This window comes from Triturus cristatus, chromosome 5_1 (genome assembly GCF_964204655.1).
Source record: "Triturus cristatus chromosome 5_1, aTriCri1.1, whole genome shotgun sequence".
Lineage (NCBI taxonomy): Eukaryota > Metazoa > Chordata > Amphibia > Caudata > Salamandridae > Triturus > Triturus cristatus.
This window is the reverse complement of record NC_140587.1, coordinates 394,884,921-395,882,591: the sequence shown is the minus strand read 5'-3', so window position 1 is coordinate 395,882,591 and position 997,671 is coordinate 394,884,921. Positions and strand designations below refer to the sequence as shown.

The following is a 997,671-nucleotide window of genomic DNA, read 5'->3' as shown; positions in this document are numbered from 1 at the left end:
ATGAGGAAGCTGGAAACTTTTGGCACATTCTTTTTAAAAGCACAGCATGTTGGCGACTGGTTAATCGAATAGATCTATGTAGCGCTTTAGATCTCAAAGCGCTATGGTGGGTGCAGCAGTTACAACTCATGAAATATGGGGTGCAATTCACAAGGAGGGGGCATGTTTGAGTGCACATTGGCTGCAATCGAACTCTTAAAATGATGGGCTGTGTGTATCCATTATCAGCACTCAGTCTTCGCTAAGTGATCTTGTTTGTTTTGTTGTTGTGTTAATGCTTTGCTGCGCCCATTTGACTTACAACGTGCTTTCTCTTTCCACAAACTCGATGTTTGTGTTCCTTTATTTTGAGATGCTTTTAGTATTACTGTCACACACACAACCACACACACAACCAAAACCACACACACAACCACAACCACATGTACAACCACACCCACAACCACACACACACACACACACACACACAACCACAACCACACACACTACCACACATACAACCACACACAACCACACACACACACACAACCAAACACAAACACACACACACAACCACACCCACAACCACACACACACAACCACACAACAACCACACAACCACACACACAACCACAGACACACACGTACAATCACACAACCACAACCACACCCACACCCACATACACACAACCACACACACACAACACCAACCACACACACAACCACAACCACACACACAACCACACACACAACCACACACAACCACACACACAAACAGACACACACAACCACACACACACAACCACAACCACACCCAACCACACCCACAACCACACACACAACCACAACCACACACACACAACCACACACACACAACCACACACACAACCACATCCAACCACCCCCACAAACACACACACACACACACAACCAAACACATACACACAAAAACACACACACAACCACAACCACACACACAAACACACACACAATCACAACCACACACACAACCACAACCACACACACAACACACATAACCACACACACAGCCGCAACCACACGCACAGACACACACACACAACCACACACACAACCCCACATACAACCACACACACACAACCACATGCACAACCACACACACAACCACACACACACAACCACAACCACACACACACAACCACAACCACACACATACACAACCACAACCACACACACGCAACCACACACACAACCACACATACAACCACACACACACAACCACACACACACAACCACACACACACACACAAACACACACAACCACACCCACACACACACACAACCACACACACAAACACACAAACATACACAACCACACACACACACACACAACCACACACACAACCACACACACACACAACCACACCCACAACCATACCCACAACGACACACACACACAACCACAACCACACCCAACCACACCCGCAACCACACACACACACAACCACAACCACACACACACCCACACACACAACCACACACCCACAACCACACCCAACCATACCCACAACCACAACCACACACACACACACAACCACACACCCACAACCACACCCACACCCAACTATACCCACAACCACACACACACAACTACACACACAGCCGCACACACAACCACACACACACAACCACACACAACCACACACAACCACACACAACCACACACAACCACACAAACACAACCACACACACACAGCCACACACACACAACCACACACACACAGCCACCCACATACAACCACCCACCCACACCCACAACCACACCCACAACCACACCCACAACCACACCCACACCCACAAACACACACAACCACACACACACACAACCACACACCCACACACACACCCACAACCACACACACACAACCACACATAATCACACCCACACACACACAACCACAACCACACACACACAACCACACACACAACTACACACACACAATCACACACACAACCACACACACACAACCACACACACAACCACACACACACAACCACACACACAATCGCCCACACAACCACCCACACACAACCACCCACCCACACCCACAACCACAACCACACCCACAACCACACCCACCACCACACCCACAACCACCCACACAACCACCCACCCATACCCACAACCACACCCACAGCCACACCCACCACCACAACCGCACACACACAACCACACAACCACACACACATACACACACACACAACCACATACACACACACAACCACACACACACACACGCAATCACACAGAACCACACACACAACCACACCAAGCATTGGCATAACCAATAGGTCTCATCTTTGGGACCTTGTAAGTGTTTAGCCACGCAACAGTTGATGTGGTTGCACCAAGGATATTGTGCTGCATAACTAAATACTTAGAAGGTCTCAAAATCGAGACGTATTGGCTATGCCAATGTTTGTTTATATATGGGAACGATTACAGTTGTTTTCCTTGATGGCGGTGCATTTGTTTGAGCAACCTTATTCAAAACATTTGTTAAAAGTGGAGCCCATAGATCTTCATTATCTAGGAATAAATCTATAGGGACTCCGTCTGGACCTGGAGCCTTTGCTCGTTCATATTGATTTAAAGAATATTTTGTTTCAGCAAGTGTAAAGCTAACAGGAGGCTCATCAATCTCCAAAGCATGGGGAAAGGATTGAGGAATTGTCATGTCGTCCACTCCAAAAAGAGCTTCAGAGTGAATCACCCATGCCTCCTGGTCGACATTGGTATCTATAGTCATAGCCTGCTCATCCTTTAAGAACGGGGCATTAATCAAGGACCAGAAAGCTTGTGAACTTTTTAGTATAGCAGTCTTCTGCAAATTTTCCCACCATTCTTCTTTTAAAAACTTCAACCTAGTGGTCCTTGTATTTTTGTAGGCTTAACGCAAGCCTTTTACCAATGATTTGTCTCGCGGTTTGGCCTTCAAAGCTACATGCAGGCTTTTTAGTGTTTCGTCACAATTGTTCTCAAACCAGCTATATTTTTTAAGTCGGCCATTCTGGATAACACGGGTTAAATTATTTTTAACATCAGTTAAAATTGATTCAAAATCCAAAAGCATGCATTCGTGTAAATCTAAGTCTAAACAACGTATTATTTCCCCATATCGTTTGGACTCTAAATTTGCCAAAAATCTCCCAGTGTCTACTTTTTCCCACTTTAAAACAATACCTTTCTCTCTTTTAATCACAGGGTTTATAGGGAGTTTATAGAGACACTCAATTTCCTTAGTGGTTTGCATACAAAAGGTTAATGCAGCATGATCACTAAATGAATAAAACACAGTCTTAAAGTAAGAGAAAAGGCCTATCATTACATCAGAAACCAAGACATAATCAAGGGTAGAGGAAGAAAAATGGTTAAAAAAAGTACATTCTAACTGACAGGTTAAGTCATCAAAGACATTTAGAAAAACAAGATTATTTATCGTTACTAATCTGTTTAGGGTGTTACCATACTCCGTGTGTGTTGCAGCAGGTTCACTGACACAGGGTCCAAAGCTCTAGAAACCCCTCTAAACACCAAATATTGCAATATTTTACTACTAAACAGGCAGTCAAAAATGCAGTTGTCTTGCAGGCACTAGGGGCATCATTTGAAGGCTGCAGCAGGTGCCGTGGCACCAGACCCAAAAATTGTCAGAATATTGCTATTGCATCAATTAATTCTATTATTTCCGTCTTTCATTTCATTTGTCAAAAGGTTCCTATTATTTGCCCGCACTGTACCACTAGTAACAGTACAATATATTGCTTTTTTTGTACATACAAGTCATAACACTTCCCTTTAACAGACTTTCTGTAACTGATATTGTGCAACTACTCAGCAAGCTACAACAAGAATAGATTATTATTAATCACATAGGCGAAACCTAATGCATTTACCAATGCTTGTTTCAAAAAGCAGCCAATGTTTCTTGAAGAAAACGGTTCAGCTTAAAAAAAAAATACTGCTTTTGAAAACTTCAGGAGGAGCAGACGGTGGTCCCCTAGAATAGTGCCATTCCCCCTTAGGCAGAAACACAATTGAAAAGGGGTTTTCGGGGAGCAGTGACTCTTCAGTGGGTTTCGATCACAACTGCAATCGTAAAACATCGACCCATTCCTTTCCATGAGAAGTGGACACCCCTTTAAAGTGCCCTCTTATTTGCTATTTAGAAAAGATCACAAAAGTCCACATATGAGTAGAAAGAATTTTGCAACTTGTAAAATGACTTTTGTACATAAAGAAAAGCACTTTTGCAGTTGCAAACTGTGTGGGTTCATGATTGCAAAAAGGCTTTGTAGACCAGACCCTAGATTCTTAAATTCAACAAATTAAATTATAACTTGAGGCCCAATTTTTTGCCTCTCACTACCAAAATCTTTAAAGTAACACAGTGTGATATCAACAGATTTAGTGCCGTAACAAGAGGGGGAGGTGGGGGGGTGGTTCGCCCCGGGCAGCATGAGTATTTGGTGCAACGGCATCCTCCCCTGTTCCTTGCGGGGGTGGAAAATGCCCTCCCCCGCTTTAAATTGCAGCTGTCGCAGGGGCGGCAAACGCAGGGACCACAATGGGCGGCCATGGGGCTAGCTTCACCGCTGAACAGATTTAAAATAGAGATAGCTGAGATTCATTTAACTGCTAATGTGAAAAGATTTTCACTGAAAAAGAAGTATGCACTGACCGCCCAAAGAAAAGAACACTAAAATGGCCGCTGGCCAAAGAAGAAGCGGTTGCTTCAGTAGGTAACAAACTATTAGAGCCATGTTTGCCAAATGCAAATATCGACAGTCCTTTCCACAAGTGGGGTTCTACACTACAAATAGGTAGCTCAATCCTGAAAGAACCTTCTTGTGTTGATAACGAGAGGCACACATTACGAAGGGCTAAACGGTAGGTGGAAGGCGTGATTACATGTTTTTTTACCACAACCAGCGCTGTAAATAGGCCTGTACTGTTAGGTACTGAGAATTGGCACCTCTTTAAGTTGAGAAGGAAAGTACCTGCGCTTCTCAGCAGAGGTGGAATACTTTCAATCGGAGAATACCCCCACTTCTCAGAAGCAAATAGCAATGCTAAATTTATAAAAGAATATAAGTACAGGGGCCCAAACTTTTTTTTAAAGACTGCTGGTGCCGCTGTTAAATGTCAGGGTAGCCAAATATCAAAGTTACCTAGGGCCATATTTATCATGTAGTTGCGTTGCACTTGTACCACATAACGGGATGCATGTGAGACGCAACTACTAAGTACAATTTATCAAGCCACGTAAGGCCACCTTGCATGACCCTGAGTGGTTTGATGAATCCAGAGTAACGCAACACAGCGCAAATCTCTGTGTTGCGTTACTCTGCCCCAGGGAGGCATTCCATGGGTGGTACGTGGGTATTCTCACACATCACCCATGGATTTTGTCGCCTTCGCAGATTTACTATTAGTGGTAGGTAGACCTGGGAATGTGCCAAAACTGCTACGCCACCCGAGGTGAGGCATAACAAGGAGAAATATCTTTATTTCTCCTTGTTTGTTCCTCTTTTTATGAGTGTTGCATTCTGCAGCACACTTAGAAAGAGGAAAATGCCTCAGGCAATTGTTTATGTGCTGGAAGGTGCCCCTTCCTGCCCAATAACAATCCTTCTTACATTGTAGGCACCCTTGCACCATGTCCAAGGGTGCCCGCATTGGCGCTAGGTAGTACATTGTGCTCCAGCACTGGGAAAAGGCAGGAACACACTGTATATTGTAAAATATGGCACATTCCTGCCTTTCCCTGTCATGCAGCGCAGCAAGGTGGCTTGCTGCAATGCGAGACATTTTGATAAATAGGCCCTCTAGTTTTTATGCTGAATGACCTTTTGATTAATAGGCCCCCTAGTTTTTATCTTTTCTTATGCCTCTTTCATTCACCAATATTCACTAGCTGCCCCTATATTGCACCATCGTAGGTTCTTTTTCAATTCTGCTTTCACTCTTTGGCATTGTTCTTTCATCTTTCTCTTCCTCTTTCTTTCCACAGTTACTACATTTCTCTCTCTCTTATTCTGGGTCAAAATCTGTTGATTAAAAATAAGTCCCAGCCCCAAAAAAGAGAGCTGGTGGTTCCCACCTGCAACCACCAGCGCAAATGAAGCACTGGCAAGTAAGGACTCTGGTTACAGTGCAGCTTCACTTCTAATTCTCCAGTTCAAGCACTGACCACAGCCCTATCTACATTTACAACCAGTATATGGCAGAGAAAAGTTAACTTATGTTTCTAAACATCCAGTTCTGTGTGTCTGGTAAGCTAGACATTGGAGCAATATCCTGAATTTTATCCAAACATTGTTTTCTATCCACAGGTGACAGCTGACTACTTTTAAAAATATAAATATATATTAGAGCTTTAGAACATACAAAGTAGAAGGTACAGTTTCCAAGTTATAAATATGCATTCTGCATTAGCATACATTCCAGCATAGCGAGCACACTTGGCCACGTGGTCCAGATGTAGAGAGAGCTGCAGATATAGGCTCATTGTAACTTGTCCACGATATACTAGTGGCGTTAACTGTGACACTTTCCTTACTCCTCCTGTTAGGGGTGACGATCTGCAGCTGCGACAGTCTCGCGTCTCTCCATTGGCCTGGAGAGCCAGGTGGGGGCTAAAAGGGCTCCCAATGACTGATAACGACTTGAAATTGTTCTGCAGTGCCAGGATTAGGAAATCAGGATGCGCATTCTCCCAACTGAATATCGGAATCTGCTTCTTACTTACACCATGATCTCACAACGGTTACAGATACTTTAAGGGCAGCAGATTAATCAAAACATTTCTTGGTTCTTTATTTAAAATAATCGAGTGAGATTGTTGTTTTTTTATGTGCTTCTCCAGATTCTCAAAAATGACAAACATTCTCCATCCGAGTAGATATCTAACGGTAACCACTGATACTAAACAACTTCCGACGTATAGTGACAATTTACTAAAACCTCTGCTAATAGGTAACGCTGCATAAATTCTAGGCATTTCCGATTTTTAAAAGAAAATTTGATTGATGAATTTTGTAAACCGGCATACATATTTTTCCCATTTTATGTAAAAGGTCTGTACAGCTCAATTTTGCGTGCTAAGGTTTGTAGCTGTAGACAGGATGCCCCCAATCATCAGGTTTCTGAAACTAAGGCATTGCCTCAAAACCTCATATGGAGCAAAACTTCTCAATTACTAGTTCTAAAGAAAAACATTTTGAAAACAAAGAACACTCGAAAGTGTTTTTTCGCTAAATATATTGAAGAAAGGACAGTGTGAAAGGTAGGGGTTACAAATTAAGGACATTGATTATAGGATTAAATGTCTGAAATACAGTGTTAAAAATGTAGCATTTAAAGTTTAGGGTTAATGGGGTGGGGGTGGCTTCGGCACAACCTAAAATGGCCACCTAGAGGGGAAGCTCCTATTCACCGTGGACGGATAAATGACATTTCGGCATTCCTGACACTGATTTTTCCGGAGGTTTGTGACTGTGGGAGCAAGTGGAAGAGCAGGGATGCTGCTGTGCTGTTTTTGGGAAAGGTGCAGCGCGTTTCCTTTTGTATTTTACTGATGCAGAGTCCTCCTCAAAAGCGGCAGCCATTTTATATCCGGTTTCAAGTTGACTAAATTTAACTGCATACAATGCGCTTTGGCGAGCGCCTGAAGTTAAATTGTTCTCAGCAGATTTTAATATTCATGTGACACTGGAAGCTTTGATGTGATTGACTTTCTGGAACCTCAGTGGAGTTTTCCTTTGTTTTTTTAAGGGATATTTTACGCTGCAGTGTTCTATGGAGGGCTTTATACAGTATTTCCTTACTTGTCCATTATAACACTGCTTTAAGGACATAAATGTTTGTATTGTAATTATATTTTGATGCCTGAGTGATTTTGATTTTGCCTGCTTGTGAGCATTTGGAGTTACATTCTATTGAAACTTCCTCATAGTGCGACCATATTACTTCTGTGAGGAATACTGGTATACTGTAGTTTTCTTTTCTATGGGAAAATTATGGAAGCCTCAGTTTGTTTAACTCCTAAGGCTCAATCCTCTTCTGGATTAAGTGCTGAATCTGATGTCTCCGGTTCAAAGGTATTATCAATTGACTCTTTGTATTCTTCTTGTGAAATGGCTAACTTTACGGTGCCTCGTACTTTATCTCTGAAATCCTCCCAACATAAAGATCAATCTCGTACCTCAGTTTCTAAACGGCTAAAACAAGATCCTCCTTCACCCGAGAAGTCTATGTCTCCTATTTCTCTAGAACTATTGCTGGAGGAGAGTTGTGCTCTACGTCCTTTCGTGTAAGACACTAACAACAGGATATGCTTGGATGAAAAATGGTCAGCGATGGAGGAATGTGTATCTTTGGTAGAACATCAGATTGTAGACTTTCGTGAGGAAACCAATAAAATCAACTATCTAGAAAGGGAGGTTTTTCGACTTAAACAACACACAGAAGATTTGGAAAACAGGACCAGGTGAAACAATTTCTGCATATATGTCCTTCTGGAGGTATTGGAAGGAAATTATCCTGTCTCCTTTTTCATCTCCTTCCTTCTGAAATTGTTAGATATGCCTTCCTCTACTGCACTGAGCATTCAGAGGGCGCACAGGCTAGGTCGTTGTCCTGCATTGCCATTGTCTCCAGTCAAACCTTGGGGTGTGTTATGGTTTCATGTGTCGTCACTAGCCGTTTTTTCTCCTATTGTTATTTATTGAGGTATGTCCTTACGGTCATCCTTTCTGGATGTGTCTTTTCTTTCTGCTGCTCATCTTTTCTTGTAACACTCCTTTTCAGCCTCTCCTGGTTTTCAGTATTTTTTTTTATCTTTCACTTTTTTCTTTTATTTCCTCCTTTACTATCTTTTTCCTATTTTCTTTTCTTTCTCCTTCATGGTTTTCTTTTTATCTCTCGATATTGAGGGTGTTAGTCTTTAGTAGTTTTAGCGCTCTCAGTTTTTTTACCCCGGATTCACTTCATATAATTCCGAGTAATATCATGGAATATTAAGGGTCTCTCCCGGTTAAACAACAGAATAATATTGCATTTTGGTAAATCTAATCCTGACCTCGTTCTCATTCCAGAAACCCATCTTACCCAATCTGAAGCACTGAAATTTAAACAAGACTGGGTTGGGCATGTGTTTGTTTCTCCCTCTGTAACTAAAAAGAATGGGGTTGTGGTATTGTGTATTAAGTCTCTTAACCTTACTGTGGTTTTGCAAAAAACAGATGATGCTGTTAGCTGGGTTATTATTAATGTTCTTGTAGATTCTAACTATATTAAATGTTTATGCTCCTTCAAATCCTGAACATACTTTTTGGCCTTTCATTGCAAGAAAATGTGCTCGATATTATGATGCATACTTTATCTTAGGAGAGGATTGTAACCAAATCTTAGATCCTTTTTTGAATAGACAGTCGTCAGTTCAATTTGTGTCACATGAAATGTATAAGCAATTTCTTTCTGCCATTTCTAAAAGTGCATTAGTAGATTCATGGAGATTGCCTAACTGTACAGTTAAAGATTATACCTTTTATTGTGCCACTCTTGATACACTTTTATGACTAGACCACATTTTTCTCTCTAATTCCCTCTCAGACTGTCTTGTGCAATCCTACATTACTCCAGTTTTACTTTCTGATCATGCCATGGTTGTCACTGACTTGGAATCGGTTCCCCCTAAGTCTCAGCCACATAGATGGAGATTAAATAATTTTTTACTCCAAGATGCTCAATTTTCTAGTTCCTTTATTTCTTTTGCTTCAGAATTTTTCTCCTTTAATGAGAATTCAGAAATTTCACCTGCTCTATTGTAGGACATGTTTAAAGCGTCTGCGAGAGACTTTATTTTAAATTATGTATCTAAGAAAAAGAAAAATAGAATGCTAGAGCATAATGCATTACTCTCTTCAATCAAAACTTTGGAACAGCACTACTTTTCTTCAAAATTGTCTTTAGATTTGCATAATTTGTTACAGGCTAAATTGCGATTCAATACTATCTCTACTGAAATCGCCAATCATATACTCCTGAGGGAAAACACTCATTATTACATTGGGAAAAATAAAGTGGGTAAATTGTTAGCAAATTATTTAAAGACTAAAAAAAGAGAGACATGTTATTGATTCTATATCCCCTTCCTGAGGGCAGTCTGTTACTAATCATTAAGCTATTTTAGAGGAGTTTGTTAAATTTTATAAGTCCTTTTATATTCCAGAAGTATCAATCAATCAATCAATCATGGTTTGTTAGGCGGAGCTATTCACCCGGAAGGGTCTCAAGGCGCTGGGGGGCGCAGCTCCTAGGCACTCCCAGAGTGTGTCAGTGGTCTACGTTGGCTTTTGGAGGTGCCGGTCGCTCATGTTGATTCGTTAAAGAGCCAGGTCTTGAGGTCCTTGAGGAACTTGGAGAGAGTAGCTATCTGGGGGAGGCAGAGTGGGAGGGTGTTCCATGCCTTTGCAGCAAGGAAGGAGAAGAAGCGACCTCATGCTCTGGTCTTCTTGATGCGCAGTACCGTGGCGAGGGAGAGCTGGGCTGAGCAGAGGGATCTATGGGGTGCGTGGAACGAGAGGCGGTGGTTCATGTAGGCAGGGTCAGTGTTGTGGAGGGCTTTGTGGGCATGGGTGAGAAGTTTGAAGGTAATTCTCTGCTCGACGGGGAGCCAATGTAGAGTCTGCAGGTGTTGGGTGATGTGGCAATGGCGCGGTTGGTTGAGGGCTAGTCTGGATGTGGCGTTCTGGATGTTCTGGAGTTTGTGGGAGAGGTTCTTCTTGATCCTAGCATAAAGTGTGTTACCGTAGTCCAGTCTGCTGCTGATGAGGGCGTGGGTGATGGTTTTTCTGTGTTTGAGGGGGATCCAGTTGAAAGTTTTTCATAGGAGATGGAGGGCGTGAAAACAGGAAGAGGTGACAGTGTTGATCTGGCGGTCCATTTTGAGTTCAGAGTCCAGAATGATTCAGAGGTTGTGTACGTGGTCGCGGGTGGGGGTGGGTTCCCAAGGACTGGGGGCCACCAGGTATTGTTCAAAGCATCGGAATGTGGGCCTATGATGAGTACTTCGGTTTTGTCTGTGTTCAGTTTTAGGCAGATGTTCCTCATCCACCCGGAAATGCTTCCATTCCTTCTTGAAAGTTGTTTTTTGCGATGTTGGGTTTGTTGGATACTGAGAGGATGAGTTGCGTGTCGGCTGCGTATGATAAGATGTTGAGTCCGTGTGATCTGACGATGGAGGCGAGTGGGGCCATGTAGACCTTGAACAGAGTAGGGCTGATGGAGGATCCTTGGGGGACTCCGCAGGTGGTTAGCCTGGGCTCTGAGATGAAGGTTAGAAGATACAGGAGAACAGTATTAACCTTACATGAAGATACTACAGGGAGGTAGTCTGACCCGCTGTGTACTGCCGGAGAGGAATGAGCAGGTCCAGTCGAGGGCTTTGTTCCGGATTCCTGGATTGTGGAGTCTGTGGGCTAGGGTGCGGTGTGAGACTGTGTCGAAGGCCACTGAGAAGTCCCGGAGGATGAGGGCCACAGTCTCTCCTCTGTCTAGGAGGGAGCAGATGTCGTCTGATGCGGCGATGAGGGCGGTTTCAGTGCTGTGGTTCTTCTTGAAGCCTGATTAGGAGGAGTTGAGGATGTTGTTCTCGTCGATGAAGGAAGCGAGTTGGCTGTTGACAGCTTTTTCAATGACTTTTGCCAGATAGGGAAGTAGGGAGATCAATCCGTAGTTCTTGAGGTCGGTGGGGTTCGCTGATGGCTTCTTTAGAAGAGGGTTGATCTCTGCATGTTTCCAGTCGTCGGGGAAGGAGGCGGTCTCGAAGGATCGGTTAATGATTCTTTGTAGCTCAGGGCGATGATGTCTGTGGCTCTGTGGTAGATGTGGTGGGGGCAGCGGTCTGTGGGGGCTCCAGAGTGGGTGGTCCTCATAGTTGTTAGAGTGTCTTCGATGCTGAGTGCGGTCCAGCATCAGCTCTGTAGTGCCAGGAGTGGTGGGATTGAGCCCCTTGTGGAGGTTGTTGTTGTTGAAGTTGTCGTAGATGGTCTTGATTTTGTGATAAATAAAGGTGCTGAGTTTGTCGCAGAGGACCTGGGAGGGTGGGATGTTGGTGGTCGATGATGCTGGAGAGTTCTTTGCTGTTGTGTGCATGGGTGGAGATTCTGTCTTGGAGTGCTTTCTTCCTTGAGTGACTGATGAGTTTGTAATGGGCAGTGGTGGCTGTTTTGTAGTTGTTGAAGTTCTCTGGGGTTTTGGAGTTCCTCCATAGTTTTTCGAGAAGTCTGCAGGTTCGTCTGAATTCCCGGAGCTCAGTGAAGAACCAGCTGGCCTTCTTGGCGTGAGAATTGGAGGATTTTTTGAGGGGGTGGTGGTGTTGCCGCAGTCTGTGATCCATTTAGGTAGGGTGCGTGCGGCGGTGGTGGGGTCGATGTCGGAGTAGTGGGCGTGGAGCTGCTGAGGGTGGTAGTGAACTGATCGTCGGAGATCTTGTTCCAGTTCCTGCATTGGAGATGGGGTGGGCGTAAGCTGGGGATGTTCGCTTTGTAGGTGAAGTGGACTCAGCAGTGGTCTGTCCATGGGAGTTCGGAAGTGTGGCTGAAGGAGAAGGAGTTTCCTGCTGTGAAGATAGGGTCGAGGGTGTGTCCTGCTGAGTGCATTGGTCCAGGTACGATCTGATTGAGTCCGATGACGTGGAGATTTTCCAGGAGGGAGATGGAGTTGGAGTCTTGGCGGTTGTCGAGGTGGAAGATGAGGTCTCCCAGCAAAATGTAGTCAGTGGAGGAGATGGCATGTGGGGTGATTATGTAGGTGATGGTGTCGGAGAAGGGTGCGTGGGGTCTGGAAGGTGGTAGATGAGGGTGCCATGTAGGGTGGTGGTCGAGTTGACTTGTAACTTGAAGTGGAGGTGTTCCATAAGGTCCGTGGGCTTGTTGGTATAGGTGCTCTGGTGGAGGTTGGCCTTGTGGGCAATGGCGATGCCGCCTCCGGGTCGTTTGAGCGGTCCTTCCAGGTAATTTTGTATCCTTCTGGATGGCGATCGCGATGTCAGGGCCTGATGTTGTGCTTATCAATATTTCGGTGAGAAAAGCAACGTCAGGGGAGCTGATGTCGAGGAGGTCCCAGATGCCCATGGCATGTCTGTGGAGGCAGTGGATGTTGAGGAGGATGCAGTGAAGGGTTTGGGCTGCAGTGGGGGTGTAGCTGGTCGGCAGAGGTGGGTCCTGGGTGTTGGCGATATTGAAGAAGAGGCGGCAGGTTCGGCATGTGAAAGTAGTGCTTGCCTCTTCCACAATTGTAGAATATTAAAGACTTCTCATATTACATTCTCCGACCTGGATTTTGACTTGTTGGAGAGTGATTTTACTTCTGATGAATTGTCTGGAGCATTACAGTCATTACAATTAGGGAAAACAGCAGGTCCTGATGGGTTTCAAAGTGGAATTTTATCTACATTTTCCTCATCTTCTTCTTCCCTATTTATATCGGTTATTTAAACATTTTATTGATTTCTCTACTACTTCGGGTTCTCTTCAGGAAGCAATTATTTTTCTTCTACCTATAGATGGTAAAGATCCCCATCACTGTAAAAATTATAGACCAAACTCCTTATTAAATGTGGATTATAATATTTTTGGTAAACTTTTAGCTTTTCAATTGGAGTCGTTTCTCCCTCATTTTATTGTGAAAGATGAATGGCTTTATTAAAGGGAGACTTATATTGGATAATGCACGTTTGCTTCTTAATGTTCTTAGTAAATCCTCTACTTTTAAAGCTTTTCTTGCAGCCATAATCATTGACGCTGAGAAAGCGTTTGATAGAATAAGCTGGGAGTTTATGCTTCAATCATTACAATGGCATGGATTTGGTCCTAACTTTATAGCTCTTATTTCTCTTATGTGCGTCAGTGCTGGTCGATGGTACAGTTTCTTCTTATTCTTCTGTTCTTAGAGGAGTTAGACAAGGGTGTCCACTTTCTTCTCTATTATTTGTCTTTGCGCTTGAACCTTTTCTTTCCCATATTCGTAACAATTCTTCTATTTCTGGTTTTCCTTACAGAGATAATCATTTAAAATGTGCTGCTTATGTGGATGATATTCTTCTATTTATTTCCTCTCCTGATAGTTCCTTGCCCCCGCTTCTGCAGGAAATCTCGTCATTTTCACAGGTGTCCGGATATAAAATACAGAAAAAACAGAAATCCTGCCACTCAATAAATATACTTTTAGTCAATCCTATAATCTATCAGGGTATAAGTGGTCAAATTCTGCCAAGATTAGGTATTTGGGGGTTTGGTTTATCCATTCTATTCAGGATACCACCAAAATTAACTTTGCAGAATTAAACACTAAAATAGAGAGTATTCTATCTTCTTGGAATCCTTTATTTTTATCTACGTGGGTTAGCTTAGACTCTATAAAAATGATGATCTCACCTCTTTTGCTAGAGCTTCTTTCTATGTTACCAGTCCATATTCCAAAGTATTTCTTTAAGAAATGTAACTGTCTTCTTATTAGGTTTTTATGGCATAATAAAAAGCCAAGAGCAGCTTTATTGACTTTACAGGGTAAACAACCATTACCACGCGGCTGCTGCACTGCATACCATTACATCGCACGTGTTACAACGCATGCGATGTAACAGCGCGTAGCCGTTACTATGCATGTTATTACATCGCATGCGCTTTTACAATGCATGCGATGTAATGCGATCCACCTCGTTGTGAGGAAACTGAGGCTCTTCCATTTCCTCACGACGTCATCGTGCACCGCCCCTCAGCCGACGTGAAGTGAAGCAGTAACCAGGGAGAAGAACCATGAGGAGAGCGAGGTAAGGGAGATTGGGGTGGGGGTAGTGTTTTAGGGTTTGGGGTAGTGTTGTGGTGTTTGTGTAGTATAGGGTAGTGTTTTAGGGTTTAGGGTAGTGTGGGGGGGGTCATGCAGGGTAGTTTGTGAGTGTAGGGACTGGATTGGGGTCAGAGGAGGGTCTTGCTGGAGGTAGTGTTTTAGGGTTTAGGGTAGTGTTGTGGTGTGTGTGTAGTGCAGGGTAGTGTTTTAGGGTTTAGGGTAGTATTGGGGGGTTGTGCAGGGTAGTGTTTGTGTGTAGGGTCTGGACTGGGGGTCGGAGTAGGGTCATGCTGGAGGTAGTGTTTTAGGGTTTAGGGTAGTGCTGTGGTATGTGTGTAGTGAAGGGTAGTGTTTTAGGGTTTAGGGTAGTGTAGGGGGGTCGTGCAGGGTAGTGTTTGTGTGTAGGGACTGGACAGGGGGTAGGAGGAGGGTCGTGCTGAAGGTAGTGTTTTAGGGTAGTGCTGTGGTGTGTGTGTAGTGCAGGGTAGTGTTTTAGGGTAGTGTCGGGGGGTTGCGCAGGGTAGTGTTTAAGTGTAGGGAGTGAACTGGGGGTCGGGGAGGGTTGTGGTGGTAGTGCTTTAGGGTTTAGGGTAATGCTGTGGTGTGTGTGTAGTGCAGGGTAGTGTTTTAGGGTTGAGGGTAGTGTCAGAGGGTTGTGCAGGGTAGTGTTTAAGTGTAGAGAACAGACTGGGGGTTAGGGGAGGGTCGCGCTGGAGGAAGTGTTTTAGGGTTTAGGGTAGTGCCGTGGTGTGTGTGTAGTGCAGGGTAGTGTTGGGTTTAGGATAGTGCCAGGGGGTCGTGCTGGGTAGTCTTAATGTAGGGAGAGTACTGGGGTCAGGGAGGGTTGTGCAGGGGTACTAAATTAGGGTTTAGGGCAGGGCAGGGTAGTGTCACTTCCATACTTTTACCATGAGTATAGCTTTACCACGCATACCTTTGCGTTGTAATGGTATGCGTGGTAAAAGCATATGCGTGGTAAAAGTATGCGACGCAATGGCATGTCATTGTAATTGCAACGCATATATATACACGCGTTGTAATGGCACACATGGTATTAGTACGTGTTGTAATCAGTCATATTCCTTTACAGAGATCTAAATTAACGGGAGATGTGAAGTTTCTGAATTTCTATAAATATCATAAAGCTTTTGCCCCCGCCAAGCAGCGCTCTGGACTTCTAAGGGGTCTTCATCTTTCTCTCCATTGTGGCTAGAACTAGATAAAGCCTTTATATTTGCTTTTACTTTCAAAGAGGTGCTATCTTTTTCTTCTATAAAATTGCTTCTTCACTCTTCTGTTTTACAAAAAAAACGATTTAATTGATCAAATCTACGTTCTCCCTATTACTTTGACTTCCTCTCTATTTCTTAAGATGCCATTATAGTATATTATTATTATTTTTATTATTTGGAGTTTTATATCGTGCACGGTTACCCTTGAGCATCCCAGCGCTATCCATAGATCAACCACCGCCAACACATGACACACTAAACTGGGAAAAGATGAGTTTTTAATAGTTTGCGAAAGCGCAGAGTACTGATCTCTGCCCGCAACCCGAGTGGAAGCGAGTTCCAAGCGGAGGCCGTATTCACTGAAAACCTTCTCCCTCCAGTACGGGCTCGCCTTACTCTAGGAGACTGGAGGAGGAATTTATGATCCGAACGGAGAGCCCTTACTGCTTTATAGGGTTGGATCATATTCCTTAGGATCGCTGGACCCTTCCCCTGCAGACTCTTCTGTGCCATGCAGAGTGCTTTAAAGGTTACTCTTTCCCGCACCGGAAGCCAGTGAAGCGCCTTCAGTGCCGGTTTGGCGGACTGCCTTCTGGGGACATTGGTCAGCAGTCTAGCCGCTGCGTTTTGCACCTGCTGCAGCTTCTTGAATGTAGATTCCGGCGCGCCCAAAAAGAGTGCATTGCTGTAATCCAGCCTCGAAATAATGAGCCCCTGAATAAGCAGCTTACGGGAGGTTTCAGGGAGGAGTGACAGAATCCTGCGGGCTGACCGGAGCATACCAAAACATACACCTGCGATCTTTTTGGCGTGTGTTCTAAACGTCAAGTCCTGCTCCAGCCACACCCCTAGGCTCTTAATCTCCTTCTTCGGGCTGGGAGGAGCTCCCATGCAGTCAGGCCAGCTACTGGGGGACAGGGAGAAGGAGGATTGACCTAAGATCATAAGCTCGGTCTTTGAGCCATTCAGTTTAAGGGATGAATTAGCCATCCACTTAAACACTTCCTCCAGACAGGAGTGAAGCACCCCTGGTTGCTTCTCTAACTGGGAGAGCCCCACTACCATCTGCGTATCATCCGCGTAGCTAATGATGTTGAAGCCGAACGGAGACACCACATCCTCCAGGGGGGCCATATATACATTAAATAAGGTCGGGCTCAACGACGAGCCCTGAGGGACCCCACACTGGAGGGCAAAGGGGGGGGGGACTTCTCGTTTCCTTCCCACACTTCAAATGACCGTCCTCCTAGGAAGGAGGCAAGCCATCTCAGAGCCATCCCAGTGACACCCAGCCCTTCCAGCCGCTGGTGTAGTACCTGGTGATTTACGGTGTCAAAAGCCGCACTCAGGTCCAGGAGGATCACTGCCACTGACCCTCCTGAATCCAGAATGCACCTGGCTTCCTCCACCACGGCCAGAAGGGCGGTATCTGTGCCCTGTCCAGGACGGAATCCCGTCTGGGAATCCCGTAACCGGCCATTGGCCTCCAAGAAATTCGATAATCGATAGTTGACCAGTCTTTCAGCTACCTTGCTCACGCCAGGGAGCAGCGAAATCGGCCTAAAATTGGCCAGGTCAGAGGGGTCAAGGCTCGGCTTCTTCAGGAGGGCCTTAACGACCGCTCCTTTCCATCCAGGTGGCACCACTCCCTGCGATAAAGACAGGTTGATCAGCTCGGTTACTGGGGCCACAATGGTCGGCGCCACCTGTTTTAAATATCGCATCGGGACAGGGTCCTTGGGGGAGCCACTCTTCAATTTCCCAAGCACACTCAATACTTCCTCCGCAGTCACAGGGCCAAAAAGGTCCAACTCCACTGCTCCTACCCTATGCTGAGCCGTTGGCTCTGCCACTGCGGTTGGATGGGGGAGTGAGCGTAGGATGGTCTCAATTTTGGAATTGAAGTAAGTAGCCAACTCCAGACATTTCCATTGGGCATTGTCGTGAAGAACCGGTGGGTCGGGGGTTTTTAGCAACTCTTTCATCACTTTGAAGGACTCTCTCGAGGAACAAGTGGCTTTACAGATTCTTTCATCAAAGTATTTGATCTTAGCCTCCCTTATCGCGTTCTTGTACAATCTCATGGCTAAGCGATACTTGTTCCTACTTGTTATCCCCCAATCCTTCCTCCACCCCCGTTCTAGCTTTTAACAGCTCTTTCTCAGTGCCCTTAGCTCAGGAGAGTACCATGGGGCCGAGCCCGCTCTCTTATCCCTGATGAGCATCTTTTTCTTTGGAAGAATGACGTCTAAGGAGCTACTCAACCAGCTCTCCAAGCTAGCGTCCGCATCCACCGGGTCAGAACCCCCTTGGGGGCATGTTGACTCCAAATGGGCCGCCCATTTATCCATAGGGAGCCTCGACCAAGCTCTGTCCGTCCTGAATGTCCTGGGTGTGGGAAGATCCCAACCCGCAGGAGCCCAGCTGACTAAAACCAAAAAGTGGTCTGTCCACGGTAGGGCAAGGGGAGGTAAGGTAAGGTATAACTTTTTGATTAAACTTAACAACGTCCACTTTTTGGTGCACTTGGAAGGATAGGCGTCTTATGTGGGTATCTTAACTTTCTCATAATAACTCTCCTATCTCTTTTCCTCAATTTTGTCTTGATTATCATTGTCCCAAGTCTTTTTATCCTCATTTTTTATCATTAACTTCTTAACCGCGGCGCAAATTCTGCCGCGGTGCGGGAGTTCTAATGAGTGGGCGGGGCCGCGTCGGCCCTCGGACATGCGCAGCACTAGCGAGATAGTGCTCACGACGGCTGTTGGCCGACGGTAGCAGCGAACGGGTTAATGAATGTTATTCTGGATGTTTACTTTTCTTTACAGTAGTCCACTTATTCAGTTTCTTTTGCATCTGGATTTACTGATTTCCTGAAAACTGGTCCTAAAGCTTCATTTATCTATACAACTCTTTTTCTTCTGGATCCCTCCAGAACCAAATCCAAGTTGGAGTTCTTATGGGAACAGGACCTTGATATTGTTTGGTAAGTAACTTTTTGGAATAAGATTTGGGCACGTATCTATAAAATTTCTAGGTCAGCAAGTATCACTCAATCCCTATTTTTTATTTATCATAGACTATATTTTACCCCCCTGCAATATTCCAGTTTTTCCTCAGATGCCTCTGATAGATGCTGGTATTGTGATTTTCCGAAGGCTGATCTTATGCATCTTCTGCTTAGGTGTCCTAATACACTTTTTGGCATAACGTTTGGTCCCAGATCAGAAAGATATTGAATTTATATTTTTACTAGGTTCTTTAACTAACTATCTTATACCATCTTTCCCTAAACATAAGTTATTAGATATTTTATTGGCGATTGCTTTTCAGCAAGTCACCTTCAATTGGAAATCATCATCTAAGTTATCTTATAAGATGTGGTGGGATTTGATATGCTTGCATCATAAATTAGATACTATGTACACTATTCAATTGTCTTCTCATAATGCTGAACTGTTATGGTTACCTCTTACTGCATTTCTTAATCAGGCTGATAATGTTATGTTTAACATTGTTTCAGTATTTTCTGAGAATTTCTATCCCCCTTAAATATTCCCTCTCTGCTTTGCTATTGTATTTGCATGGAAGATGACATTCTTAGTTCTACTGTATGATATTTGTTTCACTCATTGAATTAGGATGTAGATGAGAACGTTCTTTCTCATATTGTTATATTTAGGATACTGATTATTTCCCTTTTATCCTTATGTTATTTCTCCCTTCTTCTCCTTTTCTTCCCCTCCGTGTAAAATTATAAAGACTTTAGCATTTTTCTCATGTTCTTAGTAGCATTTGTAAAATGCTGATTACTTACCACAGTTCTTGTGTTGTATTATGGTATTTATTGGTTCTCAATAAAATCTTTCAAACATAAAAAAAGTTTAGGGTTAATGGGTTCGAAGAATAGGCGTTAGGGGTCACAAAGTTAAAAGGTTGGGGTTAAGGGTACAGGGTATGGGTTAGACATCTGGTTTAAAGGTAAAGATATACGTGTTTGGGTATAGGCAGTGGTGTAACAATAGCCCCCGCTGTGCGGGGGCGCTTTGAGCTCTAGGATGCCCCCTTCAGCACTGTGCACGGGCAGCAAGCCTCTGGACTGAGAGATACTGACTGGATCCAGAGCATGGGGACCGCTCAAGTTTCATTATGCCACTGGGTATATATTTAAAGTTTTAGGTTAAGGGTATAGAGTGAAGTTTATAAGGTCAAGGTTATTGGTTGGGGGTTAAGGGTTAGGTTAAGGGTTTGTTGTATAGGGTATAGGGTTTAGAGTTTGAAGGTTAGGGTTAAGAGTCTGCGGTACAGTGCTAAGATTTAAGGGTTGGGAATATAGAGTTAAGGCTTAAGGGTTTTGGGTATAGAGGATTAAGACGTTAGGGCTAAGCTATAGGGTTAATGTTTTGGGGTATAACATTCTGGTGTAATGGAATATGGTTAAAGAGTATAGGATTAAGAGTTTCCCACACATAGTTAAGAGTTTGTGGTTAGGTTTAGGGCATAGAGTTTATAGGTTAATGTGTTATGGGTTGAGGTTTTAAATGCCAGGGGTTTATTTTTTAGGAGTTACAGTTAACGGTTTAGTCACATAGCAGCAAGTAAAGTTGCTGTGCTGCGTTGCTTGAAAGGGAGAGAGCAGAACAGCTCCATATCTACTAAGCTGTGGCTTGGTTCTGCTCTCTCCAAGTGCTGGTGCACTTTAGGCAGCGATGCACCAACATAAAACACCATTGCGCCACACTGCAAGGGTGTAGGCATTATCTGAAGCATAGGTCTTGTAGTGGAAGATGCCGCTTCAAATGCAAATCGTATGCTTTAAAGCTTTCCCACTTTGTATGTTTACTGCACAATTTAGCACACATGCACAGTGGGCAAAAAGGAGGAGTTGTAGATAGAGATTTGCATTAAAACCCATGGGTGGTTGCATGGGAATGCCCATGCACCACCATGGAATGCCCCCTTGGTGCAAAGTAACACACGGCAAAGCATTGGATAACTTAGCGTTTCTTTGATTTACTATCCAATGCAAATCATGATTTTTGTTTGATAGTGGATCCCACCTGAACACTTTGCATCACGTATGCATTACAAAAATAATGCAAACCCGATGCAAAAGGTTTGTAAATCTGGACCATAATTTACAAGTGAACAGCATAGGCTTAACAGTTTGAGATATGACACCCCTGACCAGCAATGTCAGATCGCATGGACTCAACATAATCTTCTACACTGACTACACCCAGCTCATCCTTTCACTGTCAGAAGAACGCTCAACCACCAGAGCAACCTTCCACAGATGTACAACGAATGCCATAGACTGGATAAAGGACAACTGTCTCAGGTTCAACACGGACAGGACGGAAGTACTCATCTTTGGGAACAACACCTCGCCATGGAACAACGCATGGTGGCCTGATGTGCTCGGCCTATTCCCCGCCCTGACAGACCACGCCCACAACCTCAGCATCATCTTAGGCAGCAAACTATCTATGAAAAAAAGGTATATACAGCCTCATCTGCCTGCTTCCATACCTTATGCATGCTTCGCAAGATCTTCAGGTGGCTCCAGTCAACACCAGAAGGATCATTGTGTAAGCTCTCGTCACCATCAGGCTGGACTACAGGAACACACTCTACGTAGGAATCCCAGCGACCCTTCTGAGGAGAGCTACAGACAAAACATAACGCAGCAGCAAGACGAATCCTCATCCTCCCCAGATGGACCCACATCACAGGGTACCTCAAGAAGCTACACTGGCTTCCGATCCAGAAGAGATGCCAGTTCAAGATGTTGACCCATGCATACAAAGCATTCTATCACAAAGGAGCAGCATACATCAACAAATGCATGACCTTCCACCAACCAGCTGGACACCTACATTCCGCTTCTCTCTTCCTCGCAGACATCTTCCGAATTCGCTAAAGCGACAGTGGAGGATGCTTCTTCTCACACCTGTTGGCCAAAGTTTGGAACGACCTTCTACTGCACCTCCTGACCGCCTCATAGTTCCAAAAATTCATGAAAGGACTCAAAACCTGGCAGTTTGAATAAACAGATCACCATGTAGCAGTTAGTAAATCCAGCACCTTGAGACCCCCACAGGTGTTTAGACGTGCTTTACAAATCCTGATTGATTGATTGATATAAGGTTATGGGTTAGTGGTATAGATATCAGGGGTTGAGGGAAAAGAGTTAACTCCAAAGATTGCATTATAGTCACGGTTGGAAATGTGTTTAAGGACTGTGGATAAGTGGTAGTTATTTGTAGCCTATATGCACCAGAAACAAATTAAAATCTTAAAATGTTAATTTTTATAGTAACACTGCACATCATTTAATTCAAGGGAATTAGAAGCGTTAAAAGGACCTGAAGCTATTTTATTTGTCAATAAAAAATTGAATTCACAAGGTATAACCGTAACTTATAGTGAACACTTGATAAATTTGATAGAGTAAGTGTTATCTGACCACTACTCTCTGTTAAATGGACATTCCCTCCTATAAATTTATTTAAAAGCAGCGGGTTTCCACATGGTTCCATTGTTTGAGAATATCTAAATGAATTACTTTGAATCAGATGAAAGTATTTCAATACATTTTGGATTTGATTACATGTACAGTTGATAACGTTGCCTGGGTCTCTTGAAACCTGTGACCTGCCTCGTTAAAGGTATAAATGACGAATGATTCTTTTTTACATTTGCAATTGGTATTGGAGGAACATCATTGATGTATCAAGATTACAATACACTAGTGAATCCATGTAACATACTGCATACTGATAAAACAAAATATCTGTTAGTGTTTGGTGTCCAATATATATTGAGGTACTAGTCAAGGCTCAGCTTTTAGACTATTTATCTATTTCCTCTTTTGATAGATACAGTTACACTGGTTGTAAGGTCCTACCAGGGTTGCAAAAATTGTAATCACTCAAAGACTCAATACAATTTTGTTTATATAACTTTAGTTGTTGCAGCCCTTATTATGTCCAGACATTCACAGCAGTAATAAAGTCATCGTTCCTCTATACACCATGGTCTGCAGTAGACCATTAACACAACAGACTGTTAAGGAACTGGGCATTCTAAAGTGCATGAGTGCACTCATTACAGCTTATGTTATTCTTTTAATCATATCCAAGAGCCTGGGTGTAAGTCTACTATATCCAACTAAAAGTCCCTTTCCCCTGTAAGTAACAGTGAAGACTATTGAAGAATATTCAACCTAAGTCAATCATTTTAGTGAGCAGTTTCTTCTAGTGAGCAATAGACAGCCAGGCTGATTTTGACCTTATTGTAATTTTTGCTGGCTAACCCTTGTTTAATATTATGATCACCACTTCCTCCTGACTAGGGTATGGATATGCCTACTGCATACTGCAAATGCTCCTATGCCGCTGCGGTTAACATGTAAAATAATCTATTTTTCCGTGCATGCAGTCTTGTTCTATGTATTGGGTAAAGTACCATCTGTTGGATATTTTAAGGATAGTCAAAGTCACTGAGTAGTTCTGTGAGGATATGAAGGAATGAAGCCAGAGGCTGAGCTTCTTTATAAGGTCATGGAACTCTGAGGTGACTTGCAGTATCCTTTTATCTTACGGCAGAGAATATTGTATAATACATGGCCATACCATAACCTTTATCCCAAAATTTGAAAATCCTTTGGTCCTTTGCTCCTTCATACGGTGAAGTATAGTTGCTAATAAGTAAAATGCAAAATTACAAATATCAATATACAGCTTGTAATTTATTCCAGAAACATTATATGCAGTTTATTAAGGTCATTTTCAAAAATAGCAGAGAGCTTCCTGTTTTTGAGTAATGAATTATAGGTGTGAAAACAATAAACATTCTGCCATCAATGGCCCTTTTCTGCTAATGACTGCTCATTTCAGGAAATCATTTAGGACAGCTGAAAAGCTAGGTCTCGTTTTCACTGTCCAAGCAGCAGTTCTAAATTTGCACCATGACCAACCTTTCACACTGTCGGCTGGTTTTGGCAGTAGGCCTTATGGCTTCAGAACCCAATTGTAATACGTTATTGAACTTGACCAGCTTCTTAGTGATGTCACAACTAATCTGTAATAAGTAAATCAGTGACAGGTTTTATAGTGAATTTGCATGCACCAGTGTATGTTGTATTGCTCTTGGTGAGTCGTGAATGCTTTAGAGAAGACTATTGCACACAAGTCACCCATTCTAATGTGTAGTTTTTTCTGTCTTATCATACAGCAGTTTTCACTGAAGTGGTGATGGGTAGGCTAGGTAGAGTTGGGTTAAGGTGTATCTGTCAGCTGGTATTTTATCAAAAAAGAAGAGTCAAATTGCCATTTACTAGAGGAGCTTACTGGTGCTTTTGGCTTCTGTATTTCAAGTTTAGAATACACTCTGATGCTTTCACCAAACTGTGTAGATAGTGGTCATTCGTGGATTCCTATGGTGACATACACTTTGCATGTTTAAGTCAAAGAGGAAAAAATGCGTCCTGGCCTGTTTCCTAAGATTCTCTGTTTTTCAAGCCATGGCTAGCACTAGTTTTTTTCCCTGTGCCCCCCTCTATCCTCTTCCCACTTTCTGTTTCTCGCACGGTCGCTATACCATCATAGGCAGCATTAGTTTCACTTCAGGGCGTTCAAAGAATAGGAGAAAGGAGCACCCCTGCATACCCTTAATGGAGTTCAGATGGAGAACTAACAATAAAGATGCCTTTCTTACTGAGTCTTGAAGCTTTGAGAGTGTGTTTAAATATCAACTGCCTTTTGATAGGCAACTTCAGGGCATATGTACAATGAAATGTCGGGGTGCGGAGCTGCGCCAAATTTGGGAGCACCGCACTCCAACATTTTCAAAACGCAGGGATGCCCTGTATTTACAAGAATAGGCACATCCTTGTGTTTTTGCTAGTGCTATCGCTAAAATGAGCTGCCTAGCGCCATTTCAGGCACCCTTGCACCGTTGTACAAGGGTGCCTGCTTATTTGCAGGAAGGTCTCCCTTCCTGTACATAAACAGTCAATAATGGTGATTTGTTACTTCTATGTGTGCTGCAAAATGAACCACACATAGAAGTAGCAAGCCATCATTATTTAATGATTATATGCAGGAAGAGACACCTTCCTGCACATAAACAATCATTCATGGCGTTTTGCTCTTTCTATGTGTGCTGCAGAATGTAGCACAGACAGAAAAAGCAAAAAAGAAGAGAAATAAAAGTATTTCTCCTCGCTTCGCCATTCTAAAAACTGCTCTTGCATGGCATTAGTTTTTGGCGTTGCCTCAGATTTACACATCCTTGGAAATCTGGGGTAGCATCAAAAAGCAATGGGTGTTGCGGTGGAACGCCCACAGTAACACCCATTGTATGCCCCTTTCAAGAAGATATCTGCGTGAAAGGGTGCCATGGGCTTAATTACAGGCCCAATAGCGCCGCTTGTGCATCACTTTATTTGACTCACCGGCAGTGCAACGGGCTTCCCCATATTTAGAAGGCCATGTAAAGTCAACCTGCATGACTTTTCCTGACCTTGTAAATATGTTTCCCTTTTATGCATAACTCTGATTGAAAGGGGCGTTCCATGGGTGTTGTTGTGGGTGTTCCCACGCAACATCCATAGAACTTGACGTATTCCCAGATTTTGTAAACTTGGGAATGCGTCAGAATCCTATGCCTACCCAGGGGAGGCGCAATGAGGAGAAATACTTTTATTTCTCGTATTTTTTCTAGTTTTTTCCCTATTTCTATGCGTGCTGTATTCTGCAGCAAGCATAGAAAGCGGGAAATGCCTTTAATGATTATTTTGTGCAGGAAGGTGCCCCTTCCTGCACAAAAACAATCATCCCCTCAGCTCAAACACCCTTGCAAAATGACTCAAGGGTGTCTGTGCTGGAACACGGCTGCTGTTTATGCATGGGCGCAGGGGCGGAAGGACAGAAATGCACAGTAGCTTGTAGATACGGCACATTCCTGCTCTTTTATTTTGACGCACGGCAGCGCAGCAGGAAGGCTTGCTGCACTGCCGCCCGTCAAAATATTGTAAATGAGGCCCCATATTTACAAAGCCACTTTGTAAATATGGAGCAGGGCATTACGCTACGTGAATTTTGTTTAAAGTGACGTTCCTGTGGCGCAATGCCCTTGTTAATATGCACCTCCGTTTGACAAAGTCCTGCTACTTCTATCAGCATGGAGAGCTATATTTACTATTCCTTTATCTGTCAGCATGTTTGGGGTATTTTGTAATTTTAGCTAGGGACGTCTATTGCTGGGGTTTAGATGAAGGGAAAAATCCACGGTATGACAGTGGAATTCTACCACATATATAAATAAAGACACACTTGTTTTACATAGTAAAATGCAACTATCTAAAAATATCTATCAGCATGGAAGGTACATTAGAGACACTTGAGTCAGATGATGTCTCTAGCCAGCACCCCCACTTTGATATTTGCTCCAGCACCACTGGACACTGTACAGTTGTTCAGGGTTTACCTGGCTTCCATGCTACGCGAAGTAGTAGCTAAGAGGATGCAGCATCCTGAACAGCCTCCTCCACCTCCTTTTCCACCTCTTTGCCCTTTCATTCCCCTTCTCCTATTCCTCCTTCCCCCTCCTCCTTTGCCTCCTTGGTCACCTATGCCTATTGCTGTTAAACATGCCCTGACTTAGAATACTGTTTATGGGCCTTCCCAGGAGGCTCAGGGTCATTCAGATCATCTGAAGCAGACACTGACCAGAAGTCAAATATTGGAAGGGGAACCGACTGTCTTTGTGGACCTTTGAGATAGACAGACTATTGTGCCAGTTTCTTTTGAGGACGATGAACAGTGCCTCTATTATTATCTCGAATCCTTTACACTCATTAATTATAGTTATATTTGAGTGAGAATGGAATGTGTGAAAAGAAGGGCTCCTAAACATAATTTTGAAGCAACATTTATTGGAGAGTTTGGCTCTGAATTCTAGGCTTAGCTAAAATGGACTCTTTGATCCTGAAACTGATGGGCCAATCATCCATTGCAGCTGAAGCTTTCTCTGGCAGACCTGTTAATAAGAAGGCTGAAGGTGCCCTCTTAAATAGCCATGCATTGGGGTCCAACCACTGGAGCCTTTGTAGAATTTCCCCGAAGCAGCGGTCCTGATTCATTCAGGCCGCGGTCTAATCCTGAACCCCGGTTGGAGATAGTTGAGATGGACCACAAACCTTTTCACAAGGTATTTTCAGCTCTGGTTTCTTGCCCGCTGTTGTACTAGTTTTCACTCTCCCCTAGACATTGTTCCACCTTCAGTTATTCAAACTCTGGTACTGTCTAAGGAAGAGGGGGCTTGTTCAATAACTGTGTGTTGGGCATTGATGGACTGTGCCTTGCATGTTTTTCTCTTTGTGAAGGTTCTTGAATCTTTTTTCAGAAAAGGCTTTGTGCCTCATGGTCATAAGCTTTCTCTCCAGCATTGAGCTGGCTGATCACTTTGCTTCCTTCTGAGGCCGTTGGGCTAGCTGGAGCATCCTTTCTGACAGTATTGGGTGGTTGCTCTACCAAGACTGGGGTAGTCTCCTTACCTTAATTGAAATGATTGGCAGAGTAAGGGAGTTACACACTTTAGATAAACCCTGCTCACCCCCTTTTCAGAAAAATAAAGTATCTTTATTTAAACTAAACAAGACCAAAACGACAATAATCCACCATACAGGTATCAAGCTGTACTTTTAAAACAGGTACTTCAAAAATAGAACTTGTAGAATCAAAATAGCTCCACATGCGGCTATTGCGACGTTGTGACAGGCATAAATCCAAAGTACGGTGAGGACCGCGAGGTGTGCGGAGTCGAGCATGGAGTTACACGGACCCCCAGACAACAGTACCTTGCAAACCAAGTCTGTAGATAATGCACAACTCATGGAGGTAAGGTGTCGGTACCGAGGTGAAGCCAGTTGCCTTCTGCCATGGGGGAGGCACGGCATTGAGTCCAGGACAGGGGAAGTTAGGTGGCGTCAGCGGTGAGGTGTTGGTTCCGGTGAAGCGATGTGGCATCGAAGAGTTCGTGAAGTCATCCTCATCGGTCATAGGCTCCCCAATAACAGGATGCAGGCGCTGGCGATGATGGTATACGTGCGAGCACTTGTGTAAGGAAGGCCGATAACTGCAGGCGTCGAAGGGCGTTGGAGATGGAGTGCAGGTGGGGGATGCGTCCTGCACTTCACAAGCGGTGCCCCCAGTGTCAGTGCAGGTTGCGGTGTCACTGGCGGCGTCTGAGTTGTTTTTCTTGCTTTCTAAAAGTGGCATTTTTAAACACAATTTAAAAACTATCCCCCTAAAAAGATGCATTCAGAGAGCCTAAATTCCATTTCTCTATCTTGTCCCAATGTAAAGTTATACATGTAAGATGTTACATAGCAACTCCCATGTCAGCCGATAGCCTTTCAATAGTGAAAAAAGAAATTGGCAGTATTTCACAATCAGGACATGTAAAACACACTAGCACATGTCCTTCCTTTCACATAGACTGCACCCTGCCCATCGGGGTACCTTGGGCCTACCTGAGGGTTTTTTTTACATGTAAAAAAAGGGAATGTGGGGGCCTGTCAAATGGGTCCACTTGCCAGGTCAACATGGCAGTTTACAGCTGGGTGTGCAGACACTGCAGTGGCAGGTTTGAGATACATTTACAGGGCTACTCACGTGGGTGGCACAATCTGTGCTGCAGGCCCACTATTAGTATTTGATTTACAAAACAGGCCCTAGGCACATACAGGGCACTGTAGTAGGGACTTACCAGTAAATCAAATATGTCAATCAGAGATAACCAATCACATTTACAATTTACACAGGGAGCATTGCACTTTGACACTGATAAGCAGTGACAAAGTGCCCAAACCACCTAAGCCAGAAAAAACTAAATCCATCTCATATTTAAAAAATGCAGGTGGTAGAGGCAAAACGTCAGGGGCACCCACTCCAAGGATGCCAGGTCTAACTGATTTGATGGACATTTACAATGACATTTCAAGGTTATACATTGAAGACGTTTTATCAATTGTGCAGTGGGTACTCATTCTCTGGTGTTTTTGGTGCTGTGGTGCTGGGTGCAGTTTCTGTTCGACTTTCCGAATAGAGTAAATACATTTCGACCCAGACTTACTAACAGCTGGAAAGTCTTGCAAAACAACACAAATCAATACATTGGTATTTACTTTTTAAGTACTTTGCATTGGAAAGGTGCCTTTTGTGTTTAGTGTTGCTTGCAGCTAGAGGGCATTACTGGGATGTTACAGTTGAAACACCCATTAGTTTCGATGGAAAGCACAATGTTATATGTTATAACATTTTTAGAGCGCATGGCTGCCTTAGCAGTGGGGCATCTCAGCGATAGTCTCGACAGTGAAGCAACTGTAAGGAGAGACCAAGGGGAAAAAGGAAAGGCCCAACAGAGTTCTTAGATGGAAAACACCTATGTCTTCAGAGGTTTCCTAAAGGAACAGAGGCTCTGAATGTGCCTCAAGGGAAGAGGAAGGGCATTCCAAAGGGCATGGGCTTCAGCTCAGAAAGAGCAGCCACCCGCCCTTATTCTTCTAAGACGTGGTACACAAGCCAAGTTAAGATCAGCAGAGCGCAAGGATCGTGAGCGGAGGCACGGCATCAGCAAATTAGATAAAATGGGGACCCCTGGAAAAGAAAGACCTAATGGGCTGAGCACAGAGCCTTGAACTGAATAGGTTTGTACACCATGAGCCAGTGTAATTTGCGAATAGCGTCCGCAGCGAAGCAGTACTCGGGAAGCGAAAAAAACTTGCAGCTGCATTTTGAGCCATCTGTAGTCTTCTAATCAGAGGCTTGCTTACTCCTAGGTAATGGATGTTACTATAGTCCAGCCAGGAAAGGATAACTTCCTGAATGATGACTTGATGAATGTGGGGATCAAAAAAGCCCAGAATGGATATGATCCCACAACATTCGTCTATGCTTCAAAGGTTAGGGCACTATCCACCCAAACACCTAGATTCTTGTCCACTGGCTCGGGACAAGGGGGAGTCCCAAGGGAAGAGAACCAGTAGCAGTCGCCCCAGGCATGGACTTCCTTGCCTACGAGGAGAATTTCCGACTTGTTCGCATTTAGCTGCAAACAGTTAGCAGCTTTCTAATCTGGAACCGTCATCATACCTTTTTAGAAATTGACCAGATCCAATGAAGGCGCGCCGGAAAAAGAGAACACAAGCTAGATGTCAGCAGCATATGACACCAACGCAAACCCCAGAGCTTTCACAACTGGAGCCAAAGGCTGGATGTAGATGTTTAACAAAGTAGGGCTCAGGTAGGAGCTTTGGGGGACACCGTGGTGTAGAGTGTGCCAGTTAGAGCTAAAAGGCGGGGATGCAACCTGGAAAGAACGATCAGGAAGGAAGAAGGTGAACCAAGTTAGAGCAGAACCACCTATTCCGATCTCTTGCAGACACTGGAGCAAGATGTTGTGACATAGAGTATCGAAAGCAGCACTTCGATCAATCACAGTCAGGTTAAAGAGATGAGCGTGTCTGCACTGCGAGTGCCATAAAATAGCCAGGGACTCTAATAGGCTCCTCTAGGGTCTGCTCCTGATTGGACCAAAAAGCCATCAATCAGAGCGAGGCAATGCCAACAAGGAAAGGGACGGAAAGGTATTTAAGATCGATAGACCAGGCTTTGCATACAAAATTAACACCTCCTTTAAGCAAGTGCTAACAAAGAGAAATGTATTAATTTCTCAAGAAAAGCAGATGCATTGCATGTGAATTTCCCATAACATCTGTTGTATGGATTCTTCTGTGTTTGCTTAGACATAGGGATTTGTACGCGTTACAGATCTCGTTAGCAGTAGCTGAAATTAATATTGAACAATAGGACTAAGCTCAAACCAAGATGGAGGCTACGTTTTGCATTGGGTCAGCTTTATGCCATTGCCAAACACATTTCTCTAAAGCCCTAAGATGCATCTGGCAGGCCTGCCAGCAAGGGTTAAAAAAGCCCTTGTCTCTGCCCAGCTTCGAAAGAGTGGCCATGGCCAGAAGGGAGGCTTAGTCAGGATGCAATGGTAGCTGCTTTTAATCATGCAATGGTGGCTGCATTCAGTCAAGGCAACGGCGACTGCCCTGAGTCAGTGAGAACCACCTGGGGCAATGAGAGTACACCAGCAGCTCCAAGCGGGTGTCAGTGGGATTTGTGGATCAGAAGAAAGAGCAATTAAGTACTCAAGAGCAGAATGAAAGGTATGGGAGCAAATAAATGCCCTAAACGTAAATTCTAAAAAGTATGAAACCATTTAAATGAACATTTGCAAAAAAACAGAAGAAGTGGAAATAAACAGTGGTTCGTTTCCATTGATTGGAAACCAATCAAATGGGAAAATAACCCTAAAAACAGCAAATTAATACCTGTAAGGGAGAAAAGGGAGAATAAAACCACGTGCTACTTATCTAAGTGAAGAGTATCATTTAAAAGAGGAAGATCATTTGTGCAAGGACTATTTATATATTGTTAATATACTATTCTACATTGATTTTGTTTTATGATGTAATGTTCTTTAAAGAGCTGCGTGGAGTGGCATTAAATGATAAATGCATAATGGTAGCCTTTGGTCTTGTAATGAAATTTGCTTCAACCATACTGCACCTGTTGTAGTGACTATGGATGCGAGTTCTTGGGGTTGGAAGGCATCTCTAGGGGAAAATGAGCTGCTCTCTGGCAGAGAGTCCAATCCTCCAAATGTAAAATGCTAATGACAATACTGTTGACTTTACAAGCATTTTCTCACCGCCTGATGTGAGAGGGCTTTAGTGGTGGAAGAGACAGTCAAATTGCCAAGAGCAATGTTGACAGATAGGGAGGAACATCTGTAACTCAGATAGTATATAGGATATGTTCTTGGTTGCAACACAATATTTTGAACCTGAAAGCTTCCACTGTTTGGACACAAGCAGATGGATCTCAGGTGTAGGGCAGCAGATTCTCTGTTAGTCCAGTGGTCAAGCAGCATTCTACATGCATTTCCCTTGATTCCCCTCCTCCTGAAGGTGCTTCTGAAAATTTGGGAGGAGAGGAAACAGTAATTCTCATGACGCTGTTTTGGCCTTTAAGCCCCTGGTACACATTATTAAAGAAGATGTCAATCAAGCAAACCTTTCATCTGTTAATTCATCCCTCGCATCTCAGGTTTCCATTAGCTGATGCAAAAACAGTTAACAAATCTACATCTGTTGCTCTTGAAAGGATATAACATTAGAAAGACAAGCCTCCAGAAAGCCATCAACCTCATTCGCCTATGCTAACTATAGGACAAACTTGCGGTGTGGACAAGTAGTTTGATGGCATCATCGTGTGATCCACTTCAGATTATGGAATTTTTGAGTGATGGGGGTTTAAAAGGGTTTGCTCCATCTACTACTGCAGCCCAAAAGGCAGCAATGAGAGGCTTCAGAAAGTCTTACAGCGATATACTGCGAATTTTACATTTAGCTTCCTGACTCATGAAGAGTTTCAGAATAAGAAAACCGGTCTTTCTAAATCCTATTGCAACAAGGGATTTGCCAATAGTATTATATGGTGTACACAAATGACCCTTTGAGCCTCTTGATGTGGAGGCTTCTTAGTATCAGTGCAGGTAGCATTTTTGTCACCACTCACATCAGCTAAAATGCTAGGTGAATTAGGAGGGAAAGTCATTTCACATTCACATCTTTTTGCTTTTTCCAGATAGGGTAGGGATGAATCCTGACCCAAACTTTAGGCCTAGTATTCATAGCAACTTAAATTTGGCTAAAAAAAAAAGTTTTACCTGTTTTTTATGATAAATCTTCCAATTATATTCCATACACTTTGATACTAAAGTACCCTTGTTGGTTTATTCAGAGAAAACAAAGATATTTCTTATCACAAATGCTCTATGTGTCTCTTATGGGGCAGCCAAAATGGCTAAAAAGGTCTCTCAGCTACCTTACATCGCTGGGTTCGCCAGGCAGTTTTAGAGGCATACATCTCAGCAGGTCAAGATATACCAAAACATAATCAGGGGGCTCATACAGGGCTGTTTCTCCTTCCTGGGCAGATGCCACAGGTATATCTTTACAAGAGGTTTGCAGAGGAGCAACCTGGTCCATCAAGAACGTTTGTTTCTCATTATAGCTAAGTGTGCTGGATGAGAATAAAAACCACAATGAAGTAATTGTGATGAACATATTTTTGTTTACTGTATAAAATAAATGTTGCTTTTGATGCATAGCTAAATGGTATTGTCGATGACGATCTTAAGGCTTATATGGATCCTCAATATGTTAGGACTGGGACGAGGCGCACGGATGACCAGGTAATGTTTCTATTACTTACCAGTAATCTTAGGTACCATGAGTCCTTGAGCTCCTTCAAAATGATTGTATAGAGGCACCACCAATACAATGTATGCTTTTGTACAGATAGGTCGACCGGAAGAGGGTGGGAGGAGAGGTGTATAGTGCATGCCCAATAGTGATGAAAAAAAGACTATAGCTTGTCTATTAAGAAAAAGTCATGATTGTGGGAAGAGGCTGTCAAAGGAATAGGGCCAACTCAGTATGTTAGGACTGGGATGAAGAGCTCTAGGACTCAGGGTTATTAGGTGTACCTGTAAGTAATAGACACATTAGTTAGTCGAGACAACACAGCTCAGATTCACAAAGCTGAAAAACATTATTCTGGAGGAAGCAAAATAATAATATAGAAGAAACAATGTATTTGTTCACATTGTTTAAGCCTTAAACTTTATTAATTTGGACAAACAACCTTAGGTTAGAGAGCGTAACTTGAACTATAATACTACAGTAGCACGTTGTCCAAGATTGCCTTAAAAGCATGCACTTAAGAGTAAGAACCAATAAATGAATACATTTTGACATAATTAATCAGATTATTAATTTCATCACATCGGGGGACCAGATTTGCTGAGGTCACGCAAGGCAGCGCAAGCCCTTAAATGGGATTTACTAAGCCATGGAAAGCCACCTTGAATGGCGCTGCATGACTTAGAAAATCTAGAGTAACGCTAAGCAGCACATTTCAGCTCTATGTGTTACCTTGCAACTGGGATGCATTCCTTGGGAGGACTGTGGATGTTCCTACACACCCACCCATGGATTTAGCGCATTCCCAGATTCACAATGAGATGTAAACCTGGGAATGTGTCACAAGTGAATGCCTCCCTCACCCAGGCATAATATCTTTATTTCCCAGTGTTACTTATTTTTTCTTTGTGTGATGCACTGTGCATCACACAAAGAAAAAGGAAATGCCTTTAAGGATTGTTTTTGTGCAGGAAGTTGTCCATTCCTGCATTAAAAAAATCCTACTCATAACGTAGGCCCCCTTGCGATAGTGCAAAAGTGCCTGCTTTGGCGCTATGCAACACACAGTGCGCAAGCACAAGGAGGCAGCAGAAATGCGCCATATCTTTGTAAATATGTCACATTCCTGCGCTCTCTTTTTCAAGCAGCGCAGCAAGCTGCCTTGCTGCGCTGCGTTGTGTGAAATGTTAGTAAATCTGCCCCAGATGTATGCAACCAAGATAAAAAAATAAAGTAGAACCCCAAGGTCATGAGGGTTAACTATATGATTAGCAATACATGCAGAAATGCAAAGGCAAGTATTAAAAAGTGATTGGTAATATATTAGTAAATATTCCTTGTATATTACAGGGAAGGTAAAATTCCAGGTAGGATAATACAGTGAGATGCTGAGACATGGAAGCGCATCCTAGAGTAATTCAACAGCAGCATTTCAGGGGCAGTGAAATAGCAAACAATGACGTCAGATGTACCCGCAAGACACGTGTTGCAGAGCTGCTCACTCGTTGTACTGCCTTTTTTCCAAACTACAATTGCCGCCGAAAATTTCTTTCACATCTTTTTGCTGCAGTGAAATAGAAAGGACACATGGGGGAGAAACGCATCATTGTGGCCTTGGGACCAGTGAACGTGTCTCGAACAGACACCAGTCTCTGCCAGGTTTTCTCTGGCTACCAAAAGTGAGCAAAATTCTTTCAGGATTCCAGATTTTCCATATGTACAAGCGTAACAAAGGGACAGGTGTGGCGTAGCGGACAGAGCAGCTGACTCCAGAGCGCGGGCCCGAGGTTCAATCCCTGGCGGTGGCAGCTCAGCTCAGCATCATGTGACTCTGTGCAATGGCTCACTTAATCTCCCCAACGGCCCCTAGCACCTTGAAACCCTTGAGGGGTGATGTGTTCACGCTTTACAAATACTAATTATTATTATTAACATTTACATATCTTCGGAAAAGCAACCTAATGCTAAAGATGCAAATTAATATAAAATCAGAACATGAGTGTAATTTGATCAGCAAGGGCAAAAAAAATATATATATATCGCTGGGGTTATTCTGAATATTGACCAGTAAGAAGTTGTTCTTGACAAGAGGATGGTCTTCGCCTTGAGTGAGAAGATTACTCTTTCTAACCAGATTATCTAAAAAAAAAAGTACAAGAATAAAAGATCAGATATAGCAATATTCCACATGGCAAAACAATGCAATTACACAAAGAATCATCACAAAAAACTGGCAATCAGCTGATTGTAGGAATGCTGGACGTGTTTAACTAGCAGCTGTGCCCACCCAGTGGACTGATGTTTGGGAGCCTCGCTGCAGACAGCAAAAGAGCAAAACATCCTTTGCGTTTGGTGATCACCCCTTGGAATGTGATTCCCCTCTCTCTCTTTGAGCCCTTCACAATCAGAGCACTTTTCGAAAACCTTTAAATCTAGACTGTTATGTAACTTAAGTTCATGACTGGGTGAGTTTCTAAACATTTTTGGACTTCAAAGAAGATTACAGCAGAGCTCCAGAGAATCTGTGACAGTCGCAGCTTCCTAGGAATTTCCGAGGAGTAGTTCCCGAATTCGATTGTGTATATCAAGTTTCTCACATTCAACAGCATTTTTGCATGCATACATTTAAAAGTTGCACATTTTGACAAGAATAAACACCGCACAATAGTGCAATTACACTTTAAACATTTTTTTCTTCTCCTATGGGAATATTTGATGCAGTGGAGAAATCCTTTCCACCTTACCCCCAATAATTGTGGGACTGTTTCCTACCTATTCTCACCGTGGCACTTCAGTAAACCCCCAACCATATCCACGGTGGAAATGTGCCTCACAGGTTTGTGAGTCTTCACTTACTTTCCACAGCATACCTGCTTTGGGAAGCCCACTCTTCAACACTGAGAGCAGAGGCTGCTGTAATATTAAGTGTTAGTAAATCCCTTTTTAAGTGTAAATTCGGGTTTTGTGTACACAAAACTGGGATTTACATTCGCCAAGCTAGTTATTTGCTCACATAAGATAAACATGGTGTTCAAATGACTTTGTGAATCAGTATTAGGGGAGATTATATATTAATCTGGACAGGCTACTTCAATTGCGAACAATGTAAAATCTTGAACGGGGAATACTGCAGTCATGGGGATGTTGAGGGTACCCCTTACGCCCATTTCCCTCATAACGTTTATGGTGACTCAATTAATACCTAATGTGTAAATACAATTTAGAAATCCTGGAGCCGCTGGGGAACAGGGTGAAATGGCGGAGCAAACTTTTGTAGGAGCTCGCTCTTCATCTAATATTGATCATATCCTGATCTCAAGAAATGGTAAGAGCATAGTTGAGAACACTAGGATACATGTAAGTACATTCAGTTATCACCATCCGCTAGTCCTGGAGCTGAAGTTAATCCCGACACACCTAGAAGAACTGTGCATGGTGCCCAATATTAGAACTCAAGGAGAAAATGGCACTACCATAAAATGGTCAGGTGCAAATCCCCTAGTCTTTATGCAAAACTTGGTAAAAAAAAGTCAAGGTGATATTGTTGACTGCATGATGGAATCTTCCACTGATCTCCAGGCCACCACGGCTTTTTGTAACATAGCGGGTACCATATCTGAAGACCTAAAACTAAAAAACTAAAAAAAATCTTATTTCCAGCCAAGATGGTTTGATAAAAAGTGTATTAAACTGAACCAGGAATTGAAAAAAGCCCTAAAAAATACTTCTAGGGACAGGGAACTGGTAAGCACCTTGAGAAAGGCATATAAACAGAGCCTAAATACTAGAAAAGCAGAAATCAGGGAATCCGCATGGGATAAACTGGTACAGGCGGCAGGAACACGAAAAAACACACTAGTCTGGAAGACTTTATATCATCCTTTTTTTTTTAAACGAGCTAGCCACCAAGATCGAGACTATCGTACCTCTTAAAGATTGGCTATCGCACTTCGAATAATATTGAATCCAAACAAAGAAGATCTGATAATTCCAGGGAATAGTTATACTATCACCGTGGCTCCCTCAAATGTGATACCTGTAACAATAAATGAAATTAGAGCGGCCTTAGATAAAAGTGCAAATGGTACGGCACCTGGCGGGGATGGGGTTCCCTTAGATATTTTTAAATGTGATATGGACTGTTGGATACCAATTTTATTCAGGGTTTGTAATGCTACGGCATGGGGGGTACTGCGCACCAGCTGGACGGAAAGTGTGATAGTCCCGATTTGTAAGAAGGGCAATAGAGGAGACGGAAAATGCTACGGCCCTATATCCCTACTGGATTCAACTTATGGGAAGAATCCTTTTAGAAAGGTTAGAAAGCTGGGTAAGTGATAATAATACCCTTACTGAGTCCCAATTTGGCTTCAGAAGGGGTATAGAGACTATCGAGCAGTGCGTTAACCTTGAACTCTTGATAGGAAAATACACTGTCGCAAAGGAGGGCAAACTACATCTTTAATTTGTAGACTTGACAAGTGCCTTTGACCTGGTTAACCACGGAAAACTATGGTTGTCTTTAAGGGAGATGGGTGCCCCAGAGGATATTGTAGTATATCTTTCTCAAATGTATGCCTTATTAACTTAAAGTGTTCGCTATGGGCCCAACGGCGAATGTACCCCCCGCTTTAGAGTTACACGAGGCATACGCCAAGGGTGTGTTTTTGCACCTCTTTTATTTCCCCTTTATATAAATAATGTTGATATTACTTTGCAAAAACTGCAAGCTGACGCTCCAAAAATTGGCAATCGTTCTACACCAGTCCTCTTGTACGCGGACATCGCTGTCCTGTTATCAAGGACACCAAATGGGTTACAGTGTCTAATTGAGAACTTTGCACTTTATATGAATGGGAAAAATCTAATACTGAATCTCAGTAAAACATTTACAATGACCTGTGGCAGGGGCAAAACTAAACTTGAAAACCATCACATGGTTCTTTCAAACATGGTAGAAAGAACAACCTCCTTCTCATATTTAGATCTCCTATTCACTAATGACGGTAGTTGGGATACCCACATAGACCGTTGCAAATTGAAATTTTGAAGCTATTTTTAGATTTTCTCAGACAATCGGGAATAAACCTGTTAGAGAAATTGTAACTTTATACAGGAGTAAATGCCTTACGTGCACTTGTTATGGTGCTGCATTGTGGGGAGAGCAAATCATAACCTATTGGAAATTGGAGCAAACAAGTTATTGAGGAGGCTTTTAGCAGTCCCTAACTCCACCCCTAAGGAATTGTCTGTCCCTTACATTAGTGATTACATTAGCATGGCTGCCCTCATGCTTTGGCACGGGATCTGGACCAAAGAGGAAACGAGATTCACTAAGATGATAATGGATTGTTTAGCCCTAGATCATTATAAAACAAAATTCCCTGGCTCCAATACATTTGCAATCTTTTAGTAGAGTCTAAGGTGGCCGTTGATTTTAGAGACCCCACAAATATTCAGAATTATAGTAGAAGGGACCTAAAAAAGAGACTTATTAAACCGAGAGACACACTGAGAGAAAGGGTGTCCTGCAGCAAACAGAAGATAAGATCATATTTTGAAGGGCCAGTATCATTGAGTACCCAACCATATTTATTGAGTACAAGAAATATACAACATAGATTTTACTTAACAAAATTGCGTTTGGATACCCTCCACCACTTGTTTGCATTTCCTAAGAAGGGCAAGTGGCATCGCTCTCTTCCACTTTGCCCTTGTGATGGAAAATCGCCACAGTCTACATTACATTTCATGCTTTTTTGTTCTTTTTACAGCGATATTAGGAAATATGTGTTTCGTTTATTGTTTATGACAACAAACTATTTTTATACAAACAGACTTTTAACTATATTTGCAGCTTAGCAAATGTCTCGATTTGTAATGCTGTAATTGTTTTTATACAAATAGCGATTAAACAAAGAATAGATATTTCCTATTTGGAGGCCCTAACATATGAGGAAACTGGATCATGAGATCTTAAATAATGTAAGTATTCATTGTGCGGCTATTGCCCCTTGTAGATTCCCAGTGTAAATGTTTAACCAACTTAGTTGAATATGTACTACATCTTAGCTCGCTTTTAATTCTCTTCTGATTATGCACTTTATGTAATAGAACATACTGGATTGACTGATCATATGGTACCCTCGGTAGTGCAATGTAAACCGTTCTTTTTAATCTTGTTCAAGCCTATATTTATTTTATATATTGAAGTTAATTATTTTTTTAAACTGACCGGTTTTGTATTTTTCTGTTATATCGCAATGCACTTTATGTACTAGAATGCATTAGATTCCTTGTGTACATGATATTTTTATTGGCATAATGTATATATATATTTTTTAAAATGTTTTTATGGTTGTATTGTACAAACCAAATAAAGCTTGTTTGATTTGACTGGACTTGAGTTTGTGAATCAGGCTGTAAGTCTGTGCCTTCCAGCATAACTTCTTCCACCTAACACCAAGAAGACCTCTTTTAGGTTAGTTTGTGCTGTTATTCAAACAGTACCAGTTGCTTGAGATGCTTTGCATTGCTATATGAAGGGATGCTAGGTACATTAGATTTGGGACTCGCTAATAGTTTGATATGTCCCCTTATTTTGGCCTTCAGGGTGCTTTGCAGACCAACTAGCTCATTTTACAATATTTCTGGATTATTGGTGTATTCTTCCATGCAATATTTAAGATGCCCTATATTATGCGCTTTTCTTGCCGAGTAGAAAGGATGATGGATACCGTTTGCTGATTTGTATGTGAATGATGTGTTACTGATATGCCAGGCAGAATGGAAGTCACATTATTCTGACAGTTGCATTGTGAACAAGTATTGAATGCACAGATGTAATAAAAAGAGGACAAATTGCTTATTTTGTCATTGGGCCCCATTACAAGTCAACTGATAAGGAAAAGAGTGGTAATTCCAGGCCTGGTATTAACATTACAATGACCGCACTATGTAAAGGGTGCACTGTCCTTACTTGTGTCGCAATGCAACTTTAACTAGGTGTGCCGGGCACAAACAGAGACAGTGCATCCATTGCGGATAGTGGACTGCCCCAGGGCAGCCAAGAACTTTTGGCTGCTCTTGGGACAGAGCATTAGTGAAAGGCAGAGCAGCGATTTGAAGCAGCCACTCCATCTTTCCCAGGGAAGGCATGTGAAACAAAGGGGGGCAAAGACCCCCCTGCTGGAGGGTGCAGTGAATGACTGCACTTGCCTGCAGAGCGATGTCTGGGTGTTCATGGGACCTCTTTACCCCCTATCAGAGGGCGCTGTTAGCACAGTTTTTGTGGCGACCAGTCAATGAGCCTTCTGACATTCTCTTTGTCCCTATACCACATCTATAATACAGCACTGGGGTGCAGAGGCAAAGTGTTTCCAACATTTGCATGGGGCCATGTCCCAAGCAAATGTGGCAATACCCTTTTCAGATCACTCTGACACTATATGTACTCCAGCACACCCTGTATTATAGAGCATCTGAAGACCCTTCTGTAATATTAAAATCTCCCAGAGTTACAGAAACCAGGTGCACACGCCCGTTGCTGCACATGCGGTGTATTTCATCTTATTTTCCGTCTATTAGTAGTATGAGTCCTGGAATGGGAAATACCATGCACGACCAGGAATTACCCAGCCATTTACTGCATGTTTTTTCATAAGTTCTGGGCCCTTTTACGCTCATAAATTTCAACTGCTCTGAGAAGGTGGAATTTGTGAGAGGAAAAGCAAGTAGCCATGCTTGGTGTGACAAGACCACCTGGAAACACCATTCCCTGTAACACTAGTAATTATGATAGCAACACAGAAAACCATGCAGTAATATCACTCTGTGCTACCTGTAAAGAGCACCATAATGTGCAAGGGTTCATAGGAAGAAAAGTGAAAAAAGATCACCTGATAGCCGAGTCGTCTATGTCTTCAACTTGACCACTTCTCCCTTGTAAGGTTCCCTCTTGACAGCGACGGGCTGGCAGACCTGCAGAAGACCATGGCATTATCAGTCTTGTATTGTAGACACATTGTGCACATTTACAATATGATTGTCCCTTTTCCCGCCAGTACAGTGTATTAGCCTCTTCTTCATAACCACTTTCTGATATCTTTACGTACCATAAGGAACATGCAGTGGCGGCTGGCATGGATCGGGGGTGGAGAGGTGTAGATAAATTAAAATAAACATACCTCATCACTCCTTCTCTCCTCTGTCGTCTCTCTGTGTCTCTTCCCGATGAGTCCGGCCGGAATGATATCAGAAAGCACACAGGCTCCCCTAAGCCAATCACAATGATGCTGTCAGCAGCGTAATGATTATTCTGAGCACTGTGGTTCGGCGCTCAGATGGGGACCTGAGACTGCGCATGTTCTCCAACCAGGCTGTAATACAGCCAGATGGAGAACATGCTAAGTGTGCATGACTGTTAGGCCGCCCCAAGATGGCCGGCCAAGCCATCATGCACACTTACAGAGTGCTCACCACTCCTTCCCCTGCTCTGTGAGAAGAGCAACCCAGCCCCACGCGCAAAACTGCCTCAGCAGGGAAAAATAAAATGATATTAACATTCTGCTATTATCATTTTATTTTTCCTTTTTTACACTGCTGAAAAGAAGTGGGGTGACGCTCCTCCGCCTTAGCGAAGGAGCCGCCACTGGGACCATGATACCAGCACCTACAGCTTTGAAGTGTGTGAGCCCTGGAATACACATCTGTTCCTACTCCTGCTGTCAGCATCATTAGCCTATCCTTGGTTTGCAAAACAATAAAAGAATATACCCAATTCGTAAACAATTTCAAAGGAAAATATACTTAGTACTAGGTCACATTTTCTACTTTTCAGGAATTTTCAGACAGTTCTGAGTACCAGCAGAACGCTGTGAATGGCGCAGCTTCCCACGGTTTTCACACATGGATAAATATTTACTACTAAGCAAACGGCTACATTCTCATTTTTTCCTTGATAAGGACTATATTATTTGCGTGGGGGCTGTTGCGGGCTTCCCCTTCTGAAAACAAATTTCCTCCTGCTCTTGACAGTCAGGATTTTGATATACGTGTAAAAGGTACACCTGTGGGCAGATGTACAAACATGTAACGAAGTTGCCCCTTTGTGATGCGTCAATGGGAGAAAGCAGAACAATCCCAGATCCACTGTTCTGCTCACTCCCTGCGCTGGCACAATTGGCATCGTTTTGGCTGCCATGCGGCAATGCAGACACCCTTGCGCCATAGTGTAATGGTGTCTTTGTTGTGTTGTGCTCCTTCCTGTACAAAAACTATACTTTCGGCATTTACCTCTTTGTGTGTGTGCTGTATAATGCAGCACACATGCAAAGAGGGCTGAACAGAAGGACTGAAAACATTTGTCCATATGGGCACAAATCCCTGTCTATAATTATATAACAGAGGTGTGCTTCAAAACCCATGGGTGGTCACATGGGAACACCCATTCACCACCATGGAACACTCCCTTGCCGCAAAGTGACTCATGGCAGCACATTCAGCTGTGTTGCATTACTTTGGCCTACAATCCAATGCAAACCTTGATTTGCACTGTATTGTAAATCCCACCGGTAGATTTTGTATTGGGTTTGCATTAAAAAATAATGCAAACCGATGGAAAGGCTTGGCAAATCTGGTGTTATTAACTCAATTATGGGGGCAAAATCACAAAATCTCTGTATTCTCTGTTATGAATTAGATTGTGCCCTATTAAATGCTGCTATCTGCAGGAAATGCCGTTTGATTCTCGCCTATGCATGCCATGAACTTGCCAGCAAACAGTCACACACACGATTGGTCCCATGCTTTATTGAACAGACATGCATATAGAAACAGTGATGGAGCCAATTATACACTATGATCTAATATGATTAGAATACACCTTCTAAGACATATTAGGGTGGAACCTCCCTTATGCACTAGGCTGGGACATTCCTATAACCCTATGCACTAGAGCCAGAGAACTCCTGGCTGGAGGGCAGCCATCAGGACGCTTTAACAGGGGGTTTTGATGTTTAGCTAATTTCACTATTCATTGATATGCACTCAATAAATATATATATATATATATATATATATATATATATATATATATATATATATATATATATATATATATATATATTCACATTCAAAGATGGCAGCCATGAATAATTAGGAGGAACTGCTTGCTTGCGCATGCAGTCCTTCCTTGCTGAAACTGTGCAGGAGGAGCCCCGTGTGGCTTTAAAGACACTGAAATGGCAGAGAGACTTTTTTTCACACAGAAAAGCATTTGAGACAGTCAGGAGTGACGAAACGCGTCATGCGAAGTGAAATAAAGGCTTCCCAGACCCACGAGTGCTCCGTGAGTGTTCCTTAAGTGGGACAATTTGTTTGTTTATTTAAAGCGTGCATACTAACCTGCATGAAGGAAGCACCCGTCATGAAAAGAGTTTGTCAGCAAAGGTAGCATTTGTTAGGGAATATATATATATGTGTATATATATATATATATATATATATATATATACACGCTCAATCCCAGTCACATCAAGAACTCGGGGAAGCACTCACGGGACACTTTAGCAGTTCTCAGGCCGTTTATTGCATAGCGAGCATGGAAAACATGACGCGTTTCGGCTATGCCTTAGTCTGATGTTTTACAAATTTCGCGCCAAAGAAGCAGCACATTTCAATGCAACGTTACGTGGATCACATGACATCATTATTCATAGACATCATAGAAGGACAAACACATTAAAAGAATCACAGTTGGTAATTCATCGCCATTTTGGAATGTCAAAACAATTAGACAATAATACTAATTTCGCCGTGTATCGGCTTTCAAAATCAAATCCAAATTAGAAGTAAAGTTAAAAACTTCATAAATATAGCCCTATATGGGCATGTGGTGTCCCTCACAAACAACTAAGATAAAGCCGTATATCGGCAAACCAATGTCACATGATAGATATCAAGGCAACGTAAGGGTCAAACGAATCACTTGGCATGTTAGATAACAGTGAGTCTGTTACGATAATATCCTGTCACTTGTCTGACATCCGACATTCAAGTAAAGTTTAAGAAAATCACGCCATATATTGGCTAAGACCCCAACATTGTTGTTGACATTGAAAGGTATGATGATCCACACTTACAATAACATCATTTAAAAAGATTTTTTCACACAATGTCCAAAAGCTACCGTGCGTAGCCAACACCATAAATTCAATCACAGAATACCTTATATTTACACTATGCTATGGATTACATTCTTCAATTCCCTATCTAGCCTATAATGTCTGGGTTATTGCTACTTTTTAATCCCCAAGGTGAACTGACAGTTCCTCCCCCACATTCATCCCCAAAGGGTTCTTAGTTCCCAAATCGATAATATATCGTGATTCAAGCCTGCGAAGTCGTTTAATCCTGTCCCCTCCTCTGACATTTATTGGGACCTGGTCTAAGACATAATAGCGTAACAATTCCCTATTACTGTTATGCTTCTCAGCAAAATGCCTAGCCACGGGGTAGGTGACATCGTTTTTGGCTATCGCTCGCATATGTTCTAAAATGCGAATCTTGGCACAATGAATCGTACTGCCCACGTAGCGTAACCCACATGGGCATTCCAGGCAATAAACCACATAGTTGGTATTGCAGGTAAGGAACTTTTTGATGGGCCGGGGGCTCTTTAGACCAGTGATCATATAGGTCAATGTTCTCCTGCTGCCAACGCACGCTTTACATTTAGCACAAGGGAAGAAACCTCTAAGATCCCTTAGGGTTCCCGTCGCCTTGGGTCTAGTAGATAGGTGACTTTGTACCAAACTGTCTCTTAATGATCTGGCTTTTCTGAGGGTTACTAAGGGGGCAGAAGGGATATCAGGACCAATGATGTTGTCCGTTTTCAGGATATGCCAATTTTTTCTCATGATCATCTTTACTTGATTGGCATCATTAGAGTAAGTTGTTACCATCCTAAATTTATTAGTACCTGACTCGTCCATCTTGTTTCTCTTTCTGCCCTCTTTTTTCTGCTGGATTACGCTACGCTACGTGGGCAGCACGATTCATTGTGCCAAGATTCGCATTTTAGAACATATGCGAGCGATAGCCAAAAACGATGTCACCTACCCCGTGGCTAGGCATTTTGCTGAGAAGCATAATAGTAATAGGGAATTGTTACGCTATTATGTCTTAGACCAGGTCCCAATAAATGTCAGAGGAGGGGACAGGATTAAACGACTTCGCAGGCTTGAATCACGATATATTATCGATTTGGGAACTAAGAACCCTTTGGGGATGAATGTGGGGGAGGAACTGTCAGTTCACCTTGGGGATTAAAAAGTAGCAATAACCCAGACATTATAGGCTAGATAGGGAATTGAAGAATGTAATCCATAGCATAGTGTAAATATAAGGTATTCTGTGATTGAATTTATGGTGTTGGCTACGCACGGTAGCTTTTGGACATTGTGTGAAAAAATCTTTTTAAATGATGTTATTGTAAGTGTGGATCATCATACCTTTCAATGTCAACAACAATGTTGGGGTCTTAGCCAATATATGGCGTGATTTTCTTAAACTTTACTTGAATGTCGGATGTCAGACAAGTGACAGGATATTATCGTAACAGACTCACTGTTATCTAACATGCCAAGTGATTCGTTTGACCCTTACGTTGCCTTGATATCTATCATGTGACATTGGTTTGCCGATATACGGCTTTATCTTAGTTGTTTGTGAGGGACACCACATGCCCATATAGGGCTATATTTATGAAGTTTTTAACTTTACTTCTAATTTGGATTTGATTTTGAAAGCCGATACACGGCGAAATTAGTATTATTGTCTAATTGTTTTGACATTCCAAAATGGCGATGAATTACCAACTGTGATTCTTTTAATGTGTTTGTCCTTCTATGATGTCTATGAATAATGATGTCATGTGATCCACGTAACGTTGCATTGAAATGTGCTGCTTCTTTGGCGCGAAATTTGTAAAACATCAGACTAAGGCATAGCCGAAACGCGTCATGTTTTCCATGCTCGCTATGCAATAAACGGCCTGAGAACTGCTAAAGTGTCCCGTGAGTGCTTCCCCGAGTTCTTGATGTGACTGGGATTGAGCGTGTATTTATTAACGCGAACGCACCTTCGCGTTTCGAAGCACCCGTCTTTTGAGTGCGCTGGTTCGGAGGTGCAGTGGGAGCGATGATATATATATATATATATATATATATATATATATATATATATATATATATATATATATATATATACACATATATATATTCACTTAAAAAACCATAGGTTTCACACAGGTTATAGTTAGGTGGACATTTCACTCGTAAAAAACCAATGAAATTCCCCCGTTATAGTTAGTTCAGATAACTATAACTCGCGCGCCTGCAATCCACTCCTCTTGACGTCACATATTACATCACTCATGTCATGGTCAGTGGCATCACTCATGACATCACTGATGACATCATCCTTGTGATAGAGTGGCCGTGTTAATTGTGCAAGTTATGCATATATTTTTACAATGCTGTGCCGCAAGTCCCTTGCCCTGAAAAAACATCGTCTTTAATCTCACTTAATTATAGGTTGGGGGCTCTTTGGTTCCATCTGAAAGCCCAAATATAGGGAGACTTACATTAAGTGATTATGGTTTTATCCAAATTGTGATTATAAAAATCTGGTGACCTCAGAGGTGGTTGAAGATGAACAATCTAAAGTAAGGGTGAATTTAATGTGTGGTTGAAGATAAACTATCCAAAAAATTGTAACCTATGTTTTAATTATTTGTGCGATATAATTGTTGGTCTGGGAATCTTTCCTTGTTATCCTTCACAAATCCTATCAAAGACAATACAAATAGATTTTTCTTTTAATTCATTTTTGCGTTTTTAAATTTCTTCAATTCTTGGTGTCCCTATGAAAGGGACCTTATTTTCATAAATGCTAAGGTTTGCCTAGATATTCACAAATCCTAATTACAATTACCACAATCATTTCGATCCTGATCATAGACGTAAGGAAGTGTTTACATATGTAGGTCATATATCTAGTTATTTTTTTGTGCAGTTTTATATTGCGCAAGCATAGTTCAAGGGAGTTAGAGCACTTTACACGAGATCCAAATTATGTTAGACATGTTTTTAACACTTTGGAACTAGGGTGATAAAATTCTACTCTTAAGCAATCAACTCCAGAGAATGTATTGGAGAGTGAGCCCTCTGCATTTGTGTAATAAACAAATAAAATCAGTTCCTCCAATATTTATAGGGTAACTTCAGAAGCTACAATCAAGAAGGTAGGTAGCCATTAAAAAAAATTGTAAACAAGAAAAATAGAATGGATCACATAATAATTGGAATATGCTAAACAGTGTTACATTCAACAATAATTTAAGATTGCTGGGCCAGTAGTCATCTCTAAATTTGGCAGGCAGAGTACCATCGAGATGGTGGAGGTAGAGTGTGCTCGGCCAGCCCAAAAGACACTACTTAGGCTGCCAAATGCTAAATCAGGCCCAAGGTCCTATTAGAGCACCAAGAGGCTTCTACTGATAAAATCCAGCTGTATGGAGCTTTCTGGTAGATTCAGGAGTGGGGAAATAACAGAGACTATGAGGAATGGGGAATAACAGGCAGGAATCTGTGTTTTCACACAAATTCTTGCATGTTTCCCAGGTTTATTGCACAGAGATTTCACTGTGTGTAAAACAAAAACTTGCTATTCTAATGGGTCTGGTATAAGTTGTTCTACAATCCAAGTTAGGGGCAAAAATCTGACCTATTAATAAAAATGGATTTAAAGATGACAAAGGAAATATTAGTCTGTTTCAATTATTTGCACCCTAGCAAAAAACTATTCAACATTAATTGTGGTAAGGATCAAATTTAGAGGCCTATGGGTGACTTATATGTATTAAAAAAGAAGGTTTGGGCCTGGCAAGAGGTTTAACTTGCTAGTTTGACAAGGCAGTTAAAAGCTGCACTCACAGTCTCTTCATGCCGAGACATGTTAGATGCACTGGGCACATGTAGAGCACTTTCCTATAGACCTATAGGTAAATTAAAAATGCCAATTGTGGATAAGCCAATGTTACCATGTTTAAGTACAGAGCACATGCACTTTAGCAGTGGCTAGCAGTGGTAAAGTGCCCAGACTCCTAAGGTCAGCAAAAATTAAGTCAGCAAAACAAGAGGTCAGAAGGCAAACAAGTCACAGGATGCCAAGTCTAACACCCATATTTGTAGCTCCTTTATCCGATTTTGATTATTTGTGTCTCTTTTTCCACATTGAATTGTTCATGGTTTTTCAAAATTGTTTTATAAATTTTATTTTGTTATTTTAATATTGTTTGGTATTGCTTGATCTTAACATACATTTTACTCAGAAATTGCCTGCAGCTTGTATGCTAGTACCAGGGGCTGAGCAAAAATGTTCTTGGAACTGTGTTGTAGCCTAATCAGATTCCAGTTATTAAATTGGTAGAGATACCATCTTCTCTATTAAATAGCCCAAATTCTGACAGCAGACACACGCAACTATAGGGAATTTCATTGCGACACAATCAGGGATCAACCTGTTGAAAAGGAAAGCTGAAAAAAACATGTGTCCACTGAAGATGCCATCTTGGAACAAATGTTGGAATTGGCAAGGGATACTGAACATTCAGCAAGGTGTATGAAAGAAATGTCAAAGCCTTATGATAGTATTCAATGGAATACAGAGGATTTCAGCGACATTAGCATTAGAGGGAGACCAAATGTAGCAAGTGAGTGTTATCGTTGGCACTAATTTGAATGTAGGAAATACCAAGACATGACCTGCTGTGATGCTAATATGTAATAGAACAAACGAGGACACTATGCACATGTGGGTGTGTCAAAAAGAATGGTTAACAGCATAAATGTGTTGAAGACTGTGGTAGTTAAGGGGAAGGAAATAAAAGAGTCTGTACTACAGCTGCATCATAAAAACAAGAGTGTGCTATATTGAAAGGTATTGGTGAGAACTTTGGCTCTAGATGTGACAACTCATATACACTGATTGGCAAAGATGATGTCAATAGGTTTCATGGAGGTGGGTTGCATGAGTTTAAAATAAGCTCATGGACATAGTGAAGGAAGTCCATACAAGTAAGAGGGACATGTCAAACTGAATTCAAGTACAGGGACAGGAGGATAACAGTGGTCAAATGTGGCAAAAGAAGATGGGGAAAGCGACGTGAGCTGTGGATAATGTTAGACCCACATCACCTTGATCCGATAGGATCTATGGTGACAGATCCAAAATAAGGATTGGGGGATTAAAAAGAAATCTTTTCTGAGGGTTTTCATAATTAGTTATGGAAACTGAAAAGTTTAATCTATAAAATAAGTTACTTTGAAGGTGGTTGCGAATTCAAATGTGAAGAGGGGTGAAATATTCTCCTTTCATTTTGATCTACAAAAGGAATTTCTAAAGTTGTAAAGTGTGAACATCATTGAAGAAATCAAACATTCTGAATGGCTGGGACCTTTGTTATTTTATCAGGAAAACCCTACGGCCCATTGTGCAAGTGTGTGAATGTGTTGATATAGACAAACCTCACTCATTGCCCAATAGAACAGAAATGCTCTACACATGCTTTTACACATACCTCAGGCTCCGTGATCATATTTACACTCCAGAGGGTGTGTTTGCTTCAGTGTGCCCTTCAGATTAGCTCATCCTTTGTTGCTTTCCATTGGCTATGCATGTTTTCTTCTGTAACTGATACGGGACGGCGTATTTTCAAGATGATACAGCCATCTAATTAGAGGCAGTGGAGGAGAATGGCTGTAACTTGTACCATGCGCTAGAGGTGTTAAAAGAAACGTGGTTGGCACTCAGGAATGAAGAGATTTGTGTGGAGGAAGTTTATTATTTCAGGCATTATAAGAGGGGACGTTTGGAGCCTAAAAAATGTCCATTGTGGGCAGTGGTGGCAAGACATAGTAAAAGTAGCAAAGAACAATAGAGATCTTTTCTGAACCTGGCTCAGTAGTACTCTGAATTTGTCTCACATTTTGCTGAGAACAAAAAACAGCAATGTGAAGGATGGAAGGCTTGAATAATCTCAGCCTCTGTCAATCATCCTGAGTCGCATCCAGATGCACAATCAGCGTACTGCTGAAGAAAACAGACCGCCTGGTGTGGAGCACAGAGTAAGAGAGGCCTTTGTGCAAGTGACGAAAGAGTGATTGCTGTGTCAATCCCCACTAAAGCACTTGATACCAGAGATTGCAGTAGGGTGGTTAAAGGTGCAAGTGCATGTGACCCGGGGGTAGTCCTTTTGCAGCGACATGCATTCAGAAAGAGATAGATGTTCTCATTTGGTGAAATTGAGTAAAGCAGATATAAGTTATTCTGTCATTCAAAAAGTGGGGTTGGCCTGTTGATAGGCAGAACATCAATTCAGAACGTATTCAAGTGACACAGAATTTCTAATGTACCTTGCAAAAATACAAGTGTACATTGAGCAAACATTATAGCGGATTTTCCCTTACAGAACCTGGTCAGGAGAAAATGAGGGTACAGATGAGTGGGAAAATGTGTAGTTTTGCTGTGTGCATGCAGTCATGGAAGTTTTTTTTTGTGAAGGATCAATGGAATAAGGCATGCGGCTACAGTAATGGGCAAAGTAGGGATGACCATTTATGTAGGGTAGCTGAGAAAGATAAGTATTGACGAAAAATGTATATCATATTTGAACAGTACAGAGACATTGACAATTGAAGATAGTGTAGTAAGGAAGTGAGATTTGTAGTTGTGCTGGTGGAGTTGAGTGGAAGAATTTTATAGTTGACTATGAAACACAATCCTAGTTGGAATACACCCATGGCAATCCTACACTCAGCAAAAGGCATGAGAGAATACAAGCACATCACAGAAGACTTCTGTCATGAACACAGCCCGGTGATGTGCTGATCACCCAGCAATCGAGCTCTCGATCGACACCACGAGCCCCGTTCAAACTACAGTCCCCATGATGCCCGAGGACGCATGCTCCACGTGATGGACGTTACGCTCGGAGGAGCGGATATAGACCGAGACGCCTAGGGGGGCGTTGCCGAAGATTCCCGGATGTTTTCCTGATATCGGCTTACAGCATACTTGTAGTTCCCGATTCGGCTGTTCCTTTGTCCGTCAGACTCCCGCCTTGCCCATGGATTTCTGGGCCACCAACCACCGAGTGCGTGCTCCTCTGCTCTCAAACCCCAGAGCATGGAGTAGCAGCGCGAGCTCCAACCTTCTTCGCCCTCAGATTTCTGGGCACCCAACCACCGAGTGCGCGCTCCTCTGCTCTCATACCCCAGAGCATGGAGTAGCAGCGCGAGCACCAACCTTCTACGCCCACGGATTTCCGGGCTCCAGCACTCTTCATTCGCGCTCCTCTGCCCCAAACTTTCAGGGCATAGAGTGGCAGCGCAGGAACCCTCCGTCTTCTGCCATAAAGAGTTCCGGGCTCGGAACCCCCGCGTCGGAGCTCCTCTGCCCTAGGAGTCACGAGCTCTGAGCGGTAGAACCCCCGCCTGGGGTCTACCACCCACTAGTCTCCCATCTCGGCCGAGCCACTCCCGCAGCGCTACTTCACCGTGAGTATAACGGGATTGTTTGCGCTATTCTGACTAGAGAGAAGCAAGGGTTTTGTTGTATTTACACCTCGAGGCAGACAGAGGCACCGGAGCATTAAGCTCAAGCGGAATTGAGCTGCACTTTGCTCCAAGAAACACGCTCCTGTCGCTTTCATGTGTACCTCTAACAATCGCACCTTACGCCGAAGACCACCCACCAGTGTCGAGTAACTGGAGAGTGCAAACAGGCGACATCGTCAAAAGAGGGCACGGATCGAGGGAGGTGGTAGCAGGTAAAGAGATAGTAAGCACAGATTGGGTTCCAAGCGGGGAGGTGGTGGAAGTGTCTGGCGTCTCATGGTATGCTTGTCTCTTTACAGGTCTCTCTCCCTGCTGTCCCTACCCTTCCTTCCCTCGCTCACCTGTCTCCTTAGTCCGAGTGTATTATACCTATTCCGGACTGGGGGCAGATGGGAGGTGGACCCCTATAGAGCATCAGCGCCATCCCGAAGAGAGGAACCCGAGGCAAGCACGACAGAATCTTCGGCCCACGAATTATTTCTCCTCCTGATCGCGCTGAAGTAGGGACATGGCCACGTTAGAAGACGTAGTAGCAGCCTTAGCACAAGTGCAGTTGGAGCTAGCTGCTTCACGGTCTGAAACTGCAGCGTTACACGCTCGAATAGATAGACTCCAGAGAAACCCCTTCGATGCAGGGAGCGCTTTTCCTACACAGACACCTCAGGTAGTGGTAGAGATGCCTGCTCATGTCCCTTTGGTCACCCCTGAAAGGTTTCACGGAGACATACACAAGGTTCAGGTCTTCATGACACAAATCCTACTGCACTTCCATTGCAAGCCCAAACTCTTCCTAACCAACCAATCAAGGGTGGCATTTCTCATTTCCTACCTCGCTGGAGAAGCCGCGCAATGGGCAGTCCCTTTTGTCAGAAGGGACGACGCCCTGCTTTACGATTGGGACACCTTTCGCGTTGAGTTTGAGAAAACCTTTGATCGACGGGCCGACACCTTCTCTGCAGACCGCGACCTACTTGATCTCAGACAAAGCAGTTCCGACTTCATCGGATACCTAAACAGCTTCCGTCGATTAGTGGCGGAAACAGATTGGCCCGAATCAAAGCAGTCCGCCATCTTCTACAGAGGGCTAACGGAAGAGCTGAAGGACATCATTGCCCAAATCGATCCTCAACCTCGTACTTGTGCAGCCATGATAGAATTAGCCTCCCGGTTGGAATGCCGGCTCAAAGAAAGAAAAGGGGACCACAAAAGGAAAGAGAAACTTCCCTCGACCTACGAACACCCCCGTGCTCCGGAACATGCTCTATCCAGGGCCGAACCTATGGAAATCGGAACGGTGAGAGCATCCTTGACATTGAGTGAACGAGATCACCGCAGAAAACAGGGCCTCTGTCTATACTGTGGCCAAAAGGGGCACTTTCTCCGAGAGTGCTCCGTTCGACCCAAGAACGGTAGACTTCGCGCAGGACAAGCTGCAACAGTGACTGGCGACGGAGCGGCGGGAAACTCAAGCGCTTGAAGGACCATTAAGGGAAGCCTTCAGCTATCACTCCATCCCTTCTATGGAGTCAGAAGCTTCCAAGGAACCAAACCATTTTTTTATCACATTGAATGCAGTGATAAACCAGCACACCCAGACTATACGGGCTATGATCGACTCCGGGGCTACCGGATGTTTTCTGGACAAAACGGAAGCTGAACGACTAGGAGTCCAGCTGCTAACCAAGAAGACGCCAGAACTTGTCTACGCCATAGCCGGTAAAGAGCTTGAGTCCGGACCCATACGTTACGTTACACCATCCCTCTGGGTTACCATAGGGGGGAACCATAGCGAATGGCTTACCTTTAATGTTATCCAAGCTTCTCGGTGTAAACTGATCCTGGGGTTACCATGGTTGAGAAGGCATGAACCTACCATAGAGTGGTCGACAAACTCGATTTCCTTTTGTTCCACCTTTTGTCAACTCCACTGCAAACACCCTGATTCCGCTCCGGTCCAGGTAACCACGTCCCCACAGCACGTGGCCACAGCCGCCGAGAAAGACGTGATGCTCCCGGAATGGTACGCCCAGTATAAAGAAGTGTTCGATAAAAAGAAGGCAGAGGAACTGCCTCCACATCGGGATTATGACTGTCGCATAGACTTAGTACCTGGTGCCATCGTCCCGTGTGGTAGAATTTACGCCCTCACGGGTCCGGAAACCTGCCATCTCCGAGAGTACTTGGACACCTACCTCGCATTGGGATTTATTCGCCCATCACGGTCACCAGCAGCGTCCCCACTCTTTTTCATACCGAAGGCCAACGGCGAGTTACGCTGCTGCAATGACTACCGCGCCCTCAATTCCATGACAATCAAAAATCAGTATCCATTGCCCTTGATCCCGGTTTTGTTGGAACAGGTGCGGGAAGCACAACTGTACACCAAACTAGACCTCCGAGGGGCATACCATTTGATGAGAATGAGAGAGGGCGATGAATGGAAGACCGCCTTCAAAACGCGGTTTGGCCTGTTTGAATATTTAGTGATGCCCTTTGGGCTATGTAACGCCCCTGCCGCATTTTAGTTTTTCCTCAATGAGGTACTGAGAGAATTCTTGGATAAATTCGTCGTGGTGTACATCGACGACATTTTGATCTTCTCATCCAACCAGGAGGAACATGTCGTCCACGTGGGGCTGGTATTACAGGCTCTGATAAAACATCGGTTATTTTGTAAACTCACTAAATGCGAGTTCCATGTGGCCACCATAGAATTCCTCGGGGTTCTATTGACCCCTGCGGGGCAGGTCATGACGGACCGGAAGGTAAAAGCAGTGGCCAACTGGCCCCTACCACGAACAGTCAAGGATGTGCAAAGCTTTCTTGGCTTCTCGAACTTTTACCGGCTATTCATCAACCACTTCTCCCAGTTGGTAACCCCTCTCACCAGGTTGACGCGTAAAGGAGTCCCTTTTACCTGGTCTCCGGCGGCGCAGACAGCTTTTGAGCGGCTCAAAACCGCCTTCACTTCCGCTCCCATTTTACCGCATGCCAAACCCGACCTTCCTTTCATCGTTGAGGCAGATGCCTCTGACGTGGCAGTGGGAGCCGTTCTATCGCAACGTCATCCAGACACCGGACGGCTCCATCCAGTAGCCTACATGTCTAGGAAATTAAACCATGCAGAGCAGAACTATACCATCTCAGAAAAAGAGTTACTTGCCATCAGGGAGGCATTCCTGGAGTGGCGACACTGGTTGATGGGCGCTCAATTTCAGGTGACGGTGTTCACAGACCACCGCAACCTCCAGTTCCTGCGATCAGCCCGACATCTCTCCCCTCATCAAAAGAGATGGATGCTATTCTTTGCAGAATATCACTTCCTCGTCACGTACCAACCCGGAACACAGAACAAGAAGGCCGACGCCTTGTCACGACAGGAAACAACCTGCCTTCCCTCGGTGGAACCAGATCAACCCATCTTGTCCCCAGACCATGTGGTGGGAAGAGTAGAAACGGAGTCATTCGTGCTCGGGGTGAAAAGAGGAATAAAGACGTTCGCCTGGACCTCCTGGCTGAGGAGCCACAAGGAATGGCGTATGCAGCAGGGTCTACCCATGTGTGGCTCGAGAGTACTGGTCCCTACTCTCCGCCTCCGTAAACTCGTCTTCGCCTGGTGTCACGAACTACCCTGTGCGGGGCATATGGGAGGAACCAAAACCTTGGAAAAAGTCCTGAGACAGTTCTGGTGGCCTTCGGTCCGGCCGGATATCTTGCAGTGGGTGAAATGTTGTTCCATATGCGCCCAAATGAAGACCGATCATCGCAAACGGCAAGGCCTCCTGCTTCCACTACCAACACCTATGAATCCATGGGAAAGAATTTCGGTCGATTTCATCGTGGGACTCCCTAAGGACCAAAACTGCACGGCTATAGTAGTAGTGGTGGATTACCTCACGAAAATGGGGCACTTCATAGCATGCAAACAGGTGCCTACGGCTGGAACATTGGCGAGACTCTTATTATTAAACATAGTGCGTCTCCATGGCCTTCCTCTCGGGATCGTGTCCGACAGAGGCTCCCAGTTTACCGCTCGTTTTTGGAAGGTTTGGTGTGCGGAGCTGGGCATCCAATCGTCACTGTCCACGAGCTTCCATCCTCAAACCGACGGACAGACGGAGCGTCTCAACCAGACATTAAAGCAATATCTAAGATGCTATGTGGACGACGCTTCTGAAACATGGGTGGACTGGTTATGGGTGGCAGAGATAGCATATAATAGCACCGTTCACTCCTCCACTCAACAAACACCCTTTTTTCCCTCCTCTGGGTATCACCCCCGTTTCACACCATTCGTACTTCCTCACACACGCGTAGGCCTTCCAGACTTGCAGAGCAGGCTCACTACGATATGCTCGGCCCTCGCGAAAGCCCGCGCGAACCTTCGTCTAGCGAAAACGCGTTACAAGGCTCAAGCCGACAAACACAGCAGGCCCAATCCCGTGTACCACAAAGGGGATAGAGTGTGGTTGTCCACTAAGAACATCAAATTTAGGAGACCTAGTGTGTTCAATCCCAAGTATATTGGACCCTACCCAGTGGTTCGACACGTGAACCCCGTGGCGGTGCAGTTGCGCCTCCCACCGCATCTGCGCATCCACCCGGTGTTCCACGTCTCGTTACTCAAGCCCTCGCTCTGCCCGGTTCGGAAAGTCCCTCCTCCTGTATGGGTGCAGCATGAATGGAAATACGTAGTGAGGCGAGTGCTCGATTCCAAGCTGGTGAGGGGGAAGGTTTGGTTCCTGATGGCCTGGAAGGGGTATGGGCCTGAAGAAAATTCTTGGGAGCCGGCTGCGGCGGTTCACGCGGCTCATCTCGTGGCCGCCTTTCACCGCCGCTGTCCTGCTAAACCCGGGGCTGCTCTCAGCGCCAGTGGTGGTGTGAGGGGGGATGTACTGTCATGAATACAGCCCGGTGATGCGCTGATCACCCATCAATCGACACCATGAGCCCCGTTCAAACTACAGTCCACATGATGCCCGAGGACGCACGCCTCACGTGATGGACGTTACGCTCGGAGGAGCAGATATAGACCGAGACGCCTAGGGGGGCGTTGCCAAAGATTCCCGGATGTTTTCCTGATATCAGCTTACAGCATACTTGTAGTTCCCGATTCGGCTGTTCCTTCGTCCGTCAGACTCCCGCCTTGCCCACGGATTTCTGGGCCACCAACCACTGAGTGAGCGCTCCTCTGCTCTCAAACCCCAGAGCATGGAGTAGCAGCGCGAGCACCAACCTTCTTCGCCCTCGGATTTCCGGGCACCCAACCACCGAGTGCGCGCTCCTCTGCTCTCATACCCCAGAGCATGGAGTAGCAGCGCAAGCACCAACCTTCTACGCCCACGGATTTCCGGGCTCCAGCGCTCTTCATTCGCGCTCCTCTGCCCCAAACTTTCAGGGCATAGAGTGGCAGCGCAGGAACCCTCCGTCTTCTGCCATAAAGAGTTCCGGGCTCGGAACCCCCGCATCGGCGCCAAGACGCCTCGGCATTCGTTCGCGCTTTATAAGTGATGATCCTATCCTATCCTATCCTATCGGAGCTCCTCGGCCCTAGGAGTCACGAGCTCTGAGCAGTAGAACCCCCGCCTGGGGTCTACCACTACTAGTCTCCCATCTCGGCCGAGCCACTCCCGCAGCGCTACTTCACCGTGAGTATAACGGGATTGTTTGCGCTATTCTGACTAGAGAGAAGCAAGGGTTTTGTTGTATTTACACCTCGAGGCAGAGGCACCGGAGCATTAAGCTCAAGCGGAATTGAGCTGCACTTTGCTCCAAGAAACACGCTCCTGTCGCTTTCACGTGTACCTCTAACAATCGCACCTTACGCCCAAGACCACCCACCAGTGTCGAGTAACTGGAGAGTGGAAACAGGCGACATCGTCAAAAGAGGGCACGGATAGAGGGAGGTGGTAGCAGGTAAAGCGATAGTAAGCACAGATTGGGTTCCAAGCGGGGAGGTGGTGGAAGTGTCTGGCGTCTCATGGTATGCTTGTCTCTTTACAGGTCTCTCTCCCTGCTGTCCCTACCCTTCCTCCCCTTGCTCACCTGTCTCCTTAGTCCAAGTGTATTATACCTATTCCGGACTGGGGGCAGATGGGAGGTGTACCCCTATAGAGCATCAGCGCCATCCCGAGGAGAGGAACCCGAGGCAAGCACGACAACTTCAGAGAGCTACTGTGGCTCCCAAAAGAAGAGAGAATTCCATTCACCTCTCACAGTTAAGTGCTTACACTCTTCCAAGAGAGTATCTGGAAGTTTAAAATATTTCCAGGGTGCAAAGAACTTCTAAGTCTGGAATATAAAAGACGTATGACCCAGTCCGCTATTGCACAAACTTTCTCCGTAGCAGCCCCATATTGGGAACCTCCCTTCTTGAACAGATGAGATGGCAAGAAGATTTGATTTTTTACTCAAACACAACTGAAAATCTAAATATTTAAAAATAACTTTTTTAGCAAATAATATTTTTAGTTTTACGATATAATTACATGCATAGATGGCCATCATTCACCATATAAGATATTAAAGTTTCAGCTTTAGGTTCAATCCATAGTGGCCATCATTAAAACAAAACCAGACCAAAACTGGACCCCTGCAACAACACCTAAACAAGTGAGAATCGATGTCTCTCTTCCTTGTACAGTATTTGAGGCTTGTACTTAATATTAGTACAACTGTGATTTTTGGCATGAGTTAGTGATCTATCAACATGTCCCCCATTCATAAATACCCCTTCTAGCATCTTGGAATGAAAATAAGTGAAGCGTTCTAAGTCTGGATAGACAGCGTATGACTGAAAGGCTGATTGAAATAGATTGTAAAAGGGAAAAGACATTGTTTTTAATTCAGTGTATTTTTTCTTCAAGTGTCCAAGTTAGCCTTTCAGTTAACAATGGTCTCCATAGCTGCTGATGCATTGGACTAAATATGGTGGATTCCTGCATTTTCAAATAAAGGCAATGTCAGTTACAGCAACTCCCATGCAGTCCATATTTGATTCTGTTTGTCTTTTGAGCATCAGGGAATCCTGGCATCAGTATGCTTTGACATTTGGTAGGGGATAGCCAAGGATGGTTTTCATTGCAGGTAAAATCTTTGCCTCCTAAGCCTTAATCGACGGGCAATTCAATTGAATTCAATTCAAATCCCACCATATATGTTGAAAGTCATCCTAGAATTGACAACCCCTTTAACACAGAGGGTCATTCCCTGGTGTAAAGACGGTGGAGTTTTGACAGGTCCATGCATCAGTGAACCATGACCTTGTAGCGGGCTCCTTTCGTTGTATATTAGCGGTGCTCCTCGGTATATCTTACCAAAGCAGTCACAAAAAGGTCTCTGAAATATCTGTCCCCAGAGCCTGGGAGCAATGTTTCTTCTAGGACCAGTGAGTAAAAGTGGCCTGGTTCAATTAAAATATCATATATATTGGATAGAGTGTCCTTTGAAGTAGCTGTCCATGTTAGGAATTTCTTGAAGGGTGTGTAATCTCTGGTAGTGGTCACTGCCTTCACTATGGGGTCCATTTCCAACTGCCTCAAATGAGCATAATGAAATCTTTCCACCTCATTGATTTTAAACTCTGAATTATACCTTTCAAAAATTAGATTTGTTCATTCTTGAACATATTCCTATCCATACTACAGCCTCCATCGAGCCACCCATCAAATGAGCCCAGTCTGTAAAGATGTCTGGATTCATATAAATCAGAATGTATGGATAGAGCCTCCTTCTTCTCTAATAAAATCAATGTGGCCCAAAACTGTCTAAAAACGCTCTTTCAAGTTGTAAAAACAATGTCTGACACAGCAAACTCAGTCCCAGTCGTCCCTCTTTCTCAATCCCAGTGTGACAAACGAGCCACTTTTTTCTCGAAAAACTATGCAGACATTCAAGCTGCTTTCTTCCCTACTTCAGACTATAACTCGGCAGACACTCTTCTTAATCCATCCCCATATTAAAGCATAATGTTCAACATGGTTACTCAGATAAGACATGTTCATTGAGCTAATTTCAGCTCCTGGAACCCCGATTTTCAAATCCCTCCTCCCTTCCATAATGTCAGGTCCACCTCTTGACCCTTGCCCGCCTTTGGTGTTTGGCAAATTTGAACCATTCTCGATGGATTTACTCTAGCAGCTTCTAAATGCCTCACTTTCAGAAAGTATCGTCCCAAGAGCATCGAAACATGCAATGGTCATGCCATTATTCAAAAAACTATTATTAGAAGCAGCCAAGTGGGTGTATATGGGTCATAAGTGTAGATCAAAAAGCATTAATAAAACTTTAATTGAATGTGTTTATTTTACAATGGTGGTATTCAATATTCTTCATCCCACCAAATTAGTATTCTTACTTCTTCATATCATATTTTTCAAAAATAGAAGCAATTGTTTCTCATCCCATCCCAATGCATTTTGGGCTGGTACAACCCTTCGTCAGGGGATAACCAATAAGACTCTCCGCTCTGAAGGGACACATCAGAGCGCTTTGGTGGGATGAAGAATATCGAATAACACCATTGAAAAATAAACACATGCAAATGAACATTGATGATTTTTGATCTACATTTATGAACCATTTACAACCCCTTGCTATAGGGACATAGGCAGTGCTAAAGGGGACGAACCCCAATTGGGGAACGCTGCTTCTAATAATTGACTTTTCACACTCAAGGATCAGAGAGTGAAACCCTTTGTGCACGCTACAAATAGACTATGATTCAATTTGAGAGTGGAATACTGGGAGTGTGTGATCCTCCACACATGTGATTTCTCAAAAAACCTAATCTAGACCCCTTCACCTGGTCTAAATATACACTGATATCCTTCTTGTCTACCCTGTTTAAAGCCCTTGAAAAGCATATGAACAAAAAATTCATGATGTATACAGAACATAATGGTCTGATGCACCCCACACAATCGGGCTATAGAGCCGGCCATAGTACAGAGTCAGCTCTATTAGCAGTAACTGTAGATCTAAGGCAACAACAAGACAACGGTGGAATCGCTGCACTGATTCTGTTGGATCTGAGTACACCGTTCAATACGGTGAACCACAACACTCTACTACTCCATAGGTTAGGGGTCGTAGAGGTGCAGGACACAGCTCTGCCCTGGCTGAGCTCCTTTCTCCGGGATCATGTCTTCCAAGTCCACACCTATCAGCATTGCTCTAAGCTTCACCCTCTACCGCCTAGGGTCCCCCAGGGCTCCACTCTTAGTCCAACCCTCTTTCACTTATACGTAAAACCACTTGCGGACATTGTAGAAAAGTGCGGTCTCGGCCTCCTCTCTTACACTGACGATACTCAGATCGTTGTCTCCTTGTTATCTCAGTAGAATAACAGCGCAGAGGCACTGAGTAACTGGCTCATACAAGTTTACTCCTGGATGAACAGTAACTCCTTGAAGTTAAAAGGAGGAAAGACTGTGGTCTTATTGTTGGGCAGCCTTCCTTATCTGTGGGGTCCATATCTGTGGCCAGAGGCAATGGGTACTCTACCCACCCCTGTTCCAGTAGTCAGGAATTTAGGTGTCTGGCTGGATGAGAACCTATCCATGAGTCATCAGATCACCAAAGTGGCTGCTACCTGCTTCAGGATCTAGAGATGGCTCCAAAAGGTTATGGGATGTCTCCCATCCTCGGCTCAGTGAACAATCATCCATGCCCTGGTCTTCTTGAGGCTTGAATAAAGAAACATTTTTTATCTAGGGCGGCTTTAGATCATGCAAAATAAAGTGTCAAGACTCCTTCTGCACCCTCCCATGTTCCATGCCACTGTCAGCTTGCTCCACGAACTGCACTGGCTCCCAATTGAATGTTGAGTTCAATTCAAGGGACTGTGATATGTGCACAGATGTCTTTCAAACTCTGGCCCCTTCCTACCTCAGCTCCTTAGTGCTGCCATGCACACCTAGCCGGTCTCTGCGTTCAAGTAATTTAGAGCTCACTGTAGTCTCTAGAGCTTTTCTTTTTAGGCCCAAAGTTGTGGAACTCTCTTCTCCTTGACTTGAGAGCCTGCCGCTCACTTTCAGTCCTCCACAGGAAGCTTAAAACCTGGCTGTTTTAAACTTTGACATTGTGAGTCACCCCTGTTGTGTTTCTGGGTACCTTTGCTGTGGTTGGGCAGCCATGCACTGAACAAATTTGAATACTAATAATAATACTAGTGGAAAGTGGTCAGATTGTTGTATTTTGTTGCTGGTTGCATTTCATAAGCATTGCTTGTTGGGGGGTTGAGAAAATGCAGTAGGAGTGCGTCTTACCTTAGGTTTTCAAGGTAAAATTCCCTAAGGTGTCCCAGTTATGGCCGGCTCTTTATACAACCATATTTTATCTGTTTCATGGCGGGACAAAGATACTAGCATCTTTAGCTAAGTTGCTTCACAATAAATGTAAAGGTTCAGTGGACCAACGAATCCCTTTTATTTGGGCTTCTTAAGAATCCTGTATGCTAGTTATGGTCACATGCCCTGTCAAATGAAGTGAAAGATTTTTTGAGCTCCTCAAAAGAAATATTTTGACTGCATTTGGAAAAGTATGGAAAAAATACAGGAGCATTGACAAAACATTAATTATAATAATGCCAATTCATCCCAGCTGTCAGCTGTATGGGGGAGGGACCATTTTCTGAGGTCACAATAGAATTCTGTCATAAACTGCGAGTAGTTAGCTCCATAAAGAACACGTTGTTTGTGTGGAACCTTTACGCAAAGGAAATGGCGGGGACAGGCTTCCATTTAGATCTTTTTGGGGTTTATGTTTGTGGTACCCAGATAGGGCCATTGAGATAAACTGTGGCCACAGGTATACACTGTGCATAAAAATAGAGAGAAACCACCAATCAAACAGGCTGAAGGCCTTTTCCGAATCTAAGAAAAGTTTGATTGTCTGGATTGATTCCCTCTGCAACTTTTCGAACAAATGGCCTACTCTTCTCACACTGTGGTGGATTATTGACCCATAAAAAAGCTTGACTGGTCAGGGCAGGTAAAAGTTTCCACTCTCATCGCAAGGATCTTTGTGAATAATTTTGACCGAATGCTCATGCGACTATCTGCAGCTCCGCAGTAGCGGCTCCTAGTGGGAGTGCTGCGGGCAGTGAGGCGGGGCGGACGAGGGGCAGGGGGGGGGCAGTAAACCAGGGAATACGGCTGAACGGAGGTAAGTACATAAATAAATAAACAAAACAAATTACATTGCGCACGCTGCATCGCCATTTCCCTCCAATTACAGTTGACCACTTAGCAGGAAATACGCAAATGTAATTTAATACGCACAATTAACAGCTTCTACATCTGTCACCGGTACCAATTGGCGTGCCTCTTTACCCCTAATGTATCCCTTGATCAGACCCATCAGGGTGGGTTTACTGTTCGCCCAAAAGGTTCCAGCAGAGGGCACAGTGTTACAATTAAGATTAAAGAAGATTTTGAGTTCCTCTTCTATGATATCAGTGTAGTCTTGGTCTACAAGGTTCCGTGTTTATGAGCCACATAGACCATAGAGTGCCCTGAAGGGGTCCTATTTTTAAGAGGAGGGGTGTATTATCGGAGATGCCTCAAGGTAGGATCTGTCCATGCTCCAGTAGGAGGACATCAGTGGCTGGGAGCCAAATCTGATCGATTCTGGATCACATAATGTATGCTGCCGACACATGGATGTACATCCGTTTTGGGGCGTTTCATGACCTCCATGCGTCGCATAGGCCCATACAGCTGGCCCACAATGTGAGCTGGGAGGAGCGCGCACATCGGTCCAGCCGAGAGAGTTCAGAAATATCCAGTCTGGGACCGCATTAAAGTCACCCCCTATTGGTGGTGTCCCTGGGAGAGGGGTCACCACGAGACCTTGAAGTGCTTGCAATGTCAAGTGCAGCTTCTGTTGGGGGACATAAGCCAATATGAAGTTGTAGTGCCTAGCCTGCAGACAGCCCTCAATCCCTATTTATCTCTCTTGTCAGTAGACGTTTGAGGATGATACCACCACTGGAAGAACTTGTGCAGTAGGATTGCGACCCCTTATGAGCCTCTGGATAGCCATGCATGGAAGACTAGGTCATAATCAAACTGGCCAAGGAAAGAACAGTGTGAGCCTACACAGTGGGTTTCTTGGAGCATGACCACCTCTGGGTAAAAGCATTATATTTAGCGCAATACAGTTGATCTCTTAATACTGTCAAGGAGACAGTTTACGTTTCAGGAAAGGATCTTAACAATTCGGGCTGTGCTGCAAATTGTTGGACCAGTCCCTTCCCCTAAAAGAAGCTTCATGGTCCTCAAGGGGACAGGCTCAGTGGAGTCGTAATATACCTGGTGTTTAGGTTAGTGGTAGATGCCTGGAAAAAATAAGTCAGAGCAACAAAAAAAAAACAGAACAAGAACCTATCCCCCCAATTGCGCCCCAACCCATACTTCCCAACCCTGAAGCATCTGTCGACCCACGTTTAAACATAAAGAAACTTGTAGGGGGTCTTAGAACACCTCTGAGACTCCTGGTTGCCCAATTCAAGGACAGCACTTTCGGCGAATCTCCATATAAAAACATAAGACACCCTCTACATCCCCTCTCCTGCTCTGAGCAGACCATAAGCAATTATAGCTAGTAGGGTATCTCACTGTGTTGTAGCAAACCATCCTCATTTCCCCATTTCTGTTGCTTCGTTGCCCTTTCCCAGGCTTGTTCTGGAGTGTCAAAGAAATAAGTGGACATATTAAATATTACTTTCAGGCGAGCCAGGAAGAGGAGCACATATTCGTTTTTGAGAGCCTGGAGCTTCTATTTAATGTCCTCGAAGGAGGTCTGCATTGTTGGACCGGCTGGGTATAGTCCAGGAAGATCATGATCCAGGCATTGTAGAAGTGCACGTCTTGGTGATCTCTAAACTCCTGGAGGATGACATCTCCACCTCGGTTACTGAGGATGTGCACAGTCATGGGACGGGGTGGCCCCTGGGAGGCATCTTAGCCTGGGACTGATGCGCCCTTGCCACCATGAAACAGCGAGACAGCCTATCCGATCTGGCCCAAAACTGGAGCCATTCCTCCAAAAATAAATCCACAGTAGGGAGCTCAGCCCCTTCTGGAAACCTAATGAGGCACAAGTTGTTTCTCTGGAACCTGTTTTCAGTGTCCTCTGTTCATTCTGCCAAAGCAGCCATCGCAGAGAGCAGTTTGGAGACCTGGCATTAAAGGGTTGTTACCTCATCTTCATCCCTGAAGACCCTGGTGGAAGCCTTCGCCACCCTGTCTGACTTTGTGATGGTCATGGCAATGGAAGGATGCATCTACCCAGAACTCATCCACTTTGGTCCCCACTGCTTCCCTGGAGTCTTAAATTGCTTTGAGGATGACGGACAGGTCTGTGTGTTGTGGCGTGTTACCCGAGTGGAGAGGTGCCTCTGTAAACCCTTGGGTATCTTCAGTAGGTTTAGTGTATTGGCCCATTTTGGTTTGGGGCGGCTTTGGCTGTGGGGGGCTGGTCTCACCCCATTTCCAGTTACAAAGCAATGGCTGCCCCGGAAAGGTATAGTCACACCCTACTGGCCCGCTTGTCTCCATGTCAGCATGATCATTCAGTGTTGGTTGATGCGCGCTGATCTTTGTAGAATCTTAGTTGTGGTTCAAGGCCTGATGTAGGCTCGGTGGGGGATTCCAGGCTTTGATAGTTTCTCACTTTCATGCAAGCAGCACAGAGCAAATTAGTGGGTGTTCTGTTATCTTTTAAAGCACAGGATGTCTCTCGGAGGGGAGAAAGTACCCATGGAGAAACGGGGTGATGTTGGGAGTCACCCCAGCCTCGGCAGTTCAGCGGTAGTAATGCTTGGGTCCTACAGGTTCTCTCTGTGTCAGATGTTGCTCTGTATAGCCTCTGGGGAGCAGGAGATCGGTGGCCACCATCTGTATGTCTGCCCCTGGCCACACCACTAAGCGGAGGTGCGCAAGCTGCGGGGCCCACTGTAGTCCACTAGGTTCCAGTTATGGTTTCAGAGGGCTTCACCCGCCCCGCCCAGGCCATGCCGGTCCCAGGGTCTGTGTCAGTTAGCTGCTGTCAGTGGTTGCCTATCATCCGGGGCCACAAAATGCAGCATAAGTGTGGGTGAAAGCGGTCACTAGGGGTCAGTTTCTCGGTTCTGTCCAGGAGGCCAAGCAGTCTGGGTCGCTTTGCACCACCTCAGCAGCACCGCTACCGTGTGTGCCTCAGTCTAAGTGGGGCCCACTACATAGGTCACAAATCCCCGTGGGTCAAGTAATCATGCAGCATCAAAGGGGGGTAAGGGCCACCACTACTGCCCCAAGAATAGGCCACGGTCAGGGATGCTCAGGTGTAGGGGGGTGCAGGGAGGCCTCAGGCAGCCAGGCTGTGTCATTCTACCTGCGGGCTGAAGGGAGCAGATCGCATCGCAAGGTTGGTGCCTTAACATGCACCTTGGTCCTCACATGTCGCAACGTGGGGGAGCTGCTGTTTTAGCAGGCCACCTGGGGCCCTGTCAGTGCGGAGTTTGGCATCTCAGAGCTGCGGCAACTGGCAGGTCGACCCCTGAAGGCAGGCCCCGGAACTGGTGAGGCTGGCTGACAGCATTGTCAACAGGCGCTACAATACAAGCCTCAACTCACTGAGTGTAGCAGTCCAGAGGCCGCTCTCCATGTGTGCCTCCGTCTGTGTAGAGCCAGAGGATCGATGGGCCGCAGTTTTCAGTAGCCACTATGCCACGCTTTCGATTCTCAGTGCGAGGGCAGTCGCCACCTTGCATTAGGCACTCCGCTGGAGTTGCTGCACTTTAGCGTCTCCGTGTCCCCGCCTCGGCCACAACCAGGGTCCACCGAGCCCCGAGGGTGTGCCAACAATGAGGAGAGATCGGGGGAGTTGTTAGATTGTGCTGTCGGGGAGGATGTTGGCTGAAACTTACTAGGCTACGGGAGCTGGTCTAAAGCTCTACCACCATCTTGGCTGCCCAGAACAATTTTGATCCTTCTTAAATATCCACTTCCTACCTGCTGAGCCTTTATCTTCTTTCTCTCCTCTTTCTTACATTCATGCCCCTACCAATCCTTTCCATTGAATGATGAAACCTTTTCTATAGGAAGGAAAAATACATTCTGAACGTTCGATCGAACAGGCATTTTTCTGTCATTCTACTCTGCTCCTCTTAATGCCCCTCTGACCTTTCCTTCTCTCGCCAGCTCTGCCTCACTGTTATGTATTATATTTACTTTTGTATTATATTGTGTGCTTTATAGATGTATACCTTACTTGTGTAATGTGTAGTGTCCTCGCTCTTTCCAGCGCATGCTCCTCTGGTTCCAGCATCTTTTCACTGGGCCCTCTGGGGCAGTTGCTGGCTTGAGGAGTCCTGGGCAGGACATGTGGTGTGAAGCTGCATTTTGGTGTTTCAACTGAACAAACTTTTCCTTGGAAAATTGAAGACTCGGACTGTACACTCCCTCACCCTTTTTCTTGCTCTCATAAAATCTCCAACCTTTGAAGCAGTGAAACACAGAACAGTTTAATTTTCCCTCTAAGCTCTTGTTTCAACAACTGTCTTTAAACAGCTGTGCTTGTCTATATGTTCCATGTAAATAAGGTTTCAAATGTTGGATCATAAAGCACTGTAACACCTTGTTTACAAAGAAGCGCTACATAAATACGTAAACAATAAGAGTAAATGTTCAGTGTCAAATGTGAAGGATGAAACCTAGAGTCAGTTGTGTGGGAATGATGAGGGATACCAGTTAGAAGCTATGAAGGTGATTGTTGAGTAGGATATACGCAGAGGTCAAGACTGTGGGTGTGTATCATTGGCGTACTTATACAAAATGCAAATCTGTAATTTACGTATTAATCTAAAGCAGCAGTGAACAACAGCTGCTCGCATTCTGTTATTCCCTTGTGTAATGGACGCATTTGCATTACATTTTTACCACTAAGGGTGCCTCTTCAAGGGTGAAATGGCATAATTTTGGGAGTTTGGCATACAAGCGTAACATAAAAATCACAAAAGTATGAAGATTTCTCCGGCATAACTGAATTTTCTCCTAGGCCTAGACAAGACCTCTACCAAAGTATTTGGAGGATTAATAAATGGATTGAAATTACTGTTCACTGATGTTTGGATTTTGGGCATAATGAACAAGTAGATGGAAGAAAGGGGGTTGCCTATGGCTTTTGTAGAACAGGCTTCTCCAGCGAGTAGCTTGTGACCTACTGGGAGCTCTCTAGCTACATGTTGGTAGCTCTCCTGTGAGCCTTCTAGATTAGAATTGTTTGCTTGGTTGAATTAATATACTTATACCAAAATTGAAAAGTGTGCTTTCGAGATGAAAATGTGTGTATTTTGTAGGGCTCACAAGTGGATGTTTGGTGGAAAAAGGATGAATATTGAATTCCAAGCTTCTAATCGTTGACTTGGGTTACAATAAACATTGTTATTTCAGTTCCAAGATACCCTTCAGGATGAATGTGTACATCACAAATACATGTCATGTTATATTTAAAGCTGATCTTTGAGTGATAAATCATTCTGTGTTGTGGAGACTTATTACAACTTAGCGCACTACAGCTATGGCTGTTTTGTACCAATGATGAGGTATTCCAAACCGATAAAGCCATTCTTACAGTCCTGCTGTCATCCCTGCCTGATGCATTGGGGTGATGACTGCTGATGATCTTGCATGCGTGCCCAATAATGTGATCTTGTATGATGTGGTCACTAGAACAACACTGATAACATTAGTAGCTCACAATGACTTTCACTGAACATAAGTAGCTCTTATTACAGAAAGGTAGGAGATGCCTGCTGTAGAATGTATGTATGGCATAGAAAGTTTACTATAAAGTGGAATATTTACTTTAGTTTAGGTATTTGCTGCCCAAGTCATCTCCCTACGAGGATGTACTCCTCTTGGGGAGTAAAATGCTCACGTACTTTATCTGGTCATCTTTGTTATTGCCACCACATTGCATAAATGAGGCAGGGCAGTCTAATGAACATTTCAAGGTGTAAGGAATATTTGTGTGTGTGTGTTTGGGGGTGAGATTTGAAATGTGACGGGAAGATACTACTTTTGTATAAACTGGCATACTGTAAACATTTTCCATTTGTCTGACGTCTTTAAAGTCCGAAATAATGATGTAGTGTCAGGAAGGTATTCCTCAGTCACTGTTGTAACAACCAACAAAATCACACCCAGGCACAAATAAATATTATCGGACAATTTGAGGCACAAAAAAAGTGTCATCAAGCAATAACATGAAAGACAAACTGCTGTATATTCTAATCTCTGAAATAATATATTGTAAATAACTGACCTCATCTCTCTGATTCATTCTTTTGTAGACATAGTCAGCGAATGGCGGGCGCCCAATGTATTTTCCGTGTCCTGCATCAACGTTGAAGACTCCTCTCTCATACACCACTCTGCCTCTTGAGATAGTGACCAGAGGCACACCATGGCAAACCATTCCTTCAAACACATTAAAGTTAACAGCTTGGTGGTGAGTTTTGGCAGAAATAGTCCTGCGGAGAAAAAAGAACATGTCTCCTCAGCGGCTAAATCAACAAATTATGCTTCTTATTTAATTGAAGATCATTACCCTCCAGAGGTTGAAGGGACATTGACAGTAAGGATGTCCCCATCCTTGCAATGGTACCAGATGAGTCACTTTAGTGGTGCTCTCATTACTCAGATTGTCCCTCTTTCAAGGGAGGTCTTGGTGATGGTGAGTAGGGGTGAGACATAGTCTCCATGGAGTGTTTTAATGAAGGATGAATGTAAGGCATCATCTTCATAGGTGGTGGTTGGAAGGGAGTGTAAACCAGGACTTTAAAAGACAGGGCTTTGGAGGATGAGCACTGTGGGATGCAGCGGTGAGGAGTGGTGAGAGTCAGAGAAGAAGCGGGTTTGTTGTTGCCGAGGTACTGTCGGCTCTTTTGTATGTTTTCACTAAACAGTTAGTTGACAGCATTACACTTGTCTGTGAAGTGTGATATAGAAGGGCCAGGCAGGGTGTTGATGCACTGCATGAACATTTTGAAGGTTGATAACATAATATAACTATAACGTAACCAGAACATAACACAACACACCATAAGAAAACATAACATGATTTATGAAGAGGCATACAATCGCCGCAACCAAATACCCTTTCCTTACACCGCACTGTATGTTCTCCTAGCGCAGTGATGTCCTTCGGGATCAATGTTGTGCTTTCCAAATACAAATACAAGGCTGTGAAAGGTTACATAAGTACATGCTTGGGCATATCAATAAATGAGTGTTTGTATGAGAATGTGTTTTCATGTCTGATGATGTGTCTGGACAACTAAAGCAGTGTCTGGACATCTGAATCTCCATCTAAAAATAGGAGGCTGAAGATACTTTTTACATTTACATCTCCGTCAAGTTGGTCCCGTTGTCAAATCATTAGGCTTCATCTTAGACCAAAATTTATGAACGCCTTCCCGCATTTACAGACTTACTAAATCAAACTCCTTCAAACGTCTCATAACAAAACTGAAAACCTCCATCCCTTCATCAAACTTGAAAACTGTCATACAAGGTCATCCTCCCTGCTGCATCAGGCCTGGTACAACAAGCATGACAATCTAAGCATATCATTGCCAATATGATTGATCCTACCTGGCCATTCATCTCAACAAATTCTGCATCCTGGGAAGAATGAGAAACACTAAGAGCAAATCACGCCTACTCCTTGAAATCCCACTTGCGGAAAAAAGAAAAAACACCCCAAAAAGCCTTGTCCTGTCAAGTTCTCAGACTCTGGAACCACTTACCTGAAGATCGATGACTCAACATCAACCTGCTCGGTTTCCACAAGCACCTGTAAACTCACCTTTCTAGAGTCAGACTTAAAGTCTAACCCTTCACTCATACCTGATGCTAAACAAGTTCACTCTCTCTGTTATATTGTAAATTTTGATTTCATGTGAAGCGCTCTGTTGCCCTTGTGTGAAGGTCCATTATATACAAACAGATTTGAGAAAATAAATTGCAACAAATCACAAAATAAAAAAATGTGACTTTAACTTGGCATGTCAGAGTTCACCTAAGCCCAGGATGGGTTTACCAGGCTTTTAAACTGCAACAAGACTGTTCCTATGCATTTGATGATATACCTAGGTTTATGATGATTGTGTCTGAGCATAACAATGTGTGCCAAGGCATACCTGACAGTGTTTGGGCATTTAGTACTGTGACTGTGCATTATGAGGTGTATATATGAAGGTGTAGTGGAACATTTGAAACTTCACCTGTCATATGATGACTGTGTAGCCGGCCTTTGATCTAGAAAAGTCACGGCCGCACCCTGTGGTAGCACACTAGTTAACATATGTTAAATCAAATATCCTTTAATACCTTTTCTTAATTTTATTAACCTTAAACATACTATGCTTTAATTACTAGAGTAAGTCAAACCGGATATGAAGTGCTACTAAACATCTGCTAGGATATCAATGTGCTGAGAGCCATGCTGCTTGGGTGGAATCAGTAGAGCAACCAGGTCTTGAGTCTCTTCTGAACTCCTGAAGAGAAGGTGAGGTGCAGAGGTGGAGGGAGAGGCTATTCCAGGACTTTACGGGGAGGGAGGAGAATGAGCATCCTCCACGGTTGCTTTGGTGGAGGTGAGGGGGGAGGTGAGCAGAGGCAGTGGAGCGCAGGTGTCGGGGTGGTGGAAGCTCAGGCTGTTTTAGATATATGCTGGTCCTTGAATGCGCAAGACTATGTAGGCATCGGCAAGCATCATGAATTGGCATCTTTTGTGGATGGTATGCCAATGGCGTTTCTGATGTGGGTCCATTTGGGGAAGTCGAGGATGCGTCTGGCTGGCTGAGTTCTTTATGGTCTGCAGTCTTTTCAGGAGGTATGTGGTAACTCCAACATAGAGTGTGTTGCCTTAGTCCAAGTGGTTGGTGACGAGGGCTTGAGTGACGGTGCACCTGGTGACTGGGAGCCATTTGAAAGGAGCATGCAAAAAGTGAGGAAGTAGGCAGTGGAGACTGCGTTGATCTGGGTTTTCATGGTGAGTTTGCTGTCCAGGATGATGCAGGGGTTCCAGGTATGGTCTGTAGGAGTGGGTGAGGCACCTAGTTTAGCGACCACCAGGAATCGTTCCACTGGGAGGTGCTGTTCCCGAAGATCAGTAGTTTTGTTTTGTCTATGTTGAGTTTGAGGCAGTTGTTTTGTATCCACTCAGCAATGCTGGTCGTGCACAAGCAGAAGTTGGCCCTTGTGGTGGATGCGATAGGGAGCGAATGAGCTGGGTGTCGTCTGCATAGGGGATGATGTTCAGCCCAAGGGTTCTGACAGTGTTGGCTTGGGGCATCATGTAGGTGTTGAACAGAGTAGGGCTGAGGGATGAACCTTGAGGGACATTGCAGATGATGTTCTTGTGTCCTGAGGTGAAGGGTGGAAGGAGGATTCTCTGTGTTCTTCCAATGAGGAAAGATGCGATACATTTGATGGCGTCCTTTTGGATTCTGATCTGATGAAGCGTCTCTATCAGGGTGTGATGGGACATGGTGTTGAAGGCTGCTGAGAGGTCAAGACGGCTATTTCTCTATTGTCTAGAAGGGTTCTAATGTCGTCAGTGACTAAGATCAGGGTGGTTTCAGTTCTGTGGTTCATGTTGAATCCGGATTGGGAAGCGTCCAGAAGATTGTTGTTCTCCAGGCATTCCGTGAGTTGGCTGTTGAAGGCCTTTTCAATGACTTTGGTGGGAAAGGGGAGCAGGGAAATGGGCTGGCATTTCTTGAGCTCTTTGGGGTCTGCGGGCAGTTTCTTGAGGACGGATTTAACTTCATCATATTTCCATTCTTCTGGGAAGGTGGTCGATGTGATATATGTCAGGCATATATTCGATTCTTCCATGAGTCTTTGACTCATTGATATCGTGGACATATGAAATGGCCCACGCGTTGATTAACCTCATATTTCTACCACCGCACTATTAAATGCAAGTTATGGGATTATCTTTGCGGTTTTTGGTGAGGACTTTGGAATTTATGGTCCTTACCATTATAAGATGGCCGCCATTATTACTAGCTTTTTGGCCGCGTATTTTTACATCGCCACCCGAATATTATATCAATAGCATAGGATTGTTTCAAAGGTGCTACACTTTTTTCTATTTCTTGTGTTTTTGCTGTTCTTGGTTCATATTTTGTAACTATTTATTATTTTGATGGACTACTGGACGCTGTATGTGTTTCTTCACGATCATCTTTAAAATGTCATTCATAGCCAGTTTGGTGGATTTGGCTCTTTATTAATTCAACAAGGCCGCTATAATGTTGGGCCATATGTGTGGACCCTTTCATTTTGATTATGAAATTTATATAAATATCACCTATTATTGATTTTCTTTGCCATTACAAGATGGCTGCTAATGTTGATACAATATGTGGGCCGCATGGAATGACGTTGCAGCAGCCTAATGGGCATGATTGCATCTAATTGATGAATTGCGTGTGGTTATATGACAAGGTGCCGAATCCCACACACGATTGCTGTTGAAAGCCCGAGGAGGGTAACGAGACGATTGAAGGTAAGTAGCATTTGTAGGGGGTTTATAGGACGGGTTGACCCCAGACGCGGTGTGGCATTGTTTCTCACATGGATTCCAAGAGGATAGGTTCCACTGTATTGTATGAATAGCGCATCGTAAACTTTGTCCTTGTTTTTCCTTTTATTTATTTAATAATATTTGAGATTTAATTAACATATTTGAGCCTCTCGTTGGCTGGCCCTTTTACTATAGAGGATTACAACTTTTGGGGCTGAAACTTCATACGGGATAGCTATACCATCTACAATCCTGATTCTCATTGTTGCTTGCAGTGTTATATGTTAAACGCGTAGCACCCCTTGACTTAACTGCTTTCGAACCTCATAACCTACCCAATATTTGAATTTCCTTTCCATAGCCTCATTTTAAATAAATACTACATGATAAGAGCCCTGTATACTTAGTCCTTGTTTTTTCCTTTTGCTTATTTCATAATACTTGAGATGTATTAACATGCTTGAGCCTCTTGTTGGCTGGTTACACATTTTCACGAGGCTCCTTTTCTTTAGATGATTTCAATTGTTTAGGTTTAAACTTCATACAGGGTGGCTGTACCATTGGCAATGCCGATTCCAATTGCTATTTGTGGTGTTATATGTTAACATGAAGTACCCATTGCCATAACCCCTTTTGGTCCTCATAAACAACCTAATATTTTAATCTCCCTTCCATAACTCTATTTACTATGAATATTTGTTCCTATTATATTGGCATAATTTCATTGATCTCAATTTTTCCCGACTGATTATGTGTTCTTGATTGTGAAGTTATAGTATGCGTTGCCTCTTGACTTTTTAGTGCTATTCGGTCAGATTGACATTATCATTTAATATTCAGCAATAAAACGCATGACACTTAGGTAATGGGTAAAGTGAATGTTTCAGCCTTGAATATGTTTGTATAATACAATATATTATATGATATATACCTTTTATACTATATCATTTTTATTTGATGATATCAATTTTTAGGTATCAATGACAGGCAAATAACCCCGTTCCCGTACTTATTGATTTATTTTGTGAGTTTTATACAGCTCGAACTCGACCCGAAGGTATCGGGTATCAGAGCGCTTTACATGTTACAGATGGACACATTCATTTTTGTTAGGCAAGTGGAGAATAAGTGATTTGCCCAGAATCACAGGATGTTGAGCGTCCCTGCCGAGACTGAAACCCAGTTCCCCAGTTTCGAGATCGAACGCTCTAGCTGGAAGGCTACGGACTAAGCCATTGCGAAATATTTCTGGAACTTACTTGACCTGTTCCAAGAAGGAAGTACATTTATGTATCTATTTATATATCGAGCAATTGGAACAAACTTAGAGTTATTTATGTTGAGGAAAATTAATATTCTGTAAACACGATATATATGATGTATGTTTGGATTCCCTATTGTTTTTTTTTTAATTCTGTGTTTTTGAAATTTTTCCACATTGTGGATGGGGGAATTTAGAGTAAGTTGGATGAAGTCTGAGATACACGTTATGTAAATGATGTTCATGGTAAACACGTTATATTTATCTTAATTTACGCTTTCATTAAAACCATTAATAGGTGTAACAATGCATTTTATAACATTATCTTTTTAGTAACACTGTACCAGGTATTTAGAGTCATGTTTGGGAACTTAGTTTTAGTTATAGAGTGGGATTGCCACTTAGTGCTTTGTTGTTTTGTTATAATTGTCATGCGTTTTACATGCATAGGGTATGCAGGGTTTTCCTTCTGATACGGTGTTATTATTCAAGCTATACTGCTGGGTGTTATTTGTGACTTGTTCTTTTTTGTCATTTGTTTGTTGTTATATTAGTGTCATTTTATATGTGCCAGTTATATATTTGTACTTTGGTGTTTGTTGAGATCTGTTTTGTTTGTTTTGTTCTTTTTATGTTTTTTTATTCTTTATATGTTTTTTTAATGTTGTTTACAGCCCTGATGAAGTTCAAAACTGACATTTTGAATGAAACACATTGGCTGGATGGTTTATGTACACTCATGGATTTCTTGTGAAGAAGTATATATAAAAAAAAGAAGAAAAAAAGAAATACAACAGAATATTTATAAATACTGTCTGAACAATTATTTGGAGGAGAACACTTTCCCAGTGCACCATTCCATTCTGAACACGATGTGATAGATGTGTTGAAGATGGTTGTGAGCTTGTTGCTGATAGTCCTGCTTCTGAGGTTGCGTGGGTGCTCCTGAATGGATGTTGTGCATGACGGCTATGGTGCTCTGTGTGGTGAGCTGGTCCCAGGCAGTATTCCGGTGGTCGGAGTTTGCGTTTATGGGGGCGAGGATGCTGAGGATGTCTGAGGCGGAGGGTTAGGGTTTGAAGTGTTTGTAGATGGCGGAGATCTTGTCATGGAAGAAGTCCGCCAGGATGTTGCAGAGTTCTTGGGAGGGGGTGATAATTGTTCTGGTTGCTGAGGGGTTGGAGAACTCCTCGAAAATGTTGAAAAGTTCTTTGCTGTAGTTGGAGCTGGCTTCGATGCAGTTGGTTAGGGCGTTCTTTTTATCACCTTCAGGAGTCAGTGGTAGTGGCTGAGCAATGTCTTGAAGGTGGTGTGGTCTGTGGGTTTCTTGCTGGTGCTCTATTTCCTTTCTAGTTGCTTGCAATTTTGTTTTGTGGCTCTCATTTTTGAAGTGTACCAACTGGCATGTTTGGCAGATCTTTTGAGTTTGGTGGGTTTGATGGGGCGACTCTGTTGGCACTGACAGTGATACACTTGGTGAAGTTATTGACAGCCGGTCCTAGGATCGTTGTGGTGTAAGGGTTGGAGGTGTTGAAGGCGTTGTCCCATTGGCTTTCGGATACTTTGTTCCAGCTGTGGTGTGAGGTGCTGGTGGTTTGGTGGCGGTGCTGGGGGCTGCTTTGATGGATAAGTGGACGACTGAGTGGTCCGTCCAGGTGAGCTCGGTGACATGGCTGTATGGTTAGCGGTCATGTACTAGCACTTGGTATAATGCCACGGCCAAATGTCATGTGATGGCATGTCCTGTAATGTTGCCATTGAGAAGTGGTCAAAGGGCCTTTCACTTCACTTCTGCAACAGCAGGTATTTTAGTGAATTGATGTCACGATACGAGATGAGTATTTTAAATTGTTTAGATTGGTTCTTACCTTGTAGCTACTGGATCCCAAATAACAATGTCAGCATCTGATCCTTTAGCTATTCTCCCCTTCCTGGGGTACATGTTAAAGATCTTTGCTGCAGTAGTGCTTGTAACAGCAACAAATCTGTTTTCATCCATTATGCCACTGTGCTGAAAATCATAACAAAATGAAAGACCATGTTACTTAAAAAATATACAGCAGACTTTTAAAAACTCCAAAAAATTAATTCGTAAATTACACCACTTCTGCTAACTCTTTTGTGAAATGGATCACATCTCTTTCACTATACCACATGTGTAACAATATGAAATCTTACAGGATGAAAAAATATATCAGCAATACATCAAATGTTTATGCTATAGGTAAAAAAGTAATGTGTTCATAAACGTAGGTTATTGAATATGCTAATAGGGACCTCGACATGGGGAATTTAGCACCTTCTGACTTCTGATAGAGGCAAAACACATCTTCAGTAAAACCCCATCAACACATATTTTTAACGGGGATGAGCACTTAAAACAGAATTTTTCTTTCCCTCCAATTACAGTTGACCACTTAGCAGGAAATACGCAAATGTAATTTAAAAGACAGCAAAAAAAAAGAAAACATGAAACGTATAGTGATGCAGAGGACCAGTAAGTAACCTGGGTGTATTGACTTTGCATGGGGCATCTCTGCATCCTTAATGATTTAAAAGCCCGGTGTCTGCAACTTGGTGGCCCATTACCTCCTCGTAAGACCTCCCCATCACAATCATTACCATTTGAGCAATAGCTCCTCCCCAGAACTTCCAAGCAAAAACTCCTTAGCCCATCCCTATCCTCCAGGCCACTCCCACATCCTGTGGCATATAACCCATGACCAATGTAAGCACATCCTGTTCTTTTTTTCTGCGAACTACTCCTTGCAAGACTCTAACTGATTACAGGTGAGTGTGTGGTGATCTGCTATAGCGACCGTTGTGTGTGTATTATGGGTCAAGTCCCTGCTATAGCGGGACTGTGCTGTCAATTTTATGACTCACCTCCTCTTGCCCTCGTAGTTCTTTTATAGACCTGGTGTTTCAATGGGTCCCCTCTTCTGGGTATGATCCCCCACTGTAGCGGGGACCACCTGGGGTGTAGGGGATTTGTTGAGCGTGTTGCTGTGCTTTCAAGGCACCCCTGGGGCATGGCAGGATGACCCCTCCTCTTGCTGATGGCGCCTGCAAAGCACGGCGCTGGCTTGTTGCCTACGGCTCCATAACTGCGATCAGGTGCGAGGCCGGTCTGCGGGAGGCGGTGGTAATCGTAGGGAGTACGTAATTAGGCATTTTGCCGTCTACCGCTGACCTAGGCAAAGGGCGGGCATTAGATTGGAATGTGTCACTGTGGCCCAGTGGGTAAAGTCTCTGACTCTTATGCAAAAGGTTCTGTGTTCAGATCCTGGTGTTTCAATGGTTGTGGTACGGAGGCACTTATCCAGGAAAACTACGGGCTATTAGGTTTGGCATACCAGGGCGTGTTAATTACTGGTTTCAGGGGTTAGATCCCTCGGAAGTTTACCTGCATAGAGGTTGCATCTGGTGCTCTGCCTTGGGCCCTTAGAGCCTGGGCCAAGTTAGGTCATTGGTTTTATATGATTTAGGAGACGATGATTGGTTGTCTTCTGGATTGGCCTCCAGGCCTGGTGGTATTGGCTGGTTTCGCTGGGGGCTGCCTGGGATTGGCCCTTACTGGGTCATATTTTGATTGGTAGTTATAGGTATATATAAGACAGTGTGTGCTCTTCTGGCCATTGTTCATCATGGATGGGAGGCCGTCAGGAGAAGCAGGTGGTGGTTGCTGGGCCTTCCACAGCGCCTTCCTTGTCAGATCTGCAGAATATTATTGAAGCCGCGGTGGGAGCGGCCTTTTTAGCTCAGGAATCCAAGGGACCTAAGAGGCAGAAATTAGATGCCCCGGCTGTCCCTGATCCTGATGAGGAGTCGAATGAGGAGGTGAAGGGTCGTTTTGTCCAAGGGGCTGACCTCCACAGTATTCTGCAGCATGTGTGGGACAATTTGGGGTTCCCAGATCCCTCGAAGGGTGATGAGTCGGAGGAGTTTTTTGCCAATTATCATCATCGGGAGCCTGAGTGCCTTCCCATTCATAAATCTGTGAGGAATGTATTGGAAGGGGTATGGGAAGATATTGACAAGCATACTTTTCCCAGGTTTCTGGCTAAATGATATCCTTTGCAGGGGTTCTCGGAGGAGTTTCCGCCTGTGGTGAAGGTGGATTCCCTACTGGTGGGACTTGCATCCCAGAACCTGGTAGTTTCCAAGGATTTGGTTCCCTCTGATCCTGGGGACAAGAGGGTTGAAGGGGCTTTGAAGAGGTCCTTTGCAGCCTCTAACCTTGCTGTTCGTTCTACAGCTTACACTAGCTACCTGGTTCAGTCTCTCCTGAAGGACTGTCATGGTATTTCAGAGCAGCTCTTACAGGATGAGGACCCTTTTGAGTCTTTGACAATGTTGGAGCAGCAATTGCGCTTTCTGGCCGATTTGTCCTTCGATTCCCTTAGTGCTGCGGTGGCTGGGGCCTCGGTGGCGGCTAGGAGACAGTTATGGCTTAAACCTTCGAAAGCGGAAACGACGCAGAAGGCTGCCCTCATGAAGATTCCTTTCACAGGCTCTAAACTCTTTGGGGATCCATTGGAGACCTTGATGAAAAAGACGGCGGAGGACAAAAAGTTGTTAGCTCCAGTCCACTCTTCACAGAAAGGGAGGTTTTCTGGTTATAAGGGGGCTTTTGGGTAGGCGCTTCAATCTAAAATGGCCACCCAGCCCTTTCGTGGAAGGGGACGTGGCCAGGGTGTCCCTTCCTTCCACAAGTCCCGGGGTCAGCAAGGTGCCTCCACTTCTTCAGGACCTTACAAATCATAACTATGTGAGGGGTTCGGAAGAGACGCCGGTTGGGGGTCACCTCAAGTCTTTTTTCCGGTCTGGGAAAAGTTCGCTCTGGATCAATGGGTCCTGCGGATTGTCAAGCTGGGTTATCAGATCGAAGTTGGAGTTCCAAAGGAGGATTTGTTCCAGGCTACCTCTGTTCCCGGATCTCAGGTCAAGTGTCGGGCTCTGTTGGAGGGGGTTCAGGACCTGGCTTCCAAAGGGGCTGTGGTAAGGGTGCCTGTGAGTCAATAGGGTCGGGGATTTACTCGATCCTGTTTCTGATCCAAAAAACAAATGGGAACTCCTGTCCTGTTCTGGATATGAAGGCAGTGAATTTGTACATTCCTCATCGGTCCTTCAAAATGGTGTTGCTACAGACGATTCTGCCCTTCCTGTCCATGGGGGATTTCCTGGTTTCTTTGGATCTCAGGGACGCCTACTTCATGTGCCGGTTCACATGGCTTCCCAGAGGTTTCTACAGTTCTGTGTGGGTGTCGATCATTACCAGTTCTAGGTATTGCCATTTGGGCTGTCTGTCTCACCTAGGGAATTAACTAAGGTGCTGGCACCCTTGGTGGGGTTGTTGCATGCTTAGGGGATCCAGGTGTTTCCTTACTTGGATGACTGGTTGATCTCTTCCTCTTCTTTCCTTAAGGATCAAGCACATACCCAGTAGGTTTGCCGGCTCCTTCAGCAGTTCGGGTGGATTCTGAACTTGGAGAAGTCCCATCTGTGCCCCACTCTGGAAATGCTGCTCATTGAGGGGGTCTGCAACACCAAGGTGGGGAAAGTTTTCCCGTCAGAACCTCGCAGAATGACTCTGGTGTGAGAGCTGAGGAAGGTGTTGGTAGCCCAGTCTTCCACGGCTCGACAGTGGTTATGGGTTCAGAGGTTAATGTCTGCTACCATATTGATTGTTCCTTGAGCCCATTTGCACTTGTACCCCCTGGTGAATCATGTTCGGGGGCATTGGAGTCTGGGTCTCAGAATTACGAACAGTTGATTGAGGGTGTGTGGAAATTGCCAGCGAATTGTCCTGGTGGATGGAGGATCGTACCCTCTTGCAAGGCTCTCCCTTTGTGTCCCAGGAGAGGTTGGTGCTGACGACAGATGCCAGCAAGCTGGGTTGGGGGGCAGTGTTGGCCCAGGAATCTGTTTAAGGGATCTGGTCAGTTCAGGAGGCAGAGATGTCTTCAAATTGGAGGGAGTTGACTGAGACTTGGCTGAACCAAGACTCTCAGCCAGACCTGGCACAAGCTATCATCCCAGGGTACCAGATAGCACGCGCAGACCGACCTAAGGGCAGAGGTGGCGGCCTCGCAATTATATACAAAGAAGGCTTCATCTGTCGTCACTTATCGGAAGATATTGAGGACTGCGAAAACCTCTCTTTTGCCATCGAATTCTCTCCCAACGCCTGCTTCACCGGCATTCTCATCTACCGCCCTCCCGGCCCTATAGGACAATTTAATACTTCCTTGCTCTCTGTGACCTCTCAGTCGGCTGTCTCCCCGTCCAACTTCTCCCTACTTGGAGATTTTAATATTCATTTTGACAACGCACTAGACCCGCCGGCACAAGAGACTAAGTCAAGCCTGGCTGCATATCAACTCGAGCAACGAGTACCATCTGCCACACATGAAAAAGGACATCTGCTGGATCCTATTTTCAGCAACTGTGACCAACTTGAAGTGGGAAACATAACCAGACTCCCCTGGTCAGACCACTTCTTAATAGCCTTCAAATGGACCACAAGCAAACCACCCTCCTCTTCATTTACTATTAGGAAAACCCGTAACTGGTCCAAACTCCCCACTGACAACTGGTTACAAGCTCTAGGTACCATGAAACCCTCCCTTTCCCAAGACCCAATTGCTAATAACAAGAAATACGAAGAATGGATAACCACCTCGCTGGACCAGGTCCTCCCAGAATACGCACCCAAATCTAAGAGACATAGTAAAACAGCTCCCTGGTACACAGAAGAGCTCAGGAACCTCAAACGTCTCTGCAAAAAACAGGAGAGAAAGTGGCGCACCTCATACAACCCTGAAGTAAAAGCCACATACAGGGAAATGATCAGGAACTATAAACTGGCTATTAAATCGTCGCAAGCTGCCTTCTACAACCTTAAAATAACTACGGCAAAATCTAAATCCAAAGAAATCTACCGCATAGTTAACTCCCTGATCAAACCCCCGCCCCCAGTCACAGATAACAATAACTCTCCAACCAAATGCAATGATCTGGCGGAATTCTTCTTCCAAAAAATTAATAAAATCTACCTTTCCTTTCCCAATCCCCCCTCCGACTCCCCTGGCCAGAACCTGCACCTGACTTCTAATCCATTCAAGTGCCTAGACTCTTTCCCCTTGATTACTTTGGAAACCGCACAGACATTGGCACAAAAAATAAAATCTGGCTCCCCGTGCGACCCCGCCCCCCCAGGCCCACTGAATCTTGCCAATATTGCTATTCTCCCCACGCTCCTGGAGCTCATGAACTCCTCCATAATCAGTGGGATAGTCCCTCCAACATGGAAGCATGCTATGGTGCGGGCCCTGCTGAAAAAACCTTCTTTAGACCCAGCTAATCCCAGCAACTATCGTCCGATCTCGTTACTCCCCTGGGCATCGAAAATTCTGGAGAAACATGTCAATACCACCCTGACAATGTTTTTTGAAGAAAACCATCTCCTCGACTCCTCCCAAACAGGCTTCCGTACCAAACATGGAACTGAGACGGCGTTACTGGCTGTGACTGAGGAGGCAAGACGGCTCCTGGATCGGGGAGGATCAGTGGCAGTGATCCTCCTCGATCTAAGTGCCGCATTTGACACGGTGCATCACAAAATCCTGCTAACTCGTCTTGCCAACCTAGGAGTGACCGGAGATGCCCTGACATGGTTCAATTCTTTTCTGTCCAACAGAACCTTTCAGGTCTTCGATGGCACATCACGCTCATCCACTCGTCCCTTGGGATGTGGAGTCCCCCAGGGCTCCTCCTTAAGCCCTACGCTCTTCAACGCTTACATGAGGCCACTGGCTGAGGTGGTCCGTCCGCATGGTGTAAAGATCATTTCCTATGCGGACGACACCCAGCTGGTGGTCTCCCTGGCAGAGAAGAGCGGCCTCCAGGCACCACCAGACCTAGCGGCCTGTCTGGAGGACGTAAAGAAGTGGATGATGAGCTCCTGTCTAAAGTTGAATGATGACAAAACTGAGCTGATGATCCTGGGCACAGCCTCCCCCGTCTCCATAGAGCCGAGCTGGCCGTCAAGCATGGGAGTGGCTCCACCCTCTAGAGATAACATCAAAAGCTTAGGGGTCTGGCTCGACAAGTCTCTGAGCTTTAACACACAGGCCACTAAGATCTCAGCCACCTGTTTTGGCCTCCTCAGAGTGATCAAGAAAGTCCTTCCCCTCCTCTGCTTCGAGGCCAAACAGATAATTATACAAGGCCTTATCCAATCCCGCTTGGATTTTAATAACGCCTTATACCTAGGAGCCCCGGATTACACCCTACAGAAGCTCCAACGCACCCAAAACTGTGCTGCCAGAGCACTGTTGGGCATCCCCCGGAGGACCTCAGTGAGAACCAGCTTGAGGACCTTGCACTGGCTACCTATCAGGGACAGAGTAAGATTCAAATCGCTCTGCATTGCCCACCAGACTTTCTGGGAAACGGGCCCAGACATCAACCGACCCCTGATTTCTCCCTATAGGCCGAATAAATCCCTCCGCTCTTCTACAGCATTCCTGGCTGAGATCCCCAGAACTCGCAGAGTTAGAGCAGGAGGACGCTCCTTCTCGTATAACGTCTCCAAACTCTGGAACTCACTCCCTTTGCAGCTAAGAAACAACCCCAACCTGACCACTTTCCGTAAACAACTAAAAACCCTGCTGTTTAATGCTTAGCTAGTAACCTCAGGAGGGTCCCATCTGTTCCAGCGCCTGGACGCCTCAGGGCAGCTGTAGCGCTTTATAAATCTAATTTTCATTTCATTTCATTTCATTTCATTTCATTTCAGTTGAAGGCGGTGCGGTTGTTCTTGACTCATTTTCTTCCTTGGGTCCTGCAGCGGGATGTGCTGGTGTGGTTTGACAACACGGTGGTGTGTTATGTCAACTGCCAGGGGAGTGCGAAAGTGGCTTCCCTCAACTTGTTAGCACCACAGATTTGCCAGTGGGCAGACTTGAACTTGTCTCTGAGAGCATTGCATCTTCCGGGGGTTTTGAACTCGGAGGCGAATCGACTGTGCAGGTTGTTTCCCTCCCTGTCTGACATGCGCCTGACGCAGGAGGTGTTTGGGGGCCTGATGGAGAGGTTTGGGGTCCCATTGGGGGACCTGTTTGCTGCCCCGGGGAATGCCTTGAGGGAGAGGTTTTGCTCTCTGGTTCAGTTGTTCTCGGTTTGGAGAGTGGATGCGCTCTCCTTTCGGTGGGAGCGGGGACTGATGTATGCCTTTTCCCTGAATGCCTTGATTCCAAGGGTCCTACTGAAAGTCAAGTTGGATCACACCTCAGTTGTGCAGGTGGCTCCTGCTTGGTCCCGGAGGCCTTGGTTCCCTTTGTTGTTGAAGTTGGCGGTGGGTCCTTGCTGGTGGTTTCCAGTGGTTCCTTGTCCCCTGTCATTTCCCCCTCTGTCCCGGGATTGTCTCGTTCGCTTACAGGCAGCGGGTTGGCTGTTAAAAAGGATGAACCTGGTGGCTTTGGGGAGTTATCCTACTGTGGCTCAGTTTATCCAGCTGTGAGCCTGTGGTTCCGTTGATGTACTGGGTATTGCGGAGTTGTTTCCTCCATTAACCCATGGTTAAGTCCTTTGCACCTGCTTGGGATCTTCCATTGGTGTTGAGGGGTTTGCAGTCTGCTCCCTTTGAGCCTTTGGGTGAGGTTTGTCTGCATTTTTTTACGATCAAGGTGGTTTTTCTTGTTGCTATTACCTCGACCCGGAGGGTTGAGGAGTTGGGATCCTTGCTTTGTTCTGAACCCTTTTTGCCTTTTTTTCCGGATTGTGTTGTTCTCCAGCCTGATCCTTCCTTGTTTCCAAAGTCCCTTCCTCTTTTCAATGCTCGGAGGATCTGGTTTAACCCATGTTCTGTCTTGATCCGCTTTCGGAGCATGAGGTGCGGCTGCACTGTTTGGACATTGGGTAGGCTTTTTAGGTCTACTTGGTGCATACTAAGCCTTTTCGTATGGTGAATTCACTTTGTGTGACCTTTGGCCTGGCTAGTCAGGGTCTGAACCCTTCTGCTGCTACTCTCAGGTGATGGCTGAGGTGGGCTGTGTGGGGCGGCATATGATGCTTGTGGCGTGCTGGCGCCTGGGGTATGGCTGCTTCCTGAGATTGTTTTCAGGGGGCGTCTATGGCTGAGATCTGCAGGGCAGCTTCTTGGAGTGCTCCTCACACCTTTATGTCCCATTATCGTTTGGTAGTGGGTGGGACAGGGTTGGCTGGATTTGGGGACACAGTGTTGCATTCTGTTCAGGTGGTGTGACTTTCTGCTTGTAATAATGAAGTCTAATTCCTGCTCTCTGCTGAAGCCGATTCTTGCTTTGGTATCTGCTCATAAGGTAATTACTTTGACAGGGAGGTTTGACGAGGAGGTAATGACCGGTTACTTACCCGTAATATTCATTACTCCGAGTCATACACCTCCCCGTCACAGTCTCGGTTCCCTTCCCTCGCTCCCTGTTCGGCTTCTTGTGCTTGGGGGTACAGGATGGGCTTCCTTTGGTGAAGGGTTATATGCCACAGGATGTGGGAGTGGCTGGAAGGTAGGGATGGGCTAATGGAGTTTCTGCTTGGAAGTTCTGGGTAGGAGCTATTGCTCATATGGTAATGACTGTGACGGGGAGGTCTACGACTCGGAGTAATGAATATTACCGGTAAGTTAATGGTCATTCACCCATCATTCAAATGTGAAGCCTTGACACGTGCTAACGAATCCATTTGCCTTACTATGTACTAAAATATTGTGGTTCTGTGCCTCTCTCTGTCCTTGTTGTAACAACAGAAACCCAGCACGCAAGTATGGGATCATAAGGAACACACTTGCCCTCAATACAAGAGCAGCAGTAGTAAAGGGAGGTAAAATCCATTTCCACCTGCGTCAGATTTACCCTGCCACTTGTCATGTATGCCACTCTGATGATTTTATCCTGGTTGTGAAAAGTATGCGAACGACAACTAGTAACAGTGGAGGTTCTCTTATTGACAATGAACTGCATGCTGTGGCTCTCTGCTGCACCCTGGTGTCATACTGGAGAACTTCATCTGCTGTCTACAAGAACTGAGACTTCCGTTCGACACGTTATTCAGTGAGGGGAGCTGTTAAAGGGAGAATGTATTTCCCTTAGAGAAACAAGGTCATAATCTAATATCCTCTCAACTGTGCGATATCCTAACTAATAATCCACACTCATTTATGTCTGGAAGAAATACCTGACACAATCTGAGACTTACAGCCTCATTACAAGTGACTCGTAAAAATGAAGGACAAATTAAGCCACCCTGGGGAAATACCGCCACTGCTCTGATTGTGGAGAGGGTTTGTGCCCACTCACAAATTCTGCCATATGCAATGAGGGATAACATGCATTTAATGAGCCTCGTAGATGGGAGCACCTGCACGTTATTCCCTTTTGCGCGCATTTAGCCCGTGCAAGTCCCTCCAGGTACAAGAACAACATACATGCCAACATTTCAGAAGAGCAAAGTGGGAGATCTCTTTACAAAAATCGGGAGAATGGGGCCTTGAATCGGGTTATTGTCATGGGCTTTGGAAGTGCGAAGCTGCAGGATCGGACATTTGAAAGGCAAATGCACGTTTTTTTCTTACCTTTCAGAAGCATAGAGTGCAATGGTAGGCAGAGAGAGGGTGATGCAAGTCATCTGCACTGGCCTGGCAGGTAGCTGGCAGTGCATATGCCAACCTCCTGCATTTCCCCCCCTCGTCCCCCCCTGGCAGCCTGGGCTGAAACCGCTTCCTGGGCACACACACAGCCGCCCCGAGTACTTCACAGGTCTTTAAAAGACCATCTGCTTGTTAGTGGGGCTTTGTTGGTTTTTCACCCCTTCTAGAGCCCCTGCATCGTCACTCTGACTATTGCTGGAAGAATTAGCACGTTACACAATACCAAGCCCTGTCAGCTGAAACCCCCGAGGAATCGGGTTTTTGCTTGCAGGAATCGGGAGGCGGGAGACTAGCCTTCAAATCGGTAGTCTCCCGCCTGAATCGGGAGGGTTGGCATGTCTGGAACAAGTACATGAACACATGTAAAATAAGTGTAATAGAGCAGGATTCAGGATCAGAAATTCTACGCGATAACTGCTTCTTATTTTAATTTTACTGTGTGACCACGAATGACGTCGTTCTAAAACGACACTGTACGTTGTAGCATTTTGGAGCCTCTCATCAAAGATTCCTAAATTAACCTGTATGACCATTCTAAGTAGTTCTTCCCATATAGTCTTGTTTTCTCTCTGTCTATACTTAGGAGAGCAGTTTTACTAATATTTCAAGCCATGTTGCGCAGCCAGGGTTGGAGTGGGATGAAAAATTGGCCCGGGCACCCAAATTAAGTGGCCCTCAACTGCAGTTCCCAACCATTCATGTCGAAAAAGGTGATTTATTATTTTGCTTTTCTAGTCAGATTTTTTTTTTTAAATTGCAAAGTTAATTAAAACTTTTGTGTTTTTTTTTCCTCTCATTTCATTGCACAGTATTTGAATGAAACTCCTAACTTCAATTCGAGAAAACTGGCAGCAGGCACCTGAGACTGGTCTGTCTGGTCATTGTGACCTGCTGTGGGGACAAATGCCTCCTCTGCACACCGACGACTTGTTAAATGCACTGCTCAAAAGACACACTGCTCTCAAAGGCTCACTGACACCTCCGGGGCCCCCGGTGGAAGGAGGTGCACCACATGATGCGCGTCCCCCTGAGGCCCTATTGTCATTCTGCAAATAACAATGAATGGGCCTAATGTGTGGCTCTCAGACTCCCCACCACCTGAAGCTGCGGCTCTATGGGGAACATCAGTCCAGGTGTATGGAGTTGCTTGATCCACAGACAAAAAGAATCCACTCACAAGCTGGCCTCTGCCACAGGCCCTGTCTCGCCCTGCCAATCCGGCCCTGAGCGCAGAACACCGAGGTTCCTTTGCTGCATTGCATCAAAGGGAGAGTGCAGGACAGGGCCAGACCTACCAAGATAAGGCACTGCTGCTCTCTTCCCAAGCAGGGGCGCATAATTTAGCTGCCTTGTACCACGCACACCCTTTGCGCCTCCCTGTAAGGTTGTATGTTAGTCTAGCATGTGTTATTTATCCATCCAGTACAAAACTCTATGTTAGACTAATTTTAAAGGCTTTTCCCGCAATACAGAACACATGAAAACGGTTGGATAAAATAGAACTTTTCTACTACTTTGCGTCTGCCTCAAGGAGATATATTTTGATGCACAGCCCTGTCTACAAATGTTAATAGATAGTGCCTTGCTTAAAACAAGCATTTGCAATGCAATAGGTCCAGGGCACAAGTCCTAAAAAAAGAAGTGACGAAAGGAAGTGACGTCACGAAAGGTGGCTTGCACCATCAGACTCATTATCTCCCCTCGCTCACCCCTTAGATGCGATTGCATCAGAGAAGCCAGCGCGTGAGCAGCATTCTGAATGAGCTCCGATCTCGCGCCAGAGAGGACAAAGAGTGAATGTGTGGCTCCATTTGCTCCAGTTATCGAGCTCCTGGTAAAATAAGTGGGGGGACGCCGTCCACTCGCGTGGTACCCCGACTCGAGCCCTGAATAGGTCTTAAATTTGCGAGAGTTAGAGCGATTGGTATTGTAAATGTCAATGTCTTTATCTATGTGTTTTGGTTTAGGGTGGAGTGGATGTATGTTATTTGGAATGAAATTATGTGTTTTGAATTGGAATTGTTAGTTTTCGGATTGTGTGGTGTGTAGTTTATTTGTGTAGTGGAATTATTATGTGATATGGTGATTAGATAGGGGTAAGAGCTGCACAGACCAGATAGGAAGGACGATAGAGAGGGATGGGTAGTTTGTGCATGAAGTGGTGATTGAAGTCTAGAAAGAGGAGCAGGAAGAGTAAGTGAAAAAGAGAGAAAGAAGGGGAGAGCAGGCTATAGATGCATAAAGAAAGTACGCAGAAGTGACCCTAAGAAGCGGAGGACAGCGTGGGTTTCAGGGATGGAAATGTTCAAAAGGCACGTGAAGGAAATTGAGCTTGAAGACCTGAAGTGAACTAATAGGAGAGTGGAAGAAAGAGTGCGTGAAAGAACGAAAGAGGTGTGTGAGAGAGAAAGGGATGAGAAGAAGGGGCACCCAGAGGGTGGAGGGGGCGCAAGGTGGTACAGGAATGTACCATGTGTGAGTAGGCAGTATAGAGAGGAGATAGGAAGTGTGAGGGAGGGTTGAGAGGGGGTAGTGGAATTGCGATATGAGAGTGGGTAGTGGCAGTGTGATGAGAGGGGAAGTGGGTGTTGAGTGATGCTGAGGAGATGTTGTGATGGTGCTGAGTGATGTTGAGGTGGTGCAAAGTGATGCTGAGATGATGCTGCGCTGGTGCTGAGTGATGTTGAGGTGGTGCAAAGTGATGCTGAGATGATGCTGCGCTGGTGCTGAGTGATGTTGAGGTGGTGCAAAGTGATGCTGAGATGATGCTGCGCTGGTGCTGAGTGTTGTTGAGGTGGTGCAAAGTGATGCTGAGATGATGCTGCGCTGGTGCTGAGTGATGTTGAGGTGGTGGTCATTTACCAGTTCAAAATTGCTGAGGATCATAACCTAGAAATTTAAAAACATCTTTCATTTACATATTGCAACTTGCCTAAGTGCATAAAGAATGTAATCGAGTGACTAGTAATGTTGGTGGACAACAATGAGAATATGACTACGAAGTGTGTTCTACATGCCATGTGAACTGCGCATAAACTTGCATCCAATCAGAACTTAGAAAAAAACACTTCAGCTTCGTCTCATAGCGTCACGTTATAGCACCACATTACATTATGGCTTTTAAAATCTTTGTCTGCTATTTGAAATGTTAGAATTAAAAAACCACGGCCTCTTTACATGTATGTTGTAATGAACCTTGAAGATACATTCTAAGTGCATCCTCATATCCCACCGACCTAAACATCAAACAGGACGAATCTAACTGATAACAGATATTTGGACTTCTGTTTGTTTCAAATACTTCCTGGTTTTTCCGGCCTCACCCCAGAAACAAGTAGAATTGTGAAACAGGAAGTAAACCGTCCATCTTTGCAAACACATTTAATATCAGGGCACATGAAGCTGCATATTGAGCAAGATCTCCTTCCTTGATAAGGCAGCCCTGAAGAGCAGGCAGTGTTAAATGAAAACACAAGGTTGCAGTTCAGAATGGAAAATATGCAGGTAAGTGGTAGGACTTAGCAATAACACAGTCTGTTTGTAGGACTGACATTGACTTATTATCTTAAGATCCTGAAAGGTATAAACAGGGTTTGCGCTTTTACTTATTGCAGCTCTTCCAATGTGTCGATGCTTTTATAGTTTCATTAAGAATATTTCATTGATTAAGTGGCGCAGATCAGTGGTTTGGTCACTTTAAAACAGAGCTGGAAATATGCAAGGCATCCTTTGTGTAACATTTACATAATCACTGTGCAAATTAATGCTTCCTCCTTGTGCCCAAAGCATCTAATCCAAACTTCTCTGCAGTATGTACCACCTGAGTAGGTTTTACAGGACAGCTCACCTCAGACTCAGGTGGACATTGTGCAGGACTGTGCGCTTGTGACGAGTACGCCTTTGGTTTAGTATCACGGGCGGCTCCTCCACTAGGGCAGAGGAGCTTCACCACACTGCTTTCTTGCAGTGCGAGAAAGCCAAAACATAAAATGGTAATAACTGTAACTACCAGTGAGTGACAGTGGCTGAATTACTATTCTGAAGGTGCCACAAGAAGAATGAGTAAAGTTTGTGGCGACTTACCAAAGCTATTTTAAGGCTCATTTAGAAAGGAGAGTGGGTGGTTGGTAAGATGTTTTAAGAAGCAGGGCACTTCTATTCGCAGTTGCAAAGCTTCGAACGCTCTAAAATAGTGGTGCACTTTTCCCAGCATTAATGTTTGGGGAAAATGTGCTTTTTAAGTACAGAGAAAGTGTTGATGATCGAGCTACACCTAGTAGTGCTGAAGGGCCGTTTGATACAGTTTCCTAAAAATTGACTACCATGAGAGAAGAGCAGCGAGAAACTTCAAACACATACCCTCGCTGTTCTTTAATTTGCAAACAGGAAACTGCTGGAGTCCTTGATCTCGGCCGCTGGAGCAGATGCTGTGGGGGCAATAAACCAGGCCGGACCAGCCTCCAGTTCACATACAGAGCCGTCCCTTCGCCATGGAGAAGCAAACAACAGCGGGCAGCATCCATGGTAAACTGAAGTGCGCCCTTGCATAAACAAACATGTTAAACATGCGTCACATGGAAAGGTAAATCTCTGCTCCCGCCTGCAAACGTGGGCGCCATGGTGAAACAAAGCATGGCGCCTGTCTTCATTAAACGTATGCGTGACAGCCTGTGAAGCGGACGGTATGGTGATAAAAAAACATAAAAGCGGGCGCCGTGCTAAATATGAAACATGGTGCCCAAATACATACAAGTTACGCGAGTGGCAGCTGGTAAAGTGGCCACTGTGGCCCGTGATGAAAAAACTAAACAGTGCAAGTAATAGTAACAAAATATTAAGTAAACAAGTAGTCCCCAAAGAACACATAACACTTACGAGTGTAAGGGAACTGTAATTGGCCGGTGCTCCTCTAGTAAAACCGGAAATGATGTGTCCGAGAGCTAGCCAATAATGAGCCAGGAAATAAAGGTGATGCAGGATTGAACCAATTGCAAGAAGCAGGTTGGATTACACTCCGTACAGTGATTACAGCAGGTCTTGCAGACAACGCATGCGCACTGATGCACGACCTAAAAAACAAGGGTGGTTGCATGGGAATGCCAATGTAACACCGATGGGATGCACCCGTGATGCAGAATAGCACATAGTTTAGGCAACTATCCTATGCAAAACAAGTTTTGCACAGAAAAGTAAATACCAAGTCAAAATTTTGAGTGGGTATCTTGCTATTTTCCCATTTAGAACACAGAGATTCAATCAAAAACTCTCAGATTTTGGTGCATTGGCTGCAGACAGCAGAGCCCAGAAATGCATGGCAGTAATTGGCTCTTAGTGTTTTTGAGATCTACTGTCAGGAGCACATGCATTATCTCTAGATTTCTCGAGTGAATGGATGTGTAGATGAGGAAAACATGCACAGGCCCCTTCTTCTTTGACCCAGCACACAGAAGAGGCGCATGAGACAGCCCTGCAGAGTTATGCTGGTATAGCAGTTCATCCATATAGACCCATGAAAACAAGAGCTGCATACACACAATTCCGGACAATGGCATCAACAGTTTTGTGATATAACATTTGTAATGTTAGACTTGTATAATGAAAAAAGAAGTAAACGTTTTCTCACCACTCCTTTTTCCCATACCACAGACATCCTGTCCTCCACGCCATTTAACCCGCTGGGTATCTTGGTAAAATCATCTTTCCCCAAAGCCTTCTGGCAGGTACTAAAGGTGCAGTTGTCAGTTGCTGCCAGGTTGAGATCATCGCTGGAAAAGAAACACCATTATGTATTTACTTATACAGCAGAGACGAGCTCCAGTTTTTAAGAGCTTAAGGGCATTCATTTTTTAAAGTCTCTGTTTCCGAGCTGTGCTGTAATAATCATAGGTGGGACAGACACAGACAGGACAGATACAGGCTATGCCCAGCCCTGCAGAGCTCTTTGAGCCATCGAACATGTTACTCACTCTGACACTTCCTATCCTTCATTCTATGTCATCCGTGGGATTTTCAACTGAATGCATTACACGTCTTCTGCATCAACAGGAGCACTGCTCTACCACATAATTACCTGTGCCCCTGTCCTACTAGGTGACATCCCAACGAGTTGTGAGGAGACACGAACTTACCACGTCACTAACTGGGGAGAGGATGTGGTCTCACGGCTAGACTGCCGACTTTGGAGCTGGGAAACCAAGGTTCGAGCCTCGGGGTTGACTCCACATCTTATGATTCTGGACAAATCACTTAGGGCCAGATGTACGACGGCCAAAATAGCGACTCGCAAATTGCAAGTCTTTTGCCACTTGCAATTTGCGAGGCGCTATTTAGGATGTACCACACTGTTAGCGATTCCCAATGGGGTCGCAAATAGAGAGGCTCATGAATATTAATGAGCCTCTCACAATTTGCGACCCCATTGAGAATGGCTGGCCCTCCCAGGTATGGTGGCCTGCTGGGCTCAGCAGACCTCTATGTTTGGGACTGCTTTTAAATAGAGCAGTTTTTTTTCAAAATGCAGACCGTTTTCCTGTAAGGAAAACTGGATGCATTAAAAAAAAAAAAAATGAAACGTTTAATTTTTTAAGGGCAAGCAGTCCCTGGGACCACTGTCTGCCCTTAAAACATATTTTCCCCCGCGCTCCTAGCTAATAGCGAGTCGCAAAACCTATTTTGCGAGTCGCAAAATAGGGTTTTACATACCCCATGCTGTTTTTGCATGTGCAAAGGGTTTGCAGACCAATTTGCACATGCAAAAACCGTCGTACATCTGGCCCTTAATCTCCCCTCACCTACCAAAAAAAAAAAATAAGGAATCTGTCCTTGTACAACGTAACAGGTGCTCATGTAAAGCGCTATATAAATCTGCAAAAAAAAAAAAAACTAGACATGTTACTTTACTCTCCGGTGCCTATGCTGCATACCACACACAGAAGCTGTTGACATGATGAACCTAGATTGCAATAGCCCTACCGGCCTCCCAGAGTTACTGAGCTGACTCGCATTATTTCAGTCCAGCCTTGCAACCCTTCCAGGGGCCGTGACAAGTGATTGAACAGACATTTTCCCTGGGAGTCTCACAGGGATTTTAGATTGTAATTTGATCTCTGCTACAGACAGCATAGCTCCTTTAAAACACCTGCAGACATATGGCTCCCTCTCCCTCTTCTAAACCAGCCTCTCAGACGTGTAACTGCTCCTCAAGGCTTCATGGCCCCAAATCTGTGCCTGGAATGTGACAGACCTAAAGGACAGCATAGCATTCGGTAGACTTTGTGTGAAACTTGCATTGTATCATCTTTCACTCTTTGCAATATCTCACTATTCTGTAAAAGAATGTTAAGGCAGAATGCTTTTGTTTTGTGCACAAGAACTTAAAAGTATTCTAAAGAAAATAATGATTATGTTTTTCAGGATGCGACCTATATGTACTGGAAAATGCCTCTTCTCTCTTTCCCTCTCTCTCTCTGCTGTGTCCTTGCATGGCATGTGATTTTAAAATATGAAATTCTGACTAAAGAGTGTAACATTAAACCAAGACTGGCAAGCTGGCATTTCTTAATGCAGTGTATATGAGAACAGACATTAGACTAGTCGAACAAATGTGCACGATTTCAAAGCCTAATTTGGCAAAAGCCTGATGAAGTTAGATAATCCGCTCACAAAAGCTTGCAAATAAATTACTTTGTTAGCCTATTTAAGGTATCAATTCTTTCCTTTAAAAAAATAATAATATATATATATATACACATACTTCACTTAACGGGAATAGCACCAGTATAGCTATAGTTAGGTCAGTGCTTCTGTACAAAAGGATTTTTCTTTTACATTTTCTTATTACCTTTGGTGCCATTTGATGAATCTGCATGAACCATTCCAACAAAAAAACATAAAGAACATCCACTTTGGGTCTTCCATGGTATGCTGCACGCAGATCAATCAAGTAGGGCCGAGAAAAAGGTCGTGCTGAAAAGTGAAAATGCCATTTTTATTCCAATAGGAGTCTTTACTCTTCCATACAGAAAAAAATAATTGAACGGAATTATATTAAATTTGGTAAGAAGGATTGGGCTATTCTAGCTTTGGTCTAAATCTGTCCAGCAGTTTTTTGAGAAACACGCATTTAAAAAAGGGCTCAGGTTGGCAAGAAGAGGTTACATTGTAGAGATATCTAGAACAGTAATTTGCAGAGCCTTAGCAGATTTGCAAATCCATGGAAGATTTGGGACTCCATTTCAAATTATAAAGGAACTAGGGAGCTCTTTCTCTCTTGATGCATTGCAGATTAGTGAATCCAGCTCCAGATTCCCAAACAAATCTGCCAGGTTCTCATTGGCTGGCTGTCATAGAAACAATTCTGTTGCGGCCACCATTACCCAACTCAGTGCAAAGGACAAGGGCATAAGCAGGCAAGGTGAACCTACCATGCCTTCCAGACTGATTTGGAGTTAAAATAAAAAACAAATACATATTTTTTAATCACAGAATTGTGGATCCCATTGGGTTTGCAGATCCCATGCCTCCTATGGAACACGCAGACATTCAGGCAGCTTAGAATTCACAAATTCAGCACAGGATTCACTAATCCTGGAACAAAATTAAACAAGCATTGGCATAGCCAATAGGTCTCGCTTTTGGGACCTTATAAGTATTTAGTTATGCAGCACAATATCCTTGGTGCAACAACATCAACTGTTGCATGTCTAAACACGTATAAGGTCCCAAAGGCGAGACCTATTGGCTATGCCAATGCTTGTTGACAGTGCAAAGAAAAGGTAAATTGCTGCTTTACTTTCTCCTAGTCGATCAAGGCCCATGACTTTCTACTCCCAATAACGCAAACAAACCCAGTCCTAGGTGGTCTGTGCCTCTGTCTTATCAAAGTAAGCTATATGGAATTAGAAGCAGACAGCTGATCTACTTAAATAAAATGTGAAAATGGTTGACTCCAGTCTGACATTACGTGTCTGCCCTGAGTGCTAGTGAGTGGACTCAAGCAGTTGTCTCCCTCCCACACAGAAGACAGATGTCAATGCTGTGTCCATGCCGCTCTGCTGCCATTACTGGTACTGTTCGTGTGCTGCCTGGAGCCTGTCACAGCAGAGACGGCTGTGAGGGGAACTGTTCCAACCTATTTCCTTCAAAAGTGCAAAGAACACGTTTTCATGGGACACAGGGTGACTGCAAAGCACCCTCTTCTGGGCTGCATATTCGGAAAAACAAAAAATACCATTACAATAATGTGTCCTTCATCATCTGGTTCGTGATCATGTGGGCATAGGGCACGAATGCATTAAAATAACCCGCAGTTGACCTGTGGTTGGCCAGCTGGCTTCAACTTCTAAGTTGCATTTGTGATTTAATTTTTTGCAGGCAGGCAGCAGGGTCCGAGTGATCCCCTCTGAAATGTAATGTGTGGGTGCCCCCACTCTACTGTGGGGAGTACGCCTGACTCCCTTACACCCATGAATGTTAGGCACCGGTGCTTGCGAACATAATACCCTGTGCCCTGCAGCCCTACGCCCGGTAGTAGAATTCTGGGCACAGTGCAAAACTGTACTTACGTTTGGGCAACATGCCCGTGCGATGGGACGAGGGATGGCAGTCAGCAGGCAGGGGATGGGGGAGGCGATGGAGAGTGGTACAGCCTCACTAACGGGAAGCGAGATGCAAAATCTAAACCAAAGTTTCTATCACTGAGTGTGAGCCTCACTTCAAGGTTCCACTTGGCGAAATCAATTCACAAAGATGGTGTTTCTGAAATTGTGCGCAATCATGACATCTGTAAGTGCTCTGCGTCAGGAAGGAAAGCTACTTACTGATTCCAGGGAGACAGGGGAGTGGAAGAATGAAAAAAACATGGAGGAGCCAAGGTATTGAAAACAGAGTGGGTGAATACCGTATAAGAGAATGAAGAGAGACGGAGTGTGGGGTGACAGAGGGAAGAAGAATGAACAGAGGCAGAGGAGGACAATGCGCCGAAAATGAACATTTTGTAGTACAGGATTGGCACATCATGTCTCGCATCGAGGCAGACCTCGTGATGTAAGGACTGGAATGGGTTTAAAAAAAAAAGTAGTCAAAATTCATTCCTTAAGGAGACTTCTATCAGACTGACTAAGTACTTTAAAAATAGCGATCACAAGAACACGAAATAAAAAAAATTGAACTACTTAGACAAGCAAATACTAACACGTCCAGTTTCTAAGTACTGCCGTAGCGTTTCATGCAGTGGGACAACTCATCAGAGCAAGAAAATTCAACAAAGTTAACGGGAGTGGTGCTGATATTTAAAACAATGCGGATATAAGGCAATGCGGTGCATGCGTGTATGCGTGCACGCGCAGTGTGCTCTTTTTCAAAGCACATACTCGTGCTTGTGGCGCACCGCTGCGCACTCCCGCAAGGCGTATGCCGCCACAAGCACGAGTATGTGCTTTGAAAAAGAGCTGCACGACGGCTAAAGATCTTCTAAGTAGCACATGCGCGCTGCGTAGGCGAGACCTAAAAATGAAGTATTTAGAGCACTAATGCTGAGATTGGCTGACGGCCACAAGTGGGGATTGGCTGCTTTGCGGCAAACCCCCTGCTGAGCATGGCCAAATGCCATGTGCTCAGGGTACTTACTGCCAGAGGATGGTTGAGCTCAAAGCTTGCAGCTAACCCACTCTGGGCATGGCCAAAGGCCATGGGCTGCGGGTGTTGACCAACCGGAGAGAGATGCATGCATAGGCTAGCCACAGGCCAGGATTTATGGCCAATACCCTGCTATGTGTGATCAAAGGCCATGCGCAAAGGGGGTTACCCACCAGTCGAGTGTTGGGCGAAAGGCTCTGGGCTTTGGCAATGCATGTTAGCCACTTATGGAGAGTTGGGCGCAGGACCTGGCTTAATGGCAGCACCTGTGACTGACCCTACTGCACAGGGGGGAAGGCCTGGAGATTAGGCCCAGTGGGAAATCCCACTGCACATGGTGATGCATAGTGGGGTTGGCCACCCATCAAGAGTTGGAAGTAGGGCCTGGACGAAGAACAGGACCCTAGTCCAACTGCCACACCACATGACCAAAAGCCATGCTGTCAGAACACCCTGTTAGGCCTGGCATCTTTTGGTATTATTTCCCCTGTCTTTTTGCTTCTGAGCTGTTTTTGACTGTGTGCTGAACTTCATTTTTGCTGGTTTTAGGACTCTGGGCAGTTTACTACCGCTCACCAGTGCTAAAGTGCATGTGCTCTGTAACTAAAAAAATAATGGCATTCGGTTTCTCCATAACAGGGGTATTTGATTTACTAGTAAGCCCCTAGTACAGTGCACTACGTGTGCATAGGGCCTGTAACTGAAATGCTTCTACTGAGCAGCAGCACGATTTGTGCCACCCACCTGAGTATCCCTTCAAACCTGTCTCAGGCCTGCCACCGCAGCACCTGTTAGGTCTTAGCAACAATTAGTTTCTTAGGCTCTTGACCAGCACCACCGGCACCACCCGCACCTAGAGGCGTGGCACCCTTAGTAGCATCTCGGGCAGGAGCCGGTCTTGTCTTTCCTTCCAGTTGGGGGTAGAAGACGCCGGATGCAAAGGTAGTCATTGACGTCATCAAAGTGCGCAGTTGATCCCTCCCGACAAGGATAAAAGCGGCGGGAGAGATGGGGTAGCCCTCTTTGTCCTCTCCAACGGATTCCGAGATGGCGGACCAGCAACAAGTTAGCAGCTAGTCAAAGCGGCGTCTCCAGTTCGTCCACATGGTACAGCAGTCCTCAAGTGGCTTCCCGAAGTGATATCAGTGGAGACAGATGCAGTTAGTAGGCTAGTTCGCGGCATCGGGGAAGAGGGAGAGGGCCTCACAGCGTAGTCAGCACCCATTGGGTGTATTTACGCGGGTATCCCCTGTTTAAATAGGCTAAAAGTGTTTTCGATTCAGCATAAGTGAGTAAGAACTGTTTACACAGACTTTTGGGAATGTTTGGTGGGAACGCAGTGTTCATGGCCGTAGGCAGCTGTGGATTACATAGGGTATAATTTTCGTTGAGTTGGTCGCCGCAGGGATTATCACGTTACTTTAGGGCATTAGGGAAGTAAGTATCCCCGGTGCCCTGGGGACCGGTGGCGCGCGCGCGCACAAGTGAAGGCTTTTTGATTGTGCATGGGGAGGTTTGTTATGCCCGACATTGCAGGGTTTGAGTTCATACAGGGTAATGGCTGTTAAGCCAGGGCACTCGGTTCGTAAGTAGACTGGGTGCCCCAGAATGTGGAAGCGTGTTTTGTGGGGTCGCAAGTTTTTATAATATTGCATGGGGGTGCTAGAATTGTAAGGGTTGTTGGGATGGTGTCAAGGGGGTGGTAAGCAACCCGGATACTCATGTCGCTGATGTTTGCAACTTTGGGATTGCCAGAGGTTGTCAACGAACTAAGGGTCAGTAGGTGGCCCGGGAAAACAAAGAGTAGATTCCCCATGTCTGGTGATTTATTTCCTGGTTCTTGGTTTGTGTTCAGGCCTAGGCGCAGCGAGCAACAGATGCTGCCTTTAACTCACCCAGAGGGATATAGATGATGGCGGGTTTGAACACGCATGCGGCTTCATGTCAACGGACAAGGGGGGGAGTTTGGAGTAAGTGAATACGGTTGCGAGCCTGCGATAGACTTCATACCCGATGAACAGGCCGTGATTTATAATTTACGGGTTCCCGCAGAAAGCTAAGACAGGGGAGTGGGAGCATGGTTTTTGCGCTCTACTGCGCACCATCAACATACCCCTTCAAGCGCAATTGGGGGAGGCTGCCGAAGTAAGCACGAAAAGAGAGGGGCATGGTGGAGGGGTCTACCATGAGCGTAGCCAAGGATATGTTTGAGGAATGTGTCCTTGGATATTTCATAGATTACATGAGAGTAATTTAGTGTTCATTACGAGGGAGTGGGGTTTAGCTTTTCTCGTTATCCTGCAACATTCTCGTAGAGTAGAATTTATTTAAAGTTTTCTGCCCTGTTATTATTAATCGGATTAATGCTGGTTTTCTCTCTTCCGGTCTATGTTTGTGGGAGGCTTGTTGAGGGAAGCTGGGTGATGGAGGGAGGTCCAGACCCCCCTCGAGCAATTTGACGCTCACAGCATAGGTGCTTATGCTGGCTGCACCAACTCGGAACACGAATAGGATCTGGTATAAATTGCCCACATAGCTGACGGTGGAATTGAGGACTCGGTTTCAAGTCCCGGCGTTGGCTCAACACCAGTTGGTTAGTATGTGACATACAGACGGGCGGTAGTTATGCCTTATTTTTCTGAATATGTGGTGTCAATAATTTTGGGCCTGGTCAGTTCCTTTTACTTACAGATGTTTGGAAAAATCCCACAGATGAAAGTAAGAGGGCAGGTTGTAATTTAACAGTTTTGCTGATAAATTATGATCATTTCGGCACCACTTAGTGGACGGGTAGAACTGTTGCTGGGTTTGTCATTCTGTTTTCACTGTTTTAGTCGGACTCTGTGCCAAAGAAAAGGTGCATCACAGGCTTCGAAGTGGGAGCAACCACGATCGGCAGAATTCACGAGACGTTTTCCTTCATGGGCAGTGTTTTATTTCTCTGTGGCATTTCCAGGGTAAATGTAACCCGTCCCCCATCCAGAGGCGTAGCTAGAGCTTGTGGCGCCCGGGGCTATCCCTCAGATTGCCGCCCCTGGGGAGGGTGTTTGCTGGGGAAAAAGGACAGCGAGCACTTGAAAGAGGTCCGAGAGACATGTAGTATCGCTGCTAATAGTTACCTCGATCATGCAAGATACATGCACATACATGACACGGTCCAAGGCTACACAGTTGAATACACTGGTGACTGGCAGTGACTGGCAGTACAAAAGAGAACACACAGACTTCATGATCTATCTGGGGACTCAGAAAAACTGCATGTGACATCCATCAGAGAGCTGCGTGAAAAATTACCTGGTAATCCCCTCAGCACAATTCAAACATGCACATACATGACACTGTTCAGGGATCCATCATCTACAGCTGACATTAAATGACCATTCATCATGGTCCCCCCATTAAAGCAGTGCACTTTGTGTTCTGCATGGTACATGTTCTTTGCAGCAGGAACATTAACCCTCTGTGCTACCTTTCCAGGAGTCAACCCTTCCACTAGACAAAACTCCGATCTCTCTCTAGGAAGAACATTAATCACCGAAGTTATTATGACATTTTTATTGTTTCTGAAAAACTGGAGGCCAGGAAGGAGGCTGCAAGTTTTTTTTAAACCATAATATACTTGCAAACATTACGCACCCACCCGAAATAGGTACCCAGTGCGGTCACACCGTTCGCATAGCCCTAACCTGCTCAAGGTTCATGTGACCTCAGTGACAGAGTCACAGCGACTAGATCACTGTTGCTCTAGGGTGTGCTGCTTCGTAGGCCTGCCCGCAAGACTGGAAATGAACTTCAGTATGGATTGTGGTGGATAGGCCTTCAAGGTTAACCCACAATTGACACCACTAGGGTACACCTGCTTGTGCTAAGACATCAAGCCTTCTAAGGTCTAGTGGGGCCTTCTAAGGTCTAACATGAGAATGTGCTCCCTCAGTAGAGTGGTCTGGTGGACTGGTCATGAAGGCTGAACATGGTTCCCCAGTTCCAAATTCGACAGCTCTGGCCATAGTGCCACATCCTCTCCCCCACTGAACACCATACTTCCCCACTGAGAGAAACTCGCACTGCCTTCAGCTATAACCTAATTGTGCCCGCTATAAACACTTGGATGTGGCTCAATTCAAATTATGCACTTGATAAGAGTAATATTCTGCCTAAAAAAAAAAGTAAAAGCAACCACTCATAAGGGATGCAAGATTAAGTAAAGCATGTGAAATGTGAGCAGAAACAACATGGTTACCTTAACAATCTCTCACTCACTATTCAGAAATCAGCGAGTAGTTTTACCTGAAAAGTTAAGGACATGACTAGAGGGCCCTGAAGGGAACCGTTTCAATGTCCATTGCTTATATCCTTACAAAGTAAGCAGTATGGTTTAACCCCTTGTGTGCGCACGACGGCTCCCGGCCGTCGTGCATTACGGTGAGCGTGTGCGCACGACGGCCGGGAGCCGTCGTAATCCCGCCCACCGTTTATTTCTCCCGCATAGCGCGGGAAATAAACTTGCACGCAAGGGGTTAAAAAGACCATATCTATAAACACAGAGCCATGGTACACATTTTGTTTTCCAATCCACCCATCAACCAGGTATTGCAGTACATCCATGAATGGTACACTTTCCCACCTGGGAACAACAATGCTGTTCAAAGAAAGACGAGAAAACAAAAGTAGCACTTCTCTGGCAAACTCTGTAAAGTGATGCAGATGTAAATAAAACCAATCTGGCCAGCTTGCAACCACTCTGTCTTGCTTTATTTAGTTATGTATTTATTTTTCATATTTCAAACCTTCTATTTCTCTCCATCCCGCTGCACTTTGGAATAAAAAAATGTCAGAAAAAGGGTATTTCTCGCAAAAGTGTTTTTCTTTTTTGGATCCATTTCACAGTGAAGCAACTAAATGAAAGAAGGAAAGAGAGGTTGTGAACCGTTTCTTCAAGTCACGGTTTTCAGTAAGTGAGGAGCAAGACAGAAAGAGAGGGAATAATAGGAAGGGAGGGGTGGACAGCTGCCAGCACAAACAAGCATTGGCATAGCCAATAGGTCTCGCTTTTGTGACCATATAAGTAATGCAGCACAATATCCTTGGTGCAACAATATCAACTGTTGCATGGCTAAACACTTATTAGGTCCCAAAGGCGAGACCTTTTGGCTATGCCAATGCTTGTTGTATATAATATTTAATTCAATCTGCATAGGCTTCCAAATGCATTTGATATACTACGAGCTTCTACATTTATTCTTCAAACACCAATGCCATCAACCAATGCCTATCACCTTATAGCCATTCACAAACTCCATAATAGGTTATTTATAATTATCTTCAAGTTAAATGAAAGATTAATTAATAATCAAGTGAACCTAAATCCAAACTTAACTTACAAAAATTAGCCACATTTTCACATATCTTTCATTTTTTAAATTAAACCAATAATATTTAGGGAAACATGCAAATTATTGCTTAGTCGGAAGTGGGTAACACACTGCTGATACTAAGCTAAATATATACGATAGATGTATTCAACGTGTGATGCCTTTGGTCGGGACAGGGATACAATTATATGCATCTTTAGCACACTGAAGCCCATGCCACTATGTCAGCCAATAAAATACATATTTGGATATTTAGTAGGATGCAAAGTAGCCAGAAGGCCCTTGCAATTTTCAAACATGAATATTAAAACAACATTTTTAAAGTGGAGTTCCCTCAAATGTTACAAATAAACTTGTTAAAAATCGACTGACAAAAAAAGAGTCATACATTTACACAGCTAGGCTTATTCCTATTCGCATCTGTAAATGTACGACCTTTAGTAGTATACAAACATTCTGAGTAGGAATCCTGGAAAGCTACACTTCTCTCAGCTTTCCTGGTGTGATCATTGGAATGTGATATATGCTATTTCCCCAGTGTGGAGAAATCAGAAAGGTATAATTTTGCATTCTGGAAAAGCAGTTCTCTGGGCCAAGTACACATCCTCCAGCCCAAGAGAAACTTCTTCCCCTGCCCCTCCACAAACTCTGGAGATACACTATTCCTTTTCCCGTCCACTAAGTACATTTCCGACATTTCCAGAGTGGGACCGGATTGAGTGCATTTTGTGAGAGCCAACCAACTAATGAGAATGTGGGCTTTGGCAAACGCTCAAGGAAAAACACGTCTTGATTATCCACTCCCCGCCCCTGGAATTGGATTACCACACCATAAGGATAGACAGATATGCTGTATAATTACACAGTAGTAAAATCATTAACGCCTGCCACATATCGTTTTGTGGAGCAGTTTTAAGCTACACATTTCAGTCTCGATTTAGCTTTCAACAGCACTAAAATCTAGATGTACCTTTATTGACAACTGGAAAAGTAGCGTGTGTTGTTCCATGTTATAGCACCATACCCAAGTTTTTTCTGTGGTAGGAACGTTTCGCCAAACCACATATATACTGCAGATGCAGGTTACAGACTCTGCGTCTCTCTTATCACCAAGTGCCGAAACGGGCAGGAAGATTCAATCAATGACATGATTTACATAGCTGCCAAGGTTTCAGATTGCTGTGAGTGACGTTTTCAGAATTTCAGTGAAATGAGTGACATTTCAACAACTATGAGTGACACTTTCGTGCAAGTAAAATCAAGCAATGAAGACATGAGTAACAAATAGCAGAAATTGCATCCATTTGAGCAACAAGAAACTCTAAGAAGCACTTAAAACCGCTGAAAAGCACCAGAAATGGAAGGGCACTGCCTGAGGACAGACTGCTGATATAAGGTAAAGAGGGCAGGCTGGCACTGCAGCTGGTCTGAATATGATCTAATTAATCTGATCATTCATGACGGTGCATCAGACCATCCTTCCTTTAAGCCAGCCTGCGGCAACTGGACCTCCTGGCTCCTACCCTGGCACTGGCAATCAATAGTAATGGCATGAAAATGCATTACAGCACTTTGAACTCCAGGCCCTCTCTGACAATCGAGTCTCCACTCCAAGACGATGTTAAAGGCCCCAACTACACTGAAATCATGAAAATGCCACACAGCAATCTGAAACCTTGGTAGCTATGAACACGGTCTGATCTCATCATCAGTTGCTGTCTAATTAGAGTCAGTCAAAGTCAGCAGACTTACTCGAGCCGCCCAGCGCTGCATAAGGCACCAGACATTAAGCATCAGAGAGAGTCAGTGCCGACGAGGTTAAGACAGAGTGATCCACACCGTCACTAAGTTACATTATAGGTCACAGCCAGGCGACCTCAGGCTGGCTGTATTTCAAAAACTCCAAAGTTGCTTCCTGTTTTACAGGCTCACGGCTGCAGGGCTCAGTCAGTCAGCCAGCGAGACACAGAGCCCCGGCATTAACTTCACCAGATCACACAAGCTGCAGGCACAGTGCCGCCAGCAGCCACTCGCTCACCAGCCATCAGCCATGATAATGATAAAAACTGTTTAAATGAAGCGCACACGAAGTACGTGTCCTGCTGGGCCTGCGCATATTTTTAAAAGAAAAATAGTCACACATTCTCTTACCTACTACTCCATTAGTAAAACTTTCTGTCACAGCCTGATGTGATAAGCAGCTGCAGGGGTCAGGAAAGGTGATTAGGAATAAACAAACTTCTTTTCTCCTGCGCTGCATAGAAAACGAATTATCAACGCAGCAGACTGACTGCCCCAGGCCACAATTGGGTCCTCACGAAAGTGCGTAGTGGTGAAGTGCGTGACGCGTCACCACTACGTTCTCATCGCGAGGGCCGGGCAAAATTGTATCCCAGGGCCGTCATTGGTAGCGCTGGCGCGCGCTCTCCAAGGTTGACGGCCCTGGAGCAGGCTGGGATGGGACCAACAACGTATACACGGGCAGATTAACATCATGGTGGCAATGATTGCAGCAGCAGCCGGCGCTGAAGCACTGGCGCACTCAGCACTACAACCAAGTAGGTGAGGTGCGCGCAGCGCGCTGCTTTTACTTTTAAACTGGGCCCCGGTGGACTTTATAATTTATTTAGTGACACTGTGTCCCTAAATAAATTATAAAGTCCGCCGCAGCCGCAACGGGCCACCAGTGCCGAGCGGCCGCCCTAAATATAGTGCCGCCTGGGGCGGTCCGCCCCCACCGCCCCCCCTAGCTACGCACCTGCCCCCATCCATTTTACCCTTGGATGGCCGGGATATCCGGTTGCACATGCGACTGGATAGGGAACTGTGCAATAACTCAATGACAGAAGAGACTATGTTCCTATCACACATACTTATGCTTCAGGGTCGGTCCATCGCTCTTCATCAGTCCGAGAATACAGTGAGCTGGTGTATCCTCTGTCGTCGCCCTGGGGGAAGCGGAGAGGCAGGGGATTCCACCTGCTGCATTAAGTGACACAGCATTGATCAGAGGCTCAGGTAACATATTTGCGATCCAAACAGCTGAATTTGTGAGTTAGAATTATAACCTAAAACAATTACAGCGGTTGTTGCCGAACATACCCCTTGTTTGAATACATCTTAACATGCACACTTCCATTACACTGCTGTGGGACTTCAAATTCAACACAAATACTGCAAGTTGTAAATGTACTATTGGAGGTCGAGCCAAATTTCAGTGAGCGTGTGTGTAGGCCCACCGTGGCTGGTTTTCAGTTGGGTGGTCTGTATCCTCCTTAATTATCGGGACAATCTGGCCTTACTTTGGCCTACGGGGTGCAGCCCATTGCATTAAGGGAATGGAATAGGTAAAACGCGTAGGGTGGGTCGAAGCACCCGCCACCGGTTTCTTGACCCTCGAGGTGGGGCTTTGATCCAGGCCTTATATTTTCCAACATTGGTCGGGCGAAGTTAGCTCATGGAGGCCACCGTCAAAGTAGGTTGATCTGCTGGGGATGCCACCACATGCTGATTATATTTACATTTTCACTAATTGACCTGGGTCTGAACAACTTGTCGCCCACTCTGGCCTGCACTATATTTACAAGAAAGGCACACAGTGGGCCGGAAGTTTATCATCGCCTTTGTTTTTGTTTAAGCAATAGGGAGAGTGTATGACTTACTGGCGGGGTGGCCCTCTGGGAAGTTGGTGGACCAGGGTAGAGTCTGGCAGAGGCACAATAATCCTGTGGTTCTGGGCAGATCCCGTAATCTCCCTGTGCCTAGGGATGAGTGTTTCCGTCGGTGATGCAACTGGTGCTCACGTGAGCCCCCCTGATACTTTCAGGTCGGGTTCACGCTCTGTAACACTGCAAAATAATTGTGTTGGGGGGTGGACGGGTCCCAGCATGTCCTTCTTTGAGAGCCATGTGTTTCACCTATATGAACATAAGGCTTTAGCTAATTTTCTCTTTAGGGAGGACAGCAGCATCACAGGGTGTAGATTCAGGTAGGACTCATTACAAACTTCCATGCTTGAAGATGCCACTAAGCTCCTAACAAGACTTTGTTGCTTCCGTTCATGGCCTAAATTCATGTCCAGCTACATAGTGTACTCTGTGAGAATGATCTTGGTGGTGGATATGTACTGACCTCAAACATATTCCTAGAGATGGCTGGCAAAGTTCAAGTCCAAAATGCAGAGAAACGGTGATAATTCTAAAGTTGTTTGTCATTTTTAAGCGCTGTATGACAATTACAGAAGCAGCAATATTATCATCAATAAAACAGCTTAAGCACGGGAAGCAGCCTTATGTGGGACACTCGCATAATCCAGATTTGTGTCCGGCGTGAGAAACTAACACAGTTGGTCTCCTTGACTCACAGGCAGACAGTGATATCAGGGTCAACGATCTCAGTTGCGAACCTTTGCAGCATTGTAAAGTATTTGCAAATCTGTGGGATTATGTTCTTACTTAATCTGTGTACCATGAAAGTCACATATTGGAGTCCAGGGGTCCAAAAATGTTTTCTCCTAAGGCAAAAGGTGTGATTTAAATTCAATTTCATGTTGTGCAATTATGGAAAGTGTATCTGACACATTAAGCTGTGTTCCATTCACAGAGGAGGATGCTAGAGGGCGCACAGTGAGATGGCTGCGTTGTAGCGCAGCTCCACCAGACGGAGCCAACAAAGTTTAATAATCCTGCTGTTCCCGCTTCAAAAATTGAATAAAAACTATGTGCCAGGCTGCTGACCGATCCCAGCAGTTGCGGGACTGACAACGTTGCTGGCGACTGCCCGGGACCGAGTGAAAATCGAGTTTTACGGCACGAACCCATGATCCCAAGATGGAGGTGCTGATCGCTTAGGCCCGGCATAGAAAGTACGCGTGACAGCGACGTCCTCTTGCCGGAGCCGGTGGAGTCCTCCTGAGGCTGGCACCTGAGAGGAGCTGCTAGTCAGTGGCACAGGCGAGCGCTGCCCGCTTCTGTGCGACTCTAGTGTGGGATTCAGTAATTGTGACACAGCGGGCCCACGGTTGCATTGAAAAGCGGTGGAGCAGAGCGCGGGCTGAAGAGCTCTGTGGCCGGCGTGGACCTGAAACACAAAATCACCACGTGAGTGCACTTTTCCCATTGCTTCTACCGGAAGGGCATCACGAGCATTGCAGGTCCGGGACGGACGCACACAAGCAGCAGGATTGTGATGGCCAAGACCCACTACTCTCCCATAACTGGCGATGGGATTGCGGCGACCGGTGGCGGCTTACTGAACACCGTGCAAGTGACCACCCTGACATACCGCTGAACGGCACCGCAAGGAGTGAACACATTGCTGGTGCGACCTAAGACTCCGGGCACGATAGCCTGCAGCTTATGGTGACACTGCCTATATGACACTACAGATCGCAAACAATCCTGGTCCAGTGACTGCCATCTAGTGTGGCGTGCGCAACTGGCTAACTGAGGTAGGCCTCGTCTGCGGTCTGATGCGAGACAGGGAAGCGCCAAGGCTCACAGCTGGGAATCGCGTTGGGGCGTTGCGTTGAGGGTCTGCATTGACTCCAGGAATACCCACCACTGCCAATATTTGCCTGCTGTGCCCCCCCTGCTGCGCTGCTTTGTGTCTTGGGCCTATCTGCGGGGCCTGGGAGCACTGATACCAGGCGGTCTCAAACGTGGAGGGCCCACGCAGTTGGGCATGAATTCCTGACTAAAGCAGGCCCAGTGGCTGCCTGTACTGGTTCTGCCACTCGCGTTCTTGCTGGTTGGGGTAGCGCTCTGTTGCGGGGACCGTGGAACAGGGACAAATGCACAACACTTTCCTGATATCGGACCGCCATAACACCTATCCCCTCAAAACGTGATAACAGGTGTAAAGATGGGGAAATCTGAGCGGAACCAACCCCGTTTGACATTTGAGCCCCGCAAATCTAGCAAATTGCGGCAACAAGCCACCTTGGACTCAGAGACTGATGCCCCTTCGAACAGCCTCTCTGCCATTGAAAAGACACTTTAAGCGGTACAGAATAGTTTGCAATCTATTGATGGCAAGATAGACAGCCTAAACCTCAGAATGGACCATATGTCCACTAAATTGGACAAGCACGCACTATGCTTGGGTGAAGCAGAAATTCGTATATCTGAGGCCGAGGATTGACTACAGCAAGCCTCTGCAAAAACTCTCGCCATGGAGAAGGTTTTAGCCGTCATACGGGGCAAGAATGAAGATTTAGAGGCCAGATCGGGGAGTAATAATGTGCGCATTGCGGGCCTGCCAGAATCCATCAACACGGCCGCCTTGAAACCTACATCGAAGCCATGCTGCAGACGATCTTTGGTGCGGAGAGATTCTCACGGAAGCTGATCGTGGAAATAGTGCATCGATCGCTGGCTGCACGACCGCCGCCGGGCGCTCCACCATGCCCCATCATCGCGCGGTTGTTGAACTATAAAGACCGGGAGACGGTTTTGCGCTTGGCATGGGACAAAGGCAACATCACGCATGAAGGAAACTCACTGGCCTTCAACCTGGATTTTATGTTGGCAGTGCAGGCAGCACGGAAGGAATATCAACCGACCAAAAAACTTCTCATGGCAGAAAAAATCCCATATGCGATGCTGTATCCAGCACGTCTCCGAATAGACATCGATGGAAATCAAAGATTTTTACTACCCCAAAAGTGGCGCTGGACTTTGCAAGGACCCTCAAACGGAAGAATCGGGAGGTTGCTAAAACACCACATGATGATGACACTCCTCAGCAAGGCTTGGAATGACAACCGATTAATCCACGTTTGGGTCGTAAACCCTGGTCTTACACTTTGTCTCTTGTCCCCCTGTCTACTGCAACTGAACACCGACGCTTCGGACAGTCCGCAGGTGACGGCTGCTTTTGGACCTGACGATTTGGACTCTGGCGACGCAGATAAGAATTTGATACTATCTATGAGAACTGTCATAAATGTCTGTTGATTAATATAAGTGATGACTGAGCTGGAATGATGGTCATAAACTTCTACGTCCACCTCCTGTCCACTCTGGGAGAGTGGCCGTGCCCCAGTGCTCCCTGATGTGTGTTCCCCTCAATTATTGTATATGTTCTTGTTTTAAGGGATGGATTTGGCAAATAGGGACTGCTAAAGTGGGTGGGCGTGGATACAAACTCACTTCTTCTTACTCGTCATACGCTAGAGGGGTCCTTATCCTGGTTAAAAAAGGTACACCATTCACACCTATTAAAACCTATATGGATGACGAGGGACGTTGTGCTATGGTGCATGTCAAGTTGGGCATGTCACTGATTACCATTGTTAATGTGTAAGGCCCTGTAGTGGATGAACCACAAGTTTTTCATCGCATGCTCAATGTGTTGCGCACCTGGCCGAGATGTGGCCATTTTGTGGGGGGGCGATCTTAACACACATTTGGACCCCAATAAAGGTAAATCCAGTCCCCATGTATCTCGCACACTAAAGGTGGCCCAATGTATCAGGAATGCCATGCCGGAACTTGGGTTAGTGGATGCCTGGCAAATTCGTAACGCTGAGATGCTTGGGGGTACCTATGCCACGCCTGTGCACAAAAGTTGGTTCCGCTTGGACTATTGGATTCTGAGCGAGGGGGCCAATGAACGGGTTACCGAAGTTGGGCCTCTTCCTCGCAAACTATCAGATCATAAGAACCCAGTGCGGCTAGTCCTCACTATTCCTACCAATCCACGCCGTCCATTCACCTGGCAGTTTTGCGCTGAGGCCCTTTTAGACCCTATCTATGTAGACACTATTCAGAAAGCGATAGTGCAGTACTTTTAATTGAATGTAGGCACGATCAACAGTGTGTCCCCTTTGTGGGAAGCTTTTAAAGCGAGTGTGAGAGGGGTCTGCATTAGCACCACAGCAGGCCTCTTGCGCGATATCAGAGGTCAACTATATAAAATAAAGACTGCATTAGGAGAGCTGGGAAAAGAGTCCACGTCCCAACCATGCACCTCCACACTGGCTCGCATACATGAGCAACTCCTGGATAATGACTCACTAGCACAAAGAGAGACAAATTATATATCATGCAGACAAGTCGCCAGGGCATTCGGTGAGAGGGGCAGACCCGGCAGACAATTGGCTATCAAGCTTAAGTTTCGGGCCGAACACCATCACGTCACCAAAATAGTAGATGCTCAGGGGGAAGAACACTTCGTGCCTCAGGATATAGTAAACCAATTGAGGGACTGCTACGCATCTTTGTATACCTCTCGTGGGAGCCTGAATGCCGATGCCCTGGATGACTATGTCTCTGTTATTGCCTGTGCATAACTGGGAGATGGTCACTGCGAATATCTCAGCCAACCTATTGACAAGACCGATGTGAGGGCTGCAATTCTCTCCCTTCTGAACAAAAAAACCCCGGGACGGACAGCCTTACGGCTGAATTTTTTAAAGCTTATGTTGATCTGTTGACGCGGAGGTGCATGAGACCGGCAGATTGCTGCCTTCCCTTCAGAAGGCCCTGATCATAACGTTACTCAAAAAAGACAAACCTCCTTCCCATTGTGATTCGTATCGCCCTCTCTCGTTGATTAATTTAGATGCGAAAAAACTCACTAAAAGGTACCAAACTCAAACCATTAATGCCACGCCTGGTACTACCGGATCAGTCTGGATTTATACCTGAAAGATACATGTCCTATAACTTAAGAACCATTTTTGCTATGTTTCATGTGCTGAACCCTGATCTCCCCACAGCTGCAGTCATGCTTGACACGGCTAAAGCATTCGACTCAATTGAATGGACATACATGTTTCACATCTTAAATCGTATGGGATTTCCGCACGTCTTTTAGTGTTGGGTGCGACTGCAATTTTTGGACCCATCGGGGATGGTGCACATTGGAGGACTCACTTCCAAGCCTTTTCGGATCGAGGGAGGCACCCGTCAGGGTTGTCCTATATCGCCACTATTATTTGCCATTATGCTCGAACCCCTGGCATGCGTGATCCGACAGCGTCACAGAGAATCAGTGTTGAACTTTAGGCATCACCCAGTTGGCATATCTCTTTATGCCGATGATATGGTACTTTTTATTCGTGAACCACAACAATACCTTGCCCCTATTTTGCGAGAATACATTAGCTTCTGCCTGTTTTCCAGCATCACCATCAATTGGGACAAATCGGTAATAATACCTTTAACAACGATAACTGCTCCCCGACTATGGAATATCCATTGATATGGTCTACAGAGCCGGTTAAGTACTTGGGCGTGTGGGTGCATCGTGACCCTGAAGTGGTCATAAGGGAGAATTACGGAAAAGCTTGCGTAGCTTTGGAGCAACAAGTAGACAGGTGGTCAACATTGCCACTGTCCCTAGCGGACCGAATTGCTCTCACAAAGATGGTCATCCTGCCGCGGTTTTTATATCTGTTCTGTAATATTCCTATAAAGCTAACCACCCAATTTTTTAAGACTGTGCGAACCCTACTACTCAGATTGATTTGGGGGGGAAAGCAAGCTCGAGTGGGCTGGAACAAGCTTACATTGGATTATGATGGGGTGGGTTCAACGCCCCAGATCAGTACATCGACCACCTGTGCACTCAGGCGCCATATGCGTATCACTGGTACCATCCACATGCCTTCACACCCCACGTTGCAGTGGAAGACGGCGATGCACACCCAATCCCACTAGACGGAATGCTCATGCATACGCACAGAGGCATGCCAAAGTCTGAAATCAATACCCTAGATGCTACTATTGGTGCCTGGCAGGCAATCGGGAGACTCACAGACAAGCTTCCCCTATATGCTCCGGCCCTACCACTGGTGTATCACGTGGCACTCACAGTGACGCAAGAACGGGGCTCGATGCGTTTGCTTATAGAGGCCGCCATAGACCATATGCAGGACCTTTATCATGACGGACATTTTATTACATCTGAAAATCTGCAACACATTCCTAACCAATCCCCGCTATTTCAGTTCACGGTGCATCTCTTGAAGCTAGAGGTTAAACACATTATATGACATTCCCTGCTGAACCGTCCTCACTAAATTCCTTACAGCTCCTCCTAGTACCAGCCACACGGCGCCAGATGGTCACTAAGTTGTACAGAGCAGTGAGAGAGGAGAAAGTGAGGGACACTGACAGAAGCCTGAGTCGCTGGAATGAAAGACTCGACCCCCCTCAGACTCAATTGGAATGGGAACAGATCTGCACACTCACTGGCAAACTCACTCCCAATGGCAATCTGAGAATCATACATTTTAAGTATATTCACCAGGTATACCACACACCTCTCAAATTATATACATTTAGCCTTAGAGACACGAGCAATTGTAGGCGATGTGGTCTTCTGGCATCTTGCATGACATTTCCGCCAGTAGTTCAGTTTTGGGTGGAAGTGACGAACTGTATTCAGAACATCTCAGGCGTTCCATTGGGGTGCACACCTTTGATCTGCTTATTAAGCTATGTACCTTAACTGAAAGGGACGCTAGGTAAATTTGTGAAAATTGCCCTCTTACTAGCAAAACGAAGCATAGCACTCACCTGGGAGGGTACTCTGGTCCACCTGTTAACCACTGGGTTAGAGATATGGTATGTTGCAAAGAAAATCTTGACCTCTACGCAGAAGAACTCCCCTCGTCTTCTAAACCCAAGGATATATGGGAACCCTTACATCAATACCTCCTGGCACAGACTCAGGGTGAATCGAACCTTGATACTGAGGGATGTTGATCTGTGAATGTACTTTTTTGCGACAAATGTTTGTCAATGTGCAAAATGGTCTATATGTGCAGGAATAATGTTTACAAGGTCAATCACGATGGTTATGATGTTTTTGTTCTGTTTTGTTTTTGCAGTTTAACTGAATCTGCCCTGCGTGGCAGTAATGATAATTGTCTCCTTTGAAACTCAATAAAAAATTTTTTTTAAAGTTGTGTTCCATTCACAATAGAATATAAGCGCCTCCAGTAGATGGGAGCACATAAGTGGAATTAGTTATTGGTGATTAAGGTTCTACATCCCTTGGAGGGGAAGTGCAGGCAAATCTCTGGGATCGCTACGACCTGAGGCGATATTCCTCGTCTTCACCAGCGGGGTTGTTGCTATTCTGTTGGATCTCAGATAAACTGGGCCTGCCACTTGTCCTTTAGTGCTCTCTAAATGGGCAAACTGTTTAATCGGCAAGGTACTCTGCGGTAATCGGCGCGTGAAGTGAAATGCATATTTGGTGAAGAAATACACATGGCGCGAGTCCTGATGTATAATTCGCAACCTCTAGTTAACCTCGTTTGTGACTCTCCGACACGCACCTCCCCCTTTTTTTGGTGTGCTCAGACTTACACTACCACCACAGGATGCGGCACCACAAGATGGGAATACCACCCTTCCATGACTGTGGGTGGGTCGCGGGCTATAGGGGGGCATATGGTTCAGTGTGGCAAACAAGTAAAATGGAATATCACTGTGATCTGCACGGCAATCGGGATGGGCACTGATCATCTTTTTCTTTTTTTCTATTGATGTCGATGGTGGGGAGGTGCACCGTGATAGGATGGCAGCAGCATGACTGCAAGAAGATGGATCAAAAAAACGGCGAGTGGTACGGCGTGCTGCGGCACCAAGCACGGTGAGTTCACCCGGAAGAACATCGAGGTGCCAGCGTTCATGGGTGAACAGCTCCCAGGGCACACACTGTGTTTTCGGTTTGTATGGGTAAGGCAACCTAAATTTACGTTTAGCAGGAAGGGATTTATCAGGCCTCCATGCACATGGATACATTTATCGTTAGTAGATGCCTGTTATTTCATAGACTATCAGGGCCCGAATTGTGGTCGGTATCGGGTACGTTGAGGTGGGTGTCTGTCACTACCAACCGTTATAACCAGCCGTTATAACCAGCGCAGGGATTGTACCTGAGGCCATGGCCATGTCGGCCTGTGATGGCCAGGCCCCCATCCGCAAATGGCGGAGGGGCCTCCAGTTTGCCATTTTTATGGCTTTACCTGCATAGCATATCGCGTGGAACTCCTCGCTGAGCTCCTATCAGTCCTCTAATAGTGGCTTCTATGGGCAGGGCGCTAGTCAAATAATTTTGTGGATCTCATGTAGAGCATGGTTTATGCCAACAATAGTCAGGTGCCACCCAGCGAGGGGCATGACCACAGGGGTTGGATCCTCATTCCACACGGTCAGGCATAATCTGATCCGGATAACCAATATGGAGTTATATTTGCCGGATGGAGTGCATCTGTCTAACAAAGGGCTCAAACTGTTTATCCAAACCATTCTAGGGCCCATTGCAGTGGGGTCGGGTGGTAAAACTTAAGGTCGGGGGGAGGGCGAGAGCGCCAGTGACCTCCCCGCCCTGTGACGGTGTCCCGGTCAAGAAAAATCGTGTGGACTCCTTTTTGGCTTGGACTGTCTGACCCTGGAGCAGGGCGAGCATTCAATGGGGGCTCCAGGCTGGCGAGAGGGGGGACTGACCTGCTGGTGGTCCTGGACTCTCCTGCCCTACCCGAGATGCCTGTGTGCGTTGTAAGAAACTTTGGAGGGGGTATCTGGTGTGCAGAAACCCCGGTGGGGCCAAGGCTTTTAGCAGTGCCCTGATGGTAGTGCCTCTGGGATGGAGGACTGGTAGTTACTACGGATAAAAACAGTACAAGTTGGGGCCTGCTGGCACAACCAGCACAGAGGGATTCATTACCAAAGTGTGTTTCTTGATATCCTGATGGCCTAGTCCATGTTTAGACTATAAATACAATTTTTTGCTTAAATGTATTCTTTGCAAAACGTACCTCTATTGGCTACCATGTTGTTTGATTTTACTTATGCCTGAAAAATGGTCAAGTGTTTTCAGTCAACGAACAATTAAAGATTACGTTACTTTATGATTTATGGTGGAATAAAGGACTACACCGAGACGACCAACTATTTGCCGGATGATTTTCTGTGGGGCAAAGGGTGAGGAGGGTAAGGACGTTATTTTGCTGGTGCAACTCGCACGCTGTATGCAAACTATGACTGGCACCACCCGCACCTACGGGCGTGGTGCCCTTAGTTGCATCTCGGCCGGGAGCCGGTCTTGTCTTTCCTTCCAGTTGGGGATAGGAGACGCTGGAAGCGAAGGTATTCCTTGACGTCATCAAAGTGCGCAGGTGATCCCCTCCCGACAAGGGTAAAAGCGGCGGGGGAGATGGGGAAGCCCTCTTTGTCCTCTCCAACGGATTCCGAGATGGCGGACCAGCAGCAAGTTACCCACCCACCCACCCATCCCTAAGGCTAAAGAACAGGTTTGGCAGTGACCCCGGCAAGAAAAATGGTGTGGACTCTTTTTTGGCATGGACTGTCTGATCCTGGAACAGGGCGAGAACTCAATGGGGCTCCGGGCTGGCGGGAGGGGGGACTGACCTGCTGGTGGTGGTCCTGGACTCTCCTGCCCTACCCGATATGCCTATGTGTGTTGTAAGAAACTTTGGAGGAGGTATCTGGTGTGCAGAAACCCCGGTGGGGCCAAGGCTTTTAGCAGTGCCCTGATGGTAGTGCCTCTGGGATGGAGGACTGGTAGTTACTACGGATAAAAACAGTACAAGTTGGGGCCTGCTGGCACAACAAGCACAGGGGGATTCATTACCAAAGTGCATTTCTTGACATCCTGACGGCTAAGGCCATGTCTGGAATATAAATACAATCTTTTGCTTAAATGTATTCTTTGCAAAACCTACCTCTATTGGCTACCATGTGTGTTGTTTGGTTTTACTTATGCCTGAAAAATGGTCAAGTGTTTTCAGTCAACAAACAGTTAAAGATTATATTACTTTATGATTTATGGTGGAATAAAGGACTACGCTGTGACGACCAACCATTTGCCGGATGTTTTGCTGTGGTGCAAAGGGTGAGGAGGGTAAGGACGTTATTTTGCTGGGGCAACTCACACGCTGTTTACACACTATAAACCTTTCACATACACACTGTAAAGGGTTAGTGCAGTTGTGTATAACACACAAGTAGGCCTGATGTTTATGTAACATGCACAGGATGCTTCAAGTCACTGTGGGTTTTTGGGGCCTGCAGAGAGATTGGCACTGGAAATGGCCAGAGTCCAGACCCTGTGACACATGGCAAAAAGACATGTGCATCAGAGATTGCCCAACGATGGAGGGTTGTGGGGAGAGCCTGCCCCGAGGTCAGTCCTTGCAACCAACCCACGATGCAATGCATAAGACCGTGCACTGTGGATGTTAGCCAATCACAGTTTGAGACCAGCACCTGAGGTCAAACCTTAGCTTTGTACGGCAGGAGCCTGTGTACAGCTAGGGATGGCCGCCAGTGGAGGGTTGGACACAGAACTCTTGTATGTTGTATATAATAAAAACAAAATCACTGAAAAAACAATGGTTGAAGTACATTTCTGGTTAGAGTTCAATATAATACCTCAATGTATATTTAAAAAACTGAGATATTCACCTAAACAAATTCACAGTTAAAGACCACTTATACTTACAAATTGAAACCGAGAAACGACTAAAATGTACATGTCATGATTATGGTCACCCTCCACAACTCACACAACACCCTTTTTTTGGGGTGAACTTTACATATATTATATATTCACTGAAAAAACTACAGTTAAAGTGACGTAATAGTTAGGTGTTGGAATGAGACACAAGCTAATGCTTAGAAAACCCTAAAACTAAGGAAACATGCCAGTTACAGCTTAATGACCTACCTATAACTTGCACCCCCATCAAGCTCTGCATGTGGAGTCACAGTGGCACTGGCCGTGCTTGAAGCCACATTAATGCTCCCGACAGCAAGTCCATGATGGCTCAAATGCTCTTGAGCACTGCCAGTTTGGCCATCGGTTGCACAGAAAGCATGGTATTGGTTCTCGTGGATATCACCAGTACATAGCGGAGCAATTGCATGCCCTGCATTTCAGAGCTTTTTTGAATGTTCCTCATCACTACATTTACTCAGTGAGAGGTCTCTGTGCAGTGGTGCTGGCTTCAATGGGAGTTTAGAAGAATACTGCTATTTTCATCATGATTTATTTTCACTTGTAGTAGCAGAGGGGTTGAACCCCTGACATCCACCACACCAAAGAGGCCCATAATAAGGCCTATGTTATCTTGCAAATATTTGGCTAGAAGCTTTTTGTCCATGAATGCTTGCCTTCTTTTATCTACCTGAATCTAAATTTCAGAACCTCACTCTTAATATAAACATCTCCTGGAGGTTTCCTCCGTCTGCTTTTCTTGAACTTCTCTGGACAACTTCCAACTTTAGCTGAAAATAAGCTCAAATTTGAGATGTATTTTGTCCTCTTTTCTTTACAGATCTCAGCATTAAACCTAACACATCCTTGGATGCCTTGCCACAGACTTGTGTTCTTCTGTTTTTGCCTGGAAGTGGGTTATGCTCTCTTGGAAATATCAGTTAACATCGTCTTCAGAGGGCATTAACCTGCTGTTAGATGCCCACCACACAACTATGAACAAGCATTGAGCGTATGTAATAAGGAGAAAAATCAATTAAACTATTCACTGGAGGTAGAATGTAAGTAATATATCTGTTATCAGCATCCTTAACTCCCCATCAGCTACCAGCAGATAAAGAAACCCCACCTACTTCGTGTCCCTGCATCATATCTAGACCCTGATTTTGAGTGGTCAATCCCCTGTTTGAGCATGGGGTCAGAATGCAATTTTCTGAAAAGTTTACCACACCAAGGGCCTCATGTAGGTAGCCAAATACCGGTCGGTAACGGCCGATTTTCGGTAAATATGCCGTTACCGACCGGTATTCAGACAAGTGAGATGTAGGAGTCCAAAAACCACTTTTCGGTAAATATGAGGCGGTAAATACCGATTCATAGTTACCGAATTCTAAAATACCGATTCATATTTACCGAATGCATAATTAATGAATCGGTAAATATGAAGTGGTAAATATGAAGTGGTAAAAATTTAAAATGACATGTAGGAGCAGTCGGTAATTAAGAAATCCAGGAAAATCGGTAAATAAGAGTCGGTAATTAACACGGATTGAAAGCAGGTGGTAACCATCAACAATGCACATAAGCAATCCCAAAATGCAACAGCGTGGACAACATGGCCGCCATGTACGTCATTGCAAGGCGCCTACGTCTACAGGCAGCAGGACTGAGGGTGTGGCGACGGGAGGAACAAATCTACAGACAGCGCATCACACTATTACAGCTGACTGATGCAGAGATACATGAGAGGTACAGGCTACACCCCGAAACCATCATGGACCTGATAAGGGACCTGCACCCACTCCTGGACCAGCCAACAAGAAGGGCGCACGCCATACCACCACATGTGCAGGTGCTCTGCAGCCTACATCTACTGGCATCCGGCAGTTATCAGGTGGTGATAGCTGCGGTGGGTGGTGTATCCCAGAGTTGCCTGTCCCGTTTCTTCAGGAAGTTCCTGGATGCCATGATGCAGAGAATGCACCACTACATAAGCTTCCCAAACACACAGGCTGCACTGCAGAAAACAAAAACAGACTTTTATCACATGGCACAGTTCCCCCATGTCATCGGCTGTATTGATGGTACACACATCCCAATCTGTCCACCAGCTGACACAGAGCACATCTACAGGAACAGGAAGTCCACCCACTCCATCAATGTGCAGGTGATCTGTGATGCAGGGAACATCATCACAGATATTGTTGCAAAGTTTCCTGGGAGCACCCACGACTCTTACATCTTCCAGAATAGTGGGATCTACACACGACTGAGTGCCGGAGAATTCGGAGAGGGATACCTGCTGGGTAAGTAACAGTGACGCCCCTTGAAACCTGCAAATCAGAGTGTATAGAGGCATGTAACTGATGGTTCCCTTTTACTCATCCAGGCGACAGTGCATATGCATGCCGTTCATTCATCCTCACTCCCTACCTACACCCAGCAACCCAGAGTGAGAGACGATACAACGTGGCCCACTAAACAACACGCAATGTGGTGGAGCGCACGTTTGGACTACTGAAGAGCAGGTTCCGCTGCCTCCACAAGAGCGGAGGCGCACGCCAGTACAAACCCATCACCTGCTGCAAGATTATTGCCACTTGTGCAATGCTGCACAACCTTGCCACGAAAAAAGGTACAGATGTGGAACTAACATATTTTGAGGACAACGAGGATGAGTCAGGCCAGCCAGAGGGCAGCGCAGCTAGAGTGCCAACTGCAATCGATGGGAGAGAGAGACGGGCAGAGATCACATGCAACTATTTCTGAGTAAGTGAGGGGACACAGCGAGTTGTGAGAAGTCATGACGTAGTTTAATGTGGCACCACGCCATGAACACATGAACAGGCCAATCTGGCAATATACCATCTATACAAGGAGTATGTCCAGGGTTACGTCACCCAATGGGAAGTGGCTAAGCAGGGCCACATCAATGTTTGCGCATACGCGCTGCAGTGGTGGATTGCACGGCCTGTGCATCCCCACTAGAGCCAACCCCAAGCCGCCTGCTGCTCCTGCGTGCTTCGGGGACGGGGGGTGTGATGCTGCTGCTGGTGTCGATGCTCTCCGCAGCATCCCCTGCAGCAGTTGTCGACGCCTGACTAGTCAATAGCACCCCTAGTGCACTTGTCACCTGCACCATCCCCCGAGACAGGTCGCTGCAGCACTGTGTTAGGCCCTCCTGCATCGTCACAGAGCGCCGGCAAAGTAGGGAAGTCGCAGTTGCCAGACGGTTGAGTGCCCTGCTGGTAGTGTCCCTTCTCTGGTGTTCCCGGCGCCGTGCTTCGATGTCAGCATCTAATTTGCTGCACAACTGCTGGATTGACTGGGACATGGCCCGAATGCCCGCAGCCATGCCGCCAATGTTTGTGTCCATGTTGACTAAGCTTGTCTTCATCACCCGCATGTGCCTCTGGACTGACATAACTGCCTTTGATTGCAGGCGCTGTTGCTTCAACATTTGGCCCTCGAGCCCCAAGAAGACACCATGGCCGTCAGTGGGTGCTGGTGGACTCTGGACACGCGACCTGCGGCGCCCTCTTGCTCCCGTCTGTGCTGCCTGTGAGGTGTGGGGCACAGTGGGATGGCTCCCTTCCTGGTGCCCGGTGCGGTCTTCTGGGCCCATGCTGTCGTCTGACGAGGTGTCGAAGGCTCGTAGCCTGGCTGCTGGACGCCTCCTCATTCTCACACCTGCAAGCGGAGATGTGGCCGGTGATTCGAACATGAGTGGCGATGCTGGCTGTGGTTGTGGTGATGCTGGCTCTCGGTGAGGTGATGCTGGCTCTGTGTGCGGCGAGGCTGGCTGTGTTGGTGGTTCGGCTGCCAGTGGGCCTGCTCCCTGGTCTGAACTCGTGCTGGCTAGAGGTGATTTTTGTGGCCGGTGTGCCGTCTCCCCTGCAGCATGCCCTGTACTGCATGATGTCACATCTGTGGACAGAAAAACAACATTGGCTCAGTGTCCCCGAAGGGCTGCATTGCAAGCGTCACAATAAATCATTTCACATTCCAATCTGTCCTCTGTCTCCTTGTGCCTCGAGTGCGTGACATGCCTTGTTGCCCTGTGACATTTACGTCATGGTTAGTGTTGCCCTGACTACATCTCCCGGAATGCATTGCCTGTCTGCACTGACACGTGTGGACTGCAGTGTGATTCTCGTTTCACAATGGGGGATGTGGGATAGGGGTAGGGGAGGCTACATTGCTGTGCTTTCGTCTTACCTTGGTGTGTTGCGGCTCTGGCAGAGCTGTCGGCGTCCCCAAGACCCACGACGCTCTCTTGCTCGATTGTGGCCGCCACCAGCTCCTCCAGTTCGGTGAGGGCAGGTGCCCTGTTGGTTCCACCTCCGGTCTGGCTGGCCTCCTTCTGGATGTCGCCCATCTTCCTCTTGGTCACAATCCTCAGGTCATACCAGCGCTTTTTGAGGACCTCAATGTCCCTGTGGGTCACTCCCACAGCATTGACCTGCGCCTGGATGGCCAGCCATATGTTGCGCTTTTCGGCCTCAGGCACTTGCAGGGATTGCCTCCCAAACAGCTTCTGGTGCTGCTTCACCACCTCCTCCACCAGCACCTGGAGTTCCTTGGGGCTGAATTTGAGCTTCCTCCTCCTTTCCCCTCCGTCTTTCTGTGTTCTCTGGCTGGACATGCTGTTCGTTTCCCGCTCGCACATGCAACTGCTCCCTGCCTCTCCTCTGCACTCCAAGCCTCTCCAGGGTCGGCTAATTATGTACACCTGCCTGGGTGTGGCCACGTCGGCTAATTGTGTACACCTGCCTGGGTGTGGGCAGTTCCTGGTTGGGTGGGCTGTCGTTGCACAGGATTAGCTGTTTCGTCAAGTCATGTGATGTTATTTACCGAATCCGTACATACCGATTCGGTATTTTCCGAATCGGTAGATACCACCTCGGTATTTTCCGAATCGGTAGATACCACCTCGGTATTTTCCGATTCGGTAATTATCACCTCGGTATTTACCGAATCGGTGAATTCCGATTCGTATTTACCGAATGTTACCGAATCGGTAACTGTTACCGAATTTTTACCTACATATAACTTACCGATTCTAATTTACCGATTCGGTACGGCTCGGTATTTAAGAACCGGTAAAATTTATTTACCTACATGAGGCCCCAAATATTTACCAAGTGTGAGAAAGTGAGCACCGTTTGTTAAATTAAAATCCAAGCGGCCGGAATTTAATAGGGGAAAAGATACAGTGTTTACCATGATGTGGATTTTGGTATATTAAGAACCACAATCTGACGTCATTCCCCAAAAACTCAGAATAGATGCAATTTATTTTACCAGATAACCTCTGAACTCTGAGGAGTCAGATTTAATCAGATGCAAGTAAAGGTGCCTTCCTACTAAGTGTGATAAAGTGAGCACCCTTTGTTTAATTTTGGCAAGTCAAATCGGCCGGAATTTAACAGGGAAAATGATACAGTGTCTACCATGATGTGGATTTTGGTGTATTGGGAACCAAAATCTGCATGTCATTCACCAAAATCTCAGAATAGGGGCAATTTATCGTAATTGATAAATTCAGATTTTGTCAGGTGCAATAAAAGGTGCCTTCCTACCGGGGCACTTATAACCAGGGCCATTGAAAGAAACGTAGGTAAGAAACAGTACATTAGTTAACGCCAAAGTTCTAAGTTTTCTGATTGGTTCTGCAGATCTTCACCTTCCATAGAAGGATTGAATTTCATTCAGTCCCTCTTGCCTCAAAGTTCAAAAAGGAAATCTTGGTGACTACACTCTAATTCTCGGGTGGCAATTCCAGAATGGTTCTTTTTACCAGCATTTGCCATGGTAATAGTCATAGTAGGTGGGGTGCAGATGCTGAAGAAGATTCAGGGCTACGTTTGTATGAGCCAACGTCATTCCTACGTCCACTGGGGTAAGAAGATGGTCCATTAGGCTCTTGGGTCTCCTTTATGAGCACTTTTGCTCCACAGGAGCATCACTTTTTTGACGTTCTGGTGGCGCAATGCGTGCAGCATATTTACAAGGCCACGTAAACCCACTTTACGCGGCTTTTCAGTGCTTTGTAAATATGTGCCCCTTTCACACAGAACACTGCATGAAAGGCACATTCCATGGGTGTTTCTGTGGGTGTTACCATACAACACCCATGGAACCTGAAGCATTCCTGGATTTATGAGGCATCGTAAACCTGGGAATGCGTCAAGATCTAACGCAACCCTGGGGGAGGCATTAGGGAGGCGCAATGAGGAGAAATGCTTTCATTTCTCCTCGTTTTTTCCTTAATGCAGCACACATAGAAAGAGGAAAACACCTTCTGTGATTGTTTTTGTGCAGGAAGGTGTCCCTTCCTGCACAAAATCAATCAGCCCCGCAACGCAGGCACCCTTGCACCATGGCGCAAGGGTGCCTGCGTTGGCGCATTGCAGCCCATTGTGCGCCGGCGCAGGGGAAAGGGATAGGAATGCGCCGTATCTCGTAGATACAGCGCATTCCTGCCCTTTTGTTTTGACGTAGGACAGCGCAGCAAGATTCTTTGCCGCGCTGTCCTGCGCCAAAACCTCATGACGGATGAGAACAAAGTGTTGTCGGTATGCCAGGTATGATTTTCACCTGTCACTCTCACCTCTTCTCTCTTTTGGGGTTCCCTTTGATCTAAGCAATTATTTCCCATTTTCTTCCCATCCTTTGAATCACCTTTTTTTTTAACAAAAAGTAATATTGTTGAGTAAAAACATTTCACACTTGCCCATTTGAAGCTTCTGTGAAAGCAACAGTACTGAACCAAATATCCGCTCAAGAATAACAGGTGCAAAACAAGAGGGAGGCTACTACTGAGTTTAGTTTCACAACAGTTTTGTAACATTTGCAAGAAACCAGTTTAAAGGGGATACCTTGCACAAGCAGGAGTTTGCACGGGGATCGAAAGAGTGAGCTTCACATTAATGTCTGCTTCCCCGTATTCTCCTATGAGAAGATTCAGCAAGGCAAACCTGCACACATAAACGCCTGGAAAAAGTCAAAACAGGCTGAATTTGATGTGTTAAATAACAGCTTCTCATGCTGTGTGTCATTAATTAGTTGAAAACTCGGACAGGGTATTTACTGCACCCAAGGGCAAATGGCATTCACAAAGTGAAGTAAATACCACCTCCTATTTTGTTTTCAACTCAAAATCTGAGCGTTAAGAGTATTATTCTAGAAAAAGGCTGGAAATGCACAGTCCCGCATGGGTTCAGATTTCTTGCATTTTAGGAGATTCACAAAGGTTTTGCAGGTGTCACCGGGAAAGATGCCAGAGTTGCAGGTTTCCGGATAAAGTCCTGGAAATGTTTAATACATTCCATGTTTGCATGCAGGAACATCTACATCTGTATTTTTGCAAGGAAAAAACGAGCATGTGCAAAAGTACCTTCTTTGTTCACTTTTTTTCTACCTTGTAAAATTTTTGTTCCTGTGGAGAAGCCCCTTCACCGTCACCCTCCCTATTTATGGAGGGTGGTCCCTCCTCAGCGCCGTCCTGGAAAGGGGTTTACACGTGCCCTTGACAGTACTAAATCTACTTCTCCAAAGCAGGAGGAGGCCAAATATGAGTTTTGGGATTGCGCACAAACCTTAAAGTTTAAGGGTCGTCACAAGCGTACAGCAGACTTCTGACCTGTAACGCCGACTCCCTATCCCCCTCCTCAGCTTGTAGATCTCCCCGCACGACAATCTTTGCGCGTGATTCAATCCTTTTACAATTGCAAAATCAACATTTGAGCATCACAAAAGTTTTTTCGCTTGCAACAAAGCCTATTTGTTTTAGGAACAGGCCCACTGCAGCGTCTGCATTCAGTGAAGGCTTTGAAGTGTGTGATGTGATGCAGGACAAACACAACATTGGCTCGCGCCCTTCTTACTTGGCCAGCATTTTCATCAGAAAGTCGGGAGTTGAGGGGTCGGGCCGGAGAGGCGGTCCCATCACATGGTGTGCAGCGTGGGCCCAGTCCTTGTTCCAGTAGTGAGTGCCGTCGGTGGCCAGGCCAGCCGCCAGCGGTTCCCCGAACACCACCTTTCCTACAATAGGAATAGCAAATGTCACTTGTTTGATTTCATGCATTACTGAATCAGACATTCATTAAGAAGGTCAGCTGCCCCTTTAGACAATATATTATGCAGCAAATAAACATATGGCTAGTTGAAATGCTCCATAGTTGGAAATGCTCTGTAGCTTTTGTGATTTGTTAACTCAAGCTTCCAAAGTCAAAATGGATTCCCACAACAATGAGCCGATGGATGCACATTCTGCAGTGACTTACTCATGCATTCCTGGTTTACTCCTGGAATTCAGTTGTAAGACAGACACACGAGGAAAGAAAGTCACACCTACTGATAGCCAAATATCTGTAAATCAGGGCCTTGGGGTTTTGTATTAGCAACAAAATGGCTCCGGCTTTCATAAGGAATGCAGGCCCAACTCTGACAGCAATGTGCACTCTGACACTCCAGCCCTGTTTTTCAATGGAGTATGCAAAAAGTGCATAAGTAATTTGAAATTACACACAGTGATTGCGTCATTGGTAATGAATGCTCTGCAAACACAAACAATGGCTTGGCTGTAAATGAAGCAATGGCGGAAATGGAACACGTTTACTCTGGGATCCTATTAATTGGGGACAGCAGAAAGAACATTGATTCAAGAGGGTGGAGCCATGTGGAGTGCAGTCAAGACGAACCGGAGCCAATGAGAGACAGCCAATGCATTCTTTCTGACATACTCCGCCCCAAACAGCATTGGCAAAAGGGAAATGTAGAAGTAAAGCTGTTCTGGTCTTTTAACTGGTCACCAAAGGATTGCATTTTAAGATAGCTGGGGGGAGGGGTCAGGCAGTGCTTAAGGTTGGCTGAAATAGAAGGGGGTCTCTAAACAGTCTGTGGCCTGGGAGAGAAACTAAGCATTGCTGTTAAGAGGCGTGACCTCTGCGACAAATGGCATATCTTTGTACATGTAGCCACAAATGTGTGCTTCTGACTCCCCCTCGCCGTCCCCCTACTTCTGGCCCTCACACCCCACCTGGTCTTTCTGCTCTTCTTCATCATCCTCCACCTGGTCTCCTCTACCCTCTTGGTGTTTATTCGCCTCCACTTCATCATTAGTCTCCTAGTGCTCCTCCTTCTGTTCATTTTCCTCCTATTCCTGGCCCTTCCCCTCTTAGTCCTCCTCTTCTTGTTCTTAATTTTCCTCCTGTCTCTTTTCATACTCCTGGCCTTCATCTGGGCCTCAGCCTTGTTCCTCCGAATTCTGATCCATGTCCTCTTCGACCTGATCGTTCTGGTCCTGGTTTCCCTGGACATGGTCACCCCTCTTCTCTCAAATGTTCTCTTCCAGGTCCAGGTCTGTCTCCTCATTCTCTTGGTTTGCACCTTTGCTGTCCTCCTCCTTCTAGAAATGCTCCTGGTGTGCCTTCTTCTGGTCCTATTCTCCAGCCTCTGGTTTGGATTTTTCTGGTCCTGAACTGGTCCTCTTGACCCGGTTCTTAACTTTCAGTTCTGGTCCTTCTGGTCTTCTTGGTCCCGAGCCTCCTGTTCATCATGACCCTGGTCCTTCTGGTCTTTGTCTTCAATCAGGTCCTGGTTCGGGTTCTTCTGGTTCTAATTCTGGTTTCTCTTATCTGGGCTCCCCTAGCCCTCCTACTCCTAGATTATTTAGATGCCTTGATCCTTGATCTCCTGATCCAGCAGTTCTTGGTTTTCCTGGCACCCTTGACACTTCCTTGGCTTCTTCTCGATCAATCTGGAACCCTGGTCCTGTCTCTCCTATTCCCGGTCCTCTTCCTGCTCTTCTTGCCCCTCATGGTTCTTATAATTCTAATTGTCCTAATGCACCTTTACCTTGTGCTTGTCCCCATGGTCTTTGTCACCTTTGTACTAATCGTACCTGTCCGATTTCTTCTGGCCTTAGTCAAATTGGTGCTGGTCATCCTGGTCTTTCTTGTTCTGGTTCCCTGGTGCGGATCCTCCTGGTCTTGACTCTTCAGGCCCCGATCTTGCGATCCTTGTCCTTCTGGTCCACCTGATGCTGGGTCTATTGACCCTGGTCCTCCAGGCCCGGGTTCTCCTGACCCTGGGCCTCCTAATTGCCTTGGTCTAGGTCCTGCTTGTGCTTCTGGTCCTAGTAATTCATGGGTAAACTCCAAGACGGTCACTCAGGTTTTTAGCTTATTTTTTTAATTGTTTCCACATTTTAAAGCTGGGGAGGAGAAGCCATAAAATGCAGAAAAAGAGAGTGCAGCAGGAACTCTTCTCAACACCTCTTTTTTCTGTGGTGGGTGCTGAACCCTTGCAGGACACACCCACTGAATACACTGGCTAGGGCATCTGCTGGAGGGATTTGCTTATTAAGTATGTTTCAATTTATGGCTGTAGCGAGCTAGATATGGTGGTTAAGGCACTTGCAGGTGAGATATCTGTGCACTCCCTGGTGACAGATTCGAAGTATCATCATACCATAGATTCATACGTTATTTGGGATAGCTCAGTGAGTTCATACTTTTATTGCAAATATCACTGTGTTACCTGCAGGTTACAAGGTACATTCGCTGTATTATAGCTCTCTGATTTATGAACCTCCATCAAAAAGTTGCTCGGGGCTTCCAAGGTATACCTTTATACCTTGCAGTTTTTTTTCTCAATTTGTAGTAATTATTAACATTTATACAATATTAATTATGTGGTTACTTGTATAATTACAAATACACGCTTCCAATCCTTGGCACATGTCTGAGAATTGCATGAAGATGGTAGGTTCCAGCTGTGATCCTTTGACATATATCTGCTCCCAATCTTCTCAGACAAAGGGAGATGCTGGTTGTCCTTTAAGGGCACCACGCCCAGATATAAAAGAAAATTGGAAACCTCATCTTGGTGCCCAACAGGTGTCATGTGTCCCGCTGTTCACAAAGTGCATCAGGTGAATAACATATTATCTGGGGTCCAGCCAAGATCTTGCATTCAGTCAATCATTACTGTCACATGTGAGATTCGGCTGCAGTAGTGTAGCCAGTGTGTTATGAGCCCTTGCGCAAGGAAGGAAATTGTTAGACCTGGCATCTGTTGTCGTGGTCTCCCCTGATCTTTTTGGCTACCAACCTTATATTTTGACCTTGTTTTGTTGGCTTAGGACTTTGAGGGTGCGTTTGACACTGCTGTGCAGTTTCAAAGTGCTGTGCTCACTGCATACATACTGGCGATTGGTGTATATATGATTGGCTTATTTGAGATAGCTATAAGTCCCTTGTTACGGGGTAAGACCTATACCCGGGGCATGTATCTCGAATGCACCTCCATGGCCTGCTGCACTAGTTGTGCCAACTGCAGAGGTAGCTTATCGATTGTGCCACTGGTTTGCCCTGGTCAGGCCTTTGTGCATGGGTTACTTTTACTTGACTTGGAATTAAAGAAGCTATGCGCCAAGGCTCTGCTTGTCTCTTGTTATATCAGAGTTGTCCCTGGTGACAGGGTGCAATGTTGGGAAGAGTTAGAGCATGTGTGTTGGACTCGGCCCTTCTGGCAAGTTCACCCCTAGAACTTTTGCCTTTATCCTAGCCTTTTCCTATGGTGTATTAGTGGATTTAGGCCTCTAGGCGCTTTAACAATGTGTCCCAGTGTAAAGTGCGTGCGCTCCGGGTTACATTGAGTGAGACTGACCTGCCCTCCCATAGGAATGCATGGGGGAATGTATGTGTCCCTGGTAGTTCCTGATGCGTGGGGAGTGCAGGTGCGAGTTTGGTATGTGCGGACTCGTGTGATGAAATGCTGCGCGATGATGTGTGCGGCGTCAATGTACCTAGTGTGGAAGTGCCACTTCTAGAAGTTGGCATTTCTGTGTGCAGTGTGAGATGAGTGCCTTGTCTGGCGATTGGCTGGCCGAGGTCATGTGACGGGCTAGGGAATCCCCAGAGTCAGGAGGAGTCACCCAGTGGTGACTGGGGAGATCAGCAGCCAGATGGGTGGGAGGAGTACACCTGGGACCTGAATAGGGCTGGGCTTTCCCCACACCATGCTGGCTCCGCCCTCTGTGGTGCGACTGATGACCCTGGCCTGTCCTGTGAATAGGGAGAGGGGCTGAGCAAAACAAAGTGCTCAAGAACCAGTTGCATCTGGTTCGCCCCTCCCCTGCACCTTGAGACAAAGGTAACATGTGTATAAAAAGGGGCTGTGTCCCCTTACAAAATGTTCTGCTTTGGATCCTAACAGGAGGGGGCTTGCTGCTGGTGGTGCCCAGGAGGGACCGCCATGGGGGCTGCCTCCTTGCTGGACGGTCCTGTGTGCTGGCCCCTGGGCCCTACCTTGCCCCCTGGACGCCTTCAGGACCTTTTGGACCTTTTTTGCTGGTCATTTTACTCTGCCAAGGCTTGATACAGCCTTCTAGCGCCTGGGAGCGCTGAAATTGGGCTCCTGAAGGAGCACTGGAGCTCTGCAGCATGCTGCTGCCTATTGCCTGAGGGAAACCCCACTGGAGGGATTCCCCGGTGATGCTGCCGGGAGCGGGTGCCCACCCCGCATTATAGTGCGCGCCTAGCGGGAGCCTACTCCGCTTGATGCTCATAGTTTACGCGGGTGCCTACTCCGCTTTTTTAAAAATTATTATTATTCCAATACGGGTGCCCACCCCGCGACTTTGCCGTATTTGTGGTGCGCGGGTGCCCACCCCGCGACTTCAGCCTTGATGGCGGCGGGTGCCCGCCCCGCTGGGTACTTTTGATTGCGAGGGAGCCTACCCCTCATTGAGCCCCAAGAAGAAATCACCGCGGCGGCCCGAGTCGCGGACCGGGCGGAAGTCAGGCAACGATGTGCCTGGCGGCGGGCGGTACTTCCGGTTTTGAGAGGGAAGTCCCGCGTACGCCGCCACTGCTGGAGAAAGCCGCCCAAAGGAAATGCGAGGGCGCCTGCCGGTATGGGGCTCCCATTGCTGAGGGAGAGCCCCGCGGGCGCCAACCAATGGAGATGAAAGGCGGAGGGGGCTCGAGGCACATTGCCGGTGCCTGCCCCCACCGCGTGCGGGAGAGAAATGCTGCCGCCGCTGACACAGGAGCCCTCCCTCGGCCCCCCCCCCAGCCGGTGAGTTCTACAAATGGAGTCCGGGTGGGGAGAGGCAGGTTCTGAGCGGTCCCGCCAGGGAGCGGGCCGTGGGTCACAGTTGTGTCGAGCCCCATGTGGCTCCAACGGAGGGCACCCTTGTTAAGGAGCCAGTGCGCCCCCATCAGGCGGGAGCATGGTTGTTTTCAGGAGCCCCGTGTGGCTCCGTGGGGGCATTATTATTCTAGAGCCCAGAGAGGCTCCAACGACGGGGGCATAATTGTTATAGAGCCCTGAGGCTCCAACGAAAGGGGGATTATTGTTCAAGAGCCCTGAGGCTCCAACGAAGGGGGCATTATTGTTTCAGAGCCAGGAAAAGCTCCAACGCTTGGGGACATGTGTATGTTTTCAGAGCCCAGGGGGCTCCAGCGTGTTGGCATGATTAGTTCGAGCGCCAGTGCGCTCCCCAGTACTGGGGGACATGGCGTGTGTCGAGCCTAGGTGGCTCCAACGTTTTGGATATTGTTTCAGGGGCCATTGAGAGCCCATGCCTCCTATTTGCCTTCCCCAGCTGCGCAGCACTTAGTGCCAGCTGCAGCGTTTAGGCCCTGTTCTTGTCCCCAGCTGCCCAGCAAGTAGTGGCCAGCTGCTACGTTTAGGTTCTGGCGCAACCTGGACCCTAATGTAATTTAGGTGTTATTGTGATTTATGTGCTAACGTGATTGGGTGTTAGGAAATGTACTGTGTATAGCATGTTTTGCGCACCCTGTGTTTTATACCTCTAGATATGATTTCTGCATAGGAGGTTGTTTTACCTGTTTAGGTTGATGTTAGGGAGATAATACTTCCCTGTGTGATGTACGCCCCTAGTGTAATTATACTTAGGTGGTAGGGTCTAATGCGTTAGACTTGTGAGAGATTGCATAATGTATTTATGCCCCTGTGATGTATATAGGATAGGTTTTATACCCGATTCTATTGTGATGATGCTGAGGTCATTATTGTGCCAGTAGTTACTGGTTGTGCTCTACAGTGATAATTTGTGTTACAGTTGGTATATGTTCTACATTTACAATTGGTGATTTGTGCTAATTCTGACAGTGGTCCATGTGGCCCTGTCTTGTGTAAATAGTCCCCTGTAAAATTCTGCCCAGTGCCAGTTGGCACAGTGTAAATTATGTGATTATCATCTAATGTGTTTATTATAATACAAAGGCTATTTCTTATATATAACCTTGTGTGGAGTTTCTTTTATGGTGGGCCTAGGGTGTTGTTGCTGTGTGCGCGCGCAAACGCTTTACACATTGCCTCCGGGATAAGCCTGACTGCTCGTGCCAAGCTACCAAGGGGGTGAGCAGGGGTTATCTTTGGCGTGTAACTCCCCAGCCCTGACTTAGAGTGGTGGTTTCTGCCTGGCTTTGGCACAAGCCCTAGCCAACCAGAAATCTCATTGCTAACAGTGTGCATGTGTGCGTTACATGCAAGAGTCGTGAATGGCATCGAGTGATGTGTTCTGTACGACAGGGCCTGCTTCTTGCATAGGATTAGCACGGGAAGGTGTAGGGAATGGTTATCGAGCTGTATTTCCCAAGGGCAGAATAGTAACAGTATAGTATTTGGTATTGATAAGTTTAAAATGGAGAATCCTCTCCGGTAGGGGGAGTGGGTTTGACATTACATTGGTGGAAATGTCACTTTTAGGAAATTCAATGCTTGTGGCTCTATGTGCCGGTCGGCCTGTCTCCTAATTCATAACTGGGTGCTAGGGGGACAGCCATATCTGTGCATTCCTGATCTTAGGCCAGAAACTAGGGGTTCAAGGGAAACTGTGGACCTCTGCCTCTGAGGGGCATTTCAGGGAGGGTTACATGGGGGTGGAATTGGCACCAGCATTCTAAGGGGCAGGGTCTTGGCCCCACTAAATATAGTGATCTAACCTATCCAGGGTAGGATGGCAGACAGTAAATAATTTAGAGGGCCTTCATGGGTATAAGGACTCTGCTCTCAGCAGCCAGAGACACTTTTGGATTTGGAACCATACTATGCTGGTTCAACACTGGATCATCAACATGAGGAATAATTTGGGCAGGAGTGACTGCAACTGGACTATCTGCAGACCTGCGGAGGCATGGAGTTTGTCATGCTCCAGGAAGGAAACTATCACTTGGTGGAACTTGCCTGGATGTTGCTGGCCTGCAGCTTAGTGCAATCTGTCGTGGCCTGGGTACTGAAGTACTCTCCAAGGGGCGGGGAGCTGGCCTCCTGTCCACAAGATCCCAGGGGCACAAATTATCTCACTGTCTCCAAGAGGTATAAAGGACCACACTGGGTGCAGCGAGACAGGTGGAAGTGATCGTGGTTGGGACAAGGACCGTCCTGGCGTACACCATCCACACGCTGTGCAGAGGAGTGTGTGTATAAATATCAGCAGCCACCTGAAGTGCAGGATGGTAAGGAGTTCGAGGAGTGCAGACTCTGAGGGACCCATGCTTGTAATAGGGCGACCTGTGCTAGCTTGCGCTCCAGAGCATATGGTGTCCGAGGGGTGTTGGGGGATCCTGAGCTGGGAGCTGAGACTGTCTTCGGCCTCCAGATCGGGAGGACGTAAGTGCCTGACATCATGGCCTCTGTCTGAGGTCGATGGCTCGCCCTCTCCCTGGATCCACGCCACAATGTGCTTTGTTGTCGAGAACACCATGATGAGGCCCGAGGGGTTTCGTGCGCTTTGTGGGCATCTCTAGATGACTGTCAGGGGCTACGGCAGGTCACACTTACGCTTGAGGGGAAAAACATTTCTCCAGACTTGGAAGTGTGCCAGCTTTTTGGGTCAGAACATTTGGTCTACAGGGGGATTGCGATCCCGCACTCGTGCAGGTGCCACCAGGCGCCTGGAGGTCTAATCAGGACAGATGAAACTAAGTAACTGTTTCTTTCCGTGTTAGATGGTTACATCTGTTTATTCCATGGGGGGCCAGCCGGGGCAGCGTGTATCCTTGGCTGTTGAAAGACTGAGGTTCTAGGTCACGAGGCATAGTCAAAGACATGTGACAGTTTGACCTTTCTTCTAATGGGAAAGTCTGATAAAGTGTAAATACAATGGGGCATATTTACAAGCCCACTGTTCCACAAGTACATCACTTTTCCCATGTTAAAAATGACACAAAAGTGGCGCAAGGGGCTTGTAAATAAGCCCCAATGTGTGTTTCATTTTGATTTCATTAGAGAAGATTGGCAATTGCGTATAACTTCAGAGTGCATATACAATATGTATCTCGTTATGATTTCAGTGTGTGTGTGTTATACAAAGACAAGTGTTTTATACCTATGTTGTGGAGTCTTTTTGTGGCATACGCAGTGTGTTGCAAGGATGGTATGGTGCCATTATTTTACATTCGAGCTCTGAGGATAAGCCTGATTGCTCAGTGCTAAGCTACCAGAGGGTGAGCACATGTTATTGTACAAGTGTATTGGACTCATCCTATTTGGAACTGTGGATTCTGACTGGCTTCGATGAGACCCAGCCAGTCTGAAACCACTGGGTCTGACAGAAATGTTCCTTTCTTTCATGCCCCATCTCAGCCGGCCATTTGCATTACTAAATACAGTTATAATCAGGGTTCAGTGGGCCCCTCCGGCCTCTGGGCCCTAGTGCCACTGCACCCCTGTGCGGCTGGATACCCCGATATTTTAGAACTTTACCTACGTTTTAACTAGGTCAGTTGTCCTTAAATAGTAAATATGTAATGAATGCACTGTAAGACAAATAGAGAGCCCCAGTAGGATAAACTCAAGACAAAGTTGAAGTGCAAGTGAAAGACATTGCAGACATAAATGAAGCTACTGATAGAGCGTTTATAGCACTCAAAATTGTATGGGTGCACTATACTTATGGTTTAAACGCACTCACATGTATTTTTATCCTTTGCAGTGTCTTATGATTATTAAGATGCATTTATTCGAGTTGTATTAGTTTCGCAATGCAGTGTGCATATTTAAGTAGGCTTTGGATGTATTATAGAAATGTATAATTCCTGTATGTATAATGTGCAGGATGAAATTATATTTGTGTAATGAAATTTGTATTTAGTTTAAGTTGACTAAATTGTAGGCCCAAGTTGTAGGTTGTTTTGAGTTTCGTTTCTCCTTGGTTGCTCAAGAATTATAATTAAATGAATCCTTTTTGTGCTCAAAGACAGTATGTTCTCATCCTACTACAGGTGTCAGAATTCAACCTTGTTAGTCTTAGAATTAAGAAGATACTCGGAATGTCTTTGAAGGAGTCTGGAAGGCGAGAAGGGAGGACGCCTTTCGTGTCTGGCCTATCTAGGAACCAAGGCCACTGGAAAAGAAGAAATTTAATCAAAGGCTTCTGTGGAAACCTACTGAAGGATGGTGCCAATGAATATGACGTATTGTGGGCTGAACATTGTCTTTTGTAGAATTTGCAGGGACAGATTTGAGAGACTTCTGCTTATTTTTCGGAGGAGAAGGAGCATCTTAGAGCGAGCTCCATAGCTTTAAGCTACCAGACCCATTTGACGTGAGTACTTCTTAGAAAGTCAACACGTGCTGACACCTTTGGGATAAGATATTGGGGAAACAGGTAGGACTTTCATGTACAGTAGAGTAGAGAAAGATATTTTTTGTTTTTTCTCAAATAAAAGAGAATTGGACTCAGCTTCTATCCTTTGTTGCATTTTGATTTTGGAGTTCATCATATTATGCCTTTTATGCCGAATGAATTATATACATAGACTCGGCTCTGTATTGATTTTTATGTACCTATATACTCTGATATTGAGGTGTGTTTATATTCAATTATTTTTGGCCTTATAATAAATCCACAAAACTGGAATTTGGAGTCTGTGGTCTCAAAGCATGTCTAATTGAAAGTAAAATCTTGAATTCTTTTACACCCCACCACACTTTTTAGCAGGCAATAAAATACCATCTGCCTTGAACTTAGTAGGGAAGGTAAGGAGCAAAATTAGCGTCACCAATACCAAGGGTGAGAGCAGAGGGGTCAGTGTGCATACAGTCCTGGGTAAGAAAAGAGAATGTTTTGTAGACATGTACACTTCTAGGATGGGGAAAGTTGAGGTTTATTGTGCAATAGGCCTATCGTCCTTTTCTGAGAAGTGTGCTGTATCAAACTCACACTTCTGTGCCCAGTCACTTAACTCAGGACATTTGTTGCCTAACTGATGAGTCCTACTCAAAAACCATTCTTATAACTAGACTTTTCTTCTCTCTTTCCATCAATTTAATTTCTGTTTGCAGCATCCTTAAAAACACAGGCAAAGCATTAGTATGTCAACCCAAAACATATTACAATTATAGATCTATAATTATAATTCACTCAATACATATTGGAAACACACAACAGCCAATGTAAAGAGTATTGTACACCTTGAACTCAACAGTTTACATAGTGGGAATGAAAAGTTGTCAGAAAATCTACTGAATATTTAAAAAAACACATATAAAATTATAAAAAGAAAAAAGAAAACAATGGATGGATGAATATGAAAATAAGTCATAACCCGCCTGAAAAACCACTAAAACTATAATTCGAAAATATTATATAAACTACCTATCACGGTTGAAACTTTAATCTGTTTCATACCAGGAAGCAATTACAATTAAAAGCTTTCGTTTATCCCAGGATGTTAGTATATACATTGCAATACTGTATTGGACCTTCAGGATCTCAATATATTTACATAATCTTAAATGGACCTCCAATCCACACCCTTAAAATTCAACTAAAAATTGTTTGCCCCATTATGTTTGTATGTTTGTAAAATAAGACGGGCACTTCACCCTCCAAAAACATAGGAGAACAATGAAAATGTGTGAGTTGGGTCTTGCACTGTCTTGCTTTAACCTCTTCTATGCCCATGACGAGATAGTCTCGTCATGGAGCACGGTTGCGCTGTGCCCATGACGAGACTATCTCGTCATAGACCCCGCCCGGCACAGGAGGGGGAAAGGGCGGGGCACTGAAGGGGTTAAAACTATTTAGGGGAACCTATTCAAATGGAAGATTGTTTACACAATTCTACAACTGAAAGATATTAGCTGACACAAATAGTATTTACGCCTAGGTAAAAACTTACTTTGCAGGTATCCGAGACCAAGCAAATGATATACTTTAGACAGGATTTACATTGCTTTTTTGCACAAACCCAGCACAAAGTGTTGAGATTGTATTTACTTTACAATGTAAATCAGGATTTGCTTTGTAAAGTTGGCCAAAGCAATGTAGCACTATGTATTAGGGCCCCCTTCCAGTACAAAACCTATGCTTGATAGAATGAAAGCACCCTTACACTACAGTGCAGGTGTATGTGCATTGGCGCATGGTAGCCAACACAGAGAGACATTAAAAAAGCAAAATAAATTATTATATATGGTGCTGTGCTGCACTGCCCTGACACAGTGCAGCAACTTTGACTGCTTCACTGCTTTTTGTGCAAAGTTAGTAAATCTGCCCCCCAGTAGATACAGTAGGGTCTGTACACACTTTACTCAGGCCCACACTACCTAAAACATTCTTAACATGGGCAGCCCCAGGAGGCAGCCCCAGGGGGCCCTATTGGCTCGATCACAACTCAGGAGGTCAGCCATAGATTCTGGGACCTCTTTTGCTTCTCTATTTGTCGGGGATCCACATCAGAGGGTCTTAGAGCAGAGGCAGCAACTGGGTGTCGGTACTGTAGAACCTCTAACTGGGAACCAGGTACCCCTTTAAGGCTTTGACGCTTAGGGTAGCATTCAGAACAGCTCAAGCCTTACTCATGTGAGGTGCTGTGCACTAGCGTAACGAAAATTGAGGGGGCCTCCCTGCAAGGAACGTGAAGGGGACCCCTCCGAGCTCAATCAAGAGCTCTCTGGCAAGAGTGCGGTGCTGAGGAGGCCCCCTGGAGCTTGGGGCCCCCCGCACCGTGGGGGCTGCGGGGGCCTGTGTTTCGCCCCTGATGCTGTGTGACTCAGTACTCAGCCTAGCAACAAATAACACTTATTAAATTACTTTCCAATCCGCACTTTTTTTTTTCTATAAAAAGAAATATAATTTTACTACAGACACTACTAAAACTACACACACATTTTCAAATACATACCAAAGTTGCATAATTAAATACCTATAGTGACACTCTCACATGGACATCACCACCAACAGGTGGGCATAACCAAAGAAAGGCGCCACAGGTCAGGTAATGCCTTAAATGTACTCTGAACCCCCCCACCTCTCCCAATCACAGGAGGCACGTCTAGCAGTCTGCACACCAGCAAACCCTGATCTCTAGAAACACAGTAACATCTCTACATGCCTGACACAAGATGGTGAGGGCAGTTAATAAAAGTCAATCCTACTGAGTTTTGTAGGGTTTCACTACATTAATTAAAGACACAATTCTGTAGAAAAGGCACAGTTCAATCCTTATAAAAATATATCAGAATCATACCATATTTCTATGCCACTTGTAAATGTATGTGTCTTGTAAAGCGCACTGCTGCCCTGAGGCGTCGTGGCGCTGTAGACCGCTGGGGAACCCGTCCTGGCTATCCCTGTGAGATGGTCCCTCCTGGGTATCTCCAAGGTGAAACCAGGCATCCCCAGCGAATGTGGGGGGCCGTTGTGGAGATGAGGCAAGCTAATGCCCAGAGTTGCCGAGTGTGTTCCTGGTTAGAGTAGGTACCGAGGCGAGAATTATCGAGTCCGTTTTAACCCCTTCAGTGCCCATGACGAGATAGTCTCGTCATGGAGCGTGGTTGCGCTGTGCCCATGACAAGACTATCTCGTCATGAACCCCGCCCGCTAATGAAACGCCCCGCACAGGGCGTGGAAAGGGCGGGGCACTGAAGAGGTTAATGATATATGTTAAAAGATATATCAACAAAGTGTATGTCAATAAAGATTTCAGTGATCACAGCTACACAGTGTAGGAGCTTCTCTTCTATCCTAATTTTAGCTACACAACAATCCCTGTACATAGGAAACAAAGATCTATGCACCCATGAACCATTAAAACTAAAAATCCCAGGTCCACAGATGTTTGAAAATGATTTTCACTTCAATCTTCCAAATTCCATTAGGGGCTCAGTGTAGGGATGTGGAGGGCCAACATCTGCTTCTAGGGTCCCCCAGCACAAAGCAACCTATTTTACGGTGCCCCTTCCCTTCTTAGGTACCAACCACTAATATTATTTTTTTTTCAGTGCCTTGCAAGGACTTAAGGGTTGTGACTTTGCGGTTCACACTGCATGTCCTTTGATGTGGCCTTCGGCCTCATCCTGCCTTCTTTTCTTTTTTTTTTTTTTTTTAAATGCTCTTTGGTGCTGCTTCTTTCTTTTTTGTAATCTCGGTGCCCCTGCCGCAAGCACCTCGGGAGCCACATGGGAGTCCCCACACCCATACTGATCCTAACCAATCACAGTGCCCACAGCCCTAGAATGTGGGCACTGGAGACGCCTTTCTCCTTTCTTTTCTCCCACCCACTTCTGAGTGGGCTGAGACTGTGGTGCAGAGTGCACCACATAGACACAGACACAAGGAGTGTGGGGGGCCGGAGGGTGGGGACTTCAATGCTCCCGTGGCTCTTGCCTTGCCGGGGAGCTTCTGTGAAGGGAGCCTGGTGGCACTTCACACCCCAGGGTGCAGGCTCTTCGGATCCAAGAGGTCGGATTCGAGAAAAACACACTCTTGAGTTAAATTTTGCCAATGACACTAGCATGCCCCAGAAGTGAATCTCGGTCCATGAGGGTGTGCTCCTTGGTTCCTTTGCTCACGGGCCCTGGCCCTCCAAGAAAAATTATTTCTTTGGAATTGCTGAAAGCAGTATTTATTTTCCTTGGCCGCTCGGCAATGTTGTACATGCACAGCTGATTCATACACTGCCAACCCCGGTCATCAGGAGGGTTTATTTCAGGTCTCCTGCCCCTAACCTTTTCTACATTTTTCGGAAGTGGATTTTCTTGACCTTCTCTCCTGTCCCCTTAGCCATTTACTTGGTTTGTGGTTTACCACAGCAGCACCTCTGTGGCACACAAGGCAGGCCACTTCGCCTGACCGAACTCCCCAGGTCCCACTTGCAGTGAACCTCAGTAACAGATAGTCACCTCCATCTAGAACTAGTGCGCAGATGTTCCAGAGAATTCTCGCCTCCAGTGTTCCTAGCAAGTCCACTGGCTACTCTCCCAAGAGGGGGTGATGAAGTCAGTACCATTGGTCCTGGAGACACAGAGCCACAGGGTCTAAGTCAGCACAAGATAAACTAATCACGAGGGTAAGATAATCCCTGATTACAGAATTGTCTTAAATTTGCAAGTACAGGGGGCATCTCAAATCACCATATCACTGGCAAATAAGTCTATAAATGCTAGAGCTGGTTCTCCCTTTCTTCTGACTCTTAAGGTAATGAGTTGCCTCATCTATTGTAACATTTTAAAGTGGAATACAATTGGTCTCAGCTACTAGGGGATTTACAACATCCTCAATGTTGAATGAGGATGAGGAGTTCGCCTCATACAAGGTAGACAAATGAGTGTATCATACATCAGTGAAAATATGGAATTGCAATGTATCATATTTCCTCATTTCTCTAGCAGTTAAAGCCAAGTAGGATTTCCAGTGTTTGTTATTTATTGCTTCTTGCATCTGCTCCCAAATGAGGGTCCCAACGCCACTTGTTTTAAACTTCGGAACATTTGTGTAATCAGATCTACCTGAACCTGGCATCTATTGGTTATCTGTCGCAGAGCTTTTACGCATCACCAGTAGCCCAGTTTTAGTGCTTCACATTCTTGTTCAAACCCCCCCCATGATGCTTCTCCCCATTTTCCATCAGGGGGTACACAGCTACCCCCTCTGTCTTCCATAAGTGACATCACTGTTTTTATTATATGGGATAATCTACATTAATTGTGGTTTAGTACCACTTTTAACCATGTATATTCCTGATAAATGGCTACATCTTGTGAAATATAAGGGGTGCAGTGGAACCTAAGCTATTAATCACACTGTGTGGTAAAAGAGGTGCTGATGGCTTCTTTCAGTGTATGCATCCACATTAAAGTGTATCCCTCTTAAACATTTACTCTGAAAATTATAATGTAGTCTACTCTTAAAATATTCTATCTTATAAATGTAGGAGTTGCAAGAGTGTCTTATGGAAACCTCTAACTTACTGGCTGTTGTCCACAATATAGCATTATGTTCAATTGATAAGTTTTGATTTACTAGCTTTATTTACAATAACTGGTGTGGGGAGCCCCAATAGGTTACACACTTTGACTATCTTTGAAGATAGTCGGAATTTTAAACTAGAATTAAAATCCATGATGATCATCACCACATTCTCTTCGGGCTGGCTCACATCTTCTAGAAGTTCCAATTGTCTTGGAATTCTTCTTCGGAATGGCATATTACATATACTAATAATGAGTATGATCACTTGGCCAATCCTAACAGTCAGTTTCATAATTTGGATCTCTGTTATCTCTGTTATGATAGCCAATGAAATACAATTTAAAAAACTTCCTAGTTTTAACCCATCTGTCTAGCTTGCAGAAACCCTCAGATGTGTATTTGATTCAGCAGCTACAGGAAAAACTTTGTAGTCCTGTAAAGATGGTACAGTCTCCATCCAGCTTTCCTGATGTGCTATATTAGATCGACCAATCTGACTAGTTTGAGAACTCCCCCTTTTTGACATGATTTGTACGTTCCAAGACATTATGTTCTCCGCATCTTCAACGGGTAGACTATTTTAACCCCAATCCCTTCAACCACGGGGAAGGGGCAACTATTGGTTTGCTTAACTATTAGTCTACCTGATCCAATGGATGATCCAGTGGTGCTGAGGAACCATTTGCCTATCCAATCAACCCTATCAAAGTAGAGCTACTCACACCCATCCTCTGATCAAATACGCATGGAAGAGTTGGACTACCATACCCAAAACATCTCCTTCTCTCCTAGTGGGACACCTCACAGTTCTTCCCAACATATTAAAGCAGAACTGCTACCCTACCACATTTTACCAATTCTCTCAAATTTAGGAATTGTGTGTGGCGGAGGGGGTTCAGTAAATAGATATTATACTTATATGTGTTTTATGCTTTTTAATATTGTAATTCGCGCTGCTATCTCTGGCGCTTTGTGCATTCTGTGCTTTTTGGTGGCCTATTATTGGAGGGGATAGCCAGGTCATACCTGCACTTTAAAAGATGACAACTCACCTGTACTTTGCGGGATTTAGGTAGACTCTGGGGGACTGCTTAGGACGCGATCGCGGCGTTCCGGCCGCCATCTTAGGTGAGGCTAATTGGATCAGGCTGCCTCCGGGTGCCATCTTTGGTGGGTCTAGAGGTGTGTCCTCGCAGGACTCCCGCGCGGATTACCGCCACAGCATATAAGGGATGTGTGTACCAGCACGCAGCGTTGGCGCGCAGCGAGCGCGACGGAGGTGCGCCAGAGGTAAGCCCATTTGCGCCCATTCGCGCACAGGTCGTGCAGGGTGCCGGGGACTCTGTTTCATTGCCCGGTGCTCGGTTAACATATACTAGGGATATGCTGTTACAGCTCAATCCAGGTGCGGGTATGCACCAACAGCCTCATGCCATTGAGCGGGGTGCGCAGCCCTTGATGTGCGGTCTGTTGAACGTGAGATCACTGAGTAAACACCATATGGAAATTGCATTACTCATAGAGTCTGGTAAGTTAGACGTCCTGTTTATGACAGAAACGTGGACCAGAGCGGACTGTATGGTGGAGCTAGGGTTAGCCTGTCCTCCTGGCTATAAGATCAGACACAATCCGCGGGAGGGAGCTAGAGGAGGTGGTGTGGGCCTTATATATAGGGAATCGCTCGACGTCTCAATGCTTGACACTAAGAGTATTTTGGGCGTTGAGACTTTGGCCTTTTCCATGAAAGGGCACGGAGGTACTCTTTATTCTGGACTGCTATGTTATCGGCCCCCTGCCAGTACTTTGTCAGCAGTATCCGAGCTAATTGATACTATCTTCGAGCTTTCTAACACCCATGCTAGGACTCTGATTCTGGGAGATTTTAATCTCTGTTCTGATGGCCCTACAAGGTCTGCCCTCTCGGATCTGGTTCAGGCTTGTAGTGATATTCATCTGCAGCAGCTGGTACACTCACAGACCCACACTAAGGGCCATATTCTCGATTTGATCTTTGCTGACACCAGACAGGTGGTAGTTCGAGATATCCTCCCTCAGTGTTGGACGGACCATGCTCTGGTCCTTTTTTCCGTTGCACTCCCTTTGGTAACAATCGGGAGCGGAAGTATCGGCACTAGGACTAAGATGGGTAGGCAGTGGTCAAGGCTGCTCAAACAACCTTGCCTGCCATCCTTGTTGGGTGGTGAAATCCCTCTAGGAGATAGTGTGGATGCAAGCTATGAGTGCCTCAGCCGGAAAATCGTTAAATCCCTTGAGGTGATGGCCCCTCTGCGCAAAATCAGGGATAGATCTAAGACCGCTGTAGACGTGCGGAGCGGGCCTGGAGAAAACACTACCTAGACTCTGAGAAACCCTCTTTAAACAGGCCTTATTGATTTATAAAACACAGATTAAAGGTGCTAAAGCACGATTCCTAGAGGAGTCGCTCTTAAATGCATCAAATAAAACGCAGGCCTTGTTTAAGATTGTTGGGGATCTCTCTCGACCTGCTTCTGCTGCTAATGATATCCCTGCCTCCCAAGCTCTGTGTACCTCTCTGGCGCAGGCCTTTGAGGATAAGATTGCTTTGATCCTAAGCAAGCTCGCTTCAACGACTACATCTGTAATTCAGCCTGCACAGGGTCCTGCATTAGTGGCTGCCAAGGAGAGAAAAGGGGTAGTTGGTAGACGGGCACAGTTGGATAGTTTTCCCCTTCCATCCCTTGAGGAGTTTTGCCTGTTGGCTAATAGTGTATCCTCTGGTTCCCCGTTGGATCCATTGCCACATAAGTACTGGAAAGTATTCCAGGCGGAGCTTTTTCCTCCGTTGTATGCCATCTGTTGCCAGTCTCTTTCTTTGGCACGTGTCCCGGAGTGTTGGAAATTAGCAGTGGTCTCACCTTTATTAAAGAAGGAAACTTTGGACCCTACCTGTCCAGTGAATTATAGACCTATATCGCTGCTTCCTTTTCCCATTAAGATTCTGGAGAAACTGGTTACCAAACATCTGTCCAGTTTTATGGAGACCAATTTCTGCCTGGACACGTCTCAATTCGGCTTCAGACCAGCACACGGCACGGAGTCTGCCCTGGTGACCGTTTTGGACGACCTTCGTTCGCGTGCCGACACTGGGCGAGCAGCCTTTTTAGTGCTGCTCGACATGTCGGCCGCCTTCGACACGGTCAACCACGACATCCTGGTCAGAAGACTTGAGGATGTAGGGGTGAAGGGCTTGGCTCGTGACTGGCTGATCTCCTACCTGGATGATAGGCACCAGGTAGTGGCCTTGCCACCTTTCCAGTCGGAGATTAAAGCGGTTAAGCAGGGTGTCCCGCAAGGGTCTGCCATTAGCCCCATTTTATTCAATCTCTATCTTCGCCCTCTGGTGAGTCTGATTAAATCATTCGGCATCTCGGTTATTAACTATGCCGATGATACACAGCTCATCTTTTCCATCGAGGGCAAGGATGCGGTGCCTCTGGAAATCTTTCATCAGTGTATGGCGTCAACTGCAGAATGGTTGAGGCAGAACTCTCTGCAGTTCAATGGCTCCAAAACAGAGGTATTACATTGCTCGCTGGATCGTGTCCCTCGGGCACTGCCCCTTGATTTTTGGCCCACCTCTTTTCAGGACGTCCCCTTGGCAGCGGTTTCTGCCAGAAACCTGGGCGTAATGCTTGGGCCTAATCTTCAACTGGACCTCTTCGTAAATAAAACTGTGGCCACTTGTATGATGCTGCTCCGTATGCTGTGGAAGATTCTTCCGCTGCTGCCGGCTCATGTTCGGCCAGAAGTAGTGCGTGGCACCATACTGAGCAGATTGGATTACTGCAAAGCACTACTGCTGGGAGCTCCAATTAATCTGGTGGCTAAGCTGCAACGTGTGCAGAACATGGCGGCCAAGTTGGCTCTGTCCCGGCGCCGATCCGATTCTTCTTCTATGGCGCTAGTCGATCTTCATTGGCTACCTGTCCGGCAACGAGTTATCTTTAAAGCACTTTGTTTAGTGTTTAAAGGACTTCATGGGCAAGGACCTGTTCCGCTGCAGGAATTGTTCCAGTGGTATGTTCCCAGTCGCTCCCTTCGGTCTTTGTCAGCACATCTTGTGGCAATTCCAAAGGTAATAAGGGCTCGGATGGGCGGGCGGGCTTTTGGATTTGTGGCAGCTAAACACTGGAATACTCTTCCCCTGTCGCTGAGAAGCTCCAGGGACTTCCTTTCTTTTAGGAAGGAATTAAAAACATTTCTCTTTCCTAGGTTTGGCTAACTCTTCTTGACTGTTTGTGTGGTGTTGGTATAATTGTCTGAAGCGCCAGGATACCCTTCGGGTGACAGTTTGCGCTATACAAGTACGCCATACATACATACATACATACATACTTATGAGGGTTTAAAACTCTGAACAGCAACCAAGGGGGAGTTTCTGAGTTAAATTCAGATTGCAGTTCATTTCCAAAACCAGGGGTTCCAACTGCATTACTATAGTTCTCTTTATCCACAAGATCATCTCAGATCACTGAACAACAGCCCTTCCCTACTCTAATTTAACGGCTCACTTTATTTTGGACACGAGGGGCTGGCCCGCTTGAGCAGCCTGGAATGATGCATCAGCGGGAGTTCGCCAGGCGCTGGGAGTGGAGATGCGGAGCTTCTCTAGATCGTCGGGGACGAGCGAAGATGTGTTCGGTTGCCCTGGGGCAATTAGACTGATGATGAGGGGGAGTGGCCGCCATTTTGCTGGGGTATCCTCTTACATATTCAGTGGCCGTGCAGCTGAGGAACCATACAGCGAAGCACTGAGCACACCGCCCCTTGGCGGTGGCACCAGCAGCTGAGACTCCCTGAGACCACCAGCCTTCTGTGAGCCGGTGAGTTTGCGGCGCTGCGTAGCGCCTCGTGAGGGCGGCTGTCCCTTAAAAGACCATCCATCTGTGCAGCTTTGGGGTGGGAGTGCATGGGAGAGGTGGATAAAAGACACGCCGCCATCCCTTGGCCCCTGACCGCAGAGACTGCTATACTTGGAGCGGCCCGACATCGTTGACGAGAACAGGAGGTGAGCGAGGCACTGGGGCTCACCTTAATTAGCCAGTCAAGACATAGCAGGGGTTCCCCTCATAAGCAGCTCTTCGTCCTGGGGCGTAGTGAGGCCGTGATATTATTGGCAGGGCCAGGCCAGGCCTTTGCCTGACTTTAACATGGCACCCAGGAAGAGCTTACAGCGCCACTGTAGGAGACTGCAACCTGCAAGGGTCTGACGAGGGGAAGGTTTTTCTGCATAATTCCTCTTCAACCTATCCCCCATCAAAAGGGTTTGATTGAAAGAACGAGGGAGGACTCCGCAATCTCAGGTCTGCCTACCCCAACTGCCTGACCTTGAGAGGGCCTGAAGAAGCGGCAGGAATACCCTAGGGGCCCCTGAGAATACAAAGGATAAAGAAAAAATGAGACTGGCCGAATGGAACACCAGGGGCAGAATCTCTTGTCTGACCCCAAGATGGCCACCACAGTGGTCCTTTACCACGATAAGTTACAACTCTCACATTGGTGAGATGACCCACAGGCTTACTCCGAATGGAACACCAGGGGCACCATTTGTTTGCTGTCTGTTGCACTGTACCCACCATTCACGACGTTTGGTCCCGAGATGCTGCCTGTACCTGCCTGACTCTAAAATGGTGGCCACAATTTCCCCATTCGTATCTCGCCCGCACTCACCTCGAGATGGAGGACGAGGCGGACGGCGCCTCCCAGTAACACCGGGACTAATTCCTTCTATGGAACTGTTTGTACTTACCGCGGAACCACAGTACCCTTGGCTGCTGCCTGGTGGATCTGTCCTATGCAGCTATAGTGGAGTCAGGCTCTGGGTCACCCCCTCGGCCGTCACCTACCCAGCCAGACATCGGAGATTGTTTGTCACGGTTTTTCACGGTTTTATCTGTCTCTCCCCTCGACTGCTTTGACTACTTTTTTCCCCCTGGAGTACTTTCTTCCTTCAGATCTACCTGACTCTGTCTGCTTTCCTCTCCCCTGTTTACCTTTCTCCCACTACCTTCCATTCCCCATATGACGTGTGTCTTGGAAATGCTACATGCAAATTATCTTATATTATTGTGTAAGCTCACGTTTTTATGTCCTAAGCATATACTGGTAACTGCAACCGTAACTGTAACTGATGTATCTATGTAACAATGTTCTGAAACAATGTCCTATCTCATGTAAAGTGCTCTGATACCTCGGGGTCTAGCCAGCACTATATAAAACTTTTCAAATAAATAAATACATAAATATTACAAAATGATGTCTTGGATTCATTTACTTTGGAATCCAATGGCAGAAACACCTATAAATATACAGTGCAATTGCTGTATTGGACATGCAGTTTACTGCCACATGCATGTGCCTCCTAAAATGCTGACTGTGTGGGAAGGTATTTTATCAACCTCAGCTGTAAAAATCACAGGCGGATCTTGGACTATATTGAGCTTATTAGGACCTCTTATATATCGCTCTTGACTGGAAATTAGCAACTTAGGTAGTACTTGTGATCTAGTTGTCCCAGCCACAAGACACCCATTATGCACTAAGGTTATGTGTCTCATAGCTACATCTGCATGCCTTGTTCTCAACCCCTAAAAAACACACAGTAGAAATAGTCTGCACTGGATCTATTTTAGGATTACATTTTACCAACACAGAATGGATGGGAGCCTGAAGCTGGAGAGAGGAGAAATGGAGAGAAATGAACTGGGAAGGGATGAAGAAGTGGGGGACAGGGCTATTCTTGTTGATTTTCTGCAGGCAAGAGCCTTGCTCCATCATGCATCTACCATCTGAATATGTTCACCCACATCTAAGGGTAATACTAATGACAGGAACAATAAAGGTGGTATTGATCAGTGTTCATTCTGCACTCATTCCAATATTCTCTATCACCAAAAATAAAATATACAGGAAAGGGCCCCATTTGCCACATTAAACTGGCTTAATTCATATGGGGAGGCCAGAAGGCATTACCCTAGGTGACATCTACAGCACTCCAATGCTATAAAATGCAGTCACCAGCCAGGGACCAGGCAATAGTGACAAAGGGTTTGAGAAGGACTACTCCTTTGAGATTACCACACAAGAAGGGCAATTCAGGGTCCCTCAATCTTAGGGCATAACTAGTGGTTTCCTAACAAGCAGTAGATCTACAGTTTGTGGGTTCCTTGAACCTAGGGTGCCCTCAAACCGAGCCAAAAATGGAAAGATACAGGGAGCTGACACACAAATAGTGAGGATGACCATTTGCACAGATGGTCTTGGCGTTTTGTCCTTAGAATAGCAATGCCACTATTATATTTGTGATTTCAAATGTGCAGATTAAAGCAACTTCCATTCCATACACAGTGTTTCTGTCCTGTCCACAGTGATTTAGTGCTATCAGTTTAATAGCATTGTAACGTGAAAAGTTGTGATGCCCTAGGCACACGTGCTATAAATGATGACACAGACATGGTGTGTATTGTTACAGAACTGGCCCAGAACACATGCTCCTAAGCACTTTTATTGTCAGGCACACGTCACTTGTGATGCCTGTGTTGGATAGGTGTGGGATGGGAATAAAAACCAGCCCTCTGGGAGTGGCTGATAAAAACACTAGTATGTGTCCAGTTGGACACTACATTACTCCCAAATTTTAATTAGTTTTTTGTATATGAGGGAGATTGCTTTCTTGGCCATAGGGTCCAGTGTCAATCTGTCTTCCAGTGGGGAAGCCTCGGGGAGGGGGTCTCTCCTTGGTATTGCTGCTTTGAACGCATGACTGATCTGCAGATATCTGAATATTTCAGAAAGTGCAAGCTCGTATTCTTTTTGCAGGTCGGCAAAAGTGATTACCCCCCTAGTACTCCACATGTCCCCTACCCATGATATTCCTATGAGGTCCCACTTATCAAACCCCAAGCATGTTCCCAGATGTCCCAATCGATCGGGTTCCCAGAGTGGGGTCGCGCGTGTGATTTTATTGTGCCAGTCCAGTTTTTTATTGACTTTGTGCCAGGTTTCAACCGTGCGTGCCGTCGGTCCGGTGAACCCTAGTCTTTTGGGATTCGTGTATAATGCTCTGTTATGTCCGCCCCTCCCCATGAGCCACCAGTCAGTGAGAAAACTCTGGTCCCGACTTTCTCCATGGGCCCAGCGGTTGATCGCAACCAGCTGTGACGTTTGATAGTACGACCGGAGGTCAGGCAGTGCAATTTCCTCATCATACCACCCGCCGATAGCTTTTGAAGTTCTATGCGTGTAGCCTCCCATCCCACAGCAGGGTGCGCACGGCACTATCAATATTAGAGAAATAGGTGTCAGGGATCTTAATGGGGGTATTTTGTAGTACATAGATGAGACAGGGCAATGGCAACATTTTAAAAAGAGCAGCACGTCCCAGAAGAGTAAGGGGAAGGGAGCACCAGTGTGTAATATTGGCGCAAAAGCGCATCAAGGGCTCTTGTAGATTTGCTTCGTGAAAGCTGGATGGATCTATCGTTATATAAATGCCCAGGTAGCAAAAACCCTCCATTGCTATCAGGATTCGATAATCCCTTGGTATGCATGGCCGTGGGCCACGGAGTAGATATATTTGTGATTTGGACCAGTTAATCGTATAGCCCGAGTGATCACCGAATATGCGAAAGATATGGAGAATACAGTGGAGGGTACGTGTGGTAGAAGCCATATATAACAGTATATCGTCCGCATATAATGAAATTCTGTCCTTGTGACTGTCAGTCTATTTAAGCCCCTGAATCAGAGGGTCTCCCGGCACCCAAACTGCCAGAGGCTCCAGTATTAAAGCGAATAATAAAGGCTGTTATATTTCATATCGGTACCCTCATATAGGTCCAGGGAACATCGTTCACTTTCCCTACATCATCTCCCCTTCATTTCATATGAACAAGCCTTATAAGGACATAACTCCTAATAAGGACAGAATGCCTTATAGGGACATATCGCCTTATAAGGACAGACGCCTTTTATGGACTAAACCTTTCACCTACTTCCATGCAGAGGGAGGATTTTTCCCAATCGATATTGCTAAGACGTCATCCTTAGCTCCTATGAATACTGTAATGTAATGTAAAAAGAACTTATAAAGCGTGGCTAACACCAGACCAATACTTTATGAGAACACTACCCAGGAGGTATACTTCACCTCTCCTACCTACGCACAAGGTTTAATCCCCAACATCATCTTCATACTGAACAATGGCTAACACACGCACAAGGACTTTATAAATACAGCACCTCTTGCTATCACTAGGCAGGAGGGAACCAAGACTTCAAGGCCGATACACTGACCAGAGACGCTGAGACTCCTGCATACAGTGGCTCCAGCTGACTTTGGTCTGAACATCCCTTGCGGGGTGTCCAACTCGAGACCAGGACGAGGTCCCACACTCTCAATATTCAGGTAATGGGGTTCGACTAAATCCTAGCTGGATTCTTGGCTCTTAGGCTTATTTGCTCTTTCATACCTACTCACATGCTAGGTACACTTAGGTACATCTAGACAGGCATCTTAGAAGTATGCGCTTTATTTTATAAATGCATTTTATATTCATGTATATGTTCATGACTATTGCAAAATGGTAGAACTGTACTATTCCTTTTTATTCACTGTACTGCTGATCCTATATCTCTGCTACTGTGTAACAGTTGTAGCAGAGCATATATTTTACACTAGAAGAACAACGGTACAATAAAATCTTATTGTAAACATGCTTGACTTTCTTCCGTGTATCTCTCTGAGACAAAATGAGCAAGCAAGAGTGACTGGGTGAAAAGTAGTATATTGTTTCCATGAGTCTGAGGAATCAGGGTTTGTTGTGTTCTGAGGTTGCCAAAAACTAATCTCTCTGATGAAAAGAGATTCTAGTGGCAGTGTGAGCTAGCTAATGCAAATTAGGCTAACATATGCGGTGGGGGTGCAAAGAGTCAGTCTACCACCCGACCCACAGTGTATGTTGTCCAAAAGGGCAGGTCCTGCAGGGGCACTATAGGAACTACACTACAAGGCAACAGGGGGCACCCCTGCCGGGTTCTCCTACCAAAGTAAAACTTTCTAGAAGTTTGTGGTTCTCCACCACTTGCGCGGTTGAGCTAGCATTCAAGAGCTTGATCCAATTTATAAAATTTGGCCCAAATCCCATTCTTACTAGGATTGCAAACATATAATTCCATTTAATGGTATTGAAGGCCATTTTGGCATCAAGAGACAGTGGGCCACATCCTCTTCGATCGTATACAGTCAGCCCAACACTCCATGCAGGCGCTGTAAATTAAGGGCAGTGTTTCGACCAGGCATAAAGCCTGATTGATCCGGATGAGTCAGCCCGGTAAGTAGCGGGATAAGTCTATTGGCGAGTAGTTTTGCGAGTATCTTAGCTTCTGCTGCGAGTAGAGAAATAGGTCTGTATGACTTACAGTCAGTAGGCGGTTTGCCTTGTTTATGTATAACCACTATAGAGGCTCATCGGATCTCTTCAGGCATTGTCCCTTTCTCATAGCTCTAGAGATACATTTGGCGAAGATGGGGAAATATCTTAGAAGTCGTAGATTTAAAAAATTTGTTGGGGAGCCCATTAGGTCCCATAGCCTTGCCTGATCGGATGTCAAGAATGGCCAATCGGATTTCTCCTTCAGTGGGAGCTCCCTCAAGAGAATCCCTGCCTTCCGAAGACAAGGAGGGGAACATTTATGGTCGAGAGAAGCTCACGGGCCTCAGAAGATGAAACTATCGCGGTTGACGTGTAGACCGATTCGAAGTAAGTGGGGAATGTTTCTGCAATTTGTTGGGGATTAGTGATCTCATCCCCCTTAGGCCCCTGCAATTAGTGTACCCATCTCGATAGTTGCTCTCGTTTTTCTAACCAGGCAAGTAGCTTACCTTTTCTCTCCCCATGCCCATAGATCTTATGACAGAATGACTTTTGTTTCGCTTTCGCCACCTCAGTAAGTAGTTGTTTATAATCTAGTGTTTATAATCTAATGCAGTTTCACCCTGTAGGATATCTATTTCAAGTTCGTCTATACGTTTTGTTAATTCCCGCTTATGACCTACCATCAAGGCTCTCCCCTTAATAACTGCCCTGAAGGCGCCCCATAGGATCTGGGCCGAGGCAACCGAGCCGACGTTTTCTTTAAAATACAATTTGGTATCCTTAATCAATGCCTTCATGACATGCAGTATCTTGAGTGCCTATGGATTTATTGTCAAGGTCATACATCTAGGCTGTGGACCTACCGCCATCCTAGTGAAAATAGGGGAATGATATGAAATGCCTCGAGCCAGACAGCGCACCTCGCTGAATTCGGAAAGGTCCTGAATATGTGTGAGCATGTCATCTATACGTGACTGACCATTGTGGGTCCCGGAATAAAAGGTGACTTGTTGGGTTGTGGGGTTAAAATTCCGCCAGATGTCCACCAGGCCCAAAGCTGACAAAAATTCCGCTAATTTGGAGCCGGAGGCAGGGTTTCTGCAAGGGGCAAGCGGTCTAATAGACCATCTACTGTGAGGTTAAAATCTCCGATCACTAGCATGCCGAGTGGGAGGTCAAGAATGCATTTGCCAAGATCCCGCAGAGTAGATTTCTGCAGCGTGGGGGGGACATAGACCGACAGTACATTGAGTGTTTTCCCTTCCCAGGAACCGGATACACCCGCAAACCTGCCCTGTTCGTCAACCCAGGTTTTCTTCACCATATATGGGCAGTTTTTACAGAGAAGCACCCCCATCCAACGGAAACCTGAAGTAGACCCTGCATGCACAATCAACTGGTAGCCCCATCTATTAAGGGCCTTGAGTGTTACCAATCAGATGGGTCTCCTGCAAGAGGGCCAGATCTGGAGCCTATCTCTTTAAGTGCTGGAGGTCTATTCCTCACTTTAGTTTGTCCCCCAGTCCATTTACGTTCCACGACAGGAACTTAAGTTCCGAGTTCGATCCCATTAATGGATGCACAAGTACAGACCCTACGCATCAATAACGGAGTACCCATCTCTCCAAAATCATAATAGTGATGTAACGTGAAAGTTTGCATGTTGTGCGTTCGACAGAGGAACAATAACCAAGAAGTACATGAAAGAAGACAGGAGAAACAACCCCCAAACCACATTCTGTGACTGGCGAACATCAGTGTACAAGGTTCAAATTTCTGTTGCATCTCCTTCCAAATACTGCATTGCTGTGTGAAATTAAAACAATCAACTAACCTACAACCCCTCCCACCCACAACTCCCTCCACCCCCCTCCCTGGCGCCCTGCAAAACGGAATTTGATTACCCATTTCCCCAACAGTGCAGAGTGCCCGTTGCAATCCCACCCCTGCAAGAAAGGAGCCATAGACTCAGCCCATCCACCACATCCCTGTTGAAGAGAGAAAGTTATAAGTCACAGGAACCATGTTTGTACAGTGACGTATACTCATCATAGTTTCAGGAGTTGATGCCACTGAGTCATAGTACAGGTTCAACCCAACCGACCCGGAGGCCGGGCCACATTAGGTATCAACATCTCGTAAGGCCAAATCCAGACTCACAGTCAAGCCAGTCCCACCAACTGCAATGCAGCTCCGTGTAGATCTCAAACTACTGCTACCGAAGCAGAACTGGACACCGGTGACCTGAGTGTAATCAGGGTGCCTCTCAACCCAGAAGTTCCCCCTTCCAAAGTCAGGCTGAAATTAGAACAGTGCTGACTGCTCTCAACGTTCTTTTTGCTCCAGGCGTCCCTCCTCTTCTACACGCTGCCGGCCTTCGAGCCACTCCATCAATTCTGTGGGGTCTGTAAAGAACCAACTTTTGCCCTCTGCCTCGACTCGTAACTTCGCGGGGAACAGTAGGGCGTATTTGATTTCTCTCTCCCGGAGGGCCCTTTTAACTTCCAGAAAGGAACGTCTTTGTTTCTGGACTTTATTAGTGAAGTCGGGGAAGAAAGTTAACAAACTGTTCTCAAATTTGAGAGGAGGGGCACACCGGGCCGTCTGGAGGATGTGATCTCAGTCTCGAATGTTGAACACTCTCACTAGGATAGGTCTCGGGGCGCCCCTGGCTTTGGCCTACCCCCTGGGATGCGGTGAGCTCTCTCAATGAGGTGGAGCTGGAGAGGTATTTAGGCTGCAGATGTTTAATCACAAGATCTTCAATGAATTGGTCCACTGCCGGCCCCTCGGCCCTCTCCGGAACCCCTAGGATACGAAAGTTGTTGCGTTGCGATCGTCCTTCGGAATCATCAAGTTGGGTCACCAAGGATTCCGTCTTTTGTTGTAGCACAGAGACTTGAGAGATATCGGTGGCAACTGAGTCGATACGATTTCCAAGTGACGAGCGAATGCCGTTGATAGCTGCCAATACGTCTAGGAGCGTGGGAGGGTTCGGTTCAGACCCCTTCTGCTGGGCATCATGTTCTGGGCCTAAAGTAGGCAGTCCCCCTTGATGTGGCTTTTGTAGGGCAAATTTATTGATTTTTTGCTGGTGCGCAGTGCCGCCGCCCCTGCTTGTCGCCATTTTAGAAGTTCGGCCATGGAGGTCTCGGTCGGGGGTAATCGCTTCCGCCTACCGCAGTGACTACCGCGTGGCCTGTCGGTTTCCCCTTCCGTCCAGGACCCACAGCCCCTCACTAGACCAACTAACGTGGGATAGAGGAGTCGGGATGTATCTCCACTATGGCTTGTGCAATAAGTCTCTGAAAGGGCGTTGCAACGTGCCAATCAATGGCCCCAGCACTTGCTACCAGTCTTCAGACACACAGCCCCCAGCTCCTCTATGCTGGTTTATTAACATTTAGGCCTGGTGAATGCAGTTGGTGTGTGACCAAGGCCTAACAACAATCCTGCACTCCGCCACGTTCTCAGCACAGCACAGATCAGGGCTATTAGTAATCATGGCGCCATACTCCTGCGCCCTCGCTCCTCCAGGCCGCCTCAGGATCAGCAGCCTTCCGCACTTACCCGGCCCCCAGAAGCAGCCATGGGGCGATGTCACAATCCGTGCAATCTGGCAATGTTTTAGCCCCAGGTGCAGTAGTTATCAGTCAAGATCCATAGGTGAAGGGCCGAGCTCACCCCTGGGCGCTCCCACGGATCACAGTACAGGCCTCTTAAGGCACCACTGGTGCCGCCCTCAGCAATGCAATCGGCCACCACCCGGGGTCAACAGGATAGAGCAGGCACTTGACTCTGCAAGCGGATCCCCTCACTACAAAGGGACATACGCCCACACGGGAACTCAGTACTTCCAAAGGCCACCAGTTCGGGCCCACCTCCTCTATTCCGGGCGTCAGATTACATGAGCCTGCCGCCAACTTGCACCGCTAGGCCGCCGACATGCTGCTCACTTTCTTCACTGCAGATTTTACCTGGGATGGGGGGTACGCCTTCTTGCCACCTCCGGGCACTCACGCACAGGGATGTGGCTACCCAGACCGGATAAAGATCAGGATAATTGAGGGATGATAGTAGATGGTGCCAGAGCCGTGCTAGCAAGCGGCCATCTTCTCCGGCTACTGGCCTCCGTCTCATTGGTTTCTTGATGTTTCATGGGTGTAAGGCTCCACCCTGGTAATGAGATGCTCCTTTGGTGGTTCAGGTGATGCACTTGGCAAAGATGTTGTGGTTGCAATTAGACGACCGGGCCGAAAGGTGGCATAGACTTGCAGGGAGCGCGGGTGACTGTTGGGACTCTACTTCTGGCATGTGTGGTCGTTAGCAGGGATGCCATCTCTCACCAAGCAGCCAATGCCTGGGAATGGATGGTTGCACTGGGAAGCATGAGGCAGAGGTGCGGTTCACGCTGGCCAGCGACTTACACTTGGTTCTCCATCTGAGCTGTCACAAGGGACATCACTCCACCTTGGTGGCTGACTTGTGTCTGTAGGTGCACTCTTCGGTAGTGGCACGAGTCCTCAGTCTGTTCACCCTGTGATCTTTTGCTCTCGCACATCTGTGGTCGACAGGTCTTTCAATGTGACAGGTCTGGTCACACACTCTACTCTCCTATATAACTCTTGCTTGCAATGCGGCGTCCTGCCATGCATTGCATTTGTTCTGCTCTTCAGTTTGTGCGAGGTGGAGTCAGGCCACATGTCAATAGTTCTAGTCACTTGGACATCCTGCCAGCCCCATCCTGTCTATAGGACTTTGGCATCTCCTCCCATCTTGGATCACTCACAGGTCCTGTCCTGTCTGTAGGCTGAGCATCTTTTCACAGGTGTGTAATCCAGGATTTGAACAGCAGTGTAGGTAGGTTTGCTTTGATGAATCTGGTCTGCAGCCTCTTCCATACCTTTCTTCTCCTAGACAAGGTATTTGGGTGCAACTCAGGACCGCCATGGGAGACGACGGTCTCCTCTCATTTGTGGTGGTGACAGCTTACCACTAAGGGGAGCGCAACTCTCCACGCGCCTGTAATGGGCCAATGTGCGACACAATTTTAAGGTAGTGTGGGGGAGGACACTCCCTGGACAGTCTCTGGCCCACTGCAGGGCAGTGCTACTGCAGTTGTGGTGTAGATTCTCTCTTTGCAGTGGGGGCAAGTGGCCACTCTCTGCCAGTTTCTGGTATCCTTCTCTGAGGGCTTAACTCTCTAGGCCTTGTGCCAGTCTGTCAGTCCATTCTCCAGTGAGCGCAGTTGTACTGAGTAGGCAGTCTTTCTTCTAGGGGGTACGCAGCACTCTCAGCGCCGTGGTGGGCTGATATGCTGGACGCGGTCACTGTTGTTGGTGGTTCCTAGCAGCAGGGGTTTGGACAGGAGACCACTAGGGGGCGTGCAGCAGTTGGTGCGTTGCTGGCTAATTAGCAGGGCCTTGCAGCTATTAGAGGTTCAACTTAGGGATCGGTATGGAGCTGTCTCCCCCTTCTCTGCCGGTGGAGCGGGGCCCTTGCAGGGTTTACAGTCTCCTCTGAAGAGGGAGGCTAACAGTCGCTGTTCCTTCCTGGGGCAACATCAGGCTGCCACCTGGGGTGTGCGGTGCACTCATCTCCCACTTTTTACACTTTACTCTCTGTGAGGCTTCTCACTCGCATCCTCATTGAACTTGATCTGTCCTTCTATATACTTTCTTTGATTATCTTTGCTTGTGGCTCCCTTGGGCAAACATCACCCATGGCATTGCAGAACTCTTTCTGCGGGCCTCCTTGCCCCCTTTTCGGCAGCTCAAGGTGCTGCTGCTCTGAGTGTGACCACTAGGTGTCCCTGCAGCCACAACTTCTTGCAGGCCTCAGCGGCCTCTCATTAAATGCTCTGAAGAAGGGAGGCAACGCTGGGCAGAGAACGTCTGTGCAGAGCTTCCCTGAGTGCTGGTGTGCGGGGCGGCTTGTCTTATGCGTAAGTGTTTTATTGCCCCGTTGAGGCCCTTTCTCTGCAAACCATTTGTAAAACCACTTAGACCAGTTGCGGTGCATCAAGTGACCACTAGGTAGCGCTTCAGCTACTTCTCATACACCTGCAGACGGGCCATGGCTCTCGACTGGCTGCTGCGGGAGATTTCTTCTCTGTACCGCACGGTGTATAGCAGGCAGGTGAGGCAGAGGGTGCTGGAGACCAAGGTTTTGTTGGTGGCAGTCACTCTGTGAGGAGGCATGCATGCGGGCCTCGCTGGGGGTCATATGCATTCACTTGCCTTGTAATGAGTCCATTTCTCTCACCTTTTGCGACAGATAGTAGCCCTCTCGGGCAGGAGTTGCAAGCCGTAGGCCGCGTCAGACCTGGAGAGATCACAGCACATTTTTCATCGCATCCTGCCAATAGCGCTGCCTCTCACAGCTTTCATTTCTTGCGCTGCCAATCTGCAGGCGGACGGCAAGGTGTTGGAGACCGTCAGTCTCCGTCCTCTCCTCCTTCTGGGCAAGTCCAAGGTTCACCCCCTTCTTGGGGCAACGTGCCCACTTCCACGTGCAGGCTGCAGCGGTAGTGCTGACCCCCATCGCCTCCTCAATCAGGAAGTTGAACTTCTAGGTGGCATGGCATGGGGTCAGAACCCTCGTCCTCATAGTAAAGTCGTAGGGCTCAAGGCTCCCATGCCAATAAATAATGACACAGACACAGTGTGTATCGTTACAGTTATTGTCAGACCCACGTCACTCGTGACGTCTGTGTTGGATGGGTGTGGGGTGGGAGTAGAAGCCAGCCTTCTGGGAGTGGCTGGTAAAAACACTAGTATGCGTCCGGCCGGACACTACAAAGTGGAATTTATTCATGATATAGAGTTTCCAGTGCTACACTAATGATACTTTGTCACGACTTTCAATGTGGAATTCCTCGAACCTGTGCGTGCTTTAGATATGAAACCAAAATGTAAACTGTGTTTATTTATGGGTGTGAACCCAGTGTAACATTTTTGAGAAAATCTATTTCTCAGCAGTCCTACTTAACCTTTCATTTCAAATTTTTGTTCGTTTTGTGGATAGACTTGTCCATTGCTGATTAATATTATGTTGCTTCACTACACTTCCACTATATATTTCATGTGGTTTCCCTGATGTAAGTTCTGTATCTGAGCAACAACAATTTGATGACAACAGTGCCACCGTGCGGTCAGCTAGGATTTCACATTGTTATAGAGTCTCACAAACAAGTTTAACTTTGTTCTTGGATCAATTTTTAAAATAAATAACACATTATGCTGTATTCGAATCTCTAAAACACACATCATCAGGGTAACATTTCATTTTAGTAACATATTAGTAATTATATTGACTTTAGTCATTTAAAAATAAATATTAAATGCAGAGTTTTGCTTCGCCAGTTGGCAAATTCGTAGCATGCATGATAAAATAGCACATCTCCTAACTGAAGTCACTTTTCATTGTACGGACAGTTTCAACCATCGTGTGATATGATACCGGTGACTCGCACGCATAGGAGGGCCCCAGGGGAGGTCAGAGCCACAGACTAGTCTTCCCCCAGGGGATTTGCGCTAAAGCAAGGCACAGGACACGGGATAGGTGGAAATAGGGGGCAGGGGAGAATGTAGTAGTTAGGACAGAGGTCTTCAAACTTTTGGATGCCGAGACCCCCCTGTCAACATTTTGAGGCGTAAGGACCCCCTCTTGACAAAAATGTCTAAACCTGTTGACTAAATTGCGTGGGATGAAAATGTAAATAAGGTTATGTGATGCCGCGTATTTTGGGATAGCATTGCTTCATTATTTTGATATTTGTTACACACAGTAACGCTGAGGAAAGATTTCAGCCAATCAGTACCCATTTATAACCAAAATACAGCAATTATCATCAGAAAGATTTCAAGTCAACCTTTGTGAAGGGCCTTCCACTCTGCAGCAATACGTGCTGCCACATTAGAAGCTCACCTGGCCCTGACCGGAAGAAGCAGGGGTCCCTTAAAACCCTGGCGGTTTTGTGTAGAGTTAAGCCTTTTACCCATGCAGCTTTCCTCTCACCCCCTCCCTTCCATCCCTCTCTCCTCTCCTAACCACGGATCCCTCTCTCACTTTGCAGGTCATTTTCTTTCACCCCTTTTTACAACTTCTGAACTCTCCCCATTCAACCTCTCACTTCACCTTTAATCACCTCTTGCCATTCTGTCCTTTCACTGCCCTCATCTCTAACAGTCTCTCACATTTATCTCATGGCCTCTCTGGCCCTGTCACCTCCCGTGCCCCTCAGCACTTCTCATTCACCTCGTCTCTTCACTCAAATTTTTGTCTATTTGTATCTTACACCTCTCCAGTCCCCCCATTCCTCTTTCACATCTCCCCTTTGTTCTAACAGAAGCCCTCACCTTTGGATCACACTCACTTCTTGCGTGTCCACACTTCTCTTCGGCAATTCACATTTCTCCTCATCCCTGACCTCTTCAATGAAATTCTCTCACTCCCTTGCTGTCCTCTCTCATTTTGGGTGCGGATGCAAGTTCAGAATGGGATGAATGAATATATGATTACTGATGGGCTTGTTTGAGTGAGTTGCATATTGAGTAGTGAGGGGGACAGGTGAGTGAAGTGTCACATGAGTGCAGGATGAGTAGTGTACTCGTGTGACTGCAGGTTGAGGTATAGTGTGAGCAGGACAAGTGCATTTTGAGTGCAGAGTGATCACTGTGTGCAAGGTGAGCGGGTGAATGGTGCAAGTGCATGGTGATCAGTGTGAGTGCATTGTGATCACTGTGAGTGCAAGGTGAGCGGGACAATAGGCGAGAATGAGGAATGAGTTGTCTGAATGCAGGGTGTATTCCCAGACACTTGAAGTAACTCAGCATGTTATTGAGCATAGTTGGGAGTTTCCTTTAATAATAAGAATTGATTTCTAGCCAAATTAACCCTTTTTGCAACATTAATCAATGGTCTAATAATGTATTCTTTGTAGTGTGCATGCTGTTCTAGGATGAAAGTTAATAGCTCACTATTCTCTATTAGGACTTTAAGTTATAAATTGCAAGTAACAAAAGGATGTCTCTTTTGAAAGCAGTAACCTGCTGATCTCTTCACATCATACGCACTCTGTAATCTACTTGGTACACGTTCTTTGCAGCAGGCATATTAACCCTCTGCACTAACTTCACCTAAAAGTCAAAACCTCAACTATACAACATTCTGATCTCTCTCCAGGAAGATAATTAATCACACGAGTTATCTTGACATTTATGTGAGGCCTGGTAATTGCCGGGAAAGAAACGCTGCAGCAGGTGCTTCAAAAGCACAATAAACTTTCACTCACGGCGCCCCCAGGAAGCCAACTTTGTATTCCTTTCCATGAAATGCATTCTCACACTAGGGCAGTGAATGTAAAATCCAAATGTAAGGAATAGGCACAGTGGGGACCCAGGGGGTACTGGAACCAGCAAAAAAACCTAAGCCTCTGTAAGCAGTTTACAAAGGCATGTTAACATGCAAATGGTCTTTAAAGACCTGTGAAAAAACACGGGGGTGCCGGAGATAGGAATCCAGACACTGCCCAGCTGAGCCCCCAGCAGCTCAAGTTTCACTGCAGCAGCCCGGGCGACACAGGACGGGGGAAGTGTGGGGGGGGGGGGGGCTGAAGCCCTTGGGCCTGGGCAGAAGTGTGACTGGGAAGGCGCGACCCCCTTTGCATCACTCCACGGCCCCCCTGGGGGTCGCGCCCCACAGTTTGAAGACCCCTGAGTTAGGAGTATAAAGGAATCAGGAGAGGCGGGTTTAGCCTCTTACTGACTCCTAAGCACTGCTGGGGTGGGAATAGAATTTGTGAGGCTTTGAGCACTGATAGTTACGTGGAGGCATGGCTGATCACACTGAGAAGGTGAGGGCCGCCATGTGCACGCTAAATGCAGTAGGGTGGGCGGACCTGCTCGGGCCTGGTGTCCTGGACTAGGCTCGGGTAGGGCTGAGCTGCCCGACACGCTCCTTCTCGGGCGTTTTGGCAGCCACTTTCACAGCAAGTTCGCCCCTGCGGGGGACAGCAAATGCCAAGCAGGTGGGGGCAGGGAAAGGGACGAGCGTGGCCCATGGCTGGACTCCAGTGAGGCGGGGCAGCCTCCACTTCATACTCGCCCGCGAGGAAGCAGCGGGTGGGGAGGCCGTTAATGAGGCAGGGCCCAGCAGGAGCTCCCACGCATGTATGGAGCAGCCAGTCAGCAATGAGGAATGGGGGCATACAGTGAGTGATGGACCCCTGGATTTGACAGCAAGGCAGGACCTGCGAGACTAGGGCTTGATAGGCCCAGCCCTTAAAAAATAAAACAAGCATTGGCATAGCCAATAGGTCTCGCCTTTGGGAGGTGTTAATAGTTTTGGTGAATATGAGTGCTTTATAAGTAATATTTTGCAAAGTGTCCTCTAAAAGAAAATTTTGTACCATTTGTAACAGTTTACAGTTGTAGTGTAGTTGAAGGCCTATAAAAGGTTTGTTTGGGCAAGGCCCTAAATCTCTACATACTAGATACATAAGAGGCTGTTTCTGGAATGGCAATATGTCAAATTACAGTGCGCTGTACCTCAGGGGATTGTTTTTGTGCAGGGAGGTGCCCCTTCCTGTGCAAAAACAATCTTGCTAAACAACGCATGCACCCTTGCACCATTGTGCAAGAGTGCCTGCTTTGGAACTAGGCAGCACATTGTGGGCCAACACTAGGAAAAAGCAGGAATGCACTGTGGTGGGATAATTCCTGCCCTTTCCCTGTAGCGCAGTGCAGCAAGGAGACTTTCTACGCTGCACTGCATTACGTTTTGATAAATATGGCCCCTAGTGTTTACAATTTTGACAGCACGTTGTGTCATTGGCTTGTCCTTGGATGTTGTTAACAGAATTCAGGTCTTCCCAGTGCAACAAACCTCCAACTGGTGCCGCACACTAGATATTATACATCCTTGTACCAATCCCAAGATCTCCCTTGTTTTCTTAACCTGTCCAAGCCAGGGACTGAATCACTTTTTCTAACATGCATAGCCCTGTCTGTGAGGTAATACAATGAAACCATGAGACCAAGCCATCAGTGGCAACATTGCACTGGGAATGGCAAGGGACCTATTTGTCCATAGCTTGTTCTGGAGTGGCACTTCCATAAGGTGAGGTAAAACAGCACTCCTAGCACCTAGCATGGCACCAACTAACTTTAAAAAGGCTTTGCAATCCAGTGTAAGGAGAATACTTCTGCTGTAAACACTGTATTATGCCAGAAGCACTGAAAAGCCTCACATAGTTCTTATCTCTACTGCTAGTAGGTCTGAGATACTGTAATAATGACTTCAAAGAGGCCAATGACTTCCCCTTTCTCTCAGGTCATAACTCACACCTCCCCCAAGATACTCTTAGGTAACACAGCAGTGTGTTTGGTCCTCTCTACACCTCCACACCCTTCATCCGCTCTGAGAGGGGAAATGAACAATAAAGAACATTGGCAAATGTTTAAAAACTCTGAGGGCAAGAAGGGAAGATCTTTTTTATTGAATTACCTAAATACAAACATAGAATCATTATTAAATATTTGTGTAGACCGAATGTAAACGATGAGCAATCATCATGGTATTGCCCTAATAGTGAGCACATTAGAAGGCATTTTATGCAATCTACAAGTGAAGGGTTTCAATAAATATGCAGAGTATTTATCACAATGCTGCTGCTGGTGTTTTTCCAGCTGGTGATGGAGTCTCTGGGTAAGTCGTCTGTAGGACCATGTTCTGCAGTTGGTTCAACAGGGCGTTCTCATGTTGTCAGGGTAGAACTTCTAAATATGTCCTGGGTCATGATATGGACCCAGCTTCTGTAGGTCCCCTCAGCATTTGCAACACATTCAACCACAGCGAATGGCAACCAGCACTCTAGTGCAACTCCTGGCAATATCCTAACAGATGGCCAGGTACGCATGTGTCACCTTCTGGATATCGGGCCACTCATAAAGCTGATGATATTTCTCCCTGATCACTTCATCTTCCTCCAGTTTGGAGTTTGGGGCACTGAAACCAAATTCAGCAGCAGGATGGAGGTGAATTGCGATTCTCCTGAAGGATGGCTCAGGAATGGCTGTTTCTTAACTGCCACTATGTAACTTCCTGTTTGTCACAGCTAACCTTCAACCTCGCCTACAACGATAACTGTAGTGGGAAGGTGAAAGCAACAACATGCCTAGAGTCAAAGATTTCACTGTAATGGTGCCACACATCACTCACAAGTACGATGCCTCACTTGGGGAGATCCTACACACTAAATCATGTTGAATCGAGGGCCTGAAGAAATATGATAACATCTTCCTCACCCTGATAAAATGCAATTGTTTCCCCTTGCCAGCCCGGACCCTCATATACATCAGCTGCATCATTTACAATACCATCATAACAAGCACCCAGCTTATTGTGCCCCATCTCTAGTGTTTCTCGGTGGACCCACACCCAGGACACTGTCAAACCGCAGACCAAAATGAGTTAAAAAAAGAAAAAACAAGGTGGCAGTCCTTTTCCATCTATGCACCCAGGATCTGGAACAGCAGCCCCTTATCCCTCAGGCTCACCCCAACGCTGCTCCAATTTAGGAAAGAGTTGAAGAAGCACCTCTTTAAAGAACTTTAAATACCAATACATTAACTGTCCACAAACCAGCTACCTCTTCTATCACACATTGGCTATATGCATGTCTCTGACCATATACAACTCTACATTATATGTTGGCTAGGTTTGTGCTATAGAAATACCACATCCATTTTTTAAGGTACCTGTGAGTTGCCATGTGTGACGTGTGACTTATTTCGTAGCTTGGCTGCAGTAGATTTGAGCTCGTTTGGTCTATAGTACTATTGGAGTAGATGCGAGTGCCATTTTGGTTCACCCACATCTACTTGGGATCTAACCACATCTACTTGGGTATATCGCAAGTAAATTACCCTTTAGTATGTGTGTTTATGTGATCTCATGTTTATCTCTGTGGCCCTCCATATTTTTCTGTTAACTTCTTACAGTTTGCAGTAAACATTGCTAATTTTCCAGTCATCCTTCTTTCTGCTCCCATATTTACTCCAAAAAGGTAGATCTTGCTCTGCGCAATTTTATGCACTCACGGTGGTGAATGTGTAATAACAACAAATTCTTCCTAACATGCATTATTATAAACAGAAATATATCTGCGCCTATCCTGCTGTACCTACATGTTTCTCCACTTCTAAGTCTAAGTGCAGAATGTCTACAAGCCCTTTATAGATAGATAGATAGATAGATAGATAGATAGATAGATAGATAGATAGATAGATAGATAGATAGATAGATAGATAGATAGATAGATATTAAGACCAGTCATTTACTATCTGCAAATACATTGGGCCTGATTACGATGTTGGACGGGCCGCAACCGACCGATCGTTGGTTGCAGTCTGCCCGACATCTACCATTGTGGACTGCCCACCGTATTACGATGAAGCGGGTGGAGGAATCGGGTGGAGGGACCATCCGCTGCACTTACAATGGGTTCCGAGAGCCCGTCGGAGCATCAGAAACTCGTATAATTCCATAATGATGGCGGAGCCAGCCTCGGCTACGCCGTCAAGATTATGATGTCACTTTCTGACAGCCTTTCCATATTGGCCTTTCCAACATGGAAAGGCCGTCATAAAGTGACCTTTGGGGCCCCTAGCAGGGCCCTCTTATGTCCGGCCCTCTGTTATGGGGCCTTGGTGGCACCTATGGTGCTCCCCTAAACATCCTTGCACTGTGTGCCAAGCACCGCATGGTGCTTGCCACACGGTGCAGGGATGTTTAAAAACATCAATTTTTAAATGGCAGCTTGTGTTGTGGGCCTTTTCCACCCGCCACACAAGCTGCAATTGAAAAATTGATGTTTCTACCCACCATAAAGTGGTGGCATCAAAATTCTGTAGTCAGAATCTCCAAACTATGGTCGGGCGGTTCCCAATCCACAACGGTGTCGGGCATTGTAACGAGGGTCAATCTGCACAGATCTGCATAGAACTAATTTTACAATGAAATAGGGAATCAAGGAAAAGTACACACAGGTAACGAGACGTGAGGAAGTCAATAGAAAAGAAACCAGGGGATTAATGCACCTTAACTCAATTCCCACAAGCCCCAAAATACTGCCCAGACACCCCAGGGTAGTAAAGCGCTTTATAAAATTAATTTTCATTTCTGTTTCATTTCATTTTTATTCATAATGGGCCAAGGCATCCTTTAAAAGATTCTTGGCTTCTCGTTTAGGTAGCGTAGCAGAAATTTAGATGTAAATTTATCAGAGGGTGTGGCATGCTACATCAATAAAATACACATATCAGCATTTACTAAAGCAGAACAACACTGATTCCACCAGAAAACGAGGCAAAACATTATAACCCTGCCATTTGATGCTGAGCCCAATTCCAATTTGAGAGGAATTCCTGATTTATGTGGTAACAGGCGTTACCTGCCAGATTGGGAATTCTGAGTGACGCAGTAAATTTGCATTTGGAATTATCTCAGGTGTTTCTGAGGACACATTTGTCCGGTCAAACCTGGCAAAATAGGTCATTAGTAAAGCCCAGAATTTGTGAATAACCTGTGAAAATGTGTTTGAAAACACATTTAGGGCCTTAGTAGAAAATGTGCCCTGGGGGCAGAATGGGCATTTGTGTCGATGTCTTGCACATCGGGGCAACTATGCTATTGTAGAAGTGGCTGTATATACTTGTGTGGTCTCTTCTATAATACGAATAGTGCATGTGTGGTCACAGTGGGCATTTTCTCTTTTTCAAGGGGCATAGGGCGTAACGTTTTCTGTGCCAGCTCTGAGCCAGCCATCCACAGAATATGTAGGACAGATGGAAGAGTCCCAGAGGCTCATGGAGGTTATTCCACTCTTAAAATCCTTCCTTTAGGATTATTCCAATTTATCAGAGCATACCAATAAACCTGTTCACTTGAACGTTTGTTGTTACCTTCTCTCCGAGCATTAGCAAGTATTGTTGCCGAAGACTTGCTCATCACATGGACCACAAAGAGTGGGCAGCTCACGGAGTTGGCAATTGTGATGGATCTTTGAGTAGCTTCTGCCTCCACCTCTTCAGGGCGACATAGCTCGTGTCCTTCAGGGCCTGTGATGCCCAAAGCCAGTATTCTTTTGGCACCCTGTAAAACCCACAAGAAGTGAAGTTTGAATTAAGGTTTAATTACCAATGGATAGAGCAGATTTCTAAGAATGCAGCTACCACCATGACACAGTAGATGTGCACCAGACTGTGTGAACATTTAGAAGAGCAGTGGCACAGAATGCCAATAGATATTCATAATCGAAGGCACTCTTCAGAAAATCCAAACAACTTCCGGATTACCTATTAATTAATGACCATTTATAAAGTGCATATTGATAATCAAGTTTCATCAAAATACAGATTATCTCCGTATCAATGCTGCTAAATGTGAAGCGTCTTGTCACTGACAAATCAAAGGGATTGACCATCCGATAACACCAGACTTTTTTATAGGTCCAGACGGTGGGCAAATATGTGCCTTACGGGGATCCTTGCTTGAGAAACCCCTCTTTCTACCTCTTTGGGGTCATCCTTAAGTTAATCAATGCCCATCTCTATAAAGATTAACACAGGAGTCTAACAGGTATGGCGAGAGTGTGGGGGGAACTACTGTAGGTAAATGACCATAACTGAAAGCACCACCTATTCAATTAATTGGCAGTGCCTTCAGTGCCAATCACCAATATGAAAATGGATGCCGGATGATTATTTTTCGGTGTACATAGCTGAAGCCGGTGCATGAAAGTTTTAGAGGTGTCCTCTATGTCTTTATACCAATACTTTACACCATCGGTTTTGGGTCCATTTGGATACTTGCATACAGAGTAGGAGACACACAGTTGATGACTTGTGTTTGTGTGACTACTGTTCAGGAGGGTGAATGGTAATATGGAGGTGCAATAACGGAAAGGTAACTCTACCTTGCTATAAATTGGGGAACAATCTGCATTTGCTGTCAGTTATTGCCGGACACGGCAGGGAAGGCGAAACGTTCAGTATCCACAAATGGGGGTGGAAGGGACTTTCACTTGCAGCCACAGCCAGATTAATGTACACCTCTTCCTGATTCATAAAAGTCATCTACATTTACTAAGCATCAGAGTATAGATACTCAGATCTCTGTGCCTGTCTAGTGAATGCTTAGATGAATGAACCATGGGAAAATGTATAGAACCTACTTCAATCCATCCAGTTGAATTTATATAGCGCAACTCATCACTCATTGGGGTAGCCAGGTGCTTTGCTGCAGGTATCAGTTGAAGAGCCAGGTCTTGAGTCCCTTCCCGAAGTGGTTCAGCAAGGGTGATGTTCAGAGGTGGAGAGGAGGGTGTTCCAGGCTTTGGTGGCAAGGTGAGAGAACGAGCGTCCTCTAGTGCGGTGGATACGTGGTGTCTGAGTGAGGGCGAGGTGTGAAGAGCAAAAGTTTCTGGTTGGTTGTAGGAAGGTCAGGCGTGGTTCATGCAGTGTGTTCCTTGGTTGTGGAGGGCTTTGTAGGAGTGGGTCAGGAGCTTGAGCTGGCATCTCTCTGAAGGAGGAGCCAGGAGCCAGTGGAGCTTTCAGGTGCTGGGTGATGTGTGCCCTCTCGCGCAGGTGGAGGATCAGTCTGGCTGCTGTGTTCAGGATTGTCTGGAATCTTTGCATGAGTTTGGAGTTGGTGCTAGCATAGAGTGGGTTACCGTAGTAGAGCCGGCTGGTGATGAGGGCCTGAGTCATAGTCTTCCTGGTGCTGAAGGGGAGCCATCTTAAGATTTTGCAGAGCATACCAATCTTGTGGAAGCAGGCTAAGGCGAAGGCATTGACCTGACATTTCAAGGAGAGTTTGCTGTTCAGTATAATGCTGAAGTTACTTACAAATGACAATGTGGTACCCAACGTGGAGCGTGCTCTGAGTATTATTAAAAATCCTTCATGAATAACTTACAGACAAAAATCCATGCTTGGCAAGAAATGCTGTGCCATCCGGTGCCAGTTTTACTTTTTTTGTCTGCTCCAAGTGCTTTCGAAGCTCTATTTTTGCTGACCCGGGCTAGAAGCCCACCAATGGGGTGGGTGGATATGACACCTATACCTATTTCCCTGGAAGGAGTGTCTTCTGATCCTCTCCAAATACATTTTTTTGACACCCCCAAAACTGAGAGGTATTTTTACAAGGGATAGCGCCACCAGAACGTCACTTTTAGTGATGTTCTGGTGGTGCAATGCCCTTCTCCATATTTACAAAATGGCATTACTTTGAGTGAAAGGGTTGTGCAATGGGTGTTGCTGTGGATGATCCACTGCAACACCCATTGCTTTTTGACGCTGCCCTAGATTTACAAGGATGTTGAAATCTGAGGCAGCACCAAAAACTATTAAATAGTATACGTTAGAATGGTGAAACGAGGAGAAATACTTTGATTTCTCGTTTTTACTTTTTCTATGTGCATTCTGCTGCACACATAGAAAGAGCAAAATGCCAATAATGACTGTTTATGTGCAGGAAGGTGTTTCTATCTGCACATAAACAATCATTAAATAATGCTGATTTGCTACTTCTATGTGTGCTGCATTCACCATTGTTTATGTGCAGGAAGGGACACCTTTCTGCTTTTATACAATCATTCCCTGCAGCCAACGCAGGCACCTTTGCACCATGGTGTAAGGGTGACTGCGTTGGTGCTAGGCAGCTAATTTCAGCGCCAGTGCTAGAGAAGACAGAGGGGTGCACCGTATTCTTGTCAATACGGCCCATCCCTGTGTTTTGGAAATGTCTGAGTGCAGTGCTGTCAAATTTGGTGCAGCTCCATGCTCCAACATTTCCTTGTAAATATGCCCCTGAGTTCTCCCACTTCTCTCCATATGGATGAAGTATACTGTGTGTTTGGGTTTACTCGCAGTGCGCATGGAAACCAAGCTGTACATGGGCTTTTGTGTGAGGCTCAAGATAGTAAATACCTGTACAAGTTGAAGCTATTCTGGCTTTTCTGGTTTCCCTGACTTTGGAGCAGCCCCTGAGGCTTTGCTTAAAAATCTTGAGGATTTAGTGTAGTGCACTGTCTGAACTAAAGACAAAATAGTGAACTAATTGGCTCGGAAGATATGCTTTCAAAGTTTAATATTTGTGGAGCGCAAAGCTTAGTTCTCCTTCATTGTGTTCTGCAAATAATTGTATGAAATGACCCACTCAACGCTGACCAGTGCAGAAGTCAACCACCCAAAGGCCATGGGGAACTTGAGGTTCACCTGGCCGAAGACAGACTGATGGTATCTACTTTGCAGAAAGAATGTGGACCTATAGGGGGTATTCCATGACTCCTGTGCCTGTGTTACTAAAAGGGCACATTTGCCCTGTTTGCGCCTCAGTACATTTTTAAACAGGTGCTCGGGCTGGAAACAGGGAAAGTGCAGCCTATTGTGATTAATTCACTACCCTCAAGGCAACCATGAACTCGCATTGCCCTGGAGGTAGCTCACTGAAGTGAAATACATAGCGGCTGCTTCAAGGCTTCTCTGTGTTTCACAGCACAGATGGCAACCTGCCTGCACTTTCAAGAGGGATATTAGATTCCCTTGCAGACAGGTGCAGTGAGTGACTGCACCCGCCTTCAGAAGGGATGTCCGGGAGTCCATGGGACCCCCATTTATCCTTTGATAGGAACGACCGCAGGTGGTGCACTGACAGTGCACCGCCTTTTTTGTGGGCCTGTTTGCCTCTGCACCTGAGTCCGTAATAGGGTACAGGCACAGAGGCAAAGTGATTCCCTCAGTTGCATGGGGCAAATGAGAGAACACCCTCCAACTATAACACTGGAGCTAAATGTGCACCCGCAATATCAGTTTTACAGAAGGCACTGCACAAGCGTATGTGCCCCCTTCTTTAAAACCATTGTGTCCAAGGAACACACAAAGTGGACGCACCTGCCCGCCGTGCCCCCAGGGCACTGCCTGTAATAGACCCCTTTTGTTGTGAATCTGGATCAACATAATTTTCAGGTTGAAGCAGCACAGAGAGGATAAATGTAGATTGTCTCTTCACAGATATCATGTTCAGGAAGGGCAAAACCATGTGGAAAACAAGTTGCTGGTGAGTTTGACCTAGGGTTACCACATCTCTCCCAGTTATTACGAACATTGTTTCTGGTACTTGCATGATAGCCAAATGCATTCTGGAACTTGTATTCTTGTTTTGCTTCCACTTGACTAATTATACCAACACACCTGAAATCAGTTATTTGTAGGTGTAATGTTCAGAAATGAAGACAGTGGTCAACCTACATTGTCCATCCCACCACACGATGATCATAAATACCTTTATGTCGGTTATCAATATGGCTGAGAATTGAATGACAGATCGTACTTTGCAAAGTTCTTGTACCAGGCCAATTCTTGGTCCCCTTGACAAAGTGACTCATCATCTCTTGCCCACATATTCTTTCAATATCTTCTTCTCAGAATGGTCATGATGGCTCACATCCTGGTGATCCGGATGAAGCTCTCGAGCGGCATGAGAAAAACAAATGTGGAGTTTCGTACCAAACAGATTTATAGCAGGAGGCTCTCCTGTGGTAGTGTGAGTCGTGTAATAATAGTCTTTTAGGGTCTAGCATAGACCATCCAAGATGGGTGCTTGGTGATCTTTGTAATCTGAATGTCTTTTGTTCGAGGGGGCCATAAATTCTCCAAAGAAGTTTGCCTGAGATTCTAAAAGGCGTGATCAAAATAGCATAATCCTGCAATATGATGTTGAGCCCAATTCCAAGTTGAGAGGAATTGGCATAATGGCAATTTGTGTCGATGTCTTTCACCCAAGCCACTTTGTTACTGTAGAAATGGGGTGATAAAACACTCCACACATTTTGTTATAACCTCTTTCAGTACAGAGAGACCCATTTACAAATTTAACAGTTGTGAGCATGCCAACTGTGGAGTGCAATTATTTAGAGGAGGAACGTCTTCTTCTACTCAAGTGTTTGGAGGAGTCGTAACTTCAAAGACACCAGGGAACTCACCCACCATAACTTCAATTAAGGAGGAGAACTTGCTGATCACAGTAAGGAGGTTCTAATAACAAGGAGCCCAAAATGTAATGACAACCTCTTACCTTATCAATCAATCAGAACAATCAGAACATTTATAGAGCGCGCTGCTCACCCGTGAGGGTCTCAAGGCGCTGAAAGGGGGGGGGGGGGGGGCTGCTGCTGCTCGAAAAGCCAGGTCTTGAGGTGTTTCCTGAAGGTGAGATGGTCCTGGGTCATTCATAGGTGTGCGGGGTGGGAGTTCCATGTTTTGGCTGCCAGGTAGGAGAACGATCTTCCCCCGGCGGTGGTTCTGCGAATCCGTGGGACGGTGGCGAGGGCGAGGCTGGCGGAGCGGAGCTGGCGGGTGGGAGTGTAGAACGAGAGGCGGTTGTTGAGGTATTCGGGGCCCATGTCGTGGAGCGCTTTGTGCGCGTGGGTGAGGAGCCTGAATGTGATCCTCTTGTTGACGGGGAGCCAGTGCAGGTTTCTCAGGTGGGTGGATATGTGGCTGTGGCGAGGGATGTCGAGGATGAGTTGTGCGGAGGCGTTCTGTATGCGTTTTAGTCGTTTCTGAAGTTTGGTGGTGGTTCCTGCGTATAGGGCGTTTCCAGTCGGCTGGTGACGAGGGCCTGGGTGACCGTCTTTCTGGTTTCGGTGGGGATCCATCTGAAGATCTTTCGGAGCATGCGCAGGGTGTTGAAGCATGATGACGAGACGGCGTTGACTTGCTTGGTCATCGTGAGGGAGGAGTCCAGGATGAATCCCAGGTTGCATGCGTGGTCCGAGGGTGTTGGCGCGGAGCCCAGTGCTGAGGGCCACCAGGAGTCGTCCCAGGCGGATGGGGATTGTCCGAGGATGAGGACCTCTGTCTTTCCTGAGTTCAGCTTCAGGCGGCTGAGCTTCAAACATTCTGCGACGTCTTTCATTCCTTCCTGTAGGTTGGTTTTGGCGGTGGCTGGGTCTTTGGTGCGGGAGAGTATCAGCTGGGTGTCGTCGGCGTAGGAGATGATGTTGATGTTGTGTTTGCGTGCGATGGCGGCGAGGGGGCTCATGTAGATATTGAAAAGGGTTGGGCAGAGCGAGGAGCCTTGGGGTACGCCGCAGATGATCTCGGTGGCTTCTGAGCGAAATGGAGGGAGGCGGACTCTCTGGGTACTGTCGGAGAGGAACAAGGTGATCCAGTCCAGGGCCTTTCCTTGGATCCTAGTGTTGAAGAGGCGGGTTATTAGGGTGCGATGGCATACGGTATCGAAGGCTGCTGAGAGGTCCAGGAGGATGAGGGCGGTTGTTTCTCCGGTGTCCATCAGGGTCCTGATATCGTCGGTGGCTGCGATGAGGGCAGTCTCGGTGCTGTGGTTGGCTCGAAAACCGGACTGGGATGGGTCGAGCGAGTTGTTTGCCTCGAGGAAAGCAGTCAGCTGTTTATTGACGGTTTTCTCGATGACTTTGGCCGGGAAGGGAAGAAGAGAGATGGGGCGGAAGTTCTTGAGGTCTTTGGGGTCCGCTGTGGGTTTCTTCAGGAGGGCGTTGATTTCTGCGTGCTTCCAGCTCTCGGGGAAGGCAGCTGACGCGAACGAGATGTTTATGACGTTCCGGAGATGGGGTGCAATGATGGTGTTGGCTTTGTTGAAGATATGATTGGGGCATGGGTCCGAGGGGGAGCCGGAGTGGATGGAGTTCATGACGTTGGTGGTGTCTTCAGTGCTGATGGGGGTCCAGGCGCTGAAGGTGGTGGTGGGGGTCGCTGGTTCGGGGACTGGAGGCGGAGTCTGGGGTCCGAAGCTGTCGTGTATATCTGCGATCTTTCGGTGGAGGAATGTGACGAGGGAGTTGCAGAGTTCTTGTGATGGTGTGATGTCGTTGTTGCTGGCGCTGGGATTGGAGAGCTCTTTGATGATGGTGAAGAATTCCTTGCTGTTGTGGGTCTAGTCGCTCTTTGAATGATGTCCTTTTGGTGGTGCGGATCAGCTGGTGGTGTTCGCGGGTTCTGACATTGCTAATGGCTCAGTGGTGAGGTTTTTCCCAAGCTTCTCACTTATGTGGGAGGTGTCAAAAATGAATGTATGACATTACAACGCATACATTTACGATGCATGCCTTTACAACGCAGATTTTACATTGCAACATCCTTTACAATGCATTCATTTATATCAATCAATCAATCAATCAATCATACCACTTGTATAGCGCGCTACTCACCCGGAAGGGTCTCAAGGCGCTTGGGGGAAGGGGTCCGCTACTGCTCGAACAGCCAGGTCTTGAGTTGTCTCCTGAAGGCGAGGTGGTCCTGGGTCAGCCGAAGGTGGATGGGGAGGGAGTTCCATGTCTTGGCCGCCAGGTAGGAGAAGGATCTGCCTCCGGCGGTGGCTCTTCGGATGCGTGGTACGGCGGCGAGGGCGAGGCTAGTAGACCGTAGCTGGGGGGTGGGCATGTAGAAGGTCAGGCGGTCGTTGAGGTACTTGGGGCCCAGGTCGTGGAGAGACTTGTGTGCGTGGGTGAGGAGCCTGAACGTGATCCTCTTGATGACGGGGAGCCAGTACAGGTCCCTCAGGTGGCCGGAGATGTGGCTGCGTCGGGGGATGTCCAGGATGAGTCGGGCGGAGGCGTTCTGGATGCGTTGGAGTCTTTTCTGTAGCTTGGCTGTGGTTCCGGCGTAGAGGGTGTTTCCGTAGTCCAGTCGGCTGGTGACGAGGGCCTGGGTGACCGTCTTCCTGGTTTCGGTCGGGATCCATCGGAAGATCTTGCGAAGCATGCGAAGGGTGTGAAAGCATGATGAGGAGACGGCGTTGACTTGTCTGGTCATCGAGAGGGAGGAGTCCAGGATGAAGCCCAGGTTGCGTGCATGGTCTGTTGGCTTGGGGGCGGTGCCCAGGGCTGGGGGCCACCAGGAGTCGTCCCAGGCGGAGGGTGATGGTCCCAGTATGAGGACTTCCGTCTTGTCTGAGTTCAGTTTCAGGCGGCTGTTCTTCATCCACTCGGCGACGTCTTTCATCCCTTCGTGTAGGCTGGTTTTGGCGGTGTCGGGGTCTCTGGTGAGGGAGAGGATCAGCTGGGTGTCGTCGGCGTAGGAGATGATGTTGAGGTTGTGTTGGCGTGCGATGGCAGCAAGAGGTCTCATGTAGACGTTGAAGAGGGTGGGGCTGAGTGATGATCCTTGCGGGACGCCGCAGATGACTTCGGTGGCCTCGGATCGAAACGGGGGGAGGCGGACTCTCTGTGTTCTTCCAGCGAGGAACGAGATGATCCACTCCAGTGCCTTCTCCTGGATGCCGGTGTTGCTGAGGCGTTGGACTAGGGTGCGGTGGCAGACAGTGTCGAACGCTGCGGAGAGGTCCAGGAGGATGAGTGCCGCTGTTTCACCGTTGTCGAGCAGGGCTCGGATGTCGTCGGTGGCTGCGATGAGGGCAGTCTCGGTGCTGTGGTTGGCTCTGAAACCGGACTGCGAGGGGTCAAGGGATCAGTTCGTCTCGGGGAAGGCGGCAAGCTGTCTGTTGGCGATCTTCTCGATGACTTTGGCAGGAAAAGGGAGGAGCGAGATGGGGCGGAAGTTTTTGAGGTCAGTGGGGTCCGCTGTAGGTTTCTTCAGTAGGGCGCTGAGCTCAGCATGCTTCCAGCTCTCCAGGAAGGTGGCAGTGTTGAAGGAGGTGTTGATGACGTCCCGGAGTTGGGGTGCGATGGTGGAGTCGGCCTTGTTGAAGACGTGGTGGGGGCAGGGGTCGGTTGGAGACCTGGAGTGGATGGTGTTCATCGTGCGGGCTGTGTCTTCGGTGGTCACCGTGGTCCAGGTGTGGAGGGTGGCGGTGGGGTGCGTTGGTTCGACGGTTGGGTGCGTGGATGGTGTGCCGAAACTGTTGTGGATGTCGGCAATCTTGCGGTGGAAGAACGAGGCGAGGCAGTCGCAGAGATCTTGTGAAGGGGTGATGTCATTGTTGCCGGTGCTGGGATTGGAGAACTCCTTGACGATGCTGAACAGTTCCTTGCTGTCGTGGGCGTTGTTGTCCAGTCGCTCCTTCAGTGATTTCTTCTTGGTGGTGCGGATGAGCTGGTGGTGCTTGCGGGTGGCGTGTTTGAGGGCGGTCATGTTGTCAGTGGTCTGGTCGAGGAGCCAGGCTTTCTCGAGGGTGCGGCAGGTCTTCTTGGAGTCCTTGAGTTTGTCGGTGAACCAGGGGGCCTTCTTGCTTCTGGGTCTGCTGGGAGGGTTCTTCAGTGGTGCGAGGTCGTCGGCACAGGCGGTCAGCCACTGCGTGAAGTTGCAGGCTGCTTCGTTGGGGTCCGTTGTGCTGGCAGGTGGGTTCTGGCTGAGGGAGGTGGTGAGCTGGTCGGCGGTGATCTTGCTCCAGCTCCTGTGAGGAACCTGTTGCGGGTGGTGGTGGGTTGTGGTTTTTATGAAGCTGAAGTGGACGCAGCTGTGGTCGGTCCAGTGGAGTCCGGTGGAGTGGCTGAAGGTGATGTGCTTGCTGGATGAGAAGACGGGATCAAGCGTGTGGCCGGCGTAGTGGGTGGGGGTGTTGACCAGTTGCTTGAGTCCGAGGTTGGCGAGGTTGTCCAGCAGGGTGACGGTGTTGCGGTCCTTGTTGTTCTCCAGGTGGAAGTTGAGGTCCCCTAGGAGGATGTAGTTGGCGGAGGGGAGGGCGTGTGGGCTGATGAAGTCTGTGATGTCTTCGCTGAATTGTGTGCGTGGTCCCGGGGGTCTGTAGATGAGGGTGCCTCTGAGGGTCGTCTTTGGGTCGGTGTGAATCTGGAAGTTGAGGTGCTCGGCGGCGGCGAAGGTGTCGTTGGAGTCGGTCGTGATGCGGATGGTGTTCTTGTGGACGATGGCGATGCCTCCTCCGGTCTGGTTGATGCGGTCCCTCCTGATGATCTTGTACCCGTCCGGGATGGCGATGGCGATGTCGGGGGCTGAGGAGGCGTTCATCCATGTTTCCGTGAGGAAGGCGATGTCTGGTGATGTTGTGTCGAGGAGGTTCCAGAGTTCCACGGCGTGTCTGTGGACGGAGCGAGTGTTGAGCAGGATACACTTGAGGTCGCTGCTGGAGCTTGGCTTGGCGGGCGCGGTGCAGGTTCGGAGGCAGGTGAACTTGCAGGTTCTGCAGGTGAAGGGTCCGTCAATGCGTTTCGGGGCGGCCCGGCAGCAGGTGGGGTTCCGGCCGGCATTGAGTGCGTTGAGGGCAGCGGCATCGTAGGTCTGTCGGGTCGTCTTGCATCGGTGGTGGCCAGGGGTCCTGGCACTGGGCGCGGTCCAGGCATGGACGGGCGCAGACGGGCTTGCCTTTGGCGCGCCTTCGGCCCACAATCGGCGCGCCCGCTGCGTGTGACCGCTGCGCGTCCGCGCGGTCGCCATTTAAGGCTAAGTGGGAGGGAGGAGCAGCTGGAAGGCGGGAGCGGGGAGGACACAGAACAAAAGGGGGCGTGGCCGCGTGAACGGCAGCGGGAAGCGGGGAGCGGGGCGGGCAAGGCACAGGGGGAAAACAACCACGTTGATACAATAAGGCAGTCAGAATACAACAATACAGCAAATTATAACAAAAATACGGCGGAACTGCAGGGGCAAGGGACAGCGAGGCAGGCAGCTAGGGCGGCAAGGCAGACGGCACAATGAGGCTGCGAGCAGCAGCGAGGGGCGAGGGGCACACACACAGCTGGTGGCCGTGCGGCGCGGGGGTGTCCTGAGAACAGGTCACACTCACCTGCGCTGCGCGGTCGCCATTTAAGGACAAGTGGGAGGGAGGAGCAGCTGGGAGGCGGGAGCGGGGAGGACACAGAACAAAAGGGGGCGTGGCCGCGTGAACGGCGGCGGGAAGCGGGGAGCGGGGCGGGCAAGACACAGGGGGAAAACAAACACCTTGATACAATAAGGCAGTCAGAATACAACAATACAGCAAATTATAACAAAAATACGGCGGAACTGCAGGGGCAAGGGACAGCGAGGCAGGCAGCTAGGGCGGCAAGGCAGACGGCACAACGAGGCTGCGAGCAGCAGCGAGGGCCGAGGGGCACACACACAGCTGGTGGCCGTGCGGCGCGGGGGTGTCCTGAGAACAGGTCACACTCACCTGCGCCGCGCGGTCGCCATTTAAGGTCAAGTGGGAGGGAGGAGCAGCTGGGAGGTGGGAGCGGGGAGGACACAGAACAAAAGGGGGCGTGGCCGCGTGAACGGCGGCAGGAAGCGGGGAGCGGGGCGGGCAAGGCACAGGGGGAAAACAACCACGTTGATACAATAAGGCAGTCAGAATACAACAATACAGCAAATTATAACAAAAATATGCCACTACATCGCATTTTCAGAAACTACCTCTACAACACATTCCATTACATCGCATTATACCTTTACAATGCATACCATTGCAATGAATATCATTACATCGCATTTAAGGTAAGTATTGGATAGTATAGGGGTAATAATCACTATTCTAACTCCAGTGAGTGCAGCAGTAGGGTAAGTGTTGGATAGTGTAGGGGTAAAAATTACTATTCTAACTCCAGTGATTGCAACAGTAGGGTAAGTGTTGGATAGTGTAGGGGTTAAAATTACTATTCTAACTCCAGTGAGTGCAACAGTAGGGTAGGTGTTGGATACTGTAAGGGCACGATGCGTTGTAATGGTATGCATTGTAATGACTTGCGATGTAATGCCTGCGTTGTAGTGACAACATGCGTTGTAATGACATGCGTTGTAGTGACATGCAATGTAATGGCTGTGTTGTAATGACATGCGATGTAAAGGATGTTGCGATGTAATGACTGCTTTGTAAAGGTAGTGCGATGTAATGAGTTGTAAAGGTTTTTTCCCATAAAAAATATATGCTCCACAAGATTGTTTTTGAAATGAAATAGAACTTTCTGTCTCGGAAATCACTCAGTAGCTACAAAACCTCTGTGATCCTTATATGCTAATTCAAATATTTGTTTTGTCAGTACATGAGAAACATATAGGCAAGTACCTCGGATGTCACAAATTGTTTTATGACATGCAGGTATACATTAGATACAAAGAAAAGACTAGAAGCTGCAAAGCCTATTTGTGGGTCACACCCTTTCCAGATCTCTCCATCTTTTAGAGACAACTAAACCCAATAAAGTTTGAAGAGTGGGGTCTTTGTGTGATGCATTAATGATGTTGTTGTATGGTCTAGCACTAGTGAATAAGCCTGTTTTCAGATTCATTTGATGTATTTCTCACTCATTGAAGGCTTGGTGTGTCAGTTCACCAATATGTAGCAAACATAAAGTCATTGTCACTTTGATTCTTCCAAGCCTTACGATTGTTTTAAATTGATATTGCAGCAAACTTCAGATGCACACACCAGCAACCAAGCCATCTTTTTCAGCTTGCGTGGTGTGTTTGCATACTTCAAGATCAGGATCACGCAGTGCCAGTATGGCACCTAACCCAACAGGGCTGGCATCCCACTTGATTTTAGTGTGTAAAGAGGGATTAAAGTATTCCGTGTCATGAACCTCTGCAATGGGAAACTTAATAGCTTCAAACGCAGTTTGGCATCACTGAAACCATCCATAAGGCTGACCTTACTGGATGAAATCATTTGGAGAAGCACTGATCGAAGCAAAGTTCTGGCCAATTCCGTGAGCTCCCTGAGCAGTGAGATATTATTTGGAGATGGTGCTGATATGAGGACTTTCATCTTGTTAAGATCCTTTTTCTTTCTCGATTTTCCCTGTTCAGGCAACTGAGCTCTAGCCGGCAAACTGAACCTCACAGTGACTTCTCTGGTCCTTCACCTTGACATGGATGGTTGTTTGGTTTGTTCGACCTAAGGACTTGGGGTCATTTTGGTGAGTAGAGTGACTGTTCTGGTTCACTCTCACCATGGTACTTAGACATATTTTGAAAATGGCCCCACTTGTCACATCCACGGTACTTGCCCTTAGCAGCTTGGCATGTGCCAACATGTGGAAGTCTGCGGTCACAACATAGACATATTTTATAGGATAAATAATGAGGACACACACCACGCATAAACATCTGCTTTCAACATATTGTTATAAATCACAAAATACTAAACTTCAGCTTTCATTTTGAAGCATCAGAGGGATGATAAATGCAGACTGTCTCATCAGTAGTAGGACTGGGCGAAATTTTAATTATGTCGGAGCAATGGCAGTAATTAAGAGTCATTTGCGGCAAAAGTCTTACCACATGAGCATAAACGAACTAAGAGAACAAGCAGGTGCTGGCTTCTGGTGTACGTGTCCTGTAGCATTTAGTGCAATTTTCTTAGCGCAAGATGCATCCTCTGGCCCATTTTGGATGTGACGGTTCATTTTGAACCATGAAAGCAGCACTAAATGCTGGATTATGCTTCTCATGTAATTACGCATAAATACAAGTAATTTTGTGGTAATGATGAATAATTGAGCTAGAGAGAATTATGCCAGTTACAGCCACCGCTAGGAAACGTTCCTCTTGTACATCTGGGATCTTCCACGTCTCATGCTGTTGTGCCTTTCTCCATCCCTCAGCTTCCTGTTTGTGCATAAGGAGTGATGAAGCGGGGTTTTCTCGAAATGAAACCTGCTTGGGTTTAACTCCTCATTGTGTGAATTATTAACCGAATGGCGTGAAAACTATCAGTGCTAAACTAAAAAGGGAAAGATGAAAACTTCGCAAGCGCGTGCTGGGAGTGTTCGAGTAGGCCGCAAATGCCCATGATTAATGCAGATAATAGCAGTCAAAAGTCGAGAGTTTATTTTTCACTAACTGTTTAAAAATAATGAGCAGTGCTCAAGAAAAAGCAAGCAAAAGCATTCAAAGAGCATTTAATAGTGGAGTTGTATGAAATGATAAATAACACTTTTATTTGTTTTTCCTAGAAGTGTATTTTACTGCTCTGCAGAAAAGGCCTGAGAGTTTTTTTTGTTTTTAATTAACATGGCATATTAGAGATGTAGAAGGGAGAAAAACTGTGATCTGTCCTTCACAAGTTCCTGCTGATGGTCAAGGTTGCGCAGAGGAAACAAAATAAATGAATGGAACTTCCTTGCTGAGCGAAGCATGAGGACATTTGTACTACAAGTTGATACATAAGTGAGATGGAGAAACGTACAAACCAAGGAAGCTTGATATTAGAATTTCCTCCGTTGGAAGCTGATTACAATGTGCAAAGTCAAAACAATGAGACATTTGAAATGTTAGGCACTTCGAGAGTGATGTGACTGAACACCCATTGTTTTGGACCAATGAAATTGAATAATTCCATGTGAGATGATACAGTGAGGGTTGGACCTTTAGTGAATTTAGGGTATAACTATTACTAGTTAGAGGGTGGAGGCTAGGCACGTGTTTTCCTTAATTTCCTAGAGGAGAGAACTGTGTTGCTGTTTCCTAATTCTATGGGCTGGCTGTTGCTCTGTTGATCCTGACTCTTTGACTTTGCTCCTCAACTTTTCATGAAGTGCCGAGCTTACTCTCATGGCCAGAGGGTAGCTTTTCAGATTTCTAGAAACCTTGTGATATTGGTTAGTATGACATTCTGAATTTGCATAAATCTATGTTGCAAACGTCTTTATCTTTTGTCTCTCCGCCTATCCACTCTCTCATTATGCTGACATTTGAGATGTACAATTGATGTTTATTTTGCTAATGTTTCTCTTGTGTGATGACCTATGATTCGAGCTGTATTGTACTTGATGAGCAATCACATTTATTTAGATAAAACATTATTAGCTCTCAAAAGAGTTTGTCATTATTAGTGTAATTGATTTAGTTATATGAAATGATTATTCTATGATGATACTCTTAGCATTCTGATATTATTTGCCAATCCCTAGCTAACTAAATAAAGATTCATCGCTAAGAAAGAGGATAAATAGAATGAACAAATTGGTAAGATGGGCTTAAACTCACCCAGCGTGAAAAGCGTAGTTAGATATCAAATTTGGTCCAGATGATAGTAATTTGTCAGTCCCTAAACGCCAGATCAGGAGCACACAGGAAGTGTTGCATGTTTTCATTTGAAGTGTCATGTAGCTATGATAACCCTAAGATTCTTTGATCAGCCTGGTAGAAATGCACTTTGACCAAAATGAACGGGTCAAAACCCGAGGCTAATATCCATAGTTTTAATTACAGGGAAAGGTTCATTCGGAGGACAAAGAAACACCTAAACTCACAATATTTCTGTTAAAAAGCGTCTCCTCTGCTGTGAGGTTTCAGGATGCTTGTTTCCGTTTCAGGGAAGACCTGGCTTGGCAGTTCAGGCTGGACTGTTCCCATGAGGCACAGGGTCAAAACTGATTTGCATATAACTGGGTCTGAACTGAGGTGGCGAAGTGAGCTAAAGAATGATGATGGATTCAACCCAGATCTGTGACTGGGTGTGAGTGTCTGAAAAGTTTCAGTGCTCCGTCCATCATCTCCTTGTGTTTGCTTTTTTCGCCCTAAGTTGGCAGGGTATAGCCAGACGCGGGTCCCTTGCTCACTTTGGCACTGGATTCAAGCTAGCCTGGCTGATGAAGGGTGTTACCCAGAAACTGGTCCCAGGATGCTTGTTTCTGGTTCAGGGAAGACCTGGCTTGGCAGTTCGAGCTGGACTGTTCCCATGAGGCATGGGTCAAGACTGACTTGCAAATAGCTGGGTCTGAACTGAGGTGGCGAAGTGAGCTAAAGAATGATGATGGATTCAACCCAGATCTGTGACTGGGGGTGAGTGTCTAAAATGTTTCTGCGCTCTGTTCATCATCTCCTTGTGTTTGCTTTGTTCGCCCTAAGTTGGCAGGGTATGCCCAGACGTGAGTCCGTTGCTCACTTTGTCACTGGATTCAAGCTAGCCTGGCTGATGAAGGGTGTTACCCAGAAACCGGTCCCAGGATGCTTCTTTCCGGTTCAGGAAAGACCTGGCTTGGCAGTTCGGGCTGAACTGTTCCAATGAGGCACAGGGTCAAGACTGATTTGCATATAGCTGGATCTGAATTGAGGTGGCGAAGTGAGCTAAAGAATGATGATGGATTCAACCCAGATCTGTGACTGGGGGTGAGTGTCTGAAAAGTTTCAGCGCTCCGTCTATCATCTCCTTGTGTTTGCTAGGTTTTTATTCACTTCATATATGTGGAGTTGATAACTCTACGGGATATCTGTCACTCAGTGCCATCTCCTACTCTTGTCTTAGGCAACAGGAATGAGACAATTGAGTTTAACTGTGATTTCCAGTCACAACCTCTACCATACCTCTGAAATCAAATCTCCATTCTCAGCATGCACCATGCCTATTGCTCCAACTTCTTTACAACGCGTGAAGGTGTGCAGCATCTCTATGTCGTTGATCATGTATGTGCCCTTATAGGCCATGAACACCTTGAAGGAGTTGACACCTTCCTTCTGGGTAAGAACGCCCATTTCTTCTTTGACCTGTAAAAAAGAATTGTGGAGTGGTGATTTTATTATCAGATAACACTTATTAAGAAAATAAACACTTTTTAAAAATGTTATCTAGCCCCCTGAGTTATTTCTCTAGGCAAATACAACTCCCTTCAGTTCTCCATGCCACAGTGTCCATAAATGAGACCGGTTTTGTTGTAGATGGGGCAAGAAGAAACTCCAAATCAAAGGACCCTTGCCAACAACCAGTGGAGTGACTCCTACGAGCCAAGGGCAACAATCTAAACAGTTTCAACCATTCATGCAATTGTTTTGTGGGTGTTACACACAGGTTACAACGCTGCACAGCATCTTCAAAGCTCTAGCAAGCACTGGCAGAGGCAACAGGAATGGACAATTCACACTCAGTTCTTTAGAGCCACAAGCAGCAGTGGATCGGTTGGTTTTATGCCATCTACAGAATGTCAGGAAGGTGTATTCAATACCTGAGTTAAGCAGGGATAGAACTCCAGAGGGTGGAGCCCTTTTCTCTACGGAGGGATCTCTCTCCCACCAGTTTGTACTTTGTCAGATGGGCGACTAGTTGTTTCAGGCAAGCTGTGGAATGCGTTTGACTACATATTAATTGCTTATTACTTTAAAGAATCTTTTTGTGTGGTTATGTATATTGTGTGGTGTGTATGATTGGTACACAATATGCGTGCACTGAACAATAAGTAACTAAATAGCAACACTTTTATAGCGCTGCCTTACAGCCAGGCCGTCCCTAAATGCTGACCTTAGTGTTACCTGATCTTAGTGTTGCTGCAATATAATACAAAGTTAAATTGAATGGTCCTACAGCAATGAACCCACATTTGGCCAGTGAATTGGCCCGTGCAGATACGCAATGCTCGATTCAGAAGCTAACAATCTGTGTAGACATTTTGGAAGATGCTGGCACACAGAATCTGAAAAAGTTGGATATTTTCTTACAATTCTAAATCTTGGTCCCTCATTTTTATTTTCGAGATTTTGATTTCTCACTTTTTAATTTCGAAATGTCAACATAGATTCATAGAACTATTGAAAAAGTAAGGACTGTTTCCTCCTGTGTGGGTGACTAAACCCAAAATGCTATGCAAACTGTTTCTTCATTCCTCATCGTTACACTTTCACTTTATATTTTATATTTTTTTGTTAAGAATAATCCACTTACATTTCTTTAATTAAAATCAAGCAGAATCACACCAAAGTAATTGGAGGTAAATACAGATTAAAATGTGCTTATTACATATTATTATGCTGCTTTGGAGAGCTCTAAAGCTAAGAAGCAAACGTTTCAAAATGTTTGTCAAATTAATTGACAATATTAATGGTTTTGAACATATATTTTAAATACAAATCACAATACAATACAAGCACAGTGTGAATTGGAATGCATTCGTTTACATGATTATACAGCAGTTTAAAGTACACATAATAAATGAAGCTGCTCATGTATATCCCTTTTTAGGTCTTGCCTGACCCAGCGCATGCGCTGGTCTGGGGAGACTTTTAGTAAGGGCTTCAAAAAATGCTACCATGGCCGGCCTACAGCTTGCGTGCATGTGCGTGGGCGCGCGCTTACGAGCAGAGGCGCCATATGGCTTTCCTCGTCATGCTCATTAAGCGCAGCGCTCACAGCGCACGATCACTTTCACGTTCGCGGCCGCGCAGCCGCGTCTCCTTTGCTCCATCCTTGATAATATGGCCCTTAGGGGCATATTATCAAGCACGGCGTTAAAATTATCGCCGCTTAGCGGCAGAAACCTGCTGCTACAGCGGCGATAATGGGCTTGATAATATGCCGCAGAGAATTCCAATAGAAGCCCATGTTCACACCGGAACATGGGCTTCTATGGGAATTCACAAGGGCATATTATGAAGCCCATTATCGCCGCTTTAGCTGCAGTTTTCTGCCGCTAAAGCGGCGATAATTTTAACACAGTTTCTTGATAATATGCCACCAACATATCTGTGAAACCCTCTTCTTTTACAGTTTTGGCATCGTCTGTCATTTAGCAGGATAATACCATATATTTGGTCACATTAGTACCAAAATACAAATATCTGGGAGGAGCAGAGAGCAAATCTCCGGGATGTTGAGCATTCTCCTATCATAAAGGAAGTGTGTTGGTGGGGTCTGTGGCGTCTAACGCATCATTTAACTCTATATCTGTGGGCACCTACACAATAATGTATGGGATGAGTTTGTTACGTTGCCGTTTTTTAATTTGATATAAAACTCGAATCACTGACATCAGACTGTCTGCAAGCGCTTCCCATTTGTTGAGGTTAAAGGATACCAGTTTATCAGAGGATAAAAGAATTTGCCCAAGGTCACACAATTTTCTCAAATAATGATGCTGAGATTGGATTTTAGGTCCGTTGTCAGAAATTAGGCACGCGTCTATACCTTCTATGTGTGCATGTTTGCAAGCTTCCCAGCAGTGAAATACAGTTGGAGTGCCAAGGGTCAGGCACATCTGTCTGCCATTAGTGGTATATGTGGTATGGGGTACATGTGTGCCCTTGGAACGCATATACCATTGCTAGGGTTTTTGTAGCGTGCCCATTCAAAACTTGGCCCCATGAAGCATGCCTTCTCGTGAACAACAACCCTTGCTAGGATTGTGCTCAGCGGGGAAATGTCTCTCTGTGCCTCTCGGACACCTAACAAAAGAGTTCCCGTGGTCAGCCAGCATCGGTCCATGCCCGGGCATGTCAGGGGTCCGGGGTCCTTGCACTCGTTTGGTTTGTCCTGAATAAGCAGGGGCATTGTGAATGCGCTTTGGGAGGTTGGGTCCATCACTGAGAAGTCAGTCTCCTCTTTAGTTTTAGTGAGTTCTGCAAATGTATGTGTGTGGTATGTACATCGCGCATTATGAGCCAATGCTAATGCTAGAAAAGAGCAGCCCTGCAATCCGGCCCACAATCCCACCCTGGAGATGTTAAATATTTTCACACTAATGCACACGCACTAGTGCCATCTGTGTTCATCAGATTGACCCACGCTGTCTTTTGAGGCTGTGCATGATATGTTCTCCAGGGTAGTGCAATACTGTGCTTCATACATGTATGGACTCAGCTGAAAACCAGCTAGGGCTTAGAATGCTACCTTGGGTGGGGATATGACAGACTGAATTAGCCTGAGAACCTTCATCTACTGACACTACAATTGCTATTTAACCACCCTTCGAGCATCTTTGCCCCTCACTGCACCACACTAGCACCAACAATGCAATTAGCGTCTGTGGTTGTTCACAGTTTTTTTCTTTCTGAAGACTGCTTAGATTTTAAGTTGACCCATGTCTGATGATGCGCTTCTTCCAATTCTGTTATTTATAACCAACCTTGTCTGTTGAGTTTTCATCTTATAAGATTGGCCCTCCTGGTCCCAGCATGCTATGTGTTGTTGGAGTGTGTAGGCATGTGAGTGGGGATAATGTGTGGCATGGCTAAACACTTATAAGGTCCCAAAGGCGAGACCTCTTGGCTATGCTTGTTAATTGTGTAACTTTTAGCAGGATTGAGGCATTCTTCAGGAGATGTTTATATATTTTTGGGCAGGTGCAAATATAATCTTACCAAGCTAAATCTAAAAAAAGAGACTCAGGAGCATATATCTAAAACAGAATGGCAGAGCGTGGTGTTATGCAACAATTGGTAACGCCACACTCCAACATTCTGGAAACACAGGGATGCACTGGATTAACAATGATACGGTGCCCCCCTACATTTCCCCTAGCACTAAATTAAGCTGCCTAGCACCAACATAGGCACCCATGCATCATAGTGCAAGGGTGCCTGCATTGCAAGGAATGATTGTTCATGTACAAGAAGGTGTTTCTTCCTGCACATCAACAATCACTAATGGTGATTTGCTCATGCAGAAACAGCAAAAACGAAAATAAATTAATAATTTCTCCTCGTTGTGCCAGGTTAAGAGTAAGACGAGGTTTTACCTGGTCTTAATTTTGGCGCTGGCCCATATTTATGCAAGGGGGGCAGCATCAAAAAGCAATGGGTGTTGCAGTGCAACACCCACTGCAACACCCATTTCCCGCCACTTTTACGCTAAGTGCTGCGTAAGAGGGGCATATTTACAAGGCAGCGTAAAGCCACGTTAAGTGGCTGAACAACACCTTGTAAATAAGGCGAAGGGATTATCGCCACCAAAACGTCACAAAAAGTGAAGTTCTGGTGGCAATAAGCGCTTGGAAATATGCCCTAAAATGTCATCGGACAAATGGTTCGCTGCCAATCTATAACACCGGCTAAATCTTCACTAGATCTTTTATTCAGTGCCGTTTTGCAAACTTACGGTTTCCACTGGCACTTCAATATTAAATCCATTCTCTGTGTTACAACAATGTTTTAACATGCATGAAATGCCAGAATAAAAAGAAATGTATTAGTTGTCCTGTTATTCCTACCTTGTCACTCCACCATGTAGCCGCCACATGAAGTGCATAGTCACAACAGACTTTCGGATCTGCCCAGCCTCTCCAGGTATTATAGGCCTCAATCAGGGACTGTCCTTTGTTAGGAATAGCAAAGTCCATTATCATTGTGGTGCCTCCGGCCAGAGCAGCCTGAAAGAACAAGAGTTGTGCGTTGGTAACTAGAAAGCACATGGATGATGATGCATTCTATGTTTATTTTATTACAATATGAATTAGTCAAAATGGCGCTTGTAATAAATTGATTCGTGAAAAAATGTCAGCACCGCATTTTTTTTTTCTGATGTGCAACTAGGGTAAAGTGTGGATTTGCAAGACATTCACAGGGTATACTTCTTTCTGTCAGAAAATAACATGAACATATCAAAAATTGCTCTGGCTATGATGGTAACCTGATTCCCCTCTTTAGTTCACATATCACCAAAGATCTTAAGGCCCTTTCCTTCTCCAGGTCGTTTCAAAACTGGTATGTAAACAAAATAGGATTATTCATATGCAGACCAGCTCTATAGATATTGGTTCACATAATAACCTTGTACGGGTTTATTAACGTTTTAGACTAAAAAAACACTGAAATTCACCAGTTATAGTTATCTCAAGTAAATATAAATGTTCCCTGAAATAACTATAATTTGTGCCCCTACAATGTACAGTGTGTTATCAATGATGTCTTTCAAATGTTGCAGTGATGTTTTCAGTGACATAATAGATTATGTCATGAGTGATGTAATATGTGGGGTAAGTAGCAGTGCATGGCAAGGGTGTGACTTTGGGTCATGAGTTATAATTAGTTGAGATACTTATAGCCAGCGGCTGCTCCTCCTCTAAGGCGAGGAGTTCAAAAAGAAATATAAAATGATAATAACTCAAAGTTATTATCATTTTATTTTTCCTACTGCAGTGGCCCAGTTTCATGCGGGCAGGGCAGGGCTGGCCAAAGTGGAGGGACGAGTGGTGGAACTCTCTAAGTGTGCATGAAGGTTTGGCGGCCGTTTTGTTCACCATCATGCTGTAATGCAAAGCCTGGTGGCGAACATGCACAGGCTTCCAGTTCCTGTCTGAGCGTCTAACCATGGCACTCAGACCTATCACAATGGTGCTGTCATGGTGATAGCAACGTAGTGATTGGCTTAGGGGAGTCTGGGTGCTTCCAACTGCTGGGACTCGAGACAGTAAGATTATGAGAACAGAGGAGTGGCGGTGGACTGCTGTAGCCAGGTAAGTCCTTTTTAAAAAAGGTCATTCCCCCACCCCCACCAGCCTCAATTGGTAGCAGCCGCTACTGATTATAACTGGTATAGTTTAGTGGGTTTTTTTTGTCAATGAAATTTTAACCTAGCTATAACATTTATTTTAACCCTTGTTTTTTCAGTGAATTACTAAGCCTTTTTTTTAAATGTAAAGTAAGATATAATTACAATGCCTAGCTATAATGTAACATTATCCTTTGTTTTTTCAGTGAATTTCTAGGGTTTTTTAATGTAATGTAATATTTTATTATTATATGTAAAGCCACCCCATGCCTCACACAGCCGTGTCCAACCACCCCCCCATGGACAGCCAACACACGTGTAGCACAGCTAAAAGCTGTGCACACCTTGGTGTTGGCGTGGGCCAGGCCTTGTGCCCAGCCCCACCGCACAAGGCTTGTGCACAATGGGGGTTGGGCGCCGCGCCTGGAGCCCAAATTCCCATGTCCACACATGGTTGAATGTAGAATGTAAGGGGTAGCATTTAAAGTAAAGCAGAGGTACTGACTTTGTCAAAGGGTCAGAACACCAAAATATAAAAAGTGGGCCTATTGGCTTTATAATGGGGTCAGAATATCAACATATATAAAGCATATGTATTGTTCTTGACAGAAAATGACCAATAATTATAATGAAATGTATACTTCATTAATTCTCACAGTTCAGTGTTCAAAAATAGTGACTGCATTAATAAAAAGTTGTGATAAAGTTGTATTTAAAAAAGAAAATCTACATGTCCAAGTCTATTTTTGAACAGTTTTCAGGCTTCAAACTGATGCCATGGAACAAACTAATCCTCAAAGAGCAGTTAATAAATGAGCAGCTCCTGCCGCTCATTTATTATAAATTTTTCTGTCCTGGTGTCCACCCTTTTAAAGAAAAATATTATTGGGGAGAGTGCATGTGGCCCTCCTCCTCGAGCATTTACAGGTCCCAGGGACCCTATCCCCCAGGGTCGTATTGCTTTACTAAGGAGAGGGGGCATGTGTCCCCCCTCCTCAAGCCTCTACAGGCCCTGGGGACCCAGTCCCTGGGAAATTGCTATTTTGTCTTAGGGGTGGTGGCAGCTTGCCCTCCCTGAGCCTCTATTGGCCCGGGGAACCTCATCTCCCTTGGCTGTGTTCTGTTCTATAGGGAGGGTGGGTGGCCCCTTCCCCGAGTCTCTATGGGCCACAAGGACCCCATCCCCGGGACCTTGTTCTATTTTTTGTTTTTTGTTTTTATCCCGGCATCGACCTCCCTCCCTGAGCCTCTATGGGCCCCAGAGATCCCATCTCTCTGGGCCGTATCATTTTTTTTATCAGGGGCAGGTTGTTCTCCAGACCCCCAAGCCTCTATGGGCTCAAGGGCCTATTGTGGGTGACCCAGTGCCCACCCTGGGCACCCACAACAAACAACATTGGGGGCTGCAGGTGGATCTTCTTACCGCATGCACACATCCTGGGTGTAGTGGGAGCTGGCATTGCTCCCGTCTGATGAAATCAGGCATTTTTCATTGCTCCCACTAGAAAGGAGCACTCCGAGTTTCCCTACCCGAAAGAGCACATGCAGGGAAATAAATGTCTACTCCACCCCCCTCCCAGTAGGGGCATTTTTGCAGGTGCTGCAAGATAGGAGCAGACAAGTTTACCCTGCCAAGCTCCCTGCGACTCCACATCGGAGCCTACCCCTTCGGATAGGGTACAAGGGGCCTTAAGAGGATTTGGGAAGGGAGACACATGCCCCCTCCCCTGTAATATTTATGCCAGGCCTTGGATATGGGGTTCTAGGGCCATGATCTGCTTGGAGAAGGGGCAGCGTGCCCCCCTCCATATTTAATATTGTGGCAATATCAAAGGGATGGGGTCCCCAGGGCCGTGATCAGCACAGGGGATGGCTATGCGCCCTCCCCCCATTTGAATATTATACCAAGCCCTAGGGGATGGTGTGCCAGGGGCCATAATCGACTTTTGAGGGTGTCGTGGTCCTCCCTCGTCTTTGACTATTCTGCAGGGCTCATGAGAATGGGGTCCCTTGGGCTGTAATCAGCTGGGAGTAGGGAGCCCCATGAATGCTCTCCTCCCTGCATAATAGAATACATTGACCCCACAAGTCGTGGTCCACACCGGGGTCATATTTATTTATGTTTAAATGGCAGCCGCCACTTTATTTTTGGGTTCTCCTGAGATACAGCAGACAAGAGAATAAATTTTGAATCCTGTAATGGCTGCCACAGCATTTCATTCATGTTGTGGTCAGCCAATCAGTGTTCGGGAGTGAGATGGCCCATGGGACAAAAAGCCCCCTTGCCAATCAGAATGCTTTATTGTTTTTGAAGTTTAGATCGAGGAACTCTCGCCAGAGTCCCTCAAACCTAACCGTCCAGATGTACAAATATATTTGTACTTTAATTTCTCCTAAACTATGGAGTGACACCGAAATACAAAAAGCATGTTTTCTGGACCAAGATTCAGCCTTCTGCCAAATTTGGTGTAATTTCACTCAGCAGTTTTTGCGGTATCGTGTTCCAAAAAAGTCCATGGGAAATGCTTCGAGATTTTATGTTTTGAGTCCCCCATTTTACTCAGCCCCCACCTGACGGATCATCCTAAAATATTCAGGGAAGGTGCTAACTAAAAAAACAGCACTTTTTTGGAAAGTTTTGTGAAAATTCATCAAATGGTGCCAACGTTATTACAAAAAAAAGGCATTTCCTAAGGAAACGTAGACCTAACTAGAGCTAGTTCGCCACTGAGTATTATCTATCTATCTATCTATCTATCTATCTATCTATCTATCTATCTATCTATCTATCTATCTATCTATCTATCTATCTATCTATCTATCTATCTATCTATCTATCTATCTATCTATCTATCTATCTATCTATCTATCTATCTGTCTGCCTATCTATCTATCTAGCTATCTAGCTAGCTATCTAGCTATATATATGTATATACTCACTGAAAAAAGCAAAGGTTACAGAGACGTTCTAGCTGAGCTAACTATAATGCCCCCACAATGCACTGCTTATGACCTCACATATTACATCACTCATAATATGGTCAGTAACATCACTGATGAGATCTCAAATGATATCACTCATGACATCACTGCTGACATCATCCAGTGAATGTAAGGGTTTTGTAAACTTTTCTGAGACTTAAAGATACATACTAAGCTACTGCATAAGTTAAATTACTATTCTTTCTGTTCTAGTAATGAGTGATACTATTTCTAACATGTCAAATGATGTACAATCCCATTTTAAATGGGTGTGCTATTTATCAGCATACTGCCTCTACACTGACACATTTCCCCTGCTGATGTACGTGTATGGTAGTGCTTTGCAACAGTCTAAGCTGTTCATTGAGACTTCAAACCACATTGATGGCTGACAATAGTTCTGTGCTATGATATCTATATCTGTATATATATACATATATATTATCTACTGGCAGTCGCCAGTAGGTAGTTATAGTTAGGACCTATTTTCCATAGGAAATCCGCAGCATTCTATTTGGAATAACGTTGGCGTCGATTGATGAATCTTTGCGAAAGTTTCCAAACTTTTGGCCAGCTCTGGTCCGCTCCTATCCTGAAAATTTCACAGTGATTCGTAAAGCGGGGGCCAAGAAAAAAGGGGGGTCCCAAAACACATTTTCCCCATGCATTTTCCCATAGGATCTGTTGACGCAGCTACAGCCCGAAGTGCTGAACGGAATTATACCAAATTTGGCAAAGAGGAAGTCCTCAGTTCAGTCTCGTGCCTTTTGCTTAAATGGTGTAAATCCGTTCAGTAGTTCCTGAGAAAATCAAAAGTAAAATCACATATATATCTGGGCGGAGCCTAACCACACATCTCATTGTGAGATCTGATTGGCTGTCAGCACTTCATCCAAGAAGTGTTGGCAGCCATCTTGGGACCAATATACATGATAGCACCTCATTAAAAAGCATTGCAGTTAATAGAAGGTTTTAAGACTTTAGTTACATTATAAATCATTTGTTGATGGTACCATACTCATTTTAGGAATTGTGGTGTGTTCTAAGGTGATTTTACCATGTGAAAAAGCCTTCTGCTTTGATATCATGAATCATGTTTGAGAGAAAACTATTTTCTCATGCTTTTCCCACAGAGGTTTGGAAGGTGATCTATAAGCTAAACTGAGAGCATATTTTCAGTAAATTCACATTATCTTTCTCAGTCATGTGAGAATGAAGTCTGACATTCTCAGTAAAACATGTACATCCACCAAGGACAGAGACTGTCAGTTGATTCCTTTGTGTTCTACTGGAGCTTCCCAGAGTGTTCTAAAGAACAACTAGAGCGCTAACAGTCCTACTTATGACAAACGTATGGCACACCTGAAGCCATCTTGGTTGGAATAAAGTGGTAACTCTTAAAACATTTAATTTAAAAAGGAACAAAATGAGGGGGTTTATTTTGCCATAGAAAGTATGATTAGTGCTGCAGAAAGAAAAATTAGGGCACATTTTGAGTGACTTCTCAAATCCTCTTCTATTTCATTAAAAGATTCTGACATGCAGACTGAAACATGCACTTTCAATACCAGCAGCAGACTTCACTGGTGAGCAGTAGCTTTACTACAGTGATCTAATAGGCAACTAGATTGCTAACATTCAGAATTTATGGCAAATGTGTGACACATCTGAATGCCTTCTTGATGGAATCAAAGTAAAAAACTGAAAGTATTTCCTACTGAGGAGACTGTAGTAAATGAGGAAATTAGGAAACATCATAACAAATAAGTCTCCCAAAATGGCCACCAGAGACAAAAGAGCCCAAATGTAGCCCAAATATCACCCAGATGTAGCCCAAGTATAGCTCAATGACAGAATGTCCCAGAGTGTTCAAACGAACAACTAGAGCACTAACAGTCTTACTTGTGACAAAAGTATGGCACACCTGAAGCCATCTTGATTGGAATAAAGTGGTAACACTTAAAACATTTAATTTACAAAGGAACAAAATCAGGGGGTTCATTTTGCCATAGAAATTATGATTAGTGCTGCAGAAAGAAAAATTAGGGCACATTTTGACTTCTCAAATCCTCTTCTATTTCATAAAAAAATTCTGACATGCAGACTGAAACATGCACTTTGAATACCAGCAGCAGACTTCCCTGGTGAGCAGTAGCTTTACTACAGTGATCTAATGAGCAACTAGAGTGCTGACATTCAGAATTTATGGCAAATGTGTGACACATCTGAATGCCTTCTTGATGGAACCAAAGTAAAACACTGAAAGTATTTCCTACTGAGGAGACTGCAGTAAATGAGGAGATTAGGAAACTTCATAACAAATAAATCTCCCAAGATGGCCACCAGAGACAAAAGAGCCCAAATGCAGCACAAATATCACCCGGATGTAGCCCACATGTAGCCCAATGACAGAAGTGTGCAAAACACTTATTTGTTGTGTATTTGCAGTTTTATATAGTGCAGACTTGTCGGGTATTGGAGTGCTTTACATGAGCATTGTCACACAAGATCAAATTCATTTTGGTTGTAGACATGGGGAGATTAAGTGATTTGACCAGAATCACAGAATGTTGAGCTGAAGCAGAAACTCCAACCTGGTTCCCCAGTTGCAAAGTCTGCAGCTCTGGAAGTAAAACCACATCCTCTCCCCTAGGTGCAACATTTAATAAAGTGGTCAACTGGATAAAAAAACAAAGATTACAAATAATTTAAAAGTTCTTTGTCGCTATTTGAAAACTCAGAAAATATGTCCTCATTTTAGTTTTTTAGAGCACTAATCATAATTTTGATGCAGATAAGACCCTCTCATATATGTAATTTCTACTGGAAATACTCTAGGTATTACAGTTTTGAATACATCAAGATGACGTCAGGCATTCCACACTTTTGTAATAAATATAGAATGTTAGTAATCTAGTTGTTCATTGGGATACTGTTGAGAGGCAGAGGCCTGGGGCACGGACTCTGAAAATTGAAGGCAGGTAGGAGAGTGCAGAGGCAACAATTTGACCACACTGGGTAGGCAGGAAGGGCAGTGGCAGCACAACAGACTATGGAGGGCAGTGGAAAGGGGGGCAGGGGCAACAAACCAACAATACAGGACTGGCAATAGAGGCTGTGGCAATATAATAGACCATTGTGGGCAGAAGGAAGAGGCAGTGGTAGTACAACCATACATGCCAACAGACCTGTTTCAGCCAGGAAACGTCCAATGTTTTTAAGCTCAAATGGGCTTTATTTGATCTGTCTCCTGTCTACAATCTCCTCTTTTTCAATGTAACTCAAAGGGGAAAATCAATACCCCAGTTTTTTTTCAAAATCTCCCTCTTACCAAGTTCAAAATGTTCGCAAGTATGGTACATTGGATCATGGTAGGCAGGAGGAATTGGGGTAGGGACATGGACTCGGATAACAGAGGACAGGTGGGACATGGAGAGGTGCATCAAACTGCCCCTACAGGGCAGGCATCAGGGTTTGCAGCAGCACAATACCCCACACAGCGCATGCGGGACGGGAGTGCAGCACAACAATCCATAGAAAGCAATAGGGAGGGGACAGGACCATGCACATGGACAGCAGCGAACAGAGGGGAAAGAGGCAATGGTAGCTAGCTGACCATAATGGACAGACAGGAGAGAAAGCTGCAGCATAACAGACCATAAAGGGCAGGAGGGACGGATCAGGGGCATTACAATGGAACAGACAAGCCAGGAGGGAGGGAATAGGGGTCTGCACATGGAAACAGAGGGCTGGGGGCAAGGGGGCAGGGCAGGAGCAGCAAGATGACCATGGAGGTCAGGCAGGATGGGCACTAGAAACAAGACACACCATGGAGAGCAACAATGAGACTATAATGGCATACACACAGACCACGGAGGGAAGGTGGGAGGGGGTCAGGGGCAGCTAGCTGACCACACAGGGAAGGTAGGAGGGGCCATGGCAGCAGAGAAGACCATGCATGGCAAGCGGGAGGGTTAGTGGCAGCACAATGGCTATGATGGGCAAGAAGGAGGGTGCAGGGGCATGCACAAAGTACCATGGAGGATAGAAGGGAGGGTCAGGATCTGGGCACAGACAAGAGAGTTCATGGGAAGGGGCCTCACAACAGACCGCGCGGGGCAGGCAGGAGGAGCAGTTGCAGCACAACAGACCAGGGAGGGAAGATGGGTGTGGCAGTAAAATGGACCATGGAGGACAGGAGGAAGGGGATAGGGGCATGGCATGTGGACAGGCAGGGTGGAGGTGGCAGGGACAGGTTACAGTCATCTGACAATGCTAGGCAGGTGGGAGGGGAGTGGCAGCTCAACAGAACACTCAGAGGCGATTGGAGTGGCAGGTCCATGGAACATGGTGGGCAAAAAGGATGGAGCAGGGGCATGCACAAAGACATCGGAGGGCAGGGGGAAGGAGAATAGGGGCAGCAAGCTAAGCACAGAGGCTAAGCAGGAGGTCAATGATGGGCCATAGAATTGGGCAATGGAGGGCAGGAGGAGTGGACTGGTACATCATGCTAAATGGAGGGCAGTGGCAGCACATCAGACCATGCATGGCAGGAGGGAGGAGGCTAGTCCATGGATTCAGACAACAGAGGATAGGGAGGAGGTGGATGGGGCAGCAAGCTAACTGTTCAGAGAAGGTGGGTATTAGGAACTTTATTGTTTTTAAAATGTGTGTCTGTGCGAACTACTTAAAATATGAACAAGTATGCAGCATAATCTCACTTTTATTCAGAGGACGTTTGTGACTGTGACTCCGGGCTCACTTGGCAGAAACACCCCCTGACCCTCCACCCTCATCGCAAAATGTAATGCCCGTGAAAAGGGTAGGTGGACGCAGTGTTATATAGAACATAGTCCTGAGAGCACGATTGAAAATGAAAACTAGATATAGTATATGGTATGAACTATGCACCAAAAAGTGTGATATAAGATGAACCGGGGCGTGAAATATAATATGCAATACGTTGTGCGCAATGACAGATTTATTGGAGAGCGCGAGATAGCACAGGCACTAGCGCGTGCTATGCAATATGCGCCTTGGAGTGTAATATGCACAGGGCAGTGTTGTGTAACCTAACTAGTCTCTAAAGTTGTAATATAAAATATGTGCTAGGGAGTGTAACATTGCATATGCACTGTGACAAAGCTATGGATCCCAGATTGTAATATGTATGGCATAGCGCTGTGCGTTATAACATAGGCATTGAGGAAGGCACGTTAGATGGGGCAATATAACCCGTGCGAAGGCAAGTGTGGCATGACATATTCACGGGGTGGTGTTACAGTGCACATGGGCTAGAGAGTGTCATAGCATACGCACTAGCTGGTGGAATACAACACAGAGGTGTGAGGCACTCGGCGGGCACTGGTGGGTGTAACACAGCATTGGTCTCAGCCAGGAGCACGCTGTGACTCTCAAGTGAGGTTCGTCTCCTTGCCAGAGAGTAAAATAAAAAGTATTACACATCCGGCGGTGGATGTGTGTTTAATTAACCGTGAGGGGGATTTCTTGCATAGTTTGGTCGAATTTTTGTCGAATCCCCTTTGAATGGCTTGGTGTGCGTGTATATTAAATGTGCCCGTCAATAGCTACCCATGTTTGTATAAATAAACAACAAGGGTGTCTACTTGGAGAGTACCCACCGGCGGGGGCGCCGGGATTAGGCACGGTAGGGCGTCAGACACGTCAGAGCTTCACTAGCGGTGTAAATACATTCCATGTGGATTGATTCTATGAATAGTCGCCTTTTAATGAATATCACGCAAATCGTCATGGTGATAGGTACATACGGTTTGTCCAGCATGCCCTAGGTGTTTCTATAAATATATATTTTTTAAAAATAATAAAAAACAAAGGCCAGGCCCCGGGGGATGGGGCCATAAGTGGCCTGAGGAGGGGGGGAACGCAGCCCCCTCCTAAAGAATACAAAAAAAAAAAAGGCCATGACCCGGAGGTTGGGGTCCCTGGGGCCGATTAAGGCCTTGGGAGGGCCAAATTTATTTTTTTCAACAAAAAAAATTAGGGTGCAGGCCCTGGGGGATGGGGTCCCCAGGGCCAGTAAATTAGAAAAAGAAGGGGGGCCACACAGCCCTCCTTCTTAAAAAAATAAAATAAATAAAAGATCGGCATTGCGCCGGAGGCCACGCCCCCTCCTTGCAGCACTCTGCAAATGCGCCCCCTGGCCAGTTGTAAGTTGGGGAATTAATTCCCCTTCAATACTGAGGGTCCCCGAGGGTCAACTAGCCCAACAGGTATCTCCAGTAAGCGCCAGGGAGCTACGTTGCAGACAGGTGTTCTGAGGCCACGCCCCTTTTTACACCTCTATGCAACGCAGCTCTGTGGCGCTTACTGGAGGTACCTAGTGGGCTAGTTGGACCCTAGGGACCCTCAGGATTCAAGGGGACTTAATCTCTCAACTTAGAACGGCCACAGGGCGTGTTTACACAGTGGGGAAGGGAGGGGGCGGGGCCTGAGTTAACATGTGCAAAAAGCCCTGTGGCACGTTTTAAGTTGGGGAAATAATTCCCCTTCAATCCTGAGGGCCCCTGGGGGCTAACTAGCCCACCAGGTGCTTCCAGTAAGCGCCACTGCGCTGCGTTGCAGAGAGGTGGTCTAGGCAGTGCCACTTTTTACATCTCTCTGCAACGCAGCTCTGTGGCGCTTACTGGAGGTACCTAGTGGTCTAGTTGGACCCTAGGGACCCTCAGGATTCAAGGGGACTTAATCTCCCAACTTAAAACGGCCACAGGGCGTGTTTACACAGTGGGGAAGGGAGGGAACGGGGCCTGAGGTGACGTGTGCAAACACGCCCTGTGGTGCATTTTAAGAGGTAGTTTTAATCCCCTGCCCTATTATATACTAGGGGCTTACAGAGGAGGTCATGCTGATCACAGGGGGACCCCAACGCATAGTGTTCCCTAGTGTATGTAGGTGTTTTCACTGTATTCTGAGTGTCTTTTAACATAGCACTGGCTCTGGGACTCGTTAGTCAGACTCAGTTACCACCAGTATCCGTCTGAAAAAGTTGAGGGTACAGGATGATTTTGCAACAAGGCTTCATTCTGCTCTTCTGTTTGTTCTTTCTGCACGTTATCCTTCTTCCTGCACTTTTCTGCGTCTTTGAGGACTTCTGTTGCTTCTTTCTGCATTTCTTTTTTTTTTATGTGCGTTTTTTCTTCTTTCTTCACATGTCCTATCTCTGTAGGCATATTTAGAAATTAACCTTTGAAATTCACTGAAATCATAGGTTTCAGCCACGTTATAGTTAGGAATTAGCATTTAAAAAACCTTAGAAATTCACTGAAAAAAACATAGGTTTCAGGGGCGTTATAGTTAGCTGGACTTTTCACTCGTACAAAACCATTGAAATTCCCCCGTTATAGTTAGTTCAGCTAACTATAACTCGCGCGCCCGCAATGCACTGCTGATGACGTCACATATTACATCACTCATGACATGGTCAGTGACATCACTCATGACATCACTGATCAATGGTTTTGTACGAGTGAAAAGTCCAGCTAACTATAACGCCCCTGAAACCTACGGTATTTTCAGTGAATTTCTAAGGTTTTTTAAATGCTAATTCCTAACTATAACGTGCCTGAAACCTATGGTTTTTTCAGTGAATATATATATATATATATATATATATATATATATATATATATATATATATATATATATATATATATATATATATATATATATATATATATATATATATATATGTCCAAATTCCAAAAACAAAATAAAATAAAGTACGCTCTCAGGAAAGCAGGCAAAGAAACCACGTATAGAGGTCTAAGTATTTAATTTACACAACGCATTTCGGCAGAAAGCCTTGATCACGTGTAAAGTGAACACTCCACAACGGACATTAAATAAAGTTTTCACATAGACCAGTTTGTCAACAAAGTGAACGAAGGACTATAAAGCAAATGTTAACACCATTCACGGTCGCCATCTTGGAATGGTCAAATGTAAAGTATATTATGACAAAGCAGTGTTGAATATTATCACATACTGTGTAGAAAACTATATTCTTAGATTCAAGTGAGTAAAACTTTAAGTAAGTTGATGTACATCACTAAGTTATGTCAATACATTTCTTAAATTGTAGGAATTAATCGTGAACTATACACATGATAGAAAAGTTAGTTACTCGTTCAGGGTGGTACAGATTCAAAATTGAACATCCGCCACAGTATGATATGCAAATTGATGCTGATTAAAGCAACTGCTCCAATACATATTGAATTAAATTTGATAAGTCCAACATTAAAAAACGTTGTAATAAACGTTCCATTAACAGCGCTGCTCCATTGCGCCCCAACTCGTAAGGTGCACCAATACAGGGCAGTAAATAATAAAGAATGAGAAAGAGGAAATCAAAACACGCCCAAAATATCACAAAATCATTGCCTAAATGCAAAAGGCGATAACGTGTGAAATCGTCTGCTACAAAGTGCGCGCCCTCTTTGATAGCATGCTTCAATAATCATTTGCATGTTATAAAGTTATACCAGACATAGTATCCGCTGATAATTAAACTAATGTAACTAATTTTTGGACCCTGAACTCAATTGAGTGGCACTTTAGTTTGTGATCTGTGAAAGCACATTGGATGAGTAAGGAGTATTTTATACTGACATTCGTCTATGGATGCAATAGGGCATTTGCCCTGCCTGTATTACATTAGTTTAATTATCAGCGGATACTCTTGCACTATGTCTGGAATAACTTTGATAGCATGCTTCAATAATCATTTGCATGTTATAAAGAGGGCGCGCACTTTGTAGCAGACGATTTCACACGTTATCGTTATCCACTAGCCCAGACAGGACAACGTGTATCCTGCTACCAGGTTCTTAAACGCAGTTTATACCTCACAGACGCACCCATCTCGTGCCTTTACACCCAATAACCTGTGGACGCAGGAAGAGGTTGATTTTCCTTTTTTCCGCTCGTGTCATTTTCAAACCCGTGTCGTATACCGGGTTGGAATTATCACCGGTACCGTGATCTGCCATGTTATTGCCATTTATACAGCCCTGAAGAGTCACAATTGTACCACGTTGTGACGAAACACGTGTCGGCTGGTTTTGTTTCATTTGGTATTGATCTGTATTGATATTAAAATCCCCATCTAAGATACTTCTGATGTCGATGTTCATAATTTCAGCAACAAGAAAGTTCCAATTTTGGTTTTAACATGAAAACCACTATCTATATACGTGTGCACAGGACTTTGTTCCCTGTCCAAGTAGTGTCAGCAATATTTTATACGCAGTAGGAGTTAGTTTTGTTTGGAACAAGGTAACTTGTATATGGTTCTGGTAAGTGATCCGCAGCACTGCCGAAGGCAGTGCACCCAGGACATGTAGCAGACGTGCAAGGTATAGGTGGGCGTGAATGGAGTCGACCATGTGTTCAGGCTGCCCTGCTATGCGTCAGTGGCTCTGCTTGTAGCTGCACTGGCTTGCCGTGTGCCAGTCTTGTGGATGAAATGGCACAGCTTGGTGGAATGTGCCGGGTCTGTGTGCAATGGATGCAGGGCAGGGTTGTGGTGGGAGTACGTGTGAAAGCCATTTCACGCACGCTAACTACGACAAAGGACTTTTGAGTGTGGGATGTCCACTCGTTCTCAAATTGGGCAGTGCGTAGTGTGGGAGATGGATGCAAATATTATCGGATCTTTCAGGGGGGCTGGCCACTTGCAAGTTCCTTCTCAGAGCAGCAGATGTCTTAGCACAAGATAGCTCAGACAAAGAACCTTTCATCCTTACAGTAACTTCTCCAGCTGCATTCATACAGGATGTGTACAAAGGCCGGTCGTGGGTGTTTTGGGATGTCTGCGACCCTGGTCATCATGAATGAGATGGCCAGCACGTGGCACATGGGCGGGTTCACTGTGTGTTACGTTGCCAAACAGCTGCTCCTCCCTCCCACAAGCCCCCACACTTTTGTGCACTGCGCTGTTGTATCCCGTGCACTCCTACGGCACACCTTTGTAATGGCTATTTACGCATGTCCTGTGGCATTCCAACCACACCGTGACACTGCCGTTTGGAGGTGGTGCATTCCACTTTGCTACATCGACTGCTGCGGCCCTTATGGCGGCCACACCAGAACACAGAGACACACTAACCGCACTTCTTGCACACAGACATGTGTGAGACACCCCATTCCCTTTGCCGCTTGTGCATGCAGGAAGATGCCTGCGTGCTACATCTCCAGGCTCACTGCCAACGCTGAGGTGACATGGTAATGTCCGCTGAAGACAGCACACTGATCTTGCAGGGCCCGTGCCTATCATGCTAACACAATGACCACACGGACATACTTGCTCAGATGCAGGTTCGGGGGGCATTGGCGGTCCTGGGGTTGTTGCGATGAGTGTTATGGCCCTCATGGGTATCCGTGTATCATGCTCATTGACTCTATTGCACCTCTGGGTGTTCAGGTGTGGCTCTTGGCTGTGCTCCCTTTCATGCTGCAGGTAGTGGTGCTGCTTAACACCAGCAGAAAGCAGGTGTAAAATCTCTGGTGCTAACGCGGCTTATCGCCGGAATTTGTTTCACATCGCAGTTTTTGCCTTTCGTTGTGAAAGTTGTGATGTGGGTTTTTCGTGTACAGAAAAATAAATGAACTGGGCAGTGTATCCCGTCAAGATCCAGCACCTGACCCACTATTCCCAATCAATATAAATACAATGAGATTTCTTCATTGATTTTGTGTGTACACTGTAAATGCACCCACTACCACAGTGCAATTCAATACAGGATTTTAGTATTTAGAATAAATCGCAAAGGTGCACCTCGTGTGTTTTTGCACGGGAACGTCTACTCTGCATCTCACTATCAGCAGTTTAATGCAACTACAGTTGAGATAAATCTAACACACTATTCAGAAGCTGGTGCAAACTGCAGACATCACCAGTATTCCCGCGATAACTGCCCCAAAATATAACACCATGGTGGACACCACCAAATAACAGTAATAAGAACGAGAAAGAGTCACACAGCACTTAAGTAACAACCTAAAACTTTATTGAATTTTTTTTTCTTCAAACTTTATTTTTTCGTAAACGTATATATAAAGGATAAAGTAAATTTAACAAAATGAACACAAAACAACAAGGCGGAAGACTCCTGTCGGGAACATGAATGTCGATGACACAGCCTGGCAAATAAAGCACAAAATAAGGACGTGTGTAATGCGCATATCAAAGGAGCGAGACACAGAGAAGGTAAAAAAAGCCAGAGAGAAAAAGAGAGGGAAGGAAAGAAAGGGAGGGAGAAGGGAGCTAGAGAAAGAGAAGGAAAGGAAGGAAGAGAGTGAAAGTGAAGAGAGGGAAGTGAGAGAGAGAGAGAGAGAGAGAGATACTGCGGCCCCTGCGCATCCATGACCAAATAATTACCTGCTGCCACCGGAGTGTCTGCCAGTGGGCACTCCACATGCCTGTCAAAGCTCCGAGGCCCGGCAGATCTCACAGATGTCACTGAGTCCTAAGTCATGAATGGCGGAGACCACATCAGCTTCTCCGCGGCCCGGCAGATTCCACACATGTCGCTGAGTCCTGAGTCATCAATGGCGGAGACCACATCAGCTTTGGGTGTCGCTAACCCTGTGCAACGCAAGTCAGCACCACGTGGTGGTAGGCCACTGACAGCCATACAACTTAGGGTGCGACTAACCCTGTGTAACTCAAGTCCGCGCCACGTGGTGGTAGGCCCCTGACGGCCACATCAGCTTCGGGTGGCACTAAGCCTGTGCAAGTCAAGTCCGCGCCACGTGGTAGTAGGCCCCCGATGGTCATACAACTCAGGGTGCGACTAACCCTCTGCACAACGTTTCATGGACTCTTTATGATTGAGACCCCGTGGAGCGTCCGCCATCCACTCACCACCGGCAATAAAGGATGTGATGTTGTCGATGCCTTATATTTGCGTGGTCACATGGCCTGTGACGCATGTGCCGGATGGGTGTGGTATCTGTGTGCAAACCTGCCCTCAGGGAGTGGCCGTGACATGTTGACAACTAGAGCATTGACCTGCACACCAACAGCGAGTATACCTGCGTCAGGTAGCTATGTGGTGGTGTGAAAACGTGTTTTCTCAATGGATTTTCCATAGGAAACTTTAGACAAGGCTACAGGTCAAACTGCTGAATGGAATTACGCCAAGTTTGGTAGGGAGAAAGGTCATGGTCCAGAAAGCGCGCTTTCTTGCATCGAGTGAAAATATAAAAGAAAGGTCCCGGGGGCAGTTTAATATACCGGAGCTCTGTCTGTGCGAGATAACCCTTTCACGCTCCCTCTTCCCAACATTACCACTTTGCAGCTATAGCGTTAGAAGCCAGTCTGTTGGCTCGCAGCTCTCTACCTTTGCGAGCTAGTAAGCTGCTGTGCCTGTACCTCTGCGAGCTACTAAGCTGCTGTTCCTTTGGGAGCGGACAGCTCGTAGTACTGCGTCTGTGAGTCGACCGGACGGGTCGAAGTTGTCCCTCTGCAAGCCTGGGTGCGAACTGTTCATAAGTCACACTACATAAGCATTGAAAAGCCATTTTGTGATTCAGTCCATCAGCTGGCATCTGTCCAAGGCATTTCTGAAAACATACCAGAGTTCTTTCTGTGAGAGATACCCCTTTCACGCTGCCTCTCCCCACATCAGCAGGTAACACACCCTCTTCTCACATTACCAACATACCCCCAACAACCTTCTTGGGCCCAGAATTATCCCTGTGTGGTTGGACAAACAAGAATCTTAGTCATGTATAGAGTTGCATATAAAATATTTTATTTAAACAAAACAACAACAAATAAAACTGAAGGGAGTCTGGTGCTGTGGTCGCTGCCACAAAGTTGGGGTTACTGTCATTCAGGACTCAGGACACAGTTCCACATGTGGGATCGGCTTGTGTTGAACAGGGTTAGTGGCACCACGTGTCGCCGGCCTTGCATATGGAAATATGCCTAACTGATCAAAGGGAGCATGCTGCTGTGGTCGCTGCCACGAACTTGGGGTCACTGCCATTCAGGATTCAGGACACAGTTCCACATGTGGGATCGGCTTACGTTAAACAGGGTTAGTGGCACCACGTGTCGCACCTTGTTTTGTACAGGGTTAGTGGCACCACGTGTCGCCGGCCTTCCATATGCAAATATGTGTCACTAATCGAAGGGAGTCTGGTGCTGTGGTCGCTGCCATGAAGTTGGGGTCACTGCCATTCAGGACTCAGGACACAGTTCCACATGTGGGATCGGTTTGTGTTGAACAGGGTTAGTGGCACCACGTGTCGCACCTTGTGTTGTAAAGGGTTAGTGGCACCACGTGTCGCCGGCCTTGCATATGGAAATATGCCTAACTGATCAAAGGGAGTCTAGTGGTGTGGTCGCTGCCACGGACTTGGGGTCACTGCCATTCAGGACTCAGGACACAGTTCCCCATGTGGGATCGGCTTGTGTTGCACAGGGTTAGTGGCACCACGTATCGCCGGCCTTACATGTGGAAATATGTCTAACTGATCAAAGGGAGTATGCTGCTGTGGTCGCTGCCACAGACTTGGGGTCACTGCCATTCAGGACTCAGGGCACAGTTCCACATGTGGGATCAGCTTGTGTTGAACATGGTTAGTGGCACCACTTGTCGCACCTTGTGTTGTACAGGGTTAGTGGCACCACGTGTCGCCGGCCTTGCACATGGAAATATGCCTAACTGATCAAAGGGAATCTGGTGCTGTGGTCACTGCCACGGACTTGGGGTCACTGCCATTCAGAACTCAGGACACAGATCCACATGTGGGATCATTCGGCTTGTGTTGAACAGGGTAAGTGGCACCATGTGTCGCTGGCTTGTGTTGAACAGGGTTAGTGGCACCATGTGTTGCGGCTTGCGTTGAATTCTGCCTCAATAAGTCCACGTGGTGATGACTTGTGGTGCAATGAGTTAGTGGCAACTGAATCACTCAGCGTGTGCGCACCCTGCGAAGACGTGTGGTCCGGGCGGGCCTCACTGGTAGCAATGTCTTTACATGCTTTGAAAGAATCTTCCTAGCAGTCAAAATATCCAAGTAATTCAATTTCAGTCCTCCAAGGTTTGAAGAGTTGCAGAAGAGCTAAATAGAAAAACTCTCTCTTATCTGGAGTATCACAACTTAATTTCCTGTGATTAATCAAACCTCCTTTGGCATTCTTTAAGAGACATCCATCAGATCCAATTACAGCATATTTCCCTTCATTTATTTTTTCTGTAACATTTTTTCTAAAACTATAATGTTGCAGTATTTCATATAGACACATGTTTTCCAGGTATGGGCTTCTAGTTGGATAGTATGCGAGGAACAGTAATTGAGTTATCTGCAACATATTGCATGTCCATATTTGCATTCCACATCTTCAAAATTACTGGATTGTAATCATTAATGTACTTCGATTCTTCTGTTCTTTTCATATTATAAGTATTTTTGGGTGATTTTCGAGTGATAGTATGCTTCACTGCTGACATAAAACTGTTCACTTTTCCTTGCGATGACTTATAGTGCACTGAGTTATTAGTACCTTTGGTGCTCAGCGTGTACGTACCCTGCGATGATGCATGGTCCGGCAGGGCCGCACTCGGATCAATGTCTTTTGTCTATTGAATTCTGCCTCAATAAGGCCACGTGGAGATGACTTATGGTGCACTGAGTTAGTAGTACCTTTGGCGCTCAGCGTGTATGTACCCAGCGATGATGCGTGGTACGGGAGGGCCGCACTCGGAGCAATGTCTTTTGTCTATTGGATTCTGCCTCAATAAGGCCACATGGTGATGACTTATGGTGCACTGAGTTAGTAGTACCTTTGGTGCTCAGCATGTACGTACCGTGCGATGATGCGTGGTCCAGGGGGGCCGCACTCGGAGCAATGTCTTTTGTCTATTGAATTCTGCCTCAGTAAGGCCACGTGTCGATGACTTGTGGTGCACTGAGTTAGTGGTACCTTTGGCGCTCAGCGTGTGCACACCCTGGCATGATGCGTGTTCTGAGAGGGCCGCACTGGGAGGAATGTATCTTGCGTACTGTACTGCGTCATCTGCAATCGCTACTCCATCTGAATTGTGATGCCTGCTGTCCACAGTGTAGATCGAAGGCAGTAGTCTGTACAGACATAAGTCTGCGGTGCCATGCCGCTGGGTCCGAAGGGGGCCTGTGTCAAGGAGACCCGCGGTCATGGCGGCAGCCTCGTGGCAGGGTGAGGCTCGCTGCTCTGGCACAGTCATTGGTCTTCACAGTTCACAAGTTTTCGGAAAGTTTGCGGTCTTGTTCTGCGCTGCCTCGGTGGTAGAGGGGGGGTCCTGGGGATGGTGGTGGGTGTTGTGGCGTTCTTTGGTGTCGGAGCTGCTTGATCAGTAGGTCTATGACATGTGTTGGTCTTCAGATGTGGCTCTGGGCTGGGCTCCCTTTTATACTGTATGTAGTTGTTTAATATTTAAAAAACAAGAAGACATTAAATAATAAATAAAAAATACAAAAACAATTTTTAGGATATTAAAGTTACAAAATATAATTTAGATTAAAGTTAGAAATTAGTATTTAAAAAAAAAAAAAATTACGGAAAAAACGATTGCCACATTTCCCAACATTGAGCTTTTATAAGGGACTATGCCATTTTTGGAGGGTACGCTGTCCTGTTCTGCACTGCCTTGGTGGTAATAGGGAGAGGTGTTGTACGTGGGGGGGGGGGGGGTTCCTGAGGGTTGTGGCAATGGGTGTTGTGTCCTTCTTGGGTGTCGGAAAAAACTATAGGTTAAATGAACGTTAGCATTAAAAAAACATTGAAATTCACTGAAAAAAATAGGTTTCAGGCACGTTATAGATAGACATTAGCATTTAAAAACCTTTGAAATTCACTGAAAAAACCATAGGTTTCAGGCACGTTATAGTTAGAAATTAGCATTTAAAAAACCTTTGAAATTCACTGAAAAAACCATAGGTTTCAGGGTTATAGTTACTTGGACATTTGACTCATACAAAACCAGAGAAATTCGCCCGTTATAGTTAGTTGAGCTAACTATAACTTGTGTGCCTGCAATGCACTGGTGATGACGTCACATATTACATCACTCATGACATGGTCAGTAACATCACTCATGACATCACTGATGACATCTCAAATGACATCACCAAAGATATGAGTTTTCTTATTTTGGAACAGATAGAGAAACATCCTAGGGGTGGCAATAGGGTGCTCAATTTGAGACAGAGGGAGTCTAGATACAGCATAGATTTCCAAACCAAGAATCCAGGAGGATTAAATCAGGAAGAAGAGTTATCGATACATTTAAAAGAATAGTTCCTCATACTCTTGTCACTTAGAATGTACCTGTGTAGATGTTCTGTCTTTGCCTCCACATCATGCTTTGCGTTTTTTCTCTTTCATTTGAGAGAGAGAAAATCTATCCACTATCCATGCGGCCCTCCCGCAGCACCGGGGACCATCACCCCCCGGGGCTTCTTTTTTTAAATATATATTAAACTGTGTGGGGGGGGCTCGAGCCCTCCCACACGCCCGGGGACCGCCACCTCCCAGGGCACTAATCATGTAAATTTGGGGGTCCTTTATGGATCCCCAAGCCCCAGGGACCACCATCTCCCCGGGGCTTCAATCACATTGAGAGGGGGGCCGTGCGACCCCCTCCTGGAGCCGTCGATGGTCCTGGGGACCGCTACTCCCCAGGACCAGCTCCTGCAGTGTCCCGGGGTGCCCACCCCCGGGACACTGCTGTTTGCTATGGCAGGGTGGGAGCTCCCTCCCTGTCATAGCAAACTTGCTTTGGATTTTGGAAGCGAGAGCAGGGAAACCTGCTCTCTCTTCCAAAATCCAAAGCACATTGCTTTTCCACATGGGGAGCTACATGTCAACAGCTCCCCGTGTAGAAAAGCAATGCTGGCTCCCGCAGGAGGTGGGGAGCCGGTGGGACCATGGGGGCATTGGGGCTCCCCCCACAGTCCCCAACTGTGAGGCTATTCCCCGGGGCCCAAAATGGCCGGGGAGGGGGTGGTAGTGCCCTCTCCTTCGTTTAAAAAAAACCCAAAGATATATATATATAGTGTGAACATGATGGGTGCGCACCACTCAGCGCAGCCCCTAGTGTGAACGCGAGGGGTTCACGGTGCTCTGTGCGGGCCCGTTGTTTGAACGCGATGGGTGCGTGGCACCAAGTCGCGCTGGGTGCGCGGCTCCAAGCAAAATTAATTACGATTTTTTTTATATAAACCTAGGTTATATGTTGGGTTATTGGGTGGCTCGAAAAAGAGCCCTTGTGTTTATTATGAGTTTCTTGCAGCTACATGTAAGTGCGGATGCAGAGCTTTAGGTTGTTGAGAAACACTCTGCTTCATTCATTAGTGAAGTGTACTCCGTCACTCCTGTAGATGCCCTCCATATGGAAACGTTTTTTGTTGTTATATATGGAGCCCATTCTATGGTCTCTGAGGTAAGCAGAAACAGCTTTATTGACGTTTTTTCTAGCTTTCTCAATCTGAGGACAAAATTGATTGGACCAGTTACATTTCTGTCTTTGGCATATGTTAGAGTATACAAAGGCAGTTTGGGGGAAAAGCAACATCAACTCTGCAAAGGTGTCCTTCATTAGCATTTCCAGACCTACCCCAGTCAACGTGCCTAGCTCATTGCCACCACAGTGCACAATCATGAGGTCAGGGGGTTGGAGATGTAAAAAGGATTTAACCAAAGGCATCAATTGGTGCTACTTTAATCCTCTGTCCAATCCATTTAATGTCTACATTTTGCAAAGATAGGTCTTTGTAAATACCTCTGCTTTCAGCATATCTTTTGCACCAGAATATATAGCTGTGCCCAACAATACACACTGAAAGCACCTTGAAGGGATCTCTGTAGGTAATGAAAATATGTCTGTAGCTGAAGTAGGCAGTTGGTAGAATGAGAGATATCTAAAATGGTTGAGAAGATGCTGTTTTTAAGAAAGTAGAGATTTGATTGGCTGTTTAAGAAGATTATACATTCAAATATAGGGTGCATTTTACTTTCTTTAAAAAGCATGTTTCTTATTGGTTAGTAAAAAATGTTTGAAAGGTACAGCAGAAAGGATAAGGAAATGTTTTGCAAAACCAACCACATTTGCTGTTCTGTTTTGCAACATTCTGTGTGAACTTTTGACCTGACAGTTAAATTGAATGTTGCATGAGCTGTTGCTATGGAAACTGGACTTAAGCAGAAGGGGTGAAGAAGTCAGTTGAAAAGTGTTATTATGTATAACTTATGGAAATGTGTTTTTCAATTTGAAAATCTCTGGGAAGCAATGTGATTTGTTGCTTATGTATATTTGTATGGCAAAATAGAGGGAAATCTTGCCATTACTGGTTTTACCTTGGAGAGTGTGGTGATCTATATTCTCTGTGTGTAAAAGAAAATCCTGTCTAAGTGTGTGAGATCTTTTATTCAACAGATTTATTTAAAAATTGAGTTATATATTTTTGAGGATTATTTAAAATAGATTTGACATTATTCTAAAACTGTGTTGTTTGAAATATATTATTAAATGTAGAGATGTATATTGGGATTATTTTTATTGTACTTGAAGTTTGTTTAAAAAACAGTTTGTTCAGTAATATATATATATATATATATATATATTTAAGTCTGTTCAAAAGTATAGCTGAATGATGCTTCTTATTTTTTGATAGTTGGTTGAACATGCACTAAAAATGTGTATTTTCAAAGATGTTCATATAAGGTGTAGTTTATTAGGCATCATTTTTTCTTATTTTTACATAGCTAAAGTTTAATGATACTGCATAATTATAGTTAGTTTGGTAAGATATAGCACATCTGTGCTGTTTGAAATATGATCATATAAGGTGTTAATAATTAAGTTTCTGTTCTTAGTTTGTACAGAACGTAAAGTTAAATAATGCCATATGTTTTAAAAATAGAATGGTGAAATAAGGTGTTGTTAATTATGCTTCTTTTTGTAGTTTGAGCTAAGGTATAGTTGAATGATGCCACATAATTTTAGATATAATGCTGAAGATGTATAATAAAAGTGTGGTTTTAGAAATGCTCATAAAGGGTGTTATTAGTCTTCTTCATTAAGTCTGTTGAGAGGTATAGTTTGATGATGTCGCAGATTTCTAGATTTAATGGTGAAGATGTAGCTCAAAAGTAAACCACCACATTTTACTCTTTCCGGTATGTTGTAGTTATCTATTTAACTAGATAGTATGTAATGACTCATGTATGTGTTCAGATGGTATTTATATAGTTGTATGTATATTTACTGAATTATTGCGAGGTGCTTGACTGATTACAGGAGTGCAAAGGTAATGAATATATGATTTTATAAGTACATGAGAAAGGATTTACTGATTCTATATTTTGCAATCACCCAGATAGTATGCAAGCACTACCCCTGCATTCATGCAATGACTCATGCACTAACTTATGCAGTGGTAAAATCTCCAAAGCACTACAGATGCAGTCCAGCAATCCCCTGTCTCTCCCTGTGGACTCTTTTAATCACTCTGCCTTGTCCTTATGTAATCACTGTGCCAAAACCCAAGCACTTATAAATTCACCCTGCTGTCAACTTGCAGCACTCTAAGTATCCAGTCACTATCCATGTACTTGTACAAAGACTCAGGCATTAAGACATGCAGTGCTATAATCAAATGTGCACAATCTATGCAGTCCCCTAACCACCTCCACACTACTGATTCACTCCTCCAATTACCCAGGTAGTACCCACGCAGTCCAGCAATCACTCTGTCACTCTCGTCCACTCCTCCAATCATCCAGCCAGTACCATGTCCTTATTTAATCACTGCGCCAAAACCCAAGCACTTATAAATTCACCATGCTGTCAATTTGCAGCACTCTAAGGGGCCCATTAGGATCTCGGGCGGATCGCCAACGCCCGAGATCCGTCCCCACCCGCCACCCATTTCCCCCCGCCATATTACTATAGTGGGGGGACCGCGGCGGACGGAAAGACCGCCCGCCGCTTTTCCGCCCGGTCAACAAGTCGACCGAGCGGAAAAGAGTTTAATATGGTGGCGGTGTCTGTGAGACACAGCCAGCCATATTACTATGGGCGCAGAAACATGCCTTTCCGTGGTGGCATTGCTGCCACGGAAAGGCATGCAGGAATTGCTTGTGGGGGCCCGTTGTGGGCCCCCAGGGCGGTGCCTGTCACGTTGTGCATTGGAATGTGCGACATGCAATTTTAGCATTGCGGCGGGCGGTGCTTTCAGCACCGCCCACCGCAATGTTAAATATGCGGGCTGCGCCCGCCACTGTGGCAGGTGCATCCTAATTGCCCCCACGGGCCCCCGCCCTTATGGCGGGCGGTCCCTCTTCACGTCGGGATGGCAGGCGGACAAAGTCCGCTCGCCATCCTAATGTGCCCCTAAGTATCCAGTCACTATCCATGTACTTGTGCAATGACTCAGGCATTAAGACATGCAGTGTTACAATCAAATATGCACTATCCATGCAGTCCCCTAACCACCTACACAGTACTGATTCACTCCTCCAATTACCCAGGTAGTACCCATGCAGTCCAGCAATCACTCTGTCACTCTCGTCCACTCCTCCAATCATCCAGCCAGTACCATGTCCTTATCTAATCTCTGCCCCAAAACCCAAGCACTTATAAATTCACCATGCTGTGAACTTGCAGCACTCTAAGTGTCCTGTCACTATCCATGTACTTGTACAATGACTCAGGCATTAAGACATGCGGTGCTACAATCGAATGTGCACTATCCATGCAGTCCCCTAACCAACTCCACACTACTGATTCACTCCTCCAATTACCCAGGTAGTACCCATGCAGTCCAGCAATCACACTGTCACTCCCCGTGCACTCCTCCAATCACCCAGCCAGTACCATGTACTAATCTAATCACTTCGCCAAAATACAAACACTTATAATTCACCTTGCATTCTCCTTGCAATACTCTAAACATCCAGTCTCTACCCATGTAGTTATGCAATGACCCAGTCACAAACACATGCACTGCTGCAATCCTTTGAGTGCTACCTATACAGTTTAGTAATCTCCCTGTTATTACTTATGCACTCCTCCAATCACCCAGCCAGTCCCATGTCCGTGTCCATAAGGATGCAATCACTCTGCCACAACCCAAGCACTTATACATTCACCATGCACTCTCATTACAGTACTCTAATCATCCAGTCAGTAGCCATGTACTCATTGAATGACCCAGGCAGTAACCATCCACTACTACAATCAGTTGTATTAACAAGAATTCGACTACCTTGAACAAGGCAAGGAACATGTAACAAGACGCGGACGTTGCTTATCAGATGTTTGAATGGCACTTATCAAGGTAGTCGAATTTGCGTGTTGGAACTTGAAATAGACTCTTCAAAAATATTTTTTAAACAGATTCGTGAAGAATATTTTGGTTAATGTGACCTAATGTTCATGACTACTCGAGAGGATATTGATTGGTCATATAATAGTTTGGTCTTTGGATAGCCTTGACAAAGTCTAAGGGGAGACAAAACACGTGTTGGCAGGCAGTTCTGTTTTAGATGTACCACCAAAAAGAAAAAGAAAAAGGAATACATTTGTGAAGACAAGCCAGAAATGTGGAGTCTGCTTTTTGAGTAGTATTGTATACCAACATATGGGAGATCATAGGCGTGGTAAAAAATAAGCCATTTTGGATTGTGCTATATTTTGATTGTGACTGCTCTAATAAAATGTAAGGGAGGGCTACATATTTCTTTCAATTACTATAAACAATCAGTTGTGTACTACTCATGCACTCATCTAATCACTTACACACTACACTTTTCCAATTACCCTGCTATTATCCATGAACTCATTCAAATCACGTTGTCACTTCTCAAACATTCATAAAATAACCATGAACTATACTTGCATTTCTCCGATCACCCACATAGTGTCCATAATCTCATGCAATCACTCAGGTAATTTTTCTTTTTTGAACCAGTAGATATGGTTCCGTAAGAACCGTTTTTTTTTTCGGAACAATTTAAAAATTATTTTTATATTTTTTACCTTTTTTACGTTTTGTGTGTTTTTTATTTTAAAAACAGAGAAAAATTAGGATCAGGAAATGATCTCTTCAACAAAATCAAAAACGCGTTATAAAAACAAACAAACATTTGTGCGCTTTAAGAGCAGCAGAGATGACATCAATGTGTGCAGATGGAACATGGATTCGGCTGAGGGACTCAATGGGACACTTTGATGTACTCATGAGTAGGAGTAGTGGGCCGTGCACAGCAATGCTTAAGATCTGCACTGTATTAGGGGTTCCGAACAACTGGATAGAGTTATCATTCCACAAACTATTGCACAACTATGTCCCTTCCATGTGTGATATATAATGCTATTGACATGAAGCGTTATGACAAAGGAACTCATATGCAAGTAAGCCGAATTTCTGTAACTGTGTTTGACAAATCAATAAAACAGATTTTAAAACAAAAAAAATCAAAAAAAAAAATCAATGTGTGCAGATGGAATCTGTGCAGAAGTTGATGGTGTACTGGGGTCTTCTTCAGCAGCAGCACTCAACTGTCTCTTTCGTTTCTCTCTTGCAAGGTGTACAGGGTGGATGGTCTCCATGTGCTTTTTCATGCTACTTGTACCACAAGAGTACTTTTTGCTGGAGCCTCTGGACAGCACTCTCTCACAGATAATGCAGTTACTTTTGTTGCATTAACCTTTTTTTCTCCCTCCGGTATAGTAAACAAGCATTGGCATAGCCAATAGGTCTCACCTTTGGGACCTTTAAGTGTTTAGCCATGCAACAGTTGATGTTGTTGCACCAACGATATTGTGCTGGATAACTAAACACTTATAAGGTCCCAAAGGTGAGACCTATTGGCTATACCAATGCTTGTTTTGAGTGGGGCTCCACTTCTTTGCAGGGTGGACGGGGTCCACCCTGTGAAAAGAGTGGGTGGACACCATCCACCCGCGTGTACCCCCGACTCGAGCCTTGGGAAGATGTAGTGATATTCTCAGTAGAACCGGGGGTGTAGGAAGAGTGTTGGTTGGGGTGTATCGGCCAGAGCGTAAGAAGACATTAGAATGTGGTGTGAACTTGTGAGGAAAGAGTGAGGGTATGGAGTGGGGTGGCACTGTGGACACGAGCTGGAGTGAGCCGAGTCAGAGTCACGGAGCATAGGGGCAGCTGAGTAAAAGGGTTGGGAGAAGCAGTGTGGAGGAACAAGGGACCCTGGGGAGGGGGCGCCGAGTGTGGGGATACTGTGTAAGAGTGTGGAAAAGTATTAGGAGGAGGAGGGGGGTCTAAGGAGGAATGAGTATTGGCGAGGGATCAGGAGTGTGTATGTGAGAAGGGGAGAGCATGTTGTGAGATTATCAAAAGCTTGTGTAACTCAAAAATATCAAGGGTGCAGGGCTTTAAGTGGGTCGGGTCTCACCAGTGCTGAGCACCGTAAGGTTTTTAAATGGGGTCTCGAAACGGGTCTCTATCTGTTCTGTGCCCTGGCACAGGTGGTTCGTTTTTTTCCGGACTGCACAGGCAGCAGGCACAACGATGTGCACATGCTCACACTGCTCACTTCGCACTAGTGGAGAAGTTACGGCATGACGTCATGCCAGGTGAGCGTTTTAGGGGAAGGGGAATCCTTTAAAGAAAGTCAATTTCTCTCTGGATTTCCCTTCTCTTTTCGAAACTCAAGAGCAGGAACATTGTTGTGGTGTTACCAGGGCTTTATGTGGAAGCTTTTTCAATATTATATACGAGCCATAGTTGCTGCTTATTTATCTTATGCAACTAACAACCATTGACAAAGCCAATAGTTGTGAATAGTTGTAGGTATGATGTTACTTGTTGTATCATATACAAGGATGCAATGACAGAAACAGCAAAATACAAGTCGGGCGGCACACTATGCTAAACACAGATTTTTAGCTTATGCGTTTTTAAGCCACGCCCTTAACTACATTGGCCACGCCTCTTTGAGAGACTCCCCATTTTTGTCATCGCACTTAAAGCCCTGCAAGGGTGTCTGTATACAAATTAGCACCGAGGCACACTTTCCACTTTCACATTCATCCCTCACTCTGACCCAATCCCCCTCCTACCCTAAACCCCGTCCCCTGGCCTACACTTTCAAAACCCCACCCCCACTTTTGCACTCTCAGCCTCACGCTTTCCACACTTTGTCCTCACATCTAGCACACCGAATTTTTCTTTCTCTCACAAACATGCACACACACGCACCCACACTCACCGAGCCTCACTATTGACCCTCTGAATTCACTTTCCACACGCTTAGCCTGACTTTCCACCCCTCTGTCTCTGAGTCAGTGTGCCCGAACTCTGGGCAGGAACTGATGACACCGGCTGCCCCGGGGGTTCCTGGGATCCCAGAGGCAGAAGGAATGTGAGGAAGACCCCAGAGACGGCCCTCCTCCTCACCGGTTGGTGAACTCTCCAGGGGCCAGTTTGGTTCACACATGTGTCATGGTTCCATCTTTTCTTCCAACCACAAGCCACTAAAAATTAAAATTTCTCATATCGCTGCTTCAAACCCACGCTGTACATGGAAGGTCGGATCTAATTACATCTGGACAATAAATACATCCACTGCAGGAATCTATGTTTGAACATAAAATTAAATGTTCGCTTCCCAGCAGGGCCGCTTATGCGTTTATGCTTCTAAGGTTGATATAATGGTTAGCGTTGAGTCCGATAACAATACATGTTTGTTATCTGTCAGTGCAATAATGCAATATGACCCCCATGTTGTATATAGGGCTATATAAGACACGCACCCATACAGGACCTGTATCACAGGGCCCAGATCTCAGTCGACCTGTCGCCGGTAGCTCTGCCCACATTAGTTGATGCTCAGTAGTATCAAAGAGGCGGAGAGAAAGAGGCACGAAGCATTACAAAGTGAAGGAGGAATGAGGTAAACAAAACATAAAACAAGCGTGCGCGCAAAAAAATAAAAACACGTTTGACGAGAGGAGGAGACAGCAGGGGTGTGTCATAGTTCCATCTTTTCTTCCAACTACAAGCCACAAAAAATAGAAATTTATCATATCGCTGCTTCAAACCCACGCTGCACGTGGAAGGTCAGATCTAATTACATCTGGACAATAAATACATCCAATGCAGGGATCTATGTTTGAACGTAAAATTACATTTTCTTTTCCCAGCAGGGCCGCTTATGCGTTTATGCTTCCCAGGTCGATATAATGGTTAGCGCTGAGTCCGATAACAATACATGTTTGTTATCTGTCAGTAATGCAATAATGCAATATGACCCCCCCCCCATGTTGTATATAGGGCTATATAAGACACGTACCCATACAGGACCTGTATCACAGGGCCCAGATCTCAGTCGACCTGTCGCCGGTAGCTCTGCCCACATGAATTGGCGCTCAGTAGTATCGGAGAGGCGAAGAGAAAGAGGCACGAAGCATTGCAAAGTGAAGGAGGGATGAGGGAAAACAAAACAAAAAACAAGCATGCATGCAAAAAAAAAACACAAGTCTGACGAGAGGAGGAGGCAGCAGGGGGAGGGGAGAGAGGAGGGGGCCTTGCCTGTTTCCCTTGCGGGAGCGAGCAGGAACCATATGTTAATTACAAACATATGGTTTGAAAGCTCGCTCCCGCTAGGGAATCGCCAAACGTGCACACGTTGCCATTCAAAGCCATGCAACGCGTGCACGTTTTTGGGACACAAACTCAATCGATTTCACAAGGTCTTTTTTCCTCTGCAGTGCATGCGCCCTGCGTAGGCGAGACCTAAAAAGGACCAAACAATGCTTTCCTTTCTTTTCTTCTTCTGCTGCACCATCTCTGCTTCCTCCTCTACTGCAAGTGGATCAACTTCAGCAAAACTAGAAGCCATAGTTGTATTCAAAATAAATAAACACACAAAAAAAGGTAGATCAATTTAAAGAGAAGCAAGAAACAGGTCTTCTCTGTATCAAGGACAAAAATAAAGGGATATATCAGAAGGATGGATCCTCCCTCTTTCACAATGAAATTGATTTCAACCAATCAGATTCCTTTTTCTTTTGCTGACATGAAGTTGCATAGGGTGCGGGCACCCGTCACGCACCAGCGAAAATCATATATATCATTATACACTATAAATAAAAATTTCTATAAACTTTTAATAAGTATATTGGCAAAACTGTTCAGTCTAATATAATATTCAAACTATATATAGTCATTTTTTCAACTTTAAAAATACGCCGAAGTCACGGCAAAGTTGCGACTTCGGTGCGATCTCGGCGTGATCATGGCGCGATCCCAGAAATACGTGCGGGCAAATGTCGAGCACATTAAGCGGCTACACCGCGGATTTCCTAACTTTACTTTCGTCTAAATTATATTGAAAATAATACTTTAAAATTACTTTTATTAATAAATTTAGACAAACACTAAAAGGAAAACTTTTATTTATAATTAAATTACATCGAAGTTGCGACCCAGACATCGTGTAGGGTGCGCAACTTCTATATATTAATAATTTTTTAAAAATGAATACAGTATTCCTAACTAATAATTATTCACAATTTTCTTTAGAAAAAATATATATGTATATATATATAGAAAATAAAAAAAATAGCATTGAGATACATTACACTTACAAATTTTCATTTAAGAAACCTTTGAAATTCACTGAAAAAACCCTAGGTTTCAGGTACGTTATAGTTAGAAATTAGTATTTAAAAAACCTTTGAAATTCACTGAACAAACCATAGGTTTCAGGGGTATTATAGTTAGTTCGACATTTCACTCTTACAAAACCATAGAAATTCCGGCATTATAGTTAGTTCACCTAACTATAACTCACGCCCCTGCAATGCACTGCTGATGATATCACATATTACATCATTCATGACATGGTCAGTGACATCACTGATGACATCTCAAATGACATCACTGATGACATCATACACGTGAAAATGTGATGCACCTCATCACACCCTAATATAACCCTTGATACACCCACTCTAAAATACAGACTATCATTTTCAAAACCATAAACACACCAATACCACTTAGTTCATACCCACTCACTAATTCCTACGTCTAAACACACACCCACTCATTCACCTATACAGTCACTTATACATGCAGTCAGCCATCCATACAGCATTATCATATGCACTCACATATCTATACAGACACTCACACACCGCCACTCATTCATGGAGTTACTCACACACCTAGTCAGTCATGCAAAGAATCAATCACAGTCCCACTTACTCACCTGTACAGTAATACACACACCACCTCATTTATTCAAAATATACTAACACATACTTACACTCATACAATAACTAATACAAGCACACACTCATCCATACAGTCACTCTCACATATAGTCATTTATATACTCCAACACTCACATATACTGCCTTTCACATATGCAGTTACTCACACATGTACCACAGAGACATCCATTCACTCACCAACACACCGATACACACACTCATCCACCCAGCCAGCCCTTCACAGATGCACTGTTGAACCCATATACCCAGTGAATCACCCACTCACACATCTATGCACAGAGTCACACTCGCCCACACAGACACTCAGGCACCCATACAGATACTCAGACAACCAATTAATAACCCATATAGACCCTCATTTAGATACTCACCAACCCATGCAACCGCTTACACACCAACTGACAAACTAAACTGTGTGAATGTCTGTATCAGTCACTAAACACATTTAATCACTCACTTATACTGTCAGTCATGCACCTACTAAATCATCCATTCAGACACTTAAACACCCACTAATTCTTCAATACACCTTGGTATATATATATATATATATATATATATATATATATATATATATATATATATATATATATATATATATATATATATATATATATATATATATATATATATATATATATATACATACATATATATATATATATATATATATGCGCGCTCACTCCTAGTTACTTTCAAGAACTCGGAAAAGCACTCAGCGGGACACTCCTGCAGTTATTCAATCCTTTATTGCATAGCGAGCATGGAAAACATGACGCGTTTCGGCTATGCCTTAGTCAGATGGAGCAAGGATATATATATATATATATATATATATATATATATATGTATATATGTATATATGTATATATGTATATATATATATATATATATATATATTTAAACGTTACAGAAACACACAGTCACTGGATGATGTCATCAGTGATGTCATCAGTGATATCACTGACCATGTCATGAATGATGTCATATGTTATGTCATCAGCAGTGCATTGCGGGGGCTCGAGTTATAGTTAGGTGAACTAACTATAACGCTGGAACTTCTATGGTTTTGTACGAGTGAATTGTCCAACTAACTATGGTTTTGTAAGTGAATATATATATATATATATATATATATATATATATATATATATATATATATATATATATATATATACAGCTTTCCAAACGACCAAGTTTCCAAAGTCTGTGGCCCGTAGACAGGTGGCGAGTCAAACCGGGCAGGTCTCCCGGTGTAATTATCACACGCTGCAAACTTCTTCAAAGAAGGACTCGCACTCAGGGAAAACCAAGATTTATTCACCACGGTAACGCGTTTCGACAGACAAGCTGTCTTGCTCACACCTGTGTGAGCAAGACAGCTTGTCTGTCGAAACGCGTTACCGTGGTGAATAAATCTGGGTTTTCCCTGAGTGCGAGTCCTTCTTTGAAGAAGTTTGCAGCGTGTGATATATATATATACATACACTATTTAGATAAGATGCTGCAGGCAGGATAAGAAAAGATCTTTATAGTTTTTTTTTTGGTGCTATCTCAACTCCTTGACTCCTTGCAGGTTCTGTGCATCCATTTTTGATCATTCGTGTACCTGTTCTTTAAGAACAGAAGGTTTCAGATATTTCTCTCGGTTTGTTGATAGGTCTTGAAAATATTCTAGTTGGGCAAAATATATGGTAAAACATGATCATATCCTTCACTGCACCATACTATATTCCACCTTTAGCTAAGATGGAAAAAAATCATTTTAAGTCTCTTCTAAAGTCAGGCCTGGCTGTCTGTTGTTGAAGACCTATTGTCTCCAAACCATTAAAGTGAATGCTTACATTGAACTTTGGAACAGTCTGTTGCTTATCATTGGTTGGCTCTCTTGTCAATATCATTTGCTTGCATATTATTCCATGGCTTTGGCTTCTTCTTGTAATTGTCCTTCCCAAGGATTAATGATTCTAACCTTCTATTGCTACTCATGTTTCTCTCATGTGTTTAAAAAGATCTCTTTATCGGAATTGAAAGAAGAACCATTGATGCAATAATTGTGTTTTGAGAGCAGGGAGGGTGATGTAGACAATGAATGAGCTTTGTGAGTGAGAGCACAAACTTTTTGGGTCAAATGAGGTGCAACCTCTCAATTACCATCACTCACAGGATCAGGACCTGCTTCCACGACAATTTCTACTCTCTCAGGCAATTAATCTTTATGTTGACGCAATGGCAGTGCAAGGGCTACGTAAATCCGGGTCTAGGTGATTTCACACCAAAACAAAGTAATGTCCATGATCATTGCAACATTCACAAAATATAACATTAAAATATAAAACTTGCATCCAATTTCTCTTCACCCAAATTGGTGGTCCTGAAGGACCTTGTGTGTTTGGGGATCAGATAGAAGAAGTACTGCAATGAGAGGACTTGAGTGTCTCCTTCTATCACTGTCACTACTCGTGGGACATTAGAGACAATGGTTGAAGGTGATATTCTCCCACTCCTAGTTACCTTTTCACCTGAGCAGAGTGTAGCTCGAAAGATGTTAGATACTAGAGGCGCAGTGAAAATAAAGTCATTTGTACATCTGATAGGTGTTAGAGACAATTCACTGTGGTCCCCCATCTGTGCAGATGCGCTGCCTGGGCTGTAAACGAATTGAAAGGTCTTAGGTGAAAGGCACCATCCTCTGATAATAATAGTGTAAACATCTGACACATAGTAAGCAACCTATATGAGAAAACAAAAGTTCATACTAAACTTTTCCTTCAAAAAAATAATCAAGCTCTGAGTAAACATCTGCAAGCGCTTGGAGCAGGACATGGGAGGGGGTGTGAAGATGAGGAGAAGATGTTGCCTGATGGGTATAGCATTACATGTACCCCCTGTGCCTTAACAGGATCTGGTCGGCGGTTGGAGTATAAGGTTAAAATGGGAAGAAGTTTAGCCCCTTTCCAAAGCGATTTTACCGGCTGACACAAACGGGTGCGATGAGCACTGAGCCACGTATAATTGTGCTGATTGGAATTCCACTCCTCACAACTTGTAATCAGGGTCTGAGACTTTGCTGCTTTAATAGCGATAAGCAACTTTGAGTTGGAGCAACCCTCTGCAGTCTGTATTATCTTGGCTGCATTCCTCTCTCTTACAAAACCATGTTGTTCTGTAACAGGAAGATATGCCTAGGCTGCTGCCAGATATTTTGCTGACAAAAAATTCCAGGACCAAGTTTGAAATAATAATTCATGTTCGCTTTTAATCTCCTTTCAAGCAAGGTGGTGCAAATACAACAGACAATGAGTTCAAGCCAAGCCTCTTGGAATCCCTCAAACTGGTAAAGAAAAGGGCACTCATTTATCAACCAACACCCTCCTCTTCTTTTGAGCACAATAAGACAACCACACAACCCTTACACTCCACTGCACCACACATATTACCCCTTGCAGCAAACATGTCTAAGACAAACACTCAAAACTCTACTTTATCCCCTATTACACACAAAATACACTCTACTCACAAACACACCACCAACCCCTTTACCTTATAACTTACACTCACAAACAATACTATACTAACAAATCCATCTTGTAAAATAAATACATCAGCAGCTCCTTTCACTACTCTGAAACACACAAAGACACAATGGCAGGGTATATGCCGCTGCACCACTACCGGTATTCTCCTAACAATAATAATAGGATTTTTCCTATACAGTCTCTCACAAATTGCCCACGTCTAAAGGCCAGCCACCGTTATTGGTCTTGAATTTAACACATATACACAAAGGTAAGAGAGACACATGTAAAGAGACAGGTTCACAACAATCCCTGGAAACAGTCCATAACACACGAACGAATGATGATGACAGGAACAGGTAGGGCTTGAGGTAGTAAGTCCTTTATTCGTAGTTTATATACAACACAGCAAATGCGTTTCACCCTTCCGGGCTTCTTCGGGGCAAATAAATGATCCGACAACTCTAAAACGCCAGGGTGGTCAAAGGAAACTATTGCAGAGTCCTAGCAACAAGGCTTCAATTAGACATGTACTGTAATTCACGCCAGCAATCACAAATGAACAGGTTGTCACTAATAAAAGTAGTAGTTAGCGAGAGGTGGCCTCGCAAAACCTAGCGCAATTAGTGTCACGCTATACTGCCGGGCAGTATGCGGCTGGGAGACGTTCTTCCCCGTGTAATTTTCAAAACCATTTATTTTCCCTGAAGATGCCCGCAAGGGTGAAACGCGTTGGCTGTGTTGCCTCTCTTACCTTTGTGTATATCTTTTCACTACTCCTCAAAAGCAGAATATATCATGCACACCAGCACAACAAAATCTCTCAAGAGCAACACCTCATAATACTTACCATCACAAACTACAAACATACACCCACCTTTCAAATTACACAAATGTAAAAATTCCAATACCAAGCTTTTTCTCTTTTACCACACCACACCCAACACATATACAGCATCACAGCAACTCTCTTTTAACCGCCTCTCATCCATTGGACAATTTAGAAACTTACTACATGACCCACATGCTGCACTGCCACCCCTAACTCATACACCTTCCACCCTAAAGAGACAGAAACAAAATAGGCAGCGTGCCACACCTCACATCTTTGCTTCTCCATGTCTACTGGACAACAAGATTACACTACAAAAACAACAAGGTGCACCAACTCGCTCTCAAACACTGTCTCCACCACCTACACACACAGACTCATCAAAATGCCTTCTTAGCCTGCTGGACGAAGAACACGATACTGAAGTATTGGGTATTTTAGTCCCAGCGGTGCAGGGGCACACACCCTATGACTTCTGGGTTTCACCCTGTTCCGGACCTACAGAAACACAGAGTCTTCTGGGTGAAGTCAAAGAATCGTTTATTGGCTGCAGACCAATTACAGGTATCCTAGAAGTACACCAGCGTGTATGTTCTCAGGAGACTGCTGAAAATCATAGGAACAGGCTACATCTTAAATAGGCCTTTTCTGGCCCCAAGCATACATTCCTGAGTTTTATGAAACGGCAATATACAAGGATATGTTACAAAGAAAAGGCAGAGTCATGATGACCATCCCACATTCCAGTTCGGCCAGCCCACAATGATTTACACAACAAGGTTCAGATCCCACATTAGATTTACAGATCCCCCCAATAAACATGAGCATCTCCTGTTTTGGGAAGCAAGTCATAAAGCAGGAACAGCCAGGTGCGAAAGAGATTAGCCAGGGGCTTGTGTAGGATGAAAAGGGTTTTATGACGGGCCAAGCCCTGATACGAATCACAGGTGGAGAGAGGAAGGGGAGCTCGTGAGACCAGTTTGACCCGGGGCAGCAGAGCCAGCTGCCCAGGTCACAGAGAAGTCAGAGAGGAAGCCCATGTACTGTGAGGCCCGTATTTGCTCCATTATAGCCTATGTGAGGGCAATGACAAGATGGCCACTGCTTCCAAAATGGAACCCGCGTAGCGAAGCAAAATAACGTGTACGCAGTGCATTCATAGCTAGAACGATATATAAAGCACTCGTACGTGCCGCATTTACCATTTGCGGTTCGCTAATACCAAGATAGACAGAGGTAGGGCCCTGTTCCCTACGCGGTCCCGAATATTAAAGTACGACAGACCCTCCTTTTGCCCTTACATAGGCAATCACTATACTCATCTTAATCCGAGTCTAGGTCAATGTTCACAAAGTCATGGAGATGTTGCTGTAGCATCATCCTATTACTTAGCTCGTCCCTCGATACAGGTTTCCTTACACATAAGGTAGCACAGAGGCCACATATCGCAGGAGCACACTGTATGCATAGACAGAACAGGAAAAGAATGGCTAAGATCATTCCAATGACCATTAGAACTTTCCAACCCCAGGCAGATATCAATTCCCAGAACCACCCCACCAGTGACCAATCTCCCTTATCCACGTGTATGGATTCAGATATTTTATGGAGTTTGGAGATGGCTTGATACACTGTTGGAGCATTATCTGGTATGAAAATGCAGCAACTGGATTGGATAACCCTGCATACCCCACCGCGGTCTGCAAGAATAACGTCTAGGACCATGCGGTTCTGCAAAGTCATAAGGCGATCCGCTTGGAGCTCAGCTGTCAGATTACCAAGGGCACCAGCCGTTACATTGACGGTGGATTCAACCACACGAGTCAGCTGTCTCAGGTTCCTACTATTGACCATAGGTCCCCAAAACGGCAGGAAACCCAAGAAGAAATCTCCTGCTTCCTGACCGGCAGTGTCCTCCTTACTAATCACGCCTCTCACAACTCTGGTCTTGTGATAGTCGGAGGCAGCAGTAAATGTAGGCGGTAGCAGATTCGCAATATAACATGTGCCCGAGAAATCAGGGGGCAACCATGTATATGCTCGATCATTACAGATGAAATATGTACCCTTGGCAGTCAAAAACGCAGGGGAAAACTGTGACGGAAAAGTGTACGTTTCAGTACAGTCACTTCTTCCCAGTTGAGCTCTAGGATTCTGACCATTACCCTGTAAGCAGAACCGACCCATGTGGGGTACGACCCAGATTGGAGATGAGATTTTTCGCTGTCTTTCACCCAGACTAATACTATACCCCGTCGCGTTCCATCCTACATAAGGTCTCAGCTCTTCTTTGGGAATGGATGAGTATGCATCAATATCCCTACTCATATCGGCAATTCCTCTCACTAAGGCTTTATTATTTGTACCAGGTCTGATGGAACGCGGTTGGCGAGGGGAGTACGTATCTAGAGCATAGAGAAACATGGTCTGGAATGCCCATGACGATCCATTGTAACTATATGGCAGCACCAGGTAGGGAATACCCTTGTTAATGGTATGTGGCATTAACCCACACACCCAGCAATTGGTCGTGTTCACTACTAGTTGGTGCTGGTGCAAGAGCTGGATGAACGAGTTATTTACGAACTCTGATCGTCTGGTCTGTTCGTGTTCAGGCAAAGGGTGAAAAGAGTGAGAGGAGGCAGTAGAAAGGGGTATAGGCTGTTCAGTGGGTGCAATGGGCTTTTGAGCAGAGAAAAACACACATCCTACAATAAACATCATTATACTACACAGTGCAAAAAGGCACAAAAAGACAAAACATTTACTTTTTACAATTCTACACATCCTTGTTTGAAAGTTCATTTCCTCAATCGGTCTCTCCATCTTAAACAACTCCATCCTCTACTCGGGCCGCTCGCGGCGGATGAGTTTCTTCTGCTAAGGAGTACGCCTGTCAGTCCGGGGAAACGCCCTAGACCAACCAGAACCGTTGACCTAACGTCTTCGGCCTGTACCCCAAAGTCTTGGCACCGCGACCCTGCGGCAGAACCCGGATGGTGGTTCGAAAAACAAAAATCAAGAAAGTCCTTCAGATGGGAGAGCAAAAAATGTCAAAAAGGAAAGAGTAAGGAAAAATCTTTATTTGTCCATGGGCCTTGGTCTCAAATTATAACGGAGACGGCCAGGTGCCGTTTGGTCTTGAAACAAAAGTTCAGGCTCAGTGGTGTCCAGTCGATTCGATGGCGGCACAGCTTCCTGCAGAATATTGTCACTCTCTTGGACTGAAGCTGTGTCTTTTAGGCGTGCGTCACTGAATGGTACAAAATGAAGCACAGTGTCTGTCTCAGTGTCGGCGATACCCTCTTTGACCCACTGGTCATATGGCAGAGGCAAAGGGACTATTTTGCAGTGGGCACCATGAATCCAGTGCTTCCTCCCTTTTACTCGCACCGCTGATCTCGTTGACAGAAGCACAAGATGAGGGCCGATCCAGCGAGGTTCGTCGTTGCCCTTACGCTGGAAATTCCGGACCAGGACCCACGAGCCAGGGTTGATAGGGTGTCCAGGAGGTTCAGAAGCTTGGGGAAGAGTATCATGTACCTGTTGGTGCAAAACACGCAGTTTAACAGTCAAATCATACAGGTAATCGAGCAGTACTGGATGCTCTATTTCACTGAACTTCGTAGGCCTTGGCACACCCCATACGTTGGCCGGGCGGCCAAAGACTACTTCATAAGGACTAAGTCCCACTCGTGAGTGTATCGTCATTCTGGTGGACAGGAGTGCTAAAGGCAGAGCGTCAGGCCATTTAAGACCGGTGCTCGCCTGGATTTTGGCCAGCTTGAGCTTTAAGGCTCCATTGTAGCGTTCAACTAGTCCAGCTGATTGGGGGTGATTTGCAGCGTGGAATTTCTGCCTTATGCCTAAACCTTCACATACATTCTTCATCACTTTACCCACAAACTCACTTCCATTATCACACCATACCATTCTCGGCATTCCAAACCTGGGGAAAAATTCCTTCACAAGGGCTTTGGCTGTGGATAGGGCAGTGTTATCTTTCAGAGGATAAGCCTCTACCCATTTGGAGAAAGCACAAACAACCACCAGTACATATTTTAGGTTGTTGCATCTGTCCATGTGAATAAAGTCCAGCTGCAAAACTTCGAATGGACATGATGGGGGTGCAAAGTGACCGGCTGGAGTTGGGGTTCCCCTACCAGGGTTGTACTTCAAGCATACCATACAATTCTTGACCACATTCTCTGCACACTTGGGAATCCCAGCATTCTGCCATACTGGAGCCAACAACTTACAGATACCTTTCGTACTGATATGTGCCATTCCATGTGCCATAGTAACCACTGGAAGCACATATGCATCAGGCAACAACCATCGCTTATGTTCTGTCAGATCAATCCAACAACCATTCTCATCCAACTTACCCATACTCTCTCTCCACTTGCTTAACTCTTCTTCTGTAGCTTCAGCCTGAAGCGACTTCACACTCTCTATTGTGTTCTCGCACATTCCCACATCATTAACCCATCTTGCGGGGCCTGCAACATACATTCTAGTCTTCACATTCTGTGCTGTCTCTTTCGCGGTCTCATCAGCAAACGCATTCCCACGTCCAACATCATCTGTGACTTTCCTGTGCGCACTGCATTTCATGATCGCAACTTGCAACGGTAGGGTCAGTGACTCAAGGAGATCATTCACCAACTTGCCATTCTGGATTTTAGCTCCATGTGACGTCAGGAACCCACGCTCTTTCCACAGTCGCCCGAAATTATGAGCCACGCCAAAGGCGTACTGGCTATCTGTGTATATATTCACTCTCATTCCTTCAGACAACACGCATGCTCTTGTGAGGGCAATTAATTCTGCTGCTTGGGCCGAATTATGTGGCACTCGTGCAGTTTCCACGACCGTGTGTAAAGTCGTGATAGCATATGCAGCAGTCGTGTCACCATTAGGGAGTTTGAAGCATGAACCATCCACCCATAAAGTACCATCACACTCAGTCAGGGGAGTATCTTTCAGATCCACTCTCCCTTTCGTTTCTTCTTCCGTTCTGAACAGGCAGTCATGCTGCTCAATCTCATCTGAGTCTGCTGGAATCGGCAATAACGTGGCTGGATTCAGCGTATTGCATCTTTTTATGTGTATATGATTTGCTAACAGTGTGAGTTCATACCCTGATAATCGCGCACTAGTCAAGTGTTGTGTCTTGGTCCTATTTAATAATGTGTCTACAGCATGTGGAACCATAACGATCAATGTGTTGTCCATTACCAGACCAGCAGATTGTCGGATAGACATTGCTGCAGCAGCTGTCGCTCTCAGACAGCTTGGCAATGCCCTCGCTACAGGGTCCAAGGTGGATGAAAAATATGCGCATGGGCGCGGTCTGTCGTCAAAAGGCTGTGTTAACACTGACAACGCACATCCATCTTTCTCGTGAACATACAATGTAAAAGGCTTGCTATAGTCAGGAGTGCCCAACACAGGTGCTGAACACAACGCATTGCGCAATTCCACAAAACTTTTCTGGCACTCTTCAGACCATGGGATAGGATTCGGTGTGTCTTTGCATGTTAATGCTAATAAAGGTTTTGCCAACAAAGAAAAACTTGGGATCCAATGCCTACAGTATGAAGTAATGCCCAAGAAAGCACGCACTTCTCTCTGTGTTCTTGGCACACTCAACTGTGCGATGGCTTGAATTCTTTCTGGGGTCAGTCTCCTTCCCTCCTTCGATAAGAGATGACCTAAGTAGGTCACTTCTTGTCGACAATATTGCAGCTTAGAGAGAGACACTTTGTGATGGTAAGCGGATAAATGGCGCAACAATGACAATGTGGCTTCTTTACAGATCTTCTCAGTATCCGCGGCGATTAGTAAATCATCCACGTACTGAATCAGGATAGCTCCACTAGGTAAAACAAGTGCATCAAGCTGCGCTTTCAAAGCTTGACTGTATATGGATGGACTCTCGCAGTAGCCCTGGGGAGCGCGTTTGAAGCGGAAGCTTCGGCCTCCCAGACTAAAACCAAAAATGTCTCTGCTCTCTTCTGCAATTGGGATGCTAAAGAAAGCTTAAATCTATCACTGAGAACCATGCAGCAGAAGCTGGAATCATCGTTAACAAGGCAGTTATATCAGGGACAACCGGAAACTGTGGCACAACAATCTTATTAACCTCTCTAAGATCAATCACAAATCTGTAAACAGGTGGCTGTGAAGGGTCCGTTCGTTTTAAGACAGGTAAAATCGGACTATTGCAAATGTTGCCTCTTGTCTCTTCAATCACACCCTTATTAATCAAGTCGCTGACAATGTCTAACAATGCTTTTTGGCCTTCATTAGAGATTTTGTACTGGGGAATACGTGGCAGTCTGACATTAGCCTTTAAAGTCACCACGTATGGCGGTATCTCCAAGAGGCCCACATCATTGGGACCAGTAGCCCAAAGGGCATCCGGAAGGGATGACAATTCAGGTGGCATTGTATTTTTAGACAAGTACATAGGGGAAATCACTTTTTTGCCTAATGTAAGTTGTACTCCTGAAGGAGAACAATACAGTGTAGCGTGCAATCTTTTCAACAAATCTAATCCCAGCAAATTCTCACCACAACCTGTTGTTAGGATCAGGGGTGCTTTCAGTTCGCAAGGTCCAACAGAAAGTGACATGGGACTAGAAATCGGGTTCCTAACTGGGGCGCCAGAAAAACCTACTGAAACATTTATATCGCCAGACAAAGGTGCGCCAGGGAGTTTGGAATGCATTATTGAACTCTTTGCAGCACCAGTGTCTAGCAGGAAAGGCTCCGTTACATTTGCTGTAGTCACATCAACATACGGTCCACTCTGATCCACTGGCACTGAAACAACTCCCTCTCTCTGTCTATGGCTGTCCTAGTAATCATTATTTTCTGCATCGCCATCCTCCACATAATAATCATTATTGTAATACTGGGCCGTATTACTGGTCGCGTTAGCTTGCTGATCAAAACTATTAATGGCGCTTTGGGGCGGAAGAGGACGCGCGTTTTGGGGAACACTTCCACGCCCTCTGCCTCTAGGAGCTTGCTGACCACCTCTACCTCTGGCGCCATACGCATTACCGTTCCGTTGCATTAATTTAGGGCAACTATATTTAAAATGACCTTCCTCTTTGCAGTATGAACATTGGTTGGGACCTACAGGGACACGTGGTTGATAATACCCATTCATTTGCTGATTAGTCTGAAACTGTTGGGGTTGGTGATAAACACCTTGGGGTTGCCTATAATTATTCTGACCTCCACGTGGTGGATAGGCCTGCTGTAAAAGGACCTTTGTCTTTAATTCCTTCGTTTTCTTTTCTGTCCTTTCTTTCTCGTCTTTATCTCTGTTTTCATAATACTGTGCAGTAGCCAGTATTTGCGCTGAAGAAGAAACAGCCCAAGAACTCTCTGAGTCTTTCAACTTTTTACACAGGTCAGGAAGTAAATTCTGCACAAACTTATCCACAAACAGCCGTTGGCCACCCTCAGTACTCATATCCTGCCCACTGTGGTCAATAAACGTTTCCTCAAACCTAGTAAAGAAGTCTGACACTGTCTCATCTTTCTTCTGCTTACATGCAGATAACTTGTCCCAATTTACGCGCATCGCAGGCATTAGTGTCTTCATATACGTGATTATTCTACCAGGCAATTCAGCTACTAAAGGCTCAGGTTTCGCGCCACCAGTTTGTCTTGCATCAGCAGCAATAATGTTAGCCCATGTATCCCCTAGTTCTGCATCGTGATCTGCATTACGAATTGACCCCCATAGAGGCTGTGGAACAACATTACCAAACAACATGTCTATATCGGCCAGGTTCATAACGCATGACCCTGCCGTCTGTGACAACTCTTTATAATAACCTGCTGGGTTTTTACGGGGATCAGGCAATGTCTGTTTAAGTGCTAACACCTCAGAGCGCTTCCATGGAACATGCACCCAAACACGTTGGAAATGCGCTGGCACAGCGGGGTTATTGCCGACAGCTGCAACTGCTTCCTTCCATACCGGGGGAACTTCTCTCATGGGATATTGTCGCGCTTTTACCTTTTTCCCCGCAAGGACATCTTGCTCAAACAATGACTGATGACAATCATCATTCCTAAAGGAAAATACGACCGCAACTGCTTTATCTATATCGCGGTCCACAATTACACCAGTTCCGAAATCAAACCTCACTCTACACAATTCCTGCGGGCTCGGATTTTTACCACTATCCTCCAATTCCTCACAGAGAAATTCGCACATTTTCTCAAACACATATCTCTGTTTTGGGGCATCCCACTGATGGAAGACATTGACAACTGATTCCACATCATACAATGAAGGGAAAACAATCCATCTACGCGCCATGCTATCTATTACCCTTTTCTCATCAGGGTTAGGCAACTGACTACGCAATTGCTTACGCCGTAAACCAGGAGTCGCACCAGATGACTCAAAGAGAGGCGACATTAACGTAGTAACCACATTAGCTAAACGCTGTCGCGCTGAAGGAGAAGCTGAAGCGGAAACAGGGGGAAAAACAGAGGGAAGAAAAGAGGATGTAGAAACGGATACTGGAGTGGTGCAAGGAAGAGTGTTAGGGGAGGTAGCTGCTGGATTAGGCAAAGTCGCAGGAAGTGCGGGGGCAGTTGGAAGCACAACTGGCAGCCCTTGAGAGGGTTGCGTTACATGGATAGGAGCCGGCTGCACAGCAGCTGGCGGTAACGGCAAGGCTTGTATTATATCAACTGGAGGTGGCATATTCACAAGCTGGGGAGGTGCTGTGGCATTTTGAGCATACGGAGGTGGTGAACTCAACAAATGTGACATCAGGGGATCTTTTTCCTTTTCTTCTAACTCATTCTGCTTAGAATGTGGTAAAGCTGGGTAACATTTGTCAATCCCTAACTTACGCTGCCTGTGCATTTGCTCGCTCATCTGCTCCTCCTCATTGTCTTTAAATTGTACAGCTGCTTGCATTACTGACATACCTCTCTCTCTTTTATTCTTCTTCGCTAGCTTAATTTCCTTCTGTTTGGCTTCCTTTCGCCATAAGCGGAAAGAGTCAAACATCGCCGGCCGGGCTTTCTTCTTAAACAATTTAATTTCCAAATTATCTAAAATATCGGTATCAAAACTACCATTTTGGGGCCATTTTAAAACACCGTCTTTCCTGGTGTAGTGGATCCACACTTCATTATATGCAATTGGGCCTACGCCATGTTTTACATAGAGCTCATAAGTTGGAGTTCCAACCGGAGGAACCGGACATGATTCTTCCAGCTGGAAACCTTTTCTACAACCCAAACAGAATAATCTACCAAATAGTCCAGAACCAGGCATCTTCGCTCACTAGTCTAGATCCAAACGTCAGAGGATTATCGATTACGATATTCTCGTGAATACACGAGTCCTCTGGCTTTGGGGTTTGCAAACACCAAATCACCAAATTACCAAATCAAACCAAACGATCCCGAAGGATACCAAAACAAATGGGAGACGCTCCACTTATACTTAACTGAATATTGCTGATCGGTGACGTCACCAGAAGACTCTCTCGATTGTTTCGCTCTCTCAAACTCGTCAAGGGTCCAAAACAGGTCGATTAATCAGGGCAGCAGTCCTTCGTAGCCGTCGGGACGCGGAGAACCTCGCAGAAAAGACTTTCGGACCACGTCGACATGCAGGGGTCGATGAAGTGGCGGCCTTCCTCCGGAATTTCCACACGAAGCTCCTCACGAACCTCTGGCTTGGACTGGTACCGCTGAAATCGTCCCGAGTTGGGCGCCAAACTGAAGTATTGGGTATTTTAGTCCCAGCGGTGCAGGGGCACACACCCTATGACTTCTGGGTTTCACCCTGTTCCGGACCTACAGAAACACAGAGTCTTCTGGGTGAAGTCAAAGAATCGTTTATTGGCTGCAGACCAATTACAGGTATCCTAGAAGTACACCAGCGTGTATGTTCTCAGGAGACTGCTGAAAATCATAGGAACAGGCTACATCTTAAATAGGCCTTTTCTGGCCCCAAGCATACATTCCTGAGTTTTATGAAACGGCAATATACAAGGATATGTTACAAAGAAAAGGCAGAGTCATGATGACCATCCCACATTCCAGTTCGGCCAGCCCACAATGATTTACACAACAAGGTTCAGATCCCACATTAGATTTACAGATCCCCCCAATAAACATGAGCATCTCCTGTTTTGGGAAGCAAGTCATAAAGCAGGAACAGCCAGGTGCGAAAGAGATTAGCCAGGGGCTTGTGTAGGATGAAAAGGGTTTTATGACGGGCCAAGCCCTGATACGAATCACAGGTGGAGAGAGGAAGGGGAGCTCGTGAGACCAGTTTGACCCGGGGCAGCAGAGCCAGCTGCCCAGGTCACAGAGAAGTCAGAGAGGAAGCCCATGTACTGTGAGGCCCGTATTTGCTCCATTATAGCCTATGTGAGGGCAATGACAAGATGGCCACTGCTTCCAAAATGGAACCCGCGTAGCGAAGCAAAATAACGTGTACGCAGTGCATTCATAGCTAGAACGATATATAAAGCACTCGTACGTGCCGCATTTACCATTTGCGGTTCGCTAATACCAAGATAGACAGAGGTAGGGCCCTGTTCCCTACGCGGTCCCGAATATTAAAGTACGACAATACAGAAAAGCAACACGATTGCTATCCTCATATACCGAATACCAACACTAAGGATACACCAGCTGCAAGTCCACAAAATACTGCTCACTCCTCTACAAAACAAAGTCACACTATATCCAAAGCACATTCTACAAACTGACTACTAATAAATGCTTGGTCTCTCTCTAAAAACAAACATCACATCCATGACCTTCTCACTGATGTAAAACTAAACATACTATTCAAACTGAATCATGGTTGGGAGATGATATGGCTCCAGTCCTGCACGAAGCCATTCCTCTAGGCTATCAAACGATCACCCAAAATGTTGTACGCAAACAAGGAGGTGGCCTAGCTGTGGTGTTCAGACAAACAATACATATCACTAAAGTTGACAATGTCGCCATAAAAAATTGTGAGGCCCTTTTCACCGGATGTAATCCTACACCGTCTTCCTCCTGTAACTTCCTGCTCCTTTATAGACCTCCACCTACCTAGACACGGTTTCAAACCTGAAAACACTGCACTCCAACCCATGCGTTCTGGGTGACCTCAACATTTGGTATGCCCCATACAAAAACAATCATCGCTGGTCTAGAAGCACTGAACCTGCATAAGATCGTCCATGTACACACACACATAGAAAAAATGATATCTAGGATGTGTCCAGCAAATACAGAACTAGTTACCTCTCAAACGATGATTCCAGTCACATGGTCAGACCACCATTTGCTTGCCTTCCAACATAAAACAACACTAAGCAACACATCTAATACCACCTTGCGTGCATCCACCTAGCAACCATGTAACAAACTCAATTTGGAACAATTAGAAACATAACTAACATCCAGTAGAGACCTAGAAACAATACATTCTGTTCAGAAACTATATGAGAGGCTACAGAAAGCATTTGATATCCTGATACTACTAAAAAACACACAAGAGAACAAAAGAAAACAAGCACATTAGAGAAATACAGAGATAAAAGAGATAACACAACAAAGTAGAAAGCTGCAACATGCCTGACTCAAAACCACGCCAACCAAAACAAACTTCGCTTACAGAAAATTAACAGATTATACTAGTCAGCTATCAAAAAAGCGAAGAAAAAATACTATTCAGACAGAATTCAAAATGATAAATGTGCAAAAATGAATTCTATAAAATTCTCAATGAATTTCGTAAACCAAATTGCCAGAAGCAGTTCATCCCGTTACTCAAAAGTTCACAGACAAACTGGCTCATCATTACACGGACAAAGCAGACACGTTGGACTCATACTTAAAACAGAGACAAAGGATCAGCACTAACCCTTTGTACAAAGCTACTATCCAAGAATACTCTAACCCAGCCTCTCTGTTCCTTCCAACACATTTCACGTAATGGATTTATGGACCTGGTCAAAGAAAGCAGGCCTGCTGGCAGCCCTTCCGACCCATGTCCCCTGCAAACCTTCAAGAAAAGGTTTCTAACAACCTCTGCTACCACTCCAGTAAGGAAAATCATCAACAGCTCCTTAACGACTGGAATATTTCCAACAGAACTCAAAAAGTCATACTAACGCCCATTACTGAAGAAAACTTGGATCCGCTGAACTCTGACAACTACAGACTGATTTTAAATGGACCTTTCCTGGGCAAACTGATAGAAAGAGCAGCTTTCGCGCAGATGTCACAATACATTGATGAGAATGTCATACAGAATCTGCCCTCCTTGCCATTTGGGATGACCTGAAGAACACAGTTGACTGCACTGGGGTTGCTGTGCTACTTCTCTTGGACCTCTTGGTTGCCTTTGACACGGTTGACCATCACACTCTGATACAAAGACTCTACAAATCCGGCATAGAAGGGACTGCTCTAGACTGGATCACGTCCTACCTTCCCAACAGAACTAATGTCATCCATACCCCACCTTTATCGTCCAAACCGTACCTCACAAAAGCATGGATCCCTCAAGGCCCTTTTTTCTTGCTCATGCTTTTCAACATCTACATAAAGTCAATGCACTGATCAATAAATTTCACCTCATGTACTATAACTATGCAGATGACACGCAAATACTCCTTCAACTGCAATGCCCCAAAGACATTGGAAACTCACCAATTTTTTGTTGTCTCAGAGCCGTGGATCAATGAATGACGAGGAGCCATCTCAAATTGAATGCTTCCAGTATGGAAATATTCATGTGTGGCAATTGGAAACATTATGACCCGCTCGCCACATGGCCTGATAATCTGGGAACACCGCCTAAAATTTCATAGGCAGTAAGAAACCCAGGAATGACCATGGACTCTAAGCTATGGATTATACCCAAGTGGACAAACTAGCAAGATCAAGCTTTGTTACTATAAATACTCTGCGACAAATCTTCCCCAATTTGGGATTTCCACACAAGGTCCAGGCTACCATCTCCCTTGTTTTGTACAAACTCGATTACACCAATAGCCTCTACCACGGATCCCTTTATATGGCCATGAAAAGACTACAATGGATTCAGAACTCAGCTGCCAGACTACTCTTATATATAAAACCCCAAGACCACATCTCCCCTGCCTTGAAAGGCCTGCATTGGTTACCAGCTGCCAGAAGATCCACGTTCAAGCTGCTTTGTATTACCCACAAAGCGATATATGGAACGGGACTGCTCTTCATCAGGAATATAGTCACCAAACACATTCAACAAAGGAACCTCCGCTCTAGAGTGGCACCTCACCTCAAAATCCCAAGATACAAAAAAAACACAATGGGTGGCGCATTATTCTCTGTTCAAGCAGTCAAACCTTTGAACTCTTTACCGCCCCCCAACATAAGATCCACAGACAACCACCTTATCTTCAGAAAACTACTCAAGAACTAGCTCTTCCCCACATAACCACCATATGCAAACAGATCGAAATATACAGCACATCTCTCTGTAAATAAGCATTTATTTGCACTATGGTTATGTACCTATATATGTGTATTGCTTTGTATAAACATGTAGAATAATTATGTTTTAAAAATAAAAATACTATATCTAGATATTCATTAGTTCTGCTTAACAAATGTACATTTACTGATAGTTACATTATTCTATGTATTTAATATGTATATAAGGGACTACATAAATAGGTAAATATTTTATCATAACTATTTATCTACAATTGCTTCAGTATTGAGCTAAAAATATATATATATATATATAAATAAATAAATAAAACTAATTTAAAGTACAATAACACTTGAAAGCCAGGGTTTATTTAATGCAGCTTTAATCCACATATACTACCTTCCTTTATGCATCTATATACCGTCCATGTACTTATGGATCTATATCTTAATTACTTTTGGATCTATATATTTATTAATTTGACTTATTTATTACTTTTCTTCTAATTCAGCATATCCAATGCACTACCCTATTTTTTTTTACCCTATTCCGCTCTCAATATATCCTTTACCTCAACTCTCTGACTCATCTCAAACCAATTTCTACTACTCTTTTTAATGCATTACCCTATTTTTCACCCTGTACCTCTATCAATATAACCATTACCTCCACTCTCTCATGCATCCCAAACCCCAAAACACTACTATGATCCCCAAAACAACCCTTTCAAGACTCTTCCCTAATCCACCCCTCCTTGATTCATCTCATACCTCTTTTTACTATTCAAATCCCCCTAAGCAAGCCTTTCTAAACCCTCCCTCTGACTTGTCCCCCTACACCTCCCTTTTACTCATTCCCCTCCACCTCCCTTTTACTCATCCCAAGCCTCCTCCTACTGAGCTCAAAAATAAACAAAATAACATTTCTAAATCCTTTTCTTCTATCCCTCCACTGTCCTCTTCATTCCCAATAACAGACTAACATGTTCACTACTTAAATTAATTTCATATTACACTATACTATTTCACCACTAATCCTTTATGGGTTACGGAGTAGAGTGCTACTCACCGAGAAACCACTTCAACACCTCATCAGTGGTAACAAGCGCAATATAAATGCAAACCTTTTTACCTCTTCTACCCCTTTGCTATCCTTCTCAATCCAAATAACAAACATATCCACCACTCAAATTACATTCATATTTTCACCATACTAATTCACCAGTAATCCTTTATGGGTTCCGAAGTAGCGTGCTACTCACTGAAAAAGCGCTTCAACACCCAGTCAAGGGTAGCCAGCGCTATATAAATACAAACCTTTTTCCCTCTGCTATCCCTCCACTATCCTTCTCAATCCAAATAACTGGCCAGCACATCCACCACTCAAATTACTTTCATATTTTCACTATACTAATTCACCACTAGTCCTTTATGGGTTCCGGAGTAGCGTGCTACTCGCCTAAAAAGCAATTTGACGCCTTTTCAGGGGTAGTAAGTGCTATATAAATGCTATTACAATATGATACAATCTATAGCAAACTGTAAGAACCTCCCTCACTGTATGACAGCATGACAACACCCAAAGCTAGCTGCAAAAGCAGCCTCTTGCCGTCCCACAAAATAGTTGTGTCCACCTATGCACCCATTGAAATGGTGAGAACAAAAAATCTCGACCCTTGAGATGCACAGAGAAAAGGTAGAAGAGAAACCCTGTGTCTGGACAAATGCACCTGAACACCCAACACTGTCTCCACTCCCCTTAGGTCAATCCCACAGCACCCAATCAGGCTGACTGCATCAAACATTATGCATTTCGGGGGTGGGGGGAAGAGAGGGGATTGGGCTGTGGCAGACCCATCTCCTCGCAGGACCCTATCCAGTTTTTTATCCACCATTAAAAGTTAGTGTTACCATTTCCCTGTTAAGCCTAGCCAGGGATGTTTACAATCTGCCTGTGATGCCCTCTCCATCCACGGTGCAACTTTGTCCAGTGGTGTAGCTAGGTGGGCGGGGCGTCCTCCCCCTGCCATCACCTGCTGTCTTGTGTCAGCAACAGCCCCCCCGCTCCTCAATGCTATTTCGAGGGGATGGCAAAAGGAGAAAATACCCGCCATCACCTCCCCCCCCCCACGCTCTTCACGCGGCCTCCGCGGGGCGGCAAATGCTGAGACCGCCATGGGCGCCCACACGGCTAGCTACGCCACTGACTTTGTCAATGGCTTTCACTCAAACATCAAGGCGAGTGTGAACATTCTAAATGAATTATGCCCTTGTCACTGGTTCATAAGTTCCAAAAGTTAAAAGAATATCACAACATAAAACGTTGATGCTATTAATGTTTATTTTCATAAAGACCTCCCACAAACATGCTGTCAGGCTATATAAATACATCCTTTTTGAGACGTATTGTTCATACACCATGCACTGCTGCAATGTAATGCTAAATCTATATACTTACAGCACAGGCTAACTGCTGCATTCTTACCTGTCCCCACTCAGAAAAACAGGAGGGAAGTGAAACTCTGCTATTCCTGTGCACAAGTCTCCTATCTGCACAAGACGGCGGTCCTGGACTATTTGATTAATGAATATTTAAGCAGACTAAGAACAAAGAAACCACTTTTAACACCTGTTATTTTGAAATGAGATACTATCATACATAGCATAACTGGAGTAAGTGCACTTTTATCCCAAGGGTGTCTCTTGGAGCTAGCTATAACGTATGCATAGTTTATCAGCCTCGTAAGGATGAAAGGCTAAGCAAACCTGCTGGTATTTGGACCTGTGAGAACTGAGTCAAACACAGAGCTCTGTGAATGGTAAGTGCATAGTTCATAAAAGCATATGCGTTCTAAAAACATGCGTGGTAAAAAATGCATTGTAAAGGTACAAAGGCTGTTGCCCGTGCAAATATTTCAACCTGCTCTCCTTTTACGTAAGTTTTTTATTATCTAGAGTGAAATCAAGATACAAAACAATACACACTGGTCTTCTATCCTACTTGAAAGATAAAAACCCAAATCACACGCGATAAAAGAAACGCTAAGAACAGAAACCACCTAATTCTGTAAACAGCCAGAAGTAAAAAGACAAATCATGTCTTCTGCTTACTAACTCGCCGACGGTGGAGTGTGATTTCAGATCGCATAAGAATGAACTCTGATCACATTGCATTCAGAAAAGAACTCAAAACTAACTTCTTCAAATTATGGGGGCCATTTAAAGAATGCTCGGCAGTCAGCCAGTCTCCCACATGCAGCGCCGTGAGGGGTGACAAGAGGTGCAGATACTCGAGAGGATATGCATATCATCTGCATATATGCACAAATAAAATCCAGTCCAAACAGCATATGACCATGAGGTACAACTTGAATAATAGAGAAGATAATGTTAAGCCCCGCAGACCCCATCCACGGCTCAGGCTTGGGCATCAAGTTGAGTGGGCCCTCGAGAACCAAGAGTCTGTGCTAGATTTATGGACGCGGTGTGAAGTGCTATTCTCACCTAGGCTAATTCACGTTTGAATTTATGGGTTAACATTTTTTATTAGATTTTGCAAAAACGACAAAGAGTGGAAATACAGTTTATTACGAAAAACGTGTCTAAATCAGACCCGTGCGCATTTGTGAGACAAGAGATATGGTACAGCAGTCTAATCCTAGCTTTCATAACTAGAAGAGAGAACAATTTCAAATAAAGTTAATATAATAATTGCTTGGCAAAGGACCTTACTACCACACCCCGAAAACTAAGTATTATTTGGCCTAATCAAGCAGATAATAGAATTTCCTATTCTCTTCATATACAATTTAAATGTTCACATATGAGCCCCATAGATCTTAGAACATGTGTAGCTGATCCTTCCGTTTGTAGATCAGCCGGTCATGAAATGTCATTACTGTTCCAACCTCAGACCATTCTTCAAAAGACAGACATTTTAGATTTCCAGTGTCGCAAAACACATACTTTGTACCACCAGGGCCCAGTCTAAGCATCGTTTCTGGTGCTTGTCGATTCCTGGTATTTCCTGTGTGTCGAGTAGAATAGCACATTCCAAAGATGGAGTGAGCTGCAGTCCACTTGCAGGTTTGAGCTGTCTCCAGAGAGAGTCCTACAAGGGATGGAACACCGGATAGGATATGCACCATGTTCCTGGCCGCGTGATGACACACCCAGCAGCTTGGAGCGGGCACACGTTTGACCCTGTATAATTTATTAGATAACCAGTTCCAGTCTTGCACGGTTTTAAAGTAACTAAATGTCAGCTGGGCTACACAAAGATCTCTGTCATGAGTAGTTAATATTAATAATTCGTCCCTTCGCCCAGCATGTTTTATTTCTGATGTTTTGGTTGCCATATGTGTGGAAGATCTCTAGCAGTGGCCGTTGAATACATTTCTTCAATCAGGGTCTCGTATAGCCCAGGGTCATCATTCTGCAGCTACCAAACTTTCCTAAGTAAGTAATAAGAGTGGAAGCTTGCAAGTTAAATAGTTGTTTACCCAGCTTACTAGCAATACAAGTCCTCAATTGTAGGAAGCCTCAACGCTGATTGGAGCCACGCTGGAACTCAGAGCACAAGCCTGTAAAGGATTTCAGAGAGCCTTCTGGTATTAAATGAATAATGGTCATTATGCCTTTCTTTACCCATAAAGGCTCCTCAAACAGATGACTACTGCTTGCAGGTTCTTAGAGACATTCTGATCCATAGATCTATGGCCTTGGTACCACACTTTGATGGAACCTCCTATATTCAGATTATCCTTACCGCCATCACTCTGTTGACGCTTATAAATTACATGTGGCCCTTCAGCATCTCCTTCAATAGGATTCTCCAATCCAACCCCGTCACAGATCTTCAAATCAGTACTGAAATGACAAGCCAGCTGAAACAGTTCCTGTACTATGTAGTACATTTACATTTTTGGTAAACGTAGATGTCCTGATGAAGTGGTGGCATGAAGTTTTGACAAGGCTATTCTCAGTGCCTCATCCTGCCAGACACAAACTTTGATCAAGTTGTAGCAAAGCACAAGCTACTGCAATCGGGAGGATCAGAAGTATATAGTTGAATCACAGATTCACTGACATTTGTTTTGTCTATACCCTACCTCATAGACGCAAGCTCTCACATTTCAGGAACTCTAGAAGATCTTGAGGCCATCAAGGTTCTGTTTTACCATAGCAAGAATATTGCTGTTTATCAATATCCCCATATATTTTAGTTTCGATTGCAGCCATACAAACGATGACCTCCAAGAGACTGAAATGTTGTATATTTTGTCATGTAGAGGGCTTCAGCCTAGTTCTAGTTAGTTGCATAACCAGAAAACATAGGGAAAACTGACATTGTCATCATTAAACCCCGAATAAATGTTCTGGGTGAGGATAAATTCAATATAATGTCATCGACAGAGCAGTAGCTTGAGGTTGCACACAGGGTTGGTTATGCCCAGGATTCCTTCAAGGTACCGATTGAAAAAGCTCAGGGTTCCAAGGCTATCATAAAATGCAGAGGTGACTAGGGACAGTCTTGACAAACGCCTCTGTTTATTTCAATCTTATCAGACAAAAGCCGTTGAAGATCTCTACATTGCTGGGTCTGTGGTAAAGCAATTTCATTATATCGAAGAATTTTGAGCCTATCCCCATTCTGGCCGCTGTGTGAAAGCGATAATCCCATTCCATTCTATTAAAACCCATCATGGCATCGAGAGAAAGGGTCACATTTCTGTCATCATCATGACTGCTGTGCCATAATAGGTGGAGTAGTGAGTACATATGATTATGTGAAGAGCGTCAAGGTACAGATTCCACTTCCTTGCTTGCATATTTCCATACTAAATTGCCATGTGTGGTGGCTATGGTATTTTGGTCCTGTGTCAGCCAGCTCCAAGAAAAAAATAACAAACCTTGACATTTTTTTAAACTGAACACCCAGGGGAATCCAGGGTGTTGTGATTTGCATAAACCCCACTCTGTTTTCCTAAGCAGAAAGCCCAGCAAACCTCAAAATGTAGCTAAGTTTCTCTGAGGGATAAAATGCCTACCACCCAGTCTTCCAATACATCTCCCAATAAAAAGTGTACCCCACTTGTGTGGCTGGGCCTAGCACCCTACACATGACAGGCCCCAGAACAGAACCTAGAGTCATCTTGTTTTCCCCATGAAATTTAACCCATGTTGGCAGTGTGGGTAGCTGAGGTATTTGGGCTGAGCTCAGCTTTCATGCTGAGAAACTACTAAGCCCTGATGTTTCTGAAAACTAAGCAGCATGGGGAGGCCACAGTGATGTGACTTACATGAACCTCATTCAGTTTTCGTACGCAGAATGCCTTGGAAACTTCAAACTTTGGTTAGATCATACATTATCCTCCCATTTATGTGAATGATATTTATGGAATCTCAATAAAATTCCTGTCACCCAGCATTCCCACACTTACCCCGATAAATATGGTACCCCACTTATCTGGTTGTACTTAGTGCCCGCAACACAATTGACCCCAAAATGCAACATGGAGACATCTTGTTTTCCCCATGAAAACTGACCTATTTTGGTGACGTCTGTAGCTACAGTATTTCGCTCCGGTGAGTGTTAAACATACTTTTTTTGTGCATATGCTGCCTGAAGATTATACATTTCCGTGGTTAGCTGTAGTCTTTAGAAATGGGGAATTCGATCAATATAGACGATAACGTGTGCTGAAGCTGAAAACACTTATAGTATTATTTGCCATACGGGTCACCAACACACTAATTTAATTTAACGTACCTTTTGCGGGAAACTGAACTCAGCACTTTTCAAATGTGTGCCATGACGGTAGCACTATCAACCAACACCCGCGGCCTCTCTCTCTTCATGCTGCAACTGCTGGAAAAGGCCCGGGAAGAGAGAGAGAGAATCTCCTCCTAACTCCACGCTGCCTCACGTCACAAGCACATTGCTCCAGAGGCCCCTAGTGACCACACTGCCACGTCTCTCAGCCAATCCTGCCGCTGTATATGCCGTTGCAGCAGCGCCAGGATTGGCTGGGGCGAGAAACCTCACTGCTCATCATTGAGACTGGGCTGTGGCTTGAATCACCGTCCCGGCTCACTAATGTGGCATTGAAGACACTGAGAGGCTAGGCATAGAATGCCCTTAAACTTCACACTTTAGCTACAATTTCTCTATTGGAGAAGTAGAATATGTACATCCAATGGAATGACATTTTTATAAATGATATTTAGGACACAATATTTATGAACAAGGTTTGTGCGTTGAGTAGGTATCATTATCATTAATTTTATAATTATTTTTATAATAAGTACATATGCTTGCTAATGGTAATAATACGACTACTACGACTAATAATAATAGATAATAGTACTACATTTACTAATAAGCATTTATTTGTGGGAATCAATACCGTTGTTAACAACACATCACTAATAAATCATGAACTAAGCAAATATTGCTACACAAAGTGAACATCTTCAGCAATTAGTGACCCTAGAAAAGGGCAGGAACCTTGATTCCTATCATACCTTTCACCCTCACCGGTCATTGCCTGATGGCAGAGTTCCCAGTAGTAAATATTGCTAAAGCAGTCTCTTGCAAAATATATAGGCCTGTCCAGCTGATAATACTAGGTTTCAGCATCTAATCTTTTGTCAGAAAATACTGACCAGGCTTGTAAGGGCCTACATCCTCCGAGGTTGCAATTGCTCTTTGTCTGGTTAGCCACCTTAGCTCCCCAACTGAGCTCTACCTGGGGGCAGTTGAATTGTAGCCTCTTGGTGTGCTCCAGGACAAGCTGTCTACTGGCTTTCTCCTGTAAAGTAAGTCCAAAGGCTCAGGTGCCAGGGTCTCTCTGTTTGTGAATATATATTTTTCATTGAATATAATGTTCACAAACATTGAAAGGCAGCCATCTCTGATGTCACCCTTCTGGAACATTAGTGTTTGAATTATGATATGGGACTGCAGATATTACTAATTAGGGTTAGTTAGGGTTATCCTTAAATGTCTGTGAACTTTTCTCTTAAAGTACAAAAGGAGTTTGCAAGACAGAGTATCTGTGCTGCCCACAAATGACAACTCCATCCCCTATTCTTCCTACTCTTTCTTTGTTTAGGTGGTCTGGTGGGAATCCATAAAGCGAACCACCAGAACACTCTCTGGAGGGTTTACCAGTAGCCCCTCCTCAGGAGCTATCACAAATTCTTCTCTAAGGAGGGAAAACTGACCCCAGTCTGATTAGCTGCCCCCTTTGAACTTTGAGGATACATTTGTTGTGCTGACATTGACCTGCAGCCGACTGCCCACCCTTGTGAATACAAGCCAGCATGCTCTCAACTTAAGAAACATTTCTTGAACTACTTGAACCAGCAGGCACCCCTCATTTCAAACTTGTATACAGAGATGAAGCAATACAGTAGGCAGCCCATTTTCTTCTAGCTCAGACTAAGCCAAGGATCTACTGAAGCTCTGTTTTCCTGCCTTGATGCTGCTTTTGCCCAGTCTAGAAGCACCCATCTCAATAAATGAAACCTGCTCCTACAGTGTCTGAAGAGTCTGAAGCTAACTGTACCTCTCGCAAAGAGATAGCGGTAAGCTGCTGTTTACTTCAACCTCCTTTAGAACCAGGTCCCTGAAAATATGAAACAGTGGTGACTTAACTGGAAAAGCACACGTCTCTTTGCACCACCTTTTATTATTTTTAGGTCGAGCAAAGGCAGCGGGCATCCATTATCTGCAATCCCTGCTGTTATCACTATACGAGTGAAATCCTGCCTGCTACTTACCATTGGTTCACTTCTGCCTTGGTTGTCTTTGCTGGCTCTTCATTGGCTAGTGCTGCCGATACATCACTTCCTGTTTTTGCTGAGAAGCACCGGTCAACTACAGTTCCTTACGCTGTAGGTGTTTATGTGCTCCTTTGCGTACTACTTCAAGAAAAGAAAAGTGTGGAAGCTTGCAGACATAACGTGAGTGAATCAGGAACACACTTCAGCCAACTTGTTTATGATGGTTTGCGCTCCACTCGTTCGCTTTAAACCTAGATAGTGTCTTCCAAATCACCATAACGATTCACACGTGTAGACCTTACGCATCCAACACGCAGTCCCCAGACACGGTCCTTGGTCTTTAATAGAGTGTGTTTCCCCGTCAGGTGGCCCAGGCAGGCGGCTTCAGAGCACTCTATGGTATATGACATGCCTTGAGGGGAGTACGAGCTGTGGCTTCGTTGTCTGTGGTGAGCCGCCCTGCACCGGAGTCACACCTTGTCTCCTGATGTCCGAGCAGGGCTGTTTTGAGAGTTCCCCGCAAATGAGCCACGGCTCCAGCATGGCACATGCTCATGAGTCAACCTCCCAAGCACTGTTTATTCCAAATAATGAATGCATACCGGACATACACAAGCGCCTGCCTCAGCGAGTGGAAGCGCCTCGGTGATCAGTATGTGTTGATAAAGGCTTACAGTATATTAACACTGGGCCTTGCCTTAGTGCACAGAAGTAAGAACGTGCCATAGATAATTTTTTCAAAAACGTACCACCACAGGGCCCAGTAGACCCTATAGGGAGGGGCTGGTGTAAAGCAGCTTGGGATTGGTTAATTCACTACACGCAGGCGCTCCCTTAAATTCAACACTCGGCTCTGTTTCTGTGGGGTTTCTAGGAGCTGCTACTTTGCAGCCTTTGTCCTAAACCTAATCAGTTACAAGAACAGAGGTTTGGTGGAAAGAAGATTGAGGACCGGTGATTTTTATGTTATAAGGCAGTGGCCCCTGAAGAAGGGCATCTTTGCCGGAAATGTATTGGGTATATAAATGCTGCCTTCAATGAAATTTGCTCTAATCGTGTTCTTTCAAGGAGGTCCGGATGGGCACAGATGGAACATTAGAAGTTTGGGAAATGGCATTTATACTCCGCATGTGGATTCAAGTAAATAGTTGGAGAAAAATTGAGCAATAAGAGTGAAAAGTGATTAGACAAAAAAATGTGTTGAAAACAATGAGTACTTTGATTCAAATTCAAAACAGTCTTTATTTCGACTTCATGTCATAAAAGACAATTTTAAAAACAAAACTCACCATCATTTACAAAAATCACATTTAAAAACATTTCATCATCAAGTGTTTCCAATTTGGGCTATACATATAAAATTCATGGTACTAAAGCTAGGAGCAACATGATTTGTTTTACTGCATGAGTGGTATTCCTAGTCGACCAGGTAAAAAAATAAATATCTGACTTTCATAAAAACAAGCTAAAAGAATACAAGAGATTCCACCGTTATACTGGATTACTTTTAGGGCTGCTGGAGGGCTTTCAGTTTCCCAGCTCTAATTAGCCACATCCGTTTCAGAAATTTAGCTATGGCTATCACTATCATTTCAGAACTATCAGATTGAAATATTCTTAGTGCAGTGATCCCCGTCCTAATACCCTTCTGAATACAGACTGCTCTTATCCATCTTAGGCGGGGGGCCTTGTATACTGGGCAAATAAGCAAAATATGTGCTATGGTTTCACTGTATATTTGACAAAAAGGGCACATTTGATCGTTTTTACTGGAAGCCCAATTACAGGTGACCGTGTTCAGTGGAAGAGTACCTACCCTGAACTGATGATATAATTTCCTATCTAGAGGCAATGTGATCAAATCCCAGTACATCTCATACCCAGTAGAATGTTTCAGCTCCAAAAAAACCTTGGTATGTGATGGATCTGTGTGTGACTGGAACTCCACCTGGGATATATGTGACCAGTAAGCCTCTTTCAACTCTTGTTTAGTAGGAATTATTGTCCCCTGTGGATTGTCCCATAGATCCCCCATTCCTAAGGACTTTAAAAGGATTTTTACCTTTCTGAACCAAGGAATTTTTTCCCCAGTATCCATATTACGCGTCTCCAAAAGTGCTAACGCATAGTGGTTCAATTCAGGGGTAACCCACAGTCTTCTCCAGTAGGCAATTGGTCTAAATCTACAAATATTTTCTAGACTCTGACACCCCAAATCCATGCGAAGAGGTATTAATGGTGTAGATTGTGGGAGGCCTGTGATACAGCGAAGAAACCTATTATGTGCTTTTTGTAAGCCTGCTATTTCAGACGACCCCCACAATTCAGCTCCATACAGCATGGAAGATCTTACTCTCGAGTCATAGATTTTTAATACTGGGGCTATGGGTTTGGTGGCTGATAGCTTAAATTCTCTTAACAATGCGCCAGAAAGTTGCGCATGCTTGGAGATTAAATGGGCCACATGAGGTTTCCACTGTAACCTGGAGCCCAGTGTGATACCCAAATAGTTAAAGCTGTCAGTCTGCTCTAACGATTCCCCGTTCATAAAAACTCTGCCCCTGATGTTCCGATGCCTGTGCATTGTCATAAATTTAGTTTTGGAGACATTAACAGAGAGGCCAAAATCGTTACAAAACTTTTCAAAGCAGTCTATTGCCTTCTGTAGCCCTTCCTGTGTCTTGGATAGTAGGAGGGTATCATCGGCAAACATCAAAAGGGGGACGGGGATGCCATTCTGTTTGGGTGGATCGGTTGTAGAGTCCTTATAATATTCGATAACTCTATTTATATACAGTGTGAATAGTGTGGGTGCCAGCACACAACCTTGCCGGACACCCCTATCCGTTGGGAAACTGTCAGTCACTTGGCTCTGGTTACCCCACCTGACCTGCGCATAATTATTATCATGTAGTGTAATCAAAATTGCAAGTAATTCAGGTGGGATGCCCTGGTCATGGAGCGCTCTCCACAGCCTATCTCTCGGTACTAAGTCAAATGCAGCCTTTAAATCAACAAAGGCTGCATAAAGTGTGCCTCCCCCCAGAACCACCCATTTCCAGTATATTGTGGAAAATCTAAAAACTTGGTCCACCGTGCTGGTCAGGGGTCGAAAACCAGCCTGTAAAGTGGACATAATTCCCGATTCCTCAATCCAGGTCTGGACCCTGAGAAGTACCATTCTAGCCACAACTTTTTGAATGCAAGCTATTAGGCTAATTGGCCTGTAGTTTCCCGGGTCAGCTCGATCACCCTTCTTATAAATTGGTATGATTTCGGCTCCCCGCCATATATCTGGCACCGTGGTGCCTTTAGCCAGAGTGTTCGCCAATAGTTCGATGTAAGGGACCCAGACTGATCTGCTATGCAAGAACAAGTCTGCAGGAATTTTGTCTAGGCCCGGGGCCCTGCCTTTAGAAATTAGATTGAGGGCACATTCGACATCCTTTTTGGTGAACACTAGCGTAGTAGCTGGCAAAAGGGGGCTGAGAGAAGCTAGGGCGGGTGGCGGGACGTTATTTACGTTGGCAAACTGGGACTTAAAGTGCTTTACCCATTGTTCTGGTGGGACATGATTGACCGGGGCTGGTTTTTGGTTCCCCATGCCCCACCTCACAAGATGCCAGAAGTCCGTTAAATCTCTGGACTGACTGGCTGCCAATAGTTCATCCCAGAATTTAGTGTCCCAAGTTTTTTTCGCCACATTTTGTGTCTTTTTATAGTGGATCCTTGCCGCCCTTATAACTTCCCTATCAGTGGATCGCACAGCATCAGCTAAGGATTTATAAGCGAGCCTACAATTTTTATCATACCATGATGCTTGTTTTCTTTTCCCCTTGGCAGGGTGCTTTTTCCTGGAGATATTAAAAAAAGTACTAAGTTTAAGAAAAAGGGTCGTGTGAATATGAATTACCCTACTGCAGCAGTCCTCAAAATTCAACTGCCCCAGCATTTCGATTGTTGCTTCATTTACCATGTCATTCATTATGTTAATAGATTCAGGCTTACCCAGACACTCAGCCCATCTAAGCCGCCGGGTATCATTTGTCATGATGATGTCATTTATCAAGTCAGCATGTAATGACCCCTGCCCTTTATATAACTGCAACTCAAGACTTAGAGGATTATGGTCACTTTCGATACGCTGTATAACAGTCATATCAAGTATGGCGGACCAAAATTCGAGGTTGACCAGTATATAGTCGATTCTACTGGTGCACAATCCGTTGTTAAAAGTTGGATTGCCCTGCCTATCACCTCGTGTCCTACCATTCACTGCTCTCAGTCCATACTCAAGACTAAAAGTCTTAAGTTGTAGGGCAGCCTGGGTCCACCGTTTGATAGGGGTAAGGTTGAGGGTGGGAATTTGCCAGCAGATGTCCTCTGCCTCCGTGAGCTCCAAGTCTGTTTGATCCAGGGGCTCGTAGGAGCATTTGAAATCACCACAAAATAGCAAATTGGCCCGTCCCCTCCAAATACTAGCATAGTGTCCCAACGTCGTCACAACTTCTGAAGGTTTCCCTCCTGGCTTTCCTCTGGCATACACGTTAAAAATAATAAGCTCGCCAAACAATGGAGATTTTAGCTTAACCGCCAGGATATCCCTTGAATTAATTTCAAGTTGTGAAGTAGTGAAGCCATCATCCTGCTTTACCCAGGTAGTCAATCCCCCCTTGGGTCTCCCTCTATTTGTTTTCGTTGCAGGTATTGCAAAGTGGAGATACCCTGTTCTGTGTTGGGGCTCTAAAGCCCATGTTTCTTGCATGTTAACTATCATGAAGTTATCAATAAAGGTAGCCCAGTCGCTGGAAATCAACTTATTTTTTAGACCAGCCACATTCCACGAGACCAGAAACTGGGTCTCCGCATTGCAGGTTATATTATTTGGGACAGTTGCAGAAACTCCTATACCATTAGTATCCAACTTTTCACCAGACTCCGGACAATGTGAATTGACCTCCCTGGAAGGTTGCTTGGCATGGAAGAGCCTGTGGCCCCAGCATAAATCTCATAGTTATTTAGACCATAATTAGAAGTATCGTTTATACGATCTCCTTGTGTAGTTACTTTTATGCTGCGCGCAAAATTAATTGGGACATTGATAGTAACACCAGTCAAATTGAGATCTCTATCGGGTATATTTGAATCAGTGGGAGAAGTCCTATCCAAGGCCTCTGCCATACCCACTGGCTCCTCCCCGGGTAGCTGTAAGCTTCAATCACAAGCATCCAAACCACTTAAGATGTCAAACCGGTTAGATACTTCCAGTGGAGTGAAAAGTGCCGGGTAGTCCCGGCTCCTATGTGCAGGGAAACCCGGCCTAGTAGGTACCGTATTCCACCCAAAGAATTCTGACATTTTGGCTGGGTTCCTGATATTCAACGTGTCGGGAAATTTAGTACTAGATAAGGTATAACCCCTAGTCTGATGGGAAAATACTGCAGAGCGTGGGTAGAAATAAGTCAGAGGACGTGGAATAATGCAACTAACTGAATTGACCCCTGGCCAATTCAGGATATGGCGTACTGCGTTTTGATCTCTAAAATTTATCACAACCACATCCCCCCCAGTATCTTTGGGTCTACCTCCCAACCACTGGAGCCGGCGTACATAGATTATTTCGCCATCAATATTACTGGCGATTGGCCTATGTAGTGCCAGCCAGTGTGTTATTTTATTCTTTAGTTGGGAGAAACCCTCTCTCTTATTCACTGGGAGCTCAGGAACGCCCGTTAGGATCACAACATAGGGAACAGCCTCAGGTGGGAGATCCGGTAAGGGTCCCCTAGACTGATTCCCTCGGGTCTGCCTCATGCCTCCCTCCTCATGTCTCTGTGGCCCGTCCGAACAATTACCCATATCATTAGTAATATTGTTTACAGGGATTATAGGATGACAAATAGTATTGACTAACACATTGCGCACAGGAGCGTTTGACTGGTTGGAGGTGAAATTGCTCACAGTAAGATTAGAGACTGGAGCTGGCCCTCTTGTTAAGTTGCTTCTAGAGGACGGGTCACCTAATGATAGATTGGTTAGAACTGTGTTTGCAGCTAGCCCATTTTCAATCAATAGTGGTCGGGATTTATCAATAAGATTTCCCCCAGAGGGGTGGGCTTGGGCCTGGTTGGGCTCCGAGTGAGCTTCTAATTGTGTAGGACTAGACTTCCTATCCAGGTCTGCTTCGATTTTCCCTAGTCGATTCTCAATTTTTTCCAATCTCTCCACAATTGCAAGAGTATAAGAACGCAATATCAGCTCAAAAGTGTCCAAAAGATTACTAGTAAGTTTAATGTTGGACCCATTGTCTTTAGGGCAGTGTTCAATACTATATTCCCCCTCAATATGTGCAGGGGTCGACGCTGGTATAGGAACAATGTCTGATCTGGTCGCGTCCTTAGTAATTACAGTGGATTTAACTTCAGGACTGGAGGGTATTGCCTTCTTCCCAAAATCAGTGTGGCTCATCCTCTGTTTAGTGAGTTCCATCCCTTTGCGTCTCCTCTTAGCAGGTGGTGGAACTTGCTTAGCGGGTTGTACAACTTTCTTAGTTTTTATTGACTTGTGTGGGGTAGGTGACACTATTTTCGAAATTCCTGGGGAGCTGGGTAGTTCAAGTAACGAGTTGGTAATAACTATTCCAGTGGGAAGAGCACTGGGTACTACACATTCTCTCAACAGGAGTGGTACACCTTCTGTACTTAGAGTATCATCGACAGGGGCTGGTACAGGAATATAATCATTTAAAGGAGTAGCTGTGGGATTAAGCTCGAGCAATGCCCTGGTTTTAATGTTTTCAATAGAGCGTCTACGCTCAAGTCTACGCTCTGCTAGGGAAGACTCGGCTGTTCCAGCAAATGGGGTCTTGGTGAGATAATTGTCCAGAGTGCCATTCATTGTAGTTCCCAGTCTGTCAGCCACTGCGGAAAACGGGCTCGGCACACAGGTGGTCATAATAGTAGCTGTGTCGAGTAATCAGATAACTACAATAAAATGTAGATGCAACTTACGGTGAGACGTATTCCTAAGGCAATCCGTCTGATCAGAGTGCTGTGCCTGGCCCGGTCTCGTTGGTCCACGGAGGGCCACAGAGGGCCCGGGCTTAGCCCGGCGCCCGCCCGCGCGCGTCCCGCGTCGCGGGGGCGAGATTCAAATTTAAGCGCCTCCGTGCGCGCTGACTGCGTAGGCGGACTTCCGCCGCTGAGGCTCCTGGGGGCTGTGGTCCTGCACTCTGCGGCCGCGGTGCGATGGAGTTGCGGCGGCGGCAGGAGGGCTCAGCGGGACACCAGGAGAAGCACCGGGGATCAGGTAAGATTAAAGAGCATTTGCAGGGTTCACCCGCTCTGCCGGGGCGAGATTCAAATTTAAGCGCCTCCGTGCACGCTGACTGCGTAGGCGGACTTCCGCCGCTGAGGCTCCTGGGGGCTGTGGTCCTGCACTCTGCGGCCGCGGTGCGATGGAGTTGCGGCGGCGGCAGGAGGGCTCAGCGGGACACCAGGAGAAGCACCGGGGATCAGGTAAGATTAAAGAGCATTTGCAGGGTTCACAGGGTTCACAGGGTTCACATGAGTACTTTGATTAATCAATGACTACAGTAACGCCAAGGTGGCGCAACTCTATCAGTGCGACTGGTGGGGGCGAGATGACGCCCCATCTCAAAATGTTCTAAACCTAATCAGCACATGTTGCTGAAACAGATACACCGAGCACCTATACTTAACAGGTGGCCACATGCAACAAGAAATCCAAGAGTGGGGCCGCTGAGGCGGCGCAGCAGATATGAAGAGAAGAAATTCCAGACACCCCATCTTTCTAGGTAAAAGGTAAACCTGTTCAGCAAAAACAGTAACTTTCAGTGTTACAGGAAGCATGCCAGCACCACACTCTGTTGTATTCAAAGGAAAACTGTACTTCGCCCCTCAGATGTTGGTAGAAATTACTGTTTTACTTTCATAGGGTTGCTGCGACGTATGCATGCCTGTGTGCTGAGGACACTAGGAGCGCTGTCTGCCTTTGAGTCACATCATGTTAATCTTAGAGGAGCATTCCAAGGAAACGTTTGGGGTAAGGCATTGGAAGAGTGCGGCTTGGGCTGTGACTGTTATTAAACGGGCCCTTGTGTTGCCAGCAAGGCATTGCAGTAAGCAGTACCTCGTGCCATGTGAGTCATTTTACAAGGACAAGTGATTGACACATGACCAAGCTTGACCTCATGCTACACCCAAGCGACCATTGCCAGCAGCTCATGGGTTGCAGTGGTGTGCCAAGAGCATCATGTCTAACCCTGGGCGTAGCTACGCAAAGTGCAGTTCGCACTACGCGAGCTACGCGTAGCACTACGCAAACTGCGTAGTACCTTGTTCGCACTGTGCCATATGTCGTTTTCAATGATTGCACAGTGCAGACAAGCAACCGGCACTGTGCAATCATTGAAAATGGCATCTTGCACAGTGCGAGCTGTAGTTTTCTGCTGCTCGAGTAGATTTTTACTCGAGCGGCAGCTTTCTCAACGCGAACTGGTAGTTTCTCATCGCGAGCGGTCGCGAGCATACGCGACCACTCGCAATGAGAAACCTGACCTCCTCGCGTTGGGAATCTCGCCGGGAGGTTTATTTTCCATGCTCGCGATCGCCAACTTGATGTTGCTGATCGCGAACAAGGAAAAAGTCTCGCTGGGATGTCATTTTGCATGCTCGCGGTCGCCAACTTGACGTTGAGGACCGCGAGCAAGCAAAAAATGACCGCAGCACTACGCAACACTACGCTACGTGTGTTCGCACTGTGCTACGTGCAGTTCGCGTAGTGCGAAGTAGCGCGAACTTCGCAAACTACGCGAGCGTAGCGTAGTGCTTTGCCCAGGCTTAATCATGTCTTTAATACAAGCAAGAATACCACCATAGACCCCTAGTAGGGTTGCAAAAACATTGTTGGGATACAAGGGGGCTATCTTGCCTTGGGCCATAGTGCCACTACACCTGCTGCATTAAAGGTAGCTGCAATGACAGGCCATGCATCTATGAAGCGAGCCCTGCTGTGGACTCGAGAACCCTCCGGATGGGCCTCAGCCAGAGAACACAATGTGCAGGTGTATTTGTGCCGTCACTTTATTGCGTCATTTGAACTAATGGTTACAGGTGTGGCCCACCAGCATTTATTTTTAATTTATTTTCCCTGGTGTGCGGAACTGGAAAGAGCACTACTGACACAGAGGATTGCAAAAGGCAGATAGGTTTGAGAGGCACACTTCTAATGGGCCTTGTGGTATGTGAATGTAAAGGGAATGCATCTTTCTCCCATTGCACGCATACATCAAGACTCCTGGTGAACGGTACCATAAGAAGCGTTGCTGCAGCCCCGTGTGGGCACAGAAGCTATGTGCACACACTGGGGTCACCAAAGGTTGGTGCTGCAGATCTGTGTGGGCACTGGGACTTCACGCAGAGTGTGCTCAGTGCGCAGGCTGTGCACGTGGTGGTCCCCGAGTGTGGGTGCTGCAGCTCCTTGTGTGTACAGGGACTGCACGGCAAGTGTGCTCTGTGTGCACACTGTGGTTGCCGAATGTAGGTGCTGCGGACCTGTGTGGGCAGTGGGGCTGCAATACAAGTGTGCTCAGTGCGCGGACTGTGAGCACGGTAGTCGCCGAGTGTGGGTGCTGCAGCTCTGTGTGGGTACAGGGACTGCACGGCGAGTTTGCTCTGTGCGCACACTGTGGTCACTGAATGTTGGTGCTACAGACCCATGTGGGAACTGGGTCTGCACGACGAGTGTGCTCAGTGCGCAGACTGTGAGCACGATGGTCGCCGAGTGTGGGTGCTGCAGCTCTGTGTGGGTACAGGGACTGCACGGCAAGTGTGCTCTGTGCGCACACTGTGGTCACTGAATGTTGGTGCTACAGACCCATGTGGAAACTGGGGCTGCACGACGAGTGTGCTCAGTGTGCAGGCTGTGCACTCGGTGGTCACCGGGTGTGGGTGCTGCAGCTCTGTGTGGGTACAGGGACTGCACGGCGGAGGTGCTCTGTGTGCACACTGTGGTCGCCGAATGTTGGTGCTACAGACCCATGTGGGAACTGGGTCTGCACGACGAGTGTGCTCATTGTGCAGGCTGTGCACACGGTGGTCACCGGGTGTGGGTGCTGCAGCTCTGTGTGGGTACAGGGACTGCAAGGCGAGTGCGCTCTCTGTGCACACTGGGCATGCGGTGCTTGCCGTGTGTGGGTGTGCATGCATCAGGATGTGTGAAGAGAAAGAATTCACACCACTAAGTGAAGTGGGTATGCTCCTTGTACAAGTGTGATGTTCACGAGGACTTCCAAAACATAAAGATATCGGTGAGGACATGATATCAGTTGGCCTACCTCACCCCTGGCGAGGTAAAATGACAAGCAATGAGAGGCTGCGGAGTACTCCGAGAATTGTGGAGATACTATTGTATCTTATCAGTGGTCTGCGTTTCTGTGCGTGCAGCTCCCACGTGACTTTCCTTCCCTATGCATGGATGAAGTGGTGCATGCTTTTTGGTGATTGCGTGTATTATGGTTGCACCTATATATCGATGTGCACATCATTGTGCGTGTGTGCGAGCGCATAGAACGTGTGTGTTCGCATGCACAGCTTGTCTGTTTTGCACTTTTGGTGCACAGAATCCCCTTTTGTTCAGGTGCATAAGCAGCTGTTTGTGCACATGTGCGTCAGCACCACCACATGTGTACGAGCACGCGCAGTGGGTCAATATAAGGCAAAGTGTAGTTTGACCAAAATAGAGAGAAACAATTTGCTGCGTGGGAGAAAAAGTGGCAGGAAAATTCCTGCACCTTTCTGCGTGCGAGTCCGTGCGCAACCCATCTGCTTGAATATGCAGTTAAGCCTAATGGATTCCGTTCGATGCTGAGCCAGAAAAGAAAAACAAACACAAACCATACAGATGTGAGATAACGGATCTTGCAGATAGGAAGAACACTTTTTTTTCCATACCACGGACGACCCAACTCTTCATTCATTACCTTGGGGTTTATTTTTTGTTTATATTCCATCCTCTTTTCGTTCTTCTCTTTCTACTTTGATCTCTCCCCCCACCACATCTCCACGCCACTTCCCTTCTTTCCCACAACTGTCCTACATACAATTTAACTCCCTCGCAGCTTCCTGCTTACAAATACGCTCATGCACACACAAAATTCCTCTCACACCGCCTACATAATATCACTTTCATAAAATCCGCTTTATTGGCGTCTCGCCTTCGCCTACACACACTTTTTCACTTTTCATCTTCCATACTTTACAGCATCCACGGTCTTTCTTTAAATAAACACTACACGGCAAACAAAAAATCACAAATTAAAAAACATCAATAGCTCTAACTTTCACAAATGCGAGACCGATTGCATTGCAAATGCTTGTTATCTATTGCGTCATTGCTTCCTTGGCCTTGCTAAGCACAGCAGCCCAGCAAGTGGTGAGCTAATCACGGCGCCAGCACCTGCACTTTGTCGTCTTGCTTCACAGTTACTGTAATACTGTTGCTGCTGTTGTATTTCCATTCTCTTTAAATACATTAAGTCAATACTTACAAACATTTACAGAGACTAGAGAGATATGAAGTATCCTATTTGGTAAGAAGGTTTAACGTCCATCATTTAGTCAATTGTATCCATACTTGTAGCTAGTCCTGAATAAAAGGCTGGAGAACACCGGATACTGGGCCATATGTACGAACACATTTTTCAATAGACAGATTGGGTAAAACCCTTTGATACAGTCGGCCCACTGTGTTTGTATTTCATCACACTGTCACTTTGTTTCTACTTGCAAGTTGTTCTGTACATGTTTTATGGACTGCAAATATTAGAACGTTTGTAGACTTTGCAAAAAACTTAAATAGGGCCCATTTCAGAAAGATAAATTCAGTAGTAACTGTATGTTTATGATAAAATGTAACTTTTTCATGTCCATGTCCGCCAACAATTCACAAGCCATTCTTGATGGGTGTCAATACATTTATGAGTGCAAAAAGAACAATAGACAGATTGCAGAACAATGTCATACATTCACCATAGTACAGAGATCTGGGCCTAAATCCATCGTTTCTTTGCTTACCAGGCCCTTCCAATTTAGACCCAGCCATATGCAAATCAGTCTTGACCCTGTGCCCAGTGGGAACAGTCCAGCCCGAACTGCCAGGCCAGGTCCTCCCTGGCCTGGAAACAAGCATTCTAGCACTGGTTTTGAGCTTTCAGTCCTCATCAGCCAGGATAGCTTGACTCCAGTGGCATGGAGAGCACGGGACCCACGTCTGGGCATACCTGTCCCAATCGGGGTGACAAATGCAAAAAGAACAATTGATGGACAGAATGCAGAACAATGTCACACATTCACCCCAGTACAGAGATCTGGGCCTAAATCTATCGTTTTTTTCCTCACCATGCCCTTCCAGTTTGGACCCAGCCATATGCAAATCAGTCTTGACCCTGCGCCCAATGGGAACAGTCCAGCCCGAACTGCCAGGCCAGGTCCTCCCTGGACTAGAAACACGCATCGTAGAACCAGTTTCGGCTTTCAGCCCTCATCAGCCAGGATAGCTTGACTCCAGTGGCATGGGGAGCATGGGACCCACGTCTGGGCATACCCGTCCCACTCGGGGAGACAAATGCGAAAAGAACAATTTATGGACAGAATGCAGAACAAGTCATACATTCACTCCAGTACAGAGATCTGGGACTAAATCTGTCGTTTTTTTGCTCACCAAGCCCTTCCAGTTTGGACCTAGCCATATGCAAATCAGTCTTGATGCTGTGCCTCGTGGAAACAGTCCATACCGAACTGCCAAGCCAAGTCCTCCCTGGACCAGAAACAAGCATCCTGGGACCGGTTTCTGGGTATTACTCTTCATCAGCCAGGCTAGCTTGAATCCAGTGGCACAGTGAGCAAGAGACCAACGTCTGGGCATACCCATCCCTCTTAGGGTGAAAAGTGCTAGGCAAACAAATGATGGACGGAATGCTGAGTAAATCATACATTCACCCCAGTCAAGAGATCTGGGTTAAATCCATCGTTCTTTTGCTCACCATGCCATCCTAGTTAGACCCAGCCATATGAAAATCAGTCTTGACCCTGTGCCTCATGGGAACAGTCCAGACCGAACTGCCAAGCCAGGTCCTCCCTGGACCGGAAACAAGCATCCTGGGACCGGTTTCTAGGTTTTTTTTTTTTTTATTTATTTTTTGAACTTGTAAGGCGCAACAGCTACCCAAAAAGGGTTTCCCGGCGCCGAGATACAGCCAAGAAAGTCAGGGGCGAAAAAACTGGCTATTCAAGTTATTGTTCGAATAGCTAGGACTTAACTTTTCTTCGAAACCTGCCATAGTTATCCTCCTTTCGAATGAAGGGAGGAAGAGTGTTCCAGAGGGACGGACCAAGGTAGGCAAATGATTTGCCTCCCATTCTTGCCAATTTAAATCTCGGAACACAGAAATTTGAATGAGATTGTGAACGGAGATTACGTTTGGGGAAGTAGGGATGGGCCAAAGCAAGAAGGTATTTAGGTGCTGTACCTGCCTTGATTCTGAACATATACGTAAAGGCTTTGAAGCGAATTCTGCTATCAACCCTGAGCCAGTGAAGCTCACGTCGGTAACTAGAGACCTCGCAATTTTAAGGAATTTTACACAGCAAACGGACTGCGGCATTTTGGACAAGTTGCAGTCGACTGACAACAGCTTTATTTGACCCGAGATATAGAATGTTACCATAGTCAAGCCGGGAAGTGATGAGGGCATTGACTACAGTCTTCTGGGTGGAAGGGGGCAGCATCCAGATAATTTTCCTCAACCATTTGATAATGGTGAGGCACAGCCCAACAACTTTATTGACCTGTTTGCTCATAGAGAGGGCACTGTCCAAGATAAAACCCAGGTTACGAACTTGAGTCACTGGTGTTGGAAAAGCGGCCAACTTGTCAGGCCAGTGAATGGGGTTCCAGAGTTCCTGCTGTTTTCCCAAGAGAAGAACCTCTGTCTTGTCTCCATTAAGTTTTAATTGATTTCTCGTCATCCAGTTAAGGATGTTTTGAAGACCAAGTTTGAGGGGAGATGAGGAAGATGTGACTGGTTCGGATAGGGAAAAAATAATTTGGGAATCATCTGCGTAGGTCATAAGGGAGAGTCCGGATTTTTCAGCAAGATCAGCCAGGGGCCTGAGGTAAATGTTAAAAAATAAGGGGCTCAGAATTGATCCCTGGGGCACGCCGTGAGGGGCGTTGAACGATTCAGAGCAGGCCGTAGAGGATGTTATTTGGAATGTCCGGTCTCCCAAAAAAGAATGAATCCAATCAAGCGCTTTACCCCGGACACCATTTCTATATAGTGCCTTAATAAGGATATCGTGTGATATAGTGTCAAAGGCCGCGCTCAGATCGAGGAGCACGAGTGCGACCGTCTGACTTTTGTCAAGGAGATTGCGAATATGTTCCGTGACTCCAAGAAGAGTGGTTTCCGTCGAGAAACCAGCTCGGAAACCAGATTGTGAGGTTGGTTCTTGGTTGTATAGACCCTTGTGTGCATAGGTCAGAAGCTTGAATTGGCATCTCTTTTAGATGGGGAGCCAGTGGAATTGCCCGAGGTGGGGTGTGATGTGGGTTTGTCAGGGAATGCTGAGGATAAGTCTGGCTGCAGCATTCTGTATGGTCTGAGTTCTCTGTAGGAGGTGTGCAGTGATTCCTACATTGAGGGCGTGGGCGTATCCAGTCAGCTGGTGTTAAGAGCCTGTATCAAGGTACGTCTCGTGTGTAGGGGTAGCCACCTGAAGATCTTATGTAGCATGTGCAGAGTGAGGAAGCAGGCATAGGAGATGGCGCTGATTTGTGATTTCATGATGAGCTTGTTGTCAGTGATGATTCTGGTGTGGTCAGAGTGATTTGGTGCAGGTCTTAGGTCTGATGGTTACCAGTAGTCGTTCCATGTGTTGCTGCTGTTGCTGAAGATCAGTACTTCCGTCTTGTCTGTGTTCAACTGCAGGCAGTTGTTCTTCATCCAGTCAGCGACACTTGTCATGCATCTGTGGAAGTTCTGGTGGTTGTGGGTCGTTGGTAAGTGAGAGGATGCCAAAAAGCACAATGCGTCAACTGTGGGTATATAGTCATGCTAGACAGGGTTGAAATTAAACCTTAAGGCCGACCATGATGGCCATCAGTGATGTCACTGACCAGGTCATGAGTGATGTAATATATGAGGTCATAAGCAGTGCATTGCGGGGATGTAAGTTATAGTTAGCTCAGGTAACTATAACTGCTGAATTTCACTGGTTTTGTACAAGTGAAATCTGAGCCTAACTATAACGACCCTGTAACCTTTGTTTTTTATGTGAATTTCTAAGGTTTTTAAAATTCTATTTCCTAACTTTAACGTCCCTGTAACCTTTGTTTTTTTTCAGTGATTTTCTATGGAAACTAGCAGTCGTGTTTGCAGAGTGGTTAAGAAAGGGAGTGAGGACTTAGAGGGCAGTGAGTCAGGAGGCGTATTTGCTAAGTGGTGGAGAAAGAGGGCTTGGCCTCTGAAGTTCTCGGAGCAATTCAGCTGTGTGGGGCTTAGTGGAGGTAACAGGAGGGCTTGTTACCCACACAAACCCTCTGGAGACTTCCTCCCCCAACCAGCAGTGCACCAGGTGGAGCCTTTGCAGAGTGGTGGAGAAAGGGGGTGTAGCCTTCAAAAACTTCTCAGCAATCCCACTGTTTGGGACTTACTGGAGTTAACAGGGGGGCTTATTGGCCCCCAAGGACCCTCTGCAGCCAAGGGGACGTCATCACCCAACTAGTTGTGCACCAGGAGACGTGTTTGCAGAGTTGTGGTGAAAGGGGGCAGGGCCTCGGGTGACTTGTCGGACCCGATTTAAAAAAAAAAAAAATTATAAGGGGAAGGGGGATGTGTGCCCCCTCTCCCTGGGCCGATTTTGGCCCTGGTGACCCCATTTTCTGGGATAAGGCTATTTTTGAATGGGGGACGGGGGCAGCACAGTCTCCCTCCCATCCCCCGAGGCCAGGCCTTTATTTTGTTTGTTTGAAAAAAATAATAAAGGAAGTGGGGCCACACAGCCCTCCACCCAAGCTGATATCGACCCTGGGAGCCCCATCCCCAAGGGACCAGCCTTTTCATTTTTTTCTTTAAAATAAATAAAATTATAATAAATAAGGGGAGTGGACCCTGGGGACCCGATTCCCCGGGGTAAGCGTTTTTTTGAATGGGGCAAGCGGCCCACCTCCCAGGCTAATTTTGGTCCTGGGGCCCCGGGGCCAGGCCTCTACATCTGATGGAGACTGCAGGGGGAGCCTTGCAACAAAGGTTACTGTAGGTGTCTTCAACCAGTCAAGGGAGCTACCAGTAATTCCCAGACACCTTCAGAGTAGCTCATAGCTTTGAGGTCAGTTTTAAATAAACACAAGGTCATATTTTCCCTTTAAAGTTAAGGGGAGGCCATGTCTATATTAGATTATTATCATCAGGCTGCAGATAGCAGGGCCTGATAATGAGCAGTGCTCAGTCAGATACATGACCCGGGCTGGGTCACCGAAGTGAACAACTGAAGCACTGAGGAATTTAACTCTTAAATAAAAGTCCTCTTCAACTCAGTATTGGAGCTGAGAACAAAATGATGTTTCAGAATGCTTTAAAATCAGATACAATTAAAATAAAAAATGACCTTAATGAATAAGTTAATGCTTCATTTTAATTTTCTCACATTTTAAAGTATCATATTCACAAATAACAGGCCACTTACTCCAGTTGGCCAGTAGACACTGTGCCAGATGTTTAACTGAAAAATACAATCGTTTTTTAAAATAAGAGAAATTTAAACTGCTAAAGAATGTTCCATATTATGAACATTTTTGCAGAACATTTTTCTGCACTTTAAATTTCTCCCATATAAAAAAAATGACTGTATGCTTGTGTTATACATGTAATAGTGCCACATATGGCAACATGTATGTCATGTGCTGCAAGTGCATATGAAAGAGGCCCTCAGTCACCCATACAAATATATCCCATTCATATGCACACATGTTCATGCATCCCCAAAGACAGTGCTCTCACTGACACACATTGCACCCCTGTCATAGTTAGGCCTGGGCTAAATTTCTGTTCCGCTCGCGGAAATTGCGATAATTTGACATTTTCGCGTTCCGCGGAGAGAGCGAAAATGTAAAAATTTCCGCATTCTGGAGCTTAGCGATAATTTGTTTCTTGCTCGCGCTACAAAATAATACATTCTCGCGCGCGCGCTATCGCCTTACCTGAATCCCCGCGATCGCCGACAAGTTTTCCCGATCCGGTCGCGTTCTCCACGAGATGTTGGATTGTTGGTAGCCATTTGCGCTGTCTCGCGACAGTTCGCGCCCGCAGTAATGTCATTGGTCGCGCGATCACGTCTTTCTTCTCACGATCATGCACCGCGAGAAGAGTAAAAACAAGATTGCCGCGCCCGCGAGCAACCGCAAGGGTAAGTTGGCGAGCCGCAACCACGCAGAAAATACCGCGAACGGGCGGGAAAAAAACTTCCGCATCTTTGCGATATTTCCGCGTGTTTGCGGAGATTTTTAACATTTTTGCGATAATTTGCGAAAGTCACTTTCGCAAATTCCGCCCACCCCTAGTCATAGTGCCCTTAGTTAAAGTATTTTGTTCAAACCATAGTATCTGCCTCCATCGACATGAGGCCTAAAGTCAATGAAGTTGTGTGTGAGGGAGTCTGCTAGCAATGTGCAAATTGTTTAGCCTTCAGTAGCTCACAAGGATTTTCACCGATTAGAAGTAGCTCTCACTACAGAAAAAGTTGAGGACCCCTGGGTTACATGGGCATAGTTAGGAAATAGAATATTTAAAAACAACTAGAAATTCACAGACAAAAATAAAGGTTACAGAGACTTTATACCTAGGTTAAAATTTTACACACACCAAACCATAGAAATTCAGCAGTGATAGTTACCTAAACTAACTATAACTTACGCCCGCAATGCACTGCTTATGACCTCACATATTACATCACTAATGACATGGCCATTGACATCACTTATGACATCAGTCATGACATCTCAAATGACATCACTAAAGACATCATCAACTGAGTGTGTTTTGTAAATGTTTCCGAGACTTAAATATATATACTAACCTACTGCATAAGTTAAATTACTATTATTTCTGTACTACTAATGAGTGATACTATTTCTAACATAGATTATCTGATCTATAATCCCATTTTTAAAGCAGGTGTACTATTTATCAGTAAACAAGCTTCTACACTGACACAAATCCCCTGCTGATGTATGTTTATGGTTGTGCTTTGCGACAGTCTTGAGAGGGAATCGCAAAATGCGATTTCTACCCAGTAGAAATAGCATTTTGCAATTCCCTGAATAGGAAATTGAAAATTGGGATTTCCTATTTGCGATTTCCTAAGCACATGTACAAAGCATTTCTTAAATGAGAACTGGACATTTAGGAAATGCTATTACCAGTTACTCCAAGTCAAATCAAATCAAATGAACTTTATTCGGTTTCACAACAGAGAACCATAAAAGTTACAAAGGTTACATGTACATAAAAACAGTGATACATTAAAATATGATTTAAAAAATAGTACCCCATACACAGTTCATAAATAAAACCCAATACTCAGCCTCTCAAGTTATTCAGAACCTAAAGTGCAATGTGCCCAGAGATCATACTTCCTGTTATATTTGTTTTATGGCGCAAGCTAGGCCTTCTAGACTAGTGGATCCTACATAGGTCATCCATTGTCTAAACATCCATACAGGCCCTGGATTTCACAGTAGCTTTTAAAAACCCCACTATAAAATCAATGCAATCCTCTTTCAACAATTGAAGGTACATAAGGGCAGGTCGGGCCTGAGTAAAATTTATTCTTTTTAAAATGGGAACCAGAAAATACCTTTGAGGGGTTTCATAAAACTTACATAAAAACATAAAATGCAGCAAATCCTGTAGAGACTGTCCGTCGCAGCCACAGGAAGCTAGCACTTGACCTCTACTGTAACCCTTGGGCCTGGCTAACAGGAGGTGGAAAAGGTTCATCCGAAATCTAGTTAATAAAAACCTCTCATGTATTGATAGAAACCCCATAAGATAAGGTTCCGTTGTCGGAATTGTTTTGAGCATTAAAAACGTACGAACACTTGGTGTCATCATCTCCCGCGCCTCCCTGTCCAATTTCCTTGAGGTTAAGAAGGCCACCCTAATTAATTCCACGTCCTTCTTGGCAATGGATTTGGGCTTACAGAATAAATCAACGTGCCCTAGCCCTTCAAGGCTGCTTTTAATGTAATTGAGTCAGGGAATTCGGGATGCCTTATCAAGAGACCTAGACTCTCTTAAAATTACATGGTTGAGAGTTAACTCTTTATTCAGCCAGCACCTCAACCAAAACACCAGGGGGCGCAGCGCAAAGACATCATTTAGATAGGGGACCCCCAGTTCCTTATGGACCGCTAAAGCAGATGTTCTGCGCATAACACACAACAAGCGCTTCAAAAAATCATTCTCAGCCACCTGGAGGGAATCCACAGCCATGTGTCCCCAAATTTTGCTTCCATAGCTAGCTATGGCCATGCTTTTGGCTTGGTAAACCTTCAGCATGGCTCCAATTGGTTTTTTCCCTATTTTTGAGGCGAAGTTAAAAATTGCCGCTTTCACCCGGGCCAGGTCCCCCTTTTTCCTCAAGATTAATGGACCCAATTTTAAATTATCATCAAAGAGAACCCCTAAGTAGGAGAAAACATTAGTGCGGGATTTTAGCAGGGCCAACACTAAATTGAAAACGTTTTTTAGATCGTTGCCCCACTTGCATTATATAAGATTTTGAATAATTTATTGCCAAATCCCAGTCCGTCATAAATTTGGAGAATGCCTTTAATAAAGATTGCAAACCTATTGCAGTCCTAGATATAAGGACAGCATCATCTGCATAAAGCAGGACGGGCATGCCACGCCGCCCTACACATGGGTAATCGACCCCAGTGGCTCTTAATGTAGTATCCAAATCATTTCTGTAAAGATTAAAAAAGAATGGAGCCAGGATGCACCCTTGCCGTACTTCCCTCTTTGTCTCCAGGTCCCTAGTGACCCGAAGGTCCTGAGAAAACCTGATGTTAGCCTTGGTTGACTTATGCAAGTCCTCTAGAAAATTAACAATACTGTTATCCACCCCCATTGCCCTCATGGACTGCCACAGTTTAGCTCTATTGACACAGTCAAATGCGGAGGACAAGTCCATGAATGCAAGATAAACAGTGCCAGGACTCCAAGTCTTCCCCATCACTAAGTGATTTAATCCAACCTTCTACCCCTGTGTGCCCATTGGCCCCTGAATCACAATGTGCTGCTTCGTGTTCAATCATCCATGACCATTGACCAAGACAACTGCCTGGAGTTTAATTTGAAGAGAACCTGAAGCTCTCCATCCATATCTCCTCCAATGCTTCCTGGTTCCAAGTTCTGCATTACCCATCTGTGTCGAGTGAGAAAATTCGTTAGCGCTGTGGTAATAAAAAACGTGAATCTGTGAATTTCTTGTCTGCGTCCCAGTGTCCATTACAGTGTCTTACTCTCTCTCCGTCCCTTCCTCTCTCCCTCTCTTCCTCTCTTTCTCTCTCCCTCTCTCTCTTCCTCTCTCTTCCTCTCTCTCTCTTCCTCTCTCCCCCTCTTCCTTCCTCTCTCCCTCCTACCCTCTCTGTCCCTTCCTCTCTCCCTCCCTCTACCTACTTTCCTCCCTCCCTCCCTCCCTCCCTCCCTCCCTCCCTTCATCTCTTCTCTCTCCCTTTCTCTTTCCATTCCTCCCTCTCTCCCCACCTCCCTCCCTCTCTCCCTCCCTACCTCTCTCCCTCCCTCCTTCCCTCTCTCCATAAAACGCAGATTCTGCATCTCCATCTCTCCCTCCCTGCCTTTCTACGTCCCTCCTTCTCTCCGTCCCTCCCTCTTTCCCTCCTTTCCTCTCTCCCTTCTTCCCTCTCTCCTCCCTTTCTCTTTCCTTCCCTTCCTCTCTCTGTTCCTCCCTATCTCCCCACCTCCCTCCCTCTCTGCTTCCCTCCCTCTCTCTCTCCCTCCCTGCCTCACTCTCTCTCTCTCCATCCCTTCCTCTTTCCCTCCCTTCCTCTTCCCCCCCTACCTCCTTTCCTGTCTCCGTCCCTCCCTCCATCCATCCCTCACTCACTCCATCCCTCCCTCTCCCCCTCCCTGCCTCTCTCTGTCTCTCCTGCTCTCCCTCCCTCTCTCACTCCCTCCCTCCCTCTCTGTCCCGGTTGCACAGGCACGAGCGAAGGCGCCATCTGGCTTTCCTCTCGCTCTCCCAAGTGCGCGCGCATCGCTCCGCCTCTCTGTGCCCATTTACATCTCCCTTCAGCAGTCACCTCCCTGCTTTGCGATGCGCTCATGCGTTTCACACTTGAGAGGACCCCTCCCCCTGCCAGCCACTCACCCATGTCCCTCCTGGCATTCAGTACTTGTCCCCTTGGCACTCACCCTTCACCTCCATGGCACTAGCCCTTCACCCCCTGGCCTGGCAGCTACCCTTCGCCCCTTGCACTCACTCTTCCCCTCCCTGGCACTCACCCTTGACCCTCCTGACTCTTACGTCTCACCTCCATGGCACTCAACCTTCATCTCCCTGGCACTCACCCTTCTTCCCCCTGACCTGGAACTCAACCTTGACCTCCGTGGCACTAGCCCTTCACCCCCCTGGCCTGGCAGCTACCTGTCACCCCTGGCACAAAAAATAACAAGCATTGTCATAGCCAATAGGTCTCGCCTTTGGGACCTTATAAGTGTTTAGCCATGCAACAGTTGATGTTGTTGCACCAAGGATATTGTGCTGCATAACTAAATACTTATAAGGTCCCAAAAGCGAGACCTATTGGCTATGCCAATGCTTGTTCTTGCTTGAAACAGGAGGCTTTCTCTTAGACATAGAGGAGTTCATCGCCCAACTTTTTCCCCTAAAGGGTTTCCTTGGGATAGTAAGGGCCAATTTGAGGTGGTGGCAGCGTTTTCAGGGTTAGCAATCTGGCATTTACAAATCCTCATTTTTGACACTTCTCGGTTTGTAATTTCTGCTGCGGTGTATTGCAGACTTCGTTGAGCTGGAAGACGTGTTTTCCAAGATTGTTTTCCAAGATAGAGACTCAGGATGACGATAATGAAAAGTAGAGGAAGAAATTAAAGAAAACATTTTGCGTATGCAAGTATATATTATGAGGACTACAAAAATAATCTCTGATGAAAATCCCAAGACCTCGATTGATGTAATCAGAGTCTGCAGATATTACAAGGTTAACTGCAGGTCTGACTCCAGAAAATCATTGAGATGTGACGATTTTTCTTTATTCCTGAGTGTCACCAAGAGGTGTGCTAATCAGTTGTTGCAAGAGACTGGACAGGGCTAGGGCATTGGTAATGTGGAGAAATACCACAGACATAGGTTTTTAAGTATTCGCAAATATATTCAAGACCTTCCCACACTCATTAAAATTGAAAACTTACATCTTAATAATGTTGGTTTAAGTTGTGAAGTAATGCCTATCATGTGAGGGAAAGTGTCCTGTAGGGGAATTAGCTAGAGATTTCTACACACTGGAGCATATTGTCCATGTAAAGACAAAAACACTGCAGCGGCCGGTGCAGGTAAGAGTGGTGGGGCCGGGTTGGGGGGGGGGGGGGAGGGGGGGATTTGACAGAGGACCATGAGGGGGAAATAAATAAATAATTAATTAATTTTCCCTCATTGTTGCCTGTCGAAATAACCCCCACCTGGCCCCACTACCCCACCCCTCTTACTTGCCAAAAAAATACAAAACAGGAAAGGTAAATTGTGCAAATGCATGCTTTTCCTAACCCCAGAATTAATGAAAAGGGCAAAAAACAGGTACATTTGATTGCTCTGTCTTTCACATTTTCCACTGACTGGGTCCACTGATGGAGTCCACCTATTTAGTTTTGAAACGTAAGCCACCTTGATGAATGTTACATGAGTGCATGCTTGAAAAGTGAGACTTTCATCTTTTTAGATTGATGTGCACTAAAGATCAGGCTGTGTAAAATAATTTTGCACATCCATTTTCTTTAAACCTTATGGACATGTTCGTGGGTCTGATTACAAGGATGAAAGCCGACTCCCTGCTTTAACACAGGTCCGTTCCACAAATTGTTCTCTGGGATTAAGTATGATTTGCTCTTGGTTTAGATGAGATGTGTCCTTTAAAAGGCAGATACGCTCTATGAATCGAACTGGAGGTAACCAACAACCTAAACAGCACGATCTACACACGAAGAAGTGCATAGTCCAACACAATGTATGCTCGACAGGCAAAGCCATGCAATCAAATGGAAAATACAGGGGTCTTGACGAACATCTGTGAATGTTGTTGGCCACTTAAACAAAGGTTAAAAAAATATGAGCCTCCCAAATAAACAACAGAACCACGAAAGCAAAGTTCAAGAGGAAACGGAGTAGACCAAAGTAAGGAAGGAGGTGTTCTCGACTGGTAAAACCACCTGGGAAATACATTGTTTACTGAGAAGTGATTTATCGCATGCCATTTACCACATTCTTGAAAAAGGAAATACCTTATGAAAATTCCTCTAGGTAGAACCCAGACACAGACGGACTTTGCACCCAATGTTTGAATTTACAAATGAGGGCCTAAATACTTATAAAGCTCCAAATGTATTGGACATAAGTGAACATCATGCATTCAAATTGTATTTCGATTCATGCAGGGTACAGAGATTTAATATGCAATCTGCAAGGACTGTGAAATAATATATATGTAAATAAATTCTGTACCTTGGTTCCATGGTAGAAATCGTCAATGGACTGGGACCCCATAAAGGGGAACTGGAAGTGCGTATGTGTGTCGATTCCTCCTGGCATGACCAGTTTGCCCGCGGCATCAATCACCCTCACCCCTTCTGTCTTGCCCCGCAGCAGGTTGGTGCCCACCTCTTTCACCAACCCATCTTCAATGTAGACGTCCGCATTCAACGAGAAGTCATCATTCACAACTTTACCCCCTTTAATTAAAATCTTACCATGAGAAGCCATCTCGGGCACCAACAGCAATAGTTGCTAGTGAAGCAGAGTTTGAAAAGGGGTTATCGATACAGTTTTCAAATAGCTACAACAAATATAATGGGACTCAATTACTGGTCTTGTGAAACTTCAGGGACTCAAATCTTGGCCTTGTGAAACTTTCAGATGGCACCTCCTTGGCTAGTAAGAGATGCACTCTCTGCTCACAGATGCCCGAGGTTTCTAACTGTGCTGGGCAGAACAGCAGGCACTTATTTTATAGGCTTGGTCCCTGGGCTCTTCAACATTTTAACTTGCCAGCGCCTCCCTTTCTTGGCTGCTGTTCAGTGCTTTGTATGAGGTTATGAAATGCATGTTTACTTAAACCATTCAGAAGCCAAGTGAAAGGACTTGTAATATCATCTGCTGAAATATACAAATGAAGCCAATGACCATGAAATGTGCCTCAAGTTGCATTATGCAACCAGAATCAACGTCTTTAATCCAACTAAATAGAAATGAAGGCTTAGCATGTACAGGCAAAGATGTTCCAAAAAGATGTGGTTAAGCTGCAGTCTGCCTTACATCTTAAATCAAGTTGCAGTGTTTTTTATTGCAGAGATTTTAAATGTACTTGCAAAACAAGTACTCTTGTTTACAATTGTAGTGATACTGGTGTTTTAGTACCAGGAAACCATAATATAGCTTATGAGGTAAATCAATTTGATTCTAAGTACTATATTAGAAAATATGCAAGAAGTATCGTGCTCAATATGTTACTGTAACACATCCATAGCCATATGTTGGGACTTAATGTCCCCTTCATAGAGAACTGGTGTGTACCACTGTCATTAGTGTTAAACTGGTATCCTCACATTTAGTTTGGCCCTTGTATCATGCTAATCTAGCATGTGTGTGTTACACTTGGCATCTTTGTTATGTTTCCCCCTAACGTTTTGCCTCTAACTCTTGTATTTTTGATGCTGTGCTGGATTTCGTTTTTGCTGGCTTATATGTTTGGGCACTTTGCTACTGCTGATCAGTGTCAAAGTGCAAGTGATCCCTGTGTAAATTGTTTCTACAGTTGGTTCTCCCTGATTGTCATATTTGATTTACTGGTAAGTCCCTAGCAAAGTACACTGAAATGAGCCAGGGACTCTAAATCAAATGCAACTAGTGGGCCTGCACCCCTGAACGTGCCCCACACATGAGTAGTCCTGAAAAGGTATCTCAGACCTGCCACTGCAGTGTCTGTGCGCAGTTTGTAAACTGCCATGCTGATATGACAAGTGTGCCCACTAGCCAGGTCCTAACCTTCCCTTTTCTTACATGTAAGGCACCCCTATGGTAGGCCCAAGGTACACCCCCTGGGCAGGGTGCAGTGCATGTGAATGGTAGGACATACACTGCTTTGTGTGGCATGTCCTGATAGGGAAATACTGCCAATTTTGTTTTTCACTATTGTAAGGCTATCTGTGCCATGGGATAGAATGGGAAATGCTTTGTAACATCTTACAAGTATAACTTCCCATTGGGACAAAATGAAGAAGTAAAGTTTAGGCTCTCTGAACTCAGAATATAATAACACATCTTTTAGTAAAGATGGTTTTAAAATTGTGTGTTTGAAAATGCCACTTTTAGAAAGTAGGCATTTTCTTGTTTAGCCATTCTGTGTAGTGTATTGACTGTCTGGTTTTGGAGTGACAGGGGCTGGGGATGTGTAATCACTGTAGACAGCCACTGGGGGGTTGAGATGTGCTTGGCCCTTCCTGGATGACTCAGAGCTGAGCTGAATAGACCTTGGCTGAATTTAGAGTAGTGGGAGGAGATTTCCTTGCACCAGAATAGGGCCTGTCTCCCTTGCACAATGCTGTCTCCACCCCCTGTGGTCATTTTGCACCGGTGAGGACAGAACTGGCTTGGACTGGGCTGAGAGATCATTGCACAAAGAGAACAGAGACATTCTGGGGTATAAGTACTAGACCTCAAACCCCAGAACTTTATATCACTTCTGGACTCAAGAGGATCCTTTGCCAAGGAGAAGAGCTGAATAACTTTGAGGAGGAGTGCTGCCCCTTTGCTGTGTGCTGTATGGGGTGGCCTGCAGTTGATGTTTATGACAAGGAGAGGACAAAGATTGGAACTTTGCTTTGAACATGCTTGAAGATCTTCAAGGGCCTGCGTGTGCTGGCCTCCTGTTCTGAAGTCTCAGGGTCACAAAGACTTCATCCCAGCTCCTCTGAACTCTATTGCTGTGTGTTCTGACCTGCAAGGAGGTGCCTGTTCCAGTTCTGGGCCTCTGGAGGTTGTTCCAGCTGTTGGGTGCTAGAAGGAAGGAAGAACTGAAGAAATTGATGCATCGCTCTTCTTGCAGCTGTTTTTCCGACGCAGCACCACTGTGCGAGAAGAATCACCAAGCATCGCCGTGCCGCTGTCAAAACAGACGCAGTGCCTGTCACCGCTGCAAGAACCGTTGCATCAATAGATCGCAGCTGAAGAAACCTACGCAGCGCTGCTTGATGCCACCGCATCGATCGCCGATGCATCCCGGATTTTCATGCATCGTACCTGTGCGGCAAGTTTTCCCGACGCATCAACCGCAGACCAGAACCATCTTGGAGTCGACGCATTACTTCCCCCTATAGACTGGATTCAACGCATCACTTCTCCTGCGTGCAGCAGAACTGTTGCATCGCCTCCCCATGGTCTCAGGAATTGACTCATATCTTTGTTTCTCGACGCTTCCCATATCTGTAGCTGTTTGGCCTTGTGAATTTTGACACATCTACAGGTACTTTGTGAGAAATCACGCTTCCATAGATTTCTATGGACCCAGTTGCTTGAAACATTTTAAAACTCATATTCTTATTACATGTATGTTGGATTTTTGTTGTTTTGGTCTTGTTGAGTTTAGATAAAGATACTTTATATTTCTAAACTGGTGTGGTGTCCATTTGCGGTGTTATCACTGTACTACTGTGTGTTTTGAGTACAAATAATTTACACATTGCATTTGGGATAACTCTGCTCGTGCCAAGCTTCCCAGGGGGTGATCAGGGGTTATCTAAAGTGTGTATCACCTTTAACCTGACTAGAAGCAAGAGTCCCAATTTGGACAAAGGTACCTACCTCTGCCAACTAGAGACCCATATTTCTAACATTGTTGGTCAGCGGTGAGGATTTGAACTTGTATTTGTACTTGACACACTGTGATTGGTGTACAACACTATTTAAGTGCAGACCACTACGCAACCACATACTATGTATATTTTTGGTTCTATTTTTGATCGGACCCTTGAAGTATCCATGCACCATATCTCAGGTGGTAAACCAGTGAGTGAGGTTGCAGAATTGGAGTTTGACATTGAAATGTAAAGTAGTTACAAAGTAGAGCAACTCAAGCAATTCTGCAAGAGTTTTGGATGTCCCATGAAGATCAACTCTAGGAAAGAGCAGCTAAATGAGGCCTTAAGGGCCTGGTGGGAGGCCAGACAAGCTGAGGAGACAGGTGATGCAGATGTGGATGGGGGAGGTGCCAGAAGGTGGTTTCAGATCCCAGAATTTGTCTTTTGGGAGAGCAGCCTCTAGGGCTGGCAGCAATCATTCTCCCATGAATTTGTCTCCAGAGGAAATAGAGGAGAACAAAAGGGCCAGATAGCATGAGTTGGAAATCCTGAGACTCAAGATGAAGCAGATGGAAATGGAAATCCTGAACAAGGCAGAGGAGAGTGCTCGTGCCTTAGAAGAAAAGAAGTTGGTCTTTGCACATGAATTGAGCATGAGGAAGCTGGACCTCAAGGCAAAACAGGCCGAGTCCAGTACAAATGGTGGCAGTGTACAGCCAGTGAAAGGGGGTAAGGTTTATATTCCCGAAGACCTAGTACAGAATTTCCAGAAGGGGGAGGATATTTATGCATGGTTTGCATCTTATGATGCAGCACTGCGTATAAATGAAGTCCTTGAGAAGAATTGCGGGGACGGCCTGTGGAGACACTTTGAGGCCAATGGGAGGAACACCCTGACACCTTTGGAGGAGGCGGGTGCACTGACATACCTCAATATGAAGGATGCTTTATGCCTCAGGTATGGACTCTCACCGGAGCAGTACAGAGAAAAGTTTAGTATTGAATCCAATATGTGGGTTGAGTGTGTGAACCTTTATTGCAGAGCAATGGATGGCTGAATGAAGGAAAACAAGGTAACTGATTACCTGGGGTTGTACAACTTGATTGGTTGGGAGCACTTGAGTAGTCTTTGTGCTCCAGTGCTGTGCCAGCATCTGATGGATAGCAAGCTGACTGACCACAGGAAGCTTACTCAGGAGGCGGACTGCTGGATGAGTACCAGGGTCCACAAGGGGTATGTGGGAAACCCAGCCAAGGCTGGGCAGGGTCTCAAGCAGAAGAGTGGAGGGGACAAGGGTAACCAAAAGAAGTTCTCTGAAGGGCCCCAAAATAGTTCCCAGGGTAAAGACTCCCTGCCCCCCAGTTCTAAGAAGCCATGGTCCCTAAGGGTAGGCCAGAGAACCGGGCTCACACAAGTGTTATGCATGTGGTCAGGAGGGCCACATGCAGAATGACCCCAAGTGCTCCAAAGCATCACCAGCACCCACTGGTGCACCGTCACTGGGGTTAGGCAGTGTAGTGCTGGGGGAGGAGTTGGTTCTTAGGGAGGGTGGGGAGCCAGCTGTGATGAGCCTGATCTCATTAGCAGATAGAGAGATGGACCAAGAAACTAAAAAGAGCCCGCAGTGGGTGACCATCAATGGGAGGAAGTGGGAGGTTCTGAGAGACACAGGAGCCAGTGTGACATCTGTCAGGTGTCAATGGGTGTCGGAAGAGCAGGTCATCCCCAAAGTACTTCACCCTGTAGTTGCTGCGGACAACTCTGAGCGCCGGTGTAAGGTGGCGCAGGTTCCTTTGAGTGGGGTGGGGGGGGGAGGCCCAGGTTCCTTGAAGGTCATTGTAAGTCCATGCCTGTTGACTGTGTTTGGCAATGACCTGGACAAAGGTACCTACCTCTGCCAACTAGAGACCCCTATTTCTAACAGTGTGCAAAGGCCTACCCTGTCCTTGGAAAAGAGAGGTCAAGAACCTCTTCTGTGACATGGAGGGGCACACCAAGTGTTCTCTCAAATTGGGCATTAAACTACTGTCCATGACCTTGGTGTATCACATAAAGGAGAGATGACCACATACCATTTGGTAGTTGGTGGGGGTGAGGAGGCAGGACTGCAGTATCTGTTGTCCAAGGTGATGATGTTTGAAAGTTCTATGTGCTGTCTGCCCAATTGTTTTTCTTCGATTAATGATGCAGGAAGGCTGATAATAGCCAGGTGCACAGTCAGCTCTCACACTCCATAGTGTCCATGGTTTGAATACTCTTGCTTGGAAGTGATCCCATTGCTATTTGCTGTGAGAGCCATTAATTTGCACAAAAGCTGTGTCTTTAGAGGAGCCTGAGAACGAAATGTAAAAGGGAATCAAACCAACTTGGCTCTGAAACATTATACATTGGATCCACATTCCCTTACCTGGAAAATATGTATAAAAGTGGGGTCCAGACCACCCCACTTTGTTCCAGTCCCACGTTCTTCTTGACAAAGGGAGGGAGTGCTCCAAGAGTACTTGAAGCGTTGCTATGTAATCAGTGCTGGTTACTGCTTGATAGCCAGTCTTTCATAGGTGAGGGCACATCACCTGAAATCTACAATTTCTTCTGGAAGGACTGAGGGTCTGCCTGTCTGCCAAGGGGAGAAACTCTCCAGGAGGAGAAGCCCAGTGTATTCCTGGTGTGAGGAGGACTCCAAGAAAGATGACTTGCCAAAGAGGCAAAGCCAGCCCATGCCAAGAGTTCTCCCACCCACTCTGGTAGCTCAGTGCCACTGTTGTATATCACTTAACTTACATTAAAGGGTATACTGGCACTGAAGCAGGAGCTGTATGAGTAGAATGCAAGAACTGAGGAAGAGGCTATGATGTGCAGGTTGTTCCAGGCTTTAGAAGGGAGATAGGGGCAGGCATGACTGTCTGATCTGGCTCTGCGTATGTGGGGGGCAAGAGCAAGAGTCCGGCTGAGTGGGAGTGTCTGGTAGGTCTATGGATCTTTTTGTGGTTGCTGAGGTATGTGGGGACAATGTTCTGGAAGGCTTTGTATTTGTTCATGATGGATTTGAACGGTGCTTGTTTGTGGATTGGGAGCCAGTGGAGCGGTCCTTTGAATCTATAGTGTGACCATGTATTTTTCTATGTTAAAGAGAGGTGAGCCTGAGAGATTCTCTTGTCTAAAGTTCCCCTATCACGTGAAAGCCAGAACCTTTTCTTGGTATCCCATGTGCAGTGAGTGTGTAGCACATGTATGGTAGTAGTCCTTGGGCCCGTGGGCACCGTTTTGGATGCCCATGGTTTTACAAGTATATGGCTCTGGAAGCTGACATCGAGTGCAGAGCAGCTTCATTTTTTGTTTTTGTTAGAGGCTACCTTTTTAAGTATCTGCAAAATCAATTGTTGTCTCCTCAAAATTCATCATTAATTTTCCCTCATGACTAAGATTCAGGGATCCGTGTGACCATGTTTTCTTGTTCTTCACATAATCCACACACTGTTTTTTAATGTTATAAATCAGCATTTCTTTATTTTTTGACTATTGAGGATCCTCAAAAATCATTAAACAGATCCAGGGACTCCCACTGAGGCATTATTGGAAGCCCTGGACATCCACTGAGTAATTATTCGAAGACAGGCACCCCCGGTTTAGGCAATTTCTAGGATTTGAATCTCAAACAATATGCAAAAATATAAAAACAAGTATACACCAAACACATTTCTGATATTGAAGTATTTTGTTTAATTCAAAGTGAAAAAAAAAAATGTCAAATACATTTTTTATTTGTATGCACTTTATTAACTTTAATGTATTAATTTTAATATATAATTCTGCAACCATTCGTGGAACCCCTAAGTAGTTCTCATTGACCCCAGGGGTCCTCTGACCACAGGGTAAGAACCACTGCTCTAAATTTATGTTGATCCTAAAGAAGACCCTCTGATTTGTCCGGGATCAAAAGGCAGGGGACACAACTGAGGTTGAGACCAGCCAAACCATTTATCTAGAGCAAAAAAATAAACTGAATACCCTATGTTTAATCCTGTACCGACATCTTCTTTGATCTATTGCTCATCCCATTAAGTATACACTTGTCTCTATGTACTATATTCCCATGATGTCTACACTGGAGCACTTTGTATTCCTTAAGGTAAACATTAATTAATTTAAATGATGGACTCATATACTATATTGCTTTTTGAAAAATATTCAGTTATTTGTTTTTGTTGTAATTAATTAGATAACAATAATGTACTGTTATTGATAACCTCTGTTTGAATAATACTGCTGTAAACCTTTGTTCATTTATTCTCACCAGGCTTCTGAGGGTTGATAGGGCAGCCCCTGCCCCTATCAATTTACCTGGTTTTAGCAATGCTCTAGATGGAGGTCGAAGATAACTTCTCCCAGACAGTGGGAGAGCATTGCCTGCATTGTTCCAGTTGAAGAGTGAAGACCCATACACTGAAGTCAGGGAAGATCGAGACAAGGCTGCCATTCAGAAAATCAATGAAGACCTTGTTAGCAAATGGTTGCTGATTAATTCTTCCTCAGCTCTGCCATTTGGTAGAGGGAGAGGGGGCAGGACTGCTCTATCTATTGTCCAAGATGAGGATGTTTCAAATGTGTCTGCAATATTGTCTATCACTGATTAATGCTTCAGGAAGGCCGATGATAGCCAGGTGCACAGACAGATCTAACGCTCTATTGTGCCCATGGTTTGAATATTCTTGCTTGGAGGTGATCCCATTGCTCTCTGCTGTGGGAGCCCTTTCTTTACACAAAAGCTGGGTCTTAACGAGGAAGCTGAGAATGACATGCAAAAAGAAACCAAACCAACTATGCTCTGAAACCATATACATTGGATCCACATTCCCATATCTGGAAAATATGTATAAAAGTGGGATCAAAACCACCCCATTTTGTTCCAGTCCCAAGTTCCTCTTGACAAAGGGAGGGAGTGCTCCAAGAATACATGAAGATGTGCTATGCAATCAGTGCTGGTTACTGCTTGATCACCAGTCTTTCAGAGGTGAGGGGACATCACCTGCATTCTGCAGTTTCTGCTGGAAGTCCTGAGGGTCTTGCTGAAATACCAGAAGGCTGTCTGTCTGCTGAGAGGGGAAAGTAGTGTGTCTGGCCCTGTAAGAGGAGAGACTCTCCAGGAGGAGAAGCCCAGTGTATTCCTGGTGTGAGGAGGACTCAGAGAAAGATGAATTGCTAAAGAGGTGAATCCAGGTGTGACTCATGCCATGATGACTCCCACCCCCTCTGGTCACTCAGTGCCGCTGTCATATCATGTCATGTTAATGTGTATAGCGCACAACTTACCTGGAAGGGTATCCTGGCGCTGAAGCTGGGGCTGTATGGGTGGAATTCAAGAACTAAGGAGAAGGATCTGATGTGCAGGGGCAGGTTGTTCCAGGCTTTAGGAGCGAGGTAGGGGAAGGCATGACTGTCTGACCTGGTTCTGCCTTTTTGGAGGGGCATGCAAGAGTCTGGCTGAGTGGAGGTGTCAGGTAGGTTTATGGAAGTTTTTGTGGTTGTTGAGGTATGTGGGGCCAATGTTGTGGAAGGCTTTGTATGTGTTCGTGAAGAATTTGAAGAGTGCTTGTTTGTGGAGTGGGAGCCAGTGGAGCTCTATGAAGTGCAGGGAGATATGAACTACATAAGACTTTACCAGAACAAGCATCCTTGAAGCTCAGCAGTTTTCCTTGGGTTTAAGAGACTGTGGATGGCCCTGCTGCTGTCAAGCCGATGAGTGAAAGACATGCCTCCACCAAAGTGCAAAGCCCTGATTGTCCCAGAAGCTGTACTGGTTAAAACAACACACTGTGAGGGATTCAGCCTAGAGGCCATAACTTCCTCATCAAAACGCATGTCTGGAGCGGGCTTGGAGAGCCGCCACTGAAGACAGTTGCTACCATCCAGATCTGCCTCACTAATCACCTCTACAAACTTCGTCCTGTGAGAGGCTGCCTGCCAGCCCCTGTAGGAGGAACCCCTGCGGTGAGGGGGCAAGTCCAGACTACATCCAGTGCACAGCACATACTGCTAAAATAACCAGGAGGTAAAACATTAAGCTTCCAGCACAACAGATATGATGGACTTGCTACAGAGGACGAATTTATTTTTCTATCTAATCAGAAAACCTACGGGCTCAGGACACCAATCCATCATTTTTTGTTGTTTTGTGAATTCTAGCGTCAGAAGGAAGTCCAGGGAGTTCTGTTTTCTTGTTTCTCTCTTAGTGATAACACAAAATGGAGTTTAGACTGCATCGGGGGACTAGATTAATTGTGTAGACAAGTCTATCCCTCACACTAAGACTTTCTGCTGAAGGGGTAAAGAGACATTTGAACTGAGTTGCACATTTGACTTGTGAGAGTATTTGAGCTATCTCCATGTGCATCTATTCTTGCCGACACCCATTATGTGTTGGGAAATGTAGATCTAGATCTGGACACTAGGTGCCTAAATAGGGTACAGTAGGAAGAAGGGGTTAATGCGACTTAGTTGGCAATCGTGTATGGCAATTCCACTGAATTGTTTATTATTTAATTCTGCTGACAGATTACAGTACTTTCTTGTTATATAAAAGATAAGCACCTGGCTGCACATTACATTATCGTGTCCATTAGTTGACTGTTCAGTTACTAGCTCTTGCCCCCTCCCATACTTTTTCACTAAGAAGCCTGTGACTGCTTGCCCGTTCTACCCAGTTTGCAGAGCAACAGTAGGATGGATATCAGGACCCCATTGGCAAACAACCTCACGCAACATGATTGGTGTCCAGTAGCCTCCATCTGCCTCCACGAATGAGGTCTCACATCATCTAAGACAGAGAAATGACAGACAGTTAAAGTGACTGTATCTTAGCCTTTAATGATGTGCAGAACTCCGCTGCCTTCTGCTTTTTGGCTATGTCTGCGCTATATAAACGTCACAAGTATAAATTAGAAACTATCTCACAATTTAAACACATATCAGCAGCACTCTTTTAGTGCTATTCTTCAGTATTGGTTTGTGCAATTTGAAGGTGGTGGGGCATACGATCATCTAAAGAACTTTGGCATACAAGCGAGCACACGGAAAAGTTCCCAGTGGGATTCAAGAAAGTTTGAAAAAATGTGTGTAAAATTGTGCATTTTTGAGTAATAAATTGATCAGTCTTCCCCACTCACCCAAGGCATCTGCTCTGTGAGGAGTGGACTAGAGAGGGCTTAGGCACTTAGGTTGGAGGCTGTTAGACATGGCATCCTTGGCGTTGTTCCCCCTGTCTTTTTGGCCTGTGCCTCCTATATCTCTAATGTGTGCTGAATTTCGTTTTTGCTGGTCTAGATGCTTTTAGCACTATGCCACTGCTGATCAGTGCCAAAGGGCAAGCGCTCCCTATGTAAATTGTGGGTTATGATTTGGTGTTTCCATGAATGGCTCATTTGATTTTCTAGTAAGTCCCTAATACAGTGCACTGTGTGTGCCCAGGGCCTGTAAATCAAATGCTGCTAGTGGGCCTGCAGCACTGATTGTGCCACCCACACAAGCATCCTTGCAGAAGGCATCTCAGACCTGCCAGTGCAGTGTCTGCGTGCAGTTGTAAACTGCCATGTCAGTCTGGCAAGTGCACCCACTTGCCAGGCCCTACCCTTCCCTTTTCTTACATTTAAGACATGCCTCAGGTAGGCCAAGGTACCCCTATGGGCAGGGTGCAGTGTAGGTGAAAGGTAGGACATGTACTGGTGTGTGTGACATGTCCTAATAGTAAAATACAGTGTATTTCGTTTTTCACTATTGAAAGGCTATCTGTAGGAATGGAAGATTTTTGTAACAGCTTACAAGTATAACTTCCCATTAGGACAAGATAGAGAAATTGAGTCTAAAATGCTTGAACTCAGAATTTAAAGATGCATCTTTTAGTAAAGATTATTTTTATGTTGTGCGTTTGAAAATACCACTTTTAGAAAGTGGGTACTTTCTTGCTTAGCCATCCTATGTGCCTCTACTGGTTTGTGGCATGACAGTTTGGCTTTAGAGTGATAGAGGCTGGGGATGAGCATTCTCTACAGACAGTCACTAGGGGAGATGAGGCGTGTCCTGCCTTTCCTAGGAAAGAACGAGGAGAAATAAACATATTTCTCGTTGTTACGCCTCACCTTGAGAGGTGAATGGATTTGACATTTCCACAGATTCACATCACTTTTTAAATCTGGGGCAGTATCATATCCAATGGGTGTTTCGTAGGTAAACCCACCGCAATGCCCATGGAACATCTCACGGGCGCAGAGTAAGGCGACGCAGTCATTTGCGCTGCATTGCCTTACTCATATTTTATGAGGCCACTCAAAGCCACACAGGGTGGTTTTGCGTGGATTCATACATCTTTATGAGAGCCTTACATCACACATGTACCACTTTACGTGGTGTAAAAGTGAGGCAGGGCTCTTATAAATAAGCCCCGCAATTTTTACAATAAAACAAGTGTTTTTAAAATAGGTATTTTGGGTAAAATTCAATCAGATGGTACTTGGTGCAAACCTTTTTTCTAAGTTTCCATTATATAAACATACTGGCCAACAAGCAGCCTTTGGATATACTAATTAGTTAGATGCACACATTTACATTTCATTCCAGTAGCAAGAACACTTTCCTAGAAGGCTTGTTTCTTATTTCACTGTCTTCCTCTCCCATAGCTTCAGAGTACAGAAGACACCCAAGCCCTTCTCTTTCAGCTAGAGTCACCTCAAGGTCATCATTCAATTATACTACGGATAATACAATTTTAAAATAATTACTCGCATATTCACAGCAGTTTCAGTCACATACTGGGACATCAATGCACTATAAATATGCATGGGACTATTTATTCCCTGTACTGTGCCAAACAGGATATCATTCTGTGAGTGGGTGATCACACAAACTGACATATGCAGTGATTATATTAACTGACTGAGCTGTCATAACGTAAGACTGCATTTCCCAACGAATTCTTTAAATTGCATGTATTTTTCATTTGAGATATTTGTGATAAATGCATTTACCTAGGAGTGAAAGACTAACAAAACAGCTGCAGAATATTGTGTCCTTTTTAGCCACATCTCAGGCCACACTACCATATTTACGCAGTGCCTGCACTCAAGGATACCTTCCTTCCCAAGTTGCCCTGAGGATCACAGTTCCCATACTTTTTTGAATGTATCTCAATGCACGCCGCTGGCAGACCTTGCGCTCAGTGCACTATGACGTGCCAGCACTGACTGCCTCATAGAGCTTTTTTTTCTTTAAGCCATGTTGCACCAAAGCTCAACTGCTGTGAAACGTGTAAAAAACAGGAAACAGCGTTTACAACGCTGCTGTTACCACGCAGATAGGTAACAACGCTGTCGTTACAATGACCGCGTTGTTACGACGCGCGGCTTTACATCGCAAGTCGTTTCTACGACTTGCGCTAGGTGGCGTGCAACACCAGGGAATGTGTTGGATTTTAAGTCCAACACATTCCCTGCTGCTGCGCTAACTGGAGTAGGAATAGTAATTTATACTATTCCTAAATCCAGCACGCCATCTAGCGCAAGTCGTAGAAACGACTTGCGATGTAAAGCCATGTGTGGTAACAACATGGTCGTTGTAATGACCGTGTTGTCACCTACTGCGTGGTATTTGCTCGCGTAGTAACGTCATACATTCGTAAAAAACACATTGATAAAGCCAATATATTTTGCATAGGTGAAACCTATTGGCTTTGCCAATGCTTGTTCTAATTCGAGTGATGTAAAGATTTAGGGAGTTAATTGCTAGAGTTACTGCTGTTCTCGTCCTGTCGTGAGGCATTTGTTACCACCTTCGGACTTACCTTTAGTGTTTAAAGCCCTTCAAAGTCATTCTGTTGCACTACGTCTGCTGATCTTTAAATTTCTAACTATAAGGGTATTTACTTCTTGTGGGAATTACCTCAGCATGAAGGATGGGTTAAATTACTGCTTTGCAATGCGACCTCCAAGTTTGTTTAGCCAGTAAGAAGGCATGATTTAAGGACCCCCTCCATCATTTGCTCCTAAGATTGCTTCTGCAGAGCAGATTAATAAGCCTTTTTGAAGGATTTAAAGCACCCAGACGTGACATCACATTTCAAAATACAGGGAAGTATGGAATGCAGTGAAAAAAAGCACAGCAGTTTCCACAAATTACAGAGTTGCAACACAGGTCCTACATATGCTCTCACTTGCACTGAACTAAGGGCCAAAGAGGGGTGTGTTTGTATGTGAACATAAAGGAAACAATTAACAAGAAAACAAACCCTTTGATCCCGAAGTAAGGCAATTTCCTGGTGGCGTTCAGCAGTCAATCAATAAATCAGGGTTTGTAAAGCTCAGCTACTCACCCGTGAGGGTCTCAAGGGGCGGTGGGGGTGGTGGGGGGTGCTGGAATCAGACTAAGTGCTAGGTTCATATGAAGAGCCAGGTCTTGATGTCCTTCCTGAATTGTGTCAGTGAGGGTGATTTCCTGAGGTGGATGGGGAGGGTGTTCCATGTCTTGGAGGCGAGGTAAGAGAAAGACATACCTCTGGTTCTGGTCTTGTGGATTCGTGGGACGGTAGCCAGGGAAAGCTGGGCGGAGTGGAGGTGTCTGTTGGGTACGTGGAATGAGAGGCGGTGATTCAGGTATGCAAGTCCGGCGTTGTGAAGGGCCTTTTATGAGTGGGTGAGGAGTTTGAAGGTTATTCTTCTGTCTACTGGGAGCCAGTGGAGGTCGCGAAGGTGTTGAGTGATGTGGCTGCGACGGGGGATGTTGAGGATTCTGGGCATTCTGGAGTCTTCTAAGGAGTTTCTGGGTGACGCCGACATAGTGCATTGCTGCAGTCCAATCTGCTGCTAATGAGGGCATGGGTGACTGTCTTCCTGGATTCACTGGATTCAGTGGGGATCCATCTGAAGGTCTTTCAAAGCAGGCGGAGTGTGTTGAAGCAGCCAGAGGAGACAGTGTTTATCTGGTGGTCCATTGTGAGCCAAAAGTCCAGTACAATGCCAGGCTGACAATCACTGAGAGGGGGGCCATGTAGACGTTGAAGAGGGTAGGGCTGAGGGAGGAGCCTTTGAGTACTCTGCAGCTGATCTCTGTTGGTTTTGAGAGGTACGATGGGAGTCCGTTGGGTTCTGCCAGTGAGAAAGGAGCGGATCCAGTTGAGGGCCTTGTCTCGGATACCAGCATTGTGGAGTGTTGTGGCTAGGGTGCAGTGGAAGACGGTGTCAAAGGCCACTGAGAGATCCAGTAGGACGAGGGCTATGGTTTTGCCCTGGTTGAGGAGGGAAAGGATAGCGTCGCTGGTGGCGAGGGCGGTTTCTGTGCTATGATTGCTTCGGAATCCAGATTGGGAGAAGTTCAGGACGTGGTTGGTTTCTACAAAGTCGGCGAGCTTGGTGTTGATGGCCTTTTCAATGACTTTGGCTGGGAAGGGGATCAGGGAGATGGGCCTGAAGCTCTTGAGGTTTGTCGGGTCTGCAGAGGGTTTCTTCAGGAGGGAGTTGATCTCAGCTTGTTTCCAGTCGTCGGGGAAGGTGGCGGTCTCGAGGGAACAGTTGATGGTCCGGCATTGCTTGGGTGATATGGTGGAGGCAGCTCTGTGGAAGATGCTGTTGCGGGCAGGGGTCCAAAGGTGCTCCTGAGTGGATGCTTTTCATGCTTTTTATTGTGCTGTCTGTGGTGATTGGGGACCAGCTGTGCAGAGTCGGTCGGCGGTGGTTGCTGGCATGATGGGGTGGTCCTGGATGTCAAAGTTGTTCCAGATAGTCTTGATCTTTTGGAAGAAGAAGGTGCAGAGTCTGTTGCAGTGGTCTTGGGAGGGTAGGACATTTGTGCCCTCGCTGTTGGGTTTGGCGAACTCCTTGATGGTGCTGAAGAGCTGTTTGCTATTGTGAGCATTGTTGGCGATTCTGTCTTGGAGGGTCTTTTTCCTTGGGGTTTTGATGAGGTGATGGTATGCGGTGGTGGCTGCTTTGAAGGCTGCGTTGTCTTCTGGCGTTTAGTTGTTCCTCCATGTCGTCTTGAGCCGTCTACAGGTGCATCCAGACTCTTGAAGCACAGGGTGAACCAGCTTGTTTTCTTGACGTGTTGTTTGCCAGTGGCTTTCTTGAGGGGGCAAGGGTGTCCGTACAGTTTGCGATTTATAGGTGGACGTTCGGTGCTGTAGTATTGACGTTTGAGGGTGTCAGTGGTGATGTGTCATTGAGGAAGGTGGTGAGTTGATCTTCTGTGACTCTGTTCCAGCTTCTGCTGGGTAAACCATGGGAATGCTGGTGTGCAGTGGGTTTGATGAAAGAGCAATGGATGCAGTGGTGGTCTGTACAGAGGAGTTCGTTGGTGTGGCTGTAGGAGATGATGTTTCCTGCGGCAAAGACAGGTTGAGTGTGTGTTTTGCTGTGTGCATGGGAGAGGTGACTAGTTGTTTAAATCCTGTGTTGGCGATGTTCTCAAGGTGGGAGGAGATGTTGGGATCGTTTTGGGTGCCCATGTGGAGCTCAGGTCTCAGATGGGATGTAGTCAGTGGATGCAGGGGCCTGGGGTGTGCTGCCCCCACTAACAGAAATCCGGCACCTGTGGGACCGAATCAGTGTGCATATTGTAAGGAGGGGGACACTGGCACAGTGAAGGCCCGACGTTGTTGCAGAAAGTCGCGGTCCCTAGAGGACAGGGTTCTTGTGGACAGAGTCGTGGAGCAGCTAGTCATGATGGGGTTCAGGCTGATGAGGCGTCGCAGGGTCGCTCTGATCAGAACTATTTTGATAACCCTCGAGGGTGACAGTACTATCATGATGACTATGAATTGGATGAAGTGACCCGGTTGTCCCACAGTTAGGACAGCCAGGGACAGGGCGAAGGACCAGTTTAGATACCTGTAGATCAGCATGGACCTTATGTTACTGCTGACTTGCAGGGCTCAGCTAAGCAATTTTTGGTGGAAACAGGTGCAATGGACAGCTCTGTTTCTCATTCACTGGTCCCCGGGCAGCCCTGTCTTGCCATAATAACGTTTCAGTAGGCTTTTCTGGTGTGCCAGTTGTGATCCCCATATCCAAATCCCTTGCCCTGACCATTGGTCCTTTCACTGTTGAGTCGCCATTTTTGCTGACATCCAATTGTGGTGAGAATGTGATGGGATTGGATTTATTAAAGAAGTTATATACTACAATTTATTGTTCCCGGGCAGGTGTCTATCTGATAATGGATCCTAATGTGGTTAGTACCAAGCAGTGTTTGTCCAAAGATGCGCCACTCCCTGCTGAATTCAAGGATGTGCCGCCCACGTTGTGGGCTACAGGTGATATGGACGTAGGGCTGTTGCAGATACCTCCAGTTTCTATTAAGGTCAAAGACAATTCTGTTTTGCCTCGTATTCCTCAATACAAAATACCACAAGCAGGGGATCGAGCTCTATTGCAGATTATACAGGACTTGATTAAGTCAGGGGTTGTTGAGGAGATGACTGCGAACGTGTGTAATAGCCCTATTCTTCCCATTCTTAAGAGGGCAACCTCGGGTTCCTCTGATGACCATCCTGATGTCTATCGTTTTGTGATTGCTTTGCGTGAGGTTAATAAGATAGTGGTCCCTCAGTTCCCAGTGGTCCCCAACATCACTGCCCTTCTGACAATGATTCCTTCCTCTGCCAAATTATTTTCTGTGATTGATTTGAAAAACGCTTTCTTTAGCATTCCCATTCATCCAGATAGCTGGCACCTATTTAGATTCTCTCTAGCCAGCAGAAGCTTTCCATTCTGTCACGCTCCTCAGGGCTATACTGAAAGTCCCATCATATATAGTCAAGCTCTAAAAGGCCAATTGGATACCCTAACACTTTCCTCAGGTAATGTATTACTGCAGTATGTGGATGATCTCTTAATTGTTTCTGACACTGAAGAAGGTTGAAAAGATGCGACGGTTAAATTGTTGCTGCATTTGGTTCATCATGGGCATAAAGTGTCCCTTTCAAAATTCCAATATGGTCGACAGGAGGTCACTTACCTAGGTCACCTACTGTCAAAGGAGGGAAGGAGACTAACACCTGAACGCTTTAGTGCTATTGTCAAAATGCCCATCCCTAAGACTCAGCAGGGTGTGCAAGCTTTCATAGGCATTACTTCGTATTGTCGGCACTGGATTCCTAACTTTTACTTACTAACAAATCCGCTGTTGCCCTGAACGTCTGAATGTCAACAAGCTTTCAAGCAATTTAAGGTTGCACTTTGCTCTGCGCCTGTGCTTGGCACCCCAGACTATACTAAGCTGTTCGTGTTGTATGTACACGAGAGGACTGGTTGCGCGCTTTCTGTCTTAATGCAAGCCTTTGGAGGTAAGCAGAGGCATTGTGCTCATTTTTCTGCCCTGCTTGACAACGTCGCAAGAGCCCTCCCGAGCTGTCTAAGAGCAGTCGCGGTCGTGGCTGTCTCTATCCGACAATCAGCAGGGCTCTTCCTTGATACTGATCTCACAGTTATGGTACCTCATGCTGTGGATACACTTTTGAACAAAACGAAGACACAGCACCTCACCAGTGCACGTCTGACTGGTTATGAACTTACCCTCTTTACACCACACGTCACGATAAAAAGATGTGCCACTCTGAACCCAGCCACGTTACTACCCCTCCCTCCTAAAAGTGAGGAAATAGACATACATGATTGTATTTTTCGGACTGAAGAGGAAACAAATGGACGGGTAGACCTGACTTATGTTCCCCTATCTGAACCCCAAGGGGAGCTATTTGTTGATGGCTCTTGTTTCAAATTACTGGATGGCACAACCACTGCAGCATATGCCATAACTGCCCTACACACAGTAGTCGAGAAATCACAAGTTACCTATCAATTGGCCCAAGCTGCAGAACTAGTTGCCCTTCTTTGAGCTTGTGAGTTAAGTGAGGGACTGACTGTCAATATTTATTCTGACAGCCAGTATGCCTTTGGGGTTGCCCACAATTTTGGGGGGCTTTGGGCGCAGAAAGAATTCCTGACTTCACACGGGTTAAAGATCCAGAATAGCCCCTTGATACACAGGCTTTTGGCAGCCCTTACATACCCCAAAAGGTTAGCAATAGTGAAATGCAGGGCCCACAGGACAGTTACTGATGATGTGGGGAGGGGAAACACATTTGCAGACCATATAGCTAAAGAAACGGCTCCAACGAAGATGAAAAAGATGTTTGTGGCAGGTCTTCCTAGATGAATACCCAAAGTTACGATGTTTGAAGATACACTGGACAATGTGAAAGAGATACAAAGTGAGGCAACAGTTGAGGATTTGGCAATATGGTAGGAAAGCACAGCACGTTTAGATGAGGATGGGTGCTGGACGGATAAGTCAGGGAAGCAAAGGTGGATTCTGCCGGACGCCTATGTCCTCCCTGTTGTTACTATGGTGCATGGACCAGCTCACATTAGCGCCAAGGGTATATGCAAACTATTAGACCCTGTGTGGCAGAATGATAACATCCCCAAAATAGCTGCTCACTTGGTTAAATATTGTATGGTATGCATGATGTATAATCCTGAGACAGGCACTTCTACACCCCCTGAGATGGAAAGGGTCAACAATTTGAAATGTGTTAGTGGTTGTTTGAACATTCAGTAAATGGGTTGAGGCATACCCCACTAAGGAGAACACAGCCTTAGCGACGGCGAAAGCCCTCCTAAAGGAGTTTTTACCTCGCTCTGGTTTGCCCGGTTTAATCTGGAGTGTCAACGGCAGTCATTTCAATTCAAAAGTCATCCAGCTGGTGTGTGATGGCCTACACATCAGGCAGAAGTTCCATGCTGCACACCACCCCCAGTCATCAGGTTTGGTTGAGAAGTACAATGGTACTCTCAAACAGAAACTGGCAAAAATTCAGGAAAGCACACGATTGAAGTGGCCAGATGCTTTACCGTTAGCTCTTTTGTCAACCAGCGCTATGGCTCAAACTAGACAGGATTGTCCCCATAGGAGGTCGTGTTCGGCTGCCCAGCAAATGTTTGGGGTGTCCCGCGACCAAGACACTTTTCAGACATTGAGTATCCTCTATTAGTGAGTTATCTTTATGAATTGACTAAAAATTTGAGTTCCATTCATCAACAGATACAAGAGATGTTGCCATCGCAACCAGAGGGGCCCGGGCATAACATCCGACCTGGTGACTTCATACTTGTGTGGCACTTCCAGAGAAGCCTGGAGCCCAATTTGAAGGGGCCTTGCAGGTACTTCTTGCCACCAGGAGTGCTGTTAAGGTGACCAGTCAGAAGAACTGGATACATACCTCCCACTGCCAGAAGGTGCCTTTACCTCTCCACTATGATCAGTGGGTGATCAATGGCATATGTGATCACGAGACGGAGGAGGTGCCATGCTTCATCCCTTTTTTCGGATGCCCGACTGAAGTGGGTGCAAACAGAGGAGGAGAATGAAGCAGTATTGAATGAGACGGTTCCCCCAGAATTAAGGGCCATCCAGGATCCTCCTCCACCTGGCCCACAAGTGCTTGAGCCACAGTCCCTTGGCCCCTCTGAATTTGAGCCCCTGTTCAGTGATCACTCTGTGCCTAGAGTGACTAAGTACAATTTGCGTTCCCGACGGAGGGACAGTGCACCAAAGGAAAAGTCAAATTAGCAGAGATGGACTGCATGGATGAAAAATAGGGTGCATGTACCCTGTCCATGGTACCAACGATAGTTTAGCGAAAGGGAGATTGGTCCGTAGATGAACAATAGGAGTCTGCCAGCGAGGCTCTGAAGGACGCTGGAAAGTTTTGCTTATTCTCTTGGTTACTTGTCAGTAACACCATTGCATTGTGTTTTCCCCTCTGATCACCATGTATCATTTTAGGTGCTCAATTGTTGAGGAGGAACAGCCTTTTGCAGCCCCACGTTGTCAGATGGATGGGGTAGGTTGGCCCAGCTGGTCAAAAAAGGGTAAAGTGATCTTTATAGTGATTGTCCTGATTTCCATACTAGCAATAATTGCAATAATGTGGTGTCTAGAAGACAAATATCCTGTGAACTCTTAGATTGGTACAACACCTGTCCCCCCTGAACATATGTGTATCACCCTGGTTCCTCACAAAGGTGAACACAGAAAGACATATGTAGATAATGTGTTCCTCCAAATGTTACACTAGGCCCATGGTACGTCCGATATCACTAATTGCTGGATCAGTGGGCTGCTCCCTTCTGTAACACACAAGAATGACGTGTTATTGTCCATGCCCTTTTCGTACCTCAGAAGTTGTGAAGCCTGGTTTCAGCACTTGACTATGGTATACACTCATTATCACTCTGATACCATGAATATGACATAAGCAGACAACAAAACTGTCTTAGAGTATATACGTGTACATCAAGGGTTTACCCTAGGGGAACAAGGAACACCAGATACATTGTCTCCAACAGCTTGCATGTCATGAACAAAATGTGACATGGCTTTGAAATGAAATGTCTGATTTTTGGGATTTCAATGTCACTGAATACTTTAAGGTGCCGATTACGATCCGGTAAAAACCGGGTACGAACCGTCGGTCGGAGCGTTTTCTCCGTCCGACTCGTACCGGTCGTAAAACTTCACAAACATGGAATTACGATTCGCACGGAAACACCATTTCCGTACGAATCGTAAAAAACACCGACCGACGAAAATATACATACGAATGTGATCCGGGAATGCTGCGACGTGACGTCGGGACGCTTTCAGGCAGCGTTTCACGACCCAGGAACCACGATTCGAACCGACAGCAGTCCGGACGGCAATATTTTCACGGCACCCAAAAAGTGCCGGAAAAGCGAAGTACGGCGTGAAACGACCACAGTAGGTGGCCCGGTACGCGCCGTACCCCCCCGCCCCCGTACGTACGTGCCGACCCCCCCAGCCCCCGTACGTACACGCCGATCCCCGCAGCCCCCGTACGTACGCGCCGACCCCCCCCCCCAGCCCCCGTATGTACGCGCCGACCCCCCCCAGCCCCCGTACGTACGCGCCGTACCCCCGTGTATGTACACCCGTGTACGTTCGAGTCGTACCCACACCCGTGTACGTGTCGAACCCCCCGGTGTATGTACACCCTTGTACGTGTTGAACCCCCCGTGTATGTACACCCTTGTACGTGTCGAACCCCCCGTGTATGTACACCCGTGTACGTTCGAGTCATACCCCCACCCGTGTATGTACGGTGCGTACCCCCAGCGCGTACGCTCGAACGTACACGGGTATACATACACGGGGGGTTCGACACGTACAAGGGTGTACATACACGGGGGGTTCGACACGTACAAGGGTGTACATACACCGGGGGGTTCGACACGTACACGGGTGTACATACACCGGGGGGTTCGACACGTACAAGGGTGTACATACACCGGGGGGTTCGACATGTACAAGGGTGTACATACACGGGGGGTTCGACACGTACAAGGGTGTACATACACCGGGGGTTCGACACGTACAAGGGTGTACATACACCGGGGGGTTCGACACGTACATGGGTGTACATACACCGGGGGGTTCGACACGTACAAGGGTGTACATACACCGGGGGGTTCGACATGTACAAGGGTGTACATACACCGGGGGGTTCGACGCGTACACGGGTGTACATACACCGGGGGGTTCGACACGTACAAGGGTGTACATACACCGGGGGGGTTCGACACGTACACGGGTGTACATACACCGGGGGGTTCGACACGTACAAGGGTGTACATACACGGGGGGTTCGACACGTACATGGGTGTACATACACAGGGGTTCGACACGTACAAGGGTGTACATACACGGGGGGTTCGACACGTACAAGGGTGTACATACACCGGGGGGTTCGACACGTACAAGGGTGTACATACACCGGGGGGTTCGACACGTACAAGGGTGTACATACACCGGGGGGTTTGACACGTACACGGGTGTGCATACACCGGGGGGTTCGACACGTACAAGGGTGTACATACACGGGGGGTTCGACACGTACACGGGTGTACATACACCGGGGGTTCGACACGTACACGGGTGTACATACACCGGGAGGTTCGACACGTACAAGGGTGTACATACACGGGGGTTCGACACGTACACGGGTGTACATACACGGGTGGGGGTACGACTCGAACGTACGGGGCCTGGGGGGGGTCGGCGCGTATGCGGGCACATGTCTCCAAGGTTGCTATGGGAGTTCGGTGCGGACGGTGTTTTTTCCATACGGTTGTAACTTCGGACGCACGGGATGGATCGTAATTCCGCGGTCGGACTTCACTTTTCACATTTGTACGGTAAATCGTCCGTGGACGTGTCGGACACATTTTCCGACCCGAGGACGTGTGGGGAATAATTCCCAATGTAATTGAATGAATCGTAATTGGCAGTTTGTACGGCACTTGTACGATTCGTACGGTAAAAAGACCGGATACGAGTCGTACGGGGAATTTTTTTACCGGATCGTAATCGGCACCTAAATCTTTTCAGATGCGTAATATTACTCAGGATGTGGCAATGCCAGTGCCAGTGGTTAATACGACAGCGAGTTTCTGTGTTAAAGGGAAAAGGAACAAGCATTGGCATAGCCAATAGGTCTCGCCTTTGGGACCTTATAAGTGTTAGCCATGCAACAGTTGCATAACTACCTAGGGGTCTAAGAATTTTAATATTCTCCACTTTCGAAGACCTAAGTGAAAACCTTTTGAATGAGTGGGAAAGTAACTTAGGCAGTGCTTCACAAGTAATGATGCAAATATTAATTCGCCATGCTAGAGAAAAGGGTGAGAAACTACAATGTGAATGGAGAGATACAGGCCTATTATCTGAGGATGAATTTAGGTACCTGAGGATTGATAAGCCAAAATATCCCTGCATCTATATTCTACCTAAATTACATAAAGGTGGCCGTTTTCCTCCTGGCCACCCAATTATCTCAGGGATCAATTCCCCTACTGAAAAACTTTCTGAATTTGTGGACTCTAAACTTCAGAAATTTGTGTTAGATCTTCCATCCTACATTAGGGATAGTAAGGACATTTTGGCTAAATTTGATAACTTTCAGTGGTCAGATGAACTTTACTTTGTAACCATGGACGTTGTTAGTCTATACACATGTATCCACAAGAATTTAGGACTGCTGGCCGTTCGATCCTTCCTAGACAGGGAACCTGCTGACCTCCATGATTCAAACGAGATGGTTCTTGAAATGATTGACATCATTCTAAGTAACAATTTCTTCTTACATGATAAGAATTGGTTCCATCAGATCCTTGGGACTGCCATGGGATCCAAATTCGCTCCCTCTTATGCCTGCCTCTTCATGGGGTGGTTTGAGAGGGAGTATGCCTGGCATAAGTGTGCCTCCCCCTGGACTAATCACATCTTGTTCTGGGGGAGGTACATTGATGACATCATTATGCTTTGGACTGGACCCATGGAACTACTCCGTGACTATGTATCGTACTTGAACATGAATCCCTTCAACGTGAAGCTCACTATGACATATAACAAGGAAAAGATTACTTTCCTTGATATTGAGTTTTATGTGAAGGATGGTATGATACATAGTTCGCTATACAGAAAAGAGACTGCATGCAATGCCATTCTGCATGCAGATAGTGCACATGCGCGCTCGGTCATCAATAACATCCCCTTTGGTGAGATGACGAGAATAAGAAGGAATTGCAGTGAGGAGGACACATTCCAAAAGAAGGTTTTGGAATCAAAAAATAGATTCCTAAAACGAGGATACAATAGGAAACTCCTTGATAAAGCTGTTGAAAGGGCACATAAACTCATCAGGGAGGACACCCTCCGTGACAAATCTACCACCACTATGGCAATGAGAACCAAAAAAGACAAAGCAGCCAGATTCATCACCCGGTTTAATAGTAATAGTAGTCATGTGCACAAGATCCTCAGGAAAAATTGGAGTTTACTTAAAGACATCCCCAGCCTTGCTAAACATATATCCAATGCACCTTCTATTACTTACCGTAGGGGTAGAACTCATCGTGACATTTTAGGTCCCAGCTATGTGGTCAACGGACAGACTACTTGGTTGCCATCCAAACCAAGCGGTTTTTTCACTTGCGGGATGTGTAATATTTGCACGCTGGGCAAAAATAAAATTACTTCTTTTTGTTACAACACACCCAAGTTGCATATGATCACGCATTTTATTAATTGCAGTACAACACATGTAGTTTATGTTTTGGGTTGCAATTGTAATATGATATCTGTAGGTAGTACAGTTCGTCCACTCAAAGTCCGGATTCAGGAACACCGTAGGGCTATACTCAATGGAGATACACGCTATCCGGTCAGTGAGCATTATGCAAAAATCCATCCTGAAAAAATGGACTTTTGGTTCCATGGAATTGACCATGTACCCATTGAGGCAAGGTGTGGGAACCGTGAATTGAAAGTTAGGCAGATGGAGGCAAGATGGATCTGCCGTCTGAAAGCTACACAAATGGGTCATAATACCAATAGGGAGCTGCATTACTTCCTTGAATAGGTATGCTAACATTCTATATGAAATTGTACTAATGTAAACCAGTAGTGTAATTATTTGCCTACTGTGGTCAGAATTTGATTTTAATCGTTCTTCCTGGTGAAGTATATCCATTTGATCTGTCATCTGTCCTTCAATAGATTTGGTATTCTGTTTATTCTTCTTTTTTCATGGATTGTACATTTCATAATGTTATTTTTCATTTTCGAAATACCCCTCTAAATACTTTGGTGGTATGCTTCTTTCACAGTATGATGCGTACTGATTATTTATGGTGTCTTAGATTTATTATGATAACGGCCTCCTGCTATTTATTTGTGGCCTTTGTTTCATTTTAATATATTCTTTGTGGGTAAACTCTGTTGCCCTCTTTTACAATTATTAAGGTATATTCCTTCTTCTTGTTATTAGCGCACTATCTTTGACAGTCTTTCTTACCAATTATGTTTGATTACTAAGAGCAAACCTTTGTGCTGATTGCTTTAATATTCTTATTGACCTTTTTTGAGATAATGTGTCAATGGTTACGGCCTTTTTTCAGCACCGATGGAATATGCGCACACCTTATTTGGTCGCATGTGCGAGCATACTCTAGTGGTTACGTTCTATTTCCAGCATTAATCTAACATACGTATTCCTAGTGCTTTGGGTATTTGAGTGGCCTCTTAATTTATGGTCTTCTTATTATCTATGGGCGTTTTATTATATTGGTTCGTTGCTGCTTCATTTACCTTATTCGGTTTCCATATCAGATTAGTTATATATTATGCGTTTTCTTTTCGGTCGTACTGATTAATTATATTATAAACAGTCATAATTTCCCTCGGGAAATATCTGGTTTATTATTAATGTTTTTTAGATGCCTTTTAATATGTTTATCTTTACCCTTGTTGGTCTTATGTACTTTAAGTGCGGTTTTTTCTTTAATATCGATCCACTCCAATATGGCTGCCATGCTAACGGGCTGTGGCTTGTGCCTTTTTCTATGTCTCATATATGCGGATCAAGAGGATGTTCGTGGACACGTGATTTTTCGACCGGTTCCTTTAAATGCGGAAGTAATACCGCGGCGTTTCTTTACTGAACCTGGGGTTACCAGCTATTATACTGCGCCTCTTCATGACAGAACATCTCAGGTACGTGCTTGCCTTATTTGCCCTAGGGACTATCGCCGTTCTCGTTGTAGTTCAAACTCAAGCAACTTGTTCATATACTCTTCCCTCTTTCTTTTTGTTTTGTAGATATCTTATATGATCTTTTAAAGCCCTATAAAGGCCACGTTTTTGAAGCGTTACTTTGTTGATCGGAATATAACTTCACGTAATTACTCTTTAAGGTGAGTAATTCACTTTGTTATGCCGCGGTGATAGGCTTCTCGTTTTTCCGAATGCATTATGTATGAACCTTTGGGCGCTTTATTGATAACTTGGTGCAGTGTTCCAACATGGCGTGGGCGACTGGCTTTCAATTACATTGTACTCTAGCGTGAATGCAAGTTTCAGTATTTTCGAGGTGGCTTCTTGACCTATAAAATGTTCTTGGCACAGGCTTTGAATAGGGTTAGGGATTCTGGCTCGAATTGCATTTCATTGCGGCTTGAAAAATGATTTAGCATTCTCGAACTTGTTCTTTGATTTATAATTTGCTACTTGGTCGAGTAAGCCTTACAATATATTGTCATTTTATTTGTTCATATGTCACTGTGGAGATTACTTTCTCTTCATCCTTACTTATGATTTATATATGCACTCGCCTTTGTCTTCTACCCCGAGTACTTCTTTTCTTAATATATGGAATAAGGGGCGATAAGGAGAGATTTCCTTTTGGCTTAATATTATGTGACATCTGGTACCGCCGCATTTTTTCTTCTTTGATTCCTAATTCTTCAGGTTTTGGGTCGCTTACTCTGGCTTTGTTTTTTTCTTTATTGTTTTTTTCTTTATTGTTTTTTTCTTTTTTTCTTTATTGTTTTTCCTCTTAGAATTCGTTGACATTGGTGTCTTTTGATTTACCTTTCGAGATTGTGATTTTCAACTCTGATGGTATTATCTCCTCTGGCTCTTATTGACGTTATCCTATACCCGTTTGAAGGTAAGGACAATCTCCATTTGATCGATTGACAATCTATATAGTCTTTGTCCTTGCTGTGGACTTGAATGCTTTCAAGACAGGTGCTTCGTTTTTATTTCTCCTAAGTGATCTCTTGAGTCACCTTATGGGTATTTTTCTTTGGATTTGTAATTAATCTGTTTCTGTTCTTTTACCCTATCTCTGTTTGTTTCTCTCTCCCTTTCTCTCACCTGTTCAATTCACACCTCTTATATTTTCTCCTGCGATTACAATTATACATATCTTTTTACTTTTTTATATTTCTTTTCTCCTTTCTGAACTTAATTTCATGTATGTACTGGTTGATTTAAGAAATTTTACATTGTGTCATTGATTGTCATTTATGTTATGATTCTTTCATAATGTGCCAATTATGAGTCTGTAAAGTTCGATGATCTTTCTTGTGCTTGGATTGTTTTATATATATGGTCCAGTCATGCGTCCTTGTGTTTAATTTTTTTATGTATATTGTCTTTTGTTATTATTGATATATGTATTTTACATGTATATTTATGTGGTCTGTTCTTATGAATTGTTGCAGCCCTGACGAAGTTCCCAAGGCTTGAGGGAACGAAACGCGTTGGCTGTGTGCCTATCCTCTTATTGAAGAAAATCAATAAAGGATGAAAATGCATCTCAGAATACTGTTTTTGCTTGTATAAGGGTCCTTGACCGAGTGCACCTTCCCTTCTCTCTTTATAACTAAATACTTATAAGGTCCCAAAAGCGAGACTTATTGGCTATGCGGCCGCGAAAGTGATCGCGATCAAAAAATCAAAAAGGTGAAAGCAATCGCATCAAGCGCGCGCGCGCCCGCGCACATGCAATGTAGCTCTAGGCTGGCCTGGTAGCACTTTTTGGAGCCCTCTCAATAGGTCTCGCTAGACTAGCGCATGCGCTGGGTCAGGCGAGACCTAAAATGAGGGTAGGGGTGAGTAATTGCAATTCCACCTATGTACGGAGTACCACAAACAGCCCTCCTCTGCTGCCCCCTCATAATCTTTACTTTGTTTGTGGGTCCCAGGCCTATGTTTGAATCCCTTGAGGATTGTCTGGAATATGTTATCTCTCCTTTCTCCTTCCCCCGGTGTATATAGCACCATCCAACTGCATAGGGATCACCGACTACAATCCAGGGGTGTTCATCTGTCACATGTTAGAAGAGCTATTGACACTGCAGACAGATACCACATTGCAGCAGTTCACTGTTGTTATGAAGGGTATTGTTCCCTTTTGGAGTCCCATGTCCAAGTCTTAATATTCGAAGACTTACTAGGGTGGTGGAAGGGGTAATAAATGCAACGGCTGGAATACTGACTAATATTACAGCTGAGCTACAGGCTACGAGACATATTGCCCTTCAGAACTGGATGGTGTTAGACGTCATCCTTGCTGATCGGGGTGGGGCCTGCCATATCATTGGTAGTAGTTGCTGAGTATACAAACCGGACCACGCCTCGAATGTGTATGCTGCTATACAGAAGCTCCATAGGCTTGCCTCGGACATACACAAAGAGAATGGTACATGGTCTCTCACTGGGTGGTTTTGTGGCCTATTCGCATCCTGGGGTTGGAAGATTATTATCTTCCTGATCGCCATAGCTGGTATCATCTTAACATGCTGTCTCTGTATATATTGCCTTCCTGCCTGTTGTGCCTGCTGTATGAAAATGTTGACACCTCGCCCCACACCCCTGGAACATGACCCGAAGAGCAAGACCATGATGATGCAGGATATCCAGGGTTTGATGTGGATAGACGAGGGCATTTTCGAGTTTTGATGGTGTATGTTTAGATTTGTACTATGTCTATTATGTAATACAGAGAGTCCTAGCTCTCTATAGTAACAAAATTAGTTAGCAAATGCTAAAAGGGGGGTCTGTTGGACTGGAAAAATACTTCCAATTGGCTCCCCCTATTGGCATTGCGCTTAAGTTATCATTTGCGGCACCATTTTGCCCACAGCCGCCATTTTGTGTAATGATCGAAACTAACTTCTATCTCATTCTGTCTGCCTCAGCAGAAAAGCTCCGATATTTCTTTTTTGTATTTATTCAAGGTTGAGCTTTGCTGTCTCATTGAATACATGAATGTGCCCTTGCATACCTTCTTTATTAGATAGGCCCGTTCTCATGCTCTACCGTAAGCGGGCAGGGAAGAGTAACCTTGAGGTAGAGATAACATGTACCCGATCCCAGGAGTGTAACTTATCGTCTGTGTCTCCTTTGTTAGCCTGCTCCAACAGGAATTTTCCAGTTTTGGGCAGGTCTTGCTGAGCACTGGCAATGTATAACAACTAATGTAATGTTGGGGAGAGTCAGTCCCCTTGGTAGCATCTGAGGAGGCTAGTCAGACTGGATTCCACTCAAGCGAAAACAAATAAATAACTTGGTTTGTATTCTCTACTGTCTGACCTACTCTTTATTTGTGTGGAAGGCTGAGAGGTGGTCACGAGTGACCCGGGTGGCCCTAATCGGGTCACTTCCTTCAATGGCATTGGTGAAAGAGGCACGGGGACTGGGTGGTCTGTAGAGGAGTGTGCCATGGAGGGTGGTTTTCGAGTAGCTCTGGATCTGGAAGTGGAGGTGTTCCATGTGGGTTGTTGGTTCGTCTGAGTGGGTGGTCATGCGGAGGGACCTTTTGTGGATGCATCTTCATCTACCAAAAGAGCTCCCAACACTGTGGTCGAGCCGACCCCGACTTGTAGGGTCGGGGTGACCCGATGATGAAGCATGACACCACTAGGGTGTGTGAGGGTAACTAAAACAAGAAGCGTTCTCTCCGTGGCATAAGATTGTGCTTAGCACAACCTTCCACTAGAGAGGCCCCACTCTTTTTTCTCTTTTATTGTTCCATATCCTTTGACACGAAGAACATAGTAACATCCCTGACCACTGACTGGTCAACTGGAGTATTTTTTTGTGATAAATGTTTTGAAGGGAGGATATACTCCAAGTAAGATTTCCTCTTTAACCCCCAGATACTGAGATTGTTTCCCGGTATCTTTATGTGTTAATATGCTTTAAGCAGCGCACAGCTGTGGGTTCAGAACTAGTCCTGGATCTAATCAGATCCAGTCATATCTCAGATATAGTACAGCACCTTATTGATTTATAGTTTCTTGCGGTAGTTGACTCTGCACCCACTTAGCACACACACCTCAGCACACTACACATCTGCCATGGCTGAACAATTTGGAAGTGGCTATACGGATGATGATGCATCCGCCATTCTAGCAGGCCCATCCCTACTTCCCGATACCAATATCGGACAAAGTCTCACCCAAGCACAAAATTGGGATGAACTGAAAGAACTATAACGCTGTCAGATGCGGGTCCTTTTACATGGAGCCATTATGACGGAATACCTCCGGGGAAAATCAGCTCCAACAGGACTGTTGGTCAAGAATGCACCCAGGATATTTCTAGACGATCCCCTTTTCAAGAAAGAATGGTCACTGATCGCATGGCGATGCTCCCGGGATTGGCTAATCCTGATCATCAATACGGCCAAGCGTCTCTCAGATGCCATTCTGGTGAAGATCAAGACCAGTGACGACCACCTACTTACAGAAATCAAATTGACACTATATAAAAAGAAACTCGAAGAAGTAAATACAGAGATAACAGAAAATAAAGACTACCTCATGCAAAATAAAATCGCTAAATTGCAAAAGGATCTCAAAAAATGTAGCCATGAAAAAGTGTACCCATACATAAAAGATGACTACAAAGGGCAGGAACTCTCCGACACGGGCTCATCTCGCAGCGGCCAGTCTGGATCATCAGACTCAGAACAAGACGACTGGTCGAATGAGGGCTCCAACAAAAGCTGGCATAACAAACTTAGAAGACCACGACGAGGTGGATTCAACCAGAACTATGGTCATCCACAGATGTGTCCTTGGGCGGGCCCGTTTGGACCAGTACACTATCATGGCCCACCACAATATCCCGCAGGACCCTACTTCCAACCTGAATTCAACCAACATTTTTTAGGACAGGGCGGAAGGAGAGGCAAACGAGGCCGACGAGGCAACAGAAGAATACAATGGGAGGAAGACAAACCAGGACCACACACGAGAAGCAATACCAGAGGCCAACAACTTCCAGGAACGAGCACAATGAGGGACTGATAGTGAACCTCACAGATATCGCCCTTACTAGTGACGAGATGACTGTCCTGGAAAAGGGTCTGATTTTTGTCCCAACAACTCATCTGGATAAATTCCAACTACGATGTGAACTGGAAGAGTTTTTCAGGAAGATCAGACTAAAAACCTTTTTTCTCAACAAAGAAGAAATTACCAAAGACGGGAACTACACAGATCTTAAACTGAAATCCACCTTCTACCCACCGTCAAATCTGATGCCCCCGGAAGTACACGCTTTTGAGGAGGCAGTGATAAAAGAGGTTGCGGAACTTCAGCCACAGAGGAATACCTACAACAATTTGAGTAACAATGAACGTACTACCCTGGAGAAATTAAAAAACAGGACAGATCTAATAAAAAAAACGGCAGACAAGGGAGGAGCCACAGTGATTCAAAACACTGACACTTATCGGACAACATGTCTCACACTCCTGACTGACGACAACTTTTACAAGAAGATCAACAGAGATCATACACAAAGATTAAAGAAAACCATCTCCACTATGACGTCAGATGCCCTTGAAAAAGGTTGGATCTCCAAAAAAGAACATGATTTCTTAAACCAGGGTGATCCACGAACACCCCTGTTCTATACCATTCCCAACATTCACAAAGGGAAAGTACCCCCCCCTAGGCAGACCAATAGTGTCCGGTATCGGATCACTCCTCGAACCACTGTCCAAATACACCGACTGGTTCCTATGTCCATTAGTTAAACACATAACATCATTTGTAAAAGACACCAAACATTTACTCAACCTCCTAGCTGACAGTGAGTACAATCCAAATGATAACATCTTGGTCTGCCTTGATGTTGAGGCCCTTTACACCAGTATACCCCAGAATGAGAGCATTGCAGTCATAGAAAAACTGCTCAGGAAAGAAGACTGGCAATGGACAGCCCCTGTTGAGTGGATCATCGCCTTGATACGAATAGCGCTCCTTGAGAACTTTTTCAAATTTGAGGACCAACTATACCTTCAAGTCCATGGTACTTCTATGGGCAGCACATTTGCTCCTAGCATTGCCTGTCTGTACATGAGCCACTTCGAAGATCAACACATATGGGCCACAAACCCATATAGTACGAACATCTGTAAATGGTACCGTTACATTGATGACATCCTCATGATCTGGAAGGGAAAAGAGGAGGTTATTTTGGAGTTCAGTAACTGGATCAATCAGTTGAACCCACACTTACGGTTCACTTTGAACAGACATAGAGAAAAAATCTCCTTCTTAGATATCAATATTATTGCCTCCAATGGCACATTGAGTAGTTCCCTGTACACAAAACCAACCGACAAGAACAGCCTGTTAAGGTTTGACAGCGCACACCCACGGGCTCTCAGAGAGAACTTACCGGTAGGACAGTTTCTACGCATTCGCAGGAACTGTTCAGAACTCCATGATTACAGGAAGGAAGCTCAGGCACTTACGGAGAAACTGAAGCAAAAATACGACCCTACTAAAATCATCGAAAGCGCCAAGAAAAGAAAATGAAACACCCCAAGAGAGGCCCTTTTGGAAATCCAGGAAAAAACCCAACCACAACATATGATTTGTGTTACCACCTTCAACTCCTCATCGAATAACGTCAAAAAAATAATCAATAAGAAATGGACAATACTTACATCAAACAAATTAACATATGAGAAACCCGTGTTCTCATTCAAGAAAAATAGGAGTCTGAAAGACTCCCTTGTTCACACAGACACATACAAACCAAGAAGTGATAGCCAATCGACTTTGTGAAATACCCTGCCAGTCACTGGCCACTTCCCATGTGGGTCATGTGTAGTATGTGAATTCACTGAACCCACCAAGAGTATTGACCTAGGCCTACACACCCCATGGGAGCAAAGTGCCCACAACAACTGCAACACGAAGTCAGTCATTTACCTCATCAAATGCCCATGTGACCTACTCTATGTAGGTATGACTAGCCGCAAGGTCAAGATCCGCATAAGCAAACACAGAAGTACAATCAGGAGGGCTGTCACAGCGACTAGACTTACAGCACACTATGTGGAAAAACATCACAAAGACACTGACATGAGATGGACGGTGATTGAGAAAGTGAAGGGCAGTGGTAACCTACAAAAAAGACTCCTAGACAAAGAACAACGTTGGGTATACCGTCTGAAAACCCATGAGATGGGACTAAACGACGGCATCCCGTGGAGCCAGCTCAACAAATGAATAAGACATTCCTTCCACACATCACTGAATCATTATTAACCATGGGCGTAGTGGGCGTAGTGGGGCTACGCGGAGCATCACGGAGTAGGGCCAAATCTACGCGCACCCGCACACTCCACGTAGCCCCACTACGCCCGCGCATGTGCATTTGTGAGGAAGAAGTTAGCGAGGAAGCAGGAAGAGGGAGCCCCGGGACGCCGCAGCTCAGGTAAGTAATTTTCTTTACTTTTAAGGTTGTAAGTAATTTTAAAATGAGGGCGGGCAGGAGGCGGGTGGCGGGCAACTCTGATCCGCCGTGGCATGTGCGTAGTCTGCCTGCTATGCCTACTTTGCAGACCGCGAAGTAGGCAGCACTACGCACACTCCGCGGGCGGATCGGAGCACTACGCCCACGTTTAATCATTATTAAAATCTAGAATGAGCCTCCCCTGGATATATATAGATATGTAATCCATATGTTTATATGTCTTCAAAAAATCTCCTGGAACATAAGTACATTCCCTACCGCATATGGAGGCTGAAAATACCCCTAACCGCCTCATTATCTAAATTTCGAATGAGGTATATACAACATATATCACGAGATCTCTAGATACCTACACGCAACTCGTCCTGAACTCATAGGGCAGCACCGGCATTTCAGAATGAGCTGCTAGATCAACTCCCAGATCTCGTATGTCTGTCCTAACCCTTTGAATCTACTATGTCTGATTTAAACCACCTTACCACCCTTCACAAATATTCTCTAAACACTAAGACCACAGTTCCACCACATCCTTAATTTTCAGCCCCTCTGTAAATCACTTCAGGGGCCCCTAATCAACCGCAATTTGGTGGTTTCCCGTCTGTATTAACATTTCAAAAGGATCGCATGGATACTGAAACTACCTCTCTTAAACGGAACACTGAGCGTTATCTACATTTCCCATCATTCTTTAGCACGCTCCCCACGCAACTGTTAGGGGGTGACATGGTCCCGCCCACATGGGCACTAAAACTACCTCGCTCAAACTGATTGCTGAGCGTTAACTACATTTCCCATCATTCCTTAGGACGCTCCCCACGCAAATGTCATGGCGTAGCAGCGTCACTTCCGGTGCACCCGGGGGAGGCATACTTCGTCCCCGAATTCTACCGCGGCAACAATGTGTTTAAAAATCCGGCCTCACGCCTCGCCAATTGCACGAGCTGAGGACCGGAACCGCAACAGGTTGAAATGCCGGGTGAGGACTTTTACTGAAGTGAGTGCGCGAATTGCCCTGAGACACACTCTGTGTCTGCGTACCCGAGCTTACGCTTTCTATGATACCCGGGGAATCCACCCCTTGTTTTTTTCCCACTCCCCTCATCTTTTCTAAAAACCAATTATTGGACCACCCACATTATCGCTCCGGTCCTATGTGCAACGCGCAGCCCTCCCGCAATTGGTACGTTGTGATTACGGTACAAAGAAATGATGGGCGCAAGCGAATGAATGTGTATATACGTGCATGGTGTTCATTAAGTCAATACTATTTTTCGAAACAGTGCAACAACTGCTGCAATCTGAGACTGTCTTTCATTGGTGCAATTATGCTATTGATATTGCGACTAACACGCAGATAGTGTTAGAATGCGAGTAAAATCGCCACTTCACAAGGTCTGTCACATATAACTAGTATGTCACAGAGCTATATAGGATGAGTGGCACAATGAGGGGATTTCTCCTCCAACAGAGGCATACCATGTTATCACCATACACCATTCACCAATTGGGTATGACACACTGATAGAATGCTTTTTAATGTGTTTTTTACGGCGTATCTGTCCCCGATATAATCTTTCAGATGGAGACTGGCAGTATACAGATACACTGACACTGAACACACTGCGAGGAGTAGCTACTCTGCCCTCTCCTTACAGAAAGTATAGGGAACTCCCATCCTGTAATTGCCCTCACATAGGGGTTTACCTTCTGTCCTGAAGAAAGTCCGGGAACTTTTTGGCCGCACAGGACTGAAATATGTTGGCACTAGGGTCTTAGGGCCATATTATCCCAACAAGACCCGTTTTTAGATTTTTTACTGACCTAAATAGACCCAAGAATAAAGGGAAACCAGGGGTCTGCCTGAGGTATTTTATCTTTAACCCCCCTATCTTCATCTATCAAAAGAGCTCCCAACACTGTGGTCAAGCCCACCCCGACTTATAGGGGTCGGGGTGACCCGATGATGAAGCATGATACCACTAGGGTATGTGAGGGTAACTAAAACAAGAAGCGTTCTCTCCCTGACACAAGATTGTGCTTAGCACAACCTTCCACTAGAGAGGCCCCACTTTTTTCTCTTTTCTTGTTCCATGTCCTTTGACACGAACAACATAGTAACTATCCCTGACCACTGACCGGTCAACTGGATTATTTTTTTGTGATAGATGTCTCCTCCTGGCCAGATGGGACGGTCCTTGCAGATGATCTTGTAGCCATCGGGGGTTACAGAGCTGGAGTTCGTCCAGGTTTCAGTCAGGAAGGCGGTGTCGGGCATGGCGGTGTCGAGGAGATCCCAGATCTCTGCTGCGTGTTTGTGGAGGGATTGTCCGTTGAGGAGGATGCACTTGAAAGGGTCGGTAGGTTGGGTGAGGTAGCCGGGGCACAGAGGTAGGTGAAGGTGAGGCGGCAGTGAAGGCAGGAGAGGGGGCCATGGGTGTTGGTTGGCGTAGAGAGTTGGCAGTTGTTGTTGCATCCAGGGTTGAGATCGTGGTGGATGCTGGCGTCGTAGCTGTGGTTGGCCAGAGGACCAGGGCCCCTGGTGCTGGGCGTGGTAGCGTCACAGACGAGCACAGACGGGCTTGCCTTTGGTGCGCCTTTGGTGTGTCAGCCATCAAGCAGGGTGAGGGAGAGGGCTGATCAGCTGGGAGGTGGGAAACAGGGATTAGGAAAAATGGTGCGCTGGAGGGGTGAGGGGCCAGGGGTCAGCAGCAGCGGGAAATCGGGAAAGAACTGGAGGGCAAGAAAATGAGGCAACAAGAGTAAAGAGGCAAAAGGGAAAACAGAGAAAAAGGCAAGAAGAGAAAAAAGGCTCAAAGAGTAGGAGGAAAGAAAAAAGAGCACAGAAAAGACAGAAGCAGCAGAGGGACAAAGGGCAGAAGAGCAGAAGAGCAGAATACTCTCCCATTGGACCACCAGGGATGAGGTGCAGGCAGGAGTCTCCGGGTGGAGGAGGGCCTCAAACACCTGACCCCGAAGGATCTGAGCGCACTTAGGAGTCAGCTACTTAGTAGTGGAGCTGCGTGGGGGAAAGCAGTGACGCTGACCACCAGTATGAACTGCTTTGCTGGTGAGAAAGGAGGCATCCCGCTACAGCGCAGAGCTCTCCAGTTTCTGAGGCCCCTGCATGAGTAGCTAATCCAATCCATGTTTTAGCTGTGCATTTTGAGACGTGTATTCCTGAATGTATAAAGTGCTCAACATAAGGGAGAGCTGCACAACTGAATTGTTCACGCAATGACCTAGAGCACTTGAAATCTATGCGATTTTGAAAAACAAATGAAACAATTCCCCTTCTATGTTTGTGTGTGGTAGGAGCCCCATTTCTGCTGTATCTTAGTACTCAAACAGTATTTATGGCCCCTTTTCCATGCCTACTCTAGGACCCTCACAAAAGCAAAAGGATAAAATGATAGACGGAATGCTGAACAATACAAACATTCACCCCCAGTCACAAAGATCTGGGTTTAATCCATTATTCTTTTGCTCACCCCTCATCAGCCAGGCTAGCTTGACTCCAGTGGCATGGAGAGCACGGGACCACGTCTGGGCATACCTGTCTCACTCAGGGTGACAAATGCAACAAGCATTGGCATAGCCAATAGGTCTCACCTTTGGGACCCTATAAGTGGTTAGTTCCGAATAATAATGATGTCTTTGGAGCATGTTTGCTTCCGAAAGACAAAAGACACAACATTTTAAAAACCCAAGCTTAGGCAATCAGAGTAAATAGTGTGTTTATAAACTAAAAATACCGCGTGTATCGAAATAAAATTTCCTGTTTTTAACTGGTGCCACTTTCTGTCCATGACTGTAGCTTTTAAATCAAGCTAGTTTGCATAGATATGAATAAACTCTTTCATCAGTTGACCGGAAATTACGATGCAGCCACGGGCGGGGACGGGATAGCACGGGTTATTGACCACGGCACCAAAGTAGTTAAAATAGTAGGCAGTGACGGGCGGAGCGGCACAGGCAAATTCCTGAAAAGATATATAATTTAAATCTGCCTCAGAAAATCGATAATTTCCCCAAATAATAAAAGGGGTCAGAGTGCGCGCGAAACAGCGAGAAGTGGAAAGAGAGAGCAAAATGGGGAGAAAGTGGGAGACGGCGAGGGACAGAGGACAAGAGACGGTGGTACGAGATAGAGGCTTAAAGGCAGAGTGGCCAAGAGATTGAGCGAGCGACAGAGGGACAGTACTTTAAGTCGCTGGAACAAATATTTCTGGCTTTTAGCGGCCGTGAATACACAGGTACGGCTTCAAAATCCAGGGCCTCTCAAAGGAGGTTTTACGGGCGGACATGCATGTTTGTAGGATCTTCAAAGAAGTTATATTGTAGAAGTCATTGTAACAACATTGACAGGCAATGAAGGTGTAGAATCAACCATATGTTAAGTTAATGTATGTATAACCTTCTTCTAACAGTTCAGATGACCATTACACTCTCTGACCACAAACCCATAAAGACTTTTTCACACACGAAGCACAGTCCTGACAGGCTGAGATCTCGAAAAACCACGGCTCACAGCCTAAGGGGGGAGGGTGTGGGGGGGGGGGTGGAGAGAGGGTAGTGATCTGAAGGACCAGCACTGATGACACAGTTTGTATGTTACATATAGAAAGAAGGTAGTAAAAAGGTACCAGAATATCTTAAACAAAAAGAGCCTTCATCTAGAATACCTGAACCATTAACTGTGAATCGTGATGCATACAACTGCTACGTGGAGAAATCTCCAATCGTACTTACCCAAAAGATCATAAATATGGACAAGACAACTTATAAATACTTCCTCCCATCCAAACACCAGTCAGATGAAGTGTCTCATTACTACTACCACTGATATCTTGTTAAACTTCCATATATGTTTGGTATTCAATATTTTCAGCACAGTGACAGTTACCGAGTTCCATATTAATAAGGAAGAGGGCTGGTGCTATGATGTGGAAAATTCATGGCCGCAAACAGGCCTAGCCGACATCAACTCTTTAAGGTAGAGATGTAAGCAAGAAGACAAAATGTCAGTTTAATACTCCAGAGAAGGTCAGACTTTGGAAGGGATGAAGGTCCACATTTCAAAAGTAACACACACACATCATGCACACATAGAAGAGAACACAGGAAGAGGAAAGATAGTCAGGACATCACAGGCACTACTAAGTTAACAAGGGAAGCCATCGCCTCCTCCTGACAGGAGACTGCTTTGTAGGTCAGAAAAAACATACAGAACAAACCGCCGCCGCCGCCTGGTGCAGCTGTTTTGAAGCACACTCGAGAGAGAGGTGGAGCAGGAGGTGAGCCAGGGAGTGGTGCGCGCTCAGTCTGCTCTTTTTCGAAGCACATACTTATGTTTGTGGCGCGCCCTTGCGCGCTCCTGTAAGGTGGATGCCGCCACAAACACGAGTGTGTGCTTCGAAAAAGAGCAGAACGACGGCTAAAGGTCCTCCTATGCAGCGCATGCGCGCTGCGTAGGCGAGACCTAAAAAGTACAGAGTTCCGGCCCTAAGTCCATTGTTGTTTTGCTCACCACACTACCCCAGTTAGGAGCCAGCCATATGCAAATCAGTCTTGACCCTGTACTTCATGGGAACAGTCGAGCACGAACTGCCAAGCCATGGGGAACAGGGTCAAGACTGATTTGCATATGGCTTGATCTAAACTGGAATAGCACTGGGAGCAAAAATAACTATGGATTTAGGCCCAGAACTCTGTACTGGGGTGAATGTTTGACATTGATCAACATTATGTTCATCAATTTTGCATTTGTCACCCCGAGTGAGACGGGTATGCTCAGACATGGATCCTGTGCTCTCCATGCCACTGGAGTCAAGCTAGCCTGGCTAATGAGGGGTGAAAACCCGAAACAGATTCCAGAATGCTTGTTTCCAGTCCAGGGAGGACCTGGCCTGGTAGTTCGGGCTGGACTGTTCCCATGGAGAATAGGGTCAAGACTGATTTGCATTTGACTGGGTCGAAACTGAAATGGCATAGGGAGCACACACACAATGGATTTAAGCCTAAATCTCTGTACTGGGTTGATTGTTTGGCATTGTTCAACATTCTGTCCATCAATTGTTCTTTTTGCATTACACTAGGACCCACTGTATTCTTGCTATGCCACTGCTCTGTGTAGGAAAAGTACACTGGGAAACATTTTACATAGAGTCCTGCAGAGAAACACTGGCAATTCCTGCCACCTCAGCTCCATCTAGAGTGTCAGCCGCCCCTCAAAATGACAACAGCAGCCCCCGGAGGCCAGATGGTGACGGCAAGGGGGTGGAGGTGAGCAGGAGACTCATCCTTATAAACAGGTGCTAAATACAGAAGCCAGCACATGAAAACATGGGTCGAAGCCCAGATGGTAAATCAGAATATTATTGTCCTCTGAAAACTTGTAGTCATCTGGTGCACATCTGTAAAGACAGTTCACTGTCACAGTGACTCCAGGGCTGCAGCATAAACAGGCTCTGCTGCTGGCTCCATGAGTGACATGCAGCAGTTGAAGTGCGGAAAAAGGGGATTCTGAATGCAATGGAGCTCTCAGGGTGGGGAGTTCCGAAATGTGGCTTAAAAAGAACAAACTAATCTGTAACTATTTTGTTAGCCTTTAATCTACAGGTAACTGCATACAAAATATAATGCACGCCCCTTAAATGAACAAGCACCGGTCTCTGATGCAAACAAAATGAATGGGTAGGTCCTCCTTCGGCCCTTGGGGGGCTGGTGAGTGAGCATTGTGATCAGAGCTTTGGCTTCCCACAAAGCATACAGAACTGGGATCACAAGGTCTCCATTGAGACCAGCACAGAGCACTGAGCCCAGGGCACCCGGGCAGCACTGTAGCTTCAAAGCAAGGATTTATATCTTGCAGTGACAGCAGAGGTGCTGACATATTTAAAAGAAGTTCCAGCAAAGCGGATGAACACAGTACTTGGGCCATGATAGTACTTGGGCCAAGGAAGAAGGATAAGAGAAACACACAAGGAACAACAGAAAATAGTGTGCTACAGCCGATAGAAATGGAAGAAAGTAAGTGGCAAGCACACAAACCGTTGAAAAGCAAAAGCGGAATGTAAGCCCTTTGTAAGATTTATATTAAATACAATACATTTCAGAGGCACAGCGCAAGCGCTGTCGGCGAAACCTAGAAAGGAGGCACAGTGAAATGAAGTATTTGCCACATCATTTGTTATAGCAGGTAAGGTGGGTTTGATCTCAGATTTTCCGTTTTCACACTGTGCAGTTTAGACCCTAGATGTGTATGTCTTTTTCACATCAAACGGTTAATACTTTATTTTTTAATCATGGTGTATATGGTGACACGCAGAAGCCACATTTTTGGGCAGTTTTGAGTAGCAAAAAATTGGCCTACCTGTGCCTCACTACAGACCCAGACTACCTTACACTTTTGTTTGGCACCTCAAGATAAGGTGAGTAAAATTATGTTGACACGAGGCCAAGATTCAAACCTGGTCTGCCAGGTTCAAATGTTGGAAGCTTTTGACACAAGACCACATGAAATCCCTGCTCAATTTGGGATTAGTGTTCTCAGAGGCAGGGCCGACTTTAGGACAGTGCAGCAGGTGCAGTTGCATCTGGCAATGACCTCAGGGAGCAGCGCTGTGTTCAGAATGAAATTTTGTTTTTTGAACCCCCTGTTGTTTTCTTTTGTGTGTCCAACAGTACTCAGGCAACAATAAGAATGTCAAAATAGCTAGGTGATTAAGGGGCATATGTATCAAACGATTTTGTATTCGCAAACGCTGCGAATCGCAAAAAAACAGCGTTTGCAAATACAAAATCGCAAAAGGAGATGTATGAGGCATTTCAACCTCACAATCTTAAGGAATCGCTAAATTTGCGATTTCTTCAGTTTGCGTAAGCATTTAAGAAATCGCAAAATGCGATTTCTTAAATGCAATGTAACACGCACCCAAGTTGTGCGATTTCTCCTTAAGAAATCGCAAATTACCACCAACTTCAAGTTCAAGCTATTTGAGAATCGCAAATGGAAATGTTGATACATATGCCCCTAAATGTTTCTGCTGGAGAGAGATGGGCCTGCGGCAAAGATTGTGCACATGCAGATCACAGAACGGTAATCCTCATGGTTTTGTGTAAGATTGCCTATACACTGATTTACACATGTATGATTCATTGCCTCTGTATAACGTGTGTGTGTGTGGGAGGGGTGATAAAACAAAAGAAATACATGTGAGAGAGGGTTTGGAGAAATGAATAGCATCACTTGAAAGGGTGGTGAGGAAATCTGTGGAGGAGGTTGGGGGAGAGGTAAGGGGGTGGTGCCAAAAGAGCTGTCTCACCAGGTGCCTCTAACTCTAAATCCAGCCATGCTCAGAGGACCTCGAGCTGAGCCAGGAATCAGGCTAGAGCATTCTGCAGCTCGCCCACCTTTTTGTGTATTTGTGTTCATATTTTGACTCTGGTATTTGCTTTAATTTGAGCAACCACCTTGAAATACCCTCATGAAACCAAATAAAGGAACTGCTGACTAAATTTTATTTTTTCCATGCCATTCATTGTGAGAAAGCAAAAACGTATTAAGTACAATCCATCTCCCACTGTGCTTGCTCAAACATTTTTGTTTATTTCCAATTTTGAGGTAAGTTTGTTCATGTTTATATTTTTGACAACAATCTGAAAAAATCCTGCCTGGATGCCCATGCCTTCCTTAGCACCTTGTTTTCAATGCCAGACATTTGAGTCCAAAAATGTTGAAAGTGTTCCTTCTGGGCCGTCTGTGGTCTGTTTCTAGTGAGTCTCTCAGGAAGGGACTTCTTAATGAATCTAATGTCTGAAGCTTTCTTATGCAGAGGTTGCCCATCCCCACACTGCGGGGCCATCGCTTTGCATCACTATTGCAATGGCAGACTAATCAGGCTTTTGTTCCTGATGTGCCTCCACGCTGGATCAAGGCTCTTCCCGCCGCCTCTTACCAGGGCCGGCTTTAGTGCTGGTGGCGCCCTGTGCGACAATGTTTGTTGGCGCCCCCCAATGACCACCTCCACCACGGAGTCTCTCACTAGCACCCTTTAACAGTGACCAAGACACCATAACCACACTCTCTCAGATGCATTGAATTAGTTATATAGCGCCACTCATACCAGTGTAGGGTATCCGAGCACTTTGCATCACACACACATTACACAGAGACAATCAATCATACGTGTGTAAATCAGTGATAGGAAATGTTATATAAGCCAAAGGACTGAAAGTGTAGGAGTCACATGTCACCCATACTGGTAGGCAGTATAGTTTAAGAGTGCTTGGTGTGGAGAAGCACAAACGCAGAGTCGAAAAAGAAACAGCATAGTCAGGAGTTTTCTTTAATAATAAGAATCGATTTTTAGCCAAATTAACCCTTTTTGCAACATTAATCAATGTTCTAATAATGTGTAATTTGCAGTGTGTATGCAGCTCTGGGCTGAAAGTTAATAGCTCACTATTCTATATTAGGATTTTAAGTTATAAATTGCAAGTAACAAAAGGATGTCTCTTTGCAAAGCAGTAACCTGCTGACCTGTTTACATCATACGCACTCTGTAATCTACTTGGTACACGTTCTTTGCAGCAGGCATATTAACCCTCTGAACTAACTTCACCTAAAAGTCAAAACCTCAAATTTACAAAACACGGATCTCTTTCCAAGAAGATAATTAATCACACGAGTTTTCTTGACATTTTTGTGAGGCCTGGCGGAAAGAAACGTTGCAGCAGGTGCTTCAAAAGCATAAAAAACTTTCAAACACGGCGCCCCCAGGAAGCCAGCACCCGGTGCGGTGGCACCGGTCGCACCGCCTTAAAGCCGTATGATTATGTTGAGTAAATGATGAGTAAATGAGGATGTTGTGGGAATGAATGTTGGCTTGATTGACCTTCTGGACTGTCTAGTGTGGGACCTATATATATATATATTTTGTATTGTGTATTTATTTAATTGTTATGAGAAAATCGATACGAATTGATTAATTATTTGAATTATTATAATAAATTGTTATTTTGTAATCAATTGTCTGTTTGTAATCATGCCTTGGTTTTGTCCCATTGTCAGCTCTGGTGCTGTTTTGTTTGAGACCCGCAAGGTTAAAGATAAATTGTATTAGGCGAACGTACTTCTCTGCACATGCCCCCACCCAACCCTCTTGTTCTTTAGCACCGTGGGCTTCTCTATGTGTGGTAAATATTTAAATTACCTGTACTATTTTTTATGCGGTAAAATACAATAAGAATAACTCAGTAAAATAAGAGGCAGAATCCGTGGTATTCGAGGGTATAATAGGGTATTTATTCCTTACAAAGGAATGATGGTTCGAACCAGGCAATCGAGTTCCGTCACCACGAAGGTTCAGGAAGGGATCAGCAATACATTATAGACAAGTAATAATATATATATGAAATGCATTACAGTAAGACAGATGCAGGAGGCGTAACAGCTGATAATACAGATAAGAATACACATACGTAATGAAAAAGGCGTAATAATAGGCGTGCATAGAGGTGTATACTAAAAACGTCATTATGATGGTGACACAAATGGGTGGATCCATAAGAGAATCCTGCGAAGTCAGCAAAGATACATGGCAGAGATGCGCGCGCAGCCGCATGACGTGTGATTGACGTGTAACTAGAGGGTGAAGGGAACTTGACATTTTAGCCCTACATGAGGAGACAGAAGTCTGGGGTGTCAGGACAACCTAGTCCTAAATCATATCTAATATCTTATGTTTAAGGAACTATATTATCTAGAAGGAAAGGTCTTCTCGGACAAATCCTATTCTATACTGACTGTTAGTGCGTGTACAAGCGTCTAAGTGTCTACATGAGATGCGAGGGGGCATGGGCCCTTTGCTCGGTAGCTAGAAGGATGTTTACCTAAACTACTAGACAGGAATGCATTGGATGAGGAGCGGAGCAGATAACTTGAAGGCTGAATACAGTTTTTGGCAGGCAACAGGCCGCGTCAGGCACCGTTAGCCGCGCAGGAAGTAAGACAAAGTTCATGGATACAGATGCAGGTCCAGGCTGGAGCATTCAGAGGCAGAAGCAAGAAAAAGCTCGATGGCAGAATTCAGGGCCTACCTTGCCAGAGCTGGAAAACGTGAAAAGTATACCATATAAAGACGGTGGCAAGGCATACTTAGGAACGGAATATCTGGCCCATTCATGGCAGATATGAAAGAGTACATATTACCGTTGGACACAATTGTATTTGCGTCTTCATAGCTTGAAGTGGAGGGAACATACATGTACTTGTAGCACGTACATGGAGCCGTTGGGGTCTAAGATAGGGGACACAATTGACCATAAAAATTCATATTTCCTCATTCCCTCCTTGTCCCCTACGGACCCTCATGAAATATCGATCTTCAGGAATCCATCAATCTGTTCATGTAACATCATTTGTTCTTCTTTCTTCTTCCGGGATCTTGAACGAAAACTTGAACGTGGAATACACGATGTGGCACACAGGCCGCAAATCGCTGGTCCACATTGTAGACATAGGCAGCAACTGAATATTATGAGAAGGCCAATACCTAGGAAGGATAGGACTTTCCATCCCCAGGCTGACAACACGCTCCAGAACCAACCGGACCATGTCCAGGTGCCTGCATTCTGATGTATCTGGTTTGCAATCTTGTGAAGACGAGTTATGGCTTTATATACGGATGGCGCGTTTTCTGGGATGAAAACACAGCAACTTGATCCGATAACCCTACAAGCTCCACCCCTATCTGCTAGGATGACGTCAAGGACAAGACGATTTTGGAGAACAACAATCCGCATCGCAGACTGCTCCTCTGTTAAGTTGCCTAGGGCAGAGGTAGTTTCATTCACTACTGCTTCAAGGGTTCTTGTTAATCTACGTATTAGTTTACTGTTTGAGACAACACCTATGTAAGGAAAGAGACCTTTATTGAAGTCGGTATATTGTTCCCATGCTGTTTCGGTGTAGTCAACAATCGGGGTATCTCTCTGGGGTCTATGGTGTACTAGATTGCTATTTCTATGATAATCAGGAGGGGCTAGGAAAACAGGTGGCAGAAGGAATGCAATGTAACAGGTACCATCCCAATCTAGGGGTAGGCGTATATATGCGGTGTGACCACAGATGAAGTAGGAGTGACGGGAAGCTCTAAATGTAGACTTGCCTTTATCACTGAATTTGATCACAGTACTACATTTACTATGACCCAGGTGTACTGAACCATTCTTTCTTACACATAATTCACCTTTGACTGGTAATACGGACATAGCAGGCAAGATTAGTGTCGCTTCGGATTCAACATTTAGAATCATGAGGTTAAGTGTAAAATTACCTAATCCATATACTTCATTTTCTAGGTCAGTTCCTGTTCTTTTGGGAAGTACCTCCTTGTTAGGATAACAGGCTTTAAGCAAAACTAAGTTCAGGTTTCCCCATACCCAGTTGCTCTGGTAAACTACAGTGTTTGAATCTAAAGAATTAATTAAACTAAACCATGCTCCACAGGAACCATTGTGTGTAAACGGATATGGAAAGAGAGGCAGAACTCCTTTGTATTTCTGATAGGGAGGGAGTCTGCCACATATCCAACAATTTGTAGCGTTGCTGGTCTGATGGGAATGATGTAACATACTAATGAATGTGTTGTTGCGCAGCGCAAATCTATAGGACAACTCATGTGGAGGTAGTTCGCTAAAAGAATGTTCGGCTGTAACATTGTAAGCACGCTTGAAAATAGGGTAATACATATGTAACAGTATGCTTGCAACAATGATCAGAAGACTTAGAAAAAACATAATTAATAATGTCACTAAACAGTGACTACGAAGTGATTTATAGTACGCATGTTTCTTGAGCTGTTTCTGTCTATTTCTCTCTCTATTTCGGTCTAGAGGATACATGTCAGAGACAAATTCAACCGATTCACCTTGGAGAGGACTTAAACAATCAAATTGTCTGACTTGCTAGACCTTAGTTTCAGTTTATAGTTCTCTTTTTCTGACTTTTCAACCAGGGGGAGTTTTAAGTCCGTCTGTGAGGGAATGCAGGGCTGAACGTTTAAATCCGATGGTAGTCCATGAAATTTCTTGATATGGCTCGAGTGCAGCCACCCTTTGCGACCCTCAATCTTCACGGCTGTCCTCGTGGTCAGTAAAACGAGTTTCGGTTGTTGCCAGCGAGGCTCCAACGGGCTCCTCCTGTCGAAATTTCTCACAAGCACCAGGTCACCTGGAACCACTTCATGAGGCTTTACCTCAGTGTTATCGGGAAAAGCTGCAGCTACCTGTGAACGACAAGATTGTAGTGCAGACATCAAGGAAGCCAGGTAATCTGTCAGCATATTACAATCAACATCAGTGATTTTACGAGGTATAGGCGTCCCCCACATATTTGGTGGCCTACCGAAGATCACCTCATACGGGGATAGCCCTGTTCGAGAATGTGCTACCATTCTCATGTAAAAGAGTGCAACTGGTAAGGCTACTATCCAGTCGACACCTTTGTCTCTACAGATTTTGGACAATCTAAATTTCAGAGTTTGATTATGACGCTCCACGAGACCTGCTGCCTCGGGATGTCGGACACAGTGGAATTTCCATTGATAGCCTAACAGAAGTGAAACGTGTTTCATTAGCTCGGATGAGAACGGCTGGCCATTATCTGAGTACACGACTCGGGGCATACCATACCGTGGGAAGAATTCTCGAACTAACTGTTTGGCAGTAGTCGGGGCAGTGTAATCTGAGACGGGATACGCCTCTGTCCAACGGGAAAGAGCGCATACAACTACGAGAACATATTTGAATCCTCGACATCGTTCCATCTGGATATAATCCATCTGGAGGACTTCAAAAGGGTGATCGGGAGGTTGAAATCCACCCTGCTCTACAGGTACGCCTTTACCTGGGTTGAACTGGCAACAAATCATACAAGTTCGGACTTTCTGTTTGGCTGCAGCTCGTAAGTGTTTGTTGAACCAAATGTGTTGAATACTGTCTAACATGGCTTTTTCTCCTAGATGGGCTGGACTATGTATTGTGTTAATGATAACTTGAACCATTGAGTCGGGGAGAAACCATATAGATTTTCCCTTCGTCATCCATCCCTGATCTGTCTGGATCCCTCCTAATTCAGTCCATTTCTTTATTTCCTCTGGTGTAGCATGTGTCTGTATGTCAATTACATCAAGGGCGGGATCCTTAACTGTCATGCAGTGTGTCGGCGTCGGAACTATTGTCTTTGTCAGGTCAGTTGCAGGAGTCTGATTCTGTGCTGTTTGCTTAGCTGTTCGATCTGCTAGGTCGTTACCCTGGGAAATAATATCGGTGATTTTTGTATGGGCTCTGCACTTCATGATAGATATTGAAGTAGGTAGATGTATTGCATCTAATAGAGCTTGAATGAGGGGACCGTGTTGAATGTTGGCACCGTGAGAAGTTAAATAACCTCTTTCGCGCCAAAGAACGCCGAAGTCATGGACGACTCCGAATGCATAACGGGAATCTGTGTATATGTTGACTTTCTTATTTTTGGCTTGAATACAGGCTTGTGTCAGAGCGATAAGCTCTGCTGCTTGAGCTGATAATGTGTCGATACAATTTGTTTCAATGACTTCAGTGTCTGTCGTGACTGCATAAGCGGCCACTAACTTTCCTGTACTTGTTCTCATACATGAACCATCTACATAAAGTGTCAGGTCGGGGTCTGGTAATGGGACATCTGTCAAGTCTTGTCTAGGTTTCGTCGTAATAGTAATGACTTCAATACAATCATGTGCCAGTGGGTCTGTTCCACTTAAAGGCAAAAGTGTGGCAGGATTTAATGTACTACAACGTTTGATTTCTATGTGTGGCTGAAACAATGTCAGTTCGTAACCAGTCAGTCGTGCTATAGTCAAGTGTTGTGTTTGTGTCCGGTTCAAGAGAACCTCTACTGCGTGTGGTACTTGTACTGTCAATTGATGTCCTAATACTATGGAATCGCTTTGTCTAATCGCTAGAGCTGTCGCTGCAACTGATTTCAGACACGCAGGAAGAGCCTGGGCTACGGGATCTAACGTGCTAGAAAAGTAAGCACATGGCTTGTGTGATCCTGCTTGTTCCTGCGTGAGTACTGACAAGGCAGTACCTTCACGTTCTGTAACAAAGAGTGTAAAAGGCTTACTGTAACATGGTGTCGCTAAAACAGGTGCTTGGCATAAAGCTTTCTTTAAGTCTTCAAAAGCTTGTGTATGTTCTGGAGTCCAAGGGAGGACAGTCGATGTCGCTGCCTCCTGTGTTGTCAACTGAATGAGTGGTTTAGCTAAAAATGCATATTGGGGGATCCACTGCCTACAGTATGAAGTGAGGCCTATGAAGGCCCGTACCTCCTTTTGTGTCTTGGGTGGTGGCATGTTTACAATTAACTGGATACGGTCAGGTGTGAGCTGTCTCCCCCATTTGGACAGCAAGTGCCCTAGGTACACAACTTGCTGGGCACAAAACTGCAGCTTTGAAGGGGACACCTTGTGCCCCTTGTCGGCTAGGAAATGTAAAACCGTCAGTGATGCTTTTTCACATTCGAGTTCGCTTCGGGCGGTGATCAGCAGATCATCGACATACTGAAGCAGTGCAGAGTTAACAGGCATGTGGGTACTGTCAAGTTGTCTTTTCAGTGCTTGGCTGTAGATGCTAGGACTTTCTGTAAATCCTTGAGGTGCGCGTGCGAATTTAAAACTTCGTCCATTTAAACTGAATCCGAACAAATATTGGCTTTCCGGATCTATTGGGACGCTGAAGAAGGCGTTCTTGAGGTCAATTACAGTAAAGAACGTTGCCTCTGAATCAATAGCTGTCAGTAATGAAGAGATATCTGGGACCACGGGGTATTGTGGTACAATGCATTTATTTAATTCTCGCAGATCAATAACTAATCAATATACTGGGGGTGCTTTTGGATCAGTTCGTTTAAGAATCGGAATAATCGGAGAATTACATATATTGGAGTCGGTTTCTACAACCACTCCTTGTGCAATGAGCTCGTCTATGATTTGCAGTAAAGCCACTACAGCATCTGGCGGTAACTTGTATTGTCGCATTCGTGGTAGTACCACTCCTGTTTTGAGTGTGACTCGATATGGTGTAATGTGCATACAACCTACATCAGTGGGGCCTTGCGCCCATAAATGTGCAGGTAGATTCTGTAACCGGTGGTCCATGTCTCTAGACACGTAGTGACCTTTAAAGTCACGCAAAAATAGTCGTACTCCGTCCGGAGAACAACATATTATAGCTCCTTGAGCTTTCAATGTTTTTATACCTAACAAGTTTTCTGGGCATGATTTCGTAAGCAATAGATCTGTAGTCCGTGTTAATGGACCGACTGTAAATGCAAGTGGTTGCGATACTTCGTTAATAGTGGGCTTTCCTGAAAAACCAAGGGAAATATTTTGTGAGCCTGAGAGGGGTGCCCCTGGGACTTCGTTGTGACTTATAGTTGTTCTGCTTGCCCCTGTATCGAGTAGAAACTTTCTGCCTTTCCCTAATACTTGACTCTGTACATAAGGACCCTCTTGATCTACAGGGACCTCAATAAGGGGTAAGCCAACTTCCCTCTCTAGGCTATTTCATGTGTAGCGCTGATACTCTGGATAGTCATTTTGTGCATACTGGTACATCTGTTGTGTCGTGTTTTGTGTTGCAGCAATAGGCTGTGGCTGTTGTTGTGGTACGGTCTGTTGTGCAGCTTGCATAGGCTGTATATTCTGAGGTACTTGTTGTTGGATCTGATCCTGTCTAGGCGGACGTGGTCTCTCCTTAGTTTTACCCGTGGAGATATTATGTTTTAGAACTGCACAATCGTTTATATAATGACCTGGTTGTTTACAATAGTTGCATGTCCCTTTAACGGGAACCGCTGAGTTACTTGCCGTACCCTTTTTATGACCGTCAGCTGGAACTGACTGAGCGACGAGCATTTTCATTTTCGTGTCTTTCATACGCCTTGTTTCGTGTTCTTCTCTAATTCTATTCTGGTGATACTGTAACATTTGTAACATTTGTGAAGGAGTGTTAGCTTGCCAAGTGCTCTCAACTTTCAATACTCTGTTTTTAACCTGCGGCAGTGAATTCTCGACTAGTTTTGTTACAAAAAGATGTGGATATGAATCGCTACTTGCTTTCAGGCCGCTATTAATACCAAAACATTTTTCAAATCGGGAATAAAAATCACTGGTGTCTTCCTCGGGTTTCTGTTTACAGGCTGAGATTGCTCCCCAATCTTCCTTTTTCGTAGTTAATAAACGTGGCAATACTTGCACTAATAGACCTGGCAATGCTTTTGTTTTGTCCCCAAGCCCTACGCCTGCAGTTCGGTTATTTTCTTCAGTTTCCAATGCGGTCCAATCAATCTTCTGGTCTCCCACCTCCCATTCTTTTTCCTTAAGTTTCTCATAAATACCGGCAGGCAATAATACTTTCAATATTTTCATAATGTCAGGATAGGTATAATCACCCATGAGTAACATGTCTTTTAATTCACGGTGAAAACCTGCTGGATCTTTGTCATGGCTAGGCACTAATTTTTTCATTTCCAATAGTTCTATTTTGGTTATGGGCGTGTACACAAACACGCGTCTAAACGTATTGTCATCATTTCTGGCTGGGTGTACTTCGCGTAAGGGGTTCTGTCTGTCTATGTGATACGTTTTTCTTTCCACGGTGGGAACTGAAACATGTTCTGGGCATACGAAGACAATGTACTGGTGCCGATATTCTAGAATTTCTTTAATTAAATCAGTACCTGAACCTCTCCATTTATTCGTGAGTAATTCTATCAGTATATCAGGTAGGGGACCAGGATCGGAGTGTTGGCTTCTATACAATATAAGGAGGTGTTGTATCATGTATATACCAGCTAAACGCTGTTCGTCTGGGGTAAGATTCAGAAACGTGTGTGCTAGCGCATCATCACTGTATTTTTCAGAACTGTCAGCCCATTGTACTGCTGACCTGGCTAATTCTTGTTCATCCATAGAATCGAGCATATGATACCCCCTTCGGTCTCGGAGTAATTTATCAGCAGCCTGGAATAGGTGTTCAGGGGACCTTGCATTTAACATAGGGGCTTGAAAATGTCTGTTACATTCTGGACGTATCGGACGTATTGGATCATTAAAGTATCTGGTATTGTTACAAGATCTTCCCCTACCTACATAAGCTATCGTTTCTAATTGTCCCGTGGACATTTCTGATTCTTCCTCCTCCTCTCCCTCTGATTCAGTTTTATCTGCTTCTACTCTGTTTTCATGTATTCGTTCTATTTCTTTTCTGATCTTTCGGCACATAGCTACTATACACTTCTGTTTATCATGTTTCCCTTCTGATATATTCTGACCCCATCTGGTAAGCACTTGCATTTCATCCTGATCTACCTCAGGCCTATTTCTGCTTCTGATCAAGCAGTTTATGAGGAAGCTTAACAGTAGTTTCTGTATATCTACTTTCTGGTATTCCATGGCCTTGTCAATACTTTCAGGGCCTCGCCCTGATTGGACAAAGTGATATATATTGTCCAGATGAGCAACCATTCCTGGTAGTGTCATTAAATATGTGGACGCTCGTCGTATACGTAGTGATGACAGCAGCATTCTGTCATTTTTACCGGGCACTGGATCATATCTACAATCCGCAAGATGTTCCTTAAACCTATCGGATCTTGCTGTTTGAGGTGTATGTTGGTATGCTAAATCTCTAAAGGACAATTTATTTCCTTGCGGTGGCGTGGAAAAAATCGCTGTCGCACCTCCTGTTGCACCTTCTGAGGTGCTAGGCGCGAAAGGATTTGTTGAATGTAAAGTAGAGACGGTAGATGTAGGAAGAGTGGTAGAAACAGATGAAACTGTTGGAATGTGAGGAGGAGTTTGTTGTTGCGGAGTTGGGGGCGGATGATCTTGGGGTTGAGCACCATCGACAGGTGGCGTGTGTGGTGGAACATTAACATATTCGGGAGCTACATCGTCTAAATAGGAAGAAAGAAAAATGTCTTTTGCGGTTTTGGGATGTGCTTTAATCGGGAGTAATGGAGGTGGCAGATCTTTCGGTATTTCCGGAGTGGCCTTAGGCAAACCCTCGGCCAGAAGAGGATACATACCATTCATAAGAGTGTTTCGTTGCCTGTCTACTTGTTCTGATTTTACTCGGGTACCTTCGTCAATTAATATGTTTTTTCGGGCCTTTTCTGAATCTTCCCTACTTTTTTCTTCCTGTCTGAGCGCTTTCTCTGTGCGCCTATACCATTCTTTACGCCATAGTTCAATGGCATCTTTCTGTGACTGTCTGGCTTTCTTTTTCCATAACGCTTCTTCTATTCTCATGATGCAATCTGCATCCCATGTTCCGGCAGCGGGCCATCTCTGACTCTCTGCTAAATCCTTGGTGTAGTCCACCCATAGATCAAGATATAATACGGCATCTAGGCCATGTTTATGGTACATAAAGTACCCTGGAGTGTCCCTAGGTGGGATGGGAACAGCTTCCTCGAGTATCCCTTTTCTAGTTTTTATCTGTCGTAATTTTGAGAATAACGGCATCTTGAACCTTGCTACCTAATTCTTACTCGGTTCTTGAACACAATAATTACAATAAACACAATAATGAAGATCGAACAATCACTCATACCACGACATTTAAAACATATCAAAACATTTTAGAACGAACAATAATAATTAGAATAAAACTAGTTGATTGCATAATACTAAATATACTGTATGTACTGCTAAACAGTACAGATACACTGCTAAAACAGTGCAGACCAGGTCTGTGTACCCAGACCCGTCTTGACCGGCACAAACTAATGTGCACGTCTAGATACGTCCCCAGCAACGGTACTCACCGGGAAGCACGGAATGGAAGGCCTCGGAAGTCTGGACTGGACTAGACCAAACTGGACTGGACTCGACTCGTGACTTAGATACTTCGGAACTTCGGAATCTGGTGGGCCTCTGTATACCTCGGATCTTGCTCTCTCAGCTAGGCTCTGGTCGGGATTCTCCGCACTCCTCACCGCCTCGTCTGGGTGTTGATCGCAGCCTCAGTCGCCCCCGTTGGCCTGAGGGAGATACAGGAAATCCTGCGGGTACGAGTAATTGTCCGTCCGGCTGTGGCAGGAGACCGGGTCTGCAACGCACCTCCGGCGCGTGGGGTGTGAGAGGTGTCCCTATTCGGGCGCCAATTTATGTGGTAAATATTTAAATTACCTGTACTATTTTTTATGCGGTAAAATACAATAAGAATAACTCAGTAAAATAAGAGGCAGAATCCGTGGTATTCGAGGGTATAATAGGGTATTTATTCCTTACAAAGGAATGATGGTTCGAACCAGGCAATCGAGTTCCGTCACCACGAAGGTTCAGGAAGGGATCAGCAATACATTATAGACAAGTAATAATATATATATGAAATGCATTACAGTAAGACAGATGCAGGAGGCGTAACAGCTGATAATACAGATAAGAATACACATACGTAATGAAAAAGGCGTAATAATAGGCGTGCATAGAGGTGTATACTAAAAACGTCATTATGATGGTGACACAAATGGGTGGATCCATAAGAGAATCCTGCGAAGTCAGCAAAGATACATGGCAGAGATGCGCGCGCAGCCGCATGACATGTGATTGACGTGTAACTAGAGGGTGAAGGGAACTTGACATTTTAGCCCTACATGAGGAGACAGAAGTCTGGGGTGTCAGGACAACCTAGTCCTAAATCATATCTAATATCTTATGTTTAAGGAACTATATTATCTAGAAGGAAAGGTCTTCTCGGACAAATCCTATTCTATACTGACTGTTAGTGCGTGTACAAGCGTCTAAGTGTCTACATGAGATGCGAGGGGGCATGGGCCCTTTGCTCGGTAGCTAGAAGGATGTTTACCTAAACTACTAGACAGGAATGCATTGGATGAGGAGCGGAGCAGATAACTTGAAGGCTGAATACAGTTTTTGGCAGGCAACAGGCCGCGTCAGGCACCGTTAGCCGCGCAGGAAGTAAGACAAAGTTCATGGATACAGATGCAGGTCCAGGCTGGAGCATTCAGAGGCAGAAGCAAGAAAAAGCTCGATGGCAGAATTCAGGGCCTACCTTGCCAGAGCTGGAAAACGTGAAAAGTATACCATATAAAGACGGTGGCAAGGCATACTTAGGAACGGAATATCTGGCCCATTCATGGCAGATATGAAAGAGTACATATTAACGTTGGACACAATTGTATTTGCGTCTTCATAGCTTGAAGTGGAGGGAACATACATGTACTTGTAGCACGTACATGGAGCCGTTGGGGTCTAAGATAGGGGACACAATTGACCATAAAAATTCATATTTCCTCATTGCCCTCTCTCGCCCCCTGTGTGGTAGTAGTAAGAGCATGACCAATGCGTGAAGAGTTGGTGAATTGTGTTAGATCCTAAGTGAAGCTGGTTCTGTCGTGGTGAACACGGCACTGCACGTGTGTTTGTTGCTATGCAGTGGGCATGTGAGAGAGCTCGAGTGTGCTTTTTTTTCCCCATCAGCACAGCCCTTGCCAGCTTCCCCGCCGGGCCTCCCTTCCCTATCCTATCTCGTCTCTCTAGCCCACAGCTGGTCACCTGCACCGCGGACTCTGGTATGTGAAGTGCCTTCCTTTGCTTGTGTTTGTAGTTGCTAACTGAAAGCCTATGGGAGCCAGCCTCATGTTTCATGGAAGACGTAACTGGGTTCACTGTTGGGGCTGCAGGCTGCTGTACTTCATAAGGCTCATCTCTGTCGGAGAGCAAATTTTTATTATATTCTACAGCAATTCATAACAAACAAGTTTAAATAATTATAATAATGACCAGTATAAACTACCAAGTGTCTATGCACGTATTTTGACAGTCAAAAACGTCATAAAAGACAGTAGCTTATATCAGCACTGTGCTCATCTTTCACCATGACGGCCGCACTAATTGTTTCAGCAGCACAGCTCTTACCAGCTTCCTCGCCGAGCCTGCCTTCCCTATCTCATCTCATCTCTCCGCCCCACAGCTGGTCACGGGCACCGAGGACTCCGGTATATGACGCCTGTCCCTTTCATGTGAGTTTGATTCAGTCTATTCTTTTTTTCTGTTGGCTGAAAGCCTACAGAAGCTGCTCACTAGTCATCATTGTGTTTCATAGAAGGCTTTCTCATCCCAAGCTGGATTATTTTATCAAAACAAGGGACGCAAGATGTGTGGTTCCGATATTGTGTATGGCGCTATGGCAACTCCATTTTATACGTGTGCTGTGTCTGGGGCATCTTCCACATCTCAGCTGCTCGGTGCTGTGGGAAAAAACACACCCCTGTGTTGCACAAACAGGACCAAAGTCAGCAGCGCCGTAGAAGACACATCACTGATGTTATCTGCCACACTTGCGTTAAAGCTGCAGTTTCATAGAGACATTAAGCATTGCGCCTACGATACTGCATTCAACAGAAAACAAATGCTGGAGCAACATCCTTTGGTAGGGTGCAGTACCTTATGTGGCTTAATAGAGGTCCCTGTAGAACTCCGGAGCGACACCTAGTAACAGCTTATGGTACTGCACCGTTTAATTGCTTCGTCCATTATCTTTTAATCCTTATGCTACTGTTCCCTCTAGCCTCTTTGTTTTAAAGCACTACTCGCACCACCTGTACTTTCCACTGCTTTCTCTCGATCCTCTTTCCTTCTTATATCTTTAGATAGGTCAAATGATCACTCCACTACAAACAAAAAAACATGACTAACAAACATTGTCATTTGCAACACCAATGGCTCAAACTTTCACAAATGCGAGACCGATTGCATTGTAAATGCTTGTTTAATGTTGATGCTTCTAGGTTAACAAGTAGAGGTCTGCAGGTTGTGTCATTACTAACGGGACTCAAGGAGGGGAGGGGGAACTCAACATATGTGGCGTGCACAACTTTCTCTCTCCTCGTTGGATTCTTCTGGAGCCCCTGGGTATCCGTGGCTGTTAGTCTATCACCCTCAATAGCATATGCAGCTTACCTGCGTGTTCCTGATGTGATCCCTCCGTCCTGGGAGGGAGAGCCAGTAATCAGTGTTCAGAGGGCCCCTCTGGCCCTTGGACCCCAGTGCTACTGCACCTGCTGCCCCAATGGAAGCAACCCTGTCCCCGACATAGATGACCACAGCTGCAATTTCCCAGTGATCTGGTACACAGGTGTGCAGAGATAAAACTCACTTGAAGGCCAGGTAACCCCACAAAGAGCAAGAACGGGCTCTCTCTCTCGCCTGTAAAAAGTGCAGGCGGGTTGCTGGCTGCCTGCGCAGTGAGACACGGAGAAGCTGCTTCAAAGCCGCTCCGTATTTCACTTGAATGTGCTGCCCCCGGGGCAGCAGGACTTCGAGGTTGCCCTGGAGTGCACTTTTCCGGTTTGCTCCCGGCGCACCTTAAAGCAGGTGCGCCCTATCCATAATACAGCCCCTGGAGTACAACTTGCTTGGCGCATACTCCAAGTGGATGTATGCCAAACAACCATTTGCTATGGTGTTGTCATAAACAGCACTGGGTTATGATTAATAAAACACTCTAGTAAATTTGCACCTGTAGAAGTACTCCTGCACATGGGTGAGACCGGACTGGCCATTCTACCTCTCCCATATCTTCCCCAGTAGCCTGCAAACTCGGGCTGATTTCAGTACTTGCTGGGATGTTGTGATAAAAGCATGAAATTCCACATACTTTAATGTAGTCGTGGAATCAGGCAGTGTCTGGCTGGTTTGAATTTTAATTTCCTTTCTGGCCCTGCTCTTTGGAATTCACAAATATTAACAGAAGTACGGTTGCAAATCTGTGTGAGTCGCATGTTTCCACTTTCCAAGCGGCCCACAGACAAAGTCATGTGTCTTTTTCAGACGTTGCTATTTCCCTCATGCAGAATTTGTGCTTACGTATAAGCTTACAAGTTTATTAGAGTTCACAAACTCTCATGGCAAACCATCCTTGATTTGCCAATCCTTGTGTGCAGTTCACTACAGCATGATATGCAGTCACAGCTAACACGTACACAGTGGAAAATGCATTTGCGATTTCTTTGGAAGTGAGACATTTTTGACTGTAAACATACACTTATGTAAACTCTAAAACCAACAAGCATTTGCAATGCAATGGATCTCGCCTTTGGGACCTAATAAGTATTTAGCAAATGCAGTGAGAACACTTCAGGTGCTTGTAGACGATAGGGATGCACACTGTTGGATAGGAAAGTTGATGAAGGGCTGCCCCCAAGGGCTGCAGGAAATAGGGAACTATTGTCAGCCCACACATGACAACGCCTGTCCGTAGCAGTAGAGACGAAAAAGGCCTTTTGCAATAAACCTATCACCACACCACCAAACCCAATGTCCAGAATATCTGCTAGTAAGAAGGCCACCCCCCCCCCCCCCTTAAGGCCTCTTATCTTGCAGCCAATACTCACCGTAGGCAGCATAGGGAATCGGTACACGGTATCGACCAGAGTGCGTGGCCCGTGATATCGTGAGAGCTAAGGTTTAACCACAGAGACTATTTGGACAGTCTCCTTTAGAAGGACTCAAGCAATTTCTCCTGCAGGCTTGTGTATAAAGAAATGTATCACGGTAGCTATATTTGGATGGGTGATGTGGGTGAATATATAAGGCGAAATTTTATACAATTGTATTTTTTGCAGTGGAAAAAAGACAATATATTTGAAGGAATATTTTTGAATCAATACAAAATACATACAGTATAACAAACTGAGGAAAAAATAAAGGCTCGGTCACATGACTCCATTGTTGCCACGCCCCTCCCCTGGACAGTGTACGCCTCCCCAAATTGCGACCCAAGCACTCTTGGCTCCAACCATGCTAAAATGGCCAGAGTGCGTAACCCGACCCCAATGAGGGAGTGAAAAACATGTAGACTACTTGTGTCCCAGCCCACTGCTTATCTCAGATAGCGATGGGCACTCGGTGCAGGAATTCTAATATTGCTGGCACATGCCCCAAGCAGAAACCGCATGTTCCCCATATTGGTGAGGGAGTCTACCAAGCCAAGATTATCCCCCTCATGTAACCCAGGAGGCCCCCACTTTGATACAGCAGCGGGGCAGTTGTAGCAAGCAGAAACAATTGCATGCATGTTGTTTCACTCGCTGTGTCAATGCTTACTCCAACATTTAGTTCACTCATTTTTCACTGGACTGCTTGTAGAATCTGTTAAAAATAGTTTTGTTTTAAGAATCGTAATGGGATTCCAGCACTTCATTTGTAAAAGAAGAAGTGCCAGGGCCCTGGTCAGGAGGCCGCTGCAGCTTGCACCAACCATTGCCCCAGCCAGAGCTGTCAATCACAGCACAAAACACAAGTACTATCACAATCCTACAAGTGTGACAATTCAGACTGTTCCATGCCACCCAAAGCTATAAGATGTGTTTGAGAAGCAGGTATTAGTCATTTTTAATGTATGCTAAATTAATAAACAACTGCAGTTGTACTTATCTTAAAATTAGATAAACATCACCACCATGCGGCAGACTGTCATAAGTGCAGGTGTTACACTTAAGTCCCTGTTCGAGTACCGGAACCCACTGCTCAAATTAACCACTGGGGAACACACACATTCCAAAATACAGTCCACCCCAACTTCCAGGTATGCTTTTCCCATTATAAAAGGCACTAAACTCACCCAACACATCTTGACCACCATTGTGATGCTAAGAAGAGAAGGGTGCTGCATCCATTCACTTAAGAGCACAGCATAGCAACAGATCCCTACAAAGAATGTAGGAGACTTTTCCTACTAGCCCAGCATGTACCAACAACACAAAGGGGAGCAGCTCACATCAAAACACCTATCCTGGCACCACTCTCCAAAACTACTACACTGAAACAAACAACAACAAAAATACAGAAGACAAACACGTTTGCTCTCTGATCGGCGCAATGCTTGCTGGCACAAAAGAACACTGGAACAGTGACAGGAATAACACAAACACAAAAATGGAGCAGGAAGACACACATGGGGACATGAGCACACTGACAATGGAAGGGGTCTGTTTATATTATGACAGGAAGCACATTTCATGTAGTAATTAGGAACATACCGCCACTGGAACCATCAACACACATTAACTGGTAGTGGGGGACTCATACGTTTTGGAATGAGAGAATGCATGCAGAGCTAGAAAGACATGCATATCAGGTCAGGAACGTACAACTGCTGGCAATGAGAGACACCTACGTCTGGGCCAGAGACACACGCACCATGGGACATCAGAAACACACTCTTCTTTCTGAAACAGACTTGTAACAACTGGGGCCCTCTTTAATGTTAAAGTTGAATTTGTAATCATCATTCTGAAAATGCCACTTTCATAAAGTTGACATTTTCTTGTTCTAACAATTTGGTGCCTGCAGCCTAATCCTGGGTCACATGACTAGGTGTAGCTGGCAGTTGGTCTTTGTATATTGATCCCAGAAAGTAAGACAGAGGGAAGATAGGTGCTGGCAGGATGGCCCACTCTAAGCTAACGAGGGGGTGGAGCTGTCACCCACCACACTCGCACATCACATAGGCTCTGCCTGCGCACTGCATAAGCGAAAGGCATTCAGTTCCTATAGAACTAAGGAGGAAAAGAAAGACAGGTCGAAGGGATCTGATCAATGAGGTCAGCGGGATCTGATTAATCGGAAGCAAGAGCCTTCACACATTCAATTGGGTGTCAAGCTTGAACATCAGGCAGCTCATCATTGGGCTGGAGCTGCAATGCCCAATAGGTCCCTCGAGGGGACTCTTTGTTGGAGATCTTTTAAAAATTCCATAAGCTGTGATAATAAACGTGTGGAGGTGCAGTGTGTGTAGATTGGTGATAGAGCGAGCTAGAAATGGCTCAGAGAAAAAGGCTTCTAGCACAGGAAAACTCCAGGGTTTCAGAGCGGGACAGGTTGTCGTTTTTTTTCGTGCTAGGCGCCTTTGATGTGCGGCTTTTGGGTGTGTGAGGACTCTTGCTTCTGATTAATCAGATCCCTCTGACCTGACTGATCAGATCCCTCCGACCTGTCTTTCTTTTCTTTCTTAATTCCATAGGAACTGCATACCTATCGCTTATACATTTATTCAGGAAGCATGTATGCTGGAGTTTAGTCACTCTCCAGGTCCCTCCCTTATTTTCTGCCTGAGTGCTCTCACAAACTGTTTTACACTGGTCTATTGTAACCCCAGACAAGCTGGGGCCAGGTAAGAGGGAGGAAGGGGAGGCCTGACACCTCAGGGGGGTGGAAACCTCTAGAAGCGTCCCCAACTTTAAAGTGGGCACCAGCTATAAATATTGGACCTCACACCCCAACTCTTCAGTTCACTTCTGGACCTGTGGGCTCTGCATGCCCATCTGTGGACCCTGCAGAACTGGTGCATCTCCTCCACAATGCATCTCCTGCAGAACCGGTGCATCGCCTTGGATGCTCTACTCATCCCCCTTGGAATAGATGCATTGCCTGCTGCACAGACTTTCCAGAGGCAATTACTTTGCATCATCAACACAGTCTGTTGGAACCACTGCTGCAAAACACATCGCCATGCAAGGACATTGGCTCGCCCAGCACAGTCCATCGGAACCACCTCTGCATGATGCATCTCCATCCAAGAGCAATGCATTCCACTTTGCAGCTCCCCAGAATAACCCGTAAGTCACGCATCTCCCTGCACTGACCTTGCATCGCCTCTGCTGTGTGACGCATCCTTGAACCGGAACTCAACATCTCTTCGCAACCAGGATTAAGATAATGTGTGAAGTGGGCCTGAGTGGATCTCTGTAGCTAGCCCATGCTCTATCATGGTTAGCCTGAACTTGTGACTTCGTCCTGGTTGAATGCGACCAGGTAATCGCAGTTGGCGATTTGTTCTTTTCAATGAAATCTTTAAACTTGTATATCTGCGATTCTACTGATTGGATTTTTTAAATTTTAGTCTTGATTTATTAACATTTACTCTAATTTTCTAATTTGGTGTGGGCTTTTACTTGTGTTGTGTTGTCACTTTATTACTGTTTGATGTGCTCCATAAATACTTAACCCATTGCTTCTAACTTATGCCTGACTGCTCTGTGCCAAGATACCACAGGGTTGGGCACAGGTAAATTCGGGGTTTACTTGCGACTTCATACTGACAAGGATTGCAGTTGCTGCTGGTCTAAGGATTCAACTCCCTGAACCAGTGACCCAATTTCTTATAAAATGACACTGTTCTTGGTCGTCTGCTGGGTTTTCTCTTTTTAGGTCTATCTTTGTCGTGGTCTATTCATGTCTTCTGCCAAGAGATATTTGCTTCTCTTCTTAATCCTGAGATTAATACTTGTAGGGTAAATATTTATTGAAATAGTTCAAATATTAATTTTGTTGGTTTGTAAATACAGATTTTCGGATATTCATGAGCTGCTGATCCAGGAAACGTATTTGACAAAGGAATGCAGCCACACGCTGGAACCAAGAAGCGTTGGAAACAAGAAGCGCAACACTACCATGACTTCTCCACACGATAACAAAATGAAGAGGACTCAGGAAGCTGAGGACACTTCCAAGGGAAAAAAGGGGAAGAGAAAGGAGAAAACCAACACAAAGAAATGGGGACTGATTACAGATATTCTGAAGATATTCAGCACCAAAAAGACACTGCTTCCTCAGGAATTTAGTCCGTTGAAGTGCGTTATGGTCAGTTTGCACATTGTGGACACTCAACATATAAATCTCGCAAAAATTTGTCCCTGCAACTAAGACTCTTTAAAGGGTAAATTGGCTGCCATATTGGAAGGTCACGTACATGGATTGCCAATAGGATTTCTGCACTCTTTCCTATAGCTTAGACTTTGGCTTAGAACACTTCATTCAGACAAAACTGCAACCATGCAATCTTTCTTTTCTGACTGAACACGCTCTCAAAGGCTGGTCCACCAGCATTTATGTTGCTGGATTCAACTTATGAAAAGATCTTTTACGCCTTGCAGTATAAACATTTTCAGAGGCTTACCAGTATCTCTCTTCTGGCAAATAACCCTTCCAATTAAATAGGTAATGGACCTCCCTGTTGACCTTCTTAGAATCTAGCATTCGTTTAACTTCATAGTCTGTGTTTCCATTGATACATATAGAGGTGGAGGGTTTTGTGAGTCTCCTAAATAAATAAATTGAAAACATAAGTGACGGGAGGACTACAAACCTTATCACCTACCCTGTACTCTGGGGCCTCTTAGTTTCCTGTCAGCCTGTATCTAAGGGGCTCGTTAGACCCATCGACATCTGCCCCTGTGGTCCGCCCGCCGCATTACAATGCGGCGGGCAGAGGGACCAACTGCGGCACTTCCAACGGGCTCAAGGAGCCCGTCGGTGCATCGGAGGGTCACTAATCCCTATAATAAGAGTAGTGCCTGCTCAGGCACCACTATAGGGATTACAGTGTCCTTTTCCACCTGCCCTTTTATGGCGGTTCACCCGCCATGGAAAGGCAGGCAGAAAATTACTTTGAGGGCCCTAGCTGGGCCCCCTTCTCCTCTGGCCCTCTGCGATGGGCACTGGGGGGCACCTCAGGTTCCTCCCTAACCATCCCTGCACCATATTTCAGGCACCACATGGTGCTTTCTACACGGTGCAGGGATGTTTCTAAAGTGTTTAATTTCTCTTGGGCAGCGCAGGATTTCTGGGAAGGAGAATCTAGTAGCAGACTGGAATTTCCCTTTATTGAAAGATTTCAGGGACTGGAAGCTGAATCCGGTAGTTTTTCAAGGAACTCAAGAGAAGTTGGGTCCTTTAGAGAGAGGTTTGTTTGCATCAAGGTTAACCAATCAGTTGGAGAATTTTGTGAGTTGGAGACCGAATCCGGCAGCAATAGCAGTGGATGCTTTCAGTCTGAATTGGCAGGGTATGAGAGGTTATGTTTTTCCTTGGTTCTCCATGATACAGAGAGTTTTGATGCAGGTGAGGAAGCAGAGATACAAACTGGTTTTAGTGACTTCTTTTGATGACTGGAAGAAAATGTTATCCTAGTTTTAACAGTCATCCTAAGTTGTGTGTGGAAAGATGTGTTAGAGAATATGAGTCCAGGGTGAGAGAGTTCAGGAGTGTGGCAATAGATCAATTGTTAATATCTTATGTGAAACCTCTTGGTGCAGTTTTTGCGGCAGCTATTACTAGGTGGGTTAAAATCACGATGCAGGAGTCAGGAGTGAATTTGCAAAGGTTTTAAAGTGCATTCAATCCTCGGAGCAATGGCATCAAAGGTGTATAATGCAGGGGGGAATTTGAGTGAAATTCTTAAGGCAGTGGATTGGTCAAATGAGTTTTTAGAGATGTCTATTCCAGACAAGTGGAACATGTAACAGAAAAAGTTTTAAAGGACTTTAAAAATGCATAATGCTAGCCTCCTGTCTTGCCATAAAATGTCGATTCTCAGTGGTTTACTGCATAGAGAATTGTGATTCTACTAAAGACTAGGAGGTTAGAATTATCTCCTAATCCCACCCCTGAACGTGGTTGAGGTAATTGAATGTTTAGAGAGAGTCGTTTTAGTTATTTAATGTTTTAGTGTGGATACATTTAAGGAAGTGATTTTGGAAGATTTATTTTAAGATTGTTTTGTAAATTATTTTATTTTCAAAATTTCAATAGTAGAAATAAGGAGATACAGCTGGAAGGTGAAAGAAGAAGGAGTTATAAGAGGAGGAAGAGAAAGAAAAGAGGATGAGACTGGAAAGTTGGGGACATATGTTAGGATGGATGTTCTAATGTTTTGTGACTTCATGTTGTTCTATTAGAAGCTTTTAAATAAAAGATTATATATAATGTTAGCCTCCTAGTTTTTAATAAAATCACGATTCGCTATGCAGTAAACCTCTGAGAATTGACATTTCAACAACTACCTAACAAAGAAAGTAAAACCTATATTTAAACTAAAACAAACTTGTTAATAAACTTAAAGACATAAAATAACAAATAACTAAACTCAGTCAAACTTCTATCTCTCCTGAAACACAAAACTACAACTTGAAAAAGTGATAGGCTGCAAAAAAAATATCTAACACAAACCAGCAAAATAAATAAGATAGCAAGTATACAAACATTATTAAAAAAACTATAAACTCACCCAAATCACGTGTAAAAATAAGCCTAACAACTTCTACCTCTATGTTAGAAATTGGGTTGTTGGTTGACTGGGGTATGAGCCCTAGGCAAGCAGCAATCTAATCCTAATCAGGGTAAGAGGCAGGCAAACCCTAAATTGACCTGTGCTCACCATTTGGTAGCTTGGCACAGAGCAGCCAGGCTTAAATTTAGAGGCAATGTGTAAAGTATTTGTGCAACACTTCAAACAGTAAAGTGAAAACACCACACAAAAAGATTCCACACCAGGGTGGGGAAATAGAGCCTAATTTAATAAATAAAGCCAGACAAAAACAACAAAACTCCAAAAAGTAGACCTTGGGATATCAATTTAAAAAATATAAACTGTAAAAAAGCACTTTGTAGCAATCAGCGCTTACTTGGAATATATGGTCGCACCAGACTGGGACAAAGTCAAATGGTGAGGCTGACCATGATGGAGTGAGGACCAAATACAGGGGCCCAGAGAGGCCTGCTGAACAAAAGTACCTTGATCCGGGTTGCATTGACGTCTAAGAAGCTGCCGGATGCAATGGCAGTGATGCGCTGTCCTGATCTGCAAAACCAAAGGGGATGATGGATGGAGTGTTAAACATTGCGAGTCAACTGATCTGGGTTTAATCCATCATCATTCTTTAGCTCACTCCGCCACCCCAGTTCAGATATGCAAATCAGTCTGACCCTGTGACTCATAGGAGCAGTCCAGCCCGAACTGCCAAGCCATGTCTTCCCTGGAAAGGAAACAAGCATCCTGGAACCGGTTTCTGGCTAATCAGCCGTCCTCAGCCAGTCTGGGTATACTCTGCCAACTTAGGGCGAACAAAGCAAAACCAAAGGGGATGATGGACGGAATGTTGAACATTGCAAGCACTAACCCCCAGTCAACTGATCTGGGTTTAATCCATCATCATTCTTTAGCTCACTCCGCCACCCCAGTTCAGACATGGCCAACAGCGATGATGCACAGTCTCTGATGTGTGCAGGGGCTGCAATGCGGAGTTCTCTGCGTCGACAAGGCCAACATCGCGGCAATGCGGAGAACAGAGCATACCTCATTGTTGGTTCCGAAGGGGAAGCTGTGTCTTCGAGTCTCCAAAGGCAGCGATGCGTCGGTTCTGGTCCCCAACAAGAGGGCTCAATACTGTGGTTCTGGTCACGTGATTAAGGGCAATGCGCCAGCTCAGATCCATGGAACAGCGCTGATTCACCGGTTCAAAAGCAAATGCACGGGTTTCACTGAAGCAAGCACCTTATGCCGGCCCTCCAAGGATCCAGGACTGTGGTGGCACCACTTGGCAGGGCAGACTCACAGTCCAGGTGCAGCTGCAAAAGAGTTGGAGGTCTTTTATGTCCAAATCAGGAGGCAAGCCAGCAAGCCCTTGGTGTCACTCTGATGCAGGTCCAGCACTTCCTACTCAGGTAGGGTAAAAGCAGGCAGCAGGAAAGCACAGGAAGTGAGGAGTCCAGCAAGGCAGCAGTCCAGCAGAGTGGCAGTCCTTTAACAACACAGCAGTCCTTCTTCTTGGCATAGTCTTCACAGGTCCAGAAGTGTACTGAAGTGGTGTGTTAGAAGTCCAGTTCTTAAACTTAGGTGTGCATTTGAAGTGGGGGAGATTTTAAAGACAGGCCTTTGAAGTGCACATAGGGCCTCCCTTCCTGCCCTGGCTCCAGACTCATTACAGGGGGGTATGCAGCCCTTTGTGTGGGAACAGGAAACAGCCTATTCAGGTGTAAGTAAGGCTGGGTTCAGAGCTTCCCTCCCATCCATCCCAGGATGGGCCATCAAATCACATTGAAGCTCCCATTGTGTGCAGCTGTCTAGGGGGAATACACAAAGTCCAGCTGTCACCCTCCCCAGGTGTGTATCAGAGACAGGCAACAGGCACCAAATGGCTAAAGTAAGAAAATGCCAACTTTCTAAAAGCGGCATTTTCAGAATTGCAATTTAAAATCCAACTTCACTATACGTTTGGATTTTAAATTGTGGTTCCAGAGACACTGAACTTTAAAAATCTCTCTCTTCACAATTGGGAATTACATTGTAAAATGTAAAAAGATAATCCCAATGCTATCCTATGGGACTGCTAGACCTTGCAGTAGTAAATGATTTTGGGAGTTTTTCACTATCAGGACACATACAGCTAAAATGTACATGCCCTGCCTTTTAAATACATAGCACCCAGCCCTGTGGGATGTCCAGGGCCTACCTTAGGGGTGACTTATATGTATAAAAATTGAATGTTTCGGCCTGGCGAGAGGTTTTTTTTGCCAGATCGAAATGACAGTGTAAACTGCACACGCAGGCTCTGCAATGGCATACCAGAGACATGGTTAGATGACTACTTAAGTGGGTGGCACTATCAGTGCTGCAGGCCCACTAGAAGCATTTAATTTACAGGCCCTGGACACATGTTGTGCAATTTACTAAGGATGTATAAGTAAGTTAAATATGGCCAGAACAGACGGGAGCTACAAAGGTTACTTAATTCTTTTGTTCAGTTTATGGGGAGCAGGATCTCGTGGTTAATAACTCTAAATCCTTTATCCTGCAAATAGGGGCCTGCTCTAGTAGGCCATACACCTTTACGGCTGAGTCAACTACCATGCTAAGAGGGGAGTGTTTTCTCTTATTTAGTAGTCTTATTAGTTGAGAAAATGAAATGGGGGCCTCAACTTACCAGTAAGAGGAATGATCTTCCCAGAGAAATCACAGCCATATTTAACTTTTTCAACCAGACTGGGGAAAAGACCTGTGGGAGCTTTATTATATCTATAGAGCGCCAAGTGTCTTTCCAAGGTATTATATGGCAGTGAAATTTGGGGGTATATTAATAATAAAAAGGACCTCCAAATTGTAGAGAAAAAGTTCTCGAGACTGCTCGTATCAGTTCTCCAATGTACCCCGTTGTTCTCAATACATGAGGAGCTCGGTACGAAATACCTAACTGACACAATAGCGATACGCCTCGTCACATTCTGGTTAAAAATATGGGCAGGTAAGGGGACAACATCAAATAAGCTCATCCTAAATGATTGTCTGGCCCTTGACCACGCCAACGCGAATACCATGGTTGAAGTATATTGAAGAGATCTTGACGGGCGTGGGGAGACGTGATCTTTACACTAACCCGGACCGGTTAACCAAGAGAGATCTGAACCCCATAAAGGCGAACCTCATGGAGCAGAGGGTTATGGCAAGGGAAAAGAGGGAGCTCCTAAAGCCTAGTGTACGTTGATTCATTATGTTAAAAACCGCTAAATCGGCGGAGCCTTACTTACTGGGATTTATAAACTCACATGACAGATTCCTGCTCACGAGGTTCCGGTTTGACCTTTTTCACTTCCTTCTTGTTCATCCCAGGGGCTGCACCAAGGGACAAACTTTGCTGTCCTGTGGCTGCGACGGTCAATCTCCACAGGACATGTTCCATTTCATGATGTTTTGTAGTTTTTATGATACCCCTATAAAGACTTTTATAATTCCAATCTTGAAAAGAGCTAATTTTACGCAGGTACGCCCAGCTTTTATTTATCTACAAATGTTGACAGGTAGCACTGTGTTTTATGTACTTGAATTTTTTTAATCATCAGACTTAGATCCAGTTGTGATTAGCCAGCCTTTCTAACTTAACTGTACTCCCCGCAAAGCCCTTGATGATTCGTCTTTATTGTTGTAGTATTTATGGAACTTGAAGTTAGTGATCAGCTTGGTACAGATATTTCAATATACCGTCAGTGCCAGATGTGGCCAGATTCATCGTTGTATTTTATATATTTATTGTGTGCTTTTATGGTTTTAACTAACTAATAATACTTCTTTCTGAAAACACAAATCAAAAAATTAAAAAACATACAATCAAACACACTGCAATAAATTACATACTAATTAACACTTGTAAAAGATTTCAATGTAGAAAATATTGATGCTTGTAGTATCTTTTGTAACGATATTAAAAACAAAACTAAAAACAATATTTTTACCTTTGATATTCCGGTCGACTATATTTCTAACATCCTGATATTCATGACAAGATATTTTTGTATCACAATATGTTTTTTAGAATATTGTGTCCAAACACCAATAATATATACACAAGCCATGTATATTGTAAATGCAGCAAAAACTAAAAATATAATTGTTTGGTATAAGCTCTTTCTCTTGCAGCACCTAACAAAACAAAACACTGGCAGATGAAAGCACTATGCAGATCAGTAACCTACTCTCATAAGTTAGACATTGGGTAAGAGCTTACCCACCAATGCAGGTTTATAATAAGCCACAAACAAAAATCTCAAACTGTAGTTTTAAGAGAATTTCTTCTATCTGAGAGAATGGAAGAAATGGATATTTCACGAGCAGCAATTGCAAGGGCAAGTTAACAATAACAATGAAGGAGCATTGATTGCTACATTTTTCTGTTCAATACTATCGATTCAGAAAGAGCCTCATTACGATGTCGGGCGGACCACTGCGGTTTGGAACCGCCTAACCTTAGCTCGAAGGTTCCGACCGCAGGCTTAGGATGCAACTGTCCATAGTGCGGTCAAAAACATCCATTTTTCAATGGAAGCTTGTGCGGCGGACTGAAATTGCCCGCTGCACAAGCTTCCATTGAAAAATGGATGTATGTGAACATCCCTACACCGTGTGGCAAGCACTATGCGGTGCCTGCTACACAGTGCAGGGATGTTTCGAGGGCCACCATATGGGCCCCCCAGGCCCTATAGCGGAGGGCCAGGGCAAAAAGGGCTCTGCTAGGGGCCCCCAAAGTCACTTTTCGACAGCCTTTCCATGTCTGAAAGGCCGACATGGAAAGGCTGCTGGAAACCGACATTGGAAACACGACGGCAGATGGCTTTGCACCCAACATCCAAATCAGGCCCATTATGTTAGATATAAAACCTCACCATTGTACAAGTGTATCCTCTTCATGAAGGAAAATGTCTTCCTTACACGTTAATAAAAACTGTGGAAATTAGATAATGTAAAGTGACTGGGTTGATGGTTTGCTTTTTTTTTTTAATCTGCCCGATAAACCATACATTATGGCATTGTTTCTTTGGACTCCAATACTTAACTATCTCCCGTATGTATCTTTAATTTCTTCCTTGAGCCATAGGGGCCAATTATGATGTCGGTCGGAAAGCCTCCGACCGCTAATTGGAAGCTTCCTGACCGTGGTCAGAGGCTTTCCGACTGACACGGTCGGTTTGCAGTAAGACCGCCCGATTGCGATGTCGGCGGTCGGAACGTAAACCAGCCAGTCATTCCGACTCGTTTCTGACTGCCTCTTAGAGTCATCCAGCCGGTCGGAACCGAGTCGGAATCCCCTATTGATGGCTTTTCTGCAGTCAGGATTATGATGTCTGTTTCCCACAGCCTTTTCGTGTCGGTCGTTCCGACACGGAAAGGCTGTTGGAAAGGGACTTTGGGGGCCCCTAGCAGCGCCCCATTGCCTCTGCAGCCTATGGTTGGAGGCTGAGGGGGTATCTAGGATGCCCCCCTGAAAATCCATGCACTGTGTGGCAGGCACAATGGAGTGCCTGCCACAGGGTGCAGGGTTTTACACACACACCCATTTCTCTATAGGACCCTTTATTACTGCTGGTTTACGGGTGTAACACAAGCTCCCATAGAGAAAAGTGAGTATCCGACTGAACAGTGTTCGGTCGCATTGTAATCAGGTGGTTGGAACCGCCAACCTGAGGTCGGTCGGGCACGAGTCCATGACAGTCGAAGGCAACTCTGACTGACATCGTAATAAGGCCCTTAATCTCAAGAGAAGTTTGCATACCATGAAATGAGTTGATACTGCTGTACAATAGGTATACATTGCTGAACTAAGCATGAACGAAATTACGCAAAGTTTGCACACCCCTAGTAGTTACCGTGTAGTAGCAGGATGAGCATTGAAGCCAGAATGATTAAACTGCCTGAGCTGATTGCTGCTCCTTTTTGCTCTGTGTTAATCTCCATAAAGGTGCCATTTATCAGTATATTACATATCACATATTAAATATTAGAAAGTGTGATGTATTTTGCTTCATTTCATAATCGGAAAGGTTACAGGCAGATGAAGAGTTTTTTTAAAACTGGCATTTTTAGTTCCTTTGTGAAGAGCAGAATGAAGAACGTTGCTCCATCGGGGTAGGGAGATGCAGATCCTAAGAGTATTGCAAGAGCAACTGAACAATTTGCCTCCTTTCTTCCTTATTTGTTTTTAGTGTTTTGAGATTGTCTCTAAGAAATTACATAGGCTACCAAGTATGTTGATCTTTCTTGCCAGATATGGTAGAGTGCTGAAGTAGGTCACTGTAGGAAAGTAGGATCTGTGTTTCTCCCCAGGAAGTGTTTCTCCCCAGGTAATGGGTAGCAGGAGGAGGCTGAGGGGGATGCTCAATCAGCGATCCCGGTAAGGGTAGGGACAGCAGCTGACTTGACTAGAACGGACTCCTTGAGATGTGGCCTGCTTAATGTTAGGTCCCTTTGTAAACATTATCTGGAGACATAGATGCTGTTAGAGTCCCATGACTTGGATGTCCTGGTGGTGACGGAGACTTGGACCCATCCGGATTTGGATTTAGAACTGGGCTTAGCCTGCCCTCAGGGCTACAAAGCTTTTCATAAACCATGTCCATGTGGTAGAGGTGGAGGGGTCGGGATCTTTTTTAAGGCGGTCTGGAACTTCTCACCCTTGGATATCGATATGGTCGAAGGGGTTGAGCTATTGGGCTTTGGTCTAAACAATCTTGGGCACCAGGTGCTGATAGGTATCATCTGTTATAGGCCGCCAGGAGTGGCCAGCCTCCTTCAACAGAAAAACCTGATTGATGTGTTTAGTAATATGGTTCTCTCACATGCCAGGCTCCTTATATTGGGGGATTTTAATTTATGGGTTAATGGGAGTATGGGCTCAAGATATAACAAACTCCTACAATCATGTATGGATTTGTCCCTTACTCAATGGGTGGTAGAGCCTACACAAACGGGGGGACATACCTTGGACCTGATATTCGCCAGGGAAGACTCATTGGAAGTTGTGAATGTGTTCCCGGTTGGTTGGTCTGATCACCACCTGATAAAATTTGATGTGTTTAATATCAATCGAAATGCTACTGTTAGGAAGGAGACAAGATGCTTTCTTAGCAGGGACTGGAAAGGCCTGCTGAGGAAAACTAGCTCCTCCCCTGTATTCCATCTGGAAGGTTTGTTTGATCCAGGGAAACAGGTGGAGGATAATTATATCACCTTCTGCTCACACATCAACAACCATCTTGATCAGATCGCCCTGCAAAAAATGATTAGAAGAGGTGGTAAACCCTCAGCGCCCTGGAAGAACACTGCCCTGAAAAATGTAAAACTGGGCTGTAGACAGGCAGAGCGAAAATGGAGGAAGGGGTACGCTGATACAGACAAAGTCATCTGGAAAGAGAACATTTCTAGCTATAAGAAAAGTATTGCCTCTACCAAAGCTGAGTACTTTGCAGATGTAATTTTGAAGGCCCCTTATAGCTCTAAAAACCTTTTCAAAATACTGAACGATATTGGCAACCCGGCGTGTACTAAAAATAAGGTCTTCCCCACGCAGGAACTTTGGGATAGCCTAGCTGCCTTCTTTGACAATAAGATTAGTAAAATTATTGAAGGGATGGATGAGAACAGCATGGCTGATAAGACTACTGGCCCCACACAGGATGGGCAGGAGGACCCGAGAGATATAAGGAAGGCCTCAGCTCAGATGCCTTTCTTAGATCATTTTGATATACTCTCTACTGAGGTGTTTGAGCAAATCGCTGCTGGGGTCTCTTCCGGCTCATCTTTAGACCCTTTTCCACATAGGGTCTGGAAAGCGTTTGGTCTGAACTGTTTCCTCCACTTAGACAGCTGTGTAATCAATCCCTGCATAGTGGGATGGTTCCCTCCTGCTGGAAGCAAGCAGTTGTTTCCCCCCTATTGAAGAAGCCCTCACTTGACCCGGCGTGTCTTAAAAACTACAGGCCTATTTCACTCCTTCCATACCCAGTAAAGATCATTGAGCGCCATGTGAGCAGGGCACTTTTCCAGTTACTAGAGGCAAATGATCTGCTGGATGGGGTTCAGTTTGGATTCTGCCCGGGACTTGGGACAGAGACTGCCCTGTTGACCGTGTTGGATGATCTTCGTTTGCATGCAGACAATGGTCAACATGCCATCTTGATCCTATTAGACCTGTCTGCCGCATTCGACATGGTCAATCATAAGGTCCTCCTGGAGTGGTTGGAAGGAGTGGGGTTAGTTGGTCTGGCAGAGAAATGGCTTCATTCATACCTATCTGATAGATGTCAGGCCGTGGCTCTCCCCCCTTTTCAGTCCAAGTTCACCAAAATCTATCATGGTGTGCCGCAGGGCTCTGCAATAAGCCCCATTCTGTTCAATGTCTACATGCGTCTCCTGGTGGATATTATTAAATCTTATGGCATAGGCCTGGTAAACTATGCAGATGACACCCAGTTGATCTTATCACTGGAGGGAGAACAGTCATCTTCCTTGGAGAACTTCCATGTATGTATGCAGAATGTGGTTTATTGGTTAAGAAACAACTCTCTGCAATTTAACGCAGATAAAACTGAAATCCTCTGTACTGAGGGTGGGAGAGTGCCCTATTCCCTTCCGGTCAACTTCTGGCCCATTCCTGCTTACCCCCCATTGCTACCGTCTAAGGCAGTCCGCAATCTGAGAGTTACATTTAATGAGAAACTGACCGTGGAAACACACGTCAATAAAATTATGGGGACCTGTTTCTCTCTTTTTAGGATTCTGAGGAATATTCTTCCTCAGCTCCCTTCTCAAACACGCCCCTTGGTAGTTAGGAGCGTGATTTTGAGCAGGTTGGATTATTGTAATTCACTACTGCTGGAATCCCCTAAGTTTCTGACTGGGAGACTATAGAAAATTCAGAATATGGCAGCCAAGTTGGCTCTGACGCGCCCCCGTCAATCCTCTTCCTCTCAGGTCCTTGTGGAGTTGCACTGGCTTACCATAGCACAGAGGATCCACTTTAAATCCCTCTGTGTTGTGTTTAAGGCACTGCATGGTTTGGGTCCCATACCACTTTAGAGTAAATTCTGCTGGTATGCCCCCCCCCCGCTGCCTTCGGTCCTCTACAGCCTACTGGGTGAAAGTACCCCGGACTAGAAGAGCTAAGCTGGGGGGACAAGCTTTCAGTGTTGCCGCTGCAAGACTTTGGAACAAACTACCCCTGGAGTTGCGACAGAAGAAAGATCTTCTATCTTTTCATAAACAAATTAAAACCTGGCTCTTTCCCAGAGTTTAACATCTTCCTGCTCATGATATAGTCATTGTTACTGTCTTTTCCCTCTTTAGCGCCAGGATGCTCGATGGGTTGCAGTGAGCTCTATAAATTCTTTTTACATTACATTCCATTCCATCTGCTTCTATGGTTACTCCCACTTTTTGCTTGATGTAATGCTGTTTATGACAAGTCTGACTGGGATCCTGCTAAGCAGGACCCCAGTCTCTCTGCTTTCTCCCCTAAATTGTTATGGCAAGTACTTAGGTACATTCCAGATTGGATACTGGGGAAACCTTTTTAGTCCCTAGTCTATGGTACTAAGGTACCCAGGGCATAGGTACCCCAGCGGTCTCCCATAGGCTGAAGCATGTATTATGCCACCTATGGGAGATCATTCAAACTATCTCTACAGGCCTGCCTTTGCAGTCTGTGTAAGCTGGTGCTAGTACCACTTACGAAAGATATAGGTTTCCCTATATCTAAGGTCACTGCACCTAAAACCTATGTCACCCCTACAGCAGGTCTTTTCAATTCTGAAGGCAGGGTGCTCGGTTTGAAGTGTGAGGGTGCCCCTGAAATGAGCAGGACACCCCTACAGCCTTCGGAGTCCATTCTCCCAGGTTGTAAGTGAGACAGCCATATAACGTATAGAGGGGCACCGCGTCATTACGCGATGACCATCTCGAAACTGGCTGTAATGAACCCTGCCGTGTTTGGTATTAAACATTTGGGAAATCATACTCCACACTGTTTATGGTGTGGGAGGTATGATTCTAAGCACTGTAAAGGCCCTCCATTAGGCCCTCAGTGCTCCCGGTACCGGTCTTCTAGACCCGGACAGCACAACATGGCTGCTGCCCACCAGAGACACGATTCTGCCCTCCTGCTGCTGAGCCAAGCTTAAGCAGGGAAAGGTAGAACAATAGGCATCCTGTCACAGGAAGGTGTGACCACCTCCCAGACAGGGTTTATTGTATTAGTTCAGGGTAGGAGCGCTTGCCAGCGCCTCAGTCTGCGTGCAGGGCACATTTGGTGCCCTCCATGCATAGTCCAGCTCAAACTAGTTCAGGGAGCTGTTGGCTCCTGTTCTGGTGCGAACCTGGACAAAGGACTGTGCAGTATTCTCCCTTTGTCAAGCCCCTCCTTAGGGAGGGACCCCTGTATCGTCCCAACCCTTTCCTTAGGGTATTTAAGGGCTTACCTGTGGGTGGGTCCCTAGATTCTTCGTGGGACACAATACAATTCAGACACCACTTCAACTTCGACCTTCTGGGCACTCTGGACTTCGCTGTACTTCGCTCTGGGCATCAAGGCTGCAACTGGGAAGACTCATGCTGTTCCTGATCTCTTCCCCTCTAACGTCTGTGCCGGTGCTCCATACAGGAACCCGTCCAGGGTCTGTGGACATCCCAGACACCTGAAGGAATCTCCCTTGAAGTGAAGGAGTCACTTCCTGCAGCAGCAGGCACCGCAAATAAGTTGACTGGTCTGCTGATCCTGGGCTCCTACGGACTCTGAAAGGCTCAGCAACACAGGTGGTGGTTTTTCACATCCCTCAAGGCCTGACCTGTCCTCTCACCAAGTTTGAGGCCAGTATCCCTCGTCGGAGCCGCAGGAACCGAACCCCTGTGCACCGTTTTGACTTGCAGTTGCAAAGGCTTGTTGGCTTCCTTCCACCAAGATCTTCGGGATCTAACTAGCCCCAACCTCCAGCATCTCTAGTGACCAAGATCTTTGTCCTCACTATATCCCTTGCACCGGGGGCCTGCATCTTTGGTGAGCTGCTCGAGGTCCTCTGCGACTCCAGTGCCTCTGGCCTGTGGGTCCTCTTGAGGATCAACTTCGAATTCTTTTGAGCTCCTCTGATTGCTCAGGGCCTGTCCTGACTCCCCTGCTTGTGAGGAGTCTCCTGGTCCTTGCTGGTCTCGACATTGTACCTTCTTCAACTCCATCATTGGTTGCAGTTACCAAGGCTTGTTGGTTCTCGCACCGGACACCGACCCCTCAACTCTCGACATCCGATGTGGGACAGCTCATGTATGGCTCCTGGTCCACACAGCTGTAGTTCTAAGGTCACCGTCAGCTCTCCTGCAACGCCCAACATCAGTGGGCATTTGTCTTCCGTGCCTTCTGGTCACTCCAGAGTGGCATAGACTCTATCCCCTCTGCTTGCAGGTTCTTAACATCTTGATTCACCTTTGGGTACCACCGAACACTTTCACCTTCTCCAGCAGCGGCATCTTTCTGAAGTCTCCCACTGAGTTTGACAACGGTTTCCAACGCCACTTCACACCTATGCACCCGGCTTTCCTGGTGCAGGTATACTGGTTCCTAAGGTATCCACGGATGGGGTGGCTCTCCAACCTCTTTTCTTCCACAGGGTTTCTTCAGGGTCCACTGGGAAGGGTCCTTTTTCTTGAAGATTGCAATCGTGACTTACATGTTGATTTGTAGGGAGAACACGGTTGTGTACCTACATTGCACACGACCTCCGTGGTGCTCCTAGATAATCACTTTGGGTGGTTCCTTGGGTCCCTGGCACTTCTATGTCCTCTGACTATTGTCTTGACTTGAGTGGTGGTTCGCATTTCACTATTCTAGTATATGGTTTGGTCTCCCCCTGGGGGACTACTGTGTATTCTGTGCTACTTACCTGTTTCTATTGCAAAGTATTGTGTCAATCTCCTGCTAGGAGATATATGTATGTGTTAATGAGTGTCTATAATAAATTCATATTTTTATAAATACACTGAGGTTCATTTTTATTTAATCCAAACTTATAAGACTATGTTCTGGTAAAACAAGCTGCTTTACACTCCTGCTGGACTAAGCCTGAAGGCTGCTCTCCACAGCTACCACTTAGAGAGCATTTCTAAGGTTGTCCAAGAACACTAAAATCACCATAAGGGTTGTCTGGATCAGTGCAAGGTGTCCACTTACATAAGTTTTCCTCATATACTGAGCCAGCCTCTCACAGGTACGGTGTAGGTGATGCAGCAGGCTTCAAAGGCAATGCATACAGATAAAGGGAACAACAGAATTCTTTGAGGGTTGTTGAAATTCTGTTGAATTCAATAAACCTTTGATCATTTGACTGTGGCATGAATGATGTTCTTCAAGGGTGTCAGATGCGATTCAGTGATCCTAGAGAGAAGAGCAGTGTCTCTGCTGAGGTCAGATGGACTAGTTAAGACAATTCTTAAAGTCTGTTTCAGGCATTAAATGGGAGATCAGGGAACTGACTTGATGGCGCTAATCTCAGCACAATTGACCCAATCTCTGTCCCAGGATATTTGGTGACATTATGTAACCGTTGGTATTCCCTCCCAATATTTTTCCCTCTCATCTCAAAAGAGTGCTTTTAGCACCTATCTTGAACAGGCTACTTTGGTCAGCAATCCACTGAGATTTCTGAAATATTCCAAGGTAATCCTTCTAAGGAATAATCATGGAATGTGCAGTGTCTGTGTCATCAGGATTAGCGAAGATCACACACAAAGTGAAAGAAAAAGGTTTATGTTAAGCAACCGGAAGCTATGTACTAACAGTAGGTGTGAGGCAGGCAGTCCATAAGAACATAACAAACAAGAATAAACGAAAGAAAAATAAGACACTATTTTACAAAAGATTCCATAAGTTTCTGAAATTTTTCAGGTTGCTTAGGTCGAGCCTGCATGTGAATCTACCCATGACATCCATCACCAGTGGCACTGCACAAATCATTCTCTCTCTCAATCACTTTGGCAATTCAACACTAGCACTGTCAAGAACCTTTCCCACCTTATCAATGTCACCTTGCCATCCCTGAGGACTACCACATTTCTCATCACCTATCAGACTATTAAAGGATTTAAATACCTAGGAGTACCCTTCTGTGTCTTAATTGTCAACTTCACATGAATCATACCTCTATTTGAATAATTAACTTTATTGGTTTTTATAGCATCTCCACTGAATATGAAACTCCTGGTTCTTCTACATTTCTCCTTTCTGTCCATGATTGGTTTAACTTTGAGCCAGGTACGTGATCCCACAACAATGTAATTCGTTGCAACTCCAGTACAGGAGATCAGTGTTGTGTAATATGCCTTAAATAACTCACACAGGGAGCCTATCAGTTCACCATACACCAAGTATAGTAGTACATTCTCCTCAATTACACCATTAAAATGCTCTAACGTACTATTAGTGGAAGGGGGATACAATCATGTATTTTATGGGCAATTCCAACTTATTTCAAGAACAAGCTGATTTTGTTTGAAGTAAGGTGCACCCTGTTATCTGCATAATCACCATATTTACAAATCTGTCAAGTACTGGCCACTTAAAATGAATGCGGAGTGCCCTTAAAGATTGCCTGAGGAAAGCGGGGATCCTACGAGGACACATGGTGCCTCCCTTAGCAGAATAATATGTGTGCGAGGTAACAAATGTCTCCTTTAGAAGTTCACACCTTGGAGGAAAAACCTACAAGACTAAAACAAATCTTATTTGGCAATCTTAGCAAATCCTGATTGAGGATAAAGATTTCATTGGTGCAAAACAGACAGGAATCAAACTCCTCCTGAAATCCGTAAGGAGAAAAGATTGATCCACAAAGAAAATGATTCAACTTGCTAAAGGAAAACAATCAGGGACAAAAATGCATTGCAGTTAAAAGTTGAGCTTGACAAAATACGTTGCTGTGCATCATGCTCTTCCTAACACTGCGTAATACATGCTTGAAATAGGACATGCCACCACAAAAAGACATTTGGGATGCATTTTATTGGGTTTAGTTATGTCACTCTTGAAAATTCATGCTATTCATTTTGTTTTGAAAAAAAACCCTAAGTTTGCTATCCATTGTGCCTTCCAGCTTTCTGAAATCATGTGGTATGCTGCCTACAACTTGTGGGAAATCTCCCCGAGTCACCAACAGCTCAGAAGTGGTTCCAAAGGTATGGAGCTCTTTTTCTGACTGGACATGGTGTTCTCCACCACACTGATGTGTAGCATCTAAGAGTCTTCTTCCGGTTCTAAATCTTCATGTTCTTGGTGAATACTTGGTACTATTTTCCTCCTGAATGCGACAATATCTCACAAGCACCATAGAAAACATCACACTGTCTCTCAAAATGCGAAACAAACCAGTTTAGGCCAAGAATAGAAAGGCATCTCAGCTAGAAACACATCTCATGCGCTTGTTCTGAGACTTATCACTGATAGCATATTTCATGAAATCCCTCCCTGTTGATCCAAGGACTTTTCCAATGACAACCACCAGAAATAAACCAAGAACCTTATTTCATTGCTTTCATATCAATGTGGGTTCTGTGCCCTAACTCAGCATTGAATTACATAAACCAATGAGAGTCCCAATCTGTGCAAAATTCCTCTTACTGTAGAGTTTATCAGCCTCATCATAAAAGGATAAGTTCTCACTGATCTACAATTTATGAGGCCATCTTCAACGCACATAGTCCATTACCTTCATCAATATCTCATCTTCAAACAAATTTCTGCACAGCTCTTCCCTAGTAACAGTACAATCTATCACTTATTCAAAATTGCAAATAACCTTATCTCATTCACCACACTGATCAATAGTTCCCTGAATCCTTACATCACCAATAGAGACAAAGTAAAAATCCATTTTGCAATTGTATTCTTGGAATTTATTTGCCTGGAGAATCTCAGAAGGTATGTGCAGAAATTGGTGATATCACATCAATACGTCAAAGCATGATTCCATTATAGAAAAGGTGACACAACAAATTTGTACAAATGTCAGCAATACAAATGTGAATGGACCCAAGTTACATTTTAGAAGGTATCATCAGTGGAAATATTCAGACATCATTCTCCTATCAAGACACACAGTCTCTCTTGGACAATTTGAGCTTGATTTTCTCTCCTTACCAATCTCCAGAGAGCAGTCATAGTCTAACATGTGTCGCTTTAGTAGAAGGCACACTAATAGATGCTATGAATTTTCTGCCAACCTCCTGCTCTGTTTTCGATGGCTATGTTGAACATGAAAGCACAGACACTTTGAGTGGATGGTAGGACCCCAGCAAAGTATGATATGATTGTCAGGGAAGTTCTGAACAATGATGAATAGATGCAGGTTATCTAGCAATGCATGATTTAGCCTGTGGAGAAAAACCTTGTGTTGCTGGTGCAAAACTGGTATTTTATTGTATTGGTATGCAACATTTATAAGGTGTTTCTACCCCTGACCAGGGTAAAGGTGTAAATTATAAAGCAACCTTCTTATGAAGGTCCATTGACATATCGATACTACTGATCAAGTGCTTGCATATTATAGTCGATTAATCAAATCTGAAAATGTAGCCAGATAAACAGCCTTTACGATGATGTCTTTACCACGTAATGCCTTTACCACGCAGGAAAGTACATATGCATTTAATGTATGTGGTGAGGTAATAAGTGATGTCATTTGAGATGTCATCAGTGATGTCATGAATGACATCATAGAACATGTCATGAGTGAAGTAATATGTTCGGTTATAAGCAGTTAATGGTGGGGCACAAGTTATAGTTAGCTCTGCTAATTGTAACTGATGAGTTTGTGTTTTTTTTGTTCAAATCGTTAATGTTGTCACTGACATATTCACCCAAATACAATGTTACTTTAACCTTTGATTTTCTCAGTGAATTTCAAGTTGTTTTTTAATGTAAAGTAATAATTTATTACTGTACGTAAGGGCAACTCCAAATCGTATGGTCAGCCAGTGCCTGCGGCAAACCCACCACAGACTGCCAATGGCTGTGCACAGCAGAGAGCTGTCTTGTAGCCAGGTCCTGCATCCAAATCCTGCATCCAAATCCCCGCAGGCAGCCACTCGGAGACAGCCAACCCCAGCCACACATTGCCTTTGGTCGTGCATGGCGTGGAGTAAGCTGCAGGGCTTAGCCTGCTGCCAGGCCCTGTGTTCAAACCCCCAGCAGGCTGCCAACCCCACACCGTGCACATTCTTTTGCATGTGTGGCGCAGGATTGGCCTTCGGGCCCAGGGGATCCCACCCCTCAAGGCTAAAACTTATATATTAAGGGGAAGTGGGCATGCATCCCTCGCCCCCGAGCCCTAATTGGTCACAGGGATCCCATACCCCAGGTCCAGTCCAATAAACAAAGGGAGGGGGCAGTGTGGCCACCCTCTCCAAGCATTAAAAGCCCTGGGGACCCCATTCCCCAGGATCAAATACAATTAAACATGGCAGGGGGCATGTGGCACTCCTCCCGTGCCTTCGTGGACCCAGGGAAATCCATCACTATGCCCAAAAATAATAAAAAGGGGGAGGGGCTGCATGAACTCCTCCCCAAGCTCTAATAGGCCCTGGGGACCCCATCTACCAACCTTAGATATAATAAAAATGGGGAGGGGGCCACCCAGCGACCCTCCCGAGCCTTATGAAGCCCTGAGAACCCGATCTCCCTGGGCCCCCTTTTTAAATAGGTAGATGCCCCAGTGGCCACCTAGGGCCCCCCCTATGCACATGTTGCTGACTGTAGGGGGAGGCCCGGGGCCGCCTCGACCCTAGCCGGCTCCCAGCATGTTGCAGGAGTCAGCATTGCTTCTGACTGCTGGTCGCAGTTATTTATGCTGCTCTCTCCGGGCGGGAGCAATCTGTTGATCTGTTTACCTGCCCACATCAGTACAGGCAGGCAAACAGATTACAAGTCTGCTCCCAGCTGGTGTAAGCCTTTTTAAAGCTACCACCCACTGCAAGCAGACTTTGTGTTTGCTCCCCTTTAGCGGGAGACTTAACAAGCTCCCGCCAGACAGAAGTAAGCATAAGTTTCCCTGCCCGTGCGGGCAGGAAAACCACTGTTTTAGAGGGGTGGGCTCACCAGAATGCAGTATGTGAGCCGGGCCCTGGTGATGGAATCCCTAGAGTACATTAAAGGCTGGGGGAGGTGGACTGTGTGGCCCGCTTTCCCTTAAAAATATACTTTGGATCCTGTGGATGGGGTTCCTGGGGCCAAACACTGCTTTGAGAGGGGACAGTGCACCCCATCCCCTAATTATTTTGAATGGGCACCGGGAATGGGGTCCCCAGGGTAATAACAGCCCAAGGAGGGATGTTGCACATCCCCTCCCTTTAACTAAACAATGGTGTCCCAGGTAACCATGGTGTTTTTTCAATCCTGTGGAAGTCCCACGGGATTGCAGCCGAAATTGCTAGTTTTGTTTTCAATTGTGGCCCCAGGGGGGTCCTTCTGGGTCCCTCCCATGAGTTCTAGGTTGGGCAGGGTATACCTACCCAGCCCCCCTATATAATTTGTTTTATAACTTCAGGACAGGGGACTAAGGGCCTGATTAGGAGTTTGGTGGTCCGACCACCGTACCGCAGCAGCAGTGGTCCAAAGAAGACCGCTGCAGTAGCGGTCTCCCATCCGCCATATTACAATGGGGCCAATGGGCCGGTAGCAGTCTTTCTGATGGCGGTGAATGTTTTTTTATATTTTTCAATGTATGTGTGTATATTCTGACTGCACAAATGTTGCATGTACACATATGTATGGCACGTGAAAAAATACCTACTACTCATTGCTGGAGTATTAACCATATGTGCCACCAGTCAATGGGCAAAAACTACAAAATGGACTTACCACGATTTTGGCACTAAAATGGTTGTTTTCTTCAGGTTGAAGATTACTGCTATGAAGGGGGAACCTGGAGGAAGAGATCCATGTCGGAGACTGAAGGGAAGTAAAGGAAATGGGCAAGTACTCACCTCAAATCCTTTGTTTCCGACCACTCAATGCAGGTGGTCCCACCACCACGGTCGGCTTATCGGTAAGCCAACTCGTTATTCGGACAGCAGAGAAACTTCCCTGTACCACCCTATGGCATATGCTATCCACAACCGACACCGCGGCTGGCAGCGAATGGCTGTCAGTGTCAGCGGTGCTCCGGCGTTTTTTCATTCAGAAATCTGACTACATCGTAATACGGTGGGTGGATTACTTAGTAGGCGGCGGTGAATCTGATGCCGACGCAGCCATGGAGGTGGGACCGCCAAACTTGTAATCATGCCATAAGTTCCCTAGTCTAGTAATGGCTGCCAGCAACATTTTTCTCATGTTGCTGGCAGCCAATCAGAGCGGATGCAGTAGGCCAAGATAAAAAAACTCCCTGGGGCCAATCAGATCAATTTATTTTTTAAAGTTGGTTTGAGGGACTCTCGTGAGAGTCCCTGGAATCCAACCATCCAGATATGCAAATATTTTTTAACCTTAATTTCTAAAAAAAACTACTGATCGTATTTACACCAAATCATAAAAAGCACAATCAGCAGGCCAAGATCTAACTTCCTGCCAAATGTAGTGTAATTCCATTGCTCAGCTTTTGCGGTAGCCCTTCTTAAAACAATCTATTGAAAATGCATGGAGATTTTGAACTTTTAGATCCTCTTTTTATCTTGGCTACCGGCTTGGAGGATCACCTCAAAACTCACCATGCACAAACTAGTCCAAAAGTAGCACCTTTTTGGAATGTTTCATGGAGATTCGTCAAACAGGGCCAAAGTTATTAGCAACACAAAAAATGCATATCCTATGGAAACGCTGACCTAACTATAGCTTCCCAGTGGCGACCCCAATTCATGGAAGAGGAAAAGTAGTGACCAGATTGGCGAGCCCCCAGGCTTTCATTGGGAAGAGAAAGATGAACTCTTGTACGAGTTTGTGCTTCAATGGTTTGTTTGCAGCATCTCCATCAAAAAATGTGTTTGTTGGAAGAACATCATGCCACAGAATGTCCTTGATAAATTCACCCCTTTCTTTTGCTAAATCCATCTCTCTATGTGTTTGCGAAAGTTGTTTTTTGCAACCTGTTTTGCAGTGGCTGGTTGGACAAAACTCTTACTATGGCAATTAAAGCGAAGAAGTTTAGCTTTAGTGATTATGTCAGACAGCTTTTTTCTCTTTCAATACAAATCTCTCCTGCTTCAGTTCTGTATATAGTTTCGATCGATGTTCCAGGGTTTCCTTGCTGCTGCATTAATGAAGAAGGCTGCCAACATGTTTATTAAAATGTTCCCCTCTTTCCCACAGGTTTGTGGTGAGGAACTGTTTCACAATGCTCTTTCCCACAAGTTAAAGGTGAGGAACTGTTTCACGATGGTCTATTAATTTAGTATTTGCATCTCTCTGAAAACATTGCAAATAGAAAGTACTTCATGGTAAACCTTCTGCCATTGAGCAACATATTCACTTTTACGTGTCCGACCAACAAGTTACTTGGAGCTTTTCTATGATCTCTGGATCATCTGTTCCAGTTTCATATCTGGAGCCATAGCATTGAACCTTCCCTCTCTGTCTTTCAACACAAAATTTCTTTGGATGAATTTACTGTAGAGGTAGGGTTTTTCTACCTCACTCTTTCCAAATACCAGGACCCATATCTCAGGCACTTTATGCAATTGAATTAACAAACTTAGTAATCAGTGACTCCACAGTCTTCACGTGCATCTTCCAATCGCCTTCTCGATCAGCATGTACCAAGGTTTTCACTAGAGCTATCATGTGTAAAACATTTCCACAGTACTTGCAAAGTTCTGATTTTTCTTCATGTTTTTTGACGAACTTGGTTTTCAGGTTTTCTGATTTTGAACTGAGTGTATTGAACATTGCCTAGCTTTGCCTTATTTCTTTTGAATGAAATGCACCCTGTGCCATATTCATTTCTGAGATAAGATATGCAAAACCTAATTTGTCTTTCTTGTTCCAGAAAGCATTCCCATGCAATGTTTCTACAGCCCCAGATATGATGAGCACACCTTGTAATGAATGAACATAATGATTTCCACTCAATGCTGACTGGAAAGTTTTGCTTCCAAAGATTTCAGCCTCACTAAGTGCATTGTCTATGCCACACATCCACTGAGATAACTTCCTGCACACCGCAAAACAACTTTCGTCATGTGGAAAACACCCATCATTGGATAAAGATCATCAAATTCTACTGCATTGCTCCTAAAAATGTCAGCTACAATACAGAAAATACCGTAATCACAGAAAATTGGCAGGATAGACTGGTCATCAAGCTGAGCATGCACATTTTGGAAATTTTTTAGAGTTGTGTATACTGATGTGTAGTTTGTGACTGATGATGGTATTACTTATTAAAACCCAAGCTTCTTCAGTGGAACGGTATTCTGTGAGAACAGAGCACAAATTCCAGCCCACAGAGAAAGCGGCTTTTCTTCATCCTTCAGTCCGCACCGAATAAGCGATATGATAAATTCAGTTAAATCAGCCTCGCGGACCGCAGCATCAGGTAGAAGAAGATCCATGTCCTCAGCCACTTTGAAACTTTCTGGTAGGCTGGGACATGTTGATGACTCTTAGTGATTTTGCTTACGTTGGCAAGGCAGTTCGGTTATAAGTTTGCAGCTTCATTTGTTTATGCCTACAGATGACACAGCTTGTTTTCCAGCAGCCACTTCATTGGCACAGTCTTGAAAAAGCACAGTGGCAGTATTATATGTACTGGGTGTTCCAGACAAAGAAGAGCTGTCTTCAAAATCAAAATTATCAAGAGCAGCAATTGTAAATCCTTTCCTGGTAAAGTGACTTGGAAGTGTTGTATTGTCGGATTCACAAGATCTCACAGCTAACAAGTTCCTGCTCAGTACTATGTCATTATAACTTGTTGATACATGAATCCTATTCACTGAAGTGATTAGCTCTCTACTTTTGCACTTGACATAGATTGCGTGGGCAATCATCATGTGTAGCGGAGTTTTCTTTTTGCTGTGATGTAATTCATAAAAGATTATTTGGAAAAGACAGTACATTTGCGCAGCATAAGCCTGTTAGTTCATGGGATTTTCTTCTACTTCTTCGCTTATATCTTCAAAGCCATCATCAAAGTTGTTGGCTTCTGTTCTGAAGTCAAGAACTTTTGTTTGTAACAGTTTTGCTTTGCTGGTATTAAGTAATTATGTAAAAAATATTAAGACAACATCCAGCATTCTTGTTTACTCCCATGATTTGCGGAGCTCCGGGGCAACACAAAATTTGTCATTATGTCCAAAATCTAAATCTTTCAGGACGTTCCTGCTGATTTTGCTGCATCCTGTGGATCTTATTTTGGCAGCAAGAACTTCAGGAGTCAAATCAGCTGAAAATACCATAAGTGGCTCATTCTTTTTGTTAGACTAACAAAAACATATTCTGTCATTATACATTCTCACCAGAAAAACGTTAAGTTCATTATTATGGATCAATACAGTTTCATCAATGTTGACCATTATTTCTCTGATCTCACGGAGTGTGAACCTGTAGCCAGCACTAAAGACTGGCTTTAAAACTTAATTTCCTTTTACAAAGAGTGCAAACTTAACTGAAGGCTGGTGATTATGTTGCTGCTAGAAGCTCATTGTATATTCATATTTTCAAATGTATGCACGCATGCAGTTTGGGTGGGCATACAAATCTGCTGCAAATCCATTCTCCTCACTGTTTAGATCAGTTACTCAACTGAAAAATTATTTTAGGAAGAAACTAGCTGCAGAAAAAAAAATGCCCTTTGAGACACTCATACTGTGTACTTTCTTTCATCGGTCCCTTTGGCCCCTGTTCTGGCAACCACAGATAACACATTGAAGATTCTCTGCTTTCTGATCAGTTGTTGAAAGTGGACGAGCGATAGCCATCGATCTTCTAAGGGGATGGGCATTGAGTTTGGCTGTCTTCACTTTCTCAGAAGACTCGGATTCTATTTGAGATTCAGTGATTTCTGCTAATTTTTGACTAATTGTTTCTAGACTTTTTTCCATTGTATATGACTTGCAGCACTTGTTGTTACAATGATAAAATATTTGATCCTCTTTGCCCATCAGTTTCAATCTTTTGTGAAATTTGTCTTGCTGTATTTCTGCAGCATCAAGAACTCTCTTCTGTCGAGCAGCAGTTGATGTTAGCTTTTCTTTCGGATTTGATTGGCATACAACAAGTTTTTCTTTGTTGAAGGAGTCCTCAGATTTTGTAGTTCGCAACACTCTGTCAGGAGGTAAAGATCCTCTGCTACCATCTGCTTCGCTCATGTTTACAAATTGTAATCAACAGAAAACCTGTAACAAAAACAATATTTAAATAATTTACCTCTATGATGGTTAAAACACATCATTATAGAGCCGCCATTTTGGAAAATGGTAGAAGGTTTGCTCTGAGGAGTTATTTTCTGTCTCTATAAGGCTTCTTGACCCCAGAAACCTATGTATCGACACCAAAATGAAGTAAATAGGTCTCATGGATCCTGAAATATTACATCATCACTGCAACACATAAACCATTTTTAAAAATGCCGTCGAGAAAAATTCGCCCCGGATTAGCGATGTCTACCGAAGCTAAATTACTTCTCTAATGATACAAAAACACGATTAAAATCTGCGGACACTTTTTTTAAAGAGGTATATCAAGGGGCCAGGACTATATCATGAGCATTAACAACTCATTTCAGATATGCAGATTTGTAAAATAAAATACCAAGCAATCAGTACACAAATATGTACAATCTTTGGCATTGCAGGGGAGTGAAGGATTTATGCTTGCTGAATACATCATAATTGGCAAATTTCAATGTTTTTATTTTCGCATCTTAACGACAATGTGTCTTCCACTTTAGTTTTTTAAAGTCACTTTTCTCTCCAATATAATTAATAGTATTTTCTGTTCTGAGTAAAGAACCATGAAATTCTCATAACAACATGTTTAGTAAATACTTTTTAGGATATACCTTAGCCCTTGGGAAAGGTAAATCGCTCATGTCCTTTGGCAGTGTGTGATAAAGTCTGCACAAGTACAATGTGACAGTCTCCTTGCACCTTACGGGACACATTTAAAGTGGAGTGGTAAGAATAAATAAACAAGAAACTGGCAGATGTCCATCCCACATGCCCCACACCGCGATCTCTTTCAAAGATGAGAGAACCACTTAATTTCCAAAGACTGACCCTCAGGACCATCTGCCACAGCACTGCTGTCCTTAAAGCAACAGAGGGACCTCCAGTGGAGGCTGGTCATCCTTGAAAGTGGTGGGGCATAGTACTTTCCATGGGTTTAGCTATTTGTTTTCAAAACTTGCTTTGGGTGCCCTCTATATGTTTAGAATTATCTCCAGTGTGCCAAAGCCAGACCCAAAGCCAGATAAGCCATAATAAGGGTGAAACTGGTGCTTGCTTACTTGTGTTTCGGTTCAGGGAAGACCTAGCCTGCCAGTTTAGGCTGAACTGTTCCCACTGGAGCAGGTTCAAGACTGGTTTGCATGTGGTTGGGTACAAAACTGAGGTGGGGTGGGATGCAAAATAATGATTGACTGGATTGCAGCCCAAGTAATTAGTAATGGCTGAGATTATTTCAAGCTTTCCATCCATCACTTTTTTGTATATTTCAATGCCGGAAGTTTGTCATGGGTACCCCCATATGCCAAGAATTACAAACAAAATGTCAGGATCAGAATTTTGCCATTGATACCACCCATATAATATAGGTGGCCATTATATAAAAAATTGCCTCTAATATGTCAGCTAGCATTTTCTCATGGTTTGCTATCCCGAACTAGACTTCCCACTCCCAATGAGCTATGACTACCAAGTATTACCTCCAGTTTGCCAGTACCAGCATTCTGCCATAGCCCCCCCTCCACCCCATGGCAATAATTTAAACCAGTAAGTCAGAGCCTTCATTTTTCAATGGGTGCCCTCCCTTATGCAAAGAATTACCTACAATATGCCAGTGACGCCAAATTATCTTGGGTGTCCCCATAAGCCAAGAATTATCTTGAGTATGCCAAGCCAAGCAGTAGAATCACAAGCATAAAACATTCACAATAAACACACTATTAACCACTTGCACTCACTCTCATGCCATTCTGTCTCATTCAAGTTCTTTCCTCCTCACTCAATTTAACTTAAACTCTCTCACTTACTCATTCTGATTCATACTCCGTTCCACTCAGTGTCACTCACAATGATTCCCACTCTTACTCAGAAACGCATTGACACACACTTACTCTTTCACAATCACTAACCCTCATTCACAACTACTGATGTGCTCGGGCTCTAATTTGAACTTCTGGGTTACAGGTGCTCGGCTTTAATAAATAGATTTCAGTAGGCTCTTGAGACCTCTGGACCCATCTGCAACTACACCTGCTGCACCATTAATAGCAGTGTCGAGTAACAGTGCCAACAAGGGATTTTTTTCAATGTATAGAATCTCAAGTGATCTTTAAAAAACATTGTTTGAAGCCCTTGTCATTGGCTTTTAAATAAATTTAAAAACTAATGATCTGACTTTTGAGCAGGAAAATTAAATAATACAATGCATAGGTTACTCTGGTGCAGCAATTTTTGTCTCTGGACGTGCTTTAAACAGCTGTTACAGTGGTCTAGTGTGCGCTTACTAAAAGAAGGGTGCCACTGAGTTACACCTGATTCTCGGAACACGGTTATTTAGTTGTTTCTGCATTGATTTGCTCTATGTACTCGAATATATTATCATGTTCTGAGTCTTTCAGGGTCTCCAGTCCACACAAAAACTATTTGTCTTGAAGAAGGTCTTATTGATATTTTCACACCAAAGACCGAAACGTCGACAATTAAACCATTAAACCCAATTTCATTGTAACCATCATCTCAGGAATTATTCATTATATAATTAATGATGATTTGCCTGTGTATCAATGTTTGAAATGGGTTATGGCAAAAGTGCCCATGAGACTAAATAATTCTAGTGAAGAATCTAAAACACTTTTGTTTGTATTTTGTACCCTTTTATATAACACCCATTTGTTATTATTTAATTTTCCTGCTCAAAAGTCAGATAATTAATTTTTAAATTGATTTAAAAGCCAATGACAAGGGCTTCAAACAATTCATTTGTTTTTTTAAAGATTACTTGAGATTCTCTACGTTGAAAAAATCCCTTGTTGGGACTGTTACCCAACATTGAGTTTATTTTACCCAAGCGTCCAAGGGTCTTTTGGGTTGCTCAATTTCCTTCTTTTGCACCATTAATCGCAGCACACCTAACTCACTACCACTCCTTCTCACTATCTCCCCCTTATTAATTCTAACTCACTCACACTGCTTTACTCACTCCCTCGCCGTCCCTTAGTCATACTCACTTCTCACACACTCACACTGTAATCAACACTTTCAAACACATTATATGACATGCACACTCTCACCCTACCTCATTCTCTTTCAATCACCCACAAATACACATATGCTCAGAGAAACAACACTATGTTTCTGTACTCACCTTTTTTTCCTTTGCTGGTGACTCAAATAATCCATGGCGAAGCACAGCAGAACTCTGGCACTGGACATTGGAACCAGCAAGCCAATATTTCCAACAAAGAGACAGAGAGAGCAGCAGGTTTAAAGCCTTTTCACAGCTTCTCGATAGGACTGGAAACACTATAAGAAACTGTGACAGTGCTGGGATTCCTGCCCTTGCTGCTCTGTGTGGCTTCTCATTGGCCTCAGGTACACCCTGATGTGCTCCCTGACAGCCCCTTTTTTAGCACAAATACTGTCTGCCTGAAGCATATGCAGGATGTTTTCTAAATAAACTGCACTGTGCCTGTGTGTGGGGATAGTAGTTGAACTGAACACCGCACATGTGCAATCCAGATACTCACATTCAGAGTGCTGTGTTTTTAAACAAAACTCTATAGTTTGCTCATTGCTCTCTTTGGTCCTATTCCTACTGCAAGACTCACTATGGATCAGAATAGTTCTCATATGATGAGTAATTCCCTCTGAGAGACTCTACTTCATCAATTTGAGGCTGGTCATGTTTGCTTTTGGTGTTCTTGATTGTGGCAAAGTCACCACTACATTTTCACCGACATGGTGGGGAACATTGAATATGGTGGCCTAGCATGCACTTGGCTGGTGGAAGTGGGGCGTCTGCTGCCCTGCCATCTAGGTACATGAAATCAGAGCTATTCCCTTTATTCAGTGGTTTCTTCAAACCAATGTGTCAAGTGCATCAAAACACTGAAAGAGAGCAGCAGCATAGATAGTATTGCTTTGACACTTGACATGATGTGCCTGGTTTGTGGACTAGAAACTCTGCGGTCTAAATTCATATAAACAATCTGAAATTTACATCTTTAGGGTTCCTCCTTTGTCTGGTGCACCTTTCTGACGTTTGATAATTCCCAAAACAGTTTATGAGTACACCTGGGGAAGCATGACAGCTGGAGCTTTCCAGTAACAATTCTGGAGTTCTTCAGTGGATCACACTTATGACAGTGGATTACACTTAGGACCCTGTTGAAAGCATTTTGGCACATCTGAATAAACAGAGTGCATATTTTACGTGTGTGGAATTGGAATGCCGTGGTGCAATTGACCGTGTTAATGTTAACTTGTAATTTTTTTTGTCGCAGGAAAAATATTTTACAATTTGAAGAAACCCATTCATCTACAACATAGCCAATTTAAGGGGAGTGTCTTCTTCCCTTTCCACAGTTTGGAAACAGATTTATGTTCTCTCTTCTCCTTGACTGGGTGGAAATGGACCATGGTACCCATTAACAATTACAATTATATATATTCCAGAACTATAAAGGTTATTTCCACCATGGAATGCCCATTCCCAGTCTATGAGAGGAAACGCCCACGCATGAAAAAGTATGCACGAGTGCAACACAAAGGTGGATTTGAACCCAGAAAAATGTCAATTTTTGCGGTCATGTTGAGCTTTGTGAATCAAGATGTATGTATGTATAGGGTATTTCCATAGTGTGTACCTATAAAAAAGGCAGCAAATTGCTGTATCAGTAGCGGCTGCTACTGGTGGGTACGATGGGTTGGGGTGATGAAAAAAAAAAAACCAATAAAGGACTTAGTTGGAATAGCGGGCCGCCGCCTCTCCGGCAAACGCAATCCAACAACCACTTACACATAAGCAATGAGTTGAGCCAGCTAAAAGTTGTCGAACAGGAAATGTAGAGTTTTTAAGGGATGTTGCACGTAAACTTTGCATATGATAAGATATTGCAACCCATTGAACTTGACAAACTGAGTGCAGATGTAGCTTTGCCCAATAAAGGGAGTAAAAGAACCGATTTAGGAATCCTGTTGTTGTGATAATGACTCTAAATATACAAACCTAATGAATGAATCAGCCTTTGTTGCTGAAAACAAGCCTGATCTTCACTGTAACTCATGTTTTTGACGTCCTTTTATTTTTTTATAACATTATGGTAAAGGAATGAAAATGATACCTTGACGTTTTACACATTGAATCGTGTGCCTTACAAATAGCATAATTTGACGAATAATAGATATTTGCTTATGCATCTAGAAACAAGTGTGGGTTTTAAAGTTCCATCCGTTTTAAAGTTTTGCTCACAAAATTAGACATCAAAACAAATCCAAAGGGATGTAGAATAGGAAAGTGGGGGAGGGGTTGTATTGTACAGGGCAACATTGAAGTACAATTAACCTATTGCATTTTACCGACATATTTTGTACAATGATAAAAATCATGCAAATGATAACAGGAACGGATTCCAAACAGCATGAAATGGTAGATGAATTGTTAAAAAAAAAAAAAGTAATTTCTGTCTACCACACAGCATAGGGTCTAAATATTATTTTCTAATGTAGAACAATCTGCCACACATGAGTGAACTCCAAATAATAAGTCTGCATGCTTGGCAGCACTTCAGCCTCCTCGTTTGGCCTTCAGCAAATCTGGCAAGTACAAGGCACATTGGAAGGGTTTCAGAGTTTCAGGCGTGCCACATTTCCACCACATGCAGAAGAATGCACTAAACCCCCACAACATGCCATTCCAGAACACAATTTAATTTAAATTGTCCTTGAATACACCCCGTATGCTAAATTCCCTTCCTGATATTGCATAATTGTATCCACTATAGAGTTGTGCAGTGTATAGCTGTATGCATGGACAACAGAAAACATGAAAATATTACCCTAGACTTAATTCAGCTTAATTGGCTATCCATTGAAGCAAGGATTCGCTTCAAGAGTGCTTGCCTGACGCACAAAGCTATTCACTACAACACCCCCGTCTACCTAGCAAAACAACTTGAGCTATCTGGCTCGAGTCAGAACTTAAGAAACTCTAATATTCTACTTTTGATACCACCCAAATTCAATATGAAAAGAACTTACAACCATGCCTTCTCGGGTCTTGCTCCTAGAATCTGCTCTTCCTCCCGAGATCAGATCCAACCCATCACCTACCTCTTTCAAAAAACATGTCAAATTGCTAATACTGAACAACCATATACTACAATAGCTCTGATGCCACCTTTAATCTACTCCCTTTGCAGGCTGGACAGTCTTTCTTGTTCCAATCGCTCTTAATTTGTTATGTTTTCTCTTCACAGGTCCTTTTTGATGTATTACCTGCTTTATCTTTTATTTTTTTATTTTTTTTATAAAAACCTTTATTCAATAAATCCGGAACACAGCTATTCAGCCGACAACCCGGAGGTTCGGCAGCTTAAGTTGAGCAACACAGAAAAGCGTTTGCACTGCACTGAAAGGAGAATCAGAAAAGGTTCAGTTTTAAATAAACACAAACACAAACCAAACACTAGCAAGGCGATAAGCTTCGAGTGCACATGATGGGTGCCCATCAGGGGGAGCTAGTCCCATTTCGTCCACCAGAAACAAAGCTATAATGAGAGGAGGGAGGGGGAAAGCAGAGACTCATAAAAGGCAATCAGTCATCAACAATAAATACATAGCCGGAAAGAATGTCAAGGGGAAAGTTGCTCCTTAGGCGGATCCGGATCAGGGGGCAGGCATATGTCCCCCCTGTAGTGGTTCCATCGCCCCCATACTGCATGCCATTTCATAGGGCGCCCTCTAGCACAATACACTGTCTTTTCCCTGAGCATGCTCCAATCCATATTTTCCTTCCACGCTGCCAGCGCAGGAGGCCGAGCAGAGCCCCACAGGCGCGCGATGTCCCGCTTAGCCACCATGTTCCCCAGGGTCACCCACTGAGTCTGTGCGTCATCAAGATCGGTAGGAACCCAGACGTTCAAGAGACAACACCGCGCCTCCGGCTGCATGACAATGCCCGTCACCTCCCCCATCACTGCATGGACTCGCCTCCAAAACTCCACGATCACGCCGCATTCCCAGATGATATGTAAGAAGGTACCCACCATGCCGCAGCCTCGCTTACATAAACCCTCCTCAGAGAAACCCATACGGACCAACCTAGGACCTGTCACGTAGACTCAATGGAGTATTTTGAGCTGCACCAGCCGCAGACGCGACGGAATCGCAACCTCCCTAGGAGAAGAAACTGCATACTGCTAATCTTCGTCATCCAGTTCGAGGCCATCCCTAGTCCATTGATCCCGCAACCCCCGAAGAAGGTCAGCCCGGACATTAATCAGCTTCTTATAGATGAGAGAGATCGCGCTCTCCGGCATATGGCCATCCAGAATTCGGTCCTCCAACGGAGAGGACGCAGGCACCTTCTCACCTTCTACGAGGACTGACCGCAAGGCGTGACGCACCTGGGCATAGCGGAAAAACTCAGTGCTCCCCAGCTCATACTCCTTCTGCAGCTCCTTCACCCTGCCCTGAGCCAGCAAGTCTCCAACCCTGGAGATACCGATCAAGTCCCATTTCTCGAACCCTTTTGTATGCCAAAGCTTCCCCAGGATATCGGAATCAAACGGGGTAGCGAGGGTAAGCCTGCCCCCCTAACCCAGGGAGTCCGTCGCCAACTTCCACACCCGCACCGCCACCCCAGTGGGCCCCGTAAGGGACGAGTCCAACGACTTCGAGTACAAAGCTCTGTGGTAATTACCGCCACGCAGTAACCACCGATCCATGGCATAGCCGGGGCTCAACGCCGAGCCATAGACACCATGATTAATCGCGCACAACTGGGTGGCCCAGTAGTATCTTCCAATGTCCGGAAGCGCAATACCACCGTCGTACCACGGGAGCGTCAACTTAGCGATCGCTATGCGCGGCCGCCCGTCCCACAATAGCGAGCGCTGGAGGCTCTCAACCTCTCGAAAGTAACTAGTCGGGACTCATTCAAGGGTATTCTGCAAGGCATAGAGGAAACGGGGAAGAGACATCATTTTAAACAACGCGGCGCGCCCGAGGAGGGAGAGCCGCAACCGCCGCCAGCCCGCCGCATCCCGCCGCAAACGCGCCAGGGGGGGGAGCAGATTCTTCTCATATCGAATGATGGAGTCAGTGGAGATGTAAATCCCTAGATACCGGAAGCCCTGCTGGGCGATCTGGATCGAACAGTTTCGGGGGACAGGCGGAACATCGCCACACAAAACATACAGATATGACTTTCCCCAATTGATAACAAGGCCCGAGTTCCTACCAAAAGAAGTCAAGACGTCGCAAACCACTATGAGACACTTCTGGGGCGAGGCGAGGTATAATAGGATATCGTCGGCGTAAAGTGAGATACGGTCCTCGTGGTCGGGCGACCATCGAAGCCCACGTATACTCGGATGCCATCGTATCCACGCCGCCAGCGGTTCAAGAGCAAGGGCGAACAACAAAGGCGACAGGGGGCAACCCTGCCGGGTGCCCCTCCCGAGCTTGAACGGCTTGGACGCCCTCCCGTTTACCACAACACTAGCGAGGGGACCCTCGTAAAGCAACCTCACCCAGTCCACAAAACCAGGCCCGAAGCCGAACTTGGCTAGCACAGCCCACAGGTATGCCCACTCCACTGTATCAAACGCCATCGTGGCGTCAAGAGACGCCACAATAGCCGGCTCCTGCAGCGTGCCCGCCCTAGCAATCACCCCATGGAGACGCCTAAGGTTTAATGCAGTGTTACGATGCGGAATGAAGCCCGATTGGTCCGGGTGGATCAAATCCTCAAGCACCCGGACCAAGCGGTTCGCCAGGATCTTAGCGAGGATTTTCGGCTCAGCATTAAGAAGCGATATCGGCCGATAGGAACTACACTTGTCCCGAGGCTTACCGTCCTTATGTATCACCACTATGGTTGCCCGTCGTTGATCAAGCGGCAGAGACCCATTCACCCGCGCCTCCACGAACATGGCGCGCAGGTGAGGAGCGACCTTATCCGGACAAAGCTTGTACAATTCAATAGGCAAACCATTCGGACCTGAGGCCTTACCCGAGTTCAACGCCCGAATAGCACCCGCTACTTCATCAACCGTTATATCACCATCTAGGTCGTCCCTATCTACGTCAGAAAGGCAGGGCAGAGCGATATCACGCAAAAGGTCACACGAGTCCGCAGTCGGCCTGTCCGAAACCGAGGTGTACACTACGCGGAAATAATCCGAGAAACGCTGGACCATACCTTCGGGGTCAGTAACAACCTCTCCCTCCTCCATCGTTAACTCCGGCACCACTCTATTGACCCGCTCTTTTTTGTCCAACCAAGCTAGCAGTTTCCCGGCCTTATCCCCAACATCATACAGACGGCCCTGCTGCTCCCTGCTAAGGGTCTTGGCAGCATTCTCCGCCAGATCCCTGTACTCCGATTGCTTCAAACTCAGATTATGCAGAGTGTCCGCTGTAACCTCCTCCTCCAGGGTCACCTCTAGAGCCGCGATCTCATCCTCAATCTGTATCACCTCGGCGTCTCTCCGTCGCTTGGCGGCCACCACCAATGAGAGGGCCTCCCCTCTCAATACGGTCTTAAACGCCTCCCACAGAGATACCGCTGAATCAACCGAATCCTGATTGTCCTGAAAATAGTGATCAACTGCCTTCAGCAATGCCCTGCGCGTCTTGGGGTCACGGAAGTACCAGGGGTTAATAGGAGCCACCCTACCCCCTCCTACCCGGCCAATGTCGAAACGGACCCACACTGGCGAGTGGTCAGATATGCCACGTGCCATATGCCTAGCCTCAGAAACTAGCGAGGCATGCGCAGCCAGGGTGAGCAAGTAATCAATCCGGGAGAGACTACCATGCGCCCCGGAGTGAAAGGTATACTGACTCTGGGTGGGGTGCCGGAGTCTCCAGCAGTCCACCAAACCAAAAGTATCTATGAAGTCAGGAAGCCACTTCTGAGCCCCCCGGTATCCCTGGGCGGGTGCCTATCGAGCAGCCCAGAACCAACAGCATTGAAATCTCCACCCACCACTAGCAGCCCCTCAGGGAGTTCCAACAAGGCCCTGCCCAGATCTACAAACGTGGAGGCCTGCAGGGCCGGAGGAACGTACACAGAAACCAATACCAACGTTCTACCCTCCCATCTCCCCGCCACAGCTACGAACCGCCCCCTATCGTCAACAATGGTGGAATCAACCTCGAGTGGCAGTGAGGCTCTAACAAGTATGCCCGCCCCCCTGGAGCCCGATGAAAAGCCAGAGTGGGCAATGAATTTGTAACCCTTTCTATTAAGTGCATAACACATATTCCCTATAAGTTGTGTCTCCTGCAATAGGGCAACATCAGGCGAGGTCCGCTTCAGGAATTGGAAGACGATCCCCCGCTTAATACGATCCCCCAAGCCATTAACATTCCAGCTAATAATTTTAAGGCCCCTACCCCCAAACCCCAAACACCAACAGACCTCCACCCCCCCCAAAAAGCCACCACCAAACAATCCTGACAACCATTACTACGCCTTGCAAGAAAAACCCCCCCAACAACCACCCCAACATCCCAAATCCTCCCCCCTCCCTGCACCCCTGCGTCAGCTTACAAAGCCCCCCCAACTTGCAGTGTGCCTGTCGCCCTATCAAAAACAAATCTACAAAAAGAACCCCGAGGGAGGAAAGAGCTCCGAACGGCCCTCCGCCACCCCCCCATTACTGCAGTTAGCCACAAGTCATTGTCCGGGGCAAAATCAAAACAACCTGACACCCGGGGCATCACTCCTGCTCAGCCCGGCCACTGTCCACTCCCGTGACACAGTCCCCGCCGGTCCGTCTCCGTGGCAGAGCGTCCAACCAATCTCCGGCCATTTCAGGCGAGTCGAAGAAGAAAGTCCGATCCTCATACACCACACGTAGTCTGGCAGGGAAAAGCATAGCGTACTTCAAATCCATCTCCCTAAGGCGTCTCTTAACCCCCAGGAAACACTGCCTTTGCTTCTGCACCATCTGGGTGAAGTCAGGATAGAAGCTCACAGAGGCGTTCTGAAAAGGAACCGGGCCCGTCACCCGCGACGCTTGCAGGATAGCGTCCCAATCTCGAAAATGGAAGATCCGGGCGACAATCGGTCTCGGGGGAGCTCCCGCCTTAGGCCTCCCGCCAGGCACCCTGTGAGCCCGTTCTACGGCAAAAAACTTTCCAAGGCCCTTAGGCGCAAGATGGTTCACCACCAAGTCCTCCACGAGTAGGTCCACTGAGCGCTCTTCCGAGGATTCCGGGACTCCAGTAATGCGCACATTGTTGCGCCTGGCCCGACCTTCAAATTCCTCCATCCGACGGGCGGAGAGGTCACTAGCAGTCCGCAGCTTCTCGACCTCCGCCTGCAGTCCCAAAACATCATCCGCAAGGCCAGTAGTCTTGAGGTCCAGGGACTTGACCCGCTCATTGGTTTTGGCCAAATCCGCGCGTATCAAGTTAACATCGACCAAAATCGTGTCCACTTTATGTGCCAAGGCATCAAACTGTCGCCCGATCGATGTTTGCATCCCCTCAATAGCCCCCATGACATCCTGCAACGACAGCTCCGAGGCCGGGGACGAGTCAGCTTTCTGTACTTCCAGCGACTGTCCCGATCCACCAGGTGACCCCTTCTGCTGGGCATATCGATCCATATTGTTGGATTGGGTATAGCTTCCCCGCCTGGTAGCCTTGAATTTCGGCTTGTCAGCCTCTGCTTTGGCCGACATTGCAGACTCGATGTAGGCAATTACGGAGAAACGTCCCTCACCCAGCTAAATGAGACAGGCCGGACCGTCACTCATCGACCAGGGTCGGGCACAAGTCCTCCAGATGTCCGTGGATCCTCAGGAAGCACTCTCAGGCCGGAGCCAACAAAGGGCGAGAAAGTGAAAGTGAAAGTGCGGCGGTCTCCATCCGCCCGTTCACACCCCACAGGCCCGCTGTTGTTCAATTAGTGGCCGGGCATCTTGCCAACGCGAGCTCCTGGCATCCCTCGGAGGTAGGCCGCAATCTGCCGTCGTCCACAACTCCGATCCCCGGCGGGCGATTTTAGCCCGGGCAGCGTCAATCGCCCCCGCGATGACTCATCTGCAGGATACCGTACATAAGAAACAGGATGAAGAACAGAATAGTTGACGGGGGGCGTGAGGGTCTCGGGAGCTCAAAGCTCACGCAGCCATCTGTAGTAAGGACTCCCTTAATACGTACATACATTGTTAAGTTAGCATAACCACGTTAGAAGTTAGAAAGCCATCTTGCTGCTTTTGCACACGACACTGCGTTCACATGTTATTGCTTAAACGAACTGCTGACTCGAGTTTTGCCTCACACGAGAGCAATCTGTTGTTACCATCCCGAGCTCTGCGAAGCGACCTTGGTCTGCACACGATGTGACAAACAGTCTGAGTTGTTAGACAATGCATGTTTTCCACTCTAGGTTGATCGACCCACTATTTAGTCATAACACACGAGCAGCTGCACATACCTGAAAGTTGGTGCTTTTAATATCACGGACATCATGTTTATTATTCAGACCGAAGACGAGCCTTCCTGCGAGAAGACTCCTGATGGTCCTGTGATGTGATTTCACTAAGCTGATCTTTGAGGTATGGGGTCCCCTATTCAAGCCTAAGAGACCTTCTGTTAGACTAATAATAATATTAGCTTCTTAGTAAAGGGAAAGTGGTAGTATCCACTGTCATTATAACATGATCACCCCTTTTATATTCTATGGAATTGTAACTATGTTGATGGTTTTGATTTTAATCATTTGTCTGCTTGTATTAGCCAAAGTACTGCATATTAGGACACGTGGTCTATAAAAATAAACTCTTTTTATTTTCACCATGTCTCTGTTGATTCTTGTTGTGGACTGATGTGAGAATAATATACGAACAGGTATTTCCGATTCCCACCATTCCTGAGTATGTACTGAGTCGCGTGTTCTGGGTTGTCTTTTCATTGGGACCGCCGAGCTAAATCTCGGATAACGAATGGGACACTTATGCTAGCCGGATACTGGGTTCTGGGTTCTGAGGTGAGTTTCTGGTACACCACAACTCACTGAGGTCCTGGGGTTCTACGCATAGTTCTGTGTATAAGCAGAATCCCTGCAACATGGCGCACCTAACGTTTGGTCTATGAGTTGAAACGCCTTAGTAGTGCTCGCGTTTGTCCACAACACCCTCACTCTTGTTTCCGGATAACAAGTCTGACGGATTTAAACCTACCTAGGTCTATTGATATAGGTTCTTTCAAGCTTGATAATTAAAAAGGTTAGTGAACCCTTGTGCTACTGATAGTTTCACGTGTGTTGTCCTAATGTCGGTGGATATTGCGGCGCATAGCCGTGCGGCTCTGAAACGTCATTTGACGCAGTATGGGGTACCGGACACTGGTATGAACGTCATCTTTGTGGTGGGAGCCGATGCGGCTCATCCCTATGAGTTGTTCTACTCTTGGGTGACGATTCCAGCGGTGGGGGATGATGACACCTTTCATTCTTATACTGCCGCTGCAGTGCCGGCGAACTATACGCCGTATAGGACACAGGAAATACCAATATCTGCTTGGCAGCATCTTATTTGGTTTAATGGCGCCCTTCCCCATGTGGTTATACCGCCGAGAATGGGCCCTTTATCAATTGCAGGGGCCACTTGGCCGGTACTAGCCGGATTTACGCCTCATCCCCGTTACCTCACGGTGACGGTGGCTGAGCTGCGTGTACTACACACTGCCCTCATTACGGTATATAGGGCGTTAGTGCAGTATGTGTCGCGCAATATGCAGGCGGGCGCACCTGCTGTTGCGGGACAGCCTACTGATCATCACGCGGTGGTCATTAGTCCTGTTATGGTCAATTCTGTTATGGGCAAGCGCCCCCAAACTAGGGATGATTTCCCCTTTTGGCTTGCTGAAAAATTTGACCAAATAGAAGCGGTTTACCCGAATACTTCACCTGTGGAGAAACACAGGATCCTCACCATTAGTTTGCCTAAGGACTTGGTCCCCCACATTGATGATTGTACAAATTGGGGCAAGGTCTTTGCAGCGACGTACGCGCAGTGCTATGGCACTCCGTCTATGTTGCAGCTGCCCTCCGTAATCAAAAGAGTTCAAGAGAACCATGGTGCGGAGTCTGCGATAGAGTTAGGGATGCGGCTCCTCGGGCAATTTGACCTGGTGGCTACCATGATAATTGGTAACCTGAAGGGTGATGCTTTGCATTTCCAGGTTCGTAATGAACTGAAACGAATTCCTGAGGAGGACAAACCGCAGGAATTTGCGAAAATAATCGCGGAGGCATATCGGGATTTGGGTCGTAGCTCTTTAGGAGTTAAGCCAGTAATAAAGAATCCCGATCTAAAACAGCAGGGTAAGGCAGAAACGTCTGGTAAGGACGACCGGCCCTTTTTTCCTAAACAAAAATGGCAGGTTAAACAACAGGGGAAGCAGCAGCAGCAGAAACAGGGCTCTCGGCCTGCCTCTCCCGTACAGTCAAGTAGTGAACGCACTTATGATCTGCGCGATCGTGCTGCTATAAAGTCTCCTGATAGATTTCAGGTTTCTGAACAGCGCTCTCCTCGTTCTTCACAGGAAACATCGGCTACACAGTCCGGTGGCGGAGGCGGTGGCAAAGGTCGGGGTGCTCCACAACAGCGTGACCAGCCCCGACAGACTGAGGGTAAAGGCAAGCAGGACGAATTTGCACGACAAAGACCCCCGTTTCAGAAGAAGAAAGTGGCGGCTCTGACGGCAAGGTATGCCTCAGATAGTGCGGACACAGCTTCGGAACCGGACATGGGCGCTGACGCTCCTGGACAGCGCAGCGGAAATTACCATAGTCCGTCAAGCTCTGCGTCCATTTCTGGCGGTGACAGCAACTGATATATCGGTTACTGTGGAAACAGCTGACACCAGAGTGGCTCCCCTGATAGACTTTATGAAATAGTCTTATTAATTGAGGGTGACATACAACGTACAATTAAAGGGATTTTTTGGGATAATCTGACCACCACCTATGATATCCTCCTAGCGGAGGCAGATTGGCCCCCAGCTTTCATTTTAGAGGCTCCTAGAGGGGAGGAAGTAATCCTCCCGTCCTTTGCGCACACAGTGCCTAAGGACCAAGCTGAAGTGTATGCTGAGGAGTGGGCGCTTGCGCTTGCGCCGGCGGTGTATCGTACTCAGGTGGGATGGGACAGATTGTCCCCCTGCCATGAGATTCCATTGCGGTCTATGCCCCAGCCTCAACCCCAATATCCTATGCGTCGTGAAGCGAGACCCCACGTCGCGGCAATCCTTGAACAATTGGAATATCAGGGTGTTATTGAAACATGTGTGTCCCCTATGAATAACCCTTTATTCACTGTAACGAAGCCTGACGGCTCGTACCGTTTAGTTTTGGATTACCGGCACCTAAACTCCCACTGCCGGACCTGCGCGGTACAAAATACACATAGCTCGGCTTTGGTCGACAGTCTCGTGCGTAAAAGATTTAAAACGACACTTGACATTTCCAATGGCTTTTTTAGCCACAACCTGTCCACACTGAGTAGCCAGTGGACAGCGTTTACTTCGGGCGGAAAACAAAAACAGTTTACAAGATTAGCCATGGGTTACAAAAATAGCCCTGGCGCCTTTTCTGCTCGTGTGGTTTCTCTTTTAGAAAGAATAGACCCCGAAGCATACTCATATGTTGACGATATCTATCTTACGGATGATGAGCTGATGCCGCATCTGTCTCGCGTTGACAATATTATCGTGAGTTTTGCAGACTATGGCTACAAATTCAATTTTGCGAAGTCACACATCGCAGAATATACGGTGTTGTTTTTGGGCTACGAGCTCAACAATGAAGGTAAGGGGTTAGCCCCCCACTTTCTGGAAAAGTGTGCACGCTTGAGTGCTCCTACGACACTGAAGAAATTACAATCTCTGCTGGGTTTTCTGAATTTCGGCCGTACGTACATTCCTGATTATGCCCAGCGTATCAAGCCGCTTTACGCCTTGGTACAGCCTTCATTTTCGAAGTCTAGCTGGCAGCTAGAACACTCTGCTATTTTACAGTCTTTACAGGCTGACCTTCTTGCTTCACAATACTTGCTGACACGTGATAACCGCACTAACCTGGTGATAAGAATAGTACCAGGCGCGGTGGGGTTCACGTATTTGACGTTTAATGAGGGCGACACAGTCCCTATTGCGTACAAATCCCACTTGTACACCTCTGCTGAATTACGTTTTTCCACGGTCGAAAAAGTTCTGACTGCTGTGCAGATGGCGATCCTCAAGGAACGCGCACTGTCGCATGGGAAACAGATTCTGGTTGTAACTCCATATCCTGCTTTAGAGGCAGTGACTAAAGCAAGTGTACCCAATTCTAAAGCTTTGCATCCACCGTGGATACAATGGGCTACAACACTGACGTCGCCAGACGTCACTTACATCTTTGATGCCTCATTACAGACTCAAGAGTACTTGCAGTATGAATTCGTTCATCCGGCACCTCTGTCTTTGCGCCCGCTCGAAGAATACCATTGTGTCATATACACTGACGGGTCTGCGCAACCCGCAATTGGATCGAAGCACGCTTATTCAGCGGCTTGCGCAATTGTCGTAGGTACATTCGTAAATGGTGAATTCCAATCTGATGCAGTGCATACGCAGTCATTGGGTGATTGTACCGTGCAATTGGCGGAGCTCCGGGCTCTGGTGCTTGCACTGGAGTTTGCTGATCCCCGAGTCACTACTCTTATAGTGAGTGACTCCTTCTACTGTGTCCAGTCTTACAATGACAATTTACACTTCTGGTCTCAGAATGATTACCGCGACACTAAAGGTAGCACAATTAAGCATAAAACGCTTTGGGTTCGAGTGGCGGACTTTAAAGAACGTCTCCCTCTCGTAAGTGTTATACACACTCTTGGTCACCAGCGGCTTGGTGTCCATGCTGTCGGCAACAGCTTAGCTGACGAGGCAGCGAAAACAGCAGTGGCTACATACTTAGTGGCAGCAGTTACAAGATCCAAAAGTGAGATTGATGAGGACATCTTGGCAGCTATTGCTGCTACAGAGAAGGGAGGAGATTACCCGAAGGGTTTTCCCTCTCGGTATATTTATCATTTAAGTCCTGATAACGTCCCGTTAGTGAGGATTAACGACGTTGGTGATAGAATAATTCCCAACGCGGACTGCAGACCAGCACTGATCTTGGCTGCACATGAGGGGTTGGCGTCAGCCTACACGCCGGTGTGTCAGCTACAATATCTCTGCTACAACAACGTTACTGGTGGTTTGGTTTATATAAACAAGCGCGCGCTTATGTTCTTGATTGTGACATTTGCCAACAGATTAAACCTTCTACTGTTGCGCGCCCACCACAGACACAGCTGTACATCTCTAATAAGCCATTTGGTTGTGTTTATTTAGATCACTGCGGTCCTTTTTCTTCTGATACTGCGTACAAGTACATCTTGGTTGCAGTGGATTCGTGCACACGTTTTCTATGGGTGTGGCCACAAAGGAGTGCTGACTCGCGGACTGTCATCAGGGATTTGCGTGTCTTTGTGGGAACTTTTGCGTGTGGTACCTTCCATTCTGATCAGGGCCCTGCGTTCGCCTCTAAGGCTTACAAGGAGGCTATGAAAAATTTGGGGGTCCTTGTCAAATTTTCGTCTCCCTACCAACCTGAGGGTAATAGTGTGGTGGAGCGAATGAACCGTGACTTAAAGCAATCATTGACAGCACGTGTTTTAGGCACAGGCCGGAACTGGCTAGCCCATTTGTATAACGTTCAACGTGCACTAAATAATCTCCCTAGAAGGTCTCTGGGTGGGCGGACCCCGTACATGATGCTCTTCGGAATCAGAATGTTTGTTCCAGACCTTGATGGTCTAGACATTGCGGCGTCGACCGCACCCTTTGACGTAGATGATCACTGTGCTGTTTTGCAGACTCTACAAGAAGCCAGAGACTCTCTTTCGAAAGAACATTTGCCCTCCACGTCTGAAGCTGAGGTTCAGATTCCGGTAGTCGGCTGGCTACCCCGAGTTGGTGATCTGGTCCGTGAGAAGGTGGAGAACAAGAAGGAGTTCGGCCCCTCTTATCGTGCACCAGTTCCAGTGCTTGGAGTGCAGGGTACAAGAACAGTCATTTTACCTCCACTTCCTGGTCGCAAAGAAAACAGGTACATCTCTATTGACAATGTCAAACTTCAGCGAGTGGCCGATACTTCTTAGTATGACTCCGGCAGTTTCATGCCAGACAATGCAAAGAAATTCAATGATGGTTCCTGCTTCTACCACCTTGTCTGATGTTGCAATCGAGATGCATTCAGTTACTGATCCCTTGCTGATACCACCGGCTGGTGGTTTGTCCGATGAGACTGAGTATGCTTATCCTACACGTGGACCTTCGCCTGTTTTACAATCTACAGCACTTGGCCAGTCCCGTTTTTCCTTTGACACTAACTCTTTGCCCTCCACTCCCCCATCAAACATTGCTGTTTTTGTGAGCTGGTTTAAGAAACATTTTTTGATAGCTCCTTGGACATACATCTGGTTGATGCTTTTTGGTATTTTTTTGTTTATGTCCATTGGATTTGTTGTAGTTTTCTTCCGTTTGGTGGATGGCCATTATCTCAAAGAGAGATCGACAATTAGACTTATCAATGGAACTTTGGCTCCCCACTCCTCATCCCACATCATGAAAAGGGACCAGACTTTTGTGAATATTACTGCCTGGCCCGTCATGGATGGAATCGCATGGGATGCAGTTAAATTTCAAATTCATGGGCCTACAGAGGTCATTAAAGTGCCTAATGTATTTCGTGTTTCTATGGGTGATGTAGTTAAACAGAACATACGTTCTGATGATTGGGATGTACACGCCATTGAAGCACTGTTTTCAGATTTGAAATATTATGCCGCCTTTGATGCAGAGGATTTGTATGAAAATGCGGCTAATTATGCGGAACAGTATTGTTTTCAACATTATGGCAATCACTTCTTGCATAAATCAAATTCGTTTTGAAATTTTGTAAATTTTACCCAGTGGGAACATTGTCCCACCCCCTCGTTTGGCAGTTCACACACATTAGTTGATAAGTTTACTTATTTTACTGATTTCAGTGTTTCAGCCCCGGCATCCTTTTATTTTAAAGTTAAGCCTGAGTCTGCCTCCAAGGTTAGACTGACACACACCAAATTGCTATATTCCAAGTCCTTTATGGATGAGTTGTCAATCAAAGGTTATGATCTATGGAAGGCTACTATTGATCTTAAGTCGGTTTGGGGTTCCAAACCGTGGCAGGTTCAGGGAACTGAAGCTTTACACCGTGCCTGTCTAGTACCAAATCATATGTTGTTTTTAAATGCAACCATCTTCCAAACCACCTGTTTCGGATTGGCCACTTCTAAAAAACTAAATTCGCCTTCTGTGCCGGATCTGGGTGCTTACCCAAATTGGAATGATCACACAGATCTGTCCCTTCCTGCTTTGCAGTTCTTGGTTTCCAATTCATCTTTCAATATTTCGAAATTTAATAGTGAGGGATGGTTAATTTGGCAAAGCAGTTCTGATACCTGTCAACGTCGTTTTCTAGGACTGAAACCGGGGTATACTCAAGATCGAGTGGACCCCCGGTTTGAGTCGTCACATACAGTAACTACATACTCTGTGGGGAAATTATGTCAATCCTGGCTGCGACATTCCACCTTGGCATCTGTCAAAGTTCATTTATCAAAGTTACATGACAAAATAGATTTGAATGATTTTGTTAAAGGTCCTGTGGGTGGCAGATCCAAGAGATGGGCGTATGCTATTTACAACGAAGTATGGAAACTGTCGCAAATTGAGGCAGCTTCAAGATTGAGAGCTATTGATCAGGCTAATATGGAAAAGGTATTAGCAGTTATTGATAACAGCATTAACACTCTTTCTTCTCGCATTTATACATTAGATAATATTGTATCTTCAATTGTTGATATTGTGCAGGATGATATGTCTGTGTTGTATCATGGTCAAAACCAGTTGCGTTCTGTTATGCAGTTTGCATGGACATTACAAACATTGAAGGCAGGGAAGGTCCCTTGGGACTATCTGAATACAACATCGTTATTTCTTCCCTTTAACCTTACTGACAAACAGCAGTTCATGTCCATGAAAGATGCTACATATTCCCTGCTCCATATTGAGAAATTGGAGCCGTTACCTTTTTCTGTTGCGGAAGTCGATTCCGCTGTGTGGCTCTTACACGGATTGATAAGTCTACCGTTTGCGCTTTTTAAGTTTACCTCTTGTATGAAACACTATGCTCTGGGTAGATATGAACAGCTGGGTACCGCTTTCATACATGAAGTCTGGTCCCTCCCCTTTACGTATAGATGTACAAGGGACGGTACTGAGGTTTATCTGAAGGGTGAAGAATGTACAACGTCACCTGATCATTCTGTTGTATGTAGGCACATTCAATTGCACGGTGCTTGTAATGTACACGCTCCGAATTTGGCCTGCGTCCTCAAAGGTATCCCGGTACCAGTGATTACGCCATATTTCACGCTGCTTGCAAACGGTAGTTATTTAATTTTAAACAATGAAGCTTGCTGCGGGATGTTAGTAGGGATCCCGTATATAGTAACTGTAACACAGAGGGTTGTCTGCTGCAATAACGTCCTGTTTCCACCCCCGCATGGGAGGCTGGATGCTTCTATCTGGCCTTCAATTCCAACCTTGAAAGCAGAGTTCGACAAAATGAGCAGAATAAGAGCGCTATTGTCCCAAAAGGAGGTGCCATTGACTTCCTCCCGGGAAACATTTGTCCTTCACGTAGCAAATACGCGCACCGAGGTACAGGCGCTTTTGAACACTGACCTCCCCCTGCATTTTGGTGCTTTGATCCAAACAATTTTCAATGCCTCGTCCACGACTGGCCTGGCTTATTTTTTTAAACTTGTGGGCTCGGGCCTCGTGACCTCTTTCCAAACTATTTTTGGTGTGATTCCGGCATTTTTTCATTCTATTTTCTCCAGCGTCTTTGGAGGTGTCCCGTTAATTCTGGCTCTAGTGGCAAGTGTGCTACTTTTACTTTTCATCTTGCGGAATGGCTGCTCTTTCTGTGCCACACGTCAGCCTGTCCCGTCTGCAGCTTCTTCGTGACAGGATGCTTGATTACTATGGTGTCCTGCCGTTGGCGACTTTGAGCCTGGCATATGGATTATCCTTCCGGTATTCCTACTTCACCTGCGTGCAACCTGTCTTCCACTGCCTAGATTGTCCCTTTGAATGGCCTATGGATTTGTGTTTAACCAACATGGTGTCTCCGGACCCGGATTTTGATCGACTGATGAGGCCCTTAGTGTCTCACGAGTCTGCCTGTTCTGGTGTTCGGATTATGGCCTGCGGTGCGGCACATGGTATCCTGGGTAATTGGGACATCGTGAGAGCGGCATATGACTTCTTGAATATGAGTTACTTGGAAGTACACGCTGGTTGCCCTCTGATGGTGCTAGAGGCTCCGCTGATAGAAGAACACGTATGTTCCTTTTCTTTACTTAAATGGATGGCTGAAACCTTCAGTGGCCGTGCCAATGATTTTCTGCTGGAAGCAGTGGCCACATATGCTGCATATACTTTTATGGATTGAGTGAACTTTCATCCACAGTGTTTTCCTCACGTGTCTTGAACTGTCCCTGTACGTCTGCACTTCTACCCGGTGAGGCGTTTTTTCATTTTTTTCACCTCCCACGTCACGTTTGAGTTTTTTTGTTTTTTCTCTCTATTTTTGATTTTTTTTCCTGTTCGAACTTTGCCTGAACTGACCAGTTCCTTTTTAAATTGGATACGCCTTGTTCTGCTCTGTCGCGCTTGAACTCTGCGTTCTCTCTTTTCTTGCATACTAAGTAGTGCTTCGATCAAGGGGGCATGTAGTAAGGACTCCCTTAATACGTACATACATTGTTAAGTTAGCATAACCACGTTAGAAGTTAGAAAGCCATCTTGCTGCTTTTGCACACGACACTGCGTTCACATGTTATTGCTTAAACGAACTGCTGACTCGAGTTTTGCCTCACACGAGAGCAATCTGTTGTTACCATCCCGAGCTCTGCGAAGCGACCTTGGTCTGCACACGATGTGACAAACAGTCTGAGTTGTTAGACAATGCATGTTTTCCACTCTAGGTTGATCGACCCACTATTTAGTCATAACACACGAGCAGCTGCACATACCTGAAAGTTGGTGCTTTTAATATCACGGACATCATGTTTATTATTCAGACCGAAGACAAGCCTTCCTGCGAGAAGACTCCTGATGCTCCTGTGATGTGATTTCACTAAGCTGATCTTTGAGGTATGGGGTCCCCTATTCAAGCCTAAGAGACCTTCTGTTAGACTAATAATAATATTAGCTTCTTAGTAAAGGGAAAGTGGTAGTATCCACTGTCATTATAACATGATCACCCCTTTTATATTCTATGGAATTGTAACTATGTTGATGGTTTTGATTTTAATCATTTGTCTGCTTGTATTAGCCAAAGTACTGCATATTAGGACACGTGGTCTATAAAAATAAACTCTTTTTATTTTCACCGTGTCTCTGTTGATTCTTGTTGTGGACTGATGTGAGAATAATATACGAACAGGTATTTCCGATTCCCACCATTCCTGAGTATGTACTGAGTCGCGTGTTCTGGGTTGTCTTTTCATTGGGACCGCCGAGCTAAATCTCGGATAACGAATGGGACACTTATGCTATCCGGATACTGGGTTCTGGGTTCTGAGGTGAGTTTCTGGTACACCACAACTCACTGAGGTCCTGGGGTTCTACGCATAGTTCTGTGTATAAGCAGAATCCCTGCAACACATCTTGGTCAAGCGCTAGGCTCCTCCCCCCTGCTTTATCTTTTTAATAACTTCGTGTGTTCTATTTTGTACCATACCCTTGTTTTAAAACTCATGCCTTGTACCCTCCTTTGTACGGCGCTCTGATACCCTCCTTTGGGTCATGTTTGCGCTTTATAAAACTCTTCAAATAAATAAATAATGAACATTGGTGTATTGTAAATAAAAAAAATGGTGAACTTTTACTACATTAAGGATTTTTGCAAACGTGCCTCTTTAGAAACTGATATGATCCTCTCCCTCCTCAACTTTCATAATGAGTGAATATAACGTTTTCTATATGTTGAAACCAAAACCAAACAGTTCCTCTATACTCGTGGATTATAGGGATTGCTGTGATTTATAATCAGATTTGTTTTAAACGTGTTAAGGTGAAAACCTCAACATGTAGAAATGATATCTGTAATCACAACGGAAGTGATGCACGAAGAGTGCGAAAAGCAACACGAGTGTTCACCCAGCCCCTCTCATAGGTGACATGTAGAGGCAGAAGCTCCTGATTGTTTATTAGTGTTCTGTCAACTTCTTGTGGTGACCTAGACCATCATTCCAAAGGCCCTGCCTTGTGAACGTAGCCAGAACTTTAAATTAGTTTTTAGACATCAGTGGGGTTAGTGGCAAGCTCTTAAGAACAGCTTTGAATAATCAAGTCTTTTCAGGAAAGGGGCCATACAGAGTAGGAAAAAACTGTTTTCTTCGCAGCATCCTACATCTCTAACAATCACCAAAAGGAGGCATTCTAGAATGTTCATCTGTTTCCTGATGTCACCAGGGGTTTTGAGATGTATTGTGATGTTGTTACTTGGATGACCCCTTTAAGCTAAGTTTAGCACTAGTGATTGCTCTCGTTATATACTGTATATGAGCTTTTGGGAAGGCCAGTATACACTATATTGTAATACTCCAAAGGCGCCATTAATTCCACTTGACTAATTGCTGGTTTCAAAATGAAGATCTATAGGAGATAGTTTGAATATTACCGTGCTTGAAGCTTTGTATAAAGTCAAACTTTTTTTCCAGATACAGTAGTGTTAGGAGTGGGAAAATGTAGATATTGGCTTGAAGTCCTATGTCAGCAAAGTCAATGGCCTTCACTCACCTGGCAGATTACCGCTTGCCATATTGTTGATCCAGCATAATTAGTATAAATATTTCTAGGTTTAACTTTCAAATCACTACTTACTCATTTTTCTCTCTAACTGTACTGGGTCCCCTGCAGCTAGACAGACTACAATATTACCCTCACCACAGAGGTCCTCTAATGGATCTTTCTACGCTGATAGGAAGGGTGATAATTAGAATGTCCAAAACACAATGTTAGCCACAAAATGAGGACCATCAATTGATGACTAACTCACAAGTTTGAAATAAGGTTCAAATGCACTACTCTCAGGACCATGCTGTAAAAATTAAGTATTGCAATGAGAAATCCCAATGTCCTAAAGAAGTTAGGTCTAACTAAAATGATATACATCAGAAGCTCTGCTATTGCAACAAAGAATAAAAGAAGCAGAACTTGATATTCTGAAAAGATTCGCTGATTCTGCCTACAACGCATTTAGATCAAAAGAGTAGCTTAACTCTGTTTTAAACAGAGAACACAATGATAGACTCAGGCAATTTAGATAGTCATTATATTAATGTTCCAAAATCGATACTGATACGAAATTTCTTAAGCATCTCAGTCAAGAATATTAAGGCATGTAGTATTAGACTACACATTTAGTCAGAGGTTCAGATTCAAAGAGGATGGTTTTAAAACATCATCAGATACAAGGTTACAGACTCCTACCACCATTCAAGGCAGAAGGTTAGTTCAGTCCCTTTCAATAGCATCTAAAGATTTAAAGCAAAGGAATACAATTGAATTGTTTTAAAGTCCTTCAAGGGCGAGTCCATGAGCATGAGCAAAAAGGAAATAAAGTAAAAATCAATTTGTTCAGCAAAGAAGGATTCCAGGTCAACTGCATGAATGCAGCCGCATCAGCAAAAAAGGCAGTCTAAGATAAAAATTTGAATAATGATTATAAAATCATAGGGAAAGAGTTCCGTTCTCTCCCAAGGAAAGGAAATCTAAAGCAATATGTTACCCCTCCTTTGGGGTTTCTTCTTTTATAGTCTTATGACACCTTAATGACGTGGTGTCACTCCACTAGTCAGTCTTTCGTACGATTAGTTTACACATGTAGGCACCAAATACAATTTAGTTACTCCTGCATTCTTTCCCAAGCACTTAATGGGAACAACTTGGTTTTTCGGGCCTCCAACTTTTGTCAACGGTAAGAATTATACAATGTAACAGACTATGACATCGGGTTAGAGTTGATTTTCCCACCGAGCCATCTCACAATTAACTTCGAAAGAATGTCCTTTATATGTAAATGAAACATGTACAAAACAAATAATGCAACATTTGCAGAAATGCCAATTAATTATTGTGCTTGCGAAGGGAAAATTGCAGTTCAAGAAAGAACACGTTTAAAGTTTCAAATCCATACATCAGCTTTAAATGAATTAACCTTAATTGGAATCAAATATATTGCTTCAAATCATCATTTTGAGGAATAATAAATGTTTTACCAATGTATTATTACACAAAATTGATTAGTGCCAGCTATGGCCTACTGCCACACATTTTTGACATCCATACATGTAAGTTTTCTTGAAAACCATTTTACTAAAATTGTTTTCTAATTTTTATAATCATTAATGTCTCTACTATCACATCTGTAAGTATCAATTTACTAACTAATTTTATCGCATAGTTGCACCACTATCTATTCATGTATCATTCAATATACTTTATTTGGCTAATATAGCCATAGAAGACAGCAACACAATAAAAACATACAGTTAAAAATATGAGCAATACAAATAGTGCATACATAAAAACAGCACAAAGCACAACAAAAACCCAATAAAACTTACAATGCAAACAGGAGCAGCGCCACTCTATAGCAAATAGGCCTTAACTCATGACTAGTATGGGAAGAATTAAATAGGAGTAAAGTGTACATTTCTGTATACATACAGGGACTCCATAGTGGCATCAGAAGTGGGAGGAATCTCATTTCAAACCCCTGGCCCATTTAAAATTATACTGACAGCTCTATTAGAGACTCCTGTATTGCGATGAAAATTTTTCCTATTGCACATACAACATTTAAAAATCTTATATTTATCAACAGACTATGAGCTTGATCCCTATTAGTAATCATATAAAATAATAAAAAGAGGTTTTAAAAACTCCTTCCATTCATCTAGGAACCACAAACAGTCCAACAAAATATGTGGCCCACTGCATTTTACTTTTGGGCCACATGTACACAAGCCAAGTTCATTTCTCACTGCATTCTTTATCTTCCTGTCTGCATTACATGGGTTGAGGCCAACTCTAAATTTCAATTCAACATTTCTAAGCTTAGGACTTGGCAGGGTCTCAATATAAGGGAACATATGATCACTGCTCCAGCCTTTACCAGGAACTGGATGGACGATTTGCTCCTCAGACAAAATAAATCTTCTTCTCAAGCCTTTTTTACTTATAATAGTGCATAGCTCCAGTTTGGGGATCTGCTGTCCTAACTTCCATGTTCTGGCTCTAGTCATAGTTTGACTCAGATCTTAGCTATTGTGTGTCTAACTTGGGATGCACAATTCAATTCACTTTCCTCTATTTCGCTTTTACATAGGTGTGATATTTTAAGGGTCCCTTCTCTACTCAATCTGAGCCAGAAATTCAATGTAGCTTGCATTCCCTGATAGTTCCAGGCTGTAAGTTGGCATTCTGCCCTCATAGCATGAATCATAGTTGATGGTGGGAGAGCAAGGAGCTGTTTCACACATTTGCCCTCCTCAAGGTTCCAATCCAATTTACCGCCTAAAGATAGTACCTCTACTCCGTATTGAAATTGTGGATGGACCATTGCATTAAAGGCTGATAAAATTGTGTGTAAAGATGGACTTCCATATTTCCGCTTGAATTGTTTTAGGCCACAAACTGAGGAAAGTGCCTTTGCTTTTAGTGATTCTATATGGTCCCTTCAGTTTTATTTGGCATTGAACCACATACCCAAATATTTCTATTTGCCCACCACCTCAACTTTGACCCCTCCCACTTGCCAGTTAAAAGTTACCTTTCCTTTCCCCATCACCATTATTTTAGTTTTTTCCAAATTGACAGCAAGGCATTTCTTTAAACAATAATCATATAAGGCGTCCAATTTCTTTTGTAGACCCAATTCTGTCACGTCCACTATTGCTAAATCATCAGCATACAGTAGACATGAGATGTGTGTCCTGCCCATCTTATAGCTTAAAACATCCAACATTACGGAATGTATTTGGTAAATCGAACAGGAATACAGAAAGCAATAGACGGGCCTGGATACCCCTTTGTAGTCCATTCTTTATTTGAATTTTCTTTGATAGGATCCTAAGGGTATCTTGGATTACCCAGGCTCAATTCTATGAATCATTTCATGAATTAGTGAGTACCGCCTTATTGATACCAAGCCACCCCAACATATTCCACAGTAACTTACGATCGACCAAGGTAAAGGTGGCTCGGAAATCGACCAAACAGACAACAATCTGCCTCGTAATTCAATTGCCTATTTTGTCATTGCCCAAAGGCTAAGGCAATGATCTATTGTTGAGTGGCCCTCCTTAAAGCCACCTTAATCTATCAGAATTAAGTGATTCTACTCTACCCAGGCCTTCATTACACTTAGCAGTATCTTTGAAAATACTTTCTCCCCCTCATCCAGCAAACTAATAAGGCGATAGTTCTTGGGCTGTGTGGCATCCTCCTTTTAATATATTGGTGTGACTATTGCCCCTTTCCAACTTTCAGAGAAAGCCCCAGAAGTCAAGACTTGAGAGTGAGGTTATAGCTAATTTTTATAAATGTAATTTATTGACTTTTGTATGTCAAGCTGCCTTTTGCTATAGGATATAATTGTCACATAGAAATTGGTGATTTTGTACCTGTGCATTGTTATTTGTTTGTTGTTAATCTGTTTGCATATGAACTGTGGATCATATGTATAATTTAGCCAACAATGAATGAACATGAACAAAAAACTATAGAAAACTAATCTAAAAAGGAGTGGAAAAAAACTTTTATGTATAAAATAAATATAAATAACATTTATTTTTGAATAATTCGTTGTTGTTGAGATCTGTGCTGGGGATCTGTCTTTAATGTGAGCCCTTAGGAGGCTGCTTATAAAGAGATATAGGTCTGACAAGAGTTCTCTTTGATAGTAATTGTCTTTCCCCCTCGCTCTTGAACCTGGAATTTGATATAGGGGTACCTTTTCTTATATGATGATGTAAAAATAAGCTTGCCCTCCAATCCACATTATTTTTAAATATAATTGCTGGTAAATTAACTGGCCCTGCTGCATTACTTAGTTTTAGGGATTGGACGGTTTCTTGTGTCTTTTGGAAAGAGAAATGCGGCTCTATTGCTACCCCAACTTTAATCATGTTTTCCAGATTCTCATCTATTCTGTTGCTGTCATACAGATTGCGCAAGTGATTAATCCAGTCATCTTCTCCCACTAAGCACCTCATTTTCCCTTGCACATTCCAATCCCGCACCAATTGCCAGAATTTCCTTATGTTATTTGTGCCTATAAGCTCAAGCATAGTTTGCCAATTTTTAGGCATGTGTTCCGATTTCTTATCCTTCAGCTTGTTTTTGTACTCCAGTTTTGCCAAGTGGAGACTCTACACTGTTACCTTATCCTGTCTTTTCCTTAGCAGTCTTTCCCATTTCAGTACCCTAAATTTTATGCTCCTACATTCATTATTAAACCAACCATTTCACTTACCCCCCTTCTCATAATCACATTCCTTGGTCACAGATCCTGATTTTAGTTGTACCCTCAAACAGTTTATCACCTGCTCAATCACCTGATCATACCATGTTACGACATTCTCCCTTTCCTCGGGTATACCGAGAGACGTATAGTCAATCATCAACTCATTCATACATTTCAAACTATCCTCGGTTATACAGGTGGTTATGTGTCAAGGATATTCTATCTGCAAATGAGTCACGCTATCTCTTTCCAGCCCTTGTTCTATCCTAGGTAATACTCGTAAGGGCCAATGATCACTGCCTTCAGATTGCAGCGCTTCAAACCCTTCTACTTCGGCGAAGTGCCAAGTTATAAAGGCATAGTCAATTGTGCAGCTCTGGTTACCTATGCGAAAAGTCTTTCTCGTTGGGCAGTCAGTATCCACGCATCCTTTGGCACAGAATAGCCCTTATCGCTCCTAGGAACTTTGCTAGGGATTCATCTCGTGCAGAGCCACCTCCACTAGGAAAGGTAGCTGGGGGCACCTGTGCCATTTTTAATAGTTCTTTAAACAATTCATCGCTAAAAGAGGGATCCAATTTATGGTTAAAATCCCCTACAATCATTATCAGCATTGTTGCATTTGCAGTACAGATAAGCTCCAAATCTTCCTCTAACAGTCCCAGCTGCCCTTAATAATCTATTATTAACCCTGGCTGTATGTATATATTAACCACAATTATTTGTCTTCTTGCCCAAGGACCACTATAGCGTTCTATCTGACTAGCCAATAGCCATAGACTTTTAACCTTGTTACTTTATTGGCTATTTTCAATCATACAAAAGTAATCAGTCCACCTGAGGGGCGTCCTGGGCCCATGCACACTGCCTCTTTAGTAGGCATAAAAAATCCTTCTGCTGGTTCGGGTGCCTCGCACAGACAAGACTCTTGGAAGCACATCATTTCATAGCTTTCCAACATCTCTTTGAGAGTATCTTGAGTTAACTGCCTCCTGTGCCCCCCTATATTCCACCTCAATATCCATAAGCTGTGAGAGTACACCGTTTCCTAGTTCAGATCACTCATCACTCCCATTGTATTAACGTCACAACTTGCTATTGAGTCAGATTGGGATTAACATTGGCTGCTCAGTAATGGTCCTTTTACAGCATTTACTATGGTTACTTGTAAACCTCCCTTGCTTCTAGCAGTATATATTCGTCTATGCTGATCCTCCGTTAAGCCATACTGTATTTGATTGGTGCATTATCTAACCATGGGCTGGTAACTCAGCTCCGTGGGTGGAGTTTGCAGAATTTTGGGACTCCACACTCTGTTTTTTTCAGTGAATTTGAAAGGTTTTTTAAATGCTAATTTCTAACTATAACGTGCCTGAAACCTATGGTTTTTTTGCAGTGCATTTCAAAGGTTTTTTAAATGCTAATTCCTATCAATAAAGTGCCTGAAACCTATGGTTTTTTCAGTGAATTTCAAAGGTTTTTTAAATGCTAATTTCTATTTATAACGTTCATTAAACCTATCTTTTTCTGTGCTTTTTAATTATCATCCCATTCTCAACTTGAAAACTGCAAACTCACCACTCTTCCATCAATACCTTACACCAACAAAATCACCACAAACAAGAGCCACATCTAACGCTAATGAAATGTACAGTAGGCGTTCCCGTGAAAAAAAAACACGAAAACACCACTTCCTCATATTTTCAAAGACCAGCCAAATCTGCAATGCGATCCAAAAAGCAGACGATAAGCCGAGTAAGTAGTAACAAATTAATATCAACCTTTAACTGGTATAAGGAGGTCGACTATCCACTCCGTTATTTCAATCCAACTCACAGCCACATCTAAAGACCAACACGTGATACAGCTACTGATCATGCAGCTCCGACACCCAACAACGCCACAACACCTAGCCCCACCACCACCAGAACCTCCCCCCCGGACCACCTCCTCTACTACCACTGAGGCAGCACAAAACAGAACAACGGACCTTCCCAAAACGCCATGCCCCTCAGCCACACAATAGCTGAATTTTGGGAGATGAGAAACCAACTATATATAAAGGAAGCAAGTCACCCATCACTGAGAAAGCACACAATGCCAAGTGTAACGCTCATGTGCTGCACAGACCTCACTATGCAAAGCACAAACCTCTCCATGTGGAGATATACTATTGATACTTGTAGTGTAGTGCACATTGGACGCAACCATGTTACCTCAGGCAGTTGGGAAGATCTTGGTCATGTAGCTGTGTTGTCCCCCCTGGAAGCGGTAGCGGAGTGGGCTGCTCCAATGTACGCCACTCCAGCGTAGGAGTGTGAATAAATAGACCAGGTCCTATGCTTGGTTCACTTGTGGGAAGACCAACGAGTCACATGGCAGCCGCCATAACCGCGGGCCTCCTCGACACAGGGCCCCTGCGAACCCAGCAGCACAGCACCGCAGACTTATGTCTGTACCGGCTACTGCCTTTGATCTACACTACGGACAGCACGACTCACAATTCAGATGCAGTGGCGATTGCAGATGTCGCAGTCCAGTTTGCAAGACACGTTGCTCCCAGTGTGGCCCGCACGGACCACGCATGATCGCAGGCTGCGCACACACTGTGTGCTTCAGGTGCTACTAACTCACTGCACCATAAGTTATCCCCACGTGGCCTTATCAACGCAGAATTCACTAGACAAAACTCATTGCTCCCAGTGCTGCCTGCCGGGACCACGTCTCATCGCAGGGTGCGCACACGCTGAGTACTCCAGGTGCCACTAACTATGCAGCTCAACTCAACGCCCTACACTGGAGTTACATGGTTCACAATTCAACATTAGCAGCGACGCAAATTGTGTAAGAGACTATAATGGGTTAAGAAGACCAAATGCCACCAATCTGTGCAGCTCAAGTCAATGTCACCTGCCTGTGGGCCTTTGCTGACCGCTGCCTCCGGCCTACACTGTGGAAGACCGGCGACACGTGGTGCCAACTAACCCTGTTCAACACAAGCCGATCCCACATGTGTAACTGTGTCCTGAGTCCTCAATGGCAACGACCACAGCACCAGACTCCCTTCGATCACCGAGGGGTATTTCCACATGGAAGACTAGCGACACGTGGTGCCACTGAAACTGTACTACGCAAGGTTTGTTTGGGTCACCAACGTATGCGCGTGGCTGTGGACCCTAGCTCACCGCTACCTCTGCCCTACACTGTGGGTGACCGGCGACAAATGGTACCACTAACCGTCTTCAACACAAGCCGATCCCACATGCGGAACTGTGTCCTGAATCCTGAGTGGCAGTGACCCCAACTTCTTGCCAGCGACCACAGCACCAGACTTCCTTCGATTAGTGTGGCGTATTTGCATATCGAAGTCATCGATGTGGAAAGTATTGCAGACGAAAAGATAACACAAAAGATCAATTTTACACAAACTGTTGATTTCCCTTTCCACGTCCAGTAATTTCCAAAGGAAGAGTGAACAGTTTTATGTCAGCAATGAGACATACCATCACTCGAAAATCACCCAAAAATACTTATAATTTAAAAAGAACAGAAGCATCGAAGTACAATAATGATTACAATATGGAGATTTTGAAGATGTGAAATGCAAATATGGACATACAATATGTTGCAGATAACTCAATTACTGTTCCTCGCATACTATCCAACTAGAAGTCCATACCTGGAAAACATGTGTCTATATGAAATACTGCAACATTATAGTTTTAGAAAAAATGTTACAGAAAAAATAAATGAAGGGAAATATGCTGTAATTGGATCTGATGGATGTTTCTTAATGAATGCCAAAGGGAATTCGATTAATCACAGGAAATTAAGTTGTGATACTCCAGATAAGAGAGAGTTTTTCTATTTAGCTCTTCTGCAACTCTTCAAACCTTGGAGGACTGAAATTGAATTACTTGGAGATTTTGACTGCTATGAAGATTCTTTCAAAGCATGTAAAGACATTGCTACCAGTGAGGCCCGCCCGGACCATGCATCATCGCAGGGTGCGCACACGCTGAGTGATTCAGGTGCCACTAACTCATTGCACCACAAGTCATCACCACATGGACTTATTGAGGCAGAATTCAACGCAAGCTGCAACACATGGCGCCACTAACCCTGTTCAACACAAGCCGGAGACACATGGTGCCACTAACCCTGTTCAACGAATGATCCCACATGTGGAACTGTGTCCTGAGTCTGATGCATATAACTCAATTGCTGTTTCTCACTATGTCACGTCATATATTACCAACTCTGAGAAGACAGAATTCAAAGAAATGTGCGAAGAAATTTCACAGGAGAAGACACTTAGGAAAAAAATGTACAGCTTCAGTTTGAAGATACTTTCACATCGAGAAATTGGATCCTACCAATGTTCGGATCGATAGACATCTGCAAGTTTATATTCAAAGTCAACAGGAACCATCTGGATAAGTCTAGGTTTTCCTGCGGCACGAAATCGAGTTTTAATATAAATGTTACAAAACAAATTTGTGATGATATAGACTTACGTTTCTTTGCTAGTCAAGAGAACTGTATAGACAATAACAGTTGGATATGTCTAGGTGTTGATCAACAAATGGAAGATAATACTGTTTTGAAGTTTGAAAAAGAAATAACAAAGTTTAAACTAGTTTCTGGTGAAAATCCCAACTATGTTTATATTTATTGCCGACGTACTCATTATAAAATTCAAACTAGGAATGTAGATGTACTACCACTAACCCTGTTCAACACAAGTCGATCCCACTGTGTCCTGAATGGAAGTGACCCCAAGTCCGTGGCAGCGACCACAGCACCACACTCCCTTCGATCACTGAGGCATATTTCGATATGCAAGGCCAGCGACACGTAGTGCCACTAACCCTCTTTATCATAAGCCGATCCCACATGCGTAACTGTGTCCTGAGTCCTGAATTGCAGTGACCCCAACTCCGTAACACCACACTCCCTTTGATCAGTGAGGGGTATTTCCATATGCAACTACAGACTCCAGTAGGCATGTAAGTATCACAGTCCTACACCCTACATATTATCCTTTTAATATCCTTGCTTCAAGAACTTTATATCAGTTATAACTTTACTACAGTGACCGAATTAATCTTTAAATGAAAACTAAAATGGAATAGCAGTCTACACTGCAGGCAGTATAGCTCGCAATTCCATTTTTAAATGCTAATTTCTAACAACAAGATTGTACTCAGAAAATACAACACTTTCTCAGTGTATTCTATAATTATTTCATCTTTTCATCATACGCCTACACTGCACTCACTAGGGCTCCCAATGCAAATTATTTCTTCATTCATTACAAACTAACACTCAGCAGTCTACACTGCGGGCAGCAGACCTCGCAATTTGAATTTTGGACACATGGTGCCAACTAACACTGTCCAACACAAGCCGATCCCACATGTGTAACTGTGTCCTGAGTCCTGAATGGCAGTGACCCAAAGTCAATGGCAGCCACCACAGCAGCAAACTCTCTTTGATCAGTTAGATATATTTCCATATGCAGTGACCCAAAAATTCATGGCAGCGACCACAGCACCACACTCCCTTCGATTAGTGAGGAGTATTTTCATATTGAAGGCTGGTGAAAAGTGGTGCCACTGAACCTGCACTATGCAGGCCAGTGACGCCACCAACGTATGCACATGGCTGTGGGCCCTTGCTCACCGCTACCTCTGGCCTACACTATAATTAGCAGGCCTCACAATTCAGATAGAGTCGTGATTCCACATGACGTAGTCCTAAAGCCAAGACACATTGCTCCCAGTGCGGCCCGTCTACACCAAGCATTATCACAGGCTCATACACTATCAATACTTCTGGTGCCACTAACCCTCTTTAACAGAAGCCAATCCCACATGTGTAACTGTGTCCTGAGTCCTGAATGGTAGTGAGCCCAAGTCCGAGGCAGCAACTACACAACATACTCCCTTCAATTTATGAGGCATATTTTGATATGCAAGGCCGGCGACACCAAGTCCCACTAACCCTCTTTAACACAAGCCAATCCCACATGTGTAACTGTGTCCTGAGTCCTGAATGGCAGTCACCCCAAGTCTGTGGCAGCGACCACAGCACCAGACTCCCTCTGATCAGTGAGGCATATTTCCATATGCAAGGCCAACAGCACGTCGTGCCACTAACCCTCTTTAACACAAACCAATCCCACATGTGTAACTGTGTCCTGAATGGCAGTCACCCCAACTTCGTACCAGCGACCACAGCACCAGACTCCCTTCAGTCTTATTTGTTGTTCTTTTCTTTAAAAAATTTTTTTATATGTAAATCTAAACATGTCTAAGACTCTTCTTTGTCCAACCTCACAAGGACACTTCCGGGCCCAAGAAGGTTGTTGGGGGTATGATGGTAATGTGGGAAGAGGGTGCGTTACCTGCTGATGTGGGGAGAGGCAGCGTCAAAGGGGTATATATCACAGAAAGAAGTCCGATATGTTTTCACACATACCTCGGACAAATGCCAGCTGACGGACTGAATCACAAAATGATTTTTCAATACTTATGTAGTGTGAGTTATGAACAGTTCGCACCCAGGCTCGCAGAGGGACAACTGTGTCCCGTCCACTCCACTCACAGATGCAGTACTATGAGCTGTCCACGCCATTGTAGCTATCCCTGCCCTGTTCCGTCATACGCCAAGCCACTCAGATCACATTCCCACGATGGTCCCATATAGCTACCTGTCGCAGGCGTACTCGCTGTTGGTGTGCAGGTCAGTGGTCTAGTTCTCCACATCTCCCGCCCACTCCCTGAGGGCAGGTTTGCACACACACCACACCCGTCTGGCACATGGGTCACTGGCCATGTGACCACGCAAATATAATAGATCAACAACGTCACATCCTTTATTGCCGGTGCTGACTAGATGCTGGACGCTCCACGTGTCTCAACCAGAAAGAGTCTTTCAAAACTTGCACAGAAGGTTACTCGCACCCTAATCTGTATAGCCCTCAGGGGCCTACCACCCCCTTATCGCGGACTTCAGATGCACAGGTTTAGTGCCACCCGAAGCTCATGTGGCCATCAGGGGCCTACCACCACGTGGCACGAACTTAACTTCCACAGGCTTAGCGCCCCAAAAGCTGATGTGGTCTCCGCCATTGATGACTCAGGACTCAGCGACATGTGTGAGATCTGCCACGCCGTGGAGAGGATGATGTGGTCTCCGCCATTCATGACTCAGGACTCAGCGACATCTGTGCGATCCGCCAAGCACCTGATGTGGTCTCCGCCATTCATTACTCAGGACTCAGAGACATATCTGGGATGAGTTTTGACGGGCACGTGGAGTGCCCACTGCTGCACACTCCGGTGGCACCAGGCAATTATTTGCTCATGGATGCGCAGGGGCGGCAGTGTCTCTCTCTCTCTCTCTCTCTCTCTCTCTCTCTCTCTCTCCCCATCTCTCCCCCCTCGCTCTCTCTTTCTCCCCCTCGCTCTCTCCCTCTCTCTCTCTCTCTTACTTCTTTTCCTTCTATCTCTCTAACTTTCTCTTCCCTCTCCCTTTCTCACTCCCTCTCTTTCCTTCCCTCTCTTTTTTTCTCTAGCTTTTTTTTCCATCTCTTTTTCTCTATGTCTATTTTGTGCTTTATTTTCCAGGCTCTGTCGTCCACATCCATGGTCCCCACAGCAGTGTTCCACCTTGTTATTTTATATTTTTTTTAATACATTTTGTTTATTACTTTATCGTTGATATATGTTAATAAAAAATATAAAGTTTGGAGAAAAAAAAATTAATAACGTTTCTGGTTGTTTTCTTAACTGCTGTTTAACTCTTTCTTGTTCTTATTACTGTTATTTGATGAAGTCCACCATGGTCTTAAATTTTGGAAGACTTATTGCGGGAATACTGGTGATGTCTGCAGTGTCCACCAACTTCTGAATAGTGTGTTAGATTTATGTAAACTTTACTTCCATTAAAGTGCTGATAATGAAATGCAGACTAGCCGTTCCCGTGCAAAAAGACACGAGGTGCACCTTTGCGATTTATTCTAAATACTAAAATCCTGTATTGAATTGCACTGACGTAGTGGCTGCACTCACAGTGTACACACAAAATCATTTACGAAACCTCATTGTAATTAAATTAATTGGGAATCGGGTGTCAGGTGCTGGATCTTGACGAGATACACTGCCCAGTTCGTATATATTCCTGCACACGCAAAAAATCACATCACAACTTTCACACCAACTGCAATGCTAAACAAATTCCGGTGATAAGCCACGTTAGCACCAGAGATTTTACACCTGCTTTCTGATGGTGTTAAACAGGACGACTACCTGCACCATGGAAGAGAAGACAGCCGAGAGCCACACCAGAACACCCACAGGTGCCATAGAATAAATGAGCATTATACAGGGATACCCATGAGGGCCACAAGACTCTTCAGAACAACCCTGGGACCGCCAACGCCCCTCAAACCCGCATCTGAGCAAGTGTGTCCCTCTGGTCATTGTGTTAGCATGATAGGCCCTGCAACATCACAGTGTGTGCTATCACCTCAGCGCTGGCAGTGAGCCTGGACATGTAGCTGCCCACGCATCCTCCTGCATGCACAACAGGCGTGTGCTGGTCCGGACTACACAGGTCAGCGCAGGGGTGTGCCTATCCGACAACGGGAACAGAGTGTCTCGGACATTTCCGTGTACAGGAAGTGCGGTAAGTGTGTCTGTGTTCTGGTGTGGCCTGCCACATGGGCCGCAGCAGTCGATGTTGTAAAGTGGCATGCACCACCTCCAAACAGCACTGTGATGGTGAAGTTGGAATGCAGCAGCACATGCGCAAATAGGCATTACAGTGGTGGGCCGTACGAGTGCACGAGATACAACAGCGCACCATACAAAAGTGTTGGAGCTCGTGGGAGGGAGGAGCAGCTGTTTGCAACGTAACAGACAGTGAACTCGCCCATGTGCCACGTGCTGGGCATCTCATCCATGATGACCACGGTCGCAGACATCTCACAACACCAACGACCCGCCTTTGTACACATCCTCTATGAATGCAGCGTGGTTTTCACTTCTATGCTCGTTCACTGGTGTGATGTTGGCGAGTTGCGTGACTTGTGCTCCTTGTTGGTGTATTTCATTTTGGCCATTGTTTGTCTATACTCGTGCTATACTTAATTGTGCATGTCTGCCATTTTGCCCATCTCCCCCCGTCCCCCCACTCCCTGCTTCTTCCTCTTCCTTGTGCTGTTCTGTCTATAATTGTGTTGCTCCACACATAAATACATGTAAAGAACAAATTAGAATACTTCCTTGATTCTTTTAGGTTTCAAAACTTTTCTCTCTTGGTTTCTTTTTAATTTTCCATATAAACAGTTTGTTAATATTCAACAACACATAGAAGTCAGAAGTACAACGTATTCTATCAACACACTTTCTAGAACATTCTACAACACGTGTAGGTTAAAAGTTCATCAATCTTTTTAAACTTAACCATATTTTTTTGCCACATTTTCTCGAATATTTAACGGCACGTGCAGGTTAAAAGTTCACGATTGTTTTAAGTTCGAACAGTGCCTTCCAAATGCAAGTAGCAGGTGTAGATGAGTTGAGTTGACAACTTTTAACCTATGATATGTCCTCTATGTTGAAGCTGCTTTTTCTTAACCAATCACACAGATGCTTTTCCACAAAACGAATGTGCACCCTACTTTTAAAAAAGAATGCTTTTCGTCTCCCAATCACGTATCGTTTTGTATGGCAATAAAAAGTTGTTCCCCATCTTTAAACATCTCTTATTCTACCAAGGAACTGCATGAGCTACAGACATCTTTCCATACCTTCCAGCCATACCTTCAAAATTGTAGTGTGGATCGTAGGACATAGCTATATTTTCTGGTGCAAGAGGTATGCAGAACAGAGACGTATTGACTTAGACCTAGGTTTACAATATGTGGACATTAAATGGTTTGCACAGAGAGGATTGAAGTGGCACCAATTGTTGCCTTTGGTTAAAACCTGTTTGCATCTCCAACACCCTAACCTCATGATTGTGCACTGTGGCGGAAACGACCTAGGCACATTGACTGGGGTAGGTTTGGAAATGCTTATGAAGGACACCTTTGGACAATTGATGTTACTTTTCCCTCAAACTTTCTTTGTATATTCCAATATATGCCAAAGACAGAAGTGGAAATGGTCAAAAAATGTTGTCCTCAGATTGAAAAATCTATGAAGAAACTCAACAAAGGTGTGTCTGCATACCTCAGAGACCACAAAATGGGCTCCATCTACAACAACAACATACATTTTGATATGGCTGATATCTACAGAAGTGATGGAGTACACTTCACAGATCACGGAAATCGAGTTTTCCTGAATAACTTGAAGCTGTGCATCCGCACTTATATATAGCTCCAACTAATCGACACAAGGGCTCTTTTTAGAGCCCCCCTATAACTGACAGCTTAGGCCCGCTATTTTAGGGCCAGGTAACGGCAACTCCCGCACCCTCACCAAAATGTATTCTCCACACAGCTGTGACGCAGCGGCCAGACCATCTGACTTTGCAGCACAGAGCTCTCGCTTTGATCACCACCTCCACTCCCCCATAGGGGTGAGTAGTTTGCATTTACAAATACTGTATTGATTTACCTTCGCACTCCCTGCACAACACCACCTAAGCACCATATACAAGTTGGACAAGTGTGGCACAGCGCCCAGAGCACATGACTTCACAGCATAGCAAACACAGGCTCACGGTTTCATACCAGAGTCCAGCAGCAGCTCAATTTAGCAGCATGACACTCTAGGCAATACCTCACTTAATTTCCGTACCCAGCACTTTCAGACCAGTAGTGGGTCAGTAGTTCACCTGCTTTACCCCTAGTCCGTCAGCAGCTCAGCTTACACCCCCAGCGCCATCAGACCCGTAGGAGTGGGTAGTTTGCACTTTACAAATACCGAATTGTGATACGTGCAAATTTACCTTCGCACTCACTGTATAACACCCCCTAAGCACCATACACAAGATACAATGCTCAAAACAAAGGTTCCTCCAAGTAGGTATAACTACATACTGACACTACTTGGACAGATGTGGCACAGCGGCCAGAGCACATGACTTCCCAGCATATGACACACTGTTTGGACTCACGCTTTCATCCCCGAGTCCGGCAGCAGCTCAGCATAGCACCATGAGACTGTACACAATACCTCACATATTTTCCGTACCCCAGGACTTTCAGACCAGTACGGGTCAGTAGTTCGTCCTAGTAGGTATAAACACATGCTGACACTACTTCCACAGTCATGTGCAGCGGCCACGGCACATGACTTCACAGCATAAGACACAGAATTTGGGCTCATGCTTTAATCCCCGACTCCCGCACCAGCTCACCTTAGCAGAATCAGACTCTAGGAAATACCTCACTTAATTTCCATAGCCCAGCACTTTCACACCGCTAGGGATGAATTCTTCGCTTCACACCCCGTCTATAGCACACCCTAAACACCCCACAGACGTTACAGTGCTCCTATCCTCCTCTTCCCACTTTTTTTGCCCCTTTTTCCCCTTACACGCTTCGACGGAATCACAAAATGGCGGCCAACACTTCCTAGTTGCAACCACTCGCAGCCAATAAGCAGCAAGCTCGTGCTCGTAACGCCTCAGCCAATCAGATGGCAGATTTCCCAAATATCGATATCTGTAAAGTTTAATATTTCTCAAAAACTACTGAATGGATTTACCCCAAATAAACAAAAGCATGCTTACTAGACCAAGACCCTTCTCCCTGCCAAATTTGGAGTAATTCCGTTCGACCTGTAGCCTTGTCTAAAGTTTCCTATGGAAATTAACATGGAGAAAACACGTTTTGGGACCCCACCTATTTCTCGCCCCCCCCTTGACGAATCACCCCCAATCTTCCCACATAGGAGCGGATATGGACAAAGAATTTGTGTGGACAATTTCATGAAGATTCATCAAACGAGGCCAAAGTTATAAGCAAAACAAAAAATGCTCTTCCTATGGAAACTTGGTCCTAACTATAACTACCTACTGGCGACCGCCAGTAGGTAATAAATAAATATATATATATATATTTTGCCTTCATGTTGCCTGTCTAAAGCTAATGAAGCCATCCTTTCTAATATTTTCTTTTCTTCCTGCTGTAGTTTCCAGTAGGTCATTTTGGCAATGCATTTGTATTTATAGTTATATTATCTCATCTACTTTCTACTAAATTCATAAAATAATTCTCAGCCCTCATTAATGTACATGTTAGGCTATTTCTAAGTTCATAAGGCATGGCCAAAATTTGAGTCTAAATATATAGTCCATAGGTTCAGTATTTGCAGCTTCATATTGTGGATTTAAGTGTTTTGACACCAGAGGTTCCGAAAAGATCAGATCTTGATTAGAATAATAATACTGTAATTGACCAGTACCATAGAAAAAGCTACTTACTACACTGCATGAGATTCCATATATCAGAGGCAAGCTATGATAGATTACACCCTCAACAACTGATGAAGATATTTGCCTATACATGTAGCCATTACCAACATTCATGGTATGAACATATTCACTTAGTAATCTATTATGTACATTTACAGATAAGCTAGTTATTGTAACATCATTATGTAAAGCTTTCGCATTCAGAGCAATAGAATCAGTGTCATTCATCTTTGTATCTTCTGAAGCAATTGTAAGTTTTGAATATTTTGCAGGAACATAGTATATTAAATTTAAAATGATAAGCAAAACATGTAATATCAGAGAAATAATAGAAAAGATTCCAGTATATACACATTTGCATGTAGAAGAGATTTCCGTGTTGGACCCCATGAATTATAAAAATTCAGATCGTTTGACTAGAAAAATTCCAAAGAGCAGCAGTGGTTTTAGCAATTTGGCAAAGTTCGGCACAAAAATGTTAAGGCACAGTTCAACAGCTTCTTTCACTCATGTCAGGTTAATTGACGAGTATATTCAACAAAAATTGTGTCAGTCCTTCCATTGGTACACCAAGGTTGAAATTCAGATCTACAATAAAGTTTGTTTCATGGAAGTTCAGGTAGATTCGTATTGTTATTCCAATGGATAATAAACTCCCATTCCCATTCATTTGCTGCCAGTTAAGTCCATTCAAGAAATTAATACTTTTGACTGGTAACTCTTGCTCTTTTCGATCTCCTCACAGTTGCTTACTCATCATCGATATCAGTTCAGACTGCTCAGAACTTTCGTGGTCAGTTGGTGTTAGTCGTCCTGTAGCCAGGCAGCTTCTCACCTCTTCTGGGCCAACAGTCTCTGGGTACTACTTACTTTCTTGCTGTACTAGGTCCTTGGCTAGGGTCTGTAAATCTTGCAGTCATCTTTGTTTGATTAGACCCTTTGGCACCTACAGTTGACTCTCTTGGATCCCTCTCAGGCCAACGGAGTCCTGTCCAAGTAGCCTGCTGGTCCCCAACAGCTTGACTAACCTGATCCCTCTGTCTCTGTTGTATCATCAAGCGGACTCAGGACCCTGCGAGTGTGGCTGCCATGTACCAAATTCGGGAGACCTCCACACTTCACATCAGTGATGGTGACTAAGATCACCTGAAAAGGCCATCCTAAGCGCAGATACCAAACACGTGTTGCGCATGTGTTTCTTCACCACTACCCAGTCACCAGGACTGAGGTGTTAGCACTGCTCCTGTTGAACTGCAAAAGCAGCTTCTCCAACCTGGTGAGACACAGAATGTACCATATCAGCAAGTCCCTTGCAATAATCTCAAATATGGTCATTGGTTATATTCACAAATGCCTTAGCAGGAACAGCTGGCAATCTCATCACTCGGCCTAAAATAACTTTGTGTGCCGACAATCCTGCCCTCCTGTCTGGCGTACTTCTCAAACTCATCAACACAATAGGCAATGCATCAGGCCACTTCAAAGACGTTGAAGTGCACACTTTCGCCAATCTTGTTTTTAGTGTGCCATGAACTTGCTCCAACAAGCTAAAAGCTTCTGGACGGTAACTGCAATGGAGCTTCTGCTCAACTTGCAGTGCTGCACACAACATTTTCAGGACCTCATTATTAAAATGAGTTACTCGGTCTGGCTAAAGAGAAGTTGGAAATCCGAACCTCTGAATCAATTTCCTTAAGATTAATTTTCCATGGTCAAGCTGCCATTCCTGTGTGTCAGATAGGCTTCAACCCATTTTGAAAACATGCATACAATGACCAAAACAAACCTCAAACCATTGCAAAGGGGCATTTCATTAAAGTGTATGTGCATTCGGTTGAAGGGACCTGCGGATTTACCAATGTGACTCATGACAGCCTATGTTTTTCTTCCCGGATTTTGCTGTTGACACAATACACACGTGTGACACAATGTCTCTGCAGTCACTCTGAATCTAGGATTAAACCACACTTGTTGGAAAAGGTACATCATTGCATTTCTCCCGACATGTGCAAGACCATGGTAATTTCTTGCCATATGTGGTAATAGACTGTCAGGCAAAACCGGCCTGCCATCAGTGTAAACTTAATCATCATCCTCTCTTTTGTTACATCCTGCTCCCACCCAACCTTGCTGTTCAATTCCTGTCACTTCCTCTTGCAACTCCCTCACCTCGTCCCAGGTATCTACTGCTGACAACAATAGATTGCAATCTGATGTCTGAGGTTTCTTTTAAGATTTCCTCATTAAAAGCATGCACATTTAATGCAACATACTTTGCCATTTTATCAGCATATTGATTTCCAATGTTGGCATAGTCAGTGCAATGCCTAGGAGCAACACACTTCACAACTGTAATTTGGGTAGGCAATTGTAGGTACCGCAAAAGGTTTTTCATGCACTTTCCATTTCATATTGGTGAACCAGATGATATCATGAGCCCATGCTGTGACCACAACTGTCCAAAGTCATGTATGACTGCAAAGCCACATTGACTAGCAGTGTAAATTGTAACTCTGAGTTGCTCTGAAATGCTGCAAGCCCTCGTCAAGGCGACAAGTTCCACGACTGGGCAGAATACACTCCTTGCAACCACGATGCTTCCACAACACCTCCAACTGTACAAACAACACATGGTTGGATTCAGGCAATGGTTTGTTCAAAATATCAGGATGCAGTTTCACACATGATTCACTCACATCCAAACAATCATGTTCAACTTTAACAGTCACATTCTCATTTCCAGACAATGGCATCTGGGTAGCTGGGTTCAAAATCACCTTTTTAGAGTCACATTTTCTGCACCAAGTAGGATCTGTTCATACTTAGTCAAACAACTATTTGTCAGATACTGTATACGAGTACACGTTAAGAGTATCTGCACTGAATGGTGTGCAAATAAGGTCAGTGGATGTGGACTATACTTTTGCACTGTTCAAGATGGTCACATGCAGATGCAATAACTTTCAAGTATCCAGGCAATGCAGTCGCAACAGGGTCAAGAGTTGCCAAAAAATAGGTGATTGATCCACGATTGCTTCCATGCACAAGTGTCAACATTGAAAGAGTACAGCCTTCTCTTTGACTGCAAAGCAACATAAAGCATTTATTGTTATCATAAATTGCCAATGCTGGTGCGTACAAAGGCATTCTTGCAGCCCAGTAAAAACTGTCATACAACTTCCATCCCAAGGTACTGGATCAGACATGTCTTTTTGTGACAACCTCTGATGAGGTTTGGCTTAGAATGAAACATTCAGAATCATCCACTGCTGACAGTAGCCCACCATTTCTAAGAATATGTGGACTTCCTTTTGCGTAGTAGGTGCATTAATGTTAAGAATCGCTGCAATCCTTTTTTGTGACATTTTTCTCGCTCCTTTCTCAATGTGATGTCCGAAGGATAAGACGTCTGTTTTGCAAAACTGTAATCTGGTCAGGGATACTTTATGTCCGTTTCTGCTAAGTGATTCAGAAGTGCAATAGTATCAATCCTACAAGCTTCTTTTGTATTTGAGACTGTCAATGTACTGCACTAGTATTAAGTGATTTGGCATTACCAGAGACTCAAGATTCTTTTCACGTATCTGGTGAAAGCTTGAGGGGCTTTCTGTATACCGTCGTGAGACTTAGCACCATGCCAAATAACGACAAAACAGAAAGCAAAAAGATACTGATTATCCTCATGCAATGGAATTAAGAAAAATGCCTGACATAAGCATATATCGGAAAACCATTCGGCTTCATGTGGAATTTTGGAACAATATGACAGCTGGATCCGGTACCACGGGACAACATGGAACAACAATCTAATTCACCCAATGCAAATCCTGCACAATACGATACTTGCCATTTGGCTTCTCTAGGTACATAATAGGAGAGTTACATGGACTTCTCATTATCTCCTTTAACCCCTTCCATGCTCATGACGGAACGGTTCCGTCATGAGCCACGGTTGAGCTGTGCTCATGACGGAACCGTTCCGTCATGGCCCCGCCCGCGCTCGAACCCTTCAGCACCGCGGCGGAATTCGCCCAGCGCTGAAGGGGTTAAGATCCCTTGCTCAATCATTGTGAGTCGATCACAGGAGTAATTCCGGCACTAGTATCTGGAGTCAAATTGTATTGTGGGATTCTTGGAAATTCTGCATTTGGTTTAATGATTAGCCCAACTGGTTCAACACCTTTGGTTAGTCAGATATCATTACCTATTAAGTCCCGGACTTCAGGTAACACGGTGTCTCTCAAATCAATAGACAAATCCTCACTCATCAGGAGAGGATACATCCACACATCAGATTTCTGTTGAGCAAATTTAAAAACAACATCTTGTTCGTTTGTGTGATACTCAATACCTTTTGGTGTGCAGGAAATGGAACAATTAAACTTACACAGTAAGTCACGTCCAAGCAGATTCACTGGACTTGTATCCCACACCACAAATCAATGTTGACCCTCAAGGGACCCTATTTTAACTGAAACAGGTTCCAAAATTGAGGTGGACAACTTTTTTGTTTGAAATCCCTACAACTTATGTTCTTTCTTGCGAAAGGTGTAGTTAGGAACCTTTGTTGTTCTCACAGTAGAGTGGGTAGCACCAGTGTCAACACGGAATGAGACATGGTTCCCATCCACTTCTCCATCCGAGTATTTTCTTAAGACCCGTGCCTAACATCCACAAGGGAGAAAGGGGAATGGGAAGAAAGAGAGACTGCCTTCTGGTCCTGGATTTCTGCCAAAACTATCCCTCAATCTCTCACGGAAGATCTTGCCCTACACAGGAATATTATTGTTGGATTCTTAGTGGCTACCTGCAGTGGAAGATAAGAGCAATATTGAATATCACCTTCCTAACTACTCTAACTAACATCTATCAGTTCAATCAACCAGTCATACTTCTAACTACCTGGACACTGAATAGGCTTGAACCTCTCTCTTGCAGTTTTCTCTTTTTTGAAGTATTCTTGTCATTTTTTACTTTTCATCTTTGCTAGTTTTGTTCTTGGAAACATCTTTTGCTACTTAAGTCTTTTAAAAAATAACAGTTCTTAAAAAACAATATTCTTCACTCCCGCTCACTGTCCCTTGGCAACAGATGTTGTCAAGTCTGAAGATCCTCAGGAGTCTGTAATCTTCACTGCAATCAGCACTTGAGGCTTCTTTTTATCGTCTTGAAAGCAGTCTTTTAAGAACTCTTAATCTAGGGGAAATACCTTTCTGGTGTGCACACCGTTCCCCACTATGCAAGGCTCACGATTGAATTAACCTGCCTCAGAATCCTCTGAACAGGCTTAAAGTTTTGAACTCTAAAGAACATCTCAACATTAGGCAAGCGGCTAAATTCCTATTAGTTGAAGCCTCTAAAATTATGTCACCACACGAAAAACTCGTTAAGCTCGAGAAAACTGTTCTACTGCGACTCTTCGAACTTGGGTTGATGCTGTAACTAAGTTTTCGGTATCCTTTATTTTCTCTTGAAGTTTATCCAACCACACGGAGCAGCTGCAGCAACATAGTTTCTGTTTCTGAAGTCTTTTTACTTGCGAATCGAAGAAACGCTGCTCACCCTCGGAAATAGACGGTTGAAGTGCACCACTTCAAATGCCTCACGCACAGAACACTAGAATGACAACCTCAAACAACATGGCAGCCACCATGTTGAATGTACGAGCTCCTTACATAGCGCAAGAAACACTGCAACAACTTCCACAGATGGGGGCATCCTCTATGCCAGCGGGGATACAGTGCAGAATATATCTGATGATGCGTTTTGCCAGCTAGGAGAGAAAAAAAGGCAATCGTCTTCCTGACAGGGCATTTGCATTGACTGAGATACATTTCGGATTTTGCACTCTCTGACCTTGTGCCTTATGAGTCTGTGTCATGTTATTTCCTTGAGACTGTGCATATTCTGCGTTTGATTCCCTACATTATTTACAATTGACTTACACTCACGTTTTCAATGTTCACATTTTCCGCAAGCATGACGGATTCAATTTCTTCAAAAGTGACACATCAACACCAGTTCTTGGATCTACTGGGTTACCACGACCTCTACTTTGTGGCTGAATATGCTGTTGCTGTAAACCATTAACACCCTGCATCATTGAACTTGATTATATCTTCCCTGTATCAGAGAAAAATGTTCAAAACTCATCTGATTCTGACCTTTCGCCATCATCTTCTTCTTTAGTTTCCTGTCCTTCATCTCAATCACATCCCCACAATATTTTGCATAACGCAAAATCGCAGCTAATGGTTTGGTTTGCCAACAAAGCAATTGCTGTCTAATCATGTTAGAAATTTCAGGTCTCAAGCCATGCACACGTCTCTAAGCAAAATGTCCCATATCTTTTTCAGTGACATTATCCAAACCAGTATATTATTTGAAAGTCTGTATCAGTCTCTCATAATAGGTATGTACTGTCTCCTTTAGTTAGTGTTGTTCTGTCAATCTGCTGCCAATTAATCTCTTTGGTAAAATCTTAGTCTTCAAGTGATTTATCACATGCTGATATTTCTTCAATACCACTGGAGATGGCGCTCCTGTTCTAGGATCCCTTTCTGGTTCTGTCTCAGGCCAATCCACAGTAACTTTACATTCAGCCCACAAATCACCTGGTACCACAATATCAAACAGAGTATTCAAATCAATCCACAAAACTTTTGAAATGTTCACAAATCTTTCAATCTGCCTGTACCATTCCACTGAAATTTCAGGAAATTATTTGCAAATGACAAAATATCAGGTTTTGTCTATGGTACATGAACATAACCTTCACCAGGTACTTCTCTCATTGGGAGCACCAGTATTTCCCCTCCATTTCCATCTAGGGCATCATCTGATGGCTGCAACCTAACTCTTTTTATTTCTTCCTTTTTCAACTATTTACCTTCCCACTTTTCTCTCTCAATACATTTCTTGATCAATGTCATCAGCTCTTTATTCTGTAATTTCATTCCAGGAGCTCTCAAATTCATAATATCGTTGTCACTAAAATCTAACTTGTATGATTTTTATAAAACCTTTGATTTTTAAATAACTACATCATACTTTTGAGCCAATTTGGTCAATTTCTCATGTGTTAATCTTGCTCACTAAGTAATGTCTTTACAGAGAAACAATAGCTGCTTCTCTTGGAATGTCTCTAATTATGAAGGACTGATTGTTTCCCAAATCATTTCTTTCAATTCCACTTAATAGCCTTCTTAATTCAATTGGCTTTCATTTTTTCTGAATTGGCTTTTGAATTGAACATAGAACTGAAATCGAATTTGGAGCTGGAAAAGAAACTGGAGCTTGTACTTGAACTGGATCTAAACTTGACACGGGAGCTGAAACTGAAGCATTTTCAACATTTTGAATATTAATCAATCAGAGTACTATAGCTTTTAAGCCATTCCTCAAATTCTTGAGGCATAAATCCTGATTGCTCTCTGGGAGTATTTAAATTAAATCCTCCAATGCTTAAATTTGCACCTGTCCCAGGCTGCATATTCAATAGAACCCATTGTCTTGGTCATGTTGGAAGCATGGTAAGTCATTTCAGGTGGTCCACTCAGTCTGGGGCAATAAAAAGACAGACACTTCTGAAAGATTCTGGTCATTGGGCCAAATTGAGTCTGATTTGAAATATAACCTACATTTCTAGCTTCTGTTGCAGTATTGCTTCAAATTGGAACCATAGGTGTCTGAAGCAATGATCTTGTTGTCAATTCCACTGGGTTAGCTTGTGCTGTATATACTCCTGTAGGTCCTGCCAAATTATGAACAATATTTACCTGTAACCCAGATTTGTAAAGAGATACAACAGGTCCATTAGTCACCGAAACAGTTAAAGCGCCTGGAGCATTTGAATCAATCAGGTTCATTGGTGCTGTAAATTCTGTCCTTCCTTTTACAAGAGTAACAAGCGTATGTTCTTTGGGCAGGTAATGGATGTCCCTCTTTCCTCCTTGTTTCCCTGTGCCGTTCTTTTCTGTCTCTGTATGTTTCTTTTATTCTTTCCCTTGTCATGTCCTTCAACTTCTAACACAGGGTATAAAATTGTACCGTGCACAATGTCTGTCCTACACTTTTTCTGTTGGGCATCCCATCTAGCTTCTGCGTAATGATCCATAGTTCTATATCTCCCTTGATACTTCTCTTTCTGATGTGCCATGTGTTCCCATGTATTTGATGCTTCAAATACAGTAGGTCTAAGAGGTGGTTTCATGTCGTACATTTTCCTCCTTACATTCTCAATAATTCTTAAATTGAATGTCCCATAGCGAAGAAACTGTAAACCCTTGTCTTCTTCAGTAAGTTTGTGCCAAAACTCAACCCACAATCATGGATTTAATCCTGGGTGGGAACCCAATGATGCAGAATACCACAACTAGGTTGGTGGGTGATGGTTCTTTTAAATAACCTAATGGTTCCCCTGGAACATGAGTGAAAGGGATTTGTGGCAATAAGGCCTTATGGTAGCAAGCTCGTTCTGGTTTGTTTTTGATAACCAAAATGATACACACCAGAATCTCTACTTTTGCAACACAGAATAAAAGAAGCAGAACTTGATATTCTGAAAAGATCTGCTGATTCTTCCTACAACTCATTTAGATCAAAAAAGTGATTTAACTCAAATTCAAATAAGATCATCAGGACACAATAATAGATCCAGGCAACTTAGATAGTTCATTGTAGTAATGGTAGAGTGGTGCACAGTAGGTTAGAGTGGCATATAGTAGAGTGGTGTGCAGAGTATAGTGGTGCACAGGGTGTAGTTACGCAGAGTGCAGTGGTGCAGACTGCAGTGGAATAGAGTGCAGTAGCATAGAGTGCAGTGGTGCAGAACAGAGTGGCACAAAAAAGGGTGGGGCAGACCAGAATGGTGACAAGTGGTGCGGAGCAGAGTGGGATAGAGTGCATTGTGCTAGAGTGCAGTGCCATAGAATAGTGCAAAGAAAAGTGACAGAGTACAATGGTGTAAAGTAGAGTGGCAACAAGTGCAGTGGCGTAGAGCATAGTCGCATGCAGTGGTGCACAGAACATTAGCATAAAGTGCAGTGGTGCAGAGTGCAGTGGCATATATCAAAGCAGTGCAGAGTGCAATAGAGTAGATTTGTTTGAGGTGAGGTGGCATAGAGATTAGTGGTGCAGAGCAGAGTAAAATGACTTAAAGTGTATTGGTGTAGAGTGCAGTGGTGCATAGTAGAGTAGTGTGGAGTTAAGTGCACTGGTATAGAGTACAGTGGTGTAGAGAGACGTCAAGTAAAGTGGCACAGAGTGGAGTGGTGCAGAGTGCAGTGCAAAGACGCAGTGTGGAGTGACATAGTGTGGGGTGGTGCAGAGTCTAGTGGAGTATGCATTGTGTGGTAGCGCCCTGCCATTACAGACAACACATCTTGAATTGGAATGACCATTACATTTGCACAGACTATAGTTTTACTGATAAACGTATACAGTGTACAAACGATAATGTGTGGAAATGTCATCATCTAGTGTATTGATTTGTTTTGATTGAATTAAACTATTTGTTTCCAACACATTCTGAATTACCCAAAAATATGCTTCATTCATGCTTTCCATATTCTGAAATATCTTCACAGTTCATTTACAGACATTTAAATTTTGTTTTGTGCTAGGAAAAAAAATAACATCGTACAGCATACCCGAGTATCCAGCATGATTGTCACATAAATCCTCTCACTTTGAAATCAGAGAAAGAAAAGTAAACACCAAAATCCCTGGAAGACAGAGCCTGATATTTGATCTCTGTCTTTGAATGCACAGCAAATGTGACAAGATAAGAACACGATTTAAGGGCCTGTTTACAGAAATGCTGTACTGGTGAAAGAATACACTAAACAGGGTTTGGGCAAGGAAAGGGACAGCTCAAAAAAACATTAAGCCAGCAAACAGAAACCAAGCAAATGTGAGTTATAAACCACAAAGACAATGGAAAGAGATGGGCAGAATACATTCCCAGGGAACCTTTCCAAATTTCCCCAATATGTTGTTAGTAAACCAGACAGCTGTGCTGGCTGGTAGGCTTTGACCTAAAAACAGTCTCCCTTGCATTCAATTGGAGGATACAGTGAAACAGACAAGAGAAAAATTGAGAGATAATCAAGGAAGTGCCTGACAATGTCTCATTCCAATGGCTGAAGATTATGGAGCTAAAGAAGCCAATGGCTTGAGGAGTTATATCCAAAGTCCATTAACCCCTTCAGTGCCCATGACGAGATAGTCTCGTCATGGAGCGCGGTTGCGCTGTGCCCATGACGAAACTATCTCGTCATGAACCCCGCCCGCTAATGAAACGCCCGGCACAGGGCGTGGAAAGGGCGGGGCACTGAAGAAGTTAAAGCAAGTACAGGGGACTCTAAACCAAAAAAAAAAAAAAAGTAAAAGAGGCTTGGCAACCCGTTATCTGCCTACGCTCTTGTCACCTCCATTCCACAAATAGTACTGACAATGTGAAAGAAGCAAGTCATTCTCCAAAAACCCACTCTGATTGCATATTATCTCTATCTGTTAATAGGCGCAGAGAGGTGACGTGCCCTACAGCTCAACAATGCTTACTCTGGTTGTTTTTGGAGCTTTTTTGTGTCAAACTACTCTTTCCTTGCATTGATCTTGTTGCATTTGTTACACCTCCATTGCTTCTCAGTAACAGATGCACCCTTTTCCCACCAGTCATCTTCATCCAATTAGCACCCTCAAGAATGGAGAGCAGTAGGCCTTTGACTGAACTGAAGTTTAGAATGACTTCCCATTGACAAACGAAATCAATAACAGGAATGTGCTGCTCTTGTGCTAAAAAATTGATTCTCTGTATACAAGTTAGACATCACTCAGAGGAATGATTAGCTCATGGATGTGAGGTAGGTGAGTGGTGGAATGGCATCCTGAATGTCTCTGCTGTGGACAAGAGTTCAGGCAAATAGAACAAGATCACCATCACCAAGGACAAGGCCCTACTGAGCAAAGAGGAGCTCGAGAGGCTTTTGCAGGAAGCAGAGAGATACAAAGCAGAAGATGAAGCCCAAAGAGAGAAACTTGCTGCCAAGAATTCACTTGACTCCTACACCTTTAACATGAAAAGCACTGTGTAGGATTACAAACTTAAAGGCAAGATCAGTGAAGATAAACAGAAGAAGAAGATCATGGACAAATGTAACCAGACCATTTCCTGGCTAAAGAGAAACAAGCTGGCAGAGAAGGAGGAGTATGAGCAGCAGCTGAAAGAGCTGGAGAAGGTCTGTAACCCCATAATCTCGAAACCCTACCAGGGCTTGATGACCGGGGGAGTGCCTGGTGCCGGCTTTGGTGATCAGGCTTCACGGGTGGTGCCAAGCTTGGCCCTACTATTGATTAGGTGGATTATTCTAACAGACTTTAGCACTTTCTTTCACTTTTGAATTAATAATTGGCATGTTAACTCAGACTTGTTCAGTTTTCTGCCCCAAATTATGACTTTACAAATGTGATTTCAATAGGAAAATAACTTGATTTTCCAGCTTATGTTGACAACATAATATACATTAGTCCAACATGTACTGGTATCTCTCACGTTAAGACTTAATTTGATGAACATTACAAATCTCAATTGTTGTGCTTGCTACTTTCAATTCAGTTATGTTGATTTGTCTATTTCATATCGGTATTCTAAGTTTTGGTATGTTGGTGAGTGTGATATGTGAATATATTTTTGTTAAGAAAAAGTCTAGAATCAAGCAGCAAGTAATTATATTTTTTTCACTTTTCTTATTTCAGAATGGTTTGCTCATGGCATTAATTACCAAGTAGGGTTAAAGTTCCAACTGAAGGGATGACTGTTTAGGTGGGTTCAATTTGGGTGGAGATCTGTACCTGGTGGGGTCTATAGCTATTGATTCAAGACTGCCTATGTAATGTTGTTAATGGTTATGCATACATTCAAGGAGCTATTTAAGTTGTGACTGTTTATCTTTGGTGCTACCAGTGTTTCGTGGTAATTTGTAAGAGGCTACATTAAATGAAGTAACATAGAGCCCTATTTAAAATGCTTTGCTGTGTTAGTCCCAACAAAAACATTTTTTGCAAAACATTACGATTTGAATGGTACTGTACACGCAAACTGAATACTGGTGACGATTGGGGTACTCTCCCTTCTTGCTTTTCGGATCTAGATATTGACCTTCCCTTTCATCTGATACTTTGATCGGGACTGTGAAATTGTTCAAGATTTCTGTACACTTATGAATGAAAGTGTATGGATTCACACCAATAACATACTACAGGTGTGGCGGATCAATAAACATATACTTTGTATGTGATTATATTTCTATGCCCTGAGGAAGTCGCCGGGCAACTTACCCGAGACGAAACACGTGTTGGCTACTGTTCTTATCTTGGCGTTTTTAATGAGAACAAAGAAGACTAAAGGAATAAAAGAAGAAACCTGTTTGTTTGAGGTACTGGACTCTTAATTATTTTCAGGATTGTTGTTTACAGGCTCAACTGCCTTGCTTTTCCTCGGGAACGTCTATTTGTTTTTTCTTGTACATTGCAGTTTTGCTATATGCTTTAAGGGCCACCAGGGTCACCCACTTATTGTGATGATTCCCCTTTCACTTACCATGCCTGTTTCAGGTGACCACACATCTAACTTCTCATCCCTGCTTCCATTGTCCAGACCAGGTGGCATTACTGACACAACTGCAATGCCAATACTTTGCTTCAAGGGGCTGCACATCTGCTGACACTGCACTGTACAGGTGTCCGCATGTCTGCATGGGGTCTGATCTCAAGAAGCAGACATTGGATTATTGACGGGGCTCGATTTTTGGTGTTTTTGATCAGAGTGATTTTGGACAGATCGGCATACAATTCTGTGGAGATGCACCACACAATACCACTTCGGGAACAAATGTACTTTATCAGATGGGGGAAAATTACACAATGAGTTGAACATCTACAGGCGATATCCCTGGATGACCTAAAATTCAGAGATTGAAAGTATGACACTTTTTGCATTAGTAACACACCATTTACAGTATTAGCTATTGCATTTTTAAACACTGTAAAAAAACGATTCTAGGAATACCCTTTAACAGAACTGCACATTCCACAACTCATGAAGTCAGTTCACCTATTGAAGGCATCTAAGAGTTCTAGATTGTCAGTCGGTAGAGGTTAAGAGCACTCAAATATGTATTACTAAAGTTCTTGAACTGCAAATGAACTTCAAAGAACTTCGAGATAAAACCATGCTTGTTTTGAATGATGTCTTGAGGTGTATTCAAAATATAATCCAATAACTGTCTAAATTGAACTGACCATACAGAGAAAAAAACACTTTTAAATCCACCCAATTGCTAAACGTATGCATGCTAAGTGCCTTTTAAAATCTTGGTTGTTTTTCAGGGTCCCATTCAAAACATTGCATGGATTTGATTGTAGGCACGCCTAGGAGCACCTTCGGCGCACAGATTAGAGCAGTAGGTGGGGTGTACACATAACGGCGTGAATGTTCATCGAGAGATTGGATCATGATTTAATGGCTAATCTGCCAGATGTCCTTCCTCCTAGACCTGCTGGGGCATCTACAGTGCGTGAAGCTGCTGAAGGTGACAACCTTCGACTGCAGGGCCTGTGGTCGCACCACTCAGTGAGCTGTCCAGAAACAAAACCAAATGTTGCTGCATCTCGGTTTGGCCACAGCACGATTCAAGTGGGTTTTCAAAGAAAACAAGTAGCAAAAAATAATGCAGGTGCCTCCCAGTACAGGAAGTAAAAACACCTCTGCCTCTGGTGGACTTATGTTGGAGTTCAGAGGTACATGTCAACATTTTTAAGACGCCTCCACCCCTGTGTGCGAAGTTCATGCACCCCTCACGCATGTCTATCTGCCTCAAGACATATCCGTTTCTAGAAGTGTAAAGTAGAACAATTTTTATTTACACCACATACAAAGATGCCTGGACAGCTTCAGCTTAATGTTTTTTTTTATGAGGGTGATTGATCACTGCCACATGCTGTGCATCAACAACCTTCAGCGTGCAGCACAACTCCAACCAACACTGCTGCTCAATTGTCTGTAAATGTCCATGTTTACTGGAAGCACTCTGGGCTACAGACTGCAGTTTCTCATGCATGCTCTGTGTGGGTGCGGGGACAGAGGGGTTGCTTGCCCAGACCATGGCTGGAGCCTCGCATCTCTCAGTTTGTTTTGGAGAATCCCTCGGCATTGTGTGAGCAGTGTTGGTCTCACTGCTTCCTGTTTCTGGCTAACTACGGAGCACCATGATGAGCCTTTCTGCACTGAAATCCATCAATACTGTGCTGTGAGCAGGCCCGGTTCTAGCGGGTGGGCCGGGTGGGCCAGGCCCACCCAAACATGAGCCTGGCCCACCCAAATGGGAGACTTGGCCCTCGCAGTGAGGGCTTGAAGGCAGGGGCGCAACGGCATTGAGCTCACAGGGTTGTCTGTGTGTGTGTGCGCCAGACAGCTTCCCGGGTGCACACAGACAGCTTTTGAGGTTATCGCAGTCGCACCCGAGTACTTCACAGGTCTTTAAAAGACCATGTACATGTTAACGAGGCTTTGTTTAATTTTTCACCCCTTCATCTCCACATGGTGAAAGGCACAAATCCTTTCTTTGGCACTGGTAACCGTTGCCTATTGTTCTGCTGCGTGGATATTTCTTTTTCTATGCAGAGCAGGAGAAAATAAGTTTGTTTATTGCTATTCACCTTTCCTGGCCCCTGCAGCTGCTTGTCACATCAGGCTGTGACACAAAGTTTGACTAATGGAGTAAGTAAGAGAATGTGTCACTATTTGGTTTTTTTTTTTAAATCTGCACAGGCCCAGCAGGACATGTACTTCGTGTGCGCTTCATTTAAACAGTTTTTATCATTATCATGGCTGATGCAGGACAACAATAGGACAATAAAAAATGCCCAGATGACGCTGGTGATAAATGATCCTGCTGGAGAGCAATCATTTGTCTGTTAGTAGTTTTTAAATGCAGATAAACTGTATTTTATGTGGAAGCTCAGTGGGTTACTGCCTTTGTCACAGAGATCCTTGTGTTACTTCCAGTTCAGAGGTTACAATCCTAACATAGGACAGTGACCAATGAACTGTCACCAAAGAGCTGCACACAAACATGAATGGTATAGTTTGAACTTCGCTTTCTTTTTTTGTAATATAGTTAGAACTTCCTCAGTCTTTCATTATTCTAATGTTGTTAAAATGAGTATGTTTGGGCAGATATACATTTTTATCAGTAAAGCTGACCCCCCATGGAATACTCTTTAAATCCTAAGGTTGTGTTTCCCCAGACCACACCCTCTTAAAATATACGGCCCACCAGTATGGATGACGTGATTCCTACACCTTGTAATCCTCATTGGCTTATGTGGCATTCCCTGTAGACTCATTTACAGACTTGTATGATTCATTGTCTCTATAATGTGTGCGTGGTGTAAAGTACTTGAGGATTTATTTTCAAAATAATTAGTTATTTAAACAGTCACCGTAGTGAGCTTAATTTATCCCAAAACTCAGATATGTACAATAGAATACAAACAGATCAAAATTTTTTATTTTTTGTATCATTTTTGTCTGAAAATCGATTTTTTCTAGAACATATATTTCATTTCATGCACAAACGTGCAAAATCTACAAAACAAATTTGAACAAAGGCAACATAAACTACTGTCTAAATGAAGAGCTTCGGCAGTAGTTATTGACACTTTTCGTATGACCTATGTACCATCCACAGTTGGTCATATAGCACAAACCATTTGTTTAGTTACTAGTATATGTAAACATTCAATGGTTTTTCTTAGGATCAAAACAGTGTCAGAGCGTCGACGTTTCGGTCTCCTTATCCACCAATCAATTCCACGAGACCATCATCAGGACAACAGTTGCACCATGTATCTAATATGAAAGTACATACATATAAATAACACATACCAAACATTTATATTACATAAAAGACATATAAATCACAATTACTACAATTATACAGATCCGAGTTCAACTTGAAGTATTGTCACTACAGTGAAGGAAGACAGGTAGAGAGGTGTGTGCCAAATCCACCACCCCAAAAGTATAAAGGTACAAAGTCCCCAAAATGAATGGCCACCAATGGAACACGTGAACCCAAAAAGATAAACCATGTAACACGACCAAAAGTGCCACTAATTTACCAACAAGAGTGCAACTTAACGTGTATCAAACACTGTTAAGAGAAAACACTTACTTCCTTATTCCAACTTTCAGTGTCGTTCTCTTATTTTCTAATTCACAGACACACTGAATATTAAAAGACAACAATGAATACAACCAAAATAACCTCAAAACGCCATCACCAAAATCACAAGCCAAAGAGGCACTCACAAAACAACCGTTCTACTTACTAGGGAGCAGCCGCTTAAGACGGTGTTTAAGTACTCTAAAACCAAAACAAAGACAAAATCTAGTTGTTGAAACCATCCAGAAATGTACGCCAACTGTCACAACCGACTACCAGATCTATTTACCACCGAAGGCACTTACTTCGTTTTGCACCAAGACAACTTCTCCTGTTCAACTCGCCCACACGAGTCCGAGCAACGAACTCGTGTGGCGGGGGAAGTTTATTTATCAGCTGGTCTAGTCAGATCCATGACTAAAGAGTCGGCCATCTTAGAGTGTCGTTTTACACGGAAATGTTACAATAAATACAATCTAATTACTCATATTGGCTAGACGCCATGAGCTCAGATAGTCCCAAATGGAATCGGATTATTACTATGTGCAGGTATCATTTAGATAATTAATTAATTAAATACGGCCCAGCATCTCGACCTAGTGCCGGAGACCAAACAGATCGGCCATATTGGATCAGGTGGCTCGTGTGGAAATGATCGCACCTTCTGGTTTAAAACAAATATGCAAAAAGAAATACCGGACAAATCCATAGATCTCTATAAAGGCGTTGTAAATAGACAAATGTTAAGCCTAGTTCTCACACATCTGATTGACGGGGGAGCAGCCTAATAAGGAGTGCTATGTTCGTAAGTCTGCTCGCAATAAGTCAATAAAAATATTATTTAACTAGACATAAAGGATCGTAGTTCACAGGAGGATAGTTATATTAAATTCAACCGGCACAACAAGAGGTTAACAATGTGCCACACAACGATCATCTGGTCAGTAACAGACTCAATAAAGAGTGTCCCATACGAATAAGCCACTGCAAAAGTAAACAAATGATACAGTTATACTGTAAGCAGATCGTTCAGAGTGTCGCCAGAGTTTGCCATTCAATAAAAGTGTTTAAACCCATCTCCACCGTTTTAGCAGACCAAATCCACCTGTTCTCCTTCAGAGTAAGCAATCGATCCACATTCTGTCTACGTTTAGTGTTTTTTATTGACTCAAGTACAAACCACTTCATGTCTGAAGGGATATGACCTTTTTGCAAATAGTGCTCCACCAGAGGTGCTGTGATAACTTTGCATCTAATGCGTGATTGGTGTTGAATTATGCGCTTTTTAATCTCTTGTGTTGTTTTTCCAATGTAAAAAAGCGCACAGGGGCATTCTATGCAATAGATCACGTTTTTGGTGAGACAGTTGGTATGCTGGCGTAGTGTCCATTCTTTGCCATTTAGGACACAAGATTTTACTACAGACGTTGTGGGACATGCAACACAGTGTCCACAGGGATAATGACCAGTCAGGGATGGTAATCCCCACATGTTAGTCAAAGTCACTGGGACAGGCTCTCTATAAGCTTTCACAAGAGAGTCCCTCAGATTACGAGCCCTCTTAAATGCCAACCGTGGTATTGTTAGCAGAGGTTCTGACTTCTGGACTAAGTGCCAATTCTTTGTCACTATCTTCTTGATTGTGTTAGATTCTGTGCCAAATGTTGTGACACACGTGATAGTTTCTGATGCGGGGACTGGTACTTCTTTGACTTGCAGAAGTGCCTCCCGATCATAATACCATGCCCTTTTTAAGGAACGTTTAACAAGTCTATATGGGTAGCCCCTCATCGTCAATTTAATCTGTAGTACTTTCGCCTCTCTGAAATAATCCTCCCGTCTGGTACAGTTTCGTTTAATTCTGAGAAACTGTCCAAACGGGAGGTTATCTCGTAGGTTACGAGAATGGTGGCTGTTATATTCAAGAAGTGTATTTCTCGCCGTAGGCTTAGTAAAGAGACTGGTGGCTAACCTCCCGTCATCATTCCATATCCGTAAGTCTAAGAAATTAATGGCTTGAACATCATGTTCCACAGTAAATTGAAGATGGCTGCTTTGTAAATTTAACCATGCATGAAACTCATCATGTCGGGCCACTGATCCCTCCCATACTAAAAATACATCATCAATATATCTGAGGTATTTCTTTATCTCATTTGCAAAAGGATTATTCTTGTACATTACTTCCTCCTCAAAGGCGGCCAGTAATTTACAAGAATAATCCACTTCTTGAATATAACAGCCACCATTCTCGTAACCTACGAGATAACCTCCCGTTTGGACAGTTTCTCAGAATTAAACGAAACTGTACCAGACGGGAGGATTATTTCAGAGAGGCGAAAGTACTACAGATTAAATTGACGATGAGGGGCTACCCATATAAACTTGTTAAACGTTCCTTAAAAAGGGCATGGTATTATGATCGGGAGGCACTTCTGCAAGTCAAAGAAGTACCAGTCCCCGCATCAGAAACTATCACGTGTGTCACAACATTTGGCACAGAATCTAACACAATCAAGAAGATAGTGACAAAGAATTGGCACTTAGTCCAGAAGTCAGAACCTCAGCTAACAATACCACGGTTTGCATTTAAGAGGGCTCGTAATCTGAGGGACTCTCTTGTGAAAGCTTATAGAGAGCCTGTCCCAGTGACTTTGACTAACATGTGGGGATTACCATCCCTGACTGGTCATTATCCCTGTGGACACTGTGTTGCATGTCCCACAACGTCTGTAGTAAAATCTTGTGTCCTAAATGGCAAAGAATGGACACTACGCCAGCATACCAACTGTCTCACCAAAAAACGTGATCTATTGCATAGAATGCCCCTGTGCGCTTTTTTACATTGGAAAAACAACACAAGAGATTAAAAAGCGCATAATTCAACACCAATCACGCATTAGATGCAAAGTTATCACAGCACCTCTGGTGGAGCACTATTTGCAAAAAGGTCATATCCCTTCAGACATGAAGTGGTTTGTACTTGAGTCAATAAAAAACACTAAACGTAGACAGAATGTGGATCGATTGCTTACTCTGAAGGAGAACAGGTGGATTTGGTCTGCTAAAACGGTGGAGATGGGTTTAAACACTTTTATTGAATGGCAAACTCTGGCGACACTCTGAACGATCTGCTTACAGTATAACTGTATCATTTGTTTACTTTTGCAGTGGCTTATTCGTATGGGACACTCTTTATTGAGTCTGTTACTGACCAGATGATCGTTGTGTGGCACATTGTTAACCTCTTGTTGTGCCGGTTGAATTTAATATAACTATCCTCCTGTGAACTACGATCCTTTATGTCTAGTTAAATAATATTTTTATTGACTTATTGCGAGCAGACTTACGAACATAGCACTCCTTATTAGGCTGCTCCCCCGTCAATCAGATGTGTGAGAACTAGGCTTAACATTTGTCTATTTACAACGCCTTTATAGAGATCTATGGATTTGTCCGGTATTTCTTTTTGCATATTTGTTTTAAACCAGAAGGTGCGATCATTTCCACACGAGCCACCTGATCCAATATGGCCGATCTGTTTGGTCTCCGGCACTAGGTCGAGATGCTGGGCCGTATTTAATTAATTAATTATCTAAATGATACCTGCACATAGTAATAATACGATTCCATTTGGGACTATCTGAGCTCATGGCGTCTAGCCAATATGAGTAATTAGATTGTATTTATTGTAACATTTCCGTGTAAAACGACACTCTAAGATGGCCGACTCTTTAGTCATGGATCTGACTAGACCAGCTGATAAATAAACTTCCCCCGCCACACAAGTTCGTTGCTCGGACTCGTGTGGGCGAGTTGAACAGGAGAAGTTGTCTTGGTGCAAAACGAAGTAAGTGCCTTCGGTGGTAAATAGATCTGGTAGTCGGTTGTGACAGTTGGCGTACATTTCTGGATGGTTTTAACAACTAGATTTTGTCTTTGTTTTGGTTTTAGAGTACTTAAACACCGTCTTAAGCGGCTGCTGCCTAGTAAGTAGAACGGTTGTTTTGTGAGTGCCTCTTTGGCTTGTGATTTTGGTGATGGCGTTTTGAGGTTATTTTGGTTGTATTCATTGTTGTCTTTTAATATTCAGTGTGTCTGTGAATTAGAAAATAAGAGAACGACACTGAAAGTTGGAATAAGGAAGTAAGTGTTTTCTCTTAACAGTGTTTGATACACGTTAAGTTGCACTCTTGTTGGTAAATTAGTGGCACTTTTGGTCGTGTTACATGGTTTATCTTTTTGGGTTCACGTGTTCCATTGGTGGCCATTCATTTTGGGGACTTTGTACCTTTATACTTTTGGGGTGGTGGATTTGGCACACACCTCTCTACCTGTCTTCCTTCACTGTAGTGACAATACTTCAAGTTGAACTCGGATCTGTATAATTGTAGTAATTGTGATTTATATGTCTTTTATGTAATATAAATGTTTGGTATGTGTTATTTATATGTATGTACTTTCATATTAGATACATGGTGCAACTGTTGTCCTGATGATGGTCTCGTGGAATTGATTGGTGGATAAGGAGACCGAAACGTCGACGCTCTGACACTGTTTTGATCCTAAGAAAAACCATTGAATGTTTACATATACTAGTAACTAAACAAATGGTTTGTGCTATATGACCAACTGTGGATGGTACATAGGTCATACGAAAAGTGTCAATAACTACTGCCGAAGCTCTTCATTTAGACAGTAGTTTATGTTGCCTTTGTTCAAATTTGTTTTGTAGATTTTGCACGTTTGTGCATGAAATGAAATATATGTTCTAGAAAAAATCGATTTTCAGACAAAAATGATACAAAAAATAAAAAATTTTGATCTGTTTGTATTCTATTGTACATATCTGAGTTTTTGGATAAATTAAGCTCACTACGGTGACTGTTTAAATAACTAATTATTTTGAAAATAAATCCTCAAGGATTATTCTTATGTTGACACGTTATACCCAATTCCTTGGGGTTGAATGGGTTGCCCTATTGTGTAATATTGGTGTAAAGTACTGACACACACTACACTGATATGAGTAGCGCTGTACAACAAATGAAATGCATGTGAGAGAGGGGCTACATAAAGATGAGGGGCACTGTTGGAGGGTGGCAGTGAGGGAATCCGAGGAGGAGGTCAATAGGGGGAGGGTCTATGGAGCAATGAGGGGCACTGTTGGAGGGTGGCAGTGAGGGAATCCAAAGAATAGGTCATGGGGTGGAGGCGGGAGCGATGAGGGGCACTGCTGGAGGGTGGCAGTGAGGGAATCCGAGGAGGAGGGCAATAGGGGGGGCATGGAGGGATGAGGGGCACTGTTGGAAGGTGGTAGTAAAGGTATTTACGGAGAAAGAGGTTATTGGTGCGGTGCCAAAAAAGACTTTCGCATCAGCGCTGAAGCAGGCCCTGTCATGGCCTTTCTGTTTTTGTTTATTTAATTAGCAGTCGGGTCATAAGGGCTACTGTGAAACATACTTTAAAGTGCCTGCTAATTATATTTACTGCTATATTCAATGTTTTAAGTTTGAAGGTGATTTTACTAATGTTTTACCGGGAAAAATGAAAGTGGAGCCCGATAGTGCCTGATATGGGGCTGGGGTCCAAGGTCAGCTGTGAGATAAGGTGCACTGGAGAGGAATAGTGGAAAATCAAGCCTGTAAGGGGGTGCGTTGCAGAGTCCAGGGTCAGGTGGAGGTAGTAATGAAGAGGGATTCTCCCTGAAGGCTCGCACAGAGGGAGCCTGTAAGGGAGTGCGTGCAGAGTCTGGGGTCAGGTGGAGGCAGTAATGAAGAGGGAATCTCCCTGAAGGCTCGCACAGAGGGAGCCTGTAAGGGAGTGCGTTGCAGAGTCCGGGGTCAAGTGGAGGTAGTAATGAAGAGGGATTCTCCCTGAAGGCTCGCACAGAGGGAGCCTGTAAGGGAGTGCGTGCAGAGTCTGGGGTTAGGTGGAGGCAGTAATGAAGAGGGATTCTCCCTGAAGGCTCCCACAGAGGGAGCCTGTAAGGGAGTGCGTTGTAGAGTCCGGGGTCAGGTGGAGGTAGTAATGGAGAGGGATTCTCCCTGAAGGCTCGCACAGAGGGAGCCTGTAAGGGAGCGCGCTGCAGAGTCCGGTGTCAGGTGGAGGTAGTAATGAAGAGGGATTCTCCCTGAAGGCTCGCACAGAGGGAGCCTGTAAGGGAGTGCGTGCAGAGTCTGGGGTTAGGTGGAGGCAGTAATGAAGAGGGATTCTCCCTGAAGGCTCCCACAGAGGGAGCGCGCTGCAGAATCCGGGGTCAGGTGGAGGTAGTAATGAAGAGGGATTCTCCCTGAAGGCTCGCACAGAGGGGGCCCGAGTAGTGTCGCTTGCCTGATACTCCCACCTCAGAAACCTCCTCTTCCCATCAAAGGAACATTACATGGAAAAAAACACTTTTTGAGAGTGATAATATTTAGAAAGAGATTTGGAAAAGAGTGCGTTTTACTGGGCCTTGTAAGACTAAGAAGAGATAAAGGAGGGCCCTGAAGCAGGCCTGTCTAGACATATATGCTAAGGAACTCCTTAAGATACCACAACCCCCCTCACCCACCAGGACCCCGTCGGATAGGAGTCATGAACTGGCCAAATATTTTGACTCTAAAGTCTCCCATATTCTTACTTCCCTTCCACAGCCGAACCAGCCACCCTGCTGGGATAACGCCACGCCCAACACTTGTCCTGCAGGAGACCTTCGCCCGCAGCTGAAAGCCTTCAGAGCAGTTTCGCTGGTCGAAGTTGAAACAACTCTGGCCAAAATGAAAAGTGGCTCTCCGGGTGACCCTGCCCCCATGAGGTTTTTAAAAACAATTGCCTCAGCGATTGTCTCTCCAGTTCGGGATCTGATTAATGCTTCGCTGTCTCAAGGCGTCGTTCCTCCCAGTTGGAAGGAGGTGGTAGTCAGAGCCCTCCTCAAAAAACCTCATCTGGACCCCGCCGATTTGGCCAACTAAAGGCCAATCTCGCTCCTCCCGGGCATCAGCAAAATCGCCGAAAAACTAGTTAACGCCCAGCTGTCCCAGTTTCTGGAATCTAACAAATTGCTTCGACGCTCCCAAACGGGGTTCCGCCCTGGCCAAGGCACGGATACTGCTCTCCTCGCTGTCATCGAGGAGGCAAGGTGCATTTTGGACTCTGGGGGATCAGTGGCAGTGATCCTCCTGGACCTTACTGCAGCCTTTGACACGGTGAACCACCGTGTCCTGCTCCACCGGCTGGCCAGGGCGGGACTTGGGGGCACCGCGCTGGCCTGGATAGAGTCTTTCCTCTCGGATCGCTCGTTCCAGGTCTGGGATGACAACTCCCGCTCTGACTCTCTCCCTCTGACAAGTGGGGTCCCCCAGGGTTCCTCACTTAGTCCCACTCTTTTTAATGCATATATGGCCCCTTTGGAGGAGGTAGTCACCCCCTTCGGCATCAAGATTGTGAGCTATGCGGACAACACGCAATTGGTCGTCTCGCTCTCCCATCTTGAGCAATACCCAGATAACCTTCTGCACTGCCTCCAAAAAATCCATCTCTGGATGTGCGAGTCCTCACTCAAACTTAATGGGTCCAAAACGGAAGTTATGCTGATGGGGAAGAAGTGGTCAGTAATTCCATCATCCGTCTGGCCCGATGTTATGGGTGAGGTACCGGCCCCAAAAAAAGAAATCAAGAGTCTTGGGGTCTGGCTCGAAACGGACCTTTCCATGAAGACCCAGGCGACTAAAACAGCGGGAACCTGCTTTGGACTTATGAGGTCAGTCCGCAAGATCCTTCCCCTGCTTCCCCCTCAATCCAGGAAACTCCTGGTTCAAGGACTGGTCCTGGCACGTTTGGACTTCAGCAATGCTGTCTATTTAGGAGCCCCAGAAGCCACTCTGGGCAAGCTTCAACGAACCCAAAACGCAGCAGCCCGGATGCTGATGGGTCTCCCCTCCAGAACCTCTGCCAGACCTGCGCTTAAGGCTCCGCATTGGCTACCAGTCCGAGAAAGCATTGAATTTAAGGCAATGTGCATTACACACAAGCTCCTCTACGGACAAGGTCCTCTGATCCTGGGAGACATGATAACCCCTTACAAAGCTCCGAGATCTTTGCGCTCGGACAATGAAGGCCTGTTGACTGTTCCCAGGTTTAGGAGGGTGCGCTCCGGAGGCCGTCGCTTCTCCGTCAAGGCGTCCAATCGCTGGAACTCCCTTCCCCGCAGTCTGCGACTGGAACCCTGCCACCTGCGTTTCCGCAAACATCTTAAAACTCTGCTCTTCCCAAAGTAAGTTTCCCCTCCCCTCCTGACTGACTCAGCTCTAACAGCGCGGGGATGCCTTCGGGTCACCAGGCGCTTTACAAATCCTTAAATAATAATAATAATAATAATATGCGACAAATCGAGCCCGCAGTGGCCCACCCAAATGCACCCTTGGCCCACCCAAATAAAAATTCCTGGAGCCGGGCACACTTTTTAAATAAGACATGCAAGTAGAGACCAAAGAGAATGAACAAAAAAACAGACTTTGGTCATTGAATGCACAGCAAATGTGCGATAAAAAACGAGATTTATAGCCCTGTTTAAAGTTTTACACCAAAGCACTCATCTCAAGTGCTCCAGATTAAAGACAAAAGAAGTTCCTGAACAGATGTTAAAATGGTAACCAGTGTATTTATTTAGGACTTAGGGCCAGATGTACGACCATTTGATTTAGCGCCTCGCAATTTGGGACAAATTGCAAGGCGCTAAAATCAATTTACATCAGTGTCAGAGACACTGTTAGTGATTCGCAATGGGGTCGCAAAATGCGAGGCTCATCAATATTCATGAGCCACTCGCAATTTGCGAGCCCATTGGGAATAGCCAGCCTCACAGGGATGGTGGCCTGCTGGGGTCAGCAGACCACCATGTCTGTGACTGCTTTTCAATAAAGCAGTTTTTTTTTTAAAGCAGCCTGTTTTCCTTAAAGGAAAATGGGATGCATTTAAAAAATAAAAAATGAAACGCTTCAGTTTCATTTTTTAAGGGTAGGCCGTGGTCCGTGGGACAACTGCCTGCCCTTACAAAATGTTTTCCTCTGCACTCCCAAAGGGGAAGGGGTCCCCTGGGGACCCCTTCCCGTTTGCAAGTGCTTTACCACCCTTCTGAGAAGGGTGGTAAACTGCGACTGTTTTGCGACCGCAATTGCGGTCGCAAAAGAGTCATACATACCTGGGGGACTCGCTATTAGGAAGGGACGTCCCTTCCTAATAGTGACTTGCTATTTCTATTTTGCGAGTCGCAAATAATGGGAAGAGTACATTGCCCACTGTTTTTTGTGGTCGCAAAGGGGTCTGAAACCCCTCTGCCACCACCAAAAATGGTCGTACATCTGGCCCTTAGTCCTTCCTCTCAGGGAGTGGTAAACACAGCAAGAGGCATGACAAATGGATGCCATTTACAAATGAGGAGAAAGAATAGGAGAGTGACAATGAAGCCAGCAAATGGAAAGCCTTAGGGTGGGCTGAAGCCCACAAAGTAGATACAGCATGTCTTGAAGAGACAGGGCTAGTGCTGTCTAGCCGAGACCTAAAAAGGCAGTCCAAAAGAGGAATTTGAAGAATGATTATAAAATCATGGGGAAAGAGTTCCATTTTCAAAGCAAAGCGTTGCCCCTCTTTTGTTTTTTCTTTTTTATAGCCCTTATGACACCTTATTAACGTGGTGTCACTCCACTAGCCAGTCCATCGTATGACTAGTTTATGCATGTAGTCACCAAATACAATTTAGTTACTCTTGCATTCTTTCCCAAGCACTTCATGTGAACTACTTGGCTTTCCAGGCCACACAGATTTGTCAACTGTAAGAATTATACAATTAAACAGACTATGGCATCGGGTTAGAGTTGACTTTCCCACCGAGCCATCTCATAGTAAACTTCGAAAGAATGTCTTTTGTATGTAAATGAAACATGTACAGAATAAATAATGCAACATTTGCAGAAATGCAATGAATTATTATGCCTGCTAGGGGAAAATTGTAGCTAGAGAAAGAACCTGATTAAAGCTTAAAAAATAAATCTGCTGTAAATGAATTAAACTTAATTAGAATCAAATATATTGCATCAAATCATCATTTCATAATAGATGAAAAATAATAAATGGTTCACCAATGCATTATTACACAAAATTGATTAGCGTTAGATATGGCCTACTGCCACACATTTTCAAAATCCATACATATAAATTATTCTTGAAAACCATTTTACTAAAATCATTTTCTAATTTTTATAATCATTATGGTCTCTACTATCACATCTGTAGGTTTCAATTTCCTAACTAATTTTATCACACAGTTGCACCACAATCTATTCATCATATATTTGCAAAGAAAGGCAACAGTAAAACATAATTTCATGAGTAATCTTGTTATTAAAATCTATTGATAAGTATATCGATTTGGCAATGTGTTTGTTCCATTTCTACCTCTTTTAAGCACGTTTTTGCGGTGCTGTTACTGCACTTGTCTCTATTTTTGTATCACTTCATTCATCCTGTGCAATGTGCACATTCAGGTTTTTGTGTCCAAATCGGTAAAAGGGTCATGTAAAGTTTTTTTGAAATATCTGAGTTATCATTGTGAAATCTTTTTCTGTCTGGCAGAACTCCCACTGCATTTAGAACAAGCACCAGTGGGGTGGTTGCTCTGAAATCCAAGATGTTTGCTGAGGGGGTGCACTGTTGTTTTGGCCCTTATCTGCAACTGTTATTATTTTTTAAAGACAAACCCCCAAAGCAAATGGCCTTGGCATGCCAGGAGATATCTCCCAGAGCCATTTGTATTATTTCCTGTTTGAAAGTCAGGCTTTTGTTGACAGTGGTGAACAGAAAAAACACGCATCGGAAAGAGTGCTCTAAACAGGGTGGTGCTTCTGATGTACATGGATCAAAGGCTCTGTGGCGAAAGGGCTGCAAATCAAAGGTTTGTAATGTCTGAAACAGCTCAGGTTCCATCATCAGAAAGTTACCAGCTTGCCTACCTCTAAATGAAATTGACAAAGCAAGAGCTTGGCGGGGCAAGAGCTCACTGAATTATGAAAGCACTCCCACTCTGCAAAAATATAAAGGAGGACTTCAAAACTTGTATATAGTAAAATTGTTTAAAATACAACATTTAGGCTGGTTTACAACTAAGGTGGAGCGATATCCCAGGGTATGAGACTGCTCATCCTGATCATGAATGTGCCGGCATTCCTGAACCCAGGTTTCCTAAGTAGGGAACACTGGACCCGACCTTACAGTTGAGAAATTGCAGCTGATAAAAATCACAAGAGGCTTTTGCTGCAATAGCAACCAAGCCTTGCCCCATAGTCCCTGCTGACCTTTTCCTCTACTAAAAGAAGTCCCATACCTTCCCCTGACCATGCTACCCTCCCTTTGTCTGCCTCCGCCACACACAAAAGCCCGCATTTTTCATCTGCTCAGAGCAGGTGGTGATGTGTCCCATAAATAGGGAACACCAACACTCTGCAGCATTCTGCTCAGCAATTCTCTGTCCGCACAGCTACTTTGCACTCCAAGGGGATTAACTCCTAATAGGCGTAACTCAAAATGGCAGTACTGTCAGGTAGCAGTATTTCCTGCAACTGGGAATCTAAGCATGAGATTTTGCCTAACTCATAATGAAGACCGAAGTATGCATTTGTATCTATGTATACTTATTTTGAAAGAATTATAAAATAATACGGGCACTGTGGTCCTCAGGTCATATATGACTCTCAGATAGTAAGTGGTACTACTGTTTATTGAATATAATAACAGAAAATGATAAGAGGCAGTGTCTCAGAGGGGAACAGTCCTTTAAACAGAAAAAGTCTTAGCTGGTCAGTTTCCTCACTGTGCCCCGGAGTAAGTTCCTTCTCTCAACCTTCTGGCCTTTGAGGTACTTGTTCCTTTCTGTCCCAGCAGAAGAGGGGAGTTGAAATGTGTCCCTCGAAACAAACAAAATAGGAAACACCGTCAGGTGACTGTACCTTTATCTAATGTCTCATCTAACCCTCCACCGTCACCCAGGGTGCTCTCCAAAACTTCAGTCAGCATGGTACCCTCCGTACTGCGGTGAACTACCAACACCCTCTGGGTGTTTCATGCTGCATGCACCTTACAACCGTGCTGCATGCACATTACACTCATGTTGCATGCACATTCCACCATTGAGTGAGAGCCCAAGCCCCTATGGGTGTCCCTTTCTCCACCTCCCGCGTGTAAAAAGGCTCCAGAACGGTACTTGCCTTGAGCCACAGCCCTCCAGGGTCGTGGCAAGGGGAGTCACACCGTCCCTCTCTCCTCCTGGATGGCTAGACTGGGTCATGGTGCCTTCTGGCGCTGCTTCCTCGTGCTCTGTCTTGTCTTCTCCTCCTGTGTCGGTCATTGCCTCTGTGGGGTCTCGAGGGTTCTCTTCCCGCATTGGCGTCTCTCCGCTGGCCTTGGGGGTCCTTCCTTCTTCCTCATGTCTCTCTTTTTCCACGTCCTTCCCCCCTCCATCTTCCTGACGCGTTGTTTTCTTCCTCTGCATCACTTCCTCCTGCAAAGCTGGAGCGCTGACGTCCTCCGGGTGTCCAGACTCAGTTGCCATGTTAGAAATCCCGCCCGAGCACGGCGCGGAATTATAGGCACTAAAAAATATTGAAACACGAGGGCATGGCTTGGTTTGATGCCCAAGAAAGATGGCTGTGTTCGAGTTATTTTCCTTGGGATAACACAGGGAGAATGAGGCACGGTGTAAATATTTCTTCGTAACAGCTAACATTTTTAAAGAGAGAATGTACCTTGACCAATTGGTACCTTTTTGTGATTTTTAGCAGCTTTCCTTATTTTTGATGCTCTTAACCGTGTATGCTTTCCCAGGAAAAAATCAACTAATGCTCTTTGATGCCTTGCAGTCTTGTACATGCTCCTCAAAAATTATCAAATACCTTTGTCCCCTAATTGCAGCCTAGAGGAGAGGCACTCGCCATGCTTACCGGAACCAGCATGATTTGTTGAGTTGCAAAGCCCACTATTTTGTGACAACAAATTACAGGGGTGACGGGAATAATTTGCTTTGAAGCTTGCGCCTGTTCTATTTACCGTTTGCTAAGATATGAAAATCTTCAAGGCATGCACTTGCCCATCACTTTTATCTTATGACACAATGACGAAATACTTTGTCACAATACATGAGACCTTGTTTTTCTCTCATGCTACTACCTTTGCAGTATCTAGGATTTAACAAAGGTACATAACAATAAGAGACCATCACATTTCCAGATATTGCAGCTATTTTGGAGTTGTTGGGATTCCTTTTAGTATGTTTATGAGATTGTACACCTTCATGGAAACATTACACTGGTGCGCTTTTATATTTGGTATAAATGGTGATTTTTCGATGCTCCAGTGTTTAACTTCTCTGTGGGAAGACAAAAAAAGCAAATTCCCTCCAACGTGTATCTCACACAAAACTGTCAATAACTTGTTTATTACCTCTCAGTACTCTAAGATGGAAAATTCTGTGGCTTTCCTAAATAGGGATAACTCCTCTTCAAACCCTGCGGTGGCTCCATCTCTATTATCTAGGAAAGCAACCACCAAAGGTCATAAAAAGGATCCACCTTTCCCCCATAAAATCTCTTCCTACTGTATCCATGGATCTTCTACTGGAGGAGATTCATGCTTTGCACCCATATATGGAGGAGACCAATGCTAGATTACAATATCTCAGTGACCGGTGATCTCAAATGGAAGAAAGACTTTCCACAGCTGAGCAACATATCTTGTCTTTTGTAACGACTAACCTTAAAGTGAATACGCTTCAGGCACAAGTTTCCTCCCTTTGGAAACAAGTTGATGACCTTGAAAATAGAAACAGGAGAAACAACCTATGTATTTATGGTCTATATAAGGGCACTGAGCCTATCACTTTCTTTAAATCATTTCTTCCTAAATTGGGTTTGCCAGAAGGAACTTCGCTTAATATTCAATGTGCTCACAGAATGGGCCATCAGCCTGCTGTTGCTTCCACTTCTAGGTGACTAAGAGGAATTATCCTTTACTTTTTGCACTATACGGACCTACTTAATGTTCTTTCAGTGCCCAAATCAATGAAACATACTGCAAGGTCAGGTAATGTTCTGCATCTTTCCCAAGACTATACTCAAAGTAATGCAGACAGTTGCAGAGACTTCCTTAGAAGGAAACCAGCACTTCATTCTCTTGGTGCTAGATGTGGCTTGTTTCGTCCTTGCTTTTAATTATGGTAACATATACAATAAGACAGCCACCTATGAGGATCCCGCCAGATTGAAGAGTTTTATTGACACTTGCAAGATAGAGACTATGGCTTTGTCCGGAGCACCTAAATCATATTCTATTTAATTTCAAAAGCTCTCTTTGATGGTCTTAGTTACTTAAATGTGAGTTTGTGCTATGCTGATACTCAGTTATAATGTTTTTCCACTAATTTAGAAGTAATATTATAGGTATTGCTATACTAGCTATTTTTTCTCCCCAGCAGATTTTGTCTTCTTATTTGTGCCTGTCGTGCTTTCCTGTCTCCTGTGCTGCAGTCCTCCTTGTTCCATTTTCCCTTGGCGTTGCAGACATGCTATCTGTTCCATGTGGTCTCACCCCCTGTCCTTTTTGGGAATTTTTAGGTACTTTTTATTCTCTCTTCATTATCTTATTAGTGTCCTTTTTCCTCTCTGATCTTACTACATTCCTTACCACCTTTCACTTTACTCGTCTTCCTATCCTTTTTTAATTCATTCCCTTTTACCCTCTTAATTTTCCTTATACTACCTTTTAAAGTTCTCTGGAACACACTTGTTGGTACATACTTAATGTCTAATTTCCTGTATGATATGTCTGGTGATGTCTCTTGGAACGTCAGAGTTTTAAATTCCCCAATTAAGTGACAATGTGTTTTGACACATTTATCAAAACTTGGGGCCAACATAGCACTCATTCAGGAAACACATCTCTAAGAAAGTGAGTAATTGACACTGAAGAGAGGTTGGCTGGATGAAGTTTTCTTTTCACCAGGAGATGGCAAGAGAAATGGAGTTAATACTCTATCTTAAATCACTTTGTACTGAATTAATATCCCAAGAGTCTGATGATAATGGTCGATGGTCTTTTACCAAGTTATAAATTGTTAGTTTCAGTTTCTCTATTTAATGTTTGTGGTCCCACCACTACTGATTGTCAGTTTTGATCTCATTTTACCAAACAACTCATGCAATATCATAATGATAACTTTATTTTTGCGGGTTTTTGTAATCAAATTGTTGACGCTTTTATCGATCAAAATTCTACAGCCACGTATACACCAAATAAAGCCACAAAACTTTTTGTCCAGGCTCTCAAACAGTGACATCCAATAGATGCATGGAGACTTTGTAATCCCACTCTAACAGAGTATCCATATTTTTGCTCCATTCATCACACTCAGGCCCTCATTAAGATGTTGGACCGCCAAACGCTATTGTGGCGGTCAGGAGACCGCTCAACAAGCATTCAGCGGAATTAGTATGGGACCCCAGTGCTGGTAGCCAGAAAGTGCTCTTTTACTCAGTCTCTTATGCTGCAGCACAAGTTGCCATATAAAAGAGCACTTTGTGCACATCCATGCACCATGTGCCAAGCACCATGTGGTGCATGGCACACGGTGCATCGATGTGATTGGGGGTACTACATGTGCCCCCAGGGCCAATTTGCACTGGCCCACGAGGGATGGGGTCCCTGGTTTCGGCCCCCAAAGTCCCTTTCTGACAGCCTTTTTAATGGCAGTTGGACTGCCATCAAAAGGCTGTGGAAAAGGAACATTGTAATCACGACGGCAGTGCCTGCTACAGCACCTCCGCCATTCAGGGATTGGTATTCTGACCGCCACCCCATCAGGATCTATGATTCCGGCAGAGGCAGCAGTCTCCCCTCAGACCGCTTGTGCTCTGACTGCTAGAACTGAATTCCGGCGGTCACACCGGAGTGCTGTCTGTTGATCCAACTGCCACCGACAGCCTGTCGGTGGTGGTGCCATCGACATCATTATGAGGGCCTCAATCAAGATTAGACTACATTTTTAAATCACATAATATATGCCAAATTTGATCATGCCCCTGTTTCCATACAACTAGATATTCTTCCTAAGTCTAACCTACCAAAACAATTGCCTTTTAACAATGCACTTCTTTTACATACTGACTTGACCTCATCTTTTACTTCTTTCTTTCATGAAAACTTGCATTTTAACCAAACAGACAATTTGCCTTTTTACACCCTTTGGGATGCTTTCAAAGCCTTTGCTCGTGCCTTTATCATTAGTTATGTTGCTGGGGGGAAAAAAACGTTCTCATAGTGTGGAAATTTTAATAAAAATAAAACAAACTAGAACACTCTTGCTACGCTTCTAAATCTAAAGAATGTTTGTCTGAACGTATTAACACCAAACTTCAATTGAATAAATCTTTAACAGAAAATGATTCACTTTACTTACTAAAATCTAGGGCAACATTTTATGGTGGTCAAAACAAATCTGCACACTGTTAGCAAATTATCATAAAGTTAAGAGTAACAAACTCACTATTGAATCAATTATAGAGGCACAACAGATACCAAAACATAAAGATTCAGATATTTTGCATGAATTTGTCCAGGTGTACAAGTCACTATATATGCTGGAGGATTCACCCTCCAAGTCTGACATTACTTATTACCTTTCATTTGCACATAATAGTCAGCAGATTAAGCTAGTAGCATATTTTTTCCAGAGCCTCAATCATCAATCCCTGCTTTTCTACACAAAAATACCTCTTATGCTTCAGAATCCAGTTATAAGTTGAGTAATGGTAAATGCTAAATATTACCCCTGACTAAATATACTTTTAAACAAGAGTCTGTAGCATCCAACTTTGCATGGAGCTCTCAGCATATTAAATACCCTTGCCTATGGTTCACTCAATCTATTAAAACCTCTATATGTTGAACATAGAGAAATGTGCTCACAAATTAAAACTATATTAACTGGTAAATGGCACCCCTTATATCTTTCTTGGTGGGGCCAACTTGACACTATTAAAATGATTCTTGTTTCCATCAATTTATACACCATTTCTAATGTATCAGTATCTATACCACTCAAATCTTTCAAGATGATTAAGTCCATACTCTCCTCATTTCTTTGGAACAATAAAAAACTTGATATGTCGGTGTTAAAACTAATACTTCCAAAATCTTATGGTGGCAGATTTTTTTTTAAATCACAGGGCTTTTTTACTGTGACATTCTTCTTATTGGATTTCAGACTCTCCAACCCATTGTCCACTATGGGTTGACATCACTCACAAACCCTTTCCACTCCTATTCTTAAACACTCATGTAAATTGCTGGAACCTATACAATCATATGCTCCCAGTGATCTCCACACTTTTCATAATTCTACTATTTGGAATTGTAGGTTCATGCTAATTAACAATAAGCCTATTTGTTGGAAATTCTGGAGGAATAAGTCCTAATTTGGGTCAATTAGCTCTTTGATTATAACATTCCTATATCGTTCTTATGAACTCATACTATCTTCGCCCCCTTCCTCTTTTTAACATAAATTTTGAATTTAACAAAATGCTCTATCCATTCCCTATGGTCAATATCAATCTTTTCCTCTTTCTGCTACATCCTCTCCTGATCACTTATACATCCTTCTGACCGCAAATCTCAAAGCTTCTACTGTCTACCCCTATTTACAATATTACACCACGGGAAGAGATGAAACAAAGTCATCTTTGGAACACGATTTGGCAACTGAGTGGTCTGTTCCGTTTTCGAAAATAAATTGAGCCAAAATTAGGAAGTCCTCTAGAGCAGCAAGCACCACACAAACAGTTTTCTTTGCATATAAAAGACTTTGCCTATATTCTGGGGTTTTGCACAAGCGTTATCCAGAGCTTTCTTACACATTTTGGGAATGTTCACTAGAATATGCTGATTTAAAGCATGTACTTTTTACATGTCCCATTGTTCACGATTTCTGGACATAGGTTTGTGCTCAGATTAACACATATGTCCACTCTACAGGATTGTTTTCAATTACTAACATCTTCTTAGGAAGTTTACCTGAGGATTGGGTCAAACTTTCATTTGATGCATGCTTATTGGACTTGCTACTAGCATTGGTGTTTCAGCAAATCTCAAAAAAATTGGAAAGACCTAACCAAAACTATCTTTCCGGGCATGGTGGTATGCAATTTTTCATATCATAGACTAGATGCACCCTGTACCTTATGGTCTCCTCTTACAACTTTTTTGAATGATCATGTAAAGTGAACCGTTGCATGCACTCCTGCTCAACAAGCAGTTATGCAACCTCCTTGACTTTGACTTTACTGGCAATAACAATGTCTTATTTTACTTAGTATTCTTTTTATACAAATGTATTCAATTTTTCTATGTAACCACCAGACTGTTCATTTTCTAACCCATGTATAACGCTCACCCTTCGTCCCCAAGAAATTGAATTTTGTTTAATAGTTTCAATTGTATGCTAACTCTAGATTGTAATGCATTCTCTATTTGTGTTTTAACGTATCTGTAATTAACTTACTTTTAAAACTTTAAAAAAGTATTGAAACACATCAGGCCTACATTTAACACTAATCTCGCATTTTCAAGAATAGTAAATTGTTAATTATAATAACGTACTTAAATGGCATTTCCCTGTAATATCAGGGAAAAATAATCATTCAAGAGATCTGTCACTTGCCATTGCAACACATCTGCATGTAAGCTGACAAACTTAAGAGTCATTACCAGCAATACGCAGGTAAATCACCAGAGGCGTACATGAAGCAGGGACACAATGCACAACAACTGAAAGCTGTATATAGTGATAAAGCAAAGCAAATGCCAAGATGCAACACAGTACAGCATGCAAACATCAGAATAGTTGCCACAATGTCCAGCAGCATTCATGAAAGAAAGGCATGTATGTATTATTTGTATTGCACAAACACAGCCAAAAGACAACCAACTGCTGAAGAGGGTCTAATGCAAGGATACAATCAAAAACAAACAAAAGGTGATTGAAGGAAATCTGGGTTCTGAGATGACGACTGTGAAAACTGAGGGCCTAATTTAGAGTTTAGCAGACAAGTACTGTATCACCAATGTGACAAATATCTCATCCATCTTATTAGAAGTGCATTAGGATATAACGCTCTTGTAATATGATGATGGGATATCTGTCACTGTGTGATGGAGTAACCTGCCAGTTGAACTCTAAATTGGGCCCTCGTATATTACAACCTCCTTTCACTTCAGTTATCGACATGAAGACACACAATGCAATCCACAGACACACTGCAAGAGAGAAGTAAAATCATCTTAATGGGATACAGAATAAACACCAGTTCAATCGCACAAGTGAATTCTCTAGCAGCTCACCTGAGAGGCAACATATACTCAGAAACAAATGCAAATGCTAGAGATGCATTTAAGGTGAATGACCTTCAATTCAAGGCTAACAATGGGCAAAGGATGAGGACAGAAGATGCTGCCGTTCTTCGTTCTGTCAGAAATTTCAGGCATGGGCGTTTGAGAGACCCTGGTAAATTTTACGTGTAGATAATTCGATCTCAATGGATTTTTTAGGCTCTCATTAGGTCTCGGCTGCGAAGGCTGCACTTGCGCAGTCTCGCTCCGAGATTTAATGACTTGGAGAAGAGGGGCTTGAACCCGCCCCTCTTCTCCCCTGTTCTCCATTGGCTGGCCTCTTGAATGCTGGCCAGCCATTGGAGAAGAGGTCAGTCATTCCTATTAGGCCCCGTCCTTTTCGGATCGGGGGGCGTGTTCTTTGCGAGAAGTCTCAGGGAGGAGACAACAGCAAAACACGCCCCGAAATCCGAAAAGGACGCTGCGTTTCTCCGAGGCATTTCTGCTCTGCCTCGGAGAAAGGCGGTGGTGTCTTCCGGTGCCCTCGGAACCGACCCAACCTTTCCTAATTAAACTCACGAAAATCTTCACATGGATTTCTGGATTTAAACTGTAATCTCCGCCGCTTCTTTTATGGAGATGGAGCGCGATGGTAAATAATGCATGCGTGATTCACTGGCGCGCGCCTGTGGCGCAGTTCGACGTTGTCGTGCGTGGATGCGGCCGGCGCCCTGACAGTGATGATCCTCGTGATGTATTCCTTGGGCTTCCCAGCAGGTCAGAGGATCCACAGAAGGTTACCACAATAAACTTCGAGCCTCACATTTGAAACTTCCGTTGATTAATGGAGCTGGAACCCGAATGAGCAGGAGCAAGGCTCGTGGCCCTTACTGATTCCAGCTCAGATTAAATCATTAATTTTCCTGTAATTAGAAATCATTCACTGAAGGAAAATATTTGGATGCTGGAAATATTGTTTTTAACACGCCTCTTTCTGAAATAAATGGTCCTTCTAAAATGCGACTCTTCAGAACTAATGAGACCCCAGGAGTAAAGGGTGAGACATCGGTTTGTGCCTGTGAAATGTGGGTTAGTATAGACTGTTCCTGCGCGCTGGCATAGCTTGACTCCAGAGGGACAGGGCGTGCTCTGAGATTTGGGTGGCTTGTTCGATCTGCTACTTTTATAGATTTCGTTAAAAACAAAAGTGATTTGTTACTATTCATCCTGCATTCATGCAATAGCAATTTACTTCTCTTCAAACAATTGAGAACGCTTGTTGTAATTTTGCTGCCATTTTCGCTTCCTCCGGGTTGGTTACACGCCCCCTCCTGGACCGCTCTGCCCCTCCTCTCAGCCCTCCCCTTCTGCTTGTGTTTGCCTCTCGAGCGCCTCTCTCCCTTTTCGTGATCCCCTCTGACCCTCACCTATCCGGCTGTATGCCGCCCTTGCTTCTATCGCTCTCCTCTTCACGCTGTTTGCAGCGCCACGCTGTCTCCCTTCCATAGGCATTCTCCTTTCCCTTTCTGTCCGCCTGTAACCCTCTCTTTTTCTATCCCCTTGTCACAGCAGCTCCCATCTTCTCACTCGCGCTATTGTATGTCCTAATTTCTAAGGCCCCCTTTTTTCTCTCCTACTTTATTTCCCATGTTTCACCTTCTATTCCACTCTCCCGGGCCTGTCCTCCTTCGGTTTTATTCTCATTACCCCAACCTCTGCGTAAGTCTCACTTCCCTCCTTACTTTCGCCCAGAGAGGACTTCTCTCCTTTACATTGCATTTTTACACCACCAAAGTAAGAAGTGAATATAGAACTTCGAAAAACTACTGCTGAGGCTCGTTACACGAGGATGTATTGAGACCAGCCCTGCCTCTTCTGAGTGAGTGTAGATTGGTGTTTGTTGGATTTTCTCTGCGGTTGGGTGTTAGTGAGCAGAGTCTCTGAACTAGTGTGTGATGTATATAGGTTTTAGGTCTAAGGAGTAGCCAGAAAATTAAAATTCTCCTCCACAGCTCTGAGGTCACCAAGCACGTGAGGTTGAACCTCCCTGGAACAGCTCCACTTTCTCCTCCATCCAAACATCTGTCAGGATCAGACTGGGACAAAAAATAGGCCAGGGAACCAAAAGAAAAGGCCCCCCCCATTAGGGAACCAAAAGAAAAGTGCCCCCCCCCATTACCGACCCAGAGAGCTAACAAAAATGGTAATTTCACTGAAATCAACAATAACAAGCATTTACAATGCAACGGTCTCGGCATTGTTAAAGTTACAGCTATTGGCATTGCTCTTGACATTTTTGTTTATGTTTTTGTTTTTAAAACATGTAAAGAAACGGCATTGTTATTTACAATGTCAATAGCTTAATCAGTGTGTGTGTAGGTGGCTCTGTGTGTGGGTGTAAATGCAATAGGTCTCGCATTTGAGAGTGATTAAGCTATTGACATTGTAAATAACAATGCCGTTTCTTTAAATGTTTTAAAAACAAAAACATAAACAAAAATAATGTCATAATGCCAATAGCTCTAACTTTACCAATGCCGAGACCATTGCATTGTAAATGCTTGTTTTTACAATTGCGTTCTGCTGATACAGCGGTCGCCATCAGCGTCTCAGTAAGACTGGAACTTGTGACCTGCACACCTCACACAGATTTCTAGATCAGCTGAACTAATCATTATCCCACTGAATCAACTCACTTGGAGTAACTTGTGACCTGTATGGATCACTGCTGGGTGCACATTACCCATTCGTTTTGTACAATGTAAAAGGGTGAGCTTATCATAAATTTTTCCCTAAAATGTACAACAGGTTTTCAAAGTAGCATATTTCTCCTTCCATTGCCTTTCCCTCTCTGCCACCTGACCCCCTCTGCCTCCAAGTGCATGCAGCAACATTGTTTTACATCATGGAAGACAAACTGTTGACTTGGTCAGTGTGACGTACTTCACCGATTTGATGCCTGTAAGACTTCTCCGTTAGTTCTATGAATGTCATTGCCTTGAAGTGGCTGGTCCTGCTAACCGCAAGGCTTTTGTTTCCTGCTACTACGCCTTCATATTGCTCATATATCCTTCTATGGCCAGTAAGTCACCCAGCATGACCACCACCTTAGCATTTTTTACCTGACTCCTTCTGAATCATTTACCTCCTGTAACAAAATGTCTACAACTGGACAATGGTGGTAAACAATATATAGTGTCCAATTTCCTTCCCTGGTTAAAGGTGCACAAAGTCCAAGGACTTGTAACTTACCTCCAAATATTTTAAAAAGAAGATTTGTGGGGACTTCTCAGAGTGCCAGTCCGGAGTTTATATAGAAGAAAAAGGGCAGTGTCAGATCAGGACTGATCCCTGCACCCTAAGCAAATATTCCAGGCTGGTACCTCGCTTCCTCCTGACCCCCATGACAGAAATCCACCATTTCCTGCTCCAGCTTGTCCCATCTAGGAAAGTCTTCGAGCAGAAAATGATCAGGGGGAAGCAAGCAATGCTTATTTATGAGCCCGTGTATGGTCAGGTGAAACTGAAAGGGTTCACTAACTTTTCAAAAGCAAAAATGTTCTGATTTGGCCAAATACGCCAGTGTCATAAAATGAATAATTGCAAATCACCAATACTAGAGTCAGTATGTCCCTGATATTTTTTCCACATATGGTACTGGTACATTTGCACAGACACCTCCACCTAAAAGACAGCTGACAAAAGAAGGCTCATCACTGCAACTCTTGTACGGTGATGTGGTGGGTACACTTTGACAGCGAATTATAAGAAAGAAAGTGCCCATTTGTCAATTACATTACATTTTGTATATGAAACAACTGCTGGGCTGCTTAACCCTATACAATTTTATCAAATATGCACTCAGATTACAAAGCATTCTGAACATAATCTTGATGGCATGACTATCACATGCAGAGGTGATCGAGGCAAGTGCATTTCTCTGTTTTTATATCAATATCATCCAGAGTTCTAATTATTTACATTTATTTATTTATTTATTTTATGATTTTATATAGCGCTGAATCACCCCTAGGGGTATCTCTGCGCTTGAAAGAGATGACTATCCTAGCACTATAATTAGAAAAGATACGTTTTCATCAGCTTTCTAAACTGAAAGAGGGACATTTCAGCGCGAAGGTGTTGAGGAAGACTATTCCAAAAACTCGGAGCCAGATAACATAAGGCTTTGCCTCCCGTGCGGGCCTGGTTAATTCTCGGAATCGAGAGAAGTCTTTTAGCACCCGATCTGAGTGAGCATCCAGGAGTATAGATATTCAGTTTCCTGACAAGATAGGAGGACTGAGCTTATTCAAAGCCTTAAATATCATACAGCCCATTTTGAATTCCACTCTTTTTTTAACTGGTAACCAGTGCAGTTTAGATAACAAAGGCAAGGAAGGAGTCCTAGATGGTGAGCCAGTTACCAAGCGGGCTGCCGTGTTTTGTATGACCTGCAATTTACCCAGTGAGGCTGCATGCGTGGAAAGTAGCAGGGCATTACAATAGTCAATCCTGCTTATAATCAGTGCCTGAATCAGAGTCTTCCTGGTGGAAATGGTGAGCAGAGGAAAGATTCTCCTAAGCAGACTCAGAATGTGGTAGCAGGTGCCAACAGTTGTATTAATGTGGGTCTCAAGAGTGAGTTTAAGATCGAGTTTGACACCCAGATTTTTAACCTCCTCATTAGGAGTGGGAGCTTTACCCAACTCCTCAGGCCACCAACTGGGCGACCAGCTGATAGCAGCACCCCCAAACAACATTATCTCAGATTTTTCAGAGTTTAGCTGGAGATAGTTTATTTTCATCCAGGAGGCAATTGCCATTATACCCTGGGAGAAAATGTGTTGTATATCAGATCTTTTTTTGTCGAAGGTGAGGAGGAGTTGGGTATCATCTGCATAAGAGATAGGGTTAAACCCCAGATCCCTCATAAATTTGGCCAGAGGAGTCACATAGATGTTAAACAAAGTAGGGCTCAAGCATGAGCCCTGGGGGACACCCCTGGTAACTTGTGAGGGAGCAGAAGAAAAAGAACCTAGTGTCACTGCCTGAGTTCTGTTAGTCAGAAAATCTGACAGCCACTTCAGTGCAAGTCCTTTAACCCCAAGCCCCTGTAATCTGGACAGCAGAACTCGATGAGAAATAGTATCGAATGCTGCTGAAAGGTCAAGTAGCACCAAAAGTGCCGCTTGACCTTGATCCAGAGCCATCCTGATATTGTCCGTTACTTCCACTAAAGCAGTCTCTGTGCTATGTTAACAAAACAACAATGTCTCAACTGGAAGTCATTCAAAGGCAAATTTCAAAACAATAATGAAATCACAAGGGAAAGGACGGGAGACCACCAAGAGAGTAGAAAAAGGTTTGTATTGCAGGTAGTTATAACAGCACTACGGTACAATAAAGGTACAGATGACCAAAAACACATAAGTGAGCACTGGGCGTGCTAGTGATAGTGAACGGCGCAGTGAGCACAATAGGTGAAAACAGCGTGAACGGCGATAAAATGATAATGACAATATGGTCAAGATATGATTATGTACAATCAAATTTGAACGAATTTATAAGTGACCACAGAAAAAAAGCCAAAGTCTTTGCTGAGGGTTGTCGACGGCGTTTCAGCCTGATTGATTCCAGGCCATCATCAGGACAATGGTCATAAATAAACGTGTGCTGTGGAGAGAGAGGCGAAAAGGGGGGGGGGGGGTTTAGTTGTCTAAAAGAGAAAGGCCCTAAAAGCATAGCCCAAGAAGAGGTGAAAAAGAGCTAATTACCTGGGCGTAAATTTCGTGCAAGAATTCCAAGGGTAGAGATTGACCAAGTTGTGAAACAACGTAAAATCTAAAGGAGGAAGAGAGGGACGAAGGGGTCCGAGTTATTAAACCATGTAATCTCAAGGGGGTAGAGGGGAAGGAAGGACGAACAAGTAATTACCAATGTGTCAATGAATGTTCAGCATCAAGGAGGTATGAAGCCAGGAAAAAGGAATTCGGGAGCCTGGCGTGGGCATCAAATCAAAACGGCCTGGGGAGGGGAGGAGAGGGAAAAAATTAGGGAGAGGAATTAGAAAATAATTATTTAAGGCCAAAGCGGAATCAAGGGGCGTCTTCTATGTGGCCTGATCTTACCTCGGGTGGAGTAACAGAGGGCTAAATCGCTGGGGATCGCATGGCTCGAAAGGCAGGAACAAATCCTATGGACGGACGAGTTAAACGTCCATGCCGGTAGCGGCAACCGCTATGGAACATCGTTATGAGTAACGTGTCACGTGATCGGGACAAGCCAGAGAAAGGACTAGACCTGTGACTAGCATGGGTAGAACGGTGCCCCGGGGGAACAAGTTAGAGGGAAAGCGGAGTGAAAGCGGAAGTGAAAAACACCGAGAGTGGACGGTTCGAAACTGGAGTAAGCCACAATGAAGAATAATAAATATTGTTTGGTAATACATCAAAACAAAATTAAGATTAATATTAACTGAGGTGGGGTAAAAAAGGAAGAGGAGGGGGGGGGGGAGAAGGAGTGGTGGAAAGAAGTGGGTAGACAGCAAGAGGGGAGGGGTAGGGGGGGGGGAGGAGAGAGGGGGGGGGGAGGTGTGTAGGGTAGGGAAAGGAATGAAAATTAAGTGTAAAACATGCTAAAACCAGGGCAAGGATTGGGCAGTATAGCATAATAACATACACAACAAACATTTTATACGACAATACAAATATAAATTACAGAGCATTTTAAATAACGTCATATACACAATAATCGAAAACAATTAAAGAAAAACATAGGAAGGGAGAACAATTGGATTACAATTAAAGCAAAAAGACCAAATTAAATGAATAATGGGCAACAAGATAATATATGTTTATAACATGTGTACCCAAAAGGACTCAAGATTATATCAACTAGATATAAAAAGAGAGATCAGGAGAAGGGAAGGGGAGGGGAGGGGGGGGGGGCGGCGAGGGGGTGTGGGGAGAAGGAAGAAAGAGGGGGAGGGGGGGAGGGGAAGGGGGGGGCAAGGAAGGGGAGTAGGAAGGGGGGTGAGGGGGGGGGGTTTGGGTATGTGCGGGGGAATATTGGGAAGGAGGGGGGAAAAGGAGGGGGCAAGGGTGGAAACACAAGGGAGGGAGAATGACAGCATGAAAGAATCAAACATTATAAACCAGATTCAGATTTAGCAGGAGAGAGTTAAGATGTATTGGTGACTGTATTCCATTCATCTAAAGTGTTCAATCCATGATTGACTGAGTCACAGCGTGCGATCCAACGGCATTCGCATTTGTTCAGCAAGAGTTGAAGATTACCCCCTCGTAGTGGGAGTGTTGGATGATCAATTACTTGCCAAATCAAATCGGTTTCTGAGTGGTTTTGTTCTTTGTAGTGTCCAACAAGAGGGGCAGTTTCAACATTACATCGTATGCGGCTTTGATGTTGAAAAATCCGTTGTTTTACCATCTGTGTTGTTTGGCCGATGTAAAGAAGATTGCAGGGACAACGGATGGCATAAATGACGTTGGTGGTTCGACAATTGGAGAAAGTTTTCAGTTGGTATGTTTGATCTGATGTCACAAAATCCTTGGTGTTAAACGTAAGATTGCAGGCTGCACAGGTTTGGCATTTGTAATGGCCTACAACAGGGGGAAGGCCCCAGAGGGTAGTTACAGATTGAATCTTCTTCTCTTTTATGGGCCACGTGATGGCATGGACCAATTTATCTGACAAATTGGGGCCCCTTTTGTATGAAAACAGGGGGGGTTCTTTGAATTGGACATGAGTCCGAAGAAGCAACCAGTTTTTCTTGATCACTTTGTTAATCAAATTGCTTGAAGGGCTGTAGTTAGAAACAAAGGGGATACGCAGATTGCTTTTTTTCTCCGAAGGAGCAAGGAGGATCTCCCTGTGACAGTACCAGGCTCGTTTCTGGGCACGAGAAACAATGCGTTTCGGATAACCTCTTGAGATCAATTTTTCAGATAAAACAGCAGCTTCCCTGAAATAGTCCTTTCGCCATTTGCAATTTCTTCGAATACGAATTTTTCAACATCAAAGCCGCATACGATGTAATGTTGAAACTGCCCCTCTTGTTGGACACTACAAAGAACAAAACCACTCAGAAACCGATTTGATTTGGCAAGTAATTGATCATCCAACACTCCCACTACGAGGGGGTAATCTTCAACTCTTGCTGAACAAATGCGAATGCCGTTGGATCGCACGCTGTGACTCAGTCAATCATGGATTGAACACTTTAGATGAATGGAATACAGTCACCAATACATCTTAACTCTCTCCTGCTAAATCTGAATCTGGTTTATAATGTTTGATTCTTTCATGCTGTCATTCTCCCTCCCTTGTGTTTCCACCCTTGCCCCCTCCTTTTCCCCCCTCCTTCCCAATATTCCCCCGCACATACCCAAACCCCCCCCCCCCCTCCCCCCCCTTCCTACTCCCCTTCCTTGCCCCCCCCTTCCCCTCCCCCCCTCCCCCTCTTTCTTCCTTCTCCCCACACCCCCTCGCCGCCCCCCCCCCCCCTCCCCTCCCCTTCTCCTGATCTCTCTTTTTATATCTAGTTGATATAATCTTGAGTCCTTTTGGGTACACATGTTATAAACATATATTATCTTGTTGCCCATTATTCATTTAATTTGGTCTTTTTGCTTTAATTGTAATCCAATTGTTCTCCCTTCCTATGTTTTTCTTTAATTGTTTTCGATTATTGTGTATATGACGTTATTTAAAATGCTCTGTAATTTATATTTGTATTGTCGTATAAAATGTTTGTTGTGTATGTTATTATGCTATACTGCCCAATCCTTGCCCTGGTTTTAGCATGTTTTACACTTAATTTTCATTCCTTTCCCTACCCTACACACCTCCCCCCCCCTCCCTCCTCCCCCCCCTACCCCTCCCCTCTTGCTGTCTACCCACTTCTTTCCACCACTCCTTCTCCCCCCCCCCCCCTCCTCTTCCTTTTTTACCCCACCTCAGTTAATATTAATCTTAATTTTGTTTTGATGTATTACCAAACAATATTTATTATTCTTCATTGTGGCTTACTCCAGTTTCGAACCGTCCACTCTCGGTGTTTTTCACTTCCGCTTTCACTCCGCTTTCCCTCTAACTTGTTCCCCCGGGGCACCGTTCTACCCATGCTAGTCACAGGTCTAGTCCTTTCTCTGGCTTGTCCCGATCACGTGACACGTTACTCATAACGATGTTCCATAGCGGTTGCCGCTACCGGCATGGACGTTTAACTCGTCCGTCCATAGGATTTGTTCCTGCCTTTCGAGCCATGCGATCCCCAGCGATTTAGCCCTCTGTTACTCCACCCGAGGTAAGATCAGGCCACATAGAAGACGCCCCTTGATTCCGCTTTGGCCTTAATAAATAATTATTTTCTAATTCCTCTCCCTAATTTTTTCCCTCTCCTCCCCTCCCCAGGCCGTTTTGATTTGATGCCCACGCCAGGCTCCCGAATTCCTTTTTCCTGGCTTCATACCTCCTTGATGCTGAACATTCATTGACACATTGGTAATTACTTGTTCGTCCTTCCTTCCCCTCTACCCCCTTGAGATTACATGGTTTAATAACTCGGACCCCTTCGTCCCTCTCTTCCTCCTTTAGATTTTACGTTGTTTCACAACTTGGTCAATCTCTACCCTTGGAATTCTTGCACGAAATTTACGCCCAGGTAATTAGCTCTTTTTCACCTCTTCTTGGGCTATGCTTTTAGGGTCTTTCTCTTTTAGACAACTAAAACCCCCCCCCCCTTTTCGCCTCTCTCTCCACAGCACACGTTTATTTATGACCATTGTCCTGATGATGGCCTGGAATCAATCAGGCTGAAACGCCGTCGACAACCCTCAGCAAAGAACTTTGGCTTTTTTTCTGTGGTCACTTATAAATTCGTTCAAATTTGATTGTACATAATCATATCTTGACCATATTGTCATTATCATTTTATCGCCGTTCACGCTGTTTTCACCTATTGTGCTCACTGCGCCGTTCACTATCACTAGCACGCCCAGTGCTCACTTATGTGTTTTTGGTCATCTGTACCTTTATTGTACCGTAGTGCTGTTATAACTACCTGCAATACAAACCTTTTTCTACTCTCTTGGTGGTCTCCCGTCCTTTCCCTTGTGATTTCATTATTGTTTTGAAATTTGCCTTTGAATGACTTCCAGTTGAGACATTGTTGTTTTGTTAAACATTATCGCCCGGTCTCTGCTGGGATAACGGGTACACTCCTGTTGTTTGTTTCTCTGTGCTATGTTAAGCACGAAAACCTGATTGGGAAATATCGAGTGCGCAAGTGGACTCAATAAATGCAGATAGATGCTTATTAATGTGCTTTTCAGTAATCTTACTCTGTAGAGGAAGCAAAGAAATCGGACGATAGTCGGTCAATTCATCAGGGGAAATTTTTAGATTTTTACGGATAAGAATAATTTGAGCATGTTTCCAACTTTGTGGGAGAACTATTAATAATAGAACATCAGGGAGAAGCAAGCTGAACCGCAAATTTAGAAGCAATTTTGGCTGGAATGATATCAAGGGGGGATCCAGATCTGATGCATTCCAGAAGTAATTGTACTTCGATGATGGTAATATTGGGAAAAGTAAGCAATTGAGAATGTACACTTGCGAGATCAGATGGAGCTGCAACAGAGACAGGGATGGAGGTATGAGAAAGAGTGATTTTTTGATAAATCTTTTCAACCTTTTGTATAAAAAAGGAGGAGATACTATCACATAATAATTGAGAAGAGATATCCCTAGTTTTGCAGGATTTAGGATTAGTAAAATCACGTACAATTTGGAAAAGCATTCTAGAGTTATTACCTGCATGCTCCAGTATAGATGCAATATGCATTTTACGAGCCGTTTTAACATTATTGTGATAGATAGCTATAGCCGCCTTAGAGATAGATTTAGCTTGCTCATTATGCGAGCGTCGCCAAACACGCTCTAGCTTCTTGCAAGAGCTTTTCTCCTCACGTAGGACAGACGAGTACCAGCCGGTGGCGGAGTTTTTAGGTGGGTGAGTGAGAGGTTTCAAAGGAACTGCTTTGTCAAGTAATTTGATCACACTAGAATCAAAAAGATCGAGTAGCTGATTGACATCACAATGCATACTATCCCAGTCCCACCTCGAGAAGAGCAAGGAAAGATGATTGGTTGTCAGTTTATGCCAAGGTCTATACTGTCGAGTGGCTGGGTTATAAGTTGCAGCAGGGACATGGTCGATAGGACCAGAAAATTGAACATTTATTAGAGAGTGATCGGACCATATAAGCGGATAAGTCTCACCACATTTAATGTCCTGTGAATTAGCGAAGATAAGATCCAAGGTATGACCTGCAATATGGGTAGGAGCAAAGTTAATTTTAACCAAACCACAAGCCGCTAGATCTTGCAGGCATAGTCTTGCATCTTGATTGGAAACATCTTCACTATGGATATTAAAATCTCCAAGCAAAAGAAATTTACGTGAGGCAATTATATAAGGAGAAATAAAATCTAGCAGCTGACTGGTGAAGTCTAATACAGAACCAGGCGGTCTATAGACCAAGGCGCCTTTCCAGCTACAGCGTGCAGAGAGATCTAGTCTAAAGACAAGGCATTCGAATGCTTCTGTCCCTGTCTGATCCAGTATGGTAACTGTTAACTCCTCTTTATAAATTAAGGCTATACCCCCTCCCATTTTGCCTATTCTGTCCCGTCGAAACCTGTTTCGAAACCTGTATAAACTTTTAAAACTATTTCATGTTCTCACTGTTTTCATTAGTGAATAGCATGTTTGTCTTGACCTTTGTATGGAACGTGTATAATCTATACGTGGCCTCCTGCTGGCAGCTCCTCAGAGACACTTGCTCATTAATCTCAATGTACAAAAGATATGGAAATTAGACGCTCTCCACTTATCCTCAACAAAAGGAAAACAACGTACAAATAGTTTTATCCACTGATTATGTGACGATGTCCAATGTGACAGAGGTCTTTAAATCTTGCATAGAGTAAAGTAATTTAAAATACAACATTAAGGGCCTGATTATGAGTCAGGTGGAGGGGAGGATACTGCTCCTCAGTATTTTATAAATAAAAGTGAGGGGTTTTAATGTCAGAACCCGTACCACATAAAATCTGTATGGAAAGAACCTCATTGCATTTCTGTGTCATGTAGGTCTAAACTGAGGGTCACTATGCATACCGCTGTCTCAGGCAGAGACGAGAGACACCTTCAGAGTCTCACCAAACTCTGCGAAGGTCCCTCAGTCCAACCAAGTTACAAAACATTTCTCCAGATAAGCTCTGGTGGCTTAAGCACGAGGCAGCATCTTCGGTGCCTGAGGCCCAAAGCATTACAAGATGCTGCTCAACCAGCACTGAAAGCCCCAATGTGATTGTCCATCTATTTATGACCTACCTTCATATTGACGCAAAGAGTATCCAGCCTGCTAAATAATGTATGCAATGCTGGCTTGCCTCAGCGCCATCTGCATCCACGTTAAATAAAGAGAAGATTGTGTCTGCAGGATGTGCCCATTCTCCAACATCTGCCTAAACCTGTGCTGTCCTCCATGCCCTATGCCTGTCTCCACGCCAGTCTTCCGTTATATTGAGCCACAGCACAAGAATATTCGATCTTGCGGATATGATGCTGGGATATAAATATATGTATATCACAGGAGAAGGCAGTCCAGTGTTTTGAACTACTATACATTTCTAACTGACTCCTGAATGAGTACACCTGAGCAGGCATCAAGAAGGAATATAATAAAGTTATAGAGGACGACTGTCTTCTCTACAGCACATCACCTCCATTGATTACTAATACGTAAGTGGATCATCTTTATAATTTAGGGCAATTTGAATTTTCCCTTACACAGCCTCACACTGGTTCACAAAGTAAACTTGCATGCCTGTGTAAGTTTGCACCTTTTCAGAAATCACAAAACTGTATGTTAATAGTAAGTTTACGAGTGCGGAGACTCGGCAGTCAGGGAAGAGAACTCCACACATAAAAGATAGTCCTATCAATAGAGCTATCTTTTTGTGTGTGGAGATCTCCAATAGGACTATCTTTTTGTGTGCAGAGTTATATGCCCTGACTGTGGAGTCTCTTGTTAACTTACTATTAAATGCAGTTTTGTGAATACTTCAACAAGGGGAAAATTACACAAATGTGTAAGTTTACCGTTGTGAATCAGACCCTATCTGTATACAATGCCACACCTCTGCTTCTTGTGCAGTGCTTCAGACACTGTCTGTAAGGACATTTAAAAGTTGAGATAATCTCATCAAAATTGGTGGAATTGGTGGTGGTGGTATTGGTGGTGGTGGTGGTGGTGGTGGTGGTATTGGTGGTGGTGGTGGTATTGGTGGTGGTATTGGTGGTGGTGGTGGTATTGGTGGTGGTAGTGGTAGTTTTGGTATTGGTTGTATTGGTATAGGCGGTGGCATTGGTATTGGTGGTGGTGGTGGTGGTATTGGTGTTGGTGATGGTGGGGGTTGTATTGGTGGTGGTATTGGTAGTGGTATTGGTTTTGGTGCTATTGGTTTTGGAGGTGGTGGTATTGGTAGAGGTGGAATTGGTGGTGGTATTGGTGGTGATGGTATTGCTGGTGGTGTTGGTATTGGTGGTGGTAGTAGTGGATATTGGTGGTGGTATTGGAATTGGTGGCGGTATTGGTATTGCTGTGGTGGTACTGGTATTGGCGGTGGTGGTATTAGTGGTGGTATTGGTGGTGGTATTGGTGGTACTGGTATTGGTGGTGGTGGTAATGGTATTGGTGGTATTAGTTTTGGTGGTGGTGGTATTTGTGGTATTGGTGGTGATGGTATTGGTGGTGATGGAATTGGTGGTGGTGGTATTGGTGGTAGCATTGGTAGTGGTGGAGGTACTGGTGGAATTGATAGTGTTGTTGTTGTTAATAGAACAGGCTTTTGAAAACAACCAGTCATGTGGCTTTAGTACAGATGACATGTAACACAGATGTGCTGTTGTCAGCCCATTAGCACAGGATTATGTGCTGCCTGGAATTCACATGACTTAATTCGCTAATCATTTCTAAATCCATTTTACTTGGGGGGCTGAAACAGACACCAGATAATGCTGGGTTAAAGTGATTGAAAGCAGGCACCCGTGCAATGGGGCGGCCGTGCTGCTTAAAAAAATACAAGCGGTTTCAGCTGAAGCAACGCATGTCCGGCCTGCAGTAAGAGAAACTCAAAGTAAACTGTGCTTCCAGACTAAATAACAGGTCCCCTGTAACAACCGGAGTAAAGGGGCCAGTAGCGATGGGAGGTTACAAATGAAGACAAGATCGTACAAAGGAGGGACTAACAAGCCTATTACCGAATAAGAAGGCAGCATTTACGAAAGAAAATGACACAAGTCAATGAAAAATATGGGCGGGGAGGGGGCACAGCTTCTCTCCCATACTCTACTACAGCATTCTCGCAGAGCGAGCAGCACATGCGTGCTGCCGCCTGGCTCAACCTAAAAATTATGTGGTTGTTTGAGAGTGTTCTAATCCCAATTTCCAAATTTACTCCAGGCTCATTTTTAAGTTATAGTTCAATGAAATGAGAATACTATAAGGTTTTACTGCTGCGTTTCAATTTACCAGCAGATATTTTAGTAAATGTGTATATTTAAGAAATCATCAATATTTATTTGCTTTGGCATAATTTGATTATTTATGACTTGTTTACCTTATTTCATGCTTTTACATTTATTGTATATATTGTTTATTAATGAGCAGGATGTAATTTTCACGTAATCTGTGTTCAAGCAATATTACATTGTGGTTATTTTCACTGTGGTGTTGGGTGTATGGTGATTATTGTATTTCGTTTATGTCTCACTGGCTTACGTATTATGTGATATGGATTATTCACATGACATAATCAATAAATAATTGACACACCTGTGACTGTTTCATTAGAGCATTCGTGTTCGGTTTGGATCATTGTAGGCATTTCACTGGTGGAGGTATGTTTAATTTTCCAGTTACTGGTATATTTAAGTGTCATTTCTTTTTGTTTCACGTTTCTGGCACACAAAGCAGAGTTTTTACGCAAGCTTGTTTTATGGTTTCTGTGATGGGGTTTTAGGACAGAGCACGTTCACGCAGCGCAAAGCACACATCCTGTGCTTTGGATATAAATGCGAGTTCACCGCATTAAGCACACACTATTAGGTTCATTTTACGCTTGTCATTTTGTATGTGTATGTAGCACAAAATGAATGGATTTACTTTTCATCTTTGTATGTTTGGAAGAGTTATTTCAAGAATTGGATGCACATGATAGAGAATAGAGTATATAATGATAGGTTTACATTACGTAATAATAACATTTTTACTTTTTGTGCTGGTCAAGTGGTTCTAATGCGACTCTTTTTTAATCATAGTCACCCCTGAGGAAGGGATTACTACAGCCACGTTGAAATATAAGAAATTGTGAACCTCTATGTGTCCTGGAGTAAAGCTTATTAAGGCACTTGTTTAATTTGTGAAAATTATGGGAGAATGAAAATATGTGGTTGAAATATGGATTACTCATGGAATAAACTGGATCAAGAATGGAAGACATTTTTTGATTGTCAATTTATATATCTGCAAGCTGTGCATCCTGGGCTTGGGGTTTCTGTTGAGGCTCCAGCTTCTACACTAAGGCAAAAAAATGCCAACCTTCCAAAGTTCGCATTTTCAGAATTGTAATTCAAAATCTGACTTCACCGAAAGTTAGGATTTTAAATTTCAATTCCAGAAGCACCAAATATGAAGGAGTTACCTGTTCTCATTTAGAAATTATACTCGTTAGAAATGGAATTTCTGGTTGGCTAGGGCATGCGCCTAAGCCAGGCAGAAACCACCACTCTAGTCAGGGCAAGGGAGTTACACACTGAAGATAACCCCTGCTCACCCCATTGGTCGCTTGGCAGAGCAGTCAGGCTTATCCCACAGGCAATGTGTAATGCACTTGCACAACACGCTCACCATGCAGCGACACACTAGGCATACCACAAAAGTAACTCCACACAAGGTTATGTAAAAATAGCCTTTATATTATCCATAAAACACATTAGAACATATTCACATATTTACACTGTGCCACCTGGCACCTGGCATGACTTTACAGGGATTAAATACACCACAGGGCCAATCGGGCCACTGTCATAACATCACAACTCACAATTAGAGAAGACAACCAGTAACTACTGGTAAGGGTACACTTAGCATGACCACATTAGGCATAAGCCATCAGTAGCACTACCCAGCATAGCACATTATGCATACAATCATCAGTGCCCCCTAGTAAACACTTGTAAGGGGTGCACACAACATGGCCCCTCTTAGGCACAAACTGCACAATATGTGATCCCTACACCACGTCCCATTAGGGCATAGTGCCTATAACTTGCCAGAGGCCCACATCAGCTTATGAGGCTTTAATCCTCCACTCAGTGTGGAGAACCTAAGTCTCCACTCCCCCTTATGGAAATGTGTAATTGTTATGGAGATCCTTTCTCCTTTGGTTTTGGGGACCTCCGTCGAGGTCTCGTCCCGACCTAACCCTGAAAGGAAATGACCCCTGTTCACCAAATCCGGGGTGGGGGTGCAAAATACACCCAGTCTCTGCCCACAAAGAGTGCCCACAAAAGGCTGGTCAGGGTGCAGCTGCAGCGACTATGCTGTGCAGCTGCCACAATGCGGAGTATTTCACCACCGCGGGCCGGGTCACCAAATACGGTGGGGTCACTCACCCCATCACCTTCGGTCTGCACTGGCTCCTTCGTTTCAGCTGCCTAAGGCGATGCAGCCCCTTCTAGGCTGATGCCAACATCAGGGACCCGGGAGCAGGCTTGTTCTTGCTCCTCAGATTCAACCACCTCAGCTCCCTGCGAGTCAGGAGCAGGACCCGGAGCGATGTCTCTGGCGGCTTCACTTCCAGAAGGCGGACCCGCCCACAACCAGTTCTCTCTGCCCACGTCTCAGGGGAAATACCCAGCCGAGATACCGTGCAGATCCTACGCTTACTCGCAGCCCAGGGCCACTCAGCAGAGCCCCAGCTGCAGAAGCACACATTGCAGCTGCCTCCAACAAACAGGACCCGCAGGCAGGGTATTTCTGTGCTCACGGTCACACCCCAGGACACTCCAGGGCATCAGAGGTTAGAGAGCTCACCACGTGTTCTTGTGGCAAAATAAAGCACTCTTCCCGGCAGTCAGGCACACAAGGTACTTTGTCTGCGCTACGGAATCTCCTGCCGAGGACCAGGGAACAGGGCACAGGTAGGTCAGCACACAGGGCCTCCCACAGTGGTTCCTCCTGGCAGTGTCCTTCCTTCGGTTCCAAGCAAGCACCAGTTCAGCAGACATGGGGTCACAGTCCCAATACTTATAGTACTAAGTGTCTTTGTTCTTACCCCTGGCACAGGGCTCTGTGCCCAGTCAAAACCAGTTCTGGGGGGCACCAACACATATATTTTCAAGTGCACAACCACCTCTATTGTCAGTGTAGGCCCTGGCCCCAGACACCACAGGGGGTGGAGCCATTATCGTGGAAGGCAGGCACGGCCCTATTCAGGTTCAGGTGCTACTTCTCCCACCACTCTAAATATAGATCAGGCCTATTCAGCCTAGCGCTGATTCACCCAGACTCTCTGGGGTCACTGCACCTCCCCAGTCCCTGTCACTCCAAGGCCAGACAGTCAATACACAACAGGCAGGCACAAAGACACACAGCACACAGAAATGCCTACTTCTAAAAGTGCCATTTCTAAAATAGTGATAATAAATCTGCAAACACAATTACGCAGCATTTATCACCACTATTCCAAACATACCAAACTTGATCACGCCACTCCTCTCATGTCAGGAATTACCACTGAAGCACATATCAGGGTATCACCAATGCATTCCTATGAGAGGGCAGCCTCACAGCAGTGAGAAACCAAGTAGGCTGTTTGTCACTACCAGGACATGCCACACAGTTAAGACACCTACCTTTTACCTACACCGCAACCTGCCCATAGGGCTAGCGAGGGCCTACCTTAGGGGTGACTGATATGTAGTAAAAGGGGAGTCACAAATGTGGCAACCACTTTATGTGCCACATCACAGCGGCAGTAAACTGCACGCACAGGCCCTGCAATGTCAGAGGCCTGAGACAGGTTTGAAAGGCCACTTTGGTGGGTGGCGTATCCAGCGCTGCAAGCCCACCAGTAGCATTTAATTTACTGGCCCTGGGTAAATGAGATACCACTGTACAATGGACTGACAGGTAACTTAAATATCCCAAACAGGTGTAGACCAATCTTACCAAGTTTATCATAGAGAGCACATGCACTTTAGCACTGATCAGCAGTGATATAGTCCCCAGAGTCCTAAAACCACCAACAACGGGTCAGAGCCAAAATACTGGAGGAAGGCAAAAAGTTCTGGGATGACCCTGCTAAAAGGGCCAAGTCCAACAATACTTATAAAATGCAATAAGGTGTACTGCGAAAAGCACTCCTATGGTTTGAAACCACATGATGACCTTTGACTAACATGATTTTAATTGACTTTTGGTGTTTTTCATCATTTTTCCCTGCATATGCCTTGTTTCCCTTCAAGATTTCATTTGTATCTCTCGTAGTTTTAAAGTGGGAGCTATCACAGAGTAGAACAGCTTGCCATGAACAGAACGTGTGGGATGTGCATTTGAAAGAGAGACAGAGGTGTGGAATGCACTTTTTGGTCTTGAAGTACAGTGTTATAAGCAGTGGTGCTCAAATGTGCATTATGTTGTACATTGAGAGATGAAGTATGTGATGCTATAGGCAGTGGTGCACAAATGGGCATTGTGTTGTACATTGGCAAGTATTATTAAGTTCTTACTATTGGCTTTGACATGCCTTCATGTCATCTTGAATTCTGACTCTGTCTTGCTTGAGCATTTTGCGTGCACAGGCAGGCCCCCAGATTACTCAAGTTGTTTAGGTTATTCACGTTCAAGGTTGCTTTGTTATTGTTGAATGTACTGCTGGAGACTTTTGTAAGTGATGGAGCTCAGATTCCATCAATAGATTCATGTATTACTAAATGACAAAAAGCTGCTTTAAGTTTCAGACATAAACTGCTTTTTAGAAATGGCACGCAGAGTTTTGGTGCAAGTGAAAACATGAATGAGGCCTGCTAATTCATGGTTGTTTGACTGTGTTTAGTTTAGATTTGACCTCACTATAGAATGTGCGTTTCATTTATAAAATGTGTTTTGAACGTTCAAAGTAGCATATATTTGTGCTGAATTAAGATGCATTTTACAGTGTAGAAAGACTGAATTTGCTTTGGTAGGCTCAGCTCACGGCAGTGTTCGGCCTTGAGAGAAGAAATGGAATGTGGCCTTTCCTCCCCGTTTCTTTCCTCTTCATGAAAGACCTTTCTTATAATTTACGCCTCCTGTTTCTGTCTCTTCATGAAAAGACCTTCACTTGTAGCATACTTTTATCTCCATGCAGTTTGTTTAGACAATGCTTTATTCACTTCATAACGTGGAGTGAAAAACTGCAAAGCACACATTTTTCATATAATATGTTCTCTGTTTTCACATAATTAATACTTTTTGTTACAGAAAATTTAATTGTTTTTAGGATGTTAGGAGATGAAATCATTTAGCACAAGCCTCAAATGTATTACAAGAACTCGCCTGATTGATTACGTGTCCAGTCAGCCCATGGGGTGTCGATGTGTTCTGAAGCTCCTATTAGACAAGCTACGAAGACCAAATCATGTGTTTTTTTGTTAGAAATATTGGTTGCTAGCTGAGAGGTGAGGTTTTTTTCCCCTTATTCTTACGCTTGCAGAAAGACACTCTTTTTCAGAGTTCTGCGGAGAGAGAGAGAAAGGAGGGGTCCATTTTTGGGCAGCTTCTGTGTTAGACACAGAGAGGCAGAGATGAACAGCTCGAAGCCACAGAGAATCAGCTGAGAGAACAGAACAGGTTTAGATGCTAAAACTCTAAGGTGTATGCTTTGACTAACTGGCTTTGCAAAGACGTATTTGTCCTATGCATTTTATTTCTCTTTCTGGGAGATTTTTGCTATTATTGTTTTAGCTTACTCACTATTGCAATTATATTTTCCTGAAACTCTTTATGAGTCCTGACTCACTTTCTATGCCTCATTTTCCATCAGAAATAGGGCTTCTTTCCTTTATGGAGTACTTTGTATGCAATCTATAGTATGTTTTGTATTAATTCTATTTTTTCCTATTTTTCAATTCTGTAACGTGATTGATATTGACTAATGAATAAAGATTCAGAGAACCTTGACTTTTGATTAGAAAATAAATCCTTTTAAAGCTACTCACAACTCTCATTATTGCCGTAAATAATTATTTGCATTTGATTTTTCATGTTTATGCAAAGTCTCCTAATGGTGATCACACAGTGCCAAAGTTCCATTGCCTTAAGCAGAAAACAAGAGGTAATGGTTTTGCATTGAGAAATTACAGTGAAATTTCTGCTCCATCATAAACTTAATTAAGATTAAGGCTCTAAAACTCAATGCGTTTCTCTGTTGAATCGAACCCTAGTCCCCGGTACAGAAAATGACCTGATGGAATGAAGCAGATGTAAAGAGGATAACAACATTGGCAATTTCTCCCGCATCTAATCAGTGGGTACATTTAAACTTTTTTGTTCTACAAAGTGACAAGGAATAAACATGGAAATTGTTTTGAAATTAAAGCTTTAATCCATCTGACTGCAATATACTCTTTGATCCATTGGTGGCACGGTTGTATTCCTTTTACGCTTTGCGGCACATTTAATCATTTCCCAGTTTTTGTAACGCGACACAAGTCGACTTTGCTTACATTGATAGTCTTATGATGTCATTTGTTACTTGGTAAACAAAAAAGTATGGCTGTTTTGGCAGACAAGGAGTTGTATAAGACAGTCGATAAATAAAGAGAACCTGTCCTTCCATGTCTGCGGCAGGTCAGAAGCGGGGAGCATGAAAGGAACCCGCGCGTGGACACTAAGGGCATGCTGCGCGTGCTGCGGGTCGCAGACACTGGCTGCAAATGCTCGCCAGCTTTTCGCCACTTGTCCGTATTTTTGCACAGTGATCAATATATACTAATGCGTAGCATCGCAAATTTGCCTTTACCAGGGGTTCCCCGAGCCAATAATGCCTAATAAACATCATGTCAGATCAATCTGTGATATTCTGGGATTGGCCACCAATGTGGAGATGGAGGATCGCAAGGGACATCAGATCCCCATCCCTTCAAATGCATTCTGAACTGGGGAAGCTTTCTAAAGCCCATGTTTCTTCAAGGAAAACGTGTTTCTTTACAAAATATTTCCCATATGGGAACGCACAGGGGTGGGAGGGAGCGGTCAGTGGTTGCCAGGGACCACTAATTGTCCCCCATCCTTCCGAGGCTGCCCAACACACTTTCCCCCGTGGCCTGCTTCTCCTTTGCAAATCAGTTACCACCCCCAAAACTGGGGTTGGTAGGGGATTAAAGGTTTGTTACTGCAATTGCAGCCGCAGAACATTGATACATCTCTTTCCAAGTCGTAAAAAGGAGAGGGATAATAAACCTTTGATGCCCCCTCCTATTGCAATTCAGGAAAGTGTTGCAGAAATCCTTTTATTATTTTGCAAATCACAGAGTTTGCGCCTGTACAAGCTTTGCACGTCTGTCCCAAATACCAGGAGCCAAAAGATTGCGCGTGCTTGATATACATTTACCCTCATCCTCTCAAACCTGGACTAAAAATAGCTTCTTTTTCTCAGGGCAGAGATACAGGTGCTCGGTGCACCAGCTCACTGGGAGCATGGAAGGGTTTCTAAGGCTCTGGTAGGACAACACAACGACCAATCAGAAGAGTAAATGATTCAGGGAGAGAGTGAGAGTCTAACCCTATGCTTGATCACTGAGTAACCTGTTTGTGGAGTAAGAGGCACCTGGCTCATAGAAGAATCCATCATTGCACTGCTGAGGGTCTAGATGTCTCCAGTATGGCCATGTATTCTAGTGAGAAATGAGAAAGTAGCCCAGACATGGTGCAGTAGGGCCAAACACACCTGCCGTTCTTGCATTGGTAAGAATGTTCCTTCAACGACTGCAAGTAATAAGTAACCAGAGATCCATGTGTGTCTAGAGGTCTGTGTACAAATATGAGCAAAATGCTTACACATCACACAAAAGGGGTTGGTGTAGAAGAAGAGGGCAGAGGCTAACGCCCTAACGTGAGATCACGCCACACCCTCGCACAGCTAATGTTGGGCAAAGTGAACAAACGTTCCCAGTATACCTTTGACTCACAGATTATTTTCAGTCGATACTCACTGCTTACTTCCGGCAGGAGATGATGGGTTATAAGACAAAATAGAGCACAATTCAATCAGTAAAACAAACAGTAGGTAATCTAGACAAAACATTAGTCCTTAAAACAATGACAATGTGGTACTCAAAACTACTCTTGTCAAAATAAAGCATTACTATTCTATGCGGGACCCAATCATACAACTGACCAATGGGAATTCAGGTTTGAGTATTTTAAATGAAGTTCTGTTTTAGTGGCTAGTACATTAAGTGGGGGTGGATATTTGTTTGCCCAATGATGGCCTAGCAAAGTCTTTAAGGGCCAAGGCGGTGGAGCTGGAGTTAAAGGGTGTGCAGCTGGTGAATACCAGACGTAGGCTTACAGGAGAACTGTGACATGGTCTTAAGTTGTGGAAAGTTCATTCAAAATGGGAACAGTGACTCAGGACTTGGTTTAAACAAGAACAAAAAAGGGTACAAAGTTCCTCTGGTACATAGAAGAGTTGGTTCAGAAAGAAAATGCCATCAGAAACGGCCTAGTGATAACTTGGGGAATTCCCTTAGTTTGAACTAGAGCTCTCACACACCCAGCAAGCTGGGTGTCATGCTTCATCATATGAGCTCTGCCCCTCGTCAAGGCGGCGCTGCAATCCTTGACGGGCACCCGAACCGGGGCTCTTTATCGGGGATCTTCTGTTCCTGCCGGTTGGTGCATGGGGGTAAGGGGGCCTGAAATGTGTAGATGTGTGAAATAGTGAGGTTAAAAAGGGTCAGTTAGTCCTTGTCAATAATTTATTCGGAAGGTAAACTACCCGGTTAAAAAAGGTGTAGAGTGGCTGGTGTATTAGAAAAAGTGTCTAATCATGAAGCTCTACTCTATAGATCGACATGTTTCGTGCCTCGTGTGTCAGGAGGATCTTGGCACTTCTTCAGGATCATGAGCGACTATCTACACTACGTGGAGATGTGTGTGCTACCTACCACGTCTTCAGGTGCATTGCCTGCGGACACGGGTGAGAAAAAATAATAATAATATTCCAGATGACACTCTGAACAGTTCTCTTCTAATTAACAACAAGGGTAATCACTAAGTTGAAAACCACCGATTTAAGGTTTGTAAATATAAGCATATAACAATTTATTAATCATATTACCAGTTGGTGTATATTAACACCCAATGTATAGTGCACAAAAAGAGTATGCAATAGAAATATTGAGGTTTAAAAACAATTAAAAATACTCATGGACAAGGGATTGTAGCTGCGGACTCACCTAGTAGGCTGCTAGAATATGCTAGCAACAGTCCTGGCGGTGACTAGAGGACACCGATTGGGTCCTATGGGAATGGGCAGCGTCAAGAAAGCGAGATGGGGACAAGACACAGGAGAGACAGGCAATCAGTCAACCTCAATAATAATAAGTTAATCAAACAAAGATGACAGGGTAGTCAGTGGCACTGACAGGGGCCGAGTGGTCACTCAACCGCGTATGGCGCGATCCCTTGGTACCAGAAGAGAACCGCACGGTGGAAAGTATATTGGGCGGTCTGATCGGAGCCGAGGATTCGGCCGGATTACAAGCGGAGGAGAGGCTCACCATGCGAGCCCAGAGCAGCTCACGAGAGCAATGGAAATAGTCAAGAGTACGGAGTACAAGGGTTACTCACCCGCGTCGAATCACGCTATGCTGTGGACCTACCCAAACCGCCAGGAACCGGGGTGGTAGGTGTGAGTGGGAAACCCGGAAAGATATACTTGCGGTTTCCTGCTGCCTGACGTCAGCGGGGGTGTGATGTGGGCGTGACGCGTTACCGTGGTAATCACGCAAGACGTTAGGTCACATGGTATCGTCAACTACTATGGCGGACATGTTGGATAGGGAGGAATATTCTTCTTTGTGTGCCGAATGTTAGGCAACCAAGATAGATAGAGTCATTGTACAATTATCGTAAAGTATGCCTTTACAGTGGGTGAATAGTGTCAGGGATTAAAAAGTGACAACACTTGTTAAAGGTTAGTTGTAGGGTCGGTACTCAGATTAAAAAACAACGTAGGCTATAAGGAACATGGCGGACATGTTGGACAGGGAAGAATATTATTCTATGTGTGTCGACTATTAGGCAACCAAGGTGGATAGAGTCATGTGTGGACACGTTGTTGTACAATTAACGTAAATTGTGCTTTAACGGTGGGTGAGTAGTGTCAAAGATTAACAAGTAAAACCACTTGGTTAAGGTTAGTTGTAGGATCGGTACTCAGATAGAAAAACAACGCAGGCTAGGAGGAATAGTCCGCGAGGGGTACCCCAATGTCGCAATGTCGCCAATGGTTGGGCAAATATTAGCATTAAATCAAAGAGGGAAAGAGAAAGGGCAGTGCCAAGATTGTAATGCCAACCTGTGAGCCAACTATATGATGGAATTAATGACCAAGATGATTAAGAGATGGAGCTCCATGGGATATCATCATTCAAACCCTCGGTGTGGCTTGCTAATCTGTGTACCCATCTCTGTTCAATCCTAAATAAAGATTGTTTGGAAATATGTTGGTGTGCTTCCAGTACAATCCAATGTAATGAATCTGGGGAATGTTGAGTCTCTGTGAAGTGTCTGTATATCCTCGTGGTGGCGCGTTGGCAACGGATGTTGCTTCTATGTTCGGTAATGCGAACTTTGACTGGACGCATGGTCATCCCTATATATTGTAGACCACACGGACAGGTGATCAGATAGATACACTGTCTAGTGTTGCAGTTGGTGTGTGTCTGGATGCACCACTTAAAGTTAGGTCGTAATGTCACTTCTTTGGTTGGTGATGTGTACTTGCAAGCTGTGCAAGTGCCGCAGGGATAATGTCCCTTAACAGGTGGTAAACCCCATAGAGTGGTTTGTGTCTTATCAGTGGGGCTCCTGGGTCTTGTATTGATCAAAATGTCTCGTAGATTACGGGTTCTGGTGTAGGCAAATCTGGGTTTGGATATCCTTAGGTCTCCTGTGTTCAAGATGTTCCAATGTTTCAAAATGACCCTCTTAGTTGGAGCTGAGGTAGCTGTGTAGGAGGTGACACAGGTGATCGAGTCTACTGGTGGTTTGGAGTGGACTTCTAATAGTGCTTCCCTAGGGTTATTTCTGGCTCTCTTCATAGAGTCTTTAATCACTCTGGTAGGGTAACCTCTAGTCATAAGATTAGTAGCTAGAATGGTAGACTCTTTCTTGTAGTCAGTGGTGGATGTACAGTTGCGTCTGATACGCAAGAACTGTCCGAACGGTAGATTATCTTTGAGAGCCTTAGGATGATGGCTCTGGTATAAGAGTAGACTATTCCGATCGGTGGGTTTCCTATATAGACTCGTGGAGAGCTCCCCCTCAGATAGTCTAATATTAAGGTCAAGGAATGCAACATTGGTTTCTGAAATGGTGTGGGAGAAATTCAGAAAGATGTTTTGTTGATTGATCCAACCTATAAAAGCCATACATGTGTCAATGGTACCATGCCAAAAGATTAAAATGTCATCGATAAACCGTTTCCACAGTTTCAGGTGGTGGACATATGGATTATTAGTGTTGTTGATGACATTTGTTTCGAAGGCCGCCATGTATAGACAGGCCAAGCTGGGAGCAAAAGTACTCCCCATCGAAGTTCCCTGGCTTTGATGATATAGTTGGCCTTTAAACTCAAAGAAGTTTTCAGTCAAAGCCAGGGATGCACACTCCATGATGAACGAGATTGGAGTGGGTGAGTCCCAATCTAGGGAGTTGAGGGCCGCCTCTACAACTGTCAGAGTCTCCCTCTGGGGGATATTAGTGTAGAGGGCCTCTACGTCTAGGGTAATCAAAAAATCAATGTCTCTTGGGTCCTCTATAGATTCGATGATTCTGAGGATGTCAGTCGTGTCCCTCACGAAAGATGGTGTGTTACTGACTAGGGGCTGCAAGAAATGGTCAACAAATTTAGACAAGGGTTCCAGTATAGAGCCAATTCCAGAGACTATGGGACGTCCAGGAACCGGAACTGTACCCTTGTGTATCTTGGGTAAAGTATAGAAATACGGTATTTTTGGTTCTTTCGCAATCAGAAAAGCTGATTCGCGTTGACTGATCCAACCATTAGTAACAGCCTCATGTACTATTGTGGAGATGGAACTCGCGAGGCGTGGTGTTGGATCAATTTGGATTGGAGCGTAGTATCTGTCATTGTTGAGTTGACGTCTACATTCTGTATCGTAGTCAACTGTGGATTGTATTACAGTAGCCCCACCCTTGTCTGCTTGTTTGATGGTTATCGATTGATCTGCAGCAAGTGCATTGGCAGTCTGTATTTCAATGTTAGAAAGGTTGTGGAAGGGAGAAGGAAGAGGTATTAAGGCTAGATCTTTTAATACTGCCTTCTCAAAAGTTAAAACTTCCACTGGGACCATGGCATTGAGAGGGGTAAAGGTAGAGGGATTCCTCAAACCAGAGTCATCCTCTGTGCTTATGGGTTTGTCCTGAAAGAAGGACTGCAGTCGTATCTTGCGAAACAATTTCTGCACTTCACAAAGGTCTCTAAATTTGTCTACTTTCGGGGTGGGGACAAACCCTAACCCCTTTTGCAGTATTGAGGTCTCTGATTCAGTGAGAATGCGTGATGACAGGTTCACCACTAGTTTCTCTTGTTCACCGTTTTGCTGCGTGTGTCCATCCCTGTTGTTGGTTGGTCCTGCCATTGTACCCGTTTTTGAGAGTTTCTTCTGTTGCGCCCTCTTCCTCTGCCCCAACCTCTGTCTAAAAAAGGGGGGCCATTATTGAAGAACTGAGGAGGTCCTGGTTGGAATGGTGGATATTGCCAATATGGTGGTGGTGGAGGATGGCCTGGAAACAGGGGAGGGCCCTGGAAAGTCTGGGCATTGTAATGGTAGTTAGAGTGTTGGTTTCTCCGTGCGTTATTACTGCCCCAGCTCCCTGTACTGGAATTGCTGTCAGAGGAGTCTCTTCTATCGGAGTTCTCATCAGATGAGTAACTATTCTTGACCGAGGTGTAGTCGGCCTTCAAATAAGGGAACACTTTCTCTTTGTCAAATTTAAGGATATCTTTCTGAAGTTTCGCTATTTTTTGTTTCATCAGATATTCTTTGTTGTCGGTAATCTCTGCATTGATCTCAGCAAGTCTACTCTTGTAGGCTGAGATCTGGATAGTGGTTTTGAGTGCTCCCTCAGCAATTTGTATTCTGACTAGGAGGGCATCAGCTAGGCGTCTAGCTGTATTAATGATCAGTACTAATAAATCCCTGGTGCATTTCCACGCAACCAGGGACCACTCCTTTTTGAATGTTGCATCATCTAGAAATAATCTAGGAAAGTTGTTAATGATGAGCCCAGTGGGTGCGATGTTGGCACGCAGATATTCTGTCATCAGCGCTCCATGGAGAGTTATTTTTAACCACTCTCTTTTTAGTTGCATCAAAGCATTCCAATCGTCAGATTGTGAGCCAGAGGCCGTGTTGCCATCATTTAATAGGAGGGACGGTGTTCTCTCAAGTATATCTGAGATGGCATCGTCGCCGAAGCTAAGCCCCTGGGTATCCATGAGAATAAAGATAAGTGGTCAGTAGGTCGGACCAGAAGATAGGATAGACGGTCCAGTCTGGATTAATTAAAATCCGCTGGTAACCTATAGATCAATGTCCCACGGGTGAGAACCCGTGCTAGTACAGTAATGCAAGGAGAGGGACAATGCAGATGGGCTTCTTTAATGAGGTCCAGTGTACAAGCCCCAGTAATCAAGAACAAAAAAGGGTACAAAGTTCCTCTGGTACATAGAAGAGTTGGTTCAGAAAGAAAATGCCATCAGAAACGGCCTAGTGATAACTTGGGGAATTCCCTTAGTTTGAACTAGAGCTCTCACACACCCAGCAAGCTGGGTGTCATGCTTCATCATATGAGCTCTGCCCCTCGTCAAGGCGGCGCTGCAATCCTTGACGGGCACCCGAACCGGGGCTCTTTATCGGGGATCTTCTGTTCCTGCCGGTTGGTGCATGGGGGTAAGGGGGCCTGAAATGTGTAGATGTGTGAAATAGTGAGGTTAAAAAGGGTCAGTTAGTCCTTGTCAATAATTTATTCGGAAGGTAAACTACCCGGTTAAAAAAGGTGTAGAGTGGCTGGTGTATTAGAAAAAGTGTCTAATCATGAAGCTCTACTCTATAGATCGACATGTTTCGTGCCTCGTGTGTCAGGAGGATCTTGGCACTTCTTCAGGATCATGAGCGACTATCTACACTACGTGGAGATGTGTGTGCTACCTACCACGTCTTCAGGTGCATTGCCTGCGGACACGGGTGAGAAAAAATAATAATAATATTCCAGATGACACTCTGAACAGTTCTCTTCTAATTAACAACAAGGGTAATCACTAAGTTGAAAACCACCGATTTAAGGTTTGTAAATATAAGCATATAACAATTTATTAATCATATTACCAGTTGGTGTATATTAACACCCAATGTATAGTGCACAAAAAGAGTATGCAATAGAAATATTGAGGTTTAAAAACAATTAAAAATACTCATGGACAAGGGATTGTAGCTGCGGACTCACCTAGTAGGCTGCTAGAATATGCTAGCAACAGTCCTGGCGGTGACTAGAGGACACCGATTGGGTCCTATGGGAATGGGCAGCGTCAAGAAAGCGAGATGGGGACAAGACACAGGAGAGACAGGCAATCAGTCAACCTCAATAATAATAAGTTAATCAAACAAAGATGACAGGGTAGTCAGTGGCACTGACAGGGGCCGAGTGGTCACTCAACCGCGTATGGCGCGATCCCTTGGTACCAGAAGAGAACCGCACGGTGGAAAGTATATTGGGCGGTCTGATCGGAGCCGAGGATTCGGCCGGATTACAAGCGGAGGAGAGGCTCACCATGCGAGCCCAGAGCAGCTCACGAGAGCAATGGAAATAGTCAAGAGTACGGAGTACAAGGGTTACTCACCCGCGTCGAATCACGCTATGCTGTGGACCTACCCAAACCGCCAGGAACCGGGGTGGTAGGTGTGAGTGGGAAACCCGGAAAGATATACTTGCGGTTTCCTGCTGCCTGACGTCAGCGGGGGTGTGATGTGGGCGTGACGCGTTACCGTGGTAATCACGCAAGACGTTAGGTCACATGGTATCGTCAACTACTATGGCGGACATGTTGGATAGGGAGGAATATTCTTCTTTGTGTGCCGAATGTTAGGCAACCAAGATAGATAGAGTCATTGTACAATTATCGTAAAGTATGCCTTTACAGTGGGTGAATAGTGTCAGGGATTAAAAAGTGACAACACTTGTTAAAGGTTAGTTGTAGGGTCGGTACTCAGATTAAAAAACAACGTAGGCTATAAGGAACATGGCGGACATGTTGGACAGGGAAGAATATTATTCTATGTGTGTCGACTATTAGGCAACCAAGGTGGATAGAGTCATGTGTGGACACGTTGTTGTACAATTAACGTAAATTGTGCTTTAACGGTGGGTGAGTAGTGTCAAAGATTAACAAGTAAAACCACTTGGTTAAGGTTAGTTGTAGGATCGGTACTCAGATAGAAAAACAACGCAGGCTAGGAGGAATAGTCCGCGAGGGGTACCCCAATGTCGCAATGTCGCCAATGGTTGGGCAAATATTAGCATTAAATCAAAGAGGGAAAGAGAAAGGGCAGTGCCAAGATTGTAATGCCAACCTGTGAGCCAACTATATGATGGAATTAATGACCAAGATGATTAAGAGATGGAGCTCCATGGGATATCATCATTCAAACCCTCGGTGTGGCTTGCTAATCTGTGTACCCATCTCTGTTCAATCCTAAATAAAGATTGTTTGGAAATATGTTGGTGTGCTTCCAGTACAATCCAATGTAATGAATCTGGGGAATGTTGAGTCTCTGTGAAGTGTCTGTATATCCTCGTGGTGGCGCGTTGGCAACGGATGTTGCTTCTATGTTCGGTAATGCGAACTTTGACTGGACGCATGGTCATCCCTATATATTGTAGACCACACGGACAGGTGATCAGATAGATACACTGTCTAGTGTTGCAGTTGGTGTGTGTCTGGATGCACCACTTAAAGTTAGGTCGTAATGTCACTTCTTTGGTTGGTGATGTGTACTTGCAAGCTGTGCAAGTGCCGCAGGGATAATGTCCCTTAACAGGTGGTAAACCCCATAGAGTGGTTTGTGTCTTATCAGTGGGGCTCCTGGGTCTTGTATTGATCAAAATGTCTCGTAGATTACGGGTTCTGGTGTAGGCAAATCTGGGTTTGGATATCCTTAGGTCTCCTGTGTTCAAGATGTTCCAATGTTTCAAAATGACCCTCTTAGTTGGAGCTGAGGTAGCTGTGTAGGAGGTGACACAGGTGATCGAGTCTACTGGTGGTTTGGAGTGGACTTCTAATAGTGCTTCCCTAGGGTTATTTCTGGCTCTCTTCATAGAGTCTTTAATCACTCTGGTAGGGTAACCTCTAGTCATAAGATTAGTAGCTAGAATGGTAGACTCTTTCTTGTAGTCAGTGGTGGATGTACAGTTGCGTCTGATACGCAAGAACTGTCCGAACGGTAGATTATCTTTGAGAGCCTTAGGATGATGGCTCTGGTATAAGAGTAGACTATTCCGATCGGTGGGTTTCCTATATAGACTCGTGGAGAGCTCCCCCTCAGATAGTCTAATATTAAGGTCAAGGAATGCAACATTGGTTTCTGAAATGGTGTGGGAGAAATTCAGAAAGATGTTTTGTTGATTGATCCAACCTATAAAAGCCATACATGTGTCAATGGTACCATGCCAAAAGATTAAAATGTCATCGATAAACCGTTTCCACAGTTTCAGGTGGTGGACATATGGATTATTAGTGTTGTTGATGACATTTGTTTCGAAGGCCGCCATGTATAGACAGGCCAAGCTGGGAGCAAAAGTACTCCCCATCGAAGTTCCCTGGCTTTGATGATATAGTTGGCCTTTAAACTCAAAGAAGTTTTCAGTCAAAGCCAGGGATGCACACTCCATGATGAACGAGATTGGAGTGGGTGAGTCCCAATCTAGGGAGTTGAGGGCCGCCTCTACAACTGTCAGAGTCTCCCTCTGGGGGATATTAGTGTAGAGGGCCTCTACGTCTAGGGTAATCAAAAAATCAATGTCTCTTGGGTCCTCTATAGATTCGATGATTCTGAGGATGTCAGTCGTGTCCCTCACGAAAGATGGTGTGTTACTGACTAGGGGCTGCAAGAAATGGTCAACAAATTTAGACAAGGGTTCCAGTATAGAGCCAATTCCAGAGACTATGGGACGTCCAGGAACCGGAACTGTACCCTTGTGTATCTTGGGTAAAGTATAGAAATACGGTATTTTTGGTTCTTTCGCAATCAGAAAAGCTGATTCGCGTTGACTGATCCAACCATTAGTAACAGCCTCATGTACTATTGTGGAGATGGAACTCGCGAGGCGTGGTGTTGGATCAATTTGGATTGGAGCGTAGTATCTGTCATTGTTGAGTTGACGTCTACATTCTGTATCGTAGTCAACTGTGGATTGTATTACAGTAGCCCCACCCTTGTCTGCTTGTTTGATGGTTATCGATTGATCTGCAGCAAGTGCATTGGCAGTCTGTATTTCAATGTTAGAAAGGTTGTGGAAGGGAGAAGGAAGAGGTATTAAGGCTAGATCTTTTAATACTGCCTTCTCAAAAGTTAAAACTTCCACTGGGACCATGGCATTGAGAGGGGTAAAGGTAGAGGGATTCCTCAAACCAGAGTCATCCTCTGTGCTTATGGGTTTGTCCTGAAAGAAGGACTGCAGTCGTATCTTGCGAAACAATTTCTGCACTTCACAAAGGTCTCTAAATTTGTCTACTTTCGGGGTGGGGACAAACCCTAACCCCTTTTGCAGTATTGAGGTCTCTGATTCAGTGAGAATGCGTGATGACAGGTTCACCACTAGTTTCTCTTGTTCACCGTTTTGCTGCGTGTGTCCATCCCTGTTGTTGGTTGGTCCTGCCATTGTACCCGTTTTTGAGAGTTTCTTCTGTTGCGCCCTCTTCCTCTGCCCCAACCTCTGTCTAAAAAAGGGGGGCCATTATTGAAGAACTGAGGAGGTCCTGGTTGGAATGGTGGATATTGCCAATATGGTGGTGGTGGAGGATGGCCTGGAAACAGGGGAGGGCCCTGGAAAGTCTGGGCATTGTAATGGTAGTTAGAGTGTTGGTTTCTCCGTGCGTTATTACTGCCCCAGCTCCCTGTACTGGAATTGCTGTCAGAGGAGTCTCTTCTATCGGAGTTCTCATCAGATGAGTAACTATTCTTGACCGAGGTGTAGTCGGCCTTCAAATAAGGGAACACTTTCTCTTTGTCAAATTTAAGGATATCTTTCTGAAGTTTCGCTATTTTTTGTTTCATCAGATATTCTTTGTTGTCGGTAATCTCTGCATTGATCTCAGCAAGTCTACTCTTGTAGGCTGAGATCTGGATAGTGGTTTTGAGTGCTCCCTCAGCAATTTGTATTCTGACTAGGAGGGCATCAGCTAGGCGTCTAGCTGTATTAATGATCAGTACTAATAAATCCCTGGTGCATTTCCACGCAACCAGGGACCACTCCTTTTTGAATGTTGCATCATCTAGAAATAATCTAGGAAAGTTGTTAATGATGAGCCCAGTGGGTGCGATGTTGGCACGCAGATATTCTGTCATCAGCGCTCCATGGAGAGTTATTTTTAACCACTCTCTTTTTAGTTGCATCAAAGCATTCCAATCGTCAGATTGTGAGCCAGAGGCCGTGTTGCCATCATTTAATAGGAGGGACGGTGTTCTCTCAAGTATATCTGAGATGGCATCGTCGCCGAAGCTAAGCCCCTGGGTATCCATGAGAATAAAGATAAGTGGTCAGTAGGTCGGACCAGAAGATAGGATAGACGGTCCAGTCTGGATTAATTAAAATCCGCTGGTAACCTATAGATCAATGTCCCACGGGTGAGAACCCGTGCTAGTACAGTAATGCAAGGAGAGGGACAATGCAGATGGGCTTCTTTAATGAGGTCCAGTGTACAAGCCCCAGTAATCAAGAACAAAAAAGGGTACAAAGTTCCTCTGGTACATAGAAGAGTTGGTTCAGAAAGAAAATGCCATCAGAAACGGCCTAGTGATAACTTGGGGAATTCCCTTAGTTTGAACTAGAGCTCTCACACACCCAGCAAGCTGGGTGTCATGCTTCATCATATGAGCTCTGCCCCTCGTCAAGGCGGCGCTGCAATCCTTGACGGGCACCCGAACCGGGGCTCTTTATCGGGGATCTTCTGTTCCTGCCGGTTGGTGCATGGGGGTAAGGGGGCCTGAAATGTGTAGATGTGTGAAATAGTGAGGTTAAAAAGGGTCAGTTAGTCCTTGTCAATAATTTATTCGGAAGGTAAACTACCCGGTTAAAAAAGGTGTAGAGTGGCTGGTGTATTAGAAAAAGTGTCTAATCATGAAGCTCTACTCTATAGATCGACATGTTTCGTGCCTCGTGTGTCAGGAGGATCTTGGCACTTCTTCAGGATCATGAGCGACTATCTACACTACGTGGAGATGTGTGTGCTACCTACCACGTCTTCAGGTGCATTGCCTGCGGACACGGGTGAGAAAAAATAATAATAATATTCCAGATGACACTCTGAACAGTTCTCTTCTAATTAACAACAAGGGTAATCACTAAGTTGAAAACCACCGATTTAAGGTTTGTAAATATAAGCATATAACAATTTATTAATCATATTACCAGTTGGTGTATATTAACACCCAATGTATAGTGCACAAAAAGAGTATGCAATAGAAATATTGAGGTTTAAAAACAATTAAAAATACTCATGGACAAGGGATTGTAGCTGCGGACTCACCTAGTAGGCTGCTAGAATATGCTAGCAACAGTCCTGGCGGTGACTAGAGGACACCGATTGGGTCCTATGGGAATGGGCAGCGTCAAGAAAGCGAGATGGGGACAAGACACAGGAGAGACAGGCAATCAGTCAACCTCAATAATAATAAGTTAATCAAACAAAGATGACAGGGTAGTCAGTGGCACTGACAGGGGCCGAGTGGTCACTCAACCGCGTATGGCGCGATCCCTTGGTACCAGAAGAGAACCGCACGGTGGAAAGTATATTGGGCGGTCTGATCGGAGCCGAGGATTCGGCCGGATTACAAGCGGAGGAGAGGCTCACCATGCGAGCCCAGAGCAGCTCACGAGAGCAATGGAAATAGTCAAGAGTACGGAGTACAAGGGTTACTCACCCGCGTCGAATCACGCTATGCTGTGGACCTACCCAAACCGCCAGGAACCGGGGTGGTAGGTGTGAGTGGGAAACCCGGAAAGATATACTTGCGGTTTCCTGCTGCCTGACGTCAGCGGGGGTGTGATGTGGGCGTGACGCGTTACCGTGGTAATCACGCAAGACGTTAGGTCACATGGTATCGTCAACTACTATGGCGGACATGTTGGATAGGGAGGAATATTCTTCTTTGTGTGCCGAATGTTAGGCAACCAAGATAGATAGAGTCATTGTACAATTATCGTAAAGTATGCCTTTACAGTGGGTGAATAGTGTCAGGGATTAAAAAGTGACAACACTTGTTAAAGGTTAGTTGTAGGGTCGGTACTCAGATTAAAAAACAACGTAGGCTATAAGGAACATGGCGGACATGTTGGACAGGGAAGAATATTATTCTATGTGTGTCGACTATTAGGCAACCAAGGTGGATAGAGTCATGTGTGGACACGTTGTTGTACAATTAACGTAAATTGTGCTTTAACGGTGGGTGAGTAGTGTCAAAGATTAACAAGTAAAACCACTTGGTTAAGGTTAGTTGTAGGATCGGTACTCAGATAGAAAAACAACGCAGGCTAGGAGGAATAGTCCGCGAGGGGTACCCCAATGTCGCAATGTCGCCAATGGTTGGGCAAATATTAGCATTAAATCAAAGAGGGAAAGAGAAAGGGCAGTGCCAAGATTGTAATGCCAACCTGTGAGCCAACTATATGATGGAATTAATGACCAAGATGATTAAGAGATGGAGCTCCATGGGATATCATCATTCAAACCCTCGGTGTGGCTTGCTAATCTGTGTACCCATCTCTGTTCAATCCTAAATAAAGATTGTTTGGAAATATGTTGGTGTGCTTCCAGTACAATCCAATGTAATGAATCTGGGGAATGTTGAGTCTCTGTGAAGTGTCTGTATATCCTCGTGGTGGCGCGTTGGCAACGGATGTTGCTTCTATGTTCGGTAATGCGAACTTTGACTGGACGCATGGTCATCCCTATATATTGTAGACCACACGGACAGGTGATCAGATAGATACACTGTCTAGTGTTGCAGTTGGTGTGTGTCTGGATGCACCACTTAAAGTTAGGTCGTAATGTCACTTCTTTGGTTGGTGATGTGTACTTGCAAGCTGTGCAAGTGCCGCAGGGATAATGTCCCTTAACAGGTGGTAAACCCCATAGAGTGGTTTGTGTCTTATCAGTGGGGCTCCTGGGTCTTGTATTGATCAAAATGTCTCGTAGATTACGGGTTCTGGTGTAGGCAAATCTGGGTTTGGATATCCTTAGGTCTCCTGTGTTCAAGATGTTCCAATGTTTCAAAATGACCCTCTTAGTTGGAGCTGAGGTAGCTGTGTAGGAGGTGACACAGGTGATCGAGTCTACTGGTGGTTTGGAGTGGACTTCTAATAGTGCTTCCCTAGGGTTATTTCTGGCTCTCTTCATAGAGTCTTTAATCACTCTGGTAGGGTAACCTCTAGTCATAAGATTAGTAGCTAGAATGGTAGACTCTTTCTTGTAGTCAGTGGTGGATGTACAGTTGCGTCTGATACGCAAGAACTGTCCGAACGGTAGATTATCTTTGAGAGCCTTAGGATGATGGCTCTGGTATAAGAGTAGACTATTCTATCTGAGTACCGATCCTACAACTAACCTTAACCAAGTGGTTTTACTTGTTAATCTTTGACACTACTCACCCACCGTTAAAGCACAATTTACGTTAATTGTACAACAACGTGTCCACACATGACTCTATCCACCTTGGTTGCCTAATAGTCGACACACATAGAATAATATTCTTCCCTGTCCAACATGTCCGCCATGTTCCTTATAGCCTACGTTGTTTTTTAATCTGAGTACCGACCCTACAACTAACCTTTAACAAGTGTTGTCACTTTTTAATCCCTGACACTATTCACCCACTGTAAAGGCATACTTTACGATAATTGTACAATGACTCTATCTATCTTGGTTGCCTAACATTCGGCACACAAAGAAGAATATTCCTCCCTATCCAACATGTCCGCCATAGTAGTTGACGATACCATGTGACCTAACGTCTTGCGTGATTACCACGGTAACGCGTCACGCCCACATCACACCCCCGCTGACGTCAGGCAGCAGGAAACCGCAAGTATATCTTTCCGGGTTTCCCACTCACACCTACCACCCCGGTTCCTGGCGGTTTGGGTAGGTCCACAGCATAGCGTGATTCGACGCGGGTGAGTAACCCTTGTACTCCGTACTCTTGACTATTTCCATTGCTCTCGTGAGCTGCTCTGGGCTCGCATGGTGAGCCTCTCCTCCGCTTGTAATCCGGCCGAATCCTCGGCTCCGATCAGACCGCCCAATATACTTTCCACCGTGCGGTTCTCTTCTGGTACCAAGGGATCGCGCCATACGCGGTTGAGTGACCACTCGGCCCCTGTCAGTGCCACTGACTACCCTGTCATCTTTGTTTGATTAACTTATTATTATTGAGGTTGACTGATTGCCTGTCTCTCCTGTGTCTTGTCCCCATCTCGCTTTCTTGACGCTGCCCATTCCCATAGGACCCAATCGGTGTCCTCTAGTCACCGCCAGGACTGTTGCTAGCATATTCTAGCAGCCTACTAGGTGAGTCCGCAGCTACAATCCCTTGTCCATGAGTATTTTTAATTGTTTTTAAACCTCAATATTTCTATTGCATACTCTTTTTGTGCACTATACATTGGGTGTTAATATACACCAACTGGTAATATGATTAATAAATTGTTATATGCTTATATTTACAAACCTTAAATCGGTGGTTTTCAACTTAGTGATTACCCTTGTTGTTAATTAGAAGAGAACTGTTCAGAGTGTCATCTGGAATATTATTATTATTTTTTCTCACCCGTGTCCGCAGGCAATGCACCTGAAGACGTGGTAGGTAGCACACACATCTCCACGTAGTGTAGATAGTCGCTCATGATCCTGAAGAAGTGCCAAGATCCTCCTGACACACGAGGCACGAAACATGTCGATCTATAGAGTAGAGCTTCATGATTAGACACTTTTTCTAATACACCAGCCACTCTACACCTTTTTTAACCGGGTAGTTTACCTTCCGAATAAATTATTGACAAGGACTAACTGACCCTTTTTAACCTCACTATTTCACACATCTACACATTTCAGGCCCCCTTACCCCCATGCACCAACCGGCAGGAACAGAAGATCCCCGATAAAGAGCCCCGGTTCGGGTGCCCGTCAAGGATTGCAGCGCCGCCTTGACGAGGGGCAGAGCTCATATGATGAAGCATGACACCCAGCTTGCTGGGTGTGTGAGAGCTCTAGTTCAAACTAAGGGAATTCCCCAAGTTATCACTAGGCCGTTTCTGATGGCATTTTCTTTCTGAACCAACTCTTCTATGTACCAGAGGAACTTTGTACCCTTTTTTGTTCTTGATTACTGGGGCTTGTACACTGGACCTCATTAAAGAAGCCCATCTGCATTGTCCCTCTCCTTGCATTACTACACTACTTCAGGACTTGGTTTAACATTTCTTTTCACTTCAAAGTACAAAATCAGGTTCAGAGCATGTCCTCCTATGAAGATATGACTTAGCTTGCTCCTCTCGGAGAGGACTGTTGGGGCCCGATTATGACTTTTGCAGTGCAATGCTGGGTCTGTCCTGCTGCAGCACCGCCAAAGCTGTGGTCAGACTGGCCGTCAGATTAGAAGTTTCCTCCTGTCTGGTGGGCTGGTTTTTGGCATTCCCATAGTGGTGCGTCTAAACATGGGCACAGCAATGAGAACGCCAAAAGTAGTTCCTGCATGGCATGGACTAAAAAGTCCATGCTGTGCAGGAACTGGAGCCCATGCACACAGGGGGGATATATTGTGCCCCCCTGTGTGCATCCCCATGCAGAAGAGACACAAGGGGCCCTGCAGGGCCCCCTTTGTTTGTTCTCCGCCATAGTGTACATGGAATAAGAACCTCCATGACACCACCAGAGGAGAGGAAACTCGAAATATGCTTATGCAGCGTCCAGCCAAGCATATTGCGACCTGACTGCCGCAACACCGATAAGGGAATGGTGGTTTCCTTGAGACTGGGGCGGGGCTGTGCCAGTCCGATCATCTGACTCTGAATAGGGCAGTCAGGAGACCACCACTGCCCCACCCCCATGAGTCTGGCAGTCCATGGACCGCCAGACTTGTAATTGGGCCCTTAGTCTTAATTTGAGGCAGAAGTGATAAATATTTATTGACGTTTTTGCACTTCAAGTATGTGAATACCCTTTCTCTGGTTTTTATTTAAAAGTGGACAAGTTCTTTTGAGGGGTAAACACTATAAACTCGAATCATATACAAAATGTTGCTTATGCAAAAATACTCATGAGTAACATTATATCACTGCACGTGCATAAGTCTCTAAATTCAACAAATTCTTTCCCCATTTATGTCTATCATTATGAATACAAAGGAGTGTGATGTTCCACTCTCGTTTATATTCAAGTCGTAGTTGGAATGCTGATTTACTAGTTTTCTGCTTGAAACATTATGATGCAAAGATTTTTGACTAACAGAACCGTAATATTCCTTTATACATACATATTTACACCGTTTTTAAAATGAAGAGAAAAGGAAAACAAACACACCCGACCACAAAGCAATCAAACACATAAATAGTTGTTTTTGGCTAACTTCGGCCACTTCTAATTTAGCTGCACATCCATCCAGAGGCAGTCTCGCAAGTACAACAAGCATTTGCAATGCAATCGTTCTCACCTTTGGGACCTTATATGTGTTTAACTATGAAGCGTATTATCCTGGGTAAAGCAGTTTTCAACCACCTGTTTTCCTTCACTCCTCTCCAACGAAATCACATGACTCCATCACCAGAAAGAGCAAATGCAAAAAGAAACTACAGGAAATGTTTAAGGCGCTCTGCAAGTTCCCCTAAACACAGAGCACAAGTTTCCATAAAACTCATGAAAATAGTTCACAGAAGTACAATTAAGCAAATCAAATGTGAAAAGCAAGTCAAAAGTGGATCGAGTTCTAAATGCATTCAACACAAAAATATGAAACAATTCTGTACTTTGAGCAGCAAATGAACATTATCCCACAGATAAGCAGCTGATGTCTTCTTCCCATTCGTCACCTGCAATACACATGTAAAACACTTTGAGCACATTAGCTTCTCCAAGTCCATCTTTAACACCTATCAAAATAGGTCTTACTATCTCTGGAGAGAAAATTATAATCTTAATTAATCAATGTTGAAATTCTAGTTCTCCAGGGCATAGCAGCATCCCAATTGTGGCAATCTAACAGAATCCACTAATTCACCAGATACATGAAAAAGGCCCCAAAACAACCATGTAAATATTCAGCTTGTAGCTTCTCTGGATGCTGAAGGGAAGGTTTTGCAAACTTGCTGAATATTTTGACCACCTGGATAACGGGCAATAGCAATCTTCCGAGCAGGTTTCCGCTTGGGATGGGCAATTAATCAACAATATTGCTGCCCTAAGTCGATGCACCACAAAGACCCAACAAAAAACATGAAGACTTTACTTGTCTGTTTTGTCAACGACTTGATCACTTTTAACAAAGTGAACCAAACACACCTATAAATAAATCTTCTTTCCTTTGGAGCAGATAAAGGCTTGTCACATCTTTTAATAGCACTGCAGCGTAATACCTGAAATGGAGGTGTAACTGACAATGCCAGAATATCACCCAAGGTTCCTGTATCAAGTGGCCTCCAGCAAGGGTGCATACAAGCTCCTCTTCTTGCTTTACACTTCAGATATGCATTCTTACATTCAGAACCTGACCTTTGGTCCACCAAAGCTTGGGACCTGTTCCACAAGTCACCTGGCCTACACTTTAACCTCGTCAACAAAACAAAGATACTGTCATTTGGGACGCCAACAAAACAATACAATTGGACTATGAGTACGCACCCAGTTGAATCTGTAGATCCATATGACTATCTAAGCCACGCACTTGATTCAAAATTAACAGCAACCCAGCATTTGGCAACATTAAAGAACAAAGACACACTTGTAAATAAATCAATAAAACATTTTGCACACATGTATAGAGGTAGAGCAATCACTGCAACTATTCGGGCTTTGGAAGCAAAACTTCAACTAGCAACAACATAGCAGGGGCATTTGTTGAACTTACCTGACGCTGCACACAATTCCTGCATCCTTTTCAGTGCGGTAACGCTGTTACGCTGTGGTCTCCCCCGCCGCCATTACCCTCGCTGGCCGCTGTGGGGGGGGACTACAGCCCCCAGAGTCCTTGGCGGCACTTCCTGGTCCCGCCTACCAGCGCGCCCGGAGGCGCTTAAATTTGAGAGGCTCCCTCGGTGGAGCGGGGGCATTTGTTGAACTTACCTGACGCTGCACACAATTCCTGCATCCTTTTCAGGACAGTAACGCTGTTACGCTGTGGTCTCCCCCGCCGCCATTACCCTCGCTGGCCGCTGTGGGGGGGGGGACTACAGCCCCCAGAGTCCTTGGCGGCACTTCCTGGTCCCGCCTACCAGCGCGCCCGGAGGCGCTTAAATTTGAGAGGCTCCCTCGATGGAGCGGGGGCATTTGTTGAACTTACCTGACGCTGCACACAATTCCTGCATCCTTTTCAGGACGGTAACGCTGTTACGCTGTGGTCTCCCCCGCCGCCATTACCCTCGCTGGCCGCTGTGGGGGGGGACTACAGCCCCCAGAGTCCTTGGCGGCACTTCCTGGTCCCGCCTACCAGCGCGCCCGGAGGCGCTTAAATTTGAGAGGCTCCCTCGGTGGAGCGGGGGCATTTGTTGAACTTACCTGACGCTGCACACAATTCCTGCATCCTTTTCAGGACGGTAACACTGTTACTCTGTGGTCTCCCCCGCCGCCATTACCCTCGCTGGCCGCTGTGGGGGGGGGACTACAGCCCCCAGAGTCCTTGGCGGCAGTTCCTGGTCCCGCCTACCAGCGCGCCCGGAGGCGCTTAAATTTGAGAGGCTCCCTCGGTGGAGCGGGGGCATTTGTTGAACTTACCTGACGCTGCACACAATTCCTGCATCCTTTTCAGGACGGTAACGCTGTTACGCTGTGGTCTCCCCCGCCGCCATTACCCTCGCTGGCCGCTGTGGGGGGGGGGGGACTACAGCCCCCAGAGTCCTTGGCGGCACTTCCTGGTCCCGCCTACCAGCGCGCCCGGAGGCGCTTAAATTTGAGAGGCTCCCTCGGTGGAGCGGGGGCATTTGTTGAACTTACCTGACGCTGCACACAATTCCTGCATCCTTTTCAGGACGGTAACGCTGTTACGCTGTGGTCTCCCCCGCCGCCATTACCCTCGCTGGCCGTTGTGGGGGGGGACTACAGCCCCCAGAGTCCTTGGCGGCACTTCCTGGTCCCGCCTACCAGCGCGCCCGGAGGCGCTTAAATTTGAGAGGCTCCCTCCGCGTCGCGGGACGTGTGCGGGTGGCGCCGGGCTAAGCCCGGGCAAAGGGCGGGCCCTTTGTGGCCCTCAGAGGCTTGAAGAGACTGGACTGGGCATGAGACTCTTGATGTGCAAGTATAGTTGATATTATCACGTTAGGTTAAAAGTTTGTTGTGCGTCTGGTTGTTGTATTGTGCGCGTAATTGGCAAAACCCTCCCCTGTAACTAGTGACCAGCATCATTATCACCTGATGGCAAAGGGTAAAAATGGGAGTACACTGCAAGGGGCAGGTACTCTGGACAATTATTTAATTAAAAAGGTAAATCAAATCAACTCTGCCCGTAGAGCCTCCCTGGGAAAGGATACCCACATCATCTTATCTGAAGAGTTGGTTTCTACTCCTATTGATATACATGATCCAAGTGACCTTATTGTTTATGCTGGTAGTCTCGTATTGACAACGGCACAGGTCCATGAAAATACACATGTACCTCAATTAGCTAACCCTAAGGCGGATCATGTTTTGGATTTGCCTCCTGCAAAGCCGGCGCGTAAATTTAAAATAGCTCGCCGGAGATATAGGGGGAAGGTATCCCAAAAGAAAGTATTAGCTACCAGACATAATAGGGCTTTGTCCATGGGGGATTCAAGACCTGTGATACCCTCATTGACCAACCCCTCCACTCCTTCTAGAGTTCATTTAGATTTACCTAACTCTGGGGTTGTAGTGGAGGTGGAGGATGTGGGTGAACTTTTGGCTAGCCCTCGTTTGGAGCATTCTTTTTGTTCGCCTGATTTAGACGGTGAGCTGTTGCCAAATTTTTCTACTAGCAGTGATGGAGGGGGTTCTTCGTACTGTCCGGGATTTTCCCCTGTGTCTTCCCCTTCCCCTTCCCTTTCCTTAAAAAACATATCCTTACATAAATCTGATTGTAAACGAAGGGGGGGAGGTTTATCATTAAAGCCACAAAGAGAAAATTCTAAGAGGAATTTACATTCGTCCTCGAGGACTGCAAGTGATCGCTCATTTACTCGCAAGGCCACCCGTAATGCTATCAATGAGGGGGACCTCTTAGGAAAAATTGAGCTTTTGATTAAACTGATCAACCTCTACTTGAAAAGATCATGAGAATTAATACACATCTGGATCTGATCGAGAAGAAAGTAGAAGAAAATGTATCTTCACTCTCTGGTCTGGTGCGTAACCTAGGTAATATGAATCATAGTAAAGCTCCTGTAAAAGTGATGACAGCGTCACTATCAATCCCTCCAATTTCATCATGCTCTGCAACTACCGTTAAATCTATCCAGAGTAGACAATCTTTATCTTCCCCTTCCCAACCAGAGGCGTCAACCGTTCTCTTGCCACTCACTAAGTCTGTCAAGAGGACGGAATATTTAAGTAAAATAGGAGATTCAAAACTAGCTAACCCGATCCAGGAAGAAAAAATTGAACCCTCTCAACATAAGGCATTTAAACCCAATAAGGATAGGGAGGTAGGAAATATTAGCAATAAAACCAGGAACACCCATAGTATCGTAGATTTACCCCCGGAAGCTGTCCCGTACGTGATTGTTATGGTGGGAGTCCCGGAGCTTCCTCCTGATAACAAGGAAGACCATCAAGCTCTAAGGAACAAAGTTATCTTTTGGCTGAGCAATAACAGATCTCTGCCTGCCCACATAAATGGGGAAATCTTACCTGTTAGGCGCTGCAACTGGGTAGGGGCTCGCCCCAAAGATAAATCAGGTGACGCGATTATTATAAATTTTAGAGACCATAGAGCCGTTAGGCATATTGGGGACTGGTTTGCTGTAAGTAGTAATGACTCTATCTCTACCCACTACTTAAATTATTTCTAACCCTATCCTCTGGCCCAAAGTTGTAAGGAAAATGAGACAAGAAGGAATCCCATGAGTAGGCCTGTTTATATGTGTCATGATTCCAGCTGGACACCAATGTGGCAACCAGCTGATCGTCCCAATTTCAACCTCAGGCACCACTTTCCCTATACTAGAGGCTTGACTTATGGTGATAATTCCCTACGGGCCTTCAGAGGTACGGTTCCGTTTCTCCACAACATACCAACTTATAATCGTTTTGAGGCCTTTATGGACCTTGATTGTGTGGATTGACACGAAAAGGTTTTTCGCGATAGTATACTCTTAGCCTCAGGGGGGCACGCCAATGCTGATTGTGACAATATCAACGCGCAGAAGTCCTTGATTCCCATTGAGGGCAGTTTAAAAAATCGAATTGGCCTCAACGTGTTTAATATCGAAAATGGGAATAACTGCTGCGAGGAAGGAAGTAAATTTGATACTAAGGCTGAGGGAATAAATGAAGGCCCTTGCCACAAGTTTATCGGAAAGGTTATGGTTAAGGATCTCTTATGTGAAGACCGGGTCAATGAAATAAGGAAAACCTGCACATTCCTCTTTTGGAATGTGGCAGGTTTAAAGGAGAAAATCCTAAATCCCTCCTGGGAAACTGTTATAGAAGGGCATGATATATTGGCCTTTCAGGAGACCTGGTCTACAGACCCAGTTTACTTTAATGGGTACAGAAGCTTTGTCACCCCGGCAGAGGGAAGCCAGCATGGAAGAGCTAAGGGTGGTTTACTCACCCTGGTATCAAATCAGCTCAACTGCGTCAATGTACAGTTGACGCCCAAAACTAGTTTTTATCAACTAATAACCCTAAGAAACAAGACAGGGTTTAGTATTGTTTTTATAAATTTCTATAATAACATCCCTAGGAAAGAAATCCCTAGCATCTTAATAATGCTGAGGGAGGATATACAACACGAAACAGACAAAATCGGCAGGGATTTTATGATCTTATGGGGGGGGGATTTTAATTGCAAACTTTGCCCTAAGGGACCTCAGGGCATCTGCGGTTTAACAACAGAACAGGATATAAATCCATCTCATTTTAATCATTCCTTGCTTGGGGACTTACTAAATGACATACTGTTCATGTATGATTTGGGTTTTGTAAATGAAATTGCACAGATACCCACAGCCTTTGTACCTACATTTATTGGTAGAGGAGCTTACCCCACAATTGATTTTATTATTGCCTCAAATAACTGTAATCACAAGATTCTCGATTCCAATATTTTGGAGTTACCAATAAGTGATCATCTGCCCCAAATAATGGAGGTTGTAAACTTCTTTAATCAGCACGAAGATGTACCCTCTGTGCGTGCTGCCCCTGACGTAGTCTTAGGTAGACAGAATGGGTATAATTTAAAGTGGAGCAAGGTGGTCCCGGAAATGTTTTTGGGTAGGCTGGTAAATGCCTGCCCAGACAGCTTCGCCATCTGTTTGGACCAAGAATCTAATAGTGAGACGATAATTGATCATTTTAATATAATAGCTTCCACAATAAAGGATAATCTGTGGGTGGAGGTAAGGAAGAGGATTAAGGGTAATACAAGTTGGTTTGATAAAGACTGTACCCGGTCTCCAACTGACCTTAAATGTGCAATTCACAGGAAACCACGTAATCGCTCAGAAGTAAGAGACTGTAGGGTAAAGTACAACAAAGCCCTAAAAAACAGGAAAAATGCCATTAAAAAAGAGGCCCTGGTAGTTCTTTGTGAAGCATCACTATCAAAGGATGCATCTGCATTCTGGAGGGCCGTAAATACTCCATTCCTCTACGACAACTCCAAAGCACGTATAGAGATTGCCATTGCGGAGGAGGACTGAGTGGAGCATTTTTCATCTCTTTACAAATCACAAGATGCATGCTATGTCATAGATTCTCCAGTAAGGACCATTGTGGATGAAGGGAATGAACGACTAGTAATAACCTTGGAGGAAGTTATTGCGGGCTTGAAGGCAATGAAGGGTGGCAAGGCGGCAGGGCCGGATGGGATCCCTGTAGATCTGTTTAAGGCAAATCTTGAGGTATGGGGCCCATTGCTGACGCAGCTTTTTAATGCTGCACTAGCAGGGGGCCTGAATCCGTCTTGGCTCACCTCGATCATTGTACCCATTCACAAGAAGGGTGATAGACAAAGCTGTGCTTGTTACAGACCTATCTCCCTCTTGGACTCATCCATAAAAATACTGGGGAAAATTGTCCTGGCAAGACTACAAAGCTGGGTCGAGGAAAATGATTTAATGAGTGATTTGCAGTATGGATTCCAAAAGGGCATCGGCACAATCGAACAATGCCTAAACTTAATGATCCTCCAATCCAAATATACAAGGATAAAAGGTGAACGTCTGTATTTTACGTTCGTGGACCTTTCTTCGGCCTTCGATTGTGTATCTCATTCCAAATTATGGGCAATTCTGAAGGAAATGGGTGTGGAAGATCACATTATTTGCTTTCTTAAAGACCTATATTCTGGGGCTACGGCCTCGGTCCGTTTTGGTAATGGGGGTCAGTGTACCAGAAGGTTTGTGGTAGGTCGGGGTGTGCACCAGGGCTGTGTCCTGGCCCCCTTCCTATTTTTGCTTTACATAAATGGTCTGGAGCGCCATTTATTGCAGGAGTGTGAGGACATGCCTAAGGTTGAGAGGAGGTCTGTTCCTGCGCTCCTGTATGCGGATGATGCGGTCCTGATGGCCCGCACCCCTATGGCACTGCAAGATTTGGTAAATTAATTTGAGACCTTTATGTCTAGTCTTGATTTGAAAGTCAACTGTAATAAAACTTTCTCTATGTACTTTGGAAATGGTCCTGGAAAGCAGAAAAAAAGAATGTTTCTGAACAACGTTCCTTTGGAAGTTGTCAATACTTTTTCTTATCTTGGAGTTTTGTTTCACGATACTGGGGCATGGACTAGTGCGGTCAAGGCCAGAACTTTGTTGTTCCAAAAAACCATAATGGCCTTGAAAAATTTTATTAAAAAACTGGGCAAGAAACCAACTAAGGAAATTCTAACAATATATAAGGCTACTTGTATTTCGGTAGCCACATATGGGTCGGCCCTTTGGGGTTATTCCAATATTGACTTAATTCAAAAAGTTGAGAATAGGTTTCTGAGGTATATTTTGGCAGTCCCCCAAAGTGTTGCGACATATATATGCCACATTGAATTGGGTTTATCCTATATTTCTAATATTATTAGAATTCAACCCATACTTCTGTGGCACAGGGTCTGGACTATAAGGGAGTGCGTCATGAACCGGGCCATCCTACGGGATGTTTTAACCCTGGACTATGTTGGCAGGTATGACTGGTTGAACTATGTTAAAAATGTTATGGTTAATATTGGATGCCAACATTTTTCTGATGACCCACTCTCAATGGTCTGTGTATAGAATACCTCGAGGACAAAAGAAGACAAGAGGAAGAGAAGAAAAACTCAGTTATCCTGCACCTCTGTGTGTCAACCCATTTTAAAGTACAGCCTTATTTAACCTTGTCGATGTCTAATCATGATCAACTTCTTTTGACTCGCTTTAGGTTGAATATTTTGTTTAGATTCCTGACCTTCCCAGAAATGAATTTATGGTCGCGTAATCTTCTCCTGTGTCCGTGTGATGAATTCTCACTCCAATCTGATATTCATATCTTATTTTTCTGTAAATATTACTCTTTACCTCGTAGGCAGTTGATTATACCACTCCTAAAAGAAATGAATTTTAATCAATGTCGTCCTGCTTTTTTGGAATTCCAACAAATGGAAACTGTTCTAATTGTTACCGTACTTTTAAGTTTTTTTAAAATTGTTTTTAAACTTCGGAAAACGATTGGGCTGGGTTGAATTATAATATGCCCCGTCGATTTTCTTTTTTAATATCATCCTTGTGTAAATCTGTATTCTGATGTTGTAACTTTCATGGTTTTTGTTTTTAAACCGAATAAAGTTTTTCTTGACTTGACTTGACATAGCAGGGGCAGGACCTCTGACCTCCTGGCCAGAGACCTGCCCTCTCTCTCTGCAGGTCTGCTGCTGTGCCGCTGCCCTGTGCAGTGCCAGTTACAGGTAGGGGTTCGAGCCACCACGTTGAGCCTGCTGTCTTCTGCCCATTTTTCTTTGCCTGTGTCACTGTTGCCCATTATTCATTCTTTGTGCCTGTCTTGTGCCCGTTTTTGTTGCCAGTGTTACTATTGCCGTTTATTTGTTGTGCCTTGTAACTGTTGCCCTTTATTTTGGTGCATGTCTGTTATTGATTTCAGCCCCATTTCTGCCAGTTTCTCGCTCCCTTCCTGCCGCTGCTTCCCCCGCGGCCCCTCCCTTCTGCCGATTCCTGCCTCCCAGCTGCGCCTCCCTCCCCCTTCCCTATTTAATGGCGGCCACTGTGCAGCTGCACCACTGGCGCTCCGAAGGCACACCATAGGCAAGTCCATCTGCGCCCGTCCGCGACCCGACCAGCACCAGTACCCCTGGATCTCCAACCACACACCACTACGACTCAGCTGCCCTCCTTGCACTCAACCTAGGGAGGAACAACAACTGCCAGCGGACCACTCTGTACACCACCCGCGGCCAGTTCTCCTGCTGCCACTGCCGCCAGACCTTCGTCTCCGACCATACCCGCCGCCCCCCACGACTAACGACAACACCTCCGGAGCCCTAAAGTGCATCCTCCTCAACGTGCGCTACCTGCACAGACATGCTATAGAGATCTGGAACCTCCTCAACACCCTCTGGCCAGACGCCGCCTTCTTCACGGAAACCTGGACCAACGCCTCCTCCGCCTCAGACATTGCCACCGCCATCCCCGATGGATACTAAATCCAAAGGAAGGACCACCCACACCGCCCAGGTGGAGGATTCGCCATCCCACACAAGAGCTCCCTCAGATTCTCCACCGCCAGCACGAACAACTCCCTCTCCAACACCGAACACCTTGAATTTCAGATCCAGACCAGCCCGAGGCACCCTTGCCTACAGACCCCCCAGGTCCCGTGCCTCTATCACTACCACCATTGTCGACCTCAGCGCACCCCACGCCATTGCCTCCGCAGACTACACGCTCATTGGAGACCTGAACTTCCACCTCAAAATCTGCAGCTACCCTCACTCCACCACCCTCCTAGACAACCTCACTAACATCGGACTGAAGCAACTCATCACCGCCCCCACCCACAAGGCAGGACATACTCTCTACCCCATCTTCACAGGAGGGAACAGAGTCTGCTCTAGCCACACCTCGCAGCCCTTGTGGACGGACCAGCACTGCGTACACTTGCCTTCAAGATCACCACTGTGTACCTGCCCACGCCACGCCCACCAAGAAGGAACTGGGGCAAGGTCACAGAAGAACACCTCTACTCCACCCACATCCATGACCCCCCCCCCACCATGACCAATGCCAATGCCGCAGCCATGGCGCTTTACTCCTGGATCTCTAGCTGTGCAGACAAGCTTGCACCCCTCTGCAACCCCAACAGGCAACGCCCCCTGAAGGCCACCTGGTTCACCATTGACCTCCAAGAAGCCAGACGTTCCTGCAGGCGCCTCGAAAAACGATGGAGGAATAGCAAAGCCACTGAAGACCAGACCACCTATGACAGAATACCACCAACGCATAAGAGCCACCAAGAGGACCTTCATCCGTAACAAAATCCTCACCAACTCCAGCAACCCGAAGAAACTCTTCTACATCATCCGGCAATTCAACAAACCTCTCAGCAAAGCCACGGACACCACACCCTCCCAGGACCTCTGCGACAAGCTCAGCTCCTACTTCCACACAAAGATCAAGACGCTCTACGACAACTTCAACGAGCAAACTCCAGGAAGCACTCTCCTATCCAGAAAGGACGGCCAGCCCACCATCACCACCTGGACTCCGGTCACCACCAAAGAGACCACCACAACCATGAGGAGCACCCACACAGGAGGCCCCATGGATCCCTGCCCACCGCACATCTTCCAAGGACCCGCCATAGCGCCCGAACTATGCCACACCATCAACACCACCTTCGAATTTGGCCTTTTTCCCGATGACTGGAAGCAGGTTGAGATCAAGACCCTCCTAAAGAAACCCTCCGCCGACCCGATGGACCTGAAGAACTACTGCCCCATCTCTCTCCTCCCCTTCACAGCCAAGGTCACAAAGAAAATCATCAACGCCCAGCTAACCACCTTCATTGAAGAGAACGACATCCTTGACTCTTCCCAGTCTGGATTCTGAAGAAACCACAGCACCGAGACTGCCCTCCTGGCCACCACCGATGACACCTGCGTGTTCCTTGACCAGGGCCACACCACAGCCCTCATCCTGCTAGACCTCTCCACAGCCTTCGAGACCGTCTCCGACCGCACTCTCGCAGCCAGACAGTACGATGCCGGCATAAGGGGAAATGCCCTCGACTAGATCCACTCCTTTCTCACCGACAGAACCCAAAGGATCAGACTCCCTCCCTTCCTCTCCAAACCCACAGAGGTCAACTGCAGAGTACCCCAGGCATCATCACTCAGCCCCACGCTCTTCACTATCTACATGGCCCCCCTCGATGCCATTGTCAGACAGCATGGACTCATCATAGAATCTTCCGCAGACGACACCCAGCTCATCCTCTCCCTCACGAAGAACCCTGAAGCAAGCAGACTCAGTTTCCAGGAAGGAATGAAGGATGTCGCAGCATGGATGAGCAGCAGCTGCCTAAAGCTCAACTCGGACAAGACCAGGGTGCTTGTCCTCAGACCATCCCCCACAGCTGGGGGATGCCACCCGCTTTCGGAAACCCTCCCACCCCTATGGACCACGCCCGAAACCTCTGCATCATCCTCGACCGCTCCCACGCGATGACTCACCAGATCAATGCCGTCACCTCCACCTGTTTCAACTCCCTCCACATCCTCCGCAAGCCCTTCCAGTGGATCTCCCCCAAATCCAGAAACACTGTCACCCATGCACTCATAACCAGCAGACTGGACTACGGGAACACCCTCTATGCTGGAATCAACAAATCCCTGCTACACAGACTCCAGACCATTCAGAACAGTGCAGCCAGACTCATCCTCGGCACCCCCTGACAGGAGCACATGACCCAACACCTGCGAAACCTCCACTGGCTCCCTGTAGAGAAGAAAGTAATCTTCAAGCTACTCACCCACGCCTACAACTCACTCCACAACATCGGACCCAAATACCTCAACGACAGAGTCTGTTTCCACGTACCCAAAAGAAACCTCCTCTAAGCCAATCTCGCCCTGGCAGAAACTCCGCACATCCGCAGAGCCAGAGCGGGTGGAAGAGCCTTCTCCTATGTCACTGCCAAGGCCTGGAACGAACTCCCTGTTAACATCAGATGCCCCCCCACCCTGCACACCTTCAGGAAGAGCCTAAAGACCTAGCTTTTCAGTCAATCCTGGAGCTGCACCCCCTCGCTGCTCCCCCCCCCCCCCAGTGCCTTGAGACCCTCACGGGTGAGTAGTGCACTTTAAACTCCCCTGATCGATTGACTGAACATATACATAAAATGTAAAAACACTATGCAATAGTTTGACTGGATCTCAACTTATCCTCAATCAAAACCTTGAATACAATACAAAAAAAACAATTATCTCTGTAACTGCCAGTGCAAAAAAGAACACACTATGGAGCTCCATTTTTACAGACCTTACAATTGATCCACACAGCTCTCTTCTGTTTTCTATCTCAAACATCATTGCCTCAATCAGAAACTGAATGTACTGCCATTGAAGACGTACTGGGCATCCCAGGACCCACTCGCAAAAGAACCATAAGACATTTACTGAGGGAGTCTTTTAAAATGAGGATTTGTTTGTGCAATTTTATGTAGTGAAAACTCGACCCAAAGGCATCAGAGCACTTGCCATGAGCAGCAGTTGCATTACAGACAGATACATTTTTTTTTTTTTTAGGCACAGTGAGATTAAGTGATTTGTTCGAAATCACAGGATGTTTGAGCCTCTCACCAGACTCTAACCTGGTTCTCCAGCTGCAAAGTCGGCCGCCTAGTCGATTAGCCACCACCTCTGTTACAAACACATCGGCAACTTTTACGCATCCTGTTTTCAACCCAGACAACAATTCTACACAGACTATAAACTGGAGGCCAATATTAAGCTACAATACTTGGGATTCCATCTCCTATACATGTCACTCAAGCAATTTAAAGGGACCTGGACTTCTCATAAACTGCCATCTAACTTCTGTAGACTCTGCAGCTATAGGTAGGCGACCCTAGACAACATTCTATGCACCTGCCCATATTTAAAGGCTATATGCAGCAGGCGCCTTAAGGAAACATTCTGACAATCAACCTACATACAGTGTAAGGCAACCAAGCATTGAAGTGAGCAGCTGCATTGGGAAACTGACAAGGATCCTGCATAGGCTAGATTACAATGAGCCCTTGTACCGACTGAGCTTGCAGGAACGTGTACTAGGACAGGGTACAGATTGGTTGGATTAACTGCTTACAAAGCACCAAGCACTGTAAAATTAAATGGGCAGGCAGTTTCTAGTGCAGGCATCATCTCAAAAACATATAAATGTGAGCAAATCACCTAAATAAATATAAGATAACTGGAGATAATGTTATGTTCTCCAATACCTTTGAGTCGAACATTGTTTTCAATTTGGAGGTTAAAGCTCTAAAAATATCTAGCACGATCTCAGTTTTTAAAAGTAAGCAGACGCACTTTTAAAACTCTGGTGAGACAAAAGGGGATTCAGAGCACAGACTGGAAAATTAAAATGATGGCAAAGCAGAGTCCCGAGCGGAGAACTGGGACGGCAGACCATCTGTGCAGTGAAGAGATAGCTTGTGACTTGGCTCTGCCATTAATTCAATTTAAGACTTTCAATCCAGTCAGCATTCCTCAGTGTGTGTGTGTGTGTGTGTGTGTGGGGCGGGGGTAGGCAGCACGGACAGCTTGGAAGGCCTGCAAAAACCCAAGCAGATGCAGGCAAACTAAAACAAGTTAGAGAGCAAAAGGAGGGGCCATCACATGCTGTTCAGTGTGATGGCCAACTAAACTGTTCTCTTAGTGAAATCGCTGGGGAGGAAGCTAAGCACACAAAGGAGGGACATTCACACAAATGCACCAATAAAAAGCCACCATTTCTGAATGCCACAGATAACAACCAATGGCAATCAGTGAGTGTGCCAAAAGCCCACAGAAGAGATACAACATGTCTTGCTGTACTGTCGAGGTTCAACCTAAAAAGGAAGAAAATTCAACTAGTTCCACAGAGTCTCAGTGCAGCAGACAAGCAGGCTATGATGCAGGAGGAAATGACAGGATGAAAAGATATGTGTGAAGCAAATGCCCACCTGGACATAGGGAGCATCTGCTCTGTTTGGTGACTGATCTTACTTAAATCTCTGTATCCACCACTTCTAAGAGCATGCTATCAACATCATGCACCTCCATATGCTTTATTTCCCATTTGTTCCAGAGTCCATAAGTAAGGACCGACAGAAAACGCCAATTTTCACTTCTGAATGTTACTTCTATGACAGCCAAGCATCAAAACGAAAGGTTCTTTTAATCGGTCTCATACAGTCAGTGCCACTCGTACACCTCAATCAATAATTCGAACAATATCTCTCTACCACTATGAAACCAAACGCATCTAATATTTCATGTTCATCAACTGTGCTTAACTTTGCAAACCCAATTGCACCACAACTTACACCACTAACAGCCAGGTAAGTGTGTTTGTGTCATGGTATCACTCGTATTCCTTACATATATCACATTATGTCTGGAACATCAAGAAAAGGAGGCCCCATTACTATTTCTGCCGGTAGGATTTCTCTCCAGGATTGCCATTGAAACCATGGTGGTCCTGCACAGGAACTACCTATAAATAAACCCTGCACATTGGGAAGCTATCCATAACGCATGCAATTGGAACATTAATTAGCAACCAGGCATAACAAGCTGCATAATGAATTCAGCAACTCGCCAAGTAGCCACAAAACCCTGCAATTACTAGCATCCAGCTTTGCTGCAATTACCAACTCACTGCATATAAATATGTCATGGATTGCACTAGGGAATTGGCATACACACGTGTGATTCCTTGGCATCATAGACATCTTGCACATTGATGGAGTATCAGTGGATCAGATTGTGATACATGTGTGTGGTGTGCTGAATGGCTGCAGTGCAACGTGTTTGTATTTAGCTCCCAGCACATATGTTAAATAGACTTTAGGACAAAAATCCTGTGCCAAATGTAGCAGTCCTGCCAGGACTATGGCATGGTTATGCTCTGCTCCACATGATGCTGTAGAAATTCCAATCCTTGGTTCAGGCAACTGGATTAGTTGTCTGAGATGCCTGATTTGATGGTGCTAGTCATCCGGAATGGCCCATTAGTCAAGAAATGTATAGTGTCAAATATCTTGATATGGGCAGAAATGGAACAGGAGAAGATAGTTGTTTATATTAGTTCTACTTCCTGACCATGTCCCAGATAGCATACGGAGATATGAGGGCAGCGATATTTCCCCAACTCTTCTTTTTCAGGCACTGCAAAGAATGTGTTCCTTTGTGTGTATATGTGTTTGACACCCATTACCTTTGAAATGAAGTGTCCTATATGGGGAGTTCTTGAGAACAAGACAATGCTGCTCGAAAGAGATTGACTTCAAACAACAAGCAAAAGAAATGTACTGAAGATTTCAAACAAGAGGCTATCCGGAAACAGTTCTACAGGATGCCTTTAAAAGAGCAAGCATGAAAAAGTGAGAAACATTGTTAAGACCAAAAGAGGTACTGAATGTGGAACAAGTGAATACAAATCAAGATGTTAGATTCATTACTGAATATAATACATCTAGTAGGAAGGTGGGAGAGATACTCAAAGATAATTGGAAGATTCTACTCATGGATGAATATCTTAAGAAAATACTTCCTACAAGACCAAATATTACCTATAGTAAAGCACCTTCCTTGCGGAATCTTCTAACAAGCTCCTATATGACACCCTCTGATGCACAAACTAATGTGACTACATGGCTCTCTGTTCCAACTAAGTTTTTTTTTTTTAAATGTGCTAAGTGTATAGCCTGCAGATATGGAACCAACAAAACAGAGTATATGACCATACATTGAAAGATGAACAAGATAAAAGAAAAAACATCTCCTGTGAAACAGAATCAGTGGTTTATGTTCTTGAATGCCAGTGTGGGATAAAGTAGGCCAGAAATACAATCAACAAACTTAAACTCCACATACTGCAACACCTGAGAGCTATAACAAACAAGGACCATCAGTATGCCATGGCCTGACAAGTTTGGAAAAAATACAATGGGAGAGTGGAAAATGTGAAATATTATGGGATCCAACATGTACAAGGAAAACCACGAGGGGGAAATCTAGAACTAGAGTTACGTCAAAAAGAATCTAAAAAGATCTTACTTTTGGGAACGGAGGTCTCCAAAGGACTGAATATGAATGCAGAATTATATATCCACTTTTAAATTTGAATACTTGAGTTCTAGATAATTTGGACATTTTGATAGTATGCCATTTTCTACATCCTCTTTGATATATTAGTTCCTATACATGTTTGGAATGATGATATCTGGGCGATCATTAAGAACTGCTGCTATGTCCTTGATATGCAGGTTTCTAATTAGCTCACGGAATATGTCACAGGTTATTTATGTGTACATATGCTAGAAAGACTTCTTTAACCAATTACCATGTATAATTCTAAAATGATGGTTATAGATTAGTATCAAGAACATGAGACAGGAATTAGACACAGCTTTTATAAACTCATGATAATGTTGGGATAGCTTCTCATATTTTTAGACTCATGTACTGGCACTTTAAGGACTTTTATATATTTTGTATTGTTATACATTTTAGGATAGGTGGCTATGGAGAGATTTTTAGAATATAAGACATGAAACAGAAGCTGCTCAGAATCTTAAAGAACTTATTTTAATTTTTGTACAGCTCTGCATGATCTTAAACTTCCTGCATTTGCACTTTCTGATCCTTTATGCACTTTAACAAACCTTTGCACTGATAGTCTGCTTCGTGGACCTTAGTGCTATATATGAAATGAAATATTTACACACTTAACAGCATGCACTTTAATATATGAGCAATCAGTTTAAAATCATGTGAGTTTTTGCTCGAAATCTCGTTAATATAAACCACCAATAACCCATGCTACTAAGGTACAAACATGAGTATCATCAAGATTAAGTATCCATACTATGATAACTTATATGGTTACTGTTAAGTATTGAGAATATACGACAAGAAATAGATATCTGTCTTATAAAACCATAACATTTGACAATTTGTGTAATGTTTTTCAAATTTTTAGATCAATGCACTGGCAATTTAAGATTCTGTTAATCATGAACTTTTGTTAACTTTTTCACTGACAACTTGTTCCTTGGACTTAATCCATTCCAATACTGTATATGAACCTTTTTATTAGTAGTTTGACCTTGGGATTATCTTCATTTCAAGTACTGTATAGGGAGTTACATTCTCACAGATATATCAGTATGCATCTTAATCTAGGACTGTGCACTTTAATTCTATGTTTATCTTATTTTGAATTCTACCCCCAATGGAACATGTAACCATAGTAGGAACATGGCTATCATAAGGTCATATTAATAGTGATTTGCAATAGGAATATATGAATGTAGGGGCTATCCAAGATTATTAGAACTGTTTATATTTCTTATGAACTTGCATGGAGTAGCTCTCAAGATATAAACTAACTCCTTTATGATTCCTTTTCAGCATAAATTAATTAATCATGGGTAGGATCCTTAAGAATATCAGAGAGAAGCAGATATAGGCATAAATTATGTTTCAGTACTATACTAGTATATACTCACAGTATACACTCAAACTATATATTGTGTAATTTGTAATATCTCCCCTTGTTCAGAAAAAACGGTACTTTACCGAGAGGGACAGATACAATATAATTTGGAGCAATTGAGAATGATTAGAGGTAGAAGAAGTTAATTCTATCACTGCTCAATACTGTTGGTACCTGATAATCAGGAAAAGGTTCCTACCATTTATACGTTAAAATTCTGTGTGGCACAAAAAATGTATCATTTTTTATATAAAAAACAACCCAAAAAGTGTAAAAAATGTACCAAAAAAACTGAAATGTGTAAAAATATGTATATATACCTTTAAACTGAGAAGTTGATTTTGGAGGGAGCTTTCCTTTTTAAGGTTGTCTATACACGAGAACTCTATGACCCTGTTGAAGGCTTCAGCCGAAACACGTTGGTCGCTGTTATGCACTAATGGTTGTCACTTTATGATTGATTAAATAAAACTCACCGAACTGGTGATACTTGGCTTTGCTGCTTTTTCCTCTTGGACTGTGGGTATTCTTGTGGAAAGATAGATAGATAGATAGATAGATAGATAGATAGATAGATAGATAGATAGATAGATAGATAGATAGATAGATAGATAGATAGATAGATAGATAGATAGATAGATAGATAGATAGATAGATAGATAGATAGATAGATAGATAGATAGATAGATAGATAGATTGATTGATTCATGGGCAGTGCTACAAGGCCTGTCCCCAACATTGTGGAAAATTAGTTTCAATTCAGCATTGCCTATTTATGAACTGCACCAGTATGAGATTGGTCAATGGATCTCTGAGCATATGTGGTGTTATCATTCACATTTCATGAACGTGATCAGTCACTTGATGGATATTTATCCACTTGATTTATTTTTTGTGCAATTTTTTGAGAAACAAATTGGTTTTGTAAACACATTAGTGGTGTGCAATTTGTTGCTACCATCCCAATTTTTGTCAGCTTGGCATTTGTTTTAATTGTTTATTTTTTTTAACACCTGCTGAGAGAGGGAGGGAGAGAGAGAGAGTTAGAGAGAGAGAGAGAGAGCGAGAGCGAGTGTGTGTGTGGGTGGTGTGTGGTGTGTGTGTGTTTTGCAACTCCACTGAGTGTCATGTGTGTGATGTAGTTCAAAGTTTGATAGGTTAAACTTTGAGTAACCTGGGCTTGGAGTACTACTTGATTGGGAATTGGAGTTTCTCCTTATAGATAAGGTGTTCTTCTGGTTGATGTATGCATTTCCTGTTGTGGTAGTTGACTTGCATTTCTCAGTAAGGATCACTTGCTTTTAGGGAACTGTGAAAAAGAAATGAGTCCCCATCATAACAGGAAGATAAAGAAACATTCGGGCCCTGAGATTGAGGAAGCCACAAGGCCAAATATATTGTGCAGAGCATTAACTTTTTTCCATCCCCCTTCCCAAAAATGGGCAGTCCTCTATGAGGAAGCAAGTTACCAGTAAGTTGTAAGTTACCATTAATGAGAGTGAGAGCTGAAGGACAAGAATGCGGAGAGACTACGAAAGCAACCCGGACTGGTGAAAAGGAGATGTGGTTGGATATGGCCATAGAGGGGAAAAAGACTGGCTAAGCAAGTAAGGCATCAAGAGTTAGAAGCAGTAAAAAATCCGAAATCCAGCTCTCCTAACAGCAGAGACAGCATGATGGGTGGTACCTTTTGACGGGGTACAAATTAAACTTTCACACTGCTAAAGATTTGATAACTCATAATCAATTGGCGCAGATACAGAGTCATGGTTAGATAGCAGCGCTCCACTAACTGCATTGGTCTGTCCCCTTCAAATACCCTTGCCAGGCTCCTTGTTCCTCCACCTTTGAACTTCAAAGAGGACAGAATAAGCTCCGCCTCGAAGACATTTTCTCTCTGAATTGGATCAGACAATCTGCTGGAAGCTGTGTAGTCCATTTTAAATGTAATCATTTTGAGGTCCTGTCTTGTGGGACTCCTTTCCTGCTGATTTTTCCATGCAGGAGAAAATCCATCAGCATGAGAGTTGTGCATAGCCCCTGCAATTGGGACCAAGTGGTCAGTATCTGTGGAAAATTATTGAAGAACGTCAATCACTTTTCCAAACTTATTTCAAGGTGAGTTGCTGCTCTATATCAGACCATCATCTTCCCAGGGACACCAACATGATTTAATCATTAACCGAACCCTTCAACCCTTACTTGCTGCACTTTGCTGGCTACAAGGGACCCACTCTACCTGAAGACTCCAAACATATCACTAGTGCAGCATCTCAAAACCTCAATCTCAAATCATTAAAGTCAAGTCTGGATCCCCGGCAGACCCACTCAAACCAGACCAATTCAGGAAAGTGCTTCCTACAATCATATCCTCAATGGGCCAGGTGATAAACAGGTCACTTGCCACGGGCACCGTGCCCAGGGCATGGAAACAGGCCAAGGTGATACCCCTACTCAAAAAACCTTCTCTCTACCCTGCCAAACCAGAGAACTATCGTCCTATTTCCTTGCTCCCCTGGGCGGCAAAGATCACCGAGGCCTATGTCAACTCCCTCCAGTCTGACTTTCTGACCAGGAATAACATGCTGGACCCCTCCCAGAATGGCTTCCGACCTGGTCACTGCACAGAGTCTGCTCTCCTGGCTGTGACAGAACATCTCTGGTCGGCACTGGACGCCGGTCAAACGTTGGCACTGATCCTTTTGGATCTGAGCGCCGCGTTTGACACGGTGTCCCATGCCATACTGTTGCGCCGCCTGGAGGATGCAGGAATCACTGGTCCGGCTCTGGAGTGACTTGCCTCTTTCCTTCATGAGAGGTCGTTCATGGTAACAGTCCCCCCGTATGCCTCAGGCGAACACCACATCGAACAAGGGGTGCCACAGAGTTCCACCCTCAGCCCACTGCTATTCAATTTTTACATCCAACCCCTGGTCGCAGTAGCGAAGAGCAGAGGTCTGACCATGGTCTCCTACGCCGACGATACACAGTAGGTGGTTGCGCTCTCGAATAACACCGAGCGGGACGCCCTTAAGTTTCAGGGTGACCTAGCGGCAGTCGCCGAGTGGATGACCACCAACTGTCTCCAGCTAAATGCCAGCAAGTCGGAGGTATTTCTGGTGGGGAAGGACCATGGTCAGTGGAGCGAACGCTGGTGGCCCGCAAGCCTTGGTAGTGTCCCCCCCCCAAGCAGGCTGTGAAAAATCTGGGGGTGTGACTAGATTCATCCCTCAACTTCCGAGTCCAAACCAAAAAAAAGTGGCAGGGACCTGCTTAGGACTCTTCGGGAGCTTCGACCCCTATTGGGTTTCTTCGATGCACCCACATGACAGGTCATCATTCAGGCGTCTGTAATGTTAAGACTGGACTATGCCTGCTCTCTATATCTAGGGTCCAATAAGGCTGAAATTCTGAGGCTACAAAGGGCACAGAACGCGGCAGCAAGAACCCTTCTAGGTCTGCGCAGGTCCTGTCAGGTATCTAACGCCATTCGGCGTCTTCACTGGTTGCCTGTAGCCAGGCAAATTGAATTCAAGGCTTTATGCATCACCTTCAAAGCCTTGAAATTATCCACCTCTAACATCCTGGCCAACCTCCTCATGCCATATGTTCCCTCACGCCATCTCCGCTCACAGGGTCAACACCTGGCAGTGGTCCCCCGAACAAAGAGAGTCCGCGCTGGAGGCCGCTCTTTTCGTAGTAGAGCGGCCCTCCTCTGGAATGCACTTCCAGTTCACATCCGGGGCCTTAACAATTACCTAGAATTCAGGAAGGCCATCAAAACCCACCTTTTCCCTGCACCATAGTCCTACTTTCAGTTCCACCCGCATATGTCAGTTGCTCTGCTGTCAGCACCGGGACACCCCTTTGCTGGGGCAGCTGTTGCGCTATACAAGTTGTGGTAACATAACATAACATTATCATTACTCAAAGTAACTGAAGTTTTAAAGGGGACTTGAACAGCCTGCATCCAGGATGAATGTAACTGAATAGCTATAAAAGCAGATTATTAACTCTGACCTGATGCCCGACATCTGATCCTACACACTTCGCAACAGAAATGTGGTTCTTCATCACACAGCTGGAACAATGCTCTCTGGCTACAACTAGTAATTCAATCCTAGGTTTCACAATGATTTGGGTTAACTCTGGTTTCTTGCCTTTTTCCATTTACCCTTTCAACTGATGAAAGACCACCTCACTAACTGTGCCCTTCATTCTCATAAGACAGTTTTTGATAGAGAATAAAAATTCCTGATCCACAGTTTCAGTGTCGATCATTTCTGCTCCTGAAATGTTATTTCAATGTCATGTTTAAATCTATTCCTGCTTGGGATTTACGCTGTTTTAAAAAAAATATTATATGACTATAATGTTGTGTAAATTGTGATACGTGCACCACATGCACTTTCCCCATCAATTTAGACGTGGCGCTCAAGTAACCTTACCAAAAGCGAGCCAAGAAAACCTTAAGAGGAAACATCGTTATGATTGTGGTAAGGCATGGGGCACGGACGGACAAATTATAATCTTACAATGATCATCACATGAGGAACAGATTCCCAAGGATTAATCTAGCGTTTATTGGGAATATCCTCCGCTTTTCTTAAAAATGCTGTCATGAGTTCCCTATAGGGTCCACTGTCATGCTCTCTTATGTTAGCCTAACTACACACGTAATAGGCCGCTTTTCCTTTGCACATGTTACGAAATAACACGCTTGTTTTTGTGCCACACTGTTATTTTTTAAATAAATTAAATTAAATTAAATTGGTTTTTATAAAGCGCATGGCTACTCGGGAGCATCCCAGCTCTGGGTGGGTGATCCAAAGGGAGGATCCAGAATTATGGGAAGAGCCAGGTTTTCAAATGTTTCCGAAAGATGGAGTGGGACGGTTCCCTACGGAGGGAGAGTGGGAGTGCGTTCCAAAGCTAGGCGGCATTGTGTGAAAAAAGCCTGACCCCGCTTTCTTGCTCTCTTGATTCTAGGCACTTCTACCAGATTAAGCGAGTTGGAACGAAGATTTCTGAAGGCTTTATATGGGCGAATCATATCTTTGATGATGGGGGGTCTGAGATTTGTGGACTACGCATGAGGCCTTAAAGAGGATTCTCTCCTGCACTGGGAGCCAGTGCAGGGAGCGCAGAGCGGGTTTCGCAGAGCAACGATTGCTGGTGCCGGTGAGCAATCGTGCCGCCGCGTTCTGAGCAGTCTGGAGCCTAGCAACCACTGAGGTGGGGGTTCCCAGATAAAAGGCATTGCCGTAGTCTATCCTAGATAGAATCAGAGCCTGTGTCAGTAGCTTTTTGGCTGGAGGCGGGAGTAGGGGCAGGACTTTGAGAAGCATTTTAAGCAAGCCAAAGCATGACGCTACTGTCCTTCTGGCTTGAGTTTTGAAGGAGAGGTCTTGGTCGAGCCATACGCCAAGGCTTTTTTTTCAGGCTTTGAGACCGGGGGTGGCCCCATACAAACTGGCCAGAGGTCATTGGGGCTAGAGCTTAGATGGTTGCCGAGCAGCATCAGCTCGGTTTTGTCGCCATTGAGCTTAAGATGGGAAAGACTCATCCATTTAGCCACTTCCTCCAGACAAGAAAGGAGGTCAGTGGATGACTGACCGCTCACAAGATGGATTCCAAAAGGGGCAACAGCGTCAGATAGTGTGGCCATATACACATTAAAAAGAGTCGGGCTCAAGGAAGAACCCTGAGGGACTCCACACTGCAAGGGTAGGGGATCTGAAGTGATATCATCTTCGAACACCTGAAAGTACCTACCTTTCAAGGATTGAAGCCAGGTGAGAGCTTGGCCCGACACTTCTTTGTCCCGGAGGCGGTGAGCAAGAATTTGATGGTTCACCGTGTCAAAGGCCGCGATCAGGTCAAGGAGAATGATCGCGGCTGAGCCTCCTGAGTCAAGGATCCTCCTTGATTTCTCTACCACTCCTAACAAAGCAGTTTCGGTACCTTGGCACGGACGGAAACCAGTCTGAGATGGATGGAGTAGGTCGTAAGACTCAAGAAAGGTAGAGAGTATGTGGTTCATATGCTTTTCCGCCATCTTGCTTACTCCAGGAAGGAGTGAGATGGGTCGGTAATTGCCTAGGTCGTTAGGGTCCAAATGAGGTTTCTTTATGAGGGCTTTAACCATGGCTCTCTTCCACTCAGGGGGGACCAGGCCCGAGGCGAAGGAGGCATCAATTATCCTCAGGATAGGGGGAGCAACTATTGAGGCAGCCATTTTCAGCACGTTAAGGGGTAAGGGGTCGAGGGGCGATCCACTTTTCACCGAGGCAAAGATAGGCAGGAAGGAATCCAGGGTCAAAGGGGTGATAGTCTCCAAGAGGGGGGCATTCTCGGCTCGACTGGGGGCTATACTGTTAGTGATAAAAGCATTATCTTTCACGGGGAGGTGCTTGAGAATATTTTGCACTTTGGAGAAGAAAGATAGTGCAAGGTCATTACACCGAGGGGTCAGGAATCGTCGGTGGGTCAGGGATTTTTAGTAGTTTTTTTGCAACCTGGAATATTTCCCTGGGGGAGTTTACGTCCAGAGACATCTTTTTCTGGAAGTACAGAGCTTGGGCTTTCTTAATCTCTCCTTTGTAAGTTCGTATATTCAAGCTTTTGGTGTGGGAGAAGTCTTTCCTCCATAACCTCTCCGACTTTTTGCAATGCTGTTTTAGAAGGCGTAGTTCAGAGGTAAACCATGCTGATTTATTAGATCCAGCTTTTTCCGTATACATTTTTTCAGGAGTACTAGTTTGAATGTACCACCGATCCAGGAGTTAAAGCTATTATACGCTGTCGCAGGGTTGGGGGTCTGTCCAAGTGCATGGGACCAGTCAAATAAGCTGTATATGTTTTGTTATTTTGCTGCTCTGCTGGGATTCTGTCTGCACATCTCCTGTAAAGCCAAACAACATTGTGCCTTGTTTTTCTCTGTAGTCGGACACTAACACCTAGACATAATAGAGAGATCCAGCTGCTGTTTTTCAAATAGGACTAGTCTTATCATAAAAGCCGAGGCTTGCCATTCAAAAAACAGAGAGGAACGAGGCTTGCAGAGAAAAGGTCCCGAGACAAAAGAGCTGCTCTACTGAGATGCAGACCAACTGATTATGACCATCAGGTATGAATTCCGGCACTAATCCCAGAGATCTTTAGAATATAACTATGCTTTTATAGTAAGGGTAGGTTTAGGCTGATTTGTTATCCGCTATGACAGGGCTGTTGATCACACACAGTTTATTAATTGTGCTAATCCCATTATTTACTTGCGTATGTCTCATAATTGCATCACAGTTTCTTCATGATACTTTCATAAATATTGTAAGCTTTCTCTGTGTCTTTTTTCTTTTATTGTGGACACGTGTGAGTGAGAGAACAAAAGGTGATGATATGTTACTGTGACTTCTGAGAGAGTTCAGAGTGTTGTGCTCTGGGGAGCTAATTTATCTGCCCCTCTGGAAGTTTAGGAGTTCAGGTAAAGCACTATCAGTCTGGATTTGGGCCCATAGGTACTGATGTCGTATGGTGACTAAGACCCTACATGCTGATGACCTGTGATCCCAGGCATAGTTCTGTTTCTAAGCAGAATCCCTGCAACACTGCCAGCTCTGCAAGAAAGTCCAAAAGCTGACTTGCCTGATCCATATTATCCCGAAATCAGGCCCTACCATGACACAGCAATCTCACTGCTATGCAAACAAGTACCTGCAGAACTGCAGAACACAGATGAATATATGCAGAAACCCAGCGTCGGATCGGTAACGCGGGCAATCGTGCAATGCCCGAGGGGCCGGTATCCTTGTTCCAGCTTTGGGCTGCTTTTTTGAGCAGCCTGGGGGGGGGGCGATTTGGGCGGTTTCTGCGTTGTTCGATGCCGCCAGAGGCCCAGTGGGTGCCTGAGTGGCCTTTCTGGAGGTAGATGGGCGGCCATCACCTCCCTTTATCAATAGCAGAGATGTCACTCCCTTCCTCTCGCAGGGCCGGCCCATTAATGTATGCATACTGAGCGGGGAAAGGGGGCCTGAGCAGAAGTGGCCTCACTTGTTTTCAGGTGTTTCACCAGTGTAAACTAAACCGTGCATTTTTTTTTTTAAATCCCCGCCTTTTTTATACAATTTCGCCAAAGCAGTGTTTTGCAGAAAGGCAATATGCAAATGTGAGCCACTTTTTTTTTACGTGCCCGGGCCGATTTTTTATCCCAATCCAACCCAGCAGAAGCCAGACAAAACATGGAGAGAAGCACCACAAAGCACTGTAGACGAAAGGCAACACTGTTGGCAGTTAAAAAGATAAATATCGAATGGAAGTTGAGAAAATTCGATTTTCGATCGTGTTCGAATCGACCCGCCATTTTGTGCTTCGCCGCCATTTTGTGTTGCCCTCACTCAGGCAGCACGGCGAATAAAGTCTATTCTGCTTTTCCTGCAGCTTCGTGTCGAAATAAGCCTTTTGCCTCTATTTACAAAACTGGTGTTAGGACTGGCCGAGTACACTAATCCCTGTCTGGTTTTCCTAATCCCCGTCTCAACTATCTGTTGGTTCACACTATTCTCTTCTGACTTAATCTTATCGTCTGGCCTTCGCTGTCCTTTGCTAGCATTCTCTCGTTTCACAACTGTCTTCCAAAACACACAAATGTATCTCGCCACCTGCAAGTTGGTTGCAGATCTGTTAATGAATTAGTTCGAGGGAGGGGTGACAAACACAGTCGGAGGAGAGGTTTCTTCGAGTCATCTGATACTTTGTTTTCAAACCTTTTCTATTGGTTCTGTTCTGTTTTCCAACTTTTCTTGTTGGCTCTTTCTTGTATGTCTTGGGTGTGTGTTTGGTTAATGTCTATTTCACATATGTACTATATAAGATTGTGCGCCACGGAGTGAAGTGGCAGTCTCCTGAGAACCTACCTCGTGTACTTCTGGGATAACTGTACTAGCTGCAGCTAATAAATTCGATCTTCTAACGCGTAACAGAGTGTCCCGTATCTCTGTGTAGCTGAGCAGGTGAACCCCGGAGATTAAGTCGTACCCTGCGCCGCCAGGCCCAAAAGGTTCTGGTTCTTCAACTGGCGCCCAACGAGGGGCGGCTTCGGTGGTACCGGTTCTGCCTGAAGGTCGTGAGGAACCCCGCAAGAAAATTCTGGAGGATTCGCGAGCCACGTCAAGCGACCCCTGTATGTCGAAAGAGGTCCGAAGGTCTTTTTCAGCGTGGTTACTCCTTCCTGACGGCTACTGACGACTGCTGGCCTGACTGCCGCCCTGCCTTGGCCCTTCCTTTGGTGATGTATGGTAAGGCGAGACGATAGACGGGCCTCTGTTCGCGTAAGAAGACATCCTTAGTTAAGTATTTGGTGGGTCGTTCCCACAATTTTGTTCCTTTGGTCCTTAGATTCGATTATTGCAATAGCCGAAGCCGAGGGGTAAGTGCATTTGTGCTGCGTAAACTGAGTTTTACCTCCTTGAAGTTTGTGAACAGTCCGGTGAATTCACGAGATGCCTGGTCTGACTAAGTTTGGAAAACTTTGTTCCTTTGGTTGTAATAGGGATTCCCGGCTTGAGGACTCTTGCCCGATTCCTTCGGTTGGAACTCCCACATACGAGCTCTATTTAAAACATGGTATTGGCCCCATTGCCTTTAACGAGGCATGGACCCGATACACGAAGAAAGATGGTGTTTTAAAATGGCCAGAAAATGGTAGTTTTGAGCCTGATGTGCTAGATAATTTAGAAGCAGTTTTATTCAAAAGAAAAGCCCGGCCGGCAATGTTGGACTCCTTCCGCCTTTGGCGTAAGGAAGCCAAACAGAAAGAAATTAAGCAAACAAAACGAGATAGGAAAGCACAGGGTATGACAATTATACAGGCTGCCCAACGATTTAAAGATGATGAAATTGATAACGCAACGGAAGTTTCAGAGAGACAGCATCGTATGGCGATAGATAAATGCTATCCGGTGTTGTCTGTTTCCCCTTCCGATAACAAGAAAGATTTAGAAGAAGATCCCCTAATGTCTCATTTATTGAGATTGCCTCCGCCCTATGCACAAGGTGCCAATGCACCCCAGTTGTTACAGCCTGTTCAGCCGCCAGCAGTACCTCTGCCTGTTCCGGCTCTTCCGCATTTGCCTCCTCCAGTATTACCGCTTCTGCCAGTTTTACCATTAACTTCGACTTCTTTGCCCCCATCTCCTGATCTTCGATCTCCTTTGCCTTCTGCACCTCCTGCAATTACCGGTTCTCCTTCTGTTAGTTCGCCTAATACTTTGTCTCCTATCCTTATGTCCAATTCTCCGTCTATGCGTAGGCGACTCACGGACACCGTCTCTGGTATTCTATCTCCTTTCTTTGAAGCCTTAAATGTGTCTCCGGCTTTTGCTCGAAGACAGTCTCGTAGTCAGTTCCCAGATTCTGAAGAACGAGAAAGTTTGGACTCTCTCGCACGTAAATGGATCAAAAAGGGTCCCCAATACAGTGTGCTCGATATTATGCCTACCTTCTCACAATGGAATGCACCCACACAAAGATATGTTTTCGATGTAATGTGTGATACTCTCATTAAAGAATGGGAGGATGTGAATTTGAATTCGGTTCCACAGGGTCTGTTAGATGTTCACGCTGACTTTGATAAAGGACTTATTGTGGGTTCCAAATTTGAAAACGCTGTAAGGACACCTATTTCTTTCAGAAACGTATTGTCCTCTCAGACTTTCCTTTATTCTGATCCGTCGGTTAGACTGATACTGAAAAATTATCCCATGAGAGAGGTTCCTCCAGTATGGAAGGAAGAGGTTGCAGCTCAAGGTGTTAATCCAGCTATTCCCGCTCATTTTCAACGTATATGGGTACATGTCCCCTGTAAGAGATCTGAAGTTTTAGCCCTTAAACAGACTCTACCGGATCCTCGTAAAAACCCTGCGGGTTATTATAAAGAATGATCACAGACAGTTGACGCTTGCATCATGAATCTAGCTGATATCGATATGTTAATGGGAAATGTAGTCCCACAGACATTATGTGCGAGGATTCGTAAGGAGAATCACGCACAGGAATTAGGTGCTGATTGGGATACTATAACTGCCGCAGATAGAGACCAAGTGGGTGGTGCGAAGCCTGATGCTTTGATTTCAGAGCTCCCTGGTAGGATTATTACATTAATGAAAACGATGATACCTGCATTGAGAATTAATTGGGATAAATTAGCGGCATGCAAACAAAAGAAAGATGAAAGTGTCTCGGACTTCTTTACTCGTTTTGAGAAGACATTTATTGATCACAGTTGTAAAGATATGGCTACAGAGGGTGGACAGCGATTATTTGTGGACAAATTTGTATTTAATTTGCTTCCCGAGCTGTCACACAAATTGAAAGATTCTGAAAGGTCATGGGCTGTTTCTTCTTCTGCCCAGATATTGGCTACTGCACAATATTATGAAAACAGAGATAAAGAAGAAAAAGAAAAGCAAGAGAAAAAGACGAAAGAATTAAAAACGAAGGTTCTCTTGCAACAAGCTTATCCTCCTCGTTATGCTCAGCCTCAGTTTCAACAGCCTCCGCAGTTTCACAGGTTGTATCAAAAACCTGAGCCATATATTCCGCGACCTTTGTTAGGACCTAATCAATGTGCCTATTGTAGAAAAGAAGGTCATTTTAAGAATAATTGTCCAGTTTTATTGCAGCGCAGTGGAGCACTATCTGCTCCACGAGATCGTGGTGGCCTCCAGTCAGTAAATAGAGGTAGAGGTCGAGGTGTGTTGACTCAAGAACAGCGTGCCCTGCCTCTTCCCAATTCCATGAATTACTTTGATCAGCAAAATGTTAGGTCTACACAGTACCACAATGAAGACCATTATATTGAAAGCGAGAATGGAAGTCTTCATGCTAACTAGGACAGCCTTGGACAAAGTAAGGGAGTTGTGTCGGTTCCAGTAGATCAGAATGGACCTTATGTTAATGTCACTACAATGGGTGTTTTAGAGCCATTTCTTCTAGATACTGGTGTGATGAGAAGTTCTATCATTCATTCAAAACTCCCTGGGGCACCTTTGTCTGGCTTAACAAATGTATCTGTAGGATTTTCTGGCGCCCCTGTTCGTAATCCGGTTTCTTGCCCTTTGCCTATTTCAATTGGCCCTTATATTTAGAAGCTCCACTTCTTTTGACAAATGGTTGCGGTGAGAATCTGTTGGGTTTGGACTTATTGAAAAGAATACATGCTACAATATATTGTTCTCCTTCTGGTGTACATCTTACAGAAACTGATTTCTCCCATGTATTTGTCCAAAGATCAGTTTCCACCTGAATTACTTTCTCTTCCGGCAACGCTTTGGGCCACGGGTCCGAATGATGTGGGCTGTCTTGAAATTCCACCTTATGTTGTCACTCTCAAGCCTAATGTTGAATTACCGCGTATTCCGCAGTATAGAATTTCCACTGAAGGTGAAAAGCGCTTTTGGAAATCATCCATGATTTGATTCAGAAGGGTGTGGTTGAAGAAACGAGAGGAAACGTATGCAATAGTCCTATTCTTCCTGTTCTTAAATGGACTGATCCTTCTCAGCCAACTGTATATCGTTTCGTAATTGATCTTCGGGAGATAAACAAAATTGTTGTACCACAATTTCCTGTCGTCCCAGATATCACTGCTTTGTTGACAATGATACCTTCCACAGCGACTTGGTTTTCCGTTATCGATCTAAAGAATGCCTTCTTTAGTATTCCCATTGCAGAAGAGAGTAGGGATATTTTTGGCTTCTCTCTTGGAGGCCGAAGGTTCTGGTTCAAACACAAACCTCAGGGCTATTGTGAAAGTCCCTCTATGTACAGTCAAGCCTTAAAATGTCATCTTGATACTTTTCATTTGCCGCCTGGTGCTGCTCTTATACAATACATGGATGATTTGTTAATCGCTGCTGATTCAGAAGATATTTGCAAAAATGTGACTGTTGCATTGTTACGCCATTTGTGTAGTCTGAATCATAAGGTTTCACCTTCCAAACTACAATATGTTCGTCGAGAAGTTACCTACTTGGGTCATCTCCTATCAAAGGAGGGACGACGATTAAGCCCAGAACGAATTCAGGCGATTGCGCAAATGTCTGTGCCATCTACACAAAGGGAGGTACGTGCCTTTCTAGGTATTACTTCCTATTGTAGGCAGTGGATCCCTAACTTCTCCCTGGTGGCCAAACCTCTGTTGGCACTCACTTTGAAAGATACACCTCACCCCCTTCCTTGGACTGACGAGTGCCAAAGGAGTTTTACTGATTTACGTACTGCTCTGTGTTCCGCTCCTGTATTAGGTACTCCTGATTACAATAAGCCTTTTACGCTCTATGTCCATGAGAGAGAGGGTTGTGCGTTGTCAGTTTTAACACAGCAATTTGGAGACAAACAGCGGCCATGTGCCTCTTTTTCGGCTACGCTAGATCCCGTAGCTAAAGCATTGCCTAGTTGTCTCAAAGCGACAGCAGCAGCAGCAATTTCTATTTGACAGTCTGCTGGAATGGTGTTAGATAATACTCTCATTGTCATGGTGCCACATGCAATGGAAACTTTACTAAACAGAATGAAAACGCAGCATCTTACAAGTGCTCGTTTAACTGGATACGAGCTGACGCTTTTGGCTAGTCACGTACACATCAAACGATGTAATACCCTAAATCCAGCTACTCTGTTGCCCCTTCCAGAGGAGAAAGGTGTTGAGGAGCAACATGATTGTTTCCTCCGTACTGAGGAAGAGACAAAAGGAAGAATTGACTTGAAAGATACGCCGCTAGAGAATCCGGATGGAATTCTATGGGTGGATGGTTCTTGTTTTAAAATGACTAATGGAGATACAGTTTCAGCCTATGCTGTTACTACTTTACATACAATTGTGGAAACAGCACGTATCAGATACAACTCAGCTCAAGTAGCAGAACTGATAGCTTTAACGAGAGCATGTGTGTTGTCAAAAGGAAAAAGAGTGAACGTGTACACCGACAGTCAATACGCCTTTGGTGTAGCGTTCAATTTTGGGCGTCTTTGGAAAGAGAGGGGATTCCTTACTTCACATGGCACTAAAATACAACATGGTCAGTTGGTGACTGATCTTCTTGAGTCACTTGCTTTGCCCACCCAAATAGCAATTGTGAAGTGTAGTGCGCACAAAAAGATTACCGATGATGTTGGCCGAGGAAATGCATTTGCAGATGAAGTAGCGAAAAAGACAGCGAGAGACGCTACACGTCGAATGTATGTGGCGGGTCCTGCGAATTGGATCAGAGAAAAAGGAATGTATGAGGATACAGTAGAAAGTGTAAAGTCGATTCAGAAAGAGGCTACAGAGAAAGAATTGAGTAAGTGGAAAGAAAGTACGGGAATGTTAGATGAGATGGGTTGTTGGGTGGAATTATCTGAACACCAACGTTGGCTATTACCAGATGCCTATGTACTCCCAGTGGTTACTATGGCGCATGGTCCAGCCCACTTAAGTGCGAAAGGTATATGCAAACTTCTGGCTCCAGTGTGGCAAAATGAAGGAATCTCAAAATGCGCAGACAATGTAGTGAAACATTGTATTGTTTGTTTGATGTACAACCCAGGAAAGGGAACCCCAACTCCAGCGGGTCACTTTGCTCCTCCGACATATCCATTTGAGGTGTTGCAGATCGATTACATTCACATGGAACGATGCAACAATCTCAAATATGTTCTGGTGGTAGTATGCACCTTTTCTAGGTGGATAGAAGCATACCCTCTAAAAGACAATACAGCCTTATCCACAGCCAAAATTCTACTAAAAGAATTTTTCCCCAGGTTTGGTTTGCCGCGCATTGTCTGGAGTGACAATGGGAGCGAATTTGTAGGCCAAGTCATGCAAAAAGTTTGTGCGGGTCTTGGTATCAAGCAAAAGTTCCATGCGGCAAACCATCCACAGTCAGCGGGTTTAGTGGAATGCTACAACGGAACTTTGAAGCTCAAATTGGCGAAAGTGCAGGCTAGTACAGGACTTAATTGGCCCGATGCTTTACCACTGGCTCTCCTGTCCACCAGAACTGCTATGCACTCTCGTTTGGGACTTAGCCCTTACGAAGTGGTCTTTGGGCGCCCAGCTAACATATGGGGAGTCCCTAGCCCTAAGAAATACTCAGACTTACCATATCCAATGTTGATTGACTACTTGCATGAACTTACAACTAAATTGCGTGTTCTCCATCAACAGGTTCAAAGTGCTTTACCGGAGGCTTCCACAGACCCAGGTCATTCCATCCGACCAGGTGACTGGGTGAGTATAAAGAATTTCCAAAGGACGAAAAATTTGGAGCCCAGGTGGAGGGAGCCTCGTTTGGTACTTTTGGTGACGAGAACAGCAGTCAAAGTCGAAGGAAAGAAAAATTGGATTCACGGCGTGCATTGTAAGAAAGTGCCTTTGCCTCTACCCTTCGATCAATGGGTGCGTAGAGGCATTGGTGACTCTGAGAGTGAGAAGGTTCCACGATTCGTACCTTTTAGCGATGCACGCCTAAATGGAACATTGTCTGAGAAAGAGGACGACGACATTCTTCAGGAAGCGATAGCACCACATAGTCGCTTGAATACGACAAATCCGCGAACATTGTTCCGAGACCAAACTGTACCTGATAAAGAACACTATAATCTAAGACCTAGACCAAAGAACACTTAAGATTTTTCTCTCTCCTATGTAGTATTCTATCCCGGTTGCAGGGTCACGGTAGGAGTCTTGGTTGTGACCTGAGTAGTGGCAATAGGCCTGCAGGACTTGCAGTGTCATAGGACGGCAGATAATCATAATTAAGTGATTGAGGAAGATTGCCGTGAGCATCCATTTAGAAAGATGGAAACTACACTAGGCAAAAGAGAGAGAAAGGATGAAATGAAAAGAGAATCCTGTAGATTAATGTATAGTCGTTTTAGTATAACCTTATGTATTATTATATTATTGTGTATCCTTTTGGCGTTTATAGGTTGGATTATTTATGCTCTGCAGCAAAAAGTTGTCTCTCCTTCTACCTCTTCGTCTTCTTCTACTGTCTCTCCACATCTATTCCATACCCTTCCTCAACATGAACTCATTAGAAGAACTGAATATTATAACAATTCCTTTGTCCAATTATTACATCAACACCAATTAGTGATCAATACAACTGACTGTTGGGTGTGTGGACTTATGCCACATACCACAGAAAAAGGAATGCCATATTTAGTTCTTCCGTTTTCTTATGAAGGTTCTGCTTGGGCTTATTTTGTTATCTTCTCCAATGCCTATCAAAGCAAATTCAGACGATCCGTTAGTTCATATATTGGTGGTCCAGATTTTAGTCATAGTTCATTGATAAAGGGAATGGTAGCTATGGCTAAAATCATGGAAAATAGTAAGATTTCCGTTGACGAAAGGAAAGCGTACACAAACTGGAACGTCACCCATTATGTCACTAGCCTTAGTGATAAGGTTAAACAAAGAAAATTTCCACCGATTTGGACTATTCCTCATCAGGGAAATTTCTGTCTACAAATAAATGGTCGGTCCTCTGACACTATACAAAGAACCAACTGTTCCCACACATACGTCTACTCCTCTCAGAACTCGCCGCCTCTAGTGCCATCTCAAGGCACGTATTTTATCTGCCACAATAGGGCTTACGCATGGTTGCCAACGGGTTTTTCTGGTACCTGTTATATAGCTTTCCTTCTTCCCCCTACATACACCGCTTCTGCAAATTATCATCAAAACAGATATGGCAGAGGAATTATTGATTCTAAAGACACAGCAGGACAAGAGGGAGGAGATTTCCTCAAAGGATTTCTTCCTTTTTGGGGTCCAATGGCCAACAGCAGAAATATAAGGCAACTGGTTTGTGTCGTAGAAACAACAATAGACATCACTGTAGGAGCCTTAAGTAATATCACGGCAGAACTACAGGCGGATCGTCTTATGACCTTACAAAACCGAGTTGCCTTAGATTTTGTTCTCGTGGATCGTGGTGGAGTATGCAAATTGATCGGGTCAAGTTGCTGTATTTTCATACCTGATGACGCTCCGACAGTATACCAAGCTATCTCTAAGTTACATATAATCTCTGAGTCGATTCATCAGGACGAAGGAGATTGGTCATTATTGGAGTGGTTTTGGGGACTACTGTCCAAATGGGGTTGGAAGGCATTGACATTCCTTGGAGTAGTCTTGACCGTCATTTTCTCTTATTGCCTTTGTATGCACTGTGATCCCGCCATCTGCGACCTTTGTGCTACTATGTGCATCCCTCAACCCAAATCACAAACAACAGAGAACATAAGAATGATGCTACAGCAACAGCTTGATGACCTCATGGACATCTACATTGACTCAGATTAACGTGAGTCTATGTATCTTGCCTGAGTTCTGGCAAAAGGAGGGTCTGAGAAAATTCGATTTTCGATCGTGATCGAATCGACCCGCCATTTTGTGCTTCGCCGCCATTTTGTGTTGCCCTCACTCAGGCAGCACGGCGAACAAAGTCTATTCTGCTTTTCCTGCAGCTTCGTGTCGAAATAAGCCTTTTGCCTCTATTTACAAAACTGGTGTTAGGACTGGCCGAGTACACTAATCCCTGTCTGGTTTTCCTAATCCCCGTCTCAACTATCTGTTGGTTCACACTATTCTCTTCTGACTTAATCTTATCGTCTGGCCTTCGCTGTCCTCTGCTAGCATTCTCTCGTTTCACAACTGTCCTCCAAAACAAACAAATGTATCTCGCCACCTGCAAGTTGGTTGCAGATCTGTTAATGAATTAGTTCGAGGGAGGGGTGACAAACACAGTCGGAGAAGAGGTTTCTTCGAGTCATCTGATACTTTGTTTTCAAACCTTTTCTATTGGTTCTGTTCTGTTTTCCAACTTTTCTTATTGGCTCTTTCTTGTATGTCTTGGGTGTGTATTTGGTTAATGTATATTTCACATATGTACTATATAAGATTGTGCGCCACGGAGTGAAGTGGCAGTCTCCTGAGAACCTACCTCGTGTACTTCTGGGATAACTGTACTAGCTGCAGCTAATAAATCCGATCTTCTAATGCCTAACAGAGTGTCCCGTGTCTCTGTGTAGCTGAGCAGGAGAACCCCGGAGATTAAGGCGTACCCTGCGCTGCCAGGCCCAAAAGGTTCTGGTTCTTCAAAGTTGGTAGAAATATCTCTATTGGATTCAGTAGTGTATTGCCATGTCAAGCTCCTTTTGTGCTCTGACAATTCAACAGCAAAATATCACCTGTAAAAGTACATGGCACATCTTGAGTGCCCTGTTAAAAACCAATATAACTGTATAACAACACGAGGTAAAGTGAAAGCAAATGAAACTACAGTCAAGAGGAAACTTACCTGTCTAGAGAAGGAAGGGTGTTGTACTTTAATTTTTCTTGTTAAATAACTATTGCTTTAAGAATAGAATGACTCTCCTCGTGTGCATTCCAATAGTATCGTGATTTGTCTGGATGTTCCATTTACGGAGGAAGCACCACGTTCGAGAGGCTTTGGCTCAGGAATAAAAAAAACCTATCAAAAACTACTACTTCTGGATGCCTGTTAACTACCATGGTACATTCATAGATGTAGACTAGAATCAGCAAAAGGGAGGTTGTGAACTCCAGTGGCCTCACATAGAAACAGATACAGAAAACTGATGGTGGGGTCACAAATGAGAAATACAGATTTCACCCGCTACTCTCATGTCCTTTTGTGACATGGCAAACACATTGGGAACACATGCATGCAATCTACATCAACTCAGGTGGGCTCTGAACAAGCTCACTATTTAGGAAGGTGAAAGGATGGATTACAACTTTTCAGTGCATCATGCATCCAGTCCCTGCTGTTTCTTTCTGGACTCAGTCCAGCAAATAACCAATGTAAGTGGTTTTCCTAGAATGCATATGGGACGGTGGAATCGTTATGAGCTAAACACTCTTTTTTCCTGCTAGGTCTGAACCGCATGTGATGATAAGCGACAATGATGTGAGCTCAGGGGGCAGGAGGAAGTCTTCCAAGAAACCTAGAAGCCTAACTCAAGGCATCAGAGCACTTACAGGATGACCTTTCCATAGCTCTCCAGTGTGTCATTTTGACCCTCTGCTGTTTCAGAGCCACTAGCTCTCAGCAGCACCTGTTCTGTCTCCTCCACAGCACATTGCCCAATGATTGCTGCATGCTTGTGCTGATTAGAACTGCTCTGTAGCCGGATGTGAGCGGCTGCAGGCTGCCCCCTACCCCTGGTTTACGTCTAAAACTCCTACTACTCGCAAGGTTAGTGGACAGAAACAGAGGGTCAACAGGAGACTACCTCTTATTCCATGGCCTCTGCGTCCACTGGAGGGTGGACTCTGAAGTTGGGCCAACAGATGGGGGCAACTAGTGCCTACATATGATAGTAATAACTAAAGGATAGGCGATTACCAGGTGGGTAACTCAGACCTGTGCTGTAGAAGCTTGGCTTCCCCCTCATTGGCATGAAATATAAATTAGACCATATTCTTCTATGGGAACATTTTCAGAGTCCTGAGGCAGACAAGGGTTACTGAGCTTGTAATGTGACAACAGGGGCCTTGTACCACTCGTACTCTGGGCCTTAATCATACTATTAGGGCCAGGCCTGGGGACCAAGTACACCTCTCTACCACTTGACCCTCAGAAATGCGAAATTCAGTAGTCCACGGATTACCCAGGGAAGTGGTGTGGGGTAAGAAACTAAGAACACACAAAAAAACAACCAATACAAGTTAATAATTCAGTATCTAGCCAGTGTTTAGGTTTTGTAAAATAGTAAGTACTTTACTAAGTCACCCAACATGGAATATGCTGCATTATATTCCAGAACACAGAAAAGTATTCAGAGTATTCTGCAAAAACATTACATGTTTACTGGTGACACGGCCCAGGCTATTCGAAGCAGGACTCTCTTAAACCTCTTGAAGATACAAGCTGCGCAACAACCACACCAGTCGATATTTTTATCTGGTAGTTGGGGATCAGGAACTCTGTGAATTTTGGGAAGGGCACTTAGCACTTGTGATTACTGCCTCCCTATCGATATGGGTATTGTTCCCCCACTTCAGTGTTCTCCTGGTTTGCACAGACCAAAGTTATCCACTTGATTATCCAGAGCACACACATGTCTTTTGGTTGTCAGTGGGGGGTGGGAGGCCCTTCGGTAGTGAGCAGTGCAAGATCCATGGAGGAAGGAGAGCCGTATGTGTGCCTGGCCCAGCTGATGTGTGTGTGCGCTAATGGCTTCTGTAGCAGTGGTGCTGTGAATCAGGAAAGTGGCAGCATTGCCAGCAACAGTCGAGGAGGCTGCAGTGGAGGCAAGCTGCTGGCAGGTCATACACATTGGAATCTTCCTTGGCCCAATCATACAAAACCCACCCCTCAAACAAACTAGGTGTAAAGTCCTGGTAGCGGCAGCTTGGACTCAAGACGTGGTGCAGGCTTTTTCATAGATGTGAGATCCGCTCTGGCACTCTGGTACTTCCTTCAGGTAGACTGCCTGTAGCATTCCAGCTTCTTGTAGCGCCTGGATGCCTCTTAGTGCTTGACATCACAAAACACTTGGGTAGAGATGAGTTCCCTGTTAGCCTCCAATCATAGGGGCATGCACTTGAGTTGACGCTGTCTGAACACTTTGGGATTCCTGGGTCTCACCCTCACAGAACCATGTGGGACCCTCCTGGCTTCCGAGGAGGACATGTTCAGCTCATGCACATGAGGCTCCTTCACAGCTCCTCACCTTTTGAGCAGGGACCTGTGGAACAAAGGACACCTCCGATGCCCCTCCTGAGCAGTTGATTGCCCGCTCCCTTGAAGCAGCGTCCATGCAGCCTCTCCTATCAATCTTCTTCAATTGCCAATGTTGCTGAACCCGAATCCCGCAAGGGGAGTTGGTGGTAAATACCATATCCCTGGAGCACTGGGAGTTGTCAGTCACTGCAGGTGTGGTGACCCATTTCTAATAGAGTAAACAGGACACACTGCCTGGAAGTTTCTGTCCCAGCTTTATACCAAAGTATCAAACAGTACTTGTGTATTTCATGTCAGTCTTGAGATCAGTGCTGGGCAGGTGGACACCTGTTTATTGCATTCAGACTGATCCAGCCATGGTCTTCGTTGCAAGATGCTAGTAGGAATGTGGAGTGGAGTCTCCTGACAGCATAGCATTGAAACAACACAACAAAACGGTGACTGTTCCACTAAACTACCTGTAGACCTCTAGGGTTAGCCCTTCACGAGAACAATGGGCCAGAAAAGGTGTGGGGAAGCTCCTTGAGCTTCAAAGGGGGCCTGTGTCTCTTCCACACCCAACACTCTCACTCACTATACGTGACCCCTGCATTGTCCTGGAGAAGCCCTGCAAGATGCTCCATCATAGGTACCACTTGGATGTTGGAATTACAAAATGGAAGTCATTGTGTCTATGGACTCATTTATTAGACACGGTCCACACACATACTCTCAATCTACAACTGCTGCAGATGCTCAAGGACACCCATATCCTACATGGATTGTTGAGAGACACGGTTGTAGGGGACTGGCAGACCAATTGAGGGAGGTGCAGGGGCCAGTAGGCGAGCCTCCCAGGCAGGAACAGGTGAAACGCCTGCTTTGCCAAGGAGACATTAACCTCTGCTACCACGGTCAGTTCTCTACTCCTGGAGAGCTGAAAGCATTCATGCTCGGAAACGAGGGCGCACATGGCGTGCTCCACTGGACCACAGGGCTCCACACCTTCATCAGCACATTGGGAACAAAACATGAATCTGTGCAGTATTTGGCACCATGTGGGACCTGCATATATTCATCAGTGCCTGTTTGTTTCTGGAAAACTTTTAAAGATCTGCTTGCCCCACCCACACGAAAGCTATCCAGCCCTGATCACAAGAACAAAAAAAGCTGCAGCGACATACACTCTACAATCGTTTATTTGAGTGGAGAAATTGAGAGAGAGATTTAAAATAAAGTGCAACCGTTCCTTCTGCAGTAGCTGTTACCAGCACAACATATAATAAATGGTGAAATGTAGCAAAGACTCTTTAACTGCGTGTGAGGGGGTTGACTCTATTGGGAATCTTGCATTGAGGATGACGAATGACATGCACTTCTTAAAAAGTTGGGGCATAGCGAAAATTGTGAAGGTAGGCGATATGTGAAGTTAAACCTCATGTTTTTTTCTGAATATTCGAAATATAAATACAAATTGGCATCCTGGTCGAAGAGGAGACACAGGGATCTTGATAGTTTTCGGGCATTCGTCCCTTGCTGACAAATTGAATTATGAAAGAAATAAAATGTTTGCCACCAACTAAAATATTAAAGACCCTTCACTTCAACAAATGTTTTCATGGCATTGTGGGCATAACTAGAGGTGTCCGATTGACCAAATTAGACCCTGGAATGCCCTGTCACCAGGTTCTGTTTCAGAAAGCAAACTGGCTTTAACCCAGTAGTGTCCACAGCAGAACATTGGCTTGAGGCCTCGATTGGACCCCAGCCCATTAGGAGGCCAGTGTTGGAAGCCCTGTAAGGCCATTCTCACTGTAAGTTTGATGGAGGTCCTGGGCATGAGCTGGAAACTGCAGGAAAGTGCGGTAAGTCATGACTGTCCGCCTCGCGGGTTAAGTGCACTGAATATTGTAAGCACCCACAGCAAGAGGTGGTGATAATGGGGCACCTACATGGCACCGCGGGGCAAGGAGCTCATTCTTTCATTGACTGCGGGTAGTGTTATATTTGGACCTGGCTAGCAGAGATGTACTAGGTGTGTATCAATGGACAGCGGCATAGGAGAGGGCAAGGAAAAGGTGAGAGGCATAGTGGGGTTCATGGAGGAGAGAGAGGGAGGAAAACGTGACCTCGTTCCATGCGTGACACTCTCAACAAAGTCCTGGCTTTCCAGCCAACTAAAGAGTGCATGCTGAGATTCAGAAGCCTGTATTTACAACAAGCGAAGCAGAACTACAACTTCCAGAATGCAAAGAGCGGACGAAATAATCAGACCTGCCTGAAGGTGTCCCGTGCGGCACCGAACCACGTGACAGCGATACAGAGAGATGTGCAGGGAAGCCAGAGGGTACTGAGAAGGAACCAATGGAGAAGTGAAAGTAATCTAGAGATAAGAGGGGCACGGGAGAGGGACGGAGCACAGCGGAGGAGAAAGATGGGGAAAGGCATATTAATAACCACACGTGAAACATATTAGTCTGCACACATGAAACATAAAACCTGAAAGGCTATATCCGAAACGGCATAAAATAACCGTGGGAGACGAGGCTAGCGCGCAAAAACATTGGCTGTCACCGACCTGCAGCTGCCTCCGCCAGCCACTGATTCCGGTCTAGCCCCAGTTAAAAGTTGTATATGATAGACTTATTGTGTAATTAACCGAGGCTCGTGTGTCGCGAATGCAGTTTTTGTGATTAGGTAGACGTGTGTTACACTTCACACTAACCATTAAAAGTGCTTTGGCATAAAGTTGTGAGAATCCGTGCATCCCCCAGCTCAGGAAACAGAAAGCGCTGACAGAGGCGCCTGGCGTGTCTAACCTGCAGCGCCGCTGTTCCTGAATGCCAGGGCTTTTATTCCTATCTCGCCTGACTTTATTACAGTGTGTTACGAGGCAGGACCATTAGGTAAGCCTGGCACAGCAGAAAATGGGACTTGGCACTAGACTCATCAAATCCTGGACAGTATGGTTGGACTGCTTTGCTCGTAAAAACGTTTTGTTGTTGTTTTTTTAATATAGCGCTTCATTTCGTATTCCTTCCGTTACTAAGCATGGAAAATACCATATGTCGCTATCATCCAAATCATGGCACTCGATTTAAAAAAAACTCACAAGAATGGATGGCAGAGTTTGTTGTGCTGAAATTCGAACTCATGACCTCCTAAGACCACGGGCGCATTTACTTAACAAGAATTGGCAAAGTCTAGACGGCTCTCATTTTATACTAGAAGGGCCGCCCTCCAGTATAAAATAATATGCGAGACTACGCTTAACACTTTTCACATACTGTCAGGGCCGGACTGGGGAACCACAAGCAGCCCTGGGAAAAATGTCCAGAGCAGCCCAGCTCCTTGCGCTACCTCGTCCAATCCATCCCTTTACATGCATCCATCGATCCAACCGCCCGTCCCTCCCTCCATCCATCCATCTATCCATCTATCCATTCATCCATCAGTTCCTCCGACCATCCATACGTCCATCCATCCATCCATTCATCCGTCCGTCCGTCCATACGTCCAATCATCTATCCGTCCGTCCGTCCCTCCATCTCTCTCCTCCTCTTCTCTCCTCTCCTCTCCTCTCCTCTCCTCCTGCTCCACCTCTCCCTCCCCATCTCTCCTCCCCCTCCCCCCGCCTGCTGCAGGTACCCCCGAGGAGCTGGAAGAGACAGAGGCACCAGGGACAGTCTCCGAGGGCTCCGGCCGGGTCCACCTGTGAAATGTCCTGCCCATTGGACATGTGCTGTACCGTTCAGCAGACAAGCAATGAGAGAGAGAAAGAAACGCAAACATCTCTTCTTCTTATGCCTGATTAAAGGAGGCGTGATTTTGTTTGGTGCCGAGCCATGTCTACTGATGTTCGTGAGGAGGCTTTGCATCAACAATCACAAGCGGTAGAGTGGGAACGCTATGCGGGGGCACATCTCAACACAAAGTAGTGTTGAGAGCGATCTCTGTTACTTTACTTTACAGGGTCGTTTCCGATGCAAATAAAGATTTGTGAACTATTTATCAACACTGCTTCGGTTTGTGTGACTTTGAACTGGGGCAATGTGTTGATCAATGTGTCACCACATTTGAAAGCAGCAAGCATAGAATGCACCCAGCCATCATGCGGTTTGTCGTTTTATGGAAATCAAACGAGGCCTATGGTGTTAAATAGCAACCAATAACAAAACAACACAATGTGTCCACAATGTTCATACAAAACAGGATGAGGGGTGATGAGAGAGGGCGCGAGCGAGGCTCCGAGGCACGCGTCCATGTTTACCTTGGTTCCTAGGTAGAAGTCATCCACGGATTGGGTGCCCATGAACTCCAGCTGGAAGTGTGTGTGCGTGTCGATTCCTCCCGGCATCACCAGCATGCCAGTGGCGTCAATCACCCTCACCCCCTCGGGTGTGCCAGGCAGCAGGCTGGCTCCGACCTCCTTCACCAGGCCTCCCTCAATGTAGACATCCGCAAACTGCGAGCTGTCATCGTTCACGACTCTCCCGCCTCGAATTAAAATCCTGTCCTGGGCAGCCATTGCTGGCCCTCCTGTGGCCTCTGGTTGGTGCAGAGGGAGAGTCTCGGAAGACCCACTCGCAAGCCCAGGATGCACTTGTTCTTGGGAAGCAGGGTAGACAAATAACAGAATCACAGGTTATACTATCTTTCTTTTGGTTCCAGTTCACTAAATTGTCACTCTGCAAAGAAAGGAAGTTTGTGGCGGGCTAGCAGGTTCATAATAACGGAGAGTGTCCCGGTCCAGCTGGTGCAGCTCCCCTATCTATGGCAGAGGTGGCCGTCCCTGGACCTTGCTCCTGCGCTTCACCAAGAATGTTTGTGTGATACACTTACGGCGCGGCCCTCTTTAATGATTAGCAAGAGACGCACACGCCAGGTGCGTCATGCCATGTGCTCCCCTCGCTCACGCTACAGACCACGCCGTGTTCACAGCCTTGAATAGAGCAGGGACTCTCCGAATAGCTGCCGTTCCTCTCGCCACATAAATCAAAATAAAAGATGGCTCGCTGACGAGGCAACATTCATTTCCCAGCAGCCCTGTGCATGCTTCACGAGCACTAGCGCAGCAGACGTTTTGTCAGTCTATCTAGTTTTGATGGGACAGTAAAGTACTCGTAGCATATGTTTGAGATTGCCCTGCTAGTGACCCCATTCCTGACTTTCCCACCTAAGAGTAAGATTACCAAATGACTCCATGGCATCAGGGGCACGAGTTTCCAGTCTGGGCTGTCCATTGCTGACCGACAGCTTCATGGGATTTGTATTTCTTGTTCACGTCAACTATAACAAGGGGACGAACAGCACACCTAAAAACAATGACTTCAAAAGGATAGCCAAGGACAGGCTCATGAATCTGGCCCTGGGGACACAGAGACATCTGGTAACTTACCCAAGGGCCTCTGTGTTTTTCAAACTCACGCAGTGTGCTATCACAGGTGACAGGTTTAGCTACCCATCAATCACCCAGGATTTATAAAGCGCGGCTAATCACCCAATAGGGTATCCAGGCATCGGCCTTTTGGCTAAGATCAACTGTAGTATCAGTTCATATCATTTTGAAACCACTATTAAGTGTTAGTGTAGGAGAGTAGGGTCTGCTATCCTATGGTCACCCCAAATTTTTGCTTTTTGCTTCACTGGTTTTTGACATATTGAGGCTGTGGGCCTGCCAATCAGACCCCCAGCCTGCTGTTCTCTCTACTAAATTAAAACTATGCACCCTAGGTGCATAACCAATTGGAAGTGGATCACCCTGTCAGCCCCTGTACCAGTGTACACTAGATACCCAGGGCATTGGTGTACCCAAGGCCTGCCAGGGGCTGAAGCATGTATTATGCCACCCCAGGCTTGGCCTAAAAATTTGACACAACTGGCTGATCACTCAGCTGGGGTAAGTTGGTGTAATCACCTCTTACTTAGGTGTAGTATACCTATACCTAACCTTAAATGGGACACCTGGTAACCTATAAGTCACTCCTATGGCAGGCCTTAACAATCCTGAAGGCAGAGTGCTTGGTTCCATGTGAGATGGTGCTCTGGCATGAGCTGAGCCTGTCTGCAGTGGTCGGAACAACTTCCTTCTACTGTTACCAGATATCGTCATACCATATACTCTTAAGTGCATTATGAACCTCGCGGTTAAATGCTATCTTTGGTTTGGCTTTATCAAAACACGTCGAGTAAGGTGTCATACGAATTGGAATACTAACCCCTCGCCAATTCTGGCGACGGGGTTAGCATTCCACCCTTCTAGAGGGACACGACATGTACAGTACCTGAAACCCGGGTAAAATCAGACATAGCCTCAGCTCCACAAAATGGATGCTGCCACCACAGACACAAGTCTGCCCTCCTGCTGCTGGGAGTCCTTCCAGCTTGGGAGGTGTGGACAAAGGGTTTCCTGCCAGGGGAGGTGCATGCACCACCCCAGACAGGATTTTGTGTATTGGTCAGGTAGGGCTTGAAAGAAACCAGACATGCCTGTGGCTCACAAGGAGTCTCGGTGCATATGCCAGTTCAAACCGGTCCTGGGGCACACCAGTCCCGGGCCTGGGGCGAGCTGGACAAAGGATTGGGGGTGTAACCACCCCCCTTCCTGGTCCCACCCATAGGGAGGGACCTAGCAGGTAGTCCGGCCCCTAGAATCCGCTTAAAGGTAGGAGCTGTGTCCTAAGACTTCAGACATCCTGGAATCAACTTGAAACTAAGAAGAAGACGGGAACTTCGACATTCTGCTGCACTGAAGACTGAAGGAAATCTCCCCTGTGGTCAGGGAGTGACCACCTTGCTAACGCAAGCACCATCCAGCAAATCAACGTCTGCTTTGCCGCCGCCTCCCGCCGGAGCCCGAGCCCAGAGACTGACAAGACCTGGACCTCCAGACCTCTCACCGCCCGATCCACAGTCCCTGAAAAGAGGAGACCCGTGGAGGCACCGAGACACGTGGAGCCAGCCATCTTGAAACGACCACGACAAGCTGACAAGTGCAACAACCGAGGCTCCCTCCAAGTTGTGCTTTGGGATCAGAGAAGCCCAACCCTCGAGCAGCATCTGCACCAAAGGTGAGCCCTCCAGCATCTCCACGATCTGTCTTCAGGCTCCACGGAACAGATAGAAGAAACCCGACGCACTTCGAGGCCTATGCACCCGCTTCCTGTGGGTGAGGTAAAGCTGGCACTCCTGTGCCCAAGTGTAGTATTACATCTCTAGTGCCTGTGTTCCAAATCTTGAGTTCCTAGTCCATCCGGAAGATCCTTTTTGCAGTAACTTTGTACTTTTTACGCACCCATTGAAACCTATGGGAGCACGCGTGTGACTATTTGCTCTGCACACGCCACCCGTGGACCTCCTGGTCACTAACTGAAGTTAGCTCCTTGTAGGCCCAGCGATTCTAGAGGCCCTAGGCCTTTTCCCTTTTCTGTTCGTGGTACTTATACCACTATTTTAGTATATGGTTCGAGCGGCCACCAGGGCCTATCCATATAAAGTGCAACTTCTGTGTATTCTACTGTAATCTTGTTTGACGATTTGTGCTCCTGTGCTCATAAAGAGACTAGGGGTTACTTTGAGAAATAAATACACATATATTTTGAATATATATCTGTGTGGTGTCCTTTCATTGGTATAAAAGGGGGTTGCATTTGGTAAAACAGCTGGCTTAACACGCTTCACGAGTTTAGCCTCAAAGACTGCTTAGCCTATGCTACCACTAGGGCAGCTAGTCCGAAAAGGTTGACTTACAACCACACCCTAAGGGTTGCTTGGCATGGTACAAGGTGATCACTTTAACTAGTGAGCATCATATACCAGGCCAACTTCTCACATTGGTGGCAGCGGTGGGATTTGAGCTTGCTGTGTTTTACCATTGTAATCTCTTGGTTACCAATTGAAAGATCACATAGGTACCTGTAGGTACATATAAAACAAGATTAGATATACATAAGTTCTACTGAACTTAGTTGTTGTAGAGCAAAGGGAGTAGCACACCATGACTACAACTACTAGATAGGTTTAGTAGGTAAACCCAAGTGTAGGTAGATTGCAACACATCCACCCACACTTAAGAGCAATGGCTGGGGCAGAGGGGTCCACTGTACCTATCTCTGTTGAGAGTGACCCCCAGAGGGCACCATCCATCTTTGCTACCCTTAATCAGAATGAGCTCAGGCATTTGGCAACTCTTAGAGGCCTTAAACAGCCCAAGAACCCTACCTCTGCTGAGCTCAGAGAACTCTTGCAAAATGATGTAAATCAGAGAGAGCTCAAGAAAGCTTCCCAGTTAGCCCCCTTAGGGTCAGGAACAGGAGGCCCCCCTTCTGAAGATGCTACAGAGGTACCCAGTTCCAATAGTCACCCCTTAGATGGCAATAATACCACAGAGGATGAGAGTGATAAAGGTACTGATACAGAGAGTAGTGATGATGAAGGGAGAACTAGCCCAGTGCCAAGTGTTATACTTGGCCCAGCTAAACTAAGGCTATTGGGGACTGACAATGGGACCATCCCATTGGATCTCCCCAGTGGACTTAACCAGGGGCTTGGGAGGCAAAGAATTCTCTCAGGTGACTCTAATGCTTCTCATGCCTCTAGAGGCTCTCAAGGTCACTCCAGGAAAAGGATGACCACCCCTCAGAGGAGGGACCATGAGGCCAGAATGCAGGAAGCCCAGCTGAGGATCAGGAAGCAGGAGCTAGAGGTAGCCCTGATGGAAGAAAAACTGAACAAGGCTAGGCAACCTAGAGAGAGTGGGTCTATACCCACTGGTGGCAGCATTGTCCCTAAGGACAAAGATAGGGTCTTTGATAATAGGAACCTGTCTAAGGTTGTGCCCCCCTACAAAAGTGGGGATGACATCCACAAATGGATAACTGCTCTTGAGAGAGCCTGCAAAGTACAGCAGGTTCCTGAAGACCAGTGGGCAGCAATCCTCTGGCTCTCCTTTGAAGGAAGAGGCAGAGACAGACTCCTCACTGTTAGAGAAGAGGATGTCAGAAATTACAGAGTCCTGAAGAGTGTTCTAGTTGATGGGTTAGGCTTAACCACTGAACAGTACAGGTCAATGTTCAGAGACACCCAAAAGACACAGACTCAGGACTGGTCTGAATATGTTGAATGTGCCACTAAGGCTTTGGAGGGTTGGTTGCTGGGAAGTAAGGTATCTGATTTTACAGGATTGTATAATTTGATGATGAGAGAGCAGATTTTAAATAACTGTCAAAACCAGCAACTGCATCAACACTTGGTTGACTCTGATCTGACCTCTCCCCAAGAATTGGGAAAGAAGGCAGACAAATGGGTCAGAACCAGGGTTAAGCAAAAGAACCAGAACCAGGGCCAAGGGGGTGATCAGAAGAAAACAGACCAAAAGGGTGGAGATCAGAAATCTAAAGACCAGAAGTCTTCAACAGGGCCCCAAACTACTGCTAAGGAGGGTGGGTCCCAACAACAATCCAAGGGAAAGAAGAAAGAAGGTCAAAAGAAACCCTGGTGCAATCATTGCAAGAATACAACTCACTGGACTAGTGATTGTAAGAAGGGTGGAGCCCCCAACACTGTTGCCCCTAAGGCACCTGCTCCCAGTACTACTGTTAGCAGTGTTGGTCCCCAGACAAAGGGTGTAGTGGGAATCACTATGGGAACTGAAGGAGATTCTGACTTAGACAGAACCCTGACACAGGCAGTCTTGATCTGTGATGGGGACATTGATTTGTCCCTGACTGTGAGCCCCAGTAACCTGGGCAAGTACAGACAGACTCCTTTAATTAACGAAAAAGTGGCTCAAGCCTACAGGGACACATGTGCCAGTGTCACTATGGTGACACCAGGCTTTGTGGACCCTGGACAGTACATACCAGGTGAGAATTACCTGGTGACCAATGCCAGCAATGCCACTGCTTCACATAGTGTGGCAGTTGTTAACTTCTCATGGGGAGGGGTAACTGGCCTCAAAAGGGTTGTGGTTAGTGCAGACCTCCCAGTAGAATGTTTGTTGGGCAATGACCTAGAGAGTTCTCTATGGTCAGAAGTGGAGTACAGGACTCATGCAGAGATGTTAGGTATATCATCACATGTCCTTGCTGTGACCAGGTCACAGGCCAAAAAGTGCCTCACTGAACCTCAGGTCTTGGATCCTGGAACAATGGACCAAGCACCTACCAAGAAGAAGAACAGGAGGGTCAAGGCTGTGCCTTCCCCCCTGCCCCAGGAAGCTGATCTAGAGGACCCTGAAGGAACTGTCCCTGAAGAGCTTGAACCTGATCAGGTTGAGTTTCTGGGGACAGGGGGACCTTCAAGGGCTGACTTGAGGCAGGCTCAGTTATCCTGTCCCTCTCTTGAACCCCTCAGACAGCTGGCTGCTGCTGAGGCTGCTGGGAATGCTCAAGGTACCCATAAAGTGTATTGGGATGAAGGGCTCCTTTATTCAGAGGCTAGAGACCCCAAGCCTGGTGCTACCAGGAGGTTGGTTATACCTCTGCAATTTAGGGGCTTTCTTCTTACCTTGGCCCATGATATTCCTTTAGCAGGACACTTAGGCCAGAATAAGACTTGGGACAGGCTTGTCCCTCACTTTCACTGGCCTCACATGAATGAAGATACAAAGGAGTTTTGTCGCTCCTGTGTGACCTGCCAAGCCAGTGGCAAATCAGGTGGCACAACAAAGGCCCCCCTAATACCACTACCTGTGGTGGGGGTCCCCTTTGAAAGAGTGGGAATAGATATAGTGGGTCCCATGGATCCTCCCACTGCATCTGGGCACAGATTTATACTGGTGGTAGTGGATCATGCCACCAGGTATCCAGAGGCAATTCCCCTTAGGACCACTACAGCACCTGTTGTGGCCAGGGCCCTGCTGGGAGTATTCTCCAGAGTGGGGTTTCTTAAGGAGGTAGTATCTGACAGAGGTACCAACTTTATGTCAGGATACTTGACAGCTATGTGGAAGGAATGTGGTGTCAACTACAAGTTCACCACCCCTTATCACCCACAATGCAATGGGCTTGTTGAGAGATTCAACAAGACCCTAAAGGGTATGATCAAAGGATTACCTGAAAAGCTCAGGCGAAGATGGGACATCCTTCTACCCTGCCTTCTGTTTGCTTACAGAGAGGTCCCACAAAAAGGAGTTGGCTACAGCCCCTTTGAATTGGTGTTTGGGCACCCTGTAAGAGGCCCACTGTGTTTGGTGAAGGAAGGATGGGAGTTACCTCTCAAAAAGCCTAAGCAAGACATAGTGGACTATGTACTTGGTCTCCGCTCCAGGATGGCTGAGTATATGGAGAAGGCATCCAAAAACCTTGAGGCTAGCCAGGCCTTACAGAAAGCTTGGCATGACCAAAAGGCTGTCTTGGTTGAGTTTCAGCCAGGACAGAAGGTATGGGTGTTGGAGCCAGTGGCCCCAGCAGCACTCCAAGACAAATGGTCTGGACCCCATACAATCCTGGAAAAGAAGGGAGAGGTCACCTACTTGGTAGACCTAGGAACTCCCAGGAGTCCCCACAGGGTACTCCATGTTAACAGGCTTAAAGCATATGTTGACAGGGCAGACATGGGCTTGCTCATGGCTACAGATGAGGGACAGGAGGAAGAGAGTGACCCTCTCCCAGACCTGTTGTCTCAGAACCCTGAAGATGGCTCAGTTGAAGGAGTGACCCTTGGAGGCAACCTCACTGCCCATCAGCAGACTGAATGTAGACAGGTTCTACAATCATTTTCACATATGTTTTCCTTGATACCTAGTCAAACTGACTGGTGTACCCATGTGGTGGACACTGGTGACAGTCTGCCTGTAAAGAACAAGCTTTACAGACAACCTGACCACGCCAGGGACTGTATAAAGGCTGAGGTACATAAAATGCTGGAATTAGGTGTCATTGAACCCTCAGAGAGCCCCTGGGCTAGCCCAGTGGTTCTGGTCCCCAAACCTCACACCAAAGATGGCAAGAGAGAGATGAGGTTCTGTGTGGATTACAGAGGACTCAATGCTGTCACCAGGACAGATGCACACCCTATTCCAAGGGCAGATGAGCTCATAGACAAACTAGCTTCTGCAAAGTTTTTGAGCACATTTGACTTGACAGCTGGCTATTGGCAAATCAGATTAGCTGAGGAGTCTAAGGCCAAAACAGCATTCTCAACCCCAGGTGGGCACTACCAGTTTGTGGTGATGCCCTTTGGTCTGAAGAATGCACCTGCCACCTTCCAAAGGCTGGTGAACCAAGTCCTTACTGGGTTGGATGACTTTTGTGCAGCATATCTTGATGACATTGCTGTCTTTAGCTCCACCTGGGAGGATCACCTGATCCACCTGAAGAAGGCTCTTGAGGCTCTGCAAAGGGCAGGCCTCACTATCAAGGCTACTAAGTGCCAGATAGGGCAGAGTAAGGTTGTATATTTGGGCCACCTTGTAGGTGGAGGCCAAGTTCAACCACTGGAGAGTAAGATACAATCCATCAAGGACTGGTCTCCTCCAACCACCCAGACTCAAGTTCGAGCTTTCTTGGGCTTGACTGGGTACTACAGGAAGTTTGTTAAGAACTATGGGTCCATTGTGACTCCTCTTAATGATCTGACATCCAAGAAGATGCCCAAAAAGGTTCAGTGGACAGTAAGCTGTCAAAAGGCATTTGATGACCTGAAGGAGGCCATGTGCTCTGCACCTATCCTGAAAAGTCCTGACTACTCCAAAGAGTTTATTGTCCAAACAGATGCTTCTGAGTTGGGTGTGGGAGCTGTGCTGTCACAACTTAATGTAGATGGTCAAGACCAACCCATTGCTTTTATTAGCAGAAGGTTGACCCCCAGAGAGAAGAATTGGTCAGCTATTGAGAGGGAGGCCTTTGCTGTGGTGTGGGCCCTGAAGAAGCTGAGGCCATACTTGTTTGGCACTCACTTCAAGATTCAGACCGACCATAAGCCCCTCTTGTGGCTAAATCAGATGAAGGGTGAAAACCCCAAACTGCTTAGGTGGTCCATTTCCCTACAGGGGATGGACTTTACAGTGGAGCACCGGCCAGGTACTGACCATGGGAATGCAGATGGTCTCTCCAGGTACTTCCACTTAGGACATGAAGACGAGACTGGTCAAGGCTAGTTTAATGTCCCAGCGTTTGGGGGGGGGGGTTGTGTAGGAGAGTAGGGTCTGCTATCCTATGGTCACCCCAAATTTTTGCTTTTTGCTTCACTGGCTTTTGACATATTGAGGCTGTGGGCCTGCCAATCAGACCCCCAGCCTGCTGTTCTCTCTACTAAATTAAAACTATGCACCCTAGGTGCATAACCAATTGGAAGTGGATCACCCTGTCAGCCCCTGTACCAGTGTACACTAGGTACCCAGGGCACTGGTGTACCCAAGGCCTGCCAGGGGCTGAAGCATGTATTATGCCACCCCAGGCTTGGCCTAACAAGTTGACACAACTGGCTGATCACTCAGCTGGGGTAAGTTGGTGTAATCACCTCTTACTTAGGTGTAGTATACCTATACCTAACCTTAAATGGGACACCTGGTAACCTATAAGTCACTCCTATGGCAGGCCTTAACAATCCTGAAGGCAGAGTGCTTGGTTCCATGTGAGATGGTGCTCTGGCATGAGCTGAGCCTGTCTGCAGTGGTCGGAACAACTTCCTTCTACTGTTTCCAGATATCGTCATACCATATACTCTTAAGTGCATTATGAACCTCGCGGTTAAATGCTATCTTTGGTTTGGCTTTATCAAAACATGTCGAGTAAGGTGTCATACGAATTGGAATACTAACCCCTCACCAATTCTGGCGACGGGGTTAGCATTCCACCCTTCTAGAGGGACACGACATGTACAGTACCTGAAACCCGGGTAAAATCAGACCTAGCCTCAGCTCCACAAAATGGATGCTGCCACCACAGACACAAGTCTGCCCTCCTGCTGCTGGGAGTCCTTCCAGCTTGGGAGGTGTGGACAAAGGGTTTCCTGCCAGGGGAGGTGCATGCACCACCCCAGACAGGATTTTGTGTATTGGTCAGGTAGGGCTTGAAAGAAACCAGACATGCCTGTGGCTCACAAGGAGCCTCGGTGCATATGCCAGTTCAAACCGGTCCTGGGGCACACCAGTCCCGGGCCTGGGGCGAGCTGGACAAAGGATTGGGGGTGTAACCACCCCCCTTCCTGGTCCCACCCATAGGGAGGGACCTAGCAGGTAGTCCGGCCCCTAGAATCCGCTTAAAGGTAGGAGCTGTGTCCTAAGACTTCAGACATCCTGGAATCAACTTGAAACTAAGAAGAAGACGGGAACTTAGACATTCTGCTGCACAGAAGACTGAAGGAAATCTCCCCTGTGGTCAGGGAGTGACCACCTTGCTAACGCAAGCACCATCCAGCAAATCAACGTCTGCTTTGCCGCCGCCTCCCGCCGGAGCCCGATCCTAGAGACTGACAAGACCTGGACCTCCAGACCTCTCACCGCCCGATCCACAGTCCCTGAAAAGAGGAGACCCGTGGAGGCACCGAGACACGTGGAGCCAGCCATCTTGAAATGACCACAACAAGCTGACAAGTGCAACAACCGAGGCTCCCTCCAAGTTGTGCTTTGGGATCTGAGAAGCCCAACCCTCGAGCAGCATCTGTACCAAAGGTGAGCCCTCCAGCATCTCCACGATCTGCGTGGGGCCCTTCTGCATTTTGCCACTCGACGCGCCTAACCGGTTGCTGGCCGCTGGCTAGTAGCCATCTTGGCGACGAACTTCACGAAATACACTGCTGGTCTGGTTGCTCCAGACAGGCCCTTGCTCCCCCTCCGCCGACAGCGAGAGCCTGCGTGGGACAGCTCGTGAACCAACTCCTGGACGTCGTCGACCTCCAGGGACCACGTGGCTGCAGAGACAAGCTACACCTTTCTTCCTGTTTGCACCCGACATTGCCTGGTACCCACCTGGTGCCACGCTGGTCACTGGCTAGTGACTGTGAACACTGTCCCCTCTGCTTACAGGTCTTCAACATCTCCGATCCACTCTTGGATCCACCGCATCTCTCCCGGACCGACCGCCTGCAGCATCTTTGTCTTCAGGCTCCACGGAACAGATAGAAGAAACCCGACGCACTTCGAGGCCTATGCACCCGCTTCCTGTGGGTGAGGTAAAGCTGGCACTCCTGTGCCCAAGTGTAGTATTACATCTCTAGTGCCTGTGTTCCAAATCTTGAGTTCCTAGTCCATCCGGAAGATCCTTTTTGCAGTAACTTTGTACTTTTTACGTACCCATTGAAACCTATGGGAGCACGCGTGTGACTATTTGCTCTGCACACGCCACCCGTGGACCTCCTGGTCACTAACTGAAGTTAGCTCCTTGTAGGCCCAGCGATTCTAGAGGCCCTAGGCCTTTTCCCTTTTCTGTTCGTGGTACTTATACCACTATTTTAGTATATGGTTCGAGCGGCCACCAGGGCCTATCCATATAAAGTGCAACTTCTGTGTATTCTACTGTAATCTTGTTTGACGATTTGTGCTCCTGTGCTCATAAAGAGACTAGGGGTTACTTTGAGAAATAAATACATATATATTTTGAATATATATCTGTGTGGTGTCCTTTCATTGGTATAAAAGGGGGTTGCATTTGGTAAAACAGCTGGCTTAACACGCTTCACGAGTTTAGCCTCAAAGACTGCTTAGCCTACGCTACCACTAGGGCAGCTAGTTCGAAAAGGTTGACTTACAACCACACCCTAAGGGTTGCTTGGCATGGTACAAGGTGATCACTTTAACTAGTGAGCATCATATACCAGGCCAACTTCTCACAGTTAGTAATTTTGATAAATTCTGGATCTGTGACTTCCAGTACAGTACATTTATGCAAATTTCGGAAACGGCCCAACTGACTTCTAAGGAAGCAGGAGGAGGGATTCCACTAGGAGCGTAAAATAGTGCCCCCAAGGACTCGTGGTTAGCTCCTAGAGCCCGGTAATGTTATGCTCCCTAGATACTCTACTTTTCCTAGCGTTTGGGTGGATTAATGCTGGAGGACTAACAACCCTCCTAACATCCTTCACAGGCCTGTAATGCACCCAGACCTTTGGTGAGGGGATGTATGCTTAGGTGGAAACACCTATTACCCTCACTCTAGCTCTTGGGAGTGTTTAACAGAGTTTCTTGCACAGTAGGCAATTTCTGCCTACTAATCAGAACAGGACAGGGACCGCCTGCAGGTAACCGGTAATTCCTAGGGTAACCCAGAGATACACCGGCAGCCCAAACAATAGGACCCATGGCAACCAAGATGGTTGAGGATATTGGACATTAGTACTCCAAGCACCAGTGCTGAAGGCATCCCCCCACCGGATACCCCAAGCTCAGCCTCCAGCCCCATAGGGAGGGCAGCAAGGAGGCAAGTTAGGAAGTCCCCCCAGAAGCAAGTTCCAGCGCAGGAAAGGCTGGTGCCTGGAAGGCTTCGGGTCCTAACTAGGGACACCTGTAAACCCCACAGTTGCCAAACCAAAGAGCAAAGCCAAGAGCGAGTAGGGGTCCAGGCAAGTGACTGCCCGAACCCTTCAATGGGTATTATCTTACCCATAAACACATCCAGGTTATGCGGTGGGAGTGAAAAGATAAGAAGAGACCCAAGCTAGATCGAGAACTGTTCCTGAACAAGGTCGTCAAGACAGCTGGGATCCCAGGACAGGAAGTGCTGAGCTGCCAAGCCTCAGCATCAGGGTGGATTTTTCTCCTCAGCCTCACCACCCAGAACCTGTACAGGAAGTACTGGGAGTTCTTCCAGGGGAAGGAGGAGGAAAAGCCCTACTTTGACTTCGATGTATCGGCAGGATGGGAGCCGGCATCAACGGAGAAGAGGATCACGGTTGAGAGGACCAACCCCCACATCCCAGACAAGGGCATCATGTCACTCCTCCAACGATATGGCACCATCAAAACAGGACCCACCAAAGTCTGAGAAAGCAGAGGGATTTGGAACACGAACTGCCAAGCGATTGTCAGCCTCCACAAGGACCCAGCATCAAGGGACGGCCTGAGACACCCACCGGCGAGCTTCTAGCTAGGAGACCAAGGACAACCCTTCAAATGCCGGAAGTGCCAGGCAGTGGGACACATGGGATAAGACTTCCCAGAGAAGTTCTGCAGGATCTGCAAACAGACAAGACACAAGGCAAGCAGATGCAGCAGGGAGATGATGTGCAACTTCTGTGAAGGAAGAGGCCACACCTACTACCAATGCCCCAAGTCTGGCATGCCAAGGACTTACGCAGCAGCAGGAACCCCAGCCTGGAGATCCACCAGATCGACGGTGTCCCCAGCAGCCAACACCAAGGTGAACACCCTCCTGAAGGATCCAAGGCAACAGATGACCAAGACACCAGAAGCACCCAGGAAGGACGACCAGAGAAGCCAGACCCCGAAGACCCCAACACGCCTAGGACCGGACCCGAGGACCACAGAGGACTCAAAGGCAGGACCAACCACAGTGGAGGAACCAATATCCCCGACTGAGACAGCACAGGCCAAGGTAGTCCACCAACCCATGGGAGACCCAGAGGAAAGAACACCACAAGCATCCCTGCCAACAAAACCCTGAGGGAGGCAGACCCAAAGCCAGAACCGGACACAAAGGAGGAGGAGACAGAGGGCCAGATATTGGCAATGTGAAAAACGAAGTACCTCAAAGGTGGCAGTGCTGCTCAGACTCAGTCGGAAACACCAAACCATCATGGAGGCCCCCTAAATTGTAGAGGAGGTACAGGAAGCACTGATGGACATTAAACGGGGGTAGACACCGGGGACAGATGGCCTACCAACAGAATTTGTATCACCCGCTGTTGGCAGCACACTCGAGAAACTGCTGGAGTTGTATATGGTAGCGAGGGGGATGGAGAAGCTGTCCCAGAGTATGAGGGAGGTGGCGTTCATACGGTTGCCAAAGGATGGGTAGTACCCTGCAGACTTGATATCTTACAGGCCCGTCTCTATGCTTAACACTGCTCTTAAAATAGTGAGCAGGCTATTGTGAGTGGTCCAGACATTAATACATTCAGACCAAACTGGGTTAATCCTGGGAATGAGTACAATGTATAATCTACTGCATCTGAATCACGTTTTACACATGCTTGCCTCCTCTACAGACTGTCAAGTGGTGGTATCCCTATATATAGAAAGGGTGTTCGACAGAGTGGGGTGGTAACATATGTGATTTGATCCCAGATAAATGAAATGGGTGTGACTCATACTCGTGACCGGTGGCATGAGTTTGTACAGGGGGAATGATCTCAGATCCCTGGGAACTGGGAAGAAGTATGAGGCAGGGTTGTCCCTGTCCTGCATAATATTTTGGTTAGCTTTGGAGCCGCTGGCGAGGATGCTCCATACCAGGCTTGGTTCGTGGAGGGTCCACCTGGGTGGCAACCCACAAGTGATATCCTTGTATGCCAACTATACTCTGATCTATCTGCAGGACCCAGAAAAGTCTGTGCTGAGCTGATTCGCTGTAGTCGAAGGCTGCACACGAAGATTGTGAAGTCCAAGTTGTTCACCCTGGCAGGACTGAAGTAAGAGAACTCTGAACATCCGCAGAGCCTAGAGCTGCACTGGGAACAAGATTAGTTTCGATACCAGGGGATCTGAGTTGGGAGAGACCCACAACACACTCAACGTGGAGAGGCTGGCTCTGTTGGTAGAATTCTGGAAGATGCTCCCACTGTCCATGATGGGGCGGATCTCAGTGGTAAAGATGGTCTTTCTGCCATGCTGCCTGTGCATGCTACAGAGCGTGCTGTGCAGATCTACCCCATGACTCAATTCAATTAAGCTTTATTCGGTACAAATTAATGACCATAAAAGCACAAGAGACAGACATAGTAAAAATACAGAGGGCAAATTACAGTAAACATTAACAATACGTTAAGAATCGCAATAAATTAATTAAAACTGGTTAAAAATGCAAAAACACAATTACACACTTTGTTAAAAACACATACTTTTCCTGGAATTGATGCATTTGTTTAAAAAAGTTGCAGTGTAAAAACAAATGTCCGCAGATTGCAAATTAAATATTAATTTCATTGCGTGCTCAACTGTACGTATTCCATATTTAACAAACATTGATTTAAGGAAAGCAATACGAAAATTAGAGTACAGTTTACAGAACAAGATAAAGTGCAGTGTGCTTTGTGTGGAGGTCCCATCACATCTACAAGGCCCAGATGGATGTTTTTTCGCTGTCGGATGGGCCACCAAATGGTGTACAATTCCAAATCTGAGTCTTGTTAACACAAATTTATGCGAGGGCCTTGTAACCAAGGTTAGATAGACAGGGAATCCTTCCGTAGATAAGTACCTATTGTAAAACATAACAGTGGACAGAGTTCCGGCAGCTACTGCCCTCTTTCTCTCTGCAAGATCCAGAAAAGCCCTTTTCAGCTCAGTTTTGGGGATCAATAGAACTGCTTTGGGGTCTTTTACAATATTCAGGTTAAAAATATCTGAAAAACATACAATAATGTATTTAATCCAGGGTATTGCTACAAATTTGTCTAATCGCAAACAGTCCTGGATAAAAGACCTAGTAAAGGACTTCTCATCCCTCAGCCAGATTGACCGCCAGGTCATCAAAGGCCTAAGGGATAAGAAGTCGAGTAGGTAGTTAACAGATAATTCCTGGTGACTCAGAACATTAGAGGCCGAGGTAGGCAAGCATAGAAGTTTTTTAAGAAAAAGATTTTCTTCCAGCTGCAAATTATGGGCACAACAGTAGCCCCAAATTCCTGCCCCATACAGTGCAATAGTTACACATCTGGCCTGGTAAATTTTAAGCATGTCCCCGGTTCTACGGTCCCCAATTTTGCCGGCAAATCTGAAGATGCCGTGGCCATTTCTAGCCATTTTATTGCGTATATTATTAAATTCATAAATCCACTTCTTATCACAAGAAAAGGTAATACCTAGGTAGCAAACTTTATCCACTTGTTGCACCTTTACATTATCAATAAAATACCCTTTAATAGTATGTTTTGGATTCTTTGAACCACAGATCATGGTGTGCGTTTTTCCTTTGTTAATAACTAGTTTCTTATCTTTAATAAAGGACGCAAAACTATCCATCAACCGCTGCAGTCCCACGGAAGTTCTAGATAACAAAACAGCGTCATCGGCGTATAATAACACCGGCACTGAAACGCCATTGATCATGGGAGCATCTGCGTTAACTTCCTTTAAAATAGCATCAATTCCATTAATAAATAAAATAAATAAAAGAGGAGCTAAAACACAACCCTGCCTTATACCACGTTTAACACTAAAATTTGGGGTACATTCTCCCTTACTCCCGAAACGCACACAGGTTTTTAATTTCTCGTACATCCTGGCAAGAAAGAATATTATACCCTCTGGTGCTCCCATTTTCAACAAGGTTGGCCACAAAATCGAGTGGTCCACCATGTCGAAAGCGCTACTCAAGTCTGCGAAGCATAGGTACATAAGGCCTGGTTGTGCATCAGTGTACTTCCCGATCAACAATTCTAAATTGACACATTGATCAAGCGTACCCCTGCCTTTCCTAAATCCATACTGACTGTCTGCCAGAATGCAATCCTGTTCCACCCATTCCTCCAATCTTACAAGCATAACTCTACTCATAACCTTTATAGATGAGTCCAATAGAGAAACCGGACGATAATTCTTTGCATCAGACCTGCTTCCTTTTTTATAAATTGGGACAATAATAGACTCTCCCCAGGATGGAGGGGGCCCAGTACAGACAGCAGCATTAAAAACGACGGCTAACAGGGGTCCCCAGACTTCAGGTGCAGCTTTATAAACGTCAATCGGACCCCATCCGGGCCTTGGGCTTTCCCGCCCTTGCTCGCCCGAATGCCGCTTTCGACCTCCCTAACAGAGAAATCAAGTGGCAAAATAGGCCATCTGGATGAACAAGCATCAGCAATTTTACCAGAGTCAAAAATAATCGAGAAATGGGTAATCCATCCTTCACTTGAAACATTTGCTGTTAACTCGGGTACATTGGCCTCTTTAAGAAATGGTGAGTTAACCGTCGCCCAAAACAGCGTGCAGTTAGATAATTCTGCAGCTTGGTTGAGTGAGTCCCAAGCTTGCTGCTGTAGACCCCCCTTCCTAAATTTAAGAGCATTTTTATAATCTGTCCTTAAATTTATTACTACATTTTTATCCCTGGGCTTCATTGCTAAGGCCTGCTTGAGGCTGGTTAGAGCTGCCGAACAGGAGTGGTCGAACCAACCAGGTCCAATCCTTGAACGACCCCTATTACGACCGGTAAATTTGGCATCAATGGCAGTGTTGATTCCTTTAAAAGAAGATAAGACCCGCTCATGGTCGAATCTGTTTTCCAGAATAAAAACAATGTCTGCCAAATTCCCCTTTATTATAGATGTAATCAATTCTGAGGCTTTTTCCCCTACCCACCTAAGCCTGACCCCATTGACCCTGTGAGCTTCTACATTATCAATTGTAATCCCCAACTCTACATCACTATCCTCCCACAAAGTGGTGGCCACAATAATACAATTGTGGTCACTTATAGCTGATATTTCAATTTCCGGAGCTGCAAAGCAATCGATAATACAGGAAGATACTATCACATGATCAATCACAGAATCAGTACGCCAGTTTTTTGAATGTTGGGACGGGCAGGCCATTTCCATCCTTACAGCATTCCAATATTTCCAGGTCATGACAACCCATTAATTTGTGCAAGGTTTCCCCGTAGGTATCATGACCAAAATGCAGTACATCCCAACCAGCATTGTTAGTAACCCCACAAACCTTTAGGGGTGACAATACATACAACGTAGTGTTAAAGTCCCCACACCAGATAATATCAAATACAACATTAGATTCCAAACTCAGATTATCAATGGTATTGGCCAGGTCTGTTACTATTTTACTCCTGGTGCCGTCAAAGATATTATTATAATAGTTGATCAAAAGGATATTGCGGCCTTTACCTTCAGAGATCCAGAGCATCTGTACAGGATCACCTACTGGTATATGCTTTTTTACCACTATCCGGCGATGGACCGATATAAGTATAAGTAAACCCCCTTTGGCTCTACCAGGTCCCTCTCCCCGTGCAGGTAAATTATAGGACACAAATCCCTCATAATTAACATCACCTTTGCACCAGGTTTCTTGAAAACATAAGATGTCATACTTGCTAATAAAAGTTTTCCAGCCTAGATCTCTGCCCTTGGATTTTAAACCGGCCACGTTCCAGCAGACCAATCTGGTACGTGTGCCTCTACTAGTAGCATTCGTAGTTACAGGTCCAGTAACAGAGGCCCCCCCAATAGGCTGTCTCATATTACACAGATCCTCATGACCCTCAACAACAGTCTCTACCTTAGTCAATAAGGACATAGGTCGTGTGGCCATGGCTATAGTTTTGTTAGCACAGTCATCTACGCCAATACCTTTAGCCCTCTCTGAATACATCTCTCCCCCCTGTGTAAGTCAATCATTAGAGTCCAGGGAACTAAGGGCATGAAATCTATTTTGGGTTGGAATACCAAGGTGAGGTCTATAGGTAGCCGGGTAGGTAATGTTTCCTCTGATCTCACAGTGATTAATATTAAGGTGACTGTAAAAGAAACACCGAGCACATACATTAGCATCAGAGGTCGGGAGAGACGCAGCTCTTAGGAGGACGGTGGCAGCATGTTGTGGATATTTAAAGTTTACAATCACACAATCCCCCCTTGAGCTTTTCCTAGAACTCCCTATCCATTTAAATCTCCTGGTAGTCAGGACTTGGTCAGAAAAATTTAACGGAAAACCGCATTGCCTAATCAACCAGGATATACTTTTATTTTTTAAAGAGTCATGTGTTTCTTGATGACCCCCACTTATTAGTGGCGGTACATTCGTTAGTACTACCACATATGGTGCACATTCAGGCGGGAGGTTAGTAACGTGCCCTTTACTTACTTCTTTCCAGCCCTCGCTACTTTTAGTAATAGTGTCAGTCTGACTGTCACTACGAATTGGCACTTGAGGGGCTATGGAGTTATCTATAACATTCTCCCTACTACTTGTAGTCTTCATAGAATGAACGTCCTGGGTGTTACATTTACTATTAATTGTGGCAGTAGTTACTCTTCCTGGTTCTTCAATGGTCTTTTTTAGAAGTCCGCCCAATCTAACGACTTCTGCAGTTAGTTGTTCAATTTTTGACACAAGTGGGTGTATAATGCCTCTGATCTTTAGGTCAATAATATTCGCTAAGTTCTTCGTCAAATCAGTGTCTAATATGACTTCGTTAGATTTGGCAGCCTCATCTATTTCAGAATGTTTCAATGGTGATGCTACCCGTTTCCTTACAGTACGTGTTCTCCCCCTTTTACTTTGGGTTTTCCTACATGCTCTAACTAGCCGCGCTACTGGTGTCGGAGAGCATTGTACTACCTTATCAGTACAATCATCTAAATCCACTAAAATGGGGGGAACCTGCTCAAGCTCGGGCAGTTCCCTGGCTGAAACATCCAAATTAGTAGCATTAATACAACTATTATCATCCAGTAATGAAAGGACTGGCGAAAACTGGGTAGGGGTTGCCGGCGGTGGAGATATGCTTATCCCCAGTGACTGCCGCCTTTCAGTATTTATTTTGTTCACTACCTGTACCAAATAATTATCCATGGTACGCGGTCCAGAAGGTGCCTTCTGTTTCGACATGCTAGCATGGTAGTTAGAATATAATAATACAGAATAAAGCTTACAGAATTATGCTAATTATTACACACCATCAACTGGTGAGATAGCAAATTCTAAAAACGAATACAAAACAAATACATAACAGTAGACACAGTTCAAACACAATATGGTATGAAGAATCTCACTGTGCACAGCAACGTTTAGACCTGCAGCTTAATTGGAACAAAGTCTATGGCCCAGCCCGGTCTCCTCTGGCCTCTGAGAGCCACAGAGGGCCCGCCCTTTGCCCGGGCTTAGCCCGGCCGGTCCCGCGCGCGTCCCGTGACGCGGAGGGAGCCTGCCGCTTATGAGCGCCTCCGGGCGCGAAAGCGTGATTGTTTGGGGCGGGGCCACTACAGGGGCTTCTGGGTGCTGTAGTCTCCTGCCTCCGTTGCCACGAGGACCGCAGCAGCCACTTCTCGCTGGGAACGCTAAGGAACTCCTCAGGCGCCGTACAGCCAAGCGACCCCCTCCAAAGTCCAGGTGAGATTACACGAGCACAAGTTGGACAAAATGTTGGGACACCTGGTCTGGGTGGGTAGTAGAACCCGGGTCAAGCTGGACTCGCTTAAGCTCCTTTGGCTAAGTGGAGGCCTTGGGCTGCCAGAACACTTTTTATATTACAAGGCACCACGACTCCAAAATGCGATGCATTGGTGGGATGAAGACCCAAACTGGGAAAACATCATCCTGGAGGGAACGTACAACCCGTACATGCTTCAGGAAGCTCATTATGATGGGGAATACTGTCCCTGACGTCCTCCCCTAGTTGCTGCATTTTATGGGTAGGATCTGGCAGAGGGTGGTGGCTCTGGTACCGCGCAGTGTACCATATAGGAGGATTGTCCCCTTTGGACACAGACCATTTTCTGCTCTTTTACATGATATGTCATTTGAGCGATAGTGGGAGGAAGGCTGCGGACTGCGGGAGATCTCTATATCAATAAATGGTTCATCACGTTTGACCAAGCCCAAGAGCGGTTCTTAGTTGGGTAGGGTGATTTCTTACAGTACGCCGGGGTGGCACCCACAGCCCAGGGAGTCTGTGCCATGTTTGCGGTGGAACTACAGGAGCATGGAGCCCTATTGTGAAAATAGATGATGAAGTCGACGTTTCGGTCTTAGGTGGCATCAATCCGTCAGACCATCTTCAGGACAGTTATTATTGCATATAAAAGACCCTTCATGAATTATAGATGTCACACGATATTTTTTATCCAATGCTTTTTTATCATGGAACAAGCGTTTCTATCCAGTTGGAAAAAGGCTTTTTCTAACTGGATAGACTCCTGCGCTTCCATAACAAAATAAGACACTTTTGGAAAACAAACGAGGAAGGATTCTCCCCTCTACATGCTCTCGCTGCCAGAAAATTGAAAGAATATCTGCAACAGCGAGAAACGCTTGTTCCATGATAAAAAAGCATTGGATAAAAAGTATCGTTTGACATCTATAATTCATGAAGGGTCTTTTATATGCAATAATAACTGTCCTGAAGATGGTCTGACGGATTGATGCCACCTAAGACCGAAACGTCGACTTCATCATCTATTTTCACAATATCTGTTATATACAGTTGATTATTTTCTCAAGAATGAGATATATCTCTGTGTAAATGTACTGAAATAGATGGTTTTTCTCATGAAATGTGGATATGATTTGACCCTTTTTTCGTGATCTATTGCTTAACCTATGGTTTAAATGGACTCCTTTTAACCAGATTTATACATAAAAAATATTTGTGTTTATTTCACAAAAAAGATTTCCCGTGTTGTGTGCTCTTTATATCTAATGATTGAATCACTTGATTGATATCTCTAATTGGTGTTAATTTTGAAATACACTTATCAATTAATGTTTATTTGAACTATATAACTAGATAGTTTGTTTGAAACGAAATCCCTTGTTGGCACCTTGACCTTTTCTATTAAAGAGAGATGGAGCACAGACTGCGGGGAGGAGGTGACTGAAGCTGAATGGCATGGGCCCTGTGAGCACGTTCATTTGGTGTCGCCGAATGCCTGCTTTAAACTCACACAGTTTAACAACCTGCATCAAACCTATCTGACTCCTCACAGACTATGAAAAATATACCCATGTTCCTCTTCCAGATGTGGTAGATGTGGCCAACCCTCAGTGGGTTTTCTGAATATGACCTGGGCTTGTGGGCAGCTGATGGGCTTCTGAATTGAGGTGGTTGGTATACTGTCAAGGGTTCTACTACCACAAGCAGTGAAACTGTGCCTACTAGGAGTGCTCCAGCGATCGAGCAAAATGCCGAAAACGCCAACCCGAATGCTAGCGCTGGGTGTGGTACTGGCGGAGGCAGTTGGTAGGTGCCGTAGCTGTCAGAGGATCAGCTTCAAGACATGACTTGTAGGAGTGGGCACTGGCAGATGAACAGTATATAAAGCACACCCACAGGGGCGAGCATGCAGCAAAAGACCTGGCGACATGGAGGGAAATGATTCAGAAAATAGCAGACCTCCTAACTGATAACTGGCAGTAAAGGGCACAACGGGGCAACATACTACGGCAATAGATGAATAAATGGTTGAGTAAGGGCCAGACTGGTGGGAGGGAATAGTTCACAATGGTGAATGAAAAATTATACTGCTTGTCAACTGACTGCAACAAAGCCATAATAATGTTTTTTTATGTGTATTCACTGGATACCTCTACTAAACAAATAAACAAGTTTATTATTCAATATTAAAATAATAATTTAAAATCATATGTACTTTTTGACACAAAAAATAAATATGTATATATATACCGATATTACCTACTGGCGGTCGCCAGTAGGTAGTTATAGTTAGGACCCCTTTTCCATAGGAAATCCGCAACATTCTATTTTGAATAACTTTGGCGCCGGTCGACAAATCCTCGCGAATTTCTCAAAATAGGTGGGGCGCTATGCTCCGCTCCTACCCTGAAAGTCTCGGGGGGATTCGTCAAGCGGGGGCTGAGATAAAAGGGGGGTCCCAAAACGCGTTTTTCCCATGCATTTTTCCATAGGACCTTTAGACAGGGCTACAGCCCGAACGGCTGAACAGAATTACTAGAAATTTGGCAGAGAGGTAGTCCTCAGGTCAAGGAAGTGCCTTTTGTAGGTTTGGTGTAAATCTGTTCAGTAGATTCTGAGAAAATAGCCTTTAAATCAATATATATATATCTGAGCCAGCTTACGGTACGCTTACCGTAAGCTTACCGTACGCGTACGGTGGCGTGCGCGAGCGCGATTCTGATTGGCTCTTAGATCTTAGTAAACATTCCAAACAGCCGAAACCAGGAAGCGGCGGCCGCCATTTTCTCTCTCGCACTGAGAGCTAGGTTGTTAAATAAAACCAATAAACATGTAAAGGGGCTGTTTAGACAGCTCCCACACACATAGCCATGTTGAGGGAGTCCCCAAAGCCCCCCCAAGGCCAAAAATGCAATTTTTATTTTTTCGCTAATTTCGCCGATTACGCTTACCGTACGCGTACGGTAAAAATTGTTAAAAAAAAAACACTATCCACACTCACCCCACCCCCTGTGCTTTTGGTGGCCGCAGGCCACCAAATGTGCAGTGCTTATTGTAGGTGTGAAAAACCACAATATTTTAAACAAAAATAATAAAAGAAAAAATTAACAACACTCTCTCCACCCCACTTATAAAAATTACGAAAAATTAAAATATTACCTTTCAAAACGAACTGCATCATATGTCCTCCATGTGCGCACGGTGCGCGAAGCGCATCGTGCGTACATGGCCCATCTAGCGTAACGTGGGCACGTGGTGCGCGTAGCGCACCGCGTGCCCACCGTGCGTGCACGGCACTAACTGCGTAAAGTGGGCGCGCGGTGCGCGAAGCGCACCGCGTGCTTACTGTGCGCGCACGGTGCGCGAAGCGCACCGTGCGCGCACGGAACGAACTGCGTTAAGTGGGCGCGCACGCCACGAATGGCGTAAAGTAACTTAGCATTTAAAAAACCGTACAAATTCACTGAAAAAACCATAGGTTTCACACACGTTATAGTTAGGAATTAGCATTTAAAAAACCTTGCAAATTCACTGAAAAAACCATAGGTTTCACACATGTTATAGTTAGCGAAAATTTTACTGATAAAAAAACCAGTGAAATTCCCCCGTTATAGTTAGTGTAGGCAACTATAACTCACGCGACCGCAATCTTCTGCTGATGACATATGTGTCTTTATGAAAAAAAAATATTTGAAATATATGTATAGCTAAAAATGTATGGAAGAAGACATGGGCAAATAAGTGTCTAAATACAGTATTAGCATCAGCAGAGGATTGCGGTCGCGTGAGTTATAGTTGCCTACACTAACTATAACGGGGGAATTTCACTGGTTTTTTATCAGTAAAATTTCCGCTAACTATAACATGTGTGAAACCTATGGTTTTTTCAGTGAATAAATATATATATATCCAATACTCGCCCACAATCCGTCTGTTTCAGGAAAGACGAGGGGAACCCAGATTCTGTGTTTCAAGAGTTTATTCCGTGCCCCGCACCGCCGCCATTACGCGTTTCAGCTCCCAAAGAGCCTTGGTCACATGATACACCACATGATTAACGTTACACCATTTAAAGTGACAATGCGCGGGAAGGGAACGGCAAACTCTGCCGTGTCAAAGTCATAGACATAGATAACATATCAGCCTAATGCTGCATAATTCCCTTTCAACTGTACAAATTCAAAATCGTAATTTACAATTCAGTATTTATAACATTGTAGCAGTACTAAATGTGCAAAGTGGCGCTATGTGCAAAAAATGCAAGTATTATGGTCTGAATACCAAAAAACTCATGGTCAATAAATATATAAATAAATATATAGATATATTCATTAAAAAGTCATATATGGTTAAAAAGGATTATAAACAGGGTTTATATAAACACTCACATTTTATAAAATCCTAATACACATTATAACATGGGTTAAAACCATCTGTGTATAACCTTATTGACACATAAGTAAAACTTGCTACATATTTATTATTTAACTACCACAGTGGGTTATTGCACATAGCTAATACTAAAAGCACACTGAGTCTGTAATCTACCCGGTGTCATCTTCAATGGTGTCAAAAAAACCTATTGTGCAAAAATTTGCTATAAATAACAAGAGTAATAAAGTTGTGTGTGTAAAAAAAGAGAAAAAGAAATCTCATATTTTCATAGGTTTAAAAAGAGAGAGAGCGCCAGTGATTTAAATGTTACATAGACAGCTGGATTAAATATTAACTAATTCAGTATATCATAAGTGAGTAAAGAAGTCCTCACTAGAATTCAATCCGTTGGGGATCTTGCTGTCCAACTCGATTATATATCTTCTTTCTAGTTTTCTTAACAGCGAATCGCGATTCCCACCTCTCCTTAGGGGAGGAACTGAGTCAATCAAAAAATACTGTAATTCACTAGATCTCCTAGAGTGTGTTTCATGAAAGTGGCGAGCTACTGGATAAGTAGGATCACCATGATTAATAGTTCGAATATGCTGCAAAATTCTTTTATGTGCCTGTAATTTTGTGCTGCCCACGTAGCATAAGCCACATGGACATTCAAGTACATAAATAACAAATTCTGTTTTGCAAGTGAGTTTTTTTATCAATCCTGGTCTTCCTGCCATTCCATGGAGTAGTGTATTCTGTTTTATTTATTCCATGCTTACATGCTTTACAACTAGCACATTTTATGAAGCCTTTGCTAGTGGATAACCACGTGGTGTTATCTATCAACTCAGGGCTGCTTTTAACCAGTGAATCCCTCATCAAGCGTGCCTTTCTGAAGGTCAAATTGGGTGACCGACACAGAGTATCCCCCAAAACTAAGTCATTTTTGACCAACGCCCAATTCCTAGTAACAATCCTTCTTATGGTATGCTGTTGTTGACTATATGTCAGGATTAATCTAGGAGGTTCTGAGGTACCTGGTTCAATAATAGGAACACTAGATGATTTTTTAGCTAATGCCTGTGTCCTGCCCTGATTGTTGGCTTTAGGTATGGCTGTGTCTATCATTTTCGTCGTATACCCCCGTCTCAGAAACCTTTCTCGGCATTCTGCCTGTGCCTTAAAACAGTCTAAGTCAGTGGTGCATATTCTTCTGATGCGCAGCATCTCCCCAAAGGGGATACTGTGAATCAGGTGTGCAGGGTGGTGGCTCGTAGCATGTAAGAGAGAATTTCCAGCAGTCGTCTTTCTATGGAGTTTAGAGTGCAGGTGGTTGTCAAGGATAAAAAGTTCAACATCAAGGAAACAAATGCTGTCACAACTAATTTGACCTGAAAATTTAAGATTCAAGTTATTGCTATTGATGTCATCAATGAATTGGAGAGCCCCAATCTCCGGGCCCTTCCAAATAATCAAGAGATCGTCAATGTACCTATACCAACGAACTATGTGGTTACAAACAGTTTCTTCAAAGGATGCCATGAGGACCTGTTCCTCCCAAAGTCCCATATGCAAACAGGCATAACTTGGGGAGAAACAGGCCCCCATCGCCACGCCTCTAATCTGTTGGTAAATAGTTTTCTGGAATAAAAAGAAATTGTTCTCTAGGCACATGGAAATGATTGACATCAGCATTTTGTTTTGCTCAGTAAAACATATAGGGCGTTTACTCAGGTAAAACTCAACAGCTTTTAGTCCGTCTCTATGGTTAATGCTAGTATGTAGCGAGGAGACATCAAGAGAGATGAGCAAATAATTGTCATGCCATACAACATCTTCCAACTTGCGCAAGAGGTCACCAGTATCTAGAATGAATGAGGGTAACTATCTCATAAAGTCTTGTAGAAAGAAATCTACATACTTGCTTGCATTCTCTAAAATACTGTTACGGGCTGATATGATTGGCCTCCCGGGTGGTACAAGGGCATTCTTGTGAACCTTTGGTATAAAGTACAAAACGGGCATGACAGGGTTGTCATTTCTAAGAAAATGGAATTCGTCCAATGTTAGTAACCCTTTACTCTTCCATGCCAGTAAGTTTGAGTAGAACAATTTCCAAAAGGCTTTAACCGTGATCATATCGCTCCTTCTGTAACAATCAGTCACATTTAGTTGGCTAAGGGCTTCTGCCATGTACATACTACGTGGCCAAAGAACGATGTTACCACCCTTGTCGGATTGTCTGATAATAATGTCCTTATTGTCTTGAAGTTTTTTTATCAAGCAATAGTATTGATTGTCCTGTGCAGTGTACTTCCTTTTGATGGCCCCCTGTTTTTTATACAGGGATTTCAGTTCCTGTACAACCTTATCATGAAATAGATCAATGTTGTCCCTAATCATGATGGGGCAAAATGTTGATTTGGGTTTGAATGTTGGTAACGCCCCAACATCTTGTCGCGCTATTTCTTGGCTGAATGATGATGTACAATTGCCAGTCTCTTGTTGCAGGTCATATAAATCCCGCATCAAATCCATGTCACCCACCGTTAAGGCTTGTGAGATTTTATCGGAAGCCTCAACCTGTCTGTTTCTGGCGGGTTGTAATAGATGGAACTTACGCAGTTTCAATTTGCGTACGAATTTGAACATATCGATGCGGCATTCTGTATAGTTGAAGTCACTCCTAGGACTAAAGGACAAACCTAAGGACAGTGTAGATCTCTCACTTTCGGTTAGAAGGATGTTAGAAAGATTAATAATAGTTTGGTCATCATTGTTTTTATTTACTTGCGAATCCACTGTTTCTTGGCTTTCCTGTTGTAGTATTTTTTGCCTGCGTTGTTTACATTTTTTTCGTCTTTCCCTTCTTTTGAAGTTGCGTCCGAGACGTCCTTGGCATTTTGAACACAAGGGCGTAGAGTTTGTCTTCTGTCTTGGCGTAGACAGTCCAACTCCTGCCCCAGGGAGAATTTTTGAAACCCCGACCTCTGAGCCCTCATAAGTTCGAACTGGCCGAACTCAAGTCAGAGATTGAAGTTGAGGGAACCAGGTCATTGGATGCGCCACTAGGAACTGATGTTGGTAACGCTACCCTTTTGTTCTTTGCTTTCACGCTGTCGTATTTCCTAGAGAACGTGAACACCTGACCATGTTCGTAGTCAAGTTTGTCCCTCTGAAATTTGTATGTTTTCCTTTTCTTGATAATCTCTTCCTCTTGTGCAAGCCTGTCCATCATATCCTCTCTGTACTTAGTGATAAGGGCTGTCACCTCTATTTTGTTGATTTCCATATTGAGTAAGTCAATCTCATTCTGGATTTTCACGGTCACTCTCTGCATATTTCATGAGGAGAACAACCAATCTACGTGAGGATTCTAGGTTGCACTCAGCCCACTCTGAGAGCATTTTGGGGTCAGGATTTTCATAGCTAGGGGCAAGCATAATGCGAAGCCCCCTAGGTATACGTCCAACTTCGAGATATCTGCTGAGGGATTTATGCTCCCACCATTTAGCTTGTTCTGATTTCATCAGTTTTTCCAATTTTTTGAGGAGTTCACGTACATCTGTACTGTCGTCCAATGTACTCCGAGCCACAAGTCTTGGTGCAAGTTCACTGCTCGGTGAGTCATTAAACATATCACACGCTACAGCCTCTCTGCTACGTAGTGTATCAGCGGACATGGTGCTATATTACTTGGGGCAAATATTCGTGGTGTTTAAAGGTGCCTGATTGAATGTCACTTGCCTTTAAACGCTGCACACTCCTTCACCGGGCACTGCGTAGGCTCCTACCACTGCTTTGCTTCCGATATATATATACCGATATATATAGGTATATATATATATATACATGCTTAGATGAATATATATAATTTAAATGTTGAAAAACTTTAATTCATTTAACATTAGTTCATATGGAGTGTTGTTTTACTTCCCTACCTCCACTGTAGTTTTCTACAGGAGTATGTTGCAGTACCTGTGAGTGCCGATGTGTGGTGCTCAGGTTACGTAAAGGCTGGGCTAGAGTACATCAGAGCCTATTTTGACACCTTTACGGCTGTAGTAACTTCAGAAGTGAAGCTTGTCAATAGCAATGGCATTTCTCTTTTGTGGGTATGTGTTTGCATTAGCATGTCCCTCTCTGAATCCCTTCTTAAATTGCCCTAACCCCGCCCTATTTAGTAGCAAATATTCCCACTGTATAACTACTTCTCCTTGCACCGCACAATTTCCTACAAAATATATACTAACATGTACAGCGATCTCCACCCCCTTGGCAGAGAATTGACACAGAAAGGATAGGAGATATGGAAGTGGCGTTCTCCACCCATAGCTTTGTGAATAGCATTTTGCAGTACATGAGTAGTACTACTGTAGCACTAGTTTTCATACTGCAAAAAGCAGTTTGTGAATAGGCACCCTAGTGGCTATCAACCTTTTCTTGCTGAGTTTGTCCTTTATCTGTTTCTTTCTGTCCATGCACTTTATGTGACCTCTGTCAGCATCCCATTCTATAGAGATTTGAAAGGCACTTTCATGGTTCTTCCCCATTTTGTAGCGGTGACCTGATCCTGAATTTTTTGTATTTTTTTTATTTTACTCTAAGTTACTATTAATTGTGAAGTTGTGGTTTCGGCTTGCAATGCTATGGTATCTGCTCCGCGAGCTCCTTAGGGAGTCCATCTACTCTTCTCTACCATCAGAAAGTAAAAGGGCAGTGCGGTCTTGTGCTCATACAATGTAATAAAATATGTTCACATTTAATCCTTTAACCAAATGTCCTACTATCGTAGGTGGATTATGGGAGAAAACAATAAGGGCTACATCAAGGTCACTAATTTTGTTTGCAAAGGCAGCGGGGACCACAATAAAGCAACGTCACACCCTTCTCAGACGCATGGCTCTTCTGTATAGTTTCTGTTCCTATTCAGATGTCAGTTGACCCCGTTGTTTGTGTACCAATCACTCAAAATGTTGACCAGCCTGGTTGAGGTGATCCAAGCAACATAGTTTTTCCCGTAGAAGTAGCCGTTCAATTGTTTCAAAGGCTGTCAAAAAGTTTATGAATGACTAATACAGTGGCCTTAATACTCTCAGTAATTGCTGCTCATTCAAAAGGGAGTACATTGTGAATTGTTAACATTTTTCACCCAAATCCTTTAAGTAGAGGGGAATTCAGAATGACTATCAGTCAGATCAATCAGATGTCCTGTAGAGACCTTTGGAAATACTTCACGCACAGTGATACGATTTTTCTGGCCAACACCACTGGAAAAGCCTTTCCAAACAAGGTAGCCCAGCACCTGGTCCGAGTGTATCATGCTGTATTTAGAAGCATGAGGAAGCCCACTGCAGTAAATCACTTAGAGAAACCTGTCAGCTCTAGTGAATGAGTGAGACTGGGGGCCTGATGTAGAGTTTGACAGATGGGTACTCGTCACAAACATGGCGGATATCCTGTCTGCCGTATTACACGTGCCATAGGCTTTAATACACTTATGATACAGTGGATGGGACATCCACCACGGTGCCACCAGACTCTAAATGAGGCACTATCACCCGAAGGTGCCTTAAAGAGGAGCTTCGCACTCACTAGTGTCCAAGGTTTGATAAAGCTTCTTTGTATTTTCTTCCTACACAGTTGGACTAATTGCTGAATGGCTTCATGTTTACGTGGCTACTGTGACAAATTTGCAAAGTAGTCCTTCCACTTACTGCGGCCAACAAAAAAAGTTCAAAAGAACTGCAGCATCAGAATAGCCTGGGTAAATCCTGAGTCGATCAGCCTCAGAACAAACCGGAGCACATAGAAGGCAGTTACTGACTGGGGCATGACCATGCTAAATCACCAGCAGGTTGCATTCTAGGCTAAAATACATCTTCACATCCACCTTGTGTTTGGATACAGTAGCTTGTGCGTGCTCTTATTCTAATGCATGAGCCTTCACTTAAAGTGGTATGCTGTAGCAGTAGAGCCATAAGATAACTCAATGATGGAAGAATTCAGAATTCAATACTCTGCTGTCTGCCCAGGTGGCAGATCAAATGCTTGAAGGCCATCAGGGCTGTCTATAAACTGGGTATAGAGAGGTGTTACTTGAAGTTTCACAAACGTAGAAATCTGCAGTAACAAGTGCTATATAAAACATACAGTAGCTGTTAGAAATGGGGGTCTCTAGTTGGCAGAGATATGCACTTTGTCCAAGTACGGACCCTTCCTTCTAGTCAGGGTAAGGAGATTACACACTTCAGATAACCCTAGCTAACCCCCTTGGTAGCTTGGCACGAGCAGACAGGCTTATTCCAAAGGCAATGTGTAATGTGTAAAGTATTTGTACCCCAAACACACAGTGACCCAGTGAAAACACCACAAATGGCCACCACACCAGTTTATAAAAATAATGTATCTTTATCTAAACCAAACAAGACCAAAATGACAAAAATCCAACATACATGAATCAAGATATCACTTTTAAAATGGAACTTGTAGAAACAAATAGCTCCCCCTGGGGCTATTACGGCGTCTTGACAGGCACAAATCCAAAGTACGACCCCCTAAACAACAGTACCTTGGAAACATAGTTAACAGACGATGCACGGTGTTGTGGAGGTGATTTGGTGCCAAGGCAAAGCCAGGTTCTTTCTGCCACAATGGAGGCGAGGCATCGAGTTCGTGAGGAGGCGAGGTGTCAAATCCAAAACAGGGCAAGTTAGGCAGCGTAGGCGATAAGGCATTGGTTCCAGTGAAGCGAGTAACCCTCATCGGTTATCGGTTCAGCCATAACTTGATGCTGGCAGTGATGGCATTGGGGCGAGCGCTGGTGACAGGAAGGCTGATAACTGCAGAAGTCGAAGGGCGTCGGAGCTGCAGTGCAGGTGGGGTAGTGCATTGTGCACTTCACGAGCAGTGCCCCTGGCCTCGGTGCAGGTCACAGCATCACTGGCAGCATTGCAGATGATGTTGGAGTTGTTCTTCTTGCTTTGCAGCACCAACCACACAATTCCCAGGGTCCAGGAACTGGTATTGGCCCTCTTTTGAATGCAGGAGTACACAGAGGAGTCCAGGTGCTGGTCAGTTAGTGCTGGCAAAGTCTTTGTGGCCCTGAGGCTTCAGAACAGGAGGCAAGCACACACCCGCCCTTGGAGATCTTCTTCAAACAGGTTCACAGCAAAGTTACAGCCTTTGTCCTCTCCTTGGCAAAAACAGCAACTGCAGGCCAACCCAGCAAAGCACACACAGCAAAGGGGCAGTACTCCTCCTCACAGCTCTCCTGTGCTTCTCCTTGGCAGAGATTCCTCTTGAATCCAGAAATGATCTAATTCTCTGGGGTCTAAGGTCCAATACTTACACACCATTTTCTATTTTGTTCTCTTTGTGAAATGGTCTCCAAGTCCAGTCCAAACCAGTTCTGTCATCTCTGTCTCAGCTTCCCTACAGGAGATGGAGACAACATTGTGCAAAGGAGAGACAGCCTATTCATGTGCTAGTGAAACTCCTCCCACTACTCTAAATGCAGACCAGGTCTATTCAGCGTAGCTATGAGTCACCAAGGAAAGGCAGGACACATCTCATCTCCCCTTGTAACTGTCTAGAGTGAATGCACATCCCCAGCTTCAGTCACTCAAAACCCATACAGCGTATACACAAATAGGCAGAGGCACACAGAATGGTTGAACAAGAAAATGCCTACTTTCTAAAAGTGGTATTTTCAAGCCCACAATTTAAAAACCACCTTTACTAAAAGATCTGTTAGTAAATTCTGAGTTCAGAGAGCCTAAACTCCATTTCTCAATCTTGTCCCAATGGGAAGATACACATGTAAGTTGTTACAATGCCGCTCTAATGTTAGCCTATGGGACAGACAGACTTTCAATAATGAAAAATGAAATACGCAGTAGTTCACTATCAGCACATGTAACACACACCAGTACATGTCCTACCTTTCACATACACCACACCCTGCCCATGCGGGTACCTGGGGCCTCCCTGAGGGGTGCCTTACATGTAAGAAAAGGGAAGATTAGGGCCTGGCAAGTGGATGCACATGCCAGGTCAACATGGCAGTTTACAACTGTGCGTGCAGACACTGCAGTGGCAAGTTTGAGATACATTTACAGGGCTACTCCTGTGGGTGGCACAACCAGTGCTGCAAGCCCACTAGTAGCATTTGATTTATAGGCCCTGGCACACTCTGTGCACTTTACCAGGGATTTTCCCAGGAAATCAAATATGTCAATCATGGATAGCTAATCATAATTAGAATTTGCACAGGGGGCACTTGAACTTTGACACTGATCAGAAGTGGCAAAATGCCCAAAGCATCTAATCCAGAAAAAACGAAATCCATCACACAGTCAAAAATGCAGGAGGTAGAAGCAAAAAGTCAGGGGAAACTATGCCAAGGATGCCAAGTCTGACAGTAGCAATAATGTAGTGTAGCTTCAGAAAGAAACAACTACAAATCTGCACACAAATATGAAAGAGGATATTTTGTTTGGTAGGCGTGCAAAGAAAGGGAATTCACTGTGCTATCGCATTGCTTCTCAATATAGATTTGTAGCAGAGCAGAAGTGCTGTGGGCGGTTCCTGTCAAGAAGACAAGAATCCATCACACCTGACCTGACTGATGGGTTCTTGGTGTCCATGGCTTCCACTACAACAGATGTGGCAGTGGTCAGTGTGTCTGGTGACTCAAGAGAATAATTCACCATCTACACTTTGTTTCTGGACTCAAAATACAAGAACCTGATGCGGGCCAATGTCTGTCTAATAAAGTCTCAAGGGTGAATGGCTGTCTGATTCAATGATATTAATTGTTTGAGCCTGAAAGATAAGGTTACAACTGGATGGATGAGAAACCGAAAGGCTAATCACGGTCACCTAACTGAACTGAACAGGACACTGTGTAAGGAACAAACACAAGTGCTCAAGTTTAATGAAATTAATCAAGAACTTGAGATAGAAAATATGATATTGAAGCTAAGGTTGATAAACGCTAAAGGAGAGCAGGCAATAAAGGCGAGGGCATAGTGTGTCTAAGAGGCATATCCCAGAATGAGGTTAACCAAAGAATTTCATCTTCTTAAATGTAAACTACCTTAATCCCTGAGCTGTGGACTCAAGTGACACAGAAAAGTTCTGAAAAAAGTCTTGTGCTGAAAAGAAGTAGCACATCTTACCTCAATTTAAAAAAAACTCTTGAGCGATATTGAGGTGCCCACTTAATGTTAAACACTGCAATTCTGAAGCAGCAAGAAGGTAAGGCGCTTAAATGTCCCAAGCTGCCGTAAAACAGCATAACCCTGTAGGCATCCAAGGGTGAACTGAAATGCCAGAACAGCGTAAGTAAACATGAATGGAATGCAACTAACAACCTCGGTAGGTACGAGCTTAATAACCTTTGAAACTACACATGGAAGTATGCTGAGCGGGTGAGAGATAATGAACAGAATGAGGAAACAGGAAAGTAACAGAGGAAGGTGGAGAAAATTGAATAATTTAGGAATGGTATAAAGAGACTGCAATAAAAATGAGTAAACAATTGAACTACAAGAAAATACCCTGGATAAGACAACAGATTAACGTACACCTTTGAGCATAACATAGAATTATAGCCTGTCCCCAAGCGCTATAGCTGACAAGATGCAGATATAAACACCTATCTAAGAGTCTGGCCGTCCTCGGACTACCAGACTCGTGGTGGGGCGATCTTCAGATCACCAAATTACGACCTTGTCAATCATGCCGACCTGGAACCGCTGTCTCCGCCTGGTAACCGATGTTCCCTGGTGGTGGCCAAGCAGCATCTATACTCTCGGTAGGACCACAACGGTCCCACCAAGCATATTACGACTTTCCTCTCCACCACAGATGTCATGGAGGTCTTTCCTCCATGAAAACAGTGGCAATGAGGAAAGCGTGTTCCTCACTTTATGTGGATGCACACAGGTGGGCACAACATGTGCCCCCCTGTGTGCATGCACCCCCAGTTCTAGGACAACATGGACTTTATAGTCCATGTCCTGCTGGAACTTTCTTTGACATTTCCATTACGGTGACAATTTTACAGCCACTGCTATGGGAACGACAAAGAAACCACCCGCCAGTGACTAAAAAGTCATAATACGGCGGGTGGTTCTTACCCAGGTTTGGCGGTGCGGTGGCGGGGCGGTCCTGCCACCGCACCTCCAAACTCGCAATCGGGCCCTTAGATATATACATATTGAATTTGGTCATGTGCCTGTTTCTTATAATAAGATCTAGAAGTTGTCTAGACTGAGATCATGGAAATGACAGAGTGGCTAGGAGTTTGAGATATGTAAACATATGTATGTTTCTACTGAGCAAGCGCTTCATTGCCTTTCTCTCCTCAGGAGCCAAGATGAAAAAAGCGGTGTGCAGCCCCCTTGGTAGCCAACCGCTTGGTTGGGCTAGGGAGCTCTGTGCCCAAGAGAGGTGTTCTGCCATTCTGGAAGTGGAAGGAATGGTGCATCCTGGGATAGCCAAATGTCATACTTCCAAGGAAGTGGTCCTCAGGAGGGAGGAGACCTGTGCCAACCGCATCCTACCCTGATGGCATTTTCCGAGCATAAATAGGGCACTCCTGTCACCCAAAAGTCAGATCTTGACTAGACTGGAAGAACTGCCCTGCTGCACCAAGGATTCAGTAAAAAGAGGCTGCACCAATGTGGACTGAACCTGCTGAATCAGGTGACTAGCAAAAGAGACGGACTGTGCCTGCTGTGTCCTACTTGTGGAGAAGTAATCTCCGGAGCCCAGCCGCACTAAGAAACTCCAAGGGTCAGTTGGCTGACCTCCTGTTCGCAGCACAGGGCCACAACAGCTGAAGAAGTCTGTTGGGACAAGTTGGCAGACCTTATATTCACATCACTGCAAACCGCCACCGTGCAGAGCTAGAGACCAGCAGCCGATGCCCAAACATGCACCCAAGTCTGCTGGACCCAGGAACATTGGTGGAGTACAGCTTTGTTGCCCAGAAGATGAGTTATCACCCAGGGACGGAATTGGAAGGATTTTGCTGTATCTGCTATACCAGGCAACTTCGAGGGACATCGACCTCTGTAGCCAGGACCGCTTCACCCCGTTCGTAGATCGAGAGCTGTAGTCGAAGAAAGACCCCCATCAATGCCTCACATCCACAGCAATGTTGAACTTTTTCAGCTTTACTGTATCCCTTGCATCAGGACCAATTCAATATAAACCTATAGCAAGAGGATACAATTGCCTGGAACTGCCTGAAGAGTGCTTCTCTGGCTGTAGTAACTGTTTCTGAGGACTTTGCTGGTCTCCTTGTTTGGTTCCCTGCTAGGGTTGGTTGCTCAATGTAACTCTAACTTACGGCAATACAACTGGCTCAAGTTTTTGCTCAAAATGTTTCTTAGTGTCAAATTCGATGAATTTGTCAACGCTTGTTAGATGTTGTGAAAATAGTACATAATTTCTCTACACCTTGTAAAATCTGTATCTCTGGAACCCTCCAGTGGATCTTTTTTATTGTGATGTCTAAAAAGAAGTAAAAATACAGGCTATTGTTTATAAATTGGTTTTGGATTTCTTAAGAGTCTCGAGTATTTCTTCTCAATTGTTTTTGTGCTCTTTAAATGCATTACACTGGTTCAACCGTGTAAGGCTTGCTGCTCAGAGCCACAGCTACCCAGGGTTGAGATAAAGGGTTTAACAAACTTAAGTACTGGTCCTAAAGTGGTTAGTAAGTGTAATACACAGTGAGGTCGCACAACCACTCCATATAATACATCCCCTTTCCTCACAGTTTTTAGCTATGACCAGCAGTCCCACTCTTTGAAATCTTTGGTGCTTCCACATAATGTATCTATCTGTTTATGTTTGCCAAAAGAAATGTCTAGATTGAAGATACAGGATGTAGCACTGACTGTGGCGTACATGCTTTTTTTTGGTAGCCAGGACAAAATTGAGAGCCAATCAGTTGAGTAGAAATTTCATAAGGAAACAAAGAAACTAGAATGCCCTGGGTAGAACATCAGACCTGTCTCACTGCATACTTTAAACATCTTGTTTTGTAAAGTCCCATTGTACCTCTCAACTTAACATGAGGACTTTGGTGATAGGCACGATGAAAAACTTGTTGAATCCCCAGAGCTTTGCATGGTTCTTGAAGAGTACTGTATAGTGCTGTATTGTAGTATTTATATAGTGCTAGACTGCATGGGTAGCATGCTATATTGTGTAGAGTGTGTGAGTGGAACGATATTGTCTTTATTTTGATCATATGTGGGAACTGTTTCCATGTCATGCCTGATGGACACTGAAGTGTGGTTATTGTGCTATGGGGCGCAGAGCAGTGTGGTGGATAATGATGTGTGACAGGCAGATACACAGTTTTATGGTTTTCAACGTGCTGGCAGCTATGAACAGCTCTACAGGTCCATTTTAATGGTATTTCTTATGATTCGAGTCTGCTTAGCTGGTTACTGCAAGTTACTGCACAGGGCTGTCCAAGCTGTGGTCCTTGGCTAGCATGGTTGAAAGGAGAGAGAAGTGGATAGATCTGTTGGGATGGGCATTATTATCATCCCATACTGAGTGTCATTGTAGAATGTAAAAAAGCATTCAGAGTGTATAGATGTTTGGAATATGCACCGGTAGACTATAATAAAGTTTCCAGAATTGTTCAGCAGAGTGTGACAGATCTCTTCAGGTATTACATGCCTGTTCATTTGGTGATGTTTTATTTGTTGTCTGTACAATACTGATGATGGACAATCCTTATAACAGATATGTCTTATGTGAATGTAAGAGGTATACGTTTTCATATTATAGTTTTAGTATTATTGTTGACCATGAATGTTATATAAGCAAGTACATAACTATATAACTATATAATGCCAAGGCAAACCATCTTCTTAGCTTACCTGCACAGTTTTCTGATTGGGTTGTTTACAATCTGTGGGTTGTAAGCTGAGATTTGTGCTTGAAGGTGTGGCTGTCTTTCTAGGCTCTGTTGCCAGGATCTGGGGTGGCCCAATTATCTAGGAAATAGCTATGTTTTTAACTGTGTGCAGAAGGGTATATGCTCCTGGGTACTTCTAATGCTGGTTGCTGGGGAGTACCAGAAATTGGCAACTTGTACTAAGAAAGCAGTGCCTTGTACGGATTTTTTATGGTTACATGGTATGATGATAAGTGGTGCAAGCCTGGAGTGCTGCATTCAGCTTTCTTTGTATTACTTGAATTTAACTTATAGGAATAGCAGCCCTTTTCATTGGGAGGCTCTGTGGACAAAGCAGACATTCAACATTGCCCTTCTAGCTATAGGCAACCAGTGGAGAGACTGCAGGACTGGAGTCCTGTATTCTCTTGGGTGAAGGTGGAGAAGAAGTCTTGCGGGACCATTTTAGTAGAGTTGTACTTTGCGTATGATGAATACAGGTGCATCAAATGTATAGGCTGTTGACATGGTCAAGCTTGGAGATTATCTTGCGAATATATCCAACAGGGACACCTTATAGTATGTCTGCATATAAGAAAACACCAGCCCTCCTTGTAAAATATCTAATTGCAAGACAGAAAAATTCGCCCATAGGGCATTCTTGTTCCAAACAAAATTTCTAAAATTCCTTAAAATAGCTATTGCTAACTTTGACAGGAACATTTGAAAAAAAGAAATAAAAGTAAGGGGAGAATAGACATTTTGATGAGAGCAACCCTGTGGATCATAGTCAGGGGGAGAAATATCCATCTTTCCAATAGCCTCCGAATTACCTTCAACATTGTAATGTAGTTCAGTTGAACTAGCTGGGAGTAGTTGTTGATCACGAACATACCTAAGTAGCGTACTGGGATTTGAGAATGACCTTGGTGTGCAGAGGAGCAGGAAGATCACCAACTAGAGCAGGGGTACTCACAAACTTTCTCTTGGGGGCCAAATTTACAGTGTGGTTTGTGGCCGAGGGCCGCACCTTGGGGGCGGGGTCATTGGGGGAGGGGGCGGGGCTAGAGCAACAAAAACAAACTGTGACCATGATGTGGAACACAGGTCCCTGCAGCGGACGCCTTCGTCCACTGAGCCACCGGACCCGGCATACACATATCTCTCTCTCTCCCTCTCTCTATCTCCCTCCCTCCCTCCTCCGTCTCCCTCCCTCCTCCGTCTCCCTCCCTCCTCCGTCTCCCTCCCTCTCCCTCCGTCTCCCTCCCTCCATCTCCCTCCCTCCTCTGTCTCCCTCCCTCTCTCCTTCTATCCGTCTCTCTCCCTCTCCGTCTCTCTCCGTCTCCCCCTCTCTGTCTCCCTCTCTCTCTGTCTCCCTCCCTCTCTGTCTCCCTCCCTCTCCGTCTCCCTCCCCCTCTCCCTCCCTCTCTACCTCTCCTTCCCTCTCCGTCTCTCTCCGTCTCCCTCCGTCCTCCGTCTCCCTCCGTCCTCCGTCTCCCTCCGTCCTCCGTCTCCCTCTGTCTCCCCCCTCTCTGTCTCCCCCTCTCTGTCTCCCCCTCTCTGTCTCCCTCCCTCTGTCTCCCTCCCTCTGTCTCCCTCCCTCTCTCCCTCCCTCCCTCTCCCTCATTCCCCCTCTCTCTCTCTCCCTCTCCGTCTCCCTCCCTCTCCGTCTCCCTCCCTCCCTCCCCCTCTCCCCCTCTTCCCCTCTCTCCCTCCCTCTCCGTCTCCCTCCCTCTCAGTCTCCCTCCCTCTGTCTCCCTCCCTCTCAGTCTCCCTCCCTCTCCGTCTCCCTCCCTCTCCCCGTCTCCCTCCCTCTCCATCTCCCTCCCACTCCCCGTCTCCCTCCCTCTCCCCGTCTCCCTCCCTCCCCGTCTCCCTCCGTCTCCCCGTCTCCCTCTCTCTCCCCGTCTCCCTCTCTCTCTCCGTCTCCCTCTCTCTCTCTGTCGCCCTCCCTCTCCGTCTCCCTCTCCGTCTCCCTCTCCGTCTGTCTCTTTGCCTCTCTGTCTGTCTCTGCCTCTATCTGTCTGTCCCTGTCTCTGCCTATCTGTCTCTGTCTGTCCCTGTCTCTGTTAGTCTCTATCTCTATCTGTCTCTGTCTCTCCCTACTGCCCTCTGTCACCCTCTGTCCCCTTACCCGACTCTCACACCCTGCTGTTCTCTTGTCATTCTTTGTCACCTATCCCCCCTCTCCCCTCCCCCCCTCCTCCTTCGCTTGTGTGGCAGCTGAGGCAGCTTCCCTTCCAGGGCACACACACAGCCCCACCCGAGTACTTCACAGGTCTTTAAGAGACCATTTGCATGATAACGAGGCTTTGCTGTATTTCACCTCTTAGCGCCCCAGCAGCTCCACTCGGACTATCGCTTGAATCTCCGGGTCCCCACAGAGCAGAGTCTGTGTTTGCTGACACTGTTAACAAAAACAAAAAACACCGGTACGATGTCTGCAAGGTCCGTGGGCAGCTAGGAAAGGCTTGCCGGGCCGCTGGTGGCCCGCGGGCCGTACTATGAGTACCCCTGAACTAGAGTATTAACAGAAGCAGCTCTGTTTTATTTTGATTGATTTTATATCCACAGTTCCTCATAATCTGCTGAAACCCATCCAGCACCCTCTGCACGTTCACCCTACTGGATTTCAAATATAAAAAAAAATGTTGTCTGCAACAACTTCAACTTAGACCTACCAGAGCAAAGATCGCCTCAGTACTCTAAATCATAGCAGCCAGAGGCTAAATAAAAGATGTAAACAGAATTGAAGATAGAGGACACCATCTCTATTAATTGCCACTGTTCCCGTGATGCTAGAATTCACAAAAATCTTTGCTTGTGCCTCTAAATATAAATTCTATAGTATTAAAATAATTTGAGCAGGGAAGACGAAGTTCTTTAGACCAAAAACAGGGCCTCATAGTTAACCGGGTTACATGCTTTCTCTGCATCAATCATTAATATTGCTGCACTGACCTGATTAACTGAGAAGTAATCCAAAGCCTGTATTAAAAAACAGTATTTGCAGCCATCAGACGGTTAGAAACAAACCCACTCTGATCCATGTGGATTAACGCCTGAGTCGCCAAAATAATATGCATAGCCCAAAGTTTCATCAATAGCTTATAAGCAGTGTTCAGTAAACTAATGGGTCAATAGGAATTAACATTACTAGGGTTTTTATCTTTTTTAAGGAAGCCAGCAATAGTGGATTCCTTAAAGGTAGAGGGGACTTCACCACCCTCCTTGATAAAACTAAACAGATCAGTTAGAAAAGGTGCAAGCTCAGTTGCAAATGTCTTTAAAACTTTGTTGGAAACCCGTAATTACCACACGCCTTTCCGCTTGGCATTTTACGAGAGCTTCCTAAACCTCTGTCACTGTTATATTGTGGTGATTTTGTACCCACAGAAATTGACAGCTGAGGTAGCTTTATGAACTTATAATACTGACATATGCTAGATTGCGAGATCACAAAGGAAATCCTCAGCACATGTCTGCAGTGTATCTAAACATTTATCTGCACATTGTTTTCATAAATATTGCACAGTATTTTGAGTTTCTTGTTTTTCTTTCTTTATTCTTACAGTTTCTCTTCAGCCGATACCAAAGATTGTAGAGCCTTGAGAAAGTCGCTGGGCGATTTCCCAGTGTATGCGACGAAACACGTGTCGGCTGAAGAGAAACTATAAGAATAAAGAAAGAAAAACAAGAAACTCAAAATACTGTGTTAATATTTATGCATACAATGTGCAGATAAACGTTCAGATACACTACAGACGTGTGCTGAGGATTTCCTTTGTGTATTCAGTGTCCTCGGCCATAATTTTGGGGGAGGTTGGTGGTTCTCCTCACCTTACAGCACTGTTCAGAATTCAGGATCTATTGAAACTAATATATGTGCGATTTTGCTGAGTGGCAACGTTTCACCTAGCACAATACCACTGTCCGTTCAAAGTTCTAGATTGCAAGATCAAATACTTGTTTTCATACAGGTTTCTATAATGCTGAAAAAAAACTTGGGATACTTCTATCTTCTCCTTAACTACTTTTTGACTATTTGGATTCTCTAATTTTCTTACTATTACAGCATCCTGCTTAATCCGTGTTGCCTATTAACTGATTCTCTTCATATACCCTTTGCTGATATGCTTTAGAACTATTGGTTTCTTCAATTATAAAAATGTCTCAAATTTTCCTTGGCTATCTTAAGATGGTTCTCTAACAGACAATGCATATTCAGAGGCCAATTCTTGTGCTGAAGGGCTACTGATTTCAATTTAGCTATTTGGTGTGAACGCAATTTATCCTGGTGAGCTTTATAAGCAACAATCTGACCCTGAACTGTGACTTTAAAAGCTTAGCACACTGAATAAAAAGAGGCCCTATCCCTATTAAACAAAAACAATTCAATGAAAAATGTCCTGATTTCTAGAAGCCATTCTTGGTTAGAAAGAAGGGATCAGTCCAGCTGCCCCATGGCCTTTCCTTCCTTATTGTTTCAAACTCTAACATGACAGAGTCAACCTGGTGGTTGGAGAAGGCATTGGCCCTAATATCCAAACCTGGCCTTTTAATTATTTGGGGAATTGGCTAATCAGTCCCCCATATTTATGCTTATTTGTAATGCCGTTGACATTGCAAGAAATGTCTGACCTTATGCCCCATTGTATAAATACATTTTCCTAGATAACCTAATTTTCATGCTACTAGCCAACAATATGCCAAATGTTGTTCTGATTCTGCTCATTTTAATTACAAGTTCTCCCTGCCACCCCTGACTACAATCAAAAGAAAACCCCATCCCTGCAGGGAGGGAATTACCCACAATACCCCCCTCGCCACTCCTCCAACCAGAAAGGGAGCCATGGAGTTGCACCCTACTGCTCACGTGACCCTCTGATCACCCCCTCCCCCCAACCATAGATCGTCAACATCATAGCCTGAAAACAAGGACATTAAATATTGATTAGATATCTTCTGAAGGACCTCCTGATCCTCTTAAAGATAGGTAAACAGATGAAATTGACCTTTTACCAGCACCTTCAATTTAGACTACTATGCTATGGACGCTTGAACACCAGAAGCCCTAAACAAGTACACAATTTTAACAAAGTCTTTTCGACAACGAGCTGCTGACATGTCTGCAAAAATACAACACTGAGGTATTTCCGGGGCTGAAAACAGTTTTTTCTGAATTGCTTTAGCCAAAATATGTTCCTGTATTGAGAAATTAAACCCTGATGGTAAGCAGACATTTTGAGCTTGGATGACGTTGGGCTGGAACACAATGAGCCCTTGTTATTGTAAGATCCGCTGAATGTTCAGGCAGTATGAGTCTTGATAAATTAATCCACACATTGGAGAACCTATTGACCCTCACACCCCTCTGGCACTTCTACTATGTGCAAGTTGGTACATCGTGAATGGTTTTCAAGCTCCTCATTCTTGGTTTCCAAATAGGACCTTTGCTTTCGAAACTGGCTGACTTCTTTCTCCATAGTAGTAACTTGATCTTCCAGTTCAGAAATTCTGAACTCAGCCTCCATTAATCTCTCCGGGTGTTGTACCAAAGTTTCTGCAATTTTAGACAGTCTCTCATGTAAAGCAACTATTTCAATTGCCTGCAAGACCTCAACCTCCTATATATCATTCAAAATAATGTTAGGTATGTTTTTGATGTTGCGTCCACCGCTACTTGCGTTCCCCTTATGCTCCTGTTGCTGATCCTGCTGTGGTTACCTGAAAGGCGCCACTGAATCAGATTGCGGCTGATCATGTATGCCACTACTTGGTTCTATGCTGGGGGTTGTGAAGCATGCGATGCAAGATGCTCCTGAGAAGAGCTAGTTCTCGATATATATTCAGGGGCCTGTCCAACTGGTGAAGCTCCCGCAGCTGTGAACTGTGATGAAGTCGTCAGGGCAGATTTAGCTGACTTACCCTTTGTGCACAAGGGGTATTCTTTTGTTTTACCCTGATTCGAATCTGCCTCAACCATTATCAGTGCCTAATTATTCTGAGCTCAGGATTTGATCCTTTTCGAAAGTCAATTGAGCTTTCAGCCACAAGCTCTGATGTTCCATCTCCGGCCCCTATCGCACTTCCCTTCTGGATACTAGATGGATTAGCCACTAAACTCACAGAATTCACCAGCATTTTAGCCTCCATTCTCAACTGGAAGCTACAATTTCAGCGGGCAGCGACTGCCTTTTCTTGTGCAGCGCGTCTTTTTGCCCTTTGCACCAAAGTTGGAGAGGATTCCAGATTTCTGACAATATTCACTATCTTTGAATGCTCCTTTCTCATAATTTTAGGGACCTTTATACCATATTTTAATCCAATGTCCTTTTTTTTATACTCCTATTGCTTTCCAATGCTTTAGCCCCCAGAAAGCTCTCCTCAACTCCGTCAAAATCAAACTCCATCTTATTTGTAACTCACACGCACACCAAGAAGGGCCAAGTAGGAAGAGGTGCACGCTAATAAATTTCCTGTGGTTTCACAGCTCCGATACACCCTTGCTCGAGACGGAGCAGCTCCAGCTTGCAAGCAACCATAATATGCCAGAACCAAGGCAATAAACTAGCCCCCGACTCCACGCGCTCGCAGCACTCACCTCTATCGGCATAGTGAAGGTGCGGTGAAGGAGTTCCTGAGCCAAAAACACCTGGAGACCCATCTTGCTGCTCACTCCGTGCCTGATAAACTCCAAGTAGACAAACCTCTGTGGGCTCCAGCACTCCTTTGTTTCACCCTGTAGCAATCTCCCATTTTAAGTTGAATGTGAGAAAGTCTCTGCGCGAGTAATCTCCTGCTACGGCCATGTCTGGACCCGATCTGCAACGATGGCGGGAGTGGGGTCGGGGGCGATCATGTGTGCTAGCAGTGGAGCATGTGAGTTACACATGCTGCCACCCTCCAAATCTTGGCACCATGATCAACATGGAAAACAAGATACTCGCCAAGCACATTTGATTCGCTTGAGTGACCTTATTTATTCGCCCGCCTTGCCCGTATTGGACTTAGCTCTAAGTTCCTTAAGTTTAGTGCTCTTTTGCACTCTCTTCCTTCTGCGCGGGGCAGGGTTAACAGTGTGATATCCCCTCCATTCCTAGTATCTCAGGGCAAACGCCAAGGGTGCTGTCTGTCTCCCTTACTTTTTGTCATAGGCATGGAGCCACTTGGGGCTCAATTACGGCAACATCACGCACTTAGAGGTTTAGCATTCACCCCCCGGGTGATACTAGTCTCATTGTGCATGGACAATGTCATGTTGAATGTGAAACAACCTGAGGATAACGTTGACCCCCTCATCAGTGAGTTCCTTAGATTTGGCGGGGTCTCTGGGATATTGATCAATAGGGCGAAATCAACGATTTTTCCATTGACGGATATCACGAACCAAGTCCGCTCAGAATTTCCATTCAAGTGGTCTCAGGGCCCAGTCAAGTACCTGGGAATCAGGATCAGCCACAGTCCTGAGGAATTTGCATTATTCTGCTATGAGCAGGGTAATTGTGCACTTTCAGTCCTAACACAGAGACACGGATTAATGAGGCCAGTGGCCTATTTTTCTGCTACCTTGGATCCTGTGGCCTGTGCATTACCAGGTTGCCTGAAAGCTGTGGCTGCAACTTGCGTAAGCATAGAGCAGAGTGAGTCAATTGTGATGGGACACCCTGTCAAGCAGCCAGGAGCAAACCCAAGGACTATCATAGCCAAGATCCCTAACTATAGGGACCGCGATGCCATACTGCTGGCTGCCCGGCTCCATGGGGATCTCCAGTACGGGAACGCCACCGTGAGGTTCTCTCCTGACTATACTTTAAAGGTGCAGCAAGAGCGGCGCACCTTCGACGGAGTGAATCGAGCGCTAAGAGACAGAGGCATCAAATACATGATGTTCTACTGTCAGACCACTGACAGTAGAACATCCACTAACCTGCGAAGCCGGATACAGCGGAAGCGATGAAAGATGCCAAATAACCCTATCCCCTATATGGAGTTGCCCATGAGCATATGAACATCACTCAGCAAACGACACCAAACAGGGGAAGGGGAAAAAAGGGACAAAGTAAACAATAAAGATGCGGCTGTGAAATCACAGTCTGGGGGAAGGTACATGGAGTTGTAGACCTCAGTCCAGTCCTGTCACTCCAGCTGTCTAGCCCTGTGTTCCCTGTAGAGAAATACAAGCACAACACACATGTATAACAATCACAGCAGGCAGCAAGGGTAAGACAATACTGTATATGAGGATGCACTTACATTTCAGTCTAGCCGCACTTGTACTACTAAAAAACCCAAGAGTCAAAAAGAAACCATAAAAGAAACCTTATTTTCTTCAACTAAAAGTTATTGCACCTGCGCCTTATCCTGCAGTCATAACAGCTTCCCAGCAAGAACAAGAAAAGAGTACTTAGCTGAGAGGTTGTTCTTTGTGGTAGGGAAGGTGAGTAGGCTGCCTAGGATCCTTCAGGCATTTTTTCCAGCAGAAGGAAGCGGGGTTATTTCACGCTGATTATGCATGTGGAGGAACAACTTCATGAGGGAAAATGCTGCAGGGCAAGCCGAACTCCTTGTCGACTCTAGAAGCACTCCAGCGCGTTTGTTATTTTCCCCCAGCTGCTATTACAAAACAGAAAACCACACGACGGAAGTCGGGCCTTTCAAACGCCTCTGCGATGCGCTCCAGTGTGTTTGTCAGGAAACGACCTTGAATCTCCAAAAAAGAAAGAATGCGAAATCCGAGCCTTTCAAGCGGCTCTATGACGCAGTCCAGCGCCTATGCTGGTATCGAAGAAAAGCGGGCACCAAAGTACAGCGAACCACAAAGTCGAGCCAAGTAACGGCTCCAAAATGCGCTCCTGCGCATTCAGGTCATCACAGGTCAATAGTCTCCAGGTGCAGTGGTCGAAGTGGGGGAAAAAAAGTAGGGGAACTGTGGGCGGAGACTCAGGGGGCGGGAATAACCCAAGGATTGGATTAGTGGGCGGAGTCGGAGGTGTGGCTAGAAAGAGCAAAACATACCAATGTTTGAACGTTTGGCATTTCACTGACCAGTTACAGCTTATAACGTTATTTAATTCAAAGAATCAATAAACATGTTTATTTAAGATTTAATATATAAGTTGTTTATATTTAATTCATTTACAATGTGGGACATGTTTCCAATCACAGAATATTCCAAATACGCTTATAAGTGGAATCATAAGCCATTTGTCTCCGAGCCATGCAGTTTCTTTCATCTGCACTTCTCCTCCCTTTTTCTAACCATTTCTGAACATAAAATTCAGGTTTAAATTCTATGACAGGTGGCCCCACGATATTTATGAACATTGTAGAAGACAGACGATTGATTGATATTCTGTTCCGCAGTGGTGTGAGCACATCATTCATTACACTAAAGCCCCATTCACATTCAGCAGTTGAGGTACAAAAGGTGTTTATAATGTGCATTAATGGTTTCAGGCTTTCAGAGATGCAATTTTTATTTTGTTTGTACTCTCTGAAACCAAGGATGTACTGCCTGGTATCAAATACATGCAACCTGCTACAAAGGTTTTGTAATTCTCCCTCACCGTATAAGATGTCTACTGGATCTGGCCAATAAACTGGTTGTAGGAGTTTCATTCTATGTACTAACTCTTTGTATTCTATTTCATCATTGTTTGTGGTTGTGCATCTAGAAACATTTGATGCATTAGACATTGTCATCCTTTTTCGCAGGTTATTTGCTAAGCTCCTAAAGAACTGTGCCCTATTGATGCTAACACAGCCTTTGTTCTGTTGCAGTCCTACACCGGCAAACTGCATCCGTTCAGCAGCATCTAATGCAGTTGTAGCAACCAAAGGGCCCAGGTGAATCAGCCATTGATTCAAACACTAAAATCTGCATCTGTATTGAACGATCGGCCTCATATATGGTCATATCACGCCGCTGCAGCCTTCTGGATAGGTCACCCAATTCTGTGAGAGCATCATATAAAATGCCCATATTTTCAACAAACACCAGGGAGGTTAATAAACGGTTTAAACCAGCATATTTCCTCTGCTCAATGTCACTCCTCGTTGGGTCTTCGGAAGATTCCATGAAATGTTTAATAAGTCCTTTGTAGTTATTCCAAACAGCTCTCACAGATCTTTCACTTGAGGACACCCAACGTACATCTAGCACCTTTCCAATTGCCAGAAGTCTTACTTCTACCTCCAGAGCACATTCCCCAAGCTTTCTATGATTTTTCGGAGAGGCATGGTAGGTGGTATATAGTTTATCAAAAAAAGTTTTGAGCTGATTAATGCCTGCGACTTCTTTACACACATCACCCACAGCAAGCTCCAGCTTGTGGTTAGCACAGTGCCATACACTCAACTGTGGATATTTCAGTTTCAGAAGAGTTGCCACACCGGATTTCCTACCTATCATATTGGAAGCACCATCTGTTACAAGCTGAACCAAATGACTTTTTAAATACTCATCAGTAAAACCGTGTCTCTCTAAGCATGCAAGTAAGGTATCTAAGATTAGATCTGCTGCTGTGCTTGGCAACTCAACAAGGTCCAAGAAAAAGGTCAGTGGCTCATTGTGTTTATCAATACATGCTCTTACACAGATAATTAGTGTGGTCAATTTACTATTTGTGAGCTTAGGGACATATTTATGGGAATGGTGGCCCAGGGCAGCACAGCAAGTTACTTTGCTGCGCTGCCCTGCGTCACAGGGAAAGGGCGGGAATGTGCCGTATTTATCCAATATGGTGCATTCCAGTCTTTTCCCCCTGCACTGGCGCCATTTCGACAGCCTAGCTTCAACGCAGGCATACTTGCCCCATGGTGCAAGGGTGCCTCCTTTGCATGCAGGATTGTTTTTGTGCAGGAAGGGGCACCTTCCTGTACAAAAACAATCTTGAGAGGCGTTTTCATCTTTCTATGTGGGCTGCAGAATAAAGCACAGTTTGAAAGAGGAAAAAGCAAGGAGAAATAAAGATATTTCTCCTAGTTATGCCTCCTCTGGGGCAGCGCAAGATTTTGCCGCATTCCCAGGATTACAAGTCCTTGTAAATCTATGAATGCGTCAAAAACCGTGGGGGTTGTGTGGGAGACTTTTATTATTGCAGGAAAACTACTGCGTGACAAAGCCACTGCTGCTCTAGGGTGTGCTGCTTTGTAGACCTGCCTGCAAGACTGGTGGTGAACCTGGGTATGAATTGTGGTGGACAGGGCTTCAAGTTTACCCAACTGGCCACCGGTAGGGTTCACCTGCTGGTGCTAAGAGACCAGGGCTTCTAAGGTCTAGTGGGGCCCTCTAAAGTCTATCATGGGTGCTCCTCAGGAGTGGTCTGATGGACAAGGCATGAAGGCTGAACCAGGTTCCCCAATTCCAAATTTGTTAGCTCTGGCCATAATGCCACATCCTATCCCCACCAAACACCCTTCTGCCCCACTGAGTGAAACTCGCACTGTCTTCAGCTACAACCCAATTCTGCCCCATTATAAGCACCTGGATGTGACTCATTTCAAATTATGCAGTGCCTGAAAAAAAGTAACAACATTCTGGGAAAAGCAAATACTCATAGGGAATGCAGGATTATGTAAAGCATGCAAAATATAAGCAGGAACGACATGTTACCTTAACGCTTTTACTCTCGTTCAGAAATCAATGAGTATTTTTTGTCTCAAACATTGAGGACATGATTATAGGGCTCCTCCTGTACACATGTGTTAAGCAGGGCTCAGAGACAAAGGAACTCATCAAGCGAATCTGATCTGACTCACGGAAACCCACAAGGGCTCCTTCTTATCCACAAATTGTGCACTCTTGATTGTCAGCTCCAGGATGCCTGTTAGGTGAGAGTGCGCTTTACAAGTGAGATAAATAAATAAATAATTCTTATTCATGTCAGCCAGCTAGCTGCTCAAACATAGTATAGCACATATGTATTCAAGTGTCCTGCAAAGAAGAATGAGTGCGAGTAAGTAAATGTGGGTGTGAATGATTGAGTGCCTGAATGTAACTGAGCATGAGTGAAAGAGTGTATGTCGATGAAAGTGAGAGAAAGGGAGTGAGAAGGAGTCACGTAGAGTAAGTGAAACTCTAAGTTAGAATGAGGTAAGCAGAGTAGGAAAAAGTGGTGAGACTGAGTGAGTGAGAATGTGATACCGAATGTTGAAGAGTGAGTGCAAGTGAGCAATTTTGAGTAAAAGGGAAAGTGAATGAGAATGAATAATGGGGGTAGTGAGCCTGAGTGAGATAACATGTGAGCAAGCAGGACAAAACACAGGCCTTGGCAAAGTGGAGGTAAATATTTACTTATGGGAGGAACATATTGTGCATCTTGAAAAAAAATGTGGTCAACTCCTGGGGATGTTGTCTTGGCACAGTAATGGCTTTTGAGAGAATTTGTGTAAAAATGGGGTGTTGAAAATAAAATGCAGTATTTGACCCTATAGTTTTTTTTTCCAAAATTATCTTGGGAGTAGCAACACCCAGACTGCAAATCTTCCGGGCCCTCCTTTATCTCTTCTTAGTCTTACAAGGCCCAGTAAATCGCACTCTTTTCCAAATCTCTTTCTAAATATTATCACTCTCAAAAACTGTTTTTTCTATGTAATTTTCCATTGATGGGAAGAGGAGGTTTCTGAGGTGGTAGTATCAGGCAAGTGACACTACTTGGGCTCCCTCTGTTCGAGCCTTCATGGAGGATCCCTCTTCATTGCTACCTCCAACTGACCCCAGACTCCGCAACGCACTCCCTTACAGGCTTGATTATCCACTACTCCTCTCCAGTGCACCTTATCTCACAGCTGACCTTGGGCCCCAGCCCCATATCAGGCACCATCGGGCTCCACTTTCATTTTTCCCGGTAAAAACATTAGTAAAATCACCTTCAAACTTAAAACATTGTATATAGCAGTAAATATAATTAGCACACACTTTAAAGTATGTTCCACAGTAGCCCTTATGACCCGACTGCTAATTAAATAAACAAAAACAGAAAGGCCATGACAAGGCCGGCTTTAGCGCTGATGCGAAAGTCTTTTTTGGCGCCACACCAATAATCACTGCCATACGCCACAAGTGCTCCTCATCTCCCCATAGCCCCTCCCCCTCATGACCGCCTCCTCGGATTCCCTCACTGCCACCCTCCACCAGTGCCCCTCATTTCGCTGTAGCCCCTCCCCCTCATGACCTTCTACTCAGAATCCCTCACTACCATCCTCCAGCAGTGCCCCTCATCTCTCCCTAGCTCCCCCCTCACCCCCATGACCTCTTCCTCGGATTCCCTCACTGCCACCCTCCAACAGTGCCCCTCATCGGTCCATAGCCACTCCCACTACCTCCTCCTCGGATTCCCTCACTGCCACCCTCCAACAGTGCCCCTCATCTTTATGTAGCCCCTCTCTCATATGCTTTTTATTTGTTGTGTAGCGCTACTCATATCAGTGTAGTTTGTGTCAGTATTTTACACCACGCACACATTATACAGAGACAACGAATCATACAAGTATGTAAATCAGCCTACAGGGAATGTCACATAAGCCAATGAGGATTACAAGGTGTATGAATCACATGTCATCCATACTGGTGGGCAGTTATTTTAAGAGGGTTTGGTCTGGAGAAGCACAAACTCAGGATTTAAAGAGTACTCCAGTGGTTAGGGGTTGGCTTTACTGATAAAAATGTATATCTGCCCAAAGATACTCATTTTAGCAATATTAGAATAATGAAAGACTGGGGAAGTTCTAACTATATCACAAAACAAAAAACGCGAAGTTCAGTTTAACTATATCATTCAGGTTTGCATACAGCTCTTTGATGACAGTTCATTGGTCACTGTCCTATGTTAGGATTGTATCTTCTGAACTGCAAGTAACACAAGGATCTCTGTCACAATGACAGTAACCCACTGAGCTTCCACATAAAATACAGTTCATCTGCACTTAACTTCTAACAGTGAAATGATTGCTCTCCAGCAGGATCATTAATCCCCAGCGTTATCTGGGCATTTTTTATTGTCCTATTGTTGTCCTGCATCAGCCATGATAATGATGAAAACGGATTAAATGAAGCACACACAAAGTACATGTCCTGCTGCGCCTGTGCAGAATTTAAAAAGAAAAACAAATAGTGACACATTCTCCTACCTACTCCATTAGTCAATCTTAGTGTCGCAGCCTGAAGTGATAAGCAGCTGCAGGGGTTGGGAAAGGTGAATTAAAAATAAACAAACTTCTTTTCTCCTGCGCTGCATAGAAAAAGAATATCCACGCAGCAGGACAGTAGGCAAAGGTTACCACGGCCAAAGAAAGGATTTGTCGCCTTTCGCCATGCCCCTGTTGGAGATGAAGGGGTGAAAAAATAAACAAAGCCTCGCTAACATGTAAATGGTCTTTTAAAGACCTGTGAAGTACTCCGGTACGGCTGCGATAATCTCTGAAACTGTCTGTGTGTGAAGCACTTTCAGCCCCATGGCGTTTCGCGCCTGCCTTCAAGCCCTTACTAAAACCGGGCCTGAATAAGGGCAGTCCCGGGACGCTTTTTTTAAATCAAGAAGTAGGGGAACGGACTAGCATAATTTTTAAAAGTAGGGGCACGCCGTGCCCTTCCGTTCCCCCCCACTTCTAACACTGTCCAGGTGCCTTTGTTTTGCAAGCAGAGCGTCCATGCGCAGCTCAGGGCGCAAAGCGATATGGGAAAGGAAATAAGAAGGTGAATACCTTTGTGTAGCCAATTTACGATGCAGGTCAAACGTTCGGGAAATGCTTACGCGATTGACAAGCACCGAGTAGCTTATGGGCGGTGTTTAAGTAGGGCTTCTGCTAAAAGCCAGGTGATGAGTCCCACAGGATTATGGGAGATGTAGTGCAGGCATACCACACATTCATCTAGACAAACACTCTCATGCCTAATATGTCCCCAACCACTATCTACGCCTTAACGTGACATCTGCCCAGCGAAGCTCAAAATAATGGCCAGTGGAAAATCCTGGTTCTTCACCACCCCAGTGGAAGTGCAGACGTGGCTGGACAAAGAGAACCCACGAAAAGAATGATCGCTACATGGGAAAGGATGGCGAGACACCCGAGAACGCTCGCCGGGTTCCTCGAGTGGCCGAGAGGGCCCGGATGAACGAGACCAACGCTCCTGGCGATCAAGATCAATTAGTCCAGAACTCCTAGATGCCTAAGGAGACTGACCCTCCTCATCAGACACCGGATTTAAAGACAAACAGTAATGTATAACACTCGACAGTAATGCAGGCGATGACCTGTTTATGAAGAGTGGGCACTGTAGGCAGGGTGGCATGAGCAACGCTGTTCTCAGGAATTGGGTTGGAGTCGGGCCCCTGGATGCCTCAGGACGGCGTCACTCAGCACCCCCTCAATAGTTGATTTTTTAATTGCGCGAAAGGCGCTATGCTAGTTGGGGATGTGGGCAGTTTTACACATCTTTTGATGTCGCACTATATTTGTATGCGATTATTGTTTTCAACAGCAAAGTTGTGGGTTTTAGACTACCCATTTTCACATTGACACGCGGGAGGGACGGGCGGTTTTCTTTAGTTAACTGTTCTCTGGGGTATTGGGGGTGGGTTGTTGGAAGGGTAATTATCGGTCACAGCACAAACAAAACTTGCATGACATGTCTAGTGTACACGGCCAATGTCTCCTCCATATAAATGAGCGCACACTGGGACAAGAGTCTAAGGCTCCTTAGTTGGAATGTTAACGGGTTGGGGGACAAGATAAACCAGAGTATAGTGCTCCAGTACATTAAGCGACAAGCTCCAGACATCGCATTGCTCCAGGAGACGCACCTAGTCGGCAACACTTGTAAAGCGTTAAATAGGTGGGAGCTTCACTTCAGGTTCTAGGGGGGTCAGCATTCTTATTAAACCATCCTTTCCATTCAATATACAACACGTCTGGACTGACACGCTGGGTCGTTATGCGGCGGTCTCCGGGCAATGGGAGGGTCACACCTTGACGCTAATAGCAGTCTATGTTCCACTGGGTTTGCAGACCCAATCCTTTAGGGACTTGGGAACCTTCATACTTTCACTTCCAGAAGGCCACCTGGTGGTTGGAGGGAATTTTAACTCCGTTGTATCGGGGCAGCTCGACCGACATCCGCCACGGGATAGTGGCTTGGTGGGCAACCGGCTCACCAATTTCCTCGATGCCCTTGGCCTCACAGATCTCTGGGGGACACGCCACCCAGAACTCAAACACTACACTTTTTACTTAGGGTCATCATACTTTCTTCAGAATTGACTACATACTCATGCCAGAGCAACAGACAACGACAGTCAGAGAGGTCAGACATTTGGCAAGAGGTATCTCTGACCACTCCCCACTGTAGGTACACTTGACAATAGGGGACAAGAGGGTGGGTAGTGTGGCGCCCATTAACCTGTGGTTTCTCCGTATTCCCACAATCAAGGACACACTTAAGAAAACACTTGACCATTATTTCCAGGACAATGAAGGCTCGGTGGATTCTCCTACAATCCTCTGGGAGGCTCTCAAGACAGTTATTAGGGGCCATGCGCTATCGGCAATCTCTGGGTTGTGCAAAGGAAAAGTCAAAGACATGACTCGTCTCAAGCAGGATCTCCTCTGCCTTGAGGGGGTAGCTGGGGAGGGGGAGGACCAAGACACCCTCCATCAACTACAACTAAAGACAACGGAATACAAATCTATTGCTACAGACATGGCCAAAACCATGGCGAGAGACAGGGATGGGCGACTGTATGACCAAGGGGACAAAGCAGGCAAACTGATTGCATGGCTGGACAAGAAAGAACAGCTCTGGCACTGTATTGACAGAGCCTCATGACATTGTTCTCGTGTTCGTTGACCACTATAAGAAGGTATATCAAAGCGGTTCGGATTTGCCGGATGAGGACTCTGCTGCACTACTTGTAGATATTGCGCTGCTTACCCTTACAGACTCAAAACGGGAAACAATAGACAGTGCCCTAACGAGCGACGAAATCGCAATGGCAATCAGAAGTCTCCAGTCAGGGAAAGCTTTGGGCCCAAACGGGCTGCCCATTGAGCTTTACAAGCTCAAACCTGATAAGCTGGCCCCACATCTCAGGAATATGTTCGAATACAGCAAAGACCGTGGCCAACTCCCGCATGATCAACGTATAGCCACACTGGTCACCATATATAAGGAAGGGAAGCCGAGGGATGAATGCTCTTCCTACAGTCCCGAAACGACTGAGCAGGACCAGAGACGCCGCCGGTATTCATATCCATGGGACTATACGAAGCCATGTTCAAAAGACCGCTATCCGTTTAAAACCTTGTTCTTCAGGAGTTGCATAACTAAATAATCTAACACTGAAAGACGGAGTATATACAAACAGTAACTTTTATCCTTTGGATCGCATACCATATAACAAACCCTCGTTTGGAAATAAAATAAAAAGGAATATATCTATAACCCTCTCCAATAAAAATATTTACGAGTGATCAGCCAAATCATATTGATGCATACACTGAAGGAAATACAGTCTTAAATTGCTGGAAATATAGAGGAGATATAAATACGAAGTTTACGTGTGGCTTTTTCCTGATGAAGACGCAGTTTGCGTCGAAACACGCGTCAAAAAGATTCAACTTGTCTGCCACCAAGAAATGTTCACATATGTAATTGTGTTTTTTGATGAAAAAGAGTAATATTATGTTTTAATATTTTCATATTTTTATTTCAAAAGTGCATTATGAAATGTTTTTTAATATGTCATTAAATGAATGTTTTTAAGTTTTGATAAGTGTTTTGTTTTTCATATTGTTGCACTCAGTTTTTTGGAATCAACATTGCTCCAAATGGGCATATATATTGATAGATTAAATACTTCTTGATCATATTGCCTAGGGATATATATTCTACTTGCTCTTCCTACAGGCCCATCTCCCTACTAAATGGGGAACCTAAAATCTTAGCTAAACTATTAGCTAATCGACTAAAGCAGGTAATATTTATATTGGTGCATCCAGACCAGTCAGGCTTTATGCCTCATCGCAATACAGCGCTCAACTTGCGCAGACTACATGGAGCAGTGGGGCTGTTGGCTACTATTCAGGAAGATGCAGTAGTAGTCTCGCAAGACGCCACAATGGCGTTTGATAAGCTAGAATGGCCATAACTAATGGCGGTCCTCAAGAAGTTGGGCTTCGGCCCTAAATTTATTGGTTGGGTGTAGCTGCTCTATACAGAACCATTGGCCCAGGTGGTAGTTAATAATAAGATCTCCGAGGCATTCACCCTCGGTAGGGGAACTCGACAGGGCTGCCCACTCTCACCCTTGCACCTTCCCTTGAGCCTTTGGCGGGCTGAATACGACAAGACCCCTCCATAAGGGGACTTAAGTGGTCAGAGGGGTGAGAGGACCGCATTTCCCTGTACGCAGACGACATCTCTTATATCTCGCCTCTCCCCAGAGATCACTGCGAGTTGTCCTTGATATTTTCCCCAGTTTTGGGAGAAACTCTGGTTATTGTATGAACTGGGGCATGTCGATGTTGTATGTTCTACATGGAAGACCTCCCTCCCTGCCACGGGGCTGCCCCATATTAACCGCTCCAGAAGGTTTTAAGTACTTGAGCATTTTCATCACAGCCAATGCCAAACTTCGCTATGAGCGTAATCTCCTTCCCCCACTACAGAAGTTCAGACGCGCGACGCCGTGATCTGGAAGACGCTACCGCTGTCCCTATTGGGACATACAGCACTTTTCAAAATGATGACCCTTCCACACTTCCTATACGCCCTGCAGAACTACCCCGACCTGGTTCCAGCCAGGTTCTTTAACAACATTTAGAGGACCCAGAGGAACTTATTACGGGACAGTAGAACACGTATAACACTACACAAACTCACACTTGAATGGTATGGTGGAGGCAGAGGACTCCCCGACATCCAAAAATACTATTGGGTGGCCCATTTGACAGCCGTAAACCACTGCACCTATCGTATTGGTGACGACCCTGGCTACAGAGTGGACAGATGGCTACTCCCTGGGGATAACTTTAGCAGGGCGCTCTACTCCAGACTCAACAGGTACTTCATAACAGGACCCACAAAGCACTCTGTCCAGCTCTGGCATATGATTAACCGGAAATTAGGTTGGGCTAAAAAGCTCACACTCGCCACTCCATTGTGGGGCGCTGAACAACTGGGCTCCCTTGGGACGACAAGAGGCTTTGACAAATGTGATCTAATTGGTCCATCCAGCATTGGGGATCTCTGGGAAGAAGATGGGGTGATTTCATTTGCCTCACTTCAACAAACACACGAACTAACAGATTCAGAGTATTTCAGGTATATACAAGTCAGACACTATCTCCAAACTAATCTCCCCGTAGGGTCCTCCCCACCAGAATCCTCTCCCCTTGAGGACAGACTACTTGATGGATACCTACCAGATAAGGCCATCTCCCTCATGTACAAAAAACTCATAAACAATACGCCGGATCCCCTCGTCTCATTGAGGGAACCATGGGAAAGGGATGGGCTAGAACTAGACGATGAAGAATGGCAGGAGGCAGTGTCATCCCCCCAGGGAATTTGCTATTTCATCTAGATTGCGACTGATCCAATTAAAAATTCTGCACAGGACATATATCTCTGGTTTCAGACTGGTACACATGGGCAGGACTAATGAGGGGTTATGTATGAGACAGTGCGGACTTGAGGGCTCCTTTATCCATATCATATGGGAGTGCGTGCTGATTCAGGAATACTGGAGGAAGGTGCACGAGTGTATGAGTGCAGTGTGGGGTGTGGCGATTCGTCGGGAAGCCAAACGGTGCCTTTTGAATGTGTGGGAGCCCACAGACCTCAACAGCAAGGGCAAACTCTGGGCAACTTTGCACCAAATGGTGGCCAAAGGAAATATTGCCCGGTTATGGGGAGCGACTGTGCCGCCTACTCTGGGAGCCTGGAAAGCGGACATGGACTGGAGTATGCTTAGGGAAAAAACTGTCTATGTTGTACGCGGCTTCCCCCAAAAATGGATGGCGGTCTGGGATAAATGGAGTGTATATCATGGTAATATTTGTTAGCCTTCTCTTCCCCCCTTGATGTACCATTATCACCTTGAATCTAATGCTATTGCTGGACTCATCTCTGCTATGTATACCATAATATGACATGTTTCAAATTCAATACCAGAATTGTGATGTTGCAACGGTTTATTTGTTAATAAAAACAAAATACAAAAAAAAAAAAAAGACAGTCCCAGGATACTAAATAAACGGCTCTCTCAGCGTCTAAAACCCACACCAGAGCCTCAATACTGTTCTTGTTAAAATAATCTAGGGCTTTGATTAAAAATTTCGTATTTGTCGAAAACTGTCTCCCAGCCAACAAAACCACATTGATCTGCATTAATAAGTGAACCCACAATTCTGTAAGAAGTTTTGTGAGGATCTTATAGTCAACGTTAAGAAGACTAATAGGTCTGTAAGAGTTGAATTTTTCCCTATTTTTATCTTTCTTCAAGACGCTGACTACCACAGCTGTATGGAAAGAGGCCGGAGGTTCCCCACCTTTAAGTGATTAGCCAATTTTAGGATATGTATATTAAGAATTGGGGCAAATCTTTTATATAATTCTGCTAGTAGTCCGTCCTCCCTGGTTGCTTTACAATTTACTAATGAACCAATCACCAATTCAACTTCCTCAATGGTAAGTTCCTCGAGTAAGGATTCTCTAGTATCATCGTTCAATGGAGGATTGGCAGATTGTCAAGGAAGCCTGTGATAAGTTCTGGAGATGTTTCTCGATCTGACTGATAGATTTCCCTGTAGTTTCTCAGAAAGGCATCTCCAATGTCTTTAGTATTGGTTAGTTGTATATTAGATTCCTTGTCCTGAATACTTTCAATTCTATTTTTGACCTGCTCTTCTTTTGCCTGCCATGCCAGTAATTTGCCTTTGTACTCACTCTCTTCATATACCTTTTGAAGATAAGTCCGACTTACTGCATCTCACAGTTGGTAGTAATAATCCTGCATCTGTAATTTCGCTTGCAGCAGTTCCTGTTTTGTTTTAAAATTTCTATGCTTCACATGCTCATTATTTCCCTGCGCGAATCGTGCCTCAATCTTTAATCTTTCTTCTTTTTACCCTTTTGTTGCAGGATTTCTTTTGATGTAATTATTCCTCGTAAAGTGGCCTTAAATGCATCCCACACTATACTAATATGATAGTTTCTATCTCTAATGCATGGACTGTTCTAGGCCAAATTCATCACTGGGTCTACATATCCTTATTGGTAGGTTGCACATCGATACTTATTGATGCTATTTGGGTTCTCAGTAAAAAGCACTAGGACACTTTATACTATTCTATCAGTTCTGTGTTAACCTTGTGTGTTTTTATGCTGCTTTCAGATTCTGCTTAATAAATCATCTTTTTTTTTAAAAAGCTTGGAGATTATGAGTGTGAGGATGGTTTGCAGCTTATGTTGGTATGCAAGGTGTAGGATGATGCAACAATGGGGCAGATTTACAAGCCCCTTGCAACACTTTTACGCCGTCGTTGCGTCACTTTTCTGACGCAGCGGCGGCGTAAACAATGTGCCAATATGCAACATATTTACAGCGTGACGCATCTAGTGAGATGCGTCACGTTGTAAAGCACTGCGCTATATTATACCTGCGTCAGGTATAATGTATGCAGGGTGGGCGTTCCATCGCAAGGAAGCCCCGTAAAAGTGACGCAGTGAAATCTACAAGATTTCACTGAGTCACTTTTACATCCCGCGCTACGTCAAAATCTTACACCTGCTTGTACACAGCAAGTATAGGGCGCTCCTGAGCAGGGCTGGAGTTGCGTCGCGCTTACGACACGACTCCAGCACTGCGTCACCTATATGCTGACAGATGCTTCACGCATCTTTCTATCTTTGTGCCACGGAGCACCGCATTGTAAATGTGGCGCATCCATGGTGGCGCAAGGGGTTTAGAACGTCACGCAAAATAACTGCCGCATCCCTGCTTGTAAGCAGGGATGCACCAGTTATTGTAAATCTGCCCCAAAGTGTTTTCATTGTGTAGAAGGTTCTCCTTGCGATGTTACCATGTGTTATGAATCCATGGTTACCCTTAAGTTTGTAACTTTTCTTGAAGTTGTTGTAGGGGCCTCAAGTTCTTTAGGCCATGTGACATTAGGCTATTATTGCCATTGTCGGCTAGTCACAATTCCTGTCTTTGTGGTTTTGAGTTTTAGATAGTTATTAATCATCCACATGTTTATGGCACTTGATCAAGTTATGAATTGTAGAGGATCTCGGGGGCTATTGACTATTTTTGTAAAACTATTTGGGTGTCATCTGCATAGTTGTCTTTAATCACATGAGATTGAACTGCACTGGTGTAAGGAGCATGGGTCCCTTAAGTATTCAACAAAACCCTTAACTAGTAATTGTCACTTGTGCTTAAAGTGATCACCACTATGGCATCTTTCTTTAGGGGATACCATGGACCCCTGTGTCATAGGGACACAAACGCCTGTTTTGTTTCCGCAGCCCAAGGCATTCATTCTTGGGTGTCATTCTTTTCAAAATCCTGCACCGGTTTTACAATGTTTGCATGTGTCAGAATCTCTTGACTACTATACCCAGTCATCCCCAAAAGAGTGCATTCTTGGAGATGGTGACAGGTCAGGGTAACTTAAGTATACCTTTAAAGTAGTCAGGAGGTTGGTGTTGTTCCCCAGGAAAAATATTGTGACCTAGATATTGAACATGGGGAGATAAAACATGTCTTTGAAGCCTTATTCCCTTCCTTTCTTAGCCAATTCAGTGAGGAACCTTGCATCATTCAGGAGGTCAAAAGCTGTCAACTGGTTATTAACGTACCGAACTAGTGTAGACCCTTGTGGAAAGACCCTGGAGTCCAAATATTTCTTGAGAGCTTGTGGAAAGGTTGAGGGGGAAGCTCTATAACCCCTAAGGCAAGCTTGTCCTTGTGAGTTGGGGCCCAGAAAATGTGAATGAAAAAGAGGAACTGGCTGTTGGAGTGTATAATATTAGAAAAAAAGGCAGAATATAATTCAAAAGTAAACCAGGTAGGTTTGGCCAGTATGGATGACAAAATGGTAGCCTGGTTGAACACAACAGGAAAATGAATGGTAGGCCATCCCAAAAATAGGGGTGTTAAAGACACTTACAGTGGGTACCAATAACTTTCTTTTTATTATAGCAGCAATGACCACCCAAATTCCTGATTCCACTTTAAGATATTATAGTTATTGTGGCAATCGGAGAAGCATTTTCATTGGATGCAAACTAATCTTAGGCAGTTTGGCACTCTAGATACAGTATGCATTACTAGCATTCTGAGATCATTGCATGGATGAAACATGTTCCTGATTATCTAATATAGGCATGATTGTAGTATTCACAGCATCATGGGGTCTTGAGGGATCAATATTTTGGTGCAGCACAGCCAAAATAGGATTTTTATTGTTTAATTAATGCATTTAAATATACACCATCACTAGTACAGAACACAGTGTAATTCAATTTGCATAAAAGGTATTTTTTCAACAGGCTTGCAGAGGAAGTAGGGCTCAAAAGGAAAGCATGTTGATGATGCTGTGGTTGAACCCAAAGAGAAAGACATAGGATCAGTAAGGTAGAGAGGTACACTGCTGTTAGGGATTCCCACTGCATCAATGGTTTTCCCAGAGAGAGCTAATTAATTAGCACCAGTATCATTTAGAAAAGAGGTGGTCTGTGTCTTAATGACAAATATTGCATACAGCCATTTCTAATAAACAGGATGTATATAATTCCCTCGGGCTGGCCTAATATGTTGGGTTCTGTTTCAGAGGGGTAGGGAAATCAGCCTTGAATTCCTCCTGCGATCTGACCTGCTTATATGGCCAATCCATGTGTCCTCAAAGAAATTTAGTAGGGTGCCCAATTTGTCTTAATTTACGGTAAAATAGTCAGATTCAGTAATTGGTGTGTAGCATTCATCTGCACAGCCAGGAGGAACAAAGCACAAGTCAGTTAGCTTTTTAACTCAAAGTGCAGTTTACTGTCTGCTATGTAATCCTCAATCCTCAACTAAGGATGTTTTTCAAATTTTATGGCACAACACGGAGGCCAATATTATGCAATCTCCTTTTATTGCCAGCTCACAGCAGCAACAATAGAGAAGAATTTAGAACATTGAAAACATTCTGAACATTAATGTAGTCCAGCGACAGGCATCCATCTTCCTTCTTTTATTGCTGCTGAAAGAAGAAAGAGCATCCTTATAAAACTTGACCCAAAACTCATTGAACTCGCCAATAAAGAAGGAGGTCCTTCTTCACAAGGACAACTTTTTGGCGACGATTTTATTAAAGAAATGGCAAAATATGTTGGAGTTTTCAACTCAATACAAAAATCACAAAAAGATATAAGAAAAGTCTATCATGATCGAATTTTTGCGAGGGCCGGGCGAACAAGGGGTCGGTTCCCCTGCCGAGGTGCACCTTCATCCAGACCCTATATGGCACGAGGAAATAGGAGCTTCCATCAACTCTTCACATCCTACTCAAACTTCTACCCCCCAAGGCAGAGAGGGCACTTTCGCAACTCCAGAGGCGACAGGAGACAAAGAGGCTTATCTTTAGGTATGCTACTCCAAACACCATTCAGGTTCCCCCATAAAGGTGGGTGGGAGGTTAGCCCTATTCTCGGGAAACTGGAAACTCATGACCCAAGACCCCTGGGTACTACAAACAGTCAAAGGCTGCAGAATAGAATTTTTACACACCCCCTTCCAACACAAACCCCCAAGAGAAATCTCTTTCTCACAAGATCACTCAAAGTTAGTAACCAAAGAGGTTCAAGACCTTTTATCCAAAGGCGCCATCAAAGAGACTACAGACTTAAATCAGGGATTTATCAGCAACATTTTCTTGGTAGAGAAAAAGAACAAAGAAATAAGGCCAGTAATAAACCTAAAAGAATTGAACAAATGGGTAGTCTACCGTCACTTCAAAATGGAGGGTATATACCTCCTAAGGGACATCTTAAGAAAAAGGGATTGGTTAACAAGACTAGACCTAAAAGACGACTACCTCACTATTCCCTTTTGGCCCCCACACCAAAAATATCTTCGTTTTACATGGCTAAACAAAACTTCGGAGTTCTCAAGCTTCCCATTCGGTCTTTCTTGAGCACCCTGGTGCTGGAATTCTAGGGTTCCTGTCCTCAACCATCCAAGCTATCTTTCCGGGCCCACTTTACTATCGGGCCCTACAAAGACTAAAGAAAAGATGTCTTCACAAAAATCACTCGTACTCTCAAATGCTGTCTTTAGACCAAGAATCAAGAGAAGAACTAGAATGGTGGCTCAAGAACGCACAAGCTTGGAATGGAAGGGCAATCTTCGGGGAATGTCCCGAACTGGTGATAGATTCAGATGCGAGCCTAGAGGGTTGGGGAGCGATATGCGGAAACTCTTTCACAGGAGGTCTATGGTCAGATCAAGAGAGAAACATGCACATCAACTGTCTGGAACTCCTAGCGGGCTCCTTTGCAGTCCGGAGTTTCACTCAAGAGAGAATGAAATGCTGTGTGATGCTTCGCATGGACAACATTTCAGCAGTCCAATATGTGAGCAAGATGGGTGGACCACACTCAAAAGACTTGGCAGACCTGGCAAAGGAATTTTGGGGATACTGCTTGGAAAAAGGAATCTCGGTTGTAGCCCAACACATTCTTGGTCTGAGCAAGGGAGTAGCAGATTGGTTATCCAGGAACTTCAGAGACTCCAGCAACTGGAGACTGAACAGACAAGTCTTTCTACACATCCAACACCTATGAGGTCCCTTCAATTTAGATCTGTTTGCAGACAGACTCAATACTCAACTAACACGTTTTTTCAGCTGGAAACCAGATCCTCTAGCTGCTGGCATAGACGCTTTCCTGCAGGACTGGAGAGGTCAGAAACCATATGCATTCCCCCCCATTCGTCATGCTACCCGGATTTCTATTACAAGTCCAGAGACTCAAAGAAACTGTAGTCCTAATAACTCCACTATGGAAATCCCAAGCTTGGTTCCCCATAGTGCTAGAAATGTCAATAGACTTCCCCCTTCTCCTACCCAATTTCAGAACTCTCCTCCTAGGCCCTCGAGGGGAAATACATCCCCTCCTCGAAGAGGGATCCCTCACACTGATAGCATGGAAGATTTCTGGAGACAATGGGAAATCCCTGGCCTTTCGCCAGATGCTTTTAGACTCATTTCCGCATCCTGGGCTTCAGGCACTAGAAAAGCTTATAGACTGGCATGGAATAAATGGATTTGCCGGTGTCTTCAATGGGGTATCAATCCCATTTCAACAGATGTAGTACACGTGATTAGCTACCTCTTTGAACTCTTTGAGTCAGGCTTGTCCTATAGAACTATTAACGTCTACAGATCAGCAATTTCTGCAGGACACTGCCTCATAAATGGCCTCCCTGTCGGCCAAAATTAATCAACAAAGAAATTATGAGAAGCATTAGGGTCCTCAAACCCCCATACCCAAATACTCTTCCCTTTGGGACGTTAAATTAATACTTCAAGTTTTAGAAAGCTGGGGTGACAATCAAACCTTACCTCTTAAAAAACTCTCCTATAAACTCACGACCCTCCTTTGCTTAGTTTCATTTAGACGAACATCCGATGTTAAGGCTCTGGACGTCACCAGTAGGGCATACCAACCTGAAAGAGTATGTTTCTACATTAAAAGAAGAACTAAGACCCTTTCCTCAACCATCTTCTACCCTTATTTTCTGGGAAACCCAAGATTGTGTGTGGTGCAATGCCTAATAGTATATGAAAAGAGAACCAATATTATAAGAAACAATGTCTCTCAACTAATAATTTCTCACAAAAGCCCTCATAAAGCCGTTTCTTCCCCCACCTTAGCTAGATGGGTGAAAGACGAAATGATTGAAGGAGGGGTAAACACTTCTATTTTTGGGGCTCACTCCCTTAGAGGTGCTTCTGCCTCCAAAGCTTTTATCCTAGGCGGAAGTTTACAAGATATCTTAAAAGCGGCCGACTGGTCCAATGAAAGCATGTTTAAAACTTGTTACTTCAAGCCTACATCGAATGCAATTGATAATGTATTAAATGCACTTTGAACTTGCACAATATTGGCCTCCGTGTCGTGCCATAAAATGTAGATTTTCCACAGCCTGATGAGAAGAAAATCTGGATTTTATTACGGACACGGAGGCTAAGATTATCCCACCACTATTTCCCACCCAGGTGGATTAATCTATCTTATATTTTTTATTTCAGAATGACGGAGATTCAATTTGGAAACTTCCTCCTGCTGACTCGTTCTTTTGCTCCTCAGAAAATCATTTGAAATTTACCTTGTTCGCAGCGCACATAAAAGAAGGAAGATGGCTGCCTGTCGCTGGACTACATTAATGTTCAGTATGTTTTCAATGTTCTAAATTCTTCACTATTGTTGCTGCTGTGAGCTGGCAATAAAAGGAGATTGCATAATCTTAGCCTCTGTGTCCTTACTAAAATCCAGATTTTCTGCTCATCAGGCTGTGGAAAATCTACATTTTTCTCCAATACGCCTGTGAAAAAAACTTCCTTGAATTTAGGTATCAGGGTAAATTTTGGCTATGGTGTTTGTAATTGACAATTTGATTATCAATTATCTCTTTTTTAGGACTTTTATTTTTGTGTTTTAGATTTTACCACTGTTAAAAATTCAGTGTAAGTTGAGGATTGCTTATCACGGAGTAAACTGTATACTAAGTGAACTAAAGTGTTATTATTGTAGGCGTGAATAGTGTATATTTAGATGAATGGATTGGGTGTGGCTTTAAACGTCCCATCCATCATCCAAATATCACAAGTCTCCAATTTTACAAGGTTACGGGGTGTGCCAAAAATTAGTATTCTTTTCTGAGGTTTTTTGTTGTCATGCAAAAGAAAGTTTTAATTAGTAACAGTTAGTTAAGGAGTAATGTTAATATCAGAGTATGTTCGGGATGTTACACGTTGGGGGTTACTCGCCTGTTTTTTTCTCTGTATAATTCTGAGTACGTTTGGGATTGTGGGCATACAACTCGCTACATGTATAGGAATGTTTTGGGATGCCTCCCTCAAGACTGTTCCACACGGTGTTCATTCGAGGTTGATTCAAGTTCTTTTATTTGGTTCATGCTTTCTCTAACCACGATCTCCATTGCAGAGGCAGAGTGGTTATGCTCTGTGGCCCTTTCTACAGTGTCACCAAAAGCAACCGCTCTGCTTGTGCAATGGGATGTGTAATATTGCACACACCTCCAATGACTCCTGGGCTCAGTTAATCTCTCCTTACAATAAAGGTAGCCACCGTGCTTTAGTACTCGATTTCCTCTTTGGGATTTCACAAAGGTGGCATGTCTTCCTGATGCCATTATGTATATGTCTGTAAAAGAAGGGAGAAAAATAGTTTTTGTGTTATATTTTTCTAAATGAATATTTAATCAATTGTTGATGACAACCTGCAAAAAATTGGTTAAAAGTTCATTGGTTGTGTATTAAGTTTTCTAAGAACGGGTTATTACATTGTTTGATTTAGATTTTCCCAACGTTGATTTTCTAATATGGTTTGTTGTTGATTCCTACTAAAAGATAAAGCTGCATTTCATATAGTTGAAGTAGTATGCCTCACCTTAGTAAGGTTCCTTTGTTTGCTTGTTTGTCCTTTTGCTGGTGTAGTTTGGTCTCTTTAGCTATTTTTGGGGGCATATTAACAAGGCGGCGCTATAAAATGATCGCGCTTTTGCGGCCGTTTTCGGCCGAAAAGCGGCAATAATTTTATCGACTTATCAGCAAAGACACGCTATTGCGTGTTTTGCTTACTTAGCGCCCATTTTCAGCATGCCTAACTTTGCATCGCTAATGAGATGCAAAGTAGGCGTGGCTGTGAAACCAACCAGGGAAAATATCGCAAAGGCAGCTTTTTGATATTAACAAGGAAGGGTAGCGATTATTTAAATCGCGTTAAGTATGCCTTAACACAGGAATTTAACGCCTGTTAAATTCCTGACTAAGGCATACTTAACATGGGGGGTGGATTCTGTGGCTAAGACCACAGGCCCTATCATCTAGGATATCGCCGTTTTCCACCATGGAAAACCGCGATATCCACACTATCTCTGGAATTTGTATCGCCTCGGCGATGCGCGTTGTTGATAATGCACAAACCGGGCGATAAATTCCAGAGATAGCCGGCGATAAATATGCAAGCGCTAAGCGCGCTTTGCGATATTTATCGCCAGCCCTTGTTAATATGCCCCTTGGTGATTTTGTTTTCTCCTTTTTTAATGAGTGATGTTTAATTGGCTTATTGCTTTCTAAAAAGAAATATTTGTGTTAGTTTTGGTTGCAACATTAAGGGCCTGATTCTGATGTGGTTATGAAAGCATTCCTACCTAGGGCCTGATTCTGATGCGGTTAGGAAGGCCTCCTAATTGCATTTGCTCCTTCCAAATCGGATCGGGAACGTGTTTTCCCAACCGAGGGCCCAATTATGATGCGGTTAGGAACATATGCTCCCATTGAAGTCAATGGGAGTCCAACCAAATCGTATCTGGAAGCATCCGGATGCATCGTACTCCGCCGGTCGGACTCTCCCGATCCGAGTGGGTCGGAAACTATTTCCCAACCGATTTGGTCGGGAAGCTTTTCCAACCCGCATCAGAATTGGGCCCTAATTGTTTGAACTATTTTACCTGTGAAAGCCCTTCAGATTGTTGAATAAGTGGTTGAGAGGAGGCTTTGTAGTCCAGGTGATGGATGTCATTTTATTGAGTTTAGATGGAGTCCATTCGAGCTGTGTAAATTTATTTTGTTTCATTTAACAAAGCAGGAAGTGACCAGCAACTTTCATGAGCCAAGCACCCTGTGGAGTTAAAATATTAATTATGCCCCCCACCACAGGCCAGCACTTTCTCTGAGGAAAGCACACCATGGAGTTAGAATATCAAGTTTGCCCCCCAACACTGACCAGCACATTCCCTGTCAAACACCCTGCAGAGTTAGAATAGTTAGTTTGCCCCCACCACTGACAATTACCTTCCCTGAGGCAAGCACACAGTGGAGTTAGAATACTAATATTGCCCCCTGCCACTGACCAGCACCTTCACTGAGGAAAGTCAACAGTGGAGTTAGACTATTAATTTTGCACCCAGCACTGACCTGCACTTTCCCTCAGGCAAGCACCCAGCAGAGTTAGAATGGTCAGTTTGCTCCCAGCTACTGACCAGCACCTTTCCTAAGGCAAGCAACCTGTGCAGTTAGAATAGTAAGTGTGTCCATCAGCATTGACCAGCACCTTCCCTGAGGCAAGCACCAACCAGTATTAGAATACTCACTTTGTCTTACACCACTGACCAACACCTTCATTGAGGAAAACACATGTTGGCACACAATGGATTTATAATAGTAATTTTGCTCCCAGAACTGACCAGAAGCTTTCCTGAGGCCAACACCCGACTGAGTTATAATACTAATTTTGCCCCCCACCAATGACCAGCATCTTTCTAGAGGTTGCACCATGCTGAGTTACAGTACTCATTTTGTCTCATACTACTGTACAGCATTTTTCACAACATATATTGTTTAAAAATTAAACTTTCCTAATCTTTTTAGCTTATAAAAATACTTTTGCATAGATTTACTGATGGATTTCTTCAGAGATTTACATTTATTTTGGTATGTGTATGTCTCTCTTCAAAATCTGTGAATGTATTAGAAAAACAAAATTACAATGTACGTTTGAGCTTTTTCTTTTGCTTAAAATTAAATTTGATTTATGTTAAGCATTCACTTACCTTTATTCTGAAGATGAGTACTGTTTTGCAGTATCTGTTTCTTCAAGATTTGTGAGTTTACTATATTTGGAAAAATAATTTTAGGTCAGTCGATGGCAGTGTTTGAAGTTGAGGGTCTCACAATTCTCCTGCTACTGCAGATGTGTGTGGTCACCAGAGAAGTCAGTGTACCACTGAGCACAAAAAGGTGGTCGGCTGAATTTATATGTTTGTTTGGGGTTAATGAAAATGTAGTAGAAAATATGTATTGAATTCTATTTTTCGGCGTGATTTAGACCCTGACAGAATGTTTATGTGTTATGTTGTGTGTAAAATGTTCTTTTTAACGTTCCGTATTCAAAATAGTCACCATTATGAGTAGATGATGGCTGGGCTGTTGTAATGGAAATAGTGAAAGGACATATGTTTTTTTAATGCTTTGTATGTATATGCTTGTTTTGCAAATAAATGTGCTTTCAAAAAAAAAAAGAAATGCAATTTATATCCCAGAAAATTATTTATTCTTTAAGATATTTTTGAAAAGTATTGATCTTTGTTTTTTTTCATCAACTGTTTTTCACACATAATATCTAGCTATGTTTGAAACAGTTACCTTTTTATGCTTTGTGATGGTATTTGTTGTATTGGTATACATAGTAATAGTATGCGTTGTAATTGCACTCTTTATGTATCCTTATAGACATGCGTTGTAATGGTTTTGGCTGTAAAAACATGTGTTATAATGGTAATTGCGTGCAAAACCTGTGTTGTAAAAGTATGCATTGTAATCGTAAGCATTGTAACATCATATATTCCTTGTAGATACAACTGTTGCAGAAGGAACATAGTGAAGCAAACCTGTCATCTTCACCATTGACAATGCCAAACATGTCTGCACTGAGGGCTGATAGCAACAATAGGGAACCGAAATAGGGATATGAGAAGGCTCACAACAGATGTCCTTTTTTAGTCACACAGTTCAGATCATGAGATGGAGGTTCTCAAACATTTACTGCAGTCTCTCACAAGTGAAAGCTTGTTTTATACTGAAGAGCACAAAAGGCTACTGGTGCTGTTTGCTCTTACATCAAGTTAAAATACACAGTTTTCTAACTTACATGGATTTTGCTTGATTTGTGACAGTCTACAGTAAATGAGACATACACAAGATTTACTCTAGTAACTGATGCACTATGGGAAACGTTCAAATGGCACATTACTTTTAGCTTCTTAGAGCCAAAAGAATCATCATGAGACTGGCCTTGTTATAATGTCCTATAGCAATAACTTGAGACACCAATCAGTAACAAAGGGTCACACAGGATCTGCACGTAACACTGAAGGTCCAAGAGACAGTTGTTGCAGTACAACTTTGAGGATGTGACATAATCCCAGTAAGCAGGCACAGGGGAGAGTATAGGGACCCAACAGGAGGCCTACAATACAAACAAGTAGTATTTAACTCGTCCAAGTTATCAGTAACCTGAAGCCCCTGAAGATAGCGCTGGCAGAGGTCTGATAATTGAAAGATGCAAAGAAATCCTTTAAGGTAAGGCTGCAAAAGTAATTTCAAGAAGGGCCGCAAACGAAAATGTCTGTGAAGGTGTTCTTGATGTTTCGGTTGAAGACAATATTTACTGGAGAGCTAGGAACACAAGTGAAGAGCTGAGTTCAAGCAGAGGAACACAGGTGCAGGGTGGAGCCCAAGCAGAGGCTTCCTTTCACGGAAAGCCAAGCTCCCTCGATGTGGCTTTTATAGACCAGGATCTTTTGGCTGTGCACAGCAGGGGATGACCACCTGCAGAGAGTTAAAAGAAACACAGAAGGAGAAGGGAGGAATACTTGCAATAAGTCTAACCACTGGCAATCCCTTGGGGTAGCAAACCAACCCATCATTATTTTGCCCACAAGACCACCTGAGTTTGAACTCGGCCACATGCAAACCAGTCTTCATCCTGCTACAATAGAAACAGTCCTGTAGAAGATTGACCATGTGGGGCAGGATTGGGTGCAGTATTGACCTTCCGGGCCCTGTGGCAAACTGCAGTAAGCACACATCTGAAGGCTGTGCAGACCTCCTCTGTGGAGGTCTGCACATAAGATGGCTGACCCAGCACCTACATCAACCAAGAGTGTACCTTTGTCCATCTGGTACTCTTTGTAATTTGTTCAAGTATTTAGTGTAGGACATGTAGTTCTATACAGGTTTTAGCATCTGTTTAAAGTTTTAGTGGGGCACTGGGTAGGGGTAAATTATTGAAGCCTTTGATTCGATTAAATGATAAAGATTGTCTGGGCATAACATCACAATACAATACAATACATAACTAAAAGGAGACAGGCAGGCGTTCAAAATTAGGGAAAATACAATAATTCATTGAGCTTGGCTAACGTTCTAAACATAATTCAATCATGTAGCAGAGCTATGGTAAATCAGGTATAAAATTAATTTTAATTAATGAATTAAAACTTGAAAATACATTTGAACGTTGATCGGAATTGCATTCCTGCTCATCTAATAACTGGAACCACTCCCCTAAACACACAGTTATTATTACTACTAAAGCATAGAGCTACTGCCTCCTTAATAGCTCTGAAACCTACTACTTCTAGATACTTCTATTAAATATTATATACAACTGGAGAAATAAACAAGATTGGATCAACAGTTTCTTTAACAAGAGTACACATATGACAATTCAAAAGTCCTGACATTTTTAAATTCATGACACCCTCAAATTGAAATAATGACAGATTAGGATTGAGAATAATGAGCTCTTGTTTTGCCTATATGTTACATAATGAATATGTAATTTTTGCTTGAATAATTCCTCATCCTCTGGAAAAGAACATATTGCAAGTTAAAATGTCCATTGCTGGTCTTGGCCCTATCTGTAGGGTTACCCCAAACATCTTGCCTTCACCCTCCTATTTTTTCAGAATTTGTTTCTGGTGGCCTTAGGACTGCTAACCAGTGCTAAGGTGCTTGTGCTCACGCCCCAAAACACAATAAAATTGGCTTACACCTAATTGGTATATTTAATTTACTTACAAGTCCCTAGTAAAGTGGTATACCATATACTCAAGACCTGCAAATTAAATACTACCAGTGGGCCTGCAGCACTTATTGTGCCACTTACTTAAGTAGCCCTTTAAAACATGTCCCAGGCCTGCCATTGCAGCCGGAGTGCAGTTTTAAACTGCCAATTCGACCTGGCAAAATAAGCCCTTGCAAAGCATTAAACTCTCTATTTATTACATATAAGTTACTGCTAAGGTAGGCCTTGAGTAGCTCATAGGGCAGGATGCAATATAATTAAAAGGTTGGACAAGTACTTTTAAGTTTTGCATGTCATGGTAGTAAAAGAACTCAAAAATAATTTTTTCACTACTGTGAGGTCAACCTCTCCCAGAGCACATCAATGAGTTGCCTTACTACATTTAATAAGTGCTAACTCTTGAAGTCTGAAGTTCAAAGGAGATTGACTGGAGACTAGAGGCCGAAAAGGTGTAGTCCGCTTCTATCAAAGCATGAAGCTCAACACGGAAGAAACAAACGTGGTCTTGAGCAAGTTGAATTTAGCGTTTTTGTCATTGATTGTGCACGAAGTAGTGACTTCTGCTGGCTCAAGCCATTTCATCAGATGAGCATTTAAAGTTTTCTTTACAGTTCCATCATATAAACAAAAAGTAGATATGAGTGGTTAACGGTTCTGAGTCCTGAGCATAACCCAAAAATAAAGTTACAGCTTCAAAATGCTTTGATAACTGAGCAGGGTGGAAGATTTAAAGATATAGTAAACAATACCTCTGGTTTTATTAGTGCTGCATTGTTAGGTTGCTTTGCTTGTTGAATGAGGAGTGTATAAATACTGGTTTAGTGTGTAAATAACTAAAATCTCCTGTTTGGGCAATCAAAATTCAGAACTGATATATTTGTTTTCTGTTGTGTTTATAAACTGTTCTTTGCTTCCATTGTTTTGGCTGAACAGTCAAGTCGGGCGGGTGTAATGTATTGTATATTTAAGTTATGTTTATATTGTTCTTTTGTGTATGATGATTTCATCAAAAAATGCTATTATTAATGTTTGAAAAAATAAATGGTGATCACTGCTGTTGAATATATTGGTCATGAAGGCAACTAAGTGTGGCCCACGCAGGCAATGGAGTCGGACGTGCTCTGCTAGAGCTCCGCCGATGACTCCCCTTCATCCCTAAAATATCCATCTCAAGCATTACCGGGACCGCTATCCAGCTTTGCTGGGCCCCGGCTGGACTCAGAACAACCTGTGAGCTTGGTGGGCTCCGGGGGTTGCTGCGGACTGATGAGGGATCCATACGGCGGTGGCAAGGTCCAAGCGGAGGCATGAGCGGAGTGGCTGCTGGCCTAACTATACATCGGGGATGAGCCATGCCCAGCAGGCCGCAACGTGCCGCAGCCACCAACACGCCGCTGTTGAAGACTCCTTCTGGCCTTCCTTTGCGTTGGTGTGTCATCGGCATCCCGGGAGCAGGAGAAAACACACTAGAATGCAGCGCATACGCAGCCCTGCCATGGCGGAGCTTCATCGCGGATCGGTCATCGTAGATCCTGGCAGTGAGGGCAGATCCCACCGGCAAAACCGTGGAGACATCGGGGGTGCCCCCGAATCCGGCAAGTGTCCTTCAACTGCGGCGTGGGACTGGCTGGGACTGGGAGTACCCATTAAGCGTGCACAACGAACTGGGGAGTGTCCCTAATTTAAGCAGCTGTTCTGTGTGTGCAGTGCCGCAACCATGAGTAACTCTGCCCGCATCCCTCCAGTGTTTCAGACCCCCAAAGAGAAATCATGGACAGAGTAATGTGCGCCTTCTAGTGTGCCCTGTATCACGCATACACCACCATCTATGTGAGGGTAGTGTGATCCTCTGCAGCTTAGGGCCCAGCACACGCAGTAGGACCGCTCCTGAGCCTGCTTATCATTTGGGCATACGGCGTGGCATACCGCTCGATTGCAGGACTGAGAAGCAGAATTCACCAGTCAACATAACACCAGCATAATTAGGTGGTCATTTTCACACGCTCTGCAGTTGCCTTATGTCACATAGAGGCCGGCCACGGACAGGCACCAGGGGCCCACTGACTCAGCCCCCCTTAACTCACACTCAGTAGTGTCCGGGGAGGGGCAGTCCGAACAAATGTCCAACATACTGGATGCTGTGCTGGCAGCAGTGGAGAAATTGAATGCAAGCATAGACCAAACCCGCACCGCCCTCAAAAGCAAGATTGACAAAGTGGCAATTGACCAAAACCATCTGCATCCGGATTACCCCAAACTAACAGACAAGACATCTGCGATGGAGGCCACAATGGCGAAGATCTCCCCACCGACGAAGGCTGCAGAAAAACCCCTCAAAGACCTCATGGCCTGGGTCGATTTTCAAAGACGCCGAAGGGTGGTCGAGGCAAAATAATGTGCCCTTGGTGAGTCTTACAGAAGGTGTGGAAGGGAAGGTCATGATAGCATATGCAGAGACCTGGCTCCACGATCTGCTGCCAGAGGGGACACTTTCTCACCACTATGGGGCCGATTCCGATCTCGGTCGGAAGGGCACCGAATCGGGTTCGGCCGGAAAAACAACGAGCCGTACGAGTGAGCAAGTACGATGCAAGCTACATGAAATTCACCGACCGAGTCATTTCCGGGTCCGAACCGCTCCGCACGTCCCGGTCGGAAGCTAAACGTGGCGTGCAATGGATGCGATTTACAACCAAGCCAGTACGATGCACGCGTCGGACAGCCTGTGCGACCCGGAGCGTCCGGCTCGCAAAAGATCCCGGAGTCGGACCCCCTGACACCCGCAGCCCTACGACTCGGACACAGGGGGAGACCTATGGGTCTCCCCAACACAAGCATGTATGGTGCGCGGGTGGCACCGACGCATACCCACTGTAGGGGGCGCACTTGTTCGAGACGTACCCATTCAGTCAATGGGAGCCCATGTGCACGTCGTACGACCGGCTCCCATTGACTTCCATGGGAGTCCGACCGAGCCGAGTCCGACAGCATACGTGCGCATCGTACTCGCTCGGTTGGACTGTAGGGGTCCGGCTCGGTCGGAAAACACTCCGGATCCGACTCGGTCGGAGTGCTTTCCGACCCGGATCAGAATCGGCCCCTATGTCGTTGAGCGTGCGCGCGGAGTACCAGCCAAGCCTCCACCCCCAGGTGCCAAACCCCAGACCATTTCTGATCCGCGTGCTGAATTACAGGGACAGGGATGCCATCCTTCAAGAGACCAGAATGCTAGAAAAAGTGCAAGTGGGAAATAACACAGTCATGTTCTTCCCTGACTTTACGGCAATGGTGCAGAGAAAAAGATACTCCTTTATGGAGGTGAAACGTCAGCTCCGGCAACAAGATCTTAAATACTCCCTGTTGTTCCAAGCCCATTTACAGGTGATAGCAAAGGGCAGATCGCACTTCTTTGACACTCCTGGTGCAGCGGGTGAGTGGCTGGACGTGCAGGAGTAAGCAGGGGACGCGTCATCAGTGACAGAAGTGGGGGCGAATCATTCCAGCAACCCTTTCGGGAAAGCAGAAAAGGGAAGAGGCATACCAAAATACAATTGTCCCAAAGCATTGGACCCAACCTGGAACAGATGAAGCAGGACCAGCGTACCGCCCTTCAGGTGGCAGCAGAAATTGGAGGTGCGCAAGGCAAGATATCATCTGAATCCAGTTTGCAGGAGAGAGACAGTGATGGGGAACTATCAGACAAGACTCTCAACTCACAAGACTCAGAAAAGCCACCAGAGTTTACTTCTTAGACCGCTGACGGCATAATCTAGCATCTGGTGCAGAACTCTGAGAGAAGACCGGCGTGCCTGCGATGATGTCCACACAAGTATAAATGGACTCCGTCGAGATAGTCATACAATAATGGCCCCTAATAATGTAAATATGTCCCTTTGCATGTTGCGGGCGGTGGGTGCGGGGGTGATGAGGTCCAAATATATCGCCTGCCCACATAAGCAGAGATATAGCCTACCTTAAGGAGCCAGCTCTTGTTTAATATCATGTGTTCCCGCTATATGCTTCCTTTATCAGGCATGGGGATGTTATTATGAACCTGTGTCCGTTCCACTGTAGATGCGCTTCACCTGGGTGGACCCCTCCTTGTCACTAACAATATGTGATTTGATATTAATGTTTGGACGATTGCCTGTTGCATTTCATCCTTCAGGCATTGAATGTTTTAATTTGGTTTAGTTTTACCATCTGTCACGTGCTGGGTCGACACACTTTACTATCTGGATACATGGTTAGCCAGCAGCACCTCCCACACATGGCTCATGGCCCTCTCATTAGCAAGGTCTCTAGACCTTGCATGGGCCGCACACTCACCCACATACTGGAACCATTGAGCCTTTTAAAATATGTACATGGAATGTGAGAGACATACATAGCCCCTCCCGCAGATACCTCATCTATTCATATCTTAAGAGGCATCACATACAGATTGCTCTCCTCCAAGAGACGCATTTGGCAGAGTCAGAAGGAAAGAACTTGCAGAAGCGATGGAGGAGGCAACTGCAAGCCATGAGTTACTCAGCGTATGCCAGGAGCACATTAATTTGCGTTCGACCAGGCACCCCATTTCGCATAGAGGCTGACACAGAGGGTCAATATGTTATTGTGAGGGCCATACTGGATGGCCAACCCATCATTATTGCGTCGATATATCCACCCAACACTGAACAGGCCTCATTCCTAGACACCCTGTCGAATAAGTTATCTACCTGGCATGTGGTCCCTATGATTCTAGGGGGTGATTATAAGAGTGTACTGGACGTAACCTTGGATCACTCACCCCCCTTCCTAGAGCACCCACGGCCGCAGCCATGAGAGATTTAAACAGCTGGGCTGTGCAGTAGCATCTAGTGGACACAATCAATCAAGGATTTTTAGAGCCCAATCTACTCACCATAAATGGATCTCAAGGCGCTGAGGGAGAGGGGGGCGGGGAGGCTCCACAGGTCCTGGTAGTTCACTGAGTTCTATCAAAGAGCCAAGTCTTCAGGTACTTTAGGAACTGAGAGAGCGATGCAGTCTGTCGGAGGTGGAGGGGTAGGGAGTTTCATGCCTTGGCCGCAAGGAGGGAGAAGGAGCACCCTCCTATTCTATTTTTCCTGATCCAAGGAACCGTTGTGAGGGGGAGCTGGGCTGAGTGGAGAGAGCGCTGAGGAGCTTGAAACGTGAGGCGGTGGTACAGGTTTGCGGGTCCGGTGTTGTGAAGGGCCTTGTGTGCGTGGGTAAGAAGCTTGAACGTTATTTTCTTCACAACGGGGAGGCAGTTCAGTGTCTGCAGATGTTGGAAGATGTGGCAGTGGCTTGATAGGTTGAGGACAAGTCTGGCGGCGGCGTTCTGGACATTCTGAAGTTTGCGGGTGAGGTTCTTGTTGATCCCGGCATAGAGTGCATTGCCGTAGTCCAGTCTGCTACTGATGAGGGCGTGTGTGACAGTTTTCCTGTGTTTGGGGGGGGATCCACTTGAAGGTCTTACGGAGGAGGCGGAGGGTGTGGTAGCAGGAGGGGGTGATGGCGTTGATCCGGCGGTCCATTTTGAGTTTGGAGTCCAAGATGTTTCTAAGGTTGCGTGCCTGGTCAGTGGGGGAGGGTGTGGCTCCGAGGGCGGGGGGCCACCAGGTGTCGTTCCAGGTGTCGGTGTGTGGGCCCATGATGAGTATTTCGGTTTTGTCTGAGTTCAGAGGCAGCTGTTCTTCATCCATCTGGCGACGGTTTCCATTCCGTCTTGTAATTTGCGTTTGGTGATGTTGGGTTTATTGGATAGGGAGAGGATGAGTTGGGTGCCATCTGCTTACGATGTGATGTTGAGTCTGTGTGCTCTAATGATGGATGCAAGCGGGCCATGTAGATGTTAAACAGGGTTGGGCTGATGAAGGATCCTTGTGGGACTCGACAGGTGGCTGGAGTTGGTTCTGAGAGAAATGGAGGGAGTCTGACTCCTTGCGTTCTGCCGGAGAGGAAGGAGAGGATCTAGTTGAGGGCCTTGTTCCGGACTCCCGCGTCTTGAAGTCTGCAGGGCAGGGTGCTATGAGAGATGGTGTTAAAGGCCGCGGACATGTCTAGGAGGATGAGGGCCACAGTCTCTCCTCTGTCGAGGAGGGTGCGGATGTCATCTGTTGCTGTGAGGAGTGTGGTTTCAGTGCTGTGGTTCTTCCTGAAGCCTGATTGGGAGGGGTCGAGGATGTGGTTTTCTTCGATGAAGGCGGCGATTTGGCTGTTGACGGCTTTTTCCTTGACTTTAACCGGGTAAGGGAGAAGGGAGATCGGTCTCAAATTCTTGAGGTCGGTGGAGTCCCCTGAAGGTTTTTTTCAGGAGAGAGTTGATCTCTGCGTGTTTCCAGTCATCGGGGAAGGAGGCATACTTGAAGGAACGGCTGATGATACGTTTGAAGCTCAGGGGCGATGATGTGTGTGGCTTTGCGCTAGATGCGATGGGGGCAGGGGGCAGTGAGGGCCCCAGGGTGGGGGGTCCTTATTATTCACAGAGTGTCTTTGATGCTGAGGGTGGTCCAGCTGTCTAGTGTGGGCTGCGTGCTGTTGGGACCGTTGGGGGGGTTCCTCATGGGGGTTGTTGTCATCAAAGTTGTCATAGATGGTCTTGATTTTGTGATGGAAGAAAGTCTGTCGCGGAGGTCCTGGAAGGGGGTGATGTCTGTGGACTCGCTATTGGGTCGGGCGAACTCCTTGATGATGCCGAAGAGTTCCTTGCTGTTGAGTGAGTTGGTGGAGATTCTGTCCTGAAGACCTTTCTTCATGAAGAGTCTGATGAGCTTGTGGTGGGCTGCGGTAGCAGTTTTGAAATTTTCAAGGTCTGTTGGGGTTTTGGAGTTCCTCAATAGTTTTTCAAGTTGTCTGCAGGTGCGTTTGGAGTCTCAAAGTTCGGTTAAAAACCAGCTGGCTTTCTTGGCTTGGGGCTTGGAGGCTTTCTTGAGGGTGGCGATGGTGTTGGTGCAGTCGATGATCCAATTGTGTAGATTGCGCGCGGCGGTAATGGGGTCATCGTCTGTGGTGGTGGGAACGGTGCTGCTGTGTGCGTCGGCGAGCTGGTTGTCGATGATCTTGTTCCAATTCATGCACTGGATCTGATGAGGGTGCCTGCGGGGGGTGTTGCTTTGAAGGTGAAGTAAACACAGCGGTGGCCTGTCCATGGGAGTTCGGAGGTGTGGTTGAACGTGATCGAGTTCCCTGCTGTGAAAATGGGATTGAGGATGTGCCCAGCTGTGTGTTTTGGTTCTGGTGTTATCTGCTTGAGTCCTATGTTGTGAAGGTTGTCCACAAGAGAGATGGAGTTGGGGTCCTGGTGGTTGTTGAGATGCAAGTTGAGGTCTCCTAGCAGCGTGAAATTGGTGGAGGTGATGGCATGCAGGGTGATGATGTCTGTGATAGAGTCAGAGAAAGGAGAGTGGACCCCGAGTTGTCCGTAGATGAGGGTGCCTCAGAGAGTGGAGGACGGGTTTTATTTATTTATTTATTTTACATTTATATGGCGCAACAAATCATCCCCAGGGGGATCTCTCGGCGCTTGGCAGCACACTAGCAGGAACCTCGCCCTCACCGACCCCCTAAAACAACCGTTTTTTTTTCTTAAAGTGTCCCAGAGAGGTGCAGCGACATATCTCTTCCGGCAACCTGTTCCAGTGAAAGGGGGCCAAGTGCGAAAAAGCACACCCTACCATTCTTGCTTTATTGATCTTACACGGAACTAACAGGTTTTGATTGCTAGACCTCAACTGGCGACCCAGGACATAAGCCCTTACCTTCTTCCTTATGTATACTGGTCCCAGGCCTCGCCTAGCCTTGAACACCAATGTAAGAAGTTTAAAGACTGCTCTCTTTCTGACTGGCAACCAGTGTAAGGCTTGCAGCAGGGGTCGAGACGGAGAACATCTAGGCTTGTTCAAAGCCATTCTTGGAGCAGTATTTTGCAGAACCTGGAGCTTGGAGAAAAGCTCTTCCCTGACTCCTACCAGTCATGCGTTACCATAATCCAGACTGCTCACAATAAGTGCCTGAATAAGGGTCTTTCTTGCATCCAAAGGGATCCAAGGAAATACTTTCCTTAGCATTCTCAGTATCCCAAAACAGATGCTCGAAAGTGCCTTTACATGGTCTTCAGATGCTAATTTATTGTCCAGCAGGACTCCCAAATCCCTGACCTGTTTTGTGGGGGAAGGAGGCTCCCCCAGTTCAGAGGGCCACCAATCTGTCGTCCACAGTTCCTCCGCCTTCCCGAACAGAAGAATCTCCGTTTTGTTGGAGTTAAGCTGGAGGAGGTTATCCCCCATCCAGGCAGCTATGTTCAACATACAGGTCTTAAATTTGGCCTTGGTGACAGCAGGATCCGATTCGAATGGGATAATCAACTGCGTATCATCCGCATACGAAATCGTCTCAAAGCCGCAAGCTCTTATAATGGCAGACAAAGGGGCCACATATATGTTGAACAGAGTAGGGCTTAGGGCGGAGCCCTGAGGTACCCACTTATCAAGAGGGGTGGTTACTGATGCATATGAGTCTAATTTGACACATTGTGATCTATTAGACAGGAAGCTTTGCAGCCAGGCCAGTGCTAGTCCTCCGACACCAATCTCCTGCAGTCTGCAAAGCAGAATGTTGCGCGAGATGGTGTCGAAGGCTGCTGACAGATCATGGAGCACCAGCATGGCCGGGGTCCCTCTGTCTAAGAACTTCCTAATGCTGTCAGTAACTTCCATCAGGGCCGCCTCCGTGCTGTGACCTGCTCGAAAACCCAATTGTGCTGGGTCTAGCAATTGATTCTGTTTCAAATAATCTGTCAATTGCTGATTAATCATCTTCTCCATGACTTTCAAACAGCATGGGAGGAGGGAGATTGGCCTACAATTTTTCATCTCTGCCGGATCTGCTGACGATTTCTTCAGGAGAGGTTTGATCAATGCTTTCTTCCATTTGTTCGGAAAAATGGCAGTGTGCAAGGAGATGTTAGAGACTGCCGAGAGCGAGGCTGCTAAGACCGTGGCCAATTCTGCCATGATGAAAGGGGGAGCGCAGTCTGACTGTGACCCTGACTTTGTGGCTGCAAGTGCCACCCTTACCTGCTCTATGGTAATGGTGGAGAATGAGTCAAGCTTAGATGATGAGGGATCCCTGACCAACAGGTTGGGTGCCCATGAGGCCTCTCCTCCCCTCAGAGAATTGTAGATGTTATCTAGCTTATCTCTGAAGTGGGTGGGCAAATTTGGTCTGGATCTTGAAATGGAGGTGTTCCATCAGGTCTGTGGGCCCTTTGGAATAGGTGGTCAGCTGGAGATTGGCCTTGTGGGCGATGGCGATGCCTCCTCCAGGCCGGTTGGGGCAATTCTTTCGGGTGAACTTGTATCCTTCTGGGATGGCGGTCGCGATGTCTGACGTTCGTCCAAGTTTCAGTGAGGAAGGCAATGTCTGGGGTGGTGCTGTTGAGAAGGTCCCAGATTTCCATGGTGTGTCCGTAGAGGGAGCGCATGTTTAGGAAGATACATCTCAGGGTTTGGGGTGCAACAGAGTTCTTGCTGGAGGGAGGTGTAGGGTCCTGGGTCTCGGCAAAGGTGAAGGAGTGGCAGCAGTAATGGCAGGTGAAGGGTCCGTGGGTGTCGAGAGGTGAGGAGAGCTTGCAGTTGTAGTTCTTGCCGGCGTTGAGTTTGTGGAGAGTTGAGGAGCTGTAGCGTTGGGAGCCAAAGGACCAGGGGTCCTGGCACAGGCCGCGGTTGGATCACGGACGGGCGCAGATGGGCTTGCCTTTGGCACACCTTCGGCGCTCCAGTGGCGCATCCGCAGCGGCCTACATTAAGTAGAGGTTGGGGACGAGACAGCTGGGAGGCGGAAGCGTGAAAGCGCTAGAGCGCGAGGGGCGTGGGGGCAGCCGCAGCGGCAACGGCATGGACTGACAACGAGGGGAAAAGTGAGTAAACGGAGGAGAGAAAAGGAGATATGGGGTGAGAGCAGAATTAAATTAAGCAGGAATTAAATTGAATGGAACAGCAGGGAGAAATACATAGAACAGCAGAGATAAAAATGGAACAAAACACCAGAGCGGGGGCGTGGGGGCTCAAACTGAGGTCTTGGGCAGCCAAAGCCACACAAAAGCAGGGCACTGCCGGGGAAGCTATAGGGTTGTGCGTTCTGAGAGCAGGAAACCGAGGGGGTTTATGCTCATCTGTGCGTGCAGCGGCCTCCATTAGTTAGAGGGCACGGGAGGGCGGTATAGCTGGCAGGCGGGAGCTTGATAGCACTGGAGGGGCAGCCGGAGCAGCGGGGACTGGCAACAAGGGGAGAAGTGAGTGGAGGAGAGAAAAGGAGATAAGGGGTGAGAGCAGAATTAAATTAAACAGGAACTAAATTGAATGGAACACCAGGGAGAAATAAATAGAACAGCCAAGATGACAATAGAACAAGACACCAGAGCGGGGGCAGCCAAAAGCACAAAAGCAGGGCACTGCCAGGGGGAGCTACAGGGCTGTGCGCTGGGGGAGCAGGAAACCCAGGGGGTTATGCATGTAGGCATAGGAACCAACAAAACAGAGTATATACATTTTTTTCAGGGGCACATGGACTACATGTCGGACTTGATTGGGTGCTGGTATCTGACGAACTCCTGCCAGTTAATAAGGAGAACCATCATACACTACAACTAGACTGGAGTGCTGGCACACTGCCAATTCCAAGGGGGTGCCTACAGCTGGACACACTGATGAATGCGTCCTTCTGGGAGTCGCTGGGGGAGGCTGTGGCTCAATATTTTGAGGAAAACACAGACTCTGCCTCGTCACCATTGATAGAATGGGACGCTTTCAAAACGGTCATTCGCGGGCACTGCATGGGTGCACAGGCTGGCATATGCAAAACGTTAGAGGCTGATCTCACCACCCTGGAAAGGAGACAGGCGTCCCACGAGAGACGGGCAAGAGACTGGACGACAGCAGGGAAGAGCACGCCCGATTGCTTGAAAAAGTCCGCTGCCTTAACTATGCTAGCACATTCCACGTGCACCCACTATTCGTGCGGAAAAGCTAGCAGACTCCTAGTATGGCTAATCCGGCAGGATGACGCCGCCTCGCCTGTCACTTCCCTCCGCTCTCTGCAGGGTACCACACTATATTCGTAACGGGAAATACACGGGAATTTACGCCTGCTTACACTGCGCTGTATAATTCCACATCCTCAGCTACAACTGATGATATCCGTAGGTATCTGGCAGGCATTACCCCACCACAGATCACACCCGAACAAAGACTCGAACTAGATTACCTCATCCTTCAGGATGAAATTAGGGTGGGAATATGTGCACTGGCAGCTGGTAAAACTCCTGGTCCAGATGGTCTGCCGGCGGAATTTTATTAAGGTTTACGCTGAATCCCTGGCACCACAGTTCAGGAGGGCCTATGACGCCTCGCTAGCGGACTCCATGCTTTCGGCCTCGCAAAATGAAGCGCTACTGATCTCTCTCCCCAAGCCTGGACTACAAGGTCTTAGCGTCTATAATCACTGCGAGACTGGCCCCATTGGTACGGACCCTGGAACATGCGGACCAAAATGGGTTTGCCCCCACTAGGAGTACAGCGATTAATATCCGTAGACTTTTTAGGGTGCAGGACTATGCGACAGACGCCCCACTATGGCTGTTTGGTCTTAAAGCTAGAAAAGGCCTTTGACTCATTGGAATGCCCATATATTTTGAAGTGATACGAGAGTATGGGTTGAGAGACACATTTCTCCACATGGTCAGGTTACTTTACATACAACCATCCGTTAGAGTGTGGACGGGTCGGTTGATATCAGAGAACATAAATACCAATAGAGGCACCAGGCAAGGCTGCCCTCTGTCACCGCACCTCTTTTCTCTTGCCATGGAACCACTGGTGGCACAACTTCGTAGAGGGTGCATGGACTGGGACATCTGGCTGGGGGATGGCCTGCATGCTGTCTCTCTATATGCAGATGATCTGCTACTATACCTTAGGAACCTGCAAAATATACCTGCCACCATAGCGGACATGCTTCAGAATTTTTAGACGATATTGAGCCTTAGGGTGAGCTGGACTGAGGCGTGCCTGAACCCCTTCAGCAAAGAGACCGCTAATCCAAACCTGCGCATAAATGACTTTCCACTCAACTGGCAGCCATCCACTTTTAGATATCTGGCCTTCTTTATATACCAGGAACCCGTTGATATCCTGGAGGGGAACCTGGATAGGGCTGTGTCTGCCATTAGGGTGCAGATTAGGTTCTGGAAGACACCCTCTAAATGTAATGGACAGAATTGCACCGACCAAGATGGTAGTGTTACCTAAACTATTATATTATTTCATCAACCTCCCGGTTTATGTCCCTTCCAGAATATTCTGGGAATTCGAGGCCTCATCTGGAACTCGGGCCGCCTCAGAATAGCACTATGGAAACTTCACACACCCACTTGTTGGAGGGGATTAGCAGTACCCAATATGGAATTGTATTACCTAACAGCTCAACTACAGTGGGTGACGAAATGGCTTGCCAGATTTGGCCTAGATGACACAGCTACCGCGCAGCCACCGTGATCCCAATCACAGATATACCATCTTTTCCATCCTGTTGCCCGACCCCCATGTCCACCACAGACCTGCCTTGCCCTAGCCCACCGCTGCTATAGGAAAAGCTTATACCTTACCAGGAACGCGGTCCCCTATGCCCCACTACTGTGATTCTGGGGACACCCAGAGGCAGGATGGGCACCTCTAGTGGGGCGCTTGCACGCTGCTGAGCTACACACACTAGGTGATCTATATGCCGATGGCATTCTGATACCCTTCTAGAGTCTGGCAGAGGACTACAACTTACCAGCTGAACAATTACTGCTACATAACTCTATCACAAGATCACTCTCAGCAGTTTGGGGAGACATAACCATGGAGCCGGAGAAGTACCTCCTCATACAATAATTACATATGATGGGTAAAAGGTCACACATTGTACATTGGTTAGCTGAGGCGTTACTAACCCACACAGCACAGCCTATGGTGGCTCTGCATTTAAAATGGGAGGAGGACAGGGGCAGTCCATAGACAGACCGCGAATGGGACATGATGTTAGCCAATCCCACGGGCATACCTAGAAACTACAAATTCAGACTCATACAAATGTATATCACACACAGGGCGTACCTAGCCCCAGATTAACTGAACAAAGATGTCCATATGACCACCTCGGCATGCCCTTGCTGCCAACGGGTGGGTGCAGACCTCCTACATATGTTGTGGTCATGCGCTTCCCTGCAGACATAATGGCATGCCGTAATGTCAACAATCGTGGCATGTACCGGGAGGCCAGCTCTGCAAACATGGGAAGCATGCATACAAGATTTCTACCCCAGATGATAGAAACACAAGGTCACATCTAGGTTTATTGACCTGGATCTCGTAGTTGCAAAGAGACTGATTACCATAAGATGGAAAAATATCAACCCCCCCTGACAGTTGGAAAAATTCACTGACGGTGTGGGCCTAGGCAGAAAGCGCATCATTGCACAGAGAGAAAACAGTCGGCCTGCGCAAATATCTCATTGCTCAGCACTGGGATGTAATACTTGAGGAACTGAAACACATAGATCGAGAGACTGAGAACCACTCCCCCCAAATGACTGAAAGGCAGGACCCAGACACAGATCTCCAGGCGTACCACAACCCAGACTCAGGATAAGCCAAGTATTGGTGTGCAGGAGGATGGCATTTCAAGGGGCACAAAACATAAAGATGGGAGAGGGCCTGCTGTTTCTCCCACCAGGAATTTGAGAGAGAGGGACAGTGAGCATGCCACAACTTAGATGTTACAATAATCTGCATTCCTTATGTACAATGACCCAGGTGTGTCGGATTGATGATGGTACCGTTTATTTTATTATTTTCTTCTTCTTTTGATTGTTTGGTTATTAATTGTGATACATTTGCATCAAACTGTATTCTCAAAATGGACAATGACCATGAGAAATGCTGGATGGGCACCCAGATAAATGACAACATTGGGGCAGGGTGAGGCAAATATATTGTCATCCCAATGGACATTTGGATGCCAGTCATATAAAGCACAAGACGGTTACCATGTATGTAATCACAACAATATGTTCACTTACATGTTAGGTAGAGCTGGTATTGGTTCAAATTTCTCATGTATGTACAGCATGTATGACAATGACTATCACACCTGTTGCGGCTAATTGATCCCTGCCTCATATAGGCACATTGTTACTTATATTAAAAATGCAAATAAAGAAATTTAAAAACAAAATGAAGGCAACTAAGCGTGTGTCAAAGGCAAGTCAGTACTGACATTTTATTTTAGGTATTTTGAACTCATAGTGGCTCAGCCTTTCTGATAGTTGAGGGCCTATCCCTTGTTGTAGTTGGTATATCTTTTGATTGGGAGCAGCTAAGGATTTTATTTTTGGTATCTGAGAAATTGTAATTTAAAACCCTCTTGAATGATAAAGTCGGATTTAAAGTTACAATTTTGAAAATTTCCCTTTTAGAAAGTTAGTCAAATGACTGGGTGTAGCTGGCAATTGGACTTTGTTTATTACGCTGAGACAGCCATAAAATAGAGGAATCAGGTGTGCCTGAATGGTCCATTACTGGCAGGATGGGGTGCTGAGGTGGTAAATAGGCTGTGTATTGCCTTCATGCAAAGGACTTAACACCACTTCATTGTTGAAGCAGCCAGCCTGGAGCCAGGGCAAGGGGGCAGGAAATTCCAAGCACTTCTACTTCTTCAATGAAGGTACCAGGTATAAAAATAGGACCCTCAGACCCACTCTTCAGTTCATTTTCTGGACTTGCGGAAGGATTCTCAGAGGATTGCCTGCTGCTGTGGCCTGCTGTGTATTTCAGAAGACTGCTTTGCTGAACCTGAAAGGACTGCTTTACTGCCTGAAGCCTGCCTTGAACTCTCAGATTCCTGCCCTGCTGGTTGAGCTTTGTTCCACTTCTTGAAACCTGGACTAACAAAGTGACTCCAAGAGCCAGTTGGCCTCCTGATCAGAGCCTCAGACACAGAAAAGGCTCCAACTATCTTAAATCTGCACCTGGACCCAGCCTGTGTAACACTTAACTCCCCCATGTGGTGCCTCTCCTGTCTTGGACCCTTGGAGGTTGTGTTAAAGGTACTCACATAGTCAAAATCCAAACCTTGGGACTGAGAAGTTTTTGGCTAAATCTGCTCTGAGAACCGAGAGGAGACATGCACCAACCTGCTTGTCTATCTCCCAATTTGCATCGCCGGTTGGCCTGACTTTGTGGCAGCTCTTGTTACACTCTTCTCCTTAGTAGCAAATCCTGTTCAGCAGTCCTTCTCAAAAGGGGTATCCGACCTTGTGGCACTTTCTTTGCTCCAGCCTCCGGCTTTGTTCCACCGAAGATTTTCAACTTCTAAAAAAGAGAATGTCAGGACGCAGAAATATTCATAACAACTTCATACAGCAGCTCCCCGATGACAACGCCTCCTCCTCGGTCACTGTCTGCATCCTTGCCCTGCTGAACTTCTACCTTCTCTGAACAGTTTTCTTCAAATTTCTTCTAAATCCATAAGTAAGCTCCGACCGAGCCCAATCTACTCTTTGTATTCGACTCACGCTCCATCACGGTCATGGCATATTTTTTTACTTTGAGCAGGTCTCGTGCAACTATATGTCTGCTGTTGGTGCTTTAATCTTTTAAGGCACTAGTTAATTACGTTAAACTTTAAAAAACTCATACATCCTACTGGTTGGATTTTTATTGTTTTGGTGACAAATAATTTATTAAAATGTACTCAATTTTTCTAGATTGGCGTGGGTTTTTTCTTGTGTTGTATTTTCACTTTATTACTCTGTGTGTGCTGCATAAATAGTTTATGCGTTGCCTCTAAGTTAATGTAAAGAACAATGGGAGAGCTAGGGAAAAAGGGGGGGAGGTACGTCCGTATCCCCTGGATGTAGATAAGTTTTGTCAAAGGTGGACGGACCCAATGTAGTGTGGTACGATCACAGTGAAGCAGTGTTTGGGAACCCACAAGGTAGGTTAAAAGGCCCCTCACACACCAACCTGGTTGGTGTCATGCTTCATCATTGGGGCCCCAACCGGGCGGCCGAATGCCCCCCGGTTGTGCTGCGACGCCTGACTACAGCGGAGCTGGTGTGGTGCAAGAGTGTGATGTAGTGATGATTAAAAACATATATCTCTGAGAATCCTTGCCATTAGAAGATTTATTATTGGCGGCTCAGGATATAGACTAAAAAGGTATGTGATACAACTAATGAAGAAATAATTATCTTCTAGTTGGCTGTGTTGTGGGTCTACATGTTTCAGCTCACGTATAAAAATAAGGAGCTTTCGTCAGGACCAGTGTATAGTGAGTGGCAAAAAGTGAAGTGCCACGTGGTGAGTGAAAAATATTTAAAAAGGTTGTTTACCTACACACTCGCTAAGGTGTGTGGACACAGTGTCGACACAATTGCGGACACTGCGGCGCAAACCTGTGGAAGAAAACAAGACAGCACAGAAAACACATATGAGAATTACACTTGGTGCCCTGGAATGCAGGCAACTATCAAATACATTAATTTAAGTGCTGTGATCAATCAAACCTGTCTTCAGAAAACGTACCGTAGGTGACACACACACTATTGAGGTGTATCATGCTGCTAAGCGAAAAAGCGGAGGCAAGACCATTAGAGATGCTAGGTAAGACGCGAAGCGCTCTGTGAACTAGGGGTGCCAGGTGGTAAATGACACGGCAACACTACAGTGAGCAAATTGTGAAATGTACACAAATAGCGCCAGGTGAATATACCGGCAATGATCGTGAAACCTCAACATGAGGTGTGTACACAGTGAGAGGCCCACTGAGCGCTAGTGAGAAGAGGCTAGATGGAGCCCGGAAGCGCTAGAGGATTTGGGTGGGCACAGTTTAATGAAGAGGAACACAATGCGCAAAACAGGGAAGGGATAGGGATAATTACACTATGGCTGAGTGAGAGCGCTGTGCAGGAAACGGGAGGGGGGCGCTCCTTACAACAATTCTGTGGACAAAAGAAATAACATGTTAAAGAGCGAGGTAGGATGGGAAGTAATGTTTCCCAGGGAGAGCGAGTAAAAGCCACCTTACTTGGTTGTGAAGCTACCATCGCCTGGCACCTACTGTGGTCTCCCGAAGTCCCGGATGCTGTGGGACCCATGGGAAAAGGAGATAAAATAGGGAGGTCCTCCATTGTGTACGTGCGTGTTTGCTGGTGAACTCGGGCGGGGCCGAGTCGACCACGCATGCGTGTGGGGGTAGCGCGTTGCTGGCCCGCTTGCGCGAATGATGCCGGGGGGTTAAGAGGAAAAGCGCCTGCTCAAGGGAGCGAAGTTAGTTCTGCGCGCATGCGTAGGAGAAGGAAGCCATGGTAGGTGTGTCACTGAACCTGTGCATGCCTCTAAGTTAAGCCTGACTGCTTTTGCGCCAAGCTACCAGAGGGTCAAGCATAGGTTAATCTAGTGACTTTTTAAAATTAACCTGACATGGATTGCTGCTTGAGCGGGGTTAACACCTCACTCAACCAACAACCCAATTTCTCACATTCATTACGTTTTTAGATTCATATTTACTCATTTGATTAACTATGTCCCATGAATCAAGTTTGCAAGAGCTCTACAGCACATATACATAGTGTTTAATTTTATTACTTACTTTTCAAATATTTTAATGAAAAGAATGATGCAAGTACATTTTTCAGGTACCTAAATTAGGTCTTCTACTGGCTGCAAATAACTAAACATGATTTTGTCCATCAAGGCATACACAGAAGTCAGCCTTAATTGTAATCAGATATGACATTGTTTGGTAGATTATTTGAGAAAGAATAGCAGTCTAATGTAGTGGATAACTAGCAAACTGAGCACCTCTTTTGATTTTCCCATAAAGTCCTGAGTACTGTATAACAATCGGTTCAATGTTGGCTCTGAACAGTAATAACCTCCCCCATCCTCCATTTGCCACATTTATACAGTGCTGTCTCAAGCTTTCACAGTATACTTCACAATTAATGTTATTGCTCACAATACCTCCCAAACATCTATAGGTGTTCTCTTTAGTGACCTATTTATTATTGCTACTCCACATGAACTTAGTCAACTTCCTAGAGAATGTCATGAAGATAGCTTTTCAACATTTATCATTAAGTAATATTCTTTATAAATACATCAATAGCAGACAACAGACTCTATAAACTAATTGAGTCACATGCTAATAATAAAACAGTATCTGCATATGATACACTGAAGATCATGGATCCACCCAGGTAAATCTGAAAAATGCATAGAAAATAAAAGCCGGTGAGGTGACATCCATGTTGCAAAGCATTTTATGTCTGAATTTATGGGGTGTTGTACTTACCCTAGTAGGATCTGTGCACCACTAGGTGAATGTAACCCAATGAGCAGGTTCATCAAAACATTTTCAAAACCTATTCACTGACATTCTTCTGCCACTGTGACCGGTCAAATGCAATTTTGGAGTAAAAAAAGTAGGCAATCATTACCAAATTCAGTCTGTGACTAATGCAACTGTTTTTTTGACCATGCCCAAGCTTGAAGCTTGTCTATATGTATCTATACAAAACTGTTACCCTCTGTGTCAAGTAGAGCTGTCAGTCTAAAGGTTTTCCAGTCATTTACTTGCACTAATTTATTATGTAACAGTCACATGGTTGACCCTCTAGAAGAGGGTGGTATAATACTATGAGCAATTAGATTATTAACTAATGGCCCAGATTTGGGTTAAAAACGTCATTAGAAAGGCCATTTAGACAAGAGTTCTAGGACTGACAAGTTTTTATCACGTAAGTGATTTAATTATCCATGAGCCTATCCCAAGTGCATTTGCCTCTCTATGTGGTAAAGCTCTTATCATTTGTTTTCTTATAAAGATTCAGAACATACTTCTGCCAAACTTTGGTCGATATATGATAGTCCAGAGTATCTCTTACAACTTTCTAGACCAAATGCTGCTAGTCTCCAGAAAACTCTCTTGTCCCTTGCCTTAACAGTTTTAAATATATACCACCAGGCTTTTATGTTTCTCATTCTTCTACCTGTACAATCCTTTTTATAATTCTATTTTAAATTCCTTATTTCAACACTTCCAGGATATTTCAGAATTCTCATTTTCATCCTGTATATTCAATTTTAACACATTCCATGCTGAGGACGTAATGGTTACGTCCTCAGCTGCGGTTCTGCTGTGCCAAGGATGTAACCAATACGTCCTCAGTACAGAAGTTAGAAATCCCTCTGCTGTAAACAGCAGAGGGATTTTTTTTCCTTTCAGCCTCGGGAGCAGGGGGAACAGCTTCCCCAGCTGCCTGAGGCAATTTTTTTAGTGTAGTGACGATCGGTGCATGACCCGCATACGTTATTACACCCAAAGCTCATTTCACTTCCACTGCTTATGTGCTCCTGGGGCTAGCTCAGCCCCCGAGCACGTAGACAAACGGGAGGGGTATCATTGAAAAGGGAAGAATATCCCCTTTCCAATGGCACCCTTCTCTATTGGATCCCTGCTTGAGGATAGCCGCAGGAGGGCGATCTCCGAGCAGGGATTCACCACTAGACACCAGGGAGGGAGGAGCGGCCCTTGGGCAAGGGCCTTTTCTCCCCCAATATAATATTGGCAATATTCAGTCTTACTGCCTCCCCTGGGGGGCAGAAAGCACACTAGAAACCAGGGATTCTTTTTTGTTAAGAATTATGGGGTGGGGGCTGCCCAAAATGGCCCTTGTAATGCCCCCACCCCTCCCAAAATTGGCACAGTCTTTCTGCCCCCTATGGGGTCAAATTGGGCAATAACCCTGATCAGCTCCCGTGGGGCAGAAGGACCACTAGGCACCAAGATTATTTTTAATAATAGATGGGTGGGGGCTGCCCACAATAGGCATGCTAATGCCCCCACCCCAACAAAAAAAGGGACAGTCTTCTGCCCTTGGGAGGCAGATTAGAGTTATTAACCCAATCTGCCCCCCCGGGCGGCAGAAAGCCCACTAGGTACCAGGGATGATCCTATTTTTTTGATAAATGAGTGGTGGGGGCTGCCCTAAATGGGCATTATAATGCCCTCACCCCTCCTAAAATTAGCACAGTCTTTCTGCCCTCCCGGGGTCAGATGGCAGCAATAGCCCTGATCGCCCCCTTCCCTGGAGCAGAAAGACAAATCAGGGATTTCTTTTAATAATAAAGGGGTGGGGGCTGCCCACAATGGGCATGCCAATGCCCTCACCCCCAAAACAAAAGGGACAGCCTTTCTGACACCCAGGAGGCATATGTGGGTAATTACCCCCCAATGTGCCCCCTGGGGGGGGCAGAAAGCCCACTAGGCACCAAGGACTTTTTGTTTTGAATGAGCATGCCAATGCCCCTACACTCCACACAAAAAAGGGACCATCTTACTGCCCATCCTGGAGGCCAAGTGAGGGTTATTACCCCCGATCTGCCCCGGGGGGGGGGCAAAAAGCCCACTAGACAGCAAGAATTTTTTTTCTTTTAAGAGAGGGGTGAGGGCTGCACATAATGAGCAATGCCAATGTCCAGACCACTCGCCCCCAAAAAATAGCCACAGTCTACTGCCCCGCAGGGAGGCAGAAAGCCCACTAGGCACCATAGATATGGCTCTGGGCATGTCAGGGAGCGGCCCCTTAGGCAAGAGTGGCTCCCCTTGAGGGCAGATCAGCAATTTGTTTAGGAACTAGGGAACGTTTGTGTGTGTGTGAGCTGGAGTTTGGCTGACGGTCTGTGTTTACTGCCATTTGACTGGCTGTGTGTGTACCTGCATTTTGCTGGTGGTGAGTGTGGACTTGTGTGCTTAGCTGGCAGTGTGTGGACTCGTGCTTAGCTGAAGTGTGTGTAGACTAGAGCTTAGCTGGCAGTGTGTGTGGACTGTTGCTTTGCTAGCGTTCTGCACTGATGGCACATCTGGCGGTATGCATGGACTGTTACTTGGCTGGGGATGTGCGTGGACTGTCGCTTGGCTGTCAATGTGGTTGGATGGTGCTTGGCTGGCACTTGGCTGGTGGTGTGCATGGATGGCGCTTGGCTGGCGGTGTCGCATGCCTGAATCCTCCAACATTTTATTACCCAGAATTCTGTGCAAACTTCAAATTTACACAACAATTTACACTTTCCTAACATTTCTGGGTGGAAAATTTGTCGGATAAATGAGCTGGCACACATTTCCCACCACCCAGCGTTTCCCTCAGTTTCCTGAAAAAAATGATACCTCACTTGTGTGATGCAGAGAACCTAAAAACTTGAAAAATTAAGGGGGACCAAAGTGGGTTTTTAGGCTCACACTGTTTTGGACCCCCCCACAAGTGAGGTATCATTTTTATTGGGAGACTGAGGGGAACGCTCGGTGGTGGGAAATTTGTGCCTGCGTGGTGATCTCACAACCTTCCCACACAGAAATGTGAGGAAAATGTGACTTTTTAGCTATATTTGAGGTTTGCAGGGGATTATGGGTAAGAAAACATTGGGAAATCCACACAAATTACACATTCCCGGACTCTCCTAGGTGTCTAGTTTTCAGAAATGTCTGGGTTTGGTAGGTTTCCCTGGATGGCCACCGAGCCCAGACCAAAAAAGTGTGGGAACGTTGTGGGATCAATGGGGCAACGCATATTTCCTACCACCCAGCATTCCCCAGGTCTCCCGATAAAAATGGTCCCTCACTTGTGTGGGTGGGCCAAGTACCCGCAACATGGAATGGCCCAAAATATTTTGCGGGGACATCAAAATTACCTATCATAAAACTACCTGGTTTTGTAAGTGGGGGCACCTGCATGTTTGGGCCCCGGCTAGGTGGGCATCTAGGAATCCCTACCAAACCAAGACATTTCTGAAAACTAAACACCCAGGGGAGTTCGGGGAGGTGCTTTTTGAGTGGATCCCCCAACGTTTTCTTACCCAGAATCCCCTTCAAACCCCAAAGTTATCTAAAAAAAAATCACATTTTCCTCACATTTCTGTCTGGGATCACTGTGCCAGCACAAAATGTGGTCTCCCAGGTAAAATGATACCTTTTCTTTGACAAAGTCTGAGGTTTGCAAGGGATTCTGGGTAATAGAACCTGGTCAGATCCACACAAGTCACCACATCCTGGTTTCCCTTGGGTGTCTAGTTTTCAAAAATATACATTATACAATATATATTCCCAAGGTGCTGGCTGAGCTAGGGCTCAAAATACACAGCTAGGCACACTGAAAAAAAGGGTCAGTTTTCACCAGGAAAATGTGATGTGTCCACGTTGCGTTTTGGACCTTTTCCTGCTGCGGGAACAAGGCCTACCCACACAAGTGAGGTACCATTTTTATCAGGAGACTTGCGGGAATGAGGGGTGCGTGGAAGTTTATTGCCCCCCACAGATTTCAGAATTTTCCATCACAGAAATGGGAGGAAAATGTGTTTTTTTGACAAAGGTTGAGATTTGAAAGGGATTCTGGGTAACAGAACCTGGTGAGAGCCACACAAGTGACTCCATCCTGGATTCTCCTGGGTATCTAGTTTTCAAAAATGTACAGGTTTGCTAGGTTTCCTTAGATGCCGGCTGAGCTAGGACCCAAAATCCACAGCTAGGCACATTGCAAGAAAAGGGTCAGTTTTCACTGGAAAAATGTGATGTGCCCACCTTGCGTTTTGGGTCGTTTTCTGTTGCGGGCACTAAGCCTACCCACATAAGTGAGGTACCATTTTTATTGGCAGATTTGGGGGAATGCTCAGCAGGTGGAAGTATGAGGCTCCCTGCAGATTCCAGAACTTTCCATCACAGAAATGTGAGGTAAAAGTGTTTTTTTTTTTACAACGTTTGAGGTTTACAGGGAATTCTCGGTAACAGAACCTGGTGAAAGCCTCATGAGCTACCCCATTGTGGATTTCTATTACTTTCTATAGGAAAACCTTGACAGAAGTACACAAATGACCCCTTGCTGAATTCAGAATTTTGTCTTCTTTTCAGAAATGTATAGCTATCCGGGATCCATTATTGGTTTCACACCCATTTCTACCACTAATTGGAAGGAGGTTGAAAGCTCATAAAATAGTAAAAATAGGCTATGTTCCAGTGAAATGGCAAAACTGTGTAGAAAATTTGGGTTTTCTGTCAAATGTCTGCCTGTTTCTGAAAGCTGGAAAGATGGTAATTTTAGCACCACAGGCCCTTTGTTGGTTCCGTTTGCAAGGAAAAAGACAGATGATTTCTGCTGTAGCACTTTTCCCCATTTTTCCACAACACCCCAAACTTTTGCTGTATTTTGGCTAATTTCTCGATCTTCTCCAGGGGAATCCTCAAACCCTGGGTACCTTTAGAATCTCAGCATCTTGGATGTAAAGGACACCCATTTGGTATGGATATCTTATGTGGACAAAAAGTTAATGGAGGCCTAAGTGTGAATTACCTCAAATAGCCAAAAAAGGGCGTGGCACAGGGAGGGGGACGAGGCTTAGCAGCGAAAGTGTTAATTAATTTAAATCACGACTATGATTTATCAATAATATCCTTGTTTAAACAATTGTGTTGTCTAATGTAATGGCAGCCATTTACTAAACTTTCTACAACAAAAGTAACATGTATGCACTTAGGGCCCGATTCAAAGAACTAACTTAAGACAAAATCCTAAACTTGCTACTTTTGGTATTCACAGAAGTTAGGATTTTGTCTTAAGTTTGTCTTAAGAATGACTTAAGACAGACTTAAAACAAACTTAAGACAAACTTAAGACAAACTTAAGACAGGCTTAAGACAGACTTAAGACAGACTTAAGACAGACTTAAGTTAGGATTTTGTTTTAAGTTTGTCTTAAGACAAACTTAAGACAAAATCCTAACTTCTGTGAATACCAAAAGTACTAAGTTTAAGATTTTGTCTTAAGTTAGTTCTGTGAATCGGCCCCTTAGATTTTCCCAACAATTTATATTAAATACAAGATTATCTACCAAAGCTTCCAGAACTGTCATATATTCAGGAATACTTTTGTTTTCCTTAATCATTTAAAAGGCACTTAGTAACTATGAATTGCACTTGGTGTGTTTTGCCCCCATATCTTATGATCACGCTCCCTCGCAGATTTCAATTCTTTATGAATAACTGGAGTGCAATCCAAACTGTTGGTCTTATGAAAGTGTTCACTTACCATAGGGACAACTATCACATAAGCAGTACCCATTATTTTATCAGGGTTCTTCAGCATATTTTTATAGAGCTGTCCTGTCAAAATAATTATACTAGCTACAATACTAGTAATCAATGTCAATTCAAACTTTATTGCTTTAAGTTAATAATACCCAAAATTATATTGCCATGTGGATGGGGCGCAGCGGCCAGGGCGCTGACTTCAGAGCACGGGGCTAACGATTCGATCCCCAGTGCCGGAGGCAGATCAGCTCAGCATCATGTGACTCTGGGCAATAGCTCACAATCTCTCCGACAACCCCCAGCGCCTTGAGACCCTTACGGGTGATTAGTTCGTAATTTACAAATACCTGGTTAATTCTCCATAAATAACAAATAAAATATTCATGTGAGATTGCTAATGATTTCTTTAAACTAAAATACAGTGCCATTGTATTATTAATAGCTAAACCCATGGTAGGTATGTTCCTCAAACTGGGATGTTGCCAATAGTGTTTAATATCAGTAAAGTTCCACAGTGCTGCTAAAACCTATAAAACTATTTGCATTTTTTAACAAATTAGGTTTGAATGCCCCTGGTGTTAGAATGTCTTGTAGTAGTAGCACCTCATTTAAACAGTTTGTGGCATAAAATCGAGAATTTCATCATTTTACAGTTGATCTGAGGATCAGATGGATTAAGGCCTTTTATTATAGCCCTACTGCAGGTTCTGATGCCTCAGTCATTAAAAATGTTTTTCAAAAGTAAAACGTGTGCATTCTTTAAAAGGAGGCTTATACAGACCAGGTGGATGATGTCCTCCTTTACTGTAACCCATAGTCTGTATGACTTTGGGCCGTTATATTTCAATGATGGCTGGTGGTCAAGCGAGGGCAGTGTACCAAAATATCCAGCTCATTCAGCACTAGTCTTTTTTGCCATTATTTACATTTCCAGAAGGATCTCTCCTATGCCTAATTTAGTATTCTTATAAATAATCCCTTGCTTAGCTAATATATGAGATAAAACAATAGTAAGGATGCAATTGGTTGCCTGGCAAAATATCTCCAGCAAAAATATTGGCAACAAAAAAAGGTATTGCCAAAAAATATTGAGAATACAAATAGTGACTTTATATATATTGTATGTAAAGTCATTAAAAGACCGGAATATCATCATTTTGAATGTAAATTATTTGAACCATCTTACCTCAAAACATATCTTAACTTTACAGATAACATTACATTTCAAGAATGAACTTATAATATAAAAAATATACAAAAATAATAGCATACAAGCATACATTTAAAATATATCCTTTAAAATACTTGCAAAAAAATATTAAACATAATATAAAACAAAAAATATTTGAACCTAAATAAGAAAAACGAATAAAATGAATTATAATACCAAGCAAAGGATAGATAAAATAACCGCATTCAAAATATTCAACAAAAAATCACACAAAAATAATAATAAAACATTATTTTCATTAAATTAACATTTAAAATCAAACAAGAATATACATTAAAACAAATATATAAAAAAAATCAAACAAAAACATTTAGGGCCAGATGTAGGTAAATGCATGTTTGCGATTCCTTAATAGCGATTTTTAGGGAATCGCTATTAAGGAATCGCAAAATGCCATGTAGGTAGGAATCGCAATCTTTTTTGCGATTCCTTAATATTCCTTAATTGTGAATCGCAAATTGCGATTCGCAATTAAGGAATACCTTCCCATTCATTCCTATGGGCCAAGAGGCCCATAGGAATGAATAGGCATTGCTCCCGCAATTTGCAAGTCACCAAGAGGCACTCGCAAATTGCGGGAGCAATATCAAGGGTGCCAGGGTTCCAAAAGGACACCCTGTTGCACCCCTGAAATGTGCATGTGTGCACATGTGGCGCACATACATGCCCTAAGGGCATGAATGTGTGCCACACGGCCCTTAAAAAAAAGCAAAAAAGTGCTTTTTTAAAGGAAATCGCTAATTACCACCAACTTGAAGTTGGTGGTAATTACCGATTCCTTAAGGCTAAAGTGCACTTTCTTTTGTGCTACTTACTCTGCATTTTAGGAATCGCAATTTGTGATTCCTTAAATGCAAGAGCAAAATAAGGAATCGCAATTTTGCGATTCCTTATTTTGCTAGTAGGTTTCAACTTACCTACATTGCGATTTTCAGCGTTAGCGCTCGCTATTTGGCCACCTACATCTGGCCCCTAATGTGGAAAGGTGAAATTCACTTCTCCTACTTCAACCTGAACAACAGTTATAAAACTTCCCACTCTAATCCCTTGCAAGTACAACAACCCACTACTAAATTAACATTTTATAATTACATTTTAAAAAATTCATATGAAAACTGACCTCCGGCCTGTTAGACTTCCGTCGGGGAGGGCGGAACTTACCCGCAGGGTATTTAATCTTATGCTGGGCCGGATGCGCAGCGGAGTGTGAGGTGAGAGGAGCCCTCACCGTCCCCTTGTTGCACTGTTTTAACCTTGTTATATTGTATCATTCTACTTGGAAATCTGAATTTATTTTTAAATAACTTTTATCTATCCTGCATTTTTAAACTTGTATTTACTCTGCATTTTGCACATTCTTGATTGTTCGCCATTCAGGGGCACTTACAGTATATCCTCTGCACTGCTTGTCTCCGCTTCCTCGGTCCGATGCCGGCGTTTTGTCGTTCGATTGGAGGGAAGCGGACACACCCCCCTACTAGCCCGACCTGACCTCCGGCCTGTTAGACTTCCAGCGGGGAGGGCGAAGCTTAGGATATTCACGCGCCCAGCCAGCTATTTAATCTTATGCTGGGCAGGACGCGCAGCGGAGCGTGAGTTGAGAAGAGCCCTCACCGTGCACTTATTGCACTGTTTTAACTTTGTTATATTGTATTGTTCTACTTAGAAATCTGAATTTATTTTTAAATAGCTTGTATCTATCCTGCATTTTTAAACTTGTATTTACTCTGAATTTTGCACATTCTTGATCGTTCGCCTTTCAGGGGCACTTACAGTATATCTTCTGCACTGCTTGTCTCCGCTTCCCCGCCCGATGCCGGAGTTTCGCCGTTCGATTGGAGGGAAGCTGACACACCCCCCTACTAGGCCGACCTGACCTCCGGCTGTGTTAGACTTCTGGCGAGGAGGGCGGAGCTTAGGACATTTACGCGCCCGGCCAGCTATTTAATCTTATGCTGGGCCGGAAGTGCAGCGGACGCGCGCAGCGATGCGGGCCACTGGCGCACCAAAGGCAAGCCCGTCTGCACTTGTCCGCACCAAGGCCGTGACAAGGGCAGAAAATGCTGCCCAAACCCACCCAGAAATTGCTTATATATCTGAGGCATTGAAACACCTCAATAGTAGGGGATACTGCAAGGGTCTGATTTTTCCTGACACAATAATGGGGGCCTGCTCCTGCTATCATTGCAGAATTGATCTTCCCATGGATCTTCTCATCTCGGTCAACAAGTAAGCACTGCCAAGATGTCAGGAATTTAATTATAGATCAACAGCTCGACTTTCTATTTATTACCGAGACATGGCTGAAAGATTGGTGTAACCCCGATGTCGCTGTCACTCTCCCATCCAATTATACGATTTACAGGAAAGATAGAAGGGATGGCAGAGGAGGGGGTCTGGCCATTATCTTTCGTGACAGGCTACTCTGTACTAACTTTGACACAATCAAGGGAGCAGAAAGCCTTGGCTTTTACCTCTCCCTAAATGCCTCCATGTCCTTCTCAGGAGCACTGATCTATCGTCCACCGGGTCAGAGCACCACCTGTACAGACTCACTTGGGGATTCCTTAAGTCATCTCCTGCTCAGATACGCCAACTTTACTTTGCTAGAAGATTTTAACCTCCACTTAGAAGGCAGAACTAAGCCAGGAGTAGACAACTTTCTTCAAATTATAGAACTATTCACATTGCACCAACTGGTGGAAGCCCCAACACACCGGGCGGTCCATACTTTGGATGGGGTCTGTTCCAACCTTGCCTCGTTATCGGTCGACACCCCTACGCCTCAGATATGGTCAAACCACCTCTTTGTCCCCCTTACACTTAGGGTTCCACAGATGAGCCACCCTGAAAAGTCACCCCCTGACCCCCAACATAGGCGCAAATGGGCACACTTAGCTGACAACCCTAAGCTAGCAACCTCTGCCCAAGCTCAAACCCCCGTTCTAACAGGGAACACAGGGTTGGATTCACGCCTCTTCCACTCCTGGCTAACCACTGTATGCAATGAACTTATCCCACCAGAGAGACCTGATAAGTACAAGAAACCAAAAATACAGAAAATCCCCTGGTTTACGCCCGCTCTAGCACAAACACATCTTCAATGTAAGCAATACGAGCGTAAATGGAGAAAATCGTACAACGCCGGAGAAAAAATAGCTTATAAAAATAGCAGAAAGCTCTATTACCATCAGATTAAACGTGCCAAAAAAGAGTACTACTCAAAGAAAATACAGGAGGCAAACCAAGACCAAAACGTCATCTTCTCGGTCATAAAGTCCTTTACAAACCCTAAAGCGCTACAGAAAGAATTACCCCCTTCGCAAAAACTGTGTGATAATATTTCAGTGTTCTTCGAAGAAAAAAATCAAAGATCCAAAAGGACTTTTTAACGGTTCCCATCCATAACCAAGATGTCACCCCTGAGCAGGTTCCCGTTGCCACCGCTCACTGTATCCGAACTTTTGAACCAGTATCATTAGAACAGACTCGCGAGGCCATAGGAGCATGCAAATCAGGCTCACCCTTGGATGCCTGCCCCCCCATGATCCTCCACAAAATCATAGATACGGTCAATTCAATTATAAATCAGATAGTTAATTCTTCTCTAAGCTCAGGTATAGTTCCAGATGAATGAAAGCTTGCACTGGTAAAACCACTGAAACAGAAACAAAACATCGACCCCTCTGTGATCTCAAACCTCCGTCCCATTTCCCTACTTCCCCTGCTAGGCAAAATCACAGAAAAATGCGTACACATAGAACTAACCAAATTCATTGAAGCCCCTTATATCCTCCACCCTCAACAATCTGGCCTTTGTCCCAAGCATTCCACAGAATCGGCTCTCTTGGAAATAACCGACGCACTAAAAACTATAGCCGACAAAGGCAGGAAAGCGGTTCTGATCCTACTCGACTTTTCTGCCGCGTTCGATACCATCTCGCACAGTATCCTCCTGAAGCGACTCGAACGCGGCGGCATCTCAGGTACCGCGCTGGAATGGATCAAATCATTTGGTCCTGCTCATTTGGAGCATTAAGTCATTTTACTTTTTTTTCACTTTCTCAATATTTTCTTACTGAGATGCTCGGTAGCTATCCTTGGATCTTGGTCAATCACATACTCACCTATTTTTTGCTTTATCTCTGCTGAGAGCTAGACAGATTGCATATTTCATAATGATGTAAGGATAATTAGTAGGACTGACCTATTGAGCAAAATCATCTAATCTTGGTGATTATTGTTGTAATTTGATATGCTCTTCTAAAGCATTATTGATCTCGGTAAGGCATTGTGGTCGATCTAAAAGGGATTCCAGCTTTTCATTCGTTTTACATATGTTATCTGAATGAGAACAAATATCCAGTTATTCTTTTACATTTCAGACTAGAGAGGAGAGAGGAGAGAGAGAGAGAGGGAGGGAGGGAGGGAGGGAGGGAGAGAGGGAGGGAGGGAGGAAGGGAGAGAGGAAGGGAGAGAGGAAGGGAGAGGGAGAGGGAGAGGGAGAGGGAGAGGGAGAGGGAGAGGGAGAGGGAGAGGGAGAGGGAGAGGGAGAGGGAGAGGGAGAGGGAGAGGGAGAGGGAGAGGGAGAGGGAGAGGGAGAGAGAGAGAGAGAGAGAGAGAGAGAGAGGGAGAGGGAGAGGGAGAGGAAGAGGGAGAGGGAGAGGGAGAGGGAGAGGGAGAGGGAGAGAGAGAGAGAGAGAAAGAGAGAGAGAGAGTGTGTGTTTGTGTGTGTTATTGTCTCTATAGCTGTTAAAGCTGGGTAAGCAGGAAGAGAATCCTCATCTACATAAGTTAAGGCATCTAGGTAAACATCCCCAATTGGGGAGAGCCAGAAGTCTGTTCAAGTTGCCCTAACTAAATATAATTTACAAGACTTTTGGCTTTTTGTTACTAGAGCCCTGTGCAAGGATACTGTCAAGAAGCGTATTCCAATTGATAAAATGACCTGACGTAATTATTTTAATATGCTTTATCAAAGTCTATACTACTTTTGAATTGGAAAATTGCAAAGTTTTAATGTCCATTTTCACAGATCACTCATATTATTATAGCTATAGTAGACCTGAACAGCTCCCGAATTAAGTTTGAGGTGGTATTCCAGATACTATCAAAATATGGCCCTTTCGATTGAAGGGACCATTGGAGCAGAATGTATGATATTATATAATTTGATTATGTATGCAGGGACTGGGGCGCAAGGAGGGGTTCAATATAAAAACAATGTCATCGAAATTATATATCATATGTCAAATGACCATATACTTGTCAATGGTTTGGTTCTTATGATAAGCAATGCCGATAATGTTTTGATTATGTTAGAAAATGTTTTTTAGAAAATGCCAATAAACATATTTAAAAAAAAAAATATATGGCCCTTTTTTGTTGGCAAAGTTGTACTGGGTTACTTTTTATTTTTTCAATGACATCTATGATATCATGATACCACCCCGAATGTTTCCGTATCCATAATGAAAAGGGCGGCGACGTCCATAATGAAAAGGGCGGCGACGTCCTCTACGGTGTGCCCTCTCCTCCCCCTCTGAAATCGGCACCCGCCAACTACCCGCCATCTCCTGTAATTCATTTACACACCCTGGTAGAGGGCGAATATGTCCACTAAGGTGAGCCCACTACTCCCTCAATGACTATGGCTTTCTGTTGACAGCCCGCCTTACTTGGCCGGCTCAAACTGCCCCCAATCTCCTGATCTATGCACTGGAGGCCCCTGGCACTCTGTGTGTGACTGATAGTCCCCTAACGCCACACACCGGAGTGTGCGGGACTGGATGAAGACTATGGCTGCTATCATCAATGGGTGCATAATGTGGCACTCTCCCAACCTATGCACCAGCACCCCCTGGCACTCAGAGCGCAACTCACACAGGAGCACGCTGAGCTGGTTGCCACCAAGATGAATACCGTGACTGCTATCTTCGTGGCGGGCCTAAGATTCAGCCTAAATCTCTTGTAGACAGATTTGATGTGTCCTGTTATGATGGTCATTTTGGGCTTTACTGACCCTGCCACGTCACTTGCAATCCTCTCCCTGAGGCAGCCATCTTACCTTTAACCCTTTCACTAAAATAACCAAAGGACTTCAGCCCCAGTGTAGATCTTTTCCTGCAGGGCTACAAAAAGAGGACTTTGCCTTATCCACAGGCTTGGACATCCACCTAGAGGTCAAATGCTTAATGAAGACCTCATTTGCAAAAACCTTCATGAGCCACTAATTACAGACATCGGAACTGTATTGCTTAGTTACCTAATCCCTTTTTCTTTCACTTTCGATACCTGAATATTCCTCTGTCCTGAATTCTATCATATCTACACTCCACTGAACAACACTGATACTTCAATTCCAAAACCTATTTAAAGTAAATGCTGTATTCTCCCTCTTACTATTAACTATTGCAACTAAACCTTTACCACTCATAAGCAGCACCTTCTCTCACTGCTGGTCCTACCCTAACTTTCTATCCTAAACTACCCCCTCACACACTACTATGGCCTCACACAGCACTTCCTTTGTAAGACACAGTCCCAATTGCTGCCGGCTAATATTTTCACAAAATCTCTCGAAAAATGCAGTGAAAAACCATAAAACATAAACTCATCAAAGAAACCCAGAAACACTAATAACGGACATTTACAAGAGTCCAATACATGGAGGCCTTATAATGGACTTCATCTTCTACACCAAGAAACCTGCTAAATGGAGAGAAAACCTCCTACAGCATCTACATGTAACCAACACTATCAACATCCCATATGGATCCAAACTCAATATATACCCCGTCCCAAATATTCGATGGAGAATTGTCCATATCCATATATAGAAACGGGAACATCCTAATCCAAGTTTCAGAACAAAACCTCTTTGACCGCCACTTCCCTACTCTCGGCTCCTCGGTATCAATTGCCCTCAACCCCACTCTACCTCCTCCCTCCATTGATCATATCCCCTCACTCCCTCCTCTCTCAGTAAAACCTACCACTCCTAAATCCCACCACTCCAACCCTATCTACAACCCTCATACACCCTCCCACATTCCTAAAACCCACAAAGCTCTGTCCACACTTTAGGAATTAGATCCTCCTCCCTCAATAACCACTTTCCCATCTCTCTCAGAACAAACTGTCCCTACAGGAATCCTCGCAATCCTCGATCCATTACAGACCAGAACCAGCCGTAACCCCTACCCCAGCCTACGTCGACCACCAGTCTACCCCCTTCACTGCCACAGACCCAATCCCCTTAATCATCGGTTTTGAACTCAAAATCAACTCTGTACTGGATGAATTATCCAGATTACAAAAAGACAAATATTTGTTCCAACCACACAACTATGGCGCACACTGATCTGTTCATAAATATGCATCCTGACTTCCCACAGCCTACCCCCGGCCAACTACCCCGTCATTCATTATCACTGCAAACCTAGATGCACCACTATGGGAATGTTGCAACACAAAGCTGAGATAGTGAGCAGCACATGCAACAATGCTTCCAGCCTTCCCTGCTACAACAAGATTCCAGTCATCCTTGGCACTAGTAGGATTTCCCCCACCAATTGCCCGCTAGGTGACCTGCCCAATTTACAACTATCCAACTCAAGAAATCTGAACCAAAAACACTACCCACACTAAACTGCTTGTTATTAAACTGTTGATCAGCAGCCAAGCATGCCACTGGAATAGCAGAAACCATCCTACTACATAAAACTGGCATTTGCTTCCTGACTTAAATCTGGCTAAATGACCACTCATCCCTAATTATTGACCTCCTTGCCCCTCCAGGATTCTCAATCCTCTGTCATGACGGCAAAGACCATATCAGTGGTGGATTAACTATCATTCACAAAAATGATCTCTGATTGAAACCCGTCCACACAGTTGAATATCCTACCCTCGAATATCTCCACTCCAAAGGCTCCATACAAATATAATTCCACCTCATATACCACCCACTAGGTGCAAAAACACAACTTATTTGAGGATCTAACAAACCTAATAACCCAAAGCTCCCTGAAGGACTCCACCAACATTATTTTAGGAGACCTTAACCTGCACCTGAATGATGCCTAAGATACCACAGTAGAAGCCTTATCCAACCTCCTTAAATCAAACAATCTCACTCAAAACTGCAAAATGTAAACCCACAACAAGGGCTCTACTCTCGATGCAAAAATATCCAAACATAATACCATATCCATATCCCTCCAGTCCATCCTATCCACCGACTGGGCTGACTACAGCTTAATTCTTTTAGATCTCAATGAAACCAACCCTGCTCTACTCCCAAGCTAATTACGAAAATTATGAAAAAAAATCCCCAATATGAGTAAGAATCCCCAATTAGCTCCCAAACTCATGCTCCACCTGACTTTACTTCCACTGAGAACCTCACCTCCCACAATAACACCAAAATGACAGAATGTCTAACACTGTCGCCCCTCTAAAACTTAAGAAATCAAGAACAGTCCCTTTCATATCCTGGTTATATAAAGACCTGAATAAAGAAAGATGACGACTGACTGAAAGAAACTGGAGACAACAACCATCTCTTTCTCTTACCCATCTCTCTCTCTCTCCTCTGAGCTGAACACCTGAAATACAAAAAAACAGAGAGAAGTCCTCTTTCTTACAAGTCCAATTTGACCTTTCTAGAACCAGACCTAAAGACCTTTTCAGCAACACTGAACAGCAAACCCCCTCCTTCCCAACACTCTCCTCTGATGACTCTGTCAAGTGCTGTGAGGAATTTGCCAAATATCAACCTCTCTTTGGGCACCCCTACCTCGTCACCCCTTAACAATGATATCCCTTCTACCAATGAGTGTTCCAACACACCTCTAACCAATGACAACCCCCCCAACCCAACTTCTGATTGTCCCAGAACACCAACCACAATCCCATACAACTAAAAAACAATGCAACATGGACCGTGTTTGAAAATATCCCTTCCCTCCTCTCTTATCAAAAACCTCAGACAAGTTATCGACCTATCATGAATTAAAATCATTAACTTCTCCCTATCCAGTGGCTCAGTGCCGGCCTCACTTAAACTTGGCCAGTCCGCCCCCTCATCAAAAAGCCAGACGCTGACCAGAATGACCTTAACAACTACAGACCCATTACTAACCTCCCTCTCCTTGTCAAAACTATCAAAATATGTGTGCATTCACAACTCAACAGCCACATTGAAAAATGAGTCCTCAACAGCACCTTACAATCTGGGTTCAGGAAAGACTGCGGTACGAAAACTTCAATTTTGAACATCACTGATGACTTACCCAGATCTTTCGATGATGGTCAGACCTGACTCCTAATCCATCTTGACCTCTCAGTGGCCTTCGATACTGTTAACCACAACATTCTTCTAAACATCCTGTCACAGCATGCAGGGGTCAATGGTACAGTCCTTCAGTGGTTTACCTCATACCTGAACAAACAATCTCAACTAATCAAACTGAACAAATCCCCCTCACAGGCAGTATCAGTCCGATAAGACATTCCACAAGGATCAATCCTGTGCCCTGCTCCGTTAAAACTCTATATTGAACCACTCATAGTCATGCTGAAACAAGCCAATATTGCCTACCATCCCTATGCAGATGACACCCAACTATACATTAAAATCGCATCTCCCAAAGATATTCAACACCTAAACAACACTCTTGCCATGTTACAATCCTGTTGGACCAACAACCACTTAAAGCTCAACCCCAACAAAAATTAACTTTGCCCCATCCAACTAAAAGGATAGTCCTGATCTATACACAACTGGCTTGACAACTTGACTGTACTAAACTGCAAACTAGCCATCTCCAACTCGGTCAAATCACTAGGGATTACACAGGGTAATAACCTGAACATGAAAGAACGCATTCATGCCTCAGCAAAAAGTGCCTTCTTCACGCTGAAACACCTAAAAAAAAATCAAACCCTTCATCTCACGTAAAGACCATAGTACAATCCTTAGTCCTCTCTAAGCTGGACTATGATAATGCAATGATTACTGGGATCCCCAAAAAACATCTTATTCCTATGAAATCCACACTCAATGCAGCGGCCAGAATTTTCTCTGGAGAGAGCAGTTATGATCACATCACTCCCACACGCACAAAACTCAACTGGCTACCAATCAAAGCAAGAAGAAATTTTAAAATGGCCTGCATAACCCAAAAGCTCTTTACACTGAAAAACCAACTTTCCTCACAAACAAACTTTCAAAAGCTAGGCTAAAGAGGCCCCTGTGAAGCTCAAACACCATACTCCTGATTCTACCCAAATTAAAAAAAGAAAAATCCCTCACCAGTTCCTTCTTTGGGAATGCACCTGAAATGTGGAATGCCCTGCCACAGGATCTACGCAACAATCAATCATTTCTACACTTCAGTAAAAACCCTATCCAAATACACGAACCCACCCTCCTAAAATAACCGACTTCCCCAACAAACTTCCCTTTTCTACCGGCAAAGAACCTGAACAACTTTACCTCTAAATTTAACTGTGCATTCCCCTAACTTTTAAAATGATCTACCATCGCTACCTCTTAGCTATATAACCCATTCTAATCCACCATCGTATATATATTACCATGTATGCCCATTGTTTTAATATTTTCCTTAATATTCCTGTAAATGTATTCTACTTGTATATTGTCTGTAAATGTTGCAGTGCACATTCTGTAAAGAACTCTGAGGATCTTACCACTTTTAGATTCAACAGAGTGTAGTTTTCATTCTGATGCTTGTCCATGGGCTATCAGAACAGTCATGGCGAATATATGATGTTTACAACGCATGCCTTTACAACGTTGTTACCACGCATACCATTACAACACAATTCATTACAACGACTTGCTGTAGGGGGGGCCCTGGAGTTTGGAATAGTATAATTTACTATTCCAACTCCAGTCTGTACAACAGTAGGGAAGGTGTTGGATTGAAAATCCAACACCTAAATCCCCCTACACCAAGTCATTGTAATGACTTGCATTGTAATGGTATGCGTGGTAACAAAGCGGTCGTTGTACTGACTGCGTGGTAATGGCACCATCATGGCTTGTTTTCAGTGCAAATCATGGAGATCTTACAGCCAGATCCCAAGATATTGCCATACATTGATGATATCTATCTTACTGATGATGATTTGAAGCTATATTTAAGCCCAATAGACAGACTGGTGGCCACATTAACATCAAATGGTTACAAAATTAATTTTAAAAAAGATCGAAGGTTGCCTGCTTAACAGTGAATTTCTTAGGGTACGAGTTATCCAGCGAGGTCAAGGGTTTAGGTCCAGACTTCCTTCAGAAGTGCCCTACCTTGCAGCCTCCCAAGACACTGAAAAAGTTGCAGTCCCTTCTGGGATTTCTTACCTTTGGACATACTCATTTGCCTTCAAACGCTGAGAGAGTGAAGCCGTTGTATGGCCTGATTTCTCTAATGCTTTCATCTAAACAATGGCTTAACGCGCACACTGATATCTTGCACGCTTGACATGCTTGAGACTATATATTTACAAACTAGGGATTTAAAAAAAAAAACTAGTTATCAGAGTCATACCCAGTCACTATGGTTATATCTATGTGCGATAGAACAAACGAGAGACCGTCCCTATTGCTTACTTGGCTCACTTGTATTCCTTAGCTGAAGCACGTTTTGCTTCCATTTGTAAAATCCCGACATCTATTTAAAGGAGCTCCCTTTGGTGCAGGGAAAACATATAATTATTGTTTCTCCCATACCAGCACTGAAAGCAGCCACCAAGGCAACCATTCCTAATGCTCGCGTCTTATACCCGAGATGGGTGCAGTGGGCCTCTTCTTTAAGTGCAGTGGATGTAAAGTTTCAGAATGATCCTTCCCTTCGTAACAAGTTTTTCTCCAATACGAACAGGACGTTACTCCGACTCCAGCCATTTTACCCATTGAGTCTTACCAGAGCATATCCTATAGGGATGGCTCTGCCCAACTTGTGGTAGGTGCAAAAAGAACAATTGATGGACAAAATGCAGAACAATGTCATACATTCACCCCAGTACAGAGATCTGGGCCTAAATGCATCGTTTTTTTGCTCACCATGCCATTCCAGTTTGGACCCAGGACTTTAAACAAGCATCCTAGGACTGGTTCGGGGTTTCACCCCTCATCAGCTAGGATAGCTTGACTCCAGTGGCATGGAGATCATGGAACCCACGTCAGGGCATACCCGTCCCATTCGGGGTGACAAATACAAAAAGAATAATTGATTGACAGAATGCAGAACAATGTCACACATTCACCCCGTACCGAGATGTGTGCCTAAATCCATCCAGGACGTTACTCCGACTCCAGCCATTTTACCCATTGAGTCTTACCAGAGCATATCCTATAGGGATGGCTCTGCCCAACTTGTGGTAGGTGCAAAAAGAACAATTGATGGACAAAATGCAGAACAATGTCATACATTCACCCCAGTACAGAGATCTGGGCCTAAATGCATCGTTTTTTTGCTCACCATGCCATTCCAGTTTGGAACCAGCCATATGCAAATCAGTTGTGACCCTGCACTTAATGGGAACAGTCCAGCCCGAACTGCCAGGTCAGGTTCTCCCTGGACTGGAAACAAGCATCCTAGGACCGGTTTCGGGGTTTCACCCCTCATCAGCCAGGATAGCTTGACTCCAGTGGCATGGAGAGCACGGGACCCATGTCTGGGCATACCCGTCCCACTCGGGGTGACAAATGCAAAAAGAACAATTGATGGACAGAATGCAGAACAATGTCATACATTCACCCAAGTACAGAGATCTGGGCCTAAATATATCATTTTTTGCTCCCCATGCCATTCTAGTTTGGACCCAGCCATATGCAAATCAGTCTTGACCCTGCACCCAATGGGAACAGTCCAGCCCGACTTGTGGTAGGAACAAAATACTCTGCAGCCTGCACAGCAGTACAAGGTGTAGTGAAGGATGGTAAATTTCACCCTACGCTGCACCCAAACTAAAATCTTAGGTGATAGTACTGCAAAACATGCAGAATTACATGCCCTGCTGATTGCATTGCAAAAGACTGACTTGTCAGTTTCCACTATTATCATGTCGAATTCATCTTTCTGTCCGCAAGGTTACAATGTCAATTTGTAGCATTGGCTGCTGAATGGATTTAAGGATTCAAAGGGAAAGCCTGCAAAGAACAAACAACTTTGGGGAAAGGTATCTGTTTTACATTGGTCCATGTGAGGCACACTTTGAGCCATCAGATTGATGGCATTTACGCCAAAGGGAACTGTGCAGCTGACCTAGCAGCAAAGGTAGCCATTCAGACTGTTAGAGTAGCAGTTCTCACCAGATCTCAAATGAAGATTGACACAAATATCTTAACTGCTATGAATTCAACCAAGCATGGTGGGCAACCACCTGCAGGCTTTCCTCACAAATACTCCTACATCATTAATTAAGATACCATTCCTGAAGTCACGATACCCGCAGTGGGAGACAGAATAACACCTAATAGTCTGTCTAGATATGAGTTAATCGAAGAAGCCCATGAGGGGTTGGCATCTGCTCATGCAGGAATAAACGCAACTGTAGCAATGCTACAGCAAATCTACTAGTGGCCTGTTTTTTTTAAACAGACTAGAGATTATGTGAGGGTGTGTGACATTTGTCAGCAGATTAAACCATACACTGTTAAAAAACACTTTGCCAATTCACCTCATGATCTCTAATATCCCCATCCGGGTAATTTATTTGGATCACACCGGTCCTATCCATTCAGCTAACCGATGTAGGTACATATTGGTAGCGATTAATTCATGCTCTCGATTCCTATTGGTGAAATCACTGATAAATGCATGTGCTTCAGCAGTAGTAAAAGATCTGCTGTGTTTAGAAGCGATTGGGACTGTACATTCTTTTCATTCAGATAACCGTCCTGCGTTTACCTCTAAGGCTTATAGGGATTCATTATCTGCTCTGGAAGTTTTCATGCAGTTCAGAAACCCAGTCAAAGCTGAATTGAATGGTGTTTTAGAAAGTGCTAACAGTATGATTAAACAAGCTTTGATTGCTAGGGTGCTAAATTCAGGTCTTATTTGGTACCATAATTTGTATTGAGTTCACAGAGTATTAAATAACTTGCCTGGATGAGTTTTGGGAGGATGCATTTTATTTGAGGTTTTCTTCAGCGTTCCTTTGGAAGTGCCTGACTTAAATAATTCTGGAAAGATGGTGGATTAAGATAAATATGACTTGGAGAAACGTTTGAATGTTCTTGAGAGTATCCAAGAAGTCCGAGACAAGCTGTCTAACACAAACCACTCTAATGCTGCCACTGGTGAAGGGACAGGTTTGTTCTCAAAGTTGAGGACCTAGTTCAGGAGAGAAACCATAACAACGAAACTTTTGAACTATCTTACAGACCACCCATCACAGTTCTTGATGTAAAAGGCAACTAAACTATTATTCTACCTCCTCTGCCTGGCTCAAGGAGAAACAGGTGTCTATTGGCCATGTTAAAAAGTATAATGGGGACAGTCCTTTACAGCCGACATCTAGAAGTATTCAGGGTAGTGTCTCCCAGCTCTCCCTACTCTCAAAACTCCACCCCATGAACAAAGCACTAACATTTCTGGCTCACGTTCCCAGCCAGGGCTATTTGAGGCTAACACTCTACACAGAACATTGAGTGCAGCAAACACAGCCGATGCTGTCAATATGATAGTGGCTACAGTCCAATGCCATTCCATGGTTTACTATGAAATTCCACCTGACGCTATGTCATTTGAACTGGTCCGCTTTCGGGAGCCTCAAGAGACCAACAACATTGAAAATTACTGTATATTTAACAGGATATTTTTCAACCCCTTCTACAGTCACTCACCACCAGAGACTGCTTCATGCTGGTCAATGGTCTCACGACAAGTATTTGATTCTGCTGTGGCCCTGTACTTGAACCATTTTGGGAACTTATTTTCATCTTGTGGCTGTCAACAATACTCCTTATTCTTCTGCTACTCAATGGATATTGCATCCCTGTAAGAACACTTGCCTCACCTGCAGTTCATGAACAACAGCCACACGTCTCATCCAACAGAGCCCAAAGAGGTCTCTATGCTGGAAACATTAGAGCTTATACTGGGCCTGAGGACTTAGCATGGGAAAAGGTTCCATATCAGATTGTGTGACTCACTGACACATTGCAGTTGCCATATGTGATCAAAGTTTCAATTAATGATATTGAAATCCTGGTCCTATTTTCAGATGATTAGTACATTGAGTCTGTTAAACAAATGATGCTTGACTTACAGGCATATGCTAATTTGAATAATGAAGATCCATATCTGAAATTAGCAAATTAAAAACAAACTTATTGTAATGATCACTATGCATATTATTACAATTATAGGACTAGCTATCCTAAAGAAATTCCCAACTACACACAATAGGTACATTGTGCGGCTCCGCTTCCAGATAGTCATCCTTACTTTCAGAGTGCGGACAGATCACACCCTTCAGCCTTCTGTTTCATACAGAAGCCACAGCAGCTTCAAACAAATATAATCGCTACAAAAATCTGATTTACTCTACTGAGTTTGGTCAACACCTGGCTATTCAAGGATATGAGTATTGGAAAGCAAATGTTGATGGGAAAAGTATTTGGGGAACCAAATTTTACCAGATCTAAGGCAAAAAACCTTTCATTTTCACAACAGCTAAAAATGTAAATCCATTAGCTGGTATGAGACTCTGCACAATTCACAATTGTTCCATTCATGGAAATTTCCTTTTTCCCGTATCAGTTTAAATGAAAACAAAAATGATCCTGTGTACATGGTAATTCGTTATTCTATTGCTACTCAACAGACATTTTGTCCCTGCAAGAACAATTTCATCACCTGTGGTTCATGAACTACAGCGTCACTCTTCATCCCACAGAACCTAAAGAGGTTTCTATGCTGCAAATATTACAGTTTATCCTATGCTCGAGGGAATAGCCTGGGAAAAGGTTCCATATCAGGTTATGGGCCTTATTGAGACATTGCAATAGCCTGAACGATGCTATAATACCCGGTTCTTTTTCAGATGTTTAGGACATTGAGATTGTTAAAAGAATGATGTCTGATTTTCAGGTATATGCTACTTTGAATAATGAAGATCCTTATTTGAATTCAGCAAACTGCAAAGACATATATTGCTATTATCACTGTGCACATTACATGATAACTAGTTATCTTAGAGAAGTTCACAATTACACACAATGGGAGCATTGTGAGGTTCCGCCTACTGAGAGCCATTCTAATTTCTTTAAAAAATGTCTTTACTTTCAGCCTTGTCTTTCAAACAGAAGCCACAGCAGCTTCAGAGAACTCTAATTACTACAAACAAACTGATTTACTCCACTGAGTTTATTCACAGCCTGGCCATTTAAGGACACGAGAATTGGAAAACAAATATTGATGAGAAGAGCATTTGAGGAACCAAATTCTGGCAGATTCAAAGCAAGGCAAAGAAGCCTTATTTTGTTCTCTACAATACCAAAAGAAATTATCTTTCCAAAACAAACACTCCAGCAGACAACTTGTCTGGATTCGGAACAATGAAGGATTTAAAGAAACCTTCTATTCCAAAGGTCAGTCTGACTATGTTCAATAACTGACAATTCTCAATGAATAAGTCTGAAACGCAATGCATGGTCTTCTTTCCAGTATTCCTGGACCCAAACGTAATCATCCTGATCCACTTCACAATACACGAACATCTGTAGTGGTTACCACATACAGTGTAGGCAAGTCATTCCAAAGATGGCCGGAACACTCTAGTCTCCCAACCATAAAGGAATACTTCTCTTTCATTAATGAAAATATAGATTTTTCTGATTTTCTTCTGGGGCCATGTCCTCAAAGAAATAAACAGTTCCTTGCCAAAGGAATATATGCATCTACAATGAATTAAAGAGATATTCTGAAAAAGAAGCTGAAAGAAGAATTAAGCAAATAGATCAAGAAAGACACATGCAAACAGTTTTTAACGTTATTGGCAATTTAATGCATTCACTTTCTAAAAGAGTGTATTCATTAAGTCAAATCTTGTCCTTAGACCTCAACCTTGTGAAAAGGGATCTAAATTAATGTTACAACATGCTCAGGCTCAGTTAAAAGCAATCATGCAACTAAAATGGGCATAACAAACACTTAGATCAGGTTTTGTGCATTGGCAACTTTTAAATGAAACAGTCTTATATGACCCATATAATTTGACCATCAAGCGAAAAATACAATGGCCAAGAAAGAACCCACATGCACTTTATTAAGTATAGAATACGTTGAAGATGCACCATTTACAGTCAGCGACACACCACCCATTTCCTGGTTAATTCATGGTGTTATTTCTTTACCCATAACAACCTTTCATTTTCATGAATCTCAAAAATATAAATATAAATCTATTGGTTGGTATGAAACAATGCACAATTCACAACTGGTCAATTCATGAAAATTACCTTTCACATACATCTGTTTAAATGGAAATGAGATGTCCCTGTGTATATCAGTACAGGGAATTGCAGAAATCGTCTGGACCTTATCTTTTTAAGAACTGTGATATTGTCAAGTTCTTTGATTAATGACATAAATACAACATTCATAGTGACATTTGTGTGAGTGAATGGCTCTGTGAGTGAATGTATGGCTAAGTGAGTGTGTGAGTTGATGTAAGGATGAATAAGTAGGTGTGTGAGTGCCTGTATTAGTGAATGAGTGGGTGTGTGAGTTACTGCATGGGTAAGTGAATGGGCGTGTGAGAAGTTGTGTGGGAGAACGAGTGAGTGTGTGAGTGGCTGTATGAGTGAGTGAGTAGGTGTGTGACTAGTTGTATGGATGAATTAGTGGGTATGTGAGTGGCTGTATCGGTAACTGAGTGGATGTCTGAGTAGCTATATGAATGTGTAAGTGGCTGTATCAGTGGGTGTAGGAGGTGTGTGAGTGGCTATATGGTTAAGTGAGTGGGTGTGTGAATGGCAGTTTGGGTGAGTGACTCGGTGTGTGAGTAGCTATATGAGTGATTAAAAGGTGTGTCAGTGACTGTAATAATGTTTGGCTTGGTGAGTCAGAGTTTGTGTCGGTGTGTGCCTGGAATTGTCAGTGACTGCATCAGTGTGTGCCTGGGTTTGTCAGTGGCTTTATCAGTGTGTGCCTGGGTGTATCAGTGCCTGTATCAGTGTGTGCCTGGGTGTATCAGTGCCTGTATCAGTGTGTGCCTGGGCGTGACAGTGGGTATATCGATGTATGCCTGGGTGTGCTAGTGTCTGTGTCAATATTGCCTGGATGTGTCAGTGCCTGTATCGATGTTTGCCTGGGTGTGTCAGTGCCTATATCAGTGTGTGACAGGGTGTATCAGTGGCTGCATTGGTGTGTGCCAGTATGTGTGTGAGTGCCTTTATCTGTGTGTAGCTGAGTGTGCGAGTGACTCTACTGATGTGTGTCTAGATGTGTTAGTAACTGTATCAGTGTGTGCCTGGATGTGTACACTCCAAATCTACTTTAATGGCACAACAGTTCAAGAACTAATAAGTAAAGTACATTACTCCAATAGATGACGCCATTGATCTGTATAAAATGACACATAAACCACAAATATGCATTAGTTTTAATATTTATAGAATTACAAAAGTGTCTTACAATTTCAAAAACACATAAAGACATAATTCAAAGAAATTACTAGACTTTTTCCATGCTGTAAAGGTCTGCCATAATTCAAATAAGCATTTCATTATCCCTTTTTTACTGTTCCCGGCTTCTATCATACACCGTAAATGATGTACTTTTGAAAGGATCATCATTGAACAGTAGGGTAAAAGCAATCATAATGTTTGTAGGGGGAAAAAAAGAACTGCACACTATCTAATTGCAACTAAGCAACCCTGTGCATTGCACTCACTACATATGCTAAGCCTTACAAAAACATTACACCTGGTAGGACAAATAATGTCATAAATACAGACAATGGATGTAGAAAAATGACACCACTTTTACAACTGCAATCTTTCTTTCAACTTTGCTTGGAGAAACAAAAGAGAAAAATCCGGTATTTTAAATGGTATTTTTAGCTTGAATTTAAGGCTGCAGTTGCTACGTTCTGTGCATCAAGTTTCAGTTTATAATAGACAGTGTAGTGTCCATGTGTAACACTAACTCCTTCATGAAGTATGATAGCCATGGTAGTATAAGTTTGTGATATCTGTTTCCAATTTATTTCAATTCATTGTAGAAGTAATGTTGACATAACATCTGATCAACAACTTGGGCAAGTATTGTTTGTGTAGCTTGCTTGTACACTCCTTCAAAAGACACGTTTTTGCAAGCTGGTAGTGTTAAATAAAGAAATCACTCCAAATCTATTTCTGTACTTGATGTGAATGAGCAATCTTCGCACTCATGGTTTCATGACTAAGTAAGTCCACATAACTCATCAATACATATTTCCTCTTCTTCTAAAACTCCAAACATTCCCATTAGAAACTCCTGTGCTTCCTGTTGAGTGGTTGGAGTAAACTGCATAGATCCACTACAGATATCTACAAGGACGTGAATGTGTGAAGCACAATGTGTTATAGTCCTATCACTATGTAACACAAAGCACACAGTGCAAAACACAATCTCTTCTGTGGTTTCTGTTCGATTACATATACAAGACGAGGTAATTGAAAGAGTATGTTTAAAACAACCTTGCATAGTAGTTGACACCAGAGGGGTTTTACAACTGGTAACCTACAAATTTCCCTCATTGTCAATTTTTTGTTCTTAGAGCTTCCTTGTTCTCCTTTTTCTTCTTTTCAACATCAATACAGTCCTTTGCTAGTTTTTGCTTTGACAGATGGTGTGTTTTTGATAAATGTGATACTATCCTAAATGATCAGCATAATCACTTCTTCATCAATTGTAATCGTTAACACAACTTGGATCAGCACTTACTTTGCTGTCATCAAATGCAATCAAATACAAACTGGACAATGTTCTAACTCGTAATAAGGCTACGTGTGACTTTCCTTCCGTAAACACTGTAGTCCCAATATTTACCAATGCTGAATCTACACTTAAACCTTGAGTTATGAATACTTATGCATATGCCAGAGGAATTGGAAACTTTTTTCGTCTGACATATAAGTCTTTCACAAGGAAAGACATACAATGGTCCTTCTAATCTTCTTTTATCTATCAATCTGATCAAATTAAACTTATAGGAACTTTATCTCACTCCTGTTAGGAAAGCAAATTAAATCAATAACTTTACCCCTAGCACCATTAACTAATCCTTCCTCAACATTTAATCTTCAATGGAAAATTACTCTAGAGTTCTTGCAACCACACACATTTTTCTAATCCTGCAGTTTTTTTCTAAAATTACATTTTTTATTATTATTTCAAACAAATGACAAATGTAAATGTTACATTATAAGACACTTATTGCCGATGTGCCATCACATGTACATACATAAATGAAAAATAGCATTGTACGGCAGACGTGAATCAACGATTGGACAATGTAGCATCAAAGTTAGGCGGCACCTCTTGTCCCCCCAGAGCACTGGGCCGGAAATATTCCGAGCACAGCATATTACTGGGTGTCACCTGTGTCAAATATATACCACTGAGGCTGTTGTGTTTCTGCAATCCAGCTTGTCTTACCACACTGTTACCTATTTAGCTTCCAGCACACAGTCAGTCCGGGTCAACAACAGTCTCTGTGTGGGCAACTAAATCAATATTACCTTTCCCACCATCTCCCCCATTGGTATAAGCACTGTAGAGTGCCCAAAACATTTTAGGGCGATTTCGTGGGGGGAGGAGTTCACTGTAGTGCTCCGACTGAGTGCAACAATATAGCATGTCTCTCGCCCATTGCGCAGTTGTGGGAAGCGGTCCCCGCATCCAACTGATCGCCACTCTGCGCTTTGCCATTAACATTCCCATGTCCACTAATCTACGCAGTCCCTTTGGTAATGTCTTGGAATATCCAAGCAGTGCTAGTGCCGGGTCCGGCTCCAGTACCCGTGCAGTTATTGCAGACAACTCTGAAAAGATGTTTACCTAGAACCCTGCAATACCAGGGCAGAGCCACGCCAGGTGTATAAAATCTGAAGTTCTTTCGGGGCATCGCTCACATTTAGGATCATCCTCAAGGCCGTACCGGTGCAGTCGCTCCGGGGTATAGTACACCCTGTTTAAATATTTAAAGTGAGTAGGTCGATGACGCCCATTAAGGGAGACCCGCCGTGTGCTGGTACAGCAGTACTTCCAAATGTCATCATCAATGTCTCTCATAAGGTCACTCTGCCATGCTAGGTGGGCGCTAGTAAAGAAATGTTTCCTATAAGACTGCGTTAGGTTGTAGCTCTTAGATACTAGTCGTGTTGAGTCTTTGGCTTTAATGACTAAGGTGAGGGTGTCTAGCTCTGGCAGTTCTACCATATACCAATCAGGTACACCCATCCCTCCCATATGGTAAGGTAATGTGAGTATTTGCCATTTTACCCTGGGTTGCTTACTCGCCCAGGCCAGTTTAATCATAAGTGAGGTGAGTTTCGTAAAGAAAGCGCCCGGGAGTACCATAAGAATATTATTAAAAAGAAACAGAAAACGTGGCAATACAATCATTTTCATAATGGATATTCTGCCCAGGTGGGACAGTGGGAGCCCTATCCAGCTTTCAACATCGTCTTCCAATTTACTAAACAGGACCCCGTAATTGTCTTTAAAAAACACACCAGCATCCGAGTGGATTTGAATTCCTAAGTATCTCACCGATTCTGTTGTCCATTGCACTGAGTAGTCCGGGGAAAACTGTCGTGGCAGGGGTAAGGGGAAAGATTATTGATTTTTGCCAAATAATGCGCAGTCCAGAGAGTCCGCCGAAACGCACAACCTCACGGAGCACTGAGGATAAACGACATTCAGGGTCACGGACATATAAAAGGGGTGTCATCCGCGTAAATTGAGACTATGATTTCGTAGCCAGGGATGTGAATACCCTTGTAGCTGTGATGTTCGCGAAGTGCAAAGGTCAGGGGCTCTGCCACTAAAGCATAGAGGATCGGGGAGAGCGGGCAGCCCTGCCTCGTGCCTTTAGTGATATTAATCAGGGCAGTCACTAAATCTCCAATTTTTATTCTAGCTGTGGGCTTATAATACAGAACCCCAAGCAGTTGTATGTATACCTCGCCTAGCCCCATCCGTGTCAAAACCTGTCTCATTAAAGGCCCCTCGACAGAGTCGAAAGCCTTTTCCATATCCAGGAAGACAGCGACCGCCGGGACTTCAGGCTTGGTGTGTTGAAGCACCCCAAATACCGTACGTAAGTTGTAAGTGAGGTTGCAGCCCGGTACAAACCCTGCCTGTTCAGGGGCAATGAGCGTCGGTGCCAATGGGAGAAGTCTGTTCGCCAATATCTTTGCATTAATCTTAGTGTCCACATTAAGCAGAGATAGTGGACGGTACGATGAGCACTCCCCTGAGGGCTTGTTCGGTTTTAGTATAGTAACTATTATCACTTCTCTCATAGAGGGAGGCATCGTGCCCGAGGTACACATATCTTCAAATAGAGCGGTCAAGTGGGGCAAGAGCAGACCTAGGTAAGCCTTGTAAAAATCGACGGTCGGACCATCAGCACCCGGGGCACTACTAGGTTTCATGCCAGCTAACGCTAAGGTGATTTCCTCTTTTCTATAGGGCGCATCAAGAATTCATGGTGAGTATTGGTGAGCCAGGGTAATTTAACGTGAGACAAGTAGTCCAATATGTCGTCTTCTATACCTGTGTTCTTAGATGAAAATAGCGACGAATAAAATTGTCGGAATCGCTCAGCTACATCTGCATTAGTAGTAAGTGATTCGCCCTCCTCGTTGTTAATTTCAGATATAACAGCGTAGTTCTGCCTCTTTTTCAACAGGCGGGCCAGTACACCAACCGGATGTTCACCTTCACCATAGGAGCGTGCCATGGCATATTTACCTAAGTGTTTAATCTCAATATCCGCAGCCTCGTGATATTCCTCTAACTGGGCTTTGAATTCACGCATCAACACTTCGTCTTGTCCCTCTATTAAGCGTTGCTCCGAACTCGCCAGAACAAGTCAGCTAGCTTCTTACGTAACGCTCTAAGGACGCCAGAGTGTTTAGCCATAATCACACCCCTTATATGAACCTTGAAAGCTTCCCACACAGTCTGGAAACTCTCAATGGAACCCAAGTTTTTCTCAAAATATAACTGAATCGCTTCAGCCAACTCTGCCTTGAATAGTGGATCCAGCAAGGAGTATGGGGGGAACCTCCAAGTGAATGGGGGGATCAGCTTTAGGGGAGCTTCTATAATCAACAAGACCGGGGAGTGGTCAGAGATTGTACGGGCAAAACCTCACATGCCTGAGTTCGGTAGCACAAGTTACCAGTGGCCTACCAATTATCAAGGGGTGTATGCAGGTCGTGAAAAGCTGAATAATGTGTGAACCCTCCCTTGTCGGGGTACCGCTGCCTCCATACATCGTGTAAGCCCTCTTGTATCTGAATATCTATGAGTGTTTTCGCTGAAGCAGTCAAGCGTCTGTCCGGTCCCCCCGAGCGGTCCCGAGCAGTGTCAAAGAAAAGGTTAAAATCACCTCCCCAGAGCTGTTGTTCCATGCCGCAACTCGCGACCTTTGTGTGTACTGCAGTAAAAAAGTCCGGATTATCATAATTAGGTCCGTACACGTTAATAACCAGAATATCTAGGCCTTGGCCCCGACATCAAGATATAACATAATGGCCTTCGGTATCAGTGAGCAAGGGTTCAAGTGTAAGGGATGATCTAGGTCTTACCCAGGTAATAACACCTCGAGGGTGAGTCGTGATCCCTGCAGCGTGTGTGGAGCCGTGGAGGTCCTTAACTCTTAGCATGGGACTGTCAAGTGGGAAATGTGATTCCTGGAGCAGCGCTATGTCAATTTTATGCCTAGTCAAATACGCCAGCACTTTCCGCAATTTTCTGTGGTTGTTAAGCTCTCTCTCATTCCACATGAGGGCATGTATCGTCAGCTGTGGTGTGATTTGATGTGTCTGTCCATGTGCAGGCTCGGGTAAAGGAGCCGCAAAGCTATTTATATCTGCCATTATAACTGTCTGAGTGAGTGTGCATCGTGAGTCCAACACAGTGTCTACTGCAAAAGTTCAACCAAACAATTTCCCTATCCAGCCCACCCTCCTCCCACACCAGGCAAACCCCAACCAAGCCTGGGCAATAAGTTACCAGCCCACCACTGACAAACTTCAAAACATTCCCCAAATGCAACAAGTCATTAATCATCAAGGGATGTACAACCCCCTCCCTGTTCCCTTAGGCAAAAAATAAATCCCCAAAACAGGGTGTAACACGCGTGGGCGGAGGTAGCATGCACTCATGCAGTGCAAGTGAGCAAACTGTGAAAGTTCAGTTAGTACTTTATCTCCGCACACCACCAGCATCCTCAGATGTGTTTGTGTCCCAATTGTGACAGCGCCAGACCCCTCCGGCACCCCCAATACAAAAAACGCAACAGCGAAGGCCAGTTCGGCCAAGTATCAACCTCCAACCCCACCCCGATATACAATTCTTATCAGATGCATACCGAACATAAAAGGATACAGAGATACATTGCAGACCTTCCAACTTCAGTGACATTTTTAAGTAGCCACACTACATATAACATCAGAAGAATTAAGCTTATCTGTAACAAAGATGTTCACAGAGTTCAGTCTGGGTCGCTCAAGAGTTCGCCCCTGCACCTGCATGGGTACGTATTTCCGTGCTGCGTTGCTTGCCTTTGGACCAGTCTTTCAACAGTTTCTGGAGGGTCTTGGGGTCCGTGAAGATCCTTGACTGACCCTGACGGTTGACACAAAGCCTGGCCGAGTACAACATAGCATAGTCAATATTAAGATCCCGAAGCTGTTTCTTAAAGGGGGCAAAGTGCCTGCGAGCCCCCTGAACACGTAGCGTGAAGTCCGGAAACAGTGAAATCGTGGAGCCCTCATATTGTAGTGGATGTATGGTTCTGGCCACTTTCAGCGCCGCATCGCGGTCCTGGTAGTTAAGTAGCTTAGCTATAATGGGTCTGGGGGTGCGCCCGGAGGAGGGCGTGGACCCAAGGATCTGTCTGCTCTCTCCACCATGAACATCTGAGAAAAAGTGTCGTTGTCAAGGAGAGTGACCAGCAGCTTCTCCACAAACTGTTCCATCTTACCGGTCGGGGTCGATTCTGGCAGTCCCGTGATTCTCAGATTACAGCGTCGGGACCGCGCTTCTAAATCTTCCGTTTTGTCTTGAAGGATCTGCATCACCCTCCCCAGTTGCTTATGTTCAGTGTCATGCGTAGTCTGGGCCTCTTCCACCTCCGTGACTTGACGTTCCGACATATCAAGTCGTTCCGCATGCTTGTCTAACCTTTCCGGCATCCTGTCCATGCGATAGGACAGGGAGTCTATCTTGGTGCCAAGGACCGCAATACTGCTCTGCAAACCCTTTTGCGTAGCTGCAAGCAGGGAGCGGATGTAGCCGTCAGTGGCCTCCTGGGGAGGGACCTGCATTGATTCTGCATCCTCAGTTGTAGCATCTCGTCCCTTAGGCTTTCGCTGTTCAAATGAGATTTTTGGCTGTGCACGGTCTACTTTGCCCATGGCTGTAGTGAGGAGCTGCGTTCGTTAAGCGCAATCCCGTGCTCTCATGAGGGATACTGCTTCTTTGTCGTCCACCCCTCCAGGTCCAGTAGTGCAGGAGTGTTGAAGGAGAGCTCTTTGCTAAGTGCTTAACACAGAGCGCGTCGCTGAGGGCCGATCGCCCACTCCCGATCTCAATAACACTACAGCAATGGCTCCAGGGTCAGCACCACCATAGAGGGGGCAGAGGAGGTCCTCCCCGGCAATCCGCAACAAAGTATGTTTCAAGACCGCAGGTTCTGTGTCAGTTTCCAGATTGGTGCTCCTGACACCCACGCTAGCAGCCACAGCGATGGGGGGAGGGAGGATAGGGGCTCACCGAAGTCGGGCAGAACAGGCCACACCACAAACGAAGTAGCGGACTGGTGGCCTCACAGCTGCAGTCCTTAAATGTTCGCTAATATATCAGCCTCCTATGCATATCGCAGTAGCCGTCACATCCACTTGCCCCTAACTAGCACCTCTCACAGTAAGGGGCGCTTAGACTCTCCACGAGCCATCCACCAGTCCAAGGAAGCCAGTGTAGGCTGGCAGAAGCTTCAGGGCCACAGGTCCGAGCCCCCAGGGCAGACCTCCAAGATGGCGGTTCACACCGCGCTTCCAGCACTATGAGCGGCCTCGCAGATCACCAAGCTGCCAGGACCGCCACCGCTTCTGTCCGCAGTCCGTCACAGCAGCGCTATAGCCTTACCAGCTGCAGGAATCGTGTAGGGCAGGCGCCATGCAAGAAATGTAGCCCCCGTGTGCAGCGGACACAACCGCCCAGGCCGCCAGCACCGTCTCAATCACTGCCAGACACGACGATCCTCCTACATCACAAGGGCAGTGTCTCGCCAGTAGCCAGGGCAGAGCCAGGAGAGCAGCTCCAGATATCCCTGCTGCCGGGAAGTTGGGGGGGCCGAAGTCGATCCCAGACCGCCTGCAGCGTTGTGAGGTCTTCCAGAGCCCACGGCCCCAAGGCCTCTCCCTCGCCTTACGTTACTCCGGGGATCACCACGGTCTACGGTAACCGGAAGGCCAGAGTCCGTAATTGCGGCTTCCAGGCAGCCCGAGGGGTCAGGATGGCTCCTCACGGCACCGGAACACTGGCGCTACATGAGGATGCCCCAGAGGAGCTCGGAACACACTTCATTCGGCGGATAGTTGTAGGATTTATCAGAGGTCGCGCGGAGCTTTTCGCTTAGGCAGCCATCTTCGCCGTGCGCTAGCTCCGCTCCCCCAACCCTGCAGTTTTTAAAACAGTTTCTTCCAATGAATCCAACTTCGCTTGCAATTTTTCATTTAGGAATATTTTAATGCCCTGGTGTTCCATTTTGTTTATTGCCATGAGTTCCAACATTTTTTCTTTATCCAACACTCAGACGACAAATGAATCCAAGCTACCAAAGCCCTTATTCGCTCACCGACGGAACAAGAACATCAAAAATGAGAGGCTTAGGGGTGGGGTGCCGTTAGTGGCATTTCGGGCAAGAGGAAACAGTTTCATTTCTCTCGAAGTGGTCAAGGGGAGGGTCGCAAGGAAATGCAAGAAGATAGGGAGGTGTGCTGGTGATCCCTCCCCAGAGCTATTAAAAGTTCCGGACTCAGGGGAGTAGCCCTCTTTGCCCTCTCGCCTCAGGGGGTTGCTGAAGGGTCGCAGCTGGTGCAATTTTTCTGGAGCGGAATAGCTGGCCCTGCGGCGCTTGCGGCGATCTACACAGGTGAGGGGTCCTCTGGCCGTCCCGTCATTAGTTTTAATACACTTCCCTTGTTTTTTCACTACTATCAGCACTGCGATCCCCACTCACTTTAGGCTCATTTGTGGATTTATTCCTCTTTCCTAGTGCATAATAATTATAGCACAAAGCACTCACGTCTCATACAAGGGCGCTGCCGCCCCTTGAGATCTTGAGATTTTCTTTGGGATGAAAATCCCATGTGATGGGGTTAGTTACCCACGGTGATTGTATGACCATGGTCTAGGAGCTTTCTCCACTACGTACATTAGGTTTACCTCCTTATCGTACACACCACCTTTCTCTCTTTACTATTAGACCCCAGGATTTCTTTTGTGTTATATGTAGTTATATTAAAAGCCTGGCACACAAGCAGGTGTCACGGCGCATACAAGCATGGCACCTTGGGGCGAAGATTGGGGATGCGCACGTTAGTCCAGGGTATGCAGCTAGTAAGTATGCTGAGTGTTCCGTGGAAGCTGGGTATTCTGTGGAAGGGGCAATTTTGGTCCTAGTGTTCGGCCCAGGGGGGTGTGACATGCATGTGGGAATGGACGCTCACAGAGGCAAGGACGCTCAAAAGGGAAAGGAAGGGTCATTGGGCAGTCTTTAACTCTCTTTTATTTTCGTAGAGGGCAGGATGCCGCCAAAGAGGACACGGGGGAAAGGAGGCCCCGGCGACAGCAGAGGATTTTCGATCCCTGGCAGCATTGTGGGAGGTGACGAAGAAAGGCGGCATCGATTGGGCACTGAAGACGTTGTCTCAGGAGGCTGGACAGAGTGCACAGCAGGAGCCTTCCTTGCCAAAGCGCATAAGGCAGACGCCGAATCGTTTTAAGGACGCACATCAGGAGAAGGACAAACAGGTTACAGAATCGTGGACGAACATTACAGGTGAGGCGATGGCGGTGGGCCAGCCTCCCGTATGCACGGACAATAGGCAGGTTTCAAACGCTGCTGCGCTGAAGGGTCTGGCAGAGGGTGTGGTGTCCCCAGTGGGGGGGCTTACACAGAGTGCCGCACCAGCCACAATGCTAGCGCCGGTCGCGGCTAATAATCAACAAAATTCGGCAACTCAGTGGGCAGGGTTGGCGATGACAAGGGCTACCACGCAGGTGACAACAGATACCGTGCAGGTGCCAGCGCCAGTAGTCGCGCAACAAGGTGGCGAGGTGGCTCAGGTGTGGGTCCAGTCAGGGGGAGTACTACAACCGCCTGTGGTAGTTACTACAACGGCTCAAGGACCGGTGAGTACTACAGGGGCTTCGGGGCGGGGGTAGTTGCAGTGGCGCCGGCGGTACCTCCGGCGACGGTTGCGTCAGCGCAGACCCCACTTTCACACAGCCCAGTCCTGTATGGTTCCGCATCACTGGCAGTATCGCCTGCAGCAAGTATAACTTGGCACGTGCCAGCGGAAACCAAGGAGAAGGTTTTTAGGGGTGAATATGTGGACGTTTTCCAGGGGTGAATATGTGGACGTTTTCGATCTGATTAATGCGGGTGTGGTTCCAGGGAAGATCAGAGCAGGCAAAGAAGGTGAATTGAAACAAAAGAAAGTGTGGGTGGAATGGTCTTTAAAGAACTGGGTGACCGGGTTTGCTATTTATGCAGCTATCATGGTAGAGTGGTTCCCAACGCTGGCAGCCCAGTTGATAAGCTACATGTCATTGATTCATGGGGCGGTCTCTGAATTTCAGGGCACGGCCTGGCTGCAATATGATACTAAATTCAGGCAGATGAAGGCTGTGAGGCCCGAAGTGGCATGGGATCAGCGAGAGATCAATATATGGCATGGGGAGTTCTATTCAGCCGCACCAGGCAGCAAGACCATACATTTCTCTCGGGGAGACAGGGGGGCGGGGGATAAGAAGCAAGCGTGCTGGCAGTTCAACAAGAACGATTGTAATAGAGGAGCAGCATGTAGGTTCAAGCACATATGTTCCTTCTGTGGAATGCTCGGGCACCCAGAAAACAAGTGCTACAAAAAAGTGGGGAAACCTAAGGACCAGCGCACACCTGCCAATGCACAACTCAAGGGGTGCCCTGCCCAACCATCATAAGAGCTTGCCTACTCCCATACGCCTGCATGTGTTGGCCCACCTGCTCGCCAGATACGAGAGGCGGGCAGAAGCTCATTTTCTGTATCAAGGGTTTAAATTTGGCTTCCATATCCCGTCTAGTGCCCTGCCCACCACAGTGCCACCACGCAATCAACTCTCAGTGCTAAGAAATCCAGTGGCGACCAGAGAAAAAATTTGTAGAGAGATAGCGCTGGGGAGGGTAGCGGGGCCTTTTCAGCAATTGCCAAGACAGGACTTAGTTTGTTCACCACTGGGCCTGGTACCAAAGAAGGAGGTGGGGAAATATCGCCTGATACATAACCTATCCAGTCCACCAGGGTTGTCAGTCAATGAGGGGTTGGATCCAGAATTGCGTGCAGTGCGCTACACCACGTTTGACACCGCTATTCATAAATTACAGAGGTTAGGCGAGGGCGCGTTGATGGCCAAATTGGATATTGAGTCCGCTTTTCGCCTCTTGCCGGTACACCCAGAAGACACTAGGTTGCTAGGTTTCACGTTTGATGGCAATTTCTTTATGGACTTATGTATGCCTATGGGGTGTTCCATTGCGTGTGCGGTTTTTGAAACATTTAGTCATTTTTTGGAATGGGCAGTGCGGGGTGTTGTGGCAACGCAAAATGTGGTGCATTACTTGGATGATTTCTTGTTTATAGGTCCTCCTAACTCGTCAACTTGTCAGGAGACCTTGCTGGGCTTCCAGCGAATAGCGGAGGCATTGGGGTGCCGCTGGCGGAGGAGAAAACGGAGGGGCCAGCGACCCGCATAACTTTCTTGGGCATTGAGATAGACTCAGTGGAGGGAGTGTGCAGGCTTCCACAAGACAAAATAAGGGCTTTTCAGGCATCAGTAGATGAGTGCTTAGGGGCACGTAAAGTGACTTTGCATCATTTGCAGGTGTTGGTGGGGCAACTCAATTTCGCATTGCTGGTGATACCCATGGGCAGGGTCTTTTCGAGGAATATAGCCAGGGCTATGTCCGGTTTAAGGGCGAAACATCACCACACTAGGCTATCAGTGGAAGTGAAAGACGACTTGGTCACGTGGAGAGATTTCTTGGAGCATTTTAATGGGTCGGTTATTTGGCACCAACCAGCACAAGCAAACGGTGAGCTACAGCTTTACACGGATGCAGCAGGCAGGGTCGGTTTCGGAGCAGTGCTAGGATCAAGGTGGTGTATGCAGCATTGGCCAGCAGAGTGGGTCAGGACGGGGTTGGTCCGCAATATCACTTTCTTGGAGTTATTTCCCATTATTGTGGCTCTGCCTGTGTGGGGGGATTTGCTGGAAAACAAGCGCATTTTGTTTTGGTCGGACAGTATGTCGGTAGTTATGGCAGTGAATAGTCAAAAGGCGAAATGTCCATGGGTACTCCGTTTGCTAAAAGAATTGGTGCAGGGCTGTCTCAGGCGTAATGTGTATTTTACAGCCAAACATGTACCAGGTGTTGATAACACGGTAGCTGACGCCTTGTCTCGTTTTAAGTTGACAGAATTCAGAGCGCGATGGCCGCAAGCAGACGATCAGATGACGGCCTTCCCGGAAAGCCTGTGGAAGCTTGGTGCCCCATTGCTCCCGACCTGATAGCGGCTTCAGTTGCACCCAAGTCTAAGTGTATGTATGAGAAGGCATGGCAGGTTTACTTAACAGTCACAAAGGGAGCAGGGTGTGTGGAGGAATTCACAATGCAGAGAGTGCTGTTGTTCATAGTTCGTCAGAGAGAGAACGGATGGTCGTTGTCGCTGGTTAGGAGGCAGTTGTCGGCAATTGCCTTCTTTGCGGGATTAAAAGGGGTGACGGATCTCACTAAGGACATCCGAGTCAGACGGGCTATAAAAGGCTGGGAGCGACTGGATCCAGGGGTGAAGGATAACAGGAGACCCATAGATGCCAGAAGGCTGGTAAATATCTTGGGAGTGTTACCACAGGTGTGTGTGTCAGCATACGAAGTGCACCTGCTAAGTTTAGCATATTCTTTAGCCTTCTTTGGGGCATTCCGGATATCTGAGCTTATACCAGGCTCTAAGGCGGACATAAAAGGGGGAATATTTATGGGTGATGTGGTGGTGGCCGCGGATTTACTGCAGGTTAGAGTGAGGAGGTCAAAAACGGACCCTCTGGGGAAAGGCGTGTGGGTCCAGCTAAGAGCAGTACAGGGGGCATGTTATTGCCCGGTGGTGTTGGTAGAGAAGTTCTTGCAGATGAGGCCTGGGGGCAGAGATGATAGGCTCCTTCTGCATGCGGATGGAATGCCGCTGACAAGATTTCAGTTCACGCGGTTATGTAGACTCGCTCTAGGCCTGTTGGGCGAAGAGACTGCTAATTTCACATCACATTCATTCAGAATTGGGGCGGCCACAACAGCAGCGAATTTAGGACTCTCATCAGAAACAATCAAGAGAGTGGGCAGATGGAATTCATCTTGTTTTGAGCGTTATGTTCGACCGCAGTTGGTGTAGGCAGGGGTCTAGTTTCGGCATTTTGGTACTGATGCTCCTCTCCTTTTTCTCTCTATTTGTTTCTTGGACTTCATGCAGTGGTTGCAAGTCAGTGGACGCAGGTATGCTGGTGTGGAGACTCAGTCATACAAAGAGCAGGGCAATGGTTCAGCACGTCCGGGGAAGAGAGAACACAAAGGGCCATGTGAGTCAATCATATTTGGATGGGGACTGACGGGCAACGTTTGGAGGAGGTCACAGCCCATTTGCAGAGTGCGCTTGACAAGGGTATGCCCATTCCAGACGTGCTGGTGATTCACTCGGGAGGTGAAAGCATGATTCCAGGTGGCAGGAGGGGGGTGAAGGAGTCGCTGTTTTCTACATTCTCATGGGTAAGGAGGGTCTTACCAGACACCACCATATTTTGGTCAGAGGTGCTCACGCGGAGGGTCTGGGGTGGCGACGTGCCATCAGCCGCGGTGAACACGTCCGTGAGGAAACTGAATAGGGAGGTGGCAAAACTGTTGAGAGGTTTGCAGATACGTTCCATTAGGCATAGCTTGCTGCAGGCATTAAACACTGAATTGTATCGGGAAGATGGGTTGCATTTGTCTAAGACAGGGTTGGAATTGTTCGTCCAAACCATTTTGGGGGCCATCGCGTTACAGCTAGAAGGGAAGCAGGGCCATAGTGTTACATCTGGAAAGTGAAGCAGCGGTTGGGGGAGGGCGAGAGCACCAGTTGGCTCCTCGTCCTGTGGCGGGGTGCCGGGCAAGAGAGAAAGGGCGGGGACTTCTTTTGGCAAAATGGGCTGACCCTGCAATATGCAGGTAGTCATTGGGGCTCATGGGCTGGCGGGAGAGGGGGCCGTCCTGCTGGTGGCCCTGGACTCTCCGGCCCTACCCTAGTAGCCGGTGCTTGGAGGAAGCAAGATGGAGAGAGCGGTTGTGCAGGAAGGCGCTAAGCAGTGCTCTGTTGGTCGCGTCTAAAGAGTGGACGACGGATAGTTACCTCAAATGGAAGTAGTGGAAAAGGGGTTGGGTTGTGGCCTGCTGGTACAACACCCCTCTAGAGTGGATCTAGTGATGCCGATTTGTATATACATGGTAACCTGGGGCGCACTGTATACGGCGCCATCTTATGTTCAGTAATGTGTGATGGTTTTGATTTAATAAAAGTTGGTAAAAATGTTGAAGGTTTATCAACAAATAAAGATGGTGTTATTAGTCAAATAATAAAAGCTACGCAGTGAACACCAATCACTTGTAAAGTGTTTTGTGGGGGGAAAAGGGGGTATAAAGGTTTTGAGGACGAATTGCACGTTATATACCCACTATGAAAGGCACCCCCCGCGCTTAGGGGTGGGGTGCCGTTAGTGGCATTTCGGGCAAGAGGAAACAGTTTTGCTTCTCTCGAAGTGGTCAAGGGGAGGGTCGCAAGGAAATGCGAGAAGATAGGGAGGTGCGCTGGTGATCCCTCCCCGAAGCTATTAAAAGTTCCGGACACAGGGGAGTAGCCCTCTTTGTCCTCTCGCCTCAGGGGGTTGCTGGAGGGTCACAGCTCGTGCAGTTTTTCCCACACACCCATCCCAAAGTTAATGGTAGAGTTGGCGGGGTCCCGGGTAAGAGAGAAAGGGCGGGGACTTCTTTTGGCAAAAATGGGCTGACCCTGCAATATGCAGGTAGTCATTGGGGCTCATGGGCTGGCGGGAGAGGGGGCTATCCTGCTGGTAGCCCTGGACTCTCCGGCCCTACCCTAGTAGCCGGTGCTTGGCGGAAGCAAGATGGAGAGAGCGGTTGTGCAGGAAGGCGCAAGCAGTGCTCTGTTGGTCGCGTCGAATCTGGCTCGTGGACGTCGTCGACGCCTCCTGGACCTCGTGGCTGAAGAGTCAAGACACCCATCAACTCACCTGAAGCACCCGACATCTGTGGGCATTGGTCCATCCTGCCCTAGGTCACTGGCAAGTGACCCAGACTCTGTCCCCTCTGCTTTCAGGTTCCTTACATCCTAGATCCAGGCTTGGATCTCTCCGGACACTTCTCCTCTTCACGGCAGCAGCAGTTTTTTGCAGGCTTCCATTGAAATCGACGACGCGACCCGACACCGAAAGACACCTATGCACCTGTCTTCCCTGGGTGAGGTAACTAGAGTGCTCCGGTACTCTCGTGGGTGCTAGCCCTAGAACTACCTAAGTCCAAGAGGGTTTGGTCCTGACTCGATTAGAAGTGTCTCTAATCTTTAAAATTCCAACCGTGACATTCCCCAGAGAAGATAATAGGAACCCGCGGTTGGGTTTCCACAGTGCATACAAAACCCGTGGGTCCCCTGTGTCACTACCTTGGGTGGTTCCTTGGGATCCCAGTGATTCTAGAGGCAATAGGCCTAGTGCCTACTACAGTCATGGTTCTTATATCACTTTTTTAGTATATGGTTTGGTACGCCCCTAGGGCTCAAACGTGTATTTGTGCTTTTACTGATGCTTAATCACTTGTAACTTTATTGCTTTGAACTCCAGTCTCATAAAGAGACTAGAGGGGTGTGTTTAACTCTAAATACATATATTTTGAATATATACCTGGTGTGGTTGTCTTTTCATTTGATCATTCAAGAGATTATAGACTGGTAAAACAAGCTGCTTTACATTCCTTCAAGACTTGGCCTGAAGGCTGCTCTCCATAGCTACCACTAGGATAGCTTTCATAAAAGGTTGTCTTTAACCATTCACCATAAGGGGTTGTTTGGACTGATACAAGGTGCACACTAGAACTAGTGGACAGCATATATCAGGCCACCTTCTCACAAACCCTTCTTGCAGAAGACGTGTGGTGCTGTGTTAGCTGGGGCCAGTTGTAGCTTGTTTCTCTCCTCCGTGTACCACTGTGACCATGGCCGCCTGCTTCGGGACTTCCCTCCTACACAGTTGTCTTTTGCTGCTTTTTGGTATGTGTTGTCACCTCCGTAGGTTGCTATTCAGGGCCAGGTCCTGCACTTTCTCACCGGTTTAGACCGATGAACCCGAGCTCAACAGGGGGCAGTAAAGTTGGGAGTTGCAGGGTGATAAACATACTCCATGTCTGTTCTGGTTATTGTCTCCGCAGATGTACCCTGAAAGGTAGGCCTTTTGTTGAATGCACGGGAGAGCGACTTGCCCAGGTGCACTGTTGGCTCCCAGCCAGCGCTGGAGAAAGCGCAGCTGCTCTGCGGGAAGGGTCGAAGCTCATCATTCTGTGCTCCGGTTTTTTAGGTCTCGCTGAGCCCAGCGCATGCACTGGCTCGGAGAGAGATTTTGTAAGGGACTTTTCAGAGTCCTACCGCTGGCATAGAGCTACAGTGCACAAGGCGTGCACACGCGCAAAGCAGCCATATGGCTTTACGTCGCTCTCCCTCATAGCCTCCTCTCCGCCCCCTTCCCTGCAGCAGATTTAGGGCATGATATTTAAGCAACTAAAACAAAATCACATTGGAAGAAACCTGTCCAGTTTCTCGTAACTAGTGTTTATCTTTTTACTTTTTGGTTTGTGAGTTACCTCATTTCTCTTCCAATATTTGCGCTTGATCCATCCAAACAAGTTACAAATATTTACAGTGCTGATGAACGCATTCGAATGACTGGCTTTTGGAATTCCGTTATTTTATTTCCTTGCTGTCAACTTTCAATATTCCTTGCTAAAAACAAAAATATATATTATGCATGCCTTCCCCCCTCCCCGAGACACACAGGCCCTCAAATGTTCTTGCTGCAAGTTTCACCAATTCCCAGCTTAAGCGAATGCTGCCATCTCATGGACATTTCCTGTAAAACAGCTAATGCTACACAGCTGATGTCCAAAGAGTCACCCATGCTCCTCCATTTCCCGTCTATTTTGACTTCCCTCTTGAGCCTTACCCAGGAGTTCATTTTTATCTACTAATGTGGAGACATACTGCACCTGTTGCACAGTGCTGTTATACCTGAATTGCACAGCTGAATGCCATTTTGTTACGAATGGTAAGTGAACTGAGTTTTTGTCTTACACTTCTCTATTTTTTTGCCTATATATATGACTTTACTCTGCAGCCACTTGGGCGGCATGTAGTACTAGCGGAACTCATGCAGTGAAAAGCAGCAGCGTGCTAACACCGCCATTGCATTGAGGCGCTAACACAGGTGCTCCCTTGGAAAAATAAGAGGAGCACTGCTGCGTTGAAAAGCACTGGAGCTCTAACAGAACTATTGCAGCGGATCTCTGTCAATACGTCTCCCTCCTGACAGTGGGATTGAGCAGAGTCGGACTGGGACAGGAAATGGGCCCAGGCACCAAAGTAAAAGTGGTCCCATTAGTGAAGTAGATTGGTTTGAAAGGGCCCATGTTTGCAAATTGGGGCCGTTTTGACTTTGTAATGACAGGTTGTATGGAAGACTGAATTTAGGTGACCTTGCTGCAGGCAATGCTTGTTTTTATTATCTGTTCATCAGTAAACACTAGCCCATGAGGCCATAAAACAGGCACACTGCCAAAACACAGCCCTCACTAACCTGTCAGGCCAGCCCTTCGGGCATTGCCTGATTGCCCTACATTCCAGTCCGAACCTGGGACTGATCACTAAGCGCCCTGCCAAAACATCTCCCCGTTGCTGTCCATCTAGCCAGTCGTGCACATAAAGCCAAATACTCTCAGCAAGCTCCATTACGTCATGCACACGTCCCAGCTGAGCTATAGTTTGTCAGGTAGATTTCTAGCATTTGGGAACATCTTAGCTAGTCAGCAGCACTATAGGGGCTGCTTTACAGATGGGGTGCACTCTTCCGCATCCTTAAATGCGTGCGCCGGGCTCGGACCAGGACTCTCTACCCTATTACAGTGTGAGCGCACACCTGCACTGTAAACCGCGGATTAGTGAAAGGCGGGGTTGAAAGGGTGATTGAAGCCATAGGTCTGCCTTTCAATGCCAGTGGCCAGATGCTTTATCCAACCTGCACCTCATGCGACCAATCTACTGGTGATTGCAGCCCAAAGTCCTCAACCAAAGGTTTCCTCTGAGAATCTGGAAAATAATAAACATGGGGACTCTGTGTTTCCTATTGCTTGCATATAAGCACCAGAGCAACTGTCCGCCACAATTTTCCACCTGTGGAAGGGTTCATTTCCAGATGTCCCCTTATATCCGTGTCCTCATTCCTGGAAGTATCCACTCTGCTTCAGAAAGCAGTTTTGAGGTCATACTGCAATTATTTCACACCCTTCTACCCGATTTTTTGTGTGTGTACACAGTGCCTTAATATCTCACAAGTACTGCATAACTACACAGCTTTGTTACCTTGTGCACCTGTAGTGATAGAGAAGAAACAGACTTTTAATTTAGCGATCAATCGCAATCCTAGAACGTTGGTTCTGTCCTCTGTAAGTATCTCAAGTTAGCCGCCTATGGATATCCACAACTCAACCAGTTTCTCTCTGGGCTTTAAGCACAGTTTTAGGACCAAGGCCTTTCAGCTGTCTTAAAATGATAGTACAATCAGTAGATGTGAGTTTACCTAAAATGCTTATCTTTTTTATGCAGTTCTATTTTTTAACGACGTACCTATTAGTTTACATTTTTCCAAAGTTTTTCATGATGTCATTCTGACCTTCTTGATGATAAATTTAAAGGACGAGCTGTTAACCTTTTTAGTTTCTGATTAGACAAGCATGTCATAAACATGGTTCCATGTTTAACAGTGTTCAGTTAGGTTCTTTTCCAAAGAAGACAGCTCTATGAATTGGAACAACCCAACTAAAAAACCGAGAAGTTGGGACACTGCGCAGTTATAATATACTGCATTTTGTTGGTTATTTTTTTTTTTTGTCCTCATCTGCCTCACAGGTTTTAATATGCAATCTTGTAGGTTTACACACATTTTGCTGCCTCAGTTACTATGACTGGTTGGGGCAGTAGTGGACCGGAGAGCTCACCCCTCAGCAGTAATGTTTCAACCAAAATTGATTGCTAATATAGAACCAAACAGGGGTTGCTAGAATCCACACACGGCATTAATAATAGTACCTGGAAATGGCTATCCCCCAAAATGGGATTGATGGCTTAATCATTGGACCTGGGGAAAAAAAAAAAAACAGATACTCAATGGACCCAATTCAGAAGATGCCAAAAAGATCTTTTATCCGGATTACCGGTTCTAGCCATGTCCAACTTAGAAACCAGCAAAGTAGAAGCATACCAGTCATTGATAGAAGGAGATGAAGAATCCTTCCACCTCCTGCATATCTCCCTCCTGGCAAGCAGTATGGCATAGAAGATAAGCTTTTTTGCCAAGGAAGGGACCCCTTGGTAGCAACGAAATATTACTGATGTAAGGTCCAGGGTAATATTAATGCCAACAGAAAGTGAAAGAGTCTTACTAATGGCTTCCCAGAATAAGGACAAATGCGGGCACTCAAAGAACATGTGAATGTCAGAAGCAGCCACCAAACCACATTTCGCGCAAGCCACACTACTCCCCACGGTAAATTTGGAAAGACAAAGGGGTGAATAGTATGCTCGATGAATGGTGAAAATGTGGTTCCTGCGTAACCATGCAGGTTTGACAATGTCCCACATCAACATACAAGACGAATTCCAAAGATGTTGTAAATCGGGATTGGTGACATGCAAGGACCAAAGCTCCTCTGGCAATGAAAATATTCCATCCATTTCCTCCAGGATTAGATTATACCACAGTGAAATTTCCTTCTTGGCAGGCAGTTTATCTGCCAAAAGCGTTATAAGATAGCTGTACACACCCAAGGGATATTTACCACCATGTGGAGGTTGAACAGAATATGCACGAGCCCAACTCGATATTTGAAGATACTTAAGCCTGGAGAAGTTGAGACCAATTTTAGTGCAAAGAAATTCCCAGGGTAACAAGTCCCCGTCAACAAATAGGTCACCCCACTCCTCCAGTCCAGCTTCTCTCATAGACATAGCTAGTGCATCCCCTAACCAAGTTGGACCATCAGGGAGATCCCACAGCGGTGTCCTGCTTCCATAGTACCCGACTTTAATGGCCTTAGTCATCTGAGCCCATATTCTAGCCATACCCCTTAAAATTTTCAATTTAATTTTTTTGAAAAACTTGGAGTTTCCAAATTTGAAAAGAAACCCTGACTGGCTTACCCCTTCTACCTCCAATAACATAGAATAAATAAACCCCACTCCATAACCTACTGGACTCTTTAATAGGATCCTAGCGTGAGATAGCTGGAAGGCCCAGGCATAAGCCTGGAGATCAGGGGCAGCGAGCCCACCTTTTTCCCTACGCCTCCTTATTTTTTTCCAGGAGATTCTTGGAAGATGTTTATTCCAGATAAAGGTACTAATATCAGACTGAAATTTTCTGATAGAGGCGGGGCCAAAATATAAGGGTATTGTATTAAACAAAAAAGAAACTTTGGGCAAAATGGACATTTTAACAAGGTTGACCCTACCCAGGAGGGAGAGCGGAAGATGGGCCCAGGTTTGGAGCAGCTTACGACATTCTTTTGCAACTTTTGAAAAGTTAATAATAGTAATCTGATCGAGGTCAGCTACAATATCCAAACCTAGATACCTCAACTTACTCCCCGGCCGGATTTCAGAATTAAAGGTACTTTGGTCAATATTCCAGGTCATCATCTCGGTCTTTAAAGAATTAATTTCATAGCCGGAGACCCTCCCGAACTCCGAAGCCAACTTAAATATTGCTGGGAGGGCCTCATGTGGTTCAGAGGTAAATATAAGAATATCGCCGGCATAGAGGGCCACCTCTCTCTCCCAACCCCTGTATGCAAATGCCTTGATGTTAACACTATCCCTCAAAATCTGGGCAAAAGGTTCAGCGTATAGATCAAACAGGAGTGGGGAGAGAGGGCAACCCTGTCTGGTGCCCCTCGAGATATCAAATGGGTCAGATAAAATACCGTTAACCAATACACGGGCACTAGGGTTCCGATAAAGAAGACCAATCGCCTGATGAAATCTACCCCCCACGCCAAATTTTGCCAAGGGCTCCAACAGATACAACCAATTGACTCTGTCGAAGGCCTTGGTGGCGTCCAGCGTGAGAACCGCCAAGGGCAGAGACCTCAAACATGCCATATCTATTGATCCAATCAAATCAAAAGTCAATTCAAAAAGCTGTCGAACCTTAATAAATCCTTTCTGATCAGTGTGTAAAATAGTGGGAGCGACTAGAGCAAATCTCTTTGCAAGAATGGAGGCAAAGATCTTATAGTCTCCATTCAAAATAGAAATTGGTCTATAAGAACCATAGTCTGTTGGGGACTTCCCTGGTTTCAAAATTACAGTTATAGATGCGTTATCCCATGACACGGGTGGTCGCACTCCATCCAGCAAAATCTGATTAAACAGTGTGGACAGGAAGGGGACAAGTTCCTGCTCCAAAGTTCTATTTATTTCAGCAGGCAGGCCATCGGGCCCAGACGCCTTTCCTTTCTTGGCATCCTGGATGGCTTTCCTTACCTCTTCTTCCAAGATTTCACTATCTAGCATTACTGACTGATCAGCCGAAAGACTTGGTAGATCTATTTTCCTAAGCCAATCGTTGATAGTAGCAGTATCCAATTTCTTATCTTCATGGTAGATAGCTTGATGGTAGTCTCTAAATGCTGCTCTAATATCTGTATCTGAAGAAAGAGGGACGTTATGGACATTGATCTGGTTAATGTTATTACGGACCTGATCAGTTTTTGCTTTCCATGCCAATAACTTACCAGCACCTTCTCCATACTGGAAATGTGCGATTTTACTGGCCTCCCATCTTTCCTGAAGCCGCCGGTTGAGAATCAAAGTCAGTTGGCCCCTTAGAGTAAGTAGTTTAGCCCGCAGAGGTGTTAAGACATCATCTGTGGACGCTAAGTTGGCATCAATATCAATCTGCGTCTTAGACAACTCCGCCTCCACTGATGCAATGGCTTCTCTGTATTCCCTTCTTCTATATGACACCTTGCCTGTAATAAGGCCTCTCAAAAAGGCTTTAAGTGAGTCCCAGACCACACCGGGTCCAGCAGAACCCACATTTGCCTCTAAGAAAGACCCCACCTCAGTTTTTAGAAAGGTGACATCTTCAGGATGAGAAAGTAAAGTGCGGTCAAAAGACCAAGACCTTACCACGGCAGAAGTAGGTACCATAAGTTCCAGGAATACAGCAGAGTGGTCGGATAAGTGAAGCGGGAGATATCGAATGTCCTTAACAGCGTCAATTAAGCTATGGTTGATTAATATAAAATCTATCCTGGACTGATGATTATATTTATAATTTCTAAAAGAGACCCCCTGCTGCTGCACGACCCTTAATCTCCAAATGTCCACATATCCGTACTGTTTCATTACATCCAACAGGAAGGATCTTGATTTGGAAGGGACACGAGATCTACTGTTATGAGATTTGTCCAGAATTGGATCTAAAACGATGTTGAAATCACCAGCTAATATCACTGGTTCCGGAAAGGACAAAAGAAGGATCGTCAAGATTGGGGCCGTAATATCCAACCACTGTAAAACGAGCACCCAAAATTGCTAGAGAGGCAATAACCCATCTCCCCGCAGGGTCAACCTTGAAATCTAGTACCCTGGCCCCAAGATGCTTTTTGAAAATCAATGACACACCTCGGGAGGTCATGGATTGAAAGGTCGATATTGTGGAATCAATCCATTTATTCCCTTTAACCAAAGTGTCGATTTCAGACTGGATCAAATGTGTCTCTTGGAGAATGATGACCTGGGCATCTGAATCCCGGAGGTACTGCATCAATGTTATAGCCCTAGGTTTAGTACGGAGCCCATTGATGTTCCAAGACATAATCTTTAAACTAGCCATCCCCACTGATCCAGAGCACAGCCAGCCTTGCCTTTATAAAACGACCAAATATAAACCGACCCACCTCCATGAGAAAATTTGCAGTACAATATGAAAACAGGACTAACAAAAATAGTAAAAAATATAAGAGAGTTGGCTGATGAGAAATTTTATAAATTTTGCCCTTGAATCCCCCCCCCCCCCGTGGAGAACCCGTGGTGTATCTAACCGGATCGAGTCCAGTAGATGGCACCCCTACCTCAGGCTCCCGATACTCCCCGCCCGAAACCCAAGGCCTGGGAAATAAAATGAAGAAAAAACAGTGTTCCCACCTTAAGTGATACCATGTATATTGTATAGGTAAATAAAAATAAAAACAATAAAAAACCTCAATTATTTCTCTCCTTTTTTATTTTTATTTTTTTCCTTTCCTTTTCCTTTCCCTTTTCTTCTTTATTCTTCTTTTTTTTCTTTTGCAAAAATGACTACATTTGCTATCCTTAGTGTTGTGTTTTTTTTCTTTCTTTTTTTCCCATTCACCTTTTAAAAAAAGTTCTCTTTTTTTTTTCTCCTTCTTCTTTCTTTTCCTTCCCTTCCCCCATTATCATTTACTGGAATAATAGATTCCAATATAGTACAATACCTACAGGCGAGCACGACAGCTATAAGAAGCCAAAACAATTAGGTGCTATTATTTACCAGATGACTTGTTACCTATGTCCAGAAGGAGTTCATCGGCAACTTGAACTGACCTAATGTTTACCATCTTGTTATTATACATGACCCTCAGCGAAGCCGGGAACAACAATAGAGCTGAAGCACCCAGCTTCCTGAAGGCCTCCAGCCGCCTCCCGAACTCCCATTGCTTCTCCAGCGTGACCCTAGATAGATCAGACCTGATAAGGAAAGTAAACCCCTTACCTGGTAGGGTCTTCTGTTTAAGAGCCATGTTAAGGATCTGCTCTTTAAGGGTGTACGTATGAAAGTTAACAAGGATTTTACGTGGTTTTGGCCTTTGGAGGTTCTGTCTAAAGGGTTCCCTATGAACCCTCTGAATATCAGTTGCTACCTGCTCCAGAGATTGATCCAAGCATAATGCTTCTTTCAACAAGTGGACAACAAACTGCTTAATATCAGAGCCCTCAGATCCCTCTGGGACATTAAGGATACGAATGTTACTTCTTCTTGCGTTGTTTTCCAAAATCTCCATCCTGTCTAACAGGGCCTGGTCCTCTCTTTTAAGTTTGATAATTTCCTCTTCTGCTTTATCTAGATGTACTGACATTGTAGCTAGCTTTCCTTCCAAGACTCCTGTCCTTGTTGCCAGCCCATCAATCTTGTTATCTAATGACTGGCAATAATCCCGGATCTCCGTCTGCATAGCTGAAGATTGCTCGAACCCCCTTTTTATGTCCCGAGACAAGGTAGTGAACATCACAAACAAAGAAGCTGCCGAGATATTTGCCGATAATTCTTCTCTGCCACAAGATAAAGTAGAAGACACAGGCACAGGCACTTCCATGGGAAACTCCATGGGTAACGCCAATACACTGGCCCCCCAAGAACCCTGGCCCGTCAGGACTACGGGAAGCAGGGTAACTAAGGGCCCCCTCCCTAGCTTCTGCTATGTCGCTCCTCACATCAGGAGTAACAGGTATTGCCCAGTCGCCACCCTCGACACCAAGAGAAACTCCAATCGTGGGTATACTTGTAAGTGGGGAGGCCACTGAGACTACTGTGACCGATGAGGCAGCTGGGACTACTGGTGCCAGCTCCCCCACGGTCACCCCGGAATCCCCACGAGCCAAAAGGGCAGGTGAGAGATCTAAAGGAGGGGGGACTACAAGAGATGGGGCTAAGGTAGGAAAGATCGCTGGAACAGAGTCCTTTGGTGCGGTCATTGCCTGTGATTTGACGAGGTGCAGAACCTGTGGGACAACTTTAAAATATGAGCGAAGAGATGGTGTAAATTTAGGCGCAGCTTCAGCTCCTGCAGTTAAATTACGTGTTGCTTTCCCTCTGGTTCCCTTAGATTTCACCTCAGTGGATAGATAGGAAGAGGCTCCCTTATCTCTTTGGGGCGAAGTGGTGGCGCTGAATGAGTTGGAACTAGGGACAAGCTCCCTCGTATGTAGTCTAGCCGGCGCCTTACCTCTTCTTCGGCCACTTTTCCCACCTCTCCCACCTCTCCCCTTACCTCTGGGCACTTGATGGTATTGAAAATTCAAACCTTCCGAGTCATTTGATACCCCACAGGAAGGTAGTTCTGAGTCTGACACTCGTGCCTTCTTGTCGCTGCCGCTACGCCCGTTCGTTTCCGTTGTGTCTTCCTCTGTATTCACCACTGTATCCTGAGCAGTCACTCCCAAATTCCGAATGATGGCATCCTCAGTACACACAGCACGCAACAAACTGCGTGCTCTCCTGCCGCGCCGCAGCTCCAGGGCGGCCGAAAACCACGACCACCGGAGCAGTGGATTGCTGTTGGAAACGAGAGAGCCTAGGCAAACAGCGACATCCACCGCGCCTCCAGGAATGCCGAGGACGCCACCGGCAGAACCACTGCCGCCGAAGGTACGTGTCATGGAAAGGGAGAACAGACCCAGGTCGAGAGGAGGAAAGAGTTCCCACTGCACGGGCGTCAGCCTCCAACCTTGCAACCTGCTACATGTCAAGAAGCCGAAGAGGCTCCAAAAACGCCACAACGCCAAAAACACCCCAAAACGAGAAAACCGAGGACTCAAGGAGAAAAGCAGAGGCAAAAAACCGCACCGATGTCCGCCATCAGGGGCTCAGACAGGGCAGACGGGAGCCTGACTCACGGAGCACCACGGCAGATCAGCTGTCTGCCGCCATGTTCTCCTCCCCATAATATACTGCATTTTGTTGTTTGATAGTATTCACTTTGAACCAACCGCAGCTTGACCAGATACATCTGATTTGCCTGCTTCACTGTGCGTGAAAGCATTTGGCCAGCAACAAAAGGCTCCAATGTAATGATCGTGCACATTGGTAAATTACTGGCGGAATATGTTATAGTCGTTGCCAGGGGCTATATCAGTTGATAAGGGCCCATAGTCTGAGTTACAGCCCCACGCCTCAAGTGATGGCCAAATAAAAGGGTAAGAGCCTTTAGCAACTGGTATTGCCCTAATCAGAAAGGTTAAAATGCTGTTGTAATATTCTACCCACTAAGAGTAAGAGAGAAACAGAAATAAATGTCGCTAGAATCGGATATCCTTAAAAAACACAAGACAAGAGGTGTTTGTCTAGGCAGGAACAGTTTGTTTAATTAAACTGTTCGACTGGAAGGACAGTTACACGTGTTGCACGGCGTCTGCCACTTCATCGGGGTTGTAATAGAAACAAGCATTGGCATAGCCAATAGGTCTCGCCTTTGGGACCTTGTAAGTGTTTAGCCATGCAAAAGTTGATGTTGTTGCACCAAGGATATTGTGTTGCATAACTAAATACTTATAAGGTCCCAAAAGCGAGACCTATTGGCTATGCTAATGCTTGTCTACCTCTATTGCCCGTTATGTTTATATTAGAAATATGGTTTTTTTAAGTTGGAATTTGTTTCATGATTAACATGAAGCTGACCTGGTGTTTTTAGTTATCACGTTTTTTTCCATTAGTTGTAGAGTTCTAACTAGTTTAGCCTTTTCCCTTTGATATTTGGTTCTTGAAGTTTTTCTTTTTCAATTCTATATTTCCCCCTGTACCTTGTAGAATGAAAAGTGGGTGGGGAATGTGCCTGGCTGAATTGAGCATAACTAACTGCCTTTTGCATCGTGCGGACCTGTGTGCTCCTGAACATGGGTCCTCGCATATTGGTTCGCAGCTCTGGCTTTCTGATGCATTCCAAAAGAAAGTTTGCAAAGGATCTGTTTCTAAACTCATGGTAAACTCATTCATTCCAGTAAACTAGCTTGTGGAAGTTGGTGTTTCTCTTTTAGAGGACAAGTACGCGCTACCCAAAATCTCTTATTTACCTTGTTTTAGTGCCGACCCACTTAGCTCTGCAGGGTGAAACATAACATGCTTTAAAAGTTGGTAATTACTTATGTATTGCTGTAGGCGCTACATTATCACCAGAGTACGAAATACGTGGTATTCAGCCGGATCCCAGAACTGCCAGGTGTTGGTGAGCCGGCCCAGTAAAATGTGCTGAATTTGCCCCAATGTAATTTGCCGACACTGGGACGACTTTAGCAGCGCCAGCAGGGTGTCTACTTTTCTTTTGATACAAAGACATAATTTAAGGGTCTTAATTTCTCTTTTTGTTGGGGACTCAACCTTGCGGGGAAATGTCTGGAGGAGGCCCAACTCTAAGATTTGGGAACTTGGAGTGCCATTAAGAATTAGATAAGTAGAGCTGTCTAGAGAGGAAGAGGAGGGGAGGGGACTTCAGTGAGGAATCTGCGGTAAGACAGAGAATCAACCAGAAAAAGTATTACTGAAGCTTGGTAAACTTTGCCTTTTGATGGATACTTCTAATCATAGATTCCTCACCTTGTGAATAGATACCAAAGCAGTAACTCCTCAGGTGGTGGGTCTGTGGAAGGACTCAGATCCAGAAATATTGCATGAAACAATAGGTGAAGTGACCTTCCCACCAGCCGCTAGAGTGACTTGAGCCCGGTTTTCCTGATCTTTTTCAGAACTCTGGGCAGAATAGGCAGTGTGTCTGAAGTCTGGGTAAGCTGGATGGTCTTATACGGTTGCTTGCTGCCAACCATATCTACTGTCAGGCTCTCACTCCTAGTTTTAACTGTGTAGTTCTAGAGGTTTAAACCTATGTGCTCCCCCGCTCCCACTTTTTAGGTCGAGCCTAGCGGCAGTGCACATGCGCCACTCGCTTTGCAAGGCATGCTGTATTGAATTGGGAATACAAGCTCCGCCCATTTCCAGGCCCATCTTTTAAAATGTCTCCTGTTTTGTCCCTCCTAAATCGTTGCATTTCATTAGGAAATAAGCTTACTAATCCCTCCTTGGTACCGCCTTGTCTGCATATTTAACCTCCAACAAGGACTGGACCTTCTACTTGTGGTGTTATTCAGTGTGCTTTATATGGTCAGTTAGCATTGTTTTCTTTAATAATCTTTCCCTATTACACTCAGGACATCGCAGCAGGCTACGGCACCACGCTTAATAGTTTAGCGGGCGCTCACTTTTTTTCTTGTCAATAAGTATTACTTTTCTTTAACAGTACATAACGCCGGCTAACCGAGAACGAAGCAGACAATGGCAGCCGCATGGCTCGCCCAACTCCGTCAACATCTCTGCTTTGCCACTATTTGCTCCTCATTGCTGTCCCGCACCCGGGCTAAACTTTAAGTATTAATAACACGGGCGCGACGATTCACATTTTAGCAGGCGCCCGTGCTGGCCTTTAAGGTAAAGAGATTTTTTTTAAAGTATTATTCTTTGGAGATTAGAAGGCTTCTCCTTTGTATAGCACCAACATGTCACCTTTCAGACACCTTACAGTGCATCGCGATCCTAGAGTGCAAAAAAGGTAGTCACTGTATATTCCCTGAGAACTCCGTTCGCCTGACAAGACTTACCAAAACAGCATTTGCAATGCAATAGGTCTCACGTTTACGCGGGTTTAAGCTATTGGCATTGTAAATGACAATGTATTTTATTTATTTTTAAAAAACCAAAACATAAATAAAAGGCATTGTCATTTACAATGCCAATAGCTCAAACTAGCGTAAATGCGAGATCTATTGAATTGCAAATGCTTGTTTAAATTTCTTATTAAAATTTGCCAATTTGTCACAAATCTACAAAGCAAAAGCACATATTCAATACATAACAGTACATTTAGGATTTGTGACTGTGATGTGCATATGGCAATAGCCATGTGAGTGGGTGTACAAGTGTCTGAGTGTGTCTGTGAGTGGATTTATAAGTGATGGATTGAGTCTGTGAGTGGCTGCATAAGTGAGTGGGTCTGTGAGTGGGAGAGTGGGTGTCTGAGTGGGTCTGTGACTGTCTGTAAGAGTGCCTGAATGGGTTTGTGAGTGGAAGTGAGGGTGTATCAGTGGGTCTCTGAGTGAATGTGTGAGTGATAGTGTCTGAGTAGGTCTGTGAGTGGGTGTGTGAGTATATGTGTGGGTATGTAAGTGGGTGTGAAAGTATCTGGGTCTGGGTCTGGTGTGACTGTTTGTGTGGGTCTGTGAGTTGGTGTGTCAGTGCCAGAGTAGATTTCTGAGTGGATGTGTCAGTGTGTGAGTGGCTCTAAGAGTGGGCGTGTGAATATCTGAGTGGCTCTGAGAGTGGGTATGGGTATATGAGTGTCTGAGTGGGTCTGTGACAAGGTGTGTGTTTGAGTGGGACTGTAAGTGGGTGTGTGTGGGTGTTTGTGGGGGTGTGGGTGTGTGTGTGGGTGTGTGAGTGGGTGTGTGAATATATGTGTATGTCTGTAAATAAGTGTCTGAGTGTCTGAGTGGGTGGAGGAGTGTCTAAGTAGCTCTGTAAGTGTGAGTAAGAGTATTTGAGTCAGTATGTGAATGGATGTGTTGGTCTGTTAGTGGGTGTGAGTGTCTGGGAATGGGTGCATAAGTGTCTCAGTGGGTCAGTGAGTTGGAGTGTTAGTGTCAGATCGGATCTCTGAGTGGGTGAACAAGTGTGTGAGAGTGTGTGAGAGTGGGTGTCTGAGTGGGTGTGTCAGTGGGTCTCTGAGTTAATGTGTGTGTCTGTGAGTGGGTCTGTGAGTATCTGAGTGGGTCTGTAAGTAGGTGTGTGTGTCTGAGTGGGTCTGTGAGTGGGAGTAAGAGTGTCAGAGTGGGTGTGTGAGTGTCAGAGTAGGTCTGTGAGTGAGTGTGTGAATGTAAGTGTGGGTCTGTCAGTAGGTGTGTTATTGTCATAGTGAATCTGTGACTGGGTGTGTAAATGTTTGAATTGGTGTGTGAGTGTCTGTGTGAGTGTGTCTGTGATGAGTAAATGAGGGACTGTGTGTGTGTTAAGTGTCACAGTGGATCTGTGAGTGGGTCTGTAAATGTGTTAGTGTAAGTGTGAGTGGGTATATGTGAGTGTCTGAGTAGGTGCAAGAGAGTCTGAGTGGGTCTATGAGTTGGTGTGAGTATCTGAGTGGGTCTGTGAGTAGATGCATCTGTGTCTCAATGGATCTGTGAGTGGGTACGAGGGTGTGTGAGTGGGTCTATGACTGGGTGCATCAGTGTCTGAGTGGGTGGGTGTGTCCAAGTGTAACTGTGAATGGGTGTGTCACTGTCTCAATTGGTCTGTGAGTGGGTGTGAGAGTGAATGAGTGGGTGCATAGCTGTGTTGGTGGGTCTGTGAGCAGGTGTGTGAGTGTATGTGTAGGTCTGTCAGTGAGTGTGAGAATATCTGAGAGAGTGTCTGAGTGGGATTGTGAGTGGGTGCTTTATTGTCTGAGTGAGCGTGTAAGTATATATATATTTTATAAAACTTTTTGGTGTATTTGCAAATCTGCTGCAGTGGTACATGGCAGGGCTGCACTGAGCATCACAGCAGATTCGTGACCCAATTGAACGTGGAACAAAATTAGTTTCTGACCATTTCTTGCCCATCAGGGGCACCTCAAAGACCCCTGATGGGCAAGAAAAAGAAAAGACCCCTGTTTTCCTGCCTGCTGCTGTGCAGCAGGCAGGAAAACAGACAAAATGTTCTAAGCAAAACATACAAAAAGCTTTGGAAAAAGATAAGAAAATCAAGAGGGAAATCTACTGGTTAGTAAACAGAAACAGGACAAAGATCCCACACTATCAGACATATCTCTACTTACAACAGAGCATCTAATTAAGTCAGACATGCCTTTTGTAAGTTCTGGCATGTTCTGCAAATGGATGATATACTTCCCAAACATTTGGACAACAACCCCAGATTAGTTTATAGAAAAAGCAAGTCCATGAAAGACATATTGTTATAAGATTGTTACCACTAAAACTAACACCATACCAATTTGAGGTTTTTACTGATGACCAAATGCAAGGCATGTAAGCACAGTGAAAAGGCTAAGAGCATTCAATTGAATTCTGATTGCCAAACATTTTAAATCCGACAACTCTTAACGTGCAATTTGGATTATTGCGTATACGGCCTGAAATGTCCAGGTAATACATTTTACATATGCAGTACAATTCACAAAGCTAAAATAGGAATCTCAGAACACATAAAAGATATTACTAATGTTAACAATCAATATCCAATCGCCAGACATTTCTCCACTCCAGTGATGCTAACCTACTCAAATTTTATGTTCTTGACAGAATACCAGTCAATATGGGAAGGAGCAATATAACTTAATCATTAAGGAGACTTGAATCGAGATACATCATCAACTTCCACACTCTACACCGGACAGGTCTCAACTATGATGAGGATCTAGCAGGCCATTTAGAGTAACTGATTGTAAAGTACAAACCTTGAGGCAGCTAGCGGGTAATTTAGTTAATACCTTCCTTGAATTTTCTACAGGCTTCTCAGGAATATGCCTCTTACACTTCCGTTTACTGTTTTTAAATTCAGGAGAAGTGACCCTCACTATCTGATTTTAACCTTATCTTGATTTTATGTTTTTTTTAATGTTTTGTTGAGAACTTCCAAGGAGAAGGAAGTAGTCACATGTTAGAAGGAACTTACTGCCATTAGAATTGTCTGGGGACTAGCAATTTAATAGTTTCCATAAGCTCACAGTACAAGTACAAGACAATGAGGATCTAATATAAATGGATATGATGACACAGTGTGTTTTTCTGATAAAACAAGAAAATTATGCAGTGATGTATGATTTCCAGTTTATAAGGGAATATTTGAGGAGTTGATTTAAAACTAAGCTCACAGGATGCAGAGACAAATTATTTTACAGTTAAGAAACGTGCAAAGTTCATGTAATAATAATGTATGGCAATATCGACTATGCCCAACAGCCCACTGGGGCATGATGTATTCTTCTCATATGTCTCTCGTTTACGTATACTGTGGACAAATACTGAACCTCAGATTTAAAACAAATTTGTTTTTTGCCTCTATCATATATTTGTATAAGTTTGAGTTATGATGGAACATTGTATCGGGACAAAACTTGTTTTTCTGTATTGAATTTGATTTTCTGTTAAAATGGAGCAGATAATGATTTCAATGAGAAAATGCAACAATGTTGTTTATGCTTGTGAGTCCACTGGGTCCTGAAATTCATTTGACACATATAATCTCCACCCTTGATATCACATCGGGGGGCTGCCTTTTTTAGTGGTCCATTACCCAGCACTAAGTGGGATAACAAGTTCATCTGCTCTCATAACTTAAGTTATACTCATGGATGTTGACAAAACAGTGTATATGTGAAAAACTTGCTCTGAGCAATGAATTGAATGTGGTCAAACAGGCACCAATGTAAATCTGTTTTTCTTTTACGCACAACTCCTTTTCATTATGATTGCCTTGGATGTCTACTTTTATACAATGTGCACAGTAAGTACTTTCGTGCATTGGAGGCATCTTACTATCATCACAATTTTAACAATCATGTCTTTGTGATGGAAAAGAGAGAAATAGAAAAACACAATTTTTACAATGCGTTGTACTCTCTGCTAAAATTGCGTCCAAGTTTACTTGAAAACTGTTTTCATCAGCATTTATAATGACGTTTTGAGTGCCCACTTACCCTGACCCATAATCAAAGAGACGGCTGTCTCTGAAACGTGCCGGGAGTTGGCGTGCTGCCACTTTGAATAAATCATTGTCAAATTCATTGGAGACTTGTGGATTGTATTTGCATGGAACTGAATCAACTTCTGGAAAAAGACTACACAGACTCACACCCCGGACCACGAGTCACCATAGCGAGTGGCGAAAGGGTTCTGTGTGAACCCTAGGCTCGAGAAGAAGTGGCACCACAAACAGACACCAGACAGCAACACAGCCTACAAGAGCGCCATCCGCAGACACCACCAACTCGTCCGAACCGCCACAAGGACCTCCTTCAAAGAGCGCATTGACAACAATGCACACAACAGCAAAGAGCTCTTCAACATCGTGAATGAACTCTCCAACCCCAGCTCCGACTCCGACACCGCCATCCCGCCATCACAAGACCTCTGCGACTCCCTACTAGCCACCTTCTTCCACCTCAAGATCGCAGACACCCACGACAGCTTCAGCATCCAGACCCCCCGACAGACACAGACACCTCAGACTCACTGCCCCCCAGCCACATCGACATCGACCCCCTGCTTTCCTAGACCCACGTCAACAACGAAGACACCATCAAAATCATGAACACCACCCACTCCGGCTCACCTTCTGACCCCTGCCTGCACCACATCTTCAACAAAGCAAGCTCCACCATCGCACTCCATCTCCGCAAGATCATCAACAGCTCCTTCGAGACCGCCACCTTCCCGGAGAGCTGGAAGCATGCCGAGATCAACGCCCTTTTCAAGAAACCCAAAGCTGACCCGAAGGACCTCAAGAACCTCACAAACTTCCGGTCCATCTCCCTCCTCCCCTTCCCGGTGAAAGTCATCGAGAAGATAGTCAATAGGCAACTGACCTCCTTCCTCACAAAAAAAACATCCTGGACCCATCCCAATCTGGATTCCGCAGCAACCACAGCACCGAAACAACCCTCATCACCGCAACCGACGACATCAGGGCCATGATGGACAATTGAGAAACCGTGGCCCTCATCCTCCTGTACTTCTCGGCCGCCTTTGACACTGTCTGCCACCACACCCTCTGCACACGCCTCCACAACACAAGGATCTGTGACAAAGCACTGGACTGGACCACCTCCATCCTCACCGGCAGAACCCAGAATATCTGCCTCCCCCCATTCCACTGTAAAGACACAAAGATCATCTGCAGCGTACCCCAAGGATCGTCATTCAGCCCGACACTCTTCAACATCTACATGGCACCGCTTGCCAACGTCGCCAGATCGCATGACCTCAACATCGTCTCATATGCCGACGACACCCAGATGATCCTCTTCCTCACCAAGGCCCCCACCACCGCCAAATCCAACCTCCACGAAGGAATGAAGGCCATCGCCGAATGGATGACGATCAGCCACCTGAAACTGAACTCAGACAAGATGGAGGTCCTCATCATCGGATCCACCCCCTCCGCCTGGGACGACTCATGGTGGCCGGCCGCACTGGGAGCTGCACCGACGCCCACTAACCACGCACGCAACCTGGGAGTCATCCTGGACTCCACATTGTCATTGACCAAGCAAGTTAACGCCGTCTCCTCCTCCTGCTTCAACACCCTCTGCATGCTCCGCAAGATCTACAGATGGATCCCCACTGGTACCAGAAGGACAGTCACCCAGGCCCTCGTCAGCAGCAGACTGGACTACGGCAACGCTCTCTACGCAGGAACATCAGCCAAACTCCAGACATGACTACAACGCAGAGACGTTTTAATGCATGGGCAAAGTGGGCTCTGGCCCAGGGCCCCAGCCTTTCAGGGGGCCCCCTGACAGTTAGCTCCATTCTCCAGAGTTTTGCCCTAATGACCTTGAATAATTCCTAAACAGTTTGTTTTAAATTCTGTTTTCCTTTCATTTATTTCTTATGTACCTGATGTGTGAGAGTCTAGTACAGCCATTTTGCAGAGAAATTTTGTGTTTATGTTTCATGCAATATACATAAAAAAAGTTTATTTTAGATCAAAACAAGGCCTAACATATAAGAAATGGGAGGGCGTCACAGAGATTATTTGCAGTAATATTGGTGAGCTGCTGCTGTGTTACAATATTGAAAACACACATAACTATCCCTGAATATTAGATGTAAACACATTCACGGCCTTATTTATGAGAAGTGATGCATCGCTGTGTGACAACATGGATGCGTCACTTCTTAGTGCGCCCTCGTTGCGACATGATGGATGTGTCATATTTACTGTATGACGCATCATGTCGCAAGGAGTTACAGATATGTTAGTATTTCTGAAAAATCTGTATGCGCAAAAGTGATGCATTGCTGGGGTGTGTCTGAAAATAGTTGCAACTCCAGCAATGTGTCCTTTCACATGGGGCAAGCCCCATGTGAAAGGGCCTGCATCAGTCTTATGCCTGCTGTGTGGCAGGTGTAAGATATTGACGCAATAGCGTCCTAGAAGTGGCGCACTGAGTTCTCATAGATTTCAATGCGCCACTTCTACAAGGCATTTTGCGGGGCAACACCCACCCTGCATACATTATGCCTGGTGCGGGTATAATGCGGTGCAGGGGTTTACAAAGTGACGCATCTGCCTAGATGCGTCACTTTGTAAATAGGGCGTAACATTGCACATATTTTATGCTGCCGGTGCGTCACAAAAAGTGACGCACCAGCGGCATAAAAGTGAAGCAAGGCCTCATAAATAAGGCGCTTAGAATTTGGACGAGTGTTCCTTTGCACTGTCAAGGACCTAATGAAATGAAATTGTGTATTTAATAAAGCACGCAGCTACTCAGACTAGAGAGCCCTGGCGCATGACAGTGGGAGGAAAACATGCGTAAAAGACCCATCAGTTATCAAAAAGCCAGGTTTTTAAGTTCTTTCATGAAAGAGAGTAGGTCTGTGGTTAGTCTCAGAGACTCAGGGAGGCCATTCCACAATTTTGGGCCTAGAAAGCCGTGGGATCTGCCTCCAATGCGGGCACTGCATATTTTAGGCATGATGGCCAGGTTGGCATTGGAAGAATTTAGGGGTCTAGCTGTTGTGTAGCGATTAACGTACTTATTTATGTAGCCGGCTCCTAAGCCATGGAAAGCTTTAAAGAAGATGGTCACCGCTTTGAAGCCGATCCGTTCTTTTATGCCGAGAGACTTAAGAATAGGGGTCATACTAGATCTGGGTTTAGGTCTCAGGATGGCTCCGGCCGCCGCGTATTGTATCACTTGTAGTCGCTGGATAAGGGATTTGGGAAGACAGAGGTACAAGCTGTTGACATAGTCAAGCTTTGATGTCACCAGAGTCTGCACCACGATCTTTCTGCTCTCAAGCGGTAACAGTGGCAGGAGTTTTTTTTAGCATCCAGAGTATGCCAAAGCAAGTGCCATTTAGATTTTGAATTTGAAAGCACATGGAGAGTGTCGTGTCTATGACAATTCCTACGTTTTTGACTTTCTCCTTTTCAGCGGTCGGGGGTGGCAGATCTTTTGGCCACCAAGCGCTCCAGTCAGGCGTTTATGGATTACCAAAGAAAACAACTTCAGTTTTGTCAGGATTGCACTTCAGCTGATTGATCTTAAGCCAGTTAAAAAACCTTTGTGAGGCAAGACCTAATCATTGCCCCGTCAAAGTCGGTTCCTTTTTCACACGTAAAAATCAGCTGAGTGTCATCAGCATAGGAAACAATTTGCGGCGCCCTCTTCCTCTACCAGAAATGCAAGGGGGATAGATATATACTAAAAAGGGTAGGACTGAGAATGGAGCCCTGAGGGACACCTACATTCATGGCCGGAACTGGGGATGAGAAAGGGGGGAGCCAGAAGTCCTGAGATCTATTTGCCAAGAAGGATGACATCCATTGTAAAGGCGGTCCCCCCCCCCCCAAGATCGATGTTAGCAAGTCTCTCCGGGAGCCTCTCATGTGGGACCATATCGAAGGCTGCTGACGTATCGAGGAGTATCAGAACAGTCTTGCCTCCCTGGTCCAGCTTACCCTTGAGAAATTCAGGCACTTCCAGCAGAGCGGACTCCATACTGTAGTTAGCCCTAAAACCGGATTGGGACTCATGAAGGAGCTTCCCATCGTCAATGTGTTTTTGGAGGGCCTTGTTTACATGCTTCTCTAGTACTCTGGAGGGGGTCGGAAGAAGGGAGATTGGCCTGTAGTTGGCAGGGTCCGTCGGTTTGGCATTAGCCTTTTTTTATCAGTTGAAGAATCTTAGCATTCTTCCATAATTTCTGCATGTTGCCTGAGGAGAGAGAAGCATTAAAGAGCTGGTTTACTGTGGGGTTTATGGTGGGAGCTAATAGGTTCAAGATATTCCCTGGACATGGGTCAGTAGGAGAGCCAGACTTAATGCTTTGGAGAGGGGTCAGTGATTCTTCAAGCTGAAACTCAGGGAAAGCTAGTAAAGATGTAGGATCCAAGAGGTGAAATTTGCTATTAGAACTAAGGTAGAAGGTCAGTTCTTCCTCTGAGATGTTAGTGAAGGCTGGTTGGATCATGGATTATGGAGATCTTTTTGTGGAAGAATTCAACTATTTACTTAGACCATTCTTCAGTGCATGTCCCTTCCTTTGTGCCGGCTCTCAGGGCAGTAAAGGATTTAACTATGCTAAAGATTTCCTTACTCTTATTTTGGGCATTTTCTATCTTGGTTTGAAAGAGGTTTTTCTTGGCTGCCTTCACAAGAATGTAATGAGCTTTTAAGGTGTCTTTATACACCTTCCTGTCCTCAGGTAGGATTCACGTTCAATTGTTCCACAATTTCTGTTGCGAGATCTAAGGGAATCGTTAAACCATGGAGCTGGTGGGGCTGACCTCTTTGAGAAGCAGCAAACAACCAGTACCACTGCATCAATGTTGGTTCGGAGCCATGAATCTATTGAGAGGGCGTCTGAGTAGGGGCAGCCAGACAGCTCTGGTGAGGAACGACCGAGGGCATCTGCTAACATCAGGATGGATATTTTATGGAACGTCCTGTAATTAGAGACCCTCTGCCCTGTGTTAGCTCAAGGGGCTGTGGCAGAGTTGGGAATGACGAATTTGAATAGGAGGTGGTCAGACCAGGTAATGGGAAGAGGTAGGTTTACTGATATGTCAAAGTTGTGAACGATTTGGTCTAGGGTATGGCCCTTCTCATGGGTGGCCAAAGAAACAGATGGAAACATGTTGCAGGCCTGCAGCGCCTCCAACAAGGAAATTGTTTGAGGGTCTTTTCCATTGTCCATATGTATATTGAAATATCCCAGAATGAGGCAGTTGTATTTTAAGGCCAGGGAGGTGGTGGCTATATTAAGCGTAGTAATAACATTTCCAATAGCACTGGGAGGTCTGCAAATCAGAAATCCAGCTATGCTATGATGGGGGGATAAGGTACAGCAGAAGCCTAAGCAGTCTAGTTTTTTATTGTAAATTACGGCAACACCTCCCTCCTTCCCATTCGATCGGTCCCTCCTAAGAATGTTATAACCCGTAGGGATGGCCGAGGTGATAGTAGGGTTGGAGGCTTCAGACAGCCAGGTCTCAGTGGGAAATAAAAGATCAGACTGTTAGTCTAAAAGTAGGCCATAAATGTATGGTTCATGCTTTTGTATAGAGCGACCATTTAAAAGGGTGGCCTTTAAGTCCTCTGTTTTCTTATTGTTTTTACACTTATTGTTGCGTGGGAGGATATTGGGTTCGAGTTTCCTGGGCTGGAGGAGAGTCCAGTTGCACTTATTGCATCGAAAGTCTACCTCCAACCTCGGATCAGCGGCTGTACAGTGACATAATGGTAGCTGCCTAAGGCTAAGCAGTTTTTCCCTATTACAATATAGTGAAAGAAACTCACCGGAGGGGAACTGGGCAGCATGGCCGGCGCCGAACGCCTCCGGGCGCAGACAGGCTTACCTTCGGTGCCAGCGACGCGCCCGCTGTGCACGTCCACTTAGCACGTCCGTTTGCATCGGGAATATATAGGCTAATGCCTATGATGCAAACTGGATCGCCAATGCAGCTGAGGAAGTGGAAACTGCATAGGCATAAGTGAGGAGCCCGATAGTAGCCCCAGCCCTCCGCACAATCGGCGTATCAGCCGCGGCGGACCAGGACTGGAGGAAAAGCGAGATGCGAATCCAAGCAGCTAAGGAGGTGTAGGCAAACAGAATCAAGTAAAGTGCAAGTGCGCAGAGGTAGGAGAAATTATTAAAAAGCACAGCGTAATTCAGCCAGACATATACAATTTAAAAAGTAATAAAAACCTAGTAGCAGGGCAGGAAACACTAAATCCTACAGCTATCAGCTGCGCGCATCCGTTTGCATCGGGAATAGATAGGCTGATGCCTATGATACAAACTGGATCGCTAGCACAGCTGAGGAACTGGAAACTGCGTGGGCGGAAGTGAGTAGCCCGATAGTAGCCACAGCCCTCCACACAATCGGCGTATCAGCAGCAGCGGACCAGAACTGGAGGAAAACAGAAATGCGAATCGGAGAAGCTAAGGAGGTGTTGGCAAGCAGAATCAAGTAAAGTGCAAGGGCGCATAGGTAGAAGAAATTGTTAAAAAGCACAGAGTAATTCAGCCACACATATACAATTTAAAAAGTATTAAAAACGTAGTAGCAGGGCAGGAAACCCTGAATCCTACACCTGTAAGCTGCACATGTCCATTTACATCGGGAATATATAGGCTAATGCCTATGATGCAAACTGGATCGCTAGCACAGCTGAGGAAGCGGAAACTGCGTGGGAAACAGGGGCTCAAATTAGATCATAAATTCAAAGGTGTCCTGAACAGGGGCCCCCAAAATATGTTTGGCCCAGGGCCCCCCAAATCCTTAAGATGTCCCTGCTACAACGCATACAGAACGCCTCTGCACACCTCATCCTCGACATCCCCCGCCACATCACAGCCCACCTGAAAGACCTACACTGGCTCTCCGTCAACAAGAGAATCACCTTCAAGCTCCTCACCCACGCTCACAAAGCTCTCCACAACACCGGACCAGCGTACCTCAACGAACAACTCACCTTCTACACCCCGAACCGCCAGCTTCGCTCCGCTGAACTCACCCTCGCCACCATACCCCGCATCCGTCGAGCGACCGCCAGTGGCAGACTGTTCTCTCACCTCGCCGCAAAAACCTGGAACACCTTCCCCATCCACAAACGACAGACCCAGGACCTGCGGGCCTTCAGGAGACTCCTCAAGAGCTAGTTGTTCGAGCAGTAGCAGCACCCCCGCCCCCCAGTGCCTTGAGACCCTCACGGGTGAGTTGTGCACTCCTAAAAATGTACTGATTGATTGAGAGACATATATATATATATATATATATATATATTCAAACACAGGTAGTCCCAATAGAGTTGCACTTGAGACAGCAGAGAAAGGTTACCAGCCTTTTATTATCAGGTATGGAAGTACTCCGGTAGTGGGTACAATGTACAGTTTCTCCTTTGAGCCTGACGCGTTTCAAGTTTCCTTTTCTTCAGAGGCTGCCGGGAAAGATCGTGCAGTGGCGGACAGGTAATCCCACAATTACATACACAGTCACGCCTCCAGGCGTAATACAGGAATTGTGGGAGATGTAGTGCCCGAACATTCCCCAATAATTAAGGCACACTAATAACTGTAGTTAATGAAGCCCTAAGTGAGCCTCCACAACAGTGTACTTCCTCAATCCTGCTCTGTCGCTCCACATTAAGGAAGTCATTCCAGCCTCGTGCTCCATTACCTTGTCTATTGAAAACAAGGAATGGCACTCGCGGGGTGAGTTCTTAGAATTTTATTATGAACTCTTGCAGAATCAGCAACACAGACGCGTTTTGGCTGTCTTGAGCTGGCGACATCCGAAACGCGTCTGTGTTGCTGATTCTGTAAGAGTTCGTAAAAAGAAAAAAAAATTAAGAAATCACCCCCGCGAGTGCCTTCCTTTGTTGTCAATAGACGAGGTAATGGAGATTTTATAATAAACGTGGGTCCACCCCAGTGACGACACAGCACCCGCCTGAGAGAGCAAAGGCAGTAGAAGCAAGTATATATATATATATATATATATATATATATATATATATATATATATATATATTACCTACTGGCGGTCGCCAGTAGGTAGTTATAGTTAGGACCACGTTTCCATAGGAAAACCTCAACATTCTATTTTGAATAACTTTGGCGCCGGTCGACGAATCCTCGCGAATTTCTCAAAATAGGTGGGGCGCTATGCTCCGCTCCTACCCTGAAAGTCTCGGGGGGATCCGTCAAGCGGGGGCTGAGATAAAAGGGGGGTCCCAAAACGCGTTTTTCCCATGCATTTTTCCATAGGACCTTTAGAACGAGCTACAGCCCGAACGGCTGAACAGAATTACTCAAAATTTGGCAGAGAGGTAGTCCCTAGGTCAAGGAAGTGCCTTTTGTAGGTTTGGTGTAAATCTGTTCAGTAGATTCTGAGAAAATAGCCTTTAAATCAATATATATATCTGAGCCCGCTTACGGTACGCTTACCGTACGCTTACGGTAAGCGTACGGTGGCGTGCGCGAGCGCGATTCTGATTGGCTCTTAGATCTTAGTAAACATTCGAATCGGCCGAAACCAGGAAGCGGCGGCCGCCATTTTGTGTATTTCACTCTGAAAAAAAAGAGTGAAAACAAGGAAAGGGGGCAATGAGGAGAGTTACAGACCCCCTTACATTTGTGAGGGGGTCAAAGAAGGACTGTAAAGTACAAAGAAAACATTTATTGATTTTAAAAAAAATCACGGGGTACGCGTACGGTAAGCTTACGGTAAGCGTACGGTAGAAAAAAAAAAAAAAAAAATGAAAATCAGATTTAAGTGTTTAGATATTAGGGGGCTCTAAAAAGAGCCGTTGTGTTTATGAAATGATTTTTTAGTGGTACCTACAAGTAAGTACAGATTTGTTGACGTGCTTTCTTGCTTTGTCATCGCACCTCGTGCCCACCGTGCGTGCACGGCACTAACTGCGTAAAGTGGGCACGCGGTGCGCGAAGTGCACCGCGTGCTCACTGTGCGCGCACGGTGCGCGAAGCGCACCGTGCGCGCACGGAACGAACTGCGTTAAGTGGGCGCGCACGCCACGAATGGCGTAAAGTAACTTAGCATTTAAAAAACCGTACAAATTCACTGAAAAAACCATAGGTTTCACACACGTTATAGTTAGGAATTAGCATTTAAAAAACCTTGCAAATTCACTGAAAAAACCATAGGTTTCACACATGTTATAGTTAGCGGAAATTTTACTGATAAAAAACCAATGAAATTCCCCCGTTATAGTTAGTGCAGGCAACTATAACTCACGCGACCGCAATCTTCTGCTGATGACATATGTGTCTTTATGAAAAAAAAATATTTGTAATATATGTATAGCTAAAAATGTATGGAAGAAGACATGGGCAAATAAGTGTCTAAATACAGTATTAGCATCAGCAGAGGATTGCGGTCGCGTGAGTTATAGTTGCCTGCACTAACTATAACGGGGGAATTTCATTGGTTTTTTATCAGTAAAATTTCCGCTAACTATAACATGTGTGAAACCTATGGTTTTTTCAGTGAATATATATATAAATATATACTCCTACATTGAGGCTTTACTTTGTCTACAAAAACACAATCACAATACATATGGACACTTGTTCGGTAATACAAGTGCACTGCTTCATACAAAGATTTCTCTCCAGTTAGAGGTTACGATGTGTGTATACTCATCCCTGAAAAAGACGGTGCTCCATTACTATTGCTGAATAAAAATGACTGTGCATTATGAAGAAAAAGCTCAGGCACGTGCATCACACTATAATTCCCAGTGGAACAGGGAAACACATGAATCTCCAAACACAAGTGCGGCAACACTAGGAGCGGGTCCCATACACTTGCTCTTCTGTAAAAGATGCAGAAAGCATATCAGGAAGCTGGGCACAATCCTAAAACATCTACACAGGATGATGACATGGCACCGTTGAGGGTATAAGTGGTATGGTGATTTAACATGTGCTGGAACTTGATTTGGGACATGTCCCCATTTAATTTGAGCCAATGTTCTGTTTTTGTACTGGCTATGCATATTTCTGACTGTCAGAGTTTTGACTACAGGGGCATGCCATTCCATACTCCTATAAGGCTTATGAACCTTAGGCCAGGGTGGGAGATAATGAACACAAGATTTGTCAGCTATGTTTGCAGTGATGTGTGCCCCAATTATCAATTGTATGCCGTGTGTGGTGTCCTAACATTTACAAATCAAACAACGTTATTTTCTCATAATAGGCAGAAACAAGGAAACAAAACGTGTGAAGTGTTTACAATTATTTGTATTTTATATGCCTTTTTGATTTTACTGACTCTACTACATATTTGTAAAGCCCTGGATAACTAAGTCAGCATGTTACCCATTATCTTTATCCTAAACACACAACAGACTAGTTGGAATAGAACAAATAAACACTGGTAGAGGGCATTACGTAGTCCTTATGAAAGCGGTCGACACAAAGGATGCCTGAAGAACTATCTACATAGGCATTCAAAACAAACCTTTTTTTAAATCTTACATGTGACATAAAAAATATAGAGATACTGCAGTAGCCTTTAGGTATTTTTCTTTACTCAAGTTCTTCACAAAAATTAATATCCAAGGCCACCCTCCACGAGGTTAAGCCCATCCTAGATTCTAGGATACAAGAATAAGACCCAATGATGAAGCATGCCACTAATAGAGAAGGTGAGGGTCTTTATTCAAAACACAAGTATGAGTAAGGTTATTAACATGCAACTTCAGATTTACATATTTTTTTGTCTGAGGATAACTTTCTGTTATGTATACTTGTTGGGAGGCAGAATCAGTGGACAACTCTTTGGTCTCCTCATTCCACCTACGTAATTGTAGGTACCCAGGGACTGACACAGCAGGGTCCTACTACCCCTCCTCCAAAGCTTCTATCCAATCAACAGTCATAGTCCTAGTATCGCTTTTAGCAATATCTTTATGGATCCTTTTCCATTCTTTTTGTGTGAGGTCCCTCCCAGAGTGTTACTGCCATTTAACTTTCTAGAAGCAAGGATGCCTCTTCTAGAGTCCAACCGCATGTTAGAGTTTAGAGATTGTACACATCCGACCACAGTAGGAAGAAAATAGTTTTTCAAAGGGCATGTTGTACCGTGTGAAAAAGACAATTTCGGTAATGCTTTTCTTGGTGGATATTAACCACAGATTCCGTCAGTTTCTTTATGATCTCTGACCACACCGTCGGACTTGGAGCCCTTAGAAATCAGATTATGCCAGTGTGCAGTTTTCTAAGCTGGAATTGTTATTAATAAGGACCAATGAGTCCATTCCACTTAATTGGGGGGAGGGGGCTTTAGTGAGGAATCTGCGGTAAGACAGAGAATCAACCAGAAAGAGTATTACTAAAGCTAGGTAAACTTCCCTTTTGATGGATACTTCTAATCATAGATTCCTCACCTTGTGAATAGACACCAAAGCAGTAACTCCTCAGGTGGTGGGTCTGTGGAAGGACTCAGATCCAGAAATATTGCATGAAAGAATAGGTGAAGTGCCCTTCCCACCAGCCGCTAGAGTGACTTGAGCCAGGTTTTCCTGATCTTTTTCAGCACTCTGGGCAGAATAGGCAGTGGCAGGAAGGCATACAGGAGTCCCAAGCTTCAACCAAAGCAAAAACATTCTTCGAGCAAGAGCTGCCTTGGGAATCCCAGCATCCAAAAGCTTGGACACTGTGCATTCTCTGCAGTTGTCAAAAGATCATGCCAACGCTTTCTATGTCGCTGGAAGACTTATTGGGCCATCTCTGAGTACAGCCAACATTTGTGATCCGCTAGACAAAGCTGATTGAGTTTGTCCGCCCTAGTGTTAAAAGATCCTGCCACATGCTGTAGAACCACAGAAAAGCCCTGATGATTCTGCCATTTCCAGAGGGAGAGAGCCTCCTGGCATAGGACCCTCAACCTCATTCCACCCTGTTTGTTGCAGTACCGCATAGTAGTGTTGTTTTCTGTGAGAACCTGTACCCATTGCCCCTTGATGGAAGGGAGGAAAGCCTTCATTGCCAAGCAAATCGCGCACCACTCCAACATGTTGAGGTGAAGACTAGCTTCTGGTGGAGACCAGAGTTCTCTGAACTCTGCCTCTTCCAACACAGAAACGAAGAATTTAATGCTGCTGTTAGTTCTGGATGGGGCATTCAGAGGGGTCTCCTGTAGGTCTAATTGTGGTCTAGTAGGCATCAATGCAGATCATTAGCAGTCTCCTCCAAAACCTTGGTGGAATCCACAATGATCACTTGGTGCAGATCCCACTGAAGATCTCACATGTGCCATCTGATGTGGTCCACAAGCAGGATGTACGAGGCCATGAAAACTCAGAGCTACTCTCAATGAGACCCAGGTCAAAGGTCAAAACATCAGGATCATAGCCCGAATGGCCTGGACTCGTTGAGGCGGAAGAAAGGCTCAGAAGAGCACATTGTCCAGCATGGCTCCAATGAAGAGCACTCTAAAAAAAGGGAAGTGGGGGGACAAGGAGCTCTATGAGGGTCCAGTGCCCGTGTTCCCAAATAATGAAAGAGGCATGGATCTGTTGTTACGATGAGTCAGTTGCGGGCTATGTTACCTCATAGGTACTTGGTCATAATGGCTCCGTGCATTGCTATTTAAATTTTTTGTTTCTTCAGGGAGGCAATGGAGTTCCAGTCTCCTTGAGGGGTAATTGTTGAAGCATTCCCATCTGCCCCCAAGAGGGACGGTGTTTTAAGAATTTCTGAAGCAATGTCCTCACCAAAGCTCAACCCCAGATGTTCATCCATGGTAGCGGTGGTGAGAGAGAAAGTGTTGAAGGAGTAGAATACATACGTTACTCGGCTGAACCGCCATCCGAAGTTCTCTAAAAAAAAAAAGGACTGTGGAGGACAAGGAGCTCGATGAAGTTCCAGTGCCCGTGCTCCCAAATAATGAATAAATCAAAATGAAGGGTCACTGTTCCTAAGAGAAGACAGAGGGGGTCATTTTGGAGAAAAAAGAGGGGAAGTCAAGGTGACTTTTACTTGGTGCTCTCACACATCCCAAGGGATGTCATGCTTCATCATAGGACGGTCCTCATCTGTCCAGCACTGCAATGCTCTACGGGTCCCCTGAAGGGTCGCTTTGGTGGAGATCTTTTTGTTTTTACATCATATGATGTGTGAGGTAGTGCTTGTGGAATGATCAGTGAATTTAAAAATGGCTAGAGGGTATCGGTGTTAATCAAATTTAGTGATATAGATACCTCTGTCACGGTCAAAAAACCAAGAAGGTTGTGGGTGCTAGTGGCTTGTAATGACCCTAAGTAGCTATGATATGCTATACAAATGTGTGAGTGAAATAGACTAGGTCGACATGTTTTGCGCCTTTAATGGTCTCAGGAGAAGATCCCTAGCGCTTCTTCAGGACGAAAGAAAAGTTTGAACAAAGTGTTCATGTATTGGAGATGGCCTCCTCAAATGAAGGAGTGCCAGCAGTGGGACCCTGGTGGTGGCCCAATCTAAAGTGACAAGTGAGGGAGGGGAAGAGGGTACAGAGAGTACACAAAATATGGTTAGTCATGTCTCTGGTGTATAAATCGTAATACACCCAGATGGCCCTTGATGGGTGGACCATATTAATATCACTGGCCTCAAGCTTGTAGACCAGACGCAGTCTCGGAGATGGCTGAGCAAGTGAAGCCATAGTTTAAAAACAGTGGGGCGGTAATTGAAATTCATAAAACAGGTATAGAGGTGAGAGAGCACCCCAACACGTTACCACAATTAGTTATAGGGTAAGTATATTGTGCTGATTAGTATGCTTCAACTTTGTTATATGCCACATACAAATATATTTATAAAGAAATATCAAAAGAAGGTGAATTGTGCCTCGAGGGAAAGGAGGAAGAGCAGGAAATGAAGGGACCCACCTATGGGACATAAAGAAATGTCCCCATGAGTTAAACGAGAGGCTACATTCTGTATCGATCTGTTTTAGAAAATAGCACAGTTACTGGTCTGCCCAACTCGGAGCGTAAAGAGCTTGCACTGTGAAAGCCAGAAAGGTACTCACGGTTGTGGTGGAAGGCACAAACTGCCGCACCTACCCGACCTGTCGTGTGCTCGTAGATGGAAGTGGGCCAAATGTCCCAAGGTATTGTAGTGCTCAGCTTTAGGGAATGGCTTTCGGAGGCACCGGAAGCAGGGCTGTGGTTGCGCGTCCATCATCTTGGAACAGTGAATGGCTGTAAATAATAGCAAACCTGAATGTGTTGTCAGCGGCCGCCATCTTGGAACAGTGATTGGCTGCCGATAAAAGCAAGCATGTGTGTGTGTGTGTGTGTGTGTGTGTGTGTGTATGTGTAGGTCTGCTCGATACAAAGCTTATGGGGGTTTGTAAATAAAGTTGTACACAACTAAGGGGGTTTGTAAAGAAAGTCATGCAGGACAAATGGTGGATAGCTGCCTATATTGGCAAGTCTATGAATGTTCGTAGTCAGTACACAGCCTATAGCGGGGGAGCTGATATATGGCATCAAGTTGGTGGCAGATTACTTAGGGACACAGAAATAGGATATATGGCCCAGACATGTCAGGGGTACAAGGTTTTAAAAGGCGTCTTAATATGGCAATGGTATGGATTCATACTCCACATAAGAGATGAGCTTACAGCCAATAGATTTAAGATCTATGCTTCTAGTATTAAAATGCGAATGGCTGTGTGTAAAATAGAGAGTAAGACATGGAGTGGGGTCATATATACCACCGATAGTGTGTTGCGAGAGACAGTGAGCTACTGTAGTTCAATCCAGGGAATATCATCGTTCAGGCCATAGAATACCCTCTGTTGTTCTTTTATAAACAGGGTAGTGGTACTCCAGGTGGGATTAGCCTCCAAAATAGTCCATGTCAAGTGGTCAGTGTTATGCTGGTATTCAATGTAGTGGCTGCACATTTTTGTAGCTCTGGGGCCGCAGCGAATATTGCTTTTGTGCTCACTGATCCTGGTTTTGATTGGTCTTGCGGTCATGCCTACATAGTGTAGGTTGCACGGACACGTAATGAGATGAATGCAGTTTTTCATATTACACTTTGTGTGTTGTTTCTTTGCCCATCTGACTATTTAAGGTGTTTGTGTGACGTATTGAGGCACAGGCACTGCAGCTACCGGATGGGTAATGACCTTTCACTGCTGGTAAGTTCTATAGTGTGGTTTGCTGTGTTGCGGTCTGAGGGCGCGGTATTGTATGTATTAGGAGGTCCCTGTGGTTTTGTGCTCTTTTGAAGGTGAATCTAGGGCGTTCCAAGTTCAGATCCCCTGTGTTGCAAATCTTCCAATTTTTTAAGATGATGTTCTTAATTCTATTAGACATCAGGGTAAAAGTTGTTGCACGTCATGGTCTCATCTTTGGGTTTGGAAAGGTTTCCAGAAAGGCTGTGCATTGGTTGTTGGGTGCTCAAGTCTTTAGCGCCAAACATTTCAACCTATCTCACTCACACATTTGTATACCAAATCATACCTACATAGGGCCATTACAACCCTCGAGCAGCCACAACCTTCTTGGTTTTTTAACTGTGACAGAGGGATCTCTATCATTAAATCTGATTACAACAGATACCCTCTAGCCCTTTTTAAATTCAATCACCATTCCACAAGCACTATCTCGCACTCATCATATGGCGTAGAAACAAAAAGATCTCAGCCAAAGCGACCGTTCGGAGGACCCGTAGGGCATTGCAGCACCGGCCTGTTGAGCACAGCCCTATTATGAAGCATGACATCCCTTGGAAAGTGTGAGGGAACCAAGTAAAAGTCACCTTGACTTCATCTTTTGTCTCTCTAATATTACCTCCTCTGTCTTGTCTTCGAAACAGTGACCCTTCATTTAGATTTTTTCATTATTTGGGAGCAGAGGCACTGGACCTTCATCGAGTTCCCTGTTACCCACTTCCCTTTTTTTTTCTTTTAGAGTACTTAGCACAATGGTTCAGCTAAGGGACATATCTATTCTACTACTTCAATACCATATCTGTCTTTCTCTCTCACCACCCCTACCAAGGATAAACATCCGGAGTTGAGCTTTGGTGAGGACATTGTTTCAGAAATTCTTAAAACACTGTTACTCTTAGGGGCAGATGGGAATCCTTCAACTAGTACCCCCCAGGAGACTTAAACTCCATTGACTCCCTCAAGAAACAACAATTTAAAATAGCAATGCACGAAGCAATTATGACCGAGTACCTACGAGCTAACATAGGCCCCAACGAACTCATTGTAACAACAGCCCCACACCTCTTTTTGGAAGATCTCGTCTTCCGACAAAAATGGAGCCAAATTGCATGGAAACTCATGCGTGATTGGCTCATCTTGATTATCAATACCGCTAAATGACTCTCCGAGGCACTTATTATCAAAATTAACATTGCAGAAAATGCCCTTAAAACTAGCATCAACATATCCACCTTTAAATCGTGATTTGCAGAAATTAATATAGAAATGAATGAACACAAGGACTACCTCATGAAAAAATAAACTTCAGAAGGACATAAAAAAATTCTAAAGGGAGATCTACCCATATACTAACGAAGATTATTTAGCATCAGGCAGTAATGGGTCCTCCGATGACGGCTCCACAACATATAATAAATCAAACTGATCAAACAGCGACTCCAGTAACAACAGGTGGGATAACAATAGAAGAGGCCAAGGACTTCTACCAGCACCACAGATATAGGACTACCACCCACCTGGCTATACAGGAGCACCACCTGTATGGTACCCTGGTTTCTCCGGACCTCAACCACCATTCAACCTTTCTTCCATCACCGAGCACCCAAACCTATTTGAGCAGAGGCAAGGGCAGAGGAAGAAGAAGAAGAAACAACCACAAACAGGTTCAATGGATGGACCCGGTGAACCAACGACAAACCAGGAGCCAGACTGCCAAGAAAAATTGATTGTCAATATATCCAACAGAAACCTTACAAAAGATGAGACAACAGTCCAAAAGAAAGGTTTAGGCTTTGTTCCCACCCCCCAAGGAAGAACATTTCAGACTGGTTGGGGAACTTCATACCTTCTTTAGGAAGATTAGACTACGTTCCTTCTATAAAGGTCATGAGAGCACTAGCCCATCAGATTCTGGATTAAGAGATCCATCTAAATTTACATCAACCACAGCTGTAACTCTGAGTGAATTACTCACCTTTGAAAAAGCTTTCTTAAAAGACGTGAATCAACTGAAATCCATAACATCTTTTGTTAATCTACCTAACAGACAGAGAAGAACAATCATGGACCTGACAACAGACCAGAATATGTTCATCAAACCGGCTGATAAAGAGCGCAACATTCATCACAAACTCGAAATACCAAGACACCGAATGCCAAAAACAACTGCCCAACACCCAATACTACAAGAAACTGGAATCAGATCCAACTGAATCCTTAACTAGACAGATTAGGATCATGGCCAATGAAGCACCTACCAATGGGTGGATTTCGAAGAGCGAAGCTGATTTTCTGGTGAAAACATCTCCACTGATTCCTTAATTCTACATTCTCCCGAAGGTCCACAAGAACATACACCCTCCACCAGGTAGACCAATAGTATCCGGGATCGGATCTCTCCTTGAACCCGAGTCAATTCTGTGCCCACTATTTACATCCCTTGGTACAGAATACTCCATCCTTCCTAAAGGACACCAAAGAGACACTATGTTTCATCAACGACTTGCTGAATCTTCAGGAGATTTCCTTTCTTGTCACCCTCGATGTGGAGGCCCTCTACACTAATATTCTGCAAGATGCCACCATCAGGGTCATTGACTCCATCCTTAGGACCACCATGACCCCTTCATCTACCCAAGTAGACTTCATCATAGACTGTGCGAGCCTTGCCCTGAAAAACATTTTTTTCAATATAAAAAACAATTATATCACCAAATACATGGGGCCCTCTATGGGCAGCACATTTGAGCCCAGTCTGGCATGCCTCAATATGGCCCACTTCGAACCCACACGTGTTCTGCCATACCAACCCTTACCAGACTGCCATCCTCAAATAGAAATACTACATCGATGACATCTTGGTTTTTGGGGGAGGTATAGAAGAAGGAGGTATAGAAGAAAGAGGCCAAGAATTCCACCTATTGATTAATTCTATGGATCATGGAGTACTAAAAACCAGAACCTTCAAGAAAAAGACCGACAGCATTAGCCTCCTCCCCTTTAATAGCCATCACCCAAAAGCATTATTTGAAAATTTACCCTACCGACATTTGTACGCCAGAGGAGGAATTACAGTGACCATACTGATTATGACCAACAAGCTGAGACTTGAGTAAAAACCTTAAGGCCAGACACTACCCCACCAAAATGATCAGAAATGCAAATAAGGGAGCACGCAACAAGCACTATGAAGCCTTACTGGAAACGTTTCCCAAAACCAAAGATGAGACCATGACATGCGTAACAACTTTTACCCAGTGTAGACTGTGCCGTCCTACACTGTGCCTGGAAAGAGGTTCTTAGACTCATTCCTGTCCATATTTAAAATATATTTTATCTTGTTTTAACTGCGCATTTACTCTCTTTTGCTACCAACGGGGCTCCTATTGTGGGGGTGTTTAACAGTGCTGCCTCCTCGTTCCACCGCAAGAGTTCCTTGCTCGTTTGATGCGGAGGGAGGCAGACACCATTAGGCTTTGATCTGCTCACTTTCAGTTTCTCAGTTAGGAGGAGCCAGGGGACAGTTAGCAGTCCAGTGCTTCTGGTAGCACCGCTACTTAATGCGCATGGTGGCGGGGACGCGTGCAGCGGGGGCACCGCTGGCACGCCAAAGGCAAGCCCGTCTACACCCGTCAGCGTCCTGACAGCACCCGGCGCACGGCATGCTGGCCATTTCAACATAGAAAATCCTAAACCCATTGCATTCTCTGCGAAAGCACTATTAGAAATCAGCAATGGTGAGAGTCACAATCGCTGTGAATGTGTCATGTTTCCGTCGGAGAGTGGGCGGGATCATCTGTCTTGTTTGCATGTCATGTGGCTACTTCATCTCCCTCAGTGTAAAAACATCTACTTCCCATAGAAAGGGAAAACTCAAAAACCCATTGAACACCACCTTGGGTAAAGAGGGATACAAGGGGTTACTACTCAACGCGTGCTCCCTCATTAAACATAGTGTTTGCGACACTAATTGAGGACTTGGAACCTTATTGGATCTTTATAACTGAAACCTGGGCTAATGGAGCCTCAGGACCTGACCTAACTGATGCAATCCCAAATAATTATTCTATCCAAAGGGAATACAGGGTGGGTCGCATGGAGGGGCTAGCTATTGTTTTTTAATCTCAATTTAAATGCATTATTGAGTCAGACCCGAATACCCACGCGTGTGAGGTCACTAACTTTAAACTTATTCTCTCAGCCACTTGCACTTTTGGAGGCTTATTGATTTCCAGACCTCCAGGACCCAGGCCACCTTTTCTCCAAGAACTTAAGCAGCTTTTAGAGCCAGTTATAGCAGATAATACTCTAAAGATTTTAGGGGATTTCAATTTTCATTTAGAGGAGAGGGACAACCTAGATTCTAATACTCTTATAGAAATGCTTGCTAGCATTGGTCTGGTTTAACTAGTAACAGCCCCGACTCACAAAGCAAGACATACATTGGATGGAATTTTCTCCAATGATCTACGTATTACTTTCCAACATACTATAACTATTTGCTGGTCGGACCACAGTGCAGTACTGTTTGATTTGCTCCCCCCAGCTATAGGTACGGATCAGAGATCCCCGCATCTGCCTAATAAAACCAGAAACTGGAAAAGTATCTCAGCCGATACCATAACTAACACCTTAAAAAATTTCCTTGTATAATTTAAGAGGATTCTAATCTTGGGTTCTGAGGCTTTTGAGACATGGCGAAAGTCTGCAGCTAATATATTGGCACCTCTGAAATTATATATTCAGAAAACATGCCGTCCATCGGCTCCCTAGTATAATGACAAACTCAGACTATTAAAACAAGCATGCCGTCGCGCTGAGCGAGATTGGAGATTAACCCTACAGGAACCTGAAAGAACTTTATACAAAGCTAGCATTAAAGAATATAAATACGCATTAGTGGAAGAAAAATCCAAATACTGCACACACATAATTGAAAACTCAACATCTACAAAAGAGCTATTTAAGCTGGTACAACAGCTTTCATCCTCCCAACCCATAGCAGAACCTGAAACCTCACAAGCATTCTGCGACCAACTGGGTGTTTTCTTTCAAGCCAAAATCATGGACATGTATACAGGCTTCGATCCACACCCTGGAGTGTCCATTAGAACACCGGTATTTAGCAGCCTTATCGAGGAGGCACCTTTGGAGTCCTGTAGCGAGAATAGAGGTCTTTCAAAATTCTCTGATCTCACTCCCCTTCTTGTTGCACAATATCTATTGAGATCGCATGCGGGTTCTCCCATGGAGGCGTGTCCACCAGCAACTCTTCATATGAATGCTAACACCATAGTAGAACCCCTCTGTTAACTAATGAATAATATCATTCTACCTGGAATCTATCCCCAGAGTTGGAAACAGGCGATCATTAGACCACTTCTAAAAAACACTAACTAAGGGCCTCATTATGATGGTGAGCGTATTGTTGCGGTGTGTGGGACCGCCCGCCAGACATGTGGGTGTCGCACCACTGCAATTAGGATGCACCCACCATACTATCGGGCGCATCCAGGGCACTTAACATTGCGTACGGTGCTGCTGGCTGCAGCACCGTACGCAATGTCAAAATGACATGCTGTGCATTTCCCTGCACTACGTGGCAGGCACCACGCGGTGCCTGCCTTGCAGTGCAGGGAAATACTCCCCCCCCCCCCCCCCCCCACCAACACAGAGGGGGACCGCAACGGGCCCCCAAATCCAGCCTCCGCCAGCCTTTCCATGGCGGTTCAACTGCCATGAAAAGGCTAGTTGACGCCAGCATTGTAATCTGGCGGGCGGTGCCTGCTAAGCACCACCACCGTTTTAAGCCCCCTTGTCCGTCCACCAACCAATCAGACTGATTGCTTCTGGCGGACTGGTGGCAGACGGTCTTTCCGTCCGCCGCGGACAGATTGGGATTCCCACCGTCATCCTAATTCGGCGGTGGGAAATTCGGGCTCCAATGGCGGAAGGACCGGCACCGCATGGCTGGCGGTGGCGGTCCTTCCGCCATCGTAATGAGTCCCTTAGATACAAGGGACTGCTAGAACTATCATCCCATATCTTTGCTTCCATCACCAGCTAAAATCCTGGAGCTGCATCTTAACAAGCAGCTCATGGAAGCTGCAGAACAACAATCATGGCTTAGTGATTCACAGTTTGGATTTAGGGGGCATCATGGAACAGAAACGGCTCTAATATCAGCCACTGACCCTATTAGGCGTATTGTTGAGGAATAGAAGGGGTAGTGCTGATTCTCTTGGATCTGTCAGCAACATTTGATACCATCTCACCTATTCTGCTGCAGGACAGACTCCGGAGTCTCGGTATCTCGCATCAAGCGCTAGCCCTCCTGTCCTCATTTCTGACAGGGAGATCCCAAAGGGTGAATTTAAAATCTTTTCAATCAGACTCCTATGTTCGACCCTGTGGAGTCCTGCAGGGATCGTCTCTGAGCCCTACACTGTTTAATCTGTATGTGGCACCCTTAGCAAATGAAATGTGATCCGCTCATTTGGACTGGAGGTGGTGTCATATGCAGATGATACACAGATCATGGTCACCATCCCCAAAGGGGCATGCTCATCGTCGGAAAGTATTTTTTGTTGCATGACCAAAGTGGCAGAATGGATGTCTGCCAACTTTTTGAAACTCAACAGGGAGCAAACCGAAGTGATGATATTTGGATCGTGGTCATCGAAGTGGAAAGGTAACTGCTGGCCTCAATCCTTAGTATGCTGTCCTGCCCTGAGCACAAAGGCTAAGAACCTTGGAGCTCTGATGGATATTGAACTCAACTTCAATATCCAAATGAACCGCATCATCTCAACATGTTCCTGGCAAATAAGGATGGTAAAAAAACATCTTTCCTCTTATCCAACGACCAGCCTGTATACAGGTAGCACTGGCCCTGGTAATGTCCAGATTCGACAACTACAAGCATTATATCTGGCCGCCAATAACAGTATGCAGTACAAACTCCAAATGCTGCAGAAAGCACTGGCAAGACTCGTTCTGGACATTCCTAAGAAACAATCCGCCAGGAAGGGACTGGAGTTCCTGCACTGGCTCTGCATTGTAAAACGTATTAGTTTTGAATCACTCTGTATGGTTCATAAATCACTGCATGCTCCCTACCCATCAAGGTTAACGACAATGTTCAATTGGTATTCCCCCAGCAGATCCCTGCCTTCTTCGCTTCAAATGCAACTGGTTGTACCAAGAACCAAGAAGAGGAATTGGGGGGGGGGGGGAAAGAGCATTTTCGGTGGCAGCAAGCAATCTTTGGAACTCCCTACCCTCTGCCCTTAGGTCTATTCCCCTTCTGTTACCCTTCAGAAAAGCTCTAAAGAACTGTCTTTTCTTGGTCTAGCATCTATCTGGACTTTCTTTTCCCTTTACTTCCTGTTTTTGAACGTCCGGTCTCTAACGCCTTGATACCTTAGAATGATTGTTACGCTTTATAAATGTCAAATCAAATCAAATGTCTAGTCAAATTAAGAACATCATCTTATAACATTGGAAGATTGTCAACACAGGGGAGCAGAACTTGGAACGCCCTAGTTTCGCCTTCAGAAGAACACAAAAACTCAGGGACCTCCTAGTACATACAAGACCACAGCCCCAGACCGCATCACAACAAACCACACTATGGAACTTACTAGCAGTCAAAGGTTACTACCCATGTGGTAGCTGCAGTGACTGTGCCAAAACACATCACACAAAAACCTTAGAGATAGGCAATTTCAGATGGACACAGAAACAACCCACGAAGTGTAATACAAAAAACTGTGTTTATCTCATTACATGTCCGTGCAACCTACATGACCACAAGACCAATCAAAATCAGGATCAGTGAGCACAAAAGTAATATTTACTGCAGCTAAAGAGCTACAATAATGTGCAACCATAACATTCCAACATACCACTGACCACTTTACTTGGACTATTTTGGAGGCTAATCCAACCTGGAGTACCACTACCCTGTTTAAAAAAGAACAACGTTGGGTATTCCGCCTTTCCACACATATCTATGGCCTGAACGATGATTACCCCTGGATTGAACTGCAGTAACACTTTTCATTCAGGTACATTGTCTAAACACACTGTCTATCGCACCACACACTATCGGTATATATCTCACCACTCTGTGACTTACTCTCCACTTAACACAGAGCCTTTCGCATTTTAATACTGTAACCATAGATCTTAATTTAATTGGCTGTAAGCTCATCTCATGTGGAGTATGAGCCAATACCATTGCACTATTTAGGCCCCTTTTAAAACCTTATACCCCTTACAAGTCTGGGCCATATATCCTATTTCTTTGTCCCCAAGTAATCTGCCACCAACTTGATGCCATATATCAGCTCCCCGCTATAGGCTGTGTACTGACTAAACAAACACACATAAACTTGCCAATATAGGCAGTTATCCACCATTTGTCTTGCACAAATTCATTTACAAACCCCCTTAGTTGTGTACAACTTTATTTACAACCCCCCATAGGCTTTGTATTGAGCATATCAACACACTCATGCTTGCCTTTATCGGTAGCCAATTGCTGTTCCAAGATGGCAGCCGCAGACAACACACATAGGCTTGCCATTATCGACAGCCATTCACCATTCCAAGATGACATGCACGCACAGTGGGACCGGAGCCCCGCTTCCAGTGACTCCGGAAACCATTTCCTGAAGCTGAGCACTACAATGCCTGGGGGCCCGCTTCCATTTACGAGCACACAAGAGGTCGGGTAGGTTCGGCAGCTTGAGCCTTCCGACACAACCGTGAGTACCTTTCTGGTTTCAACAAAGCAAACTCTTTACGCTCCGAGTTGGGCAGACCGGTAACTGTGCTATTTTCTAATACAGATCGTTACGGAATGCATCCTATCGTTTGACTCATGGGGACTATTCTCTATGTCCCATAGGTATGTGGTCCTTCCAATTCCTCCTCTGCCCTATACCCTCGAAGCACAATTCACCTTTTAATGAAGGTTTTGCCATTAATATATACAGATAAAGCTTGACTTTACATTTTTCAGAGCCTTCTTTAACTGTTAATACTCTATACTTTTTTGATACTTCTCTTGATATTTCTTTATAAATACGCTGGTACATGGCATATAACAAAGTTGAAGTGTACTAATCAGCACAATATACGTATCCTATGACTAATTGGGTAACTTGTTTGGGTGTTCTCTCACCCTTAGACCTGTTTTATGAATTTTGATTACCTCCCCACTATTTTTAAGCTATTGCTTTACTAATCGGACTTCGAAGCGTGGCTAGGTTACACTTGCGCAAAATCAATTTTTTGTATTTAAGACAGACAGAAGAGTGCTCAAGGGAACAGAAAGGGAAACAGCCACCAATGTCCCAATAATGCTCCGTTACATTAGGTACAGAGAAGATAAATGCAAAAACAAGATATCGTTCCCGAGCAAAACAAATGAGTGTTCAGGCAGAAGGTATTAATATTTCAGAGAGAAGATCCAGTCCATGTGTTCAAAAAGATAATCTTTATTATCTTAATTTTCAGGATCTCCCCTTATGGATATAACACAGTGGTTCATGATGACAGGAAGACAGAAATGTTTGCAGCCAACACGTGTTTCGTCTTGGGTGAATGGCCCAATGACTAACTGAGGGCTACAAAGATAATAAGAAATCTATTCAAACAGTATATTGTTGCCAATAATATGAAATCAAAATTGACAATAACATCTCATGGATCAAGCGTAGAATCATTGTAAAGGAATGACCCAGATTGCCTAAAATGAGTAGTCAGATTAACACCCAGTGACTACAGCCACAGATTCAATAGTGCAATCAGAAAATAAGAAGAGCGAGGAAAAGGATAAATAGAAAAAGAAAGAGTATAAAACAACTGAAATAGAAAAACCACGAAAAGTAAATCAGATAAGGCCCAACTCGGGCACTTCATCACAGAAGATCTATCCAACCTGATCTTATACAGATAGCTCTTCTTGCTAACAACAATAAATATCACCCTAAGCATCGATATTATTTAATTCAAATACCGACATGCAATCAGTAATCACAAACATGACAACAGGAAGACAGCCTATTCATGCATGATAAGAGCGTCAGAAATTGATGTCTAAGTATAATATATAGCACTCACCATAAAGAATCTCAAAGTAAGCAACACTCCACACATTAGATAGATCTATATGTGGTAGCCATACCAAGTAGGGTAAATATTATAGCCGGCATCCGTCATAAGCAGCGCAGTATAGGCGAGTATCTAAAAGGAAAGTGTGGAACGGCATTAGCAAGTATATTGTTGCTCAAATGCCAAAGTGAGAGATTACTAGGGTATGTAAAAAGCATCACAAATTAACTTTCACCACGTAGAATATAATATATCCCTGTTATACATCTAAACCAGGCACATCTATACACTGAATATACCGAAACGACAATCTTAGAGGAAACACAGAAACATCCTTCATGTTTGTATGTTGTCATTAATAGACCTCAATATATATATATATGATGTTAAGTGACCCAACATGGGTTTATTATCCGCACTAATAAATATATAAACGAAATACCTCGTAACGACACGGAGAATGTATGATACGGTCAGCAAGTCATGTTGCTGGAGCAGTAATAAGTCTAAAATCAAAGATACCATAACGGATCACCTTAATATTAATTCAAACAAACGGGCAACCCTAATGAATATCCCATATGTATAATTCCCATACTCAATAGTCAAATCTATATGTCATTCATATATCACTACTTTAACTCAAGAAACGCAGGCGGGGACCTCCATGTAAGAAGGGCAGAATATGAGCAGCCCGTAGACAATAAAGCGTTTGAGAATCACACAAACTCTTACCGAATAAGTGGAGAGTACTCCGTTCGTAATCTAAAACTATATAACCGGCCGCCATGACTAATCTATATATATACGTACAAGCGCAGACGCTCACGTCTCTACTCGATGATTAGAGAAAGGACTCTACATCAGAGTACAAATACATTAGTCGCCATCTTGGAACGGTATAGTTTGGCGAAAAACGGTCATCCTTATAGTATTAAATACACCGATTTTATTCTTTAAATGAAAATGGCCGAGATAAAAAAAAACATAAATGAAGGATAAACGATAAAAAAACTAGTTAAGATGACCTCTGGGTATTAGTAATCTAATATTAGCCACAACCTCAAGGCGAATATATATCGTCTGCTCATTCAGAGAATATCATTCTAGAAATAGGTAATAGATAGAAATTTCACACTAAGCGGCACAACATAGCGCTATCCTAATTTAAAATTGATTCACTGAGACTATCAGTTCTGCTAAAATAAAAGTCATTGTTTCGTTAATAAATTCCGTTATCATTATGTCTATCTAGTCATAGACCACTACCCTAAATCCAGGATAGAATAATAAGCAAAAACTTTTTATAAAGACACCAAATTAAGCCTGTTAATCAGTCTCAAAGGAACACACCAGAGAAAGGAGATTATCGTAGTTCGTGAGAAAGGAAAGAGAGATACCCATATCCAATAGTTTTACAACTACAGAACCAAACGTCCCAAACAGTATAGAACTATATCATTTAGATAATATATAGCTGGGAGTTTTTAGTGGTTGAATGGCTACCTATTGGATATCTAATGTCTAAATTCTTCAGGGCACGAAAATGCACAGCCATTCGTTCCTTTAGGGGGCGGATGGTACTGCCCACATAAATTGTTCGCAGGTTTCGTGTTAGGGATTACTCAGAAAATACCCTTAGCAAGGCGAAAAATAGAGCTATGCGACTTCAACGGGCCTATACGCTAAAAAGTACCCCTAAAAAACATAAAGAAACGAAGACTACAGTAAGGCTGGTGACCATCCATGGTTGCATAAACTTTATGGGATACTCAAAGATAATTGGTCACTATGAACTGCAGATAGATCCTTGGAACAATATATCTCCAAATCCCCAAGTATTACATACATGAGGGGTAAAACAATTCAGAGTATTATTAGTCCAAGCTATCCTAAACAGTTATCAACTAAAGCTACATGGCTCAGACAACTCAATATTGGATCCTGCACATGTGGTAATTGTAGCATGTGTAGGTTTGCCAAGAAGGGGATAAAGGACTTTGAATACAAAGGCTCACGTAGATTTCAAATTCATGATCATATGGACTGTTTAACTAAGTTCGTTGTCTACGTGATTCAGTGTAAGTGCAAGAAAATGTATGTGGGCAGTACCATCCGCCCCCTAAAGGAACGAATGGCTGAGCATTTTTGTGCCCTGAAGAAATTAGACATTAGATATCCAATAGGTAGCCATGCTACTATATGTCAGGAACAGGGCACTTCATTGGGATTTCAATTTCATGGAATTGAAGTTGTTAAGACTGACCCCAGTGGTGGGGACAGGGAGTTAACATTACGACAGTGTGAGCCACGATGGATATCTAAACTACAAGCAGTTGAATTTGGAATTAATGTCGATCATGAATTACATTACTTTTTAGATGTGTGAATAGTGATCATGTTTAGACTACTTCACTTCTGCCCTGTATCTCTTTTTCAATCTCATTGGCCATTCCATTGTTGACCACCTATATTTCATGAACTTGGCTGACTTGAAAAATATGTGACATGTATTATGTACACTACCTTGCAGGTTCATCTATACACAATGATGTAGACCTATTGTCTCCGTTTTTATGTACCTGTATTAATAAGACCGTACAATTGTGATAACTGAACCTATTTTTAATATGTTTTGTGACTAAGATCCCTATATCTATGCCTGTAAACTGTTTGGATTCTGATATATCAATCTGAGATTCCATTGCTATCACTCATTTTTTGTGATTTTTGACGAATTGCATATATGTGATGTAAGTTCACTTACACACACTTGAGTTGACTAGTGATCCCTCTTGCTTACAATGTCAGTATCATTAGTATATGATTGCGTTAATTGACTTTGCTCTTTCTGTAATTAAGATTCCCATATTTACGTTTGTGAATTGTGGTTAGAATATTCGTTATATTTCTGAAACCTGTCTATTCGATTCAACCACTCTAAAAACTCCCAGCTATATATTATCTAAATGATATAGTTCTATACTGTTTGGGACGTTTGGTTCTGTAGTTGTAAAACTATTGGAAATGGGTATCTCTCTTTCCTTTTGCACGAACTACGATAATCTCCTTTCTCTGGTGTGTTCCTTTGAGACTGATTAACAGGTTTAATTTGGTGCCTTTATAAAAATGTTTTGCTTATTATTCTATCCTGGATTTAGGGTAGTGGTCTATGACTAGATAGACATAATGATAACGGAATTTATTAACAAAACAATGACTTTTAATTTAGCAGAACTGATAGTCTCAGTGAATCAATTTTAAATTAGGATAGCACTATGTTGTGCCGCTTAGTGTGAAATTTCTATCTATTACCTATTTCTAGAATGATATTCTCTGAATGAGCAGACGATATATATTCGCCTTGAGGTTGTGGCTAATATTTGATTACTAATACCCAGAGGTCATCTTAACTAGTTTTTTTTATCGTTTATCCTTCATTTATGTTTTTTTGATCTCTGCCATTTTCATTTAAAGAATAAAATCGGTTTGTTTAATACTATAAGGATGACCGTTTTTCGCCAAACTATACCGTCACAAGATGGCGACTAATGTATTTGTACTCTGATGTAGAGTCCTTTCTCTAATCATCGAGTAGAGACATGAGCGTCTGCGCTTGTACATATATATATATATATATATATATATATATATATATATATAGATTAGTCATGGCGGCCGGTTTTATGCTTCAAGAAAGTTTTAGGTTACGAACGGAGTACTCTCCACTTATTCGGTAAGAGTTTGTGTGATTCTCAAACGCTTTATTGTCTACGGGCTGCTTATATTCTGCCCTTCTTACATGGAGGTCCCCGCACGCGCCTTAATTTTAGAATTTGGATAAACACATAGTGCGTTTCTTGCGTTCAAGTAGTGATATATGAATGACTTATAGATTTGACTATTGAGTATGGGAATTATACATACGGGATATTCATTAGGGTTGCCCGTTTGTTTGAATTAATATTAAGGTGACCCGTTATGGTATCTTTGATTTTAGACTTATTACTGCTCCAGCTACATGACTTGCTGACCGGATCATACATTCTCTGTGTCGTTTCGAGGTATTTCGTTTATATATTTATTAGTGCTGATAATAAACCCATGTTGGGTCACTTAACATCATATATATATATATATATTGAGGTCTATTAATGACAACATACAAACATGAAGGATGTTTCTGTGTTTCCTCTAAGATTGTCGTTTCGGTATATTCAGTGTATAGATGTGCCTGGTTTAGATGTATAACAGGGATATATTATATTCTACGTGGTGACATTTAATTTGTGATGGTTTTTATATACCCTAGTAATCTCTCACTTTGGCATTTGAGCAACAATATACTTGCTAATGCCGTTCTACACTTTCCTTTTAGATACTCGCATATACTGCGCTGCTTATGACGGATACCGGCTATAATATTTACCCTACTTGGTATGAGTACCACACATAGATCTATCTAATGTGTGGAGTGTTGCTTACTTTGAGATTCTTTATGGTGAGTGCTATTTATTACACTTAGACATCAATTTCTGACACTCTTATCATGCATGAATAGGCTGTCTTCCTGTTTTCATTACTGATTGCATGTCGGTATTTGAATGAAATAATATCAATGCTTAGGGTGATATTTATTCTTGTTAACAAGAAGAGCTATCTGTATAAGATCAGGTTGGATAGATGTTCTGTGATGAAGTGCTCGAGTTGGGCCTTATCTGATTTACTTTTCGTGGTTTTTCTATTTCAGTTTTATACTCTTTCTTTTTCTATTTATCTTTTTCCTCTCTCTTATTCTTTTCTGATTGCACTATTGAATCTGTGGCTGTAGTCACTGGGTGTTAATCTGACTACTCAGTTTAGGCAATCTGGGTCGTTCCTTTACAATGATTCTACGCTTGATCCATGACATGTTATTGTCAATTTTAAATACATATTATTGGCAACAATATACTGTTTGAATAGATTTCTTATTATCTTTGTAGCCCTGAGGAAGTCGTTGGGCCATTCACCCAAGACGAAACACGTGTTGGCTGCAAACATTTCTGTCTTCCTGTCATCATGAACCACTGTGTTATATCCATAAGGGGAGATCCTGAAAATTAAGATAATAAAGAAGATTATCTTTTTGAACACATGGACTGGATCCTCTCTCTGAAATATTAATACCTTCTGCCTGAACACTCATTTGTTTTGCTCGGGAACGATATCTTGTCATTGCTTTACTAAGTCAGCCATCTCCGAGACTGCGTCCGATCTACAAGCTTGAAGCCAGAGATATTATTATGGTCCACCCATCAGGGGCCATCTGGGTGTATTAAAATGTATACACCAGAGACATGAATAACCCCATTTTGTGTACTGTCTGTACCCTCTTCCCCTCCCCCTCGTCGTTGTAGATTGGACCACCACCAGAATCCCACTGGTGGCACTGCTTGATTGGAGGAGGCTATCTCCAATACATGAACACTTTGTTTAACCTTTTCCTTGGTCCTGAAGAAGCACTAGAAATCTCATCCTGAGACCATTAAAAGCGCAAAACGTCAGCCTAGTCTATCTCACGCACATATTAGTATAGCATATCTTAGCTTCTTAGGGCCATTATAACCCTCTAGCAGCCTCAACCTTTTAGGTTTTTAACTGTGACAGAGGGATCACAATCATTAAATCTGAGTAACACATATACCCTCGAGCCATTTTTAAATTCACTCATCATTACACGAGCAGTGCCTCACACTCATCATGTTTTAAAATGTTTTAAGGCGAGTCTGCCTTCAGTAGTCATCGAGGTATGGGAAAACTGATATTTCCAAATTTCCTTTTTTTTTTTTTTATCTTTTTTTTTATTAAGCCAGTAGACAATTACAGAAAGCATAACAAATAGCAAACATAAGACAGAAAAAACACAAGAGAGAGATAGTCAAATGGGAGGATATGCAAGAAAAATAACATTTGTACAATCAGAGATAATAAACATATATACGTATATAGGACCCAACCTTAGAGTTTACACAGTAATTAAATTCTAGGTACCGACAGGCAAGTATCAAAAGGATAGACTTAAGAAAATACATAGTGATTTGCAAATAGCCTACAACTGCATTTACAGAGAGAGCATGAGACTTTAACAACCAAGCAGATTAGGATCCTTCCGAAAAGTGGGGTCCACATATGATCTTATATTACAGGTGTCGTAAATTCAGTTAAAGCCCCCCAGATTTTAGCCCCCAGTCATCGCTTCTATAGCCCTTTGATAGCAGATAGGTTAGTTTCTAGTTTGCATATAGCAAATAGCCTTCCTCTCCAAATCTCAAACGTAGGGGGTTCCTTCTGGTGCCACCGTGAGGCTATACATAATCTTGCCATGGCGACAGCAATCTATACTAAATATCTGCAGACATCATATCCTCTAGGACCCTCAGCAACTTAACTGTTGGGGTTATCTCAATCTGCATCCCGTGACTTCTGTTAAAAAGGTCTGCATCCTATTAATCAATGTTTTTAGATCTGCACATGTGGCAAACATGTGAACTATATCTGCCTGACCCTTCCCGCACCGGGTACATTTATCCTCATTTATCGCCCCCCAACGTGCAATTTTCGCCGGTGTCTAATACAAATTAAACATAGTTTTATGCTTCTGTGTTTTTAGGTTGGAAGATATTAGAAGTTTGCCAGCTAATGTAATAGATTCTTGTAAAATATTGCCCTCGACAGACAGCCTGGCATTCCATTTAGCATTTTGCACCTCCACATCATCCTTTTGTATTTCCATAAGTGCTTGATATATCTTATCGATTTTTCCCCGGCCCTTCACAACTTCTAATAGATTATTTTTTGTGCTAGGCGTGAGGCATCCCGTCTTTTGCTCAGATAGTCCCAAATCTGTAAATATTTGAAGAAATCTGCTTTGGGAAGATCATAATTAGCCATTAATGGAGTATATGTCCTAGTACCACTACTGTCTACTAGGTTTCCTAAAATCAAAATTCCTTTGCTTCTCCATCTGTTCATGATGCCATCCAAGAAAATAACTGGCAATAAAGCTGTGGCATCCGTATGGGTATAATAATTAATCCTGCCGATCTTCAGATGTCGCCTAATCTGAAGCTAGGCCTTATGGGCAGCCTGAAGCACCTTAAAATGTTTTTTTTTATAGTAACTGGGCTCGAGGATTTTAAAGAAGGTTCTCTCTGCCGTAGAGCCTAGTAACAGCTGAAAAATACGAGGAGTGTCCTCTATGTTTTCCTCATTTGCCCCAACCAATAAAATTCCCACATAATGCAGTAGGCATGCCCAATAGTAAAACTGTAAGTTAGGAACTGCCCAGCCTCCTCGTTCACGCGGAAGGGTCATAAATTTCCACGCTTGACGAGGTTTTCCCTGTGCCCACAGAAAACTACTGCAGATAGACTGCAGTCTTTGCATCTGCTTTCTTGTAATTTCAAGTGGGACTGCCCTAAAAAATTAAAGAAACTTTGGTAAATGTTCATTTTTAGAACATTGCATCCTCCCACCATTGATAAGTGAAGACCTTCCATCCTATCCAATTCCTTTTTAATCTTGCATCGCAGAGGCTCCCACTTAGCCATGAGCATCGAGTCAAGACATGCATTCAAGCGGACTCCCAAATATGTTGCCTCCTCCATGACTCTTGGGTCATTAAAATGTGCTTGATCAGTACATATAACCTGTGTCTTCGCTAGGTTTAGTTTGTACCCAGAACTCCTGCCATAAATTGATGCAAGTTGTTCGGTCTCTACCAATGTGGAGGCGGGATCCGGTGAGATATTGCTAGATCATCTACATAAGCAAATATTTTAACCCGTTCTTGCCTAGGGCCTATTAGTGGTATGTTTAGCCTTTGTTCCAATAGGTTTAAGAACGGGTTAATATATAGCGCGACTAGCAGGGGAGAGCAAGGGCAACTCTGCCGGGTACCTCTTGATATGGATACAGTGTTAGACTCTAGCCCTAACGCACACACTCGCGCATTTGGTGATCTGTACATTGTTTTAATTGCCTGAATAAATCCTGCACCAAACCCATACCACCTCATTGTTACCCATAAAAATTCTGAGGAGACACAGTCAAACGCTTTTTCTGCATCCAGTAGTATCACCCCACATGGCAATTTATGTGTGTTGGCGATATCCAGCATTGTCGTAACTCTACTTATATGGTTGATCGTGCTTCTACCTGGTATGAATCTGTGTTGGTGGACCGAAACTAAGGGTGTAATCACACAAGAGAGTCGTGATGCTAATATCTTTGCATAGATTTTCCCATTGCAATTTATAAGCGATTTCGGTCTGAATGACCCTGGAAGTGTGGGAGGTTTATCTTTTTTAAGAAAATGATGATACTAGCTTCATCCCAGGATGCAGCGGCAGCGCCCTCTTGTGTCTCCCGAAAAACAGCTAGCATGTCTGTTTGTATTTCTTGCAATAGAAGTTTATATAGTTCTAATGGAAGCCTATCGGGGCCAGCAGCTTTCCCTGTAGCTAGTGAACCTACGGCGTCTGTAAGCTCTTGCATTGAAATAGGCTCCTCTAGCATTCTCTGGTCTTCTTCATTCACAATTTTCCTATGAGGATCCCTATATAAATCTTCCCCTCCTCTTTGAGTGTCACTGTCCTCCGAGTACAGTCTCTCATAGAAAACCCTAAATACTGCTAGAATCCCCTCCAATGTTTCTACTGTATTGCCTGCTGAATCATCAATTGCCACAAGTTTTTCACATCTTTACATCTGATCTTTTTTGCAAGGCATCTACCTGTTGCCTCCCCAAACTTGTAACACTCTCTTAAAAAGATGATATTTCTTTGCAATATCTTCGGCCCATTGCTCATTTATCCTAGCTTTGCACCATGCCACCTCTGTGCCTGTGCAATATCAAGCTTTCCCTGTACTGCTTCTATCAAATTGCACTCAGAGCGACGTAGTTCCCCATATAGCGCCGTTTGGTGCTTTCTAAGTTGTTTCTGCACATGTTGTCTGAAGCTTAGTATCTCTCCCCTCAGTCCTGCTTTCATTGCATCCCAGACTATACCGTACTAAGTAGAGTTGCGATTTATGGCCAGAAATTGTGTTACCCATTTTCGTACATGACTAATAAACTCTTCATTCAGTAGTAACTTCCAGTCAAACTTCTGGGTCGTATTAAGCCATGCATTACGAGTTTCAGCAGGACAGGGTTGTGGTCCGAGGCTATTCGAGGAAAAATCTGTATGTGTGCATGTTTTAGATAAGTTTTTGTTACAAAAATATTATCTAATCTAGTTAACTTTTGATGAGGGCAGGAATACCCTGGTTCTGGATGTTTTAACCTGGGCCATACATCGACTAGGCCATGTTCGTCAAGAAGCTGCTGTAAGGCTTTATATACCTTAGGTTTCTTGCCAACGTATCTATCTCCCCCCAACCCATGAGTCACTTCTCCCAAATGGATATTAAAATGCCACTCTTTGCCATTTCCCACTCTCATTAAGTCCCCGCACATTATATGTACACACAGTTAAAAATGCCATTTTGTCCTGGTTTAAAAAAGCAGATATCGTTTCCTGTCTCTCTTAACATCATCTCTCTTTCCTTCATAAGTCCTGTAATTACTGCTGGCTTTTTTAATACTTTTTGCCCTCCCAACCCCACCCCTCTTGGTAGCCACCCTCCTCCCTGCATCGGAGCACCACCCCTCCTCCCCACTTCTGCCTCCTCTACCAATGAAGGCACCCCCCCTACCGTCCGAAGCAAGGAGGCTGATAGACCCAACGGTCTACAGTGCTAGAGAGCCTCGTACCCACCACTGCACCCCCGTGTCCATAGTACCCCTAGCTCAAGCATATAGCAAACACTAAAAAAAAGTTTAAGTGATAAAGAAAAAAAATATAATTCACTAGCATGCGGATCAGCATAAATCTACAAAAATCTACAGGAATTACAAACATTACTCCTGCCGGCGTTTAGCTAGGGTTTCCCTCACTTACGTGTTATCTTCCCTTGGGCATGATCTCTTGTAGATATTCTTTTGCTTTCAGCTCAGATGTAAAAAATCTCGTTTTCTCTTTATATATTATCTTCAATTTAGCTGGACTTAGGAGAAATGCTTGTGCACTCTTATCCTGAAACGGCTTGATTAGCTGCCGTAGTTGTCATCTTTTTTCCACAGTAGTGGGACAGAAATCGGGGCGGACAGAGAACTCTACTCCAGCCGCTCTTCTCTGTCTATCTGGCCTGACTAGATCGTACAATGCCTGCCTGGACAAAAAATTAGTCAAACATATCAGTATAGCTCTGGGCCTCATAATAGTTTGATTCTGTTTCACATGAAAGGGAAATCTGTGGGCTCGTTGTATCTCAATATCCCATGTCCACTGGACCAGTTCCGGGAAAACCTCTGTAAAAAATTTCACAACAAATTTCCGGGGGTCTCAGCCTTCGATCCCTTCAGGTAGGCCAAGAGTTCTTAAATTCCGCCGTAGGCGATTTTTCATGTCCTTAATCTTCCAGGATAGGTCATCCCTGTGAGTTGTAAACACATCAGTGGCTATTTTCTGTGCTACCATCTCAACCTCAGGAGTAGAAATTCGATTCTCGGCTTCGGATATCCTTTCCACAATTTCTGAACAGGATTTAGCCACCCGCCAAATCAAATTCTGCAATTTCCTACATGCGCCTTGAGTTTTTTGACTTTCCGCCCAGCTTTCTTCTCTATGTGCCATCATTGTCTCATATATGTCTGTCAGTGAAATGCCCTCTGGGCGTTCTGATGAATTGTGTTGGTCTTGTCCCCACGGTAAAGGCTCATTATTGGGACCATTACCCAGTTTTTCCTTTGGAATTTGACCTGGAGCGGCCTGCCTATCATTCCACTGTGGTGCGTGTGGTATAGTTTTCTTACGTACAGTCCCGGAGCTAGACACCCTGTTATCTTTCCCAGGGGTCTCCTCCTCCTGGCATATACTGCAGGTTTCGCTCCACCGCCCACTTGTTAAACTGAGAGGGTCCTCAGATATCTGTAGGGATTCGTCACCAGATGTACTAGAAAGATCAGAGAGTGAGAAAAAGGGCCCTTCTGCATCTGTCTCCAGAGTAATTACACCCTCAGTGTCTACACCATCATTAGAGCCATCTATTTTGTTTGCAAACACCCTGCTGCTTGATGGCAACAAAACTTCTGTTTCCAGGCTTATGGGTGCATTAGAAGTCGCCACTGCTGGTGAAGCTTCCCTCCTAACATCAGGCTGTGAGATCTGTCTTGGCATTATAGGACTGGACCACATCTCAGAGTCCCCCTCTCTCCCTAACATTGTATTAGTCCCACCACCTCCCTCGCTCACCTTGGCAGAGTTTCCTAATGCTGCAGCTTCCTCGGAAGTGTCCTGTCCCCGAGTTAGCTTTTTGCCTTTCCTGGTCACTCTCTTCCTGCTATCGGAATTACTGACCGGGCTGTTGTTGCTATCTTCAGCCGCTCCACGTCGTTTGTTTTGGGCGCTTTCCGGGGGCTTGCTCAGCGCGACGTTTCCTCCTGCACCGCGGGTCTTTCCGCTTCTTGCACTCTTCGGCAGCATCCCGGCCCGGAGGGGAAGGTGTATATGGCAGAGCATGCATCAATATGCCTTGCATATCATCAACCCAAGAACTCCTAATCAAATAAGGGTGGTAGAAGATGTTTCCTTGGAGCAAATCTTTGGAGGGGCTGAGAAAGTATTTGATTATAAACTAGAACAGTTGAGGGGTTATGTGCATAACATTTAACTTAAGCCCAATGCAATGTCAGTTCAGCACATAACGAGAAGAGTCCCAGAGATAATTTGTGATGAAGTAAAAAGAAATGTTGACGTATATGCTTGAGGAGGGTATTATTGAGCCTATGGTTGCACCTTGGCCAGCTGGGGTAGCACCACGTTAACGTTGTACCTCGAATTAAATCTATTCCTACTTCAAATATGTCTACCGGGAATTTATCTACAGCATAACGTTTGTGGGACTACAGGACAGGAATGTGTAAATAGGCGTCCTGCCTATCCAACACCATTACCCAATCTCCTAGATCCAAGGCAGACAGGACCAAAGTGAGCATTGTGAACTTGTCCTTCTGGAGAAAGAAGTTCAGAGTGTGAACATCAAGGATAGGGAAGAGGGTTCCAACCTTTTTTGGCACCAAAAGCTCACTGGAATAACAACCAGTCTCAATATCTGGCACCAGCACCCTCTCTATGTTTTCCTTGGTCAAGAGAGCACGAAGCTCACAGAATTAACGAGTGATCGTCTGGGAGTCATTGTGGTGTGGGAGAAAGGTCGGGAGGGGTGACAAAAAGGGGAGGGAGTAACTATTCCACCGAATAAGGACCACACACTGGTTGGATGTGATGCTCCCCCACCTGGGGAGGTAAAGGGGGATACTGCCTCAGATGATGATCATGCACTGCTAGGGGCAAAGTAACATGGTTTTCCGGCAGCTGCAGAGGGAGGGGCGGATGATTGGGTAGTCCAATGCCCCAAGGTGCATGGATGCTGGTAGCCAGATCCCCGGCCTCAGACTCAAAAAACTTGTGAGACCTGTGATGGAGGCAAGGTGGGATGCTACCCCTGCTGGTATCCCCTTACAAAGATTCAAAATGAGCAAAATTGCTCGAGAAACTCCAATACAGGTGGCATCAACTCAAGAGAGCACACCGTTTGCTTGCTCTATTTAAAGTGCTCCAGGGCTGAGCCCATCTTGTCTCTGAAGGGATGTGTGCTAGCAAATGGCATATGCCAGACGTTGCTAAAAAAGCTGCTGGAGCAAAGCCAAGCTTGCCACGAAGCACTACACTGGTCCAGAATTGCCCTACCCCAGCATTCTGATGTCCAGACCCAAGCGGACTTCGCTGTGTCCTGCCCATCCTAAATGAGGCACTGGTGGTTGGGTCTGATGTCATCAGGGAAGGCTGGTAAGATGTCTGTCCCCGTGTCCAATAGCATATGGGAGTAATTCCCCAGGTGTTCACCAACCTGAGAGCAAGGCTGACTGAGGAGAACATTCTTTTAGTAAATGCCTATATGCATTTTGATTCTCTCTTTGGTGTGTGGACGTAAACACATTTGATTGAAACAACTTGTGGTGGCCTGCACCACAAGGCTCTCTGGGATGGGGTGCTGAAGGAAGAAGGCAGGGTCCCTCGCAGCAGGCTTATGCCTTATTGCAATATGCTTGCTTACTGGAGGGCAAGATTCTGACTTTGTCCCGGTGCCCAGTAAAGTCTTTTTGAGGGCTTCATTAAAAGATAGAAGAGGCTCCTGTGCGGTCTCTACAAGATAGAGCACTTCTGGTGAAGACATCTATTTTGACCTCAGTGGTAAGCAATGTGAGATCTAGCACCTCTGATTCTGTCCTAATGACAGTGGCAAAGGAAGCAGATACTTCAGTAGACATAGATGGTAAAAGGAAGAGGAGGCCAGTGCCGGGAGAATAATCCACTAGCATCCTGCAAGTACAAAAAAGGTTCTTCTCTTCATACAAGTAACGGTGTCATCAGTAGGGTCATAATCATAAAACTGCTTCTTGGAATCAGAGTGAAAAAGATGTTAAGGTGGATGTGACATATGTGGAGATTATTTTGAGTGGGGTTCGGAGCCGAAGAGGATGATCGCTCTCCTTCTGGCATTGGTGTCAACGTACAGGCTTGTAGTGCCTTCAGAATTGTAGTGTCCGTCGTCTTGCATGAAGTACACATTGGCATTGGGGACAAATCTGCCAGTGGTAGACTGACTGGAAGCCACCTCGGATTCTTAAGGCTAAAAGGCGCTCCAGAGGGATCTGGATGAATATAAAAAATGCTGTCCATGACCTCATTGAGATTATGGAGTTGCTGTGGTATTGCAGCTGGATCTGGGAAATTGCGCGCAATGCAAGAGAGACTAAGTTGGTTATGATGATGGAAACTGAGTTGATGGCCTAGTGGTGTCTGGGGCATTATGTGGCCGGACGAAGGGGTGCCATGCTTACCTCGTATGGTTCTTTGTCATATCCAGAACCGTGACCTCAATGATGATCGTTCGCGAGAGAGGCTTCAGGAGTGGGAATGCGTGGGCGCTGTTGACTTCATCTAAGACCAGTTCTTCTTGGAATTCTGACTGTGCTCCATGACACAAATTTTAGCCGTACTGTCACAGAAGGCCTTCAGGTTCATCTCCCTGCATTTGTCACAAGACGTTGAGTCTTATTTGGAGCCCAGAAACCAGAGACGGACCTCATAATTGTCTGTTATCGACATCTGCTCGTGACAGTCTTTACGTGGTTTGAACTCTGTCATTTTAGAACTGGTTATATTCCTTGCACACTGGCAAAAGTTGTCAGTGCGTAAAAATCTTGCGGATCAGTCTGGCGCGTGAGGGTATTGTGGAAAGGACTAGCCATCAGAAAGCTGTGAATCTAATATTCAAGATGCATTACTCAATGTCTCGTTTGCAAGTACTGTAGTTTACCCCCTGTCAATTAAATTCTCTTGCAAATGCCTCAAGAATTTAATTGAGTTGCTTCAAAACAGACCTACTATGATTAAGCACCGTCCTTTAAACCATTCTTGCCGTCTTTCCTAGTGTGAAGTCTTGGTTTAAAAGGATGGGTGTATTTTGGGAATGAAAGGAAGCAAGCTCATGCGTAGTAGTAATTTAGGCCTATGTTATTAGAGCTGTACGGAGTGGTCTGCAAAGTTAAGAATTTGTGTGATGTATATGTTTTGGAAGCCATGCTATGTACGACAAGGATCAAATGATACAGGTGTTCTGCATGTGTAACCAGACCTTATCTGCCTCCAACACAGACTAGTCAAACAGCACTGGGAGTTGGGATGCCTGGTAATAAGTCCTATTTTAGGATGTTGTAACAATTTAAGCGGTGCTCTAGGGCCAGTTCCCCTAAAAAATAATTTATGAATGGACTACAGCAGAGCTTCTATGAAACTTGAAGGAACTGCAATTGGGAGAGCTAAAGAACAAGTTACTTACCTTCGGTAACGATGTATCTGTAAGAAACATTAGTTAGTTAGATTCCTCACCTTAGAATATCCCCAGGCGTCAGGCTGGATCCGGAAAGATTTTTGTAGCAATACCCCTTGCGCGTCGCTAGGCATCGTCTGCGGCTCCGCGTCCGTCGTCGGCGTCGTGCGCCGGAATGACGTCGGAGTACTTAGACGCCGCCCTCGCGCGCTGAAGTCAGTTCTTATACATAGCTTTCTGCGCCAGGGACGCTGAGCCATGCAAGAGACCGACACTGGTGCCAAAAAATCTAGGGCCCTGAAAGGGAGAACCTTAACCCTAGATGTCGGTTCGCAGAACGGGGAGGCTGGGTGGGTCGGTGAGGAATCTAACTACCTAATGTTTCCTACAGATACATCGTTACCGAAGGTAAGTAAATGGTTCATCTGAAAGAAACACGTTAGTTAGATTCCTCACCTTAGAATAGATACCCCAGCAATACCAACCCCGGAGGTGGGCCTGCGAACCAAGATCACACCAGAAAGTCCTGGAGAACAGAACGGCCAAAGTGGCCATCTCTCCGGACTTGGCTGTCCAGGCAATAGTGCTTGGCGAACGTGTGCAGTGAAGCCCACGTCGCCGCCTGACAGATGTCCTGCAAGGGGACTCCCCGTCCCAGGGCAGTTGTCGCCGCTGTGGCCCGGGTGGAATGGGCTCGCAGCCCAACAGGAGGGACCTTTTTTGCTAAATAGCAGAGTTTAATACACAACACGACCCATCACGAGATGGTCCGCTTGTGCACAGCTTTACCCTTCTTCGCACCTACATATCCAACAAAAAGTTGGTCGTCCACCCGGAACTGGTTTGTGCGGGCCAAATAAAATGACAGCGCACGTTTTGGGTCCAGACGGTGGAGCCTCTCTTCATCATTTGAAGGATGCGGAGGCGGAAAGAAGGCGGGCAGCGTGACAGATTGCCCGATGTGAAAGGGAGTCACGACTTTAGGAAGGAAAGAAGGACGCGGTGGACAACCTTATCCGGATGAACCGAAAGGAAGGGAGGCCTGGAGTTCACTCACCCGCCTAGCGGAGGTGATAGCCACCAGGAAGGCAGTTTTCAGAGTCAGTAGACAAAGTGGACAGTTGTGAAGGGGCTCAAAGGGAGCGCATATCAGAAAAGTAAGAACAAGGTTCAAGTCCCACTGAGGCATTACGAATGGAACAGGAGGGAACATATGAGTAATGCCCTTGAGAAAACGGGAGACAACAGGGGACTTGAAAAGAGAAGGCTGATCAGGAAGCCTTAAGAAAGCAGAGATTGCAGCAAGTTAACCTTTCCAGGTGCCCAGAGCAGAGCCCTGCTGGGCCAAAGAAAGAAGAAAGAGGAGAACCTCAGAAAGAGGGGCAGAATGGGGATCCACAGCCTTTGCTGTGCACCATGCCACAAATTTGTTCCACCGGCAGGCGTATACCGTCTTTGTGGAGGGACGCCTGGCTGCCAGAATGACATCACAGACTTCAGGAGGCAAGTCAAATGGCATCAACTGTCGCCGCTCAATCTCCACGCATGGAGGTGGAGGCTGGACAGGTTCGGGTGGAGGACTGTCCCCTGCTGCTGCGACAAAAGGTCCTCCTGAAGAGGCAGTCGTATCGGGGGATCGATGGACATACTGAGTAGCTCGGGATACCAGTACCTTCGTGCCCAATCCGGAGCCACCAAGATGACTTGGGCCCGGTCGCGTCTGATCTTCTTCAGCACTCTGGGCAGAAGTGGTATAGGCGGAAAGGCGTACAACAGACCGCAACTCCACTCGCGACGAAAAGCGTCTCCGAGCGAGTGCCGCCTTGGAAATTCCAACGCGCAGAACTGCTGACATTGCGCGTTCTCTTCGGTGGCGAATAGATCTAACCAAGGCTCTCCCCACTGCAGAAAGAGACCTTGCGCCACGTCCAAGTTCAGATGCCATTCGTGATCCATCATGCACCGGCGGCTGAGTAAGTCTGCTCTGGCGTTCAGAGAGCCCGCCAGATGTTGAACCACCAGGGTGATGCCCTGGTGTTCCAGCCATGTCCAGAGGCGCAGAGCCTCCTGACAAAGGGTCCACGACCCCACCCCGCCCTGTTTGTTGCAATACCACATGGCGGTGGTGTTGTCCGTGAACACCTGCACGACACTTCCCCGGACAGAGGGAAGGAAGGCTTTCAGTGCAAGTCGGATCGCCCTCAGCTCCAATAGGTTGATATGGAGCTGAGTCTCTGCCAGAGACCAGAGTCCTCTGATCTCCGCCTGTCCCATATGGCCCCCCCATCCCAGGAGGGACGCATCCGTCACTACGACATGCTCCGGTTGGGGTAGGGAGAGGGATCTGCCGCGTACCCAATCGCGATTCGTGAGCCACCACTGCAGCTGGTTCGCAGTGCCCTACGAGATCAGGACATGGTCGGACAGGTTGCCTCGATGCTGGGCCCACTGAAACTTCAGGTCCCACTGCAGAGCCCGCATCCGCCATCTGGCGTGAGGTACTAACAGGATGCAGGAGGCCATCAGCCCCAGAAGCCGCAGCACCAACCTGACCGAAACCCAGGACAGAGGCCGGAAGATGGGAATCAGGGCCTGAATGTCCTGGACCCGCTGTTCCGGCAGATAGACCCTGAACTGCGCCGAATCGAGAACCGCTCCAATGAAAAGGAGCTTCTGGGAGGGACTCAGGTGCGACTTCGGCACATTGATGGAGAACCCCAGCGAGTGCAGGAGGTCGGCCGTAGTCTGGAGGTGGGAGACGACGTGCTGGGGCGAGCCCGCCTTCAACAGCCAGTCATCGAGATAGGGGAAGACTGGAACCCCTGATCTGCGCAGATGAGCTGCGACCACCGCCATCACTTTCGTGAACACCCGAGGGGCACTGGTGAGGCCGAAGGGGAGCACGGTGAACTGAAAGTGCTCCTGACCCACCGTGAACCGCAGGTAACGCCGGTGGGCCGGCAGGACGGGGATGTGGAAATAAGCATCCTGCAAGTCCAACGCTACCATCCAGTCTCCAGGGTCTAGGACAGCCAGAACCTGAGCTAAAGTGAGCATCTTGAACCGGTCCTTCTGGAGGAAGGTGTTGACGCTCCTGAGGTCCAAGATTGGGCGTAGGCCCCCTTTGCTCTCCTTGGGAACCAGAAAGTAGTGGGAATGACAACCACGACCTACTTCTGAACCCGGAACGCGCTCGACGGCCTCTTTGGCCAAGAGGGCCGAAACTTCCTCTCGTAGAAGATGCAAATGATCCCTCGACATACGGTGGTTCAGCGGTGGCATGGCCGGAGGGGTCGTCTCAAAGGGGAGGGAGTAGCCCCTTCGGACGATTTGCAGCACCCACCTGTCCGACGTGATGGAGCGCCAGTGGAGCAGGTGATGGCGAACTCTGCCGCCCACTGGCGTTGAATGGGCCTGAAAGCTCGGACTAGGAGGGCTTTGAGGCGGATGCTGCCGGGGAGGATGTGGACTGACCGGCACGTTGACCTCCAGTACCGCCTCGGCAGAATCCACGTCCGCGACCGCGTGCAGGTTGGTTCTGCGGCCGGTGGCTGGGCGGACGTGAGGAGGCACCCCTTCCTTGGCCACGAAAGGGACGAAAGGCGGAAGTTTGCGGCCGCGGGGCCGAAAGACCCAAGGACTTGGCCGTGGCCCGGGAGTCCTTGAACCGAGCCAGCGCACTGTCCGCCTTCTCACCAAAAAGGCGAGTGCCATCAAAGGGCATGTCCATGTGGGAACTCTGGACATCCCCCGAAAATGACGTGGACCTCTGCCAGGCGTGACGCCGAAGCGCCACCGTTGTGGAAATCGCCCAACCCAGCGAGTCTGTGGTGTCAAGTCCACACCGTATGGCATGCCGTGCTGCATCTCGACCGTCAGCAAGTGCTTGAGTGAGTCGTGTCCGGGCCTCCACCGTCGACAAGGGCAGCACGTCCTCCACCGTATCCCACAGAGAGTGGGAATAACGGTCCAACAGGCAAGTGGTATTTAAAGACCGCAGTCCCAAACTCAGGGACGAGAACAGTTTCTTGCCAAACTGCTCTAACCTCTTGGATTCCCGATCCGGAGGAGCGGACGGGAAGGAGGATTGGGAGGTTGAGGCCTGGATAACCAGACTCTCGGGGTGGGGTGTTGGGAGAGGAAACTGGGGTCGCCCGGAGCAGGGCGGTGGCGCCGGGCAACGTACCGGTCCACAGGAGGGACTGTGGAGGGCTTGGACCAAGTGCCCTGCAGAACATCAATGAGGGCCTCATTAAACTGCAGCAGAGGCTCAGTGGAGCTTGCTGTCGGTTGAAGGACCTCAGTGAGGACGTTAGTCCTCACGGCCACAGCAGGCAACTCGAGCCCTAGGGCTTCGGCCGCCTTGCGCAGCACAACTGAGAAGGCTGCACCCTCCTCCGAGGCCACAGTCGGAGGAGAGATGAAACCAGCGTCCGGGGAGGTATCCAGACCGCTGGCATCCCCCAATTCCTCTGCCCAGTCCTGAGAAAGTTGGGCCTGAGCGGCCATAGGGTCATCATACCCCTCCCAGTTGCCCTCGTCATCCGGTTCCCGATAAACAGGAGGAACGATCGGAGCCGGGCAGTAGATGAAGCGTTCACCAGTCGGCGCCGGCAGCGGCGCCTGGCCCAGACCGGGCTAAACTGGGGAACGACGTCGTCCGGGGACGGCGTCGGAGGTGGAACCGGTGTCGACGCCGCCGGAGGAGGCGTCGTGAGGTCGACCGGCGCCGACCGAGATCCAGACCTGGATCCCTCAGGGACCTGCGGCGTCGGGGCCGGAGCCGTCGACGGCGCCGCCGGCACGCGAGGTCGCCCAGTCGAACCTGCGGGGCCCGAAGGCGCGCCGACAGGCATCAACGGCGGAGCCAGGCCCCTCATGGCCGAGAGGAAGGCACTGACTTCCGCCGGAGTCGCGTCAGTCCCAGGGATCGGCGGGTATGGGGACGGATGCAGCTCCTGCGGCTCAGACGGAGCCGCGGGGGTGGGACCACCCTGACCCTCGGCCGAGTCGCGCGACCGGCGAGGGGAGTCCGAAGAGCGATGTCGACTCTGGACCGGGACCGAGAGCGGCGCGGGGCCGAGTGCCGAAGCTCGAGAAGCTTACGGAACCGCTCCCGCCTAGCTTTCGATGTCAAGGCCTGACAGTCGGGGCACGGCTCCGCGTCGTGGTCGGCCCCCAGGCAGTAAAGGCACCGGCGATGGTGATCCGTCACCGACATCAGGCGATGACAGGTGTCACAGGCTTTAAAACCAGGCATCCTACCGGCACCAGAGTCGAGTCGATAGACCAAAAAGAGTCAAAAAGTTAGTCAAAAAATGACTAGGGATAAGCTCTTCCCAGATCGGCGCTTACTGGCGCGGAAAAAAGAAGAACTGACGTCAGTGCGCGAGGGCGGCGTCTAAGTACTCCGACGACGTCATTCCGTGCACAACGCCGACGACGGACGAGGTGCCGCAGAAGACGCATAGCGATGCGCAAGGGGTATTGCTACAAAAATCTTTCCGGATCCAGCCTGACGCCTGGGGATATTCTAAGGTGAGGAATCTAACTAACGTGTTTCTTTCAGATAGTGTGTTCAGCTTGATGACGCCCATCTTCATAGAAAAGAGTAATTTAAGTTGTATTTGTAGCTATCAATTTCAAGTGACCCCTAAGTCCAAGGACTTTTCATAGTCACGACAGCGGGATCTTCTTTATATGTCGGTTCTCCTTTTTTCAGTTGTTCCTCCAGTTTCTGTTTCCAATCACCTCAATCTGTGTATATCTGCAATGGAGACAATAGGTTGATCTCTTAGGACTGCACTGATAGTGGCCCACGCTATGAGAAGTAAGACTACGTCAGTATCATTAAGCAAAAAGTACTCTATTTGAAACTCAATCTTTTTTCAAGAGTAGAAAGTGCAGGCATCTTTTACTGGGCTTGTCAATCTGGGGGGGTTACATATACAGTCAGAGAGAGGTGTGATCCAATACTGTGGTGGGATCCATATCAGTTGTAGTACTTAAGGGTCCCAGGTCATTACTGACCTGGATATAATCTTTCCTCTAACATGACTGGTGAGCAGAGGCAGGTAAATGATTTTAGTAATTTAGAATATACAATAATCAGCTCCCTATGTGTGTGGCCCCAATCGATCTTAACTGGATTTTAGACGATGTTAAAATGTTCTTCCACTATTGTATTTTCAACTGTGCGATCAGACGGTGTCATCAAGAAGAAATCTATGAAGAAGAGGGCCTGTCCACTTTTAGGGCACTATAGAGTGGCTATCGTTAAGGGTTTATTTGTTAGGGAACATCTCAATATTCCATATTGTCCCTCGCTATTTCTCAGTCAGTTACACAGTGGGTTAGGTGATGATGCTTGAAGATTGCTACCCAGTTATGGTGTATCTGAGCAAGGTTCTAGCTTAGTTCCTTCTTAAAGTTTTCATAGGTGGCCAAAAGATATGACTTGTGGACAGCTACCCCTTTTGTTTACTCTCTCTTTTTGGCTGTATTCGAATAATCCCCATACCACTCGAACCATATTGTATAGTTTCTTACCCGTCAGTGCAGTTTTGCAGCTTGAAGAATTTTTTGGATTCATTTTGCTGTGCATTATTCTGCCATCTAGTGGTTCCAAAAGGCATTTCAGTATCCACTGGGCTCCAGAAGTCCACCTGCGACTAGAAATATATTCTCTACTTTGAGAAGCCGACAGGGAATAGCTTTAACTAGATTGTGGAGTTGTTGGCTTTTTTTACTAAGGCCAACCTTCTAACAGTGATGTGTGCAATATCAGTTTGTTCCTATATATTTAAAATGATGAGATTTGGAACAGGCCTGGGGTGTGTCTAGATTTATGGGGCCATGTAAATTGACGTGCTGGTATTTAATGTTTAGTCCTGACACCGAGTCATAGGATGTTCCAGCATGTAGCTTCTCCCATTCCCATTACGTGAAGCAAAGTAAAAGAGACAGAGGAGACCCTCACTTCTACCCCTTCTACATCAGTTAACACTGGGTACCAAGTAGGTCACCAAGCATCTGGCAACTCCTATTCCGATGGCAAAAGCTCCCCTCCGCCCCACACCGTCGTAGTTGCAAAAACTTTGTCTTCATCGCTTAGGCTTTGCTGAATTTGTTTGTTAGCGTTATAACTCTGTGCACTTTACCACTACTAACCAGTGTTAAAGTGCTTGTGTGCTCTCCCTAAAACATGGTGCTATGGGCCTAAACCTAATTGACACATTTAATTTACCTGTAAGTTCCTAATAAATGGTACTACTTGTACCCAGGGCCTGCAAGTTAAATGCTACTAGTGGGCCTTCAGCACTCACTGCTACCTGTGAGCAGTTTTATACTGCCATTTCGTCCTGGCAAAACAGACTAAAACTTCCTTTGCAATACTTACAAGTCACCCATAAGGCAGACCATAAAGGATCATATGGCAGGGCGCATTGTATTTAAAATTTAAGGCATGTAGGTTTAAATTTTACATATCCTGTTAGTGAAAAACTCCTAAAGTCGCTTTTAACTATTGCAAGGCCTATCTCCATCACTGGATAACATTGGGTTACCTCAGTACATTTAATAAGCAATAACTTAAGTTTGGGAGCAAATAGGAAAATTATGTTTACACAGAATCATAATTTAAAATCCTCTGTAATGGTAAAGTCAGATTTAAAGTCACAATTCTAAAAAGGCTACTTTAAAAAGGATGGCATTTTCTTGTCCAAACCATTTGTGCCTTCTGCCATTATCCTGGGTCAAATGACAATAAATGGCTCAGCTTTTGGGGGCTGTGTATTCCTCCCAGACATTGAGCCAAAGGGAAACTTGGTGTTAGTGGGATGGGCCATCCCACCAGGATGGTTAGGGTGGAGTAGCTCCCTGCCCCACTTACATTTTGAAAGGTCTGCCTACACCACACCCACAAGGGAACCTGACACTGTTCTTTTGTCACCCCACACTTCTTGGAGCCTTGACAGTGGAAAAGAAAAGCTTTTGGCTGATTCATACTACTTTCAGCTTGGAGAGGCCTAGATGTACAAGAATCAGTTTTAAAAGCAAGCTATCCGCCATTAAATGGCCAATAAGGAAAGAAATGTTGAAAATATGAATAGGAAAACAAATGTTTGCCACTGATGCAAATGTAAAGAAAGACCACCACATTAGAAAAAAAAAACATTTTAATTTAGATACATATTAAAACATTCTGGGCCAGTTCTCCTGGACAACAGAACTAAAACAAAATGTGCACAAAAGAAAACCTTAAACATGCTTTAAAAAGACATTCAGCACAGTATTTACATTGTAATAAATAGCACAGTTTACACACATAATTTCCAATGCAAAGAGTTTTTTAATTTGCTAAAACAAAAGCGCAAGGAATAAATAAACTGCAGCTTTTCTCGGTTTCTGAAAGTAGAGCCCCCGTCATGTATTATTTTAGAAGCCACACTTTTGAATTCACTCTCAACGAGATATATAAAAGTAGGACTATGTCATAAAAGTAGGATTCTTTGTTATGTGTGTTTCTTGTTTTCCTTATTGTTTCACTTAGGATCTTTTAAATGCAAATTCACCATGAGAAACACTTTTCAAACGTTAATGTAAAACCTATGCCGTTTTTAATTTTAAATATACCAAATAAATAGGGAATTTGTACAGCAAATTCAAGTGTAGCAAAGAAAGCAGTAATCGGAGGGAAAAAAAATCCATGTAAATAGACACAAAATGCAATATTAGAGAATAGTTTTATATAAAGTGATAGTGCTTGGGCACTACTATCATTGGAGACATGAATACAAGTTTAGTGCAAATTCTCGGGTCCTTAACGCATTATGCCTCCTGTGCTCTAGTCAATGTCACTCGAATTGCCTACTAGAGGCATTTCCCCATATATAAACTATTTGGGACAGTACCAATGAATAAAAGACAATTTCAGTTGGAACAGATTTCACAACATATTTTAAGAAATTACAGAAACATAAAACTTTTATGTATAGGAAATACACATTTTCAGTTGTTCCTATATGTACTTTGAAAGGAAAATACATGGCTTGAATTTGGTAAACGATTTCTGCAACAAGGGACCAAGTTAACGCAGAAAGGAATGGAATGGCCACCTGTGTTGTTGCTATTCTACAAAAAGTAAAGACTAGAATAATTAAACGTGTACATACTTTAAATAAACATTCCCTTTTTAAAATGAACTAACAATTCGATAAACTGATACATAAATATGACTGGAAATGGTTTGCTTTTCCATTGAATCAATTCTAAAAACAGATTGGGAATAACAAACAAGGGGTAACATTCAAAGTAAAGCCAATCACGTTCAGCAAAAGAATAAATAAGCTGACAATCATTCACAGTCAAATTTCAAAGGCGGTACCACACTTAAGTTGGACACTGCTGCAGGAATGGCATGTTCTAAGGGTGTAAGTTCAAGGAGTAGGGGGGAAAGGAGTAGGTCAGGGCGGGGATGCCATGAAAGGTAAGTGTGCCAAACAACAAACTGATGAAAGGATGCATGAAATAATATCAACCGCTGGCAAGGTGTTGAGCCATATTCCATTTAATGATTTTTAATTTTTAACCAACTCCGCCATTCTAGCCAGAGACCAGCCATATGCAAATCAGACTTAGTCCTACTAGGCCAACCTGAACTGCCAGGTCACGTTCAGATTAGAACATTGAAAACCTCAATTCGGTGTTTTGGGCTACTTGGACATCAGCAGGACGCAGCTCTGGATCTATTGACTTCTTTCCTTGTTGGGAGGGAACAAAGAGTCAAGCTGGGGGAGTTTCTATCTCCATCCCGTCCTGTGCTATGTGGGGTCCCCCAAGGGTCGGCGCTTAGCCCGACCCTATTTAACATCTATGTAACCCCTCTAGCCAGACTTATAAGAACGTTCGGGATGGAGGTAGTCTCTTATGCAGATGACACCCAAATACTCGTCTCTCTCCCCCTTTCAGATGTGCAAACCGCCTCCAAGTTTAGATCTTGTATGGAGGCGGTCGGTCATTGGATGATCCAGAACTCCCTTAAACTGAATGGGGAGAAGACTGAGGTGATGGTGTTTGGAGGGAAAGAAAACATCTGGTCAGCCAATTGGTGGCCTGACTTGCTGGGAATCTGTCCTTCCCCCACTACATCTGCTAAGAATCTCGGGGTGCTGATAGACCCTGCTCTTGATTTGAACAAACAGGTGAGTAGGACCATCTCCACCTGTTGGGGTCTGATCCACACTCTTCGCAGGATCAGGAAATACCTTTCCTTGCAGGCCAGAAAGCAAATTGCTGTCGCACTTATTGGTTCACGTTTGGACTACTGTAATGCGTTGTATGCGGGGCTAAATAGGAGCCTCCTACAACGCTTACAGGTAGTTCAAAATGCCACAGCCAGATTTGTTCTGGATATCCCCAGACGCTCTTCGGCCATGGAGGCTAGGAAAACGTTGCACTGGCTACCGGTGGAACTTCGTATACGGTTTAAGACCCTATGTATGACATACAGAGCATTTGCCAAGAATAACGATTCAGGAGTCGGATCTATCATCTCCCATTACATTCCTGGAAGGAACTTGCGTTCCGCCGGGAAATTGCTTCTGAGAGCTCCCCGTATTCGAAGAGCTAAATGGGGTGGCAGGGCCTTTTCCACTCTGGCCCCCAAATGGTGGAATGATCTTCCTCTTGACCTCAGATCTTTGCCCTCCCTGCAGAAATTCCGTAGCGCGCTTAAAACTTACCTCTTTCGGCAGGCCTATATGTAAGGATGTTTGTTTCAATTACTGATCGTATTCTTAGGCGCCTTGATACCTTCGGGTCATTGTTTTGCGCGATATAAATTGCTATCATATCATATCATATCATCATCATCAATAAGGTACAGCTTGAGTCTGTGGCACAGAGAGCATGGGATGAATGCTTACCTGTTTCACTTGGAGCATTTACTACTGCACAATATGATGGAAGGAATGCTTCAATTAATCTTAGCCACTGATCACAGCTCAGGTAGCATTCCAGTCCATCGTTTTTCACTGTCTACGGAAGTTTAGACAGGCTAATCATATTGTCAATAAGAGTAGTCCAGACATTGGGTGAGATCAATTCAAGCATTCCTTCCCTTACTGTTGTTTTTAAAGGTAAAAACAAGTTTGGTGGTATTCACAAGCCTCGGTAAGGCACATTCCAACCCTGAATATGGACAGAGATGTATTCCTGTTAAAGGCAGAAGCAAGTCCTCATCAAGGGTGTTAATGGTGAGAGACACCTCTAAAATTCGTGGGTTGTATGAGAAGGTTTTTTGTCCAAAATAAAAATACTTTCCTTGAAAAAATATAAAATCTCTAAAGTGCATTTAAACATACATTTAGGTATGAATAAATGAGAACCTAGAACATGAAGTATGTATAAAGGACTATGCATGTGAGTAGTCCTGTAAATTCAAGTCAAAAAATTTAATTTACGTCAAATTAAAGAGTAAATTGCAGGTGAGAATCTACTTTTTCTGTGAATCCGGTAGTTTGAAGCCATATCTTCACTGTGAACAATAAAGAGATACTAATTAAAAAGTCATGAAAGGAACACAGCTCCTCCCGATATAACCTTTTGCACATAAAATTTGGCTCAATATAATGAATATATTCTGAGAGTAATTAAACATATAAGATTCAAACAGAAACGTATAAACATAATGCATCCGACTCCCAACCCTTTTTGCTGACGACCAGAAGAAAAAAATCATACCCAGTCAAAAACCAATCACTGTGAACCGGGCCATATTGAAACGGTTTTGCAACCTGCTATGCCTGCATTCAATGTAGGGACCTACTCTGTCGTCGGAAGTATCTGCGCACCTATAGATTGTCAGCCACTCAAGGTCAAAGTTGCATAAACCATCGGAAATACGTTTCCTGGTGCAACATCGGTAAAGTTGGAAGAAGAGTTGAAATACACTGAATTAACTGATTTAATATCTCTTCAAATCGGTTTTGAATTCTACGGTTGAGGACTGACTCAAAGTTCCCCCATTTTCACCTGTAATAATTTTGCAAGGTTGGTCTAACCTTTAAAACGTTTAATGAAAATGCTTCTACAAACCAGTCAGTCAAACAAGTCATTTTACACCTGCTGATTTAAACCCATTTTAAAATCATACATTAGCCATTATATCTTAAACTGTTTACATTTAAATGTGCGAGCTTGCTCTAAAATGCAAAACTGGTACAGCGTCTTATATCTTTTTGAGGCAGCTGGAGGAGGGAAAGGTGCCAACTCTAGCAAAATAGTTGGAAATATATCACGCATTATGCATGCCTTGTATTTGAAACCACCTTCAACAGCATCATATTTAAAACCTGGATATTTACACCTCTGGAATAAGAGCAGTCAAAATCAAGCTTTGTTTGTCACTGTTAGTATGCCGGAGCAGTAGAAATTGTCCCAAAGTTGAGCCATAGACGACTGGAACTTTGACGCCTCCTGCGGGTCCCTAGACACACAAAGGAAGAAGTAGGACGGTGGATAATGGTCTACTTTAAAACCGGTCTTTCATTGTGGCCCTCTCAAGACCCAAAAGAGGAGATGCAATGCAGGTGGCACTCTCCCGCCTCCAACCGTCTTTTCCACTACCTGCTGTGGGTCTGTTCTGACCAGCGCAATTGTAAGATTTCAATTTGTGCCAATAGCAGCTCTCACACCGACACAAAGAGCATACTGTATGGCATGCAATATAGTGCATGGCTCTTGAGGGGGCACGGAAGGCCTAGAGGCATGTGGAGGCAAAAAGCACAGGTACTCATTTTTTATTACATTCAGGCAAGATGTCAGGAATCATTTTATTTCGTGGGTCAGAGGATGGAGTGGTACAGGGTATTATTTTGACAGGAAACGTCCTTTAGGACAAAGCCCCAACCGCACTGTGCCGGCAACAAAACAAACGCGTCTTTAGCACGCACCCATTCTGCACGCAAGTCGTTACAATGACTTGCTTTAGTGGGGCGCATTGAAGGAATGGTGCTGGAATTATTAGTCCAACACCTTCCCTGCTGTTGCGCAGACTGGAGTTGGAATAGTAAATTAAACTATTCCAAAATTTAGCACCTCCTAAGGCAAGTCATTATAACGACTTGCATGCAGAATGAATGTGTGCTAAAGGCAAGTTACTTCTTATGTCGGCGTGATAAACGCATGCGGAATACTGTCATACAATCATTTTTACAGGATGCAATGGGGTACAAGTTGAGAGTGGTGGAGGAGGGTTAGGAAAGGTATGTTCTCCAAGGTTCTCCACTGAGTACTCTCCCTCTGCACAGCAGATTCATAAAATCAACAAGTGTGGAAGGGGATTCTCGTGGGAATCATGACAAACACAATATCAAAACATGTATGGCTCAGGCCCCTAAGAGACATCATAGACAACATGAGCTTTACTCCCATTGTCAATTATATCAATTCGAAACCCTCACTGGAAAGTAACTGTCAAAAACTGTCTTTATTTTTGGTGGTTTTGTAGAGCCCTTCAAAGACATTTTCTGGTTCCTAGAGCAATAGCTCAGTAGGTGGACAAGGACCTAGGAAGGTGATTGAGCACTCTTTAGATGGTCAGGTTAAGACCTTCGAAAAGGAGAGGAGGGACTCTCGGTCCAGTCTGGCAGAGTGTGTGGGCTGTGTATCCGTACACCTACAAAACTATTAGAATAAAATACTACCAGATACAGCTGTGTTGGCCATCTCCTACGTCTGTTCATGCTCATACGAAGACACACTTACTCAGTTCCAGGACTGCTGAAGCCATGAATTGCCAAAATAGCCAGGTTAAGTGCAGAGGTTAGCTGGAGGGGACTCTCTTCCTCTTCATCAATATCTATGGGCTCTGCTCTGGTCTCTTTGATCAAATACGTTTAAAATGTTCACTCGGGAAGTCCAGGTTCGAGCACCACGTGTGTCACTATTGACTACTGTAAAGCTTTCAAGCTTGCACACTTAAATTCAACATAAGTAATTCTGAAAACGTTTTAGAAGCTAAAGTGATGTTACTGTGGTCCAAAAATGTTTAGTCAACACAACATGGGTCCACTTTAATTCCTTTTCCTGTTGAAACCAAAGGGATTAAAAACGGTCTCAGAATTCACTCCAGTTTCTATGATTAAAGCACATTTAGACCCCATTTTTGCCCACCATACAACACCTTCTCACACATGGTTACCATTTGTTAACACTTTTATCCCACTTCAACTCTATTTTACCAGTGCAGGAAATCTGAACTCTCAAGAACATTCTACAGGCACAATGCTGCTCATTTAAAACGAGGAAATCCGTATTTTCTTAAAATTAGGATGACAAACCCACATAAGCGCCACTTGGGCCATGGTGCATTTCACATTAGAGAATGATTTGAATCAAACATATCCTGTCACAACATCCTGCCCTCTACAATGGCTTGAGACGAAGTACATGAACACAAAACAATCATTACATGAGCAGTCAAAAAAGTGATCGGTTCGAAAAAAAAATATATACGAAATGTCAAAAATGGAGAAACTGAAAAAAGACTTTGGAAAGCTGAACATTCTTGCAACAACAAAACAAAGAAATAATAACAATGGCCTAAGTGGTTCGGGTCTTTTGTGATTCCACTGTGCAGATGTCAGTGATTGTAAGAGGCAGAAAATGAGGACACTGCGACTAGAAGCCCATGTTCCTCACCTACAACATGCACATGCCTGTGATGTGAAGGTGCTTCACATACGATACAATAGGTCAGATTTTGCATGTGGAGTGGGCATCTGCTAATCAAGAATTAGGTTGTGACTATAATTCTCTCACTTAGGGCACAGAAGAGCCCCTCAATGGTAATGGGACCAGCCTGGGACAACCTTAATACAGTTACCTAGAGGTGAAGCACAAGCCTGAGTGGTGACCCTGCCAGCCTAGGATTTTCATAGAATAAGTTGAAGTTACAAACATGGCAACAACTCTCCTACATTAAACTGACTAGAAGTACAAAACAAGTTTTGTTATTCTGCAACTGATGCGTGGCATATTGATTGGCTGTGTATTGACAACAATATGCTACAAATGATGTACAAATACACAAGTAATAATAATAAGTATTGGTGTCGACTTGCAACTTCCTACACCAAATAAAGCACTCTACAGTAGTCTGAACAGAATAAAGTAAATACTAGGTCTTGCTCATTCACTGGGGTTCTCGGTTCAATATTCTAAGGTACACTCAATATTTTCCAATACATTCATTTTCAAATTCAAGAGAACCTTTCTTTCTCCAGCCTCGTAAATGTTGCTGATTCTGTTGACTTATTATAGAAACCTGAATGTACAGAGCCCATTTGTGTCCACGTCCTCATTAATGATATCAGAACACTGACCTTCAGGGAATATCTGAAAACTGCTAATGTTCTCGGACCTGGCTGCTGACAAACTTAAGAGGTGAAGTCTACGGTCATTCCCTGTATCATGACCACACTTGTCCAGACATAAAATTCCGAACTAATGTCTATCAATACTGTGCTTGGTTTGCCAATTTCACTTTTTCATCCCTGTTGTTCTTTTAACACTGTGGTTCCTGGCCACAATAAACGTTTGTAAATAAATAAAACACAAAAGCAACAGAACATCCTGCGAAATCAACATTATTTTCTATTTAATCTACCAACAAAGGGATTGTTTGTCCGAGTGCAAAGGCGTCTGCTTTCGTAAGACAACAACATGATAATTTGATTTAAGAACAGGCAGGATATTTTGCTTTCGGTTAACGTTAATGCAAATGTGCCTAACATTTAGCAAAGACTATGAATGATCAAATGGATAAAATCTTTCGAATGAAAGTATATTTGATTTTATTCGCTGGTCGACTGAGATTTGTACTGCCTGAGGGATATGGGCATTTTCTTATTGGCAGCCATCTTTCAATGGCCTGGAATGTGTTACAAGGGGAAGTAAAGCTCAAAAGAAGAACACAGTCTCTTCTTTATACGCGGGTGCCAAGAATCCATTTGTTTACTGTTTGCACATTACTTTCTTATTTATATCGTAAGCAATACCATTAAAAGATGGCCGCCACAATGGAAGTGGGGCCGCTTTCTAAAGTTTACATTTTGTTTTTCAATCAGAGGAACTGCACTCTAATGCTGGGAACCTAATGGCAGTAATGGGCAGCTGCACAATTCATTGGACTGTGAACCAAGGCCATGCTCTTTTCTTAAACACCCTGTCACTGGCATGTGCAGCCACACTTAAACCAACTGTGATTTTGGATCAACATGTTGCGTTAGAAAAATAGAACTGGATTATAATTAGCTGCCACCATGATGCATTCTACTTTGCAAATTGCTGCCTGTTTTTCTTAGGGCTTGCTAATTACATTTATTATTAATCATACTTTGTTCTACCTACAATGAAGTGGTTGCTGACAACAACGTGTTTCTATTAACCACCAGAGTCCTGTTCAATGTTGGTCACTAACAGCAAGGTAAAGGACACCTTCACTGTGTGGGCAACTACCCTTAAAGCAAGACAGAAACAGCGGGGTGGACGAGAGCACATGAACACACCTCTTGAAGTCAGACACAGTCAACCTGCGAACAGCCAGCTGAGACCTGTGAGCAGTTTCATAAAACGCTTTAATGGCTCATGGAAGTGAATATTCCCTTTTTGCACTTGCAGCGCTCTTTACCACATTTGTGACGGAGATTACGGTTTCCACAATTCGGTAAGGTTGAGCTCCATGAGACATATGACAGCCAGCATTCATCGATTTCAATGGCTGGTCCGCGTGGATGCTCCAAGTTAAGACCTGTGGCCACATGTGAGTTGTGGAGTGCTGTCACATTTTTTTAATAGTATGTCAGCGATGGACTACACTTAAAATGGACTGGCCAAAAGAAGCTCCCAATATGCATTTCCAGAGGGCATTGTTCCCCTGAGGATTCAAAGATCTTACTGATTATATAATTATTTTCAAAAACATAATTTTCACTGCAACAGCCAGAGTTACCCAGTATAGGAAATTGTTTTTGAACCCTGAAGGCAGGCAAACTTTTTTTAAACACAATGATCGCGTACTGGACTTTTTATCCAAGCTAAATGCAAGTTTTTGTATTTAAGTACAAATCTGGGTATTGCTACAAAGTGTGTTCAATTCTGCATGTTCTCCATGTTTCTTCTGTACCTAGCAAAGTAACAAAGCCTCATCGTCACTAGTTTCAGTTTTCTGTGTTACTTCCAAACAGGAATCTGGTATTTGGGCAGTGTGTACTATACCACAGTGCTCACAGGGACCATCCCGGTTACATGGCCTCACTCCATAGTGTGTGGCACTGTATGGTTGTCTTAATGCTTGTCCTTGTTCCGAGGGAACATCAATTAGAGGTCTTGAACAGTCGCTCATATCAAAATCTGATGCTACGTCAGACACAGGTATCAGCATTTCAACATCATCATCATCATCTTCTCTTGCACTTCCAGCACCATCAAGTTGTCGTAGTGGACTCTGAGTCTGGGTCACAGAGCTAGACCTACCCAGAGTAAAGCGTACCCAACGCAATCCTTGAGTCATACGACTTAGGGCACTGGTGAGCTGGTGCCGTGCAGGACTCACTCCCGCGGGTTCTACACTAGGAATTTCCCTTCCAATCTCAGCGGTTCCATTGCTAGAATTCTGAAGCAAAGAACTTCCACATGCTCCAATTGGAGCGTCAATGGCAGACACAAGGGGAACTTTAAGAGGCAGAGGGGCGGCCGCCCCACCAACGGCTCCTGCAGCATCCCTTCTCTCAATTTCATTATCGGTGTCATCTGATTCAACCGAAAAGAGACCACGATGGGCATGGTTCCTTTCTGGCTCTCTGCCGGCAACCTGACCAGCAACCACATCGTCTCCATCTGAGGACACCAATGCAAGAGATCCTGACTGACGAGATCTCGCAAAATTAAAAATCCGATTCCAAACGTTACTTGATCTGCCAGCAATTGGCAGCCTTATTGAGGTAAATCCAAGTTGAGAGCGCACAGCAAGCCGCAGGTTCTCCAAAACTGAAGCCTGGAGATAAAGAGAAAAATAGCAGGAGCTTAGCATGAGTTTTGTACAGTTGTTATTAAACTGAAAATGAGAAACCTGGCATATTAAGGAAAAGTAAGATTAGATAAACAAAAACAGACAATTTCAGCAAGTATTTTGCTCAAAGACTGTACATGAATGACAAACAGGAAAAGTGACAGTCCCACATTAGATTCTGCTTGAAATCTTTTTTATTCAGTAAACATACAACGATAATAGGAAAGAAAAACAATTAAAGAGATTCAAAGCTCTAGTATCACTGCGGAAAGGATGCAGAGTATATGTGAAAAAGTTACATTTTCGAGACTTCGTGTTTGCGACAAATAACTTTTTTAAAGATGCCGTTCTGTTATCACCGTTTATCTCTAATTTTAAGGTCTAAAATATTGAACTTATTGCAAGATGTAATGAAACATATGATGTATTTCTCGTTAACGTTTATGGAAAAACATTAATATGACTCATAAGAAAAGCTTACAATGCGAACATTTCAGCATGTATTGACGTTTTTTAATGCGTAAAATAAAGTGAAAATGTATTGAAAATCTCTTTAGTAATATTTACTTGGGAGCCACAGTATATTCGGCCTGTCCTGGCAGCAAGCTAGGAGGAGAGAAATGAGACACTTGCTGCGTGCACCAGTGACGGACACAAACCCCTCCCTCCATTGCAGCGCCAGTGCTGCTTCCTCCACAGCATGCAGGTGTTGGCCCCTCTGGGCTCTTATCCACACGGTCTCCCTCTTCTCCCTCAGTCACCTGGTATGAGGGGTGCCAGAATAAGAGGAGACTTCCACTCGCCAAATGAGAAATCTAAACTGGCTACTCCTTCTCTGGGGCCCGTGACTCAAGCACCTACTTACCTTGGTTAGGTAGGTTATCTGGGAATTAATAACCCATGGACAAATATTTAAGGGAACTATTGGCGACCCCCACCCCCCGCCACCCCCGGGTATTTTTACTCTTGCATTTCATTCCGAAGAGAAGCTGAAATCCCCTAGAACGCCTGGAAATACCAAAATAACATGAGGTACTTGGGTCGGTAACCCACTTGACACATACGCAGCTCCCAATGTCCTAGATAAAGAAAACACCACCTCCCCTGGCATGTCTCCGCAGCGGGCGGCGCAGACTGGAGGGCTTGTGTTTCACAAACGGGTTGATAAGATTTCATTGAGTGCTGCGCTCCACTGAGCCAGTAACTACAAAAACATTATCTGAATGGTAATTGTGTAGTAGGAACAATACTTAAGACTCAATTTTTTGCTTTTTCTCATCAAACAGGCCTCGCCAAACCCATAGAAGTGGTGGGTCACCACTTTTGTCTGAAGAATTCGTGGGGACTGTGGATGGTAAGCCAACTGCGGCTAGCAGTGGATTTCTGTAGGTTTACAGGTGTAAATTCTATGGAATTGTGGAAATTCATGCAATAAACATGTAGTATGGCATTATGGGCAGGATATCCTTGTGTACTAAACAAAAGAAGCATCTTTCTGGATTTCTCAATTGATATACATAAACAAATCAGGTCGTAATACCTTTTCATATCGTTAAGCTTGCGACCAAAATCTGATGAATCAAATTGAGTAAAAATGTAAAACCTAAAAGTGCTTCTTCCTACTTCTAACAGCCGGACACATTAATGGTTGGATCTCTCATTATACTCCCCATTCATCCATCCACCATTCACCTACTGGCACATCAAATCCCTTTCGGCTTACCAGCAGCTGATGTGACAGCCTATCAGTCAATTCTTTTCAATGGCCACCTTCTATTGGCGACAGCAACACTGGCTGAATCTCAACTCCTTCCTTTTTGAAAACATTACTTGGACACTGGAGACGTAGCCAGCCCACAATAAAGTACACCCGCCTCCAGTAGCAGTGGTAACAACGTTCCGGCTTACTTATATTTATCTCTGGTGAATGACATTCCTGCTGTTGTATATATTTCTTTTTAATTTGAATTACTTTAGAAAAATGCACCACTTGCTTATGTTTCCACATACTGAATACCTTCATTCTTCATCGATTACTCTTGCCTTTTTACTTTTAAACTGCTCTTTCATAAATTACTACCTCATGGCTCCAACGCCCTTCTATTGGTCCGTTTTCTCCCCCTCAAATACAGATTATATTATCCTTGCTGTATGATCTCAATACCTGGATGGACTGCCACTCTCCGGAATTCTGCCCCGAGGCTTATCTCTAACGTCGCGTCAAATGTTCCTATTTCCACTGCTCCTTTCTCACTTTCATGATTACGTTTTACTCCTCGCCATAAATGTGGTTTTCCTCTACACAAATTCTCATATTCCTTTCTGTTTCCCTTATGCTCAGTCTCACTTCAGATCCTCTACTGGGTCCTATAATATGTCAATCTATTCCCATTCCTCTCTGGTCTGTCCCTCTACCCTCTCATCTTTTGGCACCTGTAAAAAATGCACATACATGTCGCTGTTGAATTTCTGTTCACTTCATGCTGCTACATTTATTTGCACATTTAGGGCCTCATGTAGGTCACATACTATTTACCGATTTATAAATACCGAATTTTACCGATTCAGTATTTATGAATCGGTAAATAGTATGTAGGTAAATAATCGGTAATTATTACCGATTCGGTAAATATCGGTATTTATGAATCGGTATGTACCGAATCGGTAATAATGCATCCCTTCCCATTCATTCCTATGGGCCTGGAGGCCCATAGGAATGAATGGGAAGCCAGTTACTATTACCGATTCGGTAAATACCGAATCGGTAATAGGGGAGGCATTATCATGGGTGGCAGGGTGTCACATCGACAGCCTGTTGCACCCCTGATTCGTGCATGTGTGCACATGTGGCGCACATACATGCCCTAAGGGAATGTATGTCTGCCACATGGCACTTTACAAATAGCACAAAAATGCTTTTTGAAAGGTATTCGTCATTTACCATCAACTTGTAGTTGGTGGTAAATAACGAATCCAGACACCAATAATGCACTCACTTGAGTGCCCCCTACATAGCATTTCTGGATTCGGTAATTTACCGAATCGGTATTTTACCGATTTCTTTAATTTCCGATTCGGTAAATACCGAATCCAGAAATCAGCCACCTACATCTCAAGTGCCTCAATACCGGTCGGTAACGGGATATTTACCGAATTTCGGCCGTTACCGACCGGTATTTGGCTACCTACATGAGGCCCTTAGTGTTTTGCAACCGTTCTACATGGAATGTATCAATACTGCTTGGGCAGTAATGCTGGAAGATGAAGTAAATGGAATTAAATACAATTGAATCGATCCAGTCACTGTAAGCGCATCTTCGGATGACAGGCTATGTTTCGTCTTCTCTCTGAGTGATTCAAAGCACGGACATTTAACAGGCAATAGCTAACAATTTCCCGAAAACAATTCCCGTGCTAAGGGGCCACTTGACCCTTGAAGGGAATTACTCATCACCTCTAAGTATGCAGTGCTGGGACGATTTTTTTTCTTGCTATGCTATACTGATACGGCTTCGCAAGATCAACTCTGATTTTCCTGTGCTTAAATTTCCAATTTGGCTTATTCTGGCTATTATTCATTGCTGTTAGTAGTGCTAGCGCCAAGAAGGCAAACACAAGCCAACTGTTAGGCCTTAAAGTGTAATATTACAAGAGTACATGCATCATAATGGCTGCTGTGCCGGCCTTTTCCTATCTTGAAAACCATAATCAACCCGTAGGTTTCATATCGATTCTACTGGAATCAGTGGAGTAATGCAGAACTGTATCAAATTCCTTGGTAGAGATACATTTGAATAGGAGTTTAGTTTTTCATGTTTTTAAATAATTTGTCGGTTCTTCTTGTCCCCAGACTGGATATATTTGTACGGGACATTCCACACATCAATGTCACTCTTGTCTTACTGGTACTTTTAAGTCCATTTGCACATCCATCAACAATGTCATACTTTATTTTTCATGCTTTAAGTCACAACTTCTAGTCTTCAAAACCACGACAAATAAAACATGGATCAATGTTTTGTTTAGCAACAATGGTTAGCTTTTGTTAAAAAAAAATTACAAAAAGAGTCCTTCCCAAAGATTCTTCTTGAGTGCAAGATTTTTGGATATTTCCAGTTTGTAATTGAAAGAAAAGTCAGAGGAAGGTAGTCATATATAGGTGCAACACAGCACACTGACAATATAATGTTATAGGTACTGATGTTTCTACAGCATTTTTTTATAATTTATTTTCAATGGGTTGGTCCTTTTCTGAGGCTTGTGAGAGGACACATTATGGTCAAACAATAGAAAAAACATTCTCCCTGTATTCTTAATCTTGCTGGAGTTTGAGGCACAGCCACGAAGAAGCACTACACAAAGAAGCCAAATTAAACCAACAGTTACAAATCTGATGCTATAACATATCTTCAATTGAAGCTATTTTGGAAAGTCTAAATAATGGTAATTGTGGAAATGTTAGTTGGTGTTGTCTGCAAAATAACTGAATATAAAATAAAAACATGTTTGCATTATTACAGGACACCTTTTTGGGGAAAAAATGAAAATGTTTACTAGTTTGTGTTTTCAAATATATACGCAAATTACTTTACTTATGATTGTAAACATAATGAATGAGGAATAGTTGGGGAAATTTTACACCCATGACAGACGTGCATCTGAGTTAACTGCATTTTTGTGACCTTGTTTCTTTCATTAATTGTCAGATTATGAACAGATAACTAAGAGTATTCACTATAGTTTAGATATCTTATGAAAACCGGAAATAAACTTTATTATTAGCAGTTATATTTTCATTACTTAGATCAACTCCGGGATGAAGCCCTAAATAAATACAGAGAGCATGAATGTAGTATTCATCTTTGTGAGGTTAAACGAGGCGCGATTAATTAGGTCTAAATGAAGTAAAGTTATGAAGTTTTGAATAAAAAAATGCCCCAAACAGAAAAAAAGGGTTTCGGTAAATAATGTGTTAATGCTGGAACCTTGCCATTTGGCTCAAGTAGCTGTGATCATACAGGAAATACTAAAAAAAGGCCGCCCGCCATACAAGTTTCAGCTGAAAAATCGTCACCACACAAAGACCATACGGCATCGAGTGGACCTAAAATCGCGGAGATGATGTAATAAAACTACGCGGGATTTTGACAGAATGACTCGTACGCAACTACTCAGGAGGCTGTGTGAGCATGGGAAAGGCTGTCAGAGTTTTCCAAGGCGATTGGCAGTTCTCGCCTTAGACATGGGCAGAGTGTATATCCGGGAGCCCCCATTCTATAGTTTTTGACCTGCTTTTGACAGAGGAACCAGAACACAGTCTGCAGACCTTGCTTATTTTTACCATGCAACGTGCCGTAGGCAAAAACGAATGTAACAAGCATGACGTGCATGTATATTGTGATTGATGTAAACGCTCCTATATATATCAGTGCTAAGAAATAAATGGGAGAATAAACTGCAAGCAGTGATAGATTCGAAAGAAAGAATGATCATCATTTTCACCTGACAAGAGCTCCAAAGCGATACTGCCATTTAACTGTTCATTAGAACCAGAGGTTACTTTACAACTGAATGATAGTGCTACGTAAAGGCCAGCACATCATCGCCTTCTGCGCAAAGCAGCGTTTTGTTTTTGAAATGTAAGACTTCAGTGCCATCTGGTGGTTTACACAGGATACGCAGTCAAGATCAAGTTAACTTTTGAAATTTAAAACGTGTAATTCAGTGGCAGACTACTAGAGCTTGGTCAAGAATGTCTGTCCTGTAATATAGGAGTAAAGTTGATCATGTTAAGAACATTTCAAACTGTTTCTGAAAGTGTTAACGGTCGTTACGTGCTAGATGAGTCCACGTAAACATTCGATATTTCCAGGCTCAGTTTTCTCCCGTTTTGAATATTCCCCCAGTCTTCAGATTGGATCCAGAAACTTTTTATCAGTACCTATATGTGCCGTTTCACTGCGGAAATTACGCGCAGGCCTATATAGGAGCAACTCTGGCGTGCTGACGTCAGTTGCTTTCGATACTGTCTCTGCCCCCATATACAGAGCCCCAATAGCAAACTGGTGCATAGCGTGCAGATTCCTAGACTTGGGATCTGAATAATGGATACAGGGCAATCACAGAACAGGGAGGATTGGTCAGTAATATGCAGCTAGATATAGTCTCTACCAGAAAGTGTTTTACCAAAGGTAAGAAACTTGTTCTTCTGATAGATACTTCTAGCTGTAGATTCCTCACCTTTTGAATAAATACAAAAGCAATACATATAAAGACTCAAACCAGGATATTCTCTTTCTCACACTTAATGGCTGTGCCCCACCCTTAGATCATTCGTACAAAACACGTTTTAGCCTTGAGTACTTTGGGATAGGTGTTGCACCTTTCACTTTCACTTCAAGTCATTATTTTCCATACCATTTCTTCATCTATCTTTTATATCAGAACATGTTGCACCGCCTGATGCACAGGCGCAGAATAAGTCTTGTCCTTGAACAGTTCGGGTTGAAGCACTGGATTTTCCTATCTTTACTCATCTTTTTCCACACTAATTTTTTACTGATGCTTTATTATGTCGCCGCTTTTATATTAGTTTTTTATGCTTTAAACCATCATGCTTGATCATTGTATTTCATACACGCATTGAGTTCAACGTTTGTATTTTAATGTTACTCTTAACACGTGTCAAGATGGCGTCCGAACCCGTGTGCTTGCACTTCCCATTAATCTAGTCCTTCTTCACCACTCACACCTTATTTTACTAACTTCCTGCCACTCACACCCTATTTTACTAACTTCCTGCCCCCCACACAGGTGCTTCCTTGCCGCCATCAGATGCGAATCACCACAATTTCGTCCACGCAAGTTGAATGGTTTGCATGCAGCGACTTCTTATTAGCATTGAATGTTCCTTTAAATCTCTATTCAGTCACCATTAGTCTTTTTACACTCACGCCAGATACCGTTGCACACTTAGAGAATGATCCGTTGACCTTGGGCACTGCGCCTTCACCGACACACCTGCTTTTCACCACGCTGGCCAATACTATATACATTCCAGCTAATCTTATCACGTTTCTTAAATAATCTGCTGCACCCTAATGTACTCCACTTGTTTTGGTTCGCACAGCATTTTAGCAGCATGAATGTACACTGATTAATTGATGGTCATATGCAGTACTGTATTTTTTTCCACTTAGTTAACAATGCTCACTACATTGTGTTTTACGTGTGTTGCGCTTCATGCACACATAGTGATTCATACCTTATCATTCACACGGGTGGAGGTGAAGGCATGTGAATCTCCCGGTTTGGTTTTCTCAAAATATAATTGCTTACTTCTTTACAGTTATCTTCCCCTGACGAAGGGCTAATATTGCCCGAAATGCATCGGGGGAAATTATTGAAATTCGTGAGTTTCATCTGAGCCCATATCATCAGGTTTCGATATGAAAAATCGAATATCGAATCATGAGTAACATCTTCACAAGCTCATCATGAGTATTCAAGATTTACATTTTTTGTATAAATTGCAACAGACCGTATATATTTCGCCAACGCGGGTTTCTAGCTGTGCTCAGGGGGACGTCTTCTAATCAGGAGACGCTACCTTTTTACGATTTCGTTACACTCCTTGACCAGAGAGGGACACCTCTGAGGCACGCAACAATCCAACAACCCGTTCACTCAGTAGTGCGTGTTCGACCACCCATTTCTGGAGGACAGAGCATCATAATCGACAACAAGCAGATAAACGCTGTCTCCTCAGCTTGCTTCCTCACCCACTGCATACTCCGAAAAAAATGGCTCCCCACCAACACCAGATGCACCATCACTCAAGCCCTCATCACCAGCTGGCTGGACTACGGAAACTCCCTCTACCTGGGCATCACCTCACAACTACGGAGCAGACTGCAAACCATCCAAAATGATGCAATCAGGCTCACATCAGAGAAGAGGTCACAGCTCCTCCACCTCAGAGCGCTCCACTGGCTCCCCATCCCAAAATGATGCCAGTTCGAACTACTGACCCACACCTACAAGGCCCTGCATAACAAAAGACCAGCCTACCTGAACCACAGACTGAACTTCCACCAACCCAGCAGACAATTACACTTCATCGCCCTTTCCTTCACCCACACGCCCGCTTCCACAAAAGCAGACATGGTGGCCGCACCTTCTCCTACCTAGACGCCAAGACCTGGAATGGCCTCCCACTCCACTTCCGAACTGCACCCGCCCTACCCTCCCTACAGAAGTTCAGAGATGGCCTAAAAACCTGGATGTTCGACTGACAACTGCCAGCACCCTGCCTCACCCCCCCACGCCAGGATGCCCTCAAAGGTGATCAGCAGCGCTCAACAAATAACTGACTGAGCGAGTATGGAGGGGGCACCAATCTAGCTGCATGGCAAATGTCTAGGACAGGAACCCCGCTTGCCAGTGCAGTGGTAAAATATTTTAGCCATGGTAGACTGAGCATGCAGTCCTTCTGGAATCTGCTTTATGGCCATTATGTAGCATATCTTAATGTACAGCACGATGCAGTGGGAGATGGTTATCTTCTGAACTGCCTTGCTTTTTCTCACTAAAGATAACTCCACAAAGAGCTGATCGTCCACCTTGTGGTCTTTTGTAAAATCTATGCAGAAGCTCAGTGCTCTCTTGGGGTCCCAGTGATAGAGTCTCTCCTCTTCTTTAGAGGGATGAGGCAGAGCACAGAATGGCGGCAGCGAGATGGTTTGACCAATGTGGAATGGCATCATGATCTTTGGCAGAAAGGAAGCCCTAATCCGCAGAATCAGTTAGTCTGGGATGAAAGGTAGTAAATGGTGGAGTGACACTAAGTGCCTGAAGCTCACTCACACGTCGTGCCGAGGTGATGGCAATGAGGGATACTGTCTTAATGGTAAGTGTAGGAAAGAAGGATCTGCTTTTATGGTTACCCCCACTTTTTGCTTGATGATGTAATGCTGTTTCTGACTAGTCTGGCTGGGATCCTGATAACCAGGACCTCAGCCTCTGTGCTTTCTCCCCTAAATTGGTTTGTTAAGTACTTCGGTACATCCCAGATTGGACACTGGTGTAACCTTATCAGTCCCTAGTATATGGTACTAAGGTACACAGGGAATAGGTACCCCAGGGTCCCCCATGGGCTGATGCATGAATTATGCCACACCAGGGAGACCACTCAATTTGTAATTACAGGCCTGCCATTGCAGCCTATGTGAGTTGGTGCTAGCACCACTTACAAAAGATAGGGTATTTAAGGGCTTACACGTGGGTGGGTCCCTAGTTTAGTCGAGGGACAAGATTCATTTCAGATACCACTTATTCTTCAACCGTCTGGGCACTCTGGACTTTGCTCTGGGCATCAAGGCAGCAACGAGGCAGACTCCTGCTGCTCCTGATCTCCTTGCCCGGCTTGTCTGCTGCAACGTCCGTGCCTGTGCACTGTGCACCATACAAAAACCTTCCAAGGCCTGTGGGCATCCAAGACACCTGAAGGAATCTCCTTTGAAGTGAAGGAGTCACTTCCCTGCATCTGCAGGCACCGCAACTAAGCAGACCGGTCTGCTGATCCTGGGCTCCCACGGACTCTGAAAAGCTCAGTAACACAGGTGCTGGTTCCTCTCATCTCTCAAGGCCTGTCCTGTCTTCTCACCACGTTTGAGGCCAGAATCCCTCGTCGGAGCCTCAGGAACTGAATCCATGCACTGCGTCGACTTGCAGTTACAAAGGCTTGTTGGCTTCCTTACACCAAGATCTACGGGCCCCAATTAGCCTCAACCTCAGGCATCTCTAGTGAACAAGATCTTTGTCCTCGCCACATTACTTGCATCGTGGGCCTGCATCTTTGGTGAGCTGCTCGAGGTGCCTCCGGCCTGGGGGTCCTCTTGAGGGTCATCCTTGAATTCTTTGGGCTCCTCTGTTTGCTCGGGCCTGACTCCCCTGCTTGTGGTGAGTCTCCTGGACCATGCTGGTTCCGGCATTGCATCTTCTTCAACTTCCAAGTTGGTTGCAGTTGCCAAAGCTTGTTTATGCTCCCGCCGGACACCAAGCCCTCAACTCTCAACATCCGAAAAGGGACAGCTTGTGTACAGCTCCTGGTCTTCTACAGCATCACCTGGTCCACACAACTACAGTTTCAAGGTCACTGTCAGCTCTCCTGTAACACTCAACATCGGTGGGCATTCGTCTTTTGGGCCTCCTGGTCACTTTTAAGTGGCATAGACTCTGTGTCCCTTCTGCTTGCAGGTTCTTCACATCTTGAATTGAATTGGCATTTGTATAGCGCATGGCTACTCGGAAGCATCCCAGTGCTTAAGCCGTAACTAGAGGACCGATACCCTAGGGGAAAAGCCAGGTCTTTAGTTGTTTTCGGAACATCAGGTGATTTGGTTTCCTATGGAGGTTCAGCGGAAGGGCATTCCATAGTCTGGAGGCATTGAATGAGAAAAGCAGCCTGCCACTTCTGGCCTTCTTAATCCTAGGGACCACAGCAAGGTGAAGTTCATCTGAGCGGAGATTTCGGTTCGCCCTGTAGGGGCGAATCATGGTTTTGTTGATGTGGGGTCCATGCCCATCCAGAGACTTATGGGCTTTGCAGAGGGCCTTAAAGTTGATTCTCTCTTGCATCGGGAGCCAGTGGAGAGAGCGTAGAGTGGACCTTGCTGAGCATCGATATGGTGTCTCAGTAAGTAGCCTCGCTGCACAATTTTGTCCGACCTGCAATTTCGCGATCACTGGGGGCACCTAAGTAAAGGGCATTTAGAGCCTGGATCAGTAAAGTTTTTGCTTGGAAAGGTAGGAGGGGGAGGATTTTACGAATCATTCTCAGCAGGCCATAGCATGCAGCAGCAGTCTTCCTAGCCTGTACTATGAAAGTTAAGTCCTGGTCTAGCTAGATTCCCAGACTTTTATAATCTCTGTCTTGGGAGTCTGCACCGGATCCTAGAGGAAGGTCACATGGTGCTTGGTAGAAAACTTCGAGAATTGCCGAGGATCATGTGTTCGGTCTTTTCACCATTAGGTTTCAAGTGGGAAAATCGCATCCACTTGGCGACTTCCTCAAGGCAGGAAAGGAGGTCATTAGTCTGCTGTTTGGGGTGGCTCAGAGCTATGACCATGTGTTTGTCGTCAGCGTATGTCACCATGTGAATCCCAAAGGGGGATACAACATCTGCCAGCGGGGCCATGTAAACATTAAAAAGAGTGGGGCTCAACGAAGAGCCCTGTGGGACTCCGCACTGTAAGGGGATGGGCTGTGAGTTGGCACCGCCTTCAAAGACCTGGTAAAATCTTCCTTCTAGGAAGAATTGTAGCAATAATAGAGCTGTTCCGGTCACTCCTGCGCTCCTGAGGCGGTGAACCAAGACACGGTCCAAGGCCGCGCTCAGGTCGAGGAGGATTATGGCTGCTGCCCCTCCTGCATCAAGAATTTTTCTAGTTTCTCTCACCACTGCTAGTATGGCGGTTTCCATCCCTTGACAGCAGCGGAAGCCCGTTTGAGAGGGGTGGAGAACACGGTTGGTTTCAAGAAATTCAGAGAGGGTGTGGTAAGCGTGTTTCTCCGCTATCTTGCTGATTCCAGGAAGGAGTGAAATAGGGCGATTTTTGCCCAGGTCGGCTGGATCCAGGTTGGGTCTTTTCCGGACATTTTCACCATCTCCAGCAGCGCCATCTTCCTGAAGTCCTTCATTGAGTTCGATGGCGGTTTCTGACGCCACTTCACACCTATGCACCTGGCTTCCCTGGTCCAGGTGTCCTGGTTAATAAGGTATCCATGGGTGGGGTGGCTGGCCAACCTTCTGTTGTCCACGGGGTTTCTTCAGGGTCCACTGGGAGGGCTCATTCTTCTTTAAACTTACAACTGCCACTTACCCATTTAAACCAGATAGGTCGCACACTGCTACACCTACCAGGCGTGTTCCCCCAATGAAAATGGTCCCTGAAGGTCAGCGTCGGCGGATACACCTATGCTCGAGTGTGAATGCAAGTATGCGTGGCGTGTGCCATCCCTGGACACGTGTTTCGAGGTAGTTGCCTCTCGTCAGCAGGGAGTAGGAAAATGTGTGGGGTTGCTGTGTAAGCTGCTAAAATCGTATCAGGTCTAGTACCTCTCGTAGCGCGCAGGTGCGTAACCATGAGTCCGTCGACTCCACCGGCTCAAGGGAGCCTGAATATAAAGTTAAACCAGATAGGTCGCACACTGCTACACCTACCAGGCGTGTTCCCCCAATGAAAATGGTCCCTGAAGGTCAGCGTCGGCGGATACACCTATGCTCGAGTGTGAATGCAAGTATGCGTGGCGTGTGCCATCCCTGGACACGTGTTTCGAGGTAGTTGCCTCTCGTCAGCAGGGAGTAGGAAAATGTGTGGGGTTGCTGTGTAAGCTGCTAAAATCGTATCAGGTCTAGTACCTCTCGTAGCGCGCAGGTGCGTAACCATGAGTCCGTCGACTCCACCGGCTCAAGGGAGCCTGAATATAAAGTTAAACCAGATAGGTCGCACACTGCTACACCTACCAGGCGTGTTCCCCCAATGAAAATGGTCCCTGAAGGTCAGCGTCGGCGGATACACCTATGCTCGAGTGTGAATGCAAGTATGCGTGGCGTGTGCCATCCCTGGACACGTGTTTCGAGGTAGTTGCCTCTCGTCAGCAGGGAGTAGGAAAATGTGTGGGGTTGCTGTGTAAGCTGCTAAAATCGTATCAGGTCTAGTACCTCTCGTAGCGCGCAGGTGCGTAACCATGAGTCCGTCGACTCCACCGGCTCAAGGGAGCCTGAATATAAAGTTAAACCAGATAGGTCGCACACTGCTACACCTACCAGGCGTGTTCCCCCAATGAAAATGGTCCCTGAAGGTCAGCGTCGGCGGATACACCTATGCTCGAGTGTGAATGCAAGTATGCGTGGCGTGTGCCATCCCTGGACACGTGTTTCGAGGTAGTTGCCTCTCGTCAGCAGGGAGTAGGAAAATGTGTGGGGTTGCTGTGTAAGCTGCTAAAATCGTATCAGGTCTAGTACCTCTCGTAGCGCGCAGGTGCGTAACCATGAGTCCGTCGACTCCACCGGCTCAAGGGAGCCTGAATATAAAGTTAAACCAGATAGGTCGCACACTGCTACACCTACCAGGCGTGTTCCCCCAATGAAAATGGTCCCTGAAGGTCAGCGTCGGCGGATACACCTATGCTCGAGTGTGAATGCAAGTATGCGTGGCGTGTGCCATCCCTGGACACGTGTTTCGAGGTAGTTGCCTCTCGTCAGCAGGGAGTAGGAAAATGTGTGGGGTTGCTGTGTAAGCTGCTAAAATCGTATCAGGTCTAGTACCTCTCGTAGCGCGCAGGTGCGTAACCATGAGTCCGTCGACTCCACCGGCTCAAGGGAGCCTGAATATAAAGTTAAACCAGATAGGTCGCACACTGCTACACCTACCAGGCGTGTTCCCCCAATGAAAATGGTCCCTGAAGGTCAGCGTCGGCGGATACACCTATGCTCGAGTGTGAATGCAAGTATGCGTGGCGTGTGCCATCCCTGGACACGTGTTTCGAGGTAGTTGCCTCTCGTCAGCAGGGAGTAGGAAAATGTGTGGGGTTGCTGTGTAAGCTGCTAAAATCGTATCAGGTCTAGTACCTCTCGTAGCGCGCAGGTGCGTAACCATGAGTCCGTCGACTCCACCGGCTCAAGGGAGCCTGAATATAAAGTTAAACCAGATAGGTCGCACACTGCTACACCTACCAGGCGTGTTCCCCCAATGAAAATGGTCCCTGAAGGTCAGCGTCGGCGGATACACCTATGCTCGAGTGTGAATGCAAGTATGCGTGGCGTGTGCCATCCCTGGACACGTGTTTCGAGGTAGTTGCCTCTCGTCAGCAGGGAGTAGGAAAATGTGTGGGGTTGCTGTGTAAGCTGCTAAAATCGTATCAGGTCTAGTACCTCTCGTAGCGCGCAGGTGCGTAACCATGAGTCCGTCGACTCCACCGGCTCAAGGGAGCCTGAATATAAAGTTAAACCAGATAGGTCGCACACTGCTACACCTACCAGGCGTGTTCCCCCAATGAAAATGGTCCCTGAAGGTCAGCGTCGGCGGATACACCTATGCTCGAGTGTGAATGCAAGTATGCGTGGCGTGTGCCATCCCTGGACACGTGTTTCGAGGTAGTTGCCTCTCGTCAGCAGGGAGTAGGAAAATGTGTGGGGTTGCTGTGTAAGCTGCTAAAATCGTATCAGGTCTAGTACCTCTCGTAGCGCGCAGGTGCGTAACCATGAGTCCGTCGACTCCACCGGCTCAAGGGAGCCTGAATATAAAGTTAAACCAGATAGGTCGCACACTGCTACACCTACCAGGCGTGTTCCCCCAATGAAAATGGTCCCTGAAGGTCAGCGTCGGCGGATACACCTATGCTCGAGTGTGAATGCAAGTATGCGTGGCGTGTGCCATCCCTGGACACGTGTTTCGAGGTAGTTGCCTCTCGTCAGCAGGGAGTAGGAAAATGTGTGGGGTTGCTGTGTAAGCTGCTAAAATCGTATCAGGTCTAGTACCTCTCGTAGCGCGCAGGTGCGTAACCATGAGTCCGTCGACTCCACCGGCTCAAGGGAGCCTGAATATAAAGTTAAACCAGATAGGTCGCACACTGCTACACCTACCAGGCGTGTTCCCCCAATGAAAATGGTCCCTGAAGGTCAGCGTCGGCGGATACACCTATGCTCGAGTGTGAATGCAAGTATGCGTGGCGTGTGCCATCCCTGGACACGTGTTTCGAGGTAGTTGCCTCTCGTCAGCAGGGAGTAGGAAAATGTGTGGGGTTGCTGTGTAAGCTGCTAAAATCGTATCAGGTCTAGTACCTCTCGTAGCGCGCAGGTGCGTAACCATGAGTCCGTCGACTCCACCGGCTCAAGGGAGCCTGAATATAAAGTTAAACCAGATAGGTCGCACACTGCTACACCTACCAGGCGTGTTCCCCCAATGAAAATGGTCCCTGAAGGTCAGCGTCGGCGGATACACCTATGCTCGAGTGTGAATGCAAGTATGCGTGGCGTGTGCCATCCCTGGACACGTGTTTCGAGGTAGTTGCCTCTCGTCAGCAGGGAGTAGGAAAATGTGTGGGGTTGCTGTGTAAGCTGCTAAAATCGTATCAGGTCTAGTACCTCTCGTAGCGCGCAGGTGCGTAACCATGAGTCCGTCGACTCCACCGGCTCAAGGGAGCCTGAATATAAAGTTAAACCAGATAGGTCGCACACTGCTACACCTACCAGGCGTGTTCCCCCAATGAAAATGGTCCCTGAAGGTCAGCGTCGGCGGATACACCTATGCTCGAGTGTGAATGCAAGTATGCGTGGCGTGTGCCATCCCTGGACACGTGTTTCGAGGTAGTTGCCTCTCGTCAGCAGGGAGTAGGAAAATGTGTGGGGTTGCTGTGTAAGCTGCTAAAATCGTATCAGGTCTAGTACCTCTCGTAGCGCGCAGGTGCGTAACCATGAGTCCGTCGACTCCACCGGCTCAAGGGAGCCTGAATATAAAGTTAAACCAGATAGGTCGCACACTGCTACACCTACCAGGCGTGTTCCCCCAATGAAAATGGTCCCTGAAGGTCAGCGTCGGCGGATACACCTATGCTCGAGTGTGAATGCAAGTATGCGTGGCGTGTGCCATCCCTGGACACGTGTTTCGAGGTAGTTGCCTCTCGTCAGCAGGGAGTAGGAAAATGTGTGGGGTTGCTGTGTAAGCTGCTAAAATCGTATCAGGTCTAGTACCTCTCGTAGCGCGCAGGTGCGTAACCATGAGTCCGTCGACTCCACCGGCTCAAGGGAGCCTGAATATAAAGTTAAACCAGATAGGTCGCACACTGCTACACCTACCAGGCGTGTTCCCCCAATGAAAATGGTCCCTGAAGGTCAGCGTCGGCGGATACACCTATGCTCGAGTGTGAATGCAAGTATGCGTGGCGTGTGCCATCCCTGGACACGTGTTTCGAGGTAGTTGCCTCTCGTCAGCAGGGAGTAGGAAAATGTGTGGGGTTGCTGTGTAAGCTGCTAAAATCGTATCAGGTCTAGTACCTCTCGTAGCGCGCAGGTGCGTAACCATGAGTCCGTCGACTCCACCGGCTCAAGGGAGCCTGAATATAAAGTTAAACCAGATAGGTCGCACACTGCTACACCTACCAGGCGTGTTCCCCCAATGAAAATGGTCCCTGAAGGTCAGCGTCGGCGGATACACCTATGCTCGAGTGTGAATGCAAGTATGCGTGGCGTGTGCCATCCCTGGACACGTGTTTCGAGGTAGTTGCCTCTCGTCAGCAGGGAGTAGGAAAATGTGTGGGGTTGCTGTGTAAGCTGCTAAAATCGTATCAGGTCTAGTACCTCTCGTAGCGCGCAGGTGCGTAACCATGAGTCCGTCGACTCCACCGGCTCAAGGGAGCCTGAATATAAAGTTAAACCAGATAGGTCGCACACTGCTACACCTACCAGGCGTGTTCCCCCAATGAAAATGGTCCCTGAAGGTCAGCGTCGGCGGATACACCTATGCTCGAGTGTGAATGCAAGTATGCGTGGCGTGTGCCATCCCTGGACACGTGTTTCGAGGTAGTTGCCTCTCGTCAGCAGGGAGTAGGAAAATGTGTGGGGTTGCTGTGTAAGCTGCTAAAATCGTATCAGGTCTAGTACCTCTCGTAGCGCGCAGGTGCGTAACCATGAGTCCGTCGACTCCACCGGCTCAAGGGAGCCTGAATATAAAGTTAAACCAGATAGGTCGCACACTGCTACACCTACCAGGCGTGTTCCCCCAATGAAAATGGTCCCTGAAGGTCAGCGTCGGCGGATACACCTATGCTCGAGTGTGAATGCAAGTATGCGTGGCGTGTGCCATCCCTGGACACGTGTTTCGAGGTAGTTGCCTCTCGTCAGCAGGGAGTAGGAAAATGTGTGGGGTTGCTGTGTAAGCTGCTAAAATCGTATCAGGTCTAGTACCTCTCGTAGCGCGCAGGTGCGTAACCATGAGTCCGTCGACTCCACCGGCTCAAGGGAGCCTGAATATAAAGTTAAACCAGATAGGTCGCACACTGCTACACCTACCAGGCGTGTTCCCCCAATGAAAATGGTCCCTGAAGGTCAGCGTCGGCGGATACACCTATGCTCGAGTGTGAATGCAAGTATGCGTGGCGTGTGCCATCCCTGGACACGTGTTTCGAGGTAGTTGCCTCTCGTCAGCAGGGAGTAGGAAAATGTGTGGGGTTGCTGTGTAAGCTGCTAAAATCGTATCAGGTCTAGTACCTCTCGTAGCGCGCAGGTGCGTAACCATGAGTCCGTCGACTCCACCGGCTCAAGGGAGCCTGAATATAAAGTTAAACCAGATAGGTCGCACACTGCTACACCTACCAGGCGTGTTCCCCCAATGAAAATGGTCCCTGAAGGTCAGCGTCGGCGGATACACCTATGCTCGAGTGTGAATGCAAGTATGCGTGGCGTGTGCCATCCCTGGACACGTGTTTCGAGGTAGTTGCCTCTCGTCAGCAGGGAGTAGGAAAATGTGTGGGGTTGCTGTGTAAGCTGCTAAAATCGTATCAGGTCTAGTACCTCTCGTAGCGCGCAGGTGCGTAACCATGAGTCCGTCGACTCCACCGGCTCAAGGGAGCCTGAATATAAAGTTAAACCAGATAGGTCGCACACTGCTACACCTACCAGGCGTGTTCCCCCAATGAAAATGGTCCCTGAAGGTCAGCGTCGGCGGATACACCTATGCTCGAGTGTGAATGCAAGTATGCGTGGCGTGTGCCATCCCTGGACACGTGTTTCGAGGTAGTTGCCTCTCGTCAGCAGGGAGTAGGAAAATGTGTGGGGTTGCTGTGTAAGCTGCTAAAATCGTATCAGGTCTAGTACCTCTCGTAGCGCGCAGGTGCGTAACCATGAGTCCGTCGACTCCACCGGCTCAAGGGAGCCTGAATATAAAGTTAAACCAGATAGGTCGCACACTGCTACACCTACCAGGCGTGTTCCCCCAATGAAAATGGTCCCTGAAGGTCAGCGTCGGCGGATACACCTATGCTCGAGTGTGAATGCAAGTATGCGTGGCGTGTGCCATCCCTGGACACGTGTTTCGAGGTAGTTGCCTCTCGTCAGCAGGGAGTAGGAAAATGTGTGGGGTTGCTGTGTAAGCTGCTAAAATCGTATCAGGTCTAGTACCTCTCGTAGCGCGCAGGTGCGTAACCATGAGTCCGTCGACTCCACCGGCTCAAGGGAGCCTGAATATAAAGTTAAACCAGATAGGTCGCACACTGCTACACCTACCAGGCGTGTTCCCCCAATGAAAATGGTCCCTGAAGGTCAGCGTCGGCGGATACACCTATGCTCGAGTGTGAATGCAAGTATGCGTGGCGTGTGCCATCCCTGGACACGTGTTTCGAGGTAGTTGCCTCTCGTCAGCAGGGAGTAGGAAAATGTGTGGGGTTGCTGTGTAAGCTGCTAAAATCGTATCAGGTCTAGTACCTCTCGTAGCGCGCAGGTGCGTAACCATGAGTCCGTCGACTCCACCGGCTCAAGGGAGCCTGAATATAAAGTTAAACCAGATAGGTCGCACACTGCTACACCTACCAGGCGTGTTCCCCCAATGAAAATGGTCCCTGAAGGTCAGCGTCGGCGGATACACCTATGCTCGAGTGTGAATGCAAGTATGCGTGGCGTGTGCCATCCCTGGACACGTGTTTCGAGGTAGTTGCCTCTCGTCAGCAGGGAGTAGGAAAATGTGTGGGGTTGCTGTGTAAGCTGCTAAAATCGTATCAGGTCTAGTACCTCTCGTAGCGCGCAGGTGCGTAACCATGAGTCCGTCGACTCCACCGGCTCAAGGGAGCCTGAATATAAAGTTAAACCAGATAGGTCGCACACTGCTACACCTACCAGGCGTGTTCCCCCAATGAAAATGGTCCCTGAAGGTCAGCGTCGGCGGATACACCTATGCTCGAGTGTGAATGCAAGTATGCGTGGCGTGTGCCATCCCTGGACACGTGTTTCGAGGTAGTTGCCTCTCGTCAGCAGGGAGTAGGAAAATGTGTGGGGTTGCTGTGTAAGCTGCTAAAATCGTATCAGGTCTAGTACCTCTCGTAGCGCGCAGGTGCGTAACCATGAGTCCGTCGACTCCACCGGCTCAAGGGAGCCTGAATATAAAGTTAAACCAGATAGGTCGCACACTGCTACACCTACCAGGCGTGTTCCCCCAATGAAAATGGTCCCTGAAGGTCAGCGTCGGCGGATACACCTATGCTCGAGTGTGAATGCAAGTATGCGTGGCGTGTGCCATCCCTGGACACGTGTTTCGAGGTAGTTGCCTCTCGTCAGCAGGGAGTAGGAAAATGTGTGGGGTTGCTGTGTAAGCTGCTAAAATCGTATCAGGTCTAGTACCTCTCGTAGCGCGCAGGTGCGTAACCATGAGTCCGTCGACTCCACCGGCTCAAGGGAGCCTGAATATAAAGTTAAACCAGATAGGTCGCACACTGCTACACCTACCAGGCGTGTTCCCCCAATGAAAATGGTCCCTGAAGGTCAGCGTCGGCGGATACACCTATGCTCGAGTGTGAATGCAAGTATGCGTGGCGTGTGCCATCCCTGGACACGTGTTTCGAGGTAGTTGCCTCTCGTCAGCAGGGAGTAGGAAAATGTGTGGGGTTGCTGTGTAAGCTGCTAAAATCGTATCAGGTCTAGTACCTCTCGTAGCGCGCAGGTGCGTAACCATGAGTCCGTCGACTCCACCGGCTCAAGGGAGCCTGAATATAAAGTTAAACCAGATAGGTCGCACACTGCTACACCTACCAGGCGTGTTCCCCCAATGAAAATGGTCCCTGAAGGTCAGCGTCGGCGGATACACCTATGCTCGAGTGTGAATGCAAGTATGCGTGGCGTGTGCCATCCCTGGACACGTGTTTCGAGGTAGTTGCCTCTCGTCAGCAGGGAGTAGGAAAATGTGTGGGGTTGCTGTGTAAGCTGCTAAAATCGTATCAGGTCTAGTACCTCTCGTAGCGCGCAGGTGCGTAACCATGAGTCCGTCGACTCCACCGGCTCAAGGGAGCCTGAATATAAAGTTAAACCAGATAGGTCGCACACTGCTACACCTACCAGGCGTGTTCCCCCAATGAAAATGGTCCCTGAAGGTCAGCGTCGGCGGATACACCTATGCTCGAGTGTGAATGCAAGTATGCGTGGCGTGTGCCATCCCTGGACACGTGTTTCGAGGTAGTTGCCTCTCGTCAGCAGGGAGTAGGAAAATGTGTGGGGTTGCTGTGTAAGCTGCTAAAATCGTATCAGGTCTAGTACCTCTCGTAGCGCGCAGGTGCGTAACCATGAGTCCGTCGACTCCACCGGCTCAAGGGAGCCTGAATATAAAGTTAAACCAGATAGGTCGCACACTGCTACACCTACCAGGCGTGTTCCCCCAATGAAAATGGTCCCTGAAGGTCAGCGTCGGCGGATACACCTATGCTCGAGTGTGAATGCAAGTATGCGTGGCGTGTGCCATCCCTGGACACGTGTTTCGAGGTAGTTGCCTCTCGTCAGCAGGGAGTAGGAAAATGTGTGGGGTTGCTGTGTAAGCTGCTAAAATCGTATCAGGTCTAGTACCTCTCGTAGCGCGCAGGTGCGTAACCATGAGTCCGTCGACTCCACCGGCTCAAGGGAGCCTGAATATAAAGTTAAACCAGATAGGTCGCACACTGCTACACCTACCAGGCGTGTTCCCCCAATGAAAATGGTCCCTGAAGGTCAGCGTCGGCGGATACACCTATGCTCGAGTGTGAATGCAAGTATGCGTGGCGTGTGCCATCCCTGGACACGTGTTTCGAGGTAGTTGCCTCTCGTCAGCAGGGAGTAGGAAAATGTGTGGGGTTGCTGTGTAAGCTGCTAAAATCGTATCAGGTCTAGTACCTCTCGTAGCGCGCAGGTGCGTAACCATGAGTCCGTCGACTCCACCGGCTCAAGGGAGCCTGAATATAAAGTTAAACCAGATAGGTCGCACACTGCTACACCTACCAGGCGTGTTCCCCCAATGAAAATGGTCCCTGAAGGTCAGCGTCGGCGGATACACCTATGCTCGAGTGTGAATGCAAGTATGCGTGGCGTGTGCCATCCCTGGACACGTGTTTCGAGGTAGTTGCCTCTCGTCAGCAGGGAGTAGGAAAATGTGTGGGGTTGCTGTGTAAGCTGCTAAAATCGTATCAGGTCTAGTACCTCTCGTAGCGCGCAGGTGCGTAACCATGAGTCCGTCGACTCCACCGGCTCAAGGGAGCCTGAATATAAAGTTAAACCAGATAGGTCGCACACTGCTACACCTACCAGGCGTGTTCCCCCAATGAAAATGGACCATTTTCATTGGGGGAACACGCCTGGTAGGTGTAGCAGTGTGCGACCAATCTGGTTTAACTTTATATTCAGGCTCCCTTGAGCCGGTGGAGTCGATTGACTCATGGTTACGCACCTGCGCGCTACGAGAGGTACTAGACCTGATAACGATTTTAGCAGCTTACACAGCAACCCCACACATTTTCCTACTCCCTGCTGACGAGAGGCAACTACCTCGAAACACGTGTCCAGGGATGGCACCTGCCACGCATACTTGCATTCACACTCGAGCATAGGTGTATCCGCCGACGCTTTCCTTCAGGGACCATTTTCATTGGGGGAACACGCCTGGTAGGTGTAGCAGTGTGCGACCAATCTGGTTTAACTTTATATTCAGGCTCCCTTGAGCCGGTGGAGTCGACGGACTCATGGTTACGCACCTGCGCGCTACGAGAGGTACTAGACCTGATAACGATTTTAGCAGCTTACACAGCAACCCCACACATTTTCCTACTCCCTGCTGACGAGAGGCAACTACCTCGAAACACGTGTCCAGGGATGGCACACGCCACGCATACTTGCATTCACACTCGAGCATAGGTGTATCCGCCGACGCTGACCTTCAGGGACCATTTTCATTGGGGGAACACGCCTGGTAGGTGTAGCAGTGTGCGACCAATCTGGTTTGCCACTTACCCATTGACTTGCATTGATCCTGTGGTTGTGTTCCCACTTCGAACACAGCCTCTGTGGGGCTCATGGTTACTTACCTCGGATGGTTCCTTGGGTCCCCAGCATTTCTATGTCTTCTGGGTATAGTCTTGACTCGAGTCGTGGTTCGCATACCACTATTTTAGTATATGGTTTGGTCCCCCCTGATGACCACTGTGTATTACGTGCTACTTACCTGTTTCTATTGCAAAGTATTGTGTGCATTGTGTATGTCTACGGCTAGGAGATATCTGTATGTGTTAATGAGTGTCTTATAATAAATATCTATTTTTATAAATACACAGTGTGGTTCTTTTTCACTTAATCTATATCAATAAGATTATGTTCTGGTAAAACAAGCTGCTTTACCCTCCTCTGGACTACACCTGAAGGCTGCTTTCCACAGCTACCACTTAGAGAGCTTTCTAAGGCTGTCTAAGACCACTAAAATCACCAAGGGTTGTCTGGATTGGTGCAAGGTGCCCAATTACACACGTGAACACCATATACCAAGCTAGCTTCCAACAGTAAGGTTCCACAGGGGAAAGCTGTGAAGCGGCTTGAAAGGGGTGCACATCAGATAAGTAGGGACCAGATTAAGGCCCCAGTGGGACATTACCAAAGGAGGAGGAAGAAAAATGTTGTACTCTTTTCAGAAATTGTAACACAATTGGAGACTTAAACAATGAGGGCTGATCAGGCAATGGTAAGAAGGCTAAAAATTAACACTTAAAAGTGCCCAAAGCAAAACTGTGCTGGGCAAGAGACAAAACAAACAAGAGAATGTCAGACAACTTAGTCTGGAGGGGATCAATTTGACGTGTGCCTCACCAAACCACACATTTGTCCCAACAACAGGACTATACCGTTTTCGTCAAGGGATGCCTGGCTGTCAAGTTGGCATCAACCACCTTCGGCGGAACGTCGAGGCTGTTGAACTGTCCCCATTCAAAAGCCAATCATGAAGGTGGAAATAGCAAAGAGCATGGGTAGTGCCAGAGGCACTCCTATATATACTGGGACCGGGTGATGACCTTTGACTACCGTTGTTTTAATTGATTTTGTGTGTTTTATTTCCACTTTGCACTTGCATTTCGTGTCTCCTTCAAGCTGCTCACTGGTAGCGTTTTCACAGAGTAGAACAGCCTTGCCAGGAACAGAATGAGTGGGAAGTGCATTTGAAAGCCTGAGAGAGAGAAAGGTGTGGGATGTACTTCTCTGTCTCGGAGTGTAGTGTTATATGCAGTGGTGCTCAAATGTCATTATGTTGTACATTGGGAAATGAAGTCTGTGATGCTATAGGCAGTCGTGCACGAATGTGCGTTATGTTGTACATTGGGAAATGAAGTGTGTGGTGCTATAGGCAGTGGTGTACAAATGTGCATTATGTTGTACATTGGGAAGTTTTATGAAGTTTTTTACGATTGGCTTTGGCATGCCCTCATGCCATCTTAAATTCTGACTCGGTCTAACTTGAGGTTTGCGCACACAAACGGGTCCACAGATTACTCAAGTTCTTTGCGCTATTGGCATAGGCTATCGTTCGGCGCGGCGGCAGGTGAGCCCGATGTCCTGCTGCTGAGGCACGCTGCTCCTCCCCTTCCTCTCTTCCGGCTACTTCCGGGTCAAGATTCGTTCCGAGTCTGAACGTGGCGAGACGTGAGCTGCGGTGCTGGGCGCAGAGCAGAGTGGCACAGTGGCAGAGCAGAGTGGCCCCGGCAGGGAGGTGAAAGAAGCAACGAGCGGTTGAATTGGTAGTTCATCAAAGCCAAAAGGTAACCAGGCGCTGTGCGGACACTCCTTAGGGCCACCACGGTCACTATTAAAGCTTGAGAAAGCTCTTGGGGAAAAAGGGCATAAAATCTCTGCCTGGAATATTTGCGAACTATTAACTGACTGCTGCTTTTTGTCTGACCAGATGCCCCCACATGCTTTGGTTGTGGTGACTGTGGTTCAACAGCTTTATGGCTGCAGCTGGAAACTTGTTGAATTTGTTGAAAATAATCCCAGCTGCCCTTAGTTCAGATCTGCGGTGTGGTGCCTTACGAGGTATAGGGTCCTATAGCTCAGGAGAGAGCTACATATTTTGAAGGTCAGGATTGGGAGTTATGCGGCAGATGATCCTGAGAGGATCAGTAACACGAGCATGAGCTTCAGCTGAGGTCCCCACTCCTCCACCTCTGACTCAGAAGGCAAGGAGAAAAGCAGCAAAATCACAAATTTTGGCAGCCAGGAGAGGAAGAACTAATCAGAAAAAGAGTGGGGCGATGAGCACAAACTAATCAGAAAAAGAGTGGGGCGATGAGCACTGTGGGCATTGTGAGCACTGTGATGGATCTTGCACCCCTAGGTTCTTCGCCCCCATCACCTACGTCCCCAGGGTCTTCCTCAGGGTCCTCACCAGAAATAGATATTAGTAGTAACGGCCCTGGTGGGGAGGACGCAGCGGTTACTGGTAGGACCCAGAAGGTGGCGGGTGTGGCGCTGGGCGAGGCTGCCCCACGGCGCTCCAGCATTCAGCAAGTAGACAATGAAGGCACTAGCGAGGGTGGAGCTTCACAAATAGCTATCAGAAAAATCACTAAAGCCAATAATAGGACCCTGGAGGTAACTAGTCCTCACATAGACTACCCTGTATTCTCTAAGAATCGTAAGACAAATCAAATGGTCACCAAGGCGCCCCTCGCTGATCAGACACCACTTGGAGAGGCTGCTCATTTAACCAGGAAATGATATCTGGCACGATTCCCGGCCATAGAGGTCAGCCCACCCAAGAAAGAGGTCCAGATGTGCCTATTCAGTCTGCACAGTCTATTCAAGGGGTGGGTCTGGGCGCACCTATACATGAGTCCCTGAGATCAGGTGGCCCAGGGCTATCGTTTTCCTCAGTACAGCACAGTCTCTTGATGAAATTTAGGTCCGAAGAGCTGGATTCGTCTAGTCAGAAAGGGTGCTGGAAGCAGTAATGTCTGCGCTGGGGGGAGAACCACTATGGCCCAGTCTACAGTGGTCTCGACACACCAAATGCAACAGCTCTTCGAGACTATCTTGGGAGAAATATGGCACTGTAAAACCTTGCAAGCCCAGAAGCTCTCTCTACTGCATCAAAGATTAGACAAAACAGACTATGGTCCAGCAAATACCAGAGCGATTCAAGGAATTGGAGCAACGTGTATCTGACATTGAGGACCACTTTTTGTCATGTGACTCTGATATGCCTCTCTCCAGAAAAAGCTTCAGGCCTGACAGTTAATTGATGAGATGGAGAATTATGCTTGACGTTCAAATTTGCGTTTAACAGGGATTCCGGAGGATAGTGAACGCCTTAATCGTCTGCCTAACCCGGTGGCTTATATAGAGTCGATCAGAGATCACATGCTGAGAAAGCACCAGAGGACCTTACTGTAATGCGGGCCCACAGAGTCCCCTCCCAGAAACCTCCGGGGGCTAAGTATCCCAGGACGATGATTGTGAACTTCTCTGATTACCGCATGAGGGAGGCTATTTTAACTAAGGCGATCCAAAAGAGGGACATTGTTCTACCTAACGGAGCCAAAGTAAGAGTGTTCTGCGATATGTCAGCATCAGCAGCACGTAGACGGAGGGACTTTGTGGGTATGATGAGTTAATTCAAGAGTACAGGAGCACAGGTTTCTATTGCCCAGAAGTCTAAACTGAAAGTTTTATGGAAAGGAAGGTACAATCTCTGCTCCATTCTTGAGGAATCTCAAGAACTGTTACCAAAGATTGTCCAAGCAAATGGAAAATAATGAAAGGAGGGGTATTTGAGCTCAAATCACTGGGTCTACATACAGTAATGGAAAATCTAAGCTTGATCTTTTTGCACTTTAGGCATTTTAGACACGCAGGCACTAAGTCCACTTTAATTGTGTGTATTTTTGCGATTTGCAATTTGTCCTCCTCCAGGGGGATGATGCATTGGATATAACTGCTATTACCGTTCCTTGCTAGATATATTATTCTCTCTGTTACAAGTATCCAGTATTTGAGTACTAGATTGCACCTGGCACTTTATGCACTATGCTTACTTTCAATATTGCACTATTTAAAGCACAAGCACTTCTTGATAATGAAAGCACTTTATGTCGGAGCTACCTCGGGGCATAATTAATTATATGGTATTCTGTACGGGGGGGGGGGGGGGTTGGACGTGCTACCAGGTGCCAAGTAAAGGCGCCTTTGTTTGTTGAGGGGTTGGGGAGGCGAGGTGAGGGCTACCTCCCTCAGCAGATAGCCTGGGGAGGGCAGGGGTGGTGGAGATGGGGGGTGAAGCATTGTAAAAAAAAAATGGGCAGATGAATAGCGGGCAAGCATGGGATAATAAGCAAGATGGGTAACATCATCAAGTAATCAAGTCCAGGGGTCAAGGGATATACAGCAGTCTTTATGTCACTAAGGGGTTATATGTAACCTTAATATTAGACAAGGTACAATTTGAAGTATGGCATAGGAGAGAGTATTTCATGCATTTGTTAAGGTGGCATGGTTTATTTTGAAGAATGACACAAACACTGAAGGTAATTTCTTGTAATGTGAATTAATTTTTAAATGTACAGAAAAGAGGAGCAATGTTAAAATGGCTGAGATCCTTTTCCCACAGGTGATTTTATTTTACAAGACACACATTTTAAGTCCAATTCCCCTAACCTTGCACTCCCCAAGAAGTATGCTCATGCGTACTTTGCTTCGGCACATACTGCGGTACGTGGTGTGGGTATCCTACTTTCTTCAGCGCTAGACTGGGAGCTGGGAAAGGTGATTCGGGATGAGGGAGCAAGATGGATCTGGATCGAAGTCTCAGTTAATGGGGTAGCCTTTGTGTTGTTTAATTACTACAGGCCAATTTTTGATAACACTAAGGCCCTGAAAGAGATTTATGATTTGTTGACAAACGCTCATGGTTTTATAGTTATGAGTGGAGACTTCAATCTTATTCAAGATCTAGGCCTGGATACATCCAATAAGGGTAAACAGCAATTAAAACCAATGACAGTTAGATTAATAAAAAATTATGAAAGAAGATTTTGCTCTATTAGATCCATGGCGGATCGAGCACCCAGGCTTTAATGAGTTTACATGTTACTTAGCTAGATATTAAACAGCATCCCGACTGGGTTTCTTTTGGATAAGTTATCATCTCGCAAGAGGGGAATCTGCTATATTTTCTAATTCATTCTCAACTCACTCTTTAGTCTCCTTGGTAGTATATTTACCCACTCCTAAAGAAAAAAATAATAGCAGGTGGTATTTTGACAAAGCATTGCTCTTGGACCCAATATGGATTGCTGAAACTCGTGAATTTATACAATGGCTTTTTAAGGAAAATATGAACACAGCATCATGTTTTATGGTCTGGGAGGCTATTAAGGGTACTTTTAGGGGACAGGTGATTGCATATAGGGTGAATCTCTACAAACTAAGGCAACATAAGATTGTAGGACTTCACAATGCTGTGGATCGGGCTAGGGGCTGATCTTATGTCTAGGCCCCCAGGAGATTTTGAGGAAGAGGTTCTTCAGCAGGAATTACTATGAGCGAAAGAGCAATTAAAACATTTTTATTCTCGGGGAGATTTCTGGCAGCAAAGCATCTCCACCGCAACGTTTACGAAGAGAGCCAGCACATAGGTACATTTTTAGCCTAGTCAACAAAAGCTCATCAGAGTAAGCAATTCATCCCACAAATAAGAGATCCCAGCACTGCGAGTCTGGTTAATGATAAAGATAGAATTCTGGTGTCTCATTTTAGGAAGATCTATGCCGAAGCCCAGCTAGTCAGCCCCCAGGCTCTTGTGGATTATTTTATGACAGTCTAGTTACCCACGATCTCCAAGGAGGACTGTAATGCGCTGAATGAACAGATTACATCTGCAGAACTAAGGGAAATTGTAATGCCAAGGCAAGTGTTAACCAAGGGATTTTGACTGAAGTCTACAAATTGTTTTTAGATGAACTTTTTCCTCTTTTGGTATCTCTGTATAATCAAATTATGGATGGACTGCCTGCCTCTGACAGATTTAAGGAATCAGTTGTGATCTCTATTCTGAAGAAGGTTAAAGACCCTAAAGACCAGAGCTCCTACCGCCCAATAAGTCTATATTAAATGTAGATTACAAGCTTTTCATGAAAATTTGGGTGAATAGGATCTCGGGCTGTGCGCAACAGGTGGTATATGTGGACCAAACAGGGTTCCTGCCTGGTAGATCGATGTCTGCAAATACCTTTTTTCCGATTCAAGCTATCGACTATTTTTCAGCTAGGAAGGATAGTGCAGCCATTTTAATGATGGACGAAGAAAAGGCATTCGATCTGGTGGATTGGCAGGCCCTTTTTTTTTTTATCTTAGGGAAGTTTGGCTTTCCACTCCGCCTGATTGAGATGTTAGAAGAGATCTATAAGGGAGCAAGCGCAAAACTAATAAAACTCAGATCAAGCGGGAGAAGTGGTGAAAAGGCAGGGTTGCCCTCTTTCCCCCTTCTATTTTCTCTTTTTATTGAGCCAATGGCGATAAAGATTCGCTCCAATACATCAATTCGGGCTCCCCTAATAGGAATGGCAAAAATTACGTTGTTTACGGATGATTTGATCTTATACTTGAACCCAGACAAGGCAAATATTCAGTTGGCCCTTGGAGAAATCCAGGCGTTTCCAGAGATGGGGGGCTACAAGGTCAATCAGTCTAAAACTGAGCTTCTCTTATTCGATTAATTGGGAGTTGATCTTCCTGAAGGGATAACATGTCTGCCTTTAAGACCTATTAGATATTTGGGCCTTTACGTTACAGCCGACTTCTCTCAACTATTTCATTTAAACTATGTAAAAACACTTAATAAAATAAAAAACCTTTAAGAAAGATGGTCGCTTTTATCATTGACTATAATAGGCTGAGCCTCTCTAGTAAAGATGTTGATACTTCCCTTGCAGATATTTCTGTTTTCTAAAAATACCAATCTCATATTTTAATGAAGTAGATAAAGTGATTCGTGAGTTTGTATCGGCAAAAAAACCAAAAACTCTGATTAAGCTTTCCATTTAACAATTGGACGTAGAGCGGGGGAGCTTGCACACCTCATTTATCAACTTATTATCAAGCTGCACTACTTAGTTTAATAGCTCAGCTAGCTGTCCCTTCCTCGAATTTCGATAATTTCTTATTTAGTCTCATGTTAACAGATTAATTAAGCTACCAGCATTCCTGCGCACTTCAAAACTACCAAAAAAGACAAGATATAAGGTTGTGAATATATTTCTAAATCGCATGCAGCAGTTCGATAAAATTTACAATGTTCCAACATGCCATGCATATACCTTTCTCCAAGACTGTGAGCTATGAAGTCTTCAGCTCTCGCAAAAGGGGATGCAGTGATATAATATGCTAGGCTTTCGCAAGCTAGGTGACTTCTACAATGGCACTAATTTGATAATGTGGGAAGCTTTTGTAGCACAATTTGAACCCCAGAGCCGTGATCTCTGGTTAAGCTTCAGGTAGATTACATGTTTTCTCTCGAATAATTATAAAATAATCAACGAGAGGGCAAGAACAATCTGAAAAGCAGCCTTCGGGTTTAATCTAACTGGTATTGGCAATTGGTATCGGTTACTGTGACAGGATATGAATAAGAGTCTCGTCGGAACAATGCTCCCTAAAATTGCTCAGGAAACTAATTGTTGATTTAATATCCAGAAATGGCAGCGAGTGTGCGAGCTCGGGCATAGGGCTCTGAGGGCGACCAACTTTAAAAGGATGTCCTTTCTTTCAAGTTGGATGGTGTACTACACCCCCCTTAGACTACATAAATGATTCCCTTCAATCCCGAATGAATGTTTTAGCAGTAATCTGGCAGAGGCAGGCGACTGGACACAGATATTTTTCACATGTCCTAGACTGCAACACTTCTGCGAGGAGGTGTTTAGATTTAGAGGTTAATGTATGTCAATGGTAATCCTACAATCAACATCGTTGGCCTTATTTGGCTTTTCTTATGCAGTCAGTCAACTACCAAATATAGGCAATATTTAGTTTTCACGGTCATAGCGTTAGCCCGATCATTAGTATTGCAAAACTGGAGATCATTAGGACAGTGGCTTCTTAGATTGGACCGGGTCTACCAATTTGAAGAGGCCTACGTGAAAAAGGGTAGGGGCGCTTCGTAGATTTAGGCTGACTTGGGAGGGCTATGCTTTGACCACAATTGCAAACAATATCATGTAAATCAGTCTATTTCTTGCATAATGTAAAGTGAGGGGTTTTAATTCCTAATCTGCGTGTTTCTTAACTGTCAAGATGAGCCCAGTCTATAGTAATATTTAATGTACCTTTTCTCATTATTTGTACTTTTGGGCGATAGTCAGATGTGCTATACAGAATGCTGGTTTTATATCATGTAAAATAAAATATGAATTTGCGCTATTTATTGTTTATTTAAATTTGAGATTTGTCTTTTTATGCACCTTGAGTATTAGGTCTGCTATTCACGCTCTATAAAAAAAAAAAACAGTTATTTGTGCTATTCACGTTCAAGATTGTTTCTGTACTTTTGGAGATGTTTTATACTTTCTCAAGCTTCGCTCGGATAAGGGGCTGGAACATGTGGGAGCGCAGAAGAATACATGAGAACTCCTTTACTTTTGGAATGCTTGTTGGAGTTTGGCCAAATCCAGTAAGTTTTCTTGACGCAGAGGAAGTCCTTTCGGAAACTTCTAGTGCATGAAGATTATGAAACTGAGGTTTGTGGACTTGGAAAGCGGGATTTTGTTTTGACCTGAATAAACGATCGACACATCTTATTCAGTGTAGCATTTCTTGACCCCAGCTGTGCATCCTCTAGTCCGGAGTGTGCTAAGATGCAGTAATTGCAGCCGGTGGTGTATTGTTTTTGAGTATTGGCATTGTGATGTGTCTGTGTGCGCATTCAAGTCTCCAGTGGTTATAATCATTTGATGTATTTAGTGTATATATCTTTATATCTTTTCATGCTTTCCTTTTTATTCCTTGGGTCCGATTATTTGCATTTAACAGAGTTTATTTCTTGCAGTGCAGTATTATCACTATCTGCTTGTATTTTATTCCATACATTTAACAGTTGCATTTGCTTACTTGTAAGTGTGTTATTATTGCTTCCACATATATATATATTTCTATATACATTTATATGTTGTTTCATTTGACATCTGGGAAAGCCTTTCTGTTAGAGAGTGTTGCGCAAATAAAAGCACAAGCTTTATTTTGAAAAATGTTTTTGATGTGCCTCATTTTATGAGAGTGAAATCCCTTTCCAGGTGTTTTTCTTGCTTCGCCGTGTGTGTGCCTCTGTGTGGGAGAGCTGTATTTTCTGTTATTTGGGAAGGCGAAGCAAGACAGCAGGCAGGTGCAGAAGCCTGTTCTATTGTTGCAACAGCAGGTCCTCCCCGAGGGGCAGCCTGATTGGAGCAGGAGTGGTATTGGTGGAAAGGCACACAGGAGTCCAGAGTTCCACCCGAGTTGGAATGTGTCACAGAGTTAAAGATGACTTGGAAACTCCAACGTGGAAAAAGTGTGACATTGTGCATTCGCCACAGTGGAGAACAAATCGAGGTAAGGCTCTCACCCTTCACGGAAGAGACCTTGGGCTACCTCTGGATGTAAGTGCCATTTGTGATATGGTAGGTGCAGAAGACTGAGCTTGTTTGATGTGGCATTCCATGCTCTTACCAGGTGCTTCACCACCAGGAAAATTCCTTTGCGGTACAGCCAATTCCATAGGCACAAGACCTCCTAGTACAGGGACTGTGCCCCAAACCTGCCCTGTGTGTTACAGTACCACATGGCGGTGGTGTTGTCTGTGAGCACTTCTACATAGTCTTCCCTTGATGGATTGAAGGAAAGCTCCTAACACTAAGCGGATGGCTCCAGATCCAGAAGATTGATGTTGAGCTGGGACTCTGCTAGAGACCAGAGGCCTCTGATCTCCACCTCTCCCAGATGGCCGCCCCAACCCAGAAGCGATGCATCAGTCACCACTGCCAGATCTGGGTGGGGAAGGGAGAGGGGTCTTCTGATGACACAATTATGGTCCAGAAACAACAACTTTTGCAGTGTCCTCCAAAATCTGAATGTGGTCAAAGAGGTCCTCTTGATGTTGGGCCCACTGGGACTTCGAATCCCACTGCACAGTCCACATGTCACCCGTCGTGCTCGACCAGCAGGATGCAAGAGGCCATCAGTCCCAATTGCCTCAGTCAGCCTCCAGAAACCCAGGACCATAGCTCAAAGTTCGGGACGTGCTGCACTCTTTTTCCCGGGGGAAAGGCACCGAACCATGTCCAGAATGGCTCCAATGAAGGGAAGCGTCTGAGAAGGTGTCACGTTGATAGTGAACCTCAAAGATGACAGGAAGTTCACCATAGTCTGGAGGTGGTTGACAACTGCTTGGGACGAACCCGCCTTCAACAGCAAGTCGTGGAGATATGGGAAGATAGGCACCCCTGACCTCTGAAGGTGTGCTGATACCTCAGTTATCATTTTTGTGAACACCCGAGGGGCACTGGAGAAACAAAAGGAGAGTACAGCAAACTGAAATACCTCCTGTCCCACCACAAACCGTAGATAGCACTGATGAGCCTGTAGAACAGGTATATGGAAATATGGAACCTGTATGTCGGGAGGTCTTCAGGCACACCAAGGGAGGATTACCATACAGTCTTCAGCGTCGAGGGCAAACAAGCCCTAGGCCAAAGTAAGCATTTTGAATTTCTCTTTCCGGCGGGAGGTGTTGAGAGGGCACAGGTCTACAATAGGATGAAGACATCCGACCTTCTTGGGTACCAGAAAGTAGTGGGAATAACCCCCACATCCTACTTCTTGCACTGGCAGCTCCAACAGGCCCTTTAGCCAAAAGGGTTTGCACTTCTTGTCGCAAAATGGAGAGACGGTTCTCTGTCAGTCACTGGGGGACGATGGAAGGTGTGGCGGGGAGGAAAGGAAGGATAAGGTGTATCCCTATGAACTATATGTAGGATCCACCTGACTGGCGTGACCACCTGCGAACCCGGGAAGAATCGGTGAATTTTGCCTTTCACCGGGTGGTTGTGTCCCTGTAAGAGTATACTGTAAATGTCTGGCAGGTGGGGCTGAGGGCGGGGTGGTAGACTGGGCGGCACAATTACCGTGGCTGTGGTGGGCACCTCCTCAGTCTCCACTATGAAGCGGCTGGGTTCCCTCAGGGTGCTAGACAGCCTGATGGTTAGGGCTGCCTTGGCCAAAGCTGTGAAAGAAGTAATGCAACTGTTGTGGTTGGAAAGTGGGGAGGAAAGGCTCAGAGAGCCAGCAGTAGTCCTGCTCTCCCTAAAAAGCTTAAGAGCAGAATCAGTCTTGCCGCACAACAAGTAAGTCCCATCATAGAGCATGTCCATCAGGGAAGACTGGACATTGCTGAAGATCCTCACAGCGATCCATGGTGGCGAATAGCAACGATGCTGCCTATGGCCCGCCCGATGGAATCAATGGTTTCCAAGTCACAACAAATCATGAACTTGGCACACAACCATCTTGAATCACCTGAGAGAGCGTAGGGCAAAGGTCTTTGGGCACATCAAGGAAGGACTTGTGCCACCGGACCCCAAAGGACACGAGAGTAGTGTCCCAACAAACCGCTGGTATTACCAGAGCAGAGGATCAAGCTGGTAGAGGAAAAGACACCTTTGACATACATTTCCACTAGCTTAGATTCTCTATCAGGGAGAGTGTTAGGAAAAGTGTTGGGATTAGAGCAGCTGGTGGAAGCCTGCACCACTAGGCTTTTGGTGAGGGGTGCTGCGAAAGAAAAGCTGGGTCACCTGGAGCAAGGTGATGGCTACTAGCAATCTGTCGACTGACTGGTAGGCCAGAGCACGGCTTGGCCCAAGCTACCAATAAGGTGTCTATCAGCTCTTCGTTGAACGGAAGAAGGGTCTCCAAAAATAGCTGCCCTGTTGAAGGACCTCAGTGAAAAGATTCATCTTAACATCCAAGGTAGTGAGCTGGAGGTCAAGAACATTGGCCTCCCTGCCCATCACCATGGCGGAGGAAATGGATTCCTTTGTGGCTGGTCCAGGAGGAGAAAAAAAGGCCTGCCTCCGGGAAGGTATTGAGGCCACTAGCCTTCTGTAAGCTCCCCTGGTATAGCTGAACAAACTAATTATCCGAGTTACAGTCATTCTCCAAATCTGTTCCAAAAAGTGAATGCAGAGAGTGTTGTTGCCCCTGTGACAAATCAAGTGGGGGAAGTGGTGGCTTGGGCGGGTTCGGACCCAACTTTGGTCCAGGTCGGACCAGTATCAACGTGGTGTCGGAGAGAACGACTGAGGCCACCTCCTCTGGCATCGGTGAAGTTGTCATCAACATGCCTGGGCCCGGTGTGGGTTGTGGCACTGGAGATAAGACAGGCTCAGCTGATCCAGCTTACGCAGAGTGCGTACCTGCCGAAGGTTTTCCAGGTACAAGGTGTAGGAAAGTAGGATCTGCTTTTATGGTTAACCCTACTTTTTGTTTGATGTAATGCTATTTCTGACTAGTCTGACTGGGATCCTGCTAATCAGGACCCCAGTCTCTGTGCTTTCTCCCCTAAATTGGTTTAAGTAGTTAGGTACATCCCAGATTGGACACTGGTGTAACCTTATCAGTCCCTGGTATATGGTACTCAGGTACCCAGTGCATAGGAACACCAGGGGTCCCCCATGGGCTGAAGCATGTATTATGCCACCCTTGGGAGACCACTCAATTTGTAACTACAGGCCTGCCATTGTAGCCTGTGTGAGCTTACGAAAGATGTAGGTTTACCTATATCTAAGGTCACTGCACTTAAAACCTATAAGTCACCACTAAGGCAGACCTTACAATCCTGATGGCAGGGTGCTCGGTTCTAAGTGTGAGGGTGCCCCTGCATGAGCAGGAACCCCCTACAGCCTACAGAGTCCATTCTCCCCGGTTTTAAGTGAGACAGCCATATAACATATAGAGGGGCACTGCATCATTACACGATGACCATCTCGAAACTGGTTGTAACGAATCCTATCATGTTGTGTATCAAACATGTTGGAATCATACTCCCACACCGTAACCGTAAACAGTGTGGGAGGTACAAGTCCATGCACCATAAAGCTCCTTTGAGAGGCCCTCGGTGGTCCCGGTACCGGTCTTCCAGACAGTGACAGCAAGCGAGGGGTGCTGACAGCCAGAGACAAGTTTCTGTCCTCCTGCTGCTGAGCCAAGGTCAGGCAGGGGAAGGCATAACAATAGGTATCCTGTCACAGGGAGGTGTGACCATCTCCCAGACAGGGTTTAGTGTATTGGGGCAGGGTTGGGGCGCTTGCCAGTGCCACATAGTCTGCGTGCAGGGCACAATTGGTGCCCTCCATGCATAGTCCAGTTTAAACCAGTTCAAGGAGCTGTTGACTCCAGCTCTGGCGCGAAACTGGACAAAGGACAGGGGAGTATCACCCCCTTGTCCAGCCCCTCCTTAGGGAGGGACCTGAATCGTCCCAACCCTTTCCTTAGGGTATTTAAGGGCTTACCTGTGGGTGGGTCCCTAGATTCGTCGTGGGACAAGATAAAATTCAGACACCACTTCTTCTTCAACCGTCTGGGCACTCTTGATTCGCTCTGGGCATCAAGGCTGCAAGCGGGAAGACTCCTGCTGCTCCTGATCTCCTCGCCCTGCGCGTCTGCTGCAACGTCTGTGCCTGCGCACCTTACAGGAACCTTCCAAGGCCTGTGGGCATCTGAAGGAATCTCTCTTGAAGTGAAGGAGTCTCTTCCCTAAGCCGCAACTGAGCTGACCGGTCGGCTGATCCTGGGCTCCCACAGACTACCAAGGCTCAGCAACACAGTTGGGAGTTCTTCTCATCCCTCGAGGCCTGCCATGTCCTCTCAACAAGTTTGAGGCCAGTATTCCTCGTCAGAGCCGCAGGAAGCAAATCCCTGTGCACAGCGTTGACTTGCAGTTGCAAAGGCTTTTTGGCTTCCTTCCACCAAGATCTTCGGGCTCCAAGGAGTCCCAACCTCAGGCATCATCAGTGACCAATATCAATGTCCTCACCACATCACTTGCATCGTGGGCCTGCATCTTTGGTGAGCTGCTTGAGGTCCTCTTGCGACTCCAATGCCTCCGGCCTGTGGGTCCTCTTCAGGGTCATATTTGAATTCTTTGGGCACCCTTGATTGCTCGGGACCTGCCCTGACTTCCCTGCTTGGGGTGAGTCACCTGGACCTTGCTGGTCCCGACACTGCACCTTCTTCGCGTTCCACGGTTTGCAGTTGCCAAGGTTTGTTGGTGCTCCCACGGACACTGACCCCCTCAACTCTCGACACCCGACGTGGGTCAGCTCGTGAACGGCTCCTGGTCTTCCACAGCATCGTCTGGTCCTCGCAGCTGCAGCTTCAAGGTCACTGTCATCTCTCCTGCAGCACTTGACATCGGTGGGCCTTCGTCTTCCGTGCCTCCTGGTCACTCCTGAGTGGCATAGACTCTGTCCCCTCTGCTTGCAGGTACTTCTCAACTTGAATCCACCTTTAGGTTCCACCAGACACTTTCACCTTCCCCAGCAGTGGCATCTTTCTGAAGTCCACTTGATTCGACGGCGGTTTCCGACGCCACTTCACACACCTTTGCACCCGGCTTCCCTGGTGTAGTTATCCTGGTTCCTAGGTTATCCACGAGTGGGGTAGCTCTCCGCCCTTCTGTCTTCCACGGGGTTTCTTCAGGGTCCACTGGGAAGGGTCTTCTTTCTTTAAAACTGCAACCATGACTTACACGATTTGTACGGAGAACGCAGTTGCGCTCCTAAACTGCACACGACCTCCGTGCACAGTCTTAATCAAGCTGTTGTTATGGGCTGTTTTCCTTTACCGAACATTAATGAACTAATTTTACAGCTATCCAATTGCAAGTTCTTTTCTAAATTGGATCTCAGAAGTGCTTATCACCAGTTGAAACTGCATCAGGTTTCAAAACGTTTGTCAAGATTCAGCTAACAATTAAGGAAATGGCAAAGTAATGAATGCTTAGCAGGGACAACATGGAAACAACATTCAATTGTATGAAAACTACAGCGTGTGCCTACATTGAGCAAGCATGAAAATCAGGCACTATAAATTTTGAGAAGCAATGTATAACATGGTATGAGAATGCATGAATGAATAACAGGAATGAGGTAGAAACCGAGAGGCTGGCACACTGAGAAGAACAAAACTATTTCAGGAAAAGTAAGACTTGCTTTTTAGCATATTTAATAATCGTTTTCATGATTTATTCTTGTGCATGCATTGATTTTACCCCCCCCCCCTGAAATAAGCATATATATTTAATTGAGAACTTATGAATCCTGAGCAATACCTTAGCATATTTCAGCAGCACCCCAACCCAGCTTTCATAGAAAACCTAGTGCAGAATTTTGGAATATTAGAGCAGAACTTAGAAATACTGGTAGAGCGTATTATAGCACCACCCTGGAATACTATAGTATCAACGTTAGCAACACTATATTTTCTTCCATACCAGATCTCATCTAGTGGGCTTTAAATTGCTAGAACAATGATGTGCATTATATTTTCTGGCATAGTATTTTAAACTGGTACGATTTCTATTTGTAAATGATTTATGGTTTTGTATCATGCGTTTGTTAAGTGTCCTAAATATTGTATGTTTTGTTTCCAATTTCACATTAGACATATAATGTTGTGAAAAGCACCATTATGCTCCATTATATGAAAAAGAAAAACTTGTGAGATGGCTCCATGGACATGATTGTGTTCACTAGCTCTTCTGTAGGTATTCATATTCAAATTCTTAAACGTTTACCAACCACCCCTTCACACACCACAGTGAAATCAATACTAGTGTGTCTTGTGACAGCAAAAAGATGCTATAAGCTAGCAGGCGGAGAAGCGAGTAAATTGATGCCATTCAAGTGGGTTATGGGTAGGGGTGGGCGGAATTTGCGGAATTAACCTTCGCAAATTATCGCGAGAATGTTTAAAATTATCGCAAACAAGCAGAAATATCGCGAAGATGCGGAAGTTTTTTTCCGGCATGTTCGCGCGATTTTCTGCATGGTTGCGGGTCGCCAACTTACCCATGTGGCTGCTTGCGGGCGCGGCCATCTTGTTTTGAGTTGTTCTCGCGGTGCATGATCGCGAGAAGAAAGACGTGATCGCGCGACGCATGACGTCACTGCGGGCGCGAACTGTCGCGAGACAGCGCAAATGGCTAAAAACAATACAACATCTCATGGAGAACGCGACCGGATCAAGAAAACTTGTCGGCGAACGCAGGGATTCAGGTAAGGCGATCGCGCGCGCGCGAGAATGTATCATTTTACAGCGCGAGCAAGAAACAAATTATCGCCAAGCTGCGGAAACCGGAATTTTTGACATTTTCGCGCTCTCCGCGGAACGCAAAAATGTCAAATTATCGCAATTTCCGCGAACGGAACGAAATTTTTGCCCAGGCCTAGTTATGGGTGTAGGAGGAATGAGGCAGCAGCTCGCAGATAGAGATGGGAGAAGAATGAGGACCAAACTAGCAATCTGCAGCACTAGTCTGTGGCAATGAACGCAGTAGGAAAACGAATGACTGGCCTTGGGTTTAAGAGAGGCTCAGGATTTAGCGGAAACCATATTGGGGGTATGAAAAGCACCAGGCAAGTGATGTAGTAGTGCCGGCAGAGGGAAGCTTTGGGACAAAGGCCTACAGGTAAAAGGCAGAAGAAGGTATAGCCACTGTTCCAAGCACACTGATCATTTATGGTGAAATTCAGACCTGTAGAGTTGGTTGGTTTAAAAGAAACGCCAGAGAACGAAAGTATTGGTGAATAGGTTGAAATACTGAGTGGTTAGGTATGGGGCAGACGACAAGAAGGCCAAGGTGAGTCTTTGGCCCCCATCAGACTAGGGTAGCTCTGCTATAGTCAAAAGAACTGAAGGTGCGGAGTAGAATTAGAAAATATGCAGCACTGTTCCAGAGAGCCGCAGCACCAACATCGTATAGGGCGACTGCTTGTATAATTGACACAAGGCTCATAAACACTGATATATTCCTAGTAACCTGCTGAACAAAACAAATTTGAGCAACTCAATTCTTAGTGAATGTACACACAGAAAGGAATGGCTTTGTATTGGAGCTTGGCCAATCTCTTGGTACCACTCTGTTGAGGGCGGCATAAATTTGTGATTTGGGATGACTACTCATTCTAAAAATGTCTAAGGGTTTAAGAAATTTGTAAAGCATCTGTCATCAGACCATTATGAAGCATCGGAGGTTGGGCTCTAGGTTCAAGAAAACAGTAAATGTAATGTTCTCTTGTCAGGGGTTAGCTTATGCAGTAATGCTTAGTGGCAAAGTATTCGCCTAGTCTTGCATGCTGCAGCTAAGGTTTTCCAATTGGGAAGATTTTAAAGGAAGTTGATGCCTTGTAGCCATCCACGAAACCAGTGTGTTTAAGATTAGTCTGTAATTGCTATTATTGTTAGTGTACTTGCCTGTTTGTGTCATCGGCTCCATGCGCCAAAGTGTGATGCAGTGCCCCACTGTGTGTGCGCCAGTGTTTCCCTTCACTCACAATTATTTCTCCCTATCACAGTGAGAAAATCGGTGTCTCAGTGTGTATGCGTGTCTGAGTTTCCCGTTTCCAGTGGCACATCATTCTTAGTGTTAGGGGATGTCAGTGGTAGTTTGATTTTTTTTGGTCTGGCTTGACAGCGCACCAGTCTGGCAGACTTAATTTTACCAATTCTTTAAAATATACAGATGGTAGCTGGCTCTACACGAAGGAGTATTTCTTACCTCAAGCCATTTGCTGTTTAGTGTATCATTAGGCAGACTCAACGGCATTTCGCAAATTCACCAAATAATTGTGAAATCAGCCGAGGAGCGTGATGAATGCAATATTGACATTTTTGGACGCAAAAAAACAGGTCTTCCGGCACACACACACACTATTATTGGCTGTACACTCACACACGTCACTACGTGCTGCTGTACAGCCGTAATAGTTGCATCCGCCTTACTCTGACACACGCTATAATTTCAGGAAAAACTGCTTTCTGCCAGGAAATAGGGAGTAGAAATAAACTACGCTGGACACGCTCACACATGAGCACGCTTCTGCAAACAGACAGGTCAGGGATGTATGCGCTGTGGCTACCGGCTTCATGTTAATGAAATTTGACTTTGCTGAATACATAATCTGAATGTTTGCAAAAATGATCTGGTAATCTGTACGCGATTGTGCTTCCCACTTTACAGCAACTACATTAGACCATATTAAAGTCCCACTGTAGATGAAACTACCCATTCACGTTCGATGACAGCTTTCCAAACAGTCTGGTGATGAGTAATACTCTGGCAACACCAGATGCGAAGATAACAAACACTCTCAGACCCTTTAAACCTGCCTATTTCAAAGCGGAGTACTCTGCCCAAACAGTTTCGATTGATTTAAGGCTGAAAAGGAATGATGGCGAGTAAAGTACCGCAGTAATGCTGCAAAATTTCCATTTTTGCGCAACAAAATTTCCATTTTTGCACTGCTAAATTTGCAAATCTATCTTGCAATATGGGGGGGGGGGGGGGGAAGGGGGTGCCGATTACGACTTCTCTGGAATGCTTGCATTGTAAAGCATGGGGGACTTTTTTTTTACTCTGAAAGGTATACTGAGCCATCACACATTGAATTCTTTGTTATTGTGATAGACTGTATTGAGACAGTAACCGTTTTTGTTTTGTTATTCCTCTTTAACACTTAAAACAAAAAAAAAGTTTTAGTCGACTCAAAATGCAAGCTAGACCTATCTATCGGCCTTGTCAATACTTGTTTTACTAGTGTCAATATCTTCCTGACGCAATGTATTTTCTTTCTCAGTTTAAGTGTAATCACTGCACCGGTGACACTTATAGCATGTCTTAGTGTCAGTGTTCACATTTCCAGTGTTTCATTGCAACAGTCATCAAACGGGTGACACCCCCGAAATGGTGTTTATGGAATTCCTTTTCATGGATGCACACTGGAAGATCCATGAGCACGTGAGTGTTAATGTCCCTCTGTACCTGCCCGTGTGTGAGCTTCTCCCTGTCGCTTGTTGTATGCTTTGGCCCCCCTGCCCCAGTATGTGTAGCAGCGCCGCCGTGACCCTCTGGGGCGCCAGACTCTCCATTCTTGAGCTGGATGTCACTCTATCCCTTCCATCTTCTGTTACAGTGCCATCATCCAAGTTTATTCCTGTCCCTGTCCCAGTATCTATCTCCACGCCTGCCTTTAGAATGGCCGACACTGTTCCAGCGGCTGAGCCTCCCTGTACCCGTGTTCATGTCTTCCTGTCAATAAGTTCCAGTGGTAACGCATTCCCTAACAGCAAATTTATTTTGGCTCCCAACATGTCCATCCCTCACGTCTGATTGTAGGCACCCCCCTGTTTCAGTGTCTTTACAGTACCCACTGCACTAGGCCACCTCTTTCCCCAGACTACATGTCTATGTCTCACTTTCGAGGTTCCCCTCTCCAAGATACAGTTTTATGTTTGTTTCAGAAAAGTAGTGTGTTTGCACCGTCCCAGTGCCCGTATTTCCCCTCTCTCAGTACTGGTCTTCCAGTCCCAGCGTGTTCCCTAACTTAGTGTCCTCTCTTACCTTCTATATATGCCTGTCTCAGTGTGGCTCATTTTCTGTTCAAGTGTCAAGTTTACTCTCTGTAGAAACGGAGGCGTGTTCATGTTTCAGTGTGAACATCACTGTCCGACTCTGTGTATTCCCGTCTCAGTACCCGAACGTACCCAATCCCGCGACCTCCCTGGTCCCAGAGTGGATATATTCCTTGTGCATGATTTCCAGGGCCATTGTGAAGGTATTCCTGCCCTACTGTAGGCACATTGAAGCTTGACTGTTCCCCTGTGGTTGTATTCCTGGCCATGCACCATTCCATGTGCTAGTATTCGCTAGCACCCTGTGCCAATGATTGTTTTCTCATCCCAGTGTGCGAGTCTGCCGGTACTGGAGTTCACACACTGTCGCGATGTAAGTGGAATCCTTGTGTCAATGCAGGCGGCTGTAATATTTGAGGTGCCTGAATACAACAGGCGTGTATTCTACGCTGACAGCCAGTCAGAAGCGTTCCAGGAGTTAATACTAGATGCTGGCTGTCCTGTGTGGTGAATATGCAGTTCTACCTGTTTCACCACTATGCTGGGTGGATTTGCTGCCATACATAAGTGTGCTTCTGTTAAGCTGAGTAGTTACACACTATGACGTATAAGTGGAGTCAGGCAAGGACACAGAATGTATTTCCAGGGTTGGGCTAGTAATTACATTAAAAATAATAATTTACATCAGGAACAAGATAGCTGCCAGCACTGCCCAGAATCTGTAACTGCCCTAAAAGCCTAGGGTCCTGACAGAAACCACAAAATACAAACATCAAGACCCAAGGGAAGGAACAGTAGCCGCTCATCAATACAAGACACCATGTGGCTCGGCTTACAACACTCCATAGAACTTTACCAAATGAAAAGTATGGAGACAATTAACTATCAACCAAAACATTATAAACCAAGACAACACAGTGGGCAACAAAGAAAACTAGACTAAACATATGATGTCTGCAAAATAACCCTTGGCAAACGTGTATATGGCATTCACCCTTGCTCAGCACAAACCAACCAGCCAAGCCTAAACTTACTCAAATTTTGGCTCTTACTACAAATGAGAATTCCATCAAACACCCTGCCCCCCTTTACTACTCAAAACAAGAGAAGTTAACAAACTAGCAGTTGTAGTAAATACCAGAACCACAAATATGGCATGCATTCTCTGTAACTACCAGTCAGTGTGCATCCACATTTGAAACACACCACTTGCTGCCTTTTGTCACTATTTCGCACAAGTCTACTGACCACCGATCATATGCTAAGATCGTCCTCTGGCAGGCAGTGCATGTAGGTATGTGCAAAATGTTACAACCCCAGTGTACGTCACATGTCGCTTTGTAGCACCGGTGTCATCTCAGTCTCTAGTCCACTGAAGCACATCAAACTCCCTCATTTTGCAACAAATTGCAACAAACTGCATTAAAAGAACAAAAAATAGAATGGGTGAATGTTTTGCCCGTTGCCAAATTCTAACATTGCTTTTTTGTAGGTTGCCAATATACCTGCTCCTTTTTGAGTGGTGAGTGTCTTAAAGAGGACTGCCACCAAATAAAAATCTGGGAATATACCCCTGAGGCAATCAGGCAGGAGTGCCTGCGTTTAAATCATCTTACTCCTATCTGCTATGCCAACGCAAAAAGGTGTTTCCATTTCATAAACTGTGTTTATCTCTGGGCTATGATTTCATCAGAAGAATCTACTTACTACGGGTCCTGACTTGGCTGGCATGTGTGTGGCGTCTACCACGCTGAGGTGGTCTGTGGTATTCATTAGTGTAGCATGTGGATGGGCTGCGAAAGGACTGGTGGTAATTGTAGCTGTGCTTAGGTATGGTTGACCCTATGCCGGGTGGCAACGGGAGAAGAAGCAGATATGGGAGTGATAAAACTCAAGAAGAGGATTAAGTAGAATATTGTCCTTTTTAGATGATCAACAGAAGTTGTTTGCAAATACAATAAATAAGATAACATTACCTGATTTGGTGAACAGACGGGGAAATCCTCAACTGGTGGAATTAAACCCTGAGCAATCAACTGTCCATAGGACGGAGGGGCTTCCCTTCTCAACAATTCCGCTTCTACTCGTGATAACTGGGTTTCAAAAGACCTTCCAAAATGTGAGAAAACATGGTTATTTATCAGCAAAATTACAGAGATCAAAATGAGAACATACATCAAACTCCATGTGCACATCAATTCAAAAGGAAGCAATCCAGCATATGTATCTTTTATAGAAGCACAGCTACTTAAATCTTGCCCCAGTTCTAGCTGGGAATCAGCCGGTAAAAAACACAAGGAGGGTGCAGGTCTTCTGAATGACCTTTTGAGCCCACCTTTGCCTGTATCTCACTACTCTGTTAAGCACCTCCCTTCGGATCTTGGGCACATCTGTTATAAACATGAAATGCCATGAATATACTAATTGCCTGGGAAGCCGGTAGGGTTGACTAAGAATTTATAAAATATATCAATACTGTAGGTTCTCTTTCACAGTTAAGTAGATTCTTCTTCTCGAGCACTGGCTTTTTTTTATAGATCTGCATGCTATGTCAATAGAATACGGATTAGCAGGTACCTCGCAAATGGATGAAGAGATGCATCATCATCAAAATGGCTTCTTTAACACTTCCTGTCCCACAGCAGCATCAGCCTTTACCTTAGTAACCAACGATGTGTGAAGATCTGGAATGATTTGTGCCATGCAGATGTCAATCAATACCATACTGGGCATGAAAACCCCTGTGGTTGCCCTCCATCTCCATAAGTGAACTCTCCCTTTTCTTTCTAGTTATCTGTCAATTATATAGTAGGTAATATATGATGCAGGGTATAAGCTATCTGGCCACAGTGATCTTGACACTGTGCGCCTAGGACATGAATGTCCAAAGGCTACAAATAGTGTCAAGAAAGAATCCCCTGAAATGGTTTTAAGAGCCATTTCTAGAAGTTGAGGCACAGCCCCAACAGTACCTAAAATTCAGCGGCCTAGCTGAGGTTTACGGTGCTGACTGGGACAGTATAAGGCAGACAAAATGCACAGTTGAATCTGTGGAGGGGATAACCTCTGAAATTGCATGAACCTGCTTCTCAGACCTCAAAGGGGAAATGTGCACCTTCCTCACTGACAGGGCCTCCATAGTCTTCATCATAACAGTGCTGGTGTGGATGTTTAGAAGTACCTCATTGGCTGATCTGACAAAGAGTTTGTCACCACTGAAAGGATATCCAGCACTTTGTCCTGTACTTCTAGATGAAAGATTATACAGTTCAACAAAGTCTAGCATTGGAAGCCTTACCTTTGAGATATTTGATGAGACCCTGTCTCTGCCACACTCAGAAATGTCATCATAGCATGCTTGGGTGCCAATCTGCACTTTGGCAGCATCTTCCTAGCTTCATCATGCATGTTTTCCAGCAGGAACGGGACCAGCTACTCTATCTTTTCCCATTGCGCCCTTTCATATTTTGTCAGCACCACTGCATTTGATACTCATACAGTGAAGTACACTGTTCATCCTATGCCCTGCAGCTTTCTGCTGTCTTGAATCGAACTTATCAGTGGCCACAGGCATGTGGGGATTTAATCTGGGGTGCTATACTTCTCATCTTGTCTGAAGGGGCTTGCTGGCACAAAGGCGGAGTTCTTGAAGAGGGTTTTCAACTTGTGAACCAGCAGAGGAAGGGAAATGTGGTTTTCTCCAGTTGTACTTCACCTCTAAGAGAAAGCACGGACCTTTGGCCGTAGACAACTTGGTCAGGACAAACACGTATGGCACTTTCATAATCAGTGCCACATATTATTCCAAGTCTGCAGGTGGTGATAAGGCCTCGGGTCATAGGATAGGGATAAAATTCGGGAGAAATTATTTCTGATGGATCATGGACACACTGCAGGGGGATGTCCTCGTGGTAGCCTTCATAAACCATTTCATATTTGAATGGAGTCCAGGATATTCTCCATACTCCTGATCCCCATAGCCCTTCTGGAAGAAGTTGTTTGGGTACTCCTCAGAAAGGTTGAGTTCATTCGTCAGTTTTCTGTTTCTGCTCGGTATTTTGTGTTCCAGAACTGCTACCTGGTATTCCCCAGAAGCCAATTGAGCATCCTATTTCGTAAGCAATTCTCTGTGAGGTTGGACTTCACCTCCTGTGGTGAACATCTCTCTCTCAAGCATTGCCCTTCTACTTTCCTCTTCTCTGCCTTCTTTTTCCTGTTTGTGCTGTTTGCCATTCCCCTTTTTCTGAGTTTGACTAGCATTGGTCTCATAATTTTTCAAAGCATTTCAGTATCTTTCCATATGATTGGTGCACATTTTCCAGTCTTTGAGTTCTATGTCAAAGTTAACAGCTGGTGAGATGATGAAGTGGCAACGGTTTTGTTGCTGGGGCAACATTGCGGAAGGATCCAGAGTGTGTTGGAGGCATCCAACATCAGTATTCGAGTCGATTATCCCAGCTCTGGTGAGGCTGGAGCCATGGTAGCTATTATGTGTGACACCCATGACTGAGGTAAATTGAGAGGGCATATCAACCTCCTTTTGGTCAGTATGAGAGGATGACGTGGACTCCGAAGAGTACTCTGGGAAACAGTCTGCGATGAGAGCCCAGGACTTGCGGGCCTCTCCTACTTTGGTTTCTCAGCATACCTACACTAACGGGGCTTAGGTTTGGGAATATTTGAAGTGGACCAATGCAAAAAAGGGGAACCCCTGTACAATGGATGTGGGTAGAGATTCAGGGGAAAAGGAACAAAATGAATTCAAACACAAATATCTCTACCTATAGGTTTCGGAACGTACAATGTATCGTCTCTTTAATATATCTACACTTGGACTAGGGCAGTATGATTCAAAACATAAACAAAGGTGAATTTTAGGTAATTTTAAATTGATTTATGGAGAAATAAATTCAGTGCATAAAGAATTTTCAAATAACAGAGAGCATGCTTATCGAGGTCCCAGACATACTCAAACACACACTAACTGACACACTCAAACCACTCAAATTCTTTATGCACTGAATTTATTTCTCCATAAATCAATTTAATTTGAAAATAAAATTACCTAAAATTCACCTTTGTTTATGTTTTGAATCATACTGCCCTAGTCCAAGTGTAGATATATTAAAGAGACGATACATTGTACGTTCCGAAACCTATAGGTAGAGATATTTGTGTTTGAATTCAATATTTGAAGTGGAGACAGTTTTAGATTCCACTCGGAGTCTTTTTTCGTGATGTTTCAAATTGTTGCTACAATGCAAAATTACCTCCCTTCTGGTCATCTCTTTCCTTGCTTTTGAAGAAGACTACTTATACTTTTCAAATTCTGTGCAATTATTGAGTGAACACAGGCATTATAAACACTTACGAAGCGTCATCCTTAGAGATGTTCATTAATAAAGCCTTCAATAAAGCCTCCTTCTTAGGTTATATTCGAACGCTGAAGAGAAGCTTTACCTGGCAGGGGAAGCAATGGAAAACCTGCACACAGAAACCTGCAGCTAAAAGAGCCGGCTGGGTAAGATAAAAGAGCACTTGCACACTGTGCTTGTACATTCAACAAGAATCTGAACAAAGGAGGTGTGGGAGAGAGTGACTGGGAGGAACTGGTGAAGGTGAGCTCAGCTGACTTTAGAAACAAAAAACTCTTTATGTGCCTTTTTTATCAGAGGATGTCCAGCTTATGGGATAACATCTAAACGCCATTTGTAACCTATAAAAGATTCAATGCTAGATGACATGTGTTTACATGTGTGAATTCAGAGTTAACCAGACTGAACCTCCACGTTTTCCAGGGTTAAAACATGCAAGATATTGTGAAAATGTTCAGAGGTTACTGTAGTAGCAGATACATCAGCCAAAGCAAACCAATGACACTATTTAATAAAGCACTGAAGGAAGCTGGCTCTGTATATACTATACCAAAGTGAGGTATAGTGTGCACAGAGTCCAGTGGAACCCCAAAGGTAGGCAGAGGTAAAGTTAGATAGCACTTCACTCTCTATTTGTGGTAGAGTGGTCGAGCAGTAAGGTAGTATCAGAGGACAGTGTTAAGCATTTATTGTACACACTCAGTCAGCAATTGAATTCACACACTCAAAGACTGAACTAAAGACCAATTGTTTTGGTATGAAAATATTCTTTTAGTTATTTTATATTCTAGAACCAAGCAAGCCTGGCACAGGTAAGCAATAAATACTTTACAGTCGTAATGCAGTTTGTAAACAGTTTGAATTGAAATTGTATATGCACTTTGTTTTGACTTACAGTATGGTATCAGAGAAATGCAATACTTTGTAAATACAGTACATAGACTTGAATGGGCTTTTCAGTAACATTACAGGAAAGTTACTTTTGAGATTACTTTTCTTACTCAGAGTAGTATACCTGGATACTACTCTGGGACATTTCCTGCAAACAGGTAAGTAAAATTGTTTTTGTTAGTTAGTGCAATTTTAAGGAATTTCTTAAGGTTTTCAAACTCCACACTTTGAAACGTTTCCAAGAAAAAACAGTCCATGTTATCCTATGGAGGAAAATAGTGTTATCGGTTTTGAGGTAAGTATTTGGTAGTGGGTGTTGAGGTTCTGGGGGTAGACTCAGGGATCCCCCTTAGGGTCAAGGATGCACTCTAGTTACACCCTCAGCGGCACAAGGGCGGGCGGGTGCAAAGTGCTGAGGCCCAATGTTATCTAATGGGAGATAGGGGGCGTCCAGTTGGTGGCTGCTGGCAAGCAAGCCACTTGGTTGTGGAAGCAAAGCTCCTTGACTTTAGCTCGGGGCAAATGGGGAAACAAAGTAGCACCAAAGGTGCACCCTCAGCGGCACTAGGGCGGCCGGGTGAAGGGTGCTGTTTCGACGTCGGGCGCCCTGTTGTTTTCAAAGCGGAACCTCCGGTTCACAAAGGCACTGCAGGCTTGGGGACGAAGGTCTTCTGGGTGCAACCACCACTTCGAGAGCTAAGTTGGGAAGTTAGGGGTTGGTTTGGCACCATTAGTTTGGCCACCCAAGGCCATGGGGCGTCGGGTGCAGGGGTGCCTTTTGGGTTCGGATCTTCTTAACAGCTCCTGGTTGCGGTTGGGGGGGGGGACCTTCTGGATTTAGGCTGCAGGCGTCGGCTTGAGGCAGGTCAGGGGTCGCCGGATCTCAGGTCTGGATCGCCGGGGTGACCTCCTCGTGGTGTTTGCCCATTCGAGCTCAGGCCGTGGACTGCGGGTGCAGAGTGGGGCGGATTTGCGGTGTCCGACTGGAGCCAGAGGTTGCAGATGAACAAATCCGATGTTCACGGGAGACAAAGTCTTTGTGCTTGAATGCAGGCAGGTCCTCTGGGGTTTTTAAGGTTGCTGGCTGTAGGACACACTGGGATTTTGCAGGAGCAGGTTCGAGGGGGAGACAGGCCGGTAGGGCTGAGGCCAAGTCAGTGGGCGTCTTCCTCTTGTTAGCTGCTTCACGGCTGATCGGTCCTTCTTCTAGTAGTTTCGTCTTGTCTGAGGAAGCAAGGTTCAGGGGTGCCCCTAAATACTAGACTTAGGGGCGTTACAGATAGGTAAAAGGTAGGGACCAATTGGTCCCTTCCCTGGGGTGGGTACACCCCCTATTATGCTACCCTCCAGTGGGAAGGGGGCAGAAGCCTGTTTCTGGTTGGCTGAGTCTTCCCATGTTCAAGATGGCGTGGACTGAGAGTTTTGATTCACCTCGCCTCCCCCACCTGAGGGCTGGAGTTGGCAGAGGTGGGCACACCTCTCTTCCTCACTTGTTTTTCCTGCCGGTTTTCCCGCCTCAAAGTAGGGGTCAGAACCAGTGGGGACCAGTTGCTGAGAGCAGCAAGTGGCCTGGAGAAGCTCATAAAGGCGGCAAGCCTTTGAAGTTTCCCCTTTGTGAACCCTGCCCATCCTGGGGGAGGAGGCTTGGCACCTCGTCCCAAGATATGCATTGTTTCAGGCCCCAGAGAGTAGCAGGCTCTCGACCCAGGGGTCCAGAAACATGTCTGGTGGTGGCAGCTGAAAGCAGCCACTCAGCCTGGACACTAGTGGTAGGTTAGTTTTCAGGAGGCATCTCTAAGATGCCCTCTGTGTGCATTTTTCATTAGATCCCACACTGGCATCAGTGTGGGTTTAATGTGCCGGGAAGTTTGATATCAAAATTCTCAGTTTTCAGTGTAGCCATTATGGTGCTGTGGAGATCGTAATGACAAACTCCCAGCACCATATACTCTTAATGGCAGCACTGCACTTACAATGTCTAAGAATGGACTTAGACACTGTAGGGGTATATTGCTCATGCACCTGTACCCTCACCACTGGTATAGTGCACCCAGCTAGAGGGGTGACTGATCTATGCCAGGGCATTGGGTTGTAGGCATGGCACACAGAGATTTGTGCCATGTCAACTCTTCACTTTGTTCTGCACCAAAACACGCAGCCTGCAAAGGCAGTGTGTGTGTGTGTGTGTAAAGGTACAGGACCTCTAAGGGTGGCACAATATGTACTGCAGCCCTTAGAAGCCTTCTCTGGTCACAGTGCTCTGGGTACCTGTGGTACCAATTACCAGGGGCTGACCTGTGGCGAGAGATGCCAATTGGGTTTAGGCTTCAATGCAGTTTTAGGGAAGGAACATAGGCCCTGGGTACCTGATTAGCAGGAGCCCAGGGCACACTCAGTCAAAGCACATCAGCAATTCAGCAGAAAGTGAGGGCAACCATGTAGAAAGAAGGCACTTTCTCACAAGCATGTATTATCTTTCTGTACTCTCCCCCATCTCTACCCAAAATCTATTTATTTTGCTCTCCCTTTGCTTTGTAAAGAATGCCACGAGGCTTCTGTAAACCTGCATGGAAACTACTTTTCTGGCTGCTATGTACAGCGCTCCGCTGTCCTTTGGCGCCAGGTTCAACTTCTGGAAATACTCCCAATAAAATAGAAAGGACACAATGCATTTTTTATACAAAATAAGTTAACAATTCTCAGTCATGAAAAAATTAACTAGACTCAAAAAGTCATGGTAACAAAATAACATGCTTTGAAATTTTCAGAGGACAATAAAATAAGAAAATAAAGGTCGAATAATAGACATCTCAAATATATACAAGAAGAATTTTCAAATCTCTGGTACGATGGCATGAGAAGTAAACATGTAGTGACTTTAATACCCTGGACTTCAGGTAGTTTTACCATAGCAAAACCCTTTACATTTCAGGTTATGTTTTTTACAGGCGTGATCCAAGCTACAATGTCACAGACGTCACATTTGTACATATTTTTTTTTAGACTAAGCCAGCTTCATAGCTGCAAAGCTGGCAACATTTAACCTCTTCTGTGCCCATGACAAGATAGTCTCGTCATGGAGCACGGTTGCGCTGTGCCCATGACGAGACTATCTCGTCATGAACCCCACCCACTAATGCAACGCCCGGCACAGGAGGGGGAAAGGGCGTGGCACTGAAGGGGTTAAAGAAATTGGAGGATAAAAGAGGGCCTGCAATGTATGACATACTTCTCCGTTGCCATACAATGCTGTGGGTTGGTAGACACTTAATTAGGCCAAGCCTGCCACGGCGCATGCGCTCCTGCTTGCACGAGATATTGTTGACAGTAAAGGGTTTAGAGCCCACCCATTGCTTACAAATAATTAGCTCCATGTTCACTCTTCTTTGCTGCCTGCTAATTGGCCAGCTGAGGTCAAGTGTCACTTCCGTTCCATTCTGTGGAGCAAGGTCCAGGCACACATTGATTCCGTTTAATTAGTGCACGTATGCTGCTCGTGCTGTGATAGAGGTACTATTTTTTCTTCCTACCTCTCACTCCCCCTTGTGCGTGGTGCTTCTTTCCCCTTCCACACACCGCAGTGTTTAACTTTTGGCCATATTGTACTGCAGCTGCTGTGCAACATGCCTGAAAGTTATTTGGAAAATAAAATGCAATGATTTGGCGCAGCTCCACATCACAGCAATTTTCTTTTTTCTTTTTCTTTTGTTAACTTTTAGGCATTTTGCATAGCAGCTGCTGTAAAACATGGATGAAAGTATAAAAAGTAAAAATAAAAAAATAAAAGCACTATTACACCATCAGCTTTGACCGCATCATACTGCTTTTTATCATCTTAACTTTTATCCATATTGCACAGTGGAGAGACCTATTGGCTTTCCAAGCTTGTTTTTTTTGTTGAGGCAGTATTACACTATCTCTCCTTTCTCCAATGATGATGGTCACAAGGCGTGACTTCTGCCCGTGAGGAATGCAAGAGATACAACTAAGCATTGGCCATTTACCACTACCATGAGACACTGGGTGCAAGTTCACCGCAAAAAAGAATCTGCTAACAAGACAAAACTATAGCTCTCTGGACATTTTAGAGAAACCTTGTGGACTTCTCAAAGAAAATGTTTTGTTCTTCGGTTAGTAGTCAATGATGTGTCCAGCTATTGTTTCTAAGGCTTGCATTGCAACATGCATTGGATAGATAACTCTCATAGCCATGATGGTAAGAGCCGTCATAATGCATCCAAACTACTTTCGCTAATTGCAGTGAATTCAGATCTCTGCAGTAATTCTATCATGGTAACAAATACAGGATAACATTTTTCCAGTTCTGTCAAAAGCTTCAACGGCTCTTCACCACCAACCACATCAAATTTAATATGTTATGAATCATATATACAGAGTACTTCACGTGTGATGTCAGACTTTTCTAGTCTTTGTTATGGGAGAAAGTTTTGAAATTCCAGTTGATTCTCCAACCAGTTACTGAAAACCATCAGGCCTCGTTAAGCCTTATAATTCATCTGGCCTGGTTAAGCTTCGCTAGTTCCACTTTACATTGCACGGTTTGCACAACTTTTTATACAGAATTAGGATAGGAATTCCATGACATTTTGGTGCTTGTGGGTACACAGGGGGCAAAGATGGTTGTAGATTATACCAGTAAAGGGTGCTTCTCTGGTGGAGGCCCAACCTTGCATCAAATTGTTGTGTTACTTCACAGACTATATGTGCATTCTCGGTCCGGTCCCTTAGAAGCTTCATACCTTGTATCTATATGGATATGTTAATGTTCCCATTAATTGAGTGATTTTTAAGGGCCACCCTGCCTATGACCTCTCCAGGATGTGAATATTGACTGCGGGTTAGGGTTTAGATCAAAGGCTGTTTCCAGTTGGAGTTGGGGAATCAAGTCTTGTAACTATTCACATCAACATACACATAAGTGATCGGTGTTGGGGGGGGGGGGGGGCGGGGGGAGGTACATTATGGTATTTATGTCAATATCACCCAGTGAGGTTGACAGGAAGATGACTCTGTGAGTGGAACGCCCACTGAGGACATCTGCTCTGATAAGCAAATACAGACTTCCATCTTTTTGAGGTTGGTAAATTAAGTATCATTAAATCAGGTAACAGTAATACTGTTTGTTATTTACAGTGCTAAGGAACAGCAAAACTATGGCATGAAGACTATCTAAAAAGCAAGATATTATAATTAGCCTAATTACAGGATAATATTTAGCAAGTCAGTGTTTCCTGGTCCTAGAAGGGAATATAACAAGTTCTTGTCCTCAATGTGGAAGTGTGTTCTCTCCCCGAGACATTGTTCTTTCAAACTAGTTGGCTGTTATGAATCGAATTTTGATCTATCTGTAAAAACAGTGGTGAGTGGTAACAAAATGGTTACTTACCAGTAGGAGTAGTTTTGCAGCTTGAACAATTTTCTGGATTCACATGCTGTGCATTATTCCGCCATCTAGTGGTTGGGTCCAGAATTGTCTTATTTTTTTCTTGTTTTGGTCGCTGTCGACCACCATTTGGTGCCAGGTATGTCCCTTGTGGGACGTCAGACAGTATCCTGGAGGTCGATGTGCCTGGTAGCCATCTTCGGATTCTTTTTTCTGTTTCATAGTCTTTAAGATGGTTGTTAAATAAGTTGTTTAATCATTTACTTCCCCACCTGTTTGTTTTACTTGTAGGGGAGGCCGAGTGGGTCGCATGTGAATCCAGAAAATTCTTCAAAGCTGTAAAACTACTCCTACTGGTAAGTAACCATTTTGTTTTGCAGAGTGAATCCTTTTCTGGATTCACATGCTGTGCATTAGATTATGTGGCGGTTTCTCCTGTGTTTGGGAGGCTGTGGTGAAAGGAAGACTTTGCAAACCTGTGTTGAAGCACCCTTTGTCCAATTTGAGCTTCCTTACTTTAGTTAAATGTCCACACAGTAATGCTTCGTGAACGTGTGTGGTGATGCCCATGTTGCTGCTGCATAAATAGAGTCAATAGGTACATTTGCCTTGAAAGCCAAGATTGCTCCTTTTTTTCTTGTGGAGTGAGCCGTTAGCTTTGTTAGTTCTTTTTTGGCACTGGCATAACACGATTTGATGGTTTGTACTATCCATCTTGCAATGGTTGCCTTTGTGACTGGTGATCCTGTGTTGGTATGCGAGTAGGCGACAAACAATTGTTTTGTCTTCCTGATTTGTTCTGTTTTTTTGCAAATAATACAGTAACACTCTCCTTACATCCAGGGTATGGAGGCTTCTTACTCCTTTAGTTTTTGGGTTCTTGAAGAAAACTGGTAGAATGATATTTTGATCTAAATAGTACTTAGATACCCCTTTTAGTAAGAAGTGTGGGTTTTTCTTTAGGATTACTTTATCCTTGTGTATTTGTAAATGTGATTCCTGTATTGTTAGAGCTTGCAGCTCACTTACTCTTCGTAGCGATGTGACAGCGATGAGAAAGACTGTCTTTAGAGTAACATGTTTGAGGTCCGCTGTATGCATGGGCTCAAAGGGTTTTGTCATAAGTTGTAATAGTACTGTATATAGGCTCCATGTAGGTACTAGAGCTGCTCTCAGTAAACAATTCTTTTTGCCCCTTCTAGTAACCTTTTAATCACTGGTCTTGTGAAAAAACCTTTACATGTGTTCCCTCTTGTGTATGCTACTATGGCCGCCAGGTGTACCTTTATGCTTGAGTAGTTGATGTTACTATCTAGGAGGTAAGTCAGGTATGTTATTACTCTTTCTTGAGAGTCTATTGAACCGATCTTATTGTTAGCGGTGCACCAGATGGTATATCGCTTCCATTTTGCTTTATAGCATTTTTTTGTTGACTTCTTTCTGGCCTCTTTTAGAATTTCCATTGTTCGTAAAGGCAGGTTGATGTGGCCAAATTCTATGCACTCGGGTGCCAGGCTGCCAGATGCAGTGTTGCTGGTTCCGAGAGAAAGACTTGTCCTTGTTGCATTGTTAGCAGGTCTTTCTCTGCCTTGATCTTGAACCTCTCCCCTTTGGATAATACTAGGAGGGTTGAGTTCCATGTTTGTCTTCGCCATTGAGGGGCAATGAGGATAATATTTGTTCCTGGATATTTTGCTTTTTCTAACACTTTTTGCATCAGGGATATTAGTGGAAAGGCGTAAGCAAATGTCCGTGACCAGTTGAGTGAAAGTGCATTTCTCTCTGACTGGTGGTGTGGAAACCTCGAGGCAAAGTACTGGTATTTCTTGTTGTACATTGTTGCAAACAGATCTATCACTGGTGTCCCCCAGAACTTGAAAAGGTATTGTACTGTTTGTTGATCCAACTCCCATTTGTGTGAGCAGTTGTTCTGTCAGCTCAGCTGATCCGCTGTAATGTTGCCTACTCCTGGTAGATGTACAGTTTGTAGATTGATGTTGTGGACTACTGCCCACTGCCAGATCTCCTGTCCTTGCTGTCCTGTTGTCATTTTTTATCTGTTGAAGAGATTTATCTACCTCCTTTCCAAACAGTGCTTCTCCAATGAATGGTCTATTAATGATGGAGGTTTGAACTTCCTGTTTGAACCCCGACTTAAGGCAGGTGTTTGTCATCTTCTTTCCATCCTAGACAAAAGATCAAGCCCTTTTCTTGTCCTCCTCAGGGAGTTTGTTAAGAATTTCCTCTATCTAATCCCACTGTTGGTGGCCATATCTATTTAGTTGGGCATTAGAATTTGTAATACGCCATTGTGTTGCTGCTTCCTTTTCCATTCTTCTACCCACCATATCCATCCTTTTACTCTCCTCTGATGGAGGTCCGGTGTTGGAGATGGCATTAGCTCGCCTTCTGGCAGTGGTGACAATAATTGAGCCAGGTACTGCATTTCCCTGAATATATTTAGGGTCTTTTGAGGAGGCTTTAAACTTCTTTTCCACTCTGGGTATTATCCCCTTGTTTGAAGCGGATTCCTTGAAGGCATCTTTGCTTTGGTCCAGAATACTGGGTAGCATAGGAAGGTATTGAGTTCCTTTTGTAGCTGGTGCCAGTGTTTCTAGTTAAAAACATGTGTCCCCTTTTTCTTCCTCTAGGGCTACTCCAAATTGATTTGCTGCCCTTTTAACAAGGTCATTGTAGAAAGCTATGTAATCTGGAGGCGAAGCCTTTGAAGGGTAACTGCAGATCTCTTCTTCCGGGCTTTCGGTATCGAGATCATTCCATGTATCTTTGACATTTTTGGAGTTTTCCTCTTCTTCAGGTACATCTCCATATTCCTCGGGTTCTTCGTCTCGAGGTTCAGGGGTTGGAGGGGAGTCGCAGATACCTTCTTCTTCTCTGTAGGCGTCTTCTGCCTCTTCGGCATCGACGTTTTCCTGTTCGGCAACCGGTGCCTTTGGGATGCTAAAGTCTTTCAGCGAGGCGTAAAACTCCTTTTTCTTCTGCAGGAGCGAAGCCATTTCCTCCTCGAGTCTTTTCCTCTTTCTTTCAACTTTGAGGGCCCTCTCGGCGTCGGAGGCCGGAGATTTTCTCTTTTTCCCCCCGACGTCGACGATAGTCTTCGATGGTGGTGTGCCCTTTTTCGCGGGTTCGTGCTCGACCCTTGTTTTTGTTGTTTTTGGCAATTTTCCCTCTTCGATAACCTTTGGTTGGGTTCTGTGGGGTTCTTTTAATTGCGGCTGACCCTCGATCGCCTTTTAGGTTGGCGTCGGGGCTACATTGGAAGCCTTATGTTCGTGGCACTTCGGTTCCGACATATTTTTATGGTGTCTTACCTTTTCTGTCTTCTTCTTCGGATCACTGCCCAGTTTGAAACCCTAGTAGTACAGATGGCTAGGTATGTAGGGTGATAGATGGGTAGGGATGAGGAGGAGGGGTGAGGAAGAGTTAAGAGTGGAGATGAAGTGGAGATGGTAGGAGGAAGTGATATGTAGAAAAGGCATTCAGAGGGGTGGTAGAAAGAGAGGTAAGGTGGTGATGTGAAAGTGCATCGGATACAACAGGTTAGGTGGAATAAAGATGAAAAAGGGTATGAGGTAGGGATAGAGCAGTATATAATGGGAGGGGTCACGGAGGGGAAAAATTGAGGTCTGAGAGGGAGAGAGAAAAGGGGAATGGTCAAATTGGTCAAAGTGTAGGAGGAAGACTTGAGAGGGTAGGAAAGACGAGAATGAATGAAGGAGTAAGAGGTGAAAAGCAGAAGGGTGAGAAGGTCAGGGGAACACTGAAGGATTAAGAGGCAGAGGTTGAAGACAGATATGAGGAGTAAATGGGAACAAGAGAGGTGATGGCTCAAACACATGGGGGCTGCTAACCAGTAGTAAAGTACTGTGGTCTCCTTGAAAACATGCTGAAATTGGCATACAACTGAATGGCACCTCTATTTAGAATTCCCTAATCTATGGTACTACTTACTCCATTTAAGCTCCAGGGCATGACCAAGTGATAGTAGTAGGGGAGGAAAGGTGTTCCAAAGCGAAGGGGGCTGTATTATTCGAGTCTGAGGACTAGCTCTAGGGAGTAGATTAGTTGGTTTTTGTAACAGCAATGTTTTCTCCTCACAAGTGGATAAATCTTTTGCTGGACTAAGAATTAATCATTACAAGCACAATGGGAGTCTACTTACTTCAATCTTTCTCTAACTAGTTACGCAATACTATAAACACAATAAAGGGCAAGAAGAACTGTGACTGCAGCTGAGACGGAAGTGGCAACCTGGCAAGAAACCGGAGCAGTACCATCTCATGGCAGTGGCTGTGGTGGACAGAGTGTCTGTGTGTGCCCATGAAACAAGATGAGAGATTGCAAGGAATCTCACATGTTTTGGGAACTGTGTAGCAATGGCACTCGTGCATGATATCAAGAGTCCATACTAGGACATCTACCAGGGATAACATGTGACTAGCAACAAGCTAGCAGAGACAGCCACATTCAACTCACCAGTAATGGTGGCTGAAAACCAAAACTAGTGTTTAAAAGTTTCGACTTAAATCTGCTTGCAAAAGAGAAAAATGGGTATCCTGGAGGCAGGTCTCAGGTGACTTTGGGCTTCAAGTAGCTAGCTGTAAATTAACCATCTGGGCTGCTAAAGGGAGTTTCAGGTAGGCACTAGAGCTCTTTTTCAAAAAGTCCCATGACTAGGCATCTTTGGAAAGGTGGAACAGGATGGTCCAAAATCGGGTCCTGCAAAGATCTCAAAGTAGAGACTTGCACTCTCTATTGAAATTAGGGCAGTCAAGCATCTTGTAGTACCTGACAAACTGCCACTCACTAAGCAAACCAAGCAGTTATCAGGCACTGATGACCCATGCTTGACTTTCTGACTAGCTAAAAATGTGCATTGACTCAGGCTCTTCAAGACAAGTATAATGTAGCTTCTTTTTTCGGTACTATGGTGGGTCGCTACTAGCATCCTTAGTGTTGTTTGGCTTGGAAGAAACAAGAAACACTGTTGAAAACATGTGAACATAACTCATGTTAGCCTCACAGTCAAATCACAGGGTAACTGGCTCAATTACTGTGGAGTCGTTTATAACCCTTGGGGCTTGAACAGAAAGATTTTGAAAGATTATAACATGTTTCCCTCAGTGGGTGGAATGCTGATGTAGCCTAATTGTGACATCAATACTTACCCATTCTTCATCTCAAGCACATAACTGCATGGCAGGCGATTTAAAGTTGTCACTGCCTGCAACATCGGAAAGTAGTCGTTTTTACAGAGAACCCTGGAAATTGTGGAATAGGTTGAAAATGACCAACCAGGAATTTAACAAATAAATTGCTTTGTATTGATCAGCTGATTTTACACTTAAAGAATCAACACCTTGTCCATGAAAGCGAGGAAAGAATATTTTACCTATGAATATAACATATAACCTATTTGTTTCATCCTATCTAATCAGTTTGCCAAATTTCATGGCAATGTTACATATTAGTGAAAGACCGATAAAAACAGAAATGGCTTACCTTCTTTCAAACATCCGCAAAGAGTAAAGTTTACAGGTGCAGCCCAATGCAATGACAAGGAGCAGTCCACAGATGAGGCTTCCTATGACAGCAGCTGTTATCACTCTGGTAGGGACAATTACCGGGCAATTCTCCTCATCACTTCCATCGCCACAATCATCTTGGGAGTCACAAACCCAACTCTCAAAGACACAGCGGTTATTCTTGCAGTGAAAATTGCCAGGCTGGCAAAAGAAGCAATTCTTTTCATCTGAGCCATTGGGACAGTGGTTTTGGTAATTGCATCGGTCAGAACGAGGATAGCAGACGCCGTTCCTAGAGCAAGGAAACTCTTCTTTTTGGCACATTGTACAGTTAGTTTCATCCCTTCCGTTTGGACAATGCCAATAGCCATCACAGCGCTGCTGCTCAGTATAGCAGCCCCAGTTGCCACCACATGGAACCTCCCATGGCAGACAGAAGCCATCTACTTGATAAGTTGCATTAAAACCTCTTGCAGCATTTACTTTATCAGCACAAAAATGCACTCTGATTTGTCCAGATGATGAAACAACTGTAAGGGGAGCATGAGAGTCAAAAGCTGTCAACACACGCAAAAGCTTGCGAGGATTTTCTTCTAATCCATCATATATTTTCACATAGTCACCATAACCAGTTCCATCCAACTTGAAATCGGTAAAACGCAGAATAACCTTACGATGATCTCCAGTGTCAATCAGCCAGGTGCAATTGCTCCCTGGAGGATAGAAGTCAGGATAATTTGGTGAGCTAAAAGTCCCATAGAAATATTTGAGCCTCTGACCACACGTGGGAACATCACAATCAATCTCATCACCCAGGTCAAGGCAGTCAATGTTTCCATCACATTTTAATGACTCCGGAAGACATGTGTAGACTTTGGTATATCGGGAAAGACACTGAAACTGGTTGTAAGTGCATTGCTGGAAGAGCGAGGCTGCAGACGGATTAACTTTGGCACAGAGTTCTTCATCAGAACTGTCTCCACATTCATCCATGTGGTTACATTTCAAGTTATCTGGAATACATTTTCCATTATCACAACGAAACTGGTCATCGTCACAGGATGGTTCAACAGTCTTACCTATGTAAAACAAAAAGAAAAAAAGTAGGTGACATTGCTTTTCACAAAACATTAAGAATGACTATTTTTCAGGGCATACAAATGTAAGATATTTACCTCAGATAATCTTGGCGGTTTAAGCAGAATGTGAATATATCCAGTGTATCGCTCTCAAAAATAACTCAAATAATTTTATGTAAGGGTTAAAAGTAAACCGAGAGTACACCGGTTAACTGTTATACCACAGACTAGTGTATTTCACAAACATTGAGGAGAGCCATGTATAGAAGAATGGTAAACTATTTGAAAAATACGGGGGCGTGGCCTGACAGCATGGCTAGCTAGACGCGTCTCAGCGCAGCTCCTGCCCCGTAAGTTAATATCCTGCTGAAATCCTGGCGGAAGCGGAATAATTTTGGAACCGCTGACATCGGTACCCCCCCTGGCCCCGAGGGTCCTGGATGAAGTGGGGGAAGCCGGCCCGAAGTCGGGGGAATTGTGTGTAGAACCCCGGAGCCGCGCCAGGCTGCCCGTGCCAAAGATGGCGGCGCCAACCGTCGCCGGAGGTCTGGTACGGCTGCAGTGAGGCTGACCACACAAGCTTGTACGGCGGTGACCCGAAGTGGGGAACCGGGCGGTGCCATTGTCCCCGGGGGCCTCCTGGAGGTGGATGTTGGAGGAGAGCGGATGCGGCGGGCCCCGCTGGCCGCTCCGAACGGGGGAGGCGATCTACGCAAGTCCGGTGTCGAAGTAACGCAGCGAAAGGCCCATGCACTATCCTGAGGTAGGAGCCTGGAAACACTGGGGAGAGCGGTGGAGATACGGCGGCTAAAAGGAGTGCAGAGTCCGGAAGGTGGGCTTGGGCTCCAGGCCTGTGGGCGCCCAGCGGTCTGGTCCTCCCTGCGAGGTGAGGGAGAGGTGCGGCCCGGCGGAGGCCTGAGGAAGACGGGCGGTAGGCCCAGGTGGAGACCCGGGGAGAACATTGGCTGGCCCCGTGGTGAGGGGACGGCGGCCGGCGGGATGTTCAGTCCTGGGCCATGAGGTGCCCTTAAAGACGGGGATATTTGCTGAGGTGTCCTGCTGCGGTGGCGTTTGGGCCCTGATCTACCCAGGGGACAGGAGGGGCCTATCGGCTTAGCCCGGCTGGAGAAGAGGAAGTGGACAGTCGGTGCCCCGGCCCTAGCTAATGGGCTGCGTAACGGCGCTCCCACTGCAGGCCCCCCGGTGAGGAAGAGTAGCAGGCCGAGGGGGAGACAAAGAGGCCTGCAGGGCCCTGGGCTTCGGGCCAGAGTGAACACAGCCTGGGGGAGCCGGGCGTGGACCCCGGAGACCCGTCGGCTCCTTCTCGAGCCTGCCGGAGGAGGAGCGCAGCTTCTACAGGCCGGCCTCTCAGAGGCCCGGCATTGTTGATACGAGCGGCCGGAGATAGGCCCAGAGCGCGACGGAGGAGGTGGGGTGAGGCCGATCCCCACGACCGCAGGGGTCCCTACACTGAGACTTGACGATGGCGCGGGAAGCTGGGCAGCGGTGCATTGTGCGCCTGGAAGCGGTGCCCCTGAGGGGGGATGAGGTGAGAGGTCCCCCTCCTTGGAGTGGTGTGTGACAGGGTCGAACCCGTGGGGATACCCCCTCTGGACCAGCTCGGAGTGCCTGGGGGACGGCGGTGTAGCAGACTCGGAACCCCCACTGCGAAGGTGACCTGATTCGGGGAATCCTATCCCTGGTTTGGTTGGTCGGGGGGGCCACGGCGGTGTCCCAGAGGTCAGCCCTGCGGAAGATGGGGAAAGACCGGGCCTTGAGAGGCGCCCAGACGAACAAAATTGACCAATGCACGGTCCCGGGCCAGACGGTGCCGGATCGCCTTAGAGCGGAGATGGATCGGGGAACCCAGCTGGAGGCGGCCGCACAGGATAAGACGGATATACTGGCAGCGATCCGAGACTCCAGGGTGGCGTTAGAAAACAAAATGGACGGGATGGCCATGGATATCAATCATCTCCGCCTGGATCTCAGGAAGGTGGCGGACAGGGTTACCACTACAGAGGGAGACCTGAATACGCTGCAGTCGGAGGTCGGGCAGTTGAGGGAGACGGTGGCGGCCCTCCAGGACCATACTGCCCGGCTGGAGGACAGGGCGGAGGATGCCGAAGGGCGCTCGCGACGAAACAATCTCCGTTTTTTGGGTTTTCCTGAAAGGGCGGAGGGCCCGGCGGCGGACCTCTTCCTGGAGGACTGGATTGGTAGAGCGTTCCCCCAGCTGAGACTATCCAAAATGTTTGCGGTGGAACGGGCGCATAGGTCGCTGGGGCCGCCCCCAAAAACGGGCTCCCCGCCTAGGACTCTGATCGCCCGGCTGTTCAACTTTAGGGACCGGGACATGATTTTACAGTATATCCGGGCTAAGGGCCCTCCTTGATTCGAAGGCCACGACATTCACATCTATCCCGATTACACTAAAAAAGTGCAAGGCTTACGGACCGATTTCATGAGTGTCAAACGACGCCTACGTAGCCATAATATCAAATACAGCCTGATGTTCCCAGCCAGGCTCCGAGTACAGCACGCTGACAGAATCCACTTCTTTGGCACTCCGTCGGAGGCTGCCAACTGGATGGATTCGCTGGGCCTGGCCAGTCCGGATCAAACGCAGGGATGGCAGGAGCAGGGACGTCGGAGTAATCGACAGCGAAGCCGGCAACGCTGCGGGGACGGACGACAGAGGCGGGACCACGATCGTGCGATTGAGGGGCCTATTGTGGTGGGACCGGACGGCACGCTCCTCACGGAGGGAGTGGGCATCCAGACGCAGAACCAGTTCTCCCCACTCTGTCTGGTTCAGGAAACACAGTCGGACCTGGAGGGGGCCGCCGGCCCGGATATGGTAGGCTCCGAACATAAGTGAGGGAGAGTCCTGACGCTGTGCCTCTGAGATAGATCGACATTGACACTGTGAGTACTGGGTCTGGCCCGCCGGGCATTTGGCTTTCCTGGGAAACGTAGCAGCACGAACATTGAACCCTCTGAACTAGTGGGAGGGGGGGTGGTTCGAGACTTGCTAGAAGGAGGTACTGTATTCCGCCTACACGCTGGTTAGGTGTGCCGGCTGTGGAGTGCCGAGGCGACCTGGCTAGACCTCGGTCGGGCGGGGTTGCGTGGTGCCAGGCAGTCGGCTGATTCCCAGAGTTATTGGAGGCTGAGAAGGTCAAGAGGCTTTGGTTGACCAAGTGAAGTTGAAACTGCTTTTATTCAGTTAAGTTGGGAGGGCTATCTTGAGGGGTGGGAGGTGCTTTGGGGCGGGGTTCTGAGTCCTCAGGCCGGGATCGGTTGTGAGAATGACGGGCTACCGCCTGTGGGTGGGGGGAGCTGGGATTTACAGTTGGGAGTTTGCTGGGGTTGCTGCCGGGTCAGGTTCATGTTGGCGCATAGGGGATCACAGTCTTGGGTCCCGGGCGGGGGCCAGATCCGGCATTGATGGGAGGTCCACGCATCGCGGGCGGGGAGCTAGGATGCCGACAAATGTTCCCTTATGACAGGGGGTGCTCAGAGTTACAAACTAATTACGTGGAATGTGCGGGGGCTCAATAACATGGTGAAACGGATCCGGGTAGCGCTATACCTAAGGCGATATGGGGTCAGTGTAGCTTTACTCCAGGAAACCCACTTATGGGGAGACTATCTTAAATTTGTCCAACGCAGGTGGAGGGGTCAGCTCTTTGCCACATCCTACTCAGGGTTTGCCCGGGGTGTGCTGATATGGGTGGCACCGGGAGTCCCCTTCCAGGCTCTCCATGTTGAACAGGATCCAGAGGGTAGATTTGTGGCGGTGACGGGGACCCTTGATGGAAGCAGTATCTGCCTGGTGAATGTTTACGCCCCGAATAGCGACGACGGGGGGTTTCTAAGCCGAGCATTGGGAGGGCTGGATCTGGACCCGGGAACGGAATTGGTGGTGGCGGGGGACTTCAATTGTGCCCTAGATGGGGAGCTCGATAGATTCCCCCCCAAGCCGGATGCCAAGCCCCACGTCAGAGAGGCTATGAGCCGCATGATACTTAATTATGGCCTACTGGATGTGTGGCGCCACCGTAACCCTAGTCGCAGAGTGTACTCGTGCCACACTCCTGCTGCCAACACCTTTAGCAAATTGGACAATTTCTTCATTCAACAGTCGGCGATCTGCCGGGTAGCGGAGACGCAGTATCTAGCCCGATATTTGTCGGACCATTCCCCGCTCCTGATCACTTACTCACTGGCCCGACCGAGATCGAAGATACCACTTTGGAGGCTCAATACTGAAGCCTTGAGCGACCCGATTTATAATGACGCTATCTTGACGGGGTTAACTGAATACATAGAGATCAACTGGGGCTCTGCCAGCACCAGATCGACCGAATGGGACGCAATGAAGGTGGTGGTTCGGGGGATATGTCGGTCCACGGAGGTAGGGGTCAAAAAAGTGTTGGAACGTGACCTGAGGAGGCAGGAGGTACGGTTGGAGGAGTTGGAAACGGAACTCCCCACGCATAAGGAGAGCTCGGCTGAAAGGGACGAAGTGCGGCAGCGAATAGGAGACCTATGGGACTCGTTCGGCAAATATGTATGAACGGAGAGTAGGCGTCGTTGGTACACGGAAGGAGATAAGGCGGGCGGTTGTTGGCGCGCCTGATTCGAACGGCGACTCAGCCACGCCCGATTTTGGCCCTTAAAAACGATCTGGGTCAGATGGTCTATACCCAACATGAAATAAATAGCGTGTTTGTGGCCCACCTCAGAAAGTGTACTCTGAGACCCGGTCTCCCTCGGCCCCTGAGGCGGTGGAGGCCTATTTGGATGGGATGGATCTGCCCAGCTTAGCCGTAGAAGACCGGGACGCACTGGGAGGCCCCCTCAGGGGGGAAGAAATACGGGCAGCTATTGCCCACCTAAAAACGGAAAAATCCCCGGGAATGGACGGCATACTCGCCGAGCTTTACAAGGAGTTCGGTGGACTGCTGGTCCCCAAACTACTAGAAACCGTGTTGGAGGCCGGGACACGTGGTGTGCTGCCGGACTCCATGCGGGAAGCATTGATTGTAATGATCCCCAAACCTGGGAAGGACCCCCTCCTTCCCGGCTCTTATAGGCCCATTTCCATGCTGAATGTGGATCTTAAAATTATCAGTCAGGTGTTGGCGTCCAGGCTCCTTCCTTATCTTCGGCGGCTAATCCATGATGATCAGTCCGGCTTTATACCGGGTAGAAATACTCTGAGGAATATTCGACGCCTGGCGCACATTATGCAATCAGTGGAGGGACGAGCCCAGCAGAACACTTTAGTGTTCCTTGATATCAAACAGGCGTTTGATTCCATCGGATGGATTTATCTCTGGCAGGTTCTGCTTAGGATGGGTTTGGGGGCAGGATTCGTTAATTGGATCAAGCTATTGTATGCTCGGCCGCTGGCACGGGTCCATACGGGTCGATACGTGTCGGATGCCTTTACCATTGAGAGGGGAACGCGGCAAGGCTGCCCGCTTTCCCCATTGTTGTTTGCCCTGACAATGGAGCCGTTGGCGTGCCATTTGCGCAGGATACTCGAGGGACAGGGCATCCGGTTGGGGAACACGGAGCATGTGGTGTCATTGTACGCCGACGATGCATTAATATACCTGAGTCGGCCGACCCAATCACTGCCGATATTGTTAACAGCGCTGGCCAAGTTCGCTGACGCCTCCGGACTCTATATTAACAGAGCAAAGTCACAGCTCTATACGATTGAATCTAAGATCACCTGGGAGGCGGACCAGCGACCGGAGCTGGAACTTCCCTGGGCGGAGGATACGATCCGATACTTAGGGATATGGCTTGATAGGTCCAGGGAAGGGTTTTACCAGCGTAACATGGGGAGGATCATCCAGGGGTTGCAGGGTAGCATTACCTTTTGGAATACTCTTAACCTCTCCCTGATGGGAAAGATTGCACTCATAAAGATGGTGGTCCTGCCCCGTTGCCTCTATACCATGCAAGGGTCTTTTTTAGAGATTCCACACCGGGTCTTTCGGGAACTCGACTCGCTCCAGGTCCAACTGCTATGGAATGGGAAGCGCTGCAGGGTAAGTTTGGAGGTCCTGAAACGTAGCTGGGGTAGAGGGGGTTTGGAGATTCCCGATCTAGAGCTTTACTACTTTGCGTCGCAATTACAACATGCCATAGCTTGGTTGGACGCGGATCCCTCTTGGGAGAGGTCCCTGCTGGCGGGTACGTGCGGGGACCGCCAGCTAGGGGCTTTGTTGTGGCGGGCTGTGGGGCGGGACCCACCTCTGGTGCAGCTAGGGGCCGCAATTTGGAACCGAGTGGTTCGCAAAACTATTCAAGATAGACCCTTCGCCCCGGAGGCGGATTTCTGGCAGATGCCGCCCTTTGCGCAGATCGAACGGGTAATGTCAACGGGGGCGTGGACGTCAGGGGGCTGCCTGATGTTGGCCGACCTGTACCCGGACGATAAATGTATTACATATCAGGAAGCAATGACCACCTTTGAGTTGGGAGCAGGGCAGTTTCTGCATTATGCAAAAATAGCGGCAACAGCACGACAACTGTGACCTATGTTTCCGGAGGCCCCAGGGCACACTCAGACCTTGGTCACTACGATAGCTATGGCGGGAGGGCGAAAATGTGTTACTCACCTCTATAAGGCGCTACGGGAGGATTAAAAAAATCGGCCCCCTAAAAATAGAAGAAAAATGGCAGCAGGTGTGCCCGCAGGAGCTTGCACCGCGAGACTGGGTGCGAATCCACGAAAGTGTGCGGAAGGTGGCAGTGAGCAATCGCTTTAAGCAAATCCAGTACAACATAATACACATGACATAGCTGTCCCCTAGGAGGTTGCACGCCATTGATGGCTCCAGGGACCCCCGTTGTCCCAGATGTCGCGGTGAGCCAGCAGATTTTCTGCATATGGTGTGGACGTGCCCAACGATCCAGACGTACTGGGGGGCGATTATTGACGAGCTGACCCGGATAACCGGTTGGACGATCGCATTGGATCCTCGTGTATGTCTGCTGGGGCTGATTCCGCGAGACCCGAAACGCAAGCTAAGCAGGCGGTTTCTGGTCCTGGGGCTAGTGATAGCCAAAAGGCGTATAGCAATCCACTGGTTGACGCAGCAAGGACCTGTATTGGCAAAGTGGAGGTCAGATTTACGGGAATGGGCCCTGGCAGAGGAGGGGCACATACGAAGCACTAGGAGAGACCCCAAGTTGCCTGAGGTGCTACTAGCATGGGGGGCAATGATGCAGGACATAGCGGGACAGGCCTCCCAGGTCACTATATCCAGTACAGCGGGACTGTCCATCGAGGTGGGGGAGACCCTAGGTCGAGAGAGGGAGATCGCAGGTGGCCCCGTGTGAGTACTCTGATAAGCGACCTTTGAGTTACGGTGACCCGGCAGCGGGGGTGGGGTGGGGTAGGGAGGGGTAGGGGGGGTGGTTGGGTTGGGGGCAGCGGATGGGAGGTGGGAGGGGGGTATTGTTTTTAAGATTGGTTTGGATAAAGCGAATTCACAGAGACATCGATTGTACATTATGAAAGAGAATGGACTCTACAAGGAATTGCACCCATACGTGAGGCACGATTGCTGCAGACTTAATAATAGGCTTCTGGATGACGCAACGACCGGACCACTGCTAGGTGCCACGGGTTGGCTTGGTCCCTTGGTAATCTGTAGATATCTGTCCCACGGCTTCCTGGGTTGGAGTCTCTTCGAAGCACCGGTCGATATGGCTATGTTCTACAGTGTACTGATGATGATGCACGTTGTGACCTTGAGGAAACCAATAAAGTTTGTTTAAAATCAAAAAAAAAAAAAAAAAACTATTTGAAAAATACATTTAAAAGTTGTAAGAAACTGAAGTATTTGTTTTAGGAGGGGTGACAGTTCACCTCAAATAATAATCACAATCCTTGTCAGGATGCATCACAAAAGTCAGTAAATAAACCTGTGCTCAAGTCTCCTGGTAGCTATGTCCCAGAGCAGCCAGGATTAACTTAGAGACAATGTGCAAAGTATTTATGTTGTACTCAAAAAGTAATAAAGTGGAAACGCAACAAAAGAAAAATTGGAAAAATGTAATAAATACAATAACACCAGAACAACAAAAATCCAATTAGTAGAACCAGAGTTATGAATTCTTTCAATTTGCATTTATTAATAGCGTCAAAAAGTACCAAGTGCCAACCACAGGCACTGGACCGGAACAAGGGTAAGATTTAAGGTGGACCACGATGAAGCGCGGGTCAGATACAAGGACCAGGTTCATCCGTGTTGTAACGTTGCCATCTTGTTTGGAAACTTTTATGAAGGAAGAAATATTCAGCATAGCCAGGCTGGTGACATGATCCGAGGAAAGGCTCAACGATGACGGGGAGCTGCTCTCAAGGTCTTGGAGTTGATTGGAGGCTGCTCAGCATCAGGCACGGTAAAGAAGTCAATAAAGGTGGTCAGCGTTACTAGGGGGCAGCTCTGCATTTATTCCAGGAAATTAGTCGATCGGGTGCTGCGTGGCATCGAATCTGGTGAGGCTATTAACAAAGGCGGTCACCGTCAATGCTCGCTGTCAAGTTCAGTGATGCTTTCAGTTGGGCAGGGAAGAGTACGCTCTAACCACAGCAGGGGTCCCAAGCCCTTGGGGTACACTAGTTTTTGGGGGTGAGGGGATGGGGTTTAGTCAGAATTCACTCCCAGAGGCCAACAGACGAGACCAGGTCATGCCCAGCTGGGACTGGTCAACTGGTAAGCAAGAAAGGGACGACTGACCCTTAGATTCACTTCTGGGGCCCTGGGATCAAGGTAAGCAGGTCCAGTCTTCCTTCAAGTTCTTCAGACAGCAGGGCTATCCTCCTTCTGATTCTTCTCAGGCCCAGGAAAGTTCTGAGAAGACTGCTGGGCATAACATATTTATGCCCAGTTTCACTCTGTGCTGGGGGCAACCACTGGCCACACTGTAGCCAATTCAATGAGATAAGAGTTCCCAGAGGTTACCCTCCCCATATTTATAGCACTTCTCTACCTAAATCCAATATGGCAGGACCTTTCTTACCTTAGTCAGAGCTCCCTTGGCACACCCAGGGGGTAGATATGCTAATGGGAAAAACCTCCTTTCTAGTCACTCTAAACCAGTTCTGGGATAGCTCCCACTCCGACTGGGTTTGGAGCCAAGCTAAATAGAGGGACAACGGAAAGGGGGCAGGCCTGGAGTCATGTTTATCTGCTTGTGAAAAAGTAGGTCTCCCATTGTAATGCTGTCAGGATATGGTCAACACCTTCCGGCATCCAAGCCCTTTGTACTCTATCTGGGAACAATACACATCTAAGGGAGCCATCAGCATTCAGGTGACAGTTGAATACTGGCAGAAAGGCCTCCAGCGATTTAGGCAGCGAGAGGTAACTTTTCTTAAAGTATCTTTCCCAACAAAGTTAGCTAAAATTTGATTTCACCATTAATTTGGATTTTGAATAACTAATAAAACGAGTCCTAAAATTATATCTGTAGCTGCATCCAACTTGAAACTATCATTAGAAGGTATTCTAATGTAATCCAGTGTTTTGCTATGGGGCAGCTAACCTTGCCAAAAGAAAATGGGCTCTTGGGGTCTTTTCGCTGTCAGGAGATGTGTAAAATTAATTGCTAAATGTCCAACGTTTACATACCATGCACCCAGCCTTATTGGACCATAAAGCCTACCTTAGGGGTGTCTTATAAATATTCAAAAGGGAGGTTTATACCGGTCAAAAGAGGAGTTTGACAGTACAAATTTGCCTTTTTGAAAACTGCACAGCCAGGCTGAATTGGCAGGTTTGTTATGTTATGTTATGTTAAATAAATTTATAAGGGCGCAACTAACACCATTAGGTTTCTTGGCGCCAAAGTAAAGAGAGCAGAAGATAGCGCAAAGGCCGTTTATTGATAAGATTCTGTGAAAAGAAAAGTTTTAAGGGCAGATCTGAAGCTGGGGTACGAAGTGGTCAATCTCAGGGACAGGGGGAGGGAGTTCCAAAAAGTGGGGGCCAGGAAGGAGAACTTGAGCCCGCCGTGTTTCTTCCTCTTATATCTAGGGATGGAAAGCAAGACCATTTGGGAAGACCGGAGAGTGCGGGAAGGGACGTAGGATTGAAGAAGGGAAGAAATAAAGAGGGGGCCCTGGCCGGCTAGAGATTTGTAAATGATACAACCCAGCTTGAACTTACAGCGGGCGGCTACAGGGAGCCAATGAAGGCTCTTTAGGAGGGGACGGACATGATGATCTCTAGGGAGGAAGTGGATCAGGCGGGCAGCCTGATTCTGGATCAGCTGAAGCCGCCTGAGTTGGTAGGCTGGGATGCTTACATAGAGCGCGTTGGCGTAGTCTAACCTCGATATTACAAGCGCCATCAGAGCCAAGGTAAGAGCCTCGGAAGTAAGTAGCCGGGAGATTTTCTTAATTTTCCTTAATTGGAAATGGCTGGAGGAGACTACCGCGCTAATCTGGGGCGTCATGGAGAGATTACTACTGATGACGACTCCCAGACTTTTAACACAGTTGGCGGGGCTAGGTGGACTGCCAAGGCTGAGAGGCCAAAAAGAAGAATCCCAAGGGTTGAGGGGACCCCCGACAAGAACGAGTTCGGTCTTGTCGGGGTTGAGCTTCAGATGGTTTGAGCTCATCCAGTTGCTGATAAAGCACAGGGTATTTTGAAAGGTGGCAATAGAGTCAGCAGAGGAGTTGATGTTGAAAATTAGTTGTATGTCATCAGCATAATTGAATGCTGTGACATTGAACTGACGGAGGGCACGGATAAGTGGGGAAAGATACAAATTAAAAAGGAGGGGGGGGAGGGAAGAGCCCTGTGGGACACCACAGGACAGTTTGACCTGGGAGGCAGTAAACTGGGATAGTCTGACAGCTTGATGGCGTTGGGTCAGAAAGGATCGGACCCAGGCCAGAGCGGTGCCCTGGATGCCAGCCTCCCTGACACGATCGACCAAAATTTGATGGTCGACCGTGTCAAAGGCGGCCGACAAGTCCAGGAGGACCAAGGCCTGGCAGATGTTCACGTCCGCGCCCCTGCGCAGTTCCTCCATAACAGAAAGGATGACGGCTTCTGTTGAGTGCGCAGGTCTGAATCCAGCCTGCTGGGGGTCCAGTACACCAGATTCTTCCACAAAGGAGCTGAGAGCGTGAGTGACGTGCGACTCTAGAACTTTGCTAAGATAGGGAAGAAGAGAGATAGGGCGAAAGTTGCTCATGATGGAAGGGTCTGCCGAAGGTTTTTTGAGGATGGCAACCACCTCGGCCTGTTTGAAGGGTCCCGGAACCTCCCCTATGGCTAGAGAGTTGTTCAAGAGAGCAAGGGGGGGGTCAGGACAGGCGGTAAAAACTTCTCGAAGGACCGAGGGGGGGCAACAATCGCTGGGAGAGCCAGAAGAGACGTTGTGTAGGAGTGAGAGAAAGTTATCCTTGGAAATAGGAGGGAAGTGAGTAAAGGTGTGTGTGGGAGAATAACTGGGGACACAAAAGGATGTAGGGGCAGGTGGGGAGGTGGAAATGATAGTTTTAATTTTGGTGATTTTCTCCACAAAGAATTGATTAAGAGAGTCGCACAAGGATTGAGAAGGGAGAGGGGCTAAGATGACTCTTTCCGGGTTGGATAATTCATCCACTATAGAAAAAATATCTTTAGATTTATTGGATGAGTTTAAAATTTTGCCTGAGAAGTAGCATGATTTAGCCACAGTAATAGCGTTCTTGTACTCCTTCAGCCGAGACGAGAAGATCATTTTCGATTCGGGGGAGTAATCCCGGCGCCAGCGTCTCTCTGCCTGGCGGAGAGTAAGTTTGTGTGCGCGGAGCTCAGCGGTAAACCACTTTTGGGCATCGTGCCTGCGCCTTGTCTTAACCGGTTTTAGTGGTGCCACAGAGTCGGCCGCGGCGGTAAGACCGTGTGTGAGGGTTTTGGACTGAAGGTCGGTAGAGATGTTGGGTCCAGTCATGAGTGGGGGTGAAGAACTCAGGAGAGCCGTAAGTTTGTTAAGGTCGGCTTTATTCCAATTGCGCGCCAGGAAATTGGATTGGTGGGCAGCGGTGATAGGGGAAGACAGGAATAAGGAGAAAGTGATGAGGTGATGGTCAGACCAGAGACAAGGGGCGATGAGGGGAGCAGAGATGGCAAGAGATGTGGTCCAGACTTGGTCTAAAATGTGGCCTTTAACATGTGTGGGTGCATGTATATGTTGAGTGCAGTTAAGGCTCAACATTAGGTCAGAAAAAGCACGCGAATCAGCAGTTTCATGAGTGTCTGATGGCCAGTAATTAAAATCGCCCATGATCAACACGTTGGAATTGCTGATGGTAAGCTGGGTGATCATGTTACCGAACAGGATAGAAAAGTCAGGCATAGATTGAGGGGGGCGATAGGTCAACACACAGATGAGTGAAGACCCAGGCTGCTCCAGTCTTAATACGAGACAGTCTGTCGAGGCGATACTAGGAAAGAACACTGGGGAGAACCTAATGGGGTGTCTGATGATGGCTGCAACGCCGCCGCCCGCTTTACCAGCAGGGCGGTTGGTCTGCAGGATGTAGTAGCCTGGGGGAATGGCCGCCAGAACGTCAGGAGATGAATCGTCAGTGAGCCAGGTCTCGGTCAAGAACAGGACATCAGGCTGTTCCGAGTCCAGGAGGTAAAATATTTCTGATTGATGACAGACCAGGGACCGGGTGTTAAGATACATCACAGATAATGGGGAGGAAGTAGAGCGAGGGAGAGACTGGGCCCGGGACGCGGGATTTGAAGAATGGACGCCATTATCGGAAAAGATAGTAGACAGGCTTTACAGTGATATCGTAATTGGTGGCACAATGGGTGCTGCAGAGCACTAGTAGCATTTATTTACAGGCTCTGGGTACATGTAGTACCATAAATTAGGGAATTATAAATAAATTAGAGGTGCCAATCATGTGTATGCCAATTTCAGCACGTTTTCAAGAAGACCACAGTACTTTACTACTGGTTAGCAGGAATAAAGTGAGCAGAATCCCAAAGTCAACAACAAAAAGTTCTGGCAAAAATCAGGGGGAATATCCCATAAAATATGGTTATTTCCAACAAAAGTGATATTCTGTATGAAATGGTGGGCTATCTGTGTTACTGTGCCCAACCTTTTACTGTGGTGCAGCAGCTCACTACTGTACTAATGTTCCACCAAATACATTAGTCTACTGGCATAGGGTTTGAAGTGTTGAAATGATTCACTGGCAATTACTTCACATTCAGTGCTGGCCCAGTACTTATCAGACACTTAAAATGCTAACATTGCAATGGCGTAATGCCTGTTTCCCAAGCTTTGTTTAGTTTACTTCTCATACTGACAACAACTTTAATCAGAACTTTTATTAGCTCACAGAAAGGTAACCAAAGGCAGAGGAGAGATTAAAGGAGCGGTAGATGCCATCATATATCCCTACTCTAAACAAATTTCAGGCGCAGTATTTAAACCCTCTGAATATCGAGTTAATGAAATCACTACGGACCTCACCAATTAAAACTTCCTGCTTTCCAAAATGTGATAGCTTCAGGTTGCATAAAGCCATTCATTTTGCTTGTCACTTTTCATTCCTCATAGAAGAGAAGCTAAGCAAAACCCTGAGCCGGACATTAGAACCACCCCATCACAGCAAGAATTGGATGTCTGTCCATGAAGAAACATTCACTTCACCAATGGAAGCACAAGACTCATCAATGGCACTGGAAATACAAAGCTCATCAATGAAAACTCATCAAAACACGGGCAAAGTTCTAAAAGAAATTTATGAGTCACCCGACCGGACTAGCTCCGTCAAGTACCACATGTGTAAAACCTTTAAAGAACAAATCAACAATAAATGAAATGCAAGCCAAGAGTATGTGAGAGAGATAAATAACCTCGTCCCCCTATGGAGCATTCGCCTATGCAAAAACCTGAGATTTACGCTGGACTCCTAATTCTCAATGCAACCCCACATTGACTGGATATACAAAATAGCCAACTACTAATGTCATCTCCTCCAAACGATTAAAACCACTTACCCTGCAAGAACGTATTGTTCAGTTAAATTGGTCAAACTCTAGTACTTTACGCAATGATGTGAGAATTGCGGTCTTCGAAGGTCCACTTAAATCATCTCTAACTTTCGCAAAATTGCTTCTTCATTCACCACCTCAATTAGTGGCTGCCTTGACTAAATATGATCACATTGCCGCCTTCCAATTCAATCGCCATAGGCTTCATTTTGAAGCATGCAACACCTTTGGGTTTGCTGTATCACTAAAGAAGTCATACACCTCACTAAAACGCCCTAACTAGAAGAAACCATTTTGTCATCTAGTGGAGCCAGAAACACAAGGAGTAAACCCAACCCGATCTTGTATAGTAAACAGATTTTTTTAGCTTCTGAATCTCAGATGTTATGACATGTCACTTAGACAGTATTAATTTCTAAGACACTGACATTCTTCTTAAATACTAAACTTTGATATTATTGATTATCATAGTGCGAGGTACTTGCTTTCAGTAGAGCTCTTCGTACAGTGTCTCATAGCTAGACGAACTTAAAAAAAATTATTGTGCCTAGACAACTCTATTGAGCTTGTGCTCACAAGAAGAATTAATGCATAGTTTTAGTCCTAAAATCCAGTATCAGAAAGGTGGCTTTCAGATAATGAATGGGATCTTCTTGCTGTTGTCAGACAGGACATTGAATTACAAAAGTTTAATGTTTTGTTGCCCAAACTCTAGGAAAAACCCCAATATAAAGCAGAAATGTCTGTCAATAATGTTAATACTGGGCCTAACTATTTTAGGGAATGCCTTGCATCTGGTCCTAAAACTGAGCATAGAAAGACAGCACTTTCGTTACTGCTTAGCTAACCTCACTAACACAATTGTATGCACAATGTAAAAAAAGACATCTATTAGGACAACTTTCTACCTCCAACCTCTTTTGCAAATGAAGAGCAATACTTTAATCAAAGCAGTTTGTACTGCATCAATCAGCTTACTGATACCCCGCCCCACAATTAACTAAGTGGGAGGGTCATGCCCAGACGTGGGTCCTGTACACACTGTGTTACTGGAACCAAGCCATAACTTGCTGATTAGCACTAACTAGGGTGAAACTGGTACTGGATTGCTTGTGTTCTGGTTCAGGGAGGACCTGGTCTGGCAGTTCAGACTGGACTATTCTCATTGGAGCACGGTCAAGACTGATTTGCACATGCCTGGTCCAAGATGAGGTGGCATGGTGTGAAATACCAACTGACTGCGATGCAGCCTTGAGTAATTACCATTGGCTGAGATTAATTCAAGCTTTCCATCCATTACTTTAGTATACTTTAGTGTCTCCTTTCTGTAAGCATCATGACCTCTTGGAGAGTTGTCATCTTGAATTTCTGTGTCTTGATGTACCTGATGTCCAGGATGGGTCTTAGAATTTTGTCCAGTTTTGGTACCAAGAAACAGAACAAATGCCCTGTCCTCTCTCCCCTGTTGGTACTATCTCTATTGCCTGTTTTTACAATAGGCCATTGACCTTTTCTTTGAGGCGTCTTTGTTTTTCCGAGTTGATTGGTCTTTTCCATGGTTTGACATCTGGCGATTGTTTTAACAGTTTGATACAATATCCATGACGGAGGTGATGGAACTCCAGCAATGGAGGAATCTCCCTATTCCCCCCTCTTGTTACATATGGGGAGGGGTTCTTCTGCACAGAGTCACTTGCTTGAGGGTCCTGTCCCTCTTAAGACTGATCCTCTGTAGCTTGTTCTCCACAGAAAGGGCTGTTGCTGCATGCCCGAGTACTGTATTAGCAGTGTGGTGTCCTGCCCTGGGGGTTGAGTGGTGATGGGTGTTGAGTGTCCAGTTGCTGACTGCACCCCCTCCCCCCCCCCCCCCCCCCCCCCCGCTGTTGGTTGCTCTTTTCACTGCGGGGTACACCTGAAACCTGCTCTGAACTGTAGTGATCCCATCGCTTTTGCTGTCTCATGGCCTTTCTTCATATCCTGCAGGGCTTCATCAGCTGAGGTTCTAAAGACTGTATCTACAGTAAACAGCATGTGTGTATTTATAGAGCTGTCAGCTGGCATAGTCAGCTGAATCCAGGGCAAACTTGAAGGAAGTGTTCTTAATCTTTTTGCCCTCTGCAATGACATTCTTTGCCCTCTTTTTGTACTGATTTAGCTAGCGTGAGTCAGATCTTTGATTTCGTCCCTTTGCTGGTGACCATATCTGTTAAGGAGAGCGCTGGAAATGGCTATGTGCCATTGCTGAACACTCCATCTTTCTACCCTCTCCAAGCACTTGCTATCACTGTCTGTTGAAGGTCTCATGATTGCTCTCCTTTGGGCTGTGGTGACTATAATAGAGCTTGCCTTCACTGTGCCCCGGATGTAAGCTGAGTCATGAGAGGACTGTTTATATATTTTTTTCAACCCTGGGGGTTACCACTTTGGCTGTATTTGGTTGCCTAAATGCTTCTCTCCCTTTATCAATGATGCTTGGTAGCATGGCAACTTTCCCCCTTATTTTTCAGCTGCTGTCTTGATCACAGTGTTATAGGCAGCAACGTCGTCAGGCAAGGATGGTCTTTAGGGGTACATATCAATACCTTCTTCCAGGGGGTGTGTGTCGATCTCTTGCCAACCATGATTCATCGAGCCTTCAACGTTATTTTGGTGCCATGTTGTTCTTTAACAAATATTTTCTCCTCTAGTTCTTACGCTGGTTCAGGGGTTTGGAGCCGATCCAAATCTGCCATTTCTAGCTTTGGTTCTGCGTGAACCTTCCCCAGAGTAGGGATTCTGTATCCCTTCAGAGACTCTTTGAATTCTTGCTTCCTCTGAAGCAGTGCCGCCACCTTGGCAGTGAGCCTCTTCTTTCTCTCAACGTTGAAGCCTTTTATTGACGTCGACGGTAGATATACTCTTTTTTGGCACCCAGGCATCCGGTTGCTGAGGCTCTTTTTCTCACCCGTGCTTGCGATCACCTTTCGGTATTGAGACTGGTTTAGATGGCTTACCATCATCAGTGACCTTTTGCTTTGACCCGGGAGGCTCTTCTTCATTTGGTTTTTCCTTGTCTGCTGTCTGCTGGATTTGGAGTGTTTTGACTCCATTGTCTTTGTGGAAACCATCTTTTCTTAATTGATACCAAATGCCTAAGTTTTCAGGCCTTCGCAAAGTAACCATAAAATCAACAAATGCTTCTATATTTTTCCATGGCTCAGAAGTAAAGCTGCTGTTGTAACGCATGGCTTGCTCAAGAAGTACACGAGAACAGCACAGGATGCTAGCTTACCCGCAAGTGTTCCAGCACATTATGTTTAGAAATAGTTCTGCTATGTGCCAAGATATTGCAATTATTTTTATGGACTATGCTGACTGTCTCCGTGCTGCACGTATTTGCATAATCTTGTTGCCATATAATAAATTCTCTTCATCCTATGTGCTGACAAAGTTGGTATTATTTGTTCATTCTTAGTTTTAGGATTCTACATCTTTATTTCGGCACCTGAACGTGGTGTTACCCGGCGCTTATGTCCTTTTTGTGTGAGGCTTTTTGGAGTCTTCATTCTTACAATGTTGACGATCCCCTTGACGTCGGAGGACTTCCCTTGCACCAACTTGGGGCACACTGGGGCCTCTTTGTCACTGGAAAGTTACTCCATGGATCTGCCCCTTGAGACTGTGCAATAGTGTAGTGTGCCTACTGCTTCAATGTATTTGGGCGAAACTCGACGAAAGCTCTGCAGCCCTGTCCTCGAAGGTCTCTTGGTAGGACAAGATTGCAGACCTCGTGGTTGTCTTTATTTGCGAATTTGTGGTGGCACTTCAGGCAGAAATGGAAAAGGGCGGGTCCATACCAACTTACATTCTCCGACTCACGTGGTCAGTGACCCAGGTGTATTCTGGGGAAAAGAAGCCCTTTGGTGTTTTCGGAGTCTTCCCTCTGCGTAGGTTGCCAGCGTTGCTCTTCTCCTTCTCTGTGTCTTCTTTTCGGGGCTTTCTCATTCAAGAAAAACCTTCCTTCTTTCCTGTCCATACAGCCACACCCAGCGGCGGAAAAAAATAATTTGAAGATGACTACCATGTACAGTGGATTCTAGGAGCTGCGTCCGATGTCATCAAGGTGTGACCTATAGCCAAATGGTCGACAACGTAAACAAAAAAAAGGACAAAAAAGAAGGACAAGAGAGACAAAGATACCATTCCATACCTGATCACCAGATGGCAGAGTAATGCACAGCATGTAAATCCATAAATTATTTACTCTGTAAAACGACAATTCCCATTTCCGCTGTTTAATAAACCCTATTATGCACCTTTCCTTCCTGGGCAAAGCAGCTGGATAGTAGTTGCAAAGTAACTGCAAGCACACTTGTATCCTCATAAACACCTCCATTAGGTACAAACATGTTTTAAGTGGGGGGGGTAATTTGCTTCTGCATAATTAAGATAAAATTTGGAAAAAATATAAAAAGTCACACGAAGTTACATGAAAAGCAAAGCTGGCATTTGGCCCTGTATTTCAAACACAAGGACACATTTTGTTCTCGAAAGCGCAAAAAACACAAGAGCTGAAAAAACAGCTGCTTATGTTCTGGCCAACTGTATTGTTTTCTGGAGCTCACACTTAATTTTTTTCCACAATTGGTACATTATTACATTATGTGGCATAATAGAGTAGTTTCGAGAATTTCGCATAACAAGTGTAATGCAAAAATATGCGGGATTATGCTAGGAAGTCATTTTAAGCTTCATTTAAACATGGAAAGTGACACCACACAAGTGAGTGACTATTTCCTTAATTCACTAGACAACCATCTCAATTACCTCTTGGACAGCTATGTTGCACAGCAAAGTGCATCGCCTGCCCTCCTCACCGCTCACCGATTTTGAAGGGAATGAGATGGTCGTCATCTAACAGCTTTCCTAATTTATCTTGAGATGCTGCCAGAATGTTCAAATGAAAAGCTGCTGATCCCCATCCCTGCATGTCAAGGAGGGGTTGATAACCCAACTGTGGAGAATGTCAGATCACCCACAGTTGGATTCATGTCGTCTGCCATGATCGTTAGCCTATAGATAGACCCTGTGAGAGTTCTCCCTCAAGAGGGAAACTCAGATATTCCCCAACATGCCAGTGATATACAATAATAGATCAATTCTTTCTCAAACAATGAAACCTACTGCTTTGAAATGTGCCCGAAGGCACACCAGTATTGAATTTACACTTTGTAGTTGAAACTTAATCCAGACACTGGGTTTGACCTGTGCTCCATGGGCAACACAATCCATCCGCCATCCAAATGTTGCTACATTTTACTGAAGAATAGTACTGTATGTAGCATTAGCTCCTCCTGGACAATAAACAGTGCACACTGATACGCAGCCAACCATGACAGTCTGACCACAGGTATTTTTAATAGTGTAGTGCGTTCCAAAACAAACCACTCAAGTCATTAAAAAACAGAGCATCTAAATATATAAATAAAATACATCCTCCAAATAACGAGGCATGACACCTCTGGAAGCACCGATCCCTCTTTGTCCATTAATAACCAGTTCGAGGTGCAGTGGGAGCTACAGTACAGATAGTTACAGAACCTTAAGCCTTTTTTTTCTCTCTCACATTACCAACCTAGTGGCCTCATCAAACAACGGTACTCAACCTGTCCACCATGTACGGATGAATGGCCGAGGACCTGTTTAAAAAGTTACAAAGTTCCCTACTGTGATGCATCAAACAATATTAAATAATAGCATTAATAGTATTGAAGATGTATTAAATATATATTTAACAACAATTTCCCCTTTTTGTGCACATTTTGCTGCCACAAGTCTTATTAGCACTGTAACTAACAGGTAAAAAGTCTGAGTTCTATATTCAAACCAGTAGTATACAGGTTACGCACAACTCTGCAACACATGATTTACACCAACACTGAGAGGTAGACCTTCTGTCCTTACAGGACCTCTGTTTCCCTATTTCCACCTCAAAAACCTGTAGTAATGTCCTTATCTAACAAGCATTTGCAATGCAATAGGTCTCGCATTTGTGAGAGTTTAAGCTATTGGCATTGTACATGACAATGCCTTTTATTTATCTGTTTTGAAAACATCAAATAAATACAAAACTGTGTCATTTATAATGCCAATAGCTCACTCTTGTAAATGAGAGACCTATTGCATTTCAAAGAAGCAGCCACCATTGTCCTGGCCTGCCTGGAAAGTTAAAGTGCACACAGCGTGCTGAATGTTGCAGGAAAGCATGTCGTGCCTGCAGTAGAGGAAGCTGATTAAAGAAAATAGTGCTTACAGACTTAATAAGACGTACCGTGTAACAACTGAAGTAAAAGGGCCAGTCCTCATGGGAGGTTACAAACGAAGACAAGGAGGTACTAACAAGTCCATTAATGAATCAGAAGCCAGCATTTAGGAAGGACAATGACACGAGCCAATGACAAATATGGGCAGGGAGTGGGCGTGGCTTCAAGTCCATACTCAAATACAGCATGTCTCGCAGAGCAGCGAATGCGCTGCCCAGGCTCGACCTAGAAAAAGGCTTTCACGATTTTTTCTCTTCGTAGTTACCGATCCAAATCAGATCAGTAACTAGGAAGGAAAAAAGCAGCCACGCCATTATGTATGCATGCATGCCTACAAAATCTTGGGTGACGCATGCCAAAAGCTTTCTTTTACCCTCTTTACCAAGAGTTGCTTTATCATATATGTTGTGCAGCATGGCTAAAAAGCATCAGCAAATCCAATAGGTTTCAATGGCGCGATCTATTGGCTTTGCCAATGCTTGCTAGAATTCTTATGAATACATGGAAGTTGAAACCAAAATGATGAACTGTTTATTCCATGATTACCTACATTATGCCCTTCGTAGTGTTAACAAATACTGCCACATGCTGTCTTCTTTTTTTCTTTAGATTAGTTTTCTTAATTTTTAACCAGGGCTCACTAGAATTTTAATGCTGCATAGTGTTTTCTATGTGTTACAGTGTTTGCCTGGCATTAAGTGTTGTTCCTCCAAGTACACATAATTTGTTTGCAAGCCGTGCCCCTCGAGGAATGTGTTACAAAGCCCAGTCAACAAATACGGCCCCTGGGTTCCAAACACTCGGCTGGTGCACTAAGTGATGGAGCACATGTGATTAATGTAACCACAACTCTGACAACCAGCATATTGCATTCTAATGTGGTCACTCGGATTCAACACAGTCCTCTTTGGTGACATCACACGTTCTAGGAAGCAGGGCATGAGCAGTAGCGCCATTTCTTTGGGTCCAACTCTTCCACACCCAAGGTATAAAGGTCACAGACCTTCATTGAGGCCATCCACATGTGTTATGTTAAGGGACAAAAGAGCAGTGCAGGCTATATTAGCAGTCATGAAATGATTTCATCCTCACTGTAAGCAACTCTTTCCCCTCCTCACGTGGCAGTATGGGTGGACGAGCCAACAAATTAAAAAGGTAGAGCCAAAATAGAGCCAACTGTCTTTTTTGGGTTTAAGAGCCCGTGCATTAGACGAGCCTTGGGGTGTTAGAAAAAGTGATAGTTTTAAAATGAACTTAGAAATATTCCTCTTGCGCCCACCCAGACAGCTATGTCGCTAGTGAACTAAGAGGCAAATGAGTTGTCATATACGTCTTAAATGTGGCCTTGATTCTTATTATAGATGAAGCAGTATTATAGTCTGCTAAATGAAATACAAGGTTTTTGTACAGCACACATCACGAGCTCATGTATTTGAAGGTTCTCTCATATGTGATAATGAAGAAACTTGAGTCTCAGTGCAATAACATATTTGCCTAGAATCACACAATTTGGAAGCACGGAAGTTGGGATTGATCACAGTTTTTCTTGCCTCACATTGAGCAGTTTACTCACTAGATGGGTATCTTTATCTGTCTCCTGATTAACATCAAAGGTTAATATTTTCTCTTTAAATGCGGTGTCGTCCATTTCAGACAAAAATGCATCAAAGTTCTAGACATGGCAGAAAATATTGAGTGTATATAGAGAACAACGTACTGATGTTGTAGCCTATTATGCTGTTACGAACATGTTCTCCACTCAGAAATGTCTGTTTATACAAATCTGTTGCAGAACAAAGTCCTTAAATTCATGTAGTACCTGAAAGAAGCATGATCTGTGATTATGATTTTTAAAATGTCGCAAAGTATTTGGGCTATTTTCAGCTATCAAAACAAAGTGAACCTCTGCTTTAAAGGAATCCAATCTTCGATTCTACGATGCTTTAATGTTTAGGGTTAGCAGAAACAAGCGCATTGATGGAAACTATCTAAGAGGATTTTGCCAAATTCAAAAAGCAAAGAATCATGCATGTTTCTTTTGGGAGAAAACTAGGAGAAAGCAAGGGTTTCCCAGCTTGCTTTCCCTTCCAAAAAGCTTATGGCAAGTTAAAAACAAAAGTGGACAGTCATAGAGCCTATTAGTTCTCAACCATGCAATGAAGTCTACATGTTTCGGCTGGCCTTTTATTGCCCTGTGGGTCACCTGACTCATCAGGACCAACAAGATACCTAGTCCGTAACAGTGGCCTGGCTATTCAATTCTGACCCGTTTAATTTTTTGGGGGTTTTTAGTCAAACCTACACTTATTAATATGCATTCACTCTATGCATACAACTTACAACACTGAACTAGTATTTTTCCGGCTCTTAAATGACACTGCATGGGTTATTTCCTGGCTTCCAAGTCTGTGGCAACAGGAATAACAAATTCATATTATTTTTATATAAATCGATACTTTAAGTACAAGAAGGTTAAAGGAAAAACAAAATAAGTTACATCATCCATTACTATCTACAATCGTAAGTCTTTGATCCACCAAGACCGGTATATCATGGCAATTATATGGAGAGTCGTCCAAAATCGGTACATCGTATGCATATGTATTTGTGAATGTGATCATATTGTGCCATTAACAATATTCAAATTCAGGAAAAGGGAAAAAAGAGAAAAAAGGAAAAAAGAAAGAACGAGTAACATGTGCAGAGGAGTGGTGGGAATATGTCGGAGCACTGACATCTAATGGGGTTGAAAGCATAAACAACCCATGAGCGGGTCCAGTGGGGGGCACAGAACTGGCATCCCTCCTGTATCTAGCCAGGCACTACCGGGGACTTCTCAAGCCCATGCGCCCCCTCCCCATGGATTAAACCCCTGGTATCCCAGAAGACCCCGGAAAAGCGACTTGTGCCGCGGCATCCATTTGTGGTTTGTGATCCGACTCTCCCCCCTCACTGCCAGATCCCACCAGTTTCTCCCATTCAGCTATTGCCTCTTTCCATTGCTCAGCAATCAGGCGCATTCTCACTCCCCTGGCCTCCTCCCATGCTAGTGCTCTGCCCTACGCCTCCGCCCATGTAATAACATCCCTGTTCTAAGCTGCAACCTGTGGCCCCCTCGAGGATTTCCCCTCCATTGTTATCCTGCACTTAGAGAGGCCCAGCGCGAGATCTATCAAACGATTCCCAACTTTGCGCTTAGGTGTCTTAGGAAGAGACCCAGCAGACACGCCTGAACACATTCCTATTTAATGTATTCTTGATATACAGTTGGGCGTCCATTGGTGATACACTGCACAGTTTGACTTATTGTGCCTAAAGATGTACAAAAGATTTTTTATTATGTAGCTTCACTCAGTAAAAAGGAATAAAACTTGCCACCATCAGTTTGTTTTGCCCTTCTTCTTACCCTCCCAGAGTGGTGTTGAGCCCAGGGATGTTGGACTATGACGACGCATGCAACACGACTCATTGTGGGTGAGAGTACCCTTTTAAAAGGATATCACTTTCTTTTTCAGGTGGACAAAGGGATACGCAGGTCCTGTAATGACAGGTTGGTAACCTCTTGGTATAGGTAACATTGAATATCTCTGGGGAAGATGCGGTAACCTAGCCCATGTAACCCTCTCCCTTTTTCTTGTTGAAGCATTAAACCAATTAAATTGCTTTACAGAAAACACCACACTGACATTTAAAGATATAAAAACATATTTAATTTCCTTTCTACATTTACTGCTGCGGGGTTAGAATAAGTAGTTTAAACCCAAAATGTGCGTAACCAGCAAGTTGTGCTAGTCTCTCTATTACTCCAGCCGCCACCCTTATTTAGGCAGAATGCGCACGACTCATGTTCCCTGTGACATTTTCTTTAAATGCAGTCCATCCAAGAAGCGCATGCAACAAAGCGGAGTTTCCTTTCATGCATCCTTTCTCCCAAACCCTTCCCAGCATTACCAAGCTTTCAACAGGAGTTATTTGGGAATAGAAGAATGTCTGCATTGTGTTTTTCTACAAGCAGTTCAACTGGTGTTTGTATGCGCGCCTCCTCCGTCCGTTTTCTCGAAAATAACTCCATAAGGTCTGCGAACTGTTACTAACTCAGACGACAAAACAAGCCTTTTCGCAAGTGGAAACAGCCAGGTGAAAATAGTTTATGGCAGTTGCTCAAGTTTAACACCCAAAAAGTTGAATCAAAGTGTTTAGCTTATAATACATACCTGAAAAATAAGAGAGTCGAAAACCTTTTCGAGAAATGTTATCATCGGAATGGAATTTGATCCAGACATGGTCTTGCAGCGAGATGTACGGGGCTGGAATGGTGGAGCCACAGGCTCTGTAACCTTCCGCGTTTCTGTAGGTTCCGATCGTCAACCAGTCAGAGCTGCATCTCCTGGACCCCTGGATATCAAAGTCCTCGAAACTGTGATGGCAAAAGACGACATCGGGGTTAATTTGTGCTGTAAGATTGTAAGGTTAATGAATGATCGTGTCTATCGGCGTACTGTATTAGACTACGGAGTGCGCTGAGATGATAAAGAAGCAGAACGCATCCTAACTGGGGTAAAAACATCCTTTATACCTACAGAAAAAAACAAAAAAATTTCTCGCCTTGTAATGCTTAAACTCGTGGTCTACAAAATGTAGAACAGTAAAGAGTGGGGCGAGGGTTGGATTGGCACAACACATTTTAACTGAAAATAAATAAGACATTTCCAATATAGAAACTGAAAACAGCACTCTAACGTACCTAATACAAATGTAGAATATAAAAAAATATGCATTTGCAAATAAATTGCAGGCCGTCACTGCCTGTGCAACTCAAAAATTCACAATGCAAAACGGAGCCAGCGAATCAGGATTTGTAGTGTGGCTAAACTCTTGTCTAAATTACAGGCGTTAAAAATGACAGTAAGTGTTCATCCCACCAGACGGCACACAAAATTAATACTGTGTTACAATTTTTTGAAGTATGCAATAAAAGTTACTTACAAGTAAAAATAGTTTTTCTGTTTAAATGGTCAGAGATCCACATGTTGTGTACATTCTGCTGCCATTTGTTAAGTTCAAATAAGCCACCATTTTTTTCCTCAACATTTCATGCGAAGATGTCCCTGGAATGAGATTCCCCTATGTAAACTGCAGTTTCACTATGTCTCGCATATAGGTGCCGGGCTTACTGCAATCCTGGTCGCCTTGACCACGTGTTGGCCAGTATATTTACACTTATATTTATCACAAATTTTATTTATCACGAATTGTTGCAGAGTGACTTTAGAAATTTAAGGTCATGACGAATGCCCTGGTATCCCTATATGGGAACATAGGTGGGCAGAAACATGATAACCCCAATAGGGATATGATATATTAATCCCTAGTCCTCTTTAAAGTCCATCCCATAGGTCACTCAATAAAGTCTATGTGGACCTCTGGAGATAGTTTTACCATCCCTATAACATTTGTGTCTGCACTCTGCCCCTCACCACGCCTATACCATCGCTCATCCTTGCAAAACACCTCAGCTACTCCCCTTTGGGGAGTTGTAGCCCACACCGTGGACCTTGCAGTCCAGGTGTGAGGAGGGAACCCAATGATGAAGGGTTCTTGTCCTAAAAAGGTTTTTTTTCAGGCAGCAGTGACACATACAATCTCGGGCAAAAACACACAAGATTAAATTCTGATACATGAGAGAAAGTTGCTCCTCTGTACACACAACCGAACACATTTTTTGGGAATATAATTAACAGGGATCAGTACGTTCCTGGTTTCTCTGATCCCATTAGGATCCTCTGTGTGATGATAGCAAATTGTATCATACACATGTTTCCTGATATTTGCAATGGTATGGGGATTTTAGTCGGCTTTCAATCTTTTTGGATACATTGCCAACCTTGGTTGGTGCCGAGTATTTCCCTCAGGTCTACTAGGTGGCGTCTTCATCCAGAAACTGGAGCAGCCGTGAAAGCCATAGATATACCTAATGTTGCCTCTGCCTCTTGTTTGGATCTCAAAGTTCGATGGTGAGTAGTTGCCAAATACAAGCAGACAGCAGGGAAACACTTCTGCACCTTCGCTCTGCAAAAGCATGCAACTAGAACAGAAAACAAGCATTTACAATGTAATAGGTCTTGCATTACTGAAAGTTTGAGCTTTTGCAGTTGCAAATAATAATGCAACGCCAATAGCTCAAAACCTTCAGTAACCCACTGCATTGCAAATGCTTGTTTTGATTTTTGGTTGGCTGGGTACGGAGGAGCTTTGTGGCACGAAATTCATCTTTCTAATTATCGGTGAAGTGATATTTTTTGGGAGAGTTCCTGAAAGGTAAACATAAGAGTTTCAGTCAGAAGGGGGAGCCATCTTCACAACATTGAATGGGTCTTATGTGATATGCTCGACTTCATTCTGCCCAGGCCTCTGCCTCCATAAGAAAAGGACCGTAAAGTTGAAGGCGGCATGCCGTGCCGCTTATGAAAAAATTACAATATTGGTAAATAGAGATTGGCAAGCGGCACAGAAGAAAAGAAAGGTGAGGCTCACTAAACTATTTTTTCAATATTGTATGTTTTTCATCGGCAGCGCAGCACACCGCCTCCATCTTTAAGTGGCTGACAGGTGGACCGAACAGCGGCATGCTGCACAGCTTACTAAAAGCATATAATATTTAAAAAATAGAATTTGGCGAGTGGCGCTCAAGAAAAGAAAGGTGCGGCTCGCAAAACTATTTTTTCAATATTGTAAGCTTTTCCTAAGCAGTGCAGCATGCCGCCTTCATCTCTAAGAATGGCGGGGAAAGAAGCAGAAGGGACAGCCGCCATGGTTAAAGTTGAAGGCCGAGTGTTGCTCTGCTTACGAAAAAAAAACTATATTGAAAAAATAGAGTTTGGCGAGCGGCTCCGAAGGGAAAAAAAGGCGTGGCTCGCCAAACTCTATTCTTTCAGTATTGTAAGCTTCTCGTAAGCAGCACAGCATGCCACCTTAATTTTTAAGAATGGCAGGGAAAGAAAGGCACGGCTGCCATTGTTAAAGTTGAAGGCGGCATGCTGCGCTGCTTACGCATAAATGCTGCGTCTGTGACAGGAAAGTGATGCCTCTTTTAACAAGCCATTACCCGAAGAAAAAAAAGGGGTGCATAAAACAACACATTAATTGAAGAAAGTGGTAAACCACATGTAGCAGGAGCAGTCTGCAGGGAGTATCTAAAACAACAAAAGGCAGGAGTAATTAGACATGCTGACCAAACAGAAGCATGCATTTATAAAAGGCACGAATGGGAACAAATGAAATAAAGAGGAGGGGCTTGAAGCCACAATGTACATTACAGCATGTCTCACAGAGAAGCACATGCGCTGCCCAGGCTCGACCTACAAACACCATGGCCAGAGCCACTAGCATTTCAAAAATATGTAGCACTATTATCACTCTTCAGAGGGAAGTGTTTACTCTTTTGTTAAATTCTGCCAGATGCTTGAATTAAGTTATTTTGCACTGCATCCTGCACTGAGATCAGATAAGGGCTCATTCCCCTACTTCCTGCTTAGAAAGACCTCCATCCCAGTTTGCATTTATAGTAGCTCACTCCTCTACCACCCTGGTCCAAAATGATGATATTCATAGATTGCTGCACTTATTAAAATGTAGTTATACAGTCTTCAAAAGAAGGGCGACACTTTTCTTTTCTAAAAGTTTGTTTTATTCACTGAGGACTGCTTGTTGAGGACCAAATGTTATGAATCCAAGAAACAACCATTGCTAGATAACACCATGACGGACACTCCTCATTCCATGTGGGTATCATAATTAGATGCAAAACCGCCTCCTCATCCTCCCATATAATCTTTGATAAAATACCGGTATAAGAGATGCTGCTCTTAAAAATAAGCCTACAAGGCTCTGGTGAGCTGTTGCTTTCTGGGGATGCATTCCACCTCAATTTGGAAATTTAAAAACGCTGCTTCCTTCTCTTGTGTGAGTAGATGGATGAAGATCTCAAGGAAGCAGTCGATCAAAATAAGAAGTGTGCAAGGATGTCAATTAAATAAGGTTAGAGAGAGCACGCCTAAGGAACCCAACAGAGTAATGAGTTGCAATTCTCATCACTCATATAACATAATGTTGTAAAAGATTAAATTATATTATCTAGCAGCTTGAAAGGTGCTTCAGACTTATTCACTTGATTGTGTTTACAAATATAAAATATTAGGTATGAGGTGCCCTAAATCATAATCCCCTATTTTGGAGCAATTCTAGGCCGCGTTGCCTTCTCTTAATATGAGTCAAGGCTAAACTGCTGCAAAACAGGGTATAGATTGAGCAATCATGAAAGACTCCTAATGTGATCAAGGCACAAAACACTGGAATTGTTTAAGTGAAGTGAAATAATCTTGAAATGTGTGCTTTTTATTTCATTTATTGTACATTCCTAAAGATACATATGTGTGGCCTGCTTGTTCAGCTAAACTATAAGAGACTGGAAGTAAATAAAGGTGCATTAAATTATTACAAATGCAAATTAAGGTATCGTTCACCCTCCTCCACTTTGCACTGAAGTGACAAAGCCCCAAATCTCTTAATTAAGACTTCCATACATGATTATTCAGCTCAAGGTTACCTTATGGTAATGATTTCTCCAGGATTTGCTCTGATATACCAGCTGCAGTTGATTCTGGCAGGATATTCAAACGGCCATCCCGGACTTGTTATTATGCCACTTGGAGCCCGCATTTGTTCCGGGATATCTCCACAGGCTGAAAAATAACAAGGACAATCTCACATTTAATATCACCAAAACTCAACAAAAATATATGTTGGTCAATCTTTGGAAGAAAGACAACTAGAAGCATGATTCTGAGCGGCAGAACATTAATATTGATTATAAGCATTGCAAGTTGAAGACTTAACTACCACCACCCAGTTGGGGGAAATGTTGGTCATGACGAAAAACTGGTAATGGCAACAAATTAAACCATTTTATTTTTATTTTGCTTATTTTATTCAGCATTATCTTGGATGCCATGTGACTACATTGCAGCACTTTACTAAAGATAAATATTTGGTTAGCACATAAACAGGTCGAGGTTGGTCGATGTGACCCGGATGGTAGTGGGTGCTTACAAAGGATGCCGATACATGCAGGCTAGATTTAGGGCTTAATAGATCACAGTTAATATCCTATAAAACAATGTGGAAGTAAAAAGCTGAAGTGAAAAGGTTATAGAATAACAGTGTTCATGTCTTTAATGAGGGCATTTAGAATCATGCCACCATATCAGTGGGAGTGGAGTGGGGGCTAAACAGAATTAATCGGTCACAGCATCCAGCTAATAATCTCTTTGTATATATCGTTTTTCGAGAGTTATTATGGTTTGGCTTGCTAGAGCAGATGTCACCAGACAATTATGCAAGAATCACCAAAAGAGTGGGCAATGGCTCCATCCACATATTAGGAGCTAGGAGTATGTTTTGCTTGGGCAGAAGTTGTGTGCTTCTACAAGAAAAGTGCTTGCTCTCCAAACATCTGTGACCATTTTGTTTATTTATCATGCTGCCTGAGCTTAAAGTTTCAGGGGCACACACCTGCCATTGTAATGCTATCAAAGTGTCATAGATAACTAGATAATGTTTCGTGCTTCTCTCTGGCAACAGCACAGATGGGAGGAAAGCAGTCATCAATGTACATGGATTTATAGGTCTGGCATTTTTGTTCCAAGGGAGTAACATCTACTACTTTTTCAACTTCTTTAGTAAAACTCTATTGGAATGGAGTGATGCAGATATGTCAAACTAAAGGAACTTGATTAAGAAGAAACTTTAAAGATGCAAAATACAGCCAATACAGATTGGAATACGTCTCAAGCATAAAATGTATAGGTTAGATCCCACTTAGCAAATGTCCTACCCAATCTGCTACCACTATTATGTTAACTAGGCTAAATAATACCTCTGTCTTTAGAATATTTAAATATATTTATATATCAACAGGATTGCAAAGTTTGGAATCTAACACACCTGCCACCCCTTCTACCTCGTGAATACCAATTTCAATTATCTAATAAATAAGGGCTACCACCCTTCTAGACCATCACCTAAAGCCCTATTTGGCATATTATTAGGAACTGCCACACAGAATTTCACAGCTACCTGTAGAGATCTCATCTCTTACCACCAAATCATTGAACTGCGGGTGGTCACAGTAGGGCTGTTAAGATACTGCAAATATAGAGGTGGTCTGACAAAAAACACTGATTTGGTCATGGGAGGGGTGTTCTCAAGTTATTCAAGAATAGGCAGCGAAATGTGGCTCGCATCAATGCAAAGGTTCTTTAACTTTCTCCACAACTTTCCCACCGTAGTTTCAACACCCAAGTCTGATTAGTAGTGAGTATGCAAAGCATCCCACTCTCACTGGGAACCTCTAACTCCACGGCTTCTGTGGTTTTAGTCCTCTTCCCTCCTCCTGGCCAGTCTCATGACTATCTATTATGTTTCACTCGTTTACTGAGCTTAAGTTTGTCTGGCCCAGAAAAGTTGCCGTTTGAGTATGATATTTTGCAAGTTAAAAGTAGCTTTCTAAGAAACATTCAAGCCTAATGGATTGAACTCTGAAATGAAATCACACATCTAACCTCAAGTACCAATCTACTGGACAGGTCCATGCAGGTTGAATAATGATGATGCATGTCGTCTGACTTCTGTAATTAGTTCATTTGCCTTGTAAACAATACTCAGGATGTCCGATTATTTAAACTTTGTTGTTTTTTTGAAGGGAAAGAAAGGAAACTAATGTCACCTGAAGTAGCAAGCACATTCTTGTGATTATGTTCCTTTGGGTAGAAAAAGTCTGTAAAAGACAGCACCCCAACATTTCTAGGGAAGCTTAAGATCATGAACCTTTCACTTTGCTTGCCCCTCTGAAAGCACATCTCCATAAAGGCGTGTGTGAAAAGTCAAGATCAGTCCAGGGCATATTCTGTTATGTTTGGTGGTTGAAGAAGTCAGGATCAGATGAAGCGACCTTCCACTGTACTACTACTGAGAGGGCTACTTCCTGTAGCCTGCTGTTGCCCTACCACTGAGAGTTGTATTTCCAGTAACATGCTAATGGCCTACCACTTCGACTTCTAATCCCTACAGGTCTTACTTGGAAGTTCCAGCCACTGCGCAATGGATAGGGGTTTGGGAAGGGGGAGACATAGACGAGGGGATGAAACACGGAATGTAACGTTTTAATGAGACATCTTAAATCTTGGTTCTAACTAGGATGCCATTATTTTTAACCACAGCCACTCACAGGAAAGTTTGTTTTGCCAAAAGTTTTAGATGAAGTAAAGACTGAATTATGTCTACTGCATTAATCACAAAAAATTCTGAGCCTGTGTAATTTTTGATGCCGACATTCTTTCAAGTTACATTCAATTTCTTATGACTGTGATAAAAAGAAAATATATATTCCGTTTCTATCAACTTTTCTGCAAGTTCCTAGTTTGCATGAAAAAATAATTAGGTAGTCCATTTAAAAAGGCATAATCTGTGCATGAGCATGCAGGTATCAACTTTATCTTATGAGAATTTCTCTATGTTCCAGTTGCTTCCTTCCTTATTACATGCTGGAAAAAGCAGTAATAATTTTTATTGCCAAATATCTCTTCATAAGATACCAGGTGGCTTTCAATATTTGCCATTTAAGTCATGCATGAAATTTAAACATTACAAAAAAATGACTTACCCGTTGACACTCCTGAAATATGCACATTTTCTGAATGTTCTGCAAGAGCACCATTTCCTAGAATTAAACATAATGAACAAACTAATTTCAGAGTAAGATAACATTTGTAGAAATTCTTCAGATACTATGTTTCAGGAGAAGTAAAAGTAAGACTGAGCAAATATGATTAGTATGCTATATTTTCAACTGCTTCGGCTGCTAAAACTTTTCTGATAGCAGCACTACTAGAATATGCTGATTAAACACGGAAAAGGAACTTTATCGACTTTTAACATACACAGAGCAAACACATTTATGACAGAACCACCGAAAATCTACATTTTTTTTAAATAAACATTAAAAATATAAAAACAAAAGAATAACATTACACACCAACTCCAATTAAAATAATTTGTTTTAACTTCTCAAGAGTCATATGAACATAAAATACCTTCACAGCACTACCATACACAATGGCTAACATGGCTAACAAGTTTATGGGAAAAAATGAGGACGGTGTTAATCAACTGTACAGTTCTGGGTTATTGTGGCAAAATGTAAAAGACTATAGCATGGTAAACAATAATTTCAACACATGCTTGAGTTAAAAGCGGGAAGGAAGTGGGATCCTGGAGGGAGAGGGTAACTATCCAAACTGCATGGAACACCTATAAAATCTAAATGTAAGAATTAGCAGTAACGGTAACACCTTATTTGGTAGAGACTATCTAGCCACAGATTCCTTACCTAAGAACACTACATAGGCGTCAGACTGCATCCAGAAAGCTTTCGTGAGAAGTACCCCTACGCGCCGGTAGGTAGCATCATTCGGCTCCGCTTAATCACGCTAGAAATGATGTTTGCGCTGCCTATTCAGGCGCCACTAGGGCGCACTGACGTCAGATATTCTTTGCGACTTTCCACGCTAGAAGCGCTGAGCCACAAAGTCCACTAACCACTGGTGTAGAAAACGAGGGCTCTGAAAGTGAAGAACCCTGTCCCTAGAAATCTGTTTTCAGAGGGGGGAAGGTGGGTGGGTCAGTAAATAATCTGCTGCTTGATATAGTCTCTACTATATAAGGAGTTACCAAAGGTAAGTAACTTGCTCTTCTGATAGAGACTTCTAGCAGCAGATTCCTAACCATAGAATAGATATCCAAGCAATCCCTCCCCGGAGGTGGGTCTGTGAATCGATTTCACATGAGGAAGTCCTGCAGGACGGAACGGGCAATATATCCATCTCTACGGACCGGCCTGTCCCGACAATAATGTTTGGTGAAGGTGTGTGCAATGAGGCCCACATTGCTGCCTGACAGATTCCCAGGACCGGACCGCTGTGAGCTAATGCAGTGGTTGCAGCTTTAGCTCTGGTGGAATGAGCATGCAAACCCTCAGGCAGTTGCTTGTGGGCCAATGCATAGCAGATTTTGAGGCAAAGCACGATCTGGAGATGGTCCTCTTCTGCACGGCCTGTCCTTTCTTCACTCAGACATACCCACGAAGAGTTGGTCGTCCACCGGGAACTCTTTTGTGCGGTCAAGTTAGAATGACAACACTCTTTTTGGGTCTAGGCAGTGTAGACACTTCTCTTCCTTGGAGGGAGAAGGTGGAGCATAAAAAGTGAGCAGAGTGATGGTTTAGCTCACATGAAAAAGAGTGACAACTTTCGGAAGAAAAGAAGCTCTTGTACAAAGCACCAGTTTCTCTGGGTAGATTTTTAGATAAGGAGGCTTGGATAACAAGGCCTGAAGCTCACTGAACCTCTGGGCAGATGTTATTGCCACGAGAAAGGCAGTCTTGATGGTATGGAGCTTGAGTGGACAATTGTGCAGAGGCTCAAAGGGAGTGCACATAAGGAAAGTGAGAACGAGTCTGAGGACCCACTGGGGCATAACAAAAGGAGTGGGAGATAACATAGGCTGCAAACCTTTCAAAAACCTATGCACAATAGGGGATTGGAAAAGTGAAGGTTGGTCAGGCAACCAAAGAAACGCAGAAATTGCAGCTAGATATCATTTAGCAGTGCCCAGAGCAGAGCCCTGCTGGGCAGTGGAAAAAACAGGAGAACCTGAGAAAGAGGGAGGAGGGGCAGAAAGGGGATAAATGTGTCTTTCTGAATAACAGGCTTCAAATTTAGCCCAACAGCAGGTGTAAACCATCTTGGTAGAGGGATGCCTGGCTGCCAAGATAGGGTTGAAGATGTCAGGTGGAACGTCGAAAGCTGTCAACTGTTGTCGCTCAATCTCCATGCAAAAACGCGGATCGTTGACAGGTACCGGTAGAGAACCGTCTCCTGCTGCTGCGAAAGAAGAGGCTTCCGATGGGGCAGCCTGATCGGAGGACTGATAGACACGCTCAACACCTCAGAATAGCAGACTCTTTGGGCCCAGTCTGGAGCCACAAGGATGACTTGGGCCTGGTCGTTCCTAATCTTTTTGAGAACTCTGGGCAGGAGTGGTGTGGGTGGAAAGGTGTACAGGATGCCTGAGCTTCACTTGAGATGAAAAACGTCTCCTACCAAAAGCCACCTTGGAAACTTCAGCGTGCCAAACTGCTGACATTGTGCATTCTCGGCGGCGGCTAACAGATCTAACCAAGGCTCTCTCCATTGCTGAAAGGGAATGTTGTAGGGATTCTGCACATATACAGAACTATGCACAGGAATACGGGACCTCAGTGAATAGGGGTGTACCAACCTACCACATTAGTACCCAAAATCCCAAACCGACTAGCTATAGAGTCTCATTCGTTCTCCGACTACAGCAAAGCTACAAATGATTACACAACCCAGAACACGTCACTCTTTCTTGGGAATCGCGGGAGCCAGACAACTCTTTCGCTCGCTCACTCATACTTGCCCATAATGCGAGTAATCAGAGACACTGGATAGTTTAAAATGTTTATTTTAACTAACGCCCTCTATGGTACAGTACACGTGCCATTACTAGCAGCAAAATGCATTAACACAAAATATAGTCAGCATTGTCACAATTCCATAGAATACAAACAGGGATATCATTTTATAAAGACCGTGGAAAAGGACCAAAAGACCTAACCACCCTCCCCGTTGTAAGAAATAGTTTATTATAAAAAAGAAGACCTCTGTGCTTTGTCAGCAGACCCCATACCTCAAGGCCTAGATGAAATGTTCACATCTCAGGACAAGCACAGCTCTTCTCTCTGGAAAGGTGTCTCTCCAAGCGTGTCAAAACATGTTTTGCTTGCAATATTAAAGCACACAATTTCCAGTAGTGCAGCTGTGGGTAGTATGTTATGTCTAGGTGTGAGGGACTGACCAGAACAGAATAACAAGGGGCATTGTTGATCGACCTTGTACCTCGTGTGCTGACTAAACCTCAGAGCACAGCAGAGAACACAAAAAGCAGACAGTTCTCATGTGAAAGGGGCCCAAACAGAGTCTTGCGAAATATATGCTTGCAGTGTCGTGCACAAAAGCAGCCTCATGGCAGCGAAGCTCATGCTAACTTAGCAAATGTCGACTATGGACCCATAAGCTATACTACACCCTCCCCCTGGTAAGTCCATCGTATGTAGGCATAGGACGAAAAGAGAGTTATAAAAACGAGAGCAGAGATTAACAGGCGTGTCCATAAATTTGGATAAAAATCAAAGACGAGAGTCTATATATAAAAAAGCCAAGTTCTGGAAGAAGAGAAAAAAATATATAGTGTGAAAAAGGCCTCTGATACCCAAATGATGCCGGCTGGTTTTTTATGCGGTTAATCCATCAGAGTGTAGGAGCAAAAGAATGGAACACCCTCCTAAAGGACATCAATGTGGCCAGTAGAAAAAAGAGACACAATCCAATTTTGCAAGGTGAACGAACAAGAGTGTTCTTCATTCGGTTCGTATCGAACCATCTCCCTCATAAATATGGAGACTAAGAACTTGGCCAGAATTCTGGCCAATAGAGTAACAAAGGTAATTACAGGAATTATCCACAGGGACCAGTCGGGCTTTATGCCTCATAGATCGACGAAACTCCATCTTAGACAGGTCTCTAACTGGTTGGAGATGGTGAAATATAGGACTGATCCGCAACTCATAATGTCCCTAGACGCCGAGAAGGCATTCAACCACATCCATTGGCTGTTTCTCATGGCCATACTGGATAGGCTGGGATTTGGTCCCGAGTTCAGGAGATGGATAGCCCTTCTGTATGAAGGACCGTTAGCACGGGTTAGAGTCAATGGGGTAATATCCCGGAAATTCCCAATCGAAAGGGGCACTAGACAAGGCTGCCCCTTGTCCCCTCTGCTATTCGCGATAGTTCTGGAACCCCTGGCATGTGTCATTCGCGCACACCCGCACATAGCTGGCTTTTGGGTAAATGACAATGATGACCTTGATGAACACATCTCTCTGTATGCTGATGACATACTGTTATATGTTACACGCCCTGGAACGACGTTCCCCAACATTATGGCGAGCTATGAGGACTACGGCAAGTACGCAGGGTATAGAATTAACTGGGAAAAATGATGTGTTTACCCAGCAGGGCAAGATGTTGAGAATGCTATTTATCCCAGCCAACTACAAGTCGCACCCACGGGGATAAAATATTCAGGTATCCACATTACGCTAGATAGGCAGCTGGCGTTGGAGTGGAACCTGTATAAGGTGCTAGTGGAATTCAGTTTAAACGCGCACCGATGGGCTTCCTTACCTCTAACGCTGCTTGGAAGAGCTGCGCTCTTCAAAATAATAACCCTTCCAAAATTTTTATATGTCTTGCAAAATACCTACCATTCAATCCTGGAAGAGGTGTTCATTAAAATTGATGTTATCCTGAGAAAGTTCCTCTGGGGAGGGAAACCCCCTAGGGTGGCACTGGGGAAGCTACAATGCAACCAATACAGCGGTGGTATTTCCCTGCCGGACCTACGGGCTTACTATTGGGCAGCTCACTTGATAGTAATTAAAGAATGGGCCTTCGGCGAGAGGGATCACCCTGCGTACGCGCTTGAACACACGCAGTTCCTCAACAGGCCATATTCACATTATCTTTACGGAGGCAAGGGTGTCGCAAAATTGTTACCGGCCACACAAATAGTGATAATGGCATGGGAAAAGGCGGAGAGGCGCATGAAGTGGGAAGACCGGGTGACCAAGGAAACCCCGCTTTGGGTGGGAACACGACTCAAGGAATTTGTCAAGCTGAAAGGATTTCAGAAGTGGGATTTGGTGGGCATTTCCCAGCTTAAGGATATAATATATCGTAAGGAGCTGGTGACGTTCTCGCGCTTCCAGCTAGAATATGAAATGAACAAGACGCAACATTTCAAGTATTTGCAACTGAGGCATGCCTGGCGGGCGCAACATATCGATATGGAGGGCCTCCCAGAATATGCCCCATTAGAAGGACGACTCTTGATGGGCGACATTGGGGAAAAAGCAGTGTCATGGACCTATAGGACAATTATGAACAATACACCTGACACCCTGCGAAAATTGAGAGTTCTCTGGGAGGCAGACCTGGGAGACATAGATGATCTAGATTGGGAAATGGCTCTGATGCACCCCAGGGAAGTAGCCATTAGATCCAGACTGCGATTGATTCAATTCAAGTATTTACACAGAATGTACTATGACAGAGCCCGACTGTATAAGATGGGTAGAGCGGAGTCCCCCAACTGTTTGAAATGTAAGACAATGGAAGGGACCTTCTTTCATACTGTCTGGGGATGCACACTTGCACAGTTATACTGGGGTACACTTCTGAAGGAACTGGAGCTTATATTGCAAGAACCAATACCCCCAGACCCTATGTTCATTTTGCTGTGTATACCCACGGAGATTGATCTCCCCAAAGTGAAGCTGATGTTGCTCCAGTTGGGTCTGGTAGTAGCCAAAGAGACATGGCGAGGGCTTGAGGGGCGGCGACCAATTCAACACTGGAAGAATGGTGGAGAGGAATGGACATGTATATGCTGGGGGAGAAAACAACCTATAAAGCAAGGGGGTGCCCGAAAATATTTGGGAAAATATGGAAGCCATGGCTAACTTACTATGGCCTTGTACTCACGGATTCGCAGTAGGCCGGGGGAGAGGGGGGACACTTGGGGGGGAGGGAGGGGAGATGAGGGATCCCGTTGACAGACACTATTTGACATTGTCGACTACCTATGTGATAATATTGTTAGCCCTCGCTCTGCCTGTAATGAAAACAGAAATGAGATGCTTTGTATATATCTGATGTGGTTTTGCAATGTGATTAAGAAAATGCAAATAAATACACCCCCCCCCCCTAAAAAAAAAAAAGAGTGTTTTTCATAGTCAGGTGCCTCCATTAGCATCGCTGGATAACTAGAGTGATATTCAGTATAACTCCGAAGTAGGAGATTCTGTGCAGCTGCACAGATATCCCATTGAGCCAAAAATCCAAGTGCAGCCGCACGCGCCATTAAGCAAATCCGAGAACAGTCCTGCTCATGAGCCACTAAGGGGCCCATTAGCTGGTCGAAATCCGGGTCCGGACATGACGTATTGGAAAGGCATGAATCCAACGCCCATGTAAACTGACATCTCAAGCACGAAAAGACGGGTTGCACGCAAGTGAAATACGCAAAACGGAAGGACAACCCATAAGACACACTTAGTGTTGCCAGTGGTAATGTACCGAAGCATCCATGCATTCGGTCACTGAGCAACTGGAGCCGTCCCTGCCTGTGCAGTACCACAAGAGGAGCAGCCATTGCACAGGAGGCACAGCAGAAGCAGGATTCCAGCAACTAACGTCAATATTAAGGGAAACCCACCAAAACCACTGGAAAAGATAGAATGAATGAATGCAGGTATTACACCAAATATAGTCTGAAAAGAAGTCACAAGGCCAGAGCAGACAGCCTTAAAAAAATGTGCCAGGCCTTAAGTAATCGACGCATTAAATATGCAATAGATGAGCTCCCCAAAATGGTATTTCTTGTTGGGTTAAAAGCGCCTTTAATCTGCTCAACTTGTTGAAATCTGCTTTCAAAGTTGGTATTGAAGGCCAGACAGAACAATCCAGGGCCCACGCGGGAGTGCTGCATTATTTGCTGAGGACAAATGTTCAGTAGCAAGACTAGCATGGGTTTCTTGTAGGTTCTGTAACATAGTAGAAGGATTATCTACGTCAAAGGTTGCGGCAGTCGCCGCAACGTATAGACCATCAAGGTCTGGCACAAACATTTTAATGCCAAAGAGCATCTCGTATAGGGTCCTCCCACCCAGAGGTCTTCTAGGGAGATTATTAAGTGCACGTTGGACTCCATACTAATGGGCTAACTAGTTCCTGCCAGTTCCTAAAACTCTATCTCTCAAGGATTGTTTTAAGTCACGGTTCATTCGCTCCACAATTGAGTTTCCCTCAGGCCTGTAATGAGACGGAAACTGCACCAGCACCCCCGAAGACTTCAGCGCATCCTTGTACGCCTTCGAGGCGAACGCTGGACCTTGGTCAGAATGAAAGGTGCCACAGGCAAAAATTCCTACAAAGACATGCAAATCCCTGATGACATTTCGAGTGTCAGCACTGCATTGTGGCCAAACCCAAGGGAATCTAGTGCACGAATCAACTGCAACTAAAATGTATTTATATGCAGTATCAGAAGAAAATGGACTGCAGTGATCAAGATACACACAAGCAAAAGGGTGATTGGCAATGCAAAGCGGTGTTTGTGGTGGTCGTGTTACCGTAGAAGACTTAATCTGCTGACAGATGTCACACAAAAGTACATAATTACGGGTCCGTTTATATAAACCACGCCACCAATAACGTTTTTGCAAGATAAAAACAGTCGCAGACACTCCGGCATGGGCCGAAGCCATGCCTTCGTGTGCAGTTTTGATTAAAGTGTGTCTGCGGTCCGCGTTGGGACTCAGCCGATCTCCAACATCAGGTATTCTAGCAAAAGGAACTTGTTCGGGAGTTAACTGATAAGAATACTTTGAATGGAAACCCTGTGGATAATTAGAGCCCTCCGAAGTTGCAGCAATTGCTGCCAAAATATCATTATCAATCTTAGTCATGGACCTTGTAACGGCTGCTACGGAACACGTGGCTACTGCATATTTGGCCGCTTCATCAGCCAAACAATTCCCAAGAGCCTGTGCTCCCACATGCTGGTGGCCAAGAGTATGAATAACATGTGTGAGTGGCAGATGTAGTTTTAGATCCGCACCTCGAACCCAGAGCGTTTTATACTTAATTGTGCTGCCTTTAGAATCTCGATAATCATTTTGAGACCAAAAGAATAAGTTGTCATTGAAAGACTGAACACAGTAATACGAGTCACATACAATAAGAGTTGACACCTTTGGATCTCCAAACTCGAGAGCAAGAACCAGAGTGCGCAGCTCGGCCAACTGAGCGGAACAGTCTACTAGCACCAGCGTATGCACTACGTTAGACTTGAAACTCACTATTCACCAAAGTACCAGCCACAATAGCACAAGCCGCTGAATAAGCATGTTTAGAACCAGGGGCCGGTTGCACTGAACCATCTGTGTAAATGATACACGCAAATTCTTCCAAAGGAAGCAAAGACAGAGGAGGCGGATGAACATGGACTCCTGTGTCTGAAGAGAAGGGTTAAAAATAAACGTGACATCCGGAGACGTCAAAGAAGTAGCCCATTGTATCCAACGGGTATGTAAAGCTTTTGAGTTAGGGACACTTGCCTTTGTCACTGCTTCTAAAGCAAGGTAAGATGTAACCACCAAAATGCATTTCCCCTGTGCCAGAGCGCATTCCTTCAGGACCGCCATCTGCACAGCTGTCGAAACTTTCTCAACAGTCAAAAAGCGCATTTCGGCTGAAGTGTATAAGTGCAATTTGTATGCATTAGGTACTGTGTCACCTTCATTGTACGTCAAGTAAGTGAAACCTGCTACGCCAGGTACGATTCGTATCACCAGGTTTGTGTGGTTATCATGTGTCAACAAGTACTTAGATTCAAGCAAATCAGATTGCAAAGAATGCAAAATAGCAGAATGTTCTGGGGAGCCAGCTGGCTTTTGAAAAGGTAGGTTGTATCAAGGCATAAAGAGGCTTGATACGCTGGGCATACTCGGGAATGTAGGATCGCCCAAAATTTAAAAATCTCAGCAAAGACTGAAGTTTTTTAAGTGTAGATGGAGACTGCAAACGTGCGCATTTCTCCAGAAAGAGGGGAGCCAAGCCCCGACCTTCTTTATTGAGCTCATAGCCCAAAAAGAACCCCGCATAACAAGCGATGTGTGATTTAGCAAAATTAAATTTGTATTCCAGAATTATGCGGTCAACACGGCATTGATGCGGCCATAACTCGTTGTCTGTGAGATAAATATCATCAACATACGAATATGCATCTGGGTCAATGCTGTCTAACAAGGAGACAACACGTGTGGCAAAAACCCCAGGGTTATTCTTATACCCCATAGGTAAACGCCAACATTTTTTTTGTTTTCCACCGGATGTGAATGTGGTCCATTTACTGCATTCAGGGGATAGGCTATGGCTATAAAAACCATTGGAAATGTCGAGTGTTGTTTTATATTTTTTACGAACAATACTGTCAACAAGAGCAGAGCTATGGGTATTCTGTACCACAAATGTACGGCAATGAGAGTTCAAATGCCGGTAATCTAAAACCAAGCGGTAATACCCAACAGGTTTGAATATAGTAAAAAGAGGATTATTCATTGGCGACACACGTCTCAATCACTCCTTGATACTCTAAATGAGTGAGAATATCAGAAAAGGGACCTTTGGCGTCGCGCCTGATGGGATATTGCGGTTGAGGCATAGACCGCAATGGAATCTCGTGTGGTGGTGAATCTTTATCCCAGCCCACTTGATTACGGTACAGTGCCGGCGCCAGGGACAAAGCCCACTCAGCTGCAAAAGCCTCTGCATGCTCTTTAGGGACATAACGCGAAAAACTTGGAAGAATCACGTCCTCCCCCCGTGCTGCAGCCTGAACAAAAGGTGGGGGCCAATCTGCCTCTGCTGACAAATTGTCATAGGAAGCGGTCAGATTCTCCCAAAAAATCCTAGTGACTACACGCTCAATGTCACCCTCAATGCGAAAAACTATATTATACAGCCGATCCGGAGGGGCAACCCGGGTGTCAGCTGTCTCTACAGTAATGAAATTTCAGTTGCTGTTGCCTCCAGACAAGGACGCAGTGCCTCCCACACTATTGTAACTTCTGCTGCAAAGTCTAGCAGGGTTACCACCCAAGTCCAGTCCAGCAGTCAGGTTCTCACCGTCTGAGGCATATCTCACTGTCAAAGCGGCAACTTTTTTCTTTTGAAACAGGGCACGAAAGCGTGGTTGTTCCTCCGGTTTCTCCTTGCCGTCAAACTGACGAGGCTGTTCACGTCCCTGTGGCGCAGACTGACTTTTGCCATGATCCTGGTGCTGCCCACTACCGACCAGTAAGCCAGATGAGCCTTGTGAAGAACGAGGAGAACGCTGATCAGGTACCTGAAATCTATCAGGAGTCTTAATTTAATTAATAAGTACGCTCAGAATTCTCAGGTGTTGGTGACCCAGCATGCGACCCTTGCTTCTTTCGCTGCTGCCCCCGCTTTTTAATTTTCCAGTTCTTTTTAGAAAAGACTCGACGCCCATCTGTGTCAGATTGAGCTTTTTATTGTGTTTGAGACTGTGTTTGCGTTTGAGTAAAAGGCTTAACTCCCAAACTATTGCAGCCAATGGTTTTGTAAGCCTTTGCAATAATTTTCGGTAATTCGCGTGGTTTGTCTACATCAGGAACAGCCTCCAAGCTGATAGCGACTTGAAAACTTACTGCATCGCTGTTGACATTGGCAAGGATCATATCAGCAACCACGTCGAACACCCACACCAGTCTCATCCCCAATTCCACAGCCGCTTCAGCACCATGTTCATCCTGACCACGCTTAATCACAGAGGGGAGTACAGTCATAGAGGGAGTGCCGAAACACTTCGAATACACAGCTGCGAACACCCTGCCCCTGGTGTTACAATCAGCCAACTCAGGAAGTAAGTCTTTAGGCAAACTAATAGTCAAAATCTGGTGTTTTTCTACAGGAGATGTATTATGAAAAACAGATTCAAGCTCTTCAAATTTTTCAGCAAGCCAAGGTAATTCATCCTTATTTTGTGGTCGCTTGCCCATCACCGAATTAACCATGACGGGACGGATAGTAACCCCACCAGGTCCCGCAGGCTGCGCAGCAACGCCAGGTGGTCCCACCTGGAAGTTGCGTGACATGAACTGAATAACAGCTCTATGTACTGCTATCAGTGAAGTATGTAACATGCGTAGTTCGGGCAGCGTAGCCACAGTTGACGCATGCGGGTGAGGGGTATACCCAGCCAACACCGGCCAAGTGGCCCCGTCAACTTGACAAAGGATCTAAACGGACCGGCGTGTATTAGTGTAAAGGGCGCCATTAAACCCAATTCGATGTTGCCAAGCTATGAACAGAACCTCAAGGGTCCGATAGGGCTGATACGCGATCGGAACAGCCGTGCCAGTGTATTCATGGTTATCTGTCCCGTCCACCCCCAGAAAGGTGACCCAAGAGTAAAAGACTTTGAAGCGGTATGCTGGATCAGCCTCTACTACAAAAATCAGGTCAACTCCAGCATCAGGACGCATTGGAGTCGTAAATAATCCCTGAGCGGAATGCGATTATGTGGCGAAATATTATGTGGCATTACGAAAAGCAAAGAACTACAACTCAAAAGTCGGCAGCACAATAATGGGTTAAGAACAAAGAGAGAAACCCTTTTTAAAACTTCAAGCTTGAAAGAACCCATAAAAACATCAATATAGGAGGCTACACCGTCACAGCTGTCTCGGGAGGCAGAAGTGAGGGAATTGTGGACAAGCACTCAAGCGTTTCGCAGATAAGAACCGACCAAATGTAGGCGGCGCCATGTTGCAGGGATCCATATGTATTGTCACACTCTGTTCGAAAGTAAAATGCATTTCAAGTTTTAGAAATGTCGTGTGCAGACCACATAACCTGAAATCCCTAGTTTAATCTGGCATATATTTGTCACTATTCTGAGCCATAGACATCTAACTGGGCAGTCTCTGAACTTAAATGCAGGTGCAATTTTGATGTCACTTCTGTTATGGAATGGTGCGTCTAAGTGACACTTAATTTTTTGGAATGCTCTTCCCTTATGCCTCTCCATACTTCGTTTAATATCTATTCTATATCACAATATATTCAAGTTACCGACAGAATAAAACCTGAAGGTGTATACGTTCAGCATAACATAAAAAGTCCCTGGTGTCTTTTAAACGATGGTTAAATTCTATCGAAGTGCCTAGATGGCTAGCCTAAATATCTTATGTACAGAAATATAATTTGAGAATGCCGATGTGTTTATGATGTAGATTTTGTTTCCCAAAGTTGACCACGAAATATCTGACGTTTCTTTTACTACTACTTTTTATCCAATACCAGGGATATTGGTTCAGTCTGTCAGGCTACGACAAAAATGCTAAAACTGTTAGTATGTCAATAATTTATAGACATTATGCATGCAAGCTATTTAATTTTTTGTTGCTCCTGTTTTGTATAACTATTCACTTCTCGACGTGCTCCATAGGGAATACTTTTCGATCTTGGTGATTAAGCCCAACTTTTTAGGTCATACATGGATAATGGTGTAGCAAAGAGTTTTGTAGATCACCATTACACTACTTTCTTTGAGATTTCTATTATGTTACTATCACAGATATTTCTGTACTTCATGCAGTAAAAGTGTGATCATGGTTAATATTTAAGCAAGGATTCTATTCTGAATATAGGCCTTCTAAGGTACTTTGGTGGAATGAAAAGTGTACCCCTGAGACGATGTCAAGATAGGCCAGTTATGGGTATGGAATTTGTACAGGGAAGCATAAATGATTTATTCAGGAGGAAAAGGTTTGGAGGATTGTGATTGGCTCTTTAAATTTTTACATACATTTGCACCAAGAGGCAGTTTGTTGATTCACAAGAAATAGGCAGCGCACAGTTTTCTTTTAAAAATTAAATGACAATTAAGTTACTATTAACATTAAACCATAATATTTGTTCTTCTTGTTTGATGTTATAATTCCTTACCGACTAATGTGTCTGAAATAATGTGGAAAAATGTTCAAGAAAAAAGTTGTAGTGCTGCATTGATACTCACCTAATATAGGTAGCATTTTTAATTATTGCCTGAAACAGCACATGCAGTGTTGCTTGCAAGGCATTTTCTTTACTTACCAGTGGCTTACAGCCCGATCATTGCTTACCATTGGTTAGCTTCATGGTCACTTAGTTCCTTGTTTCTCGTTGGTCAGCGCGTGCCAGATTCACTTTCTCTTCGTGTGTTTGTCCCTCCCCTGGAGCATTGCCCAAGTACTGCTTTCTTACCCAATGTTCTATCACTGCTCATGCTTTTAGGGCTACTTTTCAAGGTCGAGCCTAGCGGCAGCGCCCGAGCACTGCTCGCTCTGTGAGGCATGCTGCATTGGACTATGCACTGGAACCCCCGCCCATATTTGTCATTGGCTTGTGTCATTGTCCTTTGTAAATGCTGGCTTCTGATTCGTAAATAGGCTTGTTAGTCCCTCCTTGGTACCGCCTTGTCTGCATTTGTTACCTCCCATGAGGACTGGACCTTTTACTTGTGTTGGTATGGAAGCTTTTATTACCAGTTTGTGAGGACTATTTACTAAATTAATGGGTTCTTTGTTTAGCTGCAGAAGCAGGCACTATGTGCTGTTTGTGTTAACATTGTATGGTTTTTTTCTTACAACACCGCACATTGGTAATGGCGTCAGCACGTCTTCTTTTTAAAATGTGGGTTAATTTAACGAAAAATATACATATGTTTATGTTTGCAACGCGGGACGCTTTAAGAATAGCGTTCCGCGCCTTGCTTCATTCCTATTCCACAATGATAGGGTGTGAGGCACAGGATGGAGGGCACATACGTGTGGCTCCGAGCAAGCCCTCCCCGCAAATCCTATTCACCGGTTAGAGGCTCCAGGTCCTGGGACAATTTCAGCTCGTGGCTATGGGTAGCTGGGTGCTCTCAGCCCACCGTAATCACACAGTCAAGGCAGAGGTTGCCTCCCATCGTAGTGTAGCTCTTTCCACGGACACCTCATGTACATGGTGCAAATTAATTGGACATCAGGTATATAGAATATAGTGGTATGTAGCTTTCAGCCTTGCAATAGTGAACAAGCATTTGCAAGACAATAGGTCTCACATTTGCGCAAGTTTGAGCTATTGGCATTGTAAATGACAGTGCCTTTTATTTATGTTCTGTTTTTTAAAACATAAATAAAAGGCATTGTCATTAACAATGCCAATAGCTCAAACTCGTGGAAATGCGAGAACTATGCATAGCAGATGCTTGTTCCTTTTAATTGCAACACCCCATAAACTTGCATGTGTTTGCAGGCTGTCTCCTGGCCTTTCTGCTGTATGTTGTTGCCTACCCCTGCTGCTTCTTGCATTGTTGCTTGCTCCATCATTGTCTTTGTTGCATGCTCCATGGTTCCTTCCCACCTCTCACATTGTTGCTTGCCCAATCCCTCCCGACCCTGTCCCTCGCTGTTGCGTGCCCCGTCATTGCTGCATCCTTCCTGCCCGCCTCCCATGTTGTTGCTTGCCCAGTCCCTCCCACCCTTGTCCCTCAGTATTGTTTGCCCTGTCCCACCCGCCCAGTCTTGCTTTGTCCTACCTCCCCTTCTGCATTGCTGCTTGCTTACCCAGTTGTTGCTTGTCCCATCCATCCTGCCCCCTTCTGCATTGCTGATTGCCCTGATTTTACTTGCTCGTCTCTCCCACCCCTTCCTTATTGTTGCTTGCCCTGTCCCTTTCTGCCCCCTCCCGTGTTGCTTGCTTGTCTCATCCACCACTCCATCACACGCTGTTACTTGCCCTTCCGTTCTGCATTGTTGCTTGCTTGCCAAGAAACTCCCGCCTGAGTTGTTGCTTGCTTACCCCACTTTCTCACCCTCCTGAAATGTTACTTGATCATCCCATCCCTTCCACACCGTCCTTCATTTTCTTGCATACTCCCTCCCGTCTGCCCTCTCCCATGCTTGCCCAATCCCTCTGAACTCTGTCCCTCGTTGTTGCTTGCCCCGTCGTTGTTGCATGCTCCATCCTTCCTGCCTGCCTCCCATGTTGCTTGCCCAGTCCCTCATGCCCTTGTCACTCGTTGCTTGCCCTGCCCACCTTGTCCCTACCTGTTGTTACTTGCCCCTTCCCTCCAGCCCCTTCTGCATTGCTGCTTTCCCTGATTTTGCTTTCTTGTTCCCTCCCATCCCTACCTCATTGTTACTTGCCCTGTGCCTTTCTTCCCCCTCCCGTGTTGTTGCTTGCTTGTCTTATCTACCGCTTCCCAAGCTGTTACTTGCCCTTATGTTCTGCATTGTTGCTTGCTTGCCAAGTCACTCCCGCCTGAGTTGTTGCTTGCTTACCCCACTTTCTCACCCTCCTGAAATGCTACTTGATCATCCCATCCCTTCCACACCGTCCTTCATTTTCTTGCATACTCCCTCCCTTCTGCCCTCTCCCATGCTTGCCCAATCCCTCTGAACTCTGTCCCTCGTTGTTGCTTGCCCCGTCGTTGTTGCATGCTCCATCCTTCCTGCCTGCCTCCCATGTTGCTTGCCCAGTCCCTCATGCCCTTGTCACTCGTTGCTTGCCCTGCCCTACCTGTTGTTACTTGCCCCTTCCCTCCAGCCCCTTCTGCATTGCTGCTTTCCCTGATTTTGCTTTCTTGTTCCCTCCCACCCCTTCCTCATTGTTACTTGCCCTGTGCCTTTCTTCCCCCTCCCGTGTTGTTGCTTGCTTGTCTTATCTACCGCTTCCCAAGCTGTTACTTGCCCATCCTTCCTGCACTGTTGCTTGTTTGCCACATTACTCCCGCCCAAGTTGTAGCTTCTTACCCCCACCTTCTCGCCCTCCTGCATTGTTGCTTGATCACCCCATCCCTCCCGCTCTTAATCTTTCTTACTGTTCATCTATTCCCCAAGCTCGATATCCCTCACTTGTGTTTTTACTTATCAAGCACAAGTATTGCCCTTGCACATGCATTTGCAAAGTCAGTTGCTGTGTGGGCCCATCTGACGGTGATATTTTCCGAGACGGCAGACACTGTGTGCCAAAACACCAAGTTTACGTTAAACGTGATGGCCATTTTGCAACGTACAATTAAAAAACAGAAAGTACCATCATAAGATGCTCACCTACTACGTTATCTTTGCCAGTTCTTGCACCTCAGTTGCATCAGGTGGCCATATTTAAAAATCTAAAAAAGCATTGACAAAGCAGATTTGCCAAGCAAGACTAAATTCAGCTCGGTACTAGAAGACCATGGGTACCATTTTTCGACATTATAAATTCCTTGTCCTCAATTTGTGCTCCAACCTCTAATGTAGCAGTTAGACATTTGCTGACTCCTGTCAAATTTGTGGTCTGCTTATGGGACCCCTTTTTAACTCTTCCTCAAAGAAAAGATGTGTTGATTATTTTCAAGAGTGAAAATAAGGTCTATCACTTTTAAACATTAAATGTAAATTGATACTTGTATAGCGCACTACTCACCCGCAAGGGTCTCAAGGCGCTTGTACGAATACCGCTGTGGAACCCATCCTGGCTTTCCCTGTGAGGCGTCCACTCCTGGGCACCCCCAAGGTGGAGGCCAGGCATCCTTAGCGTTGTGGGGGCCGTTGTGGAGATTAAGCAAGCTATTGCCCAGAGTTGCAGAGTGGGACTCCATGATTGGAATGGCACCGAGGCAAGAATTATCAGGTCCGTGGAATTTTTGAGCCCAAGACCCGCCGAGGCAGGGAATTGAACCCTGGTCCCGGGCTAGAACTCTGCATCAGGGTCTGCCGCTCTAATCATTGAGCCACACTTCTCCACATTATACTATTCCTTTCTATTCTTTGTCGAGACTTTCATTTGTTAAACTGAATTTCATTCCATTTTTTTGGTACTTTGCGCTCTATATCAGACTCCTTCAGAATTTAGAACGATCCTTTTAGTAGAAAATATATACAAGTTCATTTTAACTTGTAGGTGAGCTTGGGTAAAACAACTCTCTGTCAATCCTCGTTGACTGTCGAGGCTGCTTTTTAGGGCAGGCCATATCTCATCAAAACCTAAACCGAATTCACTGAAGGACACTGCATTATATTGTGTCTGTAAATGTTTCTTCTCTGTAACTGACCTACCATATATCGGCTTTTCTACATCATCCTAGCCAACTGTAGGGCCTGTGAGTGTAAAGTATGCAGTAAAACGGTTAAGGAAAAACAAGTTTTAGGGCAATAGACAGCATACTTTTGCAAAGAAAACTTGCTACCCGAGTGATCTGGATTAGTAAACAAACATTGACAAGCCACCATAAAGTTGCCAAGCAGATTTGCAATACATTGATTGTTGTGGTTCAAATCTTTCCTGCATAAACACTCACTAAGAGGAACTGGGCACACCCTGCTGAGCCAACTATACATATCTAAACGGAGACTCTCATAAAGATCTGGTCAGTGAGACCCAATGCCTTTCTTTTCCTTTGCTCCTCATCCACATTTCGAGTAATCGCATTATGATCTGAAAGATACACTTAGTTATAGATTCCTTACCTTAGAATTACTCCCAGGCGTCAGACTGGATCCGGAAAGTTTTTCGTCAGCAGTACCCCTGCGCGTCGGAAGGTGGCATTGGTCGACTCCACGTTCGTCATTGGCGTCGTGGTCGCCGGGATGACGTCGCGGTAGCTACATAGACGCCACCCTCGTGCACTGATATCAGTTCTTTCTTTTTCTACGCAAGCCAGCGCAGATCCGGAGAGAGCGGTCCCTCCAGTCTCTTTATGACTGACTTTTTGGTGACTTTTGTCAACATCGTTCTTGAGTCTTCGGCTCCTAGTGCACGTCAGGGATGCCAGGCTTCAAGGCTTGTGGTTCCTGTAGCTGACTTATGTTGGTGACATCCGCACCACGTGTGCCTCTTCTGCCTGGAGCTCGACCACGACCCCAAGTCGTGCTCCGACTGGCGGATCATGAATCCGAAGTCTTTGCGGGAGCGGTCCTGAAAGCTTCTCGAGGACCGGCAGTCGGCTCCGTGCCGCTGGAGGTCCCGGTCGCGTAGGAGGTCGAGGGACCGGTCGCGGAGCCACCATTTTTCATCCAGGTCTTCGTACTCGTGGTCAGGTAAGTTGAAGCACAAGAAGAAGTCGAAGAAACCCCGTCGCTCTTCGACTTCTCCCTGTCCATCGGCTGACGCGACATGGGATGCAGGTGGTGCCCCTCCCGCGGCTCCGCGTGCAGGGCCTGAAGGGTCGACTCTGGGTTTCCCTCCCTTTCCGGGACCTGGAGCGACCCCTGCCCAGCTTCGTCAATTTTACGAAGCGATGCACTCCATCTTTGGGCAGACCGACTCCGCCGGCGCGCCTTCGGTCCCCGCGGACTCGGCTGGATCTGTATCATTGCCGATCGACCTAGTTACACCTCTACCGGCGCCGCTTCCACCGGCATCATGTCCGCAACCGACGCCGGTTGTGTCCCCAGCCGGCGTCAACCCCAGCCTCCACCTCGAGGTAGACACAGAGCTGGACCGGCGCTGACGGGTACTTTTGTGCTCCTGTTCTACCCTGACTCTTTGAGACCAGATTGGCAGCCAGAGGTGGGTGAGGAGGACTGGGAGGTGTCTGAAGACCCTTTAACTGACCAGTTAGGTTATGACCCGAACTGGAGCGAGGAACTGGGGGCAGCCAGTGGTCTGGATACCTTACCAGACCTTGGCATGTTGTCTCCTCCTACCGTGGCTATGGAGGAGGGAGCGTCTTGCGCAGTGGTGTTGCGTAGGGCGGCCGAGGCTCTCAGCCTTGAGCTACCTACGGTGGCAGTCAGGACCAACATCCTGACAGAGGTGCTTCAACCGTCAGCGAGCTCTTCGGAGCCCCTGCTGCTGTTTAATGAAGCCCTGACAGACATCCTTTTGGGCACCTGGTCCAGGCACAACACAGGGGCTCCTGTGGATAGGATGATTGCCTGATGCCACCGCCCGACCCCACTTTCCTCTCCCAACACCCCACCCCTGAGAGCTTGGTGGTCCAGGCCTCCACCTGCAAAGGCACATTTCCTACCGCTCCACTTGATAGGGAATCCAAAAAGCTGGACCATCTTGGGAAGAACATGTTTTCTTTCTCCAGCTTGGGATTGCGGTCAATAAACACTGCATGTCTGTTGGGCCGTTACACCCACTCCGTGTGGGATACGGTTGCCTAAGTGCTGCCTCAGTGCTCGGAGGAGGCCTGGGATGTGCTCTCTCGGGCAGTTGCCAAAGGGAGAGATGCAGTGAAATTTACCATCCGCTGTGGGCTGGATACCGCCGACTCACTAGGCAGGACGATTTCCACGACGTTAGCCCTTCGAAGCTACACCTTGTTGAGGTCGACTGGTTTTTCAGGGGATGTCCAATCCACTCTTATGGACATGCCCTTTGATGGCCGTCGCCTACTCGGCGACAAGGCAGAAAGAGCGCTTTAAGTATTCTCGGGCTACGGCCAAGTCTCTGGGCCTCTCTTCCATCCGCCCTGCGCAGTCTGCCTTTCACCCCTTTCGAGGCTACGGAAGGGGTGCCCTGCCACCTCCCGCCCAGAGCCGCAGATCGGTGCAAGCTGTTCAGACACTGTGCGGCTGGGCATGTGGGAATCAGCGCCGTGGTTCTGGGGGCCAGCAGGCGGGCCAGTCCACCACAGCCCCCTCTGTAGCAGCCTCCAAACCCTCCTAGTCCTACCTTTCAGGGCCACCAAACGCCAGTGGGCGGCAGGATTTGCAATCACCTCCCCCACTGGCGCACCATCACGTCGGAAAGATGGGTTTTGCAAATACTCCGAAGGGGCTACTCTCTCCCCTTCGAGACTACCCCTCCATCCATGCCACCTCAGTACCATTGCATGTCGGAGGATCATCTGGCCCTTCTCCAACAGGAAGTTTTGGCACTCTTGGCTAAGGGAGCCATCGAGCGCGTTCCTGTCCCAGAAGTAGGTCATGGTTCCTATTCCCACTACTTTCTGGTACCCAAGAAGGACAAATGCCCGTGTCCTATCTTGGATCTCAGGAACGTCAACTGCTTTCTCCGGAAGGAGAAGTTCGAAATGTTGACACTCACTCAGGTCCTTTCTGCCCTCGACCCAGGAGACTGGATAGTAGCGTTGGACTTGCAGGATGCTTACTTTCACATCGCCGTCCTGCTGGCCCACCGGCATTACCTGCGGTTCACTGTAGGCCACGACCACTTCCAGTTTACCGTGCTCCTTAGCTGTGCTTGTCCTGAGATGTGAACATTTCATCTAGGCCTTGAGGTATGGGGTCTGCTGACAAAGCACAGAGGTATTCTTTTTTATAATAAACTATTTCTTACAATGGGGAGGGTGGTTAAGTCTTTTGGTCCTTTTCCACGGCGTTTATAAAATGATATCCCCGTTTGTATTCTATGGAATTGTGACAATGCTGGATATATTGTGTTTATGCTAGTTATGCTAGTAATGACACATGTACTGTACCATAGAGCGCATTAGCTAAAATAAACATTTTAAACTATACAGCGTCTCGGATTACTCGCATTGTGGATAAGTATGAGTGAGTGAGCGAGAGAGTTGTCTGCTCCCGCGATTCCCAAGAGAGAGTGACGTGTTCTGGGTTGTCTAATCATTGTAGCTTCGCTGTTGTCGGAGAACGAATGATACACTATAGATAGTCAGTTTGGGATTTTGGGTACTAAGGTGGTAGGTTGGTACACCCCTGTTCACTGAGGTCCCGTTTTCCTGTGCATAGTTCTGTATATGTGCAGAGTCTCTGGCATTTGAAAAAAAAGATCACCAGACAAAAGTGAGACAAGGAAATTAAGAACAAGAGCTCTAAGGCTCATATTACGTCAGAGTGAAATGATTAAGGTTTCTCAAAGTCCCAAAGGTTTCTCAAAGTCCCACAGGTTTCTCAAAGTTAGGCTCCTAGCATCCATGTGCATGTGATAACTTTTCTGACCAAGACCTATGGCACTTTGTGTTCTTTTGTGGTTTTTAGGTCTCGTCTGCGATGCAGCGCATGCGCTGCTCCGCCTTGGCGAGACCTATTGTCGTTGCTTTTCTGTCCGCTTCTCTGGAAGCGGGGTTTGTGTCCGCCCTGTCTCCATTAGGCCCCGCCTGCCCTGACTGCATATTTTGCTCGCCCTGCTCAGGCTTTTCATGAGGCATTCTTGGCGTTCTTTGCATTCTTTTGCATTTACTAGGTGTTATATGTCTGCTTCCATTTTCATAGCAGTTCCACTTCATCGCATCTTGGCGCATTGTTGTACTTTAAAATGGTGCCTTTTTATATAATTGACGCTTTTGCTTCCGCGATCACAACAATACATTTTTTTGAGATTTAACATACATATTCATGCTACTTTTGCTCTTACAGTATTAGGCTATTGTTTAGGTCAACTTACAAGAGCGATTTGCTGGTGCTTGCTTTTACGTGCTTATAAGCAGCGCTCCCAAACGTGCACATATATCTCTCTATCGTTTGTTAATCAACATTTTCCCAATGCACACACAAAAATAAACAGAAGCAAAATATTACTATATCTATGCGAAAATATTATTTTACAACCCTGCGCAATAGAGAAAACAAATGCTCTTACAGTATTACGCTATTGTTTAGGGCAACTTACAAGAGCGATTTGCTGGTGTTTGCTTTTACGTGCTTATAAGCAGCGCTCCCAAACGTGCATGGCATCAGACTTTTCCTAGTCTGCAGGCGGACATTATATTGGGAGGTTTAAAAAAGGCAAAACAAGTCTTCTTTTCCCAGTATAACTACTGCTGATGGGTTATGAGGAAACTTCAAAGCTTGGTTGAAAGGTTACTTCAACTTGTCCCCTGCAGTCCATTCCTGGTGGGCTCAGGAACTCCTAGGGCAGGAGATAAAATGGCCAAGTGTCTCCCCCCCTTAAACCCCACTGCAACAGGCGATGCATTAAAAGGGCTGCTGCAAGCTGCATCTGGTGGTGCACCTGCAGTTAGCACATTCCTGACTAAGCTATTTGTGGGATGATACAAAAGGCTGAGTTCAAGATAACTGTGGACTGAGTTTAAATGTACTGCCCTTTTAGGTCTGGCTTGATAGCATAGTTGACTGCAAAACGTAGTGTAACCATTCTTTAACACATACATAGTGGGTTTCAGCCCCATTCGAGGGGTATTAGTCTCTTTTCATGCAATAGGCTTTTTGTTATATCACTCCACTTTCTAGGAACTGCTTCCATTTGAACGCATGATAGACTATTTACATCTAAAGAGTACACTTAGTTATCACATGGTTTGTCAAACTCAATAATGTATTACTTGTAGGCATTCTAGACACAAACCAATCTTTTTTCTGCTACGTTTTTTCCCCAGCATTGGCAAAGCCAATAAGGCTTGATTTAGAGTGTTAAACACCATGTATGCATGCATCACATGTAAACAACACTTAAAAAGTCTTGAATGTGCATGTCATGGCACATTAGAGCCAAAAACAGGGGCTTGTCTATGCCTGTTTTTTGTGTCATTAAGGTAAAGCCCCCTCTACTGGCTAATGTGGGAACTGTTAGTTTTTCACTTGGCACCTGACACTGCAGGGCTTCCCATCTCCTTAATGGCATGGACAAGAATCAGGGCACTCCTACATCTCAGAGCCCTCAGTTATCGCCACCATCAAGCAAATGAGAAACAGTGGGGCACCAGGACCCAACGGGATCCCTGCAGCTGTTTTTAAGTCCGCCCAAACTTTTTGGGCAGGGGTTTTCACGCCTCTCTTCAATCACGCTCTTCTCACAGCCATAATCCCGCGATCATGGAAAGTATCAATTCTCCACCTAATATACAACAAGCATTTTCAATGCAATAGGTCTCACATTTGCAAAACTTTCAGCTACTGGCTTTGTAAATGACAAAGCTTTTATCTATGTGTTGATTTTAAAAACAGATAAATAAAAGGCATTGTCATTTACAATGCCAATAGCTTAAAATTTTGCAAATGCGAGACCTATTGCATTGCAAATGCTTGTTATACTGAGCTGCGAGCTAAATACATCCTACAACTTTTAACAGATTGCCATTTTGCACAAGTAAGGCCAGCATTGATCTACCTACTAATGCTTTCTTCCCTATTTGTTTGTTACGGGGTCGCACTTTTCTTATCAGGGCAAATCGTAAGAGAAATAATCTGGTGTGTCAACAATTATGACCCGGGTCGTCAGTACATGACTTTTTTATTCTGAATATATTTTAACCCAGTGTAGTTTTAATCTATAACGTATGTGTTTTTATGTAAAATTTACTTTTATGGCCAGAACGTGGCCGAATAAAGTTTTAATTGACTTGATTAGTTAGAAGTAACATCTTCACACGGTTCTTGCACCGTCCTTAGAGCTGATTTGATGTAACTTACAATGACAACTGCCCGGCGGCTGAGTTTGCAGCTTAGATATGGCTATTGTTTCAAGAGTGTTTGGCAATTTGGCTCTGGATCTAGCCTAAAAAAAGTACACAAAAAACCTTGACGAGTCGGTGAAAGACATGGCCTTATTCAGTCAAGCTAATGATTAAATATTACCATCAAAGATGGCAATTTTTGGGGTAGCAGAAGTGATAACAAAACAGCCTTTGCCCCTCAACAGCATTCATGTTGGTACCAAGAGTCATGACATGGTATACTTTTTGGGACCAGCGCTTATTTTTTATGATATTCTTTAAGAAAAAGAGAGAGAAAAATGCAAAAGGGGGAAAGAAGGAGAAAGAGAAACAAAATAGAAAACAGGTATAAAACAAGCACTGGCAAAGCCAACAGATCTCGCCTATGTAAGAGCTACTGGATTTGTCAATGTCTTTTAGCCATTTTGTACAGCATGGCTGAAAGTTAGAAAATAAGAGCCATGATGCAGTAGCGCTGGCCAAGTCTAGCACTTTTTTTTGACAGGACGGGAGGGGGCAAGCAACAGTGTGGGAGGAGGTTTGGGCACTGGACAAACAACAATATGGGATGGGGAAAGCAATCAACAAAGCGGCAGGGGGTAGGAAGAAAAGGAAGAAAGGGGGTGTGGGAGGGATGGGGTGATCAAGCACCAATGCAGGAAGGGGAGAAGGTGGCGGTAAGCAAACAGCAACTCGCGCAAGAGTGATGTGGCAGGCAAGCAACAATGCAGAAAGGAAGGACAAGTAACAGTGTGGGATTGAGCGGGGATGGGACGTGCAAGAAACAACACGGGAGGGGGCAGAAAGGGACAGGGCAATTAACAATGAGGAAGGGGAAGGAGGAACGAGCAAGCAACGACAGGGCAAGCAGCAATGCAGAAGTGGGGGTAGGACAGGGCCAGTAAACTATGCAAGACTGGGCGGGTGAGACAGGGCAAGCAACGAGGGACAAGGGCAGGAGATACTGGGCAAGCAACAACATGGGAGGCAGGAAGCATGGAGCATGCAACCATGACAGGGCAAGCAACAACTAGGGACAGGCTCAGAAGGGTCTGGGCAAGCAACAACATGAGAGGTGGGCAGGAATTATGGAGCATGCAACAAAGATAACAATGGGGCAAGCAACAACGCAGGAAGCGGCAGGGGCAAGCAACAACACGGAGCGGGAAGGCCATGAGACAGCTACAAATACATGCACGTTTATGCATGTTTTAGCCATGTTGTACAGTATTGTGGATACTGTTCAGCATAGCTAAGAGTTAGTGGCATGGGGTAAAGGAAAGAGGAGTAAAGTGGCATAGAGTGAAGTGATGTAGAGTAGTGTGGAGGAGCGCTGGGTAAAGTAGAGTGGAGCAGCATATAGTGGAGAGGTGTAAAGGGGAATGGCGTAGATTGGAATGGCAAAGTGGAGCAGCGTAGAGTGGCAAAAAATTGGGTAGAATGGAGTGGCATGGCGTAGGGTGGAGTAGAGTAGGGTGGAATGGCATGATTTAGTGTATATTGGAAGAGTGTAGTACAGTTGGGAGGCAGAGAGTGGGGGGAGTAGTGTAGAGTGGAGTGGCGCATACAGTGGCATAGTGGGGTGGAATTTAGAGTGGCAGAGTGGAGTGGCATGGTGGAGTGGCGTACAATAACATAGTGGAATGGAGTGGCGTACAATGGAGTGGTGTAAAGTAAAGTGTGGCAGAGTAGCACTGCGTAGAGTGGAGTGGTGTAGAGTGGAGTGGTGTAGAATAGAGCGGAGTGGCGTAGAGTGGAATAAAGTTGAGTGTAGCAGAATAGTGTGGAGTGGCAGAGTAGTACAGAATGGAGTAGAACGGCGTGGGTTGATTAGAGTGGCGTTAGGTGAAGTAAAGTGGAGCAGCGTAGAGTAGGACGGCATAAAGTAGGGTGGAGTGGCGTACATTGGAGTGGCATAGAGTGGAGCAGTGTAGAGTGGCACAGAGTGGTGTGGCGTGGAGTAGAGTGGAATTGAGTGGTGTAAAGTGGCATGGTGTAGGGTGGAGTGGCGTAGGGTGGCGTGACAGAGCGGAGTGACAGAGTAGATTGGCACAGAAAAGCATAGAGTAGAGTGAAAGAGAGAGGGGTGGAGTGGCTTAGAGTGGAAGAGTGGTGTAGAGTGTCTTACAATGGAGTGGTGTAGAGTGTGGCACTATGAACAGTGGTGTGGCGTGGAGTGGCAAAGAGTGGAGTGGCACAGAGCGACGTGGCATAGAGGGGCGTGGCATAGAGGGGCGTGGCATAGAGGGGAACGGTGTGAAGTGGCATGGAGTGGAGTAGAATAGAGTGGAGCGGAGTGGAGTAGAATAGAGTGAAGTGGAGTAGAACAGACTGTTGTAGAGTTTAGTAAAGTGGCATGGGGTACAGTGGTGTGAAGTAGAGTGTCGTGGAGTGGCACTTTGTGGAGCGTAGTGGTGTAGAGTTGAATAGCAGAGTACAATGGAGTGGCGCAGAGTAGAGAGGTGTAGAAGGGCATGGAGTGGACTGAAATAGAGTAGAGTGGAATGGAAGGGAGTGACGTGGAGTGGAATGGCTTGGAGCAAAGTGGAGTGGCGTAAAGTGACATACAGTAGAGTTGAGTGGCGTAGAGTATAGAGGCATACAGTGGCACTGTGTAGAGTGGAGTACAGTAGAGTGGTGTGGAGTGGCACAAAGTAAAGTGGCATAGAGTGGAGGGGCATAAAGTAGAGTGGCGTAGAGTAGTACAGTTGTGGGTGTAAGTAACGGAATCGTTGATAGAAACGACAGATAGGGTGAAAGCAACATAAATAAGAGGCTGTATGCCTATGTTAAAAGTAGAAAAATACATTGCATGTTCAGAAATAATACTGAAACACCTATAGAAGAAGTAGTGTGTTGTCAAAAGACGAAGAAGAATAAAGAGGAGGAAGAACACTTTGTAGTATACTGCCTACAGTGAGTGCCTCTCTGGCATTCTTCACCAGAATCTCATGTTGCCTGGTGATGACTCTCCTCTGAGTGTTCATTATTAGAATGTTTAAGGTTGAATTAAGTTTACTGTTGGGAAGCTTGTAACTGGTGAAGCTTCTGTCTTATGCTCCACAACAGTGTAGCCAGCAAATAAACCTTAACGACTTACCTTGGCTCCTGAGTCGTTACTGCAAATTGTTGGAGACGAGCTGGCTACACGGAGGAACCCTGCGTGCTGAAAGTTCTTCATTTCTTCCGCTGAAACCTCGTCTTGGGAGTCTTGCTGCCTGCTACTGAAGATTCCTGCTGGTTGACTGTAGTGTAGTCCTGTCGGACACAGCTTTGTCGCGACCTTCTGTCAACCAGCTTTGTGCAGCGAGCTGCCTCACTGTTTGTTTTCCTGAGCTTCATATCCAGCAGCTCAGTCCTTGAGGATAAAGAGGATTGTCATCCTTGTGGAGCAACGAGACTAATCCATGGTGAGACCTTTCTAATTTTGTGGTTTTGCGAGGTTTGTTTTCTGGCTGCTTCCTGCCGTTTCAAGGACCTTGCTCGTGCTGCCGTCTTTGCGCGTGCGTTATCGAATGGTCAGCCATTATTGCCGACGCCATGTGTAGACTTTGCTTGTCCTGTTCTTCAGAACAGCTTGCGTGTTTCTTTTGGCGTATCTAACAAAGAGATCTCTACTACTATGGAAGGGACTGAGTATTGACTACGTAAAAACTGATCTTTTTGCACCTCTAATTTTGTTCCGATCAGTTTCTCAACCTAAGGGCGTGCGTCAGACCACAACCAACATCTGCACATGCCTGCCAGTAACTATCTGGAACAATACATCTTCTGCGTGGGAAAGTCAGGTGAAGCTTTTGTGTTTCCCAGCAACGGAAACAGCATCTTTGAAGTGTTTTCACTTTATCTTTTTGCCGATACGCACGGCATATTTTGGTTTAACGCTATGTGTATTTACCTAACACACTTTTCTACAATCAAATTTCAACAGTATCTGTCTTGTTTCGCCGATGTGCACGGATTGTTATTTATTTAAGGAAATACATTTATTTTCAGCTATTGTTATCCTGCACATCTTCGCCGATGTGCACGGCTTCATCAATTTTTCATCAACATTTATTTTTTTTATTTTTTTTAAGTGCTTTGCCGGCACGTACGGTTATTATGAATCTCATAAGTACATTTCATGTTAACTTCTTTTTGGAAAACATTGGTTTTCTATTTTAAGTTGCCTAAAACAACATAATTCCAAAATGTGTACTCATTTAGTATTTTATTACATGCAATATTTTTCTGTGTAATTAGGCATTTCATTTCAATCTTCAACTGCAAACTCCAATTTTGGACTTATTCAACTTATTTACTTTATTTTCTTTTACAATACAAGCTGTTATTCCACCACCATCATTTCTTGACAACCCTGGGGAACCACCAGTATGTTGGGAAATATGGTTTGATGCTTTTGAGACTTATTTGGGTGCCATTGGGGAATCCAGGTTCTGGGCTGAAAGAAAGAAATGTCTCCTTCTACACTCCCTTGGTTTCGAGGGTAGATCAATATACAAACATCTTCCTGACATTATGAAAACAGATGATGACAAACATTGATGAATACCAAGAAACTATTATCAAACTCAAAAACAGGTTTGACAAACAACCTATTCTCATGGTGCTTCGCCACAAGTTTTTTAGAGAAAACAAAATGATGGGGAGGATGTTGATGCTTACATATCTGTTCTATGGAGGTTAGCAGCTGTGTGTGTATTTGAAGGATTCACGGATCAAATAATTTGTGATCAATTTGTTTGTCAGTGTAAAGACAAACAAATTAGATAAAAGCTGTTATCTATGGACAACCCATCTCTCGAGGAAACTATTAAAGTTGCCAAGAGCATAGACACATCATTAATTTCACTAAAAGAACTTGAAGATAAAATTTTAGAACCTGTCAGTGCCATTTCCATCAGCAACCCTAAGCAAAAGAATTAACGTGTTGGGAATGGTGTTTCTAACAAAATTAAACTAGGGTCTTCATCTAACAGCAATGCTTGTATAAGATGTGGTAATCCTACACATCCCAAGGTGGGCGGTGTCCTGCATCTAGTTTCGCATGTAACTACTGCAAGAAAGTTGGACACTTTGCAATAGTATGTCTTAAACTAAAAAATTCCAAGAAATCAGTTGTTTGTACACTCGAGTCTGAAGACTAAGTCTGAAGTTGTTTCAGTTATTCTTGATAATCCTGGGTGCATTCAAAGTAACTATAATACATCTGTTTCTAGTGATACTTCTAAGTGTGTTGATCCTGTTGCTGAGGTCATGGTCGGTGGCAAGACTTTGAAATTACTAGTTGATTCTGGTGCTAGGATCACTATGATTACACAACAACTGTTTGAAGAAACTTGGAATGACAAGATTTTAGAACCTCCTGATCGATGTCCTGTTTCTTACAAAGGACGCCGTATTGATTTACTATGATTTTTTGAAGATGAGATGGAATTTAAGGGAAAGAATATAAGAGGGAAAATGTACGCAGCGGTCAAGGGACTAAATATACTTGGATGGCTTCACTAAGGTCTCTTTGGTATTATTCCAAGGCCTGGTACCAAAGAACAAATTTTGATTGCCAGTTGTGATGATAAAGGACAAAAGTGGAAGGAAAGTTTCCCTTCTGTTTTTGGAGATTAGTTGGGTAAAATCCGTGGGTTTAAACATAAAATCATTGATAAAGAGAATGCCATTCCTATAAAACATAAACTAAGGGGTGTTCCATTCAGTGTCAGAAATGATTTGGACAAAGAACTTAAGGGTCTTTGTGAGCAAGGCATAATTGAACCCACTGAATCTTCTTTATGGTTGTCTCCTTTAGTAGCAGCTCGTAAGACGGGGTGGCCAACTTAGGGTGTGTGTGGATTTAAGGTTGTTAAATAAGGAGATATGGGTAGATTCCCATCCCCTACCTAAGATCAATGACATGTTTGCATGTATCAAGGGAGCAGGGTTCTTCATCAAATTAGATTTAGGATGCGCTTACCACCAAATAGAACTACATCCAGAGTCTCGCCATCTCACTGCTTTCATTTCGCCCCTGAGAACTTTTCAATACCGGCGTGCGACATTTGGATTAGCATCTGCTGCCTCTGTGTTTCAGAAAGTGATGCAAGAACTTTTAAGGGTATTGACGGAGTCTTAGTTTTTCATGACGATGTATTGATTTTTGCAAAAGATGCTTGTTTACATGACGCCATTTTGCACAAAGTCCTCAAATGGATTGAGGAAAAAGGAGGTGTTTTAAAGTCAGAAAAGTGCAAGTTCTTGTGTTCTGAGGTTGAATATTTAGGACATTTATTAACACAGGATGGAATCAAGCCCAGGCAAGGTTTGGTAGAAGCTATAATCAACACTTCTGCTCCTATTGACAAGGTTGGTGAAAGTCCCTCCTTGGCTTGTGTGAGTACTATTCACGTTTTGTTTACGGATTTTGCCAGTATAGTTAGACCCATAAGTAATCTACTTAAAAAGGGAGTCAAATTCATGTGGTCAGACGAGTGTGCTACAGCTCTCTATCATTAAGTTTGAGTTTAGTAAGAGCAAAGCTCTCAAACCTTTCGTCACGGTTTTACCTTGTTGTATTACTGTTGATGCAAACAAAGTTGGTCTTGGAGCTACTCTCACACAAAAGCATCATGGTGGTGAAGACACTGTGGACTTTGCATCAAGGGTTTTAAGAGACGCTGAGGTAGACTATTCAGTTATTGAAAAAGAACTTTTAGCATGTTTGTGGGCCATTGAGAAATTTCACCCGTATGTTTGGGGCAGTCGCTTCATGCTACTTACTGATCACAAGCCATTAGTTTCTATTCTTAGTGCTGGTGTCAATAAATGTTGCACACCTAGAATTTTAAGTATGGTCTCTAGGCTTTTACAATATCAATTTGATGTATCTCATATTTCTGGAGGCAAGAATCGAAGAGCAGATATTTTTATCTCGTTTTCCTCAAAAGAATGATGAAAGTGAGGAAGTTGCGTACAGTGAATTGTGTGAAGAAGACTGCAATGATTGTTTTGTGGCTGTGTTAGATTTACCTACCTCAACTGTGGGTTCCGAAAAAGAATGGAAGTTGCTCTAAAGAGTGATGAGTTACTTCAGCAAGTTTGTGAATTTGTACATTGTGGTTGGCCAAGAGAAAACGTCTTATCTCCTCTTCTTCAGCCTTGGTTGAGGATGAGTTATCTATTGAGGATGGTTTATTGGTAAGATGTGATAAACTTGTTCCAAATCAAACTGCGAGACAAGAAATTATCAGAAATGCTCATGAGGGACATCTGGGGGTAACTCTCACTAAGTGTCGCATTTGTGACAGTTTTTGGTGGCCAAAGAAGGATAGTGAAATCGAGGAATTGGTTGCCAATTGCAGTGTATGCTGCGCGGCTGACAAGGGATTAAAGACTGCATCTCCTCCTTTACAGCCAATTGTTTGTCCTTCTGGTCCTTGGATAAAAGTGGGCATTGATGTCATGGGTGCATTTGATAGGTTGTCAGGTGGGAATAGATTTATTCTTGTACTCATGGACTATGCTTCCAAGTGGTCAGAAATCAAACCTGTGAAGGAAGCCAACGCAAATTCCATTATTTCTTTCCTTAATGAAATATTTTTGAAAGAGGGATTTCCTGAAACTCTTGTATCCGACAATGGAACTCAATTTGTAGGTTAGCTATTTGAAGATGTTCTTGCCTCTTGTGGGATTAGTTACAAGAAAAGGGTAAACACAAACAAGTCACTAGAACCTGGGTATGAGACAGTACAGTAGAGATGTGGTCCCAGAGGAACAATTCTTAAGAACACACAGTATTAAATCAATTTAGGTATAAATACACTGTTACACTGTAAATATATCGCTCAATGTTGTTTAATCACATTGAACACTTATAAATGCTTGTTAATAAGCAAACGACTCAAAAGGCTGTACCAGCAAGTGCCCCGCGTACTGGGGAGAGAAGAAAAGGGAAGAGGTTATGTGCATCAAGTGAGGGTTGATAAAGTGTAAAGCAAAGAGAGTGAGAGCGTGAGAGCGTGAGAGTGAGAGTGAGAGCATGAGAGAGTAAGAGAGTCAGTGAGTGAGAGAGTGAGTGAGAGAGAGTGAGAGAGTGAGAGAGGGAGGGAGGGAGTGAGGGAGGGAGGAAGTGAGGAAGTGAGGGATTGAGTGAAGGAGTGAGAGTGAGAGAGAGGGAGAGAGTGAGCGAGAGTGAGCGAGAGTGAGCGAGAGTGAGCGAGAGTGAGCGAGAGTGAGCGAGAGTGAGCGAGAGTGAGCGAGAGTGAGCGAGAGTGAGCGAGAGTGAGCGAGAGAGTGAGTGAGTGAAAGAGAGTGAGTGTGAGTGAGAGTGAGAGAGAGAGTGAGAGTGAGTGAGCGAGAGTGAGCGAGAGAGTGAGTGAGCGAAAGAGTGAGTGAGTGTGAGTGAGAGTGAGTGAGTGAGTGAGTGAGTGAGTGAGTGAGAGTGAGAGAGAGTGAGAGTGAGTGATAGTGAGTGAGTGAGAGTGAGTGAGAGTGAGTGAGAGTGAGTGAGAGTGAGTGAGAGTGAGTGAGAGTGAGTGAGAGTGAGTGAGAGTGAGTGAGAGTGAGTGAGAGTGAGTGAGAGTGAGTGAGAGTGAGTGAGAGTGAGTGAGAGTGAGTGAGAGTGAGTGAGAGTGAGTGAGAGTGAGCGAGAGTGAGCGAGAGAGTGAGTGAGCGAAAGAGTGAGTGAGTGTGAGTGAGAGTGAGTGAGTGAGTGAGTGAGTGAGTGAGAGTGAGAGAGAGTGAGAGTGAGTGAGAGTGAGAGAGTGAGAGTGAGTGAGAGTGAGTGAGAGTGAGTGAGAGTGAGTGAGAGTGAGTGAGAGTGAGTGAGAGTGAGTGAGAGTGAGTGAGAGTGAGTGAGAGTGAGTGAGAGTGAGTGAGAGTGAGTGAGAGTGAGTGAGTGAGAGTGAGTGAGAGTGAGTGAGAGTGAGTGAGAGTGAGTGAGAGTGAGTGAGTGACTGCGAGTTAGTGAGAGAGTGAGTGAGAGTGAGCGAGAGTAAGAGAGAGTGACGGAGAGAGTGAGTGAGTGAAAGAGTGAGTGAGTGAAAGAGAGAGTGAGTGAAAGAGAGAGTGAGTGAGTAAGAGAGAGTGAGTGTGAGTGAAAGAGTGAGTGAGTGAGAGTGAGTGAGAGTTAGTGAGTGAGTGAGTGAGTGAGTGTGAGTCAGTGAGAGTGTTTGTGTGTGCATGCGTGTGTGTGTACACACTAAAATGTTCTGTAGTCTTTGGGGGAAACGGATGGCTTTGCTTGGGAGTAGGGTGTGCTCCTATCATGGCGTCTCAGAGGGTGTGCCTAACGTGCTCTGTTGGAGGAGGCTCATTTATATATTTAGCTGAACTGGGTCTGACTAAGATGTTGAGTTGACTACTCTGTATTGTTGGGAGTCTCATGATAGCATAAACTACGTAGATCTGAACACAGGTGGTTTTTATTAGAGGTTGTTTTATTAAAATACATACAGCAATTATGTGGAGCAGCGAGAAGCAGGTACTTTCCTACCTCAGATTTCAAAACCTCAAACAGTCTTCCCAGCAGCACTCCACAATATACTCGTTCCTCTGCAGCCCATATAAACATTAACATATTCTTGCACATGATCTACATGAAATCAAGAACACCACAGAATGTGACCTGATCATTTCATCCACTCACACCGATGGAGTCCTAAGCAATCTGATTCACATCAGTCTCTGGCCACATGTAACAACTGCACTTGTCCAACCTGTGTGTATGTTGCATGACACAAAAGACTTGGTATTGTGTTTAGTAGTCAGACACCACACAGATAAGGCAGAGGTGAATTTGGCAGTCTACAGGGTTTAAACTCCAATGCTTATGAGGGTAAAAACCATAAATTATACCCTCATTAAATCTTACAAAATATGTAGCCAAATTACAAAGTTCCAGAAACGCCTATGAGTGACAAAAAACAGAACAAAGGGGAGGAGTTAGAAGCAGTTCCAAGCTGACCTATGAGGATGTCGCCTGGTGCCAGAGTTCTAATGATGCTAGAATCGCAGCAGGTCCACTCCTATGACCTTTAACAACTGTCTCAAGCTTCCTAGATCTCGTTTGCCCTTGGTGCCGTTTCATGATGTAAAGAACCAGCTGGAGGAAGCCCCCAGTTAGAAATGACATTTGCATTGTCTGTCCTTGCGTCTCCAGGAACTCTCTAATTTTGCTTATGGACATGTGATTTTTCCACTTACATGCTTGTAACTCATTTTTTTCATCACTTTCAGTTTGAGTATAAATAAGGAAAGCCTATGCAGTATGTTATGCACATGTAGTGCACGTTTACAACAGCACTTTCACTTTTTTGTTTCAGTATCTCGAGACACGTATTTGCATCTCATTTGGGCTTAGTAAGTAGTTTTCTAGGTTTTTGGGCTTTAACCTAGGCAGATGCATCTACCGCCAATGGACTAATAACTTCACAGTGTATTATAATTGGACAAAAGGAAAGAGCAAATGGACCAATTCTCTCTTGTTAGTTTTATATTTCTTAACCGTGTTTAAAATGTCTCAATCTAGCACATTTTTATTTAGCATGCACTTTTATGCAATTTGTCGGCCTACGTAGACTTTTTTTAGTCCTTTGTTTTCTAAATGTCAGAGCATTATCTTGTGCCAGTGGTTGTCACAGAAACTACAGGTCTCGAACAAGTAAACCTCGCCCCCTTTTTACACCCCCTCATGAAAGCACCCTGCTATATTTTCAGTCTAAAATTGTATCTAATGCACACAACAAACTGAGTGGCCATGATAAAATTATACAGTTAAAACCCCTGAACAATTTATCTAATAAATGCAGCAGAAAAAAACATATCTGCGGCCATTAGAAACAACATTTGTTTTCAGAATATGAGAAGTGTTTTATTGTAATAAGAGTATGATGTATTGTCTACCTTTAATTTGTGGTATTTTATTCTTTCTTTAACACACCTATTGTTCAAATTGTACAAGAAACTGCTCACGAAAATTTTACTACTGCCAAAATACGCTTAGTGTGCACAAGTTTACAGTTAAAAAAAACATATGCTAAATGCAAAATTTGTAGTAGGTAACAGTATCTGAGTGTTAATTGCCTACACGTGATAAAGTGCTGACTTAAGTTAGCCTGCCGATACCATATTAAATGAAAAATAATGCAATAATACTGAAACACCTGTTTTTCACATTGGTTAGTCGTTTGTGCAAGATGTTTTTCTTCTCTATACTGATGATGTTGCTACTTCAGAAGCCTACTGTTGGCTAGTGAATAGGCGTTTGTGATGTATTAGACAAATGATAATGAGTTCTCACCATGAGAAGAGGATTTGTCCTGAAGAATGATTCATGAGAGGACTGCTTCTACAGCAAGACATCACTGATGTAACTTTTCAAGGTTCAATGTATGAAAGCTTATTGTACCAGCCTGAGAAAATGGGGAGTTTGCTTATTCCCGGGAGTTGCTGAGATTTTTTTTGAGGATGAAGAAGATGAACGAAAATATTGTTGCAACATAGAATTTGTGTGTTTGTATTAGTTAATGCTCCTACAGTAGCTAGTGATTCCTTCTGGCTGGAGACTCGTCTATGAGTTTCTGATGCCTTCTCTTCATAAGAGGCTGCCTTATTTAGATTCCTGAACTGTCGACTGATATCTTTGAGCTGAGAATACATTCCAGCTTATAATGCAAAGGCTTTATGCTTGTGCACGGATTCTCCCATCAGTACTTTTTATGGGTAAATGAACTGACACCTTTTTCTCTAATGATCCCAGCTTATCGAGAATGGAGCGCTTCCTTTATGGAACACGCTCGCTGTATTATTACACTATTGACTGTGATTTTAACAAATATATTTTTCTATTTTATAATCAAGTATTGATTGATAGATTTTATTAACTTTTAATGCTGCATTCTAAATATTAATACCTGGTGAATAAAAAATGAAAGACTAAAAATAAATTCGGAAAATAAAACCCTGCAACTCACACTAATTATCTTTCTTGATTAAAACTGAAAGACTTTGATGATCTATTGCTATGTAGATGGCTACTCATCATTTCTCTTTGCCGACCAACAAAGGTCCACATGACCAGTGACGGGGGTCATTTAATGATTATACCCCAAGACTGAGATACAGAAAACCCCACTACCTCAGTGCTTTAATAAAGACCTCCTTGTAACTGCGAGTTAATGAGGTTATTGGTTCACAATTGTCATGTTAATTTAAGCCACATCACTCCAGGAAAAGCTAAATTCGGAAGATACATAGACCAAGTTGTTGAAAGAACCCAAGAACAGCTGTCACAACAAGTACATTTTAACTCTCGGACTATTGCTGCTGGAGCATTACGAGAGTCAAAGATTTTCTCACTGAAAGTGCACACAACCTTTGTGGCAAACCCCAAATAATTTATGTAAAGGGGGTGTCACAAGATGGAACTGCGCACATATCTCTAGGATTTTGTGAAGACCTCAATTTGAGTTTAGCACTAGCACCAAATAACACCAGGCGCAAACCATATGGGCAACGGGAAATTGCATGACATGTCAAAACACCTGCTTATTCCAAGAAGAATACGCGACTAACCATGGGCGGGGGTCTTCACAAGGAGATTTGATATTTGAAGGAGTTGCTTCAAGTACTAAAGTCACACAAGACCCTACTCACTAGCTCATGTTTAATGTTGCACTCTTGTGCAACATATTTAGCACATGCCGGGCCAATTACATCATAGGTGCAAAACGCATTGTCAATTTGATGCTACGCTATTTTTGGCACTTTGGGCAATACAACACTTCAGGTTTTCGGGATAATCTTAACAAGTCCAGGCTGCCATATGAACCTTTTCCCTAGAACTTCAAATGAAGCAGAACCACACAACATATGGCTAAATTTAGGGCAGGCTCTCCGACTATTCTGTCTGTTTCGCTGCATTTAGTATTCACTATGTCGCACTCATGCTAAGCACCATAACATGGAGACTGGTGCCTGCCATGACAATAGGAAATGAACTCTGCAGATTCATTATGGCAACTAGAGTGTAACATAACAAATATCCTTTCTTTATGACCTGATTTAAACGATAATTCGCCTTTTTTTAGCACCTTGGTTGCTGTCCTATACTGAATAGTGAAAAAGAGCGCAAATGTCAAGAATGCAATTTATTCCTGCGTGGCGAGTAAAAAAATTAGGAAAAAAAATAGTGCTTATTTAGGTTTTAAAGGAGCCTTCCAGATTTGTGAACCATGTGTGTTCTAGTATGTAAACTCATGGGTTAGCATCTTTGAGCGCCGTAACTGGGTCTGTTTCCACCATGTAACCTACGTGGATGTCGCTGAAGCATAATGTGACAAAGTGGTTACGTATAATCATGAAAATCCGTGTCTATTTACTACCAGAGCCCTCAGGTGGGTCCAGTCTTCGCACCCAAATAAACCAGCTGGGCCACAAATGCCCGAACGCACTGGCTTGTAAATTAATATCCTTGGTTCTGTGGTGAAGTGAAGCCGTAATACTTGCATGAATGATTCACAAAACGGCCTCTGTGGGTCAGGGCACAGCGGTTTCCTCACCCAGAAGAGGGTGGAGACTGCACAATACTGCTGCTGTTAACGGCAGCTGCTGCACACATGACCCTAATTGTACCCTGGTTTCCCCCGGGGCTTTCACTACAGAGACCCTTTCAGTCAGGACTGAGAGCCGCCCTGTCACTGCTCGGGGTGAAAAGATGACACGAGTCGGAATGAGGACCGATGCATCGAGACGGAAGTCCAGCCTGGGCGTCACGGAAATAGCGAGGTCAGAGAGCTGGCAAGCGTCCTCGTGGCAGGCGCGGTCCTGCCCACCAACAGCGCGCGATTACAGAATAGTTAATGTTAAACACACTCACGCTCGCACACTAGATTAGTCACTCTACCTCACAGAAAGAGCTGCTCTGAATAACAACGGCCAAATAACCATGCGGGAATTCCATTTCAGTTAGAAGGGGCTTGAAGGGACGTTTTGTTTTGAGTTATTAAAAAAACTATAAAGTTCATTGCTACTGATACTGCCCTTATTTAAAGAGAGGTGCTCTGGAGAGAGCGGCGATTGTTCAGAAGGAGAAACACATAAGCAGAAACATTTAAGGCCAAGCCAAGGCGGGTATGGCTCTTGAGCAAAGACGCAGGAGAGGGGAAGTCCTAGAAGCAGACACTGACGTATGGATAAACATAGCAGGTTCCAGTAAATCTCTCGTGCAGCAACACAAAAGGGGAAGAAACAGATATGTAGAAACTCACTTATGGCTAAGTAATGCGGGACACTTGTGTAACTAGAGAGGAGGGGGGAGCCCTGGAATCAGGCATTGACTTATGGCTACACCTAGCAGGTTACTGCTAGTGTCACTAAGAGGAGAGAAAGAACCCTACATGCAGAAACCCACTTATCTGGCTAAAGATATGCGGGTCACAGTAAGACCTGTTGGTAGTTACACAGGGCAGGGAGAATCCTATAAGCAGAAACCCGCTTATGGCTAAAGACATGCAAGTTACAGTTAGGCCTTTGTGCAACTGAAGAGGAGAAGAAGGAGCTTCTATGCAGAAATCCACCTATAGCTAAGGGAAAGCAAGTTACAGTAAGTCTCCCGTGCAAGTGGAGGGGAGAGGTGGAGGCCTAGAAGCAGACACAATCTTATGGATACATTCACACAGTGAGGCTCCTGTCAATTACAGCTCTCGAAGACCTGGTCTCTGGCCCCGTCCCAGGGTGCTCCAAGAGCAGAAGGATCACAAAGCGACACAACCTTTAGCGCCAGTATAGGAAGCTCTGAGGACGAAGTACCCAATGGGGTCTGGCCTCTGATAAGGACACAGGGATCTCCAAAGTCCCTGGGAGACTGGTCCTCAACCACAGAACTCGGGAGCACCAGAGGCAAAACAACTTCTAGGAGCCTCGGACTGGGACAGCAGAAAGGGTGCTCCATGGACAGAGTAACCCACTGGATACGGCCTGTGGCACCGGATAGGGAGCTTCAGGGGCAGGTTCACCTCTGGGGGACCTGGCCTTTGGCATATATAACACCATGATATGGAAAGAGTGAGCTTCAGAGGCAGAACCACTTCTAGACAAACTCAGCACCTGGCACTGGCAGAGGTAGCTCCAGGGGCCGGCTGATGGCATAGGCAGGTTCAGGGAGCACCAGGAAGTCCTCCAAATTGAGATGGCAACATATGCAATGCAAAAGCCAGTATATTTGGAGATACCTTTATAGGGTCTCAAAATCGTCACCTGCATTTCAGGGGGAAAAACTTGCAGAGTTGCAAAATAAGGCTGTCACTCGCAAATACATTACACACGGCGCATGTAGGATGCATGTCTGTCTGTAAACCGGAGAAGCCTAACTTTTTCAAATCCTATGGGGCATGAAGGATGCATTGCTGAGTGCTCTCGTGGTCATCTGAGTATGGCTGTGCACAACCCTGCAGCAGCTAAGAACTTCTTGCTACTGTGCAACAGAAGTCCAAGAAAATGGCCTAGAGGAATCTCAATGATGTATCTGGTGACTGCCTGTGGAAACCCCTGGTAGACGAGCCAAAAAGATACCTCCTCCAAGTATTCAAGAGTCCCTTATTTGTACTAGTGGTGGGGCTCCCTGGGGGGAAAATGACAGGAGTTTGCAAAATGAAGCAGTTATTAATTTATTTCTTTAAAAGAAAAACTGGAAAGTCAACAGGGTAACAATAGACATAACATGGGATGAGCCAGACCTAAAATTCCTTTCAAGTAAGAGATGCCCAGGACACACACAAATAAACCCTGATGAAGGAGACATATAGAACTTAGAAAGTCCTAAGAACAGCAACTTGACAGATAAAAATTTCAAACAAAATACTCCCCACCCCTGCTCTCTGATTACTTGTCAAAAGCAATACAAGAGTTGCTACCAAGTTCATTGGCAGAGGAAAAGGGATGAAGGGGCTCTTGAGAGAGATATATTGGGACTAGAACCTGAATGAATGGGAAGGGCTGTGTGTGCGTTTGTGTTTCCCAGTAGATTTCATTGACATGTAAGGTTCTTCTAGTTCCTTTGCCTGTCAGACAGACATCACATGTAAAAGGGAAAACGTGTGAACCTATAAACATTCATCTGATCCGTCCATGATTGCTGCACTATGTCCCGTCATTGATCTGTCATAACTAGTCTGTGGGAGTGTGTTGTAGTCTACATATGGAACAACCAGGTTCATTCTGGTGAGTCATAGGTAAAACCATATTACTCCAACCTTAATATTTACTGGTCTCACTGCATGATGAACTAACTTTAAAAATTTAATGTGGCATCAACCTTTTTACTTGGACAACAAATCTTTAATTTCTAAAGGCCTCCTTTACTCAAAGTAATTTATTGCCAGTCAGGTTTTATCAGGCAACACAGTATGGATCCTCCTCTTCTATTCCGTGTTACCTCTGTTTTTCATGGATTGTTTGCGTTGTTGCCAGTCCCAAATTAACTAACGTTTTTGGACGCATGGGATTATAGCAGTTAATAAACAGGATGTTTTTCACTGCGGGGTTCCAAGTGACATCAGAGACTAGTGTGAATTATTAACAGCTCCAGAGCTGCTTTTTTATGTCATGTATGTGCCCCTAACCCCCACCTCATGGATCAGCTCAAGGGCAGATGAGTCATGCACAACATGGCCTCACATCTAGGAGGTAAATAAATATATAAGCCGAGTGTCCTGCACCTGACCGGAAGTCCCTCTGTTAAAATAAAATAGAAAATATAATACCTGGTGTCCTTCTACCATCCCCACCACCATCCATTGCCTCATTCATCCTCACGACCTGACTTAAGGGCATTCTGCTGTCAAAGAGAGAGCGGCATGCAAGCAACATGCTAACAGTTTGGTCAAACCAGCCCCAGAACAGGGTCAGTTTGTCAACCAGCCAACCCCCACCCACATTCCACCAACACCATCATGTTGGCTGAAACCTACAAGAGATGGAGGGAGCAAAGGAAACATCAGAACATCATCTGCCATTTCAGGGCCTTACTTTGGTCTCTCGAGAGCAGAGGAAGGAGGCGAGAACCAAATGCCTTCCCACTACATTGATCTGGTCTCTGGAGATCCAGGTGAGGTGGGAGGAGTCCAGGAATGGACTGCTTCCACGTGTCAACACAGCCGTAAAAAAAAAAAAAATCTTCTACTTTGCGGTGACTTAATAGCATCGAGTGCCTGGATTTTAATATCTCCCAGTAGTAATGTGAATGCTGTACACAACAAGCATATTCGCAACAGTGAAGCCTTTCACATTATTTTCACCATGTAAAATAGCCACTGACTGTCAATCACAGGCTTTTCCTCAAGCTACTCCGTTCATATTTCGATCCACTTATCAGTCACATCTCTATCATTTATTAACTTTTTTGTATTATGTTATATATTTATTTAAATTCTATAGCAAATATGTTTATAAAAATGTTCATATTCAATATTCAATTTGGTACCTTCTTGTGAAAAGTATAAGCGCTAAAATATTTAATTGTAGAAAGCGACAGGTACTGTTAATTGTAACTCAGTTCTTGGAATAAATGTCCCAATTTGCAGAGATCGTGTGCAAAATTCCATATTTTATTTCCAACCAAGTAATTGGGTGATATAGGTAAAAGAACAGCCGACACATGTTTTGCCCATGTGGCGAAGCCACTGGCTTTTTCAAGGCTGATTCATACATCATTATTAATATGTCATAATGATAGTGCTGTGTACATATAGATACAAAAAAGGTTGGTGGGACAAATGTGTATGGAGACGAAGTACAGGAAAAAGGACAGGAATGGAAAAGGGAAAAGAAGTAGAGGAAACCCAGAAAAGAAAGGAAAAATAAAAAGATAAAGAAAAGTGAACAGGTATGAATAATCACATGTTAAGTAATATGTTGAACAACAGCAAATATCCTACTAGACAAATACATCTCAGAATACCTGTAACGGCTTATATGCCAGGTAACAACAAAAAATAATTTTCATGGAACTGTACAGTGACAAATACACACACAATAAGTAATTCTCATGGTGCTACAATCCGATATTTTTTGCATTGGTAAGCTGCTACATAAATATGAACAAACAAGCAGTGGTGGATTACGGATAAGGTATAATTAGACAAGGCATTGCTTCGCTTCTCAGGAGCGAGAGGCTAGATGTGGTCCAAATTAATAACATTCCAAAACACCCATGTGAAAAAGATGGTTCCCAAGCTATACACGAAAAGAACCAGGTGACAGGTTGTCCTGTATTTGTAGAGCTATTAAGGGTCCAGTCTGGTTGAGAGTAAACCCCACTGGCTATACACCCTGCAATAAATAAATAAATTAATATTTAATCTAAAAAATACAAATATAAAATCAAGAAGAGGTTTGCGACTTTAGTTGCAGAATACCACAGCTCAAACTGCAACGTCAGGAAAACACAATGGTTGGAAAAGTTACAAAAATATGTTTAATGCACAGCAGTTTTTTCCCCCTAGAATCTGTCATTAAATATTCCAGTAGGTGTTTAAGAATTACAATAGTGACTCTGGTGACTAACAAATTCCCTAAAGGCACCACGAGTCAACATGTAATGAACTTTGCATGACAATATCATTTCTGTACAATAGGATGTTATTCGGCCTCTGGCACTTCACATTTCGAAGTCCAAATTTGAATCTGGAGATTTTCAGCAAACTGTTTAAAGTTCGAGAGCAATTTTGTAGAAATAGTCCTTATTAAGGAATAGCGAGGAATTTCTTTATAATCTCTTATATTCTATAACGTTCAATTCAGTACTTTAGTTACCATTTCCTTACACCAGACAAGTGAACAAACTGTTGAACAGGGCCAGGATCAACAGATCCTTCCTCGGAACAGGCAGCTCAGGAGAGCCATGCCTGGCTGGGTTATTTTAGCATGTAGGATTAGGCCTTTATTACTATGCAGGACATCTATCATACACCCATAGCCACATATTTGGCAAAGTGACTTGCATTTAATGACGCACACTGCTCCCTCGTAAGGTGATTTGAGACTGTGCCTGAAAGAAAGTCCTCATAATGCTATTATTTTCAAAACTCCCTCTGGATTCAACCTCTTGTTGCCCCCTCATCTCTATTTGACTAAAGGTATGCATGGAGACTAGGTCTGGTATATCAAGTTTTGCAAGCTAAGGTGTAACTTTGGGAGACAAATTACTTTTGACTACAATTTGTTTTTTGATTAATAGAGTCGTAACCAATGCATTATTAACCTTACACTTGAAACAATTTTATTTAGAGGGCTAGAACTGGGTTAATTAACGGTAGTTTCTGCAGTCACACCATTTTATTAAATACTCCCAATCAGTGTCCCCTGTATGTTTTCTCTCCCCACAGTCTACGCAGAGCACAGGACACTGTGACGCAACTGGTTATTTTCCTTAGATATCATGTATTGTGAATGAAACTTTCATTGTGTACCTAAAGTAACATTCTAAAGGACGCTTCTGTGGGAGGTTCCGATGTAGGCCTGCTACAGAACACTAGTATAGGAGTCTGTGTTTGAAAAGGTTTCATATTCTTTTGTTTATCTCCGGACTGCGCTGTTGCTATGGAAGCTAATGGACGATTTCACCTGCCTTATGAATGGGTTAGTGTTAAGATTATTATCATGAGTCTGATTTGCTCTATAAGTATTATCTCTAGTCATGCCATGCTGAATTTGCAGTTTTTGCTCATTACCTATTCATAAAATGTGTATATAAACCGCTTGTGTTAAGGGTAAGCCTGAGACTTTTCGCTTTCCTCACAAAACTGTCCATTTTGAGACAGCCATTGCTTTTTCTCCTGGGGTTTCTCTCTGTTCCACTTATGACTTTTGCTGCCTAGAATAACTTTGATTTCTGACTATGTACTGCGTATCTGAGCCTTCAAGGCCTTCTAATTGTTCTGTATTTTCTATTGTGAGATTTTGTAATAAAACTCCTGAACTTTTTATTGACCCACAACTCACTTATGACATGGTCCCAGTCATTATTACATTACTCTGTTATTTTGTTGGGCCGGATAGCAAGACGGGTGGTGACGATTATCACTAGATCAAGGGTTCTGGAGCCGAGCTTAGCTAAATTTGGGGGTGATCAAAACACTGGGGTCTAGGTAAATATTGGGGTTCATCTCCCACAGAACTGTTTGGTGAAGATCGCAGTGCACAAGTGCTCCTTATCTAGGGCTGCTACCGTGACTGTACTCCGGAAGCTGGGGGTAAATTGTAGTGTAGTTTAAAGTGCTGGTGCTTATGCTGAAGGGATGTCAGTATGCAGAATTCTACACGAGAGAGTGAAGTATTACACATTGGAAAGTCCCAAATAGGTCCCAGGTGCCTTCTGAAAGAGGGATAGTCTGCAGGCGAATTGATAGGAAAACCCTGCTCTTGCCCGTAAATGGGTTGTAGTAGGGGTGACGATCCCATTTGGGGGAGCAGATAAGCATGCAAATGTGTCTTTTGAAGATAGACATGGACGTCTGGGAGTAACAGGCGTGACCTTCTATCACAAACTGACTTCCTGGAGGGAAGAAGCCCCACACCAACGCACAGCAACCTTAAATGCTTACTCACTAACCCTAGGGAAAATGTGAGACACTCCTGATTTCCTGAAAGAAGAAATAATCTTCCCATTGTAGGGAGGTAAAACCCGGATGAAGGGAGGTAGATAGACTGTGAGTTGTTATCGAGGCTGGCTTAAGGAAGTCTGTTTTCTACAGCACTGTCGATGGTTAATACATTTTGTGATTGACCATACCACTGAAGGAGTTTAATTCACTTTTTCACACTGAAGCTTTATGCCTCTCACAGGAGGACAACTTGTACTGGCGGGAATAGAGTCTAACCTCGTATGTCTGGCACGTCTTTTCTCACAGCAGCGGCTTATGAGTTGGAAACACTATCGGGCTATTAATAGACACTTTTTAAAAAACGTGCCCAACTTCCTGTGGTTACTTAAAGATATCCCACTCTCCAACATAAATGCTTTTTATGGACAGATAATTAATGCTCCGAATACAAGTAAATGAAGCATTACAACTAACAAACCAATCCGACCCTGGATTTTCCATGCTGGGAGCAGATTACTACGTTACTTCAATTTCAAAGGCATTTCAGCTAAGGCGTTGAAACTTTACTTATTTTGGGCGTATGAAAGAAGCATGGCAGCATTCTAGGAGAGTTCACTTCATTAGTTCCTGGTTACGTGTGGAATGTTGCCGGACGAGTTAATGTGGGCTTTCCCAATGGTAATGGATTCCACATGAGCTCACAAAGTTGCAATACTTATCGTCTACAAAAGATGAACATAGCAGATAGATTCTAACAACAAGCATTGGCAAAGCCAATAAGTCGCTTATGCAATAGTTATTGGCTTTGCCAATGTGTTTTAGCATGATGGACTCCAACGTGGCTGATGCTCTGCATGGCTAAAAGTTAGTTGCATTGAGGAGAGTGGCCTGTTGTGTCCTAGAGGAGAATGATGAAGAGTGGAGTAGGGTATTGTAGAGTGGAGTGGAGTGGAGTGGCATAGTGTGTTACGTAGCTGAGTGGCAGGGAGTGTAGTCGTGAACATTGGAATAGAGCAGAGTGGACTGGCGTAGATTTGGATTAGAGTGCTGCAGAGTATAGTGGCGTAGAGTGCAGTGGCATAGAGTGCAATGGCATCGAATGCAATGGCATAGAATGCAATGGCATAGAAGTCAGCGGCATACAATGCAGTGTCATAGAATGCGTTGGCGTAGTTTGGAGAGTGTAGTGGCGAAGAGTGCACTGATGTAGAGTAGACTGATGCAGCGTACCATGGCATAGAGTGTAGTAGTGAGCTTTAGACTAAAGTGGCGTAGAGTGCATTTGCAAAGAGTGCAGTGGCGGAGACTGCAGTAGTGCAGTGTAGGGTGGCGTAGAGTGCAGTGGTGTAGAGTGCACTGATGTAGATTGCAGTGGCATAGAGTGCAGCAGCATAGAATTCAGCGGCATAGAATTCAGCGCTGTAGAATGCATGGGCATAGATTAGAGTGGTGCATAGTAGAGTGGAGTGGTGTGGAGTGGTGCAGAGTAGTGTGGTATAGAGTACAATGGCGTTGACGGCAGTGGTGTAGAGAGGCAGAGAGTGAAGCAGAGTGGTGTACAGTGCAGTGATGCAGAGCAGAGTGAATTGGCTTGCAGTAGTACATAGTAGAGTGGTAAAGAGTTCAGTAGTGGAGAGAGCAGTGTTGTTGAGTAGAGTGACGCAGAGTGCAGTGGTGCTGAGGCGTAGAGTGCATTGGTGTACAGTACAGTGGTGCCTTGGCGTAGAGTGGAGTGGTGCAGCGTAGAGTACAGTGCCGTAGAGTGTAATGGCGTAGAGTAAAGTAGTGTTGAGTGCAGTAGCATAGAGTAGAGTGGTCCAGAGTAGATTAGAGTGGCACTGGCGTAGAGTGTTACAGAGTAAAATGCAGTGGCATAGAGTGTATTGGCATAGAAGTGCAGTGGCATAGAGTGCAGAGTGGCACAGAGTTGAGTCTTAGAGACTCTTTAAATTCCTCTGGGTGCCTGGGGTCAGCCGCCCTGCTACCCCGGTGCAGACCGTTTTCTCACGGATGAACGGCAGCCTTTGCCACGACCCCAACTGGCTGCAGGGGCTCATCAATGCCTCCTACCCCGCCCCTGTATGCTTGCAACTTGCTAGAGGAGATGGAGAGAGCAAGGTGGCCATGCTGTTCCCGCCGCCGCACCTCTCTGCTGCCGGTCTACTTCGGCCCGCAGCACTGGATCGGCCCCATGGGCCATAATCTGCTCACGCCGACCCAGTGGCGGTGGGTCATAGAGAGAGCTAGTGGGGAGGATTTCTGGCCCCCTAAATGTGCCTGGATCTGCAAATTATTTAAAAAAATAAAAAGGAAAGAAGGAAATTTGAGAGAAAGAAGAGGAGGAAAGCCATGATAAAGTGAATGAGAAAGCCATGATTTCACCACCCCTGCACTCCTCAGTTACCAGCCTCCCCGGGCACGGAGCTGGCCCCTGCATCATAAACTGTTCTGAACGTCCCAGGAGTGTAGAGGCAACCGGGATAACAAGCGTGGAGGACATCTGGCCATCACCAGCGTGGGGATCTCTCCAGGCCCAAGATCACCACCCGTAAGTGCGACAGCATCCTGAAGGCCTGGCTGAATGAGCACAGCAGAACGCCAGCAATGGTGAGAAGATCATGCTCTGTAAATATGTACTATATATCTGTCCACCCATAATCGCTTCAACTTTTCTCAAAACATAGTGTTGAGTTAATTTTCAGCTTGCATATATGTAACTCTAACCACTAGTGTCTGTAGTAGACATTTGTACTTACTACCATTCTTTTTGAGTTTGGAGTTTATCTGTTTCGTATCCTTTATGTAATTCATTTACTCTGAAGTCCTTATGTACTGTAACTGGTTCTATTGGAAAGTTTTTATATAAAAATGCACAAATAAAATAAAATAAATAAATAGTGTAGAGTGTAGTTGTGTAGAGTAGATTGGAGTGGCCTAGACTAAAGTGTTAGAGTGCAGTGGCATAGAGTACAGTGGTGCAGAGTAGAGAGGCGTAGAGTGGAGAGGTGCAGCGTGGAATAGAGTGCAGTGGCTTGGAGTGGTGCAAAGTGGGGTGCAGTGGTGTGGAGAAGTGCAGAGTAGAGTGGCATAAAGTGGAGTATGCATGGTGTGACAACACATTGCCATTACAGACAGCACATTTTCAAATGAAATGACCATTACATTTTCACAGACATACAGTTTTACTAACAAAGCAATACAGTGCACAAACGATAATGTGCGGAAATGGCTTCACCTAGTGTGTGAAAATTGTTTTGATCACATTAAAGTATTTGTTTCCAACACATATCAGAATTAACAAAAAAATGTGCTTCATTTGTACCTTCCTAATTCTGATATATTCTGAAATACTTGCACAGTTCATTTAAATGTTTATGTGTGCTAGCTTTAAAAAGGCCCTTTCCTACCCCCAGTGGCAAGCAAGATTGTCACATAAATCCTCACATTTTGAAGTCAGAAAAAGAATAGTAACCACCCTTGGAAGACACAGGCTACAATTTGACCCCCATCTTCAAATGCACAGCAAATGTGACAAGATAAGAACAAGATTTACCGGGCTGTTTACAGAAAGAAGCACTCATGGAAGAAAATAGGGGGAGTTGGTGTGAAATGGCCTTGCTCCTTTGAAGGGATGAACTCACCCTGGATAGCCTAAAACAAATAAAGCCAGCAAAAGAGAAGGCAGAAAATGTAAGTTACAAACCACAAAGTCAATGGTAAGTGACGGGCGGAATGCATTCCCAGGGAAACTTTCTGAATGTACCCAAGCTGTATTTAGCAAACCAGACAGCTCTGCCCTCTGGTAGGCTTCGATCTACAAAATAGTGGGCAAGTTTCTTCTCTGGCTTACACCCCACAAGGGGACACGTCCCTTTGCACCTACATCATAGAGGATTACTTACGTAGAGGGTATGGTACTTAAATATTCCGAAAATAATAGAACCAGATGACGAAATAAAAACAAGAGAAAATGGGGCAATTTCAATCGCACATTATTTAAAAATGTGTATCACAGAAGTAATGCTCAACTTCAAAGTCTGGATTCATACATGGAAAAGAAAACCAACAAGCATTGGCATAGCCAATAGGTCTCGCATTTGGGACCTTATAAGTGTTTAGCCATGCAACAGTTGCATAACTAAATACTTATAAGGTCCCAAAAGTGAGACCTATTGGCTATGCCAAGCAGCCGCGAAAGTGATCGCGATCGCACATCAAAGAGGCCGTGCGGCCGTGAAAGTAATCGCGGTAAAAGCAGCGCCCACGCACATGCACTGTAGCGCTAGGCTGTCCTGGTAGCACTTTTTGGAGCACTCTCAATAAGTCTCGCCAGACCAGCGCATGCGCTGGGTCAGGAGAGACCTAAAAACTACTGGTTGGCACTGGAATACGTACATACAGCTGACAAACTGTTGGTGATTAATTAAAACACAGCTGCAGAATGATAGTTTCCTATTGAAATGGTAAAAACACATGCCCCTCATCTCAGAACATTGCAGTTTAAAGGCTAGACCGTAGAAAGGTATATGGACACCCCTGTATCTGAAGTTTAAGTGGCTATAAAAGTAGTAGTCCTAGAGGCTTCGACATTGGTTTTTAACATTTTGAAATTAAGGAAGTTGTGGTTTCATGTAGTAACTGTCATTAGTCTTTCCACAGCTTCCCCCGCCTCAATGACAACAGTAGAAATGCTCAAGTCATTTTTGATTGGCATCTGCACACTGTAAACCAACTCAACACAGTCACCAACCGTGCCGCCTACCAACTCGAATCAGTAAAAACTTGTCATCCCAGTCTCTTCTGCCCAACTGATCTGCGGACCCGGGGGTGAGTCCAGGTGGAAGAATGGTGCCAAATGCAGACCCCAATATGGAGCTTGCGTCCAGGTGACGTCTGCTGCACTCAGACAACAATTTTCTTTGCTCAAAGTGAAACTGAGGGGCCAAGAACTACAAATATTAAAAGAACACGAAGTTATAAAAATGCACTTTTTTTTCTTCATATTTTCAAACCCAAATTTACAAAACAATCTCAATAATAGGATTGAGAGGGGTAGAAACTTCACCACTTACATATCCAAAAGAGAGAAAACATTACAATTACTAAATGATTCACTAATTAATGGCAGCCTTCAGCACTCAATTCAATCTTCAATAAAAGTATTAGTGATAGCTGATGTCAATCTTTTCACTTCCCCTACTTCCCATCGTCATTATTAAAGTCATGATCCCAAAGCATTACTTATATTTTTAATAGATAAAAAAATAATTATTCACCTACCCTACCGGCACATACAAAAAACAGATCTTCATTGATTGACAGATGATATCTAGTGATTAATGAGCTAAATAAATCCAATATATTCTTCAAGACTACTTAGTAGAACCGACCAGTGCCATTCCCACTGAAGAAGGTGGCACCATTTAGGATGGTGCAGTAGCATGCAAGTCACTATGAGCCCTTTTCAGAAACTGAACCATTTCATTCTACACAATATTTCGTCCATCGACACACAAAGATCAGTTCCTGCAAGAAATGGGCCAGTTCTCTAACAGAAGGCACCACTACTTTGACCAACTCCACCACAAACATCCTTCCTTTCTCGTACAATTACGAGTATCCCAAGCAATGATATTTCTTGCTCCACTGGACGAAATCCAGCGACCTTACTTCAATACACTAGCCTTTTCACAGCCCCAGTTTGTATGAAATTGTGGCTGAAAGCGCTACATTTTTCTGTGGATGGAGGCATGATTTGCAAAAAGAGAGCCTAGGAAGAGCTAATATTGTTCACAGTGCATGATGAGATTGCACTTGGAGTTACCAAACGTTGTAACAGGCAGAACTGAAACCAAAAGAGGCAATACTATTGTCTCTTGGTGTGCAGAGCCTACCTTGGCAACGATGTTGAACTGGTCTCCTTGTGCTAGTGAATATGGGCTGCAATTAAGTGAATTATCTTCTACCGTTGACTCTAAATCTTCCCTCCAACAGTTACTCAAAGGAACCTGTGCACTGCACACAATAGGTATTCGCAGTGAAGCCAACGCTAATAGTAAAACAAACACATCGTTTGAAAGTCATCCTTACCGAAAGAAATAAAGCGGTTTGTACTTAAACCAAAAAAAGTAATGTAAAACATTGTTCAGTGTCTCAGAGCAGGGCTTCAACTGGGACAACAGGAATTGTTAACAACTGGTATTCCGCACCAAACTGAATTCCAAGCACACATCTTTGAAACTTTACTCAATGATAATGGGGAGTTACAGTCCAAAGATTCCTCAAAGAGGTGGTTTAAGCTAGAAACTCAGAACAACTTAGAACAGCCTCTATAGCCTGTTAGTAAGAGATTATCCGGTCAGTGCTCTACTATTTGAAGGACAAGAACTTCCATACAAACATAAATCATACACATAACGAAGATCAACAATAAAAAAAAGACTTGTCCGGCTCCCTATGTCACAATGTTTCTGTGTCACTATTGAAATATCCAATGGCCAGTCCCAGAAAGTTGTGCTGGGACAATTTTTCTGGATAGGAGGTGATGACCAGGATCGAATGTATTACGTTATTCCGCAGCCTTTTATCCCGCAGGGAATCACAACGCAGTTGTTACAACGACCGCGTTGTGATTCCGCATACCATTACTCTGCAAGTCGGAACAATGACTTGCTGAGGGGTGGGGGGGGGGGGGGGGGGGGCGCTGGATGTTGGAATAGTATAATTTGCTATTCCAACTCCAGTCTGTGCGGACACTAGGGAAGGTGTTGGATTTTAAATCCAACTCCTCCCCCCCCCCCCCTACAAGTCGTTCTTCCGACTTGCGGAGTAATGGTATGCGGAATCACAACGCGGTTGTTGTAATGACTGCATTGTGATTCCCTACGTTTAAAAAGTTTTGGGGTAAACATCGTTTACCCCAGGATCATCAGCGCAATGAAAATATATTGGGGTTTCCTAAAATCCTGGTGTTACTGAACACACATGTTTAGAAAATGAGCAAATAATTAGGATTGGAGCTTAGAGGTGGAAAAGGTGGTATTCTGAAACATTTTTTGTGAAAATATGACTCAATAGTGAATTATATTGCAATATTCTTGAAAATATGAATAGATTGTGACAACTTTCGCTGAAAACGAGATACGTAAAAGAGAACATTAACAAAGTATTTTTAATATTTGCAAACTTTAAAACAAAGGTATAGGTTACAATGGTGCCTTTCAAGTGCCTCATTAATTAATTGTCCTAGGATTCGATCTCAAGAGTGACAAATGTTTGCTGTCAACAAAACGTAAACATAAATACACACGACAAGCAAATTTGCTATTGTTTGTTAAAAGTTGTTCTCTCTGCTTTTCTAAATTACCACTGAGCTGTCACTGTACTGGGACACACAACTAATACTGCAAGTAATGAAAAATGATTGAAAGGCTCATTGTTTTCCATTATCTTTCTGGACTGCCTCTAATTCTGGGGGTGTTGTAGCACCTGCTTCACCCCTAGTTCCAGCGCACTCAGATCAAGCACATGGACTCCAGCAGTTAGGTGACAGTAACTGGCTTGTATTTCAAACACTGATATCTCGACAACTGCTAAACAGATTCAGACATGGAGTATTGCTATGACCTCAACAATGCCCTGCCTAACTAACTCTCCAAGCCAATATACGAAACAGAAGGGGTCTTTGAGGTAGCATAGAGACAACAGGGGTGCTCTTTGGTCCTAGCAGAGTCAGAGATGAAGGGTTCTCAACCAACAAGAAGCAGGCGACTTGCCTTCGACTGGACCAGGAGCAATGCAGACAGCTGCTAATTCATATTCCTTTACAGCAAGCGGGTTTATTCTTGTCCTGGGGCAACACAGACCTCATAAAAGCAACCAAAAGGTCCTCAGGCTGCTGGGCTGATTAATTCCTTCTCCAGGCAGACTCTTCTCTGCAAGGAGCAGTCCAGCACCTCTTGCCAGAGGTACGGTGCTACCCCTTGTAAGGCAGTCCAATAGCGATTACATCATAATGCTTGTATCAAAGCATGTCCCCAGCTGTGTACAAGCAGCAGTCACCAGCAGACTGTTGGTCCTGGAACTTAGGACTCGTTACTACACTGGTGCACTGCACCGCTGCAGGGACAGCTCAGTTGAGGGACCGGATTATAGGAGCCCTTCCTGAGTGAGTTCCAAGCTGTTCCGTTGCAGGTGTCGGTTCGGCCACCATCTTTGTGAATACAGATCAGGCAGCAGAAATCACTGTTGCAGCAAAACCACAGGTAATCTACAGCCACGGAACATTGCAACTCTTTATAGCAGGGGATGAGAATAAATCTCAAAGGCACAGACAGGCATTTACATCCGCAGAGATATGGCCAGCTGTGCACAAAGCTTTAAACCATTTTGAGTGGAGACACACAAACACAGAAGAAATCTAAAATGGATTCCCTAATGGGCTCTGTCAGATATGCACCCAAGTTCTACACTAGTAGGACACCATATACAGTGTGTACATACACCTTTCACCCTCAGCACACACATGTAGGTGAAAGAGATTGGTTAAGAAAGCCTGCCTGAACCGTTAAGTAAAAGGAGGGCAGTAGGCATTTCCCCCCAAATAAGAAAGGTCAAAGGGCCTGTCCCTTTACTACAAACTAAACGGTCACTCCTGCCGGTGCCACAAAGCACAGACAGTGAAGGCAGTAGGCACTCTTTTAAAAGGGGGCACTATCTGTGCCCATTTCCACCTCACAGCAACACTCTGGATCTCAGTACATAAAATAGGAAGGCCACGTAGTTTTCTAAAGAAATTAAATCACATCGAAAAATCTCTGCTCCTTGGTAGAACACCACATTAAGGTTGCTTAAACAACGATGTAAAAAGTTAGAAAGGAGATAGCTTACAGCCTATAAGGAAGAGGATAAAAGAGTGCCTAAAGATGCTTTACGCGAATATCAGCTATGCATTACAAAGATTAAAGGGGACTTTTACGGCAATGCCATTTAAGCGGCCCCTATTAGTACCAAGAAGGTGTTCGATATTATGAGGGAACCCCACATGCTTAAGCCAAGCCATTTATTGAGTTTCATAAAGCGCTGGCTAGACCCGGAGGTATCAGAGTGCTTTACATGAGGATTAAGGAATATGCTACTTACCAGTATGCATCTGTTCTTGGCATGTAGAGCTGCCGATCTACACACTTGTGCATAGATCGCCATCTGGTGTTGGGCCCGGATGTTTGCAGTTGTTTTTCCTCTTGGAAAGTCTTTGGAAGTCACGAGGTCGGTGACTCCTCCTTTGGATCGTATTGAGCATGGGCTTCGGCTCCATCCTCAGATTGTTTTTCGCCAGCAGGGAAATGATGGAGCGTAGTAATAAACAGTGAAGATGCCCATGTGTGTTGTACCTAAATAAGATAAACTGGAAACAGATAAAGGTAGCCGGGGAGGCGGGTGGGCGTGTGTAGATCTGCAGCTCTACATGCCAAGAACAGATGCATACTGGTAAGTAGCATATTCCGTTCGAGGCATATGAGCTGCAGATTACGCACTTGTGCATAGATTATATAGCAGTACCCACCCTTAGCGGCGACCACCCGTATCTATTGCAGTGGTTTGAAATAGTGTTTTGAGTACAGCCTGGCCCACACTAGCCTGTTGCTTAGTTTGCACATCTACACAATAGTGTTTAGTGAAAGTATGCGGTGTTGACCATGTAGCTGCTTTGCAGATATCATCTAATGGGATGTTTCCTAGAAAAGCCATTTAAGCCCCTATTTTACGTGTAGAATGGGCTTTAGGGGGAACGGATAGCGTTCGTTTTGCTTTGTGGTAGCAAATCTGAATGCATTTGACAATCCACCTAGCTATCCCCGACTTGGAGATGGGGTTGCCCTTGTGTGGTGGAGAGAAAGAGACAAACAGCTGTTTGGTCTTACGGAAAGGTTGTGTTCTCTCGATGTAGTAGAGTAAGGCTCGTTTGACATCTAGTGTGTGGAGAGCTCTTTCTGCAACGGTTTGTGGTTGCGAGAAGAATACTGGTAGTTCTACAGATTGGTTTAGGTGAAAGGGAGAAATGACTTTTGGGAGGAATTTTGGGTTGGTACGGAGAACAACTTTGTTATGGTGCATTTGTAGAAAAGGTTCTTGAATGGTAAATGCTTGTATCTTACTGACCCTTCTGAGGGAAGTGATGGCTACGAGAAAAGCGGTTTTCCATGTTAAAAATTGGAGTTCACATTTGTGCAGTGGTTCGAAGAGAGGCCCCATTAGTCTGGTGAGAACGATATTTAGGTTCCACACAGGTGAGGGTGGCACTCTGGGGGGAATTATTCTTTAAAGGCCTTCCATGAAGGCTTTAATGGCAGGTACTCTAAAGAGTGATAGATGTTGCCTGTTTTGTAGGTAAGCTGCTATAGCTGCGAGGTGCAGGCGAATGGACGTATAGGCAAGATTACACCTTTGTAGGTGGAGTAAGTAGCCTATGATCTGTTGAATGGAGACGTCTAGGGGATTGATGGTGTTGTTGTGACAATAGACAACAAAACGTTTCCACTTGGCGGCGTAGCACACTCTAGTGGTGGGTCGCCTAGCTTCCTTGATGACGTTCATACAGTCAGGGGGAAGATTTAGATAACCGAATTCTAGGATTTCAGGAGCCAGATCGCAAGGTTGAGCTGAGCTGGGTCCGGGTGTCTGATCTCTCCATGGTTCTGGGTTAAGAGGTGCAGAGAGAGGCGTACTTTTTGGTGCGGTACTACAGATAGTTCCAGCAGTGTGGTGTACCACGGTTGTCTGGCCCAAGTTGGAGCTACTAGGAGTAGTGTGAGGGAGTGTTGCTGTAGTTTGCCCACCACTAGTGGAATGAGTGGGAGAGGCGGAAAAGAGTACGCAAATCTGCCTGACCAGTTCATCCATATCGCATTTCCTTTGGACAATGGGTGTGGCTATCTGGCGGCGAAGCTTGGGCATTTGGTGTTTTCGTGGGTGGCGAAGAGGTCTATCTGTGGATGCTCCCACATCTGAAAGTACGGGTGTAGAACTTGTGGGTGGAGTTCCCACTCGTGGACTTGTTGTGTTTGTCTGCTGAGCAGATCTGCCATAGTGTTTTGGACTCCTGGGAGATGCTGAGCTAGGAGAAGGATTTTCTGGGGTATGGCCCATCTCCATATGCTCTGTGATAGCTGAGAGAGCTGTGGAGAGTGTGTGCCGCCTTGTTTTTTAAATATAGTACATGGCTGTCATGTTGTCTGTGCGGATTAGGACTGCCTTGCCTGAAATCTGTGTTTGAAAAGATTTTAGGGCTAAGAAGATCGCTAGTAACTCCAGATAGTTGATGTGGAGTAACTTTTGTTGAGGTGTCCATGTGCCCTGCACGGTGAGATGTAATAGATGAGCTCCCCAGCCGGAGAGCGATGCGTCTGTCGTTAGTACCATCTGGGGAACCGGGTGCAGGAACAGTCGACCTTTGGAAAGGTTTGTGGTGGTCCACCACTGCAGACAGCGATGGGTGCGACCGTCTACCAACACCAGATCTGTTAATTGACCTTGGGTCTGGTTCCATTGGCGCGCTAAGCACTCTTGGAGAGGACGCATCTGGAGTCTTGCGTGAGCTACTATGAAGATGCAAGAGGCCATCATCCCTATTAGTTGCATAAACACTCGAGCTGGAAGGGAGTGTTGTGCCATGAATTTTGCGCGTAGAGCCTAAATGCTTGTAATCCTGGCAGGATTGGGGTAGGCTAGCGCTTTTGAGGTGTCTATGGTGGCACTGAGGTATTGTTTTATGTGGGATGGTTGTAGATGGGACTTTGCGTGGTTTACTGTGAAGCCCAGTTGGTGAAGTAGCTGGATAGTGGCATGCGTGTGTTGTACACACTGGCTGTATGAACTGGCTTTTATTAGCCAGTCGTCTAGGTATGGGAAGACATGGATGTGTTGTCTCCTGAGGTGTGCTGCCACTACTGCTAGGCACTTGGTGAATACACGTGGTGCTGTTGTGACTCCGAACGGGAGTACTTTGAATTGGTGGTGTTGGCCGTCCACTACGAATCTGAGGAACTTCCTGTGAGAATTGTGAACTGGAATATGGAAATAAGCGTCTTTTAGGTCTAAAGTGGTCAGGAAGTGTCTGTGTCCTTTTTCATCTTTTCTAGGGCCTCATCCACTTTTGGGCCAAACAGATGTTCCTGGTCAAAGGGATGATTGAGGATGGAGGCCTGTACCTCCGGTTTAAAACCAGAGATCCATAGCCAGGCATGGCGACGGAGGAGGACACTAGTATTGATGGCCCTGGAGGCTGTGTCTGCTGCATCTAGGGCACAACGTATGAAGGTATTAGTAATGGTTTTGCCCTCCTGAATTAGCTCGTTGGCCCTAGGTTTGTATTTATCAGGGAGATGTTGCATTATGGCTTCTAATTCGTCATAATGGGCCCTGTCATACCTGGCTAGTAGCGCTTGTGTATTAGCGATACGCCATATGTTGGCAGCTTGGGATGCAGTACGCTTGCCTGATGCGTCCAAGAGTTTAGACTCTTTGTCAGGTGGTGGTGCTTCGCCTGACGCTTGGGAGTTGGCCCTTTTACGTGCTGTGGATACTACCAGAGAATCTAGTGGTGCTGGCCCTCTGATGTAGGAGGGATCTGTAGGGGCAGATTTATATTTCTTTTCAATGCGCGGGTTAATGACCCTGGCTCTGACTGGATCTTTAAAGACCTCTGGCGCATGTTTTATAACTCCCTTGAGCATAGGCAATATTGAGGTAGTCCTATGTGTGGTGTCAAACATATCTAGGAGGAAATCCTCCACAGGGTCGGTATAGAGATCTACCCCGTGATAGTGTGCTGCCCTTTGTAATAGGTGGTTGAACCCCAGTGAGTCTTCTGGTGGGGAAGGTCTGGAAGGGTAGAGATCATCCTGTGGGACGTCAGGGATGTCAGGGATATTATAATCGTCCCATGGGTCTGGGGAGCCTGTGGAAGTGGGGTCCCCTGTAGGTAAATCTTGGGGCACGTCTCCTATGTCATCATATGGATCCCCCTGATCATCATCATCCGGAGAGGGTGTTGGGGAATGATGAGGTGGGGGCGGAGACGGTGGAGGAGGGGAAGGTGGAGGCGGCGGTGGAGGTGGGGAAAGTATTCTGAAAGGAGAGGTAGCAGAGTCCTTCCTCTTTGGAGGTGGAGGCGGAGCAGGTTTTTCCAGCTGTCTCTTTTTGATGGAGAGCATCAAATGTCTGGTTTTAGGATCCTTGGTTAGTGTTTTTTGTAATGGATCCGGTGTAAAGAGTTCTGGTGATGTTGGTTGGTCCGTAAGCGCCGAAGGCGTCGGGCCGTTGGTTTTTTGGCTTTATCCACGCTGGTTTGTTGTTTAAAACTATGCTTGGAAAAGTCTGTTTGGTTGGCGCCAAGGTGGATTTCAGCTTCGAAGTGTCGGTGCCGGTGGCCTTGTGTGCTTTTGTCAGTGCCGAAGATGGTGTCGGCACCGAGGAGCTGGAGCTGGTTATCGACAGCGAGTGTTTCGGTGCGGGGCTCGGTGTCGAAGCGGAGCCCATTTTCTTTTTCGGTGTTGAAGAGTGTTTATCAGCACCGACGGTGGGCTGGCTCGAGCCCGAGCCGCCGGAAGGCTTAATCGGCTTCTTTACCGGGCCTGAAGGTGCAGTGTGGGAAGCAGTGTCTTTGGTCTTGCTTAGCCCCGGAGGCGAAGGCGTGACCTAAGCCTTTTTTGGTGTCGGCGAGGGTGTGGGGGGGGGTAGATTAGTACTCACGACCCTCTGTGCCGGAGTGATGTCCTCCACATCTGAATCGTCTGCTTCGGAGGCGCTGACGAGTCCCTCATCGGTGTGTGGGTTTCTTCTGGAGCATCGACGCCTTCCCCAAAGAGGTCGTCCGGAATCGCCGTCGACGAGTGTGCCATGGTTCTTCTAGCCCTTCGGTCTCAAATGGTTTTCTTGGACGGGAAGGACTTACACGCCGGACAATCTCGAGCCTCGTGTTCAGGGGAGAAGCAGAGATTGCATACTTCATGGAGATGTGTGTGGGGGATCTTGGACCCACATCGAGGGCACTTCTTGAAGGGAGTCCTTTCCATTAGCCAGGACCGGAGCTTGGGTAGGCCCGAAGGCAGTCGTCGATGACCGGAATCAAAGGTTTTTGCCGATGAGGAGCGTCAAGTGGGGAGATTGCGATCGAAAACAATACCGCGAGTTGGGGTGAGGATTGCGTGTCGATCGTTGAACTGGAAGCTGTTCGGAACCGGAGCGTGCAGATCACATCCGAGCCCGATGGCGGAAAAAAACAATCTGAGGATGGAGCCGAAGCCCATGCGCAATACGATCCAAAGGAGGAGTCACCGACCTCGTGACTTCCAAAGACTTTCCAAGAGGAAAAACAACTGCAAACATCCGGGCCCAACACCAGATGGCGATCTATGCACAAGTGTGTAATCTGCAGCTCATATGCCTCGAATACAGTGTTACAGCGTTAAATCAGTTACAGTTACATCAGTTACTAGTGCATTCAATAACATGGAAAAACAAAACCAATGGAGTAAGGAGGGTAGAAGAGGAAAAAGTAAAGGGGTTTGAGTGCAGATCAGGGATTAGCAGAAAGGCCATGGGGTAAAGAACAAGTAGGGACACCAAAAAAGTCAGAGTCAAAACACCGGTGGTTACCTCCCCCTTGAGGCGGGGGAGGGAAGGGAACACAACGGGGGAGACGAGGAAAAACAATGTCCGATGTCCGGCTGTGTAGGTGCCGGCCAAGGGGTGTGAACCCCAGAGCCGAACTCCTCTATAGCTACATATGACAGCTCCACCGGGCATCAGCCAAAGGTAAGGATTCCGCAATGCCATAGTTCCATCGAAAGCAGCGTTGGTCGCCTCGTCCTCCAGCTCGCCCCCAGGTCAGGAGCGGAGAGAGGAAAGGAGAGGTGGAAGGGACAGGACAAAGACTGCAGATCTTCCCCATTCCCAGTGACAGTAGTGAGTGTTTGGGCATTTGTGCAGGCTCCCAGTGGCAATGCTTCCTGTGTTCACTAAGTGTTGACACGTATCATGTATAATTAGTAGTGACCATTAGAAATCAGCAAACTTCAGAGGGGGTGATGGGAGAATGTAGTTATATGTATCAAATCAAGCTCTGGCTAAAGCATTATTTATTGGTGGTGTCCATTAGGAATCAGCAAACTTCAGAGAGGTTGATAGGAATAAGTAATTATATGTATCAAATCAAGCTCTGGCTAGAGCAACATTAACCTGTGCTTCGTGGGCGGACGCCATTTTCTAGTCAGGCAGAGCATAGGGAGGGTATACATGAATTTATCACCCAGACACACTGTTTACACTTGTGACCATGCTCAGGTGGATTTTTGGGGGAATCCAAGCACTCGAAGGTTCAAGGAGGCAAGCAGATAGTCTTACTTGTGGGGCACAGCTTCAACATGAACCGCGTCCTGTCAGGGGCGCTTCGGGACAACGGCCATTTTGTCCCTCGTAAAGCAGAGTGCGCTCAGTGTTCAGCGCTAACGGGACAAAAATCGGTGCAACAAGCTTGACAATCAGCCAGACACCATGCTCGTTGGTTGCCCGCGGTATTCTGATATTCAAGGATCTGCCGCTCTTTTAGTCCTGGGTCATCTTGGTGACGGTAAGTTCGTTGATTGACTGTCACGACTGCGGGAGCAGTCGGAGCAGCGTAGCTATGCTGCCATGCACCGCGCCGTCCGCGGTGGAAGGGCACAGGTCTGGCCCCCTAGCTCCGGTAGCGGCTCGGACCGAAAGACACGGAGGGTGTCAGAGTCGCCAAACGTCAGGCTCGGAGGGTTAGATCCTGGAGAGTGGGAGCAGCGTAGCTATACTGCCATGCAACGTGCCGTCGGCGGTGGCGGGGCACAGATCCGGCTCTGGTAGCATCTCGGGTCAGAGGACAGAGTGGATGTTGGAGTCGTCACACGTCCGACTCGGAGGGCTTGATCCTGGTGAGGCGGGCAGGGTAAGAGGGACGTTGGGTCCTCGATGTTCGTCCCAGGAGGTGAGCCACGTTATAATGGCTAGATGCCGATGCTAAAGGAATTTCAAATTGAGTAGATTGGAGGAGGATGGGCGGGTAAACAAGGGGATTTTTACCGATATGGTAACCCCTGTCCCGGGAGCTTCTACCCGGCGGCCATCTTCAGAATAAAAAGCCATTGTGCCGTCACAAAGTCTCTATGACGATCTGGCAGTGTATTTTGAAGTTAAGATAAATCTTAGATGGCATAAACTCCTCAAATCCGGTAAAGGCGACCTCGGAAGTTCAGAGGAACAGCCCGTATTAGTCGCTGCCAGGCCAGATGTCTAAACCAGCCTTATGCAAATTAGATAACTTTGAACCTGTCTGTGGAATAGCTTCACACTATGGCCATGACCACGCCATCCGCTTCACCTTTGGACGTCCTTCCAATCAAAATCTGGAAGAGGCGGAAATGTTGTTTTCCCTGTTAAGGCAAATTTGCAACCAATCCCTGCAATCAGGCATGGTGTCGCTCACATGGAAAAATGCGATTGTCACTCCCATTTAAAAAAAGCTGCATTTGGATCCAGCCGTTTTAAGTAACTATAGACCCATCTCACTCCTGCCTTATACGGTTAAAATTCTGGAGCGTCATGTCAGTAAGCTTTCAGCTCATTATTTGGAAAGTAAAAACTATTTGGAAAAAGAGCAATTTAGATTTAGGTCTTGATTACAGCTATGGACGAGCTTAGGATGCGAGTTGACGAGCTGTACTGATTTTACTGGACCTTTCGGCTGCATTCGACATGGTCTGCCACGCTACACTTTTAGCCCGGTTAGAGACCATTTGGTGGATGGAACGGTCCTGAAATCGTTCCGTTTATAACTTCTGAATAGAAGTCAAGCAGTTGCTCTCCCTCCTTATTACTTCCAAGTCAGGGCCACTAACCAGGGAGCACCACACAATCAGCCCAATTTTGTTTAACATCTATATGACCACCCTGAGCAGACTTATTAAGTCCCATAAGGCGACTCTGATTAATTATGTTGATGATACTCAGCTTATTCTTTCCTCTTTTGATGACTGCATGAAAGATATTATTCAGTGGCTCAGTCTAAATTCACTAATGTTCAATGGGAATAAGACAGAGCTACTCTGCTGCGCAGCCCAAACTGCTTCGGGGGCACGACCTCCAAATTTCTAGCCTGGATCATTTGAGGAGCCTGTTGTTTCCGTCAAATCAGTTCGGAATCTGGGAGTTACATTTGATGATAAACTTAGTATGGAAAGCCATGTGAACAAAACTGCAGGAACTTGCTTTGCGATCTTGGGAACTCTGTGGAAGATCCTGCCGGTGCTTCCCCCTCTGCCAGAGCCTCTGTAGTCCATAGTGTTATTCGTAGCCGTCTGGACTACTGCAATGCTCTTCTTTTGGATGCACCGGAGTATAATTTACATCATCTGTCGAGGGTCCAGCTTGTAGCTGCTAAACTTGCCCTGAATAGACCTCGAAGAGCCTCTGCCTCCTTGGCATTGAAGGAGTTGCACTAGATACTGCTTAAGCAAAGAATCAGGTTCAAATCACTTTGGATGGCGTTTAAAGCCTTTCATGGGATGGGTCCTGTTTCCCTGCAAAAGAAGTTGAGAAGGTCCAACCCTAACAGACCTCTTCGATCGGCATCAGCAAATTTGTTTTGTGTGCCAAAGTTCAGGAAATCTAGGCAAAGAGGCAGGACCTTCATGGTCCGTGAAGCCAAGCTCTGGAATTCACTTCCTACCTCTTTAAGATCAATGAACGACCTGTGGCAGTTCAGGAGGGTGTTTAAGACTTGGTTCTTTCCTAAGTAATTGGTGTCAAGTCGTCTTTCATCTTCAGGTGCTCTAATCTGTTCTCTTTGAGGTCTTTCCCTAGTTTACGCTGTCTCCCTTTGCCATTATGGGCCAGCGCCAGAATACCAGTTGGTGACAGAGCGCTTTATAAAATGTATGAATAAAATAAATGAATTTAAAAAATGTGCATGGTTTACTGGGGTTGGGACAATGAAAAAAAACACAGCAATACACAAAGAGGGGACAAAACATGGGGGAAGAGCACCGTCTCCAGAGCAATGTTGGGCAATTTTCCGACCAACAAGTATCCACACATTTTCAAAGCCCGAGTATTCTAAGTAAACTTTTACAATAATACCAGTGGGACACATTGCTTCTTTAGTTCATGCAGTTTGCTTTACTAGTTATCCGGGTTTGCCTGTCTATTAATATGTGCATTGGATGGTTTCTAAAACAGTGAGAAGTGCAATATTGCAAAATAAGAAGAACCTGCCCATGAAAGTGCGTTCTCAGAATACAATGAATACTAAAATATCGAGGCTAGTAGCGGACACCTCCCCAGTAAACTAATCTCGGCATTGAAGCCAAACATAGCCGCGTCCCACGCTATCGAGACAGATCCCAGCATGCCCCCAATCTGCTCTGAAGTCTGCTGCGTCACACCCCCGGCTCTCAGATGAGCTGCGTGTGCTTTCTATGACTAACCCGGCGCTTCCCAGCTGAGCCGGGAAAACAGGCAGCAGTTTCGCATAACCAGCAATAGGCTTTTCAGAAGAAACATGACTAACTGCCCGCTGACAAGTACGGCATCTTAAGTAACTACATGGAGGTTCAACCGAAACCAGCAAGGAGTACAGTATTTGAGTAAAGGGGGGGGGGGGGGTGGGGGGAGTATGCTTCCAGGAAACTGAGAACATAGGAACTTGCGCCGAGAAATCAGCTGCTAAGGTGATAACTTGATCAATGTTACGCATATTAGCTTTTCGGAGACCATAAAAACTCCGGAATGCCCATGCTTTTTCTGTTTTCTTGCTAGTTTTCCCTCGTTTTTAACATTTTTCAACATGGGATGCGGGCTTTTTAAAGTGCTGTGTATGTCATCACTACTCACTATCCCCTCCTTTATTCGTATTTTAAAATTGCATCCTCAGTACGCTTTACAGCACCAACATTGTATTTGTACTATGGGTGGTTCCTGGCAACAGACCAGTTTCTCTCGTGGTTTTGTTGTGGGTCGACATCAGAGCAGAGAGAGGAAATCGCGCCCTTGTTATAGGGTCAGTGAGTTTCTGGGTATCAATGTACGTCTCAGTGACTTTGTTGATGCTCGACAGGAAATCAAAATGAAGCACAAGACACTGACTGTCTGCAGCAAGACAAACGCCAGAAAAACCCCTCAGATTTTCCTCAAAGCTGGGAACTACAACCTAAAATAACTAATGACTTGCCAATGCAAGCCCCAAACCACAAGAGACTGTCCGACCACACTGACAAAAGCACTCGGAGAAACAGGCTACGAAGCAAACGTACATGGGGCAAATGAAATGCACGGAGGCACCGTTGGTGCCTGATCCAACAAAGGCTGGTTTCAGTTTTTGCAAAAGCAGACGGACAGGCATTGGGGTTTTATCACTTTCCTCTTGGTGTGACTGCAGAAAGAGAATATAACAAGCATTTTCAATGCAATCGGTCTCGCCTTTGGGGTCTTATAAGTATTTAGCTATGCACCTTATTATCTATGGGACCACCTGCACTCACTTTTTAACTAAATTAGCGTTTGCTTTTGGCATCATGCTACATGGCAATGGGCTTTAACTAAAGCCCATTGCCATGTAGCATGATGCCAAAAGCAAACGCTGGTATGGAATTTTTTAGCTTATGTTTACTGCGATAAAGTGAAACTATGAGTGGAAAACATTCAAAACAAGCTCCAACAAATTAATATATATATATTTTTAATTTTAGTTTTCATTATGTTGTTAGCAATAATGACTTCAGGATACACACGATCCACAGAAACACCATATATTAAGGCACACATTACATCTAAGTAATTAAAAACATGCCTGGAGATGGAAAGGAAGCTGCCTCCTGTTTCAATCTTAGTCCACTGGCTGTCACCGTTAACCACACAACAGAGAAGCCATTCGCTTCCTCGACCCTGTCAGTTGAGACAGTTCCTGTTCCTCTTCCTGTCAAAGTAACTGAATCATGGTGAACATCGCCCCGTGTAGCGCAAACGAGGAAGGAGGTGTCACCAGCCAGCCCTGTACGTGGGGGGAGATTACGGTCCTTGTTTGGCAGTGTCTGCTCTTTAAGAAAGTTATCAAGGGGGCTGCCTCTTCTGCTATGACTCGAGTGAAGCCCATTCAATGAAGGCACAAAAATTAAAACGAAGCCTATGACTGCGGGCTGGCTTTTTGTTTTATAAGGCGCGAACTCGACCCGAAGGTAGGAGATTCAGTTATATTACACAAGGTCACTTTTTTTGCACGGGGAGATTAAGTGATATGCCCAGAAGTACAGGATGATGAGTCGACGCCGAGACTCGAGCCTTGTTCCTCAGTTTCAAAGTCAGCAGGTCTGGCCGTAATGCCACATCCTGTGGTAACACGATTAACAACGCAACTGAAAGCTAAGAGGCGTTCCCTCACCAAGGACGGACGAGCACAGCCGCTAAAGTGACAGACATGCTATAAGGACGCAGATCAGTACATTGGTCTGCGCCCTGGTACGGGTCCAGTGCCACCAAAGGTACAGCTGCAAACTGTTACAATACTGGGGTGGAGGAGGCGCATACTGACTTCACACTGCAACCAGTGGAGTCACAGCTATCACCGAAAACCAGAGTGCACGTTCACGTCTCACTGTACTCGATTAAATCATGTAAACCAAACACAAAACGCACAGCAAATTAACAGAATGCACAGGGCCGCAGACTGTATGCACACCATAACAGAATGCATAGGGCCGCAGACTGTATGCACACCATAACAGAATGCACAGAGCCGCAGACTGTATGCACATCTTAACAGAATGCACAGGGCCACAGACTGAATGCACACCACCTGGGAAAGATGTTAAGCCTCAGTCACACAACCTAAAGGAAGAGCTGGAGTAGGGTAATGAGTTATACAGCAATAATTCAGAGGCACCATACTGCAGGAGAGGTGGCATACACAACCACAATAGTGGGGACACAAAAAAGGGGTGCGGATGCAAGCATGAGTTAACGCTGCCCGGGGAGGGATAACACAGGCAAAATAATGTTACAGTCTGACTCTGCACAAGGGGTAACAGACACAACCAATGAAGTTACAGCAAAATGGGAAATGCCGAACGTTACATTGCGCAACAGACATCCGCAACCACACTGAGGTTACGTGTAGTTAGGTGGAGACTACGGGTAGCGAGTGAAGTCTCTATAGTTCTGAGCTATATGACTATATCTCGATCCCCAGCAGGTATAAGACGCAGGAACAGTCACTCAATTTACTGCTAAGTGATGAGAGAACGAAGAAGTCACGGACTACGGGAGGGAATGGGAAGAGGCAGGGGAACAAAACTGTTTTTGAAGTAAAGGAAAGGAAAAAAAATATGACATCGCCGTCAGTAGGGGGGACTAACAAGCTTAACACCAATCACAATACAGAATTTATGATTCAAGCCAATCAAACATATGGCTGGAAAGTGGGCGGAGCTTCCCCCTATAGTGTATACTGCATGCCTCACAAAGCAAACCGCGTTGCACAGCAACGCTATGCGAGACCTAAAAATAAATAGATTATAAACCGATCCTGTAAGAACTGACTCTGCCAGAAGCACCAGCGGGTTGACAGTTCCACGTCAGAGGTGAGGAACCCCTTCAGTAGGGTTTGTTACTTTATGCTGCGGTTTGTAGACTTTCATTTAAAATATGAAGACCAATTACCAGAACCAGAAAGGCAAAACTAAAACTATGAGTGGAAAAACTACGCTTTCTGGCCATGCAAAACTAGAGCTCAACGGCACCACATTTCTCTTCCACATAGCCTACCGACGTGCCATGAATATGAGGGAGGGTGTATGGTCAGGCGACACCGTCACCGGTCATAAAAAATGTATTTATAAAGCTGCAATATCGTAGAAGGGGGAGTCCTGTCGCTGGGATGGAAGAAACCCGCTTACACAAAAGCCAGATTTTCGACCGTAAATATCAGTGGGCCTCGATTACAGAGTCCTCTGTGAGCAAAGCACATGGCTTGAAACTTTGATGTTCTTTTACTGAGAGATTCTGTAACAGATCAGTTCCGAGGTATGCACAACATTATTATAGATTCTGAATAAGTTGGAGGTGAGATAATGATTCCAAAGGATGACCCTGATATAATGATGCAGTTGTCGAGGAGAGATAACAGTTACTTGGACAACTGTCCGTCGCACTTCAATGGGCAGGAAAGGCAAGGCTTTACGGAGCAGGCACATAGACGTGTAAAAAAAAAAAAAATAGGGGGAGGGAGGGTGACAGCATTAAATAAGATTGGCGTCTACATATACTCTAAGATATTTAACAAACTCTGGCGACATGGGAAAGTGGCCAGCTCAGGCCACCAGAGGAAGACGCTGGTGATATATTGAAAGAGAGCCAAAAACAATAAGCCCTGTTTTATCTCCATTTAATTTCAAAGAGTTTGGACTCGTGCACTGAGGTACTGCAGCCAGACACGCATGTAAGATAAAAGCAGCAGCTGACACATTACTGCTTGAGATAACAATTTGGGTATTGTCAGCGTCTGACATTAAATAATCCTGGAAAGTTTAGCCAAAGTGTGGAAATTTAGCGTGCAAACTGAACATTATCTGCGCCATCTTGCCTCTCCCCAGCGCCACGCACAACGAATGCACGGCCGCCATTTTAGGCACCCCACTCTCTCCCCGCTCACTCTCGACCGCCAGCGCTTTCCCCTGGCGCTGCAAGCATCCCCCGCGCGCCGGCCACCCCCGCTCTCTCATACAGGCCATAAACCCTCTCCTTCTGCGCGACCCTGCTACGGAACCACTTCCAACCGACAACCCATACATGGTCATGCCTCTCCTTTGATAACCCCCTTCCTCTGCGCCCCATTGTCTGAACTGGTCCCAGGCCATCACCTAGCCCTGCGGAAGCAGTTTACTGCCCCTACTGTAAGGGAAACACCCCACATCAAAGGGATTACAGTAGATCAAAGCCCCTACCCCCTGAGACCCGGCCAGTTGCACACACCCCCGGGAATTAGCGGAATTCCCTGCTGCGCGATAGCCATCTCCCACTGCGGGTAGGGTGGGAACTTCTACTGTATCTATGTGTGGGATCGGATCTGAGCCGGGGCTTCAAGGGATGTTCTTTCAGGCATCAAGGGAATCTCAAGAATGTACTATATGTAATAAAGCAATAAACCAGTGTATAAGAGACCAGGTCTCAGAGATGCAGTTAGAGCACCTCGTGACGATACCTTGCTGTCTGATCTGATGTGTTCTGCTCCGACGGAATAAAACTTTGTTTCCTGCCTTCCAGTCTCCGGCGCCTGCCTCTTTCATTGGTAAATTATCGAGTGGTATAAGAGGCGATTACCGCCGGGCAAATACTTGAAAGGTTATCGACTGAAACTGCCGCTACCATTTAACAATTGGCGTCCCAAACGTGGGGCCCATCAGCGACACGTGGATCCAGTGGGAGAGGTCCCGACGACAGAGTGAACGACTGCAACGATCGGGAGAGCTCCTGCCCAATAGACCCTCGTCTGGCAGCCGATCATCCGAACTTCACTGGTTCCGAGCAGACCTCTCTCGAGTGATCTACGGTCCTGACTGGGAACCATCAGGAGTGCCGCGGCAAATACGGAGAATAGAGGACGATCGGGCGCTGGAGGCGGAAGACGAGAAACTGTCCACGCGGTCCGGGTAAGGTCGTGAAATACGACAAAAGTGCGAAATAATTGATTGATTGTTTGAATACTAGTATTGCTCATTGATTGTGCTCATTGATTGTTCTCTTTGAGATATTCGCTGTCTACAAACGGGGAGGAGTAGAAATACTCTCTCTCTCTCCCTTTGCAGATGGTGAAGGGTAGGTAACGCAGACTTCTGTCCCCGTTGAAACCCGTCGTGCCTATCTTTATCTCCCCATTGATTGATTGTCCGAACATTGATTGTTTTGAAGAATAGTGCTTTTTGAGATATTCTCTGTTTGCAAATAACGTAGAATAGGAATATTCTGTCTAGTCTTTGCAAATAGTGAAGGGTAGGTAACGCAGACTTTTGTCCCCGTTGAAACCCGTCGTGCCTATCTTTATCTCCCCATTGATTGATTGATTGATTGTCCGAACACTAGTTGTTCGATATTGGTTCTTTGGAGGTATTCTCTGCTTACAAATAACGAAGAATAGAGATATTCTGTCTAGTCTTTGCAAGCAGTGAAAAGATAGGTAGTGCTGACTTTTGTCCCCGTTGAAACCCGTCATGCCTATCTTCTCCCCACTGATTGGTAGTTGGTTCTGCCCGGACCGCTTATTAGAGGTGAACCACCCGGCTCCACTGGAAGGCACCCCTAATAAGGACATGTTCACTAAATATGGACTAGTCGCCGTAGCTTATAGCAAGCTGTGGCATAAATATACCAAGAAGGACCCCGAAAGTCAGTGGCCACTGATGGGATCCTTCGACGACCGCAAGATAGAAGCGCTAGAAGTAGCTCTGCATAGCAATAAGACGACGCCTACTATGCTTGACAGTATTGGCATGTGGCGCAAAGAAGCGACGCAACGGAAAAAGAGGGAAGAAGTAAAAGCAGAAAAGGAATTACGAAAGGCAGCTCACCTAGCCGCTAAAAAGTTAGAAGAAGACATAAAGGAGAGAAGGGAAACTAAACTAAGACAGGAGCCCGAAACCTCAGGCCAGTACGCTGTTAGGACCCCTTCTTTGCTCTACCCTGTATTGTCCTCCAAGCAGCAAACGAATGACGAATTACTGTTAGGTCCCCCGACCATTTACATGCCCCCTCCGTATGCACCCTCCCAATCGGTAGTGCAACACCCACAACCCCCGAACACGAACGAAAGCAGTACAGGGGCCTCGGCCCTCACGGCCTCCGCGCCGGCTGAGCCTCTTGTACTGAACCTAACGTCGACTACAACGATAGACGACCATGAGATAGGAAAGAAAGAGTCCACCAGAATGAATCGGTTAACTAAAGATGAACGAGCAGGAATTGACAAGATAGTAGGGACGCTGGTGGAGCGAAAAGAAAGTGAGGAGTATATAACGGACGTGTATAAATCGTATGCCGACAGCCGCAGACGACACTTCGTCGTACGGCTCTGTTATCACACCCTGAATACATATGAGGATAGGTACCACGATAAAGGTCCCGAAGGCCTAGCGGCCCTATATAGGAAGGTAGACATTGGGGAAGAAAGAGAGGGCGATGTAACGAACCTCTTCACTCGTACACTCGAGGTCTACCGACACCTTAAAGAACATGGACAGACCACCAAAACGGAAACCCCCATAGCAACTAAGCCCCAGGGAGGAAGGGCCGATGCCATGATGCCCATTAAAGAAGCTGCCCCCTACTGGGTCCCCCCACGGGGTCAGGGAACACACGACGACATCAACCACCAAGATGCGAAGGGAAGGGTTGTATATAACTGGGTCTACCAGCCGTGGGACCGGCAAGATATTTTGACCTTTAGAAAGACCCTACCCGACTTGAGAAAGAACCCGACTGCCTTCTACACTGAATTAGGCACAGCCTTAGGCTCAACGATAATGACGTTAGCAGATATCGACTTGTTCTTTGGGCTATGCCTGCCGGCTGATGTGTGGAAACAAATCCGGAAAGTTGACCACGCTGAGCCGTTCGGATATACCTGGGTACAACTCGATACCATAGATAAACAGCGAGAGCCAGGACAGAAACCCCCGAAAGCCATCTTAGAGCTCCCAGACAAGATTGTACAAAAGCTGAAGACTCTAATCCCAGAAAGAAAGGTAGACTGGTCGATAGTGACGGCTTGCCGCCAGAAACCCCAGGAGGATGTGTCTGAATACTTCTCCCGATTCGAGACTGTGTTTTCCGATTACAGTGGCCAAGACATGACCACCGCAACCGGACACCACCTCTTTGTCCAGAATTATGTAAAGGGTCTGTCTCAAGAAGTCTCCCAGAAGCTACAGACCAGCGAGAGTAGTTGGGCAGCCTCCAAACCCGCAGCAATTCTCCAGATGGCCCAATACTACGAAAACCAGAAGAACGAGAACGATAGGGCGTCAGAGAAGAAGAAAAAGGAATTAAAGGAGAGGGTGATGATAGCACAGTTGCAAGGGGTGACCATAGGAAGGGAACCCCCAAAAGAGAATTACCAACCAACCGCCCCTAGAAAGCTACCCCCTAGAGACCATACACCTACACCCTACAACGGACGGAGAGACTTAGATGGAAATCAATGTGCGTTCTGTAGAGGGTTCGGACACTGGAAATCCCAGTGCCCGGTCCTTCTGGAAATAAACAAGAATAGGGACCCCAGAGACGCAGCATATGACCCCAGAAATAGAGGACAGGGACGAGGGCACACGAACAACACCATCAACGACAGGCCAGGCAGACCAAACACCTTTGATCGCCCCCGCCAAAACCAGTGTCAGCAGTCCGACTATGAGAGCACTCATGACTTCGCATAGGACCGCCAGGGGCAGGGGAGGGATCCAGTCGAACTCCGTGTTGACCAGCAAGGTCCTTACGTCACCGCTAAGGTCTTGGGCACAAAATCTCCATTCCTGGTAGATACTGGGGCGACACGTAGTGCGTTATCTAAACGACTGATTCCTAGGGCACCCTTGTCTGGCTCACACGTAACCTCAATAGGCTTTGACGGAACGCCCTCCACTAACCCCTTGTCAGCACCAATCTCCTTTGACTTAGAAGATAACACCACTGACACGACCTTTCTGCTCTCCTCCAACACCCCCGATGCTATTATGGGACTTGATTTGCTAAAACATTTTCGAGCCACTATCAGATGCTCCCCAGACGGAGTTCGAGTCATCCTACACGATAACCCAGATCTGTCCAGACCCTGTCACACACGGCGTATGCTCTCTATAACCGATGCTGATATGTCCCTACTCGACACATTACCTTCACATCTATGGGCTAAAACCGACTCAGATGTAGGGCGCATGGTGATCGACCCGGTACACATAACCGTCCGACCGGACGCAGTGCTCCCAAAGCTTCCACAGTATCGGATATCACCCGAGGGCGAGAAGGCATTGGTGGAAATCATCGAGTCCCTGGTCGAGGCAGGAGTGGTAGAAGAAGTAGTGAGTAATGTTTGCAACAGCCCTATCCTACCCATTGTAAAGAAGCAAGGCGAGGGGGATGAGAAAGCCTACCGTTTCATTGTTGACTTGCGAGAGGTTAACAAAGTAGTCATACCCCAGTACCCCGTAGTCTCAGACATCACCACCATCCTCACCCTGATTCCATCCACCGCCACCATCTTTACTGTTATTGACCTCAAGAACGCATTCTTTTCCATCCCCATCCACCCAGACAGCCGCTACCTGTTCGGCTTCACTTTAAAAGCCCGTTCGTACAGATTCTGCAGGGCACCCCAAGGCTACACTGAGAGTCCCAGTATTTACAGCCAAGCCCTCAAGAGACAACTGGATGCAGTCCAACTACCCGATGGAGTGGTATTGGTACAGTACGTCGATGACATTCTTTTGGCGGCCGACACCACTCCTCTTGCCGTCACAGCCACCATTCACCTCCTCCGCTTCCTTGCGGAGAACGGTCACAAGGTCTCCAGAAAGAAATTGCAATTCTGCCAGCCCCAGGTAACTTATCTAGGCCACCTACTATCCAAAGACGGGAGGAAACTTACCCCTGACCGAATTCAAACCATCCTAGAAACCCCTGTTCCCAAAACTCAGAAGCAAGTACGATCCCTAGTGGGCCTCACCTCCTTTTGTCGACAGTGGTTGCCAAACTTCAGTCTCACCATAAAGCCTCTGCTTTCCCTGCTGGCTAAGGATGTCCCCTTCCCCCTCCCCTGGACACCCGAATGCCAATCCTCCTTCAAAGAATTACGAGACGCCGTCTGCTCGGCCCCAGTCCTAGGAACCCCAGACTACACTAAACCTTTCTCCCTCTACACCCACGAAAGGGAGGGATGTGCGTTGTCTGTCCTAACCCAGTCCATAGGCCCTAAGCAACGCCCTTGTGCCTACTTCTCTGCCACTCTCGACCCCGTAGCCAGAGCCTTGCCCGCCTGCCTTCGAGCAGTAGCCGCCGCTGCTGTCTCTATCCGACAAAGTGAGGGGATCGTGCTCTCGAACCCCCTCACAGTATTGGTACCCCATGCTGTTGATACCCTCCTGAACCAAACCAAGACTCAACACCTGACTAGCGCACGACTGACTGGGTATGAACTGACTCTGCTTGCACCCCATATCACATTGAAACGATGCACCACTCTGAATCCAGCTACTCTACTACCTCTCCCTGACGCTGACCCCAATGCATCCCCTATACATGACTGCGTGACCCTCACCGACGAACAAACCAAGAGTAGGGTTGACCTCCGGGATACCGCCTTCCCGGACCCTGACGGAGAACTGTGGGTGGATGGCTCATGCATCAAGCTCCCTGATGGCACCACCTCAGCTGCCTATGCAGTCACCACAGCCCGAACAGTTGTTGAGACAGCCCGCATCACACAGCGATCCGCACAGGCGGCTGAGCTAATTGCCCTCACACGAGCCTGCATCCTGGCAGCAGGGACAACCGCAAACATTTACACAGACAGTCAGTATGCCTTTGGGGTAGTTCACCACTTCGGGCTCTTATGGAAAGAGAGGGGATTCTTGACTTCTCATGGCACACCCATCCTGCATGGAGACCTAGTCTCTGCCCTGACCGAAGCAGTCCTCCTCCCCACACGGTTAGCTGTGATCAAATGCCAGGCACACAAGAAGGTGACAGACATTATAGGACAGGGAAATGCACTAGCTGACATTACTGCCCGAACCACAGCCGAGAATAGGTCCACGACCCGCATGTACGTGACCAGGTCACAAACTGAGAAATGGAAGGATGCTAGGGAAACGATTAGGGATATCCAACTAGCCAGCACACCACACGAATTAACTGAATGGGCCCGGGTAGGATTGAAGGACGATGACGGTTGTTGGCGAACTAAAGACTCGAACAAATGGCTGCTACCCGACTCATACTTGATCCCCATGCTGACCATGGCACACTCCCCCGCACACATAGGGTCTGCCCCCATGATCGAACTCATCTCCAAAGTCTGGCACAACGACAGAATACCAGACTCAGCCAAACGTCTGGTCCAACAATGCCTAGTATGCCTCCAACACAACCCTGGGAAAGGAACTGCTGTACCCCGGGGAGGGTTTGGGGTCCCCAATCACCCCTTTGAAGTCCTACAAATGGACTACGTCCAGCTAGAACGGTGCCAAGGTTTAAAGTATGTGCTTGTCGTTGTGTGTGCCTTCAGCAAGTGGGTGGAAGCCTACCCAACCCACGACAACACCGCTATGACTACCGCAAAGGTACTACTGAAGGAGTTCTTCCCCCGATACGGCCTTTGTCGAATTTTGTGGAGCGACAACGGCCCCCACTTCGTAGCCGAAGTTATCCAACTCATCTTAAAAGGGTTGGGTGTAAAACAGAAGTTCCATGCGGTCTTCCATCCCCAATCTGCAGGCTTGGTTGAGCGACACAATGCCACATTGAAGCTTAAAATAGCAAAAATAGTCGCCACCACAGGGCTAAGATGGCCAGACGCTCTCCCACTGGCATTGCTATCAATGCGTTCCACCCCCACCAAACACCACTTAACCCCCTACGAGGTCGTCTTTGGGCGGCCCATGAACCTTTGGACTGCACCAAAACCATCATCCATCCACGACGTCCCGGACGTCCTCATGTCTGACTATTTGTATAACCTAACTAAGACGTTGTCTGTTATCCACCAGCAGGTGCTGCACGCCATTCCCGATGTTTCCAGGGGCCCGGGACACGACATCCAACCCGGTGACTTCGTCTTAGTGCGTAACTTCCAGCGCACCAAGAGTCTGGAGCCCCGGTGGACGGGCCCCCTGCAAGTCCTGATCACCACCCGAACAGCTCTTCGAGTGGAAGGGAAACGCAATTGGCTGCATGCACACCACTGCAAGAAGGTATCACCGACCCTGACAACCACGGACAACATCACCGCCCAAGAGGAACTACTGGACAAAGACCGACCATCCCTGAGCCGCTGCCCGGATACAGAGACACTTGAGTTGATTGAATATCCCGATCCCACTGTGCCATCCAAAGAAGGGTATAACTTGCGACGAAAGGAGAGAACTTCGGCTAAGCAGACCACAGGCTAAGCGGAAATCTCAGAACGGTAGCCTAGTCACCTAAAAGGCCACCAGGAGAGAAACTAAAACAAAGTCTGTGGTTCTGCCCGCTACCGAGTCTCTTGAAGGTGATGGAAGCGCCCAACATGAAGATGATGGAAGCAACCGGACGTCCGAAGATCCACTACAGAAACCCAAAGACTGACCGAATGCACAGCTTAAAGACTATTGCACTTTTCATTACCCTTCTCTTTTGCCTTCTCCTCATGGTCACCTTCTGGATCATGGAGGAGAGCACACCCGCTCATAAGACATTACTGACCACCGTTCAACCTACCACCACGAAAGAACATCATCTGATCTCGCTTTCACCCCAACTCCGAGAAAGGCGTAAGGAGTTCTGGAATAACTCTTTTGTGCAGTTGCTCCACCAACACAATCTTGCTACCAACGCCACTAATTGCTGGATCTGTGGACTGCTACCACATGCCACTGGACACTCTATCCCTTTCATCCCTTCACCTTTTTCTGTCCATGGTTCCTGCCTCGCCTGGCTAATCCTCCTGCAAGAAAGCTACAAGGACAATGCCACTTCCGGCAGAACCATGTCACACTTTTACCATGGGTTCTGGCTGAACAAAACTGGAAGAACTTCTGCCCTCTTCTGCCCTCTGAGATCGAACACTTCCTTTCACATGGACATCCCTGCCAAAGAACGAGTTGAAATGCAAGTGTTCAACAATCCAGCCAGACCCACCTTCTCTTACCTCCGGAAACGGACGGCCGCCACCCTAACAGTGGCCCTGTCCGTCATCAACATCACTGGGTCTGTATGCCTCGAAGGCCTGGGGGCACAGCTGGTGGGCCACAGCTCCTGCCTCATCACCCGAACATTGGACTCAGTTGACCCACCCTCCTTTGTTGCCTCCCCGAATATGTACTTCGTCTGTGGTACTAAGGCCTACACCTGGCTTCCGAAAGGTTGGGGAGGCACCTGCTACATCGCCTTTGTCCTTCCTCCGACGTATGTGGCTCCAGCAAACCATCACCGACAGAAACGGGCCAAAGACATTGTGCAGGCCGACTCCACCGGAGCACAGTTCATGGACGCAGTCAAAGGCCTTGTTCCACTCTGGGGTCCAATGGCAAACAGCCGTGCCATCCGCCACTTAACCCAGGCAGTCGAAACGGCAATGAACATTACAGCTGGCGCCCTCGCCAACAACACCGCTGAGCTTCAGGCCGTCCGCCTGGTGGCTCTCCAGAACCGCCTTGTTCTAGACGTGGTTCTGGCAGATCGTGGAGGAGCATGTCGCATCATTGGGTCCAGCTGTTGTACCTACGTACCGGATAACTCACCCTCAGTCTACAAAGCAATTGAACATCTCCACAGACTGTCCGCAGAGGTTCATCAAGAACAAGAAGAATGGTCACTGGGGAGTTGGTTTTGGGACACTATTAAAGGTTGGGGATGGAGGCTGTTTTCATTTATCCTGATACCGATTGTGATACTATGTGGATGTTGCTTGGGGATTCAGTGTCTGCCACCTTTATGTTCGCTTTTTATGAACTGCATCTGCCCTAAGACTTTGGACTTTGAAACTGAGCGGATGAAAGTTCTGAACGAGGTGGAGGTACGGGGTATTATGGGGATAGATCCAAACTAGGCAAGCTGGCGAGACATGTTAAAAGGGAGGACTGTGGAAATTTAGCGTGCAAACTGAACATTATCTGCGCCATCTTGCCTCTCCCCAGCGCCACGCACAACGAATGCACGGCCGCCATTTTAGGCACCCCACTCTCTCCCCGCTCACTCTCGACCGCCAGCGCTTTCCCCTGGCGCTGCAAGCATCCCCCGCGCGCCGGCCACCCCCGCTCTCTCATACAGGCCATAAACCCTCTCCTTCTGCGCGACCCTGCTACGGAACCACTTCCAACCGACAACCCATACATGGTCATGCCTCTCCTTTGATAACCCCCTTCCTCTGCGCCCCATTGTCTGAACTGGTCCCAGGCCATCACCTAGCCCTGCGGATGCAGTTTACTGCCCCTACTGTAAGGGAAACACCCCACATCAAAGGGATTACAGTAGATCAAAGCCCCTACCCCCTGAGACCCGGCCAGTTGCACACACCCCCGGGAATTAGCGGAATTCCCTGCTGCGCGATAGCCATCTCCCACTGCGGGTAGGGTGGGAACTTCTACTGTATCTATGTGTGGGATCGGATCTGAGCCGGGGCTTCAAGGGATGTTCTTTCAGGCATCAAGGGAATCTCAAGAATGTACTATATGTAATAAAGCAATAAACCAGTGTATAAGAGACCAGGTCTCAGAGATGCAGTTAGAGCACCTCGTGACGATACCTTGCTGTCTGATCTGATGTGTTCTGCTCCGACGGAATAAAACTTTGTTTCCTGCCTTCCAGTCTCCGGCGCCTGCCTCTTTCATTGGTAAATTATCGAGTGGTATAAGAGGCGATTACCGCCGGGCAAATACTTGAAAGGTTATCGACTGAAACTGCCGCTACCATTTAACAAAAGGAGATATGTAGCTATTAAAGAAGGGTGGGGTAAAAGTCGATCCTTGCGGGTCTCCACAGGTGAGCGACAAAGGCATAGAACCGAATGGGAGTGGTGTTACGGTGTCAGCTCTATAAATCAAAAAAGAAGTCAGCCTGCCAAGTGCTTTCCCTTTAACGCCAATAGATTGTCTCGCTCTCTTTTCAAAATATTCATCATCTGATTCAATATTCACCAGGCCTAATCAACAGAGACTACAAATTCCATCTTTAGGGACCCGTGTGGTAGTAAAACATGTGCATCACTCAAAAAAACACCTTAATAACTTAACATCGATTTAAAAAGATGGCAACAGGCAGCAGCATGCAATCACTAACTCATTTGATGACAAAGAGCCCAAGATGATCTTGATAATCACTTTGCTTTGCTAGCTCCACAGTCAACTGGAAAAACCAAGTAGGAGCACAAGAGTTAGTAATTAGTTCGGACAACAAATCTAAATACCTTTAGGTGTTAATACTACTGCTAAGTTTCAGCACAAGTGTTTGCAGCTCTGAAAGCATTTCCACAAAGGTGAAAACACATTCACATCTGCACGCAAATATACACATACTTAAGATCTAAAAATAATGGAGAATTACACAGCGTGCTCCAAACTGAATCTAGCAATGGTGTTCATGAAAGCGGGTTAGAGGATACAAATGTCACCCAGCTGGAGCGCTTCAGGGACAGCTTAACATCTCAGAACAAATACAAACCTGCACCACGAAAGAAAATAAATTCCTGGAGCACGCATGGGAAGATATAAAATGTCCGACTTCATTTGTGCTGAATCCAGAAGGCAAAATGGAGCACAATGGAAGCAATCATTAACAAGTTTCAAACACTGCAGCATCATTTTCTACGTTTTATTTGTAAAACGACTGCTCAAATAAACGAACAAGTTACTTACCTTCGGTAACGCTTTTTCTGGTGGATACAGTATCTGCCTGTGGATTCCTCACCTTGTGAATATCCCCTGCGCCAGCATTCCACGGAACTTTTCTTCCCCAGCATTCCACGTCGACGTGGGCGACGTCATAATACACCGGCTCCGCTCGCGACTCCGATCGACGTCACCGGAGCCATAAGAAGCCCACGTCGGCGTGATGACGTCAGTTCCCCCCATTTTTTCCCCGTGCCTTCGAGGCGAACAGGTGGACTAACGACAGACTCAAAGTATACACAGTATACAATACACCAACACATATGCATAGCATACAAAGGAAAAGAATGCTAAATAAACAAGCATTTCCTACAATTGCACAACAAAGCATAAAAACATATCAACAAGACCTATTTCATGGTATACAAAGGTGGACAACGGGGAGGCGGGTGGGTCAGTGAGGAATCCACAGGCAGATACTGTATCCACCAGAAAAAGCGTTACCGAAGGTAAGTAACTTGTTCTTCTGATGGATACATCTGCCAGTGGATTCCTCACCTTGTGAATAGATTCCCACAGCAGTCCCCACTCCCGGAGGAGGGTGTCCACCTTTCTATACCAGAAAGTCCTGTAACACAGAGCGCGCGAAGTGGCCCTCCCTCCTCATCTCAGAGTCCAAGCAATAATGCTTTGCGAAAGTATGGAGGGAGGCCCAAGTCGCGGCTTTACAAATATCTGCCACAGGAACACCCCGGGCCAAAGCAGATGTAGAGGCTTTAGCTCTAGTTGAATGCGCTCTAATGCCATCAGGAGGAGTCTTACCAGCCAGGGCGTAGCAGATCTTGATGGTCAGAATTATCCATCTTGACAGCGTGCGCTTGTGCACCGCCTTCCCCTTAGAACGACCAATGTAGCCAATAAAGAGCTGGTCATCAAGGCGAAAGTCCTTGGTTCTATCCAGATAAAAACTAACAGCCCTCTTCGGGTCCAAACGATGGAGTCTTTCCTCCTCTTTGGAAGGGTGAGGAGGAGGGTAGAAAACAGGGAGAGTAATGGACTGCCCCAAATGAAACGGAGTGACTACCTTTGGCAGGAAAGCAGCCCTGGTCCTGAGAACCATCCTTTCAGCATGCAAGGTAAGGAAAGGAGGATTGGAACTAAGAGCTTGAAGCTCACTCACCCTCCTTGCCGAGGTTATGGCCACAAGATAAACCACCTTAAATGATAACAGCCTCAAAGGACAAGTATGAAGAGGCTCAAAAGGGGACCCCATTAGAAAGGTTAAAACAAGATTAAGGTCCCACTGAGACATTACAAATGGAGTGGGAGGAAACATGTTTGTAAGGCCCTTGATGAACCTCAGAACAACCGGAGATTTAAATAGAGAAGGTTGATCTGGGAGGCACAGAAAAGCCGATAAGGCCGAAAGGTAGCCCTTAACCGTGGCCACAGCACAGCCCTGCTGATCCAAGGAAAGAGCAAACTGAAGCACATTGGACAGACGGGCCTTTAAAGGATCAATGGATCTCTCTCCACACCACTTTACAAACTTAGACCACCTGTAGGAGTAAATGGACTTGGTGGAGTGTCGCCTGGCCGATAAAATAACGTCCACCACATCAGGTGGGAGAGAGAATGAACTCAGGTTGCCCCGTTCAATCTCCAGGCATGAAGGTGTAAGCTCTGGAGGTGGGGGTGTAGAACCTGCCCCTCCGACTGCGAGAGGAGGTCTGCCCTCAGAGGGAGACGGAGCGGAGGGCACGAGGAGAGGTGGTGAAGATCTGTGTACCACACCCTTCTTGGCCAATCTGGGGCGACCAATATAACTTGGGCCCGGTCTTGGCGAATCTTCCTCAGAACCCGAGGAATCAAGGGTATGGGAGGAAATGCGTAAAGGAGTTGTGAGCCCCAACTCAACTGAAACGCGTCCCCCAGCGCCCCCTGCATCGGAAACTGGAGACTGCAGAATGACGGGCAGTGCGCGTTCTTGCGGGTGGCGAACAGGTCCACTCGAGGGGTTCCCCACGTCCGAAAGACGTGACGAACTACCTCCGGATGGAGCCTCCACTCGTGATCGGCGGAGAACTGCCGACAGACTGTCCGCACGTACGTTCAGCACCCCGGCCAGATGATTTGCCATCAGACAAATCTGATGGTCCTGAGCCCAGGACCATAGACGTAAGGCCTCTCTGCACAGACAAAGAGACCCTACTCCTCCCTGTCTGTTGACATACCACATCGCGGTCGTGTTGTCTGTCAGGACTTGAATCGACTGACCACGAAGGGAAGGGAGGAAGGCCTTGAGCGCCAAACGAATCGCCCGCAATTCCAAAAGGTTGATATGAAGCAACCTTTCCTCTGGAGACCAAAGACCCTTGATCTCCAGATCCCCCAGATGAGCACCCCACCCTAGGGTGGATGCATCCGTTATCACTGTGGCCACCGATGGAGGCAGATGGAAGGGCTTTCCTTGCGACAGATTGCCCTCTACGCTCCACCATGAAAGATCCGCTGCAGCTTCTCTGGAGATCTTGATTGACTCCCTGAGATCTCCGTTGTGCTGATACCACTGCTTGCGGAGGCACCACTGGAGTGCCCTCATGTGCCAGCGTGCATGGTTGACCAACAGAATGCAGGAAGCGAACAGACCGAGCAGGCGAAGAACCTTCAGAACTGGAACAACCGCTCCACTGTGGAATAAAGGGACCAACTCCTGAAAGTCGAGAATCCTTTGAGGAGGAGGGAATGCTCGACACACAGTAGTGTCCAGTACCGCCCCTATGAACAGGTTGCGTTGAGAGGGCACCAGGTGAGATTTGGGCACATTGATCGAAAAACCCAAGTCGAACAACAGCTGCGATGTTACCTGCAGATGATGCTGCACCATCTCTGGGGACTCTGCCTTCAGAAGCCAGTCGTCCAGGTAGGGAAAAACTGGAATCCCCGACATCCTGAGATGGGCAGCCACCACTGCCATCACCTTTGTGAAGACTCGAGGTGCGGTAGTAAGACCAAACGGGAGGACCGCAAACTGGTAATGTTGCGACCCAACCGTAAACCGGAGATACTTCCTGTGCGACTTCAGGATTGGGACATGGAAGTACGCGTCCTGCAAGTCGAGCGACACCATCCAGTCTCCTTGCTGCAACGCTTGAAGAACCTGCGCAAGGGTCAGCATCTTGAATTTCTCCTGTTTCAGGTAAAAGTTCAAGATTCTGAGGTCCAGTATCGGACGCAATCTGCCGTCCTTTTTGGGAATCAGAAAATACCGGGAGTAGCATCCCTGACCCCTTTCCTGCTCCGGAACCACCTCTATTGCACCCTTCTGGAGCAAGGCTAGAACTTCCTTCTGCAGGAGAAGCAGGTGGTCCTCCGAACAATAACCTTGGCAAGGAGGGTAAGGGGGAGGAAACTCCCGAAAGGGAAGGGCGTACCCAGTCTCTACAAGGTTCAAAACCCAAATGTCTGTGGTAACAGATTTCCAACCCCGTAGAAAGTAGGACACCCGACCCCCCACAGGCCTTACATGATCCAGGATGGGGGATCTAGGGCTGCTTCCCTGAGGCCTCATTGGGAGCAGAGGAGGAGGAAGAAGAGGGGTTGCGTCCAGAACCTCTCCGACCCCTTTGCCTCCCTCTATAGGACTTATAGAGGGGATTCTGCTGTTGCTGCTGCTGCTGGGGCTGCCGGTAAGAGCGAAAAGACGATCGCCCAAAGCCCCTAAATTTTCGAAAGGTCGAACCCCTTGCCGGTACCTGCAGGCCCAAGGATTTTGCAGTCAATCGGCTGTCCTTAAAACGCTGAAGGGCAGAGTCCGCTTTCTCCCCAAACAGCTTCTGACCATCAAATGGAAGATCGACCAGCGTAGCTTGAACATCCGCTGAGAAACCAGAGTTACGGAGCCAAGCCTGCCTTCTTACAGCAACAGAAGACCACATGATCCTTGCCACGGAGTCCGCAGTATCCAACCCTGACTGGATAACTTGCCTGGCAGCCGCCTGAGTGTCCGCTACAACCTCCATGAAGGATGACTTATCCCCTTCAGGCAACTTAGGAGCCAAGGACTTAATGGAATCCATTAGAGCGTGCACGTAACGCCCCAGCAGGCATGTAGCATTAGTCGATTTTAACGCCATGCTTCCTGTCGAAAAGGTCTTTTTGGCTGCCTGATCAGCCTTTTTAGACTCCCTGTCAGCTGGAGACTGAGGAAAGGCACCGGAAGCATGCTTGGAGCATGAAGCCTGCACAACCAAACTGTCCGGGGACGGATGAGAACTTGCGAACACAGTCCCCTTTTATACACAACAGAGGGGCTCATAAGTGGGTGGATACAACATGAGGCGAAGAACATTACCTTTTATGGACATTTTCGATACAGAATCAATATGTGGGCGGAGTTAACACATCTCTAAGCCCGCGAAAACATGGTCAAACGAGGATTAACTGATAACAGATGTGGTCAAGCCTGGGCATGCGCCAGACGGACAAAGGAGCTATTTATAGACTGTTACTAGGAAGATTACAAGAGCAACTAACACGAAGATAGGACTCTTCTCGTGCTGAGCACGTGGAGACATGACAATACAAAATGGAGTCCAGACTTTAGTCAACATAACGAAAGAAACTCGGTCCTAAAGGGGAATTTATGTCTTTAGTGAATGCTTAATCACATCGTTGTTTCAATTTTCAACACGGATGAGTGGATAAAAAGTCAGGATCCCCTGGTGCAACCTTGTACCTTCTTGCCACCTGTCTACACACTGCAGGAGATGAAAGGGGCTTCTTCCATACCTCTAATACCGGCTCCAATATGGCCTCATTGAAAGGCAACAAGGGCTCTGATGTCGAAGACGGAGAATGTAACACTCCTGTGAGCAGGTTGGATTTGTACTCCACAGAAGGCAGCTGTAAATCCAGAAGCTCTACTGCTTTCTTTATCACTACGTGATAGGGAGCCAACTCATGAGGTGGAGAAGACCTGGCAGATGCATGTTCCCACTCTGGGGTCGTATCCAGCCCACTGGCTTCCTCAATGCCCTCGAATTCGTCCGAAGAAGAATCAACCTCACCTTCTTCCACCTCTCGATATCTTCTTTCCTCCAACACCCTCTGGGCTTCCCTCCTCGACCGGATTTGGGGAACCGACGTCGGCGACGTCGTACGCGGCATCGGAGGAACCAGAGGAACCGGCGTCGATGGAGCCAGTCTCGGCATCGATGGAGCCAGTCTCGGCGTCGAAGGAGGCTCAGAAGCCTGCCGGACCTTCCGAGGTCGAATCGGATCCCCAGACGGCGCCGGAAACTGCCAAGAAGGCGCCATCGGCATAAAGGGGGCCTGAGCATACTGCTGTGGCACCCCCATTGTAAAGGCCATTGGGCCCACGGGACCAGCTGGTGCTCCGGATGGGTAGGCCGCCCTATTAAAAATGCCATACATAGCATTTAAGAAATTAGCCGAATCCGTACCTGGGGCCGGGAACTGAGGCAAAGGAACCTCTTGTGGGGCCTCCGGCACCGGCTCCGCAGTATCCTCCACTGGAGCCTCAGAATATTCAGATACTGGAACAGACTCTTCCTGCTCCTCATGCATAGAAGCATCTGACTCCACACGAACCGGAGTCGACGTCTTAGACGGAGCCGAAGACCTCGTCGGAGACTGAATCGGAGTCTGCTTCCTCGAAGGAGAACCTTCCGGTGACCTCGAAGGTGAAGGAGAAGGAGACAAACCTTTGCTCAGACGTCGATGAGATGAAGCCGACCTCGACCTCGACTTCGATGTCTTGGACTTCGAGGATCGACGTCTAGAATGTTTACTTTTTTTATGGTGTTTCTTCGACCTCGACGACCTCGAAGTCGATGACTCTCTCTTCGATCTCTCCTTCTTCCTCCCTCTTTTCTCCTCACCAATCTTCTTCATGAAGAGCTTGGTCTTCCTTTCCTTGAGTGCCTTCGGGGTCATGCTTTTACAGCATCCACACTCCTCCATATCATGTTCCGAGGAGAGGCACCATAAACAATTCTGGTGTGGATCCGTTATCGACATCAGGCCTCCACACTCCCTACAGGGCTTAAAGCCCGACTTCCTAGTCGAAGACATAGCCGAATAAACAGAGATACACGACCAAACTACAAAGTAGCACTGGAGAAAAACCGTTGCGCGTCGAAGGCGCGGAAAAAAGGGAACTGACGTCATCACGCCGACGTGGGCTTCTTATGGCTCCGGTGACGTCGAGCGGAGCCGGTGTATTATGACGTCGCCCACGTCGACGTGGAATGCTGGGGAAGAAAAGTTCAGTGGAATGCTGGCGCAGGGGATATTCACAAGGTGAGGAATCCACTGGCAGATGTATCCATCAGAAATACAGGTACAAGAATATGGTTCACAATCATCTCACTGTGACCAAGTTACAAAGAGACACATGGAAAGTAGCTGCCAGAAAGTAATTATAACCAATGAACAAGGTAAAACTGACGAGATGGAGAGAAAAAGTTGAAAAAACAGCCTTGCGTGTAGTAGTGATGATTTAGAAGAAGGCTACTTGTAGCAGCTGCTCTCTCAGGGTCTCACTTTCCTCCAATTAAAGTATAATGCAAGAAGCACCCCGGTACTTGACCCAGGGACAAACTCTCAGTATTGGACGTCGGTTGGATGGGCAGGCCTGGAGGTAGAAGCAGGGTATGGGAGACCAAAAGTTGTGCCACAATTTCTTTTTCAGGCCTACTCCTAGCAGTGCTAGCAAATCTAAAGTTATACTTCCTTGCAAAATGTCAAATTGTAGGCTGGGAAATTAACTATTTACCTTGATTCCGTTTACAACTCAAGTGCTCTATTCTGCTGATAACATAGAAGTACTGTGGGAAACACTTGTTAAATGTCATGAGAAAATGGACATGATAAAATACTGAATCAATGAATGGAATCATGTTATCATAAAATGGTTGTGATGTGATGAAATTACAAACCAGTGGAAGAACAAAACGGTAATGTAGTCAAGATAAAAATCATATAAAGCTGGTATTAAGAATTTCTTTATATCTGTGCATACCCTTAATTGTATAGTATATTTTATACTGTAATACTAATCAGTACTGTAAAACGGTTGCTCTATACTGATAAATGTATTTACGAAATCTAATTCACGAGTAGGGTGACTTGCTAAACTCACTGGAAAGAACACAGAGCCCCTTGTTTCCAGAAAAAGCTCATATCGGACTGTGGTTTCATATGGATTCCTTAGAGAGGAAAACGTTAGCAGAGAGGACTTCTGTTCTCGGTGGAATTTAAGGTAGTCTATATTCCAGCAAGGAAATGAGGGAGGAAAATCCAAAGCTTCATGTAATGCACTTAGTATATGCAATATGTTACTCCTATCCCCAACTCAGAATTAGTCTCAACCATTCCAAGGTGAACCCAAACTGATAACCTTAGTGACTTGAAGCTTTGAATCATCACATTCCCCCACTGCAAATACAACTTGTAAATAATCTAACAAATCCTGGTAAAGACAGGCATATCTCCAGACCAGGGAAATAGGAAAAATCAGATTTACCTGTAGCCTTATTGGGTCCAGAGCACTTCAGTCATCTCAAGTGTGCAACAGCTAACAGCAAAAAGCACCCATGTGGTCACATTCGTCATCATTAACCCAGGCAACCCCATTCCCAACTGTTTCACTAGGAAACAGAATCTATACAACAGCAGAAACGTGTATTTTAACTTTAAATCCCAGCACTACTGAAATGGAGGTAGGGGACAGCAGCAATAATGCCCAGTATACTGAAAGCTTAACCTAAACTGTAGAAGAAAGCCTAACCGCTCACAATCAACCATAACCCTTTGCCACTTACAAGAAATTGTGAACCTAAAAATACAACACTGATAAAGAGCACCTCATGCAAACTATGTGTGGATGGCAGCACTTCCTACGGAAGCTCTTGCACAAGTAACTACTCCAGAAACTTTCAGCACCCACAAAACTACTGTCTGGGAACAAACGCTATGCAGCATCAATACAGGGACTTCACATCTTGAGGAAGGCCACAGACGTTTCGTCTTACCCAAACGTCTTTACCTGGAACTACTTTTGAGGCCATCAGAGGATGCAATGATTTCCATCAAGTCAGTTCATCGAGTCAGGCCTAATGGAAAGGGAGGCCAACCTCGAACCCGGGGAACTGGGTTCGAGTCTCGGCAATGACGCTGAACATCCTGTGATTCTGGGCAAATCACTTAATCTCCCCATGCCTAACCAAAAAAAAAAAAAAAAAAGAATGTGTCCTCATGTAATGCAACTGGTGCTATGTAAAGCGCTCTGATGCCCGATTCAGGTCAAGTTCGCACTATATAAAACTCTGTAAAATCAAAAATCAAACACCTCCTGTGACTACCTGCTCTGGAGAAGTTCACTCAATCGTAACATCTAAGTGCAAAGTAATTTTTCTCTGCTGCATGTCAGCTGTGACGTCCCCTTCAGGCCTGGATTGCTTTGAAATCCTTGTGCTAGGACATCATGTCCGTTATCTCCTGAACAGTACTCTACTGCTTATGTCGTGTCCTGTAGTTCCCATCATCTTTTGCGGGGTTAAGGATGGAGTCCGACTATGTCATAAAACAGTCAACAGAGGCTACCTTAAAAAGCCTTTGACTCCCCTCCGTTTGTGAATACCTAAGTTGGGGTGCTATAAATGCGTGACGGCAGCACATAAAAGCCTTTGTTCCCTTTTCCATCTCTGCTAGGTGAGGAACATCCTCAAAATACTGTATGGACTGGTACAGTTAAGAAAATTATGATATGGCTGTATGAATGTACCAGACAGACCAGAGCGGTCTGCAAATGTCAAAGGTTTACAAGTAGGGCCCCAAGAAGTTCCATTCTTTAGAGGGGGAAAAGGCAAAGGTGAAGGCAGTGAGAGGATATTCAATATTACATATTAGTATGATTACAGTGTTCAGCTATTATTTCAAAAGACATCACTGCACAAAATCTCCAATGGAAAGACCTACAAATGCATAGACAACAAATATAGCAAACACAACTCGAACCCTGTGGTCCATCTGCAAAAGCAAAGGACATGAAAGGGAGGCATCACCAAACCTGCTGAACGAAATAGAAAATTACTTTATAATTCAGTTTCATACCTCCTTTGGGAAAGCCATTAGGTTTTGCCTAGTAGATCTACTGGGTTTAGCAGTGCATTTATGCTGATGCTGTGGAGTATCGAGAAATAAATCAATAAAGCTGAATGCAGCTGTGGGCATGGCACTGGCATGCACGATGACGTATCAGCGACATGACACAGGAGCCATTTTATTTTCTTTTATTTTTTTTATTCACCAATCTAAAATGGCAGACGGCACATGGATTGATAAAAATAAAAAAATGCTTTTTTTAGCAGCCAAACACTTAATAGACCGCAAAGCAGGACACGCAACTGTAAGCCTCCCTTCCCTCCCAAAAGAACTCAAAAACTTAAAAAAGTAATGAGCCCACAGTGGAGTAGGTGGAGGAAAGCAACTGGGAGTGGGCAAAAGAAGGGGAAGTTAAATAAAACTGAAGGCCAGTGGGGAGGAGTGTAAAAGATGCATGCGAAAAAGGAAGCAACACAGAGCTTGGTAGTTGAAGCACACATGGGTGAGAAAATCACAGGGCGAGAGGAGAAGCACATGACAGAGACAGAGCAACACAGAGCATGGGGGTGGAAAAGAAGGACACAAGGAAGACAGCTGCAACCCATGCACTGTCATGGAATGCTTATGCAAAAAGAAAAAAATATTTAGCTGAAAGTGATAGAAGAAGACTAATTGGAGGGATGGTAAAGAGGGTAAGCACAAGGGGAGGGAAAAACAAAAGAAGGACAGGCTGGTACACGTAAAGATATTGAATAAGAAGCAAACAAGTGAGAGTGACAATAATGGTAACCAATCGTTAGCAACAGGCAGGCTAGATCCCGTTGTGCGTTCTTGGTAAGCCACAATAGGTATTTTGCAACCACAGTGCTGCACTGTCTGGTAGACTTGACCTAAGCACAACATACAGTACTCGGATCTCATTGATCATATGCAGTAATTTTTCATATCCTACTAACACTCCTTCGCGTGACCTAGCTGATAGGCACACACAAAAAATACTGAAAAGAAATTACCCTAAAAAAATATAAGTTTTGGGTTACTTTAACTGATGTAGGTATTTGAATGGCTCACAATGTAAATGGAATCTGCCGATAGGCAGTTCTATGAATTAAATGTTTCAAGTCATTGTTCGTGTAAGTAGCCGTATGGAGAGAGCACTTACAAATGTTATCAATCACTGCGCAGGTTTGACCACAATATGTACCGCCGTGCATCAAATCTGCTCAGAGGAGTGTGTAGCTGAGACTCCATGCACAATCAATCTAGATCCTCACCACTGAGACTACATAATGATTTCTAATTTGGTATGTCATAAAGAGCGTTGCTGTGGGAAGAGGACACAGGTCTTTTGGGAACTGAATTTGAAGACCACAAATTAATTTCATAAAGGCCAATAGATTTCATAAACTGTAAAATTATTGGAGCACGGGAGACACAGATGGACAACAGACATTGCCAAAGCCAAATGGGTCTCATGTATGCAAGAGCTATTGGCTTGGCCAATGTGTTTTATTTAGCCATGTTGTACATCAACGTAGCTCAGTACTGCATGGCTTAAAGTTTGCAGCATAGAGAAGAGAGGCGATTGAGAGGCATAGAGGGGAGTGGCGTAGAGTGGAGTGTCATAGAGTGTTGTAGAGTGGCATAGTGTTGCAGAGTGGCATAGAGTGTTGCAGAGTGACAGTGTTGCAAAGTTGAGTTTTGTGGATTAGAGTGGAGGATTGTGGACTAGAGTGGAGGGGCGTAGAGTGGAGCAGTGTGTCGTGGAAGGGTGTAGAGTGGCATAGCATTGAGTGGTGTAAAATGGAGTGGCAGAGTAGAGTGGGGTAGAACATAGAGGAGGGTCATAGAGTTGAGGGTCGTAGAAGTGAAGGGTTCTAGAGTAGAGGGTCATAGATTGGAGTGGTGCAGAATGGAGTAGAGTGGAGTGTGTTATGTTGTAGTGTGGAGAGGTAAAGAGTGGAGTGTCTCAGAATTACATAGAGTGGAGTGATGCAGAGTGGAGGGACATAGAGTGGCGTAGCACAGAGTGGGGTAAAGTGTCATATATTGGAGTAAAGTGTCACAGAGTGGAGTGGAGAGCTGTGGAGTGGAGTGCCACAGAGTGGTGTGGCTTAAACTGAAGTAAAGTGTCATAAAATGGAGTGTCGTAGCATGGAATGGTGTAAAGTGAAGTGTTCTGAAGTGTAGAAGAGTGGCATAGAGTGGAGTGGCATAGACTTTAGTGTAGTAGAGGGTCGTAGAATAGAGTGTTGTGTCGTAGAATGGAAGGGCATTGAGTGGAGTGTCTTAGAGTTACATAGAGTGGCATAGGGTGGAGTATAATGGAGCGATTCAGAGTGGAGGGGTGTAGGCTGGCGTAGCAAAGAGTGGAGTAAAGTGTCAGGGAGGAGAGCCATAAAGTGGAGTGGAGTGCCACGGAGTGGAGTGGCGTAGAGTGAAGTAAAGTGTCATAGAATGGAGTGGTGTAGCATGGAGTGGAGTACAGTGGGATAGAGTGTCATAGAATAGAGTGTTATAGAGTGTTGTTGTGCATCGCAGAGAGGAGCAGATTGTCAGAGTAGAGTGTAAGAGTGTCAGACTGTTGTGGAGTGTCACAGTGGGGGGTCGTACAGTGGCACGGAGTAGTGTCAGAGTGGCATGGAGTAGAGTGTTGTGGAGTAGAATGCCGTAGAGTGAAGAGGCATTTAGTGGAGTGTACTGTCATAGAGTAGAGTAGAATGGTGTAGAGTGGAGTAAAGTGTCAGAGTGGAGTAGCGTGGAGTAGCCAAGAGTGTAGGAAAATGTCATAGAGTGGAGTAGCGTGGAGTGGCCAAGAGTGGAGTAAAGTGGCGTAGAGTGGTGGCGCCTAGAGATGGTGTGGCGAAGAATGGAGTGGCAAAGAGTGGAGTAGAGTGTCGTAGTATGGAATGGAGTAGAGTGTTGTAGTGTGGAATGGAGTAGAGTTTCATAGCACGGCATAGAGTGGCCTACAGTTAAGTGGCATTGAGTGGTGTAGAATGGACTGGCATAGAGTGGAATAGAGTATCAGAGTGTAATGACGTAGAGTGGAGTGGTATAGTGTCGTAGAGTGACGTAGACTGGAGTGGCATAGAGTAGAATAGAGTGGAGTATGGAGGAGTTGAGTAGAGTGACAGTGTGTTGTGGAGTAAAGTGGGGTATCAGAGAGGGTTGTAGAGTGCCATAGTGTGTCGTCGCATGTTCTGTCGTAGAGTGGACTAGCATAGAGTGGAGCAGAGTGGAGTTGCGTACAGTGGAGGATGCATGGTATGATTGCGCTATGCCATTACAGGGAACACATTTTCAATTGAAATGGCCATTACATTTGCACAGACATACAATTTTACTGATAATACTCTACAGCGCACAAACAATGTGTGGAAATGGCATCACCCAATGTACCGATATGTTTTGATTGTATTAAAACATTTGTTTTCAGCACACTTCAGAATTACAAAAAAATGTGCTTCATTTGTGCTGGTCTAATTCTGCTAGATTCTGAGATATTTCCACAGTTCATTTACAGACATTTAAATGTTGTTTTGTGCTCGAAAAAATAACATCCTACAACGTTTTGCCTCACATGGTAACCAGCAGGATTGTGACCTAAATCCTCACACACTGAAGTCAGAGAAAGAAAGTAAACACTATGCTCCCTCAGAAGACAGAGTGACATTTGACCTCTCTCTGTCTTTGAATGCACAGCAAATGTGACAAGATAAGAACAACATTTATAGACCTGTTTACTGAAAGTGAGCACTCGTGGACGCTTTGGTGGAAGAAAACAAGGAGCCCTGGTAAACAGTCCCTTCCGTAGAGCATAGCCTAACTCAAACTGGACAGCCCAAAATAAATAGAGGTAGCAAACGGAAAGCAGGCAAATGTGACTTACAAACCACAAAGCCAATGATGAGCAATGGGCGGAATTCATTCCCAAGGAAGATTTCTGAATGTCCCCAAGATTTCTTTAGCAAACCATACAGCTGCGCTGTCTAATAGGCTTCGACCTAAAAATGAAGGATGCAGATTTGAGAAGTAAACACTTCGGGCCTGCAGACACACAAGTGTGGTTACATCAACAGAATAGTTGCTTGACCAAACGATCTGTTTTTGGTGACGTGATTAATATTATAACTGCTGCATCTTTTGATCTGGACTATATTCTTATTATCTTCAAATATACCATTTTGCTTTCCTTAATTTGAGTGCATGCATGCCACTTTCAGAGTGAGACGAATGACTTGCAAGATTCCAGTTACAGAGTCAAGTGCAACCAGAAACTAAACAAGGTGATACAATTATTGTAATATTTTTACCGCCCAGTCTATCACATTGCGGTCAATGTTGATAAAAACGTTTGTTTATAACCCATGTGCTCATTTATTTAGGGCAGGGGTACGAATTTAAAAGAGAAATTACACGTCTGAATGCATTTTATGCAAATTTGGCATTTGTTGCGCTTTAAAAGTATTTTTCATTAATTAATTTGTAAAATAAAAAAAGACAACAGGGGCAGATTGAAAGTTACTCTCGAAACAGTATGATCATCATCTATTGAAAGTACCTTGGAATTGAACATCTAATTGAAGTGGCAGATGGGTCCAATGATGCAATTTACAAAAATACATCAGTGCACTGCTTAGTTTCAGCTGGGATGTGATGTTTTTGGTTTGATTGCGCCCTTGCTCATACAACATTTTTTAACGCTGGAGTTTACAGCAAGGAAACAATCCACGAATCTCTAACAAATTTGGCTTCTTAAAAATAGGTTAAAAAAAGTGAAACCTGTCTAAATTGCGTTTTGAAATATAACCGCCGGCTTAGGTTTCATTTACTGATGCTCCTTGAACATGTTGTTCTCTGAGCAGTCCAGGGGTCAGAGACTCTCTCCTTTCAACAAAAAGCCATGAACTGGTGGGACCACCTTCCCCATCCAGCCACCCAAACGTTGGTATGCAAGGCCTGCTCGATTAAGGATAATTACAACTATCTCCAATTCGAGAAGGCAATAAATACATGGCTTTTCCAAGCATTATTTATAATCTTGAGATTCAGAGTATGAGCTTTCCAAATAAATAAGTAGGTATGCAAGGCTGAGGCTAGCTATCCTCCCGCTCTCCACAACACTACATGCTTATGCACTGTGCCACACGCTGCATCATGATAGAAGCATGTTTCTGAACCTTATGCACCACACCCAACGGCTTCCACATTGGACATAAATCCAGCAATATTTCAGCCACACACTCCAAAAGGGTGCCCAGGTCTTGTTGAAAATCACAGTTCTATGGCATCATCACGGCATGAAGCTCTATTATAATTTGACAATACAAAATAATCATTTTTTTGTTTTCACTATTATCCCTCAAGTGCCAAACATATGCTGGATTATTAGTTCTTGGACCCTGATCTATGTGGTCCAGAACCCAACCACTGTGGTGTTTGCAGAGCAATCTGCCCCACACCAGAATCCATTAGGACAGAGGCAAGAGGATACGCGATTAGTTCTGAGATCATACATAACAAAGTAGCATCTCAAAGACCCAGCCCATACTGTCACGACATGGGAGGAAGAAAATGCATCAGTATTTCAGATGAGCAATGAGACAAATCATGGAAAGGTGGAGCAAGAACAATCTCCTCCTATGACAAGTTGCCATCACCAATCAGATTCTTTTTTTTTCTTTCTTTTTTTTTCCTTTTGTTATTTGGTATATGTTTATTGAGGAGTACATGTGAGTTTATAAACAATACATAGAAAAAAGGAGTATAAACGAATCAAATTATGGCCACACAATAAATTACTATGAAATGTTACCTTCTCAGATTTTTAAATATAAAAAGGATAATGCAGATATCAAAAGATACAATAGTTGAGGTACTCATAAAACCTGGAAAGGAAGAAATAGGAAAGGTGAACTAGGGAGGAGATGATAAAGATAGTAAACAGTATGTAGTAAACCATGTATTATAGATAGTTGGAAGACAGTAGCGATAATATCATACACATATATTATATCAAGTGAAGATATTCCCACTAACTCAACAATTTCAAATAGGTGAACAGTAAGTCCTACTGTTACTGTGTTACTGGCTAAAGCATCAACAGTCCTAATGATAACATCAACAGCATGAATATAAATAATGATGGTAATGAATTAATAAGGAAATGAAAACAGAAGTAATTAACTTATTGTAGTTCTTAACTAGAAGAAAAATCTGAAATATTACCAGAAATAGAACATTTATTAGCTAGAAAGGGGTTCCAAATTTGGATGAAAGTTCCAACATTGTCCTGCAATCTATAAATGAGTTTTTCATATGATGCTATTTTATACATTTCAATAAGCCATTCGTCATATGTAGGGCATTGACCAATCAGATTTCTGATACAAATCATCAAGTGTGCATTTCCGGTCCTTGATCCACAGCACTGTGAAACTGTTTCAGCAAGTGGGAGGGGAAGGTCAAAATCTCTTAACAATTGCCCTGCATGTGCCACACCAAAAAGGCTCAAGGAAGACTGGATCAATGCTGAACCCAAACGCTACCTTGTTTCCCACAGGCAACTGTCTCATTAGAGCCAAGGACACCAGTTATCACAGGGGCCGTTTTCTATCAAAAGAAAAGGTTATCAAAAGCGTCTCAATATGGACTACACCACAGCTCCAATGCAATTGTATCCACCCGTTTCTCTCATCTCAAACCTCGTCCTTTACCCAGACTGCCTCACCTAGGGGATCCATTTGACACTGGGACTATTCTAGATCTGGGATATGATCACCATGAACACCGTCCCTGCACCAAAGTCACAATGTGATTGACGAACCAGTGCATATATAGAGCATTCTGGAGTACTTACACTTTACTTGCAGTCATAGAACTTGAACAGATCAATGTCTTCCCTCAACCTATTCCTGGAACCTCTTGCAGACTCCTTGAAAACCGCTAACATTCACTATCACTTATATGCAGATGACACCCAATTGTATCTGAAAATCTCCTCCCCAGAAGACATTATCTCCCTTAACACTACCTTACAAAACACCCACCATTGGCTCACTAGCAACCATCTTTAAGCTTAACGCTGCAAAAACGGAATTCCTTCTCATTACTCCCCCTAACAACATTATCAAGATCGACCTCTGGATGAAGCATCTAACTGCCCCAACCGCTCTCCTCACATTATAGACCCTGCTAGATCTCTGGGAATTATACTAGACAAGCACCTGAATATGCAGGAACACAACAGTACTGTCACCAAAGGAGCGAACTATCAAATGAGATTGTTAAGGAACGGAAAATCCTTCCTTCCACTGGACGGCCTTAAACTTGCAGTCCAAGCTCTTAAATTGCCCAGGCTGGATTACGGAAGTGCCACACTGTCCGGCCTGCCTAGATACACGCTGACCTATCCAAGGGCCTCCCTTAACTCTGCTGCCAGACTGGTCACCGGTTCTGAAAGAAATAAGCACATCTTCCCAGATCTAAAATGCCTGAACAGGCTCCCTTATGAGGCAAGAACCTAACTAAAGATCGCATGCCTGACTCATAAAGCCCTATATTTCAATACCCCCAGGAACTTGGCAGAAAAGCTTGAACTATCGGGCTGTCATAGATCATCGCAAAGTGATAGCACTCTACTCCTGAAACCACAACTTTTCCGTAAGAAGAAAACTTGCAATAGAGCCTTCTCGGGTAGCGCCGATGATTTGGAACTCTCTCTCTTCGGACGTCTGCTTGATTGCGTCGACCACTTACTTAAAAAAAAGAAGTGAAATCATTTCTGATGAACACGTTTTTGCCCTAGGAGTACATCTTTTGTTTATTGATCCTATACCTGCCCGTTATTCATCTGCTGATACTGATTACTACTTTTCTGTCTCCCTCTGGTGGTAAAGCTTATTAATTTGATAATCCTCAATGACTGTTCCTCGCTCTAATATATATTTGGTTCTTGATCCCACATTTATATCCTACCTACCCTTCATGTACAGCAGCTGATACCCACTAGGGTCTTGTTCGTACTATTTAAAACTTATAAATAAACAAAATAAAGTGATTCAAAACTCTTGGCCGTAAAAAAATGTATTTTGGAGTTAATAATTTAATGTGAATTTCCAAGCTTGCTTACATTGGTCTAACTGGAATTACCTAGGTGCACCATTTTGTGGTCGATATATACACTTTCAGGTATGCAGTTAATTATTCGTGGTGGTTTTTCTGCCACTATGCTGAGTAGTTGGCTTAACCCGTAAGTGTCTATACACACAATGACCATTGATGTAGGGCCTCTGAATGTGTTTTCAATAATAGAGTGCAATTTCTTTTATTTCCTTTGACTGGATATTTTCTTTCTCTGGTTCTTTCACCTAAGGAGAAAAGTTTGGCTAGGGATAATAAACAAGTGATTAGGGTGGAAAATATGTGTCCTTTATCCTCCCTGCTATTTCCGTGCATCAAATCGATCAATTAGAATTCTACGTTTGAGACATTTCAGCACATGATAATCTCAGTCATCTTGTAACTAATAACTGGCGAAATGTGCAGCCCTGCTGCCGTGGTGTTCTGCAGGGTTCCCAGTAAGGCTCTCACATCTAATATTTATCGACGTAGGTAAAAGGAACAGTTCATCTGTAGCAATAAACACTAGAAAGTTTTGACACACATACACACCACACTTTACATACATCAGTAGAGAGGACAGAAACACATATTGCAGAAATCCATACAGAATGTGAACTGGAGTTTAAGAGACGCCACCCTCACTAATCTGAGAATTTGTAATCCAGAGAAAGCAACAGCATGCCAGTACAATTTGCTGAGCTAGGCAGCTCAGGATCGCCTTGTCAAGTGGTCACAAAAGATGTAATACAAATAGGACCTACGTGTGAACTACATGTTCACACAACGCCTATGGTTCCCTTATGCCTGAGCATTCTTTAGTATGTGTGTAATTACACATTTCAATTTTTGGTGAACCAATAAATTTGGTAACTGCACGGGGTTAGGTGATACCCACAAGTCTATATGGTAGAACATTTCACCTTCTGCATCCATGTACATCAATGTGATGCAGCTGTGTAGACCTACTTTCCAACAAAAGGCCCTTGAAGCCATTTCCATTGTTCTGCCTCAATTTTGAAGAAAGGATTTCAAAACTTGTAAGCCCGTATGTATGTACAAGGGATTGTTTTTGTAAGAATAAAAATACTTTCTTGTAACACTAGTTCAGGAGTAAAGACATTTATTTTCAAACATTCTTAGCTGTCAGAGGTCTTGGGAAGTTTCTCAAAAAGCATGCTAGTTTGCAATTAACTTGAAAAAAACAGTAAGAATGCTGAAAAACCAAGCTCTGTAACTTTAAAATGATTAACTCAATCAGATGCCCTATCCGACAAAGCAACCCACTTCTAGAAATGTGTTTAAGCAGTGTCAACTCAGTAAATAAATTTGACAGCTTGTTGTCAAATCTTAAAGAAGCGGAAAAAAGGACAACAATGAAAAGGAGAAAGAAAGAGAAGATAGGTAAGATGAACAAGAAAAACGTGAACTACCAACACCACGAAAGAGGCAGGAAGCACAAACACATCTCGATTAAAGAAAGCAAATTATTTCTTATTGAACCAGTAACGTACAATAGGCATTCCGGCTGAATAATTAACAAATCAACACAAGGAATTTCACTTGGCAAAAACTGCACTTGTGAGAATATATGGGCTCTGATTAGGTGCTCACTGAAGTGCAAAAATACGGTTAGGATCCAAACCCGGAGAAAAAACTAACTGAGCAAAACAACAGGTTCAATGAAAACAAGCACTAGCAATGCAACAGGTCTCGCATTTGTTAGAGTGAGAGCTATTGGCGGTGTAAATGGCAATGTTTTTATCTCTCTGTTTTGGTTTGGAGTGTAGTGGATGTATGAACAGTAACATAGCTGCAGCACTGCCTAGAGGACTTAGTATGAGGAAATACCACTTGGACGAGAGAAGCAGCTGCAGCACTGTCTAGAGGACTAAGTATGATGAAATACCACTATGACCAGAGAAGCAGCTGCCACACTGTCTAGAGGACTAAGTATAAGGAATTACCAATGAGTCCAGAGAAGCAGGTAGCAACACTGTGTAGAGGACTTAGAATGAGGAATTACTAATGAGACCTGAGAAGCAGCTAGCAGCACTGCCTAGAGGACTTAGAATGAGGAATTACCAATGGGACCAGAGAAGTAGCTAGTAGCACTGCCTACAGGACTCGGAATGTGGAATTACCACTGGGACCAGAGACACACATGCAGCACTTCCTAGAGGACTTAGAATGTAGAATTACCGATGGGACCAGAGTAACAGCTAGCAGTACTCCCTAGAGGACTTAGAATGAGGAATTACCACTGTTACCAGAGAGACAGCTGCAGCACTGCCTAGAAGACTTAGAATGTGGCATTACTGACAGGACCAGACGATCAGCACTATCTAGAGGACTTAGAATGAGGAATTACCGACAGACCAAAGAAGCAGCTAGCAATACAGCCTAGAGTACTAAGAATGAAGAATTTCCACTGGGACCAGAGAGCAGCTAACAGCAGTGGCTAGAGGACTGAGGATGAGGAATTATCACTGGGACCAGAGACACAGCTGCAGCACTGCCTAGAGAACCAACAGGACCTGAGAAGCAGCTAGCAACACTGTCTGGAGGACTTAGAATGGGGAAATTACCGATTAGACCAGAGAAGCCGCACTGTCTGAAGGACTTAGAATGAGGAATTACCACTGGAAATAGAGATACAGCTGCAGCACTGCCTAGAGGACTTAGAATGGGGGAGTTACTGATGGGACCAGAGAAGCAGCTATCAGCATTGTTTAGAGGACTAAGAATGGGGAATTGCCATTGAGAACAGAGACAGAGCTGCAGAACTGCCTAGAGGACTTTGATCGAGGAATTACCACTGGGACCAGAGAAGCAGCTGCAGCACTGTCTAGAGGACTTAGAATAAGGAATTACTGATGAGACCAGAGAAGCAGGTAGCAGCACTGTCTAGAGGACTATGAATGAGGATTTACCGACAGGACCAGAGAAGCAGATAGCAGCAGTGCCTAGAGAACAAAGGATGAGGAAGTACCATTGGGAGCAGAACACACAGATGCAGCACTGCCTAGAGGACTGAAAATGTCGGAATAACCGATGGGACCAGAGAAGCAGCTTCAGCACTGTCTAAAGAACTTAGAATAAGGAATTACTGATGAGACCAGAGAAGTAGCTAGCAGCACTGTCTAGAGGACTAAGAATGAGGAATTACCACTGGGAACAAAGACACAGCTGCAGCACTGTCTATAGGACTAAGAATAAGGAAGTAACACTGGGCCCAGAGACGCAGCTGCAGCACTGCCTAGAGGACTTAGAAGAAGGAATTACTGATGAAACCAGAGTAGCAGCAAGCAGCACTGCCTAGAAGACTTAGAAAGAGGAATTACCAACTGGACCAGAGAAGCAGCTAGCATGCAGTTCAACTGTAGCCATTGGGTAGAGCATTGTGAAAAACTGAAGCAAGATGCTTTTGCTTCATTTTTCCACTCATGGAGAATTCCTTGACCTCTCTATTAACTGGACGTCTGGGAGGAAAAACGATTTTAAATTGTTTTTCCAACACTGGAGCAGTTCTGGATCCCTGAAATGCCTCTGCTATAGATGTAATCAAAGTCTGAATTTGACTGTCTGAAAAAGAGGCAGGGTGTTCTGGATCAACCCTTTTACTTCTAGCTGCACCTACCCCCCCTCATCCTTTCCACTGGAGGTGTGATGGCACTTGAAACACTCAGAAATTGCAATTTAAAGAAAATACACTGAGATCTCCAAGCCATATTACTAAATATATGCTGTGCAGAACCTTGTGTGACCAAAACGCTGCCAGTTCAGGATTAAACATGAAAAAGATGACACCCCCATGATCAGCAAACATAATGAGAAATGTTCATTAAAACATGAATGGTTCAAAGAGAGAAGCCAGTAACCATGCAAAAAGCATACCATCCCATACGCTAGGTACACAATTAACAATTATAAAGCATATAAGACAAATTGTTTTAGGTTTTGTAGTAGCTGTTCTATGAAATGCCCACCCAGCAAGATTAATGCAGAGCACCTTTTCTCCTCTAGCTTAATCAAAAGAAAAGATCTAAAAGGAACTATTTAAGTTCTTTTAACATCTTTATCTCCCTCTTCACCTCCTGCTCTCCCTTTAAACTTTCCAAATGGTGAGACGATGTCCAGTTACTGCATGCTTCCAACTACCCAGAAAATCTTTAATGTTCTGAGACCAGGGCGGTGAGGCACGAATATGGCACACCAAGTTAATGGCACTGCTCACCCACCAAGCGGAGAAGAAATCCATATCAGCATACTGACAATACCGCACTATTCCACTCTGCTCCCTAAAGCTTGCAACAGATTGTGCATTCCCTACCCAGATTAAGAGGTCTTCAATCAGACAATTAAAGAAATGGCTCCACCCACATCAATACGGCAAGGCATCGCCAGTCACATAATGGAAAAAATACAAATACAAAAGCCCAGCTCCTGTGTAACAAAAAATAAATTAAAGAAATAAGTAATACATTAAATGATCAATCTAAAAATGCTAGGAAAACTGATCAGGCCCAGTTATGATCAACACATTATCTGCAGACTCTAAGAACAGACAATGTGAGGGGATGAAGTATACTTCATCTGCCCATTTGGGGAGGGTCTTGTTGTATTCTGTGCAGTGGAATTGACTTTTGTTTTGTTTTTTGGCTATGCAGAGTGCGGTCTGTAGACTGGTGCGCAGACCTCATTTTGAAGGACTGGGAGAAGGTAGTGTTGAGAGGGTATGGATTGTCATGTAAATTGATACTTGTATAGCGCACTACTCACCCGCAAGGGTCTCAAGGCGCTTGTACGAATACCGCTGTGGAACCCATCCTGGCTTTCCCTGTGAGGCGTCCACTCCTGGACACCCCCAAGGTGGAGGCCAGGCATCCTTAGCGTTGTGGGGGCCGTTGTGGGAGATAAAGCAAGCTATTGCCCAGAGTTGCAGAGTGGGACTCCATGATTGGAATAGGCACCTAGGCGAGAATTATCAGGTCCGTCGAATTTTTTAGCCCAAGACCCGCGGAGGCGGGGAATTGAACCTTGGTCCCGGGCTAGACCTCTGCATCAGGGTCTGCCACTCTAATCATTGAGCCACACTTCCCAACATTCCATTTACTGCCCATGTGTTAAAATCATGAAGAAATGACAAATATTTTCACCTAATTTGCCAAAATGTTGATTGGGCACACTGATAGATGGACCAGGCCATACACTGTCTATGTACTCATGAGTCGTAGCCTCTATTGTACTAAAGATAAGGTTTAGGTCAAAATGTTCACTAATTATAAGCATACAATGCAAACTAAGTCCGGACCTTAGTTCCCTCCAGGTCGGATGAAAACGTTCATCATTGTTACTCTCCGATGCATCGAACGGTCACCGTATTTCAGATCAGAAGGAATAGAAGCAATGAATTTGTCACCGCCAAGTTTTACAGAGGCAGCGATGCACATTGAATTGCCGTCGCTCAGGCACCCTGAGGAGCTCTGCATTGTCTTAATGGTAAAACAACCATATTGGTTGATTGTAAAGGCCACGATTTTAGAAAATAAATAGCATGACAACATTTAAAGGCAGCTGACAATCGGTATACGAAATGTTGCATATTGCCACAATGCTCCATTGCTCATTTCCCTAGAGCCGCTGAAAAGTACAGAGCCTGCAAAGGCGCTAGTGTCCAGCTGCTCTCTCATTTTACTGCTAACACACAACCAGCGAGGATACAATTTAGTCAAAATTCCAAAACCCAATTTGACAATCCCAGGAGGCACATGTCAAAGCACCTGAGGGTGCCTTTCTTTCACACTCATGTCCTAAAGGGGAAACTACCGAAAGGGTTTAGTCTGACACAAGTCTTCACACCGGAGGCTGGAAACACCCAGAGTGGGAGGGTTTCCGATTCTCATAGTGTCCCTTTCGCAAGACAGCGGCTTCATTCTGCTCCCGTGTGATCCATGCCGATTCCGGTAGAATTAGATGCTCTCTGCTAACGCCCTAGTAAATTACGTCACACAGAATCAAATTCTCTCTAATTAAATAACAGAAAGTGGATACAATAATATGTGCATGCATTAAACATGTTAAAAGGGGTAGGCATAGGAGCTGTAAACCGGAACATACGAGTCACAACCTGACAAGAGTTTCCGGGCTTCAGAGGAACAACATCAAGTCATGGCTGATGCGCAGCTGTTTGTGCTTGTTGTCCATCTGTCTTCTACTGTATATAGTAAAGGCCACGGCTGTGTTCGTCAGAAAGCTGAGAATTACTGGAGTCTGGTGGCCACAACCAGTGCTTGAAATGGAACTACGAAAGTGCGGGTCCTCATTACAGCCTGAATGCTACTAAAACAAGCAGTGACAAGCAGCGGCGGAAATAAAGTAAAAGTAAAAACAAAAAATAGAAGAACGAAAGCGTAAGAAAACTATACCCGGAAACAGCCATGAACAGAACATACACATTGGCAAAGCAAACTAGTTAGGCGGCAGCAAAGAAGAGCGACATTGGACTGAACCAATGGTAAGTAGCAATCGGAAAAAAGTCTTATTATTGATGACAGCAGGTCTTGCAGACAGCGCACACGTAATGTAGCTGGACCTAACAAGCATTTGCAATGCAATAGGTCTCGCAGTTACACGAGTTAAAGCTATTGGCATTGTAAATCACAATGCCAATAGGCATTGTTATTTGCAATGTCAATAGCTCAAACTCGCGTAAATGCGAGACCTAATGCATTGCAAATGCATGTTATTATGCGCATACTTGGCACGATTAAGCCTTCGAGGTCTCGAATTACAAGGCGTGTTGTCCTCATGCTAATGTGCACTTGGGCATAAATAAAAACCTCTCAATTCGATGGAAAATGCGTCAGAGAGCGCAGCTCTCGGCTCTGCCCAGTCGGGTCGCTGTTGAAGTTCTATCTGAAGGTATCAGGGCGCACCGACGTTTTAGAGTCCCACGGCGTGCCTCCGTGTTCGCCTCTCGTCTGATGCAGGTGATGCTGACACCCACCGCTGCACAAAGGGCTTCCCCCGATCAGCGTCCTGCAACGACCCCGTCCCCAGACTGGTATATTCCGTTGGGAGATGCAGCCGAGCACCCCTTCGCTCGATGCCGTGTGAAGTGATTTGACCACAAAGTCCCCGTGAGGAAAAATAGGCACAGTGGTGGAAGCCCTTCTCGGTTAATTAAGCAAACTTTGAAAAACGTTATAAACGGGGGGTGAGCTCCTGGGCGTCAGGTCTTAGAATGATGCTGCTATGGAGGTTGTGTGTGAATCAGTAATTCTTTCCACCTGGACCCTCACACAGAGAGGGGAAGAGACACACCAGCGGCCTTTGTAGGGCACCATACCCGTCAGCCGGCTTCTGCTGATTGTACCAGAGATTAAAATAAAAGTGCAATTGAAACAGACTCCAGTCAGCCTGCAAGACCCAGAAAAGCTGCTAGAGTTTGGGGGCAGTGGGTTATCTTAGTGGTGCGTTAAATTGTTTTTAATTAAGAAAGTTCCCATCAGTAATGGATATCAGCGCATGTGTTGGTTTATATACAATCATTACTGAAATTGAGGCATGGGTTTTCGGATTACGTTTGCATCGCTCACACACAAGCACAATGCCGGTGAATCTTTGCAGCAGGAGCACGAGTCCTCTGAGCTAGCTAGCCTGTTGTTTACCGACTCTTACCTATGGCCAGTATCTGGTTTTAAATTGGGTATTTGTATAGACCAACGTACGAGTAGAGGGGGTTTGTTTAAGCTCTGGTTTCTTGAAATGGTTTTTAGTGGATGGTCTGAAAATGCCGGGAGGTTATTAAGTGTTGTTATGTTCTTCATACCTATGTTAATTCTCATTTGAGGCCGCAGTGAAAGCACAAAAATCTAGCACAATTGAAAGAAAATCTCTAAGTATTCTAGTTGATACTCGGAAGGCTGGCATATGGTGAGCACTTTCGCGGGCGCTTTGATGTTCTCAGAGGCCGCGCGGCTCACTGAGAACAAAGTGCCCGCGAAATGTACACGTAGGCTGCCAAATGGTGCGCGCGCCCGGCGCACATGCACTGTAGTTGGCGGCCTGAAAAGCACTCGTTTGCACTTCCAAATCCCGCTTTCTATAGCTCTCGCCAGAGCAGCGCTAAAGCACTGGCTCAGGCGAGACCTAAAAATGAGACTCTGGAATTGTTAAGCAAGAATGCTGGAGGGGCGATGTTTTGCAAAATTGAATGGCTCAAAGATTTTGAACTGACGAAGACAGGAACTCTAACTTACATTATTTAAACTGAAAACAATATATTTATTCCTACACAAAAAGAGTAAAGTGCCTTCTTACGTACAAAAGATCACGCTCTTCTTTTAAAAACGCAGCAAACTGTTGTAATTGATAACATAAAATCCTTCTTAGGGCCCAAATCCGATCTCGCTGGGAAGGGTTCAGAACGAGATCCGTAGCGTGCGAGTCCGATTTGGACCCCATGTTTCCGGCCGAATCGTCCCCCGTTACGGAAGAGCAAGTACGATGCGAATATCCCATACGCGCCGAGCAAATCATCTCCGTCTGACTCATCCGGAGCCGAATCGTATCACGCAATGGAGCCGGATTCCGAACGAGCGAGTACGATGCACAATTCAGACAGCTGTATCGACTTCTCAGCTAGGCGAAGCAGCTGTCGAAATCAGACTTCAGGGGGCCAGAGTAGGCCCCCTCTACCCGGAGCCCTTCGAATCGGTCACGGGGGGTGCGCATGGATCCCCCCGATCCAAGCATGCACAGTGTGGCAGACAACATGGGGTGCCAGGCAAGGTGTATACGCTTTTCCCCACCCACCCCTTTTTTGCTACGGGAGCCTGTGTACGTGTCCGTACACAAGCTCCATAGAGCGCTAGGGGAGTCCGAGCAAACCGAGTCCATAACCATGTGGTTGCATCGGACTCGCTCAGTCGGACTCGCGCAGCGCGTTTCGCTAGGAAAGCCCTCCGGATCCGATTCGTAAGAAGTGCTTTCCTAGCGAGATCGGAATCGGGCCCTTAATGTTCATACAGTCCAGTTTACATTCAGAAGCATAAATTTAAGGACATCAGAAGCCAAATGCCCAGTTCAGTAATGACAGGTTGGGAAGAAAAAACATTTGCTTCCTTCCAAACAGGAGCCTGAGGTTGATGGAAAATAGTATGCTGGAACCTACTGAAGGGGATAAAAACTTAAAAACTGACTGACCCAGATAATATCTCAATTGATCAAAAGATCAACATTCCTATCTTACGTTTCAGGACACCCAGGTTGTGAAGATTTCACTTTATGCATTTCCTAAAGAAAAATTATACTAAACTGGATTTTTGCCTGTGGAGTCTTCACTTCAGTTATGAACATCTGGAAAAACAGCCTCACCATAAGTATAAGCTCACAGCAGGTCCAAAGCAAACTTCTGTTCCAAGGGACCAAAACTATAACTGCACCCCATATTTATCTGAAGTGGAAGACGATAATTGTGGTGCAGCCTGCACGGTCTTCCTCAGCTGAGCAACGGACAGTGCGGTTTAGATGAGAACAGGTTTTCAGCTCCAACTCTAAAAATGCATTGAAAACCCATTGCTAAAGTGAAGTGGAGAGCAATCTGGAGAGGCTCTTAAAGGTAAATAAAATAGCAATTTGCATTAAATTATGATTTTAGTATTATCGAAGCAAGCGCATGTGTTGTAACTAGTAAGTAGAGTATTCTTAAGGAAGAAGCTCACCATTAACCACTACTGCGCCTGAGGATGAGTTCTTAAGAGGAGAGTCCCACCTTAACACTCTTTCACCGAGTCTAGTACTACAAATGAGTACATGATGCCACAGGTTAAGGCATTCCTGTAGAGTAAGCAAGTGAATGTGCCCATGGTGGAGATCATCAACTCTCGAAAAAAAGCTTACAATTTGAAGGACTGCCTCAGTAACAAAAGACTATTGTGTTACAGATACTGGAGTCTGTCCTCTTAAGAAAACAAGGAACATACATGAATAACATAAAACCAAGTGGATGTGTGTGAAATTGGAAGTGTTATGTTAAATTATACCAGAGCCAAACCAGTCAGACCCTCCAGGATTTCGCGATTTGCCGCGAGCAAGTTTGTAAAAATGCCGCGATTTTTACAAAAGTGCCCACGAAATCGGCACTTTTGTAAAAATGCTGCGATTTTTACGTAAGTGCCCGTGAAAATGAAGGAATGCAGGGAAAAGCTGAAGAAAACAGTACACATGTGTAGTGCCTGGAAAGATCAGAATGCGTACATTATGCATTAAACACATCTTTTTTATTTGATGAGCAGTAGAAATACAACTGAAGCAAAATGCTTTGTTAATCGAGAAGTAAGGACCAGGAGTAAAGAAAGACCTGAGTGTACAGAGCCCTTTCGCATCATACTCCTGTCCGCCAAATGATCTCGACTTCTACTCCCTAACGGCTCCTTCACCACGATAGGCGATGGGTTTCCTGTGACCACGCCTGCTAGTGTTTTGCAAGTTCTGTTTTTTATTTTTATTACAAGAGGGGCAAGAACGTTCACTAAATATGAGTTTCGATTTGAATACTTTTTCGTTTTTCAGATTAGTTGTTAGGGCAGAATATTTCTGGGTAATTATTTAGGGCTTATTCGTTAGTAATAAAAGTTGTATTTATTTATCTAATGTATTTTAAGGGGGGCTTTTGCCTGGTTTTCCAGATTACGTAGGTTGGAGTAGTGCTGTGCACAGAGCACAATAAAATGGGAGCAAGGACTGTTCTGGTGGCTGACTGGGAAACCAGTGAAGTTACTGATCAGGGTCTCTATTGTATTATAGAAAAAAAAGATAAGCCCTAAGTTAAGTATTCAAGGGACCTGGTGTAAGAACTATTACAGAACAGCAGTGGTCGCTACGAAGGTGAGAATAACAGCGAGTATCAGACGACACAATTAAATCAAAACAATATTTTTAATATGTAGCGATCCATCAATAAATAAAAGTGCAAAAAAAGTACTGTAGTTGGATGTGAGTAAACCTGAAGGGAGACAATCGAGGAAAGTGATTAGGCAAACGTGTGATACACATGACTTGGAAGTGGAATATTTGTATCGCAGTTACATTATGTGAGATTCAGATCATGAAATACACAATAAATCAACAGGGTCTGTATGTATCGTCGACAGTGTTTTGATCCGTTTGAATGGTGGGATCATCATGAAAAGTTTAATGTAAGCCTGAGTAACTGTCACTGAAAAGAGTGATGTCCGTCAATAAATAAATCAAATGCATGAAGTGGGCCCCCACTGTAATCTGGAATGGTTCTTAAGAGGCGGCGATACAAACGGCGCAGAATATTGCTAAATACTGGAAGGGTTATAAGTAAAAGTACGCCGGTCAGAATAAAATCCAAAAGCCCGGGACAATGACAGGCGTGCTGGGGCTACCACACTGGCCAATCTGAAACATCTCTGTATTGATAACCTATACAGGTGAGAACCGGACCTCAAATGTACTCAATTGTATCCTGCAAATTTACAATTTAGAGACGGGGTGGGAAGGCAGGTGGTCCCAGAAGAGTAAATGACACCTTAAATATACCGAATTATTAGCAGATTTGTTTACTTGCTTTCACTAAAGTGTCTAGACAATGCCCTGATCAGTGACTGCATACTGTGGAAGATGGTCAATGTATTAGCAGTGATTCGCTATTAAAAAATCGTTTATAGTGAATCACTATACTTATGTCAATGCATTTGCAAATAGCAATTAGTCATAAGAAAAACACAGTTTTGCACATGCAAATTACCACTAATTCTAAGCAGGTGGGAACGGTGTGCAACCTATAACAAATAGGTCAGAATGCATCTGTGATTTCCAAAATGGCTGCTGGATCTGGGATGGCAAGAAGAGTATGTATTCTGGAATTGAATGGGCTAAGCAAATGGAGGATTGCATTTCCAAGGGATAGGAGGCTTCACCTATGGGCTGCTTCCTCTGTTTCATATCCTAGGTTGCCTTTTTCAAAGTGGAATACCCTGCTAAAACAGTTTCCATTGTTTTAAAGCTGAAAATGGACGAATATGAGTAAAATAAAGTGCCGCAAAAATGCCGCTAAATTTCTATATTTGTGCTGCTAAATTTCCACATTTGTGCCGCTAAATTTGCTAATCCATGCCGCAATATCCTGGGGAATCTGACCAGTGTAAAAACTAACATTATGGAGAAGGTCATCTTTAGAGGCATTCATAGGTGATGACTGGTTAAACCAGTGGATTAGTTAAATATACAACAAAATAATTTCCTATTCAGTACAGATGATTTGGGGTTTTAAATTAGAAGAATAACAGTTGACCTTTCTCAGTGGTACAAATACCTAAACAACTTCTATAGTCTAATTGTTTATTGTAAGAAGAATATCCAGACTTTTCTTCTTAATGAATATTATTTTTTGCAGGTCAAGGAGGGCCCTGCTAGGCACTTCTCTTTTGTGCAGGAAGAAGAGGTAAGTACATCTCGCGTTGCATTGTGGTATCGTAACGAAACCCCCATCACAACATAACTGTAGCTCCAAAAGTTTAAATAACAAATGGAACGGCTGAATACTAAGGTTAAGCTTCAGCCACCGTTGTAGCGCTCATTGCTTTAGATGAACTCAGACAACCTGAGGAATCGGCTAAATACCCTAACCACTCCCAAACCCCTGGATGACTGGACATTATGGTAGCTAGCGGAACTATTACTGTTTGGTTCTTGCAACAATTTTAGGTGCAGCAGCACTGAAAGGGCAATCGGTCTGATGCTGAAACAAGGTTATTATCAACACCAACCACATCCTTGCTATGCTGCCTAACTGAAGGCAAAGAGCACCAAACTTGGAGGTTGAAACAAGAACGTAATTCAAGTTGTCTTTCCCAGCAACAAATGTGCATGTAAAGGCCCGAAGGATTACAACTCTACATGTCTCTCCTAAAGGAAAGTAGTTTGGGGCAAAGACACCCTCCTTGACGGAAAACATACTTGCTTTATTTGACAGTGTATGGTACAGAACTAGAGCTGGAACTGAGACCTCATGCAGAAAAACAAATAATCTTTGTTACATAATTGCTCTATACGGACAATTTGGTGAAAGTGAACCAACACCAAAGGGCCATGTTCTAACGCCTGACAAACTTCATGAACAATTGTACAACGTTTCTGAAATAAAAAACGGCAACAGGTGGTTGAACAGCAGCATTCACATAAGCAGATGCCAATACATGCATATTTTTCCTTTATGAAGTCTGTTGTGGGTGTCCAAAAAGCAATAAAACAAAGTACATATAGTAAAAATGAGAAATATTAACACAAATGATATTGCAAAGTATGTGTCCATACCTCCCTGCAGCAAGCAAATCAAAGGCTACTTTTACTCAATTAACCATGCGGTGCCCACTTACAAACTTTAAACTGAACAAAGAATATTAGCATTTTCATGAGAGTGCTATCATTAAAAATATCCACTCATTACACCAATACTAGAACAACTACAGATGCATTATAGAAACAGTACGTAAGCTCCACATTTTGCAACCATTACCAAGCCCAGGAAACAACAAGCATTTGCAATGCAATAGGTCTCACATTTGCGAGAGTTTAGGCAATTGGCATTATAAATGACAATGTCTTTTATTCATCCATTTTGAAAACTAACATAAATAAAAGGCATTTTCATTTACAATGCCAATGGCTCAAACTCTCGCAAATGCAAGCCCTATTGCACTGCAAATGTTTTTTTTTAATGCAGTTGAGTGATGAAATTTGCACAGCTCTATTGCCATTTGTATGGACAAGCTGACAAAAAATGAATGTTACTGTGTGTAATGAAACTGGTGCTTATTTAAAGAGGTTGATAAAAGGGCTCAATGTATAGTACGGAGTACAAGCCAATGGCAACCAGACGGCTTTATGTGCAAAATGCACCCCTCCCCACTCCAGGCATGCAGCTGTAATTGGCTAGTACTCTGATAAAAAAGAAAAGATGGCGGCCGCTATAGTCAAAGTGGACCGCGCTGGCAACGCAAAGAATGAAAGGAGCGAGGCCGCTATAGTGAAAGCGGACGGCACTGGCAACGTAAATAAAGAAAGGAGCGCGCCCGCTATAGCGAAAGTGGACCGCAATGGCATCGTAAAGAAAGAAAGGAGCGTGCCCGCTATAGTTAGAGCGGACAGCTCTGCCAAAGTAAATAAAGACAGGAGCGTGGACACTATACTTAAAGTGGACAACGCTGCCCAAAAATTAAAATGTCTATAAAAAGGTACAAGCTGGTTTTGTAAATATGACGCGGCCGCCATTACTAAACAAGCTGGTTTTGTAAATATGACGCGTCCGCCTTTACTAAAAAATTATAAAAGCAGGCGCCGCGCTGCGTTACAGGAAAGCATGCCATGGGTGGAATAGGAGAAATAATTCAAGAAAACAGTGCTCACAGACTAAATAAAACATACAGAGTAACAACACAAGTAAAAAGGCCAGTCTTCATGGGAGGCTACAAATGTAGACAAGGTGGTACTAAGGAGCGACTACTAAGCCTATTCATAAATCAAAAGCAACCATTTAGAAAGAACAGTAACAGAAGCCAATTGAAAAAGATGGGCGGAAAATGAACGGAGCTTCAAGTCCATACCTGAATACAGCATGCTCGCAGAGCAGCACATGTGTTGCCCAGGCTCGGCCTAAAAAGGACACCTTACAATAGGAGGAAAGCCTGTATCATAAAAAACTTTTTCAGTAACAAAACATCACTGTAGGATTTTTGATTAATATTACCATATATAGCGCACACTTTTCAAATGTACAATAACAGTTGCACCTGCATATCTTCAGTATAGGACTTCGATGTTATGTTATGTGGATATGAAGAGCGCACTAATCACCTGTGAGGGTATCCAAGCTTTAAAGAGTGCATGGGAGTGTGATCCTCGAGGAGTTATTTAAAGAGCCTCACGAAGTGAGGAGAAGGCTTTGATGTGTTGTGGGAGGTCGTTCCATGCTTTGGGTGCGATGTAGGAGATCAAGCGACCTGCTGATCTGCTTTTGAGGATGCGGGGCGGTGCAAAGGAGGCTGAGCATAGATGTCAGGTAGGCTGGTGAAAGTGTATGTGGTTGTTTCGGAGTGCTGGTCCAGTGTTGAGGAGAGCTTCTTTGGTGTGCGTGAGGAGATTGAACTGGCTACGTCTATGGATGGGTAGCTAGTGGACCTCTCTGCGATGAGGTGAGATGTGGGTGTGGCGAGGGAGGTTGGTTAGGAGTCTTGTGGTGGCGTTCGTTATCGGAGTTGCTTGTCGATTCCAACGTAGAGTGTGTTGCCATAGTCAAATCTACTTGTGATGAGTACTTGTGAGACGGTTCATCTGATTTTTTGTGGCAGCCACTTGAAGATTCTTCGTAGCACGCGTAGGATGTGGAAGCAGGCTGCACTTACTGAGTTGACTTGCGCCGTCATGCTGAGTTTGTCGCCTAGTATAATCCCCAGATTTCTGGTGTGGTTGGTAGGTGTTGGTCCGAGCAATGTCAGCCACCATATGTCTTCCAATGGGGAGGTCTTCTTTCTGAAGACCAGTACTTCCATCTTGTCTGAGTTGAGCTTCAGGCAGTTGGCTCTCATCCACTCAGCTACCAAGGTCATGCAGTTGGGGATGCCGGTTCTGTTGGTGGTTGTCTTGTCCGTCAGGGAGAGGATGAGTTGGGTGTCGTAGGCGAAGGAGATGATGGCGATGCCTTGGGATACGATGATGTTGCTGAGTGGTGTCACGTACATGTTGAACAGGGTCAAGCTGAGAGGCGATCCCTGGGGGACTCTGCAGATCAGGTTCTTGGATTCATGAGGAGGGTGTTGACTGCTGCATGCTTCCAGTCTTCCGGTAATGTAGCGGATGTGATTGACGTGTTGATGATGAGGGTGAGGCTGGTGCTGATTGGCCGTGCTCTGAGGTTGTAGATATGGTGGGGGCATGGATCTGTTGGAGCCTCTGAGTGAATGGTCTGCATGATTGTCGCTCTATGTTCTCTAGTGAGAGTTTTTCATTCGCTCGATGGTCAAGATACAAGATAATAAATTCCAGTCAGTTTTTCAGACAGACCAACGTTGATGCAAATAATGAACTTCGTTATATGGAAAATGCCCTCACACATAAGGTTAGTCTGCAGCCCACTCTTGGAGAATGGACAATATTCTGAAGCCTTCACCAAACTTTACTATTCGGAGGGCTTGATTATTATAGCCCAAATCCAGGGCATCTTAACATCAAAGACAATATCACATCAAAATTAAAATACTTGTTGTTGAAGAGCAGCATTGAAAATTATAATGCCAGTGCCTCAATACCAAGAGTATCTTGATGTTGTGAAAAAGAGCATCTCTGTAACCCATAATTTTAAGTTACCTGTGTGTAGGCTTGGGTGATCAAAGCTGTATGAGCAAAACTGATGTGAAGGAAGGAGAGAATAGACACTGACACTTCCCAGGATGGAGAACTGAATGCAGAGAGGGCTGCTAGTCTCTACTATGAAAGTGCTTTGCTGTAGCATCTAGGCATGTAAGAGGATAGGTGCATTTTAGCATTCACTTTTCTTTAAAATACTGATCTTTACATTTCTGAGTGCCACAGGGTGATAATCCATCAGCAGTGACAACAGTAGTAGGATAAAAAAAATGAAAACCTAGACAGATAAACAAAAGCCCTGACTGTACATGCCATTTTACCCCTTACAGCAAAAGCAGCCTAGCCTAAGGGAATCCTTGGCTCAAAAAGTAAGCAAAAACAGAAACCAAATAAAAATCGAAGGAATCTGGTGCCTCTTTCATGCATTTCTTGCGGATACACATTTCTATCAAAGTAATGTTCCCTCAGAGAAAACAGAAGAATAGGATGCAAAATTATTAAAAGAAGAAAGCATGACCAAACTTGGGAAAGTACAACTTAGAAATCAAAGAAACATCGGTTTAAGTCAGGAGAAATATCCAGTGAGGTCTATAAATATTTCAGAAAACACAAACTGATGAGGCTACAGTGAATAACAGCTCTACTGGACTGGAGCTCTACAAGAGCACAGTATTTTACAAGAATGGCACTTGCTTTATGTTGGAGATGTCACAAATCTTTAAGAAGCGCACACTGGCACAGCCATCTTTTCCACCTGACCAGGCTACAAAACTAGACTGTATTTAGACGTCAGATCAGTGCAGGAGCTCATACATGAAATACCTTGAGACCTGGGCAGCGCATCTTGGCATTTATATTATTGATGTGGCCAAGTCTGCTGCTTTACTTGTGCATGAGGCCTCTAGATCTACAACAAAGATCTAAACAGACTTAATTACAACAGGTGATGCAACCTACTATGAATGGTTTGGAATTGTTTGGATGAACTGCCCATCAAGGACACCGCATTTGGTGGGTCGTTATATTGTCCATTTGTGTTCCCATTAGGATTTGTAGAGGTTTCAAGTAGTCTTTTTGTTAGACTGAAAATCAACATATGGTGTAGCTTGTAAGAGAGTCTGTGTGTTCTTTGGTGTATTTACTTTTGTGACCCAATAACATTTTAATTGCTCGTTAATGGCTTTTTTGTTTATGAGGTGTGTTCCATTTGGATATCTTTACTTGTAATCAGTGTTTAATTTGTACAAAGGGCTCTTGTGGGGATGCCACTGCAACTTGCACCACACATTGCACCAGCCATGCTGCCAATGATAATCACAATACAACTAGTAGCCTTCACACTCCTACAAGCGTGACAATTTTGCTAATTTCAGGCCACCAAAGCTATAAGAATGACTTGGCCAGCAGGTAATTAATAGTCATTTTTTGTGTATATTGAATTAATAATTTACTGTTGTTGTGGTCATCTCTAAATTAGCCAGACAGCGCCTCCTTGAGGCAGACTGACAGAAATGCTGGTGATTACAATTAAGTGCTGGTGGTGAGCACTAGAAACTACTGGCTCAAATAAAGCAGTGCCTGTCTTAGAGGCACAGTGCTATTGATTATTGACCCATTCTTGTTGATTGATTTAACTTTGCTGTCATTATAACGTTGCTGGATTAACAGCTTTTTTGTTGCTGTTCAAGTTTTCATTAAACACAAATTGGCCTTTCAAGCATTTGCTGAATGAGCAAACCGAGCATCAAACAAAATAGTTATAAAGAAATGGATATATTAAGACATTAAAGTATAACAAGCATTGGCAGAGCAAATAAGTCTGGCCTTGACATTTTGTTTTGCAAACACACACAATACACATTAAAATGACACATTACAAAAACATATTTCATAAAGTTAATTAAAACAAATAGTGGCTTACCAGCTCAGGCACTGAAGTAAACTACTTTTTGCACAAGCAAAAGAAAAATGCTGTCACCCACAGTAAAAGAGCCAATGGCAGAAGTGGACTGACGTATTGCCACATGCTGTATAGTGTGCTGGGTGGAAGCAAAACATGAATGACACTTAAGCAGACCAGTGGCCGAAGAGGGCTGACTGAATGTTCCTCTATGTACATATATATGTTTGTATTTTTACTAGTATTTTTTGGAAAACATGGCACTTGCAAGACAACTTAAGGTTTCTACAGGTCAGACCTTAAACATTTTTTTTTTTAATCATTTGCAATGCAACCGGTCTCCCCTTAGGGATCTTATAAGTATATAGCCATGCAGCCCATTATTGTGGGTATAGCAACATTGTTCTACTGTGACGGACATAAGGGACTCTTGGACTACCAGCAGTAGCATAATCAATATAAGAAAATGCACGAAGCAGGGAAGGGGTGACGTACCACAGGCTGTTACTAGGTGTCTTTTGGGACATTTTTTGGCCACATAAAGTACTGCACCCTGAAATGTTAATGAATCCAACACATCAACAAGGACTTTTCGCTCACCCAAGACCGGGTCCCGGCAGGAGCCATGAAAATGCATAATTATACCACTGGCACAGACAGTCTCATATGCAAGAGAATGCTCCAGCTTTAAGTTAAAAAAGCACAAGTGAGTGGAGGGGCTGGTGGGACGTTCAAGCAACGATGGGAGGGGTGGGGGTGAATAAGCAACCACAATAGAAAAAAAAGCACTAGACAAGATTTAAAATCAAGCCCAGATGGGGGGAGGGGCCATCGTGCTCTGGAATGGTGAACACGTTGAGATGGGCAACACTGGATTGAAATGCAACGATGGGATGGGTGGGGGCGAATAAGTAACCACACCAGAAAAATCACTAGGCGAGGTTTAAAATAAAGCCAAGATGGGAGAAGTGCATGCTGTGATGCAGCCTCATGTTCAGTTTGCCTGAGGCACAGATGTGCTTCACGCAAAGCAATTTGGAAAAGCAGATGCAGGAACCAATCATAAGTGATGGACGTGCTGAATGCCCATATAGTAGATACAGCATGTCTCAAGAGACAGTGAATGCGCTGCCTAGGCGAGACCTAACAAAACAGTATTGCTGTGACATACCAAAAGAACACTCCCTTTGAAAAGGGACTGAAAACGGATAAATATAAATGCAAGATAAACACAGGGGGTGAAAACTGAAAGAAGGAAAAGAGTGTTATAGCCTTGTGGTCAAGTCGGCAAAAGTTCTGTCCTCATATTTTCTGCTACCTTAAGGTTAGTACTACAATTATCTCCTCAACCATTCGTCAGCTGGTAAGTGGCTGGCATGGATCTATAGGAGGAAACAAAACAATCTGCAAAATGCATTTCTATGCAAGTGGGGAGAGGATGTAGCCTAACGGCTAGGGAAGTCGATCTCAAATCTGGGGAACCGGGTTTGAGTCCGGGCAATGACGCTCAACATCCTGTGATTCTGGGCAAATCACTTAATCTCCCCATGCATAACAAAAATGAATGGTGTCTTTGTGTAAGCAACTTGTGCTCATGTAAAGCGCTCTGATACCTTTGGGTCAGGTTTGCGGTATATAAAACTCCGGGGGGAAAAAATGTGGACCAGGGAATGCATTTCTTCATAAGCGATGGACTGCATTCAAATGATGTAAATATTTAAATCAGTGAAGTTCTACTCCTTTCTAAGCTGAATTTGCAAAAGGAAATCCAGTCGGGGGGGGGGGGAAATGACCAGATAAAGTACATAATGGGAAGGAAAACGTGCAATTTGGGAACAACTGGAATGAGTTCAAGTTAACTCATTTCTTTTCAGCGTGCCAGGTAAATTACTCAATCCACTTCGTCTGATAATTAAATCAGTCACTGGGCTTCAGTATTCAATAGACCCTTTTCAACATCTCAAAGCCAGAAAAATGGATCATCCCTGTGCATTTACTGCCTCTCACCAAGCTAAAGTTGTATTTATGAAGGCCTGCCAAGGTTCCTTAATTTTACTTTAGGATCATTTAGCAGTATATTTCTCCAATCTTCAACCAGTTCTCTAATCTGTTCGATCTTGACAAGCGGCATACCTTTACGAGATTTCAAGCCACATTTCATCATAGAAACTCTGAGGCCTTGGCTTACAGTGGATGAATCCACAAAGTCGTCATTTTTCCTTAATGCTGTTTCAGCGTGCAGTTAATATCTCTCATGGAGTGGATGTCACTGTAATTAGTTTGTGTTTCTTGCCCCATGTGTCAGTGCGCACTTGCTGATCAGCTGACGTATTAAGAGGAGCATTAAAGTTTTCACATGGACTAATTAAATATTGGAGTTTATCTTAGGACTTGGGAGGGAGTAACACGAACGATCGGGGGGTGCATCAGGAGGGAGATTCCATGAACACCGCCTTCTAGGTTGGTTTCCGCACCCTGCAAAGACCAAGATAACGGCGAGGTTTCAGGGCCTAGCATATATCATTGCCAAGCATAAAACAGCACGGAATTGAAAGGCATCGAGAGGGCCGCAACTGACAGTATGGAAAAGGGAGCTGATAAAGTGGGCGGGCTGTGAAGGAAGGATTCTCCTGTGGGAGGTGCGAAGGGGCATAGGCACCATGGACTGAGCTCGTGCCTGGGTTGCGCTAGTAGATGATTTGACCAACCCAGAGCAGACCTCACCAGCGGGCTCCCTGTGGCATCACCCTGATAACTTAAATGCTCCAAAATTAGCAGCCCACTACACAACACCTTCTTCTATGGCACATGAGACACACCAGTATTAGCCACAGGATGGGGCACCCCCATGACCTGAAGGCTCTTTTCTTATATACCTGCCAACCTAGACATTGTATAAGAGGTGATGTACTGACCCGGGGGATGGGAGGGAGTGTGGTTGATTGATTATTGTTGATTTTTCTCTCTAGTACTTATAATGACAGATTATGTTGTTCATAATGCTAAAGTGTTTCATAATACAATTCAGTAGTACAGCATGTCTTGCTTACCTATGAAACCCAATACAATCTGTTTACAAAAGAGAGATTATCTCAGGACTTTGGGACGGGGTAATGCAGTCTCTCAGACTCTATTCCAATTTCTTGAAGTAGGTCAAAGTTGTACGATTTATAAAGACTCACCAAATAGGATCTGGTTACTTGTTCGCCACAGATTCAGTTTGATGAGGGTTGGAGCTCTTTGGCATCACAGATTTCTTTCTGAGTTGCAATTGTTTTACACAGTTCAGACAATTCTTCTTAGAGACAGGCTATTTAAATTGCCTGGATTTGGACCTTCAATACCCGAGTTCCAAAACATCGCGTGATAGCCTCCTCTTCCCCTTTAGGGACAATGGCATGGAGATCTCAAAAATACCTGCTTGCACAATCAGTGATGGAATCTGTCTCATTTGGGGTGGCAACTGTTCTTGTTGAGCTCTTCCGTTCCTTGCCAGCCCAATACCTGTTCCCCGGCAGTTACTCTGGCAAATGAGTCACTTTCATTGATTCCCATTGTTCTTTCATATTTTTCTAATACAAGCTTAAATTCAGTTGGAGTCTCATCAGAGGAAACAAACAAAAAATATGCCCCATAAATTTCGCCCACCCTCCAACCATGTCTCTTTAATCCTCTTTTCCACTTCGCCTCTGTCTCTCTCTAACAGCAACCTTCTCATACTGCTTATATCTATCTCTCGTTAAAATAGACAGAGTTGATTGATCCGTTGCTGCGGAGGATCGGTGGATGGGCAGAGATGAACAGCGTGGCACTAAAGCGCCCAATATATTGCTGCCTGGGCTTGCGAGGGTCCATATGCAGAAGCATGTAGGGGGTGAGGAGTTGGGGTCATGAACCCTTTTAGCCGGGCTTACTGGACCTTGCCTGGAGGCACCACTGACTTTGCTTCCCTACATCTGGAACATAGATTGGGAGGTTTTATATGAATCAGACAAATGTTTTTACGTGTATAGTGACTAGTGCCTCTTACAATAAAGCCACATGCTGTGCTGGATGAATGCAATGAAGGCCTTAAATGTAATTGGGCTGACATGGAAGGGGCTTCACTGCGTTGTGTGCCATGCCCCACAACTACGGGAAGTTGTTTTTCCTGTGCACATATGAACTTATGGGAGATCATAACAATAGTAGAAAGGACATAAAAACAGATACCAAAAGGTGAGAGAATACTGCACTGTCATGCTGTATTTTTCAACCACCAGTAGTTGATGGGGATGAACCAGTTGGTGCAGTCCTCTTTTCAGCAGGACCTAGAGGGGAGTTCTAGTGTATCTACGCTCATTCTGCCTACTCTGTGCATAAACTCCGCATTCTGCCCTCTACCTCTCACCCACCAGGCCTCTGCCAACTTTATCCTTTCTCCACTGTGCCCATTAGTTAAGCCCAAGCCTCAGAAAGAGCAAGTAAGGACGACAAAGCTAACGGAGTACCTTTGGGAAGAGTGCCGAGAAACAGGCAGCTTTGGACAGTGACACAAGGTCCAGTCTGCGCAAGCATTATTCTTCTGGGCTCCCAGACGATTATCCACACCATCAAGTCAGTCGAACTTAAGACAGGCAACAAACATGACCCAGAGATGGGGTACGGGCCAAAAATGCTGTTCACGATATGAGGTACACAGAGAAGAACTAGCCACTGTCCCAAAAGGGGGTGGGTAACAAGTTGCTCTGTCATCAGATTAACAGCACAGTGGCTGCTGCTATCCCAGCCCATCTACCAGTAACTGCTTGAAATGTCTACCACAAACCTGCCATAATTTGTTCACAAAGATGTGCGTGCCCATAGGCCTTCTTAAAGGTGCAACAAAAATACTGGTCTTATGTCAAAAGTATCTACTAGGCAATAGCTTGCAGGGTATGCCTTTTAAGTTCACACGCACAAAAAGTATGCATGAAAGCAAACTTCATCAAATGACTACTTTTCATAACACACTTTTTTGATAGTAACACTTAGCTCTGCTACTGCGGCCTGCTCAGCAAAAGGCCCCTCTCCCAGCTTCCATAATGTAGTAGCTCAAGATGTTGCTTAATTATGGGATTTTTATTCTTGAACACAAAGTCATCTAAATATTAGAAAACACAACACATAACCAAAAACCCGACTTGCAAATGCTTGTTTACATTATTTTAGGGCTTATTCAAAATAACAGAAAACTGTTTTATAAAAGTTGCAAACACTATTAAAAATGTTCCAAAATCTCTCAAATGTTGTGAACATAAGGAGAATGCACAATCATACACAAATGCAGTACACCAGCTATGAAAACATGTGAGTGGAGCATAAATGAAACCAAAGCTATGCTCTAAAAGACGAAGACAAAACTGGATATTTATTTCAGGGTTTTCACCGGAACCTTTTTCACATTCATTTATTTCTCACAGCTCAAAGGAGGGCTACACATTTATATAGATTTCTTAGGATGTTTATACATCTCCACTTCCCTTCCTGGCATTCCTGTCAAAACATTCAATGTAGAGCTCTGGCGTCAGGAGAGTACATTTTATTTTACTTAGTATAACAGGACTGCGATAGTGAAAGGTAGCAGGGTTTTGGGGTAAGAGAGATGCATGGATCATGCATGTATTTTTAGGCGCCAGGTTCCAAATATAAATGGACCATATGGCTTTCTCACTGCTTGGGTTTTGGAGGTACCTAACTAGGGGGCACTCTGAGGCTGTCAGAATCAGGCTAGACATTTTAATATGGGCCTTTCACACTTAGTCGCTGTGTGGGCATGCTTGACTTTATGAGTAACGCTGGGCCTCAGTTATCTGAGAATGTGGGGATAGTCCCAGGTGTTTTAGTGGTAGGCTTAGCCTGATGCAGGAAAAAGCAGTAAACATGGGAGCTAGGAAAAACTGTGACAAATACCTTTTGGCTATTTAAAGGCCCAATACAGTCAAATTCTACAAAAATTCATTAATGGGGTCGTACGTTATTTGCTAACATTACTATTCTCCTATTGATTACATTTTTAATGAGCTTAGAGAAGGCATAAATATGTGAATGACCTTTTTCGTCTGGGACCCACCTTTACATCAACACATGTAACAGATTAATTATTTATTGTTCGACGTTGATAGCACAGAGTTTCGCCCCAGAGCATTCATGGTCATTGTTACATCGGTGTCAAGTAAGGTTTAGCAATGTTTGCTTATTCAGGAATGCTGGGATGTAGTCGTCAATATCAGAACGGGCCGCATTGACCCATGACACAACGGACAGTCAAGAGTTGGAGCATTCAGGTCTGTCAGAGTGGATTTGGCCCTTGCATCAGATGCCATAATTGCCAGCTTAGTCCCAGTGAACTCCAGCTCGTCAGTATGGGCGAAGGCATCAAAGCAATTAATGTTAGTTAAGGCCTGGAGTATTTGAAGTCGCAAACTGTTGGAAGAGGATGGGCCAAGAATTACAGGTCCTCACTAATCATCTATGACCGTGGTATTTAACAAAACTGTCGTGAGATGAGCAGTGACATCTGATTAGGGTGCGCCCAAGAATAGAGGTAGTCAGTGTGTTGTTGGTATCGAGAATGAGGGGCTGTGAGCGCTCCGCACTAGCCAGGAATTAGGTACTGTCAATGTCAGAACAGCACATGGACTAGGGAAAGTTAATCTCATGTGGGTCCAAGCGTCATGGGACCATGTGGGTCTCATGTCAGTCATGTCTATTGTAAGTGTATTTTGGTTTATAACAATTCGACATAAATTAAATATACGTGGCCAATATAGCATAAAACCTCTTAAAACATAAAAATATCAACTGACTTCAACACAAAACAAAATATATACAATAACTGAATTAAAAACATTTTCCATTACCAGCAACTCGTTTTAATTTTCTGAATAAAATTCATGATATGTATACACACATAGTTCCCAAAAATGCTCCTGTACAATTGGGGGGGGGGGGATCATCTCCTTTAATGTTAATACCTTATTGCTGTAGTCAAGTAATGTTTTCTCAGTTCATCTATACCGTTACAGTCCCATAAAACAGGAGATATGGCCTCCTGCACTAGATCTTAAGATGGCTGTAGCTGTTGGGTCCAGGGTTAGAGTGTTGGGCAATAGATTGTGGGCTCTGTGTCTTAAATCATCCAGTGGGCTCCATGGTGGTTGTCTCTAGTTCTGGCCTGGGGTAATAGGTTGTAGGAATCAAGATGTAGAACTCTAGTTGTTGGGCTTAAGCTGCCAAACTAAGACAGCAAGTCTAAAGCTGTAAGACTCGGGCAGATCTCAGGCTCAGTCTGTGACTCGAGGGGTGAAGGTTCTGGCAGTGAATCCTCCGAAGTTATGAAGCGTGCATCCTCCTTAATATGCGCAGGCTATGCAAACACGCCACCGAATTGTGGGACCTCATTGTTACCCTCGCACCCGACGTAGTCTTTCTTACCCAGACCTGGCTCAACCTTGCATCCACCCTCAACACTGCCACAGCAGTACCCAATAGATAAAAGATCACCCTACGAGGCAGCACCAACAAGCTGGGAGGAGGAATCACAATCATCTACAAGGAGACCATTTGATGCATCACCACAACAGACACCACCACCCCAGCCATGGAACACCTTAACATTAGGCTCCAAACAGACAGCAAATCGCCAATATAGGAGCACCATCGCCTACCACCCCCTCCCCCCAATACCGCGCACGAGCTTCTGCAACACCACCATAGACTTCATCGCCCTCCTTGAAATGGACTCCAGTGACTACATACTCTTCAGCGACCTCAACATCCACCTAAACACCTCCAACCTTCTCGACAGCTTGAACATATGACTCACCCAACTCATCTACGACCCCACAGGACACATACTGGACCCCATTTTCACACCCAGCAACAAGGTCAAATACAGCCATGTCACCGAACTCACCTGGACCGACCACTCCATAATCCACTTTCACCAGCCACATATCAGCCCCCCACCACCACTCTGCCCAGTTCCCCGCATCGCAACTGGACCAAAGTATCAAAGGCCCAATGGTCCAACGCCCTCAACACCTCCCACCCTGACTATGCCATAAACCTGGACCAAGGCAGCAGGAATTTCAACGCCTGGATCGCCAACTGTGCAGACAGCATCGATCCCATCAGATACAACAAACACAGGAGATCTACCGAGCAGGCTAGTTGGTACACCGAAGAACTCAGGAACACAAAATGCTACTGCAAACAACTGGAAAGAAGATGGTGCACAAGCAAGACTGCCTGTGATAGGACCTCCTTCAAGACTACCCTCAACCTCTACCACTGGCTGCTGCGGGAAATGGAGAGAAGCGCCCTAGCTGCTTGCATCGAATCCAGTTTCAACCACAGCAAATAACTCTTCAACATAGTAAGGGAATTCTCTAACACTGCAGCCATGGCGAACAGCATCCCCACCTCGCCAACTTTTTCCACAAGAGGATCTCCACAATCTACAAATACTTCAAATCCCCAGCCCAAGCCAACCAACTTCCTCAACTGACACACCCTCATCTCAACCAGCACAGACAGTAGACTGACTGAATGGAACCTGCTTACCACCCAGGACAACACCATCATCATGAACTCTGTCCACTCAGGGGCTCCCACCGACCCATGCCCACACCAAATCTTCAACCTCGGAGGCCCCAGGATCAGCCTTGAACTCACCATTCTGTTCAACACCTCGATTACCATGGCTACTTCCCCGAAGACTCCACGTCAAAGCCCTACTCAAGAAGCCATCAGCCAACTCAACAACTTCCGGACCATCTCCCTGTTCCCTTTCTCCGGCTTAAATCCTAGAGAAAGCCATCAAAATACAACTCACCAATCATATGGAGCAAAACCATCTCCTAGACACCTCCTAATCCGGCTTCCGCAGCAATCACAGCACTGTAACGGCCCTGATCGCGGCCACTGATGACATCGGAGCCCTCTTCAACCAGGGAGAGACTGCAGCACTGATTCTCCTCACCCTATCAGCGGCATACAACACCGTATCTCACAACATGCTGGTCACAAGGCTGCACAACAATAGCATCCAAGGAGACTTACTCAGTTGGATCGTCTCCTTCTTCACCGGAAGGACACAGAACATCCACCTACCACCTTTCACCTCCGAAACCAAAGAAATCATCTGTGGAGTACCCTAGGGGTCATCCCTCAGCCCCACCCTCCTCCATACATACACAACTCCCCCGGTGCACATTATCAGGTCCCACGGACTTAACATCACATCCTATGCAAACAACACACAACTCACCCTCCAAGGTCCCATCACCACTAGAACTAACTTCCCCAGGTATTGCTCAAGCATCACCTATTGGCTGAGAGACAACCGCCTGAAGCTCAACACAGACAAAACAGAGGTACTGATCTTCGGCAACAAGACTACAACCTGGAACGTGTCCTCGTGGCTCTTTGATCTAGGACCAACACCTACCCCGTCTGACCACGCCAGAAACCTCAGCATCATTCTCGACAGAAAGCTGACCATGAAGTCGCAGATCAATGCTGTCTCATCCACCTACTTCTTCATCTTTTACATTCAGCGCAGTCTCTTCAAATGGCTACCCTGAGCACAAGACGAACCATCACAAAGGCCCTCATCACCAGTCAGCTAGACTACGGCAACACGCTCTTCTCAGGGATCGATGCACACCTCCTCCAGAGGCTACAGACCAAGCGGAACACCACAGTCAGACTCGTCCTCAACCTTACTCGCCATATCCACATCACCTCTCCCCTCATAAGTCTCTACTGGCTCCCAATCCAGAAGAGATGCCAATTTAAGCTGATGACCCATGCATACAAGGCCCTACACAACTTCGGACCCATCTACATTAACAACCGCCTGAACTTCCACCAGTCAGCCAAGCAGCTACGCTCTGCGTCCCTCTCGCTCGCTCCCCCACACCCCTGGCATCCACTGAAGCAGAATTGGACGATGCTCCTTCTCCTACCTTGCAGCTAAGACATGGAATGAGCTCCCCCTACAGCTCCGGACCTCCCCATCTCTACCGGAATTCCTAAAAGTGCTGAAGACCTGGCTTTTTGACTGAATCCCCCGGGGCCCTGATAGCACCTGGATACCCTCTCGGGTAAAATGTAGCACTTTACCAATCCATCGACTGAGTCTCAGCCTGGCCATGAAACTGATGCTACAGAACATGGCCTGTGGGTCCGAAACTATGACCTAAGCACATTTCAGTCTGTCTGTCACTCTAAAGCTATGGGGAATAAGGCTGAGGACTTTGGCACTAGCCCTTTCTTTTGTGTCAGAATTATTATTAATAGTTGCAGGTCTCAGGCAGTGAGGCATGTACAATGAAGCGAGAGTTGCTGCTGCTTTACGAACTTGGCTCTGAACCTCAGCATAGGTTGATCTCGGCGGGGGGGAGGGGGCAGATGCAGATTTCAGGCTCAGGCAGTGGTTTTCGATCGAAAGAGATCTGAACGTAGGACTTGTTTTCTGTGTCTGGGGGTTTTGGTCCAAGGAGTGGGACGAAGACCTCGGTTTGCCTTGAATACCATCCAAAGCTTGGGCTATGGGGCGCTGGGTTTGTGAATAGAGGACCTAGGACGCTGATCTTAAACTCTGAATCTCTGACATATAGTCTCGAGTTGTTGGTGAAAGAATCTGGCTTTGGGTTTCGAGCTAGACTGTGGATCTTTGGGTGCTTCTGCATATTACCAGCTTGGAATTTCGGGTTCTAAGACTCAGGTTGGGATACTATTGTGTGACTTTGGTTGTCGTTCTCGTTCTGGGGCTGTGGGTGTCTGGCTGTGGCTCTCGAGCATTGTGTTTGGGGCAGGAGATGTTATACTGGGGAGGGGGAGGTAGATTTCACTTTGGGCTGTTGTGAGTCTTAGTCAATGGCTGTGCATCGCCTCATCTGTATGTGAGTGTGCTGGTTTAGCTACGGATCCCACTCTAGGGACACCGGGTTAAAGCGGTGTCTCTCGGGCCGGCTGTTCCGGCTCTTTGTCCCCGCTCTGCCGCTGTCTCCATTCTCAGACACTAACCTTTCAGACTGAACAGGAACAGCAAAAGCTGAGGTTTCCAGCCTCCAGTGATCCCCGCTGAGCTTGAGAGGACCATGGCGGGCGCTCTGGGCTGCTCCGGGGTAGATGGTAGACCGGAGCGCTACGATCACAGCTCCATAGCCCGAGCACCACCGCGGCTCATCGGGGCAACTGCATGCTCGGGCTGCGATTGCTTATGCCAGAACAACTACAACAAGCAGACAGTGCTTGGAGCGCCGAGCGAATCGATAGTGCCAGCTGTTACTGTAGAAAGAGAAAATAGACTAAATAGTCAAGCACCTACTGCATCCTGAACAAGGGGACTGTTTTTGCACGCCGTTATTAGCCCCTAACTACATATTTTGTAGTTTCTGAGATATAGCAAAAAATAACTTATCTTCTGCGTCAAAATGAATCATGTGCATTTTCGTATGAAAAGACCTGACAGCGCGCTCTCATATAGTGTGTTTATGGGGGGTATACATTCTTAGGGATACATAACGGCTACAGTGAAATGAAATGGGATATGTACTGTTTAACACCAGGAATACGTAGACTGCACAACTATGTACAGAGAGTACAACTATGTACAGAGTACATAGCCACTTGAGCCATTTTTAGGTCTCACCTGAGCCAGTGCATGCACTGCTCTGGCGAGACTTTTAGTAAGTGGGTTTTCAAAGTGCTACCCACCGGCTTTTGCTGTCCTAAAGCTTGCGTTCATGAGAGCGTGAACGTGCACAGCTGCCAGCTTTCAGCGCCCAAGGCGCCATCTGGAGCGTGATTACTTTCACTTTTGGCACTGCTGCGTGCGCACCACGCGTGTTTGCTGTTGCGCGCACGCACCCCTGATTTCACTTTTGCCGTCTTTTTTTTTAACTTCTCGCTCTTCAAATGTAAAGCACATTGAAGAGATCTTGTATTTATTATATGCAATAAAGAGATATATTTGTGTTCCTTCGGTGTTTTTTTAAAGCTCGTTTGAATAAAACAAACATTAACAAGAGTTTTTTCCAGCATCATGCTAACATATATTTTAGCAGCAGAGAGTGGGTTTGGGTGAGTGATGAAGACACAGCATCGTTCCTAAGAAGCGTTTCATCTCCAGTCACTGAGAGCTGCAGCCGCGGCTGGCAGCAGTTTCTGTATCTGCGACAAAAGCTTTCATTTGAAGGCTGATCCTGGGTGAAATCACAGACATTTACTTCTTGGAAACACTCCGCACTCTTCTTTCAGGGGCAACACAGGGGCAACACAGCCTTCCAAAAACATTCAAGGAGGGCATTTAAGCGGCCTGAAGGAAAAAAATGCATGCTCCGCGTTTGAAGAAAGGCCTCACTCAGAGACAGCAGATCTACAATTCAGCTTTAATTGCCAGCAACCCTAGCTAGTGGGATTGCGGTCAGGGTATTGTGTTGATGTGTACTGGACTGTACAGGTATGGGACCGGTATATGTCATGCCACACACCTGGCTAAATGTTAGTTTTATATTTGATAGAACACCACAGGAAAGGGAGGAGGCGAGTTCTCATACCTGAGGAAGAACACAGAAACCCGATTTGGCGCTAACCACTGAGGCCCACATTACTTGTGGCCACTTGTGGGCAATTGTTTCTGGACCCACTGGAATTGTGAGGTCCACCGACCTCACATTATTGCAGGCATAGCAGCCAAAAGCTGTGGCTAAAAGTCCAGGTCAATAAGAGGATTTAACGGGGCGAGTCATAAGTGGAATTACTGATTTCCTCAGCATTTAAAAACAAGCATTGGCATAGCCAATAGGTCTCGCCTTTGGGGCCTTATAAGTATTTAGTTATGCAGCACAATATCCTTCATGCAACAACATCAACTGTGGCATGGTTAAACACTTATAAGGTCCCAAAGGCGAGGCCTATTGGCTATGCCAATGCTTGTTATTTAGTGGCTTTAATAGTAATTCCAATGGCAGGGCCAAGCGCTGCCGACTTTGGAGCTGGGGAATCAGGTTCAAGCCTCGGCGTCAGCTTTACATCTTGTGATTCTAGGCAAATTACTTAATCTCTCCATGCCTACCAAACGTGTGATTTTAGGCAAATCACTTAATCTCTCCATGCCTACCAAAAAATAATGTGTGCTTGTGTAATGCATCTGGTCCTCAAGTAAAGTGCTCCCACACCTTCGGGTCGAGTTTGTGCTATATAAAACCGCAACAATAAAAAAAACAAGCATTTTCAATGCAATGGGTCTCGCATTTGCGAGAGTTTAAGCTACTGGCATTGTAAATGACAATGACTTTTATTTCTGTTTTGATAATTAACACATAAATAAAAGGCATTGTCATTTACAATGCCAATAGCTCAAACTCTTGTAAATGCGAGACCTATTTCACTTCAAAGAAGTGACCACCATTTTCCCGGACTGCTTGGAAAGTGAATACGCGGCACGCTGAATGTTGCAGGAAAGAATGTCATGCCTGCAGTAGGAGAAACTCAAAGAAAATAGTGCTTACAGACTAAATAAGACATACCGTGGAACAACAGAAGTAAAAGTGCCAGTCCTTATGGGAGGTTACAAATGAAGACAAGGCAGTACTAAGGAGGGACAAACAAGCCTATTAATGAACCAGAAGCCAGCATTTATGAAAGATAATTACAAAAGCCAATGACAAATAAGGGCAGAGAGTGGGCGAAGCTTCAACTCCATACATAAATACAGCATGCATCTCTGCTCAGACTCAACCTAAAAAGCATGAGGGTAAGTGCTAATGTGGTATCTTGTGGATTGAGGAATCCTCTGCCCTGAGAACGTTATTATCAGAGTGTAAGGGAGGACTCGGGATAAGCTGATGAGGTGAAATTCTGGATGAGGTTGTTACCGAAGATCATAATTAAAATCTACTTTAAATGTCGATGCCTGTATTGTCTTTCACTTTCAGAGCCATTTATTTTGATTGATTTATAAAGTTTTGTATAGCGCGAACACGACCCTAGAGGTTATCAGATCGCTTTACATGACGAGAAGTAGAGTAACACCTGGCCTGGTAAACAGGAAGGCTTCGGGAACCTGCCTCAGTCTGCTGGGTGCTGTTGTGTGGTATGGTATCATCACTATTATCATTACTAGATGTATTCATGTTTGCTATTACTTGCAACTCAATGCAACTTATTGTAAATCAGTGTAACTCTATTGTTTGGTATGTTGTTTGTTTTGCACACAGGGTGATATTATCAGACCAGGTTAAAGGATTTGAATCTGAGAAGGCTATGAAGAAGCCTGGTTGGGCCAGAAAGAGACACATGGGGGATCCTGGCAAAAAACAACAAAGGATTTTGGGAAATTTACTCTTTAGACTCTGACAACATATGGCCAGTATAGACATGTCCAAGGAACACAAGTAATATACTTTTAATAATGTTGGATCTAGTTAATACATTTGGGCATGCCAGTGACCAATTTTCTGTTCTTAAAACTACATTTTTCCATTCTCTAGCTTTTGTTGTAGTGGAGTATTGTGGCATACCCTGCCGTTCAGTTGTCGATGGGCAATGGATGTGATAACATTGCTTCGATCTTCAAAGACCTCACAGCAGTGCAGACAGAAGGTTATGTTGGGTCCTGTAAACAACTATTTTCAGGGCCTTGTTTTTGTGTTCTCACAAAATGCATCCTTAGCAAATCTTTCATTTTAAAGCTTATTGTGACATTGTTTCTGTGATGTCGATTTGTATGGTGTACTAATCACCTGTGACAGTATCCAGGTGCTTGAACAGGTGTGTAGGCGTGTGGTCTTTGCAGAGTTATTCAAAGAGCCAGCTCTTCAGCGTCTTACGGAACTCAAGAAGAGAGGAGTAGGAGGCTCTGATGTGTTGCGGGAGATTGTTCCATGCTGTGGTTGCGATGTAGAAGAACAAACTACCTCCTTTTCTACTTTTGTGAATGTGGGGAAGGGAGGGTAAGTGAGAGTGAGGCTGAGCGTAGGTGTCTGGCAGGCTGGTGGAAGTGTATGTGGCTACTCAGGTATGCTGGTCCTTTAATGTGCAAGGCTTCGTATGTGTGCGGGAGGAGTATGAACTGGCTGCTCTGGTGAATAGGGAGTCAATGGATTTCTCTGTGGTATGGTGTGATATGGATATGACATGGGAGGTCAAATATGAGTCTTGTGGCGGAATTATGGATGATCTGAAATCTGTGTAGAAGCTCCTTGGAGACTCTGGCATAGAGTGCATTGCTGTAGTCAAGCCTGCTTGTGTGTCTGGTGTTCTGTGGCAGCCAATTCAAGATTTTTCATAGTATACATAGGATGTGGATGCAGGAAACACTCACTGGGTTGATAAGTGCCGTCATGTTGAGCTTGTCGCCTAGGATGATCCCCAGGTTTCTGGTATGGTCGGTGGGTCAGTGAGTTGGTCCTAGCTTTGAGGTAGCGTCCTATGGGAAGGTCTTGTTTCTGAAGGTCAGTGCTTCCCGCTTCCTTTTTGTCGGAGATGAGCTTCAAACGGTTGGTTCTCATCCAGTCTGCTACCATGGTCATGCAGTTGGCAAAATTGATTCTGGTGGTAGTTATATTATCTGTGCTAGGCAAACAAATGATGAATGGAATGCTGAATAAATCATACATTCACCCCCAGTCAAGAGATCTGGGTTAAATCCATCATTCTTTTGCTCACCATGCCACCCCATTTTAGAGCCGGCTATATGCAAATCAGTCTAGACCCTGTGCCCCATGGGAACAGTCCAGACCAAACTGCCAAGCCAGGTCCTCCCTGGACCGGAAACAAGCATCCTGGGACCAGTTTCTGGGTACCACCTTTCACCAGCCAGGCTAGCTTGATTCCAGTGGTACAGTGAGCAAGGGACCCACGTCTGGGCATACCCATCACACTTAGGGTGAAAAGTGCTATGCAAACAAATGATGGACCAAATGCTGAATAAATCATCCATTCACCCCCAGTCAAAAAATCTGGGTTAAATCCACTGTTCTTTTGCTCACCATGCCACCCCATTTTAGACCCAGCCATATGCAAATCAGTCTTGACCCTGTGCCTTATGGGAACAGTCCAGACTAAACTGCCAAGCCAGGTCCTCCCTAGACCGGAAACGATCAAACAAGTTGGATCTGTTTTTGTGTGTGGAGGGCGGATCCTTGACGGGCTAGAGCCATGCAGAGGAGAGCGCCACTGGGGGAACAACAATCCCCATAACGCCGTGCCTGTGAGAGGATTAGCGCACTTAAGCACAATGCGGCCCCACTGGGGTCGGGATCCTGCTCTGTTTTTTAGGTCTCGCGAAATCCACCTTGCGGGAGCAAGCAGGGGGCGCGCCACAAGCACGAGTGCAGTGCTTCTAAAAAGAGCAGACTGCGCGCGCACACACACCACTCCCGGGCTCACTTCTCCCTCCCATTGTCATTTAACTCTTCCTTTCTCTCTGCCCCTTTCCCTCTACCACCCCTTTGGTAACCCCACCCCAACTACTTAATTCCATTGACAAACAGCTCTCAAATTTCCCTGGCCCATGTGTGAGCAGCACAGCAAGGCCGGTTTTTGATTTGTATTTTTTTTAAACATATAGCGCCGCGCGCGAATACGACCCAGAGGTATTGGAGCGCTTTACACGAGCATCAGTTGCATGACACAAATTCACATTTTTTTATAGGCATGGGGAGATTAAATGATGTGCCCAGAATCCTCGAACATGGTTCCGCAGATCAAAAGTAGGCAACTCTGGTCCTAACGCCACATCCTCTCCTGAGAGATCTGCATTCTGGGGCGGGTACCCCTGTTATTCCATTGTAAAAGCAGGACTTCTAGTTTCAATTTTAACATGGGCTCAAAATTCTCACCTTGCAAAGTCGCCTAAAGAAGCCGTTGCCAGAGACAAGCCTCCACCGAAGCCTGTTGTGTGTTTTGAGTCTAGGCTTGTCCACTTTCTCTTTTTAGACAACAACTCCCAGAGTGCATTTGCCCAGGACTGAAAATACTGTCCATCCAGGTTCTCGTGTCGTGAGGTGGCCACGAAGGCTCAGGTAGACCTTCTCCAGACAGCTTTTCGTGCCAAGGAGAACAGCCAGGCAATTCTGGACAGGAATACACCCCTGGCACCGGATTCCACACTAACCTGCTTTCAGCAAATTTAACTCCTGTGACTGAACGCAGAGGAAGGCAAGATTTAGTTACCCCTTATCAGAAAGCCATTTAGTTAAAACAGATTATGCCGTGTTTAAAAATGTAATTTAACTCTTCTTTGTGCTGCTGCCGTCAATGAAGTCATTTTGTGCTCCTCGGTGGATGAAAACATTAGTCCTACTTCTATGTATGTGGTAAATCCCTGTTTTTAGGTTTCGCCTACGCAGCGCGCATAGGAAAGAGACCTTTAGAAATCGCTCCAAGTTTGCAGCCAAACACGTGCACGCGTTCCATTGCCTTCAATGGCAACGGATGCACGTGAGGCGATTTACTTGCGGGAGCGAGCCCCGCCATATGGTAGCAATTATCGCTCCCGCAAGTAAATCGGGCAGGCCCCCCTCCTCCCCCTGCATCTAGCGCGCTCGCGCACACACACAACTCCAGGGCTTGTTTTTTTTTTTTTACTTTAAGTGCGAGGCGCGCGTGCGGCCAATGCTTGTTTGATATTGTAACAGAATACTCTTACAGCCAAACCACATATGCGTTTTCTAAAACGCCTTCAAACTTGCAGTTGTGTTGTTTACTTTTCTTTCTCTTACTTCAAATTGAGAGGCACACAGTGTGGCGCACGAAACAAACACCAGTGGCTACCAATGGCACAACATATAACATGCAGGTCACAGATGTATAGCCAGCCCAGTGGGTTACTTCTTTTGCTACAGATATTTTTCAGTTATCTGCAGGTCACAAGTTATAATCATTGTAATACAGCTCAGTGAGTACTGAACTGGCATCCAGGAGCTACATGCAAATTGAAATGCATGAGTGTAGAATTTTACAGTATGTTTTGCTCAGTCTTTCATAATATACACACAGCTAGCCTGCCGAAGTTAAACTATCCTGTTAATGGCAGTGAATCCCCTGTTGCAAACAAGTACCTGCTCTTTGATATACCCATTTCAAGCACCAGATAGTGAGCTATCAGCTCAGCTGTGGTGCATGATTTTTCACAAGGGCAATGTTTAAAAACAATGCACACACATACCTGTTTTTGAGGCCAACATTGAAGCTTTCAAACTATTAATGGAGAAGATGTGAACATGGTCACCTCCTTCACCCCACATGGAAGCAGTCAAGGCCCGATGAAAGGGAAGCAGATGCAAAGTAATCAATCCAGGCCCAGGATGAGATGACTGGTATCTATGCCAACCAGTCACCTCTCCTCGATACTCAGCTTGGCTCACACTGCCAGGGGCACACAGCAGAGAAGCCTCTCTGGCAGAATGCAAGCTAAAGTGCCTCGAGCAATTCACTCCGAGAGGAGCTTCATAATACGTGACCGTATAATGTAGTGCTGTAATGCAATAACCGGCTATGCTTCATGGCTGATGGCAGGGATGCCAAACTGTGACACTATTTACCAGTTAACCTGACTTTTGGTAATGCAGTGTCATAAATCACTTTTATTAAAGTTTATCAGCGAACAAACATGAATGTTGCTTGTGGCCTCCCCAACCCTCTATGCTGCGTAGTGCACACTCCCAATCCCTCCATGCTGTTTAGAGCAGGTCCCTGTGTGTCCTACCCACCACTCTGTGCTGTTTAGAGCACGTCGCTCCCAGCCCCCCCCCCCGTCCCTCTTGCTATTTACTGCACCCTCCCTGCTGTTTAGTGCAACATCGGTCTAAGTTGCTGCATACTCCCTGACTCCCTCCCCACTCATCCATGTTATGCAAATACTGGCAACATACCATATGGCATTCCATATCAAGCATTGGCAAAGACAATAAGGTTAGCCTATATGAGATCTATTGTTTTTTTCAATGTTTTTTAGCCGTATTAAACAGCAGCTCTGGCTTCAGTGCAGCATAGCTTTAAAGTTAAACAAGTATTGGCATAGCGAATAGGTCTCGCTTTTGGGACCTTGTAAGTATTTAGTTACGCAGCACAATATCCTTGGTGCAACAACAACATCAACTGTTGCATGGCTAAACACTTATAAGGACCCAAAGGCGAGACCTATTGGCTATGTCAATGCTTGTTGTATTCAAGCTCTGACCAGCTAGTCTTGTGTCTCCAGAGAATACACCTTCACATACAGTTTCATGGAGCTTCACCTGTGGCTGATCTCCTTCAGGTTCATGAGGAACAACCTTTGGTTCAACATCAGCTCAGGGAATAATCTTTTTACGGAGAATCCGGGCACGTGGCTGTAATAAGAGCTGCTTATGTTCAAATAAGTCATCCCGAGCTACTAATATTAGAGTTATAATAGTGACGACATTAGACAGGATTATGTTAGTGCCCCCTCTGCAAGAATACAAGCAGCAGGCACCTCAGTGAATCAGGCAGGGTTGCCAGAAGAAATGTAAACAAGCATTGACATAGCCAATAGGTCTCGCCTTTGGGACCTTATAAGTGTTTAGTTATCCAGCACAATATCCTTGGAGCAACAACAATAAGTGTTGCATGGCTAAACACTTATAAGGTCCCAAAGGCGAAACCTATTGGCTATGCCAATGCTTGTTGTGTGTGGGGGCCGGATCCTTGATGGAGAGAGCTGTGCAGAGGAGAGCACCGCGGGGGGAGCCACAGTCCCCATAACCCGACCGCCCAAGAGAGGACAAGCGCATTCAAGTGTGGCGTGGGCCGCGCCCAGGCCTTTCTTCACTCGGACGTAGCTGGGCCACCCTCCTAACTTCTACCTGGAAAAATGGGTGAGTGAAAGTGCAAACTTTTTTAAAACACTCACCAGAGATATTCAACTCGCACGAGAGTTAAGGAGCTGCAGCCCTGGGAGTGTGGTATACCAATAACTTGTTCTGTATTGAAGTGCCCCCTCAGTGAGGTCTGTATGGGGAAGTGCAAGTGTGCGGGGGCCTCTGCCACAACACCCCCTCTGAAACTACCTCAATCAACCTGATGCTCTAGAGGGCGATTTGGGACATTGCCATGGATAGAGAGAAGGCTCTGAATGGGATAAGGGGTCCTTGCGCACCCACTGCATGTGCACATGTGGCGGTCTCAGCAGCGGGCACCCCGAGGTTGATTCCAGCTTGTAGAACAAGGTCCATGACTAAAAGTCTAGTAAATCGCAAAGTATGCCACTCCCTAAGATCCCCCCTGAGGAACTACAACAAGCCACCGAAAGAGGACTGCCTGAAACAAAGAACTAAATTGTGACATCTCTACTGATCTCTCATCTTCCCCCTTGTGCTTGCTTATCCCGCTGCTGATATTGTGGGAGCTGACTGTAGCACAAAACGAAGTTGGGCGGTCGACCTGGTGGAAGATCTTGTTGATTGGGTTACAGGGATTCTCAGAAATGAACTCTCACCTGTTTTTGCAAGACTGTTAATGATTGAACAAACACTCCGAGACATCACCAAATCCCTGCCACCACCCCATCAGCCAATCAATAGAGGAGGTTCTGCACCAATTTTCTCAAGTACGCAACCAAGGCTTGTCATGACGAGCAACTTTAGCAGGAGTACTACCACCACCGCCACAACCACAACTAGCATTGCTACTGCAACGACTTCTGGGGCTGATATGGAAATTGGTCCTCAACCAAAGCAAATCCACCTTCAGGGATCGATGTTGGACGCCATGGGGCTGTTGCACCAACACAAGGGACAAGGGATCTCCCAGTTATTAACTTGCCTGCTGCAACCTGCCCATTTGTGACTGTTTTGACAGGAGTGTCGGGGATGCTTAAAGGGTTGAAGGAAACACACATTGAACTGGGCAATACACGTCTGAATTGTTTGGGGGAAAAATAAGAACTTCCCAGTCTCATTGGCTCACAACATTCTTTTTACTCGCAGGGTGTGGTGGTTTGAGAAGGGTAGGAAAGATCAATCAGGGGACTGTGTCATTATCAACTTTAAAGACCCCTCAGTGGTTGGAACACTGTTATTTGATGCTGTGCAGTCACAAATGAGGGATTCAAATATTGTTCTACTCCCCTTGGGGTATTTTTTATAAACCAATACCCGGTGTGGGCTTGGCCCGCACCCCAATATTGTCACAACATCAAACATGCCCAAGTGTATCCCCTTATGGGCTGCATCAATCTGTTGGACCGTACAGTGTTCCCGTGTATAATCGGTTTGAGATCCTTGATCAAGTAGACTGACTAGTTAAGGCCCACAGTGTCTTAACTATTTTAGTAGGGCGGTAGATGGATGCTCTAAGACTGGGCCCCCAATGAGGGATGATGAGAATCTGGCAATCTCCCCTATCCCAATTGCGAGAACTAAGTATTGAACACCCCACTGTAGCTTCCCCATTAGGTCCCTAGTAGTCCCCCAATCTGATTGCCCACTTCACCACCGGGTGTCTTCTATCTTTTGTGACCTGGGTACTGAGGATGGTGCAGTAGTTGCTGTGGTGGGGCCTACATCCCCTCTGAACATTCTGGGAATGACAAATCCAGCACACTTAGTAGAACTGGGGAATATAGCAGCATGGCCATTAGCACAGCCCTCATGAGTATAGACCCCAGGGCAACCTATAGCTGAGTGGGCATTACAGTGGTGGCAAGCCCTGCAGAACCCAACACCAGATAGAGAGTTTTGTCATGGAATGTCGCAGGTATGCATTCTAAGTGTGATAATCCAAGTGCTCCTGTCCCCTAATCATGCTTTGTGGCGGATGTTTCAGTTCAGTCGTGTCTTTCATTATGTCTAAAACTATTATCATATTGGGTATTCTCCCCTTTCAGAATGGTTTCACGCATTGCTTGATTGTTTTTTATTTTTTGTTTTTGTTGTATAAACTCAATAAAAAAAATGTGATTTTTTTTGATAATACAGACTGGGGCTTCTTTATCAACCAGTTCAATTTCTGTTTCTTCCAAGAAACCTGGCTAACATCAAAAGTGCAGCGAGCAGGTTTTGCCACTCATAGCACAGAGGCAGTAGCAAGTGGTAGGGGCAGAACCTCTAGGGGGCTGTTGACTTGGGCGGGAACTCACCTGGGTTGTATTGTAGAGGGGACTGAGGCAGTATCAGGTGATGTTTTGTGTGCCACTATTTCATTTTCAGCAGGTCACTCCTTCTGCATTTACAATATTTATTCCAGACCCACAATTAACAGATTGGAATCCCCAACAGTTAATCAGCTTGTATGGCAGGCCTCCCAGTGGGATATTTCAAAATAGTGGTTGGTGATCTTAAATGCCAGTTTGAGCCCCTGGACATCTCGATCAGCGAGCTTGTGTTGGAGGAAGATAGAGTCTGGTCCATTCCGAATGTAACCATATGTCCCATAAAGAAATGGTCTCTGCTAGCTCTTCAATTTAATGCCCTGACACTGAATCAGAGTGTGCATGCCTGTAATGGGACAACTCGCTCAGACAGGGATGGAGGCACACCTATAATAGAATGCCAATTACAAGTTTAATAGACTATATATTAGTTGATGTTAGACTATGGCCCTTTGTCACAGACATGACAGTTATTAATAGACATGATAGTGACCACAATGCTCTAGCACTTGATCTGGTTCTTCCTCTCACGAGTCCCACAACCGTACAAGCGCAAGGCACCAATTAGCCTCGAATAGGCGCAGGATACATGGGCACGTAGTGGCGCGCTCTCAGGACTTGTGAAGTACATTTATAAGGCGGTGACGAATAGTCTTGCGGGCCTTGTAACTTAGACCTTAACCTGGGCCAGGAAACCTCCCTAGCAAGAATTGGCGAAGTCCACAATAAACAATTTGAAGATTAAAAAAAAAGTTTTTTGTTGAAGCTAGGTACCTAGGGACGAGGAGAACTCCTCCCTCATGGTTAAACAGTCACCGTAGAAATGCCAAACATGCATTGATTTCCTCAATCCAGACACAGTACAGATGTGTGATCCAAGCCATGATAGCGGCTTTTAAAAGTGCTGTCAACAAAGCCAAAAGGGAAGGGGACCAAGGGAGGTGGGAGGCACTTCTTGTCACCACAAGGGACAAAGATCAAACCTCCCCTTGGAATTTAGTAGTCACTGGGAACACTGAGAAGATTGTTACCATTGAAAGTAACATTACTGCAGATGCCTGGAAAGCACAGTTCTCTAATCTCTATCCATCATCTCTGGGAGAGAGTGCTTTTACGGTACCAGCAAGGAGCCTTTCACTGCTAACCATAGGGAGGCCTTTTGGCAATAGTATGTACCCCATTATCACTTGTAAGGATTTGGAGCAGGCCTTTAAAAAGATCGGCCCACACAAAGCCCTTGTCATAGATAACATTCCAGGTGACCTGTTCCTGGCCGAGATTGATATCTGGGGCCCCTAATTTATGACAATGCCTTTATGAGTGGGCTACCAATGTCTCCATCGTGGGCAGGGTGGAAATTTACCCCATCTATAACAAGCATTGGCATAGCCAATAGGTCTCGCCTTTGGGACCTTCTAAGTGTTTAGCCATGCAACAGTTGCATAACTAAATACTTATAAGGTCCCAAAAGCGAAACCTATTGGCTATGCCAAGCGGCCGTGCGGCCGCGAAAGTGATCGCGATCAAACATCAAAGCGGCCGTGCGGCCACAAAAGTGAAAGTAATCGCGGTCAAGCGCGTCGCGCGCGCCCGCACACATGCACTGTAGCTCTAGGCTGACCTGGTAGCACTTTTTGGAGCCCTCTCAATAAGTCTCGCCAGACCAGCGCATGCGCTGGGTCAGGCGAGACCTAAAAAGGGTTCCCCACTGGTGCCAGCTAATTAAAGGCCCATTAGCCTCATAGATACCACGCAGAAGCTCTTTAGCAGAGTCATCTTATCAAGACTATACAAGAGTGGCTAGAGGATAATTCTGTCCCATGCAAGCAGACTTTCGTAATTGCACATCTACAATTGATCAAGTATTTAGGCTGTAGCTAATATATTGGAAATCTGTTGTGCTTGAAAGGGGCAGAGTCTACGCAGTGTTTTTAGATCTAAGTTCTGCATTTGATCTGGTCCCCAGGAATATGTTGTGGCATGTGCTGGCAGAGATGGGTGTCCCACCGTACGTATGTTGAATTATTGCGAGATTGCACCAACAGAACTTTGCCCAGGTCTGCTGTGGAAGGTTATGAGAAGTGACAGAACCCTTCCCAATTTACAGAGGAATTAGGCAGGGCTGTGTCATTGCCCCAACACTCTTCACCCAGTAAATTAATGATATGGTTGCACGTCTAAATTCTTATGATAATGATGCAACCAGACAAGTTAACATGAGGGTGCCGTCACTAATGTGCACAGACGACACACTCCTTTTATCTAAGTTGCCTATGGGGATCCAGAAAATATTGGGCAAATTCAGTAGCTTCTGCATTCAGAGAGCGTTGGAAATAAATGTCAACAAAACGAGATACATAAAGGTCCATTAGGATGTAGGGCGGAAAAACACCCCAACCGCCATGGAAGCGGAAAACAACCGCCCGCTGGCCCCGTGGGAAAACCGGCGGTCAAATTAGCATTAACCGCCCAAAAAATCCGAACGCGGTGGTACGCCCAGAATAACCGCCCGTAGCGGGCGGAGATGGCCAAAATCCGTCCGCGGTGGTAGGAATCATGGCGGAAAAACAACAACCCGCTGCAAGTATAGTGGAGACACCGCCCCGGAAATTAGTATATCCCCGACAGTCCCATGGTACGTACCGCCGTCTCCGGCCGCCGCGGTCGCACAATGGGATGAATGGGAGAGCCATCGGACGAAGCCAAAACACCACAAGAAGGCCAAAAAGTGCACACAGAAAACTAGACATGCCTCCCAAATACACAAAACACACCCCAATGACACAACCAAATGGCAAAACGAAAAAATACAAATCCCATGACAACACACCTGTCAGCAACACCCCAATTAGACACACCCACATAGCTGAGTATAAAACCAGCCCCATCCCTGACCACAATCCCTTGCAAAACTCCAGACGAGAAGGGACACATACCGCAGCTGACAGGAGAGGCAAAGGACACAACATCACAAGCCACACCACACACAGCACCACCACCACCTCCAAACCAGCACAACTGACCCCCCTGCACAACACACACCATACACAGCACAACCACAACCACCACTCACACTCCTGCACCCACAATCATTTTGCACACCACACACCATGGCCACACAGAAAATGAAAATGCCCAAATTCACTGAGAGTGAGTTGAAGGTCATGGTAGATGAGATAGTCAGAGTGGAACCAAAGCTTTTTGGTACCCTGGTCCAACAGACACCATTAGCCACAAGAACACAAATGTGGGCTAGGATAGTCCAAAGGGTCAATGCAGTATGGACCACCCCAAGATCAAAAAAGGAGATCATGAAGCCGTGTCATGATCTGAAGAGGGTGGTCAAGGAGCGGAGGAGCAAGAACCGTGAGCTGGCTCAGAGGACTGGCGGTGGCCCTCCCATTCCACCAAAACTATTCACACAATGGGAGGAGAAGGTGCTTGCCATACTGCATCCAGAGAGTCTCATGGGAGTAGCTGGGGGAGTGGAGGCTGGTAAATACTAACAAATGACTACCGCCACTCTGCTATGTACTGCCTTGCACAACTAAAAAGCTACACCACCTAGGACACATACCATCCATCTGCACCACACACTCACAAAAACATGGCTCATAGATCCAACATTCACCCACTCCCATTCACCTCAAACATAGCTAACAACATAACCATGGGGGCATGTGCACAGGCAGACAGCACTACAACAACCACCAGGCCCCCTGGCCCACACCTGAGCAGGATGGATCCCTCCCCCATCCCAACCAGGAGCAGTTGGAAGCCATTGCAGTACACCAAACAAACTTACAGGTAGGTAGCCATCTTCACAATGAGGGTATCTGGGGGTGGGGGCCTGCACCACTACTCCCACCATGCCCCCTGTCCCACAGCCTAGCAAGATGGATCCCTCCCACCACCCTACCCAGAAGCCTGTGTCAGCCATTGCACAACCCACATCAAACTCACAGGTAGGTAGCCATCTTCACAATGAGGGTGTCTGGGGGTGGGGGGCCTGCACCACTACTCCCACCATGCCCCCTGTCCCACAGCCTAGCAAGATGGATCCCTCCTACCACCCCACCCAGAAGCATGTGTCAGCCATTACACAACCCACATCATACTCACAGGTAGGTAGCTATCTTCACAATGAGGGTGTCCGGGGGTGGGGGGCCTGCACCACTACACCCACCATGCCCCCTGTCCCACACCTGAGCAGGATGGATCCCTCCCCCAACCCACCCAGGAGCAGTTGGAAGCCATTGCAGTACACCAAAGAAACTCACAGATAGGTAGCCATCTTCCCTGGGAGGGTGTCTGGGGGGCCTGCACCACTACTCCCACCATGCCCCTGTCCCACACCTCAGCAGGATGGATCCCTCCCCCACCCAGGAGCAGTTGGAAGCCATTGCGGTACACCAAACAAAATTACTGGTAGGTAGCCATCTTCCCTGGGAGGGTGTTTGTGTCTGGGAGGGCTGCCCTACTGCTCCCACCATGCCCCCTGTCCCACACCTCAGGAGGATGGATCACTCACCCACCCCACCCAGGAACAGTTGGAAGCCATTGCAGTACACCAAAGAAACTCACAGGTAGGTAGCCATCTTCACAATGAGGGTGTCTGGGGGTGGGGGGCCTGCACCACTACTCCCACCATGCCCCCTGTCCCACACCTCAGCAGGATGGATCCCTCCCCCACCCAGGAGCAGTTGGAAGCCATTGCAGTACACCAAACAAACTTACAGGTAGGTAGCCATCTTCCCTGGTAGGGTGTTTGTGTCTGGGAGGGCTGCACTACTACTCCCACCATGCCCCCTGTCCCACATCTCAGCAGGATGGATCCCTCACCCACCCCACCCAGGAGCAGTTGGAAGCCATTGCAGTACACCAAAGAAACTCACAGGTAGGTAGCCATCTTCACAATGAGGGTGTCTGGGGGTGGGGGGCCTGTGCCACTACTCCCACCATGCCCCCTGTCCCACACCTCAGCAGGATGGATCCCTCCCCCACCCAGGAGCAGTTGGAAGCCATTGCAGTACACCAAAGAAACTCACAGGTAGGTAGCCATCTTCTCTGGGAGGGTGACTGGGGGGTGGGGGGCCTGCACCACTACTCCGACCATGCCCACTGTCCCACACCTCAGCAGGATGGATCCCTCCCCTACCCAGGAGCAGTTGGAAGCCATTGCAGTACACCAAACAAACTTATAGGTAGGTAGCCATCTTCCCTGGGAGGGTGTTTGTGTCTGGGAGGGCTGCGCTACTACTCCCACCATGCCCCCTGTACCACACCTCAGGAGGATGGATCACTCACCCACCCCACCCAGGAGCAGTTGGAAGCCATTGCAGTACACCAAACAAACTTATAGGTAGGTAGCCATCTTCCCTGGGAGGGTGTTTGTGTCTGGTAGGGCTGTGCAACTACTCCCACCATGCCCCCTGTCCCACACCTGAGCAGGATGGATCCCTCCCCCACCCAGGAGCAGTTGGAAGCCATTGCAGTACACCAAACAAACTTGCAGGTAGGTAGCCAGTATGTGCACCCACCCATTTTTCCCAAATTAAATGGTGCCATATGACAACACCAGTCCTCACATGGCACAAAGAGGCATACCTACCACATTGCCAAGCACAGTGTGCACACAGGTAAGCCAAGGAAACTGTCACAACCACCAAAGTGTGACACACCAATGCACAAGTAGAAGAAAGCCTGGGCACATTCATGCACAGCAACTAGTTACATGTGCATCACCATGGGGCAAGTGCATCAATGACCATTCTAAAAATATGAAAGCATGTGTGGTGGCACAAATCAAGGTATGCACATGACAGGACAAAGGGATGCAGGAGATGACAATGGCCAGTCCATGGCCAGATGTGACGTCTGCTAGGTTAGACAACTAAACCATGAGTCCACAATTAAACACATGTTGTGCCAGGCCCTAGATGGCAACAAATCCCAGTAAACCTCAATTGAACATGGTTCGCATGGTATGCCTTGACACCTCGCACCATGGACAAGTAATGCTTGTACCACTGTATCATGTCAGGGATCACAGTACTGCACACAGTCAACAATGTGATGATATGTCAATTGTGCAGTGTACAAAAAGTGAATGACACACAGCTAACACAAAGCTTGCTGGGTGCACTGCAATGACCATTTCCCATCTGACCCACAGGTGACCAAGAACTCACTGCCGAGGACAACACCAGAACCTGCAGAGCCAGTCTCCACCCCCGGTACAAGGACTCTCGGATGTTGACTCCCAGGATTCCGTGGACGATGAGCTCGAGGTCAGCCCATCTGGTGTGCCAGGGAGCAACAGGTCCCAGGACCCCAGCGTCCCCCCCAGCACATCTGCGGCAACAACAACTACACAGCAGACCCCTGCTGTCATGGCCTGTGCGGCCACCGCCACCACCACCACCAGTACTGCCTGCAACACCCTCCCTGTCCCAGAGGATGCCCAGCGCACACCACCCAGGGAGAGGATGCGGGTGCCCACAGTGGTGAGGCAACAGGTCTGTGGCAGCAGGGCAGGTGGGAGGGGCAAGGTCACCCAGGGACACCAGGAGGCTGGGACCCACTCCAGAGTCCTTGGCGCATACGAACAGGCCCAGGGACGAACGGCCCGGTCGGCCAATCTGTTGCATAAGCTCATCCTGCTGATGAGGTCCATCGACAGCCGCATGGGACAAATCGTGGACCTCTTGGGCCAGCAAGTGGCGGTACTGAGGGACAGGCATGCGCCCCAGACAACACCTCCACCTCCCGCTAGTGGGCTGCACAATGACAGTTCACCATCCTCCCCTGCACCCACAGAGAGGGGTGAGTCTGTGGTAAATTTAAATTACCTAGACTTAATTTATGCGGTAAAATTCAATAAGAATAACTCAGTAAAAATAAGAGGCAGAATCCGTGGTATTTGAGGTTATAAAAGGGAATTTATTCCTTACAAAGGAATTATGGTTCGAACCAGGCAATCGGGTTCCGTCACCACGAAGGTTCAGGAAGGGATCAGCAATACATTATTGACAGGTTACCATATTTATAGTAAATGCATTACAGTAAAGACATATGCAGAAGGCGTTACAGCTCAGAAGAGAGATAAGAATACACATACGTAATGAAAAAGGCGTTACAATAGGCGTGCATAAAGGCGTATACTAGAAACGTCATTATGATGATGACACAAGTGGGTGGATCCATAAGAGAATCCTGCAAAGTCAGCAGAAATACATGGCAGAGATGCGCGCGCAGCCGCATGACGTGTGATTGACGTGTAACTAGAGGGTGAAGGGGACTTGACATTTAGCCCTACATGAGGAGACAGAAGTCTGGGATGTCAGGACAACCTAATCCCAAATCGTATCTAATATCTTGTGTTTAAGGAACTATATTATCTGGAAGGAAAGGTCTTTCGGACAGAGCCTATTCTATACTGACTGCTAGTGCGTGTACAAGCATCTAAGTGTCTACATGAGATGCGAGGGGGCATGGGCCTACCATGGTAACGAAAGTCATGAATTACTTGCACGGAGACAGTAAGGCCGGGCCCTTTGCTCTGCAGCTGGAGGGATGTTTACCTAAGCTACTAGACAGGAATGCATTTCTCGAGGAGCGGAGCAGATAACTTGAAGGCTGAATACAGTTTTGGCAGGCAACAGGCCGGGCTAGGCACCGTTAGCCGCGCAGGGAGTAAGACAAAGTTCATGGATACAGATACAGGTCCAGGCTGGAGCATTCAGAGGCAGAAGCAGGAAAAAGGCTCGATGGCAGAATTCAGGGCCTACCTTGCCAGAGCTGGAAAACGTGAAAAACGTGAAAAGTATATCATATAAAGACGGTGGCAAGGCATACTTAGGAACGGAATATCTGACCCATTCATGGCAGATCTGAAAGAGGACATATTAACGTTGGACACAATTGTATTTGCGTCTTCATAGCTTGAAGTGGAGGGAACATACATGTACTTGTAGCATGTACATGGAGCCGTTGGGGTCTAGATAGGGGACACAATTGATCATAAAAATTCATATTTCCTCATTCCCTCCTTGTCCCCTACGGACCCGTCATGAAATATCGATCTTCAGGAATCCATCAATCTGTTCATGTAACATCATTTGCTCTTCTTTCTTCTTCCGGGATTTTGAATGAGAACTTGGACGTGGAATACACGATGTGGCACACAGGCCGCAAATCGCTGGTCCACATTGTAGACACAGGCAACAACTGAATACTATGAGAAGGCCAATACCTAGGAAGGATAGGACTTTCCATCCCCAGGCTGACAACACGCTCCAGAACCAACCGGACCATGTCCAGGTGCCTGGATTCTGATGTATCTGGTTTGCAATCTTGTGAAGACGAGTTATGGCTTTATATACGGATGGCACGTTTTCTGGAATGAAAACACAGCAACTTGATCCGATGACCCTACAGGCTCCGCCCCTTTCGGCTAGGATGACGTCAAGGACAAGACGATTTTGGAGAACAACAATCCGCATTGCAGACTGCTCCTCTGTTAAGTTGCCTAGGGCGGAAGTAGTTTCATTCACTACTGCTTCAAGGGTTCTGGTTAATCTACGTATCAGTTTACTATTTGAGACAACACCTATGTAAGGAAAGAGACCATTATTGAAGTCTGTATATTGTTCCCATGCTGTTTCAGTGTAGTCAACAATCGGGATATCTCTCTGGGGTCTATGGTGTACTAGATTGGTATTTCTATGATAATCAGGAGGGGCTAGGAAAACAGGTGGCAGAAGGAATGCAATGTAACAGGTACCATCCCAATCTAGAGGTAAACGTATATATGCGGTATGACCACATATGAAGTAGGAATGACGGGAAGCTCTAAATGTAGACTTGCCTTGATCACTGAATTCGATCACAGTAGTACATTTACTATGACCCAAGTGTACTGAACCATTCTTTCTTACACATAATTCACCTTTGACTGGTAATACTGACATAGCAGGCAAGACTAGTGCAGCTTCAGATTCAACATTCAGAATCATGAGGTTAAGTGTAAAATTACCTAATCCATATACTTCATTTTCTAGGTCAGTTCCTGTTCTTTTGGGAAGTCCCTCCTTGTTAGGGTAACAGGCTTTAAGCAAAACTAAGTTCAGGTTTCCCCATACCCAGTTGCTCTGGTAAACTACAGTGTTTGAATCTAAAGAGTTAATCAAACTAAACCATGCTCCACAGGAGCCATTGTGTGTGAACGGGTACGGAAAGAGAGGCAGGACTCCTTTGTATTTCTGATAGGGAGGGAGTCGGCCACATATCCAACAATTTGTAGCATTGCTGGTCTGATGGGAATGATGTAACATACTAATGAATGTGTTGTTGCGCAGCGCAAATCTGTAGGACAACTCATGTGGAGGTAGTTCACTAAAAGAATGTTCGGCAGTAACATTGTAAGCAGAATGAGCACGCTTGAAAATAGGATAGTGCATGTGCAACAGTATACTTGCAGCAATAATCAAAAGATTTAGAAAAAACATAATCAACAATGTCACTATACAGTGACTATGAAGTGATTTACAATATGCACGTTTCTTGAGCTGTTTCTGTCTATCTCTCTCTCGATTTTGGTCTAGAGGATACATGTCAGAGATTAATTCAACCGATTCACCTTGGAGAGGACTTAAACAATCAAATTGTCTGACTTGTTAGACCTTAGTTTCAGTTTGTATTCCTGTGATTCGGTTTTCTCAACCAGGGGGAGTTTTGAGTCAGTCTGTGGGGGAAGGCAGGGCTGAGAGTTCAAATCAGATGGTAGTCCATGAAATTTCTTGATATGGCTCGAGTGTAGCCAACCCATGCGACCCTCGACCTTCACTGCTGTCCTCGTGGTCAGAAGTACCAGTTTTGGCGTTTGCCAGCGAGGCTCCAACGGGCTCCTCCTGTCGAAATTTCTTATGAAAACAAAGTTTCCAGGAACCACTTCATGGGGCTTCACCTCGGTGTTGTCGGGAAAGGCTGCAGCTACCTGTGAACGGCAAGATTGTAGTGCAGACATCAAGGAAGCAAGGTAATCTGTCAGCATATTACAATCAACATCAGTGATTTTACGAGGTATAGGCGTCCCCCACATATTTGGTGGCCTACCGAAGACCACCTCGTACGGGGATAGCCCTGTGCGAGAATGTGCTACCATTCTCATGTAAAAGAGTGCAACTGGTAAGGCTACTATCCAGTCGACACCTTTCTCTCTACAGATTTTTGAAAGTCGAATTTTCAGGGTCTGATTATGACGTTCCACGAGACCTGCTGCCTCGGGATGTCGGACACAGTGGAATTTCCATTGATAGCCTAACAAGAGTGAAATGTGTTTCATTAGCTCGGATGAGAACGGCTGGCCATTATCTGAGTACAAGATACGGGGCAAACCATACCGTGGGAAGAATTCACGAACTAACTGTTTGGCAGTAGTCGGGGCAGTGTAATCTGAGACGGGATATGCCTCTGTCCAACGGGAAAGAGCGCATACAACTACGAGGACATATTTGAATCCTCGACATCGTTCCATCTGGATATAATCCATCTGGAGGACTTCAAAAGGGTGATCGGGAGGTTGAAATCCACCCTGCTCTACAGGTACGCCTTTACCTGGATTGAACTGACAACAAATCATACAAGTTCGGACTTTCTGTTTGGCTGCAGCTCGTAAGTGTTTGTTGAACCAAATGCGTTGAATACTGTCTAACATAGCTTTTTCTCCTAGATGTGCTGGACTATGTATTGTGTTAATGATAACTTGAACCATTGAGTCGGGGAGAAACCATATAGATTTTCCCTTCGTCATCCATCCCTGATGTCAGGTACCCCACAAGACTTACCTTTGCTTGTGAAGCAATTCCGCAGAGACGACAAGAGCGCCCGTCCGTGTACCAACCTGACCCCCCTTGAACAGGGAACTCAACAGGGATGAGATGGACACAAGGATGGGAGCCGATTAAGGACGTAGGGCGGTGGTATGGGAATGGAGCGTGCAGGGTATCCCGGGGCAGCTGGAAAACAAACAATAACAGGATTGGTAAACTAACCCCAGGCTATTCCAGACTATCCCTAAAACACACACAACTGTTCTCTTGCCGGGACTCACCAATGCTTCTGTTTCCGGAATCCAGCGAGACTCTCCCACTCAAGGTCATGAGAACCAACGGGTAGAAGGCAACACAGTCATTCAGCAGAAGTCCTAACTGCAACCAAATAATAGCGCTCCTGCGCGGCTCCCCCAAAATAAACAAGTAATGCGCTCCTGCGCGGTATTCCCAAAATAAACAAACAAAGCGCTCCTGCGCGGTTTTATCAAAATAGATAAGGAATGCGCTCCTGCGCGGTCTTTCCCAAAATACAAGTAATGCGCTCCTGCGCGGTATTCCCAAAATGCAAGTAATGCGCTCCTGCGCGGTATGCCCAAAATAAACAAACAATGCGCTCCTGCGCGGTTTCTCAAGTAGCAAGTAATGTGCTCCTGCGCCACTCTGCAAACAAACAAGTCAAGAGCTCCTGCGCTGCTGACTTTAAAGAAAGGCGAGTAAGGCGCACCTGCGCTGCTCACCCAAGAACAAGTTTAACAACGCTGCTGCGCTGCTTCTTTGCTGATCGGAATGCTACAGCTTTAGCATTTCAGCAATGGTGCCAGAACGAGAGCGCTCCTGCGCGAGAACCCCCAACACCATAAGTATCTTCGTGTTGGCAGCGGTCAGAAACGCTCCTCCGTCGCTGAAGCCTCGGAACAGAATTCAAAGCACAGAGCCGGCGGGAAACGCGGTGATAAGGCGTTTACCCCGGAAGTGCTTCCCGGACCAGCCTGCGGCAGGAGAAGAACTAGACCGGGGCTCAGCTTCCAGCCGGAAGTGAGGATCCCGGCAATGTTGTGCGTGCTTCGTGGGATGTCGGGAAACGGCAATCGCCGAGAACCCGACACCTGATCTGTTTGGATCCCTCCTAATTCAGTCCATTTCTTTTTTTCCTCTGGTGTAGCATGTGTCTGTATGTCAATTACATCAAGGGCGGGATCCCTAACTGTCATGCAGTGTGTCGGAACTATTGTCTTTGTCAAGTCAGTTGCATGAGTCCTATTCTGTGCTGTTTGCTTAGCTGTTCGGTCTGCTAGGTCGTTACCCTGGGAAATAATATCGGTGACTTTTGTATGGGCCTTACACTTCATGATAGATATCGCAGTAGGTAGATGTATTGCATCTAACAGAGCTTGAATGAGGGGACCGTGTTGAATGTTGGCACCGTGAGAAGTCAAATAACCTCTCTCTTGCCAAAGGACTCCGAAGTCGTGTACAACTCCGAATGCATAACGTGAATCTGTATATATGTTGACTCTTTTATTTTTGGCTTGAATACAGGCTTGTGTCAGAGCAATGAGCTCTGCTGCTTGAGCTGATAATGTGTCAATACACTTTGTTTCAATGACTTCGGTGTCTGTCGTGACTGCATAAGCGGCCACTAACTCTCCTGTACTTGTTCTCATACATGAACCATCCACATAAAGTGTCAGGTCTGGGTCTGGTAATGGGACATCTGTCAAGTCTTGTCTGGGTTTTGTCGTAATAGTAATGACTTCAATACAATCATGTGCCAATGGGTCTGTTCCACTTAATGGCAAAAGTGTGGCAGGATTTAATGTACTACAACGTCTGATTTCTATGTGTGGCTGAAACAATGTTAGTTCGTAACCTGTCAGTCGTGCTATAGTCAAGTGTTGTGTTTGTGTCCGGTTCAAGAGAACCTCTACTGCGTGTGGTACTTGTACTGTCAATTGATGTCCTAATACTATGGAATCGCTTTGTCTGATCGCTAGAGCTGTCGCTGCGACTGATTTCAGGCACGCAGGAAGAGCCTGAGCTACGGGATCTAATGTGCTAGAAAAGTAAGCACATGGTTTGTGTGATCCTGCTTGTTCCTGAGTGAGTACTGACAAGGCAGTACCTTCACGTTCTGTAACAAAGAGTGTAAAAGGCTTACTGTAACATGGTGTCGCTAAAACAGGTGCTTGGCATAAGGCTTTCTTTAAGTCTTCAAAAGCTTGTGTATGTTCTGGAGTCCAAGGGAGGACAGTCGATGTCGCTGCCTCCTGGGTTGTCAACTGAATGAGTGGTTTTGCTAGAAATGCGTACTGGGGGATCCACTGCCTACAGTACGAAGTGAGGCCGATGAAGGCCCGTACCTCCTTTTGTGTCTTGGGTGGTGGCATGTTTACAATTAACTGGACGCGGTCAGGTGTGAGCTGTCTCCCCCCCTTGGACAGCAAGTGCCCAAGGTACACAACTTGCTGAACACAGAATTGTAGCTTCGAAGGGGACACCTTGTGCCCCTTGTCGGCCAGAAAATGTAAAACCGTCAGTGATGCTTTTTCACATTCGGGTTCGCTTCGGGCGGTGATCAATAGATCATCGACATACTGAAGCAGTGCAGTGTTAACTGGCATGTGGATACTGTCAAGTTGTCTTTTCAGTGCTTGGCTGTAGATGCTAGGACTTTCTGTAAATCCTTGAGGTGCGCGTGCGAATTTAAAGCTTCGTCCATTTAAACTAAATCCGAACAAATATTGGCTTTCCGGATCGATTGGGACGCTAAAGAAGGCGTTCTTGAGGTCAATTACAGTAAAGAACGTTGCTTCTGAATCAATAGCTGTTAGTAATGAAGAGATATCTGGGACCACGGGATATTGTGGTACAATGCATTTATTCAATTCGCGCAGATCAATAACTAATCGATATACTGGGGGTGCTTTTGGATCAGTTCGTTTAAGAATCGGAATGATCGGAGAATTACATACATTGGAGTCGGTTTCCACAACCACTCCTTGTGCAATGAGCTCGTCAATGATTTGCAGTAAAGCCACTACAGCATCTGGAGGTAACTTGTATTGTCGCATTCGTGGTAATACCACTCCTGCTTTGAGTGTGACTCGATATGGTGTAATGTGCATACAACCTACATCAGTGGGGCCTTGTGCCCATAAATGTGCAGGTAGATTCTGTAACCGGTGATCCATGTCTCTTGACACGTAGTGACCTTTAAAGTCACGCAAAAATAGTCGTACTCCGTCCGGAGAACAACATATTACAGCTCCTAGAGCTTTCAATGTTTTTATACCTAACAAGTTTTCTGGGCATGATTTTGTAAGCAATAGATCTGTAGTCCGTGTCAATGGACCAACTGTAAGTGGAAGCGGTTGCGATACTTCGTTAATAGTAGGCTTTCCTGAAAAACCAAGGGAAATATTTTGTGAGCCTGAGAGGGGTGCCCCTGGGACTTCGTCGTGACTTATAGTTGTTCTGCTTGCCCCTGTATCAAGTAAAAACTTTCTGTCTTTCCCTAATACTTGACTCTGTACATAAGGACCCTCTTGATCTACAGGAACCTCAATAAGGGGTAAGCCAACTTCCCTCTCTAGGCTATTTCATGTGTAGCGCTGATAATCTGGATAGTCATTTTGTGCATACTGGTACATCTGTTGTGTCGTGTTTTGTGTTGCGGCAATAGGCTGTGGCTGTGGTACCACTACGGTCTGTTGTGGAACCGGCATAGGCTGTACATGTTGAGGTGTTTGTTGTTGGATCTGATCCTGTCTAGGCGGGCGTGGTCTCTCCTTGGTTTTACCCGTAGAGATATTATGTTTCAGAACTGCACAATCGTTTATATAATGACCTGGCTGTTTACAATAGTTGCATGTCCCTTTAACGGGAACCGCTGAATTACTGGACTGTGTCGCACCCTTTTTATGACCGTCAGCTGGAACTGACTGAGCGACGAGCATTTTCATTTTCGTGTCTTTCATACGTCTTTGTTCGTGTTCTTGTTCTTCTCTAATTCTATTCTGGTGATACTGTAACATTTGTAACATTTGTGAAGGAGTGTTAGCTTGCCAAGTGCTCTCAACTTTCAATACTCTGTTTTTAACCTGTGGCAGGGAATTCTCGACTAGTTTTGATACAAAAAGATGTGGATATGAATCGCTACTTGCTTTCAGGCCGCTATTAATACCAAAACATTTTTCAAATCGGGAATAAAAATCACTAGTGTCTTCATCGGGTTTCTGTTTGCAAGCGGAGATTGCTCCCCAGTCTTCCTTTTTCGTAGTTAATAAACGTGGCAATACTTGTACTAATAATCCTGGTAATGCTTTAGTTTTGTCCCCAAGCCCTACGCCTGCAGTTCGGGCATTTTCTTCGTTTTCTAATGCGGTCCAATCAATTTTTTGGTCTCCCACTTCCCACTCTTTTTCTTTGAGTTTCTCGTAAATACCGGCAGGCAATAATACTTTCAATATTTTCATAATGTCAGGATAGGTATAATCACCCATGAGGAACATGTCCTTTAGTTCACGGTGAAAACCTGCTGGATCTTTGTCATGGCTGGGCACTAATTTTTTCATTTCCAATAGTTCTATTTTAGTTATGGGCGTGTACACGAACACGCGTCTAAACGTATTATCATCATTTCTAACTGGGTGTACTTCGCGTAAGGGATTCTGTCTGTCTATGTAATACGTTTTTCTCTCCATGGAGGGAGCTGGATCATGTTCTGGACACAAAAAGGCACTATATCTATGTCGGTATTCTAGAATTACTTTAATTAGATCGGTACCTAGACCTCTCCATTTATTCATGAGTAGTTCTATCAGTATATCAGGTAGGGGACCAGGATCGGAGTGTTGGCCTTTATATAATATAAGGAGATGTTGTATCATGTATATACCAGCTAAACGCTGTTCATCTGGGGTGAGATTCAGAAACGTGTGTGCTAGCGCATCATCACTGTATTTTTCAGAACTGTCAGCCCATTGTACTGCTGACCTGGCTAATTCTTGTTCATCCATAGAATCGAGCACATGGTACCCCCTTCGTTCTCGAAGTAATTTATCAGTAGCCTGGAATAAGTGTTCAGGGGTCCTTGGATTTGAGATAGCTGTTTGAAAAATTCTGTTACATTCTGGACGCATCGGACGCATTGTATTATTAAAAGATCTTCCTTTTCCTACATAAGCTATCGTTTCTCTAGCTGATAATTCTAATTGTCCTGTGTTCATTTCTGACTGTTCCTCCTCCTCTCCCTCTGATTCAGTTTTATCTGCTTCTAATCTTCTTTCATGTATTCGTTCTACTTCTTTTCTGATCTTTCGGTACATAACTTCTATATTCTTCTGTTTATCATGTTTTCCGTCTGCTATATTCTGACCCCATCTGGTAAGTACTTGCATTTCCTCCGGATCTACCTCAGGCCTATCTCTGTTTCTGATCAAGCAGTTTATGAAAAAGCGTAACAATAATTTTTGCATGTCCACCTTCTGGTATTCCATGGCCTCGCCAATACTTTCAGGACCTTGCCCTGTTTGGACAAAGCGATATATTTTGTCTAGATGTTCAACCATTCCTGGTAATGTCATTAAATAGTTTGCAACTCGTCGTAAACGTACTGATGATAGCAACATTCTGTCGTGTTTACCTGTCACTGGATCATATCTACAATCTGTAAGAGGCTCATTAAATATATTGTGATTAGCTGTTTGGGGTGTACGTTGGTGTGCTAAATCCCTATAAGTCAATCTAGATGCTGGAGGTGGCGTGGAAAAACCTCCTGTCGCACCTCCTGTCGCACCTCCTGAGGTGCCAAGTCCAAAAGGATTTGTTGGGTGTAGGGTAGAGAGTGTAGATGTAGGAAGGACTGTAGAAACAGGTGGAACGTTTAGAACATGAGGAGGAGTTTGTTGCTGCGGAGGTGGGGGCAGCTGATCTTGGGGTTGAGCGTCGTTAACAGGTGGTGTGCGTGGCTGCGCACCATTAGCATATTCGGGGGCTGCATCATCTAAATAGGAAGAAAGGAAAATGTCCTTTGCGGTCTTGGGATGTACTTTAATCGGGAGTAATGGAGGTGGCAGATCTTTTGGTACCTCCAAGGTGGCCTTAGGCAAACCCTTGGCCAGAAGAGGATACATACCATTCATAAGAGTGTTTCGTTGTCTGTCTACTTGTTCTGTTTTTACTCGGATACCTTCGTCAATTAATATGTTTTCTCGGGCTCTTTCTGAATCTTCCCTACTTTTCTCTTCTTTTCTGAACGCTTTCTCTGTGCGTCTATGCGATTCTTTACGCCATAGTTCAATGGCATCTTTCTGTGACTGTCTGGCTTTCTTTTTCCATAATACTTCTTCTACTCTCATGATGCAATCTGCATCCCATGTCCCAGCAGCGGGCCATCTCTGACTCTCTGCTAAATCCTTGGTGTAGTCCACCCATAGATCAAGATATAATACGGCATCTAGGCCATGTTTATGGTACATAAAGTACCCTGGAGTGTCCCTAGGTGGAATAGGAACAGCTTCCTCGAGTATCCCTTTTCTAGTTTTTATCTGTCTTAATTTTGAAAATAACGGCATCTTGAACCTTGCTACTTAATTCTTACTCGGTCTTGAACACAATAATTACAATAAGCAAAATAATGAAGATCGAACAATCACTCATACCACGACATTTAAAACATATCAAAAACTTTTTAGAAACGAACAATAGTAATTAGAATAAAACTAGTTAACTGCATAATACTAAATATATTGGATGTACTGCTAAACAGTACAGATACACTGCTGAAACAGTGCAGACCAGGTCTGTGTACCCAAACCCGTCTTGACCGGCACAAACTAATGTGCACGTCTAGATGCGTCCCCAGCAACGGTACTCACCGGGAAGCACGGAACGGAAGGCCTCGGAAGTCTGGACTGGACTAGACCAAACTGGACTGGACTCGACTCGTGACTTAGATACTTCGGAACTTCGGAATCTGGTGGGCCTCTGTATACCTCGGATCTTGCTCTCTCAGCTAGGCTCTGGTCGGGATTCTCCGCACTCCTCACCGCCTCGTCTGGGTGTTGATCGCAGCCTCAGTCGCCCCCGTTGGCCTGAGGGAGATACAGGAAATCCTGCGGGTACGCGTAATTGTCCGTCCGGCTGTGGCAGGAGACCGGGTCTGCAACGCACCTCCGGCGCGTGGGGTGTGAGAGGTGTCCCTGTTCGGGCGCCAATTATGTGGTAAATTTAAATTACCTAGACTTAATTTATGCGGTAAAATTCAATAAGAATAACTCAGTAAAAATAAGAGGCAGAATCCGTGGTATTTGAGGTTATAAAAGGGAATTTATTCCTTACAAAGGAATTATGGTTCGAACCAGGCAATCGGGTTCCGTCACCACGAAGGTTCAGGAAGGGATCAGCAATACATTATTGACAGGTTATCATATTTATAGTAAATGCATTACAGTAAAGACATATGCAGAAGGCGTTACAGCTCAGAAGAGAGATAAGAATACACATACGTAATGAAAAAGGCGTTACAATAGGCGTGCATAAAGGCGTATACTAGAAACGTCATTATGATGATGACACAAGTGGGTGGATCCATAAGAGAATCCTGCAAAGTCAGCAGAAATACATGGCAGAGATGCGCGCGCAGCCGCATGACGTGTGATTGACGTGTAACTAGAGGGTGAAGGGGACTTGACATTTAGCCCTACATGAGGAGACAGAAGTCTGGGATGTCAGGACAACCTAATCCCAAATCGTATCTAATATCTTGTGTTTAAGGAACTATATTATCTGGAAGGAAAGGTCTTTCGGACAGAGCCTATTCTATACTGACTGCTAGTGCGTGTACAAGCATCTAAGTGTCTACATGAGATGCGAGGGGGCATGGGCCTACCATGGTAACGAAAGTCATGAATTACTTGCACGGAGACAGTAAGGCCGGGCCCTTTGCTCTGCAGCTGGAGGGATGTTTACCTAAGCTACTAGACAGGAATGCATTTCTCGAGGAGCGGAGCAGATAACTTGAAGGCTGAATACAGTTTTGGCAGGCAACAGGCCGGGCTAGGCACCGTTAGCCGCGCAGGGAGTAAGACAAAGTTCATGGATACAGATACAGGTCCAGGCTGGAGCATTCAGAGGCAGAAGCAGGAAAAAGGCTCGATGGCAGAATTCAGGGCCTACCTTGCCAGAGCTGGAAAACGTGAAAAACGTGAAAAGTATATCATATAAAGACGGTGGCAAGGCATACTTAGGAACGGAATATCTGACCCATTCATGGCAGATCTGAAAGAGGACATATTAACGTTGGACACAATTGTATTTGCGTCTTCATAGCTTGAAGTGGAGGGAACATACATGTACTTGTAGCATGTACATGGAGCCGTTGGGGTCTAGATAGGGGACACAATTGATCATAAAAATTCATATTTCCTCAAGTCCTCAGACCCACTGGCCCAGCAGCAGGGCACCCCCTGCCAAAGGACGAAGGGGCCGTCCCAAGAAGACCCTGGGAGTATCTGGAGGCCAAGCACCTGCCAGACGCCAGTCACGGAGCCAGCCATGATGGCAACCCTCTCCACCACTGCATTGACTCTTTGGACTGTCCTTCCCCACACTGACTTGTGAATGGCATCTGCCAGTTGGACTGGGTCACCACAGCAATGTGGTGACTACACGACCATCTCATCTACCACGACTGTCAACTCACTCCCCCCCCATGGAATTGTACACCCCCTTGCATCTCACCATAGTAAATAAAATATCCTCACACACATGTTGTTGTGTCTGCTTCGTCTTTATTGCAGGGTGTACAGTCTTCAACATGACCACAATGTACCAGGGCCATGGGCTGTATCTAGGCAAGGAGAAGTCGAAAGCACCTAGGGAAACACAACAGAACAACTGTCACTGGTCTGGGTGTGGCATCACAGACATCACATAAGCCCTAACACCAGGATAACCCAACATGCACATGTCACAATGGCCCCCAAGTGTCAACATACACGTCCCGTTGATGATCCCAAATGACATGTCCTAGAAACATTTCCAAACACCACTGAGTCTACAACTGGCTGATGCTACAATTCTCACATACCCCTTCACGACAACAGCAATATCATCAGACAATGGGTATGTTGCACATTGACACCCACCGTCAAGTGAAGTAGCGGGTGATGAGCTGTTCACGCAGGTCAACACCTTCCTCCTCTCCACTGTCCTCATCACTGGACACGGCTTGGTTTGCAGGCTGGGGCCTTGGGTCCTCACCATCATCCAGGTATGACAAACAAAAATTAACATTGTCTCAGGGGAGCAGGTCACACACACAGCACGCCACACAACTAGGCATACTCACCCACAATCCATGCACGCTCTGGAAGAAGATTAGCCATCAGCTGGGGCACTATGCTGTTCCTCAGGATGTAGGAGTCGTGGGCCGAGCCTGGGAATTTGGCACACACCTGCGAGATGGTCATATCTGCCAGGCACACCACCTGCACATTGATGGAGTGGTAATGCTTGCGATTGCGGTAAATGTGCTCACTTGCCTGTGGTGGCACAAGAGTGACATGGGTGCAGTCAATAGCCCCAACAACATTGGGGATGTGTCCAAGGGGATAGAAGTCTCCCTTCTCAGCTGGCAATTCAGCACCCCTGGGGAAATGGATGTATCTGTCCTTGTATAGCATCATGGCGGACAGTACATCACGCAGCACCATGCTGAAAATCGGTTGTGACATCCCACCAGCGCTGGCCACAGTCTCCTGGAACGATCCTGTGGCAAAAAAATGCAGGGCTGCCATCACCTTATAAGTAGGGGTGAAAGCTGTTGGATATGTCCTGTGTGGCTGCAGGTGGGGCTCCAACAGATCACAAAGGGTTCTCAAGGTGGCTCTGTCCAGGCGGCATTTGCGTATGATCGCAACATCCTCCATGTCCTCCAGCACCGTCAAGTGACGAATCAAATTTGGCCTCCTCCTATTGGAGATGATAGTGGACACATGTCAATACAATACACCAACAGATGTGCACAGCATATCACGTTCTGGATGACACAACGACAACAATTGCTGACATCTATAGTGTCTAACAGACCAGCTTACATGGAGGGACACCTTCAGCTACAGAAAGGGCACACGTGTCAACTTACACAAGACAAGTACCTCAAACACCACCTTTGGCTTTGTGAATGCACATAGGGATATGGCCACAGTACACATGTGCACACCTGGGAGTCTAGCATCCAGCATATGTGTAACTAATCAAAACCACTGTCTCCTACCTAGCTTCTGTACCGGTCACACCTTAATGCGTCATTACAACCTGGCACACATCCATCACACAATGACCACAATCGGCGCTGGAATGATGAATGTGTTCATGAGCAGACATGAGAGGCAATGATAAATAGATCAACATTCATCGAGACGAGCATTGCTGTGATTGTCACTGGACCTCAACACATTGACATGTGTACACATTGTACAGTCCAGGACTACAATGTCCATCCTACACCAACATCAAATCCTTAAGTGACATGTGAGTACAGACAAATGTACGTTACACACACACAAACATGTCATGTGTAGCCATCAGTGGAGTAAATTGAACATTGGCATCCTGTGCACAATGATGTGCCATTGAACATGTTGGCACTATGCACTGTTGATGTTTGACAGATGGCCATCGCCATTGTATGGCACCCATATCGCGGTAGCTAACGCCTGGCACCGGCGGTGTGTCCCCAGCACCCCCATTCACACCAGTGCAGTAGTCATAGGCATGGAGACATGTGGAAATGGCGGTTGGCATGCTCCACCGCCAGAATTGCTGTGCCTCGTGTCAATGCATGGCACCCATATCGCGGTAGCTACCCCCTGGCACCAGCGGTGTGTCACCAGCACCCCCATTCACACCAGTGCAGTAGTCATAGGCATGGAGACATGTGGAAATGGCAGTTGGCATGCTCCGCCTCCATAATGGCGGTGCCTCGTGTCAATGCATGGCATCCATATCGCAGTAGCTACCGCATGGCACCGGCGGTGTGTCACCAGCACCCCCATTTACACCAACGCAGTAGTCATAGGCATGGAGACATGTGGAAACGGAGGTTGGCATGCTCTGCCACCAGAATGGTGGTGCCTCGTGCCAATGCATGCCACCCAAATCACGGTAGCTACCGCCTGTCACTGGCGGTGTGTCACCACCCCCCCCATTCACACCAGTGCAGTAGTCTTAGGCATGGAGACATGTGGAAATGGCGGTTGGCATGCTCCGCCGCCAGAATGGCGGTGCCTCGTGTCAATACATGGCACCCATATCGCGGTAGATACCGCCTGGCACCAGCGGTGTGTCACCAGCACCCCCATTCACACCAGTGCAGTAGTCATAGGCATGGAGACATGTGGAAATGGCAGTTGGCATGCTCCGCCTCCATAATGGCGGTGCCTCGTGTCAATGCATGGCATCCATATCGCAGTAGCTACCGCATGGCACCAGCAGTGTGTCACCAGCACCCCAATTCACACCAATGCAGTAGTCATAGGCATGGAGACATGTGGAAATGGCAGTTGGCATGGTCCTCCGCCATAATGGCGGGGCCTTGTGTCAATGCATGGCACCCATATCGCGGTAGATACCGCCTGGCACCGGCGGTGTGTCACCAGCACACCCATTCACACCAGTGCAGTAGTCATAGGCATGGAGACATGTGGAAATGGTGGTTGGCATGCCCCGCCACTAAATTCGCGGTAACGCACACCGGGCCCCTACGGTGTTACACCGCCATGGAGCTTGCCCTAGAGCCAATGCGAAGCTTGATAGCGGTGGCATGATGCAATTTTGAAGATCGCGGTAGGCGTGCTCCGCCAACGCGGAGGCAGTCATTGGCTGCATCTGAAAGATGCACCATCGCGGTAGCGCACCCCAGGCCCCAGCGTTGTATCACCGCCATGGAGCATGCCCTTACAGCCAATTGGAGCCATGATTGTGGTGACATAATGCAATTTTGAAGATCACGGTAGGCGTGCTCCGCCACTGCGGAGGTGGCCAATGGATGCATTTGAAAGAGGCAGACATGGACCACCAATTGCTGCAGCTTGGCACCATTGAAACGATACCAGGGGGCTATATATGTGGAAGTGAGCCTCACATTGCCACTGCTCACCGAGCCTGCTGTCTGAGACCCCTCACCTGCTGCTGCCTCCAGGGACTGCTGCCTGAGACCCCTCACCTGCTGCTGCCTCCAGGGACTGCTGCCTGAGACCCCTCACCTGCTGCTGCCTCCAGGGACCGCTGCCTGGGGACCCTCGCCACCAAAATCCCCTGCTGTTGTCTCATGTCCACAGTGATGGTAAGGACAGAGAAGATCCGTGCCAGTCCCTTCACGAGCTAGGAGCTGGAGGTCCTGGTGGACAAGGTGCTCACACAGTACCCAAGGCTATATGGTGCCCTAAATGTCGTGGTGAGTCTTCAACAGTGGTGTGGTGTGGTAGGGCAGGGGGGCCACACATGTAGTGGACTGATGCAGTATGTGCCTGGGAGTGTGGGGTAGTGTAATGCACTGCCTGAAATGCTGTCTCCAGTGGGAGGGTGTGTGTACCCAATGAAACAGCTTTCCCTCCCTGCACATGTAAGTATGAGTGACCTGTGTTGTGTTGTCAGCCATACAGTGACACAGAAGGTCGTTCATGCTGTAGTCAAGACAGTGATTGCTTGGCTGGATGGCTTTGTGAGCCCCTGTAGTCCATCTCAGTGTGAGCCCAGCTGGACAGCACAGTCCCCGTCTACAAAGACAAGGACACATCACTTCAGTTACAGAGTATGACATCAGTCTTTTCACATTGCACTCCAGCTATGGGCCATCTCAGCACTGTAGATTGCACACAACTGCCCTTATGAAGGGCATTTTGTATTTGTGAGATCATGTCCCTCAATGTGACATCCATGACACAGTTATCTATTCACAGGGCAGGGACATTGAGGGCTGCGCAGTCTTGGACACAGTGGGTCACCCCCCAAACACAGGTTGATATGTGATGTATGTGTTGCTCAACCCAACAATTGACTGGAGATGTGGGCAGGCAGGTTTCAGTGCTGGCATCATGCATGTGTGTGAGATGTGCAGGGACTGTGTTCCCCCTCACACCTGCATGCTTTAACATCAGCGTTTCCCATGCAGGGGTCCCATGTGGGCTGTACTATAATCTCTGATTGACCTATCGTTGGATATGTGATGATGTTGTATCTTGCTGCCATACTGATAGATGTAGGTACATGGCACTGTGTCCTTGATCATTTCTCACTCTTGTCTCCCATGCCTGCAGCTCAAGGTACACCAGCGTAAGGCCGTGTGGAGGGCCAGTGCAGCGAAGGTGCGAGCCCTGGGGGTCTCAAATCGACAGCGCCCCCACTGCCACAACAGATGGGACAACATGAGCCGGCTGGCAAAGAATGTGGCGGAGTTGACCCTGGGACTGCTTCCTCGCACTGGGCGTCTGGCATGGCGCAGCCTGACACCACTAATGGGGCGTATCTTGGCGGTGACACAGCCTGAGCTGGATGCACGTTTGAAGGAGCATCAGCAGCTAGCCAGGGGTGAGCATTTGAGGAGTCTGACTTTGGATGGGATTGGCTACATGTGTACAGAGCCTGTGCCAGCGCTGGCCTCTGTGATGTTGGTAGTGTGATGCTGTGGCATGTAAGTGGTTGCTGGCCTGGGTGCCTGTGGCATGCATTTGCCCTACCTGTACTTGCAAAGTAGATTTGGATGCTGTGCCTTCACATTACATTCTGAGTTGTGCTCTTCAGGTTTCTTCTGCATTGGTGTAGTCTTGGGAATCCCATGGGAGGGAACGGCAGTGTGCCAAATCTGTGCGTACATCAATGCGTCCATTGCATGCACCGATATTGGGGAGGGCTAGACATCTTACAACAATGTGCAGCATTCTATTGTCCCCAAGGTGCGACATGGTGGGTGGCATGGGCTAATGTCCATTGTGGACTGTCATGTTGTAGTCTGGGTCTGTGTTGTCCCCTCCTGTTCCATCCAGTTCTGTCATTGGCAACAAGTAATGTGCCCCCATCATGTCCCTAGATGTGCTCAGAACTAGTTGTGTGTCTGTTTGAACAGAGCCACAAGCAGGGTGTTGTGCTGTGTGGTCATCACATGGCTCACTCATGCCTGAGTTTCCAGTTTCCACGCACTGCTTGAGTCTATGTAGTGAGTTGGCATGATGTGATTGCACAGGGTGGAGTGCAACATGTAGATTTGCTCTACTTTTGTCATGCATTGCTTGCATATGTTTGTTCTGTTTTTGCGATTGACCTGACCCTACATCTCTCTCTCCCATGCAGCATCACCGGTGGTTACGGAGGGACAGGAGATGGACACCAGTGGGGGTGAAACTAGCACCACAGCTGCCCAGGAGCCCAGTGACACAGATGTCACCAGCACATCAGAGGGGGACAGGAGTGTGCTGGAGGAGTCCCAGCCTGAGACGCAAAGCACCACATCATCCAAGGCCAGCAGGGATGCGTCCATGTTGGAGGGCACAGTGAACGGGGACTCTGCATCGACTTCCACCACACAGCGGCCATTGCCCACCCTCCCAGCCACTTCCTCTGGTGCTGCCCGTGTCTGCCTCAGTAAGAGGGGAAGAGTGTCCTTCACCCCTGGCACCACTGCCCCTGCACCTGTCCCCCCTGCTGCCATCAGTGCTGAGTCTGTGGACCTTTAGCACCAGCTGTGTGTAGGCCAGACAGCTCTCCTCAATGCCTTCATTGACCACAACAAGAAATTGGCCCAGGTGGTTGCTTTCATGGAGGGCATACATTCCAACGTGGGTGGGCTGCACCGGACAGTCCAGGCTTTGTCGTCAACAGTGACGTCTGCCCTGCAGCAGGCACATTCTCACAGTCCAGCTCCAGTCCCTTTGTCCACCCCCCGGGCAGTGGCCATGTCTGACGATAGTGACCACGGTCCACATACATCAAAGTCACGATACAGTACATGAAGCACACAGCAGCAGCAACCCAAGCGGTCCTGTGCGCAGACACCATCCCCACAGAAGACCAAAGGCACCCCAGAGCACAGGGAGAAAAGCCCGTCAGGCGACACCAGTGGAAAATTAGCAGAGCAGCACACCTCAGGCACACATGCCTCAGTGGCATCCCCATCCAAGGACTCTCCTGCCCCATAAGCATCGTGGAAAGATAAACGTACAGTGTCTGTGCCCACCAAGGAGGTGGTGCATGCCAAGGGTACACATAGGAAGGGCTCCAAGGCAGTGTCACCAACCACCTCGACTCCCATTCCAAGCCCAGTGAAGCAGGGGCCAGAGGGCACTGTATGGGTAACCCCTAGTAAACAGGGGAAGGGGGGGCACAGGCGAAGCAAGGCAAAGCGTTCCGCTGGGTCCAGCACATCACCAGAGGGGCTGCCAGCACCTGCACCTGCTGCAGCAGTGGTGGTGTATGTGCCTGTTGTGCCCACACCAATTTCCATTGATCCCAAGTCAGTCAAGCCATTTAGGATCCCCAAGAAGTGGAAGGGCACCCCTCCACAATCTCCCAGCCACACCGTGAATCCCGTCTGCATGACTCCACCTCCACGTGCAACTACACCACCTGGTCCAAACAGCCATCCAGCTTGCCAAGCCACTGATAGCTCTACCTCAGCTGTTCCGCTCTCTCCCTCTTTAAGTGCCCTGACAGTCCCCGAGACACAGCCAGCTGCCAGTCCGCCTGACAGCCAAGTCTGAGTGTTAGTCACCCTCACACACCTGTGTCTCACACAGGTGGGCCTGTACTGCACATTGTTGCCCCCTGACTGTGTTGCTGACCATGGAAAGGTACAGTCACACACATTTCCTGTGCAGATTCTCATGGACTCAGTCTGCAGTTTGTCATGCCCACTGGCCTTGCCGTTCACTTCTGTGTTGGACCCTTGCCTGTGCAGCTTCTCATGGACATGCTCTGCACTCTGCCCTGGCCACTGGACTTGTTGTTTACTGCTGTTTTGCCCTTGCCTGTGCAGCTTCTCATGGACATGCTCTGCACTCTGCCCTGGCCACTGGCCTTGTTGTTCACTGCTGTTTTGCCCTTGCCTGTGCAACTTCTCATGGACATGCTCTGCACTCTGCCCTGGCCACTGGTCTTGTTGTTTTGCCCTTGCCTGTGCAGCTTCTCATGGACATGCTCTGCACTCTGCCCTGGCCACTGGACTTGTTGTTCACTGCTGTTTTGCCCTTGCCTGTGCAGCTTCTCATGGACATGCTCTGCACTTAGCCCTGGCCACTGGCCTTGTTGTTCACTGCTGTTTTGCCCTTGCCTGTGCAGCTTCTCATGGACATGATCTGCATTTTGTGCCTTACTCTTCTCGTCTCATGGTGACTATCTGTGCAATTTGTGAATAAAGACAGTTGCTCCAGTTGTCTATTTTGTCAGTGTTCTTACTGAATAAAGTTATTTTGCTGTGTGTAAATGGTTTACTGTGCCACATGGTCTGTGTGGCACTTCAACATGGTCAATGTTTGGGCTCACTTGCTCTCTTTTTTTCAGGGGTGACAGGGTCTTCAGTTCTTCTTGGCGCAGATGCTTGTGGTGGCAATGGTGTCAATTTCGAATGGTTTGCAGTTGTCATTTACTTGATTAGTTCATGTTGGCTCTATTGTGCACATGTCAGGTTGGGGGGCACTGTCAGCACAGGTTGGGTTTCTGCACACAGTATTGTAGGCAGGCTGTTCAGGGTCATCATGTGTGTGTTCTTCCTATATGTGTGCCCAGTAGTGTATGTGTGTGGTCATCTTGTGATGGCCAGTCACCCTAGTCCCATGGCTTACTTTCCATGTGTGCTCTTGGATGGCCAGGTAGTGTGCAGTGTGAAAGGGCTGAGTTTGTGGGGAGTGTTGATGTGTGCATGCCTATGTAATGTCAACTACACACATGTCACCCAGGAGTTGTGTGCCTGTTGTTTTGATTGTTCATCCCAGTGGATGTGGTTGTATGCTCATGTGTGAGTTGTATGTTGTGCACTGTGCAGTGTGTTGGTGTGTCCTTGCAGTTCTGTGTGCCTCCTACTTGTTGTTTTTGTCACTTGTGAGTATGCAGAGGGTGTTACTGGCAATTCAGTGTTGTGTTTTGTTGCACATCCATGTGTCTTATGGCTGTTTGTGGGGTCTGTGCAGACCTGCTGCTCCACACTGCCATTGTGGTTGTGTTTTATCATGCCTTGCTGTCCCATGGTGCCTTCTTGCCTCCAGTGTGGCATGTTGTTTGTGTTGTCATGCCATCCCCTATCTGTGCTTCAGCTGCCTACCCATTTTGGGTCTGCACTCCCTCTCTTTGTGTATGGTACACTCCTGCCATGTCCCCTACTGACATGCAGTACACTTCACTTTGGTGTGAGCTGTCCCCTTGATTTGTATGTGTGATTTGTATGTGTGTGTGCCTCCCCATGACTTAATTTGTGCCACTGTGCTTTGTGGTGCAGTTCTTTGTCCAGGGTCAATGTGTCACTCAGTGCATTTCCCCAATGGGTCGTGTGTGATGTTCTGGTGCTGTTTGTCAGTCATGGTTGCTGCTATGCAGTTCAACTGTGTGTGCTGCCCAGTCCTGTGGTCAAGTGGTTTCCACCTTTGTGTCCCAGACTTGTGCATCTATTGGGTGTTGTGTTGGATGTATGTGTGTTGTTTGTGTTATTGCTTCACTTCCTGGGTGTGCTGTTGTCTTTATGCTGTGCTGTATAGTGTTGTGTGGGTTGCTGTTCTGTCACTGATGTCTGTGTGTGTCTGGTATGCTTGGTGTGCACACACAGCTTGTTGTGCATGCAGTGGTGTGTGTGTATGTTGCCTTGTGATTGCCCGGTGTGCATCCCCTGATGTCGTGCTATGTTTGCTATGTGATTGTTCTGCCTGTGCATCTGTTGTTTGTTTGCTGTGGCTGTGTTGTTCTGTGATGGTGCACTTCTTGTGTGTGTTGTGGTATGTTGTCTGTGCATTGTTCCTGAGGTTGTGCACCCCTGTTGTGTCTGTGCTCCCATTGCCTTTCCCCAGTTTAGCTGCACAGGGCATGTCTGTTGTTGTGGCTCTGTGTGTGTTTCTGTTGGGTTATGTGTTTGTCTGTTGTATTTGTTTCCACATTTGTGGTGGCATCCCTGTGTGTGTGTGTGACATTTGTGGCTGGGCCCAGGGTGTGTGGTTGTTTGTGTGTGTATTGCCTGTCAAGTATTGCCAGACTTCATTGTGTTTGGCACTGGTTTTTGTGTGCTGCTGGTGTGAGGGGGGTATGTGTGTAGATTCTTACTGGTGTTTGTCAGTCCTGAGGTGTGTAGATGGTCCCTGTGTGTAGTGCTGCTGGTGTACTCCTGTGAAGTAGTTGTATGGATGTGTGACTGTTCCTAGTTTGACTTCAGGGCCTTCCTTTCATCCTTTCATCCTTGTGCGTATTCATGGTTTGCCTTGCTGTCTCCCTGTGTTGTTGCACTGAGCTGTCTGTAGTTTGATTTCACTGACTGTGCCAGCCATGTGTGCTTTGATGGTGTGAGGGTGTTGTTCTCTGTTCCTTGTGTTGATGTGATGTACACATGCTTGTTGTGTGTCTCCATGGCCTTCCATTTGTGTGCATCCCACTTTTGTTTCCCTATTTGTTGTGCTCCATTGCTGTTGGCATGTGGGGTGTGTATGTGTGTGTGTGTGTCAGTCTGTGATATGTATGTGTGACTGTGCAGGCTGTGTGTCCATTTGGATGTTGATTCCTTGTGTGTGTTCATTTGTTGCTTGTCCTCATTGCTTTTTCCCTGAGTGTGGTGTTGTGTGTGTTTCCCTGGCCCTGTGCTACTGTGCTGTGTGTTGTGTGTTTCTGTGCAGCCACTCCTGCATTGTGTGTCTCCATGATTGTTTGTTGTGTGGTGCATGGAATGTATTGCCCTGGCTTGTTGTTGTGCATGGGGTGCACAGGGGGGGGGGGGCACATGGCATGTGCCTTCATGGGGTGTGCTAGTGTGTGGTGAGAGTGGGTGTGTCCCTGTGATCTTTGTGCCCTGCCCATACCTGGCACTGGCCCTGCCTTCTGCTCATTTATTTGCTTGTGTTCGCTGCTGCGGTGACGTGACCGGGACATTGCTGCATGGTGGCGGTAGCTGTGTGTCCAGGATGCAGCGGGGTGACTTTGTGGCAGGTGGGTGATGTGTGGGTGCCCTTGTGGATGTGTCCCTGTCCCCCCTAGGGTGTCTGATGTGGATTTGGACCCTGTGTCAGGCCGTGGGTTGTGTGTTGTGTGTTGTGTTATTGCGTACCTGCAGCGGCGTCCGCGGGGGTCCATGAGTTCCTGGTGATGTAGCAGGTACAGCACCTGGAAAGATGTGTAGAGCTAGGTCCATTGCGGTCATATCTGGGTGGTGTGGACCGGGACTCTGGTTTCGCGCTCCGCTGTCGACTTTCTGCCGTCTCTGGTTGGGCGGTGTCTCCGCTGCGGTGCGTCTGCTTGCTTGAGTCATCCTAATTTGTGGACCGGTGCGGACGTAATTCCGCACAGCGGAGGGTCTCCATTGGCTCCCACCGCCGCGGTGGCGGGCGCACTTTGATGGCGGTGCGCATCGCACTGCGTCGGTCAGAAATTGGCCTATGTTTGACCATACTAATATGGCGTGCGTGATGTCCGCTGCTAGCGGGCGGAAAAAGGCATTCTTCCACACCGCCGGCACAGCGGTGGTCCCACCGCCCTACATCCTAATGGACCCCATAGTCTTCAACCCGTGTCACAAGACATGCACCAAATGCCGGTATTACTCTCAATGGGAAGCTGGACTGGGCCCAATATATCTCTAAACGAAGGCTTAAATTTGAGCGGTTGTACGGCGGTACAGCGCTGGTAAATACATTGCATGCCTTTGCCTCGCATTTTTTAGCACACATGTTTTTACCGCGATTTTGCATTTACATCGCATGCCAATACCACGCATTGTTTTTAGATTTTAAAACAATGTATTTGTGGGGGGGGGACCCCCTAACTCCCAATTTATCTTAAATACGTGGTATAGGCATGCGTTGTAAATGCATATTCGCTGTAAAAATGCAAGGCAAAGGCATGCGATGTATTTACCTCATTGTAAAGGCTGTTTCCCATTTGAGCAACATATTGGTGGGCTGTTGAAGGTTCACCGGGGGTCCTTCTATTACCTAGTTTCCCTGGTTGGTTTACATTTACACTTACCGAGCATTGGGTGCAGCCCTTTACAGTGCCCAGCTATAGGGGTGCACAATTACAAAACGATTAGAAATAGTTGAGAATCGGTTTCTGAGGCAAGTTCTGTCCCTCCTGGTTAGCAGCCCTCTGATCCTGCTAAGGTTAGATCTGGGGCTCAGACCAATTGCAGATAGAATTGCAGCCAGGCCATTAATTTACTGGAGAAAACTCTAGGCCACTCCCGAATTGCTACACCACCACTGTGGGCTAGTGGAGATACTTAGTCATTCAGGGGCTTGTAACCTTCCTCGGATCCAACATGTAAGAGAGTCACTGTTGAGTATGGGGCTGACTAACCTTTGTGAAGACCCCAGGAGGACTGGCTTACTTACCAGTAAATTGGAGCTCAAAATGCAGTTTAAGAATTTTAAGTTAGATGTGCTTGTGTCAACCAGGGCCTTGGGCACACTGACCACCTATATTTTTAGGGTAAAGTATTTTTACAAAGCCGAACAATTTTTAGATGAAGTTGAACCAAGCCTGGCAAGAAAACTGTATGTACAGTTTAGGCATGGGTCCCTACCACTCTGTACTAACATCTCGAAATGGGCGGGCTTTGATAGTTCTTCAGACATGGCCTGTCCATCCTGTGGCCACGTCAAAGAGGCAGGGGCTCACGCACTGTTTTTTTGTCCAGAGCACAGAAGTGTAAGGGTCAAATGGCTAATTCCTATCTGCAGGAATCTTAGAACCTCACAGCATGTGATGGCTTGCAGAATTTTACAATCGGACTCCAGATAACATTTTGTCTTTGCAGTCTCAAGGTACTTATTTGCCATGTTGCATATAAGGAGGAAAAACGTTTTACTACCAGTGGTTAGTGTTGCTGAGTATCCCTTACATTAATCCAACAATGTGTGAATGGTAGCTGGGATGATATCCCAACACGTACCTAACATGTATTAGCATTTGGAGACCACTGGAATCTCTTTTATATAAAGCAGATGAGTTGGCTTCTGAGAGCCAATGCTTTTTTCTTCATACCATAATTTCATTTTTATTTTATTTATAAGAAGATGGATTGCTTTTTATTGATCTTAATAATTATTTCTTTTATGTATTTATTTGATGCCTTGTATGCCTATTCTCATTTTCTTTGTAGTTTTTATGTGGCCACAATGATCTCTACTTTTAATGTATTTATTTGTGTATCTTTTTAATGGCATGATGCCTGAAATAAAGAGTTTTGAACATATACAATGAGACCAAGCTTAGAGTCCTGAGTAGAGATATGCTTGTGAGGTGCATAACAGATTGAGAGAATTGGCTGACGAGTTTAGAGCCAATATAAATGAAAATCAGAGATTAAAGAAGAACGTATGGATGTTGATGATGGAGGATGCATTCAAGAAAATGAGATCAACAGTTTTGAAAGTACTTGCTAAAGAGTTGGTACAGTGACGGAGTAATGGAGTGACGGAGCGACGGAGGGGGCCACGCTGTCCCAGAAACCTGTGTTGCTGAGTACAGGGGCCAGCAAGAAGCATTCCTGCACCGCGCACTTAAAAGTGCTTTTCATCTCTCCCGGCGCTGGACCCCTGATGTATTAGAGTGGCCTGGTGGTGGAGGAGTGACTGAGGGGGACTCCCTATACCAGAAACCTGTGTTGCTGAGTGGAGGAGGGGCCAGCAAGCAACATCACGCAATAAACAGGCCACACTGAGGTCTTTAAGCGTAAAAGGCCATTTATTAGGACCAGGCTGCACAACATAAACAACAACCAAATAAACATTAACCAACAACAACCCCCAACATCAACTCCACCTCCATACACTCCAGACTCACCTTCCATTCCACTCCATGACCCACTCTGTTCTTCATCCATTTCTTCAGATCTCTCTTAGCATCCTCCCCGGTATCACCTGGTATTACACTCATCCCTCCAGTCCCCTCCATCATTCACTCTTCTCCCCCCCACGAGGGATGGGTGCGCCCGCTAGTAGCTCCCCCACCCCTCTCAAGTACCGCCAACCCCGCAGCCCGTCCTAAACTGGCACGCTCTGCCAACCCTACCCCTGGACCCTAATAACTGTCGGGTGGGTAAGCGGCCTTTGCTAACTCTCCCACCCGACGATGCCAGAATGCAGGAAGAGGAAGTCGCCTTCCTCCCCTGCATTCCTTTACCCACCCCCAAACCACACCCCTTGACCCCCAGCCTGGCCCTCCCAGCGCGAAAGACCCCGGGAGAAGACTACTCTGCGACTTTCACTTCTCCCGGGGCCCACCAATTCCTCGCTGTGCACATAAAAGTACTTTCCATCTCCCGAAGCACGTTCCGCACCCAGGCAAAGCCCAGGTAACCAGCTCAATCTCCTTTGTCGAAAATGCCGATTGTTTGTTGTAAAAAAGCCTACATAGTTATAAAAGAGCTCAGAAGAACCTTGGAAGTGGCCCCTAATGTCTTGCGTTTCCCCATGGTATCATGCCAAAGGTCCCAAGATATATCCCACAAAACTGAACCAAGGCGAGTACTGGTTGACAACCAAAATTAACAGTTCACCAAGCTGACCCTTTAACCGGGGCAAAAAACATAAGGCAAGAGGATCATTAGTTGAAAACCAGGGTGCATTAACATTTATTAGCACCCATCCTTGTAAGCAGCAGAGAGGAGACGCCTGTACTGCTAAAGGTAAGTATCCAAGGTCTATAAAATGGGAAAGGGGAGGCAGAAACTCCCCTACCTGTGTTTCACAAGAGATCGGATTTCCTCCAGGTGCATGTCCTTATTAGATCTGAGGATTACTCACGCTCCTGACTTGACCTGCAGTCGTCCGTCCATCCAGCAGAACGTGACCTGCACCTAGAGTCAGAGAACCAAGAGGGGGGGACCAGCTCGGCCTCCTCCGGTTTCTAGTGGGTTGCATAGGTTGTTGCTTTTGAACTTTTCGAATGCTGTATCCTCTCTCCCTGAAGTTTGTAGCATCTCCCGGTTGGGCTCCTTTCTGCGAAACCTGAGCCTATGTAGCCAAATCTGTACCAACCTTATGATTGTAAGAGATTTGTGTGTGCAGAGGCTTGAAGGGATCAAAGATATGGGATGTGCATGTAATGCAGATTGGGGTGTACAAAATCTCCCTACTTCCACGGATAGAGTAATTTCACAGTTACACGCACATACACTCACCATACACTAGGGCCCATTTCACTAACATACACTCAAATACTCCACCAGCACTGAACCTGTGGAAAGAAAACTCCTAAACACCCCACATCTACACTGATGTCGATAAGACCTAGTTATTGTAATTGTCATAATCTAAACAATCTATACAACGATAATCAAATAATCGACAAGAAATAATCACCAACACCGTATTTAAAATTATGATTCTTTATCTAAAATTAGTTAAAAGAAATTAATCAGAATAAATCATTTTCTCATAATTACCTATTCTAGCTAAATGTCAGAATGGATCATCAGGACAAGTCTCTCAGTAGAAGTCTCCCGAGTCACCGTCCTCACAGCATCGATCCTCACCAACGCAGGTTTGGGAAGAAATGGCAAAGTGGCCTCCCCTCTCTCTAGGCTAACAATATTTATAATGAAACTTGCAATATTAAAGAAACATTAAATGTTCTACACGTCCGCCGAACCGCTGAGCAGAGCGAGCAGGAAAGGATGTAGCATCGCTACATTTGGAAAATCTCCGCTCAGAAAAAAATCACAAAAATAAAAGACAGAACAGGAACTAAAAAATTGTATCCTTTAACATCCACATTTCCTCAGTGCTAACACGATGACTTCAGAGTCCATTCAGTTCATTCTTTATGGCTCCTTTGTCCTCCAAGGTTATTCAAACATTTCTTGGTTCTTGGAGACTTGCCCAGCACTGCTACTGTCCTCACGGAAAGTTTTAACCAAGCGAAGACTGTGGTCAGATGATTCAACCATATTCAGCAAGGCCCTCTCATCACAAATCTTTCACTCGAGGCCAGGCTGCAAACGGCGGACATTTTACGCTAGGCCAAAATGGACCATCTTAATTAAAAGAGACAAAAATAACGTTACCACAGCATAATGATTAAACAGTGTTAACCCCACTAATACCCTTATGTGTATGTAATTATCTAGCTTTTGCAACACAGAAAAGCATTAATTCAAAAAGCGTTTCGTGCTTTAAAATAAACAGCACTCAGCAACGTTTATTTAATAAAACATGCACATTTATTAAATAGCAATACGAAAGCATTCCCTCGTGTTGGTTTTCTTCTCATTAGTACATTGGTAAGTTTAAACATATACACAAAACAAATAATTAATAATTTAATAATTAGTAGTTTTAATTATGACAAATAGACAAACCAGAGCTTAAAAACCCAATAGATTTTCATCAGAAAATCCTGCTCCAGCAATCCCCCCTTTGGTGATTTTATCACCAAATAACCCAAAAAAAACAATTTAGTGAAATTTAGTCCCATTTTAGGAGAAATTGGAAATGTCTTTTTCCTCCTTACACAACACTACACACCAGACACTCTACACACCAGACACTCTTTCATCATCCCTCCTTGTTTCTAAATAGACACTCTCCCTTAATTCTTCTAATTCAATTTCTTGTGGTTCTCTTTTCAACCTTTTATTTCTCTTTTCATTATTTCTTTTAATTAATTTCTTTTTCCCTCCCCTGTTTTTACAACACAAACACACCAATCTCAATATCAATAAAGCAACAATTATACAGGTTAAAGGAAACAATATCTTACCTATAATAGTACTACCTATTTTTTCAATAAAACTCTTAACAGCAACTATTTTATTAGCTATTTTAGTCCAAATACTTTCAGCTTCAAGTGGTACTAATTATTCATGCAAATCAGTAATATTTTTGATAAAGACCTTCAGGTCTTTGCTTTCGTCTGGAATGTAAGTGCAACAATGTTGAACTTTCAGCATTCCACAAACTCCACCCTCCTTAGCCAATAGAATATCAAGAGCAAGTCTATTTTGCATAGACATGGCACGTACGGCAATTAGTTCCGTATTCACCAAAAGAAACCCTCCAGCGGTATTTGTCGATAAGCGATCCACCACTGTTGACAGTTTCCGAATCCCATAAGCATTTAAAGAAATTCCCACTGCTGGAATTAAAGCTCCAAAAATGTCACCCACTATTTCAGACCAAGTTTCCCTCTTGGAGCGCATTAGTAAATTAATATGTTCTACATCTTCTATTCTATCTATATGAAAAATCTTTGGAAAAACCAGGCCCACATAACACGTGCCATACCAATGGTCAGGCAACTTGTAATAAGCCTTGTTCCCACAAACATAATACACTCCTGGAAAAATTGTATCTTCTCCACCTCTGAAACCCCATCCTGTTGCAATGAAGTATGTATCATGAGATTTACTAGTCCCAACAAAATATGTATCATATTGAGATTTCCCTCTTGTAATGCACAGCTTACCCTTCTGTGGTGCATCTAAAGCTAAAGTTGGACTAGCTCCATTTCTCAATTCTTTTCCCATCTCAATGTCCCAAATTGTCTCACTCACTTTGTATTTCCCTGCCTTTTCATGCATACTCAATCTCCTTTCCTCCACCATGTTTAGGAAAGCTTTCTCCTCTTCTTCCAAATTACAAGTTAAATTATTCTTAAAAATGTAATCTAATGTTAATTCTTCTTTCTCAATAAAAATCTCACCAAAAATGTTAGCTTCTTTAGCTGGATTCAGCTCTTTGTTCATTGGCAAGTGCCCAAAAATACTATCTTTGTTAGACATCTTATAATCTATTTTCCCTAGCAAATAAAAAACACTACTTAATACACTACAAGAAATTCCATACGTAGCTGGTAAATGGTGATAAGTAACACCCTCTGAAACGGATGCAGGTAATTGCATACAAACATAGCAATCCCTAACTTCCATTGTTTTCACATATTCGTATAACAACTTTGAAAAAACATTACTAGAAAAATCATTAATTGACCTATCTTTATGTATGTAAGTATTACTAATTCTAGCTGGAACTACTTTTTGCGAACTCTTCTCTACATTTGTCTCATTCTCAGTATTTATTTCAAATGTACCTATTGAAACTCTAAATGTAACTAATAAAGCTAAAATACCCCATAGTAGCATTAATAATCCAGTACAGCAGCAGCACATTCTACACCATCTTCTTAAGAAGGCACATGTACTTTGATTATTCTCTATGTTAGCCATTTTACTACTTTGACCTTGTCTTTTGACTTAGCCTCTACTACTCCACTACTGAAATTTCTCGAACTTTGGATTACTTCAGACAGCTGAATTTCAGACTTTCTCCTTTTCACTTTCTCCAAGTGATTTCTTCAGTTCACTCAATTTGGATATTCATCACTTTTCACTCCTTCTTCTTCAGCAACATCAAATTGTATCAGATCATCAACAACATCCTGTGCATCTGACTCTTCTCCAATGTCAGTCAGGATAACTTTTAAGATTCCAACAGATTCTTCCTTTTCCTCAACCACTTTTCTCAAGATCCCCTCCGGATTGTCTCGATTCACTGTTTCTTCTTCTCCTTCTTCAGACAGTGCCACATAAGACCATTCCGGTGATCTGTACTTTTGGTTGGGTCTTCTAATTCTCTTTATTTCCTCAGGTTCTCTTGACTCCTTTTGCTCCTTCCTTTTTACTTCGTTTTGACTCGACACTTCATTCACTTGTTCAGCTTTCGATGTATTCCCTCTTATCAATCTGTATCTCAGCCTCTTTACTCTGTTGTTAGGCCAAAAATCTCCTCTTACGACCTTTTTCGGTCTTGTTTCTGTATTATTTCTTTCTCCAATCCAAGTTCTCTTTCTCAGAACTCGACCCTCTGATTTTCCATTCTCACTTTCATCCGATTCTGTTTCAAATGCCTCTTGTTCTTCAGCAGTTTTCTTTCGCTCCACAGTCTTTTTCACCACTATTTGAGACTTCCCTACTTCTGTCCCTCCTCGGGTCTCCGACACGCAATCTTCTTGCTGTCTACTTGTCCCTTCACCTAACTTGTCAAGAATGTTCCCTACACCTCCTCGGGGGTCTTCCGCAATCTGTCCCTCTCTATCTTCTTCTGACCCTACTTATTCAGATATAATCTCAAGTGGTTCTTCAATCTCCTCCTCTTCTGATTCAGGAGTAATTTCTGTGGAACTGCTCTTTTCTTTTCTTTTTCCTCCACTGCTTTTTGGAACTTCAGGCTCTCTTTCAGAATCTGATCTCCTTTCTGAGATTCTCAATGGTTCTCTTGAAGCCTTTTCTGCTTCTTTTCCTGAACTTTGATTTTTTCTCACTGGTTCTGGGTCTTCATCATCACTGGAATCTGACTCTTCAAAATACTCTCTACCAGTCCCATCCTTTGGGTTTGGAACTCTCAGAGTATGACTCGCATGCACCCAGTTTTTCACACCAGCACACTTCACTGCAGTCGTCGTAGTTAGAATGACTTGTCTTGGTCTTCCCCACCTTGGAACCAAGCAATTTCTTCTTCTGTGAACTTTAATCCTCACCCAGTCTCCTGGACTCAGATCATGAGCTTGCTTCTTCTCAAGTGTGGTAGCTTCTTCTCCAATCTGGTGAAACACAGAATGAACTGCGTCAGCCAGGCCTTTACAGTAATCCAAAATCATGTCATCAGTTATTGTCATCAACTTATTGACAGGTACATATGCATGTCGCATTGCACGTCCCATTATGATTTCATGCGGACTTAAACCAGTAGTCTGGTGTAGATCTAATAGTCATTAGCACTAGAGGCAAGACATCCGGCCATTTCATACCAGTAGCTAAACACATCTTACCAATCCTGTTCTTAATTGTGCCATTTATCTGCTCAACAACACCAGAAGCCTCTGGTCTGTATGCACAATGTAGCTTCTGCTGTATGCTTAATGCTTCACAAATCAAACTCATGAGTTCATTATAGAAGTGTCCACCTCTATCAGACTCAATCGTTACCGGAAATCCGTACCTAGGAATTAACTCTCTTAACAGTAACTTTGCCACTGTTACTCCATCATTTCTCCTAGTCGGATAGGCCTCAACCCATCTTGAAAACAAACAGACTACCACTAATACATACCTCAGTCTGTTCACTTGGGGCATTTCAATGAAATCAATCTGCATTCTTGTAAAAGGACCTCCTTCTCTGCCTATTGTTCCCAGACTCACCACTGTCTTTTTCCCAGTGTTAAATTGCTGGCAAATCAAACATCTTTGACAGATACTTTCTGCAATTATCCTGAACTTTGCATTGTACCAGGTTTGCTTAAAAGACCTAATCATTGAATCCCTTCCCAAATGTCCCTGGCCATGATACATCCTTGCCATTGCTGACAGCATGGAGTTCGGCATTACTGGTCTGCCATCTCTATAGACCCAAACATGGTCTGTCTCTCTTGGGGCACAACCTGCCTTAATCCAATCTTTCTTTTCTTCCTCCTCTGCCTCATCCTGCGACTGTTTCACTTCATCCCACGTCTCTAAGACATTAGTAAACATCACAGAACAAAAAGACATTTCACCTTCTCGTTCCCGATTAATGGACTGGTTATTCTTGGCGCAATATTGAGCAATGTCATTTGCATAACGGTTGCCCACTGTCACAAAATCATCTCCTTGTCCATGAGCAGCACATTTTACAACTGCTAATTCTTTAGGCAGCTGTATCGCCTCAAGTAATTTCCCAATCACTTCAGCATTCTTTATTGGAGTCCCACTCGACGTCAAGAAACCTCTTTGTAGCCAAAGTTGGCCAAAGTCATGCACAACTCCAAATCCATACTGACTATCAGTCATCACAGTCGTTCTCAAATCTTTCCCAATTTCACAAGCTTTTGTCAATGCCACTAATTCAGCAACTTGCGCAGATTTCACTCCTTTCAATGATGATGCTTCCATTACTTCTGAAACCTTACACACTGCATATGCTGCACATAGCACACCCTCATCATTCCTCAGGCATGATCCATCCACAAACAACACATGATCACTCTCATGCAAGGGAAGATCCCTTATGTCTGGTCTCGGTTTTGTACAGTAATCAAGCACATCCAAACAATTGTGATCATCTTCTGTTTTCACACCCACATTTTCAATATCCGGCAACAATGTCGCTGGATTCACATTCACACATCTCTCAAGTGTCACATTTGATGCTCCCAGAATGACTTTCTCATATTTAGTCAACCGACTATGTGACATGTATTGAGTTCTGCTTCTTGTCAAAAGAATTGCCACATTATGAGGTACGAATACCCTTACAGGATATCCCATTATGATTCCCTCACTCTGTTCTAGGCTTCTGCATGTTGCAGCCACAGATTTCAGACAACCTGGTAAACCCACGGCTATAGGGTCAAGTGTCAATGAGAAGTACGCAATAGGCCTTCTCAGTAATCCATGCTTCTGAATTAACACTGAAAGTGCACATCCATTTCTCTCACTGCAGTACAATTCAAATTCCTTTTCATAATCTGGCATACCCAAAGCAGGGGCTTCACACATTCTGCTTTTTAACTCTTCAAATGCTGCCATTTGTTCTCCATCTAGTTCCAATGGGTCTGTCATCTCACTTTTTGTCAGCTTAATCAGTGGCTTTGCTATCAGCGAAAAATTAATTATCCACTGACGACAATAACCCACCATTCCCAGGAACATTCTCACCTCTCTCTGGGTCTTTGGGGCCTTCATTTCCCTGATAATTTTGATCCTGTCATCAGTCACTTTTCTCAGACCTTTCTCAATATTGTGTCCAAGATAATGCACTTCTTTCTTGCAGAATTGCAATTTGGCTGGAGATACTTTTAACCCTCCATCTGCCAGATGATTTAGTAAAGCTATAGTATCTACTTCACAAGCTTCACGTGTCTTTGATGCCACAAGTAGGTCATCAATATACTGCACTAGTACTGAGTTTTCAGGCATGATCAAACTCTCCAATGACTTTTTCAATAACTGATTGAATATTGAAGAACTCTCTGTATACCCCTGTGGGATACGACACCATGCTAAAATACGCTGGCCAAATCTAAATGCAAAAATCGGCTGGCTGTCATGATGCAATGGAATTGAAAAGAAAGCATGACACAAATCAATCACTGTATACCACTCAGCATCATGTGGAATCTGATACAAAATCACTGATGGATTTGGCACAATAGGACAACATGCCACCACAATTTGATTAACTTTTCTCAAATCCTGTACAATCCTGAACTTCCCATTAGGCTTCTTTAGCCCCATTATCGGTGAATTACACGGACTACTCAGTAGTTCTCTCAGAACTCCCTGCTGAATCATTTTCTCAATTATAGGAGTTATTCCCTCAATTATTTCTGGTGTCATTTTGTACTGAGGAATGTTAGGATAAGTAATTCCCTCTTTCACTGAAATTTTCACAGGATCTAAATTATTCATCAATCCCACATCCTCTCCTGTAAAATCCCAAACTGTCCTTTTCACTGTGTCTCTCAGTTCTTGAGGCAAATCCTCCGGATCAAACACAGCATATGCACCAATTAACTCACTCTCTCTATTTTCTAGAGTCATCCGGTACAAAACATCCTCATCTGGTGTTTCAAAAGCTATTCCATCCGGTGTACAAAAAATTGTACAATTCATTTTACAAAGTAGATCCCTACCTAACAGGTTCACTGGACTTGTGTCACAGACGATAAATCTGTGCATGTCTGAAAATTTCCCTATTTGTACTCTTACTGGTTCAGTAAGACGTGTCCTGATTTGTGTATTGGCTACACCAACTACTTGGATTGCTTCATCCGAGAGAGGAAGATTTCTAATATCTGTTGACCTGACAGTTGATCTTGTCGCACCTGTGTCTACTAAAAAAGTAACACCTTCTTCATTTATTTTTCCATCCACAAATGGTCCTGCCTGGTCTATTTCTAGAGTTGCACCAAGTATGCACTCTTCCTCCTCTCTTCGTCACCGTCAATAATCACCCTCAGACTCACTCCCTTCATTCTTTAACAAGTACTGTTGTACCTGGTTAGAACGCCTTGGTTTGTTTACCTGCTCATCATTGTAGAATCCCGAATCCGGATTATACTTTTGTGATCCTCTATTCTGCGGCAAGGGCGGTTTTGGCTCTTGACTCACAACTTTCTGTTGTTGCTGCTGTTGATTATTCCCCTCGTTCTGCACCTGTTGATTTAAGGATTTTCCCTCATTATTCACTAATGGTGGATTGGTACACTCAGATCTCCAATGTCCCAGTTGGCCACAGTTGTGACATGGGAACTTTTTTTTAGCTTCCTCAAGATTCCCCTTTCCTTTCCCTGCATACCTAGGTCTATTCCCTGCATTATTTCCTGCATTATTCGCCTGTTCCACCAACTGTGCTTCCTGTCTTTCCGCAACTTTCACTTGTGCCCACATTGCTTTCTCTTTCAGCTTTCTCTGTTTTGCTTCAATCTCATCACTGAAGTATTTTGCATGTCTCAGAATCTCATCTATTTTCTTACTCTGCCAATCCACAGTATGCTCACGAATTCTTTCACTAATCTCAGGTCTCAGGCCATATACAAATCTGTATACAAAATGACTCAAATCCTTGTCACCCAGGTGTTCATCTCCACTGAATTGTTTAAACGCCAGTATCAGCCTCTCGTAAAAAGCATGAACTGATTCTTTTGCTTCCTGATGTGTTCGATCTATTTTAACCCAGTCTGTTTCTTTTGGAGGTACTTTATTTTTCAGGTATACGATCACCTGTTCATATTTTCTCATTACTTCTGGATCTGGTGCTCCTGTTCTCTGATCTCTTGGATATTCCTCAGTAGGCCAACTCACAACTATTTTACACTCAGCCCACAAGTCTGCTGGAACAATTATATCAAACAGACTATTCAGGTCAATCCACAGCACTTTTGACAATTTCACAAACCTGTCTACCTGCCTATACCACTCGACGGGCTTTTCTCTCAATCGAGGGAAATCATTCGTAAATGATAAAATATCCTGTCTGGTCCATGGAACATGTACATATCCTCCTCCAGGTATTTCTCTCATAGGATAAGTATCCACTGGTTTCTCTTTTTCTCTCACAGGAAATGCTGAATAAGTCCTATCCCCTGATTCTTCTCTCTTTTTGTACCACCTATCCTTCCACTTCTCAACATCACCCCATTTTCGCAATAAAGCGATCATCTCTTTAATCTGTCCTGTTCTACCAGTACCATTCAAATCTTCAATATCTTTATCCGTGAAATCCATCCTGTAAGACTTCTGCAAAACTTTCACTTTATCAATGTCAACTCCATAGTCATTTGCTATTGCTCTTAATCTGTCATGTGTATTTCTCGCTCTCCAGGTGATATTTTTACACATAAACAATAATTCACCATCATGATGATTTTTTAGAATTTCTGTTGGAACTGTCCCTGCAACAAGCTCTTCTAATTCTACACGTAACCTAGCAACATCAATTGCTTGTGAATCTTTATCCCTCTTTTGAAGAACTTTCATCCATTCATTCAAATCTTCAGCTGTTATTTCAGTAGATTTTCTCACTGGAACCACTTTCTTCTGCGGTTCTAAAATTGGCATCCCTGAACAACTAGCTTCACCAGCATCCAGCCCTGAATTAGACTGTACCTCTAATCCTTCACTACATGTGTCATGTCTGAATTTTCCTGCCCTTTTTCCTGAATCTCCTGAAGGACCAGCCAAACTTGTCAATCTATTCCCAACATATGGAATAACCAAACCATTCTCACCCGTCCTCTGCTTATCAAAAACAGGCATAACCGGACCTATGGTTACAGGTACCGTAACAGCGTCTAGATTCTTTGTCAGTTCTTTGATCTTTTCAGTCAACTCCGATGTAGTTCTGGCTAATTCTCTCGTATTTTCGCCACTGCTTCTATTCTCTCTTTCCCTGAAAGGATTACCACTTCTTAACTCAGGTGTCACATTTTCTGTCTCAATGATACGCACTGTATCTCTTATCGGAGAAACAATTGGTGTACTCTCTTCCGGTTCCGGTCTATATGGAGGTGGTCTTTTGTAAATCATGTCATTCAAGACCTCATCCTCATATTCATTAACTCCATATCTTCTCACTTCTGCCTCAGGAACCCTTTCTGTTCCTTCTTCAACTGTTCTCATAGGATATAATCCCTCTGACATACTAGCATCTCGCCATCTCGTCATTCGATCATGATGAGTTTCACGACCATGTCTCCTCCCGAACATATACCTATAGTTGCCTCCAGACCTCTGTTTCTCTCGCTCATGCACTTCCTCTTCCCATTCCACTAAAGCCTCGAACTGTGTCGGCCTCGGTCTTGGGTCAAGACATAACATCTTTTCCCGTAAATTTTTCAACACGGCCAGATTAAATGAACCATGTTCTGGAAATGCTAAAACTCCATCTTCCTTGGTATACCTAACCCAATTTTCCAACCATATACAGGTATGATACCCATATCGCGCAGCCATGAAGGATGCAGGCGTTTTCGATGGAGGTAACAATTCACCCTCTCTCGTTTTAACATCTTTATCCTTGTCGAACCAATTTTTAATCTTTCTAAACAAAGATTTTTTCTTTTTCTCTTCTTGGTAATACATTTTTTAACGCTTACCAAAACTCTCTAATCCCTTCCGTAATACAACTGCACAATATGATTTTTTCAACCAATAACAGCGCGACTCACAATAACGCACCAATCCTGGAACGTTTACGTCACTAGAATAGCTCTACCAATCCTTGCGCGACTCACACCAACGCACCAATCTCAGCGCGAGCACTATTCTGATCTAATATCCAATCAGAGCGCGGTCTGTTTGACGTCAGCAGTCGCTGCAGTCGCTTCTGTCTCCTGTCTCTTGTCACTCGTCTACCCCTCCTTTACAAAATTTCTCAGTAGACTCCGTGTCAAATTTTACAAAATCTATTAGTTACAACATATAAACATCTCCATTGTCTGCTTCGCTAACCACAGAATAGTAAAGAAAATCTATTTCACAAGAATCCCGTTGACACAGTAGCACATCCCTCTACTCTGCCCTTCTAACATACATTCATTAATTGTTTCCTCTAGGACTTGTCCAAAGAGTCTTACAATCAACTAAATATATGAACATTCACGCACATTCATACAAGAAAATATATAGTACATACACACAGAATCCTGCTTTTCCCGAGAACAGCGATCAATCTGCTCTACTACAGAATTATAACACACATTAACCAAGCAGCTTACCTCTACTCAGTTTCTCAAACAAGCTCAGAGAATACCTATTACTTCTCCCGCGATAAGCTTTAACGGCGAACCTTATGGATCCCTGGGACTTAAAACCAGAGTTTCACAGATAACCTTCACTACCATACGCACTCCTTATATACCAGAATTATTTCTAATAGTAACATACGACAATGTCACTGATTCCGAACCCAGACAATGTGACGCGCAACTTCGATTGTCACACGTTTTCTTTTTCCTGCATACATACAGGACCAACAATCCCGTTTTTCCCGAGAGCAGCATATACTTCCCTCTACCCTACTACGGAACTGCTACTAGCTCCCAAGTTCCAGAAGCACTACATATAACTCAACATGATGACTCGAACATATAGTATTAGTACATATCCCAACATCAATCAATAATCAATAATCAATAAGCTAATGTACAAGCAATCTAATCAGATCAAGACAATCATCAATAACCATCCTCACTCTGCTACCAGGAACTTGATGCAGATTGGGGTGTACAAAATCTCCCTACTTCCACGGATAGAGTAATTTCACAGTTACACGCACATACACTCACCATACACTAGGGCCCATTTCACTAACATACACTCAAATACTCCACCAGCACTGAACCTGTGGAAAGAAAACTCCTAAACACCCCACATCTACACTGAGGTCGATAAGACCTAGTTATTGTAATTGTCATAATCTAAACAATCTATACAACGATAATCAAATAGAGTACTCAATAATCGACAAGAAATAATCACCAACACCGTATTTAAAATTATGATTCTTTATCTAAAATTAGTTAAAAGAAATTAATCAGAATAAATCATTTTCTCATAATTACCTATTCTAGCTAAATGTCAGAATGGATCATCAGGACAAGTCTCTCAGTAGAAGTCTCCCGAGTCACCGTCCTCACAGCATCGATCCTCACCAACGCAGGTTTGGGAAGAAATGGCAAAGCGGCCTCCCCTCTCTCTAGGCTAACAATATTTATAATGAAACTTGCAATATTAAAGAAACATTAAATGTTCTACACGTCCACCGAACCGCTGAGCAGAGCGAGCAGGAAAGGATGTAGCATCGCTACATTTGGAAAATCTCCGCTCAGAAAAAAATCACAAAAATAAAAGACAGAACAGGAACTAAAAAATTGTATCCTTTAACACCCACATTTCCTCAGTGCTAACACGATGACTTCAGAGTCCATTCAGTTCATTCTTTATGGCTCCTTTGTCCTCCAAGGTTATTCAAACATTTCTTGGTTCTTGGAGACTTGCTCAGCACTGCTACTGTCCTCACGGAAAGTTTTAACCAAGCGAAGACTGTGGTCAGATGATTCAACCATATTCAGCAAGGCCCTCTCATCACAAATCTTTCACTCGAGGCCAGGCTGCAAACGGCGGACATTTTACGCTAGGCCAAAATGGACCATCTTAATTAAAAGAGACAAAAATAACGTTACCACAGCATAATGATTAAACAGTGTTAACCCCACTAATACCCTTATGTGTATGTAATTATCTAGCTTTTGCAACACAGAAAAGCATTAATTCAAAAAGCGTTTCGTGCTTTAAAATAAACAGCACTCAGCAACGTTTATTTAATAAAACATGCACATTTATTAAATAGCAATACGAAAGCATTCCCTCGTGTTGGTTTTCTTCTCATTAGTACATTGGTAAGTTTAATCATATACACAAAACAAATAATTAATAATTTAATAATTAGTAGTTTTAATTATGACAAATAGACAAACCAGAGCTTAAAAACCCAATAGATTTTCATCAGAAAATCCTGCTCCAGCAATCCCCCCTTTGGTGATTTTATCACCAAATAACCCAAAAAAATTTTTTGTGAAATTTAGTCCCATTTTAGGAGAAATTGGAAATGTCTTTTTCCTCCTTACACAACACTACACACCAGACACTCTACACACCAGACACTCTTTCATCATCCCTCCTTGTTTCTAAATAGACACTCTCCCTTAATTCTTCTAATTCAATTTCTTGTGGTTCTCTTTTCAACCTTTTATTTCTCTTTTCATTATTTCTTTTAATTAATTTCTTTTTCCCTCCCCTGTTTTTACAACACAAACACACCAATCTCAATATCAATAAAGCAACAATTATACAGGTTAAAGGAAACAATATCTTACCTATAATAGTACTACCTATTTTTTCAATAAAACTCTTAACAGCAACTATTTTATTAGCTATTTTAGTCCAAATACTTTCAGCTTCAAGTGGTACTAATTCTTCATGCAAATCAGTAATATTTTTGATATAGACCTTCAGGTCTTTGCTTTCGTCTGGAATGTAAGTGCAACAATGTTGAACTTTCAGCATTCCACAAACTCCACCCTCCTTAGCCAATAGAATATCAAGAGCAAGTCTATTTTGCATAGACATGGCACGTACGGCAATTAGTTCCGTATTCACCAAAAGAAACCCTCCAGCGGTATTTGTCGATAAGCGATCCACCACTGTTGACAGTTTCCGAATCCCATAAGCATTTAAAGAAATTCCCACTGCTGGAATTAAAGCTCCAAAAATGTCACCCACTATTTCAGACCAAGTTTCCCTAAACAGTGTTAACCCCACTAATACCCTTATGTGTATGTAATTATCTAGCTTTTGCAACACAGAAAAGCATTAATTCAAAAAGCGTTTCGTGCTTTAAAATAAACAGCACTCAGCAACGTTTATTTAATAAAACATGCACATTTATTAAATAGCAATACGAAAGCATTCCCTCGTGTTGGTTTTCTTCTCATTAGTACATTGGTAAGTTTAAACATATATCCAAAACAAATAATTAATAATTTAATAATTAGTAGTTTTAATTATGACAAATAGACAAACCAGAGCTTAAAAACCCAATAGATTTTCATCAGAAAATCCTGCTCCAGCACATGCTCAACAGGCATGCCCTTGGAACACACCCACCAGGGTAGTACACTTAACACCATTGTGAACAAGTTTTATTTAACCTCAGCTAGGAACAAGCTGCCCCCAGACAAGAAGGATAATAACCCCACCTCTTTAGGCAGAGGGAGCAAGTCGTTCATTGATTTTATTTTTGTTTCCGCAAATTTCTTTTTTAAGACCTTGGATTTTACCATCAAGGCGAGTGCTCATAGTGATCACAACACGGTGTGCATCTCGACACGCTGGCCCCTGGACTGTGGTAGAAGATTAAAGTGAGCACAGATTACCCCAGATCATTTATTTGAGTCCTTGTTCACCTGGTGTCACAAGAAGTTTACTACCTGCTTAGATGGGCAGGCCAAGTTAACAGATATTATGGAGGCCTTTATTGTCGTATCGGGTGCTATGCTATAGCGAATTTACTAAAGGCCCCAGTGGCGCGGCTCAATAACTCTGTCCCAAGATGAATTGAATTTAAATGTTCACATGATTCCAGGAATCTGCTGTGGTTAAAAATCTGGCTTAAGAAGAGAATTGTTTTATGCACTGAAATTTTAAATGATTGTCTATCTCTTCACCATTTTATTGTATCCCCTGGTTTAAGTACATCAGGGAATGTTTTATGAGCTTCGGAAGGGCAGACCTATTTACCAACCCAGAGAAAACCTGCAGGAGGGTCTTGTGCTGGGTGAACGAAGACTTGTTTAATAAAAAGGGATGCTTGACAGAGAAGAAGTGGAGCTGAGGCAGTTCAGTGCCCCTTGGCATTCCATATTGTAAACCGTGGCAACAACTGAGCCTTATGTTACAGTTTAAAAGCAATCGTTTTTTACTGACCAGGTTTCGTCTGGACCGTTTTCAATACCTCTTGGCCCACCTGCCTGGGGCGCATAAAGGTCAGAACCTTTCACCCTGTGGGTGCGACGGTAAGTCTCCACAGGAAATTAGATGTTTAGTAGTTTTTACGAGGTACCAAGAAAGTCATGCATCATTCCTATCTTAAAAAAGGCAAACTTTAGGCAGGTCAGACCCGCTTTCATTTTTATACAAATGCTTTCAAGGAATTTAGTATATGTTTTTAGCTTTTTAAGGTCTGCTGTTAGGCTCAGATCTAGTTGTGAGTAACCAATGATGGTCAATTTT

The 997,671-nt window shown here is 45.1% G+C and overlaps 2 protein-coding genes across 4 annotated transcripts; both read right to left on the bottom strand.

Moving 5' to 3' along the window:
• Positions 1-33,844: 33,844 nt before the first annotated feature.
• On the bottom strand, positions 33,845-514,978 carry DPYS (dihydropyrimidinase). Of its 2 annotated transcripts, none has more exons than XM_085605116.1 (10): positions 514,418-514,978; positions 186,657-186,815; positions 182,050-182,229; positions 165,775-165,964; positions 125,041-125,197; positions 92,290-92,431; positions 76,846-76,988; positions 69,442-69,649; positions 41,350-41,431; positions 33,845-35,590 (listed from the first exon to the last, which is right to left on the bottom strand). In XM_085605116.1, the coding sequence occupies exons 1-9, from the start codon at positions 514,673-514,675 to the stop codon at positions 41,366-41,368; spliced, it is 1,503 nt and encodes a 500-aa protein (XP_085461242.1). In that variant the 5' UTR covers positions 514,676-514,978; the 3' UTR covers positions 33,845-35,590; positions 41,350-41,365. The 2 variants fall into 2 exon arrangements, with proteins under 2 accessions (XP_085461242.1, XP_085461241.1); XM_085605115.1 differs by lacking the exon at positions 514,418-514,978 and adding an exon at positions 268,698-269,173.
• A 201,033-nt stretch (positions 514,979-716,011) lies between these two features.
• LRP12 (LDL receptor related protein 12) lies at positions 716,012-937,417 on the bottom strand. 2 transcript variants are annotated; one of them, XM_085605112.1, is made up of 7 exons: positions 937,230-937,417; positions 812,906-812,962; positions 809,792-809,927; positions 805,401-805,603; positions 779,726-780,827; positions 764,509-764,641; positions 716,012-720,815 (listed from the first exon to the last, which is right to left on the bottom strand). In XM_085605112.1, exons 1-7 carry the CDS (start codon positions 937,303-937,305, stop codon positions 719,946-719,948), a joined length of 2,577 nt encoding a protein of 858 aa, XP_085461238.1. In that variant the 5' UTR covers positions 937,306-937,417; the 3' UTR covers positions 716,012-719,945. The 2 variants fall into 2 exon arrangements, with proteins under 2 accessions (XP_085461238.1, XP_085461239.1); XM_085605113.1 differs by lacking the exons at positions 805,401-805,603; positions 809,792-809,927; positions 812,906-812,962 and having other exon boundaries at positions 718,656-720,815; positions 937,230-937,390.
• Positions 937,418-997,671: the final 60,254 nt, after the last annotated feature.

Bases quoted from the DNA above. Each gene is read 5' to 3' on its own strand.
- LRP12 (XM_085605112.1), bottom strand. From the start codon at position 937,305: ATGGTCCTCTCAAGCTCAGCGGGGATCACTGGAGGCTGGAAACCTCAG. The intron at 812,963-937,229 runs GTTAGTGTCTGA...GTTTAATTCTAG, and splicing joins GTTCCTGTTCAGTCTGAAAG to GAAATGGTGCTCTTGCAGAA. The intron at 780,828-805,400 runs GTATGTATTATA...TGTTTTACATAG, and splicing joins TCGACTCTCTTATTTTTCAG to GTAAGACTGTTGAACCATCC.
- DPYS (XM_085605116.1), bottom strand. From the start codon at position 514,675: ATGGCTGCCCAGGACAGGATTTTAATTCGAGGCGGGAGAGTCGTGAAC. The intron at 125,198-165,774 runs GTAACAACAAAC...TTCCTATTGTAG, and splicing joins TGCTAATGCTCGGAGAGAAG to GAAAGGTGGTGTTCGGGGAA. The intron at 69,650-76,845 runs GTAAGAACCAAT...TTTTCTCCGCAG, and splicing joins TGGGATCCAGTAGCTACAAG to GACTATTTCTGCCAAAACTC.